The following is a 970,015-nucleotide window of genomic DNA, read 5'->3' on the forward strand; positions in this document are numbered from 1 at the left end:
TTAATGAGCTGGAAACAACACTGAAGCACCAGGTCGTTTGATGAATAATTATTGTTTTGTTAGTTTAACATAAATATCTGCAAATTAACATAGATACAAGCAAACGTTACAATGTGTTTCTAAGAATGTATTGTTTATTCAAAAACTAAAAAATGGAGAGTGGAAAACTAGTGCTAGTTTAGAATTGTTTAACTAATAAAATTGAATACATAATTTGAAAGAACATGATCGCGTAACAAAAATTTTATTATGAATTATATGTTACTTAATAATTTAATTAATACAATAAATTTTATCGAAGTTCATTGCGATAAAATATAATTTGAATTTATGTAGTACTACGTTACTGGTAATATCACAATATAATAAATTTTTTTCTGACACGTGATGCACGTTATATTACGAACATAAAAAAATAATTGCAATATTAGTAATTAATTACAACTTACCGTAAGATAACGATCGTTATCTATTCTTTCTTCCAATACAAAAACATTGACAGATCATAAGAAATAGTAGTCTAATTAATAACTGCAGTATTTCCGTTTCCGTTGACGTACTCACCTGTCCTTAAATGGTCAATCAAGTGGAATATTACGAAAATAATCTTCAACTTACCAAGGACGATCGTAAACAGGTAGTTCCACCATTTTCAGTTAATTAACCGGTCGAACAATTAACGGCGTTGCGAAGCTTAAAAATTGAACAGGTGAATTCGAAGAGGGGAAACAAGTGTAGACAGAGAAAGAAAAATTCTACGACTTCTTTCGAGAAATTAAAACGTCTGGTCGACAAAAGAATATGTATCTTAATTTAATTCTTTGTCAAATTTTAAAAAATATGAAGTGTCACGATAGCAGCTAACGATCTTACGTTGTAACCTAGCTGAAAATTGATGAAAAACCATTTACCTCATCCCGTTACACCGTAAACGGTTGTATATATGTAATATATGCATGGTAATTTATAATGCAACTGTTCACTGCATTCCTCGCGCGATAGAAGGTACAGAAGCTTCGAAAGAAGGTTATCGATGCACGTTCTTCTCATCTCTGCAAAATTACTTTGGCACTAATTAAACATGTTTTTATTATTGCACTTCGATACAGGATAAATTTTGTGTCTTTATTTACAAGTTAGCGTAATTAATGTCTACCTTACGACCGTAATTAATATCATACAAGATACAGCTAGAAACAGATACAGGTTGGTGAAACGTTCCTATCTATCCATTAGTCGCAAAACAAAATTTCCTCGAGATATCTCATCGTCATCGTAGCTGAAATAATACGAACGCGTGTCTTCTACATTAGAGATGGTTTCTTTTTTAAAGAACACGACTTCATTTTCAACATCGAATTAGTTAGGAAATTTCGAATAACAATCAGATAATTCTTGTAAATTGAAATCTTTTTTCTTTGCAATTTTATAAACAAGTTATATTTCAAAGTTACTATTTTTTCTTAAATTACAATCAGTACACGGTACTCAAATATTATATAACTTTTAGAAGGTTCTTCAAATTTTATTCATATTTTTTGCAAGTTGTAAAATTTTTAACAGCAGACAAAGTAGGGGCTATTTGTAAGAATGTACGATACACATAGTCGATCACACGCGTTCGATATTATTAGAGCCACGATCATTTCCGAGTAAAAGAAAATTTCCTACACGGTATTTGAGCTACTGAGAAGATGACGAAACCGTGCAACAGAGGGTGAGATCGAGGATCCGGGGGTGGTTGTGAGGATTTACGATTAAACACTAAGCAGATGAGCTTGATTATAAGTTACGGTGGATACTCGTACATCAGGAAGGATTAATCATCGTGTTAATAACAATATTGAGCATGAAACAATAATATAATTGCAATTCTCTTCACATTGCCTTTTCGTTCAACAGAAGAAAATATATCGATTTTCTATCCGCCAATATACAAAAAAAGAGGAAATAACACCGGAACAATCTTTCCCTTTTTTTAATAACTCGAATATAAAAAAAAAGAAACATAAACATTTTTTTAATCTGGTAAAATGAAACCTGGCGTTCCTTTTTCTCTCTCACACGCATGCATACGTACATTCTCTCACTTTTTCCTCTTTCCTGTTTCCTCAATTTTGTCCGAAATTTAATAAATTAATTCTACTATATTTTCTAACGGGTTATCGAAGTGAAAATTTTTTTCAAAGCTTTCGAAATTTTAAACATTTGACGTTCGCGTGTTCAGCTTAACACCTTACCAATCGGAAGTCTGTTCATTATATTCTGCTTACGGATCTCAATATTTGTAAAAATAATAATTAGAGATTTAAAATATAGTTACAAAGAAGTCCTCGATTCTTGATTTATAGTTACCTTGCTCCAAAAATAATTCGGTAGACTATCGCAGCTTCATGCGAGCCTGATCACATTGAGATATACTATAATTTACAGAATGCTCGTTTCAATTTCCAGTTGTTATAGAGCGATGAAACGGTGTCGCTTTATCGATCAAGGATAGGTAAAGCGTTAAGCGAAAGAGGCTACCGAAGAAAAAGGAGGAAATAGGAAAAAGTATTTTCAAAACGAACAAAAAACGTTACGTTGAAGTAGGCTAGAATGTGTATCAGGTCGACAAATTATTCTGTCATGAGTTAAAATTAATCGTGCACGTTCAATAACATCGTGTTTCTCTCGATATACAGGGCGTCTAATAATTCGTGGGTTCCTTTTTAAATTACTTCAATTTGCACTTCTTTTTTATTATATTAAATAATAAAAATAAGTTTTTTAACTTTAATGATTCAAATCAGTTCTTTAAAAAATATAAGCTTCATTTTTATTTCTTTTAAATTATCCCTTGCAAAAAGTAACTGTTATAAACTTCATTTTCTTTTCTATAATTTTAAGTCGCCGAACAGAGATGAAAAAGTAGCGAGACTTAACAAGATTCTTGTTAACAGAATCGTGTAAATTCTAAGAATCCTCATTTTGATTAACTTCCTGTCATTTTTTCAATGCTCTAATAAAATGTGTAAATAACAGCACGTGAGTTATGTAACATTAAAATTATATTGAATCTACAGGTTCGTTCAAAAATGGTGATCGATATTAAATCACATCCAATATCTTATCAGACACCCTGTATATATCCTGTCGATGCGTGTTCCGTGTACGTGTGTGTATACCTGTGTAAATCCATCGCTTTGTTAATAATAATATCATGTTCGTATAGGCTGATAGGTACATACAAAACAACACACAATAAAAACAATAACATAATATTAACGTGACGCTCACAATAATAATAATCAATATAATAATATAATATAATAATAATAATAATGATATAATAATAATAATAATAATAATCATAATAATCGCAATAAAAATCGTCAGCGGCAAGACAATTAGCAACTAATTACAACTCACGATGAAATCCGAGTATGGTTCGCCGACTGCAATCTTGATCTTCACGTAAATATACCGACGTTAACCCCTTCCCCAACCACCCCCAATGAACCCCCGTGAAAATTTGTCCACCTTTCTCTGATATTTCTTCGCTTGCTTCTCAAGAATCACTTTATTTCCACTTATACTGTTATCATACTTAAACGGTCGTTACATAATTAATTGTATTATAGTAATCGTGGCGGAGTAGTGTATCGTTCATCCAAGACCCAATCTCACAATTGTGTTTCGTGTGTATACGCGCGTGCTCGTGTGTGTTCATGTCGTAATTATTTTCTAATTATTATAATATTTTTGTCGTTCATATTTCGCGTCTCGTGAAAACCTTGTTCAGACATACTTGCATTTGTTCACGATTCTAAATAAGGACAAATTGAATGTAAGCGATCACGTCGTATTCGCAGTACTTTATGTAACGGACAATTAACGAGCAGCTACTGTACGCTGAACTTTCGAATTAAATTTACAAACTTCGTTCGCCGAATGTACGGTCATCGTTGTTCAAAGGTCAATTATTCTTGAGCTTAATTCTTCGTGTCCTGTGTTTGTATACTTGCGAACGAATATTTGTCTCGCAAACAATTGCACGTAAGTCTGAGCCAGGTTGCAGGTTTTCTGTGTGTTTCCTGTACCGCTTTCTCTTTCTCGCTCGAATCATCTTCGTTCCTCTTTCTCTCTCGCACTCGTTCGCTCTCGCACGCGCGCTCCTGCACCTACACCAACAAATTTCAATATTCTCCTTGGCTCTACTTTCTCTTTATCGATTTTTTTCTCTCTGTCCGTCGCGAACTTCGTGTTATCTTGATACACGCGTACCACGTGTACATACGTCGGTGTAGAAACGCGAGCGCGTATCACACACTCGCACACACACGCTCAATCACACGCTCGTACGTACATAAGTGCATTCGAGAAGAGGACACGCAATATGTGTACGTAATATACCGTAGATGTGCACACTCGTTCAGCGGCCCTTACAATTTAGATAATGTTGCACCTTAGAGAATAGAGATCCACTGGGATATTTATTTTCATTGAACATCCGATTAAATTACCTACTTACTCGCTGACGTACCGTTTAAAAGGTAAAACGCTTCGATTTCCTGCGCTCTTAGACCGCGTTTAGGACTTCGTTTCATCGAAAGGAGTTTTTTCGATTCGACTCGTCGAAATGACATTCTTTCTTCACCCTGAAAATTCAATTCCATGGCTCAGTAACCAGTCGTTTCTATCGATCTTCCAATTACACTTTGTGGCTTTGGAATTTTCTTGCTTGCTTCGACGTCAGCATCGACAATTAAATTCACGATTTTTTTTCACTTATTTTCTATCAAAATCTTCCGAACACCAGGATTATGTTGTACACTTTATTTAAAAATTACTATACATCAAAGTTAAATGCTAACAACAAATTAATTTTAGCACGTTGCACTAGTGAGCCTGTATATCTTTCAATGATTAACAAACAGAAAACATTAATATCGTGAATTTAATTACCAATCAAGTGCAAGAATAGACATCGGATTCGATGAGCGAATCGTGAATCCTTGAATTTTAATACAATTTTTTTCACGAACACCGTCGAAAATAATATTTCAAGAATATTTTTCACAGAGAAACATCTTTCAATCCACGACAGCTCTTTGGAGTTTCGTCGTTCGAACCAAAGAAAAACAGTAAATTTTACGTTCAACAATTAACAAACGAACTTCTTTTCCCATTTGAATTAATCACGATGAGCTTCAACATATCGCAGCTCCGGCAATGAAGTTCCTAAACTCAGTCTTAGAGCAGTGCTCTCGCCAGCACTCGATAGTCCACTAGTTATGCCTTTACATCTAAAAGTCGTTTTTATTTCTTTACATATAACATAAGAATTATAGGTACTAGTTCGCGATCCTTGGTAGGCGGTGAATACAACACTCTGGACATAATTAGACTAATCCTCCGACCGTATGGTTGCTTTGCACAGTCGCGAACGTGTCCTGGCGTAAAGACCGCGACATAGATTGTCCCGCACCAGTTTCAATTTCCCGCATCGATCGCCGGCTTATCTAGAGGACAAAACGCCAGACAACGAACATAGAAGTTATCTACAAAGGTCCAAGCGCGTAATCCTGCTCAGACCCTCCGGCGATCGAGTCCTTGCACGCTGGATCTATTGATCCTCGTCGATTCATCGGATCCCGTGGAACGACTCCATTATTGGATTCTGTCTCGCGACGAAATTAAACTAACACGCGTCGACTCGCGCAAATACACCGACGACGAAAGAACAACACGAGTCGCGATCGATCTTTAGCGTCTCCGCAAAACAAGAAAAACAATAGTACTTTCCGCGAATCACAGACAGTAGCGACGTAAATTAAGGTAATAGTTATCGTTCGTTGAAAGTTCGCGCCCTAACTTTCTGCGCACTTACCCCTGAAAGACGATCCTCGAGATCTTCCGACGTAGCCACGGGGCCCAATGCCGTTCACCTCGAGCCACGACACGTTCCTGTTCAGTCGGACACAAAGCAAACGTACGATCGAGAGGGTAGAAACCTGTTGGGGATGGGGTGGAGCGGGATGGCGTTCGTCCAGGGGCCAGACACTAAGTGACACTAATTTGCTTTACTATGTATATCTATATATATATAATATGTATAACTGGAGGAAGTACTACCGAATTACGAATTGGACAGATTTCTCGGCGTCGCGATGCGATTCGCACTACTCGAACAAGATCGACACCTGACACGCGGGGAAACGAAAAGAGAGAGTCCGGCGATGGAGCAACGGTGCTCTTCTATACAATAGTGTGTCCGTTCCGTTGGATCGGTAACAGCGATGACGATGAAGATGACGATGATCGTAATAATAACATTAATAATAATAAAATAATATAATAATAATAATAATAATATACTACTCGCGAAACGTTATCTCTCCTTACAAGTGGTAGGCAGTCTTTGAACAGCTGCTGAACAAGGTTCGATAGGGTGTGCGCGGGTACGTGTGTCTATCTATCCGGGCGTAGTCACGGATGGCCAAATCCCTGACGATCACCTCGAAGAAGTTGAGTCGCGAACAACGAGCGACGCGAACGACTCGTCGACGATTCTCTGGGGCGTCCTAGCCTGAAGTCGTGCGGTTCAGGCTGCCAGGCCATGGGGCGTTTGATGAAGGAGCGTCGGATACTGCTGAGCCACGTGCGCCAACTGATGATGATGATGGTGATGATGATGAGCGTGCGCGTGGACGTGAGGATGAACGACGGCGGTGGGGAGTGTGACGGTGTTCGAGGGCGCACCACCGTCCACGTGGGTCGGCAGAGGCGTTTGCGGTTGAGGCGCGTGAAGAGCGTGGCTGTGACCTGTAACCAGGTTCGCGTGATTTCCGCTCGGTGTCCCTGTTCCGGTCCCGGTCCCCGTCCCGTTCCCGGTCCCGGTGCCAGCACAACCGTCCGTGGAGCCGTGGTTGTGATGAGAGTGGCCAAAGACGATCCCAGAGAAAGCCACGGGTCACTGATGATGCTTCGCGGAACCGTTCGCGTGGTGCGCCTGCGCGACCACGTGGTGACTCGAGGGTGGCGCATGCCCGGCACTCGGATGGTGATGGCTACCGGTCGCCGCGTGGTGATTCGCGTTGTTGGCGCTGCTGTTGTTGTTATTGTTGTTGTTCTGCTGTTGCGATTGCCTCTGGTTGTTCTTCTTGTTTTTCATCCGACGATTCTGGAACCAGATTTTCACCTGCCGTTCGGTCAGGTTCAGGTTGCGCGCCAGCTCCCATCGCTTCTGCTTCGACACGTACGCGTTGAACAGGAACTCTTTCTCCAGCTCGAGGGTCTGGAACTTCGAGTACGGCTTGCGTTTCTTCCGCACCGTCACTTGACCGGTCCACTCCAGAGGGTTCGAGCTCCCGCAACCGACGCCCATACCCGCCACGCCGACACCCACGCCGACTCCCGCCAGGGAACCTGCGGAAAACAACGAAGATGGGGAGGAACCCCACATCACTTAACACAATTAGTTTGCCGATAACAAACAACCTAGTTGCTAGCTAACGTCTAGCTGGCGAGCAAAATTCACCTTTCCTTCGGCGTCGAGTGTTACGCTTATCGAACAAACAGTTTGCCAACTAATTTATGCCAGTCAACGTTTAGTGGATTTTGATAAACGTTATCAACGATGTTACGCCACGCGATTCGTCGATCTAACTTGACTCCAGTTTCTCAGCCACCTTCAACCCTCTCACTGCGGATGGTACATAAAAGCGTCTAACAGTGGAACCTCGAGATTTTTCCGCGAGATAAATTTTCGTCTTGAAACTCCTCTTAGCTATGAGCACACTTACAACATAAGTCCCCCTTAATTACAAGTGAATCCAGAGAAGGAACCATTTAATTGCAGAAAAAAGTCGGTTCTGAAAGGGTTGTGCTATAGTTATATAGCTAGGATCCTGTATACGCATGCGTAAACGATATTACAGCACCTCCAGCGATCACGCATGCGTACATAGACTGCTCATCATACGACAGTGTATCGTTCTGTCCATATTTTAGTCTATCGATAATATTTCGGTTCGTGTCTAAAGCACCTGACGCGAAGAAATATCGAGATTCTACCGTATTAGAGCTTGTTTGTACCAGACAAATAGTTTACTTATACACTCTTGATTGCCTGCCAGATTTTATTGAATACTGGCTAGCCAAGTACGTATTTGCTGACTCGCTTGCCAAGTTACTTGCCTAGTTTGAACGTTCCCTTAGGTTTGAACGCTTCGCAGTAAAATAATTCGTAGGAGGAAAAGCGGCCGGAACTGTCCCTATTTCTTTTCCCTCGTTGAGCCATTAGAATCAGCATAAGCTGACAGAAATGAATGCAAATTGTTCGTTGGTTTGTTAGTCAGCGTATCGGGGCATAACCATACTAGTACCGCTCTACTTTTTTCCAAAAATAAACTTCATTAACGTGTTGACTGCCGCAATGACAATGGCACTTGTCGAAATTAAAAATCTAATTATTGAAAAGATTAATTTATTTGAAAATTTCTTCGTTCCAATAAAAGAACTGTACTATCGATCCAATCGTAACATTTTAATAAACAACACCAAATATTAATAACAGTTTGTATCGATTAGCGTAACATCCTGCTAATTGTTATAATGAACAATTTTAACAACTTTAATGATTTCATAATTTGTTCTCGCACCATCAATAATCAATTAATCAGCCGTCATTAAAAACTGAAATTTAAAGATAATAATGATACAGTTACAGAATTATAAACTTATTGAAAATTGACGAAGACGGCAAAAGACAAAGTGGTAGAATTTCTTGCTGAAACGGGGATTTCCTGAAACAGAAGGTCGTAAGGTCACGAGATCGTGAAATTCACACCCGAAGCAGCTCCGCAACGTTCGAGCGTGCTCTTAACCCATGGGTTTGTGTGCGTGACCCACGTACGCGAAGGGTTTGCCACGATATAATTGGACTTGCTATACTAGCCGCACGAAAAACATGAAACCAGATACGAAACGTGAAACTGTTAATACGTCTGCTTCGTATTAGGTGGTTCGAGAAGTCCAACTGGTTTACAGATTTTTATGCAAGCAACCGCGAACCCGATTGCACATTGAAATTTTAACGTTCGTAGTTCAAATCTTTGTTGCGAAAATGTTAACCCCTTTCAGGCGCGTTACTTGCTCGCGATTTCCCGTTACTGCTGCAGAAATTTGCGAACTTCTGAAGTTGAGGATCTGTAGTTTCAAGAATTTAGAAATTTGAGAACTTGAGACTTGAAAATTTGAAAATGTAGAAAGTACATTTGGGAACTTGTAAATTCTACGAGGGATGTTGAAAATAGAAATTTTATTTTGCAAAATCTAAATCAAATTCAATCGTGAACATCGATGAGTAATAAATATCCACATTATTTTCTAAACAATCTTGAATTTCTAATCTGGAAGTTCATAATGATTGCATCAACGACAGAAACTTTGAACCTCCCTGTAGAGAAGGAATAATAAAAAGGGGTATTGAAAGTTGTACTATTACGCAATTTGAAAACTAGTTAAGCCTTTTAAAATGTAAAAGTCACTGGGTTGTGATAGGCCCCACCTAACTAGTTACAATTTAAGAATATGAATTTATCGAATCACACAGTGCAAGAACTTCATTTATGTAAAACTGCAATGAAAAATAGCTAATCCATACCGGACATAAAAGTGCTTATTGCATTGAAACTACGAGTCATTTTGCAATATAAATGGGATGGCACAAATAATTCCCTATTGAAAGTTAATATCTGTCCGCAGAAATGGTTAAAGTGCAAATGAAACCATCAACACTCCTCGAATATTTGTGTATAATGCGGTTGATGACGCGCCGTTTGCGTCCTGTACTAAAAACGAAATAAAATTAATTAAAACGGCACGGAATAGGTATGTGCAGTTAAAGTACTGAAATAAATAATGTATATAATATCTAATTAAACAAACTAGTCTGGTTAAGACCTTTTTCAGATATTATCGATATTTTTTCTTAGAAAGTTTTACATTTTTTTATCGTTTCCTCTTGCCTTTTTTGCAATCAAATCGCGATAATAAAAATTACAAATGCAAAATATCAGAATAATTTTTTTTCTCTACAGGGCGATGTAGCTTGATAATTTATTCGTGCACACGTTCGTTTCATTTGCATAAAGCCATTATTCTGTTTTTTGTCTGTTTCAACAAACAGTAAAATTTTCCAACATTGAACTTTCGGTAATAATTGAAACTAACAAACAACGAGAAATAGAAGCTGATCGAACAAATTGACGAGTAGATTTTATTAATTTAATTTGGAAACAACCCTTCAGGTAGATAACGAAAGTTCTGCGTACACGATCGAAATAAATCATTTGACTTTTTCGAAAATATTACTCTTCCTAAATTTTACTTCGATTTCAGAGAACGTAGCAAGGCTTTCTGAATTTAATCTGCAAACAATACCTTTTCCGTTTTGGCGTACGCCATCGAATCACGATATAAATATCGCTATTCGGAAGACGCTGCAACGCTTGCAAGCGGGTGAAGCTTCGAAGAGATTACGAAAGCAGGCGGCCAGTGCTTCTATCTTTAACCCAAGTACGGACAAGAGTGTCGAGGAATTGGTACATGTTTACAATATGCAACCAAGTTCGATTACGTTGCAACAAAATTCTCTTTTCTGACCTTAACACGTTCCCTACTGCTGACGCATACGTTGCGTCTCATCAATGATTTCAATAGCATTATTCACACAACCCCTTATTTTTATCTACAAAATTATCGTTTATTTACTTCATAGTTACGTTCTAATTTTTAATAACCGATGTTATCGAATCAACTATGCGTTGGTACTCTCTAAATCCGAAATGAAAGTTTTATTAATCTCCGTAAATCACATTTTCGTTGATTTTTGGTGCTTTCAATTACAGCATCAGCGAATTCTTCGTTGAACCAGCCGCTGCCATAATCAGTGAAATATGCTAACATCGTGTCAGGAATTCGAAATTGCAAGCAACTGTCGCGCTGCTTGCGCAACTCTTCTTCGAGCTAAGCCGCCGGATGCAGAGCTTTTACGGGGGTGTTTTGCAGAAAATTAACGCCAAAGAAATAAAACATCTGCTTCGCGTTCCTCTTAAGCTCGCCGAGTTAAATTTTCTTTAACCTTATACGAAATTACTGCGAACTTGCTATGTCATTTCCGATAATTCGTTTTCCAAGTAAAACAAAAAAAAACACATTATGACTCCTCGTGAGAATAAACTTACTTCTCTAGTAGACATTAACGTAATTATTCATCTGTAACATGAATCAGGTCTTTTAACTCTACTAGTTTCTACTGTTCAGAAGTTTTGGAGATTTCAAAATTAGAAAATTACTTTTTAGTACTCTATCTTCGTCAGATTGTATAGAGATCAGCAGCAATTTCAGAGGAGACAAGACATCTCGGTTCTTATTAGTTGTGTCAATAATAGCAGCGAATGTGTTAACCACTTTGCACGACACCGATGTCAAACTCAAAAACACTTGTGATTCTTCGAAGACGCTTATTTGAAGTTTCCTTTTTAACCTCTTCAAGGATACTTACTCATATGTGCACCCTTTCAAGTCTTGCGCACATAATAATGTACACTGTTTTCCTATTATTATGTATTATAGAATTAAGATTTTTATACTACAAATTCTTTTAGGAATAATTGCTCTGTAATTGTTGGTAAAGCCAATAAAATATAATAATGCTAAAAAATTTAATAATTCCTTTTCCTGTCCTTAAAAGAATCATCCTCGAAGAGGTCAACAAAGTTTCATCAAATTCGATCAAAGTGTCCAAAAATATCCATGTCATTTACAAGTGAAATAACCCGCGACATTGAGCCGAATAAATTATCCCAGAATTAAGACTTCTAAGTCTGTTTCCTTTTCTCCCATAAATAACATTCGTTGAAATTTTTTGACGAAAGGTAAAAGGAAAAATATAATAAGCGTCTTTTTATAGAAGGCAGCTAAACTTCCGTATTTCCTTCCTCGGTGTTATTAGATCGCGTAATATCTTGCCTCTCTAGTCTCCCATTCTCTATCCCTGTCTCGTCTTCTTCGACTCGAAACAGAGAATCCATGGCTGATCCTCTCTCTTCCTCTGTTCCCGTCTTTTGCCAACGTTCGTCTCGTCCCGTCTCGTTTCGCGGGTATCGCGCCGCGATTGCTTAAGCGACAGGAATTTATTGGCCAGTAAAACGTTGGAATATGCAAATTATTTAACAAAGGTCAGGATTCTCACGAATGTCAACGTGCATGGCGTACGCGTGTGTGCGGTGTACACGAAACTGCGGAGGAAAAGACGTATCGATTTGCGGAAGGCGAGCTGCCAACAATTAGCGTGCCCTCGAAAACGATCCCTTTCGAACCTGTGACCGAATGCGATTTATCCGACGATGTGCGTTAATCTATCAGAAAATCATCGGAACCCCAAACATCCGATGGAAATCGCGAATTATTGACAGGTAAGGCGAGTCATCCAATTATTGACACTTTTAGTAGATTCTTACTGTGCAACGTTTTGAAACGTTTTATATAATTATAGGTGTATTTTTAAAATATAGAAAGTGTTTCTTTGGGTTAGTGTTTTCTCAAGACTTATGGAAATTATTTTGAATAATATAGATTTTATGTACATACCTATAAATCCTTAGGTATTAGCACCAACCAGTGGTACTTGATATGAATTTTTTCATTTCAGTTATTACGTGCAGTTTTATTTATTGACTTGTTTCTTATTCGCATGTGCTCTTATTTATTGACTTGTTTGTTCATGGTATTATACTATAAATAATGAGCATAAAGATGAACGCAAATTTTTATGAACCAAACGAGTGTCACTAATCGGATCAATGCCAACTATTGGGTCTTTTGCCTTACGTAATCTTTATATCTCAGGGCATTCGATCTTTAGTCAAAAAGAGGATGAGTTTATATAAAAAAATAAGTCGATACTTTTCTTTACGAGACTTCTAAATATTCCAAAACAAATTGAAACATATCGAATGAAATCGCGTTGGACTGAAATATCTTGAATTTAATTATATCGAATTGAATTGAATGGAAGTGAATTACATTAAATTTAATCCTATCGAATTTAATCGCGTCAAATTGAAACATGCCGAATCAAATCGCGCTGAATCGAAGCAGTCTGAATAAAATCACATCGAACTGAATTGCATGGGACCGAATTACGCTAAATTTAATTTCAACGAATTTAATCGCGTCAAACTGAAACGTGTCGAATGAAATCGCGTTAAACTAAAACATGACAAATGAAATCGGATCACGTTAAATCTAAGAACAGAGTATCGCGAAATTGAACCAAGCTAAATCGAATCGCGTCGATCGAAGTCACTCGATACCGAATCGCGCGGAACTTGCATCGAACAGAATCCTCGTACGAAAAGTTTAGCAACCGAACCGACTATGCGGCGCGAAAAAGCGTCGCGGCGCGAGTTTCGAAGACGGGACAACAGTCGTTGGAGCGCTACCGATCGATAAATTCGGTACGGGTCAAATTAGGGACGATTAAAGAAAGGTGGAAGGCGCGAATAGTCTGGCGATAAACGAATGGAAAAAGCGCCGGTACGGGGTTGTAAATCGGTGATCGCACGTTGTACGCGCGAAGTCAGGGTGCAACCGGTTTCCTCTCGAAGAAGTCTTCCTAAACGCGGGAAGATGGTTATCTCGACTGCTAAAACGAGCGGGCACCTGTCGTCCCCGCGCAACGCACCGAAAATCGGAGCTCCGTCGTGGCCCGGCCAACTTCTTTCGGTTTCGGCCTACCTCGCTCTCAGATACCAAACCAACGAACAAAGATAATGGAGCTGCCATCTATCGGGTGACGGTTAAACTATACGCGGCGCTCGTATTCGACTACTTTGTATGTATCGCACGCCTGCGCGTGTACCTCCCTGCCCCACGCATACGATTAACTCGGCGGACGAGAGAATCACGCGAACGATATCTCGTTTATCGGGGCCGAGCGTGCCCGTATGACCAGCCGTCGTGTCTCGTATTTTCCTATTCTTTACGATCGCGCCGCTCGACGCGTTGTTCTTTTTTCCCCTGCGGACTAACGGTCGACAATCGTCGCTGAAAATCTTCGAACCTTTGTACGCGTTGCCGCCAACCGCCTCGGAAACCCGGTAGGCTCGATCGAACCGACGTATCGAGAACACCGTAACTGCTTACACGAGTCGGATAACGAACGGTATAAGCTAGAAGGAAAAGAAGAACCGCGGAAAAGAATGTAACGTCGAGAGATTCGGCAAGGAGGAAAACGAGAAAGGCGGTTAGCGGGAGAAGACCGAACGTCCGCACGGGTCATGGAACGAATCAGCTGATCGGAGGCGCACGCCAGAGTTTACGAGTTACGGCCGCCAATAAACCTGCCGCGGTTCGTTGTTGCTCATGCGACGTTTCATGGGTTCCAGGGACCGGAGAAAAGGACGGTCAGTGGGGGCGAAAGAGAATGACCAAACACGTGAATGAACGATGACGATCGTTGGCACGACGGGTCCGTGGTTTTAGACCGTTTAAATCGTCTCTACCGTTCCCCTCGCGTTCCAAGGCCGATGTTCCTCGGGCCGAGCGCACGATCTCGCGACTTACGACCGCGTTTCGAGTAGCAAGAAAATCCAGGTTTCGTAACTGGTCAATTGGGTCCAGATTACCAGGTACGTATATACTTTACCGTGTGGTCCGCTGAAACGAAATTCGAACGACGAAAACGATAAGGAAAGAGTCGATGCTTACCTGGAGGCGGGTACGGACTGGAAGTGACAGGTTCAGGCGCCCCGTAATTCCTGAGGCCACCGTATCCGTCGTGAGGAAAGGCGCTTTCGGCCGCAACCATGGCGGCAGTGACCCTTCCCCGGTCGTCCGCCGCGGACGGCGTCAAGTACGGGACCCCCGCTTGCGAGTGAGGATGATGATGACCGGCCGTGTCGACCGGATGGTGATGCCTCGCGGTAGTGTAAGGAGCGTAATTGCACCAGCTCTGCGAGAAGCTCTGATGACAGGAGGATACGGCCGGATCCGCGACCCCGCTGGCGACCGAGGAGGAACCAGCGCCCGTCGAGGAGCTGGTGGTTGCGACTCCCGCCGAGTTGTAGGGCTTGTAGTCGGGCGCGGAGCCGGCAGACGCGGCTGATCCCGCGGTAGCCGCTGCCGGCGACCAGAAACTGAGCGTGCCGGCTTTCCGGTTGTCCCTAGAGGAGCCGGAAGTGGAGGTGGGATCGGCCGCCAGATTGTAATAGGTCGGGGGATTGTTACCCCCGTAGGTCTGATGATGATTGAGGGAGTCAGCCGAGGCGGCGGAAGAGTAATGCGATTCCTGGGGATGATGGGGACTGTAACTCCAGCCGCCTTGCGAGCCGGCGGAGGACGAGTGGGAATGACGAATGACGCCCGCTGGTCCAGCGGCGGGCGCCGCCGAGGACTCGACGCAGCCGACTTCTCCGTAGGAAGACGCGGCCGGTGTGGCGGTCAACCTTTTGGCGGGTATGTGAAGAGGTCCGGGCGCGCTGTTGCTCGCGACCGAGGAGGCGCTCGGCGAGGTCGAGCTGGCGCTGGCTGTTGGGGCCGGTGGTGCGGTCGTCGCCGAGGAAGCCGGTGCAGCCGGCGACGTCGGTGTGGTCGCTTGCTGATGGGAACCCGGGGTCGAGGTCGCTTGATGCTGTTGTTGCTGCTGGATCGATACGAGGCTGGAGGCTGTCGGCGGGACCGGTGGCGGGCTGTCCTCGTAGAGGGAACCGTTCATCATGCCCCACCAGGTCACCCCGGTGGAATTCCCCGCTCCGGTGGCTGTCCCCATCGGCGTGACGGAGCCAGGGTGGCCCACGCCGGAGCCGCACAGCGGCGCGGCGTGAACATTGTCGTACAGCGTCGCCGTCGAGCAAGCCACGTGATCGGCGATGGTGCAGATGGTGACAGGTGATTGCCGGTGTTATAACGACGACGCTCGGCACGGACGCGATGACGGCGTTGACGAGCGGTGGTGACGATGCCGATTCCGTGGCCGATTCGCCCGATTGAATGCGGGCCCGAGCGAAACCGCGGGAACGCGTAGACGCGATTCGATTTCCGATCGACGATTATCACCACGCGACCGGGAACCACGATCGCATATCCGTCGTCGTCGTTTCGCGCGGTTACGTTTACGGCGCGCGCGTACGATCCAAGGACGGACAGCGAGGCAAGGTAATGTTCGTTCGAGTAACGTTAGACCGCCAGGCAGAACACGGCCAGTGGAGGAGAAGTAGTAGGAGGAGGCGATGAACGAACGCGACGAACGAGTAGAAGAAGAAGAAGAAGGCCGGCAGAGGGGAAGAGTGCAGAAGCGGCAGTTATTATCGTCGATTTTACGAGGACGGTCTCGTCGAGCGTGGTCGGCGTGCACGGCGATCGACGACCAATGGACAGCGCGAGGCGCGTTCGAAATACCAGGTTCGGCGGCGCGAGGACGCGAAACGATTTCAAAAAATTGCGGAACGGTGGGACGCGGGTTTCATCGCGCGTACGTGTACGTTCGCGCGTACGCGTGTGTACGTGGGAGACGCGTCGCGTTGCCCAGGAGGAATCGCGGAATAAATAAAGAAAACGCGTGCGGAAAGCAGAGGAGGCGCGCGGAAGGTGGGGATAGGGAAAATTGTACGGGTACGCGATCGTGTGAGTACGGTCCGCGGTGGGAGGGGAAGGGAGGGGAGGGTGTGCAGCGGCGCGGCAGACAGGTGGAGGGGTAGGTAAGCGCGGGGTGGAAGGAGACGGCACACGGCGAACGAGAGGAACCGAGTGAGAGCAACGGGTTGGAAAGAGACGAAACGAGACGGAGAGGGAGACCAAGACGCCCAGGGGCGCGATAAAATGCGTAGCAAATCCGTCGAGAAAAGGTCCATGCACCACCACCACCACCACCGCCACCACCACCACCACCACCACCACCAGCACAACCACCACCACCACCACACCGATAACGTCCGCGACGACGAGCGAGGTTGATCGAGGTTGATCGAGGTTGACGGGCGGCAGAATGGGCCACGTGCGGGGACGTCGTCGACGAGGATCGGTTGGCGGGTCGTCCGATATCGATGTCCAGAGTAGTACCGGTAGTCCGATGATCCGAGTACGACGACCAGGTGCAACGATACGTTGGAACCGTAACGTTGGAACAAACGAAAACAAAACGACACAGCACGCCTTTAGAAATGCTCGTTCGATATAGCGCTGGACGATGTTCCTGTCGCACAGGTTAGCACGGTAATTAACGTAGGACAGCAGTTTTCTCGCTGAACAAACAGCAGCGGGTGAACGCGACTTCGCGGTCGTCGAACGTCACCGACGACGATTGATGCTCAACGGTGTCGCGACTGGTGCATGTCGCGAACAAGTCACTTGGCAATCGACGACCCCTCGAGAACAGAAACGAACGCGCCTCGTCGTACGTACGGTACGACCGCGTTTCTTTCACTGCTCGACCGATCTTGCTATTGTCGTCCCGCTCCGGGTCATAGTCGAGCCACATGTCGTCCCGTCTCCTTCCTCGACAGAAACTGTCACCCTGCTCATAACTTCCTTCGAAATGTACACGCGACGTCTCTGTCCGGAGCGCGTACTTGCTCTCCACTCGTCGCACCGTTCGTTTCTTCTTTTTCGCTTCGTCTCCCACCGTCGATTTGCTTCGATTATTTTCTTTTCCCTGTCGCCGTCCAATGAGGCACGAGCGCCGAGCAAAATCGAATCGGCCTCGAGTAAGCAACTCCGGCGAAAGATTCAGGAGAAACGGAACGTTCGTGGTCGGACCGGAGATCTTCCGTCAGTGTCCCTCCGTTTTTTTTTTTTCTTGTCTGTTGTTCGACGAGAGACAGGTAGCGGAACCCTTGGAAACACGGGCAGCCTTTCGCGGGTTCTTCAGGTAGAAAGAGAGCCCGGTTGCTCGTTGCAACGGTACACACACGCGCGATGTTTACACACACGAAAAGACTCCCTTTCTTCTCTCTGGCCTCGCTGAGCCTCGCTGAGCGTCAACTGAGAGCTCTGCCCGCGGCTCGGACGCGTAAACGGGCTGAAAGCGACGCGAGCGCGATCTCTCGGATCGTTTGACAAGCGAACCCTCCTTCGACGGACACGTCTCTCTTTCTCCCCTACCACTTGACGCTATGCCGCGCTGTTAACCCCCCTCGACCCTTCCTCGTCCCCGTTCGACGGCAAACGCTCTAATCTCGCTCTCTCCCTTCTCCGAGTCGCGAGAATCAGCCAGCGTGCGAGCGAGCACGCGTGTGTGCACCGTCGGAGTTCTTCTCTTTTCCGCGGAGATTGAATATCGTCTGACGGACTTTCCGTCACTCGTCGCGGGACTCTCTTTTTTCTTCTCGACCGACGAACCTCTCGCCTCTCGATAGAACGCACCGAAGGAAAACGAAAGGCTCCGTCTGACCCGGATTGCGGGCCAATGGATGGATAGCAGGTGCTTCTTCGCTCCGTCTCCCTCTATAGCGCTCTTTTTTTCTCTCCACCATGCTCTCTCGCGGCAAATCGAGTAAACGCTCGTGTCTCGTCGCCTTCTCTTTCCTTCGCACTCCCTCTCCTTTTTTCACCCTCGGAGCGCCGCGATATATCGAGGAAAAAAATTTATCGGCGCCCCTTTGGTGCACTAATTACCAGTGTACTGGCGTCGATCCTCGTTTCAGGCCTCCATTGCTACGCCTGGCGTAATATTTCATGTAGAAACGCCTCGACTCTTTCCTGATACGTCTTTTATGGTATTCATTATCTCGCCGAAGAACTACTCTTGATCGTTATTAAATTATTGGTTTATCCGTGGTTAAGTCCACTGATCGCCTTAATAGACTGCGTTCGATTTAAGCGCCCTTTAGATTTTACGCTTTCCTTCTTAGGAATCCGAACTACATCGTTTTCTAAGCCGTACTCGTTTCTTTTCCCTAAGATGCTCTTCCGGATTATGCAGTTAGTATTACTGTTGAAGGTAACGGCCTAATTCGGACCTAACCCAGGGATGCATCGTGCATTAATTCCTTTTCCTTCACGTGTCTACTTATACATGTCTAACTCTACATACTTATTTCTATGTGTCTGCACGTTTATGATTCCAACACGTATCGTTAACGATCCAAAGTTGCCGCCAAACTACGACATCGTCGAAACAATCGAGGGAGCAGATTTTGTATTTGTAACGTGTATACGATTTCATTGACAGGTCAACAAGCGAATGAACGAACGGACGATTGAGTCCTCGGTCATTCTTCACGCGTGACGTCACACGTGAAAAGAGTAATGTACGATGTCTTGTGACGGTCAGGACAGTTTCACGGTGCGTGCGTCGACGCACACGAGCCAACAATGCGTGTACGTGCATCTCGCGTACGCGAGTTACGGACAATACGTCATGACAGTATTGCAGTCTAAATCTCGGTACTTTTATGGGGCAGTAAAGTAAAACGGTCTGACAACAACTCCGGTGGCACATACGCCTTCCATCTGTCCATCAGACTCGCGCGCCACTAGATCGCGCCACGCGTGGGACCCTGCTCGTGCTTGCTAATCAACCAGGAAATCATTATGAAAACTTTATTAACGAGTTACACAACACCGTTGTTCGAATCGCTTCAAGTTAGACGAAGAAACACGGTGCTCGAGAATAAAGGCACAACGTGTTTTGTGGCGTTAGGCGCGCAGAAGGGATTCCTGAACGCAGCGTTTCGTACTTCAGCCGTGGGGTCGCGATAACTGAGCGTGATAGCCTTTTGTGAAGAAAATGGCGATTTAGAGGAAGGAGATCGTTTCATTCGCGCGTAAACTGCTACTTTGGAGAATTTGTTGTATTTCAAGCTTAAAAATGTACGACTTAAGACATAGCGATGTCTTTTTAGAGTCAATAATTTAATCGATACTTCCTAACAACCAAATTAATGCATCTCACTAACCAACTAATTTCAGTGCTTAAATTTTTTATGTCGTTTGAATAAGAACATATCGAAAAATCTAATTTAGTTTCTTATTTTAATAGACTTATTTCGATATTAATTCGTCGGTAATTGACTGCGTAACACACTCGTAGAATGTCTGCATCCGACGGTTGAGCTTGAGATGAAATTTGCAGCACGGCAGTTGCCTGCAGTTTTCAATTTTCTACACGGCGCTTTTTCACTGAATTCTCGGCGATATACTGACAGGGAAATTTAACGAGAAATAACGATTCAGTTATTGGGGCCATTGAAAACCAATGAAAAATTGGATCACTGAGTCAGCGAACAAATCACTCAAAATTGAGTAACTGAGAATTCTTATCTGAAATTACAGGTGCTATGCATAACATGCTTATGCAGATACTAATGCATACTTCTTTCTCCCAGTAGATTAAACGGAACAGTAAGACAAGCAAAATTTTGTGCAGCAAAAAGTCGATTGATACATCAGATTCACGTTGTAAGATTAATGCATTAACCAGTGCATTAATGCATTCGGAAAATTTGTAGATCATACAAGGAAATTGTTGCTCCTAACACTTTATCCAATTACAGTCGCCTTGTCCAAAAGCGAATTGCGTCACAATACATGTTCGAGGTCGTGAAACGATAATGCAGAGCAGTTTAGTGTATTTCTATTTCTCGCTGTCTTTCTCGATACGATGAACTTGAAACTCGCATAAACGAGGACGCTTAAAAGGTGGCTGAACTTGACTCCGATACATAAACGGAGGATAGCTGTCCGTTATGTAATTGATCCATTAACGAGTTTATTATTGGGGTAATAACGTGGCTGCTGGAAGCCGTTCGAGGAGAATCTATAAATTTCCTGTCTGTATTCGCGGTGTGCGCCGTTTCTTAAGCGCGTTGAATCTCTCGTCGTAACTCGACTCGGCCGCGATCGACGTCGAATATCGAGAAGGGAGCGGCCCGTGCCCGTAGAAGAAAACTTTTATCGTCCTATGTCTCGAACGTTTCGTGAAAATGTATAAAGCGTGGAACTTTACGAGGAAGTATCGACAAAAAACGTTGGATCCAAGCGTCCGGACAAGAAAACGAACTAATCCTGCTTCACGATTATACATATTCATGAAATTATCAGAACTTCTTCGACTTTTCTTCTGACGGGCGTTACTAATTCGAAAGGTATCTTAAATCGGAAATTAATCAACTACATATAGCTTTCGTTTAGTTTTACGTTTTGCAAATGCGTTTTCCGACTATTCCGGTTATATCGACTCGAGCTGCAATAGCAGAAATTCACATTGTCAATGTATGAGATTGTTCTGTTTTCATATTTCAAACTTTCGATTTGATATAAGGTTATTAATGTGGTAGTAATACTCCAAAATGATATTTTCAGTTTCACTTTAATTAACTACTGTATCTTCTCGCGTACTTATGTGCACACTATTCTAAGCACTATCGAATATCTGTCCTATATGTATGTATAGATGTGTAGACAGTAGCACAAAAGAAGACGAGTGCACTAATTTTTTCTCGCAAGATAAGAATCAGCTGAGTGTTTGATCATCGTAGACTCTTAGGTAACAGGAAGGCCGAGTCTGTCGGTGGAAGAGCAATGCGATAAATCGCGGGGGAGGCGCGAATCACCTGACGTTTGTTGTACAAGCGACGCGATCATGAATGGACTTTATAGCAACCCGACCATTTATAGGTAGTACGAGCGGTTTAGTAGCTATGGCTTTTAGTGCCACGCAAGTTGTATACAATCCTCTGTTTACGGCGAGTACGTACGTAGAAAACGATGCTTCATCCCCTTAGCTTTTTAGTTCGGGGTCTCGAGGTCTAGGACGACGTATTAATTCGTCGTTGTGTTCACTGTTTCATTCCGATAGTTCCTTAACACCGAGCGAAATCCTTTATGATCTTCCACTAGTATCGACGCTTTCGTTACCGTTCGTCGATTCAATACTTTTATGGTTCAGAACGCACTGTTTATTTTATGAGGTAGTCGATTGCCAAGTGACACGCCGCTGTGAATGGACACGTTCCAGTCGCGATGGATTTGTAAAGGCAGTTAAACATTTTTTTCCAGTCGTTAAATTTAACCTTTTCAGAGACGGCTTTATTTAGAGTCGTAATAAAAATTATCTTAATACTGGTTGTTGAAGTCAACCAGCTTGGTACTTGAGCCGTGAAGAGTAGGGATGGGTATTAGGGCAATCTGTTGCAGTAATTCGATACACATATTGAGAGGTTTCAGACTTTCACGACCTGGGTTGCTAGAGTTCGCTCCTCCTACTAGAGCCAAACACTCCATCGGATGACAGAAGCGATGTCATAAATAAGAACATAGTTGAGCGAACGAGATGGACATTTGACTCTTCACGCTACGGACGTTACTGTACAGATTAACCATATAGACAGTGGTTTTTCGATATTTGGAAAATTTTCCAAGTTAAAAATTGTGAAATTTTCACGAATCTCTGCAGCTCTAATAGTAAGGGAATACCAATATTAAATTTATCAATGTAACAAGAGGCAACTGTTTCTACTTAGATTATAATCGATCCAATAACACAATATTATATAGATACTGCATTTAATTATAATGTACCATATACAAGAATTTGAGTAACAAATTAGAGAAGTAAAAAATTTTGCACAGATTGCCCAGATATCCCTTGCCGATACAAAACATTGAAACTGTATAGCAAATTGGTGCTTATGTAACTCACCTTGTATACCGGCCAGTGTTCCCGGCTGGAACACGCGGGAAAGCCTGAAACATTAGCAGGTACAGTCAACCGATGATCCTACCTCATAAATGTCGTTTTATTGCGCTATTTCCGTATACGATTTTTTATTTCGACTACTGGTCTGTAAAATATTATTTAAAAAAAAACAGAATATCAATTCTGTAATTGTTAATTGCTGACCCTTGAGCGTTAGGTTAGATTACGACTTATCTACTTAATCAGAACAGACAAATTGACCCGTCATCCCAGTAATTAACATTTAGAAAGCTATATCCGACGGAACTTCTTTATAGAGTTGTATTGTATAATATGAAACATTATTATATAAAATTGTAGAATATTTTATGATTAATAACATACCTGCTGCACAGCTCGAACGGGTGAAACGTCTTCTCCACGGCGCCGTACACTTTGAGGCCTTTTTTTTACTGGTCCACGAGGAAAAACATCAGCCTGAAACAAGAAAAAGAAGGTTTAAACCGTCCACTCGTGGATACCATATTTTATAACACTCTTGGTCACCAGAAGTTTATGTAGGTTCTTGCGATTTATATCGCGCCAGGTATAAAGTTCCATGTCTTGTATGACCATTAATGGACTCTGTAAGCTCGTGGTAGGACGTCGTTTAATTCGGAGTACTTTTAATAGACTTCTTTCATTTCTTCTGAATATTTCTCTATTTTACTTGAAAGATTTTTAGAAATATTTTCCACGCTTCCTTCGCGCAAAATTTTCGAGAATCGATAACGCATGAAAAGTTTCCGAAAGAAAAGATTTGTTTGATCAAGATTTCCTCTTCCACGGGGCAAATTGAATCGAGGTCGTGCCTATGAATTCCGATTCGTCCAAGCGAGCGTAAATATCGAAATCGAGGCAGAAGTTGGGAAACGTGGTAACACATGAAAACCGAAGGTGTCTACGGAGTCAAATCTCTAGGGGTGACTTTACGGCGCTGCGTTGAACACCGGTTGAAAGGGATGAAGGAAAATATACTGATCCAACGTGCGAGCAACAGGAAACGAAACTACTGAAACTGATATACTTAAACAAGTTAAATTTGAAAAATCCATGTTTTACGTACTGCGCTTTCATTTATTTACGTTCTTTCGCGATCAGCCGTGAGAGTAATGAAGAAGTGACGTACAGTATGTATTTATTAGAATTGATATACTGTACTCATTAAGTAACAATATCAGAGTTCCACATGTAGAATAATTTATAAACTAATAATTATGAGTCAAGGATAAATTGTAAGCCAGTCCTTTTTCATGACTGTGAAGAGGAAAAATAATAAAAATTCTATTTTGACTGCAACTAATAAATCGAATTTAAAATTTTGTAATTTTAAAATGTAGAAATCTGGAAACATCTAAATTATCATATATAAATATCATTTTGCTTAAATCATTTGCACAACAATCGTCAGCAAAGTATCGTGTAACATCCCCTCGAAAGATTCTGACATCTCACCAACCCCATAGATACACAAATCCTATCCAATACAAAAGCATAACCAGTATCCTTTTCGTTCCTTGACACGCCGAAGAAAAAGCATGGAAGAAGGGGAGGGATAAACCTCGGTAAAATGTGGGCAGGACGTGCCACGAGGGATATTACCATGGAGAAGCAAAGTAAAAGCGAAATGTCGGAAAGAGGGGAGGACTGTCGAAAAACACGTTGGCCAGTATCGATGTGTACAGAAGAGATTGGTCGAGGGGTACAACAGCCGGACACGAGAAAGCTTTCGCTACCCCGTGGCAAGGGGTGGGTCTGTTATACCGTTTCTATGAAACACTTCGCGGAAGCTGACCATTTGTCATTTATGTAGCCAGTCAACGGCTCGTGAACCTGCATCTCATCCGTGTAATCAAATTAAAAGCTCCGCGATTATTCGTCATTATTTTGGAAGGGTGAACGCATGCAAATTTTCACGAGTGACAAAGGGTTGACAGAGTTCGTCGAGGTAGAAACGATAAATTCGGAGTTCTACGATTTTTGTTCCTGGTTTAAGGGTGCGTTTTATCTAACGGTGCATCATGAGATTTGCAGAAACATTCATGTATAAATATTAAATAATAATCATGCGTGAAAATATACTGCAACAATTTTTAACTTCTAGATTAATACTGCTAACCTGATAATCTCGATAACTGCCTGTTTTCGTAAGCGGAACGTTTGAAAAAATTTACGACTGTCGACTGTAAACGAAAGGGAAATTTATCTGGATACGTTTTCTCTCATCGAACAGCGATAGTTGAAACTTATCAAACGACCGCTAAAAACACACAACGCTCAACCTTGACCCCTGGTGTACGGTGAAATTTATTACCCTGGAAGTAACTTTAACGCACGTTTTCGATAACACCCCTTATTGCTGTAATGGGTCGATATTTATCGCCTCGTTATCCCACAGGAGTGGTTCACGCGGAGATGGATTTTTCACAGATTTTTCAGAGGCACCATTTTTAACCGCGCCATTTTTCAAACAGAAATCATTTGTTTACTTTCCAATTTTACATTTTTATATCCAGATAATCATTTCATATAAATTTAAATTTCTAAAAATTAATTCTTGAATTACTCACATCTTTTTACTTTCATTTTCTTATATCTAGAGTAGAACATTGCTGCAAAAAGAATTAATTTAATGACAATCCCCAGCCGTGCGCCATTTATCGCGCAAGGATTCCACCCCCCGAAAAAAGAAAGATTTAACGTGGCCGAGATAATGAAAAAAAATCTGATCCCTGAGGAGCCGCTGGCAGTCTTAATTCGGACCGGGTGAAACGATATTAAACCCCAGCGAAAAAAGGGTTGCATTCATTGCGGCAAGCAACCCTTTCGGGAGATTACGAAAGTCGAATCATGAGAAAAGAAAGTTTTCGCGAAATTACACCCCACGGTGGAACACAGGCTTTCAGAGGGGCAACGTTAAGACCGCCCAGCTTCTGTTTATTCGAAACGGTATAATATCGAACGAGAAAACTTCTCGACCTCCATCTTCGAATCATTCGACCGGAAATCACTCGATCCAGTATGCGCGGAATGACAATTCATGCGCAAAATACGTTCCCGTTCTGTCGTTGAATGACTTTTCAACCCCATTTCCGGACGCTACACACGATAATTCTATTTCAGCTATCTCCATGTTGGAGCCCCCCTCTTTTTCCTGCTGCAGTGATTTTATACGAATCAACCCTTCTATGGATACATTGCGTATATTATCTGTGGATAATGTCTCCTCTTTACCCCCCTGTCACCTTAGATTTCTCGTGTGAACACTTAACTTATTTAAAGCGTAGTAATGTTCTAAATAAAAACAGATTAACTACTCTCTAAATAAAATGAAGGCATGAAACAAGTACAACAAAGCTTTTGTACCAATCTACCAGAAATCTTGATCAATCATGACAGAGGAAATTGAAATATACCCTGAGGAAAAACAACGAGGGGTTGAATCGTCTGGATGAAGTCGTGGGACAAAGGGGTGGGCGGTAAAAGGGGTCGGTCGAGTCCTATAGCCGTGGCTAGGCGACGCGTGCCGGTTTTAGTAGGGCGTCGAGACGCCTTTCGCGTAGAACGCTGCCAGCACCGGGACGCCCTCTCGTTTCCACGGGCAGATGCTATGGGCGCGCGACCAATCGTAGACTCCGCTTTCGACGCTCGCTTCCAATATGGCAGTGACGTGCGCTCTCACTGACAGAGTCGACCTAGCGTTCCCGCGATTTACAATTTCAAACCATTCTTTACCATCTTCTAAAATTTCAGTTTTTGACACTTGGAAAATTTCAAAAGTTTTCAATTCTCCACATTTGTCATTTTTTAGTTCACTAGTTCACAAATTTAATGTTTACAAATTTACAAATTCTTTAAATTGTCACATCCTGAAATCCCCAAATCTACAAATCTCAATTCTGACGCATAAATAAATCCACAATAAATTAAGCCATCCTTTCCACCTAATGCTGAATATCTAACAGGGGCTCCCCAACCTTCAAATACAAAATATCACATTATAAACCCAGCCATCGAGACAAGTCTTTTCTCATCAGCCTTATCAGTCGCAGCTGCAATCGGTTTCTTCTGGTTCCAGGGAGTCTCTTCGTTTTATCTATACGAGGATAGAATGCAAAACGGTATCGCAAAAACAAGCCCCGAAGAGGGGCATCGTTCGAAAAGGAACAGAAAAAGAAGACAAAGGTCGATGGGCCAGTGTTTCGAACGGGAGAGAGAAGGAGAATCTTGAGAGAGACTTTGGGCGATGAGAGAGGACGGTTCCCATGACGACGCAACCCCAGGAACGCGAAACGGTCTAGCCATCCTTGACTCGATACCGGCTCGCTGTATATTCACGTATACAGTTACCCATAGAATCTCACCACCATCACATCCTCGAACCCTCTCGGACCGTCCACCTTCTCTTCGTCTTCGTTCATCGCCACCCACTTTCCTGGCTATGGCCAAATGGAATATCCCACTTTCATACTTTGTTCCATCTGCAGCTTCATATTGCGAGGATGGTTAGGTTACGGGCCGCTCGGATGCGGAATATAAACGATCGGAAAAATGAACGAGTGGACTTGGAATTGGTGCATTAGGGTAGACGTCGAGGTTTGCATACGGAATTTTGCTGTGGAAATCCGAGATGGAGGATCGATGTAACTGTAGTTAATTATTGGAGGCGTAAAGTGCAGTTATAATAGACATAGATTGTACTGAATGTAATTATAGTAGACATAGTCTGCATCAAATTGAGCTATAGTAATAATAAATTATTTTTACACGTATTTTATCACATATACTTTTCTGTTGACCAATTTCCAATCAATGACACAGTTTTAAACTCGAGGAACAAAGATGAACGAGGTTATTCAAATGGCATTAGGTACGTAGGCGATGCTATAGATAGAAAATTTGTTCGGAACCACGCCTCGCGATGTATCCAGATGCCAAGACTTCGCTATCGTCCCCCACCCCCTTTTGTTCGAGTTTATCGGTGAATTCCTCGCTATCGCGATCCGCCCTGAAAGCAGCACGCGAAAATACCAACTCGCCTTCCTCGAAACTCGGCCATTGATCGGATAAACGTTTATCCCACGAAAGAGGAATCCTTCCAGAAGCGATTGTTTAAGGAAAACTTTTTACGGTCGTTTTGTCCCTCTGAAAGCTCCGGCTTCTGAATCGGCAAAATTTTCGCGAATTCCCTCCTCGTTCTCGAGCGAATATTGAGCTTTTCTTTTATAACCCGTTACGTGGAAGGTATTCAAATAATTGCCTTTGTGTAACATTAAATTTCTACCACATTCATTCGCTGACAATTTTATAAACATATGTGTTGGTTCACACTTATTTCGACGTCATCAAGTTTCAAATCATAATTTCCAGAAATCGAAAGCGTAAATATATTATCAAATGCTAAGTATTAAAAGTTAATAAGACACTTTACTCCATTTCCATTTTTTCTCTCGCGAACCATTTTTGTTTCAGAAGACACCCTATGTTTTTCTTCAGGTAAAACCCTCGTCTTTTTCGAGAAACGCGAGCAACGTTCTATAAATAATTCAACTAAAATAATATGATCCCCTCGGTCGACCAGCACTCGATGTTGGCTTTCACCACCATCGACCCACGGTAAACACCATGGCCGCCATGAAATTACGTGCACTCGAAGCGCAGCCTCTTTATTTTAGACGCCGTGGAAATTCTGCAGAAAATTCTGCCCGAAAAAATCAATGAAGACGTAAAATATAGAGGTGTAGAATGGTTTTATTACGTTTTTAAACACAGCACCCACGTGTTCACCCTTGCGCGAGGTTCACACGCATCTGTAAAAACATGAACCAGCGTATATTATAAGTGCACGCGTTGGTTTAGTTAAATTAGAATTCTCGGAATTTCGGATCGAACGAACTCGTAATGCACGTTTTACTGGGCACTTTTAAGGACTTTTATGTTATTTATGACACCTATAGACATTTTGTAATAAGCAACTGAAATAATCTACTGTATTGTAGAATCGAGGGAAAATAATCTCCGACCATCAACGTATTATCGTTTTTAAACATTATCTTCATAAACTTCGTACTTGTTTTTTGTAATTTTTATTCGGTAATTCATGTTTCATACTAATTTGTAGTTGGTATGTTTGAATCTCTGAATGTCTTCAATTTTATTCTTCCACATTCTTCAATTTTCACAGCATTGATTCGTTAATTAATTACTTTAAGCGATTTTAAGACACTGTAAATGTATAATAAAAATGCATACCTTTTCCCACATAATTATATTGGCAGACATTATTTGTGCACTTAATCCATAAGTATTAACACCTTCACAATGAATCACAACACATTTGAACGAAGAAGAAAGAAGCGTTCCGTGTCTCGTTTCACCGACAACTGACATCTGTTCGAAACTTTCACGAGCGAGGAATTTTCACTGATTTAGGGCGATGGTTGGAATTTTCGGTGAAATCCACGTAGATCGAACCCAACAATTTTTTCATACGAAGAGAAAGTTGCAACCCCAAGAGGGAAAAGCGACCGCTCGTTCAAACCGCTCTCATTTGATCCTCGTCGCTCGAACGGTTTGCCTCGATCGTATTTTGTCGTGATTCATTCGATGAACAGTGACTTGTATTCGTGTGTCTGTGATTATAAAATCTGCATATTGACTACGTTTTTTTTATGTCAAACTATTGGTACGTACAATAAATTATTATCGTTTACATCCTCAAATTTTTATGTTTCTGAAAGTCCAAGATTTAGTATTTCTTTAATACAATCATAGAAATGTATTATAGTTATAATGCAATTATAAGAAATTATAGTATGTTATAATACAATTGATGATTACTAGTTGTTCAGTTTATAAAAGAACTCAATATTTTGTCAGTGAATCTGAAGAGGTTAATATGATTTCTAGTTCCTTAGGTCTATGTTCAAAGACTTACAATAAATAAAATCGTTGCAAATCGTTGCAAAAACGGAGTGCCATTACAGTCTTCCATTTTCAAAAAATGACTGATCATCAGAGATTTCCACAAGTATCCAAGATAATTGAAAAATGAAACGTTCGCTAGGTTACGAATTAGACGTCCAGGTACGAGGTGTCTCAAAAGGGTCACAATGTCCCGGTAAAGAGTACTTATACCGATGACTCGTGGCCACGAGCCGAGTCTCGCGCAAAAGCAAAAGCACAGCTGCGAGAAATGCACACCTATAGGTACTAAGCATCGACGGACCGCGCGCGACCATAAAATGATCGTAAAAACTTAATTTTACGAGAGGCATAATATATTTGCCACCACCAACGCCATCGCCGCCATCACCCTCCTCCTCCGAGAACAAACGGTTAACCATCGCTGGAATTTCGTAAACGAACAAGAACATCCCGGCACGCGTCCTATAAACGAGTTTGCACGCGAGACTTCTTTTCATCCACCTTGCACTCGTCAATTGCGAATTATTTTTATTAACGATCATTTCGGAGCTACCATCGTTACAGGTCGTACATGTGTGTTTAATACGGACTCATTTTAATTGGAAGTGCTTTTAGGACTTTTTGGTTAAACGTTATCGACGTGTGTGTTCCGATCACGGTTGAGCTGTGGACATTTAGAGGTCCAGTTTCGCTTTGATATGTTGATTTAATATTTTCATATAATAATAGTTATATAAAACAGCAATTACCTTTATCAATTACATTTTAATAGAGTTAAACATTGTCCTGAATTATTAATACACAGTATGTGTATTCCTGTACTATTTTTATGTTTGAAATCCTTTAACGAATTCTTATTTGTATGAAGCTACCTAAAACGAGCGAGAAGCGGAGAGGTCAGTACCAGTTTGTCAAGTTAGGTGGACAGTGAAATAGAGATATCAAGGAATGACAGTGACATAGTGTCGAAGAATAGTGGCTAAATAGCGAAAAGAGAGAGGCTTATAAGAAGAAGATGTGGAAGGAAGACAAGTTTCTTGGTTGACTTTTGTTAATCCAGTGTCCACGACGCGACGCAGTGAATGAACGCGTAAACGAGCCGCGTGGGCAACTAAAGGGGCGCCGTTAATATCGCGTGACAAGAATAAACGTCGGTCATAATTCAATATTGTAATTATACCCTCGTAACGGGCTTTATTGTGCCGATTAATATGCGTCGTTAAAGTAATTGCCGGTAGCGAGGACTACTCCGCCACCTAAACAGGTGCACCAAAGTATCTTACCGCGGTATGTTCATAGATAAAACATGGAAATATTAATTGCATCGCTTGCTAAAGATTCACGGGACACTGCAAACGGTGTGGCTTTTGTAAGGAAAAGGGCGATGAAGGACTCAATGGTCCTTGATACTTAGTGAGTTTGCAAATTGAGGGGTTGAATATTTGGGGATTCTGTAATTTAGGCTTTCCGGACATTTGTGGATTTGGAAATGTTTGCGTTTCATAATGTAGAGATTTGAGAATTTAGCTTGAGAACGGAGTTTGGATATTTGTCTGGTTTAAAGATTTTGGACGTCTCAATAACTTTGTGGTTTGTTCAAGGACGTTCCAGGACGATCCTTAATTAATCGCGATGTCCTTTTCTACTTTGTTATTTTTCGATCGGACACTTTGTCGGTCAGTTAATGAGATACCGTCCCAGTTTCACGCCTGTTCGTGGAAAAAAACATAGACATAGTCGACATAATGAAACTGGGCGGATCACGCTTTCGAAAACATCGTACTGCAGAAAATTTATCTTTATAGATATTCTTTTGAACATGTGGACTGTGAATCGATCTTACATGAAAACGTTCTTATTTGTTGCAGACCTTATAATTAACGTGAACTACAACTTTGTGACTGACATATAATCAATATAATTTACAATTGTACCTATCTTTCAATTTTCACTCATAGCAATATTGGAGTCAACTCCATTAAAATGTTCTCTTCTATATTAAATATTAAAATACAAGTTATGAAATTCACGCTAAAAAGAGGAGGCGATTTTGTCTCACACTCGTTCTTGGTTACGCCAATGAACATCTAAGAGAAAGAAAAAGGAAGAGAGGAATAAAAATCGGTACGAAGCCTGTTCACGTTCTCATGACGCGACGCGGCGGTCATTTTAAACGAGGTTCACGTGTCGAGACCACCCACCATCTCCTTGATTATATATACCTCAATTTCGGCCGTTTTCGGCATACCACTTTCTTTTTTTCCTTTGGCTGCCGGGCAAAAATTCGAAAACCGAGGACGATCGTGAGACCACGGACCGGAACGCTCTTTAATGGTCAAGTATCCCGTCTAGCCAACTCAGAATTGACTTTAGGGGCCTCGTGTGGCGAAACTCAGAAGCTTCGGATCCTCGTTTATCCTGCGTCCCTTTGTGCACGACCGACAAGGATAATAAAAATAAAAAATATTATTTCGTTGTTTCAAGCATTTGACGTGAAGAAACATTTTCTTTTTCTTTTTATACTTCTGAAACTTTTTAACGAACGGAAGCACGTAATGTTTTGTTTGTGTTTATACAAAAATGAAATCTGCATAAACCTTTACTTAGTTTTGATTGCAAAATCTCTGTCACACCCTCCATCATCATATATCAAAAATTTTATAAAGGAAAGAACAAGAAAATACTATTTCTTCATCTGAAATTCTTTATAAAATATTTTTGAGTACTCAAAATGAGTACTATTCTTGTCTCTCCCTCACGAAGCATCACGGGTCAAACAAGGATCGACCAAAGCTTCTTAATTTTGCCACAGGAGGCCCCAAAGTCAATTCAGAATTGGTCCGTTGGTCTTCTACCAAACGAGACTTCCCCTACCCATTTCAGCTTCTCCTCTCTCCTCGCTTCTTCTTCGGTTGCTATCGCGAATGGCGTAGATGTGTTTCTGGATCTACTAATTGGTCGTAAAGAATATAATGTTCTGGGATCCGGGCTGGACCTGGTCGCAAAATGGAAAGGGTTTCAACCGGCCTCGCGAATTAGCTTCTTTGTTGAGATCCGTTCTTGTTAGACGACTTATTCAGAATGGCTATTGGTTGCTCGATTCGAATTCCTCTGTCAACCGTGAAATTTATTATGGCTAACGCGATTGCTACCATGGTGAAGTCCTCTGCGCTGTAGACTCCCAGATACAATGTAACCTTCGGTTTTATTCCCTTAATCTTCTGGTTTATCTGAGAGCTTAAGCATTGGCGTAACTAGCACTTTTTCCTTAATTTTGCTAATAGCCTCATCGACATGTACAACGTATAATCGAATGGTCCTGGAAAGTCTGAAAATTTGGGTATTTGAGGTTATCAAAATTTCAGAAATTTAAGATTCAGAGAACTTCTAATATCCTTCATCCCTTTCATCCTGCAATGAGGCTATGTGCACCACAATCAAAGGGTTACAGTCCAAAATTTCTACTTGAGGATAAAGTACCCCACTTGATCGCAAGAAGTTCGAAATTTCCATGACCGAATAAAGGACAGGTGAAAGAAGAATTGTAAGGACACAGGTACAACTGAACGATGCACTTTTGCCAAAGGACATTAGCCCATTCACCGGTTGAGCTTCTTGCACAGAAGCCCGCTTAAACATTTTATGAGGTGGTCGGCGTAATTTGATGGCCCATAAAAACGCCTAGTCTAGTTTTTCCTGAGGCATCGTGATCCGTCGTCGGCGCAGGCCACGCGCCTCGTGTCCCTGACTCTCTTCGAGCCTCCATCGTTCCGTGTCGTTCACGGATTTATTCCTCTTTAACCTGCATTAAAAGAGACCGGTAACGCGGCTTAGATAGCCTAAGTCCATTTCGGTCGCGAACGAACGCTGCCATTTTGTTTGACGCCACGCGTTCGTTTCTTTCCCGATGAAACTCGAGACGGTCTTTTGGGGTCATTGAGGACACGAGAATGAAGAAATTCTGGAGAATGTGGGGATTTGCGAAATAAGAAATTTGACAATTTGGAGATATGAAGATTAGAGACTGTAGGAACTTGGAAACAAAGATTTCGTAATGTAGAGATTTCAGGATTTGGAAATATGTTAGTTCCAATTAACGTAACCAAAATAAAAAGTATGTGTAGCAGCTAGTGACGATTTTTCCTGTTCGTGAAAGGGATGTCCTTGCAGAGAGCGTCCAGGGTCGATGAAACGAGGCGTCCACCATGATGAAAGCGAGGTCGAGCAGGCCAGAAACAGGAAACGGGAAACGTGGTGGAAATTGAAAATGGGATGGAGGACGAAGCACGGGATACAGATGGCGGGCCGGATATAGGAATAGAGCTGCAAGTCTGCGGAAATTACGTGAGTCGTTTTCGTGCCCTATGTTTTCAACGACGTGCACACAGATTTCGCTGCTAATAATTTTACGATGTAAGTACTGTTCAACTTGAATTTCATCTACTCTTTTATTTCTTCTGTTCGTGTAAAGACATTCGTTGAAGAAAATATAACTGGAAGTAGGTTAAAGAAGAAAATATAAATATTAATTCTGACTTCCTTTTTACAGTAATGAACGAGTTATAAGCAAAATATGCATCGCTCGTGTTATATTGCTACACGTAGACGGTAGTCATACTATTACAAGATACAACAAGAAGGAAGAAACGATTTGAAAACCTCGGTCACAGTATGCCTGCGGTGTCGGGCAAAAAAGAATACGCGATCCGTTTCCCTTCGAACGCAAATCACGGGAAGAGGTTGTCGCGTTTCGTGGCAAGGACAAAAGAGAAGACGAAGAAGGTAGCAATAAGTCGTGCACCCTGCGGCGGTTGGTACGTTACATATAGTAATCTAAGTTGTGTTTATGGCTGAATATATATGCATAGCAGTCGGATGGTGGCGCGAGGAACTCATTACCCTACGTCGAGGGGGTATTAGCATATTTAGAGCCGGCTCTCCCCAATCGTTACCGACACTCCACCTCTTATCAACCCCCCTTACCCTCGCCGACACCGCTGTTCCCCACCCTATTTCCATTTCACCAACCCCTCCTCCCTTTCTACTGGCTGAAAGGTGAACCCTGGTGCATCCAATTTTGCGCGCCGACGAGAAAGCGGTTTTATGTTTCGATGGAAAAGCTAAGCGTCTCGTCTTTCCAGGAAAATCGCTTTCGGACGGTGTTCAACGCTTCATATAGTACAGATTTTTTTCTTAACAAAAATACGTTGTTTTAATATTTTTTTGTATTTGCATAGTTGAATGCAATTTCTTCATTTTCAAGTTTTATTTAACCAATCATTTATTTCAGATAACGACACCAAGGTTCTTGCAACAATATTTCTCCAAACAGGATGAAAATTATCAACAAGAAAATGTAACATAAAATTATTATTATTTTTGCATACTTGCGTATTCACTCAAATTGCATTTTAATTATATTAAATTGTATTTATTTTATATTTTTTAACTATAGTTCAATTTCAGACACCGGAATTTAGTAAAATGTCCGACAGGATGATATTCATATTCAGAAGCAGTCTCGGGGATAAAATTTGTATCCAGAAGAGTATGCGGGAATAAAAAGGCAGACAGCGGAGGAAAAAGCAGGACGGAGCAGGCTAAGTAATTAAGGAAGCTGATCCTCGGAGACAATTTAGCTTAATGAGAGTCAGCCAGTTCCACCCCAGCTATCTGCAGAGCCCTGGAGATCCACCACCCACACCAGACACCATCTTCCTCGTCGCTCGGTTTTCCCTCTGTTTCCTCGTTTCCCCCATTCCACGCTTCCCGTCCATCTTGGAAGTAAAACGTCTACTTTCCAGACGTCCGCCCCTTTTCCCTTTTTTCGCCTGTATCTCGCCTCACGATCCAGCCAAGAATTTAGATAAGGATTTTATACGAGCACGCTCGATTATTCTGGCTTCTCCTCGACACGCCACTCTTCTAACGCCGGATTTCATAGAATTCTTCGACTCTCGCCGAACCGAGTGGGACTGTAAATTGGCTAGACCAGCTTTTTTGCGATATTGTTGTTGGAATTCCTCGGAAATAAGATTTAGGGGCGGACGTGATAAATTTATATTGCCTCCTCGACACGATTCTGTTCTAACGCTGACTTTGGTCGAATTCATCCACTTTGTTTTTGAGGGAGTCATCTTATAAATTGCTCACAAGATATTTCTATAGAATTGTAATATTATTAGTATGGTATTATTTTGGGAGTATTTGTTGTAGTATTAGTTGAAATTTCTTTAGAATTATAATATTATCCAGAACTTCTATAACATCAGAGGTTAGATTTGTCTTCTTGAAGCTTCCATCGAATATTTGAACTCATCAAAGACTAGGTACACTTTGAACTGGTTTAGCATATAAGCTGTACACGCAGACACGCGCAAATCATTTCCGCCCACACGAAGCGGGATATTATAAAAAGCGTATTGTATCGCGATACGCGTCGGCGTTCGCGATGGAGAAGAACGCTTTGCCAGACGGAATATCTCGAGATGAAGGAGCGCCGTGTTAAATAAAAGAGAGCTGTCGAAACGAGGTCGTTTTAAATTTAGTGCCTTTAAGGCCCTGGCACCGTGACTCTTCCAAAATGGTAATCGAACCATACACTTATTTTTTCAAAATTCATATTCAAATTCATTCTTGTACCTTTATTTCATCAAATTATATTATATCAAACTTTCTGTTTTTCAGAGTCGATAATTACTTGCTGAAATTATCGAACAGCAATTTTATATTGGAAACATAACTGGAGAACTAATGTAAGAATTTTCGTTAAGCTTCAAGCCCTAAATTAGTACAATTTGATGCTACTTTTAAGTCATCAAACAATTTCAGAGTATACAGAGTATACAACAATCTAATAATTCTCGCAACAACTGATATTTACATCACCATACTGTACATATAGGTAAGAAAAATATTAAATAATCAGTATTGTTGATAAATTAATTGTAAAATAATGTAACCCAAATAATAATTGAAGATGAACGCGAATAGTTTGAAGTTGAAGTAGCTCGTGCAAAATGATCTCGCTCCTCTACAATCTTTTTTTCTTTCTCGTTCGCGAATAAACAGGATTCTCGAATAGTCCAGCAGCATGCTTTTTATACGTGAGATTCATTGCATCAGACCGTAGGAAAGTCTGCGTTTACATACCGGGAATTCGTGTTTAGATCGCTACATTTGCTGTTCAGCTGTACCGCTCGCGAAAGTTTACTCGATCGTAGTCGAAAGATCAGAGAAAACGCTGTTAGTTCAAGGATTGTTTAAAACATCGACTGCCACACCCTCTAAATCGAGTACAATTCGTTACTAATTAATTATTAATAGCCTAACAGAAATATGAGTCAAAATAACCTGAATGTTTGTATAACACGAATTATGATTTTTAAGTTTTAAGTTTATGACAATCAATCTTTAGATGTCATCCCTTTTATTAAGATTAGGGTTTTGAAATTGTCACAGAGTGATGTAATATTGATTTAATTAATAATATAGAACTAATACTTCATTGATCTAATTACGCTTATAAAATAATCTAAGCAAATATATATTATTCAGTAAATTTTTAAGAAATTGTTGATCATCTAAAATTTTTCAGGGTACAAAGTTAAAATAGGGGGTTCGAAGTGGCGTTCGATGGTGGCGCCATCGTACGAAGCTTTACGGAAGATTATTGACCCAGAACCGATAAGGTAGAAAAAGAGGGACCCGTCGATAAAGTCGATCGAAATAAAAAACAACCCCTCGTTTCATTACTCGTATTACGATGTCTGAGAAACATCGAAAGGGTGAGGTAATATAAATAAGTGGGTGGCCTGTTCCGAGAAGATGAAAAGTTATTTTCCTGGCGGAGAAAATAGGCTGCTTCATAAATTTCAGTCGGTAGACGTAAACAAACGAAACTCCTAGAGTAGACAAATAAAAGAAAGAAAAACCCGATGGGAATAAAAATGTTGGACTGTTAACGCGATCGTTCGAGCGTATGGAGTTCTTGGATGGATGCTATTATCGGAATTAGGTTCAAATTTATTCTATTTTCTTTAAGGGTATTTTCTGTCATATTTTTGTTTTTGTTTTCGTTTCTTGGAGCATTTAATACAAGGGTAGTTATTCAATATCTTGTGAAGATATGGTTTGTATTACTCGGTATTTTATCAAGCTCCTTCTTGAGCTATTCGATATTTGATTAAACTAAATTTCAAACAGTTAATTACGATCTATACTTTTAAATTTATATAAAATCTGTAACTTATAAAACACTTGAGTAGATCTATTGCTACATTTATGACAATTTCATTTCTCTGTACCTCTACTTTTACGTTATTTATCTCTATCGACGAATGATGAATGAAAATATAAAAGTCTGAAATAAGTTGGGAGCTAAATATAATAAACGACAGCCGACTCGACACGAGCTGAAATCATCAACTCGAAGAGTAGCATCAGGTTTTCAATTTGTTAGACGAATCGCGTCCATTTTCCGTTTATTTTAAACACGAAATTACCGTAAAACTGTTTAATGAGCTTTGAAAAGAGTTTGAAATAAAACACCGACCTGATTCGACCTCGTCACATTTCACGCATTTAAACTGACCAGGAGAATGTCTCGAGTTGGTGAGATCATTAAACCACAGCGCCATTCCTTCTGTGTCAATTGACCCCGTGCGACACTATTTAACTAATGGTCCAATCACGATGCAGAGCTGGAATATCATTAAATCTTCTTCAAAGAAACAGCTGGTCTCAAATATTCGCGTTCCAATCTAGTCTTGGACAGAGTCCGGTGTAAATCAAGATTTTTACTGCACTGTATGAACATAAATTCCGTATATTTACACTCACGAGCGAGCAAAGCTGATGTTCCTATTTATTTCGTAATTTCGTGGGAAGATAGCTAGGAGACCCGAGAACTATTAAGAAAACTATTAGAATATGATTTTCGACGCGAAGAGGTGATTTCGAGCTTCTTTAGTACTCGCTATAGTCATTTGAGGCTTCTTTGGTTCAAATTCACGACTCGGAGCTTTCGTACGATAATATCCACTAAGCTTATCTAATTTCAATATGGATGCTGAGTACAACCCTTTGCTTCTTGCGGGTCCACTGGTATACAGATATCACCTATTCGTAGTCTAGTGCAATGGCAAGTAGTAATCCAGTACCGTTACCATTCATAACTATCATCGAATAAAATAAATTCCAGGTAACCTAAACAAAATGGAAGGAAATAAATCGCATTTGTGGGGACAAGAATCACTGGCCACAGCTTTCGTCTAATTTAGCGAACCACTTGAAACATTAATGAAGATCGGAGACGTGGAAAGGTGCGCGGATAACGAGCGAATCGCGTAAACTTGTCGTCGCTCGTAAAATGCCGCGTTTACGTATCACCCGGCCGATCCGCCGGTTTTATGCGCGCGCACCCGATCCCAAACATAGGAAGTTGATATAGAAGTCTATTCTCGTTGAATAAATAATCTGTAACGGCTCGAAAACACACGGCCTCGTGTGGTTGCTGCATGCTTTCCACCATGCTACCATATCGCGATCGGTACCAGTGGACAATTCACCAAAAATTTCAATAATGTAAGCAAAAGTTACAGAGCGAGTCGATACGCCCTCGCTAATGTAGTAACCTATCGCCATTTTGCATAATGGTAGACCGCGAAATTCGATCTCACGAAATTAAAATTGTGATATTCGATTAGTTTGATTCTTCTTCAGTACAAGATGGCGATTGAGTCGCCTACAGCCTCACTTTGCCCAAGAAGTAAATTACCCCTGAAAAACTTCGACCCAACTTCTTCGTTGCATTTTTCTGCCGCAAGTTTCTCGTCTAATAAGCTGTACAATTTATTCGCTGTTCACATGTGTGCATGATCCTCGAGGATTAGCTTATTACTGCGCACTCACTTTGCTTGTTAAACGTTCAAGCGGTTCGTTAATCAGCGGTTCGAATTTTTCCGCGTCAGTTTCCTCGTAATTGATCGTTACTCCTAGCTTTTTGCACAACCATAAATGTGCATAAATTATTTCTAATTCACCAATGTAATTTACGATTCGTTTTGATCCGCCTTTGAACCATTTAGAGAGGTTCTAACCGGTTGAGGATGAAGGATTTCAGCAACGATGTCAAAATACTTATTGCAAAACATTTAAACGATAAAGACAAGTTCCTACAGATTCTATGGCCAATCATTGATTAAACTAAAAGCATCATGTCGTAGAAAATAGTGACGGAATTAACAGTATTGTAATGATAATATACCGATGAAATGAGAAAACACGCAGAGATGTGATCAAAAATGGCGAAGCTCGAGAAGAGAATTCGAATAAATTCCAGATGGTTCCGTAAAAACACAGGGACACGGGATAAGCTTTACGACATTATACCCTGGCTAAGTTATGAATATTGCAGGTCGTACGGTTGATTAAGTGGAGGAACGCCGTTGGAGGCTGGCTGCTCTCTATCTCCTCGTCCAAATCGTAGCCGCCATTAAACGGAAGACATCCAACACCTCTGGCGACCATCGAGGTAAAACAACCTTCTCCGTTTCTCTATGGCGTGTGTCTGCCATTAGACTAGCCATCTAACGGGAAACGTTATCCATCGTCCTCAACACGATCAAACGTTTCAACGTTTACGCTTGTCTCTGAATTTCTACGATCCAACTGCCTGGCGTTTCCAACTGTCCGACAAACGGTATTTCGAGACACGGACAACGCAGGATGATTTTATTATTGGCCACTTGCGTCACACCTCGAGTTCTGGCTTCCGAATCCGTTTGTTCTGGATTTTGCTGAGACACACTAAAAGTTTTAAGAATCGGAACCATATGCATCGAAAGAGAATTCTATCTGTAGGCTGTTGGATAGTTAGAATTTAATATAAAAAAAGGAGAAGTAGAGGTTCCAACAGCGAGGAACACAATCGATTTAATTAGCAATTCCAAACGTCGAGAAAGAATAAATCGAGAATTTAATATTTGAGCAATAAAAGAAAAAAGTTTGGAAGTAATCGAAGAAGCAAACGTTCCGTCGAGGGCAGGCCTGTAACGTGGAGGGATTCGAGAAACTCGGCAGGCAGAAAAAGAAAGAAGACGAAGTAAAAAAAAGGGAATCTCCCGCCAAGAGGAGAGCGCGGCAGCCGAGCATTGGAATATGGCTGCAACATCAACTATCAACAATATTGCCTCGTGGCCTCGGTCCTTTGACATCTGAAAAATAAGACGAGGACACCGTATCCACCGACTCTTTCTCTTCTTTCCTTCGTCTCTTGTTCTCTCTCTCTACCGAGCAAGCTGCAGAGAGCAAGTTGGAATTCAAAATGGCTGGCTCAAGTTGCAGAGTACGTGGGCAACCCGGTAACACAGCGTCTTTTACCGCACACGTGCGATTCTCTCTTCTTTGAAGACTCTATTCGAAATAAATATATGAATGTATACGAAATATTATATGTTATATGAATAAACAATTATGTCATTGCATTACTATAATGGCGTTACGTTAGATAACGCGTTATATCGTCACACATTGTCCACCCGAACGTACAATATCGCATTATATTGCCATATGTTATATGACCTCTTATGCTCACCCAATTTTATATGTCAGCCGATCGTACCAAACCCGTACCCTTTAGAATTTCCCTGCAGCAACACTTAACCGCAGGCAACGAAGATAATCATTATTCAGCATCAGTTTCGAATTGCAATAAAAATTGCTTGCATCGAAGGAATCCTCGAATCACAGTCTCGGTGTTCTTGAACCCACGAGCCAGTCGAGGATGACCCGTTGTTCCGTGGATCGGATTGGACCAACGGTTGAACCGGTTCTCGTGTGGGGATAAAGACGCAAAGCGGCGAAGCTGCAACCGTGTGGACTAAATAAAATTCAGAATTTATGGAAAACGAGGGGAGAAAGGTGAACGCTGGCGGTGCAAGCGAAAAAGAGACGGAGGATGTTGGCCTGTAAAACTGGTGAACTGCCTAGCTCTCCCTCGGCCATCGTCGGAGAAGCTCTCCGATGAATTTGAATAAAAATGGGACGCGGGACGAGGTTGGATAACCGAGAACCCCTGGGAAGAGAGAAATAGTGGATGGAAAAAAGGGGTGGTTGAATGGGTAGGCGGTTATGACACGTTGTGTTTCTGTTCGTACGAGAAAAATGGATACTCTGATGCGTATGTATTATATTCTGTGTATGACCAGCCGCGTTTTTACAGCGTTGCTTTATATCGCCAGTTATTTCCTCTCTACTTTTTGGATTATTCAACGGGGAGTGTATAGTATGACCGGGTTCTTGGCTGGTCAAATTTTAGATAACAAAAGCAAGGTTCTCTTGATTTTTCATGTCAAATAAGCTTTCTTAGATTTATAATGGAGTGTCAAATACAAATCTCCTAATTTTTAACAATTTTCAGCATCGCGACATATTAATCACTAAAACTTACTACTACTAATACTTATTACTATTTGGCTGATCATATCGAAACATAAGATTAATTTTGAGAAATCACCGACAGATTTTTGAAGATTGGGAGATTCTTGTTGAGAAGAGAATGGCCGCCGTCGGATAATGGCGTTCTCCCGCTTTCGATCCGTTCTGTTCAGTTCTACCTCCTTTGGCTGTTCCTTTCACCGGGCATCCCCACTTCCAAGAAACACGATTTGGTGCGAACCCACGAGTGTGCACTATAGGATTCGAATATCCAGACACCATCTAACCTAACCTCGAGGAACACGCATACATTGCACTTGCAACCCTGACATGCTTTCAAAAAATATGATATCCTCCCACAAGTTACTCTAACTCTTTTGACATGTATACATATTGGAAGTTAAAATCTTTTTAACTACTTTCCAATATTTTAGAATACAATGTCTGGAATAATGCGAGGAAATTCAACGCGTAGATATTCAACGCGTGATTATGCAACGTGTAGGTATTCAGCGGCTAATTATACAATGCATAGAAATTTAACGCGTGAAGATATCGAGCTTAATAATATGACGCGTGGTGATCAACCGTGTAACGATCAAACACGTGGTGAGATAACACATGACCACCTAGTACATGCATACGATCTATCAAGTGATCTAACAGTATATAACTATACACTACCTGATTTAACAGTGCATAACCATGCATCATGTTACATTGTATAGTTATGTATCACGTAACATTACAATGCACACCACATGATGTTACATATAACCATACATCAAGTGATTTAACAGTGTATAACCGTACATCATGTGATCTAACGGTGTATAACCATATATCATGTGATCTTATAGCGTATAGCCATACATCTCGAGATCTAATCTACTCAACCATGCATCACTTGATCTTATAGTGCTCAACTATATGTATATCACGTGATCTTACTATAACCCGCGCGATCTATTGCATCCACGCACACTTCCCATCCCGATAGTCACACCTCGAAGTCCCACGTGCAACAGGACGATGACCAGTTCTATATAGCATAGTACATAGGTAGGTGCGTGGAAAAGAGCAAAATGATGCTGAACATGCGTGCAGCGTTGCGCGATCGTAAAAAGAAGGAAGGCGAAACGAACTGTACAAGGTTTGATAGTTCCTGCACGGTTTCCTTTCGACCGAGTCAACGTTTAATGAAATTGCCTCTCCGTGGAGGGAATTCCGGGCTCCTAATGAAGATCATACGGCCAACGTTGTTGAAATATGGCCGCTGATAGCCGATGATAAAACAAAGCCCCGTGGATCGCGTTAAACCGAAGAGAGAACCCGACGACACCGACGTGTACGTGTTCGACCGTTAATCTCTGGATTACGACGACCGTCTCTTCCAAACGTGACAAGAGATTTCTTCCCTTCTTACGCGATACGTGTTCGTGGACCGAGTAAAACGGCTCGTTCCCGACTTCTGCTTACTATGCGACTTTTTTTACAATATTTCGCTTTATAAAATCTTGTTAACTATATAAATTGATACCATCTTTCTTTATGAAAAAGGCTAGTCAGTAAGTGTTGAATCTCTTTGAGGTTGCAATTTAACCACTATAATAGTAGAAACTGGAAGAATGAACGTTCTTCGACCCTGCAAAGTAGAAAATGGCATACTCGCACATCCGCGCGCATACTGGTTGCTTCGAATAAGAAAGAAAAGTAAGAAGAACCGAAGGAGAAACTCAGGACGAAAGAAATTGGTCACTCACCTTCCGGCTGAAGCAAGGACGAAGAGGTGGTTGCGTTGCGACGGCGTAGCAGCGTCGCGGAGTGTCGCGACGGTAGCAGGGCGGAGGGAGGGGATGCCCTTTTCCCTTCCAAGGGTTTTCACGACCCTCGCGGCTAGTCCATGCCGTCCCGTTTTCCACCTGCTGAAACATCCAATGTACGTTCAACTCGTCTTCAACTAGTCCAGCCAAACACATCGGAGCCAATATTGGCTCTAGTTCTTGGGCTTCGGGCTTCTCTCTCCAACCGCACAGCCTTCGAACGATTCTCCAAACATTGTACTATGATTTACACCTTCGGACCCGACCGAGTAATAGTACACATCGCGGGGTACAGAACGCGCGAACACGACACGTTTCACTCGCTCGGACGATCTTCGGCGTCCGGCAGCTCGCTATCGAAAGACGACTCTCGCGAGGAAAACACAACGCGCGCGGAACGGCGCTGTTAAGAGCGGTGCATCGCGTTGGCGAAGTTTCGACTGAAGCTGGCAGCGGCGAGTTAGTGAAGCGAAACCGAGCGGAGAGGCTGTGTACGCGCATTGGCGAGCGTAAACGTAACGGAACGGAAATACACGCGTCGAGCTGAACGAGTTAGCTCGGCCGGCAAAGCTCGCCCGGTCTACACTACAGGCCTGATCGTGTGTCGGTTAGGTATCGGGCCAACGGGATTTACTATGCTCGAACTGTACCGGGTCTATCTTTGTTCCTTCTCTTCCCGTCGCTCGCGAGAGTAAAACGTATGTTCGAGGTCTGACGAGAGAGAGACAGTCACAAGTTAACAACGACCGCCTTCTCTTTGGCCGGCACGCTAACCGTCGCTAAACCGTAGGATGGTACCCCGTTCCGAGCAAGCCAATCAGGCGGCCACCGTATCTACCTGTGGACTGCCTTCTGTGTAGCACCTGCGGCTAACGTCGATGGGAGCTTATACTTTGTAAAATGCCGGCTATCTTCGATGACAGATCCACGCTTTATGGTCTCTTCCCTTAATCCCCTTCGGTTACAGCAAGCGGATCGGACCGATTCGACGGTGCTCATTAAACTCCTAATGCTCCTATCCGCGATGTGTACGGACCAGTGATACGTACATTTTCTGATGGATCGAAAATGTGGACTATTATAATAGTTGGGTGGTAGAGGTACGATGTACTTTAGGTGTGAGATGTATTTACTTATGTATAATGTGGATAAATATTAAATAAGTCCTTAAGTATGTTACAGTATATCTACGTTAAAAAACACAAATTTATACGTTTATATACATTATACCTGGCAGGTACACCAAAGGGAAATATTTCGAGTACATATAACTAATGATCACTTACGTAACGACTTAATGGCTAAAAGTTCTCGGTAAATTTTAAGATTAGAACGAAAGTTTACGGCAAAAAGCATGAACGCTCGTTCCCAGCGACCTCCATGATCGCAAATAGTAAGGATCAAGCTAATTACGATCAGAAAGAGTAAAGTTGCTGAGCAGAACGGAGCTTGATTGAGTCACTATTCGCTTTTATTTCTCTCGCTATTGCCAGCATTTCAGGCAGCGGCCGCAAATACGAAACAAAGGATCTGGCCATTGATTGAACTCGCTGGTCTCCTGGAAACGTTTAGCGTTCACGACTGAACCATTCGTTGTTGTTCATCGTGGAATTACTCGACCTTCTCGTGGCGTTTTACCGAGACCGTTCATTACCTCGATGCTGTTCGTCGTCATGGGCATCGTAATCGACATCGGTATCGCTGTGAATCGGACCGCGAACAAATTTCGCTTTGTACAGTCAACGGCAAATCTTGTCCCAAGGAAAAGTATGGCAACCGAGAAGAGACGAGAACGATACTCTTTCATTTTTAGGGACTTTTGGAAAATTTGGCAGGTTCCAAATCTTTGGAGAACTTTCTGAAGATTTGGGGATGGAGATTTGGAAATCTAAACCCTTTCAAAGTGGGGACATAGCAATATGAGGACTTAAATAGCGATTTAATCTAGGTATTTGAAGGTCTAGAAGTTCGAAGACATAGGAATTCAACAATTTAATAATTCGGAGATTCAAGTTTACATTATAATCTTTATCCTAAGGAAACCAACATTGACGAAAACATTGTGAAAGAAATGTAGAAGATACATAAATGCAGAAGCAACTCGTATACATAAATATCGGCAGGAGATCGTCTGTTTAAAAAACAAAAACAAAAATTCTGGTTGGTGGTGCACGTTGTTTGGCCGAGTATCCTGTAATGACTCTTTTAACCGACAGTGTTGCGTTCTCAGTTTTATGCCTTGAACGTTTCGCCGACATTTTAACCCGTTCAGTCTCAATATCTTCATTTGAAAACTCGTCTCGCTCAAACTCCATCCACGACTTTGAATATAATTCGACACTATTATACACTGTTCGACTATAGAATAATCAGACAACAGTATAAATAATTAAAGCTGAAATATGAAATTAAATATTTATTGTAAGCTGTCTGTTGAATTTTTAGTAAAATTTTATAAAAGATTAAAATTTTGTGCATTCTTGTCAAATTTGTGTGACACCTTGATAAAAGTTTTTGACATCAAGAGTTCCCTTTTTTCCGACGAATACTTGTATGCTTCTCAGTAAAATAATTCAAAAATGAATTATGATTCGCATTAAGCGATTATATCTAAGAAAAACGATAAAAGCGTCAAATTCATAGCCTCTTCTGTGACCGCTAGAACGAACTTAAATACTTTAATTAACACGCTGAAGAAGAATCAAATTCCGGAGAGAATTAGAATTTTGAAAGGACCAGTGGATGTTAATGTTTATTCCAGCGATTGGTTCACTCGACAGCCTCGAGATTTTGGGTCCAACCCACGATATCTTAATAAGTTCCAGGCTGCTCTCGAGTACACGAAATGGCCGCTCGTTTATTTTCTTTCGTCAGCTCATGGTCTACAACGAACACTGCGGTAAAATAGTATGAAAAGCGCGTAAAACTAACAAAAAGTAGAGTTCTCTTATCACACTGTTTTTTGCCTCTAGAGTCTTGAGGAAATTGAAACCGAAGCATTGATTTTAACTATTCAATTTTTATATTACTATGAACAAGGAGTTCACAAGTTTAAGTTAGAGGATAAGAAACTGAAGAAGATTAAGAGATTAGAAGAGTAAAGACAATGGAGAAAATGAAGATTAGAAAAATGATGAATATAGAGCAGAGGAGAATGAAGAGCAACGAAGAAAATAAAAAAGAGGAAAACGAAGAGCAATGGACGTTAAGTAACGCGATCGGATGCCGGCAGATCGTGACGCGTGACGGGTGCAACTCGGTGCCCGCCGTTTGCTCATTAAAATATTTACGGTTACGATTGTTGCGGGATATCCGTCACAATTATCGTCTGTTTAACTTCACGCCGAACGATTTGTCTTCGGCACACAAGGAAACGTTAACACGGTCCACTCGTGTGCACGGAGAGGGCCGGCCAGAACATAAGAGCTCATAAATGCGAATTTAAGAGGCGCAATAAAAACACATTGAAATTGAGAGTGAACGAGCTAGACCACGTGCTTTTACCGTAACCTTCCCTTTTTACTCTTCCGATACAGAAATATGTTATAGTTTTTAGCTAAGCTGCCGGAAACGATCGAGCACCGAACTTGAGACGACGCAAACGATTTTCAACTAATCTTAATCAAAATTACTATAAAAGAATTACCGTATAATTTTGTAATATTAACGAAAGAACTATACCAGTTCTACAGCTACCAATAATTTAATGACTAACCTCGATACAAAACGCTGAAGCAATGTATCAATGAGAAATATAATTGCTTTTTCCATATTCTGCATGCAGACAGCGTAATGCTATTCGATAAATAATTTATGTGATATTGCAGTTTAAGTCATAGGTAGACGAAGAAACGATTGAAAAATATAGAACTTGGTAAAAAAGCCTCATCTACATTTTTGTTTTTATGATTGAATCGACTCCTTCTCAAGAAGAAAATTATACTTTCAGATGTGATCTACCTTTAACGCTTCTTAGTTTACAATGAATTCATAATGAGAAACGTTTACGGAACACGAATACTTTATAACATTTCTCAAAGGTACCGGTATACCCGTTGCAGACGCCATGGTTTTATGCTTTCGTTTCTATGGTTATAAATTTATTGGCCCGTCGAACAGCCTCGGACTTTGTATTTGAATGGCACTTTTGACGAACGATGGTCAACGATAAATCGTGATTTTACAAACCTGCTGAACGGCGTTATTTAAACGCGGTGGCCGTCTATTTAAACCTAACCGATCGCAGATTATGTCGCTATAAAATAATAAACATAAAACACACGAACGATCGACATTGAGACGACTATGTCTTTTTTCTTGACATAATTGAGCGATCACTGCTTTTTTTTATTTGATGACCCTTTTTAGCGTGAAAAAGAAATATGCATTAATTTCGATTTTTTAATGTATTTTAAATTTTGCTAAGTGTAGCGGGCAGTAATAAATTATTTATGAGGAACGGTTCAGATCAATTCTTTATGGATTGATGCCAGTTTAAAGTGATGCGAAATATTTTTCTGTTTATTATTCTTTTGTTTTTGTATCTGCGCTAATAGATTAGATCCTCAGTCTGCAAATTTCTAAATTTTTAAGTCTACAAATTTTTAGATTTCAAATTCCAAAACTTTCTAATCGTGTGTGAAACACATGATCACTCAAATACCAAATTTCGAAGTCACCAAATTCTCAAGTCTTCAAATTACCAAATTTCCAAATCAATACCTAATTTCTCCACCTTATAAATCTCCAGATTCGCAAATCTCAAAATTCCAAAACTCCCAAATCTGCCAACTTTCAATTTCCTAAATTTTTAACTTTCCAAACCCCCAATTCTCAAACTCCAAAGCTCCAAAATTGTAAAACTTTTTAATCTCCGGCCCCGACCTTCGGCGAAGGATTTGACCCTCAATTTCGACAAGAGAGACGTTTCGAAAAGCCATAATCTGCATAGGTATTTTCGAGTACAATTCGAAACGGCTCGTTCCGCAGCCGAACGATGCCACGATGACCTCGTAAACCTTCGACTAATGCGTTTTCCCTTTCGCTGTTATTTCCCTTTTCGAGGTTATGCAAAAAATCCAGCTGAAAAACGCAACCCTTACCCCGAATGTTTACCTCCGTCGAAACGATGTTTCACCTTGGATTTGCCGCGATGAGGCGTTTTTCTTTCCTTTTCTTTATTTTTTGCTCTTCATCTTAATACACAGTTCAAAGATTCCATAAACGAGCTCACTCGAATATACGTGTAATTTTACCTTGAATCGTTACCTTTGACGCACTGCTATGATTTATTGCGTTCCAGTACCAGACGGTTGCAACCCGACAATTATAAAATAAAATTTCAATACGCTACGATTGTTATTACCGTGTTTACCGGCGAGGCATTTTTACAAATCTCTGTAACACGATTCATAAAAAATATGAAGTAATATTGCAAGAAGTAACTCGAGTGCATCGGATTTGAGATAGGAATTTTTAGCTAGATGGTAGACTTCGAAGGCTGAGCTGGCTAAGAAAGTGCAAATTCCAGGGAAGCCAGTTGGCAACACTGCTTTCCTCGGGGAGACGCGGTATCGACCGCGGCCCCCAAAGGCCAAAGCAGCATCTCAACCTCCGAGTTTCTCCTTCCTTTCTGCTTTGCGAACAACCTCCTCGAACCCTTTACCCTTTCACCACCTCCCATACACGACTGGATTCCAGCGAATAATTAAAACGAATTAAACGTTTCTTGCTTTTGTTTCTCCCGATCTTTGCTTCGCGCTTCATCCTTATTTCTTTGACTCGTCGATTTTTCGAAATAATCGAGAATTGCAAACGCGGGATCTATGGATTCCTTACTGAAGTTCATTCCAACTTTCGCTGTTTATTGCTGATGCGCTTATCTAGCCGGCGGATCCCTAGGAAAGTTTTCCTTATCTTTCGCTCGCATTGCAGTTTAGATTTATTAGGAATTTCGAGAGTAAACTTTCTTCTTATCTACCATTGCAGTCTAGATTTGTTGGCAATCTGTGCGATACTAGTACGTTTCTAACCCATCATTAACATTGCAATATAAAGTTAAGAATCCAGAGAGTGCTTGTACCTTTTCTAATATTTCGTTATTATGGTCTATCAAGGAAACTAGTGAAACTTAAGATACATGTATAATTTTGACGAAGAAATAAAGTGTGTCAAGTGTGTATATAAAATTGTCACTTAAAATTCATATCATCAATGATGACAAGATGATTCATGACGGTAGCATACTTTAGTTAAATATACGTGGGATAAAAACAGTAAAAATGTCACCGAGATAAACATTTTAAATCAATCTTTCACGAATGTACCAAACGAACACGCATATTAAAAATCAGGTTTTATGATTGCAAAAATATAGCGAAAACCGTAGAAATATAAATTTTCCACCCATCCAAAGCATTGCCAACTCCACTGCACTTGTTTTTTTTTTTTAAACGAGTGGATGATACAGTTCTTGGCAGAAGAGACCGCACGTGACTCAAGCGCCATCTTTATAACGAAGAAAACCAATAAACTAAACTAAAGTTAAACGAATAAACCCAAAGCACCATTGTTCCAACAGCAAAATCCCATTGCATCTAACGGATACGAAAACGATGCACTCTGAATCCAGGCAAAGTAATTGATTACACCGTTCAAGGTAGAAGAAGGTTTCGAGAGAAAAAAGAAGGTAAAGAAGGATGCAGGCTAACCTAGCTATCTAATGGATGCGAATATATCGCCGTAATAAATTTCGCAAAAAAGCCGAAAGGAGGGTGTGCAAGGGTTTGCAGCTAGCCCAAGGGCCTGCAAGAAAAACGAACAAGTAGGAAGAACGAAGAAAAGCCAAAGAAAAGCCGTGGAACGAGGTACGCAAGGCGGTCACGTTTCCGGTACGTGCGCCAGACGGCCATCTTTCCCTCGATTCGACCAATCGTCTGGCTCCTGCTGCCGGAGGAGGTTAAAACAACCCTCTGCGACCCCTGACACAGCTCCACCCCTCGAGTGTTCTTCCCAGAATGGATCAATAGCGGCGTACCACCCCTGCGACCATCATCCCTCTTTCAGCCCTGCCAACTTGCTAGAAAGTATCCGCTCGTACAACGGGAAAAACCTCCGACATGAGATGACTTTAAAAACCGTCTACTCGACTGGAAATTGTATCGTTTCCCGGCAAAACGCAGCTGCTCATTTTTCCGATGTGATTTCACTTTTATCGTCATTTTGTATCTGGACGAATGTTCAGACCTTTACGTATTGTCACGTAATATTGATTCTTTTTTTGCGGGAGTTATGAGTCGATCGTTAAAAGGTTTCACTTTTTCGACAACGATGTTGAAACGTATAAAAAGGAGCGGTTTATAGATTCACTAACTTGTTATCTCTACGATCGATGCTTGTTTATTCGTGAATGTCATCCTATTAACACTTACGTGGCAGCAGGTTCTAATGTCATTCTGAAGCTAGAAGTTTCGAGGTTGACATAATTCAGGAGAAATATATTCGATGTACGATTTAAAATTTTGTTGTCATAAATACAGTGAAATATTCTTTCGTTCTTCGAAACATTTTTTTAGTTACAAAATGGAAAATGAAATTAGAGGTCACAATTGCTGAGAAGTATGAATGGAAAAGCAGATAGGAGAAGAACGTTCCTTTCACATTTTCAGAGGTTTTTTATCTTACATTGAGTAGGAGCAATCGAACACCGTCAAAAGAATAAATTAAATTAATTGAAACTGATATTGCTCCCTAACGAAAGACTCGATAAGCGTGGAAATCGGAATATTAAACAGGCAACAATTGATAAGATCGGTAAGTAATTCCCAGTGGAAATTGCTTGCGGTTAAAAGGGTATCCCTTAATAAGATCGTATCTGTCCAAAGTAAGTAAGTTCGTATCTGACAGGAAACGGGACGAGCAACGTAGATGTGAAAAATAAATGTGGCTGGCAGTCGAGACGTCGGCGTGAATGTAGCAACGATACCCCACGGTATTCCGAGTAGACGGGTACACGGAATACCAAGAATGTTGCTCACGAGTTCCCCTTCGCGTGGGACCTTTTCGTCTGCAAATGAAATTCCACCAGCATCCTCCATTTCGTTTAACCTTTTGTACAGGAACATGGCAGTTCTTTGCCTTTCTCGAAACTATATTTTTAAGCTTAAACCAGTTACACTTTCGACTGAAGCTCAGATATTAATATGGTAAAAAAGAGAAGATGCTGACTGAATAAGAAAATTTGGCGCCAGATAATTTAGCGAGAATACCCCCTAAGGATATGAAACTGCGCTGAAACAAGCTACAGACCGCCTTAATTTTAAATGCTTCGCGTAATGAAAACTTTCCTCATTAAGGGCGCCCTTAATGCTCGCCCGCCATCTTGCTGTCTTCTAAATGCACGTAAATTTTCCAAGTTTGCTGAAACGTGTTTGTCGACTCAGTCTGGGCGCGTAACGACGGCGAGCGTCGGCAAATTATTTTCAATGATGCATAGATTAACATGTTCTAAAACGACATACCTGAAGAAATTCAATTGATACATTCATTTGATGTTCTATATTTTATGTCTTATATTCTGTACTCTGTATTCTGTATTTTATAGTGATATTGCATTTAAGTTTATAGTTAATAAATCCCAGTATTAATAAAAGTGCTACATTTACATTTTATTATATCATTTACCTTCATTGATCCAGCTGTTCAATAAACATGATTGTTAAATTATGTACTCGTAATTATTAATTATAATTATTGTGATCACGATCATTAATCATGAGCAGCTCCCCTTACAATCGTTAATCATAGACTGTATTACTTTTTAACTAACTCTGATGCAAAATGGTAAAAGAATTAAACAAGAGGAATTATTCAATATTATTATCAACGTATAGATTCTTAATACAACCAGAAATTCTAGATTCCCTACCAGTTTACCATAAACGTAATTACTCGGTAACACCATAAACAGCAATATTCCGATGACGAATGACAAGAAGAGACGGGATCAACGATGAAGCCTAACGTTTGTTTACCCCTAAATCATCCGCGATACACAAGAAAAGATCGTAATATCATCGTGGCGGTTCGAAAGTGCCCGTGATAAGCTGACACTCTTTATTTATAGCCAGTCGTATCTTCTTCCCTCCTTGATGCTGGATTCATTAAATTAATCCGAGAGCCTCCAGCGATATGACGCATCGTATTCATCCGCGTTGCAAACAACCCATAATGCAATAACGCGAACATAAGACCGATCGTAACGACGATTTTTGTTCCAGAAACGCTCGAACTGAAGTATGACATCGAGAAGAACAGAGCAAACAACTCGACAGTTTTACCGAAGTAAATCTGACGTGTATATCCATAAATTGTGCCTACCATTTACCTAATAGTTATTTGCGAAAATGTTCTCTTCGTTTGTACCATCTCACTACGAACAACGAACTGACGTATTGCTCGGATGTACCAATTGCTGACTTCTCAACATTTTTGAACGTCAAATCTCGGGTAAAACGTATTCCATGCTAAAACTGACGTGATCGACAGGAGCGTAGAGTTAGGATAAATCGCGGCGGCTGCAGAATTGCAAAACCTACTGATTTGTTGCATGCGTTGCATCGTAAAACCGGCCCGGGAAAAAAATGTTCTGGCCGCTCGCTGCCTTCCGATATTTACGAGCGAACGTGTGCGCGATTGTATGAAATCCCGGTTTCGCGTACCGCGCAAATTGCATTTTCCTTCGGCTCGCAAGGAGAATGCCAAGTATCGTCTGACTTTCGGAGAATCATTGTTACATCCGTTATTGCAAACTGCTATTAGTTTCTTCATTTTGCTTGGGAACCGATTGGGAAACAGGAGAAAAGTGAGTTTATTCTAGGAAAAATCTAGAGTTCAGCAGAATCGAGGTCAGATCACTAAAAATTAAGGGAGGTTTAGAATTCAGAAGCAATGTTAATAAACGTACAACACACACGTCAAAGGTAGAACATATACAAATTTTTCTATCATCATATATTTTGGTAAATTTGGAAATTCGAGAAATCATGAGTTTGAAGATGATTTGGAGACTTTGAAAAATAGGGATTCTGAGATTAGAGAATCTATGAACATCCGAATCTAGAGATTTGAAGATATAAGAATTTTCCTCCTCGTTTTGCTCGATCTTATTCATAAAAATTATAAAAGAACATTTAATTTATGCTCAACGAGTACTCGTTGATTGCGAAACTTGTGGTTAATTGGTTAATAGTTTTACGATAGTCGTTGATGAGATAAAATCTGGTCTAAACTGCGAAAAGAGAATAAAGCGCGAATACGCGCGACGAATACGTTTTCAACGCGCGTATCTGCTCGGTTCGCGTGTTTCGGTCCACTTTCAGCAAAGCTGCACCCTTTCTCACGCGGTGACGACGACGCAGCTCGAGCCTCGCCTTTTATCGCCTTATAAAACGAACGTCTTACGCGCGTGCACGCGGCCGTAAATAACGGCTGGCGATGCTCCGCGACGATACTCTTCTTCCTCTCGACGGCGCATGCAAGAACCTGCACGAGAAATTCCTTGCTCCTGATTTCTGTTTCCGTCAAAATGGACGAACATAAGCGCCTTTTGTGACTTTGGTCGACTTAGGAGATACTTATTATTGGTAATGGCCAAACTTTATCTTATAAGCGAATAAGTGTAATAAAAATATTAAAGGTAAAATTAAAAATAACATAAAGGTACTGAAACTAGAATAAGGGTAAATAAAAAGATTATTAAATTACAGTCATTTCTGACTCAGCTGATTTGTCGAAATGAATGATACAAAATTATTGGACCGTTTTATTGTTCATTTATAACGGATTAAATTTTGTGGATGAAAAGAAATCCTAACGAAGCGAGTTAAGATTTAATTAAAATTCATAAGTTCTCATAATCCATAATTGTTAACGAGAGAAACGTTTTCTTCTCAGGCTACCTTCTAACAAGAAGGGTCAATGTTTCAACGAATGAAAATGCTCGGAATGGTTCATTGGCTCTATTTCATAGCTGAGGACTGTTATTGATAGCACCGCAGGGATTAATATTAGTATTTCTCCATGGCCATGATCCGCCATCATGAATGTTTGGACCACCCTCGTGTATTCTCCCTACCCTTCCACGGATTAGGTCATCGTTGGCTAATGTAAATACTTCTATTTTTACACACATTTTTCTTCACAGACACGTTTCCCAAGAGACTTTCTAAGCTTCATTTTACACATTAATATATGCTATCTAAGGGATTTTTATCATTCAGAATTTATATTCAGTTTCTTCTAAACATTACGAATATGGGATAGGAAGACTAAAGAAGATACACTATCCTTATGAAATATTCCCCCGTCCTCTTTCGAATCGTGTTTCGTGGCCTCAACTTTTTCTACCGACCTCGCTGTAACGTTTCATTATACTTTGTTAGCGTAAACTTCGTCTCGCGACTCCCCGTCGCGATCTTCTCTCCTGGACCCGTGTCTGGGACACGTGAGTTGCCTTCAAGGTGGATACGTAGCAAAGAAAAGACCAGGATGTCTTATTTGGAACAGTGTTTCCTTCTCGCTTTCGCGGCCCGCCCGTAAATCCTCATTTCAAATCCCGAAACTCATATAAAATCTCGCTGCGTCGGGTCCGAGAAGAAACCCTTTCTTCCAACTATTGCTCGACGTCGACCTTCGTCCTGATTCCACGGCAATGTTCCTTTTCTGACCGCTGTTCTAGCTTCGCCTCGTCCCTTGCCGTTTTCCCTTTGATATATCGCCTGCACTACGGCTTTCGCGAAACGTGGACGGCTCTGTGAGCCGCGTTCGAGAACGCTATATTTCGTACTTTCAAATCACCAAGAGGGATGTAATATATTTAAGATAATTTAATTTTGAACTTCTGTTGTATTGGTAGAAGTAGTGAAAGATGTTTGTGTAATTACTTTACTCATTATAGTAAAGTAATTATTATAGTAATGTTAGTTACATGCACCAACAGTATTGATTGCAAATATCAATCGATATACAGAGTGTCCAAGTTATAATTGTCATTGACAATTATAATATGTGTACAATTTTGTACAATGGAACACAAATTTCATGTTATCTATTTATTCTGTAATACATAGTATAACTTCTGACTAACTGCACCCTAAAACTGCTGACTACTTAGCAGTTTAAAATTTCTGACTGCAAATTACATATTTTGAGTAAAATCGGACGAGAGGTGTTTTTTACCTTCGTTACCAGTATCTCCATCGTCGAACATCGTTTGGTAGTTGTACTTGGTTCGAAATCTGTTTAATCGAAGAACAGAAACACGTTCCCGAGAAAACACCGTCAAAGAACCACTAAAAGTTTATTTACAATCGCGTCCCGTTTACAGAACGTAGCGAGAAAATGTAGAAGAAGAAAGCACACGAAACACAACCTGACGCCAGCTACGAACCTAACGTACTGACTAATACCATAATTCCAGGGCAGCCCTTATTTCAAGCCCTAAACCCTTGAAGGTGTGCCCTCTGCAAATTTACGGCTAGGCACATGTGCTCCATTTCGTGGACCTGTTTGGTTCCCCTCCTAACTCCGAATGGAACAAATCTTCCTCTCGACTAAATTAATACAGTGGAAATGAATCTCGCTGTTATTCTAACAAATACTGATGCAAATTTAGATCCTACGAAATATACAGTTTGGATTTTTGGAGACGAGCTTGGTACCAAGGCACTTTTGAACCTGATAACATTTACGTGTGGATTTCGTATTCGAACAAAGTTGAATATCTTTTCTTGAAATATCAAATTGGCAGTTTGATAGTATACCACTAATTGAAGAACACCGAAATACTTGTCCGAAAGAGTCGAGAAATACAATATTGTAGAAAATGGCGTCCCGTCGGCTAGTCGCTAAGCAGCAGCAAACATTGTCGTCGCGCGAGCGTGCTTCTAGAATTTTACGATACAAGTATTAATCATTCGAAAGACGTAATGCACGGGTCAGTCGAGCAGTGCGTTTACGTCGAAACAGATTTACGAGAAACGACGTCGACAAATTTGCGTTTAATGAGCAGCGCCGTTCCGATATGAAGCTCTATCCTAACCTCGTATTAATGCGGAGAACCTCTGATCACAGTTTTTGCGCAATTAAAGAAGCAGCCAGTTTCTATGCTCCAGTTGTAAATTACTTATCGTACATATTTACCTTTGATGGACCGTAGATGGGGCGGTGAACGAACAGCGATAACTCTTCTTCGCCACATGGGGAAACCTGGACAAAAAATATGACAAATTAAATTCCTTACTCAAATAGTAGCTAAAGGGTAAAATTAAGAGTTGAACAAAAATGCACTTGGTCGGTTAACGTATGAAACCATCGACTAAATCGCAGCCATCACATTCTAAGTCTACAAACACAAGATATTTCCTTTCATTTTCTTTCAACTTCACTGTTTTCTTTTAAACTATGTTTTCTCAATGTATAATAAACTACACATTCTATTCGACCTATCTCATTTTATTGTTGAATATTTATTTTTTAACCAAAAGTAATAAAAGATTCATTAATTTTTCCAAAAATTATCTGCCTATCGTTTTTGTATCTCAAAGAGAAAATAACTTGGTAATTAACTTTTACAAGACTGAAGATTGAATAAGATGTTAATAATAAGATAATGCGCTAAGATGTATGTTAATAAAATACAAAAAGAGATAATTAATACGAATGAAACATCGAGTGCTATCGTATCTACAAAATACACTTAAGAACAACAAATTAAAATGTGAGGTTATACGGCGTACTGGGAAACGAAAAAAACCTTTCAGAAATTTTTTTCAGATATGTTAATTTCTCATTAATTTCGAATATGTTAATTTGTCTGTTATCTTTTACACGATTAGACCGCATCTCTCATTTGCCGTCGGCCGCGCATTATGTCACAAAATTCCTATAAAAACTACGATTTTTAACCGGATAATAAAACAATCCTTAATGTTCACTCTCGATCAATAATTTTGAAACTGTCCAAACAGTTTAAGAAATTTTTAAACTGTCTGAGCAAATTTAGTCAGTGAGATTTAGTAACTGAGTCACCGAAAATTTAAGTGCCAGTTTCAAACTAGATACCAATATGTATAAACTTCAATTAAAAACTATAATTGTTCGAAATTGTCGTCGTACACAAGATACACATTACTTTACATCGATAATTAATTCCAAAAAGACAAAACTGCGCTTGCAAGTTACCTCTGACTCCATTTTCCTGTCTCCGAGCCGCATCAAAATAAAATGGCGCCGCGTTCCGTCGGATAAAACACTCGATTCGAATCTTTTATTCAACCATGTTTCCCCGAATAAATTCTAAATCGCGTCAGCTCGCCACGACGACGAAACGAAAACTGAACAAACGTACCCAAGGGTATGCAGTGCGGAAGAGAAAAAAAAATCGAAGGATACAAGGGAGATCGTTACGACACGGCCTTGGATCTCTATTAGTCCCGGTTAATGCTCTACGATAGAAAAAAATTGGAGTATTGACGGAAGGAGAACCCTCTGCGGAGATGAGGAAAAAATTTGCTCGACATTTGGGCCCGTTTCGATTGTTCGCTCGACCTTCGAGCATTGAACACGGTTCCTATGCTCTTCAGGAGATCTTGCCGGCGGAACTGATGTCTCCTTGAGAGCCGACGGAACGTTTCAAAGCAAGCATTTGATTTTATCCCCAGTTTGAACAAAATAATATTTCAGACATTTTATTAATTTCTACATTTCTGGATTCTAAGATTTCGATACTTCTCAATTTTGGAAACTGTTAATTTTGGAAATGAATGTTTGTAAATTTAGAAGTTTAGATATTTGTTGATCTGGAAATTCAGATATTTACAAATTTTAAGACTGTATATAATAAACTTCGAATTTGGTTATTATAAAAATTTGAAATACTTTTTTGCAAAGGTACTCAAGCTTGCTTGTCCCTTCTAATTAATTAAACTCCACCTTCAATCGTAAAATGTTCCTCAAGTTTGTTACCAATATCCTCACTCATAATTTAAAACGAAACCTTCATCTGCTGCACAAGTACAAAAAATTTAATCTTCGACTTTGAAGTGAATCCTCCAGTCAGTTCGCAATATGCTCTTGAAAAGCAAGTCTATAAACGCAAATTTTCCTCATCGAATTCTGCAGTATCACCTAGCCAGGATTTCAGATAAGAGAGCATCTTCCCGGCGCGTATCAACTTTATCCAAAAAGATCTTCGCCATTTAATTTCAGAGGCCGCGAGGTCGTAGAAGGATGCAATCATCTTTCCGCTTGACTTCATAAATCGAACGTTATTCCGTCGAGACAGGATCGTCGAGACGCCAGGCGTCTCCTTCTTCCATATCGATCCTTTCTTTTCGTTTACTCTAGCAACCCCTTTCCATCGAGATTAGTCAGCGAAACCCTCTATCTCGAGATCCAACGAGAAAACCCCTCGATCAGGAACATCCTCTTCTCTTAAATTCTTTTTCTTGTTTATTTTCCCCAATGACGATCATAATTGACCTCGGACAGAAACGGAGATGGATGCTTTAGTTTGATTAAAGGATCCTGAACGATGGCCTGCTAATTGCTACCACTTTCGGGTTAACGGTTTACTCGTAAAATTCATCCTTGTTCCAATTACATTTGGCAATTTTCGGTGATCAAATTGCTACCAATAATTTGATCAATTGATTCTAATAAACAACACCTGGGGCTGTAATTCCTCGATTATTTTAAGTTAATTACTCGACACTCGTGTCGGACGATGTTGGATACAGAAATTGACCTTATTGAGAATGACAATTTAACAGCTTAGTAACATATTCCACGTTCCACTAAAAGCTGAGAGAAAATCACGCGTTCTTGAATACGAAATTAAAGGAAGGAAGAAGCAGTTTGGGATCAGCCATCTTGGGCAGCGAGGCGAGGAGGCAAGATCAAGGAGGGGGCGAAAAAGTCCGCTGGCAGCACGGCGATTCGACATTAAAATTCAGGTAGACGAAAACCGGGAAAGGAAAGGAAGGATCCGGTTCGAGAGGGAGGTTGAAGAAGGTAGGGCTTAAGTTGAGAAAGGCAGGACAAAGGATAGCTCGTCTCTCTCTGTTCGGATAGCTCGTTTACCCCCCTCGAGGTACGAAAGGACGAAAGGGCGAAGAAAAAAGTAATCGGTAGCATGCGAAGCACGCTCGCCAACCTTCGTACCGCGTACATTCTCCGCTCGTAATATACGACTTCCGTACGTTGATGGAATATTCGAAAAATCCGAGAGGCCGGCGGGGTGATAAAACTATGAAAACGGCTGACGAGAATGTTACCACGTGTGTGGTCGTCAACGTTGCGACAACATTTTGCTACCTCGTTTCTCTATGCATCTATCCAACCAGTATTTAAGTACGCTTCTTGCTCAAAAATCATTGCGATACCGATTTGTTTCGGAGAATACTCCTTTTAAATACTTTTTACGTCTACTGATGTTCATGTTCATATTCCGATGCGGTCTGATCTGGCACAGTTTGATGCAGTCTTAGATTTTACTACTGTTTTAATTACACGAAGCAGGAGATCGATCATTTAGTACAAAGCAATTTTTAGAAGATTCTTTTGATTAGGATAACGTTTATCCAGCTGACTAACGTCCACTTAACCTCCTCGATAGTCAATGAATTAGTTAAAGCGTTAGGGTACAGAGTAGTACACGTATGTCAACAAACTCGTTAACCTTTTAATAGTCAAACATTTGTAAACCTATTCGGATGTTTACAAGCGGAGATCATGTTAACTGGTTCGTCAAACAGATTTCTTGGGCAAACGTATTCTTGTGACGAGTGAACCTTCTATACCTCGTAAAGAAATCCCTAAATCATAATAAATATATTATATCGATGTAATATCAATACATGGTCCATAACATAGAAAAAACTTTTAAATCGAGGGACTTTTTCGTTAACTGGTTACTGCAAATCGTTCGAGGCCATCGCGAGAGGAAAAAAATAAGGAGTTTTGAAGCGGGTTCCAAGTGACCCGACCAACCTACCGAAATATCCTCTTATCTGTTGCTCGAGGCGTATTTTAACGCAAGAAGAACGCACTCTCTCCTCTCACACGTACACGTAGGTCGACTTGTGGGCGTATAACAGCCGATATAAGCGTACAAGACCGGGGATATTCTTTCGAATATACGATGGTGCCAAGTTCGTGTCTTCGTGTCGCGCTCGTGTCCCTTGGAATGCAAGACATTTCACGATGGAGAGGCTATCTCGGAAGAGGCAGCGCTAATCTGAGTGTTTATCGCCCGACTCACCGCCAGAACGAACGAAATCCTCGTGAACGTTCCCTGAGACAACCATTCTTAAAAGCAGTCGCATCCTTGATCGTGAGAAATTTTGCCGAGAAATTTTCTATTAATTAAGCCTAATTTTTGTTTAAGTTCATTTTACAGTTTCCGTGGTTAAATTTCTTTTTTTTCGTAACGTGAGACGTTTCGATAAAACGCACAATAACCATTTTGAATATTAACCTTTTGCACTCTAAAATATTTTTAGACGGACAGCAACCTCAAAACCTTTTAGTCGAAAAGATTCATAAATTCTTTTGACGTTATGTCTCTGTTAATTGTGTCAGTTAATCGACATTGATCGTAATCCGTCTGAAAAGTTTTACTTTAAAATATTCAAGCTATGGAAGTCATAATTTTGTAACAGTACGATGTGACTTACTGCCATTGCCATTTTCACCCCTCTTCGCCCGAAAGAACACAGTACCCAGTTTCCCGTTGGTGGCATTCGTTTCTCAGCCTCCGTCGGTTGAAACCGGAAACGTTATGGATTATAAAGTTCTTTCTTTCGTCGATAGAAGTCCGCCCACCCTTAAGCTCCCTCGACACCGATCATTGCATCCCCCTGACGATACGCGATGGCCCGAAAGCCACGTGAATACAATTACGTCGAAACTTAGGACGGTAAACACCCTCCGGACGCGACTTGTCTCCGCTTCTACATCATATTTTACAACTGTAGAACCCGCCTTGTTTCCGGTCCCTTTCAATTCCACTGACTTTCCATGGTTTCCGTAAGAAGGAAACTGGGTGCGTCAATGGATACTATTCTATGATTTGTTCCGTTTAAACGGGGGTGTAGAGAGAGAAGGTTCTAAGCATTTTATCGAGCGTTATCATCTTGTTTTATTATTTTATTGTTTATTTTGTACTGTAAAATTTCTCTTATTATTTCAACTCTCATAGTAAATAAATCATACATACATACAGATATGTAAATACGTATATTTACATATAACATGTTCGTTCCCTAGCTATCCATAAATATTTACAAATAAATTATCGTTCACCGCTAACGCCGAAGTTCTTTAAAATTCTGACCACATTCGCCGTTTTCAACCCCTTCCTCCATCGGAATACCTGAGCATGTGGTTGCAAGGTAAAGAGAAGAATAAAATGGAGAATCAGCCTCCGAGATAAGAAGGTGGAGCGACCATCGAGAGGAACCAAAAAGGAAGAAGCTACCCAAGAGGAGAAAGAATAAAAAAGGAACGAGTAGTGCGGGGATGAGAAAAAGAAGGGTAGAGAGGAGTGGGAAAACTCGGCTGGTCTGAAACCGTAAGATAGGGAGGAGAAATACGCGGTCGTAAAAGGCGAAGCGCAGTCCCCAAAGAAAATACGAATTAAAGCCGCTAACCGGTGATCCGAGAAACTTCTGTATAATCGAACAGAGACGTCAAACTCTCCGGGTCGTTCGAGTCTAAAAACCGGCTGACGATCCAGAAACTCTGCTGCCGTAGACCGTGTATTCGAAATTGGATTTTTAATTGAATTACGGGAAACGTTTGAAAACGTTTCTTAACGAGCTGGTACCAGAAGGTTTGAGCTTCGCGTGACGGCCATATTGTTAGACCAAGTTAAAACTCGCCGGATGAAACCGTTAAACGGTAGAGACACGAAAATTTAAATGAGAATTGATTTTCTGCACCAACTGATCGAACCTGTTATTTTCTTATTTATAGTCGGAAGAAGGGTGTTTAAAAGTTTTCGGTTAAACTGTTTTAAATCCTTTCAGATTTAAGTACGCTTTGATAGTTAACTATTCTATTTCGAATTGATTGTACCATTTAAACTTTACTTCGGAACTAATTAAACTTTTGGTTAGACTGAAATTGGGCATTTAGGAATGGGTTGGAGACCTCTTGCGGCGAAACCGGGAAACTCAACATGGGTTGGTATCCTACGTAAGGTTAGATTAGGACCTTAGTTAAAAATTATAAGGAAATTTTTACTCCTATTTTATATCTCTGTTCTTCGTATAATAAAACATGTCGATACAGAGTTCAATTTCGACAGGTAACTCAATGTACACAAAACTGCAAACCAAAATTAACTGCTAACATAAAAAAGCAGATTGATCCCCATATTTGAGTATGAACATCAACTGGACATCCAGCGAATACCTGTTCAACCCCCGACGACTGATATTTAATTCTAAAGCGACCGACGTCCACTTGCCCGTAACCAACCCCCGAACAAAGTCCAAATGGTGGACCGAGAGCGCACCCCGACCGAAAATGTATCAGATCCAGTGCTCCAGCCCCCGAAAACGGGTATTAACCGTAGATAACAGGGGCTTTTGGTTCGTAAGCCCGTAGAACGCGTCGGTGGCGTGCAATTTCAACCCTTTCTCTCCGTCGCTGTTCGGCATCCTATTAAATCCACCCTTCTGCGGAGTAACGTTGAAGCTCACGGGAACGCGCGTAAAGTCCAACCCCTCGGCGTATTTAATTTACTGAATAATTGGAATCAAGCTGCCTCATTTGTGTGCCGCCTAACCCTCCCACAAGAAACAACGACGAAACCCGCCCTACAATTTCCAGCTCTCCCTCCAACGGGGATCCTGAATCCTACGGGAGCCTGATGAGGAGATTTGTGCGCGTTCATAAAACTCCTCCAGCTATCCCCTTGCCCTCTCGGCTCATCTCTGCCCTCCTATTCGACCAGCACGACTCGGGACGGTGAATAAAGATGGCCAGATAATGGAACAGTCGAGGAACGGAGGGGATTACTGTTATCCAGTTGGGGACCGGATCCTCACGCTTTGAATAAGCACGAGGCGAAATCTTTGGAACGATGGATCTTCATACGCTGAGACACAGAGAGAGAGAGGAAAAGGGTTTTCTAGGGAAAATCATACAGTGGAAGAAAAGAATGTATTTGATAATTTTTAGTTGGTAGATTTGTGAATTTAGAAATTTGAGAGTTCCGATTTTTAGGAATTTGAGAATTTAAAAATTGTCAAGTCATCAAATTTGGAAATTAAGGAATTTGTGGATGTAAGAATTTAAACATTTACATATTCTACCGTTCAGTGCACGTATCCTATACACTTGACAAGTATTTATAGCTAGCAACTAACTCTGCTGTACTGCAATGTTCAAGAGTTAATCTGTAGATCTAATCATTGATTAGGAATACCATAGAGACCCAAGCAATTCATTTTATACGAGGTTTAATTGCATCGTGCGCGTTCGTTGGACGATCGCCTAGGGAAGAGAAGGAATGGGAGATCCGGAATCGCGAGTGTAGACTTGTCCCTAGATGCGCGTGCGCGCCACAAAGTAACCAGAAATCGATGGCCGCGGCTGGCTGACTCGGCCTTTGCTTTTTCATCCCGTGCACGTAGTTAAACATCGGGAACACGTAGTTGAACGTCAGGAGCACGTAGACTGCCATAGAATGAAATAGGGTGAAATGGTACGAAACGTGACGCAGTGTTATTTAGCATGCTGATTGGTAGCGAAGTAACAGCCATGACACAGCACGATACCGGTTCTTAAAAATATCTAGAATCCAGTACTTTTTAATATTATTAAAACAGATCTTTCTAATATTATTTTTAAACTTATAACTAGGATATTTGATTCGTCAACGTGTAGACTCTTCTGTTACGTTCTCCAAATCAAAACGATAGAGCTAAGATAATTGCAGAAATAGAAGATTAAAAATATCAGTCAAAATATTTTAAGTTATTGATGTATATTCTATAAGATACCTAAGTATATAAATAAAATTTAGCAATTAAATTAGATTATCTATTTGCGATCTACTAGCACCGCTGCCGGCACTTGCTGCAACCATCAACGGCTCTACGGTCGGTAATTCAGTTGGCGATATAATCGATAGAGAGTTAAAAACGACCTACCCTGTTTTACCATCGCCATTGACTTCTCAGGATACGGTAAACAGGATACTGTGTTTAATCTACTTATTTTTAATCTACTTATTTTTTAAACGATTTGTTATAGTTAAACATTTGTATTCCATATTGTTGAACATAGAGACATTTAATACTGAAAAATATTTGCTATTATCAGTTGTAGGTACAAGTCAAAATATACCTACTGAAGAACACTTTCCTGAAATCGATATTTCAGTTGCCTACTATACCGTTTTGCAATAATAAGGATTTTAACATTTTGAAAATTTAACAAATATTATAATATTTATATCCATTGCAATTTTGTATCAATTTAATCATTTTAAATTTCAAAAACTCCTAAATTTTTATTTTCCAAAACCGTATACTTTTCAAATCATTAAACTCTCTCGAAAGTTCAAGCATGAAGTTCAAAAAAATCAATTTTTTCAATATGAAAATAACTGAACAATAAATTAATTCAGCTAAAACTTCCAAGTGTAGTCTCATACTACTGAGGTGTAGCCTCGTCAAGGAGCAACGGGTGTAGCGTGCGCGCGCACATGTTCCATGATGGCCGCCGATGCGCTGATTGGTAGTGGGGAAACACGGGCGGGGCGAAGAGAAGTGGAAGGGAGGCACAGCAGTGAAGGAACGCTGTTCGTCGGGAAGGCATGCGTGTAAAGCCATGGTGAAAAGTTATTGGTAGGATCCTCGTTGACCAGGACTGATCCACGCAGAGAAAAAACGGCGGCCATCATGGATTTCAAAATGGCCGTTGACCTATCCGCGTTGGCACATCCTAATTTTCTTCGATCCTCTTCTGCTACAGAAAATAATTTCTCCTGATAATTATACGTTCTGCGATATGTCGTCCTTGAAATTATTAACTTATGTAATTGTTTAAAAACTTTATTGTACAAGTAATTTTTGGTTTAATTGTGTTTATGATGTAGTTGATTAAAAAGTTAATAATGTTTTCTTACAGAAATAATTTTATTTTAAATTACTAATTGCCACTTTAATTATTGCAAGATTTAATTTTTTATTTAACAACTTGCTTTTTTATAAAAGTGCTTCTTAATAAGTACAGGGAAGTTATCATTTACATAATTCACTAATAATTTATTTTAAATATTAAATTCTATAAATACTTAAAATCTGATTTAGTTAAAAGATACGTTCGTAATAATTAACATGTCTTAAAAATAGCCTTATAGATAAGTATGAAGTAATAACTATATTTTTAAGTACTCCAATGTTTATTTAAAAATAGTTTGTAAAGTCATCCAGTCAATTAGAGTAGCAATTACAGTGTTTGTCGAATGTCGGTAACTATGTTGAACAAAGTATTTCAAGTATGATGATTAATTGTCCTGCGTACCATTTATGAGCAATTAACGGAGAGATTATAGCCACCTAAAAACACAGTTTTAGATTCGTAAAACCATGAACTCCCGACGGGAACTAGACAAGCAATATACCTGTTTGTCGTCAACCGTAAAAGTTGAAACCGAGTGATCCTTACACAAACCGAGTGATTTGTGCATCCTAAACGCAAAGAAAACAGTCGTAAATTTTAAGTATCGTCGACTGCATTTACTCTGTCAATACTTAATTCATTCACGAGCTCCGTTTCCAAAAGAGTTCGACGTTTCACTGCTATACACATCGAGAGAATCACAATTTTTAACTGGTCTGTTGTTTCTATCAGTTTTAACTTCTAAATTATATGTCTACCTGTTCAACTTTCATAAAAAAACTTTTTCTAGGCAGTTTATAATAGATAAATTTTCAACTCGGTCAAATTATTTTAATTCTTTCCCCCATTAGGAGAATTATATTAAACACGAACGAGAGGAAATATGAATGAATATATTCGACTATTTTAACAAAGTCGATTTACGGTGGAGAAACTGATAACCCTAACAAACTATTTGAATTCTTCTAATAAGGGAGCGGGATTCGATACGAATGAAACAGCGGAACACAGGAATCATCTTTCACCTGTTCATAAGGTCAATAGGTAATGCGATAACGAGCGTTCATAATGGTTACGGACAAAGGAATTACCGTGCAAACCGACACTTAACGTTTATCGTGTCTCTTACCACCAGAAGTTATGTATACCGTTCTCTTAAAAGTGAACGGTAGTGAGTTGTAACAAGATTATTGACTTTAAATCCTCACGAATGGCCCTATAGGAGATTGAAGATACAAATATATATTACCAATACCAGTGCGACGGTCACACGCGATTGCGTTTCTATGGATGTATCCCACATTTCCAATCATTTAGTCGTTTGATGGAAAGGCGACGATTCTCGTCATCAGATGTGACGGTTCATGCCATCAGGAAGATGGACATAATACTTTTCTTTTAGGACTTTAACAATTTTTAAATTTTGCAGACTTTCCAATTTAGTAATTTACTTATTTAGGATTATAAGTTTTAGATTTTTAAATTTTCAAATTTTCATGTCACTGAATTTCTACATTTTCAAATTTCAAAATTTGCAAACTTCTAGATTTAAATCTTCAAGTCACAAGCTTCCAAGTCACTAAATTTCTAAATTTTCAACTACTCAAACATCTAAATCACTGCAAACAGCTAAATTCTCATTTTCTGTTTATTCATATTTACACAAACCCTTAACAATCATAACTATACAAATTTCTTTAGATCAATTTGCTTAAAAGAGAGCAGCCAAACAGAAACTTTACGAGCTTTGTTTCTGAACCAAACCTAATCGCGTTAATGGAACGAGAACACGATTAAATTGGACCCATTTCGTGTGAACCGAGTTAGACTCTACCGATGAAAAGGACCGCGAGAATTTTTAGAAGGTATTTAAATAGGATGTGGTTGGTGTTCTTTGGTAACAATTTCGTGTGAACTAATCGTGCCACTAATGGAGCAGAAAAATAAATGCTTTGTGTAAATGTTAGCACACGTGAGAACGTGAGTTGAGCACGATTTGACCTGTCTTTTATGTGTGTTCTGTGAGCTAATCCTAATCACCTTCCTAAAATCGATGAATTAACATTAACACCTTCGTTTTGGTAAACTTTCTTTAAACTTTATATTGTCATTTAAAAACAACTTCATCTGTAGCAAACCTTGACACGGTTTTGTTTGATAATTTCACATTGATTCATTTATTTAAATTAAATTGAAGGTTTGTTGAATTCAATTATTGGCATCCTTGTTTTGCAACATTTTTATCTTCTTTTCAGAATAAACATTAATTCAATATGATGTCCACATAAAAATATTTATGATGACAGCTTGAAGAGAATTTTGAGAACAGAGTGAGACTTCACAAAGATAAAATTTACCAGTTACTTCGTTTCATAAATAATCAATATCGTTGAAGTGACATAAAGAAGTTTAAACTTTTATTAAACAAGCTTAACCGTCACTTATTTCAACATCGTGAACGTTTTACAGAAAAAGACATTCTGCAATAAAAACAATGTGCAAATGAAAGACATTTTCGAATAAAAATTATTTCTGATTCTTGTGCTGACAAAGTAGCCAACAAGTCTCGATAAAATTGAAACGAAAAGAGGTGAAGAAAAATATTCTTGGTCAGTTGATCAGAATGACCGAACATTTGCAGGACACACACGTAACTCACGATCGAAGATAATTTCCGTCACGAAGCATGTATCATTTATTGCCTCACGGCTGGCAATAAAGATTTCATACACTCTCGTTTCAATGCTCTGCTCGAACGTGCACGATCCGCCAAATCTATTTGACAGCCATACGCATTGATAACGAGCACACGGTTAGGAACGTATACGAGATAAGAACGACCATTGCGTTTCGGACATTGCATTTCGCTTTTTATATCTGCATTGTACTACGGATATGCATGTAGCACAAGTAACGTATACGGATTGTAGATTAAATGAAAAAATGTTAATGATTTTGTGTGGAAAATATTAAACTAGTACCATTATGTGTTAATGTAGAATTTTCATTTTGAAGTAAATTGATGGTGAAATGCATACTAAGAAATTTCAGAATTTAGGTAGTGGAAGTTTTAAACGTTTAACAGTTTGAAAATTACATAATTCCTAAACTTTTGATTCAACATATAAGAAATAATGTAAATGATCTAAATTATGGTTGTGTTTACTACTGCCAGTAGAACAAGTCAACGTTTCACGTCTGCCCAATAATAAATGGTATCTCAAAACAATCATCAACTTTTCTCTCATCCCATGTTGCACTTCGTGCACCGAAAATACATATTACCATGTAAATAAAATAAACCTTGTAATATATTAACGAATAACATAAAATTAAATCCGTGCGCTGGAACGTGCTCGAAAGGGGATGATTCTGGCAGAGAGCAGGTGTTTACGAGGGAAAATAATAACCAGGCTTTATGGAGCCTGACAACCAACTACTATTACGTCGCTCGTAATTATAATTATTACTATATGGCACGATTATGCTTCCAGGAGCTCCTCCGCATGCTTATGCCAGCACGAAACATACCACGTAAACCTAATTCACCGTGTTGTTAACGAGCGCTGCTCGTTTCGTGTGACCACTTTCGCGATCTACGTTGAATAGGCAGTAACCTAGGTTTATTTTTTGGTAATCAACGGAAAAGCAAAATATTACGAGACACTTTGACCGCTCGAAGGGCGGGGTAACTTAATGTACTTAATTCTGATGAGTTCTCTGACAAGATCGCAGTAAAACACCCTTTAGATCTAAAAATGGATTCGGAAGAGGCATAAACTTCGTACAGAGTGTCTTAGCTATTTATCGATAAAATATTTGATTCAGTAAATGAGACTTTGTCAATTCATGTATCGGATTATTTTTTCTCTCCAACAAATAGATGGTCAGTGCTGATTAAATGAAGACGTCGATCAATAATAACTCTCCCCGTACACTGAAAAAACAATTAGCATAAACGTCGAGCACAGGAGAAACGCTTCTATAAAAAATTTCGTTAAAATCAACCGGTTAAGTACAGTTACATGGTGCAAAACGTTTATCAAGATTTAAAGGCCGGAGGAAATCGTCTAAGAAAGAACTAAGGGAACCGTGTGTGGATTCGAGAGAAGAAAAAACACATCCGTTATGTATAGAGATTCGACGATAGTTTACACAGTGACTCTATCCTATCTCCGGAACTGTTCTCTAATTGTTAAAGCAAACAGTCTGATGAGAAAGCCTAACGCAGAGGTGCAGCGGCTTGCCTTCGGTCGATCTTCTTACGCGGCCGAGTCCGACGTGTTGGCGTTAGAATTCGCACCTCCGTAGAAATTATCAACGGCGAATCCGTTAATAATACGATTACATGGTATGAAAGAGGGACACGTGGCGGCGTGTACGTTTGATCACGGCTCTTCCATGTTTGTCACCTTCTCGCTTATCGTCGGTATTGAACAACTTCCCACACCGACGCATCGTTTCTATTTTAACGCTAGAATTACCAAGTGACTGACTTCATTTTATTTGCAATTCAAAGAGCATTGAAATTTTATTCAAATTCATTTTTCACTTATTTCTGTTCTAATATTTCAGAATCTTAAAGTCCCAAAATCTGGGAAAGGGTTCTTATATTTCAATTCTATGGATCCATACTTGAAAAGTCCAGAAATCCCCAAATCTTTTAGGTCGCAAACCACAAATCTCAACATTTCAATGACTTCATATCCCAGAATCCTAAAGTCCACTACCAGTTTCAAAACTCCAAAGCATGTACTTCTACTAAAAAATAAAAATCACCACTTCTCGCCATTAAAATGTTCATTTTTTGTCGCAAAGTAAATTCAATATTGACGATTACTCCATAAAAGCCGTACAGATTAGATACAAAATGATAGATTAAATACAAATGAACAGTACCTTAGCTAAATGTTCGTTGACGTTCCATGAAAATTCGGTTGAAAACGTGCAACAAGCAAATTCCAGGTCGATCGCAGCAGCAAGGACAAGGTATCACCGGGCTCAGTCCAGCTTCTCACTCACACTTCGTTCCCGGCCATATCTCGCGGGACAAAGACGCGAACGAACGATCCCGAAGCGTTATCTGGTTCGTAAACCTACATGACGGCGACGTAGCGACGCTTCGAAACCCTTCCGATATCGTCCGACTACCTCTCCATATCTCGGGACAACTTTCCGGCACTCACTCGAAACACTGGACGCTCCGTTTTCCGCTCGCCGATGCGGCGATATAAGGGGTGTGTCGGAATTCGCGAAGCGCGGGGAGGGCGAAAGTTGTGTTGCACGCGGGAACGGAAGGTAAAAAAAAAGGGAAACGCGGCGGTCGACGACGTCCCGGAGGAACAGCTAATCACAAAAGGAAGAGGAGCGCGCTTGCGTGCAGTCAACAATGTTTCTGCTGTTACTTTTCGAACGCATAACAATGGAGCACGTTGGTGAAACGGGGCTCATGCTTTCTGGATGGGACGTACCGAGCACTGAACCAGTTGTCGCGCGCGCAGATTGCTCGCCCCACCCTTCCGGCCCCCACTCCTCCAACAACGTCGGAACGCTACCCCTCCATTTACGAGGAGCGGCCGCTCGACTATGCGCGGAACGCCAATCCCCCACCCTTGACCCCTCCCCTCTAGCAACGTTCTTTGCTTCGGCGCCTTGCTACGACACCCCACCATGCGTGTATCGTGATTGCTGCCCGATATACCGGGTGTACGAGAGAACTGAGAACGGTTGTCAAGAATAAAAACTTTTTGGAGATCACGAAAAGTTGATACGAAGGGATATATTTAATTAAGAATGCATATTGTAATGGACCTATGGATCATCATTGAATGAAAGAGTCGCACCCCTTTGGGCGGGATCTGGAAAGAAGGGCGGGGCTTCGGTCCCGCCCCCCGTAGATGGAAAGTGACTTTTCCTCAGAGTTCTGCATTATTTTAAATAACGTTTGACTCTAATTTCGAACAATACAAAAATACTTGTAAAAGAGATATAAATTGTCTGCTACAATAAGTCAATACTCATCCCTGAAAGTACATCGGGTGAGTCATTTAACTGAAGAGTGAAATAGCGAAGTAATAATAAAACAATATTGAGAACAATTTTCAGTATCTCTTCTGCTTAGGAACAAGTATTAACCTTCTAGGAAAAATACTCTTTGAAGAGAATTTTAAGTCCGGATGTAAAGTAATAGGTCCGGTTAAAGGCAGTTAATTTTAGTTTATCGTTCCACGTTGACAAATTATGATCCTAGAAGACATTAGCTACTCCTGCAAATTACAAACATCGTAATTGCTTGCACTGGCACAATTTAATGAAAATACCTAACTGTATCTGCTAGCTGAAAATTAGATCCAAAATAGAATCCACAGTGGGTATTCTAAAACGAGTGAGCGGTACACCCCATAAGCAGCGCCATTAAAATTTGTCCGAAACTCCATGGATCCCTTCTAGCACTCGAAAGCTGGCATCCGCCGATTGGAGTGGCGACCTTTTTCCATGCTTGACTAATTTTAAAAAAGGAAAAAGTCAAACCTGTTTTCGAGCGTCGACCCAACCCTAAGGACGAGGCGAATGTTTCTGATCCAAAGAGTATGTGGTTTCGCTGGAATTTAATATTTCAGTTCTGGATCAGCAGCAAAAAAATTTCTAGTTTCTTCGGATATTATTTCTAAATTATACAAAGTTGAAAATATGATGCGATATCGCGTGCTGTGTCGACAAAGTTTTAGCTTGCTATCTGTAGTACTAAATAGATACTAAAGAAAGGAAAGAAAAATTTGTAACAATAAAAGGTGCACTAAAATGTCACACATACGCGATTTTGAGTATTGTACTAACGACATTTGCATTGCTATACCATCGGGGAAGATGCTTGGCGTTTAAGGCCAGTTTCGAAAACCTTAAAATCTAAAATTTATTTTGAAGCAAGCATTCCTGTGCGATGGTATTGCGTTCTATTTTTAATGTCAAATCGACCGTGGCAGGAGGAACGGCATCTTCTTAATCCTCCATTCCACTGATTTTATTATTCACGCCATCCACTCCATCCACCATGGTCGCTTCTCTCCTCTCTCTCTTTTTTTTTAAAGAAACAGAACGCTCTCACGCAGAGTTCCAGCTCGCGCGGGGGTTTGACACATGAAATAAAATACGAGCCAGTTCTGTCTCGTGTCACGAGCCGCGCCTACATAAGCTAGTTGCACGGAACAATCGAATACAAAGGAGTCTGGCAAGTTGTGACCGCTGTTCGAATATTTTTCAATTTTTACTAGATGCTGCAGACACTATAATTCTGTGCTGTTAAAAGCGCATAGCTACAGTCATTTTTATCTGTTAATGAAAAATACTGTATTTGAAATGCAAATTATATTCGAAAGGTGTTATATAACCTCGTGTATCGTCAATGTATCAAAGCGATAAAAGCAACGGATTGGTTGGTTGGGTAGAAGAACGATGCAGAGGAAGAGAAAAAGGAAGAATCGAGGAAAAAGAGGGGTAAAGTGTGGAAGTTAGGGGTTATGGTACCTCGAGCTGGGTACCGAATCGATCTCTCGGAGCCAGCCAAACCCCGGGGTCCGACTAACATCCCCTCTCTTTCTTTCTTGCTGTTCTGCACATAAATTGCACTGCTTTTTTCTTCGTGCAACACAATTTAAGTACTTAGTCCTTCGACTTTTCCGAGATTGCACATTTTTTAAAACATTACATAATGATTAATTATTCTTAGTGTCACTATATTACCAGTATTTATTTACAATACTGTACTGATAATGTCTATTGAGCGAGACGGCGCTGAAATGTTAACAATGTACTGACAATATTTACCGCGTATCTCGATCATGACAATGTTGAAATATTGACAATGTAATATTGATAATACATATTCTGATTGTACTAAAATATTGATAGATAATGACTTCTGTGTTTCAATGATTCACTCCACATTTCCACAGAAGATACTCAACATAAGCATCTAACAATATCTCCTTAACTGATCATTCCATGAATTGGCTATATTTCTTTTATTTCATACATCAGTATTTTCTCTCGCCAAAAGTGCTTCATAATTCCATAATCTGCTACACGATAGAAGTTTAAAAAGCTTTAAAAGACAGTGTTAAACGATCAGCTGATGTTCGAAAGAGCATCAACTGCCCCGAATAGGTGGAAAGCTCGGAACGTAGTAAATACTCGATACACGTATACGTTTCTATTTAACTTCTTAATTAACATAACTGTACGACTCCATTATTGTCGTCACACGCGAACACGTACAGTTCACACCGAACGGGAAACCCGCGGAGCTTTGTGTCACACCTGTTATTCAAATTTTCTCGTTCACCTGTCGCTGTTTCGCGGTATAATGAGCACGTGCCGTTTCTTTACCTTGTCTGAAAATACTGCTCGATGTAATGTGCGCCGATGGATGTGAACGAGAAATCTTACCGCCATAAACAACTTTGTTATGTCGCGGTGCTTTATTGCGTGTTAACGAGCCATTGGTGAAAGTACACAATTACTGACTTTGAGCTTTTGGAAACTTTAGGGTTTCTCGAATTTGGGATTTTTAAGCTTTGGTATATTGGAATTTTGGAAATTTGGAAATTTGGGAATTAAAGAAATTGCAATTTTGGGACTGCAAGAATTTAACAGCTTGGAGGTCTGGAAGTTTGAGAGCTTAAAACTTTGCAATTTTGGAACTCTAATAGCTTTAGAGGCTTTAAGAGTTAAGGAATTTTGAAGACCTCAGAAGTATGGAACATTGAAATTTTTAAACTGCAGGTCTTAGAAATTAAAAATTCAATTAGATCTCAAGCTACCACCATTTCCAAAAATTAGTCTCATTCCAAAAAAATATAAAACTTCCTAAGCATCGCATAAATGAACACGATTATTGTTCCTTTACGATACAAAGAAATTGCACAAAATCCTTTTCCTACGAATTATACAAAAAGCTTTACTACACCATAATTAACCATCGGTAGATTTTCTTTCCATCTTTTGCCTTTCTGTAAATTGTGGTATATTGGTTGTCATAACCGTTCAAGAAACAGTTCCCTCGTGTTCCTCCGAAAAATGGATCGTTTCACCAGGAAGTTTCGCCAGATTTCACTTTCGGGAATATTTCAGACCACAATTTTTTTCATCCCACCCTTTGTTCCTCGTTTTCCAAATGCGGAAACAACGAGGAACTCCTTTGAATGTCTCTACAAGGTCACGAAAGTTATTCTTTCATAGCTGGTTTCCCTCGATTCGCCTAAAACCCGTGACCGTTTCCGGCAACACTTCAACCGCAATCCTTTTCTAGGTAGTAGCAATACGTTCAACCCCATAACACCATTATAAAGGTTTCTTTGAGTAAACTGAGAGTTCGGGAGCAATTCTAGAGAACCTTGAAACAATGTGTCTCTTCTTTCTAGCTGAACCGTTTATGAAATGTTCTCGAAGTTGTGAAGACTTCCAAATAATAATTGCAAATAAAATCGAAATTATTTGAAGAATAAATTAATTTTTATTAAGAAGAAATAATTACGAAGAAATTGTATTGTGATTAATGTAAAGAGTGACTGACATTTTAAGTTAAGTTTCTCGAGACGAAAAAAGAATGCTGGATAATTCAATTTGATAGTTTACTGGAAGATCGTGAAGGGACAATCGTGTTGTTTTGAACGCATTGCTTTTACGACGAGTTGTTGCTCGATTTACTTCGATAGAAACCGGTCGTTCCGTGCGTATGTAATCTGGTCGATTAAACGGTCGTGACTGAGACGAAACAGGTGCTAGAACAAAAGTTATTGTCACTGTAAAAGATAACGATGCTCATGTATCATTCGCAGAACTCCGATGTACGTGTTATGCCTTCCTTCCGAAATATTACGACATATGGACGTAATATGCGGAACAATCACAAATATTTATTGCATATATTAATATGAATTTTTGCAAATATTACATATCTCCTTTTTGGTGTCCGCGACGCTTTTACTTTTTTGGGTCCATCAGGTAGATTGTTAAGGAATATGAAACATTAGCTCAACATTCTTTAAACAAATTGCTGGGAGAAGAAAGAAAATATATCCTCGAACATCTTGCAAAACTTGCAGCTCGAAAAAAATGCAGCGAAACAAGACATAGTAAAAACATATGTCAATCAGGTTCCACTTCGCAAGAATGAATGTTTTATCCAATGCAGTGTTGATTTAATATAACTTTACGACTTTAAAACTATACACACATTCATGAAAGAGGGAAAAAACAACTCGTCTGTTAAGCGTTAAAATAACAATATCTAGACCCAAAATATTCGTAGTTAATAGTTTATTTATGAAGGATTTTATTTCCCATTTTCACAAATCTTCAGCGCCTCTTGTTATGTTTTCGCTCTGTTATTTATTCAGACAGTTTTACACCCCTTGTCAAGAGTTGCACATATTTACTCTATTTGTTTGATTATTAATATTAAGTTCGATATACCATCATATACATAGTTATTCAATCAAATACGTGTTAAGTATGTGTATATACAATTATTAAAATACCCTTAAAAGACAACCCCTTCGTGATATGTTAAATAAAATCGAAAAAACTCACCGTTTAATCAGCAAGAAGACGTTGAAATCTCGTGGACGGATGCGAAGATCATGAGGAACTCGAAGAACGTCGTCGATCACGAAGTATCTCGGAAACTCGGCGACGAAACGAGTGGTCGCAGACGGCCGTTGACGTTTAATTACGTACCGCGAGCACCGATAGGTACGGAACAAGCGAACAGATATAAGTAAAAGTGTCTTCACCTCTCGAATCGAATCGAAATGGGGTGCGGGCATCCCGGTCGCGGTTCCGGGATTATCATGGACCCTGCGTCGGCGTCGTTGCACCCCTGCGCGACCGTCACGGCGCAAATTCATCCCCGTTCCCCTTTCTCGACCACCGTGTCCCGATGGACGTCCGCCCTAATCCTCCTATATCGTTCCCCTCGCGACTTCATCCTGCCTCCTCCACCACCGTTCTTCCCACGTCCTGATCCTGTCTGCGTCATGCAGCCTCGTTTCGACTTACACCCTCTGCTCGAAGCGCACCCTCGCATCCGCTTTGCGTACGCTCTCCTCTTGCCTCTCGGCGAACACTCGGCTGCTGCTGAAATATTCAATCATCGGTCGATTACTTTATTATCGAATCATTGGATGGCTTTATACACGAGCGACTCCTTTTCGCGCGATCTTGTTAAGATCTGAAAAGGAGATACTATGTCTTCCTTTCATAATCGCAGCGAGAAACAGTCGCGAGTGTGCATTGGATTTTAGTGCTGAAAGATTCATCTAATTTGATATAATTTAATAAGGCATCAGAACAAAATTACAAAGTAGTAAAAATCGTATTTAAAATCATCACAATTGTTAACCATCGTAACAATTGAAAATATTGAAAAGGAATGAAATTGTTCATGAGGGTTCGAACAATCGTCTCGCATTTGTTCTAACAATGGATGCAGAGATAGACGCGTGGGTTTCGATAGGGCTGTTTCGAGGGCACAACATGGTACACGAGGCATAAACGCGGCGAGCAATTTTCTTGTAACTAAATGAAAATAAATTCACGACCGACTAATGCCATTCCGTTCGACAGGCTTTGCCCGAGCGTTCGTGGGGTTTTATGAACGTAAATTACAGAGCTCCGATGGCCGCCTCCTGCCAACGCCGACACTCTCTGTATTCCATGGGCTTGCTAACTTTTTCAATTTCACGGTCATTCACCTCACCCTTTTCCTAAAACCCTTTACGCGAGATAGCGTAAAGGCACTTGAGACGTTTATAAATACCTCCGGGTCGATATCTTTCACGGTAGATACCAGTAAGTTTCCTTATAAAGATTTGCTCATTTTTAAACTTTTATAAACGAAATACAGTTCCTACGACTGCGTTGTAACACGGACCAATCTATAGGTAATTAAACTTGCATAAAAAAGTATTTATCGTCAACTTCAATTCCGACAAAACTTCCTGATTTTTTCTCATCCAAACAAGTTTAATGGCCACGGTTTTACGATGGTCAATTCATTCTACGTTGATTTTATATCGATTTTATCCTCAGCTTTCTATCATCAATTTTTTATTTTCCAGTTAAGTCGGTAGAATGCTTGGAAAGTTTTCGAACAAAAATTAATGTCCGGTAAGAAGAACGTTACGTTCGAACAGAGAAATTTAATTCTGGAACAGAAATGAAAATTCGACGGGACCGGGTTTGATCGTTGTCAAGGTAAAAACTTTACCACCAGAACTGGAAGAAGCATAAAAGAGTTATCTCTTTCACGACTGCGTCGTATCCGTACTTTTACTATTTCCTACTGAATTCACAGAGCGATCTCGATTGTTCCTCTTCTTTCTCTTTTCGACCATTTTCTCGTCCCTCCACTTAGAGTTTCGATTTTCAGCAATTTCTTCGCGCCACTAAAACCTACTCTCTATCATATTCATCTATTATAATTTTTCTTCACTTTTACAAAGTGATAGGAACATAATATTGCAAAACTCATACATCCGTACCTGAGAACTCGACTAACACAAGTCCACTTTTATCTTAAACTTTTTTTCTATTTTATATACATTTATATGAGAAACGTGCTCTTGCTTTTCTAAATTTTTTTAAAGTAACATGGGCTTGGGTTAAACTCGCTTTCGAGTATAAATTTGCAACTATGACGATAGTAACAGGTATCGTGTTTTACTAAATGTTAAGAATATAGTTACTTTTCCAGTTCTCGGTTGCATATCACCAACCCCTCGCTTTGACTGGAGCACTTAGAGTTTCAGTAAGCGGTAGTTTATGAGATCTTAAACAAGCTATGAAAAAGGTATACCGTGAGGACGAGGTTCGGTCGCGAGTAGATAATCGTGGAATATAGTCTCGAGTTCGTGATAAACCATACGTTATTATCATGCGAATTACCATAGTTCCTCCGATAACCGCCATGGTTGAAATCAATTTTCTAATTTTGCTATAACTAATCACTACCGTTTCTCGTATACGTAACGTTGTACCAGGGGTCACTTTTTACGTAACGGGCCTAATTGAAATGTGTGAAATTATAAGTTTTGTAATAGGAGAATCTACAAAATTAAAATCTTCCAAATTGGGAAGCGTAAAAAGACTTCAAAATATGACTGCGATTGAAGCTCCAGAATTAATGCAGCAACCCCAGTTACAAAAATGGATTCCGGTTAAACTACCCCTCAGGCAAATCCTAATTTTTAGGATCAACATACAAGCATCGAATCTGTGGACTTAGCAGGTATCTGAAAAATCGTATGCAATATTCTCGATTCGTTTCGATAAATTCGAGAACGCTGGCCAGCTTCTCTGTTCCCTTCGAAGAGTATCGCCCCTCGGTAGGGGTTGACGTGTCGTTATTTATGCTTCGCGACTCTCAATCCAACCTCCGACGACAGGCAACGGCATAAATTCCCTTCCCCATGATTCCGTTTCTGTGTTCTCACTCGTTCTCCACCACCATTGGCTGTTGCCTTCGGTTCACCGTGTTTCTGGCTTGCACACAGCCCTACAGGCTTTCACCCTTAGCTCTCCTCCCCCTTTTCCTGTGTCTCGGCCATGCTGCCGAAGGCAAAATCGACCCGACTTCAACCAGCCTCCGCCTACACCGCGACAACCATCTCTCGCCGCTGCAACTGCCAACTGCATTTTCGATCAAAAATTCTTTTTTTTACCATTACTCTTTGTTGTTTATTATTTGGAAATTAATTCGAAATTATTTAAATATGTATAGAGGGAGACATGGAGATCTAGCGAGAAGGGGATGTGTAAGTATAAGGGTATAAGGGTCTGGAAGGACAGGGATATAGAGTTATTGGAATAGGCGGATATCGAATTATAAGGGTATAGGGAACTAGAGATATGGAGATAGGGATGCAGGGAGGATACTGAGATACTGGAATACGAGGATATCGAACTAGGAGGATACTGAGATATGATGGTACTGAAATATAAGGATGTTGAGCTCTAAAGATATTGGAATATGAGAATACTAGGATATGAAGATATTCTGAAATGTGCATATTGGATAATTAGTACATGGAATTTGAAGACACTGAGGTTCTAGGGACATTTTGATCAAGGGACGTTAAGGTGTAAGTAGAAATATAAATGTATAAGAAGTGTAAGAATTTGGAACTTGCCCAAGAACTAATGACATCGGTATTACGATTCGAGAACATTTGTAACTGGGAATATGGGGAACTAGGAGTATTAGGAACAGATCTTCTTTATATTGGGTGCGAATGATATATTCGGGTTTGTAGCGGTAGAGACGATAAAAAGGTTAACACGCCGATTTATGGCAGACAGCGGGACGAAATTATCGTCGCTCATTAACCCATTAAACTGCTTGTGAAACGATGGAAAAAAGCTCGTTTAGAGGGACCCATAATCCTTTTGAATTTTTTAGATGCGTTTGTTTACGTCTAAACTGAGCTTTCCTACAAAATTGTGTATTCTGTATTTCATTGAATGGAGCAATAAATTTCCCATTTAAACCTATAAATGATACTTTGTGTCATTTATATCACATAAATGTTATAATAGTACTTTGTATCATGTGAATGAAAGCAGTACTTCTGCTTGCAAATACAAGATCAAATGTTTGAGTACAATATAAGACCTGTGTAAATACGGATTAAATATTATCTGCAAACATTTGTTCAGATCTGCACACTACAGACAGTTTTTAAACATTTATTTGAGTGTCTGCAAGAAAAGAATGAGTATCTGGACCAGATTTATGAAAATACTGTGATCTTACCAGCTTAGATTTTGTCATGTTCTAATCATAACTTGCACATTTAATGGCCAAATACAAAACACGTAAGGCATGTAAATTTTCTTTAATCGCCTCAACATTGTATCAACGAATAGTTCGTTACAAGAGGTAAAAAAGGTTGACGTCGTGTTGGTCCATGTTGAAGCGAAGCTCGGTAATCAATATAATCCTTTATGTCGACGTTTGCAGAATTACGTTTATCGTTCCCGAGGACGTCCTATATAACACGGTGTTCCTTTAACAGCACCGCTGTATTTCTTCTGATCCCCCTGTTGGCTTGTTCCATGGCATCGCCATTCGAATCATTTTCGTCGCAGGCTCGTGGACGGCCTGGATCCAGTCCGCCCTCGGATCAGCCTCGTGTCAGCCAACCTTAATTCATGGCCATCTTAGTTATCTCGACGAGTTGCTCGGTATCTTCTTATTCCCGACGGCAGAAAAGGAACGTGACAAAAATCGAAGGAGACACGGCTCGTCCCATAAACTACCATTAATTGAAAATCCCGTATACACGCCAACACGGCGGAACAAAGAGCTCGGTGAACATGGAGGAACGAACGGACGACAGCGACTATTATTTTCCTAGCAAAAACCACCCACTCGTTGCCTTTTAGAAGTATTCCAGGATTTCAAACTTTAACATGGAATGAGAATTTAGGAGTGTCGGAATATTGGATTTTAATAATTTAATTTCAGTATTCAGTTTGAGATTGAAATATGGTAGGGATGGGTTCGAACGGGATTTTTAAAGTCTCGCAATTTGATCAAATTTCCAAACTCCTGAAACTTGAAGTTTTGCAACAGAAATATCTTATTTCGAGAATCAAAATAAGTCAACAAAATTTTTCGTGCTTGCATCACAGGTACTCGTACAGTTCTATGATCACGATCCAATGTCGATCACTTACCGAATATTCAGGGTAAACAGTACACGAATGAAACAATCTTAATTCATTAATTGTGTACGTAGTTTACTTGTGTTCCGAGTTAAGAGAAAGATGCAAACGAAAATTCTTCGTGTTTCAAGGGTTTGTTCCATTTGGAGAAACCCATCCGTAGTACGAAGGGTGTAAGAAGCACAAAGAAGAGAAGTTGCAAGTTGCGGCTATTCGGCGTCGGTGGTTAAGCGTTATTATAAGCGTGGTGATCTGCAGGAACGGCGCGGAGAAACGCGCAGACGGCTCTTGTGCTCGTATACCGAGCAATGATTTTACGTTTACGCCCTGGCAGCATTCTGAAAACGCTGATGGTAGGAGGAAGTCGAAAAAGGGAGGACTGAAAGGAAACGTAGCTGCGGCGAGAGGCAAGGCTTCGAAGAAGAAGAAGAAGAAGAAAAAAAAGAAAAGGTACAAGATGACGAGACGAGAGGATCAGGGAGAGGAAAGCATCGGCGGGTGCGAGCTGGAAGACAGAGGAAGGCTTTATTTTATTTTAATGGCGCCGTAAGATGGCCAGTGCACACCGAAACCGAGCCTCCGTTCGTCATTCGGTCTCCTCGCTTTGACACGACTACGCAGGATTTCGTCTCATCCCTTATTCATGAGACATTTTTCTTATTCCTTCGCTATCTCGCTTGCTCCGCGATGAATCTCGAATCTCGAGGGTGGATCGAGATTACTCGACACGCGAGGATCATTGGCTCTTTTATCGTCGAGATTAAAGGATGCCTTCTACCTGCATCGTCAGGAGAATTTCTTTCTTTTTATATTGCAGGTGACAATTTCATGAATTGTAACGATGGTATAATGGAAGGTTGTGCTGAATTTGCGGTACATATTTAGAGTGGAAGGCAATACTTTGTAGCAGTATATTCCAGCTTGCTTTTGAAAGATGTAAGGTGTGAATAGAGGTGTGGATACTTGCGGCATTGTTAGTTGAATGTTTGCAAATGGATAAATTCTTGCACAAATGATAAATAATCCTACATTCTATTTGAGGAAAAATTGGATGAAAAAGAAAACGAAGTTGTCCTGTCGATAAGATGAAGGAATTCTATCGAAGAACATTTTCCGTTTTATCGAGGACGCAAGGAAAGATAAGAGACGAGAACGAAACTCTCTGTTCGAGAAGCTATGTCATACCGAACGAACGAAATGATTCTATTAGCGATACCATTAACGAGTTTGGTTTATTATGCTTGACGCTCGCTTTTATAGTTATAACTCGGGCCACGTTCGTTTTCCATTCCCCTTCGGATACTTGGACCTCAGGATAGGGGATGACTGGTACCAATTAGGCACGATATAGATGTAACTTGCGATATCTGCTTTCCGTTTCTACGGAAAACTCGTTTACCGACAAGCCTACTCGGATGCTCCCCTACAACGTGTTTCAATCACTTATACAGGGTGTTTCGATAAATAGATTCGTCGGATTAAAATTTTTATACTTGACGACATGAGTAACCATAGTCCATTTTCTTTACTTTTTATTTCATTATCTTCTGCACAGAAAAGTTATTGCTATTTTTGTTTCTGTGCTTATCCCAATAAGTGAATAAAAGTCCATTTCACTTCTTATAACTTATCACCTATATCATAATCAAGTGTGTGTACGTAAAAGGTATAACAATAAAAAAAGAATAATACATGTAGACATGCCGAACGAAAAACGAATGAATATCTGGCTGATATATTACAGATCCTTCCATCGGATTTAATATACAGAATGCATATACGGAAGGGGAATAACCCGCAAAAACCAACGACGAGGTTTACGAGAGGAAATGGAAGTTACGGAACAACCCTCATAGAGGACGCATGTGGTTCGCGTATAGTACAGTCAAGAGCAAATTTGTGTTCCCTAACGAAAAGCAATCGAGAGAAAAGAGGTCTCTCGTTTCTCCATTTCTACAGAATTTTTGAATATTAAAAATTTTCGAATTAGTTAAGAATTTGTAGATGGAGAAGTTTCTGAACTTAAATATTTAGCAGTCCAGAAAACTCGTGATATCGAAATAAAAAATTTTTAGAAGTTGAAAATGTAGATAGTCATTGAAATTAAAGAATTTCAAAATTTGCCATTTCGGAAATTTGAACACTAGAAAAGTACTTCAAATTTGGAAAATAAACTCCGACGAGTAGAAATTTGTAAAGTTGGAAATTTGAAAATTTCAAAGACTCAGGAATTTCGAGAGTGATCTTAGCAAACCTATCTGAATTCATTGCACCCGAGTGTACGTTTCTAATATCCGGAATAGGTATTTCACTGTCCTCGTGGAGCTAGCTTTTCGTCTTCCAGACCAGGACATTACTTTTCTCTCCCTTCAAGTCGTTACCGCCCTTAAACATACAAATCCCACCCCTGCGTCGGATTGTTAAGCCCGACCATCCCCTTTTCTCAACGTCCTAAACTAAACGCGCGTTCATCCCCGTCGAATGCCTTCTTGCTCCTTTTTTCATCTCTGATTTCCCTCGGTAAAATTTCTTCGCTTGCTTTATAGCTTAATCCACCTCTTCAATTCGGTCGTTTTTCTCTTTCAAGAAATAAGATGATGTTCAGAGGATTGAAAGCAATGTCAAAAACAATGAAGCAGATAACAGGAAATTTGTTAAGACTGCGACCAAAGTTATATTAATTCGTTACAGATAGAAACGAAAAGAAAAAATAATGATTACAGCCCCGGTTATTAAAATTAACTTGTTAGTCAGATTCAGTATTCTTAAAGAAATAAATTCTTCGCATTTCGTTACTGATAATATTGATAATAAAATAAAGCTTTATGGAATGAATACAAGATAAAAACAACAATGTAAAATATATTGTGCGAAGTATTCGAGATAGTTTGCAACAGAATGCAAAGATAACTCGTTATTATTCCTCAGAGGGTTCTCGAAAGCGTGAAGACCGTAAGGGGTTATTTTACAACCTCGGTTACAACGCAATTATCCCTGTCGGTTTCAGATTAAACGAACGCAGCTTTCGTCGGTTCTAAAATAACATTAACGAATACTTTTAAGTGAAGTTAATTTTTTGATAAATGTTTAAAAATGTCTATACTCTCAAGTCCAGAAGTCATGTCTAGAGACTAACCACGAGACTATCAAATTAAAGTCAATATTTTCCGTTCACATCTTCATAAAAGTACAAAATATTATGCATGTATAAAGAACTTACAAACGACAAATACTTCGATAACTCTCGCCCATCTTCAGGGATTTATCAAAAAGGTTCCACATATTCCGTCATAGGATGTACGGAAAAATATGTATATTCTTTGGAGTCAGCGATGCAAAGAGAACGGCAAGCATTGTTTAACGGAAGTCGATCTAACCGAAGCGTGCTCGTTCAACTGGCCATTTGATGGGCAATAGACACTCGGTGACCGTTCGACCGGTCATCCAGCACCGGATCACCGTCTCTCCTTCTTCTTCTTCTCGATTATTTTTGTTGTCGTCGTAAATCCTTTTAAACGCGCCACTCTTCTGGATCTTCCACGTATGTCCACACCTTAGCTACGTCTCCCTCGACGACTATCGTCTCTCCTTGATGTCTCACTTGGCCATTCCTTGCCAATCGTTTTACCAACACACACACATACACGTATGTACGCACGCGAACACGTCGTTCGACAAGTGATACATTTCGCGACCGATTACGAGCTTGGATAGTTTTCATCTTAACCACCGGCTTTACCTGTGCCCGTTTCGCTTCTCTACGCCGCGAGAATACGACTGCCTAACCTTCCGCCACCGGCAACATAATCGACCCTTCGGTGAACCACAGGGAAGCTGATTTCACCACGTTTTCTCTCGAGTTTCTACTTTTTTTCTGCTTATTGTGAGATCCCGTCGCGATACTGAACCACGAGAACGCAGTTCCGGGTTACATAGTTGGACGATGCCTTGAATTTGCTGAAAATTGTCGAAGGAAAAGTCGAATGATTTTGTCCAGTTTCTGGTGACATGTTATGACAGTGTCTGTCTTTTTATTATTTCATTTTCTTCGTAAACAAGACGGTCCAATAAAAATGTAGTAGTATTAATTTTATATGGAGTTACATATTTTTATTTGCTTGAATTGAAACATTGGAAACTTGGTAATTAAAAAATTAGGGATCTGGAAATATAGTACTTAAACAACTTGAATTTTAATCAAATCATGTGACATCTTCCAGTGTTCAATTTTCACAGGATGAATCTCATTCTACACTTTTTTACAAGTATCTCTTAACCGAAGCCAAATGTTGGTTAAAATGTGTTTCTGCTGGTTTCTGGAGGGAATCCGGAAACACTCGTAAGAATCCGTAAGCCTAGAAAGCATACGGCAGTAAAGTAGGTAGCCGAAAGGTTCCCAATGACCTTAATTAGTTTATTACCAGGGATTACGTTTTGGTCGGTCAGTGGAAAGCCCTTTTTTTTATCTTCCGGGATCAAAGACTGTCGGTCGAAACATTTCCGCGTTCCTCATTGTCTGTTATTTGAGGTTTTCTCGACGTTCAGATAGTTTCATCCGCTTTCGAAAGAAATACAAGGACAATGGATATTCTTAAGCCTCCTACCGGTTTCCTTCTGTATGCTACATATTTAAATTAAGCGTGATGCCAAATAGTATGGCAAATTTGTTGTGCAGTTATTAATAATTTATTTGTTTCGAGTTCGCTCAGACGAAAATGGTCCCAAGTGCAAGGGCAGTAATTTTAATTACCCTATGTTCTTCAGAACATTTACTCCTGAGATGCACTTTAGGTAACAAGCGACAAGAGATTTCGGGGTGAGCGAGTCAAACGAAACAACCCTCTGCGGCCGTGATATATTCCCCATAAAAATGCGTATATAAATATTTCGAGGCAAATCATCCGTGAGAAAACGGATTACCGAGGCCATGTGTGTCTTCTCGTCGGCACTTTGGGACTTGAAAAAAATAAAGGAAGAAACAGAACACTCTGGATCGTCGTCGACCAAGTGGCTTCTAGCGGGTAAAATAGTTCGCCACTCCCATGGGGGTTGTGGAACCTGGAAAGCTGTTAAAAATCTTGAAATCCCACCCACCGTACGGTTTCAGCTCGCCATTACAAATAATTCGAAACCAGTTCCCCATCGAGAACCACGAATCGTTCTTGTCGGGTGTGTCACCGTGTTTTAATGCTCCTCTCTTCGAAACGTGGAACGAAACCGCGGTGTCCCATGGTCGTTCGAGTAAAATCGTTAATGTCTCTTATCTGTGGCTCGAAGATTCCATTGAAAAGAAAGATAGAAGAAAAAAAATCGCTCGACCAGAACCAGACCTGCATAATCGTACTTTCGCCTCGTTCTCTTCCTTTCGGTCTCCGAGAAAAAATAAACGTTTGGTACCGTGTAAATCAGAGGACAAATGTATATCGAGAACAAATGATGTGTTGTACCACATAATTAACCACCACGTGATTATGTTCATCACCGATTATTATAGTAAAATTAACTCACACTATTTTTATAATCATCGACACATTATTTATTATACTTGATTACGCTTGTACAACAGAACTTTCATTACATATGAATTGTAATTACTTTCACGATATCAACATAACTCCTTTGATAACATAAAACTGAAGAATAGTTTCGTTGCAACAGGGATAAAATAAAAACGGTAGACGGGGGAGAAGTAAAAAGATACGCGCGAAGGAGAAAGATAGACGAGGGTCTAAAAAGCTAGCTCGAATCGAAAGAAAAAGAAGCAAAGGAGCTGTAAAAGGATGAGCAAGCGGCCGCCAAGGAGATCCCGCGAGTAGATAATTGTGTAAGCGGATTCTGTTCGGTTTATTCCTCTCGAGAAGCGTTTATTTTATTGACATAATTTATACGATACGAAAAAAATTCCTACAAAACCCAATATAATTATCGAATATACGCATGACCAATGTTCTTGATCAACGAATAGGTTTGGTGTCCTCGGCCGGTTCGGTTAATGCGGTGGAAGCTGTTCGTTCTCGAACAGCATCATCCTCGTATCGTTCGCAACATATACGGGCAGTGCGATGTAGCAGTAGCATTTATGAGCATCACCAGCGTGAATATTTATGCGGGGACCATTATCGTCCACATAACAGCGGGTATGGCGAACACGGATAAGGGAACCTCGAACCTGACGCACGAGATCTCTCGTCTCAGGGCCGTAGCAACAACTATTTCGAGGATCAGTGTAGAATCCAGTTGCTTAATATTATAACTACCAAACCGGTCCTTCGGTTCATCTCGAAGAAACTAGATCCAAACGACCATTCTGAATCTCCCGACAACTCGAAAGACTCAGTATATTTTATAGTACAACATCGGTAATATCAGATCCGAAGGATTTACTAATATGCTAATAAGCGGAGTTAACTCATCTTATGTCCCTAGTATTCCCTCTGTATCCCTAACTCACCGCCAAAGAACCCTTCTCTATCCCAAAGGGTACAAATCATAAATAATCCATGGTGACTGAAATTTCCCTTATTTTGGAAATCTTGTTCCATCCATTTCTCGTGGCCACCCCGTGCACGCCATTTTCTCGAAACTCGATTCGGCACCGATCCTCCAGACCGAAGCGGTTGATCGGCGATCGCTTTGAAAATTCGATCCCTTCTCCTACGGTCCTGAAAACGCCCATGGCACCAGCTGGTTGGAGAACCATGGAGCACCGCGGTTGGTATCTGTCCGGAGGAGATACGAAACGCCCATGGTGTTCATGGTAAGCGGCGTGTAAGGCCAAGATCCTAAATCACATTTGACTCTGGTAATAGGATTGCTTGGAAAGCCTAAACCCTCGAGGAATGAAATCCGTCTGATAGTAAATCTACCTCTTCCTACACCTCCACCTCCTTCGTATTCTCCAACATCTTCCCGCCGTTTTTTCTTATGCGCCTCCCGCCGATCCATCGCGGTTCAACGTATCATTTCAAGTACAAGTTGCATTCTTCGGGAACGCGTTTCGAAAAAGAAAATTTACGAAAACGTAGCACCGATAGAAAAAGCGTCCATCAATAGGCCAAACATCATTGATGCTTAAAACGATTGAGATAAAACTATTAAATTAATTATTTTTTTATTATGTGTATAATAGAATCTTATAAGAGATAAGCTGAAAGAGCCTTATAAAACTTAAAATTGCTAGGTTAGAAAATACATATGTCAGAAATCGAACGGTCTCTTTCGACTATTCCAGGGTTCGGACGCTACGGACAAAAAGTGAAATCTTCAAACTCGAAGATCCTTTTCCCAGCTCCCATAAAACCCTTGCAGCCAGGAAGTGAAAACAGGATGGAATGTAGGCCAACGGGTCAGTTCTTTTTTTTCTTCGACGAAATAACAAACGATGAAAATTCTAGGCACCGAACAAGATGTTCTGGAACCGGGATAAAAGGCGCGACGGAGGACAAACAGGAACAGGTCACCCTTTCGAGAAAAATTTCAAGAAAAATTCCAGGCGGAAGAAACTGGCGAAACATCCCTGTTAAAAAAAACATTTTCATCTACTTGAACCGTTTTTCTTCGGTTCAGAAACTATCCTAATAACAGCTGGTGCTATATTTCGACGAATTCGGTGAGGGTTGTTTATGAAATTTTCGAATCTTTGGTTCTTTTAATTTCTTAGAATATTTAAAGTTGGTGACTTGAATGTAAAAATGACAGAAATGAAAAATAATAAATTTCTGATTGTATACTATTTAATTGCAATGAAATTTTATTCTGAACGACACAAAATATTAACGAAGATATTGATACTCACCGTCAAAGAGTATCGCAGTCAACGAAAACTTCCTAAAAACGAAAGAAAGAATGAAATGCAACTCGTGCGTCGGACAATTCGTTGGCAAGGCCCATGGCATCTCGTTTCACGTGTTAATAAATAGCCAGGTTATTACCGGCAAGCTAATTCCTCAGTCACTCTCTTCGTTTAACGAAGCCAATTATGAGAGGCATAAATGTAAGCGGTTAATAGCTGTATACACAAGCGCACGCGCGAAATTCTGCTGTTAAACCGTGACCAGATCACGAAACGTCGTAATTTTAGGGGTAAGAGGTAATTTACCACCCTCCGTTCGAACGAGAAATAAATATTACGCTTCTGGTACGTGCAGGGTGTTTAAAAGAAGAGATTCATAATTTTGGAAAAGTGATCTGTGATCTCGAGTTTTATTAACGCCTTGGATATTCATTAACAACAACAAAATTCTTGAAGACAAATTGTGACAGATATTATCAGCAGTCAGATAAAAAAAATAAGTCACTAATGCTTCTCAATCTTGATATTTTATAATAAAACGTGGAACACAATTAGGTGGCAGAAATTGTACTTTGTTACTGAGATATGAATTTTAAAATATGAATATTTATAATGTCTTTTAGTCTGAACTATTTAGTTTGTTATTTTTTCTGAAATTAAACGTTTAACACTAGGTGTCAATCGTTACAAAATTCTAAACTGGGTTTGAACAAATTTTATACAAGAAAAATTTGTATTATAGATTCTATATCGTACCTTGAGATTATAATTGAGTTCACTTTCGCAGTTTTCGATGGAATACTCGACGATTCGACGCAAAAACGATTCACGAAGAAAAGAGAAGAAAATAGACGCTATGTTAGACGGGCAAACAAAATGGCACTAAAAACGTTTCGATATCCTCGTTCGTGTATCATTCATTCGGCACTCGAGGCAGACTGAAACCGCCGCGAGCAAGTACTCCGCTTAATTGCCGCCATGATACTTTTATTGTACGTTAATTCCGTGATTGTCGTTACGAAATCAATTTGCTACGATATTCGAGGCCTCATAAAATTTATTTTAGCGCGTATTATGTATAAAAACAGCGTAGCTCGCGTGGGTCGCCAGAGCACACTCCATGCCGATTTCCTCGTTAACTCTTGACACCAGAGACTCTCCGATTACAAATTGTGATCTTTTGAACGGGAGAAGTTTGGAATTTTGAGAATTTGAGGATAGAGCTTTTCGGGCGAGGGAATGTTGGGACTTTAGGACTCTAAATATTAGAATTGTGTAATATTGGGACTTTTAAACGTTGTAATTTTAGGACACTGAAATTTTGAGTTGTTGGAACTTTGAGATTTTGAACCGCTACAAATTTAGAATCTTTCAACGTTAAAATTTTCGAATCGTTATGTTTTATAGATTTGGAACTTTTGGAATTGGAAACTTCTCAACTTTGAAGCTGGGATACCACTAAATTTGTAATCCTTCAAGCTTCAAAAGTTCTGAGACTTTGAAACTTCAAGAGTCGCGCCGATACACGCGTCATTGTAACGCGAGGCGACATCGCTACTTCGAAATAAGTAAATCAGATATTGAAACTAGTAATAGAATAAAGATGTATGGAAGAAGTACCTCATATTCGACACGAATCGTTCGGATGAAATAAAAAATCTCCCATTTTGTCGACAGATTACGCGACGGAACGATGGAACGCACTGCAGTTACACGTGTAGCCCGCGAACAACTGATGATTCGCGGCGGCTTCAAATCGTTCATGGTCCGACGCTCGTCGCCGGTTGTTTGTTCGACGAATTAACACGGCTCTCGAACAAACACGCGGCTCGGCTTTAAAAGCTCTTTGCCTCATACCTCACGAACAACCTTCGTTGGTAGCCTTCGAACTAGCCGTTGCCTTTTTTTCTTTCGAATGAAAACCTGGCTGCTGAAATTCGACGAACTAGGAAAAGCAAACATCGCGACTGCTTGGGAACTCGGAACTTGGACGTCAACTTTCAGACATGTTTCTGTCATTTCTATATGCGCGTATTCTGCTTATTTTATAATCGAGGAAATTCAAATTTTCTACTTATAATGAACATGAAAGAAGTGGAAGTGTTTTTAGTAACTTTTTATATGGTATTATAATGCAAATGCAAGTAAACTTTATTTGTTGTTAGTGAAGAAAGTATATTTTAGAAAATTTGTCAATGGGTATTTTTACGTAGTGAGTATTAATATAAGGGACACATCACTATAATTTCTTCTTACGACACTGTGGAGACAGAATTTTAATTGATAAATGATAGCAAACACCTGCATCTCCTATGATATTAAGATTCGCATGCACAGTCTTACTGCCATTAATTGTTATTTGTGTTCAATGTTGCTCTACATGTATTTCCTTTAAATAGAATAAAATACCATAAAACGTACTTACAAATGCAGCCGTTTGCACTGTGTATGTTTTTAAAAAAAATTGTACACTATCATAACACGTTCACGAAGTGCTGCATAACAGGAAGTGGAGGAACTACAAAACTGCTCTCTTACGTCATTCTCGTAAGCTTGTCTTTGATTTTATTAACAGTCGGTAATGTAGAAATCTTGTACTTTCTGTAGTTACATACAATTCCTACCTTATCGATTTATCATTCGAATCTTAAATATTTTAATTCTAAATAATAAATTATTCTACGTTCACATTTTCTATAAGATTGAATCATATGTAAGCTTCAGATATAAAATAAACATAAACGCTTGAAAGATAAAATTATTTCTCAGACTTAATATAAGATTTATTCGTTTTTTTTTTGTTGTTGTAATAATACTGTATTTAGGAATTAGTAGACAAATTGTATAAATAAATATTTGTTAGATTATCATACATGCAGTAAGATTCGAAACTGCATTTGGATAGGTGATCGCTTATGATATTCGAAAACTTTTCGTCCACAACAAAGTATCTTTCTGGCAACATTAAATGTTAAACCTTTTGAGATACGTCGTGCTGGACCATCCAAGGAGAAGCTGTATAGGTTGTTAAAGGCTACCAGTTATTACCAGTCATAAAATTTTACGAACCGAAAATATCAAGTCCTCTCGAATATGCTACACAGGCGCTGCTGCCCTCTCTTCCGGTAGCTTCAGAATATCGAATCTTTGTACCGAAATAACTTTTAAAAAAATCTTTAAAAAGCTACGAATCATCGAAAAATGTATGTGTAATTAACTAAACATTGAAACTTATTTAAAACTAATAGAATCTTTAAGAAACATTTGTCAAGAAAGGCGGGAAATTTAAAAAACAAATAAAAGATTTGACAATCTAATCTATTTTTCAGTCCGACTATGTTGAAAGTGAAAAAGGTAATCGTTTGGATGTAGTTATATGTTCTCAACTAACTGGATAGTGAGAAACTACGGCCGAAGGTGTAAACTAATGCCCGTAGGTGTTACATTTACGATTTTTGTGCGGTTTACTGAAACATTTAAGGATCTTCAGATTTATGACGCGATGATTGACGATCGGTTCTTTTTCAGCGTTAAAAATAACAGCTTTAACAGCCACCCTTCTACTAGTCCCAGTGCGAAAAATTTGATGGCAACCCTTCGGCTACTATCAATGTCTATTTTTTGTAACCTGAAGTTCCTTCAATAAAGTTAACAGCTGTCTTCGTGTTGTAATTTGTTAAAACGTGCTAAATGCGTCCAAATCGTTATCGATAGAAAAGTATAACCAGAAACAATTCCAGAATTTACTGCGTACGATTTCGATTTCAACCGGTAAGTTTTATGTTGCAGAGACGATTACTGTGCGGAAAGAACAACGAATGTTACTTTTATCGATTCCACGGATATACTGATTGGACCAACTGACGATTCAGCAGCTGCTACCTCTTCGGTTGCCGAAGAAGAAGGGTCACCATTCTGACGCTTTTAGGGAGAGACATATTGACGGACGTTACTGCCAGAAAAGAAGCAGCTTTTGCGATCGTTTCCAAGGAAACTAAAGACATTAGCGTGTAAGGAAGACCATAATAAACGGCTCGTTCTCGATCAACTGGTTCCGTCTCGTTCTCGCGCGGACATTTTCTTGTGGGCACCAGTTCAAGTACAAAATGGATTACGTGCATGGAGTACAAAATATTACAGTCATAATGTGGTGTTAAATAAAATTATGTGTTGATTTGTTTGAAGGTTGCTCTTTAAAAAATGATTATAGTTACTTTTGTATTTTTCTTACTTAGTTTTGGACAAGAAAATAAGGTGCCCAGTTTTCAATGCAAGTTAGTTACTGTTATCAAATTCTAAATTATGTAATATTCTCTTACGTAAATAATCTACTACTAAATATATACCTATTAAGCTTAAAGAAATTTTAAATGTAAATTGTTAGTTTTAAATGCAAGTCGTTCGCATATTTAAATTCTATATAATGGCTTCGTTTTTTTCAAGCAAATTGCTATCGTTATAATTGCTTACTATTATACTATCGTAACAAATCGACTTTTCATACACTACAGTTTAAATAAATTACAAAAAAGAGATTGAAAATTGACTTTGCATCAGAGAACATTTTTCGCCATTCTTCCGAGCACGTTTTACAATAGTTCGTTTCTTTCATTTTTCTCTTTCGTTCAAGATATTTCAAAGTGACCGTCATATAGGTGCAATAAAATGGTAACTATGTCTGTCCATTCATTCGAATCCTTTCCTCGAAAGAATTCCACGTCGCTTGCTTCTTCGAAGATACGAATCCCTACAGTGTTATATCTTAAAATTTTAGCTATGGTTCGGCCCTCTTTTATTGCCTTTTTTATCTTTTTTCGGTTCAGTTTTCGTCTACGATTCTCCTCGGTACCAGTCCGTTTCTATTCTGCGGTCCGGTAGGATGTTTGATGCTCAACATTCTCGATTTTTTACGTAAAAAGTGTCAAATATTTGTGTTATGCTTGTCAACTCTCCTTCGCGAGGTCGGTGATATTTCTGCTACTTATAACAATTTCATATGGACAAAGAATTGAATTTGTGAGTCTTTGATAAAGATTTTTGAATAGTAAGGATAAGTGATGTGATGAATAAATCTTTAATACATCTTTACGATTAAAAGATTAATGTTTAAAATTATTTTTGAGAAATTCGTTGAAATTCGTATTAAAGACATATATTATAGTAAAATAGTGGTATTGACTTAGTAGGAGGAGCCATTGTCACTTGTAATGTCAAACTGAAAATTCAAAATTGATTTCCATCGAACAACATACGTAAAAATGCATGAAATACTGTAGACGGTGGTGTAATTGTTGTGAATCATTCAAAGCTGTTTTCTATCTATTTTACTAAGTCAGAACTGAAAAATGCTTCCAGGAAAAGTTTTACTTTTTAATTGAAAAGTGCAGATTCCAAGCAACGCAAGAAACAGATCAAAGTTTCAAATAATTAGAATAAAATGAAACCTGACAAATACAACGAGCTGATAACCATGTTACAAAATGGAATGTGAGATTGTTAAAATCAAAATTAAATACTAATTACCATATAAATTAGCAAGCAAAAATTAATAGAACACTGTATGTAAAGTAACAAAATTTTCAGAACAAAGACTTACGTAGAAATTATTAACATGTGGTAAACGCCAAATTATTAAACACAGCATTTAGACTTGAAGTCAAATAGTAAAATAACCTGAAAAGCTACCAATATTCAGTGTATTATTTGTAATTTGATATAGTTAAAATTAACAAATTTTTAAAGAATATTACTTCGAAAAAATATATGGAAAAGCAAGAGGATGAAATCTCGCGTTGCGCCATTTCGGACCAGGGTGAAATTATCGAATTTCTCATAGGGGTTGCATCTCTCCCGCCTCTGGACCAACATGGCTGCTCCAGTAACCATGGTAACACCATCTGACCATGATATAAACCCTCGTGAACCCCTTGCATCGGTAATAGAAGGGGCGGTACGAAAATGGGGTGAAACTGCGAAGGGTGCGCTTGATATAACGACGAAATACCTCTTGGCCATGCGTCAGCCATTAAAATCCGGATCACGTATTACTTATTAATTTTCATCAAATTTTAGACCATAACTAATCCAGAAACAATCCCAAGAATCTCGTAAACTGTTAATACTGTAAATAGTACAATACTGAATAATATAAGACATGCAAAATGTAACTTAATGTGACAAAAATAGCACTTATGAAGGCTTCAAAATGAAGATTAAAATTTGTTACATAAGTATGTAAACGTTCTATGTTCTTATTACAGAGTGGTGGTTATTAATTGGATCAAATACTGACAAGTTTCAAGAGTCTAACACGATTTGATGACGCAAAAATTCGACAAGAAAGAACAAAAATATTGACTGTCAATTATATGTCAATGACAATGACAAATTTCGTAACATTTCATTTAATGTTCTTAATACAAAATGGTTGATTGCAAATTAACACTGACTTTCAAAACATATAAAGTCTGACACCGCTTCATGGCGTAAAAATACAAAATTGCACTTATAGTACATCAAATTCAATCTAAAAATTTGATAATTATATATACCTTTCATTCATGATATTAATTTAAAATGACTAAATTGCTATTGACAAGAAGCAATGATCGATTTCAAAGTATAAGAATTCTGATAAAATTTGATAACACGAAAGTGCCTTAAAATCAATTTGAATCTAAGATAAGAATAAATTTGACAAAAATAGATATGCATTATCTTACAGTACTTTCATCCACGTGAAACTGTATGCCCATAGTACTTCCATCAAACTGCACAAACTATTAATATTTTAAAATCAAACACTTCGTATAAAAGCTTTCAGGCTTTCATATACGAACAAAAAGAAACGAATAGTAATTTTCGAAATGGACACGATGAAAGCGTACATCTCCCGTCAGTTCGATAGACTATCCAGCAAATGGATCAGGAAGATGAATAACGTTTTCCGCGCGAGTGTTCAGAGGGGATGACGGAAAAACGAGTTTCTATATAGCCAGGAATTTGCAATAGAACCGAGTTTATTGGACAATAAAGGCAAAACAGCGAACATTGCGTTTTTCAAATGGTAAAAGCAGCCTGGTGACTAGATAAAAATTCCCAAGTGGTACCGTAAAATGTACCTACCCACAACACCCTTCATAAATAAATTCTGGATTCTCAGAGAGGCCTGTAAACACCGGTCCATCATTGCGATACTAAAATTATAAATCGACAATCAGGATGCTGTATCACGTAACGTGGCCACGAACGTGCAGCAACTTCAATTTTAGATACCAGATTTCGTTCTAAAAAAAATATAAAAGAAGAACCTTAGTCTTAGATCTTAGTGAGTTTCTTTCGTTAGATCTGCATTTACATGTTAGTTTCAAAATAGTTGTTGTTAGAACTACTCTAATTAGCTACATAGAAATTCCTATTAATTATGTGGAAATTCTTAATGCGTATTTTATGTAGCAGAAACTTCCTGAAAATTGCATAAAATTTCACGAGTGTCAAAGAATATTGAATCACAAGTTATGAGAAGAACTGCAAACATCGATATAATGCGATAGTTGAGAATTAGAAGATTAGAAGTTTGAGAATTTATGAATTCAGAAATTTGGAAATTTGTCATTGAACAATTGAAAGTATTGGAATTTGGAAATTCGGAAATCTGAGAACTAAAAATTGGAAATTAAAAAATTGAAAACTAGAAGAAGATAAACAAGTTTATTATAACTTTTATGAACATTCATACACTTATAAAGGTCCGATACATTCAACTGCAAATCGACCTTCAACCCTCCATCCGTTATTAAAAAATGTAACCATAAATCAAGATGAAAAAAACCATCATATTTGCAACGTAACCATAATTTATTAGGTTACTCTATTTGTAAAAAGCTCATATACATAGATTTTTATATAGAAATATATCTGTGTAACGAATCTATGTAGAACCGGAAGGCTCCCGTTTCTACCGGCTAAAGATATTGGTCGGCAACTACTATAAAGTAGGGTAAAAGTTACGACATGTGGACGAATTGCGTGCGTTTCTTCGGGGGTTGCTACCAAGAAACGGGTGTCCGTTGCAAACCGTAAACCATCCGATGGACCAATGAGAACATCCCCTCGAACGCCCCAAACCTTCGCTTCTCGAAGCCCGCTCGTTCCGAACGTAATGGCCGAGCATCTCGCAGCTGATATACTTCAACGACTTTCATCAAATGTTAAGTTGCCTTAAATTAATCTCGTAAAACGCGATCGCAACGAGAGATGGACAAAGGCAGGTTCGTTAGACAGTGAAATAAAAAGCTTTACAGTTTCGTTGAACCGCAGAAAACAGAAGAGTGACGAAACCTGATTTGCCTATATTGTGTCAATAGAATCATATAAGTACATCTGCGATAATTATTATTTGGTTTAACTTATGATAAACTTAGAACGTTCCTATTTTGTTTTTATAAAGTTAGGTTTCTGTGTAATGAGAAGCACAAAGAATGGCATAGAAAGAAAAGTAGATCTTTGATCTGGAGTGGATTAAATTATTTAGTTTTAGTTTTAGATATTTATTTAAAGAAGCAAACCGATCTTAATCCTTATCTAATTATGCCAATAGTTATGAGTTACGACTAATTGATATACATACATCCTATAATTTTAGATTCATATTCATAATATTATTGCAATAATATAAATAACATTTCTGTAAATATTATATTGTAATAGTTAATATATTTTAAGTGTACAAAACATTAGACTAACAAGTGATAATTATACACATTAGCAACTCAAATTTTCAAAACATCCGTATCGATTACTCGAAATATCGATTACCTTCAAGTTTCTGTTACTGCTAACAGAGGGTGTTCCTTGGCACCCATGGATGTCCATGGATGAATGTATCATTGAATGGGATTTTAAATATACTAAAAAATGTTACTGTCAAGGAGTGCAAGTATTTTGAAAACTGCATGCCAGCTGAATAGGCAGAAAAATATCGCAGGAAATTTACAGCAAGTCCGAAATAAGTATGTTAATACTTCAATTACATAATCTTTATAAAAGAAAGGTTATATTTTTGTAATTTTATATTAATCACTGTACTTTTAATATTTAAGTTTTATTCGGGAATATATATAATAAGTATTTTAATTATGTTTATAAAAGTCAATTATATCTACTTTTTCTTTGTGTGTTTTTCTTTAGAGCAACAAGTCTTCATTTTAAGAATCTGAAATATATAAATTTTTCAGATGGTGTTATCGTACAGTACCTGAACGAAGTCTAACATGGGAAATAGCAGCTGAGGTAGCTGCTGGTCTCGCATGGTTTTGGGTTTTGCATAGTTTTTATTACCATTCGGAGCATTTCCTTGTAAGTAATAGTCACTACTTTTTGTCAATGGTATATTTTATTTAACTCAAAGTCTTGTTTCTGGTTTCAATATTTATGGGTTTTTAGCAAATTCATATATTTAATGCAATACTTCAGCTCAATATTTTCAAATCATCTTGTACATGTTAAGTGCCTAAATCTATAATAGATTATATAATTTACTTTTTATGTATTCAGGGAGAATTTGACTATCCAGATCCAAAGGATTGGACTGATGAAGAGTTAGGAATTCTTCCAGAAGATTGAATGATAAATAGTATTTCCGTGTATGTATGAAATATATCAACACCTTTTTAATTTAAGCATAAAGCCATCCTTATGTTCTGTGAATCTTGTAATTTATCTGATATATCAGTTATAGTTGGCATGTAGATAATTTGTAAAATACTGTTGTAATAAATATTTAAACCAATTTATGTGCTTAAAAATATAAAAAAATTTACTTACAGTATCATCTTATTAAGCGGTCACAGTATTTAAATAATGGTATATTAAGGCTCAGACATAAATACAAGAAAGAGGAATACATTCATCCCTCAATTTAGGAAAAGTATTTATTCCATGGATCTTTCCTTTTTAATTTGTTTGTCTGCTTCAAAGATCTAACTTTTAAATACAAAGTTGCCTTATCAATGTTTTCTTATGTAAATATATATGCTTTTATCTTTATCTCATACAATAGTAACACGTTTTGACATCGTTGAATAAGTTATCGTAAATAGTTACAATTTATCGTGTAAAAAATAAACTCGTCACGTAAATTGAGGAATACAGGTTTGTAAAAATAGGTTGTGAAACTGAAACCAATAAATTATATGAAATGCAATTTATTAAAATATGATTCACGCGAATTTCATGTAAGAAAAGATGTAACAAATGTTTATAGGTGTCCTTAATTACGTGTTGGCACTTTAATTGTTACCGTTTTGGTTTCAACATATTCCTTTATTCCTTCTGCTCCCCTGAAACATAAAAACAGTAACATGTATTTTATTCGTTTAATTAATTTAAGTAATAAGAACTTACAATTCACGACCAATGCCTGACTGTTTAAATCCACCGAACGGAGTTTGAGGTGTGAGTGCATCGTAACAGTTCACCCTATTCAACAATAGTTTTATTTAGTACACTGCTCTACTGTATATATCTATTAAATACGAAATTAATTTTTACCAGACACTTCCTGCTTCCACGGTTTGTGCAAACACCAAAGCTTTATCGATATCTTTAGTAAGGACACCAGCAGCAAGACCATAAGTTGTATTGTTTGCACGTTCAATGACTTCATCCATTGTTTCAAATTTCAAAATTGATTGAACAGGTCCAAATATTTCTTCTTTAGCAATTCTCATATTATCAGTAACATTTGAGAAAACAGTAGGCTTAAATGAGAATTAAAACAGTTATAAATATTTATCATTTATATAACATAATATAGTAAAGAAATTTACCTTAACGAAATAACCAACACTGCCTTCCCGTTCTCCACCAGCTTCTAACACTGCTCCTTCTTCTTTTCCTGACTTAATCAATCCTAACACCTTATCAAACATTTCTTGATTGACTTGTGGACCTTGTTGAGTCTGAGGATCAAAAGGATCGCCAACTTTTATTTTTAGTGCCAGCTGTTTAGCATAATTAACAAACTGATCGTATATTTTAGCGTGTACAAAAGTACGTGAACCAGCACAACAGTTTTGTCCGTGATTTGCAAATATTGCATTGTGAGCAATTTCAGCTGCTTCCTTAACTAAAAGACATTTATATTTATTAAGTATTTTATATTATGAAATTTAATAATATTTTATAAAATATTTCATAAATATACCATCAACATCATCAAAAACAACTAGAGGACTCTTGCCACCCAACTCAAGGCTAATACGCTTAAGATTACTCTTGCCAGCAGCTTGCATTATTAAACGACCAACCTGTCAGTAAAACAAATCTTTAATATTAGTTCATATACAATTGAAATATTCATTAAATCTAGTACCTCAGTAGATCCAGTAAATGCAACTTTACGAATATCTGGATGTTCAGCAACAGCTGCACCAGCTGTTGGGCCATATCCTGGAATAACATTTACAACTCCAGGAGGAAATCCAGCTTCTTTCGCGAGTGCTGCAGCATAAAGTGCACTCAATGGAGTCTGTTCTGCTGGTTTCAGAACAATAGTACATCCAGCAGCTAGTGCTGGGGCCCATTTCCATGCTAGCATAGCAAAAGGATAATTCCAAGGAATAATTTGACCCACTACTCCAATTGGTTCCTTACGTGTAAATGATAGAAGATTCCCATCTAAATAATAAACAGTTTGTGAAATAAACTTATTAATCTCTTCCAAGTGTTAATCATACCTGCTGGAATAGTATCTCCAAAAATTTTATCACACCAGCCAGCATAATAACGAAATGTGCTTATACTTGATTCTATATCAAACACTGCATTTTCATACGACTTTCCATTGTCTAGGGTTTCAAGAGCAGCAATATATTCCAAATCCCTTGCAACGAGATCTGCAAACTATACACACTAAATTATGTTTTTTGTTCTAAATTGTCTTATGAATGATTTTAAATTATTTAATAATTAATATACTTTATTCATAAGGTTACCACGAGCAGATGCATCCATGTTTCGCCATTTTGATTTTCTGCTAAATGCTTGTTTAGCAGCTGCAACTGCTTTGTCTACATCTGCCTGTATAACATAAGACAAATATTTAAAATAATTTACAAAAAATCTATACTCATAAATATAGTTTACCTTGTCACCCTCAGAAATTTGAGTAATAACAGTACCAGTAGCTGGGTTTATAGTAGGAAACTTCTTTCCACTTACTGCATCCGCAAATTCATTGTTAATGAATAACTGAAAACATATATTGTAATTTTTTATTTTGCAATTTGATGCAAGGGATGTAATATTTAAAATTTCTAAAAATAATATTTAAGTAATAATAACCAAATAACGGGCACGTTATCTCTAAGAACAGCAGCAAATAAATATGTCAGTGTTTTCATTTGCACTATCGCATCAAGATAAAATTAATATGCTCTGTCAGTATAATTCAAAAATATAATTTGATATAAAAGAAAAAAAAGTATATATTAAATGATAATGAAGATGTGTAGCAATTGGTTCATTACATGGCAAGTTTAGGAGATTTGATATCAAATTTTACATGTATAAAAAAAGCAACAAAAGTATCACATATTGCATAATATTGAAAAAGTTTTTTCTTTACAAGTTTGAATAAATTTATTTTAAATATCTTCAAGCAAGGCCAAACAACTACATATTATAAAATAGACTTCAAATCTACAATTTATATTTTAACTGAAATACAAGTGCAGAGTAAGATATTTCTGAAATTAGGAACTGATTTTATTAATTACTAAAAAATAAAATACATTAATTTATTTCATCTGGCTCTACACAAAATAATTAAATAAGTGTTGGAAATAAAATTTTAATTAAAACACAAAATTTAAGTACAACACGATTTTAATTTTTTTGAAATAAATAATTTACCTGAGTATATTTGATATCTGGCGTTTTACGCGTCATCTTCGTGGCTGTTTCCTTTGCGAATCTTAGCAAAACTCCGGTACTCAACTGTAAGAGAGCATTATATACACTGTCATGTTCTGATAACAGATAATCCTAATAATTATTTCTTTCAACAACAAGCTACTTTTAGAGTGGGGAATGCGCGTATCTTTTATTCTCATTTGAAGCCGATTAAATGAATATTTTAAGGTACAAAATAAGATGCGAAAGAAAAACATAACGTCGCAAAGTAAACGAATTATCTTTTACAACACTCACCTTTATAATATTTAAACTTTTAAAAATTGTTAAACATCATAAAGGAAACGATCAAATTCTTGATTCAATGTAGATACAAATATTCTATAACTGATTCGATACGAGGTTACAATTCATCTGAAGATTAATCTGTTATATCTATATGTATCGTACTATCTATATATAACAACAGAAGTTCTTCTGAATACATGCTTGTTCCTTCAAACAAACTGAATGTTATTTATATAATTTTCAAATACAAATTTAAAATTTAATTTATGTAAAGGTGTTTACAATTTGTATTTTATCTTTATTTGAAATTTATGTTTGACAATTATTCGTGTAATACCCAATACTGTTCCAACTAGTGTTTCAACAAAAAAATTTATTTAAAAAATCAGAAAACTGAAAATAGCTATAATCTGTCTTAGAGGTTCACAACGTTATTTTTACTGATTTCTTTGTTCATGAAAGATAATTTTATGTTGTTACCATGGGTAGTTAAATCGATAAATTTGATACACAAATTATTATCAAATCATTCTGTTTCCAATTCACCAAAAACTCTGTGAAAGTACTAGTACGTTCGTTCTTATCAACTATTCAGCAAATAACTTTTATTCTTATCAAGTAATCATTGTCAAGGGTATATTAAAGTACTGCCAGCGAAATGGCACAAGAAGTGGTCACAATTGGAGGCGGTGACGCGGTAATTTATTCGCTAAATAATTTGAACTTTTATTATTTGAAATTTCACAATCAATTTTTATGCAGCAACCTGTACCATGCCCAATGATGGAAACTATGACTGATACAGCAGAGAAACCACCTCCATATTTACCTCAACCAGGAGATGAACTTCCGGCAAAAATGGATACGCAGATGGATGCAATCGGTCCATGGGCAACTGGTCGCGTAAAATATACTCCTCAAGATGGTATAACAGGTGTCAGACCCGTTTCCGACCGATATTCTATAACACACTTTGGAGGATCTCAGTGGAGAGCTAACAATATGAAATTTTTCCAACAATCAAACGAAAAAATTCGAGATGCACAGTGCGTAAATCCATTCTCAAAATCTTTACTTATGAACTATACTGTTTAAAGCCGTTTGCTCATTATTAAACATTTCTGTAAAAGTGACAGACTCTTCGGTTTAGTACAACTTCTGAAACTCTTCCAGGTTTCTCTTAGATTTTCCTTAGATTTCTTCTTTAGATTCTTGTAGAATCCTCAAGTCCCTTTCTGGATTATCTTTTGGCTCTTCCAACTCTTCTTTGAGGAATAGTGTAAATATACTTCCTTTTGTTTGATAAATAACTCAATGCGGTATATCGTTATAGACTGGCCATAAATAACGCGAAACGCTGCGTTGAACAATCATATAGAGAAGCGGATAAAACTCAATTAGAGACAACGGATCACCTCAAAACTCGAGCAGGTGTGGTGTATCGTTGGAAAGTTGACCTGGAACATTTATTAGATGATATCACCAAAGAAATAGAATTATTAGAGGGTGAACGTCGACGAGTTAAGCTATCCTTATCAGTTTTGACTGTTCCTGAATCTATCGCCGGGGAGTCTCTACAGCTGCGAACCAAACGAATGGAATCTGACCTTATTCGCGATGAAGTTGAAGAAGAACTTGTTAAAGTTAATAAATATTTGTTACATCTTCGCGCGATTGTTAAACTTTTGAAATTCATCAAACTTTACGTTTTAAAATCCACTTGATGCGCGATAATTAACATTTATTAATGAAATATTGTTACAGGAAGTAGCGCTGTGCTCAGAAATACGTGATTTGCTCGGCAAAACTCGAGACCAAATAGAAATGCAATTAACCGAGTTAAAGGCAGCAAAAGTTAGAATGGAAGTTGATTGGACCGATAAAACTGATGCTTACAATATTGAAACTGAATGTATCAGTTTAAAAAATGATTCTCCTCTTATATTATGGAAACTCGGGGCTACGAGATTTCCAGCAGAGTGCGTATCAAAATTAATACATTAAAAATCTCGGTTATCCTTCACACGATTGTGTGATCAGTTCGACCCAATCAGAAATATAATTGTGGAATACAATTTTGCAGACAGTCGACGCCTTCAAGTTACGAACATTACACACGAGAGAGTTTAACCCAAGCAGAAACTGCCAAGCAGAGATCTATAAATTTAAGGAACACCTTGGGTGCCATATATAAAAATTCGATCAAGGATCTGCGGGAACAAGCAACACGGGTGGACATAGCTCTAGCTGACAAGATTAAACTTACGGAGGAAGTGTGTTATCAATTAGAGAAGGAATTACTTCGTGTAAGTTATTCTTCATAATCGCATTATCATAAAAGAAAAGGTTGCGAAACTTTAATATCGTAAATGATCCATGTATGTATAGGATCTTTAATTTCAAAGGTGAAACACATTGATTCATCTAATCTAGTGATATAAGAACAAAAGTGGGCGGCATACGCATACCCACACACATTCAACCATATACACAGAAAATAGCATACTTTTTTTACATTTCTCGATGTTTCGTGATCTTTTGAGTTGGAAAAATAAAAAAATAGGGAGGGTCAAATTTTGATTAATTATCGTGTTTTCCCTTTTTATCCACACACTGCAACGGACAGGAAAGTAAAAGGAAATTTTATTTTTCTAGTGCTTACATGAGCTCGCAAATACGGAAAAAGCAATAGACGAGCTTCGTCACTCGACACGAGGATTGGATTGCGCTATGAAAGTAGCGCAAACCCGATTAGCGAATAGATTACAACGACGTAACGTGGAAAGCTGCCGTGATACACCTCAATTCGCGTATGTAACATTTAGGTGTAACGTATTTAAGCTTGATGACTCTTGGCTAAGAGTAAGTGGAGAGGAAGAGGCCACCTTTCATTGGCCTTTAATTTTGGAGAAATTCTGGGAGAACCCTAAATGATGGGCCTAAATTTAATTTAAGTCTATCTGAAAAAATTCTAAGATCCCAGAAACCTTACTTCGTCCTTTTTGATAAGGCGAATGGGAGGATACCCCTTCCCCTACACTTGTTTTTAAATAAATGAAACTTAAGTTGCACATGACTGTACAAGTGTCACCCAAGTATCATATGAAAACGAAACGTATACAAAATATTTAATAAGATATATTTTAGCCTCGTAGAAGAAGTGAGAATGCTCAACGAGCGCACATCAGCTATGCTAGCAGAATTGAAACGAGCCGAGGAAACTCAAGCTGGCTTGGTTAAAGCAAGAGGCGATCTTGAGCGGGAAATAATCGTGAAACGTAAAACACTATACATAGATAGAGATCGTGGACAACGGATGCGTTCGTTTTATCCATCAGCTGTGGCTCTTTCTGGTTTTTAATCATTTTTCATGAAGGTATTATACGCGATACAAAAGTGGTATAAAGATAAGTATGAATGGTTTTATAAATATATTTTGGAAGTACATGATTGGTTCACGCAAAAATATATAATAATTTTATAGTGTTTTTCTTTTGATATTTTATACAAAAATGAAAAATATATGGCCTGGATAACTTTGGGGTTCTTTTTTATGATATTCCATGTATGTATAATTTAGTTAAGTGTTACACATTTATATTCAAAAAGATCTTAAAATTATACTTATTGCTTTAAAATTATTTACGAAGAAAGTACGTAATTATAGTTCATCGTGCGGTTGCAAGTAACCTTCTACGAAATCGTAAAGATCATCCAAGTTACGAGCACCATTATATTCAGCAACTTTAAGTCCATCACGATATAAATATAAAGTTGGAAAACCATCTACTTCTTGTTCATTGCACAGTTCTTTACTTGCATCAAGAGTACAGTCTACTTTTATTATTTTCACTTCTTCATTATCCTGAAACTTTTTCGCAAGATCTTCCCAAATTGGTGCTAGACGTTTACAGTGCCCGCACCAAGGTGCAAAGAATTTGACGAACGAAATGCCGTTTTCGATACCGTGTCTAAAACTCTCCCCGGTTAAGCTAAGTACTACAGTATAAGGTACACTATCTGAATTATCAGATTTAACAATAACTTGATCACTCTCTTTTCCAAGCATTTTTGATACATAGGCTTTCAACTCCTCATGAGATCGTTGTCCTGCATATTTGTCCACCTATAAATTTATAAACATTAATGTTATAATAGAATAGATTTAACAAAATATTTTAAGCTTTACCTTCTTTCCATCCTCTATCCAAAGCAACGTTGGATACCCTGTTATATCAAACTGTCCACAAACACTACGATGTTGAGTACAGTCCACTTTAGAAATGCTAACATAATTATTGTTACGGAAGCTATTAGCTAATTCCTCCCAAGTAGGTGCTAATTTTTTACAAAATCCACACCAAGGTGCATAAAACTTTACAAAGTGGTAACCAGTGGATACGTGCTTATCAAAAGTATCCTCTGTTAATTCCATTAAACCATTGACTGCTTCAGGAGGAGATGGTGCAACATCGCTGCTCTAATTTACAAAAATGAGAAATAATTAAAAATTGGTGAATTAGATACTAATATGCACTATAACAAGATCGATATTTACCCCAAGAGTGGTTCCTAACTGATCATTAAGAAAAGAAATTAGAGATGGTAAATCCCTGGTACCTCTGAACTTGGTACCTTTGGTTTCTCCAACTTTAAAAAATTTTAGCCTGTAACATTATTAATGTATTTATATATTTCACATTTTAAAGCAGTTTTATTTGATAATTTCAGGTTATACATACGTAGGATAACCAGTAACATCGTGCTCAGCACATAAAGAGCTATCAGTAGTACAATCTACTTTAGCAATTCTTATATTATTATCTTCCTCGTTTGATATTTCTGCTAACTGTTCCCATGTAGGTTCAAGTCTTTGACAATGACCACACCTATCAAAAAATGAAATAGCTTTTGTATAAAAATTTGTATACTCTAAATGAAACAGTATAAAATATGTAAAACTATTTATTATTCTTAAGTAGTTTTATATATTGTATACATATTAATATATAAATATATATATTAAACATACCATGGTGCATAAAACATAACAAAGTGATTTTTCTTCTTAATTTCTGATGAAAAATTATCTTTGGAATATTGTATTGCCTGTATACTTTCTTCTTCTTGTTGACTACTAACTTGACTCAGCATAAATACAATTAAAAATAAATGCTTTTTTGACATAATAAAGTTTAATGAATTCGCAGTCATAATAAGTTAATGCTTTATTAAAGGGATGAATGTTTAAATGCAAATATTATATCACTGTCTGAGATGTAATCAACAATGCTTAAAAAAAGTTTAGCACTTCATTATAATAGATTGATCTTGAGGTTACAGTATTAAAATTCAAAATGTCTTCGCGCTATATTTGCAGGAAATTCAAATTGTACACTATTCTGATTAAAATACCGAATTACTATTCAAGTTACACTTAAAATTTTAAATTACTATTCAATACTTCTTTTAATCTTACACTACCTTCTAGCCTCCCACACAAATGGATCGAAACCACCGATTCCGCCCCCATATATATAAAACACCATATATAGCACTAGCGGCAACATTTTATCATGAAATTCCTATAATCTCGCAAATTATTTTTTACTTCTATCTATCGTAATTCATCGCTGAAAATTATTTCAATTCGCAATCTATTATTAATATTTGTTTACTTCATTTGTTTTGAAAAAAGTAAATTTATACATTCTATATATGGAATAATTAAACAATGTAAATACTCATTATTTGAAATAATCATGTAATTAATCATATTTTCATGATTATTTAAAATAAAATCAGGAGTGCGACATTTACTTGATCAACATTTAAATTTTATTTAACATTAACAATTTCAATCGGTAAGGTAGAGAACGATATAAAAATGCTATACAATTTTTATCAAGCTACCAGAACGTTTTCTCGCAAACATTTTTGTAAAAAATAATATTGTAAAATTTCAGCCAAATCGAAATAAAAATAATTTAAAAATAAAAAAATATGTTAACAAATTATAACGAAGTATAATAATTATATAAACGAAGTATAACTGCAATATATTAAGGCTTAAAAGTTAATAAAAACAATAAATTTATTAATAAATAAAAATAAATTATAAATTTTAATAATTATAAGAATAAAATAATTAATAAATAATTATAATAAAATAAATTATAACATTTACAAGTTTCAATCAAGGTAGTTGCACGGTCTGGTGCGTTACGTGACAATTGATTGGCTACCGTGGATCACCTATCACCGATCGGTTTGCACTTGAGAAGGGTCACGGCGATCAGTTTTATCTCAGCTGCCATAGAGGTCGGACCTACTCTGTTATCACCTACCGGTACGAGTCAAGGATTCAATTAACGGATTATGTGTTCATCTCTATGTTACCTAGTGTACTAGTGCAAGTGTTTAGTGTGTTTTATCAAGTGTTTTTTAATAAATATGGGGGTGTGTTAATACGATTTATGGTGTGGTTTCTCATGTGTCAAAGTGCTTACCGGGGTGTTTTAATTTATAATTGTGCATGCGTATACGGATACATTAGTGTGTTTTATAGTGTTATACAAGTGTTTTTTAATTATTTTTTAAATATTTTACTGGGTTTTATGGTGTTATTACCTACGTGTTTTTACAAATTTTTATGAACGTTTAGTGAGTTTTATGGTGTGGTTACTTACAGTTTTTGACATGCTTGTGCAAGTGCTTTAGTGTAATTTATAGCGTAGTTGTGCAAGTGTTTTACCGTTATTTTTCAAATATTTTACCGGGTTTTATGGTGTTACTACTTACATGTTTTTACAAATTTTTGTGAACGTTTTAATTTATAATTGTGCATGTGTATACGAATATATTAGCGTGTTTTACCATTATTTTTCAAATATTTTACTGGGTTTTGTGGTGTTGTTATACAAGTGTTTTACCGTTATTTTTCAAATATTTTACTGGTTTTGACATGCTTGTGCAAGTGCTTTAGTGTAATTTATAGCGTAGTTGTACAAGTGTTTTACCGTTATTTTTCAAATATTTTACTGGGTTTTGTGGTGTTATTACCTACATGTTTTTCAAATTTTTGTGAATGTTCAGTATGTTTTACGGTGTGGTTACCTACGTGTTCCGGCATATTTTTGCAAACGTTTTAATATATTCTATAAGTGTTTTGACATACATTTTAAAATTTTTTACAATATTTCACGATGTTATTATTGATAAACGTTTGCAAATTTATAGCCGAATTCTGTAATGTAGTTATTGTACTTCTGCATGTTAATCAAAATGCAAATCGATAAACACAGTTAATTAATGGTTGTGTGCCTCTTATGATTACAGAAGGCCAGACCAACTTCACGGACAAACCGCCAAGTCCAAATCTGACGAAAGCAGCCAAGCAGTCAATCAACCAAGCAGCCAGTCAATCAGATGAGCTGCCTCTCAGATGCTCTACCGGTAAAATGATCGCAGTGATGCAAGTCAGCGATCGGTGAGTCGCATGCTTTACGATTCCTCCGGTTCCCATCATGTCGTAGGACGAATGGTCCGAAGCGACACGGGAACTGGTTGTATTTTATATTTTTGAGCGAGCATAGTGACCACGACTGTACGATCGTGCAAAATTCGTACAAACTGTTTATTATATTTATTAGATCAGGTCAGGGTTTTCTTGTACATCGCGTTTTAACTTCTTTACAAATAGAATTAAAATTAGTACATAGAAGTCGGATGACCCTCCGATTTCACAGTAGTTTTCGAGTCATTTTGATAAAGTTATCGAGTCACTTTCAATTTTTACGTACGCGTGAAAATTTTTTAAATAAATGTACAAGAAAGTATCGCGAGAAACAGATTTCGATATCAAAGTTATTTACGAATGTTTAAGTCATTTAGAAATTTACTTTGATATTAGAAATCTGTTAAAAATGAAACAATCGATATACTTAGATTTTTGCAAAGTGATCTTCCATTTTCCATTTTGAAAATTTTTTAAAGTTAGAGGCAATTTTTGCTGGAAGACACTTTATTAGCATGTTACTAATCATGTTTTTAGCTCAGGATTTTCAGCACACATGAAGAAAACTGGTAGGTCAAAATATTGTTGGCCGTGTTCATTTTTATGCTCTAAATTCATGCGCGTGCTTAGATGCTACTCGCATGAGTTAGGGCAGGTGGACACGGTTTAGTTTTAAGATGTTTTGGCGATCGACAAATTGACAGTGAATTATCGACACAAGTTACACGTGTGTGTGTGGTTAGGTCGTGGACCTTGTGTCGATTTATTTTTTAAATTTTGCAAAATTCTATTTGAAAATGCATACAAAATGCAAGTCGAGTCATTTGAAAATTATATAAATTGAATAAGTTAGAAAATAGTATGAGTAGTTAAAATTATTACATGTACATATTACATTGAATATTCGAAAGAGTACGAAAATGAAATATGTTCAATGTTCACTGTCGATTGTCGATCGATTTCAGCAAAAAGGTATGAACTTAGAGTGTGAATGTAGTATTGAACTCGGGTGTCGGAGACGTCCCGGGACGTACTCCCTAGGATTAGGCTTTTTTGCACCCGGGTGGTATGTGTGAGAACCGTGGAGTGTGTTTTTGTGAGAATGGACTTTGCAATTTTTTAAATATAGCGATAGGCAGGCAGGTAGTTTACTTCTGGTGTGAATGAGTTAGTTTTAAGTAGGTAGGGCCAGAGCAAGCTTTCACGTTTCTCTGTCCTCCTCTCTCACACGTGAGATGCTTGCATCTGGGGGGTTCACGAAAAATCGAGAAGAGAAAAATATTAAATATAAATTTATTTAATATTCTCTTGAACTCGATTGTTCGTTCAGGCCAGGCCTTTTAGTTTGTAAGTCGCAGTCGGGTTCTAGATCCGACTGCAAAAATGAAGTATACAGTGAAGTGAAGTGAAGTGCAGTGAAATAAAATATTCTGCTCGGACATTCTTTTACGGACAGCGCATTCTAAGAATCGCTGGTCGTATATCTTTTTATTTCGAGTCATTATTTTTCTTTCTTACCAAACTTATTATATATTACATAAAATTTCGATTTTGTTATCAATCGAAATAAATGGATAGTGGTGCAATTTTATTTTTATAAAATTGTCTGCTATTCGTTTATGGAGATTGATAGTAAAATTGAGAATTTATGTAATTGAAAAATAAGAATGTCCGAGTTACCGTAAAAATTCGCGAGTGATTTTTGTGAGGCTTTGCCGAAGAGAGAAGAGGCTATATGCCGAAGAGCCCCGGCAAAATTGCCAAAGAAGAGGGGAACTATTAATGGCTGTCCATCTTAGGATGGACAGTCATTTTGTCACTATGCTCGCTAATATTTCCTTGTGTTTTACAGGTATTTTTTTGAACGATACAAAATGTATCGTTTTACTCGAATTTTTACGAGCAAAGCCACTCGCGATTTTTATGCCCTCCCAATTAAATTTCGAGATTAAAGATTTTTGTGTCCCTTCGCGATTACATTACGAAATTAGAGATTTTTGCATACCTTCGCGATTCGAGATTTTTATACCCGCCCAATTAAATTGCACGATTAGAGATTTTTGTGTCCCTTCGCGATTACAGTACAAAATTAGAGATTTTTGTATCCCTTCGCGATTAAATTTTGAGATTCGAGATCTTTATATCCCTTCGCGATTTGTGTACCCCTTCGCGATTTTAATTTCCCCGAATTTTATGTGCTAATTATTTTTCTCTGTTTCAGGAATTGATTTTGAATAAATTGTTTTATTGTTGATTGCTCTTAATTTCGTAATTGTCATTGTGTTTTCTGTTTTTCGATAGGGTTGTTTCACTTCTTCTCGTACAATTTTATAGGATAATAAAATTTTGTATGTTTCAGATTTTATTTTTTGGTAAGTTAATGTTCTCTCTTCTCGAATTTCTGAATTAATACATTTTTGTCTGTTTTAGTGTTTCTTCTTTTCTAAGTTCTGTCGTTTTCTCAAATCCGCAATTTTCATTGCGTTTTCTGTTCTTTCGAAATTCTTGTATGAAATAAAGAAAAGTTTTGCTCCCTCTCCTACAATTTTCTGTGTTAATAAAATTTTGTCTGTTTCAGAATTTTATTTTTGGTAAGTTCTTACATTGTTTTCTCTTCTCAAATTTCTATGTTAATAAATTTTTGTCTGTTTCAGAATTTAATTTTTGGTAAGTTATGTTCTCTCTTCTAAAATTTTCGTGATAATAAATTTTTGTCTGTTTCAGAATTTTATTTTTGGTAAGTTATGTTCTCTCTTCTAAAATTTTCGTGACAATAAATTTTTGTATGTTTCAGCATTTGATTTTTGGTAAGTTATGTTCAGTGCATTAGTTTACGTTAATTCCGAGCTGTGGGAGGAAGGGTGGGCTCGGGCGCAGGTTTTTCGTCACTTGTCACGACAAGTGACGAAAAACCTGCGCACATTATAAGTACCTCTTATTCTAATTTGCACTCATCTTTGTCAATTTTTAAACTTACATATTAGACTGTAGTAATAGTTTGTTTCTTTTTCTCAATTTCCCCAAACTTAAAAGAAAGTTCTTCCAACTTTCTTTCCTATCTTCTTGCAATTTTTACAAAGTTTTATATGCGAGTGCAATTTTAGAATAAGAGGTACATGTAGGGCATTTAGAATGTATTACGGTATACGTGAGTGTGTGAATGGTGTGTGTCCTGATTTTTATTTTAATTAATTCAATTTTTCTTATGTGTCTTAATAATATTTGTCTGTTTCAGGTTTTTATTTTAATGATTCATGTGTATCTTAATTTCATTCAGATATTTGCAGGTTTTTATTTTAATGATTCATTTTTGACTTATCATATTTTTATTCACACGTTTCAGGTTTCTATCGAGTGGCCTCGAGGTTTATTTTATTTTTACTCTGAAAATGTTAATATAAATTTAAATGTTAACATGAATTGTGCATGCCTAAACATTACAATGTTACTAATCTTGCGTTTGCTTCTCTGTTTCCTCTTTTTATTGTTACACCTATTTATTCTATAGGTAATGAATAGGTCATCATTGAAGACATCCATCGAGGGATCATCGAGGGATCATCGAGGGATGCGTGCGTTAGTTTTAAGTTAATTGTATGCGTGCGTTAGTTTTAAGTTAAGTGTGCTCGTGGGCAGGGCGGGTGGGTCCTTGTAAGTGCCTCTCATTCTAAATTGCACTCATCTTCTCAATTCTCAAACTTTGTACGCGTTAGCTTGTAGTATACCCACTTATTTTTTGTCAATCGTTCTGCGCCCAAGTGGATCATTGGGGGTTCATAGCGCTGTGAACACGCGGTAGAGGTGAGCTGCAAGTGCCGGTGTAGCGCGAGTGATATTCTTTGCCCGGCGGGGCCGAACGGGGGGAGCACCTCTCATAGCATGATGTGCCCCCCCGATCTGCCGCCATACTGCCAAGGGGCATCACGGCAAGGGTGTCCTCTGTATAAGTCGCCCGCGCGTCAGAAATGGGAAACCCTCCGCCAACTGGGGTGTATCACTCGTTCTTACCAAAGGTATCTTCGGTTCATTTTTGCCGTCGTGGTTCACGTAAGCCACTATGGACTACCCTTTGACCCATGGAAAGCAAGGTTCGCTTGGCGAAAAATAATGGTCCCCTTTTTTTACAGAAAGTTCTTCTAACTTTCTTTTCTTTTTGTCAGAAAGTTCTTCTAACTTTCTTCCCTTTGCTTTTTGTATTCGTCATAGTTTATTTGAGTGCAATTTTAGAATGAGAGGCACCGTGCGGCGTTTAGAATAAGTTAAGCGTGCGTGTGTGGGATCCAATGCGATTAGTATTAAGTTAATGTATGTGTGTGTGTGCGTGTAATACAAGTTCTTTACTGGATTGTGGTAAAGAACTTGTATATTTTTGCGAGCCCACGGGCTAAGTAGAGTCAGAACTCATTTATCCTTCCGATAAATGAGGGATTTGCAAATGGAGGGTGGCAGGGATTTGGAGTTAGGGTGGGTCATTATCGTAGCAACCTCCACGTGGTGTGACCTGGTAATCGATATCGTTTTCTAAACATTTTTCTAAAAATGAACTTTAGAAAACGATATCGAGCTAATAGCTACGAATTATGTTTAAATTATAATTTAATCACGAAGACATCTGTGCTCACTAAATGCACCATTAAGAGTTGCAGGAATCGTGCATTAAACGCGCGTGGATTAAACAGGCATATATTGTATACCGTAAATTCATCGTCCAACTTTAACGGAATCATTTATTCTTTTTACTAATTTGATTGATAATTCAGTAAACATTTCTTAAGATGATTTATTTGAGAAAATAAATATTTCTTGATTTCTGTGAATGTGACAACACGTAAGTAGTATTGTGGATAATGGAGGTCTCTTCTTTTAGTAAGTGTTTTTCACAGGGAAGCCGAATTTGCTCTTGTATGTGTAATAGTTGATTTATTTATATAGTAAAAAACTATTCTTTAAAATAACTTGCTAATCAACAATTCTTTCATTTTTAATTTTGAAGAATTTCTAATTATTTTGATCGAATGTATGTATATTTTGAATTAGTTAAGTAGTATATGATCGGATTAAAAGGTTATGTTTTGATGTTATTTTCAAATTTAATAAATAGATGGTATTATTTTGTATTTAAAAATTGTAATTTAAATCTTTAATCAAACATTTTTATTATAGGAAATGCAGCACATTAAACGGTGTGTGCAACAATTTATACCAAATAACGTATTTGGTGCAAATAATTTAAGCTGTTTATATTCCATACAAAGAACTTTCTTTGGATATAATGAAGAAAAAAACCATTCAAAATTTCTTAAAAATAATGAAACCATTTTTCCTCCACAAAAACCTGGTGAAGAGAGAAGGCCTGGTGTAAGTTTGCTTTTTGCTGTAGAAAATATTATATTTTTTTACACGTTTATTGCAACCTTATAAATTTTACTGTAATTATAGTATGTATGCCACATGAGGAAGAATATAAAATATAGTCCACTAAATATGTGGTACATTGCTTGTTTTGTAAGAGGTATGTCTGTAGATGAAGCTGTTAAACAATTAAGTTTTCTAAAGAAGAAGGGTGCAGCAATAGCGAAAGAAGTTATATTAGATGCACAAAAGTTGGCTGTGGAAAACCATAACATTGAATTTAAAAGTAATTTATGGGTTGGTAAGTACATTAATAATAAAATGTTTCGTTTACATATATAGCTAGTAGATCCTATGAAGTAATAAGAAAACTATAAGTTGCACAATGACTATCAAGGTGTAAATGCAAGGGTCTTATTGCAAAGCCATATTCAGAATTTTATAATTTTGTGTAGAATAATTAATCATGTTCAAGAAAAATTGTGATTTTCTGTAAGAGATCAGAAAATGTTAAGCTAAGAAAAACAATTGTTCTTGTTGAAAGGAACTTCTGTTATGGACCATTTTTTTCATTTTGAATAATTTTGATAATTATGCATTTAACATTCTTGCATTTCACGATAAAATTAATAGCGATTTTAATAAATTTCACAATTACTTTTAAAATAAACCCTGTTAATTTCGAGGTCAGAACATTCGAATTTTACTAGTTGATGCTAAGCTTGTAATGATGGAATTACATTTTTCAGCTGAATCTTTTGCAACAAAAGGTATAACAATTAAAGGTATTCGGCGCCATGCTAAAATGAGAGCTGGAACTGTAAGGTATAGATATTGTAATTACTATGTACGTTTAGAAGAAGGAAAACCACCGAAACATTATTATGCAAAAGATATACTGAATAATAAAACTGGGGAAGAATTATTAAAACAATGGATAGACCGTATGCATGAACGTAAAGTAAATAGTTCATTGTAAGTTATTATATACATGTACACATTTATTTATATATTAATAAACAACTGAAATCCTGTTATTTTGTGTTTCATTGCAATGTAATTTTCCAAAAACTTTATATTTTAAATTTTGTATTTATTTATAAATGGATACTTAATGCATAGAAATACAAGCAAAACAAATGCATGTCATGGTGAATTTACAACTTCAATTTTGTTCTTCTCCAGTGACGTCGTTTTGCATTATATCTGAAAAAATAAAGATCGTATTATTTATGGATTTAGATACATTCAACCTTACTAAACTTTTCAAGCACACAACGTCTATCTGTCTTCCATTTACATATACTTTCTAAAAGAATTTTGTGCAAGCATGTTTTTCTACAATTATTTCACTATTCAACTATGTCATAATATTCAATAGTTCTACTATTTTATTACGTTATACTACTGTTCAACTTGTTACCTGTGGTTATATTTAACTTATTTAAATATCGTAGCTACATTAAAAAAATTACAATCATTTTAATTCTTACCTGATGGTGTTGCCAGTACGCATTCTAACCCATTGGGGGATTGGTCTATTTTGCTTCAGTTTCTTTGCAAGCTTTCGCTTGATAATAAATGTTTTGTGAGCGGACTGAAATACATAACATAATTTACATACATTTAGATTTTTGTTTTTTAACAATTAATTAAGCGTAATTACTAGGATGCTAATATAATTAATGGATTTCGTAACATAACCAAAAACTTACCATTTTGCTCCTTTCACAACAGACAGAATGAACGAGGGATAAATATATTCTATGGACAGGGTTTCCAAAATGGAAAAGTTACCAAATGTATTACCAACAATGATTAAATAAGAACTAAACATAGAATCTTGATGCTGTAATATTTATTATAATTTCTGTAAATATTATATCGCTGTATAAGACAAATACTAAATTTTTATTTTACGAATATTGAATTTTTTGACATTTTGAAGATTTATATAATACTGGTTATTATAGTTGTAATCGGTATTGCGTTTATTGTTGCTCGTTGACTGTAAAGAAAAATAAATTTTTGTTTGATTTTTTAAGAAAAGTAAATGCATACTAGGCAGAAAAGTTTTTATTTCCTCACTGTATAATTTTATATGATTTTTTTTATATTTATTACAGTGACGTATGTACACATTAATAAAAAAAAAGTATTATGAGCATTATCTATTGAAGGACTTTGCACTTTAGATACAAATTAATTTTACTGTGTTACTTAAGAATTAATTATTAATCAGTAACATACAAAATTTATTATTGTAAAAGATGTTCACTGCGTGTTTTAGAACATTAAAAATCAGTAATAAAGTGAGTACAAAGGTTTTAACTCTTATTGTTTTTCAATTGTTTTATTCACTAACAGTATAATTAATATTTATATATAATTTTACTTTAAAAAATATTAAAGAAAATATAATAATTCATACTAACCATATTGTAAAAAGTTTTATTGCATTAATAAGACAAATTTCATTATGTCATAAGACATATTTTTAAAATCTCTAATATTAAATGTAAGTAAAATATTTTAAATAAACATTGTAGATAAATTGTAACAAAAAAAAAAATAAAACTGTGATCTAACACAACATTCAATAAAAATGTTTATTCTTTTAGTATGGTTTATTGGCACGATATGAATCTACGTTAGTTATTGCAGAACATAATAATGAAACACTTCTTCCTATTACCTGTAATGCATTAAGTGCAGCTAAAAAAATTGGTGGAGATGTAACAGTTTTGGTTGCTGGTAATAAATGTGATAAAGTAGCACAAAGTGTTAGTAAAGCCAATGGTGTGTCTAAAGTCCTTGTAGCAGATAATGATGCATTTAAAGGATTTTTACCAGAAGCATTAACTCCATTGATTATTGCAACTCAAAATCAGCATAAATTTACACACATTTTAGCTGGTGCTACTGCTTTTGGTAAAGCCTTATTACCAAGAGTAAGTAAATTTGATTAAGATCTTAATGTAAATTTACTTTGTAATAAATAATCCTGGATATGCGAAATTGTAAATGTGTATATAATTATTTATTCTAAGGTTGCAGCTAAATTAGATGTGTCTCCTGTAAGTGACATTATTGGAATTAAGGCTGCAGATACATTTATTCGTACAATTTATGCTGGAAATGCAATTCAAACTTTAAAATGTAAAGATAGTATAAAAGTAGTTTCAGTAAGAGGTACTGCTTTTGAAGCAGTACCTTTAGAGGGTGGCAATGCTAAGTGTGAACCTGCACCAGCTGGAGATTATAAATCATCATTAGTAGAATTTATTAAACAAGAGTTGAGCAAATCTGATAGGCCAGAATTAACATCTGCTAAAATTGTTGTATCTGGAGGAAGAGGATTGAAATCTGGAGAAAACTTCCAATTATTATACAGTTTAGCTGATAAACTTAACGCGGCAGTTGGTGCTTCACGTGCTGCTGTTGATGCTGGCTTTGTACCCAATGATTTACAAGTTGGACAAACTGGAAAAATTGTTGCTCCAGTAAGCTTGATTCACAATTATATTCTTATTGTTATTAATCAAATAGTTTGCAGGTTAATTTATATTTTTTAGGATTTATACATTGCTGTGGGTATTTCTGGAGCAATTCAACATCTTGCTGGTATGAAAGATTCAAAAACAATTGTTGCAATTAACAAAGATCCTGAAGCTCCTATTTTTCAAGTAGCTGATTATGGATTAGTTGCTGATTTATTCAAAGCTGTGCCTGAACTTACAGAAAAATTGTAAATTTTAACAAAATGTTTTATACATATTTTCATTATGAATATTTAGGTATATATATATATGCGTAAATGTATATGTATGCAACAAATTTATTAACCATATTACATTTTTTTTAATAATTAAAATAAAGTTTATTACTATTTATTTATTTTCATATTGTCATTAATAATTTTGAAATATTTTTGTTATACATATTAGTGCAAATAAGTACAATTTTTTGTTATAAGAGTGAAAAAATTGTAGGTGGGTCATATAAACGGCATTTTTTTCTATACAGAACTCGATAAATAAAATGAGTAAATTTGTGAATACATCACGTATATTAGTTTTTGAAATTACATGTTATATTTATAGAAATGGAATATTTTTCAAATTTTAGCAAAATATTTAATTAAACAGTAATTTGAATAATATTTATCGTTTCATTTTCGATTTGAGCGCCACAATAATCGTTTGTTCGCTTACGTTTCAATACATCGTGTTCAAGTACAATATATATGTACAAATGGAATCGCTGCCATCTTTGTCGTTTCTTGGCGTGGTGGATGGCCGGCTAGATTACTGATTTTTAAGTATATGATCATTTTTATGTATCTTGTGTCTTTAAGTGTAAAGATTACAGAAAAGATTTAACATGAGTACGGACAGTATTGAGAAGTTATATAAAAATTTTGGCATTTTGGCAGATGCCAAAGATAAATTAGCCGAGGTAACATACGAACTTGGTTATCCTTAATAAGCACGTTTAGTTAAATACAGATTTTACAGTTTGGTTCATTTACTGATATAAAATACGTGACTTACTTTTTATAGAACAACATTTTTAAAAACACTACGAATTCCAAACGTATTATAATATTTTTAGTGTTTAACTAACTCAACCTCATATTTGAATAATCAGTTACAAGAAACACTTATATGTAATGGAATTAAACATTTTTTATTTGTATGTTTTAGCATGAAAAAGAATATTTAGAAATTCTTACAGCAGTGAAAGGATCACCTAAAGAAAAACGATTAGCATCACAGTTCATTGCAAGGTTTTTCAAGTACTTTCCAAAATTAGCTGATCAAGCTATAGATGCTCATTTAGATCTTTGCGAAGATGAGGATATGGCTGTAAGTTTTACTATTATTTGTATAATTTGTAATATTTGTCTTTATATTATTATGTGTATACAAATATTTTCAAGAATAATAGTTATAAGATATATATGTTATACAAACATAATTCTATACTTACAGATAAGGAAACAAGCTATTAAAGACTTACCTGCATTATGCAAAGATAATAAAGAACATACAGCTAGAATTGCAGATATTTTAGCTCAGTTACTTCAAGCTCAAGATCCATCTGAATTAGCTGTAGTTCATAATAGCGTTATGTCTCTTATGAAAACTGATCCAAGAGGTATTTGAAATATATTACTTTTTATTAAACATGTATTTCATTAAGGTTGATATGTGGCTTTTTATACATTTCTATATTTGTATGTTTAGGTACAATAAGTGGATTTTTCAGTCAAATTATAAATGGTGATGATGGTACTCGTGAGCGTTGTATTAAATTCTTAGCAACAAAGTTAAAAGCAATAGGTCATGATATTATCACTAAAGAACCAGAAGATTTATTAATTTCAGAATGCAAGAAAGTATTACAAGTAAGATTTTTATTCTAGGTAGGTATTTTTGTATCATCCTTTAATTGATTCTAATAAAGTTTTTATTTTTATAGGATGTAACTGCTGACGAGTTCCATAGTATTATGGAAGTACTTGCATGGACTAGACTAGGTTCTACAGTCAGTGGACAACAAGAATTGGTAGATATTACAGTTGAACAGGCTGAATTATCTGAGCCATTTAAACATACAAATGTTGAACAATGGAATAGACTTGTCCAGTGTATCAAACATGCTCTTCCATTCTTCAGTGTAAGTATAGATATGAACAAAATATATGTATTTATTTTTATTGTGTTTGTATGTTTATTAATAGACATATTTCCTCAATTTTTTCTTACAGTCTCAAATAGATTCATCACGGTTTGTATCTTATATTTGTGTACAAGTTTTACCGCATCTCTCATTAATTACTTCACCTGATGGTAGAGATGTACAATTGGAATTATTAAAGCTTCTTGCTGAATTGGCTGTATTTTGTGGAACGATTGATAAACCGGACGAAAAAGTACAACAACTTTACAATACTCTTATTGTAAGTAAATGTGTCACTCAATATTTATATGTACACATTGAATTTGATACAAAAATTAATAGTACTTTGATCATATTTTCTATGAAAAATAATAATTTTTTACTATTTTCAGACATATATGCCACTTCCTCCAGCTACAGAAATAACTGAGGTACCAAAACTACAGTTCAGTCATGTTGAGTGTCTTATGTATGCCTTCCATAAACTATGCAAACAAACACCAGAATTTTTAATAAAAGATCCAGAACAACTCAAGGAATTTAGATTAAGGTTACAATACTTTGCCCGTGGTATTCAAGGTTATATAAAGAAATTGCGCGAAGCAATTAGTGGCAAAACAGAAGAGGAATTGAAATCAGAAGAGAATCAATTAAAAGTTGTTGCATTGAAAACAACAAATAATATTAATACTTTGATCAAAGATCTGTTTCATTCACCGCCCAGTTTTAAAAGTGTTATATATCTTTCGTGGAAAACGTCGTCTAGCGATAAAAAGGTAATTAACAAATTGATTATAATTTATTAAAGTTATTGTACACGGCATTTTGTTAGAAATATAATTTATTATTATTTCAGAGTGAAAAGCACTCATCTGCTCAAAAGAGACATACACCAATTACATTTGGAAATGATAGTAGTTCAAATAAACGTAGCAAAGAAGATAAAAGTAAAAGGGAATTATATACACCTCCTAGTGGAAAGTATAGTTCAAACATATCATCAAACTATGGTATTTAAATACATATTTGTTATCTTTAAAAACATTCTTCTAAAATGTGATTGAAACTGTTCACCTCCCTTTTTTTATAGGTCGAGGTAGATTCAGAGGAAACAGGTCAGGTGGTCGGGGTGGTTATAGATCAAGAGGACGTGGAACATGGAGAAAAAACTTTTACTAATTACTTAATTGCTTAAATTATTCAATGCATGGAATGGTTGAAGTTGCAATAATATAAGACTATACCAGGCCTGTAAAATGTACATACATATGAAGAATGTATAAGTGATTATTTGCAGAAAGTGGTTTTAAGAGGAGTGACAAACAAAATACAACATTTTTGTTCTATAAAAATATTAGTGTAAAAGGAAGTGTTTTTGTGAAAGCTTTAAGTACGTACAAGTTTCAAATACAAAATTCTAAAAATCATTTGTTTACTAAATACAGTGGTAATGTTATAACAAAATATTGATGGTTGAAAAAGAGAACATTTTTGTGAGATATACTCATAGTGTTATAAGAACCTTTTTTAATATAATGTTAGAAAAAAGAAAGATGAAAACCGTGAAGAAATTTGAATTTACTGAAAGTGGATAATGTCATCAAAAGAAGTGAGAAGTACAACACAGTCGAAGCAAACAAGTGTATATTATGAGACCATTTCATCAAGTACCTTAATGGGCAGTAGAACATGAAATAATGAAGACAGAACAGTGCGAATACAGTATATTTATCATCTAACCAGATTGAGGAAACATCAAATGTTACTATGGAAAAATACTGTATGTTTCTATGAAATGTTTAAAGAATTCAGACTGTAAAATGGCTGGTTTGTGCTATTATGTGGACATTGGTGTTACAAATATTTGCGAAGACAAACAATTTTTCTCTACTACAATAAGTGTGGATGTTAAAATAGTATCAAAATGTATTTCCTTATCTCCTGGTTTCTCCTACACCTCCTACTCCTCCTACTTGATTCAACTTCATTTCTTTTGTCAACAGGAAATGAGGACCAGAGCTGTTCGGTGGATAGTATCCAGGACATTTCATTTCAAAAGGATAATTAAATCAAAGAAACTTGAAGACTATTCTTCTTTTGTATTTTGTCAGTTATAAGTTAACGGAATTCGTGAACTTGTATTCTTTTATTTGTATATAATTTATTGTTTGTATAAATTATTTCAAATTCTTGTAACTATTGTGTAGTTATATCATTTTCTTAATCAAAAGTACACAAAATTTAAATTAAAGTTTAATATGTACTTATATAGTTAAGTTCAAATTGTACATAAAGTTCATTTGCTCTGAATATTTTAATTAAATAATTTACAAGTCTAAAAGTTTCTTTGACTATGTTATAATGAATTATATTGTTATCATATAATTTCTATTTTCCAGATGCTGCATATTTACTGATGACCTGAGAGAGGGAAAGCAGATTAAAAATAATCATTTTTTGATTACAGATTTTCCAGAGGTTTCTCAAGAGGGATGATACGGAGAAAATATGATACATTTTCTTTTTTTCAGGACCTGTTGCACAGTTGTCTATTATATTTTAATTATATATTGATGGTAGCTGTCTTATAAGGTGAGTTTAATAAATAAATTGTGTCCTCTTCCTATCCACCATTAAACAAAATTTCTGTAATAATAACAACTGAATATATTACCGTTTTAATTTAATAAATACTAGTATTGCATAATATATGTTGTATTTTTTATGCCCAATAACGTAAAATGTTTCTATACATAGATAATTATAAAATGTATGATTTCATGATTATTCAAAATTTATATATATATAGATTTCAAATTAATATTTTATACAAATGTTTTGTAATATCTATTTCTCCATTATATGATTATACAACAACTCCTTTATATGTATTAACATATTGTAATGTTCTAAAAATATTTATGTTTATTATTATTTGAAGTATGTAAACATTGCTTTATTAAATTTATTATTATATCATTAATAAAATGTATCATTCTAGATTATATTGTGTTTCTTTAATTAATATAATATAAAACTGAAATAAACTGCAAAAATTATTCCTTTCCATTATTTAATAAATAAACCACTCACGGTTTTAGAATTATCATCACAATGCATGTTACATCTATAATTACAATTATTTTTACAGGATGAAATTGACAATATATAAATATTTCATTATTTAAAATAGTCCATTTGTTGAAATCATATCATCTATAACTTTACACATAATACGATCACTAGGACTACATGGATCAGGTGTGTGCTGTTCAGAACCTAAATTATCAACAGACTCCATAGCGTCTGTATTTATTGCTAGTTTTGAATCCAGTTCTGAAGTATCAGGTAGCATTTGTAATGCATGTTGCAAAATTTCTTGAACCTAAAATAAAGTTTTAAAAATTATAATCAACTATTAATCTACTGCATTAAAAAATATGTTTCAAAATTAATACAGCTTAAGCAATGTTCTTAATAAAGAAGAAACAAGAAACTTCTCATTATTGCTGCAAGTTTCAAAAAATGTTAAAAAAATACAATCTCATAGGAACATTTTGTACACACTGAAATCCAACAAACAATTGAATTTTATTTTATTTTATTTTTAAAGCTATAGGTATAGTAGCAACCAACTATCCATTTAGTAATAAGTTGTCCCATATGCAAATATAGTAGTTAATTTCCTTTATTTTGAATGGTAATTGAGGACTTAATCCTCATATTTGATATTTTATCTTGATATTTTAATACAATAATATGCAGACTTCCTGATTGAAGGAACATATTTTTCTTTTATATTGATAACAAAAACCCACAATGTGGAAAATATTCAGCAAGAGATGATGACTCTTTTAAGAAACATGCGCATCAACAAATATTTGCCTGTTGCTATTTGAATAAGAATACATACAGTTTTATTCTATAAATATACCTTTTCTAAATGTTTCTGAAATCTAAGGGCAGTTTCAATACGTTGTCTGCGTTGTAATTCCATCATGACTCGTAATGTTTCTCTAGCTTGATGCGGTCTGAATTCATTCAGTAAGTGATGAATATGAATGAATAGTAAACTAAGATCTTCCACCTATAAATAATAACAAAAATAAAGAGTTTATACAATAACCATAAATGAAGATTAATAAATACTTACTTTTTCAGCACGTCTTGGACTATCAGGACATTGTACAAGTAAATCTATCAAATCTAAAAAGTTAACAAGTAAGGAATGGTTCAGTTTCTTCAATTCCCGTCGTCGGTCAAAATGCTGAGGATATAACCTTTTAATTCCTTGTGCTTCGAGGGGTCGAATAATCGTATCATCCGCGTTAAATACATTTCCAAACATTGAATAAGTGTCATGTATCGGAGGCGGTGGCCGAGGTGCTCTACCTCGACGAACATTTTCGTCCGTGTACAAATTTATGTACTGAACCGGAGGCAAAGGTAGCGAACTAACTTGTATTGCTTCGGGTGCTGCCATTTTTGATATTCAGTATCAGTGTCCATAAGATAATATGATGTATAATTTTTTAGCCGAACTATACGTTTTATAGCTAATATAGTAGGTTAAGTTTGAGTAGAGGAAACTGTTGCCAAACTCTGTGGAGCATTGATTCTAGTGCGCAGGTCCGTAATTTCGCGCGTAGCCGTTCCTTATTTTTTTTCTAATTTGTATCTTAATAACTCAACATCCATAATCATTAACAATAATATTTTATAATGTAACAAAAAATATAACGTTCGTGCGTTATAAAATTGCAGCCTAAATCTAACCTCACTTGATGTTATACATTAGGCTAAGTTATATCGATTTTTCAGTACTTATTAACGACGATTAATGGTTGTCCAATTTCAAACCATAAAATCAGTCACAAAACTCATTTACACTTTCTTCGAAATCTTCAATACAAATTTACTAAAACTAAATATCGTTGAACTAAAACAAAACAACACAACATAGTCTTCGTGTCCGCCATCTTGTTTTTTTAAAATGAGTCAACAGGTATTCTCTACTGGTCAGTTAATACGTTTAATGCGGGCAGGACGTCGAACTGGAATCAAGGATTTTTCGTTGTTTAACCACCAAATCGAGAAGATTAATTAGTGCACATCGTTTGTTTTTCGTTTGGAAAAATGAAATACTAGTTTTGCGAGATTTCGGATAAATGCTCTACTAACGTAGTGAGGTATTTCCTGCTATCTTGTGAATTTCCAACGTCTTCGTTTGACAGATTGTCGGTGTGTGTATGCGTTCGTTCCACGTGAATTCTTTGTTTGGGCACCGGTCATGTTTCTGACAAGCATTGAAATTGTGAGGTGGTAGCAGTACCCTAGTATATGGTAAGTTGACTTTCCGTTATGAATCTTGATCTTCTAAATATTATTCACCCTAAACTTTTATCTAGAAATAATCGTTTAAACGGGTGTCAAGATAACCACAAACTACCGCGTTGTCGTTAATCTTGCCACTCTGTTATTTTTGGGAATTTTGAAAGGAACATTGTGGTGATATTTTCTTTCCAATTTTCTTCGATTTTCATAGTTCACACAATTATTTGGGATTTAAAAAAAATCCAGAATCATAAACAAAGCAAAGAACAGAATTTAATTTAGAGTTTGCACTGAATTTATGTAGATTTTGATTGTTGTTATAAAATATCATATAAAACAATGAAAAGCTTTATTGTTGAAGCTGAAAATATATTTTAATGGAGACCTCAAATGATTAATATATATTGTCAATACAATATTGTTAATATTTCAGTACTATTAATAAACTTTGACTTTCAATTCTCAAGTTCTCAAATACCAAATTATAAAATTTTTAAATTCCCAATTTTCCAAATGTGCAAATCTTTGTATCCTAAACTCCTAAATTTTAAATTTTTAAAATCCAAATTCTCCAATTTTCTAATCTCTAAATCTTTAAACCTTTAAATCTACAGATTCATATATTTTTGAAACTGATTCTCAATGTACTTTGTTAGTAGATATTGAAAATCTTGGAGTATTAATACATATTGATATAATATGTATCGTCTGTGGTTTCCATAATATATATATACGATTATAATACTTTTTTAAACAGTATTATATATCACAATGTTATTAGTATCAAGCTTGGTATGATTGTATTAATTTAGAATATTTAACATTGTTTAATTTCTTTATTCCCTTCGTTATCATCATTACTTTCTCTTTTCGCTGTTCACCTATTTCTATAAAATATATTTTGTACTATTTTTATATTAAATTTCACATATAATTCTTAAAGCTTAAAATGTACATATTTTATAATGTGATAATATTTTACCATTTACCCATGTGTTGACCTGTTATATTTAGTAATTATATGTAAGAACAACACATTCATATTTACACATGTATATAGATTTATGTTCATTCTTCTAATTCTTAGTATAATCCTTCGCAAGTCCTTGCAAGGTAATCCTTCGGCTGTGAAATTTATTTAGCGCAACATAGATGACAATAAGAATTTAGTTTTAACATAATACCACACTTCTTTCTATAGATGTGTATCATTCTTGTACTTCTTCTTACATTATACCTTATTTTTGGTAAAAATAAATATTGAAAAATCAGACTGTAGGATAGGATTACTATGATGCTTAATGATATTATCAAGAATTTTTATTTAGCATTAAAATTCTGAGTAATGAAACAATTTCACATTTTTTTCATTCAGTTTTTGTTTCTTTATAGCTGATAATTACGGAAAATACGGGAAATAGAAATTTATAATATACGATGCTTTTGAGGTAGTTTACGTCAAGTATTCGATCGTTAATACTTTGCCGCATTTTCATATCGAACTTTAATTAACGCATTTCACATTCGATCAACATTCGTTAACTAAATACGTTTCATAGGTACCGTTATATGTGCATAATTTTTATTATTAAAATTTTAAATAAAAAATAATTTTCTCAATTGTTTTTAACAGAAATCGGTTTTTATTTGTACAGTGCACATTTAAAAAACAAATTGAATATAACACAAATGGGGGTGAATGTAGATTGATTTTGAAAATTCATGAAAAACGTATTTTTTATTAAACTAATCGACGTTTCGGCTTAATGCAATTCGACTCAATTCTATCTGAAACTAGCCACCCAACTTGCGATTCAATTCGACGCGGTTTGATTTGGCGCGATTCAATTCAGTTCGATTTGATTCAGTATTACTTGACGCGAATCAATGTGATTCAATGCGACATTAGATTTTAAACGCATCCCTACACTTAATTATGTAAATTATGCAGAAAGTTATCATTGTCGATTACGAAATTATGGAGTCCGTCTTGCATTGAATTAATTTTTTGTTATTTTGAAGATTGATAAGTTTTTGCATAATTTGACTCATTATCTTGTAAACATTTATTTTATTTATTTGCGCAAGTTTGGGTATTTATTTCTCAGAAAAAGTAGTGTCATCTCGTGTAGAAAATTTTTCTCCTAATCCTTCGAGAACGTCGTTCGGAAGTTGGTGCACGCACACGCGCAAACGTATTTTCTTCTTGATTACGCATGCGCACAAACAAGGACTGCGCATGCGTAATGCGTTCGTTTTAGCTTCGAATCCTCGACGGCGGGTTAGACGCGTATTAAACGTGCGCCTATGTTTACGATTTAGCGTCGATGCGGTTTTAACGTCGAATCCGTATTTTTTCGGTTGCGACAAATATTCAATGGAAACACAGTTGAATCGTCAACGAACGCGGCAAAAGTTCTGGGACAGTAAATTTTCATTTGTAAATGGACCGAAAGTGTTTCGAAAAACATGCGCTGGGTCGAGGATGTTTTGCGAGCAAGAGTTTGAAGAAATTGAGTGGCATCAAGGACGTTTCGCGGTTTTTTCTACTGCAAAATCCAACAGTATGGATGCAATAAATAATACCGTTTCATCGCTACATTTCGACGGAAAACGGAAAAGGTACATTTTGTAGATTAAAGCGATTCATTTATGAAAATTTGTTTGTGCACTCGTATATGATCAATTATTAAAAATATAAACGAATTAAGCATTGAAATCAATGATGCACAAAGTCCATCTCACATTATAGTTTTTAAGTTTGTAACAAATCTTAAATATTTAATTAGAAACGATGTGAAATCGATTCTGTTTTTACGAATAATTATGTTTTTATTTCGAAATAAATTTTTGTTACAAAGTAAATTTGATTCACGATACAACAAAGGGTTAATTATTATGTCTGTGTTTTATATAGTTATATGATTTGTCACGAAAGGATCATTTTATAATTGATAGAACATTAGAGTTTTTCATAGGTTAATTTGTTTTTAAATTTCGTTGCAGCAATGATAGTGGCTTAAGGTTGCCCCGTGAGAACCTTAGTCGAAGGTTGGAAGTCGTCTATTCTAAACGGAAATTCTTTCTTCATGAGTCATTGCGGAATTTGACGGGGAAGTCTTAATCTTCTAGCCTATATTAGTCATATCAAGTATACATTATAATGTGGAACGCTTTCAAATATTAATTACCTCATGTTTTTGTATTCAAATATTTTAATATTTTTGTGTACCATTTCTTCTTTTTTCCTTTCAATGTAATAAATCAGAAACGGGTCTTTTCATAATTATTACTAATAAGTCAACGTCTTATAACGTCGAGCCACGCGTATTTGTATAACAGTTGAATGTTAAGCTGCAGTTATAATTTGTGGCGAAGCAAAGAGGCGAATGGTACAGCGATAACAAATGTAATTGCTGAGAATATCATAAGGTAGAGGGTTAAAAGAATGGGATCGAAGAAAATCTAATAAAGAAAAGAGGGGTGGAGAGAGGCGGATAGCGAGATCTTATAGACTGACCGACAGAAATTCGAACTATGGAGATAATTGAAAGTTCATCCGAGTACTCGCGTAATTGCTCTTCGCGTAATGAAGTTAGCCGAGAATCTCGAGTTCTCGAAGAGGAACGCTTGAAGTTACTCGAAAGAAACATAGAATGAAACATTTCAATCACTACACGGTAATATCTCCTAACGATATCTGTAGAAATACCGCCTACGCGAGTACCCAACAAGGCAGACTATTGAACAAGAAAAAGAGGCCATAGTCTTTCCTGAGTCAACATTTTTTTATTGGTTTTTTAAATTTTCAAATTTAAGACACTTAACATCTCGAGTATTTGGACGTTTGGGAATTCGGAAATTTGAAAATTTCTCCGAAATCCCTCGTTGAAACGTAGCTAAAGTATGTATTATGCGAGGTAACTGTCGAGTATTATAGCGAGTAGTAAAACCTTGCTCCCTTACGATTTCCCCAGGGAAGCTTACCTTGCTCGATACCGCACATAATATAACACATTAGTCCGTGAAAGTTTTAAAAGCTCTATTATTTTTTGTGAACAGGGTGGCCCTCCGTCGGTGATGGCGGGGAAAGATGGGAAGGTGGAGCCAAAAAGCGGAGACGTGGTGAGGCAGGGGTTCATGGTGAAACGTTCTCAAAATAAGAAACGTTTCACTCCCGTCAACTACAAACAACGCTGGTTCGTTCTGACCAGACGCTACCTCGTCTACTACGACGGCGATGGAGAGGTACGCATCCATTTTATTTTCACGATTCAACGTAACCCAGTAAGCTAAAACATGATAATCGTAACACATATTTCCTCTTTTCTTCTTCTTGTCACTTATTTTTTTTCGCTCTTCCATTAACGATTTCTCACCATCCTCGTTTTGGAACAATCCGTTCCATTAGCGACCGAATGGGCGAAACGGTAAATCGAGAAGTGCTATCAACTTGGAATAGGATCAAGAAAGCTTCTTCTGTAGGTGAAGTTATTTTTAAAAATCCAGCGAACTTTCTTTCGAAGAAGCTGTTTTGTCTGGATTCCAGATCGGTCAATGTATCTTTGTAATTTCAATTTAATCGCCGTTGTCTTTCCTTTTCTTCTTAATTTCAATTTCAGCTTTTTAAAAATTCGTACCAACGCGTATCTCCTAGCACGACCAGGATTTCGTTTAACTGGCAATATAACGAGAGTCCGTCGTACTTCGAAACGATTACAATAGATCATTAATTTCATAAAGTTAATGATCGATAAGCGAGCTCCATTTTCCCGCTGGAACAAAATCGATGTTTTCATCGTTAAGAAATTCTCGCGGGAGGCAGACGAGAGATGCTTGTAATTCGATGATTGCTACGTTCGCGAATCTTTGAATCAACGAGCGCGGGTTGGATGTTGGCTGCGAGTTAAACCGTTCTCTTTCATTGAATTCGCATCGACGATTTAAAGCAACGCCTTCAGTTCTTCGGTTTCATTAAAGATTCGTGCCCTCGACTCGCGTTCGCCGAATGACGTTTCAGTAGCGAGCTTTTAGGACGCGAGGATGTAGTTTTATAGAGTAGTAAAAGGTACGAGGTGACGGGTAAAGAGTTTTTAAACCGAGGACTACGCAAGGGAAATAGCGAATGTGATTTGAATTGCATGACAGTCTTGCAGTCCCACCTATTAAAAAGTGTTTTTTTTTTTGTGTTTTATCCTCCTTTAAATGCATTGAAATCTACTACATTTTCTCTCTTATCTCTTAGAAGTTACACATCTTACTCTGTATTACGTAAAAAAAGAATTCATTTATAATTCATTCGTTCATTTGTTTGCGTATTAACGCAGAATATTTAATAGACATTGCAACGTTCCACTTTTATTCGAATAATCTTAACAGTGTTTCCTCGTTTCGTATCTATATTTCGGTCGACTGGAAAAGCGAGGCCGTTCAATAGGACACGCGTTAATTCGATATCTTGTAGCAATGTTGAAAAGGACGAATACGCGAATGTAAATGACAGGAATAATAACGCAGAGTTGGCTAGTGACACTCCTCGAATCAGGGCCAATTGCTGTATACGTATTATCTCCCGCTTGACAAGCACTGTCGGCGCTCGGAATACGTTAGGTTCCTCGTATCATTTCTATATGATCGATAAAACGTGTTTTCAGTATTCTGCAGGAAAGAAAGCATATGTTGACGAATAAAAAAATACGAATGCATCGTGTACGCCGGCGCTAATTTTTTGTACTTTTCTCTTTAGAAAGTGTTACTACTGAGAGATCAACATACATCTATTGTCAGTGTTTTAGAGATCGGGGTGTTTATTTATAATAACGAAGTATTTAATTGCACACATGTATCGATTGTCACACAATGTTTCACAATGACCATACTAGTATATAATCTCATTTAAAAAATATTTGTCCCTTCCAATTACTCGATTCGGGAATATCGTTTTGTAACATAGTTATCATCCTATATATTATCGATCATCTGAGATTGATCATTTACATGAAAACACTGTATTGCAAAAATTTGTAAGACAAGAAACGAACAATGACACCTGTCTTTCTAGCGAACGTCAAACGCACAAACAGTGTCATATTGTATTTATTACCGGAAAATAAAACGTCAGGAAAAATGTGTCACCGATAAATTGTTCCAATCGTTATCGTACATTGCGTTAAACAAGTAGCAACGTAAATATGTCACGATGCAATTTATTGTTGATCGTGGTAGATGAAAGGTTCACGCGCAAATCCATGCGCATTTGCTAAAGCTTTATTCAAACGCGTTTTTTTCCCGTTGCATAGCACGGTACCAAAACGCAAAGCTGCGACATAACGGCCAGGTAACATTCATGAGACCGTGTGTCGCTCGATTCGTGAAACAAACGTTGATTAAAGTAAATTAATGTATCAGTGTTCTGCACTTGCGTTTTTATTTATCGTTATTTTATATAATTTTTACACGGACAATTCGTCGGGAAAATGGAAAAACGCACGATAAATTATAACCTCGTCACGTTGGTGAAAAGTAATTTTTATTAATTCATGTATACGGTATTTTTGAAAATGGTTGTATAGTGTGGACACGGGAAATTTACCGTGATTAATTTAAAATTAATCGAAAAACTCTCTATCGCTTTGCGAGCGCTTAATTCCGAGGTCAGTTTGCTTTTACGATTAACAATATTTTCAAATGTTGAAATTCTCGTGTCTCGAAACGTCGAAACTCCGAAATTCCCAAATTGCTAAACGGTGTGTGTAAGCAGTTTCTATTCGCGGGCATAGAGTTGAGAACCGTCGCTTTATATCATATTCTCCGGGCATAAAATCGGTTTAATTAGAGCAGATTCGATCGCGAAATCCCGAGCCCGTAGAAATGATTGTCCCATTGCCTCGATCGTTCGAGCCTGCAAACGGTCGCATAAACACGCTTACGTAACGCGGAAAATTTGGCTGGCTAGGACGCAAACATCCACGAAACATCCAACGAGGACCGCTTCGAATTCCCGGCAATAAATTACAAACCGAAAGATCAGCGCAATCGGCCAACGGACACTCGACGTGCTCAATTGCCGTCCCGACCATTTACAGATATAACTACCATCAAACGACAACGACCCTTTCCTACTTCTCTCGCCTCTACACGCATTCTGTCGTACGGATTCTCTGCCGATTTCTGCGTACAGTCAGGAGCAAATCTGGCTTCCCGACCAAAGGAAAAGAAGCCCTTCGTTTAGGGACTCTGGGGATCCGAAGATTTGCCAATGAATTCAGAATTTTTTAAGGGAACCGAGGATCCTTATACAGAGGAAAATTACATTGTTTCCGAATGTACAAAGGACACTCTTTACATCACTATGGACGAGGCTATGAGAATGAGAAATTATTGGAAGTTTTCAGTACCGACGAAATAATGTCTGTGTTTAACAACCCGATTGCCAATTAACGGATAACAAATAGGTCATCTTTCGATGCGTTAAATGATACATTTATAAGAATCGTGAAGCGAATCAGCGGCTAGTCGATGGAGGAACAAGAGGGAATTTTTCTCGATACATAAATGTTCTGTTTGAATGGATTTTTTGAAGGAGGTTCGTACCCGCGTAAGGGTACGCAGCCCGTTAGCTGGTAGGCCAGCCATCCAGTTTGGTTGGTAGGGGTTGCTCGGGGGTGGCTATAACGTGCTCGTAGACCATGTGTAAAATTGGTAGCGCAGGCGCCCCGGAACGGCATCCACCACCTTTCTCTTCCTCCTTTCTTCCGCCTCTCGGTCGCGAGTTCCTGATGCTTCGCCGCTCAGTCAGTGGTCGTCATCGGAATCGTGCTCTGCAAATCGCGTGCTGCTTCTGCTTTTTTTCCAATCCGTTTCGCATCGCGACGCTTCTCTCGTTCCCGAGGAGTTACTTAAGCCTGCAGCTTCCGCGATTTACGTTCAGTGGTCTTACATTCTATGCAACGGCGCTCTATCGAGCTGCACGCGTCCATTTCGATCCCGAAATCCTTCGATCTTCGTCCGAAAAGATCGAACGGACCAATCGAAAACGACGACGCTCGATTTCACGGTTAGTCGAGGAAGGTTTTTAATGTCCGAGTGTAAGTTCGAATAAGGTCCTCGCTTAGCCAAGAAGAAGGCGAAGAGATCGGTAATCTCGAAGTCGCTGGATCGAAGACATCGCTTGGGAGTCGAACACGGACGTTTTCTTGTTTATCGACCATTTCGGAGCTTTGCTAATTAATTCTCAACGTTCTCGAGGGACAGCTATATATTTTGAATAATTCGAGGAAACCGCAGTAACTGAAAGTACTTGTTCTTAACTGGAAGGATTGAAACGAATTACTTGCAAGTTTTCTCGACGACGTTTGATTGATCGATGCATCCAACTTGCGATTATAAAATTCTACGAGCTTGTCTGAAAGATTTCTTGTCCGAACCTTTACGAATTTTGAAATAAGAACTCGAAGAGCGATCACATCTTCTATATCTTGTAAAAAAGACAAAAAGGAAGAAACTCGAAGGATTAATTCGAAGAATTGAAATTACTCGAATTTTTATCGTGGTCGAAGGAACCAGAAAATCATAGATATTTATTCGACACTGGAAAGCGTTAATTAATATTCGAGTTCTTTGAATCTCGATGAGGAAGTCTGATAGATTCTTTTGATCCTTCGAAGAACATTAAGCAACAGGAAGAAACCTGTCTTGACTAGAAGAAAGAATAATCGTCAACTTCTTTGAATCTTGAAGCGTCAGACTCCTCGAATTCTTTGGGCCTGTCCAAGAAGCTGGAACAGCAGGAAGAAATTACCAATATCTCCAAGGATTAAAATTACTTTATACTTTCTTCGTAAAAAATTATAGACACTCGATATTTCAAAGTGGTTTAATTAATCTGCAACTTTTTTGAATCATGAAACGGAAATCTCGTTAGATACTTTGGATCCTTTGGAGACGATTAAGTATCAGGAAATATTGTCGGTTTTAAATTCTAAGGTATAAATCGTGTAAACGTTTCTTCATCGAAAATTGTGGTAATTTATTCAGCATTTGAAAGTGCTTTTAACTGACTGAAATTTCTGAAATTGTAAAGCGAAAATCCTGTTAGATCCTTTGATAAAAGGTAAGCAACGAAAGGACTAAAACTGCTCGAAATTTTCTTTACCGAAGATTTGAGAAATTTACGCATCGTTTAGAAGTGTCGAGTTGTTTGAATCTTGAAGAGAAATTCTCATTAAATTCTTTGGCGACTTTGAAGAACACCACGCAGCGAGAAGAAGTTACCAGTTTTGAATTCGAAGGATCAAGATAACTCGAAATTTTCTTCGTTGAAAATTGTAGAAATGTATCCAGCATCTGAACGTGCTTTTAATTAACTCTCAACTGCTTTGGTTCCTGAAGTGATTCTCTGGATCCTTTGAAGAAGATTAAGCAGCAGACAGTCGAAGGATTAAATTTGTACGAAAATTTCCTCGTCGGAGGTTCAAAAGATTATTAAGTTATAGAAATATATTCTCTATACGAAAGCGTATGTAATAATTCTTTCTTTTCCTTGAAGCGAAAGTCGTAATAAATCGTCTGGATTCTTTCACGAAGACCAGCATAAGCAACAGGAAAGATTCGAAGTTGCTCGAAATTTTCCTCGTCGAAGGCTGAAATGATCGACAAATTGTAAAAGTCTATCTATCACTTGGATGTGCATGTGATCGAACCTTTTTTCGAATCTTTAAACGAAATTTGCATCAGATTTTTTGAGGAAAACGGAAAAAACAGGAAGAACGCGAAGCATCGAAATTACTCGAATCTTCTCGGACGAATCAAAAGCTCCGCAAATCGAAGAAATCTGTTTATCAGCTGAAAGTGAAGATAACTGAACTTGTTTGGTTCTTGAAGCGAAATTTGCACCAAATCCTCTGGATCCTTTGAAGACAAGAAAATAACAGGAAGAACTGGGAGGACCGAAATTACTCGAACATTCCTTCTCTCACCAATTAAAAGCGAAATAAATTATAGAAATCTATTTACGAGTCTACTATAATTTTGAACTTTTGTGGATCCCATCGGATTCTTTGAAGAGAAGCAACTCGAAGGATCAAGATCGCTCGCACCTTCGACGAATGAAAAGATCAATAGCTGCGGAAATTCACACGTAAAAGTTGAAAGCGTAGCCGTCTAATCGACTGTAGACTTATTCGAGCCTTGAAGCAACAAGATCGAAACTGGTGGAAAGTTTAGTGCAGGGATCGAAAAAGGGAGATCTGTCGCGAGGAAATCGTAGAAATTCATTCAGCATTGGAGAGGTTTTTCAATTAATCCTCGACGGGATCCTCTTTCAGAAGCTCCCGAAGAGGATCATTATTCATCCGAGATATCAGGAGTTGCCGAACGGTGGCTGACTTACGAATCCTTGGAGAAAGTTCGATCGTTAAGGGGATCGCGGCGATCAGGAAAACGCGATAGATCGTCGTCGCGTCGACGAGTTTCCGACGCAGCTGCCTCGAGGAGGACTTTCAACGTGAATTCGACCCGTTTCTCTCGTCTCGTCTTCGCCTTGAAAGCTCGTCCTGCTTTTCGACACTTTTCTCCACGTGGGAGAACCGTTGTCTGCCGAAGACCGTGTCACTTCGACGTAGCTGCGAAACTTTCCCAACTTCCAACAGCGGCTTGCAACGTGGAGGTAAGCCAAAATTGACGGGTCCTTCGTTCCGAGTAATAAATGATAGCGTCCTCCTTTTGTCCTCGACGATCAGAAATCTTCTTCTTCTTTCTTTACTTCTTTGCTTCGAGGATTACTGTCGCTAGCACTCGTCTTCGGTGATCCTCCAAGTTTTTGGCTCTGGCTGAACCGTGAATCATTCTTTAAAGACTCGCTGTCATCGATAGCTGACCGAACACCTAGTAGGTGATTCAGTGGATGCACTCGATTCTCTTAGTAGATTTATACGGGAAATTAAATACGACGTTCCACGATTCGTTTCTTTTAAGAATTTCATATTCAGATTTTCTATTGAAACGGTATTCGCAAGTGTATAATTTTAAGAGATCCAAAAACTAGAATGTTTTTTCCGAGTATATAATAGAAGAAATTCATTTCTAAAACTCCTTAATTAGTGGTAAATTTTACCATTCTAAATGTTGAATTTGCAATCTTATATTATTCCAAGTTCACGAACGACATAACGATTTGCTTAGAGGCAAAAATTGCGAAGATCGCAAATTTATTTGCCAACCTAATATTTCCGAGATTTCGATAAACGCGATATCTCTTTTCCATCGAAAATAAGGAGCACACTGGAGATTGATCTCGCACCGATATTTCCGCTCTAAAAATCGAACCAATTGCTTTCCGAACAAATTGTTGCTTACGATGTATCTGTAGATGTTCCTCGACTGCCGTCGAGCTAAAAAACGGGGCATTTAATTAAAAAACCAGGCTCGTTAGTCGTTCCGTGTTGTTCCTTGATACTGAAAAGGAAAAGAGGAGGATAATGGGGAGGAAAAGTTGGAAGTAGCCTATTACGAATGGACCGAGTAATTCAACATGGATTTGTTCACAAAGCGTGGATTCAGCTGGCTTCCAGGGAGACCGGTTTATTCGACTCGTTCATTCTGTTTTCCTTTTTATATATTTTTTTTTAAACACCCGACGATTTGACCGTTCACCAAGTAATAGAAGGTTGATGGGGTGAGCGAGGAAGAAGGCGAACAAAGAAGAGTTGGAAAACGTCGTTGGTAACGAAGGGCAGCCAATAGAATCTAATAAAAACGTCGCTGCACGGGGCCACTCGAAAAGCCTAAATGAAATTTTCTATAGTCATTTTTTGCTGTTCCCCTTTTTTAGCTTCGGGATAAGAAGGAAAGGAGAAAAACCTTTTGGGGTTGATGTAATGTCTGCTGCGGTCGGTAACTTTGCATATTTTCTGATATCTTCTGAGCTTTCAACGTTCCAATTACTGGTTCGTTGTTCTCACACGTACGCGTTAAATGTATACTTCGATCGATGTATCATTGTGTAGTCGACGATCAGTCACTCCTACCGGTGTATAGGAATTTTCATTAAGAGAATTAAAGAAAAATTTATCACTTTGTTCGAACATCGAGTTTTAAATTGTTACAAGTACTAATTTACGATAATTTTGTATCAACAAATCGCGTTAGAATTATTAGATAGTTTACGAAGAAAAAATTCATTACATTTGCGTGTTCGGATTTAGTAGGAATTTTCATCCGTGTTCCGCATACGATCACTATAATCAAGCGGCGCTAGGAAAATTTATTATTCGATGTAAATATTCAACAGCGGTTTATATGCTCGTTTTTAGCTTACCAGCGAGCGCGAAGGATAATTTTCGTCACCTGTTTCCACAGTCGTTTCAACAGCTAATACATTTTGCCGCTTTTAATCCGTGTAATGGTATCGGGGGTGAGAAGAGGAGTGGTAGGAATAACATTAAACCGCTGTTTTTTTTACCTTATGCATGTTCGCATCTGTTCTGATGGCGATGGATAAAAGCGTATCATTTAGAAAGTATTATAATTCTTATCAATATTATTGATCGTACACGAGAAAAAGGTAACGCTTGTAGGGCAAGGTTCTTAAGCGTGGTGAATATTTTAGGGAACTGCTTAAAAATATAGTGCTTATGAAAAGTTAATTGTTGCTTCGGGGCATGTACGTAGATCCTGAAAGAACAGCAAGATTAAACGTAACTCGATTTAGGAAAGAAAAAAGAGGGTTATGGTAACGCGACACAAAATTTTCACGTGTACTCCGTTGTTGTGTTCGATGCACGTGCTATTCAGCTAGTACGCTCCATTATTGCATAAAGCTTCGAGTGTATATACACGCAACCAATATCCTTCCATAGCTGGAGGAAACTCGATTTGTCTCCCCGGATTTCCACTATTCCAAAAGAGCTGCTACCCTCAGGTATTATCGGTTGCGCGGTGCTTCCCTTCGTTATGCGACGATCCGTTCCTCGTTTCACCCAGCAACGTTGTTTTCTACTCACAATCAGACAGAGTTTGCCAAGTTAATCGTCTACCGATCCAGCAATCGATTTCTTTCAAACAGCTGATAACTGACTATGTAACGATATCGACTACGAACTTGTAAATTTGCATACTTTTTTGGTTCGATTTTTTACTTCAACACTTTGATAATCAATATCGTGACTTTTTTAATTTCACTTTGAAATATTTGAAAGCATTTTGAAAAAAGCACGAGTACAAAAGCATATTTCACGTTTGAAGAACCGACTGTGCAAACCGTAGAATTTTTCAATGCCAGAATGTCAAAATTTCATACAAAAAGCCGTGTGAAAGTATATTGGGTTTAAACATTTCCATCGTTACAGTGAAAGATGGCTGTGCACTGTACGTTAACGAAGTAACTGTGTTCTATTGTTCTATTTGCTATTATCAATGTGATTGACTACCTCCATTGCACGGCACATTATTCGTTCGAGATAGCGATGTCTGATGCTAAAAGTTTGTTTAATGGAGCGTTGTTAATAGCTGCCATTAATGGGAGCAGAGGTCAATTCACGATATTGATCAGTGCATTGGCATCTAACGGAGAGGAATGGGGTGTAGTTAAGAATCGTGGGATTTATGACCTCGTCGAGAGTAACTTCATTTCATTCTTCGTTTCAGCACTGATCGATAATCGTTACTAATACGCGTTCGAATTCGAATAAAAAAATTTAACAACTTTACCAATTTATGTTAATATCTTTTAAAAGGTGGTTATTTTCGGGCATAATTGTGCTCGGTTTAGACCGAATTCGTGTTCCCGTGAGCGTGCGTTCCGCTTATCAGTTTAAATTCCAATCACCTAACGACCTAACCCACTATATCGTTGACGCAAGGTGCACGCGTATATTATAGATATTCATAATCAATAGCGTTGATGTTAATAGCTCGCTTGTCATCAACGAATTCGTTGCGCATTTATTCGAGTGGCTCGCACTCGACGTGCTCGACGCGGTCCATATCTCTCTCTCTATTTGATTGACAAACGATAGCCGCTTGAAAATTCGGTGCACGGTACGTTCTTTTGGCCCATTTCATAGAACTCGTGGCGTGGAAACTTTTCGTAAATCCCTGGGAACGCGTTCCTTTTACCATTCGATTTCCTCTGAAAGCCTCGAAAAGCCGGTATTTGTCGAAAGTAACGTTCCTCGAGACGGAAAGCTTTCGCGTCTCGTCGCTTTTCCTACTTGTCGTCTAACGTTTACACAAATTTGATACGATCGCTGTAAAATCGACGGTTTCTCGGGGTTGTTGAAACAGTTTCACCGTAGGAAATATCTCGAAACGGAGAAAGAATAAAGCCGTTTATTAGTCGGGCTTAAAATAAACGCGAAGCAGAATGCCCCGTTTATTGATTTCGGCCCTGAATAGAACTGAAATATCGCATCAACGTTGTTACTTCTGCAATTGTGATCTTTTTTAGCCTGCTCGAAACACGATTACGCATATAATAGACATCGATACTATTCTTTCTAAATATACGGTTACTATTTTTTAAATTCTCTACTCCAACACGTAAATTTAATTTGGTCGTCGATAATCGGTATAAATGAATTTGTTACAGTCCACGTAATGACCACGTTTTTAACAATAGTTTTTGTTATAGCGATCAAACTGTAAATAACGCATGAAATATTCGCGGTAAATACCAAGATTTAATTCTGCGAGGTATTCATTTGTTCTTAGCCACGTTAATCATAGGTGTCCAATTCTATTAAAAGAAAAAAGAGACGGGATCGAAACACGTTCCAACGGTGCTCGCTGTTATTCTACGCAGGAAGTGCTCTTTTTGCAAACTCGGTGTGCCTTGATTTACGATTCTCCCAGGCGGAATGCTGGTCGCTGACGGTTCGCAGTTAAAGTGATATAATATCGGTCAGAAACTTGCGATATTGTTTTTTGTACACCATGCCAGTTCGAACGATGCGCTTTCGATTTTTTATAACCGTGACACCGTACCGTACCGTATCGAACATGATGGTTTCTGTAGGAAAAATTATGGTGCCTGCTAAATAGATACGGTGCATTTCTGTTTTATTGCCACGAACAGAGGCGTAGGAGCGAAGAATATAACATTCGACTACGTATAATTTGTAGTGCCGTATGTGGTGATTTGACGCGTGGCGATACAACAGGTGGTGATTTGACTCGAGGCTATACAACGCGGTGGTGTAAGATGCGGAGATCTAATTCTTGAATGTAGAACGCGCGACAAGCTCGTCGCGTAACGAGTTTTTCAATCAAAAGGTCTTGATATCTTCTGGTAGAAGGGCAGAGGGTAAGAGGAGAGTCTGAAAGAACAGAACGAAGGAATGCACTTATTGTTGGAAGGGCCGGAGGGAAATTAATAAAGAAAGCGTGAAAATGAAAGAGCAAAGTTGGTCGCGTGAGAAAGCTCGTCCAATAAGTTCCGCGATTTTATCGCTCGCGGCAACAAGAAATCCGAGTCGAGGTAAAGTTTGAAAATTAAGAAAGATAGCTATTAGGTGATAAGAAAGTGTGCGAGTTTGCTGCAACAAAATACAAGTGAATCAGTTGACATTTTAAAGAGCGTGGTTTTATTGAACAACACTGTTTAGTTTTCCAACGAAGTATCATTAAGAAATGTGGACACTTTGTTGGATAAACTTTATACTCCTTTCAGGGGTCTTCTCGTCGAGCACGCACGCTGTGCATATATAACCTATCTCACCACGTACGTCATGTTCCACTGTGATAGTTAATATGGTCTACGTAGATATACGTACATGTATAATAGTTTCCTAGATAAGCTTGGTAGGCAGAGGGTAAGTGGAACAAGGGGATGAATGTGGATCTGTTATTCTATGTGTAATAGAATAATACCCCGCGTACGTGTTCTAACTTAACATTCCATGTATAATAGAATAACACCGTAGTGGGGATAGCGATAATGGTGGCAGTAGTACCAATAGCATTAATAATCACAGAAATTAGTCATGCAACGAACCTTTAGTTACTACGAAGTTACAAAATGGTAATTCGGTTACCCTGACCTATTCTCTTGTTTTTGTCAGAAAATCCGAATTCGGTGAAATTGATTTTTTAAAAATACTTTTGCTAATTTTAGCATTTTTAAAAATGCTCTGGTAGTTTTAAGAGCTTATCGCGCAATCAGTCGTTGAGGCAGAAACCTTGTACACTCAGGTGTAACATGGATATAGACGCATACGTACACTTGGAAATTCTTAAATTCCCAATGCTATTTCAAATGCCAAAATGCTTAAATTTGTGGATTCTCAAATTCCCCTAGCTGTAGATCGTCAAACCCAAAAACCTTGAAATCTCAGGAATTCTTCAACCGCCGTAAAAGAACCCGGACATTAAAAATGGAGTGCTTGACCAGTGGTCACATGGTTTCTCTTTGGGTGGCAAATTTGCCATTGACTGTACCCTCAACCTCCGGAGGAAGTTTTCAGCTCGTCGGACGAGTAGTGGCGCGTTAACGAATCGATCCGTTTGCACGATTCGGAGCCGGTTAGAGATAAAAGTAAGGATTTCCGGTAGAAGCGAATTATTCGTGGCGAGTTCCTGTACGTCCGGCGTTTTCCTCGTGAAAAGATAACGAGAGATAGGTTGGTTGTGTTCGCAGCGACGCAAGGAACGAGGTAGAATCGCGGTCGAGAGCGTCCACGTGGTTGAAACGGCGAGCCTCGGGAGCAACGCCGGCGGCGTCGGCGGCGTCGGCAGCGTCGCCAGCGACGTGGCAGGCAGCGAAGCAGGAACAGGCGGCGGCGGTGGAGGCGGCGGCGGCGGAGGGGGTGGAATACCACCTGGGCTACCCTTCCAGGTGGGCTATCGAGAAGCCGGCCAAGAGTACACGCTCTACCTTCTCGCCGCCCGCGAGCAGGACCGCGCCGAGTGGATTCGTGCCATCCGTGCTGGTAAGTCGTTTTTTCCCCTTTTCGTTTTATTCTATATTCTCCTCTTCTACCACCTCTTTTTATGCTTTGCTGATCCGATCTTGCGTCGAGTGTTCTTCTGCGATTTTTCTCCCTTTTTATCAGCCCTTTTTCTTCGACTTTATGTTTGCGACCGTTTAAACGCGAATTTTTTCTATGTATTTTGTCATTGGTGCGATCGACGCGTCCAACATTCGATTCTAAAGTACGCTTCGATCTTTTGCTATCGGGCCTGGCTATATTCTTAGGCAAGGTTCTCGGGTTTAGTCGAAACTCTGCGCGCTTACAGATATTTTTTCAGATATGAATATTATTTTCACCGAAGCCTGTGGAGAATCCTGATAGAATCTAAGGAGAGCCTAGAATCTGTGCTTTTCGAATGCTTAAGGGTTTGCAAATTTGGGAATCCAATAGTTCGAAATGTGTATAAAATTGTAATGAATAAATAAATTCGTAAGTTGAAATTCATCGTAGCCAGATTTATCGTTAGCTTAGGAGGGCTGTAGAAAGTTAGCGAGGATCGCGGGAACGTGTCTCCTTTGTAATCCCTTGTTTGTTGATCCAAGTTTTACCGTCGAAGCGACGCGACGTTACACGCGCTGACGTAAGAAATTACGTTACTCGAACGTAAAGCGTTGAAGGAAGGATCGTGCGAAAGTTTGCATTAAAATTACGCTACAAAGCAGCAAGTTCCGGCGGGTGTACATCTTTTGTTCATGATACGCGCTACCTCGAACCTCTATTCATCAACTTCGAAGACGTATATAGGTTGCGATTTAACTATGGTGGTTGGTATTTACCTGTTCTCTAAGACAATAAATAGCTGATATAATGGAGACGAAAACTATGTGCTCTTGCGCAACGGTGACAAATATTTCGCCGAGTATAAATGATCGTGACAGAGACGTTCATTCGTCTAACGAGAAAACGGGCTTTCAATTACTTCGCTTCAATTCGTCCCAAGCGGCAGATAATCTTCAGGATAGCTTCTTGCGACGGATTTTGGTAAGGAAGTCCGCGCACCGATCAATTACTTTTTATCTCCTCATGCATCTTCGAGTTCCTGCGAAATCTCGAATATAAATTTCGCCCGATTCGTTCGCGATAATTTCTCGGCCAAAAATGTGCACGTCAAAGCTCGCGGAGAAACTTACGGATTCTCAAGGATCATCGAAATTGATTCGTACGCGAAAAGCAGCAGCGTCGGAAATCGTAAAAATTGATCGGGGATATCCGCTGACGCATCTGAATTTCAGTCTGCCGGTGATTGATTTGTCGTTGCTGGGGATACTTGAACTTTTAACGAGTTTTCTCAACAATCTCATCCAGAGGAAGGGTTCGTTATTATTCGTGGCCGTGCACTACGGGAAATCGAATCTTCAACTTTCTCGCCGAACACGAGTCGGCTCGGCCGTTCAATATCCATCAAGCTTATTTCGCATTATATAAATGCATCAACTTTCGGATGGAAGAATTTTCCTCCCTTTCTTATGGATATTTTTCGTCCTCAAGGCTACGTTGGTATTCAAATTTCTCGGACGCGTTTTTCTCGATATCACTTCCGGGTAAAGTTTCTGTTCTCGGCTCGGGATGATTTTCTTTTAGCTCCGTTTATATACGCGGAACAGGTGTTACTCGAAACGTTTCTATCGCATTCGTTCGATCCTTTTTTGTTTGGGAAATCGTTTTCCTTCCCGAAGCGGTGTTTCAGACTTTTGTTGACGTTCCGTTGTATCCTTTATTTGCTTCTTCCAGTTGCTACATTCGACATGGAATTAAAAAGGACGGTGAAAAAGTCAAATCTTTTAATACGAATTTAAAATAAGTAATAAATAATTCTATTTTTCGGTTACTAATTTTTTGCCACCCTTTTCAAACTGTGTCTTTCGACGTTCATTCAAGAAAAGTCCCTATCTTCGACACATTCTCTGCTTCGTCGGCGGAACATTAATCATTCGTGCTTTTTGAAAGTTGAACGATTTATACCTGCCCCCTGGTCGAGCGAAAATTGAGTCTGCAAACTGTATTCAGAAACTAAAACAGAACAGCACGCGTCGAAGTTTCGTTTCGAAGGCAGAGTTAGTCGACGTTATTTTGTTTAATTGTTTCATGTTTTTTATATTGCTTTTGTACGAAAAAGGACGATAAAATCTATCGATTTTTTGTTCTTCCAGCGAATAAAGTTCAGTTTGTATTTTCGCAGGAAACGCAGTGTTTGTGGATAAGAATGCTATATACCGCGCGGTGATACAGCGCATGACGAACGATGTAACTCGTGACAAGAAAATCGAAGAGAAATGCACCTGACCCATCGATGCGATCGATCTTTTTGTTTACGTTAATCTATCGCAAGAAAATGCACGCATATGCATTTGCCGGTCCGCCGGTAAAAAAATAGAGAAGAATTCCAGTAGTTTAGAGGCGTCTGTGATCGATATCGGCCTCGAGCAATTTGTCGAGAAGACAATATCGATGAGGAACCATTATATACACGACAGCCCCGAGCGGTTCCCTGCGAAAGTGCAAAGTAGTCTAGTTCTGCTTATTCCTGTTCCCTTTATCCTGCCACCCTCTCCTCTAATTATCCTCCCCCGTTTTGCTTTCATTCTTTCTGTACCCCTCGCGGCGGTGCGCCGAAATTCCGGGAAATCGCGTGATTAAGCCGCTCATTAGCAATGACGGATTTTGCACGAATACCACGATTTTAGGCTTTCAAAGATAACAACATTTTGCTATTGAAATTTCCCTGATACTATTACGTGCGCACTGATTTTATGTTATAGCATATCCGATTTCCGACTGTCGGAAAAATTGCGGTACAAACGAGATGTTGATTCTGCCTGCAAAAGTAAGGCGAAAAGGAGGAATTTTCTCGTATTCAGTTTCGTTTATAAAGGAATTGAACTTGGCAAATTTTCGAAATGATTGAAAATGGAAAATGAATATTATACATTCATGGATGTAATTATTATTATTTCGGAAATGATATTAATTGGTGTATTTTGTGCTATTGTTACTTAATACGCGTATTTATCATAATTTCAATGAAGTCTGTAAATTATACATTCTCGTATCACAATATCATGAGGAGTAATAACGGATAATTGTAACGGTGCTAACGCTCACATTTATCGATTTAGCGTATCCATTAGTTAATTAAATTCATGGGAAAGTTGATATTATCAGATTTCTTACTGGAAATATTTTGAAGAATATTTAAGTACATTTTTCTCACAAATAAGGACGATGAAAAAATATCCCCTTTTCGATTTAATTTGGCATGTAGAATCATCTGGTCGTTTGTACAATCAGATTTTACCGCTTAAAAAATGTTTCAACTTTTTTAATAAATTTGATAGTACATCTGAATTTATGTTTCATTTCGCGACAGTTAAAATATAAAAGTTAACGAGCACGTTGAAATAATAGTTTATTAGATATTTGTATAAATACTAGTGAAAAATGTCAAGTTTGTTTAGAACGTTCTACCTATAATCACTATAAAACGCTGTACTTCACTGCCTCGTCGACTTTCCGGACGGATTGTTGGAAGGAACACGGTTCTTGGAGTAATTTGTCGAGGTGTTTTTCCCGTTTTAAACGTAACGCGTGAAAATTCATTATTCAAACAAGGCAACGTGGGAGTACGTGTGCGTAATACGATTTTCATTCGATCGTCCGGCGATAATGGCTTTCCAAAATTAAAGACGATACCGACGCGACGTAACGCGTGGATTATTAGCGTGTACACATTGTTAGCACCGCGTGTTAATCTGCAAAACTCATTAACTTCGTAATTGAACACCCTACACCGTGTTCTGAAAAACGATCGATGGCATCAATCTTCTGGTTTTGTTCGCGGTGTCCGATCGTTCGCGATCATTCGTCATTTTTGACGCGACAGAAGGGTGTTATTGTTTGAACAGTATCTTTTTTAAAGAAAAATAAATGGATTCGGTGATGTGCACTTTTTTAATTAACCCTCGAATGGATGATAACGTTACTCCGCTGCAGGAAACTACTACGGACTAAATTTATATAAATATTCTAACTTAATATACAAAAGCTTATATCGATCTCTGAAATGCAATAATCGTGCATGTTTTATAATTGTAATTTTAACTCAAATTGTTACATTCTCGAGTTTCCGCAATCGAAGCTTTTACATTTAAAATGACCGACCAGAAGGGAAAACCGAGCACAAAAGGTTAAATTTCCGTATCCCTATACATTAAACGCGTATCAAAAATACCCCGTAATGCAGGGATCAATATATCGCGGTTGAAACTAATCTTCGAACGAGATTTTGTGACCGACACAGCACGAGAAACGAAACGGGACAGCATCACGTACACAACGCCATTTGCAATTCAACTATACAACTTTAATATTCGTTCCGGTGTATACTGGCAACTTCTGCTTCGGTTACGGAAAGAGGGTCAAAACTAATAGAAATCCTACTAGTTGTAATAATTACAGTTCCACGGATCGCATTTTAACAAGCCTCTTGGATTAATTAATTTTTAGACTTCCCGTAACCGGATATCGTTCCTCTTGACCGCCTTTGCTCTTTGTACGAAATTAGGCTGCTTTCCTCATCTTGTTTTCGTAACGTCCGAGATATACCGCTCTGGAGCATCGTATCAAGAATAATTTTTAGACTTGTACGAGAAGGGCAGTTAGAGGGAGAGATATAGAGTGTCCCGTGAAGTTGTTCTTATTTATCTCCGCGTAACTCTTCCTTGTAGCTTTCGAATGGTCCACTATACCGTCTTGATGACAAGCCGAAAAAATATTTCTTCGCTTAATGGGTCGTTGTCGAGTGCATAAAGTGTCGTGAAGAAAGTTTCTCGCAAAGCTGGATAATGCTGGCGCGGAAAGCTCGCTTGGAGACGTACATTGGATCACGAAACTACTTACACGCTTTATAATTTCTTCGCTCGGAGTTTATACTGTACATATTTCTGAACGTTTCGAATAAACACTTGGCTGCAACGTAGTCTCCTTCCGTTTACGGAGTTTCCAAATTTTTAAATCTCTAATTTATACGGTTCTAACATTGATAATTTAGACAGTCGACGAATAATTGATGCACTTTCCTCTACAGTGCCGTATTCCCGAAGGGATCCTCCAGTTTCTGCATTCGAATACAACTTAGGCTTCCTAGATTAATTATTAATTAAGGAAGAGGTCTTTCTGCGTTCTCCTTAGACTGTTCATAGATTCTCCTAAGAAAAAATGGTTCTCCCATGAAAGTGCTTATAATTTTACTTTCATCGAATTTATACTAAATCGAAGAAAACGAGTGTTCAAGCGTATAAAGTTGTTAGCTGTATGATCATAAATCGATAGACAGGTTGAAAAAGCATCGTTTGCACAAGGTATAGGAAAGTACAGGCCGGTGGTTGAATTTTTCGCATATTTTTCCATGACGTTTCGTCCTGAACTATACGGACAGACGGACGATAGATAATTCGTCAAATAAATACATCGTGTAGCAAAACCTTGCGTCGATTCAATTGGACGTTGTCGAGTAAACGAATGGCGTTTCGATATTTTTATTTTTTTCGTTCCCCGTTGCTGTTATAAAGCGAATAATGGTTATTGGTTTGTTTCGGTCGAGCGTGATGTTCCCTGGAAAATTCCATTTTTTCATAGTGTTCGTGTTTATCTCGCTGTATTTTTGTTTTCTTTTTTTTGGAATCTGGTTGCACGCTGATACCGTATCAGTTGACATTTTGAAACTTCAAACACCATTAACTTCGAAGATATCAAGATCCTCTCTAGACAGTTTACTTGTTGGAAGCAGTCACGGTTCAGATTTTTCCATAAGTTTTGCAAAGTTTAAAACGACATTATTTTCCCTCTTCTTAAATATATTCAAACTGTTCGCGTGTTTTCAAAACTAACATGGCTCGCGTTTATGCAAACAGCGATTCGAACGAATAATGTATTAACCACTCTGTAGCTCAATATTGTACATTATCGAGTATTCAATTTGTAATCAATCAATTTCTGTCAAGAATGTCGATGAAACATTTATCTAGTCATTTTCATTAAACTTTAAACTGCAAGTGTGCCATATCCGCTATTTTACAATACTGTTATGTGACAATAGTTCCATCAGACTTTTTACGTGTCCACCGCGTTATCTGGCATGCACGTGCAAACATGACATTACACAAAAGTTTGTTAACTGTATTATAAAAAGTTTTACGTATCTACTTGGAAATATTACACACGAATTGTTCTTTTAACAAAAACCTACTGAAAGGAACTCTATATCAAAAAGTAAACATATTTTAAATAAACATCGAAGGATCACGCGGAGAGAATGTGTAACAGACTCTGTAACATGTCCTGAAAGCGGTAGCTCATAAGATTATTTGCTCTATTACGAAACACGAAGAAAAAGGTACATCCTCCGGGGAACAGGATCCGCACGTTGAAGTTCTGAACGTTTACTTATGAAAATGAAGAACAGTAACGTGACAATGTGATAAATTCGAGGGAGATTGTGATCGAACGTCGTGTGTATTTTCGCGTCCAGCAGAGTGTTTATGGTCGAAGGGTGATCCACGATGATGTATCATCGAGTCGAGGATAATTTACGAGGGTGACCCGTTTGTCGACAGTGTGCAGCGAGAATCCAGGCTTGAGCGGTCGTTACCACGCGGGTTTGTGGAGTGGAAAGCGTTGGTCCTGCTGTCGCTTGACGACACGTTCCGCAGAGGGTTGCGATACTTGCAGCTCCTGGTCCTCGAAACCGTTGAACGCAACGAACCCGTCCTCGACGTCCACTTCGAGCTTCACCTCCGCCACCGGAAGTACCATCGCTACCTCCACCACCGCCGCCATAACCGATCGACCACAGACGACCAACTCCGAGGCCAACAACAATCCCATCGTTCATTCGCAGGCTCGTTCGACAATCGGTATGTACTCGATCTTCCTCCTTTCTTTTCTTTTCTTTACGCTTCTCTTTATCAGATACCGACATACTTTCTTGGTACCGATACTCTTCGTTCAACTCCATCGAGAGGAATCTTACACGATTAAACAATTAACGAGGAAGATTCTTTGCCGCGGGATGGGGATAAAAATTATATTACGGATTCTTAAGTTTCATAACTTTAGGACAGGGAGATTTAGGGATTATGGAGACTTGAAATTTTGGGCTTTCTATGACTTTGAAACTTTGGACGTTAGATCTTGAACTTCGAACTTCAAACTTTGGACATTAGATGCGAATGCTAGGTTTCCTAACTTTGTACGTTGATTGTTGGACGCTGGATATTGAACTTTGGGTTTACTGCAATATCGAGGAAGAAATTTTTGATGCTAATACAATATATTGCCAACTCAAAGAACTTCTCGCGACACCCGCCCTATTGTTGACAATATGAGAGGGTTTTTACATCGTTGTAGAAGCGAGGTACCGTTCAGAGCTGGGAAAGAATGCATGTGGCATCTCCTATTTCCACCTGTCATGCGATCCAATTAGTACTGTAACCGCTTTGGTCAACAATACGATTCGGAGGTAATAATACAAAAGTCTGCGTCCCATTGTAGTCGTTGTAGTTGTTGTAGCACTACAATTAATTCCCGTGTATTCTTTTCAGCTCTAGCGGTACGAATTGCTCCATTTGCCTCAGCCATTTTGTACATATATTTTCTCTAACAAAACGCGTGACGCAGTTTAATCATAAACTTAAGCGTAATATCGAAAAAAAGAAAAGAAAGAGAGAATTAGCAAAACATATTGCATGAAAACGAAACACCGTGCACGCGAGGCAACCAGATGAACCCAGAGAATCAATTTGAATCCATGCATACTCACGAGAGTCGGTGATTAGTCGTGCAAACAATGAAATAATTTGGTCCACGGCTTTGGGTTTCAATGCGTGCATATTTCGGAATCGATGAAAATTAAACGAAGATAAATTAAAAGAGGATAAAGTTGAAAAACATTTTTTAAACCGTCTCCGTAGCTCGAAGCGTACCGTTTGAAATAGAGTCGACAAAAATGCTACTCGTTCCGACTTTCAATTTCGTTGTTCAGCAAGAAATAACAGCGATGGAACGGGGATACATCATTCTTGACATTTTGCTAGGAACGAGCGTGGAATGGTGTCTGTTTGGAAACAGGCAACTTCGAACAAAGGGATCGTGGATCGCGGAGGCAAAAAAAATGATAGGTGGGTGCATACGATGCGACGTCTTTCACCTGTAATTATTCGAGCACGAACGATCCGTCGCTATGTTTCGTGGAAAATCCACGATTCAAAAGGGAACTAACAAACGATACTGCCGGAGAATTCTCTTCTCGATTTCGATTAATGTCCGTTTAATGTAAGTGCTCGTAACGTACAATACTGCAATTTTCAACTTCATCGTCATTTTATTTCATTATAATGCAATCGTGCATCAATTTATCCTTTGCTGCGACTGACATCCATTTTGTATCGATAACTTCGTTATCTTGCTATTCTATGCAAATGAACAGTGTACGTTTTATATAAAAGTTCTTATATTTTACTGCTTCGCAGTTTTACCGACATTTTATTTACGAAAATTGAAAACTTATAGGTCTAACTAAGAAGTAAAACGATTAAGAATATACTACATTCTTAGCTAGACTATTTTTATGCGCAATACTATTTGTAGCTAATTAACTACAAAGATAATATTGACCATAATAGCTAACTGAAGATGAAGCGAACTTATAATTTTGACTATCAGTGTACTTTAAAATCCAGCTTACCATTCAAGAATTAAATATTCTTCGGAAGGGAAACTCGTCAGTTCGTAGACTCTAGGGTCGAATTCGTTGGAACATTTAGATCCAGGTTACAGAGGTACTCGAGCAAGATGGATCCTCGAATCCGTTTGTCTTGGAACGGTACTAGCGTAGGTGGAATACGAAATAATCGGCTAGCAACTGTTTGGACAGCGAAGTTTTCGAGGAAGTTTCGTGGTTCAAGTGGAAAGCGATGGAAAAAGTTGAAGCTCGAGTATTTGATAAACGATCTCTCGTTTCACTGTTCACTGAAATTGCTGTAAAACCGGTAGAAATGCTAATTTGCATGCGTTTTACGTAGACATTTGCAAGGGGGCTAAAGTTTTCTTGGTACACGATGTTTAACACCACGATGAACACGTCATTTTGTATACATCAGTAATTTGTTCTGTAGATCAATTAGAATTCGAAGAACGCAACGATCGATAACACGTGGGTAAACTTTCATTTTTTCATGGCTGCACACTTCTTTTACTTTTTTCTTTCCATTTCGGGTAAATGGTAATAACATTTCTGGTTCTTTGAGAGGCACTTTCGAAGAATTTTTCATTCGCGCGAATGGTCATTTTTTAACAACCTCTGAAAAAGAATATCGGGTTGAAATGGATCATCGCGAGATGCGATTAAATAACACGTGACTACGGATTCGAAACGTTTTTCTTTCTAAATCATACATAAGCCCCATGAAATTTCATTCGAAGCGACGAGGCACGAAAAACGAGCGAGTATAAGCTGATCTCGTCGCTCGTGCCTTTTTGCTCGATATAGATAACGGGGAATCGATCGATATTCGGCAGTAACTCTTTAACCACCCGCATAAAAGCTCGATAAGATTTTATGCAGGCTAATAAACCTTTAAAAAACCATTCTCCCCATAGATTTTAAACGGTGACTGTAAAACGACCGTGTACAACGGACAGAAAACCGTGTTCTTTATTTTTCACGCTGAAGATAACGATGCTGACACGCGACATTATTTGTTATTTATTCTAATTAGGATGAAAATGGTATTATCTTTTAATTATTATAGTTACAGCGGACTCTCGTAATATGATTACATACCTTGTTAGCCAACCGAAAGTTTCAGGTTTTTGAAACTTAGGGAGATTCCAGTATTTAGAAGTTTAGAGCATCAGAGAAATTAGAAAATACTTGAATCCGTATGATCGATACGATCTTGTTTACAGTTGGTATAATTATTAATTTAATACCGTACTACACACGTATCGCAACACGTATTCGCGCAAGACCTCAATTCTCATCAAATATCAGCGCGAGAGATGAAATCGAATGGTTAGCCGATATGTTCGGGTCAGAGTTTGCAATTCAAAGGTGTTCGTCTAATTGGCTAGACGCTGACGGGTCACTACGCACCATATCGCAATTTCTGATTGAAACTCAAAGGCTGGATACATTGATAATGCAATTAAGAGGTTCCGATATCGAACATGTTACAGTCGGCTGGTAACATCTATCTATTAACTGGACATTCATTTCTATGAAGAGGGAACAGAATTTCATTCGAAATTGTTTCACCTACTTTTCAAATATTAACATAAAATTAGTAAGAGGTATCGGCATAAAATATGGTGTACATAAATACTTTGATAGTTTGGTAGTTTTAGTTGGAAGCGTGGAAATTTGAAATTTCTAATGAGTCAATAAATTCGATAGATGCAAATATTTGTATCTCTCGAAAGTTTTGCAAGCGATACCTGCTACGATATGAAACTCTACCATATAATATAATAATTTGTGGAACAAAGTAATCACAAGGAGAATTCGTAAAGCAAACAGTTGATCGGAGCATTAAATCAATTCGCGTGTCCAGAAAGCGGCTAACATTCGAGTAATCTATATTTAATCTCCATAAAGTACTCGAGAATACTCATTGGAACTTCATGAGCAATTAAAATGCTCTACGTCAAAATCCGCCTTGAAGAGAAACGAAATTACAACTGTAACAAAGGCTCGGCAGCCTGTGGAACTTCTGGTTCGCCAGTGGAATTCATTGAAACATTCATTATCAGAGGTGCGACTGATAGACGAACAAATTTGTTCTCCTCGAGAACAAGCCAGGCGTTCCGAGAGCGGGAACGACAAAATATTTGAATCGATTTCGACGAATTAATTCGTGAAAATAATTCGACGAGGACGAAACTATTGTTCGGGACGGAAGGAAGAGTGTTAATTCATCTTGAAGCAGGCTCCCCAGCAATTACGATCAAGTTTTTCTATCGGCTCCTTTCGAAGCCTCGATATCATCCTAATTGCTATCGAACGGCTCGTAATCCATTAGCGGGCAGAGATGGCCTAGATCAGAGGGATGCTTTGCTCCATTTCGCTTCCTGTTCCTCGTATTTCCGACATCCTGTTCTTCAATCGCTGCAGGAACTGCGACTATGGGAATCTGCTGCGTTTATCCACGTTTACGGTACATTTCATGCAGTGCAACATCGTATTTCGAACATTTTTAATGTACAACGCTACCGTGCAATCTCGAGAAACGTATACACTGCGTTTTCCGAATACTCGCCAGTTATTTCAATAATTTTACGGAGAAAAACCGTCCAAGATCAAAATCGCGTTCGAACGGTGTCTATTCGTTAGAGTACCGCAATCTTTTCGAGAGTCCGTATTATATCACCGTGAACAATGCCGATGCAAATCTTCGAACTTTATTCCGATGAATTATCTCCTCATTTATGGGGATTGCTCGTTTTATTCGTGTTTTCGATGCTATTGTAACGCTGCTGTAATTTAGATCGGCAACGAGCGTTTCGGCTTCCAATCGGAAGGATTACGGGAATAATATTTCGAATAACGAGGCGACTGGTTATCGAACGAGCTGCCATTGACCTGATTCTGAATATTCGACCGGAAATGGTGCTCCTATTTGCTGAATTTCAGCTTTTGATTCTCAATTTTGTTGTACGTGTTTCCACGCGACTCTGTTAAATATGATACATTTACCAACTAATTTTAATTGTGACTTACTTCTCGGTATCCATTAATCTCTATACGCTTTTGTTATGAAATTATGTCAAGCGTCAATTCATCTACTATACAATAAACTGTACATCCGGGAAAAGGCAGATAATGTTTTATCTTGAAAATTAAGAAATTATGTTCTACAGAAAATTTACAGATTTATTACCTCTTATCTAATAGTTTAAATGTAAGTACCGAGGTACCCATGTATGCCACACGCAATTTTCATTCGGTGCACATAGCAAAGGTTAGCGAAGGAATGTAGAAAACAAAGGAATCATAGAAGATTAATAAGGATCGGTGTACTGCAACGTAGCTCGTTGCGAAGGTGGAATCAATGATACAGGATACATGCTGACGATGATGATGTATTCGAAAGCAGCGAGGAAGCAGCAGCGAGCTATAAATTATAACAGCGTATTAGGACGTCGCGATGTTGCGCTGCTTCTGCAGCGTTAGAAGCCGAGTATTGCATACATAAATGCATGCCTGTTCTGTCGGAAGACAATACAACGCCTGGCATCGTATTATAGTCGATTGTGCACGGCCTGTCGCGAACAAGAAACCCGAGTAATTTTGGTGAACGAAGTAATCTCTTGATTAAATTACAATAAAGTTCGCGGTGTTCCCTGATGGAGCAATGTTAAAAGAGACTGTGCGAAACTAATTTATTTTCATTTTTCGCTACATTAGTACGAGAAATTATGCGTGGCGGGCATTTAACGCTCGGAGATTCACACGGTCGAATAAACTAATCGAAGATGAAAAAGACAACAGAGCGATATTCTTTTATGCATAAAACAGAGTGGTGCATATCGAAACAGTTAATAAAATTGCTTCTACGAAATAACAAAGCGAGCGAACTATTAAGCTGATTGGCAACTGGGCGACCGTATTTACTTATCCGTTCGGTAGGAAGATAGAACAACAGAAGCGGAATTGGCGAAAAGATGTTAGCTGGTTCGAACGTGTACAAAGGTCTGAACGTTTAAGGAGTACTCGAAGCGTTCAAAGGAAGAACTATCGAAGCGAATATTGCGACGTGGCCAGGTTAGTCTTCATCGAGGGAGTACGATATCGTGTTTTACCATTGACCCTCTTTTCTTTTTAAACTACTCCCTTGACGCTCGACGACGACCCTTCGTTCGGACTCTCCTGCTGGAAGACTTTGAATAGTTGCTACGATTCCGAACTGGAAAAAGGAGACAAAAAGAAAGAAGAAAGCGGAACAGAGGGATGGTTCAAGAGCTTTAAGCTGTCTTTAATCGAGTCGAGCTAGACTGACGCGAGTCTCGTTCGCGTCTCGAGATACTCTTCCTCGATTACCATTTTCATACTTCAATATTTGTTACGTAACGCCTTTGTTAATTACTTTGTCTTCCTTTGACGGTGGCCACTTGCTAACGTTCGCGCCTTTATCTTTGCGTTCCGGGTTCAGGTACTTTGTTTCCTCGGTCGCGGAGAATTTTCTTGCAATTAATACGAGTTAACGGGTTATGATTTTAATTGGAGAAATTTAATTAAAATTAGCTATTTATTAAATAGAACATTACAGACGTGATTAATTGTCCGTCTGTATACCGCCCATATTACCAGATGATCCGTATTATCGGTATCGGTTAACCCATGTTTTTAAACATTATGTTGAATTCAGATACGAGATCTCGTAATATTCTCATTTATTGAAGGATTAAAAAGAAAGTTCGAACAGCTTCTATTCGTACACGAAGAAATCCAAATCCTGTCCTGAAATTGTGAAATCCCCGAAAATCCATAAAAATTAACGAGTGGGATATCTCGTAGCTCTCGCGTGGCATATTTTCCTCGGGGAAAGCAGATTTTCTTTTGACTGTACACGTTCTCGGTTGTATCAGCATACTGGAGACAGTCGGTATTAATGCAGAGGATGCAATTAACGAGATTCGTTTGAGTCACGCCGACGAGGTGTGACAGTCGGCAGGTAGCTACAGCCCCAACGAAATTATAATGAGTCTGAACGGTTGCAACATCCTCTGCCGGCCTTTTCTCGTGCCTCGTCCTTGGCAGATGAATCGCACTCGGTGTTTGTCGAGTCGCGTCGTTAAACGCTCCGGGCGGACACGGTAATTCGAAGCAGTTTCCGCTCCGCTCCGCGCCACGCCGCGCCACGTCGATTGTTACCTGCTCGGTCGCGTGGCCGAGTTTCCGCGTGAAAGAAACTCCATCGAGCACCTCGCGAATTTTCTTTCGCGAATAAACAACGTTTCGCTGTAATTAAGCAAGAAAAACACCTTTTTCTAGACATCTTTTCCTTCAAGGCTTCTAAACAAACTATTCCCTTAATTATTCTATCTACGATGCTCTTGATTATTTTTTATTATCTATACTGTACTAACGTCTTCCTCTGTTCAATTCCTATATTATAGAATCTCAAAGTTTCTGCATCCCTACATCCCCAGATCCTTGCCCCTGTAAGTAAACTCTTCGTTGTCCATGTCCTCATTAGTGACCAGTTATTGATTACTTTGTATCAAAAGTGATAAGTATAATCTATTGATCGAAACCTTTAAACATTCAAGTTATAAGTATTTCATTTACCGTTTTAAAAATTGTTCCACCATTGTTAAATTAACGTATTTTGTTATTATTAAATGATTAGTATTTTCTGTAAAAATTTATACGTAGTAATGGACAAGGATTATTAGTAAACGATCACGTTCATACACGGGCACTAACGATATCGTTTACCTCGGCGTGAATCGTTGGAAAACATGACATTAGGAATTATATCGAAATCGATGGTTAATTAAATTTGGTTGGAATTCAATTAAATTCGATGCAATTTGAAAGACGTATCTGGGCGACGTCGATTGGTATCGATCACGCGTTCCCGATGTTCGACGCTTCATTCGATAGGTATCGGGAACGATTCGAGCGTATTCCTTCTCCGTGAATTTCGACCAATTGAATAGCAGACGGTATTTAGAGAGTATTAAAGCGTCGTCACGATTTCATGAGGTTGCACAGGTGCCACGGCAAAGTTGGAGTCTTTTACGCTGCGACGAGCCATTTGAAAGTTTTATCGACGAACGTAGCCCTCCGCTTCTTACGGAGGCAAGGTGTTCCCACTTAAATGCGCGGCGTGTTTGCTTCTATCATTTTCAGAGCACCGTCTCATTTCAGACGTCTTTGAGTAGTTTTCCTTCTAGTCTGAAAACAGTCTTGAAGAGGTCCTACCGACGCGCTGCCGTCACTGACGTTCACCGAGAAGAAGCTAGGTCAGCTTAATAGGCTGTCGGGTATACGACACGAACGTTTTTTCCGTCGGTTTCACCGCTTATTTACTTGCGGAACTGTTCCTGATTTTTCTGCCATGGCTGTTCATTAACCACGAAAAATCGCTCGCTATTCTTCGGCTTGGAATTCTTAGCTATATCGACTACTCACGTTCATTCGCTCGCGTTCGAGCACCGGAGTTCAGGAAATTTTCCATTAAGGAATACGGAATAATCGGAGAATATTAATTTACCGGGGCAGTAAAGGCATTTAAACGAGGAATTTAGCGACCGCGAATGAACAGTGACGAATATTCCTGGATAAATCCGATAAGGTGGACGAAAAGTGTTTAGAGTTCTATTTGATTAGGAATTTAATGCTTTCGTTGTGGAATGCCTATATGTACATGTTCATATAAGCGTGTGCTATCAATTCTGTAAGAATATTTCAAAGAAACGAACCCATATGAAAGAAGATACGCCATCGAGATACTAAAAAATTTATACACGAACGTTACCGAGCTTTTCCATTTTTATTTAAAATATCGTCTCGTTTCATCGCATCATTTCTGATGTTCGCTGATTAATAAATACGAAAGACGTCGAATTAAATCAGTGAAGAAGTCGAGAACGATTTAGTCGTTCGTTTTACAACTTCCAGCGAGAGGAGAAAAAATTGGAAGGTACATCGGCTAATATGTACGTTTCGCTAGGACGATTCTTTCGTTTCAGTTCGAAACTCCGTCGCGAAATTAACGATCTTTTGTTAGGTGCAGAGAATCGCGGTGTCAGCGTGGAAAGAGTTGAGAATGTGGCCTGGCCGATAGGTAACGTTTTTCGAACGAAAAAGCGGAACGAATCGCTTTTATCGCTTATCTTTCGTAGCCATCTAGACGATCGGGAAAATATCGTATCGCCCGCATCGCCTTGCCGTTGCTGATCCATCGAACGAAATAAAACACTGGCCGTATCGAATGTACGCGTTTTTCGCGTCGATAGCACGGATAGAATTATATGTAAATTCCCCGATTCTCCGCGATGATAACCGCAAAAACGGGAAGGAAAAGTTCCTTTTGTTATTCCTATCGCGTAGCATCGCGCATCGGAAATGCGAAACGCACGGCGAAACATAATTTGCGTTAATAAAAAAGTATCGGGTAACAACGTTTACCGTCGACGACAAAATTTACTTACCGTATGATAATCGAAATACTATCGAAACTCGTACAATAAATTCTGCAGCGTGTGAATCTCGTTCTTAATATTAATTGTAATACTATTATAAATACCACGTTTTCAATTTATGAGAGGAACAAGTTAATCTTTCTCGAAATCTTTGGTATCTCTCTAAAATAATATGTAAGACGTCTCGATATCTAACGGCTTATCTCTGGGCATCCATCGATACGGAAGCGTTAAGTTTTCGCATCCGTTTGCCGGATATTCCGCAAGGGTGGCTGAGATTCATTGTCTCTCAGTTTCTCGAGTTCTCGAGAAATAAGTTAAAGCCGCTTACGCCTACTTCGCTGCGAAGTAGATTCGAGGGGACGCGATTAAGATAGTTGGCACGAATAATAAAGTCCCGCGGCAGTTGGAGGGAGCCGTGAAAAGATGGAATTCGCGAATTCCTCTCGTCGAGGCGTATAAAACTGGAAGAACGTGTGGCCCCGCTACGCCGTGTCAGCTAAATCCGAAGAATTATGTCGCGAACTCTGCCATACTCTTTATTATTCCGTAATCAGCGGGTAGAAGACTTCGTAGCACAGACAATAGCAATTTACACGGCTTTAACGGGGAATGTTACGGCGAAACGAGTTTCCTAGTTGGTGAAATCTTGCGGATCGATCGGACGCGACTTTGCACGATGAAAAATGGGAGGAAAGCTGCGGGACGATAACGGTAGAAAATGGTCAATTTCGAAAGCGAATAGGGAAGAAAAATTATGCTCTTCTGTACGCGTTAAGAAATTCGTAACTTAAAATTACGCTTTCTTGCGGAGGGGTTGCGGCGCGTAACGCTTTCGACTTAGCTGTTGCCTCGTTTGTGAAAAATTGGCGAAATCGCTTTCGGACGTTTCGGAAATTTTAATTGGAAATATCGGTCGATAATTGAACAACGTCGGAAGATACGATTGCAATAATACAACTAGCTTTTTAATTGGTTAATTATGGAAATTAATTAAGGCGCGATGCGCGTAAAGCGAAGCCCGGAGTTCTATTGAAACTGTTTTAATTAAATTAAAAGCGAAGCGTCGGTACGTCGAATAGGTTTATTTGCACGCGTAACACGAGATTTCGTTCAACGTTACGCGTCAGGGAAAAAAGCGAGGATTGGTTTCCCGGTAAATAGCGAAGTCGGATAGAAAACGTTCCAGAGAAAAAAAAAGTTGTTCAGAAGGATGTCAAGGTACTCGCGAACACGGAAAACGCTGGCGAAATGTCACGCGTCGAACTGGGTCACGGTACACGCACAAAAGCGACGAAAAAACAGCCCGATAACGCATTTACAGCCTAAAACACGGTAAACAGAGAATGGGAAATGGCGCGCTGTATTTCCCCCGAGACTAGCGTCGAAGGAGAGAAATTGCGCGATCGAGGCGAGTGAAAAGCGTGTGTTGTCTTCGCTTCAATATGTTCTCCAATACCTACTTCAGAGCTTTACGTGTTTCTAAACACTAATACGAACGCGTTCTTTTCAAGCCGGGTTTCTCCCTTTAACCGTACCTTCACTTATAAATCGTTGAATTTACATTTTACACTTTTCGCCTTAAAATTATGGCGTTGTTACGCGTTTAAGCAGCTGGTTTACAAGCATTCCGTGTCTCGCGCGATTTATTCAAGCAAATGCGACTCTATTGTGTCGGTGAGCATGATACGAGACCATGGGAAAATGGCGTCGTAGAGAAAAGAGGATCCAAATTCAATTTTCACGCTTACGAGTTATCAATTTTAAGACCTTAAAAGTTTGGAAATTCGGGACTTTGAGATATTCGAATCCTCTGAAATAGGGAGAAAACGATGGAGTTCTCTTCGCTCCTCCTTATGCTATATCGATACGAAGTTTAAAGTTCGGAGGTGACTTGCGAAAAATTAAATGTGTCTCAAGTAGCATGGTAGTTAATATTTTTCATATTAATTCGAACAAGTACGCACGAAACTAACGCGAATATTACGAAATTGAATGAAACGCGTTAGCCGTAGTCGGTGTAATCCTTACTTCGTATCTCTCGGATCCATTATCGGACTATTCGCATGATATCATTTTCGTGGTAGTTTCGGCGATCGGCACTCTTCCCCGTCGGAAAATACAACCCTTAATGGGAAACGAGAAATATTCGCTCGCTCTCGTTCACGATTACGAGTTCGTTAGTACGAGTCCCCTCGAAAGTTACGTAACTTGGGGCTCGACTTTATGCAACATCAATTACGGCAACGAAGTCGATGTCGGTTTCCGCGGCACTCGAGCGCGAAATTGTCGAAAGAATCGTCGGTTTAGTCGTATAATGATAACGTGGGAAGCATCGCGGTCTCTCGTCGTTCCGCTCATATTTACGGTCTATTCAAAAAATTCAAGTACCGATGATCTTCAAAATCGAATTCGATAATTTATACATTCATAACTTGTTAATCTGTCAAATAGATGCCTCGAATCTAACGAGGTACATACTTCCACGTAACAATGCGATATTTAATAATAGCCACTTTCTAGCAACGCACATAGATTTTTCAATAAAGTTGGTTCGATGCACCTTTTACCAACAAAGCTTTGTCGTTTTTAATCAAACGGAGCAAACACTTGATCATTAATGGAATATCCTCGCTAATGAGTACACGTACATTGTGTTTTAAATACAATTTTTGTCAATTAACGAGTACAAATATCGAATAGAAATGCAATTAACGAGACCAAGTATGTTCACACAAAATTGGTTGTTAAATGACAAATAAGGCAGAGCTACTGTCGGCAACAGAGCGTGCTTCAAAATATCGCCAACAGATTCGTTAAAATTTTGCCAAAGACCGTCTTTTTCCGCCGATATTCGCAGCATTTTTCCGCGTTTCAGTCTCGGTTTTCTAGCAACCAGTATCGGAACAACGGCTTTCATTACTTTCTAACGAATATTCTTCGTGCGCCTACCGTATACGTGTCCGGCTTTGTTTTTGACCGTCAGTTTCAGAATACTTCTGCTTTCCGCGCGTTTCATGCATTTTTCACTACCAAATGACTTTTGTTCCGTACATTTATTTTATTATAAATTGCAGTATTTATTTATTCCGGTTCGTTCGTCCCGTTTTCACTTCCATTTTCTGTTTAATTTCGTTGCTAACGAACTCTTCATTAACCTTTCGTTACCTGCGTTGTTTTAAAAAGCGCACCAGTTGTGAATTACGGTTAGTTTTTCTATTTGAACTTAGGCATCGGGTGGTTGAAATTTCGTCTCGTAATTAAACCGTTTAATCAAGATCGCGGAACGCGTAAATCGAAGAAAAATTCGAAATCGACAACGCGTCTCGTACACGGTTTCTGATAAAAGTTGTAGCTTTACCGGGGCTTTTCAGTAAATCCTTAATGTTAGACGGAAAGTTTTAACAGGAAGAATGTTTCGTGGACACGTTTTACGGAGGAGGATCGAAAGTTTCCGGCGCATAGCGATGCCAGACTAGTTTCCTTACGCGAGCTGATTTTTCGACGGCGTTTCAGCCAGACTTTTCGCGGAAAGTACCGAATGTATATTTCAAAACGTCCGTATATGTACGCGAATGTTTCCGAGAAAAGCACCCACCGCGAGCATATTCCGAACGAAAGTTTCGTACATCGATCGGAAAAACTTTCTTCGGATGTTAGCGATCCTGAGATCTTACTTCGTTACGTGTCGCGCGCCACCGAAACTTAACAAATTCATGCTTTCAAAAGTTCTTTGCTCGACTTTTATTTTCGGTCAATTGATACACTGCTTGTACGCGTTGTTTTAAACGACGAGATTCGAGACTTCGCGAATCGAACAAACGAATAATTCGAATTCTTTTTAAACAGCGGGTAATTCGATTGGAAGCAACGATACGCAAAATAAAAGGAAAAGGAGAGAAAAGCAGTAATTCGTGATCGCGTTTAACCGATGAAAAGCTCGAGCCGCGCCGACGGATCTTGAAAATCCCACGATCTATTTAATTTTTTGTCCGCGTCGAGTAGCAAATTCTTGAGCTACCTGCAATTTGTCGTGATCGCGTTAATTTATCGTCACGCAGGTCGACGCGACTTCGAGTGACAATTAAATCGAGCACGCTTCAACCAACCGTTCGTTTTTTACAGATCGGTCGAATCTCCTCCGCAAAAACTACCTGTACGTCGATTCGATAGAACAGTTTTCATTAACTTTGTTACGTAATTCTTGAACAACCCGTAGAAATTTCCTATTCATTCGGTTCGTGTACTGGGAACACGTACTAGCACGTGCTTCCGAGAGTAATACTAATTACTCGTCGATAGCGATTTGTTTTTTCTTCTCGTTCGTGTTTCCGTTTTTCATATTTTTTTTTTTTGAAAATAAGCAAATACGAGCCGTGTTCGTTGAAAATTCCTCTTATTTCCTTCATTATCCTGCTAACGGGCAACTACTCCAGATTTATGACCACTCGAAGATATCGTTGAACCGTGCTTTAAATAAATAGAGAGTCCTTATCCGTGTTTGCGTACAATTTTCAGCTAAATTTTTGCTCTTTACTTTCATCCGTTATTCCTTCAAGATTATTATTATTAATTAGATGGAGGAATTGCTGAATCGTATTCTCTGTTTATTATTTTGTCATTTCTTTCAAAAGTTATTTTAATAGATTTAATAGGTAAACGATAAATACGATAGATACGCAATTGAAGTTAAATGTAATATGATTGGGAGAGTAAGCCGTGACAGAGCGAAGGTCTAAGTCAATCGAGCAACGGAGGATCGAGAGTCTAAGGGAGAACAATTTGTACGTCCCAATAACGAATAAAGGGTCGGAATGAAATTCATACGAAAGCGTGTTATACCGCAGCATGGTTAATCGATGTAACAGTCTGTAATTAAACCGTCGTATGGCCTCGTATGTCGTAATACACCGTACTCGAGCGAAACGTATGAACTAGAACGATCGAGGAGCGTTTGAGCTCGCTATTTAAATTTGCCATGCGCGCGAAGAAAGTACACAAACGTTCTAAAATATTTACGCAAGTGTTCGGGAATTGTGCGTTACTCGGTTAAGAAGCAGCTTCATCGAAATATCGCGTAACGGGTAAAAAATGTTTGCAAAGTTTCAGCTAGCATTGTTCGCGTACTGTTTGCGAGCGAGTACAGCAGCTTAACGGGAACAGAGCGAAGCGTGTTCGTGGAGGCGAAAAACCGCGAGTTTATTTATCCTGTGTAGGTTGGTGGCCAGGAGACTTTTCCTTTTATCGGGTGGGTGCGAGCGGCACTCGGTGACATCAACGTCACCGTCACGAGCAAAAAGGCACAATGCCGAGGGTAAGAAGGGGCAAGCACCAACGAGAAGCGGGTTATCAAGTTTTAACGAGGTCCCCGGTGTTCGGACGTACGACTGGGGCTACTTTGCAGACACAAAGGATCGTGTAGCTCCGCCGACAGCACGTTTTTCCCTCGCACCAGAAAGGGACAGGGTTTTTCTCTCTCGAGAAAAAAAGTTGCGACTGTAACACCGTCCACTTTTATCTCGCCAGCTCGCATGAAGAATGGAACTGTTGCGATTAATCGGAGAAAGGCACGCTTTAATCGACGTTGTTGTTTCTCGCTGCGGGTTTCTACCGCGAAAAAATCACTGCGGAATTCTCCGAGTGATTCGCGTTTAACACTTCGATAACGTGTTTCCTGGAATTCCAACTAATAAGCCATATCGTTTGGAACTTTGAAACTTTTCAAAATAATCAACTGATTTTCTCTATCGCGAATAACAAATAAATGTACATATAAATTACGAAAAAGAGTAATTAAAACTAACTAAATAAAATAAATAGGATGCACTATTATATAAGTATAATATACCATCTACCGGCAGTTTCACTTACCAACTGGCAAAACATAGTATACGATAAAATAATAATTTCTCTTCCTTAAAGAGGTTAATATTTTATATACGATAATGCTTAATTAAATTTTTATAACTCGAAAGCAACATGGCGTTACATATTCTATGCGGAAAGGATAACATTTCCGTGAGTTAGTTCGCTTTAAACCGGTAAAGGAGCATTAACGGCATTTATTTAATAACGGAAGTCGTTTGAAAAATCCATTATAGCGACACAGGAAGGACGAAGGAGAATTTTAAAAATCCATGCAACGCGAATCGCTGCTCTTTGTTCCAACGGACGACCGACAGAATTTTTGCGACGCTTTCTCGTCGACAAAATCGTCCCGCGTTGTTAAACGCGTCGAATTGTATCGCGTCCGATGTTCGTTGTTCGTTACACGAAATTTATTCAAAATGAAAATTTCATTGGCGAACGCGTCATCGACGAAATTCACTTACTTATTTTCCCTCGATGCGGATCAATTATGGATCAACTTGTTACGTTGGCCGAAATATTTACGATCTCGTTTATGCATTCATCGGCGATCGTGTAGAGAAAATTGACAGGATTTTTCATGCTGTTCGAATCCAAATTCGGATCCGATATGCTTCGTTTGCTTTAATAACGGCTCGCGAATTTCAGATTACCGAATCTCCAAGTTTCCAAAAGTTTTCATTTTCAAATCCTTGAACCCTCGAGTTCAATCAGCGCATATTATCGATATAATATCGCTCAATAGATATAGGAAATCGTGAGATAGCGACAATATTATATCGATAATAAAATGAGGTCCCCCTAATAGAACACATGTATTGCTTTGACGGATATAAACAGCGCTTCGGTGTAACTTGAATTTCGAGTTTTGGTTTAATTTGCAAAACAAGAGGTGGTTATTCGACAATTAAATCGACCACGAGTAAAACGAGAGTGTTGGTACCCGGCCAACCGATGCGTTTACAATAATAAATGTTATTTAAAGCGAAATTCAGCGTGCTTGCGTACCGTTAAAACCACATTGTGGTTTTTTGCCCGTTCAGCTCTATTGTTTATTACCGGAACTATTGTTTTTTACACGATATTCATGCTTTCCTATTATTTCCGTTACATCCTTCATGAAAAATATTTCATTTTATTAACTATCGCGCAGGAGTTATTTAATTTCTCGTTGCTTACTAGAAGCGAATGTCTTTTATATCTTTTAATATCGATTAAAACTCTTGCTGTATTGTTTCTGTACACGACCTGATTTTCCTAACAATATCCAGCGACAGACTCGTAATTTCCTATTAACTATTAAAAGTAATCTTAAGAACGGAGTTGACAAATTTATTAATTGCATTCTTTTTCCTGTTTCAGGTGAGTACGAAAGCGTTTTAATTTTATCGAGCTATGGGTGAGTTGCTCAATTTACTTTAAAACGTACGCACCATAACTTTCATCTTTATTGGTCATTTTCACAAGCACTATTATACGTAAAACTCTTAAAATACTTATTAGAAGTGGCTTTTGTACGATGCAAGAATTTAGAACTTTCTCAATAAAGATTGGTAAGAATTAAAACATAGCGATATTTAAATGTTGTGGACAGCGATCGCAAACATTTCTTTGTCAGCCGATGACAGGATTAAAGCTTTAGACAAGAAGCGTCTCGAAAGATTTTCCGACCGCCATCGTCGCGATTCGATTGGATTTATGAGGCATTTCGAAAACTTCTCTGGTAATCCGGCGCTTTCACTTAAGCGATAGTCTCCCGAAGCTCTTCGCCGGTTGCCTCAGGTGGAACTGCGGAAAATAAGCTTTATGTAATAACGATCCAGAGACCCGGTCCAAGATTCTCCCTCGTGGAACACCATTGCTTGGCAATTTGCCATCCAAACAGAACGAATGGCGGAGTTAACACGGACAGAATAGCCACGTTGTTAAAGTTAATCGTGCAGCTGTGCACTACGAAATTCTTAATCGCTAATTAAACGAAGACGCAGTCGTGGCATGTTAATCGGATCAAGCCAGTGGCTTCGATCGAAATACCTCTTAAGTCCACCAATTTCCTCTCGTATTAATGAAACTCTCGTAAAACGCGACGGTTTCATAGTCGATTTTTGTAATTAGGAAAATGTCTAGCACTCGCGAATTGAAATATTTGTCATTCGAGAGGCTTGTAGGTTATCGACCCTCGCTTATTGCGGCCCGTAGTACTACGTCCATACTCCGGAGGCTTCTTTATTCGAGCACGAAGATCTCTCTGACAATGCAAACGGAGCGTTGCATTCACTCTTACCTTAACGATAGAAACCAGCCCCTAGGTCATTGATTTCCAGACTCGCCTATTGAAAACCGTAGTACTACGTCTATGGCCAATGGCTCTTTTCATCCGAGAATCAAGATGTGGTCTATAACGGTGCTAATGTAACGTTCCATCTGTCCTTTGATAAAATTGAAAAACGGCTGCTAGATCACTGACCTCCCGATTCGATTATCGAGAAACGTAGTACTACGTCATTGATCTTACGGTGCAACGTTTTGCACCCTCGCTTGCTTTAACGATAGAAGCTGTATTGTAGGTTATCGACTTCCTGGCTCGCCTACTGGAAATTCTACTACTACGTCCGTGACCAAAGAATCTTAAGTCCAACCAAAAGATGTGGTGTAATAATTCTAATTTCATTTTCTAGTTCCATTTACTTTACTTATTTAATGATTTCCTCGAAAATCGTAGAGCATCGTACATTTAAAGATTATACTTCTTGTTTAATCTCTTCCCGTGCTTTGACGAGTTTCACTCGTGATACACTTACTGCTCAGGCTTTTAATACCTGGCAACTTCAAATTTAGGTCCAACTATAAGTAGCATTATCAAGGATCCCTGAATATAAAATACTCACAACGTTTTAATTTTCTTTGGCCGTTTTATACCCCTGAATAGGTGAATCATGGCGCATTTCATAAATAAATGGCATGGGAAAGGGTTAATAAGGATAGAAACAGGTGTTAGTCGTTCGTCTAGACGTGTCTGCCATAACCGTAATAGCACGTTTCCAACCGCTAATATTTCTAATTGGACTCCTAATTCATCAAAATACCGTCCGACGACGCAAGAAAAGAAAACGGGTTCATAAACGATCGAGTTATCAAAGGAAAAGTAATGAACACGCTTTATCCTCGTGGCACGAGCGAATTCGACTAATCTTTTTTTGCGTCGAGCATGCATGTGTGTGTTGGTACGAAATACTTGAGCGCAAGAGTTGGCACGTTGAGCAATTAGTTGGTTGACTGGGATAGCGGTGATTAATCGTCGGCATTAGGCGGCCGTTTTCAGGAAACGACGATCGTACGGCTCGCGCTGCGACTCGTGCATCAAACCGCGCTCGCGCGTGCAAATTAATTGCTGTAATCCGAAATGATCGCGGCAATTTGACGGCGAAAAAACGTATCGGCACTGCCGTAACTACGACTTTTGTTCCGCGTGGACCACGTACCCTACCTTCACTAATAGTCGATGCTTTATATCGTTTGACTTTTCGCGATTTCGATCGAGATGACAAATTTGGGAATGTAGGGATCTGCTTAGGGATTTTGGAATATAAGAATTTTGAGAATGTAGGGATTTGGAGTAGTTAGAATTTTGGAACATAGGAAGTTGGGATCCACTTTGAAGTTGTAAGAAATTGGAGATATAGAGATTTAGGGACACAATAATTTGGGGATGTAAGAATTTCGAGATATAGAGGTTTGGCGATTTAGAAATACAAAAATTTCAGAATTTAACCTACTACTGTACTATCCGAATTAGTCCAAATTTTCTAGGCGTCTAGAATGGACCCTATACATAGTTACGCGAGCGGGTATCGGGAAACGGCATACGCCGTGGTGGCATGATTTGTTCGAAGCGTAATTTATTTTGTCGGGTCGCCTCGCCCTGTCATTTCTTGGACCCACGATTCGCAGAACAAAAACGCGCCACTATTCCGAATTAATCGGTTGAAATTGCCAAATGCTTTGCTAGTCTACTTTTTGTCCACCGAACTTACGTTCAAACCTTTCGTTATGGACGTCGAGAACAGGCGTGGGTTAATTGTTGTAAAAAGTGCAAATTTGCAACAGATTTACGATCGACGTATCGAGTATCCGTTTTTATAATCTATGTAGTTTTGATTAGAGTCTTTAAAGTCCATAAATACTATCGGAGTAACTGAACGATCTGTTACAGTTTAATAACACATAAATGTTCAAGTCGTCTTTTGTCAGAAGTGTAGGACGAAGCTTGTTCTCATAGAACGTCTTTGGAACAATGATATAATCTGAAAGTAAGTGGTCGCAACGTACGATCACTCGTTCATCGATCAAAAACATCGTCGTTATGTGAGCAATATCGGATAATCTGGAGTTCAGCGATGCAGCAAATTATTTTTCAATTTTTCGATAGCGTTCGGAGCTTAATTCAATTTGAAGGAATATGAGGAACATCAAAGCGGTGCAATGCGGGCACAAACCGGCAGGAAAAACGGAGAATTTAGTTATCAATATGTTTCGATAACGCTGTAAATTGTAAATGTATTTTAAATACCGCGTGAATTTGCTAGAAATGCCAAATTATTTCCAACAAATTCTGAATATCTTTCGCAGAATTTATTATCGATATCTCGTTGAGTAATGCGGATGAAACTTCATTTTCCAAGAAAACAACTAAAATCACGCTTTGATAACTTCATCATATTATGCGCGAAATAATTATTAAATGCTAATTGGTTACTCTGAAACGCTGCGGGATCTCAAATATACTTAATAAGAATATTGCAGTATTAAATAACAGTTGTTAAATGTCATAGAATGTTGTAAGGTTTCTTAGATACTCGTCTAGGTACATCCCTTGGGCTCTACAATTTTTTTATCTCGATATTTCTACGTTGATAGAGATGAGTGTATGTAAATCTTTATATATTCTCCATATTCGAAGATGCGAATTCTCCTTTAACAAAACATCTCGAAGTTCGAATATCCTACGATTCAAATATTTCTGGATCCACAGCTCCGAGTGTCTAGATGTTCCTAAACTCCAATATCCATAGGTGCGAATGTTCTCAAACTCCATTATCCGTTGAATCAAATATCTAGAGCTTCTAACATTCCTAGACTCGAATACCCTTCTAATTGAATCTTCATAGATCCTTGTATTTCTAAATTCCTACGTCTCTGGTATTACTAATGACTCCTCTGTGATCGCATATTCCTCCTGATTAAGCGTGCTAGTACGTTGGATTCCATCGAGTCATTTCAACGACGTGATTTGAAAGTGCCACGGAAATGGCAATATCGCTCGTATCTTGAATCGAAGGTTTCCTCAAATCTCGCAAAAAAACTGAATTTCGCTTATCTCGAGTGGTAGCAGTGTTTTAGGAAATAACTGGTGCTATTGTTTCCACCAGGAAACGTCATCCATCGACACGCCTTCAACATCTGTTCCGTATTGTGTCGGATGTTTATTGCCTCTCGAACGATTCCCGCAGGTTTTCTTGACTCGCCCTCGTAAATTATTCTGCTGCGAGCTGAAAGCCGAGAAAACGTATAGGTATAGCGATCTACGCACGTAGATACGTGTGTACGTACGAAGCTTGCCACGATATCGTATCGCGGAAGAACTTGTTAAGTCGTAAATATTGGATTTCGAAAATACATAGAAGAATCGTTACTGCCCACTGCAATAAGATTCCGCTTGTTTTACGAAGTTGTCGGTGATAGGACGCTATCGATGTCCCATGGAGACTCGTGTCGCCTACAAAATAGTTTTATTCGGTTTTTATTTTTAGAGCGGAAGTTTCGATAACTAGTCCAGTTCAGGTGCTGACCGATTCATGCAGAATTTTACGCGTAAACGCCGCGAGTAATTGAAAAGTAGAATTTTCACGAGAGCGCGTCGACGAATGTTAGCTTCGATAATTAGAATTAGTAGCAAGAATCAGCTACGGTGAAATGGCAGCAATTTATTTTAAATTTCGTAGCGTATAGCCTGAGGAAAGAAAAGATAATGGGATAATTCGCTCGTCGCGAGAGACACGAATAAGCAAGCAGTGACCAGCTAGTAACTGCATCCTGCGTCCTCGAAATGGCAACGTCGTTGAAGACACGTCCCCATTATACGTGCCTTTTTTTATCGACGACTCATCTAAAATGGAAAACTTTCCGCTATCGCATCTAAAGTACTTCCGCTATAAAGGTCATGAATAAAATCAATCGGGACTGATTCGTCGTGCGACGATTTCGTACAAATACGCGACTAACCGTGCGTAAAAATCCTCCGATGTCATATGACTTCTGTATTTATCGTTTCACGCGTGAGCATGTACATCCGCTGTAATTAATTGATGCGTGGAGACGCGCCTAAGCTCCTCGTTCCTGATTAATACGCGATTCCGTATTTATCGTTAATTGCACGGGACCGTGTACAATTTATTGTTAACGTACGGGAGCGTACATAAGACACGCGACAGCGTACGTGTCCTTTGCATACTTAAGAGCATCGTGTGTCTCGCAAACAGAGCGTTAAACATAGAAAAACATAAATTGCATCCTTTTAAATGACAGATTGCATTCGGTTCAGAGAACGAGTTCCACGAAACGATCAAATCGAATAAAGAGGGATCGAACGATGCAAAATTCAAACATATATTCCCAATGAAGAAGGGTATTTCTGTCGCGACGTATCACCGTGTAGCGAAAATAAAGGGAAACCGTGTCTCCGTCTGCGATGCATCATCGACAAGACGAGCACGTCTGCAGAATGCATTTTCGTTGCTTCCATTTTTAAGAAGAATCCGCTGACGTCCTCGAACAGGCTCACGGAATCAACGTATCAGGAACGTGAATCGCTGACCGAGTTGGAAACGGGACGTCCCACGGCTACGAAAATTATTTTCTTCGCCAGACTCTTTTATCGTCCCATCTACCATTCTTCTTCGTGAATCTTCTACGATTTACGAGTAACTTTAATTATTTGCCCAGGGTTGTTCATTATGTGTGATACGCACGGAATGGGGTAATTTTATCATCGTATACTTATACGCCATGTATCAGGTCATATACTCTATTTTAAAACGATTTCGAAAATTTTTTAGTATTTACTGTCGTTCGGTGTTCGCGTTTAATTACTATCTCGGGTTAAGCTTTCTGATAGTTGTTTTGTTAATTGACGAGTTCAATCGCACCGGAATCAGCGTACTAATATTTTCACGATCGATAAGTCTGATGCGATTGGAGAGATTGAAAAACGCTCGCTTTCGCAATTAAGGGAAGATTAAAAATTAAAAGGATTATGCATTAAACATATTTTAACTTTCGCTCGATGCGTTAATCGCTTCCATGTACCACAGTTACGTTTTTCCTTTACTTATCGTAATAGAAATAACTCCAGTGCGTTTTCCGCGTTTCGCATCAACAGCCGGATTAAATCGGTCTTGTATCAGCTGAGATGATCGGAGCACAGTTTTATCTCGTCTTTCGAGCAGAGTTCTTTTCGAGCTTCCTTCGAACGTGAACTAGTCATCGTAAACGTGGACTACCGATTGATTGATCGGATTCGAAGGTGATTAATTAACGCGATAATGGCCGGTAATATGCGGTGCCGTGAATTACGTTGGCTGATATCGGTCGCATTCGCCTCTGGCAACGCTCGCCACACAGTCATCAAAGATTTACCGCGAATCCGCCATTGGCCGTAAACTCGACCACTGTTATTTCTTAGTTCACCGCTGCTCTACCGCAGCTACACCAGCGTGAATAAACTGCTCGTTGAAATAGCTGCCTCGTTGTTGTCGTTTCCAAACTGCGTTCCATGCGACCGTAAATACGAACCGTTAATATCGTTGTACTGCAACTTCGCCAGTATCCTTTATGTCGTGGTCTTTGCTCGCAGTAGTCGAGAACGTTACTCGAGATTGCTTGGCAATTAATCTTTCTCGCTTCTTATCGCTCCTCAAACAGTCAGGTATATTCGTTACTATTAAATTATACGTAGCGACCGATTTGCGCTAACCCGAATCTTAATTATGTGCCACTGAATGTCTGTTCTACCGATTATCGATTTTGAATATTATCGTTAAAGTGTATCGTAATTATTATTTGCCATGATATCATCGATACGCTAATACAGAGATTCGATCAAGAGTACAAGTTCATTGAAAAATCGTTATTAGTTATATTTATTAATTTGTAACGTTCGTTAACGAAGCGCCGTGAAACCTGTGACTTCGAGCGGTTAGATTCGTAGCGAACGTAAAGACGATTTGACGGGTCGACGATCTCTGCAGAGAGATCCGCGTGTACCGGTAACCGCTACAGTTAGGTCAAGCAAAGACGCTGTGGAAAAGGAGCGAGAGGCAAATAATGGCGTGCAAGGAAGGAAGGGGTCTGCTAAAAGAAGGTAGTGGCAGTGGTCGAGTTAGTCGAGAATGGCATGAAACGGTGCTCGATTCAGTCACCGAAGCTCCGCGTACCACGGCACACCTGTCCATCGATGCATAACATCCGTGTTTCCTGTGTTTATCTTCGAGTGGTAATGATCAGTGATGTAGTTGAGCGCGTTTTCGAGGTCCAGTTTCGTGATACGCTTACCACCCTTTTACAGGGAATTAACAAAGTTGGATTTCGAGTTTCGTTTCCGTTTCGAGTTTCAGTCGGAATCGCGCGATTTCGTGTTTTTCTCCGGGAGAGGACACGTTTGGAAATATTGAAATTTTTAAACGTCGAAACTTGGCCGATGCTGCGCCCCGCTCGAGTGTACACGACTCGAACTTTGGATGCGTTTCAACCTCAAAGGATTAAACACTCGCTTGGACCTGCTTCTAGTGTCATTACGGCGGGACGTTAATATTTATCGAATGTGGACTCCACGATAACTTCTCTTAGCAGAGTACCAGCTTCGGTGCGTGGAATTCTGCTTGAGAACTCCGGAGAACTGTACTTCTTGATGGCTGCTTTGTGGACAATGTGGATTTAGGGATAACGTGGATGGTACTATTACCAAACTTTGCTTTAATAGTCGTGATATGTTGAAATTTCGGTTTCAAGCGCGGTTAACGGGAAAGTTTTGTAGGAAATTACAGTTTGATATCATTCTTTCGACCCTTTTCTTGCAAATGTAAACGTTATCTCTTCATTTTATGGAGCACATTATTCGCGATATTATTATTTGTTTCTCCGATTCTCTTACTACAAACTTTTCACCTCGAAATTTTGCGTCAAGTCTATTTGCTTGCAGACTTCAACTTTGTTTCTTGTTTGCCTTCTCTGTTTCAAAAAATAACGGCAAGACGTTTATTTATTCAAACTCTTAGTTGAATTGAATCTCTGCGCTGGCAGTATTTCGAGTCTGGAATTTTTATTCGAATAAACTTTTCGTATTATTTCTTTCTGAAAATTTTAATGTTACCATCTCCGTTTGCTTAACACGCTTACCGTTCACGGACTTAAACGAATACGAATCGCATCGGTCAAGTAATTAAAAAATAACGAGAAAAGATTTGAAATGACAAATTGAAGCATTGGATTAAAACAAAGCTCCCCGTCGTAAATTTCCAGAATTATTCCAGGATCTCGTGTGTTTTTTCCAAGGGATAATGCAGACATCGTAATTCATCGAAGTTTCTCATTCTAGGATTCGGTAGTAGCTCGTAACTAACAAGAGAGACAGCGGTAGATGGTATACCATCAGTGTTATTCCTCGTTATAACTTGCCTCACACGTAATATTAAGCGATATTACTGTTTATTCGCTGTTCATAGTCTCTAATTACAAAGTTTTGGATTACGTGTAGTACAAACAGGAAATCTGACGGTATATTCTATTTGGATGTTCAGCATTGATAATCAACTTCCTTGTTTAAGCTTTCTATACCGAAACAACCGACGTTCAATGTATTATATATGTATTAATTCGATAAATAATTATTATTATCGTGATGAAAATGCAAATTGAAGATTCCTCGCTTATTAGCTGTATCCGAGTTTCCATCGCTCGTGTGTAAACATCGATAATTCGTATCTTACTAATATTTTAAACATAGCCCACTTTTTATCTGCATATTTATTATGATATCTACATACTTAATTCGGATGAAAATCGATGAAACATACTTGCTTTGTTAGATTAGCCCAAAAGAATGATCGAGACATCAGAATTGTAGGAATTGTGGAGAGTCGTTATATTTTTCCCGTTCTTCATTTCTGTGAAATTAGAGCTTTTTCGTTGATTTTCCGAATAATTTAGTTGACGGTACCGCCGTTGAATGGCGTTCAAGGATGTAGGAATTAAGTTGATCCGCAAAATTCCTTTTCGCGTTTATCGCGATTGTTTCTGACGATAAATCGCAAATGGTTGTTCTTGGAACGCGCGACAAGATCGGCGCAATAAAGAGCGTACGTACAGTTCCGTGAAAACGGATGAACGCGTTCTTAGAGTTTCTGCAGGTATTTCCGTGAAAGGATTCTCTTCCATTATCGTGCCTTTTCTTTCATATCGAACAAATTCTGCAATAAAAACTTCCGCTTTTTACTCGATTGTTTTCAGACATCCAAATTTCAAATGTTTTCTTCCGGCAAAACGTTTCCCATTATTGCCCTCGTTTCATTAGCATCTGTATTTATTATCAGCAGTTACGAGGTCTTTCTTTTATCGGGTGAATTTACTGTGTCCCAAGAAGTTACAACTGTTGCGAACTGCAAAATATGTTGAACGAAACAGCAAAGTTTTCTGTAGAAATAGGTATCTGTTGGACACCGAGGTCAGTTGTCGCACAAATTCTAACAAATTGCAATTTCTTTCCTAAGCAGTAGCTAATTAATCTTTCAACGAACGGTAATTAAACGTCGCTCCATTTTAGCGGTATCTTAAATGAAAAATTGTTACAATCGTAAATAAACGTCAACCTATTTTTCCTCGCGATTCTAAGCAAACTAACCCAAATACCAGTGATCTGTAATTCCCTGTATCGGAATTACACGATGTACCGGTTTCGACAAAGGCACAGAGTTTTTGCACAGGTTTCGGCTTAGTAAAAAGCCATCTAGATAAGATATTTTTATCCGCACCAAAACTCCATGTAACATTTCCACAGATCAATAGTTCGGCCTACATTCGGGATCATCGTTCATCCTCAAAATACCAATTTGAAAAAGAAGAAAGCCAAAAAAAAGGAAATCGAGCCGTCAGAAAATTGCGACGGTTTTTTTCATCGACGATTCAGCAACGATCTCTCGATCGATGTCAGTTACGCGGATGCTTGTTGCTGGAACTCGCGAGTGCAAGTTATTGAAAACGGTCAGAGACACCTGACGCCAGATTTTCTCGTGGCAACTGTCGAAACGGCGCTTCATAAAACACGATAGCCTGTGTTTCATGGGGGACGCGGGACATATTGCAGAGCATCGATCCTCCTGGATACACTAGGAATTTTATATCGTGGGATTTGATATCCGGGTTCGGGATACCACCTTCATCCTTCCTATCATCTGTTCAACAATATCTTCCGAAAATATATATCGTGGTCAAACTATCTTATCCCCGTTCAATATCTTTGCTCTCCGTGTAAAACACCTACAGTCGTACTCTATGTACTACAACATATTTGGGCTATAGGTATATAGGGATTTGGAATATAGCAATGCAGGGATCTAGAAACGCGAAATTCTATGGCTGCGGAGATCTAGAGATGGATTAGAGGATGTCCAAGAATTCAGGGATACGGGGATTGCATGCGAAGAAAAGAAATAAGTTTTTTCGCTTCAAAATCTTCAATCTCTGTTCCTAGCAGTTCGAGTTGGATCGTTTCGTGTATGAGATGCAATTAAATTTTTATCTTGACATTGCAATCTCGTGTGTATTTAGTTTTACAAATATATTTTCTTTTAAAAAGATGGCCATTAGTTTAACTGAAACGTTGTTAGTCGAAATTTTGGAGGAAAGTGGCGGTGCATATATTAGGTAACTTTAGCAGCAATAAATTGAACGTTCTGTTTCAAGCGCTAATTGTACGCAGTTGTTATCGAAGCGCGTACCTTGACTCTGTTAACCGACGAGGCATTTGAACGCGATATTACGCCGGCACGGCACGCAGTAGTTCTCTGTCGCCGTATTATGCAAATGTACCGACTAGATTCGCAAACGTAACGGTATGGTCTGGCAAGTGGTTAATAATACGTCGGTAGTAATGGTGTACGGCGGCGGTGCACGTTTACTTGGCCAGTCGAGCAAGATTAAGGCCTCGCAGTCGGTGCACGCTCGATACGGTTCGCTTTTCTTCGTCAGGAAGTTGGCATAGTCCTCCGTTGTAGTCTCTGTTTGATTATGGATCACCGGCTATTGCAGCCGAAAGCGTTCGTGGTTGCGAGGGAACTCGATGTCTCTTGCGGTTCGACCGAACGCTAACTGCTGCTTCAACTATCTCCAACGAGGATACAGTTCGGATCCGACGATGGAATTCAAACGACACGCTGCTCGAATACCTCTCCAGTTAGCTAACCACCCCGATGTCGTAACTCGTTTAATAATGGATAACGGATAATATTCGAACGACTCTTACTTGTCTCTCTGCTTGATCGCTCATTCAATGTCGCCGTTCTTACTTTCAGATCACCTTCTTTTCGATCGATAAAACTATTTCAATTTCTTCTTTTATTCCCCGCGGAACCGTAGTGACTTCCACTTCTAACTTAATTCTAACTTAAACGTTTACTGATCGCGATACAAACCTTTTGTTCTTAATAAAAGTTTGCTGATCATTATATAATCATTCTACAGAGAATTCGTCATAATGACAGTGATAATGTCGTTAAGCGAAAATATTCTTGAAAATGTTAGGAAGTCTGATGTATATCAGCTTTCGTGTACGTATCTGTTGCACGACAGCCAATTACTTCGCTTTCAAATAAATGATCGAAAATGAATCCATTTGAAGTAACGAGGGTATCAAAGCACAGGAGGAAAGAAAGAAAGAATAAATTTCAATAAAAATTGAAAGGTAATCGGAGGCAAGGAAGGTTACCGTTGATCGTTAAAATTGTTCGTTTTCTAGTGTCCGTTTTGAAGAATTAAAGCGTTTATTAAAGGGACTTATTAGCGTGCGACGGTGAAGGTAGATACCGCACGCGATCAGGAGGAAACACGTGGGGAACAGGAGTTATTCGAGGGTCGCAGCTGACTCGACTACAAATATCGTCGCCGGTGCTGCAGAAACTCGATATGAACGGTCCCGCGCGTCCTTGCGCCAATAAACCGTATTGCATGTCGTATCTCGTGTGCCAAACCATTAGACTGTCGAACTTTAATGCCGATCGGGATTATTACGATCCACCTGCTACGACTTCCGAACGCAAATCCGCGACATCCTTCGATTCTTTCCAAATCGAACTTGAAATGCTTATATAATTCTTCAAATATCTCGGAACAGTACTGTCGGATCATCGAAAATCCATCGACACCGATGCATACGGAAGTAGTTTTCCAGATGTTCTTGAATCTTCTCCGAAGGACCACCTTTGATATTTAGACTAGTTTCCAGTATTCAGTAGCGTGGACCAATCTTTACTCGGACGCTCGGTACTCCCTTAAGTCAACCCCTTTTAGAATACCTTAATGTTTTATTTGCAATGTATTGTAGTGTAATTGGTACAGTAGAATTAGCCACGTTTAATGCGTAATACTATTAGGAAGAAGTGATTCGATGATCATTGACTTCCAGAGCAATAGCGCTATTAAATTTAAATTTGTTTAATCCGATGCTTCAGTGCAATTTCAAATTGTTTCCGTGGTTCCCCTGGTATTTACATGAAATTCGACGTTCCGACGATCATCGTGGTAATCAAAATACTAATTACCGAAGTAAATGGTACTCCTGGTGCTCCTAAAAGCAACGTTTCGCGCTATCAGCGAAAACTGGGCCTCCGAATAAGCGAACCGTAAACGAGAAGAAAAGAAACGGCATAAAAGATATCCGAAAACCCGTTAGGTTCGCGCGACGAGTCGAAAGCGAGCGTATCCTCGGAACGAAAGGTCGTTGTCGACTCCCGAATGTATGTTTAAGAGCGAAATCAGGATTTTCCGTGAAACGAGCAACGGAAACAGAGGGAGTCGGTACAGATGCACACGAAATGCGGTATTATCGTAGAACGCGAGATTTCTGATGCGGTGAGCGAATCCCGTTTGGATTACGTGGCCTGGATACGGTGCGGAGCCAGGACGAGGCTCGACAGGGGTGTAGAGGAGCGAACGAGCCCTTTTCAGAGGAAATTGTGGTTCCGTGAATGCCGTTTGGATTACGGAAGAGCGTCCAACCGATGGCTGATTTCTGGAATCAGGACGAAGCAGCTCTACCTTCTCCCGGAATCCTCGTTTGAACGCGCGACCGGGATGAAGGAGCGTCGCCCGGAGGATCGCGAGATGAAACTCTTTGGCTGCCGATGGTCCTTTTGGAATTTCGCGACTAATCTCGCAGGTTCGTCATCCGGATATTATTGAATAAGTAAAGCTCGGGGTGGTGGGGATTCGCAGGGATGTTGCGGCGGCGGCGGTGGTTGCTCGCTCTTCCAGTTATTCGCCCAGTTGAACGGGATTTAACGTTCGAGGGGATCGGATAAGTTCGAGAGAGGGAGGGGAGAGCAGCGACGTGTACCCGTAATGTTGCCGGCTGATGGTCCGCGCTCGTGGGACGTTGTTTGGTACGATGGGAATTTTCAGCGTCGATTGTTAATTGAATCGGCGACGATAGCGGCCTCGATGGAGGTACGCGAGTTTCTTGTGAAAATTGCTCGATACTATGCAGCTAGTTCGATCGCTTGTTCGTTATGATAAGGGCTGAAGTTTGCGTTGCCGCTACATCCTCAATTTACGGAAAACTGATTGTGTATATGCTATGTGCACCTACCGTCCTCTGGGGTTTGGGAAATTATGCAGTAATTATTCGTCTACTCCTCTGAAACGAAAATATTTCGTTACGTTGAAAGAGTACGTTATTCGAAGTAAAAAATGATTCAAACGGTTTTTGATATTTATGAAACGCGCTCGAAAAATTTTTTCTCCCAAAAATTGTACGCTTTAACGGTACGTTTTTATAAGGAGTCTCGGTATACGCGCGTAAAAAGGCTACAGTTTTTCGCGCGTTAGTATGTTTCGAACAAGCACTCCGGAAGAAAAACAGTCGTAGGAAAGACCAATCGGTCCAACCGATACCAGAAAAGAACACTCTGAAACATCTCGAATCGCGAGTACCGGTTTCAAAAGGCTGGAAAATGACGAGGAACGCGAATTCGGCGAAAAAAGCATTGATCGTCGAGTGCTGGCAAAGCATCGAGGAAATATGCCAGCCGAGGTGAAAAATGACGGAACGAATCTCTTGCGGGTCCCGCATTCTAGACGCGTCGTTACCTTCGTTGCCAGATGCTTCGTTGCTTTTTCGGGCTTCCGCTTCGTTCCTCCAGATTATAGATTATACGAACGCAACGATTGCAAATTTTTTTTTTCATTCCAGAACACATTGAACCTACTTCGAAACTCGACGAAGTTAATTAAAATTTCGATTTGCTAATACTCGTGCAGTTTTTCAATTCGCAGGAAAAAGAAGGCTAAAGTTTTATTTTGATGGCGCGCGAATGAACTATCTCGATGTCCGATTTCTCGACGTTTTCCATCGAATTGGAGACATATCGTGGAGAGATCTCGAATTTGGCAGTCGAGAGTTTTCATTCGGCGTTGCGGGATATCAGATTGAATTTTGGTATCGATATCGAAGAAACCGACGCGGCTAAAACGAGGCATTGTTGATTCGACCCAGTTCCATCGCGGATACGCCTTTTTACCGTTTTACCCCTTAGCGATTCATCGAAATTCCAGGAAGTTTGTTCGACGAAAACTAAACAGTTTTTAGGGAACGACGTGGCAGTTTGTTTTCCAGCGGAACGTTCGCGACGAGTTATGGCGAATTTGATTCCACGGTTTATCGTTCGCTACAGCGATCGGGTATTGATTAAGCGACACGGGAATTCATCGATCCGTTGGTTACCATTGTGCCGAACGTTTGTTTCAACCGCGATATTGTATCCTAAGTGGTAACAATGGTGCCGTGTATTGGTTCGAATTGGATCATTATTCTTGATGATGGAAGGTGGCTTTCGTTCGAGTGCCGTTATCGTTTCTTGCCGGCACTTCGATCGCAATATGGTGCAAATTGTTTCTGACCGTTTGTTACCGACATAATATTTATCGCATTCCTCGTTAAAGAAAATAGCTTCGTTAACGACGCTAAACCGGTTTCGTCTATTCGATATCAAAATCTAACCTAAGTCAGATCGACGGAAGCTTAGTTGCAAGGAAAGTGATAAGAAGATCGTGGAAAATACTATTTTTGAACCCGAATCACGTAACGTTATGTTCCGATAAAGAGCACGCGCATACCGGTGCGTTTCACGAGCGAAAAAGAAACCCGTCATACATAATCATTTTAATATAACCAGGTCCCTGTCAAAGCTGTCTTCCCTTCTCATTTATTCCGGTCTTCGAGTGATTTTATATTCTTCAGCCTCTCGTTTAATCTCTACTTAGCATATTCCCGTAATTTTCCCGGCTCCCGCTCCAAGCAACCTTCTAATTCCTCTTTAATTTCTCCTCGTTTCCTTCGCTCTTCCTACGCGTATCGGCCATTATTTTCCTCCGGCGTTATTCGCAAGACTTTTAAAGTTAGATGCCAGAAACCTTTAGCGGATTCTGCGTTCGTCGAATCCATTTGCAGGATTTTATCTTGGTCCCGTTCAACGCTTCGTGAACTTTTATCCCGAATGTAACCAGCTTTATTCCCTTTGTTTCCTTCCCCGTTTCTGAATGCGATTCCACGGCAGACGGCTCGTCGCGACTTCCGCTCGCTTTGTGTTCCGCGTCTTCGACGATATCCTCGACACACACACACTGTCTTCCATCGTTCCTTTTCTTCGTTTCTATTCGTTCTTTTCTTATTCCGATGGTCTGTTCGTCTGGTTGATCGAGAACGGGTAATATCCGCTCGAGGGATCGCGAAGGAAGCACGGTTGTCCGTTCGGTCTCTTTGTTCGACTCGTTCACGGACGTTCGATACCTTTGATCGTGCATTCTTGTCACGCTACCGTTCGTTTATTTATTATGTTCCTCCTATGAAAGCGTCGTGTGGCGAAATATTCACGAGGATTCGCTCGACAACCTCTTCCTCTCCTTGTGCATTTATTTTCCCTAGGATCCGAGCATCGCTCTGACTGTATTTCGTATTTCTCAAATCTCGTTGAATCATTCTCGGCGAACCGTATTTTCACGATAATTTTCCCATTTTTTTTGCCGGTCTAGCGCTGTATCTATCATTGTACTTTTCTCCTTTGTGGATCGAGTTTAAGCGTACGAGGTATCGATTTTCGCGAACCTTTGAAACCTCGTGATACCGTGTTTCCAGAAAAAATAATTCGCATAACGGAGAGTTTCAAAAGGAAATAGATAAACGTTGAATGTAATGCGGCCAGAATGAAATCACGTAATACTACGCGTACAGTGCCGTGATTCCAGAGAATGGATCACGTTTGATTATGTTTTCGTATTCGGTGAATCATTCTGTATTACAAGTTTGCATAGTATTGCGTTTTTCTAGGGAATGCTCGCATAATAATTACGCCTTGAATTTGACACGAATCATGTAGTGACTTACAAGGGACATTACCCAATCGCCAATCGCCGATTTTGATGCGCTTTGAGTATGATATAGAACGCAAAAAAATATTTGACACGTATTTTTTTTTATCGGCCATCGTCCATGCTGAAAGGGTGAAAATGGCCCCCAAAGTTGGGGTTGCAAAACATATTTTCTCGAATATCTCAGGAACTATTAGGTCTAGACAAAAAATTAAAAGTGCAAATTTTTCTGTTTTAGAAGGCCAATAATATGGCCTAAGTGAATTTTTGAAAAATTTATTTGTTTAAAAAATATGTTAAAAATTAACATTATTTTGCAAATTTTTTTAATAAAAGTTTGCACTATTTTGATCAAATTTCACATATGTAAACTATAGGTCAAAAGACAAAATACGGATAAATTGGAATTTTTAATTTCGCTTGCGGAAAAAATATTATTGTCGTTGAAGTTATACGTACATTTTATACCTTCCGTTCGGTGCACAACTGATTTCTATACGTAATATTCTGGAAATTGTATTATGTTACATTTTTTACACTAACTTATTTAAAAAAAGAATTTAAAGGTCCAAAGGTGCCTCTATAAAAATATGTCGTTCGAGTTAGATATCGCATTTGATCCGCGTTATGGGTGCGTACTAGTGGCAGTATTCGACGCACGGAAGATCTTAACGCATAAATTGTACTTGTGCGAAGTACAATATCTTCATAACGATGTAGAATACATGCAATTAAAGAAATTACATCTGTTGATCAAGAATTGCTTCACGATTGTAAGTAATATAGTAACACTGAAATTATAGTTTTTTTATAATTTTCAAAATTATGTCTCTTATTTTGAAATGATTTTCTAATGTATTATAAACGGTAGTAAACGTAAAAGATGTAATGTTATGCATTATGAAATCGAAACGGATATCAGTATTTGTCAGTGTATATTTTGTAAAAGTGACATAGTTTTAATTTGGTTGAAACTAAAGTCAACGGGATTATCAAAATGTTCCAATCTGCTGCTGATGCAACCATACTGTAACCATGCGTACTTAAACAGTTTTTTATACCTAGGTGCGGACAATGGATTATGAATTAAAGTTCACATTTTGATAATTATGTCCCATGCCGGTACGTTAATTTGTAAATCTAACGTAGGCAAAAGATTTAATATTTCATGCGCGAAATTTTTCCATGTTCTATAACCACATACGTCAGAAGGTTGTATTAATCCAGTAGCGATTTTTTAATACTTAAAACTGTCAAAGTTTTATTTGGCGATATGATATTTCTTGTCAAAATTTTAAAAAATTTAAAAATTATTAAAAAAGTGATATTTTCAAAATTACCCAACCTAATAATATATATTTTACAATCGTGAAGCAATTCTGAATCAACAGATGTAATTCCTTTAATTGCACGTATTCTACATCATTATGAAGATATTACACTTCGCACAAGTACAATTTATGCGTTAAGATCTTCCGTGCGTCGAATACTGCCACTAGTACGCACCCATAACGCGGATCAAATGCGATATCTAACTCGAACGACATATTTTTATAGAGGCACCTTTGGACCTTTAAATTCTTTTTTTAAATAAGTTAGTGTAAAAAATGTAACATAATACAATTTCCAGAACATTACGTATAGAAATCAGTTGTGCACCGAACGGAAGGTATAAAATGTACGTATAACTTCAACGACAATAATATTTTTTCCGCAAGCGAAATTAAAAATTCCAATTTATCCGTATTTTGTCTTTTGACCTATAGTTTACATATGTGAAATTTGATCAAAAAGTACAAAGTTGTATTAAAAAAATTTGCAAAATAATGTTAATTTTTAACATATTTTTTAAACAAATAAATTTTTCAAAAATTCACTTAGGCCATATTATTGGCCTTCTAAAACAGAAAAATTTGCACTTTTAACTTTTTGTCTAGACCTAATAGTTCCTGAGATATTCGAGAGAATATGTTTTGCAACCCCAACTTTGGGGGCCATTTTCACCCCTTCAGCATGGACGATGGCCGATAAAAAAAAATACGTGTCAAATATTTTTTTGCGTTCTATATCATACTCAAAGCGCATCAAAATCGGCGATTGGCGATTGGGTAATGTCCCTTGTTAGTTTCGTTGCGGTCTAATAACGCAGTATGTACCATGTTTTTTGTATATAATTCGCATACTATTATAATTTAAAATTTGGAACAAATTGCACAATGCACTCGAGTATAACAGGTTTTTTTAAATAAGGAGAACGTACGTAATCTAAATATTTCTCGTTTTCAAGATCTCTAAATATTTAAATCCCTAAAACCTTAGACAGATCTCTGGATCTCTAAATTTCAGTCTACAAATGCCTTTATTCCCTCGGTCCACAAACTTCAAGGTCCATAAATCTCCAGATCCACGAATTTCGTTATTCCGAAATTCTTACGTTTTCATATCCCCATTTTGCCAGATCTTCAAAAATAGGTAAAAAGACACGAGCGGTAAACCGTTTCACCTTTGGTCGGCAGTATTTTTCGTTGGTAAAGCGGATTTACGTAACATGCAGAGAAATATTATAAAATTTCGAAAATGAAAATCGTATATTTTGGCGGAGGGTCTTTTCGCGGAGCGTGAACAATTTTATTTCGTTTCTCGATACAACCTAATTCATCCGTACATAGAATTACAAAAGTCCGCCTCTCTTTGTCGCTCACGCGCGATACAGAGAACTGGAACACATTGGCATAGATAATTTTATCCTCGCGTATTCTGTACCAACCACGAGTACAATTATAAACCGTCCTCTCGTCGGTACGCGGCTCGAACAACGGATCAACGTACTCTCGTTTCCTCTCGTCAAATTAGAGCTGGAAAAAAGCTACCGAATTGTGGTCCGCCGGCAGCCAGATTTTTTTTTGCCGCCCACGTTATACGAAAGTCGTTCAATTAGCGTGTACGTCAAACATTACACGGGCTTGTAACTTTTACATTTCCACAAAAAACAGCCAGGGACGAGAAAAGTTGGAGAAGGTGGATTTAGCTCTCGTTAAATGATCGAGCTTCGTTATTCGAGCATAAGGCACGCGGATCATTTAGTAATTGATACGAATGGATTGCGGCAAAAAACTTTCCGTTCGAGTGCGTTGGACGAAAATGGAAATTAAAGTTCATTTATTATTAGCACAAATCGAACACGGTTATTCTTTTTCTTTGCGTTTACTTCTTTTCTATTCCACATATTTCACTAGCATATAATAATACATTTATGATGTTCAAATTCGCGGTAACTCTTTCATCGAAACGTTAGCAGCCGAATACGCGTGTCTACGTTAAACGGTTTTTATACGAAAAATAAAAATTAAATTACACTGGTTGAAAACGGCATTCCGCGAATATGTAAGCGTGTCTTTTTTATACGAATGAAAATTAATCTTCTATAGTTGTTTGGCTTTTAACTGTTGCAGTGAGATTTTCGAGCAGCAATTAGGTTTTTTTAATCTTTCCACTAAAAGCGACTATGCAATGGAAATTAAAAAAATAATTAGAGCGGTTAAATATTATAAGCGCATTCTACCTTTACATTGTATCGAACCTTTTTTGAATTTATTCGCGATAAAGCGTAATTAGATATAATCGAGTAGTGAAGCAAACGGTGTTCATCCTCAAAGTATAGACACGAGCGCTGCAACTTGAAAGTTATTTCCCTTGAAAATGGGGATTTAGGTGAAACAAATTTTGATAAATTTTTACACCGTGAACTGGCCGTTTTTCTCTTATATCCGAAATTCGCCACGTTTCTCGTGTTTGCGATCGTAAAAGCGGAAGAATTAAAAGCCACGAATTCACCGTTTTTATCAAAGTATTAAATGTAACGAAACTTCAGCTGTCAGAGAATTTCACTCGTAACAGAATATTTTTGGCAAATAAAGGTAACGATAGAGAGGGGGAAAATTGAACGTTTCACGTATCGAAAATGAAACGATATCGCGAAAATCGTCGAATATTCATCATTCGGTGCAATTAAAATAATAATAAATATTCTGTACTGGCAAATGGAACGCCACTCGTCATCGCGTGCTTTTTACCTCTCTCACTTTTTATTTATTTATTATAGTATACTCGTTGAAATGAACGACGCATAATATAACTACACGTGGTTCCGAGAACACCGCTCTATGTAATAGTTTATGTTGCATAAACCGACGCGACTGCGTCCACGAGAGAGTGCTTCGCGTTCCAATTTCTGCGCTCTTGAATTTCTACGTTTCTAGATTACCCAATTATCGAGTTCCTACATTTTCACATTCGTAGCTCGCTAAATTTGTAAATGACCAGTCAAATTGTCAAATTTGTACACTTGAATTTTTCGTGCAACTCCGACACTTCGACTGTTCACTGCAACTTCATCTGCCTGTCATCAGATTAATCACGATCCTTCCTCTATTTTCCACCCTAAATCCACGCGTACATTGACCCAAACGTAGTCCTAGTAGGTTGTAGAAAATAAAGCACAGAAAACGGGCGAACAATTTTGGCGAATTTTACAAGGCTGTTTTCCGAACCGGTAAAGAGGGAGCAAGAGAGTAGGTTAGTTTCTTTCTTCATTTATTTTTCCGCGTCCATTTCGATTTTATCCCATTGGATCGCTCGGGGCGACTGCCGTGACACGTTTCAGAGTCAATAGCTGGGTTCGATTTTTGAAGAGTACACATAATATATGTAGATACGTAGGTGGCTGCCAATTTGCCGGGGGTTCCGCGACTCTGTCGTCGTTCCATTGGGAGCCGACATCGACTACTATCGACAGAGTCGAGCGGAAAAATGGTACATAGGCGGTTGCGACCGTGAATTTAGCCGAGTTCAGCGTTTCGAGAATACCTCCAACTAGATTTTCCATGTAAGAGAACCGAGCTTTTTGATACCGGTGGCTCGATTCGACCTCGTTGCTTTCTAGCGTGTTTGCCGTCTGCCAGCCATCATCGTACCTCCTGCACAAAAAACGCTTCGAACTTTTGTCGACGAAGCTCCGACCTTTTATTTCCCACAGATTTCGAGGTATCTTTGTCCACGAAGAAATTCAATTATGTGCTCGAAGAAATTCCTTCGGTTTAATTAATAGCGACCGATGGTTTCGTTCGCGTTCGACGGGTGTAGCTGAAACAACTATAGATCACGAATTGGATAGTTGGCAAGGAGAGAAAATTTAAGTAACTTCAATGCAGTTGCGTCGATAGCGTCGACGATATTATAACAAACAACGAGGACAAATATTTCCGTAGCAGCGAAACTTTTTACGCGTTCTTATCAAACGGAATACTTTATCGTAAAGTCCAAGAATGCGTGCGTTCGCGCGAACCAGGAAAAACGGTGTTTAAAATTAAAGATTCTACCGTGGTAGTACGATAAATTCTTGTTTTTACGGATTAAAAAGAAAGTTTACCGCTCGAAAAGTTTCATATGAAACCGCGATCTCGTTGTTCCATTTGCTTTCATCTTGAACTACTTCTTCCCCTGATATCCCGGTAAAAAGTTGTTTGTGCCGAAGTTGCTTGTTTTTTACGTATTGTCAACAATCCGCACTGTCGAGGAAACTCGCTGCATTTACGACAGAACGTTTCATATTCTCCAGATAATTTCTGTTCTTAGCCAATTCATTTCGTTTCGCGTCGATTCACCTTTCTTCGCGAAAACGAGCACGGAAATCTTGTTGACTCGCGAAATTAGACGAATATGTACCTACCTTCTCGTAAAACGCGAAGCAACGGTATTTCTGCTAATAATGCCTGCTTCCTTTGGTAATAAGGAAACGCGTGGAAATTATTAAAGGCGCCGAAGTAATTGCGCTCATTCCTTTCTTGAACGATTCGAGATATATGCACAGGTTCGATAGGAGCATCGATAACGCTTAGCCTCGATTTTCGAAGGTTGTAAATATCCGGGCATATTGGAATATCCAGTTGCCGTGGGGAAGTTAGTCGAACGATACCGTTGGTCCCATGAGACCCGATCCGCAACCGCGACGACCGCAAATGGAAAAGCCCCGTAAAAAGTCCTGTAACCTACTTTCCGTTATCGCTCGACAATTCGCAACTGTAAACCCATTTTTCTACTCTTCATTCTGCCGTTTCCTTTAAATGGAGATAGCTGTTCGTGAAATTCACCTTCGGATCATCGGAATCCACTTAGACCGCGCTTACATCGCTTATATTTTTTCTCCCATTTACATTTTTTCGTTTCTACATTCTTAGATTCCTTTCTTGATCTCTACGTCTCTAAATATCTAGATATGTAGATATCGCTCGATTTCTCGTTCCCTTATTCCCCGGATCTCAAGATCCCTAAATACCTAGAATGTGAAATTTCTATACGAACCGTGTTTCAACTGTTCGGACACTTCTAACGTAGCTATGTTACGTCCCTATGCCTCTGGTAACGAATAAATTTGGTAATAAAAGTATTCTAATATCAAAGTAGGTCAGCCTATATAGTCGATGAAATAATTGATGGGAAAAACGTTGTGTAAGGGACGAGTTCAAGGTCCGATCGCATTATTCCCGGAATACAGCTCAATTTATTCTGGACGCATAAATTGATTGGAAAGTAAATATCTATCGGGGCTGTTAGCCGAGAAAGTTGCGAGAATTTAGTGGTTTTTGATAAGGAACGAGCCGTAATTTATCCTCGGTGGGTAGCCACGGCCTCAATCGGTATCGGTAATTCAGCTACTTTTCCAAGTATTCGCGTTCCAGCTTTATCATTTCAAAGGATCTCTCGGGAAACTTTTTAAATTGGTGGCGTCTGTAATTTACGAAAGGTATCACGAAAAGGTTCGAGGGGAGCCGGCTTTCGAACGTTTTTATACCTACTTAAGGGAGTAAGAAGACGTTGGATCGACGGTACAGTATATAGGGTGAAAAATGAAAAACGCGACAGCCAAACATTTTTATGTCTAGAAATGTTAAAGCAGTCTTTCGTCGAAGTTATGCACAACTTACAGGTTCGACTTACAGGTTTCATGTTTCCTACGATCGTCTCATTTTTCGAATAAACGTTTTCGATGTTCGAACAAGTAACGGAGATATTCGAGCGTTCTGTTCCTTGCGATTCACCCTGTACATCGGAAACGAGGAGCAGTAATCTGGGATTAAGTTTCATAAAAAAGAAAGCCGAGCTTTACGTTCAATTGAAATGTTGCTGTTTGAGAAATTACAAATACGAGCGAACAGGGTTAAATGGAATTCCGGCTGATTTCTGTTTGTTCAATGATTTTTACTTATTTCTTGCTTACTATCATAAATTAAATCCAGCAGCATCCGTATTGAATTCATCCTATTCTATATTAACGCACGAAAATCGTTACCCAATTAAACCCATGATATTAAACTTTAATAACATTCGTCATAAATTTCAATAATTTGGCATAAAGAGCTGCCAAAATTATTATTTTAAGGAAAAAAGGCCAATTACTCCCATTTTCGCGTTATATACCTGAAACGACATCGCAGATATTCCAATTAATAATGGCATCGATCGAATTTAACTTGCTGAATGGTCACTCGTTCGCGTTTAAGTTATTCGTTTAACGTTCCATTAATGCAATTGTTGGAGTCAAAGTTCGCGCGAGCATCTTTTCGAACGGCGTTAAATGAAGCGATGCGATTAAACGCGCTGCCGTTGCCACGCCATGCCGGTCAGACAATTTTAGGTTAAACGATGGTCCGATGCGGTCATTCTAAATGCTCCCTGCAATTTCTCCCAATAACATTTAACCCTTCCGATGCTCCGGAGTACGACGTAAAACGCGCAGTATGGACGATACGTTCGTAGCGACGGCAAACGCTGCTCCGATAACGATGCAAAATAATGAACAAATATCCAGTAAAAGTCAATAGAACGCCGTTAACGCGCGGTGAGAAAATTAATCCCTTACGCTACAATTTGAAGTTCAAGTGCAATATAGTCTGCGTAGTCAACGATTTCATCTTTGTCCCTTTCGATACTATAGCTGTGATTAGTTAATTCTGACTGACAAAGGTTGAAGTAGAAAGTATCCACAAATTTGTTCGTTTTAAAGCCCTCTCGCATCCTCGTTATCTCGTTTTAAATAAAACGTGGCTAATCTTTGTTACGCGAACACAATGAAGTAGGCCTCGAGCCGGTAACACGGTCAAGTTACTCGATAACGGTAACCGAGAAAAGCAACCACCGATATCAGCGAGCACAGTAAATTTTGACGAGCTGTCTGACCAGCAGAGAGGAATAAAGAAGAGCGACGGATACAGTGACGCGCAGACACGTAGCCTAGAGTTTCCTTCCGCGCAGAGTAACGAGGGTGCGTTATAAGCGGCTACGAGCCGTAATGAGGAATTTCTCCTAGGGACATTTTGTCGGTGGCATCCTAGGTGGCTTTGTGCGAGGCTCTATCGTCGCTTTGAGGCATGGAACGGCTCCTAATTAGGCCAGCAAGGCGGCTGCGAGTTTACGAGACTGCTTTTCTTTGCTCGAATCCGCTGTACAAGCAACGGTGTAACGTTATCTCGAGCCGCGTATACATTATGTACACGTTTTTCTTCGGGACCCGTTTCTTCGGGGCGAACAGGCGACATTCGGCGCGAATGAAAGGAAGAGAGGACCGTGTCAAAGCACCCCGAGGCATTTTTCAATTACACCCTGTTACCCAAAAGGAGAACGAGGAAAAAAATTGCTTACGGCTAGAAAGAAGAAGAGTCCGCGAAGACGGCACTGCCACGCGTGTCTATTGATGCTGCCTCGCGTTGGAAGCTACTTCTTCGACGAAGATTCGACTTTGCTTCAACCGTGTCCAGAGTAACGGTTTCTTTTCTCTTTTCTTTCGCGACAGTTTTCGCGATTCGTTTTTTTTTAAGATTAAAATCACCTACTCGGTGGTTATCGATCGGCGGACACTCTTTTAACGAAATTAACGAAGGAACTCGCGACGAGGTTTCGCTGTCTATCGTGCGAAGGATTAACGATGCAATCGGGTCAATTACAATTGTCGGAGAAACGCGTCGAGATAAGAGAAAGGTAGTCGATCGATTCGGTAAACGCATCGACGATACTCGCGCGCGACAAACAGATAGGGAATTTAGGGATCCGCTAGATTATCCGAAACGCTGACAGCGTCGAAACTTATCCTTCGGTCTCTAACGACACCGATTGGAATTCCGATATGTTGGAATCGACAGGCTATGAATTTCTGCAGCAATTATAAATTCAGCCGTATCAATTTCTGCAGTTTCGCGTGAACTTGCCGTAACTCGATTAACGAGTCAGCTCCGAGATAAGCGGCTTAAAATAGGATTAAAAAATCATCGGTACTTGCAGAACCACTATTACGCGTGAAACTTTGATAGCGCTGCGTCAGAATGTTACAAAATACGTACCTCCGAATTAATTCTCTTCGCGGCGTGTTATTCGAATTCTTCTTTCGAAAATTCGACTAGTCTCATCGGCAACGTCAGCATCCTGCTTCACCGGTATTCCGAGAGCACTCGGATATCTTGAACGAGGCATTTCCCGGTCCGACAGCGAGGAACACCTATCCTTCGAGTTGTACGCCGACTCGTCTCGCGAAACCGAACGTATTAACTAGGTTTTCAGGACGGCCGGTAATTTCGAGCCGGTATAACGAGAGTGGCCGTAATTTCGTAGGGGTAAGCCGACTTGCCAACTTCTATCTCTCCCTTCTGGATTTCTACTTCGGCATCGCGAAGCTTATCCATTAAAATTGTAGGAGAAGCGAAAAGAGAGACAGACGCGGAGAGAAACGTTCGGAATAGAATCAGGTAGAGGAGTACCGATCGCAATATCTTCGAATAGAACGGCGAGATCGCGGAATGGCTTTAATCCAATTTCGATTGCGGCGAACAACGGATGTTTAGCTAAGATCAAGTAGGTTAAGGAGGGCTCTCGTTTATCGAAGGAACAGCGTATATTCAGGGACGTTGTGGCATTGTGAAGACACGTACCGGAAGCAAGAGTTTCTATGCGAGTGCACGAACCACCCGAACTCCCTTTTGCATCGAACATGCACGATCGCCTTCATTTCCCTTCCTGATAATATCTTTTTGTACGTTTTCCCTGTGTTCGTGGCTCGTTTCTACGTCTTTGTCGTTCCACTTCGACGGAAATATTAGGCATCGATAATCAGCCCTTTTACGTTAACGAACAATTTATACGTTTTATTTAAACTCTCCGCTTTAAATCTTGGAATCGAGAGATTTAGAAAAGAAATTCGAAAACCGAATGTTCTCAGGGAAGACGTAAATCGAGCGTTTGAGCGAAGAACGATAATCCTAGAAATACGATAAATAACGAAAGGAAAGATTGTTCGCTCGAACTTCTTTTATGCAAATGATCAATCCTCTCAATCGTTCGCTACGAAGATTAAATAACTTTGCGGGGAACGTTTCGCATACAAGATATTCCGATTTTCTTAACTTTCTTGCTGAAAATTCCAAAGTTTGAAACTGGCGGGAAGTGTTTCGAAAACGAGCCGAGACTCCTTTCCATCGTGACGCGATCTTGATTTTAATTAAGCACGCTTCGCAAACACGCGATCAAACTTGTGACCCGTTTTTCTTTACTTAAGCTCGCGTACTTCGCCTTTGATTTGACCAATGTCCCCTTCCATACTGCGCCAACGTAGACATGTATTTTCCTGTTTTTACCACAACGTCTCCATGCTTTCATAAACATTAATTGCGATATTAATTAAAGGCGGAAATAATTTCAGGAAAATATGGGAAAAGCTTTTTTCGAGTTTCCTGTAATTTATTACTGTACATGTTGTCTTCGAAATAAAGCAACGCGTCGATGAATGAAGATTCGTCAGACTTTTATTTTAATACACAAACCATTCCACGACGGTAATTATGGAACGTTATATCATTCCAGTGACACGAGCCTCAAACTTTTTACGTTATCGTGCAACTCGAGCTGCAATATTGTTTTTCCGTTTGCGAATCCTATTTCCGATGTTAACGCGGATTTTAAAAGATTCATTAGAAACGAGTGTAACGATTTATAGAAAATTTATTACACGATGTCGTAGCGAACGAATCAGTTCCACAATATTTGGTAAAAGATGCGAGTTGTATAAAATCGAACGTAGCTTCAGAAGTTGCGTAAAAGTTCCCATTTCGGGAAAGAAAATCGCGCGATTAAGTTTGGCGTTGGTCGGGTATCATCCTGTTCGCGGAAGCAACTTGTTTCGCCGGCAGTTTGCATAACTGCATAAGAGGAAGTTCCCGTTTAGAATGGTTTCGAAACGGACGCGGTAGAGTCGTGGCGAGGTAAACAGCTCGTTTGCGCACAACTTTTCGTATCTTACGCGGAACTGGATGTCGCGTTAATAATAAAATCCTCCTCGCGGGGTGCTACCGGTTACACGGCCGCGAGCTGTGTCCCTTCGTTCAGACTCTTTTTATGCGAAACTCTGACCGGCCCAGCTCAAAGCCTTCTCCGCGCTCGAACGAGCGTGGAAAAAGGCTTCTCGTTTGCCTTTTCAAAAATTCCACTAACTTTCTGTTTCGAATGCCGTCTCTAATTACGTTTCAAAAGTGCTTTCGCCGAGGAAGACAAAAAACGACCTAGCGGCTCGGCATAGATAACGTCGGGCGAATTACCAAATTATAACTGAATAAAATTTCAGTTATGCGGCAAGAGGAGCAACGAACGTACAAGTATGCAAATTTTACGAATTTCGGATCTTTTGAATTTTCGAATTCTAGATCTCGAATCTGTACATTCTTGTAACCTCAATTACGAGCGTTTCCGTGTTTCTAACTTCCCACTTTCCTACGAGCTAATTACTTCTCTGTGTCCCGGTGTATTCTTCGCTCCATGTACGTCTCTACCTCTAAATCCCTGGTCTCCGAGAAAAATATTGAGCTGTTTATATAGAAGTTGGGTTTTGTAAATTAACTTAACCAGATAAATGGAGGTTAATTAAGTCTAAGTAAAGTAGCTAATCCGGGCCAGTGCGGCGACGGATTTATTCTCGACGTAAGCTTCTTAAATTCAAATGGGTGCCGCCTATGTAACCAAGGTTGGATGAAACCAGCTGGTGCTTCGTTCTTCGTTAAAGAAGATGCTCTTCTGACAACTCTCACCGACCGATGATTAATCGTTGCACATAGCGTGATCGATAGCAAACACCTGCTCTAGATGCTCTGCTATAATCGTACGAATAAAGGAGTGCTAAGCTGTTTGCCGGTGGATGATGAATTATCTTGTCTCGTTAGGAATTATACTAGAGTAATAGAGTAAAACGGTATACGTAGACGCGAAGCCTAATAATATACAAATCACGTTTCATTATTTTGGATAGTGTTGTCTTTCGAAGATCTCGTACTCTTATAATATTTGAATAGCGGTCGCTAGTATATCGGATCGAACAAAACAAGCGTGAAACGTTGTACGCGTACTCGTATCTCGTTACCTCGATTTACTAGGAGCACCCAGCTGTCATTATGATAATCAGACACGAGAGAACATGTTCCACTAATTAAATTGCCAACACGCGTAAGATGCAGTCGGACATCGACCATCGATTATCCGCGTAACCTGCAATTAATATCGCCCCCCATTATTAATTCCTTCGTAACCAAATGATCGCGTTGACTTTACGCCGTGCCTCGCATAAACTTGCTACACCGATTAACTGTGCCCGACTCGTCGGTTTCCGTTACCAATTAAACACGGGACGTATCGATTGGAATCACGGGTATAAACCGTATTTTATCTCTGTTCGTTTTGTCCGTTAGATCGTAATGAAGAGTACAGACGTTTGATGCGTTTTAGGAAAATCAGATCCAACGACGAAGCGTTTCTTAAGTCGCGAACGAATTGGGTCAAAAGTGGATGAAACGATTTTTCTTAGTCGATAATCGGCCGAAAGGGATCTTGAATCGAAAGGGGGTAGGTAATTTTAATATCGCCGGAATCAGGGATATTTCGTCGGGCTATCAGTCGCTTCGAACTTCCTATCTGCTTAAAGCCATCGAGACAGATCGGCTCTCAGTCACTCCAGGCCCGTTATCTGCTGCCTGCACCGGTAATGGATGTCTAGCCGATTTAATCTAACTACGGATTGATCGTAATGTCTGCCGGTGCCGCGTGGAGCTCGTTAATCTGATTTAATTCTCAATCCTAGATAAGCCTTTTATCGTTCGTTTCCCGGTTAATTCGATAACGGGAGAGACAGCCCGTTGTAGTTGTTGCTACAAATGGATTCCGCCCAGCATCCCGATTCGCAGTTTACTTTTCACCTCGTGTCCTCTGGGATTAAGAAATCGACCTTTTCGACCAATCCTTTTTCCGATTTCTTTTCATCTTCGACGTCTTGCGTTCTTCCGATCGCTCGGAGAGGATATTATTCCTACCGTTTGGTTCTTAACTTTCAAGGAAAGCACGTGGCAATGTTACGTGTACAGATCTAACGCGTATATGTATGTATATTTAATGCGTAGGCATATTTAATGTACAGATCTAGTATCTAACTCACGAAGATCTAACGATTAGAGGTTTGATACATGGCGACGTAACGCGTAAAGATCTAATACGTTATAGCGCGTAGTAATCTATGGTACGGCGATAAGACTCGTTTTACGCTCAAACGGCGAGTGATGTAGCTTTCTTTTAACGAAAAAAGTTAAATTTGAACTTCCCGTTGCTCGTCAATATACTCTCCTTTTGAACGTGTACACCGCTGTGTTCTGGTCTACCATGATCAAAGCAGCACCGTGAATTATCTTCTGTCTGTTGTCTCAGAAGCTCCGTCGTTCTATGCTTTACTTTGGTAAGTGACTTGAAACGGGTTTCCTTCAAAGCAGACTTGACTTTAAGGAACGGAAAGAAGTTGCAGAGAACTAGATCTACCGAGTACGGACGGTGTTTTAATAATAGCTACTTTGTTTAATTTCGCTGGAGAAACTATTACATTTTCTCCGTGTATAATTGTTTGTTACGACTCGATAAACAGCAATTCTGATATTCATTACTCTTTCCTGCGCTTTGAACTACAACAGCACACGAATACGTACACCGTGAACTTTTTATTACTGCCGACAAAAGTGAACAGCAATTTATCTGAATTTTTATTAAATTTATCCGCTTTCCTTTATATATTGAACAATGCTATTTACAACTTATAACGTTGAATGGAACGATCGTTAATGGAGTACTCGAAGGTTTTGAAACCTTAGTACGTTTCCTAATGGCGCTGAGAGAAGTCTTCCATTTTAGATCTCTGTCCTTATTCTTCCTTTCTTATCTTCATCGATGTCTTTTTCGCGTCCCACCTTTATTTCTGTTTCTGCAGTTTGTTTAATGCAAGCAACACGACAGAGTGTAGGGTGTCTCAAAGCGTCCAGCCGGTGCACATGCATTTCACGCGTAATTTAACTTTAGCTAGGAAACACGTCGGTTGACGTACAGCATCCCCTTTGTACCGTTGTCGTTGTCGTTGTTGCTCTGTTGCAGATGTCGACGCGACTTTGACTCTGTCGCCCGCGTCAGCCAGGTAGCAACCCTTATCCCCTTCGGGCCAGGAAAGCCCCGGGATTCGCAGGACTTTAGCCAGGATATATTTGCGGCTGATGGCTACAGAGTCGCGCGCCTCGAATAAAATATCGCTCCGGGGAGACCTCTTCGTCTTCCTGGCGAATGCTTTTCCACTTTCTTCTGATGTTTCGTTTATGAACTTCCTTCTGACATTAGATTTTTCCTTTCCGTAATTATTCGCTGCGACGATACTGGTCCTTTAGATAATTTCTGCGAGATACGATCTCGAGTACTTATCTTCCTAAATCGAATGTCGAATTGGAGTTTTCAAATTTTCTAATTTACAAATTGAGAAATTTCACGCTTAGTATTTCAAAATTGTAGGTCTGGTGTTTGGAATTTCTGAATTGACAAATTTAAAAATTTAGGAAATCGGGAATTTAGAAAGTTTAAGAACTTGATAGTCTTTAAATTTGTTAGTTGGGTAATTACGATGGTCCAGAATTGTTAACTTTGAATGTGTGAGAATTCTCGAAACATAATTCGCACATTTAAGGTTCGAGTAACACTTTTAAGCGATTATCGGATATGTTAAGTTCCCACAGCGAATGTTTCTAAACTGTTCGTTAATTAATGAAACCTGCGGAATTAAAGGCAAATTTCGTGCATTGGAAAGTTTCTCACGAGAGAAACGTCGATCAGGGAAGAGACGGTGAAAGATCGACTGGCAGATCATTAGGTTTTCTAATGGCATTGATGGCACGCACGGATGATCAGTCGTCATTGAATTATGCGGCTATCTCGCAGAATACGCGGCGAGAATCCTCGGCTATATGGCAGGCTATTTAGCGAGATTCGAATATCCCCGTCGGCTATCGTCATTATAACGCACTTAACATCGCATCGCATCGATTAATCGCGTCCTCGCTAGCATCCATCCTGTGCCCATTTGTCGGCGCGACTATCTATCGTAGACGTCTAATCGTCTGAAAATGGTCGTTTTACCGTTTTCATGCGTTGCTACGTTAATCGCAGAACAGGACTCAGCTAACTAACTCTTCTTTAACCTTTCTTCGACTCGTGTTTCGCTAATGGTTAAAAGTTGGACACAACTTTTAGAAATATTGTAATGTAGAGTTCCAGAAATATAGGAATCTAAGAGTGTAATGGCGTGTAGAGACGAAGAAACTCGGATAATGAACTGGAGATGCAGGGATAGAATACAGGAATTAAAGGACTTGAATATTTCGAATGATTTTGGCAAGTAATGATGATTTGGTCCGTTAGGCGAGCTCGCGTTTCGGGCGACGAAAAAGAGGCAGAAAGGGGACGAGCGCACAAAAGTTAGGTAGGGCTAGGGTAAAAATTCTTTGTCGGATCTTAAGCATTGTCAGCGGTGCATCTGGGCTCTTCTCGCCACGAGATAACGAACAGACACTACGTTCCAGGCGCATTGTGAGACCGAGCTTATATAACGTAAATACGATGTGCGAAGAATGGGAAGAGGAGCAAGCGAGCGCAGATCTGCAGGCATCGAGTCAAACGGAGAACGAATATGCGTTCGCTGCTGCGAGCACGGATAAAAGGATGAGAAAATAATGACGGGAATATCATTCTACCAGTCGTATTTGCATGATTGCGATGGATCGGTTCGAAACGGATATCGAATTATTTGATTTCGTTCGATAAGCTATTTGCGCGAATTTCTTTTCACCCTTACGATTCGAACGCTACGCGCGGATGTACGCGTACGTTCGCCGGAAGCGCGCCGTAACCTGGCGGTGGAAAATTTACGAATTCGAGAAATTCGAACTCTGAAAAATTTTGCTTAATGTTGAACACTGAGAATTTTGAAATTTTTAAGCGCCGGTCTCTGCTGACATTTCCAGGCGTTGTATCGCTATTCGCGTTGTATCGATAAAACATAAAATAGAATAGTGTAGGCGACAGGGTGAATTCTACATAAAAATTATCTAGTATTATAAATCGAAGGACGTAAAGATTTATCGCGAGGCTCGGTCAAAATTGAAACCGTTTTGTTGGAATCCATAAACTGAACGGTAATTGTAGCGCGCCTTATCGTGGGAAACAGTTTTGCAATTTCAATTTAATGTCTACTTTCGATAGAGTCGCGAGTTATGAACGAAATTTTATCCGAAACGGGAGATTATTCTCGTCGCTATTCCGAGTGGATAAAACGTCCACGAGTCGATAACCCGTTGACAATGTTTCCAATTTAAATATCGACGATTTTAGTTTTTACTACGATCACGTTACTTATAACTTTATTATTGAATTAATTCGAAACACGTTTTCCGTTTAATACGTTTTCACGGTACGATTATAAACCGTGACGAACATATTCCGATACTGCTAGAGGTCCACGTATCGATATATCTATATTCTCTGCAAATAATCACAACCGTGACACCTATTACTACGTTAATAATGCAATCGACGCTGTGCCGGTTATTCGTCGAACGTATCACGTTTCACCGCGTTTACGCAACGATATTTTCGAATATTTGTTCTAACAAAATGATTTTCGATGCTGTGATTCCGTCATCTGCTAAAAGGTGGATCAGAAATCGGTCACATATTACTTTTCTGTATTTATACTTCTGTTCGTTAATTTAATTTGTTAATTGCTATTGATACTTTGCCTTTAAGCGACAACTTTATCAATTTCATAATTTATAAAATCGCGACAAATAATTCTGTAGAATTTAGTTTTAACGTGGCAATTTCTGAAGGTGTCATCAAGTCAGACAGGATGACGAACATCGCTCTAAGAATACGAAAAGAGTACAAGTGTTAAAAAAGAAGGCGATCTTAAAATCACTGAAATACCTTCAGCCCCGAGAAAGAAAAATATTGCTGGCATGTTATTACCTTCGTGATACCGCGTAGCTTATACGCGTTATACTTTTTCATAACGCCAAAAACAGTTGAAATTCTTGCGACGAATACAAAGTTCCATAGATATATTTCAAGTTTTACACAGTATAATGTAAGCTTTAAAAGATAAACACATCCATCTCCCATCTAATACGAATATTTTTTTCTATTACAGGTGAGTACAATAGTACCCTTGGGAATCCGTTTACCCGCGTTACACGTAAGTTTAACCATCCATCGTTCACCACCATCATATTAGCGATGCGAGTCACGAGCGGACCTTTAAAGCGCGGCTCACGAATTACCTCGTCGCTAAAAATCTCTTGCGAATTGTCTTTTTCGAATTGTGGTGGTAATACTACCAATTTAGAAATTCTCAGCTTTTTACACATACGTTTATACTGTAAGCATAATTATACTATATTCCTACATACTTGGATCGTTAGATTTTAACGTCTTAACGTCTCGAGAGTTCTAAATTTTCATAGGGCCACTGATTTCAATTTCCCCAGATTCCAAGATCACAAAATTCTAGAGTTTCAGTATTTCTAGTTTCTGGGTACTTGTATCGTCAGGTCCTTAGATTTGAATGTATTATACATAGACCCTAGTATTTCGAGATTCCAATACCCTTAGATCCGCAGGTTCTTATGTTTCCAAATTTCCAGATTCCCAAAGCAGATCTCGACGTTAGCGTGGTACACCTACGTTCTAGGGGTCTATTAGGATAGCTGGTATTGTCTCGTTCGCTCGTTAACCTTCGAAACGATCGTTGGGTGTTACGGAGGAATAGAATGTTGTAAAAAAGAAAGTCGTCAGCAAAGGAAAGAGAGCAAGAGTTTGATGCAGGGCGCAAAAAGGTGGCGCACGCGTGCAGCCCCGACTCGTTCGAAACCGGTGTAGCAGGGGATCGTAGACGAGCACACAAATAGCTCATTATGACCGAGGCCCGCACTCGGACCCGTCGCGCGCACTACGTAATTGGGGTTAATGATCGTGTGTACGCTCCTACTCCTCTCCTACTTGGACGCGAAGCAGCTCTCGACAACTTGCCTCGAACCAGCCATTCCACCCATTAGCAAGTGTAATGCCGCTCCTGCCAACACCTCCTTTCTTTCCCGCTCTCTATACCTCCTTTCTTCGTCCTATTCCTCTGCTTTCATCCTTCCTCGCTCCATCCACTCCCGGTCCTCGCGCGCTGTTTTTCCCCGATGCCGATTCTTCTTGCCCCAGAATAATTCTGTTCGACCGCGAACGCCGTACAGACCGTCGAGAAAGCTCGCGGATTTCTGCCGGGAAAAAAGTTCACCGAAGAGAAGATGCATGTCGTGTCGGATTATGCGACAATTACTCTTGGCCGGAGATTGGGTCAAGTTCATTTTATACTCGCAAATTTCACTCGCATTTGAAATTAAAATTTCGCGCAACGGGATTTTAATATCGCTTGAAAGAAGAAGCGCTTCTTCGGAAAAACGGCGACACGGGAAAATGTCCCTACTTGACATTTCGTTCCTTTTCGAATTTGAACTTTAGGAAATTAAATATTAAAAATTAAAAATTCCCACGATAAATATCCATTTCTGCGATTTATAAGAGACGACAATTAGCGGCAACGCTTATTAAACATCGATAATACGTGTTCTAAATACGTAATTAACAGTTACCAGCGGAAGGTTAACAATCGAGGAAACAAAGGGTTTCGCGATTTGGCTTTTTATATCTGCTCCGTTCACGGTCGCGTTTTATTTAATTTTGCATTCGACGAAAAAGAGCGATGCAATTAGCGACCACTAATTGCCACCTATTAACGTCGATACGAAGCGCACCCTATTACTCATCCATAACGATTGATCGATTATTGATCACTCGAAGGGTTTGGTTTCTAGAAATCTCGTCGTTTCATCGTCGCGTTTTTATCGCCCCTCTTGCTAATTACCCGTTAATCACGGGTAATTAATAGGAGATGGTAGATGTATCGGTTTACGGGTATCGTCCTCCAATAATTAACAATCGCTAATTAACGTTCAATTTTGGAACGAATCGTCCCGTTCGAAACTTTCGAGCAGACTTCAGCTTTTTGTCGATATATTCAAATTTTTAAGAGAACCCTTTTTTGTTCGGTTTGTTGCCACGGTAATGCACGCAACGTAACGACCGAAGGCGAATCTAAATGAAATACGTTCTATCGTTATTTATTATCGGAGAAATGATCGAGTGTAAAAACAATTAACTCGTATTACGATTCCTGCTCGGGTAAAAAAGAACGCGTTTTATCGGAGTTTTACTTAATGAAATCTCCGATATTTCCGTGCTGTTAAACGAACAAACGAAAACGATACGTTGTTGAATTACCTGAACCCGATTCGAACCTCGTACCATCAATATTTTTTACCTTCAATAAAAATGATAAAAATGTTAATAATTCCGAGGAAAAGCAGAGTATTATATTCCATCGGAGATCGAGCGAATCGTTAGCATATAATTATAACGGCGTAATACTTAAAACGCGTTATCTCGTTTAAGACAACATGCGAAATTATTACGTTACGCAAAAGTGTATAGCGATTAATTTTTATTTTAAAATAAAAACCTACTATCCAATTATTATTTAACCGAATTATAAATATAGATAAGAAATTTGAAAGTTAGCTCAGTGTGTGAAGGACTGAAAATGGGATCAAATAGAGCAGGTTTCTCTCTGAATCGACTAAAAAAGCGAAGGGAAAATGGAAGTCGAGTGTAAGAAATTTCTATTCATAAAGTACGAAGTACGATCATCGGATGCGAGAAAAAAGAAGTAATCGTTCCTTCCTGGGCACTTCTTAATTAACTTTCAAGCTTCCTCCAGATTACCAAGCCTCTCTTTCATTAACTCGAAAAAAAACCCTTCCCTCGTCTTTACAAATTTTCAGCCCCATTTCAGCTCGACCTCCTTTATTCGCTCTATTTACGCGCCGCGTTTTCACCATTTGTGTTTTCAAATGTAGCATAACTCTATGCTGTTTCTTCCAACGAACAAAAACCATAACTCGTCGAGACCTTATTGTACGGTTCATCGGTAACATTCGGAATCGTTTAGAAATCTTTAAGCTCACAACCCTCCCATCTCCGAGAGATGGAGTTTCGATATCTGTTCTATAATATAATGCATCGTTATTGGAATATTTTGTACGCGCAAGTAGTTAAAAGTTAATCACGTACGTGGCAGTCTTTTCGCGTTTAGAAATAGCAAAGGAAATCTCGACTGATCAAATTTTGGTTCCGCCGAAACTGCACAACTGCGGGCACCGCCGTCAAAACCGATAGTTCTTGTTTGGTTTTAGCATGTTCCTCCGTTTAGCCGTTGGTTTATTCAATCGCTTTGGTTCGGCCCACTTTCCTCTACGCTACGTTTACTGAAACTTTCATCTCTATCAACCATTTTTATCCTTTGTACTTATTGTTCGCTTCAATTAATCCGATTAAGTACCCGAATGAAATACGTTTATAGCGGTGATGGCTTTGCTGGACTTGACCATTAACGGCTCGACAGAAATTTATCAATTTTCTATGGATTTTATCGGATTCGATTGCGAGGACCCTATACCGCTATATAATACCGCACTCCAACAAAGAGAAAGGTATATATAAATAATCCGCGATTAAACATTTAAATTATTGAAAAATCTACGATAATGTTTAAACCGTGTCTAACGCGAAACAAACGCCGAGTCGCAAAGACCATAGACTAGCAGAAAAATAGCCGTGACTAATTCCGAGTGGATTAAGTAGGTCGAATTGAGCAAAATTAAAACAAGCATAGGAAGCTAATCGAACAGCGAGAGAAATATCTAAAAGTTACGTAAAGGTATGGTCGCGGTGCAAAGTCATAAATGAGTTAAGAAAAAGGAGGAAGTTTTAAGGAAAAACAAAACGGCGGAGAAAAGTCAAGGCTCGATTGCTGATTACACGGTTTCTCGGCTTCATTGACATAACCGCTTCTCGATCGCTTCTCGTTCGAGTCTCTCGATAGACGCCGAGGCCAACATTCGTGCCGTTCAAGCAATTTTTATTAAACGGCACGCCATTGTTTGTCACGAGGCGTGCCACTTTGTCTCGTACTCGAGGCAAAAGTAGTTCTAAGCCTGGTTACAAAATCCACCCCTTCGCTCGGTAATTGCTGACTGCTAAGCTACTGCTACGAAAACCCTTCTGACGTACTGAAAAGAACAAGAAACCGCGAACAATCTACCGCGAGCTTCGGTTAACATTTACGATGTTCAAGTTCAAGGAAACTTCTCGCTTTCTCGCTCACGGTTTTTTACTTCACCATATATCCTTATCATCTTATCCGATTTGATAACAGTAAATTATCGCAACATAACTACATACGATGTGAGCATGAAATAATTGATTGCTAATGGTAATCACGAGATCTCTCGTGTCGTTCGTGGACAAATAGATTATCGTGGTCGCAGTTATCGAAACTAACCGAGAAAAACTGCACAGACTGTACAAGCGTTTCTGCACGCTCACTTTGAAAATACTTTGTTAAGTTAATTAACAACGTGACGGGCGAGTACGCGTCGTTCGATAAAATCACCTTACTCTTCTTTTTTCAATATTCGAAGAATACTATATCGTCTGAAAGTTTTCGCTAGTACATCACGCGGCTGCAACTCTATTTTGATCGTAGACCTCTGTTGTTTCCCGGCAACGTTCGGACTGTACGTGTATTTGCTTTCAACGGGATTCGAATAAATATTCGACGAACACGGAACGCAACGCTCGCGGTTCTAGAAACTCTCCGATGTTGCCTGGAGAACTATTCCCGAAAATTGTGCGGACTATTTCCAGCAATTCATATCCCACGGCACAACTCGCTGAATTCCATCGTGTACAGAAGAAAACAGTCAGCAAATTTAATTGGACGTTGACGATGCATTATTTCCGTTTCCGTTCGCTGGCCATCTATTTCGCAGCGAAATTCTGCTTGGCTCTCCTTAATTTCGAACCTCCAATTAAACGAAACGTTAAAACGCTTGGATGGTCGTCCGCTGATTGCTTCATCGGACAAGTTCTTTAAACGCGATTTTACGAGTTTCGGCGAACGTGATCACTTTAAAAGGGTAATATTTAAGGATTCAACTTTTCGAATAACGCGTCGCGACATCGTTTATCGCGTTCGCTATGAACCGAATCGAAGCTTAAACAAGAAGACTAAACGGTTTATGACAGAAAATTCTTTCGAAATCAACATTTCTGTCCATGGAAGATTGTAAGAGCAAAGATTGTTCAGAGAAATCTTTTCATTGTTCCGAAGGCAGTGCAAAGTTTTGTTCGTGCGAAACGGAAGACGACAGTTGATCGAGCAGGTTCCGATGTTCAAAGTTAGTAGCCGTGGTAATCTTGGTACACTTAATTGGACGTTGATGAGAGTGGCAGAGATAGGTGCTTGTCGCAAAGTGCTGAGTTGGCGAGCGATGCCAGTGCTCCATACTCGCGAAAGGGCGTCACCGACCATTTTGCAAGAACGCTGAAACTTCTATTCGACCCTCTGCTTTACTACGTGCATCGTTATGGATTAGCCTAGCACGGCAAATAACTCGCGATGAAATATCTTCGCGTTTTCGAACAAGCAATTGGCAAATTCTCGCTTTCGTGCACTTTGAAGAACGCGAAACCCACCCCGATGCCACTTTATTCGCGCCAATATACGCGAACGAAAACTTGGCGAATTTCTACCATTGTCCTATAAAACGAAATTGTCGAACAAATAAATGTAAGGAAAGTCGTAACTCCGAAATAGCTCCCGATGGATCATCCTCTCGAACAAAACGCTCGCATACGTTACCCGGATAACTCGGTAATAGATACGGAACGCGAAGAGAGAATCGAGCGAGTCGATATATCTTGACAATAATTCTGTCGGTGCTCGTTCGCGCCTGAGGAACTCGAGAAGATCATCGAATTTTGAAGGAGCGAGCCACTTGAACGGTGACGCCGATAGGATTCGATTTTAAGAGAGGAGAAGAAGCGATAGCGTGAGTTCGCGGTGTTTCATAATAGACGTTTTTCATCACGCGAATCCTTTCAGTTTGATTAACGCCAGACCCGGCCGTAGTAGGTAATTGTACTCGCTGACGCAGAAGCTTCTAAGAATTTTTTTACGTCAAGCGTTGGCCGCAGTAAAAAAGAACATCTTTATTATCGCGCGCTGTAAGATACGATATAATCGTAAAAAATTTACGATGTTTTGAAGGGAAAAACCCGACGAATTGTTTCGAATATGCCCTTTTACGAATATGGACAGCTGAACTTTTTAAACGTTTTCGTACGCGTGTACGATCGGTAAAAGCTTTTTAGCGGTTCTTGTAAATTTATAAATTTTGTGGAAATTCGAAGTACCGAAAACAGAGAGGATCCTCTACTCTGGCAGTAGGAAAGGCCGCAATGCACGACACTGTACGTTGTACAGGGGGGAAAAAAAAGGTATACCGAAACGAGTGGTAGGTGGTCGTTCGGATAGTTTTCTTGTTCGTCGATTTGTTCACCTGTCGGCTCACAGGAGCTCGCTGGTTTACCTGTGCAAATGAAACTCGACTCGATTCGTACCGTTCACCAACCGCACACGATGGAACCTGGTACCGTATATTAGTTCCAGCGAAAGATCCCGTGGATACGTTGCTCGCCACGTTCGAGTCTTGAGTTTCGACAAAGAATATCGAGTGACGTTATTGAAGCAAACAGTAGTGGGATCGAGAAACGGATTATCGTGTATCTGCGACCAACGGACAACAAACTCGACGCTGCCTTTGGCTTAATCTTTTCTTTCAAAACCTATTATTCGAACTTCCTTTGTCGCGTATCTTTATCGAGTCGCGATCGAGCCGTATCTCGTGTTGTGCACCGTAATCTGTTCATAATTCTGTTCATAATTCTGCATCCACGATGTTTCGTCGTTGAATTTACTTTGCGCAAACGTCGCAGCTTCACGATTGAAACAAAGCATATAATTTGTGAGCTGTTTTCGTTGGTGAAATTTTGTCGACTATTCGAGTGAAAGTGTAACGAAATATGTTTCTCTGGGCAATTTTTTGGAGCCTTTTGTATGATTCGTGAAATTGGGAACATCTGGTAGCAACTAGGACTGACTGGTATGGTAGTGCTCGTTCTATACTTTATTTGAAAGATACCGTGTCTTAAATAAAATTTGACGCACGAAACTAGATATCCAAGCAACTAGGAAATTGCAAACGAACGACTGTTAATAAACGATTAACCGATGAAAAGTAGATATTTCGCTAATCGAAGTCAGCGGTCCGTGTCGATTACAAGAACCGAACGAATCGAGCGACTTTGTTTCTTTTGTAGCTAAAGTAAGGTCTAATTAATGCGAAATTCTGGCATGTACCTCGTTCACGATTTTCGTTGACTTTTTAACGTTCTCTCTCTAAAAGGGAATACCATTTTCGTGGGTATCTTTCTCAGACGCTTCGCTCGTGTAATCGCGTGGAAACCAATTAACCCCGTTAAAGCTGTTGCGGAATTTTCAGCTACCGCTAATCTAATATATAATAACTATACGATCCGAACGAAATTTCGAACAATTAATCTTAGAATTATTTAAAAACCCGTTCAATCGCTTCATAAAGATTTAAAGCATTGCTTCGACAAATGTTTATTTGGACATTTTTAACTATTCGTACTCCTCGTGATTTCAATTTATTTTCAATTTAATATTTTATACTTTTGCGACTGTTTTTGTTTTCCTATTTTGCCACAATCCAATGTTGCGTTTCCATATTCTATACGCGCGCAATCTAATAAATAAAGAAATAAATATTTCGCATTTTTAAAAATTCATAGTGTATACCGAAACACTACTGAAATGTTGCCTACACGTACAGTAATACCGAGAATTCAGTAATACAGGGGATATATCGGGTGTCGTGATTGATGGTGAGTGCACTTTTGACATTAAATGGTTTTGTCACGAGCAAATAACTTACATACCTACTACATAACTGTTCCATGGATTAGTATGTAGATCACTTTCCAAGGTATTCCAGGATACTCGCATCTGTTCTGAAAGCAAATTTAAAAAAAAGAGGAAGTGCTTGTACGTACATATTTTATTTTATCAGCATTTTAGAACTTGAAAATCTTTACTTTTTACGTCATTTTAAGAGTAGCCTATATTTAGAACATTTCAAAAGTCAAGGTTTTTGCTTTCACTCGAAATACATAATTTGTGGCAATCATTATTTTTGTTCAACTAACGTTAATTGCGCGTGATAAGTATCGTAGTAACATCTTAAAAATATTGAACAGGTTTAGTTCCGAAATGAAAGTGGTAGCCCATATTCGGAGCACTTGGTGTACAGTCAAAGTTCGTGCAACGTTCGATATCGGCGTTGAACTAGGTGGAAACACATCAGCCAGCTCTAACTATTCGATTATCGCGAAGCCATAGGCGTAACGCTTCCAGGTCATCCCCCTCTGGCGAACAAGTAGAGTGGATCCGTCGTGTCGCGTAGCGTCGGTTCGTCCGACACCTACTCACGGACCTGACTCTCTCGTTCGCCGACAGGCAAAACTTCCGTGAAGGTGAAACTCTCCGAGGAAGGCCGGCCAAGAAGAGGGGCACACCTCTGCACACCTTTCGCGTCCTCCGTCTGCTGGAACTCCTTTAGTCGCGGTTAGACAACGCTCACGAACGCCTCTTAGTTTCTCCTCGGACCATTTCTTTGCCCTTTCTTTCGCGCGAGATTCCACCTTTCGAATCGGTTCGACCAACTTTGAACGAAGAAATTCGTCAAATATCAAAAGGACTGTACTTTCGTGAACGCGGTGATAACTAATACGGCGATTACAACGGGTGCTTTTTTCCTTTGACATTCATTAAAATGGATATTTACGACGTTTAGGTATTTTAACAGTTCAGTTTTAATGGTTGAAACACTCGGAGTTGATCATCGTGTATGCATCGACGTAATTGGGATCATCTAGGTCTCTTAATTGTGTTAACGGTGTCGACGATTCGTGTAAGGAATAACCAAGCGGTATCTGTAAATTTTAATTTGGAACTTTGGAACGTTATGTTATATATACCGATCTATGTCTTGCAAAAGGGTCATTCTTAGGTCCTTACAGTTACGCCAATGCATATACGAGATCTTAGTAAATACCAAGTTATTCGGTTTTTAAGTTGAACTATTCGGATTTTAAATAGATTTCGGTGAACCGAGAATAATAGGAGATTTTTATCGAGTTTCCTGAATGTCCCGCGCGGGCTAGACGTGATTCACGCGCGATAAAAGACATGATGGTGATAAGTGCATTGAAGCATGTCGCTAACGCGGCGACCAATGCGGTTCATTCGGCGACGAACAACAATACTGGACACGGCCATACTAATTCTGGTACGTTTTAATTGCGTGCGTGAAATTTTGATTAATACCGAGTGAATCGCAATAGCGTTGACATATATTGTTCTGTTTATGAACTTTACAACCATCTCGTTCAGAATTTATTTAATACGCAATTATGTCGCATTATAAACGCGATATACATTGTAATTATATCAATATGGATTATCGAAGTGTACGTCGTAATAATAAAATAATATTTCATTTCCGTAATTAGAATTTTCTCGACGAAGGTACGCTTTCTGTCGAAAGTGCGGGAGTAGATTCTCAGGACAACGAGGTAATCGAAACGCGTTTCGTTACGAGATTATGTTTATCAGATTCTTCTAGCGACGTAATTAAACGCTTAAAATGCATCGGATTTAGCCGCATTGATTGGAGCCAGTGCGATAGCGAGCCACGATAAACGCTTATCTAAAGCAGAGTCGTGAAAGGTCGATCAATCGTGTGTCGCCAACAGCACGAAATAGTTACTACTTGAAATTTCATTTATTTCCGCTTATCAATTATCCTGCGATGACGTTTAATTATTATATCGGTTCTCCGTTTCGATAGAAAAAATTACGATAATGTTCGAATCCTAATTGACTACGAAAGCGTTAACGGTTGTACGAACGATGTAAAGATTCGCGTAACGCGAAAGAAAAATCGTTCGAACCGATCGCGGTTGTCGTTTCTTGCGCGAGGTTTTCACCGTTTTCGATTCGCTTCGAAACCATCCGTATACAGTCAACCCCAAAACTGGATTCCCAGAGAACTAACAGTTTCTAAATTCAGCCACTTGGAAATTTAGGAATTAGATAATCTATAAATTTTCGAATTTTGTACTTGAAAAGTTGAGAATGTAGGAACTTGAGAGTGTGAGAACGAAAAAATTGTAGAATATGACAAGAAAATTTGCGGATTCGTAGCGTACACCTGTCCTTACTCAAAGGAAGGCTACATTGCAGCCAAGTGTACGACGCTCGATTGTATTCATATTGAAATATCGCTTGCGCAAAATGGAAAAGGTTACATGAAACGGCTCGAGAGCACGATCTCGAGCTCTCTGTTCGCTGGAACAACGGAAAATTTTCTTCTTTCGATGTTCGACGTCGGGTCGAGGTAATCGACGTCGATTTGGCCATCTTCCATGATGGATCGCGAAATCGATCGACCATGTGAAAATTATTGGATAATTGTTAAATTCGTTGATAGATTCGATCGTAATGTACGATGGTATAAAGGTGATCGTAAGGTTAAAACGAGATTGCGCAACGCGTTTATTTTGCAATCTTCCGCGGATGGATTTTGTTATTTGTACTTCGAATCGATCGGGCATGAATCATTCGTCATTCTATGGATGAATAGATCTTCTTTTTTACCTGTCGTTTACGGTGATCAGAACTGGTCACGGTTTGTAAATAAAAGCGGCATCGCGCTGCTGCTAAATTCTACATTTCCTATTTTCTAACTTCGCTTTTCTCTCGTTGCAATAACATAAATAAGAGTACAACATACTGCAACATCGCATGTCTACGTTGGACATCGGTCGTTACCGTTTTTCCTTCCTACATTTTCAAAAGAAATTGAGAATTGTAGCAATTTAAAAATCCTCAAATTTTCACTAATGACCTAACCTCGCGTAACAATATAACTAAAGCTAGTTGCATCGCGGTCGTGCATCGTTGCGACGTTACTATTATAATCAGATTTGCTCGTAATTTATAAGAGTGACATGCAATTACATGAAACACAGAAGTCGATATCGTTGATAAATTTTTGTTAGCAAAGTCAGTAATAGAATTTCGTTTGTTTGTACGGAGGAAGAGAAAGAAAGGAGGCAATAAGACGTTAGAGAGGGAGAATGTAATGGTTATCGAAGACACAACGGCGATCTTGACATTAGGCGTGGCAAGAAAGTTGCGATTCCGTTCTCGTCGAGAACAGGATCGTGACGGTAAATGTCTTCGCCCGTTGTTTCTTCTTGCCGTGGAAATTACTAGGTCGTATAATGAGTTCGTTCGTTCATTCGTTCGGTGTTCTGGTGTTCTGCTGTTCGTTTCGCGTGTCTGGCAGCTTCGTTTCTGTTCTCGCGAAAGATAATATTCTCTGGCATGTTCGGTTAAGTGTATCTGCTCAGTTGCTTCCTTTATTAACTGCGCTGGTATATCCTGTCAGTTAACGTTGCACCCGATTATTAAATAAATAAACTTCCGTTCCAGAATTAATTAATTATTCGATATGCGCGATGATTTCATTATTTACTTATGTTCTACCTTATTTTCGATTTCGGAGCGAACGCGCGGTATATATCGGTAAAATTGGCGTTAAAATTAACGTTAAAATCCTTCGACTTTCTTTTCATTCTATCGATGTAGAACTTGTTTAGAAAAACATCATTTAACGCAGGATATTTGTCCTTTTGTCAAGTAATTTTCCCCAAGTTTTTTGTTCGCTTCGAATAAAATATTCGTATTGATTAGATTCGCGAAAGTCTGGCCGGGACATCGAAAAATTCATCCGAACCGCTGGACAAATATGTAATATTCAAGGTAGATATTACATATTTATACGCTGTATGCTTTATGGAAATGCGAGAACGCGTTCCCCGTGAAAGTTTCTTCTGGAAGCGTACGCTTTTGGCAGGAACACGTTGCACGGAATACATTTCACGATACGTGGCACAAATCGGCTAACAACGAGTGTACGATATCGCGTAGGATAATATTGTTTTTTACCGCGTTAAAGTCAGTAGTTGTTTGTAGAGGGCAATCTGTTGATTTTGCAATTTCATATTCGGCGAAGGAGCGTAAACGAATTCGACGACTTCGTAACGCGGCAAGCAATTTATAATTATTTGAAAGTCAAATCTTGACGAACGACTCGAATACTTCCGACGAATCGTATTAACATTCAAGGACGTGCCTTCGAATTTCAGCACGGATCATCGTTCAAAAATATTCTAATCCTTTATTTGAAAACAAACTGTCCTTCGGTGAACATGAAACAATTTTTATGTTAATTCCTCTTTGAATAATATTTCGTTGGATCAAATTGATTATAATATTGAAATTCTTTCGTTGAATAATTCAAAATCTAATAGAGACCACCATATATAGTTAGGGCCAAAGTTACATGAATTATTGAAGATATTCAAAATTTCTCTTCTAATTCAACGTTTTCGTTCGCTATTTCAATTTAACGTTATGTACTAAATAAACGATGAAATAACTGTAACGAATAGAAAAGTATATTTTCAGATCCATTCTGGAATTATTTCACGTCCGTTCTGCGTACAAAAAATTCCTATTCATCCAAGACCCATTTTCATATATATATATAGACATACTTTGTCGAGTACTTTCCTACACGGATTTATCTTTTGTACGAAAAAATAGCGTTAGAGAAGCGATCTTTGCGTAGGTCTGCCACTTCTCTTTCCCATTTCTTTTTTTTTTCTTTTTTTTATAAAAGGACGTTCTCTGGTAGAAACGATCCAGCACGGTGAGCTTTCGCTTTCATAGAGAAACGTTCCACGCAGAAATGGTTCTTCATGGTTCCTTCCCTTTTATAGAGAGCCACTCTCACGGAAACGATCCGCAGAGTTCGTCCTTTTTTATAAGTATATACATAGAGACACGTATGCATAGAAAGGTTGGCGTTTATTTTCCCTAACAAATCCTCTATCGAGCTCCGCATAAAAATACGATATTAAACGCGTCGGTTATTAGAGCTAAAAGTTTTTATCGTCAACGCGTAAATTACGTTATTCGCGCCGAAGTTGTACAGATTTAAGTAGTATTCGTATTTTAAATAAATCTTAGTCGATGAAACAGCTCTTCTAGTTACCCTAACTTTTTTTCTTATTTCGTCTGTTTGTCTGGAAAAGTCGAGTCTCGTTAGTGCTCATAAAATTTTCTTTTTTCTCCCTCTAGCGTTATGAAACGTTCTCGAATTTTCAGTCTGTCGAGGAAACGTAAATCGGTGTTTTTCTTGTGTTCGATCGGTTAATTGAAATTCATTCGGTGGCTCGTTGCGCATGGACAATAGAAGCGCTGTCGGAAACTTTCGGCCTCGAGCATTCGCGTTCGATTCGTGGATTTTTGAACACGGAGGGTATACATTACGAGCGAATACGCGCGATACGGCCTTGCAAAATATTGTTCGCGTTTGGAGGCTGCTCATTACCCACCTTCCAAACTTTCAACCGTTAAAGCGCGTAACATAAATTGAACTGTTTAACACCGTTATAATCGAAATCCACTCGTTTCGCGTTTATACTCCGAAAAAGAATCGTACTTTGTAATATTCGTTCGAATTTACCGTCAAACAGCTTTTCCACCATTCTATTTTTTTTTTTTGAATCGGTATCGTTTCGAATATTTGAAAAATCTTTGGCAAAACCGAAAAAGCCGCGTAACCGAAAGGTGAAATAACGTAACGAGAGGAATTAAGATGGAAAAAGGAGAAGTTGGACGTTTTATTGCTCGCAAGGGCAAGTGCCTGTGGCGAGAAAACTATGGCAAAGGAAAAAGTGAAAGTTCGATGGTACGCGAGAAGAAGAGGCGTTCCTTTCGAACAGAACACTGGACGCGTTACGATCGTGTAACACTTCCGTATACTCGATTGCAAAATACCTGCTAGTAGATCCAAACGATTCAGTCCGAAGGACGAGCCTTTCGTGATACGTGCCATCGAATTATTTGTTCCACTGCCTAGATACGCCAACTTATTTGTAACGATACTTAAAAATCGAATTAGTACGCGAATGAGCTACTAATTGCTTATTACAGCGACTTGATGTTGTCTGAAAAAAAAATCTGCGATAATTTGAAAATTTACAGTTCGAAAATTTGATGCTTAACGAGTTCGTATAAATAATTAATTGCGCTGTTCCATATGAATTCGTATAAATTCGAGCGATTTTAACAAGCGGACGATCGCGACTCGAGTTATACGGAATATTATTCTATGCAAGAAATCCTCGTATCGAGAACCCTTGTCATTATGTTACGGACTGTTGAGCACTAATGAGCGCTCTACACACCGAGCACCATTCGAGTCGTTATAATTATTCCAATCAACCGTAAACCAAAAAAAGGAACGCAGATATTTCAAGCAGAATGGATTCTCAATTATCGTTGCAATAAATGCCGGCCAATTCATTATCGCTTCTATCTCTGTGAATCTGTTTCATATTTTCTCCGCATCAAATTTTTACGAACGTGAAAGGAAGAAGATCCGCTTTCAACGTTTTCATTTCTTTTTAGATCGACGTTGCGATGAAAAATACCTGCGATAAAAAATACGTTGCTCGTTTTGAAAAACGAATCGACTCGTATGATCGAAACGCTGTTAAGTTAGAAGCGAGGCGAGCGAGTAGGACATCGTTCGACGAGCTCGCGAGCGAGAGGCGAATCGCTCTTCCGAGGTTTTCACCGATACCTTAGAAAGTGTCATAGTGGGAGGGCAGCAGGCCTTGAAAATCGCAATCAACAGAACCGACGTCGCGTTCGAAAGGTGTCACGGACGTGATAAGTCTCGAATTTTTAATGTAATTCCTGGAAGACTAATCGATGGAAACTGATATCTGGAATCTTGCAATCTCTTTAACGGTTCAGCCCACCTAAGGCATCATTTATCGTTGAATACTAAGATTTAAAAACGTTCGAAAGCTGCAAATTGATAGAATATGTTATATTTGCAAAAAAAAACTACGGTGTCGATCGTGGTTAGCTCGTAAATCTTGTACAATTATTGTCGCGACAAACGCGTCGACAGAAAATATCTAAGCTCGTCTCGATTCGTCGTTCGCCAATTAACGATTCATCGGTTGAATTGGAACGCGGCTCGATATTAACCGAACGGTGTCGCAACCACTGGAAATCGATGGGTCCCTTTTTTTGAAATGGAATAAAAAATTGTTGCCACTTGGAGAGCTTTATTAAAAACCGTCAAGAGGTCAAGAAAATATCACGTGATCGAGCTTCTACGTATCGGCGACAAGCGGAAATTTATTGGCGATATTTCTCTCTCTCGGAAGTATCGACCCTCGTTTCCATCCACCGGGAAACGTTCTTCCGCTCCTCGCACCCTTTCCTGTCATTTCAACTTTCCTCTTTTTTCTCTGTGTCTCCATCCTCTTTCGCTCGCTCGCGCTTTGCTTTTTCCCTCAAACTGATTTATTCCCGACGCTATTCTTCCTTTATCGAACGGTTCGAACGTTCGACGTTACTCTGTACGGTCGCTGCAGTAATTAGCCTTGTTTCGCGTCGCTTAATTACCCTGGAAAAGCACGAGACGCGTTCCTAGAGAATAGCCAACGAGAAAAGTAGGTCGTTGTTGCGGAGGAAGGGAGAAAAAAGAGCGAGACAGCGGTGACTCGGGGAAACCCGATGCAAGTTCACGGCCATGCTTTAAGTCCAAAGTACGTTGTCGCGTTTCATTTAAATATCGCGTTACTAATAGGGCTGGAAATCGGCAAAAACAAAAGCCTAGTAGTAGCAGAAATAAAGCTCAGGTTGTCGAAAGTGAGAAAGCCGGCGTTAAGAGCGATCAGCACACGCGCGGATGCCGGAAAGCACTCAGGGCTCCTGATCGCTGACCTAATCTGTCGACGATGTAACCTAATACTGACCCTAATTTAATCTAACTCTGATTTAATCTTACGTCAACGTAATCTACAGCCTTGACCTAACTGAACGTCTTAATTCTGATCTAACCTTATCTAACCATGCTGAGGTAGCCTAACCTCTTGCTTAAATCAATTCCGATCTGATCTAACCCGGTCCGAGGCCAGATTGTCGAAAAGCGAAGTACGATATTGTCTCTGCTCAACGAGCACACTTGAAATTGTTAAGACGAGTTCTCGTCGAGTTCAAAAGAATTACGATTCCAGCGTGTCGTGGAAAGCCATTCTCGTAATATTATAGTTTTATTTAATAAGAAATCGTGCGCATTCTTCGATGGCAGATAATCGTGTCATAGGTTGCGACCTCTGTTCAATGATTCGCTCGCGACGCGATGCACCGGCTAGCAAGCATAAACAAGCGCGATTTGTCCGCGCAGCGCTCAGTGGCGATCTTACCGCTAATCGTTGCGCACCATACGCGAAAGCTCGACCTCCGAGATGTCTCGATCCTACGTATCGTGCCTATCGATCATCCTGTTGTCCCTGACGATCGCAAGGTCGGAGGATGGGGCAACGTGCCAACAAATAAGCGGTTACTCGGTGTGCCATCGCAAAGGAACCTTAGTGGACGTCTCTCAGCGAGAGTTCGAGGACAGACTCGAAATCCACGACCTGAACCTGTTGGCCATTCGAGAGAACGCCTTCAAGAACTTGACCACCACCCGACTGAGTCTCGGTCTGGGCAATAAGATCTCCGTAGCCAAACGCGAGTCGTTTCGCGGCCTGGACAAGTTGGAACGACTAGATCTGGACAGTAACGCGTTACCTTTGTCCCCGAATCTGTTCGCCGAACTTGGACAACTTCGCTCGTTGTCTCTCATCTTCAACAAGATCAACGATATACCCAAAGACTCGTTCGCCGGTCTATCGAACCTGATGTGGTTGTATCTGGGCCACAACGACATCCAATCGATCGACAAAAACTCCTTCTCGGGGTTGTCGTCGTCTCTATTATTCCTCTGGTTGAACGACAACAAAATCGCGAACGTGGAGGCTGGCACTTTCGGTCAGATGCCGGAACTGAGTCGTCTTCATTTGGAAAACAATCAGCTGACCGCCATTCAAGCTGGCACCTTCCGAGGACTTCCCAAATTGGACGGTCTGTTCCTCGATCAAAATCGGCTGAGCAGCATTTCGAAGAACGATTTCAAAGGCCTGATAGGACTGAGGATTTTGTACCTACAGTCCAATCAGATTTCTAACATCGAGTTCGGAGCTTTCTCGGACTTGGAACAGTTGGAGCAACTGGACCTGAGAAAGAATCGATTGTCCAAGATCGACGCAGGGATATTCAACAGATTAACGAATCTGAAGAAACTCGACCTGTCCGACAATTTGATCGCTACCGTGCAACCGGGTTCGTTCACTGGACTATCCGCGTTAAAGACTCTGAATCTAGCGAATAACAAGTTGACTAAAGTCGATAGGAAGGACTTTGGACTGACGTCTTTGACGACGCTGTACACGTAAGGGTATTGTAATGTCTTATAGGAGTGTTCGATGTGGAGCGAACACGAGAGAATGTACAGTCGCGACAAACAATCGTGAATCCTCTGGAAGTTTGAATTATTTGTGAAATACGTTTCGTTTCGTCTGCATCCAGCAGGAAGATGGAACGAGCAATCTAGCAAAGCTTCAAGATTTTATCACCTATTCCGTTTTATTCTTTAAGATTCCTAATTTTGTTAGATGGACGATTACGAATTAAACGAAATGCGATTCGAAACTTTTTATGATTCATTCACCACTGTCCGTTATTTCGATATCAGCTACGTAGGATGGAAGGCTAAGAATTAAACGAAGTTTTACGATTCGGAAGTTGTCGCCATTCGTCCGCGTCCGTATATTGTTTTTTCATCTTTGCGTTTCGACACAAATTATAAATCGTCGTGTTCTATCTCGACACGCTCTATATCAATGCGCTCTGAATCGTCACGTTGCAGTATATCAGCGTTCCGTGTGTCATTGCGTTCTAAATCTTCACGCTCTAAGTCATAGCGTTTTATTATACGCACTGTGCATCGTTGCACTTTATATCTTGGTACTCCTCGGCTTTGTGCCGTCGCTTTGCAGAACGAAGAAAAAGAAAATTTAAAATTTGACCCTCCAGTTTTGAGAGAATCTATACGTCTAACGCCGAGTATTTAAAGCTACACTTTCACCGTGACTCGTGCCGATCGAACAGTTACGCCTTCGATGCGAGTCCTTGTAATAAATATCGAGTCTCGTGCTCTAAGGATGGCATGTCGCAGAAAGCTCGTTCACCGTTCGGATACGAATTTTTCTTTTTTCTCCTTTCCGTGAGATCGTTTCTTAATTCTGACCGCGATTCCTCGAGCGAGAAAGCAGAGAGAGCAGCGCGCGTGTGATTTCCTGAAATGATTTTTTCTTCCCTTTTCTTTCCTGGATACTCCGCGTGCGTTTTTGAGTCTAAAGAGCAGCGTAAGGAAGATCAGACGGCAGCGTTCCTTTGAAGTTCTCTTAAGCATTCCTTGTTCAACGCGCGAAACACCTTCTGCTTTTGCAAACCTTCTGCCATGCTCTTATTTTTCCTTTCGCTTTTATTTTTGTAGAACGGTTATTACTCGCGGAAGTTCGTTTAACGAAATGACTGTCAGTGTGTAATCTTTCAAACGCGTACTTGATTCACTTTTTCCTCTTGGCATTTTAATTTATCTGTAACTTTTATGTTTTTAAATACTGTGTCTCGATTTTAATTCCACGAGTGCTTTTTCTTTTCCGGTTCTCGCGACGTTTCTATTAATTATAATCGCCGAACGTTTCGGGTCTATCAAAATTTATTGCATTTTTGTAAAACTTTAAATGGCGTGGGTGACTAACGTGTTCCAAAAAGATTTCTAAATTATTTACCGTTTCTTACATTTTCAAAATTAGTACGGAGTTATTGGGCGAAAATATCGTCGAGACGAAATGAGAAGTTAAAATTGGAAAGTTGTACATCGACGATGGAACAAGCTTACAACTAACGAGATGCAATGAAAGCATTTTCTGCAATTTATTTCTGGCTAACATCGTGTGCATTTATAACGTTGGCTGACTCGCGCGTTGTAGATACGCGCTCTCGTTGTTTACCGATAACAGAAACTTGCATTTATCTAACGTCAGCAACAAAGATTAACCAAAGCACGGCGCCATTCTATGCAAAGGTTTTACGAAAACGCCACGCTAAAGAGGTTAGAGTATTACCATCTTCCTTTGATCGATAAATAGCAAATATTCCGTATCGCGAAACTTCGTACGATTATGATGTTTCGATGAAATTTAGGAACTCGAAAATTTTGGCGATTGGAACGTTTTGGAGCTGGAGAATGTTGGAATTTGGAAATTTATAAATTCGTAAGCTGTATGGTAATTTATATATTTTTGAAGCGTCCTGTAGACGCTGTTACAGGAAAGCAGATACTTGTGCGAGTCTCTCGGTATCCAGCACCGGGGACACTCTGAGCTTGATTTACAGCGGTGGTTCGCGAGCGATGCATTCAAATGTTATTCGCTGCTCTAAAACGTGACTGGAACTCCGAATATCGACGTGCATTAGAACGTTTGAAAAGCGTAAAATTATGTTAGAACGAGGCGTGAATGCGGCGTCGATGCTCCCGATCGAGCTTTAAATTGTTTAACATTCGTTTGTTCGCAACTCCGTAAACGATATTAGCGAACGTTAAGTAGTCGAGCGTTTTCTTTTTCGACAGCAAAACTTTAGCACCGTAATCCCATCGTTTAATCGAAAGAAAGGTAAAACCGGTCAAACAATATGATCTGTTCTCGCCTATAAAAAGAACGCGATACTAGAGTTCTATTCCTGGATTATCAAGAACAGTGAAGGAATGGTCGAGTAAAATTTGTTAGCAGAGAAAATAATAGTTACACGGTTTCATTATCCGCGTTGTCTCTGAACCGCTTAGTCGACTGTTACATGCACTCTACGATTTATTAGAGGCGATCGTTGCAGCTGGATTCAGTCAAGTCGAGCCAATTAAATCGAACTTCTGCCGTTGGAGGATCGTGTCGATACCGTGAAAGAGATCCTTTTTTCGTTACTCTAAAACAGCATCCAGATCAACGATTTGTAGGAAGAAAAAGGAATAGACCGATAGAAATCGTTGAACCGACATTTGAACCCGGATCTTTCGTTTGCCGTAGAATCGGCCAGACCAATTAAGTCATCCAGACTCGTCTATAGGTTCTTTTTGTATCAATTTAGTGTTCGATCACGGCTGCCATTTACAGCCAACGAGTCAGAACGGTGAAAGCAAAGCTGCCGCGATTTTTCTGCAGAATCGTTAGTTAATCCGTTAAGACTTCGAACTTCGAAATCGAAAAGTTTTTGAAAGACGAAAAGTTCCCTGCATGCGATTATTCGCTGCGACGATTAAACGCGAGAAAGTTATCGTTCGGAAAAAAGAAGATACTCGTATAGTTTCGTTGAAAATTGGCTCGGACTAGAGGGTATGTACGGTTAGGGCCAGTTATCGGAATTATCTTGTAAGATGTTACGGAAGCGTAGCCACGTGGCCGGACAATAAAAGGTGAAAAATTACGGCGCAATCTCTGCAACGGATACGTGTAGGTGGTTTATACACGCCGGTTTCCTAGCAGGTAACACGATGATGGATGTAAAAGGGCAAGCGTTACCGTGCTGCGAGAAGTCGAGGCTCACCGCAAATTAGAAAATAAAAAAAAAGCTGGGAAAACAGCATGAAACGAAAGCTGGCTTTTATTTCTCGATTCCGTTTCTCTCTTTTTTTTCCCTGTTGCTTTTATTTGAACCGGCGTGTCTCCTTTGTGCAACGATGAACATTCATTTCAGAAACAGGGAATAATATAAAAAGCGAGGCAAAGCGAACTTCTTCTTTAACCGTCACCACTGAATATGCAACTGTTGCCCCGGTCGTCTGTTTGAATAATTCGCGACTTCTTTCTTTCTCTCTCTTTTTCTTCGCCGTTCTGCGACGTTATTACGATTCACAGACGTTTATTCTGTCTAGCTGAATCGATGAAAGAAGAGAAGGGTGAATAGAAAACGGCGGTTTGTTGAAATTTCCATCGTACGGGTGAATGGAGTCTGATGAACGTTGCGCGTAGTTGTATAAGAGAGTGTTTAGAGAGGATTCAAGATGGCTTAGGACAGTCCTGACCTCGGTTACTCTTCGACAATTTACAATTTAACCCTTTGAATGCGACTCACTCGAAAACAATACGCATTATTTGCATCGTCACGCGTCGCATCGCTCTTTTGCCGCGAAAGCTTCTGTTACTCGCGAGAGCGCCGCGATTTTACACAATTATTACCTCGACGAGTCTTTCCACGAACGCGATCTATTCGTTTTAAACGATGTTCGTGACGCTCGAACGCCCAACCGAGCAAAAAAAAGAAAAAGAGTAATCCATGAATTCGCTCGACGATTCGTTCGCTATTTACACTTTCGTTCTACGCGACTTATTTCGTCGAAGAACGAAGCTTTTCTTTTTGCTCCGAGCACGCGGGAAAGGATCACGAAACCCATTGACAAGATTATATTCGATTCCATTAGAGGCGCAATCAATTCAACGCGAACAATTTTCCGCTACTTCGACTTTGTAATGTCTCGAGCTCGATTCTACGGCATCGTAGAAGCTTCGCGTATCGAAAAGTAACATCCACGAAGATAGCATCGACTACTTACAAAGTAGTATCGCGTTCAATTTAGTAGCATAAAATGGAAGATTAAAATTGCGTCGTCGTCGATGAAATCCATGATTTCACAGTTAATTAAAAAATACGAATACGAGATCAACTTTTTTAGCGTACTTGTAACCGTGAAAAGATACCATCGAATTAAATAGCGTACCCTAAAAGTTTCTTCTCTCGAACCTTTTTTCGTCGCGAATTTGTATTCACCGGCGCGACGGGAGTCCCATTTGTTAAGTTTAGGGATAGAATTCTGGCAAGTCGATTATCCTTGACGCGAATATCGATATTCCATCAGTTTCGGGAAATTGATGTTCCATCGAGCAAAGGGTGATGCTCGTTAACAAAACGCGTACCAACACCGGACGCGTAAGAACTATCGATTATCGGAAACCAAGAAACGACCGAACGTTTGAAAAAGCTGAATAAACGCGCTCGTAAATAGCTAGCTGTATAATAGCTAATGACAGCTCGCCTACTTTACACCGAGTAGATGAAGTAATTGTCGTAGGAGATCGAGAGGGTAGAAGGTCCTCGTATATCATTGCTCTCGATTCGATCTGCTTGATATTAGAAACGACGAGCTCGAACCTGATTGAATACGAATAGAAAACAGGCTACGATTTAATCGCGTCGCCGTGTCTGTATCTGTTTGTCGCATGTTTCCCACGATGGTTTTATTTTTCCTCTTCGTATTAATGCATTTTGCTTTCACTCATGGTCCAAATTTCAAGGTCGTTTTTTAGCTAGTCTGCTCGTGCGAACAATACGGTTACCTTTTTCTGCGGTATTACGTAAGAATGCTAAAGCGGTACTATTGTCCAGAACAGTAAGCTGACTAAAGACGAAGCAAATTTATGACCACGGGTGTGTTTTGAAGTGGCAAAAATTTCTTCCGAGATTACATGAACGTCAATGATTCGAGACTTCGGAGTCGATGCAACCGAGATCATTACAACCGGTGTCCCATTTAAGTACACAAAGAGTTTGTTTTTACTTCGAAGACAAAGAAAAATATACAAAGAAGCATCGCTTTGCATCTTCGTTCCATCGTTGGCACAGAGATATATTAAGATGGCGAGCAATTAATGGAACACCGTGTATTACCCACGTTTCTATCCGTGTTCGATGAGAATCTTCAATATTTCGATATTCCAATTTCCTGGGTAAAACGCTTTGTACTTTGCATTCAGTTTCCGAAGTGTGTCACGATTCGATGTATGTCGATATTTCGTCCGTTAATCCGAAATATCGCGAATCCGTGTGTTGCTCGGCTAAGCACGCGTGCTTTCGTACCGAACTTTCTTTTTACGGATGAAACTGTAACGCTAGAAGGATTTCATTCAACGCGGAAACCTATCTTCCCGGTTCTCTGTGTTCTGTTCACCTACGAGAACACTGGTACCGAAGATACCGCGAAAACTTTTTTCGCCGTGTACTTTCGTGTAATTAAACTTTTCCGTTTACTTCCCTCGAAAATTCGTTTTAAAAACGTTCATCTCTCGGAGAACGAAGTAGGGAAACAACAGAGCGAACAGAGCTAATAGCAAACGATTCGTGAAAAAATCCGTCGAAGTAATAATTGGAGAGTATTAATACGTAGCTCCTTCTTTTTACCCTTGCGATTTCTGTTAATGGGTCTGGAGGTTTAAATCCGTAGATACCGATAGCGTATCGATAATTGCCAGTAACATCGTTGAAACGAGCGAACCTTCGCACCTTGCGAACAGCGTTGTTTCACGACAAATAAAGAACTTGGATCACTTTGTATTACGGTACGCTACTATCGCGCGTTCAATTTAATCAACCAACAGAACACGAGAATTACCCGTGACCAAGTGTCCTAATTAACGCGTTCAATTAATCAGCCAACAATACGCAAAATTACACGCCATCAGACGGTCGTTTCGCCGCGGAATCGTTTCGGTAAACAGTTACACGGGTACAATGAGAAGAGGTGGGGTCTCGTGTGTCTATTACCGTGTCGCGAGTACAGTGACAACCGGTTGGAAACGAGTTGTTGGAAATCGAAAAGGGCCGATGGCTTTCGATGGTAATGCCCGAAAAGACAAACGACCCATGATGTCGAACCGCACCGGGATAAAGCGCGATCGTACCTTCGTTGACCCCCTTTTTCCTCGACGATCGATCATTATGATCGACGCTCTAATACTGTGCCGCGACAACCCACGACACCTTCGAATATTTCTTTCGCCTGTAATTTACGGCTACCCTTGTCACGGATGGAAATAAGGGCAGGGCCGCCCTTTCTCTTTAGAAGTCTTTCGACGAGCAGAAAGCGAATCCGACCTACCTCTTTCATCTTTATCGCGACGGACGTTCTTTGACGTTGTTATTTCACCAAATTTATGAATTTCAAAATGCATTCTTCTTCGGAAACCGGAGCGATCGATGGATTTTCTGATTTTCTTTTATCGCGCGAAAGTAGGATACGTTTATCGATACGGAAATAATATTCTTTCTGTAATGCCGATTTAGAGATCGTACCGTGAATTCTCGTTATATTTCCACGCTGTACGAGCCACACACTGAATACTCTTCTCACCGAATATGCGCTGCATATTCTGCACGTAGCGTATTTTAAGCGCGGTATCGTCGAACGATATCAAAATTTCGCATTCTTACCGATTACTTTCCAATTTCGTAGCTGAAAACAGGAGCGTTTCCGTGATTCTGCTTCGAATTATAAAATTTATTCAAGAGCGGCGTTGATATCGGATATCGAGCATCGAACAGCCTTTTCGTGGCCACCGTGGTATTCTACGGGTAAAATGGAAAAGCTGTTACTTCTAAGTGGCTAATCTGATTTGCAAATTAGAGACGGAACGGTGTCGCGATTATCTATGGTAGAAACTTAATTCGAGTGGCTAGCTTAATTTCAAAGTTGATCGCGTCGCGATAAGAAAAAGAATTTTATAAATTCTACCGTAAAAAAGAAGATCCTTCTAATCGACGAATAAATTAATTCCGGGGACAGTTTCGATAACGAAACTTTCTTCCTGCAATTATTTCGTAATTGCTTTAATTTTGGCCCAGGAACGTATCTGCGCGACACGTTGGTGGATGGAGGAGGAAGTCTGACAAGATTTTCCTGGAACGACATTCTTCGAGCGTATCGATAAAGCCCGATATTTAGTTACTGTTCGAGGTCATTTCTCTCGTTAATCCTCTAATTAAATTGTAGAAATTGTGCGCGAAGCTGGATATAAAACTGATTTGGTCTACTGACAAGAAAGCAAGGGAACCAACGGCAATTGAATTATTAATACATAGCAATCGTTAGAAAGTTGAGTGTTCGCGCGATAAAAAGGCGAAACAAGTCCGTATATCGAAATCTATTTTCGTACGCAGGCTCGCCGTTAGCGTCTACATTGTGAAAGCCAGGCTGATTTCTTCGTTCCACTACATTTTCACCTTTCCACGTAAAATCGAATTTAACTGGGTTAAAATAAAAAGTAACCGTCGGAGATTCGCTGTACGGCATATTACAATTTCATCGTACTTTAATTACAATTTTAATTTTAATTTTAGTTATCACTCGTAATATAACTATAATTATAGTCGAAACTTTTCGTTCGATGCGAGTGCAAACTTGAAAACTTAATCTAATTAACGTTCATTTTGAATTACCGTAGATGGTAATTAATGTCACGATTCGTAATGAAAATAAAGTTTATTAAATGGAAAAATAAAGTTAATCGACCGATTAATCTTGAAATTAATTTTAGTCGATGTAACCAGCGACATTGTTATCTCTTATAGAGAATCAAAGCCGAAACGTTTCGACAAAATTGCGTGCACGAAATCGAATCGATAATCGAATCGGTAAATGGTGGAAAACGAAAACAACGTTAAGCCTCGACACATAAATACGAGTGTAAATATTGCGACGATGCGTACCGCTGCAAAATAATTAGCTACCCGTTGGATGAAGGTAAAATATTTTTGTTCGATCCTACGATCGTTGTTGACTTCCAAGTAAATTACTTTTCCAATCTACCGGAAATCCTCTCCGTAAACACGCTTGTTTTCCCGCTTTTTATTCCTCGTTACAACGAAAATCATATTTAATAATAATTTATGTTAATTCGATAATGTCACCGCCGTTGCACCGGTACTGTTATTAACAACATTTTTACCCGACTTAATCGAATATCCGTTCGACCAATCCTCGATTGTCGATACGTAATTAACATTGCATAATAATTAATACACTCTGGGCGTACGAATGGACATTATTTAGGTACCTTTTATTATTCGATGTAATCGATCGATGATTTTCACGATTCCGAAATCATAACGCCTCGTTAATCGTATTCGCGATAACATTAGTTGTATTCTAATTTCTCGCGATCGTCGCTCGTCACCGTGTATCGCGGTTGAATAATAAATATCGATAAAATTATACGATACTGTTTCGGTTTCGAGCGACCAAACCGAACCAAATGGACACCGGAAGGCAGAAATGTATTTGCGCGAGAACGTGATGCATTTAGTAAAATTAGGTGCACGCTGGGTGCTCCAAATGAGCTGATTTAACGAGAATGCATTAATCGCTGGTTGGTAAAACGATTAAGGTACTTCGAATCCCTCGTTAATACCTCTAACGATGGAACTTGTGTTCAAGTGCTTTCAAATTTATTCCATCGCGAGGACACTACCAACTGTTTTTTAACTGCCAAAATAAAATAATAATCTAAACCGGTTGCCCTCTTTTCTTTCTTTAAAATGCTAGGTACATCACGAAATCATCCATTTATGACTTCGATGTAGCGTCACGAGTGTGACACTTAATAACGCGTAGAACAAGGGGTTAATTATCAAAGTGCGAAATTGCGAATACGTTCTCTACGAAAGTGGAACTACAGCGAATCTTCAAAGTTCTATCAAAGTTCTTTTGTCGTTGAGCGCAATAAAATTTTAACTGCTCGCGATATTAAAGTTCTTCCTTATCTACCAATATATAACCTGATTCGAAATTTGAACAGTCTTCGGAGTAAAACAGCAGTAAATACTTCCGATAAGTCTGGTACGCGATAAAAGACTTCCGTTCGGCGACGAAAGGTATCGAGAAATGTCGGCAACAGTTCCGAGATCGGTTAATTCGACAATTACAGGCTGGCGTGGAAGTTACCGCTTCCTGCTTATCATGGGTCTTCGACAATAGCCTCGAGATCAAAAGCGTGTTCGTCGTTGCGTGAATAGCACACGGTCCGTTAATGCATAATGCATAAACTGGGCCTACGATCGCATAATGATAGCCAGGGTTGGTCCATCGAAGCCACTATTCGATCCAGAAAGTTAGCATCGAGCCAGCAGAGGCTCCTTGTTCTCCGGTTGATTGCAGCAGGTTCCTTGTCAACCGTATCCTCCGAGGAGGAGTAGGAGGTGACATGCCTGAAGAGGAACGACTACGTAATCTGGCATCAAGACGATGTTCCGGTGTACGTCACTCGGTGACACGAGGACCCCGAGGATCCACGATCTTGGCATGCTCGGTTCAACGATCCAAACTTTGACCACGTCTACAGGATATCCGCAGCGCGAAGGGGCTCGTTTCACGGACTGGCCAATTTCGGGAAGCTAAACTTGGACACACAACCGGGTCACTTTGTTCGCGAATCTGTTTCCCGAGTTGAAACAATCTGGGTCCTTGTATTAGAGCTTCGGCTGAACCGATCAGATCCCCGAGGACTCGTTCCTAGAATGACAGAATATCGAGCGGATCTTCTCCTGATACGCGATTCGTCCCAAAACTTGAACACGGGGTCTTGATATACGTACAGACTGTACCAACGCAAATGTCTTCTCCGCTGCTGTTATTAAGAAAACTTCTCCAACACGATTGCAATGGAATCATGTATCTTTTTTTACGTCGATCGTTCTTCTGGGTCATTCTAGTTCATTAGATGTCTTCGATCCGAAAGTAGAATCAGTGATTGTTGGATCAGTGAATGTTGAATCGAGGAATTTAAAAAGGACTACTCTCGTGGAAAAATTTCCACGGAATCGTTCAATTTTTGAACGTTCTTATCGATGAAAATTTCTCATCGGAGACGTCTCGATTCTCTTCTATATATTCGTCGAATCGTGTTTATTACTATTTTTGTGTGAAATCTTAGCTTAAAGAGGATCCGCAAGTTCCGCGCAACCACGTATATTGGACTTGTAGGCAAAGTAAACATTTGCGAAGCAAAGGAGGAATTACCAACACGAGGACTTGGCCAACTGTTCGTCAAATTTGCTCAACTCTTAAAATCCTCCGATGTCCTCTCGATGAGATTCTAGTCGTCGTCTTTGGTCAACCGACAGTTTGGCTGTTCTCCGTTTATTCTGCGGTGAACGTCTATGGGAATAGTAAAATGAAATTTTTACAATCCGTCGTCTCGAAAAATAAATTATTGTTACATTTCGATTTCTTCGATAGTGTCCTCACCTTACCATGGTACTTTACGATTTAAATATTTTTTAAATAAGCAACTATCGAACTGTATCACTGTTAACATATTCGAAAATACACGATTCGTGTTTTCTTCCAGTAGTTTGTAAAAATGTTATCGTTGTAGTTACTAATCGACTAACAACCAATTAATCTGATACATCGGTTTCGACAAGTTGTAACAAGCGTTTCGAAAATCTTAGATAACTTTGATCATCGTGTATTTTGATCATTCAAAGTATGTTTTGCGTGGTTTTAATTAAATCGCATAAACGCTTGTCGATGCTACTCGCATGCGCGAGAAAACCTGTCCCATCTCGCTGCACTGTATGGAAAGTCCTGTATAGTATACAGCGTACAACTAGCAATGTAATTCGCGTGAAGCAATAATCGATCCGGAAATGTTGTAATTCGGTGTTTATAAAAGTGAAAACTGCCGGATTCGTTGCAACGTACCGATATCGGCTGAATAGAAATTCAATTATGGTTTATCGACAGAAATTCGTCGTTTGATCGTGACACAATATGGCGGCTAATCGATCCGATCGCTTTAACCAACCTCTCATTTCCGACCCCGCATTGTTCTCGATGAAATACACAGTTATTCGAGCTTTTTTATCGTCGGGACTGATTTATGAGAGAAAATAAAAGGAACACTCCGTGTATACGCGTATCCGCTGCGCTTATTTAGCGTAGTTACGCCCGTTTCGGAAGCCTTTTAGTACACTCCAGTTACTTCTGTTTCCCCGCAATTAAATCTTTTTCGTCGGCCAGGATTCCGCCGTGTATCCTCGCTGCTTGCGTTTGTCTCTAAGTGGTCTCGTCCGATGTCTCGCGACCGTCGTGTTTTCTATCTCGTTTCGCGGAAATAAAAGGTAAGACAAAGAAGAAAAGAAAAGAGGGACGAGTAATTGGTGGAAACTGCCGGGCCATTAAGGTTTGCAGCGAGGCGCGTTTACGCGTTTCCTGCCATCTACAGTGTGTCCGTTTTCGCTCGATTCCGCCGGAACGTATCGGAAGGAACTCAAAACGACAAAATAAATTTACAAGGGTTTTTATTCCGAATATTCCGGAGGATCGCAACAAAATACAGTGTTTCATTTTTGACGTGGAAATACTTCGCGAAACAACCTCGTATCGCCTTTTATCTTTTTCATGCTTTGTATCTGAACGCATTATACCCTTATATTAATTACCGATAATATTCTACTCGTACGACTCCACCGGTGTACCTCCTATTGTTTCGACCCCCATGAAACTTTAGCGAAAAATTTCGCTTGATAAAAAGTACTCTCCATATATGCAGTTGACTACTCGACTAGAAGGCGCGCACCGAAAAAAGAAGCGGTCGAAGTTAATCGAAGCGAACGTTGGCAGTGATCGCGTAAACAAAGAATTAGATCTGGTTTCGACAGTCTGGCCCAGGCAACAGTTCAGCAAGGAGTAATTCCACAAACGACCGGCTCCCGGTTGGTCTCGTTAACGCGACTCCGGCCTAAATGCGAGACCAAAGGCTTTGAAGTGGATTCGCAAACGCTTTCAGAAATTAGAGCCATCGAAGCACCGCAATTTCATACTATATTATTAGACACTCGATGTCAAGAGCAGTGCTAATGTTTGCGATGCTTCCGGTCTGCCCTTTAACCCGTCACGTTGCCCCGCGACTCGCCCGAAAACGTTCCTGCGTTTCTAACGCGGCTCGACTGTTTATTGCGGAATCATGGGTTCCTCTGTCCTGACACTTTCTACCGGCATTGTTTCCCTTGTGTCTGATTACGGAGACTAGTGGTTTCTCTGATCACGTGGTCAGACACTGTTTCGCTACTGATTTTCGTCCTTTCGTTGCCTTGTGATTTCGCGGAACAACGCGTAATTAGCTTTCATTCGATTCTTGGAAATTTCACGATTTTTAAATTATGGACACTTCGAAGTTTATGGAATTTAACGGTACGAAAATTTTCAGAATAATCGAGTACAGAAATTTGGAGACCGTGGATAACGAGGGATAGCTGTAACTCGTTCAGAAGCGTTCGTCGGATGAGTCGAGGATATTGATGGCAATTAATACCGCAACGTCTTTAATCGTGACCCATTAAACGGAGTATTGGAAACAAATCAATTAGCCAAATAACGGTCCTTGTGCCGCTGTCGTCATTAATTGCTATAATTAATTAGCCGCGTTTAATTACTGCGAGCAACACTAATGTTCTGCAACGTTTATCTTTCAGCCCGTTCGAAAGATGATCGAACCAGTCAACTTCACTTTTCAAATTTAATCGAAGTTTCATGTTGACGTAGAATCTTCTTCTTTTAGTTACTTATCTAAATTGAATTTAGCGAGGCAGCAATTATTGGAAACTCGAAAATTGTAACCGGCAAATTGCCTACAATTTACTTTTCGTTCGTCGATATTTTCAGTTCGAAATTTTAGTACATACTGCCTGCTTTTTTAATTATCAAAGTTAAATTAAATTTGTGACGTCGTCGGCGGCGTACCTCGTCGCGGTATACTTTAAAAATAGACTCCAAATAACAGAAAAATACACTGCGATCAATAGATTGCTTCCTGTTTATCTTTCGTCTGTCAATATTTTAACTTTAAAAACTATTGTTTATAATAACTGCACAGTTTAGTAATATGGAAGTTTGGGATGTAGATAAGAAATTTAGGCAATTTGAAGATTTAAAAATTTGTGAAATTTACGTACTTCTTCAATCGAGAACGAGTGATCGAAGGTTCCTTTCCGACGCAGCGGTGCTATTAAATTTGTATTTTTCAGTGTGCACAGCTCGTTTGAAAAGTTCCCTTACAGTAATCTCGATAAGAGGCGCGACTAATGTATGCGTCTCCGATCGATCGAATAACCCGGAGACACTCGGAGAGACCGTTTGAGAAACTCGAGCCGTGGAAAAAGAATTGGACGGAAGATTGTTCGTGTTCGGGGGTGGGAAAAAAAGGAAAAGCGGGATAAGGCGGACAGACTCGGCATCGTGCCCACGGAGGAAATTGCAGTGTCACGTTTTGCAAAAATGCCACGGAACTCGGCCCTCTGGATTAGTTCCAGATTCACTGAATATTAAATTGCACGGCAGGCGGCTGTCGATCCTTCTTCCTACACGAATTTGCATCTAACCTCGGCACATCTTCCGTAAACTTCGATTCGAAACGGGAAAAACAATTCGATATTTTCGTTCGTTCTTTTGCTCCCAAAATTCTACGACTATCCAGGAGAAAATCGTATTAGGAAGAAGATTAATCACTTTTCCTTTATTAATTCGCGCTTTAAGCGAGGTGGCTCAACTTCACGGTTCATTTCGAGACACGTGTTTACGACGCGAGCCTTCGGAACTAAGCCGAACGAAATATTCGCGTAAAATCTGTCCGTCAATTTGTTCGTTCGTGGTGAAACGGCGCGCAAGTAGTAGAGATTCGTGAGGTTGTATGAAAGGAAGGCGGGAAAATTTTAATCTCTCTGACGCGCGCAAGTTCGTGCGAACAGAAAAACAGAGTCGACGACAAGGATGGCGCGAATTTCGCGCGAGTGAAAGACGATTTCGTGTTTTATTCGTGCGGCTTAATATTCGAAGAAGTTGGAACCAATCCAGATTAAAGGCACAGCCGCGTTATTATTAAACGTCGCGCTGAAATTTCCTTGCTGGCAGTCAGACCGTTTCACAGCCAGCAGGGAAATTTCATTGGTTAGCTACTTTCTTCGTCGATGTTGATTAAACTGTCCGTTACCTCGCTCCCTTTCTATAGGAATTTTCAGATCGCGCTACGAGCATAGGTTATTTGGAACAGAGTAACGACGTTACTTTTCACGAAATCTCGAGGAATAATTTTGGAAATTTTCATGAATCGCGTTCGAAAGTAGGTCCTTGATTGTCAACAGCGTTCGAAATAATGTTCTCCTGAAAAGAATGTTAAATAGAAGGATATCGTGCATCGTGTAATCGAGGAACAAAGGGGAACGAGGAGGGGGGAATAAAGTAACTGGAGAATAGTCTGGCGGGGAAAGAAATTAATAAAACACGAAACGAAACTCGGGGTTGGATTCATTCGAGTGAATGCGACGGAAAGAACAATGGCAGACGGAAAGGAAAAAGTGGTCGCCGATTAAGCCGACTACCACCGATAACCTGGCCAAGGGGAAGTCGCCGTAGGAAATTGCGCATTTCAACCTCGGATGATTTAAACCCCGTTTAAAAAGATTTTAAGCGGTTTCATCAAATATCCCGGATAAATTACAACGTCGTCCTGTCGGGGAATGCGAACGACAGCTAAAAAGGACTAGCGGAGATAGGGTCCGCGAACGTAATTGAACGTTGCGAAATCGATTCAACCGGTATAATGGCTTGTTGTGTCGGTAACTCCGATGCATTTACACCAGCGACCTTCGATGCGTTCGTGGTTGCTTAATGTATTAGGAAGGAATCACGAGATACACCGCAGTCCATTAGCGATGGGATCAATGTAAGTAGCTGGGTACACCTTGAGCAGCTCCGATTCTGATCGAGTAGTTTCGAATGTACCGAACTCCGGTTCCATCACCGTGCATTACACCCGTGATCGAGTGAAATTTTACGCGAACTTCCTACGGTGCTAGAACCACTAAATCGCTACGTATCCTAATCGTCGTATTCTACAAGTTGTACGCCTGTTACATCGCTATCTAGTTTCCTATCTAGTTCGCTATCTATGTTCCCACGCGTTCAAAATGTAGAACAAAACTTTTTTATTCGCGACTTCGTTTACGAGAAGCTTAAATTTGAAAATCCTTCGAATCTCTTTCTGGCCCTCAGAATAACCGTTCGAAAAATCCACCCTATAATCGTTTCATCTATTTTTATTTATTAAAATTGAAAAAAATTAAGTACAGTACATTCAGTTTATTTTCAGACAGAATGAAATAATCGTGTATTTAAAAAATGCGAAACTTCGATTACAGCCATAAATCTGTTCCCCGGTAACTATTCCGATCGAATGTAATTACAATATTATTATAGAATCGCGGTCAGTATTAAAACTAATTGTTTCCAATAATCATGAAGCGAACGAACAAAAGCACGGTCGACATGCACGGAATTATTAAAATCCATAGTATTCTCGTATCGCCGTTGATGGTTATGAAAATTTTCCGTCGAATCAATAGACGAGCAGGAAAATATTCATTTCGTGGTACGTTGCATTCAGAGATATATACGTAACAAGACAATTATTCCTTGTTGCATTATTCTTCGTTGATACGCGAACAGCAAAGTACACCGCTATCGAAATCACGTAACAATGCTACGTTAGAATCTGTTACAACTCATCCTAATAAGACGGAAAAGCAAGAGGAGACCTCTGAACTCTCGTTGTCTTGTGGGAAAATACTGCGACCTTTTTTCCTCTGCCCTTTCGTAATATCAATTCTCCAAGCACGAAGATAACTTTGTTGAATATTTGAAAAAATGAGAATAGTTTGAACGGCAACTTCGTAAATTCCATCAAAAATTCCTGGTGTAAGTTTCTACAAGTTTTTTCGTATTCATGGAAAACGGGTACTATTTATTTCAGTGGTTCGTGTCGAGAAGAAACTCGCGCAAGTTTTTGTTTTCACGAAAGAAAGCGTCGACGAATACCGTTTATCTTAAAAACGTGATACAACGTCCGTATTAAAAGCCCTTTTTTAGCATTTTTAAATTACCAAATGTTCGATCGGCGAATTTTTTCGACCGCTACATTTAAGCGCAAACAATTAGCGAGATCCCAAGAAAGCTGCAATCGGAAGGAAAAATGGAGCAATTACATGGTCGGTCGGTGTTAAGAATGAAACGTTCTCGTTCATAGAAGCACATCGAGAAATTAAAGCCGAAGAGAAGCGGCGTTATTAACGGGTTCATCGTGGATTCAAATTTCATCCGAGATCCTCGCAGATTATATTCTTGATCTCACGGAAATGCCGACAATTTAGACTATCCTAGCGAAATTCTACGGTAGTTCACAGCGTTAGCCCTGTTCAAATATTCCGACTGAAATTGCTGGTAACCAAGCTGCTGGGACGATCTATGAGCGACACATCCGTCCACTAATTAACAACCTCGCACTACTCTTCGTCGCTCTTAGAACCGTTATTAAATTTCAACGATCTCCCATTCTTTCTAGTAAATGATTAATATTACCGCACCTGTGACATCAACTGTGTCTAAATATACGAGACCCTCTTCAAAATTTCCACATTCTTAAACGCTCTAAGTAGAATTATAATACAGCAGATGTTCTTGTAGCAACGTTTGCATCGACATTCTGTTCGTAGTTACGTCGTTGCAATTTTACGTCGAATTGAACGGATATGAATTTTCATGGATACCGTTAATCATTTGTTACGAGGATAAACCGATGAAATAATTTTTGAATCGATTAAAGGACGAACGAAGAATAGGCTTATATGATCGTATACGAGGAAGACACACGGGACGGGAAGTCGGGTCTAATTTCTCGGTGAAAATAAATTTCGCGTTTGAAAGTTAAATTGGATCTTCGAGAATGCTGCGAAGGACAAGTGTTCGCTTCCAGGACGTAATTTGGCCTCGCGTTATGTGACCCCGAATGCACATTTATAATGCCTCCGTGTACTTCTACTCGCTCCAAGTAGCTCTCCGTACGGTTCGCTGCTCTTCTGCCAACACAAATCTTCTTCCTATCCGTTGCTACTTACCTCGAATAATACTAATCCTCTCTGTACCACCTGTATACACATCGATACCGAGTAATTTCACTTTTCTCCATCTAGTTCTCTTAAAAAATTCAACTTAATAGAACAAACAGCTTTCGTTTTACGAAATTATAAGGAAGTCATTAACGAACATAATGACTTCGCCCAAATTAATCAACGACCGTGCAGCAAATTTTGTCCGTACATAATTACTCGCTCGAGGGGTTGGTAGAAGTTTCCTGCATTCGTGCAGTAAACTAATGGATATTTTCTACGCGGAATTTTGGTAATTCCTGTTTTCGCGTAGTTTCGGATTCGGAATTCTCTGACGAATCTTAATAATTTCTCTCTGTATCAGCGACAGTGGTTACTGACAGCGATTAAACGAACGTGGTTAGACAAGGGTTAGAGGGTTGTTCGTTCAAAAAGGATATCGGAGAGTCGGGCAGGATCGCGAATCGCCGAAGGCGAATCCGGAGGCCGCGATATTACCAAGTTGGCGAGTACACAAAAACCGATTAATTACCGCGTTTCTACGTAACCCTACTGCGTTAGTTGGTTGGTGCACGTGTACCAACCAGTACATTATGTACCGGTGGCCGCAGGCGCGCATTGTGCACGAGCAGTCGGCCATAAAACGCGCTGGTAAACGCGTTGCAGCTCGCCTCCTGCAAAGACATCCACCGCAACGGCTAATTACCAACCACGCTTAGACAATAGGGAATTTCAAGTTGCTGCAAGATGTAACTAGATTTCTACGAACGCTCTACCCACCGCGTCTCGCCGATTCTCTTCCGTTACGCGCACGTAATGCGAGGGTTCTTTTTCGTTTTATAGCTTTCGTTCGCCTCGATTTGTCTCGGAAAATACTTTTCAGTTTTATCAGACGCTTTATTCGAGCGTTATATCGCCACGCGTTTAATTACTTAATAATTACCTCCCAAATTATTCGTTGTTCGAAAAACTTTCTCTCCAATTTTTGTACAAATGGATTTCGCATTCGGTATAATTGTCCCGATAAAATTTTAATTCCTGTTTGCCTCCCGTGCCAGCCCGCGTTCAGCCGTCCAATAATCGCGTATGGAGCAGAATTTACATTATCAACAATTTATATTGCGGACCTTGTACGAATATTTACAGTGAATTGTTGTTTTCTCCCTTTCACGGACGACACGTGTTTTATAAATGCAAACAACATTATTTTTCCACCCACGTTCGTTGTAAAAACCTTCGCATTGTTTTTGCAAAGTTATCCCGGTGCTTTTCCTCTTCGCTCGGAATGCAGATAGCCTGAAAGATTGCGAAAGCGTGACTTCTTAGCCACCGCTGAAGTTTTCGTACTTGCGCGACTTTGGAATTTTAGAATTTTTCGAAAAACTGCTCCTCGAAAGCGAATCTAAACATTTTATAAGATCCGTATCAGCCGGTAGAAGCATTATTCGCGAGGAAAGTTGAGCGCGACAGAGCAATTTCCTTTTTTTTCGCGTTTTCTTGCGTCTCTGTTTTAATAGTGCTCGTCCGAGCGCAATCAGGCTCCTTTGAAATCCAATTTTGTCCGCTGGAAGGACACACCTATCCCGACTAGTATTTAAGCGCAATTGTAAGAGAATGGAGACGAAATGGAGGTCTTCGCGCGGAAGTCAATGTCCTGATTTAAAGTTTGCTCGCGCTCGAACTCTTACACAGCCGGAGGAATTTCATCTCCAAAATTGCTGCACTCGCTCGTTCCTCGCCGACCGAATACTAATACCTTCAAATCCCTCGATCATCTTGCTCCGATGTTTTCCTACGATACGGTCTATATACTGCGAACATCTCCTCCGATTCCTGATCGTGAAATCACCGGATGAGAGATACAGCTTTTTGTTTCGACGTTTTCTTTTTTTTCTTTCAATGCGCAACGCTGCCACAAAATACCCGCTTTCTTTCAAATCTGCTGCAAATGGAATTGAAAAATCTGAAACTTTACGGTATACTTTTACTACCGTGTTATAATATTTTCCGTTTAGTAAGCGCTATTTGCGCCGTGCGCAGACTCTTTAAAATCTCTCGAATATTTGGCAAAGAGGATCTTCGTATTCTTTCCAGTTCTTTCGTCTCTGTTTCTTAAAGTTGGCCAACAGAAAAAACGGATACGAGAGTGGTGGGACCAGGTCTCGTTCTTGGGTTCGAAATAACGACTCCCTCAAGGAAATCTTCTGCCTTTCGCGTTAAAATCCGACTTTGCGGATCATTATACGTTAATTTGTGTGCCCCAGATACCCGCGAAAAAGCAAGTCGCTTTTTACCGAACAATATTTTATCCTGATTTCGTTGCGATCACGAACGACTCTATTCGGATTTCGGGTTTCGATCGACAACTTTCCAATCCTCTACCATCCACGGAACGAACTTTAGGATAGATTGAGGTATTTCTGAGTTTCGTGGTTCCACAATAGAGATCCAGGGACGAAAAGGGAACAGGGACACGCGTCGATGGTCAGCCGGGATAGATAGTCGAGGGTAAACTTGAATCGATAACGCGGAATTTCGTCCCTGTCCACCATAATGCTAGCGATAAAGCAGCGTCGCGTGATTTATCGAACAACTGGGACAGCCAAGGGCAGGTCAGGTGCTCACCGGTGTGCAAGGCACACGCACCGAAGAGATCAAACGAGTAATTTTCAAATGTTCGAAAATTTCGATTTTTCAACTTTTGTCTTCCAATTTTTTAAATTTTGAAACACTATGTGGATCATGTTTTAACGCATGGTCGCTTAATCGGTCGCGTTTCGGTAATTAATTTCTTGAAGTTAATTGGAATCAGCTCTGGCAGTGGATATCTTTGATATTCGGTAAAATTCACGCGTTCGCGGCGATCAATTAATAAACCGACGAAATAAGGTGCTCGTAAATTAGCGCGAGAATCGTGTCCTAGTTCCCGAGCGAAACGAACGTGTCCTTTTTCTCTATTTATTTAAGAATTCCCCATTCGTCGAGAGCGGGTCGATCGACGAGGAATACTCTTCTTTTTTTTTCTCGATGAAAAATCCAAATTTTCTAGATAAACCGGTGACACCGATGGCACGGTTCGCGTAATTTCTTAATTAAAAAAGTTCCACGAAAATATAAGCCGTGTTACTCTTTTTTATTTTGTTCTCATCAGGAAAAATGTTACGCTCCGCTCGTGTTGCCGAGAATACGAGCATGAGTTTCCGCGAGAAATTTGTTGAAAGTTCCACTGAAATACCGCGTAATAGCAAAGACTCGTAAAAAAAGAACTCGATAGAAAGAACAATTTACAGACGCGTTAAAAGCTAACTCGACGATCTACGAGCATGAAATTTTTCCACGGAAAAAGAAGCAATAGAGTACCTTTGAAATGTCAAGGTAGAAGGACGGTAGCTTATTTTTGTAAGAATAATGATATTTAGGTGGGGTGCCGTTTAAGCGCTCCATTATCCTGTGCTCGCGAGTTTTTAACCGCGGAGGCGCTAAAATTCTGTCTGTGCAACTTTTCGAGAAAATCACCGTGTGGCTGGCGCATTTTCCTCTAAGAGCTATAGCGACCCGTATCGATATAATGCTCGATCGCAAATCGGATTATTGCGTACTTGGGAATTTCGAAATTTCGTAACATTGAAATTTTATAATTTCGAAACGTTAACGTTAACGTGGCCGGAATATAATAGAAAGGAGGGTGACACAGATCGGCAGAAGGATCAACGAAACGTTTATTAAAGAGCGCATGAAATATTTAATTGGTAAGACGATATTTTTGCGTTTGCGGCGCATTCGAATGGGCACAGTTGTATTCGGAAGGAGAGCTCTCTGTAGTTGAAAAATGGAAACAGGACGTCAAACATTTGGAGCACGGTAACGAGCAAGTAATAATGTATTCGCGTATGCTCTCTCAGTCACATATACATAGATATATGTCGTATCGTGTATAGAACTACAGAAACAGGTCACCTGTTCCCTTCTTCTATGTCGATAGGATGAACTTTGCGTTTTCTAGCGAACGTTTTCGTCGGTCGAACGAACAATTACCTCGACGATTCTATCGGCCGTGTTTAATTCTTCTGTTTGTTTCCCAGTCAAGGGGCGAGCACGAAGAAAAAGTATCGCTGAATCGCGGTTCATCGATCTTTCCGATTAATGCAGCAAACCTTCTACCTTTACTTCAACGATTTTAACCATATTTATGGAAGAAACGAGCCAGTTTTTTGCTGGCTTTAACAAGCTATACCAATTTTTTTCGCATCGTCTAGCTTTTCATTTTACGCGTTTCATGCGGTACGCGTGGCATTACTTTTTACAAATAAATTTATAACAATAAAATGTCTAACTTTTCAAACTTTAAAGTTTATAAATTTGTAAATTACATGGATCAACAATGGAAAAATTGTTGCATCGAAATAAGAATAATAGCGGGAAAAATGAAGCGAAAGAATAAGGAGAATGAAAAGGGGGTAAAAAACGTAGGAAAGAAGATTCGAAAAAGATAGGAGGAAAGAAGAAGAAGGAGGCAGAAGTGCAACGACGCGAGCGTGTGCGTGTATCCATAGTAGTTGAAGTTATCCGAGTCCATGAAGTGGGAGAGAGCAGACTGCTTCCGGTAATGAAACTCGACGTGAAGAGGAAGTTCGAAAGAGAGAGGGGACGCAACGGGTACACGCACGTGCTTGAACGCGGGGACGTTGAACGGTCTAAGGGATGCTGGAGGGGATGCAGGAGGTTGAGGTCGCATTGATTTTGTCTAGACAGGGTGGAGACTACTAGCTGTGGTATCGTCCTTCGCTCACCGTTGATATTCCGGCATCCAGTACGCTCGGTGCACGCTGCACGCTCCAAGCTGCACGTTGCACGCAACCTGTCTTCTCGGAGAGTACCGCGATTTTTATCGCCTCCGAATACCATCCGGTTTTGCCAAAAGTGCGCTTTTCCGCGTTTTCTACTTGCTTCTCGGTGAAAAAATGAGAGATACGGCGAATCGATGGGTGCTTTTCGTGGAAGGGCCTTAATCGTGTCCTTCCCTGCTTTCGCATTTTTCTACTCGTGACAATCAGGAAGATGTAGTAGGCTACGAATTTCTTGGTATGTAACTTATTTTCTACACGACTTTTACTTTATAACGAATTGCTGATGTTTTTACGATTAAAAGTTTGCTGTTCCCTCTTTATTCGTATCGCAATTTTGCGTTCTTCTCCTCTATCCTCCATTTATTTCAAAGTGCAATAGTAAGAAATTAAATGCAGCGTGACAATATGTATCAGAAAATTTAAACGCGAATAAAACCTTTCCTATGCAAAATAGAAAAGGTAATTAAATATACTGGTATCGCGACAGAAATTCGAAGCACATACGACTAAACTTTTTCTCATGTAATTATGAAGAATAGCGTAATTAAAATGTAATCCAAAGGATGAATTACACCTGCTACAAAAAAGTTCATTGTGCGACGAGGATGTTATAATACGCGATACATACCGACGCCTTTTTTTTTTAATCGTATTATCGAAAGAACGGCATCAATTATTCGCTCGTTTCGTTATTATGGTTCTTTTGTTACGGTAAAAGTGTTAAGTGCATTAATATTCATTGAAATATCGCGAGCAGCGCAAGCTCATTAAAATGTAAGTTTACGAGGTTGCACCGGCGAAATTTCTTTTTATAGCGCACTTTATAATTATGGCGACATAGAAATAAGGTAGTCCTTCTTTTAAAGAAAACTCGAAATAATCCCCGATGGTGATACATTTATAAAAAGTAGCTGTTTAAGAGTAATTTAGGTAAATCAGCGAAGTTAATTGCAAATTGGTTTGATTTATGTTACAGGGACCCCCTCGACACCAATAATGCCAGGGGGCACACCTGGGACCCCGTCATCTAAAACGAAGGTAAAAGGATCTTTCGATTTTATCGGAATCGAGAAGTTGAAACGGTTAAAATTCCAAAAATTTCTGAGTTACTAAATTCGAAACTATGCGGCGCTTGTAAATCGGTAAATTCGATAATTTGAAATTGCAGGACTCGTACTTGAAATGATCCAGGGGCGCTTTGCCCTTGTAAATTTCAAAATTCCATGCTTCAAAGAGCTAATCAAGGGTAGTCGAGATTACACGCGACTGTACCGTTCCAGCTTCATGATTCCGCTTGATGAAATATTCATACAAACCTCGGTGTATTTTAATCTATATTTTCAGGATAAAATAATGATGAGGACGAAGGTCGTGGTAGCTCTGTATCCTTTTCGAGCGATCGAAGGAGGCGATCTGTCCCTCGAAAAGGTAAGCTCGTAATTACGTTTTTCCGGCATAAACCAAAAAACATCCAACATTTTCTTCCTACTTATATTTTATAACTCGTACATCATCGTATCCTTATATCCCCGGTGGATCATAATTGACGAAGCTCGTAAGCGTAGAAAATATTTTACGCGCGATTGAATCTCGAGGGAAAGAATCGTTTTGCTCGATATACTTTCGTGATGTAGTTTTAATCGCACGATAGGGAAACCTGAGATCGCAATAATTCCCAACTGAAACGGAAATCCGCATCGCGTAAAAGCAAACGATAGTGGATATTCGATCGCGAATGGATTTTCGATATCTTTCCAGAGGTTTGCAGAGAGACAGACCCGACGATTACACGTGTCGTTGAACGAATTTAATCGAGCTATGCAATCATAAAGCGAAGGAAATGGGATGGTAGCTTATTCTGTTGTCGCGTGAAAAACCGTCTTATCGTGCTGTGCCGACAATCAATGAAACTTGACTGGATCGTATCAAATTGAATCGGATTTTCCCGTAACGGAACCACTTCGGAGGTATTAAATCTTATCGAACGGGAATGAAGCGTAATTAAATCTGACCCTACCGTAATAAACGAAATAGGATTCGGACAGGTTTAATTTCGTGTCGAATCAACCTTTTCGTCGCACTGGGTCAAACAAACGCGTTCTAAATTTATAACAATCTTTCTTCTAGAGTTTCTTTATTTTATTATCCCATTGTTACTGTTACTGTTAAACTACACCGTAATATACTGTGCTGTGCTACACCGTTATTATATCAAAGCGAGGATACTTTGGTTGCAAAAAGTTTGATCAAAGATCACTTTGATGGTTAACGTCGTGTGCGATCACCTTAATCCTAGACACATGGCTAAAAGCTTGGAGGTAAACGCAAGAGCAAGTATAACGTATATTAGATTCCGTTGGTATACCTAAACTTATAATCGCATCGAAACGATCAATCTTTCGCACGACCGATTCCTCTGATCGGGTTACGGTTTCCGATAATGTTCTCGCGTGGATCGCATTATCCATGAATTTCATTCGCGAGCTAAAATTCTGCAAACGCCACTTCTGACGATGGATATTCCTAAATTCCTCGAATTTTAGAAATCGTCAGATCGGTAAATCCATTATGTATTCCTACGTACGTAGTTAGCGATATAAAAGAACTTTCTGACAAAATGTTCGCAGTTGTTCGTCGAGCGTTTAACTGTTCGGTGATACTATTCCGAGTCTATCGAATGCAATTTTGTAACGGTAATGGAATTAACTTCTTTTTTTACTGCGAGTCTTTGTTTCCGGTTTCGAATCTCGAAATTAGTAGAATTTGAACGAAAAAGCGGTATTTCTCTTTTGCCTCTTTCAAATGCTCTTTTATCGTAGAAACTGTGCGTCGAATGAAAATCGATATTGTTGAATTGAACAGGGTTAATCGAGTATCTTCAAATTTTGTAATAGTTTTCGAAAGTGGTTTTTTCGAATGCAATATATTGTAAAAAAACTGTTATTCGGAACCGGGACTTTTTATTTACTACTGGTGAAGTTTGACAGATGACAAAATAAGATAATTTTTGTTTATGGCAGGGTGCGGAGTACGAAGTGCTGGATGATTCTCAGGAACATTGGTGGAAAGTCAAAGACGAACACGGGTACGTGGAGTCCAAGCATCTAATTTCTAATAGCAATGTTAGAAATCACTCGTTACCGTTCACCTCGAAACTGAAAGTGTATACACAATTTGAATACGAATATTAAACATCGAAATTGTATCTAAAATATTTGACGTTTCGATAACGGAAATGGAAATTTATCAACTTCCTTGTTTACCGTTCTCGCGAAAAGTTAATCGCGTTAATCGTGAATTCAAACAACTGTTCGCATCATTTGAACAGTTCTGTTATTGCGAAAGCGTACAAAACATCGTTTATTTAATTTTACAGATCTATCGGTTACATTCCCAGCAACTACGTCAAAGAGAAAGAACTATTGGGCCTTCAGAAATACGAGTAAGTGTTCGCTTACAGAAAAAAACGTAAAAAAATCGACAGCGCTAATTTAGAAATACGAGATTCTACAAATGTAAAAGTTTTGAAATTCGTAAATCCGGAAATACGAACGATACGTCGAAAATCTACCGTGCAGTACGTCGTTGATTAAGAGAAATAGCGACAGCGATGTTAATTATGAAAAATTTGAATTACAGGTGGTACGTTGGCGACATGTCCAGACAACGCGCGGAATCATTGCTCAAACAGGAAGACAAAGAAGGATGTTTCGTTGTTCGTAATTCCTCTACCAAAGGGCTTTACACTCTTTCGCTCTACACTAAAGTGTAAGTATCGCTATTGTTGAGAATACGTTTTGTGTGTTGATGTTTAGGGGAACGGTTGAAAGAAGACGGTCTGTGTTGTTGCAGCCCGCATCCACACGTGAAACACTACCATATCAAGCAGAATACGAGAGGAGAATTTTATTTGTCCGAGAAACATTGTTGCGGTTCGATACCGGACTTGGTAAATTATCACAGGCACAATAGCGGTGGTTTGGCCAGTCGATTGAAAACTAGCCCTTGCGATCGTCCTGTACCGCCAACTGCTGGTCTCAGTCATGGTTTGTTAGATTTTTTTATTCGATCAAATTTCTTCCTACGTATATTGGAGAATTTGACAAAAATAGTTATGTAGTATAGCGACGAGTAGATCAGAAAGCCCTCTAGAAAATCACGACCATTTCAGTCGACATATGTTCCAACTACTTTTTATTTAATTAGAATTAGGACGTTCTTAAAATTCCTTAATGTTGAAATTATTTTGTTTACCACCCTGTAGAAAGTAATCATTGTATTTGGAGTAAATTGTGCGCTTCCAACGGTACATTTGATCCACAGATAAATGGGAAATAGATCCAGCAGAGTTGCATCTATTGGAAGAACTTGGTTCAGGGCAATTTGGAGTTGTACGAAGAGGAAAATGGCGTGGTTCTATAGATGTTGCTGTGAAAATGATGAAGGAAGGTACTATGTCTGAGGATGACTTTATAGAAGAAGCTAAAGTAATGACGTAAGTCGACAGAACCTATAATTCAGAAATGCATTAAAACAGAATTATGAATGTCAATACGAATATTGAATTATTCCATCTAGGAAACTTCAACATCAGAACTTGGTGCAATTGTACGGTGTTTGCAGTAAAGATAGGCCAATATACATCGTCACCGAATACATGCGACATGGATCTCTACTTAACTACCTCCGTCGTCATGAAGCAACATTAGGAGCTAATGTGGGCCTACTTTTAGATATGTGCATACAGGTACACCATTCACACTGTGACAGCGATCGTATCGCAAATATATACCTTATTACGAAAAATCTTTATTTTGGTCGAAAATTGCATCGGAGACTACGTAATGATTGACTGATTGAGATAATCGTGTAATTTGGACCGTAGGTTTGCAAAGGAATGGCTTATTTGGAAAGGCATAATTATATCCACCGAGATCTTGCTGCGCGCAATTGTTTGGTCGGCTCAGAAAACGTAGTAAAAGTTGCTGACTTTGGATTGGCAAGGTAAACGATGTCCCTTTACGGTGTCAACTTTGTCAACTACTACCTCGAAAATAACGCTTGAAACTTCGTTTTAGGTATGTCCTCGACGATCAGTATACCAGCAGCGGAGGAACCAAATTCCCCATCAAATGGGCACCACCGGAAGTATTGAACTATACGCGCTTCAGCTCCAAATCAGATGTCTGGGCATACGGAGTACTTATGTGGGAAGTATTCACGTGCGGAAAAATGCCTTATGGCCGCCTAAAGAACACCGAAGTTGTAGAAAGAGTGCAACGAGGAATCATACTAGAAAGACCTAAGGCCTGCTTCAAAGAAGTTTACGAGGTTTGCTTACGACTATCATCCTCTTTGCTGCTAACGTACGAGAATGCTAGCGGGAAAATGGGAATTTTATTATTAGGATATTCTCGTTTCTGTAGTATAAATGCTGTGTAGAAGGTACCCAGCAATTTATCGTTGCAGGTAATGCGAAAATGCTGGGCCCATTGTCCGGAAGTACGACCCTCCTTCCGTGTACTGAAGGAGCAGCTGATCAGCGTGTCTCAAGGTCTGCTCAATGATTGACTCAACCTTCTACGGTGTATGCGCCTATCGTCGCCTTCGAGCCGGTCAATACAGGCGGCAAAATCTCCATCTCTCGAGCGATCACCCTCGATTCTGCCATCCTCGAACAATTCCACGTCATCGTACAACTCGGCAACTCTACCGTCGTCTCGTAAGACTCGTGCGCCAGCCTCGTTACCGCCCTCGATCGATTTTCTACATCTATCGTCGTCCACGTGTAAATTAAAGAAAGAAGGGTCATCCTCACCGAGTACACCCGGCCACCAACCTAGTCAACCATCATCGAGCTCGTCGTCGAATGTCTGTGACATTTGCAGTTCCTACGGCCATCCGTGGATCGAAATTTGCAAGGCGATACGAGCCACTAAAGGCAAATAAAAAGTGTGTGTGTCCCGAAGTATGTGTGTCGATTTAAACCGATTATATAACGCAGCTTACACGACAGAAAAAAGAAAATATTAATACGACATTATTTGAACCTACACAGCACCGTGTCCCGTCCCATTTTAATCGAACCTAACCTCCCCGCCATCTGTCTCGACCAAACGTCTCGAAACCTGATTCAAATAATATTACTTTAGACGTTGCTTTTATTTTTCGTCGAACGAAAAGATCCGAGTGCACGATGTGTCTTCTTTCTTTTTCGTTAGTTCGTGCCTTGTCCTAATCCTTACCTAATCCATTCCAACGATAATCAGTTTCAAAATACCCTACGCAACGATACCGGATGCATTTACGAATAGAACAGTAGTATTTATTGACTGTCCTTTTAAACGGGATATACTAGTATGTTGTGATTTTATTTTTTTTTCTTTCTTGTTTCTCTGTAGAAACGTATACTGTCCCTTTTGTTATATCGATTTTTAACGAAAACCGTAAAGTAACTTCACGAACGAGAACAACATTATTTCTGCTTGATAAATAAATTTAATAAATGAATGTTTCACTTGTGTATTATATATTATGACGATTTAATAAAATAGAATAAAGAAAACTAAGCTGTTTTATGTTGGTGGAATTATTTGTACAGTAATCAAGAATAGATTCGTCTAACGATCTTTCTTTTCGTCATTAGGATCATCTTCATAAAATAATCGTTTTATTCTGAATCGTAGTAAATTAATTCGGAACTACCTTATACGAAATAAATATAAACATATTTGTAAAAATTCAGATACGACGCTTTTCAAGCTAATCTTTTATCGCCTTTATTTGAATGATATAAATTAAAAAGACTTGTTGCAATTACAATTATTCACGCTACTACGTTAAACGTTTGAATGTAAGTATAGTTTGTTAAAATTGACAAACTGATCTACCTTTAGAACTTTAGACAAATTGCTAGAGGCTCTCTAATCCATTTTCGTGTCACATGTGCCATCTACTGGTAAATAAAGGATTTAACAGAGAAAAAATGTTTTTTTTTAGAACACCCTGTACAGTATGGCGTATCAAATACTAAACTCTCTACTGAAGAATATAGCACCGTATACATATGTATACGGTAACTAAGGATCTTTAAAATTAACAAAAACTGATGAAACGAATAAAAGTTCACTCATTGTAATAACTGTAATGTTTATTATCACAAACTATGAGTTAAATCGTACACAGTAATGTAAGAAAATTAATCATGATTTTTATAGTTGCTTCCTTTTCCGTAAATAATTTTATATCATTTTCACAAATTAATTACAGAATCACACGATGCCTAAAAAGTTTGCTGCATGAAATACATGCACGATCGACAGAACACAAAAGTCTGTAATTAACGTTATCTTAACCCGATAAAATGTTTGTCGTTTAAACATACAAATTTACGTTGACTTCAAGTTGCAATACGAGTAAAATACTTAATCTATATGTATATATATATATATATTCTGTTGCCAATAAATGGATCAAAAATGTGATCAAAGGCACCTTCTGATATTAATTACATTTACGATCATATAAAAATTATATTGCTTTAACATACTACTATATACACTGATGATCTAATGTTATCAATACGTATGAGTTTTTCATTGTCTTCTTATGCGTGTTACTACAAGTTAAGGTGCTCACGTTTTTTAAACATTTTTTCATAAAATATATATTTATATAATTACTTATACATTCCATGTATATATATATGTATATATATATGCATATATATGTGTATATACATACACGCATATTACTGAAGCATATGCACATATAAGTATATACATGTTCAAAATTTTTTTAATGAAACTACAGTTGGCACATAGCAATTTTTCGTACTTGTTGGAACCGCAAGTTTTGGAATGTGTTCCTAATAATAAGAAGTAAACACGATATAAAATGTAACTATTTTCTTTTTCAAGTAGTACTATTCAATTTTGTTATCAGATTTATCAGTATTATCTGAACTGTAGTTTCCACAGGCTAGATATGCACTTGATCGTTTAAATGATTTCTTTAAAATATTGCTCTTTACGCCGCTGAGATTATACATACATATATATTTATATATATATATATATATATATATTTATTTATTTATAAACAATGATTGTAGATCGTATAACGATAAAAAAAAACGAATTCTTAAACAATAACAAGGTATACCACTTGATACTAAAATCACATAAACGCTCGATATCCAGGCTAAAAATCTTTCGCCCGACTTTCGACAATACGGTTACTTTGACTTGGAAAACGCATCGAATGTTTTCGTAAAGTCAATTAAATAATACCGGTATCCGTTTGTCTCTTACCTTTTATTATTCGCTCTGAAAACGTTTTATTCAAAATGTTGCAATATGTACTACAAAAAATTATGCATAGCAAAGATCAGATTAGTATTTCTTTTTTTACGACGATATAATAAATCTTTCTTCCGCGCGTTCCTATAATAATTTTACTGTACAAAATTTATCAGATATAAAATCTAAAAAAGTATTCTTGAGTCCGCTTAAGCGACGAAGTCTTCATTTTAAAAAGTTTTTTCTAAAAATTTAAAAAACGAATTACAAGTATTTACGATATGTATCATAATCGTGCTTATTGCAGTTCAAATGCTGATTTACACGTATCAAAAAATAGATATTAGATGTTGATGTGTGGCAATTAACAGAGCGACACATACGTCATTACAGGCACAAACGGTTCCGTACATAGACTCGCAGACTTGGTGCAGTTAATATATTTAGTAGGAAAAATTTGGTCCGACAGTTTTTCTACAAACTGTTGACTGCGTTTCGATCGTATGTCATCACATGTGAATCGTTGCTGCCGTGTAGCGTGCTTCTCCTCTTCGCCAACTCCACTGACTTGGTCGGTACTGTTATAGAAAGAATTAGTTTTAAATGTTATTTTAATACATTAACAAATAAAATTCTCCACTGGGTGGGGGCTCAAAGGACTATAGAATATCACGGAAATAAATACAACAAATCTTTACCCTGATCAACATTTGTCCAGATGCACTGTGAGGATTACGATAAGCGTATGCAGCCCAAGCTGCTAGTCCTACGACTAAAGCAATTACTAGGAGAATTCCAATGATTCCAGAAACTCCCATGTTCATGTTGTCCCGAGCTACAACCATAAATCACACATTACTATTATACAAGTAATTACAAGTAGTCTGCAGATGTTTATACAGCTATAATATACTTGAATTTGCAGCAAGCATGCAAACTTCGTTGTACAGATGAGAAAATAAAGTAAATTACGCGAAACGCGTAAAATATATAAAATAGTTAAATTTAAGATAGTATCATTCCGAAGAAAATATTGATTAAATACACGTGAAAATAGTAAAATGTATGCAGATTTAAATTGAAATCTTACAACGTTCTAGAGGACTCGTTCCAGGTTTCTCTGGCTTCGCGTTCATAGATTCACTGCTGACAGTTTTCTCCGAGTGTACATGCACAACATGATTGAAATCTTCTTCGTGTTCCTTATACGTCGTAGTAGGAGATGGACAATTATTAACATCTTTTATTTTTCTAACGTCACAACCTTTCAACAGCCAATCCTGTCTTGACCTAAATGTTCCAGTGCTGCACTGATTCAGTTCTGAACACCATTTGCATTCAAAATCTTTTAATTTCGTTAGACAATCTTTGCAGTTGTCCATTTCTAAGCATGTGGGCAACGCGTTCAAATAAATTACTGTCCAATTTTTAATATCCTGTCGGTTGAAGTTCACGCGATGGTATTCATAAATTGTTTTTCTGCGAACGACTGTAATTAGAATAATTCATTATTCTAATATCTTGCGATATTCTTGTCTTGAATTTTAAAAATAAATCACTGGATGTACTTACAGAATACTATTCTGTCCATGATGTAAGCATCGCTGAGACCAACTTTAACAGGATGCGCTGTATCTTCTATTAATTCAACCATCAGTGGAATCATCGAATACACGAACACAATGTCACCATTTTGATGCAATGTCACTTGGAAAGTAAAGGCACCGGCTTCCGGTTTGTCTTGCAAAACTACCTTTTCCCACACAACCGTAAATGCAGTTCCTGTAATTACACGTTACCATCCATTAACGACATTATTAAAAACCAAAGCTTTTGTCTAACAGATGGCACAGTGTTTTGGAAGACAACGCTTTAAGGTATCTTGCATCGATAAGAAATTTGAAATCGTTTTCTAAAGCTCCAGTTATATTAAAAGTTTTGAGAAACTTTGTGTATCATTATCATGTACTAATGACTTACCATTGTCGGCATATTTTACAAAGCTCTCGTTCGACAAACGAGTATCAAAATTCGCCATCAATGGAGCTATGTATTGAGTAGCGGCGAGCCAGCTATGAACATATTCGCCGGTATACAGGAAGCCACCAGTAGCTATAGTAATGTTACGAACTTTGTGGCCGTAAAACGGAAAGTCGAATTTCAATTTGACCGTCTGTTAAATAAAAATATTCATGTATTAACATTTCTGAATATGGTCATTAATCGAGTACGGTGTCACGCAACTGGGAGGAGTTGCAACATATGCTCTGTCGAAAAGAAGAAACAGATGGTAAAAAGAATGAATTGTATCTTACATACACGCGTAGTTGGAAACTTTGCGGGCAATCGCTCGAGAATCTACGCTAAACTTCGTGTATGAACATAAACTAGAAGAGTGAGTAATTTAAAACAATCTATTTTGGATCAAAGCGAAAAGCGTGTAATAACGACTCATAAAATGTAATAACGATGTATCATAAAATGTACAGACGTAATCATTTCTAAAATACAATTTTATAGACAACCCAATGAAAATCCCATTGCTTTGAGTAAATTCATCGTCAGATTTCAGTATTATTTAGATACTTTCTGCATTTCCCTGAAGTTTTGATAGATGGCGCTACAAGACAGAATATCTAACATACATATTTCATTTTCTCAATCAGAGAATATAAAGTACTAAAATTTATATTATTTCGTCTACAATCAGAAGCTTTTATACGATATAAAATTGGAAAGTATATTGTAAAATATGTACTTAATTCCGCGATACACAGACCTATAATGCTTTTCGTATTAAATATTCTCGAAGATTGAGAAAAATAAAGGATGCAACATATCCCAATTACGCGACACTTCTCATATTCCGAAATACTCTTCGCTCACCGCGGCTCGACGATGACTTTGACTGAGCAAATTATTAATTTTCAGTTCTGGATGATTGTCGATGTCCACCCAGTACCTTCTGCCCACGGCCTCGTCGATTATGAACGTGCTGTTGTAATACTGATGCGTGTCCACTTCGGTTTTGGTGATGTTGTGTTGAGACAACGTCTTGTTCGTCACATCGGAAAACTTGCTGATAGATATATCTCCAACGGTGCTATCGGAATCATCCTTCTCGACCGTAGACAATGCCACAGAGGATTCCGTCACGTTCATCAAATTCTTGACCTCCGCTGTTTCGGTCATCGCGAACTTCATGTTCTTAGTGTAGTAAACCTAAAATGGAATCTGTATTTAAAAAACAATGCAAAAGCAAATTATCTTATCGGTAAAGGAAGATTTTTATTAGTTGCACGACTTATTCGCGAAAGAATCATTCCGCGTGGCAAATTTTTGAATCCACAAATATTTATATTTCCAAATATAGACATTTTTCAAGTTCTCGATTCTCAAATTTTTAGATACTTAGGTATAACAATTCTCAAATATAAACGTCTGCAAACCCCTCGAGATTTTCAAATTGCTAGGTTTCCAAATTTCTAGACCTCGAAATTCTTTAGATCCCTAAACCTAACTGATCCTTAATCTCAAATCTGACAGGACTTTGAGCTATTTGACAGAATAGCTGCCCCCAAAATTCGTGAAACGCGTGGTACACCTCTCCAACAGTGGTTATTTTTCGTAGCGAACCAAAATTTGCTGTTGACTGTACGGTATTTGCAGAAAAGAAGTTAAAAATAGTCTGTTTGTTTTTGAAAGTCGTACCGATTCCTCGGTCGGAGAAGCAGCATCCGATGGTTTCTGCGTCGTCGCGGGTTCCTGTTTAACCATCCAAGGCGTAGAAGACGCAGACGATGTAGCGACCGCTTCAGTCGTCGGTTCCATCGCCGTCGAAACGTTCGGGGATGCCTTTCCCATTTCTATCATCACTTTTGGACGTTTCCTCGTAATCTTCGGCTGTTGCACCGGTTGCTGTGACTGTGGCTGTTGCGATTGTTCTTGCGGTTGTTGCTGTTGTTCTTGCGGCGGCTGTTCGGTCGTAAGAAGAGGCTTCTCGTTCGTATCCCTACGACGTCTATCGTATTGCTGTGCATCTTCCACCAGATCCTCCATAGACACGAAAGAAAACTCAACCGGTCCATTGTCGTAGCGCGATTGTCCTCCGGATCGTCCAAGCTCGTAGTAATATCGATCTGCAAACATTCGAGTAAAGACATTCTCTATAGGTACTTGGAAAAATTCAGAAATTAGCAGCGACGTATGTATATTAGCGATTCCGAGTATTTTGCCCCGTCCATGGCAATGGAACGGGGTGTAACGTAATTCAAGATCTAGAAGGGAAGACGGCAATGGTGGACAGCACGCAAAGGCAAATATAGAGAATACAGAGTCGAGAACGACGCGACGATTCGAATCAATTGATGGATCGCATACTCGACGGTCTGTTGATGAAAGGGGTCGTGCACGGTCGTTTTACGCGTGGCCCTGCATTAAGCGGCCAGTCAGTGTCGCGGATCAGTATAAATTCCAGTCATCGGTGCCAATGTTTCCCCATTAAAGCTCCTACTCTATTCTCCCGTTAATCGTAACGATCTCTTCGAGGGTGAAGGGAAAACGGAACGCGAGTCTTTCGCGTTCGTCTCGGGAAAGATAGGAAATCGCGGAACAGGCGCGATCGATTCTTGTGAAAAATTTAATTTATATTATTTATTCGAACGGACGTTATACTCGGTGATCCGTGCAACTAGGTCAAGTCATAGCTATAAAACTTGGAGAAAAAAACGTTCGGCTGAAATGATATTTTGAGAACAGTTACAGAAACAGGTAGCAATTATTTTAGCAAATAAAATAGCCTTTCGAGAAAGTCGATGTTGCTCGAATTTTTCTATTCCGCAAAATGTTCGCATTATAAACGCATATTTGGTCCGAAAGCAAAGCGCAATTTCTTGAATAAAGACGGCTAAAGTGAAAGTAAGAGAGAAGAACCGTTGGGAAGAACAGGATGCCAGACGGTTGTGACAAACTATCGCGACCGGATAGAGCAATAATTGGCGATCCGACAGATAGTCGAGAATGTACGAAGCTTGACGTCAGTATAAATTTTCATGCTCTGAAAGCTGGCTCGATTAAACGTTCAACTCTCAATCGTTATCCGTCCTTCCCCTCTCGGCCAAAGGAGACGACAATTTATTCGAGCCCCGTTCAACTTTACTCGCCGCTCATACGTCATGTTACACGCTTTTCAACCAAAATGTAATACAGAAACCTCTATTCTGTTCATTGGAGTCCACAACTTCGCTGTCAACTCCGACCGCTCTGACCTTACGAATGCCCTAGAAATTCTCATTTTCATGATAAATGATCAATTACTCTCACAATAAGAGCGAAGCAGTAGTTTCCGTTAATCAGTCACCGATTACGACTTTGTAGAGATAAACATCGTTACGCTACATTTTAATCGAATAAAGATGAGTTCCTCCAGGTGAAATTAATAGTCTATTAATTTCCGCACGACTTCATTGACACGAATTGAACGACTAAGGTGTTCGAAATCTTGGAACGAGTAATTGCAGAGAATAAAGGTTACTTACGATAACGATAGAATAATATATTTTAAGAATAAAACGATAAACTAAGAATAAGCTGAAGGAAGTTACGCGTTAACCTTTGTTCTTCACGGATCGATAGGTATCGATCGTAGGCAGGAGAGGTCGACGACACGAAATGGGATCGTTAATACGGTCTCCCGAACCGCTTAAAATCGCGCCGAATTAGACGCGGCCAAGAAAGGCGTTTTTATAGTCGACTAAGTACGGAAAATTGATCGTGGGCCGGCTAATAGGTGTTCTTATCGATCATAAAGGGAATCGGAATAATTTCTCGGGACGTTAAATAGCGAGCAAGGATCATTACGCTAACTATACTTCCAAAAGAAGGAAAAAATATTGAAAATTACGACGGTAAAAATAATAACAATTAAACACGCGTTTCCATATGTAAAAATCTGTAGTTACACCTTTGTTTAAACATACTATGCTAAAGAGCTTGCTATACTTATGCAAATCATGTGATATACTATGAATATATAAAACTCGGTATTATTCGCGATTCCGCGTAACGGTGGTAGATCTTACGTGGCGCGATTAACCGTTTCTACAAATTATGATCATTTGTTGAACACTCTGTATATAGCACACCCACGCGTTTAAATATCACCGTTATCCGGTGACACAATGTCTTTGATTGTCGGTCGGAAGCTGCCTGCAATGTCAATGCTACGTACACTAAACGCCACAAACATTTATCTTCCAAATTGAATATAAACGTTGAACATCGCAATTGGAGATCAAGATGAATTTTTATGCAGCGTAGATTATCAGCTTGATTGTCGCATTAGCAAGATCCAATTAAAGAGAATGTTTTAAAAAATCTTTAAATTATATCTGTTTTAAAGAACGAGTTCGTGACGCATCTTTATCTGCTCGTATCTTTGATTGTTTGATTAAGTTTGGCGGTACTTAGTCGCTGATAACAACCGGAACAACGCGTTTTAAATCGTGGGAGGAAATGTAGATTTCTGAAAGCGGAATAGACTTTTAATGGCATATCGAGGAGGCAATTTGCTAGCCGAAGTGTGAAGGCATAGAAGGAGATGGAAAAATGTGCAGTCAAGGATGGGGAGCTGAATGCGAGCATAGAATTTCCGCTCGAAGCTAGTTATTCGACGCAACGAGAGACAATGATGTCGTATATAGTACTGTGAAGCGTAGTATTATTCGTTAATTATCGTTAATTATTACGGTGACGTTACTGTCAGCGTAATAACGTGGACGTAATTCGTGGCCAGACGTATCACAAAATATATTCATCGTCGTTACCTCGAAACGAGAGCATCGATTTAAAATTTAAAACTACATTGTTCGCTATTCCTGCTTGTTCAAGGACGTACATCGTGCAGAATCTTGATTGCATCTCGGTGCAATACGCGCGTCTGTCTGCCAAACGAATAAATTACTTTCGCCGAGCAGAGCTTATCATTTACAATTCATTAATTGCAGGTAGTTGTAAGGAGCGATGAATTTTTCAAGCGACTTATTCAAGAATCGAATAACATTTGAAGCGGTTTATAACTTTGTATACCACCGTTGTTAATGTACAATGCGAATTCACCGTGGACTTTCGCTATATTACTATTATTTATATCGCCAACTAAAAGAGTTCTTTACAAGGACTTTCACGCAGATTGCTGATTCTCACCGCGCGTTAATATTGCCACGAGCGAACTATTATATCGCGAATCGCAAACATTTTTCCATCCTAAAACTCTATCCGTGGCAATATAGCGAAAGTCCACTCCGTCATTTCCCTACTCTTTGTTTACGGTATCTGACGCTGAGAATCGGCACACGCATTGTTTCTCTCCCATACGTACATCGATTTTAAAAGGTTTTCTCGGTAAACGAAAGATAACTTGTAGCAACTATCGGAAAAGGCAGTATCGACACTTTGTCGATTGTAACTATAGTATCGGTCCCTTATCCTGAAACCTCCTATACAACGCATGCGCAAACGCGTAACGCACAATCCACGAACCAGTTTTTAAACGTGACTCACGATTGTCCCGTATCGTATCATACGCGACACCCTGTAAAAATAGCTCCAGGCAGAACTCGTTCCCGAACATCTCGGGAGGATGCTTACCCTCTGCACGTGTTCTTCTGTTTTTTGGAAAATATTCCTGGTTTTTCCCGACGGAACATATGCATTCATTTTTTACTCGCGCATTTGCATTCTAAAAGTTCACGGACTGATTCTTTCCTAGTTACGTTATCTCGCAGCTTCTCTTAAAATTACCACAATAATTCGCACATAGTGCCTGGTCGAAGTTTGCAAGATTGTCACGATCTTTGAACTTTAATCAAATTTAATTTAACACGCGCAAAAATTGGTAAAAAAAATGGAACGATTGTCCAACCGATAACAAAATATTCCTATAGCATTCCCGTTCCAAAGCTAACCATTAATATTGCAGGATTCTGTATTGATTGAACTTGGAGGCAATTCGAGGAAAAGTAACAATGGTTTTAAACGCTAAACTACCAGACTGTACAATCGTACAGAAGAAAGGTATGCTGAAAAAAATAAACTTTGATTACATGCAAAGTTCAATTAAAAAATCAATTACCATCCGCGAACGCGATGTTTGAAAGCTGTTGTAAACCAATTAACTGCGAACCACACACGTGAACCGACTTCAGAACCAATTTTCCAAAAATAGCAAAACAACGTATTAGTAAATCTGCAATTTTTTAATAGTTCAGAAATTCATCCTTATGACTAATATTTCCGAATAGTCTTCCGACGTAAAAATGAGATAATATTTCATGGTACACTCGACCGTAAAATATTCACTTCCGCGAAAACTGTCGACGGCGCGGCGTTTAAAATTCTCGTTCCAGATTGGCTGTTCTCGAACGATGGATAGAATCAGGTAAAAGTTACTCAACGTTCTCTTCTAAAACAGGTTATACAAAATGGCTGTCTTTGTGTTAGATTACGACTGCTAGGAGGTAAAAAGCATCGAGTTCCTTTTTTCCTTGCTTCTACCACGTTTTCCAAGTTTGCGAGCCGTGGTTTCTCGAGCATTGTTCGACGAAAGAAATACAACGTCGAAAAGACTGAAACGGTTCTAGATGTTTCTGCGTCTGTTAGCTTACGTATTTCTGGTGAACGTCTTTGTCGAATTACGTGTGTCTTAGCAACTTCTATTTTCAATTCTTTACTTCCTCGAAGAAATTATGGAATCACAAAGGAGAACGTTAAACTTTGAGGAGTTGTATATTTAAAGAAACTTTACCGGTAAAATTACGGAGTAAACACGAAGGAGGTTTCCTACTCAGAGTAATGTAGATAAGTTAAATTTAACGATTTTTATCGCAATTAATATTACGACCGTTTACTAAACGTGTCAAGATTACATTGTTATATTTATCAAGATACAAATACTTTCGTAGTTGGTACTGTAGTAGCGAATAGTAGATGAAAGTTTTGTAGCGGTAGTAGAGGAGGATAAACGCGTGTCGGAAAAGACTTTGGAGTACAGCACGTATTCGTAACACTTTCCATTGGTCGGCGTATGAATCGTGGAGAAAAGGTCGTGCCCTATTGTGGTCCCGGTTCTCGTGTGTGAACGTAACGGTTCAATGACACGTGGGAAATTTTCACAATCGAGTACGCTTCACCGCGTACACAAATACGGCGTGCATTTTCCTTCCTGCGTTGCGTTACACTCCCATCGAGACGATGAACCGCCGAGAAAAAAGTGCTACGAACACGAAACACATTTTCCTCTCGCGCAAGAAACAGATTTTTTGTTCGCGACAAACCGTGAACCAGCTGGTTTAGATCAAGCGCCACAGGAAGAAATTTTCAAACGCAAAAAGACCGATAAGATTCGATGACAGTAAAGTATCTCTAAATAGCGCTTGTGACGCATCGGTTTCGTGAAAATGTCCACGCGAACGAATGATTAATATTCTTAAGGTAAAATACATAATTATTTGTCGCTTAGTATCGCATACAAATGGCTAATTATAAGAAGCAACGTGCTAACGAGGACATTCCTCGGCTATTGGCGGCAATCATAACACGAGGGTCGATAACGGGCCTGCGAGAAAATCAATGTTCGTTTTAAATATTTTGCTATCGTGCAAAGTTTCACGATATAAACGAGGCTTTATTTCGAAAGTCTTCGGCTTATCTAGCGAATGCGATACAAGCCTCGTTTCGATAATCTTAATTTGACCCGAAGTTCGACATACCTATCGTTTGAATCAGCCTGAAAAAAACGCGTGCCTCTCTAATTCGTCGACGATTAGTTCGCGTCGTTGCTCATAATTGCTAGCGTTCCTACCGAAGGAACGCATCCACGGTACCATTACGACCGTAATTGAGCACCATAGAAAGAATAACGATGCGCGATTTACGGCGACGAACGCGTCAACGAGATCCGCAGCCGGAGGAAAATCGATAAAATAGGTATCCACGAAAGAAAGCCGGCAAGATTAGCGACTCACGGTTACGAAGAAACGTTTACGAGATTAGAAGTTGATACTACCTCGAGGACAACGAACTTCGAAGCATCGATATCTCGCGATCGATATCTCCAGAAATTTCTAAGAAGATTATAAAACTGGAACATCGGCGAGCATTATGGTAATTACCGACGATCACGACAACGAAATGCAATTATTGGAGTTCGTTAGAGCGTCTCGAGGAACGATTCGCTTTTTCGACCAGCATTTGAAACTCGTTAGAAATTTCTGAAGAAAAAAAGCGACACGAACTGTGCTGGAACACGTCGACACGGCCTAAGGATTTTCAGGTCAGCGAGCACCGCAACGATACCATCGTCGTTACTCGCCTCGACTTCGGAAGAGTAACTCGCGAAGGAGATTGACAAACGATTACGGGAGACTCTCGTTATATTGCCGTGAACGGAGATCAACGAGCCGAACTGACTCGTGGTTAACCGATACGTAGGGAGGTGACTCGCGGCGATATAACGCGTCGTTACACGATGCGTGCCAATTGGAAACCCCCGATGGCACTTCTGTTCCATTGGCGTTCGACAACTTCGAATGTAACATATATTTCGCATAATATATCGTATACGGCCTCCTCCGTTTTTACCGCTAGTTTTTTAGTCGTTCGATTAATCGTTCGTTAACATCTCGCGTATTCGCAAGGAACGGCACTGGCTCGTAATTAAAGTTATTTGCGTAACGCGTACTCGAACGATGCTTACGTAAATGCAAGGACGAAGCCGGTCGAAGTGTATAGCATCTTTCGAAGTCCTGCTAACTGTCTATCTGCTATAAAGAAATCCCACGCACGTGATACCTCGAAAGTCACAGGACAAAATCTACTCTCCTCTACTCGTGGAACGCAACGATTCGATTAGCCTTTGGTAATTAATTGTGATATTAATTGCGTTTCAATCGCGTCGACGCAACGCGATCAATTGCTCTTTCAAATTAACTGAAATATTAATTGCATTTTAATCGCGTTCGAACTAACGCGAGGAAATTCTTGTCTAGTCGAGCGATGATTAAGTGCGTTAATCGAAGAGCCGTTCGAGACAACGAGATAACGAAAAGGAATTATTGTATGGAATAGACCGTCGTCGATTACCTTCGTTATTTGTAGAAACATGAAAGACGTTTATTCATAAACGTTGCACGATGTATAATTCTCGCTTCTTTCGTACAACGTATTATCTTATTATTAGTCACTCGTTACTCGTTCGAACACTGATGTAATCGACCAGTTGCGAAAGATTAACGAGTTCTAGAACTTTAGAAAACTTCCAATTTCGAACGAAAATTAGCGTTCTCTATCCTGCAGCGTGTTCGCGAGAAATGATACGCGCACAAGCGAGTGTCAAGGAAATTCACTTTTCCTGAATATAGCTATACCGGATCGTTGAAACGGTTATTCGCCGCGGCGAAAGTTTCGTCGTATTGCGTCAACAGGTGAATTGGTCAGCAACGAACCGGAAATTTCGATTAATTTTCTCTAGACCATTTAATATATTTATACCAGAACTGCCATGTCGATACTGTAACGGCGGGATAAAAGAAAAGGAAAAAACGAGGAGCAGCCACGAAAGAGAAGGGCCGAAGACCTCGAGATTCGTGTGCGGTGGTTTTCGGTGAAAGCGACCATTATTCCCCGGGACGTGCTTGTGCCATGAAAAACGAGACTGCGAGATCTCGATACCCCTATCGATTCATCGGCTCTGCATTTTACCCCGTGGTTATTAACCCCGTAACTACGCTCCTCGACCCGCGTTTACTTTGAAAAATCGCTCTACGGTAAAATAACAGCGGAAGAACGAATAGTGGAATAATTAAAAGACATACTAATTGTAAATGTACGCGAATACTTATTATTTCCTGCCGATATTCTTAATCGGAAACGTATTTTCCCCCAAGAACTTGTAACGTGACAATGAAACAACGCGTTCGATCGTTTCTCCGTGTTTTTATTAGGTGACTATTTTAGCCCGATCGGCGAGACACAGCTAACGCGGCATGAATTGCAAATCAGTTTTCTTTGTGCATCGAACGAGCTGCACAGTAAACTTCTTCGATAACTGCATTACCAGAAGAAACCTCTGAACAATTAATCGATCCGTGGTTTCTTCGAATTTTACATTCTTCGACGATTCAATGTCGAAATCGTTGCGGTTCGTAAAACCTTTAAAAATAATTCTGTCAGGAAAATATTCGATAGTCACGAATTTCTAATAATAGAAATAATTACCAACTCCCTTCAATGGACATAAATCATCTATCACCTTATCAGTAGTATCGACGAGTAGATCAAATTTAACGCGGAACGGTAATCGTACTAATTGGCCTTGAAACTCGTCAACGTAATCAGTATTTCACGATCGACGTTCTTCGAAATTATCATAATTTGTTTATCGTTAACTATCTTTTCCATTCTACTTGCGTTGATCTGTTTTCTCCCAGTAATCGACTAGACGGAGTGATTCAAGGAAAAAAACTATTTACACAAAAACAATAATTACTACAATCAGCGCTTATCTAAAACGTGCATTTTATGTTTCATAATCGAATGAGCATTTCCATTTTCTTCCTGTAATCTTAATGAAATGCTTACTTTACTAAATGCATGAACACTGCATTTAGACGCGATTATGCATATACGGATACCCGAGTTATTTTTAACTACTTTGGAAATTTGTATTATTATCGCAGAAAAGTTCGCGATCTTCGATGAAAGTGTCGAGTTTCCATCTGGTTCGACGATTTATCGCTTGAAATCGTTGGAGCATAATCTTCTTAATATCCCAATTTCCTCGTCTTCTCCGCTTTTCAACTATTTCACAGTCCAACTACTAAGGACTACCACTTTCTAGCATTTCGCTATCATTGTAATGTTATATTCTCTACCGCCGCGATATCTATTTCTTATTGAAATCAATTCTGAATCGATGCCGTATACGGGCGCAGTTTTGCGTGTTTGCGCTCCAGTAACGAGACGGAGGAGAAAAACAACGGCACAACAGAAGAGAATCTGATCCACGATATCAGAAATCAATGATTTTACGGCAAATTGGACCGATTTGTCACGGTGAGAGCGGTGAAAGCAGTATCTGGTAAGTAAATGGACCAAAACGTTGGTCAAAAGAGAGAACGGAAGAATACGAATATGCTAATGTTCATCAAAACTGTTCCGCTCGGTCTACCGATCGAACTTGAAAGAAAAATTCGATATCGGTCTGGGTCAGTTTTCTAGTTAAACAGCTCGACAAAGACCTTAATGCCATTTGACCTCAAAAACATCTTCCAAAGAAAACGACGACGTTTCGATGCCATGACCACTACTACGACGATTACGACAGTAAAATATTAGCCTGTCTTTCGCAATCGCCAGTTTACTATAATCAGCAGTTAGTCATCGAAGAAATCAATACCAAAATTAACACCACAGTTTTCCTCGAGTTTCAAATTTTCAATCGATGCGATAAAAGCGTTGTTCCGCGATACTTCTCTCATCGAATCTTATCGAAATTGCATGTTTCGAAACCGGTCATTCAACATGCAATAACTTAACGCATCCACGATAGCGTCAACATTTGTTCTTATTAAAGAAAATTTGAAATTCATCGCGTATACGTTTACCGGTAAAATTAGTATGCGCGTTCGTTCACCATATGTGCATACATATTTACCGTAACACCAGTATTATACTTAACCGATCGTAACACAAATAGAACTCTCTCTCCCGGTCTCTTTACTACACGCGTAAAGCTAGTGTGCGTAGCTTTAGAAAATGAATAAGCATCGTGACTTTCAGTACGAATTTCCTTCAATTGATACTGTTACAAAACTGCTTTTTGTCATTCAATGAAGTCGTTCCTATTGAAGCGAAACAACGAATCGCGGAGCACGCGCTATTTCGTTTAGTCGATTCTTCTATGAGAGACATTTTGCCGGACCGATCGATACGCGGCCAACTGGAGGACCAATCAAATATGAACAAATCGAAGAAGCTGAAACGCGTTTCTTAACATTTTGTACACGCTCACGACACCGAGAAATAATGAATCACTGAGTAGGTAGAAAACACTGTGACACGAAATACGTATAAAAGATTTCGTATGGTAAAGTAAAAACCATCGTAATACGAAGTAAAAGCTTTTAAGCTAATTCGATATATTATACTGGCAAAATTCGCCTTACTTTTCGTCATCGGGATAACAAACTTTCGTTCTCGATCGATGTTACAAAAATATGTGCGAACCTATTACTTCACTCGACGTAACGGAGAAAGCATGCATATTTGATGGTGCATCGGTAGATAAATGTTTTAAGAAATATAAAAATTACGGTGAATAGAGAGCGACTAACGAGCCGAGATAACCACTTCCTTCGTGTCTTCTTTTTTACATCGTCACGGATAGCTGCGTAAAAAATAAGAAAACGAATAAACGAAACTTGCCCCCTTCGTAAATCAAACAAGCGTATTGCTGTTTTAAAAGCGATCATTGTTGAAACGTTGTCGTCGTGGTCACCGTCGTCGAGGGCAGGAGATTACGTTGAACGTATCGGAATGTGTGTCACGCATATAAAACGCGTAATCTTTATCGAGAGTACGAACATATGCATCCGCAGCCTTGATTTAACCTTCCATTTATGACCGCGTATTTTTATCACCTGTTTTCTCGCGAGCCTCGTATCGCAATCGTTGAAACAATTTCATAAACAGAGCGAAAAGAAAACACGAGGATACATTCAAGAATTTCTTGTGTCGTTTAACGATTCAACAGGAGATTGCAACTGCAAGAATTTTCCGCTGCCACAACTCCGTTTACGGTAATACGGCAATCTACCTCAGCTACAAATTCTCGCCTTTATCTAATTTCAGCATAGCCGTTAGCGTCGGGTAAATTAGGCACTTGTCTCGAGCACAGCGTTTCAACTTTCAAATTTTCGAAGGGTACAGCAAATAAGCTGTTGAAAAGATCGTAACGCGCTGTTCGATAGCTTACCGAACGAACGACGTCGTATACCAACTTTTGACCCTGTATCTCAATCGGGAAGGTAATTACGTGCAAAATCCGGATTATCGAGTTTCACCTTATTTTCCCTGTTTAGCGACACGCTAGAATTCCGAAAATAATTCAAGGACATTGTAGTCATGGTAATGTGTATTATCTTAAAAATTTTCTCTTTGTCTTCAAAATTAAAGAGCGAAAAAATTAACTCAGAGAAATACAAACATCGTCCGCTGCATCCAGTGACATTTGTTTCAGCACCGGCAACGTTCAATCGCGCGATTAGATGGCGAGGAGTTAAGAGGATCCATCGCAGAACAGTTCGTTAAATACAATTTACTTACGTGCCCGGAGAATTGAGTCAATAATTGTTATCGAGGCTAGCAGTAAGCAGCAAGAGCGGCGCGTATCTCGTTCGATAGAAATTATCTCATGAATTATTTGGCGCCGACTTACTTATAGCTGCCAGACAAGACCAACGACGATCATACCGTTCCTTTCTTGTTGTTGTTCACGCGAACGATGATACCGCTCGTCATAGTTTCTTTCGTGTACAAAGATTGATTTGCACACACCTTTCTACGCTATTGTCACAACACTGCGTTCAAATGCACCGCAATCCATTATTTTTTCACAGCCAATTGGAAGCGTGCGATAAAAATGTAACGCAGAAGAGATACGCATACAAAAGAAATCTGTTAATAGCGGCATAACCAATAAAAGCAACAGGAAGGAAAATGAAAAGACGGAAGTTGCATTGAACCTCAACGAGCGTTGCAAAAAACCCCGGAAAGGCAACTGCGACATGCAACAAACCTTGCGAACACGGATAACTTGTTACAATTTGCCTAAATTGTAAAATCATAATTAGTAGCAGGTGACTAATGATATCTAGGTGCAGACTATTTATATCTGGTGAAAAGAACGAACAAAATTAGCGGGAAATGGAAGGAACTAAGGAAAACATATTTGTGAGAATGCTAATCGGTGAACTTGTGTCGTTTGGAATTCACGACTTCGATTTATCTTTTGTTTGTCAAATTCAGCATTTATTTTTAACGAAATGAAATTCGCAATTGAACAGCTCGCCAGGGTCAAATATCTTGGTTTCGTTTGGGTATAAAATTGTAGAACTCGCGTTTTACACGAAAGATGTATCCGATAAAAGATACTCTCGTGCGCGTGACAGGTAACCAAAAGTAAATACGTGAAAACGTGATCGAATGAACGATTCGTTCGATTAAAGTGTATCTGTATGCAAAAAGCGGAAGGGTCCGCGCAACAGGACGGTGAGCTTCCGGTAAGAGAAGCCCCAGCACGACACTGACAACACGAAAATAAGTTCTCCACGGACTACTACCTGTAAAGGTACCTCCGAACGTCGATCACGAAAATAACTTTCTACTATAACTGTCTTTTAGGCTGTACAATTGTGGGTTTGAACACGAGTTCCTTCTTGTTCCAAATATGTGGCCTTAGTGGACAATGCATGTCCAACGATTAAAGCATTCTTTTTGCGAACAATCATTCCGGTCTTTTGAAGCGCTTACAAGCAAGCGATACGTAAACGTATCGACTCCGTTTTAAATCGATCATCTTTCAGTTCGGATGGCCGATTAAAAGTGCAACGAACTCGAAATTTCACGCTGCAATCGCAACGTTTCGATACACGGTGAAAAGAATGCGAAGCGATCGTTTCTCCTCTTATTGCCAAATCACTTTTTGCTTTCAACATTATTTTAAAATGTTACATCGTATCCTGACACTTAATAACTTCCGAATAATTCGATCGATATAAAGATATCAATTACTTAAATGTTCGATACGGACAGATTAATGTTTTTGGATTAATACTGCAAAGATAACACATAGATAGCAAGGTAGTACATTATTCGAGTAAGTAAAACGCCCACGTGCTCCATTTGACGTGGTCGTTAAGTCATCTTTTCGCGGACGGTCCTCCTGATTAATCTTGATTGGCCCGTGTGTCTTACACACTGGTGGCTCGTACGAACGACGCGAGTTATAGGTCAACCACATTGTGGATAAGTGTCGTATTAAGTGTCGAGTTTAATCGCTCCCTTTTGATCGTATCGCGAACGCGTAACATTTGTTATGACTAAATGGTACGGCGCGACGTTGACCTCTTTACAGGGATAATTAACCGCCGATGAAATTAATAGATCACCGACCAATAATTTCCAATGACGACGCTCCGCTCAACGATAGGGAAGCAAGTCGAAAAAAACGTTTGAAAAATTCGTTTATCGAGCTTGATGTTCTATTACGGTCTTCGGATAACGTCTCCAACGATGAACCAAGAAACGTTCGTTTTTACACGTTCCAACTTCATTCGGTGAAATTATCACGATAATCATTATCCTGCTGGTTACTCTACACTACAGATATACAGTACTATACGCGCTTAGATTAATTGCGGTAATGACGAGCGAGAACCGCAAGATCCTAAAGGACTATGCTTCCTCGGCATAAAGTCCTAATTCCAATAGAAAAATGATTGGTAGAAATTTCGAGAAAGCGAATATAATTGCTCGATACGAAATATTGTAAAATTTCCGTGAGTAAACGTTTACACGGTAGTGACGGGGCTTCGTTCCACTACGTCAGTGTTTTTCCTAGGGAAGCCTAGCCTACCGTGGTCATTAGTGCAGGAGATCGCCACGAGCGATAAGTCCAAATACTGTTGGAAAGTAGACTCTGGCGTATCGAAAGGATTAAAAGAAGAAGAAGCAAAAGGTTGGAGTCTCGAGGTGGTAGCAACATGCGGCGAAGGTGTAGATTTACGTCGAAGGAAGCGGCTTAAAAGACTGTCCCCGTCTGTGTTGCGGGTATTCGTAACGTGCATTGCACCCATCGTCGTGGAACACGATATAGGATTATGTCGTGTTACAAGCATATTGAACGCAATATACGTCGCAGAAACCGGATACGTGCGGGCGCGTGTACGCATCATCTTCGTGCTCGCTTCCTCTCGCGAGCGCGTCGCCGACGCTTTGTGGAATATTCAAATTCGAGATGATTTTCGAGTGTCGAAGAGGTACGCATATTCGGTGACCAGCAAGGTCAAACTGATTCGCGATCTGGACGAGAAATATGACACTTCGCGAAACAATACGGTAATTACAGAACCAAGTACACCTTTCAATGATCTTGACACATATCGTAAAGGTCAATATCCTAAGTAACTTCATCTATACGCGCAAGGTTCTGTAATGAGATCGAGCTGTAAATCCGAAATGGTGAAAGACGTTAAACAATCGCGTTACGCGAAATCGAATAGTCCGGCGCCGGAAGTGCAGTTGTTTCAAACATTTCAAGCTCTTTTCCAATTTTTCATTTTCTTGCCATATTACCGACTCCCCGAATCACTCTACGTGAAAAGAGTGCCGGATTGTAATGTTGCTCACGGTTCAATCGAATTGTAAACGTGGTACAGGGTGTACAATACAATATTAAGGGCAGCGAAGTTAATCGAGTCGATGGGGAGATCTGGGCTAAGCTGTTGGCTCCATTCGCGGTGAATATATGAATTCAACTGCATGTATTGCCAACAAGTTCAGATGTTCCCTATTTTTAGTTCGGACTCGCCGCAAATAACGTAAGCCATCAATTCGAAGAACTAATTCAAGGAGAACGTTGAACCTTCTATGATGACATTAACTATTTTATGATAAAAGATACGATTATCGAATAAATTCAAGAAATAGCTACCGAATATTATCGCTATGCTAACATAAACATATTAAATGCATATGATACGAGAACTGATAAGGTCTGACTTTTCGTAAAGAGATAAGTGGCAAGTGAACGATAAAGATTTTGCGATATCGTTAAACAAATCAAAGATAAACTGCTCAAAATAAACCAGACATTAAAAAAACAACAGTAAACGTAAAGTGCTATGCATTTTTACGAACTCCTCGTTTGCATTTAATTATTAAATCGTCATACGAAACATAATTTTCCGTTATATCGCCAAACATTGACAGCAACTATGCACACGATAAAGCTTCTGATACAAGTAGCGACGCAATTAATTGATTCGAAAACCCTACCACCGATGACACAACCATAATTAATATTCGTATACTAAATAAATGTACGCGTCGAAAAATGACGTATGCGACGTAGGGTTACTACATAATTCCCCTTGAACCTTCGCGAGTGTCCTTTTTGCACGAGTAGATCTACCCGTACACCGATCGAGTCCCATTGTCGCTTAATTGGTCCCGCAGCCTTGAAACGAGCGAATGTTCGATGGAGAACAGAAAGAGAGCAGAGCTCGGCTTGGAAAGCGCAATCCCGCTTTTCCAACGCAGTCGAGAGGATCGTGTTCGCGTTTCGCAGTCCTTTGTACAAGGCAATTTCGACTTGTTTCGCGTGAGTGGCACGTACACTCGTTACGTGCAAGTCCCACGACTGTGATTCGAGGAGCATAACAAGAGCGTTGTTGATCGTCGCCACGAAAACCACTCGAAACGAGCCAGGCTACCTAGTAGATCGTTCACGAGCGTTCTCGCGTCGTACAACCACCCTTTTTGTTTTTGGAACAGTTCTAAAACCACTTTGTACTCGAATGTCACTTGTAAACGCAACATGAGTGTTTATATATCTTCTATCCTGTGCAATACATTCAATTCATTTTTAAACTGGAACTTTCAAAAATAATTAACTATCATACTGAAATATTCCACAGATGCTTAATAACATTAAGATTTAGCGATTATGGTAGTCACCTAAATTTTTCTATCTATTTTTCCTCAAAAACCTCTGATACAGCTTGTAATATGTATTCATTATATTATGACATCATCATAACTAACACCATCAGTTTTGTATAACTTTCTAACAATCTTCTTAGATTTGTCTGAATTATTAGCAGTATCATATTTTTTGTATTTATTCAAGAATTTTTTAACTCTGACAATTGAAGTTTCATGTATGTTTTCAATTTCTCAATTAACTATCGACTGCTTAATACTTCTATATTTCCTATTATTTTTACTTATCTGTAAAAAAGAAATCTCAAATAATTAAAAGAAAAAATGGTAGAGAAATATTTATTATTCTGTGATATATTTACTGTGTACTACATTTTAAACTTACTGTTATCCGTTGATCTTGTTGCATAAAATGAATCAATTATGTATCATCTAAATGCAGCCAATAAAAAAATATCAATGTCGAACAAACTATGGGAATACTCTGAAATAAAAGTAGTATTATCAAAATCATATAGAATGTTCATTATAGTAGTTACAAATATTTGTATGCACAAGTGGCTGTTTTAAATGTTTTTTTTTGTTTACCATTGTACTTGCAGTTATTCATATTTTTATTTAAGTTTTCTTTCCTTTCAATTATCCTAAATGCCCTATGAGAGATTTGAACCCACGTTGACAGGATGAATCCTAATCCGTTCCTTTAATACCTTTCCACTCAAAACTAATTTTAATCAAATTTTTAATAGAACATCTGTTACACAGTTCCAGACATATTTGTTTAGAATTTGTATATTGAATGTTGTTTGATAAAAGCCAACAGAAAAGTTAATAAGGAAAATATACACCGATAACATCACAATAAACTTTCCTAGGTTAAGGAAATTCCTAATTATAAAACAGTAAGAAAACAAATATTCCCTTGTAATAATAAGTAAAATCTTAACTTATTATTAGATCAAGTAAATAGAAAGTTCTTTGCTGTGGGTCAAATATTTTTCATACAGAAGTGTTACATCATCCATTAATAAAATATTAAAACGTATAATTTTCTTACGAGAAATAACTATTTAAAACATACTGAAATTTTCTGATAAAGGTCTGAGAAAAGTAATTGATATTCCGTTTTAAAATGTCAAACATGGAGGAGAACATAACCTGCCATTCCACTATTTCTATTATACGATACTATGTAAATGAATAGTACACAAAAAGAATAATTTTAGAAAAAATGTCAGATAAATGACCCCATCACGATTTTGCAATAAACAGTGATGTAAAATTATTCATAAAATCAGTACTGTATAAGAAATCGGCAAACGTATGACAAACGCCGATAACCTCTCGATCTGTCATCTCAGAAATTTCGCCAGTCATACACACCGAGAATGAAAAACGGACACACACGTGCTTTTTCTTCTTCGTATCACTGGAATAGCATGAAACTTTTATCTTTATCTAGCGATCTTAGATAACGACGGTATGTGTATACATGTAAACGGTGAACGGTTGCACTTGCTACTTGTCAGTATTGTTGCTAAATCGAAATCCCCCTCCCCATTTTACTGATCGCCAGGATAGCTTTCATAAAAGTATGTTCCTGTTCAGATAGAAAGTATCGCGACGTACTTCGAGAAAATGAACGAACAGGAAACAAAATAATCTTACACAGCATGAAAGGCAGGAAGAAAAAAAGTTTATGTTGTGCTCATTCGAACACAATCGTATATTAAATAGGCGAAATCGATCGAGTTATTGATTCGACCATACCTTGAAACATGCGAAGAAACGCATCGATCAATAGCGTTTATTTTTTGTATGACTTTTGAATCACGCAACGCATACAATTAAATAGTAAATTTACGCAGTAATCTTCTTCGCAATTATTGTAATTGCCATTCGATTTACAAATACAGATATACAGAATTAATTATTGATTACAGTAAATTAAAGTCACGTGACCATATGTCAAGTGCCATAATAATAAGTAATCGAATGATTATCGATAATTGGTTACATCGAAGTAAAAATATTCGATTCAATGAACAATTAGAAATCAAAAATGTCTAGTAATCCGTACAGTAAATTTCATGTAATTATATACACTTTAATAACTATTGAAATGAGAAACGTGTTATGAAAGATGATTATATTGCAACGTGTAATATCACAACGCGTTTTATAACCTCATGTTTTATCGCCATGTATTATATGACCTTTAAATCTAACATAACGTTCAATAATGTATCAAATTTGTTATATAGATATTTTAAGTGATTCGGTAACTACTAAGATGAGAAATGTGTTATAAGAGATACGAACGAAGGAAATTGTCTCTTTAAAAAAATACAATCACATTCAGTGAAATTGTATAGTAGAGTAAGCGTAGGATGAGTCGTACGTTCATTTTCTTGTTCGAGGTATAAACTTTTCCCTTTTTCCTTAACAATGCTCTCTCTAATGAATAATCCCAAAACTGTTTTTTTTTTTTTCTTATTTCGGATCGCGTCTTTTCACCGAGAGAGGATATCCTCGAGACTGTATCTGAAAAGGGAACACGCATAGGTGCAACAAGTTGAAAAGCACACTCACTGAGCTTGTTGTCCGCAACGCTCGATTCGAGATGCTGTAGTACGCAGAAGGCCAGCAACAGGATGTACAGCCATCGTCGGTTAGCTCCGTCACAGCCACGGTTAAAGCACCACCGTTGTTCACACGCCATATTTACGAAGCGGCTAAAACTCTCCTGCGCTACACGAATATAAATCCGTGCGCTTCGAGTCCCGTCTGTCTCGCGCGACCGACGAGACGAGACGATGACGGAAAGACGAACAGAGAGAGGGGGTATGGAAAAACGACGGAGATGAAATAAGAGACGATAGAAAAAGACGGAGACAACGGAAAATAAAAATGGATAGGTGCAACAGACACGGATGAAACGTTCGAGAAATGATAGCGAATGGAGAACGAGCCACGATTCGTTTTATGTATATCGAGGTTCTCACTATGCCGCTCACAAGTGTCACCGAGAATACGATTTCGCGCGACAACGATTATTTCGACGCGAACACGCGACAATTCGTGTTTCTTTGCAAAAGAACAGGCACGAAGTGTGCGTGTCGAGGCGAGACAAACGCCCGAGGACTTTGTTCCGACACGTTTTTAAACCGGTACCAGACGGATGAGGACGACAGCAACGAACACTTCTGGCACGAACGGCATGTTGGCTCTTACTGGCTCTACGTTGTGCCGCGTTCTTCGCCCGCTCTCCTGGGGGAGTTTCCGTTACATTATCTAGATAATAAAGAAGCTAAAGAGTTAAGATAATGGCGGAACCAATCAAGCCGTGGTTAATCCATGAACGCTTTTATTTATACGCTTCAAACGAAAATGAAATTCAGAAAAACTTTCGATCTTTTTACTAACAATTTATGAAATAACTCTTCGTTTATAATAATAATAAATTACAAAACTAGTATTGCACTTCGATAGCATGTATTTGAAATTAAACATATTTTTTGTTTCAAATTGTTTAAACCTTCATTGTTTAAAACAAAATATCGATAATAAAAGATTTTTGCTAGGAAATATTAGTTAAAGACTTATCAAAATATTTCGTGTATGATATACGCGCAGTAGCTACATGTCTGTAACAAATTCTTTTGGTTTTAGAACGCAAGTGCTTGATGCAATAGGTAAAGAAATTTCGGAAGAATACGCATTGTCAGAAATAAACGAATGACATGAAGAAACGGGAAGCAATTTCACTTGATTAAAATTTGAATCTGGCATCAAACTACTCTTTATCACTGGATGTTGATTAAATATAGCCTACACAGAAAGATTTTTAGACCATAATGATGAATTAAGTATACTGTTATACACAGTACAATAATAAAATATAAAGTGAAGAAAATGGGTATTTACCGTAACTGTTGGCTTATCAGAAAATGTTCTATGACAATGTGCATCGTCTGAGTCAAGTGGGAAATTTAAAGCTGCATTAACTTGTTGAATTTGTTTGTCTTTTTTCTCTAACAAATATAATCTGTTTGTTGTTCTGTATATGTAATCTAATTCATCAAATGCATCTAATGCTAGAATAAGTTTAGATTCACGAATTCTTGTATATTCATCTTTTTCTTCTATGTCTTCTTTAGTTTTTATAGATTTTATTATAGTTTGTTCTCTATCTTTGATCAATTTACCCCACGAGTAATATCGCTGGGTCATCAAGAAAAGTGCCTGTCCATCCATACCAAGTGGGGTAATACCAACCTGTTCAAAATACTTAGAAATTTCTACCCATATTTGACCTACTTTTATTTTAAAATACAAATCTATGGAAAATATTGTAATCTGAAAACAGATATACGTTATTTGCAGAAGGTGTAATTGCACAAATTTTTCTTGTAACACTCACTCGATCTTCCATTGAAAGATCAACGCAGAACACGTTATAACGCTCTTTTGCAAATTGATATCTTTCTCGATCTCTTTCAATTATTCTTCGAATACTGTATATCTTTGATCTAACCGAGCCAATCATATCAACTATTGCTGGGCTAACATTTTGCATTAGTTTGGTGCAGTAAGTTTCTGACCATTGCTTATTGCCCATTTGAGGTAACTCGACATCTAATACATGACAAATAATATTAAATTTTTTATAGGTATTATACTTTGTTATGTAGCAATTAAAATAATTGTATAATTTGCCTAAAACAGAACCATCTGCATGTCTTTTAACTTTAACTCGTATTTCTTCTTCTCTCCATATCTTTGCTGCTAAAGACATCAATCCAGTTCTCTTATCAATTCCTCTCCATGTACATAAATAGGGCCCACAAAAATAATTATCACACATGTCAGTCAAAATACCCAGAAACACGCATTGTGAAGGATATGGAGCAATGTCAAGTATATCAAGGATTATATATACTGCACCATATTTAACAAATTTTTTTAGGTTCTTAGGACACTGTACTATACATTCCCAAACGTATGAACCTATAGCTAATAAAAGACTAACAAAATTTTTTTATTACAACATTTTATAGATATTTTGTAACAGAAACTGTTAGTACACATTACCATTGATTTATTTGAAGTTCATTATCTTTATGATACAAACACCGAAAAAATAGTTCCATAGTTAATGCAATATTTTGTTCTCCATACATTTCTTGATAGAATGTTTGTTTTTTCAACAGTTTTTCAATCGAAATTAAAACCAATGTTAAAATTCTTTGATGCTTCATTGTAATTTTTTTAAAATCCAAGATGCGATTTATAAGTTCTGTTATATATTACATGTATCAAATTATTGACATTTTATAACAAATAAAAGATACAATAATTTATTAAAGAGAACTAACTGATTAGCAATAATGTAATACCATGCTCCCGAAAATTTTCTAATAAAATCACATTGTTATTCAAAATAATTGTGCAAACTGTTTTTGTCCAATTTAATACTATCTTCATATTAAATTTTGTACTTAAACACCATTCTAATATTATGAATAATCTATTAAAATTATTGATTTCGTTTGTATTCCAATATTAAAAACATTTTAGTTTTTATTTATTTATGTTTGGATACCTGGCAGTGCCATGATGCTTTATAAATTCTCTTGGCATTTTTGGAACTAACACAGACAAAGCATTTATAGCATATGTCCATAGGTCCCAAAATTGAGATGGATTCCAAGTGATTTTACATTCTTCAACATTTGGATTGACAAGATGAAGCACGGTTCTCATTAATTTTCTATCTTCCATTAACTATTAAAAAGAAATATTATAAAATTGAACCCTTTATCAGAAATCATTAAGTAAAACATATCAAAATAATTACAAAGATACAAGCATCAATTTCTGCTAAATGTGTTATGATCAGTAATAAAACTTTCTGGAAGAATAAATCTTCATTTGATCTGCCAAATTTTACATTTTGGGAGAATACTCTTACAGATCCAGCCTCAACTCCATTAAAAAATTTGATAACATCATCTGCAATACCGCTACTAACAATGTTCCATGAAGGAAAAGTGATTAAAATTACAAGAATAATCACTGCAATTTCATTCCTAATTCGTATTCTGCTTTTCCTGCATTGACTGTAGCATACTTGCCTTTCAAATGAATAACACAAACCCCTACATCATATACATTAACTCTTTAATATTTAAATTTATGAAATTGGCACATAACGCAGTACACAAGTATTTTGCCTTCAAAAGAATTACCATAAACCACAATGTGCAGATGTTAAAATATTCTTCAAATTAATCGGTACTTCGTTAGGTGAAATAACAGACTTCATCAGACCCCATAAAGTATTCATTATTAAATCAGTTGTTTCTTCAGAATATTCATTTCCTATTAATAGCGAATCTGGTGGCCTTGTACAATGTAACTGAGTCGCGTAAGGAAGATCCATTCTAGCAAGTATGGTTTTTAACACACCAGCTTCGAGCATCTTGTGAGCTTCATTTAATATGTCAGAAGTACATAGTATAATCATTATAATCAGTAAAGAATTTGGTAAAATAAATATAGTAATTAGTACATACAGCATGTGCATGATATAGATGAAAGTAAAAAGACTAATTCCAAAAATTTTGGATAAGTATCTGGTGAGGAAGATTGTAATAACTCAGTTACAATGATTGGCAATTTTGATCTTTCTACAGCTCTATAACAAAGCTCGAGCTTTATTGTAGCAGCATTTTTTAATCTCTGTTTCATTAGTAAAGAATGAAGTGCTTTATGAACTTTTAGTGCTTGTTCTTGTATTGGTAAGATTATAAAAAGTTGACCCAATAGCGTAAAGTATTGTTCCATTATATCATTCTTAAAAAAGCCTTCAGAGGATTTTTCTAATAAAGGTGGTAAACTACAAAGTTCTAGCATTTGATCAAGATATAATTCATAATCTTTAACCAATTTAACATTCTGAGCCAAAAATTTCAATAATTTGATTACTATTGGTAAATCTTTAATTTTCTAAATATGATTTTAAGGAAGATATAAAATAATAAGATATGATCTTATATTTATACTTTTATATTTATTTTAAAAAACCAATAAAATACATGTCATTCTAATAACTAAATTAGAGGAAAATATATTTATTAAAGGATACGTAACCATCAGTTCCTGCATAACAAAGATAATCATGCAAAAGTCTACATATTCTAAGAACGCTAATATTTGTTATTGGATCAGATATAAGTTCATGTAATTTTGATAAAATATAATTCACATCAATTTTTAAAGGATTATTAAAATTAAATAATACTTTTGGTATCTTATCAGCTTTAGTATCAATTTCGCTAATGCATGGTAGACAATTAAATTCTTTACAAATATTGCTAACTTTTAATTTATCAAAATCTTGTATATCGAGTTCGTTTCGCTCCATGTGTTATACCTTTCATGTATACAGTGAATTAAACAATACTCGTAAATTTAAAATTAATGAATAATATTTAAAATAATTATTCGAAATACTCAGTAATTTTTATTAGAAATGCAAGTCAAAATTTTAAGTAATAACAATTTTTATGAGTTTAATAAATCCGTAATGATAACGAAAATATTATAATTTCGATAGACTAAAAATTATTATGAAGTTGAATTTCTATTAAAATAATGAATAATTTACCGGTCAAAAAGTCAAAGGATAATTTAAACATGCAACGAAGATCTTACCTTCTTCTATTCTAAACGTAACACAAAATTCATACAGAAAATAAAATATTACCACATTATCTCTAACTTTGTAAATAATGCGTCAAAAATTGCAGGCAAAATACGAAACAAAATCATTAGTCAACCATGTGGTGCCCTCTTACAAAATTTCTTTAAAACGAAACGCAGATGGCGCACCTATCAAATCGAGCGCCGACTCAGTATGTTTTAATTCAGTTCGAATTCCGTGGAAAAAATCCCATATTTTATACTTGAACATAATAATATTTAACCAAAAGTTTCTGAAATTATATAGAAGAGTATTAATGCAAGTATGTAGTTTTCATTCTAAAGCTTAGGGATATTGGTGAGATGTTGCTCCTATCGGATGATCACCTACATGCAGGTCGTTCAAATGTATAAAACTTTCGTGCACATGCAGGAGAGAGTTTGTAGCAGTCGCCGACGCTGTCGACATTAGCAAGGTGTGTGCTCGTGCGCTTCAGTTTACCTGAATTTTTTATCCTATGTGATGAATTCTATATTACGTATGTTTAAAATACTACTTTCAAATATTTCGTAAATTGTATCGATTACTAGTGCAGACGGTATTCCAGTTGTTCACGACATTACGAAAGTAAAAAGCAGGGCCGGCGCGAGACAGGTTCAGTGTTCCCTGGAACCTGGCTCCGTGTTTTAAAAGACTCCGCAGTTCGCAAAAAGTTCATCGTAAATTTGACGGCATTTTATGCATATTTATTTTTTGTATATCGCTATATATGAAACTATGATTACTTATTAAATCCTCTTGTTGTGTTACCACACATTGTATCGTGACATATTAGCTTATTACTCGTATTACCATGCATTATAACAACGCGCGTAACACCGTTACGCATTATATTGCCGCACATTTTATTGTTGCATATTATATTGTTATGCATTATATTATGACTCTTTATATTGACACATGTATTATCACGCATAATGCTGTGCAGTGCTATTTTTTTATTACCACGTGTTCTATCGTGCACAGTAATCTGTAGAGACTTTCGCAATATTAAAAAAAAGCTTTTTAATTAATTCAATTTATTACCAACTCCAAGAATTTCCCGCTCTTGTAACTTCATCCGCGACAATAGGACGAAAATCGCTTACACTCGAATACATGTTTTTGACTCAAAATTTTGGAACCTTGCTCCATAAATGTTCGCGCCAGCCCTGGTAGAAAGTAGTTATCTCTTGCAAGCATTTACAAAAACTCAATTATTTTCTATTTCCAATTTTCTATCAGAATCAAGTTGTATTAAATGTCTAAACAACGCATTGCTAATAACATCGCAACTATGATTACATTTTATTCGTAATAATTACCACTCATTGTGTTTCTCAATTAGAATATGTATTTTGGAAATCGACATCTATCGAAATCGAACTGGTTTATATAACAAAACGATAAATATTTTCTTGTTCGAAATCCTATCGAATGTTTCCTGTCTAATACAAGAGTCCTAAAGCGGTAACCAAATCATCCCGTGGCTGTCGATCAAAATTTCTGATCACGGAAAAAAAGCAAGTTTCCTTCTCGTTGTTTCCAGAATATTTGACATGTCCGGGAAGAAGCGTTCGGCGAGTAAGAAAGAGACGCGTTAACGGTGGATCGGTGGAGTAGCGAGGATCGTGATCGTTTGATCGTCGCTGGAAGTCAATGTCGAGATACACGGTCGCAGGTAGTCGCCCTCTACTACGCTCTCACGTAAAGATTGGTTCGTGCGTGTGTGGAGACTCGTAGTAGTCGCGACGCTGCCGAGAGCAGCGGTTGAAGTGCCTGCACGTCGCTCTTCGTGATATCTTCGTGTCCAGTGTCCTCGTGTATTTTTTTCTGCACAAATTGCTTCGCATTCGATTGGTGAAAGTGTTCGTAAAAGGATTAATAATCGACCACGGTGTGCTGGGTGTGACTCACGATGTGACAAAATTGGGCGACCTTGGCGGGACGGTGAGTGACCCTTTGGAATAGCGTATTCATTTTTCTACCCATACCCGGTGCACACGCAGCCGGCGTTTCTCACGGGAAAAATGCCTTATTAATTAGAACGACAACGCGGCGTGTAACGAACCTCGGCTGCACACAATTACCTTTGCCTCCAACTCCTTCCTAGATGCGTGTATGAACTCTTCTTCTGATATTAACCTTTTACAGAACTCGAGGGAAACCCCGTTCGTAGCGAGAATGCGATTCTCGTTGTTTTTCTCGTTTTCAGTGTGAGTTCCTGGAAGGGGACTAGAAAAGGTGCGCGAAAAAATTCTTGACATTTACGCACACCGTTCGAACTTCCTTTTGTCTTACTTACTTACGTGTATTTATATATGGGGTGTCAAAAAGTTATGCGATCAAACTTTTTTCGCATGTTGTAATCTAAGTAGAAATATACATAAAAAAGGTATAACTTTATATGGAATCTAAAGATTAGATACATTGTAATGTACGATAATGTTTGTCGCATTTATTTCTTACAAGCATGTTTAGTATTTGTAATAATGTACATTGCCGCAACCACTTTCAGCTGCAGCAGCGTGTGTATTGCATATTATTCTTTTTAATCTTCACCGATATTTTTGGAGCGGAGAATACTTCGAAATGGAATAATAAATTAATTTACTTGTGTCGATAAAGCACTCGTGTAGCGTCATGTACGTTTCTTCCTGTTTCTACTTATAGAGTACACCAGCGAAGTTTTAAGTTCGCGACACCCTGTATAGGCGCGTTTGATCGATTATGACGACGACACGTTGGGCGTCTGTTTGTCTCGTGTATGCAGCGAAGTGTGCACGAAGTATCAAACGGCTATCGAATAGTCAGGTGTAACGCGAATCAGGCAGGATAAGAAGCCGAGAAATGCTACTTAGAAAAATTTAGATACGACGAGACGAGGGTTAGCCGTAGTTGGTTCCCCTCGAGTCGGCGAATCAATATTTGGAGGGTAAGCGTCCCGACGGCCGGCGTCGAAGCCTGCGGAACGTGAGTCACTCACCCCTGATCACGAGGGAGAAGGAGAGAAGGATGACTTTTCTCTTCTTTCACCCTCTCTTCTTCTCGACTCGATTCAACTCGACTCGCTGCCGCGCCACGTCGTTCTGCTGAAACACCGCGACACTAACAACGAGAACTTTTCAAGTGTCTACCTCAGATTGTATAACGAGTCTGCACGTTCATCGATCCTTCCATCGCTAGCCATTTTTTATGTACGCTTCTAGTCAAAATTGTAAGCTCAGTTCGTTTATCGCTGGCTTACTATTATGGCCATTATTACTTTTTCCTTTTGCAGCGTCACGTGAGAATGCAAGAAAAACAATGCAATGCGCCGAGATTCCGCAATTTTTTTATATGCAGTAAATTATTGTACTTTTTGTGGAAAATTCTATTTGTAGGTTAAGTTAGGAATCTTCATAAGTTTCAGGATCCTAAGTTCTCCTTAAGCTCTTCCTGAGTTTTTAAAAATCGAAGGCAACTGCTAGGAGACTCTTGCCTATACTTATTTCTTGTCTAAAGGAAGTTTATGTTTCCCTCACGTATACAATATTGGTACGGAAATTACAAAGAATTTTTTCTCTTCTAAATATTTGTGATGCCATTCACCGGCGTCTTCCAATAGCAGTGAGCCTGTTGAATATTCATGGCTGGGAGAGTAAAAGTTAGTTCGAAAGAGAAGATTGAGAACGTGCCTTTAGGAACTGGTGGCGAAATTGAGAGATAAACGGAGGCATCGAAATCGTCGTCCGGCGACGACCTTTGCCTAACGTTTAATTAAGATACTTACGAATTTTCGGTATCCCCGCACACAGTCGTAAGAACGGAACGTTAATTTACGACCTTTAAAGACAACCGTGCACGCACACGAGCGTGAAACGTATGCACCTAACTAAAACCCGTTTGAGGGAGCCACGGTGGGAACAGGTTCCATAAAATTGAGCGTTCTTCCGTAGGACTTTTATCTGCGGCCAGCATCTTCTTCGTAGTACAGTTGTACTCGTATGCGAAATGTGCTTGATCTCCTTTTTTGGTTTTTTAACGTCCGAACAAAAATCGCGTGATGGCGTCTCGTTCTTTCGAAATAGCAAATGGGCTTGAAGAGTCGATATCGTAAATTTCACGTCGTACGATATCCTCGATCGTATTGCTTCTTTATTAACGCGTTTGCATAATTTTATTAGAATAGACGAAATTCGAGCATCTCGTTCGCTGTAGTAACACTTTACACGATTTCAATATTCTTTCAAACGTAACACGATCTAGGAATGATACAGCTATAAATTTCCATTTTATTGATCAAGCTTCGCTAAATCAAGAATCGCTAACTCGCTAACTAATGTACAATTTCAAATTTTTTAAAACCGCTAAGTCTTCAAACAATAGAAGTTACTACGTTCCAAATCATATTGACATACATATTAAAATAATGGATACATGCATTGCTATACATAGAAAAGAATGTAGCAGATACGAAGCATATTTGTAAACGTTGCTATATTTATAATCAAGTGAAAGGTGCAAGAAAACGAGAAAATGCATGCCATGTGATTGAAACAAACGATGAAATAAGCATATTTCGCGAGACGCAGTGAAAATTGTCATTTGTTTTGTAATAAATTGAAAGATGCAAAGCCAGCATGACTGGAAGATTGAAATCTTCTACCGTGATTGAAATCTCCGTCTATGATTGCAATACCAGTCTCTTTTGCAGCGATTCGTCTTGATCGATTACACTCGATGGGGTTCCTCAGATCGGACTCTTAAAGCGTGGATCCCAGGTTTATTTCCGGTGGGTCACGTTTTAGCATTATCACGTTTCCAGATTTTGGGACTTTAGGAATCTCGAAGTAATTCATTTGAAGCATAAAAATATCCGTTTCCGCATGCGGTTGTCGACTCGTAAAAGTTTAGGGTCTCTGCCTTATAGCGGAGCGTGGGACACAACTTCTGCGCGCGTGCAAAAATAACCGGCATAAAATATCGAGTGTTCTTTACAGAAATGAATGGAAATAACTTCTTTCTTGAAAGCACATTTTTACGTAATAGTATTTCAACATGGGAATTATATTTTCTCTATCAGAGCACCGCAAACGTATTATTGCTAAGCTTAAGGTTGAAGGAAACGTTTTCGAACGTGATTAGAGTGCACACGGTGCTATCGAAGGATAATTATTAGAGTTCGAAGAAGCGGTACGTACTAGAAGGTATGTTCGCGAAATCAATGAGTGCGGCTCGTCTACGCCTCTTCTTTTTCCGATTTTACCGCTCACCGTTACGCGAACATGGTTTCACGTGCCACGTAACGGTTGTTATTGTAACTGCCTTAGACTGGTCAGATTTTGCATTCGATTTTCATCGGATCCTACGGAAACTCGCCATTATTCGATCTACAATATTCACTCACGTGTGTTAAATTTCACTAATAACAGCTGCAGATTATAAGATTTATTCTTAGTCTATTCACAAGGATCGGAAATAGGTCCTTTCCAAGGCATTATTATGGTTTCAAGTAATACTAACTTAACTTCCGTCTCAATATACAGGATGTAACAAGACACGCGATATGGCAGTCCAGTGAATAATCGCTTTGTTTAATATCTAAAAGCGATACACAAAAGCGAAAGATTTACTTGCCGTTAAACTGTAATAAACAGAACGATAAAAGTGTATTTCAGAAGTAATAAAATTTGGTATGCTTTAAAATGGATACTAAACCTTCTTTGAATATCTATCGATTTCCTATATTAGTCAAACATTCTTTATAAGAAAGAGATTTCTTTCGACTTAATTCGCTTAAGACTAGTAATTACATGTTATTCAGCGTGGAAAAACGTACATGGTGTTCGATGTTATCCCCTCTTCTGTTAAGAATGGTCCACCGGTATCGTGCATCGATACCACAATTTTTTGCCATCGTCATAAAGTAACCAGCTGAAATTTTACCACCTTGTACAGGTAACCATTCAGCCTTTGACGCGTGAAAAAACCCGTAACGCGTGTAATTCGCTTAAAATACTCTAGCGAAAAAACTGTAAATTGTATCAGGTGGAAAGGTTCTGTTCGTTACGAGAGCAGGATCGAAGAATTTGATGTTCGTCGAGGTCGACTGGTTACCGATATAACAGGGCGTTTTCGATTCATCGAAAGACTTCGACTAGTTTGGTCCAAGAAGCTTCTTGAAAAGGTGCCCGAGGGAGACTGGACCTCGGATAATTGGTAGGTTCGAATTCCGGTCTTCGAGTGGAACCTCTTTCTCGAAATTAATAGTTGTTTCGTTGAAAGCCGTATGAAAAAAAACAAGTATGTGCCTTTTTAATCTGTTGCGACGGTGTTTTCTTTCTCTAGCATACTGGAAAATGGGCAGTTTCGTGCTACGAGGAGCACCATGGGCAATTAATTTCACGTGGAGAAGGTAGTCGCGTTCGAGGATAGGAATCTTCCAGCGAAAAGATTTTATCTCTGTCGAGCATTTTCCGCTGTACGGTTAACCGGAATTTAAGAGTCGGCTACGTGTGAACGAAAACGAGCGTAACATACATGGTGTTAAAGAAACAAGGTTCAAAGTTTATGGGGTAGATAGCATGAAATGGCGATGTAGGAGAAAGTGACCGGGTTACTTACCTTCGGTTCTGATGTGCGTGTAAGGAAAGGGTGTAATTTTTACGAGAACAAACGGAATTATCCCGTTTAATCCGCGAGATTCCCACATAAGATCCATTCTAATAAACAGATTAAGTCGCAGTTGTTTAGAACCTTTTACAGTAAACCAATTGAACATTCGATGATGTGGACTGCAACCAAAGAAGGAAAAGATTTATTTATCGAAGTGCAGCATCGCAATCAACATGTATCAACTTGAGACGTTTTTTGTCGACCGAACTAGTACCGTCTATCAAATGAGAACCGAACATTTCCTTTTTAACACCTTGTATGAAGAAACACACACTATCCACGGAATGCCACTGCAGTACGCGTTATACCAAACTGGTCGCACCCAACGATCATGTTCTGTTTAATGATCCTCGGTTCAAAAGCAAACGTTTAGCCGAGATGAGAAGTAACGGTGATTGAGGTACAGTGTTAGGCGATGCCAATAAGCTAGAATTAGCAGTGCCGATTGACGCAAATTCCAAATTTCAATTTATCAGACTTATGCAGACTCGGAATCTTTATATTGTACGAAACTCTTCGTTCTATATCTGCTTCTGCGAAGTTACGAATGAGCGATGCCACAGGATGGCAATTTGATCCTTCCAGGTTTAGCGTAGCTAAGAATCCTTTTATTCTGCCTTGCTATACGAGTATGTATTGATTTTTTGGTAGACACGTGTCTGTCGAAGGGTCAGCTTATGGTCGTGGTCGTTGAAGTACCGAGACTAGGTTCATACGGTCCAAGGTGGTAAAGATCCAATTTGAAATTTGGAAAGTTTCTAAAGTTACAACGTTAAAAACGTTGCTTAGTGATCTTTGAGAAATTCGCGTAATGTTCTACAGAAAAGCAAATATTGTTTCGTGATCGACGAGCTATACAGTTTTCCTGGGTAGGTAAACGTTTATCCGCAAGTGGTTAAACCTCCTTCCTCTACCCAGCTATTGTCCCTAGGGAAACCTAACGCGCTTGCCGGTACATATACCGGAGTAATATTCATGGTGGGGTGCGTGCGTCCTTGGGAGTCCCTGAGCACTCAATGCATAGATAAGTCGAACCGACAATGAGTCGCGTGGCCTGGCTCCAGCATTGTGCGCTGGAGACGCGCGGTTAACCCAGGAATATTAATATACGTGAAATTTTAGGCGGAAACTTCCCTAACGGTTTTCCTTTCATTTTGTCTTTGGACATCGATAAAGATCTTACTCGCATTTATCATTTTTTCACAATTTTAACAGTAAAGTATGCTGTTTTAGTATACTAGAGTTAAGTTAACTCTTTACCACTGTAGAATTATAACTTTCACGGTTTATCTCCATCGAATCTGGAGGTTCCAATCAAGCATGCATGCGGAGTTGTCTGTACGAGCTACCCATGCACCCATATAGGGATGAGACTGTAAAGCCTAAATTACATTGGTAGCGTATGTTGACGCTGGTACGTTGACATGGTACAAGGTTAGCGGTCGAGTTACTTCGTCACAGCGGTGGTTGTAAGTAACTTTACTCCACCAGTGATTAGTTTTAGCGCTTTATCAACTACTTGCAACTAGCTACGTAACCTAGGCTTAAAGATAGGGATGATGGGGATCAAATGTAGCAATGACTTTTATGATTCTGTGCCCGCTATAGCAATCTATCCTTGTATAGTACTCGTAAGCTACCTTGGGTACCCGAGCCCTTCTTATTACCTGCTGTGCGTGTCTGTTATAGTCCTCAGCTAAGGTTTATAGTCGTTTCATCCTACTTGTCTACGTTAACACGCATCGAGTATAAAAGATTATGGGAAACAGAATATCTGCTGCTGGACCATCGGTAAGATTGCTTGGCAGATAATTTTGTGCACGGAAACAGCGTTATTTCAGAATCATTATTCGAATGAATGGTTCGATGAGAATTTGCGAGAAAGTTGGTATAGCATATGGTTCCTTCGATGACGAATAGATGAACTGACGAATAGCGCAGCTTAGATCAGCGATGCTCATCAGAAGTGCATCCTCACTTTCGCCGCTCCTCTTATTATCAGGACTGATGACCACAATTTCATTATACATCGTAGCTATCCGTGAATAGGGATCCAGGCACCTGCCGCACTATTTCACCGTTATTTCGTCGTTGCCTACAGGTGTAGCTAGCTGGGCTTCTCGTTCTAACTTAGAATTGGTTGGTTTCGGTTGGAAAAAGGCTGATCCGTAGCAGCGTTAGGGAGGAACAGGGAGTCCCAAAGTCTCGGAGCAGTACTCTGGACTCGAAGCAAAGGTCAGCCGTCGCGAGAAGCAACGAAGAAGGGGCCCTGTGCCTGTAAGCATCGCGTCCCTGGCCATCTCATCCCGCTCGTTCTTGCTCGTTTTATTTTTCCAGTGGGTCGTTTTGTTCCGAAGTCGAACCGGCCGGTTCGCGCTGGTCTACCTGCCGGTTGCTCTGCCGGTTGTGCAAGCTGTGGTTCGATTGGTTCGTGCCAATGCGCCGTTCATTCGGATTGGTGAAACCGGATCGGTTAGCCTCCGGGGAAGGAGGCTCGCTAGCGCCGATGCGATGCCACGGCACCGAACACCTATCGTGCTCTTGCTACGGTCAACTAGCCCTCGAGATCCCGGGGATCGACGCGACGGGCCGATTTTAACCGAACAAAACAAGTTGCTCGAAGAAAATGCTCATTGCGGATGCCTTGTCTTTTGCTCCACGTACATATTACGTTGCTCCTTTTTAACGTCGGTCGAGGCCCTTATTGCACGACGGCCTCCACGAGTTCGCGCTTTTTGTTTACGGTTATTGTAACGCACCTTCTGCAATAACTTTAAATCCACCTATTGAAACGTGAACGCTGTTCCATTACTTTATTATTTCAACATTCTATTTCGTTCGAAGCTGCTTCGGTACTGGACGGGTAATAGTGGTGCGTCATCTATTTTTATCGCAGTATAGGGCGCTCAATGTGTGTCATCGACATTACGACCTAATCGTTAAAATGATTTTCAACAATATGTCTCTATATATTTATTTATATAATATTTTGGTAATTATATACAAAGAAATATGTTGTTAATGTTTTGCATATTCCTCGTTTCAGTTCCCAAAATTAACTATTAAAAATGTAATTAACGATTGTACAGAATTATTTATCACACTTAGAGTTCGCACGAATACTTTGTCGGAACTTTTTCCTCGGTCTTCATGACCGACATACTTTTGTAAGTAGTCCACAGTCTTTCTCATTACCTTAACAATGAGCAGTCGAAAGGAACCATCGTCTTGACTTTTATCTCCTTCCATATCATAACCTACGTGTAAAACGCTACCAATCAAAGCGAAACACCAATCTCGTCTGCACAATAATAAACTCCAATAGAAATGAGGAGGTGTATCATAGTTTAGAAGAAATCTAGAACAACCGTATCAGATCATATCCAGTTTTTCCGGAGCAAATATTGTTCGTCGAGTATTCTATTATAACCGCTAGTACAAAGTTGACCTGGAATTTTGCAAATTGTTAAAAAGAAAATGCGTATTATCGGGTACGAATTTTGTTAAAACCGAGGATTAGAAGAAATAAAGTGTTTGAATCATGCTTCCTCGATGTTTTCGTATTTCGATATGGTCCTTTGTCGTTTCCGGTTCAGGATTTCTAAACTTGAAAATTTGATGCTGGTTGCACTGTTGGATTTGAACATGATACAAGGTCAACGAATTCACCATACAAGGGAACGAACGATAAAACAAAGAGGGTGAAACGAGCGGAAATCATTGTTCCCACGTTTTGTAGTCGGTATCGTATTCTCACACTCGCGTAAGATGCTCGATGTAACAACGACTGAAATAAATCTCCGTCTTTTGTAACGCTCGATATTGCGCGGGAGTAAATTTCCTCTTGTATGTATATTTCGTTTTCTTTCTATTTCGAATACGATACATATATTTATGAAAAATTCGTTACTTTTGTAAAATACGGTTTTTAAATACGAGAAATGGCATTTCTCGTGGTAGATGGAGCGCAAGATGGCCGCTAGGTAAACGTGGCGAAGAGGGAACAACTCGGCGAAGATGGGACTCTCGTCCGCGAGGACAGAACACGAGAAGGAGCGCGTGCTGTAAGAGGGTGGCTGCCATGGCGACGTGGAAATGGATCCTCCTGTTGCTCGCGGCCTTCTCTACCCTAACCGACGCCTACCTGACCGTCCTGTCCTCCAGCACACCCACCGGAAGCGTGGTGTTCGAGGCAGGTGTACCGCAGTTAGGCGGTCGTCGGAAATACGAGGTCTCTTGCGAACGAACAGCTTGGTTCGCGAGAAAATTGCTCAAAGTACATCCTCATACTGGTCGCGTCACATTGGCACGACCGCTGAGCTGCGATGGCCTTCAGTATCCACGGATTTTCACCTTCTACGTCGACTCTACCAGCTCCAGACTGGGCAGACCGACGATAGATTACTACAGTCTACCGTTGAGGATACTGATAACCGGGTGTGGCGGCGAAAATCGTGATCTAGCCGCCACTAGAGGATGGATGGCGGAGACCTTGGCTTCGTACGCTATGCCTAGCACCGAGAGGTAACCGTTTTAATCGTTTATTTAGATGGAAAGCGGTAGTTACGTGTCTGCATTAATTGTCAGACTGGCTACCGGTTTGAATTTTTTCTTTACAAATAACGACATTACACGGCCTTCCTAACAGGTTCACCGAGGTATGCTTGAGAACGTCCCAGCTGGTTGCTGCTTTGCGCGATTTTCTTCCACAAACGGCCTTAAAAGAGTGCGAGACAAGGTGGGGCGGAGTAGCAGATCCCAGGTTCTTGATAGAAGGCGCGGCAGGGGACTTAGTGTCAGCCACTGAACAATGTTTAGTGGATCCTCTTTGGAAGATCTCGGTATCGATGAACCTTAGATGTGGGATGGAATCGCGGGTAACGGACGCCGAGCATCGTTTGAAGATCGTCTTCCACCATCGTCAACTGGACGACACGGATCTGGGCAGACGAGTCAGAAGAGAATTGAAGAACCAATCGCCGTACTTTGAACAGCCTCTTTATATGGGAGCCGTGGAAGAAGAGAAAGATCCCGGGGTGTACGTCACTTCCGTTCGCGCAAGAGATCCCGAAGGTGGCACGGTTCGTTACTCCATGAGTTCCTTGTTGGATGCCAGGTCCCAGTCTTTGTTGGTCCTTGACCCCGTGAGCGGTAGAGTTACCACTAGGGCAAGATTGGACAGGGAAAGCGTGGACGTGCATTACTTCAAGGTTTTGGCAGTGGACGATTCCTTTCCACCGCGAACGGGCTCTACCACCCTCCAGGTAAACGTCTTAGACGCGAATGACCATGCACCAAACTTCGAGTGGCCGGAGTACGACGCGTCCGTTCGGGAAGGCGTCCCAGTGGGCTCGACGGTGGTCACGGTCAAAGCGACGGATCAGGACGCTGGCAGGAACGCGGAGCTCGAATATTCTATCTTATCTACGACCAGCGGAAGTGGAACGGCGAACAGCGAAGATACCTTGATCTTTCGTATTGACCCCAGGTCAGGAGTAGTTACGACTCGCACTCCGCTCGACAGAGAGAAAACCGAGGTGTACACGGTGATTTTGAGCGTGTCAGACCAGGCGACTCCGCCTTCCGCGAGGAAAACGGCGAACGCCACTCTGGTGGTTCGAGTATTGGACGATAACGACAACTACCCTCAGTTTACCGAACGCACCTACTCCGTATGGATACCCGAAGACTTGGATTACACGGCTAATCCGGTGATTGCTCGAATAAGAGCTACGGATGCGGACTCTGGGAACAACGCGGCTGTTAGATACGCCATCATTGGTGGAAATACACAGAACACCTTCTCCATAGACTCCATGAGCGGTGACGTCGCTCTCGTGAAGCCACTCGACTATGAATCGACCAGGAGTTACAAAATTGTAATACGTGCACAGGACGGTGGTTCACCTGCACGTTCCAACACTACGCAGTTATTGGTGCACGTGAAGGACGTGAACGATAATGCTCCGCGCTTTTATACGAGCCATTTTCAAGAATCCGTATCGGAGAACGTGGCTATAGGATGTTCGATCTTGAGGATACAGGCGTACGATGCCGACGAAGGGGCCAACGCTCAGATCAAATACACTATCGGAGCTCGAGATTTTTCCGGAGCCTCGACAGAGAACTTTCCTATAACCGTCAGTTCGGAAACTGGATGGATCTATACGACGAAGCAATTGGATCGCGAGCAATGTTCCAGGTTAGTTATTTAAGACTTATCAGGACTCTTATGCTTAAAACAATTCCCTTACGTACGATCATGAACCGATGAATTTTTTTTTTTCAGATATCAATTTACGGTAATTGCAGCGGACTCGGGAGAGGCTCCAAAATCGGCTAGTGCCACCGTGATACTTACGGTCACCGACGTGAACGATAACGACCCCTATTTCGATCCAAAAAATTATGAAGCCGTGGTGTCCGAAGACGATCCACCAGGCACTCCAGTTACCTCCGTTACGGCCACCGATCCCGACGAAGATGCCAGGATACATTACGAGATCACCACGGGTAACACCAGAGGTCGATTCTCGATCGCATCTCAGAACGGACGGGGTTTGATAACGGTCGCGCAGCCCCTCGACTATAAACAGGAGAAGAGGTTTGTGCTGACCGTCACAGCTTCCGATAGCGGAGGAAGAACCGACACGGCTCTCGTCTACGTGAACGTTTCGGACGCGAACAATTTTTCGCCCGTGTTTGAAAACGCACCCTATTCTGTCTCCGTATTCGAGGATGCACCCATCGGTACCACGGTTCTTGTTGTCAGCGCAACCGATTCGGATGTTGGAAAGAATGCTCAAGTTACTTATAGTTTGGATACGGATGGCGGGGATCAATCAGCGTCCGAATTCACCATAAATCCTCAAACTGGAGCCATAACAACCACTCGGCCCCTTGATCGTGAGCTCATACCCGCATATCTCTTGACGGTTACGGCGAGAGATGGGGGTGTACCGCCATTGTCCGACACTACCGATGTTGAGATATCAGTTACCGACGTAAACGACAATTCCCCGGTTTTCGAAGCTCCACAATATCAGGGCTCGATCCCGGAAGACGTATTGGTCGGCACCAGCGTTCTGAGAGTTTCTGCTACGGATGCGGACACGGATCTCAACGGCAGGGTAAGCAATTTTTGGACTTGCTAATAAAGACCATCGGTATTTATAATTGTCTTTTTTTGTTGCTTTAGGTAAGATACGCGTTAGATGACGACGGCGACGGGGCTTTTGCCGTAGACTCGACCACAGGAATAATCAGAACAGCTAAGCCGTTGGACAGAGAATCGGTAGCGAGGTACGTTTTGAAAGCTATCGCTATGGATAGAGGTTCTCCCTCGCTCTCGACGACAGTACCGGTTACCATCAAGATTGAAGATATAAACGACTCACCTCCTGCTTTTGAAAACGACAAAATCGTTCTGTACATAGCGGAGAACTCACCTGTAGGCTCCACTGTCGGCGAAATCTACGCACACGATCCGGACGAGGGACCAAATGCCGTTGTGCAATACTCCGTGATAGGAGGCGAAGATTCCAACAGTTTCGCATTGAATGTTAGACCAGGCTCTGATCGTGCCGAATTAATCACTCTAGAAGAGCTGGATTACGAGTCTCCCAAAAAAAAATTCGAGCTGGTCGTGCGTGCTGCCTCGCCTCCTCTTAGATCAGATGCTTTGGTTCAAATTTTGGTAACGGACGTGAACGATAACGCGCCCGTGTTAAAAGATTTCCAGATCATCTTCAACAATTTTAAAGACTTCTTTCCCACCACACCTATTGGCAAGATACCCGCGGTCGACGCGGACGTCACGGATAAGCTCACGTACACCATCCTTGCTGGTAATAACGCTAATTTAATCGACCTGAACAGGACCACTGGAGAGATCCGTTTGTCTCCGCAACTGAACACTAACGTGCCACGGGTGGCGACGATGGAAGTCTCTGTCACAGACGGCATCAACGAGGTCAAAGCCACCATGACCTTGTCCGTGCGTTTAATCACCGACAAGATGCTTCTGAATTCCATCACTGTTAGATTAGACGACATGACAGCCGAGGCTTTCCTCAGTCCCTTGTTGGGCTACTTTCTCGACGGCCTGGCGGCAATTATCCCGTGTCCCAGAGAGAACATATTTCTGTTCAGCATTCAGGAGGATGCGAACGTACACGGAAAGATTCTGAACGTGAGCTTCTCTGCTCGCAAAGTCGAGCCAGGCATGACCGACGAATTTTATAGTCCGCAATTTCTTCAGGAACGCGTGTACTTGAACAGGGGTATCTTGGCTAAATTAGCCACCGTTACTGTGTTGCCTTTCGACGACAATCTCTGCGTAAGAGAGCCTTGTTTAAATTTTGAAGAATGCTTGACTGTGCTGAAGTTCGGCAACGCTTCTGGATTCGCGAGTAGCGATACCGTGCTTTTCAGACCGATATATCCGGTGACTACATTCGCCTGTAGGTGTGCAAAGGGTTTCACCGGAAGCAAGGAATCCTACTTATGCGACACGGAAGTCAATTTGTGTTATTCGAATCCTTGTATAAACGGTGGTACCTGCTACAGGCGGGAAGGTGGTTACGCTTGCTCTTGTAGTCCAGAGTTCGCAGGGGAGAATTGCGAGATCTCCCTGGACAAGGACCCTTGTGAGCCTGGTGTCTGTAAAGGAGGTTCTCAGTGTACCATCAAAACCACCGGTGGTTTCACCTGCGAAGGATGCCCCGTAACTACTTTAGAAAACGTGACTCCTCTTTGCGAACTCAAAGCACGTAGCTTTGGACCTGAAACTTTCCTCACGTTTGCCTCCCTGAAGCAGAGGCATAGGTTGCATCTGAAATTGAAGTTTGCTACTGAATCCGCGAACGGATTATTGCTCTACAACGGTCGGTACAACGAGAAGCATGATTTCATAGCGCTGGAAATAATCGAATCACAAGTGCAGTTCAGCTTTTCTCTGGGGGACGAAATCACTCGAGCGAGTGCCAGCATACCTGGTGGGGTTTCCGACGGTCAATGGCACGAAGTGGAAGTTTCGTATATAAACAAAACTGTGACGATCTCTCTGGACAACTGTGACATCGCTTTGGCTCTAGAATTTGGTGATAGATTGGGTCCAAAGTGGTCGTGCGCAGGAAGAAGCGAACAGGTGCTCGAAGAGCGCTGCAGTATTATCACCGAGACGTGTCACCGATTTTTGGACTTAACGGGACCCCTACAACTGGGCGGTTTACCTGCCATACCCTCCAGTTTTCAGATCAGAAATAAGGATTTTGTCGGTTGCATCAGTGACCTCTATATCGATCACATATTCATCGATTTAAATTCCTTCGTAGCCGATAATGGTACCAACCCAGGTTGTCCAGAAAAGGCTTCTTTCTGTTCATCCATGCCATGCAAGAACAACGGGAAGTGTCGCGAAGTGTGGTCCGGATTCGTCTGCGAGTGCGAGGAAAACTTCGCAGGACCTACTTGTACCGACGAGGTTGGTAAACCCTGGAACTTCCACGGCGACGGTATGCTCAGTTTCAACCCTCTACTGAGACCTATTCAGCTACCCTGGTTAACAGCCCTGAGCCTGAGGACGCGCGCGAAACAGGCGTTCGTCATGAGCGTGCAAATAGGACAAAACAGCTCGGCGTTGCTGGAAATCCGAGAGGGCAAACTGGTCGCTCTGCTGGATGGCGCGGATATTGTACAGACCGCTAACAATGTGGCCGACGGTGAGTGGCATCGCATCGAGATTCTCTGGCAGAGTGGACAAGTCTCCTTGGACCGGGATTACCGCAACAGGCCCATATCGTCTCCGCTGCCAGCGAAATTGCAGGGACTCTACGTTGGCAGGATCCTGGTGGGTGGACCGGAACAGTCGATGAACACGGAACTGCCGTTCTTCGATGGTTGTCTGCAGGACATCCGCATCGGCACTAATCAGAGCGTACTCTTGCGGCCCACCGTTCAGGAAAACGTCGCGACTGGCTGCAGTTCTGAAGCCGAGTGCAGCGTCGACTGCCCAGACGCGTCGATCTGCGTGGCCAAATGGCAAGCCAGCGAGTGCGTATGCGCAGCGGGTCGAGTTGGCCGCAATTGTGAACGAGTTTGCGATTTAAATCCTTGCAATAACACCGGAGTTTGTGTGGAGGATTCCAGTTTGCGCAAAGGATACAGGTGCGAGTGCGATTCGCCAGAGTACTCTGGAGATTATTGCGAGATCAGAGCCGACCAACCTTGTCCCGCTACGTGGTGGGGATCACCCGTCTGCGGACCCTGTCATTGCGACGAATCCAAAGGCTACGACCCTGCCTGCAACAAGACCACTGGCGAATGTTACTGCAAGGAGAATCACTATCAACCTCCTGGAAAGAAGGAGTGCATCCCTTGCGAGTGCTATGCGACCGGAAGTTTTGGTCCTCGCTGCGACACCGAGACCGGACAGTGTCGGTGTCGTATCGGGGTTATTGGACGATCTTGCACGGCGTGTCCCAATCCTTACGCGGAAGTTACCCTTCGTGGTTGCGAGGTTGTGTACGATGGCTGCCCTAGATCTTATGCCGAGGGTCTTTGGTGGCCAAGGACGAAATTTGGAATGATCGCAGTCGAGGATTGTCCGGATACAGCTGAAGGAAAGACATCCAGATCCTGTGACGATAAACTGGGCGGCTGGCAAGAGCCAGATTTGTTCAACTGCACCTCGGAGGCGTTCATCGAACAAAGACATCAGTTGGCAGCGTTAGAAATGAAAGATTTGACACTGAACACTTATGTAGCGGTTAAGATAGCTAAGGATGTGCATGCTGCGATGAATTTGACGAAGGAGTTGTACGGAGCAGACTTATTGATCGCTGAATCGTTATTAGTCGCGTTATTACGGTACGAGGAAAGCCTGGTAGGTTTGAATTTGACACACAGTCAGGATAAGGATTACGTCTCCCACCTGGTTGGTATTGCTAGCAGTATTTTGAAATCCAAATATAAGGAAAAATGGGCCAGAATCGAGACCCTTAACGGAGATACCCCTGATAAAATCTTAGATTCAATGGGGAGCTACTTGAAGATTCTGACCGCGTCCCAACATGATACTTTCACAAATCCTTTTGAAGTGGTTGATGATAACGTTGGTAAGCAACTCGGATATCGTTTACTCCCCATAGCTTTACAGCTGTAAATGTCATTTTTAATCGTGAGTCATTTACACGTTTTAGTGTTAGGCTTGGACGTGGTAACTTCAGAAAGCTTATTCGGGTACGAGACAGCTGAGTACAAGGAAGATCCATCAGCGTCAACGGCCAGACCATCCGAAGCGGATCAGAAAGTCGTGATTCCTGATACATCAGGATTTCTCTCCTCCCCTACACATTTTGGTCCTTCGATTACCTTCCCTAAATACAACAATTACATGGCTGATCCGAACAGATTCGATCCGTACTCGAAGATACGTGTCCCTCTCGACGTGTTAGGCATTAAACAGTTAATGCAAGGAGAATTGAATGTTAAAAAAAGTTTGGTCAATCGAAAGGCTGTGCTAAGTTACGTGCAATATAAACAATTAGGCGCTCTTCTGCCTCAAAGGTGAGTAATCGAAAATTTCGGAGTATATGTAATGCACATATAGATAGACACGAGAAGTAATTGAAATTGTGTTTCCAGATTCGATGATTCTGTAGCGGTGAGATGGGGCGTAGAAGTAGCAGTAGGATCACCCGTTGTGACGGTATCCGTTTTAGTCCCTTCTGACGAAGGTTACGAGTCCCTCACTGGAATTCCTCTACAATCTCCGGTTCAGATCAGCCTCTGGCTCAGCGAGAAGGATGATCTTAAGACCAGAACCAATCCACAGTGCGTGCATTGGAGCACAGCTAGGGGGTATGCCACGCTTTGCTTGTACCAGCATGATTAAGTAATAGCTCGCGAGTCACAGACAATCAAACATGTTTTCATATTGCAGGATTGGTGAATGGAGTCGGATGGGTTGCACCACCGAAGTCGAGGACGACTCCTTGTCCTTTGGCACAATTGTTAATTGCTCATGCTTTCAACTCTCTACTTTTGCGATATTGACGGATGTCCTCGATCTGGAATACGTTCCGGAACCATCATTGTTAGAGGATGTAACAAGTTACAGTGCATTCATGCTCGCGCTGCCTTTACTCTTGTCTGCCTTGCTCATTCTGGCCTTAATACGTGGCGGTAGCACAAATTCAAATAGTATACACAAAAATCTAGTGATGTGCGTATTTTTCGCCGAAGTGCTATACCTGATAGCTCTTAAAGCCAGGAGCCCTCTAGTCTCGAACGAATTTCCCTGCAAATTGACAGCAATTGGCCTGCACTACGCGTGGCTGAGTACATTCTCGTGGACTCTGGTTGACTCGATTCATCTTTATCGAATGTTGACCGAAATGAGAGACGTGAACCACGGACAAATGAGATTTTATTATACGATGGGCTATGGTGCCCCTGCCATTATCGTTGGGCTAACGATAGGGGTTAGAGCCGACCAGTATGGCAACTTTTACTTGTACGTAAAGTTTTGAAATTATTTCAGCAATACTGTCAGTAGATTTATTTTATTTATATATGTGTTGTTTCAGTTGTTGGTTGTCGATCTACGAAACTGTGATTTGGTCTTTAATAGGACCAGTATGCGTTGCCGTGTTCGTAAATTTCTGCATCCTGATCATGTCAGTACGCGCGGCCTTTACCTTGAAGGAACACATCATGGGCTTTGGAAATTTGAGAACGTTACTTTGGCTATCCGTAGCCTCCTTGCCTTTACTCGGATCCACCTGGACTTTGACAGTCCTTAACGCGTCCGAGAACTCGCCAACGTTATCGTATTTGCTCAGCATAGCGGTGGTCGTTCACGCGGCTTTCAGTTTGATCGGTTATTGCTTCATCAATGGCAGGGTGAGAAGAAACCTGTACTTGAGCCTACTGAGGTGTATCGGAAAGAAAACGCCTTTATTAGAGGGAAGCATGGGAAATGGAAGCAGCAGCCAGAATGTGAATGGTCATTCGGTATGTTGGATAATTCTCACACATTCTGAACGAAAAATTATTTAATCATGGGGCATTCCCTGTTTAATTATTCGCTCGAATACGTATACTGTGTCTCATCTTAATACATCTATTCGAATTTCTAAGATACTGCTAGATAGCCTTAGTAGGTTCAGTAACAGTCTTTGGACTAGTCTCTCGTTATTTTCCAAAATCTTAAAATAGATGTTATCACGAGAAATTATGTTACAGAGATCAGCGTTGGCGTACTCGTCAACGTACAGTGGAGCAGAATCTGTGTGTAGAAGGGTTCATGTAGGAGTTTCAACTAGCAGCACAACTTCTCGAAGTACAAATAAAACTGGGTCCAGCCCCTATCGTAGTGATACGCACTTAAGGCATACCTCAACGTCTACAAGTAATTACAATAGCGATAGAGATCCCTACATGTCGTCCAGGAGTCACAGATCCGCGTTGCATTCTAGACAAGGTATTTCTTCGAGGTTCATGTTTGAAAAATTTAACTTTGGACTGTTATTATTAATTGTAATAAAATTATAGAAACGACAGAAACACGGACTCAACGTAGAGATTCCGAGTCGGATTCAGATGGATCCCAAGCTGAGGGTGGTGGTAGGAGTTTAGATCTTGCGAGTTCGCATAGCTCCGACGAAGAGGATGTAGCGTCGAGATCTCATAGGAACATGGGAGTATCGACGCAGCAACCTGTTGCGCACAGCTATTTGCCCAACATCCACAATAATCCTACCGAACACTTGAACATACTTTGCTCAAATACGGAACTCTTTCCAAACATTAAGCCTATTTATGCGCCTAGATGGAGTTCCCAACTGCCAGAAGCATACCTGTCCTCGAACGGTAAGTTGTAATATAATAGCGATTATTTGATCTATCTGTCGCTGATATAACACGTGATCGAGGAGTATTTAATCGTTCAAATATCATTTATAGTGATAGACGTGAGAGGTAGTCAATGGTCAGGAGGTACCATGTCCGACAACGAGATGGCGTCGAACAAAACGTCCAGCCCAAATCCACTGCCTTACCCTGAAATGAGCTCACCTCAGAAAAGTCAGCCGGACGAAAATTATTCCGAAGGCGAAGAAAAGATTCACCATCTGGGAGAGAAGTATCTGTTCCCTTACACCGCTGAGGAAGATCACACCATCTCGCCTACCCCCTACATGTTACCCATGTCTTCCCGGATCCTAGCGTCCAGCATGAGTCACCATTCGCAGAACTCGAACCACGAGAATATGAGCGGTTCAGAAAGGTATGGAAGCTTGAAAAGGGGGCAGAGTTTGCACGGATCTCAGCACGATAACCTCAGCGGTTCTGAAAGATACGGAAGCCTGAAGCGAGGTAAAATCACGCCGACTGTGCTGGAGGATTCGCCGGAATATATTCTACCGATGAGCGGTAGAATATTGTCCAGTTCGTTGAGTCATGATCTACAGCACAGTAACGAGTTGGCTGCTCTTCGGCAACAGCAGCAGCAGCAATACGAGCAAACAATCACCGAGACAGAGTAAGTATGATGTCCATATCTTGTAAAATTTTTTCAGACAGTTTTGATACATTTTGATTAACTGTCTTTTTTACACTTTACGCTTGCTCTGGAATAATTAGTGAAGAGGTAAGCGTTGAAAAAATTAGTCTAGAATTGTATTGCACAATTAATAACAGTGTGCAGTAACTATAAATCACGAGGTTACAAATTATTAACACGTTGTCTGCCACATTTATTCAAAACAAAAGGTTCTAATGAAGTTTTTTAACAGTTTTAGCGTGGCAATCAACGTGTTAAAATGTTGAAGATAGAATTGCACAATTTGCTGTAAAAGTATCGATACTTTATAGAATCAATAGCCTACATGTCCAATACACAGAGCTTACTCATACTTTATTCCTGTTGTTTCAGGAAGGATACTAATGCGGAAACGTCAGTATGATGGGCTCCGTGCTACAAACAAACACCGTACAAAGTAATCTAACGTACTATTAGCTTAAAATTCAAATGATATATATAAATATATAAATATACATATATTTCTTAGAGCTGTAAGTGCTCTAAGATATATTTTAAGAGCGGCCATGACTGTACTTAAGAGGTTAGCCATATCGGTTAGTATGTATGTGTGAGTGCCTGTACGTATCTATACGCATACGCTTGTCGTTATTTCGTTTCGTGTGATTTTACGCCTCGGTTTCGAAGCGTGTTTCTTCCGATTCTCTTCGCGCGCTATCACGAATCTTTATCGACGATAACGAACGCGAATTGTCGGAGGACAAAATGATCTCTAGTTCATTTCATTGCTCGTGTAATTAACTTCACTTCCTCCAGTACCTTAATTCTCTTTAACTCAGTATTCGTGCAATGTATACATTCCACTTCCTTTATATATATATATTTAGATTCTAATCTCTTTTTTCTCTTTTATCTTTTCCTCTTTTTTTAAGAAGTTTACAATGTTTTATACATGCCATGGAATAAGCGTACAACCGTGCAACGCAATTTTCATAGTTTTGTATATATTTATATACGAAAAGAATGTGACAAAATACATAATTTATATATATCCTTCATCGAGCGTTCTGTTTTCATTTTTTTTTAGCTGTGTCGGATGTGCCAATGATAGGGGTGTGCGGGTATACTTAATATCAGCTGTTGTATTCTGGCTTTAAACCCTTAATTTGAAAATGTAGAAGTCAATTGGATATCGCTATTTGAATATCGAAGTTGATATCGTCAAAATATCGTCCAATTTTTTCCGAATATATCTGATCGAACCCGGTTTTATCCAATCCGACCAAAGCCCGAAATGCCGGAATTCCATATATTCCGAGACGATGATATTCTCGTAGAGCTGCAACAGTCTCGTTGATAAAAATTACTTTTATTCTCATCGAAAATATAAATAAATTACAAAATATAGTTAGGTTAGTATTCGGAAGATCGTCGTCTTTAACATAAAGTCGCCGTAGCAATATCGATTTGAACGCCAAGCGCTACCAGAAGCGTTTTACGACGAGTCTTGGTGGTCCTCAGCGTTTCGATACCGCGCTTCTACTAAGGTACGTTATACACACGTGAGGGGTGCAATTAGTGATGGGCTAATATGTAAATACCATTAACATGTTGACTCACTTTCAAGTACCGAGTAAAATTTAGCGTGTTCGAAGAGTCGCAAATCTTGAAAGTCTTTGATAGCTTTTGAATCTTAACACGTTGACTGCTGTGCTGAAATAATTGAAAATTTTATTTTGCGTAATTTCGAGTTTCCAATGCGAATATTATTAATTAAGTAATTAAAAAAATTACTAATAACAAGAATAATGGATTTGTACAAAATTCAAGTGTTACCTTCATATCGGCGATATGACAGTCAAAGCGTTAAAGAATGTTAATCGTGATCAAATCAGCGTGTCAATAAGTAAGAAATAATTAATGTAAAATAATACTACAAATGATAATATAATACTATTTAATAATACTAACATCATGGAAAAATAATAATACTAACTTTCTTGGAAAAGCTTGATACAGTCATCGAACAAATGTTTTTTCTTTATTCGAAGGGTCCCCGTCATTATATTTTCTTGACAAAATTTAATACATACAATTAAAATAATATTCTAAGACTCTCAAGATCCATTCAGTTATTATGCTTATTTAATTCTCTGCACTCGAGCGTGATTTTATTGTAAGGAAGAAGTAATTTAAAGTTTTCTTTTTTAAAAGTTGATCAAATTACAAAGAAATAACTTTCTATTAAGGTGAGAGATATCCAAACAATGCATGGAAGGACCTCTATCCATACAGTTAATTCTAAGAATTCTCTGCTCCTACAGTCCCATCCAGAACCACTTAGCTAGACTTCGTTATGCCCGTAAATCTCTGAATATTTCTATGGGTATGCTATCTACGAAATAAAAATGATACCAATTAGAGATTAAACCAAACGATGTGGGTTGTTCCTCAAGTGCGGAGATTTTTTTGACGTTTTCAATTGCGAAGGTATGCAATGCCCATCACTAGATGTTCGAAATATGAGTTTACGCATTAGAAGACTTAATTTCGATTATTAAAGGATTTTTCTTATGTATATTAATGTATATACGTTGTGATGATGTGCAAATGTCAGAGATCTCATTACGTAAATACAACAGGATCGAATTGTTAGTAACGCGATAACCACCGACCGTCAGAACTCCGAAAGTTTCGCAGTTACATACGATTCTACGATCGAATCTACTCGACTGTGACACACGCACATCACGATTAATCGCTAAGACTAGGAGATTCATCGTTGCTACACAGTGCTTTCCGTATCAGACGCCATGGACAACGTTTGAAGTTTAGGCACCGAGTAATTCTCGGAATGGCCGTGTAACTGGGTACGATTTGAGACTCTTTCCAAAGTCGACGGTGCTGATGGGGTGTCTTGATGTGCCTTGGGTGGTATCGGTGGTGGACTCACCTGAAAATGTATTTTTTTAGAGTTTTTACTTAAGCTTACGTGCTCAACATACAACATATTCGTACGAAATATAGAAATATAATTACCTCCTGCCCTGGTAAAGAATGGGACCCCTGGAACATACCACTAGCAAAATTCCCCGTAGAGACGTTCAACGCGTTGATTACAGATGGCGGTGAAATGTTCATGATGTCGTTACATCTTGACCGTGGCTCAAAGTCCTCGTAACTCAAGTTGTTCAAATTGGTCAAGTGCGATTGGAAATCTAATAAACTGGCAGTTGATATACCGCTATCGCGAAGATCGTTCGGCTCGTTTTGCACTTCCGAATCATCGTCGGTGCTCCATTCGGTGTTACGTTTGTACGCTAAACGTTTTGGAGGCGCGGGTGGCACGATCGTATTCGTATTAGAGTCTCTCTTATCTGGCGCTGAAATATCAAAATTTCGATAATTTCTTATATTCTATCTCGTTAACACAAATAATCTGACAGGAGTTCATAAATGATCGCGTATACAAAACTTACTGCAACCTCTAGGTGGCAGTGGTGGAGCCGGTTCAGGACCAGGTTCGCTCCAGGAAGTCCTCAAACCAGTCTGATCGACACCATCGGTAGGCGTTGGCAAAGAATGTCTCAACGGTAGCTTTGGACTTAACGGTTTGCTAAGAGATCTCTGATGCGTAGGTCTTGGCGGAGTGGTTCCATAGCCCACAGAACGAGGCCGTACCTCTCGTTGCGGGATCGGTGGTGGACCACCATCCACTTTCGTATAAAAACCTTCGTCCTCGGGTAGACCGTCGCTATCCGCGTGAGAGTATCTGGAACCAGCTGTTTCCAACGTGGCTGGACGTTGTTTCTCGCTGACAGGTAACGGAGGTAATGGAGAACTACAAAAAATCAGGCACTGTAATATCTTTATAAATGAAAGTTTAATTTAAATCGCAAACAATATAAATAGAATGTTCAAGAGGTTCTGGGAATTTCAAATATAAAACAGGTACTATGCAATGCTCGTCTGGATGTCGTGTATCAAAGATCTACTTGGGCATACACACTCCTACCCAGGGAAAGTAATTCCTAAAACTGTTTGAATACGCCATGTGCATCGAATAATTACTTGACGATGCTATCGTGATGAATAGTCCGTTGTCTGGCCAACGGACCCAAGCCCTGCTTCAACTGCGTAAATCTCTCGTTGAGCCTTTTGTGAAGCGGCTGCACTCCAGCCGGTGCAATTTGGCCGTGTAAATTGAGTCCAGCCTCCAGCACGCTCATTTGATCAAGAATTAAACCTTTCAGCCTGTTTACGTGCGGCACCATGTCAGGATTCTGTCTAGCGAATTCTGGTGTGAGGAATGCTTCCTGATACTTGGTAATGCCACCCATCACGTTTGCGTCGATGATGCCTTGGAGTCTCATACTAAAGGGATTAATATTTCGATGAGGTTCGGCAGTGTATTGTGCGACCAGTCTCCTCAATTCTCTCTCCACGCTCTGCATGGTCTCGCAGGCGTATTGTACAGGAGCCAGCAACTCGGATCTTTTTTCGATTACCTCGAACCATCTGAGTATACCGGGTAGTTTGGCCTCGGTGGTCAGTGTGGTTCTCTCGATCCATAAGGATTTGAACTCGTTCTCGCGATCGACAGGGCCTCTGTGGAGCGGTCGGTCGAAGATGAACTTCCTAACGTCGTTCACCAGGTAAAAAGCGACCACCCGCTCTGGTACTTCTGCTCCTCTGCAGGCCAAGCTGCTCTCCTCTGGGATCGGTTTCACGTTGCAGATTTGTATATCTAAAACATCGAATTGTAAGGTCAATGGTTAACGATACGTTTAAACGATGAGTAAGAGAAAGGTCTTACATTGGCCCTCGGATGTAAGAATACTCTCATCGGGAGGTGAATTCTTCATTAATATTTGTGCGCTTGGAAATTCAGTCTGTAGTCGTTGCGTGAATGCCCCTATTCGCTCATACTCTAAACCGCGATATATAAACAACTTATTCTGCAAAATAAAAACAATTTTTAATGGTCACAATGGCTTTACTATTTCTTGCATCCTACACTTTCAGATTCCGGGGTAATATTACTCACCCTAACAAAGAGAGGAAAACTGAGACCATAAAAGCCTACTCTAAAATATTCCGGTTCAGGTCGAAGTTGCGTCAGTATATTATCGAGGAACTTGGCTTGCAATTTCAGTACGTGGCTCAGTTTCGCGTAATCGTATAACCTAGTCTCGTACAACACCGCCAATTCCTTGCACAAGGGAATACCCTTCTCCCAGCACTTGCCCCGATCCAAATAGTGGATTATCTTGTGATAGAGCACCTCTTTCCTTTGCCATTCTGGCTGTTGGGGATGTGCGTGATCCGGAGGTAACATAGTCGAACCCCAACCCAATTGATCGGCATACAATTTCATAGTGAATCCAGCTTCCGTATAGTTTTCTGCCGCTAGATGAAGGTCGTGCAATTTGTAGATATAGCGTAGGTACATCTCCTTCCGATTGAATTCATTTTTGTAAAAGTTCTGTGAGAAAAATTAGTTAAATATATAAGTTAAATATCTTATTATTAAAGCGGCGATAGTATATCTTATTACTAAGGAAACAAAGATAAACGAAGTACCGACTTAGATAGGTCAAGTGTGACATTGTTAGTCGCGACAATCACGTAACTAACCGTGTTGTTAAGGTAAGTACTAAGATAAGCAAATACGTTGCAGATAAGGAAACTAATTGACCTAACTGCCTTATTACTAAGATAACTAATTAGAGCTGTCAAGCTTGACACGTTCGTCCAACTGGTTTCCGAATATACGATTTTCAACTCACCAGTAAGTTAACGGTACACGACATACGCTTGTCACGATTCTCATCTCCCTGAATAACGCTTCTATAGTCCAAAAGTCTTTCCAACAAACGGGTAATTGACGTGATGAAAGCAGTTCCGCTTTCCTTCCAGGCTGGATCTTCTAATTGTACTCTGTCTAATAATCTGTGTGTAAAAGCAATGTATATTATAAACACTCTATATTCGTATAACATAAAAAATGAAGTTTAAGTTTCGAATCATAGTCGCGAACTTACACGGCACTAAGATGCTCCCTAACGCAGCATGAAATGTAAATTAGGACAGGTTGAAATAGGTATAGAATAACAGCGCATATAACATAGTACTACTACAGTACAAATTTTAAACTTACGACTAAAAATGTTTAAATTCTACAATAACTTAAGAACAAAATTTTAAACTAATACTCACATGGTATTAAACAACTGCCTGTACTCGTCGTCACCTTTATTCTCGCTGATCAAAATATCCAATTTATCGATCAATTCCGATTCCACGGACTTGAAGCTACCTCTAGATTGCTGTTCGCATTCCATCATATCAAAGAAGATATGTAACGTGGCCTTACGAAGTTCGCTTTCGGGAACCAAAGTGACTTCCAAAAATGGACCCACCATCCCAGGAATAAACTCCAGCTTACGATCACCCAACTGAGTCCACATCGAGAGGATTTGAAATCCCATAAATACCCTCATGTCTCCATACTTTTCGACGATCTTCTCGCGTTTCACTTCAGAGAACTGCTCCAGTTGCAAGGAGGGTTGGGTCAGATAGGCCACGGCTAGATTAAAGTAGGTAGACCAAAGTTGCGAGTCGAAGGTGTCGTCCGAGAAACGGAAGGCCAGAGGTTGAGCTAGCTCTTGAAGAGACTTCAGTATAATGTTATTCGCCTGCATTCTGATCACCAACCAATCAGGTGGGAACACTTCCTGTCTGACGAGGTCGCGAAGCACCAGATATACTCTTAGAAGAAAATCCTTCAAGGGCTTCCGTTCACCGGTGTGAGTAAGTTCTTCCCATAATCGCGAATAATGATATTCATCCAAAAGTTGAAGCAATCCTATCAAACAAGCGACTAGACAACCCAACACGGGACCACTGGTGTTGATGACGATGAGGATAGTCTGTATCAATACATCCAGAATCGACAAACAGAGTGTCTCGACGTCATGCTGGATGCAGTTATTGACCTTGTTGGTGTCTCGACCCCGTTTGTGCAGAAAACTGAGTATTTCGCCGAGGATCTCTGTGCAAGATCGGAGCTCTTCGCGTCTGATAAGATGGATTCTCAGATGTCTGCACATAGTGACCAATAAAAGATTTCTGCTCTCGTCGTCTTCACGGAACAACGAAGATGTGGTCAAGTTCTTGATGGCTGTCAGCTTGGCTTGAGTTAACTGCAAGGATGGCTCGCGTGGCACGGAGTCCAGCATCGTGCAGGTGAGTTTGGCAACTTTGAGAACAGGCAATACGGCTACCAGTTGTTCGAACACCGGCGAGATGGAATAAAGCAACGCTATCTGAGAGTGGAGAACCATTTCGTAAGGGATGCCCAACATTTTGTTCAATGCCGCGAACACGCAGGAAAGGTCTCGCTTGAAATTATCTTCCAATTCGCCCGCCGTCGCCCTAGCGAATAGCAGACGACTTTGTATGATGAACTTGAAGATATATTCGAGAGAACGGAAGCATTTGATGATGGGTTCCTGTTTCTCTGCCACGGTCACCCAGTCGGCACAATGCTGTACGCTGCTCAAAAGACCTTTGTACACCAGGGCAGCGGCGAAGTGGCCGGAAATGTAAGCGTCCATTACGGGTTTAAAGTGCTCGAACTTGGAATCCTCGAGAAGGCTGAAGATGGAGACCAGAACTTGAAAGACTAGGCCAGAGTGGGCATTGGAATTGCCGTTTTCCGTGTGGAACATCGAGAAGAGTGCGTCCAAAATGTCCTGCAGGAATTTCACCAATTCCTCACCGTCTAATCGCAGCACTCGACCTAAAGTTTCTGAAATACGTTCCGGATGCGCTTTCCATTGGAGCAGGCTTAACAAATCAACGTTCTGTGTCAGCTTTGTGCTGCAAAGTAACGTATGAACGAAGACGGCTTCTTTCGGCGATCTTGAAAATGCCGGTGAACCTAGTGAACACACAAGAAACATTAGTCAATAACTATGTCCGATGTGATTGTTCGAAGATCACGCGAAGTAGCTAAAAGTTTAATTTTTAATTATTTGAGAATGCGATTTTGGTATTACCGGTTGCATTTGGTTCTCGAGCGCTACTGGGCAAGGAAAGGTAACTCAACGAATCCAACTTCGAACGATCTTCGCATTTGTAGATATACAATTCGTGAGGGCCATCTTGAAGGGTAGCCCCACCGGGTTCCATGAGACGTACGAAAGCGAACGAAAACAACTTTTTATCGGTTTTCTCGCGTGCTGCAAAGGAAAACTGTGTGAAACTTTGACCGTTATAAAAAGTCGAGAGCAAAATTTAAGAGAGCGATCGGATAGTCCGCTATTGAAGCAACATGATTTTACTACTTACTGGAACAATGTCTGAACTCGAAACGAACGTGACTTCCATAAAACTTGTCTATAGGTATCGCCAGTCGAACCGTTTCCGCCCACGACGGACTATTATGATGATATATGATTAAGCTTTGGTATTCAGAACTACCCTCCGTTCCAGCGGCTCCAAACAAGCAACCCTCCAAAGGTTGACCATCCACGTCCAACACCAAAATTGTCACCTGACCATATCGTACAACCTGTTAGTTCCTGTACAAAATGAACCCGGCGTCGCTCGATATTATCGAATCGATCATACCTCGATATTCTTCCCCGTTGATTTCCCACCCCTCTCGAACTCCCCGCGCTCTAGTTTCAGGTACAAATCGTTCCGAACATCGCCCGGCATGATAACGTCGGAGAAGCCAAGCTTCTTCGTCAGACAGATATTCTTGAAGAGCAAAGGATTTTCTACCCGCACCTGGGACAGTTCACCGTGAAGAACACGCAGCGAAACCACTATGCCATAATTTGGTTGGCCAGGAAGCGGTGAACACTTGTTGTTGCGGATGATCTGCTCGTGCAGTTGGTGAAAGTCCTTCTCTTCGCCTTGATACACCTGAAACGATTGATTACTTCCGTAAATTGTATACTACACTGTAATTATGTTGCCTACACCCTTAAAAGTCGTATCGTTTTAATAGTGTAGTAAAGAAAGAATACTTGCATAAGTATAGTAACTCGATAAGGAAATAGTAATGGTAAATAATAAAAAAAAATCAGTGTAATAGTACAGAATACGGTATACGGTGTAAGAGCATTCGTATTTCCTACAGTGCCTACCTTGAACGTCATCTCCAGTTCCTCGGTATGATCCTGGGTGGCTTCGGCGAGGGAGAGGACAGCGACGCCATGAGGTCTCCTGTAAGTAGCAGTTCCCGCTTTGTTCTTACCAGAATCGGAATACAGCATTCTCCCGCATCGCATCACGTGCGCGACCATGTACAGATCCCTGCTGAGGTCCGCGTTACCGAGATCAGTGAAAATCGTGCAGTTGCTGTGAATCTTCTCGATAAAGCTCGAGAAACCCTCCTTCGATATCCGCACGAGGAAACGCTCGCTCAGATATTGATTTCTCTTTGCGTCGTACAAGGAGAAATAAATCTCGGTGTCCTCGCCGACCGAGTGGCCGAAATCTCTCATGCAGAAGTATAGGTGATGCGTTAACACCTTCTTGTGTTCCTTCCGCCTGAGGGTACCTCTCGCCGAAGCTCCTTGCGAATTTTCCGCACTTTGCACGTGCTGAAATCACCGTCGAAACCAAATCTGAGCATAAAGGTTCCTTTTCAAAATATTTCTTTAACGATAAATATATTTGTTCAAGAAACACTCTCGAGCCCTCTGAATCAGAGAATTTTGGCCATTTGAAAATTGTACAACTTGAAAATCTTCTTAAGCTTTATTAATCAATAATTTATTAATCAATATTTTAGCAAAATTTCCCTAACAACTCACTAGGTGTGGCTTCAACTACGAATAAAAACATGTTAGCTTTTGTCGAGTTAGAACAATGACCGGCAACTAAACACAGGGTTCTTAGGTATATCAAAATTTCCAACGTAATAAAAATTTCATGTCGCTCGTTCGTGCATCGAATAGACCCTCTAACTCTGACTTCGTTTCAATTCTTGCAGAGTATTCGAAATGGTCAGCACTCCAGCTAGAATTTCAATGAGCTTCAGCGATCCACGCACGGTGAAGTATGCGCTAAAGTGCTCTTTCTATCCCTTCAACGTATTCAGTTCTCTTCAATACACGGCTCTTCCACTATTTTCTCCCTTTTCTCTCGATGTCGAGTCCTATACCGACTCGTATGCAACGATAAATCCAGCCAATGTTTCGTTCAAACTCGTTTCAGCTTATAACATAAAAATTACTTGTAACAGCTATCTCGTGTTATTGTAATTACCACGTGATAAAGTTCGACGACCGACATGGTATCCGGGTCCACCATATGGGCACCCTGACGGGGTACTAAGTCCAGGCCCAGCTTTCTGAAACATTCAAGATGATACGTGGTTCGATAAAAATTGAAATATGTAACATAGAAGATTTTACTTAACGCTTTTAAAATAAATTCGGTTTAAAACATATAGAATTACAAAACCTATAAATTCTGTGAAATATGTCGATATCATTCTGTCACATTCGTGACACAGCATTCTGCGTGAAAAGAAACGAAAATACTCTGCAACAAAGTATTGCACCAATCGGTGAAATATTAAAGGTATCGAGAGAATACAATTAACCTTATGGCTCAAGGTGGACCACCATCGGTTCCTTCGCACTCGGTCATTCATTTACAACGTTCTCCGAATTAAGTTGATCTTTCCAAAACTCGAGTACAAATATAGATGCAAATGTAGCCGTATAGGCGGTTAAATGTATGGTCAAGCAGAGGCGGGGCGGGTCAGGGCGGGTCAGGGCAGGACAGTGGAAGGCAAGGCGAAGCGAAGTGAAGCGAACAGAGACGAGAAGCGAGGAAGAGAGACGAGGAGAGGAGAGCTGCATTCCTGCGAGGTGAAGGGGCCACGCGAGGACCCTGGGCGAGTAGCTGGGCCTGTAGGGCCCCGATTCCCGATGCGTTCGAGAACACGTCGACCCTATGGCACGCGGTCGTCCGGGGTCATGGGAAGTTAAGTAGGAGCCCAGCCACTTCAGAAGTAGACTTCAGAAACTGATGCAATGCTTGGCTTAATTGGATCGCGCGTTACCCTCTCGATACGCTTTACCATCCAGTCGATCATCATCTTCGATGGTTCTCCAACTCTGTTAACGGCTCTCCTCGCTAGAGGCGACACTATCGTCGCGAACAATCGTCTCGACTGTTCGGAAACATCGACTACCCGAATTTGTTAACGTGCTAATTTCTTTTATTTTTCCTTTATCGTACGTTAATAGACGGGTACATAGGATACTTATGAAATCTGTTTCTCATTTCTTTATGCATATATTCGAGATGCAATTATAAATACAATTACAATTTCATACAAAATAAAATATTTAATTATTAAGATTCTGTGGCTTCGTGACAGGTGTTCTGGAAATAGGCAGAGGGATTGAAATCTACTAGAGTTTTATTTCGAAATATACATACTGAATCGACATTTGCAACTTTTAAAATCGAATAAAAGATACAGTAAATTTCAATAGGTTTCGCTAACTAGCTACTTGTCTCTATTTTATCTACATCAAAGCGTAAAATTAACCTGCTACGTGACCGAATCGATCATTGCTTTTTTTTTTGCACGGTCGAGCAAGTGGAGATTTCCTCGCGTAGGGAAGCAATGGTTGTTAAGCGATAATTAACGCTCGACTCGAAAACACGGTCGGCCGTAAACTGTGGATTTCCAAGTGGATTTTGGGCAGAGCACGAAAATTAAGTGGTACTGGAGAGGACGATCCTCGTATTTGCTTCTCGCTTTGTCTCGTGGACCGCCAGTATCCTCTTCTCTCTTTACACGCTTTACGTCACTGATCAACCTCGTATCGTCCTACGCCCTCGCGAACTCGTCGCTAAAGGGCCGTACTATTAATCCAATTCTGGTGTGTACTGGAAACATACTCGCGCATACAGTCTTTGGAATAGTCTTGTTTGAAGAACGATTTTACATATAACACGCTAATTACATACGAAGCATAGTTCTACCTTCGTTATCTAACTTCGAGACTTTAGAATTTGCGAATTACCGTGCTGTTGGACTTTACGACATTAAGCGTCGGGATTCCGAAACTTTAGAGCTTACTCCTTCGGGTCTTCAGAACTTATGTTAGATGAAAAACTTATCGAAGAGCTACAAAACTCCACATATGGATCTACTAGTTGTAATTATAGAAGAATTAAATATTTACATATGCGACAATGTCCGCGAAATTATGCAACGATTCAACAGCAAATTAAATGAAAACGAGACCCAAATGTTACGAAATACCCAGTAAGCTCTGAAAGTTTTACACGGTACTATAGGCAGAAATAAGTTTTTCCATAATTTATAGAAACATTTACAGGATTCGTCGACGAATACGGTCCTGAGAATCCCAAGAGGTCTCCCCTCGGGCCCCTGTTGATGGAATGCAGGTGAGCAGGCAGACTTCGATGCGTGGAGACAGGTACAGGCAATGTCCGCCGCGTGGTTGGGACCTATGTCCCATTCTAAAGATATCGGATATATTCTCTGGCCGACGACGTTCGGTTCACCGCGATGGAACAGCCTCGCCGAAGAAACGGGAGACGAGTTTCAACTTCTCCGTCCTTCTTTTCCTTCTTGCCTCTCTCTTTGCTCGACCTCATCCCCCGCGGATGACGAATTCGTTTGGCCAATGCCCGTGTAACACCTCCGAAAGTCGATTTACCAGCGCACAGCGCCATGAAACTACGCGACGTTTCTTCAATTTACCAACTTTCATCCGTGAATTTATCGTGAAATTTTCGAAAATGGAAACAGAATTCATAATTTAATACCTAGCCGAGGAAAGGCTAGGATGTTTCGCACTTTGAAACTTTGCGGGCTTCAGGAAAAGAGGATTGGAATGGTCCAGGAAAATTTTGAGAATTTTTCGAAACTTCTCTAGAGACCCTTCTTGAACGATACGCCGAGTGTCCTTATCGATATAACCCCTGTTAAAAATTTCAGCAGACATCGAATGCAGCGTAAAATAGTACTTGTAACATATTAAAAATGTGAAACGAGTATGTCACGTACTTCTAGAGCAAGCATTATTAATAAGTATCGCATTTACTACTTTGCACTAACGATTTAAAGATAGGTCACGAAACGAACAGGCAGTTCCAAAGTTTCACGATAGGAAAGTTTCAACTTGCATAAATTACTAAAATTAGTCCCGAGTATCTAACGACACTCGGAGCTACCTAAACTTTGTACGAGTTTAAGGAAATCGAAGATTCGGACGATTTATCCGTGTCCAATCTTTTGGAACTTTCAAGTAACTCTAGAAGTTTATAGCCCGAAAAGAGAGAGTGTCGAGCGGACAATAACGGAGGATTCTTCTCGTTGATCGTCAACTTCTCAGCTGCGAGGTATTCCTTGTGGAGTTCAGTAACCATTCGGTAGCTTTAAACGCTGTAATTACGCCGGGGCTGCTGCGGAGTCCTGGACTCCTGTATCTGCTTCAAACTGACAATCAATTATTAACCTTCGTTCGCTTCGCACCGTTCCGTACCATCTATCTGTACACTATGTTGCCTTTGCGTTGCAAATCGGCCGACTAACTAGCTTTCTTATGTATTTTCAAAGAATGCTCGTTTAATTAGAAGAAAAAAAATTAGTTATTTTCCTCTCGATACACTAAGTAGTTACTACCACTTCATATTTTATCCGTTTAGAATCTCCGACTCAACCTCTTTGGGGACGATATATTTTAATTATATTCTTGTCACGTTAAGTCGATAGAAACAAAATAAATGAACCGCAACAAGAACAAAAGATAATTCGTAATAAAAATGATGATGCAAGAGCGTTACATCGGAAGCGTATAAGAAAAGTCGAAGGAATTTGGTCTTTACGCAAGCGTGTTTCGCGCGCGACCGTGTAAAACGGCCTTAATAGGAGTGTTTCCTGATCCCGGAACGAGTAACGAGACTGGTATACGTATAGCGAAGGGTTCGTGGGAAGACGAACGTCGAGTCTGCTTTGCCCGGGGGTACACGCACACCAACGCCACATTACGTGCACGTATATTCTCGTCGACATTTTCACGAGACTCGTGGTTGCACTCCCGAGTGCAGTTGCAGTCGCAGAGCAGAACGGAGAAGATAGCACTGGTGATGGTCGGTGGTTAGTAGTAATAGATGTCAGGGCCAAATCCCCTAGCCCCCACGATCTCAATTAGATCAAATGACGCGCGATTAAGCGTGATTAGCCGCGAACCTTTCAGTTTTTACTCGCTAATGGTCTAAGGCTAAAACTGGAGTCGCACTGAGCGCGTCCGACAGCTTAGAGTAGGCGTTTCTTCTTTTTTTAGAAACGATAATGTACATTTGTTTTCGCGTCAAATTCGTTGCAAAACAATGTAATCTTTTCTCGTTAAATTATTTATGCTAGACGATATAAAGATGCAAAAGTTAGCGAATACAGGAATTTGTAAAAATGAACATCGAGCTTCGAAAGGTCGTGCACCTCTTATTCCTGGCACTATTGGCCTGTTCGCCTCCTCTTGAATAATTACATCGACGTAACCGGGAACAAGGCTGGATTGCTAAGTAGGATCACGATTCCCATAAAAATAGGAGAAATTGAGCTATTTAGTGTCCCTGCACGAAAACAACGAACCACCGAGATTGTTCCCTTAAAGGGCACAGGACATTTACAGCGACGCGTCGAAAGGGAGCAACAGCGTGGTAGGTTGGGAAACGCTGCTTCAATTCCCCGTAAGGTTAGTCTTTTTCTTTTTGCGTTCGCCTCGGCGTAGCACGGTGCTGGCGTTGTTCTACCCGGGCCCAGGGCTGTACGATGAGAGAGGTAGCTCGTCGCGAAGGGGAAAAACTGCTTAGGTAGGAGGGCAGTTTGATGGTACGCGGCTACCGACTCGCAGCTACTTCGGTCAAAGAAATTTAATGAATGGTAGTGATCGTCGGACATAATAGACCGTACACCTGCCGGCAGAAATCTGTCTATTCCCTTGGGCTTTTCTTCCGATCCTTTCCGGACTAAACGAGTGTTATTTCAAATCTCTACTTCCTTCCCAAATTTACTTTACCTAATCTAGCGTAACACTGATCATGCAGGTATGTTTTAAAGCACAATCGGAACTAATATATGTTTTGCTAACCACGCTAAAAAAAAGAAAAGTGTAACTTCCTTGGATTCTACAAGAATTAATCTCGAGCTCGTAATGACCATGGTTTATACGTAGAGAACGATTGTTTCTCGGTAAAATGAATCCTCTCCGCAGTCGGTGGATTCGAAGAATTTGAAGGACTGGGAAACCCTGGAACGAAGAACTCGAGGCGCTGTTATGCAGTCGGGACTTTCGTGTCCCGTAGCACCGCGTTACCCGAACGAAGAAGGGGAACCGAGGAAGAACAAAGAAAGAGGTAGAGGGAAGAAAGGGAGTCGCGTAAAGGGCAGTACACGCGAGCTGGAGCCGCGAGGCACGCTCATTAGAAATAATAATAATTACCGCGGCATGAATAATAAATGTTGCCGTTTGCTCGATACCCGACTAACCGGGAAGCAACTTAACCACCACTGGCACGCGGTAATTAAATAAATGAAATATACATGGTGTAACGATTTGTTTCTCGACCGGTTGAAAGTGTCGTCTTGTTCCATGAATAACGCCAACTGGCGGAGGAAAGATGGCGACCGAGAAATCGAGTATGCGGTCATCCCACGAAACCGTTATTTACACGCATACAAACCGTGAAAGGTTTCGATATTACTTCGGAGTCTGACGATGCTAGGTTACGTAATCGGTATGGCCATAGGGAATGAAATCGCTTCGATCAAAAAGCAGGATAATGTATGTAATCAAATGACGTGAAACGCGTCTACGGAAAAATAAGGCAGATAATAGAAGGAAATCGTATGCTGGCATCTTATCGGAAACAGATTTGGCAATCGACTGAAATAATAGCGCGGTCTTTCTGACGCAAAGTCAAAAATCGAAGAATCAACGAAGAAAGGAGGACGAAATGGGAGGACGCAGGAGGAGAGAGGCTTTAAAGAGCCAAAGCGAACCTTCTCTCGCAGGGGGAACAGGTTCCCGGCATGGTTACCGCGTATTCACCGAGCTGAAAACCTTGAGCTCCACGAACAGAGAAAAAAGCCTTCTGCTCTCTCTCGTTTCTGATGCTGTGGCTACGGTTGCTCTTTGCAGACACACGATACGAATCGAAAATTCAAAGTCGAAGTCTAACACGTGAAAGCATTCCGAGTATAATGAAATTTTAAGAAGCAATAGCTTCAGTAGGTAGAGAGCAGGGTGAACCTGTCTCCTCCACCGCTGAAATAGAGTTTGACCTGTCCAACATAGCGCGGCAGACGTATAAATTACAGAAATGTTCAAAGTTACAGATTCTCGTATATTCGAAGGAGGGATTGAAATTTGAAATATTCAAATTTGACCACCCTATCGTTAACCCGCGTTGCATCCGAGTGTACGGATGACATCCGGAGAAACTGTAGCCGAACGTTTCGGAGAATAACGCTTGCGGTTCTGCGATTCGTCAGACTACGTCCGAACGACAAAAAATCACGAAACAAACGTCGCGTTGGAACATCTGTTCGAATAAATGATCCGGAAGGCGACGACGAGACGAAACGACGAGGAGCACGATGCAACCGATTCACGAGAAATCGTGGTGACGCTGATTTCCAAAGGCAGGCGACTGTACGCACCTGATAGAGTCGCCCCCACGCTCGAAACTCGACGGGGCAAGATGGCGGGGAGCGGCGGGGCCCAGAACGAGTCCCTGACTCGGTTCAGTCGCTGTTCGTACGTCGGGCCCCGTTGATACGTTGCGCGGCCTCGTTTCGTGCCTCGAAAATTCTTTCGAAAAATATTCGTTCATTATCCGCGGGAGACGCCAACGGAACAGCAGAGAGAGAGAGAGAGGGCGAGAGAGCGAGTCTGACGTACCGCGTCAGACATTAACTCTCGACACGACGCGTTCATCGTTCTTATCCTTCCCCTCTCTTTCTCTTTCGCGCTTCGACCACGTTAACGAGCTTCAAAACGAATTCGAATCGTGCGAACAGTGAATCGTGTGAGGTGCAACGCTCGGTGGTTGTTTTTTCACCGGGGAAAACAAAGAAAAGCGACGCCCTGCGGCAAGGAAAAAGACGATCGACCAATAAGCGCGTGGTTCCCGCGCGAACGCGAGACAACCACGGGATCGAACAAACCTAGCCGATTTTCGGTGTGGATTTTTAGCGCCGATTCGAGAAGGTATCGTTCATTTTTCTCGACGCTACAGTGCTCGTTCAATTTGGTGGTGGATTTCTAAAGCTTCGTCCGAGGTTTGTATATGCAAAAACACCGCGATAAGTCTTATCCGAGAAAGAAGTGTAAAACGAACATTGGAAAAGGCAGCTAACATTGTAATCGTCGGAACTAGTGACCTACAAGTCAATCGAGATTTCTGTATTTGTACCGACCATAATCACCGCGAAACGTAAACATCTCGTAACCTTTCTAAAACGAACTTACTCTTTTTCATCGACGACCACGTGCCGTTCAGCAAAACTATTTTCTATCGTCGCTCGAGACTTATTAAGGCCGTTCAATCGACCCCAATTGCTCGAGTGCATTCTTTAAAACGTTTTAATCGCATATTCGTCACGATCGAGCCATTGCTCTGCGTTGTCATCGGCTAACGTACGATCGTTTCCACGTAGCCAACCGTGAAAGCGTTTCTAGGTACGAAAGCGGTAAATGCTCGGGTCGGGTAAATCGGCTTAACCTTCCGTATTTTCTGTCCTGTCCGAATCCGAAATCCATTGTTTTTGCATCGCTTTCTCGAGTTTAGTCGAGTGGAACAAAGAGAATGAAACCCGTTGTTATACCGACGAGCTTCGAATCTAAGTTGAGAAAACAACACGTGGTCTTTGGAACATCCATTTACCACGAATTTCCTACAATTTTAGGAGACCCTAAGGATAGGAATTTTCCAAAATTACGCTAGATACTTTTTCGCTGGATGGAAGAATAATAAACAGTTTTTCCAAGATCATCGTCCAATAGCGACTAAAGAAAATGTGGATTTAACTTTATCAGCGTCGATTCTGATCCTGTCATAGTATTAGACGACAAAGTAAATTACCAGCTTATTTCAGGCCATATACTCGCTATAATTTTGAACAATTATCATTCCTAAAGTCTTCTACAATTGCATCAGTTTTGAACTACATCGGTGTTCCGATTGTTCACTTCCCTTGCTAGTTACAGGAGCAGCCAGTGCGCTGATCCTTCGTTTCTAGGTTCCACCGCGAGATAAAATTGTGATAACGAGCGAGGGCGAGGGACTTGCACGCAAAGCTTCATAAATACACGGCATTATCTGCTCGGTTCAGGGACTGACGGTAGACCGTAAACCGCCATTGTGTACATAGGAGATCCCAGTTTAACCATGCTTCCCGAAAGTTTCTCGGAGATAATGCGGCTTCCAGAATATTGTTTCGAGGAAACGTCTAACCTATCCTACCTTCTATCAAGTTTTACGCGAAATTAATTTTCGCGACCGAGGCAGATTCTTAACCTTTTTCTGCACGGTTTATTCGATATTCCAAAAAGATTTATCGTACTTTAACCGTGAATGCGTGACGAGTCTGACTCGTATAAAGCAAGGGGTTATAAGGAACGTTGATAACGCGACGCGGAGGAGGAAATTGGTGACAAGTTTCTTAGGGGTCTTCGACCGTGAGATTTAATGAAAAATACCGACGGGAAAGCGGCTGTTAACCTCGTTCGAGACGCCATGCGAGCCATCGAAGACGCGGCTGCACGTTTCACGCGGTCTGTCTCGCGCCAGTTTGTCACAAAACTGGTTTATCCGGAATGCGAGTCTGCAGAATCGAGCGAGCATTCGATCTGCCATACGCGAACCATACTTTTATAATAATTTAACCAAATAATGTTGCATTCTACATGTATCGCGTGTTAAATGAATTAATACGTCATTTCAAAAACAATATCGTCTTATTAGACATTTTAAGAAGGTAACGAAACAAATGCGTAACGTTATAGTTTACTTTTTTTTGTTTCATAGATCACCGATAGCATTCAAATATTGTACTATTTTTCAGTATTAAATGAAACGTATAAGGCGAACGGATTATTATCTGCAATGGTTGCAAATAGTTTGTATGGTCTGAAATTTTAACCTTAAGGGTTAAATTTCAACTGCCATAACGGACAGCGCGCCGAATTGAGATTTTAATTAAAATTTCACTTTCGTGATAACATAAGCGTTAAATTTGAATTTAAATGAAACTTCAACGCGTTACGACATGGAAAGTACATTAACCGCTATGATTAAAACCTTCATAAATCTCGAATGCATCCTAAATATTTATACACACGGTATATTTGTCAAAGAAAATTTTGCAGTCTACAATTTGTGTACTCAACAGTAATATACATCTTATTCTTTTTTAAGAATGATACGCTGCGACATTCAATATATGTATCGCGGTCAAAAGCCTGCCTCTTTCTCTCTTTTCTCTCCCTCTGTCTCTCGGCTATCTCCGTTCTACTCGTTTTTCTTCTGTATTCTCGATTCTGGAGGCGGGCAACGTTTCAACGTGATTCATGTAACGCGAAGCAAAGGATATTATACACCTACTTCCGGAATCCCGTTGGCGCGTTTAAAAGCGTCGTTTGAATGCAACGGATCTCTTTATCTTACGAACAGAACAAATGTTTTGTTGATATTTCAATGAGTTTTCATATAATGACAGATCTTGATATTCTGAACTTCCTGTTTGTGGAGTCGACTGTGGATACTATGCAATTAATCGTTGCAAAAGTATTTAATGTTAGTTTTTATCGTCTTTCACGAAATTGATGAGACATTCGACTGCTAAAAATAACTCACTTTTCAGCGCTGGTTCGAATTTCGATGAAGAGATAACATTCTTTTGGTAACAATTCACGATACTTTGAACTTTTTCAATTATTTTCACGATATTTCATGATTTATTACTTTGAATGCTAGAACGCTTTTGCTTCGAGTTTGCCATATACTTCACGGTGATTCGATGATTGAATTCGCTCGATATTACAATTGCATAAACGACTTTTATTATTCAACGATAAGTGATACTTTTTTTTTATAATCTCAACGGCATTCACCTTTCACTCCATGACGAAACGAGTGCCCTTCACTCGAACGATACTGCTCGTCCAAGATAAGCGCGATACAATGCACAAACCTCGATTGAGGTGTGTTTCGGGCATGTTTCAAGTTGCCCGTCCCAACCACGCGTTCAAATCTCCACAAGGAGTTTCTTGCACGTTTTCCACGCGTGAAAGCTCGATATCCTTGACAATTTTATTCCGTTCAGTCATTGATGAGCACTCGTTACTTTCTCTTTTGCTCGTAATAGTAATAATGGTTCTTACAATTTATATTTTTTATATCGGGAAACAAATTATCGAGAGAATCGCGTGTGATTGTTTCTACGGTATAATGTTCCTTAGGAAATTACTAGTTTTTCAAGACACGATATATGATACGATCAATAAAAATAAAACAGAAAATACAAGTCTTAGCTCGTAATAAACTTTACGATGTGCACACAAAAGAGATAAAATTAGAATAGCAAATAATTTCTGTGAACGCCATCTTGACATAATCGAGAGTCGGTATGCAAATGGAAACGCTTTTTATTTCGACATTTGAAAATGGATAATCGTGCTTAAAGAGCTAATTATTAGACAATTACGAAACCTTTCAGACTTCTATAGTCCCTTAAATGGAATAATTTGACAATCTTAAGTGTACTTAGATTCAGTTAGATCCATTTAGATAGTCTAAAAATAAAGACAGTCATTAAACTTCCATTTCTTAGTTAACTCATTAAGACAGAAAATGTTAATATGCGGTATAATCTGTTATTCGGACTTAGGTAACTAAGCTTCATCTCGTATTTTGCGTCTTTTTGCATGGAAGCTTATTAACGAAATATGCAAAAATACTTAAAAAAATAAATGAAGTATATTCAAATGAATACGGTGAATTTTAACAGTTTGACTGCTAAGTCTGAAATGCTTGTATGAATATCGTTTCGCGTATTTTTCTTTTCCAAGACTGGAGATAGAATTAATTCTGCTCACTGTTGTCGAGCCAAGAGTATTCTTATGGGCTGACGCATACGATGACGCAAAAAAAAGATTTCGCGGAAAAAAGTAGCTGCCTAACCATTTATGAATTTACATAAAACAGTTTGTACGTGTTAAGGTCGGTATGCAATTAGAAAAGTTGCAAAACTTGCAAGTAATTTGTGCTTGACCCCAATGAGTGCCACTCTCCGCATCCATATTAAATCGTAAATATTAAACAGATCTTTATTGTATATTGTGGAATAGACATAGTCACATTTAATTTTATTATTCTTTCCTTAATCGGTATAGCAACTTTGAATATAAATTGTTTCCTCATTCGAGAGAGGTGATTCGACATTTTCGAGAACTAACTTTGATGGAAGAATAAGCCGTTCCTTGCATAACGGAACAACTACTCCGTAGTTACATTTCGTGAAATTCGAAGTTATCGAACAGTTAACGTAATCATAAGCTGTACATTTACAAAACGAATAAAATTTTGCTTGTTTTTCGTTTCCGACTCACATTTGCATGCGAAATCAGCACCTTATCCCTCGTACCATCTGTGTTTGAGTTTGAGTCACGGTCTGGACGAATATTTGCACAAACGTTTAGCGTCCAAAACTTTACAATTTTCTTTCTATTCGATAATTAACATTTGGTCTTTGGCCGTAGACGATTTATTGTTCGATGACATTTCCACGCGAGTTCTCCACAAGTTCGAACCGTTGCGTGGGTGTAATTTATACGCGTATGCGTAGTTCGAATCGATTCGCTGCAATTCGTACGAAAGTGGTTGAGAACAAATACTCTTTGTTAGCGAGAGGAAAATCAAGGAATACACAGATCGAGTTGCGAAACGCATCGAGTGTAATATATTTAACTAACGATTTGCTCCAGTAACTTATTCCGCGAACCGTGTGCTTAACTAGCAGGAAAGCGTTATTAAATGTTTATCCACCTTTCGTAAGGTTATTGAAAAAGCGAGGAAAATTTCATGAGATCCAATAAATCGCTGACCTTCGATCAGATCTTGCGATTATCGTCGATGATAGGTTACTCGTCATCTTTAATCATATATCTTGCTAATAAATAAGTAGAAATATCGTGTGCTCCTTCATCACGTTGTATCGAATTAGAACACAAGTTATTACTTGAGACGTATGTGCATTATTGCATGGTATTCGCGTTAATAATTTCTTGACATACTCGTATGAATTATGTCCGTTTCCAAAGCAGCAAAATATACTTTGGCTTATTTGCCACGCCTGCTCTTAAGGGATTAAAGACTCCGAAAACTGTATCTTCGGACACGGAATCGATAGATATAGCTTTTCGTACGACGAAGAGAACTCTCTTTTAGATGATATTTTTATTATGTCATCAATTCGTATCCGACTCTGTGATTCGAAATGGATTACTATTTTTCGTGGCTGACAACCCGCCATGTTAAGAAGACATTTATTTTCATGGCAAAGATACATTGCTGCAGAGAGAGGATAAACGGGTTTCATTGGAAATGGTAGGAGAAATAAACGCGTGGGTGATACCATGAATACTAGCGCGTAACTTAGATTTCCTTTCGATAAGGACATTTCTATCCAAATGTTGCAAGTTTCAAATTTCTTAAACTGATAAGTCTGCAAATCCCCAAAATTCTAATTTTCTAAATTCCGATTTCTAGATAACTAATCTTCTGTATTCCCGAATTTTCCAAGTCTTAAATTACCAAATTTAAAAATCTTCGAATCACCGGTATAAAAATCCCTGCGTTACAGTTTGTCGTATTTTCTTTAGGGAAACTAGATTTACTCTCGTATATAGACTTTTTCTAGACAGTGTAAAGACGAGTCCAGCGATTGGACGTGGAAAGGGGATTTACAGTTAGCCGTTGCGTTTACTCGCAACCACACCTTGAAACTTTTCAGAGTACCGTGACTCTCCGATCCTGTGTCGAGGCTCGTTCGATCGAACTGTTAATCGAGTGGGAAATTTTAAACGAGCGAACAAGATACGGTCTATGTCTATCGATTATTTTTAACCCTTTGACTGGCGTCTGTTCTTACAGACACACGACCTTTTTCCATGACGATGACCCGTGTGTGGTCACGAGCGTTCGTCTCGTGAACCGTAACGAATACAAAATTACAAAACTGGAGGATTCGGTTATTCAGGAGTTTAATCGCTTAGACGTTTAGAAATTTGATAATTTGTCGATTTCGTACTTTGTGCGATGGAGAATTTGTAATGTCCACTAATTTGGAGAGTCTCCTTTCCTTCTAGCGCCATTTTCTCGGCGCGTAAAGCGCACCCGAGCGGACCACGTTCGTTCTCCGCAACGTTTTTTGTCGAGACACGGCACAAATCGAACAATGGAGTTTGCAGCATAGTTTTATCGGATCTCGGGGATATTTCACCGAATAAGGAGGCGCAGCGTGCTATGGCAGCGTGAAATTCCAATTCAAAACCTGTTTTCCCCGTGGTCCGTAACCAGATACGAGTAATTCGTGTACACCAGGTTGCCCGTTGCGGTCGAGAGTGTCGTGGCTCGGCCAAAAACCACCGTCTCGCGGTTGCATGGGATTCTGAGCTGTACTTTAAAATCGGAATTCGATATCTCTGATCATTAGCTGCGACGACAGAAGTCACCGATCATTTACGGTTAACGAGAAACATGCTACATATTCATCGATTTCTACGATATCTCGAATACGATTTCCGTGCACGGTAATCCGCTTATGTTACGAAACATATCAGAACAAGTATGTTCCACTCGTTGAAAACATGTAAAACGATAATATTCTAATATGTCCAAATATGACACAGCATAGTACTTTTGAAAACTCTACAAATGGCTATAGGTTATTTGGCTATCTCGTTAACTCATTTGGTAACACACGTTGCGACTCGTCGTTGAACAAATATCAGTGACGTAGAAGCATTCTGCTACTGTTCGAAAAATTATTATCGATGATTTGCTGTGTAACACATGAATGATAGATAACGATAACGCATTAATAATTGATAACACAATGAACTTAAGCGTAAGGTTATCAACGAGTGAAATGTGAACTCCACTACAATATTACTGTTCCAATTGTAAGGTTAAAATAGTTTTTCCAAAAAAAATTCCAGTTTCCACATTTCTGAACTTACGATTCTGAAACTGCCTTAGCGAGAAGTTTTACGAACTCCGACAGTACAAGTTATAAGTAGTAGACTTTCACGCGTTGTACGTGTACCGATAACCAACCGTAATTCGCAATATCTTCGATTTACTCGCTAGAAAGATATACTTGATATAATTTAACTTCCAATTAAAATATTGGATAATTGAATTGCTCGAAAGTTTCCGATAGAGACCACCGAGAAAAAAGAAGTTTAACAATTTTTTAATTATTTTTCGGATAAGGAGGTTCCAACGCTTGCGAAGTACTTGAAAAATGCAAATTGAAGAAGTGCTTAGGAAGGAGTTGAAAGAAACGAGGAGCAGAGAATGCGGTTGAAGAAGACTCGGTTCTTTACGAGGTCTAATGAATTGTCCCAATGATCGTTAAAGCAGAAGTTCACGGTAGAAAGCGTATGTTGACTTTTCTCGTGTCCACTCGAGCCAACGTGGCTTGCGCCTTTCCTCTTCTCTTTCGTTTCACGAGAAACACTCGTGTAACTGGTTTGACTTGTACGGTTCGTTTATTAACCACGAACATATTTCGAAGAAACATCGACTAGAATTCGTGGAAGTTTCCACTACAATATGTTCAAAATCTTTTCCTATACTTTGTTCGAACTTGTTCGACGTTCTACAGTTTCGATACGAGAAATAAGAAACAAGAGTCGTTTATGTTCCCGAATACAAAATGGCGCATATAAAATCGTATAAATCGCGAATGTTCTATGGCTCTTCAAATTTTTCGCTATTAAAATTATTCCTATAGAAAAATGTTTAAGAAAATAATGGTTTCTTCAACAATATTTATATCTTCGCGTATGATTTAGGATTAGATAATCGTGAAATATTGCGGCATAAAGGGTTATGAAACATCAGGAGACATAGTTGTAGTAAAAATTATAGATCATTTTAAATCATCCATCACGTTGGAACAACCGCACACGACAGATAGGCGAAGGGTGTGAAATTACACACGACCCTTCGCGAGTGTGTGGATCCATGTGTTTGCAACCGCTTGCAAACGGTGTACCGCGAAAAAATTGCGAAATCTAACTGTAGTCAGCTTGTAACGTTATATCTGGTGATCCTCGATGTACATATTTAGCCGATGACCCACGATGCATCGTGAGAATGGTCAAAAATTATACACGATTCTTTTTTTAGTAATAACGAAGATGTTTGCAAATAAGGTTACCGATTTTTATTTAAATTGTGAAAGAATTTGGTGGTAAAAATTTCTGTTCCGGCAAAATTAATCGTCGATAGGATCGAATCTTTGTCGTTCACGAATAAACGCGATGGAATTCGCTAGGAACAGAGGAGACTACAGCATGCGTCGACGTTGGCAATCCTGCACGCTTGCAAATTGACCCTTTGTAACGGCACGTGTCTCCTCCGCTATCAATTAATTAACTAATAAACTTCCTACGGACCTACAATTTGCCTGTTTCAGCTTACAAGCACGGATACACGATCAACCTAACATTCTTATCGCAATTGTAACAACCGTGATTTCTTTTTTTCTCGCATAATTTACATTCGTAAATTACTTACGCACCTACCAAATTTTCAATTTTATTTTAAATAAAAATTCGATAGAACAGTTTTATTGATCGCGTTAGAAGAAAAACGCCGGAGCTAAATAAATTTAGATAACTCAGGCATATTTTATTTCCATGTAACTTAATATCGGTATACAATTTATGATGCAACGCGATGAACAATACTCTAATGACAACTTACATAATTTTATACTTTAAGAATTGTATAAGTTAATAAATGCGCAAATACGAGTATATTCGTTATTGGTCAATAACGTGCAATAGGAGCTACGATTACATAAAGATTTCAGCGTTCTTTGTTGGACCGTTAACGAACATGCACAAAAAAAATGTAGGTTCCCGGTCCATTAATAATCCCTTAAATGGAACACGCTATAGAGCCACGGATTAGACAGAGGCTTTCGTTAAGAACTATGTGCATGTATGCGCTTATATTCACGGTTTTTAAGCCGTAAAAGGGTTAAACGGAAATTTTTTCGCGCGTTTTCTCGCACACGACGAAAGAACGACCATCCTCGAGACTACGCGGAACAAAAATCCGTTCCAAATGGTCATAGACCATTCTTGGCCCGGCTTTTGTTTCGCCACGAGAACAATCGTACAGTCTGAAGAGCGTATCGATCCTCCGTACATCTGCCGTTTCCGGCTGTGCAAGGTTACTACCGGTGCTCCTCGAAAAGACTGGCAGAGTGGCCGGAAACGCGAAACTTTTCAGCAAACTATCGGAGAAAGATCTTCAACTCTCGATTTCTGTTGTTCGTGTTCCTTCCTTTTCGTTTTTTATCCGTGCTTTCCGCTAGCATAACGAACAGTAATGTAATTAGCCACGAACCTTTTCACCGTCAGGGCTATTGTTGGCCAAGCATTTTCAATATATTATAACACAAAATTTCTACGTTGTTTCAAATTCTTAAAAATTTGCGTAACTTCGAATCAGCTGAGTACACTGACAGACTTCGTAGTTTTTTCTAGGGAAAAAATCAATGGAGAGTCATACAACGCGCAGCGACACAACGCATTGTAACCGAACGCGTGGGGAATTGGCGATACGACATAGCAATGTTCGGATATATGACCGTCCTTCGAAATCAGGCATAGCCATATATCCGGACATATGGATTTTCGAGGATTAGCACAATTTCTACTAAAAAGTCATTCAAAAAATAAACTTTGTTCATGAATACAACGTTCGAACTCGCGCCGCAGGAAGATCCTCTTTTCGATACAAACGCTTCGATAACGATTAATCGTTGACAGCACAGCGTCGACTCGAAAATCGAAAATCGATCGTAAAAAGGCAAAATACAGGTTATCCAAAACGCTGCTCTCTGCGCGTAGTCTAACTTCAAAGTGCATTGACTCAGCGCGCAAACTGACTTACGCGACAGGAATGTAAATGCTCGAGGCTGGCTGATCGCGTATCGATGACAAGAGTCGCAGCTTCGATCGCGATTACTCGAATAGTTTGCAGCGTGCATCCGCAAACAGTGGACCATCCGTGTGCGCCAAGATACGTTCCTTCTCTCGGTCAGAGAGATGAATGTACATTCGTAATCCTCCGATTAATCTCGGTTAGCCATCTCGGTTTGATTTATGCACGCGCGCCTGTGTCTGCGTTAATTCGCGATCTCTCAAAATCTACAGTGTATAATAAGGAATGTCTGGTTTGGTTTTCAGGAACGGGCGCATAATTTAGAGGAAAAATGGCGGTGTTCGGTTTGGTGTCCGCAGTCGCGGGCTTCGTCAAGGTACGATACCTCGTGGACAAGGCGGTAATCGATAATATGATCTTCCGAGCACATTACAGAATAACTTCCGCGATTCTCTTCGCCTGCTGCATCATCGTATCTGCCAACAATCTAATAGGTAAGTCACTTTTCGTTAGACCGTCGAAAGTTCCTATGTCCTTGTATCCTGGAATTTTTTACGCATAGCGTACTTTTCGCTCGTTAAAATAGTAGATTCGATTATGTACGTTTGTACGATAGTAAATGTTGGTCAGCTGAATTTTTGAGCGGGGATATCGAGCTACGGATTCACCGGCGTAAATTAACGAGGAAAAATGATCCGCTGATTCGACGCACGTGAGCGCTACTGGGTCAGAGATCAGTAATGGTTGCATAAATGCAACGCAGGGCACAGACGGTCGTGATTAAAGTCGTGCAGCGGTGTCCCGTTTCGAGGACACGCGCTTATTTAATGACGGACCTAATGTTACATCTGCTCGACAGTCTGCACAAGGCTTCCACGCAAGATTTCGCCTTATCTTTTACAGATAACCCTTTTAAGATGTCGATGCTCCGTATGCAATCACGTTTCACACCGGACGCGTACCTTGTTAGTAAAAGGTACGAGAGAATGCGAAATAATGTAACGAAATTTAGGTACCTTATTTTCCTTTTAATTCGAAATTCAAAAATTTGATGTTGAATTTGACAATCAATGTTGAAATGTATATTCCGATAATAAGAATAACTTCATAGAGAATTAAAAAATGTTATGGAATGATTTATAAATTTGTGAAAAACTAACGGAACCAATCGTGCGACGCGTTACCTAACGATGAGTGAAAAGGGTTAAATCTGTTCGCTATACCGTTGACGATTTCTAGTCGTCAAAGGGGAATTGCATGTTGCATAATTTTACGCGTTATTGCGCTTGTAATCAAACGGATAACACGCGCCTTGTCAAACGAGGTCGTTTGAAACGTGCATGTTAACTGCTGGTCCAGTCGTTTCGGAGAGCACGCAGGAACATTCTGTTTCGATGTTGATATAGCAGACGCTAATTCAAACTAACATACTCGACAACTCGTATAGCAAACTGATTAGATCGGTGCTACGCTCCGCAGTCTCTAATCCTAAGCTCCCGTAAACGATTAATCCTACAACTTCCAATGCATTATCTACTTCTTGTGTGTACATGTACTTCTTTCAATTTTTCAGCAATTTCTTTTTTTATTAACTTTGATGATATTTTTAACACCGTTTCTATTATAGAGATGTAGTTTGTAAGATGTAGTCTAGTTTTATTGGTATGCCATACATCGTCGGGCATTGTACGCAAAGTAGGAAACTTGTTTCGTTTCAAACAGCGTGTACTCGAAGATAAAATCGTATAGAAAAATAACAAACACCATGATGGTTTCAGGTGATCCTATAAACTGCCTGAGCGATGGAGGGGTGCCAGACGCTGTGATAAACACTTACTGCTGGATTACGTACACGTTCACGCTGCCCCATAACAACGCGAAACCGGTGGGCACCCACGTTGCTCACCCTGGTCTGGGAGGTGACATCGGGGAGAAGAGGTATCACTCGTACTATCAGTGGGTGCCCTTCATGCTCTTTTTCCAAGGTGTTTTATTCTACGTACCTCATTGGATATGGAAGCATTGGGAAGAGGGCAAGGTCAGAATGATATCCGAGGGTATGAGGGGAGCCATGGTCGATAACAAGCCCGAACGAGAGCTCAAGTCGCAACGACTCGTCAAGTACATCGCGGACACGTTGCATCTGCATAACACCTATGCGGCCGGTTACTTTTTCTGCGAGGCCCTCAATTTTGTCAACGTGGTAAGCGATTACGACCTAACAGAGAAAACATACTTCGTCTTCAACGAGACGAACATACTCGAAATATTTCCGTTTCTAAAGTAAAAGCTTTGCTTTAGAATTTTTGTCAGAAACTGATGAACACTTGTTCGTTTCAGGTGAGCAACATATTCTTCGTCGACACGTTTCTAGGCGGTGCATTCTTGTCGTACGGCACAGACGTGATCAAATTCAGCAACATGAATCAGGAACAACGCGTCGATCCCATGATCGAAGTTTTTCCACGCGTAACCAAATGTACCTTCCACAAATTCGGTGCTTCTGGAACCATTCAAAAGTTCGATGCCCTCTGTGTCCTCGCTTTGAATATTCTCAACGAGAAGATCTACATTTTCCTATGGTTCTGGTTCATTATTCTGGCAGTATTATCTGGAGTTGCTTTACTTTACAGCATGGCTGTCGTTTTGTTGCCTAGTACTCGTGAAACTATCCTTAGGAAACGATTCAAGTTTGGTACAGCTGCTGGTGTTAGTGCACTCATCAGGAAAACACAGGTAAATTATTATTTCAGATTTATAGATATGAATTATGTAAAAAAAAAAAACTATTCTTAACCCTTAGTAATCCACCGTACTAACTTGAAAGTACTTGCAACAAGTTAGTACGAATTAAGGATGGAACATATCGGTGGAACCCTGTATTATCGGTAAATGGATGATATTATTCCCGAATTGGACTTAGTTCCATTAACGACGCATTGATACCAATGCGAATGTGCTTGAATGCACGCTCGAGTGTAACGTAGGCTCTCTGTAGAATTCCTATTTGCTCCCTCCGAATATTCTCGGAATTTTCCTGAAAATGAAAATAGGCGGTAAAAAGCTCATGTGCCTACGTTCATTCTTATCGGAAAAAGGGTCTATGCAACAGTCGAGCGTACACTCTTTACACAGAATAGGTCGGCCAATATTTACCGAGCCACAAAAGCTTCAAAATTTTTCATTCGTGTTAGCGCGGAATGCAACAACTATTCAAATATTTTCTCATCAGCGTACACCTTGTGATAGGAACATATCTATTATTTGATACACGAATTTTCAGGTCGGCGATTTCCTGTTGCTTCATCTGCTTGGACAAAACATGAACGTGATGATGTTTAACGAAGTGCTGGAGGAACTGTGTCGCCAATTGCATCTGGGTTCCACCAGTGGAGCGTCACCTACGTCGGTACCATCCGCACCCAGCACTCTCGAGATGTCACCCATATACCCAGAGATCGAGAAATACGCGAAAGACACGGAGATTTAATATCAAACATCTTTCTCGATTACATCTTTGCCTTCTCTTTTGTATTGTGATAATGCCGAGGGTGATCTCCGACACCTTTCGGTTTCGTGAGATAAGGTTTGCGTTATCGACGGTTGTTTCGACACGAGCATATACCCGTCACTGGATACACAACAGTGGCAAATTCTTGCCATTTATTCAAAATCATGTCAAAATTATATCACGGTTAATATCTTAATCTTGACGTTCGAAAGTTAAACATGAAAAGAAGAGGAAAGAAAATGTAGAATACCGTTTGTAATCACGCTACTACTTGCTTAAAAAATTGTATGCACTAAGCAAATTTATTGAAAATATCAGCTTGCAAAGGGTTAATATAATATCCGCATACTTGTCCAGATGTTTGTGCTCGACACCGTCCATAGCTCAAGCTACTGTTAGTTTATCAAACGAACGTGTAACGTAATTAAAGCTGGATAACGTTTATCATTGTTAAATTAATAGTAAGTCATAGAGGTGTGTGGATGATCCCGAATCTTGAACTTCGAATCGAGGCAGAAAAAGTTCGGATGAGATTGGATGAGATCGGACGAGACTGAGTGAAATTGGACGAGAATTCCCAAATTTTTAAATTCAATACTTCAACAAATAACCAACTTATGCAAAACTTAAATCGAATGCTTATGCCGAGAAATTTCAAAATCTTGCTCTGTTCTGTCCGATCTCGTTCAAAGTTTCCTGTCTTATAACGATCTCGAAAATTCAGGATCCTGCAACCTTCTAAAAAATCGAATTCCGTATGGATAACTGTCCATTGCCATTATCGCAACAGCGTAAACGATTTCCATACAACTTCAGTCGAAAGATCGATCACGTTGTGATTCTGAATTCCTATACGCATTACACGTTCGCATTCCTTCTTTTTGTATTATTTTTGCGTGCTGCGAAGAGACAAGTGCCTTTTGACGAGGATATTATTGAATTTCGCTCAATTGATCTTCCATAAAGCACAATAATATTCCTCGATGTTGTCAGATGATAATATTCGTTACAATTTAATTAATTTTGATCTGTATCGCGAAAAAGATATATTCTTTTTTTCTAAATGTAGAAAGAGACATCGTATAAGTTCTTCTTAGTTAATCGTAGAATTAAGAATGAAAATTTGTAGAGGTACAAATTGCCGAGAGAAAAAAGTAGTATATTATAAACGTAAGCGTGATACGTTTAGAACATGCTTAATGAAAAATTCTCTTATAGCCTCTATTATAAGTTAACGTTTATTTAGTTATTCGAATATACCACGTGTTAAAAGACAAGAGGAACGACCATTCATTCCAGATTGTTTATTAAGCTTTTTTTATACGTATATGCGTGATTGGTGCAATTATCGTAGAAAGGTTAAAAAAGATTTAGTATATATGTATATGAAATTTTGTTAACAAAATTTTACGCATTTAGGGGCATTCCCAGTTATTTACGCTAATAATTCACCATGAAGTGTCTTATGACAATTAGTAATTATAAAATGCAATTTATCGATAAAATTAATTAGAGGAAAAAATTTGTAGACAGACTCGATATAAATAACACTTTTTGTATTATTTGAATTGAAAGTATCTACTTAAGAAATGAATTTGTATAGACAAGATTGGATATATAACGCTTTCCGTGAATTTTTTTTATCGCGGAGTATTACTTCTTTTCTAAAAAAACTTTCTTTAAGAACTGAAGATAGATGACTTCCAAAACGAAGCATAATAGCGCTGAAAATCCACCCACGTGTCTTCGCAGCGATAAATCAATGTTAAACGCTCATATTCTCTTTTTCTCGCGAGAACGATATACAGTGTTTCAAAGTTAAACGGTCAAATCTTATCATCAGATTCTACGAATAGAAACGAAAACAAAATGTGTAAAGATAGGAATGGAAATGCTTCGACAAAAAAATAATTAGTTTAAAGCAAAAATTCAGTCTTTGACATTCTGAAAAAGACATTTGAAAAAACTTTTTCCAAACCTGTATTTACACAATATTTTTTTTTTTTTAATTTTATTCACAGAACGCGAAAGACTCGAATGTTTAACTTTGGACTACCCTATATTATGCTGCCGTTAATAGATATAGATCGACAAATAATAATTTTATGAGTATTTGATTTAGTTTATTATACTATTAGTCGCGTTTCGAGTGATATATATATTATATGTACATATACCAGGTGTGTTATAACACGTGAAATTCATTTATGTGATAGACATAGGACACGATATATTTTTACGCTTTCAATTTATAGCTATTTTTATATATAAATTACCACTTGATACTTTAAGCAATACTTTGACAAAGTGCGAAATAAAATAATCTAACTTTGAACCTATCTTGTACATTATCTGTAAATATTATATCGTTTTTTAAGTTAAACGAAAGTTTGATATTATCAAGTTAACAAATTAAAAAAAATGAATTATTCTCAATATATTATAAGCAGAAAGCAAAGTAAAATAACACACATATGTATAGAAGTTTGCTTTGCGTCCTTTGTCCATCATTAAAATGGTATTCGCCTGTTATAAAGCGCCGCGTATATATGTTGCGATAGATGTTTAAGACAAACAAGACAGATGTGCCTTCTTTATAGAATATAATAACGAAAACAATGTAGAATTTATACGTTAAGACAATGCTCATTAAAGGACGATTGCGCCGGAATGAAGACTGCCAACAAAAGTGCAACGTTCGACCATAAAAGCGGAGCAAACGAAAAGACAATTTGTAGAAATAAAGAGTGGTATTACTCTCTGTCTTTCTTTTTCTGTGCCGAGTACACCGCGCACCTGTGTTATCCGATGTTACCATACAAAAGGGCGATAGATCCGGTTAATCCCAGTATTGCGTGCCATTTCTCAGAGAGTTCAACTCTCGAAGCAAGCAACGATAGGAGGAAGTTCGTAATCGTTCAATAAATTCCATTAAGAGATACGATTGAAATCGGCGAGAGAAATGACGCGTTTCGTGTCCTCTCCCTCTCTCTCTTTCTCATGTACGCGATCATCTTATTTGCGATGTTACTTTCGAACTTACCGATTTCCCCAGTCCACTTTGTTGATGATCCGTAGCTTCAGCTCTCGCGTTTGATCGGTCGTCAGGGTGCCAGCCAACAGCTGTCGCCGCCATTCTAACAGCTCCTGCATCACCTTGCGCAGCGTGGTGAACTTGTAAATCTCCCGTTCCTTCGCATGATTTAAATTATTAAATATTAATTAGGAACGTTAGTCTGCTCTAAGGATAAAGGAAGTGTAGAGGGAAGGAGACAGAACATGCAAAGTTTCAAATTTCTAAATTGAAAAATTCCAAAGCTTGAGAATCGAAGAGTTTTCAAGTGTCTAACCGAGATTGAAACCACAGCGAGGAATAAAATATTAATGAAATGTTAGCGTTTGGTCGGTAATTGTCGGATAACGGACGTTTCGGTAGGAGTTAAAAGCGTCGTTCTGTTCATTTGTACGTTCCTCTCAGACTACGTTTCTCATAACGAAAAAGTGTGTCGCAGCCGAGTCTCACGAAACGACGAACCATTTATCCGTTATTGAGGAAAAGAGTTGCAGCCAAACGAGAGTTGTAGGTAGAAAGCAAAAAGAGGAGGCTGGGTTCACTCACCACGTACAGTCTCTTCCAAATACCGTCCCATTCTCGAAGAACGAGGGTGACTTCGCGTACCACGGGGTCCTCTAAAGGTATGACAGACTCGTACAACCCTTCGTTCTCGATCTTGCAGGGTTTCAGGTGGATGTACGAACTGGGAAAGATTCCCTTCACCGCCCGATTCTTCGTCGAAAAGCCCCTGTACCATCCTGGAACCGGACCATCGATCGATTACAATCTCTCGTAACGTTGCGACGCGTTCGCTGTGACAAATTAATTGGCAGATATTTCACGCGTTACCTGCGCATTCTTCGAGAATCTGCACGGTTTCTCCAATTTCCAAAGGAAGGCCATAGCGCGTGTCACCTCGCCAATTGTAGACAGCTGCAGAGAAGATAGAGCAAGTATTATTAATTTCAGATTAAGAGATGTAACGTATTAATATACGAGTCACGTGTCGACGAGCCAAGACCAGAGTTCTCCGCGTACATACAAAGACTTCAAACGCGTATTACATCCTGCAAATATTATGACTGGAGCCGCAGATGGCCCGCTGAAACGGAAGCAAGATCCTAACTATGGTTTTAGTACGCGAAAGGAACCGGAAATTAGACGGTTCTTGGATAATTCCACGGAAAATTTGCACGGAGAATACTACGCCAGGTTTATTCTCTTGTACGTTTAGTCTTCGTTCGCCGAGAGATTAAATGTTTAATTCATGTTTCAAGTTCAAATCTGCCGGTTTAATTTAATCCATTCGAGGTCTTATAAGATGTATACTACTCGTTATTTACTTTACCTTTGAACTTCTACTCGGGACTAATTTAGATCGTTAATTAGAACTTGCAATAGGAATTCGTTTCAAAGGCGCATCGTTTATTCGTCGTTAGACACATTGGAAAATGTGAAAACTCGCACAATATCGATCGCTTAAAGCAATAGAAATTTACAACAACGACGGATACTGTTGTTCGATATAAATAATTCAACGACTGTTTATTATCGCGAGAAAATGCGGAGACTGAACTAATGCTAGCTAATTAGGTAAAGCGTGAAACGATTTTACTGAAAGATCTGGAAGTACCGTTAAGTTACAATTATGAAAATCAGCTGCTCGCGTGCACCAATGAAAATCCGTGTAAATCGGTGTGCATAAACAAGAGCCCATGAGATAGATACGAATTGAAAATTTGAGAATTTTTACATTTTTAGTCGTATACAAAATCTGTAAAAGTATAGATTCCGTGGTGAATATTTTTCGTCTTGAAACTTTCGTGAGTAATTTTAATTGGTTTTACATATTCGGTGAACCTAGGGCATGATTGACCCAGTTATGGTGATCGAGTACCGATTCTTGAATACGTCGCGCAGGGCACTTTTCCTCGAGTTTGCGCAACGATACAACATCGAAAACGAAACCGAAGAAGACTAGAATTTTGAAGAAGAAGACGAAGAAGAAGAAGGGTAAGGACGGAAAAAGGATCGATACATGTCCTTTCGTGGAAGTGTCAGGCCTCGATAAACGAACTCCGGGGCACCGGATACGCGTGACGATGCACGCACGACGAGCCAGCTTCCGGTCCTCCGACAGAGAAACGCACGCGAGACGCATCTGAATGAGCGTGTCTCTCTGGCCACGGAATGTGTGTTACGCGTGTGTTCGTTCGCCCACCATCACTCACACGCTCGCAACGATGTGCGTAGATACTGTCATGTAACTTTCGTTCATTTCGACCAACCTCGATTGCTCTTGTTTTTTCAACTATGCTCTCTGCGAAACTACTTCAATTTCGCAATTTTTACCGTCATATTTTATCTCAATTCGTAACCGAGATCCCATCGACGATAAATAGTCGGCGAAAACCCTGAATTCTTTTCTGTCGAATAATCGTATCTAAAAAAATATGGCTAGTGTTACATCCGCGATTAACACCATCCATCTTTTTTTATGTCTGAACTAATCCTTCGGAAAGATTTTGAAAGTAGGATTCCTTTTTCGAATAATTCTGTCGGTTGGTAGAATCGAACAAAGAGAGAGACGTCGAAACCTTCGCACCCATAGTCCCTACACCGGTTTTCCCCCGTGAGTTTTCCCGGGGAATTAAATCGATAACTCCCTTCCTACCGTGCAAAACATTCGCGACGGGAGATCCCTGCTCTGACAGAAACTACGGATCTCCTCTTCTCTCCTCTCCTCTCTTCTCCATAGGCTATGGCTACGGCTATGGCGCGTGTACCATGTACGGGGTGCTCGGTGATTCGAGGACACCCTTTGTCGTAGAAGAGGATGCTTGGCTCTGTAATGTCACTTCGACTGTACGGGGTGTATCAGGTAGTAGGTATTCTAGAAAGTGCTTTCAAAACCTTCCTCGTATCGAAACACGGCAACGTAATCCGTCGTGATTAGTAGATTAATACACTTCTAAAATTGACTAGTCGTTGTATTAGATCGTGGCATTCTAAATGGACAATTTTGCCATTGTATTAAGAATGCCATTTTGTATTAAAAATACTCAGAAAAAGATTACTCCTGGCCTAACTTTAAACTACAAATTGATATGTCCGTGTCTGAAATGTTAAAGGAATAATACAGAGCTACAAGAAGACAGAATCCGTAGTCTGTACACGCATGTTAAAGTCGACCGTGTCAAAATGGTTAACAGTGGAGGGTTATAATGTCTTTGGGGTGGCAGTGCCACAAAACAGGGGATGGACCCCGAAGAAACCATAAACAATGACATCTGAAATCATTCTGAACGCCTGCTGCCGATCGAACATCACCCTCTTCATCTTCCCCTACGTCCGACAAGTTTCGGAGCTTGGGGTCTTTCTTTTCTCTTCTTTTTTGTTCCGAACGCGACCCAACAAGGAACTCATTAGTTCCAAAATTATCTTTTTTTCGTTTTTCATTTTCAACTTGACAAATTTACGTAACGTATTTAATACAATGACATCGTGTTTAATATTATTTATAAATCATAGATAAATGCAATATTCTCAAGTAATTTTTCCTTAGAACTGCCATCAGGTACTCTTTTTTTAGAACGATTCTACCGATGTAATATTACCGACCCATATATTGTATGCATTATGTAATAAATAGCGATAAGAAATCATCAATCAAGTATCAAAGCGAAGAATACTTGACACATAACTCTGACAATCGATTTGTTTGTTAACAAACCTCTTTAGTCAATATTTATAGACTGTTATGTACATCCGGTACAGAAAATGAATAAATATAAACGCTGAAGCTTTAACAATTTATGCGGCTATCGGCGTTTTTATCTTTTCACTGAACCGAAAAGGGTTCGGGCAGGATATTAGGTGCGCTACCCCATAGAATCGTTTTTCAAGATTTTCCGTAACGATAATTTCGAAGCTGGGTCGAGTATACGAATCGTTTCGAGTCGCCTGGGAATAGACTCTGAATCGATATCGATAGTAGCCTCTTATCTTTAACCAGACAGTAAAACATACTTGTCACTCGAAGTAAACGGCTAGCAAATTAGAACATTTCGAATTCTTACACTTCGAAATTGTGTTAACCTGTCTATTATAATCAACGCGTACGTATAAAAAATGACGATATCCGTTCATGTTTCATTATGTCATCTCCTACTTGAGAGTTAAAAAGATAAATAGTTCGTGACGACGTCAGGAAATTAATTATCTTACCAACGTTCATTCTTTTATCGCATCCTTTGTTCCAGAAGCGTTTCCAAGAGACAATTTTTAGATAAAAAATGGAATTTCAATTCTTTTGTAGTATAAACTCATCGTTGATGCGTGTGACGAATATTATTTTCCGTAGAATCATTGAATCATCTCTTGAGTCGTGAAAAACTGTATCGAAAACATGTGTTCTTTAGAAGACACGCAGTATTCGATTATGAATTATAGAAGTTGCGTGAATTTGCCGCGACACGCTAAATCATAAAACATGAAATCGTTATTACTGTTTCTCGGCCCACGAGTACTACGACATTTACAACTATTCTTGATTATGCAAGAGACTATCTAAGTATCCTCGTAGTTGGGGGTGACAGTGTAAGCGATGCGCTACGAAAGGGTTAACCAGAATTCGGTAGAATGAAATCAATACGCTCGAGAAGAGTCAAGTTCTTTTGTAATATAAACGATTCGTTTGTAAACGCTTTTCAAGCATTTCGTGATAAGAGGTAATAACGAGGAAGGTAAATCGCACGGCCACGACAACGGCAACACGAGCTATGCTAGAACACCAATCGCAGCATTTACATCCACGCAGCGAGGTTTCATGGAATTACGAACGATTGCTTAACGAATAATGAAGCAATCGTCTCGTACGAATACCACGGACAATGCCTCGATCACTAAGACAAGCGATCGTTAATTCACAAATTTTTGACAACGATGAAAAATTCATGTTACGCAATTTGTGGGAAACTGAGGGAACGTTACAGTAATTAAAGGCAAATACGCGATTTAAAATTTAAATTTAATTATAAATATTATCATCGGCCTTAAAATAAAATTTTAATCCCTGTTTTCGCTTCTGGCACGGAGTATATGGAAGCATTGCGGGAAATATAATTTGAAATTGATCTGAAATTTTATTCCGGTCGCATCTCGATTAGTGGACAGAAGTACATTTAATGTTTCCCTGACGCTTTTTCCTACCGATATAACGTGTTTAAAAGAAAAGAAAAAAGGTACTGAAACGCGGAAACTCGACAAGAACTTCTGACGACCTAAAGTGGCACGCAAAAGTTTCCACGGAGTTACCTTTTTTAGCCCTATTCTGAAGAGGACGAGCCAAGATTAAAAACACGAACAGGGAAACAGTAACAGCGACATAATATGAAACAGAAGATGCGTTGCGAGAAGATGAGATCACTTGCTAATTATCCTGTGATCACCGAAGTTGAGCTCAAATAACTGTACGAATATGTAATTATCCTTTAGAGCAAATTTGCAAGCACACGATTACTATATGTTGAAATGTTGAAAATGATCGAAAATTTCTGATGACTTTGCGAAAATTATAACGTTTAAGTTAGACATGTGACAAAGCGAAATTCCGAAATATGAGTTAACTTGTCATTCGAGTGAAAAACGCGTAGAATCTAATTGAAAAAGAATTCTAAAAAATTTCATTCTTGGAACCTCGTTGTTAAAGATCCAAATTATCATATTGAATTCAAAAGCCACTTACAAGTCATTCATGGTTGAAACGTCACCTGATACGTCATGATTATATGCGATTAAATTCCTTTTATCGCTTTGTCATAAGTTATCATGTTTTTTTCATATTTGCTATTGATTTTATCCGAATAATCGCTTTCATCGTTTAATCGCTAAGTGTCGTTAATTCTTTCATCCAGTTTCGATTCACGATACCGGATCACGTTCAAGTTGAAACAGCAGGAGCGTTTCCGGTTGGTCGTGGATACCATTTTCAATTGGCCATTCGACGCGACGCGACGTTTCAATTAGTAGCGCTTCGAACGAAACGCTACACTAACCGAATACGAATAATTCTTTGTTTCTTTGACGTGTAGATCGGTGAAAAATGCAGTTTCTTTTTTGTTTCATGCAAATTCCACGTATCCAGCACGCGATACACCGTTCTTTGATCAAAGCTCTCTCCTCGTGCATCTTGTGCCGCTTTTTTCCAGAGTTCCCTCTCGAAATCTCGCAAACCAATAGGAGTCGAGTACGCGTTTCGTTAAGCCGCGTATCGCAACGGGCTCCGCGACGGAAAATTGCCGGCACGCTGCCCGAGATACGATCTCAAACGCAAAGCGAGATTAAACGGCCGACAAAGTCATCGAGAACAAAAGAGCGTCTGGTTAGAAGTTATATAACCGTGAAATGGGACAATTTCAAAAAAAGAAGTCGATTAGAAGAGTCGGTGTAACGATAGCGACTCCCGTTCGTGAGAAACGTCGTCGAGAATTGACGTTGAAGTAGCCTATCGCGGGAGAGTGTACCAACGTGCATCCCAGACGGCCAGACAAAACAGAATTAAACGGATGTAATTCAAGGATGCTCCACAAGTATCAGCTGACTGCGAAACAACTCGATCGGGTAACGCACGCAACAACGAATCCTATACGCAGGAACGAAACTTCGATCTGTTGCTCCCCCACCATAAAACCGCCTTCAATTCGACTATTTCCAACGCGCATCGTCCGAGAAAATTCGTGGAAAGTGAACGGCCAACGACTTTTCGCCACTTTTTCATTTCACGCGCGCATACGATTAAAAGCGTGTTTAGACCGCGAGCGAGCGAATATTTATTCTTTCCGTATTTTGACAAAATTTAAGCGTAAGCGACCATTCTTCCGTTTTCAATTGTTCGCCGATTATTCATCGGATCGAATGGCGAACTTCAACAAATGCTCTAACGATAAGAGTGCTCGCTCATCGAACCGATTCAGCGCGATTCAATTCAATTCCATATAATTCATCCCGACACTATCCAAGTAAATGCAATTTAACTCGATTCAAGTTTAATTAGACGCAATTCGAATGAATGCGACTCAAGTCATCTTAATTCAATTAGTTGCGATTGCATCAACTTAAGTAAATTTAAGTGAATGCGATTGAATTCGATTCAAGTTACTACAATTTTCATTCGACACGACTCAATTCCATGCAACTCATCCCGACGAGGTTAACGTAATTCAAGTAAATGCAATTCAATCCGTGTTGTTTTAATTAAACGCAATTCGGCTTTACGCGAGTCGATCCACCGTGTCAGATATACAAATGTTCGATTGAAACTTTAGGAACATTCGCTCGTGTTCAGCTATTTGGAATGACCGAACAATTTACTCGATGGTCGTTTACCCTAAACGAATATAAACGAATGCTGTTGCCTATTGTTACGAGCTCGTTAAGGATGTATTCTAAACGCAGCCAAACACGGTATCTAGAGATAGCAAGTTGTAGCCCGGCGTTGTTTCGCTTTTTCGAACTCCGCTTACTACTCGTGCACGATCAATGGATGAATGGGAGCCGAAGCACACGCATAGCGGCACACGGACACGCACACGGCACGCAGCGACACGGCCACCGTGTGCCAGCAGCAGCATCGTGCCTCGAGTCTCGAGCAGCGTGCAGGCGAAAGATCTCGCGATACGATCGGTACAATCGTTGACACGGAGAATTTCGGTGTTCGATGCACGGTGTTCGCGACCGTCGACACCGTGTCGACGATCTTCGCGATCGAGCTCTGGAACTCGTGTTGGAATCCCGCGGACACGCAGCGAGGAGTTTGACAGATCCGCGGGGTCGATGCCGCGCGTTAATCGCGATAGAACGCCTACGAAAACTCACCGACGCCGTACTTGGTTGTTTTCGTCGTCGTCCACATCTCGAGCGGCTCGACGACGGGACTACATGCCTTGCCAAACGGCCACGAACCACTCGTAGTATCACGAAAAATTCGAAAACACAAACATTGGGTGTGTTTGCCGCACAAGTGCCACCCTCACGGCTCTCTCTCTCTCTCTGCTCTGAGCCGAGCAACGTTGCCGATGGCTGTCGCGAGCTTCGGCCGACTGCCGGCAACGCCGTTACTGCTGCGCTGGTCACGTGCCCTTCAGGAACGTACCTAACATACCATGCACCACATACACCGATTCTACCCGTCTATACAATTCACCGTACTGTAAGGTAACCACTGATTATATCTATTTTATCGTGTATCGCGACTCTGGATCTATGATATAATCTGACATTCTAAATATATGGTAAAACTTTGTCAATTATCAGTAAACAGTTATAAAATTTTACAACAATTTTATGCATTTATCTTGTATGGACAAATTGAAATAAGCAATGGCGTAATATAGCGATACGGTACAAATCTATAAATTTGGCGGTAAAATTTCAATCCTGTCTTGGTACTTTCTTCTCTACTAAATGTATTAAATAAAAATTTTTAAATTGACATTTGAAAGAACTGACGATGAATTGTGTACTTACAGTATTTCTACGATAAACCTTATACGTAGCAACGGATGTTCTTACGAAATCCAATAAAGGGATCGCGATAACGTTAACGTGGACAAAAAAGTTTTATCTGTATGTTACAGATTAGTGCAATAACGTATCCGAAATCACGAATATCGTAAAGTTTAATTTGTATTTCCAAACACTTTTATATCGAATTAATAATTTTATTTATAATAAATACAATACTCATAAAATAAAGATAAACCTACTATAAAAGATGTGAGACTTTCGCAAATTCTTTTTACTTTTATGTACAACTTTTCTTTCTTATATGATTAAGCGATGATGAAACCTATACGCTAAATTCGTAGCGTAATGGTGGACTTGGAACGTAGACTAGATCGAAGCTACGACGTCAAGTGTGCACCGTTCTTTACTTTATATATTAATGATATTTAAAAGTTAATGGGCTTTCCAAAATATGCAGCTAGATGAGCTTCCTTCAGAGCTTCGGCACATGTCTGCAAGATAACATTATAAAGTCATGCACGTCATTTATATTTGAAATTAGATTGAATGTCATTTAAATATTTACCGGATGTGCGTGACATGTCCTAGCAACGTCTTCCGCACTTGCTCCGTATTCCATGGCGAGAACTGCTTCGTTAATAAGTTCACCAGCCACTGAACCAATCATGTGTACTCCCAATACTCTATCTGTACTACTGTCGGCTAAAACTTTAACGAAACCTTCCGTCTCAAGGTTTGTTTTTGCTCTAGAATTGGCCAGATACGGGAATTTTCCTACTTTATACGCGATGCCTTCCCTCTTTAAGTCCTCTTCCGTTTTGCCCACCCAGCCAACTTCGGGATGCGTGTATATTACACTGGGTACGCAATTGTAATCGATATGTACAGCACCTGGATGAAAAGAACGAATCAAAAATTGTTGTTATAGTATGATCTAATGAATTTTAAAACGTATTTTTAATTACCTCCAGCGATGCCTTCAACCGTTATAATACCTTCTTCCTCTGCCTTGTGAGCTAACATCGGCCCGTGAATGCAATCTCCAATAGCATAAATTCTAACAAAAAATAATTTCATTTAAAATGCTATTAAGATATATGAAATGTTGTCAAATAATTTCTACCTACGAAGGTACCACTGTTTGGAATCTGTTATTTACAGGTATCCTGCCCTTCTCATCCCTTTCGATTCCCATATCTTCCAGTCCTAAATTTGCTGTGTATGGCCTCCTACCAACGCAAACTAAAAGTACATCACACGCCATATCCTCCTTTTTACTAGGATCTTTTGCATCCTCAACGGATACCACAATTTCACTGCCTGTTTTTTTTGCACCGGTAACTTTAGTTCCTAATTTAAAACTTAAGCCCTGTTTACTTAAAATTTTTTGTAACGATTGACTAACTTCGCCGTCGATTCCTACCCCACCGATCGTTGGAGTGAATTCAACTGTCGTTACTTGTGAACCCAACCTATAATACATGATAAAGCAATTAAAAACAGGTTACATATACATCATAACTATAAATTTAAAAACTAGTCTTGGCCATTATTTGAACAATATTTTATTCATTTAGATATTTCCTAAAACATATCCCAGACTAATTCTGCTAAAGCAATACCTTTGCCAAACTGAACCTAATTCCAATCCAATAACTCCAGCACCAATGACAACGAGTCTTTTAGGCACTTGGCTTAAGGATAAAGCACCAGTCGAAGAGACAAACTGTTGTTCATCTAACTCTATGCCAGGAAATGGTGTGACTTCACTGCCCGTTGCAATTATAATGTTTTTAGTGTTAATCGTGCTTGCAGCTGAACCATCAGGTTTAAGCGCGGTTACTTGATTTGGACCAGTAATTTTTCCATGACCCTTAACCCATTCAACTTTGTTCTTTTTAAATAATCCGGCAATACCACCCGTTAAAGCCTTTACTACGTTGCGTTTTTGTTCCATCAGCTTGTCAAGATCTAGCCTAAGATTATCAACTGAAATAAAAAAAAATAAATTAAGTAATAATCAATTAATGTTAAGCACCTTAAACAAGATGAAATATGTACCCAGAACACCACGGTTTTTTAAGTCTCCGCTATGTACCATATGATAATAATGGGAGTTGTTTAATAAAGACTTTGAAGGAATGCATCCAACATTAAGACAAGTGCCACCCAGTGTTTCATCTTTCTCCACGCAAACAGTTTTCATTCCCAACTGTGCAGCTTTAATCGATGCTACGTAACCACCAGGTCCACCTCCGATTACTACAAGGTCTGCATCTATGGTGCTGGAGTACATACGTTGTTGTGCAGCTGTCAAGCCAGGTACAACACGCTTGACACATGTTGGCTGATAATAATAGAAAACAGACAATGTAACTGTTGAAAAAAGTGATTTTCTTTCCTTTTCAGGTTCTCGTAGGATCACATATTGGTGACATAACCAACGAATACATTAGAGATCATTCTCTCGAAACAGTGTTTTAAAAAAAACTCTCTGACTTTTTGAAAAGTTCGATTGACCTTTCATTCAAAGGAAAGGTCAACAGCAAAAATTATCTAACGAATAATTCAAGATAAAGTGCAAGAAAATCATTTGCCCTTCAAAATGTTACGAAATAGACTTTCTGATGAATAGTCCGATACATGAACTTGATCCACCTAAGAGGACGTTTATTTGGTAAGATTTTTGGAAACTTACCCTGATCGAGGTAGTCACCAAATTCCAAAAGGTAGCTTGCATCATAATTTTACTCTAATATATTTTTTTATCCGATACTGTGTGGGCCAGAAAGTGAACAGGTTCAGAACAGGCAGTGTGAAAGCAAGCACTACCGGTTATTTCAATATCGCTCAACTCGTCTGAGCACTGATAATTCGATACATCGTCGGCTACGTGTTTCAATGGTTCTGCTACTTGATGGCGCTGGTAATCTATTATGCAACGTGAAATGTTTTTTTTTCATATTTCTCTATATTTTCAAACTCAAAAACTAAGAAGTAACTTCTTTAACTTTAATACGACGTATTTAAAATAAAAAACATATTTGTAATACGACATTACTCCAAGTTGATTATTCCTTTCCTATAAAGTATAACGAACAATTTTATTGGAATCTACAATTTTATTTATTTTTACTTGTAATCATATTCATTTGTACGATTAAATCTTGTAGAAATAAGAAAAAACATTTTCAACTTCTAACAAATTAATCATTCTGATACTATATTTACTTTTAGACCATTGTAGACTTCGTTAAATACGATTACAATGCACTTCGAGTAAACGAGTAACCGCAGAACATTAACTAAGGAAATAGGCATGTTATGTTCAATTTCTACTGAATCCTTTTTCGCTCTTGAGGAGATTAAAAAATGTTTGGTATAAAACGTAAGCTTTCTTGCGCTATGAATAAGTACATCTAAATAAGGAAAAGCGTACTACCACTCAATTTCAAAAGTTTTATCGAATCATTAGATTAAAATGGCTAAAATTAATGCCATCTTGCGGGCACCCGAAAAATTCATATTCACGTCACAAGTTTCGAATCGATCGACATAAGGCGCGCTATCATAGTCGATACGTAACATTGAATACATTGCAGGTTCGATCGAGTTGTATAAGTTTTTATCCCCGCCAAAAAGGGCGATGGCACAGGGAACGGAGAAATGAGGGACAACGAAAGAAATCGAATATATGAACGAGAGACAAAGATAAAATGTGCGTTAGGGTCGAGGGAAAAGGGCAACAGATGTCCTTCCGTATAACGCATGACTCGTTTCACCCTCGGAGAAATAGTACTGCTTGCGTCCCTCTACCTTGCGGAAGCACCGTGCGTTACAAAACGAAGCTAACCTCGTCGTTGGAGAACGCTCGTTCGAAATCGGTTAGTATCTGTCGTGTCAACGAAACCAACGATAATTCGACGATTAAAAACGGAGCAATCTTACGAAAGGCTTTTACTATTGTTCTTCTATCGTGTTCCCAAGTTTGTCAGAAAGTATATAATCCCGTTATCAGTAGCACGTTTCTGATTGGTTTATTTGAACGGTGGTAGCCTCTAATGTTCCTGCACGCTGAAACCTAGCAAAATTTGTATTCATATATAGAAAATGATCGATAACGGTTGTAACGTGTAATTTTAAAGGTTATCGAGAGGAATGATCAGAGGATGGTGCTCAATTTGCAAAATTTATATCTGAGAGATTTAGTCAGCCTACGTTGAGACGAGGGAAAAAAAATGTGCGAAATAGTAAAGGGTCAACGCAGAACATTTCGCGATCAAGATCCGCCGCGAATAAGTGACAGAAGCAACGATAATTTGAAAACTGAGCTCGAGTTCTCCAAATCGACACCAAATTTACCGACGATTGCTCAAGCAACGTCCAGTTTCGAAAAGTGTTCCAGCGAGCCCGAATTTTTAGAAAAAGATCGGAAGAATGAGAATGAGCAACGAGGGCATTCGTCTATGCAGGAAAGCACTTGGTCCGATTCGAATGGAGATTCGGGAAATACGAAGGTAGTCGAAAATGTCAATCAGCTTGATATTCCTATTCGCACGCGCAGCGAGCATTTTCTTAAAGAGCTTGCCGACAGAGTGCCTTTATCTGGCCGTCGTGGCAATGAGGTAAGTTGGAAAATTACATGACTTATGACTTAATTCCTTAACGGTTAAAATTTTGATAGGGTTGTAAAATTTAACCCTACTTTTTTACTTTTATGAATGTACGTTATACAGTATTGCGACTCATCCCCGCCACTCCTCCACCATGGTATAAATTCCAGTTTCGCTATCTCGTTTCCTTATTCGTGTTTCGGGCGCGAGTCGAAGCGGACAAGGAAAGGATAGGGAATAGCATAAAATCGCGGAACGAATTGCTATATACCTTCCTACTTGGCAAGGGGCGAATTCAAATTCGCGCCATTTAAGCCCTTTTTCTGATGCGGGTTAAAATTCGGAAGTTGTAAATAAACTATCGTCTAAAAATTCATTACGATCAATTTCTATTTCATTAAGTAATCAATGATCTATTTTGATATAATCGAATAATCAAAACGAGAAACGCTACGTACAAAAGTTAACATTAAATATGTTTTACTATCGATATTAATATTACGTAGGATAATATGCGGAACATTTAAAACGAGTAAATGAAATGATCATATTTTGAATAATTGTAGTCGTAGCGTGCCGCATTTTATGCTTTCATTTTCGATGCATCATTTAACGCGTTAAGGTATTTCGTTTTCACTTAAGATGCTTCTTATATTTAAATTTCCATTCTAGTAAAAGTTATCAGACACTGAGGGTTATATGCGAGTGCATATTATGTTCGAAATTTTTATGGTGTCTTTCACCAGCTATAACCGATTCTTGGTATAGGCAAGTTCACAAAGAAAGTGGATTCAATTGTACGAGCACAGGGCCCTCAGACGATTTAGGTTCGGACCTGGAAGATGCGGGCCCCAGGTCCGTTGCAGGTTCTTTTCCATCGAATGCCTCTTCCTTTGTGCGGATTTCGATTTAAGTTTTGTTCACACCGAGCCTTTACCGCTTAGCATTTTCCTTTAAATCCCAGTTATTTCTTTACCGTATGATTTTTTGAAATATTAATTCTACATATAACGCTTCATAATTTCATCGATCTTTTCACAACTGTATTTCCATCCTTTAAAGTGAATCGTAACGCTTGATTCAACGAATAAAACAAATTGGGGGAACAATACTTTTCTGTAAAAGTTACGTTTTATTAGCTTCTTTCATCGATGTTGGTAAAAATAAAAGTTTCAAATAAACGGTTAACGATTACCAGCGACGATTGACCAGAAATTTCTCATTTTCTTTTTCTCGCAGCAAAATAAAACTTTCACGGGATTTTAACGATCTGTTAGCCATTTAAATTTGCATTCCCTTATTTTTATTCTTGGAATTTTCGTTTCGGATAACCCAGCAATCGATAAATTGGTGAAATTAGTATCACGAATAGTATAATCGATCGTGGAAGGCTAAGAAAAATCTACGCGGAATTTTACTCTGGACGTACTTGTAACACTCGAACAGGGCCATTGACCGACTATGTTAAAATATTGACGAGAAATCTGCTATTTCGGGCCGGTGTAATTATGGACCGAGGAAACAGATCCGCGAACGATACCTCCATAAATGTATGATCGGTTTTCCGTTAATTATGCCGTGAAAAGTTAGCATTAATTAAAAAATAACTGTACAAAACGAAATCGAAAAATATATGAAAATCTCGAGCAGGATTTAAATAGCATCGAAGGAAAGTACCGTTAACGAAATTCTTGTAAAATCTGGTAAATTGCGTATATTGGTATCTCTGCGTCGGAATTGGCAAGTTCGATGGAAAACGATTGTTCGAAGCGACGATTTAGGAAGCTAACGGTCCAGGTGCAGGTTGCAGTCGGTCGAAATTCATGGTTGGCGAAGAACATGCAGTTGGTGCGCGCAGCATTCAGTGTGAAAGCAGCTTATTAAGGTCGGGTCCAGTGTGTTGGCTTGTCGGCCGTGTGGTGCAGCTTGCCTGGCAGCTTCAGTTCGATGTTTACGCTCGTGCTTCGAACATTTTTCTCCGTTCGAGACCGTTCGTAGCGTGATTCTTCCGAGTGTTTCGTCTTTTTTGCCTTTCTTCGTCGAAGATCCTTCTTAGCCGTGCAAGGATCTTCTTCGATTCACCGGTGAGTGATTTTATTCGAATAGTTTTCCCCTTTCGCGCATATGTTCGTATCGTTGAAATTCGATCTTCGTGTCACGAAATTCGCGTTACTTCGCGTTGCGTAGGGGTAACAACCACCGTCTACGTCTTCGCTGTATTTATGCTGCGTTTCTTTGAGAGATACCATCGTCTAGGCTAGTCTATTCTCGTAGTCTTTGTCGAGTAGTTCCAAACGATTCCTATCTATTATCTCAAACTGCTGCTTGAAATTTCATTAGACGCGCTAATTAATTCCATGCCCTTTTATCTTTTGATCCAAGATCTGTCCTTAAAGAGTCGTGCTAGCGGCGAATATTTAAATAATCATTTTCGTTGTTGGTGTTCTCGAATTAATGTTTCAGACTTATAAAAGGGCTAGAGAAAATTCAAATTCAAAATGGCAATTAACATTCTAGCAATCACTGTCACGTCATTGACTTTTTCTATATCTTTATTTACCCCGTTTAGTGTCAATTATGATTAAAAAATGAGTAATTTTGAAGCATACGGAGCTTGAAACTGTTAATTATACGGGGTGCTCTGTGAGTGGTGGTGCAGTCGGTAGGGTGTCGATAAGCGACGGGTGTGTTTCCGAGAAAATCTCGTTTAAAATAATAAATCTGTGAAGAAACGGACTCGTTCAGCAGTGCATAGACAATAAACAAAAGTAATTGTTCCGGTATCTATTCCCACGTTTCGTTAGAAACGAAAATGATTATAAATTTTCACACCAAAGAATATAAGAACGTATTGTTTCAAAATTTTTGTTAATAATCACCGATACATTCAGTCTGTTGGGTGTAAAAACGAATTTGAGATTGTACAGGTTATACAGATTCCATGAAATGTGTGGTCAATTTTGTTTCTACTGTTATCATTACGATGAAAGCGTTGGCGGGCCGAGGATTATTGTTTGCCTCTTTATTTTAAAAACACCATACATTTGTCTGTTAACATATGTAAGTACGCATGTGCCACGCCTGCGTGTTCTTTCAACTGTGAAATCGAAACGAACCGAAATTCTTGGTAGTTCCACGAGGAAAATCGTTTCGCGCCAAGATGAATACAAATAACGGAGCGCGAAAGTTTTCGTTTTTTACATGTTATTCGATCCTAATTGCGAACCACTGTCCCTCATTGAATACCTGGTGAATGAACTTTCTCTCCCTTGTCGTGTATCGGCCTTCTTCTTATCCGAGTATTTTAATTGAGCGGCATCGAGTGGCGGAATTCGCTTGCAAACCCGTTTTCACTTTCGTAACCAAATTGATCGCACGATCCTGAAAACGAACGATTCCTTCCTTCCTTTCTTCCGCCTCTTTTCAATACCTCACAACAATAGCGAAAATTCCTCTTCGATCTATTTCCGGATTTCGATCTGTTACATTTATAATACATATAGTCTTCGATAGTAATCTGCATTAATAAAATTGTCACTATACATTTATATCGAAGAAATTCATATCCTCAAATACTTGGCAATTCGAAGTAACAGTATACTTGCCAAATTAGCTCCCAAAGTTAACGCGGAATGAACTCGCGGATATATGAGGATTATTAAAAATTAGTAAGCAATAATTCAGTGGTGTTAAACGCAGCATGGTGCAACGAACGAGATAAATGGGCGGTCGGTACGCTTCGAAACACTACCAGTTTTGCTGCATTAATTAACCGACAAACTGGTTACACCACGTTCGAAACTAGATTCCGTAGGTGAGGTTATCGTTAAAGTTGCTAGAGCTTTGAATCGATTCCGACGCGATCGTATTTGCAAGGAAACCGTGTCTTAACGCGTTCGCATATCGTGTATTTATTTTTTCGAACGTGTCGAAGCTAGGTAATAACCGTGGTTTCTACTTCTCTTTAGAAAAATATCTATTATCCCGTAGATAGTTGCAATGGCTTCGACTCGTTTCCACGTTTGTACGCGAGTGCCGATTAGACTCTTTAAACGATCTCTACAAATTAATTCGGCGTATTCGCTGCTACACCAAACCTTGTCACGTTTTTGCTTCTATCGAGAAGATATTTTTCGAATCACCTTTTTATTTCGATTTAGGCATTAGTATTCTTTCTAAAAGATAAATCCAAAAGGGGTACTATCATTGTACACTAGATAAGATACGGACTTTATATTAAAAATTATTTTTTATTTTATTTTGTAAACGAATCATGAAATATTCGAAGGAAAGTAACCGTTGCGCGTAACTGTACTGGACTTTACTGGACATCGAACTTCGACGCAAAAGTTTACTTGACCCGTACCATCTAAATATGAAAGCGAATGAAAATTGCTCCCGCAGCGAACGCGTTAGCCGTATCGAAGTTACAGCCTTTCCTTTTGCATTTCTATCGATTAGATCAGTCCGATGAGGACATGACTCATTAATAACTTGATAGTAGAAAATAAACTGCGCGTTCACAGAAGCAAAAGCTATATGTAATATAAAGTGCGTCGTGGTCCGAAAGCGATCAAGCTCGACCAAACAAAAGTTTGTAATTACACGGTTAAGTACGCGTTACAGCTGGTGCGAGCTATAATTTTCGAGAAGAAACGAGTGACGTTTACGATAAAATATAACGTAAGAAGGTTGGCTCGTTTCCAACATTCCAACCTCACGTAGGAAGTAATTATTGTGAAATTAATCTTAGCAATGGGCTGGCGTGTACGAGCTAGACCCAAGGCAAAAGTGCACTCACCATTGTTCCCTCGGCCAACGAGATTCTTCTGCACCGACGTCTTACCCTTTGCAACCTTGCGTATTCTTTTTCAATTCTTTTTCCTTTCGACGCTTGTCTGGAAATATTCTGCTGATTCTCTCGTGTCACGTCCGCTTTCTGTTTGTTTCCGATCTTTAAAGCTAAATAAAAATGTTGCGGATACGCGGCTCCGATTCAATTTTACGAAGCTATATTTTTCTCCAACGTTTTTGTTCGGTACTTTCTTTAAAAATTCAAGTAAAACAAGCAAGTTTTATTTAAAATAGCCAAAGTGTAATATGCATATTAAAGGCGTTATCGAGTCGAAGTTACATAAAATGGAATAGAAAAGAATAATAGTCTTGAACTTCAAACGAAATAGTCGATGACTCAACTCAAGGTTGAAACATTTGAAAAACTACCATGCGGATGACTAACGGTCGTTGCATTCCACGAGTCTCATCGCTTAAAATATTGTTTCACTCGTACGAGGAAATTCGAAAAAATTACACAAACTCTTATATAAATCGTCCATAACATCTCTCCTGTCAGCGTTTTCAGGAGAAATGTAATAATTTGTTACACATCGTAGAACCGCGAATTCGTTCATTCGGTAACTCAGTCGGATAATAAATATTTCATAGAGAACGGATAACAGTTGTTTCCCATTGTACTTTTCCGCGAAAGTAATGAAAATTAGATTTTCTTTTTCTAGAATAATAGGAGGAAGAGGTTCGTTTCGTAACGTTGATTCGAGTGACTTTTATAGCATGCTAATTTACGTCATAGACAAACATCTCGATCGTAATTGTAAAGGAACACGTAAAGAATTGTTTACATATCGTAGAGTGGCGTAATTGATAGAAGTTTGCAAAACGTGTTCTGTCATGTTGCATAATCAAATTGCAGAATTTAATAATCCGCTTTTGATTCGTACGAATACGCTTGTTGCATAATGGCACGTCACTGTGACGATTTTTACCGCTGATATGACTTTTATGAAATGCAATTTTGATAATACTCGATACCGACTCGAATATCGAATTGGATAGAGAAAGAATTCTCAGTTCTGTCGGTACAATTCATCTTGCACAGTCTGTTCGATGGTGTTACGGATATCCAACTAGACTGTGATATATTAAACACATATGGATAAGCAATTTTTCTAGATTATGATAGATTACATTATGTCAGCAGAGTAGTTGACGGTTATCAGCGAACATGTTAATAGTTCATGCAACATTTTTGGCATCAGACTTATCGATGATAGGTAGAGAAGATGAGAACTGGGTTACTATTTAACATATCGGTAACGTAACACTATAGAAGTAAATTATCGCGTCGCTTAGTCTTTTAGAAATGAATTATGATATTGTCTAACATCTTAGAAGCGAATTACCTTGTCGTTAACTGTCTTAAAATGAAGTTATCTCGTTATATGGTATTTTAAAACATTAGAATGTCACATTGGTAGAAAGCATGTCGTCTCTCGTCACGCGACGAGCAGCAAAGCAAGAATTCATCTTGTGTGGACGTCGCGGTTCGAGTGATAAATCTTTCTCGTAACCTCGACCCAGCTCGCTTTTCCACGACTTTCAGATCCAACGTATCTGCCGTTTCGATCTTCAGATAACGCGCGCACGATTGAACGTATCGCTCGAACGATACGGACGCCTTTTTATTTCAAGCATATTTCAAATTATCTTGATCAACTACCGTATTTAAACTCCTTTAATTTAGATCACCGATATTTATGCACGCGTGTGCTTTTATTTTTTGCGCGTTGGAAAGAATGTAATAACCTACATTTTATAAAGACTGTCTTTTCAAGAAAATCGATTTTGAATATTAAGAGGAAAGGTTAATGGAAGCACAACGATACCTTTGATCGAGTTATCGTCATAATATTCTGCTTCGATGACGTACGAACGTAGCGATTGCATGCCTTTTCATTACATTATATAAGAAGAGGCGTATGGAAATTTCAATGGAATCGAGCCGCGAGGCTATCAGGAAACGCAGTTTGATGATACGCCTGTGTGGTATCGCGATCCTTCGGCTCTACAGGAAGTAATTCCGATAAAGCAGATTCGCGTAACAAGCTACCGTAAGCCTGCTTTAACGAGTCAATTCATCGCGAACATTTTTGTTCCGTTTGAATAGTTGCTGAAATTAGAAACTTCTGACAAACCGTCCTAATTAACTTGCACACGGAATATTTAATGGTAATTTAAGTCGGAAATGTGGATATGCCTTCACGAATTTCAAATATTCGATTATGAAACATTGAAATTTCGTACGAGTGTCGAAATGACACGAAATTCCGAAAGGACAGCGAACCGTATGAAAATCGAATACTCGATTCGAAAGAGTTTCGAATACGGTCGCCGGTAGCCGATATCGTTTAGTCACGATATCGTGATCAAAGATGCAGCAACATACGTCTTCTGGTAGTTAACGTGCACCATTCTTTTACTTTCTACCAATAAAACACATTGTAATGTTTCGTTCGGCAGGAGAAAGACTTTACGGTGCATTTAAGGCGCAAAAAGCGTTTAATACGAGGTCAGGTAGCGTGAAAAATGTCGCTAGTCGAGACTGGAAATTTCGCAAGGGTGTGTTTACACGGATTCGATGAAAACACCTTGCTTCGATCCGTGTAGCTGTTTCTCCGTTCTCTTTCAATATTACTGGAAACGCTGGTATCGAGTATCGGATAATTATTTTCACCTATTTTACAATATTGTACGAGACATACGTAGGTCGATCGTTTTAGAAAATTCGAGGATTACTCCGCATCGGAACAGAGGTATCGATTTTTTGTCACTTTTCACAGTTTATTTAGCACGTTGTACCGGAGGGGCAAGAATTTTTTCTCGTCAGAATTAAATCAATTTTTCGAGCAAGTTATAACCAGCCGTGTTTACTGATTCTCGATATCGTTGGCTAACGATACTTTCCCGATAACGAGCTAGAAAAACTGTGCACAGAGCAGCAGCCTAGTTTCCCGTAAGAAGATAATCCTGGTATCGAACAAACTCCATCGAAGTTGCAATGGAAAACGTGAATAGAACGATGCCCATTGTCGACCAACGAAGCCCACGGGCACGCTTTATTGAGCGTCTGCGTTCCCGTCGACCCGTGGGAAGTAATTATTGGCAGATTAATTCCGACAACGAGCTACCGGGGCGGCGAAACGAGACTCCTATTAAAGAAACGACCGCTTCATTGAATCATTGTTTTCGTCACGGTGCGACAACGAACCTTGCTACAAACTTACCAAGACCGCACCCATCTCGCACGTACGCTTTTTCAACCTGTTCCTTTTTACTTTCCAAACAGAGTGACACTGAACGTTCAACGGCTACTTTCTTTCGAGCTGCTTGGAATTCGAGATCGAAAGCGAGGTTTAGCTTTAGGTTTTACATTTTCTTTCGGTTTTCGAGTATGCAGCTCCCGAGTTAAATATCGCCTTTTATACTCAGGCCGTGCTCACGCAAATTGCGAGTTCGATATAAAATCATCGCCGTACTTAACATTGTTGCACCGTTATGCTCGATAACACCGCGTTCAATACCGTTTCAAGCTTTTGAGTATAAACCGTGACCACTACGTCTGACCATGTAACGCGAGACGATACGACGCATACCATGCGTGACGACCAACGCAGAAGAAAATTTCGAAATTTCTACAATTCCGAAATTGTACATTTTCTATTTTCAAAATTTAACTCGGTATTCCTTATGAACTCTTCGTTCCATACTTATGCCGGCGTAGAACATTTTTCTTCGTTCTTCGATGCGTTCCTTTTAATTTGTCAAATAGAATGGCACTAATCGCTACTCTCTTTTGATCAGCTCGAAATTCCGTTGAGAGCGATTTCGTTTTCTCGATTCTCATTTTGCATGCTTCGTTAGAGATCTGTAACGGTGATCACACGGCAATCAGCTGCAGCAAAGCACGAGATATTTAATTAACGATGATGTTATCGAGTAAAAGAGGAGAAAAGTCTAGAAACAAGGACTCCGAAAAAGTTGCAGAACGTTAGAAAATATTTGTTCTTAGATATTTCCTTTTAAGTCGTAGGCAATGACTGATAATATTAATCCACCACAAACACGTTATCGCTCCACCTTTGAACGTTAGAGGATTACGTTTTCCGTGTTTTCATTACGCTTTTCTCTTATCGAGGAAACTGTTGTTTACCTTAATGGTCTTACAAATTTTTGAAAGTTTGTATTTTCTTTGTTGGGAAGGTCTCGACATACTGCTCGATAAAATAGAAGTTCATAAAACAACTTCATTACGGATTCGTGAAATTTCAAACGTTGCTTCGTAGATGAAAGTTCATGTCGTAAGAAAAAGACTCGAATGTTAGCACTCGTGTTCGTTACATAAAAGAAAGTTAAAGCGATCATCGAAGATTCACTCGATAAATTGGAAGGTTTTGACTTCGAGTGATCATGATGTCGAAGAAAACTTCTAAAGTGCATTTAAATGCTACTTCGAACACGAAAGTTCACGTTAGATATCGTAGTAAAAAGATTTGAATGTTGGTAGTTTTATTTTGCTGTCAGATACATTCCAAAAAAATTTTGATATACGGCTCGATAAATTGAAAGTTATCGCTTTAAATACCTATAATTTTGATATAAATTCATGAAGTGTAACAATTTAAACGTTATTTTATGTACGCGAGTCGATATTAAGCGGTGTAGACAGAAATAGAAAATAACGAGCTAACGACACTCGTGTGTCAAGATTTCAAGCGTATGCTCTTTCAGCGTTGCACCAAAATTATCGTCTTTCTTGTTCCACCGTACATTCAGTTAATAATTGTGCATTTACGACGCTTCAATCTTCGCAGAATTATCTATTAAAACCTGACTTGCCGAGAATCATAAATTTAATCATTTTACAATCATGCTGTACGGGAGAGAGTTTCGAACGTCCATCATTGCTTACAAGATCAACTCGTGAATAATGAGACCGCTCGTGGTTCCCAGTAGAGGCAAGACAATTTTCGTTTCATCGGAAACACCTGAAAATGAGAAATTTTACGTCGCTTCCACGCACGAGCAAACAATCGAACAGAGAAAACGAAATTAGAAATTTCCGAATGCCGAGCAGTTCTTTTATTCCGGTCGTTGTATCTCGTACTTTACGCTTTTTCTTCTCTTCGCGAAAATAATAGCCCGTAAATTGCGGTCCGTTGACGCAACCAGACCATTATCATCTTGCTCGTCGATCCACGCTACTTTATCAAACTTCATTGTTCTTCGATAGTTTTCGAACACCGTAAAAGCTGCAGCGTGAGATCCGGAACTATCCTAATAGACCTTGGCAGGGAATTTCGGCGAAACTTTTCGTGTTTGTAGAACAGCCAAATACACATAAGATGCAGCTGAACCGCGATAAAGCAAACTTGTAAAGTTTTTTCTCTAAAATGTGCGATGTTACGCACTTTGGACCGAAAACGTTATGGCGAGGAATGACGCGTCGTTGTTCTGGTTTATTATTTATCGTATTGTCTTTGTTATACAAATGGCATGACAAAACACGCGATCCAGTCATGGTCCGTCACGCGGTTGCATAACGCGAAAATGATCAGCGTTTATAATTGTAAATGTTACATCAATTTCTAACTAAATTTATATTTTCTGGTGGTTTTAATGTACGTTAAAGGGTGTGTTCGCTTAAAACGACGCGAGACGCGACGCTGCAGGTTGATGCGGATGTATCGATCGATCTCGACGATTCGGAAATTGCAGCTAATTGAGAAGTTGCAAGCCACGCTGGGCTCCTTTCGCCGAGATTCTGCTGCAACCGCTTTTGAATTCGTCTCGCGCGAACATAATAAGCAAATTGAGACATCGAATTCGTAGCAAGATGGAAAGTAGATAATCGGTGAAAAAAGTTGGCGCGAGCGATGCACTTCCGGTATCGCTAAATAATGCGTTTGTCAGAGCATTTCTCCCAAGGTAGTTCCAACCGATTGAGCAGGATATTCCCAAGCAAGGTGCGGGTTGGTTGGTTCGTTCAACCGTTTAGAAAGCGAGCGTAGTCTGTGCAACAGCTTTGTTTTCTCGCCTCCCTGAGAATCAGAAAAAGCGAAACCAAATCTCTGAACTAGGTGACGGACACGCACCTTCGCCTGCTAGATTCGATTTCAAATTGAATTCTATTCTGGATGTCCGTCGATATAATGCCAAGGATATCCGTTACATCTTTACAAAAGAAACGAATCGAACAAGAATACAGAAAAAGGTAATTGTAATTACATTATTCGGTATCTATCTCAAAACTAAGTATATAATTTTAATTTAAAACGTTCCTCCGCATCACCGTTAGTTTCAGAGATGTTTTACGCTGCAGTTATACTCGGAGCGATTATTCATTCGTCGCTAAGCACACCTGACACTTTTATGGGACAAACTTGAACTATTTTTTCTCGGTTCCTCGTAATTACATTTGTACCGAGTGTCGTTCGTCAACGAATGTTATCACCTAAATTTTACGTTACTCGTCTCCCCGAGTTCTCTTATCTCTTCGCGTGCTCTAACTTCAATTAACGAGTTCGTTATACCTGATCCGAGGACAAAACACCGAGTGTGCGATGAAAAATAAAAATCACTGCGAACGTCGCGCAGTGCGATAAAACGACTGAAAATGCGCACAGTACTAAAGGAAAAATAAATTTCTAAACTAGAAAATTACTAAACTACTAAAAAAATTATCTTTTTTAATCAAAGTCGTATTTTTGTTGGAAAAACAGTTTGCGCGCATTGTCCTGTTGACCCAATGTGTGTCGGTGGAAATAGTCGAAATAAAAAGATCGGGAACGGGTTGAACGAGATAGAGAGAAGCGATTCGGGTGGGTCGTACGACTCTATACGTATAGAGGTAGAGTATACCTATTTTCGCGATGTAAATACCTAAGGAGCAGCGAACGGACCAGTTCTTCGCGAAATAACCTGCTAATTACGGGCATTATTGTTTCCATAAGGCATTGTCGCAACGACTCGCTGCGCTATATATTTCGATTCTAATTACCCGCCTTCGAATTTCTCCCGCGAGTACCGCGAAAGCGTTTGAACGTTCTCCGATCCTTTTTTTCTTCTTTAACGTCGTTGCACCGTTTGGCAAAACCGTTCGAGCAGCCTTTGAATCGTCGCTCGGAAATTATAGCCTGCTCTCTCGTTTGCATTATAGCTTCTTTTTCTTTGCCCTTTACAAATTTCACTATACATCGTTTGTTTTTTTGTTTAACGCGGCCAACGAGACTTCGGTTTTATCTTCAAGTAGCACCAGAGCGAAGACAGTTTGTGCTCGTTGTTTAAATCGCCAAAGAATAGACGATTAAATTGGTTTAATTAATTATCTCGGCTGGTTGTATCGCGCGAGTTAAATGTCGCTATAATAATCGATATTTTATTCTATTTTGTCGAGAATCGTTGAGGGTATTGTAAACGATGGTTAGGAGGGATTGGAGCTCAAGGTTCTATTTCAGAATTTCAACAAGATCGAAATCGAGACAGGATGGAATCGCTAGTGTAATCGAAGCCTCGATCTCCCCGAGAAATCAACGATCCTCGTCGAAAGCACCAGCTGTTGGTGTCGATGTACTTTCACTCTCTTCGGGATTCGTGGATCGGTCTCAGATCCACGGATCATTCGTTCCGTGCATGCAAATCACAGGAAGTCTGCCGTTTAATCCGTTCTAGGACGACATTCCTCGCTGCTTCGCTTCGAGCTGAATACGAAATGACGCTTCGTCGTGATGCTTTTACACGAAACTCGAGACTTTGTCACGGAAAAAGGTTCGAGAAACGCTCGAACGAGAATCGAGTCGGAAAAAGAAATTCCAGGAAAGACAGGTACCGTCTAATTTTTGTCCTGAGTTCTGTGTTATTCTTTTCATTTCTCTTAATAAAATCTTACCACAATCAATTTGTTAGTAGTTGAAAAATAATTTGGCACGTTTACAATTTGGTACCTGCACGTGCTAAGCCTTACTACTACGAAGTTACCGCCGTAAAGTGTCATACTCAGTTTGATAGAGTGTCGCAGCAATAAGTTGGAACAACGTCCGAACGTTTATATCCAGCATACGTTTAACCAAAAAAAGAATTTCAATCGGGTTACCGAAAGCAGGCAGGTCGGTTCGTTCTGGCGTGTCTCTTTGGATACCTTGATCTACTTTCATCGAGCGGTTTCGACTTCGAACCGGTCGGTTTTCGTCAATATTTGGTATCGAGCTAACGTTTCTTTGCTTCTGTAACCGCGTTGCCCAATAATGACTAATCTATCGAGAAATTAGTCAATCGGGTGTTTGCCTGTCTATCGAGAACTCTGCTCTTCGGCTTTGTTTAATTTCATCGGTCACGTCGATCAGGAAAAAATCTCAATTTTCAGAATAAAACGATTTGGAATATAGCTTCGCTGATAGATAGCCAAGCTGAGACTGTCGGTATCGTGTATTACAAATACGTTCGAATGTCCACATTGGACCAGGTTAAATGTTCGAGGCGCGATAAGTGTGAACTTACGTCATCTATGTGGAAATGTTCCTGAAAATCTAACACACGTATTTTTTATTCGAGCTACGATATTTCGATTAAATTGATGATACGACTGAAATTATTCAGTCGAATAATTGTGAGTTATCCGCAAAATATTTCGGAAATGTATTCGGCAAATTGTAAACGCTTGTAAAATTTATTGTAAAAAGGCAGCATGCGTAGTGGAAGAGTCGAATAAGGTTTGTGAGCCGGTATAAGAGATCGGTGGAAGAATTCGGTACCCGTTACGACGCACATGGGTCACAGAAACGAGGAGCAAACGCTTCTTCTCTTTTCTCGGTTGTCTCTCTATCCTTAGTGGGCTACTGCTCGTGGCTCCGCGGCTCCGAGCTCTCGGTCTGTGGCGGTGTCAGTTGGCGTGGCACGCTCGAACGAGCGACAAGTGCCTCGAGTGGTACGCTCGGAACCAACCTCCTCGCCAGTCGCCGCTTAGTCGGAACGGTCAAAGTAAAAACGCGGCAATTTCTCGGCTTGTCTCAGCCTGTTTCCTTCGGACCTCGAGGTACATACACACCTTCTTCCAGTTCCGTTCAACTGTACACGCGAGTGACTTAGACACCGTGATCAGTTGCCGCTGCTCCGACGCGACGCCGTTTCGGAGATAACAGCTTCAGGAGGTACGTCCTCTCGAGAATATCGTCGCTTAGTTTGCCAAACTTTCGGACTCGACTGCAATTTATGAATCTGGTTCACCTTCCGATGGCCCCCAACTTCGACGTCGTCTTCAAATTGCATATTTACCATTTAAACGTTCTTCGGATTACGACAAAACTTCGAACTGGACAAACTTTGGCGCGCGTTAATGCGATTGTTTGAAAATTTATGTAATTTTCTATTACCTTGTCAAGTTGTGAAATGTCACAAATAAAATTGGTTTGCATTTACCAATGGGATGAAATGATACTTCAATGAAATAATGGCTCCAGGAAGCCATCCATCCGAATAAGGGTTAACTTGAATTAAATATTTTTTTTCTTTTCGAGACACGCATTGCAGGCTTATAACGTCCACGTTTATAAGTAGATACTTGTGCATGACATCGTAGCGATTTATCAGTCTGCGTAATGATTTCTTCGAAAATACGTGTATTTACGTATCGTTTCAAATATCGATCGTCACGACTGTTTTTCGTTTCGATCGCGACAAATGTGGGTTAGAGAATCGAGGTTTGCATCCTTTTGTAGCGACTCACTGACAAAACACGTCATTCTTTGTTTAAACGTAGTCAGGTCGGACATTTTTGGATCTTACCATGTATAAATACTTGACAGTAGAAATAACTATGCCAACTAAGGCACAGGACAACGTGGATTGTTAATTTGTTAATTTAAAGCTTTGCTTTGGAATTTCGAATCGTTAGTCCTAACAATTTCATTGATCGATAAAACCTCCACGATAGTCAGCGTACCGTTCGGTTCGATGATAAATATCATTGGAAATTAGCGAGGTATTAACAGGATAAATGGTTGAAGTATACAGGTTTCACGATAGCCTACATTTTTCGCATAGTTTTAAACTATATTTTACGTAGAAGCCCAGTAAACTATATAAAATTTAATCCGGATCGATCAGATTAAAAGTTCTGTTCTAGGAAACAAGTATAAAGTATGCGATGATATCTGTTTAAACCCACTTTCATTTTCGCGGACGTCGAATCGGAGAATCGTTCGGAACGCTTCTCGTATTTGCTCGTTAATACGCTGGTTAACAACGTTACGAAAGATGTTGAGTAATGCATAGATTTGAACGGCGTTAATAATATGCAGCTTACTTGCTCGGCCGGAATCACCGCGTAAGAGTTTGTATACAGAGCGAGATATTGGCGCAACGTTTGGTCCGCTTTAGCGTTTCTCCAAATCGCCGCTTTGAAAAGCGCGGCAAAACGATCGAGCACGTGGTCGTATTTGGACGCACCCTGGTTCGAAAGGTGCGCAAACGCGTGGAATGTTTACGCGAGAGAAAAGAAAAGAAGAAAAGGAAACAGATCGATGCGTGAGGCGTCAGACGCGTTGAAACGTCCGTGTGTCCTGAAGCAATCGAGCATATGAACGGAGCGAACCGACCGCGCATACTTATAAGCGTTTTGCAATTCGATTCACCGACGCGTGAGTTCTCGCTGCCTCGTCGATATAATACGCTACCCGACGAACTTTTGTTTAAAACAAAATGTTCGCCCCTCTGCTTGCATCGAACCCGTTAATCCCTGTCGGTGTCCTCGTTCGATGCACCAGCTAAGGAAATTCCCGTTACGACAATTCTTTCCTTGCCCCTTAAACGTATTCTCCTTTGCGAGATTTTATTTTTCTCGTACATTCTAATTCGTGTACAGACATTTTTAGTCGACATCGTCTCGCACGCGAATTCCATTGTAATTGCAAAAATGTCCGTATCGATCGGTCGGTGCATATCCGATCTACGATCGTTTGTCGAAGTAGTTTGAAAATATCGAAATAAATAATATTTCCGACGAACTTGGCAATGAATCGTTGTAATTAAGACCGAACAAAGTATTATCGAACTCGGAAGAAAAACACGTAGTTTACGAGAGGCAAGAACAAGTTTTTGCCAGTTTTACCTATATCGTTGATACAATGAACAAGTACGGTTGGAGATACGATCTTTCGGTTCCAGAGCTTCGGTGAAAGCGTACAGGGAATTAAGTTTTATCCTGTAACCTGTCGAAGCTGAACGAAATTGCTCGTTAGGGCGACACCAGCCATCGAGAACGTCACTCTCGATTAACGTCGCTCGATTTCTTTATTAACGTTTTCGAGTTTCTCCGCTTGCGCATTAAAGTGCACAAGTTTTTTGCGACTCGTACGTTTATAATTATAATGAATCGCGGAACGAATGGCTCGATAAACAGATTGTAAATAGCGACGCGAGCAACCTCGTTATAACGCGCCTAATATGTTCCCGCATTTTTTAATAAACTCGAGCAACATTCGTCGACGCTTTCGCGAATCGAAACGAATTCGTATACGATTTTTGCTAGACGCTACAGGTGCATTCGAGCAGAATGAAACGCGATTTTCTCGAAATGATCCGTCGAACAGATTCGACAGAATTTTTTTTTTTAAATAACACGACCTATCAGAGTATTTTACGCAGAGTCGGTAAATCCATCGACGTATAGTAGGAAGCGTTGAAAAATTCATCGGGGAAAAGGCTGTTGTCCCCTTCGGTATCGTTAGCACCGAGCACAATGCAAAACTCCCCCGAGGAACGGTTAATATTTTCCACTTCCTTCCGGACTTACGATCCCCCCAGCTAAAGCTCATCGTAACTCGTTTAACCGGCGCGTGTATCGTACGTTGTACGTAAACAGCAGACGGTGGGGTGGCAAGCAGAGACAAGCAACATATCGGCCGCTCCCAGTTTCAAGAATGCGCGTGTCCTTCCTCTTCACGCTCTCCGCGCGTTTTACGCACGCGTTTACGCCTGCAATTAGCTGTCATCGTGTTCGCGAACTTGTCGCTCAAGTACGTTTCGCACTTCACGTTTGTAACGCGATCGTTTTTGCGCGGCTCTTTTCATTTCGCACTTGACATTGCGATGTAAGACTAATCCGACAAAACTCGGAAGCTGTTTCGGTTTTTACACGGATTTAACGCTGCATCGTTCGAACTTTTCCTTCGGCGACACGTGTTTTTCTGCACTTTACGAAGTGAGGCAACTCGCGTCGTTTCAGTGATTTTTCTTTGTATAAAATTTGATTCGTAAAAGTCGTAAAAGATTAAACTTTTAAGCGAATAGACAAATCGCCGCTATCTTCGAAGTGATACATTTGTGAATCATCTTATACATCGGAATGATTCAGAGTACGTGTACGAGGTTGTTCGACGCGTGAGGTATTCACGGAAAACTTGACTAGATCAACTATGAACGAATCGGAGGTAAACTACAGGCTGCTCCATGAAAAGTAGTCTCCGTCCGCACGCTAGAAACGTTACGAGTAAAATCGTTTACGTCTTTCCCGTAGAATTCTATGTTCTCGGAGTCATAGATCCCCAAATTGCAGTATTCGCATATAAAAAACGAATGGCGGTTGTTCGTCCAAAGCGATGCAAGACTGCATAGTTTCATCGAGTATCGCGCGTTGGCAAAATCTGTCACGTCCTCGGCTTTTGTGCACCTGTGAATACCGTTCTTTCGTAGTTTCAAAAAAGAATCGCGACAAAAGGTGTCCTACAAAACGTGCTTACGTAACGACGACACCCCCAGCTAGTTCTCTTCTCGTCAACGTTATACCTCGCCTGTGCCCGTTGTTTTTAGCTGCTCCCTGAAAGAACAGGCCCGACAATGCACAGAAAAAGTAGGCTAAAAGCGGCTGCAGTTCGTTATTCGCCACTTGCTCTCGACTTTTGACCAAACTTTCAAATCTTTCTCTTTTCGAAGCCCTTAGAAACGCGTTGGTGTTAGCCTTCACCCTTTCGTTACTAAAAGCCGTTTGTCAGAGTATCTGCTGGCACTTGTTAGCTGTATAGATATGTAAAATACACCTGTTATTATAGACCCAACGAGTTCGTTTCCCACATTTATCATATCTTACCATTTTGCTATTCCGTTTTTCCATTATACCGATATTCTGTCCAATTATCGATTCTTATTTTAACGAGTAATTTTTTCGAAGAGAAAAATTTAGGTTCGAGAAGTCGATCTAATACCTGCGTACACGATAGTATTTTGGCTTTTAACGGTAAGATCTTGAAGACCGATGAAAAGAGTTACGTTAAAATGTTTAATAACGTGATACAGCTATTAATCGCGCCTCGTTCATTTTTTACTTTCGCCCACTTTCACTCTCTTCTGCACTGTACCGATTCAGTGTCGTTATAATTATACGGTAATATTTTTCTTTTTCACGCAACGAACCTCGTTTCCGGTGAACAATTGCTTTCCACAGGTCGAAAGCGTCGCGAGCGCCAATTAAATAGTCGATACTTATGTAAACGGTGTTATATCGCGATATAAAACACTTGCATTTTAATTATTCATACAATGAAAACGGATAAAATTTAGGTCACGCATGATCATAAACTTGAAGTAGAAAATTAAACAAATTTATTCGATCTTCGCTATTATAAACCTCCGCGTTTAATTAAGCTTTCAAACGTATCATTAACAACTCAAATTCAATTTCAATTTCTTTTTACATTTATATTTATTACATTTATATTCTGAATATTCGAAAATTAGAATACTTATTCGGTCAATAACCAGGAAGAAAAATTTCGGTCATTGAAACATCAACGGTTTAGAGTAACAAGATACTCCTTTCACGATTTTCCTGCGGAATTCGAGCGTTATCGAGCGTTGATATCGAAAACGGAAGTTTCCGCGATAACCACAACCGCTGGACACGAAGTGCACCAACAAAATCGTTTCGATCGTGTATCTGTCATTTAAAGAGAAAACAGAAAAAAAACATCTCATCGAGGTTGTTTGCCGATTAGCGATCGCATTAGCGTTTTTGTTGCAACCGGTTAACGCGAGTCTTCGGAATTCGCGACGACAACGCTGGTATCGCGGTGAAATCATCGATGACGAGTCACGAGAGAAACTGTATAACGTTTACGAGGATCAGACTTTCGATTCTTTCTTCGGGGCAATTTAGCGTGTTTACATTGAAAATCTGCTTTGTTTCTTTCGAAAATTTGTTTAATCGCAATATTAAAAAAATCTGTGACCGACACGAAATATTACGTATAATAAGTAGCGACTACACCCTGGCACGTTGTCAGCGTTTCTCCCCGAAATCGATTCTCTCCCTAATTCTGATTCTTCGTATCAAGCAAAATTTCAGCCTTAATTTATGAAAACGTGGCAAAACGGACACGTTACCGTTGTCAAGAGATTCTCTGTAAAACGAGAACAATAGGAAGCTTTCGTACAAAGAGGTTCGCGTCACGAAGAAAGGAAATGTCCACTTTTTTCCGATTTGTTCTTACAGCCATACGGCGGAAAATCGTTTTCCGGTAAATTTCCGCGACGGAAACTTCAATTATCCCCGTTAGCGGAACACGCATTAGCATGCAACTGGTTTAGCGGGGTTTTCGAGGCGGAACGCGCGCAGAATGCGAATTTTTTCCCATCAATAACTGTAGCCTGCATGTCCGTTAATCAAGTGTACGTGTTTTCAGGTGATCACTAACGGTGTGAAGAACGAAACGGACAGCTGTCACGGCTTAACGAACGGTGAGTCACGCGTCATCGATGCATCTCTTAGTTCCTAGTTACAATTTAACAATGATTCCCTCCTAAATACCCCTAACTGGCCACAAAAGGCGGCGCGTTAGATCCGTCTTTGATATAGTTGTACCGCGGCGCGGCTTTACGTCGGTACGCTTTGCTTTCATTCATCGAATCCCATGCTGAAAAGCACTCTGTCGCCTGCCTCGGTATTGTACGTGCCCCTTGCAGTTAGCGATCACTGCGGACGTTTATACTATAATAACATATGTATAAAATATGATAGCACCTCTCGCTGTACCAAGGACAACTTACGAAACGTCGAAATTAAACGAAAACGTTAAAATTTTATAGAGTTCCAATTTCGCCAACTGGAACAAAACTGAAGTCCTGGAATTCATGGTTTAATTGCGTAAAGATATTCGTAAAGATATCTCATAAATTATCGTCGTTAAATTTGTCTAAAAGCGCGTAATAAGATGCTAGCAATAAAAACTGTTCGGTAAATTTGACGATGGCAAGGATAAAAAATTGACGCTCCTCGTTAAATCCCTCTTGGAATAATCGAAAATTTATGTAAATTTTTCGCGGCAAATCCGACAAATCGTTACAGCCCTGACTTTGCCCTTCGGTCATTATCATCTGTCGGAGGAGCGGTCGCCACATTTTCTCACGCTACTTCAGCTGCTCGTTGCTCGCGGTGCAATGATCTCCCTCTCGTATACCCGCACATCTGCCTCAAAATTACATCCTGACCGGCTCCGCATTTTTATTCTGCCCCCACTTCCTCCCCCTTTTTAACCCTATCCCCCCTTTAATCAGCGTTTCCAGCTGAAACAGACAAATCTCCGAGGAAAATGCACCGTCCTGGGACATAATCGACCGATTTACCGTTTAATTACCGATTAACGCGTTTCACCGGTAACCTACTATCTGCGATACATTCAGAAGTTTTTGTCTCGGAGAGTATAACAGACGTACACTTTCTTTAAATTGCCCACTAACAGAGCTGTAAGAACAACCTCGAAATTGGAAGTTTTCTTCTTGGACATTGCAGCGCACCTAATGATAATAGAGGAGTACCATTAGTGTGCACCTGAAGATAGCGATATAACGAGAACCTATTCTACCGAATCTGAAATATGTTATACGTATTACGACTAGAAACCAAGACAATAGAGTTACACAATAGAGTTATTCATCGTACCAAATAGTCTTAGAGTGGAATTGACGAAAAAAGGAATAAACGATGTAATTCGTTTCGTAGCCAAAATCGTTACTTTCACCGGTATTCGGTTTCGCAGCGTCTTAAACCATGGTTTTAATGACGGACATAGGAAAGTATCCGCATCAGCGTTTCAGAGAAACTGTCCATTAATGTAACGGTTCTTTTTCTTAATATACCTATATAATCACAGTATTAATTAGATCGTTCAAAACTGATCGAATAATTGATAGATTTATAGATGATGCATGTAATTTTCGTTTTCGCATAAAATTGTTAGTGCGTTGAATGACGCGCGAAATGTAAGATTTACGACAAATATTTAAAATCAGGTCGAAGAATTAAATTCTATCGCTTAATTGTACAAAATGATAATTATACTATGTTGGTCGAAGAAAAGTCGAACTTTTATACCGTAAAGATTCCTGTTTTTGTATGCGAGTGTAATTTTCAGCGCGAGGTAGAAATAAGACGAAAAATAGATTTCGCTCGCCATAAAATCAACGCACGATAAGAAACAAGTTTCAGGAATCCTCAGGATAGCGAAACAGTACCGGAAGAAAGATGTGTTCCAGCTGCTCATAAATCAGCTACGCTATCCGATAACTTTCCGACCGGTATTCGCTCGAAGTGTGTTTCTAGGATCATTCGTGCTTCCTAGAATCTCAGAAATTCGAAACGGTTTATCGGTTTCTCGCTAAACGTTTCGATAATGCACGGTAGAAAATTTAGTAATCGTTCGATTAAAAGAGATCCAAACAAAACGCGCTTTGAAGTAAAACACAAAACTATGTTATGTTTGTATCGAACAGCGTCAGATACTAATTTTAGCGATAATAGCGCATGATCTAGTTCCTCGCGCAGGTCGAGAAGAGGAATTCGGTTTAATGGAATAAAAGCGCGTTGTTTACTTCACCTTGAGGGCATAAAGGTAGCAGGTACGCGGCGTTCAGTGCCGCGGTACTTTTCTATCCGATTAGCAGCTATGCGAAGCCCCACGCAAAAGTATATAGAAGTCGGTTGTTTGATACGGTTCGGCCGGAAATGGCTGGCAGTGTTATCCAGCGCGATGTGCGACGAGGAGGGTTCGGTGAGGGCGAGAATCGCCTTACTCGAGGGTGAATAAAGTCTCGACCACACGGTTACATTCGCATTCGCTCTAGTAGCTCTAACTCTAGTAGCTTAGTCGTCCGAGATGCTTACCTTCCAGCTTTCTCGCTTCTCCTTCTTTTCATTATTCTCGCAACTTTCTTACAACTAGTGGAACGGCTACTTCACCGTAGACAGGAAGTCGACGCGATGCTTTATGATTCTCCGGAGTGTTTTTTTCAAACGTTTGCTCACGATTTAAGTGTCTCGTTAAGTCGCTAAGTGTATAGACTATGGACACTCTCGTTTCTTCGATTTCATTCAAGTTTCGAGTGGACGTTTAAACACTGTTGCAACATAATCATCCAGAAATGCGTGCTTCTCAATTATATTTACGTTCATTACGTTTATCGATGTGATCGGTGCTAATTGAAACATTTTCCCGTGTAATGTCGCCTACTGTGTAACCCCTCTTTATAAAAATAGCGAGAACGCTTCGAAACCTAACCATCGATCAGAATTGTTTATCTATGTCTTGAGTCGTCATCTCTAATCGACACTTTCCCTTCTTTCACGGCGATATTTTATCCATTTATAAACAGTTTCTTCGAACGCTTGTCATTCGTATTTCGATACTGCAATTGTTCGCCATTTAAAAAATTGTGTGATTTCAAATAAATTTTTGCAACAATTATGAAAATGGAATCGTTGTACGCGCGATCGGTAATAGATTAGAAAATAATGATGCGATTACGTTATGCGACATTTAAACATTTCACGATAAATTGTTTTTCAGGAAGGAAAATGGCACCAGTGCTAGGTGTACCACCTCCGCCACCACCTGCCCCTCACATGGGACCAGACGGTTTAATCTTACCGAGAAAACCATACAACCCCTACCTCACCTCTAGCAACCATAAAGACCTCCGTAGGGAGCTGTTGTTCAATCAGAAAGTGTAAGTCCTTTCTCTTCTGCGTATCGCGTTCGTGCACGGAGTAACAGGTGCAACTCGGTCCAAATAAACGAAACCGTTAGAGAGAGACATCGATCGGTGTCGACGCTATTCGGTGATCGAATTTTCTGCTTGACTCCTTTCAACCCGTTAAGTTATTCGAGACTATTTATAATACGCCGCATATTTACCATTACGACGGTAAAGAAACGCGTGTCGAAACAATTCGCACGACTATCGTAGAGTAAATCGTTTCCTGTTAACGTCCTCGTGACTAATTCCCAGCCACTGGCGCTTACACCTTTAAAAAAACAGCCACCGGTCTAAAGCCTATTCAATCGAGACGTGATTCGTGCACAGTTTTTTCTCATCGCGGCGATTTTCACGCGTGCAGAAGCGTGGACGCGTAAATTAGCTAACCACATCGGTTTTCACTTTCTTTCAGAGGCAAAAACGTGCTGAATCAGAAAAGCGAGCTACAACGAGCGCTCGAGAAGCAAAGAGAAGCTGCGTCCAGGAGAGAGGCTGAAAAGAATCGAGAGGAGAATTTTAAAGACGATCCGAGAACGGCGTTGCAAAGAGCCATCGAGCAGAGGGCGAAGCACATCGAGATGACAGTGAGTTTCAATGATCTTCAGACTTATCCCGTTTTCTTATTTCAAACATGACCGTCAAAAGGCTCTCAATTTGCCACGCGAGTGTCCAGTTTTCCGAAGAAAATTCGTATATTGAATTTAGATCAAGATTCCATCTATATCTCTGTATTTGTCTATAATAGCTGCCGTTATTAATCGTTGTAATAATAGATCTTATAAATAAATAAATGAAAATTTCGTTGTTCAGTTGGAGCAATCGCAAGCAACCACGGAGCCACCGAGCAATCTGTTGGCTACGGCAAGAGCGAAGCTGAGACCACGCACAGATTCTCAGTGAATTGTACAAACGAAGGAGAAGCGAAGAAAAAGAAAAAGAAACGACGCAGAGAAGAAGATCGATCGTGAAACGCGATGAGTAACGCCGTCGTGCGGGAGAGCAACGATCGAAGCGTTGCGTCGCGACGCGGAGCTTTATCGCGTTTTCTTACTTCATCCTGTACATATATATACGTAATCTGACAAGAGCTCGTTAGAAACAAAAGAAGATTATACAATAACTCGTAACCGTAGATGGAAACGTTGTAGCGTGATCTGTCGAGTAACGCGATTGGAAGTAGGAAGAAGAAAACGAATCGTATCTGTCGATAGGTTTCATTCGTTCTAGGCGTATCTTGACTCTTTCGCTTTAAGGAACGTATACATGTATACGTTGACAGATGAGTCATGTACGGAGCACATCGAATAATTCCAATTAATTCTTCCGCAAGTCACTCTTCGACTTCTGTTTTCGATTGAAACATGACTTTTATTAAAGAGGAGTCTACACTCTATAAAAAGAACTTGTCACGAATAAATTTGGTGGTCTTAAATTTGAATATTTATGATAAATACCAGTGATCGCCTGAATTATTCGATCTACGTATAAATAAGCAGATGACAAGATAAGTACTGCACGAAAGTGATACTATTATATTTGTCTTTTAATCTTATCTAATGTACATTTGTTATTCTTAATCCTCTTATATATGGTTCAAGCTTGTGAGAATTTCATATTTAATTTCTGCGCAGTTCAAAATATGATATGCAAAATGATTTAATAATTGTTAACTCCTTAAATGCTGTGTCATCCATGTTTAGTAGTTTCAGCATGATAAAATAAGAGAGTTGGAAGAAAAAATTAATTTCGATTGTTCGATGTGCCCTGCTAATAGGAATTATATTTTCTATCACACGTTTTTCTATATTAGGGGAACTAATTATCAGAGCCGCCAAATTATAATGATTCAACCTGTCATCTCCAGAGCGTTGTTTCGATTCACTGAGCAGTGATCGTTGTCTCGTACACGACAAACGATTAAAGAATATAGCGAAAGGGATAAACATGATACGCTACCTAACTCGTGCGTCTTTCGTGTCGAAGTAGACGATTGCCTTACTCTTCCAAAGTCGTCACACGTGTACGCTAGACGATTCGTCGACTCGTTTTTATATATAAATGACATTAGTCTTGTTAGATAGTTTAGTTGTAATGTTGTAATCCACGATTCGCGTGGGAGCAAATTTGTATTCGTGCGTGCGTTCGAACATGGCCTTTTTAAATACTAATTCTAGAAATCGTCGGCTCTAAATATTGTCACGAAAGCTGACAAGTTTTATCAAGGCCATAGATATCCTTAGACCAACATCTATCGTGCCTACGTGAGTGTACAATATTTGATATGAGATTATGGTGCACCGCGTTCTCGTTACTTCATTCGATTACCCAAGAAAGGACAAACGGTTAAAGCTAAAAGTGCGCGAATGATCCCGAGCCTCGAAAGTTCGGAATCTCCCGCATCTCTGATCGAAGCTCGTGACGAATAGGCCTTTACGAAGCGCTTTCCTTGAAAACGTAGCCTATCTGATCATTGGCTCGGTTCAACATCTTGTTACATAATAGAACTTTCTCACGTAGAGACAAGTACCGATATTTAATTAATAATTAGCCACGAAGAGAAATAAGAGAATGAGATCCAGAGATAAAAAAATATGTATAAAATGTATAAGTGTCCTCCAAGGTTATCATCGTGCCTGAATTTCTATACAAAGACTAGACCTAAATATATCAAGTGCAGATCATTTTATCACAATAGATGAAATCGGTAGACTCGGGTACCCTGGGACCATTAAACTCGTAGCGATTAAATGGAAATACAAGTTCAAATAGGTTGATGTAGCAGCATTTATTATATTCCATTGTTCATGATTCAAGAAGAAAATAAAACATGTGTTGTTATGTCATACCGTTTTAATCGATATACTCGTAGGAACGTCGTAAGTCAACGCCTCTGTAATAGTCTCTGTAGATGTTCTTGAAAGAAATGACATTCGTTGACATTTATGTACGCCATCCGCAATGGAAGGGTTAATAAAGTACACTCGATTCTATTGTTTCCCTAACGTAATACATATAACGTACAATTACATGAAACAGTGAGATAAATGATTAGCAAACTGAGATACTATTTGTAACTTTGAATTCTAGCACTACTACATTAAGTGCATTCGATTCTGATCAATGCAAACCAACCGTAATAGCTTGAATTTTCATTGGTAACAATTAAAGTATTAAATATATTTTATTCGACATCGAAAATATTTTTTCTTTTCTTTCACTTTCACCCATCCACGGAATATGATAAGTTCATTGAAGAAAAAATATTGAACACAATTCTGAATGAAATTGACTTCGATTATTATAGTTACGATACTTGTGCTGATCAAAGAAAAACAATGAAAATAAAGTACTGTTAGGTGATATAATTAAACATCGCGTTATCAATTAGTAACATTTATCGTTAATGTGATTTTACACAGACCAACTTGTACATTCCCAGACAAAAAGTATCGACGAGTATACGTAACACGGATTCAAAACAATAGACATTTTAGTAATCGTCACCACGGGAAATTACTTCTTTACATGTTGGACGTAGAACAAGGGTGTGCTCAAACTGAGCAGTGTAACATCCTTTCACATCGGCCAAAGGTGGATAAGCTTCGACCGCGCCTTTATCGCACAGATCCTTCAAAGCCATCTGATACTTTGTACAACCAACGCGATCCAACCATCGTTTACAAAAAGCCAGAGTACCTAAAATCACAACAAATACAACGTTTTAACGTAGAAATTCTCCAAATATGCGATTCGACCTACTGCAAGTCCGTGTGAATAAATGAGAAATGGAAATTTTTGATAAATAAATATTTACCGAAATGCTTGTTGATCATGTTAAGCAATGATTTACTGCTTTGTAATCTCAGCGGAACAAAACCGGCATCGAAGCTCTTCATGTAATGAGAACAATCTAGATCGTCGTGTACAATTCCTCTTCCGGTGGATCCAAAAGTCTCAATCGCGTAAAATTCATTTTCCTCCATTCTGGTAGCTTCACCTCCCTTAACTATTGGTACAGTTTTTCCAGCATGAATACGGTACGGAGCAATCGAATGGCCGTTAAGATTTCTTATGGATTTCACCTACAAAGTAAAAATACATATTTTAAATCAACTCTACAAACAGATAAAATAATATGATATGAAATACGAAACTAGAGAAAAATTTACGCAATACGGATGTTGTGAATATACCTGATAAGTTTTACCATCCAATTCAACTTCATATGACTCCATAACTTCTTGAATTGCAGCACCAACATCGCAAAGTTGAACATCTATTCCAGCTGCTTTAATTCCGGTATTCGTAGCATCTCGCACTGCTTCAATAAGCTTATCGTATTTCGGATTAAATGCCAATGTAAATGCACAGTCGATAATCCGGCCGTTTATGTGTGTACCAAAATCTATTTTGGTAACATCATCATATTCCAAGACAGTTGGATCACCAGCATTTGGTGTATAGTGAGCAGCGCAATGGTTTCGAGAACAGCCAGTTGGAAATGCTAACCCGGCTTTAAATCCATCTTCTCCTATCAATTTTCTAGCCGTATTCTCCAATTCGTTGCAAATCTCTATCATTGTCATTCCTGATCTCACCTGAAAAAATTACATGGTTATAAAATCTGTTTGTATTGTCCTCTTAGTTGTAACATACCCATTTCATAATATATTTCCTTGTTTGCCTATGAGCTTCAGCCGCCTGTCTTGCCTCGTTATATATATCATTATGCATTCTATCAAAAGCGCGTGCTTCCTCGCTTGAAAAACGTTCCTTTGCTGTTCTATCGTCTACTCCTGCTGCAGAAGGATGATCCATTATTTGTCCTACCGGAAAGTTTCCATCAGGAAATAATTCTGATACAGGAATGGATGGTGGATCTGTTTGCTGTTTAACACCGCCAGCCTTGCCACGTGATTTACGTTTCTTCCTTTTCTTTTTGGCATCTTCTGTATCCGCATCATTCTCTGCTGCTTCGGTACCACCATCTGTGAAACGATGTTAAATGTTTGAACCATAGACAATAAAAGAACACGATAACTGTTTAACAGTTCAACATTTTGTTAATATCAAAGTTATAAAAATTTAAATGCAAGAAATATAATAGTTTTATTACATTAAGTTTTAACTATTTGTCTTACGATTCTTCTTAAATTTTGTTATACATTTGTTTATACCTCCTGATATTTGTTACAATTTCAACATACTAGTATGCCATCTGTGTAAATGGTCAACGTAGCTTTGAAACACTAATATATCATCTATTGCAAATGAATTAAATCTTTTTTCTTTTTTTAATCAAATTACCATCGCCTGCTGTATTGTCCTCTTTTGCTTTATCCTCCTCTACTTCTCCTTCTGGAACGTCTGCGCTAGCTTCACCAGCTCCTGTAAAAAATTTGAACGTGAAGTAAATGATAACAGGAAGTCTACAAAAACAGGTACAAAGTGACTTCCGTCGTTGATGGTTATATCTTATAATTCATTTCATTTGACGAACTTATAATTTTATGGATACAATTAAGCAACAAAAACCGAAATGAACTATGAGATTATGAAAGTACAGACTCTTGATCGAAAATTGTAAAAAATGAATATACGAAGCACATGATAATTCGTGAACTTGTGTAAACGAGTATACACCCAATAATACACATTAAATAACACACCGGCTTTCTTCTTCTTTTTCTTCTTCTTCTTCTTCTTCGATGCTTCTACTGCACCAGCTTCATCTTCTTCGTCAACAATTTCATCCCTTTCCTCGTTTACTAATTTTTCCGCAGATTTGCCGACTTCATCCAGTACAGCAGCCATTTTTAAGAGGAAGCCAAACAATCCTATATCGTAAAATCGTAAAATGCCTAGTCGGTAAAACAGAAATTTAACAACTTTATTTTCAAACAGAGCTAATAATAGATGCGTGCATTTACATGTATATAATGACAAACGAAAACGTGATCAAATGGTAATTTGCGAATTCATTCGAATATTATTTGTGAACGTTTTTTATAACTCCATTGGTTTTAATTGTATGCTGTAAAAGAATAATCCCATTAATTCCTTACGTTGACCTACTAGTATTAGAAATTTAGAAATTTTCTGCGGTGGCCTTCACTATGGCTCTACATTGAAACTTTATATGCACCATATTTAAAAATGGTATTGGACATTTTTTTCTTAAATTTTATTCGATATACTTTGTCCACCGTGTATATGACCAATGAAGTGGAAATCGAATGATAGTGGGGAACCTGTTGAAAGTGGCTAAGTTATGCAATTTGAGTATGATCTATCGTGGAATGTGAAACAAATAAATAGGTGGGTGTGTCGCAAGCCGCGAAATTTGTGGAAAATTGATCTGTGGTTCCATCTTGAACAGATATTTTATCGGCAGTAGATAATAAACAACTTTCACTGCAACGATATGTTCAATGTGTTCGTACAGTTTCAGGTTTTTGCCACTGTACACGGCGGAGTCCGTTGTAATGGTTCCCATGCGAAGGAGCTGAGCTGACGTGTCCCCTTTTTTCCAGTTTCCCGGTAGTGGTTTTACAAAATGAATGCTTTTAAACGCGAGAAAAAAGAGGAGGAAGATGGTAATCATAAATAAACATTGATCCATTCTCATAACTTTGAGTTTCTTAGCAAGATTAGAAGAATCGAGTGTATCATTATGACAGTTCCTTGTAAACAGGTTTAGACGATTGTTCATCGTAGAAGATAGATTTTCTTCAATGAATTCTTTTATTTCACGTAACTTGAGTTCCCCTTTTTGCAACTATGAATTTAAATACACCACTAGAACAAGTAATTCACAGAAACTAAATTGTAGTGTATAATTGTTCACATGATTCTTATGTCCTTAGGTGGGGGAAACCAATTCCAAAATCTGGAGAAGACAACGGTTCTTCAGGAAGCTCGCACCTTCAATGACACTCCAGTTAATCCAAGAAAATGCGCGCACATTCTTACAAAAATATTGTACCTCTTAAACCAAGGAGAACAATTGGGTACAATGGAAGCTACCGACGTGTTCTTCGCTATGACAAAATTATTTCAATCCAGAGATGTTGTACTGAGACGATTGGTGTATTTAGGTATCAAGGAACTAAGTTCCGTCGCAGAAGATGTAATTATAGTTACATCTAGTCTGACAAAAGATATGACTGGAAAAGAAGATTTATATAGAGCTGCTGCCATAAGAGCATTATGCACTATTACCGATGGTGGGATGTTGGCAGCTATCGAACGTTACATGAAACAAGCTATTGTTGATCGTTCTCCTGCTGTTTCTAGCGCAGCTTTAGTTTCTTCGTTGCACCTAACCAATGTATCTGGAGATGTTGCACGTAGGTGGGCAAACGAAGCTCAAGAAGCATTGTTTTCCAGTAATGTCATGGTTCGATATCATGCTCTGGGTGTGTTGTATCAAGCACGCAAATCAGACAAACATGCTGTAGTTAAATTATTTGGAAAACTTGTTAGAGCAAGTCATAGAAGTCCTTATGCCACGTGTATGTTAATCAGAATGGGTCGTAAATTGTTGCCAGACATTGTCAGAGGAGAAGATGAGATATTAAGTTTCTTCGCAGCTTGTTTGCGTCATAATTCAGAAATGGTAGTATACGAAGCAGCATACACTTTAGTCAGTCTTGGAAGAGATACTTCAAAAATACAGGATGCCATTAGTGTCCTTCAGCTGTTCTGTGGGTCTCCTAAGCCAGTGTTAAGGTTTGCTGCCGTTAGAACCTTGAACAAAGTTGCCATGACCCATCCAGCAGCAGTTACAGCATGCAATTTAGATTTAGAAAACTTAATTACAGATTCAAATAGGTCAATTGCTACGCTTGCAATTACCACCCTTTTGAAAACCGGGGCAGAAAGTTCGGTGGATCGTTTGATGAAACAGATCGCTACTTTTGTATCAGAAATTTCGGACGAATTCAAAGTGGTAGTTGTACAAGCTATAAGGTAAAATTATATTGTGGACAATTTTTGTATCAATAGGAAAAATTTGTTTTTATTTTTTTATATTATTTCACAGGGCTCTGTGTCAGAAGTTCCCTCGGAAACATGCTGTTCTGATGAACTTTCTTTCAGCCATGTTGAGAGACGAAGGAGGGCTCGAATATAAAGCAGCGATCGTGGATACGATAATCGCCGTTATGGAAGGAAACGCCGAAGCCAAGGAAGCGGGCTTGGCCCATCTTTGCGAATTCATCGAAGACTGCGAACATATTTCCCTGGCGGTTCGCATCCTTCACTTACTTGGCCAGGAGGGGCCAACTTCGAAACAACCATCTAGATATATTCGGTTCATTTATAATCGGGTTATCCTGGAAAGTGCCAGCGTACGCGCTGCAGCGGTCACCGCTTTGGCACGTTTCGCTGCAGCCTGCCCGCCATTACTTCCAAATGTGTTGGTTCTCTTATCGCGCTGTCAATTAGATTCCGACGATGAAGTTCGCGATCGCGCAGCTTACTATTGCACTATACTTCAACAACAAAATGATCCAACTGTTTTACCTTTGGTACAACCCCCTCTTCTCTCTGTACCTAGCTTAGAGAGAGCATTGAAAAATTACATGCGGACACCAATGGACGAACCATTCGATATCTCACAGGTAAAGGGAATCGTTATATCCTTGCATTTCAATATTTATTGCCGCAGTGATCCCAGGATCTCCGTAACTTTGAATCCCAGTATTCCTAGTTCTAATTTCAATCGAAATTCTATAGATACCACCGGCTCAAACGATAGAGGAACCGACACAAGTGGAAATACAAGCTACAGTGAAGCAACAACCTCGTTTAACGCGAGAAGAAAGTTTCATGGAGAAAATATCACAGATACCACATTTGTCTATGATTGTACGCGATTCATCGTTCTTCAAATCTTCGCCAGTCTTCGAATTGACGGAATCAGAAACGGAATATAACGTTAAATGCGTGAAACATACATTTACGGATCTTCTTGTGTTGCAATTCGATTGCGTAAACACTCTTTCCGACCAGTTACTCGAGGACGTGAGAGTAGCGGTTGAACCACCTAAAGGGTAATCACGCTGTGAATTATTTTGTTAAAAATATTGCAACTTACGTAAAACAGTATTTTGTTGTTTGTGCTTTTAGCTATAGAATCATGTGCGAAGTTCCATGTCCACGTTTACCATACAATGAGCCAGGCACAACTTATACAGTATTAAAATATCCAGAAGATGTTCATGCTAGCGTTGCTACTATTCCTACCACTTTACGGTTTATGGCTCGTGACTGCGATCCTGCAACAGGTTTTCCAGATGTTGAACTAGGATATAACGACGAATATATGGTGCATATTTCTCTCGTTAAAATGATTGTCATTGAAACGCGAAACGAAAGTGAACTTTCCTATAATGTGTATTTTGAAATAAATTGATTTTTTAGTTGGAAGATTTGGAGGTGACATTGGCAGATCAAATCCAAGGAATGGGAAGCGGTGGATTAGATTTCGGTACTGCGTGGGAAGTAGCGGTTACAAAAGGATACACCAAATTGGAAGAAACATTTGTATTAGGACCATCGGTCACTACTTTGGAAGGCGCGATTCAAAGCTTGACAGGATTTTTAGGCTTGGAGGCTGTAGAGCGATCTAATCGAGTACAATCGGGGGCTACTTGGCATCTTTTGTTACTTAGCGGCGTTTTTAGAGGAGGAAAAGAAGTTCTTGCTCGCGCAAGATTAGCGTTATCAGATAGTCAAGTAACGATGCAACTTTCTGTACTATGTCAGGACCAAGAAGTTGCCGAACTAATCGTTTCTTCGGTAGAATAAATTATTTCCAATATGTCAACTACACGCGTATCGTATGTCAGACGAATGATTTCTTGTATGAAAATCGATAATCTATCCGAAGATCTTTTTATTTTTAGTACTGTAAGCATAATGTTACAAAAAAGATCATTGGGAAACAGGGCTTTTTCAAAATCCCTATTTCTATGTAATACTTTGTACATATAATTACAAAATACTTCTTTAAATAACATTGATAACGCATTTGTTTTATTCAACACCAGTTTGTATCGCTTTTATTCGCACATTTAAATTAGAATATAAGAGCGGTACAAAGTGCCACATCGCTGACGGATACACTTTTTCTATCACCAAATACCAGATTTCCGCAATATATGTAATATATGGTCCTACCATTATTAGTCGTACCGTATACTGTAACCGTATGTAACTTCGCTGTGGCGTTGACTACTCGCGTTTACTACTTGACCAACCACGATCGTTTTTCTTTTTACGTAGTTCCTACGGCCACCGTTATGAAATATTAAGTGCGTGGTAAAATAGCTATCAAAATCGAGATTTTATGTCGGTATTTCAGATTCTGCGACACGAACAAAAGTCACACGAGTGGCATATCCTATACATCACCAATATTAGTATTTCCAAAACGCGCGTTTATGTAAAATTGCTAAACGTATATTTATAAACTATAAATGTATACACGATAATGAGTATGCAAAATCGTTAATTACTCACTTTCTGAGCACAATCTATGAACTTTTATGATTAAAGAATGTTCAGTGATTCCCTAGTTACTTTCTCATATCACATATGTTCACATTTTTATTGTAAATAATTAGTTATTAATTAATAACCTAAGGCTAGCCACGGTGACAAACGGTATATACGAGGACAGTTTGAATAATTAATTACACATTTTGTGGATATATTTTCTGCACTTTTATGATTGAAGAATGGTCTGCAATGTATTATTTACATGGTTCGATCATAAAAGTTCATAAATAATGTTCGGATAACGAGTAATTCATTATTTTGTGTCAGCATTGCGATACGTATATAAGCCGCCTATATCAATTCTATCGCGAATGCAAAGTGCAATATTTCGGCACTTTGGCGACGTAGTATGGTTCCCGAGGCATTTAGAAACAAATTTCTATTAGGGTTTGATGCGTTTTGATGCCTAATAAAGCCAGGAAATCAATTTTTGTCGAATTCGGTCGAAAACGGTACAGGTGGCGCCATCTAGCGGTGAGCGGCGGAACTACGAAAAACTAAAATTTCGATTTTCTCGAAAACTAGGGACTTTTCCGAAATTTTGAGATATACAAATTGTTTCTTGTCGCCTACGGAATCGAACGAATGTAATTATAGCCTGCTAGGACAATTATTAAGGAAAATAGAAAAATAACCCATTTCATGGACTAAAAAATTGGCGTCCATCTAGCGGCGAAAGTTGGAACTACAAAAATATAGAAATGCGATTTTCTCGAAAATTAGCGAACTTTGAGTACTTCCGAGACTCAAAAAGTGTTACGTGGTCGCATTAGAAGCAAAATAAAGCAATAGAAGTTTCCTGAAAGCTTTAACAAAGAAAATAAAAAAAAGGGCATTTTATGGAGAAAATTTGTGGCGCCATCTAGCGGCGAAACTGCGAACTAAATTGAAAAAACGTATGTCCAAACACGCGTTAAGGAAAAACATATAAAGTAATATTTCGCAATTTTGACGACGTAGTATGCTTCTTTAGACATTTTAAAGCAATTTTTGTTGAATAAGTTATTCATTTCTTAGCCTATTAAGCCCAGAAAATTAATTCTTATTTGACCCCTCTACTGCGTGTTCGGACATACGTTTTTTCAATTTAGTTCGCAGTTTCGCCGCTAGATGGCGCCACAAATTTTCTCCATAAAATGCCCTTTTTTTTATTTTCTTTGTTAAAGCTTTCAGGAAACTTCTATTGCTTTATTTTGCTTCTAATGCGACCACGTAACACTTTCTGAGTCTCGGAAGTACTCAAACTTCGCTAATTTTCGAGAAAATCGAATTTTTTTATTTTTGTAGTTCCAACTTTCGCCGCTAGATGGACGCCAATTTTTTAGTCCATGAAATGGGTTATTTTTCTATATTCCTTAATAATTGTCCTAGCAGGCTATAATTACATTAGTTCGATTCCGTAGGCGACAAGGAACAATTTGTATATCTCAGAATTTCGGAAAAGTCCCTAGTTTTCGAGAAAATCGAAATTTTAGTTTTTCGTAGTTCCGCCGCTCGCCGCCAGATGGCGCCACCTGTACCGTTTTGGACCGAATTCGACAAAAATTGATTTCCTGGCTTTATTAGGCATCAAAACGCACCAAACCCTAACAGAAATTTGTTTCTAAATGCCTCAGGAACCATACTACGTCGCCAAAGTGCCGAAATATTCATTTTTTTATTTTCCTTATATGCGTTTTCGGACCCTCATTTTTTAGGTTTAGTTCACCCGTTTCGCCGCTAGATGGACGCCAATTTTTTAGTTCATAACTGCACTATTTGTAACGGTTTGTTACTGTACATGGGGTCAAAGTTCAAAATTGACCGTTAATTTCCAGGAGTGTATTTCAGCCCAGAGTGAAATTTTTTCACCCCTTAAACCTGGATGGTTCAAGTTGGTCTCGATATGTCCAAGAATATTTTTTGAACAGGGATATATGTATAAAACTGTATATTTATCCGGAAATAGTGTTTTTAAAATGTATGTATCGAATATCAAACGGTGGGTGTTTTGCAGTATTCCCAATAACGAAAATTCCAAGCGCGAGCAAATTCACTTTTTACATTGAAGTCAATGAGGATCAGTTTTTTCGGTGACTATTCCTCCGTGGTACGTCCGATTTAAAATTTTTTTTTCTATGCCCATCTGGATGTGCGTACGCATGCGCGTGCAAAATTTGATGAGAATTGGTTGAGTGGTACAAAAGAAAAATGCGGACAAAGAAGTTGCAAAGTCGAGTATAAGAGTACTCGATATTGTTAGTTTACAAAATCAGTTACTTTGTAAAACAAATAATTACAATATTTTAGTGCGCAGTGCAAAATGTTAATAATATTCTGTTATCGAACAATTAGAAATTTAGCAATTATGATATTTTATTAAAGTTTCTACACCGAAAATATTTTTATTTGTCAACGTTTTTCGTCCTTCAACTATTCGCGCGAAAAATGACAGCTTTCACTGGTTTGACACGCTTTCCCTGCCATCGACAATTACACGTAAAGTCTTTTGGCATAGAGACGGTGTTAATCAATTTATGCTTCTTCTGTATCCTATCACTTTCACTCTTCGTAGCTATAAATAACTATAAAACGAATATCTACGATTTGTTTCAACGTCTGTAGATCGTAACTATATTTTTTAAGCACATGCTCCATTAAATGTTCTTATTCGATAGTTCTTTCGAAAAGAAACTTTCTGACATTGTTATTCTTAGCTTTAAACTGTTTTATTTTAGTACCGAAGCACTAGCTCGTAGTATCCACATAATATACAGGACGAAGGAATGACGACAAGTTATGTCACTCGGCTTTTTCATGCTTTTGTACTTTGTACAATTTCGTTAAGTCCGAGATGGTGGTTTTCCTGTGGTCCAATTTTGGGGGTCGACCTATCCTCAGCGTAGTTTGATTTTTCACGGACAGTGACAAATTTTCATCGACGTCTTCCAACGATGCCTCGTCTTCGGACGATTTCATCGCTTCTTTGCTCCATTTGGTTAACCATTCGTTAGCTGCACTCTGGAGAAAAACATTGTCACTTTTCAAATCCCGACCGATGGAACGTAGCATAAGTAACAAAGATGAAGAATCAATTAAAATTGAAATTTAACCTTCTTGTCGTTGTTTTCGGTAGTGTTCACTTCTTTCAACTTCTCCTCCACCTTTTTCAATCGTTCCAATTCTCTCTGCAATTTCCGTTCCATTTGATACTTTGCAACTGCTTGAGCCAAAGGACCAAGCTCTCCTCGCATCGCTGACTTCAGCATCGCCTATTTACATCATAATGTTCCATCGATTAAATAAGCTTATCGATGTTGAATTATTTGAACACAAAGAAAGATACTTACATCTCTGCGTCTCTTTGATTCGGCGTTGCCGATTGGATCGGTTTCCGTTTGCGGACCCAGCTCCAGCAGTACCTGAAAATCCGCGTGTTGCCCTAACCGGAAACCAACGCCGATCCTCGAATCGGTACCTGTCGCAGCGAACGCGGCAATAAAACAAAGATTAAAGAGAAGAGTGAGTACGTCAGTGAAAGTGGTTTCGTGTAACACGCGATGAACCGTTTGTTACCAACCGCACACGATATTTCATGATTTTTTCAAAGCGTGACACTTTTTCATGACGCAATCGTATTACCTTTCTTGATCGGAGGAATATTCGAGTAGATCAGCGAGAGTATCGTGGGCAGCTCTTCCGGTATAATGAGACTCGTCGCATCTGAAACGATTGAGGTTCATTCATTTATTTCTCAACGAATAAATACTTTCTCTGTCAACCGACTAGTCACCTATATGACGACTGAGACCCAAAACGAAGATAAAGTTATTCGTTTTCATTCGTTAACTTTTTTCAATTTTATGTTCAGTTTTAAGGTTGAACTTGAAGGAAACAAATTGAATGGGGACAGCATAGCGCTTGAAACCTACCATCGGTGCAAAAAGGGGAATTTTTTAAGCTATTCTTATGTAAGCAATTGATTTTACATGGAAATCGCTTCTGTTAGATGTCCGATTGAACTATGATCATGGATCGTTGCAACATCAAAACTAGGCGAAGGTTGAACCTTGCGCGCGCGCGTGTCTGTAAAATATTACTTACGGTCATAAAGAAGCAGTAAGATGCACAGTTTCAATAGGACGACCTTCGTGCTCGACATCTTTTCGTCAAAGAGATCTTGACTACGTTTTCTTCTTCGCTCAACTGTGCAATTGTCGCATGGTTCCCTTCTGGCGAATTTGCTGCGGTTAAAATTGTTCTTTGGACGCGTAGCACAAGTTGGGTACATAATTAAATCTTTACTCGTTTCATTTTTCAGCTTTCATTTTCATATGGCAACGTGCCGCATGCATATTAGATAGTTGGACAGTTATCGAGACGGATCGGTATTATTCGTTTCTTCTGACAACCTTCATTTTTAATGTTTTCATTAGTCAATGCAAGATAGTTTTACTAAAATTTACAAGTCAATAGTAATTAATTTCGTATTGCTCGAACGAGAAAGTAGAAGGTAGTATTAAAGATATCGGAGCATACTTAGCAACTCCGCTTCAATATTTCGAATCGTTTCGAATATCGTTAAAAATGAAAGTTTCGAATTTAAATAATAAGTCAAAAATAAGTATGCATTCAATAGGAATACGCTGTGTAATAGAACGTTCCAAATATTCCCTTAGTCGATATTCGTTTAATATCCGGTGGAATAATTGATAATATTCGGTCGAATTAATCGAGTTACTCACCGATATTTTTTCTGTCGCGTAGTCCCAGTTTCGATAAACGAGCGAATCCGTTGTTTGATTAGACACAACACGCGCACGGTTTGTTGTAGTTACATGAAAGTGAAATCTAAACGGCTGAGCAGTCTGGCAGGTAAGGCGGCGTCGAGCCGGCCTATTCGAAGCGGACTGAGGCCGTTCCGCGATAGAATGCAACCGCGTTACTCGACAACTACGACTACGGTAAGACGGTGCGAGAAAGAGCTGCCGAAAGAACTTCTCCAAGTGAAAGGAGACGTTGGATCGGGGATCGAGGTCACCGAGTCCGAACGACCGCCACTTGATCGGGGATGAACTCTCTCTCCATTTCCTTCTCGACTTCTCCTCCTCCTTTCGTACGCGCCAATTTCGGCTAACCTCCGCTTCCGCCTTCTTTTCCCGCAATTTTCTTTTCGGACGAAAAATGCCTCGCTTTTCTCATTTTCGCTGATACATTAACCCCTATGAAAAATATAATTGATAAAGTATGTACGAACTTTTGATTCGTGAAAGACTTTTTTTTGTTATTCGTAATGTTTCTTTAGAAATCAATGTCTGGATATATCCGTACGACTTGCTGTAGTAAAATAACGAAAAAGATATTCTTTGAAGTTTCTTATCTTTCTGGAAGACGAAGGTTAAAACAATGCCGGTGTAAGCATCAGGGAAAGTTCATAGTACTCGCTGCTTGGAAAGACCTTGAACAGATGTTTCGCGTTGCGTGAAATTACGCAAAACGTTGTACGCACAGCAGTGATTTCTGCATCGTTCAAAATATTTAAGAATATGTATCATAAATAAAAATTATCAGGAAAATAAAGGAAAGTTAAGTGGCCATGAAACGATTAGGATCACTGGAAGAGCCACCCGGAAACGAGGGGAAATTACGTGCCTGCTCGATTGAACAGCAAAAGTGAAATTGCGCTGGTAATCAGTATTATTTTCATGCCAAGTAACGAGTCAATTGCTGCACCTGTGTATGCACTTGTCTTATTCTAAATTGACTCAAACAAATGATGATCGCAGAGTTGCGAGCTCAGAATGAAATATGGAGAAGTTGCCCGCAGGCAATACTTAAGCGTCTACTACTACTAAACAGATGATCGTACATTTACGCGGTACGTGATCTTTTCCGAAATTATAAAGAATACGAACACTGCAAGAGTTCTATAATTCCATTATAAGTGGTACCTATCAGATAACACGTTGTAACTTACTTTTAATAATAACTTTCACGAATTTCCACCTAATAGAAACTTTCCTAAACAGCTTAAAGTAATGAAATTTTAAGCACTCGTAAAATAACATTGCGTGTCTGGAATAGTTTAGCGAGTCCGAGTTCTATTATAATGCGCGTATAATAAAGCTTTTAGTTTTGTCTCGCCGAGGGTATTTTCGAAAGAAACGGGGTTCCCTCTTAAAAAGAATTTTGACTCTCTTAACGCATACACGATCATTAAATTACCATGAAAATGTTACGTCATTAGGTGTCCAAGATGCTATCTATTCTCACGCACGCTAATGGTTAACAGTTCCTTCTTGTTCCACCGTGAAAGTCACGGTAAAAGAATCCCTGGTATAGGTATAGGAGCGTTGCGAGACTACGCATACGGGTCTCCATTTCACTATTTTTGAACGAAATATACCGATCTCCTGACACATTGTGCAACTACGTTACGTAAATTTGTCGATACTACGTTCTCGAGTCGAGTCTAAAGATACATTTTTTTTAAAGCGAAACTATAGAAGCGTCAAAGTATTACTTGATTTCAGAATTTGGACCGTAACTAGGTCGATAGGCAAAAGTGCATAGGTAGGTATAAGCGCGTCGTCGACTTTCCGCTCGGATCGTTGATATCTGTGCAATTTCGAAGTTATTAGTTTCCACTTCGGCGCGAGTGGAACCGTGAGTCGTAAAGGTACAAAAGTTTCGAAGTAAGCAAAGTAGGAATTTCTTAATACTAACGTTTTATTGTAAAATTGTACGATGTAGGTTATGTACAGAATATAACGCATAACGTAATTACAATGAAAAATACAGACAATTGTGATGCCTATGAACGGTGTCTCAACCGTGTTGTTGATAATTCATGAACACAGCGCGTGATAAGGCAGGTGTTATCGCTTGTAACCCACAGTTTCCTCGTTCACGTGCACGCATCAAACTTCGGGTTTGTCTGCGTACAATGTTACACGATAATGTGTTTTCAAATGCTCTTAAAAACTAACTAGTTACGCAGTACGCTAGCAAGCTTTTCATTTCGAATAGTTCTTAGAATTTGTTCAATGGGTTAGTCGTGAAAAATTCATTCCAAATTATTACATATATCGCGTTTCATATTCCACACGTATTAAAACCGTGTTTGCAAATTATGATGACTATGGGAAAAGAAATTCATTCGCTTTGGAACATCCTATATATGCTTTTCATACATGAAAGATTAGCTCTCTATGCACATGGGTAACTTTGAGGGAAAGTATCAAATTTCTATGTTGAATACTTAGCTTTCCTTCTGATCTTTTTATATCACTACGGTTTGCACGTTGCGAAGCGGTAACTATCACAATCACATTTATTTAAACAACTACGATAACTTAAAGAATATCTTTGAAATAAAAAGTATAGTCGCGAGAAGGTACCACCTCCAGGACTGTAAACTGACCGTGAGTCTAAAATTTACAACACAACTATCGTATAACGGTAATGTAACTAAGTAAGTATACGATATTTTTTTTTAAACAAAACATTCTACACTCGATGAAACTACAGTCGAAGTTTTGTTTCAACCGATCGGAATGGAGCGAAACGTTTATATTATAATTATACGACTGTTTTTGGCTGGTTTTAGCGATTCGCAATTACAATAAGGTTGCGAAGCACCGATACAGAGATGGAGTCTCATAATCGATGAAGAAGTTGTCGGTTTCTGAAAGGCGGTGTGAGCCGTTATTGCTCGAGAAGTATCCTCCTGTTGCATGGGATAATCGACGTTTAGAATGCATTAAGTCGCTAGTCGTATCGGCTTGGCGGCGGTGGCGGCGGTGGCAGTGGCGGCGGCGGAACAGGCGGAATGGTCGAAGCTGGAGAGGGGCAAACAGATAGCACGTTGCTCGTTCTTCGTTCTATGCAGCCGTTTGTCGTGAGTTTGTCGTTAACGGAGAGTCGACGATCGTGCGCCGACTCGCTGCTTTCAGCCGCGAAGGACGCGCGCCGATCAATCGTCCTTTTGGCTCGATTTGTCACCGCGTTTATCATCAATCCTGAATGTCAGCTGGTTCCTCGTCAGCCTTAATACGCGTCATGGGACGCTTTCTTGGTCGAGTGAGTATCGTTCTTCGACGTCGCGCGATCATTCGTTGAATCGGTCTTGTTTGTTGCCGTTGAGTTAGTCGATCGGAAAGAAACTCAGTGTACAGAAGATCGTTGTGAAGAAACTCGGTGCAAAGAAGATTGTCGCGAATGAAATTGGTAGGAAGACAAATTGTTGCGACAGAAATCGGTACGAAGATACTAGGTACGAAGAAAATCGATGCGATGGAAACGAATGTAATGCGAAAGAGATTGGAACGAACGGAATTGGCATGCGAGGGATCGTCGCAACGAAACTTGATATACAGAGAACTTTGGCGAAGGAAATCGTCGCGATAGAAATCGGTGTCCTGTGAGAATTGGCGCGAAGGAAATCGGTAAAACGGAGATTGGTCTGCAGGAAGTCGAGGCAAAGGAAATTAATATTCAGGGAATCTACATAGAAACATAAGAAATCGGTAGAACGAAAATCACGGAGAAATAAATCGATAAAATGGAACTAGCTATCAAAAAATATCGGCATGAAGAAAACGGTCGTGGAGGAAATCGAAATATACGGAATGCGAAGAGATTCGGAGTTGGAACGTCCGCGCGCGTAAGGGAAGAGCAAGTGACAACGAAACGACCGTTTCCGCCTTTTATATCCACGCTTGTCCAGGAAGAGAATTTTTTCTCGCGTACACTCTAATTAAACAATGACTCGAGATAAACGTAAATTCGTTCGAAATCGTCCATATGCTATTTTTCTGCCGCGAACCGTAAGTTTCCTGTAACAGGTGTTTTGTGCGGACGCTGATCGAAAAATGCCTCAACGTAGCAACCGGTAAAAAGCCAACGTGGAATCGAAGCAGGTTTCATTCGGAACGTTGATATTTTGTCCGCGCGTCCCGGCCGCTTTTTGCTAAGCGGATAGAAACGAGCGCGAAAAGCACAAGTGTTTTCTGCGCGCATTAACGTGGCTTATTTTTTCGTGCATGCATCGACTGCACGACAGATGTTACGGGACACGAGTGGACACGAGTAATTTTCTTGCTGTCCATGTGTCAAACAGCACTTTCAACAATACTGAAAATATTCCAGTAAACGAAGATCGTTAGCGATAGAAATATCGAACACGCGTTTCAGAAGTGAACAAATAAAAGTACTTATCGTTTTAGTGCAAAATAAAGGGAAAGATTTTCAATGATTCGATTAGGTTTCTCTAATTTTCAAGAGGCGTTGCGTAATTAGATCGGAAACGGAAACAATAAAAATTCATTTATTTTACTCGATAACGCACACGTTTCAACCCTCTTTCCGAATAGTTGCCTTTACGAGGACATTCCTTTTAAGCACAGTTTTATCGAACGGGTAACATAACAAATGTGCTTCCCAACGTTTTTGAAACTTGATAAGATAATGAAAGATTACATAAATTTTCATGTAATTATACCAGCACTCGGTGAAACGTGCATAGTTTCAAAATTTGTAGGATCCTGAAAAGTGTTAAAATATGGCTTAACACGTTGACTGCCACAAGGATCGCCGATAATTCCAGTAAGGAGAGTTCCTGATATTAGAAATATTAGCCTCGTAATTAGAAACGTAAAATCATTGTCTAATTCCCTCGATAATCGTTGTTATGGTATGCCATGCATATATGGCTGTTGCCACTGTGGCATTGAACGTGTTAAGAACTGGAAGACTATGACGAATCGTCGGTCATTCTCCTAGCGATTCAGCGGAATCGTTTGAACAATGGTAACCTTGATCCATACATTTGCAGTGAATGGTGTACGATGACATTTTTGGCCCATGGGGCCGTATCGTACTTATCGTATTGGCTGCGTTCGTCGTCGTCGTCGCCTTGCTCTTGATCGCTTGCTTTCTAACACCAGGATGTCTTGGCTACGAATGCATCAGGAAACGAAGTAAGCCCCATCTTTTATTTCTACCTAAATTTGCGACGGACAATTGTTTCCTCTGTACAAGCTTTCCCAGTAATCATGGTATAACGAGGAAGAATTAAATTCTTCGGAATGCATTTTACTTATACAATGCGACTTCGTATCTTAAGCTAGTTACATATATGAATTTCTATCGATTACCCACTTTTGAAAATTTATTAGGTTAACAACTAAATTCTAAAACTTTGTTTTTTTCCCCAATTTTTCATTTCTACGAAAAGTCGTGAATTTTAAAGTAGCGTATTATGCTCGCAATAAGTAACCTGCGATAGACGGAGGCAACGAAATGAAATAAATATCAATATGGAATGAAAAGCACGAGTTAATGTGGTCTAGTTAAACACGTGTTTCCAATACACATAATGGGTTATCACCGAACCAGCTAGCGTGTTAATTACATGCTGTGGTTATATATGTATACTCGAAATGATTAATCATCTCGCTGTCGGTGCCGAAAATTAACTTTTACCGCGTTCACTGGCATAATGAAACAACTGTGCTCCTTTGAAAATTATATACATGAGATTAGACGTATTATCCTGTGGTTTTCGCGTTATTTATTCATTTATTTATTTGTACAATTATTATTTCGTTTCGTTATCCGCAGTCGTTAGGTTCTTGTAACTTATAGCATGGATAATGAAGTTAAGAAGCTATGTGCAATAAAAGGTTGCAATTGACATGTTCTTTTCGTAATGTATTTTATAAGAGTATTCCTGACATTGTCGAATAAAAAATCGTTATATAGAAGATCGTAACGAGGAAAATTAAAGAGTATTAAACTTTCCTTCATTTGGTAGCAATTTGTTCGCAGCGATTCCACTATTATAGCAGTAAACGTGTTCGCAAGAACGATCGTAGACGTATCGACTACTAATCGAGATGATTAGCGTCGAGTCACAATGCGTAGAATTAGTTTCTAAATATACGCGCGGAGAATGTTATTTTTTCTGACGATCTGTCGTTTTCCCAATTAACGAAAGCATAGCAATTACTACCGTCTAAACGTTCTTAAATTAGCTCGAAGACTGCAGAATATAGTCGTGGAATATTTACCGATTTTACTCACAATCTAAAGAGGATTTGCAAGATCCTTTTGTGCAGAGAAGATGGGCGTTACCACGATGATTTTATCGGAAAAGTTGTTGTACAGTTCGTTTGCAGGATGACATACGTAATTACATAACATCGTGTAGGAAACGAAGAAAACGTCTTATGCGTGTGTGCACGGATATAACTCCGCGAACAATAGCGTAATGTACCTGGCCACGTATGTGCACGATTCACGATGCAGGAATTTTAAGCTTCCTTCCTTTCATAGGAATAGCGGAATACTTTATTCCGTATTGCATCAATTATATTTCCACTATAAATAAACTGCATATCGATAATATACATATGCTCCTAATCGATTACGAATCTGATAATTTTACAAAAATATAATTTAATCATCATAGGAACGAAGTATTCGGTTACGTTTAAGACTCGATGTCGTCTACATTTTTTAATCGTATCGTTGTATTAACGTCAAAATCGAAAAAATTTCGACATTAAAATTATCGCTGCCTTAAAAAGATATGTGGGACAGAGTACAATTCTGTGACCTAATTTCAAACACTGGCTATAAACTGCAGGTTAAATGCGACGAACGTGATAATGAGCAACGCGAATCTTCGTAGCGGTTGTTTACAAAATTACATAACCAAAGGTACGAATAATTGGTTGCAGAGAGAGAAGCAAAAAGTGTGCCGTTGCGTGTCAAGAGCAAAGAGAATGAAAACGTGAAGTTGAACGATGTCAGCTACAGGTCATGGAGATTGGGTAGCCTCTACGAAGACGGGAGCAACGGTAACGTGCAATTATTTCTGCAACCTATTTGCTCGTTACTTCGCGTCGCATAGAAATGTAAAAATTAAGTACTCCGGACGATTTCGATTCTCCTACATCGTACAATTTTCGACGCGAACAGGAACATTTGCTACAGCAAGTTTTTCAAAACTTACACAGGTACGACGAACGAAAACGTCTCCGTGACCGGAGGCAACTTCTGGAGTACCAGCAATGCTCGACTCGGTTGCACCGACTCTTCGTCTACTCTGGTAATTTCTGTTATTAACACTGACACATTCTTGTCATTAATACAATTGTTAATAGAATTTCGTAAAACGATAGCGGAGCGCATATTTCAAGTACGTTAAATATCTTTCTAGAACTTGGTACAAAAAGATAAACAGAAGACGGAGAAGACGCAAAGCGAATTCCCGACAGAATTGACGATAAGCTTGCAATTCCTACCACCCTGCGACGAGACTGTTACCGGGAAGTTCGTTATCGGTATCGAGGTACTAAACAATTTCCTTTCAATCTTTTTTCCTTTTGTGTCTGCATAATGACCAGAATAGAAATCGAGTTATAAATTTCTAAGGAATAAAATCTCTTTCGACGAACAAAGGTCCGTCTTCGTATACCTTTAGAAGAACATGTTATACACAGAACCCAGACCTACCGATTATTCTACAAAAATTACATAATTCTATATTACATAAGCTAACAATGGCTTTGCATCTGTTACAATGACGGATCAAGTAAGTACAGTCACTCGTGAAAATCTTCGTATACCCTATAAAAGGGTTCCTAACTTGATCGACGTAAACGATAACTTTGTGTACCGACTTTTTCCAGCTAAGTTTCCCTAACGAAAATCGTAGGAAGCATAGCAAAAACGTAGGAAGATTCTCTTCCTTTTTGCGTCTCTTTTAATTCTTGCTAGGAAAGTTTAACCGCTAAAGTGTAGATACATAAATATGTATGTCGTTGCACAAAGATATTATTTAATTTCAGCAACCTTTTTACGGGATTTACGAAGAGTTTCGTGAGCAACTATACACGTATAGGTAAAGAGAACGTGTGTTACTTTGAAGCAAGCAAGCACAGTTGCGTAAATAACAATGACGCTCGTTATGCTTCTACGTAAATCTATTTATTTGGTATTGTACAGGCTCTGTCTGGTCTTCCTCCCAAGCAATACAATTGCACCCTGGAGCCATACGTGGCCCTCAACATCGTGAAGCAATCTTGGAGTCACCGGAAACGGCAGAAGTTGCATAGCTTTCGGACGAGGAGCGTCAGACACACGGCCAACCCTATCTTCAAAGAGACGTTCGTCGTGGCTAACGTGAAAACGCACGAAATTAAGGTAGACACAGTTTTTTTTATCTACATAGTCCACGCGGTATAAAGAGTTTTGTTTAATTCAAGGTTGAGAAACGCGTCACTCGTTAGTTGGAGCGCAACCGCGATAAAGTACGCTCGTAACGTTACGAAAAGTATACCGTGTTTAAGTTTACGCTCGAGTCAAAATTAATATAATTCCGTCCGACACTTCGCATTATAAAATGAAGGATCGTACAATTCTAGCGCGTAGCACATATGCAATGTAAATTTGTTTTGCGTAAGAGAGACTGTATGTTTCGTAATTTCGCGAGAGAAATAAGTACTTAGAATGTTGTAAAATTAATATGCTTGATTTTTTACTGCCTCTTTGAATTTTTATTCCTACATGTATAAAACAGGTCACCGATATAGTTACAGAAAATTAGATTTTTTAATTCGAAGCGATCTTCACGGTAAACGCGTTATAGAGCGCTTCATGATCCTTGAAAATACTAGGAACAGATAAAAATAGATTTCAATATTGCTTTTTGTATGCAGCGCAATCAAGGTGGATTTAAAAGATTCCATCTCGCTGTATTAGCGAGAAATCGCGTAATTTACCGTGCTTAATTCGATCGTCCTTTCTCGTAGGAATGGATCCTTGATTTCGCGGCGTACGACCACGATAAATATGCCAACGATACGGAGTTATGCTCGTTCAAAGTGTCCATGAAGGAGATGAAGCATGTTTTACAGAGTCCGGAGATCCATATGTTCAACTTCAGAATGAAGCCGTCCAATTTGGTACTGTCATCAAATTTCGACAAAACTTTTGCCTTTCTTTTATATCGGAAACACCAGATACAAGATTCGACTGATTTTCCAGGAATTCGGAAATATTTTATTAGGCGTGAGTTACTTACCCACAGCCCAGAGACTGACAATAAACGTAATGAAGGTGCGTGACGTCAAGTTCGCGCCAGCGGTGTCGAGTTTAAGCAACTTTAGTAAGCGCTACACGTAATTCATTGAAACAGTTCCTGTCGGCAACAGCTGCGTTTGGATTAATTTTCTATCGGTGGTATATTATTTTTAGATCCTTATGTGAAGATATTGATGTTAAACGGAAGGACAGGGCAGCGAATAAAAAAGAAAAAAACGAAATTCGTTCGCGCCAATTTGCAGCCAGAATTCAACGAAACCCTGACGTTTGACGTGTCTTACAATCAACTGGATATCGTGCAATTCCTCGTAGTGCTGTGTAGCAAAGTATATAAGAATGATTTCCAATTACAGCATTCTTTAAAATTAATATTTATTAAAGTAATTATTAAATATCGTAGACTGTACCTGTTGAGATCCCTGCAAACATCACGGATCAGCAAAGCGACAGCGAGGATTCTGTAACGATGAGTTACAAATCAAAAGATGTTCATATCGGTAAAGTTGCACTCGGAAAAGGAGTCAGAGGATCAACGGAAAGACTGCACTGGTTCTCCGTACTTCAAAATCCTAGAAAACTCGTCACTGTATGGCACGTGTTGAAGTAATAATTTCTAGATGATTGTTGAAAACTTTTTTTTCCTAACAAACCATCGAAACTTTACTGCGACTTAAACGATGCGCAAACACTGGTAACGGAAAATGTTGACAAATTCTACCGCTTAAAGTGTTTATTATACAGCGATAAGTTTATTCGATGAACTATTAACGCTTTGAACGTTGACTAAAATTGTATATTTGTGTTCAAATAGAAATGTTCTACCTATTAAATATATATATTATTTTTATAATATTTCACTATTCGTTCAAATATTGAACGCTCAAAGCGTTAAAAAGTATCCTCTCAAACTGTTGTTTTATAATTTCAAAACAATTTGCTTCGAACGATAATGCTAGGCACCAAATTCTGTATATTTTGTATTTATAATTTAACGATACAATCATAACCAAAGATTGTGAACATTGCAAATCTTATAAATATTTATATAACTTCGTTGATGTATCAAATATTTAAAGTACAATGTACAAATCCTAACATGCTACAATTATATTTATATCCAATACTGTTTTACGTCTTGTGTAACTATATTATTAAAAAATATTACTTTTCCATCGGCAAATGGTGAAAGCTGAAAGGTTCGTTTGAATTTGGCGGGTTTCGATAGCGCAGGAAGAATTCCACGCGATCGATATTATTTGTTTCGCTTTCATAATAAATTTCGAAAAGATACGCTTTAGGTTCGAGTACCATTATTAAGAATCAAATTCTGCATATTTAATAATTACGTATTTAATTGATAATAACGCCGCAAAGTTCTGTTTTCGAATATGCAGGCGAAGAAAGAAGAGGAATGTACGTTTGAATTTGGCGGGTTTAAGGGACAGCGTGTAGATAAATAGCGCGTGCGACGCGAGAGGGCGACTCAGTCGAGTTGGTTCGTCTCGTAGCAACGTCGACGAGGTGCCCGGCCAGCGAGCCTCAGTCTGTTTTGTGACTTGTGCGTGTGTTGTGTTCGTTCTTGTCGTGTTCAGTTTATTCGGTTGTCCGTTTTTTCTTTCGCGGTGAGTTTAGTTGCATTACCCGAGGGAAGTGCGTAGCAGGGACGAGTGCAAGGACGCGAACATACATCGAATGGTGAGTAACCGATTCGATCCGTCAACATCCTGTACGGTTTCTCGCGAGGCAGCGAGCGTTACGCTGGAAATGTAACCTCCAAAGGCACTCGAGGTCCTTCCACGTAGAACGTCTGTTTCGTGCGTCTATTTTTCTCGAATTGTATCGCGTACGCGTGTCTGCATCGTTATCGCTGATTTCGCGACAATCGCGCACGATCAGCCGGTCGAGTGAATCGTCCTCGATAAGTGTTTGAAAAGAACAAGGCATCGGAACCGCTTCTCGCGCTAATGTCAACCGTTTTTGAATATCGTCCAATAGCAACGCTCGGATCCTTCGTTCCCGATGTTTGAGAACCAACGGCCGATATAACAAGGGGCCAACGGTTATCCGGAAATTGCAAAGGGCACCGTGTTAAAATACGATTTTGGACAAATTATTATTTATACGTAAGTTATTAAAGATTTTATAGTACTCTTCTATAGCTTAAACGATAAATTAACCGGTAATCACGAGAAAAAAAATCTATTCATATTCGAGGCCGGAGTTGTTTTTTTCATATTAAATGAAGAAAACAGCGCTGGCTGCATCTGTTTTTGTATCTTTCTTGGCAAATACGCCAAGGAATTAATACTATCGATATGAATTTAAATCGATCGATCATTTATAAAATCTGTCACAGCTTTGTCAATTTCAAATCTGTACTATGAAATTTGGACGATATAAGTAGAAACGAAGAAGAAATCTAAATTATCCGTTTTACGCAAAAGGACTTTAATATCCTAAGGACATTGTTACATCCAACAGGACGTATTCGAATCTTTCGCGATTGAAACGAATAGAACATGTACATTCTGCATTCGCGTGTAAATATTTCGTCGTAGTTTTTTCACGTACGTTCGAAATTCTATATTCGATATTTCCCATTCACGTGCCACGCTGTCAGGTAGAGGAAAACAAAAGAAGAACATCTCGACTACCTGGCTGTCGGGTCGATTTCCAATGGAGAACCGAGTTTTTGACCTGCTCGTCCGTTGGCCACGCCATCCTTTGCTCCTTTGATCGTGGGTAAAGCGAATTTAGTGGACCTTGGCCTTAACCTTTGTGTCCGCGTAATCCCTTTGAAACCGTTCTTCGCTAACCACTTCCCGCCATATCGTACCGTGGATTCTCTCCGTGTCGAATACAGCGGTGCATGTGTCCTTGCTAATACTTGTGCTTATGCATACGCGATATATTTACCGTATGTACGTTTTCGCGATAATCTCGATCGAGCATCTAACGAAGTCTATCTGAACATCGATCATGTTACCGAACGAAAATTACGATACAATTAGTCTTTGTCACCCGTCACATGACCAGGCCGTTCCTCGCCGTTATTCGATCACGCGTTATATCGCAACTCGTTACACGGTCTCGGGATACATCGCCGCGCTCGCGTGTACTTGCGCGTTAATATTTTGTCCCGTAAGTACGATGTATCTACCGTGTGTACGTTTTCGCGGTAATCTCGATCGAGCATCTAACGAGATCGCTGTCAACAACGATCACGGTACCAAACGAAAATTACGACATAATCGGATACCGTTATCGTGTCCTGTCTGATCAATTAATACGCTTCTGAATCGACGCTTGGACTGGTTGGTTAGTTAGTTGGTCGCGTATCGGTGAAGCCGCAACGGTTTGTGCATATGGCACATGGTGTCGCAGATGCGTTCTGCTTTCGATTACATACGAGAGCAGAGCGAGGTACGAGGGGGAGGAGAAAAGTACACGGCTCGCGTACGTTTGCGCGTGAAATATTGCCCGGTAAACTATACGCGCGAATTTCTTCTTACGCTCTCCCGTCCTCGAGCATCGTCGATAACGAGTTCACTTTTGTTTCGATACGTTTATAGAAGGACATCTCGCTGTGTTTCAAGTAGTCAAAGTACAAAGAAGTTACAACTCGAAAGTCTGCTTACCTAACCTTGAACATGACTCTTTGTTTATTTCATTAAAAAGCGAGTGAATGGCTTGCGAATGGATGTTGCGTGTATTATATGTCACATACGTATAGTGCCGTTGAGGAAGAAAATACTTGACATTTAATTAAACGGAATATAGTTGATTGGAAAGTTTTGAAGTTGCAATTTATTTTGTAGCTAGAACGTCATGACAACATTTACACCGAGGCACTTCAGGTTTTATACATGTAATGAAAATATAATCGAGTTAGAAGCGACGCGACCTTTAGCCGGTCTTTCAGCAGTTTATTAAATTGAAATTTTAGTCGAAGCTCGATGAATTAGATTTTTCAATTTCGATGAAAACGTCACGAGAACTTTTGCGTGTCTTTGTTCGCGAAACGCTTCGTGTCTGGTACCGGTCGTTCGCGGTTCGACCTAACAACAATATTCTATAGCCGAGAAGCGACTGTCGGTCAGGTAATTCAATCGCGTCGCTCGCTTATTGTTGATAATCGAACGCGTAGAATATGCTGCGACATATCTGCGTTCTTTTATTCAGCCACTAAATCTGTTTCAGTTTCGTATCTCCCGTTTTTGCGAATATTTCTACCGACAATGTAACATTTTTTTTTTATCAATTGCAAATGGTGCCGATATTGTCGTAGTAATTTGAAAATTTGTTACAAACAAAAAGTATAATTAGAAAGCAAATTTCGTTTACTCTGATCCGTAACACAAGATTATTTTGTACGGTTCTAACACTGCGAAAAAGTTACATCGTTATCGTAATAGGGTTTGACAGACCCCACAATTACTTTCTTAGTTTATTGCTATAAACCTTGGATATAAATAACATGTACAGGCATCGACAGTAGGGGTCAGAATGGATCTGAGATCCCCCTAAAGCGTGGACCGGTCCTTCGGCACTCGAAACGATCGCGGTTAAAAGAGAAATACATTCGTCCACTTGTAAAACGTTAATAGAAACTGTTTTTATTCTTGCGAAATTATCATTAAAAGTGATAGTATAATGAAATCGAGTTACGCTAGATATTTGACATTTTTAGATAATCGATTTGACCCAAGGTCTTGCCGCGCCAACTTATAGCAACGGTATTCATTTTGGAAATTTCCTTGGGTGTCAGAGAGGTCGATACGACTATCGAGAGACACGCGAATGATCGATACATAACGCTTTTCCACGCATGTTAAATTCCTTGGAGCGACTAGCCGAAGTATCCAGGTCTCATGGCCGGGGCTCATTGTCATGTAAATGATTTTTGCGCAATCACGAAGGAGCCGAGCGAAGACGTTGGACCTACGTGCACGTGCATGGGAAAAAGGTTCCGGAATGTCCACGCGCTTACAACCCTTTCTCCTCGTATTTGGATTTTCACTTTCGTTTCTTCGCCACTTTCGTTCTCCTATCTTCGCTTCGCCTTATTTTATGCTTGAATAGCGAGAAAAGCGCCTCGACATTTCCTATTCCGAAGGCTTTCATGCCGCTTTATGAAAGTTATCTTAAGCACGCCTCAAGTTATCTTAAGGACGCTCGTTTTAAGTCCGACTAACGCGTTAGCTTCTCTTTTGTTACGCGATATTTCATTTACGCGTGGCCCAGTTTCGTATAATACCTAGATATATTGCCACTCACTCTATCGGCTCACGTTATATTGCCACGAGAGTAAATCGTTAAAGCGAGATTTAAATTAGCTTTCAATGATCGACCTTCGATCGACGATGTTTCTTTTCGATATTTGTTAGAAAGAATGATCTTTTATTCCGGAAAGTTCTTTAAATAATTGATATTTGACTTTGAGCCGAGCTAAAACGATGCACATGGTTCGCAATCAACGTGAAAGTCATTTAAACAAAAATAGTGGTCTGTAAATAGGCTGTCTCCTAAATACCATCGAACAATGATTGGCGCGATCGTCGTCCGCGGATCAGCAGCGTCACCGTTACTATTTCGGTGTAACGGTGGCATGGGAAAAATAATGCTTATTCGGGTTGCTCAAAGAAACCACGAAAAGCATTGCCATTGTCCTGCATGTGACTCATTAGTCGACTTCGGCCATTGAACGACGAAGATTAATTAACTCTTTTTGCCCCCGCGCAATTTCTTCGTTCTCTTTAAAGTCAAATTTTTTGTATCGCCATTCTCGTATATAACTTATAATTAAAAGAACGTTAGCGAACCAGTTATCGTAACTTAATCCTCGAGTGCCCTGGTAGGATAAGATTTCATTGTCAAGGTCAAAGACTTCAATCGGAATTTTCAAATACCTTTTTAGAAAAATGCAACAAATGTTAGCTACAGATAGCATGATTAAAGAATATGTGCCTGTAGTCGAACGAAATCGATTTGGGCCGCTACAGGTACTTAATTTCTAACATTCGTAAGGTAGATGTAATAATTTTGAATGTTATGTACATCGTTAAGGACAATCAGGAAATAGAATGCGACGAATCTAAAACGTTTTGCAGTCGCGCGAGCGAAAAACGTCGAAAATTTGATACGGTAGAAGTCCCGAAAGAGTCGTGTTGCGGTTACAAGCGTTTCGGAATCTAATATTTTGTCGATAGATAGAGGTGGAGGTCTCGAAGTAGAAATTGGAGAACGCCGATGCATAACTGGGTCGCCGTCGGGGCGGGCAGGTTGGTTAGAATGCAGTTTTCAATGTAGGCAGTTATTCTGCATTCTGTGCATCTATAAATATAACCCGGTTTATGGCTATTACCGCGTAACTGCAATTTCATCGGACCAAACATTCGTCGTTCGTCTGCTTTTCTTCTTCGCCCTTCTTCTTTTTCTTTTACGTTTTTTCGATCGCGTGCCCCATTGAACCGTTTTATATCTTGCGGTAACTCGAGTCTCCGTCAACTCGAACGTTTCTTCGTTCAGAAAACAGGAATCTTTAATTCTCGTTCGCGCGTAACGATTTACCAGATTTACGATTTTTAACCTACGAATTCCAACTTCGATCATTTTTCGGAAGAAGTAAACCGATAAAAAATACGGTTGTCGAAATAATAAACAGTCGCGTTAAGGAAGATACAAGAAAAACGAGGAAAAAGTTTAGTAGCGAGTTAACGTTCCCTTGTATGGTAATATATAGAGAGCTCGGTAAAGAGTCGGAGTACGCGATTCGACTACGTAGTAGCTCGATATCTCGATATAAGGAACTAGTCAACCGATGTTTTTCCTAAGCTTTTTCATTGACACGTAGTTGACGATCATGCAGCTGCGCATCACGATTCACGTTTACTATCATATAAGGACGAGTCGGATTTCTAATTGCAGAAAAGATCGAGCGACCGCCTACGAGTTCGTCTTGTTCGGTTCTGATCGGTTCGAGAGTCGCGCGAGAAGAAAGCAGATCGTTTCTTCTGCCCTAGAATTCGATCTTCTTTGTCCTAGAATTCGCTTCGTTGTGACATCTGCGACTCGTTCTCGATCGCTTCGGCAACGACAGATACCTGTTCTTCGAATAGTTTTCCCCTGATGCCATTTCGTTCACGCTTTTAACCCTTCGGCTGCGAAACGCGAGTCTACGGGATGATTCATAACACGCGTTTCGCGTATTGTCCGTTGCGCGACAACGCAACAAGCTGTTTGGTAATTGGACAAAGGGCGTATTTCGACGACTCGAATCATACTTATACGTATATCGTGCATAATGTAAATTTAATAAGAGATTTTTACTCGTATCTTGGAAATTTTAAGATCGAGAGACGGTTACATACGCGAGCACAGTTATTCGGACAAAATATAAGGTTAATTACTAGGTATTCTAATAAGTAACCCAGGTATAATTAAGCGGGTAGTTCGACAACTATTTCGCTCCATTGAATAGCCTAATAGAGGGAGTAATACTAATAAAGTTCCGCGTATCCAGGAAAAGGGATGAAGGGGACCGTGCAGGTTGGCCTTACGAAAGCGTGTTACGACGAAACAATTGGCGGTCGATCGTCGCGACGAAATTTATTCGTCTCGATGTTACGCGGTCGCGTTCGAACGGAACATTTTGTTTGCCGGTGTAAAGTCAAAGGCAGGAGGAAATAGGAGGAGGCTCCGGCGAGGGCACGATCTTCGCGAAACGGTGTTTCACCGGCTAACAAACAATGAGAGACGTTCGAGCGGAAGAAACGGGAAAGCTGGAGAATTCTTTTATTGCGCGATGACTCCTCGATGCGTGAAGCGACATGCAAAAATTTCTGTAGCTCGCCAGCTAACTCGCTCCGCTGATTTCTTGGTTCATCGTTCGAAACCGGAGGATTTAGTCTTTCTTAAGAACCACGCTTTACATACTCGAATATTTTGCTTACGCTTCAATAATTATCCCGGCAGATCGCTCGGATGCGAGTACTTCATGCCTAATCCAGCTCCAAGTACTTTTGTTTCAACACGAAAATTAATGTTCAAAAATGATACAAAAACTATTTGTAAATATATATTCGACATACATAGTCGAGACCTATGTATAGTTTTAGGTAATATCCAAAATGCTGTGTAGAAAGGATGAGTTATATAATATAGCCATACATTAATTACCGCTTAAATATTCTTAATTTCGTACTCGTAGGAGAGATTTAATTAGGTTTACCTAGCCTTTCGCTCGGATTTGCTTTTTACTGACAATGGAATCGAGCTCGCTCATCCTGAGAACTCGGAAGCGAGTGCAAGCTATTTATTTACGCGCGAATCAGCTTAATTGCTCCAAAAATGGAACGGCTTTGTTTCAAACCTGAGCTCAACTTTTTCAATACACGATTTGGATGCGGTATTTAGTTACAATGAAATGATTTTTGTATCGTTAAACGAGCGTACTCTCCTCTATGGCTTTTCACTTAAAGTATTTTGCTTTATTTCTGCTCGTGCATTCCTTTCTCCTCCGGTTTTTTCTTTCGGTGATTCATCTTCGTTCGAATCGCAGAAGGGACCATAAATTTGTGACGGTTTGGTTCGTTCCTGGTACCTGCAAATAAGTCATTTTTCACCGTCCACTTTAGTCGACCCGCACAGTCGCCTTTTCTTATATTCTACGATCTATCGACTGTCAGCGAAATTAAGCGTTTATTTGGAACGATACCTTCGGTGGTAACGTTAACTCCCAAGCTGTGAAAAACGCACTCGAAATATTTTGTCGAAACTGCAGCTCCGTTGGTAGCGGTATAACGAGATTCTATCGTAGTTTGTTACCGCGATAAGTTTTACCCGGCGGAGTCGCGACTTTTCCAAGGAGTTTGCGCGCCGAAGAAAAAACGAGAAACGATGTTTCGCGCAGCTCGTAAAATTCTCGTACGTTTTTCGCGAGACGTTTAGTAGCCTGGGGCTGGCATTATTTTTAATCCGAATGCTCGCAGAAAGTCTCGCATAAAGTGTCGGGAAGCGTCGCGCGGAAAAACAGAGGCAGAAGATTTGAATAGTTGGCGAAAGTTGATACATTCGGCAGAGGGTACGCGTGGTGTGTTCTTCGAGGTGAATAACCGTGAACAACTGTGCCGATCGTAAAGCGTTCACCGCAATGGATAGTACGTAGTAAAGATCCGACGAGTCGACGCGTGCCATTAACGGATCCGAGCGAGTCTAACAGATCGAAACGAAAGCAAAACGGAAGAAAAGTAAAGGACGATCGGCCGATTAAGAAAACAGTTGAAATCGTGGAGATTCTCGTCATCCGGGTTAACCGTTCGCTACACTCGACTGGAATCGCGAGATAGAAAATAATTACCTACTGCTTTTATTTTTCAAAAACAAACACGATTATTCGTGGTTCGTATTCGATTCGTACCGGTTTTTATAAAAAGCCGTTAACGAACTTTTCGAGGAGGCTACACTGATAGTAAAGTACGAAGAGTAAGATTTCCATGGCATATAAACGTCACTTAATGGTGAATCTTTATTCAGCTACCGTGAACGGCGCGAGGTTTTATCACCTTTTTAAAGCTCTGGCCAGAAACGCTGCTACGAGTTATCGATACACGATCGATATTTAACGATACGTGAATTATCGTTAAAGCGAATGGAAGCGCGGTTGTATATAATTTTTCCACTCGACTTTGATTATTCCTGTTTGAATATATGATACGTATCGAATCATAACGCGTCCTCTGTTCATTAAGCGTTTCATTTGCTGCTCTATGAACCCGAGCTCTATGAGCTCCTGCTTTTTGAATATAAACGATTAAAAATTGGATAACCATCTTCCGGGGTGCGCCGTTCATATCATAGACAACCGCGAGGAGGTGTTAACGGTGCACCGAGACGCGCGTATAAACAGCCACGGCGTATTTTTAGCGTGACTCCGTGTCAGATTTCCCGTACACTCGATACACTGTAAACTCGATGGGGATGGATGGATGGGAATGGTGGTTGCCATGCCTACGTCACCCTTCAACCCTGTCTCGTCTGTCTGTCCGTCTGCTCGTTCGATACCTGGCTACCTTTCCTTCTCGCTGCCATCGCGCAGATGCTTCCATCTTATTATCATTTATGGTTTCCCGGTCTTGCTGAGCCCGCGAAAACCGTCAACCTTCTCAAAGTCCGCCTGACCTCTTCTAACCGCTCGAGATCGTTCGATCGCTACTCGCTCCGCACCGTTTCTTCGCGACAACCCTTGATTCGCTCCACCTCGTGGATCGACGACGTCTGCTCAATCTTTAAACGTTGCTTTGCAGAACCTCGGACTTAGAAATTTCAAAGGTGCCGAATTCTGAGGTTACGCAGTTTCAAAATACTAGGTACGTAGGAATCGCCCCGTGCGTCTACTGAATTTCGAGCTTATACGGTAACACGTGTCTCGCGAAAGTTCATAAATATACACCTAACCTATTTCGTAAAAAAAAAAGAGATTACTTTCGATTGGATAAACGAGAGAAGCCTCTCGTCGTTCGATGCAAGTACCACGCAGACACGCGAAAATACGCGTGAAGGAACGTCGATGGAACCGAAGGGGTTGAGTAACGCGTTTGAAAGGCGGAACACGATTTGAGCGAGCTACGTTTTTATCATTGCCACGAGAACGCCTGGTGCGCGCGAGCTTCCAGGGATAATATGTATGCAGCTGGTTCGAACGAGGAGAACAGGAATATTACGCCAGTCGTTTCATCGGTCACCGTTGAAACACCGAATACCTTCGAACAAGCAAAGTCCGTTAAAGTTTGGTATTCTTAGGGCGAACGACGCGCGTGACCACGCCAGACCCTTCGAACCGTTCTCTCGAGCGTCGAACACGATTTTTACTAGCTGCCCGCCTAAACAACCTCGCCTTCGTTCCACAAAATTCTTCACCTTGGCATATATACTTGAATCATTTTCCTGATATTTTAACTCTCTAACACCAGTAATATCAGCGTCCGATGGGTGTTAATTTCCACATTGAAAATTTGAAAAAAATAAATATATTCTAACGTTGTCGTAACGCAATAGGATTAATAAATAAGTTAAGAGTAAATTTTCAGTCGGAAAAGTCTGCGACGGTTCAAGTCGAACAGACGTCCGGTCATGGTTAGTTTCTAGCACTCTAACGTTGGTCGATTCCGTGTATATACGCGTGCAGCCGCTACTGTAATCTTCGTTTCTTTCCCGAATGTTTGTAGTTTCGTTCGGTAAGAGAGAGCGGCGGTGGTGGTTTGTGCGGAGATCGACTTAAAATAACCCTCGTCGTTCGCCAAAGGAAAAATTCCCGCGTGATTCGAGTGCGTTTCCCTCGGTTCGATACTCTCGAGTATAATCGACCGCGAGTAATTACACCTCGGTTTAAACGAGTACCTCGCGTTCGCATATCTTTGCCCCGAAAACGTGAATCAATTAACGACCGTAGTTGAATTTAACGACCTCTTCTTCGATAATATCGATGAAGAGAATCGCGAATACTATCGGCTTTTCTTTACGATTTCTTTTATTCGTCGTTTTTCATCACCTACTGGACATCTGGCAAAATTTCATTATGTACTAATTCGTCGATTATAGGAAATCGTTTAACGCGGTATATCCTCCGTAAAGTTTTCAACCTCTGATAAGTGTTGGGATACTGGTAAAAGCGTTGTAATCGCGTTATATCGATAATCTTTTGATTTCATCGTCTCGACGAATTAAAGACTAACGTCGTAGACTATCTAGTAAGCCATGTAACATCGAATGTGTCGGGGAAACGTAAACACGCGATTATTGCTGAATCGATGGAGAAACACCTTGGCGCGGCCATTTAAAATTTGTAGCGAAGTAGTTGAGGTAATTTACAACATTATTTGTAATTAATCATAGGTAGCCTGTTAGAGAATAAGACACACCGAAGTTAAGACCGAGAGTGTAATTTAGAATTTTTCTTTTCTTAAGAATTTTCATAGTCACACATGCATTATAAGTAACGGTGATTAATGAAGTTTCCGTCCGTGGTGGCACACTTGTGTCGTAAAGAATTAACAAGTTGATTGCTATGAGGGTCAACGGTGATCGACTACCACAAACGCCGTATGTACGAACAGTTAATAAAAGAAGAGGAACTACATTTTATGGGAAATTGGGAGTATAAAACTATATTGTATCGAACTAGATACAGTTCGGCGTAAATATTTCTTTTATAAATCTGTTTCTATGCAAACAGTTGTACGCAGTTCTGAAGTAATAAAAATGTAATAAAAATGTAAAACCGATAAGCAACTTTGGCAGTAATCGAGGTGGAAATTTATAGATGGTTCTCGTCTATTTAAGCAACCTTTTCTCGAAGATAGATCGACGACGGTGGGTATTTCGAGGGAAGCTCGGCGGGTGAAAAAGTATGACGTTAATTAAAGGCTTGACATAAATCACGGCAAACGCCGAAATGCTTTTCTCCGACGCAATGACGTTCGTTCGTTTTCAGTTTCGACTCTGCGCTTCTTCGAGCTGACAAGGACATATTCTTGCGTGGTATTTTGCGCGTGAACATAACTTGAACATCGTTTCCTGTGTTAACGAATCTCTGCAAATAAACTTAGCGAATAATTTGCGTTTAGAGGTAATTAGAAATTTTATTGCGCTCGGTTAACGTATATCGTACGATTCGAATAAATTATGTAACGCTCATTTTCTAACTGCGGAAGCGTATCTTTAATCGCGAATTCGAACTTTATAACTAAGGATCTTTCATTGTCTCTGCAATGCAAGGAATTAATTGTACTCAGAACTCTTATATTCTTTTTCTCCGAATGGCTTCGAGTCGCTCGAATTGCGGAAAAAAAATAAGAAACTCGAACGGTGTTGTCGTAGCCATTGTTTCAAGATTTTATAAGACAGCGACAGTTCAATTTCCTTGAATCGTAGAAGCACGGACGAAATAAAAGGAAAAAGAAAAAAAGAAAAACTATTAAGCGAACGGTGTTATTTAACGCTGCAGCTATTTCCAGGTGCGTGCGTCGTCGGTGTCGAGTGCTACTCACCGACGAGCTACGACGCCACTTGTGCAGCCTTTTATACCACTTAATCTCCTTTCACCTAGTCCGTCGAAACGAGTCATTTTTAGTGGTACTCCTTTTACTACCGTTTTCGACCTCCGTTTATCCACGGAACGCGACAATTTTCAATTTTAATTCACCCGGAATCATCTGGAGCAAAACCGACTCGCGCTTCTCTCGATCGGAATATCGGTCAATTACCTTAATCGAAACGTTCGATAGTCGCGATGTAGACTTTTGTAAATGAAACGCGACATCGACGCAAATATGCGTGCTTTAAATTTTCAACTTTTCAACGTTCCAATGTACGGTCGTTAGGTAAAAGAAGTTAGAATTGTGCGCGAATGTAAGCGACTAGGCCGGAAACACAGGTGGGTATTATACCGTTGCTGTTTATTATGGGAAACCGAGGAAAACCTTGTGATTAGAAACGACCTCAAAGCGATATCCGTCTCTTATCTCGGACGACGCGTTGCAAATGTTTACGTTGATAAGGCAAATGACTCGTTCGAGTGCGCGTCTTGGATACGTATTCTCTTTGTAACGAAGGCAAAGGATGATGTTCACGCGTTACGACATTTTCTTCTTCTTTTTCCTGCAAACAGATATTTCACGAATCTGTATCGTGAAATGAAGTTCGTTAAATTTCAGCATTCCACTGATCGGGATTTGATCGCGAGAGTACCGAAAGACTCTGACGGATATCCCCGTTTCTAACGCACCATGTGGTGCATTTACCATCGTTCCGAGAACAGCGAGAAAAAGAAGTGGCAAAAGTGGCACAACGAAACCATTCACTGGACAGAAGGTCGGTCAAATGCACGTATATTTCATGGTAACGTTGGATCGATCCCCTCAGGGGTTTCTGTCGATGTGTAGATAATGCTCGGACGGAAGGTATCGTAACGTCATCTCTGCCTATTGCCTGAGATTTCTTCGAACCGTGATTTGCAAATCAACGGTTTCCTATTCACCGATCGAATCGAAGCTAAGAAACTTCAAATTTGCGGCAAGCGTTTCAAGATGGCTCGGGAAATTGAATCGCTACGTTTAATTATCTTCAGAGATGATACGAGTACGGCGAAGTATAGAATGTACATACATCGATACTTTATCAGCGAACCGTTATCGATCAAGGATTTCTCTATGTATCTTTTTTGTCGACGATTCATTTATCGTTTAATTCGGATGTGAAAATTGAAACGTACTTATGACACATAAATATAAGAAGCGGGGAGGTAGGAACGATTATCCTTTCTCAGGATTTATTCATTATTTCATAACAGAACGATAAGATATGGCTATAATCGATAATTGCGTTAAGATAAACAAGGTATGACTCATATTTTTAATAGTCTGTTTTTACTGACGCAGAAATAATTGAAGGTGCAATTACGGTAATTTACATTGCACGTATATCTATATATTATTTAAAATTAAAAAACAATTTTATATTCTGTGTTCGGATGGATATTCCGATGGATCACGCTTCTCTCCGTTATCTGTTGCCCGATTCATCGATTCGACGAGTTTCGTCGTTCGCTGACTAATGAATTAACTACAGATTCTCGATCGTTGAAAAGGACAAAGGAATCTAACTCGGTATTTCCAGCAAGGTGAACAGGAAATCCGAGCTTGCTACACGGTTTCGCACATGTTGCTGTTCTTGGTACACTTCCTTGGTCAGGAATACTGAAAACGAGTTAATGCCATTCTTAAAGCATCTCCTCGAATTTTATCTTTTTGATGCTACAAGTACTCTCACCTAAAGGTCCAAACATCGCTTTTGCGCCAACTTTACTTATGTTATTTGAAAAATAATAGAATCGATTCTGCTTAAAATCTAGATATATGTATTGCACTTAGGATGCACAGAAACAAAATTACAACTTTCAGTTTAATGCCGCGTATCGACCATAACGGTATCGCAACTCTAATTATGAATACGTTGATGCGAATTATCGCGATAACAGGCGAATTGAAAAGAATATCGCATACCGATTGCAATCAATTCTCGTACCGACAATGTTGAATAAAAAGCAATCGCAATTATTTGATTTTGCGAAGAAAAGTAGGTTTTGTATTTTGTATCTCTAAATCCATTTCCTATGGAAACCACATTTCCATATCTCGACATCGTCGTTGCGTGTCGAATATTCTGAAATGTGGCGTTATTCTTGTTTGCAGGTTGCGCAGAACGCGATATTCGAGCGGAAAGCTTGCGGTAAGTGCTCGAGAATTTACTTATTCCGCTTCATTTCTGTATCTATCCATCAACTTCGTTTTATATACTTTTTGAAAATGCAACTAGAAGAAATACCGATGGTAAACATCTTCTTTCGGTTATAACATATCGTATACGTCTGAAACTTCTATAACTCTGGAAGGTAACTCTGGAGGTTTCGATCGTGTTCCATTTTTATGGCTGACGTTCCATGAACGTCGCATTTTATTTCCTCCGGGTCAGTCCGAAACCGCGTAGTTTTGCTCCAGAATGGATACGTTAACTTAAATTGACGAATTTTACAACTCTGACAATGTTATGTCTTCGTCCATTTTCAGTCGCGAAAAGTAGAAGAACATTGACAATTGCAAACTTCCATCTTGAACGAATTTGACTTACGTATAAAAGACGCAAAAAGGATTTACAATTTCGTTAAATGTAAAAAAATTGATAAAATCCAGATGGAATTACGAAGCAAAAGTGTAGAAATGATAAAGGCATTATGCGATAACTGTTCCCTGGATGAAGTTTAATTAAAAGAATTATCGAGATTGAAACAATATTGGTCTCGGGAGTGGCTGGGAGCATCCCGTTGCGAGGAGGGTTATAGGGATGTTGGTAGGGTACGGAGGGAAGAGAAAGTGGGAAGCAGGGAAAGGAAGGATAGAAGGAAGGAAGGGTCGGGAAAACGGGTCGATAATCCGTAGGTTTATATTCCCGTGCAGTTTCTGGCCGCGTCCGGTCGTAGAAAATTTATTTGTCTAGCTCGTAACGCTTTTACCGTCGGACAGGATCGACCGGATAATTCGTTCTCTGTTTTAATAATATATCACGATCCTGCCGTTGCTCTTCCGTGACTCCGAGCTACGCCTATTTTTTCAAATTGATCACTCGACCTTGGTGCTCGTGCAACGCTAACGCTATTCTCGATGGATAAGTTGCATCGACGAGTAATATATCTGAGCGAGACCGTATTTCACAATGTTTAAAGCATGATTTTTATTAGATTCTCCTCGGTTTCTTCGAGAGGAAACCAGAAATTTCACCCGTGCACACTCGTGAGCAAGTCCGGTTCACGCTAGGGAGCTTCCTATTTTCTGAAATTTAGTAATTTGGAAATTTGTAGATTCGGAAATTTCCAGAATTTGAGAATGCGGTAGTTACAGGGGGTTCGGAAATGTAGAGACCGGGGGTGCGGAATTTGGGAATGCGAATGTTCGGAAATGGGGGACTCGGGAATACGGAATTTTGCAATGCCCCATTTGAGAATGTGGGATTCGAGAATCGTGGAATTTCGGCAGGTGGAAATTTAATAATTGGACAAACTGTTGAAAATGGAAAGCAAATTGTACACGGAGGAGAAGAAGCCTACGTTACACCGATGTGTACTACACTTTCGTGTCTTTAGTCAGAAATTATTGCGAAAGCGATACGCGACGCTGCAAGAGCGGGAAAGAAAGTAAATAGTGGGAGTTTGGTCTACTCTGTGCCGCCCGTGACACGACGATGTTTAGAACGCGTGTCGAACGTTCGGCAGGGCGGTTAAGTTAAAAATTGGTAACTCCCTCGAGCGAGATTGGCCACGACAATCGTTGGTAAATTCGGTTCGAAGGTAGGCTACAATTTAGTTATCGGGCGGAACGCGGCGAGGCGGGGCGCTATCGCGTTTAACTCGTTATCCGAGGACGGTAAACCGTAGCAGGTCGATGCAACGAGGTAACGTCAACATTAGAAGCCGACTCGCTTCAGCTCCTCTTCGCTTTATCATAATCTTTGCTCGGCAAACACTTCTCGCCGAGATACGAGGATCTCGTCTTCGCCCGATGAAAAGGAGGTTGAGTTTGGTCGGCAAGCACGGTCTTTATTTTTCCTCCTCCTCGGCGTTTTTCAAAAGTTCTTCCCCTCCACGATTCAGCGGCGAGTTCTCTTAACTGCGACATAGCCTGAATTTGCGTGCCGTGTTTGGTCTTTCGTCGGAGAAAAGTTTACGCGCGTAAATGAACTTTTCTCTGAAAGGGAAACTTTCGAAGCACCCGCCATCAATTTTCTAATTACTTCACGGAGGTTCTGGCTTTCTAATTAAATTATCGCCGCGTAAGCGTCATCGGGCCGATAACGCTTCGAAGGTATCGATAATGCGAACGATCGCTTATGGTTTCGACGAATTCGATCGTTGACTCATCGCTTTTGCGATACACGGAAATTTCCAAGTTGCGCTATCCCTTTTGCGACAGATGTGGCCGTTAGTTCATTAACGACAGTGGTTCTTGATCGAACACTGTCGTAATTATGGAATACTTGGAATCATTTTGAAGAAAGAAAGAAATCGTTGTTACGTAACACGCTTTACGAGAAATATCGACAAATAAAAATGTGTACAAGCTAGCGGATCGATCGATTAGAAGTTGTTTAAATCAGCGTTTCATACGATAGATACTAATCGCGGTGTAATTTTTGTAATAACGAGGGACAAAAGGTAGCAGCGTCTTTGGACAAGAATCGAAAGGAAGGTGTTCGCGAGAACGAAGCAAAAGCCGTTGGTTATTTTCCTATTAATCAGAGCGTTAACCGATTGTACGCGTCGAGGAAAAGGAAGTATGCTAATGACAGTAATATCGTTGAAAAGCGTATTTTCACTGAGAACTATGTTAAATTGTGGTAATGTATGTATAACCGATACAGACCATAGAAATTGTTTCTTCGAAACATGCTCACCCGCAACACTGCTGCAATTACCGCGTTGCAACCGGTGCATCTTCTTCTACGTTAGAAACTATATTTTTCTGTGTCGAGAAATTTTTCTACCGTTATCAAAATTTCCGATTTACGCGCGACCTAATACCTTGGGAAAGTACATCGTTCGTTAAGAAACTCGGTAAAAAAACGCGAAATCGTTGTCGATACATCGATTAGAAAGATACAAATTCCTTACGTGGCTGGTAATGGGAGTCCAGACCAGAGTCGCGTTGCCAAGTTCAGAGGTTAAGAAGCACGTGGAATGCGAGAAATCGTCTGGCCACGACGAGCGATTGTTTTCTCCCCCATGCAACCGAGTTTCTAGCAATTAACGCCTTCGAGCCAAGATTGGTCAATTAGGGGCCATTAATCTCGTTTGCTTCGAAAACGATATTCTCTCTATTCGCGTTACATTTTTCGTCGGTGTACAAACTTACGGGGCGTAGAGAAAAAATTTAGTGCTAAGTACGATACATCTCGAGGTAATTCTCCTTATACTTTGTATATCGCGTAAACGTACGCGCTAGGTAAATTTTGCGTCGACGAGAGGGTCAGTCGAGAGCAGGTGGAAGCGTACGCGATCGGCAAGGCGATCGATGACACTATCCCAAAGCAAAGGTTAGCCCGGTTTCTGGCGAGTTAGTTCGTTGACCCGACAGAGCAGGAAGGAGGAGCATGTCGCGTCGCGCGAACGCGGAACAAAGAATTCCGAGAGAGCAGCAGCAGCAGCGATGGCCTCGGTGAAGCTGGCCCCGACCGACTGGTCGGAAAAACGACGTGACGCGTAAATGTGCACGATGGTCGCACAGTTTGTCACTGCCAAGGTCCCCATAGGATAGCCTCGCCTCTGCACCGCGCGGCCATCCGCTTCGGCTTCGACCGTCGCGTCGAGCGGATCACGCGAGTCGAGCGGTTTCTCTCTGTTCTTCTTCGGCTTCGAAGCTCCTAGCAGACGAGTCGAGGAACGTGACCTGCCAGCGCAACGAGCCGCTGCACTTACCTCTTCTTCTCGTCTCGACTATCCACGGTTAAAATAACCACCGAGGCGAAAAGAACAAGCATCGACGAACGCGATGGATCGTTAACCGCGTCGATCGATCCTGTCCACGGCAATCGTTCGACGGCTTTCACGGGGTCACGGAGATGACACGTCGTTTCTCCGCGCCTTTGCTACCGCTGCACGCTGTCGAACCTACCGAATATCATTTTCCTTTTCAAACGTTATTACCTTTCCTACGCGTTCTACTCGGTTCTTCGACACGATGCTATTTTTAGCGACCGTTTCTCTTTCTTTGCTGCAGCTGTGACAAAGTCGGTTAAAAGTTAGGTTAGTCGAAGCTCGATTAAACGGTTATGTAAACGATCGGCCAGCGTTCGTGTACAGCCAACAGCAAATCTGGATTCTTTAAGGAAGTATGCACCCTAGCGTGTTCCACCATTCTAACGAAAGGGTTAAATTGCTTTGAAAATGAAACATCGAGGACATGTTCGTTGATCGATACGACGAAGCGTTATCCTAATTAATTATACGGCGACGATTAATGAGGAACAAATGTATTCATCTCGTGGTGTAATTTATTTCTCATTGTCCCCTAATTGGCGGGCTGAATGAAAGAGAAAGCTTTCCGTGAATCGAGGCCCGGCGAAAAAGGAATGCAAATTATTCTTGGATCCTTCGCCTTATTTGTCACGCTGCCTGATAGATTTAGCATCGAGCTCGAAACGGGACGATATTTATTCGCGACTTTGATTTAAGCGATCGTTAAACCTATCTTCTGGTACTCGCTAATCGGTGCTTTTCTAATAAAAAGTAGTCCGTTCCAAAATCGAGCAAAAACTGTTCCGAATATAACATTAACAAATATTTCCAACAGCGCGATACTAATTCCGTAATCGAAGGCCTTATCGTAGCGCATCGTCATCGTTTCTCGATTTTGCGGGTACGTTGACATTTATACCGTAATGCAAACATTAATTTTATTACGTGTTTCTAAATTTGAAACAAAGTAAACGTCATGTACGTTATTATGTGTACAGAGTTGAAAGGACGCAAAGGAATTAGCGACAAGATACCGAAAACGTATAAAGAAGCTGTTAGAACATTTGTAGAAACGCGACAGCGGCTTGAAACAATGTATCGCATCGTCGGTTTGATTTGTTTGGGTTACAGTGTATCGCGTATGTGTGTGAACTTGGCATATCAAATGTTAGCATATCAAAAAAAAAGTGAAGTTCTCTTTGCATACAGTCGAGTTCTATAGTTCTTGATAAATTTTAACAATAGTTCTGGTCATTTACCAGAAATAACAAAAATTTAAAAATGATATGCTAACTTCCCACGAAGTTAGCATATCATATAACATTTTCGAAATTTACTCTAGCAAATTTTATAGTTTTCGACGAGTTCTATAGTTCTATAACATAGTTCCGACTGTAGGCTACTTCTAAATATTTATTAACAATTATTAACAGTATATCACCCACACTATAGTGACATGCTATGCCTCTAAGATAAGTTCTCGGTTCGTTCGAGGTTTTAAGCAATAATTCTAAGCCCTCTGACGATAATTCCGCACCTCTGTGAAGTTGGCCCCCCATTTTCAGAAATTTAAAATATTAATAAGAGTTCTAATGGCCCCCTTGAGAGTTCTAGAGTTCTCTAATAATTTTACAAATAGTTCCGGCATTTAAAGCTACGAAAATAGCATTTAAATTTATGGGGGGCTAACTTCACATTTTTTTGCAAATTTGTAATGGCGAAACTTTTTTATTATTAATTTTAACGTTCTCATTATTAAGGATAATTTTTAGAACTCTATGGGGGGCCATTAGAACTATCAACAGAACGGCCGATTTCCAAAAAAAATTTCACCCGTTAAAAATTTATAATAGGGGTAGAAATTTTTTTTCGAAAATTAGCAGTTCTGATTAGAGTTCCGGTACCCCCCCGAAGAGTTCTAACTGTTTTCCCTAATAAACTCAATGCTACGATGCCAAATGAAAAAGTTCTGGCCGATGGAAGTTGCGGAATCGAAATTTTTCTAAGTCCTGCGAAGGTAAAAATTTTTTTTCGAAAAAGGCAATTCTGTTGACAGTTAGGACCACCGTGGGGGTTTTAGTGGGTAAAAATCCCACATAACCCCGCGCCCTCCCCCCAAGGCTGCGCGGTATCTTTGGAAGATTTCCCCCACGTAAAAAAAAAAAAAAAAAAAAAAATTCTGTTCACAGTTCCTCTATGGCCGCCCATAGAGTTCTGAAAATTATCCTTAATTATGAGAACGTTAAAATTAGTAATAAAACATTTTCACCTTTGCGAGACTTAGAAAAATTTCGATTCCGCAACTTCCATCGGCCAGAACTTTTTCATTTGGCATCGTAGCATTGAGTTTATTAGGGAAAACAGTTAGAACTCTTCGGGGGGGTACCGGAACTCTAATCAGAACTGCTAATTTTCGAAAAAAAATTTCTACCCCTATTATAAATTTTTAACGGGTGAAATTTTTTTTGGAAATCGGCCGTTCTGTTGATAGTTCTAATGGCCCCCCATAGAGTTCTAAAAATTATCCTTAATAATGAGAACGTTAAAATTAATAATAAAAAAGTTTCGCCATTACAAATTTGCAAAAAAATGTGAAGTTAGCCCCCCATAAATTTAAATGCTATTTTCGTAGCTTTAAATGCCGGAACTATTTGTAAAATTATTAGAGAACTCTAGAACTCTCAAGGGGGCCATTAGAACTCTTATTAATATTTTAAATTTCTGAAAATGGGGGGCCAACTTCACAGAGGTGCGGAATTATCGTCAGAGGGCTTAGAATTATTGCTTAAAACCTCGAACGAACCGAGAACTTATCTTAGAGGCATAGCATGTCACTATAGTGTGGGTGATATACTGTTAATAATTGTTAATAAATATTTAGAAGTAGCCTACAGTCGGAACTATGTTATAGAACTATAGAACTCGTCGAAAACTATAAAATTTGCTAGAGTAAATTTCGAAAATGTTATATGATATGCTAACTTCGTGGGAAGTTAGCATATCATTTTTAAATTTTTGTTATTTCTGGTAAATGACCAGAACTATTGTTAAAATTTATCAAGAACTATAGAACTCGACTGTATGCAAAGAGAACTTCACTTTTTTTTTGATATGCTAACATTTGATATGCCAAGTTCACACACATGTATCGCGTTACCTTCTTCAGAGATTGGTCGGACGCTCGTCTCTGTTCTAAAAGCTCGCGCAGACAGTCGGAGCAAACGTGGGCGTGCAATGGATTTGCTCGTAAATTACCGCGACGGATTCGTGGCTCGTAAAATGACGAGTTCAAGGATAGACGAGAAGGACGCGAGCGTGACACTTGCACAGTCCAGATCGAGTCACTATCGTCCCGTAAAACGTGCTAAAACACCGTGACTGACCGTTTCGTAATGTCCTGGTTGCCGTTAAACGTCCCGTCTCTTTCTCCCTCCTCGATTCCCTAGTAAATTCCAGTTCGATAAAAACTACCACGAAAAAAAGGAAAAAGTAGCGCGAAACCGTTGGTACGAATAATCGTAATCCTACTTTGGTTCCGCGTAGCTTCGCACGCGTCGATACCGAACGGTTTGATCGAATGGCTTCTGAACGTAACCTAAGGTGCTGTAAATTATCTTCGATACAACTTATCTTCTGCTCGGTAGCCGCGATAAGGCGACACCCAGCGCGCGATAAAACGAGTACACCTCGAGATTGTTATGTAAAACGACGATCTGTTCGATGACAGTTGTACGTAGAACTGTTTTTGTCTCTTCAGTTTTTCATTGTTCGACCGCAAAACGTTTCTGCACGGATAGGAAAAAGTTTGAGGTTCGCGAAGAACCAATCAACTCCCGGGTGGATTTTTCCTCTCGAGCTGTTACTTATTCTGAAGGAAAACCTTTCGTGCTCTTCGCTGTTCGTTACGATTCGATGTAAAATATAATTGGAATTCTTCACGATATTAAGAAATGCACCGATTGCATTAAGTCCGCGATTTTAATCGGTTGAAAGAATCAAGGGATAGAAATAAATACCGGTAAAATTAGAAGAACGACTTTTGAATGCTTCTAGAAATAATCCATATTATGGCGTGGCACGTTGGATAGGAAGTTAATTCGAATTGCGTGTCTCGCGCGATGTTTGGACATACAGTACACGTAGGTGAGTGGATTCGCCGATTCGCTATACCTTCCCTCGTTGTAGGTCGTCGCGATTCTCACGCTCCCTTTGTACGTTTAACTGTACGAACTGACTGTGTTGCTGACAGCACGACACGATGGATAGTTGGCGAAATCCGCGACACGATAGTAAATCGCGTTCGTACCACTCTACGCTTTGTTTCTCGATGATTAATGCTTCGATGTTTTTGACAGAGGCGCCGTAAACTAAAATCGCTACAAAAGGTGCTGGTCGATTGGAAATCGGAACGTATAGTTGTTCGGAAGCATCGCGCGTGAAATATTATCGAATTACAACACACTTTATGCCGGTTATGTACAGTTGGGTAAGCGTTAATAGGAATTTCAGTGGAATTCAGGATTTTCATGTAGGAATGTATGGAACTACCGGTGTAATTTTGAATAGCGTATATTCCGAATATTCTGGAATTCTTTGATGGCGGTAAATTGTCGATAGTCGCGCGTTAACGTATAATGCAACATTGAACGGGGGTTAAATTGGTCCAATTAACGGACGCGTTACGTTAGCGCGTTTAGGCGAAGCTTAGTCGCATGGCGCACCGATAAGAAGCGTTCGCGTGCAAGCGAATTGGGTTAGCTGTTTCCGGTTCCGGAGAATGGTGAAAGCCACCACCACACCGATCTCCCATCGGGTCTTGGTTTATTGTGCGATACCGGAGGATTCGCACAGCGACCGGAAGAGCAACTTCTTTCCACCGCGCACTTTTCGTTTTTGTCTTTCATTTTTCCACTTCGATGCCTTATTTCGAACAACATTGTTCGCGTACCACGATACGGTAAACAACAGTTGTATAAACAATTAATCTCCGATTATCTCGTCAACTTCATAAATAACGATATACGTTAAAAATAAATGAATGTTTTGAAGAAGCGGTAGAAATTCAGCATTCGATATGGCAGTTTTTCTACTTACATTTTCGTGTAACTTTTGCAGGAAAGCGCAGATTTGCATTTTAACTGTTCCGTACAGCGAAAAGGTTAATTGCACGAACCTCGATGTTTGCATGCATTTGCAGTTCCGTTTTCGTGCAGCTACCAAGGCTCTACTGTAACGTAGAACTCGACATACTATTTCCATGCTTTCGTATGCGGTAAATGCAAAAATATTCGTCGTATAATTATAATTGCCTCAAAGTTCCTGTGTTTGCGGTCAAAAGACAAACTAATTAAAGTATAAATTTTCATCGAATCAGCGCGCAGCCTACATTTATATCGGTATCGATTAGTTTTGTCAATTTGTATCGTAAATACGCGGTAAATCGCATCGCTGTCGTTTGCGGTCTCGTACATATTTTCGCATAAAATTAATTTAGCGCGCGAATTATATATCGCAGTTATACCGCAAGAATTATCGAAAGTAACAGCGTGCGATGTGCGTACGTATGACGCGACGAGTGTAAGAAAAGCAAAAGTTCTGTTATTCGTACTCATTCGAGTGTTTTTATTATTTCGGTTCATGAAAGATCTGGTAAACTTTCGCTGCGTCTGCGACCGGTCTACGAAACTGACTGGAGTTAACCTTTCGAATCAGAGCGAACCCTAACGCCAGCTGCACTCTTGTTTCTGTATTCCAACGTACGCCTTCATTCTTGCTGCACCGTGAATTTGTTACGTAAATGTAATTTCTATACTTGCTGCGTTGTTTCTATCTTTAGTCGGTGTTATGTCACGTTACGCCAGGTGCTACGATTTTTTTCCTACTTTTTTCGATAAAATTCATTGAAACTTTGCTCACGCTATTCATACAACGCGGACAGTTGGGTCGTAACTTTGCTTCGAATTCGCTACGGTTTAATTTCTCCGTGTAATTTTGTCCAAATGGAATTTATCCTGTTTTTTTTTATGCACAGCACCTGACAGTAGACTCGTTTCGGTAACGTGGCATTCAAAAACGTATTAGGAATTTGCAAGATCGTTCGAATCACGCGTTTATGGATCCGGCATGAACGGGATCGATAGGTGGACGCGTTGTTAGGACGTTTACGTCGATAGCGTTCAAAGGGTTAACACGATGAATGAGATTAGCGGCGTGGAAAAACGAATCTCGTGCTGCGCACGCTCCTTTCTTGGCCATTATCGTACGCAACGTTTAACGCGAAATTGATGTACACACCGGTTAACTACCATTTGACGCGTGATATATCTTTCTACGCTGCCTAGATACATTATGACGTATGCTCGCGATTTTAATCGATGCTGAATGTAAGCGAAAACACGCGTCGTCGCCGGATTAGATAAATCTAGAAATTGTAATACTTATAGACGATAAATCGTTTGCGAATACTCGACTACTCGAGTATCGAATAGCGATGTCGATTAATTTCAACAAAAAAATTCTAGAGATAAAAAGGTAGATGTCGCGATTTTGATTAAAATCCTAATATCGAGTATAATAAAGGTGTTTGAAAAATTGTTGCTTATGTTAAAATATGGGTCGTCTAATCTCGAGAGTAAGTAGTGGAAGTCGGGATTGTTTGAAAATGTTTCTCTGTAGAACATCGTGGTAGCTTTAGCGTTGTTGTAAACGCTTTCGGAGCGAGTAGTCTGGTCGTGGTCGACGGATTAGCCGTAATTCAAATGGAAATGTGCCAAAATCCGTGCTAATGCGGGACCGATTCGCAAACTAGGCCGCTCGACATTATCTTTAGTAATTAACGGCGCTGCAGTTCTCCTTGCATTCGACCCATTGTCCACGACATCGAGCCAGAAGAAAATTGTCTTTCCTCGAAAGAAGAATTGTACATTCGAGATTACCCATTTTCCTCTCACGAAGAACCAGGAACATTTTGCAGACTTCCGGGGCCGTAAAACTCCATAAGTTTTATACATATATTAAGATTTTACACGCATTGAGAATATACGTTTCGAAAGGCGTATCGTCAGAATTTTGCAACGATCGAATTGTTTGAAAATTCGTAAGAGAAAGACAATCGCGATCCGTATTAATTCCCACATGCTCGAAAACGTAATGCTGTATCAAATTTCTACGATGCTGTCCCACGAATGCAAACGCGTTCCGGTGAAAACTCGGACGAACCGTGGCGTAGCAGCTTTCATAGGAGACTCAGAGTTCCGCTCCATGAAGCAATACCGTAGTAAACGCGTGTTTCGCGTGTTTCTCGCTAACCAGCCAGGCGCCGTGGGACATTTAAACGAGATTCGTGCACTCTTTATTGCGAAATCCCGGGCCAATTTCGCTCGAGCTTTTCGACCACTTGCGCTTTCGCGCGCTTTCTGCGGATCCCAAACCACATCGCACCAGACGAAAGATGCGTTCGCGTTCCTCGCAGCTGTCGCGACGCGTCTCTTCGCGGACGCTAGCGATGTTTTACATAACGACGCGAAACTGACTTCCGGAGTGTTGGTGTTTCAGCGGATCAAAGCAGATTAGAACATCCATGGAGGCACGAACACGGGATTACACGGATACTAAACAGATTTTATCGACTAAAAAGGTTTAGGCGGTCGTTTACGAAAATAACTCGAATATTCGAGCGCTTCTGTACCGCGATGTTGCTGCTACACGTTATTAAATACGCACGTTTCGCTTACGCTTCAAGAACAATGTTACGATAAAAGTCAGATACGAATCTCGAGGATACACGGGTAAAATTAGGAAAAATGCGACGATGTATGTAGACATCGGTAGAACATGAAATGTAAATGTATGCGCAGGGACTTTGTACAAGAGGTAATAAAAGTATCGGAATGCATAAATTATTCCGTGTTGGTTCATGTTAATGGTTAATTGGATCACCCGTGGTATTAATTAGATCTTTAAGCCGACGTTGTGTGCTAGGCATACACGTTTCCGCATCAAGGTGGGTTTCCATTTGGTATTCTAGCTGTTTCCATGGAAACATCGTGTCGGTCGTTCTTTTAATTACCCTGAACTCTCGATATATCGCCACACATTGTTTCGTCACGGATCGTTAAGGTCGTACGTTGTTGTGGTCACGCGTTGTTACGTTCATGCGTGGTACATATTTTATACGACGAAGAATTATGAGCTGTTCGCGCGAGATATCGAAGCGAACTTGGTTAATAAAATAAAACGATCTTGATTTTGCGCGATTTATCGGGTGTAGATGTCCTTAACTTACCTCCTCGCGCTTTAAAAAATCAACGCCTAACGCGTTCATGGTCAATTGAAATCGTATTACACCGATACATTCGATAATCGATACGTCGCTGTAAATCGATTTCCTGCTACAGTATAGGACGATAGTATCAAGAACAAAGGATTAATTCAGCCAGCATAATCGAATCGTTTAAGGCGTGGATCATAGAGTCATAGATAATTCAACCTTCTCGCGTTCTAAATAGCGTACGTGTGCCCGTATCGAAATTAATAGAGCACTATTATTTGGCCTAGTGAATCGAGTAAGTATTCGGTTTGGTTCGTATCTGGTGCAACGACCTGTCTTGCGAACGAAAAGAATGGACAGTTTGGCGATGCACCATTTACCATGAGGGACGCCTTCAATGACGAATAGGCAATCGATGACATTCGAATCGTGAACCGTTTGATCGACGGCTTCTAGTTAGTTCCACTTTGAATTTATCGAAGGCAATGATTCGTAAAAAGATCGCGAAGCGTAACTCTTTCGATCAGCTTCCTCGGAAACGATGTAACCTTGCACCGAAATCTTCTGTTTCCTATCTTTAGAACTTATCGAATATTATCGTCTTGCGCATTCTACAAACTTTGTACGTAGCGGTAGCATCGTTAAATCGAGAACAGTTGCATCTACCACGAAAGGCGTTTCTAAATTGTAACAGAGCCTAACAACTAGTAGCTTTTGGTGTAGAAACGTGGACTTTTTGAATCGATGCCAAACGTGGATATAAAATACCGAGTTCGTACTCGTTATATCGTCGATGTAACCTCGCCAACTTTTTCATCCTTCCATCGGAAAGAGATAGGCCGATCGAGAAACAGGAAGTCGCGCATTAAAGAGGAAAGGACTCAAAGTCGATCCTTCGACGGACAACTTCTTGCTACGTTTTCTTCATCGACCGATCAGAAACATCGCGTTCATTCTTACGATATCGTATGTAGGAACACGTATCGTGTCCTTTCACGGCTTTTTGCGTCGTCACGGAGAGTATAGATCGTACAAGCGACGAATAAATTTTACAAATTATTCTCCTAAAAAATGTACCTCGAGTCTAAAAGGTGAATCGTACCGCGGAATTCTGGTATCGTCGATAAAATCGGTATTCGCTAGTTAACGCGAGGAATTTTGTCAGAAGCTGTAAAAGCAGAAGACAGAGCATGACTCTCATCGAATCGACGATACCCGATCCCGTCTAAATACCGTGAGCTCCTTGGTTTCGTCGATTTTTCGAATATTTGGCCACGGGCCAACTCCTTCTCATCGTAGCAACACGGGACATCGGATACGTATTAATGGACAAAGCTCATCAACGGTCTGTTAAAGACGCGTTTAACGACGCAGCTCGCACCTTCTTCCAGCTTGTCTTTGCAGCTCATAAATCCTTGCGACGAAGAACCTCGCAAAACGCGTATACTAGAACGTTCCCGGTAATTGCCAAGACACGCTGGTACTATACATCGCTCATTTTTCTTCTTATCGCGCGTTTTTCTCTTTTACGATTCCTTGTAGTCCTTTTTTTGCCGATAAGCTAGTTGGCTCGCAGGCTACAAACTCGATTCGCAACGTCACTTTCATCGCGATAACTTTGAAACTTTGGTTAATACTTTGGCTACTTTCTAGCACCATGAAATTGCGCTTATTCCTCGACAACTGTGTAAGATACTATTTAAATAAAATACTTTCATGACGACGATTATTCGTTAATTCGCTTGTGCGACAGAGTAGTTGCCAAAAGTAGACTTTTAGAGGATGTATTAGATTCGAACGAGTATCTATCTCGTGCTCCTCTGCCTCGAACACTCTCCTCCCGGTAGTCTCCGTCGATTTATTAGTTGCTGACGATGCTGTAAGAAACGAGGGGTTAATATCGTGCTTTATTGATTTCGTGTCGCGTTAAACAGCTCTCTGTCGACGATGGAAGCCGTACTCGTATCCCTTCTCTCGGTTGCTCTAGCACGGAAACTTTCTTATAGTTCACGGTCGGCGTTATCCTACCTACATTCGTATTAAGTTGGAAATGGTCCTCTAGAGCTTTCGTAGTATTTTAAAGTAGATTTTTGAATCGTGGGACTTTGAGGATTCGGAAGAAAAAGTGGAAGAACGATGGGTGATCGAATGAACGGTAAATAGCAGGGCGAAAGTAAGAGTAAGCGTAAAGGTGTCGGAGAGTTGGTGTCTCTCGATCGTGGGAGATCGAGACCTACGCGCAAATTCCAGCTCGACCGGTACAGCTGGTGGTTGCGAACGCGAGGAATGGATAACGGTATGCACGCGAGTTAACGGAAGATAATGTACCAGGAACAGGTACAAGGAGCTAACTCCTCGCCAAGGGATTCCTCGAATGTCGACCTCGCCCCTTGATTGTCCCTTACCAACGACTCTGGGAACGTTGCACGAACATGAATCGCGATTGTCGAGGAAGATCCGCGATCTTTTACGCGCGCCTTCTTCTCGAGGAGTGTTCTACGGTTACGTTTCTCACCGACAAATTAGCGCTTCTACCATCGATACCCGTTAACGCGAGTCATCGTAAAACGTGCGTCTTTTTCTGCTTTCAGAACATGAAGTGAGAGAACCGAGTCTCCTTCAGGAATGAACTCCTGACGAGAGAACAACTTGTACCATCATGATGGAACCACCAGTTACGAGCAAAGTCCTACGGGCTCCTAGCCTGAAAAGAGGTCAGGAGAACGTCAGGATTCAGGACAGGGTAAGTCAAACGGAAACCGCTTTTCGTTTCCTTGTTTGCAATTCATTCGTTAGAGTACGCGTTAATGACATTCTCTTTGTCTCCGCGTACTGTCACGGGAAAACTTCTGCTCGGAGATTAATGCGCCTTAATCTATTCGGTATGAGCTACTCCGACGCAAAATGTGTCTTGTAGCTGACAAGAATCATTAATCGTCGAGGAGGAGACAAAAACTGTACTCGAAAAAGTTACAAGTGCCAGATATATTTATGCGTATGGAACGATTTTGTTGGGAAATCTTAATAAAAAAAATTGAGAAATGAAATATCTTTCATTTTTCATTTTCTTTCAAATTTTTCTAAATGTGTACGTCGCTTTTGAAACATTCTGCGCATACGATTCAGTTGCTGCGCTTCTCTTATTCGGTATGCAACATAAAATACGCTTGAATTGTAATTCAGGAAGGATAATCCAGTAGATGTTTATTTAAGTTTGCGCGTTTCTTTTGGAATAAGACGCGCGTTCTTATATTCTAATTCATGAACAGTAACTCGCATGTTCTACACATATTCAAAATTTATATAACTTTTTTTAATCGGCTCGTGTAATTTACCATTTTCTTAACCAACATATAACGGAAGATACGAGTGGATTTTCTCGGATTAATTGTTACTGTCGTAAGTGCGAATATCTGTAGATCTTTTTTTTTAAAAGAACCTGTATACCAGATTAGCCGAAGACAATAGACGTAGCTCGACCGTGTCGATTTCTCGATGCATGCCGGATGCGCATTATGCATCCCTGTCGATGCAGCTGCACCGGATTGACGTCACGACGTTAGGAGTCTCCTTTTTTCGAAGATTCGATCATAGTTGGTTCGATCGCGTTGGCAAAGTAGACAGGCAGGTATGCACTCGCGTTGCGACTCGAGGTGTCCTCTCGAGACGAGTTTGCGGAAAATTCGTTCGCTCGCTTCCTCCTCGCTTTCCCTCTCGACGGAGGAGCAACTCCTCGCGGATCGGGTTGCACTCGCGTTGCATCTGTTCTACAGCGGTTTTCGCCTATCATCCTGTACCATCTTCCTCTTTCGTTCAGCCTCTACCTGCATGCTCATCTTAGGATATTTTATCGAAAGGCATTACTATTTCTTACAAATTCTACAAATCCCAAAGTCAGTAAAACTTTATCCTAAATTTCAAAATAGCCAAGAAACGTAAAGGGTCGGTATTGTGTATAATACCATATTTGTTACACGAGTTAAAGCGATTGAAGAGCAACTCTAATAAGAAGAAATTACCTTTCCATTTCTGAGAGACGATTATTTAGTATAGTTCGCAACGAGTACAAATAGCGTGTACTTGATTCATGATCATTCGAAACAAGTGGTCGCCGATAAACGGACAATCTTCTTTACCAAGTGGACGCTGCACGTCGAGGGATTACGACGAGAGGCGCCTCCTTTCGGTTACACGAAACACTATGTAACTCGAGGCTGATAATTAACCCGGTGCTTGATTTTTATTACCGCGTGTACTATTTCGTTTTATCGCACTCGTAAGTATCAAGGTATTATCGAAGTTAAACAGCAAGGTTTCTTATTCTCTCTATCGTTATCTTTTACTCTTGTTTCTTTTCGGAAGCACCAAAATAAAGATTTTCTTATTCTCTGATTAATTTCGTGTCGCTATCGTGTCCGATATTAGACAGAACGCTCGAGATATTCGGTTAGGTTAGAATCAAGTTCAATACGATTGACCGAATAATTTCAATACCATCGGTGTTCGATACCAGGAATTAATAATACCGCAGATTGAAAGTTTAGATTGATCTATCCGTAATACATTCACCACCATGGCGGTTGTCGGTGATCAACGAATTCGATTCGATTAAGTATTTAACCCTAGTTGTTGCGTACGATACGTCATATTTCGAAGCATCGAAAGTGTTAATGAAAAATGTGCGTGGTCATATCGAAAACGTGTCAAGTTTCAAATCGATATAACAATTACGCTTAACGAGTAGCTAGCTTTCATGAAAAATATTACTAAACGAAACGAATTGCAAGGTTTTGAAAAAAGGTGGTTGGAAGGTTTCGAAGCAAATAATTGTGTTTAGGTTCGAAAGTAGACATAGAAGGTAGGCTTAAAGTGTGTTCCGATAGTGAAAAAACCGTGGAACGCCCACGCGAACTCCGAAATCAGGATTGTGTGTAAATGAACGCGTGGGCGGAAAGCCGAGAATTATCAGCTCCAAGCTGTTCACCAGTTTGTCCTCGCTAATCTTTTCGGCGACCCCGTCGCTTTCTATTATTCCTTCTAACGATCCACTCGAAAGAAAACTCGTCGTGTTTCGTTACCTTCGATAAAAGCTTCCATAAACTTCGCAATTAAAAGTTCATTCAATTAGAATGCCCCTCGACTTTTTGCCACTAATCGTGGAAAAATGTCAAAGGTGTTTATTGTCTCGCATATTCGGGTAGTTTTTATTTTTGCAATTAAGCGACGAACGGCAGCTGCGCGACAGAAACGAGAAGTTCACCGGAAAGTCGGAAGTTGGTCTCGAATTTGGAACCCGTTTTCTGTCCGATCAGGAATCGAACAAATTCATTAGCGATGCAGTCGTGGAACAGGTGTACCGGTCGCAGCTGGTACAGGTCGTTGACCGAGTTCGACACACTTCGGCCCCTGTATCCTCAGCTTTTACTTTTTCTCGAAAGGGCCAATGCCATTCACCCGTCCGACAACGTGTTCCTTCGTCTTCCGATCGAAAAAGTCTCTTGTCTTTTCAAATTTATGTTCGGTTCTAATTAAACATTCTCGAAAATCATATTATGCAATTGACCGCGTTCCTCGCTATAATACAAACGTTTAATAATTACAGTGTTACGAATACTTTCCTACGATGTACAACGCGGATTGTAAATTAACGAAAACGCACTGGAAGTTGCATAATTTCCATGTTGGGTCGAAAATGATTTTCACGTTGAACGTATTCGAGGAATAACGAATGCTTAGATTTCCGATACCGGAGAAGCTTGCGAACTGTACGATTCAATTTCGTATAATGTTCCTACGTATTCCTGAAGGATAAGCTTCGACAGATCGAACATGGCTGTTCGAAAGCTTGCAACATAGAGAATCGGATGGCCATCGGCAGTTACAACTTCCGGCTTTGTCTAACGGTACGGCACACCGGTTATTCTTCCGCGACGCTCCTAACGACCGATCTTTTGATCTCCGTGCCGGCTTATTTACGAATTAATTTACCTATCTTACCTCGCGATCTCCGTAACATTTTTTTACTTCTATACCACGTACACGCTTCTTTTAAATACTTGGACGGATTAGAAGTTTGACAGGAAATTATTTAATCGCAAAGAAATTTAATTAATTTTCTATCGCTGAATAACGCGTGTTGGACGAACGCGATAATTTAGCTCCATTGAATGGGAGGAGACAAAGGTGAATTTATAAAGCAAACTCGGGTGAATAGAAATGCATATCCGAGACGAGGCGAGGTGTTTCTTAATGTCTGTCAGATAGCTCGGTAAACCTTTTAGAGTTTATTACATCGCAGGTTAATGGCTAATAAGGGACACACCTATGCTTGCTATCAGCCCTTTCGCGTCCGTTCCTATCTACCACGGGCTTTTACTACTCGTCTGCGGTGGGTTTTAACAAAATTACTTCTTATCACGCGACCTGTCTGCACTTTATTCTCCGCTGCCGAGACGTAAGCTCGAACAATATCGATGACTGGAAACTTGCCAGAATTAGCTTCGAACGGGTTATTACGATCTAGATAATAATTCTATCCGCTCAAAATATGTCCGGAAAGTAGACATTATTAATCGCTATCTCATTTTGTTTCCGATCGTTTCCTTCTTCGAAAACGAACAAGTTTTTATTGTATTATCGTAATAGTCGAGAGTTAACATCCCATTCGCGGTGAACAATTTTCGGTTAAAGCGTAGCGCAACGAGGAGGTTAAGTAAATTTGCGTTGGGTAAACTCGTTCGAACAATTAAAAATTAACGCGTAAGTTCTAACATAAAGCGTCGAACATACGGAGTAAATAAGAGGAACATTTTCGTGCTATAAAACGGTAGATTTCGTGGAAATTTCGCGACAAGGACAGAATACGTAATTAAAGAAGCTCGAGTCTTGGCCGATAACGAGCCATCGAAGCGATTTCCGACCGCGGAAGCGGAAGAGACGTTGCTTTCACGGGACGGATGCGAAGATCAGTGCTTGAATTAATTATTCGCTCGCTCCATTCTGGTCGTGCGAGTTCCACCGTCAATTTGCTCGAGTTCGTTCTCGCTTCTACGCTGTGGAAGTTCGTTGTCCGATCGATTACGGATACTGGCAGCGTGTCGCATGCTCGCCGTTACCGAAATAGCGGTTCGATGCAACTTACGCGTCTATATTTTTCCTCTAGTACTCTCGGATCCCCTATATCTCTCTCTAGCGTGTATATACGCGTTCACGCGTTCATTAATAACTACGAAAAGCGTAATACCTACGTAACATCCTATGCGTACATTCTTTCGCGCGTCCATTAATAACTGCGAAAAGGGAACTTGTGACTAGGTATCTTACTCGTTCATTAATACTTGCGGCAAGCGTATATCTGTATACGTTCTCGGGTCCATTGATAAATACGCTGCCGGTCAAAATCATGAGTCCATTTTTCATCAATTTTTTTTTACGATAAATAGTATTACATACGATAATAAGGTAGCTAAAATTGAACTACCGACGCGAATCAACGTTGGCAAAATACACGATAGAGACACGATTCAGATTTCGTCAGGATTAATCGAGATATTTCATGATCTAGACGAAACAAGATCTTACACGTTTTATCGCTTGCACAGGATTTACTGTACGCAATCCTTACGGTATCCGGCCGTGCAAATTTATTTTTATCTACATATAAACTTTATAATATTCGTTATAAAATGTAAGAATTGCGAGCGTGACAGATAAACTTTGTTGTCGGTGACTCGATGCAAATACATTTCCGTGCGCGTTATATATTTTCTGTGATAGTGAAAATTACTCTAATTACATATTTTTACGTTTGTACGATTCGAAAGTAGTATTAAAAGCAACGATAAATTTAATCTCCCGTTGGATTTCCGATTTAGGCTACTTTCGTAATTAACAACGACGTTCGCAATCAAGGGGCGTGTTCGCGCAAAGAACATCGTTGCGATATTTAGCCTCGTGATGCAATCGAACCGTTCTCGGTTGCTCGACGTTTTCGGTGAACCTCTTAAAGCAACATCGTAAAAATTTGCATACCGATACGTGGTCGTCGGCAATTGCATATCGCTTAACGCGAGAAGCGTGGAGACAGTTGACGTAGTTTGTTCATCGTTAATCGTTCGTACGCGCGTCATTCATTTTCGCGCGTCACTCGATCGATTATATTTTTGCACCTCGTCGAAAGGATAACTTGTCCTTTAAAAGTTACCGCATCGCGTTGCTTCGAGTATTTCCGTAACTTCTCCCATCTTTCATTATAACCAGACACGTCGTAAATTATGCATTCAAGAGCGAAAGTATCGCACGACATTGTTAGTCACCCGAAAGAATTACATCAATTGTGACGAGACGACGAAAACGTAATTTGGCTATCTCGTTCGTTAAGGCCAGACGTTTCTCAAGTACGTACATTCTCTCGATGGTAGCCACCCACGTTCCAACGAGAAATCCACGAAATCACGGTTTCGCTTTCGTACGCGTATAAATTTTTCGAGTATCTGCGGTCTACAAGGTGTTTGAAAAAACGTATACTTGAAACTTAGGCGAAGCGATTACTTCGCATGCTAATCATAATTGTGCTAATTATCTGCATTTGCATAAGTAAGTGTACGAAGGTAGATACGGACACTCCACGCGGGCTTTCCTCGCTTTTTAGGGAATTAGAGCTCTTAGAATTTCCTCCGGAATTATTCTGAATCCATTAAAACTTGTGCATGTCCGAGTGTACTGGAACAAATATGGAGCACTACGACGAAGAGCTTGATGAACCGTGTTCGCTCGGGGCGATCGACGATCTAGCGTCGATACTCTTGATCTCTGATTTTGAAGCATTATTATCTCGAAAAGGAAGAGCATAGAACTCGTCGGTCTCTCGACACGGAGAATCGGTAGTTTTTGGAGAATGTCTATATGTATATTTGGCGTTCCGGTTTTCGTTCGTTCGGTCGAGATTCACCGGTTGCGTAGACCGTTTCAATCTGGCATCGCAATCTCGCTTTCGGAGTTTTACTTTCTTCCTTTGATTCGATAGCCTACAATTCGAGTTGTTCTGCTCTTGTTCGCGAATTTCACCGGACGTGTTGCGAGGAACGTTTCAAACGCGTTGCGTCGGAAGAAAACAAAGCGCGTTTGTTCCTACCGACGCTGATGCATTAATAACGCGTTGACAGCTTGAAATTTTGTCGCACCCTGAAGCGAGTAAACAATCCTTTGAGGCAGGAATGGGAGCAGACGGGGCCGTAAGAAACCTCCAGCAACCATTCTGTCTGTTCGAATTCTTTCGCGAGCGAGTAATTTGCTGTTTCTCGAGCTCCGTGATTCTTCGTGAAATTCCAGTTACATCGATAAAATGTCGAATACCGTTGGTATTACATTGAACGTTAAGTTCGTCGATGATGCACAATTTCGAAATCGTCATCGTCGAAAATGACTAGCTGCAATTTAACGAATTACGGCGAGGCCCGTCACCCATGAGAAATGAAAATCGTTTCACGTATGTGGGTGGAAATTTCGTATTCGCCGACTTGAGCGCTCGAGGACATGTGGAGTGCCCACGTATCGCTCTGGCATAAACAAACACAGCCGAGAATGTTCCATCTGGGAAGGAAATCGTATTGGTGATCGGCGATCGTTTTGAAAGACACGGAGAAGCACGAAACAGTGGTCGAGATAAAAATGCGCACGTGGGTGCCAGCTCGCGGCGACTGCGAGATGGAATGTCGATGGATTGCAGCTGAATACTTAACAGAGTCAACCACGGAAAGAAAAATTTTCATTCCACGTCGCGGCAGGATCCCAACGCTAACAGCCCCGCGTGAGTAACGTTTAAAGTTTCGAGAATTCGGTAATTGAATCATCGAACGCTATGTCGGACAGCTATTACACTTTGTCACATCTCATAGGATGAAATTGGGAATGGTGTTTGTGGTTTAATTGAGATTAATCGTGAAAAGTCAAAGCGCCTTCGCGAACAAATCTTTCGCGAAACTCGTTGCATACGATTTCGAACTTAAACAAATTACAGATCAATCGATCAGCTGTTACTTTACGAATTGTTCGTGTCCGGAAAATGAAAGCGTCAACAAATCGCTGTAATAAACTCGTTGAAACGTGCACGCTTCCGCGATAGATGTAAAAGTAATCGCGAAAAGAATTTTTTCATTTTCTCCTGATTTATCACCGACAACCCAGAAACTCGCGTACACGACTACGATATTTTCCAAGCAACGAGGAACGATCTTTTCGTGTCAGTAGGGTGTTAGTCGCGACCCACGTACGTTGAAATTAGTGAAAAAAGTAGCGAATGAAAAAGACGAAGAAAAATAGCGCGGTAGGTGATAAGCCAAGAAGAGAAAGAGAATCGAATGGGCATCGTTCGAAGAGGCCTGGCAAGTGGCAGGTAGGTTACAGCCACGAAGAGTGGGGATGCGTGATAGTCGAACAGACGAGTCAAACTGGAGAACGGTTCAGTTCAGAGTCGGACGTCCTCCGTTGCTCTTCCTTCGATTCTCTCTGTCTCTCTTTTTCTCTCTCCTCTCCTCTCCTCTCCTCTTCCATCCCCTTTTTTTTTGTATCTCCGTTGCTCGTCCAAGGCTCGTTAGCGGTCGCGAGAGGACTCGTGCGAGCAATTACCGCGATTCGAAGCGAGCCGTTGCGCAATCAGGCCGCAGCGTTCGACTCTGCATCGCGACGCGTGCTCTTCTACACGGTGAGAGAAAGAACGTGCTCGGATGTCTTGGGACGACGTTATCGACTCGACGTAAACGAAATTCGTCGTCGAGCGGAACGCGAACGCGACGGAACGCCGCCGATTGGAACTATCGCGACCATGGATCATCCTTTGAACTGAACTCGGATCGGTAATGCACTCGGTGCTACTTGGACACCTTGTATTACTCGTGGCTGCTAAACGCACAAACGCTTAATATCGGCTCGGAACGACGGATGCACGTTTACTCGATGAAGTCACTGGCGAAACAGGGATCGACGAAACTTCTATGGTTCATCGATGGACGAGGAAATGCCGCGGATTAAACGAATGACGATTTACTCGACAAATGTGGTGTGAACGCCGCAAAATAATTTAATAGCGATTTACGCTTCGAGACTCGAGCGTGTAATATTAAGCGATCGAGAGATATTTGTACCCGTTACCCCGTGATCGAGCGTGTTAACCATCGACTTGTACAGTGCAAGTTTAGTTGCGTTACGCGAACAAGATACCTTTATAGCGGAAATTTCACCCTGGATGCGCCATTTGTGCGAATTAAGGAATAAACGACAAACCGATAATCCGTTGGACGAAGTCGATGTCCTGCTCCATGCGACGATAATCGATAAAAATCTGTCTGCGAGAATATTACATTATAGGTAGTTACGTCGTTATCGTTCAAAATCGAACTTTGGCAGCGATTCACTCGGATAATATGCCTTAAATAAGTGAGAAACGATAAATCTAAATCTGGACGAAGGCATTGCACCGCTACGCGAAACGAACATCGATCAGTCTCTAATTAGAGAGAAGTATCTTGGATTTTTATGAACGCTTCGAATATCGTGTGAATTGTTCTAATTGCCTTTTAACAGGGATTCATTTAAAAAGGCATTCTATAAGCCCTGTTAATTATCTTAGAAACGAATATGTACTGCACGAAGTCGATGCACTGTTTCCATAAAACATTCTATTAGCATTGTTCGCGGCTGCTTAGAGAATCGATTAAACGCGTCGGATCGTCTTTGAAGTTAAAGAGCATCTGATAAGCGTGGAATCATAAAGTGATCCTGCAAAGTCGAAATCGATGGTTTTTAGCCGAAAGAATCGTTGGGAGACGAATCGAAGCAAGTATCGAGTCTAGTAAACGAGTACTTCGGATGACAATTAATATCTGTTCGAAAGATCGATACACCGTTCCTCGAGACGGATATCGACAAGGTTTTAGCTAATTCTGAGCTGACTCGACTTTCAATTTAACGGTACGCTTGCATCGAGCGTGATGAACGTACTTGGTATTTAGAAATGGTACAAAAACATCGATGCACTGCACGATAAAATAGAAATCAACGATTTTTCTGTTTGTAAAACTCGTAGAATTTAATGACTCCCCGTGAGACTTAAAAGTGCTTTAGCATCTACGCTTCGAGGAAAGAAACAAGTGAACAGTTTCGATGAAACAAAAATCAAAGTTCGCTCGTGACGTAGTCGGTGTTCTGCCGAGGAGAAGAAAAAGGGAGGAAGACTGCATCGTGTGGGATTTCGTGACCGTGAATAAAATCTGCTCGCGATGTTGCGATTGTTATTTGAGAGGGAAAGCAAAGTTCACCGAAGGGAAACGACGAGAAATGCGGGAAATTAGGGGTATTCAACTGGTGACCGAGAAAGGCGACACGAAACGCTGTGAACAATAGTTAGCGCGCTAGTGAAAAATCAGTGAAATACGGTGATTAAATTTTGCCGGAAAAATGGCATTGATGGCGCCGAGGAACAGCTCGCCCATCATTCGGGACAAAGAGAGCATCCCAGCTTACGATGTACGTATACATACATATATTTGTGGATTCAATAGAATCATTGTAAATTCAGCACGGTCATTTGGATAGCTCGAACAGTCGCTAGTTGTTAGAACGGACGTAATTAATTTCGGTAACTCGTAAGATAATTAATACTTGCTATTTGTTCGTTATTCGACCTAATTAAATGATAAAAACCACGCTTCTGTTCGTTCGAAGCTCTGCGTACAGCGTGTCCCAGAAAGGAGGACAAAATGTTATGCAAACAAAGGCTGGACTACGAGTTAATGGCAAGTTTAAATAGTCCCCAAACTACCGATGTCTGTAGCAATGGAGGTTTCTAGGTGATGTACTCTGTGCGATAACGGTAAAGTTACGATACGTAAAAACGATGGATTTATTTTAATATTGTTCGTGTCACGCGAACTTTATGGTAAACGTTTCAATCTGGACCGAAAAATTAAATCATAGTATTTAATTATGGAAAGTTACAGTTATGATACATCCGCTGCACTTTCATTCCACTTTTACTCAATATCCATTTAATGTTAAGAATATAAGAATACAGTTGTTAGGAAAACGCTACTCGATTACCCTTATCTGCATAAGTACTGTCCCGAGGCCGTTGTATCGTTGAAGCGCGGTTTATCGTTTCATTCACCCATTCGCAGTATTCGAAAACGCGATAGGGTAATTAACGCGCATTACGCGTGTTTAGTTTAACCATTTTGTTACTATAACCCGAAGGAGGGTTAAAAACGTTAACCTTCTACTGACCCATTAAGCACAACCTTGTAACCTGGCTTACAAGCATACTCGTACTCGTTAAAGCGGTTAACTTGACCTCGCTGTAAACAATAGTCAATTATAGATTATAATTAAAAGTACCATTAGAGGAGATGTAACGGTACCGCACGGCTGTTATTTCTCTTGTCGGTAAAAAAAAAAATTGGTAAAACGTTGGACAAAGAATACGGGTTATAGCGCGACTCGCATAGTTTTCTCGCGGTCAATGAGATTACCGTCCCATATAAGGTTGTTTAACATAAATTAAAGCCATTACACCAGCATCTCGCAACGCGCTCGTTATTATCACCCGTATAGCGAGCTTCGAGCTCAACCTGTTTTCTTTTTTTCTATCATCCTCGTTTTCTATCGAGTTTCGTTACGCGTATTTCGAAAGCCTCCGACAAGGTTCTCGAGCGAGAGTTGGAAGTTTTTAAAAACGTTATTAAGAGACTAGCTGTTAAAAGAAATAGAAAGGTTCTTTCAGATACAATTTTTTCTTTCGTCTTTGTGCTACGTTATGACCACTCCGACCGATCAATTCGCGATACGTATATTGTCAATATTCCGGGGTTTTTAATATTTCAGTATCGACAGTATTTCAGTATTTGTCGACAATAAATATTCAATGTTTATCGAGAACCATGAGATATTGACAGTGTAATATCGATCATTTCTTGTTTTCATTTAGTTTTTCCCAAGTTCGACTAAATTCGAAAGCAAACGATAAGAAGCTTAAGGAAGTTTTCGTTGCACCGCAGTTTACGATAACTAGCGAACACGATGATTATTGTTTTTTTAAGCGTTAACGTGGTTTTATGAAAACGTTAGCAATTAAAGGAGATCGTTACCGAGTGTATATCGAAACTGGATCGATTCTCACGAGTGTTCAGAAGTAATTTTCCGACTTTCAGAGTTAATTGCAGCTGTCTAACTCAGGTTAATCAACCTTTCCTTCGCGAGCAAGAATAACGCTCTATCCGTTATTTATATACGTTCTAATTACTAATTTAACGATCCTAATCGTTTAAAAAGATCGTATTACTTTAGAGTCTTTTTAAGATTCGAGTCTTACAATGTCAACCACTGTTATTTTCTACTACTGTAATTACAATTTTTCTCGTATGGCGAGCTACGTTTATAAAATGTAAACGTGTTAAGGGAATAATTGGTATGTTCTATAATTTGCAAGTACTTAAAGGATCGAATATCTTACCGAATCAGCAGAAGCACGTATCGAGTTTGTAACAGTTTAACCTGTATTTAAAACCCTCGTTACTTAATCGTTATCTACGCTATAACTGCAATTTCATTTCCCTCGCGTACAAAGATGTGTGGTCCGCTCATAAATTGCTGAATTAATTGAACCGTATCAGAAAGCGCACGAAGAACAGTGATACCGTAATTGCAGAGCCGGAGAAACGCGTCCGCGATCATGGCGATTCCTTTGATTCCGATTAACGGCGAAATAAATTGATCGATTCGTCGAGATTACCGGACGAACCGGTGCTTATCGCGTTGGCGTGCGTAAATTTACGAATGTAGCTCGCGGCGAACCTTCGTGCAGACCGACTCGTGTCTCTAACCAACACGCTCATTCTTATTCTTATTCTTATTTGTATTCTTATTCTACGGCGATGCGGTGTAACTGTACCAGGGTGTGGCTTACACGCCACGACGTCGCTTGGAAAACGGTCTTGCACGAAACTCGTAATAGCCCGTTAGATCGATCTGCTATGGTAACGCGTACGTGCATGCAACTACCAAACAACTATCTCCCTTGTAGCCAGACCTGACCTTTGCCGTCCATTTTAAACTCTGTCCGTATTGCTTTAAACGAATAAATGGATTAATACCGTAGATCCATTCCTAAACTCGCCGCTCGTTCATTTTTCCGATTTATACGCTTTCGAATGTGCATTTGCACGCGAGTGTACCGTGGAAAAGAAGAATCATTTCTGTTGGATCTGCTAATAGATTTATGAACCAACTGTTTTGTATTTATTACGCTGCAAAGTTCCTGAGAATTTTTCTGAGTTTTAGTAATTGCTTCGTTAACTTTCAAAAGACGGATGTAGCTTCATATTTACCCAGAGCTAAAATATAATTACACACGAGTTTGAAAACCGAAATTGTGCGCGCAGTTTAGTGTACTATCCAAAATTATACGCTTTGTTATTAAAAACTCATTGTATTTCCATTTTGGGTGTAATGCGTAATAGTGTCATTGAACAAGAAAGCTTGTATCAGAGCTCCAAATAAAGTTGCTGAAAGTTAGTTGAAAGTCAAACATATGCCGCGAATTGTTCGGAAGGAAGAGAAAGACGAAACGAAAAGTGCATAAATCTTGGAGAAAAAGTAAAAGTAGAAGCAAAATTGTATGCATAAACTGGTTCAACAGCACGTTCGTAACCGACGATACACGTCGAAGGATGATCTCAAGAACGAAAGAATTATTCGCGATAAATATTTATCTGTAAACTCGTTCCCAACTATCGTGCTGAAAGGCTAATTAAACTGCTACGCGCGTACCTAGCACGACGAGATTACCACTGAAATAATTCATTTGTCGCGTCGTTTCGAAGACACGCGTGGCGTGCAGATCTTTCAAAAAATTACAAACAAGATCTCGAACTGGGCACGTTCGAAGCAAATACGATTAACCTTTAAAAGACGTCTCGTTGATACAGTAGCAATTTGACTTTCATTTTTAGTCGTTGATCTATCGTCTACTATAGATGTGTCCGACCATATCTGTCCTTTTTAGGGAATAAAATTGCTGTCTTTATATCCGTGCATGGAATCGATGGTCTCTTGTTTGTTCAAGTAATTTAAAGACACTCGTATGTGCGCGTATACATATTTGATAAATTTATTCTTGTTAGTTTTGCTAGTATTTATTATTCGTCGAGAAGAGCAAGGCAAATAGCTGAAATTTCGGCGATCACGAAAATCAAAGAACACGCGATCAGGCGCGTTTATCGTGCCCTTTTCGCATAGATCTCACGTTCGTTGTCGATAAATATTTATCGGCAACGCGATTAAGCGACGACCTTCCAGCGACAAATCGCCATTTACGACGTTGCGCGTATGCAAAAAAGCTTATCCTTGTTGCAACAATTTTTTCGCCAACTGTTGAATAAATTCAAGTTCGTCGACGATTTCGTTCCGAGAAATCTAGCATGTCGAACTTTCTAGAAGTCGTTACCAACTGAAACGAAGTTGAAGCGACTAAAGGGCACAATTTGCATGGTAATTAACTATTTAAGCGATAGCGTGGATAGAAGCTGCAATCCGCGCATTCAGAGTTGGCAATTGCAGCGCACGCTCTGTTTCTACCGGTAAAAGTTTAAAACCAATCCACTCGTTCATTGGCAAGTGCTCCCTCGATACGACCGAAATTGCTCTTCAGTTTTTCTTTTTTTATGTTTCCGAGTTTTTCAAATTGTTTTTGGCATAAATACGAGAGGACCGTTGCGCGTCAACACCGAAATTAAAACTTGTGCGATTGTCTTTATGTCTTTAAATCGCTGGCATTTTAAATTCCTTAGAACTTCCTTAACACGCTTCCAGACTCGCTCCAAGATGTTCCTATGTTCCCCGTGTAATTTCCTTAAGTTCGCATGGAAACATCTACAGGTATCTGTTAAAATTTCGGTACACCTAGCGTAGCATTAGGATCATCTCTTTAGGATCACGTCATAATGCCCGTACAAGTATTTCTTCGCATTGGAAAAAGAAGGAAAGACTACGCGTTCAATTTACAATTTTGACGGCGTGTCTCGGTTATTAGCGTACATTCGCAATGTGTGTCGCAGTCGCGCGTAATATATTGTGCGAGTATAGTGTCACACCTTTAAGCACAAAACGTGCTACGTAGCATCCAAGTTTCTCGGCTGTTTTCATTGAGAGCCGACAAAACCCAAGCTAGTGTTACGTAAGGCATCGTATTATGCGAAGGAGACCTTGTCTTCCATCGGTTGTATATTACATCATCGCGCGTTGTATCGCGATGCACCAGCTAAGCTGCTGCTGCTGCTCGTCACGCTGCCATTCGATTAGTCTCGCAAATTACGTCTCCGCTATCGAGCCTGTTCCCTGGTCATCTTCTAGGATGACACGTCGGCTAAACGCGAACTTTCGTCAATTTTCAACTAACTATGCGTGAACGTGCAGCATGTTGAATTACGTAAGTCTAGGGTACAGTTATTTGCGTTAAAAAATTGCCCGGACAAAATGGTGATTTCGTTCTTTTCTTTTCGTGATTCTTCACTTTTATCGGTTATGATTCGAACGTAAATTGAAATCGTATGTTGAACGCGTAAATGGTGTCACGAGAGAAATTTATAAAAAATTACGGCATTTTATTACTCGAATAAAGTATAAATTTTCAGCTTTATAAAGTATAATTGGAATCTTAATTAAAAATTGAAATACGGTATACTTTTTCCAATGTCGAAGTTATAAAAAGTATTACGGACGAGAAAGTGGTTAAAATTCTTATAAATAACCTATATTTAAACTCTATGCATCTTCGTGTAATGTTGCGTAACTCCCAAATAGTTTAATTGCGAATTTAATTATTCGCCATTTCGTGAAGAAAAATTTGGAATTTGAAATTCGATATATCCTTTTTTTCTTCTCATAGCTTAGAGATTAGTCGACTTATTAGACAACTAGTGCTAAAATTCATAGGCCCGAAATTTTTCGTAAAGCTCGATACTTGATCTTTTTAAAGCAATTTCTACGTTGCGCAAGAGGAAAACGGCATTCAATTTAGAAACGAGTCTCTCCATACATAGTAAAAATACTCGTTTGCAAACCACGTTGCTTCCATATCGTTGAAAATACTCGACTGAGCTGCGAAACTTACTATTCATGTCCTTACATCATCGGCGCTGACTACGACGAATTACAATAAGAGCTGCAGCAGCAGAGACGATATCTACGGCGATAAGGACAACGGCAACGACATTAAGGATGTCGACGACGAGGAGAAACGACTGGAGAATTGTCAACTACAGCATTAATCATAATAACAACAATCCAGTTTGCTGCACTGTATCATGAAGTCGGTAAATCAGTCATAAACGTAACAAAGATATATCGGTGTGGTTATATCATGATATTATACTCGTTACGTCGTCAGGAGCGTAGCATCGCCACGCATAGTATCTCGTCGAGTAGTAATTCCACGCGTTGTAACGCCACGTGCTGTATTTTACGTTCGGCAAGGTCCCGACGTTATACCGACCCTAGCTACAGCGTCATCGTGTCGATCTATGATACTCGTTTCGATGAAACTATGCGATCGAGCGTAATCTAGGTCGATTAAGGACGCGAAAGATTGATCTATTTTGAGTGGTTTCGCGATCGTAGGGAAAGGCAAAAGGGTGATCGTTTCGACGAAGGCAGTCGCTTTAACAGAAGTCCGTATTTGGCTCGTGCTCGCTTAGGTTCGCGCGTATGTGCAGCATGCAGTTGCCGCCTCGTTGCAACGGATCGTGCCATTCTGCATTCTTTTCATTGTATCGACCGGTAAAACGTTGTTCGAGTCTCTCATTATCTCGGTCAGTGCACACCGAGTAATACAGAGGTACATATCATTCGGGCTTGCCAGGAAGAGACGTACGACACGCGATTCCTCGACCTACCCTCGATTTTCCTACGATTTTTCCGTCTCTTCGATCGCTTATCGATTACCGGAGCACGATTTCGAGCCGTTGGCAACGGGACGCGTTTCTCGGATCACCGAGCTGGCATCTACACGTATCACGTGGCGTAACTCGACAGCAGAATCTAGAATGGAATTCGTTTTAAACGAGGCTGGGTACGCGAACGTTTTCCTTTCGAAGGAATTTTCTTTGCTCTATTTCGTGTTTAAGAAAGTAATGGAACTTTGACGGTTCCTGATGGTACGGAATCGTTACGGTGAAAGGACATTAACGTATCGGTATGCAGTTGAAGCCAAAGCGAGCGTAACATTCGATAAATTCAAAGTTTTCCCGATCTGTTTCTAGGTCACTTCGGTACTGTTGCGAGAATATTATCGATTATTTCTTATTATAACGGTATATTCCGTTATTAACTATTTCGCTTTAATATCTTGATGCTCGGCATTAAAGATCAAACAGAATCATTGGTATCTAAAGCTCCCACTTTGATCGACTACGCTGTTGTTTCACTCTTTCGCCACTCCACTGAGCCACTATGCTACACTTGCTGTTCCATTATTTCGCTATACTACCGTACAACTATACGATTTCGTATTAAACTACAAGTCTAATATAGGAAACATCTAACACGTTTAAATTGGTTTCTATTTAATTATGAAATTCAACGACTCTTCGAAACGTGCGACCATCAAAGCGTTTAAGATAAGCAAGCAATGCACGTAAAGTTAGACGGATGAGTCTGTCGTAATGTCGTTGAAAGATAAACGAGATAAGAATATGCTCGTTTATACCCATAATAGAAGAGAATATGAAAAACGAAATTAACTAAGGTTCCGAGGCGCGTTCTCGGCAGCGAAGGGTTAAAGTCTGTAGCTGAGAACAGTAGTGAACTCATCGCGCAAAAGGCATTTACACCTGCAGAAATCTGCAAACGACTCGTTTATTCGTCGTCCTTGCCGCGTGTCGCAACGAACTCGTACACCGTCGTAGACAACCTACATTCGAACAAAGCCGTCCGCCTAACCAAAGAGGAAAGCCAACTCTCGGAGAGGATGGCCGACGAGTCGGGCCAGGAACACGGAAAAATTAACGAAGCGAATCTCCGCGAACGAATTTCCCTTTCGTCGTAAAGAAATTATGCGCGGTTGGGAAGCGGTCTGCTCGAGCCGACGGGTACCCGATAAAAACCGACGTAAGAAGCGGTCGACGCGCGATCACGAGCTGGGACACGGCTCAAAGATGGGCCTACCCGTCCGAGAACGAACGAGGAAACGCGCAAAAAGTCGGTTAATGCGCATAATAACGCGTCGATGCGATGCTTCTCCCCGTCGCAAGGACGTCGTTCGTATCATCGCTAAAAGCGTCCCGTAACCGGTTCCATCGCGTTATTCGATTGTTAATCGATTCGATAGAGTTCTCGATACCGCCAACGCGCACGGGCTTCCATCTCCGCGAAACTTGGATAATTTACCATCCATGGAGCAATTATTTCACGATCCCTGCCGTACTACGGCCTTATTAACAGAGTACGTACATGCTAAAGAAAACGTTGAATGAACATTACGTCACGGATCTCGATACTCGACACTCGTTACGCATTATGCCCAACCAACAATAAGCGCACAGGAGGATTCGTCGTTTTATATCGTCATGCCTGTTTATCAGCAACTCGAAGAATCGTTTACTCCCACAGGTTCGTCGATAGCGATATAACCAGTTGTATCTCTCGCAGCGAAAGTTGCACCGGAGGAAGTCGCAGAAACGTTCTCATGATTAATTAAACTTGTCAAGCTTACAATTTAGCATACCATGATGTGCCGTTTCACCGTTTCGCTTTCTCTGGCGTAACGAAACGGCACAACTCGAAAGAACATATGCTAGATAACCGAGCATAGGATCGATCGCGGATGAAAAACGGCGACGCTCGATCGGAAAAGTCGAAATTTATAGCACGCATCTCGTATGCAGGTATCCTTGGACGATTTTACAGCTGTTTTATGGCATCCGCGTGGCAGCCGGTATCTCGCGCACCTTACGACACTCGTACGTTTTACAGCTGGTGTGTTCCGCGAAACGGCAACGGGGATCGTTACGAAACCTTCGGTACAACGACCATAGATGTACGTAGACAGAAATCCGTGGCACGCGTGCTCGTGCCCACATCCAGCTCGTTACCATTTTCCACGGAGACTCGAACGACGACGTCGGTGAGCACCTATCGACGGATGTGGCCAGCCGATGTCCATTTGTCCGTTTAGTAAACTTACCAAACATTCTCTACTCCGATATCGCGAGATATCGTTTTAGGCATACATCGATTTTGTTAGCGAATTTCTTTTCGCCGCAAATTATTTCTCGGCCTTGTTTGCCAACTTTTCGTTCAAGGTTCTTGTCTCGTCGTACACGGATCTCATTGTTCTGCCCTGTATCACTCTGTCCCTCGAGATTGGTCGCGGCCAATTAAGTGATTTGCTGGATCGAATACGCTACCGTATTCGAAAGCAATTGCCCGAGAGAAAGTTCAGACAGCTGGAACGGTTCATCGTGTATTGTTTTTCTCTTCGGCCAAAGTAGAAGAACTCTGCCAACTTCGTGGCACATATATGTATAGAAAAAACTTGCTGGTTTAACGATTCGTAATTTTCGCTATTTAAAAATCGACGATTCAAACGAGTAGAAAATGTTATTAGGATGACATTTGATAACGGTAGAGTGCGGTAATCTGCATTGTTCCATCAGCCATGCTTACTCGCCAATTTTTGCAGCAATGCTCTGTAAATAATATCGGTGAGACGCCCACGCGAAACGAGAACTAGTCGGCCGCGTAACGAATCAATGTCGCGTAGCTCGGATACACCGGTGTAATTTGCGCGCTATCCTCTCCTCCTCTCTTCGAGCCTCCCCTCGTGTCTACGCCTACGCCGATCTCGATTCTCCACGGATCATATACGAGCCCTGTAACTTCCGGCGACGTACACGGGCAGGATCTTACGACGGAAAGACTTCGAAGCTGGACGACGATCGCCTAGAGCAGTTGTGATGCAATCGCGAGTACAGGAACATCGATCTTCTTTTTCCTTTTTATCTCGAACGTAGTTAAGGGAACGCGGCAATTTTCTCGAGGAATAAACCTTGAAGAAGAATTCGCGATGACGCGATAGTGACGCTATATGGATAGATTAGGCTAATGTTTCGCGGGAATATCCAATGAAGTAGCCTTTACGATAATTAGCGATTTGAAACGGCGCGGTAACACACAGTATTCCGGAGCGTAATCGTCTGTTGGTTGTTCTCTGTTGAAGTTTATGCCAAATATAAATCTGATCTAATTGGGAATCGTTGGGATTTCCTTCATCGGTTGCAGCAATTACGTTACTTTACTTATTTGAAATTTTATTCGACAATTCTCTCGAATTATTATCAGTTTCGATCTATCGATCGATAGTTATGATTTCATTCATGGCATCGCATTGATTACGTAAGGACGTATCGATCGTATCGTTGGTTGTATCTAATACGTTATCGGAAGAAGGTGCGTCATTAACTGTACCGCGTAGATAGTATCAGACTCGTTAACAATTTTTTCGGAGATTCTACTCGTCTCGCCAGCCCCGATTTTCGGCCCAGAATCTTCGAATACAAAAGTTTGATAGGCCAATGCGGAAATTGCTGGAACGGTAGCATCCTCGTTACTCGGCACAATGTTGCCGATATCGATCGGTCGAGTTTCTTTGAACTTGAGCCGTGTAAAAAAAGAAAGAAACGAAAGCATGCCGTATTAGCAAACTCTGGCTTATTGTGCGATTTTGGATCGATGCCCTACTAGCGAGCGAATTTTCCACGAATCCTAAAAGATATTCTCGCCTTTCTTAGCCCTTTCGTTGCATCCGTTCTACGCGGAATAGAATTAGCCATGGTTCAATTATGCGCGCGATAAATGCTTTCGTTAATCTCTTTACCGGTCGATCGCCGATTGTCACGCTGTTACGGGTTTCTCGTCGTGTTTCGCACGATTTTCACTCAGCGCCGGTTAACAATACTCGTGAAAAGGTATTGTTTAGCAGAGAGGTCATGCAGTTACCGTCTCTTGTAATTAAAGTGTCTAATTACGAACGTGCTTAGGAGCAAAAATGAGACGTAGATGGGCGTTGATTATTCGCAAGGTTATTTGCCGATTGCGAAGCTTTTCTTCCTTGAGCTTATAAACATTTTTCACTTTTCCAAAATTATCAACCATTTCAGAAAATGTACGTTTCGACGCGAATTTAATTTGGACATATACTTGTACAACTCGATCGATTTGCAACGGAAAAAGAACTCGAAGCAAAAAGCATCGACGGTGGTCCATTTTGGATTCCATTTTTGGGTTGGTCCGTCTTGTACGCGTTATATTTTCAAGCGAGTTACTTTAAGAATGGCAGCTTCATAGTTAAAAATTGAAAATGTCATCGCGATAACGATCAATTTGCTTTCGATTTGTTGCAGATCAAGCTGGAACGTGTGCTCGGCGTAACCGTGTCGAGCAATGCAGCCCTGGACTGCGATGCAACTAGCGAGCTGGTCGCGTATCCTGCTGGGTAAGTTCAACATCGGTCTCTTCATTTTTCTCCCCCGATTCCTTCTACTTATCTCGATCTTACCATTTTTCTCTCATTTGCATCTCTTTCACTTATTCTGATACGTTTGATTAACATCGTTAAATAGCATTTGATTTTAACTCTCGACGAGTTAACAAGTGACTATTCTCTGCGTTGCTAGAACGCCATCTAACTCAATGACCACTGTTGGTCCGTTAAACGATGTCTTCCGTCTTATTTACGTACTAAGGGTCGTTTTCGTCGGTTCGTACGGGCCTGTCGTCAACTCGTCCGAGCATCGAAATTATGGTATCGTCCGTGCAGTTATAAATCATCGTTCGATAATGATCGCTATAGATTGCAAAATGAAGGTAATTGGTAGGTTAACGAGAGGCAAAAACCGGGACAAAAGGGAGAGTCGAGCTCTCTCGTCGGTGCTGATCTTACGCCGTATCCTGAAAATTTTGTTGAAATTTATTCTTGTTCCGCTGAAACATCTATTCAGCGCAGATTTAACGAGCTATGGTGATTCAACGATTCGTTTTGACGGTAAATATGATTTACGAAGTCGGCATTTACAAAGAAGTTTTTCGAGTGTTCCGCTTGCGTCGATAATTACAGTCTGTTTTAACTACGAGGGAAAAGAAATTGTAAGTAAGAAGCCGAAGATAATCAAGGAAAGGAAGATGCATCGTTTGTACTTTGCAGAATTTCACGTTACGAGTTAAAACATCCTTGCTTTTCATCTCATTTTCCGGCGTTCACGTTTCACGCTCTGGATATTCTACGTTCATTATCAAATCCTACGTTTCAATTAAATTTTTCTTCTCTGTCGCTCAAAGCCAGCAAGCGAGCGTGCCACCCGTGCACGATCTCGTTTAAATACCGCTGTCTATGATATGTAGAAAATCGGAAATTTCTAACGAGAAGAAATCTTCGTACGTAACTCCTGAACCTTTTGAACACGGAGATTCGAGACAACCGTATTACGCGCAACAACGCGAACGAAAAAGAGAAAAGTAACGTACTTTCGAAATTCAATTTTCAATCGAAACCGTATGTTTTTACAGTGGTTTGCAACAGCGTCGAATCAAAACCGGTAACGATAATTGTTTCGGTTTTCCGATAGCTTTTTCCTCTATGAAATCGGTGAAATTTATCAAAGAAATCAAATAACTTCGGTAGGTGCAGTGAACGTAGAAAACATTCGTTCGCAAAGATTGCCTCGTCAGATCGTAATTTGTTAATTAATTTTAATGAAATTCCTTCTCACTGTACCGATCGGTACATTACTCCGAAGTAAATTAAATTGGAAAGTAAATCGAACGGATGAATAGTTCGCGAACGACACAGAGTGTTTACCAGCACCGATTCTTCTTTCACAGAACTTTTTTTTTACCTATTCGAGATCTCTTTGATATCGTAATTGGGATAGAAGAAACGAGCGAGTTGCAAAGGGGAAGAGAATTAACGAGACGAATCGTGTTACAAATCCACTGATCTTAAAGATATTCGTGGGAACGAGCGCAGGAAGAAACAGAAAGAGACTTTGCATAACGCGGCACACGGAAGCGCGGGATTGTCTCGATCGGCGATATCGAATCGCGATATTTCGTTCGAGATGCTCGACGTTCGCGAAACGTGATCGACTCGATTCCCGATGTTGACCTATTAGATTAATCGGGAAGCACTGTCACTCTTCGATGGTCGTTTCCGAATTTTTTAATTAAAAAATTTGATATTTCGGTATTTCTAAAATTACGAAATTTTTCGTTGGTCCTGAAGAAAAAAGTAACGTTATCGCGAAACACTTTGTCGGTAAAATTAAAACGGATCCGAATGAAAGGAGCCTAAATTACGGTCGAAACGTCCATCGAGCAAATCAGACGTTAAGCTATACGTCCCTAACATTCCCGATCCTTTATCGGAAAGATTGGATCGCGTAACGAGCATTTGTAACCAGACGTTTCTCTTGAATGGTCTACTCGGAGCGTCCAATAGAAGCTCATATTCGAAATGGCCACCTACTACAAACGATAGGATAAATTGAAACAGAACATCTCTTCGAAAGGCCGATACGCCGTTCAATATCTCTACCTCTCGTGTCATCGCGTGGCTTTCAACGAATAACTTTCTCGCACCGATGATGTTGGAAAACGGAGAAAGGTTCGATTTCATTTTCAATTTTCATCGTGATCGAAAACGCTATCGTCACAGATTCCGTTTTGCCGACTTTCCGAGACGACTAATCGTACGAAATCGTTACGATCGAACGATTAAATGAGCCGGTAAGCGGCTGCGAAGAATCGAGAGGCGACCATGAAAGAAAGTTCAGGTTCGTTAACGTGCATGGTGGAGAGAAAAAAAATGTACTCGCGCGATTCTGTCGGTCACGGATAAACGCGGATGGTATACAAGGAGGCTCGTTTCTTCTTCGACCGCGTGAATGGAAGAATGGCGAAAGTGCGATGGGGAGAGATTACTCTGCACCGAGAGAATCGAGCCGCGCTTCGTCCTTTTCTTACTCTCTATTTTAATTTCTACGCTAACTTTATTACCGTATTATCCACCGACATAGTACTACGACTCCCGTATCCGTAGCTTGCCGACTAATTAATAAGATATCTTTAATCACCGATCGAGTATCGATAATAACGGTTCTAGTTTGTGCCTCCTAATTCAACGATATCGCGAAAGTTGAAGGAATTTGAAAAGCTCGCGTCGAGGAAAACGAATCGTTTCGAGAAAAATAGTTGCAGCTTTCGGACACGGTTAAGAATAGTAAGAGTTTGTCGCGTAATCGATCAGATATTTTCGCACGCGCTACTTAAGCCGCTTAAATTGCCGACACGATCGAACCGGACAACGGCGGCGCGGCACAGAGAACTCGAATGCAACGAACTATGGCACGATACTTGGACGGAAATCGGGTCAAGAGAGAGGTGAGCGGACCAAAAGATTCTGTGTCGGAGATCCGCCTTTTGCCCGATACGTATCGGCGACAATTAAATCGTTCAATCGACCTGGCAACCTCTGACGCGATCCTCTTGCGTCGGCAGACCATTTCTTTTTCTTGCCATCGCGCCACGTCGTGGGAAATGCGCCACGTTATCGTCACCGATCGGTATAGTTTGCCTTGGAAATATACCACGATCGCGAATTAAAGCGTCTACTGGAAATAATAGCAGAGACGCGGAGATCGTTTCGAGTCCAGAGATCCCTACAGATTTCGGAATTCCTCGGAAAATTTCTCGAAGAACTCGCGACACGTCGTTCTAAAGCTTCTATCGAAAGAACAGTTTATGGTAACTTTGAATTTTATATAAACTGAGAGAGAGAGAGAGAGAAAACAATGTCGCATTTGCCGAAAATGTACGTAAAAGATTGATCGTTGGCTGGCAAGGAAGTTTTCGACAGCGCGTATTACCGTGGTGGAGCGAGATTACGGTTTCCTCGGTCATGTAATGGCCGGTAATTGCAGGCAAACTGTAACGAGCTCGACGCGATACCTGAACCTCGGTGCACGCGCGTGGTTACGCGTGCATGAACAAAGCTTCCTCGGATCGAAAGTAGCTAGAAGTTGCGTGTCTGGTTTCCGTCGACGCGTCCGGTTATCGCCTCGGTTGTTCCTTCGACTTATCTTATGTCATCGCTCCTACGACAAACGTTTCTTCAAATTCTAACAGTCATCGATAATGCACCATCGAATAAACGACATTGCATTAATTTTGTTTAAATATAATACTGCAACGTTGTTCGCTACGATCGAAACAGACAGGTTAAACGAAGACGGTAATTAAATAAAAAAAGAGTCACAGTCGATCGCTAACAAACTGGCTGGCAACAGTTTACTTTGCGTAGCACGGTTTTCTCATTGACGTTGCAACGCGAATCACCGGTGCCACGAGCCGACTAATTGCAACTCGCCTAATTATCGTTCGTTCGTAACTTAGCACCCACGGTTCAACGGACTATAAGCCTCGACTCGGTCTCGCTTTATACGCGTATCATTATTCGACATCGCGCAAAAATAAAAAGACTTTATTTCGAAAGATACGAAAGCTTTAATGCCATGTTCACCGTTTACGATCTCCCGCAATCTGGTTAAAGTTAATGCTGTTCGAAGCTTTCGAGCGTGAGCCGTATTCAAGAAGAAAATACAACCGACGTTTTTTCAACCTCGTGCCAAGATTCGTTGGGAATTTGAACACTCGCTGATCACCGATCTATTCAGAATCGATCTATCGATCGATAGCACAGCTTATAACGTAAAAGTTTCGAACGGCGTTAAGGAGAAAGCCCGATCGACGCTTTTAATTAATTTGCCGCTTTTCGAATACACCGTATTCTTTCGCGCACAAATACACGCCGTAAATGAAACTTCTGTCAAGCATCTGACAGAATTTAGGAAATATAAGATTTGGGAGCGTAAGGCAAATTTGAACGGCATATATCGGAAGCGATACGATCGGTCAGGAATCGCGAAAGCCTTCGGGCGTTTCATTTCACGCTAATTACACGATGCTCTCTCGAGCGTTTTCCCATCCTCCCGGTGTGCTCCAAAGTCGAGATTGAACTTTTCTTCAAGGCCACGAATAGACATCCAGGTCAGCATTTTCCTCTTAACGCATCCACGAGCTTTGCGACCACGTCGCAAGTAATGCCAAGTAATTCCGAAATGTTTTCGTCTCTACGATTTAAGGACGGCTTTCGAACTCTTTGCAGCGAACACCGAAACGCGTCGAGGGAACTCGTGAGCAAGAAAATGAGAGTTCCTGCTTTCTTCCTATCCATACGTATTTTTTTCTCTCTGTTCTTTTCTACATACAATAGACGAGTAGAATGTTTGAACGATAAAGAGCTTTTCGAAACTGCGATTAGAATTGTAAGCCTGAGAAATGGAAATATCGCGATTCCATTACTAACGTTTTAATTAAATTGTACGCGGAAGTTGAAAGTAAGCGAGAAATATTTGTTCGTGTACCGAAGAAAAGGCAGAAAAGTCAGAGTATTAAGGGACACGTAGTAAAATCATGTTCCGCACGATTAATCGGTCGATCCGTTTTTATCGGTCAGCTGATCGGTGCGTCTTCAGAAATCGATCGTTCTAAATCGGTAGAGTTCCATCGCGCAACTTATTAGACACACCGTCTCGTCGACCGGTTTCCATGCTCGATAATCGACCCAGTGACCTTTATACCGACGACCTTAGCTGCTCCTCTGCACGCAACTCGTGGCTAGAAATTACCAGACACGGCTTCCTGGTGCATTGCTCGAGACTTTCTTGCGAAGCTTTTGCCGTGACATTAAGGTTTTGCGTTAACGGTATCCTCCAGTCGCCAAACACACAACCTGGATTATCGTATAGCGACGGGTCAGCGATCGCTTCGAAGATTACCATAAATTAAAGATTCTCGATAACTTCGAAATAGTCGAAGCTCTCTCTGTCCTTAGCCATAAGCTGTCCTTTATTGCCTTCGTAAAATTACCTGGCACTAGAATCTAAAATTAGAATTGCACTTATTATCATATAGACGAGCGTAGTTGCTCGAAATTTTTTCGACATTCGAAACGGTTAAATCTCTTAATCGCTCTCTTCCTTCGGCCAAGGGTCAAGTCAAATTCACGGATCGGACAAAGAAAGGGGAGATGAAGTACGACGAGGGTAAAAAAAGGGGATGTCGAGGGTCGATTGTGAACAGGACTTAAGCCTTTTTCCGCATAGAACGCAGAAGGCTCTCTCGCTAGGCGAGAGGAGCGAGGCCGTGTGAAGGAGGCACACTCGCTTTACCTTAGACCTACTGAAACTAGCACACACGTTGCCCATCAAGCTACCCGACACAACAAATGCATGTGCTCGAGTACCGAAGCTCTCGGTTAGATACTCGGATTTAGACGCGTCGATACCGGTGAATCGAGGTTTCTGCGACTCTCGTTTTATTCTCGGTTTTCGTAGCACGATCGGATCGCGATACGAATAAATCACTCGATGCATCGCGCACAATTTGGTGGTAATGCCGTCGAACATCGATCAAAGTTGCCTTCTTTTTAGATCGTTATACATCCGCTGACTCGATCGCCGCCAAGATTGCTTCGCTAAAAAGACGTGTCATTTTCTCGTTCGTAGCTTATAACTGTTCACCGCGTTGCAAAAAGTCGAGATCAATCGTTGGCTCGTCGTCGGTCCGCTTTCGACAGGAAGCGTCAGATGCCGAAGAAGCAGCCATCGAACGGACGCGAACAGAGTTTATTGACACGACTTGCTCGACCGTGCAAACACGGTCAAACTGCGACGACGCGTGTTACGATTATGGTACCGAACGATGTAAAATCGCGCAAAAGAACGACGGTCCATACCGATCCGTAATAAAATTATAAGTTACCGCGAATTATTCTACGAATTGGCCATTTCTTGTCCTATTTGGTTGTTCGACAAAACACGAAATTGGAATATTCGCCTCGCGGAGCATCCCCCGTCGTCGTTAGACGCAGCTTCGGTTTACTCGGCGTGGACTACTTTCCCGTGGGAACGCGCGTTCCAGTACGCTTAGAACCGCGTTCGAATCGCATCTCGGTACAAAACGAGTCCGAAAGGAACGCGTGGAAACTGTACATCGTAGAGAAATCGTTCACCGTGTTGTTCCAACTTTTCCCATCTTTCTCCTTCGAACTCACGACGAGAACCGAGAAAAGGAAGCTGCGGACTCGACGTACTATCACCGGACAAGCTTCGAAATCAACGTACATACTTGCCAACACGTTTTCGATTTTTCGACACTGTTGGCGTGTGTTGTATCATTATCGCGCGATAATATTAGACGCCCGTCGATGCAGACATTAACGATACGTTCCTGGTCGGTGTAATACCGTTTGAAATCCTATCGACTCGAGATTTCCTGATCTTCCGACGGAAGAATCGTGCGTGTAATTTTTTGATTCTCGGTGAAAGTGATCGCTAAGATCGATGAAAAACAGTTAGATCGTTGGTAAGGTTCAGCGTGAGGTTCGATTGTGGCCAGATTACGTTACTCGGGTGTTTTGCTAACGTAATATCGCGACAAATGGTAGCACGCAGAAGAAACGCCACTGGTTGGGATCGAGTTTATTGACACGTTGCGGTTTAGTTAGGCTGACGAATGAATCGACGCGGTGGACGCACGAGTCGCGTTTCATATTACCGCGAACACCGCGTGCCTCCGTTCTTTCGCGTTTACACGCCGGCTGCTCATCGATCTGTATTACGTGATTGATCTTTGACCAAGCCTCTAACTGCTTGGAAACGCGTCCAATTATTAACGCTTTCGGAATCGCCTTTCAAACAAATGTATACCGCTGCGAACGAAGATAGACGTTTGCAACCGAGTCGGAACGATTCATTTACGATTTTAAGCTTTCGATTTAATAACTCTAAATAAGTAAAAAAGAAACTGTTCGTTTTGGCACGTGTTACGTAGAATTTGGAAGCGCTTCGTGCCCGGCAATTAGCAGTGTCGCTTTCACCTGCAACCGGCAGATCGAAGATTAACTTATCGTTTCCTTCAAAGAAACTCCAATTTCTTATGTCACGGTGTTCGCCTTTACGACCTGTAATTAATGTCCACTTGGTGAACCGCTCGAGTTCTTCTCCTTCGTAATTGCTATTACGGATAAATGGGAAGCGGTAGCCGCTATCCGCGTATTTTATTTTCCCGGTTAACAACTGTAATTGAAACGGTATTTTACGGTATTTCCAATGTTACGGGATTAAAAGTTCATAATAATTATCTCGGCCAGATATCGACCAGATACGTTTATCTATTTATCACGGGCGGAGTTTCTAGCGTTATCGTGTATAGTAAAAAATGAAATGCCTATCGCAGCGAATTAATAGGAAAATTATCTCGTGTTACAGATGCACCGTGGTGCTGTTCAACCCTCGGAAGAACACTCAGGCCCACGTGTTGAACGCTTGTCGTAAAACCGTGACATCTTTAGCGCTCGCTGGCGATGGCAGGTTTTTGGCGACCGGCGAATGCGGTCACATGCCGAATGTTCGTGTCTGGGACATCTCCGATCCGTACAATGCGGTGCAGATCGCTGAATTTTCCGGACACAAATACGGCATTAACTGTGTGGTAAGTACAAGATAGTTCTTTTTTCTTCTTATCAAAATTTCGTTCTTTCCTAACTCCTCTTTCCCAGGACACGAATTCGCTTACGATTCCGAGGATTCGATTTCGATTGCTCGCAGTTTGTTTGCGCGTTAAGCGATAACGACGATCTTTTGTTAACGAAGAAAGCCGAACGTACGCGTTACTTTACATTGTACAATTCGAGCGCAACTTTTTTTCAAACATCGTACATAAGCGTTCATTGTCGTTAACTGACTCCGAGCGAAATTACTTTCCGGGAAAAAGTCAGAACCTTTTCAACGCCGAGCAGGCAACGAGAGAGGCCGCGTTGAATGCATAGAATGAAAAAGGGGAGCCGCGCCCAATACGCTCGCACGACCTTACACCGTCTCGCATGTTAATTAAGACCCGCTGTTTTTATCTGTACGACACTTCTACGAAGACGCCGCGTCAAGGTGCTTCCGTGACCGTGAAATTTCTTCTCCGAGAACAACTATTTCTATACAGGAATAATTCTTTTAACCCTTTGTATAATAAAAGCGATCGCAGTCGCTCGCCTTTGAGTAGGATTCACCGTGCGTACCAGACGCGTTAACTCGGTACTCGTTATCTGTTGCGCATGAAAACGCACCGAATAAATAAGAACGATCTTCGAATAAATGTTAGACGAAACAACTTTTCCGGTATGTCGGAAAATTATTCTTCTACCGTCGTTTCCTTTCGTACCTAGGCTTTCTGTAGATAAGAGAAAATATAGAGGAAGAAGCTCGTCTTATTATACAAGGGCAGATGGTCGTAGATTAAATATGTCGTTAGACGAAGTAGAGAACAAACGAAAAATTAACGTTGCTGGTAGCGTTCTGTTTTTTCATTTAAAACGTAATGGAAACAATTTTCCTGGGACTTTGGAGCGATAATGAAAGTGAAGAAACAGAAAAGCGTCGCGTCGCGTCTCTGCGAAGAATTAACTCGTCGCATTCGCGCCACGTGCATCCAGGTACGTGCAGCTTGGTTGCACGAGGTGTCTCGACGGCGTAGGCAAACTACGTGAATACGAAATCCTCGTCCGTTCTCAGCGAACGGACAACGGTACTTTTTTTTATTGTTCTTCTGCATTCCCTCGATACCTCTGGTACGATGATCCTTCTTCGAAACTTTACCCATCTACAACACTCTCTGCATCTGAAATATTCTCCGTCGACTTTATCGTTAAACGAAATATACCAATTATTTCTTAGGCAACAGGTTAATCGTAAAATAGATTCGTAATGTTCCATAATTCGATAATAAAATTTGTAATGGATGAAAGGTGGATGGTTTCGAACACATAATTACAAAGCCGTTCGAATCGAAGACAACGCGACTTCTACGGAACTTCTGATCGCCAACATCGGTCCTCTTAAATCCCAAAATGGGTTCAAAGTTTGAATCCATGTAAGTGGTCGTACTCCGTGTAACGACGAGGATTTAATGGATGTTTCTTTTAAGGCATTTTCACCGAGCAACAAGTACGTGGTGTCCGTGGGCTCTCAGCACGATATGATCGTCAACGTGTGGGACTGGAGGAACAACGTTAAGGTGGCGTCGAACAAAGTGTCGAGTAAAGTGAAGGCCGTCTGCTTTGCGGAAAACGGCAATTACTTTGTCACCGTGGGCAACAGACACGTGAAGTTTTGGTATCTCGAGTATTCGCGCAGTGCCAAGGTAATTGAATGTTAATTTCACGCTACTTTTCGATTATAACTCTCGACGGTAACTACTACAGACGATTCTCTTATTCTTAATGTGAACATTTCGGGATTCGTGAATCCCCAAAGTGTCCGGACATTTATCGAGTAGTGCGCGTAAAGGTGACCGGTGACGATTACGAGAAAAACGTAGAGTGACGGGGTGAGAGGCAGGTAACGGTTCGGCAAAGATGGTGATAGTAGGAATTTTGTTGCACAGTATAAGGAACCTGTGCCTTTGATGGGTCGGTCCGCCATATTAGGAGAGCAAAGAAACAACGATTTCGTGGACGTAGCCTGCGGCCGAGGGGAAATGGCAGACTCCACGTACGCGATCACCAAAACAGGCCTTCTATGCGAATTTAATAACAGGAGGTTGCTGGATAAATGGGTGGAGCTTCGTGTAAGTACTGTTGCCTGCAATAGACTTTCTCGAATACTGTGTTTAAGGCTATTACGCGACCCCATACCACTCAACGAACCTTCGCGATATTATCGCGCAGGAATTTATTTTAACGCTTTCCCATCGAAGCATTAGATCGCCGAATGCGAATTAAATCGGCTACTTACACGGCTTTTAATAGCTATAATCTTATAAAAAATTAATCAACCATTTTGTCTTCGGAGCATCAAAGAAAGGTTTTCGCAGTCGTTTTCATCAGACTTTCAGCATTGAATTGATGCGGAATAAGTGGCATTTGGCAAGATTTTTATGTCGTCAAATCCGTGACATAATATTTCGAAATTCTTCGTTTGATTATGCAACAACCTAATGCAATGTTTCTGGTCGCGGTATATGAATGTTGGATTGGTATTGATTTCACGATGTTGCCTGTTTCCAGACAAGCAGTGCCAATTGCATGGCCGTCGGGGACAAGTACATCTTCATCGGCTGCGCGGAGGGAATCGTCAGGTGTTTTAGTCCTAGTACGCTTCAATTCATCACCACGTTACCGAGAACGCATTACCTAGGTGTCGATGTTGCTCAGGGATTGTCCATTAGGTAAGCGAACGTGCCAGTAACGATTTCTTCGACTATCTTCCTCCACTCGTCAAGCTGAATTAACTCTGAATTAAATTTGCATTCGATATTCGGTATAACTGTCACATTTCTAGACATCTTTCTAAAGAATGCAGCTTTATTTTTTCTGTCCGTTCTGAAGATCATCTGTAGATCGTTAAACGTTTGATGACACCCGTGCAGAAATCAAATGAAATTTCATTTTGTCTTAAATCCGATGCTATTCGAATCTTTCGAATTTTCCACAATTACTCTACCGTTCCTGAGATTCGAAGTTAGCCACACGGTAATTTGAATTACCCGTTGATACTTCCGAGAGTATCTTCGCGGACGCAGTTACTCGCGTCGGTGATACGATCCTTCGAAATTTAATCCTTCGTTGTCGGTTGCAGTCACATGTCTCAACATCCAGCGAATGCGAGGTATCCGGACGCGATCGCGCTAGCGTTCGACGAACAGAACAACAAGTTGACCTGCGTGTACAATGACCACAGTATCTACGTGTGGGACGTCCGGGACATCAGACGGGTCGGAAAATCCCATTCGTTCCTCTACCACTCCGCGTGCATATGGGGCGTGGAAATGTATCCTACGGGATCGGAATCCGTGAACGCGATGCCAGCCGGAAGCTTCATCACCTGCTCCAGCGACGATACCATTCGGGTGTGGAATCTCGAGAAGGACGTGTCCTCGAACGACACGCTGTACAAGCGGAACATTTACAGCAACGAGTTGCTCAAAGTGTTGTACATAGATCCAGAGTTGACTTACCTGAAGGATTTGGACTTGGCCGCAGCGGGTTCCACGGAGAAGAGCGACGCTTCGTACGACGGTCGAAACGGGGTTAGATCGATCAGGGTCAGCCCAGACGGCAAACATCTAGCTTCCGGAGATCGATCGGGAAACATTCGAATTCACGATCTCTCCTCCTTGGAAGAATTGTGCTTGATCGAGGCCCACGACGCCGAAGTGCTCTGTCTGGAGTACTCGAAGTTCTCCAAGTTTTCGGCGGAGACGCACAGATTGCTGGCCAGCGCTTCCAGGGATCGGCTAATCCACGTGTTCAGCGTCGATCAAGGGTACAACTTCTTGCAGACCCTCGACGATCATAGTTCTTCCATTACTGCCGTCAGATTTTTCAATCAGAGCAATCAAAGTAACCAAATTCAAATGGTGTCCTGCGGTGCCGACAAGAGTATTATTTTTAGACAACTACAATCGGTACGTCGGGTTTGTCGCTATTTATTTTAAAGCGGAGACACATTGTTATCGTTGCCGTAAAAGATGTAGCGTAGGAGTACTCGTAACGTACAAGCATGTTTGGCTTTTATACCGTACGTTCATCTCGAGGTGATACCAGAACAGTGCTTCCCTTTTTGTGTCCATTTCCCTCGGATAGATTGCGGTCTGGACGTCGAACCGCAAACGAAGTATAAAATAGAGGCTATCCTTCCAGACCGCAACCTATATGAAAGGAGTAAACACGAAGAAAGAGAAGTCTAGAGTAACCTTGGACATCTCTGCGCTAGATCGAGAACAGGAAGTCACAGTCGTTACAAGTACTCACCTAGTGGCATATCTCCGCCTCGATAAAATCGTTTTCGTCGTTTTTCTTTGCACATGATCGTGTTTCCATCGTTTCAGACACCGGGAGGGATGCCTCAGTTCGCTAGGGGTCACAACGCTCAGGGAAAGACCACTTTGTACGACATGGAGGTCGATTCCGGGCAGAAGCATGTTTTAACTGCCTGCCAAGATAGAAACATAAGGGTTTACAACGTAGCCACGGGCAAACATAGCAAAACGTTCAAAGGATCCGTCGGCGAGGATGGGTCTCTCATTAAAGTTGTTTTAGGTAAGACATACGATGTAAGAACGATACTAATTGCGAATTTTCAACGACGATATACACGATAGTTAACGTACTTCCAATTCGATATTTTATGCCGCAGACGCGTCAGGAATCTACGTAGCTACCTCGTGTACAGATAAAACGCTGTGCGTGTACGATTACTATAGCGGTGAATGTATGGCAACTATGCTCGGTCACTCGGAGTTGGTGACAGGCCTGCGTTTTAGTCCCGACTGTCGCAACCTCGTATCCGCCAGCGGAGATGGTTGTATATTCGTTTGGCGTGTTCCACGCGACATGGTTGTAACTATGCAGGCGCGTCTTGCTCAGCAAGCGATGCGAGCTGGAAAGTAAGATCAACTTAATTATGCTACTCGTAACATTCGTACCACGACCCTTTGCGTTACAATCACTTTTCTTCTTTAACTTCGAACGATGTAATTTTACTCTTCTATTATTTATTATATGTATCTCGTCTTAAGTACAATGATTATCATCCCCATTTTGAGAATCTTTAAAGAGCAGAGCGTATATTATAATCTACATGATACTGTAAAATCCTTGTAGGAGGCCGCCTCAAGTGAACGGCACAGGAATCGAGATACAATTGGACAACGAAACGTTTGGATCGCCACCGCCAGAGTTCCTGGATCCAAACGCGAATCCAACGTCGCAGAACGTAGGCGTGGATTACAGGTTTAGCGTGGGCCAGTTACCGCTTTGGGCCAAGAAGCAGATAAATACGAACGCGGACGAAAGTGGGACTCTCGGTTCGAACGTTAGACCTCTAGGTGTTGACTTACCGAAGGGACGATGGGCACAAAGGGTTCAACAAGGAGACGGTATAACGGTAAAGTCCGTCTACGACAGCGACGAAGTTATACCTTTCCCTCCGCCTCGTGGGGCGATAGATTCGGATGGCGGTGGTGGAGGCGGTGGTTCGAAAGACAGCTCCATCGACAGCGGTACCGAAACCAAATGCAGCAGCGATTATCGTAGGGAAACGATGATTATCAAAAGGGTAAGCTTCTGTTTTCAACGATTTCTATCGCGAAACCCTGCAATAACTCGGATCATCGTAATTCTAATAAATTAATCTATTAATATATATCATTTTCTTTAATCTTTAAACAGCGGAGCTAGGTGATTCGAAAATTCTGAAAAAACCTTTTTCCGATTCAACAGCAATAAAATATATTTTCAGCGCTAAATTGACATTTTCCTAATTTCGGTATAATGAAAACTTATGGTTTGTCCGTGCAGGAGATGGGCAATTAAGCCTTTTAAAAATTCTCTGACGGTTCGAGTAATTCGGTGCTTGCTACCCACTAGAGTCTTCAATAACCAACGCAATGAATTTAATTTGATAAAACGGTGAAAAAGCTATAAGCTAAAAATATCTCCTTTTTATATTGAATTTATTGGCGAACGTCGGGCTCCGTTGTCTCGTCTAATTGTTCACGCAAATGAACACTAACAGCGTTCATAAAACTGGTTCTAGGAAGAGGATGAGACTGTATTTCAACCTTGTCCAGATAGTTACAGAGAACTAGCAGAAGACACAAAACAGGTACTAACTGATTCCCAGTAACAACATTTAATCATTACATGGTAATCAAATTGTGAACCAGAGGTAACGGCAAAACTGAGTTCGATCGCATCTTCGTGTTTGTCCTTTATTGTTCGATCAGCTTTTCATATGGTTCCTTTTTCGATCCTTTCTTTCTCTTGCACGGAATGATTCGTCCGCGATTTGTTTTGTTTTGATTCTGTATTTTATTTTAACCGACGACGTAGGTAATCGGTGGTAACGTGACCGTAACTAGAGGTAGCAATATCACGGAATTGACACGTCAGTCGAGGAGTCGTCATCATACCGACGATAGCAGTCTTGGCAGCTTTAAATTTGAGGTACATCTCATTGAACGCCTCAAACACCTGCAGCAAATCATCGTCATGCAACAGACTTGCACAGCAAGTAGTTTAATGGGCTGCAGAACTCTCCGCTGTCCTTGGACAAAGTGAGGGGGTAACAATAGCGAGTTGAAGCTCCAAACAGTAACGTAGCTAGTACCTTTGGAGCACAGGTTACGTCGTTAAAATATTAATATCATTAACGTAATTAGATGAGGCTCAGGATTAATCTCTTGCCTCTCTCATCTTTTCGTAATTTGAACATTTAAAAGTTTGTAAATACGTTGTACCTATTGATATTCTCGTATCTCCATTTTTCTCGAGGGAACATATATTATTCAATCTACATAACAATCATAGTTATGCTTATGACTGTTATATTAAAGTGTATCAGCGCTAGCGCATTACAGCGATAGGACATAATATATGCTAAAGTAACTCTATTCTTTGTTGGTAATATCAAATAGAAATGTCTTCTATCAAAATACTAGCAATTATATTAATTTTTGCGCTAATGTACTTTAAAAGTAAATGACCATCCTTCGCTTTCGTTTCTTTTCTGTTTTGGCAGGGTTCATCGTGATTTAGTGAATAGTGTAATCGCCCATTGAAACAACTTGCTGAGCAAGCTTGTCGTACAGTAATTCAGTCAAATAAGTCACCTATTAATTATTGCATTTGTTTCAATTAGCTTTTCAGTTGTTTATGTTCACTGCTTACGATTGTTGCCCACATATCTAACCCTATGGCGCATAAAGTTGTACTTTAAATTCACGCTTCAACAATTAATAACAATAATGTTAGACAGAACAAAAGGCATTCTTTTTCGTTTTTTGTTTTAATGTACGTGTGTTATAGGATCATGAGAGCACAGAACACGACGGGGATGTCGAGGATTACTCGGAAGGAGAGAATGGAACGACTGGTTCAGAAAAATCACATCATAGATTGATGTATTATCCTGCGCCAGAGGACACGGTGTCCAATCAGTTCACTGTAAACGCGATGGACGTGGAAGAGCTTCGAAGGTTAGTCTGTAGGTTAACATTTGCATAGAACAAAATATTCAGCGTGATAGTATCGCTGCGTGTTAATGTTTTTGAGGTACAAAGTCAACTTAAGGTTTCTTTAAAACGATCAAGAGTAAGTTATTAGGATCGATACAAGCTCTTTTAACCATTGATTCGTCGCTTCGCGTAGATCTCAGAGGCGACAGAAGAAACCCAGGAACGGAGAAAGTGGTCGAACGAGTGAGATGACCGCTTCTGGCAGTCAGGAGGACTCTGACTCTGAAGGAGGAGCATCGACTCCGAGCGCAGAACGAAATCCTTTATCCATGCTGTCGGAAGCTAGTTCGGAAGGATTCGATCAACTCGCTAAACAGAGCCATCGCGAAAAGTATCTCAAGAACGCTTTCGAATCTCTGAGCGGTGCCGAAGAACCTACGAATAGGAACGCGAAAACAACTAGTATCAGTTCTCAATTTCACGGAAGGTAGTTATTCGTCGTTTTATATGCTTTCAAATAAACAGTTTTGTTACACGGAGTAAGTTGAATGGACGTTTATAGACTTAGCGGTGGTGGTGACAATGCAGCTAATAATAAAGTTCGCAACGCGGCTGTGGTGAACGCGACGAAACAAGCAAGAGGCGATGCGGATGTCGTGAAGAAGCGCGAAGAGTTGCAAAGGCGAATAGAAGAAACTAGGAGGAAATTGCAAAGCGTAAGAAGCCTGTTACCTGCTTCATATTAATATTGTTGAATTCAAAACACCTCGAAATAAGTGTACAGAATTAGAAACGTAAATTCTTCATGGTAGAAGAGATTTGAAAACTTTTAGATGCGCCCATTATATATTTGGAAAATCATAAAGTAATTTTGTCTCTTCTGCCGTGAAGAATTGCGATTTTCGCAGTACGTTTTTCTAAAACGTTTTGTATAAAGACGTCAAGATTCGACTTTTCATTTCATAATAGGTTGGCTACAAATCTTTGTTGAAATCCAGTCAAAGTATATCGGACTTGAGCAGTCACATACCCGAGAAACACCATCGTTCCAACCGTCTGAGCACAGGTAACAAACCCGGTCAACAAACACACTACTCGAAACCGATTAATCCTTGCAAACCCATACCAAATCCAAAGCCCTCACTAAAACCTCAGCAACTCGTTAACAAAGTTTCGGGTGTGGGGAATGCGCTGTCCAAGCTAGATGTTCCAACTGAGAACTGCTTGTCCAAAAGTCCGACCACCTCGTGTATAAGCGACAAGACAAAGTCTCTAAATCGTCCGTTAACATTGACTCTAAAAAAAACTGAAAAGTATAAGCTGTCGCTGAACAAACCGAATCAATCGTTGCCCGAGTCGCCCGTATGCGAGGAGCTTAAGCTCCTTAAAGAACAGTGCAAGAAGAACGTGAGTCGATTCGCCAGGTTCGCTCAGAAAAGAAGATCGTGTAGCTATTTCATCGGGTTGAATGACAACGAAGAAGACATGGAGAACATAGCCAAATCTTTCGAAAGTTTGCCAGCGATGAACGAGCGTAACATCGAAAACTTGAACGATGCCATGGACGACGGAGACGAGGGGAATGGAAACTTTAGCGACGACTCTTTGGAAGGTGACTTCAAGAACCCTCCCCGACGATGCGTCAGTGATTACCAGATAAATGTACACATCGACCGCCGATCTGATAACCATCGAATTAATTCGTCCACGTATCAAACATTCCCGAAACGAATATTAACTGGCTCTCAAGAGAGTATATTATCAGATGCGTCTGTGGAGTCGTTCTCGAAAGGAAGCGCCGAAATCCTGGATTACAGTCACTATGATAATGACAGGCATTCCAGCGCGAGCTTCTTCTTGTCCCGTCGAAAGATGCAAGCCGGACGTAGCCAGGAGAGCATATTGACGGACGAGTCCGATTACCAGATGTTCCCGTTGCATGAGAACATGGACCATCGAAGTACGGAAAGTGTATTAACCGACGACTCCGATTCTTTAGTAAAATCCGCGCCACTCGAGATGTTGTTCGACTCTCATTACAAAAGAAAGAGACAGAACTCTGAAACTTACAGTGGCAATCCTAACAACGTCATAGAAGCATCGAACAATGTACAGAATTCTACGAACGATTCGACGTCCTGTAGAGCAGTGTTCAGATCCAAGTCCCTCCAAGATACGAGGATAAGCAAAGTGAGGAACGAGAATAGTTATACGGAGGATGATAACGTGCGACCAACGACCTGCATCTACTACGAATTCAATTTTAATGATCAGAACGACGGAAACGTTGAGATGAGAATCGGAAGCAAGTCAGACACTATATCGCGGAGCAATAGTCTGAAGGTGACCAAAGAGCCGCAGTCGATGTTGATCTTGAACGACTTTGTTGCTCACAAACCTCCAAAACCGAAGCGAAATTCTGTGCGGACGCAGAGTATGCGCAACAGAGCTCGCCCAGCCTGGAATAAATTCACCGTTGATTCTTCTCTCGTGAAGTCCGACTGCGACGATCCCGTGAACAAATCGGAGGCTCGAACGCCAAACGTGGACGCGAAATTGCAGGGAACGGAATCACTGCACGGTTCGAAAAGAATCGAACAGTTATTGCAATCATCAGGGTACTCTTTGCAATCCAACGAAGACAAAGACACTACGGCAACCAAGTTTTACAGTTTGCAAAATCGTCGTTCCTCGGATAAGGTTGACGTGTACGAAACTACCAGGCCAATGGAAAGTTTCACTTACGATCAGAACGATTCCTCTCGTCAGACTTGCTGCTTCGAGACGCAAATTCCCACGAAGGACACGCAAGAAACTTACGACTCTTTAGAACCTGGAGGTACCTCCTGCGAACTACAAAATACTTCCTCAAATCTATTATCCACGAACGAGCGAATCGACAACCTGGATGCTAGCGTCGATCTTAGAATCACCAGAGCCATCGAAGGAACTGTTAAACTGTTGTCGAAAGAGTTCGAAAACTTGGTCAGAAGGGAACAGTACTTTATGAAAGAGAAATGTCTGCGCATGACTCAAGAACCGAATGAAAATTTCGCGAAGCTCGAAGCCGAGAGGGATGGTAGATATTGTTCGATGAAACGGGATATAAGATTATTCTCCGGTGGCGAAGATAGCGATTTCGCGGACACGTCAGCAATCGACAAATCGATGATGGAGAGCGGTTCCTCGACGTCCGCTTCGAGCTGTACTAACTCGCCAAAGAGGATGTGGCCACCAGCCTCGCGTTGTCAGAGTCACATGAGATGGACTAAGACTTTGCCTACCATTAATCAGGCTATACTACCATCCAAGCATCTCTACGCAGGTACTTACGGAACGAAGGAAGAAGTGTCGTTCAGATCAGTGATGGGTCTGATCTACCCATCACTGGTCCAGATCTTGCCTTCTGTTCGTTATGTAGTGGATGTTAACGAAGTATATATGGTGTTTTTCGCTGCTCGATAATTGATCTCGAATTTATAATAAACGTTTGTTATAAAGAACATTCTCAGACAGAAGAGAAGGTCCTGCACGAATAAAGGAATGTCTCAGTCTAAATTTGAAAACACGTGTACGACACTCGTAGCAAGCACGACTACAAACATTTAACTCCTCAGCTATGATTTTAACTATATATTTGATTTAAACATATAATATTTGCGCTATTAGTTCGTCTTGTTAATGCAAGACAAAGAAAGAAAAACATTATAATAGCTGAAGAGTTAACTTCCTCCGTTCATGTTTTTCTTCGTACTTTATATGTGATTGTTTCATTCTGTACAGTTATTAGTAAATTATTATTGTATATTATCATTCGCCCAAGATATTATTAATTAGTTATTTTATTTCAAGACGGCAGCAACTATGTACTTTTCAGTTTTAGACAAATTTCTTTTAATTTTTGTTCAGCATGACACGCGATCGACAGCATGTTTTATCCTTATCATATATCCTGCTTCCTCATTCTATTATTGAACATTTAATATCCCATTTTGTTAATGAATCCTTTTGATCGAAGCTGATTATATTTTCTTATTTTTTGTTAGGAATGTTTATATAAAATTTTTATAGAAAACTATGATCAGCTTTCACTTCACATTTACTCGTATTTTATATTTAATCTTTAATACAGATATAACTAGCGATGTATGTTCAGTTTTAACGATGTTTTTAATTTAAATTATTTAAGTTACAAGATACAATAAAAAATATTCATCGCTAGCTATGTCTTGTTGCTTTATAAATATAGTGACTCGCGTATTTTGCTCACACGAGATTAATTATACTTATTATACTTAAAGCTTTCAAAGAATGACGCCACAAGATATTATTGGTTCGATTCTTAAAATTTTCACGTATCGCCATCTTTCTTAGAATTGAAAGGTATGTAAGTAAATATGCGAGTCACTGTACATAATCAAACACAAATCTTAACTTGTTAACTAGAGGTATATGCCATATTGTAATTCATGATTTCGCATATATTGCTTTTGCAATATGCATGAGAGAAAACAGCCTATATTCGTTTTTCTATCGTTCAAATCCATGATACACTATTTACACATAAGTACACTGTTCGAATTCTCTTCGATTACTTATATCGTTTGAAATTTTAAAGATAGGTCTATCTAAAATAATTCGAGAAAAAAAAACGAATCGGAGGTAAGTTTTCTCAATAAAAAAAAAGAAACACACAAATGAAAGATCACAAGTAAACAGAAAAAAATACACTAAAAATTGAGGTAAATAGTAGTTTAGTGCATGTGTGTGCGTGTTGTTGTCGACAGTTGGCAGTAGTGGGGGGCGAATCTCGTCAAAAGTTTTTGACAGCGAAGAGGAGGGGGGTGGCATGCGACGTGCCTGTTCGCTGAGTGATCTTTCCATCAGCCCGCCAAATAGGTTACTGCATGGTCCAATACAAGGTACCCTTTCATTGTGTCCCATGTCTGTGAGGGTCTTTCCAATACAATATAGCTAAAAACGTTCAAAGTAGAGGTATACGGGCTTTACGATTTATTATCGCCGTCACATTTTGGCATTAAATTCAAACTTGCCCTCTACTAATTGTCACAGTCACGATGAATCGCATTCGGTTTTTTGCAATGAATTTTGGAACGACCCCCGTATAATTATCTTTTATCGGAATCGATCGATATTTCAATTTTTAACGATATTTTCAAGATTCGGAAAAAGATTTAAAATTCATTCAAGTTCCATTATTGTTAATCGTTGATATTACTGTAGTGCAATCTCGCTATGACCCACCTGGACGGGACTGGAGGAAAGGGTCATGTAACTGGAACTTCTTTCATGCAGTGTTCGATTGCCGAAACTCTATCGTAAAAATTTACAAAATTGAAAGTTTCGAAATATTGGAATTGAAATTTCCAAATATTTTCATATGCTCTAATTGGGTGGTATTCGTGTTGTATTGAGAGGAAGCGTTATCGTCGCGCGCGTGCAAGTTTCATATAAACAGAAATTCTGTTCCAAGGGCCATATAGCGAGATTATACATGATTTAAAATGTCGAATAGTATTATTGTCCTTTTTTATTCTTGCATAAATAAGTATAGTTACGTTGCTACATATGTATTCGCTCGAAAAGTATTTAAAATTTCGAGTGGACTGAATTTTTTTTAACGATTGTTGATAGTTTCAGGAAAAGTAGGTAATAAGAACGTGAACATTTCGACGAGAAGTGGACTAGGAAATGCGAATAGCGGGAATCCGTCTCGGCACGCTTCGACGAAGAATCATTCTTCTCACATGACAAGAAGCAGTAGCGTTGGTGTTTTAAATCAGGTTCGTTCTGTACAAATCGTTGTTTTGTACAAAATCGTGTGTTTCTTTTCTCCTTAACGGCAACGTATTTTACAGAGTGATTCAGAATCGGACGTTGGAGCAGGAAACAGTAGAGGATGGAATAATCAGACAGGAAATAATCGAATGAGCGGATTAATGCGACCAACGATCAGTTCACAAAATAAAATAAATCATCAAATAAAATCGAACTCCTCTTCCAATAGTAATTTGCCGTCAGTTCTTAGAAGGAGAGGCATGCAGGGAGCATATTCGAGTGGTAAATTTTTCTTGAAAAATTGCAATGATTCGTTTTAGGGGAAATTTGCATTTACTTCGATTAATCTCCTCACAATTTTCTAGTAAATCTAAGTCAAGTGGGTAATCAAGAAGATTCTAGTTCAGAGGACACGTCTTCCAATGGAAACGGTGGAAAACCAGCGCTTCCTCCGAGACCTCGAAGCATCAGTATTGATCATTCTGCTACAAAGTGTGTTGCATTTCGCTTATTCTTTACTTAACACGTTCCTTTTCTGTCTGAACACTTCGCTGCACGATCCTTCGAATTTTTGCTAAACAAAGAAAGGCAACCGTATTATAATATTTTACAACATATACACCCGTTTCGCTTTCATCACGTTTTGCTTCGGAATTAAAATGAACAATATATTCCTCTAAAACGTGTAACCTGTTAATAAGGTTATAATAATATACACCGATATACGTTTACATTGTTGTAGCTTAAGTCTGCCTGGCACAACGGTGAGGAGATCAGGGTCGACGACAATTATAACAAACGGTCGAGGTGGAAATAGCACGATAGGACAAAACACGAGCAGAATGTCAACAACAAATAGGAATCAGTTAGATCCTAGCCCACAAGAGCTTCCGGTCAAAGATACCGATCGTGCCATCGATGTAGCAAGTGCTGAATGTAAACGTCCTATTTGTTTCTTCCTTTCTTTTCTTTTCATGTTCTTTATCACGATTCATAATCATCTTACCGTCTTCAAAGTGTAAGCATGCAAGATTGCAAAAAAGATATACTTACTATAACAACTTGTTGCTCGAAAAGAAATTTGAATTTATTGCTCGGTATTTCTACTTTTCTTTTTTTAATAACACAACAAACGACGTTGTAAGACATTAAAATCTAATGAAGATTTTACTCTTGCAGTAGGCACGGATAAATCATTAGGTAAACTAAAGACACCTATTGAGAATGCTGTCCTGTGAAAATAATAAAACTTTCAGTGTATTAAAAAATTTGTAAGTGATCATGCTATGGCAAAGCGAACAAACATTCAGACACAGAATCGTCACGGAGTTTAGAACAGACTAGTACCCAGTCTGTAGATCCGCTGTACATAACATGCTATACACGTTTATGTTCAGAATTATCATCGAACATTGAACGTTAAAAATATAATTATTTGTTTTCAATGTTTCGTCTGCTTTGAACGTTACATTAATCCGAAGAGATTTTTCATTCCAGAACTCATCTGATCGTCATTGAAATTCGATAGATTTACAAATTTTCGCTTAAATTTGTAAATAATGTATATAAATGTTACCTAACAAAGTCAGAAAGTTTCGTGTTACGCCAGTCATGAAATTACTCTTATTTAGATCATCTTCATAGACCTCGAAGAATTAGTTCTCTCATCGTTAGAATACTACCTAAATCTCTAGGTTTCACGATAGCATGGTCTCATTACGGATTTTAGAATCGATGTAACCTGCACGCTGCACGATTTCACTCATCCTTTCCTGCATAATGAAGCGAATGTTACATATTTGACAATTTTTATCTCAAGTATATTTTCGTTCAAATATTCAACCCATGCAACATCCGCTTCTATCTGTAACGTGTTGTTAAATCTCGGTTCAAGAACATTAGTTTTGTGTCAAGAGCAGTGATGGGCAAATACGCCCGCGAAAACGGTGTGCAAGGACGTACACTCGCAAGCACCAGTGAATATATACATAATTTAGAAATTTAAGAATTCGAACATTTAACTAGAGTTTAACGTAATAGTCAATAATTTACATGCACTGTGTACGCCCTTATTCGTCAACCCTTCGTCAGACACTTGATCCGTTTGTCATTGATTAAGAACACGTTAACCATCCAAACGTATTACCATAATTTCACCAATAATTCTAAGAAACATTTCCGTTTTCCAGTGTCGACGCAATTGTGCAACACGATCGCGGACGAACTAACGCGAACAGCGGACAACGTCGTGCAGTTGTACAAGCGTTTAACAATAGATAACGAAGACGATCCGTCTAGAGGAACCATCGACAGGGATACGATGCTAAGAGGCCTTGAATCATCGGTAAACGAAACGATGCGCACCTTGCGACTGGTCGTTTCCGGTGGCGATAATCACAATGACGGTTCGACAAGCGGAGACAATGTAACGATGAACGAGGCTGCCGCCAAGTTTCAGGAGCTACTTGCTGGCCAGGATCAAGGAAAAGTGGTTAATATGATGCAGCAGTACTCCGAGATGCTTCTGAACTTGATGCAGCAAAGAATGGGAGGAACGCAATCGAGCCATACGTAAAAATCCGTCCACCTTGTATGGGTTCTCTGAAGAGAGAACTACCAGGACATCCAGCCGCGGTGCACAGTTACTTATCGTATGTACCAACGTGTACAGCCTCTCTCGGGCTTTGTATACCCTCCCTAAAAAAGAACGCTTCGAGACACGCGTATTTCTTCATTATGGTCTCTCGATGTTTCCGAATTTAGATACGTAACTTCAAGATTATGCAGAACCGAGCGTTAAAACGTAAACAGCGTGTAATATGCAACTCGAATACAATTTTTTTTAACGCGTTGCTGTTTTAAAATTGAAGTAAGGAATTGATCGTTTGGAAGCGAGTATCGAACTTCCTTTTCTCGATCGTGAAACATTTTGAAAAATTACTGAAGAGATTAGAAATGAATGAAGTTATTCGATGGATGATCGTGTGACGTTACATCGTGTATTGGACGGTGTTTGTAGCCAAAGTTAGTAGAATATTTACGGGCAATTTCGTGCAAACAGGTCCACGAGATCCGCGGAAGTTCAAACGGGCTAATTAAAGACACGAGCGACACCTTGAACGCTCCGTTTCGAAACTTTTAATGTCTCGTTGAGACGAAAGCAGAAAATGAAGAAAGATTAACTGCGTGAAACTCACTCGTATCTTGAGGCCATACGCCGTAAAATGCCAATTAACTAAAGACTCTTAGACTAGTTTCCAGGCAAATATATATTATATATATATTTATCGACTATTTGCGGGATATTATATCATAATATTAGTCTTCTTGTTGTGTAACCAAAGGTTGTCTCTGCCTACGGTCTAAAAACGAGCCTCCCTTCCTTCCCTAACGTTTAAAAGCTTCGACGATTTAAAAAAAGTATGCAGTAAATGATGTGTAAACTTGCTAATATGAAAAGTTAACTTTCAATTAGTTTAGTTGAAATAACAAGAAGAAAATGGGTTTCGTAGAAACTTTGTTCGAATCGCGTTTGTCGAAAAACACGAGCATACGATTTTCTATTTTTCAATTCCGGTAATATCGAATGAAACGAAATAAAAATACAGTGCAGTTTCGTTATATGGTTGTGGACGGATTTTAAGGGCGAAAAAAAATTGTGAGCAAGGAACATGTCTGCGGTTCTTATAATTTTCTAATTTGAAAATAAAAATTTCTAGATTTGTAAATGTTAACATTTTTAAATATCAAAATACTTGAATTTCAAAATTTGTGATTTCAGTTCGTTTCTGTACACTGCGATAATATAGCAGCATTGTTAAAAGTCCGTATAAAGAGAAACTCGTTAAACAACCATATAAAGCAACTGCATCGTAGAAAATTTCATTTTAATCGAATCTACGACCGATCTTTGACTAAAAACTGTACTGCGTTTAACTAACTATCCTACTGCATATTTTCTCATAGAAATTACAAATATTTTTACACGTGAATACTGTCGAGCGAGACGAATGGCAAAAAGTTCCAAAGCACCGTGACAAAGCTTTCGACGAAAAAAGAAAAAAACGGGCTTTACTTAGGTTTCAAAGGAAGGAATTGTATCGAGGAATCAAAGTATTACGAGAACACGTATTAGTTAACGACTTTAACGTTTATTATAAACACGTGCGATTCCGTTTGTCCGTTTTTTATATATATATAATATATCGTATAGTTACTTTCTCCATTGTCCTCTGTTGTGTAAAGTTCTCAGATTCTCTGTATGTAATTGTATAAAACGTGCCATTTAGGTTTAACCAGCATCGTTCACGTATACTGCTTGTCTAGGCGTATGAACTAATTTTTGTTGATACAACGTGTAACATACCTTTAGTATCCTTTATGTGAATCTAAACTGTTTCTTATCGGTTATGTTATTTATAAGACGTTAGGTTAAAAAAGAATCTTATGACTAACTGTAATTCAGTATTGCTTTACAGGATTCGTTTCTCTACTTCTTCTCTTTTTAATTAATAACGCGGTATTCCGTTGCTTTTCTTGATCACATTTTGTTTTTTGGCGCGATAGATAATTTTTACGGAGGTGACTTTTATTCCTGAATGATACGGATCAACACTTTTGCCGCTTACGGAATTCGCGAGTAGACAGCATCGAAACATTACATCAAACTTAGGGATTTTACATGAAATTTCTCGTTTCGTTTCGAAATGAGACACGAAGTGATAGTGATCCACACACTTTTGGTCTCTTAATTTCTTCTTTCCAACTAGGACACTAAATAGCATCGAAGCAATTTTAGCTATACAGATTCATTTATAAAATCAAAAAGGCATCGATCATTGCTTCTAGCATTACACAGATGCAACGGCCACTCGTCACACAACCTAATCAATTTAAAAAATCAAAGCCCACTTTGACGGTGAAGGTGTTGATCACGTTTAATATATCATGATCGTGTATTTTAGAAATTTGAACGTTTTGTATTCGATGTCATCATTTTTCTAACGATACATCGTCGTTGTTAACCGCGAAGGCAGACGTGAAAAGGTGAAAAGAATATCGAATCTCATCTCATATTCATCTCCTCGTGTTTACCTAGTTTCACGTGGTAATGAACCATTCCAAATTTTCCACACACAAATACACACACACACACATACATACACATACACACACTCTCTCTCTTTATATATATATATATCTCCCTCTCTCTCTCTCATGTGTAATAACCATCAAAGACATTGAAATACTTTTAACTCGATCGCAAAAATAATGTTGATTTAGTGGCTTTGTATATTGTTGTACTTGTTATCTTTAAGGCGTATTGTTATGTAGTATGTTGTTCGTTTCTGAATCGTGTACATATTTATTTGAAGAATTTTTGCAGAAGACAAAACAGTTTTTGGTAATCGTGAAATGCCAAATGTAATGATTTCGTCGCAAGAAAGAATGTAACTTTTTAGCACTTTGTTTTGTATATTACGTTAATGATTAATAATATAATAATTCTTACAAACTGATCGAATCGCGTTTAAAATTTACAATTAAAAACCTAGACGTAACAAACTTTAAGAAGTTTTATTTTCAGATATCAACGCATAAAAGAATCACAGAGGAGCAATTATAGATCTTCCTGGTGTTTTGACAACTAAAAATCTCAAACTCTTTTGCGCGCGCTAATTTTCATAAAAATATAGCTGTCTTTATATATATAATAGGAACACTGGCTAAATATACGTATACATATATAACATCAAATATAGTTCTCAAAATACAACAATATTACTATTTCAAAACGCGGGGGTATGATTCGTGGAAGACTTATTTGTAACGATTTTACGTGTCATGTGTAAATACTGTTCTGTTATGATTGAATTTTTCGCGAATGTATGTTACGGAAATAACGATGAGAAACTGCAAAAATGAAATATAATGAGTAGCTTATTGGTTAATTTTTCTCGTAGGAATACCATACTGGTCAAATTGTTGGCACTATTATCGTAAAGTCTTCACGTCTTCATCTAGTATGAGTTATCGTTTACTGTCCTTTTCAATTATTTCAATCGTTTATCTACCATTTGTTTGCCGCAACTCCTCTAGCTGTAATTAGATAAAATAATAATTTAATATTTGAAACAGAAAAGTTAGTAAATTGACTTCAAAATAATATAGTTATAGATAACATTAGAAACCTCTTTCTCGTCGTCAACTTCGTCTTCATCTTCGTCATCAGAACCATGAACCGAAGCAGCCGGAGTAGTGTGTCTGGAAGAAGAGGGTGATGGCGGTTCGCTAATAGGTCTGGGATAGCTAAAACGACCTACTCCACCTTCGGCGTATTCAGAAGCTAGTTCAGGATAAACGGCTATCAAAGCTTTCATTCTGGCTTGACGATAATACTGCAAACAGCAATGAAATTAAAATGAACTCAATTAAAAAATATTAAAATTCAAACAGAATATGAACTAACGATGCCAAGATTTCTCCAGTCAAGAAGATCGCTAAGACGTTCAGTACGATTTCTTTGAATAATACGTTGCCGACGACTGAGTCGTGCAAAGTCAAACATGTAATGGGCAAGTTGTTGAACGGTACTCTCCAAGCCAATGAATCTTCTATCCACGATATAAATACCATAACTCATGGGATCGGCTATATGTTCCTGCATAAAGCATCCGAAACCAGATAGATTCGTAGTTATACTAGGAATACCCATAACAGTACATTCCGCTGGAGTGTATCCCCAAGGTTCGTAATATGAGGGGAAAACTCCTAAGTGACACCCTCTGACGAATTCTTCATAGTCGAGACCAAATAATGGATTTGTCGATGATAAAAATTCTGGATGAAACACTATCTAAAATATGAAATAGCAATTAGTAGTAATTAGTAGCCATTGTTACAATTCAACAAGTATACTTTTAGCACCGAGAACTGAAAATATGTTCATGTTCAAATGGAGTACTATTCTATAGATAACATGATATAATGATTCCTGTTACCTTGACCCGATCATGAACTGTATTGAAAAGATTGCATCTTCTGATAGCATTTAAGACCGGGTCGTTCCAATCGTCAATCACGTTATGCGTGGTAATTGGGGGTAATCCGTTTCTTTGTAAAGCGTATAAACACCTACAACACGGAAGTCACAATTCAAATACTTTTACTATAGCTACAATTTATATTTAAGTTGGTTAAATTAAAATACTACCGTTTAATCTTAATAGTGTCTTCTTTCTGTAAAAGATCTTGAGCATCGGGCATGCGACCAGAAAGACATAATTCGTACATACGTTTTCCTATTTTCTGTTGTATGTCATTGATTGTGTCTCTCAATGATTTGGTAACCTTCAATGAGCAAAGTTTACTGTTATCACTTTGAGAAATTAAAAAATTCTCAAATAAAATAAAAAAAAAAACATTTGTTAACTTACAGCATGACCTCGTAACGATTCTACGTTAAAATTATTAGTACGCGCTGGAAAAATAAGGAAAGCGACTACAGTTATGTCGGGTCTAGATGATTTTAAATAGTGATTTAGTCTGGCTAAAGCCTCGATAAATATATCGGCGCCCTTGTTTCCAAATTCATATCGTCCAGCAATAAAAAAGTATAAAGTTTTATCCAAGTCGAAATCATAATGTCTAAAACGATAATGCAAAAATTTAATAAGAAGAAATACGACATGAATACCTTATTAACGATACGCACCCATAAAAATGTCCCCTAACAAATTCGTGTATTTTTTCTTTACTGACAGCATGCAAATTTTGAAATTCGTGTATCGCCGCAAATTTCTTTACATTTAGACCATTTGGTGTAATTATGTCTGGCTTTCGTTTCAACAAATGTTCGGCTTCGAAACCTGTTATATCTGAAACGGTCGTAAATATATCTGCTAGGTGCGTGGCTGCTCGTTCCATGCAATACCTGTGGTAAATCTGGCGTTTGCCTGCCTCTTCATCAACATTAAACTGTAAAAGAATAACCATAAAATACCATTCTAATATTTTCCAATATTCTTATTATTAGTATTCGTACTTGATCTAAATTATTGTAAAAGTCAATCTTTCCTGCACAAAGATATCTTCCAAGAAGAGTAGCGTGCGTAGTAAAAACTGTAGCTACGTCCACGTGCCTAGTTTTTAATGCAATTAAGCCTACACCTGCTTGCCATTCATGACAGTGTACCACTACACGAGGTGGAACATCTGAATATCCCTCTGCAGCTTTTCTAAAATTTTAAAAATTATTTACAATATAGTAGAAAATAAAAACGAATAACAGATTTTCGTAAAAACAATTGTCCGAACTTTAATATCTTTAAACTCCAATTTTCCAAATATTTAGCGCCATCAAAGACCATATAGCTAAATTATACTCTAATATAAAATTTACCTAAATTCAGTGATAAATTGACAAACAAGATAGCCAAGGATAACTGCATCGTTTGCTTCTATATCAAGATGAGGTATTCCAAGATTACATGTGTTCCACAATTCCTGTTTGTATTCATCCAATTTCCAAGCTGCACTTCCAATATCGAAGAGAATTATTTGTGGATTTCCATCGACTAGCCATGTCCCTGTTACCACCTCAATAAAAGCTCTTATTTTGTGATAAAATAAATCTTCCTCGTTCTTAACTTTGTATAGATTTTGTAGAAAACAGAATGAAGCACATAATAACTACATAATTGACTTATGAAGATAGCTGCCCTTGAATTAATTCTAGCCATGTGCCTGGACCACAGCCAAATAGTTATTCTTAGAACATAATAAATTATTTTAGCATTGTAAATATGTAATGTTGATTGAAACAAAAAATTGCTTTTTACAGTCTATATATAATTTATTATGTACTTTCTTCTGCTACTTTTTTCAATCCCTTATTTACACCTACTTTAAATCCTTGGTCACGTAAAACTTGAACAGCTATATGCAATGGATTATTATTTGGAAAGTCTGCTTCCTCCACTTCAGTTCTAGCTGAAGTTTCCTTATATGGACCAATAAGACAATATTGATCTCCCATTTCCTCCGTTGACACAAAAGCTTTTGAACGTATTACCGTGTATATACCACCAACTAACAATAAAGTATTTCAAAATAATTGTAAAGAATTTAAAAGTTTTTATCATACTTTAATAAATGTTGTATACCTTTGTTCGCAGCTTCCCATGCAACTTCAAAATTCCATCGATTTTCATGTTGTGCAGTGTATCCACGATCCATAAATTCAAGTAAATCATTACTGCTGTCCATACGATAAAATCTTCTAGATACACGTTCCCTTGACATTTTGCTGACTCTTAAGGTCTATATTTACATAACATAAATTTAAATCGGTGAATGTTTACATTGATGCAATACTGTATTTCTAGAGATTTGGAATACACATAAGTATTATGTATGTAATCTATTATTAATTATCATAAAAATAAGTATTCTTAATTAATGTATTTTTAAATGTATATTTCAAATTCTTTTTACATATATTTTTATTAAAAAAAATAAAAAATTTATTTTATAATTATATAAAAAAATTGTATATATCAAAGAAATATTCAGTTTATTTTAAAACTGTTTAAATCATAAAAATAATGAAACATATTATCATTTATATGAATTAAAACTACAATAAATAATTCGATATAACTTTCATTTCGCTTTAAAACGATGTTAAAGAATTCTTTTATTTCAAAATCAAGATCAAAACGGTAGAATTACAAATTGAACGCGTGCACAAGTTCATCGATGAAATATTAGTATCAAAAGAAGCACGTTGATTCTTCAATGAGTTTATTCGAGGTCAATGACAGCGCAAGGTAATTTTATAGGGGTATGCCGGCTCCATTCAAGCACACGATGAAAGAGATCTTCTTCCATGACACTTGCCGAAAATGAAACACGGCCGGAAATTATACTTACTTCCTCTTGAAATAATGTTTCACGACAAAGAAGAGAAAAGACGAAGAGCAGGTGTGGACGGACTCACGAATAACTCCACGGTCAACCTCGCGTGAAGGTCACCACAAACTACGAAAGGTCACAAGGGCTCAACGGAGCTTGAGTCGGCTTCCCGACCTACTTTGAACCCGACGAATCTTCGACGATTCACTGATAAAAGCATTGCTTGAATTTCTGTCGCAACAACAGATGGCACGAGATATCTCAAAGTTTGAGCGGCTATAAAATCGTTTTTGGCTTATGATCAGTCTTTTTCTTCCGATGACGCGGGTACGTGCCACCAGGATACAAGAACAAGTAAAATACACACATTCTGATGCAGTTACTAATGCAGTTTATTTTCGGCAATAAGGAATATGTATGTATGTAAATTGCTCTATAAATGCTATATTATGCGAAAAAAATTATACGAGAGAATTCAAAATGTTTAAACGTTTAAACATCATTTACTATTTTTATTTATTTGTTAAATGTAAATTAGATATACAATAAATTTGTTTGGTCATATAATTATAAATACTTGTTTAAATAATCAAATTAAATGTAATCGTGTATTTATCACGATTAAAAAAATACAAATTTTCAATTTTCTTATAATGTACAAGAAGACTCAGTCGTCGTTTATTTTAAATAAATATTCATTTCAAAACATTAATACGATATTTGAAAAATTAGTGATTGTAAGATGCATTTTTTCAATTTCAATTTCTATGCACTTTTCAAGGATTTGAAAGTCGCAGAAGGAACAAATGAGTTTGAATTTTTGTTAATATTTTCCCGCCATATTGTTGCAAAAACAACTGGTAAGCTATGTAGAATTTATTAATTTCAAATTTCTTCGTCAGAGGACGCTCATGTAATGTGTATCGTATGTAACTACAAGTTGTTCCTCTAATGTAAATTCATGAAGTTTGAACCGCGTTTCAGCAGACTATCGAAGCAATTCAAAAAGCTTGGTTTGGTGTGGTTCAGTTTCTATAAAGACACGTGGAAAAACAATAAATATGGCGGTAAATGTTTGATTATGAACTATTTCGGATTAAAATTATTAATTATTTATAGCATTTTATATTTACAATTGATGATAACATTAGCATCCGTAGAATGTTATTGCTACATTTATACCGGCTAACCTATATACGGAGATTGTATGTTGTTAAACGATTAAGTTCTACAAAATTTTGTTTTATTTAGCTATATGTTATAACAAAAATTAAATTGTGATATATTATTTATATTATTTTTTACTTCTCTTTCTGCAGTGCATGTAAAACATGTTGTCATGACAACTACAAGTTTGATCTATTCTCTATGAATTCCATAGTAAGCGTAACATGTTATTGTACTGTACTAACATTACCATATTTATATTTCAGGCTGCAGCAGCTGCAAAGGTTCAAGAAGTCCGCGAAATTACCAGGATAGAAAGAATTGGAGCACATTCCCATATTAGAGGTTTAGGTTTAGACGACAGTTTGGAACCTCGACATGTAATATACTTATTATTATGTATGGAGAGGGGTATCCTATAATAAACAAATTCATTTTGTTCAAAGTTATTTTTGATTTAATAAGAAAATCTATTAACTATTGCATCTATTCATTGTAAGGATACCCTATTGCAATTACTTATTATCTATTTTATTAATTAAATAGAAGTTTTTAGGTATCACAAGGAATGGTTGGTCAGCTTATGGCACGTAGAGCTGCTGGTGTTGTATTAGAAATGATTAAAGATGGTAAAATAGCAGGGCGTACTATACTACTAGCAGGGCAACCTGGTACTGGAAAGACTGCCATTGCAATGGGAATGGCACAAGCTTTAGGAATAGATACTCCGTTTACTTCAATGGCAGGTTCAGAAATATATTCTTTAGAGATGAGTAAAACCGAAGCCCTGACTCAAGCTATTAGAAAATCTATCGGTGTTCGAATTAAGGAAGAAACAGAAATTATAGAAGGTGAAGTAGTTGAAATTCAAGTGGATAGGCCAGCTACAGGTGTTGGTGCCAAAGTTGGTAAACTAACGCTGAAAACAACAGAAATGGAAACAATCTATGATTTAGGAAATAAAATGATCGATAGTCTAATGAAGGAAAAGGTATATTTTTTTCTATCCAGATCTGAAAACTAGAATATTTTCAGAAATTATTTCCTTACCTATTTATTTCTCTTAGGTACAAGCAGGCGACGTAATAACAATCGACAAAGCCACAGGAAAGATTAATAGACTTGGTCGATCATTCACCAGAGCTCGTGATTACGATGCAACTGGGTCACAAACTCGTTTTGTACAATGTCCAGAGGGTGAATTGCAAAAACGCAAAGAAGTTGTCCATACAGTAACGTTGCACGAAGTTGATGTTATAAATAGTAGGACACATGGATTTTTGGCGTTATTCTCTGGTGATACTGGAGAAATAAAGTCAGAAGTACGAGATCAAATAAACGCGAAAGTCGCCGAATGGCGAGAAGAGGGAAAGGCTGAAATAGTTCCAGGTGTCTTATTCATTGACGAGGTTCATATGCTCGACATCGAATGCTTTTCATTCCTCAACCGGGCGCTCGAAAATGAAATGGCCCCTGTTGTAATTATGGCTACAAATAGAGGTATTTTCTTCCACTTTATTTTCAAATATTGTATTTTATTTCGACTAAAATTACTTGTTGGCTTTTACAGGTATTACAAGAATCAGGGGAACAAATTACAAAAGTCCTCATGGGATTCCTATAGACTTGTTAGATCGAATGATTATCGTTCCTACAAGTCCGTACCAAGAAAAAGAATTGAAGGAAATTTTGAAGATAAGGTGTGAAGAAGAGGATTGCGAGATGGCAGACGATGCTTTAACAGTTCTTACCAGAATAGCGTTAGAAACGTCATTAAGATACGCTATTCAATTAATTACAACTGCTTCTCTTGTCAGTAGGCGAAGAAAAAGTACCGAAGTAATTTTTGTTGCAATGTTCACTTTGTAATAACTTTTAAACGGATAAAGTTACATTAAATACAATAAAGATTTACTTTATAGCTTTTAACAATTGCAGAGACATTTAATATAACTTTTATATATTTAATTACAGGTAAATATCGATGACGTTAAGCGTGTTTATTCGCTGTTTCTTGATGAAAATAGATCGACACAGTTTCTCAAAGAATACCAAGATGATTTCCTATTCAATGAAATGCGTAAGTAATTCTTGTAAATAAAAATTGCATCAATCATATTTCTTTATAAAACCTTCCTGTTTCAGAAGACGAACCTATGGAAATATCATAACTATAAATAAATGAATTTACGACTTTGTTCATTAATTGTTTATAATTTTTTACTGCATCATTCCGTAACAATTCCGCGAGTTATTGGTCAAGATATATCGAATATTAAATGACTATAAACGTGATATCAGAAACGATGGTTATATTTCAAATTAAATACAAAAACTTAACAAATTTTGTCTTTATACTTGCTACAATTTGGTTTAAAAAGTTTTGATTTTACGTTCGCGTATTATAGCTGTTAATAAATTTACAAAAAAAGAAAACAGAATTAACTAACGTTAATCATAGAGGTAAATTAATTTTTGGTGTAAAGTTTCTGTTACTGCGTGAAACGCAATATTCAACGTATCTCTATCTCACATTTGTAAACAAAATTAACTTACAATCTACGTGAATTACAGTTACAATCGTACGCTGACGTACAACGTTAACAAATTTACTATCTCATCGACGTAGTCTTCGAAAACGCAGAAAAATTTATCACGATGAGCTCGAGGAGATGTCAGTTGGTAACTCGTACCCGTCGTCGTTTACCTCATGTTCTTTTTCTCTTGATTCTTCTTAACTGTAAAATATATTTTTACACGTGCAATAATTATTGCCTGATCGAATGATTTTCATGTTACTTACTCGTTATAAGTTTTAGTCCACCCTCTGGCTTGAACGATGACTGGGCCTTTTTATCCTTCGATATGAATCCCAAACCGTATTCAACCTTATAAACCGGAAGAGGGATTACCGTGGATGAAACTGGTACCATCACTGTAAAAACGAGCATGTTTTATTTTAAAATTATATGTATATAAATTGTGGAATCTCAATATATGGCACTAAGCGGTTGTAGAAGCGAACATGATCTACATAAACTGAACTTGGAAAATTTGGAATTTCTAAATCTGCAAATGTACAATTATTTATCTATTCCCTACAATGATGAAAGAGTGCCATTAATGCGTGTAAAAGTCGCTCCGCATATCATATAAAAGGAGGCATATAGTGAGACTCCACTATATTACAGAACGTAGTGACAGCAAGTAGTCTTGAATCCTTGTTTACGTTCTTGAATAATCGTTAAAATTCTTTGGGACATAGACAAATTCTGACTGGGGTACGTAACGTTAGAAATGCAACAAAGAACGTCGAAGAATCGAAAAGGTCAGAGCGCGTACACGGTGAAGGTATTAGAAGGTTTTGGATCGCGCAACTATTCCGTCAGTTGGAATGCCGTACTGAACCGTATCGAGTGATATTTACGCGAATTAGTTATCATACCAGCAAACAAGTCACAGGATCGATACAATGAAAAGTTACATACAATAATCGTTGTATTTTGTATCTTCATTTGTCGAATTCCTCGAGTACTAATACATACGATGTAAATTGGTTTTCTTTGGTCAGGAATAAGTTATGGCGATTTTGAAAACTTGGTGTTGTCATGCACGAGTAATCGTTTTAAACTTATGCAAACCGTACAATTTCACTCGGTAATTTTGAGAACAATGAACTAATAGTATTCATGTGCTATAACGAAAAATATTTTGTTTGATAGGTTTTCTACCAGTATTGCGCAACGAAAGGCGGTAACTTTTTAGTTCCTTTTTATATTGAACAGGAGAGAACGTTTTATGTATACCAGTTTTAGCCTCGTCGATTTAATTAAGCATACCACCCAACCTTGCGTTATGCAACATTATATAAGGTGTCCCAAAATACTTTACACGTATCTTAAAAAAATAAATTCAAACGACGAATTATATTACTAAGTCTTGTAGGACACTTTGTTTCCGGAAAAAAATGATTTCAAAGTACCATATTTAAATTTTTAACAACTGTTAAAAATCTTTATTTTATATAAAATAGACAAACGAAAATTTTATTCTGTACTTTCGATGTATTATATTTCTTTTTCCACGAGGAATCGTTATTATTTAGATTGTAGTATCTTTTTTGCAGTATATATAATGTTCGAACGTTTCAGAGAATATTTCTGCATCAAAGTTAATTGCAGTATTTGTTAAACAAACAGAGTACTCTACGGAAAAGCCTATTAATACCCTTTTAAACTCTTCGTTGTCGCGGCTATTGACCGAAAACCAATCGATAGGTCTCTGATCGTTAATAATGCATTCGTTAGTCAATTCGTTAAAGTTTAAGAGTATCGTCATAAACAGAAGGCTAATATTATGAAATAATATGAAGCGTGTTCTAATATTTTAAATATCCTTAGAATGTTAAATAGTGGCAAACAGATCTAATTTGAGGCGTTTTAAATCGAGTGCAATTTTATTAAGCAAACAAAGAGGCAAAATTACATTGGCAAATACAGTTTGTCGCTTATATTGCGACGTTCTGCACTGTTATTCAATGTTTCAGGAATAGTTTCAATGATTCTTCCAATCAAAAGTGTTCCATAAGTTAAAGAAACAAATAAAAACCACTATCGTAGACTCTGTCAGGTTCTCCTTAGGTTTTCTCCGAATTTCTGCGGAGTTGTTAGGTCTCCTACACCAGTGGTAATACCGCGAGTCTGACGTAAAAGTATTTAGTTAAAAAATGATAGTTGGTAGTTTCAGTCTAAGCACCGTGTTCATTTCGTAAGATCACCGGCACTCGAGTGTTGAACTTGCGAGTTGATCAACCTTTAAGCACGCTCCAAGTTATTGCCGGAGTTTCGTTAAGCAATCACGGTGTTTTGCAAAGTAGAAAGGGCAACAATTGACACGAATATCTTTCAGATGTCCCAGCGTTCCACTATCACGGTGCAGCTCAGGTAAATCCTTTCGAATCGCTGATTCGCGTGACGATTGCGCTTCGTGCAACATTACTGCAATCGCTTCGATCCCTCTCGTTCCTCCGCATCTCGCCTTCCTTTTCCTCTCTAATCGTGTTACGATAGTCAAGGACGATTCGTTCAAGATTCTCTGCTATCTCCTCCGAGTAGTTTTCCCGTGGACGTTAGCAGGATTTACAGATTTGCTTTTCCGGTACCTCGCGATCGGATAAGAGATCGTGAACGAACGATACATGGCTATACATATAGTCGGGAACGAAGTACGTCCGCGAACCGAGGGAATGGGTTTATTAATCTTCGCCCGCTGAAGGAAGCAAAGTGGAGAGTTAAAGCGCCTCCAGAACCGAACCAACATCACTTCGAGGCACGTGTTACCGCACAGCTTCTTTCGTTATTTTTCTTTTCTGGAACATTGCTGCATATACTATAATGATAATAGTTTCTGGGGTTGACCATTAAAATGTATCGAGAGATTTACTGTCCATCTTATTTTCTAAAATTACAAAATCTTGTTGTTTCGAAATCTTAAAGTCGTAGCTCTTTTTTAGAACGCGTAAAGTGCGTAATTGCGCAAGACGCGTTAGATGCTCAAGGTGCATCGTCGGTTACATACATAGAATAGATAGCAAAGGATGTACAATGTGGGTAGTCCGTTGCATTCAGTAGATAGCATAAGATGCACGAAGTATGTCATCGATTACATTGGATAAATAGCGTAAGACGCATGAAGTGTGTCATCGATTGCATTAGACAGATAGCCTAAGACGCATAAGGTGTGTCGTTAATTCTATAGAGTAGTTAGCATACGATACATAAGTTGCGTCATCAATTGTATCACGATGTTTCTACAAATAGCATAAAACGCGTAAGATGTGTCGCGAGTTGTTCGATACAAGGTGTAACGCACGCAAGATCTTTCGATTTGGAATGTTAAAAAATGGTTAAATAATTTATATGCATTAAAGTTGCCCGGTAAAATCGATTAATATTATAATTTCTTCGAAGGCGCGGTATAACGACGAATTTCCATTGATAGCAGCACCGATTAAACGTAAATTACCGAAGTGTTTCAATTTTCTATCGGAATTTTAATCGCGCGTTGATTCTCGGTGCGCGCGGTTCCATATTAATAGAGAAGGAACATCTCAGGGCTATTAAGAAGTCGATAACTCAATGTTACTAATAATCCAATAACTCGAAGTTACTAATCGTCCGATAACTCAATCTTCCTAACGGCCTAATAACTCAATGGCATTAGCTTTATTAACTTGCCCATCCAAATACTAGCCGTGCCCGGTCGAAACATATTTCTGATCTTTCGATGTTGTACTCGCACATACGGACGTAGTCGTAAAACATTCATGGTACGACAAAAAGAACTTTAATAATAATAAATGAGCGTAAACGTTAAACACTTTTCAACTTAACACGTTTCGTATCACTAGCTCTTTCTCATTTTGTTTTCGCGATCAAGCGAAAGAACACCTTCGTCCGTTTAAATAAAGATACGACTTTGATAAACGTCGAGGAGTAGCGGTGACCCACGCGGTATAGAACGCGTTAATGGTCTCCTGGAGAAAAAGGAGCATCGAGGGAGGAGACACACGCGTTTGTGCGAGCCTAGATCATACGCGAGAGAATACACGATCTACTTTGATCGTATCCTCGTGGCCTCGCTATAATCGAAGCCCACGCTATTCGTAAACTGACGTTATCGTCCCGTTATTCTCACCTGTCAAACTCAAGGAAATTCGGATGTTTCGAGATCGCCCTTTATTTGGTCAACGACGAGTTACGAACATCATTCGATAAACTGTTCTGCCCACTATTTGCTTTTTTCATTTTTAACGATCGAGTAATGGGTTTATGTACGTTTCATCCGTTCGACATCGTAGCGAAACTGTTGCTCCATTTTATCGCGACTTATGTCGTATAATAATAGCTATTTCTTCGGATAGAAGTTTAAAGAAAAAATCCTACGTAATATTCCGTGTAACAATTGCAAATTGACCGCTAGGACTTGTATGCAAAAGGATGTCAATATGTATAGAAACATTGCGTTAAGCTTTGGATGTATTTATCAGCTTTCTATTCATCTTCGAACGAACGGCCGGTGGTACGAGACGAGTAACAGGACAAACATGGTACAAGAAATCAACGAGTTATCGGTGTTGTACAAATTAGTCATCGGCTGTTAGATCACACCTGTTCATCGAAGTTCACGCAAGTGTACGTAACCGATTTCAGAATGTTGGAAGAATCCTTAACAATTTATTCACCGGTTATCGCATTTTACATCAGAATCTATATTATTAAATTAACACTTAATACCTTTTAAATCATCATCATTCCTAGTGTGAATAAATAAAATTCATGATTATAAGCATGAAAATAAATTTGTTCACGAATAAAAGAATAAATGAGAGTACCGTCTGATATCCATAGGATAAAGAGGAACTCGAGTGTATCAATTTGTCGAGTCAACAATTAAGGTGAAAGTTTTTGTAGATGTTTCTCTCCGACCAAGACCTCGATCTTCACCGAGATCAGAGAAAGAGAAACTGAAACTTTCAATTTTTTAAGAAATCGAAAGGCTCGTTATCACGAAGCACCAATTAAGCAACTTCATTTTGCTATCCCTTATACAGATATCGCGAAAGAAAATCGATATAGCGAAAAGTCATTTAGAAGGAAATGTTCAATGCTTAAGCGATAAAAACGTGTATCTAAATAGAATGTCAGTGTCGAAGTTAACGAATCGATACTGAACTCGTTAAAACTATTTCAAGTGAATATTTAATCTAGTTCGCTGCTAAATCCGTCTCATTCACGTTCTAACATTTCAATTTATAATCAACGAATAGTAACACGTAACATTTTCCGTTTTTTCAACATTGAAAATTTCCAATCACACAATTTATTAATATCTGGTGTGGAAAGTAAAAGAAAGGAAGAAATTTCAATTTAAAACGACGGAAAAGAAATGTTTGAAACGTTAACTCACCCGGTTCGAAAACGTTGTCCTGATTTCTTTTGTAAATTGTGGGTTTCGCGTGTGTCATCGCGATCACCGCAAGAAAACAGACGAAAAGAATTCTCAAAACTGTTGACATGATATTCACACGGGATAGAATCGTTTTTCACGAAACAAGCACCACCGATCGAAGAGAATAAAGCTCGTCGCCGAGTACGTTCGCTCGTCGATGTTTGGACCGGCACTACGCGCAGCAAAGACTAAAGAGGCGAAAACACTTGCCACGAGTGGGGAAAGCTGCGAATAAACAACAGAGAATTGCCACTCTCTAGTTACTCCTAGTCGAACTCGAGCAATATCGACGCTTTTCCCGCTTTCCTCTGTCCCTTACATCCGCTTACGAGTATCGAAAAAGCCTCTTTTCGAAATTTTCAACCGAAGATGTCCTGCAAATAGAACGCGTTCATTCGTATATCGACGCGAACATCTTGAAACACTGAAATTTTCGAAAGATCGTTGACAAAATATACCGAGCCTTCGAGTTCGATTCCGTTGAATTTGGAAGAAACGGAACAACGAATGAATGGAAAGGAAGCGAGGCCTACGATAAAGCGGAAAAGTCAGGTAGCGAGGTAAGGAGAGGGCGTACTCGAGGAATCGCGAAAGGAGTGGTCCAAGGATTTATATTAATCATTTCTCGTGCTCGTCACTCGTTGGTCCTCCGCCTCGCACATTCTTGACTAACGACTACCAAGCACGAGCAACAGGAAGCTCGAGGCTCGTGTCATACGTGGAAAAATCTTGACGAGCCTGCCATTTCGCGCCTTTAACCCTTCCGTACGAATCAAGTATTCCACAGGAATACAGAAAATCTTTTTTATTTCGATACAATACGTATCGAACCGTTATTTGCTTTTGGAACTTTACCGTGGAGTCTAGGGAAAGCAAGTTATGTCGTAGGTACTAGAATGTAGGAAGTGCCTAAGCAGAAACGAGGGGGAAAGCTCATAAAAAACGGTTAGGAGACCGTAAGACGATCCTGAAGAAATCCTGATAACCCTCAGGACTCGCTAACGAATCAAGGGAGATCCTATATACATCATTCAAATTTGACATTATATCTTTATCAACTTTTTACTCTGATTTTGAATAACAATTTTTTGTACGTACTTGAAAATACGTACAACAACGTATACTTGAAATTGTATTATTTCGCGAGAAGTAAAGGAAAGTTATAGATGCAATTTAGGGATCGAATTCGGGGGTAAGAAGCGTGTTGCCACGCACTGGTCGGTTTCGCTTTCAAAGGAACTAACGCGTTACGACAGAATTTCTGCGATGATTTTCGAGAGACGCGAGATCGTGGGTGGGATTTGTAAAAGCAGAAATGACGCGTCAAACTCGTGCCACTCTGCGAGACAAGGGTTGAAAAGAAAGCGAGGAAAGTCGGGGAAAGGAAATAGGAAGCCCTGCCGTGGCCTCCGGGTTCCGCGGCGTGAATAGCGAATAGCAAAGCCGAATAGAAGCCACGGTCGTTCCTCCTCCAATCTCTCTGAATCCTTTCACTTTTTAACCCAGTTTCCATTGTTGGACAGCTAGGTCGTTCCTGTCACGCCTGCCGACTACCGATTCGAACAGTCTCGTAATTAACGCTGTATCGCCGACTTCCTTTTTCCTCCCCGTTCTCTCGAACCGCTTTCTTCCCTCTCGCGACTTTCCACGCGGCTCGCGCCTAGAACAATGCGTTTTCACGCGAATTTCACCAGATCGTAGACCGATCCGTCACGCGATCGGAATATTCTCCAACAATTTTTTCTTTCGCGTGAACGAGCGACCAAGAGGGTGCTAGATAGGACGTTAACCCTTTACCTACAACGCGCTCCCACTGGAAATTCTTTTCCGCGCGTGTATGTATGACTAGCGTTCGCGCATAGTCGAACCAAATATTTTTCTCGCTAAACAAATTTTACGAACGTATGTTACTCGTTCTCCAGTTAGTTCTTTAAAGCAACGGTAGAAGGATACGCGCGACCCCGCATCCGATCGGATTATCTCCCATCGGCGTTATTTTCTACGCAGAAAAGATAAGGCAAGATTGTCTCCGTCTCCTGTTGGCCACGATTAACATCGGTACTCCGACAAGAGTCGAAAATTGGAACGACAATGGCTCGAATAGGCTAGAAACGACGAGACTAAGGCATGCACGTTGACACATCTGGCTCCTGCCACGTATAATCTAGCCGTTTCCTCGTTTCGTGCCGGTCTGTTCTCGCGTATCGGTGTTGAGCGCGGAATATACACGAGGCAAAATTATTCCGTGCACCCTCTTCCCACGGGTGTCAGCAGCGGATCAGAAAGGTGTACGTGACAGGAATCTGCCATAAACGAGCGAGCAAATGGTCCGTGAAACAGTGACGTCGTGGGCAGAAGCTTTAGAGAGAATCTTGTCGAAAAAATAAAAGAAAAGTATACCGTTAGAAAAATTCTACCCGGAAGAAACCGAACCGTTCTTGCTCGATTTCCACGCGACGGATTCATCGAATTATTTTGAAAATCTTTATTCGGTTTCTCTATCGCGCACCACTTTCTACGCGTATTCTTATATCGTAGATTTCCAGATTCCTACAACGGACTAATCGTCGAATCGCGACGATAAGTAAAGACTAATTTTTGGGAAGGAAGACTGGTTTATTGGAGCAACGGGAACACGGGGGTGAATCAACGAGAGGTTTATAAGTGGTGCAGCTTTGGAACGTAACGGTTAGGAGGGCGTAGGAGATATCTGGATATTCGGGCCGTCCATTCCTCACGGATTTTACACGACTGTGCACTCAGTGAAGCACAATGGACACCCCGGTGACTAAGCCGCATTTCCGGGATACGGGCAACTTTTCTATTCTCCCTCTCTATGTTCGTTCGTTGCTTTCGAGCTTTCGTTCCACCGACAACCCCGTGATTAATGAACGATCGCTGGCTGAAAATCCTCGAACCTACCAATCTACGAGCTCCGCGCAGGAAAGAGCAGTCGAAGCGGTTGAAAATCGTTCCTTCGTTACGTTTTTCGAATTCGTGCAATCCTAATTGGAAAGCTCCGGTTCAAGAATATTCGCGTCGTAATCTCGTTCCCGATATTTGGAGAATGTTTCGAAAATAGATTCGGTGCGGTATCGTGCGACAACCCGCGAATCGGACTCGATCGTTACTTCGCAAAACAGCCACGTTAAAATCTGTCGATCGCTGAAACGGCAGTCGACGCGTCCCACGTTCTTTCACCGATTCGTTCGTTCTCGTTACTTCTAGTCGAAAGGATGGGAATTCGTCTCGCTGGTATCGACGAATTTCTTCTAATTAGCATTCGTCGTGGATGCTGGAGCGTGTCCGTTCTATCTCGATTCCCGTGAAAAGGCCGCCTCGTCTATCGGAATCGTGTACCGCGTCAATTCCGTTTGATGGCTGTCAACCGATTTTCGCCAATACCGAGCGACTCGATGTCGAGACGCTTTCTTTCGTTCGACGGCTTTAAATAGTTGGAGATACTATATAATAGTTTAATTAACGGTGTACTTTGAATGATTTAGCTACGACGTGGGCGTCGATGGATTCCTTCGACGATGGAGCCCTAATTTGCCAAATGGTTGTGGTCCAACTTGGAACGCTCGAAGCGCTGACGCAGACGCTGACTCCTTTCCGTTCCCAATTAATGAAACAAAGCCGACTTGGTTTCCGGTTGTGATTTACGCGCATCTCTATCGCTCGGGACGTAAGTTGGCACGGAAAACCTTACTTTAACGGCTGATATTTCAGATTTTGCGCTAAGATTAATGTAATAAGATATTAAATGGTCAATGAACAAATTGTATGGACTCGAATAATCGGAAGATAAGAGATTATATTCGTAATAACAGCGTCGATACCATAGCAATCTCGTAAAATTATAGGTAACATCGTCTCGTAAAGATCAACTATTTCGTATAATACACTTTTGATAATATTATCGGTTATTACACCGTTATAAAACGAAACGGAACTTATCCCACGAGTTTGATCGTTGTTTTCATTCGATTTGTCTCCGGTTCTCGAACAAAGCTTACGAGATAACGTTGAATCTCCTATTTCGTTCGCTTGGAACGTTCCGTAATAGAAAACACGGTGGTATTGGAAGCCGAAATCAGGACAAGTGGGGAAAATGGTAGATAAATGAGGCTGTCGAGCGATCTCCAGATACCTCATATTTCTTCGATGTATCTTCCGATGGTCCTGCTCGTTTCGATTGACCGTTTCGCGATGAAAATACCGATCGGGATATAAGGTATCGAGGGCTCGCCACGCCGGAGGATCATCGTCGATAAAGGCCGAAGCAACCACTGGCTCGGAGTACTACCGGCAAATCAACCTATCGACCCCCGCGTATCTACGTTGTTTCCGCTTTCGTCTCGAACCGTTACGCTGCTTGATTCGGATTATGCTGGATTTACGGTGTACACTCGTCGCTCGAGCAACCGTGAGTAACAATATTGTCGGTCGTTATATAATTTCTACAGTCGAATACTTTCCCTTCTAAATAAAACGAGGCGTATCGAAAGAAAGAAAATCGAATATGGTTGTTCGCGAGTTAATACTAAGCGACACGCGCGCGTAGATTTTCGGTGACAGGCTGACAGCACGCGTGCGTGGCGAGTCGCGCGCGATTACGCGTATCCCTGACAAATAACCGAACCCGCTTGTTCCGGCGTTACGGCGTCCCTCGCGAGCGCTTCAACGACTCGTTACGGTTGGGGTTGGAGACATTTCGACAGAGACGAACGCGACAAAATGGACAAGAACGGCAGAGACAGAGGGAGAGAAGCAGGAGAAAGGTACACAAACGGCGACGGGGGAACATCGAAGAGAGACGAGGAGAGACGAGGAGAGAAAGAAAGGGTGGCGGTAAGAAGGGTGTACTACCCCTTGCAAGAGCCGAGTCTTACCGCGTTAATTGCAAGTACTTCCCTCGGGGTACCGCAACGGGTATACAGTTCCACCCACCTTGCAGGTTCCACCCTTATCCAGTAGGGTTTAAGGGTACGCAGGGATGATTCGCGCACCCCTTTTTCCCTTTTCATGCTCACCCGGCTCCTTTCATTCCTCGCCAGTGGTTAAAATATTAGGATTTCCCCGAGGTCTCGTGCGTTCGTGTTAGGGCTATCGCGGCAAACCTCCTCGTCCTCCTTCTTCTTCTTCTTCTTCCCTCTCGTTCTTTTTCCCTTCTTTTTCTGCGGTGACTCGTCAACGGCTCGACGCGACGCTGCTCCAGCCGATTCCGCTCTCGAAATCTCTCTCTCCTTGCCTTACTCCTTGACACCCTCGTTCGAACCAACGGGCCAACATTCGAATCAAAAGCGAACTCTCTTCTTTCCACCGGTTACCAACCATTTTTTTTTATTCTTTCTAATTTATTTATCTCGATTATTATATCGCGCGTTTTTCTTCCTTAGGAAACCACGAAACGTCTAGCAGGGCGAAAAGATGCATATAATTCTCGTGCATACGTAGAAGCGTATGTACTGTGACAGGGTGAGGGTTATTTGCAGATCAGCCGAGTGCGATTCAATATTCCAAGAGAAATTTAGGCGCAACCGTTGTTCTCGGCCATAACCGAACCGTTTTTGCAGAGATTGCGAAAGCGTGGTTCGTAAGATACAATATCGAAACACGTGACCGGAGTATACATGTTCGATTTAAATATCGCGGACACGTTCACGAATCATTCCTGTTCAAAATCTGATTCGTCTATCTATATTTTTTATATGTATAGTTTAACCGATTAATAGCGTAACGTCTAGGCACTCCTTCTGCGCACCGAATACGACTCGAGCTAATTTTCAAAGCTGTAAGGCGTTACGATTCCCTCAGTCACGGTAGAAAATGAAAACGTAACGCGATTAGAATACGCATAGAACCAAGAGCAACTTTTGAAAGCGAGTTTAAACCTTTTTTAACCGGTGTGCAAGCATTTTTTTGTCGGTAAGACGTGTCAGGAACGAACGAAACGTACGGGATAAGGGAGAAAAGAAAGAAGGGTGGTTTCACGGTGGCAGATGCGAGACACCGGAATGTAGAACGTACTAAATTACTTTCATCTGAAGTGCTCGTATTTTTCATCCGTGCATTCCTCGCTTGTTACGCTCGCACGCCTCTAATTATCAAGTTATTGCAAAACGAGCGTGATTACGGCAGCGTCGAAAGAAAAAACGTTTGATCGTTACTTTTCACGCGTTTTCTTCGCACCCGAGTAAGCGAAAGCTTACTCTCGCTCGCCGTTGTATCGTTACTCGCTACGTACAATTGACACGGCTATTTATTTCGTCGCGTTTCCGTCTCGTCACGAGACGGTATAACGAGAATCCACGAGAATCTTCCTGAGCTCCGCCGATTTCGAAATCGTATTTTCGTCCTCGCTAATCTGCATTCGGACTAGTCGGAGTAATCGCGATAATTGGCGAATTTCACGTCCGAAGCGAGGGACGAGGAAGAGGGAGAGAAGGACAATGAAGGGAGTCCGCGCAGAAGGAGCTGGCAAAGGACCGGCCCCCATTATTCTAAGTGAAATCACGCTGGTAATTTATTTATAAACTCTTGATGGCAATACTCCGTGTCGAAGTTCGTACTTAAAGGAGCCGGGTTGTATTGTGCCCCGTGGGAGCAGCCTAACAGACCCTCGTGATTTACCACGCCCCGAGCTCTATGTACGGAATACACATTTAATAGAGATCGCATTTACGGCTGCATAAATCAAACCACCGCACGAACGTCGGTGGTGGGACATCAACCTCGCGTTGCGTTGCGCTGCGTTTCCTTTTTACCGCCTGCGCTATTGCTCCAAAGTTACGCGTCGCGTGCAATTATATGCTACGAACAACGTTAAATATCCGACACTCCTTTCTATTTCTGCGATACTCGACAGCAAGAGCGGTCCTTGTCGACGCGCAAGAAAGCGGAAGGGATTCGACGAGGCGCTTACGATTAAAAAAAAATCGCGTAATAAATAAAATAAGGAAGTACCTACGAAGAAAATTATCTTATTTTCACAGACGTCTAGACGAACGTTTCTCTTTGACGAAGAATTCTCGAGGGCGTAAAGAGTGGCTTAACCTTTGGGCAAAAAACGAAGAATAAAGAAAGACTCCCTTTCCTCTCGAGAAAGAGATATTAGGAAAAATGTAAAGGTAATAGCAGTTTGAGGAAGGCCGAAGAAACGGATGGACAAGCAAAAAGCCGATGAGAAGAGAGCATGAAAGAGGCTCGAAGGGAAAGAAAGAAAGGCGAAAGAAGACGAAGGAGAAGAAGGTTGCCAACGAATAAGAAGAGGGCTGTTTCGAGTGTCTGCTGCTGTTCTGGCCTGTGTTAACACTTTACGCCTCCCTTTTACGTATTACCATCCCCACTTAAGAACTTTCTTCTGGCTCGTAAAATACAGCCGCCTCTACTTTTACGCGATATCGCGTGCAATACGTTCCGAATGAAAAAAGTTTGAAAACCTCGCTGGAATTCCATCGTTCGATATTTCTTGGCCGCGAATCAACTTATCAACCAACGAAATAATCTTGTTCTACGGTAATTCGAAGACGTATGAGTATAGTAACGAATTCGACGATAATTGGAGTATATTCGTCCAAGCAATTTTCAAAGCGTTTCAAAGTAGATTCTTGAGACGATTCTTTCCTTTTCGGCGATGGTCCAATAAAGGAAGGAAAAGTTGGAAAAGCGGTTTAAACTCGCGGTTTTATTAACGCGCTAAATGGTGCAGCGATAAAGCCGGCATTCCGACGAGTACGTTGCCGCATGACGGATCGCCAAATTACCGAGGTGCATTGCCGCAAAAATGTAATTTCTACCGTTTCGTTTGTACTCTGAACGCGTCGATCCGTCACGCGACCACGTACTCGCTGGTATGCCGTTTCAGCGCGCGTTTCTCGCAACACCCGTGAAAATTAATCTCGGAACGGGAACGTTGATAATCGACCAATTGTTTATAGTTTTCGAATCGATCGTTTCGCGTTAATCGCGTTAATCGCGTTAATCGCGTTAAAACGCGAAAGGGTTAATAACCTTATTTAAAGGCAGAAGCCCGTAGCTGGATCGATGAGCGTTATTAGACTCCGGCAGACAGCCGCAAGCCGTATATATTGCGGGGTAAACAATGCTCGTTCCGAGGACTCGCCACGGTGCAGGATGCTTCAGACTGCATTCAGTTTCCGGTAGCCGGTTTCCAGTCCCTGGAAGTGGTGCGCCCGCGCCCCGCGCGCTATACGAACAACCGTGTCGTCTGCGGTGTACGGTGAATAGGCTCAGGCGAAGTGCCAACTTTCAACTTTGTTTACTCGTCCCACCGCGGAACTTGTACCGTGTACGCTGGAACGAGAGCGTAACCAACGAGTGGACCGTGGATTCCACCTTTTCGGTGCAACACGTTGCGGCGCTTTCGTTTCAACGTGCCACATCGTATCGTATACGTGCCGTATCGTAACCTCATTTGCCATTTTCTCCTTTCCCTAAGAAATTTTCTTTAACGAAACGACACTTTTTCCGACATCCGAAGCGTCTTAATATCGGTGTTCGAGTCACGCTCCGTGTAAAGTTCGCGTAAAGTTGAATGGTTATCGACACCGTGTATACCGGTGGTTTTCGCGGATCTTTCATTTCGAGCAACAGGCATATCGGTTAATCTGGATGGGGAGGCACGATAGCCCTAACTCGAAAGCGTGGAACGCGAAAGCTCTGACGCTAACCAGTGTGGAGTAGCGCTGCGTCTAGCAATACGGGCTCGATGGAGCGAGCGAACACGAATGATACGAACGAAAACCATGTACAGAGATTTCAATGAGCGTATCTCCCGGAATAATGTAAACAGCGAACACAGCCGGACACCGTCTCTACAGGGGCTACCGATATCCGTGAGTCGCGTTCATGCGAGAGCTAGCGCACGGTGCATCGACCTTTAAACCCTGGAGATTTCGTTCCCGCTTTGATCACGGCGTCGCCGGTGTAACGCGATTTTCACGCTATCTCACTTTTTATGCGTTACGATTTACGCATTATTTTTATCGTATTCGAAATCGATCGTAGATTATAGATTCTAGTTAAAAGAATTATGGATCTAATCGGGTGTACACGTGTCCCAATATCCTCAAGTTCCTGGATAACTAAATTCTATATTTTAAACGCGTTTCAGGATGTGCCACCATGACATGCGCGGAAGCTTCAAATGTATTCGTGAAATACGATCGGGAATCGTCCGAGTCACAAGTACCCTAAATTACAATTGCTCGATGATATAGTACTCGCAGCGGGTTCGACGAGTATTTATAGCGATTAACGTGGCCCCGTGCTGCGGAAGACAGTACCGAAACTACGAAAAGGCAATTAATCGCTCGTGCCTGAGCTGTCAAAACCGGAAGGAAGCTGAGCCATATCGGTACATTCGATATGCTGTCTGTGCTGGTGTCGCGAGCAAATATCAAATTAGTTGCTCCACGATTAACGAATTAATAAAGCTTTTTGCCGTTTCGCGCGATAGTTGTTCGGGCGGCTATCGCAACGCGTATACGGTAAAAAATGTAGCGGCCATTCGCGAATAACCCCTAACGATCCAGGCTAGGACAAGTACTTGACGTTAAAATTCCAACGAACAAACCGCCGCTCCCGTAGCGGACGAAGGAAATTCCAATCGTTCTGTTCTCTCCCTTTCCATTCGAGGAATCCGCGCCAGATCAAAGGGAAAGACCCGTTAATTTACGCGTGTACAATTAACCCGACTCCATTCGCGTTCTTTGCAGACGTATTCGCGGATTTCCTGTTGTCCGTTTCCGAAACGACGATATTAATTGTTCGTTTGTCGAGGATTTCGCCGGTCGCGTCAGAAAGAGACGTCACCGTCCAAAGTGTCTCGTCCCTTTTTCTCTTTTATTTTAAAAACGGTATTTTATATCGAATCGAGAGAGGAAACGTGGATTCATTGAATTTACGAGCGGGCCAAATGGCAGTTCGTTTTAATCGGTCGATTGTTCATTTCGTTCCTATACGTGACGAATAAACGCGGCGACGGTCTCGAAAGGCTTTTATCGATGGCTCTTTTAAACTTGTATTTCGACAAACGAAACAATTTCATCTCTTTTATCGTTTGATCTTCTATCCAACGTTTTTCATGCGGTGGTTTTAATCTGTAATAATTGCGGATCAATCAACGAAACCTCGTTGGTAATGTATTTATTGACGAGCTATCGAGAGAATCTCTGTTCTATCGCGGTTTCACGCTGATTAAGCTGTTTGTTCATTATCGACGACTTATCGACACGTTCGCGGCAGAAGGCTTTACGTTCGATTTTCTTTATTTTATTAGGATTTATCGACAAACTTCGATACCGATCAACTTTCCTGTTGTTCGTGTTCTTATTAACTTACGTCTCGAACGGTTTAAGAAACGTTGTCGAATAATGCTTTTATTACAGCAGATATAAAAAAAATTTGTTCGAAAAATTTGTTCTGCAAATATGTACGGTTGAAACGCGAATAGTTCGACTTCCCGAGTGGCCCGCTTAAATCTTCGACGACATAAAATTCATTTTACGATCGCGTAAAAGTAACGGTCGAGTCGATTTCTCGTTTACCGTCGAATCTATAAAAATAAGAATCGAGTTCGATACGAGGAACGAAGATTTACAAAAGGTGGTTGAAAGAAAAGCAAAAGAGGAAAGGAATCGGGTTGTCAGTCGGTCAGAACTAGCTCGTAAGAAGCCATCCCCCAGGAGCTTTCCGGTGTCAGACGCTTCCTGTGTTCCTATCTGCCTCTATATACCTATCGATCCTCGGTCTGCACCCTCCTCTTTGTGCCATCCGACTGTCCTCCCTCTCTTTTCCCTCCCTCTATCCTCCTACTACCTCCAGGCTCGATCTATATTGCATTCGTACCCCTCTACGAGAGGTGTCCTCGCTCGTGGCTCGAACCATAACGCTCAGGGTAATTTTCCTTGCATATTTATATGCGCGTCTCATCGAGAAAACTGCCTACGTTAAATGCTCTCTCTCTTCCTTCTCTTCTTCTTCTTCTTCTCCATCATTTCTTGCTTCTACTTTTTCATTTATGTCTTCCACTTTTCACACGACTCATTCACTTCGCTGATACGACGTTTCGTACGGCTAACGGAAATTTTCTTACAGTCGAATAAGAAAGTAAAGATTAAATTTTTAAAATTGAAAAATTTCCAAGTCGCGAAGTTCCATTTCGGAAAATAAAATCCAAGAATTTTAGAGCGATCCTGTTAATAACGTCGATTTTTGCACCGTGTGACAAACTGTAGCGACATCACCGATCGACGAGAATTTTCGTAAGCGAAATCTCCGATAAGGGTGGATCTCCTAATTTATTTTAGAAAGACGCGATCGAACGTTGCTTCTGGTCGATTCGAAAGTTGTTCAACGATAATTAGAACGCGAGGAGATACGCACGGTTTGAATATTTGACCGGGTAGAAAGCAGCCACGTGTATACACGTTTTCCTCAATAATTAATCCGCTAAATGATTAATCAGCATCCAACCGACCAAACTGTCTGTGACTTAACCCCGTCCGATTCCATCATGAATAATGCATCGCGTTGATGTAACTTTGGAGTTTACTTCGATCGCGACAGTCGATAGTGGCCTAGAAAACAACCTTATCTTCCTGAGAGATTTGCACGAAGAAACTTGAACCCTCTACTCGTTTACTTTAATCCACTGTACTTGATTACCACCAGATTTCATTAGATATTATAGTACTCTTGCAAGATCATATCCACGTTGAGACAGGAAACCTTGCGACCTGACGTTAAACATAATTTATGAAAAAGTATTTTAACAAATCTCCGATCTTTTTTACTGACATCAAAGTTTTTAGGGATTCGTGCTATCTACTCGCCGAGAATGTTCTTCTTGCGAAATACGCGAACATAACGGAATCGTGGTTGTTCTAGGAATTTGATTTTACTATAGAATACCTACATCTATTTTAATTATAAACATATTATGGTTAGAACGTTACCGTTAGTGTCAAAATCTTGGACCATAATTGAAAGTGGTTTAAACGATACTAAAGAGAACGCGTAAAGAGAAACCATTTGACACGGGCCATCGTGTTCTGTCCGAAGAGCCTGCAACCGTATTTTAAGCCAAGGGAGAGTAATTTCCGGGAGGAACAAGGGCTGCGTTTACACGTAAAAATGAGTGTTTGGAGAACCTTTCAACCACTATCTCCACTTGTTCCAACAAAATTTCGCTAAAGACAACTCCTTGTCCTGTTAACATCGAATTATTTGCGCGTAATAAAAGTAATATCGAAACTTGGTTTATTCAAATAGAAATCCAAAAAAATATCACTTTTATTTTTATTTCGATAATATCGGCAATTGTTCTTTCGACACTGTACTCTTTGCCAAGCTAGTCACGCTGTACCCATTATTTCGTGTTTTGTTTCTTTATGTGCTTTCGATCATTGTTAATGTTGAAAGGCGCAAGAAAACGAAATCGCGCACAAAAATAATCCGTATTAAATTATACGCAAACGAGTGGATGGTTATTTAATTTTTGTTGTCTTTCACCCTAGACACGAACCAGGAACAGTCACCCTGGTACCGACGAGAACAGGCCAAGCCACCCTCTGCACCGCGTATACTAAACCGAACGAACTAAAGTCTCCCCTGCTCTAACTCTCTCTCTTACCTTCAGCGATGGCTTTGATCCTTTTTTTTATCGTTCATTTCCACAAGTATATACATATGTACATGTAAATGCATAAAGCATCGCAGATTTCGCTTTTACATTATCGAACACCAATTTTCTTAGTAATTTATTATTAATGTTGTTTGAAGTCGCGTGATGGAATCGACGTTCAGCTTTCGTTATATTAAGATACGGTTACGAAAACACGGGGCGAGTTAGAATCATTGATAAAGACTTAATTAGCTAATGGAACTCTCGGAAGGAAAGGAAAATATCTATCGAGCAAAAGGAGATCCACAAAGTAATCTTTTTCGCGATATCTAATGTAAACCAAGTAAACGCAATTATGATGTTTTCGAGTATTTAGAACGCGAACGATTTACAAGCGGTCGTATAACGTGTTTGTTTAAAGCAGACATTGGACGGGTCTCCTGATAGGACGCGTTGACAGGTCAATGGCTATTCTAATATTGTTCGACGATCACCTTCAACTAATTCATGATCGAATCATACTACTGCTGTACATGTAAACGGATTCCATTCAATCGCGACTCTTGTTGTTGTTGACTCTTTAAATAGTTAAAATATTTACACTTTATCGTAAACAAAATAGTACACAGAATTTTGTGAACGCGCCTTCGATAATCTTATCCTTATCCATTGTTGACATTCTGACTAAAAGAAATAAAAGAAAGTTCTAACTAGTACTGGTAAATCGAAATAACTGATAAGAGCGTTAGATTAATCCTGCACGTTCAGAAAAATACGTTACAGGAAGACTGTTGGAAAACATAGGTGGTACTGGTGGAAAAGCGGGGTCGTATAGACCCGAAAAAAAATTACAGCGTCAAGTAACGAGTACACGATGCTGTCGTGCGTCGTGCTACGTACGACTATTTCTACTGCGGTTAGGACCGCGAACGAGTCGGCTACTAAGCGGGTCACTCGAGATTGTCCTCTGAAATTTTGTATAATCGAATAATTAGTAGCCATGCAATTTGTAGTATAAGGAAATTTACGCTCTCGTTCAACTTGCAAATAACATTTTCTTTAAAAATAGCAATAATTCATTACGTATATAAAAATTACAGTCTTCTCGCGATATTGTTTTTCTTGTATCTGATGGAAATTTTTGTACGCGTTTCTCGATAAGAAGTTTTATTAACATTGTACGAAAACGATCGGTAACTGGTACATCTACATTTGTTAAATCGAAGGAGAAAAAGCAGAAAGCCTTGTTCGAAAGGCTGCGATCTCGCGCGATCACAAAGCCGTCGCTACTCACCACCGATTCACCTATCCGTTAGGTAGGGGTTGTCGAAGGAAGGGGTGGTGGCGGGTGTGGAGCAATGCGTGCGCATCCTACCCCCTCTGTAAGCGGCCGTGTAACACGTAATCGAACTGGGAGCGCCGCGGTTCGTCGTCAGCTCCGTCATCCGCGAACGACAGGGCTAACACTCGTTGACGTAAAAAAAAAACGTTTAAGCGCGAGGAGAAACGAACGAGTCGATCGAGAAGCGGTATACGAACCGAGATAGCCATAAATCTGTCGAGTAGCCTGTAGACAAACGCAGAGCCGAAGAAACGTCGTTCTAGTTACCGGATATAGTGACATATCGGTGGTGGTAGTGGCGTTGCTGGTGGTGGCGGTGGTGGTGGTGGTGCACGAGTGCGCGTAGGGTGGAGGTACCGTGTAAGGGCAGTTGGGTAGCTTCCGAAAGCTGAAAGCGGTGAAAACTCGAGCGAAAGCGACGCGAAAAAATATCGAGAAAGAAAGCGAAAGGAGGAACTGGTCGAGTAACCGGTGCGCGTCGCATCGGAGATCGTAATACGAGCAGAAACGGTGTTCTCGAGAGGTGTCGGAGTCAGGTCGTACTAGGATACTAGGGTGGCGAACTTGCTCGCGTTTGACGGATCCGAGCGGATCGTCCGAAGAGCGCGATTCTCCGCGAGGTTCGAGTCGCAATGGCGTCGAGCGCGACTCCGTCGAGGAGTAGCTCGACGAACGAGAGGTTCACCGGTGGTCGAGCGACCGGGTGCAGGTTCACGTGAGCCCACCCCATGCTACTGGATCCGTCGATTCGCGATCGAACCGATTCCGTCTCCTCTCGAACGCGATCCTCGCTGTTCCTGCTGATCCGGTGAACCGCGAAATCGGCACTCGCGAGCACCATGAGAAGGCTCCGCGAGAGGCAGCCGCCGAAGCCGAAGATCAAGGACCGGTCGCGCGAGTGACAGTGTGCCAGTGCGTGCGCGAAACTTACCGGCTGATTCCTCGAGCCCGTCGGATACTCTGTCTGTCGCCCCTTTCTACATCCGTCCTCGTCATCCTACTCGTCGTCCTCCGGTTTGTCGTCCTGCTCGTCGAAGGGAACGAGGAATCTCCCTTCGACGACGCGGTCTGCTCGACGATCGCCATGCCGTGGAAATACGCGACGCCGCTGTGACGGACTCGACGAAAACGAACCGGGACAGGCGAATCCGGAAATCGAGAAGAAGAAGAAGAGAAAGAAGGAGGAGAAGGAAAGAAGCGGAAGGAAGTAGCTGGTTGTGTCGGTAGCTGGTGGTGGGTGTAGGAGGTGAAGGTGGTTGCTTGCCGGCTAGGCTGTTTTTGTAGGATAATCTAAGCAACCTGGCGGACCAGAAGGAAGGTGGCTCGACGATGCAGGGCAAGGAGAGCCCCGTCGGGTCCAACACCCAGGAGACCCATCAGTACGTTGGCCCTTATCGACTGGAGAAAACTTTGGGGAAAGGGCAAACCGGTGCGTGCATCCGATTTACCGTATTAAGATAAACGTTCTTCTTTATTCGCAACGTTAACCGAAATCGAATCGAGTTAGTCGAGTTTCGATCGATCGTCGAGATAACGGATCACCGATGTCCTTCTAATAAATCCTTGGGAAGAGGGCAAGGCGGTGCGTTATGTTTTATACGAAGATAAACGTCGAATTAAGTTCGGTGAAGCGTCGATAGAACGAATACGCTATTTAGTAGTATTTAATTATTCGAGATAAAAATTCATTCTAATAAATAATCTATTGCCTAACTTCGAAAACGTTGCTCTAGAATTTTCTGACCGACGTTGCATCAGCAGAGTGTACACGAACCGCTTTTTTTCCTTATTGAAAAAACCGACGAGCCATTGCGGCTTCGCTCGTGTATACATTAGGATGTTTCAAAGATAAGCGAGTAAACTTTGCCGTTATGGTCTATGAGTGAATATAAGAAAAAGGTGTTACATAAACAAAGACGCGAAACGTATTATAGCAGAAGTTATACCAAAAATATTTGAATAAAAAAGCACCGGGAAGCTTGGATCATTAAAGGTGATCAATTCGAATTATATTATTTTCAAGATAAATTTCCAAAGTTTAGGAAAATAATTAATCGTTTAATCGAGTAATTAAGGAAATAATGGTATAATTAGAAAGAAAAATCACCTTATAAACACACTTTTCATGTACTTTTAATGCAATTTCTACTTCGAACGATGTCAAGGACGAATTGAACTTCTATACGAGCAAATCACTCGAACGGTAAAAAGGAAGAAGATTAAATGTTCGCTGATTCGATCTTCCGCAATAAATTGAAGCAATCCCAAGCAATTTCTAATATAATATGACTCGAATGAAACGAAAAAAAAACGTTGGAGTATATTAAAAACGTAGGATGGGAAATGCTAACCGATACGAGCCGCTAAATATACACTATAATTACTTTGTAGACGAGCGAGAATAGTTTTTCCAAGGCTTCCATCATTTACCGAAGCGAAAAAAAATTTTAAGAATTTTCAACTATCCCGGTCCCTAAAAACCGCCTCCGCTTCCGCGATATCTTCTCAGCATACATACACACATACATACATATATGATTTCATTTAACGCGGTCAAGTACGAAACGAAACATAAAAGAGTTCCTTTACCGCTACATACAGCACATTCTCATCCTTGTATTACCACGTGTTGTATCTCCGCGCCTTACATCGCCCTTTCTAAATCGTCACGCGTTAAATCGCTATACGCTAGATTGCCTCGCGCGAAATTGCACGCGTCAGAACGCCGCTACCGTCTCCACGGAAATAAACGTATACCATTTACGCAAATTATCAACCGCGCAAAAGATAATTACGCGCTACCGAAACTTACCGCAAACCGTTAGAAAAGAGCAGCTCGTATCTGGAAAGATTCCAGCGTTCAATTTGCGATCAAAATGCAAGAACGCGATACGATCAATCGACTCTCGAAATGCTGCGCGTTCGTTGTGACGAACGAAATGTCCGATACGCAAACACGTTCGATCCAGATTAATGATTCTACTTGAAAATTATTGCCCACTAAATTAACAAACTGCACCGTTCTGCCGTGGACAGAGATTAATTCACCTGTTCGTTTGTACATTGTTACACCACCTTTGGCATCGTCCTGCTATGTATCAAAATAGACAGATGCTTTTTCATTGTGCTTTTATAGAATGTCGTTGTCAAGCGTCGATGGTTTCTCGGAAAAAATTTACCCGACGGCTAATTAAATCGTTTCCTCTGACGGCTGCTACACAACTGATTGAACAAATAAATTTCAACCAACGCTTATTATCGCTTCGTAATTAACCTTCTAAATATACATACATATTCAGTAGTTTTCTATATAAAAATGATTTAAAATCTGAACACGCGAAAGGATACAGAGAATTTTGCACCCGTTAATATTGGTTTTTCGAGAACAAAATTTTCATTCGATCAATGTAACGCAAAGTCGCGAGTTTTCGAATTTCCAAATGACGAATCTAATTTGGTATCTTCGCTGATGAAGTTTTAATCGATTTTTGAACTAATTAGGGAACACGAATGTCGAGCGATAAAGTTTCGAAATTTCGAACAATTTATAAATTAACAAGCTATCTTCGTTGATGAAATATTAAACTAATTAGTGCGTCAAAGTGAAAATTCGAATTTCCGGATTTTTAACTCGTTTAAAGTGCGTACAATAGTTCGGTATTCGATAATCAAGTTATTCACTGTTACACACAATTTCGCTCAAAGTTATTTACCTATTTAAGATGAAAGTCTAAGAGAGAACTTTAGATTGATAAATTAGTATTAGTCATTCTTCTTCTAATCGTTTATGAAATTTATATACAATTATTATTATTAGAGATATTAAACGAACGAAACTATCTTAAAACTCGATTCATAGCTACCCTGCTAGAATAGACGATGTAAAAAACAATAGTCGGGGTAACTAGGTGTATGTGACAGAGCTTCGTTGACTTTTCGATAAGTAAAATCGTGTTCGAAGCAACGAGGAGCGGTAAACGAGTAAAAACGTAGAACACGATCTGAAAGGTAAATAAGTAAAAGCGTAATAAGAAAACGGTAGCGATAATCGGTGGGAGCGTTTGAACGGTAAGGCCGGTAGCGCGCAAAGCGGTCAGCGTTACGAAGAAACGCGTTCGCCGCGAAAGAAAGAATACGCTTTTCATTCGTCGCGTGCACGGTTTTCCATTCTTCGTCGACTACCACTGTGCACCAGTGAACTCTGCCTGACGAACAAAGCGCTCCAAAGAGACAATCGTCGAGACTTGCCCGACAGAATAACAAGATTCAACGAGAATCAACGAACCAGGCGAACGACAATGTTCGTTCGCTCTGATATTGTTTTTGACGGGGAAAACGCGTTTACGCCGAATAATAATGCTCTTTCTTCCAGGGTGTTTCGAACTTGACCATTCGATCGAGCCGATTTTCTACCTTGTCTTATAGCACCTGACTAATCCTCTCGTTTCAGATTCTCTTTACTTTACTGTTAATCGTCTATTAATCCATCAAGATTTTGACGTTTAATCGTGTTATTCGATCGTTTTCGAAGAAATCACCCCGACAAACGAACGAAAATTCTTCGAGACACAAGTATCGTGTATTTTGCTTCGCGTCTCGGTACAACTCGCAATTCCATTATCTTGTCCTGTTTCTCGTGGAATTTCGACCCGAAACAGAATTCGCCGGTAAATTAATGCAACCCGCTGTCGAGCTACGTAAAATGAGTTTCTATGAAACAATGGCGCGTCGAGTTTCGTTTAGAACGAAATTCGTTGACTGGCACAGTAGCAATAGCCGTATCTGCTGCGACAGTCGAGAACACGGATTATTATTAACGCGTTCACTATCGTAGCGGGAATAACCACGAGTAGTACGACACGTGTCAATGACAGTTATTCAGGATACGATCGTTTTAATTGTCAATCGAATCTCTGCAAATTTTCGTATCCTTCCTCGCGTCGCTAATATAATAATGACACATTGATTGACATAATAAAATGACCGCGTGTGATACCGTAAATTATATAAATATCTTATAAATGTAATTTCGTTCGGTGGTACGATGATGTTATACGCATGCAATCGGACCGTATCTGGCGCATAGAAATTCGGTTGATTCGTAACGAGATCGACGGTAGCAGTGAAATTATTATAATTCCCTTCATAATACTACAAAAGCAACGATACTTAACCGCACACGTAACACGTAACGAACATTTGATCCTACGAATACGCGTTCGAGAATGCAAGAAGAATCAGTAGCTCGCAGGGCGTGACGCGCCTAATCGATACGATCGAACGCTATGCGGTAAAAGGAATTTCGCCATTTTTCCATCGATTTCCATCATCTCATTTCGCGATCTTATCCCTAATATTTCACAAGCATTTTCTTACGAATAAAATATGTGATTAATTCTACGACTTTAGAATCGGTTAATAGAGAAAAAAAATCTTCCAAATTTTGCATCCCTCTCTACAATTTTATACTTTTCATACTTTTAAACGGACTAGGGAAAATTAATTCGTCTGCATTATCTAAAAGATTCGAGCGATTAATTAATACATACGTAAAAAAGAAATGAAATATTATAGAAATGTTAAACAAAGAAATTTATGCGATTACGTTTTACCGTTCGGTAGAAACAGGAATGGCGAGATTCTTAAAATATCGAAACGCCCAAGGTATCGAGGGTTGCAGACAAAAATCGAATTTCCCTTCCCTCGTCCATGATCGGAAATAAACGCTTCCGGGGTTCACTATTTCATGTACGATTCCTCGATTGAAAAGTACGCCGCGCGCGCGCTCGAATAAACGCCTCGTCTCGTTCCCAGATTAACTTCGAAGCTCCAGACTAAAATACACGCTGGAATCTCCAAGACTCCGGCTATGAATAATCAGAATTCTCTTCCGAATTAATCGCGGACGTTTATATACGGAATCCACCTTTCGAACGAGAATTCATCTTTTGATGCTTATTATTAACATGAAATTTAATTCGCGTTATTAATTTCCGAGTTATCGACAAGTTTTGAAACGTATTAATCCAGCTTAATTGACGATAACGAGAGAACTTTTCTCGAGAACATCAAAGTTCATAATAAATCGTGTACATCATTTATCAGTTTTACCGTTCGGTTTACAATTGATCGTACCAAAAAATCATATGTTGCAAATTACAAGTTATTTAAACTCGATGATTTGTCGAGAAAGTTGTTCTTAAAAAATCTATTCGACGTTACGTTACCTGACTCGATTAACGGAGACTTAATCAAGCGAACCGTATTAATTTTTCGATACCGATCAAATATTCTCGCGTTGTTTAACAAGTTTCGTCAACGACGCTTCGTTAAAAGTTCTTAAAGTGTTCTTAAAGTGTAGAAATAGATTACTCGAGGGAAAACACGAGGGATAGAGAGAAAGAAGAACGGCTAGAAACTTTTCGCGATTTACCAAACGTTGAGATATTATAAAATTCGCCAGCGAGCCAACTTTTTTCCCATAGAGACAATTCAGACTACTTTGGCTGCCAAAAATCCTTGAGAAATTGCGCATCCCCTATTTTCGAATTCCCTTATTGTATTACAGCAACGCGGAAATCGCTGGTTATCGATTACCGTCTTTTTTCAAACAATATTTCGCAACATATATCATCCCTACAAAATGGGGTATATTATATATAAATTAAATAATACAGCCATCGACACAGATATTCGAGTTCTTAAATGAAACATAAAACGAGAGACGGTAGTGACGAAAAATTAGGTTGCAAGTGTATTTATTTACTTAGTTCCGAATTAATAATTAATAATTAAAGTTTCGAAAGATCGGCATTTACAATTGTTGGAAGAAAAGTTGCTGGATCGGTCAATTTCGTATAGCGATCGGAAGAAATAAAAATGTAGAATTTTTCTGAATCCATCGTCGAATCCTTCGGTGATTTTCGGCGTTTCGACCTTTCAACCATCGAGACCCTCAATTACGGCCGTTCCTCCGCGTGTTTACCTACTCGAGATATCAAACGACAACTGGCAGACTGTTTTACATGGCGCATAATTAATCGGCGAGTACTCTCTCGTTCGTGAAATTACTTTTCAACCACTACGGAGATACCGATGTCAAACGCTTGTTAAGGAATGCCAAGTGGCACTGTGTCGCGTGCGTGCTTTCGCTTTTCATTAAGCAGCCCGAAATTCAACCAGTGAAAAGTATCCACGAGTGTTTCGCGATTACGGAAATTACGCTCCAGCCGAAAACGAGGAACTTCAACTTCCGCGCTCTTTCATTTTTCGTGCTTATTAAGGAAAACATGAACGAGACCTCGAGGCTCGACTCGAATTTCTGCCGTTTTAAATAGAACAACCGATTTGTAACGGAAGTACTCTTTGCAACGGAAGCACAGAGTCAATATCCTAGAAATTTTGACAATTTTTCCAAAGCAACCGCTTTCGAACGAAAACAAAGCGATCACGAACATCGTAAATTCAGTCTCGTGAAAGATCAACACTTCGAAGATCTCCGAAACTTGTAAAAGCTTGCAATTTCGAACGAAGCGATACGCGAGTATTCTACGAATTTCGCTTATTCCGCAACTTAGACGCATCCTGTTATCCGTAAATTATATCGGCAGGCAGAGATTAATGATGTTTTTAAAGCGAAAGCTTACGATATGGCCATTCGTAACGGTAAGAAGAAGAGGAAAGTGTAATAGAAATAGATGGTACGAAGATGGAGTAGCAAGGAAAAGCGGATTTTATAGGAGCGAGTAAATTGGCTTAAATCGTCTCCGAAGACCACAGCACAGCAACGCGATGTCTTTATCCATTTAAATGCAGTCGCTCCGCCAGACTCTTCTTTTCTTTTGTTCTTCGAGTAGACGAACACGAAAGAGAAATAGAGGAAGGTAGAGAGAGAAAGAGAGAGAGAGAGAGTGATAGAGAAGAAAAGAGGAAGAACGATAAAAGAATCGTAGCTCGTTGTGTCGGCGATGACGCAGAAGAATCGACGAGAACGCCCTTCGCCAATTAATTAATCGAATGCCCTTTCCGCGAGTCGGCTTTCACGATTTTTCCGGTGATTACAATTTCTCTTCCAATTTATTGAGCATTTCATAACGCTCCAGACGATTCTCCTTTGTTCGACGTTAAGCGCGACCTACCTGAGCCACGACGATATTCAACCCTGATAAATTGCAATTTTACAACGAACCAGCTCCGATGGAAATTACCGAACGATCCGCGCGCATTATTCTTAATTAATTGGTAAATTCGCGCGCGTCCGCTAACGCGAGCGCGATCGCTGACGTCTTTTCTTTCTCGGTGAAAAACGGCCGTACGCGATAACACGCGTTAATGCGCGAACAATTTTCAAAGCCGACCATTTAAATCAACGTCGTTTAAATTTCACATCGGCAATAACGTAGTACGCGGATAATGCATAAGCACTTAGTTGAAATATACGAAAAGTTTGGTAAGAATGACGGAAGTACGAAACGCGTAATACACAACGATCATGGCGACGGGAAATTTTGGCACGGGTCGATGAGATGGAAATTCTGTGAAGGGTGTCGACTGGTCTCGCTTCCCAACAAATCGGCGGGAATTGCATTAACGGCACTGTAGGGTGTTAAAGTGCACTTTCCCTAACGACTTGCATCACGCACGATTTACCGCCATTGACGCTAGACATCCTTTCCTCTCCGCGAATCAATCTCTCGCGAATTTACATTTCAAACGTTTTCTAACCAACTTATCCCTAACGATCGCGACTACATATTTCCCCGATATTTTCAAAGTATTTCGCGCAAACTTTCGACGCGTTTCTACCGTTCTCGATACATCGATAATGGATACGAAACTTTCTCCTCTGTCGAATAATATTTTTTTAAAGTAAACTATCGGTAATTTTCTGTTATAATTTTCTGTTGGATCTCGATCCTTCTCGGTGACTAATACGCGCAAAAATCCGTGCGGCGATGGCGCTATAAGGGGAGAGAATTAACGAACGATTAATGCAATTTCCAGCCAGGAAACTTCTCGTTTCGTAAAACAGTCTATTACTATACAAAGCGGCCGAAAAGCGGCAAATTATCGGGCATGTACCGTAATTGTATCTCGAGTAAGCGAGCTTGTGCACGCACGTTTTATTATGTAGAACAAAGAAGCCTCGTACTATAAAGTACTACTCGCAACTACCTAACTCGACTAAATGTGTGCCATACCGTCGATCTTTGTCACGACGTTGAATTTTTGTTCGTTCCCGTCCACGAACAATGGTAAATGCAACGCGAGGCAGCATCGACTAATCGTATCGCGACGAGACCGAGGATACGTCGATCGGTATAATTAAATCGAAAGCTAACGGATGTTAAATCGTAGTTGCGCGAATTAACTCTTTGCGAGCGAAGCAATTTTAAACACGATGCTATGTATCCACGCACCGTCAAATAAATCGCTGTTACGTGATCGAATGGTCGTTTTCAAATTTAACGCGAAGGAAAAAGCAATAAATAAATTGATTTGTAGCTAGCGACAACCGAAAGGGTGTTGAAAGCTAAAAACCTCTGAATAAAAAAAGGTTTGAGCCTCGAAGAAAATGGTAACAGCTCGGTAAAATCGACAGATTTAGAACGAGAAAGTGAAAGCACACCAGTACAAAGCGGTCTTCGACTTCATAATTCATCGATTCAAATTGTCATCCGATATTCTGGAAATAACGACGAGAGGATTTATTTTAAACGCTGCTTTCTTCCGAGCTCTGTCACGGTCGACGACCCACGACAATATGCAAATGTAATGGTGGAAGTTCGTTTTTCGTGTTCGCGACGTGGCCGCGCTCGACAACGAAATCGAATCGAAATATCTCGATATTTCACGAATTGCTCGCTTCATCGAATTCTCTTGAAATTCGCGAACGACGCGACGCAACGTTCCGCGCGACTGTCACAGCTTTATCGGGAAATTATTATCGACACGAACCAGACGTGCCTATTTTAATTTCCTACGATTTCTTTGTTGTCGAAAAATATCTATGCGACGGTAGATGCACGCGAAAATGTACTAAATTTCCTAGCTAACGAATACATTTAATAATGGAATTGTTAAGTAGCGCGTAATAATAATAATAATAATATGAAAAAATATAATAAAATTATTCGAAAGAAGTCGCTGGATTTCACGAAGGACCTATGGTTTCTGCGATGTACAAGCGTTTTAAGACGTATGTGCAACATTAGCAAAGCTTGTCAGGAAGTCAAAGTTTTTGCTGGAAAGTTTTCGTGATTTAGTAAGCGAAAGCAACTCGAAACTACTCGAGTAAAACCCCCGTGTTTGCCTGTCGAAGTAGTACCGTATGTACACATCGAGATGTCCCTGACGAGTGACTCAGACCCTGAAAACCATCTCCTGTAACTCAAATATGTCCCCTGAATAGTGCTACGTGTCCGTTTCCTTTATGGCTCTCGATCGAATCGTCTTTCAAAACTTTCCCCGTCACATGATAGAATTACAGAGCGCAACACCCTTTCATCTAAACAGAAGTCAAATGTAAGAGGTCCGAAGTTTATCGTCTTCGCGTTTTTGTCCTTTGGAAATAAAAGTATTCGATAAAAGAGCGAAAAGTTACGGCGTTATAACGCTCCCTAACGATGTTACGCGTAACGAACAATTCGCTGTTCTTTTCGTTGATCGAAATCCGTTTAAGAGAAGAAACGAATCGAATTTCGTTCGATAAATTAAACGACGTTGCTCCTTTCCCATTTACGCCGACAAAAGAGCCAAGCAGAAAGAACGAAGGTACTCTTTTGCATAAGAACCTCCGTTTGCTGCGACTTTATTTTGTCACAGCTTCTTAGATATTCTCTCGATATAAATTGTCCGACTAAAAACGATTCTACCACTTCGTTTCCAGTGACTCGACGCTTCGAAGCTCAGACGTTCGCCGTGAAATCGGTGATAAATCCGACGCTGCTCGAACTTGATCAGTTTATTGCGGCAATTCGAATTTTATTCGTTCCATACCGTTGAAAAGCTTCTACTTGTATACGAAACAACTGAACACGTCTACGAAATATGAATAAATAAATAATGAATAGCTGTATTTACCGAAATTATAAAATTTATTTTGGAAGTCGGTCGTTCGATACGCAACGATTATCGTCTATTTGCGTAGAAAATAAAATAATCTGTTCCAGGATTGGTGAAGCTCGGGGTCCACTGCGTGTTGGGCAAGAAAGTGGCTATCAAGATCATCAACCGGGAAAAATTGTCGGAGTCCGTGTTGATGAAGGTAGAACGAGAGATAGCTATCATGAAACTGATCGATCATCCTCACGTGCTCGGCCTGTCGGATGTATACGAGAACAAGAAATACCTGTAAGTACCCCCGAAAAGGAAAGAGAGATTCGAATTTTTCACGAATTTTTCCGCTCGCGAGCGAGTCGACGGAAGCTCTTGGTCGAGTTTCATCAAGCTCGAGGAGTCGTTGAACTTTAATTCAGCCGTTCGGAAAAAAAGAAAGAAAGAAAGAAAGACAGGAAAATAGGAGAGAAGGAAAAACAGTGAAATCTACACGCTAGACAAAAAGTGTTTTAGTCACGGTGGCTGACATGGAAATCCACGGTTGAAAAGATACGAATGCACGGCGACTGAAATTGCACTTGTTCCCTTTCAGATATCTCGTTCTGGAACACGTTTCCGGCGGGGAGCTTTTCGACTATTTAGTGAAAAAAGGTAGACTAACGCCGAAGGAAGCGAGGAGATTTTTTCGGCAGATCATTTCTGCGTTAGATTTTTGTCATAGCCATAGTATATGGTGAGTAACCAAACTATCGATTTATTTCGCGTTTCGTTCGCGTCCTTGAAACAGAAAGCGTCGCGTGCATGCCGTGTTTTAACCCTCTGTGCACCGTTCTAATAATTGCTACGCTCCGACCGTTTCGGTTTACCAACTTCGAACTTACGATTAAATAATACGAACGTACGTCGATCTAACGGATTATACGGTCGATGACGGTACTTTATATACGTCCAAGATAAAATTAGCTTTCTTACGAACTACGGCAGCCTGTTGCTTAAATTACATCGAACAAATACGCGTCGATGTAAAGTAAATGACAAGGCGCACGGAGGTCGGGTAAACTTAATCGGTAATAGTCCCGTTGAAAACACGATAAACGTCGAATTTTTATCGAAATTCTGAATGCTGTACGAGGCTTTCCAATCCTAAGTAAACGTACTTTTATCTCCGCACCGCAATAACGTTTCGACTAAACGTAAAACAAACAAAACACATAAAAACGTAGCAAATTACCTACAGTTACTTTGCCGTCAACAGATTCGATTTATTAACTTCCCTCCTACCCCATACGCTTCCTCTCTGGCTATTCAATTTATCGCTAAATTCAATCCGACCGAATGTCCATCGATTTACCCGACTAAAAGGGACGAAAACGTAAAAAGAGTAGACCCGAACAATGCTATGAAATTTCTTTCGGTTGATTCTTTAACGTATTTCACCCGGCAGCGCAGGCACAAACCCAAACAAACGATAACCCGTGTTACTCTTTCGTTTCGAAAGGCGCGTAAATTTTCGTCAACTCTTAAATTTACTATTGTACAAGCTCTATCGTATCGTGATTCACGAATTCTACCCTCTCGCGTCGATGTAACGAGAACGTCTACCGTGAACACGTTAGTTCAGATATAATAAAAAATCGAAACATCGAATAACGCCGAGGAAAAAAGAATAGACAGTGATACGATTCGGTAGATGCGGCGATATAGCCCGCGCGTGCACTGCCGGGTTAACGACTCGATAATAGAAGCAGAAGAAGAGAATGTAAGGCACACACACTGAGAGAAAACACGAGGGGATTCCCAAAGGTCTCTAGTTGGCATTCGGGTAACCTACCCCAATCGAATAAATACAGAAACGAACCTAATTTCGCCGGAAGGGGACACCGTGAAACATTGCCTTCGATCGATCGAGCATTTAAATTAGTTCACCCTAAAACCGTAGGCGAGACTAACGTTTAGTCTAGTTCGATGAATGAACCGGTCGATAAAAGTTTACCGGTTTCGCAGTCACAGAGACTTGAAGCCTGAAAATCTGTTGCTGGACGAGAAGAATAATATTAAGATCGCGGATTTCGGGATGGCGTCGTTGCAACCTGCTGGATCAATGTTAGAAACTAGCTGCGGTTCCCCTCATTACGCCTGTCCCGAAGTCATTCGGGTAAGATTCACCTTTAATTTCTTTCTGAATTTCTATTTAATTATGTGTATTTCGACGACCGAAACGGTCGCAAACGATCGGAACGATTTTATTTAGGTTAATATTCGATCGATAGCTAAACATAAAATACAGTCGTAAAATAGAGCCGAGAAAGCAAGTGTAATCTAGTAAATTTGAACCACGGACTCGTAACTCGTAACTTTCGTTAATAAAGAAAATTAATTTCGCGTATCCCTCTTATCGGCGAAACCAGCTAGACGAATTATTGTCTCGCCTTTAACAAAGCCTTCCTCCAGCGAGGAAGTTAATTAAAAAAGGGGAAGAGAAGTAGGAAATAATGGGTGATTTTCAGGGTGAAAAGTACGACGGGAGGAAAGCGGACGTTTGGTCGTGCGGGGTGATACTTTACGCGCTTCTGGTAGGCGCGTTGCCCTTCGACGACGACAATTTAAGAAACTTGTTGGAAAAAGTGAAGCGCGGTATGTTTTACATACCGCATTTCGTGCCACCCGAGTGCCAGAATCTTCTGAAGGGAATGATCGAGGTCGATCCGGACAAGAGGCTAACGGTAAGAGGCGTTCGAGGGGATTCGAGGTTCGATTTTAATTTGCCTCGATCAGGACGAAAGCTAATCCCCGATTCCCTCAGCTGGCGGAAATAAATAGGCACGTGTGGGTGACGGCGGCGGGCAAGGGCGAATTGGAACTGGAACTGTCGATGATGGACGTGGTACAGACCCACGTTATTCCGTCCGTGGAAGCAATCGATCCAGACGTGTTGCAGGCGATCGCGAGCCTCGGCTGCTTCAAGGAACGGGACAAACTTATCCAAGAACTCCTCAGCCCGAAGTAAGACATTAAATCGTTGCTTTTCATCGTGTACTAACCACGCTCTTATCGCGACAGTCAGCTTCGACAACTAGCTAAACATCGCTAAGTGCATCGAATTAACCACTATCCACAACGAATACGTTAACTTTTCATTTAACGAAACGGTTGTCCCTCGATTTATTTTCTCGGAATATTAGTGTATATGTATAAAATTTGTTTGCTCCGCGTTCGCACCTTCACGTTCGTACGTTTTCCTTTCCACAGCCACAATACAGAGAAGGTGATATATTTCCTGTTGCTCGAGAGGAAACGCAGAAGACCGGCGTGCGAGGATGAACTAGAAGTAATGAGAGGAGGAATGCGAGGTTCAGCGGGACAATTGGAGGCGGATCCACCGAGGAAACGAGTAGACACGTGTCGAGTGAACGGAAGTACAGCGCTGAATCTCGGAGAAATCAGCCATGGATCTCCTTTGACTCCCAGAAGGCAGTCCAGGTATACCTTTCAAACAATGTCCAACGTTTCACCAAGACGTTTTCAACGCGCCCATTTTCAGCGACAAACATTTATTTCTTTATACGGTAATTGTGCTATCGAAAAAAGATATAGAGCGTAACTGGGTTTCGGTGCTACCTATCTAATTGCTACTTTCTCGAATCTACGCCTTGTCACTTAGAGAGGTAATGCAATAATACTCCCATCTAACCACCATTAACCACGCGATACGTATACTTCGCCGCGACTTCCTTCGGATAAGAACCAGCGTAAATGGTGGGAAGAGCTTTCCACCGCCCGCCTCGGATTTTCGAAGGTCAAACGTAAATTGCTCCCTTTCAAAATTTTCAAATCACTTTATTCGCACGACTCGAGTTCGTGCCACTTACAGAAGCAATATGTCGTTTCGTTGATAAAGTTGAATCGTTTAAGAAAATTCTTCGCCACGATATGGCGAAAATCGGATGAAGTTTTCCGTTAACCGGTATACACTTAATTTGTCCGGTGAATGAAATCTAAAGCCATCTGTAGGCTTCGTCGAAGCTTAGAATCGCGTGACAAGCTCGCGATCGCCTCGCGTGTACGATATCACGCGTGCTCCCTGCTCTTTTTTATGCCGTCCCCTGTTGTTCGGCACGTGCAACCTCTACGCGGACGATTAGCTCTCGACCGATTAAAACTGTGTCTCGAATGTCGTGCAACGCGGAACAGTAGACTTCTCTACACGCTCGACGCGTCCATCGATCGAACTCCTACTTGATTTCGTGGAGATTGTACGCGCCGCTACTCAGGATACAGACGTTAATCTTGTTTAACGTTGATATCGTTCGAACGAACGATTAAACTGGTTCTTTCAGACTTCTACGTTAACGAAAATTACGTTGGAATTATTAGTACGTTGCCTGCCAGGATGGTTATCGGTAATCGCCACTACAAACATGATTCGATCGAAGCTAAATTAAGTAGGGCAATTCTGATATAGCGGAATTGGTCGTGAACAATAAAAGATTAGGTTCGTCAAAAATAGCTACGTAATCAAACGCTTGCATTCGCAATGGGTAATTTACGTGCACGTATTAAGTAGCGTATTTCAGCAGCAAGTGGCAGACGACCTATTAAAATTGTAGTTCTCTTTACGTTTCAAGTATCCGCAGGCCTTGAAACTTCTAACGAAAACGAAGAAGAAACTTTAATTTTTCATTATTTTCTGCCTAAGCTGCATAAACTGTAAAGCGGTTCTGTCCTTAAGTTAAATAATTAAGTTAAAGGTGCGAATTTCCATAAAATGTAACGCGTTGCAGCACCAAGCATCACGCTCGTCGTTCGCCGAGTACGGGTTGCCACACACACGCGTCGCATTCGCATGCCTCGACGCCAGGCAGCTCGCCGTTGCACGGCTCGAACGCCGTCGCGGGTCTGCTCAGTCCCCACAGAGCACCTCCGTCGTCGCATTTAGGACAGACGGCGAGTCCTCATCGACTGTCCACGGTTTCGAGCACCGCGGGCAACGGAAACACCGCCAATCCACCCGCCGCAGTTCCAATCCCGGCATTACCCAGCGTGGGAATAGAGATAAACGACGTTCAACAGGGTGAGTCAACATTTTCTCCCGATTACTCGTTACTCCTGAAAAACTGATTACCTATTTTTCTCGATTAACCGAGTATCAGAAAATTATGCACTCGATTTGGAATAGCTACATATTTTCTATCGCTATCGGAACACGGTTGTTAAAAGATTTTAACGAGGATAACAGGTTACGTTAATTACGACGTCGTTCGTTTAATTTTCACTATACTTTATTCGCACGAAAATCAACAACGAAGACGCAAAGCGGAGAAAAGAAGTCGCAAAGGAAGCAAAAATAGACACACTCGAAACATGTCGCTCAATTTAACGAAAAAAATGGGGTAGTTGAAGCGAACTGCAGGTGTACAGAGTGTTTATACGGAAGAAACAAAAGCTTCGGGAGGGCAATCGGGAGTCTCGTCGTTGACTCGTCTGAGTACGAGCCTTTATCTTGCTAGAAAGAGCTAGTAAGCTGGGACGGTTTTTAAAAAATGCAAGTGACCTGCACACTCGCGGCGCGTAACGAGCACACACTGCGTACGAATCATCGTTAAAGAGATGGTGCACGGTTGGATGCGCCTCTATCCAACGTGTTTCTTTTTATATCCCTCCCTCGCGGAAGAAGAAAGTTTCGGAAAAACGAAACGAGTCGAAACGCGCGACCGTCCTTTGTTCGAGACAATGCGACACGATGAACCATTACCGAAATGATATACATACGTGTATGTATGCAGATAATCGTAACGAGTTTAGAAAAATTGTACGGGTTGACGAGGAACGTTGGGTGCAACGAACGGTGAAAAGTTTACCGCTTGCACAACGTATCAATCGGAAACTAAAAGTTTTAGGAGATCGACTACGTTAACGTTCGTGAGCGTCGTAAAAGCGAAAGATGGTATAGGCGAAGTTTGCGCGGTAAAAGTGGAATAAAGCATAGCCCGTTTCGCAGTAGTCGCGGTCGGCGTTACACCGCCAGGATCGCCTCACACCGGAGCCGGATCCGGCGCCCATCACTGGAGATCCAGACTAACGACCATCAAGAACTCCTTCCTTGGCAGTCCTCGATTTCATCGGCGTAAATTGCTCACGAGTACCGAGGAGGTAAGCACTTTGACACCTCTGTTCAATACGTCTTCTTCTTGGTCATTTCCAAAATGAACGCTCTCCACGTTAAATGACCGTTGTCCCTTCTATACCGGCGATCTTCCAGTCGATCGTTTTCGATAAAACTTTCATAATATTCTTTTTAACGTACAGGTACACCTCACTCCGGATTCTTCCCCGGAACTTACAAAGAAATCGTGGTTCGGCAGCTTGATGACCACGGAAAAGGACGAAACGTTTACCGTTCTCGTTAAAGGGAAAGCATTAGCTAGCGTCAAAGCAGATTTGATTCACGCTTTTTTATCGGTAAGTTTTTAATTCGAATCGTAGGAGCCAGGAAGAAAACGCGAATGTACAACGTCTGCTTTTATTCGTAACTTCGTGAAAATGATAAAAGCGTGAACTCGTTGTAACGCGGTAATCGGTAACGGATAATTCGATACGTGCTCGAGTAATTGGCTCGGTTCGCTGATCCGATTTACGGAATATTTTTCACGTTGTATCGATAAAAGTTTGTTTGCCGTTATAAAATGGAAAGAACGAAAACGAAAGGTTTCAATCGACAGATAGCGGAATTGTCTCACAGCGTGAGCTCGCCCATGTCCTTCAGAGTGGAATACAAAAGAGGAAGCACAGCACCGGCAATGTTTCAAAGACAAGTGCGCTTTCAAGTGGACATTAGCGCTATTTCGAAGCAGCCGAACGAACCACTGTTCGCCATCACTTTCACTCTATTGAGCGGTAAGTCAACTTTCTCCTATCGATTAATAAAACTGCTTGCTGTTTTAATGCGATCGATAAGTCTAACTTCTCGAGGTTATAAAACTTTGAGGCCATCGCTAATTCTCGAACGATGAATCTTCGAGACTTCGTGTCGAAAAATTCCTTTCTAAAGAATAATACGCTCTAACCGAGTGATCTTGGTTTAGAAAAAGATTAATTAACTAACGAATCGCGATCGTAAATTGAAGCTAATAATTCTCGTTAAAGAATGCCGTATTGTTCACGGCGGTTTTTATCGCGTCGGTGAACTCGTTAAACGTTTCCTAAGGGACCAAACGCGTCTCGTTACGAGCTCGTCGTTAGAAATAAGAACCGCCGCGTATACCGCGCGACGCACCTCGAATTTCCATGATAAAAAAGCTAAGGGTAGAAAGCACCCTCGGAAGCAAAACCGCGGAACAAGGGTAGAGATCGTAAGGTGGCGGCGTTTGGAAGTTGGCAGCCATCCAAGCGCAACTAGATCGATGTTACCTTGGCAAGTAAAACCTTACGTCTTGTTCGTATGTAGGTACATATGTGCGTACGTAATTCGATACAAATCAATTACCGTCCTCAACGCGGCATGAAATATTTCGAACGTAATACTGCTCCGTCGAAGTGGATAACCGTGACAAAACGTTGTTAAGCGGAAAGTTACTCGAAGAACCAACACACCTTTCGATTTAACGAAACTTCGGGACTTGTCTTTAGAATTTTCAGTCGTTGGAAATTAAAGCGTTACGAGCGATGATATCGATTTCGACGTTCTCGCGTGAACGATGCAAGTATCTTTAGGGCCTAAGGTTTAGGCCATTAACCCTGACGTAAACGATGCAGCGAGAGAAATCGGAGAAATTGGACTAATCGCGGCTCGTTTGTCCGATGTTTCAGGAAACATTCGACGATTCCGAAGAGTCTGCGAACACATTCAATCGCAGGTCTGCTCGAGAAACGTAGGAATCAGTTTGGGAGGACAGAGCAGAGCAGCACCACCCAGTCCGCGAGCATCGCGAAAATTTGCCACGGAGATGAGCGAAAGTTCCAGTTGCGGTAGCGACACTAGCGAACGACTGTTTCTCAGTCCGCACCCAGCTACCAGACAGGTAGTCTGTTTCAACAAGGTAGCGCATCATCTTCCTCCTCCTAGTCACCATTATCACGATAATTACTTTGCTCCGTTTCAAACCTGAATCTTCGAGGAAACTACTCGTACAAGGTGAAACGCCAATCGAATCGAGACACATTTTTCCTTCCTTATGCAGGCTGTTTCTCTCGAGAAAAGTCAATGCCAAAGAGGGCTCTCGTTGACTCGTTCTCGGGAGCACGCTCTGCTCCGAGATCGTTCGTTATCTCTTTTATAATTATCGCACTCGTCAACTTCCATTCACGATTCACGACCCTCAAAGCTTCACCGTACACGGCACGTTTAAATAGCTAGAAAATCGTTCACCGAATGTAGATTATGCCACCGAAAATAGATGCAACCAACGAATAATATTTTCGTAGACTGTAGCATTTTACGCGTATATAGTTCACGCGCATTCTTTATGATTTTCGCATCGAATAATCGCTAAACGATTAAACGATTACGCTTGTTCGATTCTTTAGAAAAATAAATATTCGTTAGATCTTGATACGCACTTATTGGCTCGATGCGCGAATCCGTACGCTAATTTCTTTTGCTCCGACAGAGATCATATATTTTCTTGTAATAACGTACTTGTTGAATCGTTAACCAAAATTAACGAGATAACGTGCGGATTCGTGCACGTTATACGCTACCAGCGGGAAATTAACGGCAGTATTAGCTAATCATCTATCATTGGCTTCTCGCGTTAACCTTCGAATGGCGAATTTGGGTCTTCACCGACTTAAACATCAGCGCTTATTTCCACAAACGCGCCTGATAATAATTTCTGTAATTTCAAATGATTTCGAGTGATTTCGATAATTTCAACTCCGTTGTAAAACGTGTTTGAATGTTCGGAGCGAGATCGGGCCATCTCCTTCATTCGAGGGTTAATCAAGCGTCGTCGTTCGAGTGCTTATTCTTTATTCGAATTGCTTTCAGATCGATTCGGACATCGAATCGGACACGTCCGTGTTCGACGTGAAATCACCAAGCAGGGAAAACGGTCGTCGAAGTTCGACGTCGACGAACAACAACAATCCATTGCCAGGAGACGCGACGCCGACGCCCGGAAGTCCGACGAAGGCGGTTCGCAGCAACTCGGAGAGTCAGAACACGCCGGAAAAGAAATGCGTAACCACGATGAGCGGCAACAATATAGCGTGATACTATCAGAACTTCCGTTTCGAGTTTCGATCGAGCCTGAAGAATTTATGGGACAGCGCCCAGAGATTCTGGTGAGTCTCGTGCGAGCAGCTTGCGATCGAGAAACGATCTAGCGATACCGCGCAGAGATACTAGCAAAATAACACGATACTTTTATGAAAGAGAGAAAGAGAGTGTGCGTGTGTGTGTGTGTATGTGGGTGTGCGCGCACGAGAGAAAGAGAGAGAGAGAGAGAGATGACTTCGACGGAAATCAAATCGAGAGTGAAAGACTAACGCGAATAGCGACGACACGAACGACGAAGAAGGAAAATTAGAACTACTTTGGACGAGTTTGTCGAGAATGCGTGGTTTGTTCAGGAAATAATGAGATTCGGTTGATGAGTATTTAAATTAGCATCGAGTGGCGGCAAAAATAATTCGAGTAAGCTGATCGTTGCGAGACGGAATTGAGCAGAAAATAATTATAATCTTTGTTGCGACAAATTAGTATTCGTAGAAAATTGTTGTAATCACTCGACGAACGATTAATTTTTCTTTCTTGGTTTCGCTTATTATTAATCGCGATGATTCGCTCGAATCATTAATCGGATAACGTTTTGCTCCGACTCTGCAAAGTGATCCATTTAGCGATATGGTGCTATAAAGATAATTTATATAGATCATTGAAAAAAGAATGACAAAAAAATACTTATAAAACTGCTACAGTCGAAATAGGAAACTTAAACGTCTGGTTGACAAATTGATTGTTGGTATTATTAACCCTTATCCGGATAGTGTACGGTATACGACGCCAATGAATAGTCACCGACAAAAGTAGAAATCACGTCGAAATCGTATTGATTTTCAAGAAATTTTACGATAAAAATGTCTAAAGGAACAATCTTGTTATTTTCGAAGCAGACCACGTACACGATCGAAGAACAATGAAAAACAGATCTCCTGATCATCAAAATCAATCTAACGAGAATTCTGAAAAGCCGTTTCAGTCGATATGGAACAAATCGATTTATCTTTGCGAGAACAAATACAAGAACTCGAAGATTCGAAAAAGATTCATTCGCTTAGAAAGATGCATCCGACTAAAATGAAATGTACGTCGAGAAAAGTTCCACGTTTGACTATCCGATTCATCTTCGACGGAGAATATTCGATTAAACATCGGGGAAAATTTGTGCCGCAACGCGAATCTTCGTTTAACACTGTCTTCGTTTAGCAGTGATCGCATTCGACTTTCGTTCGGTCGCTAAAATTGTTACCTGTTTCTTTTTTCTTTGTTTTTAAGCGAAGTGCAATATAATAGCGACGTTTTACCGACGAATATCGGATCGTGTCGTTAATAAGAATGCTTTATTTGGTACATATGTGTATTCTGTTGCGTATCGTCAATTTTTTAGCGATTTCGTTTTTGCAGAAAGGTTTATTTAAAGAGTTCAGATGTACCGTTTGAATAGAAAAGTTAATTTTATCTTGGGAATATCTCGGATCTTTCATTGTTTTTTATTCATAATATAAACGTTGAAAAATTTTTGATTTAGTAACTGTTAGATACTTTTGACGCTTATTATTTTCATCGAGGCATTTTGATCGTAAACGTTGATGAATTGCATTTTGTAGTTGCAATTAATCGAACAATTCATTGTTGCATAGACGTTTAATCCAGTTAGCCGATTCATCGATTAACATTAATACTAGTCATTCATTTTCAAACTGCCGATTACGTTTGCTACATGTGTCTCCTCGATTTTCTCGTTCATTTAAATTAATTATTCGCTACAGTTCCAGTACGCTCATCGTCGCATCGCATGTCATTAAAGTATCGACCCACTTTCAACTGTACATACACCTTCCAAACAATTTTTAAGCGAAGCACTATTATAACAATTATTACAATGAAATACAACAATATTTTCGCGAATGAATTTTCTCCTTAACGCTAGAACAGCCAGCGTTAAATTGGCGTGGAAGATCTTTTGTATTTCGTAACGATCAAATAAATTAATTTCTACTATATTACATGAACATAACGCGTGGTAATATATTGGCTTACGTCGCTACACGTTACACCGTTACGAAGGGGTGGTAATATAACGAGGATCTATCGTATGCGAGGATCTGGGTCTTCTTAATAATACCGAGTTTTTTTCTCCGGTGCCTGCAAACTTTAGCGATAAATTTCACGATCCACCTTTACGTTCAAATAATTTCTGCTATTAAAACTAAGAAATCCGGCATTCTTTCGACTTTGGCTGCTCTAGCGTTAAATGTGAAATGAACGAAGGAATTCGGTAAAAGAATGAACAAGTAATAAACAAATAAGTTGCAATACACATAGAATAATTTGTTTGTCTCGACAAAGGCCAACATACGTTTCTCCGAGAGTATCTTGACACGAAATGTTAAGCTTTTATTTTTTTCGCGAAGACCAAATTTAAAATCTGTCGGTTTAACGTGCTCGATCCGAACGTTATCTCGATACGACAAACGTAGCTGTTATTTTATATCACGCTATCCGTGAACGAAGAAAATTTGACGAAACGAAGGAAATCGAGGGTCGCTGAAAGTTTCTCGACTCGTAATAGAGAGAAACAGAAAGGTCACACACTAACGAGGTAAAAAGAAAGAAGGATTAAGAAAAAAAGAGAAGAAGATTCACTCGCGACGCAACGATTGCGTCGAGAGATTTATTTTTTGCACGCACGAGAAAAACATTTCAAAAGACTAATATATATAAATATAAATATAAATACAAATATAAATATAAATATAAATATAAATACAAATATAAATATATAAATAAATGAATAAATAAATGAATATATATATTATATATATACGTACATAAGTAGGTTTCACTTAATAAGAGCTACGCGTTACAACGCGTGAGGCTTCTTGTTTGCTACTCGCGCGAAAATAAACCGAGAAGAAAAAGAGACGAGGAAAAATGGGAGATCTAGCGTTTCTAATCGTAGAATATAAATATCGTACAGGTTTTTTCTCAACACACAGACATATCTCGATAAAATTGTCCCAGCTTCTTAGTGGAACGACGTGCGCAATGTAACACGCGATTAGCACAGTTTTTAATCGAAGGCTCGTTATAGTCGTTAAATGAAATCGTATCCTGCCGATCGTGAGAATCTTAAGAAATCGACGGTACGTTCTGCTCGTTCCTGATCGATAACAGGGTCGTAGAACGCGAACGAGTTGAACCGGTAGAATGTTGTATCGTCGTATTACCTCGTGTTCGTAGAAACAGTTTTTGTCGGATCGTTGCATATCGAATGATCGATTTTCAACCATTCAAAGTCACTATTTCGAGTCAATATTTCAGGACAACAATAGAACGGAACGAAATCCGTGTAACATTTTATTACGAATCGCGCGATCAAGAGGTTCTACATATGCAATGGCCATTTAGTAGAATGTTCAGGGAAATCATACCCCCTCGTCGAACGCACAATACAGCGTTAGCGTAATAAATTTCAATTAAAAAATACGAATTCTAAAAATGCGGTATAACTCGAAAGAACAACCACGATTACACTGAAACGAACATTTTTAAATTAGAAATAAATCGACCATCTCGAATGTAACGATCTAATAGTTTACGAGAGGTTACTCTCGCGAAAAATTAAATGTCTATTAGAAATTTGATAAAGAAACTCATTACTATCCACCTATGCCTATATCTTATTTTTTCGTCAATTGGCAAAACATTTGTTTTTAGGAACGACTAACTCGTTAGTTGAAGGAGTTTCCGAAGCAATGTAAAAAAACTATCTGATAAATTTTCATTTTAGTTTGTATACACACGAGTGGAAAAAAATAATATTTAATTTTTCACGCGAATAACCTTCGTTAAACGTTTTCTTAACGGAATCCCGCGTACTACATCCGCTTGGATGGTAAATCCTTTGCAACGTACAGTGGCGCACATATTTCTCCAGAAAAGAGAATCTCTCGAGGCTAAAGCACGAATATGTTTTGTACGCTTAAATAATTGCCGATATCGCTGCGATCGATCGATTAAACTTATTTCGAATAAAGATTAGACCGGTAGGAAGAAATACGCGAGTCACTGTATGTAGATAATCGAAAGCAGCACACCGGACAACGAAAGAAACGCGCCAGCCCTCGAGAAGAAGGTAATTTTCAATGTTCAGTTTTCGATTCTCTGTTAATCGTTGACGAATCGTCAGCGAATATTGAACATTGTAGAAACACCGAATCGAAGAATCCTACCGACGCCACGCGACGCCACGCTACAGAAGGAAAAGTTAGCGAAACCGTTCGTAAATAGATAGACGAGAGTAGTCGCGAAATGTTCGCTAGAATCAAAAATTACAAACGTCGGAGTCTCTCGTTTTAGATGTACATAAGTACGTAACTGTACGTTGTAATCGCGCACAGCGACTCGTTCCTAAATATCCCCGGCTACGTGCGAGGATCATCGGTCGAAAGAAAGAAAATGAATGACTCTCTTTTGCCAACAGAATCGATCGAACGCGAATTTCAACTCGATACGAGAATTTCGTTAGACCAGAAAGTTTCGACGCTTCAACGATTCCGTTTGTTACTTAATACCGTTTAACTGGATCAGTTCGACCGAAATAAAAATGGCTTATACGGGCAAAACGAAACTGATAACACAAATATTTTATCCTTACACGAATACCGAATGGACGACGTTCAAGTAGTGGAACGCGTTAACCTTCGAATTACTCTATTGCCATCGATCGAATCATGATCAAAAGTAAAAAGGGATTAAAATTCTATTCTCAATTACATCGCCGTTATTTCGGGATGTGTAATGTCGCACAATTGGATCTCGAAGAGTTCGAATCGGTTGCTCGCGTGTCCCTCTATCTTCTTAATCGAACTTAATCCTTGTGTTTTGTCTGTATCAGCCATTCTATTTAGATCACTTTTTTTACCAACAAAATAATATCTAGTCGATTCAGCATCTATTATATTTCTTGCATATTTATTGTATATTTTAGATAAATGAAATATTATTGTATTTTTAAGGAACATTAAGGAGGATCGTGATTCGTGCAGTTACTAGTTACTAGAGAGGCAATATTGTGTTCCGATCATGAACGAAATGATCAAAATTTAACGCGTTGACTACCGAATTAAAATGCCGCGTTTCCTTGTTCCGCTTCGACCCAGCGCAACGCGTCGTTACAAAAACATAGGAAAATAAAGCCTTTTAGCATTAATCTTGGAACGACCGAAGACTAAAAACTTACTATCGATTGAAAACCGTGTGACACTTGGATGACACTGCATCGAGTCGAAAGGAAATATTGTATAATCACTGTTCGATTGTACGATAATAACTAGAAACCGAACAATATCGAACGAAATAAAAATCTGATAGAAAAATTTACTTCCGGATGTATGGAACATAAAAGAGTCAAGAGTCGAGTCATTCGCTGTCTCAAGATTAAATGGACGAAGGCGGCGGCCAACGCGTTAAAGAAAACCTCCAAAGTCATCGATAAAATAGATTCTCGCGATACTTCCTGTCGTTATGTACTTCGTTCGAAACGGATTCGTTGGTTTTCAAAACGATAACAAGAAAATCGATGAAGATACGATTACCGTGTATGGAAGGAAACGGAAATGGACACGTTAAGCCTCGCTCGATAGGCGATTAGGATTGCTCCTCGTTCTTTACCGACTCGATATTCCTGTATTTGTACCAAAAGCATTCCATTAAGAAGCTTGCAGGTAGAAAATGTAAAAAAAGAAAAAAATAAATAAAAGAAAGGTGTCATGATCGTACGACGAACGACACCTTTCGCACGCATAATTGCTAGATAGGTAGGTAGGAGTAAAATAATAACGATAATAAAGTAAAAAAAAAAGAAAAATAACAGGGAGAGAGAATGAATGTGGGCGAAACGAATTCGTTTGTTACGTTTCGTGATAATGAATATCGGGCTTTGCAATACGCGTGATCGCAAGATCCTAAACTAATAGACAAAACGAGAAGTATGAGAGAAACATTGCATGATTGTTCGGCGAACGAAAAAGAACGCGTGCGTGCGTGCGTGCGTGTAAGTGTGCGTTCGAATTGTCGTTGAATCGTTTAATATCGTACGCGATACGCGTAACAATCGATCTGTATTATCCGCTCAGATACGAAACGATTCCGCATAAATAACCGCTCGTTCATTTATTTAGGGACTAAGCTCGTTATTTCCTTACTTTATTAACGAGATTTTAAACGCCATTTTACCGAATTCTCTTTGCAACTTTTAAAACTTGAGTGCAAGATAATAGAGAATTATACGATAAATTATCAAAATATTCTGTTACCGCGCATTAAAGGACACGCGGTTGAAAATCTGATAATCCGAGAAAGAGGTTTAACGCGTACTCTCGCAAATCCGAGTCAAATGTAAAATAAAATTTTTATTTTATGGGATCGAAATATTCTAATAAAAGAAGAAGTTTCATTCTACGTATATGTATACTTGCGGAGCGTGTATTTAAACAACCTATACGCGATGATGGCTCTGTGGTATCCTCGAAACTAGTATTCGGAGAATCATCGAAAAGGCATTATTTATATTTAATATATTTTTAGATACAGAACGTTTTTTATTTATATTTATAGTTAATTAAACAAACGATAGACAGTTCTTTCTTCGTGCAACAATATTTCCTGCGTTACCATCGTGTTAAATCGTATTATTTTATAGTGAAATGTTGCGAAGAAGAAGCTGCAAACGAAAAAAAAAATAAAGGTAGATGTTATTTGCACGTGACAAAATAATCGACAGTTTTCAGATTAAACCACGTACCTTGATACACGAAATCGATCGTATCGAACCACTATTGCTCGAACCTGCGGAGTCATTTTGTGTCTAAACAGATAATATAAATTTAACTTGACACACAGACACACCACTAACTTATAAATTGAAATTAGGCGTAAGCTTGGCGGTTATCTATTTATTAATGTAAAACTATTCGTACGACATAAGTAACGCGATATACAGAGATTTCGTCTACATAATGGAAACAACTTGCAAATATACGTCTAGGGTTCTACAGTTCTATAGTCTAGATAATACGACGGAATAATATTGAATTTACTAGGAAGAAAAATATTTTGGAAATATTGAAAAAGATCGAAACGAAGGTAGTTGTTAACTTAATTATCAAGGTATATGATATTGTATAATTTAACGTACGAAGACGATAACAGGTCTTTTTGGGTTGAGTTTCAAAGTTTTTCATTCGTTTAATTATTCCATAATACAGGTATCGAATAATCTAGACATACTAAGAATTACGATATTCCGAAAACTGTTCGCTGTTTCCATTATTTGGAACTGGATCTCTGTAGTTAAAAGAAAAGGGAAGAAGAAAAAACGGACGCAATGAAGCGAAGGGAAAAAGAGAGACGAGAATACAAGTGGAAACAAATTACCGGCCATATTAAGTTAGGATTTTATATCGTGCGAATTTATGGATGGAAAGAGAACACTTAAGGTACTTTGGCGAATAATAATAGTCGGAGAGAATGAATTTACCGTCCCGAGGTTCGAATAACTCGGGACTAGGCTTTCTGTCTCCTATTCTTTTTCGTTTGTAATCGAACGCGAACGTCGTATATTATAGCTGTACGGACAAATTAATAATACTCGCTATCCCTCACGTGTCTACAATTTATTTTTCGACTCGTTTTTTCCGCGCCATCGTCGCTCTGCGTCGAAGCGCGACATCCTCCTCGAATTCTTCCTCGACGATTCTATCCGATCGAACGCGAACAAACATTCAACGATTATCCTGTACAGCGTATATACCTTTATACGCGGTATCTCCGAAACGTCGATTCGTTTGCTCGCGGCTTACGTACTTGTACGATACTCTTTGAGCGTTTGCGAACACGTTTTAATTTCGATTCACTCGATGGAAGAAAAAACTCAAGGAGAATTCCTGTGCTTGTCGCCTCGTACGCAGAGGATGTGCTTTCCTGAAGGACGAAAATTACAAGTTTTGCACGAACAAGCAGAACACTGTAGGAATAATACAAAATTCCCGAAACATCGTATCCTTAAGGCATTATAAGCTAGGCAGATAGAAGAGATTTTTATACAATTTATAAGGCGATTTGCAATCGATTGATTTGTCTCGCACGTTTACCTGTTGACCTTTTGTTATGATACACACACAGCCTTGCTCAAGAAATCCGATTATACGAACTAAAACGTTACGCAATTTTAACGACCTCGTCGCACCAAAATATGTTAATCGATTCGACCAGATCTCGTACTTAAAAAAGAATGCGGATTATGCAAGAAAGTATTTAATTCGCGTAAAAAGAAATAAATATTGTTGCTTTTAACGCGTTGACTGACACGCTGATCAAAAATCGGTTGCGAACTTTCGACTGGAAAGCAGAATACTCGACGCCTGTAAATCCTATTTACGTTTTCCTCAAAAGATGTTACGGTATTTAACATCTTTCGTTAAAGCGAAATCGAGATAATCATTCATAAATTGGTTAGATTTTACGATAGAAATTCTCGTGATAGCCAACGCGTTAAATGTTTCGACATCGAAAATGTTGCACTCGCATCGTCTAAATCCAGTGTATCCAACGGTGTATCTCGTAACCAACTTTTTCGACGTGCAGAGTAAATAAATAAAAAATACGTTCGAAACATTTGAGCGGTATTTATATTCGTAACTGTAGGCTGCATAAATAGTAGACATTCGAAAAACGTGGAAATCATTTAAAACGACAAGCTGTATCTCAGCTGGATCTTTTGAGCGAGCGCTAAAGCGAAGAGGCTGCATCGAGGATGCATCGGCTGCTGCAGGATTCTCTCGTCGTTCGCAAATGTTCAATTAACCGATTTATTAACGTGCTTAACGCTCTCGTATTATTGGCTCGGCATTTACCTATCTCTCCATTGGAGCAATACGTAAACGTTTGTACAAAATGATTACAGAAAAAAACTATTTATCTCTACGTTGACTATCAACAATTCCATTCACGAACAATGTTCGCTTTGATGCGGAAATCAGTGTCCTACTAGCGAGAAACGAGGCTAATTGCAGCTGAATAACGTCGTTTTGACATCCTGTGCACGAAGTCGAAGCTCTGCCAAGCTCTCGAGCTAGCCAAACCTCTCCGATCAGCTGACACCTTGTTCTCTAACAATTATTATGCCTACTCCGTTACCGAAATTCGCTAATCAAATAACCTCGTGAATAACTCGCGAAGGGGAGATTCCTTTTTACCCGGATTTATCGAAACGATTATATTTTTAACGCGTTTGCTGCAACCTAAAAGACCGTAGAAAATATACCGCGTGAAGAATGAAGATATATCGCGTATCGAAATTTCGAATTTTTCGAAATTACGTTATTTCAAATTTTCTCTGGATTCGCTCGGAGAAGTTCCGATGAAAAAATTTCGAAGATTTTCGGCGGCCTATGAAATCGAGAACGTGTAACGACGGTTGGCAGATACGGAATAACGCATCGTGGATCGACGATACTTGGACGGTGGTAGCGGACGTGTTAAACGTGAAACAAATATCCTAATTATACCTATGGGTAAAACTTGGGTTATTCTAATAAAAAATTCAAAAAAAAAAAAGAAAGCGGAAAGGGAACATTGTCCTAAAATAGAAGCGTTGTTTGGCACTGTACCCTTAGCGAATTCGATTTTTGCACACTCGATTAGTTAGTGAAATTTAGTAAAAAGCGTAATTTTAGAGGGATTTTCCACCGAGTTAATCGCTCTATTATAAAGTAAAATCGCTTCTTTTCGCGCTGTATTATTTAGATTATTATTTAAATATAGACAAGTATTTGATCCGATCAGTATCCTGAACGCCGAATTAATCGATATTTATAGACATAATGTAGTAACGAAAATATTGCTTTTACGATTGTTCAGCGATGTTGCGATACGCTATCGATATCTCGACAATGAAAAATTTCGAAATCGAAATGTCGTACACGAGGGATCCGTTACGTTTCGTACGAACGTACTTTGATTTTGAGTATCGATTATATGTGCTTCGTGTGAAGTTTTTCACTACAAAACCATAAACCTCGAGCTAATTCGTGTAAAGAAACGAATAAAATTATATTTCGTCGGAGACAATTCGGATGTACCGATCGATCTTGAAAATTTCACAAATTCCGATAAACTAAAAAACGTTAAGATTCGATATCGATTATTCAGCGTTTCCACGTTACTGCAGGTTTGTTTAACGCGTTTTAACAAAGCTTTCAACGGTTTCGAGTTCGTTTATGATATCGACGGTTGATTTCGAGTCTCTGTTATAAAAACGTTAAATCGTTAAAGAAACTCGTGAAAAGAAAGTGTGTAACGGAATAGCCCATAATGAAAAAAGCTCGTTGTCGTCGACTGAGCGGTCGATCGATCGCAAAAATTTGTTGTAATCTCGGGTGAAACGGTTCATATCAAAGATACATAATCAATATTCTGGTTAAAGGATCCCAGACACGTACAGCGATTCGATTTACCAGTTACGTATCGTATATACCGAGTATTTGGTAACGTCCATGACAACTGACAATAACGGCTGTGAGTCCGCAAGTTCTTTTGTTTTCTTTCCAAAAAGTATACCGTACCGTAAATCATTTCGCTTGACTTGCCTATAACTGAACTGCTACTCTTCTCGAAATTCTCGTGAAAACTGAACGTATTTACGGCTCCAAAATGTTGCTTACTCCTATTTCAAAAATTTACCACATAAAAAGAAGAGTAAATTATAAATTATTGAAACGCGTTTAAAATTTCATTCAGTTTCCATGTAGAAATTTCGAAAAAAGGAACGACAATCTTACTCGATCGATACGACAGATACACGCATACACAATGATTTACGCGCTCGCGTGTATACAGCCGACTTTGAAATGTTACAAAATACTTGTCACTTATTTTGCGAACAAAAAGCACGTAAGATGGTTACGTCTGTTCGAGCGTTACTTATTGTATATTTCAGAATCGATCAAAACAATATATGGCGTTTCAATGTTCTACTATATAGAATACACTGCTCGAAAGACGTAACCACGAGATGAGCGAATCCCATGAAGCCAGTTTAAAATGTTCAAATAGTTTTCGATCGTGAAATCGATTAACCGGAAATGCGCGTACTTTACGCGCAAAGTGTTCGTAAAAATTTAACGATCGCTCTCGGAATGATCGAGAATCTGCGCTAAATTTAATGCACTTGCAGTAAACTATTTTTTTACGAAGATAAAAGAAATCATCCTGCCCCGAAATCCTTGTTCCGCGTGGCAAAAAACTAGCCTCCTTTCATTTAAACGTTCGATTTCGAAATACCACGAACGACTAAAGCGCCCTCTGCCGAATTTAAATGAATATTTATTCGAAACAAACGCAATCGCTACACCAACTGATCCGATTACAATATCGATCGCAATTATACATCATTTTAATTACACTTGAAATCGATCATTTTTGTTCTTGTATAGTTTTGCCGGTGAAGCGACTACAAATACAATGTACAAGTTATATTGTACTAACGAATATTACTGATACTTGTCACGCAATGACTATGAATTATTGTGTATTATTATTATTATAAAATATATCGTTAGTTTTCAAGCAAACGAGTAAACACGAGAATATGGGGAGATAAAAAATTGTAACATATTTGTTGATGGCCAATATCAAATATGTATAAAAGTAATAATAATGCAACATTACTAATAAACAAATATTATTAACTTTCTTCTAAACTTACTACCCAATTTATCGAGCATGTACATGAATAACGCAAGCCTCCCACCGAGATAAATAAAATAGCGTTCTATTGCCAATCGTTATATCGCTATGCATTCTTAAATCCTCTGTGTCTACGACAACTTTTTCCTAATTCTCTCGTAAAGAAAAACAAATAATAAATCCGACGATTCTTTTTTTTATTTCGACAATTTTCGTTATATTTGTAATCATCGTTTATAATAATTATCTGGCCGAGCTGAAGTAAACAATACTCTTTTACTTATTCGCCTCTATTACATAAAATACAGAATGTTTTCTACTGTATAGTTACAATAAATTTTATTAGACGTAACGCTTAAACGTACGAAATTTAAGTGTGTACGAAAAAACTATGTGAACCAAAATATTTATGAAACACATGGTTATGTTGTGTAAAACTTATTCCTAAACGATGTCGCGCGAACCTTAAGTGCCGTTTGGAAATAAAATTGTTAATCAAATTAATTAAATAATGCCAAAACGTCCATGTCCGTTTGAGGATGATTTATTGCCTCAATTAAAAATACACGTGGGTCAAAAACAAATTAATAACGGCGTGGGTCATGAAGAACGAATGAAAGATGTTTATGGTATGAAGGTTATGATATAAGGATATTTCGTGTTTTCGTTCTAATCTCTAGTTTTTGCGATGCATACAGGAAAAACGTTAAATTTATTAAAGGAAGGTGTTAAAACACTGTCACAGAGATTAAATAGTTCTATGGAAATGAATTCCACTGATCTACCTTCACCACAAATACTTTCCGCTTGCAAACCTAAACATGAACGTAATTCTAAGCAAATGGTATTAAACAGTAAATTAGAATTATTGGGAATAGATAAAGCCATACAAGTAAGTATTTTATTTCTTCTAGAAGTATATTCTATTTTACACGATTACTTTACGGTACTATAAAACTAATTACCTTTCTGTTTTAATAATTTTCTTAGGATACTCGACCAAAATATGATCTTTGCGAATGTAGTCAAGTAATAACTTCAACTACGTGTAATAAATGTTCATATTGCGATCAACAATTGTGTAATTCTTGTCTCTTCGAGTGCATTAGTTGTTCAGAGTTATTTTGTCAGAATTGTTCTCTACCCGCGTAAGTGTTGCTCTTTATTTTCTGCTTTATAGTTGAAAAATATCATGGCATCGTTTTTATTTATTTATAGGTATGATCAAGAAGAAAAAAACAAGTGCCTTAATTGTTATAGATGAAACCAGCAATGTTTTATATTATTTTTTATAATTCATATTTGTTTTCTTTCTGCTAATAATATGAAAAGAAATGGAAAAAATAAACTGAAACATGCATGACTTTGTAGTAAATAGCAATGTTATTTCTTATCCTTGCTATGAAAAAGAAACCATACAAGTATTTATCAGTATTTATCGACACTTTAAGGAAAAACTTTTGTTGTGTTTTAATTGTTTTCTACTAGAATAGTATTTACAAAAGTGTAGTATAGTTAAAGTTTTATTTGGTTAGGGTTTAGTATCAATACTAAAATTAAATTATTCATTCCGATGACCGTTTTAGCTATAAAAGATTTAAATATTCTTTAACACTGGAACTAGCCTGGAGATTGAATCGCTGGTATCCGTGTATTTCAAACGTTTTTTACGTTTGAAAAGAAAATGCAACAATTTATTTCGACTAATCCTTCCGTATCAACACTTATGTTTTATATTAACATTTATATTTATGTAAATATTAAATACAACATTACGTCAGGCTTATTCAAAATTGCCTCCTTATTGCTCACCGCTGTTGTTACCATGGATACACGGAAAGGAATAGATTAGATAGATGAGCAATCTTATTATAATCATCGTTGTTTTCTGGTATTGTGCTTTTTCATGAGAGCCAAACAAGTAAGTAGAGGGGGAAACTGACGCGGAGGGGCCCCCATGCTGGACCGACTTGTATTAGACATTGCACGTGCATCGTCTAAATTTCAACATGACAGAAAGTAAGTTTTTCTTCGAGAAAAAATGTCTTCCTTCTAAATGGTATAAAAATTTGTTTCAATGCTCAAACTTCCTTATAAATTTCTGTCTTCGAATTTAGATACTAGTATCATCAGAAAAGGAAAAGAATCAAAGTTGCCGGTATGTGTCAACGAGGAAAAGGATATTAATGTTACACTAAAAAATAAAAGATCGGTAAAATATCAATATTATTTATAAATTTAACTATTGATCACGACCATTAACATTCAATATAAATTATATATTACAGAATGTTAAAAAAAAAGAAGAATGTAATGCAGCACGATATTATAAGAAAAATATGAAAGCTCCAATGAAGCAAAAGAATAAATTTCCAAAAGATACTGAAAAAATAAGTATCTCAAATATGCCTTTAAGGTACGATAAAAAGATGTACGAATATCAAATTCTTCAACTGGATAGAATATTCAAACAATCTGCAAATTGTCCGATACTAACTCGAGACGAATTAAAAATGTTATTCGTAAAATATAAATCAGATGGGCATTATAGAGCAAACAAAATTTTACCATCATTTACAAGTATCTTAGATAATTCAAACAATATCATTAATGAAACTAAACAGTTTTGTGACCAAATGCAATATGTTCCTAGTTTCAATACCAAAGAAACAAATACCAAAACGTTAGATACGTTTGCAACTCCATATTACTATATTGATAAAGAAAATTTAAGCGCGTGTGCAAATACAAGTAGTATGGATAATAAAATTGACAATAAGTGTCTTTCTATTGGTCAAAATCCTTTTAACAATAACAACAATAATCAATTATTTACAAACCACGATATGGAAATAAATAGCATAAATATATTAGATGGTATTCCAAATTTTAACCAATCAAGATTAGATTTAAATGCAAAGAAAAATTTTAGCACAGAAGATTATTTTTCATACAATTTTATGAATACTCAGAATATACCGGAAGAACATCATGATTGCACAAACAAGAATTTACTTTATAATATATTTGATTCAAATTCTCAATACAAAAATTTAAGTAATAATGAAACTCTGCAACAGCATGATACGCGTGATATAATGCAGTATGACTCGCAGTTAAATTCAGAATTTTGGAATGACGCCTGCTCAAATAAATGGAGCATGCATAAAAACAATAATCAGTACTGTAAATATGCACATTCAACTGTTAGTCCTTACACTAATGATTTAAAATCATGCTGCAATGTAAATAATTCTATGACTGCTTCTCAAATGACATTAATTAAAAATCACCTTGAAAATGGAAGTAATTTTAATCCTTCCATTCATATACATACTAATCCTTTCATAAATAGTGAAAAAAATGTAATGTATGATTTTAACGATAATATCATTACTCAAGAGAATTTTAATCCTCCCTCTGCAGATTCAAATATGATATCAGATAACTTTCTTGCTGAATCGAATGCATCTACTTATGCTAATTTTGTTGATCAGCTCATGTAAAAAAATATGGCGGTTGAACTTATAGATTTTAATTTATTTAAATTTTATATTTTTGTTACAAATATTTATATTTTTAAAGTTTTATAAGACGCAGAAAGCTACTGAATTAATAAAAATAAGATATATACATATATAAAATATTTACTATATATTAATATACATTCTTAAAGTGTATATATGTACATAAGCATTATGCATATATATACATTATGCTCAAAAGACATAAGTACACAAATTTAATCATTTTCTCAGGTAGTCCAAGAATATTTTAAATACATCCGCTATTAAATACAAAACAAATATAATATAATAATATATATCCATCTTTATACAATCTTTTCCTATTCATAAATATCTCAATCGTCGTTTATATAAAAGAATACATTTTCAAAATGTTTATAATACATAAAAATCATAACTGACTATAATTATGTAAACTAATCTGAGATACAGTCTATTAGACAACATATACTATATGTAAGAGTTTTAATTAATTAAGTCATGAAATTTTGTTAGTTATTTATTACAAACAAAATATGTTTTATTTTAAAAGTTTCAAAATATTACAAGTTATTTATGCGTATTTAAACCAAAGCATGGTCCCAAGAAACATCTTATCTATCGTTTTGTAGTAATACTTATTATTTAAATATAGTACTGTATTGTCGCCTTTTAATAGAATACTCATTATATTTTTAATATGAAATGCTTTAAATATAAACGATAAAATAAAATAAAAATTATTAATTTTATTTTACTTCATCATTGAATAAAAACATTATAATACTATTAACCGACCTCACAAAAAAGAAATAAATTATGAATGAATAAAAACACTATTGTCATCTTTTATATTTTACTAATTTTCATAAAAAGTGTAATTTCAAAGAAAGTTCGGAGGAATTTAGAAATAACAATTATCTTATAATATCGATTAAATAAAATTAAAAATTTAACTCCTAGCAGATGATTATGGAAAAATGTTTGCAAAATGTTGATCTTCTGTCAAGTCATTATGTCATCAACAATAAATGTACATGGCTAAATTACATATTTAAAAAAGAAACGTTCTTACGTGTCACAACGGTGTTATACTTGTATCACTTTTTACGTTTTTTCGATAACCAGAAAAATCAGTTACCAAGTCAATTTCATCAACATCTCCACCAAGAAGTCGACCCTCTAAATCGTCTTTAGATTTTCTGAATAATCTGTAATTGAATATAATAGTAAACAGCAATTATTAAAGTATCCAATAAAACATTGAAATATCAATGAATGCTTCAATACGTACAATTACCTTACTTCATGTTTAAAGGTGATTTATACTTAATTCATAATTTTGATTTAATTTCTTATTTTGTATTAGATAAAACAAAATAGATAGTACAAATAATACACAATAAAACTAAATAGAGTACTATCAATATTAAATTTGATGAAACACAGATTCAGTAATCAAGTTAGTCACGACATACTTTATATACATTTTGATTTCATAGTCTATACTACCTGTTGTAAGCAGATTAATGCAAATACACTGCGAAATTAACCCAAGAATAAAGATGCTGTAATCGCACACCATTCTTATTTTAACCAATAGAAAACTTGTGCCGCAGTGCCTTCTCAGATGTAGTTGCAGTATTTTGAACCTTCCAAGAAGCTTACACATATAAATTTCAAAGAAAATAAATGCAGAAGCATGCAAAGGAATATGCAAATTAAAGACTGAAAAACAAGCAAATTTTTCGGATTAGGTAAATTATTTAGCAAATAACTTTCCTATTTAAAAAGCATACTTATTTTTGTACAATTTTTACACAATATAATACATTATTGTAGAATTAAATAAAGTCGGTATATAGTATTAATTGACAATAATCAACTTTACATATTATTAAATTACTGCTTATATTTGGCATAATATTTACAATTAATTTATCTTGTAGATTACATAAAACTATTAAGAAATTATCAAAATTCCTTTTGTTCAGTCTTATATTGTTACAATTATATTTAATTAAAGAACAAAATTTTATTTACCAAAAAAACTAAAATATTTCGCAAAAGTGAACACGTTACACGTAGTGTAATAATTACAAATGTTATTATATTAAAATTGTCTTCTTTTTTTAATATATCATTTCTAAGTTCACAGCCCGTTTTAATCGTGACGGAAAGGTATTATATATTACAATTAGGTTAGTAATTTTATTATAATTTTTATCTGATTCGACTGATGATTTTCAGCTAATTAATAATTTCACTGTTTCCGTTAGTATGACACAATAGTGATAACTGATAAACAGCAAGCGCGCAAAGTCAAACAAAACCTAACACCTCGGTATTAGTATGTTACAAAATCAAGAAGATAAATAACTCTTTTACATATTAAAATTACGTTGCCGTAGTCCCATCAAGCGGTAGGATTGTTATAGTTCCGCAGGAACTTTGAAAGCATAGATGTTGTCTGACCATACCTGGATAACGTCGATGTTGATCTGTGCATAATAGGCATTACCGAATCGTCTAAACCACGATGAAGAGATATCGTGTCCAAATCTATCATTCTCGCTGTAGAATGGGCACGCATTGCTGTTAAATATTCTGGAGTTTCCAACTTTGCTTTTGTTGGCTTACGGTATCTACGAAACATCGCAATTTACGTTTTTAGTTTTTCATTCCTATACTTGTTAGAATTATTCTTTATCGCTTAATACTCACAATTTGAGTAACAAAGAACTTCCAACCACTGATACAGAACTTAATGCCATCGCCGCTGATGACATCCAAGGTTGTAAAAAGAATCCAAAAGAACTAAAAATTCCAGCGGCGATAGGAATACCTAACAGATTATAAATACTAGCGAATAAGAAATTCAGTCTAATACGGCGAACTGTTTTTCGCGACAAATCCAGACACGCAATGACATCCAGAAGATCATTCTAAAAAGCATTAATACATACTTGAGTTATTACACATATTTTGTCAGTGATGTAGGATAGCTTGACACGTTCCAAATAAATAAAATCTAAAGAAATCTTGTTAACTTACTCGCATAAGAACTACATCCGCAGCTTCTACAGCAACATCTGTACCCGATGATATTGCTATACCCACGTCCGATTGAGCGAGAGCAGGGCTATCATTTACGCCATCTCCTACCATCGCAACTCTTAAGCCTTGATCTTGTAGGCGTTGAATTTTTGCAACTTTATGCGAAGGTAGTACTTCTGCAAATACTCTACTAATACCAACCTATATAATTAATAAATAATGCATAAAATAATGAAAAAAATTGTGTATGATAAATAAACTGGTCAGAAAAAAAGTGAAGCTCACTTGTCTAGCAATAGAGGCAGCAGTTTTTCTGTTATCTCCTGTTAAGAGAATCACCTCCAAACCCATTTTCTTTAAAGTATAAATTGCCAGATGAGCTTCTGGCTTGACCGTATCAGCGACGCTGATCATTGCCACTAATACGTTATTCACTGCAGCTAAAACCGCGGTATGACCTAAATCTTCTTCGCTCGTCATTTTCGACTCTACCTCTGAAGGTATATTTACAGCATTTCTTCTCATCCATTCCCTGTTACCGATACAAATTTCGTAGACGTCATCTGAATTAGTTTGATCGCCATGGGAGTCTGGACTCAGCAACAATTCCAAATCTATATTCTGTCTCTCTTGGCTCGAGCACGCTACAGATACAACATCGATAGATACTTCGTTCAAGGTGCACGTTCCAGAAGACAACTTTTCGACTTGATTCATATAGTTGACGATTTTTTCAGACTTTAAAGCGGTGGCTAGAGACGTTGAAATATGCGATACTTTACACTTGAGTCCACAACCAGCGACTACCTGAATATTTGTACACTGTCCAGTTGCATCAGACCCAATTGTTTCTCTTACGTATCTGACAATAGCTTCAAAAACATAAAAATAATGAAAAAATTAAAAAGTGTAAAAAATATATTATCAACATTCTGTACACGTGAACGTTTGGAAGCTTACCCGATGCAATAGGATGCTCGCTATTCGTTTCAGCCGTACAAACGATAACTAAAAATTTTGCTAATGGGCAAATCTTTTCGTTCGCGAAAAGACTTATTTTTGTTACCATTGGCACACCATGCGTGATAGTGCCAGTTTTATCGAACACGATGCACTTAACTTTGTGCGCATTCTCTAAAGGTTCAGCACCTTTTATTAAAATACCGTTTAGCGCACCGACACCGGTGCCGACCATCACGGCAGTTGGCGTAGCTAATCCTAACGCGCATGGACAGGCGATTGCTAGCACAGAAAGTGCGCTTCGAAAAGCGTACTGAAATATTATTTCCTCTCTGTTCATTCCATGTTTATTTATCTGATCGTTGTGCGAAATCGGTAATTTATTTATATTGATGTATCCCACTATGATCCAGATGAATAAGGTTACAATAGAAACGGCTATAACGAGTGGAATGAAATAACCGGCTATTTTATCGGCTAAATGTTGTATAGGCGCTTTATTCGTCTGTGCCTCTTCCACTAAACGAACTATTTGTGCCAATGTCGTGTGTTCTCCCGTGTGCGTGGCAGTAATTAATAATGGCCCATTTTGATTTATCGAGCCGCCAATGACAATTGACCCTTTTCTTTTTGGCACTGGCATACTTTCTCCAGTTATTAGACTCTCGTCGCAGGTAGACTGTCCTGAGAGAACTCTACCGTCAACAGGAACTTTGGCACCTGGTACTACTTTCAATACGTCACCTCGTTGTACCAAATCTATACTGATTAAACGCTCAGACAGTATCTCATTGTTAGGACCTAGGTGAACTAGAACAGCATCCGTTGCTTTTAACGACAACAACTTTGACAGAGCTTCCGAAGTTTTGCCCTGAAAAGCAAAAACATTGTCTTATGATTTTATTAATTATCGTAATAACCTAGCGAACGAGAGAAACAAACCTGCTCACCTTTGCAACGTGCTCCAACCATCTTCCTAAACTAATAAATACCAGTAACATGGGAGGAGTATCAAAAAATGTTTGAGGACTAACATGTTCCTGCATTATCATAGCTGCTGTAAGTACAGCAACGGAATATAAATAAGAGATCGTGGTGGTCATAGAAATTAAAACGTCCATGTTGGTTGTACCGTGTTTTAAAGCCTTATAAGCTTGTACGTAAAAATGCCAGCCACCAAAAAACTGTAAACATTATACGTTCAAATAATCTATTAAATTTCTAATATTCGCGTAAGAAACAATTGACAAGTACCTGGACCGGTGTAGAAAATATAAAAAGAATCAAGTTTTCCCAAGAAAGACCAGGTACGATACAGCACATGTCTTCGTGCGTTTTCTCGTCCACGGACATAATAACCATAAAATAAGTCATAGCTAGCATACATGGTATGCCAAAAATTAAAGATACTAAAAATGCTGCTCGCCATTTATTTATTTCTTCTCTGAAAAAGTAACAGAACATGTAGGTATCATCTTACGTAGAAAATATCTATGTAGCTACTCTCGAAAAACATTTTAAACAGAGTTCTCTCGAGACACTTACTTTTGATCTAAATAATCTCTGTTCTCCTTATCTTTATTACTAAACAATGTAGCGTTGAAACCCAACTTGTTAATGCATTCGATAATGTCTCTAACACCAATTTTCTCTACGTCGTATCTAAATTTACCTCGCTGAGTTGCTAGCGCAACAGCAGCCGAGAGAACACCTGGCAATTTTTTTACAGTCGACTCTATCTTATTTACGCAAGAGGCGCATGTCATACCCATAATCTGGAAAAACGATATTACATATACTTAGAATGAAACTTACACGTTTTAGCGTATATTCGAAGAAAAATAATTTCATTAAAATATTCGATAAGATTTACTTTTAATTCAATCTCTCCTTCTCCTGTCCCTGGTTCTTCTATCAACGTGGTCGGAAAGCCCAGTTCGGATATACTAGCAGCAATATCACTTGCTCTTATTTTATCGGGATCAAACATGACTTCTGCTTTGGCTGCCATCAATGCTACCAAGATGTTGCTTACGCCATACAATTTTTTACAATGTTTTTCTATAGCAGCAACACAGGAAGCGCAAGTCATTCCCTTAAAACGAAATCCATAATAATAATAATTATTGATACCGTACTGTTGTACGTTGAAAATGAAATAATTAATTATTATAATAGAACGCGAGATATATTGTTACCATATTACGAAAATGTTTACCGTTATGTGTAAAAAACATTTTGTCAATTGAGACTGAGCTTTCACGTCACCTCCGCCGTTTACTTGAAACGATACATCACCATTTTCTACATTATTGTTTTTCAATGGCACGTTTACCATGGCATCAAGACTCTTGCCATTTATTTCTTTCACGACTGCGGTAAAACCCATTTCTTCGATATACTTTGCTATTTGTTCAGCCGTAACTTCGTTGTCGTTGTAGGAAACTTTTGCTTCCTTTTCCAAGCTGACATTCACCTCCTTTATTCCTGGTTTCTCCGATAAAACATCTGTAAATAGATAAAAGTTGTTTAATGGAGAATAATGGGCTTGTATTTAACTAATAAAGATCTTTCATAAGGATGCAGTACCTGTAATACTTTTGACGCAAGACATACAAGTAATTCCATCAACGTGTATGCTACAATGGCTAATGCTGGACTGCAAAGAACCATTTCGTTCGTTTTCGACAGAGCTGTTTTCATCTCCGCACAAGGAAGCCGTAAAACCCATATCTTCTATAGCTTCAACTAACCGACTGGCCGTAGTTTCCACTGTATTATATTCGATGTAAGCAGTCTTTTCTTCCAGGACTACCTTGATGTTCACCACCCCCGGTCGATCACCGATCGTTCTTTCGATGTTCTTCACGCAGCTTTGACATCTCATACCATCGATGTTAATCTTCACCGATGCGCTAGGTTGCATTCGGGAAGCACAAGGTGTGTCATTCTCGTAATCGGCGTCCTCCTCGCCATCCCTGAATAACAATCCAATTCAATATTCTCGATAACTACGATGCGATCCATAAACACGGTTTTTCAACTATTACATGCATGACCAGTCACATTTACTTTCTCTCGATATTAATAAATAACCATTTAATTAATCGACAAAATAAATTAACATTTAACAGTTAACGTTTCGCGATTCGAGGTCTCGTTTCAGAAATATAAACGATTAAAAATTGAACGCTCTTCAAGCGCTCTTCAGTGTATCACCCCGGAAGTTGCATTTTAACGCGCATAATCTATTTGTCATAGTGAAGAATTTTTTGAACATACGATGCAATCAAAATATTATTTAAATAATTAACCCTAAGCGAGGAAACGCATTTGCCTCCAATTACGTCGGTTATTCCTTGTACGAACCATCAATCGTTGTTAACGAATGGCGTAATTGTAGATTATCGAGGCACGTTTTAAAAGCAGCGATAGCAAAACCGCAATGCGTTACGCTTATTTTTCTCTTGTGCCTTATCTCGAACGGAACTAAATTTGTCGTTTTATGTCATTGAAATTACCAATCGTTAGCATTCGGTAAACCCAAGAGGATAAAATGTCTTTGGATTTTTATTGAAACACATAAACAATCGATATCGTACATTTTTTAAGTGCAAAAAAATTGTATTTCGTTAGATTTTCAAACGATTTGTATCACAGTCAAGTAAATCGTGGAAAAGTGGGTTTTGACCCATACAAATTTGGGAAATGTAATATCGTGGAAACATTAAATTCCATTTTGTGACAATTTCAATCGACGATAGCAGAAAGAAGAATGATCGAATAAAATCTTACCAGAGCATATTTATTGCTCCATATTCTTTTTCGATCAAAAGTTGCGTATCATCGTCCATCTTACTAGCTAATTAGGAGAAACTTTCTCGTGATTTGTTCCGAAAGAATAAGTTGTCTTTAGGACCGATCACACACGGTATTGCACAATGAACCGCAACGGTTCGATTCGAATACCGTTCGAATGAATTTTATTCGTCATACGACGATCAATTATTTATAATATTTTAGCCGATAAACGTTGTCACGTTTAACCCTTTGCACTCTGACAACCAATCCGGTTAATTTCAACTTTTCAAATTTTATTCCATACGCTCGCGCGTAGAAAAATTTACCCAAAGTTGAATAAAATGCATAAAATGTTTCAAAGATAAACGATCACGCTCCATATGTTCTATAAATGAAAGTCGAAATATTATTATCGAAAAATAAGCACGGAATCGTTTTATCGCATTGAATCGAGAAAGAATTGTTATTAATATCTTATTTCTACGCGTAAGATACAATAAAGTTTAATCGTTTAACATTGAAATTCTCTTGTACAATAAGATTATAGACAAAGTATCGACAGTAAATAAGAAGAATAAATGAAATTCTTGGACTTTGCGCAGCGATCTAATCGATCTACGCTTAATCTCGTTGTGACTGAATCGCAACGCTAATAACTCGAAGCAGTTGATCAGCAAACAAATCCTTGTATAATATTGTACATTATCTTATAAATAGGCATGATTGTTTGCAGTGTATCGTTGAAGTAGTAGTAGTAAAACTAAAATTGCATCTAGTTGAGTATATATCGGTAAAGAAGTTTGAAACCATTTAGAGTGATTGTTCCTCTTGAACAATTTGCAAAGGTTCACCCGACGTTCACTCACGTCGCCAAGCGTAGCAATTCGTTAGTAAAGATTCGTTGACGATCTCCGAAGGATCATCGAGTTTCCTTATTAGGAGAAGTACGTTTCTCGAACAGGGAAATGGAAGAACGTTCGCGATAAGTGGGGTGATCGTAAACGAACCACAAGACCACGGCTCGACTCGAATTGATATCACCGAACGAACGACTGATAACTGGTGTAATCGGGCCGCGGCACGTAGACCAGCTCTCGATTCCGGGTTTTTGCTCACGGCACTCAATCGTCTTCGCGTTTTCCTACAACCATCGAGCCGCTTGCACACGACACACGATACTTTGCTTTTTGTTTTGCTGCAGATCTTGCCACGATTCGATCATCAGGACCGATCCGTGACACCGACCCGTTCCAGCTACCTGCAATATATCCGATATATCGTTTTGCCATTTTTTAATAGCTATCTTTTTCGGATGACTCGACCGAGATACATTTCGGGCAATTTAAGTTTCTTAAATTGTCAACCGTCTACAGTGGTGTGTGACACTTCTCTACTATATAGAAATATACTCCACTGTAGTTTAGATTTAAAAAATTGATCCTCTAATTTTCTGACGAACATTTAAGCATTTGCAACGTAAACACTTTCATCTAATATGTACGCTTAAAGAGGAACGGTAGAAAAGAAAGCGGCCGTCACACTTTCTGCTCGCGATACTTTCGTTGATTTCGCTATTACTTACTTAAATTACTGGAATAAATGGCTATTAACAAGTCAAATAATTAAAAGAATAATTTCATCGAATAATTAAAGAAAATATCAAAGATAAATAAGCGTAATGAAAACATAACTATTATAGGCAGGCCAGATAAAAATTTGGAAATATTAAGAGCGAATTGTCCGAGATTGTGAAATAGAATTGGTACCTTTTACTACCTTCGTCGTGTGTTTTATCGCTATTCGTTATATTATCACGAGTTGCATTTGACAACTGTAAACCTATATATTTGCAAGAAAGCTTCGAGGTCCCGAGCACTCGAATGTAGGGAAATACTTAATCAGTGGGAACTAATAATCAGAGATAAAAGTGATTACAATACAATCAGAGATACAGATATTGATAAAAAACGAAGAGAGATATAAATTAAAGTTATAAATATTTATAAGTCAGAGATATTAGAGAGTATGATGTAAAAATCAATGAGAATAATTTGGTAGACAAGAGAACGAATAAAATTGCTAACATAAACGAAATATTGCTACTGTACTAACAATGTAAAATAAATGAAAGGATATTTTGATATCCAGAAATTGTTTCTGATAATTCTTATCGTCCAGAACAATAATTCGTGCCTTTAATCGTTCTTACCGCGTATCGGTAGAACAATCTACGTGTCAGTATCCTTGATGATCCATACTGTCCCGTATCGCAGTGAAATCTCTATTACTATATCGGACAACGCATTAAATAGCTTTAATTCGAATGAAATAAATAGTATGTACAAATAGCGTTATCAAATCGCGTGATCCAGAAATCTAACGGTTAACTCGGCAAATAAATATTTGATTTCGTACGCGTTTTATTTTCACCTCTAGTTTGAAATCGGAAATAAAGAAAAGTATACTAACCCTATCAGTCTGACGCTTTCAGCCTTCGAAGAAAATTTCTGACGAACATCGAACGATATAGTTCTATGCACGAAAGGTACGGCAAATGTCATTCTCAACCGATTCATTTTCGTCGATTCACAGTTTCCATACTTTGCACTGATTTTTTCCTGCTGTACTACTGGTAACGAAAATTTATAGAAAATGGAATATAATCGAGCATAAGTGCTTCACCGTTATCGCGTCCTCGACATATTAATTATACGACAGTTGGGTCGATTTGTCGGTTCTTTTATACAATACGGTGGAAGGAAACAAGTTACAGTGTTTACTTTGCTGTTGTTTATCTGTTCAATCATCCAAGTAGCGCAAAAGCAAATTTTGCGTTATGGCAACTGTATGTACAGCGGCATTAACGACGTTCTCGCTAACGTTGTTATTCCAAATACATACTTGCTTCCGTTTTATGCATTCGAAAAGAAATATTTGAACGATTAACATATTCTAGATATAAGTCGATGTGGCGATGCAATATATGACGGTAGAACGCGTGGCAATTCACTGCTATGTATAATGGGTGGCGATATCGTGGGTGACGACACAACAAGACTGCACTTAATTGTTTCGTTTCGTGATCTGATAATTCACCTGTCAACATTTATTTCGTGAGATATTCTTGAAAACTGACGAATCGAGAAGACAGCGATAGGTACTTGTCGCCTTTACCGCTTGATCTGTTTCCTTTCGAAAACCCAAATGAAGCTTGCACACACATTCTCGATTATCTCGAATTACGTGCACTTTTGCCGATTGTCACGATCCTTTTATCTTTCCGCGCGTTACTATAAACAAGAAACAGTATTTTCATTAAGTCGTAACTAACTAACGACCCGTTGTATTTTGTAGTCGCGTCGCATCAAGATATGCTGCGAATCCTGATTCATATATATCACGAGTTCGGTCTGGATGCTAAACGAATCATATCTAATACTCGAAGTACAACTTTCAGAAACTTGGCAAACCGCAAACCTTCGCTTCGTTTCCTTATTTACGCTTCGAAATGAATCTGAATCAATAATGTTTTCGATGAAATTGGCGGAAGAGTTCGAAACGAATCGAAATTGTAACAGATAACTTAGAAAATTAGAAATTAAAAAATAGAAAATTAGAAATTAGAAAGAGATGCACACGAATCGCGAGGAAAGAAATTAGAAGTGACATTGCTCGGGAACAAACACTTGGTAAATACGATCAGAAGCTGGCACGGAAACGCGTGTTTCAATGGAACAAGATACACGTATTACTTCCATGCAGCTGAGAATAGTTTAGGCATCGCACGATCGAAGAGAAAGGCGTGTTCTAGTTATGTATATCGATACAAGTTTTTTTCACCGTATCGTTTCGTTGTTTTTCTAATCGCGTCAAATCAAAAACCATTTATCCATTTTTACTTATTCGCAGGCTCCCGCGAACAATAGACTTTCGAACAAAGGAACTAATAAATGGATGATCGTTTGACCGACGAACGACCCCGGTACATTCGCTTTGTAAGGAATTATCAACAAAGGAACGATAAAAGAACGAATTGACTCACCGTTTAATTCTATTAGAATATGCAATTACAATGCCTTACTATGATTTCAAGCCATCTTATAATGTTATTGATTATATATACATGGGTATAAATCTGGTTCATATAAAAATTTCTAATTTTCCCTTATGTAATGTACAAATCTAATTAAACAAACCTATTTAAAAGATTTACAGTAAGAGTCAATTGTTATCTTTGCGAGATACATGTAACTTACCAGCTTTTCGAAGAATCCAAAAACCTGTATTTGCAGCTACTAAAAACTTTCGACATTACGAGTTAGATTTTTCCTTTGTTAGCGTAATGTTTTTGTAATTTCACTGCACTAATTGAAATGCTTTAACCACTTATTATTAACAATTGCGATTGTCGAAATTTAAATAAAATCTTTTCGAATTTACGATTAGAGTATCGTCGCTAATAGCCGTCATAATGAAATTGAATTTACACTGCAGAGAAGAGGAAACGCATTTGCTTCGAGTTTTTAACAGATCAATAGATGGCGATCGAATTTCGATAAACGATCTATCCTATGCTTTGATTAGAAAATATCACCATTGCGAATCATCGCGTTCGTTGAAACGTGAGCGCTCAATAGCATTCTTCTATTCTTCTTTTTCTATCATCTAAGAATAATTTGTAAAACACGTTTATGCAATTTATGCAATTCGGTAGAAATTATTTGTATCGCTCTCTGATCACGAATAACGCTTATACGATATTTTTCTTTTTAAATATTCTAGGTAAAGGCTATTTGTCCAAATTGCCAGAATAAAGTTGCTATCGTATCTACAAACACAGATATAATTCGTTACCGAGTTTAAACTAACAACATAAATGAGTAGTAAGCAACAATGCTGACAGAAAATTTACTTAACCTTGGTTGGTTGAAAGTATTTAAGTAATTAAATGATAAAAATATCAACAGTATACATACTAAAATAATGATTAACCAAACAGTAATTTGTATTCTAACATTTTCCATTTCAAACAGGTACCAAATATTTGCTTTCTTATAACGATGTAAATAAACAAACATTGATACGTCATATTTAATTTAAAACAAGATCTTTTCTTATTCTTATTAACATAAAAATATAACTGCTTACTTTTTCTTTGTGGCTGCTATGTTTGCTTCTTTTGCTTTCCCTTCGTCGGTTCGTCCTATAAGAACAATAATCAAATATCAATTTCTGTGATACATATGTATAAACATTCTCTGCACTTAAATATTGACATAGTATCGAATATCAAAATGCTCCGATACATTTCCAGATAAGATTGATTTTTTCAGTGGCTCTATCAATTCCTTCAACAAATTTTATATGTGACACTATGCACTACTTAAATACTATTTAATGTTAGGATCTAGATATCGCTAATAATGAAAGGATCAATTACTGCTTATGCTTTATACTCATATAAATTACAAATAAATAAATAAATAATATATTATTTAAAAAATCCGAATTACCTGTGTTAATTTTCTCAAGTTCATGATCATCTTCTATTAACTTTTTTCCATTAACTATCTCCATCTCTTCTGCAATATAACATAATCAGTAGATTAATACATAATTTAAATATTTATTAAAATGTATAGCAAAATTTTAATTGACCATTCCACAAATAATTATGTTCCTATGCCTGTCATTTATTTTATATCATTCAGAATCATACATTTTCCTATCTATATTTTGGATATCTTTATCATTTATTGTTAATTCAATAGGTCCTTTAAACGAATTCCAGATAAAGATGATCGTTATATTTTACCTAATAACTTTTCTTTAAAAATACAAGGACTGAAAATGTAACAAAATGATTATATACAAATTTATATGTACCTTTAATTTCATAAATTTCATAAATTTATTGGCATCTTAAATATCGCTACTAAAAATACTATATTTGCTTGTGTAGATTCTGAACAAATGGGGAATTGTATGAGAAATACTCTATTAAAGAAAAATATTTAACATTTATTTTTAATAGCCAAGTTGCACTATATAGAAAGAAAGATGTGTACATTTTGATCTACAATTGAAATCGAATGATTTTATTTAGTACTTTCTTATACAATCTCCTATAACAAAATACATGTATGATAATAAATTAACATCTGATATTAATTCTATATCAACAATGCCTATTAATACATCAATGAAACTATTAATTAACAATATAATAAAATGAACTCGTACTTTGTTAATATGTAAAAAATAAACCAAAATTAGCACTGCTGAACATTAACTTACAAAATACAAAAATAAAAATACATACCAACAGATTTCACAATGAATCGAAATTGAATAGAATATTTTCATCAAAATAAAAGATATAACTTATATTTTGTCTATTCGCTCTATTATGCACACTATATACCGTCAAAAAAGAACACATCACTCATAAAATCTTTTCATTCACTACTCTCAGCTTAAAAACACACACTCACTTTGAATTAGCCGAGCAAAAAATATGTGTCAACATGTGGTTAGGTTAGAGAATTTTCTTCTACTTTATAAAGATCCTAGCTGAATACCTTCATGAGTCATTACAATGATAACCTATATATGTATTTATAATACAATTATATTGTACTTTCTTTTGATAAATTTATTACGATCTGAGCAGTAATTTGAAATTCAATAAAAACTACACGAATGTCAGTGCCAACATTACACCGACAATAGGTTTCTCTTCGTACTGTGACATCGAAGTGGTGCTTCTGTTACTGCCGCCAATGAAAATATTAAAGGTTTGGTTAGTCTCGGATACATGCAAAATAAGATTAGAACCCAGGACCAAAAAGCGAAAAAGTTTATTTATATATTCACTATTCAGTATATTGAGCAATAATTTTTAAAATATTCAAATCGAATTTAAATAATAAAAAAAATGCTAGATTTTTTCTCGCAATTAAATATTCAGGAAAAGCTATAAAAGAAGTAACATTTATGGATTTTTTATATATTTAATAAATTATCTTATGCTAATAATATAAGCAATATATAATTGTATATAACTTAATGTTAAGTTCTTAAATTATGCGTATAATTTATATTTTATTGAGAAAATACGATACAACTCTAGGAAATTGTAAAATTTTTATATTATTTCTCTATAAACGTTTTCAAAATGTCGCGCGCAATTAATGAGTCTGTGTCTGTGTTTCTTTCTATTTTTTTATGTGTATGATATACATAATTAATGTATATACACATTTCTGTACAAATACGTACATTTGGCATATAGAAATGATATCTACTCTAAACAGCTGTTACCTTATCAAACTTAGCACATTACTAAGCTGATGTAGATAATTTAAAAATATAGTATTGGAGATCATATGTTATAGATAGTTAACCTGATATTTTTACAAATATTATTCTTTAAATTCCTATTAATTTCATTCAGAATTATAAAAGCTGGTACGTATTTTCAAAGTATCAATGTTACATTAAACATGGTAGTAATAAAAAAAATAACTCGTATAAATTCTTTTTCAAAACACATTTTTATATAAATATGTATTTATGAATGGTATCTTAAGTCTGTTATTGAAAAATAACTGGTAATTGTTAAACATTTACGGTGGTACAATAATACTAGATTTCTAGCAGTATTGACAATGAAAACATGAGTTTTTATTTTCTTATGCAAAATTTCTATTTGTGTAAGAACTCTGTATCTTATTTAATTTTCAGGGCTTATATTGTATAAGTTTCACATTCTGATTCTGATTCACATTAAGATGCATATAGCATTACCGTTAAACATGTTAATGCTTATAGCTATTTGTAAAGTATTATGTATATTAATTGTTATACCTATTATGGTAATAACATGGAGAAAAAAATATTCTAAAATACGGGCCAGAAGGTCAGAAAAAAGGACAGTCGTAGGTTTTTTTCATCCATATTGTAATTCTGGTGGTGGTGGTGAAAGAGTACTTTGGGCTGCAGTTAATGCAATACAAAACAGGTATAAAAGCTTTTAAACTGACTATTTAATACATATTAAAATGTAAATATTGTAATTTTAATGAATGTACTCTGTTTTCTTAGATACCCTAATGTACACATAGTCATTTATACTGGAGATCTTGATGCTCACCCAGATCAGATTCTTAGTAATACAGAAAAAGTATTCAACTATAAGATTAAACCCAAAATTGAATTTGTATACTTGCATAGACGCAAATGGATAGAAGCTACCATGTACCCTTATTTTACAATCCTGGGACAAAGTTTAGGATCAATTTGGTTAGGTATTGAAGCTTTAAACAATTTTGTTCCAGGTGAATATACTTTATATCATTGTAGTATATTTTTCACATATTAAACTATATTTAATATTAAGCTATACGTAGTTTTAAAATTATAATAAAATACAATTTCAGATATTTATATAGACACCATGGGTTATGCATTTACGTATCCATTATTTAGATATATTGGTGGGTGTCGAGTAGCAACATATACTCATTATCCGACAATTTCAACTGATATGTTAAAACATGTTTACAGAAGAGTAATTTCACATACTAATAACAGAGTTGTAGCAAGAAATCCATTTTTATCAGCTGCCAAACTTGCTTATTATAAATTATTTGGACTCGTATGTATATAAAAACTATAAAATCATTAATTTTCCGAATTATAATTTATGCAAAATTGCTTCAGATATATGGTTGGGTTGGCAGGAGGGCTGAAATCATAATGGTTAATTCTTCATGGACCGAAGAGCACATTAACACAATATGGAAATGTCCATTGAAAACTCATAAAATTTATCCACCATGTGATGTGAAGCATTTAACGTCACTACCTCTTTTTAATGACGATGAAAAGTCTTATAGTATTCGTATAATTTCCGTTGCACAATTCAGACCAGAAAAAAATCATCCATTAATGTTAAGAGCCATGTATGAACTTAGGTCAATCGTTAAAGAAGAAGTTTGGGAAAAAGTAACTATAATAGAATTTAATAATACAGATTATAAAAAAAGAAAATATTATATTAATATTATATCATTTTTTCAGGTTCGATTAATACTTATTGGTTCCTGTCGAAACTCTGAAGACGAAACTCGTGTGAAAGACATGCAAGATTTATCTAAACACTTTGCGTTAGAAGAAAATGTGGAATTTAAATTAAATGTACCCTATTCGGAACTTATCTCTGAATTTCAGAAAGCAACAATAGGTTTACATACAATGTGGAACGAGCATTTTGGAATTAGTGTTGTTGAATGCATGGCGGCAGGATTAATTGTAGTAGCTCATGCTTCTGGTGGTCCAAGGTGAAGTCTTAGTCAAGTTGCATAATCAACAACATATGTAATCATAACGCGAAAATTAAAATGACGATGACAAATTTATACACTATTATAGAGCTGATATAATAGTAACTCAACCTGGATCTCAAAACGGATTTTTAGCTACAGAAGCTGAAGAATATGCAAAAATTATGGCACATATTATTAATATGCACCCAGATGAGCGTAAAGCAATTAGAATGGTTGCTAGGTATGCAATTTACATTTTCGTGTAAAGATATTTCTAGACAACGTTACCGAGTATAAATCATTTTTTTTTTAGAGCATCTGTAAACCGATTTTCAGACGAAATATTTGAAAGAGAATTTTTAAGAACAATAGAACCATTCTTCAGACAAAAACAGGAATAATAACTTTTACAAAAATTAATTATAATTAAATCTGTAATTTTATAAAACTATAAGAAACTATGGAAATGTCTTATTATATAGATACATCTTGATACATAATTTATTTAAATAAGGAAAAATAAAAAATTATGCGATAATACAAACAGCTATTGCTACTATACATGTGTGTATACGAGTATATCCTTTGCAGTCAAATAGCAATTATTGCCATACAAAACACGCAAGTGTTGTTTATCATATATTTTTGTTTTCATAACCACAACCTTCACATTCTAAAGTATAAGAAATGCTGTCTTTATCCTTATTTTCGCATAATTTAAAGCGAAGATTGAAATCCTTCAACATTAATTCTGCTACTTTTATAGCAGTTTCAGTGTGGCAAGTAAGCTTTTTACTTCCAAGTTTAATTTTGGATAAACCTTTGGCTAGAGCTATCAAAATTATTAACTAAAAAAAGAAAATGAACAATAACAATATTACATTAACAAATTTTGTAATTATTCGTAATTAGCTTTTGGAAATATACCTGATCTTGAGCATGATCATCAACACAAGATCCTGCTAAAATTGTATCCAAAATTTCCTTGGCTGCTTGTGTACCTGGTGATATTTGTTCTTGACGCCCAGAACCCAATCCAGAACCACCAAAAACACATCCAGTAGTTGTTGCACATACTATACTAAAATCAATTACATTTCATTATTAGATATAAAGTACAAAAAAATAAATCTTCATATATTGAAATATCTTACTTAATACCAGACCCATTACCAACAGCTACTGTCTTATCTTCTTTGTAAGCTTCAATATTTATTGATGGCAAGGAAATATTATGTTTGTTCAAACCTTCTGTTAAAACTGATTTTGCATCGTCTGCCATTTTATATGCTTCCTTCAGAAATAAAAAGATAAAACTTATTCTATCACTTTGAAACATTTAATTTGTAACATAGCATTTATGTTGGAAAAAATAACGAGTAATATACATACTCTAATATGAACAACACCTGCAACATATGCCCATCCTACTATATCACGAGGAATTCCTGGATTAGTTAAAGTAACAGCTTTCAATGAATGCACAGGTTCTATGTGTAAATGTACTTCTCCGCCTCCTTTTGGATAATAACCCCTCCATTGATTATTAAAAAGTTAATTTCTCTTAATATTATGTATATCCTCTAGTAAAATATTAATAACATTACAGTTTTTTCAATTATATTTTGTATACAGGATATCCTAGCTAAAACGTACAACCTCCAGACTATAGATTTTTCATGCCAAAAGTATATAGGTGCTCACGTGTACAAACATATATTCACATACCTGGAATACCCAATTCTCAATCACTTATACCTTGAGAACAAAGCTGCAGATTACAAAATGATAAAGAACTTTTGAAGTTCTTTTATTACAAAGAACCTATAGTTTGCAGGTTGCACACTTTGATTGGGACATCCTGTATATTACATATACCTTGACACAACATTGAAATCAAAATTAGCTCCAAATTTATTAAGTAATGGTCTCAACACTTCAGTAAGATATTCTATATGTGGTCCCATCGGAACATTTGTGCCTCCTTTAAGAATTAATGTAACTCTTTGAGGGAAGAAAAGAGCGCATGGTAGAGCTACTTGAGCTAACAAACAAATGCAACCAGCAGTTCCTGTATCTATAAAAAACTTATTTCTTTTATCACTATTTAGTTGCTTGGGTTTAAATTCCAAAGCTGTTGATCCTATATAGTCTCCTTGTACTTCAGCATTGCACATATTCTTCAATAGTTCTACTCCTGTAATAATATTTCAATAAAAAGAAAGTAAATAATTACAAATCAGAATCCACAAAAAATATAACTCACATAAATTACAAATCATAAAAATATGTTGATTTATAAAAATATACCTTTTAAATGCTGTGCTGCAAGTCCAGGTTTAGGGCGACCCGCTCGTATGTTATTAATTTTTAATGGAATTTTATATAGAGCACTCAAACAAAGTGCTATTCTTAATACTTGACCACCCTGCATCAGAAATGAAATGTTTCCAGATTTTTATGAAAAGTATTAAAATTTTAATATCAAAACATTTTAACATTAAAACTAAAATTTATCAATAGTATAACCAAATGTAATTAATAAAGCGAATAACTTTAAACTACTTACACCTTCTCCTAAACTTCCGTCAATTTGTACTGCAGAAGACATTTTACGAGTGACACAATTTAGTATGTAACAAATGCGTGGTATCCTATTATAAATAAATAATTTTGGCTTATACGAATATGAAATCGTTTACTCTTTAAAGCATTTGTTAAATACATTCATACATAAAATATATAACATATATGTTGCCTCACATCTCACACGTGCGTGATGCGTATACAGGGGCGGTATACTCAAGTACATTCAAGTGTAAATATAGCATCCCTAGAGAAAGTAACAATCAAAGAGGAGATTTCCACCCCCTACTGTTGCACCAGACATTAGTATACCAAAAAATGAACAATACCTTATAGTAAAGTAATTCATTTAAAAGGTCAGAATATTTCGAAAGCCACACTTTTATACATACATTTTTAAAATATATATTTATGCATGTTTTCTCTCTGAAAACAATGTCATTAACATCATCTAGCGGCAAGCGGGGCTATTAGTAAAATACAAAAATGCAGATAGGTATTTATTTACTTTAGTAGCTTTTATAATACTCGAGAATTGTCAGAAATAGCGTTTGAGGTCGTAAAATATTTTCCCCTTTTTTTACCCAACAGGAACGAATCTTTTTCTAAAAAGATACTGGATGACTCTGATGATCACCATAGAGTACATGAATAATTGAAAATACATAGGCATATAAATACATCAAGAAAAAAGGAAACAATCTTTTAAAAAAACCGCCACTAATGCTGTTAACGGCGCCATCTAACAAGAAACTACCGAACTATGATGAATACGTGTAAAGTACCGACCAGATTTTGTCGGTAATTAATTGATTACACTCCAACGGTAATATACCATCAGCGAAGTTTCTATTGTAGTGCCGCGTATCACTACTAGATGGCGCTGCGTCGAACCTGCCTAAAGGGGCGTTCAGATTAGGCAAGCACCTGCCAAAATAATTGATTTTTATTAATTTTCTACAAGATTCGATGCTACAGTACATACTAATATGTACATATTATTATGATAATTCCGTCCTAGAATTAAGTGTTAATAATGTATCTATCTATTAATAAAATATATTAAGTCATTTGATGTACAAAAGTGTTTGAAAATAAATATGAATAAAAACATGTATTTGTATATTTACTTACACAAAAACCTGTCATTCCGATCCCCAAAAATTGTCCCAAACTTTAAAAAATAAAAAACAAAGTATTGAGAATTTGCACCAGAAGAACATGCATTATGAAGAAGTACTCTTTGTGCTTCATGGAATTTTCATAACGTCATTTCAAAAATTCTCGAGGCGCGATTTTTGAAATTCAAGCAACAGATTTTGGAAATTTGTATCAGGAGAACATAAGTTGTGAGGAGGTATTCTTCGTGCCACTTCTTGAAATTTTGCTGACGTCATTTCCAAGAATTGCCGGGCGCGATTTTTGAAATTTAAGCAACCGATTTTGAAAATTTGTATCAGGAGAACATAAGTTATAAAGAGGTATATATCATGCTATTTCTTGGAATTTTTGTGACGTCAAATTCCAGGAATTCTTATGTTCTCTTAATACAAATTCTCTCTTTTGAATATGTATGTAATTTTTTATTCTGTTGGGCTTGTTAGGTAACAATAAATACACAATGATTGTTGATAAATTTTTCTTTATTTTCACCACTTTTCATACAGAGCAGAACTTAATTAAACTTATTGTTTAATCATTTAATTACTAACTTGTGAAACGCCCGTGCTATAGACGGGGAATTAATCAATTAACCTTGACCCCGTGCGCCGTCCTAAACCGTAAAATGTAGACATGCGCAGTAAATTTTTTACAAAGAGGCTTAACCCAGAAAAGTCAAATGGACCCGTCTTAATGATGACGTAATTAGTTTTTACGTATCCCTTAAAAAGTGTTCCTTAATAAGGGTTTTACTGTACTATCATTGTAAGAGTACACATATAATATTTTTCTGCCTTCTTTTCGATGTATGCCTACCACGTGTCAGCGTAACTCACGGACATGTTCTGTGTCAGAATATGATACCATACATACCAATATATGTATGTATACATCCATTAGTAGTACTTACATGGATGGCACAACACATGTGGCACAATCACTTTGTAATATTTCTTTTACGAAACTATGTGTATGGCACATAATAATTTGAACAAATTATATGAATCATGTAATGCGTAATAATAATATAAGTCAAATTTTACTTTTTGTATAAATACTAAATACATATAATGCTTATAAATAGAATACGACAGTTTATTACTTGTTTCTTGCTACACTATGTCACTTTTATAATTTACATTTAACAAAATAAATTCAGTAATTGAATATGATACAAAATTATTTATTTTAGGAAAAAGGGAATTTATTCATTAATACAGAGTATAATAAACTTATCTACATAGATACGTAGTAATTTGTATATTTTTCTTTATTTTCATTTTTTTGTGTATGTAAACTATAACATTTTACTGAATTTTATTGCTGGTAAAATATTTTTTATTGATTAAATTATTATTTGTATTATTGTATATACGTAGACAAAAATTTATTGTAATTTACAAGAATAATAGGTAATCAATTAATTACATAATAGAACGTCATCCTTTTGACTTCTAAATATACTTTAATTTTACTAGAATCCGCGAAATTTGTTTATTTTCTAATATACAAAATTGTTCCTAGTGTTTAACAATGATCAAATTACACTAAATATTGTAGTAAATTGTTTTAAATACACTTCTTAAGAGCTTTGAAAAAGAAAATGTAAATATATAAATGAATTTATAGTACATCAAGCACTGTCATTTTTTACTATATTGATTATTTCAAAGTTAAATGGTCCATAGAACATTTTACGTTGTTCTTTGTTTGTACGTTTACATTCTTACACATAAATATATTTTGTACAAAAAAAAGTATTAATTTCATTTTGAAAATGATTAAATCTTATCCTATTTGTTATTACATACAAAAATTAGTATTTCTTAAGTTTCATTTTATTATTATTTCAGTTCATATATAATACGATTAATAAAGTTAATAGAAACAATCGAGAAAGATCAGTGTTTTAAATTATAAATATATTCTGAAAATGCATTATGAATTTTGATTATTTACATATTTAAATAACAGATTAATCAACTTGTATTTTGTAAATCTAACTTAATATGCTATGTGCCATTTGTTTTAGTAATTTATGTTGTAAAAATATTTTGATAAAATGAAGTAATTCATGACGTAAATATGTCTTATGACTAGCATAAACTGGCTAAAGATACAGGTATTCTAAAAATCAAGTTTTTTATGAAGATCATAATCTCTTCGTGATTTTACATATATATCATTTAAGACCAAAATATTTTATGTACAGTAAGAATATGACACCTCCATTTTTTGCAAATAATATTCTTTTCCTCGTATAATATTTTTAATTTTGATAAAATGTTATTATACTTTATTTGAAGCATTTTTGTTCCATTTTTTGTCTATATATTATATTTAAATGCAAAACCTAGCATATGAAATAAGTAGACAATAAATTATTGCAGATAAACATTTAATCTTCAAATATCCTAGACTATACTTCTGCCATTTAATAATTGCTACATTTGAAAACTACAGTAGTAAAAAATCCTATCACAAATTGTGGCAGTGCAACTAATAATTAATTCTATAATACTATATACCTTAAATTAATTTTATACGTAAATATACTTTCACAGCTGACATTTTTATGTTGCATTTCAGCAAGTTTGCTTAAAGCGTTCAATTACATTACTAACCCTTTGCGCTCGTAATTGCATTTATAAGTAACATGAGTATACGTCATATTCTTTAAATAATTTTTTAATAATTTTATAAAAACGTTGCCTAAATTCTAACTAATTTTGGATCATATTAAATATGATCTATATCAAAGGCAACTTTCAATTTTTGGTTTTGAGATTCTTTTGGTCATTATTCATAAATTACTTAAATATGATAAATTACTTATATGTACAACAGCAAAATAATAAAACGAAAATATTAAAATAATATGCAGAAAGTTTGGAAAACACAATTGGAGTGCAAAAGGTTAAACAGCTCAAAGTGTTTACTATAAATGCATTATTACATTTTTTACTTGATTGACATATTATAAAAACGTTTAACAGAAATTTTTTCTATTTACAGTAATTCGTAGTCTTTCCTTAAACGACACATTATTTAAATACAGTCTTGCGACAAAATATCAAACTTTAAATTTTGTAAATCTTTTAGCATCAAGATTTATTGAACATTTCGATTAGTTTATGTAATTTTATATAATTTATTTTTTAATCTTATGTTCATATTAGTATATAATCAATTTTTATTCACGCTTTTTAACGTGATTCGGAAACATATTAATATACTTATGATAATGTTCATATTTATAATACACGAATTACAATGGACATTGTATCACATTAATTTTTAATATTACTAAAATATGATGTTACTCTTTGAAATTTCAAGATGATATTAAAATATGCAGTTTCAATTCTTATTTCATTTTTGTTTCACAGCATCTGTGTGCTTTACAGCAGTAATACTTAATGAACATAAATATTCGAGAATAGAAATCATTGTCTCTTTTTATAAAATGAATGGTACGATTAAAATACTTTTTTAACATATTTCACATATGAAAAATAATATCGGTTTAGGAATTCAGAGTGCTGTAATGAATAATTTTCTTGATATCGACTTTCTGATATATGTATAACGTAAGAGATATCCGAAATTTAGTCATACGACATAAATACATTATCATTTGTACTTTCTATTTCACTTTTTAAAAAAAATTGATTTTAAACTTCAAACTGAAGTCTTTCTTTGCCCGGTATTTTGAACAAACATTCAACTTCCGATCCAGCACCTTAAAAATAATCTATCATTAGTTGTAAGATGTGTCATTTTATTTCTTAATTTCCATAGTAATTATGATAGTGAATAGCTTACGTTAAGGCCTCGATACTGCTATTTAACGCCTCTTGTTTCCATGACGTCGACCGAACTTACGATTTTTTCTGTAAATAAAAAAGATGTTTGTTCTTTTTTTTTTATACTTAAGATCAAAATCAAATAATTTCTGACGATTAATAGCGGCTAAGCACTTTATCTTTTTCATCAGTTGAGATTAACATATATGTGCTTTGAATATTAAAGAGCTCCCTCAGTTTAACCTTTCTGTTTTATTTACCTAATTTTACTCGGTGAAGGAACCGGAGCATGTTCAGCGATAGCGGGTAATACAGAAATAAATTTATCAGTTGGACGTAAAAGACGCGCTGTACGAGAGGACAATTTCCATATCAGTCTTTGTCTGTGAGGGGTTTGTTCTTGGGCATTATATTTGCTCAATATAGCACCCACAGCTTCATGCGTAGAAAAGAAACTTGTATCTGAAATCTAAACAAAAATAAACCAAACAGATGATTATTAACTTATTTCAGTTTATCAATTTAATAGAAAGACCTGATAATGATCAGATTATTGTAATTTTACCTTACATAATTTTTGAAGTTCCACAGCAAATTCTAAAATTCTAAGCATTTGATGCTTTGATGTAACAGTTGTATTGATGACAGAGGAGCTAGAAGTAGCAGTTGCAGATATGGTGTTATCCGTATTAGCATCCAATCGATTAACAGCATTATCTAAATATATGCACAGTAGTACAAGTGCCACCTCTGATGGCTTTAAGCTAGCACAGTTACCATCACAAGCAACCATTTCTAACCTGAGAAGGAGTTCTGATTCCTGAAACAACATAAATTACAAATAAACTACAATTCAATGGTATTTTATATTTTTAAATAAATAAAAAATCATCTTACCGTAATGATACTAGTATACACTTCTCCTAATCCTAGCTGCGATGCAACAGCATGAAACATTGCATTGAATAATCGAAGAAAAGTTAAAGATGTAACAGGTTGTGTACCAGGTGCCCATTCTAACTTATTTTGTATAACTTCTGACATACGTTTAAGATCACCACCGGTACATTTACATTGAGAAATAGAGACTAAGTGATCAGCATCTAAGGACTGTGCTAACTGGACAGCAGCTATGTGAAAAGCAGATACACTGATGCAAGCCATATGTTTTGGTCTTGCTTTCATCTTTGTTAAGAAGCGATCCATCAAATTGATAGCAACAAAAAATACATCAGATGGTAAATCATACCATACTTTTAGGCATCTTAGCACATGAGCTGATCCGTCACGAGCTCCAATTGTTATTTCATCATTCTAAAAAAGAAACCAACATTTTGTAAAAATAACAAATACTTATAAAGTCGTTTACATAAATAATGAAAGAATATAATAATCATATATGAGATTATCAAATATTAAGATATTCTATATTATCTGTACTTACTTGTGATATAGTGGGTAACTGTAGGTTAGGTTGATATTTTACTTCAAGAACCAAAGCTTCCTGCAACTGTTCGAATAAAGGGTGGATTGCATCCGGTACAGGCAAGCCCGATGTGTCCATTCCTGCAATGTGTGACTTGCAGCTCACTACAGCAACGATGAGGAGGTAAAGAAAAACACAAGATGTGTAGTGTGCCTGATGATATGAATGTCACACAACAAGAATGGCGCAGCTGGCTAGCCTTGTATCTAGAAAAAAAGAGAAAATAATATTAACATTAATAAAATCATGTAAAAAAGTTGAATTTTAATTTAAATTATTCATCTTATTACCATCGTAACATATAATATACTTTTAAAATAGCAGTAAAGAAGAGATCAATTAATTTTTAATCATTCTAAGAGTTATTTAAATATATTTGAAAGACTTATAAATTTGTTTAGAAATTTAAACAAAATTTTGAGGAATAGCAAATAATAGATATTAGTAGCATAAAGAAGTTTCTATTGGCCAAGTATAAATAGCATTATTAAGAAATTGAATGAGCTTCTCATATTATTTTATTATATTAATACATACTTGTTAATTTTACATAAACAGATGATATAGAGTAAAATATATGTGCACATCTACATTTTTAATTAATGTTTTATGCTTCTGTATACGTTCGTAATCACGCGCCGCCAAATAAGATATCCAGAAGTTTTGAAGAACATACTAGAAAAGTATTCCATTCGAAATAACATCGATTGTATGTAATTTTTCATCTTTATTTTGCATATCATTAATTCTCAACAGTACAATGACTACAAATTCTATTTTGATAAAATTTGTATAAAACTCGTAAAATATTCGAATTACCGTAAAACCATCGATTAAAATCGAAACGAAAATGACGAAATCTATAGAATTATTTATTACTGTATTTGTTTACTGTAAAAACACGCAATTCGAAATGTGACAGCAGTTACAGATTATTGTAGAAATATCTAGAAAACAGGACATCGCGTCAACACATAACAATTCTTACTTCTTAAATTTTGTACTTTTCAAAATTAAACAAAGTAAATATTATTGTCAAAATCTGATAAATATTAAAAAAATATTAAAATGTAACAAATTCATACAAAAATATTGTTAATTCTATAATACAGAACTACTCCAATGAAAACAATAATAATAAAAAAATACTTGAAGGCTACTAAGCGAATGATGCAACGAATTGTCAAAATTGAATACAACATAAAATTCTTTTAAATTCATCAATTACTTTACATTATATTTTGAATTTAAAAAAATATAAATAAAACAAACTGTGATTTTACTTTCACGAAAACAAAGTATATTTAAGCCTGAAATTCCAAAAATATCATTCATACTATAATTTTTTTTCTAGAATTGAATTGTGTGTTAAAAGATAAGGTATATATTTTTACATTAAGAATGAACAGTCATAAATCGTTGAAAACTCAAAACAAATTACTGCATAGAAATATGTACATCTGAAAAATTTATACATTAAGAATCACGAATTGATTCTCGCGTTTGGCGCGAAATATCTGTGTTTATAATATTTAATGTATACATGTAAAGTTCATTAAAAACTACTTACTACCACAAGATTTCAAAACCATCCAAAAACTATATACACTCTGCTATTCTTCTGTTTTGTTTTTTTTTTTCTTTACGTAAGAGCAATGAGCTCCTACAAAGAGGAAAACACACTCTCTCTGCGCTTATTTGAAAGATACTGTAACGGTGCGTTTGAAATAAGCGAGCGAACACTCATTCTTCCCCCACTATGATAAGATTCAAACGTACACGAGCATTCTTTCGCCGCTCGGATGTCTAAAGCGAACGAATGCTCTAACAATATGAACATTTGCTCGTAGAATCAATTCGATACAATTTAATTCGTCACAATTCGACTCCATGCGATTTAATTCCATATGATTTGATTTAATCCGATGCGATTTGATTCAACAGGAATCAGTTCGATAAAATTCAAGTTGACGCGATCAATCTAAACAACTCAAAGTGATTTAATTTAACGCGTTTCAAATCAACACGGTTCAATTCCCTCTACTTAGCATTTAGATGTCCGTATTTTTTATTTGAATTACTTAATATGAACAAACAACTTGTTCAATAATCATTTGCACCAAATGAACATATATGAATGTTCTTGCTCTTACTTTTACTCTACGTTTTTGTTCGCTTAAACCACGATCGTACAAATGTATCTTACACTGCTTTGTGAATCGTCGCGAATGAGTAATACCCGAATCACTACGAACACGTACGAATTCGAACGAAGTGAACATGAAATGATATCAACAATGTACAAAAACCTTTTGTCAATAAACACACTGTTTTTCAATGTTCACAAATTAGCTACTTAAGATTAAAGTTCAAATTAAGCTTTATCATATTCACGTAATACCCGTTATTGCAAAACTTAAATAAATAAAATGGCATATAAAAAAATAAGACAATGTCCAATTTAAAATTCAATTTTTCAAATATGAAATAAACATTGTAGTTAACTGTACTTTTTGTACAATTCCAACTATCTAATATTATTTTCATTTTAATCATAAACGATAAGTCAGGACTCTGAAATGAACTCTTCTCTTAAAATATAGTACCAAACTACTTATAAACGGAACAATACTCGATTCATAGCATGTCTTCATTAAATATGAAGTTTCCAATATAACATCAAACAGTCAAAAACAATCTATGTAAATAAATGCATATCATAAATTTTTTCATTTCCACCATTTTGTTTAACTTAGACATTCGAATATACTTATTTTCAAAATTAATTGTAAAAAGTATTAAAAATTTTTATGAAAAACTTACCCGGATGCGTCCGAAACGCTTTCACGTTAATGGATCACCCAATCTTGGCTTTTTCTCGTATTTGACGGTACAAATAGGAAATAGAATTACAGACAGACTATTCGGTTTGACAGTTGTTCTAACAATAAGAAATGGCGGAGCCGTGTACATTCAGCTGATCATTACGCGTCATTGCACGCTCATGCGTAACAAAAAGTAGTCCCTCTATGAACGTAAATAAATTTGCATTTTCGTAAACAAACTCATTTTGTTTATTTTTATCGGTTTCAAGATAATCTATATAAATCTCAAATAAAATTACATTTATTTATTTAATACATTAACATTTATTAGTTTCATATTAATTCAAATTCAATTTAATTATTAATACTTATAGACTTATGAAATTTAATATCTTCAATTTATTAGAATTCTAGAAATTTCAATTCAACGCTTTATATCCAACGTAATTCTTTTGTTGCATTTATTTATTTCTATATTGTACAAAATTTATAAATTAATAATTTAGATAATATTAAATAATTACATAGTTAAAAACTAAAATTGGAAACTTTTTTTATAATAGAGTAAATTAAGACATGTTCTCGTGATGTTATTTAATTAATACTTGTTTAGTACAGTTTATAAGCTAACTTCAGCTGATCGTGACAGTAAATATATTATAATTGTTATATAAGTTTATCATTTGACCAATTATATTATTTCATCATTTTTACATATTTATGAATTAAACAAATTATAATTCAAGTATTTAAAATATGCTATCAACAATATTTTTGACATAGATTTTTTTTAAATTAAATGTTTTTAAAATTTCATTCAGAGAAATATCGCATTTCTATAAAAATAATATAAGTAACTTTATTATTTTGCTGTATATTAAATACAATGTATAACAAATACAAATGAAATAAATTCTTCATCTACTATCATCAGTGGATTTACGCTGATTCATTTCTATCTGTATATCCTGTTCTTGCTCTAATGCTTTGACAGTTGCTTCTAATGTAAATAAATGTTCATCGTATATACCTGGAGCAATTATACGCATTGCAGATGCTAATTTATGTAAATATTCTGTGTTAGCCCCACTAGGACCATGAGATACAAGTATCTGTTTCGCAATTACATGAATATCTTCTACACCTGCATAATTTGGATTATCTTCCCCTCCTATGTAAATTGTAATATAAAATGGTGTAAGATCCGACGATATTGGTAATAACTTTTTACTTTCAAAATTAGTTTGAAAACTATTATTTGTTAATAAAAATGATCCAATATCTTCAATTGAATAGGATGGATAAAAAAGTACGCTTTTTCTTTCGTAACCTCCTTTTTCCCTGTAGTCCAAATGTTTTACAACTGTATCTATGTTATGGGATGATATTTTGTATGCAACACCCCATACTTCATCATTAGGATTATCGGAAGAAAGTAGCGTGACAACACGACCAGGCTATAAAATAATTTCAGTATATTTTGTATTGTTTCTAATATAAAAACTATTGTTTTTAAATTAATATAAAAATAATTAGATACATACCCTATCAGGTACACCTCTGTGATCTGTACTTTTCTGGTAAAATCTTCTAATATATCCTTTAATGTGACCAACAAGAATTTCTTCGTATGGAAAATCGGCTTTCCAAATAAGTGAACCATATCCAAATACCCACATTATCGGTTTTATAATTAAATACCAATAACCTATACGAATTTAATTTATTATCTAAAATGATACTTTTTGGTAAACGTATACAAAATTTAAATAAAACATTATTTTTTAAATACTTGATATTGTATCCACATTGTATTACTAAATAATTTATAAATTATTTAGTAAAAATTTGATAGAAATTTAATAAAAAGCGTAAAATATTTTATACTGACATTTTGAATAACAATTCAAAGTGATTGAATATAATCGTTTAGATAAAATCACGAATTTTTAAAGATTATAAGTACTTGGTATATAATACGTATGTCTATATGTTTTAAATACAATTTTGTTTAAAATAATATTAGGCATAATAATTAGCACGTGCATTTCAGACAGTTTACGTTGCTCACATGGACTACGTTTCCATCGAGGGTCCAAATCGGGTCAGAGTTGGGTTAGAGTCGGGTTAGAGTTAAGTTGCCTTGCCTGTTTCCATCGGATCAGAGTTACGTTGGGGTTGGAGTTGGGTTGAACATTACCAACTGCACAAAATCAACTACCATATTCTGACATGTAAAGCTGAGCAATATTAATTTTACAATATCAAAATAGCATACAAAAATTATTTCTCAGATTACAAGATCACCGACAAAAAGTAATAATAACCTCTTCTACACCGATTAATACAGCACGTGATATACAATGCAATTTGGATTTGTTATGTTGGCAATACAAACTCGACTTTTGTCGTTTCCACCGCACCTCAACTGAACGCTACCCTAAAATTTTGACTACGTTTCCATCGAGGGTCCAAATCGGGTCAGAGTCGGGTTAGAGTCGGGTTGGGGTCAGCGCTTGTACGGTGGAAACGCCAAAGGTTTAGTTGAACTCTACCCTACAAAATTTTAGGGTAGCGTTCAGTTGAGGTTCGGTGGAAACGACAAGAGTCGAGTTCGTGTTGCCAACATAACAAATCCAAATTGCATTGTGTATCACGTGTTGTATTAATTGGTGTAGAAGAGGTTATTATTACTTTTTGTCGGTGATCTTGTAATCTGAGAAATAATTTTTGTATGTTATTTTGATATTCTAAAATTAATATTGCTCAGCTTTACATGTCAGAATATGGTAGTTGACTTTGTGCAGTTGGTAATGTTCAACCCAACTCCAACCCCAACGTAACTCTGATCCCATGGAAACAGGCAAGGCAACTTAACTCTAACCCGACTCTGACCCGATTTGGACCCTCGATGGAAACGTAGTCATGTACACGAATTGAGAATGGAGTGTAATGTCTACCAGAATGTACAATGTACAGTGCGTGTTAGATCAGCGTGAATTGTGTGGATCGCTGTTGTTCGTTAACTTATGCTAAAAAATGTTATTGACAGTTATTTGTATTACATAAAATATATACATATTCTATATACATATATATATATTTATTTATTTATATATGAAAAACTTATATACACTTAAATACAAACAGTATGATACTTAACAGTGTCTCGCTTTTGTGCGAGAAAAGAATTTTTCATACCAATTGTACTGTTAACTATTAACTGTTAAAATTTTGTACTTGGTTATAATTATTAGTACTAAATTATTCATTTCTTCCGCAACATGATTTCAAAATTGTTATGTACTGATGTGCTTGCAATTCGCTGTGTAAATAATTTAGTATTTGTAGGTTAGTTGTATATGCACAAACTTTGTATTATGTTAACATTGTAATAAAATCTCCAATCTCTTCAATATAAAACAGTATATTTTCACAGTTTTAACATTATTCCTAACCACCTAAGCTGTTTTTTTTATTATTATAGGTGTGGGTTGTACATTACATATTTTTGATATTGACACTTACAAATTAGAAAAGAAAATCGATTGCCTTTATCCATACAATATACATGGAATTATTGAGGGTCCTAACAATAAGATATCTATATTTGGGGCTAACTCTTTATGTGGATATAATATTCAGAAAAAACAAGAAACATTAATGTAAGTTAAATGATTTTTGTTAAACATTACATAATAATTTAAATTTTATCATTTATCTAGAGTTAAAGAAGAATTTAGTAAAAATTGTCTTAATGATTGGATAATAACAGTGAAATGGTTATCATTTGATGGATATGAGTATTTAGCAGTTTTATTAGCACATAATAACGTATGCATTTATGACTGCATCAAGAAAAACTATCAAAATGTATGGTGCAAGGAAAAATGCATTCTGTATCCTTCTATATACATATTTGAATAAATATTACATGTTACAAAACTTGACTTTATTATTAGGTATGGTGGATCAATGTTAGTCCAAAATCAAAAAGACTTGATCATTTTTAGCGGAACTGTATATCAAGAAATATTAATATGGGAAATAAATTATAGTTCTTCATGTACTGAAATTTCACCTATTTTACATCGTTTGCATGGACATAATGTTAGTATTACACTCTTTTAAAGTAATGTGTTGTTTCAAATAAAATATTTAAATTTAAAAATGTAAACATTGAATTCTCTCTAGGGAGTAATCTTTTCGGTCATATATGATTCAGTTACTCAACTTATCTGTTCTACATCTGATGATAGAACAGTCAGATTATGGGAAGTGAATAGCAATGAAACCAATAAAAATCATATAATTTGGAAAGATGTCAAAATTAAATTAAAAAAAACAATGTTTGGTCATACAGCAAGAGTATGGAAATCTATAATAAGAAATGAGACTTTAATTACCATAGGAGAAGTAATTATCATGCATATGTATTATGTAATGTACTGTAAACAATATAATGCATATTCATATTTTTCGATTTTTAGGATTCTCTCATGTGTACTTGGTCATTAGATGGTAAATTGATTAATAAAATTTGTGCACATCATGGAGCTGCGATATGGAGCATTGACATATCAAGTGATAACAAAAGCATCTTTACTGGTGGAGCTGATGGCGCAGTTCATGCATGGCCTTTCCCCAGTGATTATATCCAACCAATTACACTAGTACCTAGACAGCATATATCTATTTTGCCAAAATATAATTGTTACTTAAAAAGTGGTAATTTCTTAATTTTTAATGAAAACGGGATTTTGTACATCTATGATAGGTGGCAAAGTAATCCAAAAGAGTTTTTGTATCTTGAAAGGTTTAATACATATTGCATTATGCAAGTTTCACTATGCCATTCTTATGTTTGTTTTGCATCAAAAGATGGATATATAGCAATATATAAAGGTAAAAGCATCAATAAATGCAGAATAATAATACTCATTGTCAGATAATAAATATTAATAAAATAGTATCAATCACTAAGTAATCTATGTCAAATACTTATAGAAGCTGATATTACAACTAACAAAATACTACAATTAATTGTGGAAGAAAAAATAATGGAATCACAAATACTCTCTATACAATGGTTAGGAAACAATAACCTGGTAGCTTGTGGCTTAAATGGTGTTCTGAAGATATTCAGTTTTACTATGGAGGGTATGTGCAAAGAATACAATATAAGTTATTGTCGAAATTGATTATAGTTTTCATTTTCTTTTTTTATATAGGATCAGTAACTATTCAATCAATGGGCTTGTTACCACAATGTCGAGAGCGTTGGTTGACAGCAGCAATATTATATGAACATGTGTTGATATGTGGAGATAGAGCTGGAAATATGCATGTTTTTGAGGTTCAAAAATATAATTCGAATGATGAGACAAATATACTTAAAATAAATAACAAACCTATTCAAACTTTTCCTAAAGTTCATGGAAAGATAGGTATTCAAAATTTTATAGTTTTACATTCAAAATTAATATCAGGAGGTCGTGATGGAACGTTACGATTTTATGAAATAACTGAACATCAAAACACAAAATCTTTATGCACTTTACATTCGGAAAAAATGCCAATGGATTGGATTAGTGGCAGTTTAAAAGTATCTGACGACATTTTCATATTGGGATTCAAAGAAGTAATTAGATATTTAATAAAGTACAATGTAATTAATAATTTTATATTCTACGTTTGAATCACTTTTTCTGTTATTATTTTCAGACGGAATTCTTAGTATATAGCATGTTTTATCGTAGAATCGTAACAAGAGTTCCTTGTGGTGGTGGTCATAGATCATGGGATTGTATTGTACTAAACGAACTTGTTTCATTTCTTTATATTCGTAATAAACAAGTATATATATTTGATTTTCCGTTAGCTGCTTTAAAAACCCCGGTTTTATTGGTAAGCTATGTATCTGTATTCTTCCATATCAATTAGTCATTATTTTATTATACAATTTTTGTGTTTAAACTTTCAGAATGGTTTTCATACAAAAGAAGTAAATTTCATTAACCCTGTATTAAACACAAACATGCAAAACGTGTTTATATCTGGAGGAGAAGATGGTACTCTTCATATTTCTCATGTCTTCAGTACATTAGTAAAAAATAATTTGTGCTTACAAACATTAGGTATTTTTGATGGCCACATTTCCACAGTAAAATTTATAACTTCCTTAAGTTTGCAATTTAATTCTTCCCGCAATAAACATCTTGTTTTTTCTGGGGGTGGAAGGGCCCAAATAAAAGTGTGGGAAATTAATATAAACGATAGCAAAAAATCATTACAAAGTATAGATATTTCTTGTCATGACGTTACATCTCATATGTTGTACGGATTTGATCGATATCGTAAAAAACAATGTCAGGAGTCTAATCGGTCTTACATCGTAGAACCTGAAACCCGTTACATGGATGCTGAAATTTATCATAGTACTACAAGCTTACATTGCGTATTGCTTTTCGTTGCATGCGCAGATGGCTTTGTAAGGTATACTTTTGCTTTTTATTAATAACATTTATTATAAATACTATACAAACATATGTACTTCAATAGTTTCGCAGTCCATAAAAATAAAATTTTAACATATTTTCTCAGATTTAAATAACATTAAATTCATTTTTAATAATATTGCATATTTAAATGTGTGGTTAAATATTGTTTACAGAATATTTTTGTACAATACTAAAACAAAACGTATTTCGTTAAAAATACATGCAAAATGCGCAATTCGTTGCATAGTAAAAACAACTGTCTTAACATATGAAGAGAAGGTAATTGCATTAACTATGTCAACTGATGGAATCATTCGTTTTATTGATTTCACTGATATCGTTTTAAAAATTATACAAGAGCCGCATTGTGAGAAGCAAGAATTTCAGAACTATATAGATGTATCTGTTGCGAAATTTAATTTACATCAATCTGGAATTAATTCATATGACTTAAAAGCAATTGGAAAAGACGAATATCTTTTGGCAACTGGTGGTGACGACAATTTATTTAACATTATTCGTTTTAAAATTGAAACATCAGGCAAAGATCAACAGTTATACGTTTCATTGTTATCAAAATGGTGTACGTCCACTACACATTTTGCACAAATTACAGGTATGCTAGTATAAATAATTGCTACTTTTAGTATGATTAATAGTATAAATATACAAAATTTATCAATAATGTGTTATGTTATAGGAGTAAAATTTTATGAAGATAAAATTTTTAGTGTTGGAATGGATCAACAAGTCATTATGTATAATTATAGCTTTAATAATGATTGTTTATGTGTAACAGTTTTAAAGAAAATCTTCACATTTGTAACAGATGTAAAAGGTCTAACTTTATGTTATAATTCAAAGTATGTTTACAACTTAAATGTATTTCAATATTCTCAATACCAATTTAATATTAATATTAAAGTGTCTATTTATTTTAGAGATAAGCCATTTTTGTGTGTTTATGGAAGAGGATTTGAAATATTAACGTATGAATAAAATTTAAATAAAAAAAAAAAGAAAAAACAGGTAATAATGTTTTTTGAAGGAGTGATGATAAAAGTTCATGTTTGTATCAAACTCTGTTTTTTGGCCATAATTACAATGGAAGTATTTCTTGACAAATATATTAGAACAATTAAATAAATAATATAATTCGAAGAATATCTGGGAACTGTTTGTCAGAAAACACATACATTGTAATCATAACTCTACTTGACATGTTGTAATGCTTGCAGTGATTGCAGAATAAAGAGTAGCCACTATTGCTTCTTGATACTTAATTCTTTATTCCACTTTCAGATGGCGAAGTGATAAGAAAACAAGTTAAATGTCATTGATTCAGTTATTCATATAAGTCACATTTTTGCAAAAGTTGAAAAGTTATTGTGATCAACGATTATTCGATAGAAATGACGAGTATTACAATATCGGCAGTTCGAACACGAACTAGTATTCTTGACAAATCATTAAGTAAAGGCAAAGGAGAGGTTAGCTTAAGTTGTTTTGCCCTGTTATTTTCAGAACTAGTACAGTACTGTCAAAATCGAGTTTACACTGTACCAGAGTTACAAAATAAGTACGTAACCGATCAGCATCAATGAAATATAGTTACATAAAATTAATAATTTCATATTTGTGGGTTAGATTGGCAGAATTAGGTGCAGAGGTTGGTCACAGAATAACAGATTTACTCGTTGTTCGAGAAAAAGGTGGAAAACGTGAGATAAAACTATTGAACATCTTGTTGTTTATTAAAAGTACAGTATGGAAATCATTATTTGGTCGGGAGGCTGACAAATTAGAACATGCAAATGATGATGAACGTACTTATTACATCATAGAAAAAGAAGCTTTAGTAAACAAGTTTATATCAGTTCCAAAAGATAAAGGAAGTTTGAATTGTGCCTCTTTTATTGCTGGAATAGTTGAAGCTATTCTTTGTGACTGTGGTTTTGTAAGTATTAAATTGTATAAATACATATTTATATTACACAATTTAAACATACGCTAGTAGTTGATAAATTTATACTTCATTGTAAAATTATTGGTTAAATTATACATTTTTACAATGTAGATACAATATAGGTATAACAGATTTACAATATTATTTATAATATTATTTTACAGAAATACAACTATTTAAACTTATATCATGAAATTATAATTTAGTAACAAAGAAATTCTATAAATCTTTATTTATATTTATAGACAGCAAAAGTAACTGCACACTGGCATAAAGGAACAACGTATATGGTGAAATTCGATGATGCAGTTGTTACTCGAGATAAGCAGCTTGAAGATCGATAATTTAATATCCGGTAAAGAAAAACTGGTCATACATGGAAAGTTTTGCAAATAAAATTGAAAAATGATTAATATTTTATTAACCCTTTTTCTTTTTTCGTTTTTTTTTTTTTTTTAAACAAAACAAGTAAAAAAGTCGTTCTTAGCATTTCTGTGATCCCATAAAGAACAAAGACAACATTAAAACTGTATAAGACTAAATACTTGAAACCATTGTTCTATTATGTTTATTACAAAGTAATTGCTTTACTCAACATAATTTAATATACATGACATAGTTCATGTTCCAGTATATGTACATATATATTGAATGACAAACAAAGATTTAAATGTACAAATTTTACTATTACAAATACACTGTCAAAGTATAAATTTATATAAATTTAAATTCTCTATCGGCATAACTTATTTGACCAGTACGAATACGATGTTCTTGCTTCGACTGTAACATGAAAACAATTTAATAATTATTCCTATTATTTTTAAAATCTACTTTCCAAAATTTAAGAATTAATTTACCTTTTGTCGTGTAAATAGTGCTGCAAATCCTGCAAATGCAACTGTAACAAGTCCACATACTAATAGAACTTTACCAGTCATTTTTGTGTGATACTCTTGCGTAAGTCTTAGAACATTATATCTGTCAAATGCCTCATCAGCCTGTATGTTTTAAATAAGAAAAGAATAAAATTGACAAGGTTAAAGTTAAATTCTATCATTTTTATTGTTATTCTTTTCATAATATTTCGTGTCAACCAATTGAGGTTACGTGTGATACGTACAACTATCGACTGCTTCGTTGGATGGAGTATTTCTTTTAAATATTGTTCACGTAAAACCTTTTTTCTTGCATCTCTCCATTCTATTACTTCTCGCATTTTTGGCGAGACATCATAGAAATCCATTTTATTTGATCCCATTTTTCAATCTAAAGTTTACGTTACACAGTAGTGTCGAATACTGAACTTATATAAGATATATATATATGTATATACCATATAATATTGTCGTGTACATACAAAGAAACTTTGTATACCAGGTTGTAAGCAAGAAAATTTAAAAATGTATTATTAACAAAATAAATTGGAACATTGAATTGCATGTTGAAAAGCTTCAAAATTCCATAACTGAATAGAATATATCATTAATTATTGATTAGTAAAGATACTTTTTATTTTTGGAACATTATAATCAAAATATTTAATCGCAATACAAATAAATTGTTTTAAAGAATTACAAACGATTAAATAATTTCAGTAAATGAATAAAGTGGAGATAATAAAATAATCATAAATTATCAGCTTTTAGAAAGCAACGAAACAAAGTAAAGAATGTCATAGGACAAATACGATTTGAATAAAGTCCGTAGGTTATAAAATCAAAAGAATGCTTAATCATCGGCTATGATAAAAATGCATCCTTTGCGCACAGACATGCGTTTAAAATGTGGGTTGCTAAACATTTATCAAAATCACATGACAATTCCAACATATAACGAATAATGAATAATCGTATTCGAATCGAGTTACACTAAATAACGAGAGTAAATGTATAGGAATGCGTATGAGCAGATAAAAGCAGTATGATATTTGATTCTTCAGTGTTTCTCAATTCGTTACATTCTTTTGTCATGTTTTAAAAATCTACATCAAATTATAATTCTAAACTCTTTCATAATTTATATAGAAATTTGAAAATTTTTGTTACGTTTAAATTAGATAACAGTAATTCAGAGATTTAATATTATTGCATAATATGTTTGTCAAAGTTATGTTTCTTTCGATTATAAAGAAACTTGAAAGAAGGAATAAAATACTTATAATCCAGATGTATGCATAGAAAAGTGATATGAAACATTTAGTTGTTGTTGTTTTTTAGGATATAGACAGTATTAAACATTCTTAATATTTATACTTTTTGAGTCAACTTCATTATTACTTTTATTCTTTTTTTTTCTATATTTACACATCGTTTAAATTAAAAGTATGAAAACATAAAACATAATAGATTAAGTTAAGTCAGAACAGTATTTCAGTCGTTTCAAATAAGTTTGGTTGTTAAGTTCACCCGTTATACATAATTTTCGGTCGCTGCGATGTGTGCATTTGTAAAAACAATAGAGTAGTGGCAATTCCATGCTGACTCATATACCGCCATAAATATGTAGATATGCATAGATTTCAGTGTGATAGTAGTAACAGTTTTTCGAAAATATTTTAGAAATTAAAATTTTTCGTCGATTTTTGAAAACCATGACACCGACAACTTATTGAAAGAATATTAAAATCATTCGGTGTCGGTACATGTATAAAAAATTCGCCTTTTAAATCTTTCTCACGTCAGTCTTGCCTTTTGCTTAATTTCTTCTTAATTGAAGAAAACTTATTGTGAACTTGTATCTATTATATGACTAATGGCGTCAGATAAGAAAAAAGTTAATAGAAGACAAGGTTTAGAATACAGTATATATTTTAATAAAGACAAATTTCTGTGTATAAAATATTTAAAGTATTTGAAAATACCTTTAACTTGATCAAAAATAAATAATTAAAAAGATAATAAATAATATTGTTTATATCTGCAAGTTGGGAACCATAGAAGTCAAAACAGTAGTGAATCACGTAGTAGGGGAGAATATACAATATGGACAAAAGAGATGCGCTCTTAACAGTCCATTAGTAGTCCGTCGAGTCGACCTTAGCGCAACGTATCTTCTGTTACGTTGCGAGTCATACTTCCTCCTGACAATTCTCTAACAAGTATTTTATAGAATTGGTAAGATATTTGAAGTTATTTTTATTATTTCATTTTGACAATTATATTTAACCGAAGTTACAAACAAAATTTAATATCTTTGTTTTCCTTTTAAGTTCGACGTAATTGTGTATAGCTTCTTGAATCATCATTATATTTATCTTGTTTATTACGTTTTATTCATTGGAAAAATTGTTGCGTTTTGTGACCTTTTTCTTCGTGGTAATTCTTTTGTTCCTTGTTAAGCCATAACGATACGCGTCATTCAGAATTTTTATACTTTACGCAACATCACTTTGTTAAAGTAATACGGTTGCAATTTGTTGAAAATGTGTGCCAAAAATGACAAATTATTATATTATTCCTTGTAATGCATTAATATTAAATAAGAAAGCATTATTACTACTTAATTTATAAGGAAAGTACGTATCACCTAATTTATAAGGAAAGTACGTATCACGTGATTGTTTCTTTGTATGCGATGTTTGTTTGTATACATGTATGTATATGTGTATGAAAGAACTCGAGGCATATATACACGATACGATGCAGTTATATACATAAATAAGATCATAGAATATTAGTATATTTATTGTATATCGATATTAATCAATTCTATTTTACAGTTCAAATAACTTTTGTGATTATGATAATTATTGTATTAATTTTAGAAATTACTTAATTTATGCGTATTTTCAGATTCAGTATAAAAATCATGAAGACAATATTACTTTTAATCGTGATAACATGTGCTGCAGTGCAAGCTATTTCTTTCTTTGAATTGGTGAATCAAGAATGGATTAATTTTAAGGTGATTTAATTATCGATTGTTTATATACTCAATATCTAGCACAAGTTTTATCTGATAACTTATGACATTAATATGTATATTTGTATGTCCTTGTACACACAGTGCATATTGATGGTAGATTAAATATGACCTTTCATGAATGTGTCTTTTCATAAATACATAAAATATTTATTTGTAGATAAAATATTTAAATAATTATTATAAAATTCAATCAATCAATCTATCATTTTTATATTAGAAATGTTTATGAAGGGAATTCATTATTTTATTATTAATTTCTAGATGGAACATAAAAAATGTTATAAACATGAGGCAGAAGAAAGATTAAGAATGAAAATATATATGAAAAACAAACTTCAAATTGCTCAACATAATTGTGATTATGAACTGAAAAAAGTTACGTACAGGTTAAAAATAAACAAATATGGAGATATGGTGAGTAATTGTTATTACTAAATTAATTAGATAAATAAGTTCTGTGCTTACCATCTATCTATTGTCTGATATTTTTAGCTTAATCATGAATTTAAAAATATGTTAAATGGGTACAACAGGACCATAAATCACACATTGAGAAATGAAAGATTACCTGTAGGTGCTGCATTTATTGAACCATGTAACGTAGAATTACCTAAAATGGTAGATTGGAGAAAATGTGGTGCTGTCACCGAGGTTAAAGATCAAGGACATTGTGGTTCATGCTGGGCATTCTCTGCTGTAAGTTTTATTTAGAATAGTTTCTTAATATTAATATATCACTTTTAAATTGTTTCTCTTAAGGTTGTCATGGCTTGTATTATCACTTAACACTGCTATGTTCAACATTATTTGAATTTTTTGGTATATGCCAAATATGAAAAATATTTTTCTAATATGTACTCGTAGTCTATTTGTGTTCAGAAGGTTCTGTGCCAAATAAAGAAATTACAATTTTATTTGCTTATTACTGTTTTTGTTCTTCAATAAACTGTTTGAAAAGACAAATAAATTTTGGGTATTATAGACTGGATCATTAGAAGGTCAACACTTCAGACGAACAGGAGTTCTTGTTTCTTTAAGTGAACAGAATTTAATTGATTGTTCTGGAAGCTATGGTAATAATGGATGTAATGGCGGGTTAATGGATCAAGCTTTTTCTTATATCAAAGACAATAAAGGGTTAGATACCGAAAAAACTTATCCATATGAAGGTGAAGATGATAAATGCAGGTAAGTGCATATTGTGATAATAGAAGTTTATTCCAGAAGTTTTTCTGAGTAGTAATTTATTTTTTCATTAATAGATACGATAAGCGGAGCAGTGGTGCTTCTGATGTTGGTTTTGTAGATATCCCTGTAGGAGATGAACAAAAACTGAAAGCAGCAGTAGCTACTGTAGGACCAGTATCTGTTGCTATAGATGCTTCTCATCAATCTTTTCAATTTTATTCTGATGGTTTGTTTACTTTATGATATACAATAGTGATAAAAAGTTCCGAATTTGTTGAATGTTTATTTACGAAATTGCATATGGATTGCAGGAATTTATTTCGAACCCGAATGTTCTTCAACAAATCTAGATCATGGTGTACTAGTAGTAGGATATGGAACTGATGAAGAAGGTCGAGATTATTGGATAGTGAAAAATAGTTGGGGCGAAAGTTGGGGTGAGAAGGGATACATTAAAATGGCCAGAAACATAGACAACCATTGCGGTATTGCTTCCTCTGCTAGCTATCCTATTGTTGGATCTCGAGGATAACGATTGTCCTCAAAAGTAATTTTAAGATACAAGCGAATATGAATTACAAACTTCTGATGATTTTCCATAACTTAATTTTATGCATTTGTATATTTTACATTTAAGTTTTAGTTTTTACATCCAATAAATAAATATATATTTTTTGAATAAAGAAAGACATTAATATTATATACCACAATTTTTACAAAGAATAAAAAATTAAAAGTTACTATTTATTTATTATTTTCGTACAATCGTAAATCTAGTCGATTTTGTAAACATGAGGTTGATACCATTAAGTTGGCACAGTCTAGCATGGCATCACAGCAGAAATTGATTAAGCAGAATGTGTATAGAATTCTATGACATTAATGTATAAATATGTATGCCGTAAAATAGAATTATAGTATTGAATAATTTTCTTATTTAAAAAATTGTGACTTCATAAATAATTATTACACAAAGTTTCTTTTGTCGTACAGTAACGTTAAAATGTTTTATAAACATAACCTTCAAAGGCTAGCTGATATCGATAATACGTATTGGATGATTTAATTAAATGAATGTGTTTAAAAAATAAAATTTTATCATAAGAAGTGAAATGTAAAGCAGGTAAAATGATTTAAATTATATTTATTATTTATGTAGACGGAAATAGATTAATTCCCGTATATGTACAATATAATATTTTTGTATTGGTTCTAAAATTTGTATTCAAAGTATTCTCTTGAATCATTTTCATTAGTTATGTTATAATATTTATGTAACTTTTCATTTTATCTCAGTTTTTAGTAAAAGATTTTTAATATACGATATATATGAAATAGATATACGATTTAATTATATTGAAATCAAAACGTTATTCTTTGGTCAATATATTTCTTTAAATTTTTACAGGCACATTCATAAAATGGGTGAATTAAACGTATGTTTTCAAATAGACACAGATAATCGTGAAAATTTTCCATCTGCGATTACATTTCAAACATTTAAAAACCAACGAGACAAATTTTATGAGATATTTAGAATATGGGAAGAGAATCACTTGGTACCAGGGTGGACATTTCAAATAGCTTTGGGAAGTAAAATACGAACTATGCTGACACTGCACAATGATGCAATTAATTATTACCACTTTGCCCGATTATTTAAATCACAACTTTTAATTTCATGTGTACAAAACAGGCAACAAGTAGGTTTAAACATTAGCATTATATATTTAAGAATCGTGTATTCTTTTACTTCCAGTTTTTTTAAAAACGTTTAATACTTTTAGGCAGAAATAGACGATGAAAATATAAGTTTTCTGAAAACTTTGAAATGTGTTAATCCTAAAAAGTTGGATCAACTACAAAAACGATTAGTAACGCCGCAACCTTCCAAAAATCAAGTGACAGGGCCATCTTTTCCAGGAGTACAAGAATTCTTCAAGGATTTTATATTATTCGCTTTCAATCCAGTTTTTTATGTTCATTTGGAAAATTGTTTGGTTCATGAAATTATGGAATTGAATGATACTCAATTCAACAGTAGCGAAATAGAAGACTCAGGTATTAATACGTATTAAGAAACTGAAATAATATTGTAAGTTTTACATGTTTTGTGTATAATTGTATAATCATTTATTTTGTTCAAAACAGACACAACAGTCGACGAGCAAACTCAACAAAATTTCATTACTTGTTTATCTAGTTTACAACTTCTTGCAAAAGTATTGGGTCTTCTTGTATCATTGCCGTACAGATCAGAATCGAATAATTTTAAGGAGTTAGTGGCAACTCAAGTAGAAGTAAGAAGTAAAGTAAGTAACTCAAATCAAGAAGTTTTGTCTTTAATAAACAAGTTCAACACGATGCGTTCTATTTAGGTTTTACCAACAGTAAATTTACACCTCTGTCTTCATAATGCAATAACATGTGGAAAGTTGTCATTAACTGTACCTTGGATAGCAAAATACTTGGCTATGTTGGATGCGGTATCTCTTCGATTACCATATTATAAGCAAATCTTAGAACTTTTATATTATATTTATAAGGCTGTAAATCAGTCTGATTTTTTGGCACCTGATAGTCCTATCTCTCAACAAACAGCAATTCTTCTAAAATCAACTTTAGGCTGGTTATTTGAATTATCAAATTTTCCAAAGGATTTGTATCCTTCTTGGCAGAAGACGTATAAAGTTAAGGAATTGCAAAGTCTCAAACAGTTTGACAAACACTATGCACAAAAGAATATGTTGTCTGGAGAGCCCATAGTATCTGTTACTTCTGCTAAATATAACTTAGACAAATTAGATATTATTAATGAAAAGACGCTACGAATATGCTGCCCTTCGGCCGCTTTAAATGCACCTGTAATGAATTCTAACGCAAATTTAAATAATTGCAATTCAAATAAACACATTACACCAGTTTCTAGTCAACTTCACAAATCTGTCCGAGGGGCAGGTGTAAAGCATTTAGAGGTAAGTTTATTGATTTTACTTTCTTCTCCCGATGAAAAGTATTATAATTTTGACACGTGAACAGTTGCAATTAGAAGAAGCTTTCTTTCATGGGCAACCAGCATCTACTCGCAAAACGGTTGACTTTGTGTCTGAACGGGTTGCTTCTGCTTGCGTGAAGCATATATGCAACACATTATTAATGTCTTCTAGAGAAACGAACTTAAATAACTTTCGAAAGATTTTGAAAAAGAAGCAAAGCGAAAGGCAATGGGAAAAATTAGAAGAATCGTTACTCAATGATGCAATGGATTTCAAGGTAAATTTGTCAATTTCATAAAGAAACCGTGTCAATAAAATAAATAATGCAAACAAAAAATAAATTTTCTAAGGCATACATAATAAATGACATGAATATATTGGCTACAAATATGTCTAAAGAATTGAAGGAGCAATGTGAAATATCTATACCGACAATTTGTGAAACACGTGTAACTAAAGCCATAGAATCTCTTTTGGCTGAAGATTCTTTAAGCCCTGTGAAAGAAATGTGCGTTAAAATTGCTACAAGATTAGCCACCGAACGAATACATCAGTGGATACAATCCCATATAGTGGGTGGCTCATTGTTCATAAAAGACATGGAAGTCGAATTAAACAGATTCTTGAAAAACAATATACCATTGCATCCTTTCCAAGAAAAGAAACACAATCCAAATGCAATCAGTCCAACGAATATTACCGACGACATAAGAGTAATTGTATATTTTCTTTGGACCTTCGTTTCGATAAAATGGAACTACAATCTTTTCTTATAATTTTTCTAGGAGCTTATGTGGGATATACTCGACAATGGTGGGAAATCTCTAACGATAACATCTGTATCAACTGTGTTAGATAATTTATATCAAAGTTTGAACGAAAGAGCTGATTTAGTTGTGGGGCCAGAGAAGATTTTATATTCTCTCAGTACAGATTTTGCTTTATTTTTAGGTAAAAGAGTATGACTTTTTTAAATAAGATATTATATTATGAAAAACATTATTATCGATGACCTTTGAACTTCCAGTCGCTTATCGAAGTGATCTTTTCACACAAAAAGTTCAAAAAAAATTCATAAGAGTTTGGACAATGGAGCGTTGGAAAGCTATGGAATTAGATTCTCCTATGCACAGAGTGTTTAGTTCTAGAAATATTATGCTGCTAGCTCAACCAGAAAACGAAGAGATTTGGCCATTTTTTGGAAAATTTATTAGGAAGCTAATAGAGAAAAACGTTTTGGACATTGACAGTTTTAGCGATCAATGTGTAGCTTTATTCAGACAAGATTGGCCCATGGTAAATATATCTTTTCCTCCGTTTCTTAACATTAATTCAAATAATTATTAATCGTTTCTTTTACTTTCTAGTCTATTATGAAGCATTTGTCGAAGTGTTTAACAGAAGTTATATCAGGTTTTAAGGCATCGGATGAAACAACAGAAAAAGTGAAATATTTGTTAGGGTGGATAGCAGAAACGTATAACGAGATAGAATTTTGCAACGATTATAGTTCTTTAGACTGATGTTCGTTTATTCATTTTTACTTTGAACTTTTTAAAGGACTCTAGTATATTGTATAGACCAGTGATAGGCATAATAAAGTCCATTGAAGAGGTCACAGATATATAGTATATACAATGACGAGGTATTGGAAATCCATGAAGATTCGAAATGTTCCAATTTGTTGACTTTTAGATTTTCAGCTTTTCAAATTTGTTCATTTAGAAATATGAAATTTAGAAATTCAAAAGTTCCGAAAATTTCGGGAATCTATCAAATTTCGGAAACTAGAAGCATAGAAATTGAAAAATTTTAAAGTCGAGGAATTGTTTTTGAAGTTGCTAATCACTGGTATAAATGATATAACTATTGTGATACGGATGTAAATTATTGTAAATTAATAATTCAATGACAAATAGACACGTGTCTACTGCACTAACTTCAACAGTTAGTATTATTACGTCTATAGTATCTATTAAGTATCTAAATTAATAGGAGAAATTTCGAGGATTTGATACTTAATTGATTTTATATCTGATATTATTATACACCGTCTATATAGACAGCGTAAGATTGTATTTAATTTAATTGTACGTATTAGTATGCACGGATTTCAATTTTTACTTTTAGATCTAACGTTAATTTTGTATATAAAGTTAATTATCGATTTTATTCTACTCGGTATACATTTTATAGCAACAGATAAAATTACAAATTTTTGTATGTACGAAGTGCTAAATAAACGAAGAGTTGTTTTTTATGTGTTTGTAATTTTTAATCGTTCACATTATTCCTTTACTAGGAAAAATTATTTTCCCAAGGGTCTATACAAATCTATCGAACAGACGATATTTACGCGATGCGTTGTAATTAATAATTTTCATCGATTGCTTCAACAAAATATTATTAATAATATTATGTAGGATCGTTGAAATTGAAAAACAAGTTCGAAACGAAATAATCATTAAATTGTAAAATAGTTTTTGTCGACTATTTTTATTGTTCGCCAACTGTTTGGACATATGCGCAATACGAACTGCGCGAAGGACTTGAGCGCGAACAAATTTTGTTGCAGTTCAGCGCCGTCGCTCGTCCAGTTCGTACGTATTTCATTTTTCCGTGAGATTTTGTTAAACAGTGTGGATGAACACGCGTTTAACCGATTCTAATAAAACTATTGTTTCTAACCCGTTTATAGAATGTTTCGCATTACATAGTAGAGTGTCATAATTTACAAGTTGACTTCTACTATAAAGAAATGCAAGTATTTATTTGGTCGAATCTGAAACGACAAAAATCTACGTATTTCACTTAGCGTGTTAGTGCTGATACCGAAACGGCTGATCGATCAAAGTATCGGCATCACCGATTTAATTAGCAACAAAGCAAATGTTACGTTCGTAGTTTGTTAGTTTAATTGTACCGGGGGGTGGTGGGACTTAAAACGGAAAGGTCGATGAAACATTAACAAAAAGGGAGTATATCGTGTATCGCGATAAAAATCTGTCGTTACTCAACAGGTAAATTATGAATAATCGGTGAATGAAAAGCGGTGACAAAGACGATTAAATGCGGTAACGATTGTTGGCAGGTGGGAATTTTCAGATATACCGGTACTCGCGTGTACTTTGGTCGCATGCTGACCTCCGAGGGAAAACGAAAGCGATCGTGCATCGAGGTTACTCGCGAAACCGATCGATCTCGACGACCGGTATCGGAACTAGCAAATACCGTCGGGGTTGTCGACGCGGTCGTAGTGCATACTGGAAATGTGAAATAACGCGTGGTGCTTGTCCCATCTGATCCTATTTCATTCCATCCCATCCCGTCCTATCCCATCCCATCAAGGGCACCGTTTAAAATTCGATCGCGAAAAACGCGCGATCGCTTTCCTACGGAGCACGTGTGCGTGTCGACACGTGGTTGCTCCAAGGAAACGTCAAACGATCCATGGAATCATGCGATAACCGTTCTGCTCGAATATCCTTCGTCGGAGACGTTCTGCTTCGTAGGGTAAGTCTTCCGACTGTATGGCGTTTCATTCTCTTTCGGTATACAGTTGTGAAACGACCACATATTGAGGTTTTACTAAAGCAAATAACGTATGTGCATCGTTTCTTTGCTTAACGAATTAGTAGGGCGGTATCGTTCAAAATCCTAAAGTATTTCTACTTATACATAAGTATGTATATCGGTATACTCGCATAGTAATATGTAATACATAATGTATTATGTAGATTTTATACATAAATGTTTGTAAATATATATGTACCTATTATTTGACTTTGTAGAAAGATTTTTAAACTAAATTATGACCTAAATAACGTATACATGTAGAAAGTGGCTGTTGAATCGATAGCCACAATAATTAATTTGTTACCGCGAAATGCGGTAGACGAAACAACGTAGTGTACACCGCTTAACGATAAATCGCAGGAAAGGGAGAAGAGAAAAATTGTTGAATACGTGCCGGTAAAAGTACGCTAGCTTCGTTATTACAAATGGTCGAGATTCGAGTATCGGTGGAACCATTAAGTGTCAGCAGAAAAAAAAAAAAAAAAAGGAAGCATGCACCGACATCGGGTGTTTATTCGTAAACGGTAACGAGCATTCTCGCGAATCGAACCGGAAACCGATACGATAAGGTCATCGCATTTAACGAGTACCACCGAATCCATGTGGAAACTGGATAGAAAAAAGTGCGATGGAACATCGTCGCGTCGGTCGTTGTACTCTTTCTATCAACGATTTTTCGAAAAACGATACAACTATCGAGTTTCGTTCATTTCAGCGGTACAATTATTGCTCTAATCGTAACCTGTTCGTCTCTATTCAGATACCGAAAGTCTGAAATATCGAATTTAGCGTGCATCGGTAAAAACAAGAAGAAAATGCGCTTTCGATGAAAAAATATGAGATTAAAAATCGATTATCGATTCGATTACCCCTGTAACCTAAGATAATATCGTATTTCGTTTTCATATCGTACTCTCTTGGTAGAATTGCTCGGTTAATGCTGATTACACGTAGCTACAAATGTCTCGTATTGCTGGCAAGTTTCGCGAAGGATGGCCGCAATTTGCGGCTACTAGTGTCGAGCGCCATTTTGATTCACCTCTTTACAGGAAATTACCAGGCCTGTTTCAATTTGCTCTTCCCCCCCGTGATACTCGAGGCTCCGTAACAAATTTCATTTTCTCCGCTAGTTATCGGAGCAAGAAAAAAAAATAAATGAAACTTTCAGTTCGTCTGCTTCCACTTCGATTTCAACTTATTTCATCTTCCGTTATCGAACGACTATCGATCGCCGTTAGAGGTCAATTCCGAAAGAATTTGTACCGCGTTTCATCGACTGTACGAATGTCTACTTATACTATAACTAACAACTTATAGAATTTTTCTCTCGAACGATTAGATCGTAACTGACAAACCGATTTCTGAAAATCCGAACTTTCACACGATCCAATAACGAAACTACAAGTTTCATTAAAGTCTAGTTAAAAATAAAAAGATCTTCTTATACTAATGATAATATCTTACATACAGAATTGTATTACATAGTAATAGATCAGATGCTTTTTTCCCAAATAACAAATTGTTATTAAGAATTTGTATGGAAAAGTTTCAAGCTTCGAGTTGATATACCGCAAGTATTGTTTTGTCAAACTTTTATGTGGTCGAATTGACAGAAAAGGAGTTATGAAGTTTCAAAATGTACCTAGTTATCGAGTCATTACGATCACTAAGAGAACTAAACGTTTCGAATGATTATCGAAACGGCTCGAATTTCTCCGATAATTAAATCATTGCTTTTATCGGAAAATTGGAATCTATACGTTCTACGCGCGTTTCGTGAAATCATGAAATTCTTTGTACTAATTTTATCGTTGTTCGATCCGCGAAACGTAACGACGAATTGTTCGTTATTACAAGAAAAAGTTAGTAAGATAAAATAGCAATAATTGGGCTGATTTGTACGCGAAATACAATAGAGAGAGAAAGAGAGAGTATAAATCTTAATCGTCGTTCCATGTTCCCTGCTGCTTCCTATAGAAATCATAAATCAAAGCCCTTCACGTTCTCTAAGCCGATTATATTTGGGAGCTAAGGTTCAAATAATCGAACGAAGATCCTATCTTTTATCCACTTAACGCATTTTTTCTACTTTTCCTCGTTCGTTCGAACACAAACATTCGTGAAAATAAAACTTTTAATACGTATTCTGATATACAGTAACAGTGATCGACGTTACAAATTTCGTTTGTTCCGATAGACAATTACGAATAGCAGGAATTTGAAACGGCAAATCAGAATATTAAATTAGAGAATTAATACTTAATGTATGTAATAATCCGTTAGAGGGGAATGAATTATCGGTTCGACGGTGAGTTTGTTCGTTTGAACGTTTCAACGTACCAACGTGTATCATTGAAATACAATAGCAGTATCGAAAGAAATATGTATGCAGCCAACAATGTTGTTTCAAGTATAATTAATTAATAGTACATTACGTTAAGAATCGATGTAATGTACTATCGTAAGTAGTAGAATCAAGAGCGATAGTTTTATGCGATCGATTCGAGCGTAACTTTTCCTACTTCGACATCGACCATATTAACCAAGTTATTTCCTGTTAACGCTAATCTCGAGATTGTAAGTGTTATTTTACGTTACTTTTAAAGCCACCGGTTCGTCCGAAAGATTCGATGTGGTTAGCCATCGTGTGAATTTAATGTGTAACAACTTTATTTCTTGTCTCGTTAACGTGCAATTATAGATGCGAATGTAACGAAGAAATGGAGACGCTTTACACGGGAGCGATCCACGGGTTTCCTCAATCGAACGGTGGACTCGGCAATGGAATGTCCCCAGGAATCGGCAACTCGTTCGATCAGGACGGCGTTTTGAGTCTGATCGTCGTTTTGGGCGGAAGTTTGTCCCTGGTTGCTCTAGTTTTCGCCTTCATTACCTATAGGTAAGTCTAGACAAATTTATTAGCGTCGTCGATAAACGGGACACGATAACCCCGAAACAGTTCCAACCCTTTCCATATTTCCTTTAACGATTCTTCCTCTCATCGTGAAAATTTCTACTCTTTCGACCCTTTTACGTGGATTTATGTTTTCAAAAGAAACATTTGAAATATCGAGCTTTCGCTCGGTATTCGAGGGTACCTGCTTTCCTGCGCACAAACCTTCGAATACTTGCCGTTTCTACCAAATCAAATCATAATTCCTTATCATTATCGTCGTAATTTTATGAAACCGATAACGTATCGACCTATCATTCCTTTGTATTTATTATTCCAATGTTTCGTGATACATGTCAGCATACAACGATTTTCGATTTTTCCTTTTTGGCTGAAAACCAAAAGATATAAGCACCGATTCGTTTCTAAAATTAGATTTCCTACCTACAATTATATACATATATACGATTATTCGAGCGATCGCTGCGATGTCCGAGTCGATTCGGTAAAATAGTAAATATGCTCGAAAGAAATATTGTACATAGATGGGTTCGCGCGACTGAAAGGCGAGAAACGTAAATTTATTAGCCAACCTAATAATACAGTTTGACCATTGAGAAAAACATGGACTTCCTATGTTAATGTCTGTTACATAAGTTACCGCTAAGTGTCAAGGGGATGAAACGAAGCGGAGCGTCCTCGTTCCATTAAAACCTTTCCGCGTAGTCCTACAGCGTAACTATGCGCAATTTACTCGTGATCGGTAAAAGGATACGGATGCGAATCGAGAATATGCAGATAGGCACTACATGTTACAGATACACAAATTACCTCTTGTCGCTTCTTCCACAAACTCATGCCAACTAAAACATTTTTTTTACGCGTTAATATTATGTTCACATATTTTTATTTACTCTTCGTGTATTTCGGCACTTACATAATCGAAAAATCAACAAAATAATTAGTACGAAAATGATGTTTTCTGTTGGAATATCTCGAAATATAAATTTGTCATTTTTTTTAGCCGGTATACGCAGACAGAGAATAGAAAAGAAGAAGACCGTGTTTTATACGGGTTAGGTAATTTAAAATTAGTCGAATCGGTAATCGAATTGCTGGAACATTGGCAAGGGAGAAAAGCGAATCGAATTGTCGTTATTACGGGTAGAAGACGAGCATGGTCCGACATTTCGTGGCAACGGGTTAAACGATAAGTACTCGAGACAGCGATCGATTTCACTGGACAACCGATTGTTCGACGCGTGACTCTTCTCTTTTCTATTCGCTGGGCTACAAATTACAGACGCAAAGCCACCGTTCGAGCCAATGAATGGCCAATTAATTGCTCGGACGATGTTCGAGCTTCTTTGTTTCGAGTATTCTCGTTAATTGCAGATACCTCGTGTTTCCTCGTTAATCGTCGCGTTCACCCAAACTTCCTCAAAGTCCTTTCAAATCAAATATTTCGAATATACTATTATAATAATATAATAGTTATCTCGTTATTATTATTAGACATCTTTCTTACTTTTCGGAACATCTTCTGCTTATTTTGCGAGTACGAACATTCAGAAAATTCGATTACTTTCCGATCGGTTTAACGCGCGTCAGATGCACAATCTTTTCGGTGATACTTTACAATAAGGCTGGAGAAACGGTTGAAAACTTTATAAAGGAAGTAGCCGTTGACGGAAATTGAAGGGAAATGGAAAAGCACGAGTACCTTCTTTCTTCTTCGACGTTGGTCGGACAGTCGTTGTTGCCAGCTTGTCTAGCAATAAGCGTGTAATAGAAATTTCAAAGGACACAGTATTTTCAACCGTTTGCTCTTCGCTGATTTCACCGCGACTTAATTAATTTTATCGTTCTTCCGCTTTCCGTACACGTGAAAACGTCTACGTACATAGAAAATATCAAATTCGTTTCTTATTCCAAACCGACTAGTTCACCCGCGTTCACCTGCGTTTTCAATTGCGCTTGCTTCGAAGCTTTCGATCGTTATAAAACGATTATAAAACGACGAAACGATAAATAATTGGATTATATCAACGAACAGTGAGTCGTAAGAGAAGCTATTCGACTACGTTAAATCAGTTTAAGGTCCACTTACAGATAGCAAAGAATAGCAAAGTCGGCTGGTTTTAACTTTCTACCTCGATTTACTTCCGTTTCTGTTGTTCGATAAGATTTCAAGGCGCTTTGGCAACGACGTCCGTCGCGTCCTTGTTCTTCGAAATTCTTCGTTTCCTTTAAAGAGCTTTCTTCGTTTACATATTTTCCTCGTATCCTAAAGGATATCGTTGTACGTTGCTAACGAAACGAACAGCTATTCGCGCAACATTTTATTTTCTTCAAATTTTCTTGCTCTTACTCGGACGGATTTCGTTCGACGGGGAAGGGTCGATCGCGATAAAACGTTAATAAAAATTTCCTAGCTACACCTCGACGTTGCATCGTCGGATCGAAATGTAAAAGGGCGGGGCGTGGAAATATGTAGGATAGATTCCATTTGTTCAACCTTTGGTCGTTTTAGATTTATTTATCGGTTGCTTTTAAACGAAATGAAAGAAAAAAAGGAAGGGAAGAAAGGCATCGTGTCGGGGACGTTAACGATTGTAGCTACTTTAGAAACTCGGGTAATTCTGTTCGAAACCTTTTTACCGAATCGGTATATGTATAATTAAATTAGTCTGCAAGAAAGTCTCCTTTAACGTTGACGGGGTTCGCTCGTTGTTCAGGCGAGATAGAATCTTCGGAATTTTTAGGACGAGAGACACTTTTCCTTGATATCTTGTAGGCGCTTTATTAAGGCCGTCCTAAGGCTTTCATTAGAAGCCCCTATATAAGCTACGCGGGACACGTTGTAACTAACGGTAATTAACTTTTTACCAGAGAAAAAAGATGAACACGGCTGAAGGATCCCGAGAAGAAGGCGAACAAAAAACTCGTACAATGCAGATTGTCCTTTCGATCGTTTTATGACGGTTAAATTTCCGGATAATAATTTTAAACGCTTTAGACGCTTTATAATTTTTTCGATTCCGAATATCATTAAAAGTCTTTCGCTCTTTATTACTACTCCTTCCATACGATACGTTTAAACGATCAAACTAGCATATAGATAATCGGTAATATTTCGTATCGCAAAATTCGACATAAAATTTCACAGAAGCTGCCTACCAGTATATCAAACTGGGAAATCGAAGCGTTACATTCGCGTCGAGTAGATTCGAGCCGATACGTTTCGCTGGATACGTTATTGTCTGATATCGAATTATCATCGTAATTGCGGTAACGCGATTATTTCTCAACAGTTGAAGGCAATTGAATCATTCCGTTTTATTTCGTTTCTTGTTCGACCGCAAATTCATTCGGTTTACTACATCTTCTAAATTCTAAAGAATAATTTCTTTTTTTTCGTTCGTTGCATTTTATACGTTCGACCATGAGAGAATAAGCGAATCGTATAGTTCGAAAAATAATGAAACGAAAGTTTAGAATCGTTGAAAACTGTAGATTTTAGTCGATCGCTATTTACGGTGCAGTATTATATGGTTCGCTTCGAATCGATCGAAATTCGTCGAATTAACGCCATATTATTGCGGAAATCATGTATTTTCCCTAAAATGTATGAAATTATCGGTAGCCTTCGTTGCGGAATCCGTCGATAGAAGTCTGTCGAGCAACAATACGCGATTTTCTCTGTTCTCTACATTGTCCGGTTGTGTAACTGACAACCAGCTATTTTGCATCTAGAATATTAATGAAACAGCGATGAAATTTTAAGCTTCGAATTAATATGGCATACACGCCATTTATCCGATCAAATCCCGTCGGATTGTTTACTTTGAAAAATTTCTTATTCGATTTGCTAGGCGAATACGTTCGTTGTCGAAACTTTCAGCCAATAATTCAGTTTAGCGCGAAGCGAGCTACGAATAGCAATGTCGACGTAAAGAAATTTCTGACAAGCGTGAGTAATGGATACACGTAGATGACACAAACTTCCTCTGCGTCTAAGGTAATCTATCATGAATAATATAATCGACTAATGGCATGATCCAGCGCGCAACGCAAATTTCGGGAAGTACGGCGAAACTTTCTTATCGTTGCTGAACTGTCGAGGTAACTTACAAACTAGAAACGATGGCTTCTCGACTACATTTACGTCTCGTTGATTTCCGCGGTTAATTAAGGTACAGTCTACCAGCCTATAACACGCTCTCGATTCGGAAAGACCAACGAATCGAAAGAATTTTTATTATGTAGAATTATAATGGATCGAAATCGATCGAAGGTTCGTCAGAAGTTTAAAACGTTGTCCGTGTTCGGATATCGTATTGTCGAACGATACGAGTAGCGATATTCGCGTCTTGGCACGATTCGATCGCGTAAATAGGCGAATAGAAGAGAAATGGACATTCTCTCGCGTTGAAACGGATGATCGAGAGGATTGTAGCCGGCCACACGGAATAACGTGTACCTATGAATTATGTGGTCGCTCGTTTGGAAATTTGCCGGATTATCAGTCTGCTACATCCAATCGCGATTATCTGTAGGAGGAAGGGCGTGAGTAATAGAAATTGAATAGCGTTCGACTACGAATAAACTACTTGCTCGGACGTAGAGAGCGACCGTTCGTGTCGACTTAACAAATCTTTTAATAACATAAAAGTTGGCAGGATTTTTCTGAATACAGAGAAAACTTCTTACGAATCAAAAGTTTAACCGCGAAGCTTTTCAGTTTAAAAAGCGTGTGTTCGAGTTTTCTATAAAGCGTGGATCCGGTACGGATTATCTTTGGATCGCGTTTCAATTAGAGCAGCGACGCTCAGGTGCACGCTGCATCTGGGTCGTGTCGGCTGTTGGGATATTTTAAAATTCAAAGAAAAAAATGCCCCCCGGTGTGTTACTTGGAATGCTCCAAGGGGGAACAAAAAGAGCCCAGGTTAAGTGTACTTTATCACGCTGCATACGTCATGGAAATCTGGAACGCAGTCTAGAGAGGAGCAGAGTGAAATGAAATGTCGGTTAGGTTCTTCATCCTCGGAATCAGTGCTCTTGTTTTTCTTCCCTCTCCACTTCCACTTATCTTAAGTATTTCTCTTTAATCTGGATGCTGCGATGAAATCTCGGTATTTTACCTAATCCTACCAATTACTTCTTTCGAAAATTTTCCACCGACTCGATCATCCTACGATTTACGAGGATCTCTTCGAAACACGAACTTGTTCGAAACGAAACGCTTTTTAAAGAATCCTTACTTCGTATTAATTCGATTGTTTGGGGATGTTATTGATTTATGAAAAGGAGGGATACCGAGATGCTACGAACATGCATAAAAAGATCGTTATTCGAACGACGAGAGTAGCCTCGACGATTCATAATCGAGCTTTTTTCGCATAATCGAGGGTTTAAATATTAGTACGATCGTTAATACGTCGCGAGGCTGTCAATTCATTTCAGAACTTGTAAACCGTTCGAACTTATTAAACTAATCATTTTTGTAAATGGCTTGGCAATATATTACGAAATAAAAGAAGCAGCAGACATTTAGACATTTAGGTGTCGGCGCAGTTAGCTCGAAAACCGAGCCATTGTCCTTTATCGAGTAGCTATCTCTGTTAATCGATGAATAGCTTCGCCGCGAAAAAGTCGGCGACGTAACGCGATACCGTGAAAAGCAAATTATGTTAAACAAAAAATTACGTTAAGCAGAGTTGACGCTAGGAACGGTAAATCGGCAGAGTGGCTTGTAATTAAGCGCGTCGTGCAGCGTGTCGCTTCGCGAGAAGGGGTAAATAGTGAGGGTCGTTTAACTTGATTTTCGCGTTATCTTTAACGAGGTTAAAGTTCGCTGTGACGTTCCTATAGTCCGGTCAATGTCGTTACGCTTCCGTTACATCTGATAGAATCGGTTGCAGCCCGACCTGCAGAAAATTCAATTTCTTTGCCCTAAGAATGTTTACCGGAATTCGATACGGTTTGCAAAAGCTTATTGTCCAATGTATCCTCTTTCTTGCCTTCTCCGTAAAGAGGTTAACGTTTAAGAGGTTCGCGTTTCTGCAAAATATCGAAAAAATAGAAAATCTATTTTCTAGCACGATATTACTTTCCTTCGAGAGTCACGAGCTATCGTACAATCGTTATCAAAGTTGTCCGTGCGACGATTACCCGGAGGTATTGTCTCGCGATCAAAATACATATACGGACACGTTATCTATTTCGAAATAGCTCGTCGCTCGAAAAAATTAATTAATCAGTTTGACGTTAAACGAAAGAGTCGTCGTAGAAAAGGTGCAAAACGCGAAATTCACGGGCGAAAGAATCAGAGAGGTTGCGCGCGGAGAAAATAATGGGCAAAACTGACGAATGTTTGTCTAATTGCCGACTCGTGCGCAGACACGGGCATCGGTCAACCTCTATCGCAGGCTATCGAGTTTAATTTTACAGCGAATTCAACGCGCACCAAGTAGGATAGATCGGAATATTTGCTCGAAATTCGATCGCTTCGTCGAATTAATAGAAGATAGATCGGGCCGATGTACATTTTATCGTGGCTCTATTAATAGCGTAACTAATATCATAGATCGATAGATTGGAACGCGACAGTTCGAATCGAATTATCAAAGAGCCGCTTTGTAAATCGATCATCGGATTCACGTTACGAGACAAATTCGTATATCTACCTAATCGTATGCGCTCTGCACGCTTCCTCTATTAACGCGGAAAAGGAATTACTAAAATTCCCGATACCAACGTTGCTTTCTTTTTATCGTTTCATTGGAATAGGATTGAAATCGATATTTCAAATATCGAAACGTTACACCTAACAAACGTTTCAAACAATTTTTCATTCAGCTAAACCTTCTACGAACGAATTTCATTTACCGCCCTCGGTTAACGTTTCTTTCATTTACGTCCACACCCGTTTCCTTTCGCTGCCAATTATACGAAACCGTTTGTTATCAAAGGTCAGGTCGTTCATTTTTTTCCAACTAAAAACGGAAAACCAAGATAAATTTTAGTTTCAGCGATAACGTTTCCCATTTTAAATTCGGAGTAGACAAATACTCGGACGGCAAGATAGCAGCGTTGCGAATCATAAAGTATCTTGAACAGCGAACACTTGGATATTTAGGTGTGTGGCATTTCTTACTTGTGTCGCGTCGGTTAGTCACACATTTTACAGATAATGTTTTACGCATTTAAAGTCTTCCAACTATTTAGTTGGAAATCGAAAATTCTATTTTGAAATTTATGTATTGATTCATTAATTTAGTTATCGTTACTGGAAATCAATGTAAACGCGTTATTATTCGCAGAATTTACATAACCGTGTAAAAGGTAATAAAAATCGGAAAAATAGAAAAACGCATAGGAGAAAAAGCTTCGGTTCTTTTCGCTGAAAAGTTAATTTATCAACGCCTCGATTTACTGTTTCTCTTAATGTAGGTATCTCTTTTCCGTCGCTTTGAAGTATCTTTAATTAAATCACCATCGAAGGTAATTAAATTTCATTTTGTTCTTCTTTTCAAAGTTCTCGTATTCCTGGGATCGTAGGTAATAATTTTTCACGTCCGGCAGGACTTTATTACGCGAAGAAATTAAGACGTCGTTACAGCCACGGATAGTTAACGATGAATTTCCATGACTGAAGGTGAAAATCGGCGTCGGTGATCGATTCGCGTTGCCCTATCCAATAATGGGAAACCATGGTTGTTATATTCTCGCGTGTCGGTATATCCGTACGTTCGTGCGCGTATGACGGTGTCGTTGACGAAAATTATAATCGAGCGCATGTACGTCGTTGGGTAACATATAATATTATTCGACTACGACCAGCTGTTTCGTCAGTTAATTAAATTCTAATTTTCTACATTATTTTCTTGGCCATTTTATTAGTTCGAACAGTCGGTCGACAATTATCGACTAATACTACTTGCTCGTGTTGTTAATCATTTTTTTCGAAGAACTTGTTCTTTGTAAATGCGAATCGACGGTGAAATTTTGACATCGAAATCGATCGAAACTGTTCTAATCAATTTGAAAAAGATATTTTAATTTTTCTCTTTGGACGACCGAAAGCTAGTAATTGTTTAGTAACGTTTTACCAAATAAATTATTATATTACATTTATAATGAAATAAATGAATTATAACTGGAAATATTCGAGATAATAGATTCGAGATAATAATATTATCTAATATTAGATTATTAGAGGTGGTGCAACGTAAGGAAAAGGAAGGGGAAGCGTGTTAACGCGTCCGAAAATAATTGATGCACCGTGCAAACTACCTTCGTTGCGGTAAGTTAATGTTTATTTGAAAACACGAGGCAGGAAATGAACGCGTGGTTGTACGTTTAGGAACGAGCAGAGCAATCGACATTAGCGACCTTCTCGAAATGGTGCTCCTCGGTAACACTGGTTCGTTTGCAGACGGCTCCGCGCAAATAACTGCATTGGTACGCGATTCCTTTGGCGCTTTCAAATTATCTTCAAGCTTGCACGACGTCGACTGTCGACTTTCTACTACTCTCGAAACACGTTAATCGCACCTTCTTCGAACAACGAAAGCGATTCTTTATCTCGTCGAGGTGCGCGCACACCATTTTGCTAACATTTTAATTAACTTCAAATTCGATAAATCATTCGCAGGCAATTACTTTCTGCGGAAATAAATTACTCGCTCATCGTTTAACGCGTTTGCGAATCTTTGCCGAAGAGAAAAATTAACGAAATACAAATGTTAATAATGCCAAGTAAATCGATCTGCTCGTTTATGCCGTACATATTTCGTGTCAACGATCGTGCTTCGATAAAATTACCAAAAGATTATAATCGATAGAAATTCGATTCGACGTTTCCTGCAGTATGCGAAAAAATAAACAACTAGTCGACGAAATGATATAATACCGAGCGATGCGGAGTCCGCGATTTATGATAAATTCCGATATTTTCATTTGACGCGCATACGCTTCGATATTTGCATCGATATAAAATTTAATGCTTCATTTTGTCCAGTCTTTTTATTCTTGGTCGTAGCTGAGCATGAATATGTTCGAAGCTGCATTTATGCTGAAATTATTTTGTCCGAGAGCTCGCATCCCTTGTCCGAAATCAATAATTTAATTCCGAGGGGAAGATGAGTTCGCGAGGCTGCTTCCGCATAATAATAGCGCACCAGAGACACGTACCGTATAATTTACCGAGAATTCCTATTTTCACTTAATTTCACTAATTAAACGTTGCCCAATCTGGCGTGGACCAGTCGCTGCCGGAAATAGAAACGTTCCTCGATGATCGATGATGTTCCGCAGAATTTGTGGACAGAATGCGGCTTTAGTGTTTTCGACACGGAGCACCGAAAGAAAGAGCGAACGTTTTCCATAATGCTTTGACTCGGCGGAACGAAAGTTCGTTCGTTGATAACGCGAACGAACAGAGAAAAGAGCACGGTCCGTTCCGCGAGTTGAACAGGTCTTCGTTAAAACCGAATTAAGTGCGAATTAACTCGGAATCAGAGTTAAAGAGGCAATCTGTTGGCTCTCTCCGGGTGACAAGGAAACAGCGATACCGGAGATAACAAAAACTTCTCGATCTTGAACTTTGCTATCTTTCCTTCCCTCTTCCGTTAAAAGTTCCGATTCCCAATTGATCGATTCTCGGTGCACTTTCTTTGCTTTCGCGCGAACTTGCGCCGAGTAAAGGAGAGTAATGGCTTTGAAAACCTCAGGAGAGGAAGCCGGTGCTTCTCTTACCTATCTTTTTCCTCTTGAAACGTCGTCTGTGATTTTTGTTCCCGAATGAACGTAAGAGGCTTAGGAGAAAGAGCCGCTGCTCCATTCGATTATACGCTCGGGATCCGAAAGATCTCTCTCCGAGCCACGGTGATTGAAAAATTTCATATTTCTTACGGTCCTGTTCTCTACCGTTTCTTCCGAAACGGATCATTTAATTATCGTTACATTTATTACAAAATAATCGATTTTCAATTATTTGAAAATGTTGGAAAAAAAGTTTTACGGTAAATATTTGATACATTAATATGCGATAATTAATTCCGCGTAATGAATATTTTCCAACGCATCGACCGGTTTGTTCGGTTTAGACTTTTCGGCTTTCGGAGCGCTGTCGCTCCGTAACGCTCGTTAGCGTTACATTTTTTCCGAGTCGGTTCTTCTCTATAAAATTTATAACAAGGTACTCCTGTAATGATCCGCTACAAAATGACGACACGGAACGCGAACAATGAAAAAGCTATGAACGTATAGAACGAGTTCCGCTAACAATAAGGTATTCGATTCAAATGATTCGGTGTATCGTAAAAACAAGTTATTACTCTTCGAGTCGAGATGTTACATTTACCAAAGTTTCGACATTTCTTATTTCTTTCGTTTTCAAACATCCCCGAATAATCTAACGCGAAATTGGATAATAAAAGAAAATGATCTAATAATCAAACTGTACGATATCGTGTTCGAGCGCGTACGCGAATTTTCACCGTAGCCGCGTCGAATCGAATCGCGTCAAACGGAATCGCGTAGAGTCGAATCGAATCGTATAGGTTCGAATCGCGTAAAATTTAATCGCACCTATTTCAACGAAATCTCTCAAACGTTGATCAATTTTTCGTCAGAGACGCGATACTACTCTCTTCTTCCAAACAGACTACGCGGTTACGTATGTATGATTATAGTTCATTTTTTTTCCTCGAAATTGTCATTTTAAATCCGAATACTAAAATTTGTCACAGTGGTTAAACGAGTTTAACGGGATGACAGATGTGGCGCGAAACGCGTTAAAATTTCGTTAAAATTGCGATGCGTCTCTCGGTTAATGTTTCTCGTCGGAAAGGCTTTTTTGTGCGGCGAAGGCGAAATCTAGATAATACAGAGAGCGTAAAACAGAGAAATTAATGGGGGGTAAAGATACTTGTTAGGTGTACGGAATCCTATGGCGAGGAAGTTTCTTGGCTCGAATAACTCGGTTGTACGCCAAATCTCCGAACTAATCCAGGTTTCGCCGAACAAAATCCTGTTATTTAGTAGCTATTCCGTGGACGCGTTTCGCTTTCTCTTATTTCCTAATTTATCCAATAAATTCGACGATTTATCGTTGTCTCTAATCGATAAATTATCTTTCCGTTAACCTTGCCCTTTTTAAACGTATGGACGCCTTGGCAATTAACGCGTTTAGGCGTCGACACGAGATTTCTATCAATTTATCCGTACTTTTGCGAAATATCGAACGATTTAATCATCCCGTTACGAGCCGGTCGCAAGTAAGGAGAATACGGTGTCTAAAATAGCTTCGAAATTCATCGAAACGGTTCTTCTTTACGAGTTTTTGCCGTTTTAATAGCGCGCGTTATTAATTGCTTAAGAATATCTCCAAGTCAGTGTTACGGAGAATAAGTCGAACGCCTATAGGCGTTGTTACCAGTCAAAGGGTTAATATTAGCGTCATCCTAGTTTTCGATGCGCGACCTGCAACGCTTCTACGTAGCTTAGGGCACTTCGTTTCTAATAAAGTACATATTCAAAGATACACGAAGTTTAATTATTTTCAAAATTATTTTCGAATTTACATTTTCCATCGCAGACTATATCGTCCTTTGTTCGATCGTGTTTTAACGGGCAAACTTCGACCCTTTTTGCTTTTACGACTTTGCCAAAAAATAAACGCGCGCGTCATGGAAGATGAAAGCGCGTAAATATCGAAGGAAAAGAGTAGCTCTGGCAATATAGAAAAACTATAACGAAATATAGTTTTTTTTAATCGCGTTCCATGTTCGTCGAGCGAATCGAAACATCGAGTTTTCGATTTAGAAATTGTTCAAGGGATGTTGAAAGTAAAATGAGGCGAGCGATATTTTTACTATTCCAGCGAATAAAGTTTTCAGCATTTTTATCGATATTGCCTTTTCTATCGCGCAGGTTATTGCAACGCGTCAGCAACCTTTTCCTTCGTTTGCCGTCCATAAACTTTACCTACGCGTCACTCGTTTCTCTAATGGATTACGTCATTGGCCATTTAAACATTCCATTTCTCTTATCGTTTATCTTTCACGCGTTACGACGAAAGAGCTAACACCAAGTAAGTAGAAACCGTATATCGTCTATCAACGAACGGCGTTGGAAAAAATGCGAAGATTCGTTAATACGCGATACAGCGTAATAACAGGTTTAATTCGCGTATCAGACCGGACTCGTCCAACGTCGCGTCGCGTCGTGCGGTTCTCGTAAAATCCTCGCGCGAGGTGCGGTTTACGCGTCCCGCTAAAACGACGCGCGCTTCGCTGGTTCGTTCGTTTCGCGACATCCTCTACCCGTAAGCGGCTTAGAGCCCTTTCTCTACCCCATTTCGTGCTTCCTTCGGGATTCACCTTCGTCATCCTCTTAATATCAACCCCTCCAGGATATCCAGCCTCGTCGTTTTAATATCGCCGGGAGAAAGCTTCGTCCATAGATACCTTTCGCTTTTTTTCTAATTAGCACTCGCCTCGTTTAAGAGAATATTTCGGAAATTATTCTTTACGACTTTATAAATCGTCGCCAAAAGTTTCATCATTAAATCGTTTACGAGTTACAACGATTTTAATTTTCTCCGATTTCACGCACGAGTTGTTACGGAAAACGTACCGTTATCGAATAGCTAAGCAGACATCGAACGAACGCAATAATTTCTCTCTAAAATCCACTAGACGTACTTCTCGATTAATATCCATTAATCTCATAATATCAATTAATCGCACGATTCGTAAATTAAAACAACTTTGGACGATTTAAGATTCTTTAACTTTGATCGCGAACGTTTAAAAGCCTTGATCGAGCGATATTCGTAAAAAACGCAGAAACAGTTAACCGAAAAAAAATTCAATCAATCGGTTGCTACTATATGTTGACGTTTTGAAAAATAGCGTAGAAGTTTCCGAGGCAGGAAAATGGGTAGCGCAGCATTCGAGTGATAAAGAATCGCATCGACCGAGTGCACTGTCCACGCGCGCTGGAAATTTCTCGCTACAATTCTTGCGGGAGATGACAGCTAGGTATTATTGTGCCGTAATGATTCTCGCGACGAGCACCGGACAAAACATTGAAGACAACAACGAGAAACAACGGTTGCATCCAAGGAAGATCGCGTATCGCGTATCATTAGACGCGAAATCATCATGGTACACGCTCGAGCACTCCCGAGACATTTACAGGGACAACAATTACTCTGCTATATTTCAACCGACACGTCGGTCTTTGACTTTCATGAATCGGGAACAAACGGAATAATTTACGAACAACCGAATATCGTGATTGTAACATTCGTTGATTTTAATACGACAAGCACTGGCGATTAGATCGTTGAGATACGTCGAGACTAAAAAAAAAATTACGTTAATAATTAAATCTGTCCGTTTTCGAAATGTTTCGAGTAATTTGATAAATTGAACTCTAAACGCCAGGGCATGATCTATGAAGGGTAAGGGGTTAATGAGAGTCGGAGGATGAAAAGTGTCAGAGGGGTAAAAAAAAAATGAAATTTCGACGTCATTCGATGAACCGCTGTCAAAGATTTGATGGATCGTGCAAGCTCGACGGAAGCGGAGGGTAATCGGCATTGACGTACTCACAAAGAGATCTGGAAGAAACGCGGTGACATTTTGTTCCGAATATAACGCGAACGAGATATCTCTCGTGGAATTTTGTAGGCGAGACTTTCTCGATCCTCGAACAGGATAAATAAACGGCCAAGGAGGTATTCAAGTTTCTCGGTAGACAAATAGGCCAACCTTTTAGAAGCGAGACTTTTCGAATGTTTGATTTCCCAAAGGAAACTTCTTGCGATCGACTTCTTATCGATCCAATCTTTTACTCCCTACCCGGTACCTCTGCAGATTCACTCTGACGCATCCCGTAAATAGACCAGTGGTTCTTGATCGTTCTTCACCTGGACATCCGATTGGATTCCATTTTTTGCGACGCTTCGTTCAATAGCAGTTTGGGCACGAATCAACCGATCGCGTATCAACCTTCTATAATTTACTATATTTTCAAACTGACCAATTAATAGGCGACTAATAACTTAAAATCAGCTATTTTCTAGTAAAAGTATCGCTGAAACGTTCACGCGGTTATTTCTATTAAACCTTAGTCGCTTAATAGATAGGCCGCAAGTGCTGCTTCGAGGTGCTTTAACGTGACCGTATCGCCTCGGACTGTGACACGATAGCGTTTCGATCGTTCGACACGTAACGATCTAATAGACATCGACTCGTAACACGTACGATGGAACAGCCAGTACGTACGTGTTCTTTGTGGGAGCACCACTGAACATAGAGACGGTGTCGTAGCATCCTGGGAACACTTTGTACGGTTCATAAAGTGTCTCGCGATTGAATTAACCCCTCTCCGCGTATCGATATCACGACGAAAACGTCCTTTGAAGGACTAGCCTCCCAGAGCGTATCGGCCTCGCCGCGCTATCTCGATTGCACTTTCGAAATATTTTACTCCGACAACGAGACTTCGAACGACAAAATATTTTTAACGCTACTTCGTGTTTCTGTTTCGCGCGGTATCGATTCTAAACGCTACTTCGTATCGACGAACCTCTTTTACTCGACCACGCGACGATACGAACGCGGAAGTTGTTCTTTAATTTCTACTTGTCTTTTTGTTTCGAAGCTATCTCGTCGAACAGCTTTTTATGCTCTCGTGTCTCTTATCAGAAACTGCTTTCTTTGAGGGTAACGTTACGCAAATCTTTACAAGGAGCTTCAAAGTGGATTCTCGTCGCTGGTAGCTACAGTTCAAAAAGGACGCGTCTGTTTCGATAAAGATGCGCACGTTGAAATTTCTTTTTCGACCTCCTGCTCGGCAACATTTTTCGCGAGCTAGTATCAAATTTGCTGTTTATCGTTAGAGTGTCTGTAACGTCGTGCACAAGTTTCGTTCGAAAACTTTTCACTTTGCGCGAAAACGTAGAAAAAGTGTGGAACGATGATTCGAAAAAAGAAAAAGAAATTTTAACCTGAGCGAAATAATAATTATTTTGAAATTGCAATCTACTCGCGTCGTCGTTCAAATCACCCGTTTCCGAACGACTTTGTAATTTTTCACTAACCATTAGCTTGTTCCTGTTTCTTTCGATGTCACTACGTATATCGTGATAGTCTTTGAACGAGCAGCAGGTTCCATGGTAGTAAGCTTTGGAATTTCACCGCGAAAATTGGCTGCATACTGCATACGATGGAAAATGCACGGCACGAGAGTTGCATTGCATATTCGAAATGGCATATAAGATTGCACTCTCGCCAACCTTATTCCCGTAGATATGGCTCCTCTCTGTCGAAATCATTCAAAATCTCCTAGAATATATCTTTTTATAATCGTTCCCGAATCTTTCGTAAACAGTTATCTCGAATATTGGCTGAACGTTTCCGTTTCCTTTATGCGGATAAGCGAGCGCGCGCGTCCAGGAGAATGTTCATCTCGGTCCGAAATCGCGAATTCGTGCTGTTTTTGACCGACCCGGTTCGTCTCGTGACCGAGTGTCACGATTCTCATGCGGGAAAGGAACTAACACGCGTTATCGCGGACACGAGAATGGTCGAATATCGCTTTTTTTCCGTGTACACGAACACACTTCCAAGCACGGTTATACGTATTTCTATGTATGATAGTACATCGTAACAAACGCGTGTCGACGGTTAAACGTTCCGGGATAAATCTGCAAGCGTTGGCATATCTACGGAAATGGAGCATTTTTTCTCTTTGAAACACTTGAAAATTCATTTTCGCGTGTTTTTCTTTTCGCGCTATTGCTGAAATATTGACTACCGCAGGCAAAATAGCCGTATACGCGCACCGCTTTTCAAACTCGAATTTCTTCGAATCATAGTTGAAATCAGAATGTTCGCCTGAAATATGGCCTAACTTCCTCCTTAAACACCGTCCCTTTCTTTACTTTCGGACATCGATTAAATGGAATCAGAAAATTGGCCATTTCACGACGTACATATGTACGTCCAGCGAAATCGTCAAATATAATTCGATCACTAATCTCTTATTAGATAAAAACTGTAAACTGTAATTCGGTTTCCTGCTTTGTAGTTGCACGATTAAACGAACTCGCGTTAATATCTGTTATTGTTGGCTATCGAAATACGAATGAAAAACAACTGGTCGAAATTATTAATATTTTGTATACGCGTGTCTGATGCAACGTTTTGCAAATAAAGAACCTTTACTATCGTGTATCAGTTTGGATATTGAAAAACGGAAAATGGGAAAAAAGTATTCATTTGAATTCGTTCGGGCATCTGTTTACGCGTCTACCGTATAGAGAAATATGTATCTGTATCCATAGGGAACGTGATTCAGTGAGCGAGTCGAGCTCGATGAATGAATTCGTTGTACAGTAATAATGAAAAAGCTTTATACCAACATTTTCTTCCCTCCGACCTCGTTTTTCAGTTACAAATAGTTTGTTGTACGATTTGGTTTGCTCGTCCGCTTTTCACGGTATAAACCTATTCTATAGATTTCTATGCGAACTTCCCATATTCAATTAATACTTTCGATCCGTGAAAAGTTATCTAGATATTGGAGAGCAGAAAATTTCAACAGAATTCTGGTAATACGTTCTAAAGATACACACGACATTGAACCGCGTGAACAGATAAACAATAATAAAGAATGTTTTTGAAATATTTTTCACTCACAGTTCGACATAAAATAATTTTCGCATGTACGACAGTGAATTGGGAATTAGCGAAAACGATATTACTATGCCGGTAAGTAGAGACGATCAGCGTATGATCAGACGCAGCGGTGCAAACGGTAACTCGTTCACTTTTTCATCGCAAAAGTCCTACACGTTATTATATGTATGCATGTACACGAAACGTGTACATATCCGCTATACGTTTTAGTTCTTTTAGTTGGCGAAATGTTCTCGTTTATATGGAGGATTCGTATAGGCGAGGGTACACGTTGATATCGGTGACACCCGGCCAGGCCAGTTGTCTCCCGTCTAATCTACATACATAATGTCCTCTGTCTTGTGTCTGCAACTTCCTCGTGCTAGTTACATCCGGCAATTACGCTATCGCGTATCGCGTCGCGTAACTTGCGTAAATTTCATTTTCCAAACTCTCTCGGAGGCGCGAAACGTCGTTCGTCACGATTTATAACGACGATTTAAAGTCGAAGCAGAAGAATAAAAACGTTTAACAAACTTTTCAAGGAATTTCTATCGAGAAACTTCGCGATTTACCTTTTCCGCTAATACATCTCTTTTGTTTTTATTACAAGAATTTGATCGTATCCTATTTATCGGTGAATGCTTTCCTCTAGGTCATTTTCTTATTATTCTTAGCAAACGTACGACGGATTCGATTCGTAAACAATACTTTCGATTATTTCTTCGATCATTTCGTATAAATGCCAGGGTACGTGTAAATAAAAGAATATCGCGGTTTAGTCCCTTTTATAGTCTATAACGGTGATAAATTTTGATGACCGCACGCTGTTAGATTATTCAGGTATACGGTGGCATAAAAAAGCACGGATACGTTACGACTGGATATACCAGCAAATTTATTCGATCGCGTGCAATCTAGGTTTTAGGGGTTACGGAGATGCCCTTATTCTTTCCGCTCGAGGACGGCAGGATTTACGGTGCGTTTAAGATCTCCCAAAACTATCGTTAGGCATCTCTTACGTTTTCCTCCATTTAACGAACGCGTAATATCTACAAATCTTTACCTCCGAGAATTCGACAAATTAGCACGATCTAGAGAAACTCCAGAATCCGGGAATCCTACGATTTAGATGCGGAAATTGCTAGATTCTTTTCTTCCCGTATCACCGGTTATGTACATACGTGACACATCCTGTATATCGTTCACGGCGCTATAGGACGGTTACATAACGCGAAAGCGAGTAGGTCGTAACGAGAATTTAATCCCGAAGCGAGGGAGAATATGGTGGCCGTAAGTGTCCGTGATGACAGATAGAGGTTGCGTTTCGCGAAATTTCAATTTCTATTGTCGGACATTCTCGCGATTCCTTGCCCCCTTCCACCGAACGATCGATACGATAAAAAGCTCTGTTTATCGTTTCAACGTTGCGTACCGAACTTTCTCTATTTTTCGTCTATGAAGAAGAGAAACCTTGATCGATCATAGGTCAAGGTTACGTTGTTTCTTTTTCTCATCGATTTTTCCCACACCCGATAAACATTGCAGAAGGAAAGAAAAGTCTCGCGTGTTTTTCTCATCTAGACCTTACGTTTTTGCCAGCGGAGCATGATTAACCTTATCGAGAGAACATTAGCGAAATTGGAACACCGAATCTGCAGGGTTCTCTCTTCGGGGAGGTAAATCTGTAAAGCACACAGTTTCTCTCCCTCTACGTGCACAGGATTGGACCCTCTAATTTCGTATAATCTTTGGCTTTACGTTTACCCTTACCGAACACATGGAATATTAAAATAGCTTGGTCGATTCGGTCATCAACTATGCACGTTACGTGCATCGTGATTCTTACGCTACGGCGTAAGTATTGCATCGAGTTGCTCGTAAACCGGTGATAGGATTAATCGATATTCTTTATCGGATAGAATCGGAACAGACCCGAGTAGAGTGGATCACTCTTTCTCCAGAGTCGTCGATTTCATCGAGGAAGTCTAAGTGTCTGTCACTCTTTCTGAGAAACGATTTAAACGAATACGTTCAATTAACATTACGTACATAAATGAACGAACGAATAATAATGCTCGTAGCGGGCGCTGTCGCGAATGAACGCAAGAAAAGCTAAACACAATGGGTGAATTGTTATACTTGGCACGAATAGGGACAATCAAGCGTCGTAAATCTCGTAGTTGCAGGTGCACATTTGCACGTATCAGGTTCGTGATGCAAATGCCGAAAGAGCACCCCCGGGAGAGTTTGATTTCCGCGGATCCATTTATGTCCTCTCGCGAGAGTTCGAAATCACCGATTGCTCCAACTTTCGCGAACATTAATGAGAGTCAAAGAGCAACCGGACCAATATTTACGGCGCTTCTTTTCTCTCTTTCGTACGGACAGTCTTCATTTTTCACAGGATTTTCTCAATTAAAATTCTGCAGCCGACTTAACTGCATTTTACGAGGACACACTATAAATAACATCTACATATATGTATCTATAATAATTTCGAGAAGGCATCGTCTACTCGGTGCGTGTTACTTCTTCGTAGCAAAATTGAACAAGATTTATGATACGGTTGTCCGAAAAGCGATATTTTTTACGCGTTTCCTGCGTTTCTTGTTTTTAAAGTAAATCCTCGAACGTTTTTTTATCGACGTTTATCGCTCGCTGAATGTAAATTATCACGAAACGTTAAGAGAACGAACTCAGGGGATAAAGTTTCGTGACACTTGTTACGTACTCTTCGAGAATAACTTTGTAACGTTTGAATCGAAGGGTGTGGCTACTTATTTAGAGCGTTCCGACAGAGTTTTCCTATCGAAACAATCTTATTTTATACATTTTCTAAAAAAAAAGAAAAAAAAACGTGGATGTGTATACAATGCGTTATCCTTTTTAACTAAAGCAATTCAGAAAGTATAATCGGTGTTTCGAATAACCCGGGATTGTTAGATTTTTTTGTAATCGATCATTCAGTGTGAAAACAACCCCTGAAGTCGAGTATCGCGAACGATGTTTGATCGAATATCTTGAAAATTGTTTGTCACGGAAAAGAAATTTATGTATACGAGTTGTCCGGTTTTCGATGATAAAACTTCTGCGAACGAGTTATACGATATTGAACGAGTTCCCCGAAATTTTGTGCGCGTAAACAACGCGTCGATTACCATACGGGCAAAATGGAATTTTTAATTTTAACCTTGGAATATTATTAAACCGCAAGATAATAAATGAAAAACCTAACCTAACGATACCGTTAGAGCGTAAAATTGTTGAAAAATTCAGTCTATAGGTGTGTGTTTGTTGTACGGTCAGTTACTTAAGATAAGACGTTAAACGGATTAAACGATTAAGCATCGCGAAACACGGTCGTTTTCGGTGTGTTACGTATTCGTTTATCAAACACGCTAAACGACAGAGTCGTGGAATATCGGTGTTCGTTCGTAAGAGAATGCGATTACGAGCTACTATCTTCGATCGATCGAAACTTGCCCTAAGATTTTACCGGTATGCTCTCGAAAGCACTCGATATCTGGCCCCATTTAAGCGAATTGTTAAGCCGACTGCCTCCTGACCCAATTAATCCTAGATCCTTCAATCCATCGCGGATTTTCGCTATTGTGCAACGCGACGCGACACGACGCGATCATCCGAAACCTCCGTTGCGTTTCTGCGATATGCTCTTTAAAGGATGATATTTTTCCCTCGAAACCTCGACGTCCCGTTTCGTTAATATTTATATATCGCTTTAAATCGACGATTAAATTCTTGATCTTCGCAACGCTTTTCTCTATTAAATTGTTTATTTTAATCGTTCGCGTACATACACGAACGGTCAATCGGTGGAAATTCGATAAATGACAAGTTGAAAGTAAACATTCGAATGGAAGTAAACTCCATTTCGAAATTAAATACCGTTCACATCGATAATCTTTTCAAGCGTTTGTAACAATTTCTGATCCTCTCCGTGATCGCGATTCCTATACAGTTTTAAAGCAGAAAATCCACCGATGTTACAAATTTATTTTCCGATTTATTACTTTAACGAAATAGGAACAAGTCGATGCGGTAAACGAAGTCGAAAGAAAATTCGAAAACTCGAAAGGAGATCTTTTGAAAAAATTTTATTAAACATGAACGTGTTCCACACTGCAAAATGTCATGCGCATGATAAAAAGGTTGGACTTATTATACATGAAAGAAGAGTATGGATAATTCATAGCTGCTCCTTATACCACCGTGAAAATTGCATTTCTCTCGTCGTTATCCATCACCCATGAAGTTCTCATAAATACACAAACTACAAACGCAAACGCATATACGTACGCGAACTCGTAGTCGAACGTAATTTCGCGTTTGACGTCGGTCCCAAACAATTTACACGGGTGTTGTTTGCATTCGCGTATTTTAATAAACGAATCAAGGTGGAGAGCTAGTCTTTTTTTAATTGATTCACGGGAATTTGCGGGAATATTTTTCGTTTTGTTCGACGACGAACGAAATCGCGTGTAAAAAGCTACGGGTGGTTGGAATTTCGAGGCATTCGTATTCATAGGGAACCGTGAAGAACGAATAAAAATCGAGCATAACCGTTTGAAGGAAAAAGATTCCGCATCAGCAATTAAGCACAAAATGAAATATCGTTTGCAAATGTTTCATGGATGAGCCGGTAAATGAAATTTTTTTTTCTCGCATTCGGTACGCGTTATAACATCGAGTGTTTCAACCGTGAAAGCGATCGATGTACCGTGACAGCCGAGAACGTTTTCAACGAAAATTTTTCCCAAACAAAATCAGTATAATTTGTAAAATAGGTGGCACCTCACAGATTTTAAATTCCAATTATTTAATGCCGTTAATACCTTTTGAAGCGAAATGTTCCGATGAATTACGCGTATAAAATATTTGATAATTAATCATGGAATGATCAGTTTTGCGCAAAACTGATATAGGCGTGTTTGCTAATTTCAAATATATCGTCAATTACTTCGATTAACAGAGATATACGTAAAAATCTTCGATGGTTTTCGCGAATTTCGACGACTTTCAAACACGTTGTCAACATTTTATTACATTTTATACCCAATACACGATACCAAACTATGCTACATTTTAACATGTACTATAGTAGATATCACGATAGACGCGTTAAACGAATAGGCGATTTTCCGGGATGATTATTATCCTTTTCGAGTAAGAGAGTAGCAGAAAATAGCAAAGTGCTCGTGGAATCGAAATTCCGTGAGAACAAATATTCTCGTGAAACGGATGAAAATAATGAGACAAAAAGCAATCGAGATCTATCGAACAACGAAGGCATTCTTGGTACAAAAGGAAGTTCGAACACGGTAGTCACGGTTCCCTATTGAGAGCGCGTTCCGTTTCACGGCAAAGTAAATCTCATCGTCGCGTCTATATTATTCTATTCGTTCATTTGCGCGACCGTGAAGCATACAACCATGACAATAAACCTGGCCGAAGATAATAGCGTGAACGAATATAATATGTATACGTACACAAGCGCATTACGATAGAAAGGAGCGTCGCTCGTTTCGAAGCGATGAATTCCGATCAATTAAAACAGTGATTATAGCGAAATTTGATGACGCGCCAAAGCCAAATATCGCTTTTCGAACGTTTAATTCTGAAAGGGTGAGATTATAATGCTTCGAGCGAACGATGGACAACTGTAATTAGCCGAATCTCGATTGAAAAGAACAACGTTTTGCCAATTTCGGAGATAAAAGGATAATCGTCGATTAGAGTGTAACGTTTTTTAATTTCAAAGGAATCGAAGCTGGCGCGAATTCATCTGCATTTGAAAACAGCTTAAATCGAAAAGAAATCCAACGAAGGAAGTTCTTACCGCGTCGAATTAAAATCTAATAATCGAGTAACGGCGAATTAAGAGTCGCCTCGAAGAGAAGTTTCAAAGCGAGCTCGTAAGTTTTTAACCTTCGTTTACATTTATTTTCTTGTCGCATTTTTGTTCGACAAACTTGATCGATCATGATCGTCTTTATGTTCGAAATAGGCAAAAGTTTAGTCGTTTCGGGAGAAGCTTCGAACAATTTAATAGACCAATAAAGAATAATTTGATGCATTCGATCGTCGCGTCGGCAGTTTACGGTTCGGCCGAAGCAGCGGCTGTTCGAAAAGCTGTCCATTCTCGACGTACGTCGACTCTTTTCAACCTCGATGGTTATCCAACCGAGGATTTGCAATATCCGGCGAAGGAGGAATCGATGGTAGAAAATATCAGTGGGGAACCACACCGCACAATCTCGTGGAAGGTTACGATCGTTCTTGTTTTCCCGGCCTCCTCGTTCGTCGACTTTATTAAAATCGCTATCGAAGAGTCGCGCTAAATTCTTCCGATCTCCCCCGGCACTTTATTAAATACCTCTCTTTTATCCGCGCGACGTAGAATTTTCTTTCCAATGCTAGTCGTATAAGCTACGAGCGATCGAATCGAATCTTCGAACGATTTGCGAGGCTCGTAAAGAAGAAATTGTAGACTACGCATCGACGAACGCAGCGACACCCCGCAAACCTTTCGCTGTTCGTAGTTACGCTTGAATTATTCATGCTAGGCAAGCGGAAAGTTCGAGCTCGAAAAATCACCGATGAATCGGGTATTCCTGTTAAAATCAACAGATCTCTTCGAAAACATTTCATCGTACGTCGTTTCGTTCGTTCGTTCCCGACGAGAGTTCTGGCTCTCGTAAAGTCATCGGATCGCTTCTTCAAACATCGAAACGTTCGCGTACGCTATCGCGATACCGTTTTTATTTTCCTAAATAATCTTGTTATATTATTAGGAACGGTACGGGCAATATAATCGCTGGTATTACGACGCGTGCAGAATAAGAACTGTTGAAAGCGAAACGAAGGCGACGTAACGAGTAGTAATAACGGGTAGTATAATAACAAGCAACGATAGAACGCTCGGCGAAGTAAACTACGATTGCATGGGAATATCGTTGTCGTTTTTTCGTAAGAACGGTAACGTACCGTAACGAAGGAAATTGTTCCGCGAAGAAATTTTTGGAATCGCTCGTAAACAGGGTAGCTGGTGGACAAAATGTAGCGGTATTCTCCTTAAACTTAAATTTCCGCCAAAAGACGTAAGCGTGGAAAATAAATTCCGCCGGTGACGGGTTGAAAGGTTAAAACGCGACGTTAAAACAACGCCACCTTACTGCTCCTCATTATTTTCCGAGAAATAATAAATTGTTTTACCGTGACACACTTTGTTCGCGTTCGCGGCACGACTTTTAATCTGTTTAGAGTTTAGAGCGTAAGAAGAGGTGTATACGGCGAATAAAAAGAAAAGCGCGTTGCAACGCTTCGGAACGTTGAGAGAAACGCGCGAGCTTCGCGAAAATTGCAGCTAACGCGAATTTCATTCGTACAATGTTACATACATGTATATGGTTAATTGTACACCGTTATCGGATCGAGCGTAATTTAAAAAGATTTAGTTTCGCCTAAGGAAAAAGATAAGATAAGATGAGAAAAGAATGCATCGTTCGTTCCTGCATAAATGTTTCCTTTTACGAGGACGATAAATTCGAAGAATAAAATGGCAAGGTATTCAAATATTGCATGAAATATTCCGAGCGAACCGAGTTGATCACCGGCATAAGAAACCTTGAAATTTTGCCCGTTCGAGAGCTGACCTTCCCGAAACTCCATCGACGATTTCTCGTTCGACTCGTGAATAATTCATTCGAACGGAGTTTCGAGGATGGTCCAACGGGAAAAGGAATCGTGGTCGAAGTCCTCCGCTAGCAGAATTATCTCGCTGCTCTTCTCTTTGTTTCTTCCAAACAAATTCTTCTCTCGTCGCGCGAAACGAGCAACAAACGAAACGAATTCAAAACGGTTTCTCGCTAATTATCCTTAGCGCGAAATTCGTATCGATTCATCGAAATTACTGAAAAAGAAATTGCTCCGTTGAATTTCTTGGAAACGTACCGAATAGAAAGAAAAATAGATCTTCCGCTAATTCGAAGATCGTGCAAGGACGGTCTTCCTTTAAAAGCGTCACGGTGATTAAACTTTCGGTTCGCCGATTAGAGAAAAGTAGCGAGTTTCGATCGATAAATCGATCCACGTCCCGAGGGATGGCCGAGTAACGCGCTTCCACTAAATTTCATTTCTTCTTCCTCCAACAATTCATTCGGACGACAAGCTTTTTAACCGTCTCGCGAGCTTCGAAATGTCAAATGGAAGGTGGGAGGGAAAAAAAACGGGACATAGATCGATCGGCTCGTTGAAAATTTATGAATTGTGTCTTCTCGAGAGCCCTTTAAACCTCGAAACGAACGATCGCGATACTCGTCGAGTGTACGAGTACCAACAGATTCTTTAGAAAAAATCCTCGACATCGGCCGCAGTTTGCTTTCCATTCGTTTCGCTGAACCCTTTATCTCCGTAAAACGTTGTCGGCGCTGTTACGAGAATCCGGAACGAACAACGCGATGCTGCATTTTAGACACGAGTACCAGGAACCTTGGCATAAAGCGACGCTACCGCCTAGCGAGATCGGAAGATCGGGCGGGAGACCTCTGCGACACGGTTAGAAGATTCATGGAAATCCGTGTAACACGGTACTTTAACAACGCGCTTGGAAAATTCAGGAAAATCCGTACGACACGGTAGGGAGATTCGTAGAAATCTTTCTAGTACTTTCATAACGTTGTAAATCTGTACGATACCGTTCAAAGATCCGAAGAGATTCCTATGATACTCGGGCAACGCGAATTCCGGAAAATTCCGGAAATTCCGATATCGCGTAATCGAGGGAAATCTGTGCAACACGGTGTTTGTAGGATGCGCCTGATAAGTCGAAGGGTTAAAAACTCCAAACCATACGTAATAAGACTCTCTTCCTCGCTAAACCACCGTATCCCCTGTAAGTACTTGGTGTATGGAAAAAAAAGAAGTACCGATGGATTCGACGAGGGTAAGAAAGAAGAGAACGAACATTTTGCTGAACCTATAAAAGAAGCTTAGCTCTCGACACGGTTAGACTTTGAAGCGTCGAAAACTCTTCCCACTCGCTAAGATATCGCGCTTTTAAATCTAAATCGTGGCGTCGAAATCTCAACTTTTCGTTCTCGACAAGTTTTTAGCCGCTCTCTCCGGTTTCTCTGCTTTTATTTTACTCGAAAGTTTGCATTAACGAAACTTTATCGATATCTTCTCGCCGGTAGCCGTCGATCGTTCGTTTTTTGCCCTTAACGAAATTCTTCGTCGAAACGAGTTTTTCGAGTTTTCCGAATTGTTGGTCGGCGACGCGAAATTGAAAAGAAAACGCGCATTGAAATAGACGGTAGTTTTTACTCGGGGATTCGGAAGGAAAAACGAGCTGCAATTACGATTTCTTCGCAATCTGGGCCATCCTGGTCCTTTATCAGGATACCAGTCGCTCGGACAATAGCGTCACGTTCAATTCTCTTCCACCTTCCATTCTGCATTCGCGACCATTCATCGAGGATACCGTTCGCTGTGATTAACACTCGGCAAAAAGACCTGCCTCATCAAGAACTAATTAATTTTTTTCAAATGCAACGCAAATTCTCCCGGCCGCTACGTTCTCTCGCGATCGGTTCAGCTTTTTGTTACGAATGTCGCACGAGATTCCACGCTTTTCACCGTACAATTAGAACGAACGAATTTCCGCTAGCGACGATCGTTTCGCGATTACGTTAAAACGAACTAACAAAACACCCGTCATCCGTCGACGAACGACACACGAGATTTCTATAAACTGTCGTTTCTTTACAGTTTGCTCTACCGCCTTCGTTAAAGACCAACACTTAGATCGAATTATTGTTCTTCTACTTGTCGGATATCGAGAAACCTCTCGTCCTTCATGAATATTCCTATCAATTCGAGCCACTTTAAATTTCAAATATTCGCGTATCTCGCTTTTGCCAACTGGCAAACTGTTTGTTCCTTCGAATATCCCTGAAGCAGCTTCGAAATTGCATGATATCCTTCGGAATCGCGGAAAAGCACGTTACGTGCACGTTCAACGTCTCCCGGAAAGTCTATATTTTCGTTTGACGGATCTTTTCTTTCGGAACCGTGATTGGATATAAAAGAAAGAGGAAACTTGCGAATTCGCGAAACTACCGAACGTTCTACCTTCTGTAAAACCCGAGTGATTCAGCGGCAAGGAAAAGGTCGCAAGGAATTCTCGAGAGAAGGTTGATTCAAGGTGAAAACGGTCGAGGGAAAGACGGGAAGTAAGCGAGGGAGGAAATAAATAAGGAAGGAAGGAAAGGGAAGAAAGAAAGAAGCGGTCACGAAGTCCTGTATATCGGGCATGACGGTGAAAAGGTCGAGTTTCCTCGTTAGTTGTACGTGTACGCGTCGATAAGAAGACAAAGTGTGCAATTAACGAAACACCGCTGGAATAACGATAAATAGACCGAAGAAGGCGTAAACGAGGCTGAATAAAAGGTAGGAGGAAAAAAGAGGATTATAAAGGCAACAACGCGATACAGGAACGTAACGTATAAAAAGGGAAACAAAGTGGTCGTGCTCCCTTGAATTCGAAAAATCCTCTGGACCGTACTTCATGGCCTGGAACCGAAGTTCGACTGGTTTATATCTCTTCGCACATTCCGATAAAACTGGACAACTCTCCTTAAACCATTTCTTACATGCCAAATATTCATTTACGTACAATCAATATTTATCCTACAAATTATTAACTAAAATTCACATTTTCTTTGAAATTATGCCTAGTCGAATAATTTTTACCTTTCTCCGCAACTTCGCAACAGATATCGTAAAAATCATAATAAAGGTTTTTTATTTTCATTTATAATTGAACTAGGTTCGCGTTACATTTCAATTGGCTGTTAAACGAAAAAGTAATTTGAAACGCTTCGGACCTTATACGTATAGGGCAAGGAATCGATTGATAATTAAACGCGTTTGGATTTCATTTCATTGGATCGTGTTCGATTTAAACTGTTATTATTAATCGTGCAGCTGCGAACCGACCGACCAATAATTATAATAATAGACCTAACTCGAATCAAACTCGATCCGTTTAATCGACCGAAAACCAAATATATCTCGAACGTTATGTATACGCATTATTTTTAAATAGCCACGTTTTCTATTCCGATCCGCGTTTATTATTAACGATTAACGAGACGATTAACTGTAATTCTCGTTATCGAAATATTGTAGAAATTATTCGGAACGTCGTACGAGTCAAAGGTAATAGAATTTAACCGTTCGAGTAAACATCGAAGTTTCTTCGTGACGCGTCGGAAATTTTTTCCGGAAATTTGTTCTTCCGGTTGCTTCGAACGTTGTTCGCGAAATCTGACTGCGTACGCGAATATCGACAAGGCCGATGTCAATTCGGATTCCACGCGGATATAACTCTCGTATCGAAGGAATTTTAATAAAGAGTATACGGATCGCCGCTTATTGATCCACGCGAATGGTAAACTATGGATCCGAACTTTATCTCCCTTTTTCGCGATTTCTCCTTCCTCTCCCCTATAGCCGTACAGTTCATTTTTTGCTCGTCGAAATAGCAAATAAAACAGATTTTTATCTTACCACCGAGCTAAATTTTCCGCAGTCGCGAAAGAAAATACCATCGCTAACTCGATTCGCTGTTTTTTTTGCGCGAGTAACGAGAACAATTGCAGTTTTTAAAGCGAGTATAGAAGAAAGGATCCTCCATCGGTGGATGATCCGGCTACTCTTTCTTATCCGAGAGAACACATCCTTCCATGTGACTGTACGACCGAAACGGTACCGACTCTCTATGCAAATACAAGTCGAGAAGGCGGAATCAAATTTATTCATATCGTGACATCGATTTCCAGACAAATCATGCAGGATGTCTTACGTATAGAAAACAGATCGGGAATATGGAATACAGGATAACTATATCGCTCCGTTTCGCTCGTCGTAATTGTTTACGTAATATGTTTGTCTACATATATTTCCTCTAATTATATAATCCACGCGACCGAATTCTACGCATTTTCGATCTAGCATTTTATCGCGTTCTTTAAGCTTTTCGTATAAGTTTGCTCGCGTGTATTCAATATTTTTTCTTACCTACTAATTCTCGGTTTAATAATACCGATTCGAGATTCGTTGCCTTGCACGCTACGTTATTATTGTATCGACATCGACAAGTTGGACGAAATATTTGTTTTATTTGGCAAACAGTTCAGTTTCCAGTTGAGAAGTTAGGGAAAATTGTTAGAATCGACGGGGGAGATAACGCGCGAACGAGCATGTAGTTATCCTATTCTCGGAGTAGACGAAAGTCAGAGAGTCGTCCTTATGTTTCCAGCTTGTTCTCGGACTTGAGAAGCCTGGCAGGTACGACCCTTATGAATCTCTTGGCAGCCCTCTTCATGGTTCAACTGCTCTTCATCGTTGGAGTGGGTGGTGTTCAGGTAAGTTTCGATAGCTTCTTCTAAAAGAAGAATCCCCTTTTTTTCTTTGTCTCTCCTTCTCTGTATCTTATCGAATCGAGTATACTCGCGCGTTGTACAAGTTACGTATAGCTTCGACTTTTAATTGCCTAATACCCATTATTACTTATCTATGCAAATCGAGGCTTAAATAATTTTTTTTTTTTTTTCAATTTTTAAATTTCATATTACGAACTTAAGGATAAAGAAAAAAAAGTCTCGTAAACGAAGATTCTGATAGCGTAGGAAAAATATGTCGATACAATGTACCTGTAGGTAGTGTAACGTAAATGTCTTCCGGTCGAGAGTACGTTTATCGTGCACGCGGAGGCGTAGGTTAAACGGTAACTGAAATTTGACAGGAAAGTTCTGTTTCGAACAGGCGGAAAAGCGAACAATTTCCTTCGCGTATAAATTCATAGCGGTGACCAGGTGAAAATACGTATCAAGGCGATGTTGGAAAGAGAATTATGGGAAAATTTGAAACGATTTAGAGGTTCGGCGAGTACGCGCGCGTAGGTGGGATCGTTGCAACGATACGCCAGAGTCGAACAAAAGCCAGAGAATTCTGTCGGAGGTGGTGGCTCTCGGGGTTGGTCTGGTGAAAACACCGGCGCAAAGGACAAGCGATTTCTGCCAGAAACAACTGCTACTCTCCACTCCTCTTTCCCACCCACCGCCACTTCCTCTTGGCTGAAAAAACATCCCTGCGTCATTAGGGGAGAATCGTGGGTGTGTGTATGGCGTATACGATATAAAGGGGTTGAGGAGCGCGTATCTCCTCGACGTTCACCGTTTTTACCGCTCCGTAACTGCTCCATCAGGCAAGATACCTTACTATTTCCGCTTTCAACGTCTCCATCTTTCATCGTAATTACCCGACTGCGGATGTTTATGCGTTTACGGCGTACCAAGATGCACAAAACGTAGTCGGAAAATGTCGCGAGCCGTCAGGAAAGTATGAAAAATGCGAAAAATCTCTATAATTGCACGATCGCGAGTACTGCGATAACGGTAGTTTTTAATTTTTCGAAATTTATTTCTCCCGAAGGTGCGGAGAAAAGTCTTATCCACGGTGAATTCTCGTTGGTCGCGACACTTTATTTGGACGAGTCTGTGCTCCGATGAAATTGTGCTTCGGCAAACAAACGTGGCACGAATAGCAGAGACAAAAGATGGTCACGATTTTTAATGCCGTCTAAATGTTTGTTCAGCACTTTCGTCCGATCGTCGATATAAAAAATGGTACACATTTCCCCGATGACCTAATATTTACGAATTTACTTGCTCTTGCTTTCAAATAAAAATGCTAAACTTTGCTCCAATTTTCGTTCTTTTTACCGCCAACTTGTCGTGTAACGCGTTTCATATTTAGTTTATACGAAAAAAAAGAAAAAGTTGAAAAGTTAAGTAACGCGTAGGTGTAAGAGAAGCTTTAGCGAAAGTACGCGTAGATCGTGTCGGGAGGTCGAAGAGCACTTAGCACATTTCTAAAGAATTTAATGATCTCGTCTCGTAAACGTGACTCCAGTTTTAAAAGATCGCATCTCGACACCTGCAGGGATCTTTTTGCCGCTCTTTCGTTCGTTTCTCGTTACGAAATTACTCCACCATCGACGATGTTCTTTCGCTCGTTTTCTCGAATTTTTACTCGAAAATACCGCCTTTCGAGCGCGTACACGGCAAACGAACCTCTATCCGACCGAGATATTTCACCCGACAAAAAAAAAAGGTTCCTTTCGATTCTATCTCGCCGGGCTATCGCGAACGAAATTTCTCGAATTCGATGCGAAGCGAACAACCAGAATTACAGAGGCCTTCGTCGGTTCACGTTTCCCAGAAGAAATTTTTAAAGAGATTCGCGAATAATCTTTGTCCCGAAGGGGCACCTGTATTCTAATCTTCTTCCATGGAAAGTTATTTTCCCAAACTCTGGCCAGTATTGTCCGAATATCCAATGACTTTTCGTAACGTTCCCTAAGAATTTTTCCTTTTCCTTCCGCTGTTGCCGCTTATCAATCGAATAGTTTACTCGCAAGCCAACGTCTCGGTTTAATAATCTCGGAAGATCGAATAAGCGGTTTGCACCGAGAAACAGGAAATTCGGAATCCGTCGTTTAGTCGAGTTTCGCTATATGTAGTTGCTCGAAAAAATCGAACTTTATCGTTACGTATCGCGAAAGGACAACTATCTTAAAAGTTTTTCTCTCCAGACTCCGGTAAAAGTACTGGCACGAACCTTAAGCAAACATCGTTGATAAAACAAGGAAAATTCAGGGCCGAGCTATTCGTAAATAATGCATGCTTTCCGAACAAACTTTTCACCTCTGTTCAGACACAGCTTCATGGATTTATATCCCCGTTACGGTAATCGTGGTTTCCACAACTTTTTTCATCCATAAGCTTTTATAGGGCGATGGTATTTTACAAGAATCTTTTTTTTCTTTTTTTATTCGTTTCACGCGATCGAAAACAATTTCTGTCGAACTTTCGAAACGAATCGCGAGCTCCTTCGACGCGTTCGAAATTTAAACCGGAACGTTCAAATCTTTCGAGATCCTCCCCAAAAGTTGGCGAACTTACACACATAAAAGGTAGAAAGTTGACCGTCTTCGGGACTAGGAAAAATTCCTGATCCAACATCCATCGAACGCTCGGTTCTCGGTATTTTCTCGGAAAGCGTTAAAAGAGCTAGCCAACCAACGCGTTTGATCTCGACTGTTCTTTAAACGGCTACTTTAAATACCGGCTTTCGTCGACTTCGAGAAAACGTTCTGCACTGCAGGTGTTTAACTTTATCCCGACTGCTTTCTCACGAAACAAACGCGGATACGAACAATGTTTATTTATTGCGCTCCTCGTTAAAATTCGTTTGTTTTTGCAAATTCAGACGTCAGGGAAATCCTAACGCGATTCAACGCCGAAACATATAACCCTGAACAAACTAAGGAAAGGTTTCTCCGCGGGAACGTTATTCCTTGGCAGCAAAATCTTGCTACATTGATACGCGACGCTTTAACGCGTATCACGCAACGATATAACCGAGTACATAAACGCGTGTCGATATAAAGCTTAGCTATATCAGCGCCATTAACGTGCACGGAAGTTAACGCGAAGATGAATCCTCTCGGTCATCGATGCAAAGTGTGCCGATATAACGAGAGCCTACTGTACTATAAAAAGCGAAAAACTCCATTAAGGGAATACGTTGAACGTTTCAAATTAGTCATGGTATTATATCGCATCGTTGTAGCGCGATGAAAAAGAAAATTACCGGTGTTAAAAAAAAAAAAAAATGGGCTACTAATACTAAATTATCGAGCGCAAAAATGATGCAGTCTCGTTACGTGGGAGGTACAGACCTTCCGTGCTTAAATCGTGCAACTAAATACAGCTAATTTACCGTCGAAATTTACGAGTTTCTAGAGTTACACGGAATTAACAAGAGGCAGAAAATTAGTTTCCATCCGACTGCATTCGATGCAAACTGATAAATAATTTTATCGATTATTTATTTCGTGCAGCGCGTGGTTAATTCCCTGCAATAACAGTTTTACACGAAGCAAGTTCGTAATTCGTGTTGCGAGGCATGATTAACGCTTTTTTTCTTCTTTTTTCAACTTGGTCCCTTTTCAATTTAGCGTTCGAACTCTGACGCGGATTACATTCTTCGCAACATCCACGAGAAAAAAAGTCTCCCATGAAATTCGCGAGTAATTACATTTTAATCACCGATATTCGTCGTCGCGTCGCTCCCGATCAAATTAAAAATATTTCTGTTACATCCCGGCTAGTCTTCCCTCGAACATCTATTCGAACGATTACTGATTTTCCTTTAAAAAGATTTCGATCCGAATAGGAGCAATCGGTGACGAGAGAGGAGGAGCGCGTAATTTAAAAAGAATCATCGTTTCTTTCTTTTCTATTAATTTATTCTTTCGCAAAGTTTATTACGCGACAAAACGTGCAGCCAGTCGAAGTCTTTCGAATGAGAAAACTTTTCCACCTAACCAATTATAACTTTTTTATGCCGTCAACCCGGCCGTGTCTCGTTCTGTCTTTTTAACCCACACGAGACTTGTCCGACAAAGTTTCTCGATTTTCGACTCGAAACCGTGCAATCTAATTGAGCCGCGAAACAACCTACCGGATACTTTTTGCTTCGACAAATAAATTTATCGCGTTGCACAACTTTTTTAAGAACGTTGAGGGGGGAAAAAAAGCAACTTTGTTCACGTTTTCGACGTCGCTGAATTTTAAACTACTTTCTCGTTCGAGAGTACTCGATTCGTTCATCCCTGGCAAAAAAATTGAATCGACTATAATTCCATTTTTGTAGGTCGCGCGAAAAATCTTTCTGTTCGGCGAAAAATCGTTTACCGTGACTCCGTGTAAGAGGGAGGAAGAAGAGTAGCATAATCAGCTACTGTAAATACGAGGACTGTCGTGTTGTTTGATAGCGCGTAGAAGCGAAATTAGGTTAGGTTATCGCCGAAAGGCTCGCAGTAAACCGGATATCGAGTGTCAATATGCGAAGGACGTTCGGGGCTCGGGGCCAATATCGAGTGAACGATTCTCGAGCGTAGCCGGTCTATCTCGAACGTTCGAGAACGTTCGCGAGCATTAATATTCCGGGGAAACGGTGGATACGGCTTCGTATTCTATGCCTGTAGGAATTTTCTTGTTCTCGGTTATGCGACCTTGCGGTAAACCCGTAGCCACGATATTCGCGCATTATTCGCGTCGAGCTCGCGTTCTTGCAATTAAATGCCACTGCACGCCTTACCACTCGCGCAGCTCGGCCTCTGACCGCCCTCGAGACACGACTACTTTCCAACTCGTCCCAACAATTTTTCATCGATGCGTTCCTCCTTTTAACCGCGTCCGTCGCGTTTCACCGCATTAAAACCTCCGCTCGCATGCTCGTAACCATATCGCTTTCAAAATTCAAACCGAACCCATTTGCCCATAAAATTAGCTTTTTTCTCGCGGTAACCGGGCGAAGCCCTTTTAAGGAGATACGAGTAGAAGACTACTCGTTATTTTCAGAAAATACAGCGTCCTAAAGATTCCCTTTTAAATCATACGTCGAGTCGGTAAAAACCTGATTCCATTATCCGAGAGTTAATTGCTATCTACGACATTACAAGTAGCTCCGTAAGTTTAATTTATAGAAATTTACGTGTTGACCAGTGAACAGAAACGCGTAAGAGCGCGGTATTTTTATCGCGCGAACGATGCACGACGATTAAATTCTTCCGAAGGTACAAAATAAACTCGTTGAAAGATTTCGTTTTTCTAAGAAGCGTTTCGGGACGAATATATACCGAGATAACGGTGTAACAGCGGAACGAAGGACTTTTTCGAAAGAGTAGATCCCTTTGAAGGAGCGGATAGTAGCGAAGTAGAATAGTGAAAAGCTGCAAGAGCTTGAACCTTTTTGTACGTGACCGAGAACTAAGTCTTGGATTATCCTCGTTGCTGACATCGACGTCGTGAATTCGATGCGGTTCCGATAACATTCTGCGCGCATTCTTGCATCGAAAGATTTCAAAGTCAACGCGATTCCTTTTCCGACAAAAGATTGCGCGAAATCGTAGCTCGAGTACTTTAATATAAGTTAATAACGGGCAGAGCTACGCGCCGATGATCACTGGTGTGTACGACACGCGCATCCAAGCGCACTCGGTTTTAATAAAAAATCTAATTTTCCATGCGGCCAATAAGAAAGCCACAAGAACAGAAATTTACCCTTACAGGTAGCTACCGAACATTTATTAATTCGTATTTTCCTGGACTTTAATAAATCTCGCAGCAATGGTCTTTCATCGAGGAGAATAAAAACACTTGTCTAGCTCGATTTAGAATACTACGTGGGAGAATAACGAAAACAAGATCGTTTTTATCTTTTATTATAAAGCGAAGCATCGTTTTCGTAATCGGAGATTCGTTGCGTCGAGAAGTCTAATGACTTCTCAGGGAATCGGAAGAAAGGATGGAAATTTTGAAATTGAAAACAATTAAAAACGAATAAAAGGAGGAAACGTCGATTACTCGTGGCAACCGCGAATAATTGGCTTTGTTCGATCGAATCGGACGACGGTCGTTTTCCATGCGAATCGATGCGTTTTTAAAATAATGACTACTTGCCGATTATACGTTATCGTATCGATCGTCGAATCGCGAATAATTCGATACAATAAATTCGACGCGGCAGTTTCTTACGTTCGAATTAATTTGCCGGAAAGTTTTGATCGCCCCGAGTCATAATCAGCGTGTTCCGCCGCGTATTTCAAGAAAGTTAACCTTTCGAAAGAGAATCGAAGTTTCGCGGACAAGAACGACGGGGCTAAAGTTTTCGCTCTCCGTCCGTTGTTCGTCGATTGTTAATTTTCGCGTGGTCCGCGCGAAAATCAGAACGCAAAGAGGAAAAAAGAGAAAAGAGGTAAAAACGTGGAGCATTAATTCCAACCGCGTGTATCGAGGAGAAGCAACAAAAGGGAACTTTGCTCTGGTCTTTTTTCGCTGGCCAACGGGAAAGACTTTTATCGGGTTTTCCGTGACGCTTGATTACACCCGCCCGACTTTGATTGCGTTCCCTTTCGTACGTTTCCGACGAATATACCCCTCGCCCCTACACCGACTGCCACTTTTCCCTCAAATTACCGATCTTTACCTTTCCGAGATCACTCCGCCACCTTTGTAAATATTTGTTCGCTTCCGAGCCGTACTCCGTTTCTTCGTCTTCGACCGTGTCCAAATACGAACGTTTAACTTCTCGTCGCTTCGTGTTCGTAGCTTTTGTCGCGCGTTGGCCTGCGCGATCGATCGACAGTTTTCCAGGCTGATTTTAAAAATATGCTCACCGAATTACCTACGTAACCCACCCATTAGGAACTCCGTAATTGATTCGAGCAAAAATGTTTCTTATTTTCGAACGCGTTCCGTTCTCGAAGCAGCGATAAACGAATACACAAAGAACGTTAAAGCGAACGTATCGAGCAGCTTGTCCGTTAGCGGAGCTTCAAAATTGACTATAGTTCGGTGTTGAGCGATCGATTAAATTTACTCTGTGAAAGGTATCCGAGTTAACGAGGAACCTGAAACGGACGGAACAGCGGATAGAACCAAAGACAAACGTTGAAGACGAGATGGTTTAGTTCGGCAACGCGATACTGTTCAGGTATTATTGCTCACAGCTCGTATCCGAATATTTTTAAGATCCTCCTCTCTCGGTAACCAAACATCGCATCTTCTACATAGCTCTCGTTACGTTGCTAGCATATCGAATCGGTAAAACATTTCGTTTTCGGCCATATTTTACCTAACCTAACCAATTTTCACCGCGATGGTCCATATTTCGTAGCTGCGGCGTATTCGCGAGTAGAAACAACTCGTAAACTCTGAATCAACTTATTTACGCGATCGTCGAACACGCTAACCGTAACTTGACGGCAAACGATGGACCGACGTGCTTGAAACTTTGAACTTTGGTACTCACGGTTAAGCGCGATCGACGTCGTCGAAAAATATGGTGAGGTTGTCGCGTCCTTCCGGATGCCCGTACGAAGGGATTAGTCGTTAGTTCCAAGCTACGACTCGAAGAACCTCGTGTCGTCTCGAGACGTGAAAAATATGTTGGACGTACGAAGAGAAAATTTGCAGAGAACACTGTAAAAGAAAAAAAAAGTATTAGCCGCAAAACGTCACCGAGAGGTACAAGTAACAGCGTTTTCTTGTAAATCACGAGTATCCGTGTATAACGTATACGGGGGCCAAACACTCGGCATCCGATACGTTTTGTAGAAAATGAGCAAGTCGTTTGCTCAGGGATTCTCTCGAGAACGAAGGATGAGGAAACTCGTTCCGGGAGTACGTCCCTACGGCACGTACATACCTCGTCGAAGGAAATATGGAGCGATTTTTTTCGGCTACTATATGTATATTCCGGCAACTCTCGGCTACGTCTACTACGTCTAGGAAATTTATTTTCGCGATCAACAAGCGCCGACGGGCCAACTACCGATTATCTTTCTGTTTCCATTTCCCTGGCATTTTCTCCAGCGGAAGGCTCGGAAATTTTCAAATCGCCAAATTTCCAAACGAAAAGATGCCACCTGGTCGCCGACCGAATTCTTTACGTTCAGTTTCGCTCGCTACAGAATGAAGCAACGTTTTTTTTTTTTACGACACGAGCGGTGAAAAATTATCGAATTTAATTGACAATCCAATAAGAAGTCGCTGCACGACGTAGTAAGCTACGTGGAATTGTTTTCGCTGCGCGATCAACGCGTTAAAGTAGCTTTCTTTTAATTTCGTGGCGAAAATCTGTGAGTCTTTGTAGAACCGTTAAAGCGAGCAAGAAGGTGGTAAAAGTCGAAGGAAAGAAGAGAAACGTTTCGCGATTCGCAGGACTCGGAACTGTGCATTTCCCTGGGGCTGAGCTTGCAGTATCTTCGAATGACGGTGGTTTGTTGGCTGGCTGCGATGTGTCATCACCTTTACGCCAGTGTTGCCTCTATACCGCGACGCGACGACCCACCAACTTACCTCAAGTACAGCGTGTTCGCCTGGGGTGCACCTTTTCTCAATCTCGGCGTCGCAACGTTTCTGCAGATCCGCGAGGCGAACGACATCTGGAACATCAGGGATCTTACGCCCTTTAATTGCTGGTAACTCTTTCACACACGACCGAGCAACGAACTTTCTTCTACTACAGAAATGATCTACCAGCTTCGCTTTTCTGTCGTTCTACGATAATACGCGACTCTTAAACGTAAAATTAAACAACGAGTCGAAACACTCGTAAAAAGAATGGGCTGAAAGAAAATAACGTCGTAAAAAAAAATATATATTTTCAGAAAAACGACTTAACTTCTCTACGGAAATTTAAAAAACAATCTCGTTACTTTCGAGGTACGCCGCGTATATCCTTCGTAATTTATTTCGTTGATAAAAAACGACATTTGCAAAACGCCCTGTAATAGGTAGACGAGAGATAAATAAGGGACATCGTTGCGCGGAGACGATTTAATGCCGTGGCAGTGTTAAAATACTGCTAAAAGTATAGGATATTATCTCTGTAATTGAAAGTCTTATCGAATTTCAGTGATTCCGGATAGTATACACATAAATCCAAGTAAAATCTATATTCCGAAACTTTTTCTTTTATCTCCTTTTCGTTTACCTATTACGATATTTTCAAGAAGAAAAAATCTAAACAATCGTATTTCATTTTACGTCTCCACCTCCTCCTTCTCTTTGTCCTTTGTCGTCCAATCTTTTCTCGTGTCTCGAACTTCTTTCCGTTCCGAAGTCACCGAATTTTCACAAAAATTTCTTGAAGCGATCTTATACGTACATAGCGTGTTCGAGCCGATCGTAAAACTTGCGAGAAAAATTGAATCGACTTGGACCGATTTAAGATTTAAATTCATTGCAGGTTCCTGGGAACTAAAGCAACGATTTATGCATACGGTTTACCGGTGATTCTTTTGCTCCTTGCTGCGGGATACTATCTGATCAAAGCTGCTATCGTATCCAGGTATCGTAAGAAATATTTTTAAAAGTTGCTTATTATCTTAATAAAACATGCCCCTTGTTTAATCGTTTCTATCGTTAACCTTGGAAACTTTCCTGATTATTGTCACCGCTTACTCTGCTAATTGGCCGAGTTCCTGTCCCCGTGTCGGTTATCTTGCCGCTTATAACTTTGCATCGTTTCTCTTTACACCGGTTTCGTTTGCGCAGATACACGTGCAGCATGCAGCTGGAAATTAAGCAACGCGAGAAAATGAAACGAAGAAGAGCGTTGCAGTTGGTGCTCTTTTTAAAAGTGAGCATGATAATAGGTCTGGTGGCTGGTTGCGGAGTCGCATCTAGGATATGGAAAGTCCCTTTCTTGTGGGCCGTATTTTGTACCGGCCATTCTCTGCAGGTAAAATCGTACCGCCGCTATTAATATTCGTTTACCGTAACGGCTGGTCCATCGTAACGTAGCAACGCGAGTTGTACGTAGCCATGCTTCGATAACGATGACGTTCGCCGAAAAGTATCTAATCTCTTGATCGAAGAAGAAATTTAATAATCTACTGCACGTAACTACGTATTTGAATGCCTGTACATATGTCCAAGTACTCGAGCATCTAATAATTCGCTAACTCGTGAAACAGAGGTATATTCAAGAAAAATATTAAACAACTGAAATTTGGAATACGAGGCGCCTGAGTTTCCACTCTACGAGAATGCGGAGTAGCGTAAAGTTTTCCCTGATATTACTCGGGAACGTTTCATGTTTTTCAATTAGTTCCAAAGTAAGGTTGAAGTTTGAACGAGCACATGTACGACTTTTTTACTAATGCGCCGCTGCGAACGCCGACAAAAAAATCTGCGCAAAGTAGCAAGCACGGCTCATCAGGTTTAGCAACTGCCATAGTTAACCCTTATTCTTCCATCGACACTCTTTAAAAAGCTTAATAGCCACGCGAATACGCCCTACACCAGTTGCAAACTTAGCAAATCGAGATTCGAAGAAATTTCTTTGATAGCTAGTAGAACTTGGTAGTAGAACTAAAATTCGTCAGGGTTACAGCAGCGTCGGAATCTATACGCGTTCCAACGGAGCAAAAGCATTCGAACGTTTTGAAACTAAAACGCGTTGAACCCGTCAGATGAACCGTGAACGCGAAAACTCGTCCGTTTTCTTCGCGCGAAATAGGAACTCCCGTCCGTAAAAACTTTCCTCGGACCGATATACGAGTCGCAAACGGCTTTTCCACGGTCGTTTCCTTCGCCACCGAGGCCAGTTTTTTTCTTATCTATGCTTTCCATTATCTTTTTTTACCTCGTTCGATAATCTATCGTCATTTTTCTATTATCCGACGTGACCAACGTTTTCGAGCCAACGATCGCTTAAATTTTAAATGATCGTATCGATTCCTCTCCTTTTCTCTTAGCGTCGTAATTTTATATACGTGGTCGCTCGCGATTATCCTAGTACATCCTGTAAAAGAACCATTTCATTTGCAAAGCTGTCCTCTCAATTTCGATCGGCGAATTTAAATGCCCCGGAGAAGTTTCCAGGTACTTTATACAGGAGTATACCGTAGAAATAATAAATAAAGAAGCGTCCCCCCGTTGAAGGTTTATAAAGAATTTCGCTAAATTTGGTAAAAAAAAAAAAAAATTGGCGTGCCGCATGCGTAAAATATTAACGTAAGCCGTAAATTAGTCGATACTATCCCGTGTTTCGCATGAATAAATATCATGATTCGATACGAAAGGCGAACGAAATTGTAAACAGATAAAAGCGATTGGAAAGAATCCGCTTTGATTTCGTCGACAAAGAGCTGGTTAATTAAACCGAAGGTCGCGTCTCGTCGCGAAAGACTTACTCGATTAAGACAGAAGCACGCGTGGTTCGAAGCGACTGGTTGTTAAAGCAATTTATCAAGGAGAATGCTTTTAAACATCGAAGAAAAGATGCTGGCGAAATTGGGTCGCGTGCGAGACCTTCGAGGCAAATGCTCGGTAAACACGAAACATCTGAACCATAACGAAAAGCGAATTATTCATAGGAAACGAAGCGGATGCTTTTGCTCGGAACTCGTACTCGAAAGAGGTAGTTGGCTTGCCAGAAAGGGAAGCCCGCTAAACAACCCCCCGGAGGAAAACTCGTAAAATTTTCATAACGAGCCGGAGGGATTCTCGCCTCTACCTCCTAACGAAATCTTTATTTCGAAATTTCACGCGACCGAAATGAAATACGGCGCAAAGGGGGCGCGTTCGAACGTAGCACGATGATTTCCCGTTAAATCATTGCCATTGTGACAGACGCGTTATACTCGGACCAACTTCGTTAACGACGTTCGCTCAGAATTTCTGCTACGCTCGTGACACGGTTGCACGAAAGCCGCGGTTACTTTTCTGTCCCTACATTTCTACGGTTCGACGTTTCGAAAGTATGAAATTCCTAAATTACCGAATTGCAAAATTCCGCTGAACCCGTAACGATAAACGACAGAATCGATAACGTAGAGTACTCTAAAACGATACATCGCGTCAACGCGTAATTACCGCATATTCGATAACGATACGTCATATTATCGGAATCGAAGGAGTTAAGTGTCAGAAATACGAACGAAACGATAGAGACCGACTCGCGTTGCATGGAGTAGCACTCGTTCAATTTTACGCGTCTATTACGGTGAACGTTCTCGTTCGCGGAGTACCAATTTCGTTTCTTACAATTAGTTTACGCGCTTCTGACGCGATTATTTTTCACTCGTTCACGTTTTATTGTTCGTAACAGGGTCTAGCCGTAGCGTTATCCGTCGCGTGCAACTGCAGAGTGCTGAAAGTTTACGCCAGGAAGTCTTACAGGCAGCCGAAACAACAGGTAAATTACGCTCTCTTTCCGTTTCTTTTCGCATCTCGAGAACGCGCATTTATTCTCGAAACACGAGCCATCGTGTTCGCGGCCGATATCGTTTAAACGGTAATTTCTGCTCCAAGAAGCTCGTCAATTTTCAATCTTCTCTTCGATCTTCTTATTAAAAGCAGAAGTTCGGTGCAACGCGCTCGTCGAGCTTATCGTCCTTGCTTCGCGAAACGACAGGAAAACTAATCGAATAAACGAGATAATCGATTCTTTCAGCGTTTTTATCGAAATAAAATATTGCCAGAATAAAGAGAGAGGAACGCGTTTAACGGGAACTCTGTTTAAACGCGGCCAACCGAATCACTTTTGTGATAATTTTCAACGAAAAAAGAAAAAAAAACCGCTCGATCGCGTCGAGATTCGAGAATCGCGTTGCAACAGCTGACGCAAAAATCGATACTTTTACAGATCGCTCATTCGAGTAGCAGCATGCAACTGCTCGCACCTGCTCCGGATCCGGTGTAGATTCAACCCGACCGTAGGACCACCTTCTCCTCGATAAACACGGAAAATCAAAAGGATGGAAACTAGACGCGGTCACGGTATCCGAGGATTACGATTCGTTTCGAAACGCTACAACTCTCCTCCCGAATTCGTTAACCCTCGTCTAGACGAAGACCTCGACTAGTACCTCGATTTCCGAAAACCACCAAACTACCCTCTAAGGCCAGCTTCCTCTTTGTTCGAGCCGTATATCGAACATATAGTCGATTATAGAGAACGAAAGAGAAGAAGAATCGAAGAGGAAGAATTTCCAAGTTCTGGAAGCCGTTAAGAGACGAGTAAGACGAGTAAGAGTAAATCGCGATTTACCGTATGTTAGCTTCCCACCGCGTTCAAAGATCACGAATCGGAATGGAAGCTTTTCGTTTCGCATCTCGAGAACCTGCTGTTGCTGCTGCTGCTGCCCGAACGGTGAAATCGAACAATCGAACAAAGATCGGGAAACACGAACAAGAAAACCGAAGATAATCGCATCAACATATCATCGCTAACCCGCCACGATTCTTCTACGATACTAGGCGTATAAGTTACCGCGCGATCGTCTATAGATCGCGTTAGCAAGAACCGTGCATGCATTCCTCCAGCGGAAATTTCGATAACGACTCGTCGTAACTTTTCGAGCGAATCGAACCGTCTCCGATCGACCGCGTACGGGACGACAGGCTTCGTAGCAAAACCATTTTTTTCTCGCTTCTTCCTGATCGTTTCAGCGAAACTTCTATAAGCGAACCGCGGCTGAAACGTCGTTAACAATCGCGTTTCCGAATCGGCAAATTTCTATTCGTTAGAAACGCGTGGCCCTCCCGCGTACACTTTTTTCTACCAGCGTTGGTACACGAGATCCGAGGAAAAAAGAAAGAAAATAGGCAAAACTTATCCGTAGTATAAGTTGAAAATGAAGAGCGAGAGGAAGAAGACTCGAGTCGGTTGCTTTATTCGATACAAATCGACGCATTTTTAAATACATACGAGCGCTTTCTTATCCTCGTTGGAAAAATATTAGCCCGAAAAAACTTAAACTCTGTTTATCGATAGAAGACGCGAAGGCGAAAACGACAAAAATCCTCGATCACTCGACAGAACACGACCTGTGAAATTCTAATACTTCGTTACAGCCACGGTTTTGCCTTTTCTTCGATCGGACCTTATACTCGATATCGTTCGCTACAGCGATTTCGAAAACGAAAACGCTGTTGTAATTAATCGTTCGAACGATATCTTGAACACAGTCCTCGTCGAAAAGTAGAAAAAAAATGTTCGAGGTAGATTTTCACGGGACGATCATGGAAAGAAAACGATACGAAGACGATCGCGAGTCGATAGGATAGGAATCGATAGTAATCGAGTCGTGTCGAGGAGAAACGACGTGACGGAAATGGAACGCGTCGAGTATATCGATCGAACGCGAAAGGAATCCACGCGCGACGCTTCCGAGCGTATACGTTCCCCGCGTCGCGGTTTGCGGCTGGCATTCCCTCCTACGATGCAATTAACGCTCGGTAATGACCTATGCGTTCGCATTAGTACGCGTTAACCACCGATACTCTGTAAATGTAAGAGCATGTAATTATCAGCAAATAAATATTTTCAACTCCTACATGGGATACTTTTACTGGTTCGATGAAAGCCCCGATATATCCCGATAGCCGTGTGGCCCGCTTTTCTAAGAAAAAACTCGCGAGTTTCAGCGGCCGAACATTAATACCGGACGAAACGCTTCGACAGAGCGAAACAAAGAAAGAACATGACGAGATGGAAAAGTCAGCGCGGAAGGTTCGCAGTTGAACGCGTAATTATTGGAAAAGCAATCCGTTTTAATATCTCGCTACCATATTATACGTTGGTCAACTTTCAAAAGAATCGATCGTCCATTTCACGGTTACTCGTCGTTTTCTTTTCAACTGCCAAACGAGTCCTAATGATCCGTAGTTTAACTCGATTTTACAGAAAATTTTCAATAAAATTTTCAGTATCTAGAATATTTCAGCGAATTCGTAGAAATATCTTGAATTATCGATTTGTCGGTGTAACAGCTAGCGACTTTGGTTTCTATTCGAATTTCTCGATTTAAACCGTGAATAACACCGCTACTTTTTTCTAACGCGATAACGAACCGCTACGACAATTCTTCGTTTCTTATTGTCCACCCGCTAATATTACATCACCTATGTTGTAATTCGTAATTCTGTACGAGATGCTTTATTCGGGTCTAACCGATAAAACTCTCGTCCAGCATAAAATTAACATAACCTTCCTATACGTAATTCAAATAAATGATGTACCCCAAGTAATAGATCGATACCTTGGATCGTTTCGTAGGAGAAACGTGCGAGAAGAGGTTGGCAGCGAATAAGAATAAGAAATTGGTAACCGATTTGGTAAATGTTGTTCGAGTGACTGAAACGCATTCGTGTCTTGTCCCACTCTGTTCTAACAGCAAACTGACATTTAATTATCGAGAAGCTCCACGATGGGTGGGTGCAACCAGCAACCGCACCCTTTTTTCTCTCTTTGCTAGCCAGCAAACGGACTCTTTTATCGGTTCGACGTGTTAGAGAGATCATTCCACCCTCGATTACGGATATTGTCCTTTAGCGTAACCTATTTTTCCCGGCGTTGCGTGATCGCGCTACGCGATTTTTTATTACTCCCGTTAATAAAGCAAGGCTGAATTAAGACGGAGTAAACGTATCTTATTTTACCGACGTCGCGTTCGGTGAATAAAACTATCGAATAATTTGAATGAATCGATGTGCGGTGGTTATACGGCTCGTTATTCACGGACAGTTTATCGAGCATCGAAGTAAGTAGGTAAAGGTGAAGGTGGGTCTTACCCGACCCTCGCACAACTACGCTGGATCGTCGCTACAGTGCCACCGAGATTTATATCGTAGCTCGAGCGAACTTTTACGCACGCTATGACCGCTATGCGTTCTACCGCAACGCGTTATAGTCGATGTTGTCAATTTTCCGCTGCAACAGTCCCATCCATGACACTGCGCCAAAAATTTACACCTAATGCCGAACATGTAATAACATTTTCATCGCATAAGATTACGACTAAAAACTATATTTATCTAGGAAATATAACTAGGAAACCCGTTTCATCACTCTTGACAATCGATGCGTTAACCAACAAATTACGCGCAATCACGATGAACCCGTATGTCTTTCAACGATCTGACATTATTTTCCAATCGACCCTTGTAGATTACGGGATTCGCAACCGAGCCAAGAACACACGAGACAGAGAGAGAGAGAGACTGCGACGGGTAATCCAATCGGAACACGAAAGCCGCATTACGAATCGGATAAATCTGGAGAATAAAAATGTTCGAACAGTTCGTGAAATTACCACGACGAAACGCGTTTCCCTTGTTCCAATTAATCGTTGCTTCTAGTCAACGATCGCCTCTTTCCATTACGATTTTGTCGTATGAATTAAAACGTACTCGATCGATCGAGACGATGAATCGAGCGAAAAGTTTAAATAAGTCGCGACGATTAAGACATTTTAGAAAATGAATAACAAATACAATTGCGAATACGGATATCGAAACTCTAGAAAAACGTTAGGAAGCATTATACTCTTGATAAATTTGATAATTTTTCAAATTTTCAAACGCTTGAAACGTTCGATATATTCTTCGCTTTATTTCGAATAAAAATTATGCCACTATTTTCGATTTAATTGAAATATTAAACCACGGATATTCTACATCTTATTTATGTATCCGGTACTTTCATTAGTTAATTTTAGAAATTACCTCAGCCGTTGGACTCTGAAATGCTGTGTAGTCATCTATCAGCAAGAATAATGAACCGCTGAAAAGTTGCGGCGAACTCTGTTACTACGGCTCGAGTGGTTCGTCGTGCTATCTATCGTCCATCGTAAAAACTATGCATTTTCTTTTCCCTTTTCCTTTCAACGCGTTCGATGGCAAATAACGGCAATAACGGAACAATTTTCTGCGATACCGCGTCGGTTCTCGATTTCGATAACAGATGGCGATAATATTCGGCTCAATGTACCGGCTGATTTTCGAACAATTACGAATATTTACGTAGAAATAAAAGAGTAGAGCGTCGTTTTGGCTATTATGTTCGAATACGTTTCTCTTTCACGGCACTTTCGATTATTCTTCGCTATATTAAACACGAAAAATGTTTTTTCAAACTTTTATGCGTACGCCTATCTGTTCCGATTTAGATGAAAAACTTCGGAATCAAATTTAATAAAATTTACAAAGTTTGTAAACGACATTATGCGTTTCCAACAACTTTCAACTTTTAACATTATGTCCTATTATTCTCGAGTAGGATATACATATATTCTTCGATTGTTCCTACTTAATAATTACAATTTAATTGAATAATAATAATCTCTGTCAACTCTGTTTTCACGAATAACCCGCAATAAGCAACAATGAGTGATATTGCTAGTAAGTACTAAACTAATTGATAAACGATCAACGATAAGAATTCGTAATCGCTGTTAATTTTATGAGTTAATGTCTCCAACTCGGTAGAAATTTTCGTTTCGATCTTTTGATATATCCTACGATACGTTAAATATTTGCTACTTTAAACGGAAAGATACAAAATAATTATCTTCTTGATGAAGGAAAATAGAAATATCGCGGATTTAACCACATTGGTATATACCATACAAAATGATTGTATTGTATATATATACTACTTCTCTCAACTATTTACTATTTCCTAACAGTTCATTACCTAACAAGTAATTTACATGTCAGAAACTTAAGCCATCTCGATGAAATATCGACAGCGCATCAATATACATTTTTGAATCGCCTAGTTCACAAGCGACATTAACGTTTCTTAATTATTATCGGATTTAACGCACCTTGTTTCGATAAACGTTGTAACGACTGATTTATTACTCGCGACATTAAAAAGTCTACCAGTATCGTAACGTAACGGGAGCAAATTACAAGTCCACCATAATTGTTCTGTTCCAGATTCTTGTTAATTCGTAGTTTCCAATTTTGTCAACGTATCTAACATAGAGCATCTAATCATCAAAATATAAAAAACAAGCAGCGCACTAGCAATCGTTGTTTTTATAGAAAAAAGGAAAAATGTTTGTACGGAAACGTTAAAACGTGTAACAAACGAAAAATCAAGTTCAACAATTTTTAGTTTCAGATAAAATAAACGGCTATCGCGCAAGACGTAAAATCTAAATAAAACATTTGAAACGCATCCGCGTTAGGTTAAGCGATACGAGAACCTTTGTCGAAAATTAGATAAGCATACGTGTGCGCGTATACATGTAGCTATATTTACGCTATCAGCGATCTACCGTCGTAATATCGCAACGGTTAGTTCTTTCATAAACTTATTCGTGTAAAAAAATATCCAAATTCTATTTTAACAAATAGATTAATTTTCCAATTTGATTTTTTCTTATGCCGTAAACAAGATTTTCCATACATTTTTGGACCAACAAGAGCATTATTATAACGTGTATCAAGAATGAATGTACACGCACTTCGATTTATCGTAAAAATCTTAATATCGAACTTCTTGGACATTTTTGTTTTTCATAAATACCAGTTATTTGTATACTTATGCATGTATGTATGTATGTATGTATGTATTTATGTATATAAAATTTACCGTTTATTCACTTAAAATAAACTAAATAATTGATAATGTAATGTCATTAAACATTTTTGATTGAATCAACAAAAAAAGAAAGATATTCAAAGCTCTACATTTATGTATTTTTATATAACACGACGCTCACGCTGGCAAACCTCGCTCCGATTCATTTTTTTTTTTTTTTCTTTCCTTGTTTTCTTTCTTCCTTTTTTTTTCGAAGATAAGATCAATTGCCATACACGAAGCTTAAACCTTAACTATGTACACGCGTATCGCATTTGATTTTAATCTCTCGTAAAAGCGACGCTAGGTCTCATCATGTTTCCGATAAGAAAAGAAAAAGGCGACATAGAATGGCAAGTTCTATGACTTCTCGGTGAAACATTAATAATCAAAAGCGATCATTAAATCGATGGAAACCAAATCTTCGTGTCTATATTTTTTCTTTTTCTATTACACGATTACAAACATTGAATGATCTCAACGTCGCTTTTAATTACTTATAAAGACTTATTTGATAAACAATTGGAGAAAAATTAACTCGAGTTTCTTTGTACAGAATGTCGAACCAGGAGCTACATTTTTATTCCTATGGGCCAAAGAATATGCAAGCGCGAACGAAACAAACTGCTTTTCTTCATTGCACATCGTTTGAACGTCGTGAGCGTTCAAATGATTAAATTTATATACCATTTATAAAGTAGATTTTATTTCCGTGTTTCGTTAAAAACTGTAATGTTTCAATTAATGGTGCATTGAATTATATATCATCTATATCTGTACACTCACAACCGTTCAAATACACAATAATATCAACATATTTAATATTGGACCATTATGAACAAAAAAAGTGCTTAATAAAAAAGATTTACACATCACAGAATATATCGACATGTTGCAACATTCTACTATTTAAAAAAATACGTATGCACAACTCTATCTTACAGTCAGTTTTTATTCGAAAGATAGAAACGAAGCACACTTTCCTTTGTGGTGTTAGTTACAAGGAAAATTAAAAAGAAAAAAAAAAATATTAAAAATAATAAACCGGTTATTATTAGTAGCATTATGCGAGGAAGGAGACAATAGATATCACGCCACGACGCGTTTCTCAGAAATTTTATTTCTGTATTCCATGAAAAAGAGAAATCGTTTCACCATAATTCTCATATATTCCATTTCATTCAGTCATTATTTATATAAGATAAGGTATTACAGTAATTTGCTATGTACGAATTAATTTCAGCTACTTCCATATCAGATCTGAATTGAAGACTGTTATTTAGAGACTCCGACCTCAGCTCTGATTTGAAAACAGCTTGTCTATATAAGTCCATATTAAATATATTTTACAATAATATTATCATTGTACATGAACAACGTACGCTCTACACCTCGCTTTGTATCGTTAACTAATCAATGCAACGAGTCGTATCACTCGATCCGAGTATAGGCTAAATTAAAACTACTATGATGGTACGCTCAGTACCATTAAATATACTAATCATCAAGTATGTATTTACTCTGGTAATGAATGTGTAATGTACCACACACCATAATATTTTATCCTCGAATTAAAATGAAAAGTAATATAAACTCGTGTGCGCTGATTAGAATAACGATCGGCAGAAAGGTGTCAATTTGTTAAAATAGACGAGGGGACTGGATTTGTAACCCCAATGTGTGCGCCGCCCTGGTACCTGCTACAATAAAATTAATATTTTACAAAAAAGTCCTTGCTTTCAAAAAAGTTATAACTACGTTTACAATTTAACACCCTTTACAATTCAATTTTTGTACCGCTTAATAATATCGATATACTATATTGATGTTTGTAAAAAAACAAATCTTTATACTCATATCCCAATGTAATGTATTATATTAGAATATAATACATTTGTACATAATACGTATTTGATTAAAAGAGACCAAGGACTCTCAGGAAACAAGTATACGTCCCATTTTATGTTTGTAGATAATCACTTTCGTATTCATTAACGATAACAATGTGTATCTTTGAAATTATATTAAAGAAAACAGTATAAAATCTATACTTTCTCATATTTTCTACTTTAAATTTTCGTTCGATTAAAAGTCCAAGTAATCTTAAAGATATCTCGAACAAATAATTACAGAAAAAAAAAAAATGCTTACATGAAGTTGGTAAACAGGCGAAAGAAGGTTATTCCTTATTTTCTTCAGTAGTAGTAGCGTTAGAAGGGTTTTGAGACTCTGAGGAAGATGAAGGTGGCGCTTCTGTTGTGGTGTCTGTCGCATCTTGACTCGAATCCGAGCTATCCTTTATGTCCTCCTGTTTTTTGTCCTCGCTGACAGTAGAGCTCTTGGTATCTTCTGTAAAGTTTTCTGATTCTTCCGCTATCTTCTCCTCCTTGAAATTAGAATCAAGCGTCTTTTCAGCCGTCTCTTTATTTTCTGCTTTCACAGAGCTTTTGTCCTCGCTATCTGTCAATTTTTCTGTATCATCTTTCTGTTCGTCAACATCCATCTTCATAGATTCCTCCTCAGAATGTTTTTCACTTTTATTGTTAGCTTCTTCGTCGGTGTTATTCTCATTATTTTTCTCTTGTCGTTTAGGACGCCCGCGTCCACGACCAGTGCCTTTCGACGATGTGTCTCTCTTTTCCCTTTTGGGTGGAGATGGTACAGCTGTCGATGAAGGTAAACCACGTGCTGAACTGCGAGTACGCCTCCTTCCTTCCACTTCTCCTACTACTGGGTTCAAATCCTGCAATTAATACGAATATAACAATTAATCTTTTCTCTAAGGCTTTTATATTCTCAAATTTTTCAAAACATGTTAACATACTTAAAACAGAACTATAACGAAAAACTTTAAATGGTATAACCAGAAGGATTTTTCTATTATTAAATTTATTATTGAAATTATGCAAGGGAGTAAAATAAACAGTGAAAATATATTGAAAAAATGAGCATTATGTAAAAATTGGTAATTACAATAATAATAAATAATGTGCCAATTAATCTAGAAAGTACGCATGGCTATTCATAATTGGCGGTCACGAAATGTATTGGCGGGGCATCGTCCCCTCCAGAGAGCTGAAAGTATTCCCCTTCGCCCCTTCTACAGCCCTTCATATCCCCACTCTTGACACCCTTCTGCTCACGTAGGCAAGCAGAGTCGACGAGGATAAACGCTAAATGGAGGGAAATAACCAGGCGAAGGGGTGAAAACCTTGGCCCCCTAAGACCTTAAGAATTGTTTTGGACTTTCGATAAGCCGACTCTTGCTGTATGATTTATTTGAAAAGAGCATCAACGAATAGAGTAAAAGAAATAGCAACACACCTTTGTGAGACGTTCCCCCTCAAGGGCCATCCTTTCGAGTGTGGAGAGTCTTTTCGTACCTCCTCGTTTATTTTTCGTTGGACTTGGTTTTTCTTCGCCCGAATGGTCCTGCAAATATTTCACCGCTACATTTTATTTACATTCGATAAAACAAAATATATGTACGGAACACTTCATTCAACGCGAAAGAAACTTAACATGAATTACTATCGTTTTAAGGATTATGTTGATCTAAGAGAAAAACGTACAAACGTGATGATAATTACGTTCGCGATAAGATTATCAAGGACCGTTGAACTATACAGGGACAAGTACTAAGTTTATTTAAGTTTCCCGCCATTTTGCTTAGTCGATATGTATTTCCAGCGTCGTAGATTCAATGCTTTCAAAAGAGCTCGCATTTTCATAGAAAATCACAGAGTACGCGATTTCGACAATAAAATCCATTTCCCGCCTTTTTGATACGATCCCAACTGCCGCTAACCAGCGACTCTCCTCGTCACGGGAGTCACAAATAAAAAACATCCACCATCTTTGGCAATGAAGGACAAACGGCGCAGCTTTGAAAAATCACCGAGTTCGTGACCACGCGCAATAAAGCACCTCTGTATTTTATCTATATGGATTCGTACCTCGCGTAATCACTTTCCAAATAACGTTTCTTCGTCGTTGCACGCATTATCGCATCGAATTTTCGAGAGAACAAGCGTCTCCTTACATTTGAGGGGAGCACACGCCGCCTTAGCATGAAAACTCGGCTTGATGAAGATGTTTCTTGTGCTTCCGACTGCTTACCTTTGACACATCCTCGATGTTGTTATCGTTCTTGCTCTCCGCCTTAATTTCGGACATTTCTTCGCGTCTGAATCACTCAAAAACACTGGAAAAACCACCGTTTCCCAACAAGAATTCGTGCTGAGCCCGGTCGCACTGTTTATACGATAAGCAAAGATGGCGGTTAGCGTGGGTCACGTGATACATCGTCAAACACAGAGCGGGAGTTCTGAGCGCCGCCTCGTGATTAATTCAGCAATTCAACACGTAGCGACGCAACGCGGACAAAACATTTTAAATTCGATCGTTTCATTTTTATTATCCTTTGGTATACTTAATTAGTACCATAATCGCCTAACATCCTTGACAATTCTTTCGTTAAGCGCCGTATCGATAAATTATAATTTCCCTATATAGTTTACATAATCTTTTTCCCAAACAATAAAAACAGTCAATACATTTTTTGTTTTTACTAAAAATTAAAACCAAATACAAAGCGCATAACAAACATTGTATGCTTATAATGTAAGAGATATTTTTCACTTTGTTACTTACCTGTAACAATGAAAAACGAGAACATATTACTCCAATTGTTTTCAATAATCATAATTGACGATTTAATGGACACACAAATTGTTACGTCAGTCGTAACAGTTCGGATATTAATAATATTGATTATCGATGTAAGTTGATATCGAAACAAAACGGACATTGTCGTCCTTTTTACTTCGAAGTACAGCAAAGGTGAATGCGTACAATAGTTTAAAATTAGATGGTATATCAGTTTATCATAAATTGTAAAAGTAAACTTGGTCGCTTCGACATACGGCAAATATATGCTGTGTAATCGAATTGTAGATGTACCGTGTCACCGAATCAATAAATTTATATGCTTTTATAAACATGTAATTATTTATCTTTTAACTGCCAATTTAATGCGTCGGCATTCTTCTGAACCAAAATCTTGCTCTGAAATCGTCACTGCATGTTAAGAAAGCTGGCGCGGTCGGAGAATGAACGATCAATCTTACAGGACCATTATGTCCCAATGATAATAATTGTTTCCTCGATGCATTTCGAGAATTCCATGCGCATAACGATGTCGTAGCTTCATCAGGAAACATTACATAATCTTCGGTATGATTGAAAATAGCTTGGGCTTTATGCTCTTGTTTACCTATCAAAACACAACACTCAATTACAATAAGCGTAATCGATACAATAATAAATATACAAGATGTTACGACTCTTAATACGCTTTTGAGTTTTGATATTTTACCTGTAGTTCCAGCACCTGTATATGCTATTAAACATCTACTAGTAGAAAGTTCCCATAATTTTATCAAAGAATCTTTCCCGGACGATAATAAATACTGAAACCCAGAATTAAAAATTATACTATTCGTCTCGAAATCAAGTATGCAAAGAACAACGCATTCTTTAAATATCACAAACCTTTCCGTTTCTTGTGAATGTTACTGAACATACTTCGTAACCATCGTGTGCTTTTACAAAGGTATTTATACATCGATTCGATACACCATCCCATAGCTTAATACTTCCATCTTTACCAGCCGATGCATAAGTTTTTGCATCTGGGGAATACTTTATGCTGGTTATTCCAGCAGTATGTTGATGACTCGGTATACTACAGACAAAGCACTGTGCTGTGTTAACATCGTATAGTCTCACAACTGGATGATTGGTTCCAACAACCAGAAAATCACCAGTTGGATGAAAAGATAAACAACGTATTTGATCTGCGTCTGTAATAGTCCTAAATGCCTTCTTAACACTAGCCTTGCTGAAATCAAACAGCTTAATGGAAAAATCTCTGCTTCCTGACACCAGAATAGGTTCCCTTGGATGAAATTCTAAACACGTCACTTCTTCTAAATGATCGTACAATGTTCTTATAACTGGATGTCCGCCGGTTTGATCACCGGGTGTCATTTCATCGGGTGCAGATTTAGCCAACATTCTGTCTACATCCAAAATTTTTATCGACGCATCCACCGATCCAGTTGCTATTAACTGGCCGTCCGCAGAAAATGCTCCAGCTCTACAATTGCCTTTGTGAGAGGTAACATAGGCAGTTTCGTACTGGGCTGGCTCTGGAGCTTGTGTCTGAGCTTCCGTTTCAAATTCTAAATCAAGACCAGGCCCCAAAGTATTATCAAACGTGGAAGCAAACGTAGATAAATTAGTTGTATCTTTTTTCGAACGATCAGGTTCATGGGCTAATCCAATTAACATTAAATGAAGTAAACGATCGGACGGGGGGCATGGAGGTTCTGCTTGAATTATATTCGATAATTGTACAGCCAAAGTTTGATGTCCATCGTAAAATAATTGACTAAAAAGTGTATTATAAATTATCAACAAGCTCTAATTAATATAAAATTAGATAATTGTATTTTTAAATACAATAATCTTACATAAATTTGAACAATACAAGAAATCATTCCATTACTTTTAACGTATAAAGAATAATTAGCATACACGTTGAAAAAAAGAAATACGTAACCTGATCATAAGTCTATAAAGCAATTCTCTGCTTTTTATAATATTTTTTGGATCCACTTCAGGTTCCTTCATCGCGTACGAATTTTGTGTTTCACGCTCGACCAATAAATGTTCCTTCTTTCCGGTGGAATGCACTAAATCGTTGTCAAAACGCCCATCAATCGATGCCTTTAACTTTCGAGGTTATATTTCATTCTTCCGAGTGATTGAATGATCTCGTGTTTACAATTTAATTTCTACATAATTAATTGAAATAGTTTTTCATTTAATTAAAAACGAATCTCTTTTAATAGAAACAATTTGATGCGCGTAAAAAATTGACAGAAAGTAGTATGCAGATACTGTCAGAATGGCCGATGTGCACGAACGTTGCGAGTTGAGAAAAAGTTTTTCAAACGAAAGGAACGTGCCTAAGGCGAAACACAAAAAATTTTCATCTTGCAATTACACTATTAAGAAACGACAACCATTTGGTTTAAGAAAACAAAATGGTAAAGATATACTTGTAACTAATAAAACAAACTTTAAGGTAATTATTATGGCAAAATTATAACCTTCTCTTATGTCATTGTCAATAATTTTAATATTTATATTTGATTCCTTTATCACTTTTTTTTTGCAATTATTGGATCAGACTGTTCATTTATTGAAATGCATGAGTTTATAATCAAGTTACATTTTTATATTCATATATAGAATTATTTACTAAACAAATCTATAGAATACATATTGTTGCAATATAAAATATAAACATAATATGTACATTTTTTAATAAACTAATTTTATCATATTTTTTATAATATTAGGCTCAGCTAAAGAAATGCGAAAGACTTCTTGATAACGATAATCCTGAAATATTTATTCATGGTCTTGGAGCTGCTATACACAGAGCATGTAACTTGGCTCTACAGTTGAAAGAGATTCATTACAATGGAGTAGAATTAGACATCAAGACTTCTACTGCATCTATTATTGGTACTTAATTAATATGGGGATCTGAGATAATAAAGAAACATTTTCTCGTTTAAATTTACTAATTTAAATTCACATAACTGTCATATAATGTTATTTTACTCAAAATATAACTGTCATTAACTTGTTGGTTTTTAATTACCAGAAGGTTATTTGAATGCTTAAATTTTTCTGCTATGCTCTGTCAGTATTTAAATATTGATAGTACATCGATATCTTCTCTTATACGTTCAATAATATTGGTAATATATTGATCATCCAAAGTCCCCTATATAGATTACAAGAAACATTGTATCGTTGTTAAATATTTATAATAATAATAATAATAATAATCTGTATTTCTTGCAGATGATTTTGAACCTCTTGATGATGAGGCTGACTACGAAACCATTAATAGGAACAACTCGGCTATACATATTCGTGTGTTTCGAAAATTTTTGATAGGTAGTCTTAAATACCAAGAATAAAGCAACTTAACAAAGGATTATCAAAGTTTTTTGGAAATATTCTACCATTTAATAAACAAAAAACATTCACAACATGATAAATAATCAAATAAAAATAAATTAATAATTGTGCCAGATTCAATTCCCTTAAAATGATATTTTCTTTGAATGAATTAGTACATTGGTTGGGTTTAACAATTTTTGAAATATGGATAAATTTAATTTCATTAACAATCTTTACGGTGTTATTAGCTCTTAAGTTAGACGATAATTATTTTTTGGGTCAATCAGGATGGTGGACAGTGTTTTCGCCACTTTTTGTAGCAGATGGTCTAAACACTTACTTTTGCACAATTATATTTATAAGAATGCATATGGGAGGTATGCTCAAGGATGCTATTCTGCGAGGATTCTGGAGTTTCACATCGCTGCTTTTAATATTTGTTTTCAAGTATCTTTTGTGTAAAAAGTTATCAGGACAAAGTACTCTAGAATATTCGGAAGTTTTAACTCCTGTATTTATTGTTTTACAAATAATAGCAGTTAGAGCATTTCAATTCAATTGATTAGTACAAAGTACTATTACAAAAGTCTGTTATAGAATTTCCATATTAAATTTACGAGTAATGTATAACAATTTTAGAAATATAAAACTTAAATATATTGAATAATTAATTTTTTAGTGGTTTAAACATTTCATTTGCTTTTGTAATAATATAAACATTACAGGGGGTATGTTTTTTGTTCTGTTATTTGTAGAACGATGAACCATTATTAAGTACATATTTAAAATAGAAAAAACTGAAATGTAAACATCGTATACTAATAAAAGACATTGTTTATAGCGTTGTTATAAAATTTTTGTCTTGCGTTTAAGTATGTTAAGGCTATGGATGATTTAACATCACAAATAAAGATAATTTTATATCTTATTCAAATTAAGAATCTGTATTAGTCCGTGTATAATGCATGTTACAGAAAATAACAGAAAGGTAATTGATTTAAATCTAAATGTAGAGTTTACTTTGTTACTGCTGAATATTTATTATACAAGTACTACATCTTTTAACAATTATATTCATTTATTTTTTCATAAACTTTTTATACTATATACTGTATAAAATATAAAAGTTCGATATAAAGATTAAACATTATTACATTCAAGTGTTTAAAATAACGGCCCACTACATTCTATCGTTTTTTTCCGCTTCTATGTATAGCCATTATCTAAATAGGGCCATATGATGAGACTTTGCTGCAACTTGCATTGAATGTTGTTTTTAAATGTTCATTATAGATTCGGATAAAAAAGAAACTCATTATTTTCTTTACAATTTTGAGTAACTGACTTCAGTAAAATAACGAAGCTTAAAAAAATTCAAATTGTTTGGTCCAATTTTAAAAAAGTTATTCAGATTTAATGGATGTCAAAATATTTGTATTATCCATGGGCTTATACAGTTGTAAGAACAGAGATAATATTTTGCATCAAGTAAAAACAGAATATTAAAAAAGTGCAGATGAGACTTAAATAGTAAAATGATATGAATATGGGCATCTAACGAGGTAATAATAAACGATAAAACTGAATTAATTTGATATATTTAGTAATGCTCTACTTAAATTCTAAAGATAAACAATTGACAAGCGTAAAGCTTAGGATGGTCTGAACTCTCCCTCCAACCCTCTATGTGTAAAATCAATATTTCTAACAGAAGGGTGAGAGAAAGAGACAAGGATAGCCGCGAATAGGGGAAGGGGCGCGAGTACAACTACTCTATAAGCAAAGCCTGTTGCTGCTGTCACATTTCAAACTTCGTTGTTGCGATAACTTGCTCCTTTCAATTGGAAAACTTTTATTCTCCCTATTATTACAATTTAAAAATAAGAACTGAAGTTAGTGATGTGCTGTGAATATCAATCCGGAGATTATGGATCTGGTGACTAACTGGACTGATGGTCAGTTGTTCCTTATGTTATCATTTATTTTGCAGTATTAATAAATGAAATAATTTTATATCTTTATTTGAAAGAGTATACATAAACATGTAATTTAACATTAAATATTATTATAAAAATGATAATATAACGAGATACAGTAAAAGAAAACAATTTACTTTATTGTTGTCTCATATCATTCTGTCTAGATCTTATAATTATTAGTATTTATCTAAACATTTATTTGACTACGCGTATCAATCTTAGACAATTTTTTTATTCCATGACATTATTTTCTTCCAGTTTTAATATTACACATAACATCAATATTTCAAACATGATTCTTTCTTTATACTTCGAATAAAGAACTAAAATACACATTACAATTTATGTTTTATCAGTAGGTACGAACGTTACCTTGCCTACACTAATACTTGGACAAAAATGTGCTTACAATTCAACGGAATCTTCATCATTGATTACAACTCCAAAATTGGTGTCAATAAATCAAGAGTTGAAATGGATTTTTCTTTTACATACATATGGTTTTGCCTGTTTGTTCTTTGTACTTGCATTTTATACATTTCTATCTATTCTACATTTAAGGTATGTATGCAATGATTAATATGATATTTTAAAGATATAAAGGCACATGAAAGTTTTGTTGGTCTTTTCAGGTCTCTTATATCTAGCCAGCCTTTTATGTCTACGATTAATATGTTTTTGTGTATACTCGGAGCATCAAGAGCAATTTGCCTCTTTATAGATCCATACAATCTTAAAGATATCATGCCCAAAATTATTGGATCTGTGATATGGGATATTGGATTTCCCTGTGTCATGTCTGCTTTTAGTCTTATACAATTGGCTTGTTTGCAATTAACTCAGGTAATTTTAACTATGTAAATAATCTTGACATTGTAAACAAAAAAAACAAAAGAAAATGACCTAATCTTTGATTTAATAAATTTTTAGCTTAAATTTGGACCAGAAAAAATACAGAAAGAGTCTTGCCTCAGTTTAGTTATAACGGCACACTTCTTTTCTGTGATTGCTAGCGACATTGTTCTTGCTTCTCATAACTGTTACATGGTAAAATACGTGGTCCAAACAGTGTTCCTTATTTGGAGTATTCTTTTATATTTGATATTTCTACACGCAGGATACAAAATATTTCATTTACTACGAACTGTACCAAGTAGTATGTTGATGAGAGACAATTCAAATATGCACCACAAAGGTTTATTTCTACAGTTTATTAGTTTTATTGTAGATAAAGCTACATATTTATTAAAAAGTTTTGCATAGATGTTCTATGAGTAATTGTTCAGTCAGTATCACTAATAATATTAAATACCATTTTAGGCATTATGCAATTAGCTATGTTAGCACCCTATAATAACTTAGCATCATCCGTGGCTGCTGCCTTAGTACCTACTTTGCTCAATTCTAAAGTTAAAGACATAGAAGAAGCTGACCCCGCAACTTTTACAACCGATTCAAACAAAACTACATCAGGTAAAAATTAGAATAAAAATATAAAAATGAATAAAAAGTTTTTTGAAACTTTTGCCCTTAACATCATTACAGAGGGACTTGCTAAAACAGCTAGAAAAGAACAAATTGAAAGGGACACTAACAAATTTCCTTGTAAAGGCACATTACAGGACGAGAAAGTAGTACCTACGTCAACAGTACCAGAAGTATATGTTAGACCTCCGACGCCAACACCGTTGACTATTAATGAACCTATAATAACTGTAACAAGTCCAAGTCGTAGAAGCTCCGTAGCCAGTAGACGGAGCAGCGATGCGTCTAAATCTTCTCGAAGGAATTCAGAATGTAGTGTTAGATTTATAAACGAAGAAGATGGCTTTTCATCGGGATATCGGCGCAACTCTGATTTTAGTCCAAAACATTCACCCGAAATTAATAGAAGACGATCTCCAGATAGAATGTCTAGAAGATATTCCGAAAACGTTACACCATTGGGAAGCGTTAAAGATTTAAGACGATGTTCTGATTTTTCGCACGAAAAAAATCGAAGTTCTCAATTTGCTGCTAAATTGAAAAGAAACAGCGATTTTGGAAACAGGACACCGAGACGAATGTTACCTCCGACTGAGCATTCAAAATTACCAAAAGTTATGGATTTGAGTCCTTCAGGTAAACTAAAATTTACACAAAAATTACGAACTAAAAACACGTATATACAATATATATATATACATACATATAAAATAATGTATAATTTATCTTTTAATTACGCTTTAGGATCAAGACGCAATTCCGATATTAGCGGTTTTACTCCCAGAATTGAATTACGCCGAAGTTCAGATATTTCTTTCCGAGATAATTCGAAACTTGGCCAAATCAAGTCACTGGATTTAAATCGTCGAAGTAGCGATATAAGTATCAGAACTTTAAGTAGGAGTCCCACTCATGGGCGTAGCATAGTTCCTGAAAAAATGGAGATACAAGAAAAATCTGAATCTGATTCGGACCAACCTGATTGTAGTGAGAAAGCAGCTCTAATGACGGAAAAGAATAAAGATAAAGATAATGATGATGGGAAAACTCAGAAGAAAAATTTGTCATGGAAAAACGAAAAAGAGAAAGAGAATGTCGAAGATATAACAGTCGAGGCTAATTTATTGCCGCAGAACGCAACGTCCGAAAGAAAAATTTCGGTATTTTTCTACAATTTGTTCATCAGTTTTTATTTAACGGGAATGCATTCGCATTACTATGGATTTAAACATTTATTTTCAGACAGGTGATTTCACGCTCCACTCAATACTGAATCACATTGCATACGTAAATAGAACAAAATCTGATACACCTCTGCATATATTAGAAGCAAACACCGCAGCTATTAGAAGATGGCAGATCCGAAAAGTATTGAATGTTACATATGCAACTGCAATTTTAGGAATTCTTTTATGTATTACAGAGATTTTTAGACCACAAGGTAATATTGTATTACGACTACGATCATTGTTTGAATTTATAAATAAACATATCATATCGAAATTAAGGAAAATAACAATTTTGTAACAGAATGGATAAGACTTAACAGTTAATATTAATTTAATATGTTATATAAATTCTATTTAACGTTATATTATCGGAATAAAAATAACTTTTATTTTCAAATTTTTAGGGTTTAGAACTGAAACTGTAAAATGTACTATGGCTATTATTCTATTCTCTCCTAAAACATGGCCCTGGTTTATGCATCAAACTATTTGTAGAGGTTTAGAATTGATAATGGGATGGGCAATGGCAAGTATTACTAAACAACCATCGGTTCGTCCACGACATCAGTATCTGAGTGGTTATCCTAATTGTAATATACATGTGAAACGAGGTAATAATCCTTACATATAAAGCAATATATTTTTAAATCTATATAGATCCAAAGAATTGATATGCCAAAACAAATATTTTTGAAACTTTATACTTTGTTGGTGCATTTATGTTTTAAAATACATAAAAGTATATTTACAATACTTTTTCATGAATATTTTTTTTATATCAGTATTAATATTTAAAGAATCAAATTTGGTGATAGTGTTTCTAAGAAAAGAGAAGAAAATTAAAAGTATGATTCGCTTTCTCTGTTGCCATTAACAATTCGGAATGATTTTTAATTTGTTGCATTATAAAACACAACGCGTTTGGTTTTTTTAATCATAGTAAATAATGATTATGATAAATAAATAATACAAAGGAATCTGATAAATAAGATATTTAAGTAAATATAGCAATAGATCAGAATATTGTTCCAAAGAAGAACAGCGTGTTCTATCTTATACATAAAAAATACATATATCAAATTTTAAAAAAAAAACTTTACATAAGAAATGTTCTTCTAAAGAATATATTTTGATTGAGAAATATTTCTATTTTTACAGTAGATTAGTTTAAAAAAAAATTATTTTGATAATATTTTACGTTTCTGTTTCTTCATCAAATCCTTACGAGAAATATGTTAAATCAAATATAACATGTTTTCATATTATAATAAAATAATGAATCTGTTTAAAAAAAAAAAAAAAAAAAAAAAAAAAATACTACTGTTTCCTAAGGAAGACCTTAAATTCTGTATATGTATAAAAAAAAGTATTATAGTAGATAAATCACTTATAAATAAGTTTTTACTCTGTGTCTACTGCACCAAATGATAAATAATTAGTAGTAATAATGCCAGTTCAAGTTTAAAGTGCCCTACTATCAAATGTTCAACAAGAACTCTTTATAACTGATGTGTTATCAATTTACCTGCAAATGCAAATTGTAACAGTGTTGTGATCCTACATGTGATACATAATTTATGTGTAGAGTAGAAGACCATTTTACGCTTATGTAAGTGTTTTAAAGTATATTACTTTTTATGAGAGAAAATACCGATAAATATGAATTATTTATTATTTTGAAATGCATTACTATATTTCGCTTTCTTCGAATCACTATAAGATATGATCTTTCAGTATATTTATTATTTTTTTAATTAAGTCTTTCAATTATTTATCGTTTCTAATGTAAGCATCAATTAATATAATTTTGTACACTTTTCTTCTGGTGGTAATTTATTAATACCTTTTAATGTAAATAAATTTTTGCATTTTTTCATTATTTTACTTGGAAGAACCATTTCATCGACTATACCTATTTTTAAAATACATACAAATACTACAATATACTAATTATTTATATTAATAAAATGATGTTTGTTTAGTGTTGTAAATGTAGACTGGTTGATTTTATTTGTATAACATAAGTTTATTATCGATGTTTACATTCAAATAATTTAATGTTGTTCGAATTAGTCATAAAATAAGTAACAAATATCTTACATAAGCATGAAAGGTCTGACTATTTGTCTGGAAAATATATTAGATTTTAGTACATACATAGTAACATATTATCAATGTTCAATGTGCCAAATACTTGTGTTACCTACATTAAATGTTTATAAAAATTGAATTGTGTGACTTATAAAATTATTATTATAAACCAATATTTATATACAATTCAATGTATAATATTTAATGATATTATTTTCATTGAACCGATACTGTTCAAGAGAACAGTGTACAATAAAATACTATTTTTATTCACAAAGAGTGGATTAGTATTATTATTATTACTATTATTATTATACACTACCCGTACTGTTTTTGTAAAAGTAAATAAAACTATTATTTAACAAAATCCAAAGTAGTTTATTAAAATATTACTCTTTGTAAATTTCTTTGTTAATTTTATGGAATGTAACAAACATGTATAACCATAAACATTAATAAATGAAAAAATTACTTTTTTTTTATTTAATAAATAAAGGTATTATATTATAAGATTGAAATAAAATTATTCCGGCTTCGTTGAATCTTCGTTCTTATAATTTCACAGTTTTTATACAAGTTTAGTGCACTAATATAGTAAGGATCATTTACATAACTTGTGTGTAATGTCAAGCTAGAATCCGTATTTTGCAGGGACTCTTAGAACGTTTAAATAATCAATTGCAATTAATATATATATATATTTTTTTTTAATTACGGTATTAAATGTATCATTCACGTTACTTACACTGTACATGACATAAAGAATTATCTTAACCATGGTAATCAAAGTAATCTATTTCTGGTTCAGCTGTCTTCACGGTGGACTGTGTTTCTGGTTTTTGATTTCTTTGTGTAGGCAGTGATAATATTGTTCTAATAAATAAAATTTTTACATAAACATATGGATGATTTGTGCATTTGTAAAAAGCATTGAAAATTTTATGTCAGAAAAGTATTTCCAGAGCACTTACTTTACAGGTCCATCGGTTTTTAAGGTATTCAGCATTGGACCTGGAACTTTTCTTTGACCATTTTCTCGTTGCACGATTTCTAGTAAACTGTAGCTTGGTAACCAACACTATAACGAATTTATATATTTAAGCGTAAAATAAATCATTTAATTAAGAACTATAAAAAGAAACAAAACGTTACCTTATCTTTTATAGCAGTAGCAACAACATTTCTTTTCGGTTCTTGATCATACGCCTGACTTTCACAGCCAAAATGTTCACAAGATTCATGAACAAAATGACGCTTATCTTTGTTCATACAATCAAAAGAGTAACTACGAGATTTCTGTTTCGAAGTTTTGGCTAGTTGAACTAACTCTGTTAATTTATCATGAACCATTTGACAAAACTGTGGGTTCTTCTTAGCCCACTGTTTCATGAAATCGCTATATTTAGGCATTAATTTTCCGCTTAAATCTGGATTAGCAATCTGCAAACCTAGTGTCAATCTTCTATTACGTTCTATTATTTTACATTCATCATTGCATTCTAAAGTTTTCAACTGATTCTGCTTCTTTGCCCCTGTGCCAAAAACTTGTTCCAAATTAATAGAATGACCAAGTTGCATATCAGTCATTTTACTAGCTAATATACTGCTTGCTATTCTCTGATATTCTGTAGAATTTTCTGCACATACACGAGACATAGATCTATGTCCACATTGACATGTTACCTATATATGATGTTCATTAGTAGTTAGAAAAATCACACATTGGCATATATCGATAATACAATTATTTAAAAAAAAATTGTAAAGAGATAATTACCTTTACCATCTCCTTACATGGAGTATCTGGGCATTTACCCTCATGACACGGAGCTGCACAAATGTGACCACACATTTCCCTAGGATTAGTGCAAGGTTGTGAGCATTGTTGTCCTGGTTTTTCACATGGACCAGAATGACAGATACTAATACACTTATGTCGACCGCATGATATAGGTTTATTACATGGCAAACCACATGAAATTTCAGTAACATAACAGGGAACAGCTTTTCTGAGTTCATGTTTACCATGGCACCATCTCTGAGTAAGAACAGTGCAAGGAGGACATGTTGGTTCACTGTGACAATTATGTAGAACTTCATGTCCACACGAGTGCTGACGCGAACATGGCCTTTCACAAGTAGGTCTTCTCGTACCACAAGGGACAGGAGGATATATTACAGCAGCTCCACATTCACAATATAATTCATCAAAACTACTATGCCAACAAGATTGACATCTTCCTATGATAATTACAATATAAATTAGTTTGTTAATTTTATTATTATTGTTTATTATTTTATTAGCACTTTGTCACGAGTTTTAATTTCAAAATATTAATATGTTTAATGTAATATTATATAATACCTTTATGACAACTTTGATCACATTTATGTCTGCCACAACTTAAAGTTTTGGAACACACCAATGGACAAATATGTTCTATTTCTATGCAACATAACTGATTACATTTATGCTTGCCACAAGATCTTTTCTTTGTACATCTTTTTTCACACCGAGCATCGTCAGCTTTTGACGTTAAGTCTTTACAAGCTATTTCTCTGTCCATATTTCCGCAACGACATTTGACATCTGTAGTTAAATCGCAAGTAGGGCAATCTCCTTGATGGCATTTTGCTTTACAGGTATGAGGATTATCTACAAGCAATGTATTATATTTTCATCTCTTGTAATATATTTGTTAAACAACTGTTATGTCTCCGTTTTAAAATACTTACTAGGTTGTCCACATTTTAGTTTTTTAGAACATACTTTATCACAAACTGGAACTGGATCTAAACAACTTTGTCTCTTTTCTGTTAAGGGCGTTTGTCCACAGCAACAAGTTGTAATTTTCTCCGGGGTTAAAGAACAAGACTCGCAAGCATCAGCATGGCATAACTTTGTACAAGTATGATTACCACATTCTAGTAATTTATTACAAGTAGTTTGACAGGAATAAGTAAGAGAAATATTGCTCTGACATGTCACTTCTCTGGTATTTTTATCACAATAACATCCTAGAAATAAATTTATAGCATATGTTTATAACTGTGATTAAATGTAATATAAATTTGCTCAAATTACATACTTTGCATTATTGTTTTCTCGCAATTTCCACATTCTCCATGATGACATCGCCTTTCACATTTGTGCTTACCACAATTTAAATCCTTATCACATGTAGAATCACATAACAGTAACTTATGTGCACTGCATTGTACCGTTTGCGATGTTTTACCGCAACCACAATACTTTGTGACCATTGCTGTACATTGTGGACAAGACCCTGGATGGCACAAAAGAGTACACTTATGTGTACAATTTTTTGATAGAACTCTACCACACACTTCACCACAAGAATGTGCAACATCTCTACGATTCCATTCAGGTGCTTTTGTTTTGCCACAAAAGCAGAAACAGTTTTCAGGAATTGTCACGCTCATATTTTGACACGCTGGGCATCTCCAACCATTTTCTAAACAAATATACAAATATAATTTTTAACTCACTCTAGATGTCATAATATTTGCATTATATCATATATATTTTGAAAGCTTTTACTTACCCACTTGCGACGATTTTGCCCATTTCTTGATACATTTTAAATGTAAAACATGGAAGCAATTAGAACAAGACCATATATAATCATTCTGTTTAATGTATTCGCAACACACTAAACATTCCAACTGTCCTCTACTTAGCTGATCCGCTAACCTCTCTCTTTGATTTGCATCATCATCTATATAGTTATAAACTAATGAAATTATAATGTCATTATAAAAAAGTAAAATCGTATAAATTTCTCATTACATACGCACCAACAAGAGATCTTTTATTTTTTCCCCATTTTTGAATGCTACTCCTTTCAGTGCTTTCTCTTTTGTTACTCCAATGTTCATTTCCTTTGTCATTATTTTCAAATACATAACTTTTACTTCTGTCTTTTTCTTTAAATATTTCATTTTTGTTTTCTTTATTATATTCTTTTGATTCATTAAATCCTTGATAATTATACTTTTTTTCTTTTATTTCCTTTGCTTCGAATCCAATTTCCTTCTCATAACACTCCTTAAACTCATTATGTTCACCATTACTATACATTTGCTCCTTTACCTTAAATTTATGCTCTTTACTGTAATTTTCTCTGTTATATCCTTGATAATTCCGTTTCTTTTCTTTAAAGGCGCTTTCCTCTCTGTTATATTTAACATTATACGAATACTTCTTTGTAGTCCTACGATTATTATGAAACTGTTTTGAACCAGAATTATAGTAAGCAAATTCCTTAATCTGATTATTATACTGCTTTGTATCATTTTCTTGTACGTTTTCATTTCTAACAGTAGAAGTCTGTTCATTACTGTTTCTGTTTAAAATTTGTTTATCATTATTCAAATTTGTTTCCATATTTAAAGATAATTCTTTCTCATTTAAATTTGTTGTAGAAAATTCATTACTTTTACAACCACTATTATCATTCATCGTTTCTTTATCTAGCATATTTTCATCTGTGCTTTTTACATCTATTTGTGGTTTATCCGAGTAGTATTTATTAGTAACATACTTATTACCTTGAAATTTATGAGAAGCTTTCCCTTGTTGCTGAAAAGAATTTTTATATGTATTTCGCTTATAAAATTGATCTTGTCCTTCTCTAGGTTTATAATTTACATTTTTTTTAGTATTGTATTTTCTTTCAAGCCTGTTCGTGTTATAAAATGTCTGTTTATTTAATGTTTCATTATTATTTTTGACAGAATTCATAGTACTAACAGACTTTGTATTTTGTAATTCGCATCTTTTATCGTTCAATTCTACATTATTTGGCACAAACTCTTCAGCCATAACATGAAGACTTGAATTACTTGGTTTTTTCATTTTTTCCACAGAAGTGCGTTTAGTTTTGGTTATTCCTGAATTGTAATCATCCTTCCAACAGTTTTCAGATACAAAACTTTGTTGATTATTTGTAAAACATTTTGGATTACTTGATACTGGAGAATTACCTACTATGCTCATTACATGTTTCTGATAAAGATTGGTCACAGATTGAATTGGCCAACCATCTGTGTTTGTACGATAAGAAGTATTTGAGCCATTGGGCTCATATAAAGGTTCATTTTGTACATAATATTCACGATTAGATTGTAAATATTCATTATTTACATTGCTGGGAAAATATGTCCATGTTCCTGTTGCAGAACCAGCAACATTTTGATTGAAATACGTATAATAATTTTGGTCTTCTGGTTTAGAATCAGAACCATCCCATGTGGCCATTATTTTTCCAGCTGCAGGCAAGTTTTAGAAAACAAGACGTGTTTTTCCGTTATAATTTGCAACAATAGCAAAAGAACAATCGTTTTTATAATTGTCGCACAATGTACTATTTTACCGATACAAAATCGAATCTAAAATACGGTTAACCTGTTCCTTTTCAAATTTTAGTTGTACTTTCTTATTCGGTTTCTTCAATGTAAATCTTTCACCACTCTTTCTGCAGTAAAAAATATAAAAGTTTTTAAATTACACAGAAAATATAAAATGAAATTATAATTTTGAAATATAAAAAGTACAAAGTTCGTTTTTCTTTATCAGTATCTTATCAATTGCGAATCAGAAAATCTTTTCACTCTTTTTCCTAATCAAGGATATATTTTAGAAATTTATAGAATCGTTAGAAATATGTAATAATTTCAAATAAATATGCAATCAACGCTATACTACACTACACTACCGAAATAGTAAGATACTTTAAATTGTAATGGAAGTAATATATGGAAGAAAATAAAAATAAAAAAAAAATACGATCAATGTGCTCAAATATACGCGGAATCATACTTACGAAGAGAAATTTGTTCGTATACTTACGAAGAGGGAACTTTTCAATCGTGTTGGATGTTGAGTATGGGACAGTATGGGACTAGATTAATTTTTTGTTTCTTGAATAGATGGCACTACGTTCAACTTACTGTGACATGAATGTACTCCTCGGACAAGAGACAAATACAGGGTCATCCACGTAAGTCCGCACCCAGAAATGGCAACAGTGCCCCAAACATAAATGTAACTATATTCATATGTTCACCTTGTCTGAATGACACATTTTGTAATTGCGTAATTTTTCTTTCATATCGAATGATGTAATAATCCTACGTACCTCTAGGGTTACTTTAACAGAATCGTCACTTTTATCGTCTCTGACGATAAACTATGTTTTAATTTCGCGGGCGAAGCAAATATTTGAATATAGATGCATTTGTGACTTGAGACACTGTTGCCATTTCAGTTGTTGCAACTTCACGGTCCAAATTTACGTGTATTACCCTGTAATACGTATCGTACTATATTCTAACTTATCCTGATCGTAGTATGACTCGAGAGAGAGGGAAGTTATTCGGGAAACCTATCTCAGTCTTATAACATAGTTACTTACATGGTGAAGTCGTACTTATGCCTATATTATATTCAATTTACTATGGTATAATATAGATAGAAAGGACAATAAGAGGGAGAAGGAAAAGTTTCCCAAATATTTTCCATTTCGTACAGATCACTCTTGTCTTTATTTTATCGCACAGAAGTTCTCCTGTAGATGTCGGTCGAGAGCTAGTGACTATAAATATAACAAAACTAGTCACGGCTTTGTTTTCGAAGGCACATGAAACTATTGCTCAAAAACGAGCGCCATCTGCTTTATCTTAGTATAAAATTATGAAACACGTCGTACTGCATTTTAAACGCTACGAACTATATAAGAGATAAACGGATAAAACAGATAGAGCTGTCGATATTGCTGCGTTCTACTACTTATCTGTGGTCTTCAAATCCATATGCTCTCGAGAACAAAGCCACTTACTAAGTAGGTCTGTTTGATTGAGGCGCTCCGCGCCTAATCTAACAATGTTGAGCGAGCGAGTAAATTTCACGCTAAAGCAAAAATAGTCAACTGTGTCATCCGGTTGAATTGGTTGAGTGGTGCAAGAGAAAAACGTGGACAAAAAAGTTGAAAAGTCAAATACATAAGCGCAAGCAAATTCAATTTTGCATTAAAGTCTACGGGGATATGGTTTTTCGGTGATTATTCCTCCGTGGCATGCGCGGCCGGCGCGCAGGAGGTATATACACGATAATCACTATGCAAAATCGTTAATTACTCACTTTCTGAGCACAGTATATGAACTTTTATGATTAAAGAATGTTTAGTGATTCCCTAGCTACTTTCTCATATCACATATGTTCACATTTTTATTGTAAATAATTAGTTATTAATTAATATCCAACACGAAGTCGGCGGAATACATCGTACACATCAGCTAATTTGAAATAATTAATAACACATTTTCTAAACACAATTTATGCACTTTTATTATAAAAGAATGTTCAGTGATCCCTCAGCTACTTTCTCGTATCACATTTGTTCAGATTTTTAATTAAATTAATTAGTTATTAACTAATAACCTAAGGCCAGCCACGGTGACAAGAGGTATACACGAGGTCATTTTGAATAATTAATTACACGTTTTGTGGATATATTTTCTGCACTTTTATGATTGAAGAATGGTTAGCAATGCATTATTTACATGGTGCGATCATAAAAGTTCATAAATAATGTCCGGGTAATGAGTAATTAATTATTTTGTGTCAGCATTCTGATACGTACATGAGCCGCCTATGTCAATTCTACTGCGCATGCAAAGTGCAATATTTCGGCACTTTGGCCACGTAGTATGGTTCCTAAGGCATTTAGAAACAAATTTCTATTAGGGTTTGATGCGTTTTGATGCCTAATAAAGCCAGGAAATCAATTTTTGTCGAATTCGGTCGAAAACGGTACAGGTGGCGCCATCTAGCGGCGAGCGGCGGAACTACGAAAAACTAAAATTACGATTTTCTCCGAAATTAGGCAATTTTACGTATTTCTGAGGGTCAGAAATTGTTCTGTGACCTCTCTAGAACCTATATATTGCCGCAAGAACCTCCTCAGAGCGCTAGGAAAGAAAATAAGAAAATAGGTCAAAACATGGACTAAAAAATTGGCGTCCATCTAGCGGTGAAAGTTGGAACTACAAAAATATAAAAATACGATTTTCTCGAAAATTAGCGAACTTTGAGTACTTCTGAGGCTCAGAAAGTGTTATGTGATCGCATTAGAAGCAAAATAATGCAATAAAAGCTTCCTAAAAGCTTTAATAAAGAAAATAAAAAAAATGCCATTTTATGGAGAAAATTTGTGGCGCCATCTAGCGGTGAAACTGCGAACTAGACTGAAAAAACGTATGTCCGAACACGCGTTAAGGAAAAATATAAAAAGTAAAATTTCGCAACTTTGACGACGTAGTATGCTTCTTTAGAAATTTTAAAGCCATTTTTGTTGAATAAGTTATTCATTTTTTTGCCTATTAAGCTCAGAAAATCAATTTTTATTTGACCCCTTTACAACGTGTTCGGACATACAGTTTTTCGGTCTAGTTCGCAGTTTCACCGCTAGATGGCGCCACAAATTTTCTCCATAAAATGACATTTTCTTTATTTTCTTTATTAAAGCCTTTAGGAAGCTTTTATTGCATTATTTTGCTTCTAATGCGATCACATAACACTTTCTGAGCCTCAGAAGTACTCAAAGTTCGCTAATTTTCGAGAAAATCGTATTTTTATATTTTTGTAGTTCCAACTTTCACCGCTAGATGGACGCCAATTTTTTAGTCCATGTTTTGACCTATTTTTTTATTTTCTTTCCTAGCGCTCTGAGGAGGTTCTTGCGGCAATATATAGGTTCTAGAGAGGTCACAGAACAATTTCTGACCCTCAGAAATACGTAAAATTGCCTAATTTCGGAGAAAATCGTAATTTTAGTTTTTCGTAGTTCCGCCGCTCGCCGCTAGATGGCGCCACCTGTACCGTTTTCGACCGAATTCGACAAAAATTGATTTTCTGGCTTTATTAGGCATCAAAACGCACCAAACCCTAATAGAAATTTGTTTCTAAATGCCTTAGGAACCATACTACGTGGCCAAAGTGCCGAAATATTCATTTTTTTATTTTCCTTATAGTCAATGAGGATCAGTTTTTTCGGTGATTATTCCTCCGTGGCAAGTCCGATTTAAAATTTTGTTTTCCATGTTCATCTGGATGTACATACTCATGTGCGTGCAAAATTTGATGAGAATTGGCTGAGTGGTGTAAAAGAAAAACGCGGTCAAAGAAGTTGCAAAGTCAAGTACTTAAGCGCTTCGCTCGCCTTCGACTAATCTTGTTATATCTGTAGTCAATGCTTCAACCTTATCTAACCTATTTGAGCCATTCTTAGGCGCTTTTTCCAAAGTGAAAAATTGCTACGTTATTCTAGCAGAATTTGCGACTATTGAGTAAATTTGTGTATGTATATACGTGTTCGTAGTATTGTAAACAATTGTGAGAAGTTATATATCATACAACAATATGATGTTTCCCATCAAAATTGTTTGATGCTACATGCATAAAGTTATTTTATTTACATTTTATTGTAAAAGGTATTATTTATATTCTAATATTAATGTTACGTTTAAATTTGTATTTATTCATGCATAGTCTATAAGTCATTGTTTTTGCTTTTTATTTAGCAAATCATGGCAACCGAGGAAGGAAATCGTAATACAACGCTACAGACTTTAGACGATAGCAGTCAATCCGTAACTAGTACATCACAGCATGCAGGAAACAGCAGGGAATCGACTACTGCCAGACCTCAAGAACAGAGTAGTCGGCAAAATAATCTTCAAAGAATACAACAGAGAAAACAACAAATGCTTAATTTGCCACAAATGAAGAAAATATTAAAAATTGCAACTTATAGCGCGTGCAAAGTTGAAGATTGCAAGTGTATCGGATGGAAAAATTCTCAGTTATTAACTAAATCTCCAAAAAATGAATCGCTGCAACCTATTATAAATTTTTTTGATCCTTGTAAAACTTGTACCCACGTTTTAGAAAATCATGTTTCACATTTAACTAATCAGTCAGAGGAAGAAATTAATAAATTATTATGTATGGTCATAGATGCTGACAATATATTTTTAGGATTACAAAAGGAAGAAGATCCAGATACCAAAAAAGTTTATTTCTATCTATACAAACTCTTAAGGAAATGTATACAGTCGATGAGTAAACCTACGATAGAAGGCCCTTTAGGACAACCACCTTTTGAAAGACCCAGTATAGCTAAAGCAGTAATGAATTTTGTCGCGTATAAATATGGTCATTTGCCACAGAGGGACATGCAAGCAATGTGCGATATGGCAAAGATGTTCTTACATTGTTTGAATCATTGGAATTTTGATCCGCTCAGTGCAAGAAGAGGCACAATTAGTCCAGAAGAAGCTCCTGCATATAAAATCAATCATACTCGTTGGCTAGTATTCTGTCATATACCCGCATTTTGTGACTCGCTACCTCATTATGATACATCCTTGGTTTTTGGACGAACTTTTGTTCAAGCTGTTTTTAAACCAGTTTCTAGACAATTATTAGACAAATGTCACAGCGAAAGAGATAAATTGGCACCGGAAAAAAGAGTAATAGTTTTAACACATTTTCCTAAGTATGGACAAAATTTGATTACTTTTGTTTTTTATATTATCCTGCTGAATAATAAATAAAATTTCTGTTTGATTTAAGATTTCTTTCTATGTTGGAAGCAGAGATTTATGCAGATAATTCACCGATCTGGGATCCTGACTTTAAACAAGTACCTCTTACATATTTACAAACTGCATTGGAATCGAAAGCAAATCAAGGAAGAAAAACAGGTGAATTTGAGAAAGTCATGGTCCCACCAAACGATAAAGATAACTATACAACAATTAATATCAGCCCTGGTATGAAAAAGATTCATGAGAAAAGGTCATATTCCGAGGGACGTACAGAGGTAAAAAGAAGAAAGAACGAAGAGATGTTTGAAGATTTGCCGGAAGAAACTGTCGCCGAAATTGTGGCAACTATTAATGACCCTAATTACATGTGTGGACCCGATGCAGTATTCCCGCCTAATGTTCCAAGAGATGAAACTGCTAAGATCGAAGAAAGTAGAAAAATTATAGAATTTCATGTTGTTGGAAACAGCTTAACACAGCCAGTTTCTAAACAGACAATGCTTTGGTTGATTGGTTTACATAATGTCTTTAGCCATCAGCTACCAAGAATGCCAAAAGAATATATATCTCAATTAGTTTTCGACCCGTAAGTACAATAGATAATAGTCCAAAATTCATTTATCCGTTAAAATTATTCATAACTTGCAAGAATGTTTCGCTTATAGAAAGCATAAAACTTTGGCTCTAATAAAAGATGGACGACCAATTGGTGGTATTTGTTTTCGAATGTTTCCTACTCAAGGTTTTACAGAGATAGTATTTTGCGCCGTTACGAGTCAAGAACAAGTTAAAGGCTATGGCACACATTTAATGAACATGCTTAAAGATTATCACATAAAGAACAACATATTACATTTCCTCACGTTCGCAGATGAATTTGCAATTGGATATTTTAAGAAGCAAGGTTTCAGTAAAGACATTAAGTTGCCTCGATCAATGTATCAAGGATATATTAAAGATTATGAAGGCGCGACTTTAATGCATTGCGAATTAAATGCAAAGATCGTGTATACCGAATTTACAGCGGTTATACGAAAACAGAAGGAAATTATTAAAAAGTTAATACATCAAAGACAGCAGGAAATACAAAAAATTCATCCAGGTTTAACGTGTTTCAAAGAAGGTGTTAGGGGAATTCCAGTCGAATCTATTCCTGGTATTCGTGAAACTGGTTGGAAAAGTTATGCTCAAACAAGAACAAGAGGCGTAGCTAAAGGGACTCAAGGACCAGAACCAATGGAAGCGTGTTTAGACATCACTGATTCTCTGTACAATGCTTTAAAGAATGTTTTAAATAGTGTGAAGAATCACAGTACAGCATGGCCGTTTTTAACACCTGTAGATAAAAATGACGTTCCTGATTATTATGATCACATTAAATATCCAATGGGTGAGTGTAATCAATTTTAAAACATGATTATAGAGAACGAAAGAAACGACTAATTTATACTTTTTAGATCTGAAAACTATGACTGATCGATTGAAAGCTCGGTATTATGTTACGAGAAGATTATTTATAGCAGATATGACTCGAATTTTTACTAATTGCCGTTTATATAATAACCCCGATACCGAATATTATCGCTGCGCTAATGCTTTAGAAAAGTATTTTCAAACGAGAATGAAAGAAATTGGCCTTTGGGATAAGTAAAATTTCTTACACGGAAACAGATTATTCGATTAAAATAAATATTTTATACTTGTACATTCATTTGTAAATAAAAAACTTTAACATCGATAAGTTTCGAAAAGGAAGCAATTAAAGAATAGAATAAGATTTATAAAAGAACGAAGATATTTATTTATCTATAAGTGTAATATACAGTATTGTATAAAATATAGGTAAAAATATTTACTTTAAATATCATAATTTCTAATGTATTTAATATTTAATTTTTTATCATTTTTTTTGTATCCCCTTCCTTTCTTCGAAACAGCTGAAAATAGGATATACAGCAAATTAAAATTAAAGTAGGTACTTAATTTCACGGCCTAATTATAAGGATTAGCCGAACAGTTAATTAAGGAATGTAATACACCGATTATAATGAGACTCTGCATAGTGGTTATTCTATGGAACAGCGAATCTTTAAAATGCGTTAATTCTGGGAGACTCGTTAAATTAAAATTTCTCTGCTCTGTAAATATAGCAGCAATATTAACTTACATAATTTAACTTATAAAAAAACAGAAAAGTTAAATATTCTATTTGTTAAAACCAAATTCTATTTATAAAATCTTAAAGCAACTTTTACATTACTAAAAATATATGTACATTATTTTTTACTATAAGAAGTTTTTATAATGACTTAGAATTTTAGATTATGTGTAAAATTAAATTATTATCAAACAAAATAATCATTGATTTCTTTTAAATATTATTAAACGTTTTAATAAATCTAACTGTGAATAAAGTTACGTGTCTACATATACATATTTATTCTCTGTATAGGTTTTGTATTATCTTCTAACAAATTATATTCTGTAACTTCTATAATTTATATTCGGTAAACTTTCAGGAAGTTGATTTTCACTTTCTTTAATGAGCAGGATATACTCATTTTGAAATACATACATATAAGTTAGATGTATATATATATATATATATACAAAGTATGTATATATATATATATATATATATGGATAGTCTAGATTACACTCAGTTAAAGATATTCACCACAGTCAGAGACAAAGAAACGCTTTATATGCTCTACTTAATACAAACTCTATCTGTAATTTAATAACATTCTCTTAATTGGCATATTTTAAAAACCAATTAAACTCACATAAGCATTTTGTTCTTATTACCGTGTTAGATACAGTAACGATGCAGTTACACGAGCTTTGTGACCTTTGTATAATAATTAATACAGTTATAGTCAAGTATCAAACGTAATTCCTTTCTTTTAAATTATACATATATTACTAATATGCTACATATCGCAAATAATTAGAATAATTTTGGCAAATTCTTTTCAAGTAAATCTTCCAAAGAAACATAAAGTAACATGTTTCTTTACAATTATAACGGTTAAAAAAATTGAAAAATATAATGTTATTTCATTATATTAATTATGAATATGTACCAATTAATTGAGATAGAAGGAACAGTTTAAAGCATAGGTACAAATGTTGAGAGGTAGCGAAGGAGGGGGAGCCAATATAAAGCAGCTCCATTCTTCTGCAGGAACAATATTAAAGAAGTCAATGCACTATAAAGACTGTGCAAAATCTAGTCAGATAAATAAATGATTTGCTATTTTCAACAAAAAAATCTAATTTAATTTGATCGTTGAAAAAAAAACCGAAATAAATATCACCGATTTAAAATGTGCGACGACGACGTAGCAGCCTTAGTTGTCGATAATGGATCCGGAATGTGTAAAGCAGGATTTGCTGGAGATGATGCCCCACGTGCGGTATTTCCCTCTATCGTTGGAAGGCCTAGATATCAGGTAAAATAATTACCTTTTTTGTCTTTCGCTGCAGAAAAATAGTAATTTTATAAAATACAAATAACGATTCTTTTGATCGGTGTGAAATTTCAACATTTTTTTTCTTTTTAACGAAATTTACAATCATTATACACGCGCGAGAAGAGAGTTTCCAATTGATATTTTTTGTAATATTTTCTAACATCGACGTCTAAAGTTTTTTGATCCAACTATAAAGTGCTAGATTTGTTAACCGAAATATTGCGATTGAAATTTTCAAATATCCAAAATTCAAAGTTACAAGTATATGTATATATGTATAGAAGTTTAGTAAGGGAAGCGGATTAGATTGTCATAGACGGTCAGATCGACGAAACGATCCTAATCCTTTAGAGATAAAAAGAAAAAAAGAAAAATTGATATAACATGTTAGTTCATTTTGATAAAATGGAAAAATTACATAGGGAATCATGGTCGGCATGGGACAAAAGGACAGTTATGTAGGAGACGAAGCGCAAAGTAAAAGGGGCGTTTTAACGGTTAAATATCCAATCGAACATGGCATTGTAACAAATTGGGACGATATGGAAAAGATTTGGCATCATACGTTTTATAACGAATTGAGAATCGCACCGGAAGAACATCCTGTTCTTTTAACGGAGGCTCCGCTGAACCCTAAAGCCAACAGGGAAAAGATGACACAAATAATGTTTGAAACTTTTAATTCTCCAGCGATGTACGTCGCTATACAAGCTGTTTTATCGCTTTACGCTTCGGGACGCACTACAGGCATTGTATTAGATAGCGGTGACGGAGTTTCGCATACTGTGCCGATTTATGAGGGTACGTGTTTTATTTGATACGTATGCATCTATCACTTAAATCGATAAAACGGTTCCTGGACTATATGTTGTCACTCGTCAAAATTTCATTTCGCAATAAATATTTTTAAAAAATATATATGTACTTATATACACAATTTCATAGCATAATTTCAAATATTCACTATATCGTTAATATTAAAAAAAAAATATTTTACAACAAAACTATACATTTGTTCAATGATATTATTGAATTGAATATTAATTTTGGAAAAAAAAAATATTGACGGTTCTATTTGGAAAATGGGAAAATCGCATCCATCATCTTATCCACTTTGCAAAATTCTATATTATTTTTCAAAAAAATTCTACAATCGTTCAAATTTATTGTTGAATTTTTGAAGTTTTTTATTATAAATTAAAAAACCGTATTTGATGTAGGATATGCCTTACCACATGCAATTTTACGCATGGACCTGGCCGGTCGCGATTTAACGGACTATCTTATGAAGATCTTAACCGAAAGAGGATATTCCTTTACTACGACCGCCGAACGGGAAATCGTTCGAGATATTAAGGAAAAACTATGCTACGTCGCTTTAGATTTTCAACAAGAGATGGCTACGGCTGCCGGTTCGAGCGCTCTGGAAAAGAGCTACGAATTACCGGACGGTCAGGTAATTATAATTCTTTTATCGAAATATACGTTGTAATGACTGGACGAGTCATATACGAGTACCCGAAGAAAAAATGATAGCACAGTCTTGTTACATGATTTCTTTTTATACGGACCGTTAAACGCTAATAGTATTCTTCCGTCTGCATAATTTGATTGTAAAGTGTGAAAAGTCGAAATGTCATTTAACGAGACTTCGCTATGTAATTTCGAAAAGATAAGAAAACACGGAATAAGTTTACGAAGCAATATATCGATTGTAGGTAATTACTATTGGAAACGAACGTTTCCGATGTCCAGAAGCAATGTTCCAGCCAAGTTTCTTAGGCATGGAATCATGCGGGATACACGAAACAACGTACAATTCGATAATGAAATGTGACGTTGATATTCGTAAAGATTTGTATGCGAATTCAGTTTTATCAGGCGGTACAACAATGTATCCGGGTATCGCGGATAGGATGCAAAAGGAAATAACGGCACTAGCTCCATCCACGATGAAGATCAAGATAATCGCGCCACCGGAAAGGAAATACTCCGTTTGGATCGGTGGCTCGATCTTAGCCAGTTTAAGCACCTTCCAGCAAATGTGGATTTCGAAGCAAGAGTACGATGAATCGGGACCGTCCATTGTGCACAGAAAGTGTTTCTAAATTTCTCTGTCTGTATTTTCGGATAAAAAAAGAAGTTTCACTACATTCCGTTAAAAAATTATCAGTTAATATTATATCATGATGAAATATTTTCGTTTTACATACAAAATTATACATTCGAACGCGTAACGTAACACTTATTTGAAAAATTTCGATCTTTTATAATAGGATGTTTAATCTTTAACATTTCGTCTAGACGTATCTTTGTACGAAATAATCCTATTTTATTCGATATCGCTTAATTCTAAGTCGTAACTTCCATTAGATACAGATCATTTCATAAGTTATTAATGGATCTTTTGGTTTCTTCTTAAATTACTTATTTATTTATTTACCTTCTTGTTAACTTAACTTAAGCTTTATTAGTTTAAAAACGAACCTTTTTCTTCGACTATGTTAACAATCGAAATACGGAGTTCGATTGTACGCTTATATCGTTACTATCATGCGTTTACAAATAGATTTATATTTCCTTGAAAATGATCCATTACTTACGGAACAACCTGTATTAATAATAATAATAATAATGATAATAATAATAATAATAACGCATGTACTATATTATGTAGTATAATATTTATATATTGTACACAACGTAATAAATATATTTCGCCAATTACATACATACGTACATATACATTCACACATAGATGGTTCATTTATTTTGATACTTCAATATCATAAAAAAATAAAAAATTGTACGTAAAAGAAGTTGTTTGGTTCAAGGAGGCATTGTTTCGTCATCGAGATAAGATTTTTAAAGTCACAGTTCTAAGACTTCCAGATTGTTTATCATTTTTTGTTTCTTGCATTAAACATTAGCGTGTATTGTCTATAAAATATAACTTTATATATATATACATATATTTGTTCTACTTTCGGTAATGCTATGGTACAACTCATTTGGTTTAATTCAATTGTAACCATTAAAGAATGATTCTGTTTGGAAATATAGACAATAATCTAGTTCAGTGATGGACAGATTAAATGACAAGACTTGTAAAGGAAAGACAGAAAACAATATCGAAACCATCTTCCACATATAAATACAGCGTTTATAGATTACTACAGTAAACTGTTAGTATATTGCCGTTTGAGCGAGTCTGCTCTATACAAACTTTTACAATCAAATAGTGTAACATACTCTTTCGTTATCGCAGCGCTAAAAGATCAACGAAGATTTAAACTTTGAAAACTACAAATACTACAATTTGGAGATTTATAAACTTTACGTTTTACGCATGAAAAGATTTTATCTCTATTGCCGATTGCAAGAATTTTTCGCTTCTGCAGTCTAGTCTGCGGCAATATAACGACAGCTTAACGTAATCGTCGGTGCTCGTGAATACACACCGTCGTACATTTTCTTACTTGTAATTGCCCATCACCGTTGACATATCAAAACATGTGACCCTAAAAAATGAATACTGACCGAACCAAGCAATTTCTTATTATACTTTTTCCGTTGTCTGCAAACGGTAAAGACGCTGAACATGATCAAAATCAATGAATCACCTTCCTTGTATATACATCGATCTAGTTAAAATCATACACACGCTTCTTTATAGTTGCAAGTGTGTAATATATAGTATAAATATATATATACACGGGCACGCACGTAGAGATAGATGAACGTACTTATATACCGCTATACATACACATATACATAAATGTAGGCTGTCAATATCTCGTTAATTCAAAATTCCAAAACATTTTATACAATCGAGAAAAACTTAACAAAAAGAAAAGAAAAACAATACATCGCTACGTGTTAACGCTTAAACATTACAGTTATATCCGGATAATTATATTAAAAACATTAAATATCATGGAAAATTTCCAAACAATATTTGTAAAAGCCTCAGAGAAGTGTTTGGAAACTAAACAATTTTATCTTCTTGTATAATAACATACACGTATATTTCCCATTATTAAATTAAAATAATAATAATAATAATAATAGTAGTAATAATAATAATAATAATAATAATAATAAAACGAAATTATATTATTTTTGTATCTTTGGTGCACATAAAAAAAATTCCAAATAAATAAAGTCGAATTAACGAGTATAACGCAAACAGTTCCATGCTGCTTCTTAAAATATTTATCTAATACACCTCGCACATTTTATTCATTTTAATGTAAACAAAATATGGTTATTTGACATATTCGTCGGGAATATGCACTATTATAAATAAAATAGTAAACAAAAACTTACATTTACGTGGAAAGATGTTTCTTTATTTACAAATTATAATTACTATATTCACCGTGTTTCATCGTCAAGTATTTCAGTTCATGAAATTCTGACACCCCTCATGGACGGTTGAATCGAGTACCTCGTCATTTGTCGCATATTACAAAACAAAACGATAGAATTAATTATGTACATGAATATCAAAAATTAGTGTTTTGCATCGAAACATTTGATTTCCTGTTTTAAGAATTGCAATTAAATGCAACGATATAACTTACAAAAAAGTTGATAAAAGGTGAAAGAGAAAAAGCGAAATGATTTTTGTAGAAAAAAAAAAATTACAAAATGTTTTACATTATCGAAAAGATAAATGAGCAGAGAAATTGAACAGTACTTTCCTAAATAACCGTTTAATAATTAACGTTAAAAGTGAGTAAAAACCATTAGCAATATTTGTTTTGTTTTCCTTTTTTTCAGTTGAACGTCGTAACCCCTTTCCTTCTGTAAGTGTAATATAAAACTATAAAGTTATGTAAATAATCTTTAATATTATTATGTAAATATCAGCACGGTCAACACGAATACGTATATAGTATCTGTTATGTTAATATGTAATTTATTCAAACCAGTAATCTAATTAACTTTCTTGCACAACGAATTATTAAAGTTCAATTTTAAACATAACTGTGCTGTAAATTTAAATGAAAAGATATAAAGTTAGATGTCGTTTATATTTTTGAATATGTGTAACGTACGATATTATCGTGTATTTCATTTAATAGCGATGGATGATACTTTGTGAAATAAATTTCTATTTTCACTCATTGAATCGCACTAAATTATTGTACGATCTTTACGCGGTAATCGAGAATTTTAAAACACGGGTACGAATCGAATATTTTGATGAATCGTTAATGTTTTAGGAAGACAATGGTTATACCTATAAATGTTTTTAAACTTTTTATAGATAATTACATACTTCATGTTTATTAAACTACAATGGTCCACAAAGAGTGCAGTATATCTGAGATATTTTACTCGATGCATGCATTACATGTAAAAATAATTGTAATGCGAACATAACGGACAATTAAAAACCGTAGCAGATCAAATATACTTCAATATGCAATGTCTGGAAAAAGGACATTTTTTTCTAAATTTCTAACATATTAACTCCATTTCTGTTATCTGAGAATAAACAGAATTAAGTAAAATTAATAGAATTTAATCTAATACGGTTTTATATTTCTCACTTGTAAGATCTGTCTATAAACTATTCGTCTCGAGAGTATTCTAGTTTTTAACAATAAGTATGTAATACAATAAATACATTTGTACCAATGGTACTTTTTGGAAATAACGTGATGGGATCATTTCACAGATATAAATAATTTCCTGTTCTATTAATTAAAGACCAAAGAAAAGGGGCTACGATTTTAAAATAGATCGTACGATGTAATTGTACACCACATTACTTTTGCAAAAAATTTTCTTGAACATATATTCTGTAATGCATCTGTTATATGTTCAATTAAATTTATATTTTATCCAATTAGTTGCAAAAAATATATTTAATCTCAAAGTTTAAATCGATTATTTTAATTTGTACAATTTCCAATTGGATTTTTACATCTATAATTAATAAATATTAATTAAAATTAAATAAATGATTGGTTTTATCAAATCGCGGCAATATATTATTGTAGTTGTACAAATAAAACCAGTTCCTATTGATTTCAACAAATTACAAGATGAATATTTCCTAATATTGAGTGAAGTGAAGTTCGAGTAGCAACAAATATATATGAAATAAAAAGGGTATAAGGTACTCCTATCAAACATAGTTACCTTTCCAGAACTGCGTTAAAAAAAAGGTAATAAAATTATCTTTGGTGCCCCTATCTCACGTAAATAAAAGAATATAATATTAGAAAATGAAAATGAAGTATGTATAAGGGAGAAAGTCTATGATAAAGATTAAAAATTATTAAGACAAAAATAGTCCTGTCCACTGCTCTAAAAGCTTATCTCCTAGTAGGTTTTCTTCTACCTGTTGATCGCTTTGGACGCCGGCAACTCGATCGTGACATATTTAACCATGGTAAAGAAAATTCACTGCAATTATAAGAATAAAGTGATCAACACGAATTAATATAGGTGCCATTTAAAACTGTTAACGTATTTATACTAATTACCTTGGAGTAAAACTAGGAATAGGAGCACCAAATGCAGTAACAGGTAATTGTGGATCCACTTGAAGACTTTGTATCTGTTCTACATCAGGCCACAAGGATGATATAGACTCTTCCTCGACCGTTGATGGACAAGGTCCTGTATGATTTGTATTATAACATGTAGCTTGATGATTCTGCCGTTCCTGTCTTTGTTTCAACTTTTCGATGTGCCTCTGTTCTCTAAGAAACAAAATTCAGTACATAGTGAAATTTCATTACTACATTTAATTACATACAAAACATAACATAAAACAGAACATCTTCTTGGATTATATAATTTTCAGTAATATTTGTTAAATATATATAGTTAGTAGAGTAAAAAATATAATACAAACCGTATCCTTTGTACATCCCATCTTTTTCTCCTTCTTTCGTCATTTTCTAATTTTAAATGTCTTTTGTTAAAAATTTCGTCGTCCAAATTTTCAGTTCCTTCCATTGTATAACAACTTGTATATATCTTTACCCTCCAATTTGGAACTTCTAACGAAGTATCACTTTCCACAGGATTAGGTTCTTTTAAACTTAAGGTATAATTCGGATCACCAACAGCCGTGTAATAATGTTCCTCTGTTGTAAGAAAAGAATCCTTTTTTGTTATACTCTTTCCTTTTCTATCACTTTTCCTACCGCTCTCCTGAGTTAACGTCTTATCGTGTATCGTTGACGATGTATCATTACTAATCGTAGACGAACACGAAACACCTCTTTTTCTTTTACTTCCAGTGGACAATGGTATCGGATCTGTTCTTCTTTTCTTTTTGTCTTCCCAATCTAACCTCGCATCATTGCCAGTTTCTATTTTAGTCTCGTGCTTACTTTGATTCTCGTTTGGTTCTTGTTTAACGGTAGTAATTCCGCCGCTAGTATTTAAACGTATTTTAAAACTTTCATTGTATTGGGAATTATTATTTTCAGACTGATTATTCCTGTGAAGTTCACTAGTCGATGGCACATTCACAGAATTAACAGTTGGAGGAGAACATGCTCCTATATGTTCTGGTGTAATGGAGTTTTCGCTGTTCTCTGATCGTAACTTTTGTAAATTTACACGTCTATCCATACGCTCCAAACGCAACTTAAGCTACAACATAAAATACAATCGCATATTAAAAAAGTATCGTAGAAGATAATTTACAAAATTCTATATACACAAATTTCACATTAATCTAATTACAACTCAAATCATTCTGATTTGACAAAATCATAAAATTCAATTTTATTTTTGAACATAACAACTAATGAATCTACAATTACAGTTCAGTATTTATAAGTGAACAATACTTTGAAATCAAACTACAATGCACCGTGGTAACGATAAAATTATAAATTCAGGCAAATTTGTAGAAAAATTTGAAAGAAATATGCGAGTCATATAAAAGTTTATGAAATAATTTTATTTACTGTCAACAAACGATACGGCAGTCGAGTTTTGGTTTGTTTCCGAATTCCAGGCATTATCACTTCCACGATTTGTCATACGTAACATAACTAACAAAAGATGTTAACGATGGCAATGAAATTGTGTATAATAACAGCATAAAAATTCGTCGATTTCTTTAACGAATTTGATTTTTCAAGTATTCTTCCATTGTCCATACCGAAGGTACCGTCATCGCAAAGGCAGATTGCGCGCGAGAATCGAGCAAAACATGTAACGTGCTTATTGTTTCGAAGACTACGATTCCATACAAAACAGCGCCATCTCGTGGTGATATTAAACGTGACCTTCGCGATCGACTGACCAATGACAACAAGAAGAACAAGAACCGGGAAAAAGGAGCGAAAAGAGAGGGTAGGACAGAGATACACGGGCATAAACGCGGGTATTTTGTAATGTATTTCATCGAACGAATCTTACGTCTAAATAAAACGAAACAAAACAAAATGATTAACAAAGAGAAGGAAAAGAGCATTATCAGAAATAACAAACGTAACGTAAAATAGTGGATAGCAAAGAAAAGTACCGTTTCGTTTTCCTGTCGTAGAGCAGCTAAGAGTTTATCCTTGGTGACAATTTGTTCGGATTGTTGTTGAATTAAATCCAAATGAAGAAGCAAAAGTTCCTTGAGGTGTTTAACCTCGGTAAGATCGTTTTGACGCGGTTCATTACCTCGAAGAGGACTGACACCCAGAGCAGAAGTGGCAGTGGCTGCTGCCGGAGCTCCGCCGTCTGTCATGCTAGCATACATGTGATCGAAATCACAGGGAAAACTGAGTATTCCAGCGGCCGGTTTACTATCCTCCTCAACGTTTTGAAATTCATTACGAGAGCAACTGTTATTTTGGTTGACGACGGAATTACCAGTGGTACTGGTTGTCGAAACAGTGCTACTTCGAATGCCGCTGGTCGCCGACGTGGTAGACAAGTGTTCGTTCATCGCCGCGACCATGTTGTCGTCGTCCTCCTCGTTATCCTCTTCCTGATCTTCTTCGTAACAAGGAGCAGAAACACCGTGGGTCGTATTCGTTCGATCGTTGTGTTCGATGATGGTGATGGTGGTGGTGGTTGTGGCGGTGGTGGTGGTAGTAGTAGTAGCGAGATCGACGACTGGCGTCTCGATACACGTTCCCGTGTACGGGTCCTGAAACTCGGTTTCACCGAATTCCGTCCTCTCGTTTACATCCCTCTGACTGTCTACCTCTTCGAAATTCTCTGGTACTTTCAGATCGGAATTAACGTCGCGAAACTCCACGCCGACGACGCCCCCGACGGTCAAGCCGGTAACGCAAACACCGCTATTACTATCACTGTCACCGTTACCACTATCGGTGAAACGAACACTACCACCGTTACCACAACCACTACCACTACCACTACCGCCGTCACCAGTAATACTAGGAACAGTAGTACCAGTACCAGCAACAGTAATGATAGTAGTAGCGTTACTAGTACCACCAGCGAGAACTATGGAAGAGGCAGTGCTGCCAGCAGCGCCGCTCTCGGTTTCTTTCCTGTTCTCGTACTCGTACTCGTATTCGTACCCGTACCCGTACCCGTAACCGTACCCGTACCCGTACCCGTGAACCTTCTCCTTCTTGTTTTCACCGTTCACGAGTTTCGAGGCCGAGCCACTCGACATCTTCCCTCTCTACCACCCTCGTCCTGGCTTCCCACTTCTTCATTTGTGGCCGCCTCGAGCGTACCACGCGCCCGCACCGCGCACATTAAGCGTCTTGACAATACCTTCACCAACGACGATGCTCTCACCGCCGCTCTTTATCCGCGTCACGTATCATAATCCTCATCTGATCTCTTGCACAATAAACTTTGCCAACGCTTCGATTCGAGACGCGTCGTTTTTCTATCCGTTTACGTTCAAACACCCGTCAAAACGCGTATCTGCTTTTGTAGCAGCGCATGAGGTACCTTTCGTCCGAGTTCGTACTTGTGTTTACTATGACGGACGATGCGAGCCGCGCGCGGCGTTTCACTGCCTCTTCGTAGCATCCTAAACCACCGACATCTCGCGGCAACCGCCGTGAACCTCGTCGTTTCGTTTGCTTTTTTCCATCGATCAGACCCCTTCGCATCGACGAATGTCAATGAATGCGAGCGTTGAACGGTTGAACGTTCTTTCTCGCTCTTTATTCGCGATTTGCAATGTGTACTCGATACGATGCTTAGCATAACAAAAACATACGCATGCGCACTAGATTAATGCTTTCGTTTTTTTTTTTTGCGCAGTGCTGTAACTATATTTGAAAAAAAGAGTATCGAGTATTATGTGGTTTCTCGTGTTTCTACGTTAAAATTCTCGATTTCTTATATACCTTTCATTCAAATTCCTTATTAATAAAGTTACATTTTCGTTTTAAAAGGTACACTTCATACAGAAAATTTTTCATTCAAGTATTTACCATTTAAATTTTATTAATCTTTAAGAGATAATTTTAGAAAATTTTCGATAATATGACGACGTATCGTTGCAGACTATTTATTTTTAAATATTTATTTTTGCATCACGTATATACGTACGCAGTATCGAAACGATTCATGTGCCAGGTACGTAATGTTACGTGTCTGTACTGTGAAAAAACGAGGAACTGTCTAATGATGACAGGCAATGTGACAATTTACTTTACAGCTGAAAATAATTTTATATCGACGATTGTTAAAAAATGTACAATTGAAATATAATCCATTTCGAAACTGATGAAAATCTTTATTTATTTGATGATACATGATTTAATGATTGACATTGATCGTAATTCTCATAATCGATAATATTATACAGAATTTTGATTATATCGATTTAAACATATGTACATTGGCACCATAAGTAACAGTTTGTAATGCATGTTTTGTGATGAACTGTGAGACCAATGTACTGCAAAAATAATTTAAATAATCGCAATGATCGTGAATGATGACTCTCTAACGTGCAAATAATAAAATTAATAGCGCACGATGACGGTTGACGCGCGAATTTTAAAAATTATTTCGCTACGTCTTATAGATATGTATAATCAATTCTTTGGCGAAGCAAAAGAATCAATATGGATCTTTCGTATAAAAGAAGAAGCTAACACTAAATGCTATAAATTGTACCGCAAAGAGCTTACAACGACAATAATCGATGAACAAAAATTTCAGGCTTAATTACGAACGCATTGCATTGTACTAAAAAAATTTGTACACACACGATAAATTTAGATCTTTGAACTTTTGAAACGTACGCGGACAGTTTACTGAAAAAAAATTCGTATCCATCGATTAAGAGAAAAAGGAGCGACACCTTTTACGTTTAAATTTCAGTTACTTTGAACATTTAAGCAACATTTAAGATCACGATACAGATTTGTTGAAAACCGCGTATTATAGCGGACTTTGCACTTGTAGTAATTAATAGCAGAAACTTATTGTCGTTTGAATTGTTCGAAACAATGTTTGCTCAAAATGATTCTTTACTTTGTAATCACGAGACAATCTATAATATAAATTATCGCCCCTTTTCTCTATATCTGTCTATATTTTCTATTTACTGTTATGATCGTTTCTGTTCTTAAAATAATATACTATGAAATCCAGTCGTTCACGTAACAGATATATGTATACTTCTAAGGAAAACTTGATCAAAACCGGAAATTCTTTGAATCCATTTTATCGCGTAAAAACTGCTTTATAAGTCGAACTATTATGTTAATTTCAATTATTATTTTGGAATTACATATAAATTTAATATTATATACATAATTTAGGCTTATATCTTACAATCTTTTCTTTTTCAGTTCCACTTATAAATTTTTCACGTCGTTGAGCGTCTGAGATTAAAAAAAAAAATCAATTAAGGAAATCATGTCTTTTTTTGTCACTTTTACTGGCACACCGTAGAAACACACGTCCGTTTAAAGTTTAAAGTATCAAGAATATAGCTATATTTGAGTATTATTCGGATCCAAAGATGTACGCGATAAATAAAAACATGTACAGTCAATCCATAATTCACGGCGGAACGTTGTCTATGTTTTTCTAACCTACATGTTAATTCTTTGTTATCGTTTACATTATGTTCATTAAATATCTAATAAATATAACAACAATGGTACAAGGTATTTAAAAATTAACTAATTACATGCAATATATAAATATAGTTCTCCTCTACGCTATATGTAATGCTATCCAATGTTGCGTATTTCTATGTACAATTATTACAGTACCTCCTTTACTTCATCCTCGTTTGAATAAAATTTTCACATTCTATATGTAAACACGTACAATGAATTTCGTTAGCCTTTAGTATAAACTTGAACATTTGCACGAACATAATCTTTACAATACGTCTATTAAAAAAAGAAGAAAAAGATTTTTACAATAGCAAAATTTATCCTTGAACGAATCTTATAACTTCCAGCAGTAATACGCTATTTCAAGCGTTTTAAATAGTCTGAATTTAAAGAAAGAAAATTAAGAAAAAAAAAACGCAATTTACGATAAAATTGAAATTCTATCAGAAGAAACATTTTCCGTAATAATGTAAAAGACATAACAATCCGTTGAGAGAAAGTATGTCACTTGGAAGTTTCGTATCTCGATTCAATGCAAACATATTGTATTCTTATGACTAGAGTAATAGCGTTTACTATAATCGCAATTAAATAATATCGTTTCTTAACTCCTTTTTAAACAATGATGTCATAGTAAATGTAACAACAAACGATTTTTAATTAATTCCCTCGATTATGTTTAAGGAACTGTAAGTTATAATATTTTGTTATCTTTAGTCTCTCTTCCTATTAATAATTTCGCATAATCTTTCTTTCCTCTAATCTTCAACAATGTATAATTTTACGAAGAAACTATTTGTCCCTTTAAAATTGAGCCCAGTTTGCTTTTCTACACATAATTAAAGTATCTCGAGTACGCGATAATATTACGATTCTCGCTGAAACTTCAATGTTCGTAAAACGAAAAAAAAGAATTAAAAAGCAATTTGAAAATTTGTTAGGTTAAAATGAAAAAAATAGAATTCGTAAAATTCGTAAAATTCGTAAAATTCGTAAAATTCGTAAAATTGGGTGTACTATTCGTACAATTTGATTATGCTTTTCGTTTGTCGCGATAAGTTTACTGTGCCGGTAGTAGTAGGAACTAAGTTTACGTTCAATTAAAAATGAAACTTCCTCAAAAAATATGCGCAACTTGACAGCGTGTAACGTGCGCGTAAACTACGAATAAAAAGCTTATGTGTTTATTTAATTCGTCATTGCGTTAAAATAGAAAATTATTTGATTTCCTGTTCCATCTAAAAATGGAATATTTTTAATAATTTTTTAAACATTGTAACAATAATGTATTCAGAACGGATTCGCTTTCAGCATCTTATCATAGTCAAGTCACGAATTTTTCAAAGAAATTCACATTTACGTTCGATTAATTCGTCTTCGAAAACGTTTCTTTAAAAACACAGTTGTTTCTTTTTCTTTCCCTGCGATAAATTTCTTAAGCGCCGTAATAATATACGTGTTCTTACTGGTACGATATTTGTCGGAACATGCTACTAATTTCCTCCATCGTCTTGTTCTTCGTTTCTGGCACCTTTTTGTAGATGAAGAAAACGAAGAATGCTTGTATCACGGCAAATAAGATGAATACGTAAGCACCTAGCGCTTCTTGTAGCGGCAGGAAACCGATACTGACGATGAAATTCGCCGTCCAATTGATCGCGATAGCAACGGATGTTGCTGCAGGTCTTGCGGATTGATTAAACAATTCAGACACCAGGAACCAAGGAATACTTCCTGGTCCAGTCGCGAACAGGACCACGAACATGATGACTAAGACAATAGAGAAGTACGCAGCTGTGCTAGACGTATCCTGTAAACAAACAGAAATATCAGAATGAAAATTCTTTCATGTTTCCTTAGAGTTCGATTACCGTGTGCGCAGGGCTTTTCGATAAATTTTACTTTGGCAGTGAAAGTGCTAATTATTACTTTATAATCGCGTAGTCGTGAACTTACCGCAAAAACAAGACAGACCGCGAGTAAAGCAGTGTCGATGAACATTCCACCGAATCCAATAAGAAGCAACGTTTTTCGTCCAGCTCTTTCAACGAGTATCAAAGAAATAAAAGTCATGAGAACGTTCATCGCCCCGACTCCCATCGTTGCATTTTGGGCCGCGTTCTTATCCAATTGTGCCATCATGAAAATTTTCGTCGAGAAGAACATCACGGCATTTATACCTGACAATTGTTGCGCGAACATAATCATAATTGCGATCATCAATGGAATTCTAAGAGCAGAATTCACAAACAATTCTTTTAGCGTGACCTTTGGTACAAGTTTCACTGATTCGTATTCTGTTCTCATTTCCTCCATTTCATCGTGAACTTCGATCGTACCACGGAGCCAAGACAAAGCTGGAACAAACAATCGTCCCGTTATCGATAAATTTTCCCTCCGTTAGACTTTAATCTGCGAAAACTATGAAAGCGAAAACGTATTGTACAAGAGTTGACTGGTAACAGATAAAACTGTCTAGAACAGATAAAGCATTTACGGTATAGGATAATGATGCATTTACGGAGCCGAAGCACGATACGCATGAAATTTCGAAAGTACTACACACGATCTTGGAAAATAATTCAAATAATCATTTCTTTCCTAATAAATCTAATAAATCGCTTCAAGTTCTATGCAAATGTTTAACAATATTTCTTATCTATTTCTATTCATGATCTCGTTTAACATCGAATAGAATGTATCGAGCAAACGACCCATGTACATACCTCTTTGCGCCTCCATGTCCTTTCCTTTGCTGAGCAGTAAATACTTTGGACTCTCGGGGCATAGGGGAAGGGTAATTATTTGAAAGATCGCAGGAACGATCGTCAAACATAAAAGAAGCGGCCATTGATCGGCCGTACCCAGTACTTGTTCCAGTCCGAGAATCTGTGATACCAGAATAGACATAGTGATAACTAATTGATAGACTGTGCCGACGGCTCCTCGTAGATGAATAGGTGATATTTCAGCTAGATACATGGGTGCCAGACCAGCGTTCAACCCAGAGTTAATACCGATTATAAATCTTCCAATGATTATCATCTCGTAGCTTTTCGCCGTCTTCGCGCAACCCTCGAAGATGACCGTCAAGAGAACCAGAATGTTGTTCAATAGCAAACCACCCTTTCTACCGAAACGATCGGCTACCGAGCCCACCAAAGAACCGCCGATCATACCACCCACGCAGAATATCGACACCGCTATCGACCATATCATCGTCACTTCCGACTGTTTCGTTGGTACACCGGTACGATTCATCTTCAGGTTACTGATCCAATCCTCGATGAGCTGTAACACGCCACCGATGCAAAATGATAATTAATGATAATTAAACCTTGCATCTAAATGCATCAGGTGTTAAGAACGCGTCACGATTGCAAAAATTAACTTAGCATATAGAAATAACGCAGTTACGTCTACAAATATACATATAATGATTGCTAAACGGAAAAATTATATGTACTAATAATTAGCAATTGGAAGATCGAAAAGTGGTTAATATGCTTGTATTACTAGTGCACTTTATTATGAAATTTCTTCAAAATTTAACTTAACGTAATTGTTACGCGCATACATGTTATACATACATATATTCCAAATACAGGTTGTTCCAGTTTTTTAATCGTCTTATTAAAACACTGTAATAACGATACAAAATGCTTTGTTTTTCGATGCCACTAAAACTTTGCTAGCGCGTTCTATGGGTAAAACTATAATAAACTCTTAAATATTTTATTGAAAGATTATGAGAAATATACGAAATGATAATTTACAATTTTCTCTATCAATAGCACAACTTTCGACTTTCGAATTGTCGACTAAAGAATAATACAGTCCGCTTTCATTTCGTACACATTTTTTTTATAGTTTTTTAATAAAACCTTTAAAACTGTATGCACTAATATAACGCCTTCTTTTTAGTTTGACTAGAATAAAATTTGCTAATAAAGTTTGCCGATAAAAACCTAGGGCACCCTGTATATTCTCTACACTACAACTACGATACTTGCGATATCGGTAACAATATAATTTTACAGTTATGTAACGATTATTATTGATTAGCTATTGAAACAGAACGCATATATAAATCCTAGTTGATAATTTTCAAATTAACTTTATTCCAAATACTTTATGACACGCGATATAATGCAAATTATATCATCGATAGCCTGGATCCAAATATTAACAGAAAACATTGAATTTTTTTTTATTTTATACTAGACTGTTTCATCGATATTATACTAAACGTACTGTTGTATTCTCTCTTTCGATAGTCCGAATTTTATTAATAATTTTATTAATAATATCAAACCGACTTATATGTACAGAGCAAGGCTAAACGGCTAGAAATGATTTAAAATGTATTTAAACATTTGAGAATTAAATAATTTCTAATATGAAGTATTCTAGATTTCTCGCGTTACGTGGGAATAGCTAATTCATCTTTCACGCGCATCAGACTTATTAGTTACACTAATGATCGCGATATAATCATTTATGTACCAAAAATTAAGTATTACCGGTTGCGATAAAATATCTGGAATATGTAAAAATGTTCTTCACCGATTCGTGAATAAACGCGATCATAACGTTAAAGCTAGTGTATCGGTGTCAAGAGATCTAAGAAAGCGCTGACAATGTATCTTATGAAATACCTGCTGAGGTGCATTGACGACACCAGTGTTGTACCCATGTTGAAACGATGATCCAAGTGCAGCAGCACAAATAGCAAACGCTAGTCGCCCGTTCAGACCCTGCGATAACAAATAATTGTTTCTTACCAAAAATATCTACATATTATTTAATCGATTCTAATCTTAAAATTATTCGTGAAAAATTAATTATAATTGTAAGGATTAACGCGAGAACATGAAATTAGCATTTAAAAAAATAATTGGACTCGTACCGTTTTCCTGAAATAAGGAAATCTTGTTGCTTTTAGAGTCATCGAAAAGTTCTGATCTATCCACTAACTCGAAGAGAAATACAATGAAAATGGATTGTAAACCGTTTGCAGTCGAGCGTTTATGCAAAATGCAATATCTATCGGCACTGTTTTCAAACACGTGTCAAAGAGCACTCTGTGGGTCGGTACCCCCGCTGCGGATTTTTATATGCTCCTACCACGATGCACACGAACGCGCTAAACTAACTTACACGCGCATACACTCAACGTGTCTCGAGGAAGCTAGCAACCAGTGTTTCTCAAATCGATGGATAAATGCTTTGGAACCTTCACAGATTATTATCTATTTCTTAATAAATGTAATACACGAGGTAACGTGTAACGTAAAGATTCGCGTCTTTATAACACCCGTAACTTTCACTTTTACTTTTATTCGGATCTAAATATCTATAAATATAAATCTATACGAAATATTAACGTATAACATGTTCGTGATTATACATAAAATTGCATTCGGTATACATACGTGAATTTTTTTTACGTAATACAAGATTTCCGAGAAAAATAAGTATCACCAAGTTACACTTTCACTGTGTTTCCTTTTAATCGGTCTTTAACCAGTTAAGTATCGTTCGGAATACTGCCAACAGTTTAGCATGAACCGTCGAAAATTCAAAATAAAGAAACATAACGTCATTTCGTACCCACTTTTATCCTTGACCATGAACATTTTAAAGTTAAAGACGGATAGAAACATAATCTCGGAATAAAGAAAATTCATCGCGTTATACGTATACGTTTTTACTAGTTTCCTCTCTATGCATCGACCCTAATACGAAAAAAAGTAATTACAAACGTTAACATTAGCAACTTTAATAAAAACGTACTAACTGCTTTTAGGAAAACGCACATAAATAAATATAACATTATAAATAGACATATGAATATACATGCATACCGATAACTTTCATTCGGTGTTTTCGTTTAAGATTAATTTTACTAACAAATTATAAAAATTCCTTTAAAAACTTCAACTCGATTAACCTTACGTTAATATCTGACTGATTCGATCAGATAGTGAAATTTAATATCAGGAAAATGATTCCACCGGAGATGGTATAAAAAATAGAGTTGCATTGTGAACACGTAACGCACAATAACGTAATTATGCATCCATTCACGTTCAAACATAAGCGAGTATTAATTCGAAAGCACATCCGCTACGTATACATATAAAAGAATTATGATCATTAGTAGTGGTGTTAATAACGATGATAACAACGACAGTGCTATGTGATAAAATTTCCGAGTGGCATGTGACGTCGGTGTATTCTGAAATAAATCCGTTAGCAATGCACGAAACAGCGAAATTTCCCGCTTCTCGAAACTCTTGATAGCGATTGGTTGAAGCAAAGGTGTGTCGATGGTAAGCAAAGCTGATTGGTCGAGGCAAAGGTGTGACGATCGCGGGCGAAGCTGATTGGGCGATCGAGCCAAACCTCTTTTACGTACGCAATTCTTGTCACGTAGTAAGCAACGTCCTAAATATAGCTACGAATACGAAAATTTTATCAAAACTTTCGGAGAAAAATCGTCAAGTGGAATGGATTAGTTCAACGATCCGTAGTCACTCAATGAATAAGCACTTCTCCAATCAGTGCTTCCTTCTATTTCTGAACAAAAGGCACACAAATTATGCCATCATAAAATAATACTTAATATACAAATAATATTATTATACATATAATAATTCCAATCTTAATAATATAAATTCACGCGCAAATTTATTTATTCGTATTATCCAATAGCACGTGGCATGAAACAATACGAAACGCAACTTTTTCATGAAAAATCGTAAAAATTCCTTCATATTGCATCGAACATTTCATACGTATCGTATAAATGTTTCTTTTTTTTAAATTCAGAATAAAAAATTTCGATAATATAATTATTACGCTTTCACACGGAAATCGGAATATTCTATTCTGTAATTAAAAAAAAGAAAAAAATAATTTTTTTCCGATAGAAGATCACAGAATATCGTTATTTTTCTCGGCAGCAGCTTCATATAAAAATAGCACCGAACGTCACGGTAGGTATTTCGATTCATAACTGATCCGTGGAGCGAATCCATTTTTTTCCCTCCAACTATATATAACAATTTCTTTTAACGAAATTATTTTCCAATATCGTTCGAAGAAATTTGCGTAAACTTTTGAAAATTTCGATACATCGATTCAATAAAATATACAATTTATTTTATTTGCTTGCTTTATCATTAATTCTTCTTTCTGTATAATTAATATTTATGATATGAAGTTATCATAGTTGCAAATAATTTACTAGTTTGCATAATTTTTTTTACAATATAAAACATGCCATACACATATAGTATTTATACATATAGTGTAGGATAGCGAATTAAATATGTGTTGATTTAATTAAAAATAGAGAAAAAATGTTGCATGTGTTTAAAAGATCGCGGTGAAAATGAACGATTGGAAAACATTTAATATTCAATGTTTGAACGTTCCTTTCTCGTTTTCCAGCTGTAGTCGTTCTCTATTTTTATTCGTCGCATCGTATTTCTTTTTTAAGAATCTGAATTGCGTTTCGAAGTATCGATTTTTATGTAATTTACTGTTGAACACAGCCAAAAATAAAAAAATACACTCCTGTATCCCTTATCGCCAGTAATTATTCTAACATGTGTCCATCTGTTCTTGAATACTGTACATAGAGTAAATGTACGTCGAGTAAATCAACATTTGTTTATACAAACGTTTCCAGCTGTCTGTACAATGGTATTCGTGTATGACAATCAGGCTTTCGAAGGAACGCGAAATAAACTGATTATACTATTTGTCACGGCGAATTTACGACGATATTTCTTAGGGCATTTACAAGCGACAAACAAAAGTGAGGTTCTTTGATTTTACATGGTAATCATATAACCATGTTACAATGTCGCGTATGGCTACCACAGCACGTACAATTTGCAAGAAAGTACAGATTTACCGATAGAACCTTGGCCTAATGCGAGTCTTTAACATAGTTTCAGATCCATGTTCCATTCATTTCTTATTTCCTTCGAATGCAAAGACAATGAGTTTGAATTACGAATATCAAGTTAACAAATTACGAATATCGACTAGCATTATTTAATCGCGGCGGTCATTGACATAATTAGGCAGGAACCAAGGCAGGCTACTAAATTTCCCAACCGTATTTAGACCACGTAGCATAAGATATTTTAAATTCCCAAAGTGGCAAATTTCCAAGTTTTTAAATAATTGAATTCTGAAATTTTCTAATTCCCGAATGATGAAATTTGTAAATTTCATCGCTTCCAATAGTCGTTCGTTTACGAGCAGTGTACGACACGTCGATACTGTTACAGTAAAGCTAGGGCACTTAGATTACCTTGAACAAACATTCTAGTTACGCCAATGATCACCGCTACTAATATTATGCTAACTTCCTCGTTGAAAGGACGCATATTTTCTTAACAATCCTGCTTCTCGTTCTACCTGTACACTTAAAATACTTTGTACTCGATAAATGATCTATTACGTACATTATGTCCTATTGTATAAATGCTAATGTTAAATTTCTTCTTAACTTCCATCTATTAGTACATGTAAATATCAACAAACAGATGCTATTCATTGGTAATATCGTTTACGATAGTGGAAATCTTGAGACGCGACTGCTTTCGCGATTACAATGTTCGCTTTCGTTTCGAATTTAAAAGAAAACGAACCTGTCCACCTAAAAAAAACGAACGACAACGCTTCGGTCACCTTTAACACGTTAAACCAAGATCAACAATTCAAATGCCGGGACGGTATGACCGATTACTTGTTCGATTTTAATTCGCTTATTTCGATTCTCGTCGAGAAAAATCAAGCAACACTCGATTAGAATATATTTTACATCGTACAAGTATATCGTATCTCAGATATATATGAAAACGAATATTCATTAGAATCCTATTTAAAGGTTCGAAATGGGTAAAATAGGCAATAAACACTCGAAGGAATGGTACATCAATGATCGGTAACTTGTAACGTATTCGGGTAACGCTAACTACGTTCAAGTAGAAAATATCAGCGTTAGAATTTGTCGAAGAAATCGTAATATTTGATCGCGTTTCGCATTTTCCGATCGAACATTGCCGATCTACTACTTGGTAGAAAAATGTATAACGCAGGAATTTCCAAATCTATTAGACCGAAACCTACCTTTCGTGCTAATAAATTATTTTCCAAAGTTTGAAAATTCCAGTGTGGCCAACTTTTCGAAAGTTTCAAAGTAGAAAATTTCTAAAATTTCAAAATTCTAAAAATTCAAAATCGAAATTCGAAAGATGTTAATATTTCGCGAGCCACTCGTTTCTGATAGATATTTTTAAAAGAATCGTTTATGTTTAGAATATTTACCGCGACCTACCATACTTTGGGAATTTCTACGACAGAGTATTCGTATCGAAATTATGCCTTACCTGCCGCCATTTTTTACTCATAATGAATTTTGTTATGGTCTCGTTAAATTCTGGTTGACACTGGTAAAAACATTTACGTTATACACATGCACGGACTTGAATCGAACGGATACGAGAAAGAAAAGAGACAACGACCGAATCGTTCCGCCTCACGATCGCGTTTGAAAGCTACTGAGACGACATTCGTGCGAGCGGACGAAAGCCGATTTTCGAAATCAGTCGTATCTCCCTCTCCCCTTCGTTTCTCACAACGAAGCTTCCTGAAGAAGGCCCCTGCAGGAATATCATTGGGCGATGCCTCTCTCTTTTTCTATCTCTCTCTCTCTCTCTCTCTCTCTCTTTCCCTCTCACCACTTGTGCATTTCTCTCAACAGAGTACACAGGACAAGAAATTTCCGTTAAAAGTCGTTCATACTCGCTCATAATAGCCCTACGAAGCGACACGTTTGCCTTTTTCTCGATTCGATTTTTCTCGATACGCTGCTTCAAGATTTTCATGTCGATTTTTCTTCAAACGCACCGTCCGCATCGATCGCAAAGGTTTTTAGTTCGATTCGGTTGAAATATAGATACAAGTATCTACAATATAAAAAGAGAGCTAGAAATTATATCGAAACGATACATAATAAAAATTTCAATTTAGTCGAATAACGTGGATAAAATAAAGGAATTATTAAAATCGTTGATGCGTATTAAAATACGTAATCGTATAATGATACGGTTTAAACGTATCAAATATTCCATCAATGGATCTTGATTCTACGCTTGTCCTTGCTTTCCGGAGTATTTATCCGCTTCTCGATTTCATCTATCACAAGTCGAAGTTTTGCTAAACAAGTTTATATTTCATCCCGTGTGGTGTATGAGGTGCACGAATCAAAAATAACATATAAAGTGAATATACATATTTATTGACGCGAATAACTTATTCAACCGTATTGAATAAAATATTTGCACAGTAAATATATACGAATAATGAAATTAAACTGGAATAACTTAAGCTTCGTAAAATATTCGACGAAGATATTAAAAGATCCTTATACCAAAATTGAAAAAGAACCACGTGGATATAAGTTTTCTGAATTTTCAACAGAAAGCAACGTTGTTGTTTTGAAAATTATAATTATTTAGCACCGTCTGTAATCGTGTACGGTAAACATCCGTAGGGAAAGAGGAAGATATCGATATAATCGAGAGAAACTAATGCGAGGTTGTCCGTTCTGTTCGACTAGAGGGATGAAAAATCTAAGGCGTAGGTTTCCTCGTATACAAATTTTCTTGGACACGTTCGATAAAATTAATAAAAATTCTGCACCTGACGCAATCTAGAATAAAACCCGAATTATGTACCGGTGTAGCTACTGCGTGATATTTTTGAAAAAATTTTCTTTATCGAATGCGAAAATGTTTCGTACAAATTAAGCGAGTCGTATCATTCGTCTCGCGTATTATAATGTTCGATGAAGCCTTCTTCTAAAAATTTCTCGGCGTTAAATTATGAATTTTGATATCGCACGAAAAAAAATCGAGTTTATAAATTTCTACCGAAGATCCGATCCTTCGTTTTCGCTAGTACCGTTTCAATATAAAACCGGACGTGGCCTGTTAATCGTGATGCCTGTGTCGCGTACACCAATTTTACTATTAAGAACATTCGAGTTAAAGTGGTCTTACAACCTGGAGAACGTTTAAACGATACATTACCTATAACCTTCAACTTGTTAGCGCTTTAAGAACAACGAGATCATCTTCTTCTCGTTGATACGATGAAAGTTTGCGCGAGAAATACAGTACTATTCTGTTTATAAGAATATTTTGCGAGATCGTTAGATGTGTAGTACGCGCTTTTATTCCACTAATCTTCTCGATATACTTCTCGTTATACTTCAGATTTCAAATTAAAACTAAGGAATTTCCATCTATTTGCTATGTAATCGTTTATTTTTTCTTTTGGTCGCGTCCAGCGATGATAAATCGGACGACGATTTTCGACGCAGCTTTCTTATTAAGTACAATTATTGTTAATCGGAACAACGTATCGTAACGTAGTTATGGTAGAGTAAAAGCGTTATGAATGTATGAACGACATCTACAAGTATACAAAAATAAACGAAGATAAGGTAACGAACTCGAGGAAAACTACTAAATGACCTTTATCCGGTGACGACGATTCTCTCTTACTTCGATGTTCATATGCATACATACATATGTATAACGTAAAATGTATTTCGTTACTGTTCACCATTTTCAACGTTTACCAAAATTTCTTCGCGCGTTCTGCAAAAGCAATCCGCGCGAGACGCGAATTTTCGATTAACAGACTATAATCGCGTTACGTTAGAAAAAACCTTCAGAAATCTTTAGAAATTATTTCTTTAGTTCAACTCTCTTCGATGCGAACAGAGAGAATATATAGTTCGATACCGTTAAATACATAATTAACTTGAATACATTATCGACTAACGAACTCAACTGCCCCGTTTATACAGGCTGTGTATAATATGAAGAAAGAAAAGAAAAGATAAGAACTATATGATAATATTTGTACTCGAAAAAGTGGAGAAATCTCGTTACCTTTGATGCCAGAGTTTTTTGGCCGGTTAGCGTTGTAACTTGTTCTTGGATTTCGTTGTTCGGCTAAAGAGAAATTGTTAATTGAACCCATTGCGAACATTTTCCATTTTGTTAATTTAATAATTTATTACACGATACCTTATCCTCTACTGTTGCCATCGTAAAGCAGCTTGTAAAAAAAGAGACGAAAAATTATTATCGTACTGTCGCGGTTACTGATAAAAACGAATAATTTACGAAATACAATTTATCAATATTGGGAAATAAATTAATATTACGAAATCGTTGAAATAAAATCGAGAATAAAGATAAAAGTTGGAGCTTAAATTAGTTTCGTTCGATTCGTAACACGCTGCACGTTTTATGATTTTAATCGTTTCTAAACGGGGGCGACGCTAGAGTATAAAAATTAGTTTCCTTTAAAAATGCACGTGCCTCGGTATCAAATTCCAAAAAAAACTTGCGAAAAATCGTAGAAATCGTAGAAATCGTAGAAATCGTACACGTACAAATGTTCAGTCCCCTAAAATTTGGTCGAAAAGCAGTATACATGACGATAAAACACGTGGTTATACAGGCGTTCATTCAAAATTAATAACATTTCACCCTTAATGCCGGACACGAAAATTTCTATGATTTAAGCTGACGAACCTGAATACTTTCGAGTTCGTTAACGGTTCTACTCGATTTTTTCCTACTCAACCCCGATCCGCGTAATCTCAACAGAGTAGATTCACTTAGGAATTGCCATAACAGTAACCAATTTATAATTGACGAAGAAACTGTGCTTCGACCTACGCAATACTTCGGTGATCTATTTTTATCCGTAATCAATTAAATTACATATTAAAACGGAACGCCAAAACTCCGAATTCAGGAATATAAGATTCGAACTAAATATTGTTATCTAATCGATTGAAATTAAATTTAGAAACAAACAGTGTTTTCTTAATTGAATCTAATGCAGTCGAATCAAATTGTTTTCAAACTAATATTTATCTAAAACCGATAACGTATACGAAACGACAGAGTCCAGATTAATTTGTTTAAAACTCGATGCTTGTGAAATACGACACAATCGAAGAACAACACGAAAGCCGAAGAAAATATTCAAAATTCATCGCGTTAAATGTGCGCTATAACTATAAACACGTATATCGGGACTGTATAGTTGCAAAAATAAGAATTAAGAAGGTCGCGCAGAGGTTATCGGCAAGGCCTCTACTAAGGATCGCTTGCACGTAAATTGTATATAAGCAATCGCTGTCTCGATCAAATACAAAGAATACAATATTGTTAAACATTGTACGGACAGGTCATAACCTTTGATAAATTAGATGAATGTATCGTTACGTACACCGTAAGGATCAGATAACTTCCAAACAAAATAGTCATTTAATAAGTTCTATGTACACGTGCGAACATCGAATTCTTCCACGCAATTGGAAAAGCATTTATTTCACTAAAATCTTCGTATTTGAAGATTTAATTTCGCATTCGATACCTACTGTTGATATAACGATCTGTCCATACTGTTGAGAACTATTTTCCTAAACTATACGTAAGAGTATTCGGTGCAATTGCATCAAACGATGACAATTTATATCTCGTTTCTCTTCCGAATAATATAAAATAAATAACAATTGTTTATTAAGCCGTCATTATATTTAGAATAAATATCATACACGTGCGAAGCGTATTCTTTACAATGAAATTGATATAAATTCATGGAATAATCGTTAAAATCGGAAAGTTCGATTCTAAGAATTGTAAGCACGAACAGAAAACACTCGGCGTGCGAAGAAGCATGTAAGCAAGTAGGCATGTACATACTCACCGTCGATGACGTCGTCGAAGGAAGCGCGGGCTCGACTATTCCGAGAGTTCGTGTTCGATCTTCGTATGCTTATAACCCCTGGATAAACGCACGACCGACCAACAAGTCCCGCTGTATTTTCAAGCGCAAGCGCGAAAATTTTACCGGTCGTTACTTGCACCTACCATTGCGATTCTGAACCAAGGATTGCTTCATCCCTGTGCTACGGACTATAGGTCGCTGAATACGTTCGACTATCCAGCTGACGAAACAAACTCACTGCCTTGCCGCCTTTCACTTTTCTTCCTTACTTTTATTCGACGAATCCGGATTATCCGTCGAATCTTCTTTCGAAATGACGAAATTTTACAAATTTAAATGTTTGTATAATACGTCATCCGTGGTGGATAATTAGTCATCCAGATCACTTGAATACACGTTTCAACTATCTAAGATATATTTTCGTCAATTTGAAAATTAATAAACGTTGAAACAACGTTCCAGGTACAATTTAATCTCGATCAATTCTCTTTGAGTATTTTACAAGTTCAATTAATCGTAAAGTAATAGAAAGTAGAATCGCAGCCAAGCGATTTTTCTGCCAACGCGTGTTCTTTTCTCTTTACTTTTATACGGGAATAGGCGACATTTCATGGGAACTCGTGTGCGATTGAAACCCGTTGATACTTTTCATCGTTCGGAAAGTAACTCCGTTGCAAATGTTACATCATATTTTTTACATTTATAGCCAGTCAAATCTATGTGTGTACGGGTGCTTCCGAAATTTTACTAAAATTAGATTGTACGTAATATTTTTCTGGTCGAAATGTTCCTTTAACCACAATTAATTCGAATGGAATTTCTTCTACACGATCACGAAGTATTTTAAAATGAAACTGAAATGTGACTCTAATTATTCGTCATACATTTTTTATACATCGATTAATGTATGTATCAAGTAATACTCGTGACATGTAATACACGTATTCGCGTAAGGTACAAGGTATACTGGCTTCTGGTTTCGGCTCTTTTTGTCGAGCCTGCGCCTCCACGAATTCCTATTTGGGACAAATGGTAGATCGATATCCTTTGAACATAAGCATAACCAGTAACGATTCCCACGCATTTTTCATCCCTTTAAATACATTGTAATCTTGAATTTTTCAATCAAAATATCTTTCAGATAACAATTTAAAAAAGGACGTTCATGTTACGTTCGATCTTATTTCGAACTCTTATTTTAAACCGCTAGTCAAAATCCTTATGCCGAAACTTTAGCTGCACGTGTTGCGACAAATGTGAGAAACATTATAAAGATAACCGTTATTGGTGTACTGAACTTTTGTGTCATCAAAAATTTATCTTAATATTTTTCTCGTAAAAAGATGACACTCGCTTTCCCGAAATAAACGAAATCTATAATATATAACTACATACGTACATACATAAAATACAAGGATATTCTAACCTCTTTTCAAGTACGTAAGTAAACGATAGTTCCATGCGTGTAGGAAAACCGAATGGAATTCACTTTTAACGGCAAATATTTACCGAACTATCAAAATATATATGTAGATAAGAAGAAAAGCACGCGAGTAAATATTGAAACGCATTTGGCTATCTGAACTCAAGTAAAAATGAACGGTGCTAGACGCCAAAGCGTGGGTGTCGGACGATGGCTTCGTGCTCGGTGTAACGTGCACGACGTCATCGCTCGAGAGATGGCGAGCCCCCAACAATCCTATTTCTTTTTTTTCTCTTTTAGATATCTACTTTTTGCCGGTAATATTACGGAATTATGGACTCGATAAACTTAATAATAATTATTCATTATTATCGTTAAATATTCGTAAATATATTTTTTTGAATTTCCTCGTGTTCCGTAATCATTTATTTTAACGTATTAATTCAGGCTTTCGATGTAAAAAAAAGGTAGGAAAATGAAGAAATTATTAAAAAAATGTTAGTACGTATTATCGTCGCAAGCGCGTATTGTACACTTGTAAAAAGTTCAAAGTCATTTCCTTTAACACGTTGATGTCGTAAAAAAATTATTTACATTTCAAATCGCACTTCGTTACTTTAAATTCATCGGATTTAACCAGTTAGCTATTTCCGACGAGTATATTCGTCGTAAAGAGATATATGACAACTGATGAGGCGAAATAGCTAATTGGTTAAATGTGAGCTAATTGAATATGTGAGAAAATAAAACGAATCTTACGTTACGAGAGGATACCGATCTATGAATCATGTATGAACATAATGGATTTCGAAACGTATCGTGCCATTGATCGTCACGTACTGTTTTACAATGTTATTATTTGTATTAGAAAAAAAATTATGAAATTAAGCCTTTGCACTCGTTGGCGATAACTGCTTATGTCTTTAATAAGCCATACATATTATGCATCCGATATCTTGATAAACCAAGTAAACAGAGTAGAAGAATGCGTATGTTTTACGTCGATTCTATCGTAATTTTCATATCCAATTGCGTCAGACGATATTACATGTCGAGGAATTAGAGGACACCGACAGGTGACGCGCCTTGCACACGCCCATCGAATCGACCAATCGCCTGATAGGTTACCGAGTGTTCTCAAATCATTCTTCGCGTACGACTTATCTACCGACTGTGCTTCAAGATGAAACACTCTAGAGAAACAGTTATCATTTTTCGGAGTAAATAAATGGAGAAACAATGTTTAACAATGACAATATCGAAAATATCGACCAGCATCGGTATATGTTGCATTAGTTTTCCAACGCGATGTCAATAATGGCAACCACTGATTGGCTCAATAAGATGTCCAGACTTTGCCTCTCCACAAAACTGAATGAAAGCGAGAATCCACCTGTTGACGAACCTACGAGCTACTGAACATTTACTGCAACATTATAGAATCGACACAACTACAGAATTTCGATTTAAAACGAACGAGTAAACGCTAATTACGAAAACATTTTCTTTCTACATTTCATACATGTATCGAGCAATACAATATGTTAAAGACATGTTAATAGAATATTCATTAGCGTAATTATGATTTTTTATCCAAAGTGGATTTCATTACTTTACTTTATCGATTGTAGTGAAATTTAAGAATTTGAAATGTTGCTCTTTTGGAGGTTTGGTTATTCGAAAATTTGAAAGAATTCTAATTTTGAATACGAGCTAGACAAGATATTCTATGTACATGTATATCCCTCCAAGCGCCGTACATTACGTGGAGGGGGTAGCCCACTCTGATTACTACTTACTCAGTTACGCCAATGAGGATAATGAATATTATTCAAGATACATACTCGTGAATATTCTTCGTTGCGTATTTTTAATGTCACGCGTTTCGTACAAACGTATAATTGTACGGCATTGACATGCATTAACATGCTAAAGAATTTATTTCACGAGCGGTAAGTATCGTTTAATTATCCGATAGGTACTAAGGGCATATTAATTGAATGCTTAGAATTCCATTAACTAAGGTCAAATACGTATCTACGTGCAGTGGTTTAGAGCACGTCTTGCGTCATTCGAAGAAACTACAGATCGTTCGATCATGAAAGTATGTATTACTCCAAGTAACTCGCTCGCAAACTTTAAAGAATCGATCAATGGTCTGCGATGCGCAAGGTCAAGAATTGTTGCTTCAAAGAATTCTATCGATCATTTATCCTTCAATTTCTATTATCGTTGCAAAACAATAAACGTTAAAAATATCATTGAATTGTCGTTAAGCCGTAATCAAAATTGTTTTTCTGTTTACATTGCAATATCTATCGAAGCAGCAAAATAACTAACCTAAATTCTATTGATTTTGGCGATGCAGCAACATTATTACGGACTGTCGTTTCATCAGAAAAAGGAAACGATTCCTTTAATTCCTTTAATTCCTTTAATTCCTTTAATTCCTTTAATCGTAACGCGTACGTTGTGACGAAAGAAAAGCCTGATTGTTTTGCGATTAGAGCCACCGCGCAGTTAGTCTTTTCTATCGAATTCACCATAATCACAAGAATATTATCGATCTATAATATATTCGATGCATATACATATGTATATTTCGGGATCTATAATAAACTGTTTCATCGAGATCTATAATAAATAATGACTCGAATAGATAAAATTTCAGCGATTCTCTAAAAATAAACTATCTACCTGCCACTCTTACTTTTTCCTGTACACGTGCACGTCAGAACCGTTCTAATTTTCGATTATTGTATCATCTAGTAACGTTTACCGATCGATTTCGTTAGTCAAGTGTACCGAAGAGTAGTTAGTTGTTCCCAAAGTACAGTTCAATGTATAGACGCATGGCAATGTATTAGTGATAGAGATTTTTAAAAATCCACACATTCATCGTCGTTCATTCATTCAAGCTGTTTCGTCGTACATTTGTGATTTATCGATAACGTTCTACGCTTAAGCATAGGTATACTTATGTAAGGTATGCCAGTAATGAACTTACTTTCCGGGCAGAAACGGGGATGGTAGTTTCTCTGGTATAAATCGGTACGTCCAAATCGCTAACGCTGCTACTGATACTAGGTGCTCTGGAATCAGATCGACCACCAAGAGGAACAGAAAGATGCGTCGGCCTAAGCGGATGAGATTCGGCGATGAAACCCTCCCCGAAGTCCTCGTCATCACGATCCATCTATAGCAAAATCATACAATATACGAAATAAATCGTCAAGTATAAGTGAATAAATGATAAAAATCAACGTTACGAATGAAAATAAACTGGTTATAAAAAAGCAGAAACACTACGTACTTTTCATCTCATAGGATAACAAACATTTTAACCACCAACTTCAATTGTAATTATATTATTATTTAAATGTACTATTTAAAAGATCTATATAAGAAATATGAATAGTTCGTTTACATCGTTACAGTAAATATCGTAGAAAGTATTGTTAAAAAGGCAGAAAAAGAAGAAAACGGATAGCGAGAAATGCAGTGTCTGTGGGTACATTTCGGGTAGAAACGATTTTTCTATTAATTATTAAAGATACATGAATATGTATCACGATAACAATAACAATTATCAATTATACGTCGTAGATATTGTACGTAAAATTAGCACGAGAATGTGACAACGGTACGCTTTCCCTATCAATTATTTGGCAAACGATCAAGGCTAGTAACTCGATGACACACTCCCCACTACGATTGATAATTTCGTTCTGCGATTAATAAAGAAAATTGATAAAAAAACGAAACGATCCTCGAAAGGTAGATATCATAAAATACATAGATTATTTTTAGTTTGAACTTATTCATTGCTTGTCACATAATCGCTATACAAGCGTTAAATATTTTAAGACCGATCAACCCACAAAACTTTGCTTGAACTTTAATCAAAGATAATACACGGCATACTTGGAATAAAGGTGCAAATATTTTCTTTTCCGCGAATGCTTCGAATTAAGAAAATAAATATCTTTCGCCACAATATTAACCACATTCTTAACGATTATGTCGACATTTTTCATACATCGTTTCAAACGAATCAGCAGTAATCTTTCGTTCGGTAAACCATCGTTTAAGAATGAAATTCGGAACGGAAAGGGTAGAAAGTATGTTCTTTCTGCAAATATGTTCTGTATGGCATAAAACATTAGACCGACGAAGCCAATAATACCAACCACGAAAAATCGGGACACGGTCCATTGACGTCAATGAGGTGTCTGAAATCCGATAACAAAAGCATCACATTTTTTTTCAATTACCTCGTGCTCGAGAGCAAACCAGAAGCGTAGAAGACGGTAGCAGAACGAAGAGAAGAACGTGTAATGGATCGTTTCTAAGAAAGCGAAGCTCCACTTCTTGCGTCGTCAACTACGAAAGTAAACGAGTCGAACGTGTGTGTGTATACCGATAGAAGCACAAAAATACGAGAAGACTTCAAAAAAATGGAAGATTAGAACACCCGTACAGGCAGGGTGTGCTCTTGAGACTGAGCTAGAGGACGCATCACGTCGCGACATCACCGTCGTCGTCGCCGTCGCCGTCGGCAAGACGTAGCCGTCGGCCTCCGGCTGGATTTAATTTTAACGCGTACGTTGTTAAGACGAGCCTCCAACTTCCTATAACAGCGAACACAACTACGTTAATGCATCACCTCTTCTCCCCCTTCAGCTGCTTCTCTTCTATGTTTGTACATCAATTGATTCCTGCTAAACTTTGCAATTGATTTCACTTGACCTGGTGGTACATCCTACCGGCAACTTCTACCGATCCGACTTGCGATTCAAACAATTTTTCATCTCCATATATGTATACTTTCTTTACTTTGCAAGCGTTTTTTAAAATCATTGCTATTTTATCGTTTATTACTGCTATTACTATTAACCATTTTTATACTAAATTAAAAAGGGTGTTTCAACGAAACATTTTTACTATTTCACAACGTATTTCTTTAAATATTTCACTCTTGAATCTTTAAACATTAACAATAAATCGTTTAATGTAGAGTGACAAACAGATCAAGTACCCGATGAAAAGATTATAAGCATAGCGTGCACGATATGTGCAACGATGAAATGTAGCAAAGGAAGCGAGAGAGGAAACGAGATACCGAATCCATCTCCTTTTCAAATTTTTCGTTTGGAAATTTTCAAAATTTTCAATATATTCGCAAAACTAAACGTTTCAGGATTTTTCAATCAAACAAAATTCCAAATCTAACATAACACTAGTTTCTCGGGTTAATAATGCATATTAATTTCGTTTGTAGCAATATAACGAGAGAGTCAGCCTGCTGTACTCATAGGTGATTGCACATGTATGCTGCTTGCGCTTCCATATACACATGGACGCAGTTATATAAAAATCTACTTGATTTTAAAATCAACAATGTGCACTAAAAGTAATCTGTTTGAAAACATCTCATATTTACTATAATAATTCTGATGAGATATTATTAATGATAGATTATTTAAAAAATAATCATGTATCAAATATTGTAACATCGCATCGGTTAAATGCAATATTCGAAGCAAAATTCAATTTGCAAATAAATAATTAGTTCGATTTTAATGCGATCAAAATTAATTTCTTATTAAAGGTTAAAAAAATATCATTTTGACGCTTCGATTTAACATCTTTCTATCAATAATTTTCTATAAACATTATGAAATTTTCAAACGATTGTTCGACCTTTTCTCGCAAACTTCGTTTCATTTAATTTAGCGCCATCTTTTAAATTGTATACATTATACGTTCTGTTCAATTTCATTTGCAACTATTGCAATAAAAGAAATTTGATAGAAATAAATATTATGCGAATAATGGTAGGAGACAAAGGGGTTTATCATAAATGTCAATAATACGCAAAAATTTCTCGTGCCATCTGTTCGTGAACAGTCAATTTTTATTAGGGAATTATGGTTTCGTTAACGAGGATTCTAGGTTATGCAAGCAAGGTAATTGATTTGTAATAAAAGTTACGTTCCGTTCAGTTTATATATCGTAATAATAGAATTACAAAAACATAATATATTAATAATACAAATTTCAATTTATTAGCCGTTAAGAAGGTATAAACGCGAAAGATTTATTGACAGTTTACGAATTCACGTAAGCGGTGGTTCTGGAGGTTCTGGGTTACAACGTTACGGCGGTATTGGTGGAAACGGAGGAAATGTATATATTGTCGCACAAGAAAATTTAACATTAAATATTGTGAAAAGTAATATAAAAGATATAAAGTTAAAAGCAGGACCAGGAGGTGAAAGTACCAAAAATGGAATTATTGGAATACCTGGAAAGGATTTAACTATAAAAGTTCCAACTGGCATAACTGTATATGATGACAGTCGCGTTAAACTTGGTAATACATGGAAAATATTTACTTTTAATATAAGGTATAATCGTAAAGGAACAAAAAAAATTTTATTATCGTATTATTCAGGACAAGTAAATTCAGAAGGCGACAAATTAATGGTTGCAAAAGGTGGAACAGGAGGATGCGAGGTCACAGGATATTGTGGAATTAAAGGTCAAGCCCGTGCCATAGTACTTGATCTTCAGTTAATTGCTGATGTTGGTTTAATTGGTTTTCCTAATGCAGGGAAAAGTACATTTTTAAATGCAGTTTCAAAAGCTAAACCAAAAATTGCCGATTATCCATGTAAATATTATCTTGTACAATGTATTTTTATGTAATAATTATGAAATTTTATTCGTTTTTTTTTTTATACTTTCAGTTACAACTATCAAACCAAAAATAGGTATTATACATTACAATGACTATAGACAAATTTCGGTTGCGGATTTACCCGGTTTAATTGAAGGTGCGCACGCGAATAGAGGAATGGGTCATAAATTTTTGAAACACATAGAAAGAACAAAATTACTGCTGTTTATTATAGACATCCAAGGATTTCAAATTTCTTTGCATCATCAGCATAGATCTTGTTTAGAAACTGTACTTCTGTTAAACAAAGAAATTGAGCTTTATAAACCTGATTTGCTGGATAAACCTGCAATGATTATAATAAATAAAATGGATACAGAGAGGGCAAATGAAATTTATGAAGACGTTAAAACAAAATTACAGAATTTATCAGAAATTTCTTTGGAATTTGATGAAAGCATACAACCCAAAAAGGTTCTGCAATTTGATGATATTCTCCCTGCAGCTTTAATTTTAAAAGATAAAAATAACATTGAGCATATCAAAGAAAGAATACGATGTGTCATAGATAAATATGAAGCAGTAAAGAATGTTGAAAACTTTAAATCAAACGAAGATCGTTTATACACAAAATTGAAGCAACAAATACAACGCCATGCACCTACGCTTCTATAGTATTTTATTATTTTAAAATATGAACATTTTTCTAAAGGATTCAAAAGAAAGGTACAATTTTATAGCTTAATAACAATTATGCAGTAATTATGTAGTGTTTCAATCACTTTGTAAAAACGTAACGCTAAATATTATATCTTAAACAGTTTAGTAAAGTTTCCTTTTTATTTTCGACCATTGGCATTTTATATTCGCTGATTCTACTTTTTGGGTCCAATCTTCTCCAAATGTAGCACTGCCTTCTGCTTTTATATTATTAATTTCATATGGATCTCTAATAATATCTGTATCTGTTTTCCACTTTTCTACTCCGTTCCATGCTATCATTACTCCATTATCGGTGCACAATTTTGGTGGAGTTCTTATAAATTTATAATCTACATCTGAGCATACAATCTTTAATGCTTTAGATAATAAGTTGTTACATGCAACACCTCCAGATATAATCTAGTTAATTACAAAGAATACTATATTACAATGTACATCTTAAAATTGTCTTAATAATATCTAAACATACCAGTTTACGCTCTCCTTTTGGAAACAATCTCTTTCTATTAATAAATTCCATTGCTCTTTGAGTTCTTTGACAAATGTGTGTTATGACAGCTAATTGCAATGCTGCACATAAATTATATACATCAGGAATCACCATATCAGCGACTAACTTATGTTTTTCTTCTTCAGATGCAATGTACATTTTACACTTATTCAATAATCCCGAAAAACTAAAGTTACAATTGCGGTATTGCGTCAATATAGGAAGAAACGTAAATTGATCAATGTCTGTTGCTTTACTTGCTGCATATTCTATAGCTGATCCTCCATTTAAAGTTCTAAATTCTGGAATATTTCTTAATCTGAGTCTTCGTGCGATCTATAAATGTAAGTCTACAGGGTAACATTAAATGTATTTGTATATAATATTTTTGAAAATTTAAATTTAAGTATATAAATTCTTAATTGTCTGAAGATCATCCGAGTATCCTGAGTATTCAAAACCTATCTTCAAAAACTACAGCACTACTCTAAATTAAGAAGTGAACATAACATAATTGATAGATATAAGAGTTTATCAATTTTATAACGGTTATTGTACACGGTGACAATTCTAATTAAAATGCTACAAAAATAATGATCATCCTCAATAGATTCATTTTGTATTAAACGTAATGTACAAAATATAATATTATGTAAAACGTGTATATTGGAGCAAATTTTTTTACACAAAAATTGAAATCTTTTTACCTTATCAAAAACTTCTCCAGGCGCAATATCTATAGTAGTCCCCAGCAAATAAAATTTATTCACATTTTCAACGATTGCAAGTAAACTGTGACCTCCAGAAATTAATAAAGCAAGATATGGAAAATCAATCTATAGCGATAAAATAAAATGTTTCAGATTTTGTTTATTATCAGTATTTTATTGTATTAATAATATTTAACAAACCTTCTCTTTCATTCTGGCAGTTAAAGCATGAGCTTCCATATGATTTATTGGTATGAAAGGTTTATTTCCAATTTTTGCTAAATATTTTCCAAATTTTATCCCAATATTTAAAGACAATTCAATACCGGGCTTTACAGTGGTTGCGATAGCGTCAATATCTTTTAATTTTAAACCTGCATTTCTTAACGCATCTTCACAAGTTTTAGTAATATTGTTTTTATGCATTATCTGGGCAATCGTTGGAACTATTCCTCCAAAACTAAATAGCAAAAATTAGTAATTACCAAAATTAAAAATATATAATTTATTAAAAATTACTTGAAATTTTATAAATAATCATATACAATATTATTAATTACTTTGAATGGGTAAGATATTGTGAATTAATACCTTCACCTAATATGGTACCTGTACTATCAACAATCCCACAACCTGTTTCATCACAACTAGATTCGATTCCCAAAATTACAACTGGCTTATTGTATTGAAAATTTTGCATTATTTTTACATCATTCTTATGCGAATATAACAAAGAATACGTGCTTATAAAATGTTTCGGTTGACATTTATAAAATAATAAAGATCTATTCCAGGTCATATTCTTTAAACTGATTTAAACCTGTTATATCAATTGGTATTAATAGATATATTTTTATTTACTTATATACATATAAATACAAGTGCATAAGCTAATATTATATCAATATCACATTAATCGTGTAAAATGGAGCAAATAATTTTCATATTAATTTTCATTTATTTCGTTTAGTCCATTTTATCTCACGATAGAACACTTCATTACGACAAACTCCGACAAAACGTGTAAGCATACAAATAATTATTTACAAAATTGGATAGTGAAGTCAACAATAATTCGAAATGTTCGATATTTGAAATTGATGTATCGAAAGTAACAATCGATACAACCCACGCAAAGTTGCTGTCTCGCAGCCATCACCGAAATTGTAGCTTTCCTTTAAAGCATCGGAAGTTGGATGTACATACAATGTCGGAACAGTAAGGAATATATTCTTTTATTATGTTAAATAAATACTTCACTGTAATTTTTATGTTTATCTTAATTATTTAGATATCTTGTGCAATTGTAGTAACAATATTCTTCTTGAAACAGTAGTTTTAACTATATTAGTTATCATGGAGGTTAGAGTTACCACTAATAGTTAAGATGATGTATATTGTGTTTCTTCGAGCATTATTCATTACGCTTTGTTTCCTTTAATTAATGTGTTTACTATAAACGACTATATTTGCAGTACATAATAATTGCAGCATATTAACATGATTTGTTTCACATGAAGATATTCTTTTGTATTTATGTAAATTACTTGTTTCTATTGATCTCGTAAATTTGTTATATGTTTATGCTACATTATCTTATGCATTAATTACAGTTTAAATGCTTGCAACGAAAATAATTGGTATATTAACGTTTTCATTTATATAAAAAATTAACAAAATGTATTTAAAATAATAAATATAGACTAATGATGTAGATATGTGATAGTTAATAATATTTTAATAATAGTATTATTATTATTATATGAATTTGATCATTAATTTTAAATCATATATACTTAATAGTTAATGTTTTTCTGTTTGGTAGTAATTAATAATAATAATAATATTTGTCCAGTGACGATACTTTATTGGACGAGGATCTTGGAGATGATGAATATGATCTAGGCAATGATGAAGAAGAAGCTCTTTTAGCAGATGACTATGAACCGGAGAGGGTGAGCATATTGCTGGAGCATTATTTTGTTATTAAATAAAAATTAGAGTATTGTTATATACTATGTGATACATATGATATAACATTAAAATTTAATAACAAATTTTATGAAGGTTTACATTCTGATTACAGAATCAAGAACTTTTTAATCCATTTATGATCCATTATGTAACTGACTTGTTAAAACGTTCAATTAAACTAATATATTTACTACAATTACAAAATTGTTTAAATGTCTCTAATGATTCTTTTATATCTGTTAAATCCTAACAGATTATTTAACATAAATGGATTAATTTTAATCGAATTTATTTCCATGTATTTTATAAATAATATATTTCAGTGTGAAAGGGATTAATTTGATATTAATTTTTTCATTCAGTTTTGACTTATTTAGATTATATATCATGATTGTTACAGATAAATCTTAAATTGTAATTTTACATTATATATATTTTTTCCGTTATACAATGATATTATCATTGAAACAAAATATTATTTCTTTGTATGTACTGTCACTTTGTGTATGAAATTTACATGTTTAAGTGTTTATTAAAATGTTGTGTTTGTGATATTAGTAACAGTTCAAACAATTATAAGAGTAATTAGCAAAGAGCTATTTACTACAATGAACTAAATACTTCGTCAGATTTGTAAGTTTATAAGTAATATATTTATTGTTCTAGGTCATATCTAATATTCAAAATAAATGCGCAAAAGTTATTAAATATTTTTTCATAGGTAAACATTTTGTACTTTAAAGGTACTTAACATTAATCTTTGATTTATAAAAGCTTTCTGTGATGTTTTTGATATTACTGTAACCAGAAAAATATGAAAATCAAATGTGAAAATGAAGTGTCAATTATGTAGAATAAGAACAGTAACATAATCAGAATGAATACAGGGAAAATGAAATATAATTAAATGTAAATTATCTTTTACATTTATATTAAGTTATTAGTTAACTTATTTCATTAATTTACATACGGATAACATTAATTTCAGATTCATCGTTATAATTAGATTTTTATTTTCTAATTAACCAGTATAAATTTACCATATTTTTCAGTACAAATGTCCTTATAAATAATCAAATATTTATCGTGTTAAATAATTTAACTAACATAAATTTAGCGCTTGTTCAAAAGAAACGTATGCTTTATTATGTACATGTTTCCTTTCCCCTGTTGTTTCAGAGATATTATATTAAAGATTGTAAATAAAATTACTGTCAACAATGGTTAAACCAATGGTATTATATAATTTTGTTAAAACGTTTATTTACACAATTTCAACAAATTGTAGTTAAAAATATTTCCGAATTCTGTGATTTACAATGTATACATTGAAATGTCATAGTTGCTTCAAATAATATTCCCAGATATAAACATCTTTATCACAAAGAATGTTTTAATGAAAATTTCGAGGTATCTGGATGATAATATAATATGTCATGAATTATTTCATTAAAACATTGTTTAAAAGTATGTTGAATTTTTTGTAGCACTAAAATAATATTGTAAGAAAGTTATACCGTTAAATTTTTAAAAAAGGATTGTATCACCTATTTTAGCATTTAAGATAATTTATCTGATTTCATTTTCATAAACGAAGCAGCAGTATGAAGTATTTCCAGTATTCATAATCACAATATTTTATCAACGAAATGCTCATAAAGTACAATTTTTAAATGGCAAAAGTTACGTATCATCTGGAGCCTTGTAGAAGCTTGAAATGCATTATATTATAAATATATCATGCTGCTGTGTTCTGATGTTAAACTGCACTGTACAAAATAATTATAACAATTCTGTATCATAAAGTACAAGACACGTTATCGCTTCATTCAAGAGACATTCATAATTGTTTTGATTAGTTGTTCTTGTACTGTTACCATCACTTCGCATACAGGTAGATACATACGCACAATCATGTTTGATACTCATGTGCATGAATTTAATTCACGTTTAGCGATGATCATTGGGATAATTGCGTTTGAATTTCATCGTACAAATTTTATTATTAGCGATTAGATAATTACAATAATAAGTTATAACAGAAAACATAAAGCGACAGAGTTACGAGAAACTGGTACGGTGATGTCAAGTCCAAACTTCTTGCGTACATCCGTTTTAGTTACGAACAAATAATTTTTTATGCATTCATAGATTCATATTTTAATTAAGCGTAGATTGTAACGACCACGGCTAAATATCATATTTTCATTACAAATATTTGGCAATTTAATTCCCTGAGCAGCAGAATAGCTATAAGGGAGAAGAGGAGACAGATGATGTACTGGACTTAGGAGTTACCGACGGACTCGACGACTTAGATGGCGAAGATGAAAATATAGAATTTAGTAGAAGCAAAACCGATAGACGCGATGATAATGATTTTTACGAGGACGAAGATCAGCTACAGGTTCAATCAAAATATTATGAGCAAGATGAAATTAACGAATACAAAAGCGAACAAGCGCGTCAACACGATGAACATTCTACGGTGGATAGCGTTAATGTTTCAAGTAACATTGGAAAGGGGGATTTGCGAGAGAAGTTGCAAAAGAATGCAAAAATCTATGCTGGAAATGGACAAGGTTTGGAAGACGATGAATGCGAAGAAGCCAAGGAAAGACGGAATAGATTTCAAAATGAAAGAACCATAGTTTCTCCAAAAATGAACAGTAACATACCAGAAACTTTAGAAAACGTGGTAACATCCGAACGTTCGTTCAGAGGCCGAGGAAGAGGTCGAAGCACAAGAGGAAGTCGGGGTGGAAGATTTAACACACAGAATTCCGGAAATTTTAATCTAAGGTATTTTTTTTTGATCGCGTGCTAAGTACTTTTTGTATGATCGAACATTTAAATCTTATAAAATTTCTTTCAGGTTTAATAATGCACGTAGCACAAACTTTGATGGTCAGCCAGCAGTATGCAGACCTCCACTGTTTGAAACGAGACCGCCATTTCTTCTTGGAGTAGCGAACAACATGCAGAATCAACAGATTATTTATCAGCAACCAAATTCTCAAGTACAATCTTTCCAACACTATTCTACGAATGGTCCACTTCCTCCAGGTCCAGCACACTTTGTAGACAACAGACCACAATTGAATCCTAATCAATTTCAAGGTCAAGTAGGTCCTAGAGTAGTCGGGCCGAGGTTAGATTATGGACCTCGTGGTGGTTTGGCAGGATCGCTGCAAGGGCCAGGACCATCTTATAATCATCCTTCTAATCAACCACCATACGTCCAAATTCAACCAGGACCGTTTCAAAACTCGAGCGTGCTTATACAAGATAATCAACCGCGACTGATGCAAAATAATCAAGGTTCCTTGTTGCAAGGAAATGCTGGAGGATCGCTTCTTGGAAATCTTAATTCAGTGGTACCTGGTACATCGGCACCATTGTTACAAGGTGGAAATCAGCCATTACCGATGCAAGGATTCCCACGACAAACTTCTACCCAAGGACCACCACCACTTATCAATCATCAAAACGTGCAAATATCAAATCAATCATCGTTTGAAAATAGAGCGCCATTTCAAGAACCTACGTTTGAAAATCGATCCGTTTACGATTCAAGACCCGGCTATTCTGATCAAGTACCTACTAGCCAATTTAATACTAATACGTTACCTGTACCTCAACAGTCCGCTTCCAATGTACCCAATGTACCTTTACCTCCAGGGCACAAGATTTTAATCAATCCTCATTTTCGAGGATCTGTTCAGTCAACAAACGATGGTAAGTGCTTCTAAAGTTTCGCCGTTTTCGATTAATATTTTATTTACCAATCATTTGACTTATATCTATTTATTTTATTCGCAATATTTTCTTGTAAACTGTGTGCAGCAAGACTCATATGGGATTCCACCCAACAACAACAACAATCGTCTTTGTCGTCTCAAATTCCTGGTAGTCAATTTCCGCAATCCGTTATCCCTTATCAGAATCAAAGTTCGTATAATCAGACTCAACAAGGATCATCGCAGTATCAACAAAATTATCAACAAAATAAGAACGATGTAAGTGTTATATAATTATGCGAAACGTGAATGTTCCTTAATCTTTCCTAGTAACAAACAAGTAATTAATTTTACGTAGGACCCATATGCGTACTTTTCGGATGTGTGGCAAGAAAACAAACCTCAAAAAAGTCAGAATGCAGTTTCGAATAAACAGTATCCTACAGACAGTAATTATTCACGGGAAAATAACTATGAATACAGCCCAAAGTATAAATCAGATCAGTGGGATCAAAAAAACAATTATCAGGATGTAAGTACAAATTAATAAATAGAATTTTTAAAGCAATTATTTAATTATTGTGTTATAATGCGTATTAGGACCACAGAGGAGTTCATCAAAATTATCGTGATCGAGATATGTTATCCAAAACCAGGAACGATCATGTTTCTAGAAGTAGAGCTCCTTCGTCAAATACATATCGTGATAATTACGACCAAAATCATGTACAAAAATCAAATAACAGATCTGCAAATACACCGATAAGATCTAGAGTGCCACAGAAAAGAACTTCGGACTCGATAGATAGACCTTTGCGAGATCTGAGTCCAAAGCGAATAAAACCTAGCAATAGAAATCTCCAGGAAGTCCGAACAGTAGAAACATTGAATACTGTGGACAGTGAAAAAAAAGTATGCACTTTCATATCAATAATTTTGTCTTTCTCTTCTATATTGTACAAATTGTATACGTGAAACATTCTAGGACGAAGAAAATGATCCGGAAATGCAAGAATATAGGAAAAAGATGGAAGAACAAAAGCGGCTTAGAGAAAAGATTTTGCGCGAAAAAGAAAATAGGCGAAAAATGGCTGCAATGGAAAAACAAAATGAAGAAGCGAAAAACGAAAGCAGTACATGTACGTATGTTTTTTCTTTCTTGTCTTTTTCTTTCTTTTTTTCCACATCAACATCTCTGATAAAATAGCAGAAAATATAGATAAACATCATTCGATAAACTTTGAAAAAAAGAAAAAAAATATCTAATACCGCTTTTTAATTCGATATAATTTGGTACAGACTACTGTGACAGCACCCGTTATAACTCTATGCTGTCTATTATTAATTACATTAATTTTCAGTAATTAATTGTGGCGAAGTTATGCATCAAATAATGCTGAATAAATGCGACTTGTAAAGACGGGTAATTGTGTTCGTGTATATTTCTTGCTCTAAATTGATATTTTTACAAAAATATGTTTATATTTGATGCATTATCATAGTATATACTACTATAATCTTTTCTGTTTAATCTCTATGATACTTTATTTAAAAAATAATTATAATTATCATAATTACTTAACGCAGAAATAATGGTAATTTAAAATTTTTAAACAATACTTTCATTTATGCATTTACATTTACATGTACATATGTATTATATTTTCTAGCTGGTGAAAGTATGCAAGATATGAAACCTATGTCAGTACTTATGGGAGTTGCAAAAGATACTTCTGTAAATAAAGGACAAAGCAATATTGGTAGAGGACGTGGTCGTTCAATGAATACACAACCTACAGAGGTACAACACTAATATAGTCATTTTTTTCGATCGTTAATTAGATACAAAACTTGAAATAGGCGTTCATTTAAAAACATTTATTTTTATAAAGTGGTTAATAATGTGCGTAATTTCCACTTTTTGGGGGAAAGATACAAGCAATCCATTCTCAATGCATATATCAAGGAAAAATTAGATATGTATCCAGTAAAATTTTATTTGTATATGATACATGATAATGATATTCGTTCTTTGAATATATTGTACATAAATTTTAATATAGTGTACATATTTTTTGTATATATATGTGCTTATCTTGGTAATTACCAAACTACGAGTTCTTGTTCGATTAACAAAATGCATTATTGCATTTTGGTGCCATTAGTAAAAACAATCAATTATTCTTAAATACAATATTTATTACTATTCAAACGACAATATATAAATTTTAAATAAAGTATTAATAAATAAAAGATGTGTGTATATATATTTTATGTATATACATACATAGCTATTAGACTTTTCTGTACATTTTTTACACGAGTTTCAATAAAATATATATATTTTTAAAAATTTTTTATTTCCTTTTCATTTCCTCCAAGTTTTTAAGTCTCTCTCTTTTTTTTAATTTACTTTTTGTTAATATACAATGCCAATATTTGCCTATTTAGTGTAACGTTTAAAATAAATGTTTGTTTTGTCAACTAATTACTCTCTCTATCTATTAACATTTATATTTAAAAAAAAAAATTAATGTTAATCAGCATTTAAATATTTTTATACGTAATTTAATAGTCATTTTTAAAAATCTTTTTCAATAAAGTTTGTAATTCAGCAAAAATATCCTGATTATTTTTGTTATAGGCTATGGAGAAACCATCATGCATACGAATTGTTAGAACAATACAGACTGTACAGTCCAATGATTCTGCAGATTCTGCAAAGGATGGTAATACTGGACATGTGATTAATCAAGTCAGTGAACATGTAAAAGTTTTAAATTCTCAGCCTGGAGCTAGAAGAATTGTAATTCAAAAACCATTATCAAATACACAAAAAGTTGCTACCAGCATACAAAAAACAGTATCAAATTTACAAAAAGGACAACAAATAATACAAAATAAAGTAATGAATACTACGCAGTGTACAACTCAAAAAGTTGGACAGAATCAGACTGATGTATTGAAAAAATTGATAAATACAGGACAAAGAATTGGTGGTAATCCGCAAAGAATTGTTAAGCAAAAATCGTCAGGAAATCTGCAGAAAAATATAATCAATGTGCAAGAAGTAACTAACGCACAAAAAGTTTTTGTTAATACACAGAACAATCAAAGAGTTGTCCTTCAGAAAGCATCAATTCAGCAAAAGAAAATACCAGAAATAAAGACAAATATCGTGAGAGTAGAAAATTTAGCAGCAAGTACGTCTGAAGCACAAATTAGACGCATGTGTCAAAGCATCGGGACAATTGAGGTGACTATATTTGCATGAAAACAAAATTTCTACGCTTATTGCAAATTTATAAAGCTTTGCACTTGATATTTAATTTTGTTTTTAAAACATTATTTTTCTTTAAAAATCATCAGTTCCTTAGTTTTTTTTTTTTTTCCTTTTTTAAACGTTAATACTTTATTATGTTTTTTATTGTTTTTCTCACAGTTATTTCAGTTGAAATATTAAATTACTTCATAATAAATATATATTCTTTTCTTTATATTCATTATAATGTCTTGTAGTATCTACAAATTTCCTACCAAAGTACATTTGTTACAAAAAATGTTGTAATTCCATTTAAATCATTGTCTTAATCTTATTTTATGTTTATTACATATTTGAGAATGTGTAGTTATTTTCATAATAAAGTAGAAATAAGTGTTCTTGTTTGCTGACGACAGTAGCCGCTTGATAAATAGCCGAATTCAGATATCTAAGAATGAGTTTGTTTAAGAAGCGGTTATTTATCGAGTAGCCAATAACATGCGTATTCTCTTCACAGTTTGCAATGTTTACTTGCTCTTTGTAACTATTTGTATCCTATAACAATATATTTATAAATATGTAGTACAATAATTACTTGTTAGATATACTCCTTTACTTATACAGTGGTACTATAAATTTAAACGTATTCTTTACATTCTTAAATGTAAAAGTAATTGTTGAATAAGTTCGAATGGAGACCCATAACATCACATCATATCACCATCACATCACACAAACTTTTATTTAATATCAAGTTTAGTCAGTTATAACTTAACATACTTAAGATTATTAAAATATTAAACGAAACAATATTATACGTACTTATACATAATGAAAAATGTGCGACGTGAAATTGTATATACATGTTCCGTTTGTTACTCAATTAAATGGCAAAGTGCGTGCGCATATGTGAATAATGCATGTAAGTTATTTATTTATCCAACGGCTACTGTATTTAGTGTAGTTTACTTATAAAAAAAATATATGTACAGTTCCTAAGGTTTTTATTTTACGTTTTATAATTTATTTTGTTTTAATGCCGTTCATAATTTCTATCGATAATATAAACTGTTATTATAATTTTATTATATTTTTATGTCCAATTTATCGTATTACATTTTTCATTTTCTTTTTTGAAATAAAAATTATATTTCTTAATTTAATAATTTCTTGTTTATATTATTCGTGTTGTAGAGCATACAAATGGGCGAGCGTAGCGCAACGATTGTGTTTAAGACGCAGTCCGCTGCGATGGTGTTTCACAAAAAATACCAACGTAAAATGCTAGACCTATCGCTGATAACGGTTCGTCTTGTACCGCAATCGAGCGGAACTAAGTCCACAACTGCAATTGTAAAAGTTTCTTAAAAAAAAAAATACCAAATACATCTACTCTAATGTACCACCACAAAAGGATAATCATATATATATATAAACACATACATACATATATATGTATATATATATATATGTGTATTATTATTATTATTTATAATTATGTTAAGAACATAACGATATTTCAGTTCATTGACGCAGCCTGCATGTAACTGAACATGCATTTTATATTTTGCGTATTTCTGATTTACATATATATGTATACCTAATATGCAGAGACGTCAACCAGAGCATATTTTTGGCTGCAAATAAATTGTATAGTATACCTTTAAAAACAAAGGTAGAATAATTCAATTTGTACATATGTCAAATGTAATGTATATTTCTTATAAAAATACACATGGTAGATTTAATAATATATTATGCATTTAAAGGCTACCGTCAACATTGTAGCGTAATGTTAAGCTAATGAATTTGTAATTTTAAGCACAGAAACATAAAATATATCATGATACAAAACATAAATTATACTTACAACTAAACGATGTGTAGTACTTTAAATTTCAATTATTAATGATGACTACTATTTATCTCTACAAAGAACGTGTCGACTAAGTATTATAGTAAAATTAAAATATAAATCTATAATTGTATAATACATTATAAATTACATGGAAGTTAAAATGTTGCACATATTAGATCTCAGTATTGTAAAATTTGTATGACTAACGTTTATGACGTTAGTCATAACAACTTATAAATTAGTAATTTAAATAGTAAATGTTAAAATTAAAACTGTTTCAAATTAGTAGTGTATCTAATATTTAATACATTGGAATCTAAAAACGCTACAATTATATGTAAAGTTTAAAGAAAATTTTACTTCTTGTAATGAATGAAATTTGCAACACTCATAAATATATAAAATGTGGAATTTCCCTATTTTTCAATAAAATATTAAAATCATTATAAAAAATGAAAAGGAAGTCACGTTCTTTGTAAGTAAAGTAATTTATTTACAGCTAAACATTTTTGTTGATGATTACTAATAATTTAACTTACATTACTTTATTTGTAATACTAAAAGAAATTTTGTTCAACAAAAGAATTTTTATACGCTAATTTTTTGTTATAATATCTTTTAAGAATTACCTATTTTCTTTCATTTAAATTTATTATCATCTTTGTTTAAAACGAAGAAAGACAATAGTTTTTAAATATATTCTGCTTACACATCATTAACTGAATCGCAGAAAAATTTTTCAATAAAATATTTTAATCTTAATTTTATTTGAATTAATTTTTCCGTAAAATGTGTAGTTATTATTTGTACCGTATCGTGGCGCTATTGTATTAATGAAAGCTCTAAATGAAGCTATATGTATTACAGTTTACAAGGATCCTTTGTAAGAATATTTAATCAGTCAGCATTTGTCAGTTTAATGTTATAATTAAAAATCAATGTTTTTCCAATTATTGTAAATGTATCGGTATCAACATGGCTTCAACTGAACTTGATTGGGGTAAATGTGCAGACGAGCAGGAAAAATTATCTGCGAAGGTAATATTTTTGAATGCATACAACACCGGCTTAACCTTATTTTTGTTTATTAGTACACGTTTATCATCGGAAAGCATAATTTCTTCGTACATTTTTCTTATTTATACTAAAATAATACTAATGTTCATTTAATAATGAAATTAAATTCGATTAATTTAAATTATCCAAATTTACGTTTGAATGTTGCACTTCAGAATTATATGTGTCAATTTATGTCTTTGTTCTTTTATTGAAATGTTTTTATTAGTATTTTGTTTTATTTACTAAAATGATATTGTTTAGTTCATTTGGATTAAAAAAATGCTTTTTATTATTTTTACTATTGTCAACAGGTGTCTAGCCTAAATTTAGACAAACAACTTAAAGAAAGTAACGCAAGTGCTGACTCTAAGAGCGATGATGGGACAGAAGAACAGATTTCCCCTGCTGAAAACTCTTTACTTCAAAAAATTATACGCAAGGGTTTGGTAGAAACAACAAAAGATCTAGAAATTCAGAGAAAAGATCCATCCTCACCTTTATATAGTGTTAAATCATTTGAAGCACTTCATCTGTTAGTACTTTATGCTACTAATTTTGTTATATTAATATAGATGTCTTAAAATTCTTAATGTTACAATATCCGTTATAGTAAACCAGCTTTATTAAAAGGAGTATATGCTATGGGTTTCAATGCACCATCAAAAATTCAAGAAACTGCACTACCTACATTGCTTGCTGATCCGTAAGTTTTATCCGATATAAAGTAAATTTAAAATATATAATAAATATGAATAAATTTTGACAAATTGATTGTAGGCCACAAAATATGATTGCTCAATCACAATCTGGAACTGGTAAAACAGCTGCATTTGTATTAGCAATGCTCAGTAGAGTAGATACTGCTAAGAATTATCCTCAAGTACTTTGTTTATCACCAACTTATGAGTTAGCTATACAAACTGGAGAAGTAGCAGCAAAAATGTCTAGATTTTGTAACGAAATAAAAATAAAATATGCTGTTAGAGGAGAAGAAAGTAATAATATATTGAATATTGATTTTTCAATTTAAAAGATGTACTTTTTAAATAGAAATTTAATTTAATGTCTTGAATTATTTCAGTAAGTCGTGGATCAAAAATTACCGAACATATTATTATTGGAACTCCAGGGAAAGTTTTAGATTGGGCTGTTAAATTTAAGTTTTTTAGTTTAAGTAAAATATCAGTTTTTGTTTTGGATGAAGCAGATGTAATGATTGCGACTCAAGGTCATCAAGATCAGTGCATTCGTATTCACAAGTAATGATTAACAGAATATTTAAGATCTTATGTCTCATATATCTTTTTATATCTTTCTATATCTTTTATACTAAAAATGTTTATAGGCAGCTCCCACGTACATGTCAAATGATGTTCTTCTCTGCAACATACGAACCAGAAGTAATGAAATTTGCAGAAATTATAGTTAATAATCCTTTGATAATACGATTATTGAAAGAAGAAGAGAGTTTAGATAATATTAAGCAATATTATGTGAAATGCAAAGATTTAGATGAAAAATATGCAGCTATTACTAACATTTATGGTGTAATAACAATTGGACAAGCAATTATATTTTGCCATGTAAGATATTTCAAAGTTTAAATAATTAAATATTTAATTCACTTCGAAATTGTAAATGTTATTTTGTATTTAATTACAGACAAGAAAAACGGCCAATTGGTTAGCAGAGAAAATGACAAAGGATGGTCATGCGGTAGCTGTTTTATCTGGTGAATTAACGGTAGAACAAAGAATATCAGTTTTGGATCGATTTAGAGCTGGTCTCGAAAAAGTTCTTATCACAACTAACGTATTGGCTAGAGGTAATTATTAAAGGTGCACTTTTAGTATTTAAACATTTAAAGGAACAGTTACCTGATAAATACTACTTAATTATACAAAATGTATAAAGATTGAAAATTCTTGATGATTAATTTCATGGAAAATTTAAATGTTACATGTAAATAAATATATTTTGCTTATAGGTATCGATGTTGAGCAAGTAACGATAGTTGTAAATTTTGATTTGCCGATGGATCAAAGCCGGCAAGCAGATTGTGAAACGTACTTACATAGAATCGGTCGAACGGGACGATTTGGTAAATCTGGAATTGCTATTAATTTAATAGATTCACCACACGCGATGCAATTATGCAAAGATATAGAAAAACATTTTGGAAAGAAAATACACTATCTTGATGCGGAAGATGCAGATGAAATAGAAAAAATTGGAGCCTAGGTTAATATGCTAGAAATATAATTATGCTTTTTATCAAATGTACGTAAATATATTGTAATACTTCTTTAAAAAATAGACATTTGTATTCTTAATATCGAATCTTTGTATTTCTTTTCCAAAAGCTTATGTTGCTTACGAATATTAGGCAGTAATTACATTACTTTGATTGTTGTACATTGAATTAAAATATCGCAATTGGATCAGGAATATCTCACACGATTTAAAATGTATGTAAAGGAAAGACGATATTTTTATATGTTACATAATAAAAAGAAAATAATAACATATGCAAAGGAATATTATAATACACTTATTACGGCATGATTATGGTGTATTTCGTTAAATTTTTACATAAAGAGGAAACTTGTTTTGTGACGAACTATTTCTTTCTTATTATGTGATGTAATAAAAATCATTATTTATATTGGTATAACATGACAACGATACTGTGGTAATTATCACGGTACATAGAAGTTTAAGTATAAATATTACAGGTAAAAATCATTTGTATATTATTATTGATAACTAATTACTGCTTGAGTAATTAATTCCAGTGAATAAATTGTAAACGATTACTATGCAAATTTATTGTAAATGGAAAATAAAACATTTTTAAGATAGTTCTTATAAAGATAAGTTAAGAGTATCTTAAGAACATGTTAAATGAAACTATTTTGTAAATTCAATTATAAGATCCTGACAAGACGATAAATTTCATGTCAAACAAGGTATAGTAATGTATCCTTTTGTTTGTAACTTACACATATAAACGGGAAGGCCATAAAATTTGGATAGCGTAAAGCTCTGTTGATTTATAAGATATTAGAATATGATTTTCTATTGTAATATTACGTGTTATTAGTTACATAAACTATTTCATTTAACTAAATCTTTCATAAAATTATGTAAATCATTTTTATTAAAAGAATTTAATGTCATGTATTATTGAAGCTTACATTCTTACCATTTGAAATTTGCATAAAAAGAATTTGTGCACTTTTGTAACTTTGTAAAAATAACGGATAACCTTTTTTTTTAAGGGGGATTATCTTTTAAAAGAATAACAATAATATATACTTTAAACATATATTTATTAAGACTAAAAAATGCAAAATAAATTGTAACATTTAAAAAAATGTATCAGACAATAATAATTTTTAACCTATTGCAATACATACGTTTGTACATTTGTATTCTGTTTCATCCATGCAGATGATAAATCATATAAAAATGCATCAGAGGATATTTGTATTTTCAACTATTTTATAATTCACGAACAAAATAAAAAAAAGTGTAATTAATTTAATGAATATTCTAACACGATGGAGTTTTTAAAGAAGACAATTTTACTACGTATATTAACTTAAATTTTTTACAATATTTTTTATAATATATAGATTACTCGAAATTTGAATAATTTTTGTTTCTATTACATATTATAAATTTGTTATGTTATATTACATAACGCAAACATAAGTTGTTAATATAAAATATGTGAAAGAGTAATTTTCGTCGCAGTATCTATCCGATAAAATGATAATGCTCGAAATGCAAAAAACACAAAAAAAAAAAACACAAATGATTTTAGAACAAATAACGCATAGGCAAAAACTTATTCTCTATGTCTTCATCCTCTGCTTTAAAGTACAACTGTTCCTAAGCATTCTGTTGTTCGGTTATTCAATCAGTACATTATAGTTCGTGTTTTCTCAATTCTAACCGCAATCTTTAACGCGTAGTTAATATTACGATTGAATTATAATGTTACCAAACGTTAATTACAGTACGAAAATCAGTCTTTGTACGAAATTTGTTTTAATTACATGCCCATGCCTCCCATACCACCCATACCACCCATTCCACCCATACCTCCACCACCCATTGGCATTTGAGGCTCTTCTTTGGGCAACTCTGCCACTACTGCTTCTGCCGTCGTAAGCAATGAGGCAACGCCCGCGGCGTCAGTAAGTGCCGTACGCACTACCTTTGTTGGATCAATAATACCTTTTTCAATCATATCAACATATTCATCATTCATTGCATCGTAACCGAGATTACTTTCAGTGACTTTCGCTACCACTACACTAGCGTCCACACCTGCATTCTGTGCAATTTGCAAACACGGCATACGTAATGCATTTGCCACTATCTTTACACCTGTTTCTTGATCGCTATTTGATGCTTTTAAATTTTGAAGGGCCGGAATACATCTTAAAAGCGCGGTACCACCTAGAAGATAAAGATCACAAAAATTTAACTTCCATGCTGAACTTAAAATACTGAGCAATTGTTAAGAATATTTACCTCCAGGAACGATGCCTTCTTCAACCGCAGCACGAGTTGCATTAAGAGCATCATGAACACGATCTTTCTTCTCGTTAACTTCTACTTCGCTACTGCCACCCACTCTTAAAACTGCAACACCTGATGCTAATCTTGCTAAACGTTCTTGCAACTTTTCTTTTTCATAGTCAGAAGTTGTATTGGCAATCTGATCCCTAATTACATCTGCCCTATGGTCAATATCACTCTTTTTTCCCTTGCCTTTGAGAAATAGCGTATCATCTTTTGTAATTACAACTTCTCCCACTTCGCCCAAATCGCTTAATTGTACATTTTCTAATTTAACTAAATTCGCATCATCACCAAATACAATTCCTCCTGTCGATATTGCCATATCTTGAAGCGTTGCCTTTCTATTATCTCCAAAGCCAGGGGCTTTAACTGCAGCTACTTGCAAACCAATTTTTAATCTATTTACCACAAGCGTCGATAAAGCTTCCCCATCAACATCTTCTGCTACAATAACAAGTGGTTTCCTTTGCGAGTTTGCTAATTCTAATGCAGGGATAATAGATTGTACAGACGATATCTTTTTTTCGCTAAAAAGCAATAGTGCATCTTGAAATTCAACTTTTGCTCCTTTACTGGAATTTATGAAGTAGGGAGATATGTAGCCCCTGTCAAATTTCATTCCTTCTATTACTTCCAGCTCATCATACAGTGTTTTGCCATCTTTCACAGTGATCACCCCTTCTTTTCCCACTCTCTTCATAGCATCAGAAATAAGACTGCCAATGGCTTTATCACCATTGGCCGAAATAGTTGCTACCTGAGCAATTTCTTCTGGTGTTGTAACTGGTTTACTCAAAGCTTTCAGTTCATCTTTAACTTTATCAACTGCCAGCATAACACCTATAATATATTTATTATTTAGTTGTAACAAATATTTAACACAGGCATTATACTTATATAATGACCATATTTACCTCTTCTTATTTCTACAGGATTAGCACCTTTACTAATTTTTTCAAAACCGTCTTTAGCAATGGCTCTTGCTAAAACTGTAGCAGTTGTTGTACCATCACCTGCCTCTTCGTTTGTATTATTTGCTACATCTTGCACCAATTTTGCTCCAATATTCTGAAATTTATCTTTTAATTCAACACCCTTAGCTACTGTAACACCATCTTTTGTAATTTTTGGACTTCCCCAACTTTGTTCTAAAATAACATTACGCCCCTTTGGACCCATTGTTACCGCAACAGCATCTGCTAATATATCTACACCTTGTAACATAAGGGCTCTAACTTCTGATCCAAAACGTACATCTTTAGCATATGAACGTGCTTGTAATTGGCGCAAAGCTGTACCACGCAAGATGGTTGGTAATCTATGCATCTGTAACAAAGTATCATTGTAAATCTCTTTTTTAAAATCCCCAAAAATACATAAATTTAATATTCCTTAATTCTACGTAAGATTTATTTTTTCTAAACTTCGATAGTACCATTTAATAAATAATGTAATAAAATTAGTTTTATAACGTTCTTTTCATTATTATATAAATGATCTGTGAACATTTACAAATTAAAACGATGAATTTTAAAAGTAAACGTGGTTATGTAAACCACCGCGTGGCAGCGAACAAAGAAATGTTAGATACAAATTTAAATACTTTCGAAAATTTCAATCTTGAAAATAAAGAAAATTATTTTTTATGTTTCTTGCAATTTCTTTTACGTAATTTTGATTTATAACACGATATTATGTGTACTTTACATTGCCGGCTCGTTCAAGAGTGAATGTAAAAAATAGAGAAAGTTATTGAATAAATATTGGAAAAGATAAAATAAATTTTAGAAATCAAAAGCAATTTTAGCCGAATGTAGAATCGTAAGCATATTATTCATTTTTTTTACAATACTTTTGATTATGGTTTAGGAAGCGTATACCATCTTTAAAAATACGCGAAGTTTTAATTTATCAAAGCGATAAAGCGAAATACACAATTTTTTGCTAGGACATATTAATATACAACAATTAAAAGGATAATATAAAATAAAACAAGTTTGGGAAAAGTAAGTTACTTCAAAGACGATTTAGCCGGTTAATGTTGTCGATTAATTGATATACACTTTACACAAGAATAATGAATAAAATTTATCGAAAAAGCCTTTACCTTTATCTAATGAAAGAAGGAAAAACTATTGGTTAAAATATTATAGTCACAAAAGTAATTGAAAATCGTCGCAGCGTGACCACACGTTGTCTCGCCAGCAGAATGAAATGTGCTAGAACTTGCGCTATCACATGGGAATTTCTCCCCTCTCTCTTTCATCTATTCTAACCTAACCCTTTTTTATTTGATTAAGAAATTTATTTAAATTCTCGACAAATTTAAATGAAATTAAATCCACATGAAATCAAAGTCCTATACTTATTTTTATTTTTTTTTTATAAAACATTCGATACGTCAATCCAATTGGTACATTATTTTTCTCATTGAACATTCATACGTTTCTAGAACGTACGAGAACAAAGTATGACGCAATAGTTTAACATATACCAATCACCTTCGTTCATGTACCGGCCATTCATTCTTAATTATGGTGATCTTTAATCTTAAAACCGATTCGTTTACATACTTCCATATATTCCTTTCCTATTACATACACTTCTGTATAGGAAGTACCAAAATTGTGTAATGTTTTAAATTCTTTCGTTTTCATTTTTCATCGCCTATTTGAATAAATAATTTAATAAATGAATTTTATGTACGTTTTAGCTTAGTATTTCCTTTACATATATATGTTAAATGTGATTTGTTATGTACGCAAAGAGATAAAATAGGATTAAGTAAGAACACTTTTTCTTCTGATTTACATTGTACAATATTCAGAGATTACATATATCAAATAATACAGAGGTTAATGCTTCACGGTATTCTTAATATTCGCTGATAAGACTAGTCGATACAGTTATTATTGAAATGCAAATTTAAACAAACGCTTGTGTAACTGTAGATTAAACTTCGTCTCAAGTTACGCATCGTTGATGTCTCATTTTAAGAGAAATTTGTGAATAAAATAATCTTTAATATCTATACATGATCGGCGTAAAATTGCCGAATAATTAAAATCATATTAACTTAAATATAAGGCATTTAAAAGAGGTGCATGATCCATAACAGAAAAATATACATTTCTCATATTATTCTTTTTACACTAAACTGTATGAATTTATTGTGCTTTTTTCAAGGAGAATGTTACATGTTATAAATTTTGATTAAATAAAATTGAAATGTACATTGCTATCCACGTGGTAAAAAATACCTTAGCGTCATCTTGTGATAAATTTTGATCACACGTATAGTTATTCATAAAAGAATATTATCGCTATACGACGAACTTTTGTTCATTTTGCGCATGTTGGTTCTGATTGGTTAAAAATATGTCGTAAACGCGCATGCGTTCTTACAACGATCGCGATGTCGAACGTGCCTATACAGTGATTCTTCTCCAGTAATACCGTCACTTCTGATATCTATTCTTATATTTTCATTCACCGTGTATATGATCAATGTAAATAGAACATGAGTTATGGAGGGGATATCGCAAACGAGAAAGATTTCTAGCTTATTCGGGCTGCGTGAAATGTTAACGTTCTCTCATGATTTTAAGTTAGTTACTTACGTAACCTGTAGGAGGGGCTCTTGTCGAAATCGATGAAAACATGGCGGGCCGGAAATGGGAGGGGGAAACTAAGAATCTTCGAGAAGAGCAGAGCTGCGCTCGCCTTTACCGCGTAGGTTGCACAACGTGCAAGAATTCGTTTGCCGGTTAGATCGTTCCAAATCGTAATTTTAAAAACACGTTTTATAACAATGGTAAGAAAATACAATTCTAATTTTTAAAATTACTTGTATGTATAATGAATAATAAATCAATTTTTCAACATTTCTTGCGTATCTTTGAACATAACCATAAATAAAATTATTAACTAATTAAACTTATTGAATTCTAACATTAATTAGAACTTGTAAATGTATTTGTAGCATGCATTTATGATATACTGTTCTTTTGTTTGAGACAGTAATTTCAATAACTTTTTGTTTGATATATTTTATAGCATTACCGGCGCCGAATGTTTTTTGTTAACAAAAGGGACACAAATAATCAAAACGCAATCAATGAAACAAAAACTTTTGTAATAGTAATTTTTTGTTATTTGCTCGTAGTATAATATCGTAAAGTTAGTTATAAAACGATAAATAAGAAATTGATAATCATAATTTTGTAAAATTACTTTCCTATTATCGAATAGCTATTTACGGGTGTGTAATTTCTTTCAAATCCGTGAGTTTATTCAATTTTGAGTATTACAAAACGCTACATAGGATTGCACCATGCATGATCTCAAAGTAATTAATGTTTAAGATATATATTTTATTCGTAATCGCATTTAGCATGTTACCACATTTAATTATAAGTTCTGTGATTTCTCTTGTATTCATATTTTAATTTTAACATTTTCAGGCTGCAGCTAATGCCATTAAAAGACTTGTTCCGCTCTTTGATAGAGTTCTTATACAGAGAGCAGAAGCTGTAACAAAAACAAAAGGTGGTATTGTCCTGCCAGAAAAAGCTCAGGCTAAAGTTTTACAAGGAACAGTTGTAGCAATAGGGCCGGGACAACGAAATGATGTAAGTAATAAGTATTTTACATTGATAGAAATGATTACTTGTGACATGATAATGGTTATAAGTATTATTTACTTTTTTTTTTTATAGAAGGGAGAACATATTCCTTTAAGTATCAAAGTTGGCGATGTTGTTTTATTGCCCGAGTATGGTGGAACCAAGGTGGAACTAGAAGATAATAAGGAATTTCATTTATTCCGTGAATCAGATATATTGGCAAAATTGGAAGTTTAAATTTATATTAGATTAAAATTTATAATTTTCCAAATGCTACAAACTGTTCTCTAAGATATCTAGAAATAAATAATAAGACGCTAGTTAATCTTACATATAATTCAATATTCACCATTGATTCACAAAATTGTATAATTTCTGTTACAAGTCTCTTGTTTAATGTGTCATTTCATATTTACATATACATGAAACTAGAATAAAACGTTCGTTATGTTTTTATTATTTCTTAGTATATTGTTTTTTGTTCTATTCTTTTTCAGTGTTAATAATCTATAAGAAAAATAAAAAAAAAAATAAAATATATTGACATCAACATAATAAATATAATATTATTGCATTTGTTATATTTACACTTATATTTGATAAAAAATATATGTATTTTAGTAAGAAATAAACTGTACAATTTTTAATCCAAAGTTTAATAATGACATGGATCAGTTATTTTAATTTTATACTTTTCTTCACGCTTGCTTTAATACCAGATATTTCGCCAGCATAACGAGTAACTTCTTTCCTTACTTCCCTTACCTGTAAAATACAAAATTGCATTAGAAAATTATTATGTTCAGCAATTATACAAATTACACAAATACGTACAGCTCCTCTCCTACGGATTTTAGCTTTGCGATATTTGTTTCTATGTTTCACTCTGGGATTACGTTGTTCTTTCTTGCGATGTGGTGTCAAGCCTTTATTTTTTGCTATTTCATATGTAATTGCTCTTTTTCCTTCATTTTCGGCTGCAGAATTTATCGTTTCGATATCTTTTTTCTCTTCTTCTTCCATCACATATTCATTATTTTTCAAATTCTCTTCACTTATAAGCTCTTGATTCTTTGTTATAAATTCAGATTCTGATTCAGATTCAAATGAATTCATATTTATAATTTTTTTTGTAGGTTTTTTAGGAATTATTGATTGTTCTTTGAAACAATTACTTATTTTCTGTTCAGTAATGTTTATTTTAGTACCGTTAAATATATTATATAATGGTTTGCCTTGTTTCTGTGCCTTTAATATATCTTGAACTTCATGCATCAAATTTCCTTGCCCAGATTCTAACTGATTTAATAACTGACGATACTGAGCCAAACGTTTTATAACTGGATGTGAATTTATAGGTGATCTTTTAGCTTTCAGCATTAAATAAAAGGAAATGTTGATGCAATAATTTAATAAAAGGTGGTATTTTGTTTTTATGAAAGAGATAGCAGGACAACTAGGAAGTAAATCACTATTTACTAATTTCAGAAATGGAGCTAACACATCTTTTGCTTCTCCCATACGATCTAAATAACATAAATTTTATCAATGTAGTTTACTCGATTGTAATTTATAAGCTTTAGTAGTTATACAATTTAGTAAATTAAAACCAATAAAGTTAAGAATATTATTATGTATATGTACCTTTAAAGTCGTTCACAAGGGCCATAAATTCAGGATTTTCCTTTTGCATTAATGCTTGTTTCTGTCTTTTACTAAGTTTACTAAAATCAGGTTTTATAATTTGTTTAGTATCCTCTTGAATTTCTTCGTTATTAGTTTTTTTTGATCGCATAAAATCTAATCCAAAATCAACATCATCTAATTGCTCTGCTAGTCTTTTTTGGATATTTCTAGCTTCCTGTTCTTCCAATTCCGCTACAGCTAAATCCTTCTCGGTAATGCTAGAATAATCAGCATCAACATAATCAGTAGAATAATAAGCTTTCTTCTTTTTACCCCAAGCCTTTTCATTTGGTAAGCCAAAATCTTCTTCTAATCCTTCAATATCAGATTCCATTGAATCTGTTTGCATGCCATCTTCAGTATCAACATGATCTTCTTTGTTATCATCAGTTAATTTATAAACTTCATAATCGCTATCATAACTTTCTGAAGAATGTCTAGTTCGCACATCCTGAAGTAATTTACGTTCATTTTCTGAATATTCTTCTTCAGAATCTGTTACTTCATTCATATTCATATCCTCCAAATCTTCTGGTTCCTTGTTCATTCGTGTTATTTTTGTTCTATTAAAGATATATTATAATAAGAAAACATAATCATACAATATACTAAATTACTAAATTTATATTTTCATAGTTTGAATATCATTTTCATAATCACATATAGTTTAAGAAATATATTACCTTTTTCGGTTTCCCATATCTAAGTTTTTATTTTGTATAATATCAAAATATATCCACTTTTATATACATGAGTTTACAACAGCGTGACTACAGAGTCAATGTTTACAGCAGTGGCTATAAACATAACAAGACTATGCATGCCTTTATTTCCAACGGAATATGAATCAGTGGCGAGGGAACGAGCGCTACCTGGTTTATCTTGATATAAAATTATGAAATACTTCGCATTACAGCAGCAACATTTTAAGTGTAAAAATAGATTACTTTGATATTAACTGTAAGATGATTTGAATCGACAAATTAATCATCCCACCAATGAAATGCTATTTAACGCTGTGAACCTGAAATTATTGTGTCAAGGCATAAAAAGAGTACACATTTATCTGGATAAAATAATGTATCGTTTTGATTTTCCCGCGCACCTTCAACAGAGTGTTCAACGATTCACGAACGATAACCCGCATCTTTGGAAGTCCCTAGGATTGCCTCACGAATCGCAGAGGCACGCACAGTAATGTACATTTCTGTATAGAGATTACCGATAAAAATAACATTACTGTAGTGAATGTTCTTTTGTATTATAGAAGCTGTGACCAATAACCTATTTACTGGCATCAACAATTTCAAATTAATTCTACACCTTTTCTGCATATAAGAATCATAACAATAGAAAACTTAAATTTAATAAGATGGTGTTTTTAAGCGCACAATTATTAGTAAGATCTCGCGGTCCTGATGAATTCTGGCGAAAGCGACAAATATTTAAACTCGCTGCTGTAAATAAACTATTTTTTCAGTAATGTATACAATATTATATAAATAATTTATTTTTAATAGGATTTAATAAATTTATCTACAGCATTTTTACGGAAGAAGAAGAAATTGTTATAAATTAGCTATCAAAGGAGTACATAGATCATTATTATTTGCTACAAGAGCAAGGGAACTTAAAAAGCAAGATATGAAAGAGGTAATTTGTAAATGAAAATAAGATTTTTTTCATATTTTATATAATCATTCGTTTATTACAGCTTTGGGAAACTAGAATAGATGCTGCTGCACAGGAACATGGTATTACTTTTAAAACGTTAATGGAAGGATTAACTAGATGTAACATTTTACTTAATCGTAAAAGTCTAGCAACTTTAGCTGTTTGGGAACCAAGAACATTTAAATCTTTATCCGATATCGCTTGTACAAAAGCAAAACTAGGACAAGTTAAAAATGTTGCCAATAATTCTTTGCCTACAACTGTTATAAGTAAAGGATTAATCGATGAATTGGATTAAATATCGAATAAATAGAATAGACTGTGAAACTTACATCTTGTTGTAATATTTATTATATCGTTAATAGTTGGATATTTATAACAAATTTATATTTTAAAGAACAGAATGAAATAAATTAGGACATATTTTTGTTGAATAATTTTCCATCGCAATAACATGATTCAAATCTTTCTCTATGTAAAGAACAAGTAAAGGATATTAAATTAAATCTCTATAATAATTCTTAAAATATATATTTCAGAATATATATTAACTTAAACATATAATGCTTTTATATAATTGTATGGTCTTACTGCTTAGCATTAACAATTTGTACAAAATCAGGTTTCAAAGATGCTCCTCCAACTAAAAATCCATCAATATCTTTTTCTTTCGCTAAATCTTTAGCATTTCCTGCTGTTACTGAACCTCCATAAATAATTCTAACATTCTCCGCAACAGTTGCATTTATGTTTTTATTAAACCATTCTCTCAGTTTTTCATGAACTTCTTGAGCTTGTTCGGGTGTAGCTGTTTTGCCTGTTCCAATAGCCCATACTGGTTCATAAGCAAGAACTACATTATCCCATGATTTAATTTTATCTGCAATGGCTTTTGTCTGTCTGAATACCACTTCATCTGTTTGGCAAGCTTCACGTTCTTCTAATTTTTCTCCAATACATGCAATTACCTTTATTGTAACCACATTATTACTAATTTATTTAACATACTTAGGTAAAAAATTTATGAGAGTAGAGGAAAAACTGAATTTGAACATCTATATGTTCTACCTAATATAAAAATTCCATTACCTTAAGTCCGCTTTCCAAAGCATGAGCTACTTTTTCTGCAATTAATTCATCTGTTTCTCCAAAAACATTTCTACGTTCAGAATGTCCAAGAATTACCCATGGAATTCCATTATCCATAAGCATAGCAGGACTTATTTCTCCAGTAAATGCCCCTTTCGCAACTTTATATGCATTTTGTCCAGCAATACCAACATTATTAGGTAATATGTTTTTCACATATGTCAAATATATAGATGGAACTCCAACAACAACCTCTGATGCAATTAAATTGATATGTATTAGAATTAATGAATAATCGATTTATTACAAAGCTGATAGATTTACACAAGATATTAAGATATTTTGTGAATAAGAACTATTATAAAAGGTATATATTATAATATATACGATACTTATTTTAGATAAAACGTTAGAAAATATAATTAAATTATAATGTACACGTAAAAAAACATACCAACATTTGGATCGAGAGGACCTGCTTTTAAAAATTCAACAATACCATCTATTTCACATTTGACTCCATTCATTTTCCAATTACCACCGACAAAAAATTTACGACCCATTTTATCCTTAATCGCTGCACACAGATTAGAAGCAAAATTGCAGTTTATTTGCAAATCTGAAACAAATTCAAAAAATGCTGTTTCGACCTTCAACAAAGCAGAAGGTGAGTGATCACGTCTATCCCAATCTCATCTCATAAACCCCCACTTATTCTTAGTCACTTTCTCCCCTCTCTTTATCCTGAATTTTGGTAAATTTATTCGAATGATTGTATTGTGTACAGCTTATATTCTTTATCTCTTAGTTTGTTAAATTTCAGTACGAATTTATGTGTGTAGCATATATTATTTCGGTATAACTCAAATTTCTTATAAATTTGAAGATATTAAAACTAGGATATAGTTCAAATTTATTAAAATTGGGTGAAACATACGATTAACATATTTTTAAATTTTTATATTTAAAAAAAAATAGTTATTAATATAATACATATATTTTTTTTACTTATAAAATTTATAAAAATTGATTTTGTCAAACGTAATGACAGCAAGTCAGTATAAATATTCAACTGATACGTTTATTTTCTGCGCATGGCAGTACTAATGCCATTATACACGCTATTTTACAAGAGAATATAGTGATTAGATGATTGGATATCATTCTGCGCATGTTCATATTTTCGGTTTAACCCATTCTATAATCTGTAGTAATATGTATACGCATTTATTAAAGTTTAATGAATATATTAAACAAATTAAGTAAAATGCTTTTTCCTCTCTTTTATTTTAGTTCGTTATTTTTTCCATTGTGCATATGATCATGAAACAAAAAGTAGACTAGAGGAGTATCACATTTGCAAAAAGGAATCTTTCTGGGATAATGAGGTCCGTAAAGTGTCATCTAATTACTATATTCTATATATATACATATATATATATACATATTTACCGAGAGAACGAAAGTGTCGGATGACCAGTTTTTGTTTATTATGTGGATGCTAGCTCTCATTATTTTTAATTTTTAGTACATGTTTAGTGTAATACTCGATGGTCAAAATGTTAAAAGGGCTCGTAAATTATGATTCATGAAACGTGATGCAAGTTGGTAAGTTCATTGATTATCATGTACATTATTGATACAGTACAATAAATGGTGTGAGAACCTCGTAGGCTTAGTTTAGCTGCGCGAAATGCTTTTTGGTCTCGTACTGAATTGAAGATATATGTATTTAACTAGGAGTACATGTGCATACTGTATACATATGTTTTTTTAAAAGTTTGGGAATTTTAATAGCATTACAATAAATTGATACAATAACCTAGTAAATTTCTCACGGCAATAATGGCAATTTGAAAATAAAAATGTAATAAATTTCTTATTCAGAGATTATAAAGTAATTGATCAGAAATTATACGCACTTCAAGTATTACTAATATTTTCAAAATTTTTGCTATGCATAGATACACACACATACATACACACATGGTCATTGAAAGAAGTAAATATGTGGCTTTACTTACGGTGTTTAAGAAAGTCTTTACACAAGATATTTATGTAACAAAACTTAATACAGTTATTATAAGAAATGTGATGGTATTTCATGTCAATGAAGCTTTTTAAATTACATTTTCATTTAATAATACAATATTGAAATATGAAAATTATGTAATATTGTCATAATTAAATTATGTGAAAGGAAGTGTATCACGTTAACTACATAAACAAACGAAGTTGGATAGTAAAACAATAAAATAACATTATCTAAAAAGCATATTAATTTGTTAATGTTTTCACGACGATCAATGTTTTGTAAGGTTCTTCTATATGTATTATTTTCAAGTATTTATAATTATTAATACTTGTTCTTCATGATAAATATAATATTTTAATTCAGTGACATAAATTATGTTCGAAATATCGACATTTAACGTGGATAAATTTATACATACACTTATTCAAAATTTGGGTTTAAAGATAAAATCTCCTATTTATAATAACTTCAAAAACATTGCTTTTGTAACCTATATTGATAGAACATGCAAAATTAAGCAACAGTTACCTTGTTTGATGGAAAAGAGTAACGAAATTAATATTCACCGAAATTGGGATTTTTCCAACGAAAAAGATATACAATGTTTTATAGAAAAACATACCAGTTTTTTTGATAAACTTATTTCACTGAGTAATACAGGAATTTTAACATTTCCTTTAAAAAATATTAATACAAAAATTCTCCAGAAAGTTAAAAAAAGGAAAAATGATAATGAAAATACAAAGAAATTCGAAATTAAAATAAAGAAGAAAAGAAGTTTGTTATCTTTAATATCAGACAAGGATAAATGTCATAAAATTTATAAGTATAAAAAGAATAAATTTGGTAAATCTGCAATATATGAAGATTCTAAGACGCTTAATCATGACGTAATTACTCTCGTCAGTCACAAAGATGTTAATATTTTTGAAACAAAGTGTGATAGTCAACAAGATTTTGTAAACCATAATTTATCAGACAATATGATAGATATCACAGAGAAACAAATAAAAAAAGCCCAAAAATTCTTATGGCTACATACTAAAAATAAGGATTATATAAAAAGAAATGTACAAGTTACTCTGTACATATCCAAGGTTACATAATATATTTGTTTTTATTTAAGTTTTTAAAAATATTTGTTGTGCTTAATTCTATTTAATATCTGATGCGTAGAAAACAATTTGTACTAATATGAAAAATCGGATGAAGTATAATAAAATACTTTGTCATCATGCAATCCTATGCCTGATTGAACCTAGTAAGAAAGCAGTTGTTTTGTTCGAAGATGATCTGTCACTTGTCGTTCGAAGATATCTATTACACGGATATAAGTATAATTTTGAATTTCAAAGGTATTTTATTCAGGAATAAAGAAAGAGCATTATATGTAAATACGAGTTAATGATTTTAAAAGATTAAACGTGTTTTTCAGAGATTCTGACAACTGCTATATTGCATTGCTTATTTTAAGTCGATGGGCTAAAATTTTAGTTAATCATATGAACATAACAATGATGCAAACAATTTGTGGCATATTAGGATGCGATATAGAAAAGATATTAGTTTTGTATAATCCGGAATAAAAATGAACTACTATTTGAGTACGATGTAACATAATTTTGTAATAAGAAAATAGTTAGCACGTAGAATAAGCATAAATTTTTATATAATGATGCAATATACAATATGAGCAAATGGAATAATTGATTTTAATAATTTTAAAAGATAGCATTCTTAATTTGACTCTCCTGTTTGAATAAAATTTCATATTTTAGGTAAGCTAATAAAATGGTGAGCGAAGAAACTGTGGAATTTAGTAAGAAACCTCAACCAATATTTAAGAATCCAATTTTTCAACAGAAATTTCGATCCACTAGTACTACCGGTAAGAAACGTACTTGGCGTTCCTTGAAACAAGTTTTGGCCCAAGAACGTGCTCTACCATGGTCGGCGGAAACAGTACATTGTACGAATTATTACTCTTAAATTATTTTGAATTACTTAACCAGATTTTTAAGAGAACTACAATGATTTTACAAAAAATTCATTTATATAACTACAACAAATATTACATATTACAGAAATTCGCATTAATTTTGACTGTAATATCTATGTTTATTACATTTTTTTTCTTTGCTTCGGACATTAAATTGTTATAAATGTCAACCGTCCAGAACGTCTAACCAATAACTCAATCAGTAAGATGTAAAAGATAAAAATTAATTTTTAATTGAAACATTGTCATTGATTGTATAAAATTTCAGACAGTTCTATCAATGCACCGCCAAGCTTCAGGCCAGCAAAAAAATATTCTGATATTTCTGGTTTACCCGTGAGTGATAATTTCCTTTACAATTACATGACCGGTTACATTATTAAAATGTAAATAATTGTATAAATTACATTTATTTTACAGGCACGATATACAGATCCACAGACTAAATTATATTATGCAACTGCAGAAGAATTTGCAACAGTTCGAAGTTTGCCAATGGATATAACTGCTGGATATCTAGCGTTGCGCGGCGCTTCCAGTATTGTTGGATAAATGATGCAATAATTTTCTATCGTTTTCTTATATTTTTACATTTAAACATAGCACAGATACTTTCTTTTCTTGTAATTATCGATATCATTATTTTAAAATAAGGAAATTATATATAATTCTGAAAACCATTGACGATTGCATAGTGACTATAAAGAAAAATTATACGAAGTACATGGAGACAAAGTAAAATTATTTGCATTTGTATTATCGATATAAATTTGTTTATACGTACATTGCTTGTTTTGAGTCTTACTTTTTTTTTTTTTTATATATATATATATAATAGGTTTTCCTGAAATAAACAATTCCACAAATAATTTAATTTCATTTTCATTATTTTATCTCCTTCATATTATACACAAGTAATCATTATTAAAAAAAAGCTTGTCCATTATAACTTAGTACATGAACTACCGAGTAAAGAAGGATCGGAGAATCTTTAAAAAGTATATTACTGTTTTTTCTCATGATCACTGCATTCTTTTATGTCGACAGTATCGCGTGCACCTTATTTTCCTGTTTGCTACTGCAATACGGGCCATTAGCAAATTTGCAAAACTTATTTGCAATTCAAAATACAAATAGCATGGCCTATTGAAATATTGCCTGGTGGTGCACTATTCTTAGGTCGCCATTTGTTTTTTACTTTTAACTTTTTAATGAGGATTATTTTGAAGTAGCTTCGAAATTTGTTCATTCAACCAAATCAGGTAAATCATCATCGTCACTGTCCGTTCCGTCTCCTTCATCTCCCAAATCATCAAAGTTTGGTTTACTGTCTCCTGAACCTCCTAGACCACCCATTTGTCGCATCATCTGCAAATATCGATATAAAATGAATCGAAGCGAAAATGTAAACCTAATATATTAATTTAGATAATCAAACTCTATTTTATCGAAGAACCATATTTTCTTACTTCTTCTAAATCATTGCCACTTCCTTCCATACCATCTTCATCGTCGCTATCATCTTCATCTTTCCACTTATTGAAATCACTTTTTAACCAATGAGCTTTTGTCTTTTCTTTCGTTAATCGTGGCCAATATGGACCTTCTTCGTTTTTAGTGAGAATTAATTCGATAGTCCTTCCTCTTAGCTTTTGAACTGTTCTATCTGGATTAATTTCTCCGTATAGGTTAATCGTAACTTCATGCATTTTTTGTTCCGTTCCACCTATTCCCTTAAAATATATCATCTGTGGTTTGATGTGAATATCAGGATCTTTACAATCTTCTAGACAGATAGTAACAAATAAGATATCTCTCCTCTGGGCCCACATAACAGGCGGGGGAGGCAACCTAAAAATGTTTAAACAATTCAGAATTTTTGATAACGTAAAAGGAAATTGAATTATACGGAGCATGCACGAAGGAAATTATTTTGAAATTAAATAAGGTTAGTTTACAACGGTAACGAAAAATTAATTGCTATTTTATTATATATGTCATTGGTTCATTTCTAAATGCGTTGAGCGTATTTTTGTACGATATATTTATATAGAAAACATTGTACATTGATGCAACAGCGTAGAAAAGATGCACATGTATCTTATACAAGGATCAAGGAAATATTAAAATTTCATTTTGCAAAGAATTATGTTTTTGATATTAATTAACTTGTTATCCGCATACAAAATGCAAAACAATAGATACTTTAACGGTTAACGAAATTATAGCAATATTTACATAATTCCAAAGCGTAGGTAAAGGTTAGAAATAAAGCTTTATGGTTTCCGATAAAAACCGCTAGTCATTAGTGATAAAATGACACATAAGATTACAGCCGATGAAACGATACACGAATAACCTAACATTATTAAATACATTTGAACGGAACATATGAAATCTTATATTTTTTAGGTGTTAAATATATCGATAAATGGTTGCTCGGAAATACGAGCTATTTTAAAAGTTAATACATCCATAATAAATTATCTGATATTTCGTAGAAGAAAATAATACGAACGAAAGTTAATTATAAGCACGCGATTATCGCAAAAATATATAAAGAACGAACGAGCAATAAGTATCGTATCATAAATTGGAAAAAATCAGGTTCGAAATGTAATTTCTTGTGATTCTTTTCCAGAAATTTCGAGAATCAATAAAGCCGTCTTACAACATGGCGGTGTTTCGAAAGCCACGGGGCGGCATTCAAGCTCGTTCTACGATTATTTGTTATTTTTCTAATAATATTACTAAAGGGATAAAATCTGAGATTGAAGGAACATATTGAAAAAAGATTTAACGTAAATTTTTCTGTACTTACTGTCCTTCTTGAGTCATATTTCAAGAGCTTCGTTCCGCGAGAAGCAAACAAACACAGAGGACTTACGTATCGCGCCGTAGACCTCTGATTCGAGAGTGTTTCGAGATTCAACTATCGATCAAACAAGATGGCGATTGGTTGCTTTCGTCGATGTCGGATGTTCTTGTTTCCGGTATCGAATTTTTAAAACTTGTATTCGCGCGCATTTTCAATATAATCATATTCTAAATATTCGAGAGAGAAAAGTCGAAGGCAATCATTGCTTATACATTTGGGTACGTACATATATCGAAATACAAACATTAACGTTTTTACCGTTTCAGATATAAACTTTTATAAATAATATCGTAAGCATAAAATAAGATGTTAGAAAAAGAATGACAGATATTTACTTTGACTGAAATCGAAATTGAAATAAAATTCGTGTAAATGCATACTGCATTTTATACATGCAGGTTCGAAGAGTAAAAAATATTTGTAGGTAAATGGAAGAAAATTTACTTTACTTAGTAAATTTACTTTTAACATTAAACGGCATCGCCTTCACAAGAAAGAAAGGTAAGACGATTTCCAAAGTATTTTTGCCAAATATAATATATAAATTGAAAGTGTGGAAAAGAGGGATGTTGCATGTCTGCGCGGAGGGGCCTGAGGTGGGGGGCTGTAGAGGGTGAGAGAGGGGATGAGAGAAGGAAAAAGAAAAGAGAGCGAAACGAGAGAGCCTTTGCGTTAGATTGTAGGTCAGCACAGTGTAGGGGGAGGGGAAGATACTACCTTTCTTGCCGTAACCGTGGCCATAAACTAACAGGACATACATACGGTGTTTCAGTCTTTCTTTCGCAGCTTCGACTCGTCCCGTCTGTCAGTCTGCCACTCTCGGTTATTTTCGCGCAAACGTGCCATCGATAGGCGATCGGTACTTGCATCTCGATACATTCTCGGAATTTTCATCAGTTTCGACGTTCGATTATCTTCTTCGGGAAATTTTCGTTTTGTTCTTTCAATCGGTAAGATATTGGCGCGCGCGCGTGCGCGCGTGTCCGTCGGTGCTCAATGGATAATATTTCGAGAAGTTTTAATCGAAATAACAGAGATCGACGATGAAACAGTGACTCGATGCGGTCTATGCAACTCGTTATTCCGAGATTGACATCATGTCGAGTAGTTCCATTTTTTACAAGGATAAATACGCGGTAAGTAAGTTTTACGACTTTCTAGATACTCAAACTTGTTAAAAGGTGAAAAAAAAATAATGTTCCTTGCGTTCTTTGTGTAATTTTGCTCGTTTACTTTTTTGCCTTTCTTTCGTTCCCCTCTTTCTCTCTCCCCCCTCCCCCCTTCCGACCCCTCTTCTTTCCCTCTTTTTCTCCGTCACAACTTTCCTTCTTTCTTCTTTTCATCTCATTCTTGAAATTTTCAACTACATATTTCGAAAATATCCCCGTCGCTATTTCAAATGTCCCGCGAGCTTAGCAGCTCGACGAACAGAGCAACAGGTTAGCGTATTAAATACATAACCTCGTAACGTAGAATTACTTTTTCAACGGGATTTCATATCGAACACGTTCGACGCAAGGTCATATATCGATAAGAAACGTTGAAGTTTTACATCGATCGCAAGTGCGTAATTGATTCTGTAAAAAAAATCTGTCCGTAGATACGCGAACCTTTACACGTTGCATGCGCTTTCTCGTTCGCTTTTATCGTCGTGCACCGTTGACTTTACACCTACGAATTACGGTTTAAAATTGAACTCGTCTCGTATCGAAACGGTACACTTTACACCGAAATCGACGTACGAACGATTCAGTTTCGATAACTCGTCGTATCGTCTACATTCTCGATACTCGTATATTCTTTTGTCAGAATACTGTCAGAATATTGTAAGAATTTAGTGAAAACGAAGAGAGAAAAATGGAATATTAAAATAAACGCATGATTGTCGCGACGATGATGCCTTATTGCCTCACCGCAGAATAATTAAACGCGAATGACGCTATAGTTATCGAGGAACAATGACTGTGTGCCAATGAGTATTAGCAAGGAGGCGGTCTTTTTTCTTTTCGAAACATAATCGAATCTCTGTAATAGTAATTTTTTCTATATTCGTAAAGATACGTAGGTATCTTTAGTCGCTATAACGAAAACGATTGATCCAAGTTATTTGTAGATCGCGAAAGACGATTTATGCAGAATTCTAAGAATTTTTATGCAGAAAAATGTCATTTCCAACAGTTTAGTCCGTATCATTGTTTATCCTTGTTTTCTGTACTTTTCAATGGAAATATAACATCGTTTGGATAATAGAATGTTCACATAACGAGGATTCTACGGTCACGGTTTGTACGTATACAAATGTATAAAAGGAAATTCGTTACAAGGTCCTATTCGTCTCTTTTTCTCGGTGATTCTTTTCGAAATTAATCCTCCCACCGTTTGTCCGTGAAACGAACGTACCAGTACTTGGTCGTAATCATTTTGTTTTCCATTTTGAATCGTGAAAAATGTATATTACCGTTTACGTTATAACGTAACTTCTCGTTTCGTTCGTTTGTTGCTTTTGAAAAAAAGGCAAAACAGGAAATTCTTGAAATTTCGTGTATTTAACGAAACAAATATCCTAAATGTAACGATCGAATAAAATCTTTCATTAGCATAGGATAAAATAAAATTAACGGGACGTAACAAAGACGATCGCATTCGAACGGCATTGAAGTTTACTTACCGAGCGCGCGTTAAAACTTTTGTTGTTCGATTTACCTTATCCTTGCTTTAGTAAATCTTATCGCGACTATCGATACGGCGAAGATAAAGCGAGTAATTTCTGTGAAAAATTTCGAAAAAGTAAACTTGAGGGCGTACGAGGTTTTCTTTACAAAGTTAAAGACTCGAAACGAGGGCGAACAGAGTTTAGGTACGAAAAGAAGAGTAAGCAATTGGAACGATCTTCCGAGAGATAGAGAAAGCGGAGTTTAGACGCGGAAAGCCGAGGAGCGGTTCTCGGCTCGAACTTTATTACATCGTCTCGAGAGATCACGGTGTAAACGTTTATATTTCGTTACGTAATTATTGGTTATAGTGTTCGAGAGACGGGTGGGTGAGAGAAAAGAACGAAAAGAACGAAAAGAACGAAAAGAACGAAAAGAACGAAAAGAACGGAAAGGAGAAAAACAGGGAGTGGACAGGATGGGGGAGAAGAATCGCGAGAAGTTTATCGCGTTTTACAAAGGAAGGAGCCTCGGGGGTGAAAGTGTTACGTCACAGACATGCATCTTATTATGCTGGACAGTCGAGCGATTCGCGCAACGAAACGGGTTTCGGTCCCACGGAAAGCTTTTGCCTCCTTGCAGAGATTCTTCCATTCGTCCTTTGATTTTTTTCCTCTAACGTAGCAACTTTCGAACCGACCTCGCGAACCTTCGCGTCAGCTATCCAACAAGTTCTGCGCGTCAACGCGATCGATATCGATATCGTAATCGAATTTAGACATCCGGTTAAAGGAATTCCTTTCGATTAATCCTCGATCGTTCAATCATATAGACGATTCAACGATTTTCGCGTAGAATCATCAGCTACTTAATCGCGCAGTGCACAAAGTTCGATCGCGAGCACTAGAAACATTGCGCGATGCGATATCTATAATTAAGTATCGTTAATACGGTATATGTACGTATACACGTAGAATATCATATTTTCGCCAATTACAAGTGAACTCGTTTTCTTTCGCGATTAATTTTTCTTCTACCGTGCTTTACCCAATATACTATTCGATAATAATTATCAGAAAATAATCAATTATAAATTCATCTTTTAAATCGAATCGTACCGTAGCCGTGTTAGTAATATCGGTTCGATTTGTTTTTATTACCTTGCAAAAAGATTCTTTATCGACCGAAACGTTATCTACTTAACGAGCGAAGAAATTTGCTGGTCGGAAGTCCGTTTTCGAGTTTTAGAGTTTTCGAGTCGTTTCGAGATACGAACAACCGAAAGTTTAATCGTAAATCCTCGGTGACTATAATTAGAAATGGTATTTGTAAGAAGAAATCGGTCGTTCCGTGCGATCGATCGCATTTTGACCGTTTAACAGAGAACAGATTCGTATCGGTTCTTTGGTACGTTTTGTTACGGTGCTCGCAACTCGAGTGGTTCGTGAAAGAACCTCGTTCCGGTCGACGAACCGTTTCCGGTTGATACTCGTCACCATAGGTATCGTTACGAGAGCAACCGGTATCGATTCCTATACGGAACGCGTATCGATGCCGATTATATTCCGAACACATAATAGACTTTTCGATCGTTGACGCGCTTCCTAGTATTTTGTTGTTCGTCGTTTCGCATCGTCGCAACTTGGAATTTCCCCTCGATAAAATCGACTTTGATTTATCCGGAAAATTGTAAGATTTTATAAAAATAAGGCCAATCGTAAGTTTAGTTGTTCGACCGAATGAAATTTGATCGTTGCTAATAAAGCGAACGAACGCGTTAATAAAGCTACTTATCGTTTGTCGTAATTGTTACAAGGTAACGTATACGTAGCAAAGGAGCTCGTTAATCCTCGCACAGACCTAGGATGCTTCGATCGCGAGATACCGAAACTCGTTTTCTAGACACTCCCTAAACAAAATATTCGATGCTTCGAATCGCGAACAAATGTACCTTTCAAGCGGTATTTGTCCATCCTAGTTCCATCCTAGTTCCATCCTATTTAGCCGACGACGCGACGCGCGTTTACGATTCACGATACATCGGTTTCGATCGGTTTGAACTGGAGGAGAAAGCTACGGTAGAAGCTACGGTAATCGCTTTTCTTACCTAATTATTCGATCGGTTTCGATCGCGTTGATCGTTAAGCGCGTTAAACGTTATCGTGGACAGAGATCGAGGAATTTCGAGAAAAACGGTCTCGTATAGGAAATTCCGTGACAGAGATTACTTAATCGGCGTACGATGTTTCGTGAAAAGTAAAACACGGTCGGACTTGAACGGACAACGGATCATCCGATAAGCGCAAACATGCTTTTACAATGAATGTACGTTACATTATCGGTAAGATTTCGTGGCAAGTTGCTCGCGTCGTCTCATCGTTGCTTATCTTTTATGCGTACCAGTCGATTTTACCAGTCATTTTTTTGCCCGTCGATCGTTCCGAATCGAGCGAATGCGAGAGAACCGACTGTTCAGTGAAATGCGCTAGCGAGCTATGAGATTCGTTCATCGTACGCGATTTCGAAGTAAACGCGACGTTACCATGCTATCTAAGTGTCAATGGTTTGCCGGCTGCATGCATCCGAAGAATCATCGAAATTTCTTCGTAAGTACTACATTCGTATAACGTAATAATATTCTCATCGGATGAAAACTCTTCTTATACGAACGAAATCATTTTAATTTCACGCGATTTAGACTTTAGACAATTTCGATTCTAACCTCCTACCGATCGATACAGGTGTTTCTTGCAGGATTTTATGCACCGAATACAAACTTGATAACCATTCACGCTTCGAAGAGAAAGTTGCCGAAAAATAAATAAATGCAAGTTTTCTGCTTGAACGGCCTTCAAGTTGCCTTCGAAATTACCGGTCAAAGAGAAGAATCATCTTCGATCGTGAGTCCGATCCTAAGTTGAAAAATCGTGTAACGAGTAGTAGTGGGTCAATGGAGGCAAAACGCTTCGCGTCGCGTCCGACACCGGATAGTTGTCCGTTTACTTCCGTCATAACGGCTTCCTTTCTTTCTGTCGGTTGCTTTTTTTTTCAACCAGTTACTTAAGCCTGTCTCGTAAGGTTTCGTGTCTTTGCACTCGGACGTCCTGTTACGCGGGAGAAACATTCGACTAACCGCGATCGTGTTTCGCGGACACGATCATCGCGGCCACCGATTTCCTTCTTATCTTCCTGTAATAAACAAATAAATCTTTACTAGGTTTATTCAAAATTCAAGATAATTTCCTGAAAGATTTTTAATCGTATCTTTAACGATTCCAATCTACTCCGGCATTAACGTTTGACCGTCAGCGCGAGATCAAGGTTGGCCGCCTTTTAAATCGTTTAAAATTAAACGATCATTTTTCCAATTTTCAGTTATCATTATCGTTATAGTATAGTTTCGACTATCGAGTATTTCGACTATATTACATTTTCTTATCCTACAGACGGATTTCTCTCGGATGGAATCTCCGTGGTTTTATTGGAATTACCGGTTCGATTAATATAATAGAATTATCGTAAGAACAAGAGAATTCGAGCGAGAGAAACTAAGAGCGATCGAAAGGCGAAATTAGAACGATTTCGCGAGATTTTTTCGTAAAAGCGATGCGCCCGCTTCACTGGAGCGTCGTTATCGCGAGACAGTCGTATTTCGTAACTCGGTCTCGCGACAAAGCCGAACGTTTCGAAATTTACGACGATTTGCGAACCGTGCAAATCTCACGAGTTCGAGTTTAACGGATTCGCGTAGAAAAGATTCTCGGCATCTTAAATTTCGCGTAAATAATTGTAAGGAGCCTAAGCAAAAAGTCATTTTTCTATATAGACGAATAAGTTGGAAGCGGATGAACGAGCGGTAAATCGATCGATTCGATTTGCTGCGAGTTCGATCTGTTACCGGTCGCGTTCGGTGATAGGCGAGCGTTACGTAGATTTCTACTCGGCACGTGTTTCGGTAACTCCGAACGAGGCTAAATATAAGTTGGAAAGAAAAAGAATAACCTCCCGCCTAGAAACGCGTTACTCGGCCCAACTATTCGCTGTTGGTCGCATTCGTTTCGGAGCATTACGCTGCAACGCGCGTTGCGTTTCCGTCCGCGTCACCGCGCCGCATCCTCCGCCGCGTCAGTGTTTCTCCGCCTCTCTTCGCCTCTCTTCGCCTCTCTTCGCCTCTCTTCGCCTCTCTTCGCTTCTGCTCCAGCGTTATTACCAACGATCGCCTAACCAGGGAGCCAGAGCCCCTCCTTTCGAAGTATCGACGCATCTACGCCCAGTGAAATCGCGAAACGATCAAAATATTTCATCGGTCTCTTCCCTGGTAGTAGACCTTTCGATCCGAATGTTTTTCTCAGTGAATCGTTACGTTGCTGGAATTCGTTACTCGTGTCGCTCGAACATCTGGCTTTACCGCCGCGCGCGTTACCTCTCCTAGTTCCGTTGGAAACGAAAGAACCGCGATGGATAGGTTCATATTATATTTATAGTAATTCGTCGCATCGCGCGTTTATTCGTTGCAGGTGCTTTCTCTAAACAAGATTGCAAAGTGCATCGAATTACCGGTAACTTTCGCCGAAGAAACATAACCTAGAGCCTATCATTCCGAGGCAATAATTTTAGTGGAAGGCACGATGTTTCGCGATAATCCTACGGTATCGTTACCTTTCGAAATTCCAACTTCCGATTCGACGAAATTTGCGGACGTAACTGGTTAAAAAATTGATGCTTTACACTTTCGTATAAGCTTTTTCTCGACGCCTCGAATGACGTTTCGAAGAAACACGGATTCAACTAGGTAAAATAACAACGTCGTTTATGCAAGCTACGTGACTCAACGTATATCAGTCGACACGCTTTTTATGAATCACATCGATCGACGATCGGAAGAGATACGAAGCTATCGATCGCGACTTCGTTACATTCGATATGCAGATTTAACAACGATTCGAGTATCGCGAGAATCCTTTTGCGAGATAACGCGGCTCTTTATTCACTCTTTATTCAGAGTTTCACGGTTATTTTCGACGCGTTGATAATTCCAGATAATTCGAGATAATTTATGGTTACCTCAAAGGTAAAGATAACGCTTATGCAATACGCGTATATAGGGCCAGGCGAATCGAAATACGATCGAAATCCTAAAGAAATCGAAAAGAATACCGGAGAGAGAAAATAGAGTCGAAAGTTGAATTAGAAATCTTTCTCGTAGAATTATTCTTTTTTTTACGGAGAGATCTGTATCCAATAACGTTATAAAAATAATCTTGAGAATATTTGAAAATTTTTAGATTCGTGGATGCCGTGATTTTAGCGTCATCCTTATCGCACCGTGGGTTCGATGAAATTTATAGCGCAGACCTCTGACTCTTTTAAGGCTGTCGCGTAAGGGTCCCGTAAGAAAGATTTACGACTCGTCGCGAGGACGTTAACGTTATTGTTAGATGAAATTTTCACGCGGAACAGTCGCGTCTCGTTTTCGTGGAGGTACGCTACGGTGCACCGTTTGTTCCGTTGTGCAATACGCGTGTACGCAACATAATACGGATATAATTGTTTGACGTTGTTGTATAATACGTGGTATTCAACGTGGATCCAGTCACGAGTGGAACGTCGTCGCGCAAACAGCCTCGAATTACTATCCTTCGCCGAGTCTCCGATTCGATTTATTCTTTGTTCGATCGTTCGTCGGTTATCGAATCGGATCGCGAACCCCGAAAAAGAATCCCGATAAAAGTGCAACTCCTTGCGTTCCGACCGAATTTTACGAGTTTTATCGAGCAGTCTTTTAAAAAAAGAAACAGAGTGTTGGGTGTGATCGGTGCGAGTTCCATAGTGCTTTATGCTTTCGCATTAATTTCTATCTATTTTTTCTACTCTTTCTTCGACAAACACGGATACGCTTATTTTTCATAAAACTTTTCAAACTTTTAGAGATCGTTTAAACTACGAAATTCGCTCTGCCGATTTGTATTAACAGTTGTTTCTCGTTTTAAACCACGAGTTGTAATGTCGCGTTAAACGTTTCGCTCGAAAGTTTCCGCGTCACCGGATTTTTTCTTCGTATCGAGAAACATGTATACTAACGTCGTCACCGTAATCGTCCACGAGTTCGAACGAGCACGCAGCTGGAACGAAATTTTTGAATCGCGCAGGAAAGCGAAAGCTCGATCTACGACTTGTGTATAAACAGGATTCGTAGAAACGGAATATAGAAAATATGTAATCGTCGAAAATATTCCTTATGTTCTGTCTCGCCGCGCGCTCCTCACCAACCGATCAACCTTGCGCACCGATCGATAATTAGATAATTAGATAATTAGAGAAATAGTCGTTTCTATATTTAGTCCCGTAGTTGTTCGTTGCGTGCGCGCAAATTGCCTGTCAAATTTTACTTTCATCGCGAAAGCGTATTTCGATTCGGAAAATAAACGCGCGAACCGAGAACTCGCGCCGCTCGGTCGAGGTGCAAAGTGCGCGTCTGAACAGACTACGAGAGCTTGGAAAAACGGTCATTCGCGAAATTGGAACGTTCAAGTTGAACGATAACCGCCGCGCGGCGTTTACCGGTGAACGCTTTACGTAACGCGACATTCGAGCAAGGTGCGACCGAGACTGAGACGTTCTCGTTCCTTCTAGCCGAGTTTGCGATCTTTCTTCGATACCTCGGAATTTACGCTGGCTCGAGCCGGGAATCTCTGTTTTTGTCGCGCGTGTATCCCGTTCGCTGGCATTCTACCAGCCGAAGATCCTCCTCTACGCTCCAACAAATAGAAATCGCGGTTCGTTTTCGAAAGCTTCTAACGTACCTTCGTTAACGACAACCTCCGATATTATATTTACGATATTTACTTATATGTATACACGCGTATACGTATATTTCTAGGAGATTTAACTCGTATAGGATTTTTGAAATTTCGGAATCGTTGAATAATCGGATAACTCGTTACTCTGTGAACGGTTAAGCGAAACGTTTTTGTCGGACGGTACAGTGTCTTTTCACCCTCGACGATCTTTGCTCGAACCGCAACGGAAATCTTTTGCCGAGAAACGCGAATAACGTTCGGTTCGTTTCGCGTTATCGAACGAAAATGAAAACCAGTTACCGCGGAGGGCTCGCGAACGAGTGTTTCGTAATTTCGAGCACCGTTTAAGCTTCGAAGGAAAATATTCGAAGAAAAATGGAAGCTAGACACGCGTGGGCATCGTTGAAGTCGATCAGGAAATTATCGTCGTCGTTGAGCAACGGTAATAGCGACGCTAACGGCGGTTCTACCACGACCTGGTACGACGCGCCGGTGCCGGTGATCATCCATTGCCACGAGTTTCCCGACGCGACCGATCGATCAGAGATCGTTTCCATGGAACGACGAGCAAGCGAAGCGGAAGAAGAAGAAAAAGACGAAGCGCGTCGAACGAGCAGGGAACAGGTGGCGAGCGAAGAAAAACGCGAGGACACGGGACGAGAAGGAGGAGAAAAACGACACAGAAGCACGGTGGAGCTGACCGCCGTGGCATCGGTGAAAACCGACGAGGACGGCCTGCCCGAGATCAGTTTTAGTTTCCTGCACGCGAACCTCGATCGGTGTTCGTTCGGCGAGGAAACGGCACCGAGTAGGAGCATCGATTCGGCCACGGTCACGGCCACGAGCACGGCCACGGTCACGGACAACCTTCTCGAACATCGACGGACGTCCACGCAAAATCGACCGTACGACTTTCCTAACGGCTTACGCGTGCCCGACGAAATCGAAACCGAGAAAGTCGTAGAAAGTCGGTGCGCGGCAGAAGCGCCGCGCGACCAGACTCGAGGCATCCCCACGACTCGACGAGAATCCGACGACGCGGACATTAACGCCCTCGAGGACACCGCCGAACGAAATACGGACAGATACGATCGGGCTAAGCGATTAGTCAGGTCGTTGAAATTAGGACGAAAACGTTACGGCGAATCCGAGAGCGACGGCGAAGACGCTGGAATTCCGACGATATCGGGTTCCTATTCGGATCCCGAATGTTCCAACGACGTCTCCGCGAACGTTTCTCCGAGATGGAAGAACGGACATTCCAAGGTATCGTTAATTCGTTTAACGCTTGGATCGAACTAGACCCGATGGATCGGACTCGTCGATAACAATTTATAATAACAGTTTATTCCTATCGCCAATTTCGACGAACGAACACAGCTTCCAGAGGCATAGGAACTAGAAGCGTCCTACGTAACGTAGCAAGCTTGATCGGGGAGCCGATAACGCGTTCCATTGTTCCCGCGTTTACTCGTGTCCGCATTCTGGACCATTCATCGTTAACGAGCCGCTATTAATTAGTCCACCGATCAATTGAAAAAAATGTGGGACGCTCCAGATTCGATTCGTAACTTGCATCCCATATCCCGTATCCTTCGAACCGAATTTCGATAGGTTTCGCTACGCTGAGCGAAATTCGCAACGAAATTATTATCATTATTCGTAAATAGCGTCTGATCGAACGGATCGAGCGAAATCGCGCGCGGTTCAAACTCCTTAGAACTCCTTAGAGCGAACGGTTCGGGACCGTGACTCTCGTCGGCGAACGTATCTCGTTAAGAAAGTAGCACGATTTATCGCCGGGTCTGATCCACCGATCGCCGATCGACGAACGGAAAGTGGTCGCATCCATGAACATCCTAAAGTTGCAGAAACATCGACTGGGGAAAGCATGGGAGAAAATGAGAAGCTGGCTACGCGACGAGACGTCCAAGATCAACGAGGTCGTGAACAAACACGCTAGGTTGCAGGCTGTCGGCGCTTTGACCGGAGAAGCTCGCGTCCCAGTTATTTCGAAGAGCAACAGCGCGTCCTACGATCTGACCAAAGCCAGCACCCAACAACTCGGATCGATCACGAAAGTCGAGGAATTCGGTTTGACCTCCGTCACGGAAGAGAACGCGACTCGTCCGTCGGAAAACGACGATATCGCGTTGGTAAACGCTACGTCCGACGCCTCGAAGAACGCCTCGAAGAACGCCTCGAATAATTTACGACGCGTCGTCGGTAGTTCGGACAACGTGTTCGACGAGGATGCTAAGGAGAAAATCGTAACCTCTTACAGCGTGGACAAATTGTGCTTCGATACGGAACACGAAGAGACCGTCGGGATCGAGAACAGCCGGGATCATGCTCGGAAAGCGGGTCTGATTAAGAGGAGAATGTTGGGGTCAATCAGAGGGTTAATGGCCTCCACTCATCTACTGCACGTTCACGAGCCCGAAGAGGTACTTGCATCGTTCCGTTCCCTAACGTTCCCTAGCCTTCGTTTCACCGAATTATGCTCGAAACGACCGGTATTCGTTTATAAACCTTTACCGGTTTATACGCCTTCGTTATTTTCATTTCGAACGACTACTCGAAGAAAGTTACGCGTTTCGGCAGACCAGCAGACTTACGCATCGGTGCGATCATTTTAGCGAAGTACACATTCTGGCGGACGGCGTACGATCGAAGCGTCGAAAGTGTGGGAAAGTTGAACGGAGAAAATTCTCGACGTTGTCTCCTGCGTATTCCTTTCTTTCTCTACGTTCTTTCGACGATCCCAGCGACGACCGAGTCGATAACGCGATTTAGTCGAATTTCAAAAATTCTTTACAATCTTGAATCTTTAGAGTCTAAATCTTATTATTTCGATCGAGAACTTGTCCATCAGTCCTCTTACCATCCGGTCGTTAACGCGTTGCTCGTCGATACACTCGATCAATTTAACACGATCCAATTAAAAGAAAGAAAAAAAAAACACACGAAGCAAATTACAGAAAATTTGATTAACGATTTACATAAAGTAGCTTCGGTAAGATTATGGTGCTTCGATGGTGCTTGATAGATTCGAGGTACTTATAGAAATTGTAGGAACGAGTAGAAACTCGAAACGGAGAAGACGCGCGTGGAAGGTAACGAGCGGTTGCGGCGCGGTGATAGTGTCCGCGACCTCCTCGATTTCACCGTTTCGCCTGAACCCAAAGTCGAGGAACTCTCGAAGGTAAAAGGGAAAGGAAGCGTGTACGGTGTACGCGAACAGCTGCATCTACTAATATTCAAAACTTTTCCTCCCTTGTCGCGCGAGTAACCTTGATTTTCAAACGAATCGCGCGAATCTATTCTACGTATATGCGGATACTATGTGTTTCAGAAACATGACTGGTCAAATGTTTTCTAAATTGAAAGCAAATCCAGGTGAAGTTACCGCGATCGTTTTTCATCCAAGCTAAGATAGAAGTTATTTTTTAACTTCTAAAAAGAGTATGCTTTTTACGCGTTTAACAGGGAGACTTGCTATTATTTTATTTATTTAGCACGAATCCTCTGCGAAGTTTCGCTGCTTATTTCGGAGACGCGAACAACGACCGAACTAGCCGACTTTCCGAATATTATGTATACTCGCTAACGAATTTAGTCTGTTCGAGAAATTGTCGAGCCGTTAACGCGAAATATCAACGTTTTCACGAGTTCGCTAATTAAACTAGAGTATTATTCCAACGTGCTCTGTCATTGGCCCGCGGTGTTACAGATTTCTCGCGCGGTACTCTTCAATTTCCATATTCGAAGCGATCGAATCGTAGCTATTATGTTCGCTTTTCAACCGTTACGTGAAAATCCTCGACTACCTTCGCGAAACGGCCGCGAAAAGAAGCCGATAGATCGTTGAAAAGTTTGAAAGTTTACGTCTTCGACGCGTTAACGTCTAGTTCGAGAAATTCAACGATCACAGAGTCTACCTGAACGTACCTTAATAAGATACGTAGAAGACACTCGGACAAAGATACAAAGTCAAAAGAAGTATTACGTTATCGTTACGAGTCCTTCCGTGTGTAACTCTAGGACAGATAGGAAGTTGTATAGCAGCACGTTATACCACCTGTTGCATACGATAGTTCATTTGTTCCGCGACCATGGTACCATAATATCCAAGTCGACGTATCAATTAACCTTTTACTTCGAAAGGTTTCGACATCGACATCGCAACTTTAATACATTTTATTCCTACGTGTCCCGGTTTTTTCATCCGGCTCGGCCAAGCGTCTCGTGAACGATCTCCTTACTTTCCTACCCAATTTCCATCGGATGATTTTGCGCTTCGTCCGACTACCCTGTATCTGGCTCGCGGAACACGGACGACACGAAAGTTGATCCTCGAGCGTACGTACGCGGTCGATCGTTGTCTCGCGATACGGCGCCGCGTCGTATATCTAATTACTTTATACCGTAATTAGTTGCCACCCTCGAAATTCTGAGTTATCGCAAAGTAGAAGTACTCGGAAAATTTGATCGACCAAATACGTAACTGTACGATATTAGATATTCGTGGGGCGAAACGTCGATCGCGAATACGTAACGCGAAAACCGAAACCGGTATCTCTAAACTATATCGCTAAACAAACCGGTCGTATGCGCGAACACTTTTTGGATTTTATATTTCTCGTCCAGTTTACGCGACGTTTAGATTTTCTTGCGCGTTACGCGTCGGATCGTAGCTGAAATAATGACCGACTCGAAGAGAAAAGATATCGGGAACGTAATTTGCCTGTATTTTCCAACGTTACGCTCGACTCGATTTTCTTGCTACTACTCGTCCAGTCAAGTTCTAGTTGGATAGCTGTTCGCGTTGCCACGCTAAATTCTCGTTTACGTACAATCACCGGACTTAATTTCGTTCCGCGATCTTCTTCGATGCGTTAAACGATCGTTTCTAAAGGAACGCGTGCGAAACAAACGAAAGAAACGGGAGAAATTCTCTCGGACGACAGCGCGCGATACGAATTAACAAATTTCTAGATTCGAGTAAAACGCTTCGCGAAACCGGCGAAATTAACGAGAAATCGTTCGGGTAATTCGAACGAGTACAAAGTCGCGCGCGCGGAGAGGGTAATCTTATCGAGGCATCGAAAACGCACGGTTAACTTTCCTTTTGCCGAGCGTTCGCGTACGATTCAATTTTCCTTCCTTTCGCACGGGTCAACAATACTATAAATCGATTCGTTACGCATAAATCTGTCGCGTCGGTCCTGCGAAGCAAATGGAACGGAAGCCTGCATCGATCGTAAATCCCTTTTCTTTTCTTTACTTTTCTTTCCTATCCTTTCCGGAAGACAAAGTCCATCGTGGCGGAAAGAAATGGTCGTAACTCGCTCGCGGGACATCTCCCGAGCCACGATGCGTGGTTACCGCTACGTTCGACGTTCCCCTACATCTCAAAGATCTAGCGATTATTCGATCGTACAACTCGAAATTGCGTTAACGATAGACCTTGTTGATTTCAGGGTGGACAAGGCGGGTTCGAAGACGTTCGACGATACGTGAAACAAGGTGGCGATTTCTGCAAGGAATTGGCCTCGATACTTCACGAGAGGTACGTTCGATCACGAAAATATCGAATCTCAAGTTTTTTCTTACCGTTAAAAGATGGATTATCGTTTCAGGGCGGAATTGGAAGCTACTTATGCCAAAGGGCTCAGCAAATTGAGCATTAAATTAACGAAGGCGTGCGCGAAGGATCAAGGTATACGAAATTTTTCAATAGCCAAGTTTGCTTTTGCTTACGATTATATAGCCATTTTATGCATGTCTGATATTTCGTAACGCAGGTGGCAACAGCAGCGGAGGCGTGAACGAAGCATGGAGATGCGTCGGCGAAGAAATGGAAGCTGCCGCGGAAGCCCACAGAATCTGGGGATTGACGCTCGGCGAACAACTCGCAAAACCTCTGCGGGTAAGTTTATCGCCCACTAAATATCCTTCCTTTAGCGTATTCTATCTTTACTTAATCGTTCGATAGCGCCGGTTAACGGCATCGAACAGGCGTTAAACGGGCTTTAAACGGGATTTAAACGGGCTTTAAACGGGTGTGTACGTGTTCCGTAGGTAGGCGTAGCAGAGGCTCAAGGACGCTCGAGGAAATCCATCGAGAATTCCGTCGACAAGGCGGGAAAAAGTCTTCACGAGTGGCGTAACGTCGCGATGAAAAGTAAGAAACAAAGTTTCGCTTGCGCGAGAGAAAACGAGAGGTTACAGGACCTAGCGAGGTTACAATCGATCAGCCAGAGCCAACAAAGCAACAACAAATCTTCGAACCATCATATGACGGAGAAGGAGGCGAGTAAGCTCGAGGCGAGAAGGAGAAAGGCCGAGGACTCCTCTCGTAGGGCGGATACGGAGTTTTACACGGTGAGCGTGAGAGCCGAGAGAGCCAGGCTCGAATACGAAAGTACCATGAGGAAGGGGGCTAAACAAATGGAACTTCTCGAGGAAGAACGATTAAGCGCTCTCAAAGATCTAGCGAACGTTTATCTGGCACACCTGCAAGCTCTCGCTCCCCGTCTACAACAGGTACGTTTCCCGCTTCTTTTGCCATCTTCGCCAATCGTTAACGAATATTTCTTCCGACAAACCCCGAGTTAAACCAACTTCGAGAACGAACCGTCCAACGTGGCTACGGCGAAAGCGTTTTCCGATTCGTTCGTCGGACGATTATATTTACTTCTGCTTCTTCCAGAGCGCAGACCGTTTGGCAGCTCCTGTACGTAACTGCAACGTGTCTCAAGATATCGAGATCCTGAAGAATCTTATACGCAGAGTAGAGAGTAACGACGGATGCAATTCCGATCAATTACTTCCTGATTTTTATGCCGAACATATTACTCTCGCGATGAACAGAGAACGTCGAAAGCAAGCGTTAGTGAGAGTTCTTCATCTGATCAGACAAGATTTGGATCGAGAAAGACGCGGTAGAGAGGGTTTGGAAACTCTCCATAGAGCTTTCGTCGCTACACCGGCGTTCGCGGCGGACGAGAGCACGCAGAACGTTACCGATAAACTACATCACGTACGAATCTTCTTTATTTTCCCTTCTTCTCCTGCACGAGTCCTCCAAAACGATCATTCGCTTTCCTCCTTCAGATGAGATCCATGCTGCTCTACCTGGAAGCGGCGAGGTACAAAGTTGGAGGTACCTTAGCGGAAGTGGAAGGCAGTAAACGAAGCAAACATCCGTTAGCCGAGCACATTTTAGTTTCCAGAGATAAACAGGGTTTGCAACAAAGTGTCCTTAAGGTACGCACGCGACCGCCACAAAAATAATAACTACAGGACGTCGTATCGTTACGAGAATTTACTTTCTTCTAGATTCCTTCTTGGGCGAAAAACGAATCGTTCGAGATTCAAGACGACGAGGACGAGATAGAAGTTCATCTGTCGAAGACGGATCACGATACCGATAGCCGTCACTGGCCCGATCGAACAGCCGGTGACGGCAATTCCGAGAATCCACCCGACGAAGATGACTTTAGCGATTTCGATGAATTCAGCAGCCATTCCGAAGACAATAACAATCAAGACGTGGACGCCACCGAAACGACCAGCAAATCCGAAGGAACGGAACAGTGCAGAGCGATCTATCAATACTCGGCGAATCTGAACGACGAACTTAGCTTGAGCCCTGGAGACTTGATAACGGTTCATCAGAAACAACCGGATGGCTGGTGGATAGGCGAGTGTAGAGGAAGAACTGGAATATTTCCAGCAACCTATGTACAAGTTATTCACTGATCCTTTGAACAGCTTCTTCTTCTTCTTCTTCTTCTTCTTCTTCTTCTTCTTCTTCTTCTTCTTCTTCTTCTTCTTCTTCTTCTTCTTCTTCTTCTTCTTCTTCTTCTTCTTCTTCTTCTTCTTCTTCTTCTTCTCAGATCAGTTGCTTAAACATCTTGCGAAAAATAAAGATGCCTCGTAAGCACAGACGTACATACTTCCACCGCAAAACTAATTAAACGGATCAAAAAAGGTACCAAAGCACACTAATCGAAGAGTGTGACGTTCTCCGATGTTAACGTCGATCGTTTAAAGTCAAAACATTCGACGTTCAACTGTATTGTTCGTAACAACGATCGTCGAACAGTTTCGATTACGATCTTGACATATTAGAACCGCGTTATACTCCTCGGAAATGGTTATTAATTTCACCTGCACCTCTTTAATATAGCTTTTTAAAATACGAATCTTCCAATTAATGGATACTCCGCTTATCCTGTTTGCGTCCATCACGTGCCAACGTTAGCATACGCGTGCAAACATTCTGCAAATACGTACAACCCAAACTTAACGCCAAATAGTTGCTGTATTTGGCGAATCGTAATCCGAAAAATGAAATATTTATACAACGAACGATTCCTTGCAACTTTTATAATAATTTATGTATCTCTAATTTCTAATTAATTTATAACGTTTATGTAAAGCGTAACGTTATTAGTAAAATGTTTGTTAGTAAAATACGATAAAAGTCACTTTGATACGATAAAAAATAAGCGCGGAAGATAATTGACGAAAAAAGAAAGTATTTTCTTTTTTACGTGATCGAATATCATTTATTTACGAAGCTACTAAAAATGTAATTAAGTAGCGGAATATATGTACATAACTCGATCGATTTTCGAAATCTATTTGTAAATAGTAGCTATATTTAATAAATTAACTTTCGTACATCGTTAAAAATTCGAAATCTCTTTATTTATATAAAACGATTACGGTTCAGTCGTCCAGCTCGTTTGCATAATCCTTTTCCAATTCAATTATCACTTCGTCGATTATGCGAGTGTCGTTACCTGTCCAAATAAAAATATGTCGTTTAACCGTATGATTTTTTACCGATATTACTCGTTGTTATTACAATATGCAAATTTCTAACATATCATATTGGACGACGTTCATTGTCGTGATCGATTAGCTTACCAACGTATACAAATTTACTAAAAAATAAACGTCGATACAAAGGTTAAATTTTCTATTTTATTTCGCTTTCACTTACTGCAAAATGGTACGATGTTCGATGTAGCAACGAAGAATGTTCCGCGGTGAGGATAATTTATCGCGTTTATACCCATTTCGGTGCAGACGTTTCTGTCACAAGATTCTGCAGCTATTCGTTTTAAGCTTCGATACGATAAATCCCAATGATGTGCCCAAAACGTACAATTGCGTTTAATGTCGGACATCAAAGATTCCGTTAAATAGATATATGAACGTCCATGGCTACATATGGACTTGTTAATAGCTGAAATCAAGTTTATACTTCATGAAAAGCATGCTACTTACTTGTTCCACCTCTAAGTATCTATGCGTATATTCACCTTGAAGAGGAATTGGTAAATATTCAAAATACGACGAGTTCTCTCTTACACAGCCAGGCTGACTTTTACCACCGTTAGGATAGAAATCAACGTGACCTGGTAAAAAGTTACTTTTATAATAACCAAAATAGCATTTGTTAAAACCGGTAAAACCAGTCGCTCAGAAATATCGCTAACCTATAGGCTCTGGCAAACCTAATCCAATTTCAGAAAGTAATCTACCATTAGTGTGAATAATATCGACAAATGGAGCATCGGATTTGTGAAGTTTTACATTTTGATCTGCACTGTTGAAACAAGGTTGCGCAGGGTCCAATCCTGTTATTCTTTCTATTTTCCAATTACTTTGTCTTTTTTTCAGTTCCTTTGCAGCAAATCCACAAATATGTGCTCCTAAACTGTGTCCGACTAAATGGAGGGGTCCCAGAGTACCGTTATCAGAGGTATTCAAAGCGCTTGTCGCATTTTCAATGTGTTCTAAAAATCTGTACAAAAGAATCTCTATCAAATATATGTATAGGATTACATTACGATGTAAAACAGACCTTGCAATTTGATATCCGACCACTTTTGTATTGACTGCTGCTTTGTAGTAATTCCAGGTATTACCACCTGTACTCCAATCTACAACTACGATATTTACGTCACTCTGAAAATCATTAAAGGATACAATAATACGTTGAACTTTACGTATCAAGAAAAATTCTTAGACACATTTGTTTGAATATCGTGTATTCAAAATTAAACTTACCCATCGAAGAAATGACTTCTCCATATTTTTGATCCATGATTCTTGACCGTGCGATAAAAATCCATGAACTATTATGATCGTTCTTCGTTCGACTTGGAAATCTGTCCATTCTAAACCAAACTGTCTACCGATGATTACTTGAACACGTTGCGGTTGTTTTCTTGAAGATAACAAAAACTGAACATTCAAAGCGTTTGATCCGTTTGGATTACCCATAAAAAACCATTCCAATGCTGTGGCTAACGTTTTCCCTAAACCGAAACAATCTACCTGATACGATTTAGAATCTAAATATGAATCTTTGTAACTCGAATTCGATAACGTAAACATAAAATTCGGCAAGTTGGAACTATTGTAAGTCACTGAATGTTCACCGCCAAGATTCAAACTTATGTTTGCGTCGTTCTTCAAAACGTGATTGTACGCGGTAGAAAGCAAAGATAATTTAATCAATAGTATTCTAAAACATAACATTTTATCTAATGAATTTCAAGCTACAACAAATAAATCTAATGCAAGTAACTTTACGACTTATTATTACACGTATACGGAAGGATTACAAAAGTCACGACCTTGCGACAACAGGGGTCACATCGTTCATTTTTTAAGGAAATAACAGCTTCAAAACACACGAATAATTTACTTTTGTCTTTCACTCTACCAAGATTGTACTATCAAAAAGGTGTTTTACTAATTGTACATTAAATAATAATATAATTTATTATACTTTATTAAGTTTATACATTTACAGTTACTTGTATAACTCGAGGAGAGTTTATAACGAAAATATTGTATTATTTGTAAATATTTGATAAAAATTTTTAATAATTAGCAATTCATGATACCAATAACACAACTAATATATACGAACGTATTGAAGAAAAAAAAAGAAAGCTATTAAATATTGATAATCAAGTATCAAAATTATTATTAATAGTATCGAAGTATTAATATTCAAATAACATTTTTTATGTGCTACTTTTATATACATAATATAAAATTATATAATATCTCTATTTAATCATACGATTACTATAAAATCTGTTATACTCATTCTTTTCGGTATAAAATATTCGGTATATTTTTTACATAGACAGTATAAAACTGAAAATTTATTAACGCTTATATGTTCAACTTTTGCTTCTTCCTTTTTCGCCTTTTCTCTTTTTTCTGCTACAAATAGAAAAAAATAAAAATAAATAAAATAATTCAATGATTTTCAATTAGAAACCACACAAACGATTAACGAATATTTTCTTACCATTCTTTGTTCGAAATTTACTTGCTTTTCTTGACCAGGTATATTTTTACTACCTCCTTGAAAGCTACTAAAGTCTACTGCTTTATAATCGAATTTTTTTGACGGCAACATATTTTGCTTGTTTAAATCGTTGATTATGCGTTTCTTTTCCCCTTTCTTTCGCGACCTAAAAAACAGTTTTTTATTTATTTTTATGGCGAACTTGTGATCAATAAGATAAGTATAGTTTAAACATAGCTAATGTATCAAAAGAAATGAATAATATTCCTGACGGAGAAATTATCTTGATACTGTTGCAACGTTCTTACCGTATTGAATTAGTAACATTGTCTGAAGTATCGTTCTGAATTCTCGCGACACTTTCTTCTATTTTTGCCTCTTTATCCAAATGTTCCGTGTCGTACGACTTTTTGTTCGTGTCTTGAATAATTTTCGTTTCTAACGATGGAATCGGAGTTATCAAGTTGTCGGTAGATTTTTCTTCTTCCGTTACTTTTTCTTCATTAATATTTGAACTTCTTTTTCTTTTACATCCACGCATTTTACTTAAAGGAGTTTTCTTTGTCGACGGTGTAGCCACCGTTTGCTGTTTCGGAACTTGAGAAACCTGTTTAAAATGTTCATAAACTCGTTGTTTACTCTCTTCTATTTCTTCGTCAACCTTCTTCAATTTATCTAAATGATCTTCTTCTTCTTGTTTCTGTTTCTCCCTTTCGCGTGCTTCTTCTTCCGCTATCATTGGTATCACGCGTTTATATCGTTCAAATGGACTTACAAAAATAAACTTTCTCTTTCTATTAACTTCCTGATTATTCTTCGACGTTTCCTCATCCTAAATTAACATGCGTGTATACACATACATGTATCAGGTTAATAAATAATAAACATTACTTTGATCGCTTTTTTTTTATCGCGCGATTAACATTATTGTCTTACCTCGGATGTGATTGGACTGTCGAATACAGTCACTGTATGCTTGACTGTGACGTTTGAAAGTGCTTCTTCTAGAACGTTAACGTTATCCAATAGACACGGTAAATCAGCTCTGGCTTCCATATCGTGCGGGATATCGTGTGGAGAATACATCCACGCTTCTGAATTTGCAATTTGATTTCTTTGACCCAATCTTTGCCTAAGGTCATCGAGAACTGGTTTGATAAGTGGTTGTTCTCTAGCTTTTAATATTATCTTGTGCAGTTTTAATAAATTTTGCCTCACCAAAGGTGGAATAGGATTACAACATGCCAAAATGCCTTGCATTTCACGAGGTAATGTTTCCGCTATATTCAATAGCATATGATTTGGCAAAACGTAAGCTGTGCTGTCGTCTTCTTCTCTCGCTGTAACATCTCTCCATTTATGTAGTTCTATCAAAGCATAAAGTTGTTTATTATTAAACATTTTTTGACTCTTTCGGTATATACTCATACAGCTTTCCTCTGTCCATATTGGTTTTACATAAGTCTTTTTACAAATGTCCGTACTCCGATCATAAACAGATTTCAGAATATTGATTTGTCCGTTAGCCGCGTCGATTAAAGCATTTCTTAAAATGTCTTTTATATACAATAAATAATGCGTGTCTTCCCTAGCATATTTCTGTAGTTCCTCCGGTAACGGTCTTATTCGCCAATCAGCCAATTGAAAGTGTTTGTTCGGATCTATGTTACAGTAGTGCTTTAATAAATATGCTAGACTTAAATACGGCAGATTAAGTTGTTTCGCCGCTTGATGCGTATCAAACATATTTACTATATAGAGAGACAAGTCTCTTTGGAGCCATTGAATGTCTAAATCAGCTCCGTGAAAAACTTTTAAAATCGTTGGCTTAGTGAAAATCTCATTTAATTCGTGTAGTTCGGATCGTAACGATAATGTATCTATCAAATAATCCGCATCTCCCGTTGAAATTTGCATCAAGCAAGTTATTCCTTGAAAGCTGCGGTAAGAATGATGTTCCAAGTCTACGGCAATTTCCTTATACCGTTTCAAATCTTCTAGCAATAATTTAATATCGACTGGATTTTCGATTATTATTAAAGGCGTGTCTTCCAAAGACTTATATTTCTTTGGTTCACATTTTTTTAACTGATCCATGCGTGGCGAAAACATATCCAATTCAAATTCATAAGGATGACTATACACTTCACCATTTTCACTTTCTTCCGTGTAAATAGCCAATGGTTTTAACGAATTTGGTTTGTCTTTGATCTTGGGACTCCACGGTTTCGAACTGTTGTCAATTTTATCTTTAAACATTAACTGAGGTCTTTGAACATTTCTGCCTGCCAACAAGCGCACTGATTGAGTACTATCCGTTTGTTGCGGCGCTCGACAGATTTGATTGTTCCAACTTCCATTCACTATCTGCTTGTTCGCCCGCGTCACTACCAATTCTACTTCAGAATTTCTCATAACGCCGCATTCTTTGTCCATCAATTCGTTCTATAGCAAACAAGTTTATAATTATGTAGAGTACTTGTTAGTTTTATAAATACTATAAAAAAGTTACGTGTACAAGAACTTACAGCTCTGTCCAAAAAAATATCGTTCGTTTCTAGCAAAAGATCAAATTTTTCGTCGACACCTCGATTCGAAATGTTGTTTTTAATACCTACTGTAGCCAGAACACGTTGCATAACGTTTAATACCAGTTTTATGTTTCGATCTTTCGCATCGAGAAAACTAGGAAAACAGGAATAATAACGAAAATCCGATCCAACCGGTAAACTATTGGATACTTTAATACCAGCTCTTATCGCGTCAAACGATTCCTGAAACATAACATAAATTGGTTCGAAAAAGGAACTCCGAGCAAAGAAAAACATTTGTTAAAGCTTATCATCATTTTAACGAGAATCAAGTAATCCGTACCTGAACATAGTTGTCAAAATTTGCGTACCCAGGTATAATTTGTTCATTGTTAATTTCTTGCCTCTCATTTTCGTGCGTTTCATTTTCTAACGGTTGTTGACAATCGCCACTCCAATCTTCCGTAGAATCCATATCGTTCATTATGAATCGTTGATGATAATTTTGTTTTCAATTAAAGTTTTACTCGATACTGTAACACATACGCGAAACATTTGAATATAATTACACGAGGATAACCTATAACGTCCACGATATCGGTATTAAGAGGAGACGGTGTACCACCGACGACACGAAGGACGAACGAAATATACGAAATAATAGGGTTTCACGATTGTTCGGAATAATTTTTTTAAACGATGACAGCGTAATATATTTTTAATGGGATTTTAATAAAAAGAAGAGTAAGAAAATAGCACGAATAAAAAGTTAAAATACACTGTAGGTACCACGTACGTACGCATGTATACGATGACAATATAATTGTCATAGATTTGACCGGACGAAGAGGAGACACGAATAAATTCGAAAAAAAAAGGTATCGTCGACAATCGATTCGATGAATAATACTGAAATGGTATGAAATTCCGATCGTTTTGAAAGATATACGTACAATCATAATAAAGGTATATATGCGTATAGTGTGGAAAAGGACGTCGAAGATGGCGTTAGCATCGTTACAATCTATCCGTTCCCCGTTCTCAGCGTTCAAGTCCAAAATTAGTAAATAAAGATGGTGGCAGCGCGTGAGCCGTGTGCGGTATCGTCACGCGAAAAATGTCTGGTAAAATGAAGTGGAAACGGAGAACGTTCGCGATCTCTCAGAAAAATTCCAAAGTTCTAGAGACCTAGTGATCGAGTTGATCGTATGGACAATAATAACAGTGTAAATAGTGTATTTTTCTTATATTTCCCTGGGAGCGGATAGCAGCCGAAAAGAGGATAATTTGGCTCCAGAGTTCACTGTAAGGTACAAATTCTCGCTATTTTTAGACTCTACCCGAGTGTCGATTCTCATTCAGAGCATTCGTTCGTTCCATCGACAAGTAGAGAAGTCGCGAACGGACATCTACCCTGAAGAAAAGAACGTTACGGAGCGTCGTCGATTTTCTTTCGTGGGCGTTTTCGATTACTCAATAATGCGCGAACGAGGCTCATCGTTACTCGTAAATCTGCATCAGGACCGACACCAGCAACGTCGAGGAGCTGGTTTTCTCTTTTGCGACCTCCACGATAACGTTCGAGACAATTAACGGATGTTCCGAAAGAACTCTTCGAAATATCAGAATGCTATTTTTATAAATAGGAACCTACATACCGTGGTACGCGTTTTAGTTGCATACGTTGGTTGCACCGGTACGCGTACGCACACAGTGACACACATTTTATTTAACCCAATTGATCGAACGATCCTCGAGTTGGATCGTTCGATGCGTCTTACCCGAATCGGGAAGAGAATTTATCGGTTTCGTGAACGATCGTTCTTCTATTCCTTTCGTCTTACCGTCCCGATTTTACCGTCAATATTTACGTCGATTCGAGATACGTCGACTTTCGCGAAAAGAATTTCGGCAACGAAAGTTACCGAAAGTATTGTTTACGCGTAACACTTTGTCTCGTAGGAACGCGATTCTTTCTTCTAGTTAATTTTTTTCGCGCACGTCAACGTACTCGTCTTTTTTTTTTGGCGCGTCATCTTTGCCTATCCTCCTGTCGCATCGACGAGGATCACTCCGGTTCTGTTTCTTCGATACTTTCTCTGTACGCGGACGCGCGTGTGCGCGATTTCTTTTTTTTTTTTTTTTTCAAACGTGTTCGAACGTAATACCGCGAAACATTCGCGTCGGCCGAAATAGCATAGATCCAGATGGTCGGTCGCGAATGAAATTCACCGAGCGTAGTCTATTAATTCTTCGTGACTCAAACTTTTGTCGCGAGAAATTGCGATTCACGCGTACAATCACCCGCGACCAACGTACCGAGAAAGAGAGAGAGAGGTTCATTCATGTATGCAACGCGAGTCGTGCACAGGAATAATAAGGGTTTTAATAATAATACGTGAATCACGAGATACCGTACAAGTTGTCGAATGACGTCACGCACTAACGACATTCGACATTGGTGGTAGCTCGCGAATAGGAGACGATACCAAAGTTTCTCTTACGATTCTTGATTCGAGAGCAATCGAAGGGGGCACAGCGCGAGATGCGAGAAGCGCGTTCCAATCGAATTTCAGTTTCGTTCGATGTAGAAATTAGAAGGAATTCGATAGATTTTTACCAACGATTCAAGTTATACCGTTGCTGTAAAACCCTTGTTCGTTTTATAAGATAGTTCCGAATTTTGAAATTTTTCTTAAAGCGGTAACAGGTTGACGCTAATGCTAATACTATTAACCGCGATTGGCAGAGAATCATAAATGAACGAAAAGAAAAATAAAATTCTGTTGGGAAATGTTGGGAAATGTTGGGAAATGTTGGGAAATGCGCGCGACGGTTTCGGGATGTCCACGAATTGACTAAGTTAGCTCTCCCGTTCATGGTTTTGTAGTGTACATATATAATTTGTCAAGACGTAAAAGTGGATCGACTTTGGCAAATTTTCGACGGCGCCTTCGCGCGTCGACCCGATACTTTGACCGCGCCTTCAGTTTTCAACTCGTTTGTCTCGACATCAACGAAAAACACGTTTCACCATTGGCGCCTAAAAGTTGTTTTCGCTATAGCGAAATGGCAACTCGAATCTTTCAAATACTAATTTTAAACGCGATGCTTTACTACGTAACGCGTATGCGACGCGTTCGAAACGCTAACAGGAAATAAATACATATATCGAAGAAATGACTACTATCTGTCCGGCGAGTTTAAAGGATCAATGTTACCGTGCATTATCGAAAATTTCTAATCGGCTCGGTCGGTTTTATCTCGCGTTCTTTTCAGACTTCGCGTTGACAGTAGTATTTTAGAGTCTCTCTATAAATAGCAAGTAAAAATGATCGGGCCCTGGCTACTCGGTTTCTAGGAGGCATTGCATTCGATTCGTTTTGCGAGCAATGAGTTTCGCGTTTCGATCGCTATCCTCGTTGTTCGCCGCTTTAACGACCGTTAACGATCTATTAATTCCGGTGAAAACGCGTTTCGGAAGCAAACAACGGAGTTGCTAGTCGCTTTTCTAGACGAAACTGTGCTGCACTGTACTGTACGGGAAATTTCAATTTACCTACGAATAATTTTCTCAAGGAAGATCGTCGAGTGTCGATCGTCCGAAACGATCGAATGAAATTTCTCTCGAATTTTAATTCGAATCGCGTGCATTAACTTGTTTCGCCCGGCAACGTGTCGCGACGCGACGCGCAACATTATATCGTACATTTGGTATAACTTTGTTATTATAATGCCGAGCGCGTTGGCAAATGAAACGAGTCTCGGAGCCAATCAGATCGTCGCTCGAAGATACTAAGTTGCATTAAATAAACGTTAGAAACGTTTTACAGAATATACGAGACGACGTGTATTACTTTTATAGGCGCTTGAAACGTCGCCTCGATAGTCATCGGATAGAGTTATGCTTCGAAACTAGAATTCTGGATTCGGTATCTCATACATATACCGCTGCCGAATCCCAAGCTCTGCTAATTTTTACGTCCCAGTTGCTCTTTCGATATATTCCATCCTTCGACTATCACTTATTATTTTACGACCGCAGGAGCGTAATATATCGTAGGTGATACGTAGACTAATTCGAACGATAAAAATGCTATTACCGTGTTTCGTTTGTCAAATGCGCATTTCATCGATGATTTCATCGAACCTAAATAAATGAAACGCATCGCAAGGAAAGCGTTACGTAAATTTATAGAATATCAGCGTGAAAGAACTAAAGATGATCGTCGAGCGTTGCCGCTTATTCGGTAATTCGGTGGAAGATTAACGGACTTCCGGTCGGTAAAGCGTCAGGAACAAAGAGACTCTCGGGGCGAGATTGCCGAAACGAGAGAGTTTAGAAAGGAAAGGCGCGAGGAAATGGAAGTCATTAGGACATCAGCCGCGAAGCAGCTTGAAGCTGGTCTGCCCACGCGGCGGGTCTACGTGCCCGCTAAAAATACCGACGAAACGCACCGCGATCGAGTATCGAGACCGAACGAAACAGCGCTTCCCTTAACGTGCGTGTTTTCCCTTCCGATTCCTGCCGGTTAAGTCCTTTCGAACTTTTTTCGAAAAACAGCTCGTTTCGCTCTCTCGTTCGCCCTATTAATCGTTCAAACTATTTCAATTTTCTTTCGTAATTCGATCAAATAACTACATCCCCGAAACTGGATGCTCCTTTTTGTTCGCGATTCGGAATCGATGAAATTGTTTATCGGCCCCGTGGACTTTTTTCGGGACACGAAAGTTTCTAGTTTAAAACGTCGAACTCCTAATTTTAGGCGAAGCGCGCGTTTCGTAGGTCTGGGTCACGATCGACTGCGGTTCCGACGTTCGGGGGTTAAATCCTCTCGATAGAGAGGTTTCGCGCTCTATCGGTCTTTCGATGGAACGGTCGTTCGGAAGTTTGGCAGCTTCGAGCGAATTCGGGTCGATTCTGTAAGGCAGTGTAAGGTATAGGCGCGTGCAAGTTTCTATGGTCGTCGGTGACTCGGGGAGGCGAACGTCGCGAACGCGCGGGGACAACGATCGGCGGGAGAGACGCGCACCGACGCGCACCGACGCGCACCGACGCGTCTTGCTACCGAAAATAAACTCACCGCATTTCGTCCGGCCGTCCTTCTATCTTCTATCTTTCCTCTCGGTCCGAGCGTACGCCCGATAACCGACCTGTCTCTTCGCCGCCATCGTTATCCCGCTATCGCGGCGGGACTCTCCTCTGTCACATGGCGTCTCGTTCACCCGCGCGTTCATCTCCTTCTCCGTGATCCCGCGATCCCGCGATCCCGCGATCCGTTCGCGATTACGACGCTCGAACGATTTGCTTTCAGATCGACACGAGTAAGGCAAAATGGTGGTCGGCGAGGCAAGCATACACAACATAATGGGAGGGATGGAGAGCACGGGTGGCGTCAGACTTCACAATCACAAACGGAAGTTGAAGCAGAGGTAGGTGTCGAGAAACGGCCGAATCGGAAGGAGAGATCGCGAATCGCGAGATTGGCACGTTCGCCGAATACTTGGCGAAACGTAAATAACGCGGACATCGTTTGTGCCCTCGCCAACGCGAAACCGTTCCTGATACGTTCACGATTCTAGCCAACGTTCCTCTCATTTTGCCACCTTTCTCTCGTCGCCAGGTTCGACATCATCAAGAAGCTCGGTCAAGGTACTTACGGCAAAGTCCAGTTAGGGCTCAACAAGGAAACCGGCCAGGCGGTAGCGATCAAGACTATAAAGAAATGTAAAATAGAAACGGAGGCGGATCTGATCAGGATACGAAGGGAAATTCAAATAATGTCGAGCGTGCAACATCCGAATATTATCCACATATACGAAGGTAGAAAACGATAGGAAAGGATCAAGTCCGATACCCCGATATATATCTCGATCGCGCATTTTTCTTTCAGTCTTCGAAAACAGAGAGAAAATGGTGCTGGTAATGGAGTACGCGGCCGGCGGCGAACTGTACGATTACTTGAGCGAACGGAAGAAATTGACGGAACAAGAGGCTCGGAGGATATTTCGACAGATAGCCATCGCCGTCTTCTACTGCCACAAACACAAAATCTGTCACAGAGACTTGAAGCTCGAAAATATTCTGCTGGACCAAGTCGGGAACGCGAAAATAGCAGACTTTGGTCTGTCGAACGTGTTCGACGAGCAAAGGCTGTTGAACACGTTCTGCGGCAGCCCTCTGTACGCCAGCCCCGAGATCGTCAAGGGTACTCCTTACCACGGTCCGGAGGTCGACTGTTGGAGCTTGGGCGTCCTCCTTTACACGCTGGTCTACGGTGCCATGCCCTTCGACGGGTCCAACTTTAAACGACTAGTCAAACAGATCTCGCAATCCGATTATTACGAACCTAAAAAACCCTCGCGTGAGTCTCCTTTCTTTTTCACCGGCCTTTTCTTCCCTCGCTGATACGGAACCGTTAACCGACGGTTATTCCCTGTTCGCAGCCGCGTCTCCCCTCATCAAAGATATGCTGACCGTTTGCCCCGGCAGACGAGCCGACATCGAAAGGATCTGCACTCATTGGTGGGTAAACGAAGGTTACGAGCAGAATTGTCTCGACATCGCCGAGGACCTGGCGGCCCAAACGCCCGTTAGATTGGATTTACTGCTCTCTTTGGTACCTCAATCGGCCAGCGCGGAAAAGCTGGTCGTAGGCGATCAACAGCCGGTCGGGGACGTCGCGAATAACGTGTCTTCCGAAACTTTGGTACCTACCAGGTGTCACTCTGTCGGTAGCTTGATGGAATTGGATCAGAACAATTCCGACAGGCGAATCAGAGAATTATTGCTGGAGGAGGAGCCAAGAACGGCGCCGATCACCGGCGAAGCGAAGCGAAAGCTGGAGACGACGCCTTCGATGGACGAAACCGCTGCCGCTGGCGCCAAGCGGAAAGAACGCTCCAGAAAGAAAGAGAGACCGGAAGAGAGAGAACCGAGAACGTACAAATCCGCGTCCAGGTAATAACGATTCGATTTACCGCGCACCATTATAATCTCGGTTTTTTCACTTTTTCACAAAAATTTCGTTCCTGTTCTAGGCATCACTCGGCCCCGATTCCAAACTCCATCACGGAGGAACCCATGGAAGTCGATCCTACGATGATCCTTCCTGTCAGTCCGAGCATCGATTTGAACACGGTGGAATCGACGGCAGCTTGTTTGGAGTTGATACAGGAGTGTACCGAACGATCGCCGAGCAAGGAACGTAGCAAAACTCCGGTCGCGGTCGGACAGGAGAAACGAGAGTCCGTCGATGCTCGAAGCGAACCCGAGGAACAACGTTCGCGGGACGAATCCCCCAGAGCCACCGAAGACGCGTCGATGCTCGACGAAGCGGCTAGCGACGCGACTTCGACGCAACCGGTATCCGAATCCGTCGCGGACACCGATCGGGATCGCGTTATCGAGAACGAAACGTCGGCCAGCCACGACTCGATCAATTTGGAGGCGACGCAGAGGGAGTTTAAGAAATTGAAAGAGAAGGCGCTGTCTCTCGACTCGGAATTGTCCAGCGAAACTCGCGACGTCCCCGCGAAGACGTTCGAGAGAAGACGCTCCAAGATATTCGAAACCGCCGAGAAGTTCAATCAGATGGCGTCGAACGTGGACAGCGAAAAACCGAAGAAAATCTTTATACCCGGGGTGAACGTGGGAGGCGCGAAACGCGTGTTCGAAAGGAAAGCCAGTCTCTCCTCGGTTAGTACGCCTCCTCCGGCTAAACCCGGCGCTTCCAAGGTGATCATCGACGTTCCCTCGGATACGAAGAAGAACGACAAGTCGAAGCCGCAACCGGAAACGGAGGGACAGCCGGACGAGGAGAAGAAGAAGGACGAAGCCAAGAAGCGAGCCGTCGATATAATAAGTGGCGCGATCGGTAAACCGCCCGTGCAAAAGAGGGTAAACGGCTCACCGCCGACTTCGCCGCCGACTTCGCCGCCGACTTCACCGCCGAGTCAAGAACCGAAAAAACTACCGCTCAAGATACCGGTCGGAACGAACGATTTGCGTTCGGCCACCGTCTCCGTTTCCACGCCAGTCGATACCAAATTCTCCTTCGACGATCAACGATCGGACAAGAACAAACGCGCGACGGTAAGTTCGAAAGATCGCGTCCGATCGAATCGTCTTTTCGTTCGCGAATCGATTCGTTACGTTTCCAGATATCCACGTCCGTGTCGGCGAGCACGAACGCCGAGCCGTCGAACGTCGACGATTCGCAGTTGGACGAGCCGAAAATGTCCAGTAAAATGGAGATTACGCTGAAGAGCGCGACGCTACCTAGACCGCGGAAGACCAGTAAAGCGGAGATCTCGTTGTCGAGCGGCAAACCGCAACAAGTTCCCGTTGCGTTCAAGTCCGAAGTGGAAGCAAAGATCGACGCGTTTCAACCGCAGAAGCTACGAACCCAAAGATCGGAGGTCGCGTTTCCGGTCGCGGCCGTGGTGCCGCAGGTGAATCGAAGCTCGAGCTTGGAGCCCGAGAGCAGACCGAAGTACGCCGCGCCTAAAGAGAGGATAATACCGATTCAGGTTCGCCCATATATCGTATCGTCTAATCGGTCAACGAAAAATACCAACTCGCTAACTCTCCGTACGAACGTTCGCGTTTGCAGGTGGAGGCGGATAACGAACGATCGCGACGCTCGTCGACGCCGCCGGCATCGAAGCCACCCGTGGCGCAAAGATCGATTTCCCAACGGTCGGGATCGTTGTCTCGACAGTCGACCGCCGACTCGGACACGGACAGCGCTCTCGGCTCGACCGTCGGCCCGGAACCGATCAGAAAGAGTCCTCGAGAGTACATTATACCCATCGCCGTGGAAGGTGGCGGATACGTGACTCCTAGGTCGGGTAGCGTAGAACCCGAGAGCAAAACTGGCACACCGACTAGCACGAACGCTCCGCGATCCAGGTTTACCAGACCGCGAAGAATGAGTTCTCTTCTGTCCGACGCTAGCGAAGACGAATCTCCCTTCTCCACGTTGCACAGGTAAACTCGAGTTCGACTATTTTTCCTAGTTTAATATTTCGTTATTCGTCCGTTTTTTCGTCCGTTCAGGGATAGCGAGGACCTGTTGCAGCGACATATGCACAGATTGAGAAGCTCGCGACCGTCGAGGCAGCCACCGGAACACGCGGACAGCCTCTCTTCCGGAGAGGACGACGACGACGACGGATTCGAATTGTTGACCGCCGAGAATCTCTTCTCCACGTTGCTCTCCAGAGTGCGAAGCTTGACGCAGAGGCTAAACGTGGACGATAATCGTAGCACCGGTTTTCCGAGTTCCCGATTATTCGGAAGACTGGGATCCAACTCCTCGCAAGCTTTCTGGGCTCTCAATAAACCGTTGTCGAGGTAATTGCATCGAATCGTTCGTACGTACGTACGACCGCTTGCGTCGCGAAACCGCAATGTCAACGGTATAATGCTTGTTTGCGCAAGCTACCAGACGTATGTCGAAACGAGGACCGTCACTACGTGAGTCCAATTGTTACAACAACTTTAGAGCAATGTAGTGTATGCCGATTATTTTAGAAGGTAGTGCAAAACATCACGAGTAATATTTCGAACGTTTCGTTTCGCGCGACTACTCTTACTTTCTTTCTCTTGCTTTTCTCGCCGGAGAAACAACCGTTTCGCTCGTTTGGTGGACAGCCCAAATCGTTTTCGCGCTCGTCCCGATATCTAACGCGATCGATCTAAAAATAAATTTCTCCTCTCGAAATCGCGTTCGACGCGTAGTCCGACAGCCTACTTTAGAAGCCTACAAGTTCCGTTTCCGACACCGTCCTCTTGCCCGTAGCGTCGCCCGTGGCATTCGCAAATCTGGCTCGTTACGATCGCGTCGCTTCGAAGTAATCATGAAATACGTCGTAGAAATTTCTAGCGACCGAAAACGAAATTCCTCGATGTATCTGGTGGAATGACCGTGACGATTTTCTTTGTTACGAATCCAGGCGATTGTCGGAGTCTCAATTCAGGCATTCTCTCAGCCGCGAAGGTGACGCGTTCTCGAAGAAGGATTCCGTCAACTCGACGAACCCGACCACTCCGAACAGTCCAGGATCGCGTGCCACTCCGTCGAGAGAGACCGTGTTCGATACCGGCAACGTCACCTTACCGAGAGGTAAGAAAAGAAAGTTTTCACGAGATTATCGTGAGGCCGTGTCGAATCGCAAAACGAATTGATCGATGTTGAAAAAGGAACTCGAGCCTTTCGCGTTCCCCGTTCGATCTCCGAATCGATCTTCGTTCGGAGATCGAACGGAGAATAACGCGAAGGAAGTCGGGCCTCGAATTCGATCCAGTGCCAAAATGTTATCGTCGTCGTTGTCGTCGTTGTCGTTGTCGTTGTCGTTGTCGTGGCAGTGGTAACTTCCGCTTGAAAGAGCTGCCGAATCGCGAGTAAGAAATTTACGTGAAAAATTTACGAAAAAGATACATTCGAACGCGTATTCTCTTCCGTTATACAGAGAGAGAGAGAAAGAGAGAGAAAGAGAGAAAGTTACCACGAAGCTTCTGCCAAGACGCTGCGATATTTTGTCACTGGTTGAAATATCGCGAGCCACGCGAGAAAATGCTGAATGGTATTCAGTATGCATCTCCTAGTACCTTAGCTGTTGTCGAGTCGTTGATAGACAGAGCACATCTTTTTTTCGTGTACTTTTTTCGTTTATCGATTTTACCTCTTGTCTCTTTATATCAATTTTTTCCGCTCTCGTACTTTTTCTTTTCTTTCTTCCTTTCTGTTACTACCTTTTCTTTCTTCACTATCCCAGCCCCAGCCTATTCCTCTTAACGAAGAGAACTCCCAAGGCGTTACCCTCCTCTTCGGAGAAAATTTTAACGAGTTCTTGCACGCAGATACGTCGCGTTATTCTAAATCCTCCTTGTGCATGGTTTTCGGCGTAGACGGCCGATGGATCGAAGAATATTTAACGTTACGGTTCCGATCACTTTAACGATCGTTTTCGAGCGATACTAGCCGCTAAGCATGGTCGCGCGCGTATCCACTCGACAAGAAGAAACGTTTTATTGATCATGCAGCAATCGCTCGAGTCTCATCGGAGCTTTAATGATTAAATATCGTTTAAACCACGCGCACCGGAAACCGCGTACGGATAAATTCGTGGTAACGCGATTCGGTAACGCGCGAAAGATCGTCGAAATCCGAGAGTAACGCTTCGAGAGTTCTTCTCGACGTTTCGATTATTTTTTCGATTTCATTGCCTGACGATGTTTTTGCAACTTTTTTATACTAACCTCGGTTGGAATAGATAAGACGGTTCATGTTTGGCACAGGTGGGTAAACGTTTCGAGCTCGATAATTTCGCGGAAGGGATTTTTACGCGCGCGAGCTTTGAAATTTTTTCGTTTTTTCCCTCTCGCGTAGCATACGCGCGTAGCACGTTTCTCCGCGAAGCATGATGTCTGCACGATATCGTTCGCGTAACGTGACCCCGTGGCCGTCGGAATCGTCTTTTCCCTCCAAAAGTCGATCGCGGCGTGTTTCGGCGTTAAGTTATTCGCAAAACGCGTAACTCACACTTTGCCTAACAGAACCTTCTCGTAATACGCAATAGTAGTAGTAGTAGTAGTAGCAAGTTGCACTGTTGTTGTTCACTCACGCAAAGTAGTATCCTATTAACACGCGTAGAGCAGTAATACACATTTTTTTTTATCTTCTTTAATTCGTCGAACGCGTACACGAAAGTTCACAGCATGACCGTACACGAACACTAGCGATACACCGACACGCGCACACTCGTAATCACGAAACGAGGAAATTCGGTTCTACGCAACACTGTCCAAGATAGAATCCATTTTTCAATCAGAATTCATGCATATCTACTTTTTTCACACGTCTATCGTCGACTCTTCAATCAGCGATCGAACGAAGGACCTTGTTGTCCGTTCTTTTTCTTTTTTCTTTCTTTTTTTTTTTAATCTTTTTTTTTTTTTGCCACCGCTGATCGATGAATACGAGAGATTATATTTTCGGTACACGTGCATCGCTGTTTTCCAAATTTTTAAAGACTGTACCTACAAACGCGACGTTCTCGAGACGCGAGAAAGATCGAAGCACCTACGCTTAACGCGTTTCGAAGGTTTCGATAGTGGAAAGGAGGTCGAGCACTTTTTCAAAATTACGAACCTCTGTTCTTTCTTACGAAGAAGCTTAAATAGTCGCTTTCGCTTTCATTGTTTTTTCTTCTCTTGAGATACTTGGTTCACCGTTTCGAAACGTTTAACGCAACGTGGTAAATGAATAATTGGTTTTCGCGCGCGCGTGTCAAATATCGAAAAGAGAGTAACGAGACGAAGCACGTGACAGGACGACATCGGTTCTTCGTCCGTGGAACGACACGTGAACCGATCGAATCGGTGCAAACGTATATCGAAAATATACTCGAAAGAATCGCGGTGGAATCGTATTTTAATGACACGTGTAATTTACGGTATTTTCTGACGGTTGTTGCAGCGACCGTGCGAGTGACTCTACATAGGTGGCCGGACGGTAATCCCCAGTAGACAAACCAAGTTAGGTACTATGCTATACACTTTTATCTGGCGAATCTCGACTTCTCGTCGCTCTTTTCGCTCCCGTTAACGTTCGTAATCGTTACGTGCATCGATGTTCGCGACATTCGTGAAATTTGTCCATCGAGAAGAACGCGCTCGGTCACATATCCACCATCACTACCAACACTCATCGCTACCACCATCGATGCTACCGATCTCGCATAACTTCTTCGATCTTTCTTCTCGTTTTTCTTTTTTCTCCCGATCTTTTAATTTTCCTCTACAACGTCGAGCTCGCGTATCGAACGTAAAATAAACTATCACGGTTGTCGCAACTTAAGCGCTGTTCGTTCGTCGAAAGCTAACGACAACGGTTTCCTTTACAAGATACCTTTACGAATTGTTTCGGGGCAACGAATCGTGAAAAGTATAAAATACGAATCGATCACGGTTCGAAGAAGATACTTTTTTTATTTGTTTGTTCCTTATTTCCGTTCGGTAGCGAGAAAGCGGGGCATCGTTGGTTTTGCGGGTCCCTTCGAAACAGAAACACTGTAAAGAGCGACAGAATTTTCAGGCGAACGCGCGACGCGACAACGTTCTATCGTGAAAGATTTTGGCAAATCGCGAAGGGACACCATGGTACTTACTACTCGTCCAAACAAATAAGCAAACCTACAGGTTTTACAGGTTAGGATCATTGAAAATTGTTCCGGATTCGTAAACGTTGGTCGTTTACCAGCACGAGTAGACCGTGTAACCCGTCGAATTTGACAGAATTTTTTCCGAACAGTCTCGTGTCGGCTGCTCGCCCCCCCGTAAACTTCGTTAATAACAGCGAGAATCGCTAGAGAAGAGAGAGACGAAGGAACGCGACGCGACGATAGTCGTCCAATCGAAAATTCTACTCCACCCGATATATCGTCGAGGACGCGAAGCTCGCCGAACGATCGCTTAACGATCCCCTCGCCGGAGCTTTCGCTGCAAGAAAATATGCAAGAAAATATACAAGAAAATATACAAGAAAATATACAAGAAAATATAGAGGAAAATAAAAGAAAAGAAAGAGTTGGACCGCGTCGAAAGACGATGTATCTCGAGAAATCGTACACCACGAGGCGAACGAGCTAACCCTTGTTTGAGATGGCTGATACTTGTTGTGTTTTTAAGAGTTTAAAATAACAGCGTTTTATTACTTTTACATTGTCTCAGCATGCTTTGATAATGCTACTACATTGTATTTAATATTGTACATTGCATTACACTATCTCGTTTAAGTTTACACATTTGACGCGTTGTGATTTAGACACCTAAGGTGATATATATACATACATATATATATATATATATATATATATATATTTATGTATAAAATAAAATAAATGTATATGTATGTATTTATTTCGATGTTATCCAAGCACGATGGTTCATTTTTCGAATCCCGACAAAACCGCGTTTCGTTTAGCGCACGTTCTTACCGATGATCGTCGAAGCGACACTCGGTTTCGAACTCGTACGATTCGAAGCGCTACCTTCGCGTAATACAGTTCCGAAAGCCGTTAATTGGGCCAAGACGCGATCGAGAAAACGAAGAACCATCGTGTCGTTCTCCAATAACGTTTTTATTTGTGAATATCCATTGGAAACCTGTAACAACATTTTTCGTACGCATATAGCAAGCCTCTTTTATCTGCATGTAATCGTTCAACGAGCATATAAATTTACGCTCGATAATTTTGTTGCATCGACACGCGTTGGAGACACGTGTACCCGTATACGCGCGTGGGTGTATGCTTTGGTAAGCGCGTAAGAAAGTCGGAGCGAATGAAATTTGAACGCGTAAAAAGTTCGAGCGAGTGCTCCAACTTTTGCACGTTTCGATGAAAATTTTCGTTCGGAAAAGCGCGAATGGGATATTGCGGATTTTTCGACGAAAGGAGACGAATCGCGATCGAGCCGTTAAACTTCCCGTTCGATTCTGATTCTTCGAACAAATCTTTCTATCGGTTCTTTCCGAAGTCGACGAATTAACTCGTTTCCGGCCGTTTTTCTTTTTTTCGATTGCGCGTAGTACAAGGTGAGAAACGATTCGTTTCCGATCGGAAGACGACGAATTCGGAGATTCGTAGTGCCGAAAAAATGTGTGTAGAAAGAATCGGTTAGAGTCCGAGAAAGTCGATCGACGAAGTTTCTTGCTAAAGTTGTATCGTACTTCGTAAATGTTAAATATATTTATTGTTATTTTAAAAATAAACCTGTTCGTACGAAAATCCCGATCGTCCGTTACACGTTGTTCCTCCGTTCGTCATCGGCCGCGATCGAAACGTCCCTCGACTCGATCGTGTCGCGCAATCCGGGTCAATAGAAAATCGAAAATTTCGAATCGACGAAAGTTACCGATCCTCTCGTTTCGCACCGTTTCGAGTAGTTTCTTTCAGAATTCAGAACTGTTTTAGGGAAAGAGAAAGAGCGAAATTGAGAGAAAGATCGTGGGAAAGAGAGAGGACGCGAACAGCGAAACGAGGAAAGGGTAAATACCGAAGGAACGTGTTGCCGCGATACCGAGCTACCACGCGAACCTTTCGGACGCGCAGAGACACGTTACCTCGCCTCTTTTTTCAGATAAAGTAGAATGCCAACACGTAGAAGCGGAGCCGGCGCGAGTCAGGAAAGAGACGCAAGAATCCTTGGAACAAAACTTCACGCCCAGTTTGGCGAGGCGATTGAGCAGGACGTTGATCGAACAAAACGCCGGATCTTCTTCCGTTTTGTACGAGAATCGTTGCAGATCACCGAACGGCGAGTCCGAAGCCACCGATCGTTCGATCGTCTCCGCCGTGTCCGATCAGACCGAATACAGGCAGAGAGCGGGTAGCAGAAACCTCGGAAGAACCAACAGTTTATCGGAACGATCGATCGAGAAAGCGTCGGCCGGGCGCAGCGAGTACGCCGAAGAGGACAGGGGCGACGATGCCCGATCATCGAAAGAATCGCGGACGAACGCGAGTTTCGACAAGCGATGCAAGGACGCGACCGGCGCGAGAAACGCTTCGAAGCTTCGAAGAGAGAGCTTCCGTTCGTACGGAACGGACAAGATCCAGGAGGAGACCGTCGACGGGGAAAAGCGGGAGAAGGCCGAAAACAACGGCTCGAACACGAACCTACTCGACGCGACGTCCAGCGTCTCGGCAAAATCCTGCGAGAGCTCCTCCGCCGAGTCGAATCCCTCCTCGAACTTGTTCGATTATAAATCAGCGGCCGCCTACAAGTCCGCCGAACTTTCGAGAAATTTCGAGAACAGATTATTGGCAGCGGAGAATCTGATCAAAGAGTCGAAATTGAAGAACCTCGGACCAACGGGTGGTATACCGGGTAAGTTCGATCGAAACTTGAGCTCCAGCTACAGGGACACGGACAAATGCGAGAAGCGATCGTTGATCTCGATAGGCGAACCGATCAATTCGACGACCACCCTCTCGAAACGACGAAGCTGCATCCCCAGTCTGAGACTGCGTTCCGGTTCGTTGACCAGAGAACCGTTTTCCATCGGCGATCGTCGAAAATCGTTCGCGGACTCGCTGGACGGTGGACTCGTATCGCGATCCGTCAGCCCGGAGAAGTCGCTGTTGAGCAAGTTGTTCAAAGGCGGTGGAAACCGAGAAAACGACGCGAGGGACAAAGAAAAGGACAAAGAGAAGGAGAAGGAGAAAACGCAAAAGTCGAAGCAACGCAGGATATCGCGATTCCTTCGGCCAGACTTCTTCGACACGCCTAGGGAGGAGAGCCGATACGCGAAGGAGAAGGAGGCGCAGAAAGCGGCGGAGAACGAGCGACGCAAGTCTCGGTTCATGAGGAGGAAGACCGAGAACGGTAGCGGAAGCGGCGGCGACGCTCTCGCGGCGCGGGAAAACAGCGTCGAACGGGAGAAACAGCGAGAGAAGGAACTGAAGAACGAGATCAACTCGCTGAAGAGGGACTCGCGGCTCTCGCGAGACGTCGACGAATCTTTCGAGGGGAAAAAGGACGCGGCAACGTCGCCGGAGGAGAGCTCGAAAAACGGTTTCTTGCACTCGTTGGAGAAAAAACTGGAGAAGCTTCGGTCGAACGACGAATCGTCGGAGAACGCGCGCGAACGATCGGCACCGCCTGCCGCCGAATCTTCCTCCAAGGAATCGAGCTCCGCGAAGAGAGCCGTCAGCGTCGAGGATCTCTCCTGTACGAAGAAAAAGACCGGTCAGAATTCGTCGAGGAGCAGAGTTTCGTCCGTTCTCGGCTTGTTCAAAAGCGGTGACGCGAAACAACCGACGCGATCGCAAAACGCTATTCTGAGCAAGTTGAAGAGAAGTCCGCCCAAGAGCAGCAGCAACAGCAAACCCGACGAGGACACGAGCTCGTCCGCGAGCACCGCCACCAGCAGAATACCGACCAAGCTCGCCAAGTGCGACTCGAAGATGAACAGAAAGATCGTCGAGCCTAAGAGAACCGCCGACGGAGGAGGCGAGAACAACGCGAAAAGATCTCCGACGAAGGAGACGGCCGTTAGGGCGATCAACGGGAAAGAGAAGAAGAAAACGACGGATCGAGAATCGGAGGATAAAACGAACGAGGATAGACGATCGGTCGCGACGAAAACGAACAAATCGATTCGGGCATCGGCGGAAAACGGATCGAGCAGCGTCGATTCGGACAAAAAGACGAAGAGATCGACGAAAAAACCGCCGGGAGAGCATTCGGAGAGCGGCGACTCCGAGGGAACGAGAAAGAAAAAGATCGTGCGAGCGGCGAAGAAAATCGCGAAGAAATCGTCCGATAACGGGGAAGATAAAACGAGCGAGGAGAAGGAAAAATCCGAGAAAATTCGAGCGAAAAAGAAAACCGGTGAATCGAACGGATCCGATTCCGCGGTTGGCAACGGAACGAGCAACGAGAACGAAGTAGTAGACGCCGCCGAGCGAAACAAGAGTCAGGAATCGCAGCGACCGAACAGAAGCAACTTGAAGCTCGATCTCTCCAAGATACCTCAACACTCGTTCCGAAACACCACGCCCAAGAGAGACTCGCCGAAATCCGAGTCGCCGAGAGTCGTCTCCCTTTCGAACGCGATCGAGAAATCGACCGCGAACGACAACGTCCCGGACAAACTAATAGAGTGCCTTTCGAAGGTGACGCACCGCGCCAGTATCACGGGCAACAAGATCGTAATAGACAAACCACTGCGCGCCAAAGACGTTGCCGAACTGAAGCGGGAGGTGACCGAATGCGCCAAGATGATCGAGAGCCACGCGGAGTCGATCTCGCAACCGACGACGGACCGAGCTCTTCTCCCGAAACGATCGGAACGATCGAAAGAAACGGATGAAAAGAACGAGGATCGCGCGGACAAGATCGACACACCGAAACAATCTCCGGTGGTCGACTACGCGAACGAGCCTTTCTCCCCCGTCGACGAGCCGGAGAGCTTCGACTCGTGGTCGATCAGCTCGACCGAGCTGAACCACGCGAGACGAGATTTGCGCTCGCCCGGATCGCCTTCGCGCTCTTTCTACGCGAAGAGCGACGACTCGGATTCCGTGATCGAGCGTATTCGCAGGCGAAGCTTCTACTCCCGATTCAACGACAAACGGAGACCGTCGCTGACGGCACCGCCACCGGGACTGAATTTGCCCACGAGCGCCACCTTGCCTCGTAAATTCAGCTTTACCGGTCGGGATCGCTGCAGCAAGTACGGTACCACCGGGTTGGCTTTCTCCTCGAACGCCGGCAGATACGCCGCGGACAGAAACTACGCTCTGTACGCCGACGAGAACGTCGCGCTGCCGCGCAACCGGTCTCTCGACAGATCCAGATACTCGGACACCGATTTCGCGTCGCCGACGGATCATCATCTGCCAGCGTTATCCTCTTCCTACGACCCGCTCAGAAGATACCTCAGGTCCCCTACCTTCGACCTATCCGCCTCCAGATCGAGGTACCACAGCGCCGATTTTGCCGAACCCGACCTCTTGGCTTACAGGAGTCCGCCTCTCCTCGCGGGTTTGTCGTCGCACAACGACGGTCACGCCACTTCCTCTTCGTCCTCCTCTCTAGCCTCCTCCACTTTGCCAAGAAAGTACTCGAGTACCGTCCCCGAGCCGAAGACCGTTCAATACTACGAGGAACTGCTGGCTCCTAGCAGCGTGGATTATCTGCCGACTACCAGGAGATCTCCGTTGTCCGGCGAATATCTGAATCCGAGATGCGAGAACGGATACTATAACGGAAACCTGGACGCGCGTTCCAACGACGCGAAACGAAAACCGATGTCGGAAGTTGTCGATCGACCGACCGAACAGACCAGGTAATCGCGCTTGCTCTTCTTTACTCGTGATTCTGCTGCGACGATCCTCGCGCGTTGTAACGCGAGACACCTCCTTTCGATTTCAGAATCAAAAGCGATGCGAAATGTTCGCCTTCGTCGTCCACGGATATCGCGACCGTTCCTACCGACGATCACAGCTAATTCGACTCTCGTCGCCGGACCAGCTAGCCTACCTGCCGCGACGACCTTGACTCGCAAAACCTCCAAGCAGAACGGCCGGACGAAACGGAAAACAGTAGTAATGCTCCAGCTACCGACATCGCAGCGTATAAGCGACGCACGGAACATTTTCAACGAGATAGATCTCGTTTCGTCGGTATTTCTCCTCGAAACGATCAAGTATTCGGTATACGTAAACATTCGACCGACCATCGACAAATTTCGATTCAGATTTTTTTCGACTTTTATTATTCGATCGCGTGCAATATCCAGTAATCGTTTGCAAGCTCGTGCGCTCCTGAAATTCGAATTTGCGTCGACTCGAATAAACTAGGCGCCGCCGATTATACAAAACTGCTGTACGATGCTCTTTCCGCGATCGACGAAATTTCGATAACGAATCGTCGTCACTGAACGCTTTACATATTTTTCACCGTCATCGTCTTTAAAATCCAATAGCCAGACTTGTTTGGTTCGATTGAAAAACTACGCGATTCTAAGTCTTTACTATATTCTTATTATTATTATTATTATTATTAATTATTATTATTATTAATTATTATTATTATTACTATTATTATTACCGCTACAGCTACCATTATTACTATTAGTATTACCGTTATCGTTGTCATCGATTATCGCCACCATCGGCATCGTCGTTCTTGCTACCATTATCGCGTTGCAAAAGAGTGTGTGTTGCAAATGCGACCGCGATGCGCCCAAACGTTGGTAGAAGAACGTTGGCTGCAGTATTTATAGAAATATAAGTAGAAATATTGGCAGCTTACGGTAGCAGCGATTAGTACCAAAGATGTTGAACGCGACAGTGCCGAAAGCGCGAAAAGCAACGCGCGTTGCGAGAGAATCGATTCCTTTTGGCTGATCACGCGAAATGCGTAACTCGCCGATTAAGAGTAAATTCGATCGTTTCGCCCGAGACGCGCGACAGGCGTCGCGAAAAGTTTCGACTGATTAGCCACGGTCTTCCGCTTGTTATGTATGCGTTTTCTATTTGTATTTTAAAATAAATATCGCTACTCTCGAACCGTTTCGTTCGCGGATGCCTTCGCACGCTTCCTTTTCGTTTTCGAACCGCGAAATTTCGGTACGCCTGGAAAATTTTGCTGACCGGTCGAACGAACGCGATAAAAACCTTGAAAATCCCTCGATATGGATCCTAGAAAATTACGAGTGTACACCGAAAGATTCGAGAAAGAAAAAAAATATATACGTTTACAGGAGAAGTTCGTAGCGATCGGTCGAAACCAACCTCTGACCGGTAAATTTTATGCGAAGCACGACGCGATCCCAGCGTCCGAAGTGCGTCAGGAATACGTCGATTTAATTACCAAACGTCTGATCTCGGTACCAACGGACATCTACGAGTTCAGGCCACCGACCGTTAACATGGAGTACGACTTATTTCCTATAATATCTATATTCTGTATTCTCTCTCGAAACAACCGTCTTTAGCAGCTTTTTCACGCGCAGATACGGCTGGTTCTCGAAGCCTCTGATACCCCTAACGGACGATCCAAGATTACGCTTTCCCAGAACTCGCACGGATTTCATCGTTAACGAGATTCATATACGGCACAGTCAACGAGGGTTACCAGTCGAGAAATTCACCGGAATACCGTTTAGAGCATAAAACTCCAAATTCTTCCCTCCTGAAAATCTGAATTCTTTCCTTCTGAAAATCTAAACTACTCCAAAGTATCGAGATATCTGTTTAAAAGTTCGTTATCGACCTCTTGTGCCTGCGTCGACGAAACGCAGTTTCGATTTTAATCGCTTCTATCTATTTTTTAATCGTCTGTATACCGTATATACACCGTATTAACTTTATCCGATTCCCTGTTCGTTCGACGGAAAAACAAACTTTTCTCTTACATATATGATTTAATAAAAAATCATTCCCTTCGTTTCTTTTATGAAAAGTACATATATATATATACACTATTGCAAAGTATATTGGATAGAAAAAAATGTATTTGATTGGCGGTATCGCGAACTTTTCAAAGTAGAATGTCCTCGTTTCCGAGGAATTTTTCTCGAATATCGTCTCGATGGCCGTTCGAGGAAGCAATGGCGCGAAGAGCGCGTCAATCGACATTCTTCTATTTTCAACGCGTTAAACATGTCGAAGACAACGTAAATGATCGTTACGAAGCATGCATCCGCGAAATTTCTGAGCGACTCGAGAACGTGAGACCGAAGCGATCTCGGGGAAAATTCAATATCGATGTTGTGACGGTACCGTCACCTGGCAACGAACCCGACGCTGATCCCGCTTCAAGATGGCACGAGTCCGTTAAGCGGGTATATACGCGTTCCTCCCGAGACTAGAAAAATCGTCGGACCGTGACTGGGCGTTTACGCGCGATCAAATTTCAACGTTTCCGGTAGACGTTGCGTTCGTAAGCCGCGAAGAGGATGTTAATCTAACCGCGGATAAAAGCGCATCGGCGAATCGGCCAAGTCATGGCAGGAAAAGGTTTCTGCGTGAAGATACGATTAGAGCTGCACGCCGTACGTATCGCGAGCATCTTCTACCTATTTCCCGAACGAGCGTAATCGATCCAGACTGCGTCGAACGATCGAAAACTAACGTTTCAGATAACGTGTCCCGGCGTATGGCTGTGTCCTAACGGCAAAGTTGCGCTACGAATAACCAGTCTCGGTTCTACCCTTGAATCTCACAGAGTATCACCGATTTTTCCACTATTATTTCACGACGAGTTTAACTTTAAGAAAACTTTCACACGGCTGGCTACTTTGACAGAGTTGCAACGGAAGTTGGAGCAAGAGTTTATCTACGCGGAATTGATACAGTGGCTCAGCCCGTGCAACGACCAGCCCATTATCTTGGCTACCTTCGAGACGAACTTGGCGGATGTATTGTATCCGGTAGCGAATTACAAGGGTCTGTTGGCCGGAGTCGACGTTGACCTGCTCATGGACCCGAGCAAATATTTTCCCGTTTGTATTTTCCTCTGGCTGTTGTCACCGCGCTACATTACACACGCGTAACGATCTTATACATCGTCGATCGAATCGTTCGTACAGGGTATCATAGCGCCCAAGATCGAAATTTCGACGAGAACGGTGATAGAAGAGGTACTCGGAGTTTGCTGCACCAACGTCGACCGAGCGTACGTGGTGAATCCCAAGACCATCGATTCCAAGGTAACGCGACTTTTAAACGACTCTTAAACGTTAACGCGACCCGAGAGCGCAACAAGTGTTCTCGAAGGAAACGTAACAGCCTTCTCTACCGTCTCGGGGACGACTTGTTGCGTATCACGGTCCCTTACACGCTTTTCGAACCTTCCCCCCCTCCCCGTCTTCGTTTGCTCCACGAATCTTCTCTCCTGTTCGCTTTCGCGCTATGTCAACAGCGTAGCTGCGCGCACAGAAAACGACCCGCCAAAGGTATCATCAGGCAGAGAAGGGTCTGTCACAGTCGAGCAAAAACCAGCAGGCTTCCAATTTACCGTTCGTGAGTACCGATAGCGAAGTGCAAAGAGTGTCGCAAACACGTATCGAGCGTAAACGTTTTCGCAGTACGAGGTACGAGTCGAGTAACCTTGAAAACTCGTATCAAGGTGAAGAACCTCGAAGCAACGAGTGCTATCATCCGCCGCGAGAGAGCTCGAATCGTCGATGCGAGCTCCTCGCCACTGGGAAAAAAAACCATCGTCTTTCCGCCGTTTGCGATAATTTGCACATCTTCGACGGCTGTCCTGTCTGTTCCAAGTACAAATGTTATTTTTCTTGCGAACGCGAGCCTATCGTCGACGAATGCAAACGGAACAGCCTGAAAGACGTTGAAACTCGCCAATGTTTTTTCGCCGATTCTCCTTGTTACACACCCACGAAGGACGATGATTTCGTTTCGGTCACCGCGTAAGTTTTTCTACTCGTACGATGCGCGATATTCCCTTTAAACGCTTCGGACGTTTCTCCATTGCAGACAATGCTCGAGATATCGATACCCTCTGGACCCGGAGGGAAAGCCGCGTGGCCTCGACAAGAATTGCAGGCCGAACAAGTACGTGTTTCCTCAAGTGTTAAGGCAAATAAATAACGCAACGTACAACGTTCTTTCTAACAAACATTTTAGTATTTCAGAATATTATGATTTTCATCTGCAACCTCGAGACGAAGCGAACCACGGTTTTTATACAAATTTGGAACGGTTTTACAAGCGAATGCACAAACAAGCGAGACGTCGAGCTCAAGAAGCCAATGTATTTTAAAAATTGTGCAACGCCTCGTCGACAATGTCTATGTGTAACTTCGAGGAAATCAATAAATTACCAATACGTAGAAAAATTGCTCCAATTTACTTGGAGCCGTACGCTTGTCGTCCTAGTGTATACAACGGTGTATTCGGTATCCTGCATCCTCGAAAATGCACGGATTTACTCAACAGTGCCGGCCTCCTTAAATGTATGCCACGGCCCTGTGGCGTCCACGCTCTCAATACGACCTTCTCGTTCTTTGCTGGCGTGATAGCGATCCAACCTAAACGATATTATACTTTGTATCGTTTTGATTTTCCCTCATCCTCGCGTCTCTCGCTCGTAAAACTTACCCGCGTTCGATAACACGATGTCAGCGGCGGATTCCTTATAGATGCCGGTAACTTCGTATTCTTTCGATTCCAATTTTGGCCAAACTCTTAACCGTTCTGGTTCGTTGCTAGGTACAACGAAAGCTTCGGTTTCCAACAATTGATCGTACACCTCGTCCGCAACGTCCGTGTAACATATCGTTATAGGTAATTCGTTGCTCGTAAACAGGGTGCATCTATTTCAAAGGAATACACGATTACTTGGAAATTCGCTCTTGTTGCTCGTCTCTCTCTTTCCGATTAATGCCAGATATAAATCGAATACCGAATAAGACGTCTGCCGTCTACGTAGTCTAATCTTCCTAGACCAGCCACGAATACGGTGTGTTCCGGTTTAAAATCAAACGTTCTCGGTAATACGGTGACTTTCGGTAAGGTTAACATCAGCTCGTCTGTCGTTAGTAAATCTAGTATTTGGTCCGTTTGTACTGTACCCGGCGTATCGTAACACCATCGGCTCTCTTTGTACTCTGGCGCGGACTCGTCGAACGTGGGCTTCGTACTCATAAACTTGTGCGATTTCTCCACGAAAGAATCGAACGGCTCGTTTGCCGTGGAGTTCGCGCTAAACGTTCGTCCAACGTGTCCTTCGCGTTACGAATATGCAACAAATCGTTTCAATGAAAATTTCCTGTGTCGGTCGATCATAACCGGAGAAAACATTTCGACTTTCAAATACCTTTCAAAGTCGCGTACTTGATTTTTCTCGTTCGCTTAAACTCTTCGTTTCTGTATTTCATCAATTCCTGTTTTAGCGGTTGTTCCCTCATCAGTCTTCTCGTTCTTAACTCGCATCGTTCGCTATTCATATTTAAAAGTGGAAATTTCAATAAATTTAACGTTGTTCCAGGCCAAGGAGATACGGTTGACCGCGGTATAAGATCAATCGCTTGTACTTTACAGTAATCCGAGTTCAATAAAACATTGAATAAAGTGGACTTTCCAACGTTCGTACACCCGACCAAATAAACGTCACCTGAAATTCCCAAGACATTACCAATACCCATCCATCGGGTCTACTATGTTCGTACAACAAATATATTGCTAATAAACACGTATCACCTACCTCTGACCGACCATTTATATTGTAACTTGTTTATAAGCTCTTCTATACCGAATCTGGTCAAAGCGGATATAATTTCCACGTGCATAATGTTTTTTTTCGATATTCCAGTTATGTCAACGACCGTGTCCGCTAATAATTGCTTGATACGAGTCAGAAACACCGCGGTAGATCGATCTCTGGGTAACGCGTCCACCTTGTTGCCGACTAAAAAGATGGGGGTAAAAGGGTGCATGATGCTTTTCAAATCTGGCCAGATACTGCAAGGAAAATCGGTCAGATCTACTACCAAAATTATGGCACATTTTTTTCTTTTAATTACTTTCAATAGCTTCGGATAATCTTCTATCGACACGTTGACTTTTAATGCTGCCTTATAAAACTTTAAGAAGTGACATCTTTGACAAATGGTTAGTTTCAAATCCTCTTCTGCTTGATTCGAGAACAATTCTGACGGTAGATATCCCGGAATCTTTGCATCTTTACAATGCAATAACGCGCCGCATCCGCCACAAGGTACAGAGCTAACTGGAGAAGCAGGGTCCGGTGTACCGTAACTTTTGTACCATGTCGCGTCGATCGGAGTCTCGTCGTATTGTTCGTAATCGAACATCCAAGACTTTGGAACTTTCCACAGCTCTCCTTCTGGTAACGCGGCGTACCGATCGTTATCGTTATTCGCTTTCCCATGCAGCGAATTTTTAGCCTCCGAGCCGCTCCCACTCATTTCTAAATATCTCTCTTGTAATTGTACATATTTTTCAAACTTATCATCGTTAATAATTTCGTAAGAGGCTGTTGTCGCGTACGGCATATACGGAGACTTGGCCTGTTTCTCGATATCTATGCTCGTATTATTTTCTAATTTCGCTCGACGCGATTCTTCCTTACTTTCTTCTTGCATTTCGTTATCGAGCATAACGCTAAATATAGGCTCGTATGTCAATTTATGAAACTGTACTTTTTCTTTCTGTTTCTTTTCCATTTGGGTTTGCCTTAAACGCATTTTATGTCCCATTCGCACTTTATCAAGATCCAGATGATCACAATATAATATTTTTTCGCGTAGAGCTACGACCTTTGGATCCACTTTAGACTGAATGTTCCTGTACAAACCCTTTCGCTTGGGACATCGAAATCTTGAAACATGATTAACTTGTTCCGAATTTAATTGGAACAACCACCTTCTGATTCCCGAGATATACATGACCGATCACTAAAATGTACAAAACGACATCGACGATTATCGTATTTTTCTCCACTAAATTACTATTTCACTGAATGTTCGATAATATCTAATTCATTTTTCGTCCTTTTTAAAACGAAGAAAACTACACCGACTGTCGTACAACGATTACATTTACCTGACAAAAATGGAAAATCCGGAGACACGTCGATTCGCTAGGTTATACATAAACGTACATAACCTCTACACAGGGTATTCGCAGCGGTATATCGAAAGTATCGATATACGGTACTATCGATGGTACCGATAGTTTAGTAAAGTCGACCACGGTTCACGATATTACTAAATCGATATAGAATCAAGAAAAAAATAAAATCAATAAAATATCTTGTTGAGTTGAACAATAGCAAGCGGAAAAAAACAATAACGTTAAAAATATAATCGATTAATAGAAAAATTCGGAAGCATGTGCCTACATACATATTTATAGATTCGTGTATCGTATTATATCGTGGACTGGTCGTAATGCAGTGTGTATTGTATTAGATCGTAAAAATGATTAATTACTGTTCGAAAACGAAAGCAGAATAACGAGCAAAGGATATCTTTCCGGTATTATAAACGCTTTGAGCGATGCAAGAAAAGAAGGAAATGCAGGGAGAAGGGGTACGAGGGTAGAGTACAGTGTACGCTGGTCGAAGACACGAAAGTCGGTCAGGGTCGAATACCTGAATCCCAGCACGTACGCCACACTAGGAGCTGGCTTTAACGCTGCTATTTTTAACGGTTTTCTTTCGAATATTCCTTGTACAATTAATTTTTATTACGTGATCGAACGCGTGTTTATTGCTAATTTCTCGATAGAATCGAGCAGTTAAACGAACAGAAGCTCATCGAAGTTTAACGCAGCGTCTCATTCGTCGAGCATAAAACGTAATGATAGGAACGTTCGCGTATACCCGATAGAGCATTACGAAATCTGCGGGACGAAGAAAATCTAATGGCTATAAGTTCGTTCTCGAACGAAATCGGTGCTCTCCGATCAATTAACGCGGCACATTCGTGAAATCGTTACGTACGCGTTAGTCCATAGATGGCGTCGTCGAAACGTTTCGAGGACTCGAGAGGGAAAAATGTAGGATAATCGACATTGAAATATGTATAAGGCGAGATACAAATAACGAGTCGATTAAACGGTTCCCGGTTGAACCGCGTAAAAGACGTATTAACCTGTAATTAAGTGCAGGCGTACGCGATCAATTGAAACTTTAATAACTGGTAATTTTCGCAAACGACAAAGCAAGCATCTGTCGATTGTTTCTGGCATATTTGAAAGAATCGACATATCGTAGAGAATACAATAATAATGGTTAACGATGAAAAGTACGCGATACGTGATACGCGGCATGTGTACCGCGAGGTCGCCGAGTTTAAAGTCGTGTGTCAGTGGCGCAAAAGTCGTGCACCGCCATAGTTTATTTTCTGGCTATACACAGATGGAGCATAGAGAGAAGAAAAAGCAAAAGTCTCTGGTTAGGTTCCCGTCTCCTTGTATCGCCTTGAAAGCGTCGACTCTACTACGCGGTACATTATAACGCGTAACGTAGGTAATAGGATTCAGTGTCAACATTAATCGGCTGTTATTTTCCGGAAACGGAATATTCGACGCGTCAAGGTATTCGCGAACAATAAACGAACAAGGTTAATGGCAAAGTTGCTCGCGTCCGCGATTTTCCTTTAACGAGAGATCGTTGCAAACGGTAAAAAGAATAAGATATAGGATGTAGGTAAATCGAAGAAAACGAACGCGGTTTCGTAGGCGAGAAAGAGGGCATATCTCTGATTTTGATCGATGCGTGCAAGTAGACGTAGGTAAACGCGTGAACATAAACAACTAGCGTGCTCTACGCGCGGTTACTATTCTGAGGAGTGACGGTGCATCAAGGGAGGGAAGAGGAAGGAGAAGGTTAAAGGAGAAGGAGAATCGCGCGTCAACCGAGAAAATATTGCGGATGGTCAGAGTATCGTCGTCGACGATTCTCCTGGCAACTTGTACCGATAAAAACGTCCGCGCCAATTAAATCTCTGTGCCAATTACTGGACCATGACGGGACCAGAGATTCGATCGATGAACAAAAATATGCTTTTCGACGAAAACAGAATCGAACGCGAGATCGTTGGCAATTACCGGAACATTTGAAATTTCTTACGAGCGCGTCGAACGCGAAGACGCGGATAGTATCGTCGTACAAAGCGCAAATCGTTCTTCGTTTACGCGCTAAACCGATATTTTTCCATTATTTTCATCGAACTAAGCAACGATCGATTCGTAGGAGGTTAAACCAACCAAGAAAGAGAATATAACGTTTCCTTAAATGTTTTCACGATTATACGATTTAGCTAGATATGTAGCGATTTACAACGTTCGTTTCCTCGAGCGTGTCGTTGGAACGAAATGTTCGCAGGACAGAAACGTTAGTAGAAATAAATCTCGAACGTTATTCAGAAAATCTGGCCGACGCGACGGGAGGATAATGACCACGTGTTTCGACTTTACGCCGTCATTGAAACAGCAGACACGAATCGATCGAGGAAAACTTGGCTAAACTCTTCTTCCGAAACGTTAAAGCGAAGAGAAGTTATTTTCTGTTTCTCTCGGACTTATCGTACAGGTATATACGCGTTCGTAACGAAACAATCGCGTATAATGATAATGTAGTCAGACCGATGAAAAAGGAGAGCGTGTCGCGTTGGGAGATTATACATATAGGGCATACGGAAGAGAAAGGAACGGGGGTTGACGCGGTGAATCCGCTATCGAATCGAATAGGTATCGTACTTTTACTTTTCCTGCTTTGATCGCAATTTTATTCGGAATAAAAAGATCGGAGAAAAAAGAAAACCGTTACCGACTCGCATGGAATCGAAGGGCTCTCGCGAAACGAAATAAACGGTGATAAAGATATCGCTAGGCAGGTAGTCCGAAGAACGCACGAGAGGACCGCTTTACAGGATAAGTATTTACAAGATAAGAGGTTAAAATCGAACTCGTCGATTCGGCGAAAGAGGAAAACGAAATCGGTCGAAAATTTTCTTTCCTGCCAATAGGTTAAACGAGTGACGACGCAACTGCGCATCAGACAACTCGTATTTGATAGGTTTCTTCTGGCATGGTTCACCCCGGCAACAGCTAAATTTCAAAAGTATTCGTTCGCTCGGTACACGTTACGAGCACAAATACGATCGGCAAGCTTGGTAAAAAAAGAAGAAAAGTTCGCTTTCTACGGTAAAGCGACGTCGCGTTGCGGTTGCAGGTAATCGAACGTTCGAGAAACTATCGTTCGCGTTCGATCGCGACGACTTTGATCGTAGGAAAACGAAGGAGATGGTCATGGTCGTCTCGTAACGCGTGCCTATCGTATCGGTGCACTCGTAACGGTGACGCGGTCCGTTCGAGAATTTATTTGCGCGTACGTATTAGCTTTCGAAAACGTGCGAACGCGCGCGTAATCGTAGTTCACCGCGCACACGCCACTCGTTCGTGTTTCGCTAATAAATTTTCACCGAGATACGATAAAGAAATCGTCGGGTATATAGCGGTTATCGAGTAAAATTACATAAACGTACGGATCTACCGAAGCTAAGCTAATTATTTTTTCTACGATTCGGTTTTTACTTCGGTTGCATCGAGGCGCCATCCCCACCGCGTTGCGTTTTTGCCGTTTCTTCGTAGCGCCGGCGTTATACGCGCGATCCGTCGTCGCTGAGTCAACCGCTTATGAATCATCGAAAGAAAAAAAATTAGTTACGAGACTAATTGGATTTGTAAGGTAATTCCGCAAAAGCGGTTAGCTCGTTAGCTGTCTCGCTTTCGCGTCCAATACCCTAGCGCCTCCGAACGGAACGAGTTTTATCGTTGACTTTCGGTACGAGAAATTTCAAAGAACGAATGTTTCCATGCGGGTATCTCGTTAATTGGATCGGTTAGTTGGAACAGCTGAAACGGACAATAGAACAGACGATAAAAGAAAAATGTAAAACGCGCAATTTCGTCCCGTTATCGTTTGTCACGCGTTCGTTCGTACAATAATTATTATTGCCAGGCCTAAAACGATAGAATGGCGAGCCGATGTCGCTCGCGTTTCGTAAACAACCAGTTAGTTAGAAGACATCAATTTTTCTAACGCGTACGGCGAACGATATCTTTCACCGGACACGTTCGCGTGGCTTACGAAGAGGAAGAGTCCTTTACGAGAAAGCTTCCGAAATCGAATAGATTTTTCGCTGCATCGTATTTTTCATTTTCACGATACGATAGCATTCGCTGAAACGAATCGGACGGTACGCGATACAAAGTCCTTTCGTTAAATCTACCGCGCTCATACCGTATTCGACAAATTCTCCTTTCTACCTTTTTGTCTATTGGATTTTTCGATATTTCCTGTCGATAATTTCTCCGCGTATAACATATACATATATAGAATTTTTCAAGCCGCCTCGTTAGTCGTAAATTCTGTTTCGACGCGTTACTTTCGTTATCGGAGTGTGTACGCTTTGGTTCGTTAACATTTTCTGCGAGCACTCGGAACACGATACGTATCCGTAAACTGTAAAACTAAGGTAGGAAAGAATCGACTGATCTCGCGACGGTTGCACCGCGCGGTGACACGAGAAACGACGACCGAGCGATTACGGTCGCGTATTCGAGAGTCGAGGATACGTACTTATCTGGCCGAGGATGCAGGATCCACGCTTCCGCGCAATTTTACGACCTTCTATAAATCGTAGTTACCTGCATATGTATACATATTTTATACATATACATATATTGTAAAAGCGACAAGCAAAGTTTTCATCGTCTTAAGAAATCTCGTGTTTCGATTCTGTAATAATGAATCGTTCGTTCGATCCGATTCAAGCGTAGATACGAAACTCGTCAGACTGATCCGAATCGATCGAAACCAAAGCGAGATAATCTTCGAATTCGTTGACGTCGTCGTCGTCGTAGTCATTCTCGCTCGTATTTTCGCATCTATATGGCAACTTTTTATCGCTCGTAAGACGATGTTTGTTTATCCACGATAGAGCCAGCAAAACGACGAAACCGCGTCTCGAAATAACTAAGGAAATGCGCTGCACGATGCATAACGCGCTAACTATAGTCGAGCGTTAAGATAACGTTATCGATAGAGTTGTCCTAATCGTACCGGTAATGTTCGATTTTTTTTAAAATGCCTACCTCCTTTAACGTACATCGAATCGAAAAATCGGACGCGCGTAAATATAAACCGCTTCTCCCGAAAAGTATGTTTTACTTCCCTGAAGATCATTCGTAAGAGTAAATATCGATGATCGTGAAAAAATCCTGTTACGAAACTATACGGTAATGTACGCGACGAGACGTCGGTAAAAATAGGAAATAACGTTGTGTTCTTTTCTTGTAACTTTGTAACGAGAAACGGTAAATTGTCGCGTTGGCGTTCGAAACGGGTCCAAATCGTTTTTACGCGACTGGCACGATTCCCGTGCTTAACGTATCGTTATAAATATCGTCTCGCGGGATATACGGAGTACGTTCCCTGTTGCCGCGACACGCGCGCACCGTTTTTCGAACGCTTTACAACAATTAAATTCGATCGTAAAATCATGATTAAAAAATGTTGAAAGGCCGACGACAATGAAGAAACAACGTTTCAAACGATCGTATCCGAAGCGAACACTTATTTTACCTTTCAGATAATATCTACGGTTTATTTAGAAATTTCTCGATAACGATAACGTACCGTGACAAGTAGTAACGGTTACGGTATCCTTTTCAATGAAATTCACGTTCCTCGGGATTTATCTAGTCTACCGAACGGATCATCCGCGATACATCTACGTTTTAAATAACGATGTATATCGGTATGCGGTAACACCAAGTAAATATTCGATAGTTTTTCGAAGAATCGCGATCTCTTTTCCGACCCAGCGTGTGCCGATGACCGGTTCGTTTCGAAATCGGCTTTGCCTCCCGAAATCAACTCTTTTCACCGTCTGCCGTTACAACAGTTCATACTCGTGTATACGTCAATGTACTTACTCGAGCTGCACTAGGTCAGCTACCGTTCGACCGTCCGACCGATAATTCTACGCGCTACGATCATTTTCATTTTCCTCCTCTTCGAACCCAATATCTATCTAATTACTGTAATATTTTGATCGATCGCGATCGTTTCCGTCGATCCTGTTTCGAAACCGATCGTCCACGACGGTCAAAGGTGTTCATTAATTGACCTTGAATTCGCGCGATATCTAGAAATAAGCACCGTGGCACGGTGGACGAATTCTGGAGAGGTCAGTGTACGTCGGTGAAAGAGCCCGTTCGACGAGCTACCGCGAATTCGCCTACAAATTCGAGCCCATCGAGTCTATCTACGCGTCATGGTTACGGAATAAATAGTCAAGATGATTGTGAACATTAGAAAACAACGATAACGATATATGTTTTGATGCGAGATTAATCTCGCGTTTATCGAGCGATACGACGTCGCGAAATTCCGATTTCTCGCGCGTTATCTCCTCCTTCTTATCCCCGATCTTATCTCCGATCTTATCCACTTACGAGAGAAAATAACGAATTACGTATCTACGAGAAGTAAACACGCCTCCCCGTTCCTTGCTACGCCGCCATCTATCTATCCCGCGTATCTTTTCTTCTTTTCGAAACTCCTCGAAGTGACCGGCAACGAACGATCGAAAAGAAAAAAAAATCACGATCCGCGAACGTAGTTCGATAACGAAACTGGAGTCTCGTTGAAATTTTCCGATACAACTCTCGCGAGCTCCAATGGAACTTCCATTAATTTCTATGCACGCCGAATAGATATTTTTTCGCGAAGGGAACAAGAATACGGCGTTGAAGGTCTTCCACTTCCACGAAACTCGACAGCGATAAAAGAATCGTCCGACAACGGGCACACGCGGAAGACATTGAGCAAGGAGAAACTTGTGCGCGTCTTATTATTTGACCTTGGATCGCGTGGATCCACGCGCGCACGGTGTGAATTCGTGTCTGTCCAGATCGACGGCGCGGCGATCGAACGCGATCTATCTCCGCTCCATTACCCAAAGCCGATACTCGAAGAAAAAAAAACATTACTTGCCGAAAGTATCGCGATTCACCTTTCTACGTCGAATCTTCGGGAACCGAAAAAGAAAAGACTCGATTTTTCTTCTATTCCACGCTATACAAATATTCACCCTGGTACAAATACCGTAATTTTGATAATTTTGATAATTTTGATAATTTTGCTAATTTTCTACCTTTCCGAAACGACCCGCTAGGTATACGTGTTCTTTCGCGTAGCTAACGGTAACCCTTCTGATCGACCATTACGCTCCATCGTCGCTCGTACGAGATTCTTCGTAATCCGATCGACACGGAGCCTCTTTCTGCTTTTCGAACGCGGATTTTTACGCGATACCGAACAGCCTATTATTTTTCCCCAATAAGAAAGGAATAACCTTTCGTCCACGTTACCGAACAAACTGTGGAGTTTTTATTAGAGTTGATCCGTACGCTTTGCGGAATCACCTTGTAGTACGCCTTTTATTATTTCCCGTTTGCGTCTGAACCGTGACCACCCGGCATATTTAGTTGGATTTTAGGCATCTTACAGACACGTACTTGGAGTTTTTAGGTAGCTGCTAGGGAAGGGCGAGTCATGTTCAGTGGTTCTGTCTAACAGCTGTTGGCAATAACAGTTGGATTTATAACAGGGACACGTCTTTTTCGCTTTCCGATAATATCAATTTTATGCCCCTTATTCTTAGCGACTTTAACCGTACGCTCACGGTAAGCTTACAGTACGCTTACAGGAAAGAGGCAAAAACTCTAACGCGACTTCGATCCCAAATGTAAACGATTTGTCCTCGACCATGGATAACGACCGACGTATCGTAAAGTCAACGAATTTTTCAGGGTTTGAACTCGCTTGAAAATCGATCGAAAGAAATCACAGTCGGCAGTCCTAGATTGTTAAGGAAGGTAAATGTTGCAAGAATTTGGAATTTTTCAGAAAACATAAACATTCTCGACGAATAAGCTGTACCGTATACGCTGTTACAAGTAAAATCGTATATCCACGTCCGCGGTGAGAAGAAGAATTCGCCTCCTCGGCAAAACATTGACCACATGGCCCTTCGCATTCGTTGTCCTTTTAGCCTCGAAAAAGTTTCGCCCGCGACAAGGAAAACACCCTGATAAAACGCATGTGGCTCGCTTGCGCCTCCTTCGCATTTATACAAACTCGAATATTTTCTAACGCGATACATACATATTTGTACCGCGAATAAACGGTCGTTAAAACACTGAAAGACGGGAGAGTCGTTCGCCTACGAACAGTCTTCCGAGCGGCGCATTACGTAACGCGTACCGTTCTCGCACACTGATGATCGGTTTTCTTTTAATTCGCGACGAATACGCACGATTTACGGGGCGTCGATGAATCTCTCGAAACGAAATTTCTTTTCTCGAAATTCGACGATGACCTCCACCGATTATCACCTATTCGACTCGCTCTTCGCGAATATCAGTGTCATCGTGATTTTTATTTTTCCGAAGATCGAGTAACTGTATTTAGTCAGCAGCGCTCGAACAACAACGATGATTCGTTGAAATGAACGTATTCGGATCTTCTGTTGATGTCGCTTATAAAGGTGACGCAATTAACGCGATAAACTTCGTGCGACTCGTCTCGTGACTATTCAAACTTCTAGGAACGTTAGCCTATCAACGAATGCTACGCGATAATCATTGCGCGCACCTCGTGACAAATTTCGTCCAATTGATTCGAGACTAAGCGATCGTATCTACTAATTAGGCTCGTATAACTAGCGAGGCATACGCGCACGACGGAAAACTTCAATAGAGAATTTCAACCATCGATGTTGGACGAAGTAAACGAAATAATCCAAGTACGTGGTTATATCTAGAACGTATCGACCGATCGAAAGATATACGCTGAAAAAGGCTGAAAAAGGCTGAAAAAGGCTGAAAAAGCAAGCGTTTAAAGAGGCGAGTCCTAAACGCGTACAACGGATATAACCGAAGATAACGAACCCACCTATCGTGTATTACGTTCGTTAGACTATTTTACATTATCGCCCTTTGCTTTCCAGAAATTACGCGTTCTTACTTGCCACCTGCGTCGTCCTCGTCGGTCTCTCGCTTCATCCGCCTCTTCCGCTGCCTCTAAATCGCTTCAAAATTTTTTCCTACTCTACCAACCTTTAATCTTCGATCTTTCCGTAATGTTTACCCTCCGAATTTAACCCTTCGAGTCTTCGCTGCCTTTTGCTTTCTCTATATCGTCTAATCTCCGTTATTGTTACGTTCAGCCTGAATGTATCTTGTTTCGAGGATGAAAAATATCGTAGGTTTGGAAAGAGTGTCTCGAAAGTGGAAGAAAGTTACGTCGATCGACGGCATCGTAGGTGGGTGCTGCCGGTTTACCGGGCGCGATCCAAGCGGCCACTGCCACGTGCAGAAACCGGTTTGCACCGTCTATTATTTTGTACGACCGAACACGCTTTTAAATTTTCCTTAGTTTTAACGAGAAATCTCCCGCGTTCTCACGGTAAGAACACACCGATTCCGAGTCTATCGATCGATCTAGCTTTCGTAGAACGTAGGACATTGAACATTTCCATCCGTAAACGCACGAACGATTTCAGGACCGGTAAATTTTCACGGGAAAACAGTGAAATTATTCGTTATTCAAAATAATTGAACGTTTTATCGTTGATCGTTGAAAACTATCGCGTTCGACGCAGTTCTTTCTTTCGATCATCGAGCGTCGATCTTTCGTTATTTTGTCGAAACCTTGTTACAGCGACGCGCGCATCGCGTACGCGCGATTATCGCACGTACACGAGGATGATGCAACGACGATCATAACATCGGAAGAGACCGACCGTTTACAAAGATACCGTCGTATCGTCCGAAATTCCGAATCACGATAATTAACGGAAAGCCCGGGGTAAAGTTTCCTTCGGCAGTATCTTAATTTCGAAATATAGCCTAGAGGAGGGGGATTCGTCCGAATTCCTCTTAGCTCGACAATGGAAATTCGACAATGGAAAACGTGACTCGTACGACGAGGTAAACAATCGAGGTATATAACCTTACGTAATAATAACACGGCTAATAAACTTACAACGCAATACCGTGCCAATTATACGGACAACAAGTTCACGCGGTGTCGAGCGATTGAAAACAACCTCGATGGCTGACACGAGCCTGCGCGTAAACCGAGCTAAGCTTTTAGTATAGTCTCTGCGGCGATACAGCGAGATCGCGAATCATAGATCCCGTTTCCCTTTTCTCCGTAGCTGTTTGTCGCCGTACGTTTTACGAAGCAGCTATCTACGCTCTGCGAAACCTTCCCTCGCGTGGTCTTCGTCCAAGCCCTAAACGGTCGGTTAGAGGCGCTCCTATTTACCATGTTCCGCGTCGTTTCACGAGTTTTACGACGTTCGCTGTATCGCTACGAAGACCATACGGCTGCGCCCGTACGGGTGTACGTGCCCGACGCGACCAGAGAAGCCTAAACGATGTTTCGTCTATCCTCTTTCGTTTCTCCTTTCTCGGCTCCGTTCTTTGTCCTCTCGCCTCGTACCCGTCGTCCCAACGTCCCATCGCCCCCTCGTCCCGTCCTCTCGTCGCGCTCTTTTCCACGCGCGCGCACGCGAGTTCGTGCTCCGTCTTTCTCGCGTATCGCGTGATGTCGTACGTGGCCGGTAGCCATTGTGCGCGCGCATCTCTTTCCAAAACAACGCACGGCACGACTGCCGGCGTCACTTCCCGTTGTTTATCTGGCTCTGTTCCTCCGTAACGCGAGTATAAATGATGCTAGATGTAAACATCGCGAGTATTTCATTCGAAGATTCGACTCGATAACGCGTTTCGCTTCGAATTTTCGTTAAATCGAATGGCATTTTTACCGGCAACGCGGTCTGAAACGCGCGTGAGCGACCAGTGATTCTCACGCGTCGAGATACGAGATGCGCAAATAAACGCGATCAAGGTTGATCTTATTCGAAGAATTAACAGAACACCGGTGATAGAATAAAAATCGGAAAAAGTAGGAATAATAGGAAAAATAGGAAAAATAGGAAAAATAGGAAATTGCCGATAGGACGTTTAACGATCTTTGTCCGAGCGAGGAAATTGAATTCCGTTCAATCGGTGAATGACACGGGCTCGAGTCGATCGGAAATCTCGTGATCGCAAGTCGTCGTAAAACTTGCATCATACGATTCGATAATAACGCGGCGGTGCGGCGTGCATCATCGTTCGCTCGTTGCCGCTCGTCGCCGCTCGCGCCAAGAACCGCTGAGTTCGGAGCTACGTGACACGGCGCGCTGTTTCAAAGGGCGTCAACGAAGTCGACCGGCGGTTTACGTAGAAGCAGCGGAAAGACAAGGAGGGTGTCAAGGGGAAGGAGGTTGCACGGACCGTGGATATAGACTGAAGGTGGGGGGGTGGCGTCGATTCGTCGAGAAACGGGCGGCGCAGAGAGCGGTGGGGCTGTTAGTAAGGTTAGTAAGCAGAAGCGGCCATCTTGGGAGGCTCAGTCGGAAACCAACTGCCGAGCAGTGAGGGAAGGTAAACGAGAAGACCCGATGCGTTAGCCGAAGGATTTTTAATGCGCTTCCGAGCCCGGTTACCGCTACGTGCGAGAGGCTGTGCGATACCGCAACGGAACAGCGACCATCCAGAGATTTTCACGTACGGAGAGATTCCGGTTTAACCGGCGAGAAGCCTCGGTGCAGGAGAGGATTCGTGGAAGCGGAGGTAGACGAAATTTCGTCGGTGGAGGAGTCGCGCAGAGATTGAAATTCTCGCGAAGGTTCGTTCGCTGCTGGTGCGTGTAACATCGTTGGATCGAACGAAGAACGAGGACAGTGGAAAATCGCGATTTTCCGCTAAAGTCGTTCCTGGAAACAAGGAACGGGCTGACGAGTGAAAAAAGCGAACGGTCGAGACGAAAAGAAAGGAAGAGTGCAGTGTCATAGTCTGTGATAGTATTTATTCGAAAAGATCCAAACAGCGACGTTGTGCCGCAACGTCGTTCGTCGATTTGGATACATCGCGAGAATTAGAGGAAGAGAAAGGAGTAGATAGCCTTTATATATTTATTTATATCTGTGATACCGACACTGATATACGTCGAACTATCCCGGGAGAGTACGTCGGTAAAGAGAGAGAGGAGGAACGATCGAGCGAAACGGAAAGAAACGAACAGGCGAAAATTGTGTATCGAATTGGACGAGGTTGGAAAATCGAGACCGCGGGACAGAAGATTATATCAGTACATTAGTGGATATAGATGTTTTTGTAAATACGACTGACTCTTTTTTACAATTATCGATAACGGAGTACGAGAGCGTGTTTCATCCTTGTTCTTTAAACGATAAGAGAGAGAGAGAGACAAAGTAAAAGATTAGAAGAACGAGGTTCGTTTCGACGGGAGAAAAGCTTCGTTTTTTGCTACTTTTCCGAACATTGAACGAGCAACGTTGTCGCGCCCAAAAATGGTGGAGAAAATCCTGGAAGAACGAGAAGACGGATGTCAGGAGGCCGGAAGAGGTAAGAGAGTCAAGTTAATTTTTATTTATTCGAATCGCGCGATATTCAGAGAACGACTCGAAAGCCGAAACCGTTGTTCGCGAGTATTTTCGCGAGTATTTTCGCGAGTATTTTCGCGATCTGTACCGGTACCGTTGATCGTTTACGATCGTGTATGTTAGATTCGAGTTTTCTTCGTACTTTCTCTCGATCAAATTCTATTCACGTACGCGAAAACCGTGCCGTTTCGAACGCGGAATCCGTCTTTCGGAATCAGTCTTTCGAACGACGACCAAGTACCGATCGAACGATTCGATTAGCTGAACGAAAGGCAAATTTACGAAAGGTGTTTTACCGATATCGTCGATCGCGATGAATTTGAAAAATATAGCTAAGCTATATCGATAGCGGCAAAGAAGCGGAGAACGCGACGATCGGAGTCGGTTGACGGAAGAACTTTCTAGAAGCCGGTACACGTTGCCAACGCTCTCCGCTGGAAGCTTCGAGTTTCGCTTACGAACAACGGTTTTCGTTTCGATCCTGTTCAAACGATCGATCGATCGATAAATAAATTGTTGTCGGCGTTTTCGGTACGATTTAAAACTCGTACTGATCGCGTTTGTTACCGGTTTAAATTCGATCTTACGTTCGGTGGCTTCCGATACGCTCGATGAATCGCGACCGGAAGAACGATAACGGTGGCGATATCGGAGAAATTATCGCTGATCAGAGGAAACGCTTTCGCGACACGATCGTTTTGTTCAAGCATGTTTCCAACATTGTCCGAAAGAGTTTCCCGCGAACGTGAATGATTTCGTATTTTGACTGGATACTTTTTTCGTCGCAAAGTTAGCCCGGATAGCCGGATACCTGAAAAACGAAAGACGAAAATATTTCGGAAGGTTTCGATGAAAACAGGCAGAAACGCATGGGAAAGAGGAAGACGAGAGAGAAAAGAGGAACGCGCAGGATACGTGGCTATCGCGCGCGGTATAGTGTGTGGCTTGTGGTGCGAAGAGACGAAGCGGCGTCAACGGCTAGTATAGTATACGTGATTCCACAACGCAGCACGCGCCGTTGAATTATTTTCGAGGGTCGAAGTGGGTTAGTCGGTACGTTCGGATTCGGCGACGCAAATCCAGAAGGGCGTCGGTAAGGGCAACCTGACAAAAGATTGGACCAGGAAACGGGTGGTGGAAAGGAGAGAGAAAGAGAGAGTGAGAGTGAGAGAGAGAGAGAAAGAGAAAAAAGGACTCTCGCGTATGTCGGTTCATTATGGGCTCCCCTGCGTTTTAAAGGGAACGGAACGGTTCGTTTCGAAGGACAAAAGGGGGTTGCGCGTTCGACGTTTCAAACGTCGAACCACGGAGCACTCTCGGTACTCGAAAGTTCCAACGGGTCGAAGAGGAAAACGATGATGGTTGGTAGTTAACGATCGCGATCGGTTTCGAAGAAAACATAATCGATGTCGAGTAAAATAGAGAAAAATGAATGATCGCGATTTCTCGCTCGTCCCTCCCTATTCGATGCTGTAATTGGAAACATCGTGGGTGGACAGGTTACAATGTTCCGATACGCTCGCGAAGGTAAGATATTATAGGTCGAATCGATGCGTACAGTTATAATTGTATCAGCATCGAAATTAATCGAACGAAAGAAATTCGAGGCATAGAGCTCGATGGTTTATTAGCGTATAAACTATCTTGCTATCGCACGGGGAACGACAACTAGGAAACAAATATATAAATAAAAATATTTCACACCGGTATTCGAACGCAAGAGTCGAAAAGAGGAACGAGATACTAGCGCTGACCCGGCTTTTCTTTTCGAATTTCGTTTTCGACGACGAAGACGACGACGCGGTACGCAGCGTTCACGTTATCATATACGAATAAAAAGTATTTCGCATAAGATGGCGGCTGTTCCTTTTCCGTGTCAGTCATTGAACTCCAGGGCTCTCGGTACTCGAGCGTCGTATTTGCCGCTTCCTTTTACGAGAGACCCGCTGACACACGTTCTCCTCGCGTATCACCGATTCGAGACCCGAAGTCGCGTCGAATCGAAAATCAACTTTCGTTTATCTCGCGTGAAAAGTGCGCGACGAACGACTGTACGATGCGTGCGAACAAAGCGTTTTTTGTTTTCGAGGTTTATCGACTCGCTTCGCGACTTCACCGATCGCACGTTGCTCGAATTTCTTCCGTAACTCGTCAGCTGCTACTACTACTGCTGCTACTACTACTACTACTACTACTACTACACGTAATCGCGATCGCGTTCACTTATTCTCCGACGATCGTTCTTTTTTTTTCCTTTTTCAACAAAATGCGTTCCGCGAGTTATTTCCTCGAAAAGCTTTTGTACCCCCGTCTTCTCCATCGTTTTCTGCGATTTGTCTCGCTGTTCCGTATCCGATTTCGCTAGACTATTCGGATAGCCGACATCCTTTCAGGCAACGCGCACGACCGACGCGCGTAATCGTGCATCACCGATAAGGTAAATATCGGAAACGAGCCGCGTAATACCTTCTTGACGCTTCGTCCTTTGCGCTCGAACGAACACCGCGAATTTACGAAATTTACGCGCAAATAAACACGAACGAGGACGAAGCGATATTCGATAAATTCGATAAATTCGATAAATGATCGTTACGTAATCTCTCGCTTTTTTTTCCCTGAATTTCGAAATAGATTAAAGCGTCATACGATTTTAATCGAAACTCCGCAATTTCGAATCTCGTTGACTCTCGTTTTTCTTTGGTTTCAGAAGATGCAAAATGCAGGGACACCGTGAGCACGACGACGGGAGAATCTATGAGCGCGGTGCAAGCTCGGCAAGAAGAAGCTAGGCGTAAGAGACGCAGGAAGAAGCGCTCTGGTTCGTCCTTGATGTCTTCTTGTTTCCAAGGTAAAATTCGATCCTCGAAGAGTCGCGTGAAGTTACGAGAACGAAAGAAACGCCCGATAACGATCGTTTTCTGCTCGATGTTGTTCTTCCAACGATATAAGGGGGCTGTTTGTCTCTACGCGACCTGTACAGAGTACTAACGCGTCTCGATCGAAGTATGTCTTTCGGAGAGAAAGAAAGTTTAAGTTCGTCCAGCGAGTTCGAGCGGTCGTCGGTGACGAGAGATCCGGCGATACGTTAACGGCTGGTAAACTGCTCGTTTCCGTGAACGAGTTTCGAGTTGGCTCGTGCTCCAATGACTCGCATTTCGCTTTAGGTATCTGACCTTGCACAAGTTCCGAACGTTCGAGAAACTCGCGCTAGACGGTCGCGATATCGATCGCGCGGAACGAACGCAACTTCTGTGTACCCGGTGCAATAACCGATGGCTTCGTAACAGTTTTTTTTTTTTTTTTTTCCGCTACTGTAAACGCGCGTTCTTCATAAATATATTTACGTTATTGATTTAGCCCGTTGTTCGTGTTCTATGGACGATAAAGAGCTTCTCCGTGTATCGTCGAGAATTCGAAACAATTTTTCGCGATCTTAAATTCGTAAGAGACGCAGAAACGATCGTAAGAAGAAACAGAAGAGAAAGAAAGGTGGTTTAACGCGCGACGGTAAGGATCGCGTCGGTGGCAGTCGGAACGAATCATTGACCGAGTTCACTGGCTTGGTCCGTTACGTCACGACATCGTACGATCGATTCGTAAACTCCGAGTTTCGTGTTCGAGAAGCTTCCACTCCGTACTTAGGTGTATGTATCCTCCGATGGTATACCAGATAAATTCGCGGCCGTGCGAGTTTAAATCTGGGCCATCGCCGCCGATACACGCGTTACTCTCTCGATCGCCCTCTCCTCGATTTTACTTTCGTACGCGCATGTACGAAAGTTTTCTCGTCTAGCTCGCGCTAAACGACAAGCTTCGTTCGAACGACCGGACGAAAAAAAGAGGAACTTTTACGCTTCGGAGTTTGATAATCGGACGAATCGGGGGGCATACAGCATCCTCGAATCGATCGACGCGGTAGACGTTACTCCGAACGGTGGCCGCGCGTTAAAGCGCCTTCGTATACCGAAAAACGAATAAGCCAACCTGAACACTTAATCGCGAAATAATCGATAAATAAACGGTATTCGAAATTGTTGCGAGCGGCTCCTGTGTAACGAAGCGAGACGAAGAAACGCGAAGCGTTCGAAATTGGAAGCGTGCCGCGACGGAATCGAGGGGACTCTTTGTTTCGAGCGTCGACGAGCCACAATCGCTTATCGAAATTGCTCGTTCGCTGCGGATGCGTAACAACGAACGTGACTCATTCTCACGGTTATCCCGTATCGCGAACTGGAACGCGCGCGATCATCGTATCATCGGCGTGTCTAATCGTTCGCGATTACGCGTCGATCGGTATCGTAGGAGGAACGCGCGTATCGCGTGTCGGAGAGCGATTCGTCCAATTAAACCGAACCGGATCGGTTTCACGGTTTTCGTCTAGCCGGATAACAGAGAGAAACATGGAAGTATATTATCGGCTTCTGGTTGCTAGGTATTCGGCGGTGTTGCCAAGCAGAAACGTATCTTTGGCGCGAGGTAAAATGGTAGGGGTTAAAGGGAGAGTAATCGCGAGTTAGGGAGTAAAAGAGAGGGGAAGGCAAAGAGAGAAAGAGAAAGAAACGTCGACGACAGCGCGCGATAGTTGCAACGTTCAACGAGGGAACGAACTAACGACGAATCGAGATGGAACACGGGCTACGGGTTGGGATGGGACGGAACGGAAATCATCGTATCAAAGGGGAAGAATAGTGGGGGGGGGGGGGGCTCTCGGGTAAGAGAGAGAACGCGAAGTTTAAAGACCTCGGAATGAAAAGAGAGAGTCGCGAGAAAAGAAGGGAAATAGGAAGAAGAGGAGGAAAGAGAGAGAGAGAGAGTTTATGTGCGCAGTAGTTTGACGATCCTTTCGTCCCGCTTTTGGCCTTAACATTGATTGCGTTGCATAGCGTGCTCGAGTTTCGTCGATTTTTACGTACGGTATCGAAAACCGTGATGTCGCGCAGGAACGTTATCGTTTTTGTCTCGCGGCGAATTATAGGTGCTCGTAGAAAGCGCCTACAAACGCGCGGATAAATACGAATAACGCGCATCCTATAGAGCGTGGTACTACTCGGTTTCGGTGCACCTTCTCGAAGGAGACACAAAGTGTACGATCAAAATAAACCACTCGTCTAACAAAAGGTGTATCGAAATACGAAACTTGGATCGCTTTGCACGCGCGATTTTGACCACGATTATTTTCGGATTAGCGGTTTTCTCTCTCTCTCTCTCTCACTTTCTGCTTTTCTAGTCGCTCTAGTCGAGCGCGTTTTCTCTTTAAAAAGGAGGAAAGAGAGGAGGGTATCGTTATTTGAATAGAAAATATGCTTCGCTTGTTTCAGAACTGTATAGATTGACCGGCGAAGTTCTCGGAGAAGGCGCTTACGCCTCGGTTCAGACTTGCAGGTCACTCTACACCGACTTGGAGTACGCCGTTAAAATTATCGACAAAATTCCCGGGCATGCACGGGCGCGCGTATTCAAAGAGGTCGAAACGTTTCATCATTGCCAGGGCCATCCAAACATCATCCAGTTGATCGAGTTCTTCGAAGACGAAGAGAAATTTTATCTCGTATTCGAGAAGGTTAACGGCGGTCAGTTGTTGAGCCGAATACAAGAAAGGATTCATTTCAGCGAACGGGAGGCGAGTCAGATAGTCCGAGAGATCGCTAGCGCGCTGAATTTTCTTCATAAAAAAGGTAGCGAAAATCGTAAATTGTTGCGTGAATTTTTTGAACGCACCTCCCCTTAGCAATTTTCTAATACCATTTTCTGATTTTCCTCAGGAATTGCCCATCGAGATTTGAAACCCGAGAACATCTTGTGCGTGTATCCGGACAAATTGACTCCTATCAAAGTTTGCGATTTCGATCTTGGTTCCGGCATCAAATTCAACAACTCGTTGTCCAGTCCCGTGGCGACGCCGCAACTTTTGACCCCGGTGGGCAGTGCCGATTTCATGGCACCGGAAGTCGTCGAAGCGTTCATCGGGGAAGCGAATTACTACGACAAACGTTGCGATCTGTGGAGTCTCGGTGTTATCATGTACATTCTTCTTTGCGGTTATCCGCCTTTCTACGGGAACTGCGGTTCCGATTGCGGCTGGGAAAGAGGAGAGAATTGTCAAGCTTGTCAGGAACTGCTTTTCACCAGTATTCAAGAGGGCAGGTACGAATTTCCGGATAACGAATGGAGATGCATTTCGGAGGACGCGAAAGATCTGATCAGAGGACTGCTGGTCAAAGAAGCCCACCAAAGGTTGAGCGCCGAAAGTATTCTGAAACATCCGTGGATCAATCCTGGCCCGAGCTCGGTCGAAAACACCGAGAAATCTCTAACGACTCCTCATATCATCAGGTTCGTTGTCTTTCTCTCTGACAAACTCTCCGATAAACTCTCGCGATATATTCGGTTATTCCGCTAATCCGATATTTCGATGCTCGAAATAATCGAGCGAAAAAGGAAAACGAGATACAATACGAATTCGTGTTTTTTTTGCTCACAGGAGGAACAATTCCGCCAGAGAGCTGTCAGCTTTCGCGGAATCGGCTATGGCTGTGAATCGCGTGGTACTTCAACATTTCTCCGTGAATCTCGAAGAACTGGCGGAGAAAAGGGAACCAAGATTGTCCACGTCGTCCACCGACGACGATAATCATCCTTACGGGCACATGTCCGATTCGAGCAGCGAACTGTCCGAGCACAGTAAGCTTTGTCCTACTCATTCCTCGAACGAGTTCGACGCGAACTCCCGTCAAAAGTCTTGCTCGATTCGTTCGAGCACGGATCTATCCGATTTGAAGACCATCGGGAAAAATCGGCTGATCGGCAAGGAAACGTCGCTGCATCAACTGTTCGGTTTATCACCGCCCAGCGAGAGCCGCTTGATGCAGCGTCGCTTGAAAGCGCGTTCGGATCTGCTCGAACGTCAGTCCAACAAAACGGTTATCGCCTCGCCGAGTGGCTGAAACGCTTTCGACGTCTTCGCCAAACAAACAAAGATCCTCCTTTCTTGATAGCGTGCGCGCGTAGCCATTCGTATTTACGCGTTCGCGATCTGTGCGATTCGAAAGAAACGCGCGTTATTCGTCGACGATGTTCGCTTACCGCGACTACCGCGACCGATCGCGTACCACCGAACATTCTTTGCATTGACACATCGACACAGACGCGATGGTTGACGATTCACGAATTGATCTTTGGACACGTTTCTCTTTCTGCATTTTACGGAATTGCAAGAGAACTCGGGAGGGCGTTATCTCGTCACGCTTAATATTCTCTATTTCTGTTTCTATTTCTATTTCTATTAGAAATTCGTTTCGATTCGATTCGATTCGTTTCTTTTCTTTTCTTTTCTTTTCCGTTCCTTATATTTCAATTTTTTAACGTTATCGCTTTTCTTTCTCGTACTCGCGACCGCCAGTTTTTAATCTGTTCGCGAAAACGTGCGAATCGTTGCATTCGTTACATTCTTTATATGGTATGAACGAATACGCGACGCACGTATATCGTTTATCGTTTATCGTTTATCGTTTATCGTTTACCGTTTATCGTTCGAATTATTATAATAGCGAGCGTTCGTTCACGCTCGCATAATTTTCTCGTTAAAATTATTTTATTCGTATCTGCCGCTGTACGCGAAACTCGCTAACGCGTGCATTCCATCGGTAATCGACCGCAAATGTAAATATTCGTCCGATGTTACGAGTTAATTCATCGTTAAATAATCTTTCTCTACTTTCACTCGTAATAGTACGTAGAGGCAGAACGGAGCGGGATATATGAATATGTTCGTTCGCATCGATTTTCTTCGGACGCGTAATGTATATATCGGAGCGAAAGTCGGTACAAAATAGAAAAACAAAAGTCGTTACAAAAAAGGTAGAAAACAAATTTGCCGCGTAAAATTGCACGATAAGAAACCGATTATAGAACGACGTAAATAGTTCTTTTCCGAAAACAGTATTTCCGTATAATTCTTTCCGTAGCGTCCATATTTTAAACTTTGCAAGATATGCAGGTCGATAGCGTTCACCGACTCGCACTCTATATAAACGGACGCGAAGAAAAGTAAAATGGTCGAGCGTATTCGAGCGGACGTGTATTTTCTTTTTTTTTGCTTTCTTTTTTTTTACCAACTAATGTATTCTCTTTTCCTTCTCCTTGCTTTCCGTAAAACGAGAAACAAATATGGTAGCACGAACGACGAAAAACGGGCGGAACGTTGATCGAAACGAGTTTCTCTTCTTTTCTGTTAATTCGTTTTTCGTTCGGAGAAACAGTCGACCGAATCGTTGGTCGTTCTTCCGAACCGGAAATATGCGAATAGAACGCTAACGAGAAAAAGAGAGGAGAGTAAAGAGCATACGCGTCTCTTGGTGCATGTTACGAATAGTTTTGCTCAGTAGGTTTTTAAGAATGTAGTAGAATGTAAGTTCGAAAATGTCGCGAGTAAAGTGTATCCAAGAAAGGAAACGCGGTTCTGTCGAGAGAGGGAGGGAAGAGGGTGAACAATTACACGACGGCCATTTTTCTTTTTTCTTTTTTTTTTATAAATGTCTCTTTAACAGTAACTTTGTAGAGAGAGTTAGTATATAAGGAAAATACAAAAAACAAATTAGTTTAACAAAAACGAAAAAAAAAAAAGAAAAAAAATACAGAAAAAATTGTACCTGCGTCGTAAGTAAATAAGAAAAGAAAGAGGGCGAGTGAGTAAAAATGAGTAAAAGAAGAAGGGAGAGAAAGAGAAACACGGAACGTGCGCGCGCGCGCGCGCGCGCGAGAGAGAGAGAGAATGTATGAGAAAGAGAGAAAATTTTGAAAAAGCTTGAAAGCGAACAAAAGAGCAAGGAACACGCGCGTTAACGGGAAAAAAAAGTTTTCTCGGCGAATCTAGATTACATAGAATCATCCGTTAATTGCTGTTACGTATTTTTCTAGAGTTTTATCGATAAAATGTCATTTTATCGCGTCTGTCCACCTAACGGTAGTAGCAATCGCTTTCGTTATTCGACTTGGTTCGATTCGCTTCGCTTTATATTTTTCCTTTATCGTTTCCTTGGCCTAATCGCGTGTATCTCTGGCTTCGTCCGAAGGTACATTCGATCGATGTATATTCCGGTTTCTTTTGTTACAAAATACAAAACCGTCAAGGTTTTAAATTCCGACCATAGTTGGAAAATTGATTTTTCCTTTCTTTTTTTCTTCTTCCTTTTCTTCTTTTCAATTTTTGTTTATATTCTCGCTTTAAAACAGTTTTGGTACAACGAACCAAAGAGCGTAGGTGGTGTAATCACAGTTACGCAACTTTTATGTGCTTTTCAAAACGTGTTTTTCTACTTGAATATTTTTTTCCTCTATTTATTTGTGTTTGCCTACTGTGCGGTCGGACAGGCATCTTACTCAGGGCAGTTTACGATGAGCTGCAAGTTTGTTAACGAATTACATCCTATTTACTATTCGCGTTCGAAGAGAAATATGGAGAAAAGAGCTTATAAACGTGTCCACGCGCGTTCAAAGTCCATTCAGGGTTAAAACTTAATCGTTACATTACGCTTGTTCTTCCTTCTTATCGTTTAACCCTGAAAAACAAGCGTCGTACAACAGCTTTACACACGACACAAAGCGATAGGAAACGTATCGCGTACTCTCGATGTTACTCTAGTTAAAAGTTTACGCTTCGAAATATGAAGAGAAGTCGGAAGAACAAAATTCCTTTGTTTTACGAGGAAAACTTTACAGATAATTTCGTTTTTGTTCGAACTTTCATCGCGTCTATCAATGATTCTTGTTTCGAATCGTCGATTTCTAACTTGTAGCATCGATTACGCGACACACCGCGTACATCGCGTATACGCCCCGATAAAGCGAAACTTTCCTCCGAAACGTTTACGTTCGACCTTTTCAAAGTCGTTTCGCGAACACGCTATTTTGCCGTATACGTATTTAGTCTTTCCTTCGAGATAAACGTAGTCGGTCGATCGTTGCGGTCACCGCTCTCGAGATTCGTCCAAACGCGAATTATTCGAATTTCAAGGAAATTCCTACATATATATTCTGTCTGTCTATCGGAAGGAAAGAAAAATAGATCGTGCCGTATCGTATTTTTCATGAAAATTTGGAAATTTGCTACCGCAAAAAAAAAAGTCAACCAAGAGAATCGTACAAAAAGAAAACAAAAAACGCGTCATAATACGTGGCTTACGACGTAGAGACGAAAAAAAGTGTTACGTTAATTATACACACATACACGCATATACGCGCATTGACGCGCGATCCTTTGATCGCGATAGAAAGCGTTTAGGGATTACGAAATACGATAGAATTCTATTTATACGAGTACGAAGAAAGAAACTAATAATAAAAACCGATTTTCACTTGGATGAATTTTTTTTTCGAATTATTCGAATTATTCGAATTATTCGAATTATTCGAATTATTCGAATTATTCGAAAGAGCGAATTCAAGCATGAACTTCAGTTATATGTTCCCAAAAGCGTTCTCATAAGCGAAGCAGCGTCCAAGCTCATTGGCTGCGGTTTCACCGAACGAATAAACAGAGTTCTATCGTGACCCGCGATTCCTGGCTTCTTTCAAAAGATCAAAGATACGATAACGACGCGAAGCGACGGAAAGTGACCGTGTTCGTAAAAGAAGCAAACCGAATGCTTTTCACGTTATCGTATCTTTCGATTTTACGTTTATTCGATCCTTACCACACGTTGTCAAAATTTATCTTTCGTTTCTGACCGTTTCAAATTTTATCGATGCATTTTTTTAATATTCGAAGCTGTTTTCTCTCCTTTTAATTACGCTGGCTACTCAGTATGTAATAGTTTCATAAACAAATTTTGAATGCATTTTCAATCGATATCATCCCTCGTAGAGAGTTACAAGTGTAAGAGTTAGAATGTTAAAGAGGGAGAGAGAGTGAGAGAGAGTGAGTGAGTGAGAGAAAGAGAGAAAGAAAAAGGGAGAGAGTGAATGAGAAATAGCGGTTTCATTCAATTTCTGTGTTTTTTAAAATACCTACTTATTTGAAAAGCGTCGTCGTTTATAGCAGCCGAACCGCTGAACATGTGCGATGTCGACTATTTGAACATATAGCAGCTCCTCTTTCTCGAGGGAACGTTTTAAACGCGAGGAGAGAAATACGCGTGTCTGTTCGAGATAAATAAGAACGAAAAGAAAACTCCATGGCCATAATACATAGATTTATAAACTGTAATTACGCGTGTGTGAAGTCTGCGTGTAAAAGGAATAAAAAAGAAAATAAAGTATGCGAGAGAGAAAGCGCGTGCATGCGTATACACAGGGTGTTGCGTGATACGTGGGGAACTCGTCTCGGCGATATGCGGCTGTCGTATTTTCATTGTTCCGTAACGCGATTTCGCCTCTATTTTCTATATTTCGTTATATTCCAAATTATATTTGACATACTCGCCTTTAATAAAACGTACTTGTCTTTAATCGATCGGGTATTAACGCGTGTTAACCACTGCAGCGAAAGTTTACGCGGACACGTACCATTATCAATTTCGTGTCTCGCGTTATTGGTCGACACGATATTAACCGGCTCTTAAATCTGCTACGAGGTTCTTCGTTTCGCTGCTCCAGCTCGGTTTATAATTGGCAGTTACTGAAATAGAAAAGTAGCCATAACTTGCGTTCAAGAAACAAGCGTTCTTTTCCCATCGCGTTTACGTCCTTCCGTGGATAATTCGGACACTACGAGTTACGAAACACCTCGTATAAATGCGTGCACGTACATATGCTTGTACGAAACAAAATATTAGCGTTTAAGTGAAAATATAAAAAGGAAAAACATCCTTAAAGTCTGTAAGGTGACGAAACGAGGTATCGATGCGCCGTGCATCGGCGAGAGTCTTCGATCGTGCTTCGAGTTCCGCTCGTTCGAACAAATAAAAGAAGAAAAGAAATCTAATCAACGGGTTCTTCGAAGCTTCTCGTTCGTGCACGGCCAAACGATATCGCTCGTAAATCTATCCTGTTTCGGTTAGGAAACGAGAAACGGTGTATCGCGTGCGTCGAAAACCGATAGAAGCAGCATTTTCGCGTTACGTTTTCCATTTTTCATCGGAGAAAAACTCTTAAATATAAGTAAGAGTGAATGCTGAAAAAAGTCTGAAAAAAAAAGAAAAAAAAAACAAGAATAAACAAACAGCTTAAGTATTGCTTTTGTAATGAAATACATGTATATTTCTTTTCTCCTTTTGCTTTTTCGATTATCATGTGCACGATATCGAAAACCAGCAACCCTATCGTTCGTTTTTTGAAAATTAAAAAAAGATTTTTATTTAGCGACTACCAAGAGCGCCTCCGTCGTTATTCTTTCGTTAATTTTCGGCTGATTTTAACAGCTATGTCCCAGCATCGAGGATAGCAGAAAACCTTGGAGCGAGAACGATGCTCGTCCTTTTTTTCTGTGAAAAAAAGACACGAAACGATAAGGTTCTCTTTCGTAATCGTAGCAATCGAGGGCGAAAAGAAAGAAAGAACGAAAGCGTGGAAGAAAATGACGTTGCGAGCGTGTAAGTATAATGCGTGTGTTTTACGTTACGAAAATAATGTGTACGCGTGAAGTGTTATCATCGCTACGTTTATACGTATGATTTTCCAATCGTGCGAGCAAAAACCTCTGAATATAATGCGCCTCTTTGCAAGAAACGTGCAAATACATTTGGGGCTGGCGATTCAGGGTCGAGCAAGAAAAAAGGGAAAACACTTTTTGAAATTTCGACTCGTCCGAGTCCACGAACGACATTGTTTTTTTTTCGTGTAAAAGCGAGCAAGTCTTACGAGAACTTTGTAAGCTTCCTAATAAAATAGCATTTAAATAGATCAGACACTAGCGATGTTTCACACCCTAGCCATTTTTCTCTTATTACGTCCTCGATAATGTTCGCTTATCCGTTTTAAAAATTTTCTCTTCTTTCCTTTTTCATTCGATTTCATTCTAGTCACGATCTCGGGTCGATTAAAAAGTCTTTAGAATATATGCCCGTCAAAGTCCTAAAGCAAATTTTCAACTGTTTTCTTTTCCCTTTCCTATTTATTTGCGGCACGTTCTCGGTGCGTATCGATCAAATATGTACCTCCAAGGCGAAGAATGTCAACCTAGAGACTCGCGCGATTATCCACCATTCGACGGATAACGTTACACGCGAGTCAAGCGTATCTGATGGATCGAAGCAATTTTCCCGATTCGAGTTCTTCGATTACCGGAGAAACGTCCGAGAAATCGCCACTTTTCAAACTATATTTCTCCAAGGATCAGCTACTCGGAAGATCGAACGTTCGTCCTTTCAAAATCGAAGGTACACGCGAATTGTTTCGAAAACATTTGTTAAACAACCATACGTACGAGAGCATAGTCGACATTAAAATCCGTTTCAGACAATCTCGTCGCGCGAAAATTCTACTCCGCGAAATACGAGAATCTCGAGGCCGAGTATACGAACGAGAACAGGGATAAAGCACAAAGTGTTAATCGTCTACCTCCGTTAACCAGCCACGCGTAATTTCTATCATGATATTTTTTCGATTTTTTATTTAAGAAAAGGAAACGTAGAAAAGTACATTTTAGGTATGGTTGGTGGCACGAGCAAGGAATACAACCGATAGAATCTCGAATCAATTTTCGAAAAAGAACGTCGGATTTGGTAAACTTTCGAATGAAGATATATGCGGAAGATGAAAAGTTAAAAACTTTGAAATAACGCGTCATCTCGTCACAAATTTCTACGTTCGAAATACCTGTTCGTTGAGCAGAGTTGAAATAAGTGGATTAATTGGAAAAAGAAAAGTACTATTTTTAAGAAAAGTAGAAAAATAAGTAAAGAAATTGATCGTTTTATCGGTAAAATAGCAGAAATGATAATCGGTAGTAGTAGTAGTGCAATAGGTAATCGTGGAAAGCACAGTAGCGCCGATGTTTTGGTTAGGTTCGCTACGCGGACGAACGAAATGATCTGTAACTTTCCCGCCACCTCGAAATACTCGAATGGCCAGCCAATTGGAAGCGAGATTTGGAAAGATTGAGCAATTGGAACTCGCCACTAGCGATTGTTTTTCGACCGTACGACCATTGGCGATTGAAAAAAGGGTATCACGACGATATTCCGCCAAAAATGAATTCCGGCGTGGCGGAGCACACGAGACTCGGCGACGATTTCCTCGAGAATTCCGAAGAATTTTCCCCGCCTAAAAGGTGAGTACAATTTTCGTTCGTTCCCTTCTTCGGAAGATATTTTCAAATTTTTACAATCTCGCCGAATATTATTCTTACCTGTTACTCCGGGGTGATGCAGGTGCATATTTTCGCGCGCACAGGTAAGGTTAAGAACCTTGATACTAGTTTCATCCAAAGGCAACAACGGTGGTACGGTAATTGTTTCTTTTCATTTCGTACAGTGCTGTTTATCGTTTTCATTTCTTAATCGAATCACTGAAAACTTATCGTGTCGAACTTATCGCAACGAAACAATTGCTTGTAAAATAGTACTCGTTGATTTAGTGTTTTTTAACTCGACGAACAATAATTATTTTCTTCTTCGATGAAATTAGTCGAATCGCTTAAGCATTTTTATTTCTTTCTTCTTTTAGGTATTTATTGTTTTTTAAAACGCGAATTATTTTTCTTTTGTTTTCTACATTTTCCTTCTAATGTCTTAACGATTTCTTGAAATATCGAGCTAACTTTTTTTATTTACTTGCTCACTCTTTCTCGTACTGTTTGTCATTTTTTGATCGTAGACCTGTTATTTCAACTGCGTTTCTTCGTATTAACGAAGATATTAAAATCGTACATGCATCTTTCTATTGCCCCTTTTGACTTACATTTAAATGGCTTAATGTTTTTTCCTTTCTTTTCAATTGTAAATGTACGTTTTCGATCGAAATAACAATTCTTTTCTCTTCTTCTATAAATGTTGAAGATTCTGTATCTATGGTGACCCATACTTTATAAATATATATCGGTAGGTATTTAATCTGTGTCGTTTCTATCTTTCGAATTTAGTCTTTTAAATTTTTCGCGAAGCAAATTTTATCTATTTAAGGACAGTCTCTGGAATTACTATGTCCAAAGGATCGCCTTCCTCACCCTGGTGGAGCAGGTTATTTTCTAACATTTATCTATTCTTAATAATTAATAAAGTTACTCTAGGGTAATAGAAAAATTTACAACTATATGCCTGTGTATTTTATAGCAAACGATTACGCCTAGACGACACCTGCAATAACAATTTGAATAGTACTTTGAATAGCGCGTCTAAAAATAATGCCAATTGGTCTTGTTCCGGCGATGGAACTCTCGTTGAACCAGAAATTTTAGAAGATATGGGTGTTAGCATGTTAGAAGATGAAGCTACGAGTTGCAAAAGAGCAAAAAATACACGATCCATAAAATGCGCGTCACCTGCTAGTTCCAATAGTAGTAAACAATGTGATAAAACTAATAGTTTCGATGGTCAAGAAAGCATTCTTAGAGGTTCAAGCTTTGATACAGTTATCATGGATAGGTTTGTATCTTAGAACAATATGCTTCCATTAATTTCATTTACGCGTTAATATAATTTCATTGTAATATATTTTTTAAATGTTTTACTCGTATTCGTAGATTAGATCAAGATCCCTACGAATCGGATGAGCCAACAACGTATTCGATCATGAGAAACGAATCTGGCTATTCCTCTAGGACAGAGATAGACAATTTTATCAATACGAAAGAGACTTTTTGCAAAGACGATCTTAACGTTTCTTCGGAAAAAAGTAGTTTCGAGCAGTTTTGTCTCTATAGAAGAAAAAGAAAGTCTTCGGTTGTCGGCGAGGATAAGTTTAATAAATTGTCCGACGAGATGATTCTAATGATATTAAAATGGCTCCCCAAAAAATGCCTGGTAAAATTATGTATTAAAAACAGGAGATTATAAAGAATCGAAAGTTTATACATATTGTTCCGTCACATTGTCGTTGTTATTTTGCAGGTGCGCTCCATGTTGGTTTGCAAACGATGGTGCCAGATAGCACGAGACGAAGCGTTATGGAGTAGATTGGATTTGGGTGGTAAAGTGTTGAACGAAGGCACGTTGGGACATATATTACCACGTGGTGTTCAAATACTTCGACTTGCTCAAGCAGAGATCGCGGATCCGGTGTTTCTTCAAAATAGTCAAGTTCTCACCGACAATTACATTAGCAAATTACAATATTTGGATCTCTCGATGGCAGTGATTTCTCCGGATGGATTAGCTATGTTATTGTCCGTTTGTAAATATCTTAAAAAGTTATCCTTAGAAAAATGTTTAGTAAACAGATCGTGTTGTAAGGCTATCGGTGAAAATAATGATCTAGAAATATTAAATTTAACAATGTGCGAAGGTATGGATGTCGAGTGTATCAAAGATATAACGAAACTTAAGAAGTAAGAACGGTTACTTAAAAACCAATTTGCTACCTATTTCATAATTAGTATATCAATTTTAATAAAATCCAATTTATTTGTTAATGTTTTCAGCTTGAATGCTGTTAATGTGGCATGGTGTGGTTTAGATGCCAAGGCTATGACTCTACTCTGTAAATCTTTACCCTCGTCCATCACGCGTTTGAACATAGCCGGATGTAGAAAGACAATGACAGACGATAGTAAGCGCAATATTGTTGACGAAAAGGTGATTTAAAATGGTGAATATCATATAATTTTCCCTTCTGTTACAGATGTTAAAGACTTGGTAAAAAGTTGTCCAGATATGGTGGAATTAGACTTGAGCGATTGCACTATGCTTACAATGAGCACTGTTCGTTGTATATTAGACCTATCAAAATTAGAACATCTATCGCTAAGTCGCTGTTACGGCATACCTCCATCTGCATATGTAAAATTAGCGTATATGCCATCTTTGTTATATTTGGATGTCTTTGGTTTAATACCCGAGCCGGTACAGAAAACTTTACAAGTTACCTGCGGTGAAACTCAACTTAACAAGTTCCTATATAGTTCCGTTGCGAGACCAACGGTTGGTGTCCGAAGAACGAGTATCTGGGGGCTTCGCGTTAGAGATTAAAATATGCGTTCTATCTCTCTTTCGCGTGAAGAATAGTGCTAAAGATCAAGTAAAAACCAAAGTAAAACTGAGATGTACGTGTGCCTTTCAGCAAACTGTCTTCTTACCAAGAGACTGATTTTACAATACTATTGAAATAAAATTAAAGCAATATACTACTATTTGTTTATCCTTTTGTTCTCTTTTTTTTTCAATTTTTTTTTTTTTTTCCCCGATGTATCAAAAATTTGTATATATGCGCAAACAATTTTTGCGCAATCAACGATTACACGTATCTACCGACGTTATTCTACGATGCCGTCAAATGTACATCAGCGGCTCTAGACTATGTACTTAATTGTGTGTATCACTATTTTAAACGTAAAGACTACGGTACGCAGATACTATGGTTGAATCGAATCACGTTCGCTTAAATACTTTAAAAGCAATTTTATTTTTAATGCTTTTTTAGTTAAATACTCGATGAATGTACCGTTTATCTACCTGGTGGGGCTGTGTGAATCTTTTATGTACATTACTTGAAGCGATATACACTGTATTCTTATTAAATACTTCGTCTTACAATTTTGACTAATTTATATCTTACAGCTATCTTTTTCACCAAACATCGTATTTAAGAGCAGAATAGATTCTTGATATTCTAATAGTAAATTTTGCCTGTAAAGAACGCAAGATTTAAACGATTTAAATACGAAAATTGTAATTATAAAATAAAAACCTCGATGCTGTTAATTATAAGTGTTCGCTTATTTTGAACCTTTTTACGTTGCTTTTGATTAGACAATAAACGCCGATGAAAACAAATATTATATGTTTATTAAACGTCATGAAAGAATACACAATGTCTTTTAAATAGGTTTCTTCTCAAATTATTTAAACATTTACACTTTTACGATTAATGGTTACGATAATAGTTACGATAATGGTTCGTGTAATGATTTAAAAATTGAAGGATAAGGTAACTCATATTTTTTTACACGCATTAACTATCATATATGCATTACTATCGAGTTACAATTTTGTTCAATTAGATTTTGGTTTCGTTCTTACAATTGATGCATGTGCGTGTACTATGTGTCTGGTGTGTCAATATATGTATGTATGTATATATATAAATTTGAATCGAGCTATAAATTTACATTACTAACAAACGTATCACTGCTCTACAATATTTATACACGCGCGCATTATATAGAGAACGAGAGTCACGTTCACGTTAAACTCGTTTTCATTTAAAATCATTTACACCGTTTTTTTATAATTACTTAATACTAGTTTCTTTAGTAAAATATTATTCGCTAATTTTTCTGCAGCGACGCTTAATAATTAAGCCGTCGCTACACTGGAACTTGCTTCTGGCGTCGATTCGATCACAGTTTTCGGTTTTATAGGTTGAACGTCCATTTCTTTTTCAGTTGCATAAATTGATTTTGATTCTTGTTTTTCTTGCTCGCTTTGCCATTGAACCTGCGAAAAAAGAAACGCGCCAAATCAACGAAACAGTTTTTCAATAGCAATTCGTAAGCCTTTAACAAATGGCTAATTATTATTTTACCGATAATAGGAAGTTATCGTTATCGGTTACCTTCTGTCTGTGTTGTTTGATCGCCTCTGTGCATTTATCCAGAATCATCTGCTCCGTTAGTACTCCGTCTTCGGAAGCATAAGCCGCTGCTTGCCAGGTAACAGCTAATTTCGCCAACTCTCTTCCGGACATTCCCTCGGTCATTGCAGCGATTTTACTGCAAAGCATGCCGTAATCGAATTGTGCAACTTTTAATCTTTTATTGCCTTCGATCGCCGGTTGAAGCACAAATTTATCGAAGTAAAGACGAACTAAACGTTCACGCTCTTCTCGGCCTGGCAGACGAAACTCCACCATCTCGTCTAATCTGTCGTTTACGGCCCAATCAAATTGTTCCGGAGTATTCGAAGCAAGAACCAACATGAATTTGTTACTCTGTTCACCGGTTCTGTAAAGAAAAGCGTTCAACATCGCTCTTAAATCTTCTGAAATATGTTCGCTCGATCGTTTCCTTAAGAAAGCGTCAGCTTCATCGATGAAAAGTAGAAGACCCTTTCGAGACGTTGCTGCCCAGTCGAACACTTTGTGAATAGCGGTGACACCGTCTCGACCCAAAGGCGCTAAATCACCTCCAGTCACGATAGCATAATCCATACCCGAATGTTCTGCTAATTTCTTCGCAAACATAGTCTTACCAGTTCCTGGCGGACCGTGCATCAATATATTTCTATACATTCCACGATTTTGTTTAGTGTTTTTTGTAGCTATCGCGATATCGCGTAATCTCTCTTCAAGTTTTGGGGCTAAAACAACGCCGGATAGGGCATCGGTCTGACTACTTTTAAGTTTTTTTACTGCTTGGATAGGATGCTGCAACGTATCCAAAACCGTAAATCTAGACGTTTCTCGAACCAAAGACGGTTTTCCTAATCGTGATTCAATATACCGCGCAGCTATTCCCGTTGAACCTTTCGCCGTGTAAACGCCAAAAGCCAACAGAGATAAACCACCAGTGGCAGCGATGATCTTGTCCCAGTCTTGCAAAAAAGCCGTCATACCAGTGCCTAACACCGAACCAGCGGTTCTGAAACAATATATTCGATAAATGTATTTCATTCGTTCCGATCGTTTCCCCATCGGCGATTGTCTTTACTCACTTTATAGATTCCAATACCGTCACTCTCTTTTCCGACGCTTTCACTCTAATTTGCTCTAAATTTAAATCTTGATTTTCTCGATCTATTTTCGCTTTGGCTTTCACCTCTGCTTCTAACTTTTTCATTTCATTTTTGTGCCTCAATTCCATTTCGTGTTCTATCGTAGCTTTTCTCATGGCTTCTTGTTTAGCTACGGACTCTTCTTGCCGTCTTAAATTCTCGTCATTCATTCTTTGCTGCTGTATCAATTGATCGTCGTATCGTTTCCTCGCGAGTTGATCTTGATACTGAGCTCTCATTTGGTGTTGTTTAGTTTCTTCTTGTAAGGTTTTCCTTCTCTCCTCTCCTTCGATACGTTTTTGTTCCGCTTTCATTTGCTCTATGCTAGCTTCGTATTTTTTCATTTCTGCCTGTCTCTCCGCTTGCTTAGTAGCTTCTTGCAATTTTGAAAGTTCTAACGCTTCTTTCGCGTGCGCTGTCAAAATAAAAGAAACATACGTAAAAGGGACATATTTTTACATAACTAGCATTTTAATTACAATTAATGACTCTTGTTACCTGATACGCTATTTTAATTATTAAGTTTCATAGAAGAAAAAAATAGTCTCTATAGATGAACAGAAGACGGAGAAAAATTTGGGAACAACCGGCGAGTGAAAATCGTTATAAGAACAGAAAAATTGTGCTAATGTTCAGAATTTTCGGATAATGTTTTCGGTTAGTTGCATCGTGAGCATTTTCACTGGTGATCATAATTTTTCAAAATCTTCTTCTACGATAATTTATTGCATCATCGCGGTGTCAGAGTATGGATCATCATGTCATCGGAAACACGAGGCTCTTAACCTAACTAATCGTTTTCTGCTTACGTAACCTCGCGTAACAATTTTATTCAAGAGAAACATGTAATACAAATAATCCACTCATACCGGATCTTTCAAGTTCCTTTGCAGCTGATGCTGCTCTTTCCAGAGCACTCGAATCGAATCGGTAAGGTTCCATTTGAGACGGTCTAGGTGGTGGATTATGAGAATCTCCATCTCCACCGCCAGTCATACCGCCGGATAGCGGTGGGTTTACGAATTGTGAAAAATCTTGTGGTTGTGCATTACGATATCCAAAAAGCCACGACATGATTTCAAAATGTGATTCTGATTCAAATTGTTATTACAGTCGATCGATTCGATGTGCGTCTCCTTCTCCTCTTGGTACTGTTATCACGAGGAATTCCCACGTGCACTGCTAGCATGGAAACCGAAACGAGCGAACTTCGGACCGAGATCGGAATTCGGAATCTCGTATCTGGTCATTGGTCCGAACAACGGAACGTACGCGTATAATCGTTTTCTATAAATTATAAATAATCGAACGAAATTCCTTTCGATCGTTGTCAATTTGCCTATAAAGTCTCTATTTCATATGCGAGCACATACGTTTAATCTACAAAGCATAAAAAAATAAACGGGAATTTCGTTTAAATATCGATTCATCGAAAAAATTGCATCGTTAACTTTACAAAAGATTATATCAGTTTGAATTTTTTTCCGTTTAATGCCAGTGAAACGATTATTTATAGAAATTTATCTGAAAATTATTACGCGGCGCAAAAAAATTATAGGGATTTATTAAAAGACATTAAGACGACGTTCGTATTTCTTGAACATCTTCAGTGCATATTTGTATATACACTATGTAAAGAACATTTTTATTAATTAACAGTAAACGAAAATTTTCGTTACAATAAACATTATTTAAATGGAAACAAATAATAACCACCGAATTCAAAGAACGTTAAAATTATGCGATTCAAGATGGCGCTGTAAACGCGTGAATTCGAGAAGAAATATGTGACCGCCATACATGCCACACCGTTTAACGATACGTACAACGGATAGTGTTAAAGTTTGTCAAATCTTTTGCGAAAATTTATTCGTGAATATTAAATTACTAGAAGAAAGTGAAATTTAAGGTAAATTTGAAAAAATGTTTTGTGAAAAAAGATAGTATGTAGCATCGCGTAGTAATTACTACGTCGATAATGTCGTTGATATTAGTACAGCAAGGTTCCGGTGATTCGGTGAGTGTGCTCTTTTCAAACATGGAGAGGTTACTTGTTTAAAGTAATATGTGGGATTTAGGAAATCGGAGTGTTGTCACATTAGTAAGCGTGTTGAGTGGGTGCGTGTTTCTCTATAACATTTGGGGGCCGATACTTATTCTTACGATTTCATTATTCCTTACTATTTACGCGTGTTACTCTTTGATCGTCAACGACAGCTTATTGTCGCCGCACGCGTTACTCTTATTCGATTACTGCAAACACGTTTCTCTCGAAATTTGTGCTAGCGTTAAGAATATCGTTCATTACGCGTACCAATATATTCGTCAGTACTGGAAGACTGCTAGTCGCCGTTTTCGAGAACGCCACCTAACCCAATTTAGGATGGAGAGACGTCGTGGAACACGTTACCAGCTTAGCAACGATTCTAATCCTGCTAGGAGAAATTCTTCAGGGTTTGGTTCGATCGCGCAGCTCAGTCCAATTTCAAAGGATGCAGAGAAAAGCAATATTTCGAACAGTCTCAGCTCGAAGAACAAATTTTATCATAATTCTGGTCATTCGTCCTATGACCATAGTCCCCTTAGTAAGCATATTTCGACACCGATGTTTGCAAGAAACAAGGAGGAATTGGAGAATCAAACGATCGAGTTACTATTTCCTAATCAAGGCTCGACCAAGAAAGCGTTTCCTGCATATAGAAAGAGTCATACGCCGACAAGAGAAGATACCACGTATTTTGACACAGAAGTATCGCCGTGGAGCACGAGCGTAAATCCCAAGATAGACAGCAACACGAGCGATCCAAGAGCCACGGATACGATCGGTGGGCCTTTACTGTCGTCGTCAAGATACAATATCGATCAAAGGCAAGTATGCTTTTTCTGTCTTAACGTATTCGGATGAAAAACATTCGTGTCACGAAGCAATTACGTACGTCTTTAATTCTCTATTACAGAGTGTACAACGACGTAACTTCTCCAGGGCTTACAACTAGATTAACAAAATACGCGGCAGAAGCTAACAACAAGTTGATTCACCAGTCTCGATATCGAGTAGGGCAATTTCCAAAAGTTAATCTTCACGCTAGTCCAGTACCGTTGATAGATGCCAAATCCGTGAGACCGAAAACTCCGGTAACGGTTAGAGTAGCTCCGCCTCATACCATTCGATACTCTTCTCCGAGCGTCACCGAAGCTTTAAGAGAGATATCGTTGAAAAGACACGCTTCGAGAGAAGACGTTGCTTCCGATCTAGCAAAAAAACAGCGAACAGAGAGCGTAATTAACAAAGAATCCGAGAGTCAGGATGAAACGAAACAAAAAAGAAGTAGGGAAGAATCTTTGAAATCGGAAGAGGACGCTTCTCCGCAAAGTAAAACGGATAGACCGACAAAACGAACAAAAACACCGTCGTGTTACGATATCATTAATTCCCTTAGTTCCAGTAAGCACGTTGCTTCCGGTGTGAAAAGGAAAGCCAGTAAGTATTTAGTTCTAGCTATTTCATTTCTGCACGACCGTAATTATGCTTGATTGTACGATTTATTTGTTTCAGGAGATTTCTCACGGAGTGGAACTCCAGATTTTGAAAAGCATTTTAAATCTTTAGAGTGTATACAGAGCAACAGCTCGCATTCGTTGCCGCCAGTTGAAAATACTAGCCCAAAACATCAGGAGGTATCGGAGAAAAGAAATTCGGGCATGTCGATCACTTCCGATAAGATACAAGGAGATTCTCCGATAAGAGGAATTTTGAAAACTGCTAATAAAAGTATCGAAATCGATTCGAACCATACGACAGACGTTCAGGCGAAACGTTCGAATTCGTACGATAAAAAGAATCGTTCTGAGGAACTGGTCGCATCTACCGACACGGGGAAATTGACGCACAAATTGTTTATGAAAGCGGAACCGGAAAGGAACGAAAAACTGAGAATGTTGGTCGAAGAACAAGGTAACATAGCAGCGAAATTTACTACGGACGATGTAGAAGAGATAAAGAAAGAGGATATAGCAGATATGAGGCAAACCAGTATGAAAGCGAGGCTTCAGAGCATGTTCGACGCCATATCTGGAAAAGGTGAGTACCGATAAAAACTAAATTAATTAGCGGAAATTAGATGAAATTTCGACTGGCAACAATTCGTTTAATTTTTCAGCGGCTAGCCAAATTAATCCTGACGTAGTGATTCAAGCGGAAGAAGTGAACGCGATTAAATCGGTCGAATGTCCTGTAACTTGCGCGACTCTCAACTCTTCGACTACCACGACGAACATTAATACCACGCCTATCTCAACGTCGGCCGTCGCTCCCAGTGTTGTCGGGACAAATCAGTCGAGCGCTAAGCATTCGAAACACGTAGCTTTTAATTTACCGACGCTAGAAGGCTCGTCGAACACGACAGCACAGATTAACAGCGACGTCTTCGAGACACAGGCAAAAAGTGTTGAATCTTCTGTGCCGGAGCAAACGAGCAGCGCTTCCGAAAGTATGCTCACGACTACGTCCACGAACGCGTCACAACCTTCCGTCACGAAGACGAACGTAATCAATCCGAACTCGACCTCGGGAAATTTTGATTTTGGCAAATTGTCGTCGAACTCGGTGACAAACGCTTCGTTCGGCACTTTATTCACGTCCAATGCCGTTTCTTCGAGCACCGTTGTACCTTTGTTCGCCACTTCTACCACGACCAGTCCGTTCGGAGACGTTGGCAGCAGCGCGACAAAATCTTTGTCCGTTCCCGCGACTTCGAGTGCAGTTAACGCGAACATCGAAACAACTAATCCTTTCCCGACGAACGGCCCGCAAATGGTTCAGAACTTTGCCACCGGTCCGAATTTACCGCTTGGAAGCGGTAACGCGCTACGTGCATCGACACGCGCAAACATTGCACCATCGTCGACGACAACCGTTACGCAGAGTACGGAATCAAGTACAGGATCAACGTCGATTACTTCTACTACGAATTCTACGGCGATACCGTTGAACGCCGTAAGCGCGAGTACCGCCTCAACTGGCTCCACCGTAGATACGTTCGCTGCTTCGTCTGTTCCCCTGTACTCTTTTGGAAATACGAAGGGTAACGTGCAAACTTCCAAGGCCGAAGGATTCTCGTTCAATTCGGCTGGAAACGTTTCGCAAAATACCAGCACATTCGGGTCATTGGGAAACTCTCAACAACTTCAAAGCGCAAGCACGAGCGTGAGCACGAGTACGTCCTCCGGTACAAAGAATGATAGCGCGTCCGGGCAAAGTGGCTCAGTTTCGAACGTCGCGGTCGGTAGTACCGCACACGATTCGAGTATTAAAACTACAGCAGCCACGTTTACCTCACCCGCGATCTCGACGTTCAGTTTTTGCGCAGCTAATTCCGCAACGTCCGGATCTACCAACAAACCAGAATTTTCGTTCGGCAATGTACCGAATACGGCAAAAGCGTCGATAGAAAGCACGAACGCGAACGCGAACGCGTTTTCAACCGGAAACAATGCGTTGCCTAGCTTCGGAAGCTTGCCGACTAATAACGCGTCTCAGTTCGCTTTGAACGCCAACTCCATATTCGGTAACGCATCCAGTCCGTCAATTTTTGGAACCACAACCGCGAATCAATCAATTTTCGGTACACCTTCCACGGTGAATACTAGCAGCACCGCGTTTACCGCTCCGAAGAGTTCCGCCACGCCGATGTTCGGTTCCAACGTCCACACGACTTCCGTCGGATTTCCAGCCATCAATTCAGCCCCGGTATTCTCGAGCACTACCGGCGCTCCTTCTTCGGGAGTGACATGTACTGCGGCAGTGCCAGTGTTCGGTTCTGCCGCGAATACCTCCGCGCCGAGCGTAAGCGGAACAAGTGGCAATTTATTCACTGGCGCTAGCTCTACAGTCCCGACTGTAACGTTCGGAACGACGAGTAACATTTTTGGTCAAGCGACCGCGCCGAGCGGTAATTTCAAGAATTCCACGAGCATGTTCGGAAGCAATAGCGGTACACCGAGTTTGTTCGGATCCCAAACGAGCACGACGTCTACCTTTGGCTCCACTTTGTCAGTTTCGAGCAGCAATACCGGTGTACCCGTGTTCGGTTCCGCGAATATTTCCAGCAACGTGGCAGTGCCCGTGTTTGGCACCGGTACCGCTACCGCCGCCGTCACTACCACCGGCACCGCCACCGGTACTGGCACCAGCACCACCGCCGTTACCGCTACCGTAACTCCGGTCTTTGTTTCGCAAAATGCCACGAATTCAGCGACACCAGGAACCACCGCATCGACTTTCGGTGTCGGCAGTTCCATATTCGGGAGCAACAGCGCTACGAATCCCCCTGTTTTCGGTGCTACCGTTACCAGCCCTTTCGGTTCTTCTGTCACGAGTACCTTTGGTGGACAAAATGCATCCGGTTCTAGCGCCTTCGGTACCCTTTCTAACGTCAACGCTACCTCTAACGCCAACGTCAATAGCAATATCAACGCCAACAACAACGTGGACGCTAACGCTAACAGCAACGCGAACGCCAACTCCGTTTCCGCGTTCGGCGACAACAAGGTTTTACCCTTCGGATCTCAAACTCCGAGTTTCGGATCGTCTAATCCTCCTAACACAGCTTTTGGGACAGTGAACAACGCCAAACAAACAAACCAGGAAAACAACAATACCGGTGGTATATTTAGTTTCGGTGCGAATCAGAAGCAGAAGCAACAGCAGCAGCAGCAGCAGCAGCAGCAACAACAACAACCACAGAACACGACGTTTTCGTTTGGCGGTAACGGCAACGCTAGCAACAACGCTGCAGCATCAACGTCTGCACCGTTCCAGTTTGGTGGAACGTCGTCGACCGGAGGTAATTAATTATTTCTTTGGACCGTAAGTCGGTCGTATATAAATTTCGATAGAGAAATTTCACTAATGTATTTCTCCTACAACAGCAGCGACTGGCTTTAATTTCTCCGCTCCCACGACCACACCATCCATTAACTTCGGAACGACGAGCGCACCGACGTTCAACGCGGCCGCTCCTGGCATGTTCAGCATCGGAAGCGGCTTTACCGCGCCAAGATATAGAAATATTCGCAGCCGAAAGCCAAGATGATGGAGAACGTAAAGCTCCTCGGGCCAGCTTCTCGTGGAACGTCATCGCAACGTTTGATTCATCGACGAACGCCGCCGTGATCTATAACGGACTAATTTCACCGATTTCACGCGATTTCGCGCATTCGAATCGGCGCAACCAGTAAATGGTCTGAAATGGTTTTAAGCTATATATTTTATGCCGTTATTAAATGTACTCGCTTTGTATATATACACACGTACACACACACAGAACACGAGAACACGAGAGTATTGGATACAGACTTTTATCTACCGCTTTTTTCAAGCCCGTTCGAGTTACGTTATACGCGTACGCGTATATGCGTGTATAGAGTGGCTCGAAAAGAGCGTATATCGCGTAACACGCAGATTTTCCATCTTGGAACGAACCGAAAGGTATTCGATCTTATTACGATCGAAAAAGCGATACGTGGCCACTTTCGTTCGAAACGTCCAACATTCGAATCGCGCTGGTATGTCGAAAACAAAAGCATGGATCGCGAAACGTTTCCGTTCGGTTGGACGAGTAAGTACACTCTTTTCGGGACAATCTGTACACAAGTATGCGATACGTAGACACGGACAAGAGTAAAGACGCGTGGTTGGCTACTTTATTAACGACAAATTTAGTTTAAGAATCTTGTACATTTAAGTTTCGACGTTTCGTCGATCGAAGTGCCGAGAATCGAAAGCAAGATTATTCTTTGTCCGTTGCTAGAAGATAAAGCTCGTTTGTACATTTTCGCGTGGGAATTTTTTAATTCGCGAGTAGTAGAGTCGACGAAAGAAATAAACTTTTGCTTTTATTTCCCCGTTCCACAGCTGTTTCCGATCGAAAAAACGATGAAAATTAACGAAACAAATAAAATGGTTGATCTTACAAACGTGTCGAGACACGTGCAAACGATCATTACTCGACTCGCCCTTTCAACAGACGCAGCGCGAATATTCGGATTCTCGAGCGGCGCAGAAATTTGTCGTTAAACGAAGTAATAGCGTTTTATCGTCGTTATCGACAGGTTAGTCGCGTCGAAAGAAAAAGTTTAATCCCGAACGAAAATCGGGCCAGCGCGAGACTAAATTCGAAACGATAAAATAAGTGATAAACGCGAAACGCCGAAGAGACGCGCGGCACACCGTGCCAATATTGTAAGAGACACGTAATTATTCTTTTGATGTTTCGAGACAAGTGTATCTCGCCAAAAGGTATTGTAAAGTTGAAAAAATGCTAGAAACACGAACGTCTCTAACGTTCGAGTCGATTTCCGTATTTCTGTTGGTCTTTATTTTCTTCTCTTTCTATATTTCATTTTCGAAAGTTTTTCGAATTTTATCCTGTTTCGACTATAGCGATATCTCGCAATCGAGGATTCGTTGTTTCGCGCGCATTTCGGACGATTCGTTTCGATTTCGGTACGCTCAATACCGCGAATCGAGGATTTTCGAGCCACCGCGGAAGAAAGAAAAAAAAAGGACATAAACATAGGCCGCGTAACTAGCGTTCAACGCTCGCTTCGTCCCGTTTCGTCCGGTCTCGTCTCCTCTCGTCTCCGGTCTTGCCACGCCTAGTTTTCCGACGCGTTCAGAATTTTTTCACTCGGAATTAAAGTTTGTTCGATCGAGAGACGCGTTAGACGATGAAAAAAAATGATTTCCCGACGCGTACGAAAAACCGTAATAGATAATGTTCCGTTTAGAGAGTGGTTTGGATCGCGCGGTAAACCGCGGGAATGAAAACGAAAGGGGAAGCAGGGCGATCGCGTTATTCGATATTACTCGAATCGAATTGGTTGGCGCGTTAGGATTGGAAATGAAAAGGGGTATGGGAAGGAGAATGGAAACGGAAACGGGAACGGGAACGGGAACGGAAGGAACACGGGGAGAAATTAGAGGCGATAGAAGACGAGAAAACGTGGAATCTAGGATCGTTAGGAAGAGCCGGGCGCGCAGGGAAACACGCGGCGAACGGGTCGAGTCAGCGTGCGAGCGAGCGAGCAAGCGAACGAACGAGCGAGCAAGAAATCGAGGAAGTAACGCGTGAGTTACGTCACGCGCGTTCCGTGAAACTCGACGCGCGATTGGTCGAACGGGCGAGCTAGTTTATCGGTCGACCAATCGCGGAGCTCGTTAGACGGGAAGAATGTTTGCACGGTCGCCTGGAGGCGCAGCCATGTTGGGAACATTAGAAGGGAACCAACACCACGACCAGAAAGACGGGAACATCTAGGTTCGGCAGCGGCGTGTCTTAACACCTTAACACCACCACCATGGCTGACCCGGAAAAACAGCCCGAACAACCAAAGGCTGTCCAGCAGAAGCTGCTCATCGGTGAGTGAACCGTGCATTTGTCTCGTATATCGTTCGCGCGTGCATCCCGTCGGTGAAAAAATTCGCCGGAAGAGAGAGCGGTACGTTTTCGCGGAATCGTCCGTACGTAATAATGGCGTCCAGGAGCAGCGAACGTTTAACCATGTGGCTAGGGGCCGGCAGTTCGATCGATCTACCTCTCGCGACTTTTCTTATTTTCGCGTTACGAGTACCGCTCGTCGAGCGAAAAGTCCTTCTCTTTGCTCTTCTCGCTGTTCGAGTTTGTTCGCACGCGACCTATCTATCGTCGTGCTCCGTTTCGTTGTCCTCTCCTCGTAAGACCACGCGAGAAGACGCGACGAACCTCGCTTACAGTGTAGTTTTTCCTTTACTTTTCCGTTCTTCGCGTTCGTTTCTCGGAGCTTTCGTTTCGGAGAATCGCGGCGGTAACGTTTCTCTACCATCGAACCAGGATAGCCTCTCTCGAGTAAACGAAATTCTCGTGTCGCGACCTACCGCGCGTTTTCTCCACGTATCCGCGATGCCGTTCTCGAACTCTTTTCGCGAGCCGTTTTTCAGAAATCGACCACCGTAACGCGATCCGGTTACGTAAGTTTCGAGTTATTTCTTAACGTACACCTTCATCGCGGCGAAGCAAGTTGTTCTTTCGCTCTCTCGGTATATCTGTTCGATTCGCGAAAAGGGGAGGAAATTCGAGCGAACAAAGACGGCGAAACCGATAGAAAAGGTGAATAGGAGCGACGAAAGGCGAGAGGAGGGAGGAAGAGAAAAAAGGGTAAATAAATTTTGAGGCACGTTGGCGGCGGCGATTACGGAGCATCCCTCTCGTCTATCGGCGAACACGCGTTCGCGCCACGAACGGTAACGCGCTCGAGGAAAGTTCGACTCGTAATTCGAGCGCGTAAACATCGATTCGCCGACCGGCGATCGTTATCGACTCTCGATTACGAGCGCGTAAGCGTTCTTCCGTATTCGAAGAATCGTCTCGCAACTTCGAACGTAAATACGAGTGCCGTTGACCCGAGCGTCGTTCGATCGCGAACGAATCGGATCGGACAAAGTTTCGTCGACGGGAATCTCTATGGTCGAATTTTCAGTCGGTGAACAGCGAACGAAGCTTAATCCTTAATCGAATTTGACTCGGGCGTTGATCGGATAACGCGACGCAACGTTACGCGGCTAGATATCTAATTAGAGCGGTTTCGCTTTTGTTGGGTTTCAGCTAAGAAAGTGACCGGGACTGTGAAGTGGTTCAACGTGAAGAGTGGCTACGGATTCATCAACAGGTTAGTAACGATCCGTCATTTTCTTCGTTCTTCCCCACCCTCGCTCTTATCGACATCCCTTCCTTTTCCTTTTCCTTTTCCTTTCCTTCTTCCTCCTTCCTCGTTCCCTCCGTACTTTGGAAATTTTTTCTTTTCTGTCGCGAGCACCTTGCGCTTCTCCCGCGTACTTATACTTACCTTCGAACGTTCTCGTTCGATCGGTGAACATTACCAAGAAGAACAACAACGGGTCAGAGCGAGAGAGAAGATTTTCTTGGCGCTGAAATCCTCTCGCGTCGTCGTTCTCCTCTATCTTTGGCTATTTCTAGTCCCCTATCCCCCACTTTACGTCGATCTCTTTAATAAGCGCCTTTAATACGCGACTGCTCGCTGGTTGCGCGTACGCGTACACGCGGTATAAATACACGCGAGTACGGCCAAACGTACACGGAAACCTACACGGACGCGATTGGCCGCTGGCCAAAGCGTTCCTTCGTTTTCGAGTATCGCGGCACGAGCCTGCTGGAAAATTTCAAATCTCGGATATCTTTCGTTCGCTATTTTTCGATCGATTAAAATAGATTCGATCGTCTTGTCGCGGTATTCGGTACGCGAGTAAAATCGTTTATTCAACGTTGATAAGCCGCGTTGATTTTAGTAATTCTCGAGTCGTCGAAGAATCGGAGAAGCAGAGACGGATAGAAGGAAAGGAAGAAATTCCACCGATCATTCGCGCCGTGATTCGCGCGCCGTTTGCGCGAATTTTACGGTTTATTTAAACGGTGGTAGAGCAAACGATTGTCTGGACACCCATTGGATCGTGTCTCGACGAGCACGGTCCACGTACCGAGACGCACAAGCTTCTCTTAGGTTTCTCGCGTTTCGTTCGAGCGCTACCGTTATGGAAAAAAGAAAAGAGCGTTCCTACGGCGAGCGGTTCGACGACCTTTAAGCTCGGCCATTTACTTCGCAACGTCGACCGTTACCGATCGCTAAAATCTACGGTTCTTACGTTTGTTTCAGAAACGACACCAAGGAGGACGTGTTCGTGCATCAAGTGAGTAGATTTGGTTGCGTGATTGTTTGGGAAAAAAAAAAAAAAAAAAAAGTCATGTAGATTTCGTTGCTGATCGGTGGTAATTGGTGCACCCACAGTCGGCCATAGTGAAGAATAACCCAAGGAAGGCCGTGCGTAGCGTCGGCGACGGAGAGGTTGTCGAGTTCGACGTGGTAGTAGGGGACAAGGGTCACGAAGCGGCCAACGTAACCGGTCCTTCCGGGGAGCCGGTAAAAGGTTCACCCTACGCTGCCGATAAACGACGCGGATATCGCGGAGTTCATTGGTTCAACAACCAGAGACGCGGGAACGGTCGACCTCAGCGTAGACCTCGAGAGGGTCAAGAGGGTTACGACGGTGGTAAGCGAATTTTCGTTCTGTCGGTTTTTCCGCTCGAAAGGAGGGGGGAACGGAATAGGTAAAGTTTACGCGTGTTCGCAGGCGAAGGCAAGACCGGTGACGAATCGAACGCGGGAGACGCTGGTGGTCAACAACGACGTTACAGAGTTCGACGACAGTACGACGGCTACTATCGTGGCTCGCGTCGGTCCGGTCCGTCGGCGCAGCAACAAGGCGACAACGGTGAAGCCGGCGAACAAGGCGGAGAGGGTGGCGGCGAAGGCGGTGTGCCGCGTGGCGGCGGCCGCGGTCGCGGAGGACCTTCCCGTCGTTACTTTCGTCGCAATTTCCGCGGAGGAAGAGGCGGCGGACCTCCGCGTCGTCCTCGCAGCCAGGACGGCCAAGTAAAAGTCCGTAACGCTTCGTCTACCGATTAATCCCTTCCCCGACACCTATTCTCATTTATTTTCTTCTATTTTCCTTTTCTTCTATTTTCTTTTTCCTCGTACACGCGCGGCAACTTTCGATCTTCGCTTTCTTTCGCTCCGTTCCCCTTACGTTTCGTAGATTTTCTTCTCTCGCGACGTTCGATCTACCGTTTATTCGAGTCGTCGTTGTCGTCGTCGCCGCTTTTCGTTTCCTGATTCGCTAACTTTCCTAATTCGACAATCGTCGAGTTAAGTACGCGATCCTAGAAGATAAGTTTAACGAACGGCTACGTCGAGAACGATTACTCGTTATTATTAGGAACCCGTAGTTCCTTGTTGGTCGATGCGCTTGTAAATACCCGCGTTATCGTTAACGGATCGCACGTTTCTTCGGCCGTCTTTTTCTTTCTAGTTTAATCGTCGTCCAGCGTACGATATCATACGATACGATCGACGCGAAGACCGCGCGGGGTTCGGTCCGTTGACGAATTTTCGTACAGTGCCGTAGCTCTTGCACACAGACACATCACACTCGCGCACACACACTATTGCACGTATCTTTTTGTACTCTTTTCAGTCGGAGCAGAAGTCGGATGCACCTAAAGATAAGGATGCACCTGTCGCTGCCCCTGCTCCACAGGTAACGTGGCTTTAGTTTTCTTTCTTTCCCTTCGTTCCTCCCTTCTTACAGTATTACAGTTTCCCTTCCTGCATCGTCGAAACTTTTCGTCGAATCGGAAGCCAATTTTCACGAGTGTTTTACGTTTTGAAAGTTCGAAATTCCTGGTTGGAATCCCCTTTCTCTCTCTCTCTCTCTCTCTCTTTCTTTCTCTCTCACTGGGTTTTTCTCTTCTTGTGCCAGTTTTCTAGCTTTCTACGTCGCTCCTGTTTACCCTTCTATCGTTCTCTCGCGAACACGTAGGCGCTCGAACAATAGATGCGGTCCGATTAACGAGTCGTTCGTTTACCTTGCAGGAAAGTCAGCCGGTCCAAAACACCACCACCGAAAGCACCGCTTAACCGAGAGTAACGGTACCACTACAACAAAAACACTCCTTTTAATATGTAACAGCAACACCCGTTATACACCGAAGCAACAGCAGCAACAGCAACAACAGCAGCAACAACAACAATATAACGTAACAATTGAAAAAAATTAAAAAAAAAAAAGAAGAAGCAACAAGAAAGAGAAAGAAACCTAGAAACACCACTCCACACCCTCCCTGGAGTCGAGAAGGGCGCGCGCGAGACGCCGCCCGATACGGTTCGAAGAAAGGGTGTAGCGAATGCCGCGAACTCGATCGCGACGAGGGAAGTCAGCGATGGATCGACTGCGAGCGAACAAACTTTTTCAACTTGGACTCATCGTCGATAGTTTTGTAATTCTAAGTAGCCGCGGTGTTCGGTCACCGTCGCTCGATCGTCATTTTTCTTTTCTTTTCTTTTCTGGCCTATTTAGGCCAGCGCCTATTAGGCGTCGCCGGAGGCAACGATTTCGCAAAGTCGAGAAAATCGCTTTCGTTCGCGTTCGCGTTCGCGATTCGACGACGATCGACGTCGATCGGGGTTCGTCGGCGCATCTCGTTGCGCGGTGGCGAAAATGAATCGGAAACGAATATCGCGGCCGTGACCAGTTCGATGCGCGCGATGCCGTGCGATGCCGCGCTCTTAACGGGATAATCTCGATCATGAATGAAATCGGCAAACTACGTCTAAACGCGAAATAGAAAGGAGACGAGAAGAAAGACTAGAGGAAAGGACACAGACGTACACAGACACGGTGATGGGATACGATACGAATTCGAATTAGCGAAAGTGGTATTTTTGTTCTTGTTTTTGCGTATTCATTGTTTCTCGTACGTTTTAATTTTTCTTCGACGAAACGCGTTCGATCGTTTTACGCACATATATATATATATATATATGTATATATATGTCCGCGTATATGTATCATGTCCTTTGAGTTTAACGCGAGATCCGCGGTGTTTTTCTCTTGTCCCGCGCGCGTGTTCTGGATAAACGCGCGTTACGTCGAGCTCGAAACCGTACGGGCGTTTACTCGAGATATCGCGTGTCGGTTTAATCGTTTCAGTTTTTCTCGAAATTATTCCGTTTTTTTTTTGCCTTTATCGAAACGCGAAATTCGATTCGTTTCGTTCGTTCGTTCGTTCGTTCGTTCGTTCGTTCGTTCGTTCGTTCGTTCGATGACGCGCAACGTCTTTTTCTTTTTCTTTTCGTCTCTGTCCGCGCGCGTCGAATCGCGACGGACGGAACGATTGATCAAAATTCTTGGTTCGATTCGGTTTTACGATCGCAGCGACGAAGAAACGCGATCGCGGTGCCCCTGGTGGGTACGACCAAGTCCGAGCAAGGCGTTCGCTTGCTCGCGTTTATTATTCGTCCGACGATCATTATCGAGATTTAGCGCGTTACGAGTTGACGTGATCGTGAATCGATTCGTTTTCACCGTGCTGACCGAGTCTCGACGGTATTAATCGAGCGCGTCGACGCTCGGTTGCGATCACGACCGTTCAAACTCTGTCGCGGATGGAAGAGTGTCGTGATCCGTCAACGAAGCGAGACGACAAATGACGAGAAGATGGAACGAATGAGAGGGAGAAAGATGAAACGCGTGCCAGAGCACGCGTTGCGAATGTATGCCGCGCGAATCTGCGTCTGCGTGAGCGGTGAGAACGTGTGCGTATGCGTGGCCGAGAGAGACGGTGAGATAGAAAAAGCTTTATACGATTTTGCATGGGAACGAAAGCACTTTTTTAAATTTTAGTTTGTAGTTCTATCGTCGGTAAATAAAAAGTACAATTTTCTTTCCAAACGCTATTCAAGATCGACTGGACGCGTTGCGGTTCGTCGTAGTAGCTTTTTTTTTTACCTTCCATTCGATTCAAGCCGTATCGCTTCGGTCGTTGGTCTTTGCCGTCATCGTCATCGTCATCGTCGTTGTCATTGTCATCGTCGTTGTCATTGTCATCGTCGTTGTGGTCGTCGTCGTCGTCGTCGTCGTCGTCGTCGTCGTCGTCGTCGTCATCGTCGTGGCCAGCGCAGTTGGTTACTTGTCGCAGTCGCGGTCGTATTCGCGGATACTCGGCGTTTCCCGTCGGGAATATTTTTCGCGATAGTCGTTCAGTGTGTTCTGCTATCGGGATTCGAAATTTCTCGAAGGAAAATCTAAACGCGAAGAAAGAAAGAGAGATAGCGCGAGAGGGAGGGAGGGGTTGGTATTCGAGAGAAAGCGAAAGAAAGCGAAAGAAAGCGAAAGAAAGCGAAAAAGAGGCGCGAGGGAGGAAACGAGTGGTGTGCGAACGTGACGCCGAGTGGGAGAAACGCGATCGATCGAAAACCGATATACGCGATAATAGTTAAAGAAGAAACCGTTTAACGAGAACAGCGACGTCGTTCCCACGAGACGTTACGGCTGGGGAGAAGGAGAAGAAAAATCAGAGAGCGAGTGAGCGAGAAAGAGAGAGTGAGAGAGCGCGTATTAAGAGGAGGATCTCGTCGAGTAGGAAGAAAATCTAAATGGAAAAGCCGCGACTCGCATCGAGCGAGCGTCGTAATTGAAACGAAGCACGCGAACAAAAAAAAAAAGAATGCATGTGTTGAAAGTGAATATCGGAATTAAACGAAACGCTAAGGATGCGGAAGATTACGTGAAACGCGACGTTCGATAAATTTACGATCGATCGACGATCGAAACTGTATAGCGCGTTCGTTGAGAGCGAATTAAAGCAAGCGAAGGTCGCCGTTTCGATCGTCGAACGTCGAAGAGCAATCGCATTATCCTCGGCAGACGAGAAACGGACGAAGAGAAGGATAAGGAAAGAGTAATCGGAGACGCGGGTGTAAGCACGTTTAGCGACAGTCAATTAGTTTCGATTCAGTTTTCCGCGAGAGAAAGAGATCGTAGTAGACGTCCGAGAACCGTCCGGGATCGGACAAGAAACGAGAACGAAAAGCAAAGAAGAAGCCGAGACTTAAAAATGTCTCGTTAGCGGTACGGAGCATGTCCGCCGATCGACGAGTCGTCCCGATCCATCAGCAGCCTTCTTTTCAAAACTTTCCTCGTCTCCCACTTTCCCTTCTTCTTTCTTCCCTTCCTTACTTCCGCTTCTATTTCTCCTTCCTCCCGATTTACGTCCTCACCTTCGTCGATCCACTCCCTGTTCTTCGAACCCAGTGAATTTTATACCGAAACGCGAAATTTCGAAAAGCTACTTTCATATACGGAATTTAATTTTTTCACGAAACATGTGCATTATAAAAAATAAATGGCAAAAAAATCGCAAAATGTCACGAACAGAAGGTGAACTTTTGTTACGTTTCCACCGATCTCTAATCCCTCTGTTCCTTGCACGGGGTTCTTCCAATTTGGTAGCGTCTTCGAGTTAAAGCGTTTGGTTCGGTTGCGACCAAACGTTGCCCTGATCGGCCATGCAAATGCTCGCCGCGATTTCCGCGAGGTGAGTGTCCCTGTGGGGTGGTACGGCGACTCGGTGAAACTTGTCCGTTCCTTCGAGGAATTCGCGCAACGCAGCTTCGGGCCGTTCTTCGTCCATCGCGGCGAAACCGCGAGCATAAAGGCGCTCGCACTCGCGCACGCTTTCGAGCGGACCTCGCAAATCGACTTCTCGTCGGCAACCGGAACACAGGACGACCGCTGTGCTCGGATCTGCTGGTTGTCCGTGCAATTTCTCGCAGCTCTCGGTGGGACATCTGCGAAAACAAAGTCGATGTTTCGGTTCGACGTATCTGCTGCTGGATACCCAACGCGAATTCCTTTTTAAATCGGAATCTGAGAAGGGTCTTTCCGAATTTAAATCGGAATCTGAAGGTAAGTAGAGAGATCGGTAGCGGAGCTCACCTGAATCTAACGAGGTCGTTGGTCAAACCGTCGAAGAGAGGCCAGTCTTCGCGACAGGCGGTACACTCGCACCGAAACCAGTATCTACCAGCCAGAGTATCTCGACGTTTTTTCAATGGTATCTTGGTGAATATCGGGCCGTAATTCTCCGCGACCACGTCTCCCGGCCGAAGACGACGAATCGCTCGGACGACGATCGATCGACCTACGAAGTACCTGGGAGAAGGGGGGCTTGAATCTCGCGTTCGAATCCCGACGATTAGGTACCTGGGATAGCGAACGATTTACCTGGTTACCGCGGGATAACAGTCGTGATTGAAACGCGCGACCGTCGGATAGACGGCCACTCCGAGGTAGACGGGCTTACTGCCCCGAAACCGATGCTCCGTTCCGTGTCGCGTTTCGAACACCTCGTGAGCGTTGAACTGCAGCAATTGAAGGTGTCTGGAGAGTAACGCGGCCACCGCTATCTCCCGTTCGTTCGGAGTCTCTAAAGAGGAAAAATAGGGAAGGAAGCGATCGAGATCGAGGGGAACGTTCTCTCGTACCTGCGTCGTTGCTCGTCCGTTCGAAGAAACCTACTCTCTGCAAGCATCTGAGAAGAAACGCGGCCATCAACGATCTCTCGAGGAAGTCTTTGGCCGTTCTCTGTTTCTCGTGCGTCACCAGATCGTACGCTCTCAGATCGACGCCGTCTCCCTCGCGAATATTCTGTTCGCGTCGCGAATCTCGCCACTTTTTCTTCCTCGATCGTCGTTTCGCCGATTTACTCTGCTTGCTCGCGGCGGTTTTGTCCTCTCGTTCGTCGACGTCGCGGCCCGTCAGCGCGGTCCAAATCTCCGAACACTTCCTCGGACCGTTCTGAGTGACCATTCGTAACGCGAGCATGCTCAGCACGCTCATCCCCGAGCCTGACGAGCAAACGTTTCGATCAGAAATTGATCGAACGAAATGCTCGTTCGCCGAGACCCCCTCCGAACTGGACCGCGATCGCGCGATCTATTTCGTTACCTATCAACAGCGCCAGAATCTTGCACTCGTACTTGTGATAGCTGGAGATCGCGGCGTCCTTGCATCTTATACCGCAGAACGCCACGCCGCTGCAGTCCGGGCATCCGACCGGTGCGACGAACCTGAAACCGTGACAACGATCGTTTAGCGCGCGTGCTGGAAAAGACGGGCGAACGCTCACCTGGAGAAACAGTGGTGACAGTGAGTGCCGAAAAAGTCAGGCAAGAGAACGGCGCCGAGCGGGGCCTCGACCACCAACGCGTCTCCGGGAACGATCTCTTTCGCGGCGATCGCTCTCTTACCGGCGTCGTCGGTTTCCTCGATCTCCAGCAGGGACGACGCGCCCGGCAGCCGCGGATTTTCGCCTGCGGCCAAGCGAGGCAACGCTGCGAACGAATACGATCGCGTTTGATCGTTCGGTCGATCCACCTTGTACAAGAGAACTCACGTTTGCTCTCGACGCTCGTCCATCCTCTCCGTCGTTCGAGCTCCTTCGCGGAAATTAGACTGTTCTCGTTCTCGCGCATCGATCTCTCGCACGTCTCCTTCTTTCGCGCGAGTTCCGATCTGAAAAGACAAAACGAACGAAATTCCGCGCGCGGAACCTTAAAATAGCGTTCGCGGGAGGACACTAACCGGAACTCGTCCGGAAGACCCAGCTCCTCGGCATAACGCAAGTCTTGGAGAGCGAGCACGTGCTCGTTCTCGGCGAGCAGGATCTCGGCTCTGGCGAGGAGCGCGAGCGGCAACCCGAATCCCCGATCGACCTTCTCGTCCTTGCCTGGAACGATAGCGGAGCGTTCGATAAGAGGGAGCGTCGAATCGGCCGCGCGAAAAAAGAACGAACCCGGTAACGGAGCGCGAAGAACAGCTTGGCTGAAGCGCGAGAGAGCCTCGCGTCGTTTGGCCGCGGTCGCGGACACGAAACCTTCCAGCCTGCTCGTCCTCGAGGCATTCGCGTCCTTGCCCCTGTAGAGGAGATCCGTGCGATTCAATGTCTCCAACGCGACCTCTGCGATCTTCGCGTCCGCGAACACGGCTCGAATTCTATCCTCGTCGTTGGCGAAGCGAGCGAACACCTTCGAGATCCATCGGTCGCCGACGTGGTTCGTCACGCGTTCGCTGAAATCGCCGAAGAATCCTCTCTTACCGGATCGCAGAGTCTCCAGGGAGCACAAATTTCTGTAACGTTCCTCCGCGTTCTCCATCGGTGCTACATCGCCTCGAACGATTTAACCGACAACCGTGTATCGATTACCGAGGGCGGACGACCGTGCACCGACTGCCAACAGTCTTTCGAGTCGGTCGAATAATTTTAGCCGAAGCTCGCTTCGTTATTTTCGTCGCGAATTCTCAACGCTCTCTAGAGGCGTTTCTCCTCCTCCTCCTTTCGCGATTCGCGACGTCGATAAACGAAACGCGCGAAAACGGACTTCGAGCAGCGACATCGGATCGAGACGAACGGAAACGTTGCATTCGTCCGGTCGGCTCTCGACGACGACGACGACGACGACGACGACGACTACGATGACGGGTCGACTTCGCGCGAGCGACGTCTCGCGTGGCGGTCGGTCAGTGCGCTACGCGAGCTCGCTTCGTTCGGCTCGCGACCGATCTCGTGAGTCGCGTTATCGACGTCGCGTTAATCGGCTCGCGAGAAAACTCGTGTACGTCGCGAACCCACGGTTTCTTGCCGGGAGAAGGAGACGAGCGAGCCGCGAACGATCCACGGTCTTCGGTCGTCGTCGGCGAATCACGGGCAAGAAAGAAAGAAAGTAGAGCGCTACGACGCGGACGACGCGGACGATTCGCGCGATAAAACCGTGGGAAACGACGATAACGATAAAGAAAAAAGGCGAGTTCGTCGAAGCGCGGCCCGATTCGAGTATCTTCGAGTGACGTAAGCCGTGGTTCGAGCCGTCTTCCTCGACGACCAATGAAACGCTGGCGTCGCGTGGCGCGCGGAAATTCAACGTTCTCCGTTGCGTCGTCCGTTCGGTCACGCGACGACCGAACAACCGAAGCTCTACCGATTTCGGGAAACGAAGTATCTCGAAGGCGACCTTGGCCAATCGGTAACGCGCTCGCGAGCACGTCTTCGCGAGCTCGAACCGTCGCCGACGAACCAATTTAGACACGCGCCGTCAATTTAGAGTCGAGTTAACCTTCGTTAGCCTTGCCGGCTCTTCCCGTGACCGCGCGACCAAAAAAAACAAGCGGGCACGACCTTCGGAATCGAAGGCCGCACCGCTTGCCTTCCTCTCGGCCGCCGTTTTCCAGCGTAGTCTCGTCGCGGATCTCGCGGCTCGGAGAAGTTCCGGAAGAAGCTTCTCTCCTCTGAAACGGCCGAACGCGGACGACGATCGATAGGAAGATAGACGCGAGAGAACGCGAGGCGAGATCGCGTTCGAGAAACGTTGCGCAACGGTCGTGAGACGACCATGCCGAGATACGACCGAATCGCTGTTTCTTTCGAACGGCCTGACGTCAAGCGAACGGTGGTGACGCGGTCGATGAATTCGATCGAATCTCGTCGGCGTTGTCGATCGGTTTATCCGTCGAACGCCGGATTCGTTGGTTCGCGCGCGGTAGTTTCCTCGCGTATCTCGGACTCGCTGTTGCCTCTAATTGTAAGAGCGCGCCAATAAACCGGAACCTCCCGCGATTAGGAAGCAGGGGAGGCGCTTAGTTACCCCGTTCTCTTTTATCGCGCGATCGTGCTATTTTTACCACGCGACGCGGCTGTTTTTCCGCGATAGGGATAAACGGTCGAAGGGATGCCGCGTTCTCGTTGGCGGATCGCGAGATCGAGGAAACGGAGGCGAAACGAGAAAGCTTGGTCGGTTTTCCCCGTCGAGCGAACTCGCGTCGATCCACGGCGTAACGATCGTCTCGCGTGTTTCAGAACGGTCGACATGATAGGAAACGCGGTGGCGTTGAACGCGACCGTGTTCCAGTCGACCGAACAGGATCGCGTCGACGTTATTTTCGATCGTTTCTCCGGTAAAGATCTCTTTTCCCCGGAAGATGTTGCCTCGACCGAGAACGAGTCGATCCCAACGACCGTCGTCACCGTCTCGACGGAGACGGACGCGAAATCGTCGAACCACGATGCCGAGGAGGACACGAGCAACGACCAACGAACGGTCTACACCGAGACGTTTCTCGAGAGTTGCGCCGAACTGGCGAGTCACGGCTACTCCGGCGATCGCGAGGAACGCCGCGCCACCACATGGTTTTCCCGGCTTCGCCGACGATGCTCGACCGTACGCGGTAAGTTCACGATCTCTCCTTTCTCCCCGTGTTTTCGAGTTACCCTTTCTCCTAGCCTTCCTTCCGCCTGTTCGAATCGCGGCGTTCGTCCGTCGCTGTTTTCTCGGGCTGGAAACGCTAAACCAGCGAAACTAGTCGTCCTTCTGTCCCTTTCAAATTGTTTACTCGGCCGCGTAATCGTAGCGATCCGTTTCCGTTTCGGAAAATATCGAAAGAATGCCGCTGCTTGTTTTTCGATCCCTCAAGCCGAGAAAACAAATTTCGCGGGGATTATACTCTCGGTCGAAAACAGCGGTCGCGGTTAAGCGGATTAACGTCGAAGGGGCCGCGCAACGACCAATAGGATCGATCGGTTTTTCGGCAGCGGGCGTGCGCATGCGCGTTTCCTGGAATCGTTGTTCGGCGATCGACGGGTTAGAAAAACGCGCGATATTTGCTCTCGTGGTTTCAATTTCGTCCCGTCGAGAAGAAACGTAGGTTCCGTGGAACGTTCATTCGAGTTTTCTATCGGTTCCGCCTCTCTCCGCGACGGACTGTCGCGATCGGATCGGTGAATAACCGGGAGGAAAGAATGGAGAAGTAACGCGATACTTTCGAAACAGGAGTAAGTTCTAACGATCGATCGACGCGACCTTTCCGCTATTGTTCGTTCGTTCGTTCGTTCGAAGCATAAATATTAATCGGACACGAAACTGCCCCGGTTCGATGCTGGCGCGGAATCGTTCGATGGAGGCGCGCCGTAAGAAAAGCCTGTTTACGAACTACGGAAGCCAAAGAAACGCTTGAAAACTATCGAAATCGTTCGTTACTTCGCTCGCGAAGGAACGTACGGTAGGAACAGCGACGACGCGCTTATCCGAACGTTTCGCGCGAAGTTAGCCGCTCCGAGTCCGTAGCGCGCCGAGATCTTGGCCGAATTCGAACTCGATTCGACTCGAATCGATACGAATAGAATTCGCGAAATGTATCGAGTTACGTAAGATTCGCTCGACGCGGATCGACGCGGATCGACGCGGATCGACGCGGTTCAAAGTACGAGGACGAACGCTGAAAACCGAGCGCGAACTACCGCCGCGAGAAGGCCAAGGCTGTGCGGCCGGGGTTGCGACGCGTAATCGTTTCTACGAGATACCATCGGGTTGATCGCGATTCGATTCGAAAGGTTCCTCCGGTGTCGCGAGCGAGCAAGGGCAAAACGCTCGAGAACAAACGATAGCGGACGATGAGGACACGCGTTACGAATTTTCTTCGCAGATTGGCTGCCCACGATGTGCTCTTGCTTGGAAGGAAGCGCCGCTTTCTTGGGAAATTATCAACGCCTCGGTGATAAATCGAACGCCCTCGAGTTCGATCGCGCGACCGAAGAAGCCAGGGGGAATCGCGGCGGCAAACGCGTGAATGACGATGACGACGACGACGACGACGACGACGACGACGACGACAAGGTATAAAGTTTATTAGGATTGGCTAGACGTTCGATCGAGACGCGAACGTTTCTCTCCGTTGTCCGACAGGTGGAGGAGTTGCGCTTCTACAACGACGATCTCAGCTGGAACAACTTGCACGTTCAAAGGAATCTACGCACGGACAATGCCTGCGAGCTGCTCAAGATTAAAAGGAACGTGTCCGGCGTCGATTGGTCGATCATCGAGACGTGGCCGGAACTCGGAATCGGTGAGCATTATCGTTCGATCCGCGCGACGATTCCGAGTCGATTTCGATATCGAGTAACGGGATCGATTTCGTAGAACGTACGCTGGAGGATCACGAGGACGTATCGGCGGTGTACAGGGACATGAAATCGTACCCTTCCCGACACGACAGAAAATTGCTTTTCCGTTTGGATTTTCTGAAATACGAGTTTTTCTTCGACCCCGAGGTGAGTCCGATAAAACCGAGATCGCGAGTATCTCGCGAGGAAGCGCGTCGCGTTCGTTCGCTAGCGCCGTTTCGCCTTGGCGGTATCTCGGTCGGTAACGCGGCTCGGCGCGTTGTCGACGCTCGCCGCCGCGACGTTCGATCCTAACAGGCAACGTTCCTTGCAGCAATTTTGTCCCAACGAGATGGTCGATTTCCCAGCCGCGTTCGCGGACGACGAGGGAACGCTGACCGACGCCGAAACCGCGTTAACGGTAATTTCTCGCAGACATCGATCACAGTCACCGTGTTCCTCGGAGATCGACCGATCGAACATCGTTCCGTTCACGTTTCAGAATTATCTGCAAAAGGACGACGGCGAATGCCCACAGGTCTTCAGCTTGGTTTGGATCAGGATCGATCGTTTGGACGTCTGGAGAAGAACGCACATGCTGCTTCGGGATCGGAAGCTCTACCTCGCGAGAAAAGTGAGTGTTATTTGTTGTTTCTCGACACGTTTTCTAGTTAAGCTTTCTCGTGCCTTGCTATCGGAAATTTCCGCGACGCGCGAATCGCCGCGAATCGCCGCGAATCGCCGCGAATCGCCGCGAATCACCGCGAATCACCGCGAGTTGGCACGGATGAGAACGCGTGGCCGCGAGCGTGTCGCTCGTGACACACATTCGCCCTGGCAAAAGAGCTATTCCGCTGGGAACGCCGCTACCCGGGTCATCGACCTTCCTTCTGCCGCCTTCTCCGCCTCCGCCTACGCTCTTTCTCTTCTCTTTCCCTGCTCTTTTCCTTCGATTCGTTCCCAGTACAGCGCTCGTTCGCCACTCCGCTACGACCGGTACACACGATCTAATCGTCGAATTCGTCCGCGTTGCCCGCGGAAAATAACTCTCGTCTCGCCTCGCTCGGTCCGTCGCGCGAACACGATCGAGCATCGTCGTTGTCCGCGAAACGGTCCACGGTTCCGGAACGACGAGCTCGTCGCCGACAACCGGATATTCGCTCCCCGGACGCGTTGCACCGAAAACGGACAAGAGGAATTTTTTCGCCGAAGCGTCACGCGACCGCGCGACTCGTCGTCGTTTCTCGATCGTATCGCTTTCGTTCTTCCCTCCTACGTTCTTTGGACGCGGCTTGATTCCCCGCAACGCGTACCCGCTCGTTTCACCGTTCAGCCTGTCGGACAAACACAATGCGCTTTCGCGATGCACGCGATCTTACGACGTCCGTTGTTAGCCCGCGCGATTGTCGGCGCTCGCGACGCGTGACGTTTACCGATCCACTTTCGCTTTAGCCGTGTTCCGCGTTCGCGATCCTGCTTCCAACGATCTTCGTCTTCTTCTTCTTCTTCTTTCGTTTCTTGAGTCTAGCGATCGATCGAGAGAAATTTTTCCCGGGTGGACCGAGCGTGAACGCTTCGTACCTTGTTCTGTTTCAGACGAGCGTGGTTTCGCTGAACCGATTACCTGTAAGTATAAATCCTCGATCGACCGTTTCGCTCGAAGATTGCCGAGAAGCTATTCGTAGGACGAATTTAACGGGTTAGGCGAGGCAAAAAGGGAACGCGTTCGTTGCTTTCTGGCACGCGGCCGAAACACATGGATTTTCCGACCGCGTAACCGTCTGTTTTAGCGTCGTCGTCGTCGTCGTTGGTCGAAATACGTCTCCCTGTATTTAATATTACGTTAAATACATAAACGCGGATCCGTTCTCGATCGAACGGAACGACGAAGGAAGAGCCCGAGAAAGATTAACGACCGACACGCGTTGCGTCGTTCGGGTCGAGGTTCACCGGAGCATATCGATCCATCGGTGAAACGAGCGACGCACCGGCCTCTATCGGTTTTCCTCTCGGAACCAGCTTCCTCGATCGTTCGGCGTACTAGACTCGATTCGATCGGATTTCTCGCGTAGGATCGAGCGAACGAACAGAGAGAAGAAACGGAAGGAAGGAAAGTAGAAGGGGGCAGTCGGCCAGCTGATTCGGGTAATCGAAACGGCAGGACGAGGACGGGAGCGGAGGAGGCGGTGGTGGAAGCGCAGCGGCGCACGACCGATGCAGTCTGCCGTCGCCACCGGCCACCGGGAAACCAGCTGACTGCTCGACTCGGTCGTTTTCGGCGCGCGTTCGCCGTCGTTCGGATCTTTGTCCTGTGGCGTGCACGAGGGTACCGGTGCGGCGGTACGCGGGCGCTACGCGGCGCGACGAACCGCCGGAGCGTCGGAGCATCGAAAGAACCGTCAGTCGTCGTTCCGACAGCGAGGGGAGGCGATGCGTCAGTTCGCGTCCCCTACCCCTTCGCGCTCGGTCGCTATCCTCGTTTGATTCGCGATCAGTTCAGACGCCGGTGTCGCACGCGCGAATCGCTACCGAACCACTAACGAACCACTAGCGAACTACTAGCCAACGGATTCCATCCCTAAGGAACAACGTCGTCTCGGTGTTGGTTTTGGTCGTCGCGCAGTCTGCCCGTTGCCGGTAACTGCTTCCGTTACGTTCTCTGCGCATCCACTACCGTCTTCTTTCCTACCTGTCAAACCTATTCTCCTCGTTTCCTCTTTCTTTCGTCGCCGTCCTATCTTATCGAAGTCGCTTTGGCCAGCTCCATAGCGGACCAACGGAAAACGGGAAGGAAAGAAAGGGAAGAAAGGGAAGAAAGGGAAGAAAGGGAAGAAAGGAAGGAAGTAAGGAAGGAAGGAGGGCCGAAAGAGAAAAGATAAAGGAAAGAAGAGGAAACGCGGCCGGTCGATTCGCGGCGATCGAGTCGAAGTTTCAGGAACGACGCGATGGTAGGTTCGTCGAGCGTACACGTGCACCTAGCTCGGTTCTTGGAAATCCTCGGTTTCCACCGGTCGCTCTCGAATCGAATCGAATCGACCCTCGACTTCGGCTCGACGATTAAGTGCGAGAAAACCGACTCGACGAGCCATCGCGCCGCGAGACGTTCGACTCGTCGCCTCGATACGAATTTCCCTGGTAAGTGGTTCGGTCTCGCGACCGAATCGAACCGAATCGATTTCTCTCGCTTTCCCGAGCACCGGCTCTTTACGATTTCCTCCGGACGGTTACGGTTTCGCTCTTCGACCTACTCTTCTTTCCTAGCTCTTCCTTTTCTTCTTTTCGCCGGATCTTACTTATTTCGCTCGATCTTCGACTCGAAATACCGAACCGATCGAATTTTATCGTGGAAAATCATCCGTAAGAGGAGTAGAGTCGTTTTCTAAACGCGGCCACCGCGTCGATTCGACTCGGCAAGACGTTCAATTAGCCCGCGAGTAGAGCGCTACGCCTACGCGATCCGCTCGAAAACCGGTCGAGGACTTGCTCGTCCGGGGAAGTCCGCTTCTTCGTCTTCCGCGTCTACCTTTGAATCCGCTTCCGACACGATACGATTCGATTCGCGGGAACTTGTCCTCTGTTGCGCGAATCGGCTGTTCGCGCTTCTGGAATTGCCGGGTAAACCGGTTCGGCCTCTCGGAAGTCGTCTCGGTAGCGAACGAGATATACGACGGCGATTCGACGGCGATTCGACGGCGAGAAAAATGCAACGACGCGACGATGATTTCAGGACAACGAGCACCAACTGATCCCGCTCGCTCACTTGCCGGACTACTCGATCTACAAGATCGCGAATGCGAAAAAGCGATTGAAGGCGCCCTTCGAGTGGGGCATCAGCCTGAGGCCATCCCTCAACGCCAAAACGGATAGCCCCGTGCTCGGAGAATCCGGCTTCAAGTCCGTCGTTTTCCACAGCGAAAAGTCGCGCGTTTGCTGGCTCACGGCCATGAGACTCGCCAAGGTAACGAGATAGCTCGATCGAACATTCTTTCTTTTCCATTGTTCCCAGGATAATTCCACTCGGTTCCTTCGGTTCCGTAAATTCGGTTCCGTACCGACCGAGCGAATCGAGACTAATCTCTTGCCTGTTACAGTATGGCAAACAACTCAGGGAAAATTACAGAGCTTTCAAGAACAAACAGTGCGAGCAAGGCGGCGGAGACGGTCGAAAAGAGAGATACGTCAACTACAACGTGTCGAACGTGAGTATCTCTGTAGCCGTTGGAAATTGCCCTCGGACGATTCGATCGCGGGACGCGCGGTTAATAATAAGCGGATAGGGAGAAAAGTCGCGAGCCAACGGGTTAGGAACTAGTCGAAAGGAGGTGAAATAGGGGTGGGGAAAAAAAAAGATCGACGATGGACGAAGGAAGAGGAACGCAGCGGCCGAGATAGTTTCGAAAATCGAGCAAAAACCCCGAGGCGGTCGACTGTTGCTACGCGGCGGCGACTATCGATCATGCGCGATGCGCGCACGGTTCTAGTAGAGGTTCTTAGTAGAGAGAGAGAGAGAGAGCGGAGAGGTACGCTTTCGGCGTCGTACCGTTTTCCCGAAGCGCGATTCCTTCCGTTTCCCATCCCGTCATCTTCCGTTCTCGGATACGTTCAAGCGCGGAGGATCATCCCTCTCCGTCGCGTCGTGTCGAGTCCCTCCGAGTTCGCTTCGCTGCGACGCTCTCGTTTCTCTCCGCGGCGCATCGTTCGCGACGCACGGTCGATTCCGCGTACCTGCGCACTCGCAACCTTGACATTGAACCACCGTATCGGTGCAATCCGATCGAGTCGAACGTCGGTTCCGGTTCCGAACTCGCTCTCCTCTGTACGCGCGCTAATCGACAAAATGGAAGAGGTAGGTGTGTACTCGAACGCGGCTCCTGGATATCGAAACGCGGAACGTTGTAGGCGCGACGGTCAATCGAATACGAGACCGGCAAGGAAAGCGAGAGTGTAATCGGACACGTGTTCGACAGGAGTCGGCGCGATCCCGCGTCGCTATGGATTTCACCGGAAGCGTCGGTAGAATCGTCGAGGACCCGCAGGAGGCGAAAAACATCGCGGAGAGCGAAGGCGTGAATTGGCGGCGAACATGGAGGCCATTCTTGAGAGCACCGCCGGGCTGCGCCGTGGTCAGACTCCACGGACTGGACGACGGCATCCACGTGTTGCAGCCTTGGTTCCACAGGGACCTGAAGAGGGACGTCGCCGCGGCGATCGTCAGAGACCACGGTTCCGTCGACGGGTGAGTCCAATCTCGAGAAGACGTCTCGTCTCCGTTGATCGAAAATACCGATCGTCGCGTTTACCACCGTTTCAGAGTGTTCCTGGTCCGGGAGAGCAACAGCAATTTAGGCGCGTACGTGTTGACCTACAAGTACAGCGACAAGGTGTTTCACGCTCAGATTCAGCCGGTGAGTAGCCAACGTCGACGCTCTATAGAGATTCGAGAAAGAAAGAACGATTGGTTCGCAGGTGTACGACGAACGTTGCAATTGTTGGTTGTACACACTTGACAAGGGTGTGACCAAATTTTACGACCTGTTGCAACTGATCGAGTTTTACCAGCTGAACGCGGGCTCTCTACCCACCAGATTGACCCGATACGTGCAAAACGGCGTGCCGTGCGCCGTGCCGAGGCCCGAGGACGGCGGCGCGTCGCCTTCGCCACCGGAACTCCCTCACCGGTTCTCCAACGTCGCCAACGTCGTCAGCGTCGTGAACGTCGCGACGCCCGCCGGTCATAGGAGCATCTGAGAATAGGAGATCCGGCGACCCGCTATCGTCGATTGCGCGTTTCGGCAGGTTCCTTCGCTCGACGGGAAAGGGAACAGGGCCGCGAACGCTCGGTCGACGCGGTCGGGTTGCTGGAGTTTGTGCCTGTGCAGCTACAGCAAATGGAACTTGTAACGCGATTCGACTCGTCCGCTCGCCGCTGCCCGTCCGCTTCGCCACGGAAACCCGACGGCTTCGAAAATCGAGTTTGACCGCGGTTCATCAATCTCGATTTTTTACGTCGGCTATTCGATCAGCGCGTTACTCGATTCGATCCACCGGCGACCGCGGGCGGACGAGACACCGAATCGCGACGCGATAAAACGATGGTGGAAAGCCGAAAAGAAACTTATTAGTTCGTTCGCGCGCGCGATCATCGTCGACACAAATTTCCGATAAAATAAATATATTTTGTACGAACGTAGACGGAAAAGCCGACGCGCGATACGTCCGAGATCCGCGTCGGTCGAGAACAATAAACGAAACGCAAACTGTTGCGAAACCTGGTCGCCTTTATTTCTCCCCCGAGGCGAAAGCGAATTCGAAGGAGCCGCCGTCGAGTCCCGTGCTCGAGAGAAGGTAGCGAAATCTCGGGGAACGGTACGGAACCTAGGACGCGAGCTCGGATCGCAACAGGTAAGATCGGACAACTGTAGAGAGGAGGAGCAGCGCCGGACGAGTTCGTGGAGAGGGGCACGTAGGCGGAGAGAGGTGGAATTCAGGTGCGAGCAGCAGGCTAGCGGAAAAGGCGGCGGTAGTAGTTACCTTCAGGATCGCGATCCTCAGTTCACCGCGACCAGTCGACGCGTCGAACCGACCGAGGTGACTTTCCGCTTTCTTCAAATACCGACAACGTTTTCGCGTAGTTGTCCACTTTCCGCCTTTTCAACTCGTGCCGTTCTCGTGTCTTTTACAGTCTTTAGAGTCTTTAGAGTCTTTAGAGCAGATTCTCTTTAGAAACGAACGTCCGCGAGGTACGCGATCACGATCGACGAGTGTGTTCCGGTCGTCGGTGGATCGGAGAAACCCGTGGCGCAGGCGCGAGTCGAGCATCGGTGACGAAACTGCGATGGATCGCGTTCGATTCTCGACGCGTTTCGACGCGTCGCGTCGCACGAAGCCGACTCTGGAACCCGTCCGGTCGCATTCCTGCCGATCGCCCACGCGGCTACGATGCCTTCGCGGCGTATCGAACCGTTACCGCCTTTCTCCGATTCCACGCGTTTTCTTCCGTTCTCGCGCAAACGGATAAACCCGCGTGTTCGCGTTCTCGGTTAGCGGCAAACTTTCGACGTTTCTTTCGTTCGTCGTAGCTCGGTGCCGATCGCTTTCCAAATTCTTCTCTTTTCCCTACGCTCTCTCTCTCTCCGACGTTGTCCAGGCTGCGCGCCACGATTCTCCTCCGAATAGGCCGGCAGGTCGCGTGGCGAGGAGGATCGACGCGCGTTCGCCTGGGCAAAATCGATCGGTAACTACGGTGACGCGTTGGAATTTCCTCGGTAAACTCGCGGATCGAAGAGGCTCGCTTTAGAAACGCGATCGAAACGCGACGAGGTCGAATCGGTCGGCGAGCAAACGATCGTCGACGAACGTTCGGACGCGCGGTACCTGCGATGAGTCACGTCTCGTTCGCGTTCCCATTCTTTCCGAAGCTACCTAACCGTTCGACTCGGACGCAGCACCGCTACTGGCGACCGTTTCGCAAACTCTCGACCGGTCTTTTCAGAATCGGAATGGTCCCTGCGGAAGGCGTCTCGTCGAAGGAGCTAAGTTGAAACGAGTCGGCTCGATCGACGGCAACGTTTCGAGATGAAAGCACCGATCGGATTGTTCGCGCTGGGAGTGTTGACAACGATGGGACGCGCGATCGCTGGCTTGAATCCGGAAGGAGTATTGTGCGGCGACATACGCTGTTCCACCGTCCAGTATTGCAGCCATTACGATACGCACTGCAAACCGTGTTCCAACATCTGCGACGCGACGGCACGCAATTATCAGCCTGACGAGTGCACCAAGGATTGTCAAGGTACGCGCGAAACTCGTTCGGTTCGGGTGTATCGATCGTTTAGCGATCGATCCAGAAGGGAAACGCGACGGAGGTGGTCGACCGAGCGTTTTCCCGAGACCCGAACGCCCTAACGAGAGAGACCAAGCGGCTTCGAGTCCGTTGACTTTGCACCTGACCACCGCTCCGCGCCGCTCTCCGCGACGCCCTCCCCACCGAGCACGCTCGATGACTCATCGGTGCACTCGCTTACCTGCCTGCTGCCTTCTTTTCTTTCCCTTCGGCCCTTCTTCGTTGCTCCTTCACCTTTTTCCTAACCCGCCTCTCCCCGCCACCTCGGCCGCTGTCTTCCGACTTTCTCGACGACGCCTTTTCGTCGTTCTTTTCCCGAGTTTCATCCTTTTTTCAGAGTACCTGCACAACCAGCGATACGTTCTTCTCGAGCGGTACGAGGATTTACGAGGTAAGTCGAGCGAGACGCGCGGTTCTCGGTTCGAACGGACGCTCGATGAACGTTGCCTGGAAAATTTCAGGAGAAGTCTCGCGATTATGGATCCTGGTCGCGATATCCACCGCGGCAGCCATTCTCTCGCTGCTCTCCTCGATGTACCTGCTCGGCAAAATGTTCCCGCGATGGGGCAAGATGCGAGCAACCGTGGCTCGAGCGTTCACCGGCAAGTGGATCAAGGTGAGTAGCGAATCGACCGAAAACGATTCTCCTTAATCGCTGAAACCGACGCGTTCTCGCAGAACGATCGACGCAATCGCAACGAGCCGAAGCCGCAAGACGACGCGGAATTGGGCGCGTCCAAGCACAACGGGCTGAAGCTGACGATGCCGACGATCAGCGCGAGCGTGGCTCCTTCTCGGGAGCCGGAACGCGGAAATGGAAATGGAAACGGAAACGAGAGCGGCAGCGGGAGCAGAAGCAGCGCGGGTCACGCGACGCCGAACACCACCACCACCTCGTTGTCGGGGAGGCATCCGAGCGAGGACACCACGTTGGACTACGCTTACGATAATCCAGCGATGAGTCCGAGTCCGGAAACCGCTCAGCTGAGGACGAAACGCGAGAGTTCCTTCTGACGGAACACAGCTCGTCCATTTCCCCACCAGTATTGTACATATACCGAGTAATTTTAAGTACTTAACGGATCACGCCTCTCGCGAGAGATCGCGCGATCCTTCGCAGATCCTTATCAGCCATTCCGTCCACGAAATGCCTTTCGAGCGAAGCTACGACGCGTCGTGCTTCGTATAGGTCAGCGACAGAGAATTTCCCTACGCTCAACTCGAATGCTCAATCGTTTACTCCTCTATTCGGAAAAAGAATTCCTTCTCTTCTCTATGTTATTCTCCTCTATTCGCTGACCTTAGATTAAGTAAATTCGTACGCGTTTCTACGGGGATAGGGAGAAATCTTTGTACCCCGATCCGATCGTTGGTTGACCTCTATAGCAGGTATTTTTTAATTTTAACACGTTTTCTGTTGTCGTTGCTACGATAGTTTGTACAAATAAAATATGCTATTTCCGAGAACGATCTATCGATCCGCAACTCGTCCGTATCTATATTAGGGTTTCGCGATGAATTATATTAGGGCGGTATCGGTGTCGCGGGACCGGTCGGATGCGAAGAGCCGGCGGGTCTGGCCATCACCAGTTCCCTCGTGTTCTTTTCCGGTCTGATCAGGACCACGTAGACTTTCGGCAGAAACAGACAGAGCAGTTGCACCAGTCCGTTCAGAGACAGCGAGAGCGCCAGAGTGATCACCTTCACCTCGTTGCTGGAGGAAGCCAGGTAGAGCGGTACGAACGCCAGCCAAAGAATAATCGTGGCGTAATTGGCGAACGCGATTCGTCGCGTCTCGTTGAATCCTTCGGGACACTTTCTTGTCTTGATCGCGTACACGGTGGACGCGACTGAAAACGATAAAGACATAATAAGGATCGTCGAGATCGGAGGCTCGAATTCTCTTACCGGTCAGCACGAACGGGTACAACAACCCGATCACGTACGATCCGTCCTCGGAACCCTTGCAGACTCGAACGTTCGCGTCTCGGCTCGGATACGAGTGCGTCACCGCCGGTGGTTCCTTCAGCAGCCAACTCGCGTCGAACGCGACCTCGATCATGCTCAGGATCGACGCGATCGCCAACTGCGACCGAGGACTGGTGTACCTGCGAAATAATCTTCGTTCAGCGAAATAGCCTCCGATTATAGTCGATTATAGAACGACTCACCGTCGCTTGCGGGGACTGCGCGCCGGATCGTTGAATATCCTGTGAATCCTGTTGATCTTGGTGGCGAGCGCGGCGTAGCAGATCGTGTAACAGAAACCGATTCCGAAACGGACGACGGCGCAACTGTGGACGCTGGGCTTCGCGACGACGGCGAACGTCATCGAGAAGCATCCGAACGTGCCGAGCAGCAACAGGAAGGATAACTCGCGACCGGACGCCTTGATCATCGGCGTGTCTCGATACTTCCAGAAGACCGAGCAGACGAACGAGGTGAACGCGATACCTGGGAAAACGTTAACCTGGTTTATCGCGGCAACGAGCGTAATAACGGGGATGATTACCCGACACGGCCACGGCCGTCGCGACGACGGCCCAAGGATTCGAGTAGTCGACGAACTGTTCGGGAATCGGCTCGCAGCTGCTCCCGTTCTCGCTCGGTCGACTGCCCCACTCGCACTCCTCGCACCTCTGCTCGTCCACCTTGTACCGGTAGAGGCCGCAGCTCTGACACCTCCAGCAGCAAGGATCCTCCTTCACCCTGACCATGATGCGATTCGAGCCGCAAGGCCGGGAACACGAAGAGGCGGGAAAGTCGGCGTACCGTTCGCCCCGGAATCGGAGATTGTCCCGATCCAGCCGCAGCACGGCCCGTCCTCGCTCGTTCTCTGTACGAACCCAAGTGCGCACAACCAGAGTCGTTCGGCAAACAATACGCTCGTAGAATTTCGCTTACGCGTGTAATTCCCGACCACCACCCAGCGATACGATCCGTTTCCTCTGCGTTGATAGTTCAAGATCGAGTACCTCGGCGGCCCGTCGACCTCCTCCACGAACCCGAATCCGTTTCCCGCCTCGTCTGAAAGGACGCGACGCGTTTTACCGTTCGCAACTAGCTCCATCGATTTTCGACGATACGTTACCTTTGAACGACACCTTGGCCAGGTAACGAGAGAACGCGCGCTCGTTCAGCGGCAACATTTCCTCGCAGACACCTCGATAACTCTCGCCGCAGACGTCCCTGTGCAGCTCGTGAAGGGCGTACGCCGCGGCGTACACGGCGTCTCGCACAAAGTGCAGCGACCGATGTTGCTTGTAGCCGTTGCTCCGCTGGATCTTCAGTCGCGGATCGTCGCAGCGAACTCTCGGATCTCTGCTCACCCGTTTCCAAGAGACTCGTTCGTCCGCGCAGTCGTGATACTTTTGCCAAAACTCGCGGAACCAAGGGTTCGTTCGTTCGTGATCGAGCTTCAAACCGGTAAAGTACTCGTCGAACCCCGAGAGCGAAGCGTACAGCGGTTGAACGGCGAGCGCGCCCTCCAATTCAGCGATTTCTCGCGTCTCGGAACTCGGACGAACGTCCGGCCAGGAATCGCTGCCCAGCCAGACGAATCGCGAACCGACGCCCACTCTCCTGGCCGCCTCCAGCACGAGCAAAGTCGTCGACTTTTCCGCGAACAACACCACTACTGAAATTCGTAAAAAGAGCCATTTCCCTATGCCTACTACGAGAGACACGCCTACTCACCTCGAACTTCCGTTTTCTCGGCTATCGTGCGAACCACGTTGTCGTAATCCTCCGTCGTGAACCGATCCTGAACGACGCGATGCGGCGCGCTGAAGCAGATCGAGTACTCGTCGGCCAACGAGACCAGCGTCTCGTATCCGTGGTCGCCGTACTCCGAATCCGAGTAAACGACCGACACGTACGACCACTCGAATCGCCTAGTTTATCCGTATTAAACGTTATTAAACGTTATTAAACGTTAGTAAACGGAAAGATTAACGACGGTTTACGCACCGACGCGGCAAAATCTCACCTGAGAATCTCCAGCATGGCGCGCGCTTGGTTCACGTCGTTCGGTACCGTGCGGAAAAAGTGCGGAAACCTCTCCTTGCTGCTGAGAAACGGCGACGTAGCCATGTAAGAGATCTGCGGCACCGGGAACAGAGCCAACACCGAGGCGATCTGAATGGTAACCGAACTCGACTGAGCACCGAGTATCGCGATCACCCGATCGAATTCACCGTCCAGATACTTTGGCGCGCTGCGATCCTCGCATCGATACCCTGCTTCTCCCTGTCCGAATTCCTTGCTACGAGCCACGAAACCTGCGAGAAACACCTTCGACCGTCCTCGGATCGTCCCATCAAAATTTTCCCTCTTACCTTTCACGAAATGGAAAGCTCCTTCGAGCGCGTAGCCGGGATTGTCGCACGTGTCGAAAGCCAGAACGCCCAGTTTCACGCCCGGAAGAATCCTCGGATCGTCGTTGACGCGTCCCACCGTGTACAGCATAGCCTCCAACGGTTGAACTCCGTCCTCGATCTGCCGACGAGAAGAGATTACGCTACGTCGAGGGGGCACGAGCGGCTAAGTTCGCTCACCTGAATCTCGCCGCAGCTCTGACCACCGATGCCCTTTCGATGCACGGGAAACAGGCCGCCCAACAGGAAGTCGCCCGTCACGTTCGCGTACCAGAGCCCACGTTCCTCGCCGACGCTCGGTCTTCTCGCGGACAAACCGAACGCCAACAAGCTCGCCAGATACGTCCGAATCATGGTAGCGAGACGACGAATCGGTCTCGAACGTCGCGAAGGAGTGGCCGATTCGCGGCATTTCGAGCGCATCGGAAAAGCGGAAATCGATCGGTGCGAGAGACAAGGCGGAGGCGGGAAAGGAAAGACGCTCGAAAGAAGGTAAACGAATCGGTCGGGTAAACAACGGAGGGAGCCGGGCAATTTCGCTAAATGCGCGCCGCCGCGTCGTCCGCCGGTAGCGAGCCGATGTAATTGTCTTGTCCTCTCGTGTTTCGAAGAGCGATCGACGACGATGCAGGGTCGCACGCGCGTTACGAGGCTCGAACGCGAGGAAAGAACGAACGGAGAGGTAACGCGGAGAGGAAACAGAGTGGGAACGATAACGACGGAATCTCCAATTATTCAATCGTCTCTCCGAGTCGGTTCGTTTAAGCGGCCCGGTCGTATTCGGTTCCGCGCGCTCCGATACACGAGACGTTACGTTTTCGAGCTCTTTCGCCGAGGATTATAGAGAGAGAGAGAGAGAGAGACGAAATGGACAGCAGCACCGCAGCTTCCGCTCAGAAATCCTTCGATCTGATCGACTGTGCCGTGTTCGCGGGGATGCTGGCGATATCGGCGATCGTCGGCGTCTACCAAGCGTACAAAGCGCGGAAAAACACCGACGCGGTTCGAGAGTATCTGGTAGGCGGCCAGAACATGTCCATCTTCCCGATAAGCATGTCTCTGATAGCCAGGTAATAACGGTCGTCGTTAGCAGTCGTTACCGACTCTACCGCGTCTTTTGAATCTTTTCCATTTCTAGTTACATATCGGGCATCACTATTCTCGGATTACCTGCCGAGATGTACGTTTACGGCACGCAATTCTGGTGCATCGTCATCGCCGATTTGTTCGTCTCCCTGACGATGGCCCTCGTCTATCTACCGGTATTTTACGGCCTCGGTATCACGTCTTCTTACGAGGTAACCTTCTTCTCTCCTACCCTTCTCTCGCCCCACCGCGCGCTCCGTCTCTGAACGTCTCTGAACGTCTCTGAACGTCTCTGAACGTCTCTGAACGTCTCACGAAACATTATTTCAGTACTTGAAGCTAAGATTCAACGGCGCCGTTCGACTGATGGGTTGCGCGATATTTCTCGTTAAAATGGTGAGTTACACCAGTTAGGATTCGCCTCGTCTTCTCCGGATGTCTCCGACAAAACGTTGTCGCGCTGTTCGCAGATGCTCTACATACCGCTGGTGATATACGTACCCGCGCTGGCGTTCAATCAAGTCACGGGGATAAATCTGCACGCGATCGCCCTATTGGTTTGCGCCGTGTGCATATTTTATACCACTTTGGTGAGGAGAAACGAAGCGATTCGCGATTACCGAAGAGAATTGGAGAACGCGTTCGTTTCAGGGTGGATTGAAAGCGGTCGTGTGGACCGACGCCATTCAAACGATCCTGATGTTCGGCGGAGTGATCATCGTCGCGATACACGGCACCGGGAGGGCTGGAGGGTTCGAGCGAGTCTGGAAGAGAAACCGCGACACCGACCGAATCGAATTCTTCGAGTAAGAGATTTAACTCTCTAAAAAGCTCGACTCGGCTCGAATCGAATCTCGACTGAATCCTCGCTACGTCTTACCGATCGACAGCATGGACCCGGATCCGACGGTGCGACACACCTTCTGGACCGTGGTGATCGGCAACTACCTCAACTGGTTGGCCAGCTGTTCGGTGAATCAAGCGATGGTGCAACGATGCCTGGCGATGCCGAACCTCAGCAAAGCGAACGCGTACGCGACACCCTGTTTCGCATTCGTAACGACGCGAGTATCCGCGCTTCCCAAACGGATATAACGCGCTTCTCTCCTTTCAGAACGATCGCGATAATGGCGATCGGTACAATGAGCATCGTCTCGTTGAGCTGTTACACCGGTCTCGTCATCTTCGCCACCTTTTACGACTGCGATCCCATCACGACCAAGGTAAAACGAGATACGATCCGGCAACTGTTTCCATCGCGTTCCGCATCGCAAAAAAACGTCGCGTCCGATTTCAGCGAATACGAAAGCCGGACCAGTTGCTGCCGTACTTCGTGATGGAGATGGCCGAGTCGATCCCGGGGCTACCGGGACTCTTCGTCGCCGGAGTGTTCAGCGCCGCGCTCAGGTAAATATATCGTCTCGTCTCGTTCCGCGGACCGATTCGCCGTTCGTTCTGTTTCGCAGCACCATGTCCACCGGCCTAAACTCGATGGCCGGCGTGATTTACGAGGACATGATAAAGCCTTGGTTGCGCGTTCCCCTCTCGGACGTGGCTGCCAGCCGAACGATGAAGGCGACGGTGGTGTTGACGGGAATCGCGTGCGTCACGCTCGTCTTCCTCGTGGAGAAACTCGGCGGATTGATTCAGGCAAGTATCGTCTCGTTGAATAGACGATCCGCGTTCTAGGATCACGCGTTCTTCGATTTCGCAGGCCGGCAAGAGCTTGTCGGGCATCACGGCGGGACCTCTGCTCGGAATCTTCACGCTCGGCATGTTCTTTCCTCTCGCGAATTCCACAGTAAGCGATCGCGTATTCGCCCGGTGCTTCCTCGTTACCCCCTCTCTCATCTAGTTCGTTCGTTCGGAACAAGGGAGCTTTGGTCGGCGGTCTGGTCAGCCTGAATCTCGTCGCCTGGATATCGTTGGGTACACAAGCAGCCATCGCCAGCGGGAAGATCGTGTTTCCGGTGAAACCGGTCTCGGTCGACGGATGTCCGGACTCGCTGAAGGAGCACGCCGTCAATCTTACGCTGGTCGTCGAAACCGCTATCAAGTGAGATTCGCGCTTTCGAAGTAACTTTGTCGCCGAAAATTGTGTGTCGGTGTCGGTTTCGCTTTCAGGGAACAACCGTTCTTTCTCTATCGAATGTCCTACCTCTGGTACACCTGGGTCGGTTTTCTGACCGCGATCGTCGTCGGCCTGATCGTCTCTTGGATCACCGGAGTGAACGAGCGCAAGCCGGGCGACGAAAAACTCTACACACCCGTGGTACGCCGCTTTCTTCGGGACGCGAGCGTCGTCACCGCGAAACGAGAGGTAAACCTTACTATCGCGTTCTTACTCCTGAACAGCCTCGTTCTCGTATACGTATTCTCGTATCGTATCGCGATTCGCAGGAAAACCTGGAGCTGGAGAGTACGAGCGCGGTTTGACCGAGCTTCGTTACGAACGCGAGTCGGTCGCGGGTCGACGACAAGGAAAATCAGGAGAGGAGGGAGCGACGCGACAACGCAACGACCAAATATCTGTAACAAAATACTTATATGTATATGTATACGTACAGGTGTACACGCGCATATATACAAACATAGATACATACATACATATATTTACATAGATATATTTGTATTTTCGATTCTTTCGATTCGCAACCTTTACACGAGGAACAATTACGAAGTAACGGAAACGGTATCGACTTAAATAAGAACGATAGTCGACTTAGATAGTCGACTTAGATAGTCGACTTAGGAGGCGAGAGGCGACATCCCGATGGTTCTGGGATCCTGTTGCCCCGGTTGCGCCGGCGGACCGGGCTGAGGGCCAGTTTCCAAATTCTTCAACAGCTGATTCAACCAGTGCTTGGTAGACGCGTCCTCCTGCAGGCACGTGGCGAACGTGTTGTCTCTGAGCTGGTCGGGCAGACATTGTCTGAGGGCCAGCAAGGCTCTGCGCGGTGAACAAGCTTCGAGTTACAAACCGATCGCAAGTCGCGAAGATCGATCGCTGTTCGAGGTACTATACTACTTACCTCGGATTGTCCGAAAGTCTGAGATAACATCTGACCACGTGCTTCAATAACCTCGCGGAGGGGTCCTTGGCCAACGACAACACCATTTTCCCGAGAATCATCGCTACGTGGCTGAATCGATCGTACGTTTGACATATGTACGACAGACCGCTGTCGTCCAACAGAATCTTTTGCAAGATAAACGTGGCCACGGTCTTGCTTAGCTCCGAGCCGCTCTCCATGATACGCAAACAAAGCGGTATGATCTCGGTGGTGAGCAGAAACGTGATCACCTCTTGCTCGTCGGTCTTGACCAGCGCGCCTATCACTCCCAAACTGGTTAGCCTGAGATACTCGAACGGGCGCGTTTTGCTGACCGTGTGCAGGAACGGATAGAGGAAGAGCGGAACGTGTGCCTGAAACGAAACTCGTCGTAGTAACTTTTATAACGTAATAACTGCGTAAAATTACCTGCAAAAACGCCGATCTGGTTTCCGGATGGCTGGCAACGCACTGCAACAGCGCCAACGCGTTGCACACCCGATTACTCTGATAGGCGGTCAGAGTGGCCGGATTGATCGCCGGATAAATGTTTATTATTTCCTGAAGCAACGAAGCGGTCGTGCCGAACGAGTGCCACAACATGGGTGCCAGGTCGGGCACCACCTCTCTCTTTTTGCTCAACTCCAACAACGCGTTCTCCCTCGTTTCAGGATTCGACAATTCGATTATCCACGCGTAAACCTTCTCGCGATCGACCGTGGATTGCAAAGCAGCCGGACTCTGCTGCGAACTCATCTTTCCCACCGTTTTGCACCGATTATCCTCCGTACCGCCGCCGCCGCCGCCGTCGATCGACAACGAAAACAACCCAACTTTGAGGTTAGCTCGTTCTTCTCCGAGGCAAACGATTATCCGCGCGTCACGTTCGAACGTTTCGGCTCAACCGGAGGATCGCGACATCGTAACAGGAACACTTTCTCCTAGATTACTTTCTTAGACGTCCACTTTTCGTTACTCGTCGAAGAATACGCGTTCGAATTGCTCGAAATCTCGAGAGTACAGCGGCGTCTCTGCTCCGTCGATCGAGATTCCGTGGCGCGATCTATCGAGCGACGCGCGACTCACCGTTCGCACCAAAGAGGTCGCCCCTAACCTACGCTCGACCAGTCTCGATAATCGAATCGAATTCGAAAGCCATCGTCGATTTCGTTTTAAAAGCGAAAACCGAGAAATCCGTTATCGGTTCGGAAAAAGGTATTCGATCGAAGTCGCGTCGAGCTCGAAAACGCTATACGAAAAAGATCGTTTTCGCGTTTCGAACGCCTCGCAGGCGAGTTCGATTGCTCGGATCGCGCGGATACGGAAACGGCCGAAGAACTTCTTTGGCGAAAGGACGCGCGGAGCGTTGACCCAGGGTCGTTTCCGCGCGCTTCTTAGTCCCGTGCTCCGAGTTTATCGCAGGAAGGAAGAACGATAAGTTTTCGCAAATAGCTCTCGTACGTAGGTAGAAACCGTAGATAGGCGAGAGCGCACCGGGATCGATTTCTAGGGGTTTTCGAAGGCGAATCAGCTCGGCCGATGCATGATCGTGCAGCGAACTACGGGCGGCTCGTATCTTTCGCGCGCGAACGCTAAAAACTCGAGCGACGGACGAAGCGTAGTTGGTAGACTACGCAAAACAAGCGGGTGAAAAGGGCATCTGGCAGTCACAACATACCAAACGATTCCGATAAAATCGAATCGTCGGGGTCGCGATGGGGATCGTTAGACAGCCACGCTCTCTTTTTCGCGCGTTTCTCTGTCGGTTAGCGAAATCGGGGAATTTGCCGGGTCGAGAAACGCGACAACGAAAGCGACGGTAAAGCAGAGTTATCGATCGTCCGAGACTTTTTTTTCCGTCTAGGGGCGATAAGCGGCTCTCCGACACGGTTACGAATCTTCTCCCCTCCAGCGGCGGAGGGTCTCGTTCGGCGATCGCCGCGTTACGCGCACCTCGCGATCGACCGTCAATTCCGTCCGCTCGAGGACGCGATCCAATTGGTCGATTTTCGGTGTCGCGGAGACGAGAAAAGTCGAGGAAAAATCGGATAAGATACGATAAGATGGAGAGCACGGCACGGGGTAGGAACGAAGCGGGAACAGGCAAACGGAAAGGATGGAAGGGAGAAAAAGAAGGAGGAGAAAGATGGTCGGGGCACGGAGACGAGAGACGATTCGTCTCGAAGAAAACGTCGCGTTCTCGGCGCGATCGAGCCTAGGTTTCGAGAACGTCCCAAAAGTTGGGTACCGCGCGCGCGAGGGTTATCGGTGTCGCCGCGGCGAGGTTATCGTCGCGAATCGCGGACGAGCGGGGAGATTTTTGGACGTTGTCGGCATCGCGTCGTCGTTCGAGAAGAACACCGTCGCGATCAGTGGATCGTCGACAACGGCTGGCTACCGATCGATCGATCAATCAATAAATCAATCAATCAATCAATCGGGAAATGGAGATGATGATGAAGAAGAAGAGCGCGACGATCGGCGAAAAGTTTCGGGGCATCGCTCGAATTCGGTGGGTGTACGCGTCGTTCGCTAGCGTCAGTGTCGCGACGTTCGTCTTGTTTTGGGGCACGAACGTGTTTCGCGACGCGATACTCTCGAACTTGGAACTGCGAAACGGAAGCACGACGTTTCGTTACTGGCTACGGCCACCCGTCGATCTCACCGTGAGCGTGTACGTTTTCAACTATACCAATCTGAAGGAGTTCGAGAGCGGGAACGCGAGCAAGCTGCGCGTGCAAGAGGTCGGCCCGTTCGTCTATCGCGAGAGACTGCGTCGCGTGAACGTGCAGCTTCACGAGAACGGGACGGTCTCGTATCAGGAGAAGAGGAGTTTTCGTTGGGTGTCCGGCAGTTCGGAAACGGAGAAAGTGACGGTGCCGAACGTTCCGTTGCTCGCCGCGCTCGCTTTCGTTCGCGACGAGAAATACGTGGTGCAACTTCTCGCGACGACCTTGCTGTCCAGCGTCAGGGCTAAACCGTTCGTCGAGTTGACGGTCGGCGAATACCTCTGGGGCTACGAGGACGAGCTCCTTCGACTCTTCAAAGTGATCTCGTCGTCGCTGAAGCAACCGATGCCCTACGAGAAGTTCGGCATTCTCGCGATGGTACGTAGCCCCGCGGTGACGCGTTCGCGCGATCGTTCACAGAATTGCGCGTCGATTTCAGAAAAACGGCGTCAGCGCGGATCGTATCACGATGCACACGGGCGTCGCGGACCTCGAAAGCCTCGGGCTGATTCAACGGATCAACGGCATGGAGAGCCATCGGGTATGGGGCGACGAACGCTGCGACCGAGTGTACGGCACCGACGGCACCATGTTTCCACCCCACTGGATCGAACAGCCGAACAACACGCTCTACGTGTACGCGAACGACGTCTGCAGGCAACTACCGCTCGTCTACGATCGTCGCGGTTTCTCCAACGGTATCCCGACTCTCAGGTGAGCGAAACCCCGTCCTCGTCCTCGTCGTCGTCGTCGTCGTCGTCGTCGTCGTCGTCGTCGTCCTCGAGCTTCAATACTATCGACCGAACATCGCCGTAGGTACAAATTACCGAGCAACGTTTTCGCGTCGCCTAGCAACAAAGACTCGTGTTTTTGCCCGAAGGAATCTCGCGATTCGACAGCCAGAAGATGTCCACCGGCCGGTACGTTGAACGTTTCCGCGTGCAAGTTCGGTAGCCCGATGATCGTCTCTTTTCCGCACTTTTACGCGGGCGACGAGTCGTTGTTCCAGAAAATCGACGGACTGAATCCTAGGCGAGAACGTTACGAGAGTTACGTCGAACTTCACCCGGTAAGTCCGATATATTCGCTTCTATTCTCGTGCAAAAACGCTAATCGCGATTTCGTTCGCACGCCGCCGCTGCCGCAAACAGCGTTTGGGCATCGTGGTCGGCGCCAAGATGGGATTTCAGCTGAATCTCGAGGTAAGGACAGCGATCGGCGTTCCCTTTTCCGGCAACCTGGAGGACGGCTCGATCCTACCGCTCGTCTGGATCGATTCGAGCGTCGAGGACGTGCCGGAGTCGATGCAGCAGATCTTTTACCGCAGCCATTACCTCGTGAACGCCATCGAAGCGGGATTTCAGTGGTGCAGCCTCGTCGCGGTGATCCTCTCGTTCGGCGCCCTGTTCGCCGCCATTAGGAGGGATCGTCGTCGATCGAGCAAATCGAAACCGAACGCGGCGCCGCTCACCGAACTCACCGAACTCGCCGAACCGTGAAACTCGATCTCCGTCTCCGTGTCGTTGTTCTCTGCGATTCGAGTGTTTTATGAAAAAAATTGACGATTACCTCGTTTCACCTGAAAAATATTTATTGTTCCTCGGTTTCGATACCCTTTCCCCTTCCCGAATGCCTTTCTCCGTCTCTTCCATTCGTCGCTCGCGGGATCGCGCGATCGCGACCAAACGAAAAACGCTCGCGAAGCAATCTTTGGTTAACCGAATCGGATTCTCGATAACGTCCACGCGTGCTCGCGAGCTATCGCGATCGCGAACGTCAACGCGAACGTCAACGCGAACGTCAACGCGAACGTAAGCGAAAGCGATCAAGAAAGAAAACGCGCGATGCTTTTCCGCCGATATCGATAACCTAGGTCGAACGTCTTCGACGAAGCGAGATAAGCGTACTTCTTTCGACGCGTCGATCGATCGATTCGTCGCGCCGCGCCGAGGCGTTTCGTTCCACGCGGACGTCTATCGCGAACCCGTTCGGCAGAGATTCCTATCTCTTTCGCGCGCGTTTATTCGTTTCGCCATCCGTTTTACTCGAAGAGAGTATCGCATCGTATAAAACTAAATTCGTCTAAATTTAACGCGACCGTCGTCCATCTCGAGCTTAGCGAGCACGACGAAATACCTACAGGTACGCGTACGCTTATAGATACGGAACGAACAATCGATAACGACGAGAATGCGTCGATCGGTGGCTGGCAACGTCCGAACGCGAGGACCAGCCGCGATCGATCGAATTCTGTTGGACGGAATTATTTCTGTTCGACGACGTTGCCAGCGTCGGTCCGCGACCGACGCGCACGCTCTTTGGTCGGACACCGGTCGACGGAGAACGATCTCCGAAAAATTCGTGTGTCGAGTCTCCGCAAAATGTCTCGTACCTCCGTCGTCGATGTTTTTCTCTCGTTTCCTCCCCTCCCTTCACCCGTTCCTACCCGTTTCGTACCCGGCCATTCCCACCCCCTCCATCGCGCCGCGTGCTTTTCCCACGGCGCGCGTTTTTCTTACTCCGCTAAGCGACGGCGACCGATCGACGTTACGATCTCGAGCAATCGATCGCGTTCGTATCGCGCGGCCGCCTAGAGGTAGGAACGCGAACCTCCCCGACATAAAATAAAATAAAAGAAGAAGAAGAAGAAGAAGAAGAGATACAAAGTTGAAAAATAAAGAAAAAAACAAGAAGAACAGGTAAGTAAAAGTTCTCGTAACCGGTGAGGTACCGTTACGCGACGAAGCGTAGCGGTATCCCGTCCGTGTGGTTTGCACGGGTAACGCGTCGACTCCTAGCTAGAGAGCGCAACGCGAGTAACGACGCGTCGGGCGTTCGAACGGGCGCACGCAGGAACGGCTATTTGGATTCCGACGAGTTCTGGAACGCCGGGTTCAACTGTCCGGCCGTTTTGCCGGAATTCGCGTTCGGCGGCAACGGGTTGCTCAGATGAAGTTTCTCCTGACGTTTCGCCGCGCGAGCCAAGCACACCAGAGCGCCTATCAAGACGATAGCTCCGATCGCCGCCAGAGCACCGGACACGGCCGCGCGTGCCACCGGCGGAACGTCCACGGCCATTTTCATCAGACTTCGCATCTCGACCGGAAGCTCGTCGATGCCCTGAAATCGTGGAAAAACGAGCATGGTCAATGGCGATGCCGAGGTCTAGCGTAAATTATCTCGCAGCGTTTCCCGTCGTTATCGTATCGTTAGCGTATCGTTAGCGTATCGCCGCCCACACTCACGTCTTCGAACCACATGATGGGAAAAACGATATCCGGAAACGAGGCGACCTGCTTGATGTCCCGAACCTGGCTCACCGCCAGGTTGATCTGCACTCGTGCCTTGGCTCGCAAGGCCGTGCCCATCTTCGGTTGGACGTCGATGAAAAATTGATGCTTCTCCTGCACCGGCGCCGATATTCCGTTCACCGCTTCTCGAAGCGCGGGATCCGCTGAAAAATCGACGAACGGTAAGTGCTCCGGCATCGGTTAGGTCGAGGTACAGGCTTCGAGTAGGAGGGGAACTGGTTCCCAGCGGCGATTGTCCGCGGTTCGTTCGCGAAAGCGAACGCGTGTCGGAGCACGGTTCTCACGAGCAACGCGATGAAATTTTCGAGGGAGAAGTAGGTCGAGCGATCTTACCCAGATAGAAATGCGGAAAACTGATGAGAATCGGCGAGTCGTATTGGCAAAGGGAAACGTTGAAGGTTCCCTCTGGGGCGCAAGGAGGTCCAGCCGGGCAAAAGCATCGTTGCGACTCCAGCCTGCTCGGGGAGGCGAACGCGTCCTTGGCCGGCACGAACCTGTAGCCGGGCACTCCGCCGGCTGTGTTCACCTCCTCCTGAAACGTTCGACGAAACGTAAAAAACGGTCGTTGGCTTATTCTCCTCTTAGATTCTCCTCTTAGATTCGCTTACCTTGAACGCGAGAGGCAGGGTGCGACAGAGATCCTTGTCGAACACCTTCAGCACCGTCTGCTTGGTGATACGCGGAGGAAAGATGCTGCCGTCGCTACCGGCGACCCCGTCGCACTCGGCCGCGGTCCAGTGACCGAGGTTGCTTTTTCCGTTCCACTTGTCGAGGATTCCGTACTTGCCGATGTCTTCTTGCCCCGTAAAGATGGTGTACCAGTCGGGCATCGTGCCGTTTTTACCGTACATCAGACCGAACTGATCGTACGGCAGCTTCTGCTCTTTCGGCACCACGTCCTTGGCCAGCTTCAGCAACGGATCCTCGTAGCCCCAGAGCAGCTGACCGATCGACACCTCGACGAACGGCTTTATCCGTAGGATGTCCATGATCGAGGCCATCGCCAATCGAAGGAAACGAGCCGCGTGCTTCGACTGACTGGTCGCCGAGAGCATCGGCACGTTCGGCACCACCACCAAATCTTCCTCCGATCCGACCGACAGTTCCTGCAAATTTCCATTCGTTCCTTCTAAATTCGTTCCTTCTAAATTCGTTCCGTCTAAATTCGAGGAATCTACAAATCTGTCCCCCGTTTCGCTTTCGGCGGACCGAACGGCGCGCGTCGATCGTTCGCGCTCGCTCGACCCACATTGTCGCGAGCGACAACAATACTGGGAAACGTGGCGCGGTCGACCAAGCTCCGGGAATCGGTGCCGCGTCGAGCTCTCTACCTTTGCTTTTAATTCGCGGAAGCGCGTTGCTCCGCTATTGCCCGCGTCGCGTATCGTTACCAACCGGCGTTGCGTCACGTCGCGAGTCTCCAGCCAAAGCGACGAGACCGTTTTCCTCCGCGTCCGTTAAATCGATACAGGAAACGGACTCACCGGTGAAAAGACGAACCGCTTCTTGACCCTGTACGACACGGTGTCGTTGTCGTTGAATTTCACCTCGACCTTTTCCCAATGTTGCATGTACACGTACGGGCCGAGCTCCTCGAGCGTCGGCTTCTCGCCGTCGTTCAAAAATTCGTCGGCGTTGGTCACGTTGTAGATGTACACGCTGAGCTGAGGCGACACCGGGGGCTCTCTCCACCATCCGAACGTGCGACCGCCATCGCGCAACGCGATCTCTCTGTTCAGCAGAACATCGACCAGTTTCGGGAAGACGGCCGCCAAAATTGCGGCCACGATGATCGTCAACGCTCCGACGGCAACCGCTGCCCCTGAAACCGAAATTAAATTCGCGATCTGATCGAGCGAACGAAGAAAGAAAAAGAAAGCGCTGTCGCGGTTCCCCTTTGCTTTCTAGTAGGAGGATCGTGCGTGCCCGTGCACCGGAAGAATCATCGCCTGGCGTCGCGAGTTTTCCCTTTCGCCGCGTCGTCTCTCTCTCTCTCTCTCTCTCTCTCTCTCTCTCTCTCTCTCCCTCCTTCGTCGTGTTATCGTCGAACGTCGCGTTAGCTTACCGCTCATCGTTCGCCGAAACGTCCCTAGTCTTTCTCGTCGGAGTGAAACGAGCCGCGATCGAATCGCGGTTTCGAGGAATCGATTATGGACGCTACCGACGAGCGAATCAGAGTCGCGACGATCGTCGAACGTTCGCGGTTGATCGATCGGTTAAGTTGTCGGTCACGTAGCTGATTTGTCACGTAAGCGACACGAGTCGCGACCTTCGAAACCGACTTGGTCGCTGCTTTTCCAACTACCATAAAGGAGCATCTTGCCGCATACGACGACACGGCGGGCCATACCGATCCGTGGACCGAGAGCGCGATTACGTAGCGCGAACTCTCGACTCGACTTTGTTGGCGGACAATCGAGGGAACGTTCCCAGCAAAAACGAAACGCGATCGTTGTTCCGTTCGGCACGAAGAGCGGCGTCGAGGATCCGCTTCGGTATCAACGATTCGAGGCACGATTCTCCGAGCCATACGCGTCACGCGCTCGACCTTACAAAATCCTTGGGTACGAGTATCTCTCGCGGCCTCGAATCGTCGCGTCGCACCGCTCCGCGCCGTGTCGGTCAAACTTTCCAGCGTACAAGCGACGCAACGCTCGACCGCGGTTGCGTCGCGAGAACGATTCTCTTCTTCTCCGTTGCCCAATGCCGACCGCGTAAATCGCGTAAATCGCGACGTTGCGTCCTCGCGATGCTCGACCGATGTGGAAATACAGGCCACGAGCCTCGTATTCCCGAGTGACCGAAATCGAGGTTCGCCTCGGGATCGCGCAACGCCCAACGCAGAACAGCTAACCGGCGTTCTCCGCTGGGCTGGCGTCATCTAATCTTAAGAAACGAACCCTAGGAGCAGAGATATCAACGCTCGCACGCGAACGTTCGAATCTCGGCAAAGATCGATCGGTCTCCGTGCGTTCCAAATAATTTCCTCCCGTGGTATTTCGGAGCGGTGACGCTCGTTCGAATTACCGTTACCCGCGTTGCTGTTGCTCGTCGGCTCGATCGGATGTCCACGGGAACGATCTCGATAGGTCAAAAGCGGAATCCGACAGGTTCGATCGGAGCGGTTCACCTTCGGAGCGACGGGTACGTGGCCGTTGTCCTCGAGGACGAGACAACTCGAATTTTCGAGCCGAAACGCGCTTACAGCTGGTCGTACGAAAACGTAGCGACGCGCATTCCTTGTCTCGCCTCTCGTCGCCGCGCCGCGCCGCGTCGCGCCTCGCCTCGCCGCGTCTCGCCGCGTCTCGCCTCGCCGTGCCGCGCAGCTCGAAAGCTCCTCGAAAACCCGTCGGCCGCCATCGGCGACTCGAACGCCCGCCGCTACACCGCTCCGCCGTTAACTCGATAGGAATGTATCGTTTGCTCGATCGACCGTGTCGCGATACGACGCGGTGCGTGCAACTTTGATCGAAAACTTGCCTTTTCGCTCTTCCCTCGCTACCGATTTACTCCCGCGGGAGCTTCGCCGCGAATCTGATCGAGCGAAACTTTTCCTACTCTTTTTTCTCTTTTTCACCGGTCCGCGAAAGCTTCGAGAGCCGCCGACCTACGCGCACTCGACGCCAATTACTCGTCATTATATAAGACCGTGCTTCCTGCTCTTACACGGAAAGTTTCGCGCGTAACCAACGAAACGACTCGAATCGAAGGCAAATCGGTCGTCGCGAACCTCCGAGGCTCCGATAGAAGTTGCGTAACGCGCCACTAAAAGAGAACCCGACAACGATCCCGGAATCGTACGTATATCCTCTTAATGGTATCAAAGTTCGCTTTCTGACGCGCGAATAATATCCTCGGGCTGTACAATTACGAGCGCACGCCTATCGTCTTTCCCCCGGAGAACGCGTTCCACCCGCGAACGGTCTCCACCGATTTCAGCCTTTTTCGATCGACCCGTTTCTTTTCCGGAATTTTCCACGAGATCTCCCAGAGATCGCAGAGGAGGAAGAGGACGACGACGGAGCGGAGTCTCCAGGCCGAGCGAGCACTCGAAATCGGAGAAAATCCGCTCCGAGATCTCGTTCGGCCGAGTGAAAGTGTCGGACGCGTTCTCGCTCCCGAACGGATCGATGCACCGTCGCGAACGAAAACAAACGCGACTCCGCGTCGAACACGATACACCATGTACATATATCTTCGCCTCGTTCGTCGCTTCGAATCGTCTCGCGATGATTCATCGAATTAACGAGCACGAGACGAGGCGACGATCGAATACGATTAACCGAGCAGGAGTAGCTCGACTACCGATCGCGTGGCGCCCTAACCGTTCTATACTTACACCACCGTCGAAGGAAGCCTCCCTGGAGTTTCGCGCAAATCCCGCGATGCACCCTCATCTCGATCTACCTCTTTTCCCCTTTTCCTCTTACTTCCTCTTCTCGGTCTTCTCGCTTACCGCGCCTCTGTCCCTCTTTCGTTCAAACGACCGCGCGCGTGCGCGCACGCGCACACCTCGCGCTCTTTCTCTTTCACCTTCTCTTATTTTCTCGATTCTTGCCACCGCGCTCGGTCGATCGGTTTTCTCCTTACGATTCCTCCTCCGTTTCTTCGCTCCTCGACGCGTCGCTCCTTAGGAAATGTTCGTCTCGCACTCGTCCTCGATAGTTGCGCGACCTCTCGACAGCGTACAACGACCACGAGAATAACAGGTGGAAGAAGAGTCGTACGCGAGGATCGACCAGAAGGAGAAAGTCTATTCCGCTTTCCAAGCGACAAGTGTGCCACCGGCGCGGCGATGCGTCGACTACTCGCCAACAAGAACGGCGACGACGACACGAAGGTTACGCGATGGCCTTCTCCTGGTTAATTCGTTCGAAGAAGAACGGTATCGATCGCGACCACGATCGCGATCGCGATCGACCACTCCTTGTTTCGCCTCTCGGCAGGCAACGAGTTGCGCGGCAACTCTTCGAACCTTTTCGACGGATCCGTGGAGAGCGCGTGCGCGCAGCCACCCGATCAACGACACCGTTGGACCGCGAGATACGCGAAAATCCTGAGAAACTCGCGGAGTTGCTCGAATCGAGCCGCCTCGGACCCTTCGTACGTTCCGAACGCGAACCTTCCAGGTCGAGTCGAGTCGAATCGATCGCTACGAGATCAAGCGAAACACTGCGCCAACGACCGAACGAACGCGACTCTCTTCCCGTTCGACTGCATCGTGAACGGGCGAGCGCGCGATTCAGGTGAACGATTTATTATTACCCCACTCGTTCTTTTCCACTTCTCCGCTCCTACGTTCCTTCGTTCCTCCGTTACTCGCTTCGACTACCTTCCCTCCGCTCGTCCCCTCGTTCTTTCGATCCATCCTTCCAATTCCATTCCGTTCCGTTCCTCTCCGCACAGCGCCGCTCTGCTCCGGCTCTGCTCCGCTTTACTCCAGCCTGCTCCGCTTACCCCACCGTTCTCCATTCTTTTCCTTTCCTTTCCATTCCTTTCCATCCCGAGTACTACCTTTTTACCTTACGGTATCAATTCTACTTAACCCCACCACTCGATAAATCTTACTTTTCTTTCTCGCTCGAACCAACAGTACCTCCTTCCACCTGCTGCTGCTGTTCCAGTCCATCGAATCCCCGCTCCACCTTCCCTGCCATCGCTACGGACAACCTCGACTAAATTGTCAATTTTTCTCGCTCGTTTCTTTCCGCTCTTCTCTTTTCGAACGCACGCTTTATCCGTCTTTCTACTCTCTGAACGATCGGTTGAAAAACGTTCGCGCTTAGAAATCGTTTCGTTTATCGAACGATTACCTGCTTGTTCGGAATTACAGGCGCGAAAAAGACACTGTTCGTGCTGTTGCGAACGATTTCGATGCCAGAGTGGCGGCGGTGGTCGGGAGGCAAGGGGAAGAAGGAAAAAGGAGGAGTCGTTTGTTGGCGCGAACGAGTACGTAATTGCCGTCAATTAATCGTACATAACGAATCGCGCTGCCCTTGCTCGTCACGCGGCGCGGCTCGACGCGAAGATTACGGATTACGAGAACCTTGACCCGTTGATCGGTAATTAATTCCTGTAATTTCGTGTCGGGGAAAGACGTTTCTTGGACAGCGCGAATCTCGATCACGGTAGGTAGCGTCGGATTAATTGGGGACTCGCGGACTCGCGGATTACGCGATACCGTCGCCCAACGATCGCTGCGTAATTCACCGCTGCGACCGCTCTCGAATCGAGGGACAACTGAATCAATAACTGAATGTATCTATGGTTGAATAGTTTCGAAAAGACAGAATAATCACTTTATTTGTTCGTTTTCTCGAACGAGACTAGCCAAACTCGAATCGTCGCGCAGGACGATATACTATCGATAAACCAGTGGATAAGGATACGCGACATATACGAGAAATAATTATCTGTCGATTTCACCGAACACTACGTCCAGAGTGCCGATGATGGCCACCACGTCGGCCAACATGCACGAAGGACCCATGTGACGGAGCGCGGCCAAGTGAGCGAAACCCGGAGCTTTGATCTTGCATCTGTATGGCTTGCTGGTACCGTCGCTCACGAGGTAAACTCCGAATTCACCCTTGGGCGCCTCGATCGCCGTGTAAGTGGAACCAGGCGGCACTTGGAACCCTTGAGTGTACAGCTTGAAATGATGAATCAACGCCTCCATGCTGGTCTTCATCTCTTCGCGTCTCGGCGGCACGATTTTCGCGTCGTCGATTCTCACTTCGCCCGCCGGCATTTGGTTCAGGCACTGATAGATGATTCTCAACGACTGGCGCATCTCCTCGACGCGGCAAAGATACCTGAAAGTCGATCGAGGATCGGTTAAAACGATCGTTAAAAGAAGGAAAAAACTAAGGAAAGGTAGAGAAGTTTACTCGCCTGTCGTAACAGTCCCCGTTGACGCCGATCGGTACGTCGAATTCGACGAGATCGTACGCGTCGTAAGGCATCGCTTTCCTCAGATCCCATTTGATTCCGGAACCTCGCAGCATCACGCCGCTACATCCCCAATTCAACGCGTCCTCCGCCGATACCGTGCCGATGTTTTGCGTCCGACCTACCCAGATCCTGTTGCCCGTCAATAAATCCTCCACCTCGTCCAATCGTTCTCCGTATTTGGTACACCAATCGTATATGTCGTCCATCAGCCCTAACGGCAAATCCAACGAGACGCCGCCGGGCCGTATGTAGGCAGCGTGCATCCGCGCACCGCTCACGCGCTCGTAAAATTCCATCAACTTTTCTCGTTCCTCGAACAGCCAGAAGAACGGCGTGATCGCGCCTATGTCCAGCGCGTGCGTTCCGACTCCCATAATGTGATTCAAGATCCTCGTCAACTCGGCAAACATCGCTGATTAATAAATCGTCTCGCCGGTAAAATTTGAAAATTGCAAATTCGAAAAATTACAAATTATAAGATCGCTTACTTCTTATGTACTTTGCTCTCAACGGTACATCTATGTTGAGCAACTTTTCGATAGCCAGGGAGAAGCATTGCTCGTTGCACATCATCGATACGTAGTCCAAACGGTCAAAGTATGGCAAAGCTTGCATGTACGTTTTGTATTCGATCAGCTTCTCCGTGCCTCGGTGCAACAGACCTATATGAGGATCGGCGCGTATCACCTTTTCACCGTCCATCTCTAGGATCAATCGCAGCACGCCGTGAGCTGCCGGATGTTGCGGACCAAAATTGAACGAGACGTTTTTTATTCCCGGTTGTTGCAACACCTCTTCCGCCTTCGACGGCGGTTTCCATGCTTGATCGATTCCGTAATACACTTTGTAATCGTGTTCCTGCTTGAGCACATTGATGTCCGGCGCCCATTGATGTCCGTGTCGCCGTTGGCTACAATATTCCTCACATTTCTATCTATTTACTACTTACTTAAATACGTTAGAGTACGCTCTATAAAACGTCTACGAAACGCTCTTACAGGTTAGGACACGATTACATAACCAACAATTTACGTCTCTTACGTGATTACGTGAATTACGACTCTCTCGCAAAACCCGTACGTTCGATATATCACCTTTCAACGTTCAACGAAGCTCCCGCTCTGCCGGCTGCGACGATTCCTCTTTCGCTCCATAATCCAGCGAATCTTTGGCTCGAACGAACGGCAGGTGTAAAAATTCTGACAGCCATCGCTGCGTCGTGTCGCACCGTACCCAGCGATCGCAGCGCTGCGTCTCCTACGCGAACGGCTGCTCCCTTTTATCAGCTTTACGCTTTCTTCCTCCCTTCTCTCCTTCCTTTCTTCGTACCTTCTTTCCACCTTATTATTATTAGCTCTCATTATTACTAGTGATCTTGCCAAAAATCGCTTTTACCGCTATCTACGTCGTCACCGGTCGTTCGAAATCGAAACGTCGTCGTCGACCAGTCGAATCGATATCTCGATTCGTTTCGCGTCTTTCGGCTTTGTTCGCGTCTATGCTCGGCCGAAGAAAAAAAAGAATCTTCCACGCGATATACATGTACGTAGCTGTCCCGCGCGTCAACGATATTAAAATAAAATCAATTTCGAAATACTACGAAAAGTATTCTCCTTCGAAGCGTTTCGAATAGCTTCCGATTTTGTGCTGTCGTTCATCCGAAAAACGAGAATTATCGAGAACTATCGGAGAAAAAAAGAAAAGGGAAAGAAATTCCGTTGTTAAAGGAAGCTAGTATTCGACGCTGGTTCGCTCGAAAACGAGAAAATAGCACCGAAATTGGCATAAGCGTAGTGGCTAATTGCGCCCGTAGATACTCGCAAAGTATCTGCAATTTCCACACTAGCGTAACGATTGCCAATGCGGTTTGACGCGGGTCACCGTATCGAGGCTGCTATTTCGAGGATAGAACGAGGTAGGGTGAAACGAGACTGTCGAGAACGAATCCGCGTCACCGTCATCTTCGTTCATCGCCTTCTTTTTCTCTTTCTTCTCCTTCTTGCATCGAACGTGTCGCTTTTTTCCCTCCTCGAAATTCGCTCGTTCATTCGCGCAACACGTAGGAACAGGACGAGCAAACAGAGATAGAAGACTACAAAAGGAACCAGCAAGTACCTTATGAATTTTTACAATAAATACCCAAAGAAATCTGACAAGTATCTAAAATATGTATATATGTATATCTTACGTATCTTATTACGAGTGCGTGTCGCATCGGAAACAAATAAATGTAATTCGAAAGTATAATTCGACAGATAGATCGAAGATAGATCGAAGATAGAACGAAGGAACGAACGCGTAGCTGGGAATTACGAGTCGGGATACGAGTCGCGCGAATAAAATTCTCCCTTCAGATCGTTTCGGAATCCTTCGTTTATTTTGTTTCGCGCTTCTATTCGTACGAATGCAACGATACGTACAATGCCATGTATCTGTTGTTTGCTCTTACTTGTACATATGTATTCGACACATGTTTACAAGGAGTGAAAATTGCGCGCGTAAGTACACAGGTACAAAAACGTCGTGAACACGAATCGAATATATTGGTCATCCTTCGCGTACATCGGCCGTAGGAAAAGTAACGTAGTTGCCGCGAACGGACTGGACGCGGACGAGAAGGAAGAGAAGGAAGAGAAGGAAGAGAAGGAAGAGAAGGAAGAGAAGGAAAAAACGCGTCCTCCCGCGGAACAAAAGATCGGGTCAATGAAAATCGTAGAGCAGGTAACGATGCAGCGACTGAGGTAGCTGAAGCTTCGATACGAGTTTAGGCAACTTGGTGCCGCAGATCCTACGAATCGTTAGCCTGGCTTGGTGAGTCAACGGTAGCGGTGTCCTCGCCGCTTCCATCATCAACGCTTTCTGCGCGTCCGTCAAACTGCTCGATCTTCGTATCATGCAAGGGTCGAAGCTCTCCGCCGCTTCCAGCAACGCCTTCAATAGCCGCGGTTTATCGGCCGTGTTCTGCAGAGAGTTCAGGATGCCGTGAGGATCGCGAAACTGCGTCTTGATGACCACCCTCGCGCCGTACTTGAGCAAAAGGGCCACCACCTCGACCGACGGGTTCTCGTTCGATGCGATGTACTCGGCAAGGACCGGCCGCAACGCGGGCCCTTCGTCGCTTCGTATCACCAAGTTCGGGTCCGCGCCTCGTTCCAGCAGCATCGACAGTATCTCCAATCTGTTCGGAATGTTGTCCGCGCAAGCGACGTGAAGCGGCGAACCGATGATCGGCGAACTAGCGTTCACGTCGGCACCTAAATATCGAATGATCGATTTTCTATTATCGTCGATCGACTCGTCCGAAACAAGTTAGGTCCGTTACGATTAAAGAGGACTCACCCGAATTCAATAGCATCTGCACGATCGAGGGATCTCCCTTCAAAATCGCCAGATCGAGAGCCGTCGGTTTCTGATACTCCGGTCCCAGATCGAGCCGGGCGCCCTGTTTCAGCAGCAGATCTATCACCGTCGGATCCCCGCCGAGGATAGCGTAATGCAGCACAGTTCGATAGTCGTGTCGCGAATCCGCCATCGAATTAACGTCCGCGCCGTAGCTGAGCAAAAGCAGCACCGAAGCGATACCCTAACGCAAGTTCCTCCGCCGTTAGTGTTCGATCGTAATCAACGCAGCCGTTCGTTCGCGCGATTCGTTGAATTCGTACCTGCGGCAATCTAGCGGCTTTCATCAACGGCGTCAGCCCCGCGCGGTCCCTCGTGTTCGGTTGAGCTCCGAACGCCAGCAACAGTTCCATGCATTGCAGATCCAACGGGGAAACCAGATTGATCTCCGAGCCAAAGAAATATCGCTTGTTCGGATTGGCGCCAGCCTCCAGCAGGATTCGAGCCACTTCGACGTGCCGATTCCTCAGAGCCAGCCGCAACGGTTCGTCGCAAATCGTCGTCCTGCACAGATCTTATCTTTTCGTTGCTGGATCCGTCTTTGTCCTCGACCTTCCACCCCTCTATCTATATCCCTATATCTCTCGTATTCGCGCGGCGCGCCGATAAAAATACACTCGGCAAAGAAAAAACGCTGGGCGCGCACGTGCGCGGGTAATTACGTTCGACGCAGCAATTTATAACGACGGGAAATCCTTGGCGCGCGTTCCCGACGATATCGAGATACGTAGATCGAGAAGAGAAGAATAAAAGAAGGGGGGAAGAGAGAAAAACGATCGTACCTTGGAAAAAGTTCGCCGGTGTCTTTACGGTGATCGACTTTGGCGCCGTGTTCGAGCAACAGTTTCACCAAATCGAAGTAACCGTGCTCGGCGGCGAGATGCAATGCCGAGTATCCGCACTCGTCGGTCGCGTCAATGTCCGCGCCGCGCACCAGCAACAGCTGAGCCGCCTCCGTGTACCTCTGCCACACCGCGTAATGCAGCGGCCTCAAACCCTGCGTCACCGGCTCGTTCGCCTTCGCTCCGCACGCCAGCAAAATTCGAATCTCGTCGAGCGGCTGTAAACGGATTATGGAATCGGCCAGCTCCCGTTGCAATGGATTGGCGATGCATTCGGAAGGCATCTAAACGTTGCAATCGTTCGAATTAACTTGGCGTTTCTTCCCCCGCTTTCTCGACCCCCCTTTTCTCTTCCGTCTTTCGTCCTTTGCCCGATACCAGCCGTTCGATCGTTCGTTCGGTTTCCATCGGAACTCGAGACACGGTCGGATCTCGAGTCCGAACAGATCGAAGATATCGTTTCGAGCACACCGAGTCGCCAAAGTCGCGACACTGCCAAAGTCGCAACGTACGTAATTCGGGCGGTGATATCAAAAGCGTGACTATCGCGGAGTCGATCGACGATCCATCGATCGAAGCCCTGTTCGAGTAGTCGTGTGGCGAGTAGCCGAAACGAAACCAAACAAACGATCGTTCGACCAACAAAAATACGAAGAGCACGAGGAGGAGGAAGAGAAGGAGGAGGAGGAGGAGGAGGAGCAGGAGGAGAAGAAGAAGAAAGCAGTAGCAGAAGCGAAACGATGAAGCGCGCGCGATCCCAGTTCGATTCGATTCGACGACGCGCTCGAGACGCGATTTCTTAGCGTTTCGCGTCTCGCAAGCTCGTCCGTCCGGTTGCACGCGGTTGCATCTTGTTTACTCACAGCGAACAATCTTCGATGCTCCAGCATGTAGAACCAATGTTGCGAACTGACTTCTTTGTCGTAAAGTCAGTCCTATTTAAAGCTTCGAACAGCGATTTCGCCCGAAAATAACACAAAGGGAACGCGCGGGAGTATGCGCAGCAAATCTCGCTCGCGACAACTGCGCAATTGTCGTTTCGAAGAACTCGATTCGAGCCGAGTCAAAGAAACTGTCTTTCGCGCGCGCGCTTGCTCGCGTCTTGCCTCGATTCTCTTCGTCGACTGCTCGTCACCGTCTCTCGTTTTGTCCGAAATTTCCCGATGCCCCCCGCGTCTACCCGCCTCAAACTTCGTACCCATCCCTCTCCGACGTTCGTCCGAAATTAAACCGCGATCATCATCCTTTTACGATCCACCTCCGCGCCTCTCTTTTCTTTCGTCGCGAGCGATCGTCTTCGCGCGCCTCCGCCGATACTTCCTCCTCTCGAGAGGGGAACCGTTCGAAGTAAATAATCGAATGCAACCTGGTTGTGGTTTTTCTTTTTGGAAGTACTTTTTATTAAGAAATACTTTGCACTTATTAAATGCCTTATATCCTTAGTTCGCTTTAATTATAATAATTATTGTTATAGCATTGTCCTATCTTTCTACTTAGAAGCATGCTTCGCTAACACACGTTACACGACCCTAAAATTATAAGCAATTTTTTCCCTTAACGTACAGCTTATGCGTAAATCAAACAACAATACTTTAATTTCACCAAGCCGACAAGTGCAGAATCTCTTCTTTAATCTTGGAAATCTTCGCAACGACCTACGAACAATTCTGTACAGAAGCGCGTACGCGTTGCGACTCGAACAAACTTGCTTTCGTTACCATCGTTCGCCTAACGCCGATTCCGGAATAATAGATACTTTGAACAATCGGATCGTTCTGCTCGATCGCAAACTCTCTCTCGAAATCAAATCGATAAATGCTCGAATCGCGTCGTCGCCCTTCCATACCGTCACTCTCTCTCTCTCTCTTTCTCTCTCTCTCTCTCTCTCGGTGCATTCGTGTCCATCCAGGGCCGCGCGACGAACGCGTTTACAACAAACAAAGAAAAAGAAATACGACTCGATACTTTCTTCCTCTTCCTCTTCCTCTTCTTCTTTCGCTTCTCTCCTTCGTCCTGTACTCCTTTTCCCTCTTCCGCTGGTCTCATCGATCACAAAAACACACTCGCACGCACACGCACACGCACACCACACACGCGTAAATTTTCGCGACAAAGCGATCGCATCGCGTGTACCTACTACGTTTACGCGACTAACTATCGGGAACGCGTACGCGCGCGTCGGCCCGTCATCGAGTCGTAGCGAACTATCGTCGATCCTTCGACCGGAAACAACGCGCTTCGGTCTTATTCGTTTTCGGGCGAATATCTCGAGGAACGACGTGCTCGCTCGACGCGACGCCGCGTTACAAAGTTTACGCGCGTACGCGCTACGCTTTCTTAACGGTCGCGCTAAATTTGTTAGTCTCTTAAGGAACCTACGCTTAGAAAATTGGACTTTTCATAGGCTTGTGTTTTCATTGAAAAATATCTAGAGAGAACTTCGTGATCTTGATTCGAGAGCAAGGGAGCGATCGCGATCGGCCCCGCATCCTATTCGTTCCCCGAACCCTCTTTTAAGCAACGACGCTTTGTCCCCTCGCGAGATGATGGTCCTACGGAAGAAGCTACGCGCGGAAGAACGGAGAGGCCGACCGATCGCGTCCCGTGCTACTACGCGGGGGAATATTGATCTCGGTAACTGTAAAACGAAATCCTTAATATAGCGATCGGCTTTGATCATCGTAATAAGTATAATCGCAAACGTTATCTACAAATAATAATACCGCTACGAGAGTGTAGTCCAAAGCGATAACCTAATTAAATATAACGTAAACTGCCTCCAAGTGGCTACGATCTACGCGTATTTCTAAGAAAACGGCTATAGTAAATAACAGTCGTCGAGTATACCGTCCACTCTTCTTTGATTGTTGTTTAGTTACATACTTTAAGGGCGTTTATAATACACGTGAGTATGACACGGATTTCCACTAAAAATATTTGTTAGATACGCTGCTGAGCATTACTGACTTAAGCACTGTACTAAATTCACGTAAAATGTATCGTTATTATTAGAAAACTAATTATTCTTCATTGGTTTGAAATACTGGTTTTTTTTTAATAGATCTGTATAAAACCTTTGTCAACTGGAACTCTTTGAACGATGATTCGCGCGATACCAACTTCCTTTCTTTTTCTCTTTTTTTAACCGCGATATTACTCTCTCTCTCTCTCGTTCTCGTTATTTCACCGGTTCGACCAATTACCAAAACCGAACACCCTGTTCTTTATACTCTGTTCTCTTTTTTTTCTTTCGTTCTCTCTCCCTCTCTGTGCTCTTCCCGATTTTCCCGCCACCTGGTTTCGCGAACCGAGCGGTGAACGCGGAAGTTGACGAGGGGAAAACAGAGGCAAAAAAAGAAAAAAGAAAGAAAGAAAGTAGGCGTAAAAGGAAAAGAACGCGCGCGTTACGCGGCGATTGCGAGAAAGCGACATGAAAATGGACGAAAAGGAGAATAAAAAGTTAACGAACGAGAGGAGGGAAGAGAGCGAGAAACGGGGAGCGGAAAAGATTGGGAGTATCGGAGGAAAAAATACGAAAGAAGCGAAATCGCTTAACGCGAACCACCTTCTATTATAATTCGTGCTCTGACCGTATAATGACAGATTATCGCACTAATCGTCTCTACCTGTTTCCGTTGAAAGCGCGCGCGAACGAGGTCGAGTTACGAGATTGACTGCGTACCGCGAGAAACCAAAAGTTCACAAAGTTTCCTAACCTAATTTTTAGTTGCTCTTTTACACGGTATCCCATATATTGTCAAGTATAAATAAAGTCAGGATTTATCATCACGAGGCCAGAATAAAAGGCAGATACGTCCCGAATGATAGGAAATTTTCTGTACAACGTTTCATATCGATTACGTCCGTTACTCCTTTCATCTTCTCTTCCGCTAATCCTTCTTCTCCTTTTTTCCTTTCTTTCTTATTTTCGTTTCTCTATTCTTTCCACTGATCGCATCTTCTCTTTTTCGTATCTGGCACTCTTCTCTATTTAGGCTGTTTCACGTTTACGGTAATTTATTCTGCTGTATTATTGCATTGCATGGAAAAATATGGCTTTATCCGAATGCTATTTAACAAAGGCAATACACTGTACGATTACGTTACGGTTCGCGTATACGTCTATACGTGGGCGCGCGCGCGCGCGCGCTGCGTGTATCGTACGCAACCGGTTAACGTCCGCGCGAGCGCGCGCGGAACTACTACGTGTACGTTACGATTTTCAATGTATAATCGTCATTGCGTTCTTTCGAAAAGGCAGGATCAGCGTTCATAAAACGGTCAAAGATCGCGTTTGATCGCTCCTATGAAAACTGCTCGATTCTGTCGATCGATTATAATTGTTATTTGTACACTAGCATGTAAAAAGCATTACGCCATGTACGCCATGTACGCCATGATCGTTCCGTTTTTTATCTTTCTTTCCGAGTGTTTCTCGCGAACCAATGATCGTAAACATTTGAAACCTGTACCGGTTCTTCGAGCGTCGAGTATCAAATTACTAATACGTACATGTTCCAGTGCTACGTATGTACATATATGTAAATGTATCCGCATCGACAACTTATATACTCGCAACTGTATACTTTATGTGTATGTGTATACGTGTTTTTTTTTTCTTTTTTTTTCTTTACGTGCACGTGCATGTGTCTATATGTATATATATGTACATATACATACACGTTCGCGAACGCGTGTCGTTCTATACGTATGCACCTGTCTCTGCGCATACATACGCGAACACGCGCGCACACGAAACCACACGCATATACATATATATTATATATATGTATATATACACGTATAAACACATGCGCGTACAAAGGCAGAAACAAGACACCTTCCGCGACAAAGTGTCTACAAAAATATTTTGTGTAATATAGATCCAGATTTGCAGTACGATAAGATTCAACGTGGTTGCTGGTCAGCCACGCGTGTTACCAGTCTTTAACGTAGTGACTAATGTTCGTTCGTGAACGAAGCAAACGATCCCGACGTAATTACAATGTATCTCGCCGTGTACTTCGTCGATCGATCGTCAGCTTCGAATTTACCGTTACCATCGATTTCCTGCCGATCAGAAGCGAGCGTATTTGCCGCGAATTACTTGTTTTACATTCTGCTCGATCGAATAAGAAGAAATGATGAAAATTCATTTAAACCTCGGATTAATTAGGATCATCACGGATTCGAAAGGACCAACTTAACAAAATACATACACATGTTTCTTAAAATACACACACACACGCACGCATACATGTATGGATGTACGTACGTACGTTTATAGAACCGGACGTACCTATATACGCGTCTACGTACACGCATACATGCATACATACGCACACGCGCGCTCACACCTATCTCGGTACGTTTATACCTTCGTTCGTACGTACGTACGTACATACATACATACACACACACACGCACCTCTATATACACCTATATATGCATACGCGCATCTACCTATACATACATATGTGTATATAGACGTGTCCCTAATATATATGTATATATACATATACATATATAAATACGACATAATAAAAAAGAACCTACCCTACGGATACGTATTATCAAAAGATTTTTCGAGCGATCGTAAAAATATGATTCGCGTGACGCGTTCAATCTTCTCTGTGAACCGTGTTTTGTAAATCTGTTGTAGCAATCTGTGTATAGGACTCAAAAAAATACCTCTTACGCTATCCATGTACGCAAGGTGTATATGTCACTAAGTAGAAGAACGGAACACGGTCCAAACTGAACCGTACACGGGTGACCTTCGAACGCTGCATCGATACGCGTACATTCATTCGCTATTTCCTTAGTCTACGTGTTATAATAGGCAAAAAAAGGTAAAAAGGTAAAAAGGTAAAAAAAAAGAAAAGAAAAGAAAAGACAAGAAAAGAAAAGTACAACGAACTACTCGCGGCTATCCGAGCTATATGAAATCGAACGGAACACCGGCAAAAATTCGGTAATCTCGCGACGCTTTCGAAAGAAAATTCGTTGCCTTTTGCGATTCGATCGTTCAATTTTCCCTTCGACCACGATGCTGCGCTCGAAAGCTCGTGTATGGTGCTTATGTACACGGAATCGAGCTGTTCGAGACTAAAATCATACCTATCGTGTACGATACGTACACGTTGTCAATTATTTCCTTACAAATTACTGCTTTCCGTAAATGCAATAAACGTATGTAGAATATAACGAGCAGGTCGGCGAAAACGCACTCGCAGTGGACATGAGCGGTGATCGCGAATCGTAAATGATTAAACGAAAAACGGATAACTCAGTGTGAGTCAATTAAGAGATGCGGCGACGGGTGACAGTCTGGAACAGCTTCGATACAGCGATAAAAAAATTTGTTCGATTCAACTCAAATCTAAAAACTCGCTACTTTTCGTACAGCACTACGGTAGGCTGGAGTTTAGGCTTTCTGGCAAACGATAATTCATCATATGATATGGCGGACTCGCGGGACTTCCCGGTTGACTATTCATCCCAAGATTACTTGATCCACGACCGCGTTTTCGCCTTTGCAATATACCTTTTCTAACCATATAGAATCGAATCGTACTTATCGGAATTTTGTATTTTTCCGAAGCGACTTGAAACGTCATACCGCGTGCCACCATATCCGAAGCTTGCTTCAATTCTTCTTCCGAGCGTCTTTGTCGTCTCTGGTAACCTGCAAAATTTCATCGGAAATGCTAAAACGTTTTACGATCCATTCTCTCTAGCCCAAAAGAGAGAGAGAGAGAGAAAAAAAAACATATCGACGAAACTTTCTTTTCTTTTCTCTTCCTCTCTCACACTCGCGCACACTCTCTCTCTCTTTTTCATTCCCTAACTCTTTATCTTTTCTCTAGTTTCTTTCTTACCTTCGATTGCAGGAAACGGACTACTAGGGTTACAATTACTGCTTGGTACCATACTAATAGAGTATGGTTTGTTATCTTGCTGCTGAGTAAATTGCTCGTCCGGTTCCATTTTAACCATGCCTTGAGTTTCCGTTAGAGTCGCTTCGCAAGCGCTAAGTGCTTTCTCCAAATGTTGCAACGCTTCGCTGTGTTCCATGTTCATGAAATTCGAGGAATTGGGATTTTGCGAGACCGGTGTACTACTCTGCGATGGAGCGCTCGCCGTGCTGGCTGCGGCGAGCGTTGTGGCTTCTAAGAAATTGGTACTCGAGGTTCCATCGTCTGATAGAGAGTCTTCCTTTTTAAAATCGGGTTCGTCTTGCTGCGCTGTCGTCGACGGTGCAACGGAAGCATTAGAATCGCACTGTTGCAAACTGCTTAAACAATTGTCGTTTCCTTGAGTGGACAAACCACGAACCTGGTAACGAAATCGTTTTCGCAATGATTAATTCGAAACACGAGTATCCTACTTAAAGCGTCGATTATCTTTACGCGTGAACAGAAATCGATGAAATCGAGACAAAAATCGAACAGAAATCAGCTGTTTACCTGTAAAACTTCGGCAGCCTGCATCAATTTAGCAAGTTGTTGTTGCTCTACGTATACTTCCCCACGATACATGAATTCCACTAGAGCTTGAAGTTCCCACATTCTCATATCTCTCAAAAAAATAATTGGATGGGAGCATGGTATTTCCAATAACAAGCGTTCCAAGTAATCGCTACAAGCGGATAGCACCACTTTGTGACATTTTATTGATCCTCCGTCGCAGGCCAAGGTAACATCCACGAATTGCTCCGAACTCAACAGTTTTGGGAACGCGCTGTGCATATTCGACTGATGAGAATTCCATGATACGCAAAACTGTTGACGATCCCCACCAGGGTAATTACCCGAAGTATGCAAATTACTTCCACTCTCCATTATAGCTGACTTTCAATTAATTCTCCTGTTAATGTCAACACGTTGTTTCGTCATATTTCTATCGTCCAAAAATTCTGTCTTTGTTCGACAAAGCGAAAAAAAGCTAAAACTAACGACAAAACCAGAAAACACGTACCACTGTTTTATCTCGTTTACTGTTTACTTAAAATACCGCTACGTTATATACCAAATAATACTCTAAACTAATAAGCGTTCTACTTTAACCTTTCCTCTTCAATGCGAGTACACGAATATAGGTTTTATCGTCGTACCAAAGCTATGCAGTATTTTATATACTACTTATTGTATCCACTGATATAACGCGTTTAATGTCAATCATTGATTCCAACCATTAATACGTATCTCATAGATTGTCTTATATAAATATATCCCAGTTCCATTTCCATATTACTTTTATAGTAAATAGTCAACGAATAATTATTTACAACTTGAATGGATCGACAATGCTTGATGCCGACCTAATACCTTCAAAACAAAATGTAAATAGTAACGAAAGTAACAGATTTATCGAGCAATATCAAACTACCGCACATTTTCATTGCTACCATGAAAGAATAAGAATCAAAATAAGTAACATATAAATATTGGCATGAAACATCAATGAAAGTACCAAAAATATGCATAAAATGTAAATTTTAAAAATAAATAAAAACTCGTTTAAAATAATGTACAATATGGCTGTATTGTCTAAGAAAATTCAATATCAATGATACATATTCAACTACGCGTGAATATATATGTATATACATATATATATATATATATATATATACATACATATTATATATATATATATATCTGTATGCACATACATACATACATACATATATCAGAATTGAGAAATATTAGAAATATACCTTCGGTGAAATATTTAAAACGGTAATTTTATCGTCGTTAAATGCGACTATACCGGATGAAATCAACATCGAAAAAGACTTGAAAGAAAATCCATGGCACTAGCCGAAAGCGAACTTGCAACAAAACAAATCTGTCGTCGGTAGTATATAAACGAATTCTTTCGGATAAAAAAAGTTCAAATATAAACTCCAGTTACGCGGCGTTTATCGTAATCACGTGTTCAAAGCATACTAGCCGACAGGTTAACCAAAAAATATCGAATGGACGCAGAAAAGCACAAGACCTTTTCATCGATAGAAAAATGGTGAAATCTTTGTGGGAGACGCTGTCGGCGTGAGTGCCATCACCCCCCAGGAACGCCTTGAACACAAGTTTGTTCTTTCTTTTTAGTTTATGACACCAAATCCTACGAACTTCACGATTCCGAAAAGAAGAAAATAGCATGAATTTTGATATAAATGATTTTACTCACAAACTTTCAGTTTGATCGGCTCTTCTCAGATTTTCGCGTCGCTTTCAGGAAGAATCCCTTAAGAAAACATTCATCCGCCGAGATTTGCACTAGCTAGGGGAGCTCAAACGGAAGGGTGGGGGTAGTAAGGCTGGGGGTAGCTTAGCGGAACACCAGCGCACCTCTTGTCTTTTCCGAAAACTCTTACTAACGTTGAACTTTTCGAACCATATTCGAAATCTTTCTATGTGCCCGTATGCTTAATATATATCTATTATCAGAATATCTATACACTTATACCACATTTCCCTCACTTATTCGATTACACCAATCACGCTGACTTTTATACAGCTGTAACTGTCTATGATCCATATTTATCTGCATACAACGTTTCGATATCGATGTTATTTACCGTTTAGTTTCCTGCCGCGTTCTTCATTTTCCCATCATATAACGTTGACGATACGCCCTGTTCAATACATTCGTAACAAAAAAAAAAAAAAATAAAAAAAAAACTGATAATTCCACGAAAAATTCATCCTTTTTTTCTTTCCTATTAATTCTGTTTCCTTACTGTTAAATTCTAACAAAATGTATTATACAAAAACAAATAAGGTTGCTATCTTTTAAGCGAGACACTGCATATGTGGATTCGCGCCATTTCATGAAAACTCGCCCATCGGTTTAAGCTAATTACGAATAGGTTTCGATTGATTCCACAGTTCTACGTGTATGAACGTAAATGAAACAATTTTTGTACATTATTTTAAAGTAACAATTATTCGGATGCTGCGTTTTAACTTTAACATTAGGATATTAAAGACGATTAACGGTCGAAGCTATAAATGACATTGAGGACCTCGTACAGGAAAACAAAGGGCTTTCGGACAAAGAGTCAGCGATCCTTCTTTCTCTCATATTGCTCTTTATAGAGGTTTACATAAAAAAATACGATTTCATTGCTCAAAGATTTTCGAACAATGAAGCAGTATTATATTGTTTTCGTTTCGAAAGCATATTAACTTTGGACTTGAACCGTCATTTCTCTACATCCTTACTGACGGATCATTTTATTAGTTCAAATTAACTTCAATTACTTACTTGTGTGCATAAAGAGGTGTAACGTATTTATCACTCAAAACAATTTACTATATAGTTGTAACCAATAAAAATAAATTATAGTTTAGTTCCTTAGTACTTCACTGTCCAGGTAATTCCCACTTTTTCTTTTTACTATAATATGATATAACATGTTGTCGTCATTACAATTTAGTGACTAAACTGAATATTAATATGAATTATTTTATATGTACATAAATACGTTTGCACATACACTACATCTCTGCGTGTAAGACGGAAATACGAAGTTTGTACGAAACCGCCATTACTCGGTGTATATTGACTGTTCTATCTTCAATCTATGTAACTGATGCTCAAAAAAGTTTATTTTCATTTACGTATAAAACATCCAATGAACATAAAATTTAAATCGATTAAATTTTGTTGCATACGAGAGAAATTAAAACATAGGAAACATGTCGAAAATAGCTGGATACGATACACACGATGATGGACCTGGTTTTGTTGGTATTAGATTTTGTCAAGAATGTAATAACATGTTATACCCTAAAGAAGATAAAGAAAATAAAGTGTTAATGTATGCGGTGAGTGTCGCGTAAAGAACAAAATTGTTAACCCTAATGTTGAAATTTATGATCGTAAATCTTTTGTTTTCAGTGTAGAAACTGTGATTTCAAACAATTAGCCGATAGTAATTGCATTTATGTAAACAAAATTATGCATGAAATCGAGTAAGTAAAACCAATAATATGTATAAAAATTTCAAGCGATGCTACACCATTTACAGAAGTGCTTTTAGAAATTTCTTTGAAATCATTTAGCATATTATATTTTATATTAAATGTTATGATTCCAGCGAATTGACGCATATCGTAGCAGATGTCATATCTGATCCTACTTTACCAAGAACCGAAGAACACCCGTGTCCAAAATGTAATCATAGAGAAGCTGTATTTTTCCAAGCACAAACCAGAAGAGCAGAAGAAGAAATGAGATTATATTATGTATGTACTAATCAACATTGTTCCCACAGATGGACAGAATAAAATTTTATTATTATTAACAATCTAAATATCCTTCAAAATTTAATTGTACCTTGAAACTTAATTTAATTCGCAAAATTTTCGTATCGTATTAGATATCGTATTTCTTTTAATTTCGTTAGACGTGCGGCAAGTTTCTGTTACCAATTCGTACTAATAATATAATTAGTTATACATTTATTATCGTTTCAACTATCAATGTTCTGACTTTCAACGATATTAGGTGTTTTCGGATATGTAGCTCCAAGATTTACACATTATTTTGTTGAAGGTTAGTTTTTTATCATTCCGAATCTTCTGAACGCGCAAGCGTATGACTAAATTTACCCTTCTAACTAGTTTTTATTCATTGTTGAACAGTGTTGAAACTGTTTCCAACACAAAGAGTGCAGTCAGTCTTAACTCTATACAGTTCCTTTTGTTTCGAGAATTTACGAAAACAGGAACATACAGCAACGAAAATCAGGTGTTATAATGCGTTCGAGTAGTCAACGTTTTCGTAAAAGAACGTTCTTTTGAGACAGATTTGTTTAATTAATGGGCGCAGCACATACAACAAAAATTACAGATAAAATGGATAAGTACGAAATGTGTTTTCCTAATTTACGAATTTATTAACGATTGATACGCGAAGGCAATTGTAGGTTATCTGTCATTGAACATTATTTTAGCTCTCAATCATCAAATACCCGAGAAAAAACTGAAGGACAACCGCGTGCTAGCAGCAGCACGAGACCGTTGTCAATCGAAGGGCCATCGACGTCGAATAACAGAGAATCACAAGTACTTGAAGTATTACCGAATCAACCTAGACAACCATCAAATTTGCAAGGATTACTAAGATTTGCTATGGAAGCAACCAATTCTCAAGGTGCCTCCAGCAATACTCAGTTTCATCCCATGGACAAGGAGGTATGCATTACAGGTGTCGCTTAGACGAACTATGAACTACAGTCACAGTTTGTTTGCAGAGACAAGAATTCCTGAAAGAAACACTTTCCTCGTTGTCATGTAATATCATTGAAGAGTTGCAAAAAGCAATTAAAGTTTTATCGAATGTAGTCGATCTTCGACCAGACGATGATACTTCGGAAGAAGAAACTGCTTTGGAAAGGATCGCCGATTTTGTAGATAACATAGATACCGCTAATGACTTTTATAAAATAGGAGGCTTTTCAATATTTGGTCCGTGCTTAAATTCATCCCATAGTAGCATTAGATGGAGAGCAGCGGATGTAATTGCTGAACTAGCTCAAAATAATCCTTTTTGTCAGGAAAGGTGCCTGGAAGCTGGTCTGTTCCCTATATTATTGAGCATGATAGACACAGATCCGACCGATGCTGTAAGAATCAAAGCTCTGTACGCTGTATCTTGTAAGTAGAGATTTTTTTATACGAATAGCCACTACGTTTCCCTGTGTCGTATAGAATCTTATAATTTGTCTATACATCAAATATAGGTATAGTTCGTGAACATCCGATATCATTAAAGTACATGGATATAAATGATGGCTATTCCGTTCTTCTGAGAGCTATGCAAAGTTCAGTGAAGAAATTACAAATTAAATCTGCATTTCTTTTATCCTCGCTTTGTAGCAAAGAGAATATAAATGATTTAAAATTAACTTTGGTGAATATGGGTTTAGTGGAACAGGCAGCAGGTTTATTAGCTACAGACGATCTACTTCCAGAGATCAGGTATTTATCTTTATTTTATCATATTTTATTTCATTGAATAAAATTTTATGCAATGTTTGACACTTTAGGGATCAGTTGATAAATATTCTCGACGGATTAACCAACGACGATTTTCTTCCTGCTTTGAAAGAATGTCGACGACCAGAACTTTGTTTACGCTCTACTTTGGAACATTGTATAAAACACTTAAAACAAGAGGAGAATTTAGATCAAGTGAATGTATGTTGTCGATTGTTGGAAAAAATCTTCTCTGATCAAGATATGAATCAAGAAAGATAATTGTAATTTACAACAATGCTGATAAATCTTTTCTTGCGCGTATAAAATTTGTACATCCCCATATGTCATTGTTAATAAATAAAGCTAGATATATTTTATTTATATCATGTACCATACATGTATTTTGATTTGTTAGTTGAATGACTGTTAGTGATGATTATTAAAAAAAACGAATGAAAGAAAATGTCATAAATGAAACAAAACACGTGAACAAATTATAATTCTTTACTGTATCAGTATAGTACGTATAATATAAGCATAAAAAAAATGCTTATTCACTGAACAATATATATATGTATATACACACGTGTTTTGTGTGTGTGTGTATAATAAATCGATTAATATCTGTTTACTTGCAGATAGACATTTCTCGTATAGAAACTGATTTTTGAAGAACTTTTAACAAAATATGATCCTTATGAAATGCCTTAACAATTTATCGATACAAATACTTACGTTATTAGTTGTATGAAATATTTGTTGCCGATGAAAAAGTAAGATCTTTGATCGATATATGTAAATGTTTATTTGGCGGTAATGATAAAAGTAAAGAAAAAAGGTGGGAGAAAGAAAGGGAAAACAGAATATAAACGTTTATGTTAACGTTTTATACTAATTTTTAAAAAATATACATATACGTTTATAAGATTGTGAAGGCTGATAAAGGTATAAATAGCATTTTGATGCGTACCAGTGAAGGAATATCGGCCGTGTTTTTTCGTGCATGCGCGAGAAATACAGGAGCGTATCTATTTAGTAGTGCCACTAGATGGCCTAGTGCTGTTGGCGAGAAAGCAGCGAAAAAGCAGTCGTTCACTGCTATGAACGAGACACCAGGATAAAATACTAATAAGATTTTAACAATTTTCTTTGTCCTATTAACAAATGTTGGTATTCTTTTATTGATTTTGTCAAATAAAATACTTTATTTTTATATTATATATTTTACGTAAAGTTACTTTACTACCCTTTCAGTGAATTATACAGTATATGCATATAATCTAATCTTACCCAACCTATAAATTCATGTTTCACAACCAAATTATAAGAATTTTTTTAAAATAATGGAGGGTTATTAAAAGATACCCCATTTTATCGAAACTTGTATTTTACTAAGAGAGTAAAATTGCCGCGCATGCGCAAAAAAAAACTCATCTCATCACTGATGCGTACACATTTCGTGTCGTGATTTGAAAAATTTTGACATTAAAGTTATAGAACAGATATGGCCGACAAAAAGCCTACAAAGCAAACAGAAGACGATGAATTAAACGATTTATTAGACAGTAAGTAATTATGCCATGGCACGATTAATAATTGAATAAATATATTGTGAATATTCTAACCTTAAACTATGCAAATGTGCAATATTTTTTTTACTTTCTTTTGATTGGTAGACTTATAAAGCAGCATATTTTTTTAACGATTGTGTTTAGAAAATTATAGAATGTATAAAAAAAAAAAAATAAATAAGTATTATATGTATTCTATTTTGCAAGAATATTAATTAAGTTATGTAATCATTCGTTTATATGTATATTATAAAAATTTATATCTAAATGTATTAAAATTATGTAACAAATGTTTAAATGAACTGTTTCAAATTTATACTTGAAAATAATGATTATCTCATAATCGTTTCAGATGCTTTAAAAGATTTTAATAAGGAACAAAAATCAGACAACGAAGATCATGGTAAATCGGATAGTTCAGAATCCACAAAAGACAATAATACACTAGACAGTTTGGAGGATGCTTGGACTACAGATTTCATTAAGCAAGCTGCTGAACAATTTGAAGAAAATCTACAGAATTTCATTCAAAATGGTAACTTTTTCTAAAAATTGCAAGAAAGGTATCCCTGATAAATTTTTCTATTAGGAACAGATAGCGAGTTGGGAGCTTCCTTTCAAAGAATGGCACAAACAGTTGCAAGCGTAATAAAAGATGACGAAACTCTCGACAAAGACAACGCGAGTACAGATTTTCAATCTGCCATTGCTCGTGCATTAAACGACTTGTCTGCAACGTCTGAAAGTTTACAGGTGATTTATTAGAAACATTCTGTACGTCTTTATTCGACATATTACCCTGTATCCGAAAATACGTTTCTTCTGAAAAATATTCTAGAGCGAAGCCGATTTATACGAAGTGTTTGAACAAGCATCCTTAGAAGATGATTCTGATCCTGTTCTATCAATTATACACGGGACGCTGCAACAATTATTTTCGAAAGAAATTTTATATCCGTCGTTAAAAGAATTAGCAGATAAATATCCAGAATGGTTAGAAGAAAAGAAAGCAACGATATCGTCTAGCGATTTACAAAGGTTTACGAAACAGCTCGAATTAATCCAACAGGTTATTACGTAACGAATTACTCATCATTATTTCTCTATGACGCTTGATTAGAAAATGGACAGTATTGCTTTATTTTCAATATCTTGTTGTTTCTTTCGCGATAGGTGCGTAGTGAATTTGACAAGGAAGCAGATGGAGATTCCGAAGAAATTAAAAAGAAACGTTTTGTAACTGTAGCATCCCTAATGCAAAAGGTTAGCCGCTGTGGTGAATTACCTGAAGAACTTATTTAATATTTTAGTTTAGAATTTAATTTAATTTTTTAGTTTATTTTACGGGAAATCGCCCAATTAAAATACAATTAATTAAATAAAGTATAGCAGCAGAAATGGCGCGTGAAAAGTTGAATATTTCCTTTGTTAAAATAATATTATTGGAATAAATGTAGAATTTTGTTTCTTTTTAAATATCTCGGATTAGATGTTTTAACAAAGAGAAAACATGTTTAACAACATTTCTAAACATAGTGCAGAACTTGTCAGTTTTCTGACATCGGTGCACTATCATTATTTATTAAATTGTTGGTAAATTGTTCAGTCATAGAACACAGATATTAGGAGTTTCGAGCGAAACACGGTACCGGCATTTTTATGCAAAGAACGTTGCGTAAACGATAATCCTAAACAGTAATAAACGATCACCGAAACATAACGTTTGATATCGGTTATCTTTCTAATATAAGTAGAATACATTATCGATATTTTAAATAAATACAGAAAGATTTCGCATAATCGCGAGTGAATAATAACATAGGTTGTTTCGAAGAAAGGATATCGATTTTACATGCACGCAAATTGCGGTAACATTTTTATCACCGAAGAAACAAAGGAGGTATTTCGTTGATTCGCGAATCACCGCGAATATCGACGTTAAACTAGATTCTATAAACGTAGTAAATAGCACACTAGATGGATCGTAATTTACGAGGAGGAAAGAGCCGCAACTCCCGGCAAAACTTTCCCTTCGAGCAGTTCTAAGCTTGCACCTCCTCCAGTGCTTACGTGACTTACTTTATCTTCGGTTTTCCACTTGGCAGCACAAGTGGCGGTATCACCGCCTCCAATTATAGTAATACTACCTCGCGAGGTTGCTTCAACAACATTGTCCATGAGGCTCTTTGTACCTTTACTGAAATTCTCGAATTCGAAAACACCCGCTGGACCATTCCATACTATCGTTTTGGCTCTTTTGATAGGTTCTATAAATGGTATATCGTGAATAAGAATATTACGAATAAGAATGCAAAAAAGAAAAAGGAGTAAGAAGCATTACGAACGGAGTAGAGGATAAAGAAGAAAGCAATACTTACCGCTAAATAATTCTCTCGATTTTGGTCCGACATCCAGTCCCATCCAACCATCAGGTATACCGGTTTCTAAATCCGCTGCACCTACAGCTGCATTTTCCGCGAATTTATCCGCGGTAACGAAATCGACTGGTAAGTGTATTTGAACTTTATTCTTTTCGGCTTTCGATAACAAATCATTGACAATTTTTGCGCCTTCTTCGTCAAATAACGAATTGCCAATCTAAAATTGGAAAGATTATAGAATAAATATTTAGGAAAGAAAAAGGCAAGTTGACCAAGGCCGATACTTTACCTTCATATTTTTGGATACTTTCAAAAACGTATAAGCCATTCCACCGCCTATAATCATTTCGTTAACTTTATCTAGCAAATTATTAATCAGTTGTATTTTATCCGCGACCTTAGCACCTCCCAGTATAGCCAAGAAAGGTCTTTCCGGATTGTCCAAAGCTTTAGCGAAGTACTCCAATTCTTTTTTCAAAAGGAAGCCACTGGCTCTGATATCGTATCCTTCGCCAAGCATCGAACTGTGAGCACGATGAGCCGTACCAAAAGCATCATTGATATAAACGTCGCCTAATTTTCTCAGAGACGCTCTAAACGCGGTGACCTTTTCTTTATCCGCTTTTACCTAAGGGGTAAAAGTTGTTCATTACGGGAAATTTAATCTGTCGAGTAGAAAGAACGTAAAGGACAAACGGAAGCTTACCTTATTTCCGTCCGGACCCACGCCTTTACCTTCTTCTTCTACGTGGAATCTTAAATTTTCAAGTAAGACGAGCGTTCCTGGTGCTGGATTAGCACACGCCGCTTCGACCTCTGGTCCAACGCAATCATTCAAGAACAAAATTTCCTTTCCAAGGAGAGATTTCAATTCATCGGCAACGGGTTTAAGCGTGTATTTCATGTCCTGTTTTCCATCTGGACGGCCCAAGTGCGACATTAAAACAACAGACTTGGCCTTTTTTTCAAGCGCATACTTGACAGTATCCAAAGCAGCGACGATTCTTTGATTATTCGTGATTTTACCATCTTTCAACGGTACATTGAAATCCACTCTGTAAAAATAATATAAAGGACGATTTGAGCAAACCGAGAACCTCGTGTACTTTGATACATTGAACGACAGACCGGTACAACGTACTTGTATCGCGTATTGTAACGTTTCGACGAAGAAATACGGATAGAAGGTTATGTACGCGACATGCATTAATTATTTGGAAAGAGGGCGAAAGAAATTATTAGCGAATATAAAGAAAGAGATGTACCGTATGAGAACACGTTTATCCGTTAGGTCCACTTTATCGATGCTAAGTTTATTTAATGCCATAGTTTTGGATTTCGAATATATGGATCTCGATGGAATTTGACGAATAACCGATAATATACAAATATCGTTATCGAACTGGAACACACTCGGTATAACGTGGCGCGTATTCCCGAAACTGTCTGCTACCTTGGAGTATCTTTGATCGTTGTTGTGCGTTAACTCGACAAAGTCAAAGAAAGGTCGACGAACATAGCGACCTCCCAACAGATGCACACAATCAGTTGCGCGCGTCGAGGCATACGAATTTGTCGCGCGCTTTATCTTCGAAGCGCACAAAACGTCGTGATTCGTAACTACGTGTACGCATCGAAAACATTTACACACCGTTTTGCTACGCATGCTTTTTAACTGTTTCGTAGAAAATAGCATATACTGAAAGAAAGAACCGCGTATATAATCTAACGTCGAACGAAGCAAAATAACTACGATGCATTGGGATTTTTCATCGAACAAAAGAAGCATATAATCATACCCGAAGAAAAGGCGAAGATCTTTTTTTTCTCGTATGGACTCGTCGTCTCGTTCACAAGGATATTTACCTACGAATAAGAAAATTAAGCAGCTAACGCAGCGAAATCTCTAGGTTTCCCTATTCTTGGTTCCTATCCCTAGGCGAATTTTTCTATACTATTGTATGCGACACGTAGATTAATCTCGATACGCATAGGTGGAAAGCGATTAAAAGTTAGTTTTTGACGGGGGTGAAAGTATTTGATTAGCTTGTACGTGGTCCGGTTACGTGTCACCGGTCACCGCCGATACAAATATGGACTATCGTCCATAGGTAGTATTCGATCAACGTCTGGTATTCCGGTATTTCGTCTGACCCATGCTATTCTCGATTCTGGCATAGTAGCAGAGTCGCGCGTTCATTTATACGGATAGAAAACTAACGCGGAATAATAGAGGAAACGAATAATAAAGGGAAAATTTGATTTAGACGCGAGACGAGGACGCGAAGAAGAAGAATTTTCAAGCGACGCGTCGCTCCACCGAAATCTAAGATCCACCGATCTCGATCAGCTTAGAATCAGGTTGGAACGATGGAAAATATCGCTAACGATTCTCCGTAAGAAGAGAATCTGGCAGGGTAGAAAATGAAGGGGATAGAAAGTTAAGGGGATGCTTCGAGAATTCGTTAGCGCGAAGATAAGAATCGCGATTCGTCGCGAGAATCGTCGGAACACGTTTCGTGCGATGTCGTACCGAAATAACGCGACTTCGCTAAACGCGAAGGCGGCCTACGCGAAATATAGCAACGCCGCGTATATTTTCTCCCGAAGAATTTCGAGACAATCGCGCTTTTAGAAACGAGTCGAGTTTAATCGTTGTCCGGACTATAGGAACTTTTTAAGCGGCTACAGGCGATACACGCGCGGATCAGGCGAAACGCGAATACGAGCAAGCGAGAGGAAGATATTTTCGAAAGTTTCCTTCGAAAGGATTTTTAGGCGTCCCTCCTCTCTTTTTCATTCGGTCTCGCCTACGTTTAGAAATCGAGTTCGATGCAGCGTTGAAATTCGTAGGCGCGATATAGGCAGGCGTAACAATTGCGAAACCGTGATCCGCGGGGAACACGGATCAAAGTACCTTGCGATAACGTTGCCAGCATGCGACACGCGTGCATGTGTCGTTCGTTCGCCGTCGAAGAAAATATGTATCGGACGAAGCGCATAAAGGACATAGGAAAGAGTCGAAATCGTCTAAGAAGACGATTAATCTTTGTGCCGGCGCGTAATCGATGATCGGTCAAAAGGATACGCAACGTACGATTAGGATAGATAGGAGTGACAGTAGGCGATAGGCGAAGTAACGTTCGCAATCGGATCGGTTGAAAGTATGCAACTGGTGGAGGGAGAAAAGATATTGAGAAGAGCAGAGCAAAGCAGAGCGGAGCAGAGAAGAGGAGAGACGATGGAAGAAACGGAACATCGTGTTGGTTGTGTCAGTCGAATGCCAGTGGAACGCGGCGAACGACTCGTGCTCTGGCCGTGCAGCTCGTCGTCCGTCAGAAAAGTTGGAGCACCGCGACCGATTCGTAAAGGAAAAGTCGCGGTATCGCGTGAATCGCGTGAATCGCGTGAATCGCGTGAATCGCGTAAATCGCGTAAATCGCGTAAATCGCGGCGACGACGCGACGACGCGACGCTGCTCGACGCAACGAATTTCATTCGTTCGTTGTACGTGGATTAAATCGAAAGAAATCTCTCGTTAGAGATCTTCCGATCGATTCATCGATATATCATCATCGTCTTGGCCACCGCCACCACCGTCATCTCCGCTACCACCACCGCTACACCGCTACCGCAGACATCATCGCCATTGACCGCCGCGATCATTCTGCTCGACACGTAGCCGTCATCGTCATCGTCGTCGTCGTCGTCGTCGTCGTCGTCGTCGTCGTCGTCGCCTTCGCCCTCGCCTTCGTCTTCGCCTTCGCAGCGTGTAACCACCTTTCTACTCGGCACGACCTTTTTTACGCCCTTAAAACTACTAGACTTACCGTCCAGTTTCTCTCTTGTTCGGAGCCATGAAATGGTATGTGATTATCTCCTTCGAGATACTTACACTCCATGATTCGTATACCCCTCTGCTATCGTCTCTTTACAGTTTACAGGATGCGCTTGGTTCTCGAGTATTCACCGCGTATCCGCTTTTCTCTCGATCGTTAACTCGTCGCTCGATTCGGTCTTGTCCTATATGTACGTTTTTACGGAGAAACGACGCGCGCTAGTAAATAGTAAAATCGTACTATTTAATTCGGTACCTGTACGCGTACGTGTACGCGACATATAACATGTATAGTATACATATATGTAGAATACGCGTAGCGCGTTTAAGCAAAGCGCGCGTGGCAGTTTTAGAAGATGGGAGAAAAATCTGTAACGTTAACGATCGCTAAAAATGACGGGCAGCGAAGCTACTTAGAAAAGTACCTTGGCGCGGAGAAAGATGCTACTTTGCGTATCATATACACATAGAGTGGGGTCGCTTAAAAATAGATGTTTAAACTTAAATTATGCCCTCTGGCGAATGGAGTTAGTAATTTAAGCATTTCGAAATTTCATTAGCTACTTCTGCTGATTTTTCAGCTAACGCGCGAACAACAAAGATGACTAGAATTCGAACGGATATCGGTGGCGCGTTCGATTTTCGCGTTAAAACGGTGTCCATCGAGAATCGTTCGGCACTCTCGACACCGATACGAAACGCGTTCCGCCCTCCTCGGGTCACGGCCAAAATCGAACCGAACGTATTTTTCCATTTTTTCTCGACTCGCTGTTTCGAGTTTCGAATTTCGTTCGTCATCGAATGCGACTCTACGTCGAACTAATATCGAACTAAGGAAACACGCGTTTCGCTCGGGTCTCGTTCGACTTATTAACGTCGCGAATGCCGTCTTGGTAAATTACATAATTACGCGAGAGTAACCATCTAGTGTAACGACTGGATTATCGTACGTTGCGTTTTACGAGCTCGTACGCGATATCGTTGTTTCCCGTGTCTCGAGTATCGTCGAGTTCGCTCGTCTATTCGCCTTAACATTTTATTCAAATTAATAATATAGCCCATATAGCTCCCTTCGAATCAGAGGAGGCCCCCAGTACGCGTGTACACGCGTTCCGTCTTTACCCTCTACCTTTAACAGAACCAGCCTCTCGAAATCATAAGGGAGTAATTTAACTTCCATCTTCCTAGTTAAACTTGTACGAACATGCGCGTATTTAGACGTCGAGCTGATAATGCAGCCAATGATACCGGTTTCTCACTTTTTTTTCCTCTTTCCGCGGAAACTATCGACGATATATAGACTATTCTCTTTCTCTCGCTTTTGTCTCGCGCGAAAAAACTAAACCTAACGTATCGGTCATCGTTAAAAATAATACGAAAGAATTTGAAAGATTTTTCAAACGATTTACTACCGGCTATCGAATAACAGTTTTCACGGTCATCGAAAACGAACTTCTCCGTAACAACGATCTCGTTTACTTGTTCGTACGTTATCGCGAAAAACCATATCGTAAATCATTCCTTCGTGCTGCACGGAACACACGCCGAAGAGAATGAAACGAAAACGAGCGATATCGTGATATCGAAGACCGAGTGCCGTTTATTACTTACGCACAATGGAATACGAAATTAACGAGAGAGAGAGAGAGAGAGAGAGAGAGAGAGAGAGAGAGAGAGAGAGAGAGAGAGAAGAAAAGAAAAGCATTAAATGTATCGTAGATCGATGACGGATCGTGAATCGTAAATCGCGAGTGGCGAAAAGTTTGAAATTATTGTGGGAAAAGACAGAGGAGGTAGGCAGGCAAGTAGGGAGACATCGATCGAGCACTCGGGCCGCTATCTCGCGGCATTTAGAAGCATTACGAGTGCCGTGGTGCGAAATCGAAAAATGGCCGTTCCATCGGTGTTCGACGGGAACTAGTCCAGCTTGCACGAATCGAACCGATATGTCTTATTCGCGACGAAGAAAGTGATTATGCGGATAGAATGAGCAGTGGAATAGAAACGGAGAGGAAGTAGAATTACGAAGGAGAAAACGTCGCCGCTAGTGAGGCAAATAGCGGAGAACGGCAAGCGGGGCGGGGTGGGGCGGGGCGGGGCGGGGGAGGGGTGGGGTGGGGTGTAGTCGAGGTAGGGTGAGAGCAAGGAAGGGTGAACGAAGAAAAGGAAAGAAGGGAATATGAAAGGGTGAGGTGAAGATAGAAACTAGCGGGAAGGGGGAAGGACTAGTGATACAAAGTACCGGAAAAAAAAAGGGGAAAAGGAGAGATGAAAATGGGAAGTGCGCGATCGTGAGCAAACGCACTGTCCAAGAAAAGTTCGCAACGTGAAGGGAACGCCATCAACGACGATTAGCAAACGACGTTGTTAGTAGAAAAAGAAAAAAATAATAAAATATTACTTTACATGAAACGGTTGGTGCGCGCGTGAAGATCTAGGAACGACCGAGCTACGTAACGAACAGTTTTGCGATAAGAACATCGAAACCAAGACAGCTAGGCCACCTTTCCTCTTATACGGTGCCTACCTCTCTTGGCTGAATCGTTTCGCTCGGCTCTGTTCGGCTCTTCTCGTAACGATTAATCCAAATTAGCGGCTCGGATAAGCTCTTTTTCTCCGCGAGCGTTCGCGGCCGCGAATACCGAGGACGAATACCTGCGAGCGAACCGACGGAAAATAAGGAACCGAACGTGATGCTCGGTGACAACGAGTAACGAGTCGAACGTGGCTCGATCATGGATACATCAGAGAATCGCCCCCTTTGCATCCTCTGCACCCCTCGCTTACGAGCAATCATGGCTGCCTAATACACGGCGCTCGGTATCGACCAATTTTCTCTACCGTAATCGTAATACGCTTTAGGTTAAAAACTTAACCTACCCAAGCTCCGGGGCGTGTCGCTTCTTTCGCGTTGACAGCTACAAAGTTGGTCGCGTGGTGCTTATTCGCGTCGTGTCTCGTTGCGTAGCGTCGCGTCGCGTCGATTCATTTCGTTCGCACGATCATACGTTTTTCTATTCGTTCACGCTTCATCGTGTTTTCGTGTTGTCGTGTCGTGTCGTCTCGTGTTGTCGTGTCTCGTGTTATCGTGTTCTCGTGTTCTCGTGTTGTCACGTACCAAGAAAGGGCCGATACAAGCCCGATAATCACGAGCATGCAATCACCGTTGATTTTTCACGAATCTCATGCTACGGATTACCCGAAACTTTCAGGAATCCCGATCATTCTACTACCACTTTGCAGCCAAGGAATGTAGGCGACGAAAGTACGGATCAGAATAATAATATAACTATGACGAGCGAGGATTTACTGCAGCCTGGCCATGTGGTCAAAGAACGCTGGAGAGTCGTAAGTTTAGAAATCTTTACTTTCTTCTGCTTCTCTCCTTTTCTTATTCTCTTAATTCCTTATTTCCTTGCTTCTCCGTACCACCTCTCCTTCTTCTTTACAGTCTTTTCTTTTGTCCGCTTTATCGGTTTCATTTTCTGTTTAATACAGTTTAAAAAGATAGGAGGCGGCGGATTCGGCGAGATCTACGAAGGCCTAGATTTGATAACCAGGGAGCAGATAGCCTTAAAAGTTGAATCGGCTCGTCAACCCAAGCAAGTTCTGAAAATGGAGGTAGCGGTGTTGAAGAAACTTCAAGGTTTGTAACTTTATATATCCTCTTTTTATATATTCTTTTATCCGTGTTGATAGGTCCAACCGCTAATAAGTCCTATTTACATAGGTCAAGAACACGTATGCAGGTTCATTGGTTGTGGTCGTAACGATAGATTCAATTACGTGGTAATGCAGTTACAAGGAAAGAATTTGGCAGAGTTGCGTCGTGCCCAGCCACGAGGCTCCTTCACGTTATCTACTACTCTGCGTTTAGGACTGCAAATTCTCAAAGCGATAGAAAGCATACACTCTGTTGGCTTTCTTCATAGAGACATTAAACCGGTGAGTATATCTTTTACTCGCAGCATATCCGTTGCAATTTATCGATTATTTATTCTATTCCATTATGGATTAATGGATTATCTATTCCATTTATTATCTCGTTCTAGTCAAATTTTTCGATGGGACGACTTCCCCGTGATTCGAGGTTGGTTTACATGTTGGACTTTGGTTTAGCTCGTCAATTTACCACCGGTACCGGTGAAGTTAGACCACCTCGTAGCGCGGCGGGATTCAGAGGAACCGTCCGGTACGCATCCGTGAATGCGCACAAAAATAAAGAAATGGGCAGACACGATGATTTGTGGTCATTGTTTTATATGCTAGTAGAGTTTGTTAATGGACAACTTCCATGGAGAAAAATTAAGGATAAAGAACAGGTACGTATCTATTCGTTCTAGAGAGCAAGCGTTTCAATTTTCATCTAATTACCACCTTCCTATCTAGGTTGGTCTGATGAAAGAAAAGTACGATCATCGATTACTTCTGAGGTATCTACCACCCGAGATCCGAGTCTTTTTAGAGCATATTCAGGTAAGCTAGTTTGCAGATGATTAAGACGAAAGTTGATTCTCGTTTCGCGAGAATTATATGCGATATTTCTTTTCAACTTATATTTCCTCCTAATCGTGTAAACGAACAGTGAGTGAGATCTTCCTTTCAGAGTTTGGAATACGCGGACAAACCAAATTACCCGATGCTGGCCGGTTTGTTCGAGCGTTGTATGAAACGTAGAGGAATTAAAATGAACGATCCTTACGATTGGGAGAAGCCATCGAGATCCAACGAAAGTTTACCTACTACCAAATCTCTTCCTACCGTTACCGTACCTCCGGTTTTGACCACGGCGACTACTATTAATCAGCCACCGACCACGCCAAACGTTGACACGAACAATCAAGAAAACGTCGAACCCGACAACAGAAAGGAATTAGATGTAAGACGGAATAATGATCACGAATAACGGCAGGAAACATCGCTGTAACTTTATGTGTAATTCTTTCGTCCGATTTGTTCGATAGGCACAAATGGATTACGAAAGCATATGTAGAAGAAATAAACAACGCGGAGTCGAAGGTTCGTCCGTACCATTTACATCGGCTATTAGCAATCATGGCCGTGATAAGAACTGTAACGCTACGATACCTACGATGGACAATATTCATCAGCAAACCGGACAACAAACTCAAGGTAGTATTTCCTTTTTCTCCTTTACTCTCGAAAATGTTCGCTGTTCGCTTTCGATCAAACGAAAAACGAAAATTTACAGATTCGCCGAAGAAGAGACGCGCAGTTTCGATGGCTGCGGAACCTCAGACGGGCACGGTCACCGTAGAAAAACGAGTAGACAACGAAGGAGACGCGTTAATGGCATCCGCTCGTTCCGCTTCGGACGTTCCTCGTAACAAACTTGGAGCGAACGCCGCCGCGCCGCTTCGAAAGTCTGCTAGCGGTGCAACATTCGCTCGACTGCGCGTCCCTCCACCCAGCGAAACGCCACCCGGCGAACCACCCAGCCCTCGAGTACAAACCGATGTCGATGCTTCTTACTGTTCCTACGACGTTACTAATCCAAAATACGTCGGCAACCAGAGTCCCGTACGTCTAAAAATCTGCACGATTCGATTCGATTCTTTTTCACGTACAATCGTTTAATCGCGTAACAGGTTACCGAACAGAGGGAACCGCTAAAGAGAGAAACGCGAAGAAGAACGGATGGAAGGCAACAGACTAGAGCTAGTCGTTCCGCGATGCGAGACTGTTCCATCACTCAGTTTGCGCAAATAGACGACGATAACGTATCCGCGTTGCAACAAGTAACCAAAGGTGGCGGTGCCCTAACCTTGGCCTCTCAATGGAAATCGCAGTTCGACGATTCCGAAGAGACCGACAACGAATGGAAAGGAGAAAACTTGCAGAGTCCCGAACACAAAGGAACCACTAATATGCCGGTTATAACTCCTCAGGTACGCCTTTCTCGTATGTTTGCTGTTACAGATACCAAGCAAAAAATACAGTATTTCTTATGTCACTATGACGCTATGCGTTGATGAAAAAGGAAGTAGAAAGGTGTTGAACGAACAGTTTTGATCGTTATAACACATAAAGTTGACGCGTGCGTGTGCGTGTGCGTGTGCGTGCGCTTGTGCGTGGCATGTGCAAAGTGTGTATGCGGATGCGCGTGTGCAATGCTTTAGAAAATTATTGAGAAATACAGAAAACTTATAGATGTGTTTGATATTTTAGCCACATCTGGCCTGTATCGATGCCCTCGTTTGATGCGCCTGTTACCTGCTACAGAAACGAATCGACCTCTTTGTCTATATCGTCGTTACGAGCTTTACACGTTTTCCTGTATTCGTTTGTCTTTTCGTGAAATATTTACTTTTTGTGTTGTTTGTTAAAAATTGATTCCAAGTCGTTTGCCAAAGTCGCTAAACGTTACACGTTACGTTGTCGCGAACATTCGGCGAGGCGCAATTGTTTTTAGTCAACGTGACTTTAATCGTGTTACGTCGTGTTAGTGTTAGAAAAGCATGTGTTAATTTTTCAAAATAATCATTACGTGTGCGTTTGATCGTTAGATTCGTCGCGTCGCGTCGGGTTTCGCGCGTGATCGATTAGTATATTCGGACCACGACTATTCGAACGATTCGCAATTGTATTTTTTTTTATAAAATTTCTATATATATAGTCGGCAGTTGTCAGTGATGCTGTGACTACCGCAACTTCAGTGCCTGCGTCTATCGATGCGAAAACAACGGTGGTTCAAACGACTACGCCAATCGCGTCTCATCAGCATTCGATAATACCGACTGCTCTCTCTCGCATAAGCGAAGACTCTCCGAAACCCACGACTCCTCACAGATGTTTAAACATCGCTGGTATCGAAAAATATCCAGATCTTCAAGGAGCACTACCACGCGCTTGGAGCGTTCCAGCTTTGGCGCCACACGTGCGCGCTTATCTCGAAGCCCCGTTGGTACGTATGGAAATATCGTACGAAGATATCGTAGTAAGTCTAAGATATCGTAGTAAGTTCTTGTTTGTTGCTCGGGGGGAGGACAGGTTCAACAAGCAGCGTTCGACGATTTGTTCTACGAAATCGACGTGATGAGAAATATCGCGACGCGCTACGACGAACCAAGGCAGAGTCCTCCACCGCGAAGAGCGAGCGTACCAGCGGTCGCTTTTTCACCGCCTAACACGATACCGAGCACGCCCGGCGCCGAAGAGGAAGAGGAAGCGGTAGCTGGAAGATTAGAGATCAGGGTAGTGGACGCGACTGGCGGTGCAACCGTTGTCCAAACCACCGCGGACAAAGAACCGTTACAAAGTAAGTACGATCTCCGTTAATACCGACTTCGTTTTCCTTCGATTTACGGTTATTTTCATTTTCAACATTTTCGGACACCGCTCCGAGATGCTCCGATCCGATTCGATTACTGTTCGTTTCGCGTAATTTCATAGAAAAAATGGCAAATGGTACCGGGGATGGCCCAGCTAGCCCTAATCCAGGCTTCGAAGAACCGTCGGTGTACGACGATGCCGTTGAGAATCGGGCACCCATCGATGCTGCCGCGCATAAGGAGAACAGTACAGTCACTTGCTCGACCGCTGTACCGAACACGGTACCGCTTCGTGAAAATAAGGACAATAAAGAAAAGGAGGCTCCTTCTAGGACTCACAATACTATCAGTAAAATTCCGATTCCGGTTAAAAGTCCCCGATGTTCGTTGTCAGAATCGACTTTAGAAACGAACACTCAGAATACCAGGAGTGCCGTGGGAACCGAAGTAGAAAAGTCGTCCACACCCGCGGCTATAACCAGGGAAAAAGATGCTAGTTAGTAAGATTTTTTTTCTCAGTCTAAATCATAATCGTACGATTAATCTGTTCGAATACCGTTGCACCTTTGCACCTTTTAACGAGTCGCGTGAAATTTTTCTTTCTTTTCTCCTTACGAGAAAGAAGCATAAGAAAAATCGATGCAACGTAGAGCGTTTAGAAAGCGAATAAATCTCGAGTTCGAGTTGACTTGTCGCTTGTAGTATAACAGGCGCGATGCGTCTCGGTAAGTTCGTCGATATCGTAACATTTGCCAAAGGATCATTCTTCCGAGAGATAACGAGAAACGATAATGCGTGAAAGGAAGTATTCGCAACGTTCGTTCGGGTCGAGATTTAATCGTAACGCGAACCGTGATCTCACGGCGAAAACGCGTTACGCTCGAAACTTTCTCAAAAGTCGCCCGATCGCACGGTAATTCCTACTTTTTTTTCTCTTTTCCTTTCGCACGAACGCTCGATCAAAAATCATACAAGAACGCTACCGTCAGCGAACCGTTACGAGTCTGTTCGTTCCTTTTTCGACGCGAACGCGATCGTTCGTCGTTCGATCGATCATACGTGGAAGAATGAGAAAACACGATTTCGATCGTCTATAAGCAAAAAAATATAGGAAAAAAAGAAAAAAAAAGAGTTAAAAATTGAAAAAAAAAAAAACTAAAAGTAAAATAGAAATAAAAATAAAAAAGATAGAATAGAGAAAAAAAAGAAAGAGACGAGGAAAGAAGGAAAGAAGGGAAGGAAGAAGGAAAAGAAAGAGGAAAAGGAAAAAGAAAGAGAAGAGAAGGGAGGGGAAGAAAATGGAAAGGAAGGTTCACGCTTCCGTTAATCGTATTCGTGTTTTGGAAGCGAATTTGTCGCGCGATTAATGCCGAGTATAGATTCTTAGCGATACTAACATTGCCAAATTTTAGCTAGCAAAGGCAAACCCTTGACAGTGGAGGCGTTGGCATTGCGACGCTGCGTGACATTGCCCGACGCACGACCGACCTTTTCACCGTTAACGTCGGCTAATTCAACGGAAGAGGAAAATTTAACTGGCTGCACCCCCGCGTTGCGTCGACGAAGGCAGAGCGAGAAATACGTAACGGACGCCAGTCAGCTGAATCTGCGGTTCCAGAGACCGCAACGCAGGGTCAGGCCGAATTCCGAAGTATTGTCCGGATTTTCACCGAGAGGCGTGCCCTCGCATCTCCTGGGAGAAGCGGCTAAGCGAACCGAAGAGAGTAGCGATAACGATTCGGACAGTAGCGGTCCGACGAATGCTCAACCTCCACCACCTCCTACGTCTCTGCCACCTCACGTAGCAGAAAACAATGCCAGGTATCGGTTTTACGATTTTTACGTCTAGTCTGGTTACGGTTAAATATCGATATCGATATCGACAATTACAGATGCCGCAGATTTCGACCTATACCGGACGCGACGATAATCAGCAAAGAATCGTGAGGTATAGCATTTACGGGAAGGAAAATAAATCCTCGTTTATACGTGACGATCGACAGAAGCTTGGCGGTCTGCTCGTTCGAATAGGCGACCAAGTATATCGACTCGTCGACGATTCGGCTCGATATCACGTTCGAGTCTTTGCAAGACTTCCGTCAGAGGAGAGAATACGAAACGTTGCCACGGCAGGAACGATCGTTCCTTTTTCTTCTTCTCGACGAAGCGATTTCGGTTCAAACGTTCGAACGCGTGTTCAAGGGGAAATTAGTAGAACACACGACACACTCGACTTCGACTCGATAACGCGCGACGAATCTCGTAGAATCTGTACGACGAACGAACCGAAACACTTACATGTAACTATCTATGTTACGCGTATTTATTTTTAACGCGATACTCTGTCGTAAAAAGACGGCTGTACGAATCGGTGGTGCTTCAAAGATTATATTTCCTAGTCTATAAACGTGTCGGACGATACGACAAATAGTACTATCGAACGTTTAAGTGATACGCGTTACCAGCATTACGGAGCACGATTACGGATCGTTTCCAGACAAGACGCGTTGAAGTAGTACTTTTAATCCTTCGGGACCTATTCTTTCTCCGCGTAATATCGTCGTCTCGCTCGTATCGCTTCTCCGCTTCGTAACTTTAAACTTTAAACATTAAGCTGTCTCGTCCCGTCCCATTTGTCGCTACTTTTTTTTTTTTCTTTTTTTATTTCTCTCCATGCTTTTCAAGTATTCGTTTCTTTACTCGTTACAACGTACAAATCCCATTGTCCGACTCCAATAACGATTTCGATTACGACGACGATTGGTTCGCGGCAGGTATCGCTACCGCATCGGCGTTTACCGTCCGTTCTTTCTTCGCGAAAATAGCCATAACGTTCGAAACGCTAAATAGAACGGATTGTCGTATCTCGTGTTCGAAGCGTTAAACTTTACACGGAAGATTCGGGCAAATCCTATTGTTAGGAATAGACATTGCAACGAGGTTTTTTCTTTTTTTCTTTTTTTTTTTGCTCGCTGTTGTTCGATTTAAGTAAAAAATTGTGAAAAAGTCGATAACATAGAAGAAAATAAGCGATGCTTTTTAAAAGTGAGAAAACGGGAAAAGGGAAGAAAGAAAGAATCTCGTCCGAATTATCGTTTCGTGGACGTGTAACGCGTTAGAAAATCACTTGTACTAAGGTTGTCAAGAGAGATGACGAATCCAACTCGGATCTCGTATTACGACTCATCGACGTGAACGAGCTTCAAATTAACCGAGTTCAAACGATAGTCATCGACAGAATTTAAGCGACAAAACAAATATAAAAGATGAGAGTAAGTACTCGAAGAAATTGCTATAGCTAGATTACGTATAATTACATATTTGTCTTGCACTTCCCCGGTAACGCGATTTTTTCAGACAGTTACAAGTCCGCAGTCGAAACAAACCTAGTGATACATAAAACTAGTCAAGTAGAATCCTCTAGTATTCTATCGATGAAACCAAATTCGCGCATAGAGTTATACATACTGTACTTGTACAAAGTAGTTAAGGGTTTATTTTGTGCAATGATCGAATTAACGTTAACGATGCGATGAAATAGTTTTAAGTTGACATGCCGTGAACATTGTTTCGCGATATAACAAAAATAATATTATTAATAATATTAATAATAATAATAATAATGATGATGATGATGATGATGATGATGATGATGATGATGATGATGATGATGATGATGATGATAATGATGATAATGATGATAATGATAATAATAAATAATAACAAATAATAATAAATAATAATAATAATAACAACAATAACGATAACAATAAAAAAAGAAAAGGGAACGTGCAGTATGCGTAAAAGCAGAATATACCAAGCCGTCGCAGACGTTAGTAAACAACGGATTGATATAAGCCTGTACGAATGCTCATGAATCGCGTCCACGCGCGTTTACTTGTATTACCGTGTCCGCGCGCTCGTCTTTCGAACTCGATCAACTGGAAACTATGCGAAATCCTTTTGCGCGAACGTACACAAGTTCTAAAGTTTCTAAAGTGGTCGACGGGAATGCGCGAGCAAAGAAACTTTTTGTGTAAATCGATTATGAACTTGTAATCAAAGATCAAATGTACGTTTGAATGTAAACAAACACGCATAATACAGCTCATTGGACGTATTCTCTAATCTAGGTTTGTAATCGAAAAGCATCGTAGGTTACTTATATCATTCACTTTGAAAATTCGCACCTTCACAACAATAAAGAGAAAGTGTTTCGTTTTCGAAATTATGTAGATAACAATGTTATTATTGATCTATCGTTTAAGCGAATTCGATCGATACTTCAAAGATTACAGATGTTTTGAAAATACATGGCCGGAAGTTATGCGTGTTCGATTAACGCATAGATATTCTTCGTTTCTTCAATTTACATTGCGAACAAGAAAAAAGAATGAAAGAACCGAGCGAACGAGCGCGAATAAGCACGGAGGAAATTTACTCGTCGTATTTTTAGTCTGTTGGACGAACATCGATATACGCGTATTTTCCTCTATTCGTTCAGTTTGGTGGGAACATCGAACGGTAGAACTTCTATAATATGACCAGTATTTCCATAGTCGTACGTATAAATGTTGGGTGTCTCCTGTATAAAAGTCTCGTGGATAGAAATGAGCCGAGAGAGAGAGAGAGAGGGGAAAGATATTTTATGCCGTTCCGATTACACATCCTTCACGGGTAAAGCAGATAGAAACGAAGATGGGACGAAGGATAGGTTTCCTGAACATCGTTCCTTTCCCTTTGACTCGTTGTTTCTACTATTTTTTTACAGAAATTCGCTCCATTTGTGATAGACCACGTACACTGGTCACGGCCATGGGATTACGAGGTAGTATAGATAGCATAATTGAAACAAGCATATGTGGCATATTTTCCTCCGTTGCCTTTATTCGTTTGCACGAGAGATCACCGACTACGACGTACAACGGTGTCAGGGCCAATTCGAGAGATTTCGCTCGTACTCGACTAGCAAAGTACCCATCCCACTTAGTTCCATCGAACGGCACTGGAAGAACCATATAATCCCTGCCGTTGCGAAACGATTATGTTGCTGTATATATTTGTATATACATATGTACACATTGTCGCTGCAAGGAGCCACTGTCCACGGGCTCCTAGGTACGACGAATTTTCATTCGTTCTACACAAATTCGCTCTAACGATCCTTTTTTCTCTATTACTACGCGTCGCTAGGAGGACGACAGCGACGACATTAAAATCGCGCGGTTAAATATGCTAGTAGTACATCTATGTTATATTTTCCTTATTTATATATTTTTGTCTAGCATGCGTATAACTGTTGGTAGAGAGCGTATGGGAGAAAGATTTCAGCGGGATATTATTATTTCGGTTCGTTTTATTGTTTGCCGATTTGAAAAATATCTTATATCAACTGGATGTTATGTGCTGACACGTTCGAACGTTGCAATAAAGCGGGAATCCACTTCTCCTATTTCGCCACTCTCTCTCTTGTAAACGCCTAAAATGCTGCTGACCGTAAATGCGTGTAGCATCGAAGTCGTGTTCGCTTTTTTGATTCGTCGTTGTCAAACTAATCGAAATTGGACAAAGAAAATAGAGAAATTGTTTGATTCGCGGAAGAGGGCAGCAGTGATCTTGAATAATTAGAAGATATTTCTAATAGACCTAAAGTTCATCGTTATCCGAGCTCACGTCCGGTTTTGATCAGTATGGCCAAGTATTGTCCGTTTAATCTTTCGAGGATCACTAGACAAACCTATATTTTTCGCTCGACCCCGGAATTGTCTCTACTTCAGCCAACGGCAGTGCGTATTTCAGTTAGTCCGAACTCGAATAGAGAGGAACTACCTCCAGGCACCTGCTGGACTTGATAAAAATATTAAACGAAACGTTAAAGGAGCAATCATCGACGAGAATATATGATAAAGATTCGTACGACTCGTAAATACTATTGATCATCGTTCCTTTCGAAGTTTGCGGTTAAGTCAGAAGCGCGCGATATTTAATAATATAGCCGTTCGATTTCGTCGTTATCATCGATACACAGGTAATTAATTAGTAGAACGTTGAAAGTAGGTATACTGTTAGCTAGCGCAAACGAAATATATATCGTACATAAGTAATTACCAGTCGGATAACGTAGAAATTCGACGATGACTCGTAACATTTGTACGATAGAGGTTATTCTAACCTATTCGCGTGTCTTGATACGTTTTGTTTCACACGCGGTTGACACGCGAATTCGGTTGCCGTGTAGCATGGAAAGGAAGCGAATCGACGAAAATTCTTCGATACGAAAGAAAAACTTGTGACACGGCATAGAGACGAAAAGGAGAGGGTTACGATATGTTATAGTATAATAATATATTAATAACTGTGATGCGTAACACTTTTTGGCTACCCGACACTATGCATCTATACCCAGCAGTATTTTACTTGGTATATTTTTGATATCGTTGTCTGTTCGATTTTCTTGATAGCTGTATATTTTGTCGACGACAAATGATCCTAAAATGTTAAATAGAAAGCGAACGATGGTGGAACAGCAGCGATTCTACTCGCTCGTGAAATCCGCATAACGTAGTATACATAATAAATGCAAGAAAAGAACGAAACATTTTCATGCGTACTTTGATTTCAGAAGATGTGGCCCGTGTTGAGCAGATTATTAAGTAGATTCACGGTTTACATATCTATCCCTGTTGGCATTGTTGGATATTACCTAGAAGGATTAATATCGAATCGTTACACACCCTCGACTGGAGGGTCAATAACGGAGCAACGCGACGAAAGGTTACTGAACAGTACAGATTCGACGAGCGACGACAAGAAACGTCACAATCCTTTAGAATTTAATCTTCCTCCTTCGTTGTCCACATAATTGTACCAATCGAATCGTAATTTCGAACGAAACAAGTTAACGCAAGGAATTTACCCGCGACCGTTAAAATGTTAAATGCAAACTGTATTGTAAATATACATATTAAGATCGATCATAAAGACAGTTAGAGACTAGTAATTATATCTCGTTCGACTTGGATCGAACGATCGAAGATTTCGAAGAAGAGGCACGCTTGTTCGAGCGATTTAAGCGACCACTCGAAATTTATAGGTGACCGTATGGTGATAAAGCTGGCCAGGTGCGAGTATACTGTTGGGAAAGTTTTCCTGCAAACGTTAATCCAGAGATATTTAATCGAATAAGAAATAATATTTAATGATGCGGATTAAAAGAGACGCGGTACGCGGCGTACACTCTTACTTACGTGGTTAACAGCATCTGGATAATTTTGCGTTTCTAGACAAAATGCTCCGTGTTTGAAGTAGGCACTAGCATTTTTTCCTCGAATACCCGCGTTACCGGGTGCAGGTAGAAAATTAGCCGTGTAAAATTGTACTCCCGGCTGATTCGAAAATACCTCCAAGCATCTTCCAGAAGTCGGATGTAAAACCTTAGCTACGAAATTTTCGTGATCGGCAGTAGCGCTGGACGTTACGCAAAAGTTATGATCGTAACCTCCGTCCGGTAATCGATCGATCACGTCACCGAGCCTCGTCGTATTTCGAAGTTCCATGAGGGTTCCGTCGACCGGTCGAATTTCACCGGTAGGAATGCTCTCTGAATCCGTAACGGTCCAACGATCCGCGTTCAACGTAAATCGATGCTCGTACAGTTCGGTCGAGTTAGCGTTCTGAAACACATCGAGCAGATCCTTCTTTCCCAACTTACTTCTTCTACCAATTAGATATTTAACAAAGGAGGAGAAAATAAATTTACTCACATGGCCAGCCAAGTTGAAATAACTGTGATTAGTCAAATTGACGGGAGTAGGTTTGCTAACGAAAACTTTCATTTCGATGCGCAATTCTCCGTCGGATGTTAGTCGAAAGATGACCGTAGCAATCGCGGCTCCGGGATATCCTTCGTCGCCGTCTTCGCTCAGCAACGAGAGCACCAATCGATCCTCTTCGATCGTAGCGTTCCAAATTTTCGAACTCCAACCCTTGAAACCGCCGTGAAGGCTATTTCGTCCCGCGTTCTTACCCAAACGATATTTTTCCCCGTTTAGAAGAAATTCTGCGCCTCCAACGCGATTCGCGACTCTTCCAATGGTCGCGCCAAAGTACGGATTACTTTTTGACGCGTACCCTGAAAAAATATCGCGCTTTTGCGAATAAATGAATAAATAAATAAACGGATTCGATCGGACGCCTCGCAAAGGCCTTTTTGTTTCCGAAAAGAATCGAACGTTCGTTACCTTCTACGTTATCGTAACCCAGAACAACATCCGTCACGTTACCGTGTTTGTCCGGTGTTCTAATGGATGTTATCGTCGCACCGTACGTCACAATATCCACCTCTTGACACAATTTATTCTTTAAAGTGTACTTTTCTACGCTTCGACCGTCGATTGATCCCCAGTTCGAGACAGTTATCGATCCCTCACCATTCGCTTCCATGATGGATCTGAAACAAACCAGAGAAACTAAATTACTCTATATTTACGTACGCTGCCAAGCTCGAGGGGACCATCGAACCGCATCTTTTCGACATTATTTCTACGATGATCCAAAATTTCTTATAAAAGTTATAATACGAAAGAATTTTGGTTAGCGCGATTACCTACGTGCCGGATAGTCCGTTATTACAAATCAACACGCGAACAAATTGTTTCTTTCACCTTCGTTGCGATACTGACCATAATAATGTCGTGCGCGACTAATCATATCGAGGTCAAGATCTAACAGGAAAGGAGATTAAAAGTAGGCACTTCAAATTCAGCGCGTGCAAGTGTTTATGTATTTTCAAATTCTTTTCAAGTACGTATAGATATACGTAGTCCGATAAGAGACGCAGTAATTAGTATTACCGTCCTTCGCCTCCACCCCCTCTCTCTATCGCTCTCCCGCGCGCTCTCTCTCTCTCTCTCTCTCTCTGAGCATATTACATCTGTCTAGATTCTAGATACATCTGTATATTTCTCGGTAGTCATACTTTGTCGATAATTTATCTCGAAGAAGAAGTTCGAGTTTTTCCGAGAATCGGGATCTATGTAAAATAAGTATATGTACATGTCTATACGACGTTCGAAAATTGAGCACGTCTGAACGAATAATTAAACGAATCGTCTTGTCTGTACCGTAATCGTTTTCCGTAAAGTCAAATACTAACTCGACTAATCTTACCCGAGTAAACGAAGAGCCATTATCGCGATGTAAGGAGTAAGCCGCATGCTGAGACGGAAAGCAACAACGACACGATATACAGTGGAGTATTAAAACGACTTTACGGAAAGCCGCTGAAAGTCACGATGGCTTCTACTTGCTCGATATCCGGCGGTCTGCCGCGTGCATTGTCTGCCGACGTTCGCTAATTCGCTTTTCCCTCGTCGATTCGACCAATCGACCAACGCTACGAAACGATCGGTCGAATACGAATCGAGAAATGGTTACGCCTAACTCGATCGCGCAATACCGCGTACTTTAATTTCGCGGACAAAACTTTTCAATTAAAAACATATTAAAGCGAAAATTCTATTCCCTTTAAGCTCACGGCGAACAATTACGTTGTTCGAATCGGATGTAATTTTTGCCTGCAATTACCAGAGACAGAGGGAGGAGGATCGAGGCAAGGAAAGAATATCTTTTGCAAAGCAATGATCGCGATATCTCAACGGAAGAATTCCTTTATCCGAAACGATTACGAAGTTAAAATTCCATACCAACTATGCTGTACTCGTTAGGTGGCAAGGTCGTATTTCGTAACGCGTCGTTGTTTACTTCCTCCATGGAAAAATCGAAGAAAATCGATAAATAGAAGAGTTATAAAATAGAAGAATCGAAAAATTGAATAACATCCGCTTGTTACTTACTGCATAGCGCGAATAATTAATAACGACTCGTTATCGTGAATCGTCTTTGATACGACCTCGTCAAGTTGCTACTCAAGATAGCGAGTGCGCGTTCATTTTTCATGGTCATAGTTGAATAGCCTTAAGAAGGAGAGCGCATATCGCGATATGCGATTTTGAAAACGTCTAATCATTGATAATAGACCGATTAATCGATTAGAAATATTCCATCCGCCGATGCGTCATCGTAACGAGTGTACTTAGCGCTGCCTATCCATATTTTCCCTTAGTTCCTCGAATCGACACGACGATTTTATCGTTGGCTGCACTTACGCGTTCTCGATCTTCCAAGTAAAACAATCGCCGATTTAAATTCGTGCTTTATTTACCAACAATATATCCGACGGATAGCTCGAATTTATTTACTTTCGATCGAATCTTACCTATTCCCTTCGAGCGTGCTATCAGTTTCGAAAAAAATTTCTATGTCGCGTGTACGTACTTGCTGACTTCTCCATAGAGCTGAACTAAATTATTCGACTATCGAAAAAGTGAAAATGGAGCGACGGATCAGCCCCGAATCGACTTTAGGGGCCTCGTGCGGCCAAGTCGCGAAACTTTTACGATCCTTATTTTTCTTATTATGTATTTGGTTTTTACAAAAAGGGACATTTGCAAGCTATATAATTTCTTTTTTCCGTCACTATACTGTTTGTATAATTTTACAGGGTATCGGTAAGTTTTTAAAGCACAACTTCAAAATCGGTCTCTATAATATTTTCTATAATTATACGAGAAATATTTAAAAAATATTGAAAAATATTGCTTTTTTGGGTGAAACGGTTGGAACAACAAGATTCGATTTCAAGGTGTCCAGAAGAAACAAGGCTTCGTTGTACTCTGTTCATTCAAATTCGACTTCTACCTTATACTCTTCAACGAATTCGCGGAATTCGTAACGCTGATTTTGCGTTTGCGTTTTCGTTAGCAGCCATACATTAGTATGCGCATAAACACGCCCGATGGCCGAACAAATACATAGACAGTATATAGGTATATAGGTATATAGGTATATAGGTATATAGGTATAGCGCAGAAAGGTGCAACGAGAAGAATGTTAGCTAGCAGCGATAACACGCAGCGTAGCGGCGCTGTTGTCGTCGAAACTCGAAAGAAGAGTGGGGAAAGTACGAGCGACGATTGGTTCTCGCGAGTAACGCGTAACGCGTCGTACGGTGTTGGATAGCGTCAGCAAACTTCTTTTCGACTTTCCGTGAATCGTGTCGCGCATTTGTGTCATTTCGTGCAGGAATACCAGTCGTATACGCGCACAGAGCTTTATTTTCGTATTTTGATAGCGTTTTAAGATTTTGAGCAAGAAGAAACGCACAATAACTAGCGAGAAATCACGTTTCTTTATCGGTGCATCAGTGATAAATACTTGAAAAAATTATTCGCATTCGACGGTGGTCATTAACAACGCTTTTTCTCAATTTCTTCCTTCTTCCGTTATTCTGTCGCTCGTTTACCTCGTAAATAATAAAAATAGCAAAAAATATAACGATAATAATAAGAAGAAGAATATCGCGTAAATCGAGGGTAGACGGGAGAAGGTTTGATACGTAGCAGTAAAAAGCGGCGGTGAGTCAGCCGTGGAATCGAATAGGAAACTCCGATCAAATCGACGGTGGAATTTGTACCGATACGGCTCTTATACCGCCACGTTCGCGATACGAATGTTCTCTTCTATTCGGAGTTAGACGATCTAACCTCGGTCTCGTGACACGCACAAGAGAAACGCTCGGAAGAACATCGAGAAAGATTGGAATAGGAACCGTTTAAGAACAAGAGCAAAACTCGTGGATAAGACAGTCACGGTAGCAGAAATTTCGGTTTACCCAACATTCATCGACGCTACAGAGGTCGTGCAAATTGCAACCGCTAAGATGGGTCTGGGAAATAAGGTGCGTATAGTGTACCATACGTAGCAAGTAGCAAGCTTTACGACACGATTCGATGCTTTTGAAGGTGATCGTAAAGATGGTAAAATCACGGTGTTCGGTAGCGCTCTGAATCGCGCGTATAGATCAGCGAACGCGTTTTCACCGTTTAACCACGAAACAGCATAATATTTCACGTTATCGAGAAAGCATTTTATACATCTCGAAAACCTCGACGATGATCGATGTTTTATCCGTTTACGCGAGCCCGAAACGCTTACGTGTGCGATTCGTGTGTCGCGTACGTCGCACGCGAAACTATTCTATTTAGAAAATATAATACTCCGACGCGAAATCGAACGGGCGATACGCGCGTTATCAGCGTTCACGCGCAGTTTTTACTAGAGCCACGTTAAAAACAACGGGATTTTAACGGAGCACTTACGAAATCGATATCGACACCTAATACGAACAACACTACTACCTATAATGGTTCGTATTTACGTTAAAATTGCGATCTTATTCGCTTATCAGATATCTAGACATTTTATGAGAGTTGTTAATCGATAGATGTATGCGGATCGTATCGCGAAAACAAATGTACTAAAATTAAATGTAAAGGTAAAAAAATCTGTTGTAAAAGTTAGACGAAAAGAAGTATTCGGTAACGGAAAATTCAAGATAAATCGATCGGGGGAGTTTCGCGTAGTCGTAATTGATATTGTGCTCGGAAAGCAATCTCTCTCTCTCTTTCTCTATCTATCTATCTATCTTCCTCCTTTGTGTGCGTGTGTGTGTGTGTGTCTCCTCCCATTTATTTCTCGCTCGCTTATCCTGCTGGAAGCGCGTGCGCGGGCACGCGGCCGCCAGTCAGAGAGAGAAAGATGATATGATTTTAACGACAAAGTTGTATCGTATCGTTATCGACAGAATTTATTGAAAACGTGGAAATAAATGCAACGTCGTTTTGTTTGGCAAAATTGGTAGATTTTGCTGTGAGGTGCCACGCTATAAAAAGGATATTTTGCCAAGCGACGAGTAGCGAATAGTTTGGCGTATATGCAAGATGTAGTTAAGCGAAGAAAGCTGTTTCGTATCGATCGGAGACGGTGACGCGTTACATTGCATCGGGACGACTCGACGAGGTTGTTCGTTGGGACTTTCATCTCCGATAGAGAAAATCTCGGTCGAGATTTTCGAAAAATATTTACCTACTATTTCTAATTACACGTTATATTTGGAAGACGGCCGGAGACTAGATTTTCCTTGACGTCGATACTTTCTCGAAAGATTATCGTTATCGATGGAAAGAAGATGCGTTCGCGTTGACGATCTCGCCATGCGACGATAAAGAGATAGCGATACTTCGAAATCACGATTTGTCCTTGACGATTGGTGGTCAATGGTGCTCGAGCGTTATTCTTAAAATGAAACCGACGCGCGATGCGCCGAACGTTTCTCGAACGAAAAGTAGGCTCGCAAAGTAGGTTACAGTTAGGAGCCGCTTTATACGCGATTATTTCGTTCGTCCGATTCGCGACGCGAAACGAATTCCTAGGTAGAGGAGAATGAGCGAATTAGTTAAATTAAGCCTTAATCAGTTAAACGGTAGGAGGCGTGTTTTCTATGGAACGCAACGCGAAGAGCGTCGTAAAAGATCGCTATGGAATTTTTCGCCGCAACTCGAGACTCGAGCGATAAACGAATTAACCGTAATAGTTGATCATACGGTTAGCGTATCTCGAAAATTCTAGCTACTTAAGTCTCGCGGTTTTATTCCTGGATTCGGCATTATTGCGCTATCGATATCGTAACGTTGATTCCTCTTATCTCGGCGTTTATCAGTCGCGTTTGTCGATTACGTAATCGAAAACGGGTAATCGCGAGATCGCAAGAAGCCGTTTACAGTTTTAAAAACTCAGCCGGAATTTTTAATTCGGGACGTGGTAGTCGTGTTATCGAGATGCCACACGGTAAAACGCGAAGAAAATTCGGGGAAAACGTAACGCTCGATGCTCGATACTCCGTAGGATGCATTCCGCGAAGAAAGGATCGCGTTGTACGCAGGACAAAATATCGATCGTTATTTTCGCGCAAGTCCGGTGACGAGGGTAAATCGTTGCGGCCCGGTTAGAACCCGGTTAGTCGACGACGCGTTTCTAACTCCGCGAACGGTCGAGTACGCCTTTTCGTCCGCGTCTTCGTTTACGTCCGGAACCGTGATTTCTAACGTCCTAGCGTTAGACGAATATGCGTTATCCGTATTAGTCCGTCGAAACCGATGGACTAATACTTTTCGTTGAAACGGACAAGGGAAAAGGACGATAAATCGATTCTCGTCGAATGGAGTTGGCGTTATTCACGTTGATCGTTTAACGGACGATGCCGGTCACGCGCGAACCGAGCGTCGTCGCGCGCGAACCTTAACGCGAAAATTCACGCAATAAACTATTATAACCGTAATAGATGATCCGTTCGAAAATACGAACCGATAGCTACCATAAATCGGACAGTCCCAGAGTTGCTAAATAAACGAGAATATATAACGTTCGGTTATATAGCTCGGCTCGATCAGACTCGAGCGTTCGATAATACAGCGCGACAACGCGTTACGCGAACACCGAACACTAGCTCGGCTGCCGCGTTTATCCGACTTTCTTCTATCGTGTGTTTTCTACGTTAGATGTCCGAAGAGAATCCAGAGATGCGAGAAATGGCAGCACGCATATGTCGAGATTACCTTCACGGAGTCTGGAAGCACGTTACCGCGGAGAATATTAGGCTGAAACGCATCAGGTTAGTGCGACTATCCAGAATCTAGAGCTCCTATCGAAATACGAGAGAACGAAAGAGATTGGTTGATTTTGCAGCGGCGGTCTCAGCAACTGGTTGTACAACGTTCAGTTACCGGACGGAACGGTCCCGATTCGGGGCGAACCGCGCCAGGTTTTGCTAAGGCTGTACGGTCAAGTACACGGAGAAAGAGCTTTGGAAGGATTAATCACGGAATCGGTAATCTTCACGTTGCTGTCGGAGAGGCGGCTCGGACCAAAATTACACGGTATATTCCCCGGCGGCCGAATCGAAGAGTACATACCGGCCAGGCCGTTGCTCACCAAGGAATTGGCCGATCCTACATTGAGTTCGATGATCGCCGAAAAAATGGCCCAGATTCACACGATGCAAGTCCCGATAAGCAAAGAACCGACCTGGCTCTGGGACACCATGGCTAAGTGGTTGGACACCGCTACGGATATTCTGGAAAACGCCGAAGACGTGGACGCTCGACACTCGAAGAACGTGAACGCGATACGGGCGATCGATTTATCCCACGAGATCGCTTGGTTCAGGTATAATACTTTTCTCTTTCTACTCCGTTCGCCTTTCGAACCGAATCACCCTTTTCGCTACGAGACGAGCTACGAACAAACGCATATTTTCAGATTTCTCGTTACGCGACAAAAGTATCCGGTTGTCTTTTGTCACAACGATATGCAAGAAGGTAATATACTGCTACGACAAAACACACGGAAACCGGAACTGGTTCTTATCGACTTCGAGTACTGTTCCTATAATTATCGAGGATTCGACATAGCGAATCATTTCGTCGAGTGGCAATACGATTATACGGCAGCGGAATATCCTTTCTTTCACGAACGCACGGGATCCGGCCCTACGGAAGAACAAAAGGTAAGTGTCGGAGAACTACGACCCTTAAAGTATTCGTAGGAAAAGAGGTAAGAGTAAGATCGTCGCATTTTATTCTCCTTCATTATACACGGTATCTCGTGCAACTTGTCTTGCGCCTTCGTTTAGTCCGATCGGACGGAATCGAATCGGATCGGTAATTCTTTATCCGCGGTATCTTAACGAATAGACGCGAATTAGAAACGCGCTCGAAACGACACGATGCGCGGACGCGGGAAAAAAAAAAAAACGCCAGGGACACGGGGAAAATCACGGTCTCGCGAACATACATTTTCTTTCCTCGTACACACTTGCCGTTTAAACGCTCGCGACGATCGTCTCGAATCGGTTTAACGACGACCTTTTTTTGACCGTTTTTATTCGCGATCGATGTCGAATCGGAACGGAACGTTTTTTCGATGCCGGACAACGTCGTCTCCTGTTTGCTCCTGTTCCTGGATCTCCGTCCGCCTGCCCGTTTGCCCGTTTACACCTCGACCTTCGCGTCGTAAATTGAAAAATTCAAAGCGCAAGACCAAGTTCGACCGTATGCGATGCGCGCAAACACGCATACGTAGCTAGGTGTACTCGGTCATGCCGATTCGAGAAATATCGAGAGCAGATCGAGGATTGCTCGGCGTGTGCTGCGTGTGTATATATTAGTTTCACAGGACCACGATTCGGTGAGACAAGGCTGATGCCTGCGATCGGATTGCTAATCGGATTAATGGACGGCATATCTATCTGCCAGTGCGATGGATCCTGTCTCGCACCGTACCTTGTGGAACCAGAATGACACCGGTGCCATCACCCACCTTTGCAACACCAGTCCCGTACCTGCGCATCTACGACTCTAGAGTACCTCTACACGCACTCTCGATAGTCGATCCATTATCTACATTGCTCGATAAATGTACAGTGTCTTATATGGGTGGTAAAATCGCGTTATTTCCAATTAAGACACTTTTCTCCTCGCGTTCGATTATACGTATCCGTTTGCCGTACGCTTTCGATTATCCCGAACGACGCGATCCGAATTACGCTTCACTCGTTTACATTTTTCCACCTGCCTACCCGACGATTACGATCTATCTGTTATTGTCGCGCGCTTTCCTTCTCTTTGCTTATTTTCACCATTATTATTTCTTGCGGAACAACGTTTTCTCCATTCGATTTCCGATTATTTATCTTTATTATCTCTCTTTTCTTTCTTTTTTTTTCCCCTTTTTTTTTTCTTTTTCTTTTAATTTCTCTACAGTTACTTCATTTGATTTTTTTCCCCTTCTTTCGTTCGCTCGCGTACGATTGCTTCGCGTTTGCGCATAGTCGCGCTCACCCACTTTTGTCGGTGTATGAGTTGCGTACCGCCATATATACGCGTCTGTATATGTTTTAATGTATTTAGGTACGTGAATAGAACCACGTATCATACCACCTTTCTATCTTTTCAAGTTATCTTTCTTTATTTAATTTAGTGCGATTCGATCCAAACTTCCTTTCGAAATGGTGTTGCGCGTTTAACGATTTCATTCTTTCGACAGCTCAACTTTGTAAGAAGTTATTTGAGAACGATCGGCAAAGAAGGTCCGTCGGAAGAGGATCGAGTCATGACGGAAATCAAGATATTCTCCTTGGCTAGTCACTTATTTTGGGGCCTTTGGAGTATCGTCAATGCAAAATTATCGGAAATTCCATTCGGATATTGGGTAAGAGTACTTTCGCGTACGTACAACTCGACAATATTATTTTTACTATGATCCGTTGTTATTGCAGGATTACGCAGTTTCCCGATTAAAAAATTACCAATACTTGAAAGAGAAGATCATGGTATCTGGGCCACCGACGATAAATACCGAATTTACCGATAAGAAAACAACCGTGGTAGATTGAGAAACGCGAATCTATTTAATCGTCATGGTGTAAAATGCTTTCTATGCGACTGCAAACGACAGTTTGCTCGTCACATCTGCATATGCTCGTGATGATTATCTTGCCGGAATCAAAGTATCACGATCTATCGTTATCTTGTTATCAGAAATCGTGATACGTATCTTTTATTTTCCTAACGCGTGGAGGGGAAAGAATTTTGAGGAAAATAGAGGAGAACGAGCACGAACGTAACGTGTACGTACGCGTGCTCGCGAGAGTGATTGGTGGACGATTAGGTCGGGAAATAAATAAAGAAAGGAGTCGGGGAATAAAGAGAGAGAGAGAGAGAGAGGAAGAGAAAGAGAAAGACGCGTGACAAAGGACGAAGACTGAGCGCGGAAGAAACGAGAACGGAAGGAGGAGCGGGGAAAACGATGGAACGACAGGAAAAGAGAAGCGAAGAAAATATAAGAAAGGGAAGATGCCTTACGAATTAACTAATGTGATATAGGATAAGAACGGTGTTCATCTATCGACACCGTTGATTTTTCAGGGAAACGATGCTCAATCCCCGAATCAGGCTGTATACGCTTCGACACAGATATTGGAATTTTAAAGCGTTACCCGGATATTCCTATCGTTTGTAAATTCTATTATATACGTATATACATACGTATACGTATATCTCTGTATACCAGCATACGTGTATTGTATATATGTATACGTGCGTACATACGTATGTACACACACTTAATATACATACATATATACATACAGTTGATTTGTACATAATTACACTTTTGTTGTACCTGGATCGAACAATTGTTAATTGCAATTGGAATAGAACATTTTGTACGCTTAATGTTAAGCAACAAATCTTCGTATTCCTGGTCGCATCTTACGTACATGCGTACTTAATTACGTCTGTCTGTGTCGTTCCCTCGAACGAGTGATAAACGTTCGCACGATCGAACGAAAAGATAACGAGTCGACTACCATTTACGAACCTACTATACCAACTCCGTGCTGATGTAAACAAATTGCGTTTATAGATATCTTTTTTTGCGATTATTTAATACTACTCGCGTCTTGTTTGTAATCTTTTTACCGTAAACCTGCATTTTTCAAATACGACGCTCGCTTTTAACTTCATCGAACGACAATTTTTATTTTAATAAAGGTCCAACGAATGTTTTATGTTTTACAATTGCTTCTTCTTACTTATACCTCGCTTACCTTCTCTTCCCATTCTACAGAATTTCATCGCGTTTACGCTATAAACGAGTAAATATCCCTTTACGAACCTTGAAAAACTTTCGTTGTAAAAGAGAAGCGTACGATGTCGAACACGGCTACGATCGGAGGAAGAACGTACATGTCGCACAGCGTAAATTGCCGAGAAAGAAGTTCGTATGCAATATATTATACCATAATAAATTTTTGTTTCTGCGATACCGCCATTTATACCATGTTGTATCTCGCGCGGCTGAGATGGGTCTCTCACTATCATTCTTCTTTCTCTCTCGCCTCGACTACTCTTTGTAAATAGCTATCCCATTGGATATAGATCTCTACGTATGAAAGTCGCAACGACGCTTGCGCGTTGTCCCTAGTTACAAAGTATGTTCGAACTTTGAACGTCACGGAATCTCGTGTTCGCTCGCGAACGAAGCGAAAGTATAAGTACATATATATACGTATTACTCCTTATGTTACTTTGACAACATCTTTCTATCGTTCTTCGATATTCCTTTTTGATCGGACGTCGCATACGTACCTAGTGCATAAATATTAAAATTTTTAGTATTCGCATCGATATAGAGGGCGCATCTGTCAGGCGCGCGACACAGTTCCGAAGGGTTCGATGAATGCGCATGAACCTACCGAGTGGATGTTGTTTTTATATGTTGATATTTTGCTTGGAGCAAATCGGATAACATTCTTTTTGCGACGACGGCTCCTTTGAGCATCGATAATTTCGGCTTTATCGTGTTTTACTCGACTCTTACGGTCGAAAAATGACGGAAATTGAAAGAAACCTTGAAACTACGTCACACGATCAATCAAACGATGATCGAACAGAAGCACAGAATCGACTAATTGAAAAGGAAATATCTTCTCCTAATAATGATTCTACTTCTTCCTACGTATCGGAAGGAAATAGTGTCGAATCGACAAATGATTCCATACTCGATTCGGCCGAGGATCCTAATTTCGTAACTGCTACTACTTTCAAAAAGCCGGCCGTACTAACCGGTCCAAAACGTTTCCGGCCAGTAAGTAAAACTACCAAAACGTCGCTTTCGTTAAATCAATGTTCATCTGAAAACAGCGATCGCACCACTGATCATTTAACGAAACCTCGACTAGACTCGAAAGATCCTCCCTTTCCGTACGTAGAACCGGCTTGGGGAGGAAAATCGGAACAAGATTATAAACTGGAGGTGCTCAAATCTGGAGTCATCGTAGAGACTATCTTACTTAAAGAACAAAGTTTTTATATCGTTGGACGTTTACCTTCTTGTCACGTATCCCTCGCGCATCCGACTATTTCAAGATATCATGCAGTTTTACAATACAGGTCCAGAGAAGACGGAGAGAATCTTAAAGGTTTTTACGTTTACGATCTAGGAAGTACTCAGGGAACATTTTGGAACGGGCATCGTATAAAACCCAACGTTTATGTAAGAATTCGAGGAGGTCATATACTCAGATTCGGTTGTAGTCTAAGAAAATATATTGTTCAAGCACCGCCGCACGATCAAGAAGAAGAATCGTTATATACTTTGTCGGAATTAAAGGTGTCGCTCTCTCGTTTATTACCTTTCTCTGTTATTTTCTTGAAAGCTAGTTCATTCGTGTTGTCTATCTGTACCGTTTATCGCGTGCCATAAATAACAATGATATTTTAGGAAATGAGAGCGTTAGAACTGGAGAAACAACGCATGAACACTGAACCGAACCAAGAAGAAGAAAACGATGGTATCGACTGGGGTATGGGAGAGGACGCGGACGAAGAAACGGACTTACAAGAAAATCCTTATGCTTGCATCGCCGACGAGGATTTAGTTTTAGATGATCCTAAGAAAACTCTCAGAGGATGGTTCGAAAGAGAAGGATACGATCTTCAATATCAAACCGAAGAGAAGGGAATCGGACAGTTTTTATGCTGGGTGGAGTAAGCGATCTTTTAAATTATAGCATTCCTCTATCGAACTCTCGAACGATTTAACGTTGTACTCGTTTCTGCGAATCTTTAGTCTTCCCATAGAAGATATCGTTGGTCATGCCGTCAGAGCAGAAGCTATTGTTAAGGGTAAAAAGAAAGAAGCGGTTGTGCAATGCGCGCTGGAAGCGTGCAAAATTTTGGACAAATACGGCCTGTTAAGACAAGCGAATCATGGTAAGACCAAATTTATGTTATCGCTTGTTAGTACAACGTTGATTTCTTATTCTTACCGTTATCATCAATTCCTATTATACGACACGAACAGAAGCGAGGAAAAGGAAAACGAGAAATTGGGAAGCCGAAGATTATTACGATTCCGACGAAGACAATTTTTTGGACAGAACCGGATCAGTGGAGAAGAAACGTGAGCAAAGGATGCGATTAGCTGGTAAATTAGAGGATAAAGCAGAAACGTACGATTCCTTGGTAAGTTTATGTTGAATTAAGACGTTTTATTAAAGATCGAAACATCGATGCACCTAAACAGAGTCACATTTAGATGTTAAAGGTATTTCCTTATTTCGGTTTTAAATCAGAGCTCGATATCGATGAAGATTTAAATCACTATTTTTTTTATCTTTCAGCTTGAAAAACACAAACAAGTTACTAAACGCATCTCGCATTTATCAAACTCGATCGAAAATTGGCAAAACGCGAACAGTATCGAAAAGGAAACAACGGACGAGGATGCGCTAGACGCTTTTATGTCCAGCTTGAATTCTTCCGCTTTAACTAAAAGCGATATCGCTAAGATGAAAGTAGAATTACAGAACCTTCGTAAGGAGGAAGCGAGTTTAACAAAGTTATTGAACTTAACTCGACCGGCGAATTTGCCTGCACTCGTTTCTACCAACGCGGAAGAAATGGCGCGAAGCGATAAAGTAGCCGAGAAAGCGACACGACAAGTGTCATCGGAAGCAAATAAAATTCAAGATTCCTTGTTCCGTCGTAGAAAAGTAAGCTAATACTTACTTCTTTATTCTTTAATATTAATTTTTGTTATTTTTGACTCGTTATTCTTAGATGGTTTTCTAAATTTTTCTTTCAGGAAAAACAAGCAAATAAACGAACGTACTCGAATCGTAAATCGATCGTAACAAGTACCACCGATTGTATTGGAACAGAAGCAGAATTGGAAGAAGAATTGGATAGCGACGATAACAGTGAACAGATTTTAAATTCGTCGCGTGCTTCATCGACCGAGGAAACTTGCGAAGCACAAAATTTCACCGTTAATATCGGAAATGATATGAACGAATCTTTAGAAGTGAACGAAGAAAAGCAGTCGCAACGTCAAGTTGATGCGACAAAAAAACGGCGACAAGAGCGAAAGAAAATAAATTACGGTCAGGACATTGATACGGCTAATTATTCAACGTGGGTCCCTCCACAAGATCAAGCAGGAGATGGGAAAACGAGTCTGAACGAAAAGTATGGCTATTGATTGAACGAAATAAAATTCGATCAATTTGCAATTGCAACGCCGTGTAATTACAATTTGATTCTAATGTATTATCCTTTATCATACGAAATTGTAAATATTGTATGTAATACACGTTTGTAGCGAAGTACTTCAATTTCGATATACTTTAACGCGGTTTCTCGTAAATATAAAATATTGCGATTAACATTTTACGCCTTGTACGTTTTCTGCTTAGTACTTTGTTCCACGCGAATTTGAACGGTACTTTGCTCCTTTGCTCTCGGCCTCTTCTCGAATCGGTACCTGTTCAATAGTTTACACTCCAGTTACTATAGAGTTCAATGTAGTGTTCATATACGATCGTGAATAAAGTTCGTGCGCATGCATACGGTATGTGTAACGAGGTGTATGTAAGCGATTAGTTGCAAGTTTCGACGACCGATGGCGCGACGTGTCGGTTTATGCAGTGCAGGGTGCAGTGATAGTGGTACTTAAAAGTACGTTTCGCTCGTTTACTACGACTTTGTAAAAATAAGAAATAATCTGAAAAAACTCGACACGGTATTCCATAAATAAAAAATAACTCGGTACCTTATCGTTTGATACGATGCGCACTTTGGAAATTTTCGAAATTTCCGTGCAGGGACATGGAGAAATATAGAATTAATATTTTGTCGAAATATAGAAAGATTCAATTTATTGATCATTTTCGTAATTACAAAGCTTCGTCGAAACGTTACTTTTATCCGAACCGCAGTTTCCGTTTATTATTCGCCGATACATTCGGGGACGGTCTAACGTTACTCGTTAGAATAATGAACAGGAATCGAATAAGATCTCGTATACCGTACATCTGACTGCACCAGGCGAGAACGCTTAAAGAAACGTCGACGAGTTTTCGCGATACCGATCTCGTATCGTACATCGTGTTCGCAGTATTTCCAGAGTGCCGCTATCGAATTCGGTAACCAGTAACCGGCATAGTTTTCGAGTATACAGTGCACGATTTTTCGAGGTTGCTTGGGAAACGTGGTAGTTAATCCAGGTCGAGAGAGAAGATACGTTCTTTCGTGCGTTTTTCGAAAACGCGCATCGTTCGCTTCTGTAACATCGATAAATTACCGATGAACTTTTCAATCTGTTTTCTCTTTATTCGAATCGTTTCATACCGAATAACAGGGGTAGTTTCGATCTCGCAGGGTGAATATTAAAGTACGAAACCGTTGCTAAATAATAGATTTATTTTTTCATCCAATGTCGGTACTTTTGTTTACAAAATAAAGGAAAAAGAACTGGGGCAAGGGGCGTGGGGCAGGGGCTGGCAGGGAAGCAATTAAACTTACATATCCGATAGAAACGCAGCGCCAACTTAATTAAATATCTAAACGTTGTAAACTAAAGTAACGCGTACGTTTCGTCGCCTCAATCTCGCGTACGCAATTTCCATCTTTGGAGATCCACGTAAATGAGGAACGATCGAAAATGAAAAAGTCGTGATAACCGCGTGAAAGGAAACGTAAAAGTTTGCCTCGTTCTCGTGATTCGGCAAATAATTCATTTTTCGTCCCCCTGCGAGATTCGTCGTATGATCCACGGAAAATGTACTGTTATTACGTAACGTGTAAATATCTCATGTCACAGAATGCATGCGCGAATACGCTATTGCAAATAGATACATATATATGTATATATATATATGAATATATATCTTCATCGATATAATCTCAGCTTTGTCCTTCGACGTGCGTCACGATGTAGGTACGAAAAGAAGCGAGTAAACGAAATCGATGCGTTCGCGTGGTGCGCGTGGTAGGTGGTACGCGGTACATGGTACGTGGTGCATGGCGTGTAATGTGCGGACAATGAATTCGTTGCGACGTTCGATAGGTGACCGTAGATCGTCGTTAAAGAAACGGTAATTTTTCTCACGCGAACACGTTAATCCGTGATGATTTGCGCGTGACGCGTGGTCGAAAGCGAAACGCGAGTCTATCGATTATTTGGTGTAACGAATCGATGCATCGAAGCGAAATTTTCAAGGCGTTTCCAAATTTATAAACCGATCGACCATTACGGAGAGAAAGAGAGAATTATAGGATAAAAGAATGGAGAAATTACGCGTCGCGTTATATTTTCGCGGAGGAAGACGCGCGCGCGCAAACGATCATACGGATTTCGAAGCGTGTTCGGTGCTCGATGACGAACAGGCGAGGGAACAAAGCGGAGCAAAGTTCAGAGAAACGAAACAGTGGCGCCGAGTCGGTTTGAAACGAGCCGCCGAGTTAAGTCGCGTCTCGCCGCGTTACTTAGTGAACTTTAACGATGCCTCCGGCCCCGTAAGCTCCTGCTAGGAGAGCCTGCGTACCGTAGAGAGAACCTGGTGCGAGGCCAAGTCCCAAACCAAGGCCTACCAGTCCCGCGTTACCGGCCACTAAGTTGGACGTCGCGACGGCTGGACCAGCCAATAACGGTTGTCTCAACAGGGCTTGTCCTCCGAGTAGCGCAGCCTGCGGAATAAATGTTCTCGTAATATGTTAAATAAACAGTTTGTTTAGGAAATCGGTAGGAGAATAGGATAAAAGTCGTAAACGATAGGAGAACGAAGAAAGGGGATAGCGTACCTGAGGACGCACAGCGACGGCGGCGGCGGCGGGGGCGGCCGCAGCGATCACCGATGGTCGTGCGAGTACCGGGGACGCGGCGACCACGGGACGCACCGGTGCAGCGGCGACCGCGGTCTTCACCGTGATGCTGGGGTCCTTCTGAACGATAGCGTTGAAACCGTTTATGGGATCGGCCGCGTAAGACACCACTCGTCGGGAACCATCTGGCTCGATTAAACTGTAACTACCCTGAACGACGTCGCCGTTGCGAGTTTCCTCTTGCGCCTTGTTGTCGCCTGTAAATATACGGTAAACCTTCTTCCGTTTCTTTCGCTTATACCGAATCGCGACAGCAAAACGATACCACCGAGTACGTACCAGTGAGACCGTCGGCAACGCTGTAACTGAAACTGTATTGAGGATTTGGATCGTAATTTTCAGTTCTGACGACTGCAGCCGGTGGAAGAGCTGCTGCTACCGTGGTTGCGGCAGGAGCAATTAGTCCCGCGTTTGACCCGATTATTCCTGCACGGGCTACGGCGAGGAAAGTGACCAGAACACTGATAATCTGTAGAAATAAAACGAGACATTATTGACCGTACAAAATCTTTTCTCCTCTTTCTACGTTCCTGGCTTCGAAGCCAGTTAACCTTCCGCGAGAATAACGAAAATCGTACGTATCGGCCTCGATACTAGATCGATGTTGAACAGAAGCATAAATAAATATTTACTTTACAATCCATATCGATGAAATGGCGAATATCGTTTCGATGCTTCTTCTCCAACGACTGCGTGTCCTAGCATTTCGCTAGCGTGGATTTTATACCGATTGCCATCGGTTGACCCCTCCCTCGACTTTTCTTCGGTGACACCGTCACCCCACCGCATCTCACACCTACATAACGTTCTAACGCTCTCATTCTTTATGTATCCGACTCATTCTTTATGTATCTGTCTATGTATCCATGCATCTATGCATCCGCAAAATATGACAATATACGTGTACGGGTACACGTACGTTGTACATTAACCCGTCGTTGAACGTATTAACAAATGGGCACATAACTACGACATAATTACAGCGGATCGAACATTTATTTTCCGATCTATCGTTTTAAAGGAGAATCTTTTCTTTCCTGCCGTGCTAAATCAATTTATGCTCGCATTTCGTAAGAGTTTTCGAATTTAAATTCGAAAATTCGGTTAACCAACGATCGTTATATAATGTTCGAGACAGTTTCGAAGGACTCGAATGAATAGTCCAACCAACGATATGCCTAGAACTGATTTTTCATCGCGTATCTTTAAGCGAAACGAGGCTGGAGTTCCCGATTTCGATCGGGATGCGTAGTAGAGAGAAGAAAATAACGCATAAAGTGTACAAGTAATCGATTATATTTTGCAACAGCGTAAAAGAATCACATACGTTTCGTAGCAAGATGGTAAAAGTGGCAGCGGTGAAAAATGTTGTAAATATTTTTACGGAAGACGACGCGACGTTCGGATAACAACCTTGAGAGATCGAACGTTTGATCGATAGATAAAAAAGAAAAGCGTATTCCGTGATAAAATATCGAATTCCGTTGTCCTAATTATGGTAAAATTACGAAACCGTGTATGGAGAAATATAATACACGGTGGGACAGTTTGCAGGCACAAGATCGCGAGTTAACCGATACTAAGGTGAACTAATATAATTGGTATCATTGCGACATTGAGTAACGAAATCTTAACGTCGATCCTGCGATTCGTCTATATGGGTCACGTAACTCTAGGAGTAGCTCAAGGAATCGCGTGATACCGAGCTGCCTGTTTTGCGTAACTTTATTGTATCTAGTATGATCTAAGCCGTCTATAGTAGCGCGTATGGGTGTAGACGCGTGTGCGCAAAATTGGACGATCGCTAGTAACGCGTCCTTTCGATCCCCACGAACTGTGCGCCGGCATCAAACTCGTACATAGTACGAGTTCCTAGCATGGACCGGAGTAGTAGGGATTTTCTCTCCGGTAGATAGTATAAAGAGCCGAGCTTCGGGTACTTGGTGCATCATAGGTTGTTGGCCGCGAGTTGTCGTTGCACTTTGCCTGTTGCTCGTTGCTCGTTACCCGTTGATCGTCCTCCACCAGCCACCAGCCAGCAACAGCGTCACGCGTACAACGACACGATTAATCCTCGATCTCTCATCTATCGCTTAGGCAGCTAAGATGGATAGATTTTCGAATTAAAGACGACGAAGCAGAAGAAAAATGACGAATAGGAGAGATCTAGGGAGACGGTGGTACTTGATCGATTTGAAAGTCGCGCTTCGGTTTGAAAAACGAACGGACAGTCACGAATCCGCGAGACATCGTTCCCGGCGGTAAAATAGCGCATAGCATAAGAATCGGTTGAATCATTCGTAGAAATTTCAGTAGCCAGAGATCGGGGAAGACTGCAGCCAACGCGCTGGTGAACCACGGTGCATCCATAAGAAGATAAAGCTTCACGAAAATGAAATATCGCGTTTTCATCGTACTCGTTTTGAAGCTACTGTTTTCGGTCGCTAGTCTCGTCGCCTTTTGTATTAGTATCATTTTATAGGAAGTGTAACAGAAAAGAACGGTGTTCGCGATGCACGTTAAAAAAGGAATGGTCGTTACGTAAATAATAGCGGCGAAATTCGGACCGTTGTCGAATCGGTTGAAATTTGGCCTGACCGGAGACGATATCGGTAGCAACGGGGACAAATCCGCGACTCCGGCTACAGCCGTTACCAGCAATGAACTGCCCCACGTCCAACCGGCGTACGTAACGAATTTCCCTTTTTCTTCCTGCTGACTCGAACTGTTCGACGATGTCCATCGAAATCTCGTGATCACCAATGTCATATCGATGCAAATGACGAACAGCCACGAAGTCGAAGATATCGTGAGAAACATGAGCGTTAATCCGAGAATCGTGTAAACGTTCGAATGGATCGACACGTGGCATAAAATGCAACTACCCATACCGATTATGATTCCGTTCAAAACTATTTGCGTCGCGTTGTAACATATCACGGCTCTGTGATATGCTCGTGTACTTTTCCTTAGAACGGTTAAGTACACTGTCACTACAATCGTGTACGGAACGATGTAAACGATGTTCGCGAACACTACCATATTGGCGCCCCAAAAATTTAACGACTTAAATACGCTGTCACAGTTACTAGCTTTATTCTGCTCCTCCTTATCGTCCTCGTTGTTCGTTTTTTCTTTCTTCCAAATTCGAATAGTTTGGTCATCGGAGATGCATCTTTTGAAACAAGATTCCTCCTCCTCCTCCTCCTCCTCTGAGTTTTTACGCTGTTGCTCCGTCGACGTTTCTTTCGAATCAACCCTTAATTCGAACGCATCTGAAACGTATCGTTTCGTCCATTTAATTATCGAAACTCGAATATTTCGCTTCGATTTTTCATTCTATCGAAACGTTGCCAACATTTTTTCATTCGTAAATGTTCGAAAGCGTCGAAAGCTTGCATACGCGTTTTTCTCGTCCAACGTTCCTCGAATCTTTACGCTATTTAGTCGGTTTCTAATCAATCTTGAGATACGATTATGTATTTCGGCTGACGGCGCGTCGTGATCGTGTCGGTGCTTGACCGCAAATTTTCGGTTTCTTCGAAATAACATAGAATATTATTTCACGATCGTCTAGCATTTTCATCGTTTATCGACAATGACACGTAGCGTCGTCCTGTGACTTCTTATCGAGTATAAAATCGGGAAATCCTCGCGAATCGAACTCGCTCGAACGACAACGTAGATCGATGTTTATTCCCTGACCACTGAACGTGCACCGCCTTTCAAAACGATCGAACGTTAAACATTGTAATTTCGTACATATCTATTTCTTACGCGCCCGTCGTTTCGTTTATTTCCATTATCCTCCGCGAAATGGATAGATATTTCAATTGAATCGTAAAGAGAGATTAAAACGATCGTTATATGTATAATAACGTAGAATTACTCACTTTCGGAGCAAACCGAGCAGCAGAACGTGTAGGACGTGTTACCGAAAGAACGGTACAACATCGCTATCGATGTGTGATTCAACGTCCCCGGATCGCATCGATTTTGACGGTCGTCGATAAGGTCGATATCGCGCAAACAACATTTTCGTAGAAATTCTTCGTTCGATTCTCCGACGTTATATATCGGTGCACAATGTACCAAAGTAGGTGTCACGTAAAGTAACGATATCAAGATACTCTCCGTAAACATACGAGTATGATTGAATCTAAATTACGATCAAATGTACCGATGACCGGTTCGTCCGAATTCCGAAAGTGAAAATTTCTGCATCGATTTACGAAACTTGGAACGTTTCGGTATTGTAGATCGGTATTGTATCCAAGTTACCGCGACTAAATGCGCACTAACCACTGCCATCTTCCTCCTCATTTTCCTTCCTTTCAATTTTTTTCACGGCAACATTCTCTGTCCTTTCCTCCTTCTTCTTCGCGAATACTCTTTGTCCCACTCGTCTTCTTCCGACTTACTCATTTTCCCTTTCTTCTGCTCTTTCGTCTGCTCCACACCCCACTCCCACGTGTCCTCCCAATTTCTCACTGTCTCTCCTTTCCCATTTTTCTTACAATCGGATATCTAGGATCGTTATAACTTCCCTGCGCGTCCCCAAACTATCGCGACACACGATGTTCACGAGTCGTTACGAAACACCGTGATTGGTCGAAATAATGTTTTACATGTCCGTTCTAGAGGGAAATCCGATTACAACGCGGCATCGTTGCTCAGAAATTGTTCGCGTGCCTCGATCTTCTAATAGTTCGATCACGATGCCAACTTTCGTCAATACATTTAATATACATACGTATACGTACGTAGGTGTATACGCGTATTTCTATCGCGACGGGCGTTTCGTCATCGTAGCGTATTTCGTGTGAGCAAGTAATAGTAATTGTGTGCCACGCGACCAGATAACGGGAGAAGAAAGAGTACCGCGAATATAACGATGGAATCTCGGTTGAAACGGAGGATGAACAATCAATTGGACATCGTGTATAATTTTCCACGAAATCCTATTGCGTAATTGTTATTGTCGCTGGAATTTCCTGCTTCTCAACGTGTCGCGTTCGTTCGAAGATTTTGTCAAGGTGCGAAGGTGTGTACGATCAAAGCGATCGTTTTTCTCGTACGGGACGACAATGAGGCCTGAATTCCACGGATTTCGAGCCATGTTTCTCGTGTTTTCAACATGTCCAACTTTTTAGCGTCGTCGCGTCGAATTTTTCTTATGTATACATAGTTATAAATAGTGGAATGCGGTCGCGGCTTACGGTTCCACGCTCAACGACGATGACATTTTTGAGAAAAATATAAGATCCTGGCACCGAGACGATCGTTTGGTATGTACGTACATACATAAGTAGTACGTACATATATCGGTATATTCTATTGTTTGACGACGACTTCAGTACGTAATAGGAAAAAATTACAGCGCAGCGTTTGCGACCAGAATTCAAAGTCTTCTTTAATACAAATTTATTCGTAACTCGAACGTGAAGTCCTCGTCGTACGTTTAATAGATACACGCGTGTACGTCTGTTCCCATGTAGAAGTTTCGATCGATCGACGGATACTTTTCGATGGATCAATTGCCACGAAACTGTCAAGCCTTTCATCCGAAGGATCCAGCTCATGGTACGCTGAACTACGATCTCGGAGCTTTAAACGAATACCAGAAGAAAAAATTAAATTCGAGAAAGGCAACCGAGAGATACGAAAATGAAATTTATTTAAAGAGGCATCCAGAAATCAAAGGATTTCTCTCGATTTTACTTAGGTAATTGATTTTATTCCTCGCCAACTCTGCTCGCTTCGTTACTTCTTCCTTTTTTTCCTAGTTTACGATAAATATTCGCATCGTCCGGTGCGAAGTCGTACGCGTCCCTGACATGGTATATCTGCTATCGGTCGTTTATCCGCGCGTACACTACCATCTTTAAAGTACTAAACTTCTAGTTCTCTTTCTCTAATTCGTGGATAAATTTTCTCTCCATATTGAGAAACGTTCAAAGATGTTTCAACTAAATCTAGGTTCTTTATAATCCTTTTGAAAACTTTGATCAATCGGGACGGAAAATTCCTATCAACGTTCGTTTCTACGTTCGTTTCCCATCAATGCAAATAAATTACCAGTAGATTTACTAAGAAATAACTTAATATCTTAATATGTATCTTGAAACACTGTTCTTGAATTTACCGTGCAATTATTGGTTACCGAGATATCGATGATTAAAGAAAACAAATTAAATGTAAACGAGTTTAATCGTGAAAAATTGATCAGAATCCGTGGGCGTATTCAAAGAAAAGAAAAAGTTTGTTAATCCGTTATTACAAGTATTCTCTGCCGACAAATCTTGAAATGGTACAACACTGGAGCTTGAAAATACTTTTTGTTCCACCTGGATACGACCATTTTTCACATAGATACAACTCTTCGAAGAACCTTAAACATTTTTGGTCCCTTAGTTTGCTCGAGTAGCGTATGTTTCATCGTTCAAATTGTTTTTTTCTTTTACAGACACGTATTGCAAACGCAGCCTTCTATACGCGTTCACGAAACGATAGGCGAGTTTTTTAACAGGTCGCGCTGTGAGATACTAATGGATCTGCTAGAATATCGCTTACGTACCGGGCAAACGTTCGATATACAAACTGGCTTAACAACATGGAGCGATATCACCGGAACGGATGGTCTCGAAATTTCATGCCGTAACGAACAATGCTAAGTTTGATAAACGATTATACCGATTTTAATTCCATCGCATCGTGTCAAATTTAATATAAATAAACGGCTGTACGTTTCGAATCCATTTGGAATCTATTTAGAAAATAATTGCTTTCTCAATCGATTTATCGATCGTTGAAATCGATCGATGCCACCTTGGATTTATTTCGTTGAAACGGAGTTAATCGAGCAACGCGAAACTGATGTGATTGCGTGCATATACGTATGCGTATACGTTTATATTGGTACTTTTGTTAGATTTCCGGCTGTTTACAAAAGGAAGTTTACGATCGTTTGATCAGTTGCACCCACCACTTCCTCTATAAACACCGTATTCGTTCGTAATCGTTCATTCTCGTATAGTCGTCAACGTTCTCATTTTATCATTATAATTTTCCAAATTATTTTCACTACCTGTTACGCGCGAAAAATTTTCTCTTTCTTTTCCCTACATAACCACGCTCTCCTGTCTAATTCTTTATTATGTATAGTTACAATCGTGTTACTCGTCATATATATATGTACGTGTAATATCTACGCAATATAATCGAACGAATCGTACGAGAGAAGACCGTTAGAGAATTCTACGCAGGAAAGTTGTGCCGTTGCCACTACATATACGTACAGTTGCGTTATCGAAACGTATCATAAACGGCAATTAAAACTGTGTTTATAACGCCGGAAAAGGAAGCGATTTTATAATGTAAAAAATCGTTGCTGATAACTTAACAATCGACGCATAATTTTAGCCTTGGCAACAGAGACAACGTTTTCTTCTCGTGGCAGTGAAATTTTCAATAAATTTACGTGTTTTTTAAGGGGTTAGGTGGGTTTCAGACGCTTAAAAAAGGCGTATTTTTACTAATTTTTTTTAATATGTCACATGAAATATTTATTTCAAACAATTTAGTAAATTAAAAGATACATAATTAATGAGTACTTTGTGAAATTTTTGTTTAAAAATGTTGAATATTCAGCCATTGGGACCTCATCTCCGTTGATCTCTCAAAAAAAAGGTCTCTCGGCGTGGACACGATAACTCTTGACTGGTTCATCTGAAATTAAAAAACAAATTAGTTTCTGTTAGCAGGTATATAAAGCTCGTACTTGAACGAAGGAAAAAGAAAAAAATTAAAATTAGAAGTTTTGGCGGAGTTATGAACAAAAAGTTTCATTTTTTGGTCACATTTTCACCACGTATTTCCTCGTAAAATAAGTTGTGATGAAAAGAAACAAAAATCCTTCGTTCAAGTACTAGATAATGTTATTTTGAAGAAGTGTGCAAAATTTGAAAAAGATCGGTTCATAACTTTTTGAGAAATCATGTCCACCGACTTCAAAAATAAAGTTTCGAGAAAAACGCGATTGAAGTTTTAAGTTGAAATAACATGCAGAAAAATTTTTTTTTTTAAACTTACATAGAATCATCGATTCCGGCACCACAAAGTAAAGAACCTGCTGCAGCGGCAATATCTAGATCCTAGTTTCTTGAGTCCCAGTGTCGGCTTTTTTCTCAGCTACGAGTATGCGATTCTCGTCCTCTTTTGGGGCATACTCATGGCTGTTTCGGCCAAGTTTAACACACTGTTTAAAATTCACTTTACCATTGCACACTTTGTCTTCTCCATTTTTATTTATTACATTTGAGCACTTCACAAAAATCGATAGCGTAGAAAAAACTAAAAAAAAGTCTATAACTGCATATTGAAGAGTACCGAACCAACGGTTTCTTGGTCTTTTATTGCTGCTATAGTAAATCTTCAATATCCAAAAGTCTCTTAAATCTATAAATAATGTCTACACAACTAAAATATTTAGAACTAGTTGCCCTTAGAAAAAGAAAACAAGCGAGAAAGACAGACAAACAATACCTAGGTAACTGCTTCAATAAACTTGCATCGCGCCAGGCTAACGTGGCCTGTCGGGCAGAACTTCCGAAGGGTCTATCTCTTTGAATTTTACTCCAATCGATTTAAAATTTTGGCAGAATATTCTAGACACATTGTACTATTTAATAAGATTAAAAAAAAAAATCGATTTTTTGAAATTTCCAAACCCACTTAACCCCTTAAACGAAACTTTATTTAGTTATCGTTTCGATATTTTTCTTCGCAATGGGATTATACAAAATCATATTTTAACATGTATACCTAATACAAGCGAATTAAAAGACGAAAATGAACGTTTACTGTGCTTCCAGAAAATAATTGTTGATATTAGGAAAGTAACATAATAGCGAGTTAACAATTGGTGTAAAAATAAAAGTGAAATAAAGGGAGAAAAGGTAAAAATGCGCGCATATTGCAGAGAAAAGAGAATCCTGGATCGTACAACCGAGAGAACCGGCGCGACGCGACGCGACGACTCGCGCGAGTCGCGAGAACGGCATAAAACCAGCACCGAAGCGAATCCGAGATTCACCGAGAGCAGTCGAACATGGCCGAAGAGTCGCGTGGTGTTCCAAAAGAATTTCTGCATCCTCAGTCGTGACTCGATCGTCGCGGTGAACGGATCGTGAGTCGGGGAACGGCCATTCGCGAACCGTTTCATTTTCTCTATTGAATCGCGCGCACACGAACGCACACGCGTGCGCGCTCGCGCGCATAATCGTTGTATATTCGAGAATCGACTTAATTCTTAGTGGAAAATGGCGGATACCGTGAAGGGTGGAAATATTGGTCGATCGGAGCACGAAAAAACGGAGCATAGTTTGACAGTTACCAAACAAAACGAATCGAAAGGATCGATTTTGGAATGAACGGCATTCTCGGAAAAAGCAAACCCGATCGTCTGAATATAGACGAGTCCGAGGAGCAAAGGAGCAAAGGAGCAACGGAAGATCTCGCAAATGGATATCTGATACGAAACGCGTTGGCAGTGAAGAGGACGCGCGACTTGGATCGATGAAAACGTTGGAATAGTTGGCCGTTTTTCGAAGGAAAACAGAAACGAGAAGAAGAACGAAAGCGTCGCGGAGGGAGGCTGAATAACCGGCAAGCATCGTCCAAGCTTCTGTTTTCTTTCTACGTGACTTACGCGTACGCGTGTGTTCTCCTTTCTACCCTGTACGAACGTTATATTTTTAATACGTGTATGTGCTCCTGCGTGTGGATGCGCGCGCGCGCGCGTGCGTGAGCGATGTTGGACGATGTCAGAAGTTCGTCGTACGAATGGAAGCGTCAGCTTTATTCGATAAGGATGGGATCGGTGGTGATTGACCGACGGTCATTGCTTTAACGCTACGTTACTTTATGCGAATGTACTTGGGCGCATACGCGATACGCGACGCGCATACCTATACGTAACCTATGCGTACACGTATACGTATAGACGTGTATGTATTCTCGCGTACGTACACGTAGATGCGTAGGTGTTTAATGCGCGTGGGTGGGTATCGGGTATGACGCGTTTGTAGGTGTGGGTGTTTGTTCCTCGTACGTACGTACGTACATACGTACGCGTATTTTGTGGTAACGTGTAATGGCATGGAAATGAGGCGCGCGCGAGTGTCATCCCGAAGAAAGATACGCCTCTCGCCTGGAAAGCTGTTCCGTGCTCCAAAACCGAAAGGAGATTCTTCTCGCGAGTGGTGCTCGTGCTCGTGCTCGTTCTCGTGCTCGTGCTCGTGCTCGTGCTCGCGCTCGTTCTTACCGATTTAACCTCGTCTACGTCGAGCGCGTGCGTTTCTCGTGTATCTTTCATTTTCTTTATCCATATTTGGCCCATCGGTTTTAATTGTTCCGTAATTTGAACGGTACGCTTTAACGCACCGACCTCGGACGCGCCGACGATCGAACAACCTCTCCGATGATTCGCGAGTGACATCAACAAACTACTAGCATCTTTCGGTATCGGGAAGAAAAATGCGCAACGGGTGGCTAAGGAACTTGTTCGCGACAGCAGTTCTCGCCCTCATGGTTCACGGTAAGTCGATGGATTTTCTTTTTCCTTTCGAATCTCGTTGTTTCCCGAGATTCTTCGTTATTCGAATACCGAACGCGATACATCTCTACCTTATACGTACAACGTGTTTTCCTCCGTTTTCCGTTTTCCCTACTTTTAGCGTTTCTATACCGCTTTCGTGGCATGTAGAAAAGTAGCTCGTCGCCGGAGCTCGTAAATCTTGGAACGTATTCGCGAATCGATCGATTACCCCCTGTACACGTATCCGATAGAGGAATTTCATTTCGAAAAGTTCTGCTCGATTCGATCTGTACTCGTGCAACCGATCAATGTACATGTATCTATACGCGCGTTCGAAGTTTACTGAAAACGAGTTCAACCAGAGATATTCCTTCTTTTACGACGTCTCGTTAACAGACACGAGATAACGAACGAGAGAAGAAACTGACAGAAATGGTAAAGTTTCTTCGAGATAAATGTTTTGTTCGCGAGCTCGATTCGTTGAATCAGCCTGATTGAAAAAAAGAAGAAAAGGAGCAGAATTCGGACTGCGCGCTAAACGAGTTGTCTACGTACCTTAAAAAAACTATTACTTTCGAACATCGTCTACGTTCACCTACAATCAATAATTCGTAATAATTCGTAATAATTCGTAATAATTCGTAATAATTCGTAATAAGAACTCACGGAGGCGATGTTGTTTGTTATTCTTTAAAGCTTGGACTTGATTCGCGAACGAAAGCATCTGCTGAATAGCTAATTGTTCGTTACTGACACCAACAAAGCGTCTCGACGAAATTAGATCGAAATCACTTAGTTTCCCGAGAAAACTGTATAAAAAATAAAATTACGTTTATAGTATGTGCAAAATGCACGAACTAAACAATTGAACACGTAGAAAAAATTAACGCGTGTTTTTATTGTTCGAGCGAAACGTAACGGGAATGATCGCAACAAGGATTTCACGATGACAGAAATCGTTTGTTCTTTGTTTGTTTGGTGGTCGATTTTCAGAGTTTCAGAGACAGATACAGCGGACAAAATTACATACTGTTCGAAGATCGATAGAAAAAAGCGCGAAGCGACCAAAAGATAAGTTTGGAATTCGCGAACGATCGATCGCCTCCGGAGAAATTTCACGTTGATCGTATCCTAGCAAAAAGATACGCTAGAACGATAGATGCTGGTTGGTCTATTTTTGTGGATGGAAAGTCTTACGAAGATGGCCGAGTTTAGCCGATGTTAAACGAAACTATTAGGTTATGCGCGATGCCGTGCAACGAGGCGATGCAACGAGTCTACCGATGAATCTTCCATACGTATACGCGATACATGATACACGATAGACGATAGACGATACACGATACACGATACACGTGTTTCTTATAATTGTTCTTCGATCGAATTATATTCGTCGCGCGTCGCTCGTCCTGCGTATCGGCTCGCATAAAAGTTATCGAAACTTTTACCTGGTTAACGAACGATAAACTTACGTATTTATTCGATCGTGGTTGTTTCCATACCGTGCACCAACAATGGAACGCTTGATCGTTCGCTTAATCGTACAATGACGAAAAAATAACGAGTAAGCAATTTTTCAGGTGCTCGCGAATGAACTCGATGTTGTGTACCCGTAATTGTCGTACAAAAACAAGTGTACGAAGTACATAACAAGAAAGTAAATCAGAATTTAAAAAGTGATCCCTCCGGTTGTACTGGCAGCGCTACTACACCGCTTTCCTTTATTATACTAATCGTTGTGTTTAAACGGAAGCACGAAAGTAAATTGTTCGTATCTCATTGGAATAAGGTACACACAGCGGTCGGAAAAAAAAAAACGCGAGTAAATTGATTTTAGCATAGAATTTCGGTTTAACCGAAAGAGTAATAACCGTATTAATCTCGCATAAAAATAACTATCTATAATATCTAAAATAAGTATCTCGGAATCGTTTGTAAATTGCAGCGACACGACGGATATACACACCGGAGGGTATACACCAGAGGGAAGGAGAAAAGAAAACGAATGTAGTCACGTATGGGTGTGGATATTAACAGTTTCGTCGATAACATAGATTTTTAACGATATCATTTTAACGATGGTACGCGTGAAACGTATTCATTTTTCTATCGTTTCTATTCTTGACTACAAATTATGTTCGTAGAGCGAGTGCGCACATGGATAAATTGAAAATTGTCTGCGTGTTAGCTACTACATCGAAATAAGTAGTTTTCGTTACGAAAAGCGGTATACAGAAAAGATTCGAACGCGTTTCGATATTTGTTTTGAACGTTCGCGATATCGATCGTATCTCCCTTTGTAAGGCTATTCCTTAAAAGCGAGGAAAAATAGGAAAACGCCATTCGCTTCGTAACCTTTTCAATCATGGTACCGGCTGGGACACGTACGTCTCGACGAATGTTTCTCTTCCTCAGTGGGACAATACGTGCTACTTCATGCTCTTTTAGTATGTCGACTAAAAGTCGTTTTAGTATTACCGACTTTGTAAACATAATCGCTTACATACTAGTCTTTATTTAAGCGGTATAAACTTTACTTTGCCGTAAAGTTTATTATGCGCAGTAGTTTATTATCGCGTAGGGATGCGTTTTTCGGATATTCCGAATGTAAACGATTATTTAGAAAATGTACTAGCAATGTACCGAGACCGTAACGCGAGGACGAAAAAAATAGAAGCGGATCGTTGATTTTTCTCGGACGCGTAACGTAGCTGGCATTTTTTCCTTGTTTCCCGTTTCACGAGTTTCACGAGTTTCACGAGTTTCACGAGAGTTCGGACTTGGACGGATAAACTCCGAAAGACTCGAAGGAAGCAGGGTGTGTCGGTCGAACCCTCTCGGAGGGTTCTTCGAGTCTTAGGTTTCCCTCGCGTCTCAAGGAATTCAATGGTTATTCCCGTTTCGTCTTCTACCTTCCCCTCTTACAAGAATATCCTTCTTGGGGATCGAATGTAATGAAACAGTTTTTCTTTTTCTGCCCTTATTCCTTCTTCTCTCCTAGGCTCGCCAGCTTACTTATACTTTATACCTTATACGTACGCCTATAGACTCGACGAGTTACGTTACGATTATTTTCAAACAATAAGGATAATTTCGAATACAGTAACCTTCTTCTATCGTTCTTCGTCCTTTCCATTCACGGTATAGTTTTGGATGCTCGCCAAATGTTACTTCGTATTTGGGAGATTTTCAAGTACCTTCGATCCTTCGGTCTTTGTCCATTTCGGTCGTCTCCGACTCCGGCGAGTTTCGTCTACTCTCTCGAAAAGACTCTTTCGAAAAGAAACGAACCGTTCGCTTTTCTCGTGAAAATATTATATTTGCACTAAAATAGTATATTTCTGTGAATCATTAACCATTTGATCGGGCGAGGGTGAACGCGGATAAACGGATCGACGAAATAAGGAAAATCGCCAGGTGAAAAAGTAGCGGAGGGAGGAACGGTTTAAAAGAAAGCGAACGTACGAGCAAGAAGTAAGATGAAACGAGAGGAAAAGGGGAACCGATAAGGGATTTATGGAAGAGGCGAAAGAAGGAAAAAAGAAAAGGGCAAGATTCGGCGGTGGCACAGCTGGTAGGAGCCAACGAAGCCGGCGAAACCGGTAAAACTAACAGAGGCGAAGCAACAGCGGCAAATCAATACTCGCGTTGCAGCCGCCAAGTCACGAGCCAAACGATCGCCTATCGGACCATTCTGTTCCTTCCTTTCTTCTTGTTATTTCGATCCCGGCATATTTTCCTAGTGGGACGACGAAATTAATCGAGGAACGTATGGACGGTAAATTTCGTGCACGTAGCAACGTTGCCTCTCTGATCGAATCGAATCGAGTTCGATCCCGTTCAGCGCTCATCTTTCGTGTCCTATTCAAATAATTTAGGGTACGAAGTATTCAAAGTTTTGAATAAGGATCAGCGACAAGGTAATAGTAGTACCGAACAGTTATATCGGAAGCGTTTACTTGAACGTTCTTCGAATCGATACAGCTATTTCTAGGCTGCTACGAGCTATTAAACTCGCGAATGTCCTCGTAATCGGACAACTCGAGAATAGAATATCGACGATAGATAGACAGATAGGTGGATGGATGGGTGCCGCTGTTAGAAATCAAAGTAAACCGGGATAATTACCGAGATAATTACCGAGAAATAGAACGAAATCGAAAGTAGAGGAGGAATAAAAAAAGGGGTAAACCAGCCGAATAAAATGGAACGAAGAGCGAAGAAACGGACACGACGAGGGTATAGAAAAGGAAGCGGATAGAAGAGTGACGGTCGGTTGGCGAGAGGCAGGTTGCCGAGATAGCTTGATTCGGAGAAGGTTAGAACCGAAATGAAACGAGATGCCTCGGGCCTACGAAGCGCAAGAACCGCGAGTTTGTTCGCGCGTGCTCACGACTCTGTTCAACGGCGAAATATGAAAACTCCGGAGGCGATTTTAATTTAGCCACAATGTCTATTGTTTCCGAGTGCTGAGGCGAGAGGACAAAAGAAAAACGTAGGATCGCGGGCGCGCGCGCGCGCACCTACGAGCCTACGTGTAATACGTATACTACTCCCGTCTCTATACGGTATATGTACGCGCGTGCGCATCAAACCAAAGATATTTAGTACGTGGCTATAAAAAAAGCTAAATTAAATAAATAACAAGAGATTTTCGGATCATTCGAAATAACTATATATCGTTACTTTTGGCGAACGCGAAAGTCAACGGTTTTTCTTCTCTTTTATTCTTTTTCGCTCGAAACAAAGGAACCTTTTATCACTCGTTTTTCTCGGCGAATATTCGAGCGATCGTGGGTTACCTCCGAATTTCTTGGCATTCGGAAACGGTGCCTAATAAAGCGTTCACGAGCGAGTTCGCGATTCCTTTCTTGTCCAAAGTAATTTCTGCCCGCGAATCGGATCGTATCTATTGTTAGTTCCGCTTGGCGCGCGCGGCGGCGGTAACGAACAGTGTTTTCCTCGTCGAGTTATACTTATAGAGTGCAATCGAAAAAGGGGATTGTAGCGTCTAGTCGGAACTCGAGTAAACGTTGTCGCGGATGCGATACGTTTCTCGGATAACTTTGCTAGACTGGGATTCGCGAACTGCGCGAAGCGATCCCGGGTTACTCGCGGTCTATGCGTCGTATCCGTGCGTTCCAAGAATATTTCGGGATCCATCGAGCGATATCGAGATACGTATCTGGAATAGCTCAGTTCCAGGCCGAATTTCGAAAGCGGTAACTGGTAACACGAGCAGAGATTCGCATCTATCGCGTAATGATCGAAACGCGATGCAACGATCCGAAAGCTTACTCGATCGATCGCGCTAACCGATGCGCGTCGAGACGTAAAATGTTCGATCGGGGAACGTCTCATTCGGTAAATTTAAACGAGTCCAATTCCTTTCTCTATTCCGTGTTGTTCGATACAAGGTGTTTGTAATGACTGTTTCAGGGCAGTTGAGATCACCGCGTATAACGGAACATCCTTCGGACATTATCGTAGCGAAGAACGAACCGGTAACGCTGAATTGCAAGGCAGAGGGTAAACCTCCGCCGGTGATCGAGTGGTACAAGGACGGTGAGCTGGTACAAACGTCACCGGGAGATGCGAAATCTCATCGCGTTCTGCTGCCTACGGGATCCCTTTTCTTCTTAAGGGTAATGCACGGGAAAAAGGAGCAAGATGGCGGAGTTTACTGGTGCGTCGCAAGAAACGAAGCTGGCTCCGTTCCGAGTCGAAACGCTACCCTGACCGTCGCAGGTAACGCTTTTTCTTATTTTCTACATTTTCTTTTTCAACTCGGTTTCCCTCGAAGAACGCGCGTTCCGCGCCCCCGTCACCTTTCAAATATCAATTTACACGCGTATCGATATTTATTTGTTCCCCCGAGCGTATCGATCGATGCGACGTCGCGAATAGAGAAATTTGCGAAATACGCTCGTTCACCTCGCTCTAATACTTTCTTCGACTCATCGACGATTCGAGCGAAAATCGCAGCATTTTGGCGCGGTTTGCTCGCGGGGAAACACGATGCAACGATTTTTCAAAAAATCGAGCTAATATCGATTCGCGCGTAACAACGAAGGAACGCGAGGCCGGTCGTGTTCGGACAAACGAAGAACGGAGCAGAGTTTGTTTAAGGTCGATCGATATTCCAGAAGAAGGGGAAGGGTAGTTCGAAGAGAGAGAAGACGACAACTGTGTACGTCGAATACACCCGTCTCCTTACCGATACGCTCCAATTGCCAAATCGTCGGTACTCGCGTTCCCTGCAAATTCAATAAATTCTTTGGATGAATCAGAAACGATTTAATTTACCAAAGTTCGATCGAAGCGAAATTTCCTAAACGGTTCGTCGTCGCTTTCACTTTTTTCTCCTTATCTTCGTTACGTACACGTTCGCGGAAACGATTGCGATACGAACGCGTGTACCTTCCGATAAGTACGTTTAATCGGGGAAACCGATGCGCGTTATCGCGCGAAATTTCATCGTCTCGGACAACCGATTTTATAAAAGCGTCAGAAATACGCGACGAACCGATGATCTTCGAGAAAACGAAGCCGAGCCTGATACGACACAACAATTTTCCGTCGCGTCGTTCTAGCTCGCATCATCGAGATACGCGATAAAAACTTGAAAAGAATAAGAGTACGTTCTGTGGGAAGAATGTACACGACGACGCAGCTATCGAACAGTTATATATTAACGATCTGATTAATGATCACATTATTATCCAGTAAGATGTTCGAAACATCGAAAACTACCGTACCGTTCGATACGAGATCTATAATCCTTTTTACGATGAAACATTTCGTTAAACGTATGCACGGATCGAGCAAAGGAGAATTCGAGTATAATCAGCGGGAAACCGTTCTGGACCGTTCGAAGGAGAATTAATAGTAAATCGGGGAAACAAAAAGAAAACGACAAGAAAAGAAGAGCGAAGAAGGTTCCTTCTCTATGACGTATTATCGCGATCGTGTGTAGGGGCGCGCGCGCGTGCGGTCGCGGGCGGGCAAGCAGCCGAGCTCGAGCCCGGTTAAGCAGCGGCTGGCGAGGGTGAAGGGAAACGAACTACCCCTCGCGCATGTTTCGCGTGTGTGCGCGCCGAGAAAGAGCGAGAACGGAGAGCAGAGAAGGGGGAGGCGAGGGAGAAAAGAGAAGGAGAATAGAAATCGATACGGAGCCGTATCTACGCGGAGCGTATGCTCGACCAACGTGGAGCCGTGCGTTGCACCGTTCGACGTAGCATAGTTTTCCATGAGTGGTAACGCGAATAGTCGCCGTAACGTCCTTTACCTTCGACGTTGGACGTCGCGACAAAGTCTTATCGACGAACGCCGATCATTCGATTTTTTTTTCTTACGACGCCTACCCACGATAACGACGCCTACTACGACGGCGATATAGTTTTTAGCGGTGTTCTCGGTGTCGGTGCGTCGGCTCGAATTCGAGAAATTTTCAAACGATAACGATATCGCGTTTCGCCATCGAACCTTTACGCTCGACGATATCGTTAACCGGGTTTCCCCTATCATGGTTACGCGTATCGACGCGACGCGCGATATAGGTTGGTACGTAGTATCAATTTTTCGCGTGTCCGATCGCGCATCCGTGTATCTCCGAGGACGATTCTCCGATATTTCGACGCGACGTCTACGCTCGACGATGCTCCGTCGAAGAAATGCTAGCGATTCGGTAGCGTTCCCTGATCCCATCGTGATATTCGACGGCAAAGATGGCGATAGCGATGCCGGGTAGGCGCAAACGACGGTTATGGCCGACGACTATGAATAAGGCTTTGTGCTACGAGCACGCCGTGTTCGGTCGACTTGCACCGAAATAAACTCGTCGAGAATGAAAAAACGAGAAAGACGAAGAAAAGATCGCGCGAAGAGAAGAAAGAGGACAAGTAGGAGAAAAGGCGAGGGTTTTCGCACGGTTACCACGGTAGACCGTTAGGTTGGAGACGTTGTTCGCGATTAAAAATAGTATCAACTAAATCGACTCGTTGTACTTCGATTCGTTATCGATGCGCTACCTATCTATACCCGATTCGCATCCGATAAGAAAAACAGCTTTTGCACTCGTCCGCTAACGAAACCGAGGCTGAACGAGCTTAAAACTTTAAACGATTCCGATAGCTTGGCCGCTACCTCGCCGAGATGCGTGGCCGCGTTTCAAAGAGCATTCGATCGATCGAGCGATTTCCAGCGATTCGAAACGATTCCAGTTGTCGGAATACCGATTTTACCCTGCTCCTCTCTTTTCTTCGATTCTCGCCTCGACGAAATAACACCTATCCATCGTTTGCTTTCAACCCTCTTTCCCCATCCGAGGTCCCTGTTCGGGTCCCTCGTTCGCTCCATCCACCGCGTATCGATTAGCCGGACGGCATAGTACCGTTGTGCCGTTGTGACGTGCCAGGGTTACTTCGTTCGTGTGGCTTTTAGGGGAACAGAGAAGAAGAAAATGAGAGCCGGAGGGTTAGGCGAGCAACGGGAGTAAGAGACGCGTAGAAAGGGAACGGGAACGGGAATGGGAACGAGAAGGAGAAAGAGGAAGAGAAAGAGAAGGGAATTAGAGAGTAGGAAGGGTCAGAGAAAGAGAGAGAAAGAAAGAGCGACGCGCGGGGTTCTGGGAGTCGGGTCGAGAGGAGAAGGGTGTTACAGCTTTTAATCCCAATGGAGGAGGAGGCCGCTCTATATCGACGGATTCGTTGATACCGAGCGCCAACACGATAAACGTTTCCGGTTATTCGGACTTTGCAAACTTGTCAAATAGACGAATACTCGTGTCTTCGTTTGGTAACTCGCGTTTTCGACCGGTTCGAATCGACCAAAGGTGGCCCTGGAACAACCGACTCGGAATCTCTTCTCGACGCGTATCGGTTATAGTACGATACGAGTTTCGAGATTACATTAGAAATTCGAGTTTCTGCATCGATATCGCTATTATCCTCCTTTGTTTCCTCCACCGGAGGAAAATTAAGAACGTCGTTCGTTGTCCGGTGGCCAATTTATGCTACGCGACTTCTTTCCGACCGATATATTTTCAAAGTCGTAAACACATTTTTCCATTGTAGGTAAGTCGCGAGCGTCTTGTCGTCTAATTACGGTTCGCGATGCAACGATTACAGCGATGGTATAGCATTACGTTCGATAATGGGAATTCTCCTCCTCTCGTTCTTTTCCCTTTTACCACATTTTCTTCTTTCTTTCGGTATGCCCTCGTCGTGGCCCGACTTCCGTTCCCATTCTTCCGCACGCTCTTCGCACGCTCGAAAGCGATATTCACGAATCGCGACAGAACTTATTCTAAGGTCTCTCGTTAGAATAATTTCTGTGTACATCGCAGTGCGAAACGAGAACGTAGAATTTTCGTGAAAGACGAGAAATCGTCTGAAACAGAAAGAACAATCGGTGTTTCGCGTTGTCCGTTTTAGCGAAATCTAACCCAACCATTTAAATCGTACCGATTCAAGAAATCGTGAAATCGTCCGGTGAACGTAACCGGTATCGGCATCGACCATTTAAAATACAGATATTCTCGCACGAATCTATTTTATATGCTCGAGAAAGTTGACAGATGTTTCTAAACGGTTCACGAGTTTCTATTTACGTATCTGCTCGATTCGTAAATAACGTAGTCGACGTTAATCGACCGGTTACCGAAAGCCGAGAGCAGATCGGTTAAAAGTTCTTTCTTTCGAGTCCTTGCTCCTTCTCGTAGATCCGTTCGAGTTTCATCCGACGCAGAGTAAACGCTATCGAAACAACGACTCCATTCAGTCCCGATGGCGTAGTAGGTATTTCCGGCGTGGACAGCTAAGTTTGCGAGGCACGGTCCGACGATTGCAGCGCATACGAACGTTTATCGCGAGATGCGATCTACGAGCTACGATAAACATCGGACAGCCGTTGTACGCGTTTGCATCGCGTTTACTTTTTTCACGCGACGTTCACCTTTTTCGACAGGTCGATTTAACGAGAGAACAAACGATCGGTTTCTCGTCGGTTTCGTCGACGTTCGCGGTTCCGTGTAGTACGAGGTGCAACTCGCTACGCATCGGCATAAATATCGCGTAGAAATGGTACTCTTTCGTTCGCGTATCCATACGCGAATCCTGCTGCTTCTGGCCGGTTCGCGATGTTCCCCGTGATATATGCGCGCGAGTACGTCCAACTGCCACGCCTACCGACACTACGGTTTAATTGAGTAATCGAGTACACCCTCGCGACGTCGTCTGAATCGAGAGGAGAGTCGAGTCACTTTCGACGATATCGGTTCGTCCCTACCCTATCCTACTCCACCCTGCCCTCCTCTCTTTACTATTTATTTCCCTGTACGCGATTTCGAATACGATCGAGACGTATTCGGAAGAAACGTTCGCTATAGATGGTACGGGGCGATCGAACAGAAACAAGCGACTCGTAGAAAGAAAGGTGGAATTCGGTTCGATATTATACTCGAAGGTAAAATATCAAGAGCGAAACGGAACGATGTCCCGCGTGAATTATATCGCTCGTCCGGTTTAAGGAAAGCAGGGGCTGGACGTGACACGAGCCAGACAGAAACAATGCAATTTAAATGTTAAGCGAACGGCTAGGGTACTATCCTGTACGCCAGTTAGGTACCATACGTAACGCATATTTTACCAAGACAGAGTGTGCGTGTTAACGGGATTTCGTGAATTCAAATGCGACAGTTAAATCGAATCCGCGATCGTATAAATGTACCTCTTGCCCTCTGTTTCTCTCCTCGACCTCGTCCCCTTGGCCATACATCCTCTGTCCACCGTTTCTATTCGCCGATACGTACGAATAAATTCGTCGAGGTTATTAAGCGCGAAACTATATAGAACATAGAAAGGACATAGAGAGGACATAGAGAGGACATAGAGAGGACATAGAGAGGACATAGAGAGGACATAGAGAGAGAAAAAAAAAATAAATATCGTAATTTCGTTGGTCAGAAGATAAGGTAGAAAGAAAGTAAGATAGGAGAAAAGTTGGAGTGTCCTGCAACAGTAGCGACGATTGGTCGTCTATCGAATAGTAGTCGCGCGATGGAAGAAGGAAGGCACGAACGCTGCACGCTCTCTCGTGTCTATTTATATCGAATCCGTGGGCATACCGGACCAGACTGGCGGCGCGTTCTACCGTAGCGACACCGACTTTGCTGCTCCGGCTTCGACTACGAGTCCGACTACCACTTGGACGCGACAACCACCGAATCCTACCTCGTCTAACGTCTCTCCTTCCAATCGGAAATAAACTCGTCGCGCTCTCGATTAAATCTAACGAACCTGCAAAATCTTATTATGTATATGACCTTTTTACCTTTCTCTCTTTCCTTCGCCGAACGAACAAGTACATTAAAAATAACGCTTCGATCACGATTTATGCGTTTGCAATTTTACGCGAGAACGCCAGCTGAAAATGATCGACTAACGCGACAAGTTTTTTAGGCAAAAAAATAAAGAGCGGTAAAAGAATGGTAAATTTCGTAGTAAAAGTTGGCATTTCGAAAGAGGCTGTAAGAACTCAGCTCGTCGAAATCGAGGGAAAAGTACGAACAAAGTAGACGCGCGCCTACTTACGCCTACCTGTGCATGGATTCGCGATCGCGACTAGCCGTATACGGCTGTGCTCCGCGCGTATACGGTATATACGGTCGCGGTGGTCACCTTTCGAGGTTCGGTTAAAACTCTCGGCAAGGCATCGAGCAACCGAGCGTGCAACGTGGAAGCATGCTAACGTACACCCATACGGAGATAGCCCTGTGGCCATTTGCATTCAATGCGCTCTTACCTACCGAGCAACCGAGCGAGCAAACGAACGAATATCCCTTCTACGTAGCTGCTACTGCCGCTACCACTGCCATTGCTTCTCTCGCCCTTTCTAACCGGTCCATGTACCATTGTGTTTATTTATATTCGCTTTAATTATATCGGATATGGTATTGAAATCTCTGCCTCGAGAATGCGCCTCGTGCATTCGACGATGATATTACATTATATCCGTACGTTTCTCGATACCTAACCGCTTCGATGGAAAATCGCTCGAGCTTCGATTAACCAATATATCCTAAACGAAGTCTGGAAACGTCGCCATCGCGTTTCGCGTACTGCCATTTCACGATAGGCCTGCCCGACTACCCGTCGTAAGAAGCGTGGCTACTATAGGTTCAAGCGAAAAGTTTATCCCTCGTGTTATCCGGCACGAGCGGACAATCTATTATGGCACATCGATTAAAGCAAAATGCAAGGAAAATAGATCTGCTCGTCGAAATTCCGAATGCTCGCGTTGCATGTCGCGGTGGGCCGCGCGCAGCGGGTTACCGATTAAACGCGACAATAAGCAAATCGGTACCGGCAACATGAACGGAACGTGTACGGTTATCGCGGTAAATGACGCTAAACGACGCTAAACGACGTGAAATTACGAGAGAGGCGGGACTCTTTTTCATCCCTTTCGTTTGAAGTAAGTGTATCGACACGAGTTGTCGCGTGCGTCCTAGTCGTTTGCTCGTACACGCAACGACTCGTCTCTAACCGAACAGAGATTCTACATACATATTTAGCACGTTTCGAAGGACTCGTCGCGTCGCGTCCTCTCGCGCAGATGGTGCTACTACTCCCGCGCGATCTAACAGCCATGGCCGTTTGTCTGGTCCATACGCGCGCTGCTGCTCTCTCGTTAGTTGGTTCCTGCGGCTCGCGAAAAAGCCCGAGGGGTCGTATGACCGGTAGGGGTGAGAATGGCAAAAAAGACGACAGGGGCGAGACGGGAGATCCAAGAACCCTCCAATTCTTTCGCTCCAGATCTAGCGTCCGTTAATTGGAGGTTGTTTGACTACGCACCAGCTTCACCCTCTGCCCCTATCTACCCCACTCCGCGCCTTCCCTCCGTTTTTCCCTACCGGCACCCTACTACTTTTTTCTTCTTTTCCTTTCTCTGTTTCCCTTTTTTCTATTCATCTCCTTTCCCTCTCGCGGGCTCGAGTCCTCTTTCTCTATTCGTCCGACCCAAGGTTTTTCAGGGCACGGCAGTCGTCGCTTCGTAGAAAGGAAAAAACTTGCATCGGCTTTTCGTTGCCGAGTCTACGAATCCTGCGTCTAATCCTACGGCGGGGGGCGAGAATTTATCCGGAGGAAAAGGCGTTAAGCGACGAACGAAAATTCGCCGTAGCGCGGATACCGGTAAGCGCAGGATCGTTTCGATGGCGCTAACGATGAGCAAACAGAGCGGAACGACATGGCCGAGATACACCGACCACGTACTTGCTTACTTACGTGCGTCCGTACTACGTGACTCATCGTTTCGACGCGACGCGACGCGAAGCTTCCAACTTATCGAAGCGGTGGATATGGAAGAACTAGAATCATCGGTTTCGCGTCTCGTCATTTCGATGTTTCGTCTTATATGTATATGTACATATAGTACCTCATCCAATTAACCTTAATTATTCCTTCTCTTTCGATTCCGAATAAGCGAATGTTCGTTTATTATCAAAGATGGTTCGCTGATGGTCTTCCACGAAACACGCTGTTCGTTCTCCGTACGAATCGATCTGTTTCACTCGATAACGGAAGTCATGCCCGGAATCGTCGAGAGAAATCGTTTAATCGTCTCTAACCAAGTTTCCCGTCGTTTCAGTGTTGAGAGACGAATTCCGCGCGGAACCGCAAAACACTAGAGTGGCGGCCGGAGAAACCGCTTTGCTGGAGTGTGGACCACCCCGAGGGCATCCGGAACCAACGTTGCACTGGAAGAAGAACGGTCACGTGATAGACTTGGACACTACTAAACGGTACTTTGATCTTATTTTATTAATCGTTGAAATTTCTTTCTCCATTTTCCTTCTCTCTATTTTCTATGATCAACGATTTCTCGGCCATTCTCTACGTCATTCATCGAAAATCGTCTCTTTCGTTACAGCATCACTTTGGTGGACGGAGGAAATTTAATGATCTCGGACGTGAGGCAAACGGATCAAGGAAAGTATCAATGCGTGGCCGAGAACATGGTGGGCGTGAAAGAATCGACGATAGCCACGTTGACGGTTCACGGTAAGAATATTTTCGATGAACCTTAAGTTTTTTCGATATTTGGACGGTACAATATTTTACTTTTATCTCTTTCGTTGGCTCTTCTTTTCCTGTTAGTGAAGCCATTCTTCTCGTCGACACCGACGAATCAAACGATCCTGGCGGATCAAACGGCTGAATTTGCCTGCCGAGTAGGCGGAGATCCTCCGCCCGAAATTCTTTGGCGTCGAAGCGACGGGAAAATGCCGATCGGCCGAGCGCATATTCTCGACGACAAGAGTTTGCGAATCGACAGGGTCACACCGCAAGATCAAGGAACGTACATCTGCGACGCCGAAAATGGTGTCGGTGCGATATCGGCTAGCGCGACCCTTACAGTATACTGTGAGTACATATCGTACGCCGTGTTTCCGTTTTCTTTCTTTTCCTATTATTCCAGTAACGCTGGTTTTCGTTCGATTCACAGCGAGACCAGTATTCTCCAGTTTCCCGAAAGACGAAATCGTCAGCGTCGGATCTAACGTTTCGTTCTCGTGCGCGGCACGCGGTGCTCCAGAGCCTTCAATATTTTGGACCCGCGAAGGTTCTCAGGAACTGATGTTCCCTGGGAACCAGTATCAGGGACGTTACGAAGTCGCGAACGATGGAAGTTTGCGTATACGCGGAGTCCTTGGAAAAGACGAAGGACACTATGTTTGCAGCGCGATCAGTCAAGCCGGTGCGAGCACCGCAACGGTTTTTCTGCAGGTATTCGACCGTTTTACCGTACGACCATGCGTCCGTAATTTCAAAGATGTACGCGCGTCGCGGCGAAAAATGCTACATCTATGCTCGTTACTTTGTCACAGGTGACGTCCGTCGAGGAAGCTCCGCCGCCTATAATCGAGATCGGTGCATCGAATCGGACGGTACCGCCAAACGGTGAAATTTCGATGCCGTGCCGTGCATTCGGTAGACCTAATCCACGGATTCGATGGTACAAGGACGGTGAACTGCTTCGAACCGATACCGACGATAGGCTAACGTTAACGAGTAACGGAACCCTCACGATAAAGAACCTACGATCGAGCGACACTGGAACGTACAGTTGCGTGGCATCCTCCGAGTCTGGGAACGCGTCGTGGACGGCCAGTTTAACGGTTAGCACGGCGGTAAGCGATCAGGAAACAACGGGTATCGTCGGCGCCGGCGTTGATGCGGTTTTACCGGATCCCTCTACGCTTCCCGCCGCGCCGAGCAAGCCGAGAATAGTCAACACCACTAGCAACGCGGTTACGCTTACCTGGAGTCCAGGTCATGACGGATCCAGCAAGATAATCGACTATACCGTCGAATATTTCGCTACCAATCCGAAGACTGGCTGGATCGTGGCCGCGACAGGGATCACCGACGATATCTACACGGTAATCTTGCGTTTTTTCACGATGCTCGATTCGAAATAGCTGAACAAAGGTAAACGTCCATCGTCTCCTTTCCTCTTTTCAGGTAACCAATTTGAAACCCGATAGCAGCTACGTGTTTCTCGTTCGTGCTCGAAACGACCAAGGTCTTTCGCTCCCTGGTCCATTATCGGACGTTGCGCGTACCACCAATCTCGATCAACGCGCGATCCCGCAAACCGAACTAATTCGTGCGAGGGATCGATTGAATAGCGATATTCTTTATTTGAAAGAGGTTCAACCGTTGAGCAGTACCAGCGTTAAAATCATTTGGGACGTGAGTACGATCGTTTCGATATCGCATACGCGCAGCATTCTAAGATCGTCTCATTTTAAACGTTAATTCTCTTCGTCGATGTTGCAGATTCTCGGGGCTGCCGACTTGGTCGAAGGTTTGTACATAAGATACCGGCAACTTTCCGAGAAACCAGAATATCGAATGGTCACCGTATTGAATGCCGGCGCAACCAGCTACGTTTTAACTAACCTGAGCAAGTACACGCGTTACGAGTTTTTTCTAGTTCCTTTTTACAAAACCATCGAAGGTAGACCGAGTAACGTGAAATTAGCAACTACCTTGGAGGATGTTCCTTCCGGTGCGCCCGAAAACGTTCACGTTGGCATGATAAATGTCACGTCGGCGTTCGTTCGTTGGTCTCCACCGCCTAAAAATACCCAGAACGGTCAATTGATAGGATACAAGGTACTCGCCCTGTCAATAATCATGCATGTCGTTGACGATCGATCGTTTCTTTCGTCCTTTTCCCTTATTCGTTCACGTTCTATGTTTCAGATTCAAATAAAGAGCAACAGTAGCAATAAAATTCTAGGTCAAATGTTTTTGAACGCGTCGACTACTTCGGCGATCATTAACAGCTTGACAACGGGTGGTCTTTACTCGGCGCGCGTTGCCGGCTTAACTCGCGTCGGTCTCGGACCATTTTCCAATCCGATCGTGCTCAATATGGATCCAGGACAATTGACGCAACTGCCACCGCGTACAGATCCGAGTCACAGAAGCGCTTCCGTCGTCAACGAAACTTGGTTTTTGATATTAATGATAACCGTTGTATTGACGGTAATCGCCGCGTTATTGGGAGCTCTGTACGTTCGTCGAAGACAAACGATGAGCAAACAACTGGGACATTTGAACGTTCCCGTGGGCACAGCCAACGATATTTGTCAACTAAACAAGGATACTCTCTGGCTAGAACGTGGATGGAGACCGAGCAATACCCTCCAACCACCCTCCTCTACCGACAAAGACTGCGAGACGAAACTTCTGAACAATCAGAATCAGATCGGTTTACCACCCGGAATCGTCGGAATGACCGGTTCGGAATACGCCGAAGTTAACTTGACAACATTTTATAACGCCAGAAAGCAATTACAGGCTCCACCGGAGCCGTACGCAACGACCACGCTTTGCATGCCAACTCGTAGCCCCGACTCGATAGAAACCACCGGGCGAAAATCCAATTCGAGCGATTCCTGTCTCAAGCCGGACTACTCGAGTCTAGATTCGAATTTAGATCGAAATAAATCGACCGTATCGCCGAGTAGCGACAACGCCAGTAGCGTTTATAACGGGGACGATAATACGGAAACGCAGAGGAGAACTCATCACTACAGAATGCCGTTGCCGAACGAAAGTCAACCTTTGAATTGGTGCGACATGTTACCACCTCCTCCGGATCATCCACCTTCTTTCGAAGGATCCCTCGGTTCTGCTAGGGCTCATTCTCATTCGTTGTCGCTTTCGCATCAACAACAACAACAACAGCAGCAGCAACAGCAGCAGCAACAACAGCAACAACAACAGCAACAACAACAACAGCAACAACAACAACCTCAACATCAATATCAATATCATCATCATCATCATCAAATGCATCAGATGCCGCACCAATATCAGCATCAACATCATTACCAGCACCAACAGCAACAGTCGCAACAACAACCGCATCAGGCCGCATTTAGTCCGCACCTAGGAAAAAGAAGTATCGAAAGACAAAACGATTTAGACCTGATGACCGGTTCGGGGTTAGCGTTAGGATTAGGTTTAAGTTTAAATTCGAATTCGAATTCTGGATCCGGTTCGGGTTCGGGTTCAGGCTCCGGATCAGGTTCAGGGTCCGGTGGTGGCTGTGGATCCGGACCCGCGTCGAGGACGTCTCAAAGTCCGCCGAGTCCACCGATCAGAGTAACAAACGATTTAGAAAATTCCGGTGCAATTTGGAACGGTTCGAGTCAACAGTCACAATCGTTCGACGGGTCGATTCAAAGGAGTAACGTTCACCATCAACAAGGCGGCAGGTACACGAGTTTACCCCCGCAAACGAATACGTCGGCATTACCCGTCTTTCCGCAAACTTTCGATCGTTACGAGTACAAAAGCAACAATCAAGAACACGAATACGAGAGCGGTTCTCTGTTGTACGGTCAGCGTAACGGTTCGCCGTTGGACGATTACGATTCAGCGTATAGTCGCGTGAACCGAGCCGATTCCCGATCGGAACAGTCGATCGCCAACGAGGAAATCTACCGACGAAACGATCAAGATCCTTATCCTACGGACAACCTTTATCAGCCGGAAAACGACGAATGGGATAGAAAATCTTGCGATTCGAACGCTCACTCGGACGTTTGTTGCTCCTGTTCCGAATCGAGTTGTCTTTACGGAAATGCTCTGGAATACGACGATCAATTCGTTTCATCGTCGACGAATTGTCTTCACGGTAAAACCATTTCTCGCAGTAGAAGCGGAAGAAGTCCTCGAAGAAGAAACGCCAGAACCTGCTCGCCGTCTTACAGCAGCGGCGAGAGTAACTACTCGTGTATTCCTTCGAGGCAATCCGGAAGCGTCAGCTCGCAAGAAAGATCGAGGCATAATCGCGCGAAAGGTAAACAACGCTTTAATCTTTTCCTTTCGAACGATTCTTCGCGAAATATTTAATAAAGATAAATTAACGATTCGTATTCCACAAACGAGAAAGTTCGTTGCTACGTTTTATACTATTCACAGAGTCAGTACTTTTCTCTTTTAAATACTTTTAAATTCGTCATTTCGACCGTTTCTAAGGTATACACGTATATTGATTTTTCTTTATTTTTCATTCAGATAAAGTGCCTAGCTTTTCAAGAATCGCCAGCCATCCTCAGCACAGTTCCTCGACTTCGAACACGGTCGGCAGTTCTGGAAGTCAAAGATACAACAAGCTGAACAACATTTTCGTAAGCAGCGGTAGCACCGGTGGCAATTCGAATGCTCCTGCAGAGTGTAATCGATCGGTCGATCTTCGCGATGGCTAGTGTTTTCGTTCGCGAAAGCGAATTATCGTCGATAAACAACAACAACTGGTGACCTCGAAAATATTTTTACTTCGATCGCAACGAACCAAGAAGTCGTGTGTCGCAGAAATACCAAGCCATCCGTGCGAACTATCGGTGTTGTACCCTCGAGGTATCCGTAATCGCTTGTATCTCCTATAAATTTCACCGTTCTTTTCACTCCCTTACCGATCTTTCCTTTCTTCCACTTATCTTTAACCAATGTAGTTTCTTTGTTCTAACGCTGCATCCTTTGGATACTCTGGATAATCGTTTAAAGTCGCTCAGTCTGCGCGATTCTTCCCGTTATCGGATGTTTCGTTGTTTGCTCAATAGTTCAGCTGCCTCGTCGGTCGAGGAAATCGACAATGAACGAGGAACGATGAACAATGAACGGGGGAAATCGCAGGAAACAAGAGACATAATATATGTACGTCGTGAACGCGTCGCGGGCTTCGACTCGTACTCGACATTGCATTTATTTTCTAGCGATCTTAACATCGCGGTAGAAACATTGGCGCGATCCTGTCGACTTTATCGATGGCCAACGTTCCTAAATTTCTCGAGCGTCGCGAGCAATGTTCACGATGCGATCGTCGCGGGATTTTTTGAAAAGAAAGAAAAAAAAATTGTAAAACGCGTATCGTAGTTTTTAACGATTCACTAACGACTGTAACGCGACAAGTATCGTCATCATATCGAAGAATTTTGTACGCGTAGTCGTAACCGACAATCGATTCGTATATTTTTTCGTTGATTCGTTCACAGGGAATCGCAACGATCGAAAGAAAAATGTTGGAATCGTTTCATCTCGATTGCCGGTGTGTTTTTTCGAACAGGCGAAAAAAATTGACCGAGTCACAAAATACATAGAGAGATATCGATGAAACGTCGTTAACGATCGAGTGATCGTAACACGCGACGCTGTATCATAATCGCTCAAGTCTCTTGTAATTAATTTAACGGTTAAGAGTGCGAGGGTGAAGAAACAGAAGGAAGAAAAATCTGACGCGTTATCTCGGTAAAATCGAAAGCGCGCTATAGTTGTTCGTTGAGATTACTCCGATCGTGGAGAAAATAACCTTGTAAACACTGCCTCGGATTCTATCAATTCTGTAATATTACTCGCGTAAGGGGATGTATAGGTGTGTGTACGGAGGAGCAATTTGTAATATAAATTAATTGCGCGAGTTTAATCCGTATACTATGTATAGATACGAGTATAATCCATCCAGAATGTCGAGTAACGAAGAAAAGTATAATCGACTAACCCGAAGAAAAAGAAGGGTTCGTTTCCAGTAGACCGTTTTAGATCGAAACTCGAATCGGGATGCATAGCGGCCACTTAGAAGTGTATATTTTAAGTATTCGCCGTAACGCGGTACGATATCCTCGAATTATTCTCGCGTAGGTTCGTACGCCGAGTCCGCGACGAACTCGGTTAAAACGACTGGCATGTATCCACGTATCCATTGTTCTTCGGTAGAAAGAAGAACGTCGAAATTTGTACATAAATTAGCACTCGAGATTTTACTATCCTACGCGACACGAAGAAACGATCGATGGTAGTTACTCATACTTACAATACGCATACGTAGGTACCTATCGGAAAAAAAAAAATAGTTGGTTCGAGAGCGTAATCTCGCGATACTTTGGTAACATTCGGTGTTACCAGAGATACGAGAACACGGTCTTTCGCTTGTACGTTGAACCATCCTATCAATTTGCGAGAAAAAGAAAAAAGTAATATTATTTTTATAGTTTCTCAGATTTGCACGATTGTTACGATGGTTCGTACTGTTTGTATCATAACGACGCGTAAAACCTGGTCGATTCGAACGAAAATAAAATATATCGCGTACGCGTCTAGCTTGTACAATTTCTTTCCCATATTCATGTTTTCACTTCTCTCTTATTTTTTTTTTTCTTCACTTCATGTTCTTTATCTCGACTAGAACCTCGCGCTCAATCTCTCATTCGTTAGCATCGCCGAGCGTCGTCGTTACGATTACCGTCGCTATCTCGCACCGTCGTCGCATTCACGATCGCCATCAGCATCAACATTACCATTATCATTATCATTAACATTCCTTCTGTCGTACCCCCCGTGAACGTCGTCCGTAATTTCAATCGGTTTCTACCTAAATCGCTCATCCGCTTGTTCTCGCTTTCGCAGTACGTACGTCCGTTCGAGACCGCCTGTCGAGAAACGGAGCACGGAATCGGCCAACGAGAAACGTTATTCTTCCGTTCGCGAAAGAAGGAAATTAAACGCGATTCAGACTGACTCGTGTTCGTAGAATAAAATTTCTTCGATGAACTTTGTTTCAAAGGAGGAACAAGGAGATTCAACGAAGCTTTCCTAAGTGATTTCGTGATCGCTGCCAATCGCTGTTATCGCAGTAATCACGTACCGCGAGATGTTCGAACATCTTACCGATTTTAGAATATTTTACAGTCGCGCGAGCGTGCGTCGACGTCATATCATTAATTTGTTCGGATCCGAAAGACGTATCTTTTTAAGTCTAAATCGAAATTCTAAGGCTGAGAAAGTGATTTAGCTTAATCTCGTTTACATTTTGTAAATAATAAAACGCATTTAAAGAAAAGACGCGAATCGCTCGTCCGTAAGCGTTTTCATAGGCAATAACTTATTTATTACGAGACAAGCACAAACGGTTGTCGTATTATTCGAAAACGGGGACGAACCGACCTTGAAAAAAATTGGTTTATAATAGAGTACGTATACAGGCGAAGATGCGCGCACAATTGTAGATAAATAAAGTAATATTGTCAAGTAATACGTATACCATATATGAAAACGATATACGAAAACGTTACATAATATGCGAGTAACGGTTATTAATAAAAGGAATAAACGAAAAGGACGTTAAAATCTGTAGCTTTTTTAGTACCCGAAGGAACCACCTTCTTTTTTTTCCTATAAACGTATAATACGCACGTGTGTAATCATGACATTTTATTAGAAGGTAAAATAACGATTTGACAATTATTTACAGTCTTTGTTTTTTTTTTTTTTTTTTAAATATCGTGTGGCCGAGAAACCGAAGGAAAGGAAGAAAAAGAAGAAATATGGAATCGAGAAGAAACTGGCTTACATCTAATACGATAACGTTATCCGCAACCACCTTTTCCGCAACAGGTGCGCTTCGGAGGTCGGTATCCCCTAGAATTGTCGCCCATTAACGGATTGTAATCTGCAAAACGAAATAAAAAAAATGAGAATAAAAGGAAGGTAACGATCGATTTGTCGGCGAATCGCAATTTTACCTCCTTTCAAAGATTTCTTATTCTTCTGAACGAACGTAGATTCATCGCGAGAAGAGTTCCCTAGCCTTTGACCAGCGAACGCGTTGTCTATCAATCTCGCTGCTTCTCTCTTGATTTCCTTCTAACGTCGAACGAAGCGTTATTTACTTATCGAACGTATCCTGTATGCAGATATTCTAGCATATTCGATCAACCGATCGACGCTTAAAAAGACTGAACAAACATAACCTGACCTAACCTCTTTTTCTTCTTGTCGCGCTAGCACGCATTTCTCGTAATACTTTTCTTGCATTCGTTGCCGGGATGCCTCCAAAGCGGATAATCTTTCTTGCAAGAGATCCGGATCTACGAAGAAAGGAAATTAGCATACTTTTTCTGGAACGATCGGTTTTTCCGTAATACTTACTTTTATGATATTTAGCAGCATAATCTCTCTCGTCTATTCTCAATTTCCATTTTCTATACTTTTCCTGAATATAAGGAGACGCGTACCAACAGCAAACGAATATCGCAACAATATACCATCCAACGGACGCGATACTAGCCCATACTGTCAATGTGTAAAATACGATTAATATCGTAATGGTATATTACAATTTGCTTGGACAATCCGTTATACATGTAATAACATACGCACCTGCTTTGAAATAAGAAACTCCAAAGGTTTCGTCTTTATAATCCATGCCGAAGAAATATCTGAAAAAGCGATGACTGTCGAAAAATCCAGTAATTTGTTGAATCCGAAAGGATGATGACAGTTTATAAGCGCATCTCTTTCTTCATCGGTTAGTTTTGCCAACTTTGCAAACGGTCATAGATTATATTAAAGCTAGATGGGTCGCGGTGTAAGATTGCCAACTTGAAAATGTAAAGGAACGCAATAGTGCCAACACGAAATAGCCATAGCGTAGGTAGAATCAAGATGGTCATGAAGTATTAAGGCAGCAGTGCCAACCTCGAAAAGGTTCATCACCGCCTGTTCGTTCCGTTATAATTTACCTGTTCGCCTTCGTTATAATTTACCAGTTCGTTCCGTTATAATTTACCTGTTCGTGCCGTTATAATAGCGCATAACCAATTCCTATCATAGTTTTCTTGGATTTCTCTCTTTTTTCGCGCATTTCGTTGTTTAATAAAAACTGGATAGAAAACTCGAAAAAACCTGTAAAAAGCAAAGAAAATCTGTAACCGCCGCTAAAATGCAAAGAAAATCTGTAAACGCCTGTAAAAAGCAAAGAGAAATGTTCTAAAAAGCAAAGAAAACAATGAAAGAAATACGCATCAATGTGAACGAGCATATGCATTACTGTGAACTGGTAGAAGCATCAATGTGAATAGGTAAAAGCACCAATGTGAACGGGTATAAGCATAAATGCGAACGAGTGAAGGCACCAATGTGAATAGGTATAAGCCTCGATGTGAACGGGGCAAATGTTCTAATGTGTACGGCACCTCGACGTCTCTCATTGGCTACGTTTCCATCGAGGGTCCAAATCGGGTCAGAGTCGGGTTAGAGTCGGGTTAGAGTTAAGTTGCCCTGCCTGTTTCCATGGGATCAGAGTTACGTTGGGGTTGGAGTTGGGTTGAACATTACCAACTGCACAAAGTCAACTACCATATTCTGACATGTAAAGCTGAGCAATATTAATTTTAGAATATCAAAATAACATACAAAAATTATTTCTCAGATTACAAGATCACCGACAAAAAGTAATAGTAACCTCTTCTACACCGATTAATACAGCACGTGATACACAATGCAATTTGGATTTGTTATGTTGGCAACACGAACTCGACTCTTGTCGTTTCCACCGAACCTCAACTGAACGCTACCCTCAAAATTTTGTAGGGTAGAGTTCAACTAAACCTTTGGTGTTTCCACCGTACGAGCGCTGACCCCAACCCGACTCTAACCCGACTCTAACCCGATTTGGACCCTCGATGGAAACGTAGTCATACATAGTAGCGAACATGCGGGCCGGAATCACGACAGCCAACCTTAGTGAACCATAGACTATATTAAAGCAAGATGGGTCGTGCGCGAACAAGATGGTCATTCGGCATTACCGCAGAATCGCCAACCGATGAGTACGAAAGCAGCGAAGGAACCGAACATGATAACCGAACCGATATGTCCATGGAAGCGCCAACCTGAAAACGTAAATATTACCCAATGAGAAAGATACAATTGCCGCGATTCGGAATAGCCAACCTCGAAAAAGAAAAGATAGAATGTGAAGAAAATTCGAAATGACCTCGTAAAAGCCAAGAAAATTTCGACAAGCTTTGAAAGCCGAAATAAAACGAAGAGAAAGCGACAAAAAGCAAGAAAGGAAGTCGATTTAGCGGTATTACAACGAAAGGAACGAAATGTGAATGGGTGTACGCATCAATGTGAACGGGCACAAGCATTAATGTGAATAGGTGTACGCATTAATGTGAACAGGTACAGGCAGCAATGTGAAAGGATCCTCAGTCGCTCTCCATGGTCGGCCCCCTACAAGCATCGGCATGAACGGGTGTTTCGGAGGTACCAACATTAAAGAGTAAAGGTATCGAGCACTGCCAACCTGAGGGACACATTGTCGCGATACAGAATAGCCAATCTCAGTGAGTCCGAGAGCACCTGGGACAAAGATAGTCAACACGCCTCACTGCAGAAATGCCAACTGTATGCTAATTGCAAAAAGGAAAGACTGGCAACGTAATTGGCGAACAGCAAGTAATCGCCACCCAGATACTGCCAACCATATTGAGTCACAGAATATCGGCATTCTAGACGGCTGTGCGCCAGCAAGCAGCAAATCAAGTGCGCCAACCTGATGGAATTGCGCGAGCGAAGGATTGCCAATGTAAGTGTGGTGCGACATTAGGCAGAATTGAAAACTTCAATAAGTCAGTCAGTGAGCAGCGGGAAGCGAGATGGTCGGAAAAATTGTCACCACGATGGGCATCGAGGCAGTGAAGGATTGCCAACATTATTAGTGGACCAGATGTGAACACTACTTCAGCACTGCCAACCCGAACGTCGCTTAGTACAGATGCAATGTTCCCAACCCAGTAAAGTCACGGAGCAAATCTGGGGTAGATGGCCGAGCGCCAGTAAGCACAGTAGTGGCAACATGACGGGTACGGTGGAAATGATGAACTGCCAACCTGAAAAAACATTCGTCGGGAACAATTCAGTACTGCCAACCCAAAAGTCGTTTGACCGAAGCAGTAGCATAATCGCACCAGTTATGAGTGACGCAGCAACCCGAATCGCGATGGCTGTGGCTGTAGAAAAGCGAGGCAAATAATATCAAGGAATGTAGTACTGCGAAGAATAATCAGTCATTGAGCAACGATTACCAAGATGGCCGTGCGTCAGTCCCCGCAGAACTACCAACTTAATGGACAACGCGTCGCTGAAAGACTGCCAACCTAATCCCCGAACCGGAAGTGCGCAGCAGTGAGTGGTGCCAACCGAAATCCGGGATGCGGTAGCGTGAATCGGCCTTTTCCAAGATGGCGGACCGACGCTACGACGCACGTGCCGGCGGTGGTGCAAAAATCGTGAAAAACGTGGAAAATTCGGTGAAATTGTGCCGTGCAGTGCCGTGAAAGTGTTGTGGGAGTGGCGTGGAGTGTCTGTGAGTGCTGTGCGTGCAGTGGGTGCCGTGAAAAATGTGTTTCGTGCGCGGGTGCAGTGCGTGCCACGTGGCGGGTGCAGTGGAACCGTTGGAAAAGCGGAAAAATCGCTGGAAATCGTGCCGTGATGTGCCCTGTGAGTGGTGCGAGTGCCGGAAACGTCGCGGGTGCCGTCCAAAAAGGTGGTGGTGGTGCTGGAGCGGGGGGTGGTGGCGGGGAGGGTAGTGCGTGGGTGCGTGGTGCAGTGCGTAGGTGCAGCGGAAGCAGTGGAAAATCCTGAAAAGCGGCGGAAAAATCGTGCTGCGGAGCGGCGTGCAATGCTCCTGAATCACCGGGAGTGCAGTGCGAGTGACGTCCGGTGCGTGGGTGGCACGTGCGGGGTGCAATGCAGGTGCAGTGCGTGGGTGCAGGAAAAGCGTCGGAAAAGCGGCGCGACGACCCGGAAAAGGTGCGGCAGCGTCCGGAAATCGCCCCGAAAACCCCCCGCGCAAAATCCACCCCCGAGGGGAGGGGGGTTTGGGGGGTGGGGTTAGTAGAGGGTAACCTGTCTTAATAAACTAACTCGTATGGGAGTGGCATGCTTGGAGTTCCGTAAAGGTTTGTATATTATGTAGGTTATTAGATTACTTCCATTCGGAAGGTATTCCATACGAGTTAGGTTATTAAAACAGGTTGTATGAACAGTGTCTAGTTTTGTAGTGATCCGTGCAGTGAAGGTAACGTATGAAATAAAAGTCATTGGTGTAGTGTACCATCTTTATTAATAACCCTTTCGATGTAGAAACTTAGTGGTTGTGTTGCAAAGGAGTTCCATACGAGTTAGGTTATTGAAATAGGTTGTATGATCAGTGTCAATTCGTAGAAGCAACCTTTATTAAACAAACCTTGTGCTGCAGTGAGAGTGGTATAGTGAATACAACCTATGGTATATCTAACCTGGTGGAATCGCCTATGTGGAATAGTGAATACAACCTGTGGATGTATCTAACCTTGTGGAATAGCAGCATATGGTGAGTACCTATATCGTAATAGTACAATGTTAGGGTACCTAACATGTTAGATCTGATGAACCTATGACTCCAAAGGTTAGGTCACATTAAGCTTTACCTCGGAAGGTTAGATCACCTTAAGCTTATTTAATATACACCTAACCAACTCCCGAAGTTTGTTTGTGTTAGGTTAGGTTAGGTTAGGTTAGGTTAGGTTAGGTTAGGTTAGGTTAGGTTAGGTTAGGTTAGGTTAGGTTAGGTTAGGTTAGGTTAGGTTAGGTTAGGTTAGGTTAGGTTAGGTTAGGTTAGGTTAGGTTAGGTTAGGTTAGGTTAGGTTAGGTTAGGTTAGGTTAGGTTAGGTTAGGTTAGGTTAGGTTAGGTTAGGTTAGGTTAGGTTAGGTTAGGTTAGGTTAGGTTAGGTTAGGTTAGGTTAGGTTAGGTTAGGTTAGGTTAGGTTAGGTTAGGTTAGGTTAGGTTAGGTTAGGTTAGGTTAGGTTAGGTTAGGTTAGGTTAGGTTAGGTTAGGTTAGGTTAGGTTAGGTTAGGTTAGGTTAGGTTAGGTTAGGTTAGGTTAGGTTAGGTTAGGTTAGGTTAGGTTAGGTTAGGTTAGGTTAGGTTAGGTTAGGTTAGGTTAGGTTAGGTTAGGTTAGGTTAGGTTAGGTTAGGTTAGGTTAGGTTAGGTTAGGTTAGGTTAGGTTAGGTTAGGTTAGGTTAGGTTAGGTTAGGTTAGGTTAGGTTAGGTTAGGTTAGGTTAGGTTAGGTTAGGTTAGGTTAGGTTAGGTTAGGTTAGGTTAGGTTAGGTTAGGTTAGGTTAGGTTAGGTTAGGTTAGGTTAGGTTAGGTTAGGTTAGGTTAGGTTAGGTTAGGTTAGGTTAGGTTAGGTTAGGTTAGGTTAGGTTAGGTTAGGTTAGGTTAGGTTAGGTTAGGTTAGGTTAGGTTAGGTTAGGTTAGGTTAGGTTAGGTTAGGTTAGGTTAGGTTAGGTTAGGTTAGGTTAGGTTAGGTTAGGTTAGGTTAGGTTAGGTTAGGTTAGGTTAGGTTAGGTTAGGTTAGGTTAGGTTAGGTTAGGTTAGGTTAGGTTAGGTTAGGTTAGGTTAGGTTAGGTTAGGTTAGGTTAGGTTAGGTTAGGTTAGGTTAGGTTAGGTTAGGTTAGGTTAGGTTAGGTTAGGTTAGGTTAGGTTAGGTTAGGTTAGGTTAGGTTAGGTTAGGTTAGGTTAGGTTAGGTTAGGTTAGGTTAGGTTAGGTTAGGTTAGGTTAGGTTAGGTTAGGTTAGGTTAGGTTAGGTTAGGTTAGGTTAGGTTAGGTTAGGTTAGGTTAGGTTAGGTTAGGTTAGGTTAGGTTAGGTTAGGTTAGGTTAGGTTAGGTTAGGTTAGGTTAGGTTAGGTTAGGTTAGGTTAGGTTAGGTTAGGTTAGGTTAGGTTAGGTTAGGTTAGGTTAGGTTAGGTTAGGTTAGGTTAGGTTAGGTTAGGTTAGGTTAGGTTAGGTTAGGTTAGGTTAGGTTAGGTTAGGTTAGGTTAGGTTAGGTTAGGTTAGGTTAGGTTAGGTTAGGTTAGGTTAGGTTAGGTTAGGTTAGGTTAGGTTAGGTTAGGTTAGGTTAGGTTAGGTTAGGTTAGGTTAGGTTAGGTTAGGTTAGGTTAGGTTAGGTTAGGTTAGGTTAGGTTAGGTTAGGTTAGGTTAGGTTAGGTTAGGTTAGGTTAGGTTAGGTTAGGTTAGGTTAGGTTAGGTTAGGTTAGGTTAGGTTAGGTTAGGTTAGGTTAGGTTAGGTTAGGTTAGGTTAGGTTAGGTTAGGTTAGGTTAGGTTAGGTTAGGTTAGGTTAGGTTAGGTTAGGTTAGGTTAGGTTAGGTTAGGTTAGGTTAGGTTAGGTTAGGTTAGGTTAGGTTAGGTTAGGTTAGGTTAGGTTAGGTTAGGTTAGGTTAGGTTAGGTTAGGTTAGGTTAGGTTAGGTTAGGTTAGGTTAGGTTAGGTTAGGTTAGGTTAGGTTAGGTTAGGTTAGGTTAGGTTAGGTTAGGTTAGGTTAGGTTAGGTTAGGTTAGGTTAGGTTAGGTTAGGTTAGGTTAGGTTAGGTTAGGTTAGGTTAGGTTAGGTTAGGTTAGGTTAGGTTAGGTTAGGTTAGGTTAGGTTAGGTTAGGTTAGGTTAGGTTAGGTTAGGTTAGGTTAGGTTAGGTTAGGTTAGGTTAGGTTAGGTTAGGTTAGGTTAGGTTAGGTTAGGTTAGGTTAGGTTAGGTTAGGTTAGGTTAGGTTAGGTTAGGTTAGGTTAGGTTAGGTTAGGTTAGGTTAGGTTAGGTTAGGTTAGGTTAGGTTAGGTTAGGTTAGGTTAGGTTAGGTTAGGTTAGGTTAGGTTAGGTTAGGTTAGGTTAGGTTAGGTTAGGTTAGGTTAGGTTAGGTTAGGTTAGGTTAGGTTAGGTTAGGTTAGGTTAGGTTAGGTTAGGTTAGGTTAGGTTAGGTTAGGTTAGGTTAGGTTAGGTTAGGTTAGGTTAGGTTAGGTTAGGTTAGGTTAGGTTAGGTTAGGTTAGGTTAGGTTAGGTTAGGTTAGGTTAGGTTAGGTTAGGTTAGGTTAGGTTAGGTTAGGTTAGGTTAGGTTAGGTTAGGTTAGGTTAGGTTAGGTTAGGTTAGGTTAGGTTAGGTTAGGTTAGGTTAGGTTAGGTTAGGTTAGGTTAGGTTAGGTTAGGTTAGGTTAGGTTAGGTTAGGTTAGGTTAGGTTAGGTTAGGTTAGGTTAGGTTAGGTTAGGTTAGGTTAGGTTAGGTTAGGTTAGGTTAGGTTAGGTTAGGTTAGGTTAGGTTAGGTTAGGTTAGGTTAGGTTAGGTTAGGTTAGGTTAGGTTAGGTTAGGTTAGGTTAGGTTAGGTTAGGTTAGGTTAGGTTAGGTTAGGTTAGGTTAGGTTAGGTTAGGTTAGGTTAGGTTAGGTTAGGTTAGGTTAGGTTAGGTTAGGTTAGGTTAGGTTAGGTTAGGTTAGGTTAGGTTAGGTTAGGTTAGGTTAGGTTAGGTTAGGTTAGGTTAGGTTAGGTTAGGTTAGGTTAGGTTAGGTTAGGTTAGGTTAGGTTAGGTTAGGTTAGGTTAGGTTAGGTTAGGTTAGGTTAGGTTAGGTTAGGTTAGGTTAGGTTAGGTTAGGTTAGGTTAGGTTAGGTTAGGTTAGGTTAGGTTAGGTTAGGTTAGGTTAGGTTAGGTTAGGTTAGGTTAGGTTAGGTTAGGTTAGGTTAGGTTAGGTTAGGTTAGGTTAGGTTAGGTTAGGTTAGGTTAGGTTAGGTTAGGTTAGGTTAGGTTAGGTTAGGTTAGGTTAGGTTAGGTTAGGTTAGGTTAGGTTAGGTTAGGTTAGGTTAGGTTAGGTTAGGTTAGGTTAGGTTAGGTTAGGTTAGGTTAGGTTAGGTTAGGTTAGGTTAGGTTAGGTTAGGTTAGGTTAGGTTAGGTTAGGTTAGGTTAGGTTAGGTTAGGTTAGGTTAGGTTAGGTTAGGTTAGGTTAGGTTAGGTTAGGTTAGGTTAGGTTAGGTTAGGTTAGGTTAGGTTAGGTTAGGTTAGGTTAGGTTAGGTTAGGTTAGGTTAGGTTAGGTTAGGTTAGGTTAGGTTAGGTTAGGTTAGGTTAGGTTAGGTTAGGTTAGGTTAGGTTAGGTTAGGTTAGGTTAGGTTAGGTTAGGTTAGGTTAGGTTAGGTTAGGTTAGGTTAGGTTAGGTTAGGTTAGGTTAGGTTAGGTTAGGTTAGGTTAGGTTAGGTTAGGTTAGGTTAGGTTAGGTTAGGTTAGGTTAGGTTAGGTTAGGTTAGGTTAGGTTAGGTTAGGTTAGGTTAGGTTAGGTTAGGTTAGGTTAGGTTAGGTTAGGTTAGGTTAGGTTAGGTTAGGTTAGGTTAGGTTAGGTTAGGTTAGGTTAGGTTAGGTTAGGTTAGGTTAGGTTAGGTTAGGTTAGGTTAGGTTAGGTTAGGTTAGGTTAGGTTAGGTTAGGTTAGGTTAGGTTAGGTTAGGTTAGGTTAGGTTAGGTTAGGTTAGGTTAGGTTAGGTTAGGTTAGGTTAGGTTAGGTTAGGTTAGGTTAGGTTAGGTTAGGTTAGGTTAGGTTAGGTTAGGTTAGGTTAGGTTAGGTTAGGTTAGGTTAGGTTAGGTTAGGTTAGGTTAGGTTAGGTTAGGTTAGGTTAGGTTAGGTTAGGTTAGGTTAGGTTAGGTTAGGTTAGGTTAGGTTAGGTTAGGTTAGGTTAGGTTAGGTTAGGTTAGGTTAGGTTAGGTTAGGTTAGGTTAGGTTAGGTTAGGTTAGGTTAGGTTAGGTTAGGTTAGGTTAGGTTAGGTTAGGTTAGGTTAGGTTAGGTTAGGTTAGGTTAGGTTAGGTTAGGTTAGGTTAGGTTAGGTTAGGTTAGGTTAGGTTAGGTTAGGTTAGGTTAGGTTAGGTTAGGTTAGGTTAGGTTAGGTTAGGTTAGGTTAGGTTAGGTTAGGTTAGGTTAGGTTAGGTTAGGTTAGGTTAGGTTAGGTTAGGTTAGGTTAGGTTAGGTTAGGTTAGGTTAGGTTAGGTTAGGTTAGGTTAGGTTAGGTTAGGTTAGGTTAGGTTAGGTTAGGTTAGGTTAGGTTAGGTTAGGTTAGGTTAGGTTAGGTTAGGTTAGGTTAGGTTAGGTTAGGTTAGGTTAGGTTAGGTTAGGTTAGGTTAGGTTAGGTTAGGTTAGGTTAGGTTAGGTTAGGTTAGGTTAGGTTAGGTTAGGTTAGGTTAGGTTAGGTTAGGTTAGGTTAGGTTAGGTTAGGTTAGGTTAGGTTAGGTTAGGTTAGGTTAGGTTAGGTTAGGTTAGGTTAGGTTAGGTTAGGTTAGGTTAGGTTAGGTTAGGTTAGGTTAGGTTAGGTTAGGTTAGGTTAGGTTAGGTTAGGTTAGGTTAGGTTAGGTTAGGTTAGGTTAGGTTAGGTTAGGTTAGGTTAGGTTAGGTTAGGTTAGGTTAGGTTAGGTTAGGTTAGGTTAGGTTAGGTTAGGTTAGGTTAGGTTAGGTTAGGTTAGGTTAGGTTAGGTTAGGTTAGGTTAGGTTAGGTTAGGTTAGGTTAGGTTAGGTTAGGTTAGGTTAGGTTAGGTTAGGTTAGGTTAGGTTAGGTTAGGTTAGGTTAGGTTAGGTTAGGTTAGGTTAGGTTAGGTTAGGTTAGGTTAGGTTAGGTTAGGTTAGGTTAGGTTAGGTTAGGTTAGGTTAGGTTAGGTTAGGTTAGGTTAGGTTAGGTTAGGTTAGGTTAGGTTAGGTTAGGTTAGGTTAGGTTAGGTTAGGTTAGGTTAGGTTAGGTTAGGTTAGGTTAGGTTAGGTTAGGTTAGGTTAGGTTAGGTTAGGTTAGGTTAGGTTAGGTTAGGTTAGGTTAGGTTAGGTTAGGTTAGGTTAGGTTAGGTTAGGTTAGGTTAGGTTAGGTTAGGTTAGGTTAGGTTAGGTTAGGTTAGGTTAGGTTAGGTTAGGTTAGGTTAGGTTAGGTTAGGTTAGGTTAGGTTAGGTTAGGTTAGGTTAGGTTAGGTTAGGTTAGGTTAGGTTAGGTTAGGTTAGGTTAGGTTAGGTTAGGTTAGGTTAGGTTAGGTTAGGTTAGGTTAGGTTAGGTTAGGTTAGGTTAGGTTAGGTTAGGTTAGGTTAGGTTAGGTTAGGTTAGGTTAGGTTAGGTTAGGTTAGGTTAGGTTAGGTTAGGTTAGGTTAGGTTAGGTTAGGTTAGGTTAGGTTAGGTTAGGTTAGGTTAGGTTAGGTTAGGTTAGGTTAGGTTAGGTTAGGTTAGGTTAGGTTAGGTTAGGTTAGGTTAGGTTAGGTTAGGTTAGGTTAGGTTAGGTTAGGTTAGGTTAGGTTAGGTTAGGTTAGGTTAGGTTAGGTTAGGTTAGGTTAGGTTAGGTTAGGTTAGGTTAGGTTAGGTTAGGTTAGGTTAGGTTAGGTTAGGTTAGGTTAGGTTAGGTTAGGTTAGGTTAGGTTAGGTTAGGTTAGGTTAGGTTAGGTTAGGTTAGGTTAGGTTAGGTTAGGTTAGGTTAGGTTAGGTTAGGTTAGGTTAGGTTAGGTTAGGTTAGGTTAGGTTAGGTTAGGTTAGGTTAGGTTAGGTTAGGTTAGGTTAGGTTAGGTTAGGTTAGGTTAGGTTAGGTTAGGTTAGGTTAGGTTAGGTTAGGTTAGGTTAGGTTAGGTTAGGTTAGGTTAGGTTAGGTTAGGTTAGGTTAGGTTAGGTTAGGTTAGGTTAGGTTAGGTTAGGTTAGGTTAGGTTAGGTTAGGTTAGGTTAGGTTAGGTTAGGTTAGGTTAGGTTAGGTTAGGTTAGGTTAGGTTAGGTTAGGTTAGGTTAGGTTAGGTTAGGTTAGGTTAGGTTAGGTTAGGTTAGGTTAGGTTAGGTTAGGTTAGGTTAGGTTAGGTTAGGTTAGGTTAGGTTAGGTTAGGTTAGGTTAGGTTAGGTTAGGTTAGGTTAGGTTAGGTTAGGTTAGGTTAGGTTAGGTTAGGTTAGGTTAGGTTAGGTTAGGTTAGGTTAGGTTAGGTTAGGTTAGGTTAGGTTAGGTTAGGTTAGGTTAGGTTAGGTTAGGTTAGGTTAGGTTAGGTTAGGTTAGGTTAGGTTAGGTTAGGTTAGGTTAGGTTAGGTTAGGTTAGGTTAGGTTAGGTTAGGTTAGGTTAGGTTAGGTTAGGTTAGGTTAGGTTAGGTTAGGTTAGGTTAGGTTAGGTTAGGTTAGGTTAGGTTAGGTTAGGTTAGGTTAGGTTAGGTTAGGTTAGGTTAGGTTAGGTTAGGTTAGGTTAGGTTAGGTTAGGTTAGGTTAGGTTAGGTTAGGTTAGGTTAGGTTAGGTTAGGTTAGGTTAGGTTAGGTTAGGTTAGGTTAGGTTAGGTTAGGTTAGGTTAGGTTAGGTTAGGTTAGGTTAGGTTAGGTTAGGTTAGGTTAGGTTAGGTTAGGTTAGGTTAGGTTAGGTTAGGTTAGGTTAGGTTAGGTTAGGTTAGGTTAGGTTAGGTTAGGTTAGGTTAGGTTAGGTTAGGTTAGGTTAGGTTAGGTTAGGTTAGGTTAGGTTAGGTTAGGTTAGGTTAGGTTAGGTTAGGTTAGGTTAGGTTAGGTTAGGTTAGGTTAGGTTAGGTTAGGTTAGGTTAGGTTAGGTTAGGTTAGGTTAGGTTAGGTTAGGTTAGGTTAGGTTAGGTTAGGTTAGGTTAGGTTAGGTTAGGTTAGGTTAGGTTAGGTTAGGTTAGGTTAGGTTAGGTTAGGTTAGGTTAGGTTAGGTTAGGTTAGGTTAGGTTAGGTTAGGTTAGGTTAGGTTAGGTTAGGTTAGGTTAGGTTAGGTTAGGTTAGGTTAGGTTAGGTTAGGTTAGGTTAGGTTAGGTTAGGTTAGGTTAGGTTAGGTTAGGTTAGGTTAGGTTAGGTTAGGTTAGGTTAGGTTAGGTTAGGTTAGGTTAGGTTAGGTTAGGTTAGGTTAGGTTAGGTTAGGTTAGGTTAGGTTAGGTTAGGTTAGGTTAGGTTAGGTTAGGTTAGGTTAGGTTAGGTTAGGTTAGGTTAGGTTAGGTTAGGTTAGGTTAGGTTAGGTTAGGTTAGGTTAGGTTAGGTTAGGTTAGGTTAGGTTAGGTTAGGTTAGGTTAGGTTAGGTTAGGTTAGGTTAGGTTAGGTTAGGTTAGGTTAGGTTAGGTTAGGTTAGGTTAGGTTAGGTTAGGTTAGGTTAGGTTAGGTTAGGTTAGGTTAGGTTAGGTTAGGTTAGGTTAGGTTAGGTTAGGTTAGGTTAGGTTAGGTTAGGTTAGGTTAGGTTAGGTTAGGTTAGGTTAGGTTAGGTTAGGTTAGGTTAGGTTAGGTTAGGTTAGGTTAGGTTAGGTTAGGTTAGGTTAGGTTAGGTTAGGTTAGGTTAGGTTAGGTTAGGTTAGGTTAGGTTAGGTTAGGTTAGGTTAGGTTAGGTTAGGTTAGGTTAGGTTAGGTTAGGTTAGGTTAGGTTAGGTTAGGTTAGGTTAGGTTAGGTTAGGTTAGGTTAGGTTAGGTTAGGTTAGGTTAGGTTAGGTTAGGTTAGGTTAGGTTAGGTTAGGTTAGGTTAGGTTAGGTTAGGTTAGGTTAGGTTAGGTTAGGTTAGGTTAGGTTAGGTTAGGTTAGGTTAGGTTAGGTTAGGTTAGGTTAGGTTAGGTTAGGTTAGGTTAGGTTAGGTTAGGTTAGGTTAGGTTAGGTTAGGTTAGGTTAGGTTAGGTTAGGTTAGGTTAGGTTAGGTTAGGTTAGGTTAGGTTAGGTTAGGTTAGGTTAGGTTAGGTTAGGTTAGGTTAGGTTAGGTTAGGTTAGGTTAGGTTAGGTTAGGTTAGGTTAGGTTAGGTTAGGTTAGGTTAGGTTAGGTTAGGTTAGGTTAGGTTAGGTTAGGTTAGGTTAGGTTAGGTTAGGTTAGGTTAGGTTAGGTTAGGTTAGGTTAGGTTAGGTTAGGTTAGGTTAGGTTAGGTTAGGTTAGGTTAGGTTAGGTTAGGTTAGGTTAGGTTAGGTTAGGTTAGGTTAGGTTAGGTTAGGTTAGGTTAGGTTAGGTTAGGTTAGGTTAGGTTAGGTTAGGTTAGGTTAGGTTAGGTTAGGTTAGGTTAGGTTAGGTTAGGTTAGGTTAGGTTAGGTTAGGTTAGGTTAGGTTAGGTTAGGTTAGGTTAGGTTAGGTTAGGTTAGGTTAGGTTAGGTTAGGTTAGGTTAGGTTAGGTTAGGTTAGGTTAGGTTAGGTTAGGTTAGGTTAGGTTAGGTTAGGTTAGGTTAGGTTAGGTTAGGTTAGGTTAGGTTAGGTTAGGTTAGGTTAGGTATAGGTTAGGTTAGGTTAGGTTAGGTTAGGTTAGGTTAGGTTAGGTTAGGTTAGGTTAGGTTAGGTTAGGTTAGGTTAGGTTAGGTTAGGTTAGGTTAGGTTAGGTTAGGTTAGGTTAGGTTAGGTTAGGTTAGGTTAGGTTAGGTTAGGTTAGGTTAGGTTAGGTTAGGTTAGGTTAGGTTAGGTTAGGTTAGGTTAGGTTAGGTTAGGTTAGGTTAGGTTAGGTTAGGTTAGGTTAGGTTAGGTTAGGTTAGGTTAGGTTAGGTTAGGTTAGGTTAGGTTAGGTTAGGTTAGGTTAGGTTAGGTTAGGTTAGGTTAGGTTAGGTTAGGTTAGGTTAGGTTAGGTTAGGTTAGGTTAGGTTAGGTTAGGTTAGGTTAGGTTAGGTTAGGTTAGGTTAGGTTAGGTTAGGTTAGGTTAGGTTAGGTTAGGTTAGGTTAGGTTAGGTTAGGTTAGGTTAGGTTAGGTTAGGTTAGGTTAGGTTAGGTTAGGTTAGGTTAGGTTAGGTTAGGTTAGGTTAGGTTAGGTTAGGTTAGGTTAGGTTAGGTTAGGTTAGGTTAGGTTAGGTTAGGTTAGGTTAGGTTAGGTTAGGTTAGGTTAGGTTAGGTTAGGTTAGGTTAGGTTAGGTTAGGTTAGGTTAGGTTAGGTTAGGTTAGGTTAGGTTAGGTTAGGTTAGGTTAGGTTAGGTTAGGTTAGGTTAGGTTAGGTTAGGTTAGGTTAGGTTAGGTTAGGTTAGGTTAGGTTAGGTTAGGTTAGGTTAGGTTAGGTTAGGTTAGGTTAGGTTAGGTTAGGTTAGGTTAGGTTAGGTTAGGTTAGGTTAGGTTAGGTTAGGTTAGGTTAGGTTAGGTTAGGTTAGGTTAGGTTAGGTTAGGTTAGGTTAGGTTAGGTTAGGTTAGGTTAGGTTAGGTTAGGTTAGGTTAGGTTAGGTTAGGTTAGGTTAGGTTAGGTTAGGTTAGGTTAGGTTAGGTTAGGTTAGGTTAGGTTAGGTTAGGTTAGGTTAGGTTAGGTTAGGTTAGGTTAGGTTAGGTTAGGTTAGGTTAGGTTAGGTTAGGTTAGGTTAGGTTAGGTTAGGTTAGGTTAGGTTAGGTTAGGTTAGGTTAGGTTAGGTTAGGTTAGGTTAGGTTAGGTTAGGTTAGGTTAGGTTAGGTTAGGTTAGGTTAGGTTAGGTTAGGTTAGGTTAGGTTAGGTTAGGTTAGGTTAGGTTAGGTTAGGTTAGGTTAGGTTAGGTTAGGTTAGGTTAGGTTAGGTTAGGTTAGGTTAGGTTAGGTTAGGTTAGGTTAGGTTAGGTTAGGTTAGGTTAGGTTAGGTTAGGTTAGGTTAGGTTAGGTTAGGTTAGGTTAGGTTAGGTTAGGTTAGGTTAGGTTAGGTTAGGTTAGGTTAGGTTAGGTTAGGTTAGGTTAGGTTAGGTTAGGTTAGGTTAGGTTAGGTTAGGTTAGGTTAGGTTAGGTTAGGTTAGGTTAGGTTAGGTTAGGTTAGGTTAGGTTAGGTTAGGTTAGGTTAGGTTAGGTTAGGTTAGGTTAGGTTAGGTTAGGTTAGGTTAGGTTAGGTTAGGTTAGGTTAGGTTAGGTTAGGTTAGGTTAGGTTAGGTTAGGTTAGGTTAGGTTAGGTTAGGTTAGGTTAGGTTAGGTTAGGTTAGGTTAGGTTAGGTTAGGTTAGGTTAGGTTAGGTTAGGTTAGGTTAGGTTAGGTTAGGTTAGGTTAGGTTAGGTTAGGTTAGGTTAGGTTAGGTTAGGTTAGGTTAGGTTAGGTTAGGTTAGGTTAGGTTAGGTTAGGTTAGGTTAGGTTAGGTTAGGTTAGGTTAGGTTAGGTTAGGTTAGGTTAGGTTAGGTTAGGTTAGGTTAGGTTAGGTTAGGTTAGGTTAGGTTAGGTTAGGTTAGGTTAGGTTAGGTTAGGTTAGGTTAGGTTAGGTTAGGTTAGGTTAGGTTAGGTTAGGTTAGGTTAGGTTAGGTTAGGTTAGGTTAGGTTAGGTTAGGTTAGGTTAGGTTAGGTTAGGTTAGGTTAGGTTAGGTTAGGTTAGGTTAGGTTAGGTTAGGTTAGGTTAGGTTAGGTTAGGTTAGGTTAGGTTAGGTTAGGTTAGGTTAGGTTAGGTTAGGTTAGGTTAGGTTAGGTTAGGTTAGGTTAGGTTAGGTTAGGTTAGGTTAGGTTAGGTTAGGTTAGGTTAGGTTAGGTTAGGTTAGGTTAGGTTAGGTTAGGTTAGGTTAGGTTAGGTTAGGTTAGGTTAGGTTAGGTTAGGTTAGGTTAGGTTAGGTTAGGTTAGGTTAGGTTAGGTTAGGTTAGGTTAGGTTAGGTTAGGTTAGGTTAGGTTAGGTTAGGTTAGGTTAGGTTAGGTTAGGTTAGGTTA

General features: G+C 39.8%; 97 protein-coding genes and 6 long non-coding RNA genes across 288 annotated transcripts; 56 read left to right on the forward strand and 47 right to left on the reverse strand.

Moving 5' to 3' along the window:
- Window positions 1-1,060: 1,060 nt before the first annotated feature.
- On the reverse strand, window positions 1,061-91,371 carry LOC100875666 (uncharacterized). Of its 9 annotated transcripts, none has more exons than XM_076538703.1 (8): window positions 91,250-91,371; window positions 76,702-77,247; window positions 57,115-57,180; window positions 43,855-44,013; window positions 23,072-23,164; window positions 22,691-22,734; window positions 14,761-15,810; window positions 1,061-7,449 (listed from the first exon to the last, which is right to left on the reverse strand). In XM_076538703.1, the coding sequence occupies exons 7-8, from the start codon at window positions 15,767-15,769 to the stop codon at window positions 6,956-6,958; spliced, it is 1,503 nt and encodes a 500-aa protein (XP_076394818.1). In that variant the 5' UTR covers window positions 15,770-15,810; window positions 22,691-22,734; window positions 23,072-23,164; window positions 43,855-44,013; window positions 57,115-57,180; window positions 76,702-77,247; window positions 91,250-91,371; the 3' UTR covers window positions 1,061-6,955. The 9 variants fall into 9 exon arrangements, with proteins under 9 accessions (XP_076394818.1, XP_076394803.1, XP_076394806.1 ...); XM_076538688.1 differs by having other exon boundaries at window positions 43,855-44,016; XM_076538691.1 differs by lacking the exon at window positions 91,250-91,371 and adding an exon at window positions 85,058-85,595 and having other exon boundaries at window positions 43,855-44,016.
- LOC143265598 (uncharacterized) lies at window positions 29,090-38,224 on the forward strand. Of its 6 annotated transcripts, none has more exons than XR_013040239.1 (7): window positions 29,090-29,411; window positions 33,810-34,066; window positions 34,203-35,009; window positions 35,120-36,239; window positions 36,341-36,408; window positions 36,485-36,557; window positions 37,251-38,224. It is a non-coding gene; the product is annotated as an uncharacterized LOC143265598 (long non-coding RNA). The 6 variants fall into 6 exon arrangements; XR_013040237.1 differs by having other exon boundaries at window positions 29,094-29,411; window positions 34,203-34,467; window positions 34,944-35,009; window positions 35,109-36,239; window positions 36,341-36,557; XR_013040235.1 differs by having other exon boundaries at window positions 29,094-29,411; window positions 34,203-34,467; window positions 34,944-35,009; window positions 36,341-36,557.
- Window positions 91,372-98,459: 7,088 nt separating the features above from the next.
- Ndufb2 (NADH dehydrogenase (ubiquinone) 1 beta subcomplex, 2, 8kDa) lies at window positions 98,460-99,419 on the forward strand. The gene is made up of 3 exons (XM_003700385.3): window positions 98,460-98,640; window positions 98,866-98,986; window positions 99,185-99,419. Exons 1-3 carry the CDS (start codon window positions 98,546-98,548, stop codon window positions 99,251-99,253), a joined length of 285 nt encoding a protein of 94 aa, XP_003700433.1. The 5' UTR covers window positions 98,460-98,545; the 3' UTR covers window positions 99,254-99,419.
- Window positions 99,420-99,818: 399 nt separating this feature from the next.
- On the reverse strand, window positions 99,819-103,736 carry LOC100876824 (aldehyde dehydrogenase 1A1). 2 transcript variants are annotated; one of them, XM_003700384.3, is made up of 11 exons: window positions 103,662-103,736; window positions 102,545-102,628; window positions 101,777-101,881; window positions 101,609-101,710; window positions 101,368-101,533; window positions 101,004-101,308; window positions 100,836-100,938; window positions 100,459-100,757; window positions 100,181-100,389; window positions 100,034-100,108; window positions 99,819-99,969 (listed from the first exon to the last, which is right to left on the reverse strand). In XM_003700384.3, the coding sequence occupies exons 1-11, from the start codon at window positions 103,719-103,721 to the stop codon at window positions 99,900-99,902; spliced, it is 1,578 nt and encodes a 525-aa protein (XP_003700432.3). In that variant the 5' UTR covers window positions 103,722-103,736; the 3' UTR covers window positions 99,819-99,899. The 2 variants fall into 2 exon arrangements, with proteins under 2 accessions (XP_003700432.3, XP_012154263.2); XM_012298873.2 differs by lacking the exon at window positions 103,662-103,736 and adding an exon at window positions 102,842-102,992.
- Window positions 103,737-103,782: 46 nt separating this feature from the next.
- Window positions 103,783-106,318, forward strand: Tektin-A (Tektin A). The gene is made up of 5 exons (XM_076538490.1): window positions 103,783-103,878; window positions 104,597-104,811; window positions 104,916-105,138; window positions 105,488-105,642; window positions 105,980-106,318. Exons 2-5 carry the CDS (start codon window positions 104,657-104,659, stop codon window positions 106,191-106,193), a joined length of 747 nt encoding a protein of 248 aa, XP_076394605.1. The 5' UTR covers window positions 103,783-103,878; window positions 104,597-104,656; the 3' UTR covers window positions 106,194-106,318.
- prtp (thioredoxin domain-containing protein pretaporter) lies at window positions 106,249-108,374 on the reverse strand. Its single transcript, XM_003700383.3, has 5 exons — window positions 107,865-108,374; window positions 107,575-107,721; window positions 107,391-107,499; window positions 107,022-107,312; window positions 106,249-106,958 (listed from the first exon to the last, which is right to left on the reverse strand). Exons 1-5 carry the CDS (start codon window positions 108,044-108,046, stop codon window positions 106,494-106,496), a joined length of 1,194 nt encoding a protein of 397 aa, XP_003700431.1. The 5' UTR covers window positions 108,047-108,374; the 3' UTR covers window positions 106,249-106,493.
- A 6,788-nt stretch (window positions 108,375-115,162) lies between these two features.
- mRpL22 (mitochondrial ribosomal protein L22) lies at window positions 115,163-116,737 on the forward strand. 2 transcript variants are annotated; one of them, XM_003700382.3, is made up of 4 exons: window positions 115,163-115,250; window positions 115,512-115,706; window positions 115,788-116,001; window positions 116,450-116,737. In XM_003700382.3, exons 2-4 carry the CDS (start codon window positions 115,515-115,517, stop codon window positions 116,677-116,679), a joined length of 636 nt encoding a protein of 211 aa, XP_003700430.1. In that variant the 5' UTR covers window positions 115,163-115,250; window positions 115,512-115,514; the 3' UTR covers window positions 116,680-116,737. The 2 variants fall into 2 exon arrangements, with proteins under 2 accessions (XP_003700430.1, XP_012154260.1); XM_012298870.2 differs by having other exon boundaries at window positions 115,225-115,365.
- A 35-nt stretch (window positions 116,738-116,772) lies between these two features.
- On the reverse strand, window positions 116,773-117,574 carry RpL39 (ribosomal protein L39). Its single transcript, XM_076541985.1, has 3 exons — window positions 117,416-117,574; window positions 117,194-117,297; window positions 116,773-116,906 (listed from the first exon to the last, which is right to left on the reverse strand). The coding sequence occupies exons 1-3, from the start codon at window positions 117,416-117,418 to the stop codon at window positions 116,858-116,860; spliced, it is 156 nt and encodes a 51-aa protein (XP_076398100.1). The 5' UTR covers window positions 117,419-117,574; the 3' UTR covers window positions 116,773-116,857.
- A 137-nt stretch (window positions 117,575-117,711) lies between these two features.
- wal (electron transfer flavoprotein subunit alpha wal) lies at window positions 117,712-119,452 on the forward strand. Its single transcript, XM_003700381.3, has 4 exons — window positions 117,712-118,012; window positions 118,322-118,651; window positions 118,751-119,203; window positions 119,276-119,452. The coding sequence occupies exons 1-4, from the start codon at window positions 117,971-117,973 to the stop codon at window positions 119,450-119,452; spliced, it is 1,002 nt and encodes a 333-aa protein (XP_003700429.1). The 5' UTR covers window positions 117,712-117,970.
- Window positions 119,453-119,931: 479 nt separating this feature from the next.
- Window positions 119,932-124,092, forward strand: cass (apoptosis inhibitor cassowary). Its single transcript, XM_003700380.3, has 9 exons — window positions 119,932-120,158; window positions 120,407-120,568; window positions 120,695-120,860; window positions 120,950-121,110; window positions 121,185-121,382; window positions 121,474-121,665; window positions 121,778-122,161; window positions 122,242-122,395; window positions 122,476-124,092. The coding sequence occupies exons 1-9, from the start codon at window positions 120,084-120,086 to the stop codon at window positions 122,562-122,564; spliced, it is 1,581 nt and encodes a 526-aa protein (XP_003700428.1). The 5' UTR covers window positions 119,932-120,083; the 3' UTR covers window positions 122,565-124,092.
- Window positions 124,093-124,441: 349 nt separating this feature from the next.
- On the reverse strand, window positions 124,442-125,868 carry MED7 (mediator complex subunit 7). The gene is made up of 3 exons (XM_003700379.3): window positions 125,539-125,868; window positions 125,320-125,472; window positions 124,442-124,770 (listed from the first exon to the last, which is right to left on the reverse strand). The coding sequence occupies exons 1-3, from the start codon at window positions 125,866-125,868 to the stop codon at window positions 124,570-124,572; spliced, it is 684 nt and encodes a 227-aa protein (XP_003700427.1). The 3' UTR covers window positions 124,442-124,569.
- Window positions 125,869-126,619: 751 nt separating this feature from the next.
- Btk29A (tyrosine-protein kinase Btk29A) lies at window positions 126,620-247,206 on the forward strand. Of its 10 annotated transcripts, none has more exons than XM_076541305.1 (16): window positions 128,997-129,341; window positions 129,726-130,399; window positions 130,782-130,967; window positions 143,353-143,644; window positions 150,298-150,597; window positions 241,614-241,675; window positions 241,982-242,065; window positions 243,658-243,722; window positions 244,014-244,079; window positions 244,277-244,405; window positions 244,490-244,683; window positions 244,961-245,132; window positions 245,216-245,384; window positions 245,523-245,641; window positions 245,716-245,968; window positions 246,064-247,206. In XM_076541305.1, exons 2-16 carry the CDS (start codon window positions 130,376-130,378, stop codon window positions 246,202-246,204), a joined length of 2,256 nt encoding a protein of 751 aa, XP_076397420.1. In that variant the 5' UTR covers window positions 128,997-129,341; window positions 129,726-130,375; the 3' UTR covers window positions 246,205-247,206. The 10 variants fall into 10 exon arrangements, with proteins under 10 accessions (XP_076397466.1, XP_076397420.1, XP_076397572.1 ...); XM_076541379.1 differs by having other exon boundaries at window positions 128,998-129,341; window positions 246,107-247,206; XM_076541351.1 differs by lacking the exons at window positions 128,997-129,341; window positions 129,726-130,399 and adding an exon at window positions 126,620-126,728.
- LOC100876155 (uncharacterized) lies at window positions 217,308-218,672 on the forward strand. Its single transcript, XM_003700378.3, has one exon. It carries the CDS (start codon window positions 217,385-217,387, stop codon window positions 218,414-218,416), a length of 1,032 nt encoding a protein of 343 aa, XP_003700426.2. The 5' UTR covers window positions 217,308-217,384; the 3' UTR covers window positions 218,417-218,672.
- A 560-nt stretch (window positions 247,207-247,766) lies between the features above and the next one.
- Window positions 247,767-271,941, reverse strand: l(1)G0289 (plexin domain containing lethal (1) G0289). The gene is made up of 8 exons (XM_003700453.3): window positions 271,309-271,941; window positions 252,649-253,076; window positions 251,824-252,159; window positions 250,918-251,110; window positions 250,510-250,719; window positions 250,028-250,426; window positions 249,636-249,772; window positions 247,767-249,515 (listed from the first exon to the last, which is right to left on the reverse strand). Exons 1-8 carry the CDS (start codon window positions 271,436-271,438, stop codon window positions 249,447-249,449), a joined length of 1,902 nt encoding a protein of 633 aa, XP_003700501.1. The 5' UTR covers window positions 271,439-271,941; the 3' UTR covers window positions 247,767-249,446.
- On the reverse strand, window positions 256,245-271,302 carry LOC105664353 (uncharacterized). 4 transcript variants are annotated; one of them, XR_013041545.1, is made up of 4 exons: window positions 269,305-271,302; window positions 269,102-269,200; window positions 268,732-269,004; window positions 256,245-268,615 (listed from the first exon to the last, which is right to left on the reverse strand). It is a non-coding gene; the product is annotated as an uncharacterized LOC105664353 (long non-coding RNA). The 4 variants fall into 4 exon arrangements; XR_013041544.1 differs by having other exon boundaries at window positions 256,245-268,644; XR_013041543.1 differs by having other exon boundaries at window positions 256,245-268,650.
- LOC100874990 (cilia- and flagella-associated protein 69) lies at window positions 271,881-276,670 on the reverse strand. Of its 8 annotated transcripts, none has more exons than XM_076541121.1 (11): window positions 276,436-276,670; window positions 275,867-275,880; window positions 275,295-275,727; window positions 274,968-275,208; window positions 274,577-274,877; window positions 274,322-274,503; window positions 274,095-274,246; window positions 273,811-274,015; window positions 273,140-273,743; window positions 272,644-273,075; window positions 272,163-272,547 (listed from the first exon to the last, which is right to left on the reverse strand). In XM_076541121.1, exons 3-11 carry the CDS (start codon window positions 275,632-275,634, stop codon window positions 272,356-272,358), a joined length of 2,649 nt encoding a protein of 882 aa, XP_076397236.1. In that variant the 5' UTR covers window positions 275,635-275,727; window positions 275,867-275,880; window positions 276,436-276,670; the 3' UTR covers window positions 272,163-272,355. The 8 variants fall into 8 exon arrangements, with proteins under 8 accessions (XP_076397155.1, XP_076397236.1, XP_076397081.1 ...); XM_076540966.1 differs by having other exon boundaries at window positions 275,867-276,154; XM_076541014.1 differs by lacking the exon at window positions 276,436-276,670 and having other exon boundaries at window positions 273,140-273,354; window positions 273,436-273,743; window positions 275,867-276,409.
- Window positions 276,671-276,787: 117 nt separating this feature from the next.
- Window positions 276,788-298,723, forward strand: stan (protocadherin-like wing polarity protein stan). Of its 6 annotated transcripts, none has more exons than XM_076540626.1 (14): window positions 276,790-276,899; window positions 278,013-278,144; window positions 287,081-287,644; window positions 287,769-289,322; window positions 289,410-290,250; window positions 290,319-294,237; window positions 294,322-294,688; window positions 294,767-294,982; window positions 295,065-295,637; window positions 295,711-296,137; window positions 296,369-296,606; window positions 296,678-296,995; window positions 297,089-297,665; window positions 298,059-298,723. In XM_076540626.1, the coding sequence occupies exons 3-14, from the start codon at window positions 287,202-287,204 to the stop codon at window positions 298,087-298,089; spliced, it is 9,504 nt and encodes a 3,167-aa protein (XP_076396741.1). In that variant the 5' UTR covers window positions 276,790-276,899; window positions 278,013-278,144; window positions 287,081-287,201; the 3' UTR covers window positions 298,090-298,723. The 6 variants fall into 6 exon arrangements, with proteins under 6 accessions (XP_076396825.1, XP_076396741.1, XP_076396700.1 ...); XM_076540585.1 differs by having other exon boundaries at window positions 276,873-276,962; XM_076540710.1 differs by lacking the exon at window positions 278,013-278,144 and having other exon boundaries at window positions 276,788-276,899.
- Window positions 298,724-299,015: 292 nt separating this feature from the next.
- spg (dedicator of cytokinesis spg) lies at window positions 299,016-339,556 on the reverse strand. Of its 2 annotated transcripts, XM_003700374.3 has the most exons (18): window positions 339,374-339,556; window positions 332,348-332,431; window positions 332,063-332,256; window positions 331,487-331,635; window positions 307,953-308,037; window positions 306,827-307,285; window positions 306,303-306,602; window positions 306,021-306,225; window positions 305,729-305,911; window positions 303,885-305,610; window positions 303,710-303,727; window positions 303,455-303,617; window positions 302,713-303,150; window positions 302,482-302,623; window positions 301,737-302,412; window positions 301,145-301,506; window positions 300,705-301,048; window positions 299,016-300,618 (listed from the first exon to the last, which is right to left on the reverse strand). In XM_003700374.3, exons 1-18 carry the CDS (start codon window positions 339,408-339,410, stop codon window positions 300,451-300,453), a joined length of 5,733 nt encoding a protein of 1,910 aa, XP_003700422.2. In that variant the 5' UTR covers window positions 339,411-339,556; the 3' UTR covers window positions 299,016-300,450. The 2 variants fall into 2 exon arrangements, with proteins under 2 accessions (XP_003700422.2, XP_012154251.2); XM_012298861.2 differs by lacking the exon at window positions 303,710-303,727.
- Window positions 307,182-307,953, forward strand: LOC143266595 (uncharacterized). The gene is made up of 3 exons (XR_013041548.1): window positions 307,182-307,321; window positions 307,477-307,583; window positions 307,678-307,953. It is a non-coding gene; the product is annotated as an uncharacterized LOC143266595 (long non-coding RNA).
- Inx3 (innexin 3) lies at window positions 314,485-331,204 on the forward strand. 2 transcript variants are annotated; one of them, XM_012298863.2, is made up of 5 exons: window positions 314,485-314,953; window positions 325,238-325,426; window positions 326,711-327,135; window positions 327,273-327,668; window positions 328,216-331,204. In XM_012298863.2, exons 2-5 carry the CDS (start codon window positions 325,264-325,266, stop codon window positions 328,420-328,422), a joined length of 1,191 nt encoding a protein of 396 aa, XP_012154253.1. In that variant the 5' UTR covers window positions 314,485-314,953; window positions 325,238-325,263; the 3' UTR covers window positions 328,423-331,204. The 2 variants fall into 2 exon arrangements, with proteins under 2 accessions (XP_012154253.1, XP_003700424.1); XM_003700376.3 differs by lacking the exon at window positions 314,485-314,953 and adding an exon at window positions 315,007-315,024.
- Window positions 339,557-339,611: 55 nt separating the features above from the next.
- Window positions 339,612-341,806, forward strand: LOC143266596 (uncharacterized). The gene is made up of 2 exons (XR_013041550.1): window positions 339,612-339,712; window positions 340,027-341,806. It is a non-coding gene; the product is annotated as an uncharacterized LOC143266596 (long non-coding RNA).
- On the reverse strand, window positions 340,198-342,901 carry LOC100875817 (dihydrolipoyl dehydrogenase, mitochondrial). Its single transcript, XM_003700375.3, has 7 exons — window positions 342,723-342,901; window positions 342,086-342,371; window positions 341,647-342,013; window positions 341,152-341,496; window positions 340,990-341,081; window positions 340,590-340,915; window positions 340,198-340,515 (listed from the first exon to the last, which is right to left on the reverse strand). The coding sequence occupies exons 1-7, from the start codon at window positions 342,765-342,767 to the stop codon at window positions 340,450-340,452; spliced, it is 1,527 nt and encodes a 508-aa protein (XP_003700423.1). The 5' UTR covers window positions 342,768-342,901; the 3' UTR covers window positions 340,198-340,449.
- Window positions 342,902-343,656: 755 nt separating this feature from the next.
- Window positions 343,657-370,710, forward strand: LOC100875591 (uncharacterized). Its single transcript, XM_003700373.3, has 6 exons — window positions 343,657-343,908; window positions 344,170-344,649; window positions 364,164-364,218; window positions 367,323-367,482; window positions 367,925-368,096; window positions 368,323-370,710. Exons 2-6 carry the CDS (start codon window positions 344,263-344,265, stop codon window positions 368,410-368,412), a joined length of 864 nt encoding a protein of 287 aa, XP_003700421.2. The 5' UTR covers window positions 343,657-343,908; window positions 344,170-344,262; the 3' UTR covers window positions 368,413-370,710.
- On the reverse strand, window positions 370,279-373,349 carry und (methionyl aminopeptidase und). Its single transcript, XM_003700372.3, has 6 exons — window positions 373,182-373,349; window positions 372,820-372,900; window positions 372,169-372,500; window positions 371,706-372,110; window positions 371,327-371,594; window positions 370,279-371,208 (listed from the first exon to the last, which is right to left on the reverse strand). Exons 1-6 carry the CDS (start codon window positions 373,324-373,326, stop codon window positions 371,003-371,005), a joined length of 1,437 nt encoding a protein of 478 aa, XP_003700420.1. The 5' UTR covers window positions 373,327-373,349; the 3' UTR covers window positions 370,279-371,002.
- Window positions 373,350-373,731: 382 nt separating this feature from the next.
- On the forward strand, window positions 373,732-377,536 carry gammaCOP (coat protein (coatomer) gamma). The gene is made up of 7 exons (XM_076541245.1): window positions 373,732-373,830; window positions 373,958-374,108; window positions 374,379-375,483; window positions 375,557-376,136; window positions 376,252-376,568; window positions 376,645-376,843; window positions 376,939-377,536. Exons 2-7 carry the CDS (start codon window positions 374,069-374,071, stop codon window positions 377,323-377,325), a joined length of 2,628 nt encoding a protein of 875 aa, XP_076397360.1. The 5' UTR covers window positions 373,732-373,830; window positions 373,958-374,068; the 3' UTR covers window positions 377,326-377,536.
- Window positions 377,537-380,415: 2,879 nt separating this feature from the next.
- On the reverse strand, window positions 380,416-383,225 carry snsl (snustorr snarlik). 2 transcript variants are annotated; one of them, XM_003700449.3, is made up of 6 exons: window positions 382,803-383,225; window positions 382,162-382,289; window positions 381,700-381,780; window positions 381,408-381,535; window positions 381,171-381,329; window positions 380,416-381,078 (listed from the first exon to the last, which is right to left on the reverse strand). In XM_003700449.3, the coding sequence occupies exons 2-6, from the start codon at window positions 382,217-382,219 to the stop codon at window positions 380,860-380,862; spliced, it is 645 nt and encodes a 214-aa protein (XP_003700497.1). In that variant the 5' UTR covers window positions 382,220-382,289; window positions 382,803-383,225; the 3' UTR covers window positions 380,416-380,859. The 2 variants fall into 2 exon arrangements, with proteins under 2 accessions (XP_003700497.1, XP_012154246.1); XM_012298856.2 differs by having other exon boundaries at window positions 382,162-382,301; window positions 382,803-383,222.
- A 2,697-nt stretch (window positions 383,226-385,922) lies between these two features.
- Window positions 385,923-393,300, forward strand: Syt20 (synaptotagmin 20). Of its 4 annotated transcripts, none has more exons than XM_003700371.3 (10): window positions 385,926-386,139; window positions 387,893-388,037; window positions 389,802-389,921; window positions 390,081-390,172; window positions 390,284-390,415; window positions 391,072-391,269; window positions 391,878-392,030; window positions 392,113-392,233; window positions 392,323-392,495; window positions 392,570-393,300. In XM_003700371.3, the coding sequence occupies exons 2-10, from the start codon at window positions 387,896-387,898 to the stop codon at window positions 392,774-392,776; spliced, it is 1,338 nt and encodes a 445-aa protein (XP_003700419.1). In that variant the 5' UTR covers window positions 385,926-386,139; window positions 387,893-387,895; the 3' UTR covers window positions 392,777-393,300. The 4 variants fall into 4 exon arrangements, with proteins under 4 accessions (XP_012154242.1, XP_003700419.1, XP_012154238.1 ...); XM_012298848.2 differs by lacking the exon at window positions 385,926-386,139 and adding an exon at window positions 386,152-386,332; XM_012298850.2 differs by lacking the exon at window positions 385,926-386,139 and adding an exon at window positions 386,354-387,268.
- Window positions 393,301-393,664: 364 nt separating this feature from the next.
- Window positions 393,665-474,379, forward strand: Wdr62 (WD repeat domain 62). 14 transcript variants are annotated; one of them, XM_076532221.1, is made up of 26 exons: window positions 393,666-393,864; window positions 394,165-394,292; window positions 407,418-407,454; window positions 422,090-422,241; window positions 442,946-443,037; window positions 450,929-451,151; window positions 452,637-452,852; window positions 453,096-453,278; window positions 453,718-453,878; window positions 454,289-455,117; window positions 455,541-455,751; window positions 455,849-456,098; window positions 456,316-456,769; window positions 457,250-457,318; window positions 457,546-457,659; window positions 458,521-458,690; window positions 458,863-459,156; window positions 459,232-459,385; window positions 459,639-461,994; window positions 463,457-463,591; window positions 464,325-464,473; window positions 464,549-464,750; window positions 464,834-464,960; window positions 465,211-465,404; window positions 465,648-465,668; window positions 466,658-469,987. In XM_076532221.1, exons 4-26 carry the CDS (start codon window positions 422,158-422,160, stop codon window positions 467,041-467,043), a joined length of 7,074 nt encoding a protein of 2,357 aa, XP_076388336.1. In that variant the 5' UTR covers window positions 393,666-393,864; window positions 394,165-394,292; window positions 407,418-407,454; window positions 422,090-422,157; the 3' UTR covers window positions 467,044-469,987. The 14 variants fall into 14 exon arrangements, 12 of the variants coding, with proteins under 12 accessions (XP_076388383.1, XP_076388336.1, XP_076388342.1 ...); XR_013038311.1 differs by lacking the exons at window positions 394,165-394,292; window positions 407,418-407,454 and adding an exon at window positions 474,311-474,379 and having other exon boundaries at window positions 466,658-467,119; XR_013038312.1 differs by lacking the exons at window positions 394,165-394,292; window positions 407,418-407,454 and adding an exon at window positions 470,640-473,535 and having other exon boundaries at window positions 466,658-467,119.
- On the reverse strand, window positions 470,027-474,728 carry GlyS (glycogen [starch] synthase). Its single transcript, XM_003700368.3, has 12 exons — window positions 474,402-474,728; window positions 473,633-473,789; window positions 473,374-473,558; window positions 472,870-473,066; window positions 472,513-472,705; window positions 472,183-472,445; window positions 471,905-472,115; window positions 471,682-471,818; window positions 471,470-471,602; window positions 470,938-471,324; window positions 470,660-470,866; window positions 470,027-470,567 (listed from the first exon to the last, which is right to left on the reverse strand). Exons 2-12 carry the CDS (start codon window positions 473,769-473,771, stop codon window positions 470,535-470,537), a joined length of 2,085 nt encoding a protein of 694 aa, XP_003700416.1. The 5' UTR covers window positions 473,772-473,789; window positions 474,402-474,728; the 3' UTR covers window positions 470,027-470,534.
- Window positions 474,729-475,317: 589 nt separating this feature from the next.
- On the forward strand, window positions 475,318-477,756 carry rept (RuvB-like helicase 2 rept). 2 transcript variants are annotated; one of them, XM_003700448.3, is made up of 7 exons: window positions 475,318-475,450; window positions 475,817-475,930; window positions 476,107-476,541; window positions 476,618-477,050; window positions 477,121-477,389; window positions 477,525-477,630; window positions 477,696-477,756. In XM_003700448.3, the coding sequence occupies exons 1-7, from the start codon at window positions 475,445-475,447 to the stop codon at window positions 477,719-477,721; spliced, it is 1,389 nt and encodes a 462-aa protein (XP_003700496.1). In that variant the 5' UTR covers window positions 475,318-475,444; the 3' UTR covers window positions 477,722-477,756. The 2 variants fall into 2 exon arrangements, with proteins under 2 accessions (XP_003700496.1, XP_012154235.1); XM_012298845.2 differs by having other exon boundaries at window positions 477,699-477,756.
- A 91-nt stretch (window positions 477,757-477,847) lies between these two features.
- LOC100884056 (uncharacterized) lies at window positions 477,848-484,021 on the reverse strand. The gene is made up of 3 exons (XM_003700447.3): window positions 483,519-484,021; window positions 478,354-478,485; window positions 477,848-478,288 (listed from the first exon to the last, which is right to left on the reverse strand). The coding sequence occupies exons 1-3, from the start codon at window positions 483,625-483,627 to the stop codon at window positions 478,254-478,256; spliced, it is 276 nt and encodes a 91-aa protein (XP_003700495.1). The 5' UTR covers window positions 483,628-484,021; the 3' UTR covers window positions 477,848-478,253.
- Window positions 484,022-497,359: 13,338 nt separating this feature from the next.
- Window positions 497,360-530,109, forward strand: sff (BRSK family serine/threonine-protein kinase sugar-free frosting). Of its 4 annotated transcripts, none has more exons than XM_076532326.1 (13): window positions 497,360-498,983; window positions 508,726-508,906; window positions 509,205-509,345; window positions 510,617-510,767; window positions 511,120-511,335; window positions 511,416-511,615; window positions 511,862-512,092; window positions 513,394-513,683; window positions 514,611-514,762; window positions 514,919-515,071; window positions 515,332-515,506; window positions 516,419-516,743; window positions 517,599-517,712. In XM_076532326.1, exons 1-12 carry the CDS (start codon window positions 498,884-498,886, stop codon window positions 516,715-516,717), a joined length of 2,289 nt encoding a protein of 762 aa, XP_076388441.1. In that variant the 5' UTR covers window positions 497,360-498,883; the 3' UTR covers window positions 516,718-516,743; window positions 517,599-517,712. The 4 variants fall into 4 exon arrangements, with proteins under 4 accessions (XP_076388441.1, XP_076388439.1, XP_012154219.1 ...); XM_076532324.1 differs by having other exon boundaries at window positions 497,365-498,983; window positions 516,419-516,630; window positions 517,599-530,109; XM_012298829.2 differs by having other exon boundaries at window positions 497,488-498,983; window positions 516,419-516,648; window positions 517,599-530,109.
- ATP7 (copper-transporting ATPase 1) lies at window positions 524,399-547,694 on the reverse strand. 13 transcript variants are annotated; one of them, XR_013038323.1, is made up of 18 exons: window positions 547,489-547,694; window positions 546,421-546,489; window positions 546,056-546,110; window positions 539,696-540,084; window positions 539,325-539,614; window positions 538,980-539,201; window positions 538,652-538,881; window positions 538,361-538,550; window positions 538,057-538,290; window positions 537,107-537,977; window positions 536,432-537,018; window positions 536,144-536,347; window positions 535,814-536,034; window positions 535,570-535,734; window positions 534,165-534,300; window positions 525,989-533,370; window positions 524,641-524,703; window positions 524,399-524,559 (listed from the first exon to the last, which is right to left on the reverse strand). XR_013038323.1 is itself a non-coding variant. In XM_076532286.1 (15 exons), the coding sequence occupies exons 1-15, from the start codon at window positions 547,499-547,501 to the stop codon at window positions 534,168-534,170; spliced, it is 3,873 nt and encodes a 1,290-aa protein (XP_076388401.1). In that variant the 5' UTR covers window positions 547,502-547,694; the 3' UTR covers window positions 534,090-534,167. The 13 variants fall into 13 exon arrangements, 9 of the variants coding, with proteins under 9 accessions (XP_076388401.1, XP_012154208.2, XP_003700494.2 ...); XR_013038321.1 differs by lacking the exon at window positions 525,989-533,370; XR_013038322.1 differs by having other exon boundaries at window positions 524,399-524,703.
- On the forward strand, window positions 530,073-530,958 carry LOC100874804 (apoptosis regulatory protein Siva). The gene is made up of 4 exons (XM_003700366.3): window positions 530,073-530,212; window positions 530,282-530,475; window positions 530,574-530,731; window positions 530,802-530,958. Exons 1-4 carry the CDS (start codon window positions 530,095-530,097, stop codon window positions 530,845-530,847), a joined length of 516 nt encoding a protein of 171 aa, XP_003700414.2. The 5' UTR covers window positions 530,073-530,094; the 3' UTR covers window positions 530,848-530,958.
- On the forward strand, window positions 531,461-533,830 carry LOC105664352 (uncharacterized). Its single transcript, XM_012298828.2, has 3 exons — window positions 531,461-531,602; window positions 531,701-531,795; window positions 531,872-533,830. The coding sequence occupies exons 1-3, from the start codon at window positions 531,593-531,595 to the stop codon at window positions 533,087-533,089; spliced, it is 1,323 nt and encodes a 440-aa protein (XP_012154218.2). The 5' UTR covers window positions 531,461-531,592; the 3' UTR covers window positions 533,090-533,830.
- A 390-nt stretch (window positions 547,695-548,084) lies between the features above and the next one.
- On the forward strand, window positions 548,085-550,697 carry Alg11 (ALG11 alpha-1,2-mannosyltransferase). Its single transcript, XM_003700365.3, has 8 exons — window positions 548,085-548,377; window positions 548,654-548,930; window positions 549,014-549,246; window positions 549,349-549,566; window positions 549,632-549,916; window positions 549,992-550,251; window positions 550,343-550,477; window positions 550,550-550,697. Exons 2-8 carry the CDS (start codon window positions 548,701-548,703, stop codon window positions 550,635-550,637), a joined length of 1,449 nt encoding a protein of 482 aa, XP_003700413.2. The 5' UTR covers window positions 548,085-548,377; window positions 548,654-548,700; the 3' UTR covers window positions 550,638-550,697.
- A 10-nt stretch (window positions 550,698-550,707) lies between these two features.
- On the reverse strand, window positions 550,708-553,236 carry Rtca (RNA 3'-terminal phosphate cyclase). 3 transcript variants are annotated; one of them, XM_012298814.2, is made up of 8 exons: window positions 553,000-553,228; window positions 552,806-552,890; window positions 552,547-552,664; window positions 552,115-552,433; window positions 551,629-551,770; window positions 551,391-551,530; window positions 551,164-551,317; window positions 550,708-551,084 (listed from the first exon to the last, which is right to left on the reverse strand). In XM_012298814.2, the coding sequence occupies exons 1-8, from the start codon at window positions 553,065-553,067 to the stop codon at window positions 550,872-550,874; spliced, it is 1,239 nt and encodes a 412-aa protein (XP_012154204.1). In that variant the 5' UTR covers window positions 553,068-553,228; the 3' UTR covers window positions 550,708-550,871. The 3 variants fall into 3 exon arrangements, with proteins under 3 accessions (XP_012154204.1, XP_012154205.1, XP_012154206.1); XM_012298815.2 differs by having other exon boundaries at window positions 552,970-553,224; XM_012298816.2 differs by having other exon boundaries at window positions 550,863-551,084; window positions 551,164-551,312; window positions 553,000-553,236.
- A 1,211-nt stretch (window positions 553,237-554,447) lies between these two features.
- Window positions 554,448-562,276, reverse strand: CycG (cyclin G). Of its 2 annotated transcripts, none has more exons than XM_003700364.3 (7): window positions 562,099-562,276; window positions 559,234-559,481; window positions 558,687-559,103; window positions 558,355-558,609; window positions 558,050-558,258; window positions 557,809-557,876; window positions 554,448-557,725 (listed from the first exon to the last, which is right to left on the reverse strand). In XM_003700364.3, the coding sequence occupies exons 2-6, from the start codon at window positions 559,351-559,353 to the stop codon at window positions 557,831-557,833; spliced, it is 1,047 nt and encodes a 348-aa protein (XP_003700412.1). In that variant the 5' UTR covers window positions 559,354-559,481; window positions 562,099-562,276; the 3' UTR covers window positions 554,448-557,725; window positions 557,809-557,830. The 2 variants fall into 2 exon arrangements, with proteins under 2 accessions (XP_003700412.1, XP_012154199.1); XM_012298809.2 differs by lacking the exon at window positions 562,099-562,276 and adding an exon at window positions 560,846-561,513.
- A 657-nt stretch (window positions 562,277-562,933) lies between these two features.
- LOC100883722 (putative glutathione-specific gamma-glutamylcyclotransferase 2) lies at window positions 562,934-564,297 on the reverse strand. 3 transcript variants are annotated; one of them, XM_012298812.2, is made up of 3 exons: window positions 564,172-564,297; window positions 563,645-563,808; window positions 562,934-563,557 (listed from the first exon to the last, which is right to left on the reverse strand). In XM_012298812.2, exons 2-3 carry the CDS (start codon window positions 563,777-563,779, stop codon window positions 563,018-563,020), a joined length of 675 nt encoding a protein of 224 aa, XP_012154202.1. In that variant the 5' UTR covers window positions 563,780-563,808; window positions 564,172-564,297; the 3' UTR covers window positions 562,934-563,017. The 3 variants fall into 3 exon arrangements, with proteins under 3 accessions (XP_012154202.1, XP_003700492.1, XP_012154201.1); XM_003700444.3 differs by having other exon boundaries at window positions 564,147-564,295; XM_012298811.2 differs by having other exon boundaries at window positions 563,992-564,248.
- A 287-nt stretch (window positions 564,298-564,584) lies between these two features.
- LOC100883875 (tRNA (34-2'-O)-methyltransferase regulator WDR6) lies at window positions 564,585-570,037 on the forward strand. 7 transcript variants are annotated; one of them, XM_076532899.1, is made up of 14 exons: window positions 564,585-565,451; window positions 565,588-565,765; window positions 565,826-565,999; window positions 566,063-566,210; window positions 566,295-566,516; window positions 566,591-567,005; window positions 567,108-567,260; window positions 567,332-567,741; window positions 567,825-568,007; window positions 568,084-568,595; window positions 568,774-569,216; window positions 569,301-569,463; window positions 569,542-569,629; window positions 569,903-570,037. In XM_076532899.1, the coding sequence occupies exons 1-13, from the start codon at window positions 565,385-565,387 to the stop codon at window positions 569,597-569,599; spliced, it is 3,126 nt and encodes a 1,041-aa protein (XP_076389014.1). In that variant the 5' UTR covers window positions 564,585-565,384; the 3' UTR covers window positions 569,600-569,629; window positions 569,903-570,037. The 7 variants fall into 7 exon arrangements, with proteins under 7 accessions (XP_076389014.1, XP_076389017.1, XP_012154192.1 ...); XM_076532902.1 differs by lacking the exon at window positions 569,903-570,037 and having other exon boundaries at window positions 568,084-568,237; window positions 568,499-568,595; window positions 569,542-569,865; XM_012298802.2 differs by lacking the exon at window positions 569,903-570,037 and having other exon boundaries at window positions 568,084-568,171; window positions 568,499-568,595; window positions 569,542-569,865.
- Window positions 569,858-570,986, forward strand: LOC100883982 (trafficking protein particle complex subunit 31). The gene is made up of 3 exons (XM_003700363.3): window positions 569,858-570,179; window positions 570,248-570,557; window positions 570,812-570,986. Exons 1-3 carry the CDS (start codon window positions 570,013-570,015, stop codon window positions 570,908-570,910), a joined length of 576 nt encoding a protein of 191 aa, XP_003700411.1. The 5' UTR covers window positions 569,858-570,012; the 3' UTR covers window positions 570,911-570,986.
- Window positions 570,987-570,993: 7 nt separating this feature from the next.
- Window positions 570,994-571,891, reverse strand: ND-B15 (NADH dehydrogenase (ubiquinone) B15 subunit). Its single transcript, XM_003700443.3, has 3 exons — window positions 571,690-571,891; window positions 571,427-571,567; window positions 570,994-571,349 (listed from the first exon to the last, which is right to left on the reverse strand). Exons 1-3 carry the CDS (start codon window positions 571,825-571,827, stop codon window positions 571,281-571,283), a joined length of 348 nt encoding a protein of 115 aa, XP_003700491.1. The 5' UTR covers window positions 571,828-571,891; the 3' UTR covers window positions 570,994-571,280.
- Window positions 571,892-573,521: 1,630 nt separating this feature from the next.
- CtsL1 (cathepsin L) lies at window positions 573,522-576,381 on the forward strand. 2 transcript variants are annotated; one of them, XM_012298807.2, is made up of 7 exons: window positions 573,522-573,682; window positions 574,361-574,472; window positions 574,755-574,907; window positions 574,986-575,189; window positions 575,476-575,681; window positions 575,756-575,907; window positions 575,993-576,381. In XM_012298807.2, exons 2-7 carry the CDS (start codon window positions 574,377-574,379, stop codon window positions 576,211-576,213), a joined length of 1,032 nt encoding a protein of 343 aa, XP_012154197.1. In that variant the 5' UTR covers window positions 573,522-573,682; window positions 574,361-574,376; the 3' UTR covers window positions 576,214-576,381. The 2 variants fall into 2 exon arrangements, with proteins under 2 accessions (XP_012154197.1, XP_012154198.1); XM_012298808.2 differs by lacking the exon at window positions 574,361-574,472 and having other exon boundaries at window positions 573,542-573,682.
- Window positions 576,382-576,562: 181 nt separating this feature from the next.
- Window positions 576,563-580,937, forward strand: dlt (codanin-1 like protein dlt). Its single transcript, XM_012298799.2, has 10 exons — window positions 576,563-576,804; window positions 577,090-577,384; window positions 577,469-577,742; window positions 577,833-577,993; window positions 578,060-578,656; window positions 578,721-578,954; window positions 579,028-579,390; window positions 579,463-579,628; window positions 579,705-579,973; window positions 580,045-580,937. The coding sequence occupies exons 2-10, from the start codon at window positions 577,103-577,105 to the stop codon at window positions 580,198-580,200; spliced, it is 2,502 nt and encodes an 833-aa protein (XP_012154189.1). The 5' UTR covers window positions 576,563-576,804; window positions 577,090-577,102; the 3' UTR covers window positions 580,201-580,937.
- A 326-nt stretch (window positions 580,938-581,263) lies between these two features.
- On the forward strand, window positions 581,264-628,853 carry LOC100883499 (cadherin EGF LAG seven-pass G-type receptor 1). Of its 5 annotated transcripts, XM_076532965.1 has the most exons (9): window positions 581,285-581,697; window positions 581,769-582,190; window positions 584,955-585,152; window positions 614,190-614,295; window positions 622,726-622,985; window positions 623,756-623,857; window positions 624,064-624,250; window positions 626,624-626,710; window positions 627,161-628,853. In XM_076532965.1, the coding sequence occupies exons 3-9, from the start codon at window positions 584,974-584,976 to the stop codon at window positions 627,215-627,217; spliced, it is 978 nt and encodes a 325-aa protein (XP_076389080.1). In that variant the 5' UTR covers window positions 581,285-581,697; window positions 581,769-582,190; window positions 584,955-584,973; the 3' UTR covers window positions 627,218-628,853. The 5 variants fall into 5 exon arrangements, with proteins under 5 accessions (XP_012154187.1, XP_076389080.1, XP_012154185.1 ...); XM_012298797.2 differs by lacking the exons at window positions 581,285-581,697; window positions 581,769-582,190 and adding an exon at window positions 581,264-581,277; XM_012298795.2 differs by having other exon boundaries at window positions 581,285-582,190.
- Window positions 628,854-633,989: 5,136 nt separating this feature from the next.
- LOC100883537 (uncharacterized) lies at window positions 633,990-637,197 on the reverse strand. Of its 4 annotated transcripts, none has more exons than XM_003700359.3 (4): window positions 637,010-637,197; window positions 636,215-636,322; window positions 635,042-635,633; window positions 633,990-634,590 (listed from the first exon to the last, which is right to left on the reverse strand). In XM_003700359.3, exons 1-3 carry the CDS (start codon window positions 637,064-637,066, stop codon window positions 635,070-635,072), a joined length of 729 nt encoding a protein of 242 aa, XP_003700407.1. In that variant the 5' UTR covers window positions 637,067-637,197; the 3' UTR covers window positions 633,990-634,590; window positions 635,042-635,069. The 4 variants fall into 4 exon arrangements, with proteins under 4 accessions (XP_003700407.1, XP_012154188.1, XP_076389104.1 ...); XM_012298798.2 differs by lacking the exon at window positions 637,010-637,197 and adding an exon at window positions 636,847-636,987; XM_076532989.1 differs by lacking the exon at window positions 637,010-637,197 and adding an exon at window positions 636,933-636,977.
- Window positions 637,198-637,676: 479 nt separating this feature from the next.
- Window positions 637,677-639,650, reverse strand: CstF50 (cleavage stimulation factor subunit 1 Cst50). The gene is made up of 4 exons (XM_003700358.3): window positions 639,516-639,650; window positions 638,444-639,344; window positions 638,268-638,361; window positions 637,677-638,165 (listed from the first exon to the last, which is right to left on the reverse strand). The coding sequence occupies exons 1-4, from the start codon at window positions 639,584-639,586 to the stop codon at window positions 637,921-637,923; spliced, it is 1,311 nt and encodes a 436-aa protein (XP_003700406.1). The 5' UTR covers window positions 639,587-639,650; the 3' UTR covers window positions 637,677-637,920.
- A 213-nt stretch (window positions 639,651-639,863) lies between these two features.
- On the forward strand, window positions 639,864-640,970 carry Rpp20 (ribonuclease P protein subunit p20). Its single transcript, XM_003700441.3, has 3 exons — window positions 639,864-640,043; window positions 640,321-640,489; window positions 640,835-640,970. The coding sequence occupies exons 1-3, from the start codon at window positions 639,864-639,866 to the stop codon at window positions 640,951-640,953; spliced, it is 468 nt and encodes a 155-aa protein (XP_003700489.1). The 3' UTR covers window positions 640,954-640,970.
- Window positions 640,971-641,084: 114 nt separating this feature from the next.
- Window positions 641,085-641,864, forward strand: LOC100883273 (transmembrane protein 203). Its single transcript, XM_003700440.3, has one exon. It carries the CDS (start codon window positions 641,085-641,087, stop codon window positions 641,496-641,498), a length of 414 nt encoding a protein of 137 aa, XP_003700488.1. The 3' UTR covers window positions 641,499-641,864.
- A 645-nt stretch (window positions 641,865-642,509) lies between these two features.
- Window positions 642,510-648,002, forward strand: LOC100883163 (uncharacterized). 2 transcript variants are annotated; one of them, XM_012298791.2, is made up of 9 exons: window positions 642,510-642,891; window positions 643,272-643,476; window positions 643,548-643,758; window positions 643,846-644,110; window positions 644,236-644,388; window positions 644,461-645,036; window positions 645,145-645,560; window positions 645,643-645,841; window positions 646,034-648,002. In XM_012298791.2, the coding sequence occupies exons 1-9, from the start codon at window positions 642,864-642,866 to the stop codon at window positions 646,258-646,260; spliced, it is 2,280 nt and encodes a 759-aa protein (XP_012154181.2). In that variant the 5' UTR covers window positions 642,510-642,863; the 3' UTR covers window positions 646,261-648,002. The 2 variants fall into 2 exon arrangements, with proteins under 2 accessions (XP_012154181.2, XP_076389052.1); XM_076532937.1 differs by having other exon boundaries at window positions 642,511-642,891; window positions 643,275-643,758.
- A 251-nt stretch (window positions 648,003-648,253) lies between these two features.
- On the reverse strand, window positions 648,254-654,336 carry stc (nuclear transcription factor, X-box binding stc). 5 transcript variants are annotated; one of them, XM_076532876.1, is made up of 11 exons: window positions 654,158-654,336; window positions 653,593-654,048; window positions 651,540-653,218; window positions 651,287-651,475; window positions 650,810-651,196; window positions 650,457-650,738; window positions 650,086-650,376; window positions 649,498-649,961; window positions 648,873-649,403; window positions 648,692-648,798; window positions 648,254-648,593 (listed from the first exon to the last, which is right to left on the reverse strand). In XM_076532876.1, exons 3-11 carry the CDS (start codon window positions 652,999-653,001, stop codon window positions 648,491-648,493), a joined length of 3,816 nt encoding a protein of 1,271 aa, XP_076388991.1. In that variant the 5' UTR covers window positions 653,002-653,218; window positions 653,593-654,048; window positions 654,158-654,336; the 3' UTR covers window positions 648,254-648,490. The 5 variants fall into 5 exon arrangements, with proteins under 5 accessions (XP_076388991.1, XP_012154178.1, XP_012154176.1 ...); XM_012298788.2 differs by lacking the exon at window positions 653,593-654,048; XM_012298786.2 differs by lacking the exon at window positions 654,158-654,336 and having other exon boundaries at window positions 653,593-654,100.
- A 2,317-nt stretch (window positions 654,337-656,653) lies between these two features.
- Window positions 656,654-660,497, forward strand: Gcn5 (Gcn5 acetyltransferase). 2 transcript variants are annotated; one of them, XR_013038128.1, is made up of 6 exons: window positions 656,654-657,233; window positions 657,324-658,300; window positions 658,378-658,938; window positions 659,018-659,742; window positions 659,810-660,194; window positions 660,290-660,497. XR_013038128.1 is itself a non-coding variant. In XM_003700498.3 (5 exons), the coding sequence occupies exons 2-5, from the start codon at window positions 657,330-657,332 to the stop codon at window positions 660,001-660,003; spliced, it is 2,451 nt and encodes an 816-aa protein (XP_003700546.1). In that variant the 5' UTR covers window positions 656,654-657,233; window positions 657,324-657,329; the 3' UTR covers window positions 660,004-660,233. The 2 variants fall into 2 exon arrangements, 1 of the variants encoding a protein (XP_003700546.1); XM_003700498.3 differs by lacking the exon at window positions 660,290-660,497 and having other exon boundaries at window positions 659,810-660,233.
- A 925-nt stretch (window positions 660,498-661,422) lies between these two features.
- On the forward strand, window positions 661,423-664,555 carry LOC100880367 (actin, clone 403). Its single transcript, XM_003700496.3, has 4 exons — window positions 661,423-661,807; window positions 662,251-662,629; window positions 663,049-663,284; window positions 663,547-664,555. The coding sequence occupies exons 1-4, from the start codon at window positions 661,682-661,684 to the stop codon at window positions 663,934-663,936; spliced, it is 1,131 nt and encodes a 376-aa protein (XP_003700544.1). The 5' UTR covers window positions 661,423-661,681; the 3' UTR covers window positions 663,937-664,555.
- Window positions 664,556-666,158: 1,603 nt separating this feature from the next.
- On the reverse strand, window positions 666,159-671,809 carry LOC100882830 (uncharacterized). Its single transcript, XM_003700437.3, has 4 exons — window positions 670,338-671,809; window positions 668,706-669,454; window positions 668,332-668,550; window positions 666,159-668,251 (listed from the first exon to the last, which is right to left on the reverse strand). Exons 1-4 carry the CDS (start codon window positions 671,451-671,453, stop codon window positions 668,161-668,163), a joined length of 2,175 nt encoding a protein of 724 aa, XP_003700485.2. The 5' UTR covers window positions 671,454-671,809; the 3' UTR covers window positions 666,159-668,160.
- Window positions 671,810-672,515: 706 nt separating this feature from the next.
- On the reverse strand, window positions 672,516-693,869 carry LOC100882724 (solute carrier family 2, facilitated glucose transporter member 1). 5 transcript variants are annotated; one of them, XM_076531513.1, is made up of 8 exons: window positions 693,421-693,653; window positions 692,154-692,342; window positions 686,004-686,034; window positions 685,866-685,928; window positions 678,537-678,635; window positions 676,605-677,169; window positions 675,835-676,235; window positions 672,516-675,688 (listed from the first exon to the last, which is right to left on the reverse strand). In XM_076531513.1, the coding sequence occupies exons 2-8, from the start codon at window positions 692,330-692,332 to the stop codon at window positions 675,341-675,343; spliced, it is 1,686 nt and encodes a 561-aa protein (XP_076387628.1). In that variant the 5' UTR covers window positions 692,333-692,342; window positions 693,421-693,653; the 3' UTR covers window positions 672,516-675,340. The 5 variants fall into 5 exon arrangements, with proteins under 5 accessions (XP_076387628.1, XP_003700484.2, XP_012154170.1 ...); XM_003700436.3 differs by lacking the exons at window positions 685,866-685,928; window positions 686,004-686,034; window positions 693,421-693,653 and adding an exon at window positions 693,813-693,869; XM_012298780.2 differs by lacking the exons at window positions 685,866-685,928; window positions 686,004-686,034 and having other exon boundaries at window positions 693,421-693,650.
- A 1,005-nt stretch (window positions 693,870-694,874) lies between these two features.
- LOC100880253 (GTP-binding protein 10 homolog) lies at window positions 694,875-697,703 on the forward strand. Of its 2 annotated transcripts, none has more exons than XM_076531723.1 (6): window positions 694,875-695,115; window positions 695,219-695,522; window positions 695,604-695,822; window positions 695,899-696,554; window positions 697,188-697,385; window positions 697,474-697,703. In XM_076531723.1, exons 1-4 carry the CDS (start codon window positions 695,077-695,079, stop codon window positions 696,501-696,503), a joined length of 1,167 nt encoding a protein of 388 aa, XP_076387838.1. In that variant the 5' UTR covers window positions 694,875-695,076; the 3' UTR covers window positions 696,504-696,554; window positions 697,188-697,385; window positions 697,474-697,703. The 2 variants fall into 2 exon arrangements, with proteins under 2 accessions (XP_076387838.1, XP_076387845.1); XM_076531730.1 differs by having other exon boundaries at window positions 695,257-695,522.
- On the reverse strand, window positions 696,033-698,764 carry Tcs4 (Threonyl-carbamoyl synthesis 4). 3 transcript variants are annotated; one of them, XM_003700494.3, is made up of 5 exons: window positions 698,312-698,764; window positions 697,953-698,211; window positions 697,749-697,877; window positions 697,021-697,377; window positions 696,033-696,950 (listed from the first exon to the last, which is right to left on the reverse strand). In XM_003700494.3, exons 1-5 carry the CDS (start codon window positions 698,548-698,550, stop codon window positions 696,651-696,653), a joined length of 1,284 nt encoding a protein of 427 aa, XP_003700542.1. In that variant the 5' UTR covers window positions 698,551-698,764; the 3' UTR covers window positions 696,033-696,650. The 3 variants fall into 3 exon arrangements, with proteins under 3 accessions (XP_003700542.1, XP_012154164.1, XP_012154163.1); XM_012298774.2 differs by having other exon boundaries at window positions 698,361-698,500; XM_012298773.2 differs by having other exon boundaries at window positions 698,343-698,483.
- A 54-nt stretch (window positions 698,765-698,818) lies between these two features.
- LOC100879804 (putative ATP-dependent RNA helicase Dbp80) lies at window positions 698,819-711,977 on the forward strand. 3 transcript variants are annotated; one of them, XM_003700491.3, is made up of 11 exons: window positions 698,819-698,969; window positions 699,607-699,706; window positions 701,968-702,527; window positions 702,601-703,463; window positions 703,572-703,744; window positions 703,824-703,997; window positions 704,066-704,377; window positions 704,451-704,604; window positions 705,136-705,266; window positions 706,110-706,721; window positions 707,922-708,604. In XM_003700491.3, the coding sequence occupies exons 1-11, from the start codon at window positions 698,959-698,961 to the stop codon at window positions 708,093-708,095; spliced, it is 3,264 nt and encodes a 1,087-aa protein (XP_003700539.1). In that variant the 5' UTR covers window positions 698,819-698,958; the 3' UTR covers window positions 708,096-708,604. The 3 variants fall into 3 exon arrangements, with proteins under 3 accessions (XP_003700539.1, XP_076387461.1, XP_003700540.1); XM_076531346.1 differs by lacking the exons at window positions 698,819-698,969; window positions 699,607-699,706; window positions 701,968-702,527; ... (5 more) ...; window positions 706,110-706,721; window positions 707,922-708,604 and adding exons at window positions 710,003-710,176; window positions 710,255-710,347; window positions 710,422-710,639; ... (2 more) ...; window positions 711,307-711,469; window positions 711,632-711,977 and having other exon boundaries at window positions 704,457-704,527; XM_003700492.3 differs by lacking the exons at window positions 698,819-698,969; window positions 699,607-699,706; window positions 701,968-702,527; ... (6 more) ...; window positions 706,110-706,721; window positions 707,922-708,604 and adding exons at window positions 709,417-709,623; window positions 709,956-710,176; window positions 710,255-710,347; ... (3 more) ...; window positions 711,307-711,469; window positions 711,632-711,977.
- Window positions 711,978-712,957: 980 nt separating this feature from the next.
- Window positions 712,958-716,501, reverse strand: LOC100879694 (heat shock protein 60A). The gene is made up of 4 exons (XM_003700490.3): window positions 716,348-716,501; window positions 715,155-715,566; window positions 714,190-715,080; window positions 712,958-714,114 (listed from the first exon to the last, which is right to left on the reverse strand). Exons 2-4 carry the CDS (start codon window positions 715,564-715,566, stop codon window positions 713,705-713,707), a joined length of 1,713 nt encoding a protein of 570 aa, XP_003700538.1. The 5' UTR covers window positions 716,348-716,501; the 3' UTR covers window positions 712,958-713,704.
- Window positions 716,502-717,914: 1,413 nt separating this feature from the next.
- On the forward strand, window positions 717,915-719,190 carry LOC100882612 (10 kDa heat shock protein, mitochondrial). 2 transcript variants are annotated; one of them, XM_012298768.2, is made up of 3 exons: window positions 717,915-718,054; window positions 718,704-718,871; window positions 718,959-719,190. In XM_012298768.2, the coding sequence occupies exons 1-3, from the start codon at window positions 718,052-718,054 to the stop codon at window positions 719,100-719,102; spliced, it is 315 nt and encodes a 104-aa protein (XP_012154158.1). In that variant the 5' UTR covers window positions 717,915-718,051; the 3' UTR covers window positions 719,103-719,190. The 2 variants fall into 2 exon arrangements, with proteins under 2 accessions (XP_012154158.1, XP_003700483.1); XM_003700435.3 differs by lacking the exon at window positions 717,915-718,054 and adding an exon at window positions 718,492-718,588.
- Window positions 717,965-721,401, reverse strand: Sas10 (UTP3 small subunit processome component Sas10). 2 transcript variants are annotated; one of them, XM_003700485.3, is made up of 5 exons: window positions 721,235-721,401; window positions 720,510-721,114; window positions 719,700-720,391; window positions 719,504-719,630; window positions 717,965-719,372 (listed from the first exon to the last, which is right to left on the reverse strand). In XM_003700485.3, exons 1-4 carry the CDS (start codon window positions 721,249-721,251, stop codon window positions 719,541-719,543), a joined length of 1,404 nt encoding a protein of 467 aa, XP_003700533.1. In that variant the 5' UTR covers window positions 721,252-721,401; the 3' UTR covers window positions 717,965-719,372; window positions 719,504-719,540. The 2 variants fall into 2 exon arrangements, with proteins under 2 accessions (XP_003700533.1, XP_076387773.1); XM_076531658.1 differs by lacking the exon at window positions 717,965-719,372 and having other exon boundaries at window positions 719,406-719,630.
- Window positions 721,402-721,706: 305 nt separating this feature from the next.
- Window positions 721,707-722,556, forward strand: mRpL20 (mitochondrial ribosomal protein L20). The gene is made up of 3 exons (XM_003700488.3): window positions 721,707-722,010; window positions 722,094-722,204; window positions 722,266-722,556. The coding sequence occupies exons 1-3, from the start codon at window positions 721,924-721,926 to the stop codon at window positions 722,521-722,523; spliced, it is 456 nt and encodes a 151-aa protein (XP_003700536.1). The 5' UTR covers window positions 721,707-721,923; the 3' UTR covers window positions 722,524-722,556.
- A 184-nt stretch (window positions 722,557-722,740) lies between these two features.
- Window positions 722,741-724,024, reverse strand: Tpi (triose phosphate isomerase). Its single transcript, XM_003700486.3, has 3 exons — window positions 723,769-724,024; window positions 723,315-723,568; window positions 722,741-723,193 (listed from the first exon to the last, which is right to left on the reverse strand). The coding sequence occupies exons 1-3, from the start codon at window positions 723,875-723,877 to the stop codon at window positions 722,813-722,815; spliced, it is 744 nt and encodes a 247-aa protein (XP_003700534.2). The 5' UTR covers window positions 723,878-724,024; the 3' UTR covers window positions 722,741-722,812.
- A 458-nt stretch (window positions 724,025-724,482) lies between these two features.
- On the forward strand, window positions 724,483-728,131 carry LOC100879583 (INO80 complex subunit C). 16 transcript variants are annotated; one of them, XR_013038196.1, is made up of 7 exons: window positions 725,634-726,446; window positions 726,526-726,704; window positions 726,785-726,953; window positions 727,128-727,318; window positions 727,434-727,550; window positions 727,617-727,684; window positions 727,769-727,940. XR_013038196.1 is itself a non-coding variant. In XM_076531845.1 (5 exons), exons 3-5 carry the CDS (start codon window positions 727,141-727,143, stop codon window positions 727,898-727,900), a joined length of 378 nt encoding a protein of 125 aa, XP_076387960.1. In that variant the 5' UTR covers window positions 724,483-724,702; window positions 724,843-724,922; window positions 727,128-727,140; the 3' UTR covers window positions 727,901-728,131. The 16 variants fall into 16 exon arrangements, 7 of the variants coding, with proteins under 7 accessions (XP_076387960.1, XP_076387954.1, XP_076387970.1 ...); XR_013038197.1 differs by having other exon boundaries at window positions 727,128-727,143; window positions 727,213-727,318; window positions 727,434-728,131; XR_013038195.1 differs by having other exon boundaries at window positions 727,434-727,684.
- An 83-nt stretch (window positions 728,132-728,214) lies between these two features.
- Window positions 728,215-730,328, reverse strand: p23 (cytosolic prostaglandin E synthase). Of its 2 annotated transcripts, none has more exons than XM_003700487.3 (3): window positions 730,170-730,328; window positions 728,818-729,199; window positions 728,215-728,716 (listed from the first exon to the last, which is right to left on the reverse strand). In XM_003700487.3, the coding sequence occupies exons 1-3, from the start codon at window positions 730,184-730,186 to the stop codon at window positions 728,594-728,596; spliced, it is 522 nt and encodes a 173-aa protein (XP_003700535.1). In that variant the 5' UTR covers window positions 730,187-730,328; the 3' UTR covers window positions 728,215-728,593. The 2 variants fall into 2 exon arrangements, with proteins under 2 accessions (XP_003700535.1, XP_012154143.1); XM_012298753.2 differs by lacking the exon at window positions 730,170-730,328 and adding an exon at window positions 729,587-729,604.
- A 222-nt stretch (window positions 730,329-730,550) lies between these two features.
- On the forward strand, window positions 730,551-748,383 carry Nost (Nostrin). Of its 3 annotated transcripts, none has more exons than XM_076531360.1 (9): window positions 730,551-731,362; window positions 741,549-742,124; window positions 745,161-745,249; window positions 745,320-745,399; window positions 745,485-745,609; window positions 745,762-746,226; window positions 746,393-746,722; window positions 746,797-746,949; window positions 747,022-748,383. In XM_076531360.1, the coding sequence occupies exons 1-9, from the start codon at window positions 731,324-731,326 to the stop codon at window positions 747,442-747,444; spliced, it is 2,280 nt and encodes a 759-aa protein (XP_076387475.1). In that variant the 5' UTR covers window positions 730,551-731,323; the 3' UTR covers window positions 747,445-748,383. The 3 variants fall into 3 exon arrangements, with proteins under 3 accessions (XP_076387475.1, XP_076387464.1, XP_076387469.1); XM_076531349.1 differs by lacking the exon at window positions 730,551-731,362 and adding an exon at window positions 737,676-740,943 and having other exon boundaries at window positions 741,543-742,124; XM_076531354.1 differs by lacking the exon at window positions 730,551-731,362 and adding an exon at window positions 737,676-740,943.
- Window positions 748,377-750,415, reverse strand: LOC100882391 (phospholipase A1). Of its 3 annotated transcripts, none has more exons than XM_012298759.2 (6): window positions 749,770-750,415; window positions 749,564-749,667; window positions 749,241-749,503; window positions 749,019-749,114; window positions 748,697-748,942; window positions 748,377-748,493 (listed from the first exon to the last, which is right to left on the reverse strand). In XM_012298759.2, exons 1-6 carry the CDS (start codon window positions 750,241-750,243, stop codon window positions 748,420-748,422), a joined length of 1,257 nt encoding a protein of 418 aa, XP_012154149.1. In that variant the 5' UTR covers window positions 750,244-750,415; the 3' UTR covers window positions 748,377-748,419. The 3 variants fall into 3 exon arrangements, with proteins under 3 accessions (XP_012154149.1, XP_012154148.1, XP_076387807.1); XM_012298758.2 differs by having other exon boundaries at window positions 749,196-749,503; XM_076531692.1 differs by lacking the exon at window positions 748,377-748,493 and having other exon boundaries at window positions 748,837-748,920; window positions 748,984-749,114; window positions 749,196-749,503.
- Window positions 750,416-750,475: 60 nt separating this feature from the next.
- Rrp6 (exosome component Rrp6) lies at window positions 750,476-755,386 on the reverse strand. 5 transcript variants are annotated; one of them, XM_076531378.1, is made up of 7 exons: window positions 755,220-755,386; window positions 753,905-754,094; window positions 753,559-753,804; window positions 751,967-753,475; window positions 751,339-751,862; window positions 751,031-751,196; window positions 750,476-750,942 (listed from the first exon to the last, which is right to left on the reverse strand). In XM_076531378.1, exons 2-7 carry the CDS (start codon window positions 754,043-754,045, stop codon window positions 750,892-750,894), a joined length of 2,637 nt encoding a protein of 878 aa, XP_076387493.1. In that variant the 5' UTR covers window positions 754,046-754,094; window positions 755,220-755,386; the 3' UTR covers window positions 750,476-750,891. The 5 variants fall into 5 exon arrangements, with proteins under 5 accessions (XP_076387493.1, XP_012154153.1, XP_012154152.1 ...); XM_012298763.2 differs by lacking the exon at window positions 755,220-755,386 and adding an exon at window positions 754,515-754,638; XM_012298762.2 differs by lacking the exon at window positions 755,220-755,386 and adding an exon at window positions 754,362-754,508.
- Nuak1 (Nuak family kinase 1) lies at window positions 754,726-773,649 on the forward strand. Of its 3 annotated transcripts, none has more exons than XM_076531287.1 (13): window positions 754,726-754,866; window positions 758,877-758,994; window positions 759,186-759,385; window positions 759,456-759,926; window positions 760,009-760,522; window positions 760,603-761,656; window positions 761,725-762,093; window positions 762,177-762,553; window positions 762,623-762,919; window positions 763,007-763,042; window positions 763,522-763,691; window positions 768,710-772,424; window positions 772,511-773,649. In XM_076531287.1, exons 2-13 carry the CDS (start codon window positions 758,897-758,899, stop codon window positions 772,584-772,586), a joined length of 7,377 nt encoding a protein of 2,458 aa, XP_076387402.1. In that variant the 5' UTR covers window positions 754,726-754,866; window positions 758,877-758,896; the 3' UTR covers window positions 772,587-773,649. The 3 variants fall into 3 exon arrangements, with proteins under 3 accessions (XP_076387402.1, XP_076387399.1, XP_076387409.1); XM_076531284.1 differs by having other exon boundaries at window positions 754,731-754,871; XM_076531294.1 differs by lacking the exon at window positions 763,007-763,042 and having other exon boundaries at window positions 754,731-754,871.
- Window positions 773,650-773,771: 122 nt separating this feature from the next.
- LOC105664349 (uncharacterized) lies at window positions 773,772-774,532 on the forward strand. The gene is made up of 2 exons (XM_012298766.2): window positions 773,772-774,016; window positions 774,096-774,532. Exons 1-2 carry the CDS (start codon window positions 773,775-773,777, stop codon window positions 774,253-774,255), a joined length of 402 nt encoding a protein of 133 aa, XP_012154156.1. The 5' UTR covers window positions 773,772-773,774; the 3' UTR covers window positions 774,256-774,532.
- A 2,176-nt stretch (window positions 774,533-776,708) lies between these two features.
- LOC100882065 (nitric oxide-associated protein 1) lies at window positions 776,709-779,927 on the reverse strand. Its single transcript, XM_012298767.2, has 6 exons — window positions 779,671-779,927; window positions 778,310-779,522; window positions 777,923-778,219; window positions 777,509-777,830; window positions 777,205-777,419; window positions 776,709-777,134 (listed from the first exon to the last, which is right to left on the reverse strand). Exons 2-6 carry the CDS (start codon window positions 779,511-779,513, stop codon window positions 776,953-776,955), a joined length of 2,220 nt encoding a protein of 739 aa, XP_012154157.2. The 5' UTR covers window positions 779,514-779,522; window positions 779,671-779,927; the 3' UTR covers window positions 776,709-776,952.
- A 10,469-nt stretch (window positions 779,928-790,396) lies between these two features.
- Window positions 790,397-803,084, forward strand: LOC100879027 (MAP kinase-interacting serine/threonine-protein kinase 1). 2 transcript variants are annotated; one of them, XM_003700484.3, is made up of 5 exons: window positions 790,397-792,126; window positions 794,872-795,012; window positions 797,483-797,839; window positions 797,927-798,497; window positions 798,646-803,084. In XM_003700484.3, exons 1-5 carry the CDS (start codon window positions 792,072-792,074, stop codon window positions 799,106-799,108), a joined length of 1,587 nt encoding a protein of 528 aa, XP_003700532.2. In that variant the 5' UTR covers window positions 790,397-792,071; the 3' UTR covers window positions 799,109-803,084. The 2 variants fall into 2 exon arrangements, with proteins under 2 accessions (XP_003700532.2, XP_012154136.2); XM_012298746.2 differs by lacking the exon at window positions 790,397-792,126 and adding an exon at window positions 793,314-793,691.
- Window positions 803,085-805,145: 2,061 nt separating this feature from the next.
- LOC105664373 (uncharacterized) lies at window positions 805,146-805,925 on the forward strand. The gene is made up of 2 exons (XM_012298972.2): window positions 805,146-805,632; window positions 805,700-805,925. Exons 1-2 carry the CDS (start codon window positions 805,342-805,344, stop codon window positions 805,877-805,879), a joined length of 471 nt encoding a protein of 156 aa, XP_012154362.2. The 5' UTR covers window positions 805,146-805,341; the 3' UTR covers window positions 805,880-805,925.
- A 212-nt stretch (window positions 805,926-806,137) lies between these two features.
- Skp2 (S-phase kinase-associated protein 2) lies at window positions 806,138-809,385 on the forward strand. 11 transcript variants are annotated; one of them, XM_076531580.1, is made up of 8 exons: window positions 806,412-806,492; window positions 807,098-807,139; window positions 807,221-807,277; window positions 807,371-807,682; window positions 807,781-808,060; window positions 808,148-808,584; window positions 808,678-808,805; window positions 808,878-809,385. In XM_076531580.1, the coding sequence occupies exons 3-8, from the start codon at window positions 807,240-807,242 to the stop codon at window positions 809,222-809,224; spliced, it is 1,542 nt and encodes a 513-aa protein (XP_076387695.1). In that variant the 5' UTR covers window positions 806,412-806,492; window positions 807,098-807,139; window positions 807,221-807,239; the 3' UTR covers window positions 809,225-809,385. The 11 variants fall into 11 exon arrangements, with proteins under 11 accessions (XP_076387658.1, XP_003700476.1, XP_076387707.1 ...); XM_012298744.2 differs by lacking the exon at window positions 806,412-806,492 and adding an exon at window positions 806,510-806,546; XM_076531574.1 differs by lacking the exon at window positions 806,412-806,492 and adding an exon at window positions 806,522-806,541.
- Window positions 809,386-810,018: 633 nt separating this feature from the next.
- Window positions 810,019-813,186, reverse strand: bor (ATPase family AAA domain containing bor). 2 transcript variants are annotated; one of them, XM_003700475.3, is made up of 4 exons: window positions 812,836-813,186; window positions 811,907-812,381; window positions 810,810-811,833; window positions 810,019-810,691 (listed from the first exon to the last, which is right to left on the reverse strand). In XM_003700475.3, the coding sequence occupies exons 1-4, from the start codon at window positions 813,038-813,040 to the stop codon at window positions 810,551-810,553; spliced, it is 1,845 nt and encodes a 614-aa protein (XP_003700523.1). In that variant the 5' UTR covers window positions 813,041-813,186; the 3' UTR covers window positions 810,019-810,550. The 2 variants fall into 2 exon arrangements, with proteins under 2 accessions (XP_003700523.1, XP_012154135.1); XM_012298745.2 differs by lacking the exon at window positions 812,836-813,186 and adding an exon at window positions 812,465-812,783.
- Window positions 813,187-813,729: 543 nt separating this feature from the next.
- Window positions 813,730-819,943, forward strand: LOC100881739 (uncharacterized). Of its 2 annotated transcripts, XM_076531308.1 has the most exons (6): window positions 813,730-814,551; window positions 814,636-814,834; window positions 814,924-815,447; window positions 815,523-816,047; window positions 816,127-818,811; window positions 818,897-819,943. In XM_076531308.1, exons 1-6 carry the CDS (start codon window positions 814,032-814,034, stop codon window positions 819,058-819,060), a joined length of 4,617 nt encoding a protein of 1,538 aa, XP_076387423.1. In that variant the 5' UTR covers window positions 813,730-814,031; the 3' UTR covers window positions 819,061-819,943. The 2 variants fall into 2 exon arrangements, with proteins under 2 accessions (XP_076387423.1, XP_076387415.1); XM_076531300.1 differs by having other exon boundaries at window positions 813,730-814,834.
- Window positions 819,944-821,216: 1,273 nt separating this feature from the next.
- yps (Y-box binding protein ypsilon schachtel) lies at window positions 821,217-827,309 on the forward strand. Of its 2 annotated transcripts, XM_076531878.1 has the most exons (7): window positions 821,218-821,387; window positions 822,610-822,673; window positions 823,676-823,709; window positions 823,808-824,069; window positions 824,151-824,458; window positions 825,054-825,116; window positions 825,452-827,309. In XM_076531878.1, the coding sequence occupies exons 1-7, from the start codon at window positions 821,327-821,329 to the stop codon at window positions 825,494-825,496; spliced, it is 837 nt and encodes a 278-aa protein (XP_076387993.1). In that variant the 5' UTR covers window positions 821,218-821,326; the 3' UTR covers window positions 825,497-827,309. The 2 variants fall into 2 exon arrangements, with proteins under 2 accessions (XP_076387996.1, XP_076387993.1); XM_076531881.1 differs by lacking the exon at window positions 825,054-825,116 and having other exon boundaries at window positions 821,217-821,387.
- On the reverse strand, window positions 825,532-831,869 carry LOC100881632 (SET and MYND domain containing, class 4, member 2). 4 transcript variants are annotated; one of them, XM_003700426.3, is made up of 9 exons: window positions 831,214-831,843; window positions 831,003-831,147; window positions 830,815-830,933; window positions 830,548-830,752; window positions 830,367-830,488; window positions 829,904-830,266; window positions 829,644-829,845; window positions 829,356-829,571; window positions 825,532-829,207 (listed from the first exon to the last, which is right to left on the reverse strand). In XM_003700426.3, exons 1-9 carry the CDS (start codon window positions 831,572-831,574, stop codon window positions 828,880-828,882), a joined length of 2,061 nt encoding a protein of 686 aa, XP_003700474.2. In that variant the 5' UTR covers window positions 831,575-831,843; the 3' UTR covers window positions 825,532-828,879. The 4 variants fall into 4 exon arrangements, with proteins under 4 accessions (XP_003700474.2, XP_012154126.2, XP_012154127.2 ...); XM_012298736.2 differs by having other exon boundaries at window positions 830,815-831,147; window positions 831,214-831,856; XM_012298737.2 differs by having other exon boundaries at window positions 831,003-831,855.
- A 62-nt stretch (window positions 831,870-831,931) lies between these two features.
- Window positions 831,932-841,618, forward strand: LOC100881524 (growth factor receptor-bound protein 14). 10 transcript variants are annotated; one of them, XM_012298721.2, is made up of 13 exons: window positions 832,007-832,266; window positions 833,272-833,639; window positions 834,894-835,084; window positions 835,154-835,313; window positions 835,388-835,518; window positions 835,685-835,771; window positions 835,853-835,984; window positions 836,947-836,976; window positions 839,078-839,308; window positions 839,442-839,549; window positions 840,318-840,586; window positions 840,662-840,755; window positions 840,817-841,618. In XM_012298721.2, the coding sequence occupies exons 2-13, from the start codon at window positions 833,282-833,284 to the stop codon at window positions 841,096-841,098; spliced, it is 2,073 nt and encodes a 690-aa protein (XP_012154111.2). In that variant the 5' UTR covers window positions 832,007-832,266; window positions 833,272-833,281; the 3' UTR covers window positions 841,099-841,618. The 10 variants fall into 10 exon arrangements, 8 of the variants coding, with proteins under 8 accessions (XP_076387565.1, XP_012154111.2, XP_076387550.1 ...); XM_076531435.1 differs by having other exon boundaries at window positions 832,007-832,221; XM_012298720.2 differs by lacking the exon at window positions 832,007-832,266 and adding an exon at window positions 832,685-833,205.
- Window positions 841,619-841,763: 145 nt separating this feature from the next.
- On the forward strand, window positions 841,764-844,660 carry LOC100881414 (uncharacterized). Its single transcript, XM_076531893.1, has 5 exons — window positions 841,764-841,938; window positions 842,843-843,142; window positions 843,531-843,584; window positions 843,655-843,809; window positions 843,872-844,660. Exons 2-5 carry the CDS (start codon window positions 842,926-842,928, stop codon window positions 844,205-844,207), a joined length of 762 nt encoding a protein of 253 aa, XP_076388008.1. The 5' UTR covers window positions 841,764-841,938; window positions 842,843-842,925; the 3' UTR covers window positions 844,208-844,660.
- LOC100881303 (metabotropic glutamate receptor 6) lies at window positions 844,559-848,319 on the reverse strand. Of its 2 annotated transcripts, XM_076531366.1 has the most exons (10): window positions 847,750-848,319; window positions 847,531-847,690; window positions 847,182-847,473; window positions 846,890-847,086; window positions 846,285-846,830; window positions 846,098-846,220; window positions 845,706-846,029; window positions 845,365-845,647; window positions 845,102-845,301; window positions 844,559-845,043 (listed from the first exon to the last, which is right to left on the reverse strand). In XM_076531366.1, the coding sequence occupies exons 1-10, from the start codon at window positions 847,990-847,992 to the stop codon at window positions 844,718-844,720; spliced, it is 2,694 nt and encodes an 897-aa protein (XP_076387481.1). In that variant the 5' UTR covers window positions 847,993-848,319; the 3' UTR covers window positions 844,559-844,717. The 2 variants fall into 2 exon arrangements, with proteins under 2 accessions (XP_076387481.1, XP_076387477.1); XM_076531362.1 differs by having other exon boundaries at window positions 847,182-847,690.
- Window positions 848,311-851,279, forward strand: LOC100881190 (sodium-coupled monocarboxylate transporter 2). 7 transcript variants are annotated; one of them, XM_076531475.1, is made up of 13 exons: window positions 848,314-848,639; window positions 848,708-848,867; window positions 848,986-849,051; window positions 849,126-849,245; window positions 849,307-849,461; window positions 849,546-849,686; window positions 849,770-849,878; window positions 849,953-850,062; window positions 850,122-850,305; window positions 850,370-850,456; window positions 850,511-850,711; window positions 850,780-850,975; window positions 851,056-851,279. In XM_076531475.1, exons 1-13 carry the CDS (start codon window positions 848,437-848,439, stop codon window positions 851,274-851,276), a joined length of 1,953 nt encoding a protein of 650 aa, XP_076387590.1. In that variant the 5' UTR covers window positions 848,314-848,436; the 3' UTR covers window positions 851,277-851,279. The 7 variants fall into 7 exon arrangements, with proteins under 7 accessions (XP_076387575.1, XP_076387597.1, XP_076387578.1 ...); XM_076531486.1 differs by having other exon boundaries at window positions 848,315-848,639; window positions 850,530-850,711; XM_076531467.1 differs by having other exon boundaries at window positions 849,126-849,461; window positions 850,530-850,711.
- Rcd-1 (Required for cell differentiation 1) lies at window positions 851,264-852,759 on the reverse strand. The gene is made up of 3 exons (XM_003700461.3): window positions 852,138-852,759; window positions 851,688-852,082; window positions 851,264-851,605 (listed from the first exon to the last, which is right to left on the reverse strand). Exons 1-3 carry the CDS (start codon window positions 852,462-852,464, stop codon window positions 851,404-851,406), a joined length of 924 nt encoding a protein of 307 aa, XP_003700509.2. The 5' UTR covers window positions 852,465-852,759; the 3' UTR covers window positions 851,264-851,403.
- Window positions 852,760-853,655: 896 nt separating this feature from the next.
- Window positions 853,656-856,015, forward strand: LOC100881079 (scavenger receptor class B member 1). Its single transcript, XM_076531631.1, has 4 exons — window positions 853,656-854,815; window positions 854,877-855,151; window positions 855,254-855,506; window positions 855,589-856,015. Exons 1-4 carry the CDS (start codon window positions 854,153-854,155, stop codon window positions 855,934-855,936), a joined length of 1,539 nt encoding a protein of 512 aa, XP_076387746.1. The 5' UTR covers window positions 853,656-854,152; the 3' UTR covers window positions 855,937-856,015.
- Window positions 856,011-862,228, reverse strand: emp (epithelial membrane protein). Of its 2 annotated transcripts, none has more exons than XM_012298733.2 (6): window positions 862,088-862,228; window positions 859,233-859,570; window positions 858,357-858,854; window positions 858,082-858,280; window positions 857,683-857,891; window positions 856,011-857,557 (listed from the first exon to the last, which is right to left on the reverse strand). In XM_012298733.2, the coding sequence occupies exons 1-6, from the start codon at window positions 862,143-862,145 to the stop codon at window positions 857,297-857,299; spliced, it is 1,563 nt and encodes a 520-aa protein (XP_012154123.2). In that variant the 5' UTR covers window positions 862,146-862,228; the 3' UTR covers window positions 856,011-857,296. The 2 variants fall into 2 exon arrangements, with proteins under 2 accessions (XP_012154123.2, XP_076387742.1); XM_076531627.1 differs by lacking the exon at window positions 862,088-862,228 and adding an exon at window positions 859,814-859,835.
- A 1,793-nt stretch (window positions 862,229-864,021) lies between these two features.
- On the reverse strand, window positions 864,022-866,104 carry ND-49 (NADH dehydrogenase (ubiquinone) 49 kDa subunit). The gene is made up of 4 exons (XM_003700429.3): window positions 865,797-866,104; window positions 865,191-865,612; window positions 864,643-865,114; window positions 864,022-864,563 (listed from the first exon to the last, which is right to left on the reverse strand). Exons 1-4 carry the CDS (start codon window positions 865,910-865,912, stop codon window positions 864,158-864,160), a joined length of 1,416 nt encoding a protein of 471 aa, XP_003700477.1. The 5' UTR covers window positions 865,913-866,104; the 3' UTR covers window positions 864,022-864,157.
- A 953-nt stretch (window positions 866,105-867,057) lies between these two features.
- On the reverse strand, window positions 867,058-870,092 carry LOC100880853 (ankyrin repeat and SOCS box protein 16). Its single transcript, XM_003700420.3, has 5 exons — window positions 869,807-870,092; window positions 868,884-869,227; window positions 868,365-868,605; window positions 868,042-868,285; window positions 867,058-867,956 (listed from the first exon to the last, which is right to left on the reverse strand). The coding sequence occupies exons 1-5, from the start codon at window positions 869,831-869,833 to the stop codon at window positions 867,403-867,405; spliced, it is 1,410 nt and encodes a 469-aa protein (XP_003700468.2). The 5' UTR covers window positions 869,834-870,092; the 3' UTR covers window positions 867,058-867,402.
- Window positions 870,093-870,313: 221 nt separating this feature from the next.
- On the reverse strand, window positions 870,314-879,349 carry LOC100879952 (uncharacterized). 4 transcript variants are annotated; one of them, XM_003700412.3, is made up of 4 exons: window positions 879,219-879,349; window positions 876,413-876,812; window positions 875,825-876,281; window positions 870,314-875,631 (listed from the first exon to the last, which is right to left on the reverse strand). In XM_003700412.3, exons 2-4 carry the CDS (start codon window positions 876,785-876,787, stop codon window positions 875,354-875,356), a joined length of 1,110 nt encoding a protein of 369 aa, XP_003700460.1. In that variant the 5' UTR covers window positions 876,788-876,812; window positions 879,219-879,349; the 3' UTR covers window positions 870,314-875,353. The 4 variants fall into 4 exon arrangements, with proteins under 4 accessions (XP_003700460.1, XP_012154101.1, XP_012154103.1 ...); XM_012298711.2 differs by lacking the exon at window positions 879,219-879,349 and adding an exon at window positions 878,139-878,540; XM_012298713.2 differs by lacking the exon at window positions 879,219-879,349 and adding an exon at window positions 877,666-877,937.
- A 155-nt stretch (window positions 879,350-879,504) lies between these two features.
- On the forward strand, window positions 879,505-880,269 carry RpII15 (RNA polymerase II subunit RpII15). Its single transcript, XM_003700406.3, has 3 exons — window positions 879,505-879,781; window positions 879,855-879,928; window positions 880,054-880,269. Exons 1-3 carry the CDS (start codon window positions 879,653-879,655, stop codon window positions 880,241-880,243), a joined length of 393 nt encoding a protein of 130 aa, XP_003700454.1. The 5' UTR covers window positions 879,505-879,652; the 3' UTR covers window positions 880,244-880,269.
- Window positions 880,270-880,370: 101 nt separating this feature from the next.
- On the forward strand, window positions 880,371-882,319 carry LOC100878845 (hsp70-binding protein 1). Its single transcript, XM_003700402.3, has 6 exons — window positions 880,371-880,511; window positions 880,601-880,821; window positions 880,912-881,152; window positions 881,212-881,614; window positions 881,701-881,938; window positions 882,007-882,319. The coding sequence occupies exons 2-6, from the start codon at window positions 880,778-880,780 to the stop codon at window positions 882,215-882,217; spliced, it is 1,137 nt and encodes a 378-aa protein (XP_003700450.1). The 5' UTR covers window positions 880,371-880,511; window positions 880,601-880,777; the 3' UTR covers window positions 882,218-882,319.
- A 972-nt stretch (window positions 882,320-883,291) lies between these two features.
- On the forward strand, window positions 883,292-884,907 carry Pex19 (peroxisomal biogenesis factor 19). Its single transcript, XM_003700397.3, has 5 exons — window positions 883,292-883,503; window positions 883,862-884,044; window positions 884,099-884,262; window positions 884,348-884,578; window positions 884,683-884,907. The coding sequence occupies exons 1-5, from the start codon at window positions 883,443-883,445 to the stop codon at window positions 884,809-884,811; spliced, it is 768 nt and encodes a 255-aa protein (XP_003700445.1). The 5' UTR covers window positions 883,292-883,442; the 3' UTR covers window positions 884,812-884,907.
- Window positions 884,908-885,022: 115 nt separating this feature from the next.
- Window positions 885,023-887,419, reverse strand: Pgk (phosphoglycerate kinase). Its single transcript, XM_003700390.3, has 5 exons — window positions 887,156-887,419; window positions 886,597-886,945; window positions 886,180-886,518; window positions 885,888-886,107; window positions 885,023-885,776 (listed from the first exon to the last, which is right to left on the reverse strand). The coding sequence occupies exons 1-5, from the start codon at window positions 887,215-887,217 to the stop codon at window positions 885,499-885,501; spliced, it is 1,248 nt and encodes a 415-aa protein (XP_003700438.1). The 5' UTR covers window positions 887,218-887,419; the 3' UTR covers window positions 885,023-885,498.
- A 35-nt stretch (window positions 887,420-887,454) lies between these two features.
- LOC143264491 (uncharacterized) lies at window positions 887,455-892,783 on the reverse strand. Its single transcript, XR_013038238.1, has 3 exons — window positions 889,721-892,783; window positions 887,690-887,756; window positions 887,455-887,589 (listed from the first exon to the last, which is right to left on the reverse strand). It is a non-coding gene; the product is annotated as an uncharacterized LOC143264491 (long non-coding RNA).
- Window positions 889,410-901,251, forward strand: Asator (tau-tubulin kinase asator). Of its 2 annotated transcripts, XM_012298698.2 has the most exons (15): window positions 889,410-889,755; window positions 892,941-893,076; window positions 893,227-893,374; window positions 893,459-893,673; window positions 893,781-894,050; window positions 894,118-894,204; window positions 894,335-894,607; window positions 894,693-894,861; window positions 894,941-895,269; window positions 895,338-895,637; window positions 896,366-896,653; window positions 896,740-897,007; window positions 897,142-897,516; window positions 898,433-898,841; window positions 898,913-901,251. In XM_012298698.2, exons 1-15 carry the CDS (start codon window positions 889,748-889,750, stop codon window positions 898,965-898,967), a joined length of 3,330 nt encoding a protein of 1,109 aa, XP_012154088.2. In that variant the 5' UTR covers window positions 889,410-889,747; the 3' UTR covers window positions 898,968-901,251. The 2 variants fall into 2 exon arrangements, with proteins under 2 accessions (XP_012154088.2, XP_076387449.1); XM_076531334.1 differs by lacking the exons at window positions 889,410-889,755; window positions 898,913-901,251 and having other exon boundaries at window positions 897,142-897,520; window positions 898,433-898,599.
- A 1,427-nt stretch (window positions 901,252-902,678) lies between these two features.
- LOC100875259 (choline/ethanolamine kinase) lies at window positions 902,679-915,556 on the forward strand. 2 transcript variants are annotated; one of them, XM_012298708.2, is made up of 6 exons: window positions 902,679-903,048; window positions 911,477-911,589; window positions 911,664-912,143; window positions 912,237-912,483; window positions 914,022-914,186; window positions 914,254-915,556. In XM_012298708.2, the coding sequence occupies exons 2-6, from the start codon at window positions 911,477-911,479 to the stop codon at window positions 914,368-914,370; spliced, it is 1,122 nt and encodes a 373-aa protein (XP_012154098.2). In that variant the 5' UTR covers window positions 902,679-903,048; the 3' UTR covers window positions 914,371-915,556. The 2 variants fall into 2 exon arrangements, with proteins under 2 accessions (XP_012154098.2, XP_076387850.1); XM_076531735.1 differs by lacking the exon at window positions 902,679-903,048 and adding an exon at window positions 908,103-908,817.
- LOC100880743 (galactose mutarotase) lies at window positions 903,946-909,140 on the reverse strand. Of its 9 annotated transcripts, XM_076531778.1 has the most exons (7): window positions 907,297-907,885; window positions 906,875-907,197; window positions 906,725-906,785; window positions 905,261-905,469; window positions 904,784-905,151; window positions 904,268-904,693; window positions 903,946-904,169 (listed from the first exon to the last, which is right to left on the reverse strand). In XM_076531778.1, the coding sequence occupies exons 4-7, from the start codon at window positions 905,460-905,462 to the stop codon at window positions 904,089-904,091; spliced, it is 1,077 nt and encodes a 358-aa protein (XP_076387893.1). In that variant the 5' UTR covers window positions 905,463-905,469; window positions 906,725-906,785; window positions 906,875-907,197; window positions 907,297-907,885; the 3' UTR covers window positions 903,946-904,088. The 9 variants fall into 9 exon arrangements, with proteins under 9 accessions (XP_076387893.1, XP_076387883.1, XP_012154095.2 ...); XM_076531768.1 differs by lacking the exon at window positions 906,725-906,785; XM_012298705.2 differs by lacking the exons at window positions 906,725-906,785; window positions 906,875-907,197; window positions 907,297-907,885 and adding an exon at window positions 908,833-909,140.
- A 148-nt stretch (window positions 915,557-915,704) lies between the features above and the next one.
- Window positions 915,705-919,206, forward strand: LOC100880631 (kanadaptin). Its single transcript, XM_003700418.3, has 6 exons — window positions 915,705-917,150; window positions 917,262-917,527; window positions 917,610-917,752; window positions 917,844-918,004; window positions 918,163-918,534; window positions 918,627-919,206. Exons 1-6 carry the CDS (start codon window positions 916,368-916,370, stop codon window positions 919,020-919,022), a joined length of 2,121 nt encoding a protein of 706 aa, XP_003700466.2. The 5' UTR covers window positions 915,705-916,367; the 3' UTR covers window positions 919,023-919,206.
- Window positions 919,207-919,681: 475 nt separating this feature from the next.
- Window positions 919,682-922,491, reverse strand: CPR5 (cuticular protein 5). Its single transcript, XM_076531900.1, has 4 exons — window positions 922,336-922,491; window positions 921,983-922,172; window positions 921,623-921,900; window positions 919,682-921,508 (listed from the first exon to the last, which is right to left on the reverse strand). The coding sequence occupies exons 1-4, from the start codon at window positions 922,345-922,347 to the stop codon at window positions 921,308-921,310; spliced, it is 681 nt and encodes a 226-aa protein (XP_076388015.1). The 5' UTR covers window positions 922,348-922,491; the 3' UTR covers window positions 919,682-921,307.
- Window positions 922,492-922,978: 487 nt separating this feature from the next.
- On the reverse strand, window positions 922,979-925,846 carry LOC105664345 (G-protein coupled receptor Mth2). 2 transcript variants are annotated; one of them, XM_076531674.1, is made up of 3 exons: window positions 925,597-925,846; window positions 924,793-924,978; window positions 922,979-923,804 (listed from the first exon to the last, which is right to left on the reverse strand). In XM_076531674.1, exons 1-3 carry the CDS (start codon window positions 925,844-925,846, stop codon window positions 923,797-923,799), a joined length of 444 nt encoding a protein of 147 aa, XP_076387789.1. In that variant the 3' UTR covers window positions 922,979-923,796. The 2 variants fall into 2 exon arrangements, with proteins under 2 accessions (XP_076387789.1, XP_012154080.2); XM_012298690.2 differs by having other exon boundaries at window positions 922,979-924,978.
- Window positions 925,847-927,231: 1,385 nt separating this feature from the next.
- LOC105664346 (uncharacterized) lies at window positions 927,232-928,377 on the forward strand. The gene is made up of 2 exons (XM_012298691.2): window positions 927,232-927,428; window positions 928,170-928,377. Exons 1-2 carry the CDS (start codon window positions 927,232-927,234, stop codon window positions 928,375-928,377), a joined length of 405 nt encoding a protein of 134 aa, XP_012154081.1.
- Window positions 928,378-929,236: 859 nt separating this feature from the next.
- On the reverse strand, window positions 929,237-930,730 carry LOC143264493 (uncharacterized). Its single transcript, XR_013038239.1, has 3 exons — window positions 930,527-930,730; window positions 929,795-930,369; window positions 929,237-929,431 (listed from the first exon to the last, which is right to left on the reverse strand). It is a non-coding gene; the product is annotated as an uncharacterized LOC143264493 (long non-coding RNA).
- Window positions 930,731-930,864: 134 nt separating this feature from the next.
- LOC100880026 (roundabout homolog 2) lies at window positions 930,865-953,999 on the forward strand. Its single transcript, XM_076531317.1, has 11 exons — window positions 930,865-932,300; window positions 937,740-938,048; window positions 945,951-946,104; window positions 946,233-946,363; window positions 946,460-946,726; window positions 946,809-947,089; window positions 947,191-947,745; window positions 947,828-948,058; window positions 948,146-948,484; window positions 948,575-950,684; window positions 950,903-953,999. Exons 1-11 carry the CDS (start codon window positions 932,240-932,242, stop codon window positions 951,091-951,093), a joined length of 4,629 nt encoding a protein of 1,542 aa, XP_076387432.1. The 5' UTR covers window positions 930,865-932,239; the 3' UTR covers window positions 951,094-953,999.
- LOC100880405 (uncharacterized) lies at window positions 947,188-955,213 on the reverse strand. 2 transcript variants are annotated; one of them, XM_012298689.2, is made up of 5 exons: window positions 955,040-955,213; window positions 954,809-954,952; window positions 954,641-954,747; window positions 954,403-954,520; window positions 947,188-954,329 (listed from the first exon to the last, which is right to left on the reverse strand). In XM_012298689.2, the coding sequence occupies exons 1-5, from the start codon at window positions 955,083-955,085 to the stop codon at window positions 954,247-954,249; spliced, it is 498 nt and encodes a 165-aa protein (XP_012154079.2). In that variant the 5' UTR covers window positions 955,086-955,213; the 3' UTR covers window positions 947,188-954,246. The 2 variants fall into 2 exon arrangements, with proteins under 2 accessions (XP_012154079.2, XP_003700464.2); XM_003700416.3 differs by having other exon boundaries at window positions 954,403-954,523; window positions 955,040-955,209.
- Window positions 955,214-970,015: the final 14,802 nt, after the last annotated feature.

Source organism: Megachile rotundata, chromosome 1 (genome assembly GCF_050947335.1).
Source record: "Megachile rotundata isolate GNS110a chromosome 1, iyMegRotu1, whole genome shotgun sequence".
Taxonomy (NCBI): domain Eukaryota; kingdom Metazoa; phylum Arthropoda; class Insecta; order Hymenoptera; family Megachilidae; genus Megachile; species Megachile rotundata.

Bases quoted from the DNA above. Each gene is read 5' to 3' on its own strand.
- LOC105664352 (XM_012298828.2), top strand. The intron at 531,796-531,871 runs GTAAAATATCAA...TATATATTACAG, and splicing joins CACTAAAAAATAAAAGATCG to AATGTTAAAAAAAAAGAAGA.
- gammaCOP (XM_076541245.1), top strand. From the start codon at position 374,069: ATGAATGCTTTTAAACGCGAGAAAAAAGAGGAGGAAGATG. The intron at 375,484-375,556 runs GTAAAATTATAT...ATTATTTCACAG, and splicing joins GTAGTTGTACAAGCTATAAG to GGCTCTGTGTCAGAAGTTCC. The intron at 376,844-376,938 runs GTGCATATTTCT...TTGATTTTTTAG, and splicing joins GATATAACGACGAATATATG to TTGGAAGATTTGGAGGTGAC.
- mRpL20 (XM_003700488.3), top strand. From the start codon at position 721,924: ATGGTGTTTTTAAGCGCACAATTATTAGTAAGATCTCGCGGTCCTGAT. The intron at 722,011-722,093 runs GTAAATAAACTA...ATTTATCTACAG, and splicing joins AAATATTTAAACTCGCTGCT to CATTTTTACGGAAGAAGAAG. The intron at 722,205-722,265 runs GTAATTTGTAAA...CGTTTATTACAG, and splicing joins AAAAGCAAGATATGAAAGAG to CTTTGGGAAACTAGAATAGA.
- cass (XM_003700380.3), top strand. From the start codon at position 120,084: ATGAGTACGGACAGTATTGAGAAGTTATATAAAAATTTTGGCATTTTG. The intron at 120,159-120,406 runs GTAACATACGAA...TGTATGTTTTAG, and splicing joins CCAAAGATAAATTAGCCGAG to CATGAAAAAGAATATTTAGA. The intron at 121,666-121,777 runs GTAAGTAAATGT...TACTATTTTCAG, and splicing joins AACTTTACAATACTCTTATT to ACATATATGCCACTTCCTCC.
- ND-49 (XM_003700429.3), bottom strand. From the start codon at position 865,912: ATGGCTGTCAGAATTTTTACACCTGCCGTTCGTTCGAGCCAAAGATTC. The intron at 865,613-865,796 runs GTGATATATCGA...GGAATATTGTAG, and splicing joins GCTTCGTTGAACGTTGAAAG to CCAACGGCGACACGGACATC. The intron at 864,564-864,642 runs GCGAGTAAACTT...ATCGACTTTCAG, and splicing joins AACGGGGACTGTTACGACAG to GTATCTTTGCCGCGTCGAGG.
- bor (XM_003700475.3), bottom strand. From the start codon at position 813,040: ATGTCGTGGCTTTTTGGATATCGTAATGCACAACCACAAGATTTTTCA. The intron at 812,382-812,835 runs GTATGAGTGGAT...TTATTTTGACAG, and splicing joins AAAGGAACTTGAAAGATCCG to CGCACGCGAAAGAAGCGTTA. The intron at 811,834-811,906 runs GTGAGTAAAGAC...ATATTGTTTCAG, and splicing joins ACGGTATTGGAATCTATAAA to AACCGCTGGTTCGGTGTTAG.
- LOC100879583 (XM_076531824.1), top strand. From the start codon at position 725,724: ATGTTCGAAATATCGACATTTAACGTGGATAAATTTATACATACACTT. The intron at 726,447-727,212 runs GTTACATAATAT...ATTTTTCAACAG, and splicing joins TTACTCTGTACATATCCAAG to AAATTTCGATCCACTAGTAC. The intron at 727,685-727,768 runs GTGAGTGATAAT...TTTATTTTACAG, and splicing joins CTGATATTTCTGGTTTACCC to GCACGATATACAGATCCACA.
- LOC100875666 (XM_076538681.1), bottom strand. From the start codon at position 15,820: ATGGGGACAGCCACCGGAGCGGGGAATTCCACCGGGGTGACCTGGTGG. The intron at 7,450-14,760 runs GTAAGCATCGAC...AATTGTGTTAAG, and splicing joins CAGTCCGTACCCGCCTCCAG to TGATGTGGGGTTCCTCCCCA.
- LOC100883499 (XM_012298797.2), top strand. From the start codon at position 584,974: ATGGAGACGCTTTACACGGGAGCGATCCACGGGTTTCCTCAATCGAAC. The intron at 585,153-614,189 runs GTAAGTCTAGAC...TTATGTTTCCAG, and splicing joins TTCGCCTTCATTACCTATAG to CTTGTTCTCGGACTTGAGAA. The intron at 623,858-624,063 runs GTATCGTAAGAA...TCGTTTGCGCAG, and splicing joins AAAGCTGCTATCGTATCCAG to ATACACGTGCAGCATGCAGC.
- RpL39 (XM_076541985.1), bottom strand. The intron at 116,907-117,193 runs GTAAGAATTAAA...TTATTTTTTCAG, and splicing joins CGTACTGGCAACACCATCAG to ATATAATGCAAAACGACGTC.
- Tektin-A (XM_076538490.1), top strand. From the start codon at position 104,657: ATGCAATTAACCGAGTTAAAGGCAGCAAAAGTTAGAATGGAAGTTGAT. The intron at 104,812-104,915 runs GTGCGTATCAAA...ACAATTTTGCAG, and splicing joins GCTACGAGATTTCCAGCAGA to ACAGTCGACGCCTTCAAGTT. The intron at 105,139-105,487 runs GTAAGTTATTCT...TTATTTTTCTAG, and splicing joins TAGAGAAGGAATTACTTCGT to TGCTTACATGAGCTCGCAAA.
- LOC100882391 (XM_012298758.2), bottom strand. From the start codon at position 750,243: ATGTTATGTTTTAGAATACTATTGATTAAATTATCTTTGCTTTCTACC. The intron at 749,504-749,563 runs GTCTGTTTTACA...TCTTTTGTACAG, and splicing joins GTCGGATATCAAATTGCAAG to ATTTTTAGAACACATTGAAA. The intron at 749,115-749,195 runs GTTAGCGATATT...ACTTTTTACCAG, and splicing joins AGGTTTGCCAGAGCCTATAG to GTCACGTTGATTTCTATCCT.
- LOC100879027 (XM_003700484.3), top strand. From the start codon at position 792,072: ATGGTGGAGAAAATCCTGGAAGAACGAGAAGACGGATGTCAGGAGGCC. The intron at 797,840-797,926 runs GTAGCGAAAATC...GATTTTCCTCAG, and splicing joins GAATTTTCTTCATAAAAAAG to GAATTGCCCATCGAGATTTG. The intron at 798,498-798,645 runs GTTCGTTGTCTT...TTTTGCTCACAG, and splicing joins ACGACTCCTCATATCATCAG to GAGGAACAATTCCGCCAGAG.
- MED7 (XM_003700379.3), bottom strand. From the start codon at position 125,868: ATGGCAGCACCCGAAGCAATACAAGTTAGTTCGCTACCTTTGCCTCCG. The intron at 125,473-125,538 runs GTAAGTATTTAT...TATTATTTATAG, and splicing joins GTCCAAGACGTGCTGAAAAA to GTGGAAGATCTTAGTTTACT. The intron at 124,771-125,319 runs GTATATTTATAG...ACTTTATTTTAG, and splicing joins TTCAGAAACATTTAGAAAAG to GTTCAAGAAATTTTGCAACA.
- LOC100875591 (XM_003700373.3), top strand. From the start codon at position 344,263: ATGTGCGAAATAGTAAAGGGTCAACGCAGAACATTTCGCGATCAAGAT. The intron at 344,650-364,163 runs GTAAGTTGGAAA...ACGTGTTTTCAG, and splicing joins CTGGCCGTCGTGGCAATGAG to GTGATCACTAACGGTGTGAA. The intron at 368,097-368,322 runs GTGAGTTTCAAT...TTCGTTGTTCAG, and splicing joins CGAAGCACATCGAGATGACA to TTGGAGCAATCGCAAGCAAC.
- dlt (XM_012298799.2), top strand. From the start codon at position 577,103: ATGGGTGAATTAAACGTATGTTTTCAAATAGACACAGATAATCGTGAA. The intron at 577,743-577,832 runs GTATTAATACGT...TGTTCAAAACAG, and splicing joins TAGCGAAATAGAAGACTCAG to ACACAACAGTCGACGAGCAA. The intron at 578,657-578,720 runs GTAAGTTTATTG...ACACGTGAACAG, and splicing joins CAGGTGTAAAGCATTTAGAG to TTGCAATTAGAAGAAGCTTT.
- LOC100876155 (XM_003700378.3), top strand. From the start codon at position 217,385: ATGTCTCGATCCTACGTATCGTGCCTATCGATCATCCTGTTGTCCCTG.
- LOC100881079 (XM_076531631.1), top strand. From the start codon at position 854,153: ATGGAGATGATGATGAAGAAGAAGAGCGCGACGATCGGCGAAAAGTTT. The intron at 855,152-855,253 runs GTGAGCGAAACC...ACATCGCCGTAG, and splicing joins AACGGTATCCCGACTCTCAG to GTACAAATTACCGAGCAACG. The intron at 855,507-855,588 runs GTAAGTCCGATA...TGCCGCAAACAG, and splicing joins GTTACGTCGAACTTCACCCG to CGTTTGGGCATCGTGGTCGG.
- spg (XM_003700374.3), bottom strand. From the start codon at position 339,410: ATGTGGACGACGACGAAAACAACCAAGTACGGCGTCG. The intron at 332,432-339,373 runs GTGAGTTTTCGT...TCTTCTCTGCAG, and splicing joins AACAACCAAGTACGGCGTCG to CTGTCTACAATTGGCGAGGT. The intron at 305,912-306,020 runs GTAAGTAGTAAA...TTTCCTTTGCAG, and splicing joins CGAGTTCAGACATTGTTCCA to CACGCGAGAAAACCGATAAA.
- LOC100882724 (XM_076531513.1), bottom strand. From the start codon at position 692,332: ATGACGAGGACTTCGGGGAGGGTTTCATCGCCGAATCTCATCCGCTTA. The intron at 686,035-692,153 runs GTAAGTTCATTA...TTTTTTTACAAG, and splicing joins TCCCCGTTTCTGCCCGGAAA to CTGCTTTACGATGGCAACAG. The intron at 677,170-678,536 runs GTATTTCATAAG...GGCGTGTTACAG, and splicing joins TCGTCAATGCACCTCAGCAG to CTCATCGAGGATTGGATCAG.
- CPR5 (XM_076531900.1), bottom strand. The intron at 921,901-921,982 runs GTACGTACTCGG...GTATATTTACAG, and splicing joins CGTTGCCGACGGTCTCACTG to GCGACAACAAGGCGCAAGAG. The intron at 921,509-921,622 runs GTACGCTATCCC...TTTATTCCGCAG, and splicing joins CCGTCGCTGTGCGTCCTCAG to GCTGCGCTACTCGGAGGACA.
- mRpL22 (XM_003700382.3), top strand. From the start codon at position 115,515: ATGCAGCACATTAAACGGTGTGTGCAACAATTTATACCAAATAACGTA. The intron at 115,707-115,787 runs GTAAGTTTGCTT...CTGTAATTATAG, and splicing joins GTGAAGAGAGAAGGCCTGGT to TATGTATGCCACATGAGGAA. The intron at 116,002-116,449 runs GTAAGTACATTA...TACATTTTTCAG, and splicing joins TAAAAGTAATTTATGGGTTG to CTGAATCTTTTGCAACAAAA.
- LOC100879694 (XM_003700490.3), bottom strand. From the start codon at position 715,566: ATGCATAGATTACCAACCATCTTGCGTGGTACAGCTTTGCGCCAATTA. The intron at 715,081-715,154 runs GTAAATATGGTC...AATATATTATAG, and splicing joins TCCTGTAGAAATAAGAAGAG to GTGTTATGCTGGCAGTTGAT. The intron at 714,115-714,189 runs GTAAATATTCTT...TTTATCTTCTAG, and splicing joins AGAAGGCATCGTTCCTGGAG to GTGGTACCGCGCTTTTAAGA.
- LOC105664346 (XM_012298691.2), top strand. From the start codon at position 927,232: ATGGATCAATTGCCACGAAACTGTCAAGCCTTTCATCCGAAGGATCCA. The intron at 927,429-928,169 runs GTAATTGATTTT...TTTCTTTTACAG, and splicing joins TTTCTCTCGATTTTACTTAG to ACACGTATTGCAAACGCAGC.
- sff (XM_012298829.2), top strand. From the start codon at position 498,884: ATGCAGGGCAAGGAGAGCCCCGTCGGGTCCAACACCCAGGAGACCCAT. The intron at 515,507-516,418 runs GTAAGTCAACTT...CCGATGTTTCAG, and splicing joins CACTTTCACTCTATTGAGCG to GAAACATTCGACGATTCCGA. The intron at 516,649-517,598 runs GTAGCGCATCAT...AATTGCTTTCAG, and splicing joins AGGTAGTCTGTTTCAACAAG to ATCGATTCGGACATCGAATC.
- LOC105664349 (XM_012298766.2), top strand. From the start codon at position 773,775: ATGGATCCTAGAAAATTACGAGTGTACACCGAAAGATTCGAGAAAGAA. The intron at 774,017-774,095 runs GTACGACTTATT...TTTCACGCGCAG, and splicing joins CCACCGACCGTTAACATGGA to ATACGGCTGGTTCTCGAAGC.
- Btk29A (XM_076541305.1), top strand. From the start codon at position 130,376: ATGAAACATTTCAATCACTACACG. The intron at 130,968-143,352 runs GTACGCATCCAT...TTGTGTTCGCAG, and splicing joins ACTACGACGGCGATGGAGAG to CGACGCAAGGAACGAGGTAG. The intron at 244,406-244,489 runs GTAAGTATCGCT...GTGTTGTTGCAG, and splicing joins CTTTCGCTCTACACTAAAGT to CCCGCATCCACACGTGAAAC.
- und (XM_003700372.3), bottom strand. From the start codon at position 373,326: ATGGCTGCTGTACTGGATGAAGTCGGCAAATCTGCGGAAAAATTAGTA. The intron at 372,501-372,819 runs GTAATTTGATTA...ATCGTTTCACAG, and splicing joins GGACAATACAGCAGGCGATG to ATGGTGGTACCGAAGCAGCA. The intron at 371,209-371,326 runs GTAAATATTTAT...TTGTGATTTTAG, and splicing joins CATGATCAACAAGCATTTCG to GTACTCTGGCTTTTTGTAAA.
- LOC100880853 (XM_003700420.3), bottom strand. From the start codon at position 869,833: ATGCTGGAGCATCGAAGATTGTTCGCT. The intron at 869,228-869,806 runs GTGAGTAAACAA...TGCAACGTTTAG, and splicing joins AGCATCGAAGATTGTTCGCT to ATGCCTTCCGAATGCATCGC. The intron at 868,606-868,883 runs GTACGATCGTTT...AGATCTGTGCAG, and splicing joins ACCGGCGAACTTTTTCCAAG to GACGACGATTTGCGACGAAC.
- LOC100880253 (XM_076531723.1), top strand. From the start codon at position 695,077: ATGGTTTCGTTAACGAGGATTCTAGGTTATGCAAGCAAG. The intron at 695,116-695,218 runs GTAATTGATTTG...TCAATTTATTAG, and splicing joins TTCTAGGTTATGCAAGCAAG to CCGTTAAGAAGGTATAAACG. The intron at 695,523-695,603 runs GTAATACATGGA...CGTATTATTCAG, and splicing joins TGACAGTCGCGTTAAACTTG to GACAAGTAAATTCAGAAGGC.
- LOC100879952 (XM_003700412.3), bottom strand. From the start codon at position 876,787: ATGGAGAGTGGAAGTAATTTGCATACTTCGGGTAATTACCCTGGTGGG. The intron at 876,282-876,412 runs GTAAACAGCTGA...TTTCGTTACCAG, and splicing joins AGGCTGCCGAAGTTTTACAG to GTTCGTGGTTTGTCCACTCA. The intron at 875,632-875,824 runs GTAAGAAAGAAA...GAAATTTTGCAG, and splicing joins TCCGTTTCCTGCAATCGAAG to GTTACCAGAGACGACAAAGA.
- LOC100881190 (XM_076531457.1), top strand. From the start codon at position 848,437: ATGGACAGCAGCACCGCAGCTTCCGCTCAGAAATCCTTCGATCTGATC. The intron at 849,879-849,952 runs GTAAAACGAGAT...GTCCGATTTCAG, and splicing joins GCGATCCCATCACGACCAAG to CGAATACGAAAGCCGGACCA. The intron at 850,712-850,779 runs GTGAGATTCGCG...TTTCGCTTTCAG, and splicing joins GTCGTCGAAACCGCTATCAA to GGAACAACCGTTCTTTCTCT.
- LOC105664345 (XM_012298690.2), bottom strand. From the start codon at position 925,846: ATGTTTACGGAGAGTATCTTGATATCGTTACTTTACGTGACACCTACT. The intron at 924,979-925,596 runs GTGAGTAATTCT...GATACGTTTCAG, and splicing joins CTGCTCGGTTTGCTCCGAAA to ATGCGTTCGAATTAAGGGTT.
- LOC100875817 (XM_003700375.3), bottom strand. From the start codon at position 342,767: ATGATGCAAGCTACCTTTTGGAATTTGGTGACTACCTCGATCAGG. The intron at 342,372-342,722 runs GTAAGTTTCCAA...TATTATTATCAG, and splicing joins TGGTGACTACCTCGATCAGG to CCAACATGTGTCAAGCGTGT. The intron at 341,497-341,646 runs GTATTGCTTTAG...CATGTATTATAG, and splicing joins TTAGGTTCAGTTTGGCAAAG to GTTGGGTTCACAAGTAACGA.
- LOC100882612 (XM_003700435.3), top strand. The intron at 718,872-718,958 runs GTAAGTAATAAG...TTTTTTTTATAG, and splicing joins GGCCGGGACAACGAAATGAT to AAGGGAGAACATATTCCTTT.
- LOC100881414 (XM_076531893.1), top strand. From the start codon at position 842,926: ATGAAAGCACCGATCGGATTGTTCGCGCTGGGAGTGTTGACAACGATG. The intron at 843,585-843,654 runs GTAAGTCGAGCG...GGAAAATTTCAG, and splicing joins GCGGTACGAGGATTTACGAG to GAGAAGTCTCGCGATTATGG. The intron at 843,810-843,871 runs GTGAGTAGCGAA...GCGTTCTCGCAG, and splicing joins TCACCGGCAAGTGGATCAAG to AACGATCGACGCAATCGCAA.
- Asator (XM_012298698.2), top strand. The intron at 894,608-894,692 runs GTAAGACGGAAT...TTTGTTCGATAG, and splicing joins ACAACAGAAAGGAATTAGAT to GCACAAATGGATTACGAAAG. The intron at 895,638-896,365 runs GTACGCCTTTCT...CTATATATATAG, and splicing joins TGCCGGTTATAACTCCTCAG to TCGGCAGTTGTCAGTGATGC.
- Alg11 (XM_003700365.3), top strand. From the start codon at position 548,701: ATGCATATAGCATTACCGTTAAACATGTTAATGCTTATAGCTATTTGT. The intron at 549,917-549,991 runs GTAACTATAATA...TCATTTTTTCAG, and splicing joins AAGAAGAAGTTTGGGAAAAA to GTTCGATTAATACTTATTGG. The intron at 550,478-550,549 runs GTATGCAATTTA...TTTTTTTTTTAG, and splicing joins GCAATTAGAATGGTTGCTAG to AGCATCTGTAAACCGATTTT.
- Rpp20 (XM_003700441.3), top strand. From the start codon at position 639,864: ATGGCCGATGTGCACGAACGTTGCGAGTTGAGAAAAAGTTTTTCAAAC. The intron at 640,044-640,320 runs GTAATTATTATG...TTATAATATTAG, and splicing joins CTAATAAAACAAACTTTAAG to GCTCAGCTAAAGAAATGCGA. The intron at 640,490-640,834 runs GTACTTAATTAA...TATTTCTTGCAG, and splicing joins TTCTACTGCATCTATTATTG to ATGATTTTGAACCTCTTGAT.
- Nost (XM_076531349.1), top strand. From the start codon at position 740,053: ATGGAAGCTAGACACGCGTGGGCATCGTTGAAGTCGATCAGGAAATTA. The intron at 742,125-745,160 runs GTACTTGCATCG...TGTTGATTTCAG, and splicing joins ACGTTCACGAGCCCGAAGAG to GGTGGACAAGGCGGGTTCGA. The intron at 745,610-745,761 runs GTAAGTTTATCG...CGTGTTCCGTAG, and splicing joins AACTCGCAAAACCTCTGCGG to GTAGGCGTAGCAGAGGCTCA.
- Ndufb2 (XM_003700385.3), top strand. From the start codon at position 98,546: ATGTTACTGTCAAGGAGTGCAAGTATTTTGAAAACTGCATGCCAGCTG. The intron at 98,641-98,865 runs GTATGTTAATAC...TAAATTTTTCAG, and splicing joins TTACAGCAAGTCCGAAATAA to ATGGTGTTATCGTACAGTAC. The intron at 98,987-99,184 runs GTAAGTAATAGT...TTATGTATTCAG, and splicing joins ACCATTCGGAGCATTTCCTT to GGAGAATTTGACTATCCAGA.
- prtp (XM_003700383.3), bottom strand. From the start codon at position 108,046: ATGACTGCGAATTCATTAAACTTTATTATGTCAAAAAAGCATTTATTT. The intron at 107,500-107,574 runs GTATGTATAACC...ATAATGTTACAG, and splicing joins GATGTTACTGGTTATCCTAC to GCTAAAATTTTTTAAAGTTG. The intron at 106,959-107,021 runs GTAAAGCTTAAA...ATAAATTTATAG, and splicing joins GGATAGAGGATGGAAAGAAG to GTGGACAAATATGCAGGACA.
- emp (XM_012298733.2), bottom strand. From the start codon at position 862,145: ATGAGGGTGCATCGCGGGATTTGCGCGAAACTCCAGGGAGGCTTCCTT. The intron at 859,571-862,087 runs GTAAGTATAGAA...TTTCGGTTTCAG, and splicing joins AGGCTTCCTTCGACGGTGGT to GGGCAGCGGTTGCCGTCGGA. The intron at 857,892-858,081 runs GTAAGATCGCTC...TCGATTTTTCAG, and splicing joins TTTTCCGCATTTCTATCTGG to CGGATCCCGCGCTTCGAGAA.
- LOC100883537 (XM_003700359.3), bottom strand. From the start codon at position 637,066: ATGTCCGAAATTAAGGCGGAGAGCAAGAACGATAACAACATCGAGGAT. The intron at 636,323-637,009 runs GTAAGCAGTCGG...AAATATTTGCAG, and splicing joins ACATCGAGGATGTGTCAAAG to GACCATTCGGGCGAAGAAAA. The intron at 635,634-636,214 runs GTGTGTTGCTAT...TATTAATTGCAG, and splicing joins AGGGGGAACGTCTCACAAAG to GATTTGAACCCAGTAGTAGG.
- LOC100880743 (XM_076531759.1), bottom strand. From the start codon at position 906,235: ATGCGGCTTACTCCTTACATCGCGATAATGGCTCTTCGTTTACTCGG. The intron at 904,694-904,783 runs GTGAGTAAATTT...GATGTGTTTCAG, and splicing joins ATTTCAACTTGGCTGGCCAT to AACGCTAACTCGACCGAACT. The intron at 904,170-904,267 runs GTAAGTAAGAGT...TAACGTTTGCAG, and splicing joins ATCCAGATGCTGTTAACCAC to GAAAACTTTCCCAACAGTAT.
- Rtca (XM_012298814.2), bottom strand. From the start codon at position 553,067: ATGCTATATTTACACTTGAATGTACTTGAGTATACCGCCCCTGTATAC. The intron at 552,891-552,999 runs GTGAGGCAACAT...TATTTATAATAG, and splicing joins GCATCACGCACGTGTGAGAT to GATACCACGCATTTGTTACA. The intron at 551,531-551,628 runs GTATGTATATTA...TTATTTCTGAAG, and splicing joins CAGGTGTTGTTCATATTAGA to GAAGCATATAAAATGGCAGA.
- wal (XM_003700381.3), top strand. From the start codon at position 117,971: ATGTTCACTGCGTGTTTTAGAACATTAAAAATCAGTAATAAA. The intron at 118,013-118,321 runs GTGAGTACAAAG...TTATTCTTTTAG, and splicing joins CATTAAAAATCAGTAATAAA to TATGGTTTATTGGCACGATA. The intron at 118,652-118,750 runs GTAAGTAAATTT...ATTTATTCTAAG, and splicing joins GTAAAGCCTTATTACCAAGA to GTTGCAGCTAAATTAGATGT.
- LOC100882065 (XM_012298767.2), bottom strand. From the start codon at position 779,513: ATGTATATCTCGGGAATCAGAAGGTGGTTGTTCCAATTAAATTCGGAA. The intron at 777,831-777,922 runs GTATTTGAAAGT...CGTAACGCGAAG, and splicing joins CAAGTACGCGACTTTGAAAG to GACACGTTGGACGAACGTTT. The intron at 777,420-777,508 runs GTATTCGATTTA...CCTTTGAAATAG, and splicing joins GACGGCAGACGTCTTATTCG to ATGCACCCTGTTTACGAGCA.
- LOC100879804 (XM_003700491.3), top strand. The intron at 703,745-703,823 runs GTAAGTGTTATA...AATTTTACGTAG, and splicing joins ATCAACAAAATAAGAACGAT to GACCCATATGCGTACTTTTC. The intron at 704,378-704,450 runs GTATGCACTTTC...GAAACATTCTAG, and splicing joins CTGTGGACAGTGAAAAAAAA to GACGAAGAAAATGATCCGGA.
- Wdr62 (XM_076532221.1), top strand. From the start codon at position 422,158: ATGATGGAACCACCAGTTACGAGCAAAGTCCTACGGGCTCCTAGCCTG. The intron at 455,118-455,540 runs GTACGTCGGGTT...CCATCGTTTCAG, and splicing joins TTTTTAGACAACTACAATCG to ACACCGGGAGGGATGCCTCA. The intron at 465,669-466,657 runs GTAAACTAAAGA...TCCGTTTTCCAG, and splicing joins AGGCACGGATAAATCATTAG to TGTCGACGCAATTGTGCAAC.
- ND-B15 (XM_003700443.3), bottom strand. From the start codon at position 571,827: ATGGGATCAAATAAAATGGATTTCTATGATGTCTCGCCAAAAATGCGA. The intron at 571,568-571,689 runs GTACGTATCACA...TAAAACATACAG, and splicing joins CAACGAAGCAGTCGATAGTT to GCTGATGAGGCATTTGACAG. The intron at 571,350-571,426 runs GTAAATTAATTC...TTCATGTTACAG, and splicing joins CACTATTTACACGACAAAAG to TCGAAGCAAGAACATCGTAT.
- LOC100883273 (XM_003700440.3), top strand. From the start codon at position 641,085: ATGATATTTTCTTTGAATGAATTAGTACATTGGTTGGGTTTAACAATT.
- LOC100875259 (XM_076531735.1), top strand. The intron at 911,590-911,663 runs GTTAGTGCGACT...TTGATTTTGCAG, and splicing joins ATTAGGCTGAAACGCATCAG to CGGCGGTCTCAGCAACTGGT. The intron at 912,144-912,236 runs GTATAATACTTT...GCATATTTTCAG, and splicing joins CACGAGATCGCTTGGTTCAG to ATTTCTCGTTACGCGACAAA.
- LOC100883163 (XM_012298791.2), top strand. From the start codon at position 642,864: ATGGATCTGGTGACTAACTGGACTGATG. The intron at 643,477-643,547 runs GTATGTATGCAA...TGGTCTTTTCAG, and splicing joins CTATCTATTCTACATTTAAG to GTCTCTTATATCTAGCCAGC. The intron at 644,111-644,235 runs GTTTATTTCTAC...ATACCATTTTAG, and splicing joins TTCAAATATGCACCACAAAG to GCATTATGCAATTAGCTATG.
- RpII15 (XM_003700406.3), top strand. From the start codon at position 879,653: ATGTCGAAAATAGCTGGATACGATACACACGATGATGGACCTGGTTTT. The intron at 879,782-879,854 runs GTGAGTGTCGCG...TTTTGTTTTCAG, and splicing joins ATAAAGTGTTAATGTATGCG to TGTAGAAACTGTGATTTCAA. The intron at 879,929-880,053 runs GTAAGTAAAACC...TTATGATTCCAG, and splicing joins AAAATTATGCATGAAATCGA to CGAATTGACGCATATCGTAG.
- LOC100881739 (XM_076531300.1), top strand. From the start codon at position 814,032: ATGTGGGATTTAGGAAATCGGAGTGTTGTCACATTAGTAAGCGTGTTG. The intron at 814,835-814,923 runs GCAAGTATGCTT...TCTCTATTACAG, and splicing joins AGATACAATATCGATCAAAG to AGTGTACAACGACGTAACTT. The intron at 816,048-816,126 runs GTGAGTACCGAT...TTAATTTTTCAG, and splicing joins CGACGCCATATCTGGAAAAG to CGGCTAGCCAAATTAATCCT.
- snsl (XM_003700449.3), bottom strand. From the start codon at position 382,219: ATGTCGAGCACGAAGGTCGTCCTATTGAAACTGTGCATCTTACTGCTT. The intron at 381,781-382,161 runs GTAAGTAATATT...CAATCGTTTCAG, and splicing joins CTTACTGCTTCTTTATGACC to ATGCGACGAGTCTCATTATA. The intron at 381,079-381,170 runs GTTAAATTTCAA...GTTTTTCTCCAG, and splicing joins CCGAAAACAACGACAAGAAG to AGTGCAGCTAACGAATGGTT.
- ATP7 (XM_076532286.1), bottom strand. The intron at 538,551-538,651 runs GTAAGTGTCTCG...TTACTTTTTCAG, and splicing joins AGAGATTATTTAGATCAAAA to AGAAGAAATAAATAAATGGC. The intron at 534,301-535,569 runs GTATGGTCAGAC...ATTCAATTACAG, and splicing joins TCAACATCGACGTTATCCAG to ATTATTCAGAAAATCTAAAG.
- GlyS (XM_003700368.3), bottom strand. From the start codon at position 473,771: ATGTCAAGGGAACGTGTATCTAGAAGATTTTATCGTATGGACAGCAGT. The intron at 472,116-472,182 runs GTGCGTATCGTT...TTATCGTTTTAG, and splicing joins GTTAGGGGACATTTTTATGG to ACATTATGATTTCGACTTGG. The intron at 471,603-471,681 runs GTAGTATTTTAA...TCCGTGTTGTAG, and splicing joins GACACTATTAAGATTAAACG to GTGTTTATACGCTTTACAAA.
- CstF50 (XM_003700358.3), bottom strand. From the start codon at position 639,586: ATGAAGGAACCTGAAGTGGATCCAAAAAATATTATAAAAAGCAGAGAA. The intron at 639,345-639,515 runs GTTACGTATTTC...TACACTTTTTAG, and splicing joins CTTTATAGACTTATGATCAG to TCAATTATTTTACGATGGAC. The intron at 638,166-638,267 runs GTAAAATATCAA...GTGTTTTGATAG, and splicing joins TACAGGTGCTGGAACTACAG to GTAAACAAGAGCATAAAGCC.
- LOC100883722 (XM_012298812.2), bottom strand. From the start codon at position 563,779: ATGTGGGTATTTGGATATGGTTCACTTATTTGGAAAGCCGATTTTCCA. The intron at 563,558-563,644 runs GTATGTATCTAA...ATTATTTTATAG, and splicing joins ACAGAGGTGTACCTGATAGG to CCTGGTCGTGTTGTCACGCT.
- Inx3 (XM_012298863.2), top strand. From the start codon at position 325,264: ATGGCGGTGTTCGGTTTGGTGTCCGCAGTCGCGGGCTTCGTCAAGGTA. The intron at 327,136-327,272 runs GTAAGCGATTAC...TGTTCGTTTCAG, and splicing joins CCCTCAATTTTGTCAACGTG to GTGAGCAACATATTCTTCGT. The intron at 327,669-328,215 runs GTAAATTATTAT...ACGAATTTTCAG, and splicing joins CACTCATCAGGAAAACACAG to GTCGGCGATTTCCTGTTGCT.
- LOC100881524 (XM_012298723.2), top strand. From the start codon at position 833,144: ATGCCGCGTTCTCGTTGGCGGATCGCGAGATCGAGGAAACGGAGGCGA. The intron at 835,985-839,077 runs GTGAGTGTTATT...CGATGATTTCAG, and splicing joins AGCTCTACCTCGCGAGAAAA to GACAACGAGCACCAACTGAT. The intron at 839,550-840,317 runs GTGAGTATCTCT...CGTGTTCGACAG, and splicing joins TCAACTACAACGTGTCGAAC to GAGTCGGCGCGATCCCGCGT.
- LOC100881303 (XM_076531362.1), bottom strand. From the start codon at position 847,992: ATGCGCTCGAAATGCCGCGAATCGGCCACTCCTTCGCGACGTTCGAGA. The intron at 845,648-845,705 runs GTAATCATCCCC...ACGTTTTCCCAG, and splicing joins GACGGCCGTGGCCGTGTCGG to GTATCGCGTTCACCTCGTTC. The intron at 845,044-845,101 runs GTAAGAGAATTC...TATCGTTTTCAG, and splicing joins GTACCCGTTCGTGCTGACCG to TCGCGTCCACCGTGTACGCG.
- LOC100883982 (XM_003700363.3), top strand. From the start codon at position 570,013: ATGACGAGTATTACAATATCGGCAGTTCGAACACGAACTAGTATTCTT. The intron at 570,180-570,247 runs GTACGTAACCGA...TTTGTGGGTTAG, and splicing joins GTACCAGAGTTACAAAATAA to ATTGGCAGAATTAGGTGCAG. The intron at 570,558-570,811 runs GTAAGTATTAAA...TTATATTTATAG, and splicing joins TTCTTTGTGACTGTGGTTTT to ACAGCAAAAGTAACTGCACA.
- Syt20 (XM_003700371.3), top strand. From the start codon at position 387,896: ATGGTGTACGATGACATTTTTGGCCCATGGGGCCGTATCGTACTTATC. The intron at 388,038-389,801 runs GTAAGCCCCATC...AATTGGTTGCAG, and splicing joins CGAATGCATCAGGAAACGAA to AGAGAGAAGCAAAAAGTGTG. The intron at 391,270-391,877 runs GTAGACACAGTT...CCTTTCTCGTAG, and splicing joins TGAAAACGCACGAAATTAAG to GAATGGATCCTTGATTTCGC.
- LOC100880405 (XM_003700416.3), bottom strand. From the start codon at position 955,085: ATGGATTATAAAGACGAAACCTTTGGAGTTTCTTATTTCAAAGCAG. The intron at 954,524-954,640 runs GTTAGGTCAGGT...GTTCGACGTTAG, and splicing joins CGCGACAAGAAGAAAAAGAG to AAGGAAATCAAGAGAGAAGC. The intron at 954,330-954,402 runs GTAAAATTGCGA...TTCGTTTTGCAG, and splicing joins TAAGAAATCTTTGAAAGGAG to ATTACAATCCGTTAATGGGC.
- Sas10 (XM_003700485.3), bottom strand. The intron at 720,392-720,509 runs GTACATATACAT...TATGTTATTTAG, and splicing joins CCTTGTGAACGACTTTAAAG to ATCGTATGGGAGAAGCAAAA. The intron at 719,631-719,699 runs GTACGTATTTGT...TGTATTTTACAG, and splicing joins AAATCCGTAGGAGAGGAGCT to GTAAGGGAAGTAAGGAAAGA.
- LOC100880026 (XM_076531317.1), top strand. From the start codon at position 932,240: ATGCGCAACGGGTGGCTAAGGAACTTGTTCGCGACAGCAGTTCTCGCC. The intron at 946,727-946,808 runs GTGAGTACATAT...TTCGATTCACAG, and splicing joins CGCGACCCTTACAGTATACT to CGAGACCAGTATTCTCCAGT. The intron at 950,685-950,902 runs GTAAACAACGCT...TTTTTCATTCAG, and splicing joins GAGGCATAATCGCGCGAAAG to ATAAAGTGCCTAGCTTTTCA.
- Rrp6 (XM_076531378.1), bottom strand. From the start codon at position 754,045: ATGAACGATATGGATTCTACGGAAGATTGGAGTGGCGATTGTCAACAA. The intron at 753,476-753,558 runs GTAAGTTCTTGT...TGTTTGCTATAG, and splicing joins ATATTTTTTTGGACAGAGCT to AACGAATTGATGGACAAAGA. The intron at 751,863-751,966 runs GTAAGACAATAA...ATGTTAATTTAG, and splicing joins ACAGTCCAATCACATCCGAG to GATGAGGAAACGTCGAAGAA.
- Tpi (XM_003700486.3), bottom strand. From the start codon at position 723,877: ATGGGTCGTAAATTTTTTGTCGGTGGTAATTGGAAAATGAATGGAGTC. The intron at 723,569-723,768 runs GTATGTTTTTTT...TAATTGCATCAG, and splicing joins TCCTCTCGATCCAAATGTTG to AGGTTGTTGTTGGAGTTCCA. The intron at 723,194-723,314 runs GTAATGGAATTT...GTTACAATAAAG, and splicing joins CTTTGGAAAGCGGACTTAAG to GTAATTGCATGTATTGGAGA.
- LOC100874804 (XM_003700366.3), top strand. From the start codon at position 530,095: ATGCCAAAACGTCCATGTCCGTTTGAGGATGATTTATTGCCTCAATTA. The intron at 530,213-530,281 runs GTATGAAGGTTA...CGATGCATACAG, and splicing joins ACGAATGAAAGATGTTTATG to GAAAAACGTTAAATTTATTA. The intron at 530,732-530,801 runs GTAAGTGTTGCT...ATTTATTTATAG, and splicing joins CAGAATTGTTCTCTACCCGC to GTATGATCAAGAAGAAAAAA.
- LOC100880631 (XM_003700418.3), top strand. From the start codon at position 916,368: ATGACGGAAATTGAAAGAAACCTTGAAACTACGTCACACGATCAATCA. The intron at 917,151-917,261 runs GTGTCGCTCTCT...ATGATATTTTAG, and splicing joins ATACTTTGTCGGAATTAAAG to GAAATGAGAGCGTTAGAACT. The intron at 918,535-918,626 runs GTAAGCTAATAC...TTTTTCTTTCAG, and splicing joins CCTTGTTCCGTCGTAGAAAA to GAAAAACAAGCAAATAAACG.
- LOC100874990 (XM_076540966.1), bottom strand. From the start codon at position 276,145: ATGGAGCGAAACGAACTCGATATACAAGATTTTGATAAATTAAAAGTT. The intron at 275,209-275,294 runs GTATGTACTAAT...TATTAAATGAAG, and splicing joins ATCTATATCATGCACATGCT to CTCACAAGATGCTCGAAGCT. The intron at 274,878-274,967 runs GTAATTCTTTTG...TATATGATGTAG, and splicing joins TCTGCACATTGTGGTTTATG to GGGTTTGTGTTATTCATTTG.
- yps (XM_076531878.1), top strand. From the start codon at position 821,327: ATGGCTGACCCGGAAAAACAGCCCGAACAACCAAAGGCTGTCCAGCAG. The intron at 821,388-822,609 runs GTGAGTGAACCG...GTTGGGTTTCAG, and splicing joins CCAGCAGAAGCTGCTCATCG to CTAAGAAAGTGACCGGGACT. The intron at 824,070-824,150 runs GTAAGCGAATTT...GCGTGTTCGCAG, and splicing joins TCAAGAGGGTTACGACGGTG to GCGAAGGCAAGACCGGTGAC.
- Gcn5 (XM_003700498.3), top strand. From the start codon at position 657,330: ATGGCAACCGAGGAAGGAAATCGTAATACAACGCTACAGACTTTAGAC. The intron at 658,301-658,377 runs GTATGGACAAAA...GTTTGATTTAAG, and splicing joins GTTTTAACACATTTTCCTAA to ATTTCTTTCTATGTTGGAAG. The intron at 659,743-659,809 runs GTGAGTGTAATC...TATACTTTTTAG, and splicing joins TCACATTAAATATCCAATGG to ATCTGAAAACTATGACTGAT.
- Pex19 (XM_003700397.3), top strand. From the start codon at position 883,443: ATGGCCGACAAAAAGCCTACAAAGCAAACAGAAGACGATGAATTAAAC. The intron at 884,263-884,347 runs GTGATTTATTAG...AAAATATTCTAG, and splicing joins CAACGTCTGAAAGTTTACAG to AGCGAAGCCGATTTATACGA. The intron at 884,579-884,682 runs GTTATTACGTAA...CTTTCGCGATAG, and splicing joins AGCTCGAATTAATCCAACAG to GTGCGTAGTGAATTTGACAA.
- Pgk (XM_003700390.3), bottom strand. From the start codon at position 887,217: ATGGCATTAAATAAACTTAGCATCGATAAAGTGGACCTAACGGATAAA. The intron at 886,108-886,179 runs GTAAAGTATCGG...TTCCAATTTTAG, and splicing joins AAGTATCCAAAAATATGAAG to ATTGGCAATTCGTTATTTGA. The intron at 885,777-885,887 runs GTAAGTATTGCT...TACCATTTATAG, and splicing joins ATCGAGAGAATTATTTAGCG to AACCTATCAAAAGAGCCAAA.
- LOC105664373 (XM_012298972.2), top strand. From the start codon at position 805,342: ATGGATCGAAGCAATTTTCCCGATTCGAGTTCTTCGATTACCGGAGAA. The intron at 805,633-805,699 runs TAAAGCACAAAG...TCATGATATTTT, and splicing joins TATACGAACGAGAACAGGGA to TTCGATTTTTTATTTAAGAA.
- CycG (XM_003700364.3), bottom strand. From the start codon at position 559,353: ATGGACACATCGGGCTTGCCTGTACCGGATGCAATCCACCCTTTATTC. The intron at 558,610-558,686 runs GTAAGATGATTT...ATGTTGTTTCAG, and splicing joins TGTATACTAGTATCATTACG to GAATCAGAACTCCTTCTCAG. The intron at 557,877-558,049 runs GTAAATAAAACA...TTTTATTTACAG, and splicing joins CCTTCACCGAGTAAAATTAG to AAAAAATCGTAAGTTCGGTC.
- Skp2 (XM_076531543.1), top strand. From the start codon at position 806,291: ATGAATTCCGGCGTGGCGGAGCACACGAGACTCGGCGACGATTTCCTC. The intron at 807,683-807,780 runs GTTTGTATCTTA...TCGTATTCGTAG, and splicing joins GATACAGTTATCATGGATAG to ATTAGATCAAGATCCCTACG. The intron at 808,806-808,877 runs GTAAGCGCAATA...CTTCTGTTACAG, and splicing joins AAAGACAATGACAGACGATA to ATGTTAAAGACTTGGTAAAA.
- rept (XM_003700448.3), top strand. The intron at 477,051-477,120 runs GTATTTTCTTCC...TGGCTTTTACAG, and splicing joins AATTATGGCTACAAATAGAG to GTATTACAAGAATCAGGGGA. The intron at 477,390-477,524 runs GTAATTTTTGTT...ATTTAATTACAG, and splicing joins GGCGAAGAAAAAGTACCGAA to GTAAATATCGATGACGTTAA.
- Tcs4 (XM_003700494.3), bottom strand. From the start codon at position 698,550: ATGACCTGGAATAGATCTTTATTATTTTATAAATGTCAACCGAAACAT. The intron at 697,378-697,748 runs GTAAAAAGATTT...TTACATTTATAG, and splicing joins CTGGAGAAGTTTTTGATAAG to ATCGCACGAAGACTCAGATT. The intron at 696,951-697,020 runs GTATGTTTAGAT...GTAATTAACTAG, and splicing joins CAAAAGGAGAGCGTAAACTG to ATTATATCTGGAGGTGTTGC.
- LOC100882830 (XM_003700437.3), bottom strand. From the start codon at position 671,453: ATGTCGAGTGGCTCGGCCTCGAAACTCGTGAACGGTGAAAACAAGAAG. The intron at 669,455-670,337 runs GTACTTTTCTTT...TTTATGTTGTAG, and splicing joins TACGACAGGAAAACGAAACG to CTTAAGTTGCGTTTGGAGCG. The intron at 668,551-668,705 runs GTTTGTATTATA...TTTGTTTCTTAG, and splicing joins TGGGATGTACAAAGGATACG to AGAACAGAGGCACATCGAAA.
- LOC100876824 (XM_003700384.3), bottom strand. From the start codon at position 103,721: ATGGACCGATTGCATCCATCTGCGTATCCATTTTTGCCGGAAGTTCAT. The intron at 102,629-103,661 runs GTAAATATGGAG...GCTCTCTTACAG, and splicing joins AAGTTCATCTCCTGGTTGAG to TTGAGTACCGGAGTTTTGCT. The intron at 100,939-101,003 runs GTACTAGATTTA...TTTTACTGACAG, and splicing joins CATTTACTGGATCTACTGAG to GTTGGTCGTTTAATAATGCA.
- Rcd-1 (XM_003700461.3), bottom strand. From the start codon at position 852,464: ATGAGTTCGCAGCAGAGTCCGGCTGCTTTGCAATCCACGGTCGATCGC. The intron at 852,083-852,137 runs GTAATTTTACGC...GTTTCGTTTCAG, and splicing joins CCAGATCGGCGTTTTTGCAG to GCACACGTTCCGCTCTTCCT. The intron at 851,606-851,687 runs GTAAGTAGTATA...TTCACCGCGCAG, and splicing joins AGACTTTCGGACAATCCGAG to AGCCTTGCTGGCCCTCAGAC.
- p23 (XM_003700487.3), bottom strand. The intron at 728,717-728,817 runs GTAAGAAAATAT...CGATATTTGCAG, and splicing joins GTGGCAATGATTTAGAAGAA to ATGATGCGACAAATGGGTGG.
- LOC100883875 (XM_076532899.1), top strand. From the start codon at position 565,385: ATGATTTCAAAATTGTTATGTACTGATGTGCTTGCAATTCGCTGTGTA. The intron at 565,452-565,587 runs GTTAGTTGTATA...TTATTATTATAG, and splicing joins AAATAATTTAGTATTTGTAG to GTGTGGGTTGTACATTACAT. The intron at 569,464-569,541 runs GTATGTTTACAA...TATTTATTTTAG, and splicing joins ACTTTATGTTATAATTCAAA to AGATAAGCCATTTTTGTGTG.
- LOC100881632 (XM_012298735.2), bottom strand. From the start codon at position 831,574: ATGGAGAACGCGGAGGAACGTTACAGAAATTTGTGCTCCCTGGAGACT. The intron at 830,489-830,547 runs GTGAGCGTTCGC...TCACGGTTTCAG, and splicing joins TGTCACCACTGTTTCTCCAG to GTTCGTCGCACCGGTCGGAT. The intron at 830,267-830,366 runs GTAACGAAATAG...TTTGCTCGTCAG, and splicing joins GATTCTGGCGCTGTTGATAG to GCTCGGGGATGAGCGTGCTG.
- stan (XM_076540710.1), top strand. From the start codon at position 287,202: ATGGCGACGTGGAAATGGATCCTCCTGTTGCTCGCGGCCTTCTCTACC. The intron at 296,138-296,368 runs GTATGTTGGATA...ATTATGTTACAG, and splicing joins AGAATGTGAATGGTCATTCG to AGATCAGCGTTGGCGTACTC. The intron at 297,666-298,058 runs GTAAGTATGATG...CTGTTGTTTCAG, and splicing joins CAAACAATCACCGAGACAGA to GAAGGATACTAATGCGGAAA.
- LOC100878845 (XM_003700402.3), top strand. From the start codon at position 880,778: ATGGGCGCAGCACATACAACAAAAATTACAGATAAAATGGATAA. The intron at 880,822-880,911 runs GTACGAAATGTG...ACATTATTTTAG, and splicing joins ATTACAGATAAAATGGATAA to CTCTCAATCATCAAATACCC. The intron at 881,615-881,700 runs GTAAGTAGAGAT...CATCAAATATAG, and splicing joins AGCTCTGTACGCTGTATCTT to GTATAGTTCGTGAACATCCG.
- CtsL1 (XM_012298807.2), top strand. From the start codon at position 574,377: ATGAAGACAATATTACTTTTAATCGTGATAACATGTGCTGCAGTGCAA. The intron at 575,190-575,475 runs GTAAGTTTTATT...TGGGTATTATAG, and splicing joins CATGCTGGGCATTCTCTGCT to ACTGGATCATTAGAAGGTCA. The intron at 575,682-575,755 runs GTAAGTGCATAT...TTTCATTAATAG, and splicing joins GGTGAAGATGATAAATGCAG to ATACGATAAGCGGAGCAGTG.
- LOC100880367 (XM_003700496.3), top strand. From the start codon at position 661,682: ATGTGCGACGACGACGTAGCAGCCTTAGTTGTCGATAATGGATCCGGA. The intron at 661,808-662,250 runs GTAAAATAATTA...AAAATTACATAG, and splicing joins TTGGAAGGCCTAGATATCAG to GGAATCATGGTCGGCATGGG. The intron at 662,630-663,048 runs GTACGTGTTTTA...TATTTGATGTAG, and splicing joins TACTGTGCCGATTTATGAGG to GATATGCCTTACCACATGCA.
- Nuak1 (XM_076531287.1), top strand. From the start codon at position 758,897: ATGGTGGTCGGCGAGGCAAGCATACACAACATAATGGGAGGGATGGAG. The intron at 759,927-760,008 runs GTGAGTCTCCTT...CCCTGTTCGCAG, and splicing joins CGAACCTAAAAAACCCTCGC to CCGCGTCTCCCCTCATCAAA. The intron at 760,523-760,602 runs GTAATAACGATT...TTCCTGTTCTAG, and splicing joins ACGTACAAATCCGCGTCCAG to GCATCACTCGGCCCCGATTC.
- stc (XM_012298788.2), bottom strand. From the start codon at position 653,001: ATGGCCACATGGGATGGTTCTGATTCTAAACCAGAAGACCAAAATTAT. The intron at 649,404-649,497 runs GTAATTATCTCT...CATCATATATAG, and splicing joins CATGTAAGGAGATGGTAAAG to GTAACATGTCAATGTGGACA. The intron at 648,594-648,691 runs GTAAGTGCTCTG...TTTATTTATTAG, and splicing joins AAAACCGATGGACCTGTAAA to AACAATATTATCACTGCCTA.
- LOC100884056 (XM_003700447.3), bottom strand. From the start codon at position 483,627: ATGTCAACAGTTTTGAGAATTCTTTTCGTCTGTTTTCTTGCGGTGATC. The intron at 478,486-483,518 runs GTGAGTTAACGT...TCGTTTTTACAG, and splicing joins GGACAACGTTTTCGAACCGG to TGATGGTACCAGTTTCATCC. The intron at 478,289-478,353 runs GTAAGTAACATG...TATATTTTACAG, and splicing joins TGGACTAAAACTTATAACGA to TTAAGAAGAATCAAGAGAAA.